This window comes from Lineus longissimus, chromosome 3 (assembly GCF_910592395.1).
Source record: "Lineus longissimus chromosome 3, tnLinLong1.2, whole genome shotgun sequence".
Taxonomy (NCBI): domain Eukaryota; kingdom Metazoa; phylum Nemertea; class Pilidiophora; order Heteronemertea; family Lineidae; genus Lineus; species Lineus longissimus.
Window position 1 is genome coordinate 7,686,214 of NC_088310.1, and position 1,022,467 is coordinate 8,708,680.

A 1,022,467-nucleotide genomic window follows, 5' to 3' on the forward strand; every position below is an offset into this window, starting at 1 on the left:
TATCGGGCTTGGCACCTCCTCAATGAGCGAGTTGAGACAGCTAGAGCCAGAGCACAACCACAACGAGTGAGTTGCGACACCCAGTATCAGACCGAATCGGGCTAGCACAACCACAATGATTGAATGGAGACAGCAAGAACTAGACCATATCAGGCTTGGCACCTCCTCAACGAGCGAGTTGAGAAAGCCAGAACCAGTCAAATCGGGCTAGCACAACCACAATGAGTGAGCTGAGACAGCCAGAATCGCCATCGTGTGTTGCCAACCAATAAGTTGAGACAGAAAGATTCGGGCTTGCCCCACCATAATGAGTGAGTCGAGACAGCCGGAAACAGAACGAATCAGGCTTGGCACCTCCACAATGAGTGAGTTGAGACAGCCATAATCAGACCGAATAAGGCCTGACATCTCCACCGTAAGTAAGTGAGACAGCAAGCACCAGGCCGAATCTAAGTGAGTGTGTTGAGACAGCCATAACAAGAGTGAAACGGGCTTTGCACCTCAACAATGAGTGAGTTGAGACAGCCAGACCGAATCGGTCAAGCACCGACACAACGAGTGAGTTGTGACAGCCAGAATCAGTTCAAATCGGGCTTGCACAACCACGACGAGTGAGTTGAGAGAGCCGGAATCAGACCGAATCGGGCTTGGCACCTCCTTCTGGCTCTCTCAGCTCATTCATTGTGGTTGTGCTAGCCCGATTTGACTGGTCTTGGCTGTCTCAGCTCGCTCATTGAGAAGGTGCCAAGCCCGATATGGTCTAGTTCTGGCTGTCTCCATTCAATCATTGTGGCGGTGCTAACCCGATTCGGTCTGATACTGGGTGTTGCAACTCACTCGTTGTGGTTGTGCTCTGGCTCTGGAGGTCTCAACTCGCTCATTGAGGAGGTGCCAAGCCCGATATGACCTAGTTCTGGCTGTCTCCATTCAATCATTGTGGCGGTGCTAACCCGATTCGGTCTGATACTGGGTGTCGCAACTCACTCGTTGTGGTTGTGCTCTGGCTCTGGCTGTCTCAACCTACTCATTGAGGAGCATGTCTTCGGCCGTTCCTCACACCTTCGTCTTCAGCGACTCCGGCCAAAAGTCCTGTCTTATTCTCACCTGGGGACATTCCTGCAGAGTGTTTCTAAGCGTTCGGTCGCCGAGTCCGCATTAGCAGGGAGCAGTTGAGTGGAGCCCGAGTCCCTTCAGGTGCTGGTGGGCTCGGCACTGACCTCGCCATCGGTTGGTTTGGAGTTACTGACAAAGACGGCCTATATCGTGCGGACAGGGAGTCGGTCAGCAGGACGAGGGACGTTGTCTCCTACATTTTGTCGGTGAGAAATATACCGGCTGTTCATGACCATGCATGAGACAGACGTTCTCAAAGTAGTTTTTTAGCGAAATAACGCTTGTCTTTAGTATGCCCGTTGTCTTTTAATCAGATGGTTGTCTTCTCCCCCCCCGTTGTTGTCAGATTTTCTATTGTCTTTTTTCGTTCTCGGTGCTTTACATTTAGATTCATACGATTCGAAATGTACCGGGGAGACGCGGTTTGGTCACCCGCAGATGTATGAAAAGAGGATGGCTCTATACAACTGCTTCCTGCGAATGTGGACTTGGCGACCAAATGCCTGGGCACATTCTGCAGGATTGTCCCCTGATGAAAAGAAGACAAGACTTTCGGCCGGAGCCAAAATCACTGAAGACTAAGCTGTAGGAAACCGCCGGCGAAGAGCTCCAGCGAACAGCCGTTTTGTCGCGGCACACTACCTAAGGATGTACAAAGGTTACGTAACGTCTGAACGCAGTAGAAGAAGGATGGCCAAGCTAATGGGCATATTTCGCAACCCCACAAATTTCAGCGTAGTAGCTATTAGACGTATATTATCAAACAGTAACGACAGCTATTAAGAAACTGGGAATTTCCTATATACTCTATTGGTTTTCCGTAGCTTCAGTCTGTCAGAGGGCACGCGGGGTGGTCGCCCCGACCCGAGGTGACAGACGAGGCGCAGCAGAGTCCAGGGACTCTGAGCCCACCGATCCTACACTTAGGATGACGCAATGCCCCGAGCGTCTAGCCGATCGAAAAAATGACAAAAGTTATATTTTCCATTTGTCTTTTATTGCTTCGTGGAAACGATGCCATTGCAATATCACCACTAGGTACATTGTATACAAACTTCAAAACATTGTCTTGTACAAATAGAAACAACGAATAAAAGCTTTCACCATTAGTACAAATATACAGTAAAGACATATTTCACAATGCATTGAAATTTATACATGATAATTCACTAAACACAATTGAAGTGTAATGTCCAGTGTCTACTGACCCATCTGGACCATCAAGGTTCTTGCCTCATCCCGGCTACGTTTAAAAGGAGAAGGCCCCTATAAAGACCATGAGGTGCAGGCTGGTGTCTACCCAAAAGGGTACGCTGGCTCACAGTGGGTGTTGGTACTCATAAAAAGAAAGGTTTTTGAGCTTTTGAAAAATCTTTAACGGTTTTTCGGCCAATACTGATATGCACCCAGTAGCTCAAAAACCTTTAGTTTTAAGAGTGTGGATGAATTTGGCCTTCGCGATGACTTATGCATCACATTATATAAAGTTCATCTTTATTCACTTGATCAAATGGTAACTGTTTTTCCAGTCTTTGTCAGGCCAAAGTTCAGCGGTGAAAGAAAACTCCTGACGTCAACGTTCTTCTCAAAGAGGTATGACCATCATATATCCAGATATGCACATCCGGGCTTCTCCTCAACCAGGGCCTCCTTTTGGAAAGACTAACATTTCAGTTGGCCTTCTATCGTTCACAGAAAGAAAATGGTACCGAGACTATGATATCCGGAAACGGCCCGATATCCGGCCCTGTCTTTATTTCAAAAGCAATTCAAACCCATCAGCGTGCAGCAGATTACGCTCGAAATGAGGCTCTGGTTGACAAAAAGCCCGACGTACATGTATGTTCGGAGGAGAGGAATTTGGTAATCAATTGTCTTGGCGTATACCTAATTGTCGAAACCAACAGTCTCAAGGAAAGATACCGTGCACTGATACGGGGAAAATCTAGCTCTATTATAATTATGTTTACAGATGGACAATTTGCCTATAAACTACAGATTATTTGATTGAGCACCTTAAACTTTTATGTAAAAGCTGATAACAGATACAGTGATAAATTAACAAAGAACACAGTGCACTGACGTGTTTCAGAATTTGCGCTTTTAACTTTTGTCATCTTCAAACACCTATATAGTCGTTGGATCTGTGTCCCCGATTTAATCGGGTGAATTCGCCTTTCGGTTTCAAGGCTCGATAAGTAGACACGTGCTGTTACCATCACCAATCATACCTCCTGTTGATATTTTGAAGGCGCAAACTTTTTTCATTGGCAAATCTCAAGGATGCTTTTCATCACGCCTTATGAGGGAATCAGGGGTATGATGTTCGCTTCTCCGGCCCTGTTTGTACATTAACCCCTGATTTCCTCATGATGCTCGCCCTTTAACAATCGCCGATTTCAAGTAACTTGTGTGTCTATTTGGTTTTTTCTTTCCGTTAGCAGTTGCGCAAGTCGGCATCAAATGAAGTTTATCATGAAATGTAATGGATTGTTTAAGCTCATTGTTTTCATAGCATGAAATAGAGATGACAATGAACGAATACGTGATGGAGATGCAATGTGAAGAAAACCACAATTTAATCAGAGCGATGAATATAGGTTATTTTCTCTTACTGAAGTGGTTTCCTCTAGTGAAGATGGGGTGATTCGCAAGGATGGATTGGTGATAAAAATGAATGAGATAACGGATAGTGACGTTTGATTGATAAGATTTAAATGGAATGGATAGGGAAGTCATGTGAACGAATTTCCAAAATGTGATGCTGATGACAAGTGTAATACCATACACATTCTTGAGAAAACGTCCAGAGAACACGTGCAGTATCTTTTAAATGTGATTCTGATTTGCAGAGCCATACACCTTCTTGAGAAAACGTCCACAGAACACAATTCTACAGTATGTTTACCATGTAACTGTGATGTGCAGAGTCTTGCACCTTCTTGAGGGAACACTATATGCAGTATCTTCAAAATGTGATTCTGATGTCTAAAGTTATTCAAGCGTGAATTGCTTTGATGTACTCTGAGATAGGAGAGACCCCTATCGGTGACTTCGTGTAACTTCATCTGACCAACATGCCTCCTGGCTATTGACTCCATCGCAAAATGATAAAATTCCGAATACCTCCTATACGGACGGTAAGTCTACTTCATCGGAATGACATCTTAATTCCAAATTGTAATGAAGGAAATGAAATGAAATATGAAAATGAAATGAAAATGGAAAATGACTGTGAAGGATGAAATGAATATGAATTGAATTATAGGACTTGGAAGAGTAATGGTAAGCATCAGGATGGTCAAGTGGCTACATGGACACTGGATGTGGATAGAAAATGGAGTAGTGTAATGAGCTGAATTTAATGAAATCGACTAATGAGGACGAGAATATGATTTTATACCCGAATGGTGTGAACTGTGACGAAGTGAATGACTTTCAAGAGGAAATATGAATGGACGAGATGGACAGATCGTTATGATTGCTAAATGAACGGTATAAGTGAGTGATGTAGGTCATTTGGATATTTCAAGAGATGATAGCTAGGCAAAGGATAATGATCATACTATGGGATGATGATGAGAATGTGTCTAGAAGATGATAGCAACATGGATGTGGCGATCAAAAATGTTTTCATCAAGATGGTGGTATAACAAAACTAGAAAGATATGATGCTTGAATAATGAGATGTAAAAATGTCACTTTCATTGGAAAGAAAAAAGCTTTTATTGATATTTGATGTTGAGAGACTGTACTTGTACGTAGATTGTACATGTACATGTACAGGTAAAATCTAAAAGAAAAGATGAATAGAAAGATATAAGATGAATAGCTAGCTATGAAGTAAAGGTGGACGATTGCCGTCGTGATTCATCGTGTTTCGCATGGGAGCCAGGGCATTCAGAGTTTTGCGGGTGACACATCGGTCAGCGTTTTCCATATTTCAGTGTTTCCCTTGCTGTTTCCCTATATACATGGAATAAGGAGACAAGTGACCCAACAGGAACCACTCGACGTTGATGTCTTGCAGGGGAGACACTCACACTTAGAGCACTCCACATATACTACACCAGGCCGGACTAGAGTTCGTTGGGTAAATCTTTCGGAAATCTTATAACAATAATCCCCGATGAAAAAAACAATGAATGACTACAGAATTTAGTAGAAGGTGCAGATGAAGGGCAGATTAAAATAAGGAGTGCATTCAAAGCAGAATGTGAATTAGATGATAATGCAGAATGAATCAAAATAAAGTATAGGGTAACGCTTAATCGTGATTAGGTAGTAAAGATGATTGAGATTTTGATGATACATTAGTGGAATGTAGGCTAGCTTAGATGATTGAAGAAAAAAATGAAGGTTACATGTAGCTTAGATGATTGAAGTAAAGAATGTGGGTTAGCTATAGGTGATCGAAGTGAAGAATGTAGGTTAGCTTAGATGATTGAAGTAAAGAATGTCACGTAAGCTCAGATGATTGAACTAAAGATATGAGAATGGATAAATGTAGATGATTTGGCAGAATTCTTATGAATACTTTATAATAGATTTAAAAATAAGAATAAATGTAGATGATATGGCCGAATTAGAATGAAGGTTGGGACGATGAATACGATTATTAAGCAAAATAGAATAATGATCTATGATTATAAAGGATAAGAAGATGATTTCAGTTAAGAAGATGAAGAAGATGAAAGAATATGATACGGTCAAGATATGGCAAATGATGAAAAGCTGAGAGCAGATAAGAGGATACGGAAGGAAGACGAATGTAACAATGAGTTGAATTAAATGGATGTTAAGAGTATATTGTTAAGGTCCATAAACTTAGCTTAATGACCTAATTCCCCAAACGAAATAAAACGGGAAGAGCGGAAACAAAATTGCTGCTATATTATGCGTATATCATGTAACTTGGATGAATGAATAAAGAAATAAAAGACAAAAAGATATGGTAAATTGATTTGGTGATGCTGGAAGAAATGTGACTAATGGGAAATACCAATTAGAAATTAAGTATGCTTAGTGTAACGAATCGTCAAGCTGGAATGAGTATGATGAAGAGTGCCCGTCTGACATCATGAAATGACGGTGAAGTTGTCAGAAAATGTGATACTGTCGCCAGGGGAGGACAATATGGGTGAACATAATTGGCGAGATGAAATATGTTTCGAGAATAGTACTTGTGCTCATACATTCGAGTTGGGTATTTCTCCCTCTAATTTCCTTTCTCCCAATTCTCCGATCCGCTTCTGATACAATTTGAACAAGCGCGTGTACCGTGCCCATCAGCATACATGTATGCGCCAATACGGATGGAAATTCTCCCATACATGGATTGTGCCCATATGGATGGTATGGTTTGTTACTGCTGATAATAATGAATGAAGTGATGGTTAAATCATGAATATGTGATGAATGAAATGCAAGGCCGCCATGCCATCTGTCCACAGTGAATGACAAAACGAACAACACCAACGTTATTTATGATTGAATGTATTTCAGAAATGAGATACATCACAGTTATAATGATAACTTGTGAAAATGATAGCTGAATGATAACTTGTGAAAATGATAGTTGAGTGATCTTATGAATGAGATGATTTGCTGATGATGTTCAGACTTCGAATTTTTGAACTATGGCGATTTAACTGTGAAGACTTGACCATAGGTACCACCATTTTGGTTAGAATTTGAAATCATAAAGCAATTAGAACGAAGTTAATGCCAATTTCAAGGCTCGTGGCCTGTTCTTTGATTTCCAGAGGACTATACTGAACGTCCAGCGGTATTGCCTCTTGACGCGCGTTGTCTGGAAGCAGAGGAATGTCAATACATTGGGGATCAAGATGCCAGAGATTTAATTGGGCATTCACTTTGTTTTAAAGGAGCTCTAATTGCAAGTTCTAGCCAAAATGGTGGTACCTATGGTAAACCCTTAACTAACCTCGCGAGATCAGGGCATTGAAAACACATGGAAAAAAGCTTTGACGAACGGACATCGCCAAAATGAGATCTTTCAGAGTGTTGACTTTGATGCACGCTTTCGTGCGAAAAGAAAAAGTGACCCTAAGCAATTCAAAGTATCCGATGACGGAGAGAACAAATGATTTTTCTATTGATGAGGCGATCCTGATGGATGATGCATGACACTGTGAATAACTTTAGATGATACCGGCTTAAGAATTATAGGTGAGGTGAACAGGTCTTGTAGCAAATTATGATAAAATTTCATTTGCTGACCGACCCTCATTGGAGTATTGTTTTCCAGATATCTAGCCAATAAAATGTTGCATTTTGATAACTGACTACGTAGGCGATGGGCAAATGATTCATGCACATGTATTGTTAATACTCTGTTCTATTCGAAATATACTAAAATGGTAAATAGATTCGATACAAATGGCGTGAAAATGTCACATTTTTTATTAAGTTTCCATACAGCAACATCAAGAGGCGTTCAGAAGTTTACTTCTCTTGTATGTGTCGCACAAAAAAATGTCATTCCCTACCGCAGAACTGCAGTAAGCACGCTTACCTTGTATGCACGCCGGCCTGAGGCTGCTTTTAAGGATGACCATTGTGGCTGGAACTTGAAATCCTAAAGAAATTAGAACTCCTTCAAAATGAAGTGAATGCTGATTTTGAGTTGGGGTGTCTGTTTTCTGATAAACAAAAAGAAACTGACTCCCACCCATGAAATTGGATTCGCTTCATTTTGAAAGTGTTCCAGTTGCTTTAGGATTTGAATTTCCGGCCAAAATGGTGGTGCCTAGGTGAAGGTCAACCCTTTAAATCTGGACGTAGTTTATGGCTTCACATTTGACGTACACATATACTAATGTTCGACCAAGGTTTAGCACGTGGTATAGACGTACATTCGACAGGTGTGGCATAATATTGACGTAACAGACAATTGTTGTATTCGATTTCTCTCGACAACTAGGAATTTCTAGGGTTATTTAACACAATTCGTTATAACTATGATGGAAAAACGGCAGCAAAACTCAAAAGGATACAATATATGGCCTTCAATTATATTAACAAGGGAAACTCAACATCACAGTGCAAGTATGAAATAGTTCTCAAATTGACTGACAAATTCCTGATATCTTCTGAAACAAACTTATTCCTTCCTATAAATCAGCTCTTCGTACTTCGTCGATTTTCGTATGCGGTGAGGGCTACGTAATCCTGCATTGCTTACTACAAGACAAAAAGGGGGAATTACTTAGCAGACAACGAGAGGGGTACAGTCAAGAGTAAAATGCTTTTTAGATACCTCCGAAAATCCTTTCAAATTCTTCACAAGAAAGTTTGGTTCCAAATCGAGCTAATGCATTTCCCACAATTTGACGGATTTTTGTTGTTGCAAGATACCAGTATTGCATGTCTCATTAGTTCAATATTTTGTTCAAGCTTCGTGGCCAAGAGAAATAAAACGAAATAAGAACTACACTGTAATGCCATATCTAGCGTATTTTGCACTATCTCAAAAACGTCAAAACGATATCTCGTTTTAGAATCAAATTCTTAATTCATATCACAAGTATCATATTCATAAACAAAGGCACCTGACCGTCTCAGGAATGGCATCACGACGAAATAAGACGATCATGATCGATCGTCCTATTTTCCCTCAGTACTGCCATCTATGAGACGACCGGGTCCCAATCTAATCACCAGTACCGAACACAATGGGCGGGAAATATCAAACGATGAACCAACACTAACAATATTCACACAAGATCAAATAACTTGCATAAAAATCTGGCTTTGCAAAAAAACTGCCTGCCCTCCCTCCCGCCCACCAAAACCAACTCCTCCACCACTGCTCATTGGGAGCAGCGGGCCAAAATGAGCGATTCCAAATCCCCGTGACGGTAAAAACTGCAAACTTTGGCAGAATTCTCAAATATAAAATCTTAACCCGGCTTGGTTAACTTTGCACCAGTTTCACCTGGTGGCGAAAGAACTTCCTGTTACCCGGTTGAACTGTCTGCTTCGCCGTTTCCTTTGACACGTGAGTAGCCTATAAAATGTTCGCCGGAAGTTGACATTGCATAACGCATAGCAAATGGGATTCACTGTACTGTTGATGTAACATAACCAATAACCTGAAAATGGAACGAAAATATTAGAAAAGGGGTGAAGAAAAAAACCACGCACCTCCCGGCGAGAGCTCGACGATATTTGGGTTGCCAATCGCTTCCGATGGTAGGTGACAATGACGAAGCAATTCTCATAGAATTGGTTTGGTGTCAATATTGTGTCAGGTTTGAAGATATTCTGAGTTTTACAAAAAACCGAAGATGACAAGATTTCTTGACTCCCCAACACGAGGAACAGAGAGAGATCTCACTGATCACGTGTTAGCCAATCAGAAGCCCCAATCCTGCTTTTCCGGGACATCCTTCAGAATTCAACCAGTCATAAATTAGTATTTTGGTAAGAGTCACGGTCAAATAAGCTTTCGGAAAAGCTTTTCGGACGAATGCCAAAGATCGTCAGCAAAATGCCATACATGGTAAAGTGTCATTGCCCAAAGCAACGAAGGAAGGATGGACGATCATTGAAACGGTGATGATTCCAATCTCTGTTCTGAAGCCACGTGAAATCTTTTGATCGTCTCTTTGTTAATGATAGCAATGACAGGCATGGCCTGAGGGCTGAAATAATCGACTTCATCAATTTGGAATTTGATAACACCACTCCGGATCGATTTCAGAACCATACTGAGATTACGAAATAGAATTGAAATAGAAGCGCATGTTAAAAATAATTCGTATTCTAATATCTTTCTAACAAAAGAATTTCAAAGAATTTTTCGCTAAGGCTACCGACATCATCTTAATTAAAAGGATCGTCTCACTATTCGTATCATTGATCAAATGGAGGATTTTGTATTATAATGAGAAAAGATCCTTTTCGGAAAATGATGACCCAGTTCATTCAGTGCTAAAACAGACATCTCATTAGATTTCGGGTCTTTTCCTTTTAAAAGAGTAATATTTTCTAACAACCAACACGACTGAATAATTGCTCGGTGAGTTGTTGGCTGGATGCAGAATTTAGAACTGTCAGAATCTTACCAGGATTATAACAGTCAGAATCTTAACAGAATCTTAACTGTAAGAATCTTAACAGGATTATAACAGTAAGAATCTTTTAATCATCTTAACAATAAGAATCTTAACAGAATCTTAGAATAATTTAAAACAAAAAATATCATGTGATGTTCTTTCCCAGTCACCGTACCACTCTCAACATTCCGTCTTGGAAAAAGCCCTTTTGTTAAGTTAGATTTATGATCAAGAGATTTGAATTCAGTGTAAGATGCTGAGCCGTGCCGCTGCATTGACTTATCAGGCGCAAGACCATGAAGCAATTTGATATATCTGATAACAGCTTACATTGACGTGATCGTATGGGAATAGACAAATACGCACATGTTTCGCTATAATTTTCGTGTTTTCTTTAATGACTATCTAAAACTTTCTCAATCGTTTTTGTGCGAGGCAAGGGTAATCTTGAATATAAGCTCTTAGAATATATAAAAAACGACTGCAAATTATGGAACTTAAATTGGAATGTGACTTCCATTTAAATCCTGCTGGATTGATATCTCTCATCAGGACGGCACTTTCTTGTTTGTTTGGTCCAGATATTAGTATAAAATAGGATGTTGATCCACCCACAGTCTTCACACTTTTAAGTGTAAATATTTCACTTACCTATAGCATAAAGTGTATCTCCTATGCAGTCGGGACAAAAGGCTTTTATCACAGTGAATATATTATATGGTGTCCAGGTGATGATGAATGCGAATAAGATGGCACTGAGAGTCTTGGCAGCTTTCTTCTCCTGTTTTTGCTCTTTCCGTCTCCGCCGGGCGCGCTGACTTTTCATTTTTTGTGCAAACTTGGTGGCCATTTTGGCCTGCATTGCCACGCGTATTGCATCACTGTTCTGATTAAGGCGCCGCGTGGCTGAGTTCGATGCGGAGATGGTACCACTAGAACAAGGTCTTGATATGGGATTACTGCTAGTACTAGAAGCACCCTCTTTGGCTCTCGCCCTAACCCCAGACTCTGACGACTCTTCTTTGATCTCCGTAATCTCGTCATCTTCCTCGCTCTCTGATAGCATACGAATCATGGGTTTATTGTCATCAGAATCGCCTGTTGAGCCGAGTACCGGAAGTTTGATGAGGATCGTGTACATAGCCGCCCGACCCTCCTCCAATTCGGAGAGATTGCTATGGCGACTTCCGGTCCCTGTGATTTCGGTGGATGGAGTGGTCGGGGTGACATTAGTCCGGTTACTATCGACTGATATTAAAGGAATTATGACACCACTTGAACTGTCTCTTCGGTAGCCATGGCGACCATTCTGAGTATGCCCGGGGAATGATTGGTCCCGTTTGAGCGCCAGGGAACTCCGGTTGTAAGGAGTGGCAGAGTCGCTGTGCGGTGTCGCAATCGGGGACGCAGGCGGGTCGCTGGACGTCGAGTCCTCGAGCGCGTCCGTCTCACGGTCGATCATCGACCGACAACAATTCATTTTTTGCATCAAAGTTTTCTTCTGGGGAAGCTGTTCTGGTAATTCTTCAAAGAGTTCTTCTCCATCGGGAGAATCTTCACTACGCCTCTGGCTCATGTTTGAGACTCCTTCGTCTTCGCTGGAGTAGTTCGACCGCCTGCTCTCTTTTGACGGCCCCGCCTGGAGGTGCCCGAATTCCCTCTGCCTCTTCTGCGTCTCCTGGTAAATGCGCATATAAACAATGGTCATTATTGTAACGGGGAGATAGAAAGCCGCCACTGCGGTGAGACAAGTAACAATAGGATTGCTTTCCAAAAACTGAATGTAGCACTCATGGCCCTTGACCGTTCTCTCCCCTTCGATATAGGGCCATGCAAATATCCAAGGGGTCCATAACAACACTGATATAATCCACGCTAAGGTTATCATGATACCGGCGCGCTTTGGTGTCCGTTTGGCCCGGTATGACAGCGGGCGCGTCACAGATAGGTATCGGTCCATGCTGATCACGATTAAGTTAGCCACCGATGCGTTGCTCATTGTATAATCCAAGGATAACCATATATCACAAATTATCGGCCCGAGCGGCCACTTTCCCATCATCAAGTAGACCGTATAGAGTGGCATCGACACGATCCCGATTGTCAAATCCGCCACAGCTAAACTCAAGAGAAAATAATTGCTGACAGTTTGAAGCTGTTTTTCAACTTTGAAAGCGATGAGCACGAGGAGGTTTCCACCTGTGGTCGCGATCGCCAAGATGGCCGCCACAACCGATATAACGATAATCTCGCCGATGCTTCGGTCAGAGTCGCTATTAAAAAACGTATTATTCCCGGTGGAGTTTGTAGAGTTATCCGGGTAATACCACGGGGTTGGATCACCGTTCGATTGATTAACAAGCCAATATGGCTGAACTGTCGACTGTGAATCGGAAAGGTTCGCAACAACCGGGCCGAGTAACGGAGCGATCGTTTCGGGCGGCATGATTAAAGAACCGATTGTCAAGATGTTTTCCGGTGGTTGTATCACATTGTATCTGCACTAAAACAAATATACCACTTTCTGACATACGTGTTGGATGTGAAGCCGATTTCAAAAGTATTTGATGCTATCTCCTGGCTTCATGTTTTGAACTTTCTTTATTGTATTTCGCATCTCTTTCGTTTTATCCATTCCATTACTAATCACGTGAGGTGATGACCTTGATATTTCGTTGCTAAGGGCTGGTCATTTCTGCAAATAGAGGAAAAGAACTTGGATTAGCAGCTGACACGTTGGCATCATTACAGAAATCCACAACTTTCAAAACCGAAAAGGGTTTTGTAATGGGTGAAACATTCAGCTAGCTGGTTGAGCTACTTCTTTAATGAAATGAATGGCATAACGAAGGAAGGGAGATGGGAGGGAAGGAAGGAAAGAAGATACATGTCAGGAAGGAAGGACATTTTATACGCATGGCGTCATCTCATCGTATGCCCGAGTTTACATGTCTCGCGTAGCCTTGCAGAGATATAGAGGCCGGTTTAGCAACAATTAAAAAACGCCAAATGTATTGCTTCCCTGTTTTGCCCAACGGTATAATATCACGTTGTTCTAAATCTGGCGTCAGTAAGAGTACATTAAGAATGAAAGACATTGGTCAAGGTGCAAGGTGGCCGTTCAACCTTTCAAGAGAAAGTCATCGTTGTATTTTTTTTCCAGGCAGCTTCAAAGGATGAAACATGAAAGTGTACCCTTTCTCAGTGATGACATGCACCTTAGAATACTATAGTAACCGGTTTCCCGTAAGGAAACTTCGTGTCTCTTAGGAGCGCTGTTTACCATGTGCTACTACAGACGATACTGCATGGTTTCCATTTGCCTGTTGAGAAATTGCTTCCCTTTTGAAAAGAATTGTGCAGAAAGAACAAATCATTGCATTGCTATAACCTTGAAAACTGGTACACACAGCCAAACAATTGCCCTCGGACCTGATGGTTCGTATTGATAAAAAAAATGGATGAGTGAAAAATGAAAATCGGTGAGTGAACCTATTCCGCCATTTGTTGCACTGCCGGAGGTATCAGGGATGGTTGTCTGTAACTAACACCATGAATGAGAACTCCAGTATTGTAAGGAATGTGCTTCCGTATAGATATTGAATGTTGAAGCCAAAAGAAAAACAATTTCCGTATACCATGCCCTTGGCAAATGGCATTATTGTCAAATGTCGTGAAAGTTGCCACGAAGACGCGCGTACATTTCCTAACAAATTTAAAAACGGCTTTTATTTTACCTCAACCACGACAACTGGCTAAGATGATCTGCGTACATTTTCTTACAAATTTCAAAGTCAGCTTTTGTTCTATCTCAACCATCACGATATTATTTTTTAATCACCAATCTGCATTTAGGATTGATATCAGATTGTAACAATAAAATGTTTTACTTTGAACGCAGACAATTCACCTGTAATGTAAGTTGTTAATTGTTTAACTATTTTCTATAACATGATAGATGTCGCATACAACTTTCAAGTAACGCTCCAATGTAATGTCTGAATCTCCCCCGGCACTATACGATGCGTGGGGAAAGATAAGCCAAATTCCTCTGCCTATTAAACGGTACGCAACAGACCAGATTTCAAGGAACTTCTAGAGATATTATGAAAAAAAATCCTCCATTACATGTCGACAATTATCTAATGGATTTTTTTATGGATTTCACAAAGGACGTTTTGCTGACTGTTGCGTGTTTGAACCGTCACGGGTAGGTAGAAATCCCCGCACCGGGATTAAGGCTGCGGCGGAACGATAAGCCGAATCGACAGGTCACGACGTGCAAATAGGATGTACTTGCATTTTTCGCCAACCTAACTGTTTCATTGCGTAGCTAATGTAGTAGAACTGAGAAGCTGTTTAGTTCAAGAAAAAGCAGACGATGATGGAAGCAAGATCAACCTCCTGGGAAGTCCATTTCGTCATCCTAATACTTTATTTTCAGGGGGAGGGACGATGCGGGGTCCACTGCGCCCGGAGTGTAGATGCACCAGGCATAATTGATGAAAATGAAGTTTATCAAGTGGTTGCGCATTAACATTCACCGCAGACTTAGACTGCATTTAAGCCGTCTTATGAGCTATTTGAAGTGGGTTTTCCAGTAAACTTGAAAAGATAAAGTACTTATCATAGATTCTACCATGGGGAAATCAAGAATTCGAGACGGAAAAATTCGCCTGTGTACCAGGAACTTTCCCACACCAAAAATAAGAGTCCAAGTCTGTCTCCGTTGCGTCAATACGGTACACTGGAAATATTCGTAACTCTGATCCCGTCGGGAGAGCCAGGTATGGGCATTATACTGTGCTCTGCAGGTCATCCCGTTGATAAGATGAGCACTGGCGGGCCAATTCCTCGGGGCCTCCTTACCCCCGCGCTCTAATACAATTGATTCCTCCTTTATAGACTGCAGAGAATAGAGGACATTACCGTGAGCCAGAAAGCAGTTAACCTAATCTAAATGGTCCACGTTACTGTATCTTAGCGTATACCTATTGATTTAATTTCTCCACTATATATCGTCAAAAACTCATTAGTACAGTACAATGCAGTGAAAGAACTTTATCGAAATATTCCGATTACAGTAAGCACTAAGGACTCTTGAGGATGTCTTCCCATGTTCTGTTTTCAGAAATCCTTCTACCATCCATCTCGATAATGCAAACATTTCTTCATTTTTGTTTCTTAAATTTTGCTAGTGGTCCTCGACCGTCGTACCGTTATTGTTGATATTTCTCGGTGATAACTAACGGCTGCTGTAATGGGCCGTAATAGCGACTGTAATGATAGAAATACGCCCAGGGGACATATGGATCATTAGGAGTGACCGTTCGGGACCTTTGCTTTCAATTAGGAAACAACTTGAGTATGATTGCTAAGATGTTGAAGGAATTGGCAATGAGTGTTGTGAGGATAATTTTGCGTAGAAAGGTAAGAGCCAAAAGGTAAACTGAACAACCTAGTAATTGCCATTCAACCCACCCACTCTGAAAAAGGAAACGGAATTTCTTCCAAAAAAATGATATATTTGTTTCAGCATTCGTTCTCTCTTCACCCCCATCCACTGCAACGATTTCAAGCAAATGAAATCACTCAGATAGGGAGTCGATAATCTAAGTATAACGTATGTGCTTAAACTCTACGTATTTTGACCTCGTAGTTAAAGGAATTCAGGCCTAGTCCAATACCAGTCTTTTGTGTTTAAACAAAGCCCGCTCGCACATCGGCCTAAATTTCCACTGTTCTGCTATCTTATCAAAGGGTCATCAGGGGAAATCTTGATAACATCGACCGCCACGAAACCACTTTGATGGGGCGATAGAACTAAACCGACAACGGCAAATAAACAAAATGGCGGGACTGGCTGTTTGTGCTTGCATCGCTAAAGAAAATACGGAATGCTGAAGAAGAAGAAGAACCAAAAAAGTGATTATCACAGCCATCATAATCGAATTGTTTCCTAAGACTCCGACTAAGGAATGCTGATAGTAAGGAAATGTTTTCATTGAAGATGCCATTCAGACCCATGCACCGAGGACTGAGTTCCATACTTTCGAACCTTATATCGAAAAAGCTTTGATTTCGTTTGAGCGCTATATATATATAGGATCACGAATAGGGCACGGGGAAAGATTCATTATAAAGACGATATGACCCTTGGTATATACCTTTAGAATTCCATCTGCCGGGCGAACATTTTCGTTCAAAAGCCTAATCTCCGAAGAAACGGGTTGATATCTAAAATGATCTGATGTCTAGCGATCAGAGAATAGGCATCAGATTACAAACGTTCATAAAAGGATTTTCTTGAAAGAAGATCGCTTTGCTTTCAGTATCTAACTTTTTTGGAAATACTTTATCGTCTTCATCGCTAAGGATAATGCTCTAAATTGATTATCCGATTAAGGCACCTTTAGTAGACAAATAACGGGATAAAAAGTAGGGTGACTTGCACAACAAGAAAGCACTTTCTCCAATCTTGATCAAATCCGTTTAGAAGATGAAGTTGGATTAACACTCCCGCCAATCCAATTTTCAATAGGTTGATTTTTAAATTGCTTCCAGCGTGTTGACACCCCCAAATCAAGATTTGATACGTTGAAAGGTCTGTGTCTTAATTACCTTTTTGTTCTTGGGATAACAACGGGAAGAGTCTTGAATTAATAGCTACACTGAGAAGCTGAGTGCTACGGTGACAATCAGGGTATCATCAATCGGCGACACTTAGGGAGTATAGCATAACGGTATTAGCATAAAGGTATCAGTCAGTATTATGTAATATGCGTGTTTCTATATTGGATAGTCAATTTGGTAAGAAGCTCACACGATTCTCACGAGAGGCTTACGACGAATGGACATGTTCTTCAAATAGGTCAAAGCTGCTAATCGGGGAACCTGCTTAGACTCGGACAGGTCACATCAAAAGAGTTTCAATAGATTTGCAATCTTCATACTGGAAGACCAATTTTTGATTCTAGCTCCGATCACGAGTATTCGTCATCTCTGAAACTCATCCTGGACCTCATGGTCTTATATATGCACGTATTTCCTTTAAATGTATATATAGGGTATATCTTGGTGGTCAAGATCGGTAACCTGGCTACTGCATTCAGGACCACACTTGGCATAATGCCATTCGTAACGGTAATGAAAGACCGATGAGCATGACTCATTTCTGCCAAATATCTCGTAGATTGAGAAAGGATCAAACAAATAAGTACCTTTCTGCCAAATGTCAACATCCAATAATATCATTCACGATACTCATTCTCAGCATCACCATTCCATAAACAATAAACTTTTGTAGTCCGCCAATCGCCCGTGTTCCGATTGTAAATCATTTCCATAATTACGGCGGTGTCTTGCGCAGTAGAGACAAAGGTAGACGCCATTACTCTAGCTTGATTGAGCCGCGAACAGCCCGCCAAGATAATTTATCAACCCAGGAACATACTGCAACTGAAGGTACACCACTAAATTCACATGATTATAGCCTCCTTGTATGGTGTTCGGTAGGAGTGTTGGTCATTTCCACCGCGGAAGAATGAGGGGATGATCTTATGGTGTGTAATGGTTCGGAATGGAGCGGCCACGACGCTGCCTGGGACATCAAGGCATCTCCATCCCCAATAAAAATGATTGAGAGTCATTGCCACTATCGGACAGCGGTGAACTGTTGGTTGCTTATACATGCCATTCCCTTGTGAACTTGCGGCGTTGTTTTCATTTTATCCATACCATGTGCCCTGGTATAGCCGATTGGCGATGGGAACGTCCTATCAGTTGACCAAAGGTTAATTTTTGTGTGGCGCGTCACAAGATCACAAGCAAACACGGAACAAGGATCAACTCCACAGGCGAAGAGTCAACGGCTACGCAACTTTGCAGACCACTAGCCTTCCAACAATACTGTATTTCAGCATTTTTATCGGTTCGACAAATCGGAAAACATTCCGGTATCAAGAGACAGTCCGAAACATCCTTGCAAAATGCAAAAATAAAACGTCAAAAACATCCAAGAGCAACGGATGGTGTTCGGAAAAATATTTTTCTCGATGCACGTGGAGACGCCTGTGGATCGGGGTGGTGAACGGGGGAATATGATCAGTAAAGTCGCACTTCACATTCATATTGTACAATTTGGTTCCACGTCCCAAAATCACCCAAAAATCACGGTCTTCCTTCCCTCAGTAAGTTTACAAGGGACCGTCATTAATACTATACGTTTGTCGACAACGATACCGATACCATTAGCAGTGTAAGTAAATTCAACTTCCCATAAATCAAACAGAACTTTACGCTTAGTGCTAACTCTGATATGATTCCCACATGATAGTTCACATGCATTAAAGCAAATCGCCGCGAGTGTTAGAATTCCCCGAGGCTCACTCGATTTGTCCTGTGCCGGTGTTTAGTTTGTTTGTCCCGAAAAAACACACAATGTTTTAGCACTGCGTAGCACCGTGGTCGCGCCTTGAACGAAATTAACGAGTCCCATATATATTACAAGAATTGTGATTATTTTCTCTTGCGTTCTCATTGTCATTAAACTAATATTTGCGTCCTCTCGCCTTCCCATCTTTCCTCGTCTCTCGGTATATATAATGACTTATGATTGTATTCTCACATATTTATTCAACTGTCTGAAGAGTGAGCTGTCTATGGCTATACGATATTCGACTATGTTTATTTGTAATAGTCGTATTACAATGGTAAATACAATAAATAAGGTAAATACAGTGCGGGGAAACGATATTCATCTTCATATGATGTGATCTTGGTGACTTGGAATTGGTTTTCAATGGAAAGCACTCCGGGGATAGGGCCCTCACTGAAAATCCCGTTGGACAACTTCTCCGAGTGCTGCAGACGCCACCTGCGGATTGAGCCGCGTCCGCAGACAGCGATTGCGAGTATACTCCGCCTCTCGATATTTCACTATGTAATGTCGAAGGAGTGAAAAAAACTTCAATCTCAGGATGCCTCAAGTGCCAATTGTTGCATTGTTAGTGGAATACATACTGAACTATCATAGATACTCAGTCCGTATAGCCTCCTTGTACATCAAAGGTTTGGTCAACTGGACATTTGCATGCCCACTCTAAAATATCGGGCTTCTCATTAGAGTATACGTTAGTCTAAGAGTATAAATCGGCAATGTCCGATAATACGATGTATTCTCTTGCCTTCCCTATTTGGGTTTTCAGGGAGTATCAAATCGCACACATTTCCAATATTTTCTCATTAGTCGCGTGGTCAGCTAGAAGAGAATCAGATTAATGTAAGTCGATATTTGTCACACTATGAGGGGACTTGTTGGCCCTCGTGCACTTTTTAGATCTTATTGCTGACGCTGTACTGACACTGAATGTTATCTTGATCACGGGCGAAGATGTAGTGTCAGCGGAAAGCACCATATACTGGTGCCATTCGAGGGGTTGTTTTAATTGTTTTAATTGTTTTTTGTCTTGGCTACTTTACATGTCACCCAATAACTCCTCGTATACTAGTTGCAAACATGTTTGGGTAAAAAGCTGTTTTTCTCCTCCTTTCTAGGTTTAACCGGTGATCATGACCAGAGCCTTCCCCGCCATCTCGAGCCATTTAATGCATCATATAGTTTAGCTAATTGTCCTCTGCCTCATTTAGCAGAGCATACACAATTTTCAGACAGGGATATGGAGTCTGTCCGATCGATCGATAGCAATTGGTCAAAGCGTGATTTATTTATTCTCCCGCTGTGTCTCCTTTGGACATTGAAGACGGCGCAACATTTCTCGGCGTACCAATTCTTTTAGTCAGAGCTTCCCCTGTCCTGAGATATACGCCAGAAAACCGAAAGACTCGAATCTCTGGGTCAACATTGGCATGCCAATGCCGCCCACTCGTTGTTAGGAAGCACTGAGATGGTGTTCAACTAAAACACGTTACACCGGTGGGATATTTTTGCTTGTTCCTCATATATCTCAGTGTTTTCATACAACAGAAAGCTCTACAGAGACAATGCATGACTTTTCAATGGGGAACAAAGATACCTCGGTAAACACCATTTTCTTATCAGCCTAATGAACACTACTAAATATACGCGTTACACTATTTGAGGCACGTATTTTGTGGCGAAAGTCAAGCAACAATCAGCCAATAGTTGCGATAGCCATTGAATAAAAGACGAAATCTTGCTGAAGCCCCCTAGTGTCAAAATCAGGTACCTCGTGCTAATTAAGATGCTGCCGTATCGGTCTTTTTTATTCTTGGAACAAGCTATCGTTTTGTTTTCGCATGACTTACTCAGCTCGCTTTAATCACAAACTGCTCATTGATGCAGAGACCGCATGCGGAGAATATGATTTGTACTTTGATATTTCTGTTGTTTCGGTAAACTTTGTGCAGGAAATCACATTTGTCGTAAAAAACGAACTATAACTTAGTCTGAGCGAAGACTATTGATTATCTTTTTTGGTCGGTGCCAGCAGTTGCGCAAACAGCGTCAGCGCTAACCTTGGCGTTAAGTCCTCGTAAAGCGTTTTAAGTTACCGTGCGTGTCTCGTGGGAGAAATACGTAATGGTTTGTTATAAGATGTCTTGAATAAAAGAAAGCAAAGTTGAGAAAGTGTTTGACCAGGGGAAATGAAATTAGTCCTCAGCAGAGTAATAAAAATAAGAGTCGTCTCGAAGATCAACATCATGCCACCGCTGGTTCACGTAGAGAAGCATAAATAAAGTATTAGGACAAAGAAGAAAGTGTAAATAGTGGAGGATTTTTTATATTTATGTTAAGGAGCTATTTGGACTTCCAGCTGTATCTAGGATTTACATTAGAAGATTGGTATACATTTGGGACACCCTGAATATATCCTTGATTGTAGTTCATCTGCGGGTAGGACACTTATGATTGGGAGCGACTTGGACTTCCAGCTGTATCTAGGATTAACATTAATTAGAAGATTGGTATACTTTTGGGACACCCTGAATATATCCATGAGTGTAGTTCACCACTGCGGGGCAGCCGTAAATCACACTTCCGCCGGGTACAATGTCTCTGATTGGAAACTGCGTCAATATTTGAATTAAATGAAAATCAATAGGAAGATTTTTTTTTTCGCATCTCGTTTTCTTTGAAATGTTCTTCTTCTGAATTACATCTAAATCGACTAAGTCATGAAGTGGAGACATGCTGACGGGCGAGAAACACTAACGCAGCAAGTAAGACCTGATTTAGTACTTCAGCAACATTTATTTTGATTCAGGAAAATTAATGTTGATATTTTGATTTGGCGGTTGTAAAATTGCCGATGAGTGCCAGTAAGAAATTGTACAAAGTGCTTAGCCTTCATCGCATTGATCTGAATAACAGAGAGGTTTAGATTTTGATCAAAGAACGAGGCGATTGTTTTTTCTCTGGCTGACACCATCAAGCCATGTTAATTGTTTGTATAATTGTTTCAAGGTATGTCAAACTTAAAAACACTCTATTTGATGGCATTTCTGAGTACAGGCAACTCGCGCTCCGCCTTAAAAATTCTACAACTTTCTCATTCTCGGATCCAAATCGGAACCTCTCTAATAGAGTCTAAGATCGTAGCGATGATTTTTGAAAAAAGAGTGCTTATTGCAACGCTTCCTTCATCAAACTGATGACAAATTGCCAATTAAAATCTAGGCGGTAATTTCTAAAAAAGGTTTTTTTCAGTGGCTTCATCATTATAATGCTTTACATTATTTGTCCCCCCCCTCCGATTGTTCGCGATAAAATGAATCGCAGGTATATGGCCAGGGTCGGCGGGATTCACATCTCAGCGTAGCTTTCGTCCGATCGCGACTGCAATGACTAAAGGGGTGCGCCGATACGACCTACATCAAATTAAAATCCGTTTTATTTTTCTTTCGTTTGGAGGACAAGAAAGCAGCTCAGATCTTTCTTACATCATCCCAATAAAAGCTACACTCGTCCATCGATTTCGCGAAGTCATTCAGTTTTCGGGTTGCTCGGCTAATGCACTACTAATTTATATGACAAAACATTGATGAAACCGTGTTGAAACATTCTCAAAAGGAGTGTTCTTTTTGAATGCCCATTTCCGAATGACGTGCATCGGGTTTGAGATCGAATTAATTAACAAGGCGGGTCAGGCTTTGAACATATTATGTGACTTCGAGGTTAACGTCTCGTCTAGTTAGGGTTTTCCTAATAACCGACAATGCTGTATTCCGCAGCTTCAATGAAACAGAGCTTGAAGTGAATTTGGCACGACCAGCGTTTAACCTACTTACATTTTCACCGCCCACGGAAATACCTTTTCATTTCCAGTTGAAAAGTCTAAGGCAGAAGAATGCTCAGTTGGCTAGATTCATTCTGCTAAACACCTGCTTTAAAAGCGATTCATCTAATACAGAAACTCGTAAAGGGAAGTTCCATAATAATGACACGTGCATCAGTTTGTTAGTTTCATTCATCCTCGCTTTAGTTTGACACCGACTGCACTGGAAACGAAGGAGCGCTATTTACTGGAGGGGCTATTCACTTTAAAATAGACACTTGACAAATGTGGAGAATGGTTCGATGAAAATCCATATTTAAAATCAATTTGTGAAAAAACATTTGACATACAGCTCTACCTGGACAGATTTTTCAACTTGGTGAAATCAAAAATGTACTTCGTTACTTATTTTAGGTGAAAATTTCGTGTAAAATGTACGACCGCGTTAATAAGGTAAATAAACATTAAGAAAGTAACAGACATTTGTAACATAGACTATCCAGTCTCGATCATGGAACGCCGGATACAAAGAGAGACAATGACTCATCTTTGACTTGTCGTCTGCTCCGATATACCACCATATCACAAAGAAGTGAAAGCCAGAGACGGACCAAGACACCTTTATCGCAACAAAGGGGGCAGACGAGAGATTAAACACAACTACTGGATACAGGAAACCATATCACCACCGCAAAGACCAGTTATTACCCTTTCTAAAAGTGTGTTTCTGTCTACAGTGTTATCTATTCGATGGCGAAGCGATCAGAAGATGTAGGACAGTTTTCATAATATGTCAGAAGATGTAGTTTCCAGCTATTTTGGGTGTATTGTATATATGACTAGTTGTTGAACCAAAAGCAGCGTATGGGTGTGGTCGGATTTCAAGGTATATATCTCCACAGCGCCATGCGAAGATGACGATAGCACGTAGGTGTTGCTAGAAAGGCATAAAAACAATCCTGACAGGAGACAAACAAACCTACGAACATTAACCCCTGATTTCCTCAGGATGCCTCATCACAGGTGCCTATAATCAGAGGCAAGTGGCGAAAGAGTAACCTTACTGCCTAGGAAATAACCAGTGAATCGTACGTTCACCTCAAAACCCAGGCAAAAAAGCAGGCCTGAGCTCATTGCATGAAGTGAAAACCTGTTTTCACCCACGAAAATGAACGGTGGACTGGTGTTTGATTTTCTCTGGTGAAAAACCTGCTAACAAGAAAGCAGTTATTTTAAAAGTAGGTGGTCAAATATCGTGCTATACATCCCATGTTTGTTATAAGCAAGGCAGCCAACAACTAGGCCTATTCAACCGACCCCAGAAGTCATATATAAGCGTAGATGGTATATAAATGTACCGTAAGTTTAAGATATCGGTGTGACTGTGCATTTGATTGAATTTTGTAGAAAGTCGTCGTGTTTGGATGAATAACTTCAAGTGCTGTCGTGCAGTTATTATGCATACGAATTTGATGAATCTCGGTACTTCAAGTATTTGTATATCTGTCAATACACAAAGAAATTGTTGACATTTATGTCCAGTATACGTATATACACGATTTCAAATTTTTTAAACTTTAATTACAAATTTCAAATATACAACGAACAGCGAAACACAATGAGGATCACAACACCGTCAATCGCTTCAGACACAGATGCAAATCCACATTCACATGCTTAATACATTTCATAGTAAAACGTGGTACTATTGCTGCATAATTCAAAATAAATTTACAGTTTGCCCTATTGCAAAGTGAAAGCAACTCACCGACATAACTTCTCTCCAAACAACTTGGAATGAAAGGTATATCCGTGACTGGAAGTTACAATGTTTTATAGACGATCCTTCCCTCTTTACAGAAAATGACGATATCTGTTAATTAATCCACCATCAACAACTTATTGTCTGCGCGTTTCAACATCATATTCAATGGAGGTATCATTATTGCATATGATCATAGTCGCGGTGATCAATGTCTGTCCTATTAAGGCATATTTCTAAGCACCTGTTTGCCAATGGAACAACAATGGGCATTGTGTACATCAGTCATCATACAAATATTAAAACGCAGGTCGATTTGTGGCTTCGACTTAGGTGTAAGCTTACAGGTGGACCAACTGGGACTGTTAAATGATATGGTATACCATACTTTAGAGGGGGAGGGGAAGTTGGTGGTTCAGTGCCCATACCAGGTAGCTATCAGGGTCCATCTGTTGGGATATTGGCCATTATGGATTTCATTACGCTTATCTGGCCTATCGATAAGACAGTAGAACGATGGGAATTTAGGCCTAGGTGCGAACGGGCTTTGCTTAAAGACGATAGATGTAATATTGGGCGAGGCCTGAATTCTTGTTACTGCGAGATAAAGGGCAAAATAGCGTGATATTGAATTGGAATTGTCAAGTCACGGACTAACACGAAGCATCTCACCCCAATTTGGTTAACCGCCAAGTTTTCGCGAGCATCTTATTTATTCGCGAATAACCTCGATTCGCGAAAATAAAAATCGCAAAAATACAAATGTGTGTTTGATTGAAAAAGCGAAAGAAATTTTCAATCCGCCAAAAGAAGAAATTCGCAAGCATTTTATTTTTTCAGAACTTATCACGAATTGCCAAATGATTTTGTTTCAAAGTTATGTCTGTTTTGGAGAATGGGCTTGAGTAATAATGACGTACACTGTATATACAGAAAGAAACAAAACACAAACAGAGATTGTCCTTTGCTTTTTGTCTAAGAACGAAGTCGTTCAATAGTCGGGTTGATATTGGTGTTTTTAGGAATACGCTTTGCTTGAGGGAAACCTAAAGAAATTGTAAGAAATATCAAGACTGTTTATTGAGTTTTTGAGAATACCCGATTACTGATCATTAAAGGATCTGGATTCATATGAAAGGATCTTATGAGCAGAGCCAAAGCGCTTTGTAATATATAACATCAACAAACGAATGAAGATAAACGGAAAGCAGACTTCTTGACATGTTACTACTGTGGCAAGGTTGATTCTACAAGTTTTTCTTTTGCCAGGATCTAACAACCTTATTATATGAACCTGTAAAACCTTGCGTCTTGTTTTGGCCGTAGCGGTTTTTACGTCGATTCTTTAACCGCTTGGCATTAAAGCCGTCGAAAAGCAGGCCAAATCTCATTTCAGTGTTCGTTTTAGTTGTAGAAATTGATAGAAATTGATACCACACTGTCCCTACTGGTTGTCTGACCAAATACCGCTGGGTGACTTGAGATATCATTTTGCCTGCCGTAACCTCGCCTTACCCTCACGGACAACTTCTCGGTGTCAATTCAACAGATAGTTCTACAGTTTTGTCGCGTTTTACTAGTAAGACCAGCAAATTAGAGCAAATCGTGCGCGACCTTCGAGTAACTGGCTTTTTGGTTCAGGTCTTGGTTACCTCTAGGGGGTAGGCATAGTTGTGCTAATCAACAAAAATATTTTCAAAAGCTCAAAAACCTTGATATATTTCTGAGGCAGTGTACTCTTGCATTTATTGTTGGCAGTGTCCTTGACCACTGTTCTCATGTTTTCACCCACAAGCCATGACCATACTAACCATCCAGTGGTCATTCGAAACAGCAACAACAAGGGTATAATAATTCAGTATGCAGTAATAGATGCAATATTACTCAACGGGATTCGGTAATGGTAATATGCCATGTCGTTTATGCATATTATGGATTAATCAAAACATTAGCAGTTGATCACGTTGATAAATGGTTGTGTGGAATATTGTGGAGGTCAGGATCAGAAGTAGTTGATGAGGTTCACATCGTTTTACACTCCTGACGCAGTTGACCAGCCTCATCCCACCCAGCTCACCAGACTGGCCTTGGAGCATTTTGAGTGTAGAACCTTTGGCGAAATGCAAGAAATTTTCTTATAGAAGCAAATATAGTGTATTCGTACTTGGGTAAAGTGACGTAGTCTGAGCGATGTCACACTGTTTTGTCGGATAATTCCATATCAATCAGGACAAGGATGGCGATAATTCATTTGCTCCTTGTGCAGGCACTGGGCTGGGGGATTGCTTGGCGAGGGTGGGAGTAATGGTCATAACGACATGGGATTACTGTCAACACGACCCATAGTCATACATCAAAACTATAGAAGACCTCTATAGTACACTGTATCGGGTGACCATAAATTTTTTTTCTACGGCCACCCGATATCTAAGCTATAATAAAAGGTTTTAAGCCATTTTCCATTAACATCAACTACCATAACTTGGTCTCACTCCAGAATACCATACTGAACTTCCGGCGGTATTGCCTCCGTAGCCTCTGCCCATACGCGCGTTGTCTGGAAGCTGAAAAATGTCTGATTGCAGCCCTACATGACAGTAAGACCACGCAATGATTGTGCGACCGACACTGTTCGGTCAATTAGTGGTCCAGCAGGGATGTCCTCTCAGCTAATAAACAGTTTTAAAAGCGATTGACAATGACACAACCACATTTTACGAAAGAAGAGCAAGAGAGAACAAGACGTTTCTCCCTTTGGGAAAAAATCACTGATGTCGTTCACTTTTTTCGATAGGAAATTTTTTTCGTCTTCGCGTTGTTTTTGTGGCAGCTGATCCAACCCATGTCTAACCTAAACAGATTAGAAACAAAATGGTTTCGTTTTTCGTAAAAGAGCCATTAGCCATTTTCTTTGTAGATCATGTGATCTTGATTACTATACGCGATATCAAAGGTTTGACCCCTTTGTAAGTTGCCTTTGGCCACGTCTGTCGTAGAAATCAAAGGAAGGGGACTGCAAGGCATCGCCTAAAATGAAGAGAAGACGCAAATCTATTAATCTCATATAAAAAAGACTCTTTAGAACACAGCGCAATGTAATGCATTTTCTTTGGTACTTCCACCATAATCAGAATTTGCTACTTTCCTTCCAAATGACTGCTTTCCCTTTGATATTTCGGATGCTGTAGAGCAGCTGTAGTTTTTACATTGTTTACAACAAAGATTATGAAATTATAAAGAATTCTCTTTGTCAATGGTAATCAGGTGATGAAACATACGATGTCACACGCTCATCATATGAAATTGGCACGCCGTTCGTAATTACTGATGGGCCAGGAAAACATAAATGCAGTTATAAACAACGCCATAGTGCAGTTATTATGCATACGAATTTGCTGAAATTTAGTATTCATGGGATTTGTATGTCTGTTGTGTACACAACGGCAATGCTGAAATTTATATTCAGAACGTACAATATTCTATCGTAAATTCCAATTTTTTAACGAACTGTGTCATGCCTTTAACATTATGTAAATGTATCTTGAGCATTGCGTATTTTCTCATGAAACATGGTGATGACGGAGATTACACATGTTTTCGAGAATAGGCCTATCTCATATTTGCCAACATCGAGGCCCGCCATCATGGATTTTTAAAACCCCGGGCATCTTTGGTTGACAATATTTGTTCAAAACTGGTAGCTAGGCAACGGAGGTGGATCCAGCATCCTGGCGTTTAATGTCAATACGACATACTTGACATTTTTGACCCCGTGATCCATGTTCGGAACAAATCGTTGATTGTGATTGGAGAGGCTAAGATTTCGTTCCGGGAACGAGAACGATGACGAGGCGGAATTTTTACGATGTATATCGCGTTGCATGTCGTCAGAAGAATGCACTATAGTGAGTCTTCGATGTCAGGTATACAAGAACAACAAAAGGTTACAAAACTATCGACCTGATGATGTAATACAGAGAAAACAATACCCTTGTCCTCTATCATTGGAAAGTACAGACAAATAAGCCATGGATGCATGAATTGCTTCACACCGCATTTGCCAAACTATACCAACACTGCTTTATCACTCAATAGCGAGCAATAAATGTACCGTGATTTAAGTCTAAAGTTGAACTAAAAGTACTCTTACAAGAAGATCTAGGACATATTGCCATGGAGATGTAACAATATAACTCTGTCTGGCATAAAACCAACTTTTCGCTCTCAATACGATTATTTCTCGAAATAATATTTTCACTGCCTTATTTTCGGAAAGTTTCTCTCGTGAACGTATTAACCAGAAAGACAGCAGTGAAGATTTTTGCCAGCACGGTTCTGAGAACATGTCGGAGCTTTTCCTGCAAAACACAACACCAATGTATTTTTGTTCATTTCCGTTTCCGGCATTGTCCGACGGATGGAATTCATACGTTATGTAAATATTGCAAATGTTCTGCCTCGGAACAGGTTGAAAAGAAACGACTTTCATGTAAGGAACTGGGTCGGTGTTGAAGAAGTTTGCTCAGTTTGGTAGAAATATTGGTGACAAAGCCTTTAGTAGGGTTATAGTTAAAAATCTATTTTGCAGACAGCCATAGTTCTTGACAAAGAGTTACACTGCAGAAAAATTTAGCTCAGAATTAGTGTCGGTCACACCATCGGCAACATTGTTCGTAAACGGGTGTTTAAATGTGAAACGTCAAGTTAAAGTAAAGGCTACAGCGCCAATAGCGTTTATGTAAACCATTTTAAGATCACAGCAAACTTTTCACAACTGTCTCAAAGAAGTTCAGAGACGCAACGTAGGCTTAGATCGGAAGTATTTTAGCGAATGTGCCATGGAATAATGTATCGTCCCGAATACAAAAATATATACAGTAGGCTATGTGTTACCGATATACAAGATAATACTGGCACGATATCATTATGTGCAAATATGATATTTTTTTTGATAAAAGCAGTTATCATCACGCATTGGGCGCAGTGGCTAACATGCAGTTGCATTACGCGTTGCGTTCTTATCTGAAATTTAAAATCAGGCTAACTACGGCAAACATCTAGAAATCACATCTCAAGGTTAAGATTCCAATTCCAAGGTCATCGCCAATCATTAAAGTGACAGCCACTGATGAAGAACTGGATTAGAGTAAGATCGGCTCGTCAAAAGGATGTCTGAAACTGATGTAGGTTAACCCAACCAAACGTTGATTGACGCGTTCTCTCGGTATTAAAATGGCAGTACAAAGCGAGGCATGATTGCTAGATTTGATACCTTACGTCAACGTTTTTTTGTATTTCTTTCAGGAGAATTCGATACATGAGTGTAAATACTCTATTTGCCTTTGGATGTTTAGGTGGTATTAGAAAGAGAGTTATGTTGCCAATAAGCCGAGCCTTTTTTACGAGCAGGTGCTCGGATTCTAGACAAGATATTTTACATGAGTTCTTTTAAGGGGAGCTGAATATGGAATGAAAATGAAACTTGTAAGCGCTTATTTCAGTCAAAACTTACACCAATATCTAAAATATATGTATGAACGTCAATTTAGTTGGTGAGACGTTCAATCTTTTCATCATTTAGCCATACCGCGGTTAAATTTACGCAACCCCACGCTGTGGCTGTGACCAGATTGAACATGTCAGCTTATTGAACTTAATCAATAATTGGGCATTTTAAATTCATGAGGGGAAAGCAACATGCACATTCTCATCAGCGGACTAGATGACTATATAACCAATTCCAGTTCTGATGAATGTGGGTATACGAACGAGTGGGACAACTACCTCGTCTAAAGTGCCTGTCGATTTCGACCTCATTGGCCAACAAAAGCCCGGTGTAGCTTTTTCTTATGTTCTCCACATCTCAATGTTTTCATGTAAGATTTGCCAACCTCAGTGGTTTCAGAGGGGAGACTGCGAGAAACGTATTGATTTCTCTTTTGCGTACCCCTATACAGTGAGGAGAAACAGTCCGACGAAAACGAAAAAATATTCTAATGCGGACTCTAAAAGTATTGTATAGTTTTTTTCACAAGCTCAAAAACCTTTATTTTGAAGCGATGAAGGAGGAAACTTTCTGGAACTGATCGAATAGAAAATCGCGATTTGTCATCAAAACCTAATGTCTTAAATCTACATGTACATGTATATACTAGATTTAATGAAAATACTGCTAAGGATTTTTCTGCAATGAGAGACACTTCAATTCGCACACATGATATTTTATTCTAATTTCGTACCGTAATTAATGAAACTCGTTCTGTTGCTTGACGTAGAAATGCTTAGATTTGACAGTTTAGAGCAGCATCCATGTGTGTTTTTTACTCGATGCGCTTCCATCAGGACTCCGGCGTAGCGATAGACAATGTTTGAATAATAATGTGGGGGTTGTCTACAGAAGCGTATGCCTGCTATGTGGCACCAATGTAGGGAGTGCTCGTTGACACAATTGCACTACAGCTGGGTCTCAGCGAATTGACGGAACGGAACGGAATATGATTGAAAATATAAAATCATGCCACGGACTAATTGTTACTGGTCTTTATCTACGCGTTGAAATAAATTCCACTAAACAAGACGAGGCGAATACCAAACCGACCGAACGAGAGAAAATTCGTTCGTCCTGTGAATCGGTAAAAGTGATATAAGGCTATACTATTTCATTACCAGTCCATTTTCATTGTTATCTTCCGCTCCGATGAAAGAGTCTGACTTTGTTCCGTTTAAACCTTACCGCTTACCGTACAAATTGTCATTTTCCACTTAGTCGGTATCATGCGGACAATTACGGATCACAACTGGGTCAATCAAAGCATAATATAATAGAATAATGTCGAGTTTCTACCATCAGCTCATAAGAGACGAGTGCCAATGGAATTGCCTGACACATGATGGCATTTTCCGTCTCAATAGATATTTCATCTTTCACGTCTGGCTCCATTAGGTACACCCAGTCGCACCAGTCGAAATCGGAGGCCGGGGAATTAGGGGCCGGGGTAACGAATTTCGCATTCTTCTTTCGATATGACAAGGGCGGCCGTAATCTTAAGCTTGTTTACACATCGTCCAAAGCTTTTTCAAATTGCGATTTCTTAAATTTCGATTACACAGTGGGCGGTCGTACCAGGTTACACTTTTGCATCATCTCATGCGCCATGTCTTTTTACATTGCAATCTTGCTATCTTGTGCCCACTTTTATTGCACTCAATATTGGTTGACCAAGATCTTCCTATCTGGGCAGACTTCAAAGGTTATTCACCTACCTGCATAATCTTTGTCATGCCACAAGCACTTTTATACCATTATTCTCGCGCGACTGATGCTCCGAAGATGCCCAGGTTCGAGTGTCGTGTAAACCTACAAAAAACAAGGAATGGACATGATAAATAGCGTAAAAACCACATGCACTCTGGTGTCGTGATCAGTGGAGATGCCGAGTCGCATATTTCTTCCACTGCATTACTCTTTCTACCTTCAGCTGATTCTCTCGGTTTGTTTCCCGATGCACGTAACAGCCATTTGTGGTTGATAACCAGCAGGAGAGCAGATTGATTTTTTTCTGTCTTATACAAAGAAGAATTGGTCAAATAAACTTGATGATAGAATTTCAGTTCCAGTGGAAATCTGGCTCCCCGGCATGCCAGGCATGGCGTAGTTTGTCCAAGAACTTCGTCTGGTTAGAAGTAGAGGGTATGCCGTTCGTAATTACTCAGGTGGTCCAGGACAGTTACACACAATTCTGTCCGTAGTGCAGTTATCATGCATACGAATTTGCTGAAACTCGTCACTTAAAGTATTTGTTTATCTGTTTACACAACGGCAATTTCGAAATTTATATCCAGAACGTAATTACACAATTTGAAATAACGGCGCCGACCTTTATTGGCTTTAAACGAATTTACAGTCAAATGAAGAGGCTTTGATGTCAGGATGGGGAAAATCTATTTCCCATCCTAAATGAAAAATGTTGGGTGAATATTCACTTTTGGAGCAACGCCAGTTGAAAATAAACTTGCCCCTCCATCATTACAAGTGATTGACAATGTAGTACACTGGAACGCCATGCAACAAGTATATACTGAAAATAAAACTATTGTCATTAACCTAAAGCTAAATTTGATAAATCGACAAATGAATTTGTAAATGTGTCGAACGCTTCCATGAAACGAAGCGCTAAATGCCCATTTCACGACTTCGTAAATTGATATTTTATTGCGTGTTGCTTCCCGGCGGCAGTGAGAGTGGGAATTTATCGTCACGGCGAGCGCGCGGTGTCTGCCTTTGCAAGTCGTCGCTCAGCCCTTTTAGGAATAGTAATACAAAATGATTTGCATTCTTCAAGTGTAAATTTATCATTGCATGACTGGAATTTGTAGGTTCTTTCGTGTGCACATTACAAGCATTCTTCCTGCTGGTGATCAGATATAAACACGGCCTTAGCATTGTAAATGTACACCACAGAGCGATGAAACTGTGCATGTACGTTTAAGGTATCAGTCAACGCAACAACATCGCTAAACTTTATGTTCCGTTTGCAATCGCATAATTGTAAAATTCCAAAGTCGATTTCAAATGCGAGGCAATAGCTTTACACCGAAATAAAATAACGCACAAAATACCTTGAACTTCTTATACTTGAGGTTAACAGCCAATTCGAAAAACGTTACAGAATTCACAGTTCGAAATTCTCGAGAGGTATAACAGGTGTTTTAAAATCCCATTGAGTTCTGAATTACGCTATGAATTTCAAAGTTCTCACTCTCCTCTCATCATCCGGAAATTTGTAGGCAACTGATACTGTTGGGATGTGTTCAGTTACAGAAAGGTGTGCAATGAGATTATATGGGCCTAATTGTATAGTGTCTAAAACCAATTTAAAAGTTTGTTTCCTTCTCAAATTTGACTAGATTTTAAGAAAAAGTCTGTCAAGGCATGCCCATGCAGATCGTTCTTTTATTCACGTGGATACTCAAGGTATAGATGATGACTGGCAGTAATGCGTATATAATCAAATTTATATCCAAACCAAAAACTGAGAAGGCATTGGAAGTACATGTAGTCATTACCAGCAACTTAACAGGCTCCAAACAATCAAGTTTCTCCGTTTTAGAGTAACTTTCCGTACGAATGTATTAGTTGTTGGCGTACACTGCCCCAGCAACAAAAAAGCGAAGTTGAATTCTGTACAGCACCCTTGCAATCATTTCTACATGTAATTGTCTAGAAGAATTTTGCTTGGGATTCCTCTGATCATACCCAACTATTAGCTGTACACAATTTTGACCTGATTTCTGGAAGCAACTGGTTCTGGCGAAGGAATTTCACCTTGGTGATGAGCAACGTAGATATTATTCTTAGACACGCGAACACAACAATGAAGAGCTTTCCGTTACATGTCTATTGCGCGGAACGCATCCTCTTCTTTGATAATGGTCAAGAAAAAAATTGATCCCTATGAAGGGCCTAGCCTGAAAGAAGATGAAGTACATCTATGAAAAAAGGCAAAAATGTTTGATTATGAGAAACTAATAGACTCGGAGACTTAGCATCACGAAAAATAAATTGATATTTATTGATTGTTCATTCAATTTTGTACAACTCCAGATAATCAGCAGCTCCAAAAAACTGAATATAATAAAGAGGCCTCGACGAGATTCGAACTCATGATCTCCTGTTTACTAGACAGGCGCTTTAACCAACTAAGCCACGAGGCCATTCCTGACCTAGCTTCCGCAGAAAAACGGACTGTATGTCACTTTTACCAAATATGTTGACATAATATGCCGGTGTGGAGGTTTGAAATGTCCTCGGATAGAAAGTCCGGGGAACAAACGATTCTATTATGCGCTTTAATCTCTGAGCCATGGCCTTCCATTTACCATTATCTGTCAGAAGACAATAGGACCGTGCATTTGCTCCAGGGGGACATTTTCTACTTCTACACCAGTGCCATTAATGATAGTTAGTACCAGTTTGAAACGTGTTTGAAATTCTATTCACTAAATTGCCCTCTTGACGTATTCTCTTGGTAATTCTTATGGATAAGGAAGTATCCACTTCCCACTGCATGGCCGCAGCAGACCTTGTATTTTTGCATTGTATTACGTTTCTCTACGCGTGCATTAAGTCCGTGCTTCGATTGCACTGAAGCCTGGCAAATGCTTGAATTGATGAGATGGCAAATACTCAGGCAACCCTCATCATCAGCGGGTAATTGCACAAATGAATGCCGTAGATTGTGCAAATATTTTCGCATAGCACAGCAGTCATAGGCAAGCAATTTGGCCTTTGTGTTAACGTGCTGAATCAGCAGATAATGGCTAAGCCGTACATTGTGTTCATATCTGGTAGAAGAACGACGCCAGAACAAAGGGTAGTTGATAAAGTATGGAATTAGTGAAACCTTGGAAACACTGATAAACCTTGGAATATTCAATGTAAACCATGGAATCACTGTGCAAATAGCGCGGGAAATCGGGTGCGTTCCTTCCACGATTTATACCCTCCCAACTGACAGTCTCGTCCCAGCTGACTTTATTGATAGCAATTTGCCAGTTAGTTCAGAAGCCAACATTTTTAATGTGGAGGATGACGTCATCAATTGGCAATGCGCTGTGGTCGTTAAAATATTTTATTTCTCTTCAATGGAAGCAAAAATTAGTTTTTATGATTGTTTTGTATTCCATAGACGATAAAGTATTATGCTCGGTACTAGATGCACGAGATCATAGGACAAACACACACGTGAATAAAAAAACCGCTTAGAACTGGTGACGTCACAAAGATCTCTGCATCCCTCGATGCGTACTGGAAGATGTAAGAAATCGCTCACGGCGAAGGAAATTTTCATCCGCAAACTTCGGTAATAAACATACATGACTAGGCTTCTTTTATTCATCGTTTGTTATAAAATATCAGTCAATCATAGACAATTAGGCCTAGACATAGTCGTCAACCTTATCCATGCATAATGCATGACAGGCCCCCAATTTTCTCTGTATCACCCTGTATGAACAGACCGATCCGTAGTTCAAATAGGCCCCGCGTGGTGGTGGCGTATTTATAAGCGGAGCGCTATTGGTCCATATTATGGGTGTGTGGTGGGCGTGTCTTCCCATATTTGGGAGATCAGTACTGTACACTGGAGGCGAGGTACAACTGGGTTGTTCTAAAATATAGACTATTGAATCGGATATGCGACAGATTTCTAAATTACCATAAAATTCCGATCTGATCATGTAAGAATAAGCTCCAAATGTTGATTCGTAACCACGTTAGGTTCGAATGGCATTATTTCATGTTTTTATGCATTTTTAGGACTGATTCCAAGGTTTATCACTGGTTCCAAGGTTTCACTGATTCCAAGCTTTATCAACTACCAGAACAAAGTCCATCGATCTTTACGTCATGCACACCACAGTAGTCTCATGGTATACGGCACTGCACACATATTGCACACAAGTACATGTAGTGTATATTTCTTGGAAATTCTTTGGAGATGCACTATTTCATGTAACGATTTGGTCTTAGGATGATAGCCTATCGCTTTTTTGAGCCAATTGTGTGGTAGTCAACCTTCCGAACAAAACTGTACATGTCAAACAAGATGATATTGTTTTCTCGACAAAATACTCTTAAACAATATCGTGATGGTCTCCCTCACGCGATGTGTCCCAGCTCCTTACTACAGAATTATAAAAGAGCACCAGCCAAGATGAAATTTAGAATATAAAAAAAACATCTTCTGCACTAAGATTTCTAACGTTCGTGTGCATGCAAATGTTACATTATACAATGTATATAACAATATTTGCAATATCTGTGAGCCGCTGTAATTGTGAATTGAACAGATTCGGATCTTACACAGATAAATCATTTGAAACATGCCAGTGACAGCACTTTCCAGTAGAATAAATTCCTCCTCGATAGCTTTCTGTAAAGGAAAACTACGACCATTTAAGCAAAAATCCGCAATAAGTTAACTGCGGCGAGGTTCTGATTTTCCGGTCAGGAAGTAACCGTGATTGGAGTCGTTGGTCGGGGAATGCACCTGTTTCATTTCGCAAGAATCTGGACTTTTTGAGACAGAAAGTAACATCCCCTAAGGACTGCCTTTTTATCTCACTGTCAGATACTCCCAATTTATAACTAGGCTAAGCTTAAAGAATGGTGACGAGAGCAAATGGCTGATGTAAAAAATATAAGCGAATCTTTTTATACCAGTAACCAAATGAATCTTCGTCACATTTTAGGCAATAACAGAGGTAAAGGCACTATAAACGGCAGACGCAGGTGAGTGTATTCCACGACTGTCTCCTATTGGGAATCAAATAGGCAACTACATTTCGCCCTAACGAGAGCACTGGGAGACTTGAAGATCGGTCCTCATCTCATGTCATATGACAGACGTCACTATAAAGGTATAGAAACAATGGAATATGTTTCGCGCGTAGGAGTATTATAGCACTTAGCGATATTTCTCTTCCAACATTGGTTTATTTTGTGAACTTATATTAATAGAGTGACACCATCTGAAAGTACAAGTCAGCCTAATATTACAATACTCTGGCTTGCCTGGAGTCAATACCAATATCTCTGGCTATGCGGTAACCCACTGTGAGAATTTTTTTACCTCAGGTTAGCCTGGCTTTCTCTCTCGGTTGCTCTTGGAGATTCTCTTTCTTCTTCTTAAGTTAGTGTTCGCTACTCTTAGATTTTCTGCGGTGGGTTCCTCAGCCTCAGTCAGATTAAGTTTGCAAGAACTTCTCTTTTGGTTGTTCTTGAAGTTTCTGCGGTGGGACCAATTAACCTAAGTCAGGTTATCTCGACTTGGAGTTTCTGGGACGAGATCCTTACCTCAATCAGATTAGCCAAATAAAAAATACTATTCTTTCTTGGTCGATGTTGGATTTCTGCAATGTTTTCCTTACTCATTGTGAGCAGCTATTAACCTCAGGCTGGTTAGCTTAACATTCTTTCTTGGTCGATCTAGCAGTTTCTGCGGTGGGGTCCTTACCCAATTTGAACAGTTACCAAGCTCTTGCAGTTTCTGCTGTCCCTGCTCATACAATGGGCAGTCATCATTACCTCAGGTTAGCTAAGCCTTCTTGCTTGGTTGCTATTTTTCTTTCTTGGCTTCTCGGTTACTTACTTTCTGTGTGTGGCAGAGCAAGGTAAATCGTAAGACTCTGGATGCCACCTGTTTGAGATGGAGAACGCCTAGGGGGTCGTAACGAGCTGAAAACCGCAAAGTGACAGACTGCATATTCTGTGCAACTTTTGTGAAAAGAACAGACGCATGTGTGTTTGCACGAGTGACTCGCTTGGTCGTGCATGTGTTTTGTGAGCAAATTGACGATAAGGTAGAAAAAGACGTCGCCTCGTCTAATGAAAGTTAGTGTCATCTGATATATTTTCTTATGATTGCCTTAAATGCTCAGTTGAACAACGAGAGGTTTGATAATCTAAAGCCAGTTTAAATCCAGTCCCGTGCGTATAGTTTGGACCATTTTAAAGTTTATACCGGGTACTTATAATGCACACTGGTACTTGTGGAATTTTATTTGATGTTACACCAAAAAACACCCAAAGAGCTTGCGAGAGCTCACTGATTACTGTTGGTGGTAAGACACTGGAAACGTACACCTTGGTTGAAGCAAGCATTCCTCTCGGCTTACCTCTTGATGGTAATGCGTTTCAGCGGGGGACTGCTATGCTGAGATTCACAACAGGTCATTTACATGTACTTTGCAGAAATGTCCATCTCATCTGGTACTTGCAATACGAAGCGTGGTAACATTATGATTTTATTGATATTCTCGAGATATTGATTATCTAATGAGAGTTTTCTACTGTAATGACACGCAGTCATATACATTTCCGTTTTAAGTACATGTAATACTGAAAAGTCCTATCAATTACCCTACAAAAAACCGTGACTTTACTGGTCGGGCGAACTGTGGGGGCATAGATGGCCAGAGTCCTCTATTAAAACATGTGTACATTACGTGTACATTGTTGTGCATAGGTTTTGGTGAAAAAAGTACTCATTGGACCAATCAATCTGCACAAAATTTTATACGTGTCAAGAAGAACCCTTTGCCAATAGCATAATAAAGTTTTAAAAAATTCCAATACCGATTGCCTGAGAAAAAAAGATTTCCGTACACCATATCCATCAAAACGTCACTGGCGCATTGATACGGCCCTGTCAAAGTACAAGTTCTAAACTGACCAGTGAGACCACATTTTCTTAAATATATTATCAAAAAGCATATTTCTGTGATGGCCTGACTCTGTAGATTAAGAATCAACCACAGATTGAGAATTAATTCCACTTTGGTCCATCCCAGCCATGTATTTACCACAACTTGACATTTTGATAAGCTCTATGTGCCACACTTCCGGTCGTGGATGAATACAGGTCTCTGCCCAGATATATGGCTATTTCCTCCACAAGCAACACGAGGTAAGTCCCCAATCACAAATGGTTAGTAACCTTCGAACTGAAACAACAAGGTCGTCAAAATTAACGATGGCTGCCATGAACTCCATACGCCGCTCCTCTGCGACGTCCAGCCTTGGCGGATCCACCTGTGTCATTTTGGCCTCTCCCATAACGTACTCATTACTAACTTGTCAGACGCTCAAGCATCCAGCGAATTAGAGGACGGAGAAACATACTAACAGCTGTCCACTTGCAGTTAGCAGGTTGCTAGATTTAAGGTGCATGATATATCAACTGGAAACTGATACATCTGTAGCGTTGTTGGTTAGAAAGACAGTGGCTGTTGGCTTCGATAACTGAGGCACAAGAACATCAAAATTCCATCCCAACCACTTGTCAGTTGTGAAGTCGGGTTAAGTTTTGATGTTCATGTGGATCTTAGTCAATAATCAATTACATTGATGGGATTTTAGTTGCTTATTATTGAATGAAGGGAACCAACTGTCAACTGAAGGACCTAGCCACTGAGAGTTGGCTAACCCACGTTTTGTAGTTTTGAAAAAAACTGATGTTAACATTTGTTGATAACCAAAAAATCTCAAAATCATTTCTAAAATAATTTTTTTACCAAATGCCTAAATTTGGGTGAGACCACCCTATCATGTAGAGTGGGTATCTACATCTGTTGCCCAAAGGTCACAACTCAACATCTGAAAATGTGGGTCAGCTCAATCCAGCTCTTAGCCCTTCGACTGTACTACGGCTTCCCTTGGCTAAACAATAAGAGGCTCACAAACATCACTAAGAGCCATATTAACGATGAATGCTCTTGAGGGGCTTGCGGTAAGATGATATGGAAATATACATGCTTGTCCTTACAAGGACGATTAAGTCAAAAATAAACTGTATTAGAGAATGACTCAATGAGCTGGCCTTGCTAACAGTCTTAGAAGTATGAAATAATTATTAACAAACATTTCATGGGTAAAAAGTGCAAATTCAGGAAAATAAACTGAGTTTTCAGATTGGTATATCCCGGCATCAAGCAGAGCAACTCTCAATATTTTTGGCAACCGACACGCGTACTGTCCCAGATTCTTGCCTTGCTATGCTAATGCTACGATCAGCCTCAGGCGGCTATCACTTGATCAATATGTCAGCAAACAGTTGGTAACACTCAATGGGCTCTTTACCCTACTTCAGGGAAATACATTGTATATGATCGAATTCACACAGGACCATCGCCAAGCTCAAGGTTTACCGTAGTGTAAATAGTCAAAGTGACGCGATGTGATAGCAGGAGACCAAGATTGTTAAACTTCTCAGCGATAACTCGGTGGGTAAAGGTATTGGCCCTTTGCAACACAATAGAAACAAGACCCTCCCATTACAGTGATGGAGGGGTGCAATCGGATGAAAATAATAAATGCGGGTCTTACGCCCCTCCAAATGAACTACATGTAATCTTGTGTATGTTTCTTTTGTGTCGTCATTTCCTCTCCCGGTAAGCACGCATTCTTCTTAGGCAAACCGATACCTTTTGCCACCGTGGGTATTAGGCGGGAAAGATGGCTGTCTCAAAGGACTCTTTAGCAGACGTTTTCAAGCAGAGGTGCGACATGAAACAATATTGTCTTGTATCTCCAATACGACCTTCCCCTCCCAAAACAGGGAAGAACACGACCAGGTCGCTTATTGTCAAGTATCAGCTTTATCCGTTAGTCTGCAGAGAGAAACTCTTCTGTTATCAAATTGATATCTTTTTAGAACGACATGAAGGGAAATTCAAGAACGTTACGGCAGCAGTTGCATCGGCAATAGTGAGGTTTCGTAAGCGAAGAGCTACGAACGATGACGTACGCAGTATGTATAAATGTCAGTAATGTCGACGATTTTTAAAGATTTCCTCAACTCCTCGTACAAGTCAGAACTGTTAGTTGATACACGGCGAATGTCAAGGAGATGAATCAGTGCAGGACTTAAAAACAGGCACCTAAACGAATAGGAGTAAGGTCGGACTGTCCCCTGCACCAAGATTTTCGACAGAAATTCTGGCCCGCGGACACCAATGTCGAGGAAGAACTGTGGGAAACACCGCATGACCTCGAAACGACAAGCCGCTTCATCCCCGCCACAGAACTGAAGTTTGAAATCAAGAGAAGAAGATGATGATGACATGACAGACTATAGCAGATCATTACTTCGTCATTCGCAGGGCTTGCAAACCTGCCTAATGTAAGTGTACGATCGTACCAACAGCTAGCTCTGCGGTTTGGATCCAACGAACGTAAGCTTCAATTATGCAAATTGCTTGGTAAAACTTTCTTGAGTGAATAAGCTAGGTTTTGCTTTGATGGAATAAACCATGATCGACATCTCACTGTCAATCGAGAGACGGGTACAAAAAAGGTATCCGGCGTAACATTACGGAGCAAATCGATGAAAGCTGAACAAAACCGGTCGGTTTCCTTGGGTATCAATCGAGGGATCAGTTCATGGCTTTGATATTCAAACCATTTGAAGATATATAATCAAAACATTCCGAAATGCGCTCAAGGGAAAATGAAGAGTGGAGAGATGAGATATTCGTGAGTAGAATTTCAAAGGAAGGGGTAGCGAAATTTGAGGAGTTTCATTAATGTTCAAGTTGTTTTTACTTTGGTTTTTTGCGCGATTTCTTTGCCTTTTATAGCTCGAGGCAAAAAAAAGGTTTTAAAAACATTTTTTTTTAAAGATCAGTTGCTGCTCTTATTTGGGTAAAAACCTTCGTTCTGAAGGATGTTTTATAATAAAAATTACTCAGTGGAAATAGTCCGATTTTGACTGGCCAGGTTTTAATGGGCAATTGATTAGAAATCTTTCTCTTTTTCAGCATTTTCGCTTTGGGCGATATTGGATGGTATATCTGATGCCTTGTCTGGAGCTGGCGTCCTTTGAAACAATAGTTCCTTTTTCTGCCAGGGTTGGTAAACTGCGACTGTTGGATTACCACCAAAAGTACTAACCAGTACATTTTTCCGTGTCCGAGAGTTAAGTAAATGTATCCCCTTTTTTGTTGGAATGGTGGTCTACTACATGTACATGTACATGCACATACATGTGCATGCACATGTAGTCCGGCAGGTGAGACTACTTTATTTTTAAATTTTGATGCGCAATTCTGGCAAGGTGTTTCAGTATGGAAGTCTGGATGATGTGTTGTAGAAGATTTGCAACACTTTAAGCATCAAATTTTTCGCCATCAACCGGATTTTGGGGCATGGGTAACAAAAACTAGCATTATACAGGAACCTTACATCACAGAACAATTATCCATCACTCGACTCGTTCTGACGAAATCAAGCTTATCCTAATTAAGCTCCTTGTTTCTTCCAAGTTGAGAAAATTCTCCTCGACTGAAAACTCGTGTTTATGACACATGAAGAAAATTAAACATGCAGCAGATTATTACACTCTACACAAACAGACTGTCGAATAATGAGAATCTTGGAATTTCATTAACCACGTCAGTAAAGCGCTTGGAATTGTTTTCTACAACGGAATTTCAGCCCATTCCCGAAATTCGACTGCATGGTTCGCTTGGATAGGGCTTTGTTTAAAGACAATAGACCGTGTATTGGGATTGAACTGAATTCTTTTATCCGTGGGGTTAGGGCAAAATACGTCACCAAAACAACCTCAGGTCGTAACCTGTGCGAACCAAGTCCCCGATTGTCCAGCCGCATCGCTACGGAAACGCTGCCCCTCAGTCTCCGGCTAATGACCCGATCCTCACCATCAACAACGACTAAGAAGAACCATCGACACCTGATTCAGAGCTAAGCAAGCTAAGTGCTCCGTGATGACACTGAGTCCAACTAATACGCGTCAATCAGCCTTTGATCCTAGTTAATTCCTGATTTTGATAGATCTGTCTCTCGGAGTAGACATTAAACATTCACTGGTTAAGAGAGACAAATCTAAGACGAATAAAACTTAAACGGCGTATTTCGAAGATATATATAGTGATGGTTTTCTAATTGAAGATGCTCTTGTAAAAAGATGGCCAAATGTAGGGGTTTTTTTCATTTCGAGAGTAGCCACAATGTGGCTGGTCAGGACAACTGCTCGGCTGTACGAACGTCGACGACATGTTGCTGGCGGATGGATATTTGCCAGAGTAATCGATTGGCCGAAACGTCTCACGTGATTTGAAGCGGTTCCCGCCTCGTGTGGGCAGAGCGTCTCTCTTTTTCGATGAGCAGCAGCACACATTTCTGCGGCTTCTGGTAACAAAGCCAGTCAGACCTGGTGAACTTTGAGAAATTGTTACAACCATGGTAATGAATAAATGACTATAATAATTGGCAGGCCCTTATGACATCCGTATACACTCCCGAAAAAGAAGTAGAATTTGGAGTGTTTGAACAATCTCTAACATTGTCTAAGGGTACTTCGGCTAACATAAATATGCACCTCTTAAATTTTTTATTTAAAAACTTTGTAAATTTTATTCAACAAAATTGAAAAACAGAGGCCTTTCAGAGTTTCTTTTAATACATTTTACCGGAAACCTCTTAGGGTGCACTTATGTAGGCCGAAGCGCAAATGCCTTAAGATCGAAGAGTTTAGATGACTAAGCCATATTGTACCGAGTCCGCCTCATGTACATTTTTGTACATGGAAATAATGACTGTGAGAACCAGGAGCATTACTTCAGCTAGTGATCTGTTGAGACTTGTACCATTTGGACCAAGAGACACAAACACAAACGTATCTGCACTCTTTGATAGTTTTTCGGCTTACGCATTATGCACCCCAAGGAGCTTTTTCAGCGTAATGAAAAACTCTTAGAGGTTTTTACAACACAAATATCAATATGCACCCTAAGGAGCTTTTTCATCGTAATGAAAAACTCTTAGAGGTTTTTACAACACAAATATCAATATGCACCCCAAGGAGCTTTTCATCGTAATGAAAAACTCTTAGAGGTTTTTACAACACAAATATCAATATGCACCCCAAGGAGCTTTTCATCGTAATGAAAAACTCTTAGAGGTTTTTAAAACACAAATATCAATATGCACCCCAAGGAGCTTTTTCATCGTAATGAAAAACTCTCAGAGGTTTTTACAGCACAAATATCAATATGCACCCCAAGGAGCTTTTTCATCGTAATGAAAGACTCTTAGAGGTTTTTACAGCACAAATATCAATATGCACCCCAAGGAGCTTTTTCATCGTAATGAAAAACTCTTAGAGGTTTTTAAAACACAAATATCAATATGCACCCTATGGAGCTTTTTCATCGTAATGAAAACACCTTAGAAGTTTTTTACGACACAAATATCAATTTGTGCCTGATATTGGACTATGATATAACCTAGTTTCGGTATAATATTGGTAAATATTTAAAGGTGGGCTAAACACGCGGAAATTACTATGGCTGGATGTGCGTGATTAGTGATCGCGATCAGAAAGTTATTGAACTGGTATTGATACTTGATGTTGTAGATATGTTTCTGATGAGGTGTAAATATTTCCATTATATCGCCACCAGCAATTATCTTCCAAGACAAGGTTTGATACTCAGGTTTATCAACAGGAGAGCTTAACGAGAGTGGTTATGTCATAACTGATTGAAATTGCTTGGTTTATGGTAGATTTACGTGAACTGGCGCCGCATTCGAACCATGATGAGTTTTGTAACGAGGACTACGATAGCACGGCGCTGTTTGTCGGCGTGTACACAATCTTCTTCTCCCCAACTATGCAGGCTTCGTCCACATCTTGTTAATGGCACTTGTTATTGGAAGGCACGTCACTTGTTGTACGATGTGGTGCGCGTAATATATATCACTCTTTGAGAGGAAAGGTCCATCGAACCACCAAAAAAACTCTTATGCATTATTCTATTAGTAGTGCCCACGTTCAAACGAGAGAATTCCCCCTACCGGGCTACAAGTAGCATTCTAACTTCCCCACACACTTGCAAGTATGTAAACTCGATACTGGTAATACTGTTTCTGTAGACTGGCCTTTAGGTTCAATTTGATAGAGATATATTTGCCAATAACGTGGAGTCCTCTTGAACATAATTTAAAAATATCTTATTTCTCATCCATGACCGTTCAGAGATCGATACACAAATGGATAACTCGTCTAGACGAAGTCCCTTTCCATAAAATACATACGACCAGGGCACTATCACATTCCACGTGACAAAGATGCTTCTGGGAAATACATTATTGAGAAGTCATTTGAATTCAGATGAAATTTGAACCATTTTTCTTTACGGCTAAGTGCCTTTCCTGTAGGCAATGGACCCTGTAATCGAAAGCAGTAAACCTCATCACAAGTTCCCAGCTATAGGAATGGTAATTTTTAATAACCGATTAGAATCTAGGTATGACCGAGAAATGGGGGCAAATATGTTTGTTATGGCACTGCACATGATACGAACAAATATTATCTCATGCTCATAGGTACCCTTCTGTGATTAATAGTGTCTGAAATGCGTGTTGTTTCTTTAAGAATTAGGTGGCGGATGTTTGGTATCGGAAGAACTGGAGCAACTATTGAGGAACTGAATATGACATTGCTCATAAAAATCAGTTCCTGTTCTTTTGCACTTTGCTCGACATTCACTATAATTTCAAAAGCACTACATGTGCCACTTGAACAACCGTGCCTCTAGATTTTAAACCTTTACCAATAACGTCAGGGATGGTCGTACATTTAAGCTAACCAGAAGTTGCAAACCTATCAATACTGGTGATATGAATAAAAACTAGCAAATGCTTTTATCTAAAACTCCATGTACGTTTACACTTGGCCTTTCTGTACAAAATTGAAGTAAAAGTATTTGCTAGTCTTTATTCATATCACTGACCCAATGTTTATTTCCAATTTGAACTCTAGCTTAAATCTTTATTCATATCACTGACCCAATGTTTATTTCCAATTTGAACTCTAGTTTAAATCTTTATTCATATCACTGACCCAATGTTTATTTCCAATTTGAACTCTAGTTTAAATCTTTATTCATATCACTGACCCAATGTTTATTTCCAATTTGAACTCTATAGTTTAAATCTTTATTCATATCGCTGACCCAGTGTTTATTTCCAATTTGAACTCTAGTTTAAATCTTTATACATATCACTGACCCAGTGTTTATTTCCAATTTGAACTCTAGTTTAAATCCACGTACTCGGCAAAAACAATCAAAATCAAATGATATTCATAACTCCAATAATCGACTTTTGAAGTACTTGTAATAGGTTTTTATGATAGTGGCGTTAAGTAACAACCTTCATTTTCAGGCATAACTTGTATCATATCATTTATGTATCCGGATCGAAATCTGGACATACTTCATAACGATGTCTGTAGCACTGGAAATGTTACGAACATTTCTGCATCCGATACCCAGGTACCTCAACGGGCCTCAATAGCTTTATCGGCCAGACGACCAGCTGCGCATAGATATGACTATACCCCGCCTGATGTTCCGCCCATGCCGTATCTCGACGGACGAAATGCGAGCTTGAATCACGAATTACGAAAAAAATAATTAAGGAAGGTATCTCAACGTGAAGTCGTTTCGCGTTGTACCTTTTCCAAGATATGTTGATGACTAAATAAATAAATTGAGGTAATGGAGTCGGTATGCTGGAGAAGATCTAGGCAAGTTTGTTATTTGAATCAAGAATAAACTGGGCTATTTAGCTTGAGCCTGAGCTGCATGGAACCTCTTCCAGAATTCCGTGCCGTAAATAAAAAAGCTATATTTCCTATACTCAAATCAAAGCTTAGTGAGTAGACTCACTTTTTGAGAAAAGCTCTAGTCTGGACATACAATGTGTGATATCAGTTGAAACACATCACCAATCTGCATGAATGAGACCTACAGAAACCTTGGACCAAGTGACTGTCGTCGTGAATTTTCGGTCGTTCTTTGACAACTATCAAACAGGCACAGTTCCCAACAATCACGCCAGCAGATTGGTGAAAATAAAGATGTCATTGGAATAAAAATAGTGTTACCGACCTGGGCTATCAAACAGATGTGCGTCAGATTGTGATATTGGCTCAGGATAGGCTCTTAGTGGACTCAATTGACACCACTAACAAATGAACAGACAACCTCAACGAGGAACACTTTTCCCGTATTCCGCAGATTCTTATGACAATCCTCACAGGACAAGCTTCGTACCATAACGTACACGTACTTTGGTTATGAGGGATAACAAAGAGACGTGAGCTATAGAAAGAGACTGACTGCGGTCTCTCACACCAGACAAGATTGCCAGGATCGCTTACAACATGTTCTGTCTGTGAGCATTTGTATCCTTGGCGGCAGAACATGGTTTACCTTTCTCTAAAGACGGATGAACAATGTTTCAGTTGTTAACTAAATCTGTGTTCTTCTTGAAGCCACAGGTAAAGATAATCAAATTGATTCCCTGACCTAACACCTGGCACCCATTCATACTGCTTTCACCGCTCCGAGGGAAATGTTTAGGAGAAAATAACTTGCATCTTGGTGGTAACCTTAAGACATGACATGCATGCTAATTGGTCGCAAGGTGCCGAGATGAATCCGAATAGACCTATCAAAGCTCTCCTTAAAGCCCTCAATGTCAGTAAGAATCGATCTTATGTCAGTACATAATGTATCAACATGATGGTTAGCTTTTTCCAAAGGAATTTAGAGAATACATGAAGAAGTTGGACCAAATAAAGATACCTCAAACACAGACCTGTCTTGACCACCAAGGTTTTTTTTACTTATCAAGATTTTTTCTAAACCCGGCTACATTTAAAGGAGGTATAGACTATGAGGTTCAGGATGGGACTCACGATGCTCTTAAGATATAAAACGTCCGATGTCAGCGTGCAACACGGAATGTCAACATTGGCGTCGAATGTTTCAGTTCACTTTTTTTCGGCAGATTTCATAGCTGCTGATCTACCTGATCTACATCACAACTTTTGCTGAACCCGCCGCCTGGCTCTAACAAGCCAGTTGCTAGCCTGATTAGGTAATCAAGTTGTCAAACACATAATTGGCTATATCTTCAAAATGGATGGAGCTAATTGCATTTGGTTTTCTGTATTGTATAAAGTGTTAGGTACACTTTTGAAATCGTCTTACAGCAGAAAATGGCAAAAAACCTTGATATATGGCCTTTAATTGTAGTTTTGAGCTTAGCATCAACTAACACATTACTGGCTCTGCCAACAATACGATAAGGGCGATTTTATTATATATGCGATGTATAGCCGAATGCAGGAGGGTGCCGGAAACTCAATGAAACGTTTTGAAGTATTTCCCCTCATTCTTTTGGAACGCTAAAAGATGTATTGACGCATGCTGCTGTGTTTCCCCCTGTTGAGAACTCATGGTCTCTCTAGTAGTCTAGTGTGCGATATATATGTGAGAAACAACCACGGACGTTGTAAAGACGTGCCCCGACCGGCAGTTGAAATACGACCATCTGTGACACGTACATGCTGATGTTGACTTCCGAGCATCGGTCTTACAACTGCATCACTCTGAGCATGTATCTCCTGGAATATTGGCACTAAAAGTGGCGATATTTGCAGCTTACCATACTAATGGCATTATGAAAATATATAGTTCTTACTGTCTTACCAATTGACCAAATCAACCACCGTTTCGCCTTAAATTAGGCTGGCTAATGTCCCTTTGGGAACTTCTCTTCCGTCTGTGCACTTACATCCCCTTTTTTACACTGTCTGCCTACTAATTCAATATTGGAACTGTTAGCGGCAATAACACATGCACCATGCTTGCCCGCTACAAATTAATGGGGAAAGTAGCTAAAGAGAAAGAATAAAGCAAGATCACAGACGCAATTCAAAGTTAACCTTTTTATCAATTGATTAATAATGTATCATCAGTTTTGTCTGGCGGCAGAAAACATCGTGCTGTATTCCGAATGGCTGAATTCTCGTTATTTATTTATTCGTGTAAAATACATGTACAATATTTGATATAACATGACAAGACATTGGATTATGAACAAAATAAAACGTACATGCATTACACTGGTAACCATGTAGGTCGAGACCTATTATATGGCACCAGATAATATGGGTTGTGTCGTCGGGGTGCCGGCGACATGCGCACTAAGTGGGCCGACAGTTTGCACAACGGCAGAAAGTGACGAAAGTGCACATGTCGTCGACATCCAAACGATCCAACCTGTCAAAATAATAAACATTAAGGGACGATTTAAAATGCATTTTTTTCAAATTTTGTAATTGGACCGGGAGGCTGTTCCACAGCTTCGGTGTCCTCACCCAGTATGAGGCACCGAACGTCTCCGAGTGGAATCTCGGCTGCGCCAGTCGTAAACCGTCGCCCCTTACAGCCGGGGTTATATAAAAACGTGCATTAAAATCCAGGACATTATAATAAGAATCGTGCATAAAAACTAGATCCTTGATTTCCCGACGGTACGACAAGGGCAGCAGAGACAACGCTCGCAGACGCTCCACATATGGCATATCAGGGCCTAAAATGTGACGAGTCACCCTCCGCTGGACACGCTCTAAAGTTTCAAGATCACGTCGCACATGTGTGTCGAATACCACCGTACCATATTCAAGGCGACTACGCACAAGTGATTTATACAACATGATATTCAAATTAACGTCTGCAGTACGCCCGCATACACGCCTGATCATACCCCACATTCTACTTGCACTGCTTGCAATACCATTGACATGAGATGACCATGACAGGTCCGAAGAAAAGACAATACCAAGATCCTTGAATTTATCAACCCGACACAATGCAAAACCATTGATATTGTAAAAGAAGTGTGTCGGATTTAACTTCCTAGTAACACTCATGACCATGCATTTGCTTGGGCTAAATGTCATGCCCCACCGTTTACTCCAAGCGTACAATTTATCAAGGTCGGTCTGAAGTAGCAGACAGTCGGTTACAGACTCTATCTCCCTACACATTTTGGAATCATCAGCAAAAAGATCCATGGCAGTACCGTCACTAACGACCTCAGCAATATCATTTACGTACAATAAGAATAAAAGAGGGCCTAAAATTGACCCTTGCGGCACACCAGACAGTACATCTAAAAGTGATGACTCCGAGCCATTAATCACAACTCTCTGCTTCCTATTTGTAAGATACGACGTTAACCAACTCAGAAGACGTCCACAGATTCCAAAGGAACGAATCTTATGTAATAAGAGGCAATGGGGAACGGAATCGAAAGCTTTAGCAAAATCCAAATATATAACATCAGTTTGACCCCCACTATCTAAGACCTGGCCCAGTCTATGCTGGAACTGAACAAGCTGAGTGGCCGTTGACCGCCTGTTACAGAAGCCATGCTGGCCTTTATAGACTGACGGACTTAAGACTGGATAGATACTGTTATAAATGCAACGTTCCATTACTTTAGAAACCACAGATAGGAGAGACACGGGTCTATAATTTGAAATCAAATGCTTGTCTCCCTTCTTGTACACTGGCACAACGTTAGCGATTTTCCAATCGTTTGGTAAAACACCTGTCTGCATTGAAACGTTGAATAAAAATGCGAGTGAAGAACACAGTGTAGAGGCACACTCCCTCAGAACACGATTAGAGACCCTGTCAGGCCCACAGGCCTTAGTCTTGTCCAGCCTGTTTAATACCGATTTCACCTCAACTGCTGTAAAGTTAACAGAATCAAGGTTATAATTATCATACATGGTAACATCAGGTTTTCTCAAGTCGTTGTGATGAGAAAAATTGGAATAAAAATAACCATTGAAGGCTTTTGCCTTGCGCAGAGGAGTCACAAAAGACTCATTGCCCAGCTTCGCTGTCTCTGGTATAGAGTTTGATTTGGTTTTTGCGTGATAGAAGTTCCAAAAACGTTTTGGGTTTCTACGCGCTTCTGATCCAAGATTGTTTACATTCGCTTTGTATTTGTCACGGGTCAAATTTCTGAGTTCATTGCGCAGGCGCCGGTATTTCCTCCAACAAGAGTCACTGTTCCTGTTTTTTGCGCAGCGGCGGGCAGCATTCACTTTTGTTGACATGCGTCTCACTTCGCGGTCAATCCATGGCGGATAGCTTTTGTCACGAATAGTTTTCCGCGGAATAAAGCGGTCTAATCCAGTGTTATACACACCTAGCCACTCTGACCACAAATTGTCAATGCCGTCCTGGCCATTTTGCAAACAGAAATCAGAGTTGGGACCAAGCTCGTCACAAAGGAATGACCTTAGACCTGTGTAGTCCGCACGCGTAAAGTCATAAACAACGCGCGAAATTCCAACACGACGGGGCATTCTAGTACGGAAATTCGACACTACGGGAAAATGATCAGAATCGTACATTCCTGGCCATGTTTCCGTGTCACTGAATCGCTCTGGTTGATTTGTCAGGATTAAGTCGAGTATGTTTCCATGCTTATGAGTAGGGTTGAGGACGAGCTGTGTTAACGAGAAATCGTTCACGATATTACAAAACTCCCCAGACACATGAGAGCCATTGACACTAGACACAGTGTCCCAATTGATGCTCGGAATGTTTAGGTCGCCTGAGAGACAAATATTGCTGAATTCTCCTTCACAACTTTTGAGAACGTCCCTGAGGTCCCCCAGGAACGCCATCTGCTCATCGACATTATCCGGTGGATTATAGCACACAATAAGAGCAAAAGGCTCGTCAGAATCTGGTTTGACCTCGCACACAAGAATCTCGGAGTTTTCTTTTTCCAGGTCAGTTCTACGGTACGACGGCATGTCCGATCTACATGCCATTAGAACGCCGCCACCACGTTCTTGTTCCTGCGAGTTGCGGTCCCTTCGATGGATGGTGTACGAAGGCGGCAGTATTTCACCGTCTGCTACCTCTGCGTTTAACCAAGTCTCCGAAACACACACGAAATCAAACTGATTACAAAGCACCAACTGCTGGAATTGCGCCAGCTTATTTTTCGACCGATTTACAGTTTTTAGACTACGAGCGTTCAGCAACATAAATGAGTGGCCATCCCTGACTGCATGTTCTCCAGCGGAGTTGTCTCGACACATTGCGTCATCCTAGCGGTTTGCATTCGCTCCACGGTTATATCCTTCCTGGCGGTTATTCGTGTTTCGTGTTACTGTTTGGTTACCCTGAGGTCGATTTCGGCTATTCATTTTATCGTTTCGATTATTCTCGTTGGGGACATATTTCTGTTGCTTGGCGACCACTCGCGAGCCTTTGACCTCAAGCACGTCGCCAGCGCCTGGGAGATTTTTCACAATTGTCCGTATATTATTCTCGGCGATTCTCTGTGACAGAGGCTTATCGTTCGAAATATACACATTACTGTACTGACGACACTCCTTAAGCGATTGTTTAGCGTCCATTATCAGAGATTTGTCCTCATACGACCGGCACGTGGCAATAATCAGGCCTGGGCGGTCATTGTATGAGCGTTTGCGTTCGACTTTTTGAAAAGACAAGTCCTTCAGCTTTAGCCCTTCCCGCAAAAGGGCTTGTGTCTTGTTTGCGACATTTTCATTCTTTCCCTCCTGTAGATTTCGAATCACAATATTCAAAAACTCCGCGGAGTCATCCGACTTTCTTCTAAGAGCAGCCACCTGAGCTTTCACTTCTGCCACTTCCACTTTTACTTTCTCACTAACGATGTCGTTCACCTTGCGTAACACAGATTCCTCAATTGTCCGCTCAAGCGTATTAATCTGGTCCGTAAGCTTTCTCTCTATATCATTGACGTTGCCCGTAAGGTTAAGTATAGCATTCATAATGTCCTTGTTACTGAACGTTTTCTGACCTGGGTTTTTCGGCGTCTTTGTCGCAGCCGTTGCACGAATCGGTGAAGACCCCCCGGCGGCGTTAATACAGGAGGGCACTGGTGATGAAACATCATCTGAAGAACCGGTAACGTCAGAACAGCCTACAGCTCCACAAACACTCACATCGGCAAGGACCGTCATATCACTTTCACCTGACACCTTTCGCCATTTTAGAAGCGACCCTATGTCTGTTTCACACAGGGTCTTAGACCGACCACGCTTATTTGCGCGTACGGGTGCATGCTTTGTCGTGCTTTGTGTTTGGTCTTTGATCGACGCCATCTTGTTATATTCCCAACTCACCAACGACAGTGATTAAGTCCGCCTTTTTCACAGAATAACAACACGCTAACCGACTGAAGCCAAGATATTCCAAACGTGCTGTTCCTTAGTTGATTTATGAGACCCCTGAAAGACTAGTTTGTGCACGTAAAATCGTTGTAAAGTTCGAAAATTCAGGAGCTCCAAAAACTTTCAACTGTTGTTGTTGTTGTTGTCCATGTTGTTCAACTGTTGTTGTTGTTGTTATGTGAAGAGTGAAAAAGCGTGTTCCGTGCCTCGCACGGCACTGCTTGTTGGTTTACTTTTCAACTCTACGCCGGGCCGCAGCTGCCCAGATCGCAAGATTTGGTATTCGCCTCACTCTAACAGGTGTCCCATTGGTCAAAGATTAGGAAAGCTATTGACTGTGTAAACGAAGAATGTTAATAGAGAGACAATATGATATGCATAATGTATTGCCAAGATTTCTTTTTGCGAAAAAATATATCTCCTCTGAGGTATCAATGGCAACTTCCATAGCCTTGTAAGTTGTATCACCACGAACTTTGATCTCCAATGCGCGTATACCGCGGGCGTTTAGCAGTGCCAAAGCCATACGGGAAAGGGCAGGGGTTCAACAGACACTATGCATTTGCATCTGGTGAACAAATTGCCCACGAGCGAACTGCACTCTCCGGACTGCAAGTCTCAATGTCTATACAATGCATGGATGCAATTGGAAAATTTTCAAATTTAATTCAAAATTTAAAATGTTTAACGAACGGCGTCGTTGGCCTTTGAACTAGAATCACTACAAGGAACTACCCCTCGCGATAGTCAGTCTGTACTAGCAAGCACCCCGCCCCCACCTCCCCCAAAAAATGAATAAAATGAAATGAAATGAAATAAAATAAAATGAAATAAAAGCATTTTGTTGACAATTCATGTTAAAGAAGCTAAGTCCAAACGGAAAACTTAAGACGAAAAAACAAGTCCATGAATGGAATACTTACCATCTATAGGACATCCAGGCATTTGAGACAAAGTGTTAGTACACAATCACTAATACGACGTAATCGAAAACCTATAGAATTTTTTGGATGGCGTCACGTCAAGCTAAAAGATCACCGTCGAAATGTCAAACATGTCAAAGAAGAAAATCCTACCTTTGTACGCGAACTTTAGTCTAATCCTCCCTTAGTCAGCAGTGACAAAGGAAGTCAAGATATTTGGATAATCCTCAGAGAATGACAATGTCTTTGATGATAATGTCAAAGATATCGCCTCTCACAGAGTAGGCCCTCCTGTATACTCTTGACTTGTTGATGTATCATTCGGTGAAGAGTTCTAATCTTATTACACGTACATGTATTGTAACAACGGTCCAGGCCTAGGTATATGGTGACCTCCAGGGGCCCGATTTTTTTATCTTTACGTTAAGGTACAATGTGTGTGTTATCTGCCTGGTTTTATAATGCAGAACAGCGAATATGAAATATTTTGACGGTATCACCATTGCTTGTTTAGGCTGGCATCCAACAAAGGCTGACAACATAGTATTCACCTTCTTACTGAGATCGGAGCCTTTAAAAGCAATGCTATAAAGGAAGTTACAACGCAACTGAAAACTCATTTTTGGTAGTAAGCAATAAAGCTATCATGCTGTGGTAACAATGCTACCAAAATCAATCTTTAAAACCTAACGTGATACAAAGGAGGTGTCTTGCTCAAATTTCAATCAAAATCGTCTTGGTTAATCTCAACAGACAACGAATAATCCATCAAAAGAAACAGAAAAAACCTCATCCAAATCTTTCATCGGCTTTCAAACTAATAACAGTTTTGTTTCTAAATTTGAAGGTATGATATTTCAAATTACAAAATTATTTTCAATTACATAGAATTCCAAAGAAAAATTAAAGGAAGGTGTATTTCATTACAAAGTTTTACTTACATGTACTGTCAATGAATGTCGTCATCTCATGACACAATCCAAAGTTGGTCCAATCCGTAAAAATTGGTATGTACGTACTCCAATGAATAATCCGTTGCAATGTATCAAAAAATGAATATCCACATAGAACAAGTGGACAGCAATCGCTCTGGGTCTTTGGCTAGTGACCAAAAACGAAGATAAAAACCAGCAAAGCAAATAAGAGGCTGATAATGTTGCCTAAACGAGAGTTTGGCAACAAGATTCGGTTAACAGTAAGAGTGTCCTTAGAAATACGTCACCAGATTGCGTAACAATCTCGGAAAGCCTGCTGCTGGTCCCCTTTAAGTTATCACCGAAGCGCCAAAATGTCAAGAATAACGTTATTTCGTCAGTTGCAAATTTTCATGAGTCAAATTGAGTCAATAAAAAATCGACATTTCATTCCTGCAGTGACGACAAATCAAAGAATCCATGAAATTGTAAGGGTGACTTCCCAACTTATGCCCATGGTAACGCCTCTTGTTGAACTTGGCGCTGTCCACCTATACTCGGGCATGGCATCTGACTGACCTATAGCCATGCAACTACGTACACATCACCTAATACCTACGCAATAGGTTCCTTCGCCTGGCAGCTGATGGTCTACTTTTACTGCGATGCTGCGCGCTAGTCAATGAAATAGTTGAGAAAGCTTCGCATTGCTTTGGAAAGTATAAACATTGATCCTTCCTGAGAATCATCACTGGCTTTCGCGCGTGGGGAAAAGAATAACAATCATGATGATAGTGGTATGATATGATGTTTTCTCATTTACACAGAAATGGATGCGGAAGAGGGATTGCTGTATGGTTTTCATTGCATCTTGAAATCACCAAGATAAAAGTTCTGGTTGGATGGGTTTTTAACGACGGAACGACACGTTTAGATACAAGTCGAGATCTTTCCTACAAAGCCAGTCAGCAGTTGTGTGTTTCAGAACACGGTCATTCGATGCCATTAAACGTAATCAATATTGAAAGACAATGTGTTCTGTTGACATTAAGTTGTCCGAGTCCATAATTTTAAGTCCCAGCTTTTCCTTTGTTTTTCTAGTCATTAATCAACCGGTTTCAGATCGGTGAAACTAGAGTACGTCTGTAAAGTACATGCACTCTAACTTTCTGTTGATGTAATTTTAAATATGCTGCAACAATTCCCCGGGCACTACCGCCTTGGTTCTGACAGCTTAGTTCAGTACGGCTGCCCGCAATCTGTCCCGGAATCCGCCCACCATTGCCCATGTTATCAAATTATTGGTCCCTGATCATGTTATATCAAACGATTGTTGGTAAATATCCGTGGAGCATTGATACGCTAGATGCAATTTCGTGCCCCATTTCCGTTGTCGATATCACATTTAGCACGTATCCGACATGTGTCATTGCTAAGCAGATTCAATACATTATAAAAATGGCTTTTCCTGTTAGCCGAATCACGCCAGGTCTTGCAGAAAAGTTGTTTTATGCCCTGAATTGTATTCATACTAACCCAGACATTCTCGTTTATTTTAGCTTTTGGCTCTAATTATTTTGCTGTTGCTATTAACATCCATCCTTAAATCGGATACTTCCAGCGACATGTACTCTAAGATGAAAAGGTAACACGAAAATATTGGCAATTCTAAATGAGGTAGTCAGAAGGTGAAAAACCTGACTGCATTTAATCTGCTTATACGCTCAGTTTTAAATTACAAAATGCGCGACCTAATTTCCTAAAATGAAATGAAGGAAACATCTCTTTTTTAATGATACACGTATACACTCATTGTATGACAGTATAAGACATGTAAGACGTGATGAGGAGGGATCATTGGCTGATAAGGAATCTAAAAAAAACGGGCGAAAATATAACGCCAGATCTCACCAACATGCACTGAAAATCATAATATTTGTTGAGATTGTATTTGATATGAAAATCATAATATTTGTTGAGATGGTTTTGATATGATTCACAGAAGAGAACATGAAATATGAAGGAAAGAAGATGCAACGCACTAGACTTGGTGTTTTCATAAACCGAGCGAAGCTTCAGTCACTTTTTTCAAGCTCACCTAATATTTGACTTATTTATTTGCAGTATTTCGAGGGAGATAGTTTCACGAAAAACCGAGAACATTGCAAACAAACAGTCATTTGAAAGGCGCGTAAAGTCAGCATTCTTTACTTGAATGTCCTTGCCAATTAGTTCGAGCTTTGATCTCTCATACCCAAAACTCGGCGGAATACAAACTGGTCCAGTGTTTATTCTCAGTGGCGCAGATTCCGTACCCAAAACTCAATTTATAGGAGGAAGTTTACTTCTCATATATTGAAAGACAGAATGTTCACATTGAACTGATACTTGCCATGAGATTTAAGAAAGAGGCCGGATTTGAGGATGCGAAACTGACCTCATAGGTCCGCAGATGGAGTATATACGTAGAGACAGTAATAGCATCTTTATCCATACAGCATTGATCAATCCACATACATGTTTCACTACTGCCTTCATTAATCCCACCACTGCTTCAGTCATGGGTATGATCGACTTTGTCTCGGGCACGCATGCTGGGCTGCATCTTCGACCGACCGCTACTGATGAGGAAAATACGAAGCGATTCAAGGCACTTCAAGTCGCTCCAAGATCTGGCTACCGCACGACGATGTTGAAAAATAAACAACGCAAAGCAACATTTGTTGAGTGGCAAGTTCTAAAGTTTCCTCAGAAGCGGGTTTGAGTAGAAATCCGGGGTTCAAATGATTCTATTATATCCACTTGATCTCTGAGCTACATGAATAGACGGTCAAGACATCTGTAGGGCCATATACCATAATCCGACAGAATACAATAGGGCCGGGCGGACACTTTTTAGGGGACATTTTAGGGGACATTTTCTATTTTTACACCGGCAATTTCACTGCTTAATCCTCATCCCAGGTCGAGCTGAAGTAAGTGTTGATAGCTGCAGCTCATCGATAACCAGAGTACTAATAAACAAGCACCCATGATACAACTGTCGCCATTAAAACGGCTGTCACCTCATGAGATCTGTAGTTCAAAGATTATCTCACTACACTCGACCATGATGGTTCGTACATGTACTCTCCTACGTACACGTATTCAATCAGAAATTCAATATTCTCCGTACGTCTTTTACATGACACGACCTGACAGCTTCCCCCTAGCTAACATTTCAATTAGAGCAAAGCCTGTCATAGTAACCGGGGCAGGTAAGATAGACTGTAAAGAAGCTCGGTTACAGTGTCGCAGCAGACGACAACCCTTTAGGGCTATCTTGGGGCCGTGCACCCTTCCTGAAAGTTGTCGAGGAACACGTCAACTTTTAATTTTCTTGCCTTTAATCCAAACCCCAAGTCATTTCTTTTTTACTTCGAAATGACATTTCGATTCTGCATGTAAAGAAACATTTTTTCGGCCAAATTACGTTATCTTGCCCCGGCCTTTAATACCAAGCAGTTAAAAGAATTCAGGGCAAGACTATTGGTCTATTGGCTTCAAACAAAGCCCGTTCGCACCTTGGTCGAAATTCCCTTTGTTCTTATTTCTATTTAAAAGCTTATGAGAGCAATCTTGATGTCATCGACCCCAGCGAAACAGCTTACATGGAGGTCGATTAGCTTGATCCGGCAAGCGCAAGTACATGTACAAGTAATGGTATGCTGTACAAAATGTTAGTGTTATTCAATTATCAAATATATACTGTCCTCGCGCAGTTACCTCGCTTGATTCATCATCATCAACTTTTTCATAAAGTGCAACTACGGCGCCATACATCGCACACAGGATGCAAGGTAGAAATGACAATGGTTAAGTCCAGAGATTGCACGAGACTAGACAGTTAAATTATGTTGGCCTATCATTCGATCGACTTCAATTCAATTCAAAATGGATTTATCAACGATTTCATAAAGTGCAATGTCAACTCCATTGGCCAGAACACAAATCAATCTACCGGAGACGGATCTTATCCCGCCAATACCGTGGTACCATAGACTTGCTAGATATACTCTATTATTTTCCTTGACAACGATTCAAATTGAATTTCGTAAAGTACAGAGTCATTAACATTGACCAAGAGACGATTCCTTTCGATGGTCGCAGTATAAACACATTACCATAAACCTGTCTGTTGTCAGTGATGCAACCTCGTGTCATAAAATCAACTAAATGCGTCGATGTTCGGGAATTTACATTGGTTTACCAAGAAAAATAGGTGTACATCAAATAAAATATGTCTTCATTTACTGCCGAGTACCACCATTAAGAAGTGATAAATATGGTTGCCAATGTTACCTGAATTAATGTGTCAGACTACAGTCAACAGATTAAAAATGAATCGTAGACTGTCGCCATTGTCAAGGTTTCTAAACGTCTCTCGTTTTTTTAATCAAGAATTATACAGCCAAGTTTTTTTGTACAAGTTCGTGTGACACGACTGTTTGATTAATTTGTCTAGATCCACGATTCGCTCACGGCGCAATGATGAAGCATAAAAAAAATCTACTTTTAATAATCCGGGTGAAATATACTGGATGTGCCAGAATGCATTGCATCTCAGGTACATGCATGTGTCTCGAGATGTGTGTACCAAGACGGGCATGGTGTCACTTGAAATACTTCAAAAAACAACAATTTCTATTCTGAAACACCTCAAACTTGATACATATATATCCAGGTAGGTCTACAATAGCAAGAATGCGTAACGGTACATTCCCTCTAGGTATAGAATTAGGACGATATCGGGGTGTGCCGCTTGAAAATAGAACCTGTAAAAACTGTGGTGATGAAAAAGTGGAAGATGAGTTCCATTTTCTTTTGGAGTGTACAAAATATAGCCGAGAGCGGGTGGACTTGCTGTTGGATATTGGTGAAAATGTTGGTTCCATGGACCGGAGCGGTGGACTGAATGCGCTTCTGTCGAGTCCGGCAGTGGCAGGACGTGTAGCTAGCTATATACGACTCATCTGCCAAATGCGTAAATAAACCGCCTCAAATCTTAAGTAGAATAAGTCGTATATGGTCGGACCACCCCTCCCTTTGCCGCGGTCGACATGTTGCGCTCCCGTTTACAAATTATGAATTATTGTGTCTCGTAAGCCTTTGCAGGCTGGCTTTTTGTAAAAGGTGACACGTTAATAAAATATATATATATCCACCGAAAATCTGCTTTTGATACATACACCAACGCAATATGTTCACGGTTGTCTTACCCAAACTAATGTTGTCAAAACGAGGCTGATACACAATCCATTATAAAAATTGAAATGTTATACTCGAGGTTTTAGAATCTATCTTTGATGTGTATAAGGAAGGATACATCAACTGAGATCACCGGGCCGACGTCTTACCCCAATAAGTTCAATTCCCCATCTTTATGACAGGCAGGCTTGGGAGTGTGCGATCTCGCAGCCTTGTTTGTCAGGATGATTACCGAGGGAGAGAAGGATAAGGCTTCTAATATCCCCATCCCAACTGATGTTATTACTCTCGAGACATCAATAATTCGCTTACCAGAATATGCATGCCGTGACCGATAATCTGGATGATTTAGGTTCGCTGGGGACCTGACTTTTTTCTGGTCACATGTATGCACATGAAAGATAGCATATTTGACTCTTTGTCGATATTTATGGTATAGCATGTACACAGTTGTTGAACGCTTGTTCTGTTGATGGTTTCGATCGGTTATCATTATCCCTTGCGGTGATATCTGACACCCGAATAGGCTGTCCAAGAAGCAGTGCTACATTGAGTTTGATATTATATTAAACTGAAATGTCCTGGTGACATTATGCTCACGTGAGGCAACAAAAGACACAAGTGAATGAGTGAACTGTAACCTTGGAAAGTATGTCATATCAAGCTAACTTTCGGTTAACAAGTAGAGATGCCTAATAGGTGTCACTATCGAATTTGATTTGAGTCTAGGACAAGTGATGACAAAACGTGTCACTGTCTGTGAAATTTTAAAGTCTGACCTCTATGCTTTAAAAGTCGGATCAAGGTCAAAATGTTTCAACCACAATATATATTTTGAGCTTGACCAGATTATTCAGAACGGTAGGCTAATTCAATAGGGTCATATTACCGTTCTAGCAAGTTACCTATAACGTTCTGATAGTTGTCGCAGGGGAGGCCGCCTTTAAGCAATCCATCTGTCTGACCATACTCCTGGTCCCCCAGCATCAGATATTACGCCTTGGGGCCACCAATATCCTGGACGATTGTATGTGACATGTCACGGCATTAACACATTTGTTATCCAATATAACATCAAGCAACATATTTGATAAAGGGCGAGTTTACCTCAGCGGAGTTCATACCCCGAGGGTGGATCAGTGATACCATTAGCGGGTCTCTATTCCCAACATTTGTAAATCTTATCCAGGACCCTGGGGCATCCTGCTTACGAATGATAGGATGTTCGCTCGTCTTACAATAGATTTTATCGACTTTGATCGAAGATTTGTGCCGGGTGAAAAGTGCAAGAAAGGCAGTACAAGGTGCTCTTTATGATCCTTTGTATAATGGATATCTGAAATGTGTACAATGTTTCACAATGCAAGACCCGAAACTTGGTATTTGGAGTTTAAAATGTTGACCAATCGGCTTTCACGACGGGTGCGGGGGGGGGGGGGTATATATAGTTATTGATACGTTTTTATATGTTTCGCCTTCTTGAAAAGTTCTGTTCTCTCTAGCTCTAACTGTCTATTGTAAGGAAACACTGGGATATGGGGAACAACCACAGCTGTTTCACCGAGACCGAGCTTTCCCACAAAATCTATACTTGCTAAGCAACAATTACCGGACTGCAAACCGTCATAAGAAAAAAACAAAGAAACAAATATACTGAGGACAACTTTTTTTGCGTTGACCTGGATGTAACGGGGAACAGCTTCAAGCGAGAAAAAAACGACTTCTGCTAGGAAAGACACACTGATCAATATAGCTCATCTACAAAAGGATATTTGGCCGCAATAATTTTCCACTCTGTCCGCCCGATTCTGCCAGTTATTCATCATTATTATCTATAAAATGTTCACCATCGTCTTAGCCAGATCGTCTGGTGATAGTGTCAAAAATAAATGACTTTCCCAAAATTCTATATCAGGTACAATCAATACAAGTCAATCTTTTCTGCCTGCTACTGTGAATACTTGTCTTTTCTCAAAGTTTAATATGTTAGGATAGGAAATCGTTTGGGATAAAAAGATATACCCGCCGCCAGTACATGTAACCCGTGATTACATTCCTCTTCTATTATACTTTTGGTCACGCAACGTCAACTCAAACCATATAGCCGAGATGAGTTATTTATTACCAGTGGAATTCTACTGACGGTCATTAGTTAGGCTACACACTCTCAAAACTACTTCCAACGGATGAATTTCAATTATAGCAATAGGCCTAGGCTGATTTTACCCGAGTAAACCTCATTGACATTCTCAATAATACAGTTTTACACCAACCAGAAAGCCGGCAAAACAAGGCTGCTTAACACTCCGCATTGTCCAAATATCCTCGATAACTCCTAGTGAAGCGGCGTCACTGACTCCCTGAGAGCACTTTTACACGATGGTAAATTTAACGTCAATGAAAGCTCGGGTGAGCATAAGCTTGTCGGACCTTTCCAGAATGCTTTTTATACTGTTTCTGTCCTCTGCTACCGCTATAAACTGTATTTTGTCTTGTCTTGTGGATGCATAAATATTGCTCTTCTTTCTTACATCGTGGAAATTACATTAAATGAATAATAAATAATTCGTCATCGAGGTTTATAAATCATATCACTTTATTTGTGATTTGCTGAATTTAGGTCAAGACCTTCGAAATATGATCCCGACGAGGATACTGAAGATGCAACAATGGAACTAACGCCCCACGAAAGGCTCTCCCCGTGCGTGATAATCAGAGCTTTTGATGGGTCTTCGCGATCTGTATACTAGTAGATGAATTATGATACTATGGATAGAGTGGACGACAGCGTCTCGGGGAAGGCAGAATAGGCAAAAATACTGGCACACGCATTTTGCTTTTATGAAACGTTCGCAAGGCTCTCGCCAAAACGTTCCGCCAAAGCAAGAAAGATCACACAAAGGTAGAACCCACTCTATCATGTCCCCTGTTATCAATTCTTTGTACATGTTTCACATCAAAAGGGGCATAGAGCAAGCAGAAAGCGGTATCACACCCTGGAACCACAATCAAGTTTTTCTTGAACCTTCATATGCTTTCACCACAGAGTTCAAACCAGGAAGAGAGAACACTAGCAAAAACAACTCTCCCGCCCAAGGTTTGGCACCGTTGTCAGTAGTAATGACGTTAAAAACATTTTTTTCCAATTTCCTCATTGCAATGCTATACCCTTATGCTAATAACCGATGATGACGGTGTGTTGAGAACGGCTAACAAAACCAATTAACATTGAGCTGACGATTCCTGCAATTTCGCTGAGGCAATGCTGGCTTGGGTTTCCTGTGCTGAGAATATAGAGAGGATGTGGGGCTGAATAGAAATGCAGCAAATTGGTAACAGAATGATCAAAAATCAAGTGGAAAGAGATGAGATCATGTGCACCTTGGAAAACACTCCAAATCAATACTTGTACCGTTAATTGCTGTTTTGAGTGTTTTTGTTTGGCGAAGGATGTTGCCATTTTTTAACAATCGCTTTCAGTTATCAGATATTTTGCTGAAAACTGAGGTCAGCTGAACATTATTGGCTCTATTAATTGAAATTGAATTGAACCCCAAATAACTTGAATCCGATGCTTATCGCACTCGATCAAGTCTTCTCAACTACAACCAAATCAAAGTAAGCCTTCAAAACAACCAACGAATCGAATCAGGGCCTAGCTTTACCCGTTTGGCTATACGATTCCTATCACATGGCTGAAAGTCACCCTCAACGCCAATCGCAGTGCCGTCATCACCCAAAGCCGCCTCCACGACAACCATGTAAACTTATGTCGCTTTGATGAAATCAACTCTAATTGCCGCATCTAAAGCAAGCGGATATTACTCCCATTACAGACAATTGTTGGAAACGATTTTTTCACCAATTGAACGAATTCCACTAATTTGCTGTCTTACAATCGATTGTGGTTGCTCCCGTTCTAATCTATTTGTTTGCAGCGATTTGCAGATTGTAGATTTCATTAAGAAAGGCTGCTTGATGCTTTCGGATGATTTGATTGAATCTAGTAACGAGATAATGAAGATCTTATTCAATTGATAGTCAAGATGAGATCGTCTGTCGGCCATACAAGTGAAGTTTTCTCTTTGATTGTCGGTGAACTGAGCGTGTATGGAGTTTTGATAACGCGAATTTAAATTCAAAATAAGGATGATATTATTCCTTAGCACGCGTGCGGGACATGCTTATCAATTCGTGGTGCGAATCGTATGCATGCAGGTATAAGTTCTTTACAAAGATAGTGTCAGTCACCCTTGCCGTTCCGGACACCATCAATTACTAAGTTTACAGATAAACAATATCACAGGACATCATCGACGTTAATTTTCAACTTAAAGGCCTAAGCTGTTCGTTAAATATGTAAAATTTGTAATTGAATTTGAAATTTCAAAGCAAGTTTCAGCAAATTCGTATGCATACTGCACTACGGCATCGTGTATTAAACTGCATTTCTATTTTCCTCAATGGACCACCAGTAATTATGGCCGATGCACCACTAAATCGCGATCATCCTCCGGCTTTCCTGTATATGCAGTCATGGCCCAACGAAGACTTCACTAACCTTGTGGTGCACTGCTTTATTTCTCGACTTTCATTGCACTGCAGCATCGCTCCACGTATCAGAATACAACACAAACAAGACTGGGATGAACGGCGCCTTCGATTATCCATAATGAAAATTCATAAATCAAGTCTTAATCGAAACGGCCGATCGGTCGTATCTATGCAGAGAAGTGTGGCAGCAGGCAAAAGAAAATGTCCTGCTTCATATGCCAATGACGTAAACTGGATCATCCCCTTTAACATGTAAATGTAGCACGACCGGACATTTACATGCCTATAGTTAGATCGGTAAAAAAATAACATTTTTTGGAGAAACCGTTGTCCGACCCTCAACTTCGTTTCTGTTTCACGATGATTATTAACCAGACAAAATTGAGAATTCTAACAATTTTGCATTTCCGTCAAGACTGTCTTATAGTTTGATATGAAAAAAACACGTCCATTCATCTATATATTACGATTTTCATACGTCATGTATTAAAAGTGGGCTCAAGTACTAAGGATCACACATGCTTTGACGTCTGTTACTTCGAGATTGATTCCTACAGCTGAGTTTAAAAGAAACTACACTTCAAGTTCCCGAATTGCGCAGGGGCAGCAGTTCTGCATTGAAAACAGTCATCCTCGGACGCAACTCAGATTATGACAAGATCGATTTTAAAAACAGATCCACTGTCATATAAAAACTGAGAAAGAGTCCCATCTCTCCAATACCACTGGGCTGGAAACTCAATCCGTCGTATTAAAGATCTACGTATGGATACAGACCGCGGAGCCGTCAGCACCGGGGCTCGATAAGCTACTTATTGGCTTTGCTTGGTCTCCGGAACACTGGGCGAGAGATCAGATTGCATGTCAATAGGGCAGCGCCCAACAACTCGGACAATTGACACTATACATATAAGAAGGCCACCAGGAAATTGGGACGCTGATATGACCATGCAATATTGATTATGTGCTATCGGTTTTCTTTTTTTCGCGTGGTTCGCGGCACTGCTTTTTCATCTGCCATTTTTATTTATACAGCGCGTCCATTTTGCGGATTATTTCCTGGCCGCTTTGCAAACCTTCAAATTCCGTCCAGAGGGATTTGAAAATGCTGCCATTTGCTTCATCAATAGGAGTCGGAAAATTCGTTTTCTCACATGGACTGTGATGGAAGCATCAATTAAACAAATTACCCGTATGATGATAAAGAATGCCTACCACGATCACCAAGAAAAGGAATGACTACCCAAGTTCGACTAACACGCTGAGCCCAAAAAAGATGACGCCCTTTCCGTTGACAGGGTTGCAAATCGAAAAATCATCTGTTGACAACGTATTTCTCTGTGCACATACATGTAGTTTTAAATTTACATAGTTTTAGATCTAAATGACGTAGTCTGAACGCATTCAGCGAGAAATCTATTGAACGATGGCACTCATTTCGTCAATTGATGACCTTTTTTGGGCCGTGATCGGGGACTGGGAGCTCGTTTCAACATAGTGCATATACCATGTCTGCTTCGGAAAATCTCTTTAAATCTCCATCGCTTCCCCCTTGCATCATATCCCGTCAATAGTAACAAAAACACTGAGTAAATGCACCGGTATTTTGTCAGAAAACATCGCTCGTCTTCATCCATTGTGTACTGTATTTATGACAACCCTGTCATGGCGATTAACTCTCGTCTGCTCCACTCAACCCAGTGAGCGTGAGATGAAATGTGCTTATGATGGAGAGGGAAAGCATTGACAATGAGATGGAGTGTATACAAGTGCAGACTACTTGATGTCTAGTTCATCGTTGTTTACTAATAGTCGATGGAGGGATTGGAAAACTACCATCACGAAACGTGCACTCGAGTCTTTCAGGGTATTGAGCCTGCAGTAGACCTTATGACTTGCCTAATGCTTGTTTTGAAGAAATACCATATTGAATTGACAGAGATCAGTTTTCAAGGAGATGCATCGATACGCGCCTTTATTTTCATGTAAGCTTAAATGTATGGGAGAAACCTTTCAACTTGAACAGTGATGTTTAGTCGACGAGGCGATTGGCAAACCACAGAAAGACAAGACAAGTTCTTAGTAATCTCCACATAAGCGTTAACGCAGCGTATTATGCAGATAACCTTTTTGGCAAAGAGTAATGATGTTATAAAGGTCATGGGCAATGTACGCCACGCGAAATGCTTGCAAAATGTGGAGATGTATACGTAGGCAAGTTCTTCATGCAATGGAATACGGCGAAGAGGAACGCTAATGCACGTTTTGAAAGAAGTGTCAGATGTGTAAAGCAAGTGTTTCGACTACATTAATACTTTTCGCATCTTTTTGAAATTAGAAGTCTGTGCACACTCAAGTCAATTCCTGCTGTTCAGCCTGGAGGATAGCGCTTGTAAAGAGGTATTACATATGATATGGTATCGAATCGATGTTTTCAACTCCTAACATTTAGTTAATATTGAGCTCAGTACCCTGCAGTTACGACACATTGGATGATATGAATAAAGACTAGCAAATGCTTTTACTTCAATTTTGTATAGAAAGGCCTAGTGTAAATGTACATGGAGTTTTAGATAAAAGCATTTGCTAGTCTTTATTCATATCAACCAATGTGTTCAGATACTTCAATGCAGGAGAACTAATGCGCATTAGAAACAAAAAACAATCAGATTGATATTTCCTCCTCTTGGTGGCCGGTCGTTTCGCTCCAAATCGTAGTCGTTTTGGTCACGGGTTCGACTCGCCGTGTAATCACAACATTATTTTTCTCTTCATTTACTTTTTATATTCATTCATGTACAATGTACATATGATATTATTAGTGTTATTATTATCATTATTATCAATAGGATTTTTATCTTGAAACCCTCTTAACCCGAACTTTATAGACTGAAGAACACACAAAGATTTCATTGATTGATAAACCACAATAAATGTCGTTTTATAGCTTGACAACGAAAAAGTCTTTAGAAATTGTATTCTCTTGTTAACTTTCATGCGTCTTCTTTATCAGACTTAATTTTTTCGCCCATTATTTTCTTTCCGTCTGCGTACGAACTTTCGAAATAACAGATGCAATAATTTTTAAAAAAACGCGATCACACTCGTAAACCTAAGACGATGCAGTAAAAAAATTGACAATTTGAACCTATTTAAGTTTTAAAAAATCAGACTCCGTGCGAACGTCAAAACACGACGAAATGATGCAAATGATAATCAGCCAATAAACAAGTCGATAAAAACTATAGAATGTGCGTTTCTAAAGAGATAATGATCAGTCCCCTCGGCTCCAAGGGGACGTCATCTCGCGTTCAGCCGAGGCGATGTAAAGCGACCACAGATTCTGCTACCTGAGCTGTATTCCGATGAGAACGCCTCGGAGCAGAGACAGGATAGGGTCGAACAGTAATTATCTAAGGTTGCTCTGCTAATGATACAAAAAGCATAAAGTAAGCTAAAGGTTTTTGGCGCCAGATTACAATACGACCTGACATTTTTACTGGGGGACATTTTCGACTGCTGCGGGGTACACAGGTCTGGAAATCGATCATGGTGTACGCCTTTCCTAATTTCCGCTACTGTTCGTGTAGTAGTTTTCCAACTGCGCGAATACGTTTACAAAAATACAGACTTCAACAATGCCTTTGTGCAGACAAATATACAAATACTATATTTACCAAGTTTCAGCAAATTCGTATGCAAGGTAACTGCATAAGGCACTGTGTAATGCATTTGTTTTTTCCTTGACCACCAGCAAGTACAAACGGCGCGCCCCTTTAAAGTGTTAAAGGTCAGAGAGAAGAAGGGCTAGACTAAACTCCTAATAAACTGATTTAACATGAATCGCCATGACAAATCAGATCCAAATGATGTTACAAATCAAAGGTTGTTGTTTTGCTAACACCAATGAAATATAGACTTTGGAGTACTGGCCTATTAAGCATCGCGGAATTCCTGACTCCCCTCTCCCGCCGAGCATGACTCGGGATAATCATATGAGAGGGTCGGTCTCGAGACGAATCAATCAGGGAAACCAATGCTTAATTGTCTGGATAACAATCAATAGATCTCGGTATGTCTTCCTCGTCAATTACATACCAACAATTCTCAGAAGTCAATTAGCTAAGTATCTAAGGTCAAGGTCATATCGAGATGCCTGCTGTCTGGAGACATTTTCGGCCAGGGCGTATTCATGTCTTCTCAAAGGGATTCACAGGATGCGGTTAATACAAGCAGCCCATCGATTGATAAAGAACCCAACTGTTAAAACCTTGATGAATAACTGGTAAAGCCTTGATGAATAATTTCCTATCATTGCCAGCGATGGCCAGCTTGAACATAATTTTTTGAAATAACGGGTTAATAATCATGACCAGCACCAGATGGAAATATGACGCCATTTCCCTTTCTTTCGTACATAAGATGAAAACCAATGATCTCTTCGCATAGAAAGATGATGAGATTCAGGCACTTTTATGCTGTTTTCTAATGAGTTGGATATCCTTCTCGCAAAGCGGGTTAAAGCAATCATCTTCAGAACGAATTGCAGTGAGTCTATACCAAAAAGAAACTCACGAAGGTCAGAAGTCCGGCGGAACAAACTCTAGATAATCGATGAAATGGGCCGCCGTTCTTTGGTGACGGACAGCACGCTACACTGGTCTGATAGCGAAATCAGAGTTCCATTTTGATCACCTATTGATCATATCAGATTCATGGCGGTGATGTATAATTAACTGGTAGGAATATGATTCTGCTGCACGGTCCCAAGGGCTTGGGGAGACTAGTCTTGATCTTGCGATATGATGGTGCATGTATCTTAAGCCGGATAGCCTGCTGAATGACATAGAATGTAGAAGTTTTAAGACATTAACTTGATTCAAGATTTGATGACGAATATACCTGGATCTCTTCGAATGTGACAAGTTTCATTTCAAGATATTGATTAGAAAAAAACCCCTAGACCCGCATAGTCACAAAGGGCTTTCATAAGGAAACATATCTTCTCTGCATATTTGTAAATCAGAAATAGATAGAAATGAGCACCGCAGTTGATAAAACCTAATTTTCACAAAGATGGCACTCAACCACCTTGCGCGACCATCTCCGCTGTTCATTGGTGTTGAGCGCATTCCAATCAAAGCTACGCAAATGTCCGTAATAGAAAGATAATGACCGGATGAAATATTGGTCAGCACCAAGATAAACCTTGAAGACTATCAACATATAACTAAACGGACCGATTGTAAGTCGCCGTTATCAACTTAACGGTAATATATCGTTGATAATTGTTTCTTTCTGTTGTATCGAACAACTAACATCTGAGTAAAACCCATTATCAGAGATTGCGTGAGTCTGAATCACAAGATCGTGATGTAGTCCCAATAGATCGATAGCCTATCGTCTATTCCGCTATTGGGATGGCTGTTCGACTCTACCAATATCCGGTTTTGTATGTAAAAAACCTAAACGAATCCAGTAAACGTATGCTGGAGTATTAATTACTAACATTTTATCATAGTTGGGTCGAATTCACCAATGCAAGATTAACAGTTCTGTAGGCGCCTTTCAAGTTAACCTGAGTCGAAGCCATGATGGGCATTTATCACAACACTGCGCAACGAAACGGAAATCTTTAGTAAATTTAATGTCTCTTGATATTCCATTAGTATTGTGTGGTGATTTATCGTGTATATAAACGAGGGAGCACAAAATAGATACGAAACGGGTAGGGTACTGGGCAGAGGGTTGATTTGGTAGTAAACTTCGATAGTTGTTTGTTGTGCATTTGCTTTACGAAGAGCTACGTGTGACGATGAAACGAAGTAAGGTGACATGGCGGCGGTAAATGTATATCATCTACGTAACAATGGTGTTTTCGCGCATGACCTGATGACACCACAGACCTTCGTTTTGTCGTTCGTAGCACAGTTGCAAAATCTGCCTGTCGATACGAGGACGAACTAAATGATGTGAGATATACGAACGCTTTGGTATGAGGAGATATACAACTGTCCATTCTGTCGAAGTGAAAACCTCTGAACGGTGGATGTTCAACTGCCTTTCGATTCCCGGACGAACGAAATGATGATGTCCGACAATACTAATCCTCAATTATTTTGCAGTATGAGAAGATATCCTAAAACCGTCCCATCTGTCATTAATAGTATAAACCTCTTTTTTGAAATATGTTATTGATAAAGTACTGTGGACGTTCACCCGAATCCGATATAATTTAGAAAGTGCTTTTTCACCCTATTCAGCACAATAACACCAAAAAAATTGAAAACCATAATTGACTTCTATATAGCTGTAAGACGCTTGTTAAAAATACCGAGAAAAGAAATGAAATTGAAATAAAAATGCCAGTGTATGAGGTGTTGTGTCATTGTGCTAAGGGCATTTTAATGGTGTGACTTCTTGTACTTTATCATCAAATTTGCGTCTACTTGTCTGATTACGCGAACGAAAGGTCTGGTGTTTCAGCCAAATGGTCACGCGCGCTTTAACTAAGTAAGGGGAGCCAACGACACCGAATGTCAAAAGATTATGGTTTGAGGGAACTTCTCGACACATATTTTTTACTTTTCTGTCTGATTAGTAATGCTATGTAAGAGCGCCAGATAGCGAGGTGGAGTTTTTTATGTTTGGTCGTGTCGATCCACCTTCTGAACTTTAAAAAAGTTGAAACGTTCTCGTTGAAAACGAGAACGTCTGGATCTTGTCTGGATCTCGTTCTTCGGCCACTATCACTATCAACGGCCTTGCCCCTACAGAGTGTAACTCGTTTCTTGCTTGTTGGATTTTGCATTTTTGCATTTTCCATGTTGTACTCGAGTATGTTTTGTCTTTCGAGTTGTGAGCTTTATGCCTAACTTTCGTATTCGACTGATTATAACCAAGTTTGACGACCGACATTTTCATGACCCAAAACCCGAACGCGAAACCACCATTGACGTTGACAGATGTTTATAATCGCCTCCCCGTTAGTGTCGTTGACAATATGCTTAAGCTGCTTAAGTTCCATCACAGCCGTCATCCAACTTATGATGTGGGGACGTGTTTACCTGTCAATGACTGCTCTGTGATAAATGCCATAGAACAAGAGCCTCCCCGAGTGTGAGTGTACAAAAACTCTTTACAAACCGCAGGTTCTAAAGCACTCGTCTATATATTATCCGCTTTGAGAAACGAGACATGCTAGTAATCAAGCAGTTGCGAGTCCTCCAGAGGTAATGGCTTAGTGTGATGCTCTTGTCAGATAGTTGTTCAGACAGTCCTTGAATTTTAGAGTAACCTGTCCATTATCAGGTATGCTTTTTCAAGCCTGACTCCAGTTGAGTCCTATAACTAGCTAGGAAGAAGTGGTACTTAAATCTTGTCTGCATCACGTGACTATGGTAAATCATGTGACCAAGTTCCACAACTGGTCAGACCGCGACAAAGAATAAATATGTTGTTTTAATCACTGTTTTACGACCTACTTTAATTCTAGTTTGCGGGATTCTGCTTGAAAGATCACAGAAAGGTTTATTTGAAAATCTGTATGAGATTCCGCCAAAGATAGGAAGTAATTAGAGTGCATCCCTGGCGCATCATGTTTGATATAAAAATGGGATCTAAATTGACAGAAGGCGAAACGAAAGGTAATTAGCACTATTCGTATCGACTTTCATGCTCTTTTAAATGGCGTATCATTGTGATACGATTGAAATACCACGTTAAGGATGCGATCAAAGCTGGCCTGATCAGAAACCATGTGAAGCCAATCAATGAATGAATAAATGAACATGAATGAACTTTTTTACACCCGGATTGTAAAGAAAAAAACTTTTTACTACTTTTCACACCCTTCTTATCGACAGGTGGTATTTCAGACAGAGGCTGCATGTGGGTCACACCAACATCCCAGCATTTATTTTTTTTTGGCTATTAAATTATTAGTTATTTATTTATTCACTTCCATATTTTTTGGATGTTATTTTTCTTCTCATCGGGATTGTGCATCTAATGTCCTCATACAAAATCAAGTTATTCTAAATCATCATTATTGAGGCCGATTCGCCAACAAACCATCATTGTGTATCAATCGATCGATTTATCGAACATTTAAGACGAGATTAATCAATTAATCTGGCAAGGGTCGATAAACACAGCGTTCATCAGTCGGGCATCAGCGTTCAATGGTAGTAACAAAACCACTTGAGAAAGACATCACTGATTTAATGAACGTATTGGTAAAGTTTCATACTACGAGTCAAGAAAAACATGTCCTACTTTTGATTTTCATAACAACAACTAAATTTGACCAAATTCACTTTCGAAACCAAATTTGACCATATTCGTTATGACTTATATTGGGCACATGGACCAGGAAATCTGCCAATTTCCATATAGAAATAAAGAGGTCATTCAAAAACAAAGTCAGGTAATTTTTTTTTTACACGTAGTACGTTTTCATTGAGCATTGACCGATGCGACCAGATAAATCAAATCAATATGAAGATTTTGCTGGTCCTGATCTGTATAATGAAATATAATAAAATTCGATGATGGTCAAGCGAAAATGTCGACATTCTTTACAAGACCGTTACCATGCTCACCCAGCATTCAAGTGGTCTCAATCTGAATGCGATTATTCAATGAATTCTTCTCAACAGCCTGCTTGGCTTCTAGAGTACATTACAGTACAACCCAATAAAGGCATTCCGAGAGAATGGGAAGTTCATGACGGCCTTTCATCAAATAGATGTTGATACACCGTTACACCTGGGCTTCGTATCAATACTTTGGCCCGAATACCATACTTTTCTCACCAACTATTCGAAAAACTTTCGTTGTAAATGCTTGCTTTATGATCTTTTGCTTCGTCATGCCGCCTTGGCAGAGATTATGGTTAGGTGCTTCAAAGCAGTTCATAGCCATAACAGCAGGTCAAGTATCTCTTAGATCCGAATGTACGCATCAGTTAAAAACTACCATATTTATACTGTACATGTATATGCCATGGGAGAACCACTTCTGCGAGGAAACTATCGAGGGACTCAGAATTCAGGCATACGAGACGACCCGGAACCTGGACTTGGCACGAAATGCCCGGAGTTCAGGATTTCGATTCTCCAGAGTGCTTTTGAGGGTACCACCGCCACCGATACACCAGGCCTGGCTGATTCTGCATCTCCTGCACAAAAAGCTCAATAAACCAAATGCTACAAAAAATGTTGAAACATTTGCACAAATGTCTAATCAGCTTTAAAAATCCCCGGTTTGCATGGCGTGCCTTAAAAAACGTTGCACGGATAAACCTCCTCTGACCTATCCAGCGGATCACACATAGTACTGTATCGCCCACAGGTACCCTCGAATTTCGAGATACTGCGACCCTTGGATCACCTGATATTGCGCTTTTAAGTTGGAAACTGCCGAGTAGATTCTCCGTAGTAAATGCCATTTGGATACTCTATGACAAAGCGTTTCTTGGCCATCTCGAAACCCAGCTAGCCTAATGCGATTTGGCTAGTATTTTCATTTCTAAGGGATGTTCAGGACTTAAGCAGGGCAATGTAAGCTCCAGTGAATCACAATGAATGCACCAGGTCTTGACGACAACTGCAACCAGGAGCTTAATCTATAGAAGATATATTTAAGGGGATTGGGCAATGATTCATACGACCAAACCTGCGGGTGTGCGCATGTAACACTAGCGATGTAAAGAAGATGAACTCTGCGATATGATTCTGGAAGATAATTCGAGAGCGGTTCGTTATATAGAACCTCGAGGCAAAATGCACCATCATGGCTGCATGATAAGCATTTTTGTCATTTTAAGCAAAATACGACCAAAATTTGGAATTATTTCAAAGAAGATTATTGTTCATAGTTATAATGTTTGGTTTGGTAGAAAAAAACCTGTTCTTGTAAGTAAAATGCAAAGTAATGGAAAAGTGCAAAAAATTTTGAATTTTGCAAAATTGCAAAGTTGCAAAATAAGATACCGGCGCTAGTAAGGTTTACAATGTACATGTACATATTGGATATCGTATGGAATATTTCAATTTGCATCTAAACTCATCTTATAGACTTGTACTTGTGTCTCTAATCCTATTTTCCAAAGGTATACAAACGCCCACTTACCTACAACGTTGTCGAGTGCATTAGTTTAAGTAATAGAATAACGTGGTACGTTTTAAATAATTCCGATACATATGATAAAATCCCTGGTATTACTAAATTTCTCAACATTTTTAATATGTTGACTCTGGATTCCATTCGATACGAGTATGGGAAGTGAAGTCTGGATCCCGAGTTTAATTTTTTGTTATCACCCGTTCGTCTGCCAAAAACTAGGAATTATCATCGTAGTGGCGTCATGAACTGATTCCAGAACCCTGAATTTATCGATTTCATAAGATAATATCATGCCAATGTCACCTACATGTATGATGTAGTTGCATTTAAAATGATATTTCGTGGGTGTATAACCTCTGTGAGTACACATTGCCAATGGCATGTTAGAGAGAATGACGAGAAAACATATATTGCCCAAGTCCCAATGCGGAGCACATCGATGGTGGGTGTGTAGATGGGTGGGGTTTGAATTGACATGAGAGGAGACAGACCCAGCTTGACGTAATTCCCCGTTGATATAAACTCTGTTTGAAATATATGCCCCTAATTATGTTTTAATCGACGATATCTGGGCAAGGTTGTTGGCAAGAGCCATTTTGAGAAAAATAAATTACATGTAATAACATGACGACAATTTAACTTTTTTCAGGTCTAAGAGTGAATACAGGGAATGTCATAAAAATATCGATTGCTTTATTCACGACATTTATTTTTTACAGTAAAGGCAACACAATATATTAATGTCATCCAGGCATCACAATGCCTAGATTTGGAGGCAATTTGGCTCAGCTTTGCCTTGGCCACGCATTACACAGGATCATCTACGCAAGATGCACATACCTCTAACGGCAAACTTGAGGATGACATCATCTCGTTGACAGTGGGAGGGGTGAGACACTTGAGTTTCTGAAGACGTCACCCTGTCTTCGCATCATCCTCTCACGCACATAAAAACATGGATGCCTTTGTAACCGGAGACGTTGGATATCTAAAAGCTCCAGGATACGTCAACCTTTGATTCAACTTGCAGTAATAGGTTATTTGAGAATCAGGTTTTTTTAGCCAGTTTTTCTTCATCTGACTTGTTTATCAGTAGTAGGTAGCTTTCGCAGTCTGTACGATCGAAGGACGAAGGACGAAGGTCTGTGGCGTCATCAAGTCCTTTCCTAATTCATATACGTGACACACGTAAGTCTTGACTTACTTGACTTAAACCCTATTACTCAAAGTAGAGCATAGGTCGCCCAACAAGATTTTCCACTTCCTTCTAGTTTGTTTTCTTGCCAGCGTTTCGGTAACCTATAGATTATTTTACGCGGCAGTGATGATAACCCTGCGCACAACTCCCAGCCTAATTTTGGTATGACGTCTCGCCTTCGTCGTAGGAGGAATCGGTGAAATTTTCAAAAGAAATGGTCTTTACATATTTACTTCGTAGGGGTTACGAAACTTGCCTATTATGACTTAAACGATAAAGGAATATTCCTTCCTGTAAACCTTTGTTGTCTTTTTTATATCTGTGCCTCTGTCTACCAAAATATTTAATCGTCGTACTTTTTAGAGTGAGATTATTAAACTGCGGGGCTGTTTTCGCTCTCGGGTTCTTTTCATTTTAACTATCCAAATGTCTTTGTTGTTGATGTTAAGGATCGACGAGAATACTCAAATCCGTCATCCTCGCAAAGCCTCGTGAAATAATTTTTTACCGGACAAATAATTTTGACAATACTATGGGTTGACGTGCTATATTTATATATTACTACATCATAGAGTTATTATTTTGACTAATAATTCAAATATATATATACAAGATGACCAAGCCATGGAAAACAATTATGATTTGCCCAATTTTGCAGGCATGATGGCGGCGAGTGAAATATACCTTGCCCCTCAGGATTATGGTACCACTGGCAAGGGAAGGACTATGAGCAATACCTTATTTCATAGCCTTTGATAGTTGGTTATATGATCTGCCGGGGTAATAGGTTAGCCATGGAATTTCGCCATTTTCGAATTCCAAATATCGTTTTTTGCGCCTATAGTATTATACCCGTCGTAAAATTGTGACCCATATAGCCTTCCCCACGAGCAATTATTAAATTTAAATGATCAAAATGATTTCTATATATAAACACGTGGCATAAAACATTTAACAAAATAAAAAAAAGCATTGTATTTGTTCAGATAAACCATGCCTCAAATTTACAACAGTTAAAATATCGTATAGGAAAGTTTACCAAATTTAATAGCAAATATTGAAAATTCGATCAGGGAATATCAGACAATGGTGTTGCGGGGAGCAATGTCGATATGTTGGCCGAATTTAGCTCCAGCTCTGCTCGTTCATGAATGCTCTTGATACAAAATCTATACGCACTTGAATAATATCCCAAGGCATCTAAACTAATACGAGCTCCGAAATGTGTTCTCCGACTACGGAGGAACCATACTGAGCTTCCTGCGTTATTACCTCCGTATAGCCTCCGCGCCATATTGACGCACATTGTCTGTATACACTGAGCAATGTCAATACATTGAGGGTCAAGATGCAGATGAACCTGCCTCAGTACATTTTGTGTCGTGAAAGTGAATTTAAGCATTTGACCAAATCTCGTATTTTTCGTCGCACTAAGGCTGCTATTGCAGAACACGCATTTTGGCTTGGGTCAATCGTTTAACTGTACATCAAGTAGATCTCAGCTCTATTTTTCATGTCCTTCGTTTTTTCACACTAAATGGTTCGAAATTATGTTCCAAGAAGCCCCAGTATAGGCTTAAGTTGCAAAGTGCAGGGGAAGCATCCACTGCTTTTCAAACTGGTATCGTATTAACCTCAGAATCCTCTTTTTCTTAGTTCACTCACACAAAGTGAGGACTTTCTCATTCATGCCTCTTCTTAGAAACAATATCAAAATAGTGCCACTACACCCTCTTTACTAAAAGCCCTCCCCTAAAACGAAGAAAAAAGCGATATCAGCACTATGGGCGCATTCCGCATGCAGTCTCTTTACAACCATAACTGGCATCGATTGTTAAATCTATTGTAAACATTTTCAACACTAAAAGGAAATTAAAACAGGTAATGCAAAAATCATAAAAAATCATAAAAAATCACCAGCACGCTAACGGTATTGTTAAATTCTGAGTAGTGTTAGAGCACTATTAATGAGAAATCGCTTATACATGGTTCCAACACAGATTCAATAAAACTACAGTACATGTGATTTAAAATTCGAAGAAATATTTCGAGCTCATGACAAAGAAAGAAAATTTCATGTCTTATATTTGTAACAGGCAGTAAAACGGAGTTTAAAAGTGGATTTCAGAAGTCAAATTTAATCTAGCACTTTGTCTTTCTCAACCGCAACACCAAAGTATTGAAAGAATCTGATATAAACTAGGTCAGTCACCTGATCATTCTTAACCAATGGGCACTCGCAAATGTTCGGAAATTCTCGGAATACTTCGGGAAAGGGCCCCAGTGTTGCTGTAGCCTTTTCATCTTTCACACCAACAGATATTGCACGCTGCTAGCGAATACAGACTCTTGGTGCATCAATGGTTTGTTATAGATAATAAACGCCACTTTTTTCTTCTGAACTGATTATTCGAAGTAGGTGTGCAGCAAATTCTAAACCTCCCTCAGCGTTGAAGGGTGTAATTTCAGCAGCGAGGTAATCACGAATTCGATTTGGATCAAGGAGACCAGATATAAAAGTCGCTGGATCCTCGCCGAGGTTTCAGTTGGGAAGCGAACTTATCCATGTTGTGCTCGAAATATGAATAAAAAACACCACGGGAATTTCTTTCCTTGAAACACAGCCGATGATGAGGATGATTTGTTACGTTTTTTCAACACAACAATGGGCATTGTGCTCAGCTAGGCATTTTTTTCGAAGGGTCATAGAATAGTTGGCACATTTTCCACATGCAGCCCACGAAAATGCACTTTATATGTTATTGAGATGGGGTGGGGCACGTACCTTCACCAGGTGAAACCTAGACATTCCTAATTGAATTGTTCGTCTATGCTGCAGCGGACTCAGCTGGCTATATCTCGCATGATACGTCAACTATTCTTAGCTGGTAAACTGCAAGAAGGCAGGAATTTCTAGCCAGGTCAAGCTTGGTATGAAAATAGGCCTTTATTTGAAACAATTTCGCCAATAGGAATCAACAAAACATTCCTTTTTTTCTCTTCGCACCAATATCACATACATTGTACATATGATTCAATGCCCTGCATAAGATCCAATTAATCGCAGCTACCTCGCATATATTAATTTCCTAGGCAAGCTCCTATGATAACACCAAAAAACAACAACGTCTCTTACCGAAAATAAACCAAGTCGTTAAATTCTCATTTGCTCTCAGAATACACCGGAAGTCGTTGTACAGGAAACCCACATCATTACCCATAGATTTATTGGTGCAATTGTAGGCAGTTAATGCTAAATGCTACGATATATCGGAAAAAATCACTGCCGGGTTCTTTTACTAGCATATTTTGTGTTAGCATCAATCAAGAACAAAATATTTAAAGGGGAACGCAATTCGTTTACATGTACATGTATCTGTCAGATACTGTTGGTCAAACTAAATCTATTTCATATTTCTAACGACGCCAGGCGACGCAAATAGTTAGTCATGATGCATGCCACATGCGTTATAAACCAATGCTGTAAGCTTTTAAGACCATTCTTCACCCTCAACAAGGTTGCGCAGTCTTCCGATGCAGTGGCATGGACGACTCCACGATACAACAGAATGCACTCGCGTCTATATTGTAACTGATGCGGGCCGTTGAATTCACAAGACGCGGCACCAGCTAATAAATGTTGCAGTTCAATTCAAGATGATAACAAGAGACCGCCCCCGTCTCGCGACATGTTTTTATTCAAGAACGGATGTGAAAGAAGTCACACCAGAGTGTGTTTACTTTCAGCTAAATCGTCATAAGACGACAGCAGCACGCTCCGGCGACTGCACTAGCGAAACCAGCCGCAATTTCCTTAGGTAACAGACGTTTTAGTGCATGATTCTGTGAATACCAAAAGCATAGAGCACGTATATTTTACATTTATAAATATGAATTCGCATTATTGATAGGGCGACGGGTTTTTATTAATAAGTCGTTATGGCACTCAGACGTACTGCTGACAGTCTACTCTGACAAACGGGGTTTCACGGCATGAAGACACTGTATATGGTGGGGTCAACTTATTTTAGAAAACGTTCTTCAAGACGTTTTGTGTAAATACTCCTTTTTCATTTATTTTGCCCCGTGTGCATTTCCACTGTGCTCGGCCGTATGAGAACCCAGTCATGGCTAAATTCTTTTGAATAAGTCGTTACCTGGGGAGCATACATTGAACAGATTTTAGTCTTTCCGTCACCTTTGCCTTCGAGCAGTCATGGCTAAATTCTTTTGAGTTAGTCGTTACCTGAGGAGCATATATACATTGAACAGATTTTCAGTCTTTCCGCCACCTTTCCTCTCCCTACATGAACATGCAGCCTACACCCTCGCTCCAGAATCTTTCCATACAAAGCCGGTACCCTAGCTCCTGAATCTTTCCATAAAACGTATTTTCTATTGAAAGATTCTGTTAGTTCCTGTCTCAAACCAGACGTTAAAACGAGTCATTCGCAGCTCACTAAACCTTATTAACGGACAGCGAAGGCCGTAGACAGTTTAGAGCTGTCTCGTAGTTGATCCATTAATGGGACAAGCTTAGTCCCCCGATTCTGCACACACAATTTGCTCCAGTTGATAAGCTTACGTGGAACATGCACCAGTGGGTTTGTCGTTTTGTGAAATATCATGGAAACGAAAAGGCAGGGGGATGTGGGTATTACAGTGCGAGTATTGAGAGACCAATAAAGACAATTGATTCAAGAAGTGGTGTGTTTCAAAAACAAGAGGTAACAACTTTTTACCGTTTCGATTAGTTGATAGCGTCAACGGCAGACCAACCGATGGAGAGAAACAGCATTTCCCAACGCAATGTCGGCGTCACCCTTTCCATAGGTATAGCTTTTTTGCCCCCGTTATTCTAACCATAAATTATGAAACTTTCTAATATGACAATATTTCGAACACCCTGCATTGTACAAAATATGCATATCACAGGAAACGACTGATTTTCCGCTTTACCGGCACTTAAAAATATTTCAATAAAACGAACGCTGCGTATGCGTAGCTTAAAACGGTGTATTGGCCTTCCTTTAAGGCGCGCCTTCGTTGTTACTGCGTAAAGAAAAGACTTATTTTACAAAGGCAAAGTTGTCTTTGTGTTCTTAAAACATTTTATCATCCTATGGATCAGATATTGGTGTGGGAGTAGAGATGGTGATGGGTTACCTTCAGCGTGGAAGCAAATATTTTGAAATGGAATAACTGGGTTCAAAATGGATGTTTTCTGATGAAGCTTGAGACAATACAATCATAATGCAGTTAAAAAAGCATTATAAAGTAAATCAACAGAAAGGGCACATGAATCACTATTTTCCGGAAACATTTTTCTCTTGATACGTATGTACATGTAAGGTAATGGTTTATCAGTGAAGACCAGTTTCACGGTGTATTATTGGTTTCAGCAAGAACAAATAAAGATTAGTCTTTATAAATTCTTGGTTTCAGGTTTACCGACTGCGGGAGTGACATCATGTAAACAAACAGACATAAGATAAGTCCTTCTTATTTTGAGCGGTGTAATGCCACGCTGGGCTTGGTTCGATATTCTAAAATACCTTGGTACCGTAAAGTCAACTTTTAAATGGAAAATGCATAAGCCTCGTTCTGAGAGCGGAGTGTTTTGGACACGCAACCAAGATGCTCTACCAAAGTTCCCTCGGGTTGCACTAAAATGTGGAAACCATGCACACGTCACGTCAATGGAATTTCAGCTCACTTCAGCAGTTTGAGGCTCTCAAAACACTGCTTCAAACAAAAATCAGCCAAGGAAGCATCAACCACCCTAAGTTTTTTAATGAGCACTACACATATTTGCCGAGAAAAACGCTCCAAATAGCCCATTTGCGCGGATTTTAGCATCACTTGAGCGAGCCGATGCGGACTTCCTATGCGCGCTGTACAAAATGTACATGTCTCATTTTCTGTAACGTTGCCGTAACATAATGTAAACAACGGCGCTACCGGCGCTCCGGCCGGGCCGGCGATGGATGGAATTTGCCAAATTCGCACATATTCAAGTTATTTTCGTGGCCTATCTTTTTAAGTTTGAGGTAATTTAGAATAGAAATTGAACCCTCGGCTTCGGACCTTGGTTGAGTTACCAAGACACCCTCGAGTGTCTTGGTAACTCAACCAAGGTCCTCCGCCTCGGGTTCAATTCCTTAAGCCTGCTACACCTTTTAGTAGACGATGCGCACGGATCCAATCTGCTAGGTTCGTATGCTGTAGTACGAGGTCTGTCGTCACTTCCACCTTTGATAAACTCGATATCGTTATCCATGATGAGTATATGATAGTCGATGCCATGCACCAAAATGTTCCAACATGTTTATGTCTCTGAAAACTTGCTTTAAAGTTCCATGGACCAGATAATCCATAATGACAACTAAAACAAGAATATTAGCCTAATAAGGATAACTGTCACGTGTCCACTGGCCTGGAAATTGAGTTATATAGCCCGTCCAATTACTAGTTAGGGAAGCCAGTCAAATAGTACCAATTAGACCCCTGATGGAAAGGTTATGATGGTAATAATTCCCATCTTTGACAAGGCAAACCAAGCAGAAATATGAGTTGTGTTTTATAGCTGATATGGTCACCACTTCGTTTAAAATCATTTGTGTGTGAATTTTACTCAAAGTGAAGAAACTGATATGGCTTTAGGCATTTCGTTTCTTTGGCTCTTGTTGGCTTCTCTTATCGGCTTTTAACCTCACGTAAACATGTATCCGCTCAAGCAAGAGGGTGGGTATTTTTCATCTTCTCTAATATGGTGACATTTCAAATGCTACTGTACAGTCGTATCAACTTGGTTCTGTGGGTTCGGTAACATGCAGGTTCGGTAACATGCAGGTTTCGTATTCCTTACGAAAGACGAAATTTTAAGCACAAATGCCTATCACGTCATCAACTCCTGTCTCGTAGTTCGTAGCTCTTCGTAAGGCTCGCAAGATGTGCCTTATTTCAAGGTGCTGGAAAGTTTTCAACAAGGACTGAGCTTCGCAATTCAAAAGTCTTATACTCTCATTGCTACAAGCGCTGGATGAAAGTGATTATGGTAATCTTGTACCAACTGAACAAAGCAAGTCGTACGACTGACTATTCAATGTCGTGTTATTTAATGGTTTTATCGTGTTATGGCCATGAGTTGTACCAACTTTGTTCATTGCCGCGATAGGATACAAACAAAAAGCTTTTCATTAAAATTTCCAAGAGAAAGATCATAACCGCACGTCGTGTGCGTCAATGTATGAATTACAACCTTGGCGGAGACAATTAAATATGGCCGCCATGGTGATTTAGACCTTGGTGTAATCTGGAGCTAAAAGCATCCGAACCGAAACACGTTCAACCAGAAAGAGAGTGATGGTCATTCGATTTTATCAGAATTTTTATGACTTAATGTAAGGTAGACCACCTGGAATTATGATAAGAGTTAGAAATGACATTTGCATCGATAACGACATACTACTTTGTGAGCAGTGGGGATGGTATTCGAGTCCTCTGATTCCAACTGGCCTTTTGACCTTTCAAGAAAGATAGGCGGTATCAACTTGATATTCGAATCCAGTGTCTGCTGAAGATGCTAGAGGACAAAAGTACGTTTATTAAAAAATTATACGAAATATATTTCATGGTTTATTCTCCACAAAGTCGCTCGACATTCCGTGGCCATAATTCCTCCCGAAGGAATGATTTGTCTTCAGTGATACTGGCACTGCATATTCAGGATTGTATTGAATTCGATGGAATTGATCATCCCCGCATTAAAAGAAAACTAAAACATGAAATAGCTTTCAGGAATAATATTCGATGAGCATTTAAGAAGTGTGAAAAATGCACATGATGACGCACTGTCTTAATCAAAAGCACAGCAACGGACCGTATATTCAAGAAAAAGGTCCGTGATTAACTTTGCGCTATTCTTCTATGTGTAAGAGGGTTAGATATATGTCCACACACACCACTTAGATTTCAAGTTTCGCGGTAGGCCTAAAGTATAAAAGTGAGTTTTCGCAAATACCCCGAAGCGCCAAGACGAACGCCTATCTCATTGTGTGACCTCCTGATCACAATGTCGAACAATAATGGAATAAGCGAAAACTCCCTATGATTGAAACGATATTTTTAAAGGGCAGTTTCATAGATGTTTACCTGCCTTTGCATGGCTCAGTTACTTATATAAAAAAGAAATGACCTCGGAGACATCGCAAGGATCTCACAACGAAATATTATCGATACGTACAGTACGACCAAGTAAGGGATATTACTGTTACCATGTTGAACATGAAAACCGATGATACATTACACATTTCCGATACACCTGTCGTCTCTGTATGAACCTCTCTGGGAAATCTTATCGGAGGCTTGTATTGTCTCATTAAAGGAAACTGCCCAGGAAAAAAGGGGAATTTTGCACGGCCCGGTCAAAACCTTAGGCGGGAATAAGGTTTCATTGATAAATATAAGGAGTTTCAAGGCCCCCAAATCACTTGTAAGGTTCAATAGATACTGGCCTTTCATTGGTTTACCGTTTGCGTATCATTTACATACTCTCATCTTGAAAAATATGACAATATTTACGATCACGTTATTGATTTTTGCAACATTTTCGGTAACGCGCCCCTTGCGGATCTGTAAGGTACCATTCGGATGCTTGAAAAATGCCTCGTCTCGTCGATTCGCTCGCGGATAAACACATCAGGTTGACTGCAGCAACTTTTAATTGTTGGAGGGAAAGAATATGATTATCAGTTTGATGAAAACTTTGCAAAGTTTCTTCTTGGGACTCGAAATCCATAGGGTACTACTATTCTCTCCATTTTCCATTTTCTCCTCTCTCCAACTCACTACTATCGCTATTGACTGCGTAACATACACTAACATTCTTTCGCTATCATTAATAACTTCATTTACAAGAACACTGGCCTCTTTGTAGCCGATTATGTAACCCATAGTGGAAACACCTGACAGCGCCGCCCGGCATGATCCACGTGCTACTGGCATATTTATAACTCGTAGTAAATAAGGTTGTAAAAATATGCAAATGAGATGCCGTATATGGAAACCATGACGTCACTAAGCAGTTCTTATTTCTGCTACGGGTGGCGCTGTTGCTTGCTTCTGGAGGCGCTATTCAACCTCTTTAACAGGGTAGATGAAGAGGAGTGTATACGACAGAGTAGAAAATATTATCTGAGACCGGAAAAGTCTGATGGCAAAAGATGGTCAGCTTAGGGTCGGTTTCCACCGAATGCGAATACGAGAACGTACGCGTAACAGATTGTTATGTTCCCGCGCCTCACTGCACTAGCACATAAAAAATGAGCAAATGCTTTTGCTTTGCGATATCGGATGCGCTGTGCTATTCGGACAGAATCCACAAAGAAAAACTGAACAACAGATTTCGGTCCTTGCACGCCATTGATGGGCACTTCGTGACACTCATCCAAATGTAATGCCTAATTCGACCCTTGAGAGGACTGCTACCAAAAGATCAGGCACAAAATTTGTGTGGCTAAGTATGATGGGAATAATTATGAAGATTCACAAGCCACACTAAGTGCAGACTCTGATATACTTCTGAGCTGGTATAGTCAAGCGGGAATATTTCCTCATTATCTAACATTGTGGTTAAATTGCGATACTCCACGGCAGGTTCATGTGCATCCCGGTCCTCTTACCAGCAAGTATACAGCTTACAATGCATCTGAAAATACGCAGCATTCCTGGTAGCTGGCCGCTTTCCTTGATATACGTTCAATATAAGAAGGTGACGCTGCTTTGATTAAATTCCTTCAGAGCCTCATTACTTCCTCAAAAGGAGCGTCAGACTTTGCGAGATAGTGATAAAAGTAATTTTCGCAATGGTGCTGGGCTAGAAAAGAGGTACCGAAGCCGTAGGCGCACATTGGCAACGTACAGAAGGGATAACGAGCTAGGGGAAGAATACGCCCCTGGCTTTGACATTTAGCCTTGATAAACTAGGCCACTCAGCTTCATCAAGAATTATTGCGAGGTTTTTATACCTCTGTAAAATAGTTGCTGTATGAGAAATTAAATTTGTTTCGCAACGCTCTACGATAGTGATTTCAACAGGTGTACCGCTATGCGTCTATTTTCCCGAAAACTTTTCATGATAAACATTGGCATCCCTTGATGATTTTCCATTTGATAATACAGGTACATACCCGTACAAGCCAGAAAGTGTTGTCTGGTTACCTATAATTATGTCGATGTCGTTAAATAATGCCCCAAACAGGAAAGAATTCCCTTCGTACGGTCTAAGAACCTATAGCAAAAAATTGAGAACGACACTTTCCGTGGTTTCCTGTAAAAACTACAGACCTGAGCGAAACAAATGCTCACGACAGCAACAACAAGTGACTCCGGCAGCCCCGCTACTGATGTCTGTTACAGCCTTGGTTACTTTGCATGTCAGAGGTAGGAGATATCAATACCAACACCGGATGGAAATGAGATTCCTGTGTTTGCAGATTTCTGTTTCTCAGAGGGCAATCTGGTTTATCCACAACACCTGCTATCGCATCAGAGCAAACATACCTTGTATGGCATTAGTGATGGTATGGGCTTATTAGTTGGGGTATGGGAATAAGGGGGTGTGGGGAAGAGCAGGTACGAACTATGAGGAGTCACAGTGTTATGGGAATCGAGGGGGTGGAGAGGAAGTTCAGGCGGGGAAAATGCAGTCGCAGAGGTAGGAATCACGGAGGTTGGAGGAAGGTTATAATCCCGCCTGACCTCCCTCCCAGACCCGTGATAGAGGAATTATATGATGTTAAATGAAATAGATACACGTATTCAACAAAATGTACGCCCATCGTACGACATTTACAGCCGATTTGATATGAATTTCCATCACATATTCATCAACAAGCCAGTGAAATATACATAACGCACATGTATTATACACTCCAGGCATGTCAGATACATTTTTGTAATTTCGTATTTGCTCGAAGACAAATTTTGACGGATAATAAGATTACAAACTCCCACGATTGAAATGAGATCATTCTTCTTATTTGGCATCACCTCAATTTATAACCCCTTCGGATAATATCTAAATGCGAATCGACGGCTAGATTATAACGGAAGATACAACACGGCCTTCTTTCGGTATTACGCGAGATTTTGCGAGATCGATGATCGCAATCGGCGTGTCTCTCTCTTACGACAAGCCACCAAGGTCAGGAAAGTGACGGGCTAGGTGATTGAAAGAGTGTTTCTACAACCAAACAAATTAATATCGAACGCCCGCACGAATATCAACTAAATCTGAGATTTTAATTAATGCCCTGCGCTGTCATAAGACGTGTCCCCAATCGATAAAGAATTTAACGCGGCGGAGTCTTGTGTGTTCTAGTGCTGGGACAAGAAGAAAGAAGTCTTAGATTCTCGCGTTTGAATTTTTCACGAGAAGAGCATTGTCGGTTTTAATTTGCTGCTAAAAGGAAACGGGTTTGCTGCCACACGTCGAATGCATGTCTTTCTCTTTGTAAGGAAACGGCAGATTATGTCATTATGCAGCAGGAAGATTGGTGGCATTGGTGAGAGCGTAGGGATCATAATCAGGTGGTCGTGACTTCGACTCTTGAGAGAATCTCATCCAGCCTTTGGAGGAGGAAGCACACTCCAGAGAATAACTCCTCCAAGTGCAGAGCGACCGCCGATTCAGAAGAAGGAGTCATTTCGCACTCTGCTGGAATCAGTCTTGTCGCGTCAAAAATGCATGCTGCTATCATCACTTCTACAGTTGTGTATATTTGCTACGGTTTCTTTATTGCCTTTACTTGAAACCCATTCAAGTGTTTAAGTGCATCTCTTATAAGCTGACTCCAACTATGAAAACGGTTTGAAATTGCGAAGAAACTGGTGGGTAGACGAAAGACAATTATATGATAGGATTGTCAAATTCGAGCGGTCGGAATGGCGCAGTGGAGGCATCCGCACGCCACGTCTGATGTCCCGGGTTGTATTCCCGGTCGGTCCCGGTATACTCATGTGAAAGAGAGGGGACACTCTTCGACACCGTAGGTTTCCTCCAGAATCCGGTTTCCTCCTGTTTATATTAAAAATCACCCCATACTAGATTAGAGAGCTTATAATTTCTTACAATCACCAGAGTCCCACTAGTTGGCTGGTCTTTACCGATGGTAAAAGGATAAATATTTTGTAATTCCTTATGCATTATAGTGAGCGACAAGTTTGAGTACGTTAAAGTTATCGTCTGCGCTACCAGCCTCCCAACCAGCTCAAAGCAAAAATTCTGTATCCAAATTATACGTAATTGTTACTGATTGGAACATCACCTTTATAACAACCTCATAATCGAAACCTTATTATGTTCTTCTAGAGTGTAACAGTATTAGGGACGAGATACTGCAAAATAAATTATTCTCCAGGATTTGTTTTTTGTTGTTAACCCTTTTGGGCCTTCCAGGTCTTCGAAACCTGACATTCATGAAACAGAAAACAAATATCATGAATGAAGCTAGCAACTTCGGAAATCGATAGCCGGGTTTTCTCATTATTTACCTTTTGTCATAACAACATTATTTGTGTTGCTATATACGACTCTATACAGCAAACATTCGACTATACTGAACTTCCAGCGGTATTGCCTCCGTTACCTCCGCCCATTGACCCGCGTTAGCAATGTCAATCAATATATTGAAAGTCAAGATGGGTGACCCAAAAAGTGAATGACCTCTCCTTTTCCCTTTCTTTTCTTAGCAACCTTTACACACCACAGAAACCTTGAGAATACTCGATAGTACCATTACGCCTTGCGGAGCCCGGCAGTATTTCGGTCACAACTTTCATCTGGGCGACGTTTGATTACATGTCAACCTGCTGTCATCACTGTGTGGTGTAGCTACAGAATCGTCTGATGAAGAAAAAACATCCGTACAACATGTAATTTTCAAAGTCATTATTTGAGGGTGACAAAATCGTCAACAATATTCTCGTTATGCAATTCTCTAACCTACACTTGTGTTGGGTCCCAAAAGTAGAATCAAGTAAAAAATAAACAAGGGAAAAGGCACGTCAAAGATTCTGGCGATAAATCTCGACCAACAAAAGCCTTCGACCCATGCAGCGGCGGCCTCCGGGCATGCCAGAACGCAATCTCTGCTGAAGCGATATCACGGCCTTCTATCACAATGTAAACGATCTGTTTGACAAACGTGTGAAAATCTCAATCAATCGGTAGCCATCTGCTGCATCCAGCACGCCTGACTACATCCTACATGGCTTGTATTGAAGCGCACTCACGAGATTTGCATAAATCTGCGCAGAAGTTAAACATACGGGAATCATATAACGTTACCACACTGAAAACTGACATTTTTCAAACCAAGAATATACTGATACATATGATAACTAGGATATTTAAAAAAAATCGAAAAAGTATCAACCTTACCTATTTTCACACCGTTTTCCAATTAACAATTTCCTAGACAACGAATTATTCCGCAATTGGCAACAAGTTTTCAAAGTTTATTCCAAAATGTTGTCAGTTTGCCAACGTCTCTGAATTCCGGATAATCTGAAAATATAGTGAATATAATATAGAAAATATAGAAAGAAATTGTTGTAGTTAATTATTCATTTCATTGATAAGAATATAATATGGCACTAAAAGCTAGGCACGTGTGTGTTGAATATTCATATTTGTCTCTGCACAGAGATGTATTGGCGTTTTAGTTTGCAATCAATATAAAACTACATGTCGATTAAAAATCGTTCTCATTGTGGGTTTCTTCATTTTACCTTTGAACACAAATTACAAAGCAGTAATTCCCCTGACCGAAGCAATGAACTCATACCATTGGCTGAGTTTGTGGTCTGCTCATAATTTAAGTACAACGTGTTCCCCGAAATTGTTTTGCCCCAATGCTTGCCAGACGGAGAGAAATGTATCTTATAATGCCATCATATATATCACAAAGAAATACATGTAATGATAAGAAACGATCAACTAAAGCAAAAACCGGTACAGACATATGATTTTCTGTACATGCCACCAGGCATTTCTTGTCTAGCATTTTCTTTTCTAAATTCATACGAGTACATTTGACACTTAGTTAAAGGTCATATCCTTCCTCGACCCTCAACCGTTCCTTAGCTACTAAGTAACTCTTCATTGCCAGTAGGCGATCCTTACATGATATCTAACTAACCGCACTAAAAGCTAAATGACCGTTCATAAAAATTTATAAGGGACAATTTCATTATGAATTCATATTCTATCGGTCATTTAATAAACTGATTACAAATATTTGTGATAACGTCCATTAAGCAGTCACAGTGCTCACCAGTTCGTTTGGATATGTTGGAATGACATTAATTGAGTTGAGCTCCCTGCGATTGTAATATAAAGGATGCCAGAGATGGCATCGGGTTTCACTGATTCCACTACTATCGGTTGCCTGCTTCAGTAGCCACCGCGGAACCTGGCAGCGGCTCGGCCCGCGGGAGACGAACCAAAGACCTCTCGATCATAAGGCCGACGCTCTTCCACAGCGCTACCGTACCGCTTCCCTGTAGTTACGAAGGAAATTGTGTTTTTTCTTCATTTTGGGACATCGTCAGTGAGAAAAAAAGCCATTATGAATCAATAAGCTTATGACCCGTATTATTTTGGGGCACCACCATTGCAATTTCTTTCTTACAGTGGAATTGCGATAGGGTGTGGTCAGGTGTGGTCAACCCAGAACAGCAGCTGCTACAGAAATATATTCCGTTAGACCAGTAGCTACAAAAAAATAACGAGACAACTTCATCGCACCCCTATCGTCTGCTGAGTACGTCGTCGGTCCACCGCAAGTAGAAATCGCTATGGTGGATCCTCGCCCACCTCATTCCAGCGTGGATGGGAGAATGTCGTGTTTCATCTCCTTTGTCAAGATTGAGGGGCCGAATCCTGAAATCCGAGAAGCTACGCTACTTGGAAAGTACCGGCTGGTGGCCATTGTGAGACGTTACGGAGAGATTGTATACTGCATATAGCACGAAATCGATTTCATTCCCTCCATTTTTAGTTTTTCGTCCTCTAAAAGCCATGAAATATTGATGACGATAATCGACGTGGGTGTAAATGCTAGAAAGAACCAGGAATGGTAGAATTACCAATCCGCGAACATTGCTGTGCGGCTTTTGTGTTGACACTTACAACCCCAATTACTGTTTATGACTTCACGGAGGGAGAGTTGCATTACATTTAATATACAGCACTAGCTTAAACGCCACTAGACACGTTTAAGACACGTTTAAGTGCCAATAGACACGTTTAAGGAAATCCGATCTGTCACATCGATTCGACATACCGAAACCGTCAACGGACAACCCAATCTTGAAGAACGTAGTATACACACTAGTCACTGGTATAACTGCCATGGAAAGCGGAAACGACGTGTAGCATACACAAACACTTCTTCCGGGGATTTGTTTCCGTCAAACCCCAAATAGCGACTAAAGTGTTGTGATACAAACGTATCATATTCCGCCTTTCTGCTGAATGCATGTTCAGCAAAACTGTATTTCCGGTCTGAATATACTCCACCCTACATTATCTCGAGGACATAAATTCCAACCTTCTACCGGTAGCATCTCTTGTCGTCATCAAGAAAACCGTCCCATCAATCTTTCTGATGAAGACAAACTGAGTCAATATAATTTGTAATATTTTTTCTTTAATGTTTGTAGTTAAACTTAAGTGGCAATAGAAAAGACAGGTAGATTGACGTGTTAATTGTTTGAAACATCATCAGGACATTGTCATTTGCAAAAATAAGCTAATTGGCTCGTTTACTTTCTGAAATCTTGCCAGTAAGCACGGCATTTCTAACATTTCTTCTCTTTATGACCTTAAATGTTATGAGCGATTGCGGGATACCCTGGCAATAACTGGCAACTATTTTTCCTCTCCATTAGCAGAACAACGAAAAACAACTTCTGGCCTCTGACATCATTTGGAGCTGATATATCATAAAGTTTCCTATTCAATTCAGTTAAGCTGGAGCCTTTTCGAAAGCGGACCTAGAACCTTTGATATTTATGATCAGGCCGGAATCGACCGTTATGATAATAGCGGCTCTCTATTATCATCTCTTTTCTGTGATGACAAATCTCTGACTAAGAATTAAAAGAAGGAAAGGATAATGTAGTCGAGACAGTGACAGAGTATCAAAACCTAAATCTATACAAACGATGCTTTTCAGCAAACAGAACATTTATGTTTTAGTTGGTAGTTTTTGTATGAGGCTGTATTTCCGTAGCCATGCAGCGGCTTCAATCGATGGACTTTCTTCAAGTACAAATACCGAAAAGGAACACCTTTATCAATATACAATCTCTAAATAAAAGGTCAGTGCTCACGGATGCAACCCTAGATTCTGTAGAGAGAAACCATGGAAACTATCCATGCACAAACCCACTGCTCTTCAAATGGAAACCTGAGCTTGACGGACATGACCCATTAGTTAATAGGCTATCATTACTTGTCCCCAGCTTAAATTGACATTTATCCCAGTCGTGTTTACTATAGTCTCAAATGATTACAAGGCTTGCTGGCTCTTGGGCCAATACGTCTGCCGTGAATTTCAGTAGATGTTATAGATAATTATATATGGATGGGTTGAAGTGAACCGAATGTCACAACGAATGAAGTTGGTATACTATCAATGACTCTTGATCGATCGTTTTTGGAACTAAGGTGTGCACGTATTGATAGTGGTCTTTCACGAATATCATTTCAGACTGCAATCTTGACTTTGTTTGTATTGGCTTGATGCACGAACTACCATATCATTATGCATTCTTAACTAAGTAAAACACAAAATACCATTATAATTCTGCATTCTTGACTTGGCAATACACAAATGCCATTCAGGTCTGCACTCTTGACTTGGCAATACGCAAATGCCATTCAGGTCTGCATTCTTGACTTGGCAATACACAAATGCCATTCAGGTCTGCATTCTTGACGTGGCAATACATAAATGCCATTCAGGTCTGCATTCTTGACGTGGCAATACATAAATGCCATTCAGGTCTGCACTCTTGACGTGGCAATACACAAATGCCATTCAGGTCTGCACTCTTGACCAAGCAATACACAAATGCCATTCAGGTCTGCACTCTTGACTAAGCAATACACAAATGCCATTCAGGTCTGCACTCTTGACTTAGCAATACACAAATGCCATTCAGGTCTGCACTCTTGACTAAGCAATACACAAATGCCATTCAGGTCTGCACTCTTGACTAGGCAATACACAAATGCCATTCAGGTCTGCACTCTTGACTAGGCAATACACAAATGCCATTCAGGTCTGCATTCTTGACTTAGTAATACACAAATGCCATTCAGGTCTGCATTCTTGACTAGGCAATACACAAATGCCATTCAGGTCTGCACTCTTGACTAGGCAATACACAAATGCCATTCAGGTCTGCACTCTTGACTAGGCAATACACAAATGCAATTCAGGTCTGCACTCTTGACTAGGCAATACACAAATGCCATTCAGGTCTGCACTCTTGACTAGGCAATACACAAATGCCATTCAGGTCTGCACTCTTGACTAGGCAATACACAAATGCAATTCAGGTCTGCACTCTTGACGTGGCAATACACAAATGCAATTCAGGTCTGCACTCTTGACGTGGCAATACACAAATGCCATTCAGGTCTGCACTCTTGACTTAGCAATACACAAATGCCATTCAGGTCTGCATTCTTGACTTGGCAATACACAAATGCCCTTCAGGTCTGCATTCTTGACTTGGCAATACACAAATGCCATTCAGGTCTGCACTCTTGACTAAGCAATACACAAATGCCATTCAGGTCTGCATTCTTGACTTAGTAATACACAAAAGCCATTGAATTCTGCATTCTTGACAAAGTCATGAACAATTGTACTTCGTTCTTGACTAATGACTAAGCAATACACAATATTCATTGTGGTAGAAAATACACTAATTTCGTTATGTTCGTGACAGAGTGTAATACAGTTACACAAAATTCATTTCGTTCTGAATTTTGATAAAGTTGCCTTTGCAAATCAGCCCATGTATCGTTAATAAAGGCTCAGTGCAGGGTTGTAACGATAGATTGCTGGCCTGTATACATAGTGCCTTCTGATGTTGGGATTGCTGAGGAATTACGATGGTAAACTCAAGCTGAGCAAATTTGCTTGCACCACACGTCCCGGTGGCTAGTTCGTTGATCAGGCACCGATCGTATTGGGGAGAAAGTCGTGCAGAAGCGAAAATCTCCATACATGTGGAATGGGACTTACGCTTTGGAACGCAGTTCTTATATCGTTCTTATCAGGTGTTGGTTAACATGCAAATGTTAAAGGGGGCTAAAGGCAAGAGGTGCTGGTGGTGGTGGGGGGGGGGGGGGGGTCAAATTTGTGGTCTTCAGGTGACTAATGTGCACAGCCAGAAGACTTTTGTCGTGTTTGATTCAGCGATAAATTCCCCTTTATATATTTGTACAACCTCATAGTGTCGATGTTCTGAGAAATGGGAGAGAAACCTACCGGTGACTCTGTGCAAATTATGCTGTGAAATGAAAATGTCGGGCGGAATTCACTTTTTGAAACTCGCCCTATCATTGCCTACTGCAAGTGTTCTTCGTTAAATCCCACAGATCTACTAACAAATCAAGGAGAAATGAAACGGTCATCAAAACCTCCATTACGTACAGGCTGAATCCCGTTGACTACTTATATTCCCGTATGAATCATCATTTATTTATTTACCATTTCATATTTGATACCTGTGCACTAAAATCGAACGGTTGAATTATTTGGATAACAAAACGTCAACAAAGGATAAAGTAAATCATGACGAAAATAATATAAGAGTTGTTTAGAATCGATAAATTTCAACATATTGATTGTTCGTATACGTTACTAACCCGGCATTCCATGAACTCTGGTAATGAGAGTGAGCTATTTGAGAAATGTGCGTTGAATAAAACTTTTTCTCCACTTTTTGAAAAAAATTGTCAAATAAAAATATCAACATGGCTGTGTATAAGTTCGTCGCTACAACTTTTCTGTTGTCGGCCTTCGGATTTTTTCTTCACCGATCGATCGAGTGATTGTTATAGATTTCGTTATTTTTCCCGCAGATACTAGCAAGGCAATCTCAAATCCCATGGATATTTGCACCACAAACCGGTTACGTGGAGAAAGTGTGTAATGTTGCGGACATATGTAGCTCATGCTCGCATCGCTCATTGATTGTTTTGCGGTCGAGTTGGAAAATGCGATTATTTGACGGCAGCAACAACGGATTCCGTTCTTTGCCACGCTTTCACATCAAATTTCGTTGGCCTCACAACGTTTCTATGCGGTTAACTTATGACGTACTTACATCCAGGCACTTATAGGCCTAGGAGTGTTTCCAAAGATACGGGGATTCGCTCGTCCTTTCCTTTCATTAAGTGAAATTTGTTACTTTAGACTGCCCTCACAATAGGCCTAGCTACGGCTGCTCGGCAACGGCTTAATGCAGCTGCTGAGTATTCACAATCGCATAAAAGCGCATTCTACATGTAGTTATAAGGGATCCCGCTATCATTCCGCCTAACGTTCTCCGGGTTAAAAATGTAAGAATATGCAAATTGTACACATGTATATTTTAGATAAAAATCTACCTGTAGTGGTATTTTGACACATGTTGTATACAATATGTCGATATGCCAGTTAATAATAACAATGAGTGGTTTAACAGGGCATAAATCTGAAATAACAAAACCCTGATTAAAATAGCAGTTATTCCAAAACGTGCAATTTTGATATCAGAATTGTTGGGCCCCATTGATTTTATCATAATTGGGATTGGTATGCCAGTTGCAAGCAATGTATATTTTGTTTGTATACGCGGCTATACTTTCTGATTTTCTACTTTCGACACACTAGCGATATTCCTTTTTTGAGTTTGGCGTGACCGTGCCGATCCAACGTCGTTGTGTGAAAGGAGGAGACTTTAGGATTGACATTCACTGCCGGTAAGTCGGCACGCAGCGTGAAATAGCCATCAGACATGGCGAGAAACATTCTATGAGACTAGCATTATCCAGCCAGATCGACAAACATTGAATTGTGTACGCTCAGCTATATAACAACAAAGAGGGTTTGATATTTGGTCTCGCATTATCATCCGGCTTTGTTATAAGCAAATGTCAATATCCATATGATATTCTTTGTAAACGATGAAAAGAGTGGTGGCATCTTGGCGACAGGAAGTCAGATGAACTTGCGTAACACCTTAATGGGTTACGCCGTTCGTATTTACGTGTAAATATGGGTCAGGAAAATAGAAATGCAGTTGTACACAATGCCGAAGTGCACTTATCGTGCAATCAACTTTGCTGAAACTTGGTATATGTAGTACATGTATTTGTAAATCTGTCTTCACAACGATAGTGTTGAAAAATTGGAAATTTTCGAATTCGACGACATATTTCACATTTTAAACGCACGGTGTAGGCCTTCAACAAACTGAGTTCTGTTTATGAAAACCTGGGCTTAGATGAAATATATAGATAACATTTATTCTTGGACGCGTGGTTGGGGAAGCGTGTTGCTAATTTAAAGAGAAACTGGTCAAGGGACTTGGTGATTCGATGGGTGAATATTGTACAACGAAGATGAAAAACAGATAAAACAAACAGGCGAAGACGGCGAGAGTAAATGATCATAGCTCCCTATTTACAGAAAATCAAAATAGCGAAAGTCGATGTAGGCAAACTGAGCGCTGTTTGTCATCATAATGATAACTCAACAATTAGCATCGCATTTGAATCAACGTTTGGAGTTAATGATTGTCAAGTGTTACTGCCTTGGCAAAACATTTAATAATGCGCTTTACTCCAGTGTGTCGTCAACAGACCTTTTAAAAATATAAATAGGTCGTGATGTTGTCTTTTTCAGCTGTCATTTCCTCTGTTCTGAATAACATACAATACTTCGTCTTTTCTTCTTGAAATGTGGCTGAAATACTAATCTGTGAACATGGTGAGTGTTCAAAAGATGCTTAAAATGTGCACTTTTCCTACCTTAATGTTCTTGAAAAAAAATTATATCCACCGAATCACCAAGTCCCTTGAGCAGTTTCTCTTCAAATTAGCAACACGCTTCCCCAGCCACGCGTCAAGAATCATGTCCCAAAATGTTTAGTCCCATGATGTCTTGTAGTTATTCCGAATCATCAACCGTGCCTTTCCACATTGAATTAATCCCGAAGATACCTGGCTGATGATAAAGAAAAGTGGCCAAGATGTTGAAATTCGTGGAGTGTTACTACCAAACAGACATGGGAAGTGATCCAGTTGTTTATCACCGTGCTCGGCGCTTGTTTTGACAACTCTCCGATAAGCCCCCGACCAATTGCGAGACATCCATCGATGTTTTGTTGATGACGGGTATTGGACTCCCTCGATAGTCGGTGCCTGCAGTCTCGCGCAAATGTGATGGAGCTTTACGCGGCTTATGATGTATGCTGCGTTGTGTCGAGACTTCTTTGACATGATATCAATTTAACCCTGGTAGTCGACACTTCGGGCAATTTTCAATTCAGTTTTTCAGGATCCACTTTGATTTGGCACTTGATTGACACAATTTCATAAAATTCAAAGGCCCTGAATTTGAGATTTTCCAATGATCGAAATAAAACACTAAATGTAAATTTCAAATTTGGTATTGTGTGCATCGATACACGCAATTGTACTTAACATTTCAATTTTCGTCTCGGTGGTGTGTATGGGTAAGAAAAATATTGCAGTAACGTCTATATTTCAATTTCCTTGGGGACAGACACAAACATTGCGCACGAACGAACTGCGCCTTTAACAACAGGTTCAAGCTGCTGATTACCACATCATTTCCATAAAGGAAGATCAAAATCTCATAACCGAAAGATGACAAATAGATAAAGATTAACCTGCACAAATTGCTTGTTTTATAATGAAAATACCGTCTGTATTCGTATTGTTTACTTCCCCGACATCGCCAGAACAATCTATCACAGATTATGACGTATGATCGTTATGGAGTTGCCTTAATTACATTCCAAAGATGTAGCTAGCATCAGAATCGTTTGCTGATAAAGATTATAGGTTAGACGATCATGGGAGAAAGAAAGACTTGAGGCTGGAGCTAAGGCTGCAGTCTCCAAAGCAGACATCATCTGGCCCTGCACCTGACTCCTACCTAGAGTCTCTTCGGTCTGACCCGAGGAATAGTGACCTTCCGAGGTGCATTTGAGGGGAAAAAAAAGTTGCCTGATGGAGCATTGTCAAATGTCTTATCAGTCCGATTCATATATTTAGTACAATCAAAAGTTCTATACCAATACAAATAATATAATATGTCCGCGGTAACCATAATATTTTCATGAGAAGCTTCTTCTGTAGGCCTATCAAGGGCCAAGATAGCGATAGAAAGACATGATTAAATATATACTGTTGATGCCCTTGAGGTATTTTCTAGCTTAACGTTTTACAACCTCCGTGAGTGTTGTGTTTTATTAGAAATCAAATCGTTACTATTTGCATACAGAAATTCGATATGTCATCGTTGGTGCCCCTGTATAGTCAAATAACAAGTGACACGCTTTCGAACGTGCACAGTTGCAATTTAGCATCTTTTCTTTATGAGTTTATGATTTTATCATCATTACGATTTTATGATGTGATGATATCCGATTCGAATACATACACATAGATTAGCATGTAAATGTACGTGTATATCATGCCAGCAGGTGCAAACATTTGCTACACGAAATCACTGTTTTCCTCTTCCACAACTTCTAAAATGTCTGTTTGTGGGCTGTGATAATGATGATAAATGTTTGCCTTAAAGGGGTACGCCGTTCGTATTTACAGTAAGGACAGGAAATAGAAATGCAGTTAGGGCCTACATGAGAGCCGTAGTGTAGTTATAATGCATGTGTAGCTTTGCGGGAGCTTGGTGTATATATAGTTCATGTATTTGTATATATTTTCTACTAAACGGCAATGTTATTCCGTACGTATTCACGCATTTGTAAAATTTCAATTTTAATAAAAAATCATTTTTAAAATTTCTAATTTAATTTCTAATTTCTAATCATTTTTATGAACGTCGCAGGCCTTGAAGGTTAATGAATACGCCGTGTACACGTTACCGCACAGCAGGCTAATCATAGCCGTCGATACTGATGACAGTAATTAATCAAGTTTATTAAAAAGCTAATTAGCTAAAAAGTGTCATCGCTACTAACCTTTCCGTGCCTGATGATGGAGGCTTCGAAAAACGTTTGCCATGCTCAAGCGATGAGCTAGCACTGTAGTAAAATCACGGCATCTTTGCAATCCGGTGATTGAATAACACCTAATTACTCCATTAAAATTCAATTAACTTTTAAGCTGTGTTTAGGGAGTACTTGTTTTCATAAAATGATAAATTACTCAAAGCATGCACGGGGGGGGGGGGAGTTTCATCGCAAAATGCGATACGCGCCTTATCGCACATGTTGGGGTCAACCCAACCATGGCATGATGACTGACCTGTCCTCCAAATTCGATAGCATTCAGGCTAATTGTGAACCTTCTATGATAAAAAATGTCCAAAATGTCCAATACATTTCAGTTAAATTCCAGTCCTTTGGCAAAAACTGATATTTCTCGTTTTGCGATTAATCTCCTCGAAGGTAAACGCCGAAGTAAAATTGGTCGATGCCTCAGCACCAACAGGACAATCATCGTAGGCGAAGCGCGTTAGCAGGGTTATAATGAATGTAAAAGGCAAAGAAGTGACGAAACAGCCTCATTTCCTGCCCGATCTTTCCAGCAATCATACAAGTAGCCAGAGAGAAAATAATCAATCATAATCATAGTTGAGACATTGTTTTGTTTTAAGTACTAAACCTAAGTCCCCACCCGTTCCGTACATTTTTCAAAAGCCTTACAAGATGCGACCCTAGTTATTGCAATAGGCTAGCATAATATAAAAGCATTGACCTTGAAATATGATACTGTCATTGTGCATCAGATACTGTAAGACTTTTTTATGCCTTTGCTATCCAGGGGATTTCGTCCTATAAGAGAAATTTTCCAATTATTGCTTATTTCGATAGCATTTACCTTTGGGAGAACCTGAATCGATAGAACGTAACACTCCGGGAGCATTTCCAGCCAAATGTAAGCTGGCGAAATATGGCCGAGTTGAACGGATATATAAAAACATTCTTTGAAATGGTGAAAGTACAGGAAGTTTTGAGAGCATCAGGAAATATTGTCCACCACAGATTATGAGCATTGGCACAACAAGGAAAATATTGCCTTCGTTAATGAAGCAAGGACCTATCCCTCATTTTGCAAATTAAAAAAAATGTATTACATAGCAACTCATTTTATGTTAAACCCGAATCTAATATTGTATTTGCTGTATTGTCAATGCTCAAAGGTATAGTCTAATTAGTTATCAACTTTCAAAGAAATCAGAATCTTATAGCTTAAGTTTAAAGATTCAGTTTAAAGGAAATAGCTCGCATCAAATTTGGCACCAAATGTCATCGACCTATTAGCATAAAGTTACGTTTTATAATCGTATTATAGGCCTATAACTCACTTTGCGAAAGTTTACCTTCTTTATTAATCCTCCGAATAGAAAAACATCTGATTTATCTGCAAATGTAGCCTGGAAAATCCTCTAAATACAAAAAAGCATCTGATATACAAGGCAGTATCAATAGATTAGATGAGATAATCTGTGAGAAGGCTTAATTATATCCAAGTAATTCACAGCGACTTACAAGTGACATTCTAACAAATAATGAGCCTCATCTCCTATATCAGCTTCAATTAGAAGATGACGGAAGCAAGGCATGATGACAATTAATGTAAGCTTGGCATTAAAGCCGGGGTCTTTGCGTATCATGTTTCTAATCCCATAGCCAATAGCACGGCGTAAGCTATCGGCTCTAGAAGAAAGGCCAAACGTCTCCGATGAACCATAAGCAAATACTCCACTATCGATCATACTAACATCGGAGACATCAAAAAGATGCTTCCCTGACGTCACGCCTTCTCATCAGCGTTTTCGTTTATATAAATAACCAACGGGATACATAACATTGATCGAAAGTTTCTACCCTACTTTTTTTCGGAGTCAGTTGACTTCCATCTTGTTGGTTTTAGATTCGAAGTCAGGGATTGAGGAGACTTAGTCGTATTAAGATGATCTTACCGAACGCCCGGCGTTCGCTTTAAGGGTTTACTCAAATTACGCATGGATTAATTAGGATGTTCTTGTATGACATTGTGTGTTGGCATTAGGGTGAAATAGACTTTTGACTTAGGACTGGTCAAACTTTGACAACCTACTATTAGTGTATTCAGTTTAAAAGGCAAATTATGAGATAACAAAACGACTTGGCTTATAATAGCACAATTTCGTACTGGTGAAAAGCTGATGCACACTGTTGTGCCAACTGAAAATAATAATTGGCACCGTAATTACACATGTAGGTTCCTCCACTAATTCAGTTGAAGGATGGGTAGACAATTTCTCCAGCATCCCATATCGGGTTACAGGGCAGCTAGCGTATTAAAAGGTACACCAGACTGACTACACATTGTACATTATAGCAAGTGGTTTATAATACACACATCTTCAACGGAAAACTCCTATATAAAACCACAAAATCTACATTACGTTATTTAGCCCCTTATCTTGCAGGTAAATGAATTCAGGCCAAGCCCAATACACGGTCTATTGTCTTCAAACAAAGCCCGCTCAAAACTAGACCAAAACTCCCATTGTTCTACTGTCTTATCAAAGGATTATCCTGGCAAATCTTGATGCCATCGACCCCCACGAAACAGCGTTCGTTGGGACGATAGGCCTAAACGGACAAAGGCAGATAAACGTAACGAAACACTTCAGCTTGTTCAGGCGTGTCTCCACCCTGAAAAAACTGGCTGTCACAACCCCAACCCCTTCCTACATGTTATCGGCTCTTGGCAGCGCGTGTCCAGTCTTTATTAAGCTTATCAAATAACGATCGGAATAACTTTTTTTGATATGATATAAAAAAAGTCAGCCCACTCTTGTAACCAAGCAACTGTTTTATAGTTAGAGAACGAATATGCTACACCTCCCTCTCCTATCTCCTTCCAACTATTCATTTCTTAGCGGGAAGCCAACCAAAAACTGATGCTAAGAAAATGACGCGACATGAAAAATTGTATTCAAGAAAATGGGCCGTTTTCTCAGTAGCAGATAAGAAATACCAGGCTTACCCACCCCCATAATATGGCTGCCAATTTCAATTTTTTCCATACAGCCTGTAAATTTCGGATGCAATGTAAATAATACGGCATGAAAAATGGTAAATTACTGGGCACGGTCATGCAGAGTCTTTATTGAAAGACTCTGATTTAATCAAAAGAGTGTAGTAAAAGAACACCACGAATTGTTTTCGAAGTAACACCTGACTATAGAGATACTACAACCTAATGAAATGAAACCCGACAAGAAAGCTCCCTTCTTCTCCATCATTTGGTTGATATTTTTTCTTTAGCGCGAAGTGCACTTAAATCTATGCTCGACATGGACAATAATGTGTACAAAAGCTAAGAGAAGAGCACTGACAACGTCCTGAAGCGCGGAGGCGCAGAGAGACCGTCAACTTATGTCGTGGGGGGGGGGGGGAGACCCAGTGAGTGCCACTCTTTTACAGACCTAAAATTGTCAAGTGTTTATACGTAGTGCAGAGTGCGTTTCTTGGTTTGAACAGAAATATATCTTGTTTAGGCTGGTTGATGAATGTAAAGGGCTTTGAGAAATTACAACAGAACAACACGATAGTCTGTTCATCGACAACAAATGAGAAATGAGAAGGAAAACTATCAGACTAAGCTAATAGCATTAATCTGCGTATCATATTGGTATTCCCAAACTAATGCCTTTCGATCGGATATAAACCACATCCGTCCAGCCGAATAGTTGGCCACGAAGACACAAATACCAGATGACCCCCAGGGAAAAAAGCTTCTGTCCGGAACAAAGGCTGCGTCCTTTTTGTTATATCCTCTTCTTATTGCCGAGGGAAAAAGCGTCTTTTTAGAAGAAGAAAAAACACTGGCACCGTGGGAGCGACGGGGATAGCTCAAGCAGCGCTTACAACACTGTTTTCGTATTCTGTTTCGGTATTGCTTTGTCCGCATGTCCTTGTTTCATCTTTGATGTCGAATACGTTCACTTTATCCTTTGCCTTTTGCGGATAACTATTTTGATTACGGATTCTTTTTTGGCTTTTCGGTGAACAGTTCTTGAAATCACAAATGTAAACGCTGTAGAGTATATTCAATTTAAAATCAATTTTGAACGCGTTAACGGTCCATTCTTCAAAGCTGCAAGTTAACCTCGTATAAGTCTGTAGCAAACGGGCTTTCTAATTAATATCAGATGATGTAAACTACTAGAATATATGATGTAAATTACTTGCATGGTTGGAAGTGCTTGTCATCATTATTACAGTTAGAATTTAAATTGGCCAAGAACCACAAGGAAACAACGGTTTTGCAAACCAGTGCAGATCGAGAGCTTTCTCACGTCAACCGATGTTTGGACAATTTTCAGAATTTTGGGAAAAGTTAAAATATTTCAGTCTATTTTTCTTGGCAACAACAGATATCCTTTTCATACCTTCACGAGTTAGAGAATATAGCTGTATAGTGGGCACGACAATCCGAAGTTGTGATAAGTATATCACCACGCACTTTTAAGAGTTGATGCACATATTCAGCAGGACACGGCCATCAGAAGTTGTGATGTACTGCCGCATGCACTTTCAAGAGTTATACTGAACATATTCAGCAGGACACGGCCAACAGGAGTTGTGATATACTGTTGCTTGCATTTTCGAGAGTTATTGCACATATTTTGTTGGACACGGCCAACTGAAGTTGTGATATACCGCAATATGCACCTTTTTTTCTCAAGAATTATTGCACTTATTTAGCAGGGCATGGCCCCCAGACTTTGTGATATACTACCAGACATGCCCAATGCACTTTCAAGATTTATTGCACACATATTCTGCTGAGCATGGCCATTAGAATTTGTGATATACTGCCAAGTGCACCTCATAAGGTTCCAATCAATACAGTTGTTATGGGTTGTAAGTGAAACAATTCCCATGGCTAATATCGATGTCGACCACGACAAATCACGGGCCGCTCGAGGCGACAATCTTCTTACTGGTATCGGCATATTCTCGGGAAATGACAACCAACTGTCTATACTGTCATTCCCATTAACATGCTTCTTGTACACTATAGTATGTGCCAGAAACTGCCCGGGGAAACGAAAGAGATAGTTTTTGAAAGGAGGCTAAAAAATTAGGCGTACCACCATTTTGGCTAGAACTTCCTAAAGCAATGAGAACTTCCTCAAAATGAAGTGAATGCCCGTTTAAATCTATGGCAAACAACGAGTAGACTTCCACCCTTAAAGTTGGCATTCACTTCGTTCTGAAAAAGTTCTAAATGCTTAAAGATTTCAAGTTGTAGCCAAAATGGTGATGCGTACGGTCAACACTTGAACACGACACATATCATCACGCTTGGAGCAAAACTCTGACATCGGCATATTCTCTGTCATTCTCAGAGACGTACTGCCTGGACGCGCCATATCTTTCATACGAGAGTTGAAAGATTTTTTTTCAATCACCAGAAACATCACCAACACCCGGAGCGATGATGTTGCGTTGTCTGGCGTTGGCTTGTGCGTATCGGCTGACTGTCATTCCCCATGGCTAGATCTTCCTTGGACTAATTTCTCTCTGGATCAAATGTAACTCTAGAGATCTTCATCTATATTAAGGTTTGGTCCCTGCAGATACCTGTCATCTGTATACTGTTACCTCTGTAGGCAAATGCTTTGTAAAGCCATTGTTGTTACCATTGTCACAATCGACATTGTCCCAAAATCAGATCAATAGCGCATACCTATTCGTTTTAGTTTAAACCCTGGTTTTAGTCTATTGTAATGTTGTTGGTGTGATTAAGTTGTTTCGCGTCGTTTCTATTCACTGCCGTTGTATTGTTTCTTTTCACTGCCGTTATGAAGAGATACGATTCAATAGAATTGAACCGGATCTACATCAAACGTAGTTTCCGAGCTATTGTTCAGATCTGGGAAAAGATGCAGTGTGATTGTTGGCCCCGGAACAATGAATTTTGGGACAAAGAGAAGGACCCGTTCTTCTAACATAAAAGCATTGTTGGCCCTGGACAAATTTGCAAACAAATGACATATTCCTCGAACCAAAAATGATGATGATTGTTAGATATTCGCCTACGTAAGCCTGTTTTCCAAGATATCACCATCTGCATCAGATTACTGTTGGTCGTGTAGCAAACGTATTTGAACAACGGAGAACTCGTTCCTCACGAAAATGATAGTGTCTCTTCGATTCTCACCTTCATATGACTGCTCTCGAAAGATATCACAGTCGCAATCAGATTGTTGGCGGAGGCAAATGTGATCAAACCGAAGGACAAGGTCCTCTCGGAAAATAGTGGTGACTCGATTCTCACCTACAAGACTCTGGTCCCTTTATCTGATAACTGGCGGCTCTCGATGTGAATGTCATGGAAAAGCAATTGCTGTTTCCCGTCAACAACCGGCGCCACAACACCATGATTACCACGCTAAACGTACCTAACATTACGATTCCCACGGATGATAAGATGACCCCACTGTCTCAGCCATTGAATGCCATCTTGAGCCGGCATTTATCGCCAAGGAACAGCTTCACGTCGCTATTTTATGACCGAGTGCGAAATCAATCGCGCTGGTCATAGAGTGGACCCTTAAAATCAATCAGTGTCGTATCTCGGTGAGGTGGAGTGAACCGTCCTTGGGAGCCGAGGACACTTCACTCATATGGCCCCGGGGCTACGGAAGATGAGCAGAAGGAGATAATATGAACTCCTATTGTTCCTATACATACTCAATATAGAATTTGCGCCGTGCCCTGGCTGTGGGGGTTGAACCGGAATTGGTTGAATCCAATATCAATTCAGAGACATGTAACTGGGAATCATGACCTTTTGCACGTAACTCGAAATTTGTTTGGAGTGTTTAGCATTTCGGCTGATACATACATGTATCCGAGAGAACTCGAATGCACGAGACCGGTGTAACATCTGTGGTTGTTCCCCATGTGTCAGTGTTTCCAAACAATAGGCAGCTAGAGAGACCACGACTTTTCAATAGGGGGGATACACAAAAAAACTTGTCAATCTATTTTTGAGCGTTCCCAAACAATGAGGGGAAACACTCAAAAACAGAAACACTCAAAAACATTACACCGGCGCCAAAATTACCCACGTCATTAGAACTCTTTCGTATACATATAGTATATCTCTTTCGAATCGAAGAGACTGGTCGATTTCTAATATCTCGGAACATTTCATTTGAGGTTTTCATGAAATTAGTGTTTGCAATATTTACATCTGACATGAAGACCAAAATTGATTCACTCCTTCGCATAACTGCTTTTCTTGCAATGTTTTGCGTGTTACCTAGACTACCTTTGTGACTGTCTACCCCTCATATTTCAAAGAAATGTCTTTATCACCAGTCTTACTACAGAGCTCGGACAAGGCACAGTAAATTGACAATTGTTCTCTCAGTTAACGACTCAGAGCTTCCGCGCTTGTTCAAATTTGTCTTTGCCATGATAGTGTTGGTTGTTCCTTAAATTGATTCAAGGGGACAGCGGAATAAAGACAAAGACCTTCCGTTCGTGAACATTCAACTAAATGTATATGTATACTGGGGAATTAATCCAAAATAGTTCAACCTTTTGCTCGCAGCACAAATAGTGAAACAGAGAAAACTGCTATTAGCCATGTCAGCAGACGAAGGATCGAGACTGATTTGAAAAGTTCTGGACTGTTTTCACTATTTATGCTGTGATCAAAAGTTTTAAAATTCCTTTGGCAAAGATATTTAGTCGACTTCTGTGTTTACACTCCTCTCGCTAGGGACCTTGAAATCTTGAACAGATGTTTACAAATCTAATGTCACGGACAAAGCAATACGTGACTTCCCCAGCGGTCGTTGCTCTTTGTCATCACCGTGGTGAAAATGACGAACTTAGTATTCTCCTTTAATTGCCTCTATTTCTTTATTTTCGTGTAAGTGTCATCTTCGCTGTCAATATAGCCTATGATTAACCTAGCAACCCCCTATAGCAAACGCACTCATAGATTAGCTTGGGTAGCAAATACTAGAGGATAGACAGAAATATAGCGGTCCATGCCCATCCTTCCATTGAACATTTCGGACGCCACTTGATCAAGAGTTGTTGATTGACGACCAGTCGAATTGTCTCAGACTATCCGCGGAAAAACGGATTCTATTATAAGTTCGCTATATTTTCTGTGATGGTCATGGCCTCTATAGAACCAAATACATGTACATGTACATGCACCATAATCTGTCGGAATACAATAGTGTCAGACACTTTTTCCAAGGGAATATTTTTACTTCTTCACTGGTTTATACATCTGTGCGATGTAAGGTTTTTCGCTTCATTTTTTGATGTATCATTAGCCGAGTACTCCTGACGATTTAGGAAACAAAACAGAAAGTCCATATGTCCCTTTAGGGGAGGTAAAGCTTTATCAGATACGCACAAAACTCTTGACGGTTTGGGAAATAAAACAAAAAATCTATAATTACGTCCCTCTGGGAAGCTCTTATCACAGGCTGCAGTAAGCATTAAATTCACCATGCCCAATTGCACATGTACTATTAAAGTTAAATTAACTTATAAATGATCAAATTACACGAGTGCAGACACATCCGAATTTCATTCCGTGGGGACATTTGCAGTCAGTATATTTTTGTTGGCATCGGTCATTCATTTTGATCTCGAACTCATCATCGCACACTCTTACAACTGATACTTTTGAGGCAAGCAACCCTATATGTTTTTCAGGGAAATAAAATGCCAAAAAGGATTTTTCAGCAGGGCAATAGCCTTTTGTACCTTGTATTTTACATCTCCCGAAAACCAATAGGGGTTGCACTGGCATATTTATGCCAGCCTAAACATCTTCAAAGTTTTTCAAAAACATTTCTCCAGGGGTTCAACTAAGAATGAGTGTTGAATAATGAGCCCGCAATAAGCAAGCACAATCACGCGAAGGTATGATCATATGATCTCATCTAATCTTCCTCCTCACCTAGATCGCATACCGAATGAAGCACCACAAAAAAAATGACCACCATCCAATGCCGCGCGGCCGCAAGTGATGTCGGTGGAAAAAAAACAGACGGCCGTTTATGATGGCCGAAGCCTGGAGTCTAGTAGTAGCGATGTCCGTAATATGTGCGAATCTTTCATTAATTTCGCTCGCATGATCAGTAGTGCAGATTTGTTCTAATTACGTCGCGATGGTTTCTATTTCAGGATCATTTCTCACAGCAAGACGCCTAGCGACGACATGCGATTTCGTGGGCCAGGCTATCATTGCCGTGATGTCGAGTTGGTGGTGTACAGCTGAGACATGGAATAGACGTTGTTATCCCGACATGGGTCCAAGACCGGGGACCATCGGGGAGAAGATTTGGCCTAAGGGAACGTGCGTGCAAGACCAGCTACAGGGAGGCGAAACAATTCTCTCCGAACGGCGGCATATGTCATCATCAAATCTGGAAACAGAATCTATCGTTAATGCAAAGGAGAAGAATATCACGAAGTGGCAAGTTCCTATTGTACTGCGAAACAATGTACAATAGGAAGGTTTCGCAACAAAGTTACGAACGATGAAGAACGAAGTGTGTATCAAGTGTATTTTATCGACGATTTTTTTTCCGAACATTTACCCGATTCCTGGTACAACTCATTATAGACGATAATTTATGAGTGTCGCGTCAAAAAATAGCACTGGACTTTAGGACACCGTCGTACTTCGCACTTCTTGGTCCGTAATGGCTGCGAAACTTGCCGAATGACCCCTCGAAGGCAAGTTTCATTCTCATCAGCGAAAGAATCCCGACATTTTACTAGTACCAAGTATAGGTTATACATGTATATCTTTAATCCATACTTGCTTGTACCAAAATGTAGTCAAGTCAAAGTACATGTAGAAGGTGGGCTTTGGAAGTGCATGCTTTTGATTTAAGACCATATGCTTTTAACAATCAGAAACAAGACATGTGAAGAAATGTGTTTATCGATAGCAATCTTGCAGCGAATTCTCATCGTAATACGAATGAACAATGAAGATTAATAACTGAGCGTACACTTCAGTGTCTTTCTGCCCGGTGATTCCGCAGTACATCACGAAGAGTAATCTATTTAAATTATTTTGCAATCTGAGACATATTTGGCATGCCACGTTATATAGGGGTCTCAGTGGAACTACCAAATTCTTCTTTAGCGCTTTATCAATAAATTTGCTCAATATGCAACATAGGTTTACCAAATCTTAGGATAAGTGTTTAAGTCCCAATGTTTCTACTTCTAACTGTTCCCCATCTTTGTTAAGGTTTGAGGAACGGGGAACCCTGTTAGCGATTCGTGAAGAAACATCGAAAAACAGCCATTTCAAGACGTGTGTGCATGCGCCTAGTGAAATATCATTTCGTGATATATCATTTCAAAAAATGTCTATCAGCTCATCAGTCGCCGCTTTTCCATGTTTTACGCACACGTATTAAATCTCCATAAAAGTACACGTAGTTCACCGCAGCGTTCTTCTAAAGGAATGAACATTGCTCGAGATATGGTGTCACGGTCGATTGAAAATGATGGCGATTTATGGATCTAGTTGATGAGGTTAGCTTTTTAAACTTGACATATTAGCCCGGTACTGAAGGCTCAATTGCGTGCTGGTGTGAATGGCTGGCGCCTCGGAGCGAAATTATTAAGGACATTAACGAGAGATCGGACAATGCCTGAAAGAATGGTGACCCTATGAAAGGATCATGACCGCGGTTGTTGATGAGACCATCAATCAAATATTTGCACATTTATCACACCTTTAGGTGCTCCTGCCATTGTGTCGTTATGTTGTTGCTGTATGTGTCAACGGATGTTGTACTTGGGTGTCCATGAACTACATTGTAGAGCAAGGTCAAGTTGTCGGATTTTTGGTGTTCAATGGAAAAGAATAAATTGTAGCCCTTTGAAGGGATTGTGACCGCAGTTGTTGATGGGTATTAATTATACATTTACATATTTATTGAATCTGGCTTATATTAGTTAAATGCCACTGTTGTTGTGTGTGGATGTTGTATTTCAAGGTGTCCGAGAATTAGTGTTCGATCAGATTGCCGATGTCAAAGAATGGTGGTCCTTTGAAGGGATTGTGATCGCGTCCGTTGATGAGCCATCAATAACACATTTACACATTCATCATAGTTTCAGTTGTTCATGCCACTGTTGTTGTGAACGGACGTGCTGCGCTGTAGGGTCTCCAAGAAATAGAGCTGAGTCCAGTTGCCGAATGTGCTGTACTGTAGGGTGTCCAAGAAGTAGAGCTGCGTCCAGTTGCCGAATGTGCTGTGCTGTAGAGTGTCCAAGAAATAGATCTGCGTTCAGTTGCCGAATGTGCAGTGCTGTAGGGTGTCCGTGAAATAGAGCTGTGTCCAGTTGCCGAATGTGCTGTACTGTAGGGTGTCCAAGAAATAGAGCTGAGTCCAGTTGCCGAATGTGCTGTACTGTAGGGTGTCCAAGAAATAGAGCTGAGTCCAGTTGCCGAATGTGCTGTACTGTAGGGTGTCCAAGAAGTAGCGCTGCGTCCAGTTGCCGAATGTGCTGTGCTGTAGAGTGTCCAAGAAATAGATCTGCGTTCAGTTGCCGAATGTGCAGTGCTGTAGGGTGTCCGTGAAATAGAGCTGGGCCAATTGCCGGATTCCGGTATTCAAGAATGGACGGTGTCTTAAATGTGTCGTGAACGCAGTTGTCGATCGGTGGTTGGTATTTCCATCAAACGAACAAGCTGGCCAACTTCCTAAATTGTCACTTTGAACAGCAACGTAAGAGCTAGAGAGGCACTGCGTTAGTGGGAGGAAATGGTAAAGGTCGTTGGCAGAAGGAAGTGATGAGAGCCTGGGCCACGATCAATTGGCATTTGTCAGGTGATCGCTTGAGTCCAAAGGAAAAGGCAAAGGAGACGAATTGAATAGGATATGCTACGACCTTAGGTCATTGTAATTTTCCTTCTGCGTGGATGAAAGTCCCCAATTAGGGAACAGAGAGAAGTCGTAAATGCGGTCAAAGAGCGGTGTCCTTGGAGGAGGCGATTTGTTATCGTTGGGTTTCAGCAATCGACGTTCTCATGGCTGTGACATCCAATAGTCTTCTTCTTATGGGCAAAGACATGTTGGCCTATGATGATGGAGACAGTGAATCGATGACACCCACTTAAAATGACCCAGTGATCTCTCGGCAAATTTAGAATGGTTGACATTATAATTATCAGAATTTATGTGCCGTCTGATAAAATAGCATTGTTATCTTAGAGAAGTGTTGGTTTAGTTGGAGGTCGCCCACATAGTCGCCCACAAAGAAGCCACTCAATAGTGCGAGGTTTCGACAGATCGGTTGCTTTGACCTTTTTTAGGCCCTTAGAATTGATGTCGGTAAAGAACCTGGCCTAGTCCGTGAAGACACTAAGTAGAGACATCCAAAATAATTCCATTGATAAAGAGTTTGATAGTTTTATCGTTTTGGAACTGTTGAATATTCGATTTCTTAGAATCCGCAGAACCATGATTGGTTTAGTTACAAATGTTTGGTTTTAGTATTTTCAAGTGAGCTAGACATTATTAAAACTGCCGAATATCACGAGAACTAGTTGTCTGCTAGATTTTTTTTTAATTTGGATGACGGCGTCGACAGTATTCAACTGAAACAATGAATGGGGAAAGGGTAATTGATCGTTAGCTATTAATGTAAGTTGCAGACGACATTACATTTTTCATTTTTGTTTGGTTCAACATCAACCATAGTATCATCAAACTAATTAGAGAAGCATTTAGAAGTGACTCAGCAATAGGCCATTAACATATATAACAGCAACAAGCCATATAACCGCGAGATTCATATAAATAGAGAATTGCCCTCGTCCAGTATCAATATGGGAGTAACTTCCGGTAACGTCATCAACCGGAAGTCAATACTCGTATATAGAGCGTACAGGAAGCGGAAATGATCACCTCCGGTGGTCATTTTGGCTACATGGTCGTGACGCAGATGGTGTGGATGGCTGCGATTGCATTCGACGATGAAGGTCAAAAATGATGATGCATAAATTGCTCGTTTCCAAGAATGAGCTCCTCAACGGCAATCCGATGTCATGGAGAATCACAAACCTACTTATACATGACGTCACAAATCTTCTAGGGCCTTTCCTAACCCCAGCTACAGCAATAATGGCCCAGCACAGTGGAGTACTAACAGTAAAGTCACTTGAAATTTAAAATTCACCAATTGCTCTCCTGGCCTCGCAGTAGAGGCAAAAGCCGGCTTTCGGTAAACTGAACGTTATCTCCTTTGATAAATTCAAGTTGTAATGACTTAACGCAACGTCACTGCTAACGCAGACTCGGCAAGTGGACCCAGGCTACAATTTACTTCTGCATACATGCAGGTTCCGTTGGAGTTTCATTATACATATACGCGACTCTTCTTCTGTCTAAACGCACCGGGGCAAATGAGTATCTGGATCAAAGTTGTCGATATTTTAATGCAGCGCAATTTCCGCCGTCTTAAGTTCAGCGTCAAGCGACATGTCTCGACTAAAATGGATCCTTCATCTTTCAGTATTACTTTTTAATGCTCGACTATTAGTAGATACGGTTTAAGCAATGAGTGAATGTCAACGTCCCAGCAACCCCGATGTGTTCAACATCGTAGCAAGTCTCGGTAAACAAAATTACAAAACTAAACTCAAAACATGATCGGTTTCTATTGAGTCTGTCCCCTTTGAAATGATGAAGAGGAAGCCAAGAGACACTGAGAAACGACGTGTTGTCGCGATATCAGTACGAACGGCGAAGTACGATGGTCTGTGGTGTGATCAGATATGCCGATATATTTGAAAGGACTTTCGTCAATACTTTTTTATGATCATAAGTAAAGGAGGAATCGATCGTGAATTTTTTTAACCTGAAGATCGTCCATTCGTACCCGGGCTTCGGGCGTCTTTGTTCGTAGCTCTTCGTAGGCTCGTGAAACCGAGGAAGAATTGATATGATTTCTTTCATTTATTGTAAGAACCGAATGCCTTTCTTTCCTTTTGAGGAAGAATTGACATGATTTCTTTCATTTATAGGAAGAAACGACTGCCTTTCTTTGCTTTTGAGGAAGAATTCATATGATTTCTTTCATTTATAGGAAGAAACGACTGCCTTTCTTTCCTTTTGAGGAAGAATTCATATGATTTCTTTCATTTATAGGAAGAAACGACTGCCTTTCTTTGCTTTTGAGGAAGAATTGATATGATTTTTTTCATTTATAGGAAGAAACGACTGCCTTTCTTTGTTTTTGAGGAAGAATTCATATGATTTCTTTCATTTATAGGAAGAAACGACTGCCTTTCTTTGCTTTTGAGGAAGAATTGATATGATTTCTTTCATTTATAGGAAGAAACGACTGCCTTTCTTTCCTTTTGAGGAAGAATTCATATGATTTCTTTCATTTATAGGAAGAAACGACTGCCTTTCTTTGCTTTTGAGGAAGAATTGATATGATTTTTTTCATTTATAGGAAGAAACGACTGCCTTTCTTTGTTTTTGAGGAAGAATTCATATGATTTCTTTCATTCATAGGAAGAAACGACTGCCTTTCTTTGCTTTTGAGGAAGAATTGACATGATTTCTTTCATTTATAGGAAGAAACGACTGCCTTTCTTTGCTTTTGAGGAAGAATTGATATGATTTCCTTCATTTATAGGAAGAAACGAATGCCTTTCTTTGCTTTTGAGGAAGAATTGATATGATTTCTTTCATTTATAGGAAGAAACGACTGCCTTTCTTTGGATTTTTAAGAAGAATTGGCATGATTTCTTTCATTTATAGGAAGAAACGACTGCCTTTCTTTGCTTTTGAGGAAGAATTGGCATGATTTCTTTCATTCATAGGAAGAAACGACTGCCTTTCTTTGCTTTTGAGGAAGAATTGATATGATTTCTTTCATTTATAGGAAGAAACGACTGCCTTTCTTTGCTTTTGAGGAAGAATTGACATGATTTCTTTCATTCATAGGAAGAAACGACTGCCTTTCTTTGCTTTTGAGGAAGAATTGGCATGATTTCTTTCATTTATAGGAAGAAACGACTGCCTTTCTTTGCTTTTGAGGAAGAATTGGCATGATTTCTTTATTTATAGGAAGAAACGACTGCCTTTCTTTGCTTTTGAGGAAGAATTGACATGATTTCTTTCATTCATAGGCAGAAACGACTGCCTTTCTTTGCTTTTGAGGAAGAATTGGCATGAATTCTTTGTTTATAGGAAGAACCGAATGCCTTTCTTCGCTTTTGAGGAAGAATTGACATGATTTCATTCATTCAAAGGAAGAAACGACTGCCTTTCTTTGCTTTTGAGGAAGAATTGGCATGATTTCTTTCATTTATAGGAAAAAACGACTGCCTTTATTTGCTTTTGAGGAAGAATTGGCATGATTTCTTTCATTTATAGGAGGAAACGACTGCCTTTCTTTGCTTTTTAGGAAGAATTGGCATGATTTCTTTCATTGATAGGAAGAAACTCTGCCTTCTCTACTTTTGAGGAAGAATTCATATGATTTCTTTCATTTTTTGGAAGAACCGAATGCCTTTCTTTGCTTTTGAGGAAGAATTGACATGATTTCTTTCATTGATATGAAGAAACGACTGTCTTTCTTTGCTTTTGAGGAAGAATTCATATGATTTCTTTCATTTATAGGAAGAAACGACTGCCTTTCTTTGCTTTTTAGGAAGAATTGGCATGATTTCGTTCATTGATAGGAAGAACCGAATGCCTTTCATTGCTTTTGAGGATTTCTTTCATTCATAGGAAGAAACAGCTGCCTTTCTTGGCTTTTGAGGAAGAATTGATATGATTTCTTTCATTTATAGGAAGAACCGAATGCCTTTCTTTGCTTTTGGGGAAGAATTGACATGATTTCTTTCATTCATAGGAAGAAACGACTGTCTTTCTTTGCATTTGAGGAAGAATTGATATGATTTCCTTCATTTATAGGAAGAAACGACTGCCTTTCTTTGCTTTTGAAGAAGAATTGATATGATTTCTTTCATTGATAAGAAATGATTGCCTTTCTTTGCTTTTAAGGAGGAATTGACATGTTTTCTTTCATTCATAGGAAGAAACGACTGTCTTTCTTTGCATTTGAGGAAGAATTGATATGATTTCCTTCATTTATAGGAAGAAACGACTGCCTTTCTTTGCTTTTGAAGAAGAATTGATATGATTTCTTTCATTGATAAGAAATGATTGCCTTTCTTTGCTTTTAAGGAGGAATTGACATGTTTTCTTTCATTCATAGGAAGAAACGACTGTCTTTCTTTGCTTTTGAGGAAGAATTGATATGATTTCTTTCATTTATAGGAAGAAACGACTGCCTTTCTTTGCTTTTGAGGAGGAATTTACATGATTTCTTTCATTCATAAGAAGAAACGACTGCCTTTCTTTGCTTTTGAGGAAGAATTGATATGATTTATTTCATTTATAGGAAGAAACGACTGCCTTTCTCTTCTTTTGAGGAAGAATTGATATGATTTCTTTCATTTATAGGAAGAAACGACTGCCTTTCGTTGCTTTTGTGGAAGAATTGACATGATTTCTTTCATTCATGGGAAGAAGCGACTGCCTTTCTTGGGTATCTATAAACCGAAGATCGAAGACCGAAGACCGAAGACCGAAGATGGAAGATCTATAAAACGAATATCCCACCAACTATAAATCGAAGACCCTACTATAAAACGAAGACACCACCAACTATAAAGCGAAGACCCTTCTATAAAACGAAGACCCCACCTACTATAAAGCGAAGACCCTACTATAAAACGAAGATCCCACCAACTATAAAGCGAAGACCTTACTATAAAACGAAGACTCCACCAACTATGCATAGGATATAAACGAAGCCATAAACTTTTGATACGAATACGAATACCACCGTTCTCTTTTCTCATTTCATTAGAAATCATCATGATCACCCAGTCTGCATATTAGGACACTTGGTACTGAATGAGCATATCCATCACCAACCACACCAAAGACCAAACTCCAATATCGTATATGAACATGGCCAAAAGGCACGCGCTGAAATGCAAACAAATCCCTCATTTATAGATATTAACTGAAGACATCTTATCAAGTTCCTGGACTCCAATGCGAACCCCAATATTTGATCTAACCCTGTCTTCAGGCAGTGCCAATCAGGTTTCTTAGATCTTTCTGAAAAATCTCCCTTCTCCTTACTATGATCAACAATGCCAAACGCGTACATTATTTGCTTCAAATTATGCTTTCTTTCTCTGTACGCTATTGTATTTTCTTGACCCGTACGCTCTTTGATCCTTGCTGTACAAAAGCACTTTTAAGTCCCCAGGGAGAATCAGTCCATAGATTTATGATAATCTTCTTCTTTACTCTATTTCTTATCAGATAATATGTAATTTAGAAGCAAATCATCTGAGATACGCGTTTGATGCAATGATCTATACAGCATCGTCCGAGTTACAAGATCGTTGATGTCAGGCAAAGATTCCTCGGTTTTGATAGATGAGCAAAATGAGATGGCCTTGAAAGTTGATGTGAGGTAACGTGGTACAATTATGGCCCCAGTACAATTATGGTCCCTACAGTGTTGAAAAGACCTGTTAGTACACATCAGTGCACACAGAGGCTAGAATTGTACAATACCTTACCTAATTACATGGGCTTCTATGAAATGAGGTTTTGGCCCTAAATGCCCCAACGCCGTTCGTTAAAAGTTTGAGATTTGAAACTTCCAATTGCGTCAATATACGTGATGATGACATATTTCAACATGGCCGTTATGTAGACAGATATACAAATACAATAAAGACCAAGTTCAAACAGATTCATATGCATGATAACTGCACTACGGCATTGTGTATAACTGCATTTCTATTTTCCTGACCCACCATTAAATACGAACGAATCTTCGTTACTTTTCTCATGAAGCTGTTTATGATAGCTTCATGCTTTACTCGTCGAAAAACCGATGTTGATAAAAACGTGAGATTCTATGAAAATAACGAATGACTATCAATGCCATTAACACCATTACTCGCCAATACATTTTACTCGCCCATCTACTGACTCAGCGCTACAACAGAGTGTCGATAATTCACTCAGGGTTCATTCATATAACTGAAATTATCCAAAGCGATAGCAAATGGGCAGTATCTCATAATTCAGCTTACACCCATACGTCGAATTGCACTAAGCGTCCTAATCCGGATGATATAGTCGAAAATGATGGTGTATTCATCAAAAACAGACGCGGCAAACGAAATCGATTCAGAAATAATCGCCCGCGCTATCTTTCTTCTTAAAACTTCTTATTATGCGTCTATCAAGTGTTCAATCATTGTAAGCAAATTCACAGCTGTGTCCAAAGCCCGGACGGCAACTTATTCAGATGCTTTGCCAACCAATTTTAGTCTTCGGTTGGTTTTTCTGATGCGACGCTTAGTAACCGGTCACAAGGGAATAGGTCGAGATTGTTTAAAACCAAACAGATTTCGCGCCGAGACTGACTTGAACTCTGTATTGGAAATATTCAGACAGCCAAGTGCTCTGCATTTTCTGAATAATGAAGTTAGGTCGATACGTCATCACCAACAGTATCGAAGCAGTTTGTAAACTGTCAAGTGCTGGTTTTTTCATCTTCGTTGATGGGTTTGTTCTTTATGTTCCGAGTTCTAAGCATACTCGGTTCTCTTTGTCCCAACTTCTAAAAGGCCTTGATCACAGTATATTTTTGGTTGTATGGAAAATACGCTAATCAACGTTTTGATATCAACGGTCCTTGGTCTCGCAACCAGCGGCTCGGTTCCTACCAAAGCGGTTCTAGCGTCCCGCTGATTTACCCTCTGACAGTCCATATAGCCCTAATCATGCAATCCTAACCATAGCCCTAACCGCAACATTCACCTAAATCTGGGGACACATAGAATCCTGGACATATGGATGACATTTTGATATGCGAAAATAATTGGAAGCTTCATCAATTAAAGCTCCGATAGAAATTGAAAATTTAAAGCTAAGAAGAATTTTTCTGAGCGCGCCGCCACGTAATGAACCGCTACGCTCTCCCAGTAAGCACCTCGCTAGCACCTCGCGAGAGGACGTGAAGATCACCCGTGGCGCCTATTCCTGTCCTGCTCTTTGATCTTGATAATGAGCCTGCGCTGCCGGAGAAAGCGACAACGCGCATTGTTACAGGGACATGTTCGCCATATCTTTAATTGGAATAAGATCATTGCTTGATTCACACAGATTCATCAGCAGGACGAATTTCCAGTCTAAATTGCACGATGTCACGTTATGGCTTCGATTTGTCCGAGGGATTGGAGCACGACCAATGTCCATTACATGTATTTATGTTAGCGCAAAAATTCTAGGCTTTCTGTTTAAAGGACTATGTGGGTGGTTAGAGACAGCCCAGCCTGAGGCAAAGTCCTTTGAAAGCCTCCTTATTGGACCCATTCGTGTAAGGATCGTGATATGTGCCAAGACACTTTTACTCAAAGCACCCTTCAACTGGTGCTCAAGTACGTTCCAGGCGCCACTGTCCGCAGGCGGAGATATGCTCAAGATAAGACTGTGAAATTGATCTACGTGCCGCAGTCGAGTCGTGACTTTGAGGTGACCTTAGACTCCAAGAAAACGGCTCTTTAAGGATCAAGAAACACAATATTGGTGCAATGCATTATTGAGTGAAAAACATTGCGTTATTTTGCCCCCTTGCCTCGCAGTTGACAAGAATTCAGCCTATACACGGCCTATTAAACAACGCTTGTTTGCACCATGGCCTAAATTCCCATTGTTCTACCCTCTTAGCAAAGGATTTTCAGGGGAAGTCTTGATAACTTCGACCCCCACGCCTTTCATGGGGGTGTAAATAAACCGGCGTAATGCAGATTGCTGCTAACGACTCAGTTATATAGAAAAGTCACCGTGCAAATGTGTTGTGAACTACATTCCATATTTTAGTTCACGAAAGGTTACGAGTCGTTTTGATGCTCACAAGACAAAAAAATTCTTGGCGGCACAGCCGCTTTGCCATTGCCGATGACGCAACTGATGCATCACTCCCTGCCCCAAGAATCAATTGCCGTCAAACTACTCATAGTCACAATCTCAACGTGACACTTTTAATTTTCGCAGGTTTTTGCCAATCACTAAGGTTGAAAGGATCGATACATTAAGACAAGATAGATGTAGCCCTTCATGGACTTTGTCTATTGATCGTGCTCATCTTAATCAAAGGCAATTACATGCGCAATTATGTTGCCTTGATTGAGGAGGCCTTTGATTGGCAATTAAGGAAGCAATTGACGCAGTCGTTGGCAGATATGACGATTCGTCACTGCACTTTGCCCTCAGCGGTAAACAGTATAATTAGCCGAGATTTCAGGGTCGGACTCCGGCGACGAGGTGCAGTGGATGTTCAGCTGAAAACCAGTTTTGCCATGCCGAGTTATTTTGATCTAAAGACTGACCAAATCATATCACTGATCGTGGAACCTGGTGACGTTGTGCTGAGGAGTGGCAAACTTCTGATTTAGATGTCGTGAGTTCGACTCCTTTTCTCGGGAACTTTAACACCAGATAACTCCATCCCGAACCAGGCAATTAATATTCACCATGACTTACAATCATGACCTGCTTATTTCTGTTTGGTTGATGCATGAAATAAGACATAAGAAGGCTGTCGTAATCAACACTGACCAGCCCAGGCCTAGACCTCAACTTCTGCTATTTGACCAGGTATGACTGGCCTTGCTCTACAATAGGCTTTTGCTAGGGTTATGAATATTCACCATTAAGGTGGGCCTAGTGACTTTTCTTTGTCTGGTGTTATAGTTCCGGAGAGTAGTTCCAAATTGAACGAATAGACGCAGCTTACGATATCGACAGTTGCATGTACATTTTACATTAGCGAATACAACTCTTACAAGATACGTCCCACTGGTGAAGTCACTTTCACAATTTGATTTAATTTGTGTCCAAAATCGTCGTCGGGGGAATTGCGATCTGTCAGGGATATCAGATAGCGCCGGTGTTTGCGTCCCAGTCGGCAAACAATGAAGCAAACGACATAAAATTGCCAGTTTGATTAGGATTTCTGGTTTCGTTTTGGCTTTGTTTGTGCATCAGCAAATTGAAAATGAAATTGACATTTTTCCATGCTGAAGCGGATAAATTCGCAATGCGCATAGCTATAGCGTAATCAACGAAAGGAATAAACGGCATGGCTTAGTTTATAGATCCATTCTGAGATTCAGTCAGGTTTTTGATACTCCTACCGCGTATACAAATCTTAAAATGTCGAGAGGCGGAGTATATTGAAAACCACGGACCATGGATGGATCATGTTTACATTTTATATTTTAAACTAGTGCAAGATTCTACAACTGTTTTATGAAATCTCTTAAATTGTTTACAGAGACGTTTTGCTACGCAGCTAATCGATACGACAAGACATCTAAGAATTCTGCCAAAGCTCAAAAAAGTCTGGTCATTTTTGGCAGGCGGACAGATTTTATGTCTATTGCAAATCTGCAAAGGCTTTTAGACTGGCCAATGTCTGCTGGCCTTAGAAACACGGGACCTGACGCGGTAGTGTCAAAGCTTATTGATGATACTTTATTTCATCTACAAAAAGGGTTATTACAAAGGTCCTTTCTGATATTGGCACCTTGATCAACACAGCAACTTCCCATTCTCCAAGCAGGCAGAAACAAACACTGTGCGAGAAAAACGATCTATCATAAAACAAAAATGATTATCAAAAGCGCATCCATGATGATCGTTAACTAAAGCAATTCTAAGGTTTTGCATCGCTAAAGAAGTTTTGGAGAAAAATACTAATATCGATATTGCCGGATCAAAAAAAGGATCGGAAGGACAGTGTGTTTAGCTGTTCTTATCATTATTCATATACTCAAACTGCATTGTTGGATATTTTCGTCGCTACGTACGGAAGATACAAATGTCGAACATTGGAAGCTAGTATGAGAACAAGGACTGCAGCATACATTTTACTTGAACACATTGTGAGTTGAAGAGTCAATGTAATGTCAATTTTGCAATAAAGTTAGTTATCAATGTTGAACTCCTTTTCTACGGTTCATTCTTCTTTTCCAGTACGCAAGTAAAACCCATCACCAAAAAAATATGCGATCACCCAATTCCACAACAAACGCACAAGCAAATTGTAAACCCAGCCTTTACTGCGACAAAATAGACAACTCAGCCGGGTCACCACAGAAATGATTCCGGGAGCACATCAATCGTGGTATCACTTAACAACCCACCACAGAAATCCATTCTACTAAGTCCGCTTGTTGATCGAAAATAATTACTGTAGATTTCTGTGCCGATAAACGGCGACTGGCTATCCAGATTCGATCCCTGATATCAATGTAATAGAGGAGAAGTGAGAGGAAAGATCAGCATTGTTTGATTAGCTGAGAGTGGCGTGGGCTCACCGCACCGCGGTTGAGCCAGGGAAGGAGAAAGACTATTTTAACCCGCCGTAGACGTTTCTCAGTACAGATTTTCAACTTGTGTTTGTGTGATGTTCTAAAACTAACTGTCATTGGAGAATTCCGACAGAAAGAAGGAGTACACTTATACGTGTACCAACTCTGTTTCCAAAAAGGTATAATTTATATAATCTGTGATCGTGCAGTTGACAAAATTCAGTTAAAGCAAGCTCAAAAGTAATGAAGAACAGGACCGTTACACTAATCAAAGTTAAAAGTAGGTATAGGCAGGATACATCATTGTAGATACCTTCTGCACAAATTTCCCAGTGAGTCATTTAGATTTTTTGATGGGAAGGACTGGCTGCAGCTGCAGCATCCTGGCATAACCAGTGATTATCTATACTTCGTTTATTCAGTTAAGATTTCAGCTTTGAGATAATCGCATTCTAATATCATATTGTATATTTCTTCTCAAAAATGGATCATGATACGCTCATACCAAAAGGTAACTTCAAGATTTTAATGCATGCCGTTCTCTTAAAAACACTCCAGTATCATTAAGTCTTTCTGATAATGTTTTTCTCAAGATCAAAATCGTTTGTTGCAAGATGACAGTATTAGAATCAAATTTCCTTCGACCCTTTGAGTTTGACATGATCTTGTATTTCGACAACCTACATCTTATCCAAGTGTGTGTTCTTATTATGATTTCCTATGAGCCTTTTACTACTAATACTAGCGTTAAAGATGTAACATTTCACTATCTTGTAATTGCTTCAAAGTGAAGAGAGCCCACAATGTAACTGCTGCGTATCTCTCAAATTATATCTATATATATATGATATATTTGTCTTCAAAAACATGCGCTTTCGGAATTTTTCGGCGGTTCGGATCTGATTGATGCATAAGTGTGCATGTTTCAAGGTACAAGGGTCAGCGTAGGGTTCCTTATTGAGCCGTAAAGGGGTGTTTTAAGGTGTTTTTTAAACTTCTTCATTCTCTTGAAGCTAAATATCGTAAACTACATTATTTTATACCGAACAGCGAAGGTTTGATCAGCTACAGAAAATATTTCGTTCAGCAGCTCGTAAAAAAGGATTTTCTCAGATTTGCAATTCCTCTTTCCTGATGAATTCAGTATCCTGCACATTCACACGTCATACTCGAACTAAAGTTCAGCGACGACATTGCTCGATATATACCAAAACGCGAATTACTACGCGTATACGGAGGAGATTTCAGCAAATTGGCCGGGCTTTCTCCGAATACTCGCTCTTTCCTCTCTGGAACGGGCACTTACATATCCTCCCTAAATGTACCCATTCCGAGTCTCATTCCTACGACGAATGAGGCCACATTTCTCTATACCCACACAGCGTAGAGCACGATCACTTCAGCAACTCGTTAAAAGATTTCCTCAAATTGGCTTGCTTTAGAAGACGCTCGCTTCCCCGTCTCGCAAATCGATAAGTCAGTGCCCAAGGGACAATCCAAGGCTCACAGTATGATAACGAACTCTATAGGAGATCAAGGGCTGTCTCGCTGTCTTAATGTCATCAGCTCAGTTGAATTAAGCTTTTCAGTAATTCTGCATATAACGTAATTGGAATTGACTTAAGAGCATTAAAAAAGCACAAATCAAAGAATGCTGAGATTCAGGCTTTTTTACTCCTAAACGTCATATACAAACCCTAGGAAATATCGACAGGCGGAGTAAATTGAAAACTATCGGTTATCTCAGAAGGAGAATGCGATGGTTATTCTGTGTATTTTCAAAATCATCCCTAAATTCAAATATTCCACAAAACTGCATTTTCGTGGGCTGTGAAAATGTACCAAACTACCTCCTGTCTCTTGAACAGTGGCGGGTCCAGCTGATCACAATGACCATTGTTGTATTGGAAGGACATAACAGATCATCATTATCATTGTTACAAAATGTATTCTATGTTACACAGAGATTCCATGGTGTCTCATTATGATTTCCATTCGTCCCAGTTTGGTCTTGAGAGGACAAAGTCACAACTAGAATGCGGGGCCAAGTTCACTTTAAGCGAATTGGAAAGTTTAATTGACCTTTTGTATCTGAACATTAAAAGAACACACCAAATTCAATGTGAGGCATAACAGCTAGAAAACATTGATTTGTTTTCTTACTTTTTTAATGTCACTGATTTGAAATGTTGTGTTCCTTTGTCATGATCGGCCGCACCGTCTTCGGATTTGGTCTCCATTCATTGGGGCTATAGTCCGGTGGAAAAAAATCATTGACAGACTCGCATGCACATGAGTATCAGTATAGGCAAGGATAAGCCCGGGATTTAAATATTGGAAAACAATCTGACAAGCTTTCAAAGTTCAAAATGTGTTTGTCACCAGTCTGATAGGTTGATAGCAGTGTGATTAGTTTTCGACGGCCATTAAAGGTTAATAGGGGATGAGACTGACGATGTCATTGACATGCTGTGTCTATGATAGCTAAAAACTAATCTAAGTGTTGTGTCTGCTACCAAACGCGAGATTCATGTTTGGTATGAACTATAGTAGTCACGACGAGGGGTCAGTACCTGTTTTGAGGACGGGCGAAGACAGACGAAACAAAATCTAGTGAAAACAAACTTTTTTTTTCTGGCGTCGTTACGGAATAGTCACTGGAAAAGAACAAATACGACGCTGACTGGCGAGGATACGATGCGCCAAATCAGTACACTCCAAGGGCAGTCCATTGCGTCATCCTTATTGAATCTCCTTTTGGCGACAGGACGAGGCCGTTCCAATGTGTCTTGAGTGTACAAAACAGATGATACCAAATCAGTGACGGGCAAAGAAAAAAATGGGCAGCGCATTCTTTTATGATAGATAGTACATGGACAGGGATGGCCTATTTTACTGTATCCCGGACTATGTACATGTAGGTCATGTCTTTGCAGGGGTCGAAATACGAGGCCAATATAATTTATTATATGAATGACTTACCAACGTGATTTACACTCCGGGCGCAGTGGATTCTGAAAATATCGTATAGAATTTCTTGATAATTTATCCTACATGTACCTCACGAAGTTCCTTGAAGAAGAAAACGGCAACAGAAGTTAGTTCCTCTGAATTTTATATTCATAATACTTTTAAAGTCTTTTCAGATCAGTCCTGTTCCGATATCATAATGGACATGCATAACTTTTTAACCTGCTAGATGTATACGCGCCAAAGTCAACAAACGCCCCACACAGCGAATTTCAGGCGATAGAAATCGGGCTCCTGCTACTGCTTAAACTAGATCAAGGGCCGTCTTTATGGCCAAGGCCTATTATCAAGTTCTAATATCAAACTATGCCATGCTTACAAATTCTTGAATATTAAACTTGTTGACTATTATACAATATATTGGGCAAACAATAATATTAAAAAAATGCCATTGATTTGAGTGCTTGAAATTGTTACATGTGCAGTCTAAAAGCATAAACTTTTATAAACTTCTATGAAAATAGTTTATTGCTCATATTGTTTAATTTTACCTCGGGCAGAATGAAGGATTTGGAATTCCTTATCCTGACTTATTCTCCTCAAAACAGTAATGCCTTTTACAAAAAAGCTGAGTCAAATTTAATACCTGTTTTCTTTTTTCGGGTATTTGTAATTGCCAGATGTCGGATGGAGCAATGCCGTAATTTGGCTTTGGTTTCTTACTTGGTTCTTTAACAAATTGTTTAAGAAGAAGAAGAAGATGATGATGATGATGATGATGATGATGATGATGATGACGATAACGACGACGATCGAAAGGCCCCAATTGCTGCAAAGTTGTGTCTGTGATTTCTAGAGCAGGTTCATGGTGTTATCGATGAAGGAACTAGAATGATCACCAACAAGTGTACGTCATATAATTTCTGATGACTTTTTTTCTGGCTGATAGCTTCGTTCGAATCATAACAACAAAATCACTGTATCGAAAAGAAAAAGAAACTTAACATAACATTTTAAAAAAGTATCCTTCTTCAGAAGAGGGATGGTTGCCAACGTGCAACTCCCTTTTTGCCATCAGATGTGCGAAATCGTTAATTAGCAATCAGGCAGCGTATTTAAGATGCTGTAGTATTGATAAGCGCTGTAATGGCCGGATTAAGATTCCGAGCTATTTTAATAGTCATCATAAACGCGCCATCGCTCACGCATTGAGTCCCTCCATCAAGGTTAATACTGACTTAATGACTCGCGGCTGCGTCGAAAAATTCCGTTGATTGAAGAATTCGCCTTCGATATTTTGTTGATTGGAACGCTTACAGGGCTCGAGTTGGTCGCAATCAATACACGATATTTTACTTGCTCGGCGTTTTTCTACACTAGTCTAGGTTTAGATGTGCGGTTGAAGTAATACCGCAGTGCATGGTATGCAGGCTTGTTGGGCAGCGATAGACGATTTGCGAATTATCCAACTTTGGCTTAGAAGATGACTGCTCTTCTTGAAAGAGTTTGCGTTTGCTTCTAGCAAAAACTGCGGCCAAAGGTCGATGTACACACAATAAATGGAAAGGATAAAGTAGAATTCACGTGGCGCCAAGATAACGTGTGTCAATGACTGCGAAAATGTCCATTTGATTGTGAATTCTTCAACAATGAAAACTAGTTTCCATACAATTTCGACGTCTGACCGCTAGGTGGCCAAACTCTTCAAGTCCGCTTGTAACGTGCATGATATTAGGGAGTTTTAAAGCCCCCGGAACGCCACGCGAACGCCTATTTCTTTCTTCGACCTCCTGATAACGATACATGCAGTAGATAAGGATAAGGCGTGCGCGTAACGTTGGTTTTTCGGGGGCCGCTTTACGAAAACTCCCTATTGAAGCTTTGGGACCAGTATACTGTCTTATGACAATGTGACCGAAGATGCGAAAGGTTCCGCAACATATGCATCAAAACATCAATAAAAGGGTGAAATGTAAAAAGTGATGACGAAAACTGGATGGGGATAAAAAATTACTTTAGTTAGTACTAAATTGATCTGGGTATAGAAATGCTTTGAATAGTACACATGCTTGACTGGGCAGTTGTCACGACACTATTGCCCAATCTCATGATTGCCATGCCTGTACGCCGGTTGATAAATGCTGAAATCATCGACCACGACTTGTCAGACAGAAATCTATCATGTTTCTATGACCCTCAGGTCGTGTTTCGGTATCGCAGTATGTATCTGAAATTGCACAAGCCTCGTCTCCAGGGAACTGTTCGCCAAGGTTATGCCATTGACACAGTGCCTGTATAAGGCCCTGGAGGCGAGATTGCAATTTTGTCTACTGCAGCTTCGCAATAATCATTCACTTGTCGCATGTTTTCAGACAGTACCGGAAGTAGTTGACTGGTGCTTTATCCCATTGCCAGTGATGCGACGGCCAAGCAGAAGTGACATCATGAAGTAATTTACTTGGCCCATAAAAGGATTCTAAAGCGTGTTTTTTTTTCGTTGATATCATGTCACGGGAAATTAGTCTACACTCGATTTTCAAACAAAAGAAATTAATGGAAGCGACATGTCAATCTATTTATCAATGGTTGACCGACCTAATATGTGTCGCGCGTTAAAAGTAGCGTCTGACCGTGCCCCAACGCCATGCACGCCATGACCTGAGCTAGAAGGAAATCGCGCCAAGATGATCTCTCCCAAGTCCAGACGTTAACACCAGTATTAGGAAGGATGATATCGATCGATTGATACAAAAGGAAACATTACACAGTCTCACTTTTTCTCAAGTTATGAATTTTTTTCCTTGGAAGACATAGCCTAGTCAGCCATGTCGGTCATCGTACCAAATGAAGAGATTTATTGGTACAGTGAAAGAAGTCGTCACATATTCAGTCCGGGCTTTCCGAAAGCAAAATAGATTAGTTCGTGAGACATCCGCCCGTATTGTCCAATCCGATGTGTTACATTCTGCATCATCGGTGCGCTGACCCAAAATGAGCCATCACAGGGCGTTATTCTAAGGAGACTTCCGGTCAATTTTGCTCTTGGAAATGGATGATTCAGGGGTGTTCAAAGTGATCCATATCACTCTCTTGTTATATAGATACACCCATTAGTGCATTTTACGCTAATATAAAGATATCCGCTTTCACCGGTGTCCTTGGGAACGTCAATTATACAATGTCATGTCTATGATTTTAAGCAAATTGCCTGTAAAAGATTATTAGACCGAGCGGTTATAACACCGTCTCCTCGGGAATATACCAAGAGGAAACAGAATTGGCGTTTTAAAAATAAATGTTACAGTCGGTTTTCTACGAAACTCTGGCCAAATTCATCACTGTGCACTTAGAGCTATAACGAAACCAATGACCCTAACGCCTGAACGGATCTAAGCAATAAAGTATTTTGTTTGTCAGATATTTTCTTCAAGAGACAGTGTTACCTTTCACCACGAAAGAACAACTGAAAACAATGCGTCCCCTACCCATAATGCAATGCGATGCGCCATCACTCCTTTCAAAACTTTCGCATCGTTTGTTCCTTCTTTTTGGTTTAAAAAAACAAAATTTTAAATGCAATCCTACAAATAATCTATTGGATAATCGAAAGAGTTTACTCAAATAGCATTAACTGAAATAATTTAACTTACCACCGACGGACGCTACGCTATAAGCATCCGCCTTCCGGCCTGACTTCGCTATCCGAATGCTACTGCTAAGTTCGTAATAAATTAATGTTACACCGCGCACTCGTAATAGAAAGTCTATTAACTGAATCAAATCCCTCCGAGGGTCCTGAGCGGCTATCCAGAGTCCTAATATATCAGAGTATGCAAGATTTTGCGGGTGTTCTGCCTCCGTGTGCAAGATTGCGGAGGGAGTTCCGAGACGGCCAGGTCGTGACGAGCTCAGCGGGAAGAGTAACGCAAGGACCTCGAAAAGAACCGGCAAAGGGCAACAACTGGGATCGGCAGGTTCATGCCACGTGCATTACTGCATTTGGAATCTGCATGAGTAAAGTTGATGCGTGGAGGGAAAGAGCATTTAGATCCTTTTACCAGTGTGCATGTTGAGTCAGTAAGTTAAGTAGCTGATCAAATTGCTGATGGATAAGTAATCAGTCGTCCCACGCTCTTGCATTGAGACGATTTCATGAGAAATGTTTAGTGAAGGCCATGATACCGTTGACGGATCTTCATGTTCTTCTTCTTCGCCCTTCCCACTCAACCTACCAGTTAAAATACATGATTGTGTGTGTTCGTTTTTCGGGTTGCTGTGGTCAACGCAAAGAGTTCATAGGCAATACATTGTACGCGGCCGTGAATCGACGAAAAAAAAACACGGTTAGAGGACAATTCGAAAACACCCAATCCATTGCACTATGGACAAGCGCGTCACGGGCATACCCTGCTATACAGACAGGAAGAACGTACCAATGGTTACGTCCTGTGTTATTTAGGGTGGACAGGTGTACATTTGATGCTGCCGGTGTATAGCCGCTTAAAAAAGCGTGCCCCCCCCCCATCACTGTTAAATACCAAATGGTCCTAGATCCCGGGGAGGTTAATCGGGTATGTGTCAAGCTTATTCATCTGCCGTTCCTCCACCATCAATCAGCCATTCACCACAAAGGGTGCATTCGCCAAGTGATTTTTGGAATTCATCAATATTCAAGTGTGCCACTTGGATAATGATGTATTGAGATTTAAGTGGGTTTTTTAACCCTCAGAACGGGTGGAATTATGAATACCGTAGGAAGTCGTCGGTCACGTATGTCCTCTTGTACTGACAAGCTTGATGCCTCTCGGACGGGCAAACTTCCGTAAAGGATGCTTCCGTCAAAAGAGCGAAACCGTACGAACGGAAATACTTAAAAAGCGCGTTTCTGGTACGTACCAATATTTGATGTGAGTAAAGGCAGTGTGTCCATCGCTAAGTGTTTCTTGCCTTGGAAAGGCTAGAGATAAACTCATTGACACGTTTCTCTCTGTGCCCGATTCCGTCCGCTAATGAAAGTGCATTGAGATACGGGAAAAATGGCAACTTTACGCACCAGGTGTATCACACTATCTTCAACTGATGTTGAAGGCAAATTATTCCAGTACAGGATTCTTGTTGTCCGGAAAACTAGGTGAGTTGGGGAGCAAAACGTTTGTATATTGAAGAAAACAAAAAAAAGTTAAAACGCGGATAAGAAAACCCGAACCCACAATCAACTCGGTAAAACTGGGTGGCTTTTTACAACGCTGTCGTGTCGGATTCGCTTATTTGCGGCCGCTGCTACACCGCCTACATGTATGATGATTTTCCTTTGTTCTGACACATGTAATTACGAAGGGTCATCAATGTTCCAAATCACGTCTCATACAACAGTCAAGGTCCCGTATTTCTTGATTGCGGAGTGGTCAGCAGAACTTTAGGAGAGGGCAAATCAAGTCGACCAATCGCCACATATTTACCGCTGCAACGTTTTTTTAGCCGCACAGTCCGGAGGGCGATAATTTCGTGCACTTTTCGTCAACAGGTCGCCAAATGTCCTTCAGGATAGAATGTCCGGGGAACAAGGGGAGGCGAAAGGTAGGACAGGAGAGGACGGGTCATATGCAAACTAGAAACCAGGCTATAAGAAAACCTGTGAGGAAGGGCCCCGGCGCAAACATTCTCCAGTTGGTCTGAATACGCTGGCGGCAAAAATCGCACTGGGGCCGGCAAAGCCGACGGTGATTTAAAAAATGTCGCTGTAGATTTTGCCGCACAATAAATATGCAAAATAATACATAGCCTTGGGCTGAAGTGCGCATCCATATCGTAATGTGAACCAGGGCGACGACCGTCAACTGACATGGGACATGATAAACACGAGAGTCAATTATCGGAAAAATTAATGAATTCTCCGTTCTTGCTTTGCCAAAAAGTGTAGTTTTTCCAATCATCCTGTTCGGTTACAGGAAGCGATGGCATTTCATCAATAATGCCATTGATAATCGAATCTTTAAGGGTTTGATGTCCGTAGTCAATAGACAATGCAGAAGTAATCACTCGTTCAGGCCTCAGAGCCGAGATTGGCGTTAGCTAAACGAGTTGATGGCCTCGGAAGGAAGGCCGTCCTGAGTCCTGCACATTTTGACCATCAAGTCCTGGACGCACTATATACGCCTACTCGGACTTCTTTAAACGTGCGGAGAAGGGATTATCTCAAGGCCTGGTTGTTCAAAGCTCCGTTATCTGGTTTGGCGACCGCTAAACCACCGTTATCTTAACGTGCCGCCAAGTTTGCTCCCCACCAGACCCAGTGGAGCGGTCTCGTTCTGTCGCCCGTCGAAGAAAGACGATCAGGATTACGATACATGGCCTGCAGAAGAGTCTATCCCTAGCTAACCGTGCACGCCAGGAAAATGACTAGAAACTAGGTATTATATCCGCCTTAGCCCTTCAGAATGCGCTTGTCTTTCACGTTGACGAGTAGGACACATCAATTAGGTGTTGCCGGTGTTTAGTCTTGTGGAAAGATAACCTGCTGCGGGTGTATAAACGGGAGATCGGATCAACTGGTCGCGAAGTCCCCGGGAGATGAGAAGGATTTGCGAGATTGTCGCTCCGGATCTCGGGATGTCTAAGGCCAGTAGCTAAGTTGTATGGTCAATTCGCAAAAATTGAGGTGCGATCTTTGGAAGTCCAGAATAGTTTGAAGGTTGAGTGCGGGAACCACCGAATAGGCCAATAAATCCAATTGGCGCCTAACTGCATGTATAGTGGTACGTAAAACGCTCATCCCGCTCATTCCGGAGGAATACTCCCTGGAGAATAACACCTCCAAATTGTTTTTAAGTTTTTAAAGTGGCCGAAAAACGAAACATTCGTTAACGCTCTACTCGTGTTGGAGGCTGAGTTTCCTTCTCGACTGGCATATCCCGGATGGGCGCGGCACAAGCGCCCTTTGTTTAAACAAACTGACCAGCTTCCGACCCTGACAAAATGAAGTACATGTATACTGTGGATTACGCTTATAAAAAGACACAGGGGTAGCTGATGCAAACAAAGCCTAAAGGTACATCAAAACTTGATGAAACAATGTCAACTATACGGAGAAATTTACCCTGAGTTACATGTATAGTTGAAGCCCCTCCGTAGTCATAGCGACTAAATTTTCAATAGAATTCTATTTAAGTTTGCGATATTATGCCGGCGGAAATTTGAACTGTGTCGTCAGCCCAGTGGTACTTTGATCTCACATTTAACAGCACATCAAAAGCCCAGGGGGAATCCGAAGTTAAAATTTTGGCAATTATAGACAATTTCTGAAAATACTTTTTTCCGATGAATAAAAACCGATAATTTCCAGCTTGCAGTAAAACTCGATCAGATGGTGATAACTGTATATTATACAGTGGAGATTATTGAATTTGTAATTTTCAAAGCATTTTTTGAGGCATCATTCTGAGAGTTTATAAATTTGATGAAAAAGGCTGGTGGATAACAGCTCGAATAATGATACAATTCTATATTGTAGAGTTTATCAATAGTATTGGTGAGATTTATCAATAGTTTTTGTGGAAGTAATGATTTGGTGGGGGAGTTGTGGAGGTTCGTCGATGGCCTTACTACATATTGTAAACAGTGGACACGTATGGATTATATCATTTCGGAGAATATAACTTTTGTCAATTTAGTACAAAGGAGAGACAACGTTATAAAAATCTGATGAACTTCAGGCAGCAACCACTCTTATATTGATATTTTCAGGAACACTTTCTTAGTTTCTGGATCTTCGCATAGCCCGCGAAATGCAAACGCGAACGCCCATCTTATTGTTCGACCTCCTGATAACGATATCAGTATACAAGTCATGCGATTTCATGCCAGGTTGATGCTCCTTCCAAACTGTCGTCTGCACCTGTTCGCTGTCATTCGGATCAAGTCAACTGAATCACGATCCACTATCTATAGACATCGATGAGGCGGAACAGTAGCGACATTCTCTCGCACTTCGTCGCTCTTCGGCTGCGGACATTCCGTTGTCTTGGCTGATTGCAGGGAGAGGATTGAACGCCAATTGTAATGTGTTACATGAAGCTGGGTAGGAGAGAAACAGAACTACTGTAACCTCGACTATGAACCGTCCTTTCTGACTTGAGACTCAATTTAATAAATTGCCAGACAAAACAAAGTTTTTCAAGAAAGGATATAGTTTCCGTCGCAACAGTATGTAAAACAGGGCCATTTCACTGACGATCTTTTTTGGCGGGAATAATTTTTGCGGCGCTTCCACGTGGCCGGGCTGGGTTTTTGGTTGAAATCAAGTAAATATCTGGCAGTATCATGAACCGAACGGCACATAATTGGTGTCTTTAGAAAGGGAACTTCATCAGCAATCCTGTTAAATAGATAATGAGTCAATTCTAATTCTATGGAACACAATAACACCAAAAGAAGGACATTTGTCAATGAAATCTATATCATCTCAACTCGGCATTCTGTAGGCCTGGCAAGTCGCTCGAGATATATCCCTTCTGAGTTTATATTGTAAACATGCTTGCAATACATTTTGGTAGTGGCGCTGGTGATTTTGAGTGGTAGCAGCGTTTTTTTATTAAAAATTTGAAAATAATAATAATAAAATCCGATGCGGGGACCAAAATCCGATGCGGGCGCGCTGATGCTTAACCGGTATTGTTTTTGTGTGGCCTAAGTGATGTCCTTTATTACCTCACCTTGCAAGCCTCATCTTGAGATGTCACTGCTGTTATTTTGACCAATTAGAGGGACTCCATCAGTGAGCAGCTGGCACGAAGGCATGGTCAGCGACAAGTTTCCGTCCCTGACGACACGACGGATGGTATGTTGCGAAGGATTTGGCCCTGGGGCGTTACGAAACACTTTCGGGTCGGGTATACTTATTGGTATAGAGACGGACGGATCCACAATAGGCGGTCAAGCAAGGCTCCCCAAACAGCGAGTTGAACCCCCCCCGGATGTTCAACTTAGTTCAGTTTCTAGCGCAGGGATTTGAGGCAGAGTGCCTGCTTATTGAGAAATTTGAAAAGTATTCCAGAGGTGCTTTCATACCCTCAAGATTGAGAATATGATAGTACATGTACCTCTTGAATGTTTGTTTGATTTCTTGTACTTTTCTTGCATATTTTGCCTCAAATTCCTATGGTTTCTATCACTGACTTTGCCACTACCTCACCTCACGGTAAAGGACACGCCCTGAGCTGTACATGTATTCAAGTTGCTAACGAGGCCATTCACACACCGAGCACCTCAACGGCAGTCAACTAACCCAATCAGTGGGCACAAATTGGTTCAAAAATCAACCAATAATTGTAAATTTTCCGAAGTATTTCATGATAATGTCGTTAACAGAATCACCACTACGAGTCTACTATTCATAATGTTCTAATGAAGGAAGGTATTTCTTGTTGGCGCGACTCCAGCTGCGTGTGATGATGCGGTCACCTCTGGGGACGGACTCTTCATACATGACTATATTAGACCTGAACGGTTTCTGTCAATAATAATTCAAATTCCATTGTTGCCTTAGGCTTCGTCTCGTCACAACCACCCTTCAAGCTCATTGGGTCTTATTTGATATCGGAATCACTCGGTCAGTAAATGACTGCTGATTGGACAAGTCGCCAGCCGAAGCTAAAAGCATTGAAAATACATTTTAAAGTCATGCAAAATTGGCTCTACCTCTTTTTAGAATGCACCACAAAGGTACAATATCACAAACAATTCAAGGTACTGCCTACTTCCATCAAACAAGGGTTGTTGTAAACCAAAAGGATTGGAGAGACTGCATGATCATGACGCATATAGATTATTTGAGAAGACACCCTGTGATCGGACAATGTCAAATAAATTGGGAAAACCAGGAGTTGTGACACTCACCATAAGGGGTTTTCTGGTTTGCCAAAATATCGTCATCTGACTTTAACCCCAATCTATCCTGAAACCATTCAGCAGAACTCAGAGGAGCTGCTCAAACAGCACGGCCACCTGGGCAATTTTCACCAGTAACCACTCGTGCACCTAGATGGAGTATGGCATATAGACCTGCCTCGTGTCTCATGCCGACAGTACGGATCGAACCAAAGACCTCATGACTGCTAGTCAGAGACCCCGGCCACTTCACCCCCATTGGTCTACATTTCTGAACAGTTGTGTGTGCTCTTTCTCTTATATCAAACAAATTAACCACAAGAACATCCGTCAAAGATTAAATCAACTGCAGAGGACAATCTCAGCCAAAGTGCGTATGAAATTTCAAAGATGGTAATTAAAATACATATACCTTGTTGGATTGTCTGCAGGAACAATGAGAATTTTATTGGAACAGATTGATGTGTGATGGTCTTCTTATCTGAATGTGATCAAGGTGAATGAAAGTTATCTACATGCTTCCAACCCAGGTAGCAGGCTAACCAAATGGCTAAAAACATGGGGATTTGCCGGTGATGAAATCCATCAGAAAATTGTAAATGAAAACTGTAATTGACCAAATACAAAAGGATTTGCGTTTCATTTGTTTTATTCTCCATCTTAGTCAGATAGCTATTCATGATGACAATAGTACAACTTGAATTTACAGGATTGGACACACCAATGAGACCAACAGCATATGGCCTAAAGGTGAATGTACACAGACAGTACATATAAATACAGTCGTACCTCTCTATTAAGGACATCCTTCAAATTAACAAATTCTGTCCTCATTAGAGGGATGTCCTGATTACAGAGGTCTTTTTGAATGTAAAAAACAGCTTTGGAATGAAAATCTGAGTCCTTTATAGAGTTTGTCCCCAATGGGAGCTTGTCCCTAATAGAGAGGTGTCCGCTAAGAGAGGTTCCACTGTACTGTGAAACTGAACAGGAGCATTACGTTTTTCTAGATGGCAGCAGGACTTCTGTTGTGATGAATTTCACAACAGGACTTCAACTTTTTAACTTGTGACAGCAACTGACCAAGTATACAGGACAGCACCTAACAGGACAGCACCTAACCATGTTTACAGCAGGACAGCACCTGACCAAGTTTACAGCAATTGAATTTCTGCATATAAATATTGTTAAGTGTCTATAACACGTAGAAGAACTGACACTGCTAACTTTAAAGAAAACCTTTATGTTTAAACAAATCATTCTCCTTACACATGTACATGTTTGATGAAAAGTTAAGTTATCTACCCCTCATAAACTTCCTTCATGTCCTTTCTTTCTGGACACATTCTCATCAGCTGTCATATTCATGGAAAAATGCTGTCTTTTTTCAAGTTTAACAAACCCTAAAGATGTTCCTTTGAGATCGGTAGAGTCATTGGCTGAGATTAATTGCGACAATGATCTAAGAATAAAATTCACCACTTTATTTTCCTTTGATGTGACTGACTTTCAAGATGCATGTCAATAAAGTAAGAAAAAACATCTTTTACATATTTTTCCAAGAGCTACAACATCAATCGGACAAATTAATCCATACTTCTTGAACACTGTCACAGAGAATCTCCAACCTTAATTCCAAAAAAAATCATCTGACATATCGATGGCAGCATTTTCTGCTGCAAAAATGTACCTTGAGTTAACGTTTGAAGCTCTGCGAAAAAAGTACTTTTCCTCCACTGACAGTCGTTGATAACATTACTCATCTTTTTATAAAACAAAATGCCTCGTTGACCGTGTAATAGGCAGACGCATGTAGAAAATATTTATTGATTTATATACAGATGAACACGATAAGCGAGTCGTTCTGTCTCCGCAATGTGATGCGCCAATCCCCATCAACTGACCAGACCTGTAACGAGAAATAACATGATTGCTTGCGATGAGATAATAACCTTTTTGATCCCGCTACGGGAATAGTTTACATGGATGGGTGAAACAATTAGATGGCTGCAAGAGACACGAGGTGCTGGAATTGATAGATACAGGGGTTTTTTCTTCCGTCTGGGACAGACCGATCAATTGTAGCAGAAACACAAACACAGCATGCGAGAAAAAAACAAGAGGAGTTGAAATCAGGACAATGCCCCGAGTGGACGAAGATTTGATAAGTGTTTCATGTTTATAGTTTTATGCTTATTGACTGAGAAAATTTTAACGGCTCACAGTAATTCAGCACGTAAGCTAAGGAGCCAAAACTTGGTATGTATCATGTTTTTTATTATAAGTGTCCAGTACATATTTACGCTATTGAAAATCTCCAATTCAAGTTATGATTCTGAATAAATGAACCCAGCCTTGTAAATAAGTGTGTTATCACAATGCCATGCAAGCAAATAGTGTACGAAAAGAAATCTTGTGCTCTGGAAGTGCACAGGGCTGTCACCCTTGACTGCACTCCTGATGTATTGAATACATTTTTGTTGATTTTTTCCACAAATGTTTAATCAGTGGACGGCGTGAACAAACACGAGAAACAAACAAAAGTAACATCGTCCATCACGATAAAAACAAACACAATCAATCAGAAAATGTGCAATGTTTTTTTGGTCTGCTGTAATGAAAACTCAAGTTCTCAAGCTCAGAGCCAGCCTTGTTGGTGCTGCCAGCTATAAAGAGTCCATTCACATCTCTGTGAGTCTCCTTTTCGATTAGTGACACATGTAAACCTGAATCAAAGAGTTCATGGTAGGTCACCTTGGGCCTCTTAAATCAGCCCTTGATTGGGGTCTACATTAATTTTAGAAATAACTTACCAAGGTAGTCGTCCATAAGCGATCCAATGGCAAACTGAAAGAAGAAAAGAACCAATGTGCTTGTTACAAAATTTAAGAAATTTCGGACATTTGAACAGGGAGAGCCCCTCCAGGAGAGGGAATTGGACCAAAAAGAATGAGACCTGGCCTGTGGGACGATTGAAGAAAAGAGGATGGAGGGAGGGGGATGGAAGCCAACTGAATGCAACGGACATTTGAACAGGGAGAGCTCCTCAAGGAGAGGGAATTGGACCAAACAGAATGAGACCTGGCCTGTGGGAAGATTGAAGAAAAGAGGATGGAGGGAGGGGGATGGAAGCCAACTAAATGCAAGAGGTTGGTGTCGGCTACTAGCCAATAAGCTAGTACTGGAAGCGGTCTCAGGATTTCAACTTGGATGTAGAGATGGAAAACAGAGCAACAGCCAGGGTCATTATCCCTCCACAGTGACCAAACTAAAGGATTTCACGCATATTCTAGAGACATTGTCCAGTCTTCATTCTAGAGACTTAATCTATACTACTTGAACTTACAATATCTGATGCATCCACTCTGGTTCCAACAATTTTAAGTCTGATTTCATCGTCTTGTTGAATGACAACATCCTGAAAAGTAAAACAGATATAGCATGGCAAATTTTTATCCTCAGAAAGAAAAAGAAGAAGAGGTTTTTCTTCCCACATTAATTCCACTGGCCCTGGCCTTGCAATACTAAACTCATAAATCAAATTTCCCAAAGATATTGCCGTTAGTCTCACCTCATCTTTTGTTTTATAACACGGTGGATTGGAATTAGGATCGAACTCCATATCTGGTGGAATGCTCTGAAACAGAAAATGGAACATGTTTTGTAAATAACAGTAACCATTTGAAAGCATTCAGGAAGAGGTTGAATGAATGAATACCTTTGTGATAGGGGCTTCGGAGTTTTGTTCTTAAACTTAGTCAAATATATTGGCAGTGAAAGGGTCAAAACCACTCATCATCAGTCAACTTGAACTTGAAGTTAGATACATGTACTTGTAATAGTATATCACAAGCTAATGATAGCTGTCAACAAAATATAACACATCACAATCAAAAACTTTGATATCAACTCACATGTTTTGAAATGAAACAAGAGAGCGGTCCAATCTCTGTGAAGAGTCCCACTTTATTGACCTGTGTGACAACAGCGTCAAGCACCTCACCCTTGAATGGTCTGAACACTATGGCTTTATATTTGACTGGATACACCACAAAGCCTCGACCTGGCTGTATATAGCCGGCACCGATGTTATCAATCGTAGTTACTGCTATGACGAAACCATATCTGAAATATGCAAGGAAATAAATATTATGTTGAAGATAGTCGGTCCAGGTATTATTTGTGGGGTGAATTTGTCGAAGGCCCCAGAATTATGAAGTATTTTTTTGGAACACATGCAATTGGTGCGAGTGGGTCAGTCTGTGACAGCACAAACCTGAGCAAGATGCTGATTTTTTTTGGGCGAAATAAACCCCATGAAATTTCCGATCTCTTCTTACTTTCAAGATATATGCTCTCCTTCTTCCAGGTAGTTACCTAACTGGGCAACATCTACATCAGAATAACAAGCCCTTGGCTAAAATGCTATTTTCAGAAGTAAATTTTAGTGCTATGTGTGCATGTTATTGCTAGTAAAGCATTACTTACTTCCCAGTGCACGTCCCTTCCACTTCTGTGAACAACTTTTGCTTTACTGTGTTCAGTAAATTTGGTCCAAAATATCTGGGATGGAGGAGAATTTCATGCTCCAGTGAAACCTGAAAATATCATAAACAACAACATAATTGATTTGAAGGTAGCACCAGAGAGAATACAATGAATGATATATTGTACACAAAATAATCTGTAGGTGTCAGTTCCAAGATTCATCAATAGAGGGCCAGTAAAAAAGTGATCATGGTGCATCATCAAAACTTCTCAATATCTCAGAAACCACGACATTAATTATACTGAACGTAACTTATAAGAAATCTAGATAACTTTATATAGCCTAACGTTTCTTATTTATCAAAATCCAACAGTTCCTTACGTGGTAAAACATTGTTTATTTGACAACGATATCTGTGAAAACCGGCATGAAACAAAGATGATAGCAACGAATTCTACAATCTCGATGCGTAAATCAGCATTAAAATAAATTTTAACCATAAACCGAGTTTAATAGAATAATATTATCAATTGATAGCCATTGTACACCTTTATTGATAAAATCTTGATTTTTAATGTATCGCATATCCTCTAGATAATTTTCTTTGCTCATCGTATTTTGTACGAATCGAAAAATATGCTAGCTCTGAATGTTCATGTTCCTTTCAGAATTTTTCCAAATTATGCATTGCTAAAAACCCTCACAGCATGAATCCCTTTCTTTTGATTCGACCCACGGAGCGTAGTCTAGCACGCTTGATCAGTTCCTACTGTTTAAAGGTAAATTTAATTTCACTGATTGCTGACAGATGAGTTATATCAGCTGAAACTTATTTTTTTATTTAAGGTACTCTTTTTTCGCCAGTACCCCCAACCAACTGATTTTCTCCATTTTCTTCATCATCATTTCCAGTCTAACATGATGGGCATTTTGATTCAAAATGTCTGAGACAAGATGTCAAAGCTGTATGAGATCATTTGTGATGGCCTTTCAACCAGAAATAAGGAAAGCGTCCTCTCATTTGATTCTTGACTAGGCCTACAGACAAGCTGTCAAGGACGAAGGTCAAGAACTAAACATCACTAGGCCTATGCTAGTTGACAATGATGTTGTACTGACACTGACAGCAATATGGTGTTTCATTATTATTTCATTCCCAGAAAATTGCCCAAGGATTAAACAACTCCAACTATGTACTTACCAAAATCACATCCTGGCTCCAGGTGTAAAATATTCCTCTCGAAATGTTTTTGTTGATATCTTGGCAAGAGAAGAGCATTCTATCTAATTCTCCTTTCCTTTTTACTTCAGTGCCGTTGTCAAATTTCGACGGGTGCTACACAGTTCCAAAACATTGATGGTGCTACTCCAGTGGATTCTACTCCTGATGGTGTGTATTAAAAAATCAACAAGTTATATGAAAACATAGACTAGAGATCAAAATTTATTTCTTGGACAGGAGGTGCCTCATACCACAGTAAAATATGGTTCCTTATGGTACATCATGGTTACCTGTCATGGCTAATTTCTACATAAAATTTACTTAAAATAAAATCCTGTGAGATTTTGAGAATCCTTTGGAACAGAAATAGCCTGCCCTTTATTGTGTAACTGTAAGAACTGTTCTGACTACTGAGCCACTCTGGGGACCAAATTGACTTTATAAATGCCACCAATATTGGAATTTAAATATTGCTTTGAAAATGGTATCGCCTTATATTCCAGTGTCAGAAATTGCAGCAAGACCGCCACTGCCGATTCTCACATCAAGGAAGCTGAACCACATGCCTGCGAACAGACCTGCCAAACAAGCTTGGTTAGAAACGCTCGGCACAATAGAGGACGAAAAACTAGGCATTGTTGATCTGCACCCTGATATATTTGCGACATTTCCAAGGTATGGCTTGGTATTTGAATTAAGGAAGAGTATTCGTGTCTTGAAATAAAAGACTGCATTCTGGTTTGAAAATATCAAGTCCGAGTCATATTTTCAAATCAAAAGATATTTGTAGGGCCTGTTGAAACAAATAAACGTTACGTGAGCTGTTGTAATTTTACAACCATAAACTACAGCAGAAATCAATCTATTAAAGTTAAAACGCAGATGTTACTTTGTAGCTGAGCCTCTTATCTAAGATTGGCCACTTTTCTTTCAGAACTGATCTGATCCAGCAAAATATAAAATGGCAACAGAGATACCGAAAAGTGGTAAGTAAGACACTATTTGATTCACTGGTGCATGAAAGTATCGATCTTCGCCAGTATGGTTATTTTGACTTTAACCCATTTACAAATTCTGGATGCAAGTATTTCTTAGAAGGTTATATTGTAATATGTAATAAAGCAGCAGAATAATATGTAGCTTGATTGTCTGATCATGGCAGTAACTTTTCTTATTTCAATGAGAATAAGGTGACTTGTCCAAGATCACAAACATACAAGCCTTCTCTACATTGGAAATCTTTAAAATCAATCAATTTATGTTCCAGGACTATCGCTTTACACGAAATCGCGCTGAGATGCCTGGGGGTGGCCGGAAGCCTTGGCCACAGAAGGGAACTGGTCGTGCAAGACACGGCAGTATCAGGTCCCCATTGTGGATTAGAGGTATGCCGCTAATGGTGCATTTCTTTAACGACACGTTATTCAGGTTTTTGGGAATAAATTGTGCCAGGGAACCTGTGAGCTGTGACCGACTTCGATGTGAAAGACATGTTTCAATCATGAAATGATGTCAGTGCATATCATGATACAATGAACTAAGGCATATTTGAGATTAGCCCCAACAGATGGCCAGTGTATATTCCATAAACAAACTTCTCCCCTGTGAGTTATCATTCAGGCCTGAAGACAAGCTTTACGTATACCATCATTGCCAGGTGCAAAATGGCTCCTTGATGGAGAGGAGCAAGAAAGGATAAGTTCCTTGCTCGAGGACATTGAACTTCCAAACCATTTTCATCTTCTGTGAACTAAGTGATGTATCTAGTAATTTTCATATTTCAGGTGGAGTATGTCATGGTCCCCGCGGTCCTATATCTGACTTTTACATGCCGCATAAGAGTGTCCGGGTGTATGGCTTACGAAGCTGCCTCTCTATAAAGCTGGCTCAGGCAAGTATTTCGTAAAGATTTATGATTTTTTTTGTGTTTTTGGAGTCATTAATTTTGGAAAAGTAATATCAAGTCATTCAGTGTTTCAGCTCGGGGATATGAGTAATTTCATTAAAAATTTGAAAGAAATTTCTCGTCTGCCTACGACGTTATAATTTTGCTTGTCAATTTCAGGATGATCTCCATATTGTGGACTCCTTAGACATACCAACTGAGAACCCCAAAGTAAGTTTCAATTTTTGTGTGAGCAGTACTCTATTGCCTTTTGATGATACAAATCACTTGTCCTGACTTGCAGTTCTAATAATCTATTTGTAATCAAAAAGTTACTCTTTAGTCATCTGAAAAACATGTCAAAGCTATGTGTATCTCAAGTAGTTTTGACCAAGTTTGTCTGTCTCTTCTGTTATGAAAATGGTTTAGGTTGCATATTTTGTAACAGTGCATATGCGACCGACTCTCACATTAGAATAGCCTGCAAGAAATAGTTTACCGTCACATCACGTCACGTAAGAAATGCCATAACGTTAATTCTTTCCGTGTCTTTTGCAGTATATTGAAGACCTAATAGAATCAAGGAACTGGGGGCTCTCCGTGTTATTCATAGATGAGTATGTTAACATTTTTACATCTTTCATCATAAATGCGACGTTTACATTAGTTCTTGACAAATTTATCAGATGGCGAGAAAATTGGCCTTGCCTATTGATCATGTGATGAAATGGGACGTTATAGATACAGTTTGACTCACATCTCTACGCTTTCTACTTTCAGTACCGACATCATGCCCCGGAGTATCACAGGTGCAACATTAGACATCAAACACTTCAACCTAATGCCAGTCTACGGTTTGAATTGCTACAGTATGCTCAAACATCAAACACTGGTCCTAACGCTAGCCGCCCTGGAGAAAATCGAAGAGAAACTTTTATATCATATGCATAAGACAGACCTGATGGATGACGTCTGGGTCAGGAAACACTAAAAACTTTGAACACTGCTCAGTTGACTTTTATGGAGTGTTCAGAAAAAACCTAGCAAGTTCAAATAAAGAGAATCTTATGCTGAAGTGAAAATATAAAGGAAGTGTTCTCGACTCATATGAAGTATGGTTTCTTAACATTTTGTAATATGTGATTGAATATCATTTCTGAAATCAATTTTGTTATTAAAGATAGGTTTTGTTTTCAAGGAAATGAAAAGTAATAGTTTTCACTTTTGTTCATTCCTGCAAATAAGTCTCTTGATGTGTTTCGTTTTGGAAACAGTCCATAAACATTTTGTTGTAGTGCAGCAGGGGGAAAAAATGTCGGACAGAACATGCCACCTGCCAAACCTACAATCCATGAAAAACTAAATTCCTGCATATTTGTTTATGTCGAGACACATTTATCTTGTCTGGCCACCCAGGCATCTAATTTTTTACCTCTTGCCAATCTCCACAGAGTGTCTTCCTCCCCGACAAAATATCAGAAATTAGTAAAGGTTGTAATGCCACCAGCCAGAATTATTTCCCCATCTTGAAAAGAACAAAGTACTACTTAAATGCAATATTCCCAAAGGTGTCATTGTAACAGGCCACTAAATGGGAGTACGAATTCTCCATTGGATTGTCCTTGGACCAATAAAGTCAAGGAAGACCAACCCGCCTTATCAGACCTATAACATAAACATAAAGCACCAGAACCCCTAATGCTGGCGTAAAAGCAACTTAGTCCTTGCATAGACCCTCATGGTGACAAGATATTCTCTCCAATGCAACCTTAATAGAAAGGCAGGAAGTTGCTTTACCCTTTTCTCATCAAATTCTCGTACTAAAATTATCTATTTTTGACGTTTTTTGCCCTCCTACGGGTTGAGTATTAGCGGACAGAATTGGGCTTAAATTTCCTACTTCAGATTTACACTTGAGCTGCAAGTCCACCCTGAGCAGAAATCTTGAGTCGAACACCATATGTTTGATCCCCTACTGGTGAAATTGAGACCTCGGGGGTCATATTTCTCATCTTGGCATGTTCTCCAGGCAACACGAGTACCGTAATGGAAATAAGTGTTAGATATGGATTGTACAGTGATGATTGCTGGTGAAAGGGTTAATGCATGTGACGATCTATTTGTTGATGTAGCCCGATATGACCCTTTGTCGACTCTAGGATTTCATAAGTAGGAGGCATTGAAACCGCACCATGCACTTTACATCTGATTGAACTTTCACCTAAAGGAGGTTGGGGATATGTAAACATTCTGAGCTCTATAATTGACAAGGGGAACCCATTGTTTGGGCGGGAACCAAAATCACCAACATGAAGCTTTAGGGAGCTATTAAAGACCTGCACCAAACGACATATTCTGTTGTGGCGCGTGACCCGAGGACATGATGGTTACAAAAAACTGACGCAAAAGAAGTATAAAGTAAATGTTACCCGTCGCAGCAATACAAGACCCATGTTTCACAGAAGATGAGCCTAAATATGACACCAGGAGACAATGTTGTCACCCAATGTATGACTTGAGATTACGTCACTGCCAGCAAGCTAATTAAGGATACTGACAACGCTTGTGGCAGATAGCCTGCATCACTGTAGCATAGCATTTTTGAGATCCAGTCAAAAAAGTAACAATCTCAAGAAAACCATGGATCAAGAGTAAAGAATTTTTTGATCAGAGATAATGGAAGAAATTTACGCACTCTGATATCACAAAAAGTAGACAAGTGAAATGAACAACCAGTCCATCTCATCCTGTAAAGATCAGAGCGACATTCGCCTGGTTTTGCTGCGACAGGTCACAAATGTACTTCACCAACCATGGATTGTGCATACTTTACTGTGCCCGGAAGGAGAATAAGACTTTACTAACCTCCACCATCCTGAACGTCTTGCCTGTAAGCCTTCACCACACGCAGGTAATATACTCGGCAGACAAAGCATTTTCTTCTCCGTTTTGAGTCAGACCTCGGAATGCAGAATTAACGCCATCTCGAAGAAGTCTGCAGCCGAGTAATGGCACTGATCGTTTCCACTTACTTGTCGATTTCAGAATGATCATTGGAATCACGAAAGAAATGTCACAATCATTATTTTTTTAACAAAATGCCACCAGATATTCGATCATACGGTCAGTCACTGGTGTAAAGTCTATATGTTCTTGCCTCTATGACTGTCCACACCAATGCCGTGCAGGCCTATGACAAGATAACACCAAGCCACATCACAGGCCTCTAGGGGTCAATCGTCTCTTTTACAAATGACACTTTCAGTTCTTTGGAAACTGATTCATTTGAAAGATGATCTGATAATGAGGTAATCGAGATTGTTACCAAGTTGTTATCAGAACATAACCAGAATGACATAACACTTCTAGGCCTATTTCAAATTTGCTAAATTTAACCTTCTTGATTCCAGATGACCCTAGACTGAGGTTATGCAACGGGGATGTAACATCTATAAATCATTGCAAAAATAACTAAGAAAAAGCGCTTTTATTTTTAATTGAAAATATTTTATTCTCCACATTACGCAATTTGAATTCCACTTTCTTTAAGTGCCCGCTACCGTAAGCCAACAAAATTTTACATGCGTTTTTATTTTTGCGGATTTTTGGGACGGACTTATGGAGGTTGAACACACAGACAGCGAGATTCAAGAAATATGAGATGCAATGGGCTAAAGTGAGGCAAAACCGGGGTGATGAAGGATATGGAATGGTTCTGGTATTACATTTAGACCTACAAGCAAACAAACTTCACTGAAATCAACCCCCATGAGTCAATTTTGCCCCTAATATGGCATTTAATGACATCAAAGACATACAATATATACATAGATGCTAACTTAAAGTGAAGATTCACACTAAGACACAGAAAAACAAAAGCGTGAAATGACATTTTCGTTTCACATTCTCAAACAAATTAATGAGTGCCAACTCTGGTTAACTCATGTCATATACTCATTTAAGAGCAACCAACCTAAAGCAGAAATTTTTATAATATTTTCTGATCTTCTTTAACATAACACATGTATCACACCGTTATATCAGTAGTTAAACTACTGGTTATATCAGGCGGGATATCATGATACAATTGCCAACGACATTTTTTCTCAGACGAGCAAGAAAATAACATAAAATTCAGAAATAGGATTTTTCCATCGCTGATCACTATCAAAGAATATACGATTCAATTGTCCAGACAACGTACGTGAGCTGCATATTCCTCACAGTATTATATGAAGTTGTAAACGGTCGAACAAAGTGCCCCATAGCGGCAAATGCAATTAGTCTGATCTTATATGGCACATCGGAAATGAAAACAAACAAAAACAATTGCTCTTGATAAGCGGCAGTATTCTTTATAAACTTTCGCAGGCATCTTATTTTGTCCTGCAGATTTCAAAGAGTCAACTCATCTCACCATCGCTAGGCTTAATCTAATTGGTAAACGGAAATATTTTCCACTCCAGCCAACTCGGCATCATGAAACAACAAAATTTATGATGTCAGGACGACATCCCCACACCGATCAAACTCCACATAAAAACAAACAAACAAAAGTATTAACTTGCATAAGAGTATGCTGTATTATTTATAAGATTAAAGCTCATTTGCTTTTCAAGAAAAGTCTCACTATAAACGAACAGAAGCAATAATTCAAACATGTATGAACGAAACGTATACACGTAGCATCATTTTACGAGACATTAGCTTGAAAATCTTAATATGAAATTCTTGCAGTCAACTGGTAAAATGAACTTTACACTGGGTTATTTCATCCCCTGTACAACTTTAGCCGTGTTTTGCCTTCAGAAAAATCTTTTTCGTCATATACATGATATACCAACTACTAACTAAGATTTCAATAATATTTACTTCAATGATATATATATACAGTTTAGCACAGTAACAGTTTAGCGCAGTAACATATAATTCACCAAAGTATATTTATACAGATCAGCTGTTTTGCCTTCTAGGCATGGCAATAGATACTCACAAAATATCGATTATTTTGAAATACAGGTCAACAAAGGTATACGTGTATGTACATTTCATGGCACAAATTTATTATTAATAGACCAAAGAAATGGCAATTTTCGCATGGTCCCTTCAGCTCCTCAAAACTTGATTAAAATACAAACTTTCACCAATTTTAAACAAAATCATTCCTGAAGCAAATATCTGCTTTCACTTAGCTACCATGTAACTTTTTATTCCCTTTCACCCATATGATTTCAGAAATATGAACCAAATAAACAACAAAAATCCTTCTATCATCACATACATAATAAGCAAAATCCTAGTCGTACCATCCCTTAGTCTCCATTTTGTCATTATATGACTGACTACCTCACTAAACATATCACCAAGCAAGAAAGTATACTTTCATTTGGATTCCTTACCCCAAGTACTATAACCTTACTAAAAGTGATACCACATTTTTTTCAGAAACTGTCAGCGCTGCTAAAATTGTCCAAAGGACAATCAAAATAAACGCTCTGATTATCTTAACACACAATAAGCCATCTCTTTTTGACTGAGATTTAAAGTAAGCATTAGTGATGTCCTCACCTGTCAATTAACATGATTAAGTAGTAAATTCTTCGATTAGATATCACGCGCATGTAATCAATAGTTTATTGTCAGGATGAATTCCCGTTCCATACATGTAACAAATTCGTCACATTGTATGTCTTGTACCTTTCGTAATACTGAACTCATCTTCCAGCTTTGAAGTATCATGATATCCGTCTTCGAATACCCTTCAAAATAATCCTGATTACAGCATTTGTGAGTTCTGGAACTGACGGTGGTCCATAAGGCCACTACAGCATCAGATCCACTGACATTGTTAAGCTCTAAATTGGTGGTTGTCAATAAAGCCAATATAACACCTTATCCTAACTTCAATCTCCCTCACATTGTCCTGATAACAGAATTTGTGAAATTCTAAATCGGTGGTGGTCCGTGAGGCCAATTCAGCATCGGGTCCAACGACTTCCTGAAGTTGTTCATCAAGACGCAACTGTAGTCATCCTCACACATCGGGACGAGGCAGGCGACACCCAGCAGCACCAACATCAGCATCTGGAGAGGCAGCGCGGCTCGGAAGACACGAGATAGGAAGCGTCGATGGTAGGGGAGAGACTCAAGGCCCACTATGCCGGCACTGCAAGAAAATATGGGCAATCAATGAAGGGAGGATTGGAACTTGGAACTGAAGCCAATTCTTCTATAAAGATTGAGCAAGTTTAGTCTCGCTTTAGATCAAACAAGGAAGCAGACGTTTTATAGATCCCTGTAGGTAGCAGTTAGTTGTGTACCTTTTCAAGGCCCATGTGAACATTAAAACGACAACGCCAACTGCTGATGATGTTGTGTCATCTGTTGTTTAATTTCAAATGACGCCACATGATGTCATGTGGGACAAGTTAACAGCGCCAGAAAATGACGCCAAATGATGGCAAGGATCTCGCAAGACGCGATTGGTTTATGCAAATTGAAATTTTTGAATTCAGTTACAAATTGACAGCTTTAAACAAACTGCATAGGCCTTTGACCAACATGCAAGGGATGCAAAGTTCAGAAGAAGTAACCTTAATGCCATGAAATATGTATCATAGTTAGCCATCTGTCCTAAGCTGAAGTTGATGGTGCAAAACAGTGTATCATGCAATCATCCGTCACCCCCTCCATTTGCCAGATTAACGGCGAAAGCAATAAGCAAAATCAGTTATGCATGAGCAATATCACGTATTTGAATAAAAGATGTCTTCTACTGGGCACAGTGTGCACAAGCTTTAGACAATAAGCATGATAAGTAGGTTAAATGGATGAAGCATAAGCATCAAGCATGATAAGTAGGTTAAATGGATGAAGCATAAGCATCAAGCATGATAAGTAGGTTAAATGGATGAAGCATAAGTATCATGCATGATAAGCAGGTTAAATGGATGAAGCATTAGTACCAAGCATGATAAGCAGGTTAAATGGATGAAGCATAAGTATCAAGCATGATAAGCATGTTAAATGGATGAAGCATAAGCATCAAGCATGATAAGCAGGTTAAATGGATGAAGCATAAGCTTCACGCATGATAAGCAGGTTAAATGGATGAAGCATAAGCATCACGCATGATAAGCAGGCTAAATGGATGAAGCATAAGCATCAAGCATGATAAGCAGGTTAAATGGATGAAGCATAAGGTTCACGCATGATAAGCAGGTTAAATGGATGAAGCATAAGCATCAAGCATGATAAGCAGGTTAAATGGATGAAGCATAAGCATCAAGCATGATAAGTAGGTTAAATGGATGAAGCATAAGCATCAAGCATGATAAGTAGGTTAAATGGATGAAGCATAAGCATCAAGCATGATAAGTAGGTTAAATGGATGAAGCATAAGCACCAAGCATGATAAGTAGGTTAAATGGATGAAGCATAAGTATCAAGCATTCTTAAGCAGGTTAAATGGATGAAGCATAAGCATCAAGCATGATAAGCAGGTTAAGCATAAGCATCAAGCATGATAAGCAGGCTAAATGGATGAAGCATAAGCATCAAGCATTGCTAAGCAGGTTAAATGGATGAAGCATGAGCATCAAGCATGATAAGCAGGCTAAATGGATGAAGCATAAGCATCAAGCATGATAAGCAGGTTAAATGGATGAAGCATAAGCATCAAGCATTACTAAGCAGGTTAAATGGATGAAGCATAAGCATCATGCATGATAAGCAGGTTAAGCATAAGCATCAAGGTGAACTACAAATAGACTATTTACTTCTCCGCTGCTGTAAATCTGTCTCTGGCGATGGCCACGAGGCCAGCTCTACCATCAACGGTGTCAAGGAGCTATGAGAAGGAAACATATAGATGAGAAAAGGTGAAGAGAATAGGAACTGACCATTACACAGTTATTTTACCACAAAGCCGGCCCCAGATGAGCAAATAGACAAATATAGCACTTCTTTTTAATATTCAGTTGAGAGTTGTGCATCAACTAGGACATTATATACAAGCTCTATAAACAATATTAGGCAATTGTAATGTTAGTAGGAGGAAACTGACAACCCCGGAGGAAATCTACCCTGTCCAGAGAGTCACCCTCTCTATCACATGAGTGAATTGGACTGACCGGGAATCAAACCTGGGTCCTCAGAGGTGACAGGCACCAATGTTCCCATTGCGCCACTCCGACAGCCCTGAACATAGCATTGAAATTCTGCAAACTGGAGATCATTGTCGCATGTCTCCCATCAACTTTTCAAAAGGTATGATGCAGCAAGGTTACAGGGGATTCTTTTAGGGATTTCTTTTTTTCCCGAAATTGATAAAAATTGCTCATCTGCGGCTGTTCTGGTCTTAAAACAGAAGGAAACTATTTATACATATGGATGAATACCGAAGGACATCTTCAGGAATTTCAGCTCCTAGAAACACGTGAAAGCCTAGGCCTGAGTTTGTCCAGAAAGACAATCCTGGATTCTCCCCGGGCCCTATTGCGTGGTAGCCAGCAGTGTGTATCTCTAGGCTATGAGGCTCCTCCACATGGTATACTTTGTTAATCATCTTCTTCAGGCTACCTACGCACACACTGAATTTATAAGCTCAAAGGGTCTAATCTAAAATTGGACTGTATTGTACACAGGGTGACAGAGGATACTATACTTTATACAATTGTTTCATTGACTTGACTGCAATCTAGAATCACAATTTACATTAGTAAAACATATTCAGTCAGCCTCAGGCATTAATGTTTTAGCGATAAGTATTGCCGCATAAGCCAAAACGTAAGATTTCGTCATCATATTAGGTATCATGGCCCAGACTTTGGCCTTTGGCAGGAGGTATTGAGAGGTTATGTCAGAATTAGAGTTGAAGCTTCCTACTAACCTGCTTAGTGTACTGCAAGGGCGGTCGTTTCTTCCCCGTTTTTCTTCTTACTCCCAAACCCACTCCCTCTGCCGCTGCCGCTCCAAGGCCTCCTCCAAGTCCATGGCCATCCCCAGCGAGAGCCTGGCCCTGAAATGTTAGGACAAAATGATTATCAGAGAAGAGAGAAAGATTATTAAACACGGCTCGACACCAATTAAAATGTCTCAAAATTAATGATCCCGTCAGAGATATGGATCTATTCTGGTGACTCTCACAGCCCCTGACAAATTGTTAATGTAGGGCAAATCCTGGTTGGCAACAGTTACAACCATGCAGGAGACACCAAAAAGCAATCTCCAAAGCAGAAATAACATTCAGTCCTGTGCAAGGAGCGAGCAACAGATTGGGTATCTGGTCATATTTGTATCTTAGCTTTAAGGATAGTCGCCTTTTATCAAACATGTCAAAAGATACAAACCAATAGTTTTTCATTTTTGCCCATGTACTTTCATACATCCTACAAGGGACAGAAGACGGTGGAGGAAAGTTGTTAGCGGCCTCAGCTCACATAGGAGCCAATGGCTTAAGTAGGGCAATGGCTTAAGTAGGGCAATGGCTTAAGTAGGGAAGTATAGAAGGAAATGCTAGGTGGATTCAGCACCAAACAGTTAGCTGGACTACATGTATCACTAATAGCACCAATGTGACAGAAAGTGCAGCAAACTACTTGTACAGTTGCCTTTGATTTAACATGTTTTAAAAAAAATGTATAAATTCTGTTTAAAAAAGGTTATTAAAATAGTGTGCACAAAAAACAACAATTCGAACTTAGCTTACATCCAACTGTCATCTCTAAACAAACAAATATCTAATTATTTGATGACTGATGAACAGTCCAACTAAATTACTGTTAACCAATTTTGACATTTATATCACGCATAAGATTGTCAGAGCAGCATCTGCAGTTGAGGCAGAGTGACTGTCATTTTGAACCGCAACCCCCAACCTAACTCAGATGATAGGAAGCAGTCCCACAACATGGGAGCCTGGCCATAACCAACAAGCATGAGCTGAACTGCCGACTGATATTTGACGACGAAAATGTTATTTTTGTATTCTACCTCCTGTAGTGTGGAGTGTGAAGATTTGCAGAATAGTTCCAAAACAGTTTACACCGGCTGTATCTATCCTTAATTACCTCTTTCATGCCCTATTCCTGCTGTAACTGAGCCAAGTAGAGCTAACGTGATATCTTTAGTGAGGTATTAATTACCTCTGTATTGCCTGATACCTGCTGTAACTGAGCCAAGTAGAGCTGACATATCTGAGCAAGTAGAGCTGACAAATCTTCAATGTGTTAATTACCTCTGTCATGCCTAATGCCTGCTGTAACTGAGCCAAGTAGAGCTGACATATCTTCAGTAAAGTGTTAATTACCTCTGTTTTGCCTGATGCCTGCTGTAACTGAGCCAAGTAGAGCTGACATATCTGAGCAAGTAGAGCTGACATATCTTCAATAAAGTGTTAATTACCTCTGTCATGCCTAATGCCTGCTGTAACTGAGCCAAGTAGAGCTGACATATCTTCAATAACGTGTTGAGTCTTCCTGCCACCATATGGAGCTTCTCCTTGGACTCGATAGCGCTTGCCGAGTCAGTATTGACAAGCAGTTGGTCGGCTGTCTCTTTCAAGGACATTACCCTTGGTTGGGATTTTTCTAGGTCATTCTTGAGTTCCTGGAAGCAGAGTGGTTTTTGATGATGTCTGATCAAGTTGGTAGCCTATGCATCATAATGTCTCTCAAATTTGTTAAACAAGTTTGGTCTTTGAGCCGCATTTAAGGTAAAGGATTAATATTCATCATTCCACACAAGAGTAGAACACACAGGCTTGACATGAATATAGAAATGGTAATCCTAGGACGACATCGTAACCATTCAATGCACAGGACAAGATGGCGATGCCAGTTCTAGGCCCAATATGGAGTGCCGGAGCACAGCAATGCAACTGCATAATCAAAGGTTGGACAGGACATATCTCGCTCAGTGAAGGATGTCAAGGGCTTTTCTCTACACTTGCATACCGCTAGGTTATGACAAGCACATTTCAGTCCGAGCAGACATAAATATACTGGTACTTACGACAAATTTGACATATTTTCTCCTGAGTGTCTCGTGATCGCTGTCCAAGTCCACCGGCTCCTGCATTCGTATCTGTGCCTCAATCGTCTCCAACCACGCCATGAGATCCCGTATCGTCAGGTCGAAGTCATCACACTGCATCAGCGCCACCTGTAAATCTTTCTGGCGTCCTGACGCCTTGGTGCAGATGCTCTCCCAACGGGTGTTCATCGAGGCGAGGTTGTTGCGTAGTTTTCTTCCTTCGTCAACATCTTGCTTCATGAAACGCTTACTACAGAGGTTGATGGAGAGCACAATGGCTTTCTTGTTGTCAAGCTGGACAAGGAATTCCTGAAAGAAATCGAACATTTTGCAACATTGACGTCTTCATATTCTTCAGCCTATACCCTTGAGAGAGTTGTCCTTTTCTGTCCATCTCATGTGAACTATAGACGACCTTGTGTTGATTTTAATAGCCACTACAGATCCAAGTAATGATTTTGAACAAAATCATTCATCCAATCTTGTCCAAATTCCAAACGCAAAATAGAAGAAGACGACCTTGTCCAAGAAGTCTCATACCTTATGTCTCTTGATATCCATCTCCAGGTCTTTGATGTCAGTGCCAATCCCACGCTGTCGTCTCTGGAATGCCTCAGCCTCATCTAGCCACGCCAACAGGTGCTGCAGATCCAGTTTAAACTGTCCCCATTCCTGCTGCGATTGATGTAGCTGCACGTCTTTCTCCAAAGCGTGCGCCTGCAGACGTTCCCATCTTTTAAACACCCCTGAAAACCGATTCAGATTACTATCAGTAAATTTCCGAAGGGCCCGAAAATCATAGATTTAAGAAAAACCAAATTTGGAAGAAATTGACCTAGTAGTTTTCACACAGCATCCCAAAAGGACGTGGACATTAACTTTTGAAAAGCCTTAGAATTTATTCCATAAGATTACAAACTTGATTTTATATCAATTTTATAAAAAAATTTATAAGGAAATAACTGCACAGAAGGCAGTTGAAAAGAAGACTGTTCAGAAGACTGTTTTAAAATGTCAAAAAATTCACAGCGAGTGTCAAGGTGAAAAGTGAAGAATATGGAGTGATAGATGGCATCAGAGGAACTGTGAGAAATCATGATAATTCATGGAATAAAAGTGCCTCATACCAATCCTCGAGTCTCTTTGGCCACATAGACCTACAAATATGCAAACCCATCGTATACATCACGATTCCGTAAAAAACAAGGCAACGATTTCAAGGGGGAAAGAATTTGCAAGTAGATGTTCAACAATTGCTCATCTAGAGTACATTTTACTTAATTTGGATTTTGCCGATTTGATTGGAAACTTAACACGCCCGGTTGCTGACTTACGTCTTATCCTCGAGTCAGTATCCTTGATGTCTCTGGATCCCGCCTCTCGCTTGAGCTTGCTCTCCATCTGGCGCAAATGGTCGATGTGGCCACGACACGAGGCCATGAGGTGAGTCTGAAAAATTACAAAGAGTCGGTCTATATCATGATAACTGGGTAAAACTAAGCACTGCAGTCCAGAATTGATCATAAAACTACTTTAAGTATTGAAACAGCAAATTCTAGGTCAGTGGAAAAGACACCAAACACATCTAAATTTGATTTGCAGTACAAAACTTGAACTCCGCTCTCTTTACTTTCCACCAATAAAATTGAAGAACGTCAGGCAACGACGCTGTGATGCTACGGTATTAATTGTCGGAGCGAAGATGGAACCATTTCCAAGCAAGGTTCAAACTGGGAGGAAGGGTCCTGGGCAACACCACTCAATCCAACACCACTCCCCTTCACCACAATAAGAAGGTGGCTTACTGTAACATAGGCCCTGGAAGGCTTTCTGGCTTTTTTCTTTCTTTTCTTCATCTTTAACAGACAAAGTATAAACCTTAGTTTTAGGTAGTATTTCCTTATGCAAAATTTCTCTCTCTGAAGTTTTAAGTGTCGTGTTGAGCTGTCGAGAAGCATTATCATCGGGGGACTACATGTTGTGACATGTAGAGCTAGACAGCTCATTGTATAGTAAAGTGCTCGCGATTAGCCCTCAGGACAGATTTTGACACCAAGGTCACTGCTATTCATCCAAGGAGAGAAGGTCAACACAAAAATTCTTCGAGTTTCTGGTGTACATGTGTATCTTCTCCAAAAGAGTGGGAAATAGGGCACCGAAGAGCCCATTGTACTGTCACTAATACCACAGAGAACTTGATGAGCAACAATGCAACAGAAATCACCATCAGTGAGGCAAAAAAGATGATATTTAACAAAAGCAACATGATGAAATAGCTTACCAGATCTTCATCTGTTTTTGCAATGCTTGGTCCAACTGGTGGCGTGTCTCGTAAGACCTTTTCAGCCTCTGCCAATTTCTGTTTCGTCTCTGACATGATTCTCTCCAACTCCTCAAGATCCAACTCGAGTTGAGTCAGCTTGTCTCGACGTCGATCTAAACCGTCGTAAAGCGATCGATCAGTGCCACCTAGTGATGAAATGAGAAAGGAACGGTCAGAATTTTCAACCCCCAGGTCAAGCAAGGGGCACTCAGTTACACCGAACACTGGATCCGATCGCAGATGCTTCTGGTCTGACTTGATACATACTGTAAAGTCCAACATTCCCTTACCCTCTGCTCCCACTAGTGGACTCCTCTCCCTGCTGGGTGGCGTGGAGTTCAACGGTCGCTCCATGCTGTAATTGACCTCCCAATCTGGTGACGTCCCACTGATTGGCGAGACGACTGCTTTGTGTTTTGGACTGTTCCCGTGGCTGTTGCTTGGACGATACAAGACTGGCTGCAAGATGAAAAATAAAACCGTTAACAGGAGGATCATGGAACGCTAATATGGAATGTTGACCTGAGTCAATTGAGCTATGTGTCACCAATTTAAGCTAAGGAGGCGGGTATCATTATATTTGTTTATTGTCACATATCGAACATAGCATGCACTATATACACCTTCTTCTTCTTCCTCATTCAGAATTGCGCGTGTCTGGATTCCCGGAAAATCCGCTGATAAACCGGTACTATCTATGACCGAGCTAGCCACACCACTTAAATAGACACCTAAACCATAACCTTCTCGTCACATAGTGTAGTCGAAAAAATACGACTACATACACCACCTGATTTTTCCCGATAGTTTCAAGGAGGATTGGGAACATGCAATACAGGAAAATCCCCCGATAAAACCGGTACATTTGACACCTCACCGGCCACACCACATGATTAAACTTACATGAACTGTCCTGCTCGGAGTAGCAGTAAGTTTGCGCTTTACACGCTGGACCTTTATATACACCTTCAAAAGATTTACAATATCGTAGAGCTGTCAGCTGATATAACAAAGAGATTGAACCTGTTATACCGCACAGTTCATGGACTCCATTTTCGACGGCACCAGTACTTCCATTTCACCTGCTCCATCATGATGAGGGGGGTAATCAGGGCCAATCGGAGTTTGAGATTGGGGTACATCACTGGTTTTACTAGCAACCTTGAAAGGAGTTGTCTCAACAATCTAAGCCCTTTTTTTCAAGGAATGTTTAAAAAAGTAGCTCTTACAACCGAAACACAATGAAATAAAAGCAAGTGATGATTGTACTCAGATAATTTCAAATTATATGGAATTTCAATGAGATGTGTTTACTTTTATACTTACAATGTCTGGGTCGTCGTCAACATCTAGGGCACCTGGCACAGCCATCCACGGTCCTTCCGAATCAGCAGTCTGCATAGTGAAAAGAACTTCTTAGCAAATCCTTAACTTTGAATAATTTCCGTTAACATTTTTAGTAAGGACTATCGTCCTGCAACAACCAGTCTAACCTGGCCATTTGAGATGAAATGTACACAACAAACATTGGACCACCTGGAGTTTAGGGAGTAACAATATTCAGCATAATAACGGGCCTTCTAATTGACATTGACACATTGACCTACTAAAGGGTTCTTTCAGCCATCTGCTGTCATGTAAACATAATTGCATATGCAGTAGGACCTCTCTATCAAGGACACCCTTGGGACTGATACAAACTGTCCTTGAATGAAACCTCTGTATTAAGGACACCCTTTCCATTAAGACACTGCATCTGGTCCTGAATTTAGTCATTTCCATTGAACTCAACCTCGGCAATCAGGACACCTCTCAACTAATGACAGCATTCCCTTTGTTATAAGGACACCTCTCAATTAAGGACAGCATTTCTGTCCCAAGAGTATCCCTTATAAAGAGGTTCCACTGTAGTATCATAACACTTCCAAGCATAATTTTTTACGGCCCTACCTGATGTCTAGTTTTGAGTTTGTTCATGTAGAAGTCGAGTCTTGCCATGAAGTCATCCAGGCACTGTTTGAACTCCTCATACCTGACCTCAACGTCGACAGCGTCTAGCGGCTCAGACTTCTGGAGCAGGTAGAGATACGAGTCCTCAACGAATTGGAACCTGGATCTGTTGACCTCGACTGCACCCTGCAGACACTGGAAATACAATGGGTTGGTTAGAGTAGAGGCAAGATGCGAGATATATATCTCTTGTGACCTTTTTATCTTCTATAACAATTTTCGTTTAAAGAACTATGCCATTCAAAGTTTGAAGTTTGTAATTAAATTTGAATTACCAGTTGCGTAAATACGCCCTGAATTGCCAAAATATACCCACCTGTATTTGTTTGATCTTGGTGGTAATATTCGAGTCGGAAATATGTTCAATATCGGTCAATTGAACGTCAATCTCGGAGAGCCACACCAACAGCCTCTCGCGAACTTCCTCGAAATAATCGCACATTTTGATTGAGTATTTCATCCTCCTGATAATGGCCGTTACATTCTTCGACAAAGCGTCCCATCTGCGGTTGATGCTATAAATAGTTCCCTTCAATTCGCCGCTGGTATCTGTTCGACTCTCGCGCGCCAATCTCCGATACTGTTTGTTGAGGAGTTCTAGCTGGGATAGGTTTTCGTGAATTTTTCGCTGGAAGGCCTGAAAATGAAAATTGTATTTTGATATTTTTGACAATTGTTTTATACATTTATTGCAACAAGGGGTTTGTAATAAATCTTCTACACCCCCAATATCAACCAGGACTCAGCTTTCTTTCAAAAGTTATTTACCAGAATGGATTCCCTGTACGCAAATTCGAGATGACGGTTTTTCCCATTGCAAAAGCTTGCAACTATTGAAATACCAAAGAAGACTGTTTGGTGCATTGCTCAATAACAACAAGAAATACTTGCAACTATAAAGATACTTACTTCAAACTTTTTGATTTCGTTTCGGATGAAGTCGTAGTCCTTATCAGACGATGTGCAATTACCGGCAACTCTCTCCATCTGATCGAGCCAAGCCTGGAAACGTTTTATGTCGTCCAAGAGCTTCTGCCACAGTCGCCATGACTCCTCGATCCTGAAATGATAAATTAAAGGTGAACCGACAGTTTCAGAAGTTTTTAAGCTGATGTCGATTATAATGATAAACATTAGCATCAAACAAGTCATTGTCGATGATATTGAAGATATAGATGCGTAATTAGCTTTATGATCTTGGGGGTACAAGGAATTTTGTTGAAATTTTTTTACCAAAATCTTGGTCAAAACACATTTTTGGTGATGTCTGAGGGGCAATTTGCCCTCCCCCCCAGCTACACCCCTGAGATAATTACTCACAAACCTAGGATATCTTGAAACAATCAACCACACCAACAGAATAGGTTACACCACTTACTTGGTCTTCCTCTCCGCTGACAGGCCACATATTTTCTTCCATCGTTTGTCCAGACTGTTTGTGGCGTGTTGAAGGGCCGTGCTCTCCGCCTCTGTGGGGCACGCATCAGAATCATGAAGAAGAAGCTCACACAGGTTTAGGACAGAGCCAACACCGGCGCTATGGTGCTCGATATCCTTTTGGATTTCCTGAAGGAAGGAAGACCAGTCAATCAATAAATCAATCAGTTAATTTGTATTGCATCCAAATCATAAGACTATAGAACTCTTCAATGCATCGAAAAGACTGATAAAAAGGTGTGCCTCAAGGAGTTTTCTAGGAAGACCAGTTTCCAAGTGCCTTGCATCTTGTGCATGGCACTACCAAGGTAGGGATGCTCTCAGATCTCAGGGAGTAGGACAACCCTGGATGTAGACGTGGCCAGCTCCATGGTGCCCAATCGTTTGACCATATTCCATGGGGAATAGATTTTCTCCAACAACAGACCCGCCCAATCTTTTCTCCAACAGATTTTAGAGGGGTGTAATGCATTCCTCCAACAACTTTGCTTGGAAGTCGAAGCTGGAATTCTTTGGACCAGGACCAGCTAATGATTTGATACTTACAAGCTGTTCTCCTAACTTCTTGTCAATCTCGGTTAGGTTGCAGTGCTCGTAATTGATCGGTGTGCTGAGGACATGCTCTATGTGAGCAAGCCAGGTGCGTAGGTTGGCCATGTTGAACTCCAGCTGATGAACGGTCACCAAGGTCTCCTGGAGCTTCTTTTGTCTACGTGGGATGGATGAAAACGACAAGTTACAAAAGTGCAAAAGATGTATGGCCATTTGTAAGCTTTTAGAGTGCCGTTCTGGAGTCTCCATTTTCACCAAATCCAAGGCTGATGCCTCTCTTTTCTGCCTCTGGTAGTCTTTGGCAGAGCAGTTGCGGATACCAGAGGAAAGCTACACTGCCGAAGAGAGTTGTCCTCTCTATCACCTCAGTGTACCAGGACCAACCGGGAATCGAACCTGGGACCTCAGATACCTTAGGACAAATATCGTTATCTAAATATCTTAAAACACCATTGCAAGGCAAACTCTTCCAAAGACCATTTACGATGTTATTCATTCCCTACCTGCTGACACAAAGGTCCTCCAAATGTTTCCACTTCTCACGCAGATGGATGATCTTCATCTTGATGTCATTGGCACGAATATCACTACTCGCATTCACCAACCTCGCCCCCTGGTCAATCAAGTCGTCCTTATTCACCCTCATATCATTGATCTCGTCCTGATAATCCTTCTGAAGTTTTACGATCAAATCCTCGATGTGGTACTCAGTGTTCGACATCACCTTGGTCTCCATCGATGTCAGCCATTCGATCATCTCCTTATACCGGGCGCAGAAGGCAACCCATTCGTTCAAGCGGTCTCCGATGCGCTGTTTCCGTAGGATGACTTGGTTATGATGTTCCTGCCACTGCTTCTCGAGAAGAAGGATACGCTGCCTCAAGATGGTCAGATCTTCCGATGTTATGATTAGCGATAATTCCTTTTGGGCATCTTTTACTTTACACAATTTGTCCAAGTTGTTTTCGAAGGCAACTTCATATTCCTGAAAGATGAAAATTATAAAATATTTACATCTGAAAATGACCGTTTGAATGATTTGTCTCTGCCATGCTTGATTAGAGGCTGTGTATACAACTTTTGCTTAAATCATCTGTAATAATTATCACTGCGATGAGGACAAAAGAATTGCTTGTCTGCATGTAAAACTGGGTTTGACATTAGCAATAACCGATTCGTTTCACAGGCACCTACCACAACCACTGCAAACAAGAGACCTTTGTCACATGCGATAACTATCACAGGTCGCAGTGACAAAAATCTCTTGTATGCAGATCGCTTTAGCTATCAAGTGGGGCAGACTTTACCTGGCACATCCTGAATTCTACCTGAAGATCATCATAGTTACAGGGCAGATCATTCGACAGATGGTTACGGATGTTCTTCAACCAGACGAGGCACTCATCGATGCCATGTTCGCATCCCTCCCACTGTTTCAGAATGCCACCAAGGTGGTCGCGGTGGCCATCCATTTTACCAATGACCTAAAAAGAAGAATTCATTCAGATAAATAGTATTGCAACAACTCAGCAGAGGGGGCCCAAAGCTTTGGTTTAACTTCCACCAGATCTTGAACAATAGAACTCCCCAACAAAATCCCCAATGATCAAGTTATTTCCGGATGAAGTCTTGTAGCGTACAGATGAAAATTCCAGTTGGGGTCAGAGGCCTATAAATTCAAAGTCTTGGGTCAGAAGTTTTCACTACTCCAGTTAAACTGGCATGATCTCTGACTTGGCTGAGCTCCTTCCTTTAATTCAAAATATCCCCAGTTTATAGTAAAACAGCACTACTCCACTTACCTGGAACCATCCCTGTTGAATCTTGCAGAGGCAATCCTTTATCTTCTGTCCTGCTGTTGGATCGGACATATGGACCAGGATGTCGCCAGCCTTGTGGACACGCTGATACATGGTCTGGTGATTGGCTATATCACGTTGAACATCCTTAAGGAAAGAAATTACAAATGAAGTTTTCTTGATTAAAGGGAAACCACTAGATATTTATTGTAAAGGGTTTTGCTATGTAGCAAATTCACCTCCGTACATCACTCAAATGGCAAACACACAATTTAACATGACTCAGGGGCCCTAAACTGACTTTGTTATAAAGTAGTGAGGATAGTGTGACAAATAACTCAAGTACATTTATGACTGGAATGTTGTCGTCAAAAACTTAAATGGCCATGGTCATCTGACGCCGAGTGTATGGTAGATTAACTGAGGCCAGCCAAAATCAGATTGAGCGAATGTCACAAACGTCTCCACCAGGGAGGCGAAAGTGCCTCGGTGAAAAAAAATTCATGTGAAAATGAACTGCCCAAACTTGCAATATGTGCCTCTAAAATGGCTATTTTTTGTCTACGGAGAGCAGAGGCATTGGTCTTTTTATTTCTCTTGTCAACTTAAGCCCTGTTATGAGAGAAAGAAATGAAAATCCTCTTAAAATCGGAAAGTCTCATCCCTGCAACACTTACTCCAGTATGCTCAACCAGACTCTTCAACTGCTGCATTGGCGCCACGCTGAACTCAAACACCTGCATCCCATCATTCAAAGTAATCATCCAATCGCAGAGCTTGTCCGCCAGCGCCTTGTACGTCAGCCATTGCATGATGTTCTGATCGATAAGAAGTTTGCGTTGGCTTGTGCGCTTGACAACACTCTGCCATTGGTCGTCCAATAGGATGAGTTTGCGCTGGAATTCGTGGCGGTCATCGATGTTTCCTTCTTTGAGCATCTGCATGCCGTCGCTGATGATGGAATGGAGGACTTGTTGTCGGGTGCAGATCTCAGATTGGAAGATCTGCAAAGGAAATAGAAATACAGTCTGATGTGAAATGAAAATCATTGAACTGTTTGTTTTTGTAACACCTCAGAAGTTCAATCAAAAATTTATCATGACTCCACAGATATCTAGTCTGATGGAAACGTTAAGCATGGAACACCTTACCGAGATACCCTTGTTGAGTTTGATGTAAGGCAAAACAAAGGCAAGGGGAAAGTCAAAACACCTTTGACACGAAATGCTTCAGCATCATTTTGATATTATCTCCTTCTACCCCAGATTGAGCAGACAAAATCCACAACACAGATTTACTCAAAAACTTAAATGTGGTACGGATAATATTTTTCAGGAAAAGCTGATAATATTAACAGTCTTTAGTTTACAAAATTTCTTCAATTGTTCCCAAATTGTTCGTTAGTTTGTCAGTTTAGCAACAACACTGAACACGATATTTTGCCAGATCAGAAGACACTACCCAAGATCCAAAATGGTGATGATAGGTTTGAACACAGCGTGGTGTCCCGTACTTACATCATAACTGATCTGTTGGTTGAGCAGCTCGTCATAATTGCCAGCAATATCAACCGCAAGGTCCTCTTCAGCCTGGGACAAGAATGCCATCCAGTCGTCACATTTCTCATTGAAGCTCTGATGCAACAAGACGAGACCTTGTATCTCCTTGTACCTCTCCGACGTCCCCGTCATCAACTTTTGCCACTTTTGGTTCAAACCTTTGAGATTTTGCGCGTGAACTTCATCCAACGACAAACGGAAACCCAACTCATTCAACGTATCCAGGCGCGACTGGTTGTTCGAGAATTGCGACAGTAGCAATTTCAGCTGCTCCAACTTCATCTTCAAAGTGTCCAAATCTGCTGATTTATTTGCGTCGTCATTTGAGATTGCTTGTGTCGCTTCTTCTAAGAAGACCTCAACAAATTGTAAGGAATCGTCGAACCTTGCCGCTTGCGCTAAATCGTACTGTAGCTTCTGCATGTGGCGGTGCAGGTTTTGTTTCGAGTTGGTGAGGCGCTGGTTTAGGACGGTTTCTCTTGACGATATGAAGATGATGGTCGTGTTGTCCATGTATTTCGTCAGATTGGAACTCAACTGTCCGAGGGCGAGCAGAGTGGCATGGTAGTTCTCCAATTCTTTGATTAGATCCTGAAAGAGGAAGCATGTGGTATTTTATCAAGGAAGGCATCGTAACTTGCTCTCAATATCATGAATCATCATCCCTGAATCATACCCTTTGCAGAGAAAACCTTCCAAGAGTTACCACAATTAACCAGAAAATCCTGCCAACTGAAAAATAGTTTAGTTCATTAACTGAATCCTAGGTAGCAACACTGAATGGAGCAGGCTTTGGCCACCTAGGAGCCAGTAGGTTCACTAAAATATCTTGAGTTTGTATGGGGTGCTCTCATGATTGAAGTCTGTATATTCTGTTAAAGTGCTACTTTTGTGGGAACCTTTTTGTTTTGTGATGTGATCACCTAATTCATCATGATAAAAACATTTTCACTCTGCTCCCCCAAAATGTGGTTGCGCAAGACAGCTTTTGAGATTTGGCCCTAAAATAATGAATCTTTACCCTGGCTTGGTTGAGCTGTGCCTTCCTCTCCCCCTGGTCCTTCTGCTGTATCAACTCATTACAGATCCTCTCCTTGTCGTCGACCCAAGCCTTCACTTCTACATACTCTTCGTCATATTTCTCCCAATGCTCCAACGTCATTTGGAAAGAACTCACTCTGGCATTGAGCTGGTGCAAGATTGTGTTCCATCTGAAATGGGTATAAAAATATATAGCGTCAACAGTGTTAACAATATTTGGCAACAGCGCAAGGTCCCTCCCCATTACCAGCAATCCCCAACTTTATTATGCCGCTGCTAAATGCAGGCGCTACGATCGAGTTTGACACGTGACCCAATTTAGCCAATCAGAGCGTTCATCAATAATAAAATATATTTTTAGTACAAGAAATCAATGCCTTGTGTCAGTTTTATGCCTTCATTGTGGGTTCACAATTTTGAATGTACAGTGTTCCAGCTCATCAAAAGAACAGGGTTTTGTCTAGAATCACGGTTTTCCGAGTTTCTCCTTGTCAACACTGTCAGGAACCCCCCCCCCCCCCCATCCTATCTACCTAGCCAACACCCAGACAGAGGTTACCAAATGACAGAGCTGAGAGAGCCCAAACATCTGAGGAATCCATGCAACAGCAAAAGCTTTGGCAAATATGCTGAAGAGAAGGATGCAATATAATATTTCGGGCTTGGTCACCCGCCTACCCCCCCCCCCCCCGACATGACCCTTCCCAGCCCTAGTGTCCTTAATTGAACCATCCAAAGATAGGGATCTTAGGCCATAAAGTGGACAAATAAAGCAAGAAGTTATCAAAGGGCAGTCATTCTCATATCTTCAAAGATCACTTGAGGTCCAGCTTTTCATGTATGTTGATGTTTGGACATATATTCTCTCCTCAAATCCACTTGGGACGCCAATTTGGACCCCCCTGTGGACATGGAAAAATTTTCAATTTTCCCAATGGCATGTGTTTCAGTATACTCAGTATGATGCTGCCTTCTGCAGGAGCTATCGGCAAACTAAATTTGCAAACTCTATGTGATTCAAAAAGGCCACAGAAGTCGGCCAATTTTCATGTTTTCTTAGAATTTACATTAGGAAAAATTGCAATTCACGTGGTATTTTCAACCCATAGGTGGACATGGAAAAATTTTCACCAATCAACTCAAAATTTGGCCTGCAAATGCCTTGATAGTCATAGAATCACATACGCTATCGGCAACTAGGCTTTAGTTACACAGAAAGCCGTGAGATGTCTCTCACCTCGATCTGCTATAGAAAACGTATGCTTGGCCCTGGAAGGGAGTTTGGCGCATGCGCAGTTAAAAGGTTGGGAATTGCTGGTAATGCCTGATGGTTGCGAACAGGATAATGTCAACAATGCAATATCACCCCAATGGCTGCAAATTACAGGATAATGCCAACAGTGCAATGTCACCCCAATGGTTGCAAACAGGATAATGTCACCCCAATGGCTGCAAATTACAGGATAATGCCAACAGTGCAAGGTCACCCCAATGGTTGCAAACAGGATAATGTCACCCCAATGGCTGCAAATTACAGGATAATGCCAACAATGCAAGGTCACCCCAATGGTTGCAAACAGGATAATGTCACCCCAATGGCTGCAAATTACAGGATAATGCCAACAGTGCAAGGTCACCCCAATGGTTGCAAACAGGATAATGTCACCCCAATGGCTGCAAATTACAGGATAATGCCAACAGTGCAAGGTCACCCCAATGGTTGCAAACAGGACAATGTCACCCCAATGGTTGCAAACAGGATAATGTCACCCCAATGGTTGCAAACAGGATAATGTCACCCCCAATGGTTGCAAACAGGATAATGCCACCCCCAATGGTTGCAAACAGGATAATGTCACCCCAATGGTTGCAAACAGGATAATGTCACCCCAATGGTTGCAAACAGGACAATGATGATAAATTAAGCCTACCTTGTTTTGACATCACTCTCTGTTTTCCTCAGCGACTGTCCGACCATGACATCAGACATCTCGAAGAGCCTGTCCGTAGCACTCACATAGGTTGCAAGTTGTTCATGACTGTTCTCAAAGTCAATGCTGATTTGCTGTAGTGGAAATTGATACACATATTGAACTGACAACAAGTTAAGTGTCTTCATGGGCAGTTACTTGATAAAGGCAAAGAATGTGCCAAAGTACCAGGTCAAAAAACCCAAGCTGTGAGAGGATGCCCACGAGAGGAAATTGTCAGGTATAACCGAGCACACAATCTTAGAGTTGATCAGGACTGTTGTTTCTCTGCACACAGATATTGTCAACTGCACTATTCTTGTATCCTGAAGTCAGGATGCTGAGTGGGAAGATTGATAACAGCTGTTTCAGTGCTTCTGCTGATCCTAATATTGAAGCTTTTGTGTTCAATTTCGCAAAACCAAAAACAGCCAATTAGTAAATAATCCCATCCCTTACCAATCAGACCGCCGATCTTTACTCAAAGACAATCTTCCAACTCACCTGTAGTTTATCCACAACCTGCCTAAACGACTCGACGTCACCCGTCACGACTGTGTACCTGCTCAAGAGGTATTCTGTCTCGGTAATAATCTGAGTCACATTACTCAGCGCCTTATGGTAGATCTCCCATTGCTTCAGAACATCCTCCAACTTATTCAAAAGGTTGCAGAGCTCCTGTTCTAATTTTGTCCACCGCTCGTTGATCTTGTTCATGGTCACCTCGATGCCCTGGACACTGCCCGGTGCAGCCGCATGTCCACCTAATAGACCTGCACTCAACTGCCTGATGTTGTTCAATTCACTCTCCTTCATCCTCAGCAGTTCTTCGATTGACTGGAATGAAAAGAGCCAACGTTTTCACTTGCATGTTCGAAGAAGAGGGAGAGGGAGGTTTGTTACTGATGATAGCTGAGTTTACCCTCATTCATAACTATAGGTTTACATGTAAATAGTAAATAATTGGGAGCTGAAAGTGCAGGTTTAAAGTATTTCAACCTATACAATCTGTTTCGATCTGTAATCGCTAAAAAATAGCATTGCAAAGTGAACATGACAACTAAGATCAGCTGGGCTGGGCTGAGGGACAAAAAGTGCCTTCTACGTAAAATGTCCAAAGCAGAAAAAAGGTTCCTTGCATTTGTTTTATATCTTTATTCCAACAATTTTACACGCCAAAGATATTCTGGGAATATGTCAACATCCTGCTGCCTCACCTTGCACTCCTTGATGGCATGTCGTATGCTGACCTCGTGTCCCATCCTGTGGAACCTCTGCACTCTCATCTCCTGATCCGCAAACCACTGCAGCAAATTACTCGTGGCGGTATCGTACTCCTCCCACTTGGAGAGATTCTGCTCAAATTTCTTCAGCATTTCCATGATGTCGGATGCCAGGAGCTGCCAGCGTGAGTTCATGAGGCCAAGGCGCTCTGCTAGGTTTGTGCGATCTTGGGGAGGCTCGCCCTCTCTGAAGCTGGACTGGATGGCCGTCTGGTTGACAAAGTCAACGATGATCTGTTTGCTTGAGATATCGATCTTGAAGCCCTGGATGTGGAAAAGTTTGAGCAATTTATGATTCAAACACTCATGGTGGAGACAACGAGTTGAAAGCGTAACAAGAGAATGCCAAGACTTTTATCATGTTTAGTTCGGACAGTGTAGGATATGAACATTTTCAATGGCAAACATCCCACGCAATAACGGGAAACAGCCAATGCAATAACGGGAAACAGCCCACGCAATAACGGGAAACATCCCACGCAATAACGGGAAACAGCCCGCGCAATAATGGGAAACATCCCACGCAATAACAGGAAACATCCCACGCAATAATAGGAAACATCCCACGCAATAATGGGAAACATCCCACGCAATAATGGGAAACATCCCACGCAATAGCAGGAAACAGCCCACGCAATAACGGGAAACATCCCCGCAATAATGGGAAACATCCCACGCAATAATGGGAAACATCCCACGCAATAACGGGAAACATCCCACGCAATAACCTACCTTATACTTCTGTACCATGCCCTGGACATCTTCAATATTCTGCAGAACCTTCTTATCATCTTCGGCCATGATGCGATTCAAAGTATCGATCCAGAGGAGGATTTCGTTCAGAGCTTGCACAGACGGCAACAATTCCATTTGTGCCAGCAGCAGTTGCTCCTCATGAACGGGGATCTCGTACATCAGACGTAGCCACTTTTCATCGAGCGTGTTCAGTTGGCGTTGCATGCTGGGACTTGACGATTTCTGGGAACGGAAGACTTGATTGCCGATTGTTGTGATTTGGGATTTTATCCCCTGGTGTTTGTCAGCTTCTTTGCGGAATTGCTGGAAAAAGGAAAATCCTTGAAAATCATCATCATCAGGCTATTTTTAGACAGACACTGATTGACAGATGCTAACACCTGGCAGCTGGCATTAACATGATGAAGGTCACAGTGCGCAGCTCTGATATTGCATTTGTTGACATGCTGTTTTGAATCTGACAATTATACTCACATAATACACAACCATGCAATCTCTTAGATATTTTGCAGACTTGTTAATTATACCCTGAGGTTACTCTGTGAAAATTACTTACCACAAATAGGTCAATTTTGTGTTTGATGGCAGAAATGTTTCCAATTTCATCCTCATCCAGAGCACTGATCTCCTGCAGACGTCGGGGAGCAGACGACAGCCAGTTGTTCAAAATCTCCAAATGTTCATCAAACTTTTTCAGTTGCTCCATGTGGGTCTCAAGCCTGGAAGAAACATTTCACACATAAGATTTGGTGATAGAACGCTGTTGGGAGAAATTTAGGTAAGGCTAGTTCAGGTCGTAAACATAGCACGTAGTGGCCACTTGAACTCTAGGTCTGGAACCCTTTAGACTTCTTTAGAAATCTTTAAAGATATTTAACCCGCAAAATTTCTTGATGATTGTTGTGATTGCAAAGTGACTGACCTCTTGAGCTCTTGGTTTGTCAGGTTTGTAATGTTAACCCACTGTTCAGCAAAGTCGGCCACCTGGTTCTCGAGGCGAGGGCTGCTAATGCTGTGAAGGATGCTACGCCCTCTATCCATAACCTGGAAAGATAAGATCATGTTCATGAGAGCGACGGCTGTTAAGGTGATAGGTTTAGGGATTTCAGTCAAATTAGGGATCCCATATACACACATAAGAAATTTGTGTGTCGCCATTGCAACTGGCTTGATGACTTACCTGATACATTGCAGCCTTTTCGTCATTGAGGGCATTCTGGACCTTCTTGTACATCTCTGTCTTACTCCTTATCTGATCCCTGGTATTCTCTGGTGCGGAGGCGGGAAGCTGTTTCTCCATGTTATGCAACCACAGTGTGATCACCTGGAAGGGGACATTTGACATTGTGGATGACAGGACCTATGGAAATGTTATCAATACCGACATGGACACATCTAATTGGGACCGTGACTGCCTGAAGTCTGACTTCCAAGTCTTCTGAATGAGACGTAAAACCCTATCAGACAGCAGCTTGTACACTCCTCCCTGGTCACCCTGTGGAATCAGCTGCAACCTCTCCGAATAACTCCCACCTTTCCGAGTCATGGCCTACCACTACTTAGAGCAAATCCGGAATCGGAGTGTCAACAGGGTCCTCATATGGACTGTTTCAGGCTGGATTTGCTTGGAAAGGTAGGTTGGCCATAACTCAGAGAGGTGGGAGATGCTCGAAAAGTTGCAGCCGATTCCACAGGTGCTTGTCGGAAGATTCCGTGCAAATATTTATATATCAAAACACTCCAATTAGTTTCCAACTGAAGACGCACACAACAAAATGGTTGCAATGAGCCAATACAACATAGAAGTAGCAGACCACAAGGCCTCCTCACCTGGAATCGTTCCTCAAACTCGACCCACTGCTGGACAAGTTGCTCCAACTGTTGCCCGCGCATACTGGCTTTATCCTGGATGATGTGCGTGGTGTTGATGAGGCGGGTGTGCGTGGTCAGGTAGTGCTGCCGCGTGCCGTGGTCCACCTGGTGCGAGAGGGCATCCAACATGCTGTGGTGACTCTCCAAGTCGTTGAAGAAGATCTGGGGAACGAAAACCACACTTTCAATGCGTGCTGAACCACATCAAACATTTTGGAACAAACTGATGAAGAAACGTGTTTCAATATTGATAAATCAACTTTTCTTTAAGAACATAGAAAGAATAAGAGAACAAGATAAACTTTTCTTCAAATACTTTGGAAGAAAGCCCTGAGTTTTTGAGAAAATGCCAAAAATAGAGGTCGTCTGCTCAAATATTTGAAGAAATGACAACAGAACTTACCTTGTGAGTGTGAAGCTGCTGTTTCAGATGATCGAGGTCACTTGCCGAGACATTGTCTGCCTTCAATTTATTCGTGGCAGTCTCAAGAAACTCGGCAAACTCTTTCAACATCCTTGCGTACTGACTCTGGAGGGTGATGGCAAGACTGAGCTGGGATCGCTGATCATTTGCCTGAAAATCAAGGTTTAGAATGTCTGTCAGTTCAAAATATATTTACTGACACCAGCTGATGGCTCAGTGCCTCCTATTTGCATGGAGAGATGAGCTGAGATGTATTTCATGATATTTCAGCCTCTGATAAACTAATACACTATGGCAATTCAAATTCAAACAAAATGATAGAACATTACAAGGCATAAACATCTTGAGCACAACAAACTTACAATCCTGTAGATCGATCTTGAAGCGAAGAATAGAGAGGAATACAGGCCAAAGGACACCACCCTGATCACAAAGCTCTGGGGCTCTGTGGCTTCAGACCTGCTCCCTCATGAAGAATAGAGAGGAATACTGGCCAAAGGACACCACCCTGACCACAAAGCTCTGGGGCTCTGTAGTGGAACTCTCCAGGACTGCCTGGCTAACATTCATCTCAAAAGTTCCGAACAGAGAAGCTACCTTGAGGTGCAGGTCTTGCAAGACAAGCCTGAGCATGTTGATGTCAATGGGCATGATAAGCTGGGGGTCCTGGACCATCAGGTCTTCACCTCGATCGCACAGGTCCATCAGCTTGTCCTCATAGTCTCGAAGCAAGTCATCAAGGTTCTGAAAAGGAGACAAACGCAATCAGGATATCATCTTCCCCGAGCCACATCTCAGAGGAAACTTTCTCTGCCTGTTTTTTCGCCAGTTATTCATCAGGTAGGAGTTTTTGTCAAATGATGTAATATGTATTCCATGATACTCATTCCAACCTTACAAAGAGACTTTGCCAACTTGAGCCTATAATCGGAGACAATTATTAGCCCAGGAGAGCCAGAGGCAGCTTCAAAGCATTCACTTCATCTTGTCACACTACATGTACCTTGAGACAACAGAAAGAACCAGTTGGTTGGAGACCTGGCAAACAAGAGCTGTAAAACTGGTAGTCTGGATGCCAAGCGCAAGGGAGTACTATGTGTCTTAAATGTTTTGCTCAGAAGACTAGTGCAATTCCTGGTGTGATATGAAGATACGTGGAAGAAATATTAAAACCGACCCTACCTTGCTGTCCTGCATCTGTTGCTCCAAGCTAGAAGTAAAGTGCACCGTGAGAGTGAGATAACGCTTCTTGGCCTCCTCCAGCTTGGTAAAGAACGCCAGGATTTCCTCCTGGTAGAGCTTCCAAAGACTCCTTCTCTCGATCAACTCGGACTCCCTGCACCGTGCCTGCTCCTCCAGAACGCGCATCCTCTCCGTCAGGTCGGCGATCGTCTGCTTGATCAGGGCGCGGCTGTCGCAGCTGGCCTCGTCTAGGAGTTTCGGAGATACCTTTGTCATCATTTGGATCTCGCTTTGGAGGCCTCGAATCTCTTTCTGCAGAGCCTGGAAGGAACGGGATTTGTATTAACGTCTGCCAAAGAAGCCAAACCAAACCATGGTTTTTCATGTCCTACACAGACTATGAGCAGTAGTGAAATTTGAGTAAACCTAAGCAGTTACAGTCCTTCCTTTATATTTTGATGCCCAGGGCCCCATACATGCAACTAAGTCACTGATGCATATATCAGGAAATTCGGAAATGCGGTTTTGTGATTTTAACATCAATGTGACTTATCCTGGTCATTTTATCTGTCACCATCTGTTAACCGGTAGGTTTTTCCAAATGACACTCAGTTTCAAGACTTCTATATATATATTTCCTAGTAACCAACCTCGTGATCTTTGAGCTGTTCATCTGTATCCTTATCAAATGACGTCCCGAACAACTTCAACTCGACCGTGTCCAACCAACTGGAGATCGTCAACAGAGAATCCTGGTACTGCTGCTGGAAGTCGATCGTCCGCTGTAACCGCGATTCCGCGTCCTCGTGCTGGCGCTCCATCTTGTCCCAGCAGAGTTTCAGCTCCATCAACGACTTCCTGACGTCGTCCATCTTCTCGGTTGTGTCGGGGTCGGTAGGTGCTAGGGAGGAGCGGCGACGTTCTAGTGGCTTACCAATGAATTCCTACAAAAGATTTATAGACATGAACGACTCTGAAACTGTTCAATTCAACAGCCAACACCATTGGGAACTTTAGAAAGTCATCAAAATACTTGGAACAATTGTCAATTCCACCTACCAAAGGTTTCGTGCTCTCTATAGTTTCCTGCAGTAGCTGTTTCTTGTCCGACAGTTGTTTGGACAGCTGCTTCCAGTTGGCGTGTAACTCGCTCATGCTGTACTCCAGATCGCCATCATCATCATCATCAAGGTCATCATCTTGTTCCTGAGATAGTTGGGTTTGCAGCAAAGATCCACGTCGATTCACTTGACCAACGAGAACTTGGTGTTCAGCGAGGTCAGATTCTAGTTTCTGCGACAAGAATTATAGGAAGTACAATAAGATTGAATTTCATATTCTTCCTCAGCATTCACTTGTGTGAGTGCCACTTCAGTTTTTGGCACCAATTTGAGATACCAGTCCAGCTACTCTGTTTTCATTCAGTGAGGAGGAGTTAATTTCATGGTACTCCTTTTCCGGCATGGATGGGATATTTCTTTTGCCATGGACCTGGCATAATAAAGGAATCTGCTTTGTTTCTCAATTAATGGAGGTGGCAAGGGAAGTAAACGGTCTTGGGGAGAGGTAACAAGCGATGTGTCTGTGCCAGGTATCTAACCCACAGCATTCGCGTAACGTGTCTGAATGGATTCGTCTTGAAACTTGACACACTTGGCTAGACCTCCACATCTTCACGCCCCACTAAAAGATTAAAGTGTTATGGTATAAAATCAGTGTCACCAACCTTTTTCGCATCCTCTTGATCCTGAGTCATCTTGGCCGTGGCTTCGATAGTTTCGGCCGGGAGGGATTCGAGGGCCTTGGCACCGTCCATCCAAGTCTGCAAGTCCTGAACCTTTTCCCGGTGCTGATTGAGAGCTCGGCTGTTACGCTCACTTTCGTCGATAGCATTTTTGATGGCTGATTCCTAGAAATAAAAGAGTAATGTGATTAGAAGTTGAAGGGGTATTTCTAGACACATTGATCAATGAGGTTCGGCCATGAAGGTTTGTGAGTGATTAGTTAATCCATTATTTCAAGCGGAATGGTGGGAGAGGACCATGTGTACACTGGGAGCTTAGGGTTTATTCAAACCTACCTGTTCAACTGTCTTAGACTTCAAATTCTCCAACTCCAACTGCAAGCCATCCAACTTTGACTTCATGAGAACAGCTCTGTCTGGAGGCTCCATCTCGCCGAGGCCCTCACACCACACGTACAGATCTGACAGCCGTCTCTGGCAGTCCCGGATCTCGGTCTGGAGGGACTGGTTCACGGACAAGTCCTGTCGAAGATGGGAGACCTCCATTGAGGATATCGGGTCACCCGCTTGTTGTAGTTTGGCCTCGGTTAACCAACTCTCGAAGGTTGCTACGTCATTGTTGTATCTCTCTAAGTCTTGTTGGTGTTGTGACTGCAGGGAGGCCAGGTTCTGGAATTGATCATTTGGGAAACTTGCGTCAGAAATGGATGATGATTAGTGTGAGATTTTCTCATGCACTTCTACAACAAGCTAAGCATTTGCCAGCCAAATGGTGTCCTCAACAGATAGGTTTTACTAAATATTCGTATGACCGCCATATCAGAGTGACTTCAATGCTCTATTTTGAAATATAGTGCAAGCTAGCTTCTTTGATGAGGCATTTCAGCTTTAAATCACTCACATCTAATTCTCTCCTCTTCTGATCAGCCTTGTTCTCGAGATCTTTCTGTTTTTCCTTCAGGACCATGATGGTGGTCTCCATGGCACGTCTGCCATCTGGGGTGGCATTCCTGCACAGCTGGCTGCACCAGTCGTCCAGCTGCTTGACGTCAACTTGAAGTGTCTGGATGGCCGTCACGATATCCTGGAGTAAAAACAAATTTCTGGATAGAGTGTGTCCAAGTGCAAGGATGAAGCAGTTGGGTAAACTAAATCTCTCACTCCTGAAAGGCAGGGCTGACTGATTAGGGTCTGGGTCAGGCTGAAGATATTTTTAAACGGATGAAATACTTTGAAATGCCTAAGAATGTTATTCTGAGTCTTCTTCTTATCAAAATGCAAAATTCCAACCAGACCATTTGCATTAAGCAAAAGAGTTTCAACCGAAAACTAGCACCCTTCAAACCAGGTTAAGGTAGGGCAGCACGTGCAGAAACATCTGAATCAACGTTAGAAGAGAAGGGAGTTTTTGTGACGATCACTAATGAATATCTACAGAGCAATAGTTTGATCCTTTTTATAGGTACATTTCCTGCACAAAATAAAGCGTAATTGTGATGAAATACTTGTTGACAACACATTTACAAACATCTTAGATATCTAAAAGCAGTTCGGTAGTTGGTCATTAGTCGGGATGAGGTTCACAACATGAGGTATGATATAATTCTACTGAAATAAATTTTTTACAAATTCTTTAATAACTTGACAACAAATATTGAGGATACCAGTATTTCTGAACGCATAATGGGCCGATACAATTTCATGAAAATCTGAAAGATAATGCAATCAATATTATTGAAAGGTATGAGGGTTTAAGAAGATTTTAGATGCATAAGCCACTAAATCCGCTCAAACTTTTTTCGAGTAAAAACACAAAATATTTCTGCTGATTTCTGCAAACAGCTGTCTGCTTGAGCTAAACTAGCTACAGCCATTCCCAGGGTGACCCTCTGAGCTCACAGTTGAGGAACGCAACAAACAATGAGTCATATACCTTGTGTTCTTTGAATGCTGGTTCCAGGTTCTCCATCTTGCTGGGTTTAATCGCATCCAACCGTTTGGATTCATTGCTAATCTGCTTCGTCGCTGTCTGCACGGCAAGCTGGAACGCCTCCTGCTGCTGTAACACAGCATCAGTCTCCTGAAAAGTTACAACGATCAAAAAACCTTATTGATTTTATCTGTGTTTCCATTCCCAGAAAATCAAACAAGGCCATGTAGAGTCCACAGAATGTCGACCAACATTTGACCAAGGAAATCTTCGACCCATCCACAACAGAAAAAGACAGATCAGAAATGCCCCAGGGAAGAATTCTGGAATATCATGGCCCACAAATTTTGGACTAGTCAAGTTTGAGCAGTAATTTCAATAAGAATTTAGATTTTCTCACAGAAATTTCATTTCACCTTTTAAGAAGATATTGACGGATAAACTACAGAAAGGCATTTCATCACTTTCTGACATGCAAGTCACTTGGACATCCGACAGAGTACAAATCAACAGTACAAATGGAGTTAAGAGTGAATACGATAATGGGATTGTGCTGAATCGAAAAATTTGATGTATTCGAGCAAAAAATGGTGCAGAGCATTCAAAACTATAAATGCAGGAATGAGTGGAAAAAAATTTGACCCATTTACAGGCTGGAATAGAAATTTGATCATTATCAATAATGTGATTATCGACTTTTCACATTGCGAACACTTCCACAGTTTCCACTTAGCTTGGAGTGCTTAAAAATTTTGAAGGCTTTCAGGACGACCACAGTATTACCAGAATTGATATGACACATGTACGGTATGAAGCCAGCAGGACAGGAACTTGATAATTTCAAAATTATTACCTGTTGTGTGGCTGCAAATTCTGGTCCAGATCCTGCAGCTGTTTCAATTTCAAATCCTCTTGGTTGACTGGAGACATCTTCGACTTCTTGTTTGTATATCTGGGTGCCGAACCGGGAAAGCTCGTCTGGAGAAAGCCCAGCAACCTGATCCGATGAAATATCTGAAGCAGCTAATGTCGACAGCTGCCCCGGTGTCAGTGACGAGGTCTGGTCTGCCGATAGGCCGAGTGATCCTAACCGATACAACTCAGATGGTGAGAGCCCATCAATTTGATATTTTGAGAATATCAAGATCATGAAAATTGATGCGTTATTTTCTCGTAAGTATCTGAGTTGTTCTGGAGTCAATCCGAGAGAAATTAACAAGATTAGCTGCTCTCGTGTCAGTCCTTTGACCTGTTCAGGAGTCAGCTGCATTCCTACCAAGTGTCCAACTTCTTGTGGATTCAGTTCACAGACTTGTTCAGGTGATAGGCGAAGTCCAACCAGTAACTTCAGTTGTTGGGCAGTCAGTCGACTGACTTGTTCTGGTTTAAGGTTCAGCCTCACCAACAATTTCAGTTCCTCTGCTGAGAGGCCTTTCAGTTGGTCTGGAGTAAGGTGTAGTCCAATCAAGAACTTCAGTTCATCTGCTGAGAGGCCTTTCAGTTGGTCTGGAATAAGGTGTAGTCCAATCAAGAACTTCAGTTCATCTGCTGAGAGGCCTTTCAGTTGGTCTGGAGTAAGGTGTAGTCCAATCAAGAACTTCACTTCATCTGCTGAGAGGCCTTTCAGTTGGTCTGGAATAAGGTGTAGTCCAATCAAGAACTTCAGTTCATCTGCTGAGAGGCCTTTCAGTTGGTCTGGAGTAAGATGTAGTCCAATCAAGAACTTCAGTTCATCTGCTGAGAGGCCTTTCAGTTGGTCTGGAGTAAGGTGTAGTCCAATCAAGAACTTCACTTCATCTGCTGAGAGGCCTTTCAGTTGGTCTGGAGTAAGGTGTAGTCCAATCAAGAACTTCACTTCATCTGCTGAGAGGCCTTTCAGTTGGTCTGGAGTAAGGTGTAGTCCAATCAACAATTTAAGTTGCTCTGCTGAGAGGTTTTCAAGTTGATCTGGAGTAAGGTGTAGGCCAATCAAGAACTTCACTTCATCTGCTGAGAGGCCTTTCAGTTGGTCTGGAGTAAGGTGTAGTCCAATCGAGAACTTCAGTTCATCTGCTGAGAGGCCTTCCAGTTGGTCTGGAGTAAGATGCAGTCCAATCAACAATTTAAGTTGCTCTGCTGAGAGGTTTTCAAGTTGATCTGGAGTAAGGTGTAGGCCAATCAACAGTTTCAGTTCCTCTACAGTCAGGTCTTTCAACTGCTCAGGTTTGAGATTCAGACCTATCAGTAATTTCAGCTGGTCCGATTTGAGATTATGCAACTGTTTTGGATTCAGCAGTAGTTGTGTCAACGAAATCAGTTCCTCAGGTGACAGTCCTTCAATCTGGTTTGGCTGCAGATACAAACTGGCAAGCAACATCAACTCATCTGATGACAGGCCATGGAACTGTTCAGGCGATAACTGCAGTGCAATAAGAAGAAGCAGTTGCTCATAAGAAAGATTCTTGAGCTGGTCTTCTGTCGGATTAAGCTGCAGCAACAGACCAATTTGTCCAGCGGACAACTCACGATGCTGATCAGGACTGAGGTTCAACTTCAGAAGATTGGAGATCTGATCTGACGTAAGCCCATCAACACTATCCAATTTCAGTCCAAGGCCAATGAGCCTCTGTAACTCTTCAGGTGTTAAAGATTCAATCTGGTAAGGTGTCAGACGTAGAGCGACCAGTTCCTTGATTTGCTCCGGGGACAGTCCCTCCAGTTGTTCAGGGCTCCAACCCAGTTTTATGAACACTATTCTCTCCTCTGGGGACAATAAACCAACATGTTTTGGAGTCAGTCTAAGCTTCATCAAGCCGCTCAACTCTTCCTTCTTGAGATCTTGTACATCATTATTATCAATTCCAAATGTCAGTGACTTCTTTATTTGATCTGCATTCAAGGCTGATAGCTGTTCTGGAGTGAATCCAATTCTGGTCAAGTAACTTAGCTGATCAGAGGAAAGACCAGCAATCTGATCTGAAGACAATTTGAGATTGGCCAATTTAGATAACTCCTCTGGAGTTAGAACCCTCAGCTGATCTGGTGACAGTCCAAGGCTGATCAGTTTAGATAGCTCATCTGGTGTTAGACCCTTCAGCTGATCTGGTGACAGTCCAAGGCTGATCAGTTTAGATAGCTCATCTGGTGTTAGACCCTTCAGCTGATCTGGTGACAGTCCAAGGCTGATCAGTTTCGATAGCTCATCTGGTGTTAGACCCTTCAGCTGATCTGGTGACAGTCCAAGGCTGATCAATTCAGATAACCCCTCTGGAGTTAGACCCTTCAGCTGATCTGGTGAAAGTCCAAGGCTGATCAGTTTAGATAGCTCCTCTGGAGTTAGACCCTTCAGCTGATCTGGTGACAGTCCAAGGCTGATCAGTTTAGATAGCTCCTCTGGAGTTAGACCCTTCAGTTGATCTGGTGACAGTCCAAGGCTGATCAGTTTAGATAACTCCTCTGGAGTTAGACCCTTCAGCTGATCTGGAGACAGTCCAAGGCCAACCAGCTCAGATAACTCCTCTGGTGTTAGACCATTAACCTGGTCTGGAGTAAGCAAAAGGAGCGTAAGTGATGCCAAGGTCTTTGCATCCAATCCTGTAATCTGGTCAGTGGAAAGACCAAAACCTGCCAGCAGTCTCAGCTGCTCTGAATCAAGGCCTTTCACTTGTTCTGGAGTCAGCCCAAGAGCAGACAGCTCTGTCAACTCTTCTGGTGTAAGGCCTTTGACCTGTCCAGCTGTCAATTCTAATCCGGCTAGGGCAGATAATTGTTCTGATGGCACTCCTTTCACTTGTGCTGTGCTGAAGCCCATCTGCAGCAATTGTTTTACTGGGTCCAACTGCAGATTCTGCTTCTGTTCCAGAGCGATTTCAACCCCGGCAAGCTTAGCCATCTCCTCTTGAGAGAGTCCAGCAACTTGTTCAGTACTTAAATGAAGACTTGCCAAGTTGCTTAGCTGAGCAGACGACAGACCAACGATCTGCTCAGGGTCCAATCCCAGCTGCACCAAGACAGTCAGATGCTCTGGTGAGAGCTCCTTCAGCTGGGATGGGTGTAGTCTCAGCTTTTCAACTTGTTCAAGTGAATCTGGGCTCAGCTCCATGAGGGACGAAACATTTTCCGGTGTAAGTGACATCACACAAACAAGATTGATGTTACTCGCAAGTAAGGTGGACATATCCTCTGGTGTCAAGCCAAGCTGTGTCAGGAGAATCAACTGGTCTGGTGACATGTCGGACACTTCCTCTGGGGTCAAAGGCATAGTGGCGAGAGAGGCAATCTGGGTGGGAGACAGGGCTTCCACTTGTCTGGATGTGAGATCCAAATTGAGCAACAATTTGAGTTGATCTGCATTCAGTTCTGAAACTTGTTCCGGTGTGAGCTGCAGGTAAGCAAGCTGTGCTAAGTCAGAAGGTGACATATCAATGACTTGTTCAGGGGTCAGATGCAACTCAACAAGAGCCATCAGTTGTAATGCTGGAAGACTACTTATTTGATGAGGATTCAGATTTAACCCAATCAGTACTTTAAGCTCTTCTGGTGAAAGATCTTTGACCTGTTCTGGAGTCATATGGAGTCTTACCAATGATTGCAGCTCATCTGGTGGAAGATCTTTGACCTGTTCTGGTGTCAGATGGAGTCCTACTAACAATTGCAGCTCATCTGGTGAAAGATCTTTTACCTGCTCTGGAGTCATATGGAGTCCTACCAATGATTGCAGCTCATCTGGTGGAAGATCTTTGACCTGTTCTGGTGTCAGATGGAGTCCTACTAACAATTGCAGCTCATCTGGTGAAAGATCTTTTACCTGCTCTGGTGTCAGATGGAGTCCTACCAACAACTGTAACTCATCTGGTGAAAGATCTTTGATCTGTTCTGGTGTTAGATGGAATCCTACTAACAATTGCAGCTCATCTGGTGCAAGATATTTTACCTGCTCTGGTGTCAGATTGACTAGCGCCTTCAATTGTTCACTGTCAAGTTCCCTGATCTGGTCACTGGTAAGTACCATGTTCAATAAGAACAATATCTGCTCTCGAGAAAGACCATCTACCTGATCAGAATGAAGCCCAAGGTCTGCTAACCTTGCCAATTCCTCTGGTGAAAGGCCCTTAGCCTGCTCTGGGCTCATTTTGAGCTCAACTAATTGCTCAAGTTGGAATGTTGTCAGTTTTTGGATATATTCTGGAGTGTAATCCTGGTCACAGGATAGCTTTGACACAGCTATTTTTTGTTCTGGTGTCATGTTCTTCGATTGTTCCTCTGTGAACCAGGTGAGTGTAGTCAGCTGTTCAGGTGGTAATGTTGAAATGTCAGGTGCCTGATCACCCAATTTGATGAGCTCTAATATCTCCTCTTTCCTTAGTTTGCTCAGCTCATTAGGAGAAAGATGAAAGTTAACCAAAATACACACCTGTTCTGGTGTAAGCCCCTCTGTCTGTTCTGGACTGAGATCCATGCTTGACAACTCTATCAGTTGCTCAGGTGTGAATAATTCCATATATTCCTTTGACAAGGCAAGTTTGTAACACGTGGCACTCACTTGTACTAATTCCTCAGGTGTAAATGCATCAACCTGATCACTGGTGAAGCATGCGACAGTCTCCAACTGGCTGGGAGGTAACAAAGACAAACATTTAGCCTGGTCTGGGTTTTTGGCTATCTGTGTCAGATGCATCAGTTCCTCGCTGTCCAAGTATCTAATCTGATCAGTTGAGAGTTCCAGACTTGACAGTAGCACTATCTGGTCAGGAGTCAGTGAACAATACTGTTCTTTGTCAAACCGCATGAGTTTTGAAACTTGCACTGCTGGAATTGTTGCAATGGCTGATGCCTGCTCTGGACTGAACTCTAACTTGGAGATCTGTACCACCTCTTCTGGTGACAGGGAGGCACACTGTTCCTGGGTCATCCATGTCAGAGTTGAGATCTGCTCTGGTGGAAGTGTTGCAACGGCTGATGCCTGTTCTGGGCTGAACTTCAACTTGGAGATCTGTACCACCTCTTCTGGTGACAGGGAGGCACACTGTTCCTGAGTCATCCATGTCAAAGTTGTGATCTGCTCTGGTGGAAGTGTTGCAATGGCTGATGCCTGCTCTGGACTGAACTCTAACTTGGAGATCTGTACCACCTCTTCTGGTGACAGGGAGGCACACTGTTCCTGAGTCATCCATGTCAAAGTTGTGATCTGCTCTGGTGGAAGTGTTGCAATGGCTGATGCCTGCTCTGGACTGAACTCTAACTTGGAGATCTGTACCACCTCTTCTGGTGATAGAGAGGCACACTGTTCCTGAGTCATCCAAGTCAGAGTTGCAATCTGCTCTGGTGGAAGTGTTGCAATGGCTGATGCCTGCTCTGGACTAAACTTTAACTGGGAGATCTGTACCACCTCTTCTGGTGACAGGGAGGCACACTGTTCCTTGGTCATCCATGTCAGAGTTGCGATCTGCTCTGGTGGAAGTGTTGCAACGGCTGATGCCTGTTCTGGACTGAACTCCAACTTGGAGATCTGTACCACATCTTCTGGCGACAGGGAAGCGCACTGTTCTTGGGTCATCCATGTCAGAGTTGTGATCTGCTCTGGTGGAAGTGTTGCAATGGCTGATGCCTGCTCTGGACTGAACACTAACTTGGAGATCTGTACCACCTCTTCTGGTGATAGAGAGGCACACTGTTCCTGTGTCATCCAAGTCAGAGTTGCAATCTGCTCTGGTGGAAGTGTTGCAATGGCTGAGGCCTGCTCCGGACTGAACTTTAACTGGGAGATCTGTACAACCTCTTCTGGTGACAGGGAGGCACACTGTTCCTGGGTCATCCATGTCAGAGTTGAGATCTGCTCTGGTGGAAGTGTTGCAACCACTAATGCCTGTTCTGGGCTGAACTCCAACTTGGAGATCTGTACCACCTCTTCTGGTGACAGGGAGGTACACTGTTCCTGGGTCATCCATGTCAGAGTTGCGATCTGCTCTGGTGGAAGTGTTGCAATGGCTGATGCCTGTTCTGGGCTGAACTCTAACTTGGAGATATGTACCACCTCTTCTGGAGACAGGGAAGCACACTGTTCATGGGTCATCCAAGTCAGAGTTGAGATCCGCTCTGGTGGAAGTGTTGCAACTGCTAATGCCTGTTCTGGGCTGAACTCCAACTTGGAGATCTGTACCACCTCTTCTGGTGACAGGGAGGCACACTGTTCCTGGGTCATCCATGTCAGAGTTGCGATCTGCTCTGGTGGAAGTGTTGCAACGGCTGATGCCTGTTCTGGACTGAACTCTAACTTGGAGATTTGTACCACCTCTTCTGGTGACAGGGAGGCACACTGTTCCTGGGTCATCCATGTCAGAGTTGAGATCTGCTCTGGTGGAAGTGTTGCAACGGCTGATGCCTGTTCTGGGCTGAACTCCAACTTGGAGATCTGTACCACCTCTTCTGGTGACAGGGAGGCACACTGTTCCTGGGTCATCCATGTCAGAGTTGCGATCTGCTCTGGTGGAAGTGTTGCAATGGCTGATGCCTGCTCTGGACTGAACTCTAACTTGGAGATCTGTACCACCTCTTCTGGTGATAGAGAGGCACACTGTTCCTGGGTCATCCAAGTCAGAGTTGCAATCTGCTCTGGTGGAAGTGTTGTAATGGCTGAGGCCTGCTCTGGACTGAACTTTAACTGGGAGATCTGTACCACCTCTTCTGGTGACAGGGAGGCACACTGTTCCTGGGTCATCCATGTCAGAGTTGCGATCTGCTCTGGTGGAAGTGTTGCAATCGCTAATGCCTGTTCCGGGCTGAACTCTAACTTGGAGATCTGTACCACCTCTTCTGGTGACAGGGAGGCACACTGTTCCTGGGTCATCCATGTCAGAGTTGAGATCTGCTCTGGTGGAAGTGTTGCAACGGCTGATGCCTGTTCTGGGCTGAACTCCAACTTGGAGATCTGTACCACCTCTTCTGGTGACAGGGAGGCACACTGTTCCTGGGTCATCCATGTCAGAGTTGCGATCTGCTTTGGTGGAAGTGTTGCAACGGCTGATGCCTGTTCTGGGCTGAACTCTAACTTGGAGATCTGTACTACCTCTTCTGGTGATAGAGAGGCACACTGTTCCTGGGTCATCCAAGTCAGAGTTGAAATCTGCTCTGGTGGAAGTGTTGCAACGGCTGTTGCCTGTTCTGGACTGAACTCTAACTTGGAGATCTGTACCACCTCTTCTGGTGATAGAGAGGCACACTGTTCCTGAGTCATCCAAGTCAGAGTTGCAATCTGGTCTGGTGGAAGTGTTGCAATGGCTGAGGCCTGCTCTGGACTGAACTTTAACTGGGAGATCTGTACCACCTCTTCTGGTGACAGGGAGGCACACTGTTCCTGGGTCATCCATGTCAGAGTTGAGATCTGCTCTGGTGGAAGTGTTGCAACGGCTGATGCCTGTTCAGGGCTGAACTCCAACTTGGAGATCTGTACCACCTCTTCTGGTGACAGGGAGGCACAATGTTCCTGGGTCATCCATGTCAGAGTTGCGATCTGCTCTGGTGGAAGTGTTGCAATGGCTGATGCCTGCTCTGGACTGAACTCTAACTTGGAGATCTGTACCACCTCTTCTGGTGATAGAGAGGCACACTGTTCCTGGGTCATCCAAGTCAGAGTTGCAATCTGCTCTGGTGGAAGTGTTGCAATCGCTAATGCCTGTTCCGGGCTGAACTCTAACTTGGAGATCTGTACCACCTCTTCTGGTGACAGGGAGGCACACTGTTCCTTGGTTATCCATGTCAGAGTTGAGATCTGATCTGGTGGAAGTTTTGCAACAGCTGATGCCTGTTGTGGGCTGAACTCTAACCTGGAGATCTGTACTACCTCTTCTGGTGATAGGGAGGCACATTGTTCTTGAGTCATCCAAGTCAGAGTTGCAATCTGCTCTGGTGGAAGTGTTGCAACGGCTGATGCCTGTTCTGGACTGAACTCTAACTTGGAGATCTGTACCACCACTTCTGGTGATAGAGAGGAGCAGTGTTCCTGGGTCATCCAAGTCAGAGTTGCGATCTGCTCTGGTGGAAGTGTTGCAACGGCTGATGCCTGCTCTGGACTGAACTCTAACTTGGAGATCTGTACCACTTCATCTGGTGAGAGGGAGGCACACTGTTCCTGAGTCATCCAAGTAAGAGTTGCGATCTGCTCTGGTGGAAGTGTTGCAACAGCTGATGCCTGTTCTGGGCTGAACTCTAACTTGGAGATCTGTACCACCTCTTCTGGTGATAGGGAGGCACACTGTTCCTGAGTCATCCAAGTCAGAGTTGCAATCTGCTCTGGTGGAAGTGTAGCAACAGCTGATGCCTGTTCTGAGCTGAACTCTATCTTGGAGATCTGTACCACCTCTTCTGGCGTCAGGGAAGCACACTGTTCCTGGGTCATCCAAGTCAGAGTTGAGATCTGCTCTGGTGGAAGTGTTGCAATGGCTAATGCCTGTTCTGGGCTGAACTCTAGCTTGGAGATCTGTACCACCTTTTCTGGCGACAGGGAAGCACACTGTTCCTGGGTCATCCAAGTCAGAGTTGCGATCTGCTCTGGTGGAAGTGTTGCAACAGCTGTTGCCTGTTCTGGGCTGAACTCTATCTTGGAGATCTGTACCACCTCTTCTGGTGACAGGGAGGCACACTGTTCCTGGGTCATCCAAGTCAGAGTTGCGATCTGCTCTGGTGGAAGTGTTGCAACGGCTGATGCCTGTTCTGGGCTGAAATCTATCTTGGAGATCTGTACCACTTCCTCTGGTGACAGAGAGGAGCACTGTTCCTGGGTCATCCATGTCAAAGTAGCGATCTGATCTGGTGGAATAGTTGCAACGGCTGATGCCTGCTCTGGACTGAACTCTAACTTGGAGATCTGTACCACTTCATCTGGTGAGAGGGAGGCACACTGTTCCTGAGTCATCCAAGTAAGAGTTGCGATCTGCTCTGGTGGAAGTGTTGCAACAGCTGATGCCTGTTCTGGGCTGAACTCTAACTTGGAGATCTGTACCACCTTTTCTGGTGACAGGGAAGCACACTGTTCCTGGGTCATCCAAGTAAGAGTTGCGATCTGCTCTGGTGGAAGTGTTGCAACGGCTGATGCCTGTTCTGGGCTGAACTCGAGCTTAGAGATCTGTACCACCTCTTCTGGTGACAAGGAGGCACACTGTTCTTGAGTCATCCAAGTTAGAGTTGAGATCTGATCTGGTGGAAGCGTTGCAACAGCTGATGCCTGTTCTGGTGTAAATTTGAGTTCAGAAATACTTATGACTTGCTCAGGTGTGAGGCCAGCCTGTTGATCTTCTGACAACCAAGAAACAGTTGGTACAGTGTCTGGTCCATCTGTTATGCCAGTTTGTTCCCTTGGTTCCCTTTCCAAAATGTCTGGTGCATTGATAACCATTTGCTGTGTCTCCACTTCTGCAGCTACAGATGCCGTAACTTGTTCCTGGATGTAAAAAGTTCCCTTCACAACAGAGGAATTCACTTCAACAGATTCTGAAGCTTGCTCAGTGATAGAAGAAACAGGTTTCTCCACATAGGGTAAATCTTCAACTGGTTTCTCTGGTTCTTGGGAAACATCACCATCCACTTGATCATTGGAACCCTCAGTTTCAGTTTCTGTGTCTGATTCTTCAGTTTCTTCACCACTTTCTTCTTGGTCTGGTTCAGCTTTTATCTCTGCCACAGGTTTTCTAACCCACTCATCCCTTACCAGAACTTCAGGTTCAGAAACAGAAATCTGCTCAGAAGCCACTTCAATGGCGACAGATTCCCGAGCTTGCTCAGTGATGGAAGAAACAGGTTTTTCCCCGGTAGGTAAATCTTTAGGTGGTTCCTCTGGTTCTTGGGAGGTACCCTCAGCTTCAGTTTCAGATTCTGTCTCTGATTCCTCAGTTTCTTCATCACTTTCTTTCTGCTCTGGCTCAGGGTTTTTCTCTGGCTCTGGTTCTCTAACCTGTTCATCTCCCTCCAAAACATCAGGTTCCGAAACAGAAATCTGTTCAGAAACCACTTCAACTGCAACAGATTCAGTAGTTTGCTCGATGAGAGTAACAGAAGGAACAGTTTTCCCTGACGAAGACACATCTTCAAGTGGCTCCTTTAGCGGATTGAAAATTTCATTGTCGACTTGTCCAGGGGACTCCTCAGCTTCACTTTCAGACTCGGTTATGGACTCGTCAGTTTCTTCATCTGATCCCTCAGTTTTGGTGGTATCTGGCTGTGAGACTTCTTCAGTGACTTCTCTATCTATCCCTGAATCCTTTTCTAGAACTGCTGGCTCAGTATCAAGCTTCTGAGCAGCAACTTCTTTTGGAACAGGTGGTTCCTGAGCCTCTTCAACAATAACATTGCCTGAATACTTCTCGACAACATCAGGAATACCTTCTTCGTCTGTTGAGCTATCAAAATCAACCGGCTGTTGATCTTTTCCATCCCCTACTTCAATTTCTTCAGGGAACTCTTCAATCTCTGAGGACTCTTCATCTCCAATCTCTGAAGACTCTCCCTCGGTTGACTGATCACTGAACGTTTCTGAGCTTTCTGTGTACACAGTCTCTGTATTATAGGTATCCGTCGTCTCTGTTGACACCGATTTATCTTCATCATCTCCAACACTAACCTTTCGACTTTCATCTATGACTGCAGGTAGTTTCACATCCGTTTTTACAACAGATTTGTCACTTGTATCTATGATAACAGGAATTTCGTCTTTATCAGGTGTTATTTCTTGTTTTTGTTCTGGCTCCCTATCCATTTTCCTTGATTCCTGAGGCATTCCACGCAATACCTCAGCTTCTTCAGCCTTTACAAATGGTATCCCACCATTAGCGACCATATCCACAACAGAAACCTCTTCAAAGTCCACAGTTTTGGTATCATGAACTGAAGGCACTAAATCAGGTTCTGTCAGTTTCTCACCAGCACTCAGCATGACTGCGATATCATCCACAGATATGGCTGCTAACTGTTCTTCAGGTATCAGCAAAGTAGTTGCCAGTTGTTGGGAGGGAAGAGTAGCTATCATTGAAGCCTGTTCCGCAGGAAGCTGTCTTAGCATTTCTGCCTGCTCTGGTTTCAGCTCAGACACATTTGCTCTTTGCTCAGGAGTCCATGTTAGAAGCTGTTCCTTTGGCATCCCCATGGTTGCACTCAGCTCATCAATCGAATAGGTTTTTGGCGTGGCTGTTTCTCTAAATTGCATAGAGGCAGACTGTTCAACCTTTGGCTGTCGCATCTGTTGGACTTGGTCTTGTGACAAACTAGTCAACTGCTCTGGTGACAACCACATGATGGTAGCCAACTGATCAGGCGGGAGGGTTGCAATCAACAAGGCCTGTTCTGATGGTAACTCCTTGAATTTCTCGATCTGATCTTCTGGTAGTTCTGACATGCAGGCAATTTGTTCTGGTTTCATCTGTATCAACTCCTCCTGTGGTAATCCACATCTTAGCGATACATGTTCCAAAGTGTAACTCAATGCAGTCAGAGGTTTCAGCTCATCAACAGCAGCAGCCTGCTCAATACCCTGCGGTCTTTTCATCTGAATGGTTTTTCTACTGGCTTTACACATCATTGAGACCTGATCAACAGATAGCTGTGTTAACTGTTCTTCAGGCAACCACATGACTGTCGCCAGTTGCTCAGCTGGTAGAGTTGCAATCAAAGATACTTGATCTGGTGGCAGAACCTTTAACTTTTCAACCTGTTCTGGTCTGAGTTCTGCAATAGAGGTTATTTGCTCTGGTGTGAGCTCAATTATATGCTCCTCTGGCAACCCTAATTGAACTGTAATTTCTTCAATCTCCATTTCTGTTGGTGTATGCGGCTTGACTTCTTTAATAACTGGAGACTGACCGACAGGAACTGTATTCTTCGGCCTACTTGGTTCAACTTCTTCCACATTCTCCATCTCTTCTTTTGGCTCGCACACCTCTTCAGCATCTTCAACAGTAAGGATGGATAGTTTCTCTGGCAGTTCAAGTAAGATGGTGGCAATATGATCTGCAGGCATCGATGCGACAAGAGAAACCTGCTCTGGTTGTAATTCCTTGAGAGTGGCAAGCTGCACTGGTTCTAACTGTGATATCACAGTCATTTGCTCTTCTGAAAGTTCTGTTACCAGCTCTTTAGGCAGGCCAGTTTTCAATGTCAGCTCCTCAACTGAGATCTGTGGCTGTTTCACTGTCACTTTATCCTCTCTTGGCTCCTGACAAATGGGTGACTGGATCAGGTCAGGTCTTTTGAGCATCCTTGGTTCACTTGCTTCGACTTGTATCATCTCATGGACTTGCTCAGGGGTGATATTTGCAATCTGGTCATCAGATAACCACAAGATAGTAGCCAGCTGCTGTGGCGGAAGGGTCGTTATCAACGAGAGCTGTTCAGAAGGCAGCTCCTTTAGTTTAGCTATTTGCTCTGGCTGTAGCTCAGCTACATTGGCAACCTGATCTGGAGACAAATCACTGACTTGCTCCTGGCCTAATCCTGTCAAGGCAAGTTTCTCATCTGTCACTTTCGTACCTGGCGGTTGAATCAACGTCTGACTGTCGGGCTTGCAAATCATGCCAATCTGCTCTGTAGTGACAGTTGTGAGCTGTTCTTGAGACATCCACATAACAGTTGCCAACTTGTCTGCTGGGAGTGTAGCTATCAATGACACCTGCTCAAATGGCAGGTATTTCAGCTTTGCAAGTTGAGATGGTTTGAGTGCAGTGATATGGTCCACCTGCTCCGGAGAGAGAATGGAAACATGTTCCTTAGGCAGACCAGTCTTCAGAGACAACTGCTCAACATCAAGTGCCAATGGTCTCTCTAATCTCATCTCCTCAACCTCCACAGATTCCTGACTGACTGCTTCTGGTACTAAATGGACTTCTCCCATTTCTGAGGTTTCTGAAGAAATTTCCCTTATCTGTTCGATTGTTATTGACAGTAAGTACTCCTTTGGCTTTTGCAGAACCCAAGAAAGTTGATCATGAGGTAGTGACACTATGAGAGACAGTTGTTCAGATGGTATACCATGTAACTTGGCCTGTTGCTCTGGTTTCAACACTTCGATATTTGCAACCTGGTCCGGTGTTAGCATTTCAACACATTCCTTTGGTAACCCTAGTTCTTCAGTAAGAATCGCCTGCAGATTGTCAAGGACTTCTTCATTTGCAACATCATCCATTTCCTCTGTGTCTTGAAATACTTCCGATTGTATTTCAACCATTGCTTCACTATCAACAAGTCCAATCCCACCACTCTCTACAGCTTCCTGAGCTAGCATTTCGGTTGCGTATTCCACTTCGTACTCCTTTGCCTTTTCAGTGCAAAGTTCTGTGATTTGCTCCACAGTGACAGTCAATAAAAACCTCTGTGGCATCTGCATGACCTTTACCCTTTGATCGACAGGTAATGAAGCAATGAGACATAGTTGTTCTGCTGGCACATCATGGAGTTTGGATCTTTCTTCTGGTGCCAACTCTGCAACACTTGCCTGCTGTTCTGGAGACAATGACTCTACAATATCCTGTGGAAATCCGAAGTCTGCAACAAGTTGAGTAGTAAACTGCGGAACGTTGGTTGATGTTGCTTCTGGCACTGTTTCAGTTCCAACAAATGTTGAACGGTGAACCTCCGATATTCGTGTGACATATTCTGTAGTAATAGACATCAACTGTTCCTGGGTTAACCATGTTACTGTGTACAGTTGTTGAGGAGGTAGAGCGGCTATTGACAAGAACTGTTCACGTGGGAGACTGATCAACTTTGCCACTTGCTCTGGTTCTAATGATGCAATACCAGCCAGTTGCTCGGATGAAAGCTGTGACACTAATTCTTCAGACAGTCCCAAAGACTTTACTTCATCAGGAGAAGCTCTCGGCAGTTCCTCAACTGTTTTAGGTGCAAGGCGCATATGCATGATCTGCGAGTCCGACATGTTAGTAACAACCTCCCAAGGTAATATCGTCAGCGTTGCAATTTGTTCCGGCTGAAGAGTTGCAACCATAGAGAACTGTGATGTTGAGAGATCTTTCAACTTTTCCAACTGTTCTGAATTAAGTTCCAAAACTCCAGCGACCTGTTCTGGTTTCAACTGTATTACTTGCTCCAGTGAGAGCCCTGTTGCATACGCAATATGTTCCGTTGTCACAGTTTCACAGGATATAACTGATCGACAGAGGGTTTGTTGTGGAACGGCTTTAAAGATCATCGCCATGCCAGGTGGCACTGGTTTCCTACTGTCGGCAACTCTCACTTCATCACCAGTTTCTAAGCTGATGAGGTCACTCTCGGTCACTATCACAGATTCTCCTACAACTCTTACCACTTCCCCGGGTTCAGCAGACACAAATGATACTCCGCCACTTCCCGAGGGAGGCTGGACGAGCACCAGACTCTCACCGAACTCGAGTTTCCTCTCTTCATCATTGACTTTGATGGGACAACCCACAGGGACTGTAGTAATTATGGCAGGCAACAGTTCCCTGGGCTCCCCGTGAAGCACTATTAGACCATCTCTTGGAATCACCCTGTTTTCTCCCCCAATGTCAATACTGTCGCCTGGGTACAAAATCAAAGACTCCTCCTCCTTCACGTTGATAGGATTCTGTTTCACATCATCAAGTATCTTCATGAGCACAGTCTTACCAGAATAACATGTCTTGTCCAGCACATCTTCTTCTGCAGCCTGCTTCGTATCAATATCACGTGTCAGATCCTGAGCATCCTCCTCAGTCAAATTCTGACTTTGAGCCATGCTTTCCTCAACAGACACAACACCTGAGGACAAGTGTGGTTCATATTGCAGAGACTTTTCACAGACATCGACAACTACAGTTTCATCATCCAAGTCCTGTGAGGTAATGGTCTGTTCAGGAGTGTCCACTCCCACAGCTTGGTCCATTTGAACCCCAGTGTCCAATCTGACCGGTGTCATATCTCCAGACTCTGTTACATCCATAAAGCACTCCATATCAGGAATATCCTCTTCATCACTGCTAGCACCTTGACTACTGCCATGGGGAGATTCCACACAAATTCTAGAAGTGATTGTCTTTTTTGTAGTAATTGTTGTGATATGCTTTTTCATGATACTACCGTCCGCCATGGTTTCATCAAATGTTTCAGAGGTTGTTTCTTCCTCTGGGCTTCCTTCAGTTATGCCAACTTCTACTGCAATGTCAGATTCACTACTTTTTACGTTTGTTTGTATCACAGATCTTTCAAGTTCAGTTTGTTTTTCTAACATCTTAACCGTATGTCTTCTACTGTAATCTTCTAAGTTTTCTACACGCGAATCTACCAAGTCAGAATCAGTATCCCCAGCAATAGTTGCCCTGTTTTCGTACACATCACTCGCCTCTTCTACTACTTCCTCAAAAGCGATGGCCTTGGAATACTGAATTGTAGGCCGGCCGCCAACGCATATAAGAGAGTCAGTGTGTTCAGTCTGCATCTCCTCATGAATAGTATGCCTAGATCTCATTTGCAGTGTTGGTCTTCTGCTTTGCTGAAGCGACGATTCAGAGCGTTCTGTTTCTGGAACATCGGTGTCTAACAAATGAGTACTCTCAGAAACAGGCAACACAAAGGCACCAGAATACAAATTCACATTCATTGATTGACGGAATGTTTCGCCATTGGGATCAGTTGCGGTCTCATCCATCATGTCCACATCTTGGTCACCATGGGGTATTTTCCATGCGACCATGAATTCCTCAGACTTGTTACTCTGTTCCCCCGTGCTCCCGACAGATGAACTTCTAAAACTTGACCTTGAACTCCGCATACTCTCATGGCTAATTTTCCTGTCCACGGAGGACTGAGAAGTAAACATCGGCCTTTCACCATTCAGATCTACATTGAAACTCACTTCGTCCATACTGCTGTTTTCATCACTTATTTCCATCTCAAACTCTGCTCGAGATATTTCAACTAGCTTATCATCAATTCTAACTAACTTCAATCTTCTTGGTTTAAAGATCAACTCCTCTGCGTGTTCGCAAGACGGCATAATACTGGTAGTATCACTCACACAAGTTGCCTCTACTGATTCAATAGGCATGATCGCTCTCCCCTGGGGCATGGTCAGAGACAGACCAGCATCTCCTAAACGTAAGGAACTCTCACTCTCATGAAGAACCTGTGTATTGACATAGGTGACGTTATTGCATATAGAATTGATCATAGTTGTTGGCATAATGTCTATCACACCGCATTTTGTTTTGACAAGTCGTCGACGTGATGTTGTTACCATTGATTCCCAATGTTCAGAGTGAGGTACTTGAACATCTGTCTCGATCAAATGCTTGACTTTCTTGTATGGCACTTCATCAGGACTCTCCCTATCATCAGAAATAACCCTAGTTGGCGAGATTCTTGTTTTTCTGTTCAATCTGTCCGATGCAGACGGTATTGGTGACACACCTTCACCAATACTCTCCATACCTTCGATAGGCGAACCAGGCGTATCCGAAGATTTTACCCCATGCAACAGCACCATATGACCACGCTGGACCGCCAACACATCTTGACCCATTTTGACGGTTTCTCCCGGCATTATGACACGTGTCTCCCCCGGGCGAATTCTTTGAGGCCAACCGCTCACAATGACAATTAAGCGTTCATCGACTAACTTTGTTGATGCTTCAGTGATGAATGATGGCTTGCCGTGTATGACTAACACATGACCATGTCTCGATGTCCTGGTCTTGCCATCAATACAGATACTCTGGTTATTACGCAAAACAACAGATTCGCCCGGACGGATACTTATCGGCTGGCCCATCAGGCTGACTGCCTGATCTGGCCCAACTAACACAGTATCGACGCTGGTTGGACTATCCATCATATTATAGTTATAATCCATCGCAAGGCTATCCAAGGCAAGACAATCACAATACAATATCACAGAATGATTTGGCTCCACAGCATATAGCTTTTCGTCTAATACAAACTTCTCTTGAGACTTTACAACAAGTCGTTGCCCGTCGCTCAAAATATGTGTCCTTTCCTGAATAATCACTTCAGTTGGCGGAACAAGCCAAATTTCCTGGACTCCAACTGGTTGAGATTCATTCCCTGTCAATTTAACCACCACTACATGCCTTTCAGGTACGACCCAGCACCTTTCTGAGACAGTGACAGATTCGCCCCACTTCGCAAGATACAGCCTGTCATTTTCGACAATATACGACTCGTTTTGAATTGAAATCTCCTCTCCTCTCTCAACGTAATTCGTCTCTAGCGTGAAAAACAAATACGGGGAAATATCCTTTGTTTTTGATAAAGAACTTCCAAAATCCTGTGAAAATTCTGAAGGCTGAAATCTTTCTTGCTCAAACTGTAATGGCTGCTGTTTCAACTGTTGGATAGCGTTATCAACTGAAATGGGCCTAAATTTCAACTCTCGTTGCTCAAGATTATCCCTTGTTTCACTGCGCTGTTCAAATAACTGTAAATTACTCGTCTCCGTGGTAGCAAGACTTGGTGGAAACCCGGCATCCAGCGACTGATAAGATTGCGTATCAGGGCTAGTCAACAAACTACCAACACTTTCCGGTGACAGAATGATTCCGCTATCGTGTTTCCAGGCAGGGAGAGATTCCGTACTAAGCGACTGCGGACTTTGAAATGTGCTCCCGTCAGAACTGTCGTCACTTTGAACCCGTCTACGTTTTAAGGCAGGACTTTCTTTGCTCCGTTCCAATAATTGCTCCTTCTTTTCTTGGAGAGTGACGATCTTCTGCTCGTATCCTTTAATCTCTGATGCCAAAGCCTGGAAAAGTAAAGAGAGAATTAGAATTTATGAAAACAGTTTTTGTATTTCTGAAAATTGATAAAATCAACTAATGTGGCATTGCAGCACTGACTTGCTGGATACAGATACTGTGTGACGGTCACAAAAACCTCGAGGATTCTAAAAGCTTCAGTTATCAATTGAAGTATTCGGTTTGTAGAAAAGTCATTTTCTTATTCCCTACTCGAAAATTTTTTATCATGATTTGGCAAGTAGGCCCTAAAAGTTAAGATGAGCAAACTGCGGGCAGACGATGATGGAATAGGGAGTCAGCATCCCAACAGGCGGCGCTGACTTACACTCCCACATGTGTCAAAATGACGTCAAAACCTGGACATAATTGACATCATGTCACAACATGAAATATCCAAGTTACAGTCCGCACCATGTAGCGGTGGCTGCAGTGCTGGTACCCTATTGTTTTTAATATGATAAGCGACAGACTTTTGGACAGAGCTCAAATATTCACTCACGCTACACTGGAGTTACTGAGACTTGCCAGATCAATTTTTTCCTGAGAGCTGCTGCATATTCCAGCCACTTTTCCTTCAGGCTATGTTATGTTCAGCGAGAAGCAGAAAAACTCCCAACAGACTCCGCCATAAACAGAAAACGTCCCAACAGACCACAAAGTCTAGACAGGACTTATAAGCATGCAGAGAACAAAGCTGACGAACATGCGATTTGTACAGACGTGGCAGGCCAACTTGGCAAACACATGTTGTCAAGTGCCTGCATTTATAGAGAGATAGAAAAAAACATGCGTAGGAGAGTACATTGAACAGTGTAGACAAAGCTTAGTAATTTTCATAATCGCCATAATTTTTATAATGAGTGACATATCACTTTTAGGTACAATTTGTTAACAATTGACTGTGTTAATTATACTGTTGTGTAAGTCGAGAAACTGGTTTGAATACAGCGGCCAGATATAATAGTACTGGTAGACTTGGCCAAACATAAAACGGAACTTTTTTAACTCATGACAAAACTTTCTTCAAATACTACTATCAAAATACACAGAAATCTGATAATATTGAGATGGTCAGCTGTCAGATCATTGAGAAAAGACTTGACCCACAAAACATGAAAGGAAAGTATCACTTCAGGATTGATTTTTCCCAAAATAGATCCGCAAATGTTTTCTTTTAGTAAAATTGAAGATAGTTCTCAGAATTATAATACGGTTTTAAGTCAATACTAAAAGACGCCTTGCCATGAGGACAGAGAAGTAGATCGGGCCCCACCATTCAAAGGAGAAAATAGCTCTGGCCATGCACATCAACTGGCTGTCACTTCATTGAATCCCTTAATCTAGTTTTTTCATTAGCAGCCAAGGCAAGCCGTGGAACAGTCTTCCAAAATAACTGCAGCAAATCAAGTCCGAGGAATCTCCCAAGGAACATTTGAAAACCTGTTTTTTTAAGAAGTCATCAGGTTTAGAGCACTTTAACCAGAATTGCTTTTCACTGGTCACATCCAGGAGCTTCTGGATTTTCGGGCCACAATCCTCTGATAGATGAAATGTTTGCTGATGAGCCCCTCTCGTACCAGCCAGTTATAAAAGCTTCCACGACTTCCATCAATATTCAATATTTACAATACCATCGCATCACTACACCAGAGTCTAGCCGACACATACATAAAACATTTCAAATAGGCTACATTTATTCTCTCTGATAACCCACAATGTCAAAAATACCTAAACACAAGGAAAAAAATTCATACCTACATGTAAGATAAATATCATGAAAGAGTTGCAAACAAACTTTTTATAACTTCCTTAACAATCAAGAGAATGAAAAAGAAAATTTATGAAAATAACTGGAGCTGACACAAGAACAATCATAGAATGCTTTTGACCCAGTTTTGGATGCAAAAACCTGAATGGCAAGAATGCCCTGAGGGGATGTCAATGGTATGACTTCCTGTGGTCAAGTGCATTTAATTTCTCATAATGTTTGTATAAAGTAGTGAGACATGAGCATCATCACCTGATGTCAACCACTTCTAAATGTTAGATGCAAGGTGGTGGAGCATGTGAATGACTACAGTATGTCAATCACTGAATACTGGATTCCATATCTTAGCTGCAAAATGCTAAATTGCTTGAAAAGGAATGCTTTGTAAGTCAATATGTAGGTGGTATGCCTATTCATTTTTAGATTTCCACTACTGATATTTCATCTATGTTTTCATCTGTTTTTTCATCTCCTTTTTCCTCAGGTGCATATCATAATTTGTCAGTATAACTGGTTTACTGAAAGCTACATGATATGTATGATTTAGAAATGAAAACTTCAAACTACCCACTGGATAATCATCCCGAGATTCACCCCATATTTCAGGGGTGCGCAGCCTCCAGAACCTGCAGAGTGACTGACCTCTTATTCGTCAAGCCTTTCAGGTCAATGAATGAAGCAGTTATTTGGGTCAGTATGGGACGACATACCCATCACATTGTGTCAATGGACAAACTGAGTGACCCCATAAGAAAGTAACTACAACTAAATGATGACAATAATGATCAAACTTGAATCAATAGCGCTTTTCCTTGGGTTTGACACCTTGCTCAAAGCAGTCATTGCATTTCCACATCATTTCACCAGAAAGAAAGGAAACTAGATCTGTTGCCAGGCAAGTTTTACAGCAGCTGACACACAAGGCTACTGGCGCTGGAAAGGGTGGATGTCGTCCTGGGTGCCGACAAATGGTACCCAGGTTCGAGATCAACTGGACAATAAGCACCCTGGGTGCCATTACACTAGACAAATAGCACCCAGCTTCTTTTTGCCTGCCTTACGGATCTTAGGGACGACGTTTCTGTACTGCCACTGGGTGCTGTTTGTCTAGTGTAATGGCACCCAGGGTGCTTATTGTCCAGTCGATCTCGAACCTGGGTATCATTTGTCGGCACCCAGGATGACATCCACCCTTTCAGCTGTACTGCTCAGGACACGCCAGTCAACAATTGTTAATCTAAGAATGAATAATCACAGAGACAAACTGGGTCTATGACCCAACTCAACGCTTCATCATGTGCATGATGGTCTCCTCTTACCGGAAAAGCTGGAAAACCGCCTAGACTCCTCAAGAAGCTGAGACACTTTTTAACTTTTCTGGACTTCATGTTATAAGTTGTAAGTTATCCATTTATCGAGAAGTCCAATAATTCCGAGGAGATGTATAAATCTATAAGCCATCTTGTTAGCAAAATGTAGTGAAATGTGGTTTATAGTAAGACCAAAGTGAGACTAGCATGTCACAGAACGAACAAAATTAGCCTACGTATTTGCACACCCATTCCATATAATACACATGCAGTATCATTCTGTCATCCATAAAAATATTTGTCCACGGCATTTCAAAGCAAATTCTTTTTGAATATTCAATCAGTCAGCAGCAAAAATATTTATTTTGCGCAAAAATCAATCGCTGTTAATTTATGCAAGTTGGACCTAATAAAACATGATAGAAACCTAATTAGAATAGAAACAATGAGTTGTTAAAACTATAAAGGACTTGTCAGTAGGTGTTACTTGGCTAATTAATTATCAAGATGGGCGCCTCTGGTGGTGCCTGCCCAAATTGTTGAAACCTGCACTGCAGAAAAGATAAACCCAATCGGAAATACTTGATGGTTTGCAAAGATGCTTCACCGCAACACGAAAAACAATCCAACATTTGTTTCAAAATACTTCTAACTTGCAACAGATGCGAAAAAAGGTATCTGAGGCCAGATTTAAAGTGCAGTAACTTTCTAATCAGTGGGAACTTTTACCTTTGGGATAATTAGCCATATGGTGCATCAGTTAAAGAGGTTGAATAGCGCCTCCAGAAGCAAGCAACAGCGCCACCCGTAGCAGAAATAAGAACTGCTTAGTGACGCCATGGTTTCCATATACGGCATCTCATTTGCATATTTTTACAACCTTATTTACTACGAGTTATAAATATGCCAATAGCACGTGGATCATGCCGGGCGGCGCTGTCAGGTGTTTCCACTATGGGTTACATAATCGGCTACAAAGAGGCCAGTGTTCTGGTAAATGAAGTTAGCAATGATAGCGAAAGAATGTTAGTGTATGTTACGCAGTCAATAGCGATAGTAGTGAGTTGGAGAGAGGAGAAAATGGAAAATGGAGAGAATAGTAGTATGGATTTCGAGTCCCAAGAAGAAACTTTGCAAAGTTTTCATCAAACTGATAATCATATTCCTTCCTTCTCTGTCGTCTCCAACAATTAAAAGTTGCTGCTATCCGCGAGCGAATCGACGAGACGAAGCATTTTTCAAGCATCCGACTCGAATGGTACCTTACAGATCCGCAAGGGGCGCGTTACCGAAAATGTTGCAAAAATCAATAACGTGATCGTAAATATTGTCATATTTTTCAAAATGAGAGTATGTAAATGATACGCAGACGGTAAACTAATGAAAGGCCAGTATCTATTGAACCTTACAAGTGATTTGGGGGCCTTGAAACTCCTTATATTTATCAATGAAACCTTATTCCCGCCTAAGGTTTTGACCGGGCCGTCCAAAACTCCCCATTTTTTGGCGGGCCATTCCCTTTAAATTGAAATTGAAGGTTACTCAAAATGAAGGCATATAATAGCCGCACGGACACCACCTGAAAATGGACCGTAGAATCTGAGATGGTCTCATTCTGCTAGGATTTTGAGTATGCAGGACATTCAGGGTGAGGAGCGGTGGGGATATGTTGGACAGACGAAACTCATATTTGAACTGCAGCAATCTAAATGCAGAACGTTTCGATGAACTCATCTCTATTTTAGACTATGGCACAAACCGAGATAAGCCATATGAGGCCAACTATGTAAAACCACAAGTCAATAGCAATGCCCTATTCACTATTGATGAGACAACACAACAATAGACTGAATAATTGAACATATTGGATGATATTTCGAAAGCTATTAACATGCGAATGTTGGCAGAACATGTCAAACGTAGACGACCTTATACTATAGTTTTCCATCTGGATTCGGTGAATCAGTTATAGGCGCTGACCATTTCCAGGCATAAGTTTTGGGTCACATATTTTGAAGAAAGTGGCCTGGGAGTGGCCAGATGACATGGCATATCTCGACTAGCAATTGGATTTAACTAAATATAGAACGGCAGATTTGAAATTTATATATTGAGTACACAGTTACGCAACTGGAAATTTTCCAATTCAATTACAAATTTCAAACAAATGGCATAAGGCTTTTAGTACTTGTGGCATGTATTCTCTCGCTAGTAAAAAATTGAAAAACCAATTGAATATTTTTAAATATATAATTGGTTTTCAACTTTGTATAACAGGTGTTGACTGTCAATGACAGCTTAAAAGTTTTCACCTATCAAACATTCATAACACGCCCACATCCACAAGATGTACAAGGCAACCCAGGACCCATTATAGATAGACTGTACCATGTTATACCGTATCTACAGCACTGGTCACAGGTAATAACCTCCCCTGGCCTATTGGCACATGTAGGATCTCCGCCAAATACTGAGCCTTTAAACACTCTGAAACATTGTGCAATTTGAAGCCTATACAGCTACTGAGGGTACACCAATGGGTGTTGCCTCCACTCCAGCGAGCGTAGTTACATTTACTTTTGAGCAGTACTGTGAGCATGCAAGTAGACTATATCATATGACATGCTGGCAGCTGCGCCGATGGTAACTCAGGCAACTGAAGTGTTTGTAACATTGGATCAATATCATTGTGCAGACGGTTGTCTCTACAGGACAGACTTTACCAAGTCACAATGGTCGACATAACAATAAGCCTATAATACCAATAGCAGCCGCAGTAGACGGCCAGCTCAGACTCTCGGCCAGCAGCCAAGAGGTCCCTGGTTCAATCCCAGGCACCCTGAGACTTTAGACTGAGTGAGGTCTTTTTCAAACTTGCCTTAATCCACCAAAGAGTATAAATTGGCACCAGTCAGAAATAGTGAGATTGTCAGTACTGACTGAGCAGCATCTCCGAGTTCTACTGAAATGTTTCAGGTTAGACTGGGGTTAAAGTGTGAAGTCTGATGAACATTTATTTCTTAGTTGATAACCCAACCTTTAACTTTAACCATATTCGTTATCATGTTCAACCCATCTTTTGTTCGTGAATCTTTCATGTGCCTTTAGGACTAAACAGATAGCTTGACAAGATCATCCACTCCCCCTCCCCCTCCTCCCTCCCCCCTCCCCATAAGTTCCTGATGCACCAAAGCAAAGTACATTGTATGTATTGCATTTGAGATGAGGATGGCTGTACCAATTGTATGTTGCCAGCTGCAAGTATTTGTGCTCTGAAGTGCTTTTTTCTTCATCAGATCAATAAACCTGTTGATTCATATGAAAATTCTGGGTTGAAAATCATTGCATTAGATATACTGAGGCTTAATCCAGACTGCTTCATAGACCTTATGCCCCACCCTACTCACAGCTGATTAGATACTATCAGCTTCTGACATGATGAGATAACTTACCAGCTCAAAACTAGCAATCTGAGGGAGACCTCCACACACCCTGAAAAGCACTGTTTTTTGTCAAGATTACATGATAAACTTGATGACAAAAACTTCCTGAGATACCTAGGCAGATGCTGACGTCATCTCAGGTGACATGTAATGGACAGAGGATTACATCATTCAACTTGATGACAAGAGCTTCCTGAAATGACTACACCGGGACTAGGCATATGCTGACCTCATCTCAGGTCACATGCAATGGACAGAGGATTACATCATTCAACTTGATGACAAGAGCTTTCCTGAGCTTGGCAGATGTTGACCTCATCTCAGGTCAGACTCAGTGGACAGAAGATCACATAATTCAACTTGATCACAAAAGCTTCCTGAGATGACTTCACCTGAGCTAGGCAGATGCTGACCTCATCTCAGGTCACACTCAGTGGACAGAGGATAGCATCATTCGACTTGATGACAAGAGCTTTCCTGAGATGACTACACCTGAGCTTGGCAGATGTTGACCTCATCTCAGGTCACACTCAGTGGATAGAAGATCACATAATTCCATTTGATCACAAAAGCTTCCTGAGATGACTTCACCTGAGCTAGGCAGATGCTGACCTCATCTCAGGTCACACTCAGTGGACAGAGGATAGCATCATTCGACTTGATGACAAGAGCTTTCCTGAGATGACTACACCTGAGCTTGGCAGATGCTGACCTCATCTCAGGTCACACTCAGTGGATAGAAGATCACATAATTCCACTTGATCACAAAAGCTTCCTGAGATGACTTCACCTGAGCCTGGCAGATGCTGACCTCATCTCAGGTCACACTCAGTGGACAGAGGATAACATAATTCGACTGGATGACCACAGCTCTCTGTCGAGATAACTGTACCTGAGCTGAGCTTGGCAGATGTTGAGCTCAATGAACAAATTGAGACGTGTAGGCACCTAAACCACACAGAACTCCTGATATTTTTACATTCAGCCTACAAGAAAATCAACACTTGCAAGCTGTCTACTATGTCTACTATGTCAGTATATCAACAACCAAGATACCGTAGAACCGAGATATTCACCGATACCACATGCATCATGCATAGTAACAGATGTACAGAGATACACATATCAGAGAATATCAACGTGCTCAGCATCAAAAACACTACAGAATCGACCGTGATTTTACCGAGTGGCAATAAAAAGTGAAAAAATCAATTATATAGCCTAATCTGATGAGAAATTTCATTTTACCTAGTTTGATATTTCCTAATCCCTTTGAATGATAGACTTGTTCCATCAATGACAGCTGAATCTTTCAACACACACACACCCGAGACCATGATGTACAGTGAGCAGAAGTAGTGACCTCAATCTCTCTCATTGATAGAAAACTGGGCCGGCACTTCAGCGCCAAATACAACCAAACACAAAACCAGATTGAACAAAACCTGCTATAAACGATAGAAGCTGTGTGTTCGGGCGATATGAAGGTGTATATGAATAAGTCACGGGTGGCTAGTCATGATAAGCCTCTCCCCTGGACAAGGTTTATGGTTTTATAATTACGATTGTATCCATTGTTTGGTTCTGTGCTATTGATATTTTGAGGTCATTTAAGGTGCATCAACAATTCGAATGATAGTGCCCAAATGGGATAAGGATATTTGTCCCATTCTATAGTACATATGAACAGGTCATTTTATGACAGATGCAGGTGTTATTATGATGTAAGGATGTTACCAAATTTGGAACCAATACCGGTGCTATATATAGAATGTCATTTAACACGTACATCACACTCAAGATTAATCATCCTGAAACTATATTTAAGGTCTACTATTTAATGGTCTCATATTCCTGTTAAATAAGTCAACAATTTGGCACTAAAGAGAAAAAAACATTTCTCAGATTATGAGATTATAGTACCCAGCAGGCATGTTTTTTCAGCTTTTTTAATCGTGAGCAGTTCAACCTAAACTAATCATGGTATTTCATCAAACTTGTTACTTGGCAGGGCTGTCTCTTTAGTGGTGGGCCAACAAATGTGTTTTTCACGCCGACTTGGGATGAAAAGTGATGTTTTGCTCCCCCCCCCCAACCGATGTTTAATACATATCTGATTGGAGTAGGGTTAATGTGATAGGATAGGATTCAATGTGGTGGTAGTTTATCTTGTCCTCATATTGCGTTCTGGGTCAACTGACCTAGCCTTAAATAAATATACATTAAGTCAATCAGTGATGCCTATTCATAACTCAAACATGTCAAAGAGAATCTTCAATTTTAAAGTAAATATCAACACAGGGTTAGTAAGAAGTTAAAGGTACAGTACATCGATTATCGTTTTCGTCTATTTTGGAACGAATGTATAGAATTCATGTACAAAACTGTGTTTTTGTTAGTAAAGGTAGACAACACCGACAGAGTTTCACCACACAAACACAACACCAGGAACACTGATGATCAACACTGCACCACAACACTGATACAGAAATTACACCACTTTATGCACAATAAGTGTACAAACAAAGTTTGGCACAATGGAATAAGAGAGAGAAATATTTCATAACACAGCCGTAAAGGAAAAGGATTGGAGATTTGAAAATTATCTAAATCACTCTAAATTTCTACTAATTACGAAAATCATTTCATACGTTCTGCCGAGCAGTTTGCTCCCGGACGTGCTCAAGAGTAGAAATTCTAACCGGGGTCTCTGTGAGCTGTCCGCGCGTCATCGTGATCATCTGCGACAACTCTCGTATCTCCGTTTGGTATGCGTTGTGCTGCACTAGCGCCATCTGTAGTTCGTTCAGCTGTTCTAACGCATCGTGGTGTAAGTGGTTGAGCTCGTTGATGACCTTGGTGCTGTTGACAGGGGCGCCCTCTCCAGTCAATCCGAGGAGATCTTGATACTTCATCAGAGTGTGATTAAGGACGCCCTTCTTGCGCTCGACTTCTTTCGCGATGGCCTGAAAGGTACATTTCATAACGGTGCGGGTGTGCTAAAAACGTATGTACAGAGATGCAAGTCATACAAGAATTGACATGAAGTTAAAGGGGTTAACTGGACAAGGGACGATCTTGTGAAAAACCTGGGTTAATCAACATTTTAACGCCCATTTTAGCAAATGCAAAACACATTATACTTTGATATTGTCATGCAGTTTCTCAGGTTGCTGTCACAACTCCCAAAACCACGGCAGGTGATCTTGGGCCGTGTAAAGTCATGTGAGGAACAACTGAGGGATGTGAAATAAGGCAACGGTAGTCAAGGCATTTAATTTTCCCTGATTTGAGCTCCAAAATATGTCTAAGATTTCTTTCCACTTGTATTGCCACCTTACAATCACTGTCCAAGGTTTCTTTCCACTTGTAATGCCACCTTACAATCACTGTTCAAGATTTCTTTCCACTTGTAATGCCACCTTACAATCACTGTCTAAGATTTCTTTCCACTTATAATGCCACCTTACAATCACTGTCTAAGATTTCTTTCCACTTGTAATGCCACCTTACAATCACTGTCTAATATTTCTTTCCACTTGTAATGCCACCTTACAATCACTGTCTAATATTTCTTTCCACTTGTAATGCAACCTTACAATCACTGTTCAAGATTTCTTTCCACTTAAAATGCCACCTTACAATCACTGTTCAAGATTTCTTTCCACTTATTGTGCCACCTTCTCTAATGATGTTTATAGTACGGCCTACTCCCATTCATCCAAAATATTGAATCAGAACTGATGAAATCTTGGTGCTTTATAAATAAGTGCCAATTAAAAGGAGGTGTATAAATGGGTTTATAAACATGATGTGTTAAAATGAGTTTGAAAACTTGGGTGAATTTGAAGATTAAAAAAAAGAAAAATTATTTTAATGATATTCACATCCATGTTTAATGATGGAAACAGTTTTATCTTTAAGGCATCTCTGACCATCAAATCTTATGCAATATCAGAATTCTAAATCTCATTTGAAAGTTATTTGAAAACTCTTTCTACAATTTTTTACATTGTACCTCCGGCAAACATAAGATGAACACACTGAGTTACACGTAGGACCCGGACAAGTATTTTCAAACAGGCTAAAACCTAACGGTATTCATTCAAAATAAAAACTTATGCAAAGTGACATAACAGTCCTACCTCCGTCTTATCGAGTTTCTCCCTGATTTCGAGATTCACATCCACCGCCGCAATCAGGTGCTTCTTTCCCTGCTCGACCCACAATCGTATCTCCTCCATATCCTCGCGATATTCCTCCATCTCCTCCGCCATTCCCTCCAGTCGATCTTGCCGCTCGCTCAACTCTGTCTGCACGTGGCACATTTGCACGCTGACCTCTGCGACCTTGGACGTAGCGTCCGAGGCGTCGCAGACATCTGATAGTCGTAGAGCCGTTCGGTTGAGTTCGTCAATTTTGGCATTTATAAGCGGCACCTCCCTTTCTAGGGCCTGTAAGATAAACAACCGCATTTCAGCTGCCATCATGGTTTTGGTCAACATTTTAGCTCCACCCTTGCAGCGTTTTATTTAGTGAGACAACCAATACCTCCAGGTCGGTATCAATTCCTGAGCCAAAACTGGCCCAGACTTGTTCAATTGTAATACTGAACATACCTTATGTTTCTCTAGCTGACTGTAGACCTTCTCCAGACCGGACCACTTCAATTCAATGCCGATAACCGTCATGGTAGAATCCAACCAATCAATCACGGATAACAAATCCTCGTCAAATTTCATACAAAGGCCTGCCGCCTCCTCTAAAAAGATGGTCTTCTCCTCGGCTTGATTTTCAATGGCACTCCATCGGTGCGAGGCCCTCGTGAGGGACTCAGTGACCGGCTTCGACTGCTCGGGTGGGATGTCCCTTACGATACTGTCTGCCTTGTCTTTAAGGTCATCTAATTTGTCCTTGTACATTGGAAGCTGACTAAGTAAGACCTGAAGCAAACGATTTTGGTGTTTCAGATATTTTGACAAAATTGATGAAATTGGCAAAGAAATATGATATAAAGAAAAAAAAATTTTGGTGCAGACACACCCCCCTCACCTTGTGCTTCTCCTTCCTCTCTGTCAAAGTCCCGTCCTCATCCTGAAGCTGGTTCTCAACATCGTCCATCCACCAGTTCAGCTGCTGCAGCTGACCTCTGAACTCCTGTCGCATGACCTTTGCCCTTTCTAACTGCGCCGTCCTGTCCTGTAGCATGTGAAACACGGCCGTTTTCTGCAACTTGAGCGAGTTGATCTGCACGGACAGTTCCTCTGGCAGTTCTTGTTTCTCTTGCAGTGCCATTTGAAGGGCGTCGCCTTTGATGACCATCTCAGTTTGAAGGTCCTAAAACAGAGAAATAATGCAAGTTTAAAGTAATACTATGATGTGATTTACAACTTTGCGGAAATACGTCCGTTTTTAATTGTTGATCACAAATGTAAAGCTCAAATTTTCCAATTTTGATTAGATTTATCATAAAATCGCTGAATGTAAACCACCGCGACCGCGAAAATGTTCATGTTGTGACGTCATCAACGAAAACGTCGTCGGCGTAGCGCAATTTCAACGGCATCGAAGCGAGCCGTCCGGGCGGGATTAAACCATCAATTTCTAGAAAATGTGCATTTCGATTCGAAAACCTTACCGATTTATGAGAAAGTGACGTGGTCATTTGTCAAAAACAGCTAAAACATTATATGGTGAAATTTGACACGAGTTACCCTTTAACATAATGTTAAAGGGTTGACCACAGACACCACTATTTTGGCTAGAGGCAATAAGAACCTTTTCAAAACAATTTCAAGGGTGGGAGTCAGTTCTTGTTTTCCAGCCTCTGAGTTTTTGAATAGGCATTCGCTTCATTTTAAGGGAGTTCTATTTTCTTTAGGATTTCAAGGTCTAGCCAAAAGGGTGGTACCTATGGTCAATGCTAAATACAGGAGCAAAATCACATATGAAAAAAAAAATTGGGTTCGAATGGGAACCATGGTAACTGCATCTTCTTGAGCTACATATATATATATACTAACCTTGACCTTATTTAGTGCGTCCTCAACCTCCCTCTCCTCCAGGGGGATCTGAGCATACGTGGCCAAGTCGCTTTCCGTCACCTTCATCCACTTGATATGGTCCTCGATCTCGACCTGAAGCGCCCCCTGTTGGCTCAGGATAGTCTGAATGTACTCTTCTTGTTTTGTTGATTTGGATTGAAGACTGGAATAAAAAGCACCATTGGGGTATTGAATGAGTTTCCTTTTGTCAAAGTCTTCATTTAACTGTAATTTTTCTACCCTCCCCTTCACAAACCAGGGATAAAAGAGTTTGAGGGAACGACTTACAGGGTTGACCATCATTGGCACCACCATTTTAACCAGAACTTGAAATCCTAGAGCAATTAGAACTGAATTAAGTGAATTCCAATTTCAAGGGTGGGAGTCTGTTCTTTGTTTTCCAGACAACAGCCTCCCTAGCCTTGAAATTGGATTCACTTTGTTTCGAAAGAGTTCCAATTGCTTATTAATTTCAACATCAGCCAAAAATTGTGATGCCTATGGTCAAACCTTAAAGCATGTGCTTAAACAATGTGGCTCCGAAGTGGTTCAAACCCACACCATCTTGTCGAAGAGTCGGGCACTCTCACAACAAACCACAGCGCTAAAAACTACGAACTTACTCGGCGAACCTCGACTCCAATCCTTCCGTGTCTTTTTCAATGTTCTCCATGGTCGGTGGTGATGAGAGTAGGGCAACTATCCTCTGCGATGATGACCTCAAGTCGTGGAGTTGGCCGGACCGCTCTTCACATTCGGCGCAAACAGTCTGAAAAGAAGGAAACAATATGCTTTAGCTCATATCACCATTTCCACAGGCAACTGGAGTTTCCAACAATTCCTGGAACCCCTCCTGGTTGACAAGATTGATACTGGAAACTCATCTGGTCAACAAAAATTAACCTCTATGCCAAATGAGCCATTGTCAGTTTCGGTTGGGGCCTGATGAAATTGTCTGTTTCAGAGTAACTGCCATGACACTAGTCTAGACAGGGTGCTGTTTATTGGTTTCTGTAAGGGTCAGATATATCTGGGTTGGGTATTCAGTCACCTATCTAAATCTTGTCCTCAAGGAAAAGGCCTTGTAACTTCTGCACACTGGACCGTGATCAGGGATTGTAAACTCATTCCAATCCTACAAATAGTTATTCAAATCTCACCTCAGCAGCTGCTAGATAAGTTATGAGCTCCTGTTTTGGTCCCCTGTAGACAGGTGCCGCCCCATGAAGCTTCTCCTCCGCAGTGGTGATAAACTGGTCAAGATCACGAGCCAGATTCGTGTACTCCTGCCAGCGAGACGTCACCTTCTGAAATGGCACAGAGACAACCAAACGTGACCCGTCACAGCAAAACCAGGTGCATGTCACACAGAGGATGAGCCTCAATGACACCAGGAGATAATGGAAATTGATGTACTCAGATTTCACAAAAGTTGGGCAACAGTGAAATTAACAACAAGTCCGTCTCAAACTGCCAAGCTCAGAATGACATGCGCTTGGTTTTGTTGTGTTAAATCACTCATTTACCTCCTAACTGATTTCATAATCCGACATCTTTCCAGCTTTAACTGCCCAATATCTTTCCATATTTAGGTCTACTGAGACCACAAAAGATACAGGTGCTGTGTTGGTCACCTGAGCAATGTCCCCACTGGTCTTGCCCCCAATTATCATTCACCAGAAGAGTGTCAAATGTCTCAAAGAAATTTCACTCAAATAGCGTTACCATCAAACCTACTTTTCACAATACAGAGGCCAACATATCACTTAATACTAATATTGTGTTCAAGCCATATTAGCTACATGTTTCAAATCTATCAACATGATCAATGGTGTTATTTAGTGCAAGCATGAATGTTGGTACTTTGGGATAAAGAAACCAGATGACAGGTTATAAGATTTGAACCAGGACGGTCACACAAGGTCACTATATCATTGAAAAGATTTAAATCTACCACATGTTTTATAGACCTATTTGAAAAAGGATTAGTTCCATTATAGTTCCAAAAGATGGTTTGCGAAAATACTTTACCTGAGAAAAAAATGAAATTGATTTCAAATGGTACATATATGTATCTCTCTCTGAGGTATTTTTTTTTATCGTCAGGTAAATAATTCATGATAAGATTTATGGAAATCCAGTTTTACATCAGATGATTTCAAACAAAGATAAACCTACAGGGTATACCACAATTTCAAAATAGTGCCTTGGGTAGCGATTAGCTTGGTCTTTTGGAAAATACAGTGGAACCTCTCTTAGCGGACACCTCTGTAAGCAGGACATCCTCTCTATTAAGGACAATGATTTTGGTCCCACATTAGTCATTTTATTTCAACTGAATTTGACCTCCGTAATCAGAATACCTCTCTATAAAGGACAGCAATTCTAAAGGTTCTTGACAGGTTCTACTGAACCATCCTGAGATTCAGGGCCTTTCATTCAGCACTTATCATGCCTCTGCCCCAAGTAGACCGATTAGCTTCCAGCGAGATTGCTGTTTTCTAGAGTCACCCCCACTGTTTGGGGATAAATACTCCAGGCTCAGTGATGTGTGCGAGGAGAGGAACTTACAACTGACCCTGGTATTGGAGGATGGAAAATTACAGGACGTCCTAGAAAGTTATGATCAAGTTATCGAGCAGACGACATCAACTCACCCTAAGCATTTCTTGCTGCTGTTCCGCTTCAAAACATATATTGCGCCACCTTTCAGTGACAGTCCTTGTTAATCTTTCCAACTGATCGTGGCACAGCGAGGACGCAATCCGCTGGAGTTCTTGTGACTTCGAATTGACATCGTCGATAAGGTCTTGTTTTGGATTGAAATCGTAGATGCAATCCTGGAAGTAAGGTAAAATGGTACAATTATATCCCCTACAAGTTTGAGATGCTTGAGATGGCCTGCCTTACCTGTGCCAAATTTGGAGTTTAGGTCCATAACCAAAATTCACATTCTAAAATCTGGCCAAAGACAAGTCACAAGGCCAATAAACCCAATTGGCACCTAACCCTAGTGCCACTTAAACAACGCTTATCCAACCTTGGAGGAGGAATACTCCCTGGAGAATAATATCTCCACATTCAGAGCAAACGCTGAAGAAGTCACCCCCTGGTAGCCTGCAAAAATTTCAAAAGATCATATTGAGAAGAGAGGACTTCAGATGATTCCTTACCATAACTTCTGTCAACTGCTGATGAGCATGACTCAGACTCGTCACCGGGGTGACATCAACCCTGCCCCAACGTATCTCAGCCATCTCGACAAGATCACTCGCCTCATGTAGCGCCACCTTGTATTCAGAATACAAAACGATATAGTGCTGTAATGAGTCGGTCCTTCTGTTGGCCGTTGCTAGAACACGTGTCATCCGTGTGTTTAGATGCGTAACAATTTCCCTGAGTGTTGCCTTGTCGTTCGTGTCCAAGGACGGGCTGATTTTCTCCGAGAGGAACAAAAGCTGGTCCAGACGTGTTGAGTCCTCAGAGAAGAAAGCCTGGGGGAAAGAAAATCATTTGTACAAAATACTTGGATCTTACAACAGAACCTCTTTACTAAAGGGTGGGTGACTGATGTTGAGTTTACACTACAAATTGCAAGACTCTTCCAAGAGCAAAATTGTCATATTCAGCTTCTTGACATCCAGCCAGTTACTTTAATATGGTACTGATCTCTTTCTAAGAACATGGAATATCTATCATCTCCACATCCTAATCAATCAAGTCACTTTGGTTAACATACTCTACATGCATAGTAGCAGGAGTCTTGAGGCCATAAAGGTCAGGAAAGAGGAACGTGACAGCATTTTTTTGGTCTACATTTTAGCATACAGCAGTTGATCGAATGTGCTAGGAAAACAATGGAAAGTGCACATTACTAAGGTCTATGAGCTAACGAGAGATTTTTAAAAATTAGAAATTGGACTGTGTTATCTAAATGATGTTTCTAGCAGTGAAAATCAAACAGTGGGTGATAGGTTGATAGGACAGAAATCTACAAGTACAGTAGAATTAAGTTGAGTAGCAGAGGCAATAGTGGACAGGAGACTATGCTACAATTTACCCCGAACATCTATTCAAATCGTTGAATGGGAGAAATAGCAAAATAATCTGGCAAATAAAATGAAGCAGAGGTGATAAATTACATGCAAAAGGTGCTGCAGGGAACATTCTCCATATCAAAGAAATTCAGATTCTGATCTGGGAACGAGATTTTTCTCTGTATGACGTCGTCAAGTCAAGTGGATTGTCTTGTATTACTGTTGCTAGGCATAACAGACATTAGAGACACCCAGTTTCATGGATGATTTCGACAAATGACTATGCGCCCCTTTACGTTCCTCAAATTGATACAAACATGCTCAATCATCAGTTGCAAAGATTTCAAAAGAACAACATAATAAACACATTTGATTATACCTTGTGGTTGTCCAATTCCTGCTGAGCGCTTTCAAAGTCGACCCCACCATCGGCAGCCTTCAAGTTGGCATCTGCCTCCTTCAACCAATCATTCAAAAGGTGGAACAGATCATCAAACCCGACTCGGTCAATCTTCTCACAATCGAGATCTACTGTCCTCTTCTCCACCATCCTCTACAGAATAAAGAAATCGAGCAATTGTCAACTTTCAACTATCAAGATACAATCGATGTCTGTTCAGACACCCAGGTTCTTGGGACATCGTCACTTACATCAATATCCATTCTTGATGGCAAAAGAATCTGCCATGAAAGTTCTTTCTATTGGTATACTTCTAATTATGTCACAGGCTACATGTATCGCCTTTTGTAGGTTATTCATCATATGAGCTATGTTGCAAGTCCCCATGGCAAGTTCGTGCCATAGTCTTTGCAGGCAAGAAATTTTCGTCACCGTGATATTAGATCCCACATTAAGACCATTACTTCAATACACCAGATGAAGGGCTGTAAGGTGAAACAACCTAGGTCACATGGACAATGCATAGGATTAGTGGACCCTACCTTGACAACCTGAGCCTTGTGGGCAACAAGATCTATCTTATCTCTCATCTCAGTTGGCATGCTCTCTTCCATCTCCTCAAACTGGACCTGTTGCTGTACAATCCTACTCTGGACTTCTTCGATGTGGTCGTGAATCTCTTGACTAAATGCCTAGAAGAGAAAGAATGGTATACTTAAATCCTGCTTACAAGTGTGTCACAACTGAGGTGGAGTATTTCCAAGCTTTTTTTTCTTCTTAATGTCTGATTTTTTTCATGGCTAATACAACAGAACCAGGCCTACATGTATATCTCTAATAAACCTGGCCATCATCTCTTGTTCCTCCATCAATTTTGAAGTCTGTATCACTTACAGAATGTTTCCTAATCTCTCTCTCCATCATCCCAGCATCCAACGGCAGTGTCTTCTCCATCTGTACCTCCGCCTTCTTGCCACACAACCAATTCAAAGTCTCCTCAATTTGCAGAAGGAAAGCCTCGCGACAATCCAACGCCGCTTCGTATTCACGCAACCGTTTTTGTACATCTCGTTTCAAGTGTTGGATTCGCATCTTCAGGCTGTGTACCTCGTCGCTAATCGTTCTTTTGTCCACCGGTGAACCTTCGACAGCAACTTGTCGACCTCGATCATTAAGAGCACGTAATTCTTGATCAAAGGCTTGAGATCTTTCTAAAGTTATCTGAAACATGAAAGTGACAGTCAATGTGATGTTAAGTCCATCGCCAACCGAAAAAAGAGCAAATATGCCAAGTTTTAGGGTCGCAAAAATTTCGTTTGACCTACTTTGTATTTTTGTATTTTCATCACCAGTGATGTCCCGCTCTGTTCCACTTCCTTTATCTGGTTCTCGCACTCGGTAACCATGGTAACCAATTCCGTACACTGACTACAATACTGCTGCCTTAATTTCAATCCTGAGTTTGCCTTCTGACACAGTAGCTCCACCTGTTGGTTAAGATCGACATACTGTTGGTGCAGTTTGTCGATTTCTTCACGTTTCGATTCCTGAGACTGGATGAGCAGTTCGTGTTGTGGATTCACAACTTTGTCAATTTCTACTTGGTAGTCATGGATTTTGGATCTAATTCTCTGTAATGAGAAGAATTTAAGATTTTTGTATAACTGCTGCAGAATTTGTAAATGACTATGTATCATCTGTCATTATGATAAGCGGGTTAAAGAATTCCACAAATTGTCATTTTAGATGTCTTCGCTAAACCTAGACAATAGACTAATGCACATTATTGCCAGGTTGGGTATCTAGTGGACCTGAAATTATAAAATCATAAACTGATGTCCTACCTCGTAACAATTGAGCTTATCCTGAGCATCCTCCACTCCGCACCCGCATGGAATGTTCAATTTCTTAATCTCATCTCTGACAGATCGCAGCCACTTGCGACAGTTATCCACGTCCTGATCATACTGCCCCCTCGTAGCAAGTCCATACTCTAACTGTTGTAGGCGAGCAGCCAGCTGCGTTGATATGCTGCAGAAGGTAAACGGTGAAATTGATGAGTCGGACACTCACAGGCTGAAGATATCTTGAAAATCTGTCTTTTTCACCATTCATTGTTGAAATTAGCAATCAGATATGACATAACTTGTAACTGACCACGTCCCATGTCAAAACCAAGCCGGAAGGAGTTGGGAGCAACTCTGCACAGTGCAGTAGCAAACTGTGAGCCAACTTCAGTCTTTATGGCCTAACTGCCAGCTCCAGCAGTCACCTACGAGTCTGTACCAGACCAATCCCATATTTTTTCAACCAAAGAAGTCGAAGTACCTATTGAATTCTGTCTGTAACTCTGTGACCTCCTCCTCTAGGACCAGCCTGTCTTCCTTCTGCAGCTCCTCCCTAAACATGCACGCCTTACTCTTGATTTCCATCACCACTGATTCCATTACCTTTGCAGCATTGAAAAGAACCTGCAAAGACAGCAGAGATTGTAGTGAAAAGTTTGAATCAGAAATTTGGCTTGATGTCCCAATTTGACTAGAAGTAAGGTTTCAAGTTAATAAGAGACTACTAACCTTGTGCCTATTCAGCTGGTCCTCGAGCACACTGATTGGATCCCCAAGGTTTATTTCGTCGACAAAGACAGCAGATGTTTCCTTTAACGACTGTCTGACCTTGCGAATGTCAGCTTCAAACTGTTTCCTGTTCTGTAACACCTCCTTTAGATGTCCGACTACCGTTTGTGGTTCACCTTTTAACTTGATGTATCGACCTTCCACATCTGCAGAGGGGGATGAAGATCTTATTACAGGGATGTGACAGAGCCCAGAGTATCTTTTCATGTGACAATGCTGTCTTTTAGATTATTTGCAAAATATGTCCCTAAAATGATTATTACTTGTCTAATTTCAAAAATTCAAAGTTCTTCAGAGAGCTGAGGCACATTTCCATTTCTGTTGTCAAATGAATCCTCCTTTAGGAGGGGGAATGGAAATCCCCAAAATATCGCATATTGCAGGTTGCAGTAATATAAATCGTTCGCCTGAGGAGCACTTAATAATGGGAGGGAACACTTACCAGAGATGAGTTTCCTTACTTCAACTTGCCCATCCTTGCTCATCTTATCCATTAGATTCTGGGCCTGGGACTTCAGCATGTCCAGGTTAATCTCATAGGAACTAATCTCAAGGGAGAGTGACTGAAAATGGAAAGTTTTATCGTCCAAAACATAGGAGCCCCAGGAAGGAGTTTGGCCATCCAGAACCTGCATCAAGGACCAGCTTTACGCTACCAGGACAAATTGAAACAACCTCTAAATCAACCTCTTTGGTTGGTATTGAATGCTTCAAAAGGAGATTCTCAGTGGACAACCAATATCTAAAATCAAAAAGTCTTAATAGAACAGTACACCAACCTGATATTTCTCAATCTGTTTCTCAACGCCCACAGATTTCAATTGGGACGGTTCGGTCTTGAACGCATCCTCTTTCTCCGAACACCAATCCTGTATCTGTTTCAAAAAGCCATGGAACTTCTGACATAGTTCTAAAGACACCTCCAGATGGTGCTGAACGTCTCTCGTCCGCTGATATAACTTCTGGTGCTCATCTTGGACGTGCTTGACCTTCTTCCTGATCTGCTTCCCCTTGTTCTTACTGATATTCTTCATCAGGCCTTCGCACTTCTCCACCATCATTCTCAACAGTTCCTGTCGGTCGTCAACTTGCTGGCAAAGCATCTGAAATAGATTCATGAGGGATGCATTGGAAAACATCAGAAAATGAAACATCTTATTCTTGCAAGACTAAAGCAAATACACTCAAGCAGCAAGATTTTTAAAATGCAGTCAATTACATGAGACCAACAGAAACCTTGCAATCTTCTCTGCTCCCTCACTTAGACAAATCTTCTTTAAAGATCTGTAAGTAGTTGCCTCTAAGTCATAGACATCCCATTTTCTCTTACCTCAAATATTTCATAAGTTTGAATCAGATACATATACCACTATGCCATACCTGATGATCATCAAAAGCAGCTTTCCTGTCCGATAGTCGATGTCCGAGGGGCGTGTAGGCGTCCATCTGATCATGTCTCTCCTTCACCCAGATAAGGTATTTCTCGAGCTCCCCAACGATACTAGTGTAATCGCTGGCAAGGAGCTCCAATTCCATGATCTTACGCTGAACAGTCGCATGAAGATCTTGGTACTTCTGGTCCACCTCACTGAACAATGCAGGAAAGGAAACGAAATTTAAGATACATGACATAGACATTCGTCATAACTTGAGCCACAATGCTACAGAGAATACTGACCCACTGGCTGCTAGTGACAGTATGGTCACAACATCTCTTATCTCTCAATTGGTCCCAGGATGGTAGCATGTCAACTAGCCAGGTCAACTTTCAAACTACACAACATATACATTCTCCCGAAACTGGGGTGATGAGCACATCAGGATTGTGTGGATTATAACTCTTGAAGACTCATTTGAGAAGCTCACCTGAGATGGTCCTGGACCAGTTCTTGAAACTGGGGTAATGAGCACATCAGAATTGTGTGGATTATAACTCTTGAAGACTCATTTGAGAAGCTCACCTGAGATGGTCCTTGACCAGTTCTTGAAACTGGAGTAATGAGCACATCAGAATTGTGTGCGGATTATAACTCTTGAAGACTCATTTGAGAAGGTCACCTGAGATGGTTCTTGGCCAGTTCTTGAAACTGGGGTAATGAGCACATCAGAATTGTGGATTATAACTCTTGAAGACTCATTTGAGAAGCTCACCTGAGATGGCTCTTGACCAGTTCTTGAAACTGGGGTAATGAGCACATCAGAATTGTGGATTATAACTCTTGAAGACTCATTTGAGAAGGTCAACCGAGATGGTCCTTTACCAGTTCTTGAAACTGGGGTAATGAGCACATCAGAATTGTGTGGATTATAACTCTTGAAGACTCATTTGAGAAGCTCACCTGAGATGGTTCTTGACCAATTCTTGAAACTGGGGTAATGAGCACATCAGAATTGTGCGGATTATAACTCTTGAAGACTCATTTGAGAAGGTCACCCGAGATGGTCCTTTACCAGTTCTTGAAACTGGGGTAATGAGCACATCAGAATTGTGCGGATTATAACTCTTGAAGACTCATTTGAGAAGGTCACCTGAGATGGTCCTTGACCAGTTCTTGAAACTGGGGTAATGAGCACATCAGGATCGTGTGGATTATAACTCTTGAAGACTCATTTGAGAAGCTCACCTGAGATGGTTCTTGACCAGTTCTTGAAACTGGGGTAATGAGCACATCAGAATTGTGTGGATCGTAAGTCTTGAAGACTCAAGATGCATTTGAGAAGCTCACCTGAGATGGTCCTGGACCAGTTCTTGATCATGTTGTCCCACGACCTCCAGCACCGGAGATGCCGTTCGTTTTAGCACCAGGATCTTCTTGGAGACCTCCTCAAGTTTGACGGAGAGTTCCTTTTAGAAAGACAATTATAGGTATAACAGACTTTCCAGTTCGTTTTTTCAGTTTTTTAAATGATAACACTTTTAAAATCTACAATTCACTCGATAATTCTACAAAAGCAATAGAAAACAACATGCAAGGCAAATTGAATAGAAGATAGAACATGCAGTGAGAGTGCAAAGACGAGCTTGTGAACTACTAAAATGGATTTCAGTTTAAAGGGTAACTCGTGTCAAATTTCACCATATAATGTTTTAGCTGTTTTTGACAAATGACTACGTCACTTTCTCATAAATCGGTAAGGTTTTCGAATCGAAATGCACATTTTCTAGAAATTGATGGTTTAATCCCGCCCGGACGGCTCGCTTCGATGCTGTTTTCGTTAATGACGTCACAACATGAACATTTTCGCGGTCACGGTGGTTTACATTCAGCGATTTTATAATAAATCTAATCAAAAATGGAAAATTTGAGCTTTATATTTGTGATCAACAATTAAAAACGGATGTATTTCTGCAAAGTTGTAAATCACATCATAGTATCACTTTAACAGCTGATGTTTTACGGGCTTTCATTACACCAGGGGTTATGCAGGGCTCACCATGCCTTCTATTGAATGAGCAGAAGGGGTACATTCTCAGACCCCACAAAAGTTGCTTCTGTCAAATATCGTATGGCAAGATAAGAATCCTTGATACATGGTATGTTCATTTATCTCAAAAGCATCATCGAGTCCATCAGCTAATGCCACTTTTGGAGTTGTATTGAAAACAAACCACACAACGATTTTAGTGTGTTCATTCAAATTATAACAGTACGGAGTTGTCCTTCACAAGGTTGTCCCTTGTCATAATGTCCCAATCATGAACCCTCTAGCATGAACCTTCCCCGCATCGCCTGAAGTTGGGATATTAAAGTCCTGTGATTGGCGGTATGCAGTTGGCTGTTCATCACTGAAAGGAAACTACGCTGGAATCACAATTCCTACATTTATCAATGAAAAGGAATTCACATTTTAAGACATCTGGTCCAATATACCCTCTTCGAAGGTCAGATTACATCACCATTACAACAAGACACAGCCCGAGAAACACGGACAACCAGAGCAACATTGCGACAGTCATACAACCTGATGTCACATCAGAGACAGAGTCACAACCAGGAGGTCAGGGATGGGAGCATCAAGGCTAAAACAGTGACACCACTAGGAGGTCACATCAGAGACAGAGTCACAACTAGGAGGTCAGGGATGTGAGCATCAAGGCTAAAACAGTGACACCACTAGAAGTCACATCCAAGACAATCACACTACCTGGAGGTCACATCAGAGACAGAGTCACACCCAGGAGGTCAGGGATGAGAGCATCAAGTCTAAAACAGTGACACCACTAGAAGTCACATCCAAGACAATGACACTACCTGGAGGTCACATCAGAGACAGAGTCACACCCAGGAGGTCAGGGATGAGAGCATCAAGTCTCAAACAGTGACACCTCTAGGAGGTCACATCAGAGACACAACCAGGAGGTCAGGGATGGGAGCATCAAGGCTAAAACAGTGACACCACTAGGAAGTCACATCAGAGACAATGACACTACCTGGAGGTCACATCAGAGACAGAGTCACAACCAGGAGGTCAGGGATGAGAGCACCAAGTCTCAAACAGTGACACCTCTAGGAGGTCACATCAGAGACACAACCAGGAGGTCAGGGATGGGAGCATCAAGGCTAAAACAGTGACACCACTAGGAAGTCACATCAGAGACAAGGACACTACCTGGAGGTCACATCAGAGACAGAGTCACACCCAGGATGTCAGGGATGGGAGCACCAAGTCTCAAACAGTAACACTACCAGGAGGTCACATCAGAGACAATGACACCACCAAAACGTCACATCAGAGACAGTGACACAGCCAGGATGTCAGGGATGGGAGCACCAAGTCTCAAACAGTAACACTACCAGGAGGTCACATCTGAGAGAGTGATACTAACAGGATGTCAGCACCAACTCACATACAGCCAGGATGACAGGGATGGGGAATCAAGTCTCAAACAGTGACACTACCAGGAGGTCACATCTGAGACAGTGACACTACCAGGAGGTCACATCAGAGACAGAGTCACACCCAGGATGTCAGGGATGGGAGCACCAAGTCTCAAACAGTAACACTACCAGGAGGTCACATCTGAGAGAGTGATACTAACAGGATGTCAGCACCAACTCACATACAGCGTCACTACCAGGAGGTCACATCAGAGACAATGATACAACCAGGATGTCACATCAGAGACAGAGCCTAAAATTCTATCAGTTACAGGCTTTCTTATTCTGAAAATCTGATACATGGTCAGTCTTGGAAAACGTCACCCCACTTTTACCTGTCCATGTCAATAGCACAAATCTTGCATTACCTTCCGCACCCGCTCCATTGATTTCTGTCCATTATTGGCTGAATACCACAGTCGCCATTCTCTCTCAAGCAAGCAGGCCACGCCAACATCCATCATCAATCTCCAACACACAACTCACACTCCAACACACAGTAAAATAACGAAACACATTGAAAACACAACCATAGTGTATCTGTCTAGTGTAATTTTATTCTGATAGAAAAGGCACTCTGACATGAAAATGATTCATAGACTATCTACAGACTAACTTCATTTTTGTACATACATCATAAAGTACCAGGGAAAGTTCAGGGAAAGAGCACAAAATATCATATACAACAATTAACCCCTTGATGATGGTGATCGTAAGAGCTGAAATTATCTGGAAATATAGAAATTTGACGAAAAGTGTCAGCAAATTGTTTCCATTTTTCCCAACCTTCCTTTCAGTCTTCAAAGGGTTAAAGTCTGAATTGTAAAACTCCCTAATAGTGGTTTACTAAACAGATGTATTTTGACCAAGAAAACTGTACATGAATGATATGATTGGACAGTAAAAATAAACAATCTGATAAAATCTCTTTACAATAATGGACGCGGAGCACTGGTCAGAATAAAAATTCGTCATCGCTGTCATTTTGGATGGAATCAATGGACGTCATGGAAATGTAAAAGAAATTTGTAAATTATGGTTCGGATTTGGAATCTGGGATGCCTGCTTGTACAGATCAGCACCGTTAACTAAAAATATAGGGCCAAAGTTCAAGTGTTGAGAACACTTGAGGTGACCATTGCATTGATGAAGTCATATGTGAACGGTACTGTAGTCTGCGGAGATCGTGGATTAGCTCTCTTAACGAAACGAAACTCGGCCAAAAACATAACATATTTGAATCTTGCATCCTTAACGGAATGTCAGGGGATTTCGTCTCCAATCTGTACACATGTAAAGCATTAATTGGCCCGAGATCAGATTGGGAACTCAAGGGGGTCAAGATCAACAAATCACTAAAGTCTTCTTCTTACGATTATCCAGACTAAATTATTCAAATTCTATTCTCTAAACTACACGAAATGTACATGTAGCGCTACAGAATCTTCAACTAAAGCTAACAAAACCACTCGAAATAAATTCTCAAAGCAAAATATGTTACAATCATAAACAAAATTGGACGGAATCAGAAAGGGACATAAAGATAAATCATCTGAAAATATCTAGAAATAAATAATGCTACTAATTATCTTAAGCCTATGTTGTAATCAGCACGGGCTGACCAGTGCCCCTCTTCTTTACATATAATCTGTATGAAGTTTACATATAATTTGTACAAAATACATTATATTCACAGCACTCATGATGATATATATTTGCAATGAAAAAGTATGACTCTTTGCATCTGGAATTGGCATCCCCGTTCCAAATAGTCATCAATCATTGTCAATTTCAATGCAAAAAGTGACGAAATGTACAACATGCAAAAAAACATACCCCTCAGCAGTGTATACACATATCAACTAATTTATAAATAATTAATCTTTTTGGCATCTGGATTATTTGACAATAAATAATATTTTTAACTCTACACGCCTTTGATTTGTCGGTATATGGAATTCGATATTTGAAAATGGAATGTACACGTCTGTCAACAATTAATTTTTCTGTGCATTATCAGAAAATCTGATCTTTAAAACCAGTGAAATATGAGTCATAGGACGGTTTTGATTAATCTACTTTTGTTCCTCTGATGGTTGTCATGGCAACTACAAAACTGAACTGAATCGGAACTATATAAGTAACTTAAGATTTAAATTCTCATATAATCTGGCACCAGTTTAAGCACAGTATTAACAGCCGTAATTTCACTGTACTGCAAAATATACAAATATGCAAAAGTACGGAAAAATTCTTCAATCTCGTCAGACTCTAGAAAACACTTAATTGTAGCATGTAGGTTAAGAGTCCACGACTGCATCTCCGTGAAATGATCCATCTAAATTGGTGTTTCAATGCCAGCATTATACTGGTGAGCATATTATAATTCAAGGTGGTCGACATTATAATAATACTTATCTCATAATTATCAACTCAGAATACAAAACCATCTTTTTTATTCACAATTTTCTACTTGCTATATTTTTAAATCCACAGACAACATGCAACTTTGGAAGACTTGATTAATAATCTTAATTCAACAAGTAACCCATAGAGTGGCATATCCGATAAAACTCATAATAATTAAATGTTTAATTACCAAACAGTCCTCTTTTACATGTTTTCCACTTTTTCACTTTCCTTTCTTTCAAACACAAAAGCCTAACCTTTCGTTTTTTTCAAGTCAAAGAAAGACTAAGGCAATATATACTATACATATACATCCACTGACTTCTGCTTTCCATGGAAGCGTTACAGTCTCACAATCCTAATTAAACACTAATTAAAACCAGTTTCATCAGATGCTTTGTCTTCTTCATCAACAACAATGCTACTAAACTACACCTACATACACAACAACGTCTCATCACATTACGACAACTATCACATTTTGCTTGCTTTGAATTTGGAACCCATATCTTCAAAGTCTGTAACATCCTAAAATACATAAATACAAAAAAGGGACATTTCCAAAGGACGGGAGCAAATGTCCTGCCTAACTGTTTAGTCCAAGGCAATTTTTCCTTCCTAATTCCGAGGCAGGATCAGGGACTATGGTAGGTCCTAAAGTAACCTTTACTCCATCAAACCTTGTAGGATAAATTCCTTCCCTTAAACATGAACTGCACATAGCAATCTTGAAACTGGAAAACCAATTCCAGTAGGAAGTGGATTCGCATCGTCCTTTTGTCCACCTAGGTCCTCAATGCCAGTTTCAAAGACTTCACCTGGCCCACTTAATTCCCTACACGACAAAAGGACATTCTGCCCCATGATTTGATCACACAGAACTTTGTAGCCCTTTATGAATCTGCATGCTCATATCGTGACAGAAGGTACCCTTTACCATTGCACTGGAACTAAATTGGAACCAATGAATCCTCTACTCAAGTTTTTTTTCTCATAGCCATAAGGCGTTACAGAAAACTGCAGCCCTTGGAGAAGTTTGCAAGGCCAGAGCAGGAAAATGAAGATCAAATTAACACTGCAAGTCCAAATGTTTCAAATCTGCGTGCCAGGGGAGACAACCTCAGATCCAAATTTTCAGGCTTGCAGATGCAACTTCTGAACATAACAATCAGATTGAATAACGAAGTCTCTCTCCAACTGACAAATGGAGACACTGATGTCAATCTTAGAATCCCGAGAAAACAGCCCATATCTCAGGGTGGAATTTCAAAGTATGCCCAGTAATCCATCTAGAACAAGAAGAGGAGATCACATCTTTCTGTGTGTACAATCTCAATGAAAATCCTTGGATATTGTCTAAATCACACAAACAAACTTGAAAATCTCACAAGAGTGTGTGAAACAAGACCTAACTACACAAACCATGAATTAATCTTTACCGGCATTGTCAGTTATCACCTAAAGATAAGCTAGCATCATGATTTTGATTTTCTAGTATCCGACCTCCCCATCCAAGGTCGTTTTAAGTTTTTTGGTAGTTTTCCGAAGGTCGTTTGCGGCTCTTGAGACATCGTCGATGGCATTCCCAAGGTCAGACATACTGCCCTTCATTGAACCAGGTCTCTCGGGCGAGAACTGTTTCTTATCGTAATCTCTTACAAAATCCCTTGATGACAGCCGCACATTTGGTACACTCGGAGATTTCTTACTTAGAGACTCTGAGGGTAACGACGGGACGTAAGCGGGCTGCTGAAAGGCGGCCGGCGGTGGGTACGGTTGAACTGGTGTGACATGGTACGCCGGAATAAATGGTGGTTGATATGAAGCCTCCGAACTCACATCAGACGGGATGTCGCGGTACGACGGCCGATCCCTCGGGCCTCGCACTGGCACCATATCCCGCGACGACGATCGGTGTGGTGGCCGCGAATACTTTGGCGCACCTTTCCCAGGAGCTGGAGAAGAATCACGCGATCGTGGTGGAGGGAAACTCGACCTTGACCTAGGCTTGTCAGCAGACGACGACCTCTTCTTACTATCCGGCTTATTAACATATTTCAACCACGGCCTATCCTCCTTTGGTCTTAAACTCTCAACATCGCTATCCCTGTCCGACTTGGCCAGATTTTTATCGGATGAAAACCCCGAGTCATAGGCTCTGGCTTTGTTGTTTTCCTCCAGTTCGTGGCTCATGTTTTTGATGGTATCAAGAAGTGACTTCAAGGCCGTGCCTCTTGGTGTGCCCTTGTTCCGATGAAGGTCATGGGGATGTAGCTTCCCCTTTGAAGTCTGTGTATGGCTGTGAGACGGCGTCTGGGTCAATGCGTTTTCTTGGTTCATGGTCTGCGTCGGCGAATCCATGTAGCTGTAAGGATCTGTCTGCGACTCCATTCCATATGGCGTCTGCGTCCTTGCACCCTTTGGCGTCTGCGTACTCATATGATCCCGCAACCTAGGATCCTTGTTCAAAGCAGGATTGCTATCCCAGTTGCCATACGATTCCGTGTCTGAATTCCTGATGTAATTTCTCGGTGTAGGTCCCCTTGAACTGGGTCTGAGGTAATCATTAAAGTCTTTGATTTTGTTAGGCGTTTGCACCGAAGCATAACTTGGGGTTTGTGTTTTGGCATGGCCTGGCGTCTGCGAGCCAAAATGGCGTGGATCTCTCTCAGACTCAGAATCAGATACGCCGCGTTTCCACGGTTTCTGCCACGGCTTGTTCTTGGTTTGTGTGCCAAGGTTACGCTGTGGTATGCGTTCCTTATCGGAATCCAGATCGCCCCAGCTTGACCATGTCTCATCTGCTTGAGGGTAAGGGTCGAAATTACGCTTGTCTGGACTCGTGAGCGACTTTGGATCAGAAGTTTGTAAATCTTCCACGGAATGCTTTAACTTTTCAACCTGCTGCGCCATATCATCCAACTTCTTGCTCAGAACTGACCGGGCGCTTCCTGGGCGGCTGGTTTGTTTACTCCCAGGGCCAGTCTGGGCGCCACGATTTGCCATATGGCGCCTACCAGGTGTCTGCGTGGACATGTTATCAATCGGAACCGTTTGCGTGAAGTCGTCAAACGTCGGAATGTCCTCTGGGTGCAGATAGCCAGTATGGAAATCATGTGGTGAATATTCACCTCGCTTCATTCCAAAATCTAACGTATCCATGCTATCATCATCGTCATAATCTTTGGTGACCCGTAAATCGGGCGTGCTGAAGCGGAGCGGACTGGATGACATCATCCTATCTGGACTTAAAGAGCTATGCCCGGGTTTCCTCATGCTGCCGTAGACATCGCCAATACCGGTATCCTGGCTGGAATACGCATCAACACGCCTCAGGGATCCGCTCAAACTAGAACCCTTGGGTGGCTTGCCCTTTCCTTTCTGAGCAGTATCCGTTGTGCTGCGGTATGGCCAGAACTGCTGCGACAGCCCAACTTTATCGCCACTGTTCCTTAGGCCACCAGGCAAGCGACCGTACTCGTCGTCAATGGTTCCGAGATCATCAGCGGCATTACCATTCATAAACGGCGTCCCAGTAGCATATGGTGATGGTCCGATCCTAGCCAAGGAAGAGGCAGGTCTTGCGACAGGTGACACGTCCCTGGAGTTGATCTTTGCTCGTTGACTCAATGGGATGTTCGTATCGTCAACGCTGCCTCGGTTCAGTAAGGAAAGCCGTGTCTGCGTGGCACTGTTGCGGGGTGTCTGTGTACCAGTATCAGTCAGCTGGGTGTGTAGGCTCAGTAGACTGGAAGAGCGGCCATCCTGCATGAAGGATCAAGGAGGGATACAATTACTAACGTGTTCAACACTTTCTACAAACTACGAAATGAAATTTTAAACATTTCAGAAATACAAATTGATAGCTAGTATGAAATTTGAAATAACTTATCTCAGATGCATCAATTAGTGACCAATTGTGTTTGATTTCAGCTATGGATCAAATGCTTTTTAGTGGTTGCCCAGCAAGGGTGTCACCATTCACCTTATTGATATGAGGGAGCCGATAAGTTTTTCTGTTCAAAAAGACCCAAAATTTGATCAGACTTTGATTGTTTTCGTTTGTAACCTGTATTTCTGAAACATTACAAGCCATACCTACGAACCTTAAAACGACATTTCTGAACCACGGAGCCAAATTGACAACATGTCTTACCGCACTCAACGACAGTACCAACTGCGACACAACATTGATGCAAGCCACAACCAGCAAATGCAGATATTGTTTTTGCCTCGTCCTGTTGAGAAGTGTCATGGACAGACCACAAGCAAGCATACAGGTCGGGTTTATTACTTTCGACCAGTACAGTAAAAGGTTAAGCTTCTGCATAACACAGCTTTAACCTTGGTCCTAGCAATGTCGACAAGAACTTTCATACTGAGCACATTTGTTTGAACATTTTATCCTTAAATGGAAGAACTATGTAAAATTGGCAACAGTGGTTCAGAAAATACCAAAATTATTCCTTTTTTTAATACCGGTAATCATAGCAGCAAGATTTATGCTTGATTCAAAATGTCTCCAAACCATTTGTTTCACACCAAGATTCAAGCCAATTACTCAGAGCTAATGATCCAATATTAGCAAACCTCTTTAATATTATAATTAGCCTTATTGATACCCTGAAGTTGGTAAGCAGACGTCAATTAAATATCGAGCAATATCAGAGTTTTTTTGTAAGATCATTTTTATTATAAACATTAAATAAGATAAGTTTGTTAATTATAGTGTCACCCCTAATGAAAGGGCCAGCCAGATTTGGCTCATGAGACACTCTTTACTTCTATATGTAACTACTTGTGAATTGCAAGACAGTTCTGTCCATATTGCTTTTCGTACAATAAAGTTTTGTAAGTATGGATCCGGCGTGCCACGTCATTTATGGACAGAGAACAGTAAGAGTAAGTATTAATCTGATCAGTAAAAACTTACCGATCACTACGGATAAGTTGTGACATTGGCCTCAACCCTGCAGCAAGGATCATTGAAATTACGCGTGTAAACCTTGCACCATTAAATAGTGAAATGTAGGTTTGATATGGGCCTACGGCATTGACCAAATCCTCTATAGTAGCATGAAAAATGGAATCATTAGAGGAATGTTTGATCTCAAAACTAACTCGTTCGGCACGAGAGGGAAAAGTGGCCAGAAACAACAGATCTGTGTTTCAGTAGACCCGAGGTGGGCTAAAGTTGTCAGTGCATGTTTAATTGTACATAATGCATACACAGTGCACTGCTGGACTTGGCCAAGATACCATGGAACAACCTTCGAAGACGGTCCCATGTCAACCTGACTAGATTTCATGTATATTCCAACACTGAAGTGCACACTTTCTTTCTATGAGACCAAATCTTTTGACACGAACCTACATTTAATATCATATTTGAACTACACTTCTCCGATATATTGATTTAGTTTCTCTTTTTAATGGATTTTATGAATAACATGTCGAACAAGCTTTAATGTTTGATCAGTCCTGAAGCAATAGTCTAACCTAAGCTGAGTAATTTACTCGCATCAAAGCGATTTTTGGGCGATTTTTTTCACAAATTACACATTGTTGTGGCTTTCTATCATAACAACCGAAGCACTTGGTGGCACTTTCAGTCATTCGAAATTTTGAAAGACAAATTATTTACAAACATCAGTAGGCCTCGAGTCATGGTGTTATCTTTGACATGTTTGAAAGACGGGAAGGGATGTGTCTTTACCTAAATAATTCAACACCTAAGATATAGCAGTTTTCCTAAGGGGGACGGTTTTGGTGTGAAACAAATGGTTCAGTCAAACGCCTGAAATCAAGCATCATACAGATAAATTTGAGACATTACTATCATTATCAATATCATCATATCAATTACACGTTATATTACCACACAAAGTTATACTTTTGAAAATTTGGAGTTACTTTGTTAATTTCACTCCTCAGTTAGGTTAGAGTCAAACTTCTCACCAACAAAACATGAGATTATTTAGATTAGATTAGATTAATTAGTAAGGTAAAGTGGTACACTTATAGCCCAGATACAAATATAGCCCATACAGTGTAGAAACTAACTGTACACGATACACAGAGGCTATAATTGTAATAGAGCTATAATTGTACCACCCTACCTTAGTTCTTTTTACCTCATCTTTCATGAACAAAAAAAGTTCCTTTCCTTTGCAACTCAGGAACAAAAATTGCACATTTAAGGAATACGAAACTTCAAAATAATTTTTTACATTATTCATTAAAATCACTTTCTTGCTGCTTTGATAACCACAAATATTTCATTTACCCAGTACAAACATAGTCTTTAATTCTATTATTTTCTACATAATAAAGTCTATATTTTCTATCTATAACTATAGCAAATCTACATATTTACATCAGAAGAAGAGAGGAGGTGTCGAGAGGAAATGTACAATGGGGTTGATCTTTTTTACATCTAAATTCCAAATCACTCAGAATTTTCAACAGGCTGTCTGTACAAGGTATAATCTTATGAAATCTACAAAATATATATAAATTCACAGCCTTCTAGATGGAAATTGCATTGTGCATTTTGAAATTGGGTAAAAATTAAACTCGGCTGAACTTGAAAACCAAAGTCAGCAGAAACCAATGATAAAGTGCACATTTTAGCATCAACCAATGAGTGTTAAATGTTACCAAGGTTACAGGAGAAGAGGATAGATGGGTTGGTATAAATTATGGAATGAAATCGAATCGAGTTGGGAGATGGAAGAGAGTTCTGGATGACAACACCTGAAGCAATGGTGACACTTTTTATACCATATTTTTTTTCTTTTGATAAGTGTGAGGTGTATGCAATAAGGTGATTGTAATTATAGTCCATGTGTTAAAAATTAAACGTTTCTTGATCCTGACTAATAATTCAGCTCCATCTTGAAAAATCAGAATCATGAAAAATTGGTTCTTTTTTTCAAGGCTAAGTCCTAAATTCCTTTTATGAGCATGCTCCCTTTATATATCTAAGACTTTTTAAACACCTTGAACATTTAACACACAAATTTCGACCTCTTTTTTTCCAGATGACAGACGTGGCAGAAGGGATTTCAGACACTAACAAATAAGAAAGAACTGCATCCCACAGCAAAATGAATACATATGTAAGAAGGCAGGACACATCTTCTGCAACGAAAAAAAACTGGTTTGGCGCCATGCCCTTACAATATGGCTCCAGTCACCTAACAGAAAATATTTGAAACACGACAATACAAAAAGCATGGCATTGAGCAGCCCATCACCAAAACGTTGAACAGAAAATATATTTTCATCATCATACAAGTTATATCCCAATCAATTATTCATGGAGCATGTCATCCATTGACATATTCCGCTTTAAAAGGTTTTAGCTTTAGCGGCATATGCAGCTATTTTCATTGAGCATGTTAAGCGAATTCATGCATCTCCAAGTTTTAAGGCAGGATGGAATTTACAGCTCATGGTAGCTTTCCCTTTGACCAAAGCACCCAAAATCAAACATCCCTCAGTAGGTAATGGGAAATTCTAGAATCCTGTGTCCGAATCCTGTATTTCAGATGCAGTTTCACTCCGCAAATAACAAGAAACTGAATGCAGCAGGGAGGATTCCAGATTGCAAGCCACAACTATTGTGCCACACAATGGATATAATATCAAACGAAAAAATCTATCATTTATCCTGGAAATTGTGTAAATATCCTTTCAGAGATTCCAGAAACTCAATCGGAAAATACTCACACGATTTATTTAGCAATACGGACTGCAAAATACCGGTAAACTACTATCATGACTATTCCCATTGACTGCAGCAGATAACCTCACGTTCTTCCTTTATCGACTGGGAACTTCGACCTGGTCAATTTGTTGATTTAGAGCAAGGTGAACTGGAGCGATAACCTATTGTTTATCTTTCCCATTCAACCAACAGAACGTCTGCCAATATGCAAATTTCAATCATTTTTCTCATCTCATGCAAATGAGGCGGGTGAATCGATCCGGTGTCGATTTTATTGACAGGAGTAAGTGGGTCTGCGACTAATGTCAATAGCTACTAGGACAATTTACTAACCTGCAATTGTTGGTTGAAATTAATACTATTTCATGTATAGATATAGATGTGTGGACTTTTTGTCTTTGGCTTATCATCAAATACTTCTATGCCAAGGTCCCCTTATGATGTCGAGGTCGAAATATATCTTCAGGAGATAAAACTATGAGGGATACAATCAATAGTAAAGTTTGAACAGACGCAGGACTTCATCAAATGTTAAATATTCCTTTGTATGACTACTCTTGGTCTCCACAGAGGCACCCTGGGGTATCAAGTGGCTGTCATCATTTCAGGCCTCGATGACCTTGACCTGTGAAGCACAATGAGACGACAAGACCAGGTTTGAAACCACGACCCTTGGATTGAGATGCGGACATCGTAGTGTGCCACCACGCTCATCAAAGGTGGGAGACAGGACTGAGCCGCTTGTGACTTTTTTCTCATGTCATTTTTTTCATCTTTAGGCCGACGCCACTGCCTCAGTAGTGTTGGGATATTGCAGCAAGGCATTCCATTACATTTGCACACCAACATGATGACAATTATTCCAATGAAGTAATCTACACAACCTTTATCGATATCCAATTTTGCAACAGGTCCATTGTCCGAGACGGCACTTAATTGATTTCCATCCAATCTGTTCCTGTAGCTATGGTAGCTACAGGATCCCGGCGATTTGTTTGAGTAAATATCAATCATGTAGCAGAGTGAAAATGACAGCGGTTTCTGTAACGGTCTGATACAGATTTACGCTAGCATAGCCCCGGACTACGGGTAGAGCAGAATTAGTCACGTTTCAGAAGGTTTTTTCATGTGTTGTGTGTACTAAACAAACCTCCTAGCAGAATCACTCTGAAAGAATGAAAATGACAGCAGTTTCCGCAATGGTCTGATGCAGATTTATGCTAGTACAGCCCCGGACTACGGGTAGAGCAGAATTAGTCACGTTTCAGAAGGTTTTTTCATGTGTTGTGTGTATTAAACAAACCTCCTTGCAGAATCACTCTGAAAGAATGAAAATAACAGCAGTTTCCGTAATGGTCTGATGCAGATTTATGCCAGTATAGCCCAGGACAATGGGTAGAGCAGAATTAGTCACGTTTCAGAAGGTTTTTTCATGTGTTGTGTGTATTAAACAAACCTCCTTGCAGAATCACTCGGAAAGAATGAAAATAACAGCGGTTTCTGTAATGGTCTGATACAGATTTACGCCAGTGTAGCCCCGGACTAGGGGTAGAGCAGAATTAGTCACGTTTCAGAAGGTTTTTTCATGTGTTGTGTTTACTAAACAAACCTCCTTGCAGAATCACTCTGAAAGAATGAAAATGACAGCGGTTTCCTTAATGGTCTGATACAGATTTACGCCAGTGTAGCCCAGGACAATGGGTAGAGCAGAATTAGTCACGTTTCAGAAGGTTTTTTCATGTGTTGTGTGTATAAAACAAACCTCCTTGCAGAATCACTCTGAAAGAATGAGAAGCAGGGCTGGCACAATGCAGGACTGGAGTACTTTCCCTGTGATGTTTTATTGCATTTGAATAACCTGATACCGGTGGAGGCAAAGACAATTGTGCCTGGCGCATGACGTCATAAAATAACCATGTCATGGCGCAATTAACAATGTTTTTTGGGGTTTTTTTTACGTTATTCGTTCTGACTGAATATGCACAATGTCAAATGTGTGTGAAGTTGCTCAACCGCACAGACTGTTGCACACTTACAGAGGAATATCATCTGTTTTCAAAGGCTGAGTTTTTTTTAAAAATTGTCTCGGTGTAACTAGTACTGCAATCAGCGACAAGTGTTTGGTATGGGAAACATAGCCGCAACACCATCAATCAAAAGTAGAACAAGCAAAACCTTTTTGCAATATTGCCACGCTGAAGTGACAAGAAAAATATATCAACTATACCTTGGACGAATTTGGATATCTCGTAAGGTATGCACAATGCCACTTAAGTTCGAAAACATGTTGCTTGGCCTGTCAAGACACCAATACCTCATTTCAGACTAACTGAGAATATTCAATTCAACATTAATGTCGAGTATAAATCACAGGTTTTACGAGCCGTAACAAGTTTGAGATGAAATAGTCTCAAGAAATAGATTATGCAATTTACAATTGTTATCCTCAGACATCCCTAGCCAATAAAACATCTTAATATGACAGTCATCGAACATTATTTCTGGTTTTGATGTCTTTATCAGAGTTGAGCCTCATTGTAGAAAGATTTGCTCAAACTTTCAATGGAAACACAAAAATTGAAATCAAGCACGTGAATTCATATCGAGGATAAGTGACCACAACAAAGTAGATTGCTACCTTATGACTTCTTGACAGACAATTAAGGCATATTGTGTGCCGTAGAAAGCCTTTGACATGCCGACTTGCTCATCTCGACCACGAACTTGTCACGGCAAAACCACATCAACCAGTTAGACTTGGAACTAAAGACTGAAGACAAGAGTGAACAAGCTATGTAACATAATCGGAGACAATTTAGTTTATAAATTGTCAAAGACCAGAAACTGAGCGAGCACCGAGCATTCGAAATGATACTGACAACCTGTCAAGTAGAAGTACATGTAATCCATAAAAGACAACAAACCGAAGAATTCAGTGCCATCAATGCCGATAATCTCTCCTGCCACGCCATCCCACAATATCCAGCGTCGAAAACCAGCCACGGAATATTATCACCACATACAAGTTGTCAACTGAGAACAAGAATTCGACACTCGTACATAGCCTACAGAGAAATAAACTTACACATAAGTAGTTTGAGTAGATCCCGAAACAAAAAGATAGTCCCTGGAATTTTGTGTCCCGCAGATATCCTCACATGGGTTAACGGACACCTCCAGCTACGATGCTCCGGCAGATGATTTTTAATTTATCCTATTTGTCGGTACAATAGCTAACGTCTGCTCGATCAATGGAGAACACATCAGGTGTCCTACTACGAGGTCTTATTTATAGGATACTCAATGGCATGAGATATGCTCCACTCCTAAGTGCCCGGCGGATCATATTCACAGTCAAATCTTGGATCCAACAGGACGATCTTGTGTACTTCTTCAAAACTCGGTGCACAAAAAATCATCCTCCAACACCTTTTTGTTGACACTGTCTTTCTTCCTGAATACCAAAAGTTTATTTCAATATTTTTCAAGACAACACTAGCAGACTATCACTTTACAGTATCCTCAATCCCGGCCTAAAACTTGGCCGTTCTCTTCAATGTGTTTAGTACATCTATTGTATCTCAGACTATTCTAATCCTTTTCTTCTGCTTGCTTATAAAATCCTTACAATCGCCAAGAACAGGCCACTTTCTGTTATGTTTATGACCATGTTTCGTTTTAATCCGAGAATATTTAATTCGTTTATACGCACACCACAAAGTGTTTTACAAATGTTTACATTTTCATGCCCGGTGGCAAAAAATATTCAAATATTCGTCAAAATATTAAAATATACAAAACACAAAGCTTTTAATGTGTAATACGGAGTAGCAGCCCATGAAGTGCCCTAGGCCCCACGCTTGATCGCCATTTACAGTGAGATCACTATCTATCAACAAAGGATGCCTCTCATTTCACGCAATACACACCCATTCATACTCATTCCATTCGACACGTATTAACATTCATTCATTATGTTCATGCACAAATATCAACCCCAATATATACATTTGTTTTGTATCCTCAGGCAGGTGAATCACATCTTTTATTTCCTAGATATCACACAGGACCATTCCACCAATCGCTCGGGAAAACATGACAAGATATGAACAGCATCATCGATATAATGGGCAAGACATCAACTCGGGTGCAACAGGCCTTAACGATTGACTCCATCTGCCTTCACAGGCAGTCACAAGATGGTACTGATCACTCTGGCTCCCGTAAACTCCCGCAATTTTTTGGGAGGGAGTGATGGACAACTTCCATGGCCATCTTTGCTTCAACTTGAATAGCTATTAGAAAATGCCACAATACTCCTGTAAAATGCCATCACGGAACTGAACTGATCCTTCCTGTGAAAATATCTCCAGTCTGCCACTTGCAAGCATGGTGACATTCCCTTGACCCTATCGGTCTCCTTGGCATCTGCAAATCCTTACTACAATATACGTTTTAATGTGAAGTTGTAAATGGATTTGTGAAAGAAAATTGGACAGTTTTTGTTTGCATTTAAGTGTAATAGTGAATGTATGCCGTTGAAGTAGAATCAACTGAGTCCTGCCCGTTAAAAGAAACCAGGGTTTACCCCTTTATTTATTCTTTTATTCTTATAACGGGAAGGCCACAGTAAGCTGAATTCACGAAAATGTATGAATATGCTGATCAGGGCCTACCCACAGTATCTTTAGGTTGCACCCGATGGTCAGGTTGAACAATTTTGTGATTTCAGCTTGGCCTCTGTTGAAGTGAAATGTACATTTATATGTGTATTTTAGAAAATGTGATGTTTGCGAATCCGATCTTTGCACAGTTTATCCATATTTGTACCTAATTACAAACAAAGATACAACAGAAATGACAACTTAGCAAGAAAGGCATAATCTCAAAATTTTGAACAGTCAAATTTTAATTTAAACAGCAGGGCTGAACGAACATGCAAAATAAAATTAAAAGGAGCATGCAAAAATTGTTTCTGATTGGATCCATTGACTAAAGTGTGGCATGCAATCATGATTGATAGTTGGCCTGGCTTTCAATGAGGAAGTGGACTTTTGATGCCAATAGATGGCGCAGTGTCATCAAATTTTGTATAAATCTGTAACCGAAGCTTCAGGGTGTTCAGGAAGGGCGACATTATCAAGTTTGTAAACTGTTGATAAAACAATTAAGCAGCTGAGCGGTGAATTTGTAAGCTGTTGATAAAAGAAGCAGCTGAACGGTGAATTCCAATTAGTTTCAGCTCAAGTTGTTGAAAATTCATTCTCTCTTTTCCAACAATATGCTGAATCAAGAGTGTTATCTCTGTTTGTATTGGCTGCGAAAGAGATTGACTGACTTCTGTCAGACGAAATATAGCATGGAACAGTTATGTACGATTTCATATTCTTTTGGTAGAAGATTTCATTCCAAGTCGGACAGCAAGAAGCGTTCATCAGTCTGATTTTCGTCATTAGATGTAACGTTTTCGGGGTAAGGAAGGGCGTGAACGGAGATAGCAGGGAAAGGTCAACAGAAAACAACGAAGCAAACTAAATATAAAGCAGAGACAGAGTCTGCCTGAGCCCAACTTGAAGCCGCAACTCAAGGCTAAAGAAATATGTTTTATGCAGCACTTCACCTTAGTTGTGAGGCAAAACTGTGACAGAGACAACAAATTAAGCTCAGGCAGACGTGTGTGAATGTTGATATTACAAAACCCATCACCAGTAACTTCTCAGAGTGAAAATTTACCCATCATCACCAATTTCAATTACATTACATTACCGCATGGATGTCAGAGTGTCCCATGACTTGACAACAAATTCAGCCATTTTGGTACTTGGTCATTTATACCATATATCACTCTGAGAAATTAGTGTTAGCATTGGTTGTTACATTTATACATCAACTGGATTCCATGATTGACTGACTTTTCAACAGACCTGAGAAAATAACAGAGTTCAGGTGTCTTGCTCAAAGTCGTAAAAATTACACAACGATTTTCTATTGAAGTGTTCAAAACAAAGCCTAGAAACTAATTTTAGCCAATCGAATTACAGCTGAAAAATATTTCAAGGCCATGCTGCAGCACAACTAAAGAATCAGTCTTCAAGAAATCCAGTCAACTCAGCATTATATATCCATCACCAGTATCTAACTACATTAATGTACAAGAAAGCAATGGCTGCCACTGTTTGCCAACCGGTGTGTCCAGCGAAAACTAGGATACCAACCAAAAATAAGCTGAGGGTGAGGGGAAGTTGGCGACAATGGCAACCAAGATGACAAACTCTATTCCAAGTTGTGTTTGAGATTAAAGTTCCCCCAATGCACACTTACAAACCGTGATGTTCATCAGAACAATCAGTTTCAAAATCACTGATAAGTTCTCTGTTCAGGTCTTTCGAATAAACTAGACAGTGTTTCCATTTCTTTCCAAGTCATTTTCCCACCCTTAACAAGAACCAATAGAGTTTGTCCTCTTCGAGCAGGTGCAGCCCATTGATACATTTAACACTACTTTGCCACTGGTGAGTGAACACCAAATCTTACTGTATCAATGAAATGCACCCACTACGCATCTACAATTAGGACAGGCATCAAAGATTTTAGCGGCTCCTACCTTGAATCTGCCAAGAGCTGAACCAAGCTGCGATGCGTTCTGCCTTGTGATGGCTTCAAGTTCTGCGGCCAGGGCGTCCATATCACCATCAACGGAGTCCTTGCTCTTCTGATAGTCGCGGCTACTCTGAGCGGCTTGTTCCCTGTCCTGTAGCAAGTTGTTGACACGCCCGAGCGTCTCGTCGTAGTCATCTTGTAGCGCTTTGATGACGGGGTCGCGGAGGGATGGATCGTGTTGAGTCAGCGCACGATGTTTGGCTAACATGTCTTCCAGCATTGGCTCCTTCCTCTCTATCGCCTCCTTCAAAGCCTGAAATGAAGATGAACCCTTTAATAGCCATTCCTTGTACCTAAAATTTTATCACCCTTGTGTACATGTTCACTCTTGTAGACATGTTCACCCTTGCGCTGCTCCTGAATTCATAAAGTAAGACCTCACCTTGAGTCTATCCTTCTCAAGGTCAGCAGCGTCGGAGTGTAACTTGGCGGGGCGGTCAGCGATGTCCTTGACCTCGGCCTGCTCATGGCGTAACCAATCACGGAAGTCTGCCTTCATCTTGCCAACGTTCTCCCACTCCTTTACAAGATTCTGGAGTTGCTCCAACCGATCGTTGACCTGAAATGAGATGCAAACCAATGTCACTTTGTGACACAAATGGATGGATGATCTATGGATGAGGTTCAATACCATGCCAACTTCTTCAGAAGACCCAGAGGTGATGATGCCGTTTATGTAGCCAGTTTCGTTAGCAGTTCATTGATGTACTGTCGATGCCATGACATCCTGATGCAAAGATGAAGAGACTGAGGTGGTTTTGTCCATCACAGAAACTCAAGCTTGCACCAACCTCCAGGGTACTGTCGAAGGTACCAGGGTCTGGATGGTTGGATGTCATGTCTTGATATGACCAGAAGACGGGGGACCTGCTCCTTCACGCCAAGAGAGAAACAGCTGTACCTGATATCATCAAGAAAGCAGGGAGACCCAATGGCCTCAGGGCTATGGGACATGATGATGATGACAACCAGAAAGTTTCCTTCCTCTACCACCACCATAGTAATGCTGGCAGTGTAAGCCTACCCCTGACAAGACCAACTCGCCAGACCTGGAACTTTGCCCACTGTCCCTTCTGCGACCGAAACTTACCCTGTCGATATTATCCTGTACAGTCGCGTTGACGCCATCAGCTCTCCTTGCCAGAGGCGAATCATTCTTGTCCAACTGATCCAAGCTCTCCATGCTGCCGACGTTCTCGCACTGATGGGCAGCATTGGCAAGGTCCTGCTTGTAGCCCTGTAACTTCTGAAGCATCTCCTGGAAGTGGACCGATTCAAGGAAGCATTTTAAGGTTTGTCTCAAAGGGAAATAATCTATTCCATCCAAGGAAACGCTCTAAAGTTTGCCTCAAAGGGAAATATTCTACAATCCACCGATACGAGCTGTAATGGCTCTAAAACTTAAAGTCTGCTAGGCTTTTGCCTTATCAAACAGCTCAACAGACCAGAGCGAATCCCAGATACCGGAGTGTTAAGTTCTTAGGAGCATTCACTGTTCGGGATGGGATGCTGACCAATCGAGGTCAATTTCCCCAAGGCTTCCGCTAGACTCTCACAAAATAGGATTTTCAAATAGGAGTCCAAAATAAGTTTTGATGGGTCCCTACAACCATCTACTTTTTGTTCGAGTCAAACATGGTGTCTTCCGAAAGGACACAGATTCAACACAGATGGTCCTTCCGAGAGTCAAACCACGACGTCCAGTTACGAGACAGGGGCTCCGACTATGATGAAACAATACTCTTGAATCTCAAGAAGGGCGTAGATTTACCTTTGTCTCGTGCATCTGTATGTGAGCATGTTCGATGGAGTCGGCCTGCGGTTTGCGCTTGCCGACCCACCAGATGGTCATATCTTGGTCCATGACTCGCTCGACCTTGTCCACGAGCTGCTGGTACTCCATCCATTTCTCAAGGATGTCTTGGAGGCGATCCTAGAAATGAAAATGTATTGTCGATCAAACAATGGAAAAGAGGTCTTCCTTATAGAAATCCAGTGGAGACACATTATTTATTGACAAGCAGTACTTTGATCAATGCCTACCCTATTACTCTTCCAATAAGTCTTGAACGTTTTGAAATCCAGATAATAGTACGTTCGCAATGAGATGTAGAGTGGCGCTACCACGTGTCTCAACCGAGAAGGAACACAATTAAACGCTTCCATGCCGTCTTTCAAAGAGCATCAAAATTGCTGGGAAATGTTTTTTTGTTATCGTAGAGGGATCCCACGATCATTTGAAGAAAATGGCACTTATCATCTCAACATAGCTCTTAGGCAGTACATCTCAACATAGCTCTTAGGCAATGCATTTCAACATAGGTTCAAGAAATACATCTCAACATAGGGCGTAATACATCTCAATATAGCCCTTGGGCAATACATCTCAACACAGATCCAAGGCATTAATCTTCAACCCAGACTGTATCCCTTGTCATCGCGGTCAAAACAAAACACACAAAATTATATTGTTCTGACATCAGTGTCCATAACTAGCCGCATCAAAACTCTCAAGTGACATGCATTATCCTAATCATAACAGTAGTCACCGAGCCAACACTAAGAATGCACTCATCGCGAATCCATGAATAAACTAGAAACAGTGTCCTAAAATGAATGCAACAGTATCCAAAGACAGATTAATAACAGCACATGTCATTGAGCAAAACCAACTGAAAGCAATATTGCAAATCCCAGCATCGAACTATTGACGATTGCCGGATCGAACACAGGTAAATGCAGTCCACAACATTGCCGCAAAAATCAATAAGCCAAAACAACAAATGAACAAAAAGTGCCTATATCCGCCGAAAATCGCCACTCCGCTGGACACAGGAAGTTCAAGTTGGTACACTCTTTACTTTTCTTGGCACGCGTCGAGGTCACTCTCACGGATCATTAGCCGGGGAGAATGGCGTCTCCATATGTGGTCGGATGTTCTATGGATGTATTGGCGATACCCATTCCTACTTTCTAAGTCAATAGGAAACCCGACAGGCAATATTGCAATCGGGGTACTTTATCGATATATTGACATTGACTCGATGGTTCGTTTATTTCTAAGCTTTTGTAAACAAATGTGACGAGTGGCAAGACTGACATGGTTCACGAGTTTATACTTTTGTTGTAAAACAGGTAAAACACTAATGGGTAGCCTATCACCAGATATACCACTTCAGTAGTCACCCAAGCAAAGCGTTCAAGATACATGCCTCATTGACCAATTATCGACGAATGGAACAAAATGACTGGCTAATGGACCATTAAACTGACTACCCCACTCCTTAACTCTTTCAAGGATGAATTCCGCTTAATATCTTTCATTCAGCACTTCAAATTTGAGTAGCAAACATTCAATCAGTGACAAAGAACAAAGAAACCAGGAGGTGTTATAACATAGTAAAACGCCAATGGATGATTCAAAGGTCGGCCGGCATGTTTCATCACCACAGAATATTTGGCCGAAGTTGCTAATTCTGACGCAAGTTCTCATCTGCCTGATGCCAGTGTCTATGAATTAGCCCCAACCTGGCACCCACCTCTGTGTTGGACGCAACGATTTTCCTAACATCCTTCCACTCCCCGGAGTTATCTATTAGACTATACCCCAGCCAGATGATAGAACAACTCCATCATGATAGGTACATAAGTACAATGTGGAGTGATACGCACTACAGCCTTGGACAAAATCCTAACAAAAAGGTACAAAATTCGACTCACTCTGATCTGCTCGGATGTTGCCTGCAGCGCCTGGTAGCTGTCATCGAGGTTGTCCAGTTCCGTCTTGACCTCGGTCTCTAATTGCGGATGGTTATCGTTGTGTACGATCAAGTCATCACCTTTCCTGTTCTGCTTATCAATGGTGCTCTTGTAGGCCTTCACTTCCCTCATCAATGCCTTAAAGACAAAACAGTTCATCAGAAAAATCATCTACCTAGTCATTATTGGCTGTTGTTGCCTGCACACCCGGTTGGATGCCTGTATGGCTGTTGCGCACCATCTTTGGTCCAGTTATATTTTAGAGTTTCTGTCTCCTTGACAGGCAATTTCCCAGCTGAAGAGCCCAGACTACCTAGTTTGATTTCAGAGTTTCCGTCTCATAGACTGACTGCCATTGCCCAGCTGAAGAGCCCAGACTTCCTAGTTTGATATCAGTTTCCGTCTCCTAGACTGACTGCCATTTCCCAGCTGACGAGCCCAGACTACCAAGTTTGATTTCAGAGTTTCCGTCTCCTAGACTGACTGCCATTTCCCAGCTGACGAGCCCAGACTACCTAGTTTGATTTCAGAGTTTTCTCTCCTAGATTGGTTGCCTACCAGGGCTAAGGAGGCCAGTTTCCCTCATATCTACCCAGTAATTATTCCAGTATTTTCCCATGCAAGGCCCGTCAACACAGGATAGGGAACCGACAACTCATGTGTGACTCAACAGCAAGAGGTGCCAGATCACAGGGATTATACCGGTTATAAACAAGATACACCAGAGTCTTTTTTAAGCTAACCCCCCTCCCCACGGCCCCTCTATGTCCTAAATCAAAGGCACGAAATCAAAATATCTATACTTACGGAATGTTTCTCGATCTGCTTCTTGCACAACTCCATGGAGCTGACGTTGAGTGCATTGTGAGACATGATCCGGAATGACATCTGTAGGATCCACTTCTCGCAGTCCTGCAGGCCCTCTTGGTAATCGCGGTGCTCGTCGTACTCTCCCTGAAGTTTCTTCACAATCTCCTGTAGTGACAAAATCAAGATGAATACACCAGGTTAACATGCAGCAATCGGGAAAGATGATACACACACCGACTGCATACAGATAACGCTTGAGCGAAAGAACTGCATACCCCTTTACGACCAGAAATGGTTTTACTGACAAAAGCTATTGCTCTGTTGCTCTCATTTGCACTGAGAGCTTAGCCAAGTAGTATCGATTCTCCTCCAATGCCAACCAGCAAGACCTGGTGGCCAGAGTACAAACTAAGAACGTTCTGACTTATGACTTACATTAGATCTCTTCTTTAGCTTATCGTAATTGTCCTTCATCTCGAAGACCGACTGATTGAGCTCCTTGTCAGGGTGGCTGGCCTGGATCTGCTTGGCTACGTCCACCAGGTCGTCGATTTGCTTATTGTGGTAGTTGATGTCAGTTTGTGCAGCCTGGAAAAAATAAGACGTGAAAATTTAGTTACAATTCATTCTGATTAGAAATAGAGCAGTATCATTGTCTTAATCCGAATGGGACATTCTCTCCTACACAGCAACCTCCACTGCATTGGAATAGTGGATTCCCCAGGGTGCCCCTGTGGACACCAGGAACCGAATCCCATCCACATCCTGCTAGACTGCAACCTCAATGCTGCCAAGAGGACCAGTTTGGTTAGATCAAGTCAACAACACAGCAACACTCTGGGTAACCAAGAGGGAACTTCTCAAGTCGAATGCTCAGTAGGAGAAGAAGATTTCACAGGAAGTTTACTCTGAGAGAAACACCTTGAGGGGAGAACATCCTTTCTGAAGATGAAGGTCAAAATGGATTCTTCTCTCGTCCTTGTTGTGAGAGAATAGAGTACTCTAAATAAACCAATGGAGGCCAGTCAGTCGCCCTATTTTCTTGACTAAGACTTACCTTGTACTTATCCAGCTGCTGCTTTTTCTCCATCAGGTCCACCTTGTGCTCGGGCTCGGGAAGCAGAAGATTCTCAATGTCCAGCATCCACTTCAAGATGAGGTCGTAACTCTCCTCATACTCGTTATACTTGATTAACGACTTCTCGAGATTCGTGCTGCAGATGTTGATGTTGCCCTGCAGGTTGTCCCAAGCTTCTTTGAGCTTGTCGATTTGCTCTTGTATTTTCTTGCGTCCCTCTGGTGTGGCATTGCGCAGGACCTTTTGGCTGAATTCGCACACTTGATTCAGCTTGCCGTGACCGTTGTCGAGATTGGCATTGATCTCCTGAAAAGTAAAGAAAGATTTTCAAATCCTCCACCCAAAAGCACTTCCATGTTACTTAAAGAATGGGCTCCAAACAGTTTTCCTTAAGTTTCCTTCCCCCAAAGCACTTCCAAATTATTAGAAGAGTGGGCTAACATTTTCCTTGCTTTTCAACTTCTTCAACTTTGTGTGAATCAAAACAGATTCATTTTGGCATTACCAATGTATGGCCCAGAAATTCATATAATGAAGCAGCCCACACACAAGCAATTCTTGTTGCCACGACCTGCAATCATGTGACAAAACTTGCCCATTTGCGGTGTTTATCACCAGAGCCTGTGATGAGAATCATTGATCACAGAATCCAGCAGTCAAAGTCAAACCCAGCGTTTCCTGGCTTTACCTGCACACGAGAGGTCTTGTCACACACAGCAGGGTTCAATCGCATGTCACAGCAATTAAAATCTCTGGTCTGTGCAGCGCTTTAGCTGCCAGGCATCTACATCAACCAAGAACTCACCCTGACAGAGTCTATCCTGCCTTCGATCTCCTGCCAATCGCCGGACGTATCGTGGCACTTCAGGAGCTGATCGGCGGTGCCCTCTAGCCACTGGGCGCAGTCGGCGTATGCGATCTCGTACGCTCGCTGGTCCTTGACCGCCTGTTCCATTTGACTGGTCAGGTCCTGAAATCATGAAAGACAAGGATGAAGATTTCCAGTTTAAAATCTTTTACAAGTTATACTGACGCAGCTGAAATCGATGATTTTAAAATTCCTGATTCTGTGTGATAGTGCACTTAGAATGAAAAGGCAGGTACTGATAGATTATCATAATAATTATAACAGTTGTTTTTTGTACAATCTCATCTGCTTTTCATGCCATATGCGACCTGTCACAGTAAAACCAGGCGCATGTTGCTCTGAGCTTGGCAGGTTGAGACAGACTGGTTGTTCATTTCCCTGATGTCTCCCTCTTGTGAAATCAGAGTACATCAATTTCTTCCAATTATCTCCTGGTGTCATTTTGCCTCATCTTTAGTGCAACATGGGCCACGTCTTGCTGTGACGGGTCACATATGCTAAATACTTCACGATTTGACATTCGACCAAGTGCAAATGAGGTGCAAAAAACTCCTACACAAGACGTCTTCCTTTCAACAATCCGTGCCAACTCTGCCATGCAGTTCTTCCCAAAGCTTCATCTAATCCAAAGGCACAATACCTGTTGTGCACTAATTAAACTCTGAGTGATCTAAGTCAAACACCAGACTGCCCCAGCTATAATTTCTCAATGTACAAGATTCAATTTTTCAATGTCTTACTACTATCTCTCAGGCAGGCTTTATGAGATCAATAGCAATATTTACAGTAATCTAATATTTTGATATCTTGGAAGCAATGCTGTTATAAAAGCATGCATGATAAACGATTTCAATGGGATTCGTTTCAGACATAAAGGCTGTCTCAAAACAGACGCAAGAACCAAAAAACTCCTGATATATGATACAGTGACGTCATTCTAATAGGCGACACTGATTTTCATTAGGGTACACCTCAATGACTTCAAAACTCAGACAAAATTTACTGTCTTCTCTCGGTCACACAAAGCAATACCCCAATGACTGTCAGCATGAGCCTGGTACCCTATTAACCTAACAACATGGTCAAAGGACAGAAAATCAAAAATTAGGGGTCGGGTGGGGCTTTTTGTTATAGGCCAAAAAACTGCCATGGATCAAACAACATCGGATTTGGACTTGTTAACTAAAACAGGGTAGGGTTCAACCAAACAATAATGGTCTCCGTCAAAACAAGGAAAGACACAAACAAAATATATCAGTTACTTTTCAAGTTCCCACTGGGAGCCGCATAGCCTGTAGTTACCACTGCTGGCTACCACGCAATAGGGCCAAGGTTCGATCCTGGTGAACACCCAGGATTGTATGAACCGGCATGGCTTTCCAGAAACCAGAATTCCTGACTCTTCACAACAAGTTTCAGACTAAACATGAGATGATTAATGGGGGTCTGTCAGATGATCGAGATTAAAAGTAGTGGTCCCTTGTACATGCTGTAACGGAGTGCCTATGCCAGGGCAAGTAAAAGATCCCACCCAGGTGGACAGTAGCCTATAGAGGACCCCATAGCTCCGAAAAACGTCCAATTGGGTTAAAGGATGGATCCTTGATAACACTAGTTTCGTACTAAAGTTCAATGCCTACCCCCCTTTCTGTGACACATTTTAACCGTATCATTTGAAAACAATTAGGCATCTGCTGTGAAGTTTTGTTCATTTTCCCAAGCAAAAATGGTTCATACTATTACAGCTATCTAAAAATCAGTACATGCATGCAAGAAAAAATATGACTTGAAAAAAAACATTTTGAAAACATGCGGCTGAAAAATAACATCAATGGATGGTGTAGCAGGCTGTGAAACAAGCTATTATTATTGTGAACAGAAACTTCAGCACATTAGTTATACCACACCAAAAGTCACTGAGCCAGCTTTTCTTTTACATCTTCCAACAGTTTTGGCATTCCAACAGGTGGCACTGATATTCATTAGGGTATGCATCAAAATGACGTCAAAACTGCGACAAAATTGACGTCACGTCTCTGCCAAAACACAGCAATACCCTTTCTATTCGGATTTTTTGCAAGTGAATTTAAAATTGACGTCACGTCTCTGCCAAAACACAGCAATACCCTTTCTATTCGGATTTTTTGCAAGTGAATTTAAAATTGACGTCACGTCTCTGCCAAAACACAGCAATACCCTTTCTATTCGGATTTTTTGCAAGTGAATTTAAAGTTCGAAGTTAAAATAGTTAAATTGATTGATCTCTGTGTGTTTTATGAAGAACTTTGCCTTATTTTGTGTTTTACATACACTATTCAGGGTCAAAGTGAAGACAATTCAAACTGGTGATAAAAATTATTCAAAGACGCTCACTTAGGTCAATTATTTAGAAAAACGTACTAGGATCAACAAACTGAACTATTTTTTAACGAACATCAGGGCTGATTATAAAAATCATTCAAAGACGCTCACTTAGGTCAATTATTTAGAAAGACGTACTAGGATCAACCAACTCAACTATTTTTTAACGAACGTCAGGGCTGATTAGGTTTGAGAAAAACTGCAAATAGACCCTGGGGGGGCCATTTTGACCAGGGGCCGATTTGACTGGTATTGCTCTGGTGACTTTTGGCTGGAGTCGGGTGAGGTAAGCTGGCCGTCAGGCGATCCATAACTGGGCCACAACGCAAACAACTTACTGCTTCTGCATCCTGTGAAAACAAAAACATTATGTGATTTATTTGCGGTGTGAACGAACGTCAGATGGTGATCCTTATATGTACAGGACATATAAATCTACACTATCTACGGCCAGAGTTACATAAGATTCATGATGTCACTTGCCAAGTTTTTCTCGCACGTTCTCCTCGTCACGAGCTAACTGATAAAGGTTTGATGATACAGGCTTGAAAAACCATGCGGGGGTGAAAAGTGACATAGTGAATCATATGTAGCCAGCATTTTCGAGTGAATTGTTAATTCTTCGTGTCATGCTTGCAGAGACGGTGACACATTACATGTGAAAATGTCAAGTCCCAAAATTACATTTAATGAGAATGAAATGGTCCAGGGACCATGTGCTCTACCCGGGTAATGTAATGCATGTCATTTGTAGTGGATATGGGGAGAACAGTTTCTGGCTAGTTTCACCAGTTTTGATTCCATTGAATAATATTATTCTCTCGACTCAATGGCACAAAAGAAATTTACCAGTACTATCTAAGTATAGCATTTTGGTTATAAAGTTGACTGAATTTCAGGGTTATTGAAGAGTGTACATGTCACATGGAAATTGGTTACCAATTTCCAAGATGGCCGCCTGGAGGCCAGAAAGTAGGACATATCGCGAAAAAAGAAAAACAGTCGGGGCATATTGCCCAAAGCTACCATCACACCAAGTTTTAGCCATCTAGCCCTAGCAGTGACGAAACGTGCTCCGCTAACGGACGACGGACGCCACGGTATCGTATAAGCTCCCCAGTGGTGAGCTAAAAACCTAACTTTAGAGAAATCAGCCCAGTAGTTTTTGCACAGCCACCAAAAAGGACAGTGACATTTACTTGAGGAGCAGACAATAGTCCACAGACTCACCTTGGCAGTAGAGAGAAGAGACTGGTACTTGGTCGACATCTGCATCATCTCGTTGGAGACCTGAGGATCGAGACTGTTCTGGCGGATCGCCTGGGCGAGTTCGGTCAGCTTGTCCAAGTCGGGCTTGTGGTTGGAGATGTCGTCATGAATCGTCTAAAGTACAGAAAACGTTTTGGTTTATAGTCTGATCTCAACAACTATATAGGCAAACATCCCACTTTACACTTAAACCCCAGTCTTTCCTCAAACCTTTCAGTAGAACTCAGATGAGCAGCTCAATCGGCACTACAATCTGAGCATTTCTGACCGGTATCCATTTACACCAGGATGGAGTAAGGTGAGTTTAGTGCTAGGGAAAGAGACCTGCATTGAGTCTCACAACGACAGTGGGGATCAAACCAGGGACCTCTCGACCGCTAGTTGAGAGTCCGAGCCACAACACTACAGCAATGCTCACCTCGCACTGCCTAAAAGCCTTTTGTTTATCCTCAAGTGACGTCTGCCCGTCCTTTACCCCCTTCAAGTCTGCCTCAGCATTCCGCAACCAGCGCGCGAACTTATCCTTCTCATCTTGGTACTCCTTCCACTTCAGTACGCAATTCTCCATATTGTCCTTGGCGTCGTGGATCCCATCGCCAACCCCACCAAACTCCTTCTTCAACTCTTCGATTTCCTTCCGTAACTTCTCCCGCTCAGCCGGTGGAAGCGAATCCATCATTTTCTCACTCAACTCCAACAATGGCTGCAGAAGTTTTGACTGTTCGCTGTCAAATTCATTACCAAAGCCGCCGAGTTTTGATATTCTTGCCTGGATATCGTGTTTGTCTCCGGTCGTGTCACTCAAGCGGCCTAATTTCTGCCGCGCCTGCTGGACATATTCCATGGCAGTGGCGTACTCTTTCTTGAATTGGTCATTGTTGGCGACTTCTGCCGAGAGCGAATCAACATTTTCCTGGAAGATATAGATAAAGCATTAATCTGAAGGTTAAATTTCGCACTATAAAGAAACTACTCAAACGAGAAAGATTTCACAACAACTAAAGTTCTGTTTTGTTTTTCAGTTCATGATGAGGCAACAACAAATCAAATTCGATGCCAACCTGACCCTTTTTTTATTTTTTCAAAGGACAAGGGTTACTTGGAGAATCTAACCAGGTTACGTGGTTTTTTACTAGATGGTCCCTTACCTGGCATTCGGCCATTATCTCATCGTATCTCCTCAGCATCTCCTCTATCTTATCACCGAGCGGCGTCCCCTTCAAGTCCTTCAGCATCTCCCGGAGCTTCTCGATTGGTACGTCATGGCCGAACAGATCTTGCATCATAGCCTGAAATAAAGTATGGACATCATGACAAGATACAAGCAGCATGCGGTTAGAGTCTGGGGCTCTGGATTGACAGGTGGTGGATTCAAACATCAAATCTTATCATCCTTATTACCGCAGTCTTAAGGTTTTCCCGAAGGTATGGGGCCCACTGTAGGCTACTGTCCACCTATGATGGAGCTTTTTCTTGCCCTGGCATAGACACCAGACATACAATCCTTGGTTCTCCCCAGGATCGAACCCGGTCCGATTGTACGGCAGCCAGCAGTCTCAACCACAAGGCCATAGGCTCCTTGTGTGAAAATTTTCCTAAATTGTTATTGAAAGAAAATCATTGCTCTACCTTGTATTTTTCCAGTTTAGACCTCTTGTCTCCCTTCCCGTCATCGTCTTCAAACTGCTTCATCTTGGCCTCCAGATCCTTCAGCCAGGTATCCACCTGATTCTGCGTGCGGTCCAGCTCGGCCATCTTGCTTGAAGCCTTCTCCAACTCGGCCTTATCTTCGGTGATGTTGACCTTGAGTTTGTCATACTCGACCTTGGCCTCGTCGAGATCCTTTCGGATCTGTCGAACGCCTTCGCGGCTGGTGTTTGGAATGGTCTTCTCGCCATAAGTGTTCGCATTGCGCAGCTTGCAGTGGCCTTGATCAAGAGAGGCTTGAAGATCCTGAAAGGTATGACCACACAGCAGAAAGATTAAACCAAAGTTGTATCAAGACATTCAAAGGTGATAAAAAAAGCCGACACAGCAAGAACAGTACCGGGTACTCTGAATGCTTATAAAACTTGACTGTAGGGCAGAGACCTGTATTCATCCACGACCGGAAGTGTGGCACAGTCACATAGAGCTTATCAAAATGTCAAGTTGTGGTAAATACATGGCTGGGATGGACCAAAGTGGAATTAATTCTCAATCTGTGGTTGATTCTTAATCTACAGAGTCAGGCCATCACAGAAATATGCTTTTTGATAATATATTTAAGAAAATGTGGTCTCACTGGTCAGTTTAGAACTTGTACTTTGACAGGGCCATATCAATGCGCCAGTGACGTTTTGATGGATATTGTGTACGGAAATCTTTTTTTCTCAGGCAATCGGTATTGGAATTTTTTAAAACTTTATTATGCTATTGGCAAAGGGTTCTTCTTGACACATATAAAATTTTGTGCAGATTGATTGGTCCAATGAGTACTTTTTTTACCAAAACCTATGCACAACAATGTACACGTAATGTACACATGTTTTAATAGAGGACTCTGGCCTAGTAGTCAAAATGGTTGACCAAGTATGAAAAATTTGACACTTGCACACACATTTTATCTTATTTTCTCTATTCTGCACGTCCTTTTCATCCCTTTTTCTTGTAGTTGAACCAATACTTATGGCATTATTGTACATATTAACCCTTTTCAGCCGCAATCATGGATTCAGACCTTAAAACTCAAAATAAACCAGAACAGCGAACTTGATCTGAAGTCGAGTAGTGTAAACTGTATATTATGGACTGGGTATAGTCAACAATGTTAGTATCCTCAGTTAGTATAACATCCGTATTGTCCTTTGTAGCATCCTGTCCCCTCCGGCGAAGTATCCTCAGTGGGCTGACTGTGTTCTTGACCGTCGGTGCAAAGATGATGCCATCCGATCGCTCACGCACAACATTAATTGTTGTAATCCTCATTACTGAAGTGAAACGAGACCAGCTACCATCGGTTTTCTCTGGAGGCATTGTCCTGCTGTAGGGCGAGTGGTAAGAGTGACCAACTTGAAATCCACGGCTTGGCTTTTTGCTTAGTTATAGGCATCTTGAGTTGAAGTTTACTCTGTGGAGTCCACATGTAAAGTGACCCCCAGGGCATACTTAGTTGAAGCTTGAGGATATTGGGATGGTTCATCATTGTGCTTCTCTGTACTGATGAGCTGCTTAGATAAACAAATACCTTAGCCATAACAAAAGTCATATCCTAATGAAAAACAAACATTTGGTAGGCCTACACATGTGTCCTCCGATCTTTCAAGTTGAGAATGTGAGAAAATGAGGTTTCTCAGGGTCAAAGGGGTTCACTTTGAATTGGCCACACATGCTCTTTACTGGCCATATGAAGTTTAAACTTGATAGGTAGGCAAGTGTGAATCTGAAGTAATCTGGAATTGTGACTTTTTGAAAATTCAGACTCAGTGTTGTAGAGATTCTACAATTTCTATAATCCGTTGTCATGGTAACTGCCCAAACTTAGAAACCTGGCCCTGGGACATCCAGCAATGACCATATGAACTCAAAAACTCTTATTTCTAATAATGTATATATCCTTTATTTCAAACTAACAGTGCTTAGTAGGATTTAATAATTTTTAACAGAAATATTACATGTTGGGTATTTGCCACGCCCACATCACTTCAACATAGAATTTGAGGCCGGACATAGCAAGAAGATGAACTCGAATAAAAATTTTACAATTCAATATAATTCAAAAATTCCTTTTGCACAGTAATGTGGACATCTAGGGGAATCTGAAAACAGCAGAACATTTGACCTGGGGCCAACACTGGCTCTCTACTAGGGCAGAGACCTGTATTCATCCACGACCGGAAGTGTGGCACAGTCACATAGAGCTTATCAAAATGTCAAGTTGTGGTAAATACATGGCTGGGATGGACCAAAGTGGAATTAATTCTCAATCTGTGGTTGATTCTTAATCTACAGAGTCAGGCCATCACAGAAATATGCTTTTTGATAATATATTTAAGAAAATGTGGTCTCACTGGTCAGTTTAGAACTTGTACTTTGACAGGGCCATATCAATGCGCCAGTGACGTTTTGATGGATATTGTGTACGGAAATCTTTTTTTCTCAGGCAATCGGTATTGGAATTTTTTTAAACTTTATTATGCTATTGGCAAAGGGTTCTTCTTGACACATATAAAATTTTGTGCAGATTGATTGGTCCAATGAGTACTTTTTTTACCAAAACCTATGCACAACAATGTACACGTAATGTACACATGTTTTAATAGAGGACTCTGGCCTGTAACAATTTTTTTTTTTTTTTTTTTTTTTTTTTTTTTATTCGTACACTTAGAGTACACTTTAACACTGGTGGAAGAAGTTTCGTGCAGCGTGCTTATTTACATGTTGTTGTTATGTGAAACACAATAGGATAGGATGGGTGCAAAGATTATTACTATCATGACCATTATCTATGAGCAGGCCAGCCAGGTTATCACATCTGACATTTCGTTTAAGACTCACCATGATATTTGAGAGACCGGCGTCAACTGCCCCTCTATCCTTGGACGATGGGTCGATCTTTCTCAACTTCTCCTGGGTGTCGAGCAGCCAGTCGTTGTAGTCGTCCATGGCCTCTTGGTAGTTGCTGTGGTCGCCATGGTTCGACTCGAGCTTCTTGCATTGCTCCTGAAAATGTTAAAGAAGAGGTTACCAAAGGTTCCTAGCAAAGATAGATGCAGTAGCAGAACAACAAGCTTCGATGGACACGACTGGTTAGATAGTTCATATGCCAAAGCCTTCAGTATCATGGCTATTCCTTTAGGGCAATTACAGAAGGACTTTCTGACCCTTTTACCATTTAGAAACATGATTCGTCACCAATATAACAGTGTACAAACATTATTTTGCTGACTTCTCAATGTATAATCGGATGTAATACATTGCGAAACAAACCTTTCTCTGTCATTTCAGTCAAAGATTTTTAGAAGAGGGATGTTTTTCTGAGAAATACATGTATCCTATAACTTACCATAGATTGTGAAACAAGTCCCTGATATTTGGTTGTAAGTTGTGTAATATTGTGCGAGATGCGGGCATCAGCATTTGTCTCAAGGAGAGTCTGGGCACGTTGGTTCACCTCATCGAGTTCGTTTTGGCGGTCCAAGATTTCTTGGTGCTTGTCCTGAAAATGCAACGATTGTCAGATGAGGTGATTTTCGCCTTTCACTTACTTACTGATGACTAACAAACCCCCCCGCAATAACAGATCAAAACACAAGGAGTTACAGTGGAACCTCACTTAGCAGACACCTCTCTTTTAAGGACACCCACACTATCAATGACACTGCATCTGGTCCCAAGTTGGCCCTTTCCTTTGAAATTGACCTCTGTAATCAGGACACCTCTCATTGACTGCAATCCACACCGGATTCCATTAGTTCATTTGCCTAGCCGTTTTCAATTTCGGTAACAATTTGAAGTTGAATCTTCCTGCAGATGAAAAACTTCTCCCTACCTGGTATTTCTCGAGCAGTTCCTTCTTCTCCTTAAGCGTGGGCTGGAGCGGGATGTTGCCCTTGAGGAAGGCTCCTGTGTCATTCATCCAGTCTGAGAATTCATCCTTGCCAGTCTCGAAGTCGCCCCATTTATCGAGGCAGTCGTCGAGGTTCTTCTCGGCACCATCAAGATCGTTCCTGGAAATGACCAAACTCGCTTTTACAGTACTTTTAATTTCAAATGGTCAGGAGGGCAGTACCCTTTGACTCAGTCCCTGGGAATGGATGCAAGGAAAAACTGACAAGTATCGATATGACTTAGAAATAGATGAGGACCAGACTTACTTGAACCCATTGAATTCTCTCTGCATTTCGTCAATCTCTGCACGAATTCTGTTCTGTCCAGGTAGTGACGTATCGGGCAGGAGCTTCTCGCCCATGGCCACAGCTTTTTCTAGTTTCTCCTCACCGTCCAGGATAGCTTCCTCGAGGGCCTAGAATGAAATGCAAAGAGGAACATATAGTCCTTTACAGCCTTAGATGGGAAACACACTGGTCTCATTTTTTCATTGTAAATAAGATCTTAAAATATTATACTACCTAAATCTGAGGAAGTTTTACTATAACTCAATAACAGCAGTGTATCACCGCTGTCAATTGATATGGGCCCACTATGCCTCATAGTATTCAAAAGAGCGTTGTGCTAAAGCTTGTTTTTGCCAAACAACATGATATTTTTATGATACATGTACATTTACATATATATAATCCAATTTTCTTAATCTTATGTGAATTAGGCATATTGTATGATCGTGAAAAATTAAGAAATAAGGCCATAAAGTGCTACTTTTCTTTTCCTTTTCAAAGTGACCCACTCACAATCACTACATCAAAATCCCATGCCTGTTATGCAAGTATAAAATGCTAAATATCTGAAGTTGTTTCCTCACCTTAGTCCTGTCGATCTTATTCTTCACCGCGTCCTTGTCGCCATAGACGTCAGAGCAGGCGGCCAGCTTCTCCCTCGCGCCGCGAAGCCAAGAGTTGTAGTTGGCGCACGACTCCTGGTATGCCTGGTGGTCCTCGACCATCTGCTCATTCTTCTTGACAGCGTCCTAGAAGCAGACGACATAAATAACGTCAAAAGATTGCTAGCAGACGACACAAATAACGTCAAAAGATTGCTAGCAGATGACACAAATAACGTCAAAAGATTGCTGGCAGATAACGTCAAATGATCGCTGGCAGACGACACAAATAAAATCAAACGTCTGCTGAGTCTGATAAAATGTTCTGGCTAATAATACTATAATCAGTTACACATTTTGAATATAAGACATGATTTTTTTTAATTTGGGAGTAAAAACAACAGATCATAATTTGAATCATCATAAAACAATATGACTGTTACCATGGCAACAATAAACAACATCACTTACCTCCAGTTCATGAAATAAAGAAGAGCATTAGAGGACAAGCTAACATACACGAAAACTAAACACTACGTTGGGAATAAGGACAACTAAACAAACAAAACGACAAGTAAAATCTTTATTTTATGCCAAGTACAGAGAAATAATGATATCGCTGAAAAAGATTGGATGAGTATACATAAACACAAAACAAATATCTGTCAATTTGGGAATTTAACAATCTAGCCATCCTAGCTCATCCTAGCCACCCTAGCCATATCTAAACATCAAGTTACACAGACTGCTTTGATTACTACATCCCAGCCCAATAGAGCTCCAAACATCTACGAAATACTTCGAAGATAAACCCTCCTCCCCATCCCCAAGTTATAGAAATGAACTTGTCACCATAGCACGGGCAACGCCTACAACATTTTGCATATAAAATAACATCAACCCCACCAAAATATACAATTAAATCTTTCAAGATTTCGAAACAATTTGACGTTACCTCTGCCATGTCTTTCAATGCGTCATACTTGTCCTTGACTTCCGCCATCTGACTGGCCAGCTGGCTGCCAGGGCTCTTCTGCTCGAGCTCCTGGGCCTTGGCGAGGACGGAGTCGATCATGTGCTGGTGGGAGACGATGTCCTGGTCCTGACCCTGCAATGGAGGATGGAGACAATAGAAAGTGGGACCTGATGTCTAATGAGGTTTGGCCAAGTAGTTTGGGCATTGGACTGGTTTGATATCGAATATTGACTCATCAGTTGCGACATTGAGCAAATCACTTCACTCCGATTACCACATGCGTCGAAAACCTCGAGACGCCTTGTATCTGGTCCGAAGCAGACCCACTTCCAAGGGAGAAACAAGAGACACCTCACTGTGAAGATCAACTCATAATTCTTGACCGTAGATGGAGCCAAGGGGTCATTGACACCAATTGGCACCCAACTGCAATTGCACCCGCCAAATGCTCACAGGAGATAAGGAAGGTCTCATGAAGTTCCTTCAAAATTTGGAAAGGAACAATCCAGATTTCATGTCAAACTAGATTGAGAAATCTGCTTAACAGCAAATTAAATGGGCCCCCGAGTATTGGATGGAGGGAGCATTGGGTTATCCTAGTGATAGTAAACTGTTGTATGGATTACATTATCCTAGCCAGAGAATGAGGGTGGAGACAGTTCTTGGTAAGTATAGTTCAGAGTGCATCACTCACTGGGTGAGGTAAAGTCTTGGGTTTGAAAGTGTTGGGGAAAGTGTTTGAGGCTTGTTTCTGTTAAAAACATTGTTGACACCATTCTCAGTTGCTGCTTTGCTGATCTTGGACAGTGTTTTATCAGTTCAGCTACTGAGGTAGGCCTAAAACACTTTCTCCAACACTTTGAAAACAGAAGACTTGATGTTACCCATTGTCTGTGTAAGGGGTGGGTCTGTAAAAAGACATGTTTGAGATGAAATTGAAATAGCATTGAGAATTAAAGATGCTTTCCCAATGCTTGACTGGTCCGGCAAGAGGCATTGCCAGGAAAACGTGACGTCATTTTGGCCATTCTTCTTACCGCACGCCCTCCCTCTCCGTAAAACTTGCAGACATGGTGTGAAGTGGGAGGGCGCACAATGGGAACCACACTGCCGCGATGTTAATAGTTTCTATTTATAGAATTCAGCGGCAGAGATTTTAATCACGGAAAAAGTTGATTAACTCGGCTAATCTCAATGGATTTTACCCAGGAATGTTTTCAAGGCGAGAGAAACATCTGATTTAAGTACTGCGCTTATTAGATTTCATGTTCATGCCGAAGATTGGCCTAAAACGTGGACGAAAAGAGTGCATTATCGAGTGTTGGAGAGGTCACGTGATTGGACGAGAAACCTGAGCGAAAACAATACTAACTCCAGCTCCCAGAGAGGGAGGAGCTGGAGTCATAAAAACGCATCTAAAGCATCGAAATATTCTGAGTTTTGAAAAATCGTTTTGCGATAGTCCATGAATCGAATTGGGTTTCTTTATAATACCTCCATCGTCCCATCGCTCGACCAACTCCTGAGAATAATGACGTCATTATGACGGGGCGGAGCTTATGCTAATGTATCAGCGTCTCGCCTCTGCGCATGTCACAGCGCATGTCAGATTGAATCGCGACTTCGGCATGTTGGGAGAAGACGATCAGACGAATCTCAGCATAAAAGCGTCAATAACATCAAAATGAGCCGAAATTTTGAAAAGTCTTTAGTGACGTCCCTTGGATGGGGGTATGCTTGGTGGGTTTGGGGTGAAAGATTTTTGGTTTGTTCAGCTGTTTCAGAGAACACTCACACTAAAGTTTGGCAACAGATAGAATGCAGAATTCCAGCAATATCAATATGGTCCCCAGACTGTGTGGTCTGGGGCCCATAATTATTATGATAAAAATTCTTACCTTTGCTTTCTGCAGCTGTACCTTCTTCTCACTCAAATCAACCTTTGGTTCAGTCTCTCTGACCTTTTTCTCCATATCCTTTAACCATTTTAAAACCTGATCGTTATTGTCGTCAAAGTCCGTCCATTGCAGCAGACACGTCTCCAATGTGATCTTCGTGTCGCTGATATTGGCGACGAATTCGTCCCAGTCCCGCTGCAATGCGTGGAGTTCTTGGCGGATGTAGTCGCGGCCTTCGAGGTTTGTGTTGGTCATCGTCTTCTCTCCGAGGGAGTTGGTCGTATGAATCATGCCCTGGCCTTCTTCTTTCAGGACAACAAATTCCTGGAAAAGAATTGAAGATTCAAGCAATTGCCTCTGATGCCCTCCCCAGTTGCCCTGGACATTTCTTCCATCACTAAGGCAACTTTGTTTTCATTGAATTCCATTTAAGGTAGCCTTTTTTCATCAAATAGCAAAAGCCCCTTGGGCAAAACTTGATGTGCCTGTTAAAAGTGAATTCCGAGGCCTGAAAATTTTACCTGTAGTTTTTCTAATTGTGACTGTATGCTGTACTTGTCCCCCGACGTATCAGCACAGACTGAGAGTGTCTCCTCGGTGTCGTTCAGCCAGGCGAGGCACTGGGCGTACGACTCTTTATACTGGTGATGGTCCTCCATATTGGTCTCAAACTTCTTCAACATGTCCTGAAATCATAAGGAAGTCGTAAGCTGAAGTAATCAATCTGATGTAAGAGAGTTCAAGATGGATTTCTGACTCCGACCCCGACTCATCTTTGAGACGGAATTACAGTCATTTGAAATCAAAGAAATGACTCCCACCCTTGGAATTGGCATGCACTTCTTTTTGAAAGGTTCTAATTGCTTTAGGATTTCAAGTACTAGCCAAAATTGTGGTGCCTACGGTCAACCCTTGAGAGTACCCACCTTGGACACGGACGACAAAGCGGCAAATCTTGCATTGAGTTGAGAAAGTTGCGTGGAGACTTTAGGATCGCCGCTATTCTGGAGCAGACTCTGGGCCCTCTCGCTCAACACGTCGAACATCGCCTGCTGGGCAACAATCTCTTCATGCTTGGCCTGGAAGTTAACAAAAGAATCTTGAATCTATGATGACCAAATCTCTGCCTTCTGTTGATGAAGGTTCATTAAATCTTCCAACAATACTCCAAATTGGCTGATAAAGAATCATTCGATCACCTAACAATACTTCAAGATGGCTGTGCGAGAAAAGACAACAGCTGGCCAACAGTCTGACCACCGATGCATGAGGTTTTTCTTTCTTTTCAAATACTAGCTCCAATTCTGCTCACCTTGTGCTGTTTGAGCTGGTCGTTCTTCTCCTTGAGTGTGGCCTTGAGGTCTGAGTCGGTCTTGATGTTGAGCTGGGTCTCCTTCAGCCAGTCGTTTAGTTCGTTATACTTGTCTTCATACTCGATCCATTGGTGGAGAAGCTTGTCTGAAGTAAAGGACCGCAATTATTACAATGGTTTCAGACCAGCTGATGATGTGGTAATTGTATTTGTTTAAACTTCGCCAGATGATACTTCACTTTTTAGGGCCATTTTGAGAGAATTTTCAAACATGAATAATAATGACACCGAAACAGTCATAAGTTTTGATCGAAAGCCTTTCAATGAAGGGTCATGTCAATAGGTTTCGAATAGACATTCAAAGGGACCAGATTAAAATTAAGGAACTGATAACACACTTGATGTACTGGTCATCTCAAATCACCTCAAATTTAATAATGGAAAGTGGTTTTGAATGCCTTTTGACTTCTTATTTTGCACCAACATCAAGGAGATATCATTGTCAATGTTACTCAAATCAACAACATAAGACAAGGACAGTAGCTTACCCAAGTTGGACAGCACATCATCCACAGAGTTGGTATACGTGTCGTAATCTTGCTTGAGAGCTCTCAGCTCCTCCCTGATCATCTCCTTGCCATTGTCGTTGGTGTTAATCATGGTCGCATCGCCCTTCTGAGCGGCGTCTTGGAGCTTGTTCTTGCCGGTGTCGCTGGCAGACATCAGGCTCTGTAGAGAACAGATTCATGATTATCAACTGCTGGTATCTTTGTTTCATCTCAATGTCAGTACAAAATTTGAAAGGCTGTGATAATGCTGGTGTATACTGCAAAATTGTAAAGTCACGGCACCAAGTGTAACGGACATATGCATAACTATTAACGGCTAGCATCTTTAGAATCGACACGTGTATAGAACTTATGGTAAAGCCTTTTCATCTCAACATCAAAACAAATTTTGAATAGTTGAGATATTGCCACTGCATGCTGCCAAATCGTAAATTCAAAGCACCAAGTGTAAAGGACAGATGCATATGTACCATGACTGCACAGCTATAGACTTCTAGACTTGTGTTTCAAGAGCATGTGATGTTCTTGGTCATGAAAATCATCCCCATATCCAACACAGAATTCATATTCACATTAATGTTATGATTCTCACCTCGACCTTTTGGAGTTTGGCCTCGATGTTACACCTGTCACCACGCGTGTCGCTGCACGAGGCCAACTTCTCCTTAGCGGTGTTGACCCACTCGTAGGCCTCGGCGTAGATGTCCTTGTACTCCTGGTGCTCGGTCACACCGTTGTCACACCTCCTCACCAAGTCCTGAAAGGCAAGAACGCAATCATCAGTTTCTAGTTTTACTTCAACACTGCACCTGGATGGTTTATTCTCTAGGGAGTATTCCCCCTCCAAGGCTGGATGAGCGTTATAACGTGCCACTAGGGTTAGGCCCCAATTGGGTTTATTGGCCTTGTGACTCCGTCTCTGGCTGAATCATTAGTTGATTCGACCCAGGACTTGAGCAGACAACATCTACGATAAACCTCCCCTCCAAAAGAAACGTATTGGTGAGAAATTTTTTGAAGGAAAGTTGATCATATCAACTGTCTGAACAAAGTTTCTGCATCATCTTTGTCAATTTCAGCACCAGCAGGACAGCTTCACTTACCCCGACCTTTTCCATGAGGACTTCGTAGCGTGCCACCTGCTGGTTGACCTGAGAAGCGATACTGGTATCGCTGGTCGCTGCCTGCAGGCCGGCCGCCTTCTCATTCAAGTTGTTGACGGAGGCCAGGTGGCTGTTGATGTTCAGTTGCAGAATCTGGAAAGAGGGACACGAAGATGGAATTCTGATGGCTTGCAAGACAATATCATACATGAAGGCGTCACATTTCTCTCTTGGTTTGTTGTGCCTGTTTGGGATCAATCAGTTGGTACTCACTTGTCCACTAAGATAAGCTATCTATCTTTTCTGCCTGGCTCCAGGGTAATGGCCATGTTTGGTCCCTACAGATACTTGGCCTGGGTGGCTACTTTTGACCTGGGTTCTCTGCTGTCTGCCCCGCAGCTGTTATCATGACATGATGTCTTAACTGACTTGGTTCTGGCATTACGTCAGAGAATCTTACAGGGGAAAACTGGAATAATCTGGTACTCCACTGGGTCACAGAATCTTACCTTGACTCGTTCGAGCTGAGATTTCTTCTCCGACAGTGTCGCCTGGAGTTCCGTCTCGAGCTTCACGGAGTTCTCCATCTCGTTCAGCCACTTGGCAAGCTGCTCCGACCCCTCGTCATACATGGACAACTGCGACAGACAATTCTCCAACTTGCCCTTATTCTCGTTCATCTGACTCATGGTGTTGTCCCAGCTCTGCTGCAGCGACTGCATGTCGCGCCGCATCTGGTCACGGCCGGTCGACGACGTGTTCGGCAGAACCATCTGAAGATTATCCGCAGCAGTTTGTAGCTTCCGGAACCCGTCATCACGCATGTTTGCCAAGTCTTGCAAGTGCACAAGTTTGCTTCCGATTTCATCACGGTCCCCGTCAGTGCCGAGACATTGGTCCAGTTGACTGTTGAAGTTGTTTTGCCAGGCTTTGCACGCGTCGAAAGCCTCGCAAAAGTTCTGGTTGTCGATGACGTATTGGTCCCATCGGCGGAGTAGCTCCTTGATGTTTTGACAAAGAGTCTCGTATCTTGTGTTGAGCTGCGAGGCCTGACTCGAGACGTACTTATCTCCACCTGTCCGCACCACAGCCTGAGCGCGGTCGGTCAGGGTGTCAAAATCATCCTGGTGGTCCACGATATTGGCATGCAGGGCCTTTAGTTTCTCCAACTGGGCTTGTTTTTCGGGAAGAGTCGGTTTTAATTCGACATCTCTGAGTTTGTGTTCCGTTTCCTTCAGCCAGGCAGAGCAGGTGTCGCAACTTTCATCATAAGCTTTCCATTGGGCAACACTGTTCTCAAGGTCTGCTTTGGTCTGAAAAGAAAGAAATATACCGGTTCATTCAACTATTCAAAGTGATTTATTTTTCTGTTGACTTTATCACACTATCAACAAGATTACAAGAGGCAAAAAACAGTCAAGTCAGCATTTGATAGGTACTATAAGATGGGGTGACACTGCCCCAAAGTGGGGCAAAAGGGCCCCCCCCAGGGCCAGCTTCACCCCACTTTACGGCAAGCAAAGTGCCTGATTAAAAGGTACAGTATGCAAACATTGAAGGGTTGAAGTATCGGAGGAAATCAGAATCCGAATTTGAAAACTGACGTACCTCAGACAAGGCACTGATGAAGGTCGCCCAGTCTGCCTTCAGAGAATCTACTTCGTGGATGATGGTGTCTCGTCCTGTCGTTGCAGTGTTTGGAATCACTCGCTCCGACATTGAAACAATGTTGTTGACCCTCGGATCACCTTCAAGCTTGGTCGACATCATGTCCTGAAGAAAAAACAAAATGAACTTACAAATCTTTTCAGGACGAGATCTTTTGCAAACGATCATGGCCACTAACACAACCAGTTCAACCGACAAATTTCATAGTAGAGTAGAACCTCTCTATAAAGGACACCATTGGAACTGACAAGTGCTGTCCTTTACAGAGAAGAGGTGTCCTGATTATAGAGTTCAAACTGAATGGAAACAACCACTTTGGGACCAAAACTAGAGTCCTGAATGGAGAGGTGGTCCTTAAAAGAAAGTTGTCCGCTAAGGGAGGTTCCACTATATTCTCACCTGTATTCTCTCTAGACGACTCTGCACGGCGTGCCGGTCACCGCTGACGTCAGCGCACATCGACAGCCTCTCTTTCATCGTGCACAGCCAATCGCGACACTCGACAAACCCGTCATAATACTGTTGATGTTCGCGTACGAAGTCCTCGTACTGTTTTACGTAATCTTTAGCGGTGCTGCACAGGTTGTTGTACTTCTTCCTGTAGTCGGATAACTGCGCGGCGATTCTCTGGTCGCCGCTACTGCTGGCCAAGGCCTGCGCCTTATCGCTGACGCCATCGATGACACGCTGATAGGACTGGACATCTTGGTGAAGGGTCTGAAATATCGATGAAAATCTCACATTTAAGTCCTCTCTCTGGAAAAGTATGACTTATATACAGTCCTTTGCCAGGAATTCATGCTCAAAATGCTTTTGAAATCCAAATCACACATTTGAGTCCTCATTTCAAGTTCACCCATTGCCCAACCGAAATATTACAAGAAATCCGATATAATATCGGTTACTCATCTGTTCTGGGGGAGGAAAAAAACTTTTGAGATGGTCCCTTACCTTGTAGCTCTGGAGCTGGACCTTCTTCTCCTCCAGAGTGGACTTCAGCAACAACTCCAGACTCAACTGCCCCTCCACATTCTTCATCCAATCCTCAAGCTGACCGAAGCTATCGTCAATTGACGTCCACTGCATGAGATTCGTCTCGAGCTTGCGCTGAGCGGTCGTGAGTTCATCGTACAAGTTCTCCCATTCGAGTTTGAGACCTCGTAATTCTTGGCGGACAGTCTCACGTCCTTCTGACGCAGTGTTGGGGTAGAGTTTTTCGCCGGACTCAACAGTTGCGTTCAGTTTAGCGAAACCAACCTCTTTACTCCTGAGGAGCTCCTGAAATGCAAATAAAGTGACCGGGTGAAACTTAGATATGTGGACCTCTTTTTAGCTAGAGACTTATCTTCTTTAGGAAAATACCATGCATATTCCACAAAGTCTCAGACACTTAAAGATCCAGAAGTGAGGTTGGCTTGGCTCAGGACCTAAACGCAACATTATATTTACCTTCACAACTTTAGATTGGGGACAAATTAAATATATTGACTCATATACTGACTCACACAAACTTGATCACTTCAAGGATAAGCTGTTTGCCAATAACTAATCAGACAAGCCAGACATTAAAGGAAACAAAACTGGTTCGGTAGACCCCCAAACTGCCCCCGGCCAGAAAATCTCCAAGCAAACAAACTGCCCCATCTACTTACGTTGACTTGATCCTGCTTCCCGTCCAATTCGGCCCTGCTCCCAGAGAGGTCAGTGCAGTCTTTCGACTTCTCCTTGGCATTCCTAAGCCAGGACGAGCAGTCAGAGTAGCTCTCCTTGTAAAGCTCATGCTCCGATACATTCTGCTCACACTTCTTTACAATCTCCTGCAAAACAAAATGTTACGATGAATATAACAAATTTATATCAATAATCCCTGAACACCTCATTGACTATCTGCTATTACCAAGAGAGACAAATCACATCTCCAATGTCTGCAACATGTGAGGCCTACCTAACATTTCGAAGACCCCCCCCCCCAACAAAATGGAGATATATTGGCAATATCAAAGCAGTTTTACTGATAACAGCGTATTGCTAGGTTCTCTTATTTGCACAAAGTGATCAGCTGACCTGTATTTCTTTACTTATTTCAAAGGGGAAAATTCCTACAAAAATAGTGACTTCTCTTTTGCATATCAATTTCTTACCTTAACGGCCACCTGAAGTGACTGGTAACGGTTTGACAGTTGGGACACTTGAGAGGTGACGCGTGTTTCCGACGTTGATTGCGTGAGGCTGTGGACCTGTTCAGAGAACTCGTCAAAGTCCGGCTGCTTGGCTCGAATAGCCTGCATATAAGACTGGAAGAGAGAAAAATACGATTAGTTCATAGGTAAGACAGAAGATATGAAGGTTGTCTGTATAGTTTGGGATATAGGATATCTAGACAAGGCTCAAGATTGCAAAGTTGCCTGTTAAAGTTGGGGATTGCATATATTTGAGTAAGATGGGAATAAAAACTTTTCTTTAAAACCTGAGAAGCTGTTCCACCCTTGAAATTTTCATTCACTTCTTTTCAAAAGAGTTCTAAATTGCTTTAGGATTTCAAGTTCTAGCCAAAATGAAGGAGCCTATTGTTAACCATTGACATCAGAAGGCAACCTGATGCTGGGGAGAAGCCATAGATAATCTGTATCCATACTGAGTTCTTCGAACACTTCCAATTCATGCACATTTAACACCTTCAACATGTTCAACACCGATGTTTCACTTCCCAACACCCCCTCTTCAGACCCCCAGAAAAAAAAGTATAAGGGATGGCTGCATAAAGTCTTTTGCAGTAACTTCTCCAAGCCAAGGTCTTCTTGAATCAATAGAGTAATGTTAGCTATACTTCTTTACTATACTGAAAAATGACCAAAAATGACCGAAATGACCCCGCTTTCCAACAGCCCGACCCCTGAATGTGGTTCAGCATTGAAGGGGTAACTAACATCAAGATTTTCTCAAGCAAACATCAAAAAAATTCCCAGAGTCAGAACAGCTTTTTTTGGTCTTTTCAGTTCCTACTTCACCCTGAAGATTGCAACAGCGTAGTTCTTTCCATGAGACTCCGTTAACCAGCTCAATGAGGGGGGATTTGGGCCACATAGATCTATGTGGTTCGGCGTTGAAGGTGTTAAGTGGTAACTAGCATCAAGATTTTTTCTCATGCAAACATCCAAATAAGATTACCTTACCTCATCAGGAATTGAAATACACGGGCCTGCAGTCTCCAATAGATACAGCTGACCGTCTGAGGTATTGGTCATTTAGAGTCATAAGCACATAACTTTTATCCTCATGAAAATTTATATTGATTATTGCCTTCATAAATCAACTTAAACCTACTCTTATTTTCAGTCTCCCCCACCCCACCCATCAGTCTTTATGATCGTTAACCAATATTTGAATTTTTCCAGTGGACACTTTGAAGAAAATTTATCCTAAATCAACGATATATTCCAACAGAATTTTAAACTACTTGATTTTCAGGCATTCGACATGCATTTAACTCAATTTTCAGGCCAGAAATGCAATAAAAATTTCAACATCTGTGCTTTAGAGTCAAATAAACAGACCCTAGACAGTCACGTGGAAGATTATGTGTAGCATAACAAATCGTATTTAGATTTAGAAAGTTATAACCTGGTGAAAAATTCATACGTGAGTTGAATGTTTTATTGCATGATGTTGAAACCTATTAAATGATTTACTTAAAAGTAAGAGCAAACCTTCTGAACTTTTAAAGTACAGACTTCATAATAATGTATTGAAGGTTTGGGCATGTTTTTTTAGAATTAAGAGTATGATAATCTCATTTGGAATGACATACAATCCTTAAAGGCGCCCTGCAAGCATGCAATTTTTATTGCAGTAAAAAGATCTCTTGGCTGCAACAGTCTAAAACAGGTAATCACTGTGTTTGATATTGATAGCGATTATGATCGCATATTGCAGCGACAAAAAATTGCTTGTGTGGGCCACTTATAATACTCTGGTCTAACACTGTACATGAATATTTTCTGAGGCACTGACGTTCACAAATAGCAAGAATTTATAAAGACTAATCTTTAGCAATTTTTGCTAATATCGGGTGGAGGACACAGAGACAGTCATCACAGCTATCCATTTAAAGCAAACGATTATTGGTGATGGCTAACATGCAGGCTCTAAGCTAAGAAAGTTGACAATACTCTGAAAACCTTCTGCTGTTGTTCCTCTTCACCAATTAAAATGAACAATGCGAGGGTTTTCAAAGATGGATATATAGCAACTACCAAGTGTAGTTCCTTGCAACTACCAAGTGTAGGTTCTTGCAACTACCAAGTGTAGTTCCTTGCAACTAACAAGTGTAGTTCCTTGCAACTAACAAGTGTAGTTCCTTGCAACTACCAAGTGTAGTTCCTTGCAACTACCAAGAGTAGTTCTTTGCAACTACCAAGTGTAGTTCCTTGCAACTACCAAGTGTAGTTCCTTGCAGAACTGATATCGTCAAGAGTGATCTAAATGAGCATTTTCCTTTCTTAAAATCCTCACTCAATTCAAACTTCATCTCAGCCCAATTCAACAAGACACTACACCGCAACAAATGCAACAGATATCAGATGGACTTTGTGGCTAACTCAGGATCCAAACCGAAGTGTCAGTGATCACTTTTTTGTAGATGTTGGTGACAAAAGCTTTGTTTCCCTTTGAAATAACATCAGCTTATAACTCGGACACCCCATAATCTTATTCTTGGCGCACAAAATCCATCCGGCGCATGCGATTTCAGACAACGTGCACCATCACCATGACAACATAAACCATGCAAACGACGAGCAGCAGACATTGACAACAGATTAACGGTCTTACATTTCCAGCTACCTTGGCTAACGTATTGTCTATTTCACTTTCAAAGTCTAGAATCTCAGTCTTTAAATCCTAAGTGACAAAATATTAGATTAGTGACGACAAATCACAAAAAGCTTTTTTGTCAATTTTGAATTCATTGAGCCTCCACCCGCCCAAAGTTGTATTGCCACAAGCAAATCTAATTTTAAAGATTCCCAAGTTTTTTTCTCTCACTTTCTTTTTCCACAACAAGAAAATATTCAAAGATCCTCCTTTTCTTGTGAACGATTGAATTCCATCATCACAACATAAATGGCTACCATAGCAGACGACAATATGTAAACATTATTACAATACCGTACCCAAAGCATAGTCTGCTGCCACAATATCAAGCTATCACCACAACAAACTGATCCCAGTGCCCATGATCAAAACAACACACCGTATCACGTGAAATCACCAATGTGCCTAAGTGTGATAAAGTGACCATCACATGAACTTTGTGATGCTTGGTGTCAAATGAATGAAAACACTGTGAAGTGTGAATCTCAGCTTCATCAGAGACCAAACAATCGCACAAACACTCAAAGAAAACCAAAACGTGAACCTACCGAGAATTTCTCCGCCTGCGATTGCTTTTCCTCCAATGTCGACTGGAGGTTGAAATCTTTCACTTTTCGTTCCATGTCCTTAATCCACGCCGCTAACTTCTCGTAACTGTCTTCGTAATGTCCCCACTGCTCCAAACACTTATTCAAGGCGTCTTCAGACCCGTTCAACATGTTGGTGTAGTCCTCCCAGTCCTGTTTCAGGCTCTCCACCTCGCGGTTGATCGTCTGCTTGCCTCCTGGGGCTGTTTCATCAGACGTCTGCTCAGCCAGTGAGACACACGCCTGGATCTTCTCCTCACCTTCTGGGTTACTTTTGAGCAGGTCCTGGAAGCAAAACGGATAAACATGAGAAGGTATAGATGATTCAAAGGCCTTGAACTGCCATGTTGATTGGACCTGGGTGGCTAATTTTGAAGCGTGTTCTCCACTTTCTGTTGCCATGGAACGGGCCATCTGCCTGGAACCCACTTCGCTACATCATTCCCATATTATGTGGCGGGAAACGTCCATATTGATATTTGGCCAAACTGTCAACATAATCAATAGGAGAAATGATGAGACACAAGGCACACACGTTCCATTTTCCACCAACTATAGATCAACCTGGTACCCATCTCTTCCCCTCAAAACCCAAAATTCCAAAACAACAACACCAACCTTGAGACGATCCAATCGATTCTGTACAGCATGCTTGTCGCCCGCCACATCATTACACATGGCGGCTCGATCCTTCATCAGATTCAGCCAATCGCTAGCAGTCTGGAACGAGTCGTGATACTGCTGGTGGTGCAGGACCTGATGCTCGGATTCCTGGATCGCTTCCTTCGCCAGAGATTTAAGGTTCTCGTACTTTGAGCTGACGTCGTGGATGAATTGGGAGAGTTTCTCGCTTGGTGCCCCCTGTTGGAGGTTTTGGGCTTTCTCGATGGCCGCATCGACGACTCGGTGGTGCGAGTTGATATCTTGGAGGGAGGCCTGGAGAAAAGTTTAAACGACATGGAAAACTTTGCTCAGTTCAACAGTGAGAAGAAGCTCAACTCAATCCATGTGTATGCTCCCTGGCCATCAACTCACAAGCCATTTTTTGACCAACGGATCAGAAGGCAACAAATCAGAAGGCAAAGATTTCCTTGTTCAGATGTACCAGTACAATACGCCTTCTGATCGAGGTGCAAACTTTGGTACTGCAATGATACACACTGGCACCTGAAAGGAACCAAGAGTAATATTGCCTAAGCCCACACAAACAATAGAGTCAAAAGTATTAGACAAAACGTACCCTTCTCTGATGAAGTTGCTCACGTTTCTCCACAAGGGTATTCTTGAGCTCCTTATCATTCACCATCATCTGCTCCGTATCGTTAATCCACTTCACCAGCTGGTCTTGCGTCTCGGAATACGACTCCAACTGATTCAGATACGACTCGAACTTGCGCGAAGCGTCGTTGAGTCCATTCAGCAAGTGATCCCAATCCTCTTTGGCGGTGCGGAGCTCCTGTCTGATCTTCTCCCTGCCAGCGGCAGCGGTATCCGGGTACAGCTTCTCACCAGTTTCGATGGCGGAGTTCAGCTTCATCAACCCGTGTTCCTTCTCGAGCATGAGACTCTGCACGACTTGTTTCTTTTCTTCGATTGCTTCCTTATCGCCAGACGTGTCGGCGCAGTCGTCGAGTTTTTCTTCAGCGGCGCTGAGCCAATCGACAAAGACGTGGTAGTTGTCTTCGTAGACAATATGGTCGTCGACGTAGCGGTCCCACTTGGTGATCAGCTCCTGTAAGTCAACAAGGACATCGGATAACTTTTAAACGAGTTGTCAACTTACAATTTACTTCTAGATTTAACATCAATGCCCGACATCACCAAATCCCATGTTTCAATTTCAGAATTCTGCATTGGTCGCATTTCTCACCTGAGGTTTCCTCCTACCAACTCTCCAATCTTAACAGTTACAATTATGTTGATAATATGCCTTAAATCTTTGTGCCTAATATGAGCTTACCTTGACAGTATTCAACAATGCATGATATCTGTTGGTGAGCTGCATGACGTATGTGTTCAGACGCGCATCAGACGTCTCATCCATCAACGCCTGCGCCTTATCCTGGAACTCATCGACGTCTGCTTCCTTTGCGATGATCTCCTCCTTCAAAGCCTTGAATTTCTCGACCTGCTCCTGTTTCTCCTTCAATGTCGATTTCAACTCATAATCTCGGGTCTTGTGCTCCATGTTCTTTATCCATCCAGACAATGCGTCGTAACTGTCGTCGTAATCTTGCCAAAGGCTCAGTGTTTTCTCCAAACTTGTCTTCGCCTCATCCATCATTTCGGAGCAGACGCCATTCTCAGATTCGACAGTCAGGAGGTCTTGTTTCAGGATCTCTTGGCCAGGTTTGGACGCATTTGGTTCAACTTTGTTGATGCAGTCTTTGAGATGCTGAAGTTTGGTTTCACTTTCTTTCTTCAGAGTGGCGACATCCTGAAATATCAAGCAAAACAGGTTAATTTTGCAATACAAGGTAGTCACTCTCTTTAATACAAGCTCAGCCAGGGGAACATGCCTTTTTGTTGAGTGGTAGAGCATTGGACAATAAAACGAGGTCCTAGTTTAAGTCAAGTTATGGCACTTTTGTAAATCATCATCATCGTCATTCAGGCTTCATGGGGAGACTGGCTTCCTCAGTCATGGCAGGCAACCAGAAAACTCTGATATAAAACCTTGGAGTAGATTGGAACCTGAAAGGTGCCGGCCAACCTATGTGTGGGAAATCCTGGGCTCTCACCAATCCACCAACCCAGCTATGGGCAAACAGCATGCCACAGACAGAAGCATCTGGTCAACAACGTTCTTTCAACTCCAATTTGTTTGGTAGCTTTATTCGACAAAGGCCACAGGCAGAAAAAACTGTTCTTGCCAATTTTTTAAAAGCTTCTCACCTTGAGTCTGTCCAGTCGGATCTGGACAGTGTGTTTGTCGCCTGATGTATCAGCACAGGCACTCGTCCTCTCCTTGAGAATATTCAAGCATTCCAAACAATCTTGGTTGACATCCTGATACGTCTGATGCTCGGCAACGTTCTGCTCATACTTATGCTGGAGACCTTTTGACTTGTCACACAACTGGGCATACTGCTTGGTCATGTTCGCGACCAAATCTTTCACGCGCGGGTCAGAGGTGGCTTGGATTAGCGCATGTGCTTTATCGGTCAGGGCGTCTGCTGTGTGGCGATGCGACAAGATGTCCTGATGCAGGACTTTGTGGTTCTGTAGCTGCGCCTTTTTCTCTGGGAGCGTGGCGTGGAGTTCGTCTGCCAGGGTCATCTTCCCTTCGGCCTCGTTCATCCACCTTGTGAACTGATCATAGCTGTCGTCATAGGAGGACCACTGGTGGATACAGGTGTCGAGTTTGTGTTGGGTGTCAGAGATCTGGTCGCAGAAACCATCCCACTGCTCCCTCAGTGTCCTGAAGAAGATAAGGTTTTGAATATTATGAGTCAGGAATGATATCATTGACCTGAATGTAATTATCACGATATCCACACTTGCAGAATAGAAGCAAACCAAGAGTTGAAAAGCAGTCTGTGGCCTAACGTGTTCCAACCTTGGTCAAAAGGTGCCGGTACTTGTTGAATTCTTTCATTACCTGAGTTCATGTCTGATCTGATCGCGGCCTACAGCAGCAGTGTTGGGGTAGAGTCGTTCGCCCGATTCTACCGTCTGATGAATACGCGAGATGCCGCCATCTTTTTCCATGGCGATGTCGTGGAGTTTCGTCTGACGCTCCTCGATCACATGTTTGTCACCTGTCGTATCCATGCAGTCGCTCTGGCGATGCTGGAGATTGTTCAGCCAATCAGATGTCGTCTCGTAGTTCTCGACGTACGTCTGATGTTCACCGACAAAGTCTTCCCATTTTGTGATCACATCCTGAAAGAACGAATCCCACATAATTCGCTAGACAATTTGTGGTATGGAGCATGCCGCTGGCCATGGAAGTATAAGGGTTGGTTCCTTAAAACTACATAAGTCTAGCCAGGATGGCATATTGTCTTCATAGATCAATCTTGAACGTGAAAGTCACATTTCAATTCTGATAACTATTGGGAACAATGAGTGGTGAAAATCATCATTTATTCGTTGAATGACTGTTATCATCAGTCAACAATCTTACCTTGACGTTGTTCTTGAGCGTCTGATATCGACTGTTGAGTTGACTGGCATATGTGGCCAAGCGAGATTCACTGCCCTTCAGATGGTTGGCCTTTTCGTTGAGGTCATCGAAGTCAGGCTGCTTGTCAAGGATTTCCTGCTGCAACGCCTATGAGAAAAATATTACTGTTAATAAATTAGTCAGAGTTTGACCTTGGCTTGCCCTACTTGAAGCTGACACCACCGCTCTAAGAATAGCACCCATATGTTTAAGGCATTTCCCCGTACTTCAGAGTCGGTCAAGAGATTACTTTTTACTGTCATGATGTCACATGATGACATCACGCCATACCTTGAATTTCTCGACCTGGTCCATCTTCTCGGGCAACGTTGACATGAGCTCATGATCGCGAATCTGCGCCTCAAGATCACGGATCCAGTGATTCAAATTGTCGTAAGTATCGTCATAATCTTGTAGAGAGTTCAAAGTCCTTTCCAAAGTGTCTTGGGCGTCGGACGACTTCTCTTTAAACTGACTGCAGTCAGCTTCCAACATCTCCAACTCTTTGCGGATGACCACCTGGCCGTCTGAAGCAGTTTGCGGAATAGTCTTGCCTCCTTCCTCCTTGGCGACCTTAATCTTGGCCTCGCCTTCTTGGAGGGAAGTCACAAGATCCTGTACTCTGTCGAGCCTGGTCTGTAAGGTATGCTTGTCGGTTGCGCTATCCGTGCAAGTGTCCAGCCTGTCGGATATCGCATGAAGCCAATCACGGGCCTGGTGGTAGCTGTCCTGGTAACCCTGGTGCTGGGCGACATACTTCTCACAAAGTTTAACGTTATCCTATAAAACAGAGAAAACCATCAGCAACGATCATGAGGATTCCAGCTGGTAGTGGCAGGAAGTTTGAGCCTGGGAACACCCCAACAGGTAGTAGACAAGTTGAAAGCTCCTTTCAAAGTCGGTTTTGGTCTGCTCTAAAGATATGGATTGTATCCTCCCAGTTTCTTTAACGCAACTGCAGACTTCTTTCAACTCCTTGTAGCGTCATGAACCTCTATGTTGTGACCAACTAAGCCGCATGTTCAGACATATTGATGTCAACAACACCTTAAAAGTCAGCCCACTTCCTGAGGCCATTGTCTTAGGATGAACTTTCTGATGCTAATCATACATGTATTTCTTTGGTGCGACAAAATTACCAGTGACATGATCGAAAACCATGAAGATAAACCACTTCGGACCCAAGACTGGACCTACCTTGCCCGTGTCACAGAGCTTGTTATATCTAGCTTTGACCTGTTCCATCCTGTGGGCGACATTAGGCATGGCGAGTGTCTCTGCCTTGTCCGAGACGCTGTCTATGATTGTCTCATGGGACAGAATGTCTTGGTATTGATTCTGAAATGTACTAGGGGGTTAATGCAAGGATACAGACAATTCGGCTTTTGACAGTATAAAGACTGCTGGAGCCAACGGTATTCAGTGATAACTTGATGGAAATTGTGTCGTGTTTCTTAACATGCTACTGCGATGGATACAGACCAGGTTTATCTCTGGCCGGCATGAAATAAGTTTTTAGACGCATACTGTAGTGAAAGTGGCGCCACCTATTATGATGCCAATACTGCATGTAGACTGTTATAACAACTGTTCCGACAGGCTTTAGGAGCACAACAAGAAGATGATGATAACAATATCTAATTAACTAAATTTAATGATCAATAAATCAGCACTGCAGGATGAGGTGGCTCCTTCTACTGCTCTCAAATGAACCTCCTTTCACCTGACGTCAACTTTGTTCCAAGTCTTTGCGTAACTTAGATTTGCTAATTTGTCACATTTCAAATGCTGTGTATTTTGATGTACATGTATGAGGCAGTGTGATACTGGAATGTTTCTTGGATATGAATAAGGACAGTGACCGATATATACATGTAACTGATGGGAGAAAATTTACACGGAAATTAAAATTAAGACTTCTATAGGGATTTGGATCAGGAAAACAGTAGTGTTTCAATGTGAAAAATCACGAAAAAATTATTGAAATTGCTGTGAAGGTTTTTGAAGTGTATGCAGAGACATCACATGTGTTAATAACATAAAGGGGTTAAGTTTTCATGCAAAAAAAAGTTTTTGGTTACATGCAACTGAAAAAAAAAGAAAAATTTGAGTCTAAATTCAGTGTGTCTGAATTCAGTGACTCGGCGTCACAAGCAGACGACTTCAGTAAAATTGAAACAACACCCGAACGTGTGAGGTAAAACCAAAATCAAAAGTTAGGATGTGTTGGTGCAAGGAATGTGACGTGCTTAGGACATGGATTATAAGACACAGGAACAAGGTCAAAGGTCAAGGGTCAAGGTCAGGAGAACAACAGAAAGGTCAAATACCCTGTAATGTTGAAGCATTGACTTCTTTTCCGGTAGCGTGTCCTTGGCCTCTACCAAGGTCAACTGATCGCGCTCCATGTCGTCGAGCCATTTAGCGAGCATGTCAAAGCTGTCGTCGTATGACGTCCATTGCATCAACTGCGTCTCGATATCGCGTTGGGTCTCGTTCAGGTCGTCAGCAAATGTTTCCCAGGTGTCGCGTAGGTTACGGAGCTCCTGACGGATGATTTCGCGACCGTCTGCTGCGGTGGTTGGGTAGAGCTTTTCGCCACCTTCGATCGTACTGTTGAACTTGGCCATGCCGACTTCCTTATTATGGACCATGTCCTGAAAAGGGAAAGTTGGATTAGAGTTCACATCGACCTTTTCAAAGAAGTTTGAACCTCCAGTACAGCTTCCTGGGTCACCAAAGCCCACCAAAGCTAGTGCACTGGAGCACCTCGAGATGACTTCACATGACATCATTTTCCCCAAATGCACATTATACCGAAGGAAGTTTTAACTATGAGATAAGTGGATATTCTCTTTGATAATGAGTAGACAATGTACATCTACCAAGACCAAATGGAAACATTTCATTACCTTGACGGCATCAAGTTTTGCCTGTATGGCCTCGCGGTCGCCCGTCGGGTCCTTGCAAGTGTTCAGACGATCCTTAGCCGTCTTCAACCAATCGGAACAGGCTCGATAATTCTCGGCATAATTCTCATGATCCTCGCAATTCTGCTCGAACTTCTCGACGAAATCTGTGACATTTCCTGCGAGGTTGCCATATCTTGTGTTCAGTTGGTTAGCGTAGGTCGACACCCTTTGATCGTGAGTGGTATCGGTGATTTCCTTAGCCTGTTGCATGATGTCAGCTACCTCTGATTTATGGATTTGAACATCTTGGCCGAGTTTCTGTAAAGAGACAAAGATTGTGATTACAAATCTTTTATTTGCTTTTAAAGCAATCTATGAACTGGTTCCATCTTATATTTCCGAGCTCATTGTCACGCAGTCTCACTCCTTTGACCTGCTATCGCGGGGGTGTGTCAGGCTGCAGGTGAGTCCAAAGCCGGTTGTACCATCATACGGTGACCAGGCTTTCTCTCTCGCGGCTCCACAGCTCTGGAATGCTCTACCCGAACGACTGAGATTGTGCGACAACCTTAGCTCATTCAGTCCTTCTGAAAACCCACCTCCTTCGGGAGGCCTTTGGATGAGTTGGGGTTTCCATTGTAAAGCGCATTGAGCGGACAATTATCTGGATACTGCGCTATATAAGCATCATTTATATATATATATAAATCTTACCTGTGGTTTGATGACCAATTTCAAACCGCTTTACGGAAGTCCTTTCGGTACAAAACATTCCTGATAAACAGGAGACAGACAATAGCTGGGGTGGACTTACCTTGAACTTCTCCAGTTGTTCTTGCTTGCTCTTAAGATCCGGTTTGAGGTTCGAATCAGAGCGGACCGTCATCTCGGTGTCCTTCAGCCACTGGGACAAGTCCTCATTCAACGCATCGTACTCCTTGAATTGGTCCATAGCACCTTCAAGCTCAGTCCTGGAAAGGCAAAAAATTGTGTTAACATTTATTTCTGAAGATAAGGCTGAGAGGCTCAGTCATTTTAACTTCTTCAGCATTTGATGGAATTTCTCACTTACTGAACCACACAAACATGATCAAGTATGCCTGTAGGACCTAGGACCTTACCTTTGCAACCAAGTTATTAGACCAAAGCATGATCAGACCGGCCATAATTGTCATTAACTCGATCGTGCAGTGACACACACAAGAAACACACAAACTTACTTTGTAGCTTTAAGACTGTCAACAAACTCCTTCCAGTTGTCTTGACAGGAGAGTGTTTGTTCGTTAATCAGAGCGGCCTTCTCTGGAGGAAGGACAGATTTGAGCAGACGCGCCTTCTCAGCAAGCAGCTCTGTCTTGCCTTCGCCATCTCTGAGGTTGGCCAGCAGCTCCTGAGGATGAAGGAGAAAACAACATGATTTGAAGATCAATTTATAGTTTATGATACTATCTGCTTGCACAGGAAAACAATTTCTATTCTGAAGTTTTAATTTCAAGGGAACTGGTGAACAAGGAATTGGTTTATGACAGCTTCTATCACAAAGAAACTTAAAATTCTACACAATATGATGAGGGGTGTGTCTTCCCCTCAATAACTGACAGTTCAGTCACTGTCGCCCCCCCCCCCCCCCCCCCCACACACACAATGACAAAGATCTATTGAGAAGTCATGTCAACTAAATCCCAAGGTACAACACTATTGAGAAGTCATGTCAACTAAATCCCAAGGTACAACACTATTGAGAAGTCATGTAAACTAAATCCCAAGGTACAACACTATTGAGAAGTCATGTCAACTAAATCCCAAGGTACAACACTATTGAGAAGTCATGTCAACTAAATCCCAAGGTACAACACTATTGAGAAGTCATGTCAACTAAATCCCAAGGTACAACACTATTGAGAAGTCATGTCAACTAAATCCCAAGGTACAACACTTACATTAATGGTCGCCAGCTTCGCCTCAATACTGTATTTATCACCGGAGATGTCGCCGCACCACGCGACCTTCTCCGTCGCCGCGTTCAACCAGCGCTGTTGATCATGCTGCGCCTCCTGGTGCTGCTGCTCCAAAGCAGTCTCGAGCCCCTCGCCGACTTTCTCGGCGCGCTGCATGGTGTTGTCATATTTCTTGGCGAGCACGGTGCCATCCTTAGCGAGCGTTTGAGCCTCGGTGGCCATGTCGAATTCCGAGTTCAGGGAGGTCAGGTCGCCCTTGAGCTCGGCCAATCTGTCTTCGTCTTTTTTCAGTTTCTTGTGAATCTCCTACAAATGAATGGAAAATAGTTAGGCTCGGTGATATCTTTTAGATTCCCAGTTTCACATTTTGAAAAAGTCCCCGCATGAATTGGCTACCATAGTCCCCGAATGGCCTAGAAAGAGGCCGTTTTGATTACAATACGAAATCGCAATGCATAATGTACAGTGACGTCACAACATGGAAGTTAATACTGGCAGAGAGATAAAGCTTGGATATCATATCTGCTTTGGAGAATGAGCAATCGTGTCATATCCTCTTGCCTAACTTACTCGAGCTTTCGCAAGACGTGCCGCAATCTCCTCGGGTGTCCCAGAGAGGTCGTCACACTTAGCCAGCTCCTCTCTTGCCTTGGCAATCTGAACATTCAACTCGTCCATCTCGTCGGTAACGCTGTTACGCCGCTGCGTATAATCCTCCACCTTGTCTTCAAGGGTCTCGGCAACGTCCTGGGCCCTGGCGAATTTCCCCTCGATTTCAACCAGTAGGGCTTTCAGAGGTTCTAATTCCTTGCCTCCACCGAGGGCTTCCAGTTCTGTGATCTTTGCTCGGAGTTCCTTAGCCTTTTCGGCATAGTAAGGCAATTCACCCTAAAATGAAAGGAGTTTCAACTGAAGTTTGATGACCGGCATAGTAAGGCAATTCACCCTAAAATGAAAGGAGTTTCAACTGAAGTTTGATGACTGGCATAGTAAGGCAATTCACCCTAAAATGAAAGGAGTTTCAACTGAAGTTTGATGACCGGCATAGTAAGGCAATTCACCCTAAAATGAAAGGAGTTTCAACTGAAGTTTGATGACCGGCATAGTAAGGCAATTCACCCTAAAATGAAAGGAGTTTCAACTGAAGTTTGATGACCGGCATAGTAAGGCAATTCACCCTAAAATGAAAGGAGTTTCAACAGAAGTATGATGACCGGCATAGTAAGGCAATTCACCCTAAAATGAAAGGAGTTTCAACTGAAGTTTGATGACCGAGTGTTAAAGAGCTTTTATCCTCACGTTCAATCATTCCGTAAAAGTGCCTTTTCTCGGACTCTTAAAATGTATCAAACTACTTCATCTTACGTTAAGTGTCAAAGACGACCTGACATAGAACAGATGGATTAAGATGTAAACCGCATCAGATCAAAACTGCAGCGATACACATAACCTACCTTGTACTTGTCGACTTTCCCCTCCACATTTGCGACATCGTCAAACTTTGCCGCGCTGTCCTCGAGCCGGCCCATGGTGCCGTCGAGCCAGTTGGTCAACTCGTCCTCGGTGGCTTTGATCTGGTCCCAGTACGACATCTGGGAGTCGAGGTTGTTCTTGTTCTCTGCAATTTTCTGTACGGAGACAAGTATCGAGTCAAGGCGTGTATTGTTTATAGAGTTTGGCTTAGGATTGAATGAATTAGTAAACACAGAAGGATCAGGAGTGAATATTTATTTTTCTCGTTCTCATGTTTTGAACGAACCTGCACATGTACCCTGTCTGAAATGCTGAAGCCCCTTCCTCGATTGGGGCGACAGACGAGGCTCCCAGGACCACTTGTCTATCTTCCTTGTTCTTATGTTTTGAACTAACCCATCCTGCACGCTGATATGCTGAAGCCTCTTCCTCAAATGTGTGACACACGAGGCCTACAGGGGTGAATGTCTATTTCCTCATTCTCATGTTTTGAACCAACCGGCACTCTACCCTGCTGTTTGAAATGCTGAAGCTGTCAAAAAACGATCTTAAGTTCCATCACTTCTTATGAAACAGGCTGAAAAAAGGTATCATTCACCCCTGATCCCAAAAACAAACAATTTCATGATGCATGTCTGATGATACCCTAACATGTGGTTAAAATTGACTAACAACTGGTATTAAGGAATCTTTATCTTCTGGAATGATGGGAGGGGAGCTTGCACGAGACTATACTTTAGAGAATAATGTCAAATACGGTCAAATGATTCTAAATATTATCCCTGTTAGTACAGTTTCAATCAATTGTTGCAACAAATTGTGAAGTCCCATCACCGAGTTCAGGAAGGAATCGTCAAATTTCTAACTACGAGACCATTACCAATATTTTAGGGCATATGAGTTTACAGATTTCGAGGAATTGTACATAAGGACAGAAAAAAGGTGTTATTGATATATCTGACTCAAAAAATATAGTTATTGTCTTAAAGTCAACATGATCCCTCTCATCCACTAAGAAAACTTAAAAGTCCCACTTTTTTGGTCAGTACGAATTTCCCACCAACACACCATCTCATGGAAAGATGGAATAACATAAGTTAGATCCGATTTCAGAACAATATGTTTTCCACCTAGATACTTATCAAGATTACCCTTTCTAAGCTTTTCTGTCAGGATGTTATATTTGTTTCAGTCAGAATCATTTTGTGTCGGAATTCGAGCATGCAGAAGTACTTAAGGTACTGACCTTAAAATGATGAGTAGAACACCTGAAAGGGTTAAAATCAATTAGTATACGCTACCTCCTGTGATGTCTGCCACTTGTCGTTGATCACGGCCAACCTCTCCTTCAGGGCTGTGCCGTCAAAGCCAGGGATATTCTTGCCTTCCTCAAGGAGTTGAGCAACCTTGGCATTCAACGCGTCCATCTCCTCTTGGCTGTTCACCATATCTAGTTCGGCGAGCTGAAAGGCAATTTTACGATAAATTTTACGAAAGTGGTATTTTGACAAAAAGTAGATTCTGCACCCAATCATAACAGCAATCCTGAAATCGTTACTAATATTCGAAGAGACTTATTAAGGGCTTTTCAAAGAATGGTCACGTCAATTGGTTTGGAAAATTTGAAGGTTTAACATAAATATGTTAGAGTGACTTATCAAACTCATTAAAAGCTTCCAAAAGAATGCTCAATATGTTTCAATGACCCAAACCTCGGATCTCCTTTTCACTTTTGATGGCTGAGTCTATCATGTTGCAGTGAAATAAGTAAGGAGGTAACCACACCTGGCAATGTGATGTCATCATCCGTCCATACACCTGATATTGAAACGAACACAGCAAGTTTTCATTCTAATTTCTACAATTTTTTTGTCGTCTCACCTTATGTTTCTCCAAGTTGTCCTTAGTGTGTCCCTCGGTGGGATGAGCGAGGTCACCAGACATGACCGGTTCAATACCGTACAGGAGCTTGCTAAGCGATGCCTCTGCATCCATAACTTTTACCATCATCTGTTCAGCAGATTCTGCCTGCGCCTCTTTTTCAGTGACCTCCGTATCCAGACCTTCCCAGGCCTTCTCGACCTCAGCTAACATCGCCATGATCTCTGCTGCCTTCGCGGGGTCTGATTTTGCCAGCTGTTCCGCCAGCTCTTTCAGCTGTTGGTACTCGGGGGAGTGGGCCGAAATGTCCTTGCCAAGGTGCCGCAATTCCTTCTTGAGTGCCTGCACTCCTTCAGGACTTGTCTCAGCCAATCGAATCATTTCAGCTCTCTGGTCGGCATCCCCTAACCAACCCAGTAGTGCCTCCTTCTTTTCAAGGAACTCGGACATCAGTCCGTCGACCTGGTCCAAATGGGCCTCCTTCTGACTGAGGGAAGACATGACGTCATCGACCTAGAGAAAGAGAAATTAAGCCTCAGGATTTTGCGTCATCCACTAAGAGTAAGAGATGTTAAGTCATAAGATTCTTCTTCATCAATGTTGTCAAAACGTTCATGATTCTTTGCTTTGTGTCAACATCAGACTTCACTGTTTCCACTCTGACGGGATCTTTCCCTCAGTCGAAACCAACCACAGCCATCCAAAAGCGATCATATTCAAGCTCTTCTCAGATGTGAACCTCAACCCTATGACGAGATAGCCCAGTGGTGTGACTTGTTCAGCAACAAATCCTCTGAGAAACCAAACAATAAGACATTCAATTCAAAAACGAAAAGGTACGCAAGGACAGACAGAGTTCCAGAGGATCTTCGCCTTACCTTTGTGAACATGATCTGCACCTCATCACCAAACTTGACCCCCTTCTGCGACCCGCCTCGCTCCTTAATCTTCAAGTGCGATTTCTCCATCATGTCGTCCAGCTCGGAACTCTTACCGTCCCATTGGCTGAGCTTGGCTTTGATCGCCTCGATCTCGGCGACAACCTTTGGCGCATCCGCTTTGTTGAAATCCGGCGACTTGATCTTTTCTTCAAGTTCCTTCATTCGGTCTTCCGCCTCTTTCCGCGTCGTGTAGTATTCGTCCCATTTCTCGCACAGCTCCGACCGGCCAGCTAACGTGTCATCGATGTCGCCGTAGAATGACATCATGTGCGTTAGTTTCTCTTGGAGGACCTTGGCATCTTCAGGGGAAGCATGTTTTATCAATTCTTTGATCTCGTCGGTTAACTGGTTGAAGTCAGGCTCATGATCATTGCATTCATCGATCATATCCTGCAACAGATAAACGTAAACTTGAGCTTCTCCTCGCAGCATTTTTTGTTCCAAACCAGTAAAATCAAGCTATGTCTATTCACATTCATGCGGCAATCATTCAACACTTTCTTCACAATTGATTGCAAATACTGCAAATGTTCCTCTGAGCTGTCCACCTCAGACCAGACGGAACTGTGCTGCAATTCTTTAGCCTAAGTGAGGGTATCAGGACACCTCTCTATTAAGGACAGCACTTGTCAGTCATGAGCGTGTCCTTAATTGAGAGGTACTGTATCAGAAACTTACATGTAACCTGGCCTGGTTTTCCACAACCTCATCAGCGTAGATCTCCTTATTCGCAATGATCTTCTTGTGCATTTTGTTGGACCATTTGTCAAAGTCATCCATTTTGTCGTACATGGTTTTACGCTCGTCGATCAACCCGTTCAACTTGTCGATCCTGTCGGCGACCTCTTTATTCAGGTCTTCCCAGAGATTTTTGCGAGTCTTTTGAGCATCCTCGATTTTTGGTAGACTTGCTGGATTGATCATTGGCTTGACCGTCTGGAAGCTCTGCACCATCGCGTTGTAGCGTGGAGTCTGACTGCGTAGCTCCTCCTGGAGGGCCTGTAGGGTATTATAAATGCCGACGTAAGAAATTTGATAACTGTGCACAGGATGTATAGATTGGGAGCATTGATTGATGTGACATCGCGTCTGCTTGAGATGTTCATTGAAATTTTGCATGTCGTCTGCTCAAGAAATGCATCTGCTCAAGCTTTTGAGTGCCACTCGATATGATTTCCAGCTTGGGAGTATCATAAGGTATGCTAGTGCTGGAAGGCATCCATTCAAGATTAGGAGCCAGGTTACGTATGACATTAGCCAACATTGTGAGCATGAGTTGTGCTAAAGATATGGAAGCCCATTTGCATGATGTCTGCCTAATACAAGTGCCACTTGGCATGACGTCTGCTCAAATGAGAATATGCATTCAAAACCTACCTTGCAGCTGGACAACTCTTGTTCAAGTGTAGGAATATAAATACTGTCGTAGTTTGGCTCTTTCACAAGCGTCGCCTTCATTTTCTCGGCCATTTCGTCGAACGTCTTACAGTCTTTATCGTAGCCTTCCCATTGGCTGTAAGCCTTGTCGATCTTGAGCGTCCTGTCGTCTGATTGGACCATCAAGTTATTCCACTTGCGATTGAGTTTCTGTAGTTCCGCCTGGACGGTTGGTTGGTCGGTGATGTAGCTTGCCTCTTCGTTCAGCTTTTCGAAGATGTCATTGTTCTCATCTCGTTCGGAGAGGAAGGCCTGGAAAAAGAATTTGCGTTCTCATACTAATACAGAAATATTCATTGGTAGGTCCACCATCAAAGTAGCGGCAATGTTCAAATGCCAATCTTTCTTCACGTCTGCCACTGCTAACAGAAGTAGCAAATAGTAAAATGTTCCTAAATCTACATGGCATCCCCATAAAGACAATTTCCTTACCTGGTGTTTATCGTACAGATCCTGTGCATCTTCCAACGACCCACACTTCGCTACCTCGGAATTCAAATACTTCTGCGCTCCTTCTATCCACGGCATTAGCAGCTGCAGTTTATTCTGGTACACCTGCCAGTGTGTAACGTTCGTGGAAAGAGACTGATTCTTCTCCTTCGCCCGACCGCACAGCGTCTCCCATTGTTTCCGCATCGTCGCCAACTTCGATTTGATCGGCGCGTTCTCACGAGATCGGTAATTCTGCGTCAGTTCGCGTGCGAGTTTTTCAATGTCTTCTAAAGCTTCGTGGTTGTCGTAAATTTCCGAGCAGATGACCTTCGCCTTGTTGTACTGCTCCTCGGGGGAGATTCTCGGGTCCATCGCCTTCTGCAGACGTTCGTCACTATCGCTCAACCAGGAGCCAAAATCGTCCATTTTCTGGTAGAAGTCGAACCATTTGTTGTTCAGGTTGTCGAGTTCGTCTGCTTTGTCGTTGAGGTTGTCTGAGACGTTCTGGAGACGGTGGCTCAGACCGTCGAGCTCATCTTGAAGCTTTGACTTGCCTTTGTCCGACGCGTCGGTTTGGAGCTCGTTATTTAGTGCCTCCATCTCCTCGATAATTGGACCAAGTTCTCGTAGATTTTCGAGGAATTGCTGAAATCAGGGCGTAGGTTTGTAACTTGAGTGAAGGAGGAGTTTAAGCATAGTAGGTAAAAGGCTGGACTTAAAATGCTAGCTACCAGCTGAGGGAAGTTCAAAGCCCTCTCTTCTCTCAACATAAGATTCCATAATTCAAGAGATGATTCTTCTCTAGACATAAAACACTGAAATTTAAGTGATGCTTTTTTCTCTCAACATAAGATTTCAAAATTTCAGAGATGTCTTTGTAAGTGACTCTTTACATCCATTTAGTCTGAAATGCCAAAGCACTTAAATTGCTAAGGAATCCTGCAAATAGGGCTATGACATAAACAAACAAGTTAGAAACAGGACCAGACCCAATAGCATTCCAAATGATGCCAACTGCAGCCTAGAAATTCAAAATATTTTCACTCACCTCTTTTGCCTTGAGCTGTTTCTGCAGGTTATCCTGGCCACTGCCAGGTGACGGACTCCTCATGCACTCATTCTCAGCATTCTTCAGGAAGTCCAGAATCTTATTTCTAGCACCTTTGTAGTCTTCAAACCGATGAAGATGATCCTGAAGCAATGGAAACAAACTTATCAGTTCATGACAACTGAGGAAACGTTTAGAAAATACTGGTTCCACATGTTTTCAAATGAGAGGGCTTAAGATACACCTAATTTTACCTCTCTATTCCAGAGACTTCCATAATGTCATAGATGCAAACTTACCTTTAATTTCTGATGTTTCTTGTCCGCTAATGTAGCCGTGTCATTCCAGTCAGCCTCTAGTTCTTGGACAGTTTCAGGCATAAAGCCTGTAGCACCCTGTTGCTTGCTGAGAGATTTGCCCGCTTCTATTTCAGAGTATACACCGGGCTTCTCAGAGTCGAGTCGGGCCATTAGTTTCTGAAGGAAAAATGTCATAAGTCAGTGGTTTTATCTCATACAGTAGAACCTCTCTATTAATGACACCATTGGGACTGACCAGTGCTGTCCATAACAGGGAGGTATCCTGATCACAGACGTCAGTTTGAAATGAATTGACAGGTAATTGGATTAAAACTAGTGTCCTTATTAGAGAGGGTGTCCCTGTGGAGGTGTCCGCATAACATGGAGATTCCTTTGCTTCAACCTTCCAGCAGCTTATCAGCATTTAAGGCTGGAACACCTGCAAGCCCACTTGCAGAAGGAATCACAGGGGCCATAATTGGCTACAACTTCAAACAGCATGACATCAATCATCTTACCTCTTGTTCATCGAGTGCCTTTCGCACCTTCTCGATATCGTCATACGGATCGTCCGACTCCTGAGATTTCTTCGTCTCCCCCAACCAATCCTTCTTCTTCTCCACATCCTCTTTATAATCGTAACACTGCACCTTCGTTTGGACGATGTCGTCTGTTGAATCGACCTCGGGCATCAATTTCTTGTACCTTAAATGGTTCATTGATAAGATGAGACTCATCCCTAACAGATAGATATCCTTGTTCACCAAATGAAGACATGTACATTTTTCCTCCCAGCCTTCGGGAAACTAACACCAACCAACAGAGGGCGACAGGATGTAACAATTTCAACGTCTTGTGATCGTTGCCAGATTCACTTGGGTACAAGGAGTTTTTCCCACCTACTTCAGGACTTGTGGAATATTTTAGGATACCAGTCTGTCGCAGCTTTTCTCAACGAAAAACCAAGTTGAAGACGATCACAAAACTAGGTTTTCCACAGAATCCGCAAAAATAACATGCCTGCCAATTTCTTTAGTTTACCATTGTTTACAGTAACTTGATGCTACCACGACCTAACAAAGACTAGTCTTTATCAAGTCTTGATGCTACCCACCTGTTTATCACAGCTTCCAGCTTCGCATGGTGTGGGGATGCCTCGTCATCCGAATACTCCTTCAACAGCGTGTCTAATTGGTTAATTAGCGTTTTGACGTCATCGCGTTTGCCGTCGATGTCGTTAACGAGATTCTGAAAGGGTTAATAAAGATGATATTATGGAACGTGGTGAGGTTTTGCTCAAAAGGTACGAAGCTACTGATACCAGAATGACTAAAGGAGCGATTCCACTACAGAATGAAACCGCTGCTGAAATCTTATCAACTGAACTTAAAGGGAACTGGAACCGCCGAACAATTTATTCAACTTTTCGACTTTCACCGCCCGAGAAAGTCAAACTTCCAACTTCCTATTCGAGTTCAGATTTGTAGCTCCCCCAGTGCCCGAGCATGCGCAGTTCAATTTGTTATTATTGAGAATCATGTGAGAATCACGTGAGTCATACGATCTTTCATTCATGAGTTTTCGTAGTAAATTCCATAGTAGTGACGTCACTCAATGATTGACAGCTAGGCGCCATGTTTCATTCATGCCTCGTTCTGATCACCCGATACGCGGGAAATGAAAATGAGGTCATACGAACTGGCTTGGCGGTTTCAGTTCCCTTTAACTGAAAGAAAGTTTTAGTTGATGATTGTATCCTGGGTGGCAGCACTGAATGGATCAGGTTTTGGCCACCTAGAAGGCAGTTGGAGAACTAGTATAACTGGTGTTTGTATGGGCTACTCTCGTGATTGAAATCAGTATATTATCTGCTTAACGTGACACTATTTTCGTGGGAACTTTTTTATTAAGTGATGTGATAACCTAATTCGTTTTCAATCTGTCCCAAAAATGTTACAGGGCTATTCTAATTGGTCAATACCTAAGTTGAGGTTCTATATTCTTGACAAGATTTAAGTCACAAATGTGCAATAAAAACAGGCATTGAAAGTTGCAGAGAGATAGAATTTGAGTGGACAGAGAAAATCAGTTAGACGCACAATTTTCCCTTTCCATTTTGTATATTCTTGTTTTGGTTTTTACATGTAGTAGTCAACCACTAACAGCTGATTTTCAGTCCCTTTTCAGAGAGAAGTATAGATGTATCTTAAGGAGAATGCATAAAAAATAAATTGTTTCAAATTTTGTATTTAAACTAACACGCAGATGTTGTGTCAAAGAAAGGGAAGGGATAGACTAGTGTGGTGAGAGTGTGGCTATCACATGCATGATGTGATTGTGTGTATGCATTCGAGGATGTCGAATATTCAAGTTCCTGAAAACAAAGTGTGGTGAAAGTACTCAGGTCATAGCAGTGCAAAAAGTAAGAACTGCAGATTTATATGTTCACACCAGGGTTGAATTGACTCGGGTCATTCGAATGTGTGTGTGCGCTTAACAGTCTATAGTGGGACGAAATCTACCACCTACATTTGTAAAGCTAACAATTATAATATCTACTAAGTTCACAGAACAGAACCACAAAATTTCGCTGCAGTTCTCTGATACTGTTGTCTATTTACTGTGTAAAGTTTGAGGATGAAGTGAAGAATTCCAACGGTTTTCTTTCAAAAGTATGAACATTTTTTGGTAAACCTTAAACCAGTGAACAAATATTAAAATTTAAGAATGAAATTCACCCCTAAACTGGATCAAATATTTAGGATAATAACTCAAAAGAATACCCAGATAAAAACTTCAACAACTCAAATTCTAAATCAACATTGCACATCAACCTAAGGGCACACCGGACAAAAGCTAACTGAAATGGTCGTAAGGGAATTAGGACATGCCAAAGCCAAACACATGCCAGTGGATGACATTTCCATGGCGACCGGTAAACAAAGACATTACCAACAGTTTCTTTATCATTATGACTGCTTTGGACTGGAGGGAGGGAAAACAAGAGGTCAACAGGTCATTCAAGGTCGCGGGCAATTTAAGGTTGAGGGCCATTCATCCAAATAATTTACAAAAGTTGGAAAATCCCAGCTTTACCACATTTCCCACTTTTTTCTGGGAGCGATTTTCACCCCTTTATCCCAATCAGCAGTAATGAAGTCTTAAAGGGAAACTATAGGCAAGAGCCAGGTAGGTCAGATTAAGTTACATAAAGTCACCGATAGGGGTCTCTCTTACCTTACAGTACACCAAATCTTTTCACATTTGTACAAGGGATGGCTGAAGCTAACACCACCCAGTCCCTTGTACATTTTAGTCACCTGAGATGACCAATTTGACTCTTGCCTATAGTCACTCTCTTAACCAATGGAAAAAGATCTTGAGGTTCTGAAAAGTTGACCAATTTTGCAGAATTTGGGAGAATTTTCCAACTTTTGGCTCATTTCTACACAAAAATATACAATTAGCATGCTTACAGTTGTCATATTTGTTATGGTTATAGTCGGGTGCACTAGTTTCTTTAAAAAGAAATTAAACGGGTACAGGTTGAGTACATGTATCATTTGTCCATCTTGGACATGACAATGAGGTGGGAGTGTTATCATGGATTATGTACCAAGGAATTGCTTTGCATGGAAAATGAAGGATGCATGATTGTGGACCATGATTGTATATGCTGCAACAGTACACATGATCATATATCATTACCGGCGTCATAACCATATTGGGTTTTTGCCGGAGGTATGGAGCCCACTTTTGGCTACTGTCCACCTATCAGGGATCTTCTACTAGCCCTGGCTTAGACACTCAGGTACAAGGGACCACAACTTTTCATATCATCCGACAGACTCTCGCAGAAACACAGAGTCTATAATTATACCAGGGCTTTATTGTACTACCTTTCCTTATACTCTTCTCAAATAACAGACATTTACCTCATCAATATGAAGGATCTGATAAATGACAGAAGGTAAACAGGGAAAATTGGCGAAGAGATCTCACTGAAATCACTGACCACATGCACAACCCCAAGATGAGGATAGTCGAAAAAGATCTTCCTTATCTGTCACCACCTAGGTCAACATCTAATTTACTGTTTGGAAACATTCAGAAATGACCTTGAGAACTGACCTTGAACACTTTGACCTTTGACTTGTATTCGTCACCAGATTCTGTCTCCTGTTGAAGGTCAAGGATGGAACTTTCTGTGTCTGCCATCCAGTTCTCAAACTGTTCAATTCTGCAAAGAAACGATTAAAAACATGTTGTAGAATTAAAAGACATAGTTTTGTCAATGAATTATTTGTCCTAAATTGCAAAAAGATTTTTAATCTGACTAGAGCTGTGGTAGCAAACAAGCAGTGAGATTCCGTCAGAGGACACAAAAGCTTTTGACATAAGGCTTGCTGATAAGATAGAGATGAAGCAGTTTGGTCTGACCTGGGGAAACATCCGCCGACAGGCTGCTGGCCAAACAGGGTGGAGACTGAAGATTGAAGCCTTATGTGCCCTATAGGCATAAAGAGAACTAAGTAAGTACTAAGTACGTAAGTGTTGTTTAAATGCCTCCATCCTATACCAGAGAGATACAAAGTTACAAAATCACTCACTTGGCATTATACTCGTCCCATTTCTGCGGCATTGACTTGAGGTAGGTATACATTTTATCGATGTCACTGCCGACCGTCTGCCATCTTTGTTGATGGGCGTCGCACGACTCCTTCAGCGTCTCATCCTCGGGATGATATTTGTACAAACTATCACAGATAATGTTCATGTCGCTAAGACACTTCTCGCACGTCGGGACGAAGCTGCTCTGTTGAAACACCTCCTGTGGATGGGAAGGACAAGAAGTTTAGAAATTAGATGTAAGCACTTATATAGCACTTTATATTTCACATCACCTAAAAGTGCTGTCTATTCATTCCTTAGCCTAACAACAGCCTCAAAGTGCTATTCATTCCTCAGCCTAATCAAGAACCTTTCTACAGAAACCAAGCAGCCGAATACCGCCATTTCAAGCCAATTGAATGCACCAAGTCGCACTGTCTGAGTCTCAAACCCATGACCTTCTGATCACGAGTTGGGTACACTTCCACTGCACCACCGTGCTTCCACTTCAACATAGCTCAACCATAACTACCAGAGCAGAAAGATGTGAACACATCTAAAGATTGTCTCTACCTTAGATGCACTGGCAAGAGTTTGGGGGAAAGGCTCCTGCTAATATAATATCCTCCCACATGTGGTGATAAAGTGCCATGCCAAAGGTAACAAACAAATACACTTGAAATCTACCTTGTGTCTCTCCAAGATGGGCAAGAGATCGTCATGGCGATCTATTTGTCCTTGTTCCTCCGACAATATCTTCTCAGCTGCCTCAACGTTGTGTAGGAATGTTTCTTCTGGCTCCGCAAACTCGAGTTTCATCTGACGAATGGGTGCATTGAACACAACATTCTGTAATCGCAAGTTGAACTTCTAGGTTAGATCGTGAAGAAGGATGGGATCATTGTGTGTTTGTTTGACAAGAGCATTGATGATTTAAGAGGGGTAAAAGAGAACCTGGGGGCGATTTGAAGAACCTGCAACGAAATGCCTCCCAAAAAGGAGGAGGTTCATCTGACGAACCTGCAACAAAACGCTGCACGAACCATTGATGCTAAATCTCTTTCAACTGAATTACTGTAAAAAAAGATGTTATGACTATAGGCTAGAAGTATAGTTTGACCCAAAACTGATTTTGGGAATTGGGACAATGTCACCCCCCCTAGGCCAATTTCACCCCCACTTTATGTATGGTACCCAATCAACTCGGTCAAATAAGGTGATGTCAAGGGCCTGATGATCTATAGGCCTACCACTCCAGAATGAATGAATGGACATGTTTGAGTAGGAATTCCATCCAAATATCAATCAGTTTGGCATGCGGTGATCCAAATCACACATAATGGAGAAATATTTCTTTATATCTTAAATGTCCTCAGATTGAAACCATATACAGGTCACACGCATATCTTAGCCAGGGTTCGACAATGGGGCAGCATAGCTCTCAGGCAATGGCACCTTATTTTAAAGGAGATGATTCGAAATTTTGTCATTGGCAGTGGAAATAACCCTACTTATATGTGCAAATACCATTAGCACTTCTGGTAAATATTTAAAACTTAAGAATGGTTGGCTGTTTTTGAAACCGATACAACCATGGTAGGCGAAACTTGAGTTAAAAATTGTTGACATTTGAGAAAAAGGTGGTAATCCTCCTTCAAATAACTGTGTATGACATGGTTATTAGGGTCAAGGGACCAATATGTATATGTCATTACAGTCAAGTAAACATTGAAACTTGAACCTTTGACCTAGGACAGGCTAACATTGGTTTGACAAAACGGAGGTGTAACATGCAGATTTAGTAGCTGAGTGGTCGTCCTCAGATATGTGTCCAGGGTTCTACATGTCTTCAAGTAAAAAGGGTTCTAAATTTCCCGTGTTCTCGTTGTCCTGGGTTATACCTGTCACAGTTGTCCTGGGTTCTATCTGTCACAGTTGTCCTGGGTTCTATCTGTCACAGTTGTCAGGGAAGGCTGGGGTTAGGGTTTGGGTCAGGCTGCTCAAATCACATGTAGAACTTAATGCCAAACTTACTTCAAACAGGATGAAAAGAACTCATGCGGCATTGAAAAGGTCATCATATCACATGACAATATCATACTTCAATCATCGGAAAGATATATATACCTTATGATACGAATAGTTCTAGAATTTCTCTGTATATCAAATTGTCAAATTTTTGTTACATCTCACAAAAGATATGCTCGTACAAATATATTGAACAAAAGGCACTCACTTAATGATGTACTTCATCATGTCTTGATCAGTTAGAATTTAAATTCAATCAGGTCTCATGATTTCGATTAAAGCCCGAAATGCCAAACGAGGACACTTCATACAGGAGTTACCCTTTTCATGAAGAGTGATCAATCTTGTCATACTTCATTTGAATCAAAGGTGCATGTAATCTTCCCTATAGATAGTGACCCGTCCATGATAACAATGTAGCAGGCGACATGCCTTTTGTACAGAATGGAATAGCCAACAAACTTGGCTTATATCTTACATCCTGGGCCATATTTCTATCTCTGCTTTTTTATAGAGAAATTGATGATTTATTGTAGAAAACCCAGTAAAGAAACAGGGACTTTAAAAGAGCTTTTCAAGCATCACACATGAGCTCCGTTAAAGAAAAGGGTAAATACAAGATGATATTAATGAAATATTCCTATTCTCCTTTGCACATACATGTACATAGCTCAGTAAGCTGAGAATCTAGGTTTTCTAGGTCTATAAGGATTTTTTTGGTCACAGGACTATCAAAATACCACACTGGTAACACAAACACGAGAGAATATGTGTTCCAAGGGAATATTTAAAACCACACAGTCTCGTTATACCTGTGCTGCTTTTCTTTAATCTTCTTTTCTTTCCTAACAACAGGAAAAGTAAACTTGGCTTCAAGCAGGGCGATGTTCATTTATTTTCAGTTTGAGAATGTTTTGTTCTCGATTGAGGAAATCTTTTCATTATCGGCACAATGGGACATGACAATAAAGAGTTATTACATGTCTGTATGGACAATCACGCTATATTAAACTGGCAAGAAAAATTGTCTCGGCCATTAAATTAAACTTAATGATAGGATGAGTGATTTCAATAGGAACTCGAAATCTAAATTGCCCATGAAATTTGTGACATATTTGCAAAATGACACTCACAATAGAACTGACCAATCGAAATTGCTTAAATTATCCTAGATACCAGAAACCAATGGGCACATGCCTGAGACTCCCAAATCGTCAAGGGCAGGTCTCGTATGCAAATTAACTATAAAAGCCTATATCTCTAGCCATTCGACCCCATTAGCACAGTCCGATAGAGACTTTAGCCCGCGGAACATCAAGTCTTTATGTAAAGACATTATAACAAACACGCACTCGATTGTACATTACTTTATTTCCTGAACATTCTACAGGACAATTTCAAAAATTCCTTCGTTGGTTTTTGTGAATGGTTGTGACCCAGATAGCGACCATTGGGACATTTATTGTACTCATCGCCCTTTTGGTTTTTTGTGAGTGCTTCACGTACCAAGGGGTAGGGTTAATGACATTTGCAGAGGCCAAGCATTTCAAGTCTCTTGAGTGGCAGTGCTTTTTATGAAAGTTTTCTAAGGCATTTGGAAGTCCTTTCAGGAACTTGTGGACAGTAAAGTAAAGTTTGTCAGTTTGTAAAGGTCAAATGTTTGACGATAGAATTCTCAAAGAAACCCCACAGAGATAATTAACAGACTGACATAGATTTCTAGAAAGGACCAAATCCAACACATTCTCTGCATTTTTGGCTTTGTAAATTTTTTTCCAAGCTCTCAGAAACTTCATAAAAAGGTGAAAATACTGATTAGGTCGAATGAAGCTAGAGAATATTTTGTGAGCGTCGCCCCCTATCACCCAGCATGCAATTATGATAAGCGAAAGGTGCGTCAAAGATGGCGCACCAATGAGAAACGTTCAACTAGAAATAAACTGGTTTAAACGAACAAAGTATTTTAGGAAGTACACTTTCTGATGGGACACTGTCTGTTCTAGGTATTGTCCCTTGACAAATAATGAAGAGAGTACAGACAAAATTGTCCTAAAACAGGGGTATTGAAGCTGACGAGACCAGATCTTTATGTAACCCGCAAATAGCACAAGTCACTGCTAGAACTAAGGATGAAAATGCCTAAGGGGTTCAATCATAACCCTGTAAAGCTTATATTTAAATATGTTTAAACAAAAAAGTAATATTCTATGTTGTGGATTACAAAACTGATTTCATTGGTTTTAAGAAAGGTTTTGCAACTACTAAACCATGGAGAAGCTAGTGCAATTAAAAAAAGATATAAAATTTCTTTTCTTTGTTTTTTTCATTTATTTCTAGTTGAACTTCTTGATTCCCAAAGCGCGCTGCTAGATTTAGGCTCTACATATGACTCTAAGGATTGTCGAACATGCAAACAGGAAATTTTAGTGGAAAGCAGATGATATTATCATGTGAAATGATATTAGGCCGTGAAAACATCAAACGGTATGAAAATCAATAAATGAGTAAATGTATGGAGCAATCAGCAGTTTGTAAGAGAGGAGCAATTATGTTGGTTTAGTTAAGATTTAGTTAAGATTTGCATTGGAAAGCCGCAATTCTTTTATAATATTGCAAATTAGGTGATGAGAAATGTTAATTAATTAAGCCTACAATACCAATACCACCAAAGCAACCTGGAAGCTAACAAGTTAAAGGGAAAACAACAGGAACATGTCACACCACAAGGCCAAACCAGGGCAAGACAGGACAAGGTCACATAAAGGTCAAGGTCGAATATGAGGTGAAGGTCACACCAATCACTTGCCTTCCAACGAGCCTGTAAATTGGCTAACTGACGCTGCAGATCTAAGCGTTTGTCGTCATGGATCAAATCCATTAACGCTTTCCCGGTGACTGTGAGGTTCTGCAGCATCTCGGGGTCAAAATTATGCTTGAAATAATCCTGAAATAGAAAGATAAGAATTAGATGCTGTTTCACTGAAGGATGAAATCGAAGTAAATCGAGACGTTTTAAACCCAGTAGCAGGCACTTTTGGGTACAAACCATGGGTGTTTTTTTGTGGCCTGGAGTGTTTTGATAGATAGAATACAGCTGATGATCGCAACAGGATTCTGATGATGAAAATCAAGGGAAAGAAAGAGAGAACTTAATGATATCGAAGAAGTTTCATGATTCCAATTTAACTGATAATTGACAAAAGAATATCTGACACACTATCCAAAGTTTTGTTTAAGGGGACTTCCATACAAGATTACTTGAAAACTCGAGGAATCAAATGAATGCATCTATACCCAGCTTGAATATCATTTGAAATGGAAACTGACACAGATTGGACTGACGGACAGCTAACATTCAACAGCATCGAAAACAAGAGACATAAGTGTTCATGAGATAGTGTGCTAGAGTTTTCATGATGCAGTTCGATGTGATTGAGATGGAGACATTTGCGTCCCAGTGTGATCAAGACATTTGTGATTGAGATATATGTGACACAATGAGATTGAGATAATTGTGACATAGTGTGCTCGTATGTATATACATTCGAGACACAGTGTGATCGAGATATTCATGACACACTGTGATTGACATATTTGTGACTCAGTGTGATTGAGATATTCATGACACACTGTGATTGATATATTTGTGACTCAGTGTGACCAAGATATTTATGACACAGTGTGATCAAGAAATTGCATTGCTGACACAGATATTTGTGTAATATTTGTGACTCAGTGTGATCAAGATATTTGTGACACAGTGTGATCAAGATATTTGTGACATAGCTTGTTGAATATACTTATGACACAGTGTGATCAAGATATTTGTGATACAGTGATCGAGATATTTGTGCCAGTGCAATCGACATGTTTTTTTATATTGATGATATACAATCACTTTACACAATTCCTTAGCTAAAGCTAACACAATAACACATGCTAACGGCTAAATCTCAAACCACTTTTGCCAAGTTTGCAGCACGTTCCATGCTCATGCAGTTCACCACGCGATGATAAAGGCTAAGGACAAACGTTGACAGTGGAAGACCCATGCAGCTGAGGAGCCATGACAATTTGCCAACGTTTCCATTTGCGGCAAGTTCCAGAGGACTTAAAATCACCGGCCCCACCAAAGTCTAAAGCGCCATGCAGAGAAGAGAAATGATCATGCAAGGATTGGGGAGCAAGGATTTGGATTCTTCTTAGCCCTGTTTCAAGGGGGGCAAGCTTTTGAATAGCTCATTTCTCTGGGACAGGGATGTTTGGGGTAACATGCTGCATAAACCAAGCCTAGAAACCGACGTCACAAAAACTAGAAACATGCTTCACATGCAACATCTTTAGACATTTAGTTATGTACACAATTTTGATCGAATACGTTTCATATTAAAGTTCTTATGGCATGAAGTTGGTTTTTCAGTTCAAATCTGTTCAATTGATACCAAGAAGCCCACCACATTAGGATCCTAATGTTTCAACTGAGTGTTCCTTTAGAAACATAGACTGGTAAATAAAATGCCAAAACACACTCATAAGGTATTTTCAAGTTTTGATAGATATTCAGCAAAGTCAGGCATTATCATTTTCAAATTTTGTACCTCCGAAAGCTCTACAATTAACATCAAACATTTACCAAACATAACATTAAACACGCTATAAACAAACATGGTCAAAACTCCATCAATCTTTTCAAAACAACACCAAAAAACACTGGGGGCCTATTTTTCGTCCAGAATTTTCCTGCACACACATCATGTATTGCACACTTTGTTAATAATAGAGTAATTGAAAGTTTTTATAGATTTAGATAAACTGGTGCAATCAGAGGGATAGTTTACTTTGTTAAAAGGACGGAGTCTGCGCCAATATCGTAAGACATATCATACACCAGTTATTTACGTCAGAACTGTAATTTCATCCCAAGGGTCAGATGGTTACGTTAGCCTGCCACAGTTTGGTCCTGTGAAGCCAGGTTCAGTCAGCGCTGTTGGCACAAAAAGGAATACAAAATCAGGTTTTGCTGGAATTGGATGTTCCTTGGTGTTGGCGTTGAAAATTTGGGTTCAAATCCCAGTTTAGTGACATCTGGAGTTAATTCATACAATTCAAATGGCTTTTCAAAGATCCTCCCTTTTGAATTTTACAAGTGAAAGCATGTGAAAATGCAGCTCGCAGAAGTGACAGCTTTAAAAAAATCAACAAGAATTTCAAAAACCAGACCAGAGAGTGCTTGACGAAGTCCATTCCATGATAGGCCTGCCGGAAATAGTGCACATCGATGCACACACCTCTGTACTAGACATACAGGAAATAGCAGCAAACTTGACATGCAATGGACTTGACGAAAAGCAGAAGACAGCCAAAACATTACAAAAGATGAAAATAGAAACGACACCCTGAAAAAAATAACATTCCAAAAAAGATCGAGAAACGTGATTGAAAACTTGAAAAGCCAATCTTGCAAAACCATAAGAAATATGTCTCGTAGACGAGAGTGAAACCAACAGCTGCCGTAAGGTGGCGCAATGAGTTAAGAGAAGGAACCATGCAGGAAGTCAGTAGAAGATGTGTGTGTATGGAAATTTCCGGGATCGGGGAATGGCCGTTCAGAAGAGGACAGGAACGAAGGCTGCAGTTCTCAATATCTGCTGCAGCATCAATTCACTATTGGTATAATTTCTTTTTAAATTCTGCCGACATAAACATCAAAATTTTAAATGGTTTTTCGAATAGTGACTTTTTTTTTCTTCAAATAAGTGAAGACACTATGCCATGACAGCAGTTGTTCACTTTTGTTAGAATGTTGCCATGCTTGTCAAACTGTTGCCACGGTAGCCAAATGGTTGCCATGGTAGACCAACTGTTGCCATGGTAGCCAAAACTGTTGCCATGGTGGGCACTGAAACTGCTTCAATGTCAAGGTCAGAAGTGCATCTCAAAGATATACAGAGAGAAGCTACTGCATCCAAATTTGGAGATCACTTCATTGCAAATAGAAAGGCAGACCTATATGTCTAATTCAAATGCAACAAATAAGATTTAAGTTTTCATCTTTCAAAATCTCATTTTTCACTTTCCTGTCCTCTTTTCTGCTACTGGGTTCATAGCAATTGATCGAAGGTAGTACTTACCACGTGTTCTTGAATCAAATCACCGAGAGGCTCATTTTTATTGGCAAGAATTCGATCAGCTTCCAGAAGCCATTCCTCGCATGGCCCGGACTGCTGATAGAATTTCCGCCAAAGTTTCATGGCCTTGTCTAAAGTTTCCTCCCAATGTTTGGCGTCACTGGAACATTGCTGAAAGTTGGCCCAGAATTTATGGTTATGGACGTACATGTCGAATATCAAAATGGCGGCGGACACGCGGGATTTGCGGTAAAATGCCATGGTCACTGGTTACTAGACGTTTTAAATCAGGCGATTGCAAAATGTATTTATAGCTGGACACTTAGGACGCTTTGAGCAGCTCAATGTGTACAACTTCTTGGAAATATCCAAGAAAGTCTGTATTTTGATGCACTATTGTCCTATTGGCCCTTATAAACCATCCATTCACTTGCTCTAATTATCAATATAGATTGGCAAAGTTGTTAGATTCTCAATCTGCCTCAAACAAAATGAAATAATAATAAGATAATTCCATTAAACTTCCAACTTTCCTCTTGGCTTCAAGAAGTGACCATGGCAAAGCCCGCAATATCGAAAAATTCCATCAAATACCTACGCGACACGCAACAAAATGAAAATCGTAATTATTGAAGTTATTTACATAGTTAGCTTGAAATCTAATCTAAACTGTTAGCGATTCTACACTAGTAAAGAAATGCGCTATTGATTACAACAGGAAGAAAGACCATTAACCAGGGTTTAATGTACTTCGAATTTGATGACCCAGCTCTGAGAGTACTCCCAAATCTCAAATCTGTGGGCCTGATCTGCCTTACGCAGCACTTTCAGCATTTGCCGCCTTAGGGCAATAGTGTGTATCAATGCAGTTTGTATTGGGTGCCAATAATGGCTCACTGATTTCATCATTGCTATCCATATTGAAAAATTGAGATTTGGGAATGCTGTCAGCTGGCTGATCGAGGAAAAGTGTCCCTAAATGCTAGATGGGATGGTTGGGATCTAGAATTTCTAGAATGGCAAAACAACACTACGAGTAACTTATCAACTTCATCAAATCGCAATGCATGAAATTTTCAAACCTTAAAAAGAATCTAAAAGTTGTTTATAATTACTGTGAAATGCTTAGTTTATCCAACGAAACAAAATTCAGCAAGATTATTGTTCTACTTTGCACATAACGAAAAAAAATTACATATATTTTTTGAACGATTTCTAAGATAGCTGAAGTTAAATTTGGAAATTCGTAAACTGCATCGAACAGTTTTAAGTTATAACAAAAATTTAATCCAAAAGACTGTGAAATCTTTTTAAGATTACTGTACTTTAACGATTGTTGCATAACATTACAACATTTTTAGAGGATGTGATCGACAATATTGATATTTTAAAAGGTATAGGAGTTGGTAAAGGGGGACAAGTACAAAGGGATAAAATCGATGAAATATATAAACTGTTGCCATGGTAACATGTTGAAACAAAATAGTACGAACATAACTTAACCTCCCATCATTCACTATTATGCAAATTTCTTAAAAATCAAAAGCCTACTAGCAGACGTAAATGTCAAGGTTACAAAGGTCACGACCTTGACCTTTGACTTACCTTGAACCTTTCATTGAGATCTTGCATGGTCTGCTCAAGTTGACTGTGATCAACGTTCTTGACCTTGGCCTTGGGGATTTTCTGGAAGACTTTGTTCTTGTTGTCCAGCATGGACTTGTAGTAGGTGGTCTCGGCAAAGAGGGCCTGGAAGAGGAGATAAAACGCTCAAATTTCCACACCAGACATGTCAAATGAGGCGGTAGAATGCTGTTTCCACCTATTTTATAGAATCAAGCAGGGCTGTCTTTGATAGAGAGGCGTCCTCAATAGAGAGGGCATCCTTAATATTGAGGTATCCGCAAAGGGAGTTTCCACTGTACCTTATGTTTCTCCAGTTCCTCGGCAGTCTTCTGCATGTTGCCGTCGACAAGATGGCCGTTCAAGATTGCCTCGGCACTTTCGAGCCACTGAGAGACGTCTGAGATTCCGGCCTCAAGAGATTCGACATTCGGCAGCAGGCCCTTCAGACCCCGAATGGCGTCGGGCAGCTCCTTCTGCACCTTGATGATCCTCTCCTTCAACACTTTGAGAGTCCCTAACATTTTGTTGATGACTTCTTGCGAGCTGTCTTTGACCAGAGATTGGCCGAGTTTCGACATCATTTTGAACTCGGTCTGGACCTGCTCAACCTGGGCGTTGGCATCCTGAGATATCAAACAAGGAGAAAATTCAGATTCCCGAATCAAAATGTTATTCTTTCAGTTCTTCCTAACGTGCGAGCTCATAATTCTGCCAGGCTTGTTGCGACGTCATATCTTATTATTATCAGATTCTGACATGAAGATCATGAAGTTAGTGGAGAAAAAATTTGGCACATAGCAGAATTCTGATACTCCCTTTGCCAAAACCCTGATTACAATAAATGTCACTACTCCATTTACCGGCCCTAATGCTACCACTCCATTTACCGGCCATAACGTTACCACTCCATTTACCGGCCATAACGTTACCACTCAATTTACCGGCCATAACGTTACCACTCCATTTACCGGCCATAACGTTACCACTCCATTTACCAGCCATAACGTTACCACTCCATTCACCCGCCCAGCCTGTTATCATCCCCTACTCCTTGATGTACCTACATGTATTTTTGGCAATAGTTTAACCCTCTGTTTTTTAATCTGTAATTGTAAGCTTGGTTTGTATGCTTTTTCTTTAAAAGGCACTTCTTTAAAGAAAGTGTCAACTCCAGTCTACTCTAACTGACCGAGTAGCAGCTGATTTTTCTGCATGGAAAAATATACAACTTTTCCCATATTTTCGTATATACTCAAGCAGAACTTTCTTGTGGCTATGGTAGGAGAGAAAGCAATTCATGCAGAAATTGATCAAAAACTCAACGCACCTCAAGTCCCTGGAGTAGGTCCTTGATCGACTGATAATCACACGGTATCTCCTTCTCCAGTAGTCCCTCCACGTTATCCAACCAGTCGGCGATCTTGCCCACGCCAAGTTTGTATTCGGACCGCGTCTTCTCCACGGTCTCTTGCCTCTCAACTTCTTGTTTCTGGAGAAAAGTTAGTCATTCAGTTTTCAAGCTACTTAAGATAAAATCATATCGTAGTACTTTCAATACCTTATAGATTACAGTACTTTGAATTCTTTTTGTGTCGGGTCTTGATGTTCCGATTATCAGTTGAATACCTGAACCACCACAAGAGAAGGGAAACTTTATGTGAATGACGTAAGATTGTGAAATCCACTTACTGTATCGCCGCATTCCTTGAACCGCCTGTTGATATTAGCGAGCATCTGTTTGATTTCAGCAGCGACAGGATCAGTGGATACGTCCGTCAGGAAGTCACCAGCCTCATTCAGGAGTCGATTCTTCTCCTGCCACTTGCCGATGTCGGCAAAGAAAGCCTGCAAGTTAAGAAAAGTTGGTCAGTACAGTGGCCACAAGTCTTTACAGATTCTGCATGACTGACTGAAGAACAAAGTTATTTGTTGTTGACGAAACATTGTTAAAGCAGTTTTTCTGGTGAGGTGAGTGCCTGATCGGTTGGGAACTCTTCTAAGAGCATTGTGTCACTGAGTGCCTGCTAAGGTGGATCTGGAACTCAACAGGCCCTCCCCATGTCCTTTGCCAAGCGTAACTACTGTCAATCCTTCACCTGTTCAGCCAGGGATTCTCGATGAAACTGGACTCATCTGGTCATACCCAACCCAGTCATTTTAAAAGCATAAGCTCCAGTTCAACCTACTGGTAACTTAGCTCCAACTGTATCTCCCCCTGTCCCTCCAGTCCCCCTCACAGCCTTAAACCAACAAAAGCCCTTCTTCTGCTTGGAAGTCTCCCCAGCCTTGGACTCATTTATCATGCTCCTCACACCCAATGCCAGTTTTCCCCCAACAAGTCATCTTAAAGGCAGAGGCTCCAGTTTAACCTGCTGGAAACTGGAGCTTCTGGAGTACCTCCTGCTATCACTCCAGTTCCCCAAAAGCCTAACCACCAAAAGCCCTTCTTCTGCTTGGAAGCCAGTTTAGCCTTGGACTCTTCAATCCCGCTCCCTACACCCAATGCTAAACGTATCACTTACAGCTCTCTCCTCTGGTGTACCATTGAGTGCCTTCTCCGCTTGGGGCAGGTAGGCCTGGAACTCATCCACCAGGCCCGAATACTTCTTCCAGTTCTTCTGGGCCTTGTCCAGCGTGCCTTGGCAGCTTTTCAGGTCGGACGCCATTGGCTTCCAGCGGCTATTCGCTTCGTTCAAGAGCGCCTCAGCTTTTTGGATTTCCTCCGAGTCTTTAGGGTCGACCACTTGTTTCTTGTAGGCGTCTGTCGCCCGTTTTAATTCCTGAAGCGTGCGGTCGATGGTGCTGTTGAGTCTTTTCCCTTCGACAAAGTTCTAGGAGGAAAAATTTGGAATAAATTATGCTCCCATGCGTGGGTCGACAAATGACTTTACAAAATCCAGCTAGCCGGTATACCCTGTTTATTGAGTACGGCATCACATAACGCCATCTGAACATGATTATAAATACTTTGAGTACCGACCAAGAACTAAAAAAAGTCAAGGGGGACATTTCAATGCCTATTCTCCAAAATGCCACAGTAAACTCAAAGTACCCAGGTTATCAACTAATTTGGGCTTCAAAAAAACCCTTGACACACGTACGGCATACGCCATGTTGTAAAACTCATTGTAAGTTTCCCATTGAATGGTTTGTCACCAGTATGAATACATATCCCTCAGATGATCTGCACATTCACTTGAGTTCCCATTGAATGTTTTATCACTAGTTGAATCCACATCCCTGACCACAGTCACTTGAGTTTACATTGAATAGTTTATCATTAGTATGTTGTAAAACTCTCATTCGTGAGCACAGTATCCTGACGTCTGCTTCTGGTATCAACTCACCTTGTAATCATCGACCATATCATTGACCTCGTCCTCATTACCGTATCGGTCACTCCAACCATTCAACTTATCCTCAGCACCGTCAAGAAGACCAAGAGCGCGATGTTTCACCTCTTCGTACTCGATCTTCTTCAAGACGTGCGGGGCGACCAAGACGACCTTGCTCAGTCTCTTTCCAAGGTCATCGAGCTGATCTTTTGGAATCTCCACGCCGTTTATTTTGCCCTCCTGTTTTATCTTGTTGAAGGCTTTTCGCATTGCGTCGGCATCTTTGAACGTGAGCTGAAATAACAACGGAATTTAGAATTAGGAGAGGTCAACAAGGAGGATGATGACGAGAATGCTGTTGGACTTGAATCTGCTCAATGCGGATGTGGAGCTGGAGACCAGACTCGAGTTCATTTGCTTCAGATCAGCTCCCTAATGAAGAATAGAGAGGAATACTTGACAACAGATATCACCCTGACCTCAACAATCTGGGACTCTGTCCGTGGAACTGACCAAACATGCAAAACATGCCTCTAAAATGGTTATTTTTGTCTCATTTTGAAAATTCTAAGGTGTACGAAGGGCTGAGGCAGATATCTTTCCATTTCTGGTGTCAGGCCCTTAGGCCCTTTTCAACAGGGGGAAAACAGAAAATCTCCAATAATCAGAAATGTCTCATTCCTACACTAGACCACGCTCCTCAACAAAACTGCCCACAAACTTACCTTATGTTTATCCATCTTGTCCTTCAGTGCCGCGGCCGCCTCCTCGTTACTCATTCCCTCAGGTACAACATCGCCGTAAACCAGGTCTTCGGCATCGATTAACCACCTGGCGATATCCCCCAAGTCGCCGGGCAACCCCTTGTCTAATCTCTTCTGCATCGCCTTGATATTATCCATGGTCTTCTCCCAGTGGTTCTTCAGGGCGATCATGTCGTCGTCGGAGATGTTCAGGGCCTTCCCCGTCTGCTGGAGCTGCTTCAGTTTCGTGTAACCTTCTTCATACTGTTTGGCCTCCTTTTTCAACGCTTGAAGGGCCTGAAATATACACAACACCCTTGTTAGTTTTTGTAATCTTTTCTTTTGTCTTTTGCAGATGATTTATTGGGGTTGCAACATCAGGAATTGAACCAGACAATTTGATCGCCCAGGTGTCATTATTACACAAGGGAACATATGTATCAATATTCAAGTCAAGAGCTGCAGTAGTTACAATGCAACATTGATTCGCCGGGGTGATCATAGCGATGACTGTTCCAAAAGTTACAACTCAACTTACTTCGTATTCAGCATTCCTGTCCTTGATAGGTGCGTCTAGTTTACTGCGGAGGCCATCATCAGTTTGGTCCAGCCAATGTCCGATTTCATCGTATAGTTTCCTCTCTGCCTCAGCGGCTTTTCTGGGGTCGACCTTGACATTCGCGAGCAGCTGAAAACGTAGCGAGACAAAAAGATATAATCGGTGAGAGAGCTGGGAGCAAAACGTTTGAGGGCTCAATACACCTTGATAAGATTTTGTCAATTATCAATACTCAATTATCAGGCCTTGAACTTAAAGGCCCAACAGACCAGTATGGCTAAATTCCTCATATAACCAAAATTATTATCTTTTTAATCAATTTTATCACTTCCTCATGGTACTTTTCTTATAGTAATGACCACGTTCCAAATGATTTTGTTTCGCTAAGAATGGGGATTATTTTGGTGCGAGACAATTATAGAGACATATTAGACCCTATTCAATGAAAGACAAGCAATGTCAGCTCATCTTTTCCACTTCCCAAACCAAGCACCAAGCATTTTTTGTAACTCTCCCCTTGAGCAATGCACTTTACACCCAAAGGGGAAGAAAACCACAGGCACATGGGGTGTATTCAAGAAAAGACAAGCCAGATCCCTTCATCTTTTCCTCTTACAAAACCAAGCGCCAAGCTTTTCTGTAACTGATCCCTTGAGCAATGCACTTAACACCCAAAGGAAAAGGAAGGTAGCAATACATGCAGCCATAACCATGAATCCTGCCTAAAAAGTACAGTTTGGAGGTTCCGCATCACTTACGACTTCCAGTCTAACTTTTGAGAGTGAATAACGGTCGTGTAAGGACAAGTTCGATTCAACTGAACTGATTAACGTTTCGACAATGCTAAATGACATAAACATTGTGCACTTTATCAGGAATTCAGAGAGACTTGTTCTCGTAACTTCTTAGAGAATACAGTGGAAATATTGAATGAAATGTAGAGGGTTCCATGCAGGTTCGTCAACCTGGTTACAAGTTATAACGCAAAACAGTCCACATAACGTTTTAAGAATCGTAAATCCTACGTGGTTGTTATCTACATCTATCCACTCAGGTCTTACCTCCAGGTTCGGAAACGCTCCCGCCAGGCCCGGGTAGCACTCGAGGAAGGGTACGAGCGATTTGAGTGGATGTTGTGGTCGCTACAGAAAGGTACAGCAACATGCAAGGTTAAAGTGTAAGAAAAGCAAACTCACTGCATGAGTTGTTCAATTAAAGCTAGGAGACTACAGATATTAAATCAGCCACGGACACAGTCGGTAGAAGAAATTCAACTCGCTACATTCATACATTCCCAACGCTTTTTGTCGGGAATGAGAGGATCTTGAATATGGCTTTGTTCTGGCATGTTCTTTCCCACACGTCACTGACTCTTCCTCGATAGCTACTGGGAATGAGTCAGGAAGGTGTCGTCAAGTCGAGGGATCACCCCATTCGCCCTCAGTGTAAAGGTCCATTTCGGATAAAGTTGAGATTCCTCAATTTGAAACAAACACAAAAATTTCAATACAAACTTTCTCGAAATATGTCTGTGGCTGATTATTCAAACATGCTACGTGTATACACATATACAAATATACGATGAATAAAAAGTACTGTCAACCTGAATGAGAAATAAACTGACTGCAAATCTGTGCAGTTTTTTCCAAAATATAACAAAATGTAGCAGATGAGTGATATAATCACATCTTTAGTGATCCGGATGCTGATGTGAGTTACCCCATGCGACATATTTTAACTGAGCCTAAAGTTCCGTGCAAAGTGGCAATTTAAATCGCTGCGATGTGTGACAAAAAGATCTCTCATCTGCAGGTTAAACCATTCATCACTGGTAATTGGGTTTGTCATTTATAACAGGACACTGTAATCACCGATTTTTGGCGCGGGCATCTGAGATGACCACTACAAACAAGCGATTTTGTCGCATGAGATTATGATTGTAGGTTGCAGAAATTAAAATTGCTTTTTGGTGGGGCACATTAATCTCATGACCTGGGTTTTCACATTTTTGCAGACAGTTCTCCTAATGTTTCTCTTCAAGACCGACTCCTTCATCTGCTAACATTTTGTGATATTTTCCCAAACATAACATAATTCCCATCCATGCATTCCACTGACACCGACCATGCCACAACCAAAGGACGATGTGTAAGAGACCGGTTATGATTACCAAGGAAAGGTGGCGCTCAAGTAAGGCCTCCTTGCTGAAATTCTAAACACACTAGTTCATAAGTTGCAATCAACATTTTTTTTTTATCGACCTTCAAAACGGCCCGGGATGAAATCATCTGACTGCTTTGTTAACTGTGACGTGACTTTCACAAACTACATGTACTGAAAACGCATGCGCCTAAAAATGCAACACAGTAGAACCTCTCTAAGAAGAAAACCCTTTGGACTGACCAGTGCTTTCCATAATAGAGGGGTGTCCTGATTACAGAGGTCACTTTAAATGGAAATGACAGGTAAAACTAAAACTTCGGACTTAAACCAGTGTCCTCATTAGAGAGGGTGTCCTTTATAGCCAGGTGTCCACTAAGAGAGGTTTCACCGTATTTTAAAGCATAAATATAATTTCAGGTAATCATATAAACCCAAGGACTGCTGATGGTCCGATCTATAACCCATATTCATCTGATGAAGACAGTTCTGCAATATCCGAAATCTACTGGGTTTTCATTCTTCAATTTTTTCAATTCCAAGATTTTATTGGTTTTTTAAAATCCTTTGTCAAAGTGTCAGTCAGACTGTCAGCAATCCTTAAAGATCAAGAAAATGCAGCTTCTCAATAAGGCCTTTATCGACTAAATTGAAGCTCATGAGTTAAGAATCGTTGATAAAGTATATATACTTGATCGATTATATAATTTGGATCATTCTCGCGATTGCCATCAATATCGTCCTGAAACAAAATTTTAGACAACGGACATGAGACATGAGTGATTGGACTTAAAAGACCTAGTTAAGGAATGATCGAATTGAGGATTCTTGGGCCGAATTTGACAGTGTCATATGCCTCATAATTCTTCTATTCACTGGTTTTCACAGACAGACAGACAGACAGACTGTGTTGTTGAAACATTATCAGCAAAGATTCACCTCATTTTCATATTACGCTAGGCAGATTCAAATTTCAATCCTCCAGAACTAGATCTTAAATACATCTTATGACAAGACAGGCAACAGAGAACTGAGTACACAAAGCAACATTTAGGCTTTTCTCAGAAGCTTAATTAAAAGCTAATTAAGCAAAGAGTTGAATAGCAAGTTTTGTTTAAAATAAATTTGAAGTTTGGAGCTTTCCATAACCGGACAGATTTTTCCCATCCCACGGAAGACGATCATAGGCCTGAACATACCTAATGAAGTGACAACTGTGATGTGTAGCAGTATAGTTTTCATAGGCCTTGGACTTTGAGATTATTTCACGCATCTAGCATTCCCATCAAGAATCTCAAGACCTATGAAAACCATGTAGTCATGATTGGTGTGTTCAGTTCTTAGGATCAATTTCCCAAGTAAAGACACGATAAAAGAGGAAGAGAGAAACCCATAAGACAGATGATAAATAAAGCAGAGAGAGCACCCATAAGCCATTTTTGAGATGACAGTTTAGAAACAGCGCTCAGGGCTCCTATTTATTAAGCATGGATATGAAGCACACACCTCTGATACCGAGTAATTTTCATAAACAAATATTTTATGGAAAATTCAGCAAATTTGCGATTTGAAAATTGCAAGCACTGTAAAAGTTAAGCCACACATTCTAGAGCAGCAAGGCAAAGGTCAAATTGTACTTTTCAGCACATTTTACCAAATCAGTTCAGCCACATGTGGCCAAGTCTCTAGGACAATGTGTCAACCAAGTAGCTTTAGCTGGCTTCACAGTGAGGATCTGACAAGGGACGCTGCAGTTCATTGCATCAGATCTTCTGATATTGAAATGCTGAGGTTTACTGTCGCTTTTAATAATATGTAATTCATATATTTTGCAGCCAAATGTGTAAAACTTTTAAAAATCCTTTGGTGTTTGTTTGAAGAACTGAGAACAACCATTAGTCTTTACCTTCAACAGACCAGTGTTAAATAGATTGTGAATTTCGGTGAGAACAGTGAAACTTTCCAATGAAAATAACAGTACATTGAGAAGTGATGATGATTTGTTGAAATTGTGAAATTTTGACTGAATATTGAGTGTGGTTAAACAGCTTCCTTACATTTCCACGTGTTCGTCGTGACTGCGAAAACAAAATTTGATACGATTCGTTGTTAATGCTCATAGAATCTGGATTGCAGGACGTTGAAAAGCAGAAAGATGACCTCTAAATAGGCCACATAACACAAAGAAGTTATCTTTTGCAGCCAAGCTAAAAAGGAATCATAGTATGAGACTAAAACAAACATAAAGCTACATGTATCATTCCAATCAAGAGGACGTTGCTTTATTCAATAAGAAAGCATGTTCCTACTTTCAAAATACTCTAGTTTCACCAACCTAAGACCATTTCTGATACTCAAGTTTGACCCTAAAATAATCACATGGTCACTCAATGCCATTCAAAATGTTTACTTTGGATAAACAATGGGTTGCTGACACCGAATTGTCCGAATTGTCCAACAGTCATAACGTCATGATCCGGCTTGGCCTTTTGGTCGACTTCGTAGTAATTGATGACGTGGTCTTACATCTGTGATCTAGAGTATATGGGAAGTCTACCAATGAGGACCATTCCTTTTGTCAACAACAGATGGCGTAATGTGACCTAAGTGATGCGAGAGTATGACATCATTGTCCTACATGTCTTAGCAGCCGAAAAACGTCACCCAACCTATTCTTATCAAACAAATGACAGAGGGAACGAAACCATTTGCGGCATACCTTTTGAGAATGGTCCTCATTCGCAAACAGCACAAGACAATCGAAGATCATCTCTTCAATTGCCACAAAACTTTGAATAAATCTCTTCTCAAAATGAAACTAAATCTAAATGAAGCAAGAAGCATCTTCAAGCATAGTGAAGGATTGCACCTAAATGCAACTAAAAGCAACTCTACAGTACTACACAATATATTGAAGAACTTCTCAACAGTACAGACTCGACAACAAATGTATCAAACTGATTAATTTTCTCTTTTTGTTGACAAATGCGACTTTATAGCAATCAACGACTACACAAGATTTAGCTAAAACAAAGACAGGATAGTCAAACCAAACAGAACTCCATGCAAGGGGAATAACCGACTTCAACCCAATTTGGCAAATTTACAAATGTTTGTTCAATCTTTTTCAACCTGAACCCCATCCGTCCAAGTGTGCATACCCTAAGGCATTATGCACCCTTTTCAGCAATGGTAACAGGGTTATAGGTACGTAGTATGCACCATTACAGCAAGTATGCTCCTTTTTGAAAGTGTACATCCTTGCTTCAGCTTAGAGTTGGAAAAAAGATACGAAAAGATGAAGCCTAATGTGTCGGTGCAAATATTTTCATTCGATTTGCAAAATTGGGTCAGAGTGACCTTGAGATAGTTGACCTTTCAAGGTCAAATATACCAACCTTCGCATCGATGTTATCTGGATCTGGATAAGCCTTCATGAACTGGGCTACATAGGTCATGATGGACTTTTCATCCGGCTTCTCCACATCAACATCTGAAACAGACAAGGTCAGGGTCATACAGGCAAGGTCAAGGTCATACAGGCAAGGTCAAGGTCAAGTTCCATGACAATGTTTACTGGATTTTGGAACGCCTGCTGAGGCAATGAAGAACACTCTTTTCATGATATTGAGAAATCAGCGTGCTCTGGGACTTTGAGAGCAAAATAAGGAGGCCAAGGCTGGCCTTTGTATCTTACTACAGTGTTTGTCACACACCCTGTCCAATATATAATGACATAAGGAATTTAAACAAACCTGAAGTTGACAAATGTGTACTTTCAAAATGGCATTGGCCTTGTGATGCTTGACAGAGTGCTTTGATGATGCGAAGTTAGAAATAATCCACAATTCTTGGTCAAACTTCCCAAACAAATCGAAATCCAATTTGGAAAATCACCATAGACAGCTATCTTTAGCCGAGTCCGACTCCTAAATATGAATTTTTGTCAAAGTTCCGTTCAATGCCACACTTTTAAGGCAATTAAAGTTAATTGGCATATTTCAGAGATGACATAAACAAGACAGTTACTATTTTGACTCATGTTGACATTGGTGGAATGGTTAAGTGACTACCCCAGGCAGTTTTTTTTTAAATAATCAGCGTAATGAGATAACCAAGTTCTGTATTACACATTAGGACACACTAACAGCATTTTAACGGAGCTAATTTGTTCCTTTGAATAAGACCCCATTGTGCTGAGATGACCATTAACTGTTCAAAATGACACTTTCGTAGGGACTGCTATTGGGGCGGATAGCTGTAATTATTTTAACAAATTGTCTCCTCTGGCTGACTTTTAGCATTTAAGGTCACCAGGTCAATTGTCAACCTCTAACCTTAATCCCAACTCAAAGTCGAGGTTTGAATTCGTCAATCAACAATCCTTCGTTGGATTCAGTCTCAGATCTGAAACGCCACCAGTCCTTTAGGAAATTAACCAAAGGAGGACAAACCCAGTCATACCTTCTGCATCAAGCAATCTTGGAATGCCCAAATGGGCCTCAGCTTTCGAGAAGGCGTTCTCGAGCTTCTCCCGGTTGGTCTTTCCCTCAAGATCATCTAAATCGATAATATCTGGACGGACACCATGCACCAGCGCGTTGAATGCGATACCATCTCGCCAACTTTTGCCAAAATCTTTGACAGGAATGCCACTTTTGCTGTAAAAAGAACAGAAAATTAAGGCATCTGATAGTATTTTAAGTATCACATTTGGACTTTTTCTTCTTCTTCATCCTAAGCTCTTAGACACAATAGCATATCACTTTGATTTGTAGCATGCTGTCATTCTGGCCCAGTGACTGGGTGTCATATCTTATGGAGCATAAACTATCAAGAAATCAAATCAGCTTACTCTGTGATTGACTTTTCCGCCCACACCAGCAGGGCTTTCTTGGCAGACATTTTGAACTTTTGAAGAGCTGAGCCACTCCCTTCTTGGCCATCTTCCATCTGGCTTGTGATGTAGGCCGTCTCCTCAATCTGAAGATCAGGTAAGTAACAGAAATTGAAAACTTGGAGGGGAAATTGGGAAAGGGATGAAACCATTCTGGAAAGAGGATCATTAAGGATTGAAAGATTTGAGAATTTTTACAAGGATTCGGTCGCCGGTGGCAGAACCTTTACACTTTCTTTGTCCACTACGCCATCACTGTGGCTTCCTGACTCGATTTTGAAATGTGATCATCAGTTACCATTGGCATTGCTGAGCCAATAAATGACATTAATTTTCATTAAATTTATAGTCATGTTGATGAAATTTATAAAATGATATTCAAGGAAACTTTACACTTTCAGAACCTTTACACTTTCTTTGTCCACTGCGCCATCACTGTGGCTTCCTGACTCGATTTTGAAATGTGATCATCAGTTACCATTGGCATTGCTGAGCCAATAAATGACATTAATTTTCATTAAATTTATAGTCATGTTGATGAAATTAATAAAATGATATTCAAGGAAACTTCAACAAGGAAGAGCAAACCACAAGAAGTCAATTTGTAATCAAGGAGTTACGACCATGCAGGCGTTCCTTGGTTGTCTAATCAAGGCCGCTCGAGTAGACTGGAAATGTAGACCAAAACCTAAGCTGTTCCCATTGCTCATGACTCATGAATTCCAAACCTCCAACCGCAGAACCTTTCGCCCTCATAAAAAGCTCAAACGCAGCTAGGGTAACAAGTCAAGTCCACATGCAATGGCTGTGTTGATGTTTTGAAATGAACACTTGAGCAGAAACAAATCCGACATAAGTGTTAGACTGTACATGTATGTATCGTGGAGTTGGGAGAAAAGATGACCACCACATTTGATGCAATTTGAAGCAAATGTGTTATGAATTTGAATCTGGAATGAATACTTCATGAAGTGTCCCACTGCACATGCATGTTTCCTGAAGTTTGGAGAAAAAATGACCACCGTCATGATTTTTTATGATTTTTGAAGCTGTCTTATGCATCTTAAGCTGTTGGTTGAATGAAAATAAGTGTATTACCCAATACATCTGAAAAACATTGAGAAACAACATTAACTTGAGGTGACATTGTTGCATTATCTCAGATTATAACCTTGTCAAACAAAGTAAATAGAATAGTCCATTTTCAAAGGGTATAGTACAACGACCAAATCAATGAAGAACTATTTTCAGATGAATTTCACCACCCAAACCTCATCCCCCCACAAGCTTCGAGGATACAGAAACCGATAAGACGCGATGACCTGATTTAAGATAAATCTGCCAAGAACTTTCTCCTAGTACCCGAGCCGAGGCGCAATGACCGCAAGTTGACAATCGTGGAGCAAAATAAAACCCAAACATCATGAAGTAACCCAATTGAACAAGAACCGCTTATGGAGCCCACCACAATGATGAATTTCATCTTTCTCAGATAGAATTTATGAAAGGAACGCATCCAGGCCCATGAGACCGTAACCAGTCTAACGCTGGACATGACTGACCTCACGGAGGTAACGTTGTACCGTGAAAACGACAACCATACGAAAACCTTGATAGATTTGTTGAAGTGCGTCGAAATACTGGAATCAAATGATGCATGGTCATCAAGTCAAATAGTACTGAAAGCGTTGAAGTCTTTCAATCTGCCTTCATTGTATTAAGGGATTATAAACAGACCTGGAGGTCCTTGGTTGTCAAATAAAGACTGGTTAAATGCAGAGGTAAAACAACAACAGATGCCAACCCTCCCCCCTCCCAACATCTTAGACATTTAGTGCCCTTACAGACTTTCAACAACAAAGTTAGTTTGGACACATGAAAATTTCTCCATCAGTCCTAATCCAGCTGCCGTGATGACTGCTATGCTTCAACTCTTCAAAAGACAATGGGTGATATGAATAAAGTAAAGCAATTGCTTTTACTTCAGTTTTGTACAGAAAGGCCCAGTGTAAATGTACATGGAGTTTTAGATAAAAGCATTTGCTGGTCTTTATTCATATCACCCAATATCATAGGCACCTTCCTTTATTACATATGATAGAAAGTTGCTACTTACTTGAAAGTATAAAATGATGGTCCAAATGAGACCAAGGACAATGGAAGGTTTGCCATCGACGATGTCGGATGGGTTGATATTTACAAGTTTGATCTGAAACAAAGAGCAGAAAAATGTAAGAAGATTGTTAACCAATGTAACTTATGCTTCAAAAATCGTAAAAACGGATCTTGGCCAGCAAAGAACCTTGGACGTACCTTTTTACTCTCGAGGAATTCCAGGGCTCGTCGGACATTGTTGATGAAATGTACCCTCTTGAGGTTCTTACCCTTCTCTTGTGGCTGAAAACGAGATGACAAATCGGTCAGATATTTTCAGAGAGAAATCGCATTGCACCCTCACCTCAGGCAGCACCAACTGAACAAGCTACGTCCCCTGAAAGAAGACTGGTCCACCAAGCAGGACTTGATATCACTCTTAAAAACCAACTCTATAGCAAGCTAAGTCCCTTGAGATCACTCATAAAGTTACAACTAATTAGCATTAAAGGACTTTAGCAAATGGTTTAGTTCAGGTTTCTGCCATGGTTCCAGCTAAGGGCATAGGATCCCTGCTGGAGAAGCGGGAACTTACCAAGGGCTCCCCTGAGAGAACCTCAAGGAGCTGTAGCAACATCACCCCATTTTTGATGTCGACGAAGAGGTCCACGACTTTCTGTGGAGGTTCATACTGAAAAGAAGGACATAAATGCATCAAAGTAACATTTTTTGAAAAGTTTCTTGATGACATGGAAGACAATGTCAGTCTGAGTACTGAACCAAGATTTGGGATGAAAACATCAAAGTCTAGTTGATTGAGGGGAATATCGTTTTCATGATATTTTGAGGAATTACTGCCAAATCAGCATAGATATAAAAATTTCGCTTTAACATCTATCAGATTATGTATCTGTCATCAATATCCCACATTTTCAGCGTTATATCACGCACAGTTTGCGGATGCAGACCACTTTAAAAATACCTTGTACCCAGGTATTACAGGCTTTTCAGTCCTATACATTCATGCACATGGATGGTCATATGGGCCCTGGATCCAAGGCCCCTTTTTGAGTTTGATGGCAGAATTTTGCAAAAATTTACTAAATGTTTGAAAAACCATGAAGCGGTTGTAATTTTGAGCTGATTTTTGCATGCAGCATCTGTACGACCTCAACAACTACATTGGCAGTGTTTTATTAGTTCTGACATGTCTAGATATCAATTATAACAATATATCATTTTGGGTCATTTTTGGATTTTCTCACACCACGAGCCAAGCAAAAGAACATTAACCATTAAGGGAGGGAAACTGGAGATACACGATCAATTTGACACTTTCCCAAACTTGCAAATGGTGAGGGCAACTTCCAATTTCCTAACACTTATGCGCTTTCGATTGCTGCGACCTGCAATATAAATCGCATCGACAATAATCGCTTGTTTGCAGTGGTCATCGCAGGTTGCAGCGACCTGCGAGTCAATGTCAAACCTCTGATTACCAGTTTTCCTGCAGACAAGAGATCCTTTTGTTGCACATAGCAGCAACTATAATCGCAGGTCGCAGCAATTCAAATCGCTCATTTCTGTGGCAGTTTGCGCAAGTAAGAGGGACAGTCCTGAAAAGACTTTTGATTCATCCCCATGGACAAGACAAACATTTAAAGGGAAGAGGAGCAACTGAAACAAGGACATACAGTTCTACCTAAAAACATAAACGTGTTTGAAGGGTGACTGAAACAAGGACTTTCTAGCTAAACGATGAGGCCTAAAACAAATTTAATTTGTCATGTTGGAGGATGGGGTGTAACAAAGATGAAAATGTAGACCCTAAACTTAAAGGTTTCAATAACTCAAAAGCAAAACAACTTAATTCCCAAAGAAATGTCACAGTAACTTAATATGAATACCATTTAGAAATTGTCTTACCATTGATTTTAATTCATCGCGGTTTGAAAAGGTAGTAAAAGAAGGAAAATGCCATAAGTGATGATTTTATAGATGTGCCATCATCATAACCAGAAATGTTTGTGGGCTATCACTGTGCCAACTTATTAGGAAATTCTTGGTGCTACCGCGACCATTGAAAGTGCTATGAAGAAATCTTTTATCATGTTTATTTGGAAACCTCATATTTTGTTGTGTTGACAGACCCAAACGCCCTCTTGGATGGCTAAGAAGGCTGGTTGCCAAGATATATCTCGAAATTTGGCACACATGAATGGGAGTCCTGAATCACACGCAAACCTTTACCAAAGGAACTGGATTTGAAATATGGTGTAAGTGGATTTCGATACATTTTCATGGGGTTACGGTGCAGAATTCAATGTTAGGGAGGGGGTTATGACATTCAGTTTATTCAAAATACATACGAAACCCTGAGGTAGATAAGCACTATACTGGGTACGAGGTTCAAACTGAAATTGGTGGGAGATATTTGAAGAGGGTCAACATTACAAAACAATCGTGCCGAATGTAGTTCACACGTGTCAAATTTGTGGGGTTAGACAAAAGGTTCCAACTCCACGTCTCTGAAAAGAAGAACTGATTATTGCAGGAAGAACAGGGAGCCAGTGTTATCTAGGAGATCGGAGTCACTGCACGTGTGTGGATGGAAAGTCTGTGTTGAAAATCTTTGTGTCACCCATGGCACTCTAACGCAGAATGTTGTGTTTCTAGTTGAAAACCTTCAATGATGGATGTGAAAACACTGCTTGTAAAATCTCTGTGAACATTGTTGGGGTATTTGCAAGCTACTGTGTTGCTTTCTTGCCATAGTTTGTCTTTTCTAGCCCTCAGTTCTGCCAAACAATATTGCCAATAACGTGTCTTACCATTTTAGGATACCTGAAGTATGTATTTAACATAGCTTTGCTAGACATGAAGGGAAAGCAATGTTGATGCTATCTTGAGACATACTGGGTAAGATACAGATAGATTTCTAACTACATCACGTCACACATGAAAGTTACAATTTCTAAGGTCAAATCGACTTGGCCGAATTAGCAATACTTTGCACAACTGGCAAGCCAAAGTCAAGTTCACACCACCAGAAAAATGGCATTTCAAAATCTGATCAAAACACAGCAAGTGTCTGAATTCTACGAAGCAGCACTCATTTATCCATCACTGAACACTGGACACGTCTTACCCATGGGCCCATCCATATTTGTAAATCAGGCTGAAATATCGAATATTATTTGACAAACGAAACAAGATCTATGCTAAAGCAGAAAATGTCACAACCAGTAAAAAATTGTCTCGCTCGGCGAGATGCTGAATATTAGTGTTATCTTATGGGACTACTAACTTTTGTTCAAGCATCTTCGACCTAACCCACAATGTGCAACACTCGATTCGTCACAAGAAGTCATTTGGTCTGAAACATGAGTTTTTGGCACTGTGCCCTCTGGGTTGGGTCCTGAACAAAAGGGGCATGTCATTTATTCAGCCTATGTGACGACAGCAAGGCTAACACCTTCGTGTTGCAGGAGCACATATTTTTCTAATTTCCACACAAGTTGCAAGCATAAGAGCGTGGCTCACTTTTAAGAATCGACCACTCTACTACTCCATATCATATTTTCCTTCCATTCAAAAAGAACCACAGACTTTCCCATGTTAATCACGAACCACACAGCTTGCACTTTGTAGCCTCTCCCTGGGACGTTTCCTAACAAACTTAAACACAGCCGCCATTGACTGGCTGGTGATTCACCTGATAAACCACGTCAATACTTACGTTTGAGAGGTAGGAGTTGATCCAATTTGTGAACGTCTTCTTCTGGACTCGTTCCTGTTCATCTGTAAGATACGAGTCGACAGAGAAATTATTATATGAACTAGAGATAACACGCACTCAGCTGAAAAAACAAGTTACATGTTAATGAAGGGATCGATCTACGGCTGGTGCTAACCTGAAAATTTGAGATGAAATTCATAGTTAGTTTTCGATTCATAGTCTGATATAAACAATGGGAGAGGTTGTCATCTGATTTTACGAATTGAGATGTCTATGAATGTGACCCGTCACAGCAAACTGAGGCGTATGTTGCACAGACGATGAGCCTAAATGCGACTTGGAGATAGTGCAGGGGAATTGATCTATTCTGATTACACAAAAGGCAGACAACAGAGAATTGAACAACCAGTCCGTCTCAACCCGCCAAGCTCAGAGCGACATGTGACTGGTTTTGACGGGTCACATATGTGAGATGAACAAGAGGTCCCACGGCCTGGGATCAGATGATGGTCGAAACACCTCAGAAATTTCCGGGTTTTGTCTAACATCGAACAAGCACTACCTGACGTGCTTGCTGCAATAATGCACTCCTTATTATAGCGGAAGTAAAAGTTGTCATCATGCTGAGAGCCTTCCCTGTCAAATATGCTCGAATGCCGCCGAGAGTTCCTTTTGACAGAGAGTTTTGGACTGCTCCTAGGGCTACTGACTGGACTGCCACGCTCCAATCCTCTTGGACCACCCCAGGAGCTACCCCGCTCAATTCCCTTTGGAGGCTGGGGCGAGATTCTCCCGTCTGGGCAGGAATATCCCCGTTCAATAGACCTTGGAGTAGGTTTTTGGATTTGCCAAGGGCTAGCACCATTGTCTGAAGACTTTATGCCACTGCTTGCACCCCCAAATGGGCTAGACTGTCGCTCGATAAACCGTAGTCTGTTCCTTGGGCTGCCGCATGGACTAGGTGTCAAACTACCACTGGTACTTCCAAATGGACTGTTATTTCTTTCAATACACTGTGGACTGTCTCGAGGGCTACCCCACGGGCTTCCCACTCTTTCCACAAAAATAAGCCCAAAGGTGCTGTCATCTACCTGAGTTGATGGACCACCCACTCCTTCCAACGACCGTGGATTGTCCCTTGGACTGACACCAGGTTCCATCAATATAGCCCTTGGACTAGGACTCACTCCGAGACTGGGACTTGCCCTCGGACTAGAACTCGGGCTTGCCCTGGGGCTGGTGTTTGGGCTTCTTTCCAAAATCCATGTATCACTCCTTATATGTCTCAACCTAGGACTATCCATCGGACTTGTCAAAGGATTCCTTTCCTCTATCTGAAAATTTTCCGTCACCTCAAAAGTCTGAGGACTATCACGGTCCATATTTTCACAACCACTATCCTCGGATATGAACAATGATACACAAATTCCTTGAAATCCGTCTGAGAGAAATTCAGACCAAAGACCTCCCCGAATCAATCTGTCAATGACATTTGGATCCAGTATCTAAACTCCTAATCGACCAACTGGAAGATCACAGATAACTTGAACAACACAAACTAAATCAAGAACCACAACATTTAGAACTCAGATGAGAAATGAAAGATGACTAAAAAATTCTATCCACAAAAGCAACAGTATGATTTCATTTAATGCTGTAATCAATTTGTAGACAGAAAGCATTAGGATAATACAAAATCAATCAAGTTAATTACTGACGATAATTAGTAACTTAAACATCTTCAATCAAAGCCTGTCACTTAAGCTGAAGGTATACAGGAAGGAATACGCCTTCAACTTGAGTTAAGTTGGTCAAAGTTTGACCAAAGTGCAGGACCAACCATGAGAATCTGGGAATTTAAGTCAAGCCCCTGAACAGTTTTAGAACTTGAAGGGAGATTTTGTAGCCTTTTGGCTTGGCTTTGACGTTGCTTGGTACGCTCACCCTTTCAATCCCTTTCAATCAGGAGGCTTCAGTGAGATCTGTGTCAAACAATTTCAGAAATAACACGTTACATCTACCTTTTAAATCGCTAAACAAAACAGTATACATTTCACACTAAGCCTTCTAATACATAATCTCGATTTAAGAAAGTGACAAACCTCGAATGAAGAAGCATAATTCCTCATAGCTATCGAATGAATCATATTCTTCAGGCAACATGCATGCACATGGTGTGGACCTGTAGCTGTCTCCCCTGACAGTGGCGAGGTCAGCGCTAATCCTCACACCTAGATCCTTGGGACATTCTCGGAGATGGCATCACCCCATCTAATGCTACACTCAAATGTTTTTGAATTTTTGGAAAACATTTTATGGTTTTTCAGCCAACACAAATATGCACCCTTCAGAGGTGCAATGAAAAACCCTTTGATGTTTTTCATCTGAAAAACCTCTAGGGATGTATATCTGTGTTGGCTGAAAAAACCTGAAAAGGCTTATCAAAAGCTCAAAAACCTTCACTTTTAAGACTATATCACCAGTCCCAAATGCAGAACATCCAAGTCTGGCCTATCATAAATTTCATGTCAGGACCGAAACTTGGCAAAGTCTGCGATACTGTATGGACACCAATATTCAAACTGACAGCACTACTTTGATGAATTTTTTCGTCAGAAACATTCCAAATCAGTGAAAATTCGGACGGGGATGTGCCAAAAGCAGAACACCAAGATCTGGATGGATTTAAGCTTATCAGCTGCAAACAGAAATTCACAATCAATGCAGCTGAAAGCGACATTAACATAAAACTAAGAATTTCCTTTCGATCACCAATAAAATCATTGAGTCGGGACATAATATGAAATCAATTTCGATTTCTGCAAATGTCACAGCAGTAGATTCGCAATTGTAGTTCACCTATACCATCCAAATTGGTGTAACGCTTGACAATTTCCTTCACTAACTTCACTCCTTTTACAGACTTTTCAAAAGTCTTCATCACATTGGACGAAAATTTCTGAAGTACGTCTGCTGAGTCTAATCAAGCAAGCAATGGGGTGGCCATTAGTCATTTGGAAATTAACACCCAAGAGAGTTGCATCTGAAAACATTGCTAAGTGCTGAAACGTGCAAGGCTGATAATATCATGGTTTGGACGATCTTAAAAGCCCTCTGCAGTGAAGAATTTGAAATTTGTAATTGTGAATTTGAAATTTAATAGGGAGTGTCCTTAATAGAGGGGTGTACGCTATTAGAGGTTCCACTGTCAAAACAACATTTCTATTGGCAGCAGAATCTTTCGAAAAAAGTGCCTTTTGATAAATGATCTTCTACTAAAAATCTTGAAATTATCAGTAAATCTACATACTTAGGATATATGGCAAGAGGAATCGTACATGCCTATTGGATACCGGCCACTCGTAACAATAAACATGGTCTCCGACAGTAATCCTGCAACGCACTCGATTCTGACGTCCGTGATTTTTATGGATCCGTAAACGTCCTTTTGCGACCAGTGTCAACATTGTTCTGGGCAATCAAAACAGCCCTTTAAATCACTTTTTATCCATTTATCATCTTAAAACCCTTAAAACAGGCTGTTTTGCCATCTTTTCACATCGAGATGTTTATTCCTATATTGCAAGGCTCACACAAATGACAATTTAGATCAAATCCTTGCGAGTTCAGTTTTGGCAAGTGACCTCCAGAAGTCATGTTGTGATTGCCAAAAGGAAAGTATCTGAGAAACACAACTTGAAAAGTCTCGCTTCAAAATTAGGGAAAGGACATGAAATTGACCAGTAGGAATTCCATCAGATTAGTTTGAGATCCTTAGATTTTGTACATCCGTTTGGTTCCTTGTGTAATGTTAAGTAACCATTTGATATGCCTTCATCGCATTCGATGGGCCAATACGTATTTTGATATATCTACTGATGTTTGTGGATGTCTTCCTGACATTGCAAACTAAATACGGGCACTAGTGCATGTAGTGCAGTGGTGGTCATGCTGAGCGCTTCAACTTCTAAACCCAAATCCAAATGTTTACCCATAGCCCTCACGGACAATGCCATCTTATTTGCGCCAATTCGACCAGAATGAGTTTGATATGCCCAAGTTGAAATTAAACCACATCTAATGGGCCAAACCGGCCAACTATGGACAAATAACTGGTAAGAAGTCTTGAATAACGCGTCAAATTCTCCATCGACAAAAGGAGATTTGTTCGGAATGAAAAGACAAGATAGATTGGTAAATAGATTAGAAAAATCTCAAGACAGGAAAGGATCTTCGTATTACGAATTCATGATGTTTTGCCTAGGCCAACATAATTTGAAAGTACTAGTACTACCTTCGTCCCGTAAAAAATCTTTCAATGCCTCAGCGGTTAAACATGTTAAAGGATGAATCGATACAGTACATACAAAAGTAAAATGGGTCTGGTTCTAACACATAGTTGTGATCAAAGGTAACACCTTTGAGATTGAAATTCCTCCTTAAGGCAATCAAATTCGGACAACATCAAAAGAACTTCAACCTATCGCTCATAACAAACTCATATCAAGCCGAACAAAAGTGCTTTCAGCGACCAAAAATTCCGTTTTAACACGAGTGGAACTTTTTGAGCAAATATTTTAACTTTTTGGCAGTGTGAGCGCCGTCGTCCCGCCTTGAACGAAAGCAGCATGTCCAGTATCACTTTAGCAGGCATGTTCATTTGACTTGTTGTTCCTCTTGAAGACATGCTTAGAAACAGAAAAGCCATACTTACTCAAAAGCAAACTGTGGAAGAAACTGCGGAAGTTGCAGAGACAAGGCATAGATACCAACCCAAGTCACCATGAGAAGATACCGATGCAGTTCCACAGGCGAGCCAAACTATTGAAACCCACTTGGAGAAGCCATTAAGGATGCCATCATTCCATTTTTTTGCAATGAAATTTTGATGAAGTTTTTTACAAATCCTTACAAATATCATTGAGGCCAATATCCTGAATGAACATACATGTACACCAATTAGCAAAGATTTCTCATGACCAATATGTAGTACCAGTCTCTCTTTAACATGTTCAATTGAACCTGTAGACGTGAAGCTCCTTGGGGAATCGGGGAAGGTAGAATTGGGAAAACAGTGATTCATGACTAAGTGCCAATCATTAGAGCACTAAATAGCTTGACCACCAACCGCTTTGAGGAGTACTGGCAGTTGCTTTGGTCTGCTGAGAGCATGAGCTTTCAAGCCTCTAAAATACATCTTTTGGGACACACACATCTTACTTTACGATGATTTCATCACCTTCGTGCCAAAGTTTGTCTTATGCACCAAAAACCTTTTTTGCCATAAATATGAGACTACATGTAGCTGATGTCATTTGAAGATGTTTGGGAGCATATTTTGCTATATAAACCTCCGCAAAGGGCATTGTATCACTAGTACAACATTTGCCTAAACTGCTATTTTTCAAGGACGCAAAAGCATCTAACCATCATCCCACCATATCCCCCCCAGGCATTATCAGAAAACAAACCATGAGAAATCAATTCATTCAATATATACCTGTCTATTATTAGAACAATTGTCATAAAATTTACGTCCCATTGAACGTATATTTACCTTATCACAGAAATGGAAGCTATTATCGATTATTTGATAAAGTAAACTTTAGAGTGCATTTTTCAAATTTCCTGGTAATGTAAATAAAGTCTTGTATACGTGTTGTTGTACATTTCATGAACAGTAAAACAAAGTATTTGTTTCAAGGACGTGAAATAGATGACTGAATCACTTTTGTATCAATTAACAAAGAAGTAGGTTCAAGTTCAATTTGATGACAGTCACCTCAATAGGACTGATTTGTAGGCCAAAAATGATATGAATATGACTTGCCAGGCCTGTTGAAGTAAAACTTATTTCATTATCTAAATATTACTTCAGCTGTTTTTCTAGTTGATAAAAGAAAGAAAATAAATGGGTTTTTTGCCACACAATCAGTCACAAGACATTTGTCTACTGAATTTTTAAAAGTGCGACAGCGCCTAAATCCTACTCACTTACTCCCTTTTGGCGATGCATTAACTTAATCAGGCTCCATTATATACAGTCTGTTCATTCCGTCAATGAAATAAAGCCTCATCTGTGATGCTATCGCCAAGAGATGGATTTATCCGACCAACCTTTACACTGATATGCAATGTACATTACTATAACACCACAGAAATGGACATTTCTTGATTACAACCACCTGTACAACAATACTTTAGAAAGCCATATGTGACATAACACAAAGCGTCTTAATTAACAGATCTAAAACTTGGTCAAATTATCACAATCTCACCTTGGAGAAACAGTATTATCTCCTCAAAAAGTTCAGGATCCATTGGAAATCTTCATCTTATAGAAATTCGATGATAATGGTCCAATATATGATATTCTAGGCCATGCTCATCAATTCGATTTTGTATCCAGAAATAAAGTCGATGAAAACCAGGTGTAAGGCCTAGAGAGAGCACATCACGCAGGTGAAATCTACAGTGCTGCCATCTTGACTTTGAGAACTGAACTAGTGTTATAATGTATGTGATTTACATGCAGGGGATGTGCATATTGTCACGATTATTGATCGATAAGCCTACTCATTGACAATGGAAAGTGAAAGAATCAATGTCTGATAGCCTAGGCAACCCAGACAACCATACAACATACAGGTTGTCCCATAAAAGGTGAACAAATATTTAATTGGTGAACCATGCTTGGGATTGATAGGTGAAACTTGTAGCAAGATGTTGGGTACAAAAACATTGATAATGCACATCAGATGACAAAAGGAATTTACTGCTTGCACAAGACACTTTATGAAATATTCATTGAGTTAGTTGAGTTTCATATAGAGAAGATGCAGGAATGGTCAGCGCCATGGGGTGAAATATACAGTTCAGCTTTAAGGCAATTCCACCATCTGATTTGCTGTCCTTATAAACAGGGTTAAATTAGCATACTACAATTACAGTTGAACCTCTATTAGGGACCCTCTCTATGAAGGACACTAGTTTTGGTCCCAAATTGGTTCTTTCCATTCAATTTGACCTCTCTAATCATGACACTTCTCTATTAAGGATTTGTCAGTCCCGAGGGTGTCCTTGATAGAGAGGATCTTCTGTAAGCTTGATGTTGATGGATCAAGATGAACTGCGACCAAACCGCAAATCAAAATACAGTAGAACCTCTCTATTAAGGACACCCTCGGGACTGAAAAGTGCTGTCCTTAATAGAGAGGAGTCCTGATTAGAGAGGTCAAATTGAATGGCAACAACCAATTTGGGACCAAAACTAGTGTCCTTAATAGAGAGGGTGTCCTTATTAGAGAGGTGTCCGCTAAGGGAGGTTCTACTGTACAGCATCTGCCAACCTGTGCCCAAAGCATACCATATTATAGTTTTCAATCTATAAATGCAAATCCCTACTACATAATGATATTATATTGCCGCAATCAAACAGAATATAAGTAGCACACAATCACATGTATGACAACTTATTCCATCTAAAGTCTGGTGGTGGGATAAAGTTCACTAAGCTAAGCCGTTAATCTATCCCTAAAAGGCTTCTTACTTTCTGACACTACATGGAAAAGTGCCAATACTACCAAGCACTATTTCTGAAACGGCGTTATTTCATAACATAACTTGTTGGCCCTGACATATTGCCCAGACTATCCAAACTTCATCCTGAACCTCATGGTCTATACTTCCTTTAAACACAGCCGGTGCATATCTTGATAAGATGCAAAAACATTGGCGGTCAAGATGTCCAAACTTAAGCCTTGGGAATGTTACCTTCAAGACCCAGATACTGTTTGTCATCATGTCAGGGCTCTCTTTCACAGGTCGTGGTGACTAAATCACTGCTATGCCAGCACTTAACTTTTTGGTCGGAACCCCAAACCCTTTACTATTGTGATCGATTATGCATGGAATGCTTTACGAATTTAGAATGTAGCAAGTGTTGGTTGCACACATCTAGGGATGTTACTTCTGAGCAGTACAATACTTTAAAATAGTTCACTGCCGAAGGAAAGGAAATGTCTCGTTTATTATTGTCTCCTTTAATCTAAAAGTAAACACTTGCCATAAAATATACCATAAATTGCTTTTAGATTCTATCATAAAGCCCTGTGATAAGATATATTGGGCCAATATTGGTGAAATCAAAACAAGTGCAAGTAACAACATGATATTTTGATTTTAACGACCTGACATGCCACCAGTCATAAAGCAATATTTATTTGCCAGTTGTGTACTTTTTGAAAATACACAAAAGCACATTGGAGGGGCGGTTTGGACTGTTTAAAAAAAATGTCTATGGTAGTTGTGCTAGTGCTGTTGTACTAGGAATTGTATCATTCTGCTGCCCCGAATCACTAAAATGCATCAGAAAATTGTGACTGGGGTGGGTTTCCAAACTTGAATGGTCATTTCTGAAAGGGCACACATTTTTGCAGTTGACTCATAGTTAGAAATGGTCGAGCAGTTCTTACACATAAAAATTATCTCTAAGAAGTTCCAGTTAGAGCTAATAGAGTCATGGTAAAACTAATGAGGTCTGCATAATGACTTTGAAGAATGCAACAAATTGTTGGAGAACAACTGAAAAGGCTTAATTAGCCCTTCAAACTATAGATCTGTTTATGGAGAACCTTACGCCCCATTTCCACCCTACCTGTTGGCATTATTCTGCCCAAGATAATTGTCTTCCTGGTTTAAGTATTTATCATAATTTTCCAATGACACTATCGAGTTTGATTGGCATTATCATTAGGCTACTGATATTACAACGTAACTTCATGGGAAGGGCAAACTAAGGAATTATAGCCTGGATTCCAATCCACAGTGACCATTCAGATACATTGTTAAAGAAAACTGGTACTGAAGTGTTTAAAAGAGATAAGGAATTGTATTTTCAGGCCTCTCAATACACACTGTTCAACAGTGTATGTGCCCAAATTAGAAGGGCCAAAATTAACAAAGATTTGGTTTTTGACTCTCCTGGGGCATATTGAGGAAGTAGAAATGGCCAAATCAGCCGATAGAAATGCTATCTTACATCAAGTTAGTCTCATGGTTATGCCAAAACGAGACAGATGTCTACCGCGAAAGACCGATGTCTGGCACAAAAGCGATGAAATCTCTCTTTAAAATCAACCCAAATTAAGGAATATAGGGCCTAGGGTGTGTCCCAATTGATGTAAAAGCGAGGCCTGTTTCTCAGAGTATGAGGAAACCTGACCGCCAAGCAGGTGATATATTTACAACAGCGACTGCTGCCAACAGCAATCTGAATCAAAATGTGACATATTAAATATTAGCCACGCAATTAGTCCATCAATAATTCAAAGCAACCATTAATTACAAGCAAGGTGATTTCAACGAAAGACATTTAGGCATGAGAAAAGAAATATCTCGATAGATATTTATCAAATTGGCTAATAACTTCTTTTTGAAAAAATAACTTTTCAACATTTATTTAGTGTTAATAGAGCCATATCTTACCAACCTTTGAGTGAGTTCAATATATCCACAAATTTCAAACTATCCTGAAGTGGTTTCCATTTATTTCCAGAGGAATAAGGGGATTTTTGTCCCTCTGAATCTTCATCAATGGTAGAATGGCGCCTGCTTGGCATTCCCCCAAGGTCACCTAAATCCAATGCCAAACTCACACGGCGATGCATATTCTTAGCAGCCTCTGGTGATAACGGGGAGCCAGTCACGGCCATGCTCCCACGACGTGGGCCGCCGGGAGTAGGCCCAAGCCGATTCATTTTGAAATCCAAACTCGAAAAGATCAGAAGAAAGATAGATGGAGAAAAAGTCTGTCAACCAAAATCAACGTCCAAACGTTTTTGAGAGATACAAAATAAACTCCGAAATCGAAAAATGTGCCAAGATTGAATATTGTCCTATTAACATTAGAAATCAAACATGTCCAATGGCATTGTATGAAATTCCAATTCCAAATTCTTGAGCGGATGAGACATTTTGATTTTTCATCATCAGACCTAGCAGCCCAGTTCTCTCAAAGATATTCCTCTTCAAAGTTTATGAAATGCGGGACTTTGCCCTGCCTCTTCTCCCCTCCTCTCTGCTGTACCTGCACTCACTCAATGTCAAGTTGACCCTGGCTACCAAAACGTTCCTTCTAGGCCCCTAGCCTCACTCTGATTAAGCACACACCCCCAACGGATAATGTGTAAGCACAAAATATTAAAGCAAACACGCACAGAAAGTAGCCTTACAATTCGGTCACTGGCTATAGTATGGGACAAAGGTTTATGACAATAACTCCGATAATATAACCATTACATTCTTGTTCTAGGCACTTTACATGATTAAGGAGATAATGTGACGTTGTAAAAGTCTCCCGTCAACCGGACACCACAGATCAAGTAACTAGTCCGGAAGATTTACACAAAAGATTGAACCGAAACGGAGACATCGAAAGCAAAGGAGATCACAACAAACGTCTTACTGACTGTAATGTCTGGACATCCTTCAGACAGGATGAGCCATCTCAGGGCATCCTTCTAGAGAGGTTTTTCCATACATAAGAATATGTTTTAAGACTTGTCACGAATGTCCCCATTTTTATCAACTTGCAACTAAGGTGACAAAGGATTTGAAAGAATTTTGCTTTTGAAAGTCGTAAACGTCTTGATATCGCTAGCAGGGTCAGGGAAGTGTTGACAAAAATATATACCAGGACTTCTTAGTATTGCACAAGTGGGAGATTGTAGTTTGAGGCTAAACAAATTTCATAAGTTATGCAGATCAATGATATTTTTTAGTAAATCTTCACTGCTGTCCAAGAAAACTGATCCCAAGCAAAATTGGTCACTCTTTTTACCCCAAGCACATCGGTTTAGGAAATGAGCGCAAGTCTCAAAACTGGACTTGGATCTGCCATAAGTTTATATAGCATCAAGTTCAACTGGCCCCCAATCCGGCATCAGCTCAACCAGTCCCAGATCCAGCACCAAGCTCAACCAGGCCCCTGATCTAGCACCAAGCTCAACTGGCCACTGATCTAGCACCAAGCTCAACTGGCCCCTGATCTAGCACCAAGCTCAACTGGCCACTGATCTAGCACCAAGCTCAACTGGCCACTGATGCAGCACCAAGCTCAACTGGCCCCTGATCTAGCACCAAGCTCAACCAGGCCCCTGATCTAGCACCAAGCTCAACTGGCCACTGATCTAGCACCAAGCTCAACTGGCCACTGATGCAGCACCAAGCTCAACTGGCCACTGATCCAGCACAAAGCTCAACAGGCCCCTGATCTAGCACAAAGCTCAAATGGCCCCTGATCTAGCAACAAGCTCGACTGGCTACTGATGCAGCTCCAAGTGACCCAGGTTGACATTTCTCAGACTCAAATGCCCCCTGATCCAGCACCAAGCTCAAGATCTGGCCCAAAGCTGACACCAAGTTCAACTGGCCCTTGATTTCAACCGAGGCAAAGCTCATTGGTAACAGAGTCAACAAAACACATTTTTTCATTTCCCATGCCTCGAAGTTCATGCATGACATCAATATGTACACAAAGATTAATTTTTAAGAATTCCGTAAGTCTATGCGGCCTTATTGGAGTTCAATAGGCCTGGCAATGCAGAAATGATTTCGATATTTATGATCCTTGTCACAGTTAAAAGTATACTTATATCAGCAGGGAATGGAATATTTAGGAGAAAATCAATGAGACTATATGGCCAATTTGAGCACACTTGATTGAACAGTATGTGCAATTGTCCATAAAAGGTCAATGGTATACATCTAAAACTATTTGTCATCTTCTGGTGGGAAAAAACGGTTCGGTTTAGATTCATCGAATGCACTCTATACAGTATGTAATATTGACCGAGAAAAAGCTAGGCCTTTTCAAGTCCAAGGAGCGAACACATGGCTTAACTTTGATGGATTATATGCAAGATCAAAGTCAGCTCTGTGTAATAGAAATACATATTTAGTTTGGCAGGTCGGCAAACTTATACTTTTCACTGGCGTTTGTCCCTTACAATCCAATGAACCAAACATAATATCCCTATATACCTTTAAGTTTTAACTTTTCCTGTCACCGTTATATGATCAAGCTAAATACAATCAAGTTATGCTTTTCCTCTAATGAGAAATGACATTTTAGTAGGGGGACATTCCTGTGCGATAATAAGAATTGTTTACTTCAAAAAGAACAGGAAGGAAAGTTTTTACACCTTTTAGCACTGGAGTGAAACAAAATCAACAAAAATTCAGAAATGAAATAAGGCAATATGCCATAACTTTTGCCATAAATAACCTACAGACTTATGATTATGACCTGCTGGAGTTTGGCAAAGTTGTGCCAAATTTTCACAGGGGATTTCGAAATAGAGGTCACCTTTAAAAGTTTGGGGATGTAATCGCTTGAAGGTGAAGTCATTCGGAAGTAAGGACCGACTTTCACAGCACGAGTTACTTCAACATATGCTGCGTATTAAGTCAAGAATGACGATTATGCAAAATGAGTGAAAAAGGAAGACTTTTGTAGAAAGGAGGCAATTACTGTGTTGAAAGGGTTAATATTTTTTAACCAATGGCTCAGGAAAATAGAAATTCTGTAGTGCAGTTGTCATGAAGGCAAATTTGCAGAAACTTTGTATTTATAGAATATGTATATCTGCCTCCGCAAAGGCAATGTTGAAATTTATATTTAGCATGTATTGACGCAATTGGAAATTTTTTAATCCAATTCAAATTTCAAATTTTTAACAAATGGCACGATATCAATACAAACCTTTTAAAGAATTCAAAATGTCCACAAAGTTCATTGTTTCTTTGACTACCTTCCATTTACTTGGATTCGGCGATCCGTCCGCCGCGTCTTCATCTTCCGTGCTCGTCTGGCTTGGCAGACGACGGCTAGGTCCCGCGCCCAAATCACCAAGATCCAACGCCAAACTCACTTGGCGAGCGATACTTGGCTTATTAGGAGACAAAGGCACGGCCAAACCACTCTGGCGGACTTGCTGTCCCCAACGATTCATGATGAGTTAAAACGAAATCGAAAATACGAGTTATATTCCTTTATGTTTAAATGAAGCCCATCAGATTCGAAACGTCTGCTAATTTACTCCATTTCAAAAGCGGTATCTAAATTCATACCCTGCAAGCCGGACCTCACGCCTACCAATGTCTTTCTCATGGACTTGGCTACCGGAATTCTCACTTATATGTGTTCAACCACCATATCAGTTTAATGCTGATTAAGCATATGCCTCCAGGAAAGAACAAACACAGATTAAAACCATATTCAAAATCTAGATTATTAATTCTGCATATTGTATATAAGACTTAAGCTCTATAATCTCACTTTTTGATTTTAGGGAATAGGCCTGTTTTAGGCATGGGTCAGAATTCTGAGCTAACTCTTCCACTTTGTCTACAGAAGCTTATGTCAAGAAACACTCCACCAACTGGGAACATATCCCTCATTAGCTACCCCCCTCCCCTTCCCGACTTCAAATTTAACAATCTACATGGAGGGAAACACACTGAAGGTAGTTGATCCAGGGGCTTTTCTATTGAGCCACCCTGTATGTTATGTAGACTACTATTTATTGATCGGTGTCATACCGATATTGCCAAGGTTGATTGAAAACTGATATGTACAATTAGACCAAACTTGACCTGACCAATCAATCAAAGAGATCATGACAATATTGGTCAGAATGACCAATTGTAAGATTGCGCAGAAACAGCTCTGTGAAATCCAGGACTTTCAAGACGATTAAACTTTTGCAATGGGTATGTAACTGTGACCTGGTAATGTGATTTAACACAACCATCTTTAACTCTAGATTTTTCTCAAGTGCTTACTTCAGGCAAAGTCCAGGCATCTCACCATGTTGCCCCAGAGGACACCACCGGGCCCTTTTCACCAAAAGTATGCCCAGCCCCCTTAAAAGTATTTGATGTCCTGATCCATCAAGGGTTAAAAAGTATTTTAAGACACAATTTGCTTCTTTATGTCCATGTTTGTTCCTCAAAACTTTCAAATTTTGTTGTATTGTGACTGACTTTCCTGCACAAGTAATGCCTATTTGGCCAAAACTGCTCCCAGCTCTTTTTCCTCAAAAAGAAAAACAAGAGGCCCAAGGGCCTGGCGCTCAGCTGAAATATATGAACATGGAAAGCACCCGATAGATCTCTTTCAACCTCAGTTTTGTCAATATATCAGGCAAACATACCAAAGTAAAAAGACTTTTAAATGGTGACAAATATGCCACTTATTAGTCAAATCTAAGTGCCTGAGCCAGGCTGACCTTGAAAAGTAGGTCAAATAGAAAGCCCATGTGATATCATGTAAAGGAGACTTATTGTACACCAACCATAAAATTCATGTCACTCTGGATACAGCAAAGGCTTTAAAATAGAAAAAAAAACCAAGATGGCCGCCCACCAAATTATTCAAAAAAGTAAAGAAAATGTATTTACAAGTGAAAAAAGTAAAAATTAAAAAAAAAAAAAATTGACCCGAAGTGGGATTGGAACCCACAACCTTCAGAGTCATACAAGAGCGGGAAATTCAAATCAAGCTTAAACTAGGTCAACACAGATTTTGGCTCAGTAACGCCAACTGGTAGTATCAATCAAAACTACTCTTAGTAGTTTCAAGACCTACATGCATGCGGTCCTTTTCAACTTTATTTCAAGCTTCTATCTGCTTGAATAAAGCGCCAAAAAATTGTTTTGTGATTTAGGCTTTTTGCCCCCTGGTGGCCAAACTGTTAATCCTGCCGGACCCACACTTGGTCTATTCAGGAGTCCTGAAGGGTCTAAATGGCTTATAGGGAAAATCTATCGCCTATCCGCCATAGTTTTGAAACGTGCCTGTTTAACGGACAGACAGACAGACAGACAGACAGACAGACGGACATTCATTCTACCATTTACTCATATGAATAGCTCAGCTTGTCAGCTGAGCTAAAAACCCTGCCCTTTTCAAATTCTAGTAGAAGAACGATTCCTAGGTCTTGATTGAGCGGGATGTTCAATCATCCCAAAACAGCTTTATAGAACTAAGAACACATTCAAAGACAAACCTTATACTAACCTGGGGGTGGCTCTCCATCGCTGGCTAAGTAATAGATGCCATATTTACACCTGATATCCATTGCCCTGCATCCGAAACTGCTACATCCTTAGTCGATTAGCCATTATCGTTTATAATTGCAATCGCCATAACTAAGTTTTGAAAATCGTCAAAAAGTTCTGACTTTTCATTGTACATTTCTCTTATGATGTCAAATCCTATCCATTGTCTTTTAATATGAAAGGAATAGTTTCGAAAAGTAGCATGTTTTCACAATTGGTTATGCCAGCTGCAAAAAAACTGACATGACGGCTTTAAGAAAGCTTTAGGTTGATAGTCTTGGATCTATCTCAAATCATCATATTAGTAAGAATGATTATTTCCATCAGATAAAGAAAGTGATTTCCACACAATCTATTCAAATATAGTCCAAGACTAAGAAATAGACAATGTTGGTCAAATGTCAGATAATATGAACAGAAGCTCCAATATCCTACAAAATTCAAGATATATTAGTTTGGATGAAATGCCTGTTTATTTCTCTTTCTCTCCCTTGACTTTTTAATTCATAAACCAGACCAAAAGTAGCTCATCTTAAGTATAAACACTATCATATATTCCAGAATCCATGCATCCTTATAAGTACTCCCATGTCCGCAAAAAAGATATATTCCATCATTTGACAAAAAAGACCCAGGGCTATGTTAACTTTGACAGAAAGCCAAAATGTCCTTTGAGGAAATCGCTTTCTAATGAGTTTATTCTGTATTTAGCCTCAAGCAGATTCAAATACTGCCAAGGCAAACTGTCAATTCGTGTGTAACTGGGTCAAAGTTAGGTGATTTCCTCATGTAAGTCTATCTGAAGAAATCGCTTCATCCATAAAAGCATTTGTTAATATGCAAGATACACATTTGGATCTACCTTCAGGGTATTTGCAGTTCCAGGTTCCAAGATCAGGACATGATCAATCTGCATTTACCTCCGGGCGTACAACTCCTCCCAAATCCAAAGCAAGCAAAATGTGATATGATTACACTAACTTATAAATCCATTTAACACCAATTCATAACATCCGAAACACAACGATTATTATAAGTCACATTAATTCAATAAGGCACAACATCTTGATCGGTGGGCTGTTAACATCAGCATCAGCATCATTTTCAAATTCACGTTTCTCCCTCTGGATGCTGTTAAGTCATTCTAAGCAACACAGATTAATAGCCACAGTGGTATATAGTCAATTAAGCTAATTCACGATGGTAATATCACTAAAAGGTTGGTTCGTCTGGGATTCCTCATGCCACAGCCACAACAAATAAGTACGAACAATGACAGCGGATAAAATATTCACGCAATTTGATGAGATATGTATTGTGACTTGCTCGATTTAGCCATACGTGTTCCTGAGATCATCTCATGAATAACTTAGGTATCCTTTGTTGGACAGCATCAATAATTACACCACTTATCCACATAAGTATTTTGCTCAGAACTATCAAGAGCTGTTGCATCTCTAATAACATACAGAACTTTCACAGTTTTCAGCTTATGAGCTTTAAGACAAAAATTTGCTGCAGGGTCCACTTTCATGAAAGAAATATGTTCACTCATTCGTCAAATGACAATTGAAAAGTTAACAAACTTAACTGAGTTTAGCATTTACTGCAAGATTTCTATTGAAAGAAACCATGTGGATTTTAAATTTTAAGTAGTACCCTGTTGACTTTGAGCCCCGGGTATTGCGCAATCAATAGGCCAACTTCCATACTGGTACTCGATATTCCTCAGTTTCCAATCGTGAGAATGAAAATGACTTCCAACAACAGAGTATTGTTCCGAGCCTGTCTAGTATTGACTCTGTTACCTCTGCTTTTATCTGACCAGACACAATTATCTTGAGGCATCATTAATGGTCATTTTTCACTTTTTCACAACATTTCACTTTTTCACAATTAAACATCAGTCAATCTCCTTTGAATGGATATGCACAATGAAGAAATCACCATAGATCAAAACCACATCCACTCACAATCAAAATCTAACATCCAACATATGGGGAATTTTACTTTCCACGATATCCGACAATCATTCACACAATTCCCCGAAACACTGCTCTAATTGATATTACAGACAATAGACATATGCATGAGGAAATGCGTTATCAACGCACAAAAATTAGGTTGACGCCATAAAATTCGATCGATCTGAATTCTAATCAAACTTCTGTTCATTTTAAAAATATTTCAAGTGGAATTCCTTACACCAAAGTAATTTATCGTTTTGTTTACTGAAAGTGATATCCCTCCTTCACTATACTATTTTGTTCATTGACATTGTATGGACACTTTTTGGGTTCAAATCCACCCAAGTTTTTACAAATTCGTCAATTCTTGCCAAGAAAGGTAGCATCCACTAAAACTCCTGCTGTCGCCGAAATTTCATGCAACAATTTTACTCAGGAACCTTAAGACAGTTGAAAGCTTGATATATATAAAGTTACCGATTCAGCCTTCAGTCAAATGTTTATGGTTATTCCAAAGGAAAAACATTCAAAACTAAAATGACCTTTATTTCCTTGAAGTGTGAAAATCATCAGTAGCTGCAGCACTCAGATGAGTCTTAAGAGATGTAATCCAATCTTAATCGGCTTAAATCCATTAGGCAGTGTTAGGGGCTAAACTAAATGACCAATATCAGTTCTTCGTGATATTGTCCTCACGTCACCTCCACAATTCAAGCGTCAATCAATGCCTCTGTTGATGGATCTATGTATTTGTGTCAATCGGTTCCCTCGGGCCTCCCGCCAATATTTCCATTCGGTAAGACCTGTATTCCCAAATCAGATGGACAGCCAACGGTCGGCACTCAATAGTTTTTACTAGATTCCTATTAGCAAGGAGTTGGTAAAAGTAGTCGGCCCCAAACTTGAACTTCACACCAGTTCGAAACAAGTCTGAAAATGTTTACCTTTTATCGATCTCTTACGACTTTCACCAGTTCAATAAACATGATACATAAATATCGAAATGTCGCTCTCCGATATATCAGCACATCAATTATAAATCCTTAGTGTGTTTTTAAACGGCTGTTGGATTGCCCTCATCATTATAACTGCTTGCAAAATTCCAAAAGCACCAAACACTATTTCGCCAGATTGACTAAAGTTCCAATCACAAATTTATATGTGAATTTATACCAAACATGTCAAATACCATCCATAATGAAGAACTTCATTACAAAAAAATATATTGTTGTGATATTTTCTAAGACGAATAGCAATGGGCTATTTGAGCAGTCTTTTTGATCAAAGATATGCTTTTGGCACGCTCCTTCATTGGAACTATTGTGGCTTTCACGCTAACGTTTTATCCGTTTACCATTTGCAACAGTAATAGTTTCATACAACTTGTCGGTGATATCCAACAAAAGCTTATTGAAATGTCTCCAAATTGAAAGCTATCTCGTTGAATCCAATTACCAGCAACCACATAATACATCCTCGTGGTCAAATCGGTGTCCTGCCTTAAACTTTTACACCAACCTCGGATCGATATCCTTTGAAATATCAAACGTCTCCAATACATCAGAGCAGTTCACACATTGGATAATGAGTACTTGCGTTGAAGATATTGCCAAACTTAATCTAGCATGTTGAGATTTAATTCAGAAATTGTTTTTCAACAACATATTAAGCAAACAACTCTCATTTAGCAAACCGCTGCAGAAAAAACTTGGGTCAGACGAAGTTCATACCAAATGCAAGGAAGTTCATATCAAATGCAAGGAATTGCATGCGGTTATAAAGTCGATGTCTTTTGTGTTTTAGCTGACAAGAATACAGAAATCCACCGAAACAAATGTGTTAAGATCACTTCTATCACTAGTGACTGGTTAGAAGCCATATGTCGGTCAGCAAATCCGAACTTATCCAGCAACAAAATGGACAACCATAGAAATTAGTCCAGATTATATCCCCTACCATTCCCTCCTTAAGCATCACAGGTGAAGTTTCTCATTGTGCTTCATCCAGGGCATAATGGTATTATGCATTAGGTTACCTGGATGAACACTGCTACTCCGCAGCGAATCCCTGCCTCTAATCCAAGAATTATATTAAATATAGAATGCTACTTGCTGTGCTTTTTAGCACAATCAGCAAGCTAAAATTGGTTGTGTCTTATGTCTCATGGCAATGGAAATCTTGCCAGTCGATGTTGAATTATAGAGCCTGACAGTGTCCTCTCAAATTGTTGGCAAATTTTGAATTCGGAATAAGTCCATCAACAGTCCACATAATAATGAGAAGATTTCACTAAACTTGAGATGCTGACCTATTGTGGTGTCAATGTCTGTCTAACTACTTCCTCCGACAGCATCACAATACCACTACATGTTCAGCAGACATCGGACACTCTGTCATCAGCAAGTGCATCACAAAGTCAATATGATGATCAATATCTTCATCAGTACTGAACATGCTGATAGGTAGTAAGCTAGTCATCTGAGACCAACTCATTAATCTAGTGTAACAACAGGTATCCAAGCTAGGGATATGAATGTCAATTGGGCTGGTCAGTCTAGACTACGCCTACATGCAACCGCTAGCTAGTCAAGACTATATGCCTACAGGCAACCGCTAGCCAGTCAAGACTATATGCCTACAGGCAACCGCTAGCCAGTCAAGACTATATGCCTACAGGCAACCGCTAGCCCGTCAAGACTATACGCCTACAGGCAACCGCTAGCCAGTCAAGACTATACGCCTACAGGCAACCGCTAGCCAGTCAAGACTATATGCCTACAGGCAACCGCTAGCCAGTCAAGACTATATGCCTACAGGCAACCGCTAGCCAGTCAAGACTATATGCCTACAGGCAACCGCTAGCCAGTCAAGACTATATGCCTACAGGCAACCACTAGCCAGTCAAGACTATACGCCTACAGGCAACCACTAGCCAGTCAAGACTATACGCCTACAGGCAACGGCAAATCTGAACTGGTACGAGTAGCGCAAATGCAGCCAAGTTTTATTTTGTCATCTTTAACATCAGATCCTTCTCAATGTGAGGAGAAGTCTGTGAAGGCCAGCTTCAGTATCATAAAGAAGTGGAACTGTCATCAATATGATCATCATCCTCAACCAAGAAAACAGTAAAGGATGTCCGTGGTATTGGCAAGTGTAAAGCAAATCTTGGTCAATCCTCAAAATGTCCCACATTTTCCATATCAGGGAGAGTGGTAAAAGAAAAGAGTAACGGATGTCCGTGATATTGGCAGATGTAAAGCAAGTCTTGGTAAATCCTCGAAATCTCCCACACTTATGTCAGGAAGGGAAGTCAACAGAAAGAGCAATGGACAATCCTGATACTGGCACATCAAGTCTTGGTCAATCCTCGAAATCTCCCACACTTACAACGGGAGGGAAGTAAAAAGAAGAGCAACGGACGACCCTGGTATTGGCACATGTAAAGCAAGACATGGTCAATCCTTATAATTTCCCACACTATCCATATCAGGAAGTTAAAATATCACCTAAGACTGGTTCACATAAAATCTCTCACAATCCTGTTGAAAACCTGCAGCCATCTGACAAAATGGTTAAAAAACGACCGTCACAGACTCGGATAACAATCAGAGGTTGTAATCTCCTTAGAACAGCTTTCCCATTAATTAATAAAGTCGCTCAGAGATAATAACAACTTCATCAATCAAAAATTCTGTATTTGCATATCCATTACAACTTCTCGATATTTGTTTTTAGCTCCACGTCATTTATCAAGCACGCATTGTCAAGCAAGCAATGAGAAGTACGTAGGGACGATTTGAGAAGTCAAGGTATCCTAGGAATCATAAGCTACCTGATAATTTCTGAAACAAAACTGTGTTGTTAGTCTTCACTAAGCGCAGCACCGAACATCCTCTAGCTCTGTCAGAATACCTGAATCATAGTGTGTAAATACTGCACAGCACGTTTCACCAGTGCTAAATCATAGATCAGCATCATTACAAATTGATAGCTAGATTATCACAACACTGCCAATAGAGCCATGTTAGTCAGTGAGAATTGATGGAGCAAGCTATTCAAGAAAGTGACAATGACCATAAAAGCTATTTATGGCCAACACAACTTATTTTACAACATTTACATCAATTTTACATTGCCATGTTTGCGGGAACACAAACTGGCTAGCAATTAAGGTTTGAGTACCTTCCAGGTCGCATCAGAGATTTAGTCATGTTATGATGCCCATAACTTTTCTCCGAGCCAAAAATTTAATCATTCAGTGGTTCAGCTTAGCACGAGAATGGCAAGTCTGTCTTACGCCTCGTACATTCTTTGTCAAGTCAACCACTGGTAACATTGGAGATTGATGATCGAGTCTTTTGCAATATACTCGCTGGTCACCTTGTCAACGTTGCCCAACTTCCAGCTCTGGAGACACTCCGCCAACCACTAGGCCATAAGGCACTTCCTGTCAACCCAATTACAATTCAAAGACGGTGGGAAGAAAAAGTCTACCCAGAAAAGTTGATAACTATTATTATAAGATATCTTTGCAAAGTCAAATACTCTACATTGATATTGTATTTACTATTTGCAATCGATTGAAAACAGCTTAGTTCATTGAAAAAAACCTTTTACCAACACTTAAACGAGGTCTCATATCAAACTTGACTCAAATTTACGTTTAGGTCAGGTATTTCTGTCGCCAAGGCTTCTCCCCCACAAGGCACCATTCACCTCAAGATAAAGTATTACACCGCCACAAAATACACGTATATTTGACTTTGGGTTGACATATTGTAGGCCCACAAGTATGGCCCCTGCCAAGAATAACCTGCACGGGCCTAGTAAAAGACATGACATGTATTGATGTATTTTCTACACCGTATTACTACACAAATATCTTTAAACTTGGTCACATAGGCCAAGGTATATACTGATAAGCTTACGCACAGACTAAGAGTTTGCACTTAGGTTTATTTGTTTATCCTTCCTTATGTTTTTCTACATTTCAAGGGTTAATACCGCAAATTTACATAAAACTGTATGACACTAATACACCTGTGCTTTTTATCAGATGAAATCTTTCGTTTCCAAATGCAAGTATTAAAATGATAGCGCCAGATAGCGCCTAAATTACGTACAACATTCTCAAATGCTATACATTTATTCCTTTGTGCATCTATTCCGAGTCAGCAGCGCCATTTTAAAACCAATTCTGATAAAAATGGCAAGAAGACTCTGCTGATTTGGGTGAAAATCTTCCGTTGTTGTAAAATGTTAACAAACTTCCCTTCATTGCACTATATAGCAACATTCCAAACGAGATCAGACTTCATTTTCATAGTTTTTGCCTCCCCGTCCTAAACAATCATAGCAGAATGAACTTTCCCACACTATACTAATGAGGAACAAAAACCAAAAATGGGTTAAAGCACCCACTCGCTTGTATGCAAACCCCACACAAATGAAACGCCCCATTTGTTCATGGTTTCAGCCTATTCAAAGTCCCTGCCTTTATTATTCTTATTATTTGATTAGAAGCCATCAAGCAACATGAATTATTGCACCAGCCCGGCTAAGTATCGCCGTTGTCAAGTATACCATAGTCGTTGCCATGACAATACTTCCTGGTGTAAGTGCTTCCACCTGGGGTAAGATAACTAAACTAATACATGTTTTGCTATTGATCACTGAATGCTGCAATGCTTTGCAGTCAAATTCAAGTTCATTAACTAACTGTACACTAAAACCATTCAATTTACTTTGCATGTTTCTTAAAAATGGTTTATATGGAGAAAAGAACCAGATTCACCCTTTAGAGGGCTTTGATTGGTCAATCAAAGGAAACTGGCAGTAAGTAAGTAAGTAAGTAAGCACCATCTTTTGACGATATGTCCAAATTGGCCCCAAAATGCAAGGGGTTACAGGAAGATAGTGGTATTTGGAAATAAACGCTGGGTAAGAAGTGGCGAAAGCAGAAATCTGCAACACCTCTTAAACTGCCCAAACAAATTTAGTTCCAATGACTGCAGGCCTTGGCAGCACCTTACTCGACCTGGATAAACTTTTCGTCAGTGATTGATTTGTCGAGATATTGAGCCCAACAACCACCATGAATTCTTTGATAGAGGTCAACACATCAACCCATTAGTAAACAGAGACGCGATCTACATACAGGACAAGTTTTAAGCTTACTCTACACAGAAAGTCTCAAACTATCACTTGGGACAACTCTCAGCAATTCACACGACTCAACCTTCAAATGACAGACCAAATTTCCACCGTTTCTAACTTTTTCATTACAACTTTTATCACAAATACTAGGCCAGGGAACCAGGCCTACCAGAACACGATTTGATAGATTCTATTTCCAAGCCGAGCACCTGAGCTTACAGTGCATTGGCACACTTATTCCACGCATGAAATAATATATCGTACAAATATGTGCCATCTCATCCGAATATAAAAGATCTGAGATAATCCTGTAAAATCTAACGACCAGGTTTTCAATAGAGTGAACACACAAAATGCAAAATAGCATAGTATACGGAAATCTGAGAGGATTCGATAGCAGGGTCAGCTCAAGAAGACCAATTTTTCAATGTTTTTTTTTATTCAGATGTACAAGTATGGTAAATGGTATGGAGGAATTTTGCATAGTTTCTAAAGTTAGAGCTGGCAACGTCCTCAAAGTGGACTATGTATACAGTGGAACGTTACCTGGTGGACACCTTTTTTTGGCAGGACACCTCTCTATTACAGATGAATGGTATTGAGGAATTTTGCTTGGTTTCTAAAGTTAGAGCCGCAAAGTCCTCAAGTGGGCTATGTATTAGGTGGAACCTCTCCTAGCGGACACCTTTTTCGCAGGAAACCCTCTCTATTACAGACACTCATGTCTGGTGTTGCTCCCAAACTATTTACTTGCATTCAAACTGACCTCTATAATCAGGACACCTTTCTAGCAAGGACAACAACTGTCAGTCCCAAGGGTGTCCTCAATAGAGAGGTTCTACTGTACTTTCAGGTTTGGTGAATCCAATCTCCTTTTCATAAGTCCATGAGCAAATTGCTTGCATCTCAGAACTGCCCTCTAGACAGAAGCTCCTTAAGTAGTGTGGTCCTGAATTATATCTTACAACCTGCAGGACATTTTCTGAAAACTTTTCCCCTCTTAGATACGTGTATGATAAATGACCCCTCCTAAGAAGTTTCTAGCATCTGAAACTCATTTAATTGGCTCCCAAACACCCTAATTTTACATCACATATCATGAAAATATCTATGATCGCAAAACAAACTTTTGTCCTCAAAATTTCAGGGGGACATCACTTGAATTTTTTGAGGCGGACATGTGCCCGGTCCCCCAAAGCACGGTTTTCTACGTTTTTGCCCCTTCCTACTCTAGCCTACCTCTGACCCGTGTAATGGACTGCTCCACCTTTTGCCTCCCGTCATACCGGTCACCATCGCCAGGCTCATTGCTGGTACCACTAATCTTACGCCTCTGCTCCAAGCTTGCACCGTCATCCTCAGGTTCAAAACGAGGGGCTTCGCGTGCACTCAGTTTCCGCACTGTCGCATTCCGAATCCCACGAAACTCCCGCTTTAACGCCGGTTCCTTTTTACCACTGGAGTTTTCTTTAGAGTCGATTTGAACTGTTGGGCGGGTCATACATGCCCCCGACTTCCTATGTTTTTCAGCCATCTTGTAAACTTTCTCCAGCTAATCTCAAAGTCAAAGTATGTCAGATGTGACTGACTTTGAATCAATGTTGTCAAATGACGTCATTATTGTAAGAAAGTCACCAATAAAAATCAAAATATCTACAGAAAGAACTGACTTCCTCCGGTATAAGAACGCCAGCCAGTGAAACCATCTGAGATACCCCTGACGTGATCTGTGTCGATAGCCGACGTTCGACAGTAAGTGACGGACTTGGCCCAGAAGATAGCAACAATAGCATAGCTATGCTCAACTTTCATTTTTCATATGAAAGGACAAGAACCATTCACCCATGAAAAAACAAACACTGATAGATTCCTCGCTTGTTGTACGTGACAACATTGCTAGGCCCTATCTCGAAAATCGAAATAAGGCAAAATTAACTTATACTCTTCCACTAATTGTTTACCGACAATGTTATGATGAAGTAAGTATCAGTGCACATGTTTGCGTAATCTTTACAGATCTCAAAACTGAGGTTCGAAAATTCAAAGATGCATTGTGTGGTTTAGTCACCATTCATGTTACAAACAAGTTTTATCACCAAGTCAAGCCAAACTCAGTTTCCTACTATCATGCATATCTAGCGCTAAGGACTGATTGCGGCTGTGGGATGTCATTTCACTACCGTGGCTGCAGCACACAGTCTATTATTACTATATGCATATTAATCACCTGAAGACCACTAATGGGACTTCCTATCTCCTGCCTATAGTTCCCTTCTAACCTCATCTCCAGCAATCATAATTGAAACCAGGAAACAAGTTGGCGTGCAAGAAAACTACACCACATACCATTTTGCAGAGTATAGTAAGGTAAAGTGTTACAATTATAGCCCCGTACAACTATAGAGCTCATACTGTGTAGAAAAGAGCCAGTACACATAAATCCACAGAGAGGCTATAATTGGTACCATGGCTATAATGTACCCCATTATCTTATGCCCTGCTCCATGAGGGTGTTACTTCTGACCAGCGCTGTAAGAAATCACTATCCTCTTCTAAGACGAAGAAAACAATGATATCAACTGATAAAGGTGTCTAATTAATTTGCCTCCTCTTTCTAACCAAGTTAGCAGCGTGGCATGGCAAATAACCATTCATTATTCATAATGTCAATATCTAAGTCAACGTCCGCCACATTGCAACACATAAAGTAAACAGGTGAGAATTAATGTACAGGGAATGTACAGGAATGAATGATGCGAAATCACATAGCAACATATCAAAAGTTGGTAACTATGAAATAAAGTCGAAATAACCTGTTGAACAGTTTCTTATTGTCTTTCTATTCAGATGTTTTAAACAGCAAGAACTTTTGAACCAGCACCATATCGGCTGCAGTTGGAAACAAAAGTTCTAGATTTTGTATCCGGTTACGCAAGTGCATACCAGACTCTGCTATGGTACAGTACTCATTCATGCCCATGCGTAACCAGATACAAAATCTGCAAATTTTGTTCGAATTCTTGCCGATTGCAGCTGATTCCAGAGGCGTATCCAGATGGGGTGCACTGCATTTCTCATCAAAATTCCTGATGTGTTCCAAAATGTTATGGTCAATTTCAATAATTTTTCATTCAGAGGGGCGTGCAACCTTTTTCAGAGGGGCGTACGTCAACTGCCCCCCCGCCCCTTGGATCTGCACGTTTCACCTTAATCTTGTAAAAGATTTGGTTCCAATATACAAAGGTTAGAAAGAACAGATACCAAGGATGTGTAGGTATCATGTGATATTGAAATTTAGCTGTCCTAAAAGTGCCCATGCTCATGCCGGCCCACAAAATGATAAGATAATTTGACACTATTTTAAATCTTAACTGGAATAGCCTACCTTTATAATAGGCCCTCTGTGATTCCAGAAAATCAACTCGACTTTGCCCATTTCCTTGCTGAGGCGGCTCCTCCGCGTTGTCAGACATCTTTAATTAAATCGATACCCATGGGCGAGTAACGAGGATAATTGCTACAGACCATGAACGGGTCCGTGTTGTCGTAACGTATCAATTCGCCAACCAGAATTAGTCCTAATCACGAAGCTCACTCTCTCGATCCATAGTATATAATATACTATCAGATAATCAATACTTTGCTCCCAGGTCATAAATATTTCAAAACAATCGGTTTCAAAATAACATATCGCACGGTAAAGTTAATAAGTCTGTGATGGAATTTATCACGTGCCACAACAGGCTAACGGTATATCCAGTGGAGTTAAAGTGCAAAGGACTGAGTTGGTGATGGTGATCTTTGAAACTGACTCTGTGTAACCTAAAAGTTTGCGAAATTGGTCCAGAAGTCACAAATTTTCCCTTTTGGTACGGTATATGCTTTCCTTTTTAGAGGCTTTTCTTGCTGAGCAGTTCCTTTTCCAAATGCACAAACACGTAAATGTCTCAAAAGAAGTCCCCACTAAATATGCGAATAACGGATTTGTTGTAAAGAAGGGTAGGATTTGTTGAAGTTGAGGATTGCTTTTTAATCCCTTTTTCAATCCTGGTCGCCCCTGTCTTCGAAAGCAAACACAAGATTTCCACAAAAAGCAGCTACGATTTCAAGCTCAGTGTAGAACATACCACAAAGTCAACATCGGAGGGTCCCTGAACAAAAGCAAGAGGGGTTTGCAAGGGCCTAAGTTGGCGTTTCACCGAGGGACAGAAGCCCACCAAGGGAACCAACACTCGAAACACCTCGAAGAGGGACAACCGACCCCCAAAGACCTTGATCGAAAATGAGGGAACCTTCCACCCTACAATTTAACTGGTCATTTCATTACAACATTTTTGAGCAGAAGGTGGCATATTTTGAAGAAGTGTGTGAAATGATGCCACCAAGCATAACATGCCAATCAAAAGGACAGCACAGCAACCATGGGTGATTTTCTGCCGAGGAATACAGCTAATAATTTTACGTTGTGTTGCTTGATCTAAATTGGTCAATTTGTTCCACCAAGTCATGGCGCTGTTTTTTCTCCATTGGCCCTTTGAAGATTACGACCAATGCCATGGACCTTCAGCTGTTCCCCCTCAGAGTTGAAATGGAGATGTTTGCGTCATGGAGGGGCCATTGGGGACAAGCGGGTTATAAACAGGCCAACGTAGTTTCCAAATCAGCATGTTTCTTCAGGTTAATGTCTTGCTTGGTATTAAGTGTCTGGAAGACAACACATCACCAGGGCAACATGGTATCTTAAGGGCTGTGCAAACTGGTAAGTCACTGCGACCAGCAACGGAGCCATACCAACATGACAAGTTGGTTGCAATTTAACGAATCGTGGTCGCATTTCAATAACAATCGATGCGTTATCATGGCTACAACGCAGGTCACAGCAACAAAAATCGCTCATCGCTCATTCTCCCTGGTGTACGACTTTGACTTTGCTAACATAGTGACAGGCAGTGGGAAGCAGTTGAAAGAAACACAGTACCGGCTTCTAGAAGCAACTCACTCTGGCTCCAAGTAATGTGAAAAGACATCAATATATATATTGCTACCAGGAAAGCTGGGTTTAGACAAAGCATCTGATCAAACATGGCCATCAGCACCTTGGTTGGTTTCAGGGCAGTATACCTCATTATGGGTTGACCAAAGGCAACGTCATCTTGGCTAGGTCTTGAAATTCTAAAGCCATAGAACTCCTTCAAACTGAAGTGAATGCCACTTTTGAGGGTGGGAATCTTTGGAAAACAAAGAACTGACTCCCACCCTTGAAGTTGGCATTCACATCATTTTAAAGGAGTTCTAATTGCTTTGGGATTTCAAGTTCTGGCCAAAATGGTGGTGCGTATGGTCAACCCTTAGGTTCTAAAACTTTGATTCCCAAACCTCCCTTCACTATAACATTTCAAGCTACCGTTTCTGTGAAACCTATGTCATCACGCTATTTACTTCTATAAAGTTATAAGGCGCGATGTTCACTATGTGATTTGTACCGTATCATTAAGTCTAACTTCTTGGTGTACGAGAAATAGACCGTGAAGGGAGGCCTAGGCAAGTCGTTTAAAATAAGACACCAATCCTTTGATAAAAACGAGCCACTTTGTTGGAAAGTATGCAACTGGACTAGTGCCAGTTCCTTCTCTAAAGAATAATGCCATCAAATATTTCAGGACCCACCAACTGTATGTTAGGTGTCAGATATAAATTCCTTCGAGTCTCGAAGAAATATTATAACAGTCCAGCTATCAATTTTTGGGAATATACATTAACAAAGTACAGTTGTTACCAATCTTGGCATTCGTAGTATTTTTATATTAGTCCAACACAATGACATCATCAAAATCTATATTCAGCGCGTATCTAATCAAATTCAAGTCTGATGATTTCTTGTTGCACTGCCTACAGTGAGAGTTGGTCGACACCAATTAAACTAACTGGTGAATTGTGACAAGGATCATGGCAAAAGCCCAGTCTGGAGCCAAGCCACATTTCAAAATTCCCATTTGATTATAATCACATTAGGACATTATTAAGATTGACAAACTGCTTTTCCATAGAAAATGGTCAAATCGTGTGACAACACCCCGTCGAGATGTCTCCACATAAATTATCTAATCACTTTTATGACAAGATATCGCCTGAGCCTAGCACCTCGCAATCAGGACCGAGGAATCGAACAAAGCCATGGAGACATTTATAGCTTTATGGCTCAAACATATAGCTGACAAGAAGAACTTCCCTCTGTTCATCTGACAACTGGACAAAGGCAAAGGCCTGATCTGCCCCTCCTGAGGTCACAGATTGTCCTCCTGATGGCTCCTCCTGCATTCATCTAACAGTTTTAAATTTCCTATTAAAAGTACCATGTAGGCTTATATTGTTAACCTCAGGTCGCCATTATAATGCCTGATAGGGCATTCGTGAGGAGACGAAAAGGACAGGGTAGGTCATCGTTATCTCTCTCATGTCTCTCACAACACAAAAGAGTGAAAATCATTTCAGGTTGCACCACATGATAATGCTTTAAGAGTTGACCGTTTTGGCTAGAACTTGAATTCCTAAAGCAGTCAGAACTTCATCAAAATGAATTGAATGCCCATTTTACTAGGAGGCTGTTCTATGGAAAACAAAGAACAGATTCCCACCCTTGAAATTGCCATTCACTTCGTTTTGAAAGAGTTGCTTTAGGATTTCAAGTTGTAGCCAAAATGGTGGTGTTTAGAGAGACAGGACTTGAAGTGTGTCAAAGAGGCTTTCACTTTTTGGTTGAGGTGGATCGCTGCCCAACTGAATCGACACCATAGGAAGGATAGAGAAGAAGGAGGAAGGGTAAATTACCCTTAGAAGGCACTGGTTATTGCTCCTTTTAACTCCACCACTCAAGAATGTCACCTGTTTATTGGTGACTGTGACATGAGTACTCGGGTTCTCATTTTAGCTTCTTGGAGTAACCAAGGACCGGGGTTGGTCCACAACAGGGTTACTGACACCGAGATAGTTTTGAGAATAGAATCCCATCCCCTGATGTCCATCGTCACTGTGACGATTGTTCAGTCATATTACAATAGGACAACCGTTGAACCTTTCACTTTTACAACAGAAAACAGTACCGGTGATTCCCTCTGGTGATTTGTAAAGGAACACCCAGGAATTTAAGTCACTCCTACTATTGTCGATAAGCAAAACTAAAAGTTTTCTCCTAAAAGTTTGAAAGGTTCCAATGAAATTATTAGCTTCATCTATATCGAAAAATAATGCAACATCTGATATGTATCATTCCACAGTGACCTTCTCTCAATGGTCAACAATAACGAATTCATTGTATTTGGTCCGTTTGTGACTTTTACCAATGAGGAATTAAATCATGGAGAGCACATTTGCTTACAGGCCAGCAGGATGAACACCTTAGGGCGTATTCGCATCAAATAAAGCCTTTTCCCAAGAAATCTATGATTGAATCTGTATGAAATCTCCACAGGCTTTCTAAACAAACATGTGATGCTTTATAGTACTCGGACGGTTTCATTCAAAAACTTTAGTTGGTGCACTGTGTTTCCTGGTGTCCCATGGACATTCTTTCTCAGAATATTGATATGCCTTATTATGAAAACTGTCCTTCTTATAACTGGATTATGATATCCCGGGCAGAGCCTACTTATTTTCCCACCTATTCTTCCAAGGATGAGTTTGTAAATATATGTAATGGGCTCAGAGTGGTTCAACAAAGAACAGATAAAGAAATAAGTACTCCTACACCTATATGTATGCCCCTTTGTAAGTATCGTACATTACAAAGCAAGCTCCAGTATATGTCCCGGTGTCCGCTACTAACTTTTTTCAAGTCATGGAATAAATCTGGCCCAGTATGTCTAGCCAATCATTTATACCTTTTTCAACCCATTTGTGGTAGACTATCCGTAGGTAGGAGGAAACCAGCGGGACCTGAACATTGTGGGTTCTATCCCCAATTATAGTGGAATGTGTCAAATGCTCACAGTCACAGGAGCAAAGGCATACAGAAGCAGAAACACTGGATGAAAACCATGTCACTAAAGCAAAGTGCAGACAAGCAATTTTTATTGCAGTAATGTGCAACATTAATCACATTATCCCACTATCTCTCTCACAAGTTAACTTCCTGACCTTGCTTGAGAAAATCACCATTTCCCATTAGTTTTATGAGAATTTTTTCCAAAACTGTTCCAAAGTAAACGAATTCCCCTATCACTTTGAAAAGAATGCATATACCGTCTAAAACGTATGGTGTAAGTGCATAAGTCTTTGTTTTTCTGAGTCGCCAAATAAACATGACCCCAATCCAGTGGGAGTTGTAAGCCTTCCTCAACATGGCCAACACCCCCTTGGCTATTTATCAGAAACTATTCAAATGAGTCCAGAAAAATATTGATACTGAATAACACAGAGATATAGGAAGATATCAAGAAGACTAACAGTGAAGAATATGGCAATAGTTGAAAGTTTTCTTTAATTGTCAGCTCTAACAAAAAATAATTTTATTGCAACTAATACAACTAGCGGCGTGTTCAAGGTCAGTCCATCACCTTGAACAACTGGAGACAAGTTCAACAACAACTTCCAACAACTAAAGCCAAAGTCAAGGTCATTTCAGTCTGTCACCCTCAACAACTCTATGTAGAGCCAAGGTCAAGGTCATTTTAATTCATTAGCTTCACCAAATATAGCCAAAGTCAAGGTCATTTTAATACATCAGTTTGAACAACTAAAGCCAAGTCGAGACTCAAGTTCACTTCAGTCCACAATGTCAACAACTAGAGCTAAGGTCAAGGATATTTCTGTCCACCAGCTCCAACAACTGAAGCCAAAGACAAGGTCATCTGAAGGCCATAATTTCATTTTAATGTCACTTTATGGTAATGTTGTTTACTTTTGACTTTGTGTCAGTATAGTATTACAACCATGCTTATATCCTCCCAATTTGTAACAAATCATATCAATATTGCATGAAAATCTCCAAAAACCATCTTATCAACATTCATTGTTTCCGGGCATCAGGGATCAGCTTATTTCAGGCCCACTAATGGGATATATGCGTTGTACAAACACAGAGGTGGCCAAACGAACTATTTGGGGCAAATTTATGTGACCTCAGTACATTTAATAGCCTGGATTATCCTGTCCTGAGGCACAGAAGGAGGAACAAGGAGAAATCTCCTGGAGGTCATTTAGATAAGATCTCAAGGTCACTGCCTGAGGTCGTTCTGGGGAACTGTCAAGGTCATATAAGGTGCACTGACTTAGCAAAATGCAGAGGTGGCCAAAACGAATTATTTGGGGCAAATTTATCTGACCTTAGTAGGAGAGGTTTTCTGAACAAGTACTGGTATGAAAAGTACCATAGATACATTAGCCGAGCATTCCAACCGCCACATTTAAAAGCTCACTAATTAAGCGCTTTGTAGCAGTGTACAAACTGCGCACAGGTCATACATCAAAAGTGCTCAAAGGTAGGTATTTTCTTCTGACACAGACTGTACAAGCACCTTACCTCGAATTTCGTGCCTAACTTCGCTAAACTGGTGCGCCAACTTGTACTTCTTTCTGATGGGTCTTGGAATGGATTGAGACATCGCGTTTTGTTCTTCAGCAATCAGTCAAACTGATGACAACCATATTCATCGCCCAATGACAAGAATCTAAATCCAATTAACGTCTCTGTGTAATACATGGCCCACGACAATGTCAATTTAACACTTGAGAAGTTACTGTAGATTTAGGTGACTATTTAGGGTTTACTTTTTGATAGCCTGAGACATATCTGGGCTGAAGCAAAATGTGGCCATTTTCCATAATTGATTTACTTGTCAAATATACATCCAAGAATCTAATCTGAAGCCCATTTCATGCTTTCCCTTATCAGGATTGACTTTGATGTGTTCTTGAGGAAGGAATCTAATCTGTAGCCCATTTCATGCTTTCCCTTATCAGGATTGATTTTGATGAGTGCTCGAGCAAGGTTACTTATGAACACAACTGTAATCACTAAAGGAAGAGTGGCTCAAGATGATAAATGGCCGACACTTATGAAGTTTACTGCGTTTCTGTATGGAGGTCAGTCATGGGATGTTCGTGTATCAGAAAACTGTCAAACGTTCTTTGAAATGATTGTGCACATTGCTGGATGTATATTTGCAGCACTCCCTTCACAGCAAGTTTCAGCAAATTAGCATGCATGGTAACATGCCCTATAGCATTCTTTGTAGCTGCATTTCTATTTTCCAGACCCACCGGTAAATACGGATGACGTACCCCTTTAATGCAATTTCTTGATATGTCAGACAGAGTCACAATGCCCATCAACGGTACCTATAGAAAACATTGATCAAAACTGAATTGCCTATTAAACTCGCTGGTTTGAGTAGTCTTATAACAATTGACAAATATCATATCGTGTGGTAGACGCAAAAAAAATTGAATGTCCAACACAGTAATACCTTATTGACGGTTGTGCACGATATTATATCCATAAAGAAATAATTTTCAATTATGATATACGCGCAGTAGAGTTACAGTGGTATAGTTAAAGTTACTTATTTTCATAGTTATTCTGCAGTATCTTTATACTTTTCAATCGGGCTAATTCTTTCACCTCTTTTCCAAAAATTCAAAACACTGCAAAATTATTTTCAATGACTCTAGTTTCATCCATCTAAGACCGCTTCAATAATTACGATGAAACCAACACATAAGCCAGACCAAAATATGATATCCTGATCTTCAGGCCAATAGGTGGTGCACCAACCCATTTCCTCTCCTAGTTAAACATGTTGAATGGTATCGAAACTTCATGCGCTCATCTGGGAGCCTTACTTGAGTATTTGGGAAAGGTCGTAGATCATTGAAACTTAAGTCTTACAATCATAGACCAATCAACCATACATATATACTAGAAAAGAAATACTGGGCTTTTTATCATTTTCACTGATCCCGTAATAATAGTTACTAGCATTATACCAGATGCGCAGGCTGGATGAAATGGGCTATACCTTGATATGCATGGGCCGAAAGATTGAATTGCAATGAAAATCTAATGCAATATCAAAGGGGCCATATCAATAGTTATATGAGTCCATCCCGCTAGCTAGGCCTTGATATCATAACTTATAGTGGACTGAAATGGCTGAAAGTCAACAGAAGTAATAGAGGCCTTCGGTAAACAGTATCACTGGCATGTCAAAAGGCTTGAATATGTCCATCGAAATGGGAAAGCCTTCCAACGCAAATCAATCAATATTGAAAGCAAATACAACACAAAAATCAATAGAAATAGCTATATTTACATACGTTGATCTAAAGAGAGAGCCCTTAATCTACCAAGTGAGACCTTAATCTATCAAGTGAGACCTTAATCTACAACTAGAGTGAAACCTTAATGCATGATTATCAGTACCTACCTCTTTTTCCTAAAATTCTCTGATTAATACTGGTACGTGTTTCTACCGATTCCTCAGAAGCCGACCGCCACATTTTTACTCGGGAGTTAATCTACCGCTTAATTATCCTTCGAATTTAATCTAAACTCTGAATAATTAGAATCTTGACGTGAACCAGGCACTGCTGCGGTGTTGAATTGAAATTACGCCATTTTCCTGCGTTGTCGAGATATATCACAGATTTTGCAGAGTCGCTGAGTTGATAGAGCTGCCACACAACACACATCAAGCCGGGTTACAATACTCCCAACGGGCCTTTGGAACCACCAAGGCCCGTACCCAGTCACCTCGCATTAAGCCATAGGGGTGTCAGGCATAGCGATTCGACAATATTTACACCGAATTTTATTCAAACAGACGAATATGACCTACTACAGGCTGGCTTCAGACATATCATGATTTCTTTCATGATTTTGAAGCCATACTTTTTCAACTGGTAGTTGTTTTCAACGAAATGTAAAAACTCGTAGCACCCATCACCCCTATTATCATTTTATTCAACGAAATATCGGATCGGGATCGAAGCAAAAGAAATCCCGAGGTGAATTATTTCCCATATAGAAACGTCTCTTCGGCTCAAACGAACATATAAATAAAATTATTCATTATGCACTGACAATAAAGGTGCAATAATAATAGACCGTTGCTTTTAAACATTCATTGAATGTTTAGAAAGTTGCATTTTGGAGTCAGGTCAAAGAACTGTTGTTCATCATATTCATAAAGAGATAATAGCCAGGGGTGGGGATCTCAAGCATGTAGGTGTTTATGTAAGATATGACAATTATGATTTAGAACTCATGACAGTTAACCCTTCACTTGATATAATAGGAGAACTACCGGTTAAGGTGACAAGTTTTACACATTTTTTGTCACTGGATTTTACGCTCTCATTTGTTTGGAATGTTGAGAAACCATATCTTCTGAGACCAGCAACTTAAAATCACAGGTAAATGACTCTCAGGGAAGAGTCACTCTATGTGACAATTTGTACCACTAACTGGTTCAGGACTAGCAGGATTTTCAGGAACTTCAAATCAATAAGTTTTTGGTAGCGCCCAATGGACTCATCAACCCCCGCCGAGGCCGAGGACGGGGTCACATGCTGTTAAACCAAATTTATCCACGCAAAAGACGTGCCATATGAAGACCGGCAAGAGCCAATTTGAGAATTTCATCAATCATGACAAACTGCCGGTCAAACGCCACACTTGAAGCAGCTCGCAAACAATATCATAGTTTCCAAACATTTACGATATGTTCAAAGTGACCTGATATCTCTAAAGATCAACAGAATATGTCTAAAGGCTCAATACATCAAATATCAGTCTCTTGGACAAACTGGTTCGTTCACATTACACAAAAGATGTGACAGATAAGATTTACTTTTCAATATGACTTTGTCTCGTTTCTTTCACCTAAAAGTACATAAGCTACTACTATTTTCGTCCATATATCAGGTCCTAAACAAATGTGGCTTTCTACAGGTTGTACCAAATCTTTGTCCTCTGTAGAGGCGCTCGAGACATTCACAATCTAAGAATGGAATATAGCTGCAATAGTCACTTCTCTTGCAAATTTTGAGGCAAGGAGCCGACTAAATTTATTTTGGATATCGAGGCAAAAATTTTAATGTCATCTAATACTGAAAATTTAAATGAGAGGATGCAAAACGAGCCAAAGCAATATCAAAGAAATCAAACCAGGAAAATCTTTAAAGTTAACAGAATTTTGTATCATTGATTTTACCATCAAACATATTTCTTAATGTGTGGGCAGAGCGCTCTCTCTTTGTTGAAGTCCTTGATCCACTCAGGAATCTTTGAACATAAACAGTGAAACCTCAAATAGCAGACACCTGTCTATTAAGGACAACCTGTCTTAAGGACAATCTCTTTATCAAGTACACCACATTTGATCCCTAATTGGTCAATTCCATTGAATTCAACCTCTGTAATAAAGTCACCTCTCGACTATGGACAATTTCCATTGAATCTAACCTCTGCAACCAGGGCAGCTCTCAACTAAGGACAGCTGCATTTGTAAGTCCCAAAGTTGGCCTTAATAGATATTTTCTTAAATCATACTAGCTAAAATCATCCGCTTTTATCAGTAGCATGTAGTGAAGGGGTTTCAAGGACTTTTGAATGACGACTAACATCAATCCGACTATTTTGCAAACCTTTTCAAAGGTTACACGCTAATCCAAAATGGTCAGGCTGGAACAGATAACCAGGTCAAATGGTTTGTTTAATTTCAACACAGGCTATGAAATCAAAATGACATCGTTTGAAAGGTCTATGTAGGTGACATATTCTATGACTGATGTAAATGGTTTACTGAAATTGTGGTATATCATCAACGCTTTTTGTTAGATTTCGTTTAATGGGGATAGCTGTGGAGTTTTAAATATAAATTTAAATCACCAAGTACAGTAAGTGCACCAGATAATTTATTTGGTACAGTACATGTCTCAAATTAAGAGTGACAAATTCTTTTTTCAAATATTTTAGCACGCAATGACATTGAAAGAAGGTAGCAAAGTGCACTGTGACAAAGCTATGTCACATGTAATTGTTGTTTTAATGCCAATTACTGAGAGACACCCCACCCAAGTTTGGGGCTGGTAACTTTTCTGAGAAGTGAGCTTGCCCTACTGGCAGCCAAATATTTATTAATCTGCTTCTTCACTGCCATATGATAGCTGATAATATGGACTTGGCTTTTACCAACAGAAGCCCATGCGGTCTTGTAAGGTAACACCAATCTCAATATGGAGTACGAATTTATTGACCTCCACATGCATAGCCGATATCTTTGATTAGCCCATTACCTGCATGCCACCATCGTGTCAAAACCTCCACGGCGTAAATCAAATATCAGCGTTCAATGTCACATCACAATCGGTGTGTTCAATGGAGTATGAACCTGTTCTTGGCAAAATTAGGACAAGGAAAAATCGCTTAGGATAAGCCTTTACTGGTGGGTTGCGACGAGCTATGGCTATGGGTGGGACGCCAAACTCAATGGGCCAGGCAGGTGGTGACGGTCAGTTACGTCACAACAGTTTTCGACGTTATCGAACTCTGTCATAGCGCAAAGATTCCCCTGAAACCTAGGGTTTTGTATCAGTGGAAGTTAGAGAAAACATCTTCTTTTGACTTGGCTGACACATCGAGCCAATTACTTACAAAATGTTACAAGTTCTTCTCATGCATGGTCTAGATCATCTGTGAAAGGAAAAGTTTTAGCATCAAGCCTTCACAGAGAGTAGAAGCTATCCATTGTGAAATTGTGCCTCCAAAAAACGTAGGGTTTATTTTTTCCTTTACATTTATATAAAAATTTTCTTATCACAGAAGACCTGTCAAAAAGCCACGTTTTGTTAGTATTCACGGTGTTATCATAATTGCCTTTTTTAATTTAGTCATAACGTCGAATTCCTGTGTGATTATCCGCAGTGTTTCCAACAATGTGGCGATGAACATGTTGTCTGGCGTTTCTGTTATGCCCAGTGGCAGTAGTGCACAGTAGTCAGGGATGCATGCTTTCTTGGTTGGAGCTGCTCAAGCAGTTTTGAATGAAAGGAAAGGGAGGCAGAGTGAAGTATCGTATTGTGTATTTGCTACATATTCTGAAAACAAATTGCAATAATGTAACCCAGCCGGCATGGAAACAATCACACTGGACGTGATCTTTCTTTTAATGGCAGGCCTGAAGATCTTCTTCTGTGAAAAGATGAATGCAAGGAAAAGACCATTTGTAAAAAGAGAAGGTTACTTGACACCAGAATCAGTATGATGTTAAGATTTAGGTCCAGGTCATCTCATTATTCTCAAGAATATCAATATAAATGCTGTGATCACCAAAGTAACTGGTGGACTGAATAATACTGTACATAATCTATTTTGAACAAATCTAAGATAATTAATTAGCTGTAATGATTATCATAACTAATCAAGGAGACTAAGATGCTCACTAAAGCTTCTTGGTCCTACTTCCAAGATCTTCATGGAAAGAGCTGGTCGTTCAATCTTCCAACTCGAAGTTGTTTGTCAGGTAGGACCCTTCAGCTAACAAGTGTAAATCTACTAGTGGAACATTGTTCGTAATCTGTTAACCCGGACTAGCGAAGACCATGCACTACTACAACTAAGGAAGTCTGGCATTCGAATCTGGTATAACTATTAATGTACATGTTATGTACATGTACAAGCATTTATATTACAACTCATCCCTGCTTGCGGTCTTCACTAGTTTCGTCCATAATTTTGTTATATGGGCCCATGCAGTCTGCCCTGGATCTCATCAGCAGGTTGGCACACCACTAGAACTTGAGCCAACAAGAACAGAAGTTAACAAGAACAAAACTAATGAAACAAAACTGGTTGGTAGAAAAGTTAAACTGGAAATGACCCTGATTATTAATTCCTCTTGTCAATATGGTGGTCGTGACAAGGACATCCATACATGTATGTTTTCTTAAACATTGGGCAAAACAATAAGAACACCATTGCACCTTGACTACGCAGTGACCCTGTTTGGAGACATAGTGTAAATTGTTATGCATCCAAGACCATGATGAGAGATTGTGACTTGGTCTCTTCAAATGTGTTGGTTGTGACAAATTCAATGTCTCCCTGGATGATAAATTGGACAAGAAATGTAAGTGCAGGTCAACTGCCTTGGCAGAGAGTTTCTGGACGATATGTTTTGGTACAGCTTCTGAAGTGTTCTGGAACTCATTTTCTTGACGGGCTCGAGGGATGTCCAATGCCATTACATTTATATCATGGCCTTCGTATCAGCAAGTGCCAGAGAGAAGGCCTTTCAAAAAGCTAAAAAGGTTTGAATTTCGCGCCCAAACGCGGTGAGGAAGAGTGGCTTGTGAGCTCTATTAAGACTCAGCATTATCTTTTCATTCGTGGTGTATGAAACCCAAGAACAAAAATGTTTTCGTAACGAGAACTCACAATTATAAGGCCTGGTCAACCTCTTGACCAAGTATTTAGAACCATATTGATATAGATTATTTGTTAATACATTTAAATTTGGCTGTTATTTGATATTTGATTAACCCTTCCGCAACATGTACTTTACTGCTATATTTTCTCATATAACCCCATTACAACACATGTGCTGCCATCTATAAAAAATGTAAAATACAAACTGCTTTTGACTGCTTGATTTCATGACAGTAGCCTTTTGGGGGGGGCAGGAGGTCTGGTGTATTTCTCCATAGTTGGAAAAAAGCTTATTAAAGGGGGCCTGCCCTTAACGTCTCACAAATACATGTTATTCCTGCAGATTTGGGACAAAAAGTAGTGACCCACCCCTCGCCCAGGCAGCCTGTTGCCCCGGCCCACCCCCTCAGAACCAGGCCCTGGTATTTGCACTCGAGTCCAATACAAGCAACTCAAGTTCCTCACTCTCTCACATTGGCTTGATGGCAGCACTGCACACAGATGAACGTTTATAACGGAATATCAATAACATGCCCCCAGACAAAACGTACACAGTATGTGTGTGAGTAAGATTCAGATAGATGGCAGCACCACACTGTGTATAGTCATGGAGAATTGAACTGAATTGGAATCTATACTATAATGCGCGTTGTGGCCGCTAAATAGGAGGCGATTTTTGTTTCAAAATTGGGCCTCGAAAATGCGTCGAATTCTTGCAACTTTTGGTTTCGTAGGTGTGGATCATAAGTAAGAGTGTCACTGAGGGTGTCATACGTCGAATATCTTGGTGGTTTTGGAATAAATAACAATTTTGTGGAGATGCCGTCAACTGGAGAGCTCCAAGTAATCTCTTCGCCGAGAAGTCCATCAGTTATCTCTCTGCATTATTACCGTCACGAAAATTGCCGAGCCACCTCCCACCTCCGCTATCAACCAATCAGATGTCCAGTTCAAATGGTCCCTTCCATGCGCGCATCATCCACCAATCACAATCGACGTCACTGACGCCAGCATGCAAGATGGCGGCGCCCATATCTGAAGGAAAAATGCTGCTTTTCCACCTCGAGACGGCCATTTATTCACAAATAGCTCATCTTAGGACACAATGTACCCAACGGGAGACAAGATTTACGCACACACCGGTAACTTAAACCATTCAGGCGCTAATCGCTGGCTGATATCGAGTACATCACCAGTCTGCACCATCTTGGTTTTCCGAGAATTGGTTTAGCATTGTGGACGCCTGTACATCATGTACATGGTTACATAGTTCCGTTTTCAAGAAGTATTACACTCATGAAAAAAAGTGTTACTCACAAACCAGCACCCCATTTACACCAAACCCACAACATACCAGCACCCACACAATCCGATTTTTATACCTCGAACAGCCCGCGCCTCGGGTATATGCTAGTAGAAGGAAAGGAAGGACTGGACTGGTTTGGAAAAGCACTCCCTTGATCTATCAGGAAGTGCCCTATTAGGGACTAACCTTGGAACAGGGGTGGATGTGCCAGTATTTTCTTTACTCCACTGGTAAAAGGAACCGCAGCTTCATTCCAATACAAAGCACGGAGAAATCTAGGATTAAGTGTCTTGCTCAAGGACTCAAAGACAGAACAGCAGTGATCCTTCTGGGCATCGAACCAACAACCTCCCGATTATGAGTCCGGTGCTCTATCAACCACTATTCCACTGTAATCTCCTTTTTTTCTGTTGATAAGCCATAACTGGAATCAACAAGACTCCGCAACGAAACACACAATTGCCTTCAGCATAAACAGACCATTCACAAGAATGTGAACAGTCTAAATCCATTCAGTGAATCCATTTTTGTAAAATCGAACCCAATGGGCATGATGGACGTAAGCCTAAATTCAATTCAACACAAGATTGCAAGAAGCCCTGTGCATTCAATATACTAAATGTACAAGATATTCCGTCAAAAACTAGGCAAAAATTTCAAATTCGTAAATCAACGGGTTATCTTTGTACAAAAATATGCATTACAATGGGACTTTCATTTTTACGTGTGTGAGCATGATCACGTCTTATCCTAATAATACATATTTCATCAGGCCTCCAAGTAATTTGATCCATCAGATCAAACCAGCCATAGTACTTCCTCCCCATTGCTCAGAACTCTAGTACGAAACACAAATTTACTTAGGCGTTTCTTCAAAGTGAATATCATTTTGGACCTCCGGCGTTAAAGAGTGTATTTCTATGAAATGCACTGTATGTTAGTTGCACTACTGCAATTATGCAGGTATGGTCCAAAAATTAAAAAAATCTAAATGGAATTGACATAAACTTACTTTAATAAAGCTTTTCAGGATTACTCTCAATTGGGTCGAATTCCATCATAAAAGAGTTTTACCTTAAACATGTTAAAATTCTGAATAAACCATTAAAGTCATTTAATCCTCTATATGGATGATGGGCATGTACGGCAAAAGACAACTTTCTAGACCCTAGTGAAAAAGGCCAAACATCCCCCCCCCGACCCCCCTGCCTTAAGTGAAATGTGCTCACAAAGTCCAGACAGTCAAGCTCAGGTCATCAACTTTCGAGACCAACACATAAGCTCAAATTACCAATAAATTAACCACCAGTGACCATATTAAAGCTTCTCTTTTCACGCAATTACAACATATTCCTATCAAAAAAATATTTTCATAGAACTGCTCCCTTGTATAAACCGCAGTCGCATCCTGGATGCTAACGCTGTATGATTTAAAGTCAACATATTAATGCCAACGCTCACACAGCGCTACATGCGAAATCCATTTTAAACTCTGTGGCTACCCAACAGAAGTTATTACATCCAAGCGTCAAATGGTGTAGCGGCAAATTAAATCCGCAAGGAGGTGCATTGAGTTGCTTGTCTGTGAGAGGGGTTAACTGCAACAAGAATCGATCATCAGTGACTGCTCAATGAATATCAAATCTGTGCGACATTATTGCAATATAAATTATTGCACATTGTGATAAAAATTGCCAGTCTGTAGGGGGAGGGGGCATTTTACTGCGTTGCTATTATGATTGCTGTTGGATCAAGGAAATATCGGGCAAGTTTAGTGGATAAGTCAACATCATTTCCAGGCAAAGGGCTTGATGCCCTAGGATAACGACTGGTCATGGGAAAAGCAGCAAAAAATAATTACGGTGGACTCCTGGCGTAAAACAATCACGTATATGCAGGTATAATGGGCTTGAAAGTGTTAAAACAATTTTCATCATGAAATGATTACTGTCGTAGATTTTGTTGAAACTAAAAACAATCACATGCGATAGTAACCTGAATAATGGTAGAAAAACAACCAGCTTTAACTAGCTTTTTAGGTCTGGCCGATGAGACATCTAGCAGTCACACGTCTAACTTCTGATGATTGAAACGTCACGGTGATGATTAACATTGACTGTGTAAAAATTAACTTTTTTTCGATATGGTGATAGGGCCAAAGATATATTTTTGTCATAGAGTGTCCGAGTATGTTGAACAAATGCGGCAAAAAGAATGCAGACAAGCATGATGATGAAAAATTCAATGAATAAACAAACTGTCAGCATTGATTTTGCTATGGTCTGACTGTCTTCTATTGTGTCTGTGGTCCAGACATCCATTGAATGCGATCAACGCGAAGGCATATGTATCAACATGTACATGAACATAAAGTACATGTATATTATTTCAAGATGACATCAACATGTTAGAACATTAAGACAGGATTTTTTACTACACGTTTGGATAAAATTTTTAAGTAAATAGTATAATTTTTAGGTAAATATCATTATCGATAATTTGTGGGCATGTGGCGTGCACCAACAACAACATCACTCATCTAGAAGCCTCTTCATGGATTAGAAGTCCCAATTGACCTTTAAATGTATTCTTATTACTCTTTGCAACTGCCAATAACTAGTTGTCCAGATTCTCGGTTTTCACAGTAAATGCCAATGAAGCCCCTCTCCATCCTCCGCCCACGACAGGCCTTTGGATGGTTTCTAAAGTACACTCACACAAAGATTTGAAGAGGAACGACACCAGGGCCTGCTGTTGTAGTGTGCTTTCTATAGCTGGAAGCATTTGACTGTGCCGCTGCGTGTGCAAGGGCGGTACTGAAACACGCCACCCACAGCGAAAGGTTTAACAAGGGGGTAAAGGGAACTAAGTGTCCTTCATACAGATTTGGGACAAAAAGTGGTGTTTGTCCCCCCGCCCTGCCTCCCCTGAATCTGTCACTGGGAGCAACTGTCATTGATATCGGCATTGATCAGCGTAATCTAGTCAACTACTAGAGTCCGATTCATGTACACAGCACATCCACCTCCAATGTGTACATGTACCAGATGGCCTCTTCCTACACACTCAGAACCGTAAATTGAAAGCTGCTAGAAACCAATATTGACAAGCATGCACTTTACAGAGGGCGATGCACAATCAGTTGAAATGAGTGTTTATTCATAATCACCGTGATTTTGAGATGACGATGAAGGTGAAATTGAGGAGTTTGTAATGACTGGTGCTCCAGGAAAATAGAAATGCAGTTATACACAATGCCGTAGTGCAATGCAGTTGTATGCATACAAATTTTCCGAAATTTTGGTGTCTAAAGTATTTGTATAGCTGTCTACACAATGGGGAAGTTGAAATCTAATTATTACACAATTAGAAAGTTTTTAATTCAATTACATATTTCAAATAACGAAGGGCGTAGGCCTGTAGAGGGTCACTCTGCTGTATGTCAATGTGATGTTAGAATGTACTATGGTTTAAGGCCCTGTCGTGTTCACACTTTTTTTCTGCGCACAAGCATGTCGTCAATCCATCACTAATCGAGTTCACCGTGGGCCCATGCATAAAAACAACTGTAACTTGATAGTGAACAAAGAACTGACTTCTATACACTTCACTTGTAACATTTAATGGAGTGAATGAATAAGTAATGCCTTTCCTTCATGATTGGTACTACAAGCAAGGTAACGAACATACACAGAATGGAAGATGAGAACCTTCAATCAAAAGATTTTGTGATATCCAACAACAGCAATTAGCAATGTTAAAAGTGCAATGTACTAGTCCCATGTATCATGTCAACTGCTTCAGGGGTTCTACAGGGTGGCCCAGAATTATTTTTCTTTGGACAATAGAATTCTATTGTGTATCCATTGTGTGAGGGAAAATAATTCTGGGCCACTGTGTAGATGATTTATATAAACTTTCTGCCTACAAATCATGATCTGGTTTCTGCGTGAATGTTACATGCAATAAGGGGCCGCCCATACAGTATGTACGCACCGAGGGGGAGGGGGCCGGGCCGCCAGAGCGTACGAGATGTGGACAGGGGGAGAAGAGAGGGTCTACCCCAATCGAAGCACTATTTCCATTCATAGTGTCCGCGCACTGCAGTACTGCTTGGTACACTTTTGGGTTCCTGTTTATGGCAAGTCAAGCTAATGCAAGTATCAATTCGTTTCTTGTACCCCCCCTCCTCAAGGGTAGTTGAGCTATCACCACTAATCTTTGCCGATGCTTGAGTAGTGTTTATATTTCCTTCAGTGAAAATTTGGCGAAGCTGGAAAGAATAAGGATGCTAATGTGTCGATGTCTTGTCGCACATACAGCCTTACCCAGTAAAATTAGTCCGGTTACTTTATATGATGCCTGGTGACAACTGATTTATTTGTTGATGGTGATGTCTTGACGAAAGAAAAAGTAGCCTTGGTGAAAAAAGGGTGATGCTTGAGCCTTAAGATGTCGTTATAGGGTGATAAGGTGTCGTACCCTTGAGGAGGGGGGGGGGGGGTACAAGACACGAATTGATACTTGCATAAGCGCATGTGCCCAAGGACTATTTTGTGATAGTTGGCAGCATATCATTTTCTTTTTGTCACATATGCAGAAACTGATACCTCAATATATTCATCCTGGTCTTTACATCAGTTTTTAAATAATTTTTATGACATGTACATTTCACTCCAAGTCGATGCACACTTTTAGTGTCAACAGAATGACACAGTTTTTTTTAATGGCCCCGGGTTTTTAATTGCATATTCATTTCCTGATAGGTCAAGTGTACATCCTATAGTAAGATGTACATTCAAGAGTGAAAATTCAACAGAAAATAATACCTTTTTCTGCTTTAAATAACAATATCAACCTGTTTTAAAATGAAATTAGAAGGACAATTGAAAGATTAATTTTGAAGAAGGAAGAAAAGACAGTGCCACCTGTAACATACACGACGTATTTGAAAAGTCAAGTAAAAAGTAATGAGTTTTTGCAAATTCTGAATTGGAAGGTTTTTTTAACAGGATGAAAAATGTCGAAAGCCTTTGGTAAAGATTACACAAACACAACCAACATTGATCCGATTTCGGCTAATTTTAAAAGTGTCCAACAGGATGAAATTTTAATGAAGTACCCTCAAGAGTTCCAATAATACACACACTTTGTATGGCAGAGAAAATATAAACACCTTGTGGCTTCGTCAAGGATGCAAATCAGAAAACATGTAGCATCTAAAATCAAAATATTCGAAAAAATTATATAATATCAAACGATATTCACCCGCTCTCAATGGCCTTCTCGCTCTCCCACAAGAAGTGAACCTCCAGCACATTACAGGGGAGGCTTCAGAGGAAAAACGGACCACGGCAACGTTTGGTACATATCCTCCATATTTACTCTGTTGCCGTTGTTGTTGTTGCATTGATTCGCGCAGCGTTAGCTAGGTAATGGCGATACGACCTCTCGCTACCGATTTTGGTGGCGAGTCGGACGATATTTCACCTCTTCAAGTGATAGAGAGCCAATTCACTGTCACAGTGTACGGAGGATAAATTGATAAGGGTAACGCTAGCTTCAGATTATGTCGCCCCTCTCCATAGCCTGGTGGATCGGGACAGCTGGAACTACACAGCTCAACACAACTGGAACACCACTGGTTACCACTGAACGCATAGGCGCTCGTCGCAATTCGGCGACGGTGGCACTTAAAGGGTTAAATCACTTGTTTGCAAGGCACTAAGCATTTAAATCATTGAATCACATCAGCAACTGTTCAACTATTTAAAATCCATCAATTATGTATTACATTAATAACCTCATGGTCCCACGGGAGGCGGGAGTGACATGGATGATAAAAGTGTGATTTGTACCAAATATAAATGATACATGTTTTCGATTGATCGCTAAATGGGGCATCATTGATTGGTGACAAATCGATGGGTCATTGACTTCGATATTTTTTACGTCCTGCACAGGCAAATTGCACTAGGAGATTGAAATTAACAGTGATCTCCTGACTATTAGAATTAACTGTACGGCAGGAGGTAATGTACAAAGGTGTCCGGCTCCACAAGGTGCCAAAGCAGTTAAGGGATAACTCTCAAACATGGTCTGGGAACCAGTTTGTTCTCAAGGTCAAGGTCAAATCAGAGCTAAGGTCAAGGTCAAATCAGACCTGCATTCGCTGCAGCTCATTGCTAATGCTACGCAAGATAGCTGATTTTTAAAGCACGGTACATTCATGTACATCATTAATAGTATTAGTTTGGCATTAGCATGCATATAAAGCCATCCTGGGATAACCAAGGGTCGTTCGTATCTCTGACCCTGCACACAAACTCCCGAGAGAGTTACTTTTATTGGCTAAAACACAAAAATTTCCTGGTATACATTTGATCTTCTGCACTGTGCAGTCTGAAAATGAAAGATTTTTATGCAGAATATCCCACAACATTCAGCTAATTACATGTATTGAGCATGAGCCAGTATTTGCTAATGTTATGTCTCTTTCTGTCTGGCAATATTGACTGTAAACAACGATATACAGAAATTACATGCATTTACATATAATTTATTGCTCAGTACAGGAACATATGCACGATATTCAGTGTAGGAGAGAAAACAGATAGGAAGTGATCTCCCAATGACGTCAAATTGACAGATGTCACTTAAACCCAGCTGGCTGACCCATGGCCATGGATAACCAAGAGCAAGTATGGATTAGGGGTTGACCATAGGTACCGCCATTTTGGCTGGACCTCCAAATCCTAAAGCAATTAGAACTCAGTCTCTTTCCAAATGAACTAAATGCTAGTTTCAAGGGCGGGAGTCTGTTCTCTAGAAAACAAAGAACAGACTCCCACCCTTGAAACTAGCATTCACTACGATTTGAAGGAGTTCTAATTGCTTTATGATTTCAAGTTCTAGCCAAAATTTTGGTACCAATGGTCAACCCTTAATTCATCCTTGCCAAGAGACAATAAAGACTAGTCTTTCTTAATTCTTGATACTCAATGCAGCAGCTTGAAATCCAGACTACAATCATGCTTCAACACAAAAAAGGTTTTTCTCACTCATAGTCAATTCAATTAGGAAAACATCCCATATAATTCGACTTGGCTTCATTCTCTCTTGAAAATATTCATTGATTGGTGAGGAGTAGGAGTTTCCTGATGTGTGATTTGCATCAGCTTTCCATATAACTGATGGGAAGAGTACAAACTGCTGACATATACATGCGTTTTTTCGATTTGTCTCATCAGAATCACCAGACATGCCAGACCCATGCAATTCATATGAGTTTTTTAAAAAGAATACAGACAAACTGTATCATAAAACATGCAAATGTGTGGAATGACAATAATTTTATGAAATATTATGGAAAGTAAAATTGGTTGAGAACCTGTAACGCACTGATGGTTGACTAGCTGTGAAGATACAGGGAAGTTTTGCTCCATTAAGAGGCTTGTACTGTTAAGTGCCCCGCAAACGAGTGATTTTTGTTGCTGCAACCTGGATCATGATCACATGCAACAAAGTGTTTGTTTGCGGTGGTCATCATCGCAGGTGCTCAACAAAAAGCGGTGATCACCGGATGGAGGAAAAGGAAGATTGAATATAACTTACGCTGTAATTCCTTGATCGTTAGATTGATAGAAGGTCCCCCTGACTGTTGTCCGGGTATCGGTGGAAAATGAAACTGAGGCTCCCCAACCGACGATACAGGACTACTAGCGCCACTGTGGAGCTGTCCAATACTTCCTCTGAGCGATATGTATGCCGGCGACGGACTGAGATGGCCAGACCCAGATCTTGATCCATCAAAGTGTACGGGACTGCCGCGTCCAGATGCTGGCGTACTGTAACCAGACCCCGGACTATCCACCGGCTCACTCAGCAGCGATCGATACTGTGGCGCTGGGCTGAGATGGCCGGTATTACGTTGTGGTCCAGGGCTAGGGAATCCAGTGCCCCGGTACGGACTCATGCGTCCTGCTGCTGTATTCCGTTGCGGACCTGGACTCAACCATCCTGAATTCCGATACGGCGCCCCAGCAGGGCTCAGTCCGGTATTAGCAGGCTGTCGTGCTGTTGCACCTTCCGTTTCCTCAAGTTGAAGCTGGAGCTTTTCCCGGTTAGCCGGTCGTTGTCGCGGACTTGTCAAAGGGCTTGCAGGCCTCGGACTGATTGGACGGAAAGCGCTACGTAAATCTCGCTCGCGTTGGTGAGACATGGCGTCGGTTGACTTGTATCTCGGGAATACATGAAATTATCACAGATACGTCCTCGTCAAGAATTTCATAAAACGTCAGATCATTACTTTGACATCACGTTTTTTAGTTTAAACCATAATGTCGTTGCTGTTAATTTTTCATGGCAATCCTAGAGAGAGAAAGAAAATACACGTTAAAAAGAGCAAAATTTCAAGCCATAAAATAAACGCTCCAGGCTCTCTAAAATTTGACAAACCAGAACAGATTGTAAAGCAGCTTGTCACCATCAGTCCCCCTGCAGCTACAGAAATACTATGACTGACCCCAAATTGCCCCTAGTTCAGAAAAGTTCAAGATCAAAAGTAAACAACCATTTTTATCAGAAATAACAGGAACAAACATTGTAATACACAAAACAACCAATAATCCTACGTATGACGCCACCAAAACAAATTTACCAAACGAATTATGAGACATAAGAATCGATCAGTTTTTCACAGAGAAGAACTGAAAATGACTTCAAATGTTTTACAACCGATTTATGTTTTATACCATCTTCTGTAATATCACAAGTCCATGACCCTTTATGAGTAAAATTCAAGAAATATCGCAAAGACTGCCAAGTTTCGGCATGCAAGTTTTGTTTGGTTTGGCTTAATCCCAGAATATTATGCCTACCGGTCTCTAAAACCAAACACACATGTTGTTCCAGTGCTAGCCCTTGTTGACAAATCTGTCAAAACGCTTGTGCAAACGTGTATTTTACAGAGAACAACCAGAAGTCGTTTGATATCGTCATGGAACGATTCCAACAAAACAAGATTGCTGACAGTCCGCTCAGTCCTCTCAACATGCTCTGTCCAACAAGCTGAAAATGCGATCCCCAAGCACCAGTGGTCCGGAATGTGGGCACACGGTCATTGAAATACCTTGATACAATTATGGTGATCAAGACAATAGGTACAGCAACCATACAGATACATGTAGTACTTTTACCTTATGAGGAGGCCCATGATTATTAGGCCAACCTCCATTTTCTCATTTGAAAGTGCCAAGGATGTCGAGAAGAATTCAGAACACAACACCTATGAGAAACACCGAGAACAACAGTTTGAATATTCTACACTCCCCAACAATCCAGATCTTCCAGTTTGAGAGGCCAATGACCTTGAAAAACCACAGCTTGACCTCAGAACCAAAACATTTCCGAACAGAAGCATGCGGAGCCAGACGCAATTCATCAGTTGGGAATGAGTTGCCATGGTAACTGGTGTATACATGTAACCTAGCAAAAGATGCAAGTGATGTTGGTAGATCAGTCTCAGACTCGATCATATGGGTGTAGTTTTGGTTGATGAGGGCAACTACCACAAATGCCTGAATGCTTTTTAAGGCAATTCCCAGTGTTGTCAGATCACTGATTGCAAATGATCAAAGACCGCTTTTGATGGATCAGGATGATGTTGATGTAGCAAATTGGCGTCTCCATTGTGCCAGCATGCCCACAATGAATAAAACGAAAAAAATATTCAGCATTGACTGTCAGACAGTTGTAATCTTTGGACCTGACATCACGTCTTGACGTCATGGTGTTCTGGTGAAGTCTTCATTTGGTAGACCAAAGAATCAACCACATTACCAGCTACTGAAATCAATAAAATCCACTGAATTATCATCAAAATCATACGAAGAGATAACATTTTTAAAGTTCGTATTACCATCCATGGCTTCGAGATGAATCGGAAATAACAGAGACTGCAGAATCCTGGAAAGTGTAATTGTTGAATTTGTTGAGAAATGGGGATGCCACAAATGTAGCTTTCACTTTGTCTTTCCACTTGCAGAAGCAAAATGCCAAGATGGGAAAACCGTATCGATATGAGTCACATATCTGCTGTTTTATTGGTCATTACCTTTTATTCTGATGTAGGATTTCGCTTAACTGATTATCATAACATTCTAACTTGAAGCCCTTTTAGCATGAAATATTTGGTAAGTGCCCCGCAATCCTACCGACCATATGAAATTTGACTGTATAATTAGTCGGGCAAAAAGGTTGGCCAATAACCAGAAGCCAAAGAACTGCTCAACTCGCTTACTCGGTTCGACAGTAATGGAAAACATGGTAATTGGCTGAATACGATAATTGCAATATCAAACTTATTCCAATCACTCTGTTGACCATACTGTCACCTTGAGTAAGTTGAGTGATCGTCATAAAACCCTTGCCAGAATTGCTTGGAGCAGTTATTGCCGATACATCACAACATTAACTATTGGCATCTGATTGATGTGAAATCGATAGAAGGCCAACTAAACGTATGTCCAGCTAAAATATGCCCTTTTGATCAGAACATTCTGTCATTTTCACTACGGCACTAGCACTGGCTTGGCTTTGCAACTACTGAATAAACTATGCAATCCCCACACAATTTGGCTTTAAGTTTTTTATGTCAACTCTCAAAGTTAGTAGTCCAGTGAGCCAAAAGTACCCAAATACCTGCAATGCAACTTACCACAGGTTATTCCGAAGGTAAACTAACACCATCAGTTTTTACTTTGAAATTACTTTTTTTGTGCTTTTTTACTCATTTTCCAACTTTAAAGTCTGGAATAGGTCCCTGCTCTCTGGGTGTCTTGACACGTGATCCTCCAGATATTCTGCAAGTCGGTAGCCTTCGACTGAGAGTCACATTTTCAATTTGAATATTGGTGCACTTTTTTTTAAAATCACATCATATTCGGTTTACAAATTTGTCATTGCCACTGAAAGAAGCCAGGTCAGAAAGAAGGCATTTGACAAAACTGCAAGGGAACATAATAATAAAATGTGAAAAGTTATATATAATTCGACGTGAAAACGACATCATCACTGTAACATTAGATAGCATCGCATGGCCATGGACGTCAAAATGATGACGTCAGCATAATTTCACATGCCTGTCAAACTCTAACGTAACGTTAAAGTTTGGCCAAGTCAGGAGTCTAATGTACTGTCATCGTTTTGCCATGACGGTTACAGGCTTGCAATCAGCAATAAGACAGCAACTGCACGTCATTGATAGTAAAATTGACATGGAATAGGCTCCACATAAACATTACCATTCAGTAAAAAGCCACCTGCACCAATAATGGCTTATGAATATTCAAGGACCCCACACATCCTTCAGTCATATATAATATTTATGACATTTTCATATTTACTATGCCACGTAAATAACTGCTAGCCAACTCACTTTTGGTTATCCTGATCGATAAGGACGAAAGCAAATCAATGATAAAGGATCAATACTAATTGTCCCACAATACATGCAATACTATAGTAAGAACATGTTACAGATGACCAAGGTTTCTTCCAGCGGGGTGGATAGGGGAAAACGTCCCCTAGCTCCTTGGCTGGACGAAAGGGGATGTCTACTAAAGTTTGTTGTTTCTTAACCAGGACTGTTCATTGGTTTTTAAAATAGGGGAAGGTTTCTCCTAGTTTTTCAGGTGGAACATGCCTTTGTCTTGAAAAAACAAGGAGTAACATCATGGACTACAAATTAACTCCGAGTTTAATCCAAGAAATCAAAATTATTAACCTTATTTTATGAATATACTGTATTAGGACAACCGCTTGTTGTCAAGAAAGCGTAAAAGCCCATCATACAACCAAAAGTCACCAGGTAATTTCCTCCTCTCTCCTTGACATGCTTGATGCTATAGCGCCAATATTGCAATGTATGAAGAGGATTTATTTACCACATTTTAAACAGATCTTCCTGTCTTCCGCCTCTACAAACATCAATGCTCATGACCTTAGACGAACTACATATCAGCTAAAGTATGTCAAGGTCATTATGAGCTGCAGCAGCTGAAGGATGAGCTGTACAGACGAGTTGACCTGGTGAGGATGAGTTATTGATGAATGCTCAGCAAGACAGAGGGAGATTCATAGCAAATTGACACGTTCAGCAGTTCTTAAAACAGTATCTGAATTTATCAATATCATTCCAGCTAAGTATAGTTGGTTTAAAGGTGTTGCTAGTTTTTTTCTGCATCATTCAACTTCATCTATCACTATTCACTATCGGATTGTGATAGAAGTTTTCTGGGTCAGGACATGAAACCATAACAATACAGCCAGCTACAGTGACAGCTGCCATCCTTAGTGCCGAGGTCAAGAGAATCCCATTTGATATCAAATGTCTTTTTTTCATTATTCATCAAACAAAAGAAAGTCATAGTTGACCACCAAGGTTTTTGCATATACAGTGGAACCTCCCTTAGTGGACACCTCTCTATTAAGGACAACCTCTCTATCAAGGACAACCTCTCTATCAAGGACAACCTCTCTATCAAGGACAACCTCTCTATCAAGGACAACCTCTCTATCAAGGACAACCTCTCTATCAAGGACAACCTCACTATTAAGGACACTAGTTTTGGTCCCAAATTGGTTGTTTTCATTCAATTTGACCTCTCTAATCCGGACACCTCTCTATTAAGGACACCACTCGTCAGTCCCGAGGGTGTCCTTAATAGAGAGGTTCTACTGTATCTGATAATATCATCATATTCCCTGCGATGTTTAATAAGGGAGTATAGACCATGAGGTTCAGGATGCAGAAAGTCAATGGTCACCAAATCATTTCTTTGAGCAAGTGCCTGGGAATGAAATTATGCCATTTGATACCAGGGCATCCAACTTGTCCAAGTGGCTGAATCTGGTCAGTGGCTGAATCCGGTCAGTTGTAGAACACTACAGTTATACAGTCATGACAGTATTGAAAATGACTTTGATGATTACTTCTTATGATGACTACTTATATGATATGAATGAATGGCCTTACACTGACCTAGTTACATTGTCCAATTGTTTTCGAAAGACGCACACAAGCAAACTGGCAGCTTTAAAATTCAAAGTGACAGCTGCTGAGGTGAATGCATCCATGATGTTCTGAATGCCTGGCAGGCAGAACATATTATACGTTAGGATTTACATAGGCAATACATGTTGTGACTTGGCAGTATTTGACAAATGCTATACCAAATTAAATCATCTGGTACAGAATTGTTCATTTCCATCCATATTGACCTCTGTAATCTGGACACCTCTGTATTGAGGACAGCATCTGTCATGTCATTATTGGAGAGGTTCTGCTGTGATTCAAAATGATTCAATACATAATTGCCCCCCCCCCCAACTTAAAATCATAATTTAGCATTAAATAATGAATTGCTCCATAAATATCATAGAGAGAGTAGTTCAGTTTTTGTTGAAAATACCCCTAACACACTTCCATAACTTCAAAGGAATTAGGAAGGGCTTAGGGATAAGGTGGTATGGACATTAACAGGAAATTTTGTAACCAAAGTATTTCTATCCCAACAAATGTGTAGGCCTATTTCTATTTAATGAAAGGAATCAAACAACATAATCTCATAATCAGGTAAGGTTAATCCATTAATCCAATAACTAATTTATACAATTACAATAAATCCCAAATATGAGAGTAAGGGCCTACTTACAACTGTACCCGAGATTTCCCCATTCTATAAATCATTATTTCTTCTAGAATATACAATTTAATTCCAGGCAAAACCCATTTTCTAAGATAATCCTCTGAAGTTGTAGGCCTAGTTTGGAGTTAGAAGTCATAAACATTGTTCTTGCAAATTGCATACTTGCAAGTCCAGACCCATAATTGTTGATAAAATATCAGTGACACCCAGGCCTGAAAATGATCACCAAAATGTCCAAGGCATCACATTATAAAAATACCTACAAATTACCAATTTAGGCCTGAACTGTGCTATCAAATGAAAAAAAACATGCCATTGCCATCAGAGGTTGGTATGGCGATGATTACACAACAACTGTCATGACAACCAGAATACAAATGTTTCAGCAACATGAAATGAAATTGAAGAGCTGTTTCTTCCATCCAGGCCATTGTTGATGTCATATTCCTCACAAATAGTTATCAATAAATTATTTATGTCAAATAATACTATACCATGTCAGACATCGTTAAAAACAATATGCTTTACAACACAAGCATTATACAATTATAAATTTAAATACCGCATAGACCCATAGTGATAGTCAGAGATACAATACAGTACACTACATGCATGCATGTATCCATCTTTCCAGCATCACTTTCAGTCTCTGTATCTTCCGCACAACCACAAAATACAAACCTATTTCTGGTCTCTGCAACATGAATGAATATCCACTATGTATAATTAACGACACTTTGATTTATCACTTACCAAACAATTGAAAAATGGGCCTAAAATATTGCTTCTATCTTTACATCCACGCGCCATGACCTGAATGGGGTTATCCATTAGTCGCGTATGTGCTATAAATAGCAACCGAGGAAGGTGGCGACATGGCAGTGATATATTGAACCAAAATCTTCAGTGAAATTTATCTCCTTTGGTAACTCACTTCACTTTACCGCGATTCGACAGTGACTTTGTCCGTGATGATTATCACAAAACCAAGAAAAAGATAACAAAAAGTGCAACTTCAGAAAGGTAGGCATTTTAAACCTCATAATCCCTCTCCCAAGCACTCGCAAAAAGAATTCAGACTTCTTATGTTGAAATCATTCACAAATTATCCATTCATGATATGCAAAAATCAAGTAGATTCCTATGTATTAGGCTGTGTAAGGCACCTGTCTGCTTTAGTTCACTTCTGGTTATACCTTAGAAGGTTATACCAAGCATTGGTATAATTCCAATAAAGATTTCAACTTGAGTGTCTCAATGGATATCATCCCGCGGACTTTTCTATTATTTTTTATTTTCAACTCAGTGACATGTGAGTTATTGGGTAAGTTATAATAATTCTATACGTTTTTTTCTTCTGTAGATTAATGTAATTTTGAAATATCATCGCCAAGTATCGAAATAACGAAGCACATCACTTCATGAACTATCGAGAAATGGCATACATGTACATCCACTAGGAAGGGATCCGAACCCACGACATTCCGATCTGAAATACGGCACTATACCCTCGAGCTACAGCGTTTTCTGTTCCTGCAAGCTATGGAATAACTGTAACAGGCTGATTCGCGTTGCAATGAGTTCATAGCGACTAGCGACTATGGAACGAAAAAATAACGTCCGCGAAAAAAGTGTCGTTTTTCCGCCCAGTGGAATCTCACCAACGCCTGCGAATCTTCATTCGGTTTTGACATCGCCTTCCTTCTTCAGTTTGGCAATACATGCCCAAATTCTGGCCGGCGAAGGACGCGGTGTACGGAAGGTGGACAGGTTACAATTACGCCCTCAGTTCTGAGGGCAAGGACTTCTTGAGCGCAAGAAGCCACTGTCGCAACCACAGCAGCCCGGAAATTAAGGTCGACATGCTCGGTGATGCGTCTGAGCCGCTGGTCAATCGTGTTCTCAGCGAAATAAGGTTAGTGACGAATAACACAGTTCTGATGAATCGGGCAATACGTTCCAGTATCCCCTGTCAAAGAACTCCGAGGCGCAAGAGACAATGTCACAACCACATTCAAGACGGCTTGGAAGCACCTGGAAATTGATGATTATTGTTGGTTAGCGAGAAAATGACCCAACAGATTTGGTTTACAGTATTGTCAGTAATGATTTTCATATTCATGCAAGATGGGGTTTCTGTCGTCCTGGGTGTGCAGTGGAAAAAAAGAAAACGTCGAAATTGCGTCATTCTCATGTTTTGTTCGTCGATGCTCGACTGATATTCTTAGCAACCCAGAACAAACATTGTCCAAATTCTGGGGAACAAGTGTTGTTTACGGTAATTTTTCGTCAAATCCTCTGCCATGTTTTCCAGGGGAAATAGGGTGGAGCACAACAGGGTATGGAGACAACTAGGCGGTCTTTCCACTGGAAGCAATATGACCAAGTGCGCGGTCTATGATTTCACGATTGGACAGACGGCATTTGCATCCTGCAAGGAGCGCTTTCATTACGTCTGCTTCAAGAAAAAAGAGCTCGGTAGGTTTTCAATAAACAGTCAGCACATGTTACAAAACAACATTCGTTCTCCCACATCCTCGAACATGGGTTATTCACGCGCATCTCAACATGTCGTAAAGTACGAGTAGCGCAGGATGATTGACTGGAACTGCGCTTTGCAACATCATATTTTTTAAGCTCGCCGCTGGGGCAACCTCATACAGGCGGTGTAGTTTGGGCACTAGCCTAGCCAGTTGCAATAGCATACGGTTATATCGTCATTCCGATAGTTTCTTAAAGTGAAACCCCTTGCCTTTCAGATCAGAAGACCAACCCGAAATCGTATTGGTATTTGCTGTTACAGGATAGTTCAGCAGTTGGCGCCACAGTGAGTGTCCGTCTGCTTGGCATGTCCGCTCTCCTCTCGGCATCATTTCGATGGATTGGATTCTAATTAAATGATATCCCCAGGGGAAAAATGGTCCAATTTGAGTACGCTTCCTGGTATTGCAAGATGGCCAGACGGACACTACCACCGAGTCAGATTGGCATCGTATGCTACTTTCGGTCTGATAGAATTGCTGAACAAAATTTATTTTGCCTCTTCATATTCATACAAAAGCACTGTGCGTCACTCGAAATATTATTGATATACAGAAGAGAAAAGATTCGCAATTAATTATTCTTAATCCCTCTTGTTTTACACCCAATAGTTGGAAAATGCTGACATATAAAAGTCCATTACACAGGGTTTCGACAGCGAAACCCACGACGGAAATTGGGAGAAAAAACTGACACCCAATCGGACTTGCATAGGTTACGTCATTGTGTTCCTATGACGTCACGCCGTCATGCAACTGGCAAAGCAACGCCACCCTGGTTACAGCGTCATTCACGGCCTTGCCATTGACTGGGCAAAATCTTATTTTTCGATTTCGTCCACTATACCGCAACAATCAATAACGTTTAGCAGCATTCCTTGGCGAAAGTAAAAGGTAAGATTATAGGGTACAGCTGATGAAGAAAATGGTAAGTTTTTAATCGGCAGTAACAATGACTGAGTCGGTGCAGTGATGTCTGCGAGAGAAGACAGTGGAGTCCGACAGTGACAAGGACAATGACTGCGAGAGAGGACAGTGGACAACATTCGGACAGTGACAAGGACAAGGACTATGAGAGAGGACAGTGGACAGTCGGACAGTGACAAGGACGAGGACTATGAGAGAGGACAGTGGACAGTAGGACAGTGAGAAGGACAATGACTGTGAGAGAGGACAGTGAACAGTCCGACAAGGACAAGGACTATGAGACAGGATAGTGGACACTCGGACAAGGACAAGGATTGTTAGAGAGGACAGTCGACAGTCGGACAAGGACAAGGACAAGGACTATGAGAGAGGACAGTGGACAGTAGGACAGTGACAAGGACAAGTACTATGAGAGAGGACAGTGGAGAGTAGGACAGTGAGAAGGACAATGACTGTGAGAGAGGACAGTGAAGAGTCCGACAAGGACAAGGACTATGAGACAGGATAGTGGACACTCGGACAAGGACAAGGGTTGTTAGAGAGGACAGTCGACAGTCGGACAAGGACAAGGACTATGAGAGAGGACCTGATAGTCGGACAGTGACAAGGACAAGGACTATGAGAGAGGACAGTGAACAGTCGGACAGTGACAAGGACAAGGACTGTGAGAGAGGACAGTGGACAGTAGGACAGTGACAAGGACAAGGACTTTGAGAGAGGACAGTGGACAGTAGGACAGTGACAAGGACAAGGACTATGAGAGAGGACAGTGGAGAGTCGGACAGTGACAAGGACAAGGACTATGAGAGAGGACAGTGGACAGCCGGACAGTGACAAAGACAAGGACTATGAGAGAGGACAGTGGACAGTAGGACAGTGACAAGGACAAGGACTATGAGAGAGTACAGTGAACAGTCGGACAAGGACAAGGACTATGAGAGAGGATAGTGGACACTCGGACAAGGACAAGGATTGTTAGAGAGGACAGTGGATAGTCGGACAGTGACAAGGACAATGACTGCGAGAGAGGACAGTGGACAGTAGGACAGTGACAAGGACAAGGACTATGAGAGAGGACAGTGGACAGTCGGACAAGGACAAGGACTATGACAGAGGATGGTGGACACTCGGACAAGGACAATGATTGTTAGAGAGGACAGTGAACAGTTGGACAGTGACAAGGACAAGGATTGTTAGAGAGAGGACAGTGGACAGTCGGACAAGGACAAGGACTATGACAGAGGATGGTGGACACTCGGACAAGGACAATGATTGTTAGAGAGGACAGTAAACAGTTGGAGAGTGACAAGGACAAGGATTGTTAGAGAGAAGACAGTGGACAGTCGGACAGTGACAAGGACAAGGACTATGAGAGAGGACAGTGGACAGTCGGACAAGGACAAGGACTATGAAAGAGGACACTGGACACTCGGACAAGAACAAGGATTGTTAGAGAGGACAGTGAACAGTTGGACTGTGACAAGGACAAGGACTATGAGAGAGGACAGTGGACAGTCGAACAGTGAAAAGGACAAGGACTATGAGAGAGGACAGTGGACAGTCGGACAGTGACAAGGACAAGGACTATGAGAGAGGACAGTGGACAGTCGGATAGTGACAAGGACAAGGACTATGAGAGAGGACAGTGGACAGTAGGACAGTGACAAGGACAAGGACTATGAGAGAGAACAGTGGACAGTAGGACAGTGAAAAGGACAATGACTATGAGAGAGGACAGTGGAGAGTCGGACAGTGACAAGGACAAGGACTATGAGAGAGGACAGTGGACAACATTCGGACAGTGAGAAGGACAATGACTGTGAGAGAGGACAGTGGACAGTCGGACAAGGACTATGAGAGAGGATAGTGGACACTCGGACAAGGTCAAGGATTGTTAAAGAGGACAGTGGACAGTCGGACAGTGACAAGGACAATGACTGCGAGAGAGGACAGTGGACAGTCTGACAGTGACAAGGACAAGGACTATGAGAGAGGACAGTGGACAACATTCGGACAATGAGAAGGACAAGAAATACGTGAGAGGACAGTGGACAGTCGGACTGTGACAAGGACAAGGACTATGAGAGAGGACAGTGGAAAACATTGAGACAGTGAGAAGGACAATGACTGTGAGAGAGGACAGTGAACAGTCGGACAAGGACAAGGACTATGAGAGAGGATAGTGGACACTCGGATAAGGACAAGGATTGTTAAAGAGGACAGTGGACTGTAGGACAGTGACAAGGACAATGACTGCGAGAGAGGACAGTGGACAGTAGGACAGTGACAAGGATAAGGACTATGAGAGAGGACAGTGGAGAGTCGGACAGTGACAAGGACAAGGACTATGAGGGAGGACAGTGGACAGTCGGACAGTGAGAAGGACAATGACTGTGAAAGAGGACAGTGGACAGTCGGACAAGGACAAGGACAAAGAGGAGAGTGGACAAGGACAAGGACTATGAGAGAGGACAGTCGGACAGTGACAAGGACAATGACTGTGAGGGAGGACAGTGGACAGTTGGACAAGGACAAGGACATAGAGGACAGTGGACAAGGACAAGGACTATGAGAGAGGACAGTGGACACTCGGACATGGACAAGGATTGTTAGAGAGGAAGATCGGGGATTACTTGTATTGTGATAGAATGGGATTTCTGAGAATGAGAGTTGCCCTGACAGTGACAGTATAGTAGACTGTGATAGTAACAAGTTGACAGCGCATGGTGAGCAGTCACAGTGGACAGTGGAGCGGAAGATTGAAGATTACTTGGGGACGATGGACAGTGATGGATGGCAGATGGCCAGAACCTATAGACAGTGACATGAGAAGACAAGAGAAAAATGATCAGGAGAGGCAGTGAACAGTGAGAGTGGACAGTGAACAGTGACAAGGGCAGTGACAGTGAGAGTGGACAGTGAGGGTGTGAATGACAGTGACAGTGAATAGTGGACAGTGGACAGTGAACAGCGACAGTCACAAGGACAAGGGCAGTGAAAGTGGACAGCGACAGTGAGAGTGAGAGTGACAATGACAAAGACCAGGACAGTGACAATGAGAAGGAGAAGGACAGTTGACTGTGACAAGGATAGAGACAGTGACAGTGGACACTGACAGTAACAAGGACAGTAAACAGGTGTGGAAGAATGAGGAGAAATGGAGATACGGGGAAATGGAGACACTGATTGGGTAGACAGGTGACAGTGGATAGAGAAAAGTTGTGTCCGTGGACAAGGACAAATACGAGGACAAGTTCAGTGACGGCGACAGTGGAAAGGGATTAGGAGTGGAAGATTGAGGAGTACCTACGGTGAAATGTGGTAAGAGGGTTGGGAAATGGAGGAGAGGAGAGGTCTAGTAAGGATTACTTGGGTAAAATGGGGTTGGGGTGGGTAAATAGGGAACAGGAGAAGAAGATTGAGAAGATGAGAGGAGATGGGATGTAAGAGGCCGGTGTAACGGTGTAATGGGGATTGGGGGAGGAGGTGGGGGCAATACACAAATTCGGGTAAAAAGGAAGACAGATACTGGCGACATTTGGGATGTGGTAGATTGGGGAGGGGGAGTTTAGAAGCCCTCGGGTGGTGGAGGGAGAAGAGGGCAGCACGGGCAGGCAGTTGGCGCGGCATTCTAGATTTGTCGCAGAACTCTCAAAGAAAGAGAGGAATTCAATCAGTGCTTACATGACTTGGGGATTGGCAGAGGCAAAACTTAGGAATGTTTGAGGAAAAGAAGAAGGCGAATGGCGGTGGATAAAACAGATGATGGAGGGAGAGCATCACTATTGGTTGATGGTGGTAATGCTATTAGTAAGAGGCTAGTGAGGAAAAGATGGCCCGATCGATCGAAACTTGAGAAAATTGAGACAGGAGCCAAATGGAGCAGGCCTAAGGGAAGAAAGGAGTCGTGAAATATCCTGTAAACTTCCTATAGAAAATGATATGAGGCCACTTGGGTCCATTTGTTGAGCTAGGCTTCTGATACCGAAAGTCAATAAAGCAATCAAATGCCCGGCTGAAGAATGAGACCTCATAATTCTCAAAGGCAACAGGTTTCATTCATTTAGCAAGGTTTTGATGTTGGAGGTAAATAAAGAAAATCAGAACCTTGCTGATAACAGGATGAAACTTTTGTTCAGGTTATCCCCATGACCATCATATCATCGCATAATTTACGAAGCTCTGCAAAGTGATGATTTCATGACTCCCTTCTTCCTTCCGTCCATCCCGGAGTAGGCTATATCCTGCACTCCGGACGTACTGGGTCGGTATTGTAACTCCCCAGGAAAAAGAAAAAGGATGACAAAATCGAGCTGTCTCGAGAGACTGTACCGGAGAGGTTTCAGCCAGTTTGCTGGAGATGTCAATGCAGATACAGAGAAAAGTTCCCAGCTGATAGTTCCTGGCATTTTGCAGGAGAAAAATCATAATGAAGTTTATTATTAGGCTTGCTTTTGACATTGACGGCTAATAAATAAATCAAAAGACAAGCTGATGATCAATTTCGTTATAGACATGCTTGCGGTTGGTTAAAGAAGTTTGCTTATTCTGCTAAGGTCTTGGTGTGGGAGGTTAATAAAAATTGCCATAGGCCTAAAGTAGAACAAAGCAACCTTCTGTCGCCTCGCACAGAAATTCCTAACATTAGGTTTTGAAAAGAGTCTTTCTCCTTGGATGAGATAAACAGCAATGTGTTGTCGAAGACTTGCATCGGATTTGATTCATTCTGGAGATGAGCAGATGAGCAGACGATCAGACATCGGTGATTACCTCTGCATGGAGCTCTTTCCGCGATTCTAGATGGGATGGCATCGAAGGTCTGGCCAGGTGAAATGAAAATACTCACTGGCAGACATTCAAAAAGTGTTTTTTTCATGCTGAATAAATATTTTGAACCCAAGAGCCGGTCTTTCATAGCAGTTGCTGTTTGCAACCTGCTCAAGCTGGTGGAGTTTTCTGTGTACATAGGTTGAGTGACAAGAAAACAGATGCATGGACATGCTGACATGATGTTCAAGGTATAAGGAAATTATGTCCCAAGATTAAAATGCCCTTGGAACAAAATATCAACGACCCGCACAACTTTCCAATGGATTATCAAGCTATCAACAGCAATGGACAAAAACCATAGATAGAGAAACATCCGAAGGACAGCAATTCCTGTTACACTGGGGCATGTCAGTATTTCCACGCGCCTGTGATGGATGGGAACTAACTCCTCGCCCAGTCCTACGGGATGAAAAGAGGGCAGCCGCAGGGCCTCAGGGGGCAGTTCCCTGGGTGCGCTCAAGGTTGATGGGAGAGGGTGGGGCATGTGGGGCGATATAGGTAAACGGGAAATTAAGCAAATTTTTGGCCCAGCGCAGTAGACTTTAAGATTCTGATCAACCAGGCTAGCATGGTATGACTAGACGGTAGCGAAATTGTCCCTGGCGTGGTTGTGACGGTACATGTATTTCCTCCGAGATCTGTCTGAGTAAGTGTGTCTCGTTGTGGGCAAGTTGCTCCTCCAGTGGTGGTAATCTATTAAAGTTATGAAAACGCAGCGACGCTGCCGGTGCTGGCGTTCACCTGACGAAGCAAACTCGAGACTACACTCTCATTGCAGTTCGCACAACGAGATGCAGTATATGTTTAGTAGGTAGTTTTGAAGTATGGTAGGTAGGCATAGCTATTCCAGAGGCTGTAGGCCCTATAGTGAAGATGGCGCATATACTTCGACTTCATTTCAGCAGGCAATGGTTCTTCTGCATGGAGACTTGGCTACTCGAGGGGTAACTCAGGGTTTGGCGTGAAAGTAAGCGCACATCTCTAAAAAATTATTAGCTCAAATTGATCTAATAGCAATCTGATTGATTGCCTGTTGTTTAAGCAAGGGTAGAATCCAGTGGAAATATCACAAATTTCCACACAAAGCTTTTTATCAAATAAAAAAAATAATCTTTGTAAAAACGTCAATGCCACGTGCGCGTGGTGGATGCGTCAGCGCAGCGCGGGAAAGTGCCTAATAGGGCGCAGTGAAACAAAAGCGTTGATTGGCTTCAATTAGAGAGTCTGGCCTATCACTATTCGCGTTGCATCCAGCCTCTTTCTTCATAGTCTTCCGGTTGATGAAACTTTTTCCACTTTCGCAGACCGATTTGGCCTGAATTTCTCAAGAAATAAGTATCTTACAAGCAATTTGAGATGGTAAGTGATGAAAAAGTCAGTAACTCAACCCATCTGGTGTATATGTGCTAGTTTTAGCTGGCTTACGGGCAACCGAGCCTTGATTTTGACTGTGAGTTTGAGGCAGGGTCATCAAATCCAACTTTCTCTGGCTAGGCCTACTGTAAAACGGTCAGGGGCCGTTGCGGCTGCCAATGAAATCTACTGCGTCAGGACAAGGGACCTTCCAGGCACTGTCGATGGGGTGGGGAGTGTTTACAGTATATATATGTGTATTATGTACACTGTGTGTAACAAGGTAAATATCATCATGATCATCACCTGTACATTTATTACATTCCTATCAAGAGTGAAGAGTATCATCATCATCATCATCAATATCAATCATTGTAAAATATGGGTACTCTCCTTTCACTTTCAGACATCTGGGGTGGCTGTGAATGATGAATGTGTCAAAGTTCTAGAAGAGGTCCGAATGCACCGGAAATATAGATACGTCATCTTCAGTTTAGCAGACAATTTCAAGGAAATCAAAATTAAGAAAACGGGCAGACGAGGTAAGGAAGAGTTGATCAAAAATTGAGACATGCCTGACCTGGTTCATGCTACTGCCGAGTTTATAGCTCGGAACAGAACGTGGTGATTTATTCATTCACAGGATGTTTTCAACTTTTTTAGATGCAGATTATCAAGAATTTCTCGAAGATATGAATGATGCCATGAAAGAGAGACAATGTCGTTATGCCATTTATGACGTTGACTTCCTAATAAGCGATTGTGACTGCCAACAAAACAGATCAAAAATCATTTTTATTTTATGGTAAGAGGAAAAGATAATTGGTGACCATCGCAGCAAAGCCATGCGCACGAAAATTGCCCTGAGCTTGGCAAGTTGAGAAGGACACTGTTGTCTGCCTTTTGTAAAATCTGAGAACATCAATTTCTTCTGTCACCTCCTGGTCATTTAGGCTCGTCTTCTGTGCGACATGCACCTACCTGGCTTTGCTGTGATGGGTCACATTTATTGACCACTGAGTGTTAATGTTTTGATGTCAGTATCGATATCAATTCAGTCCAGATGACAGTTCATTCAGCGGAGAGTTATTTATAATTTTGGAGGAGTTGTGTTTCACAATTCGTTTTTTCTTTTGGGTATGGTTTCATCATGGTTTTGTCATTGACCCCCCAATACGCTCCCCCGACCTATGGCTTTGTTTATCATTGTCTTAACCACAACTTGACACTTGACATAGTATAGGGGTCTGGTCGGATCTTTTTCTCTTCATGTAACCAGTGCCACCTGGGACCAGGGAGCATGTGAAAACTCAACATTTTATCTTGTTCTGAGGTAATTGAAGGATAAATTTCACTTCTGAATGAAAATTGCCATTCTTTAAAATCTTTTTTCAGGAGTCCAGATAATGCCACCGTCAAACAGAAAATGCTCTACTCCAGTAGTAAAGGTGCACTCCGTTTGAAATTAGCAGGTGTCGGCAAGGAACTCCAGGCGACGGACGAGGAGGAACTCTGTTGGACAGCCCTCATGGACAAATGCCTAGAGAGGGAGACCTATTAAAAAAGACAATTGCACATCCTGAGACAATTGCACATCCGGAGACAATAGCACAACCTTGGATATCTGAACCCCTCTCATCTTTGCTACTTGTGCTTTTAGCGCAGAACATGTCCTCTTACTATTCTGTTGTAAATTGAGATCTGGAGGATCGTTTTTTTCACTTATGGTAATTTTGTCAATTAGGCCCATAATATTGTACTCGGGAGTATTTTTTTATGGATGTTTCATACCATGGAGAGTGGGTTTTAATCTGAGGACACTGATTGTGATATGAGTATTAGCGCAGACCATGACCTTCATTGAAAGCACCAGACCCCAAATTGATAACGATGAGGGTTCCAGTCCTTTAATTGTTATCGAATTACATTTCCATCCGTTCTGTATATTTAACTGGCTTATTACCCTAAAGCGTTCTGCATAAAACCTAGCTTGCCGATGAATGCACTGATTTAAATGTGTTATATACTGTCTGCGAATAGGAATTTTGCGGTGCACTTTCTGATATTCATTGATTCCATCTTGTTGCCCTGTAGAAACTGATGATGGAATAGCTGTAAATGTCAAAACTACCAATTAAGGCCCTGGTGTGTTAAAATGAGTGTAAATATTTGTTATTTATTTTAAAGTTTTATCTTTTAATTTTTGTTATCAAAGAAGAGTGAAATATGAATATACCGGTTATGGGACACTGAAGGCGTCCCAGCATTTTTTAAAATGCTGCATACATACATGAGTCGATTGCAAGTCCGTTCTGGTCCATAACCTGTATAATCATTTGAATCGCCCGAGTAGAAACCACCCAAGATTTAGCTTTACTTTTAGTTAATTTTCTCTCTGCTTCCAATGTTTTGTTGATAAGAATATGTCTGTGATGACCCTTAAGTAGGTTAGTAAACCCCGCTCATACCGTCCACTCGTTGTTTGTATATCTGTTTATATTTACCCACCAGTTGTTGACATTTTATACATCGCGTGTATTTGATAAGAGGCAAACAAGATGAATTAAATTATAGAGAACCGAAAAGTACATTTGAGAGATTTTTTTATAATTTTAAAATGTTTCTCTGGATGAGAAAAGACTTAATTGCTGCAGTTCTCTCTCCTTTGAAATGGTTTCCTTCTGTTTATTATACAGCATTTCAAAAGGTTGTTTTGGAGAACATATATAGAAAACAGCTTTTTTCAGTGGTATTCTGGAGTAGTTTTCTTGAGAATGCCAAAAGCATGTGACCACGTGCAGTGTAGGGTTTGTGGTGTCCAATTCAATTTCAAACAATTTTTCAACGATTTGTAAATGGAGAATGATATGCCAGAAGACAATTTTGAAAGCACTCCTAATATGCTGCCGACTCAGCGTTCTGATGCATTTGAATGACTGCATTCAGCATTGCATGCGCTTCCCTTTCCCGAGCCAATATTAAAGCTGCCTCTCCTTTCACTACCGCTGTTACATAAATCATACACAAGTCCAACCATGGTGAAATCAACACTGGAAGAATCTTTTCTGGATTGTAAACCCTCTTTTGTGGTTATTGCTGTTTTTCCAATGATTTTAACAGCAAGTTCAAAGGGATTTGCACTTCAGTTCATATATGTAATATTCTCTCTCATATTCATTGACACTACATGTATAATTCATTTGTTCATGAGGCTGAAAATCATGTTACTCAATCAGCACGATTTTACACTGGCTCGAGTAGAAATTACTCAATTTTGCTACAGAAGCTTGGCAACCACAAGAAAATATGTCACAAATTGTTTCTGGCTCACAGTGTACATGTGTCTGTTAAATTTCATAACCTTGAAAATGTTACTTCAAACTATGCAGTATTCTGTCAATCGAACTTTTGATGACCTCATCCAATTAAATTGTTCTTTACAAAAGTCATCTTCGTTGTTATTTCTTTGATACCTTCGATATTTGCAATGCATGACAAAACATGGATGATCTTGGCTGATCTACCTACCAACTATACAGAATGGCTCTGGCAAGAATCAAGACAGATTGTGAAGAGGACTCCACATTTTGCAGTCAATTGGGCTGAAAATATAAATCTGACAGCCATTTGCACAGATATCCATATTGTGAAACAGACTGCGTTGCCTTTAGGTCATTCCATGGCATAAAGGCAAGATGCATGCCTACCTACAGAACTTGGTCATCTGGGTGCTCCAGACTCCGATGAATGAACTTGCCTCATTAGCAACAGCAAAATGGTCAACTGGGAATCATTGATCAATCGGTCAGATTGGCATCTTTTTAACAAGAGGAGTTTACATGTGTATCGTGCAATATTAGTGAAGATTTCACTGGTACATTTTGGAAGTGGGAGGAGGGTGTTGTAAGTGCTAGATTAATGTGCCAGTCTGTAAGAGCCCTCATCCGTGTTCGTGGAGTTCTGATGGATATTGTGACGATATCCTCGAAACATTTCAAGCAAAGTTGATCAGACAGCCTGGGAAGTCGCCTGGGAAGTCTATGCCCTTAGGCCTTGCAAAGGAACGAGCCCAACAAACAGCTTAGTTTCCAGGGATACGCCTTTTGTACCGCCACTGTGTTGGTGGCAATCGGGGAACGGAGGCTTGGCTTTGAGCATGACTTCCATAGACGTTATTTTTACTCTCCATTTGAGGCAGAGAGCAGTTGGTTTCCCCAGACTACATGTAGAGGTCAGTGCATAGGAGGTTTAAGGTACAGAACAGACATGCAATGGTACATTTTATTAACCTAACGAAGAAAACATCAATGTTTCAATCTTAAAAATAGTTTATTGTATCATTCATACAGTACACACACACACTAAAGACCATATCATACCTGTTTTTCAAACATAAAGGCAAAACATGTCGAAGTAAGTTATTGATTTAACCTTTTTTAATACCAACACATAACTTTTGGCTGAGGGACACAAATTCATTAATTTCTCTTCTTGCATAAAAATAATTGTATAGTGAGACAATCCAGTATAGTCAAAAGACCAAAAGTTGATCCTGATGAACCAGGAATTTGCATGTGAATGTTGGAGTTCACAGGGGAGTCAAATACCACTGATGCAACTTCTAACAGTACAGGAAATCAAGAGGAATTTGCATGATTATCTTAGCCCCGCCCCGCCTTTTGCATACTCGGTTAATAATTTATATTTTTTGCATTGCACATTGCATATTAAAGAGGAAGCCTTTACTAAACATCACTTGTGATGAAAATTTCTACATCAACTGAATCAATCTTTACCCACAGGAATAATACGTAAAGAGCAAGCTCTAGTGAACTCACACAACTGTATGTCCTAGCAGACGATTTTTAAATACATGATGTCCCACACCCGCACTTCAGTGGCGCCGGTGCGAATAAATCTACTTGTGTGAATGGTCAATGGCTCATGACGTCATAAAATAATTGCGTCACGAGGAAGGAAACAATGGGAATCACCTCCGACGTCGTGACTGTGGGTGCGGCGCGTCATGAATGCAGGATCGGCCAACGCGCGGCCCATATGGAATGTGACAAACTGTACCGGAACCAGAATTGTCATGGGTCTGCACAAATATTTTCAGATTCGACGGACATGGTGGATATATGCATTTTGTTTACACTTTACATACAGTGTATACGTAACGATTACACTCACTACATTGTATGAGTTATCAGCTGCAGAAACATCAACCTGAAACCAAAGCAATTTTAAAATCTTGCAATTGTCATTTCGACATCTGCAATCATACTTCTTGATGAACAATACTGAAATATACAGTCAGCATCTTTATTTTTGCATATTTTCTGAGTTCATTCGATAATTTTTAATATCAATATGTTCATGGACTACCAAAATCGGGAGAAAATGGGATTTTGATATAAACTTTCACAACCATCAAATATATCATTTTGTAAAATGACTTCCAGTCTTAAGTGTTCATATTGAATTTTGACACATCATTTTTGACACATGATACACGCAGGACAGCATTTTTGCTGGAGTAAAAGGTACGAAACTATTGTCACACTTTAATATCCTAAAGTACACTTCAAGTTCAAGTACCACCGCACATTTAAAGCAACACAGTTTGATTTAACTAAAGGTACTTTTCACTCCAATGGCGTAACTTCACTTCTGCTAGTTAACACGATTAAAACAGAACTTGAAACTCCACTCTAAATTTTCAAATGCCATCACATCATCGTTTCGAGAATGATAAACATTTTGTGACCGTTATAATTTTCACCTATTTAACTTTTTAGCAGAGATTTACAGCCAAACATCACACATCACAGTCAGAAACTATTTCAATGAAGATGCAAGAGATGTTGTTGTCATAAGCATTAGAGTACAGGACAAAACAGGTAAAATCCATTCCCAGGGACTGAGTGAATGGGCACTGCCCAATAGGGGATCACCTGTACCCGTAGTACCAATGCATTGCACTACACCCATCTGGAAAATGGTTTTGCCCATCTGGTGGAACCTAATGCATTGCACTACATGCACTACTAGGACTCCCGTCTGGAAAATGGTTTTGCCCGTCTGTGGTGTAACGCCTTAAAACCACATCTCGTCTAGAAAACTATCAACACAACAATGAACAGTATTACTATTATGATACCTGAGAAACCTGAAAGACAATTCATGAACAATTTCATTTCAAATTCATCAACAAATTTTAGAAAATGTGTCAGATACATGTACTCCCATTTAAAGGTATGCTCTGTTTGGCCGAAATAACATAGAGCTACACGATATGGGACTCGCCAGTAAACTAGATTCATGGTTTTGAACCCTTAGCTGTAGTTCGCTGACATTTCCGTGTAGCTCAGAGATAACATGAACCCATTACAGTTAGTTGCCCTTGGACTGTTATAACACTTTTGTAAATTGGCAAATTTCGGAGACCAGTGATTTTTTAAATTAGAATAATTCTACATGATACTAGAGTATTACTATCTACAACACTATAATTTTTAAACAAGATATAAGTTACCCACTTTTATTCACCATGCATAAATGATCACACCAAAATGAACACAAATGGCTAAATAACTAGAATATTTAACACAAACTGCTATAATTAACTGTAAAACAGTGTCATTGATACAAATGTATCCAGCATTTCATTTATCGTACTCCCTTTCACTGAAACATTTTCCAGACCAGAATTGTTTGCAAACTGCTTCAGACCTGTGACGAAATGTTGGGTCAATGACCTGCATATTCGTAATTCTAACCAGAATATATTGTGTCTAAACATTAGCGGTTTTCTTCAGCATACACTAAAAAAACACACCAAAAACTTTAGGATCCAAAGAGAACATCGAACTTCTTTGACACAGCAGAGTTGTTTGAATGGCTTTTTAAGATGGTTTTCTAAATATTGAATGAGTTGGCCTACCCAGTATTGGTCATTGCTGGTGTATTCTTCCATAATCCTAAATAGGCATCACAAAGGTTATGACTATGACAAGGATGGATGTAAAAAGTCTTTTTACTTAATTGGTGACGATGCATCGACCATCCCCTTGACAATGACCAACCTTGGCAGTTTAACAGAAATCACCAGCGTAGAATTCGACATGAAACCAGCACATCAAAAAGTTGCTGAATCTGTGATGACGGATGGTTTCGGGAGGCTGAAACTGGTTGAATGTGAGGATTTTGTTGGTGTCCTTGGCTCTGATGTGGTGGCGAATGACGGCCGACGGGGCTTGACATTGACATAGCTTGCCATGAGAAGCGTGGCCTCGAGAATCTGCAAATGCAATCAGAAATAGTAGGAAGTGATAAGAGTACAAGAGAGGTCTTGTTTGGGATTTAACGAGTTTAGACAAGGGTGACAGAAACCGTTTCCAAGGCAATCGGTGTCTGTTTAAACCATCAACCATCAAATATCAATCGATTTTACTGTGACATGTGTGAGATACAATGTAGAAGAGAAACACATTGGTGACTTTGTGTAACTTCATCTGATCCACATGGCTCATGCACATATCATTCCTTTAAACTTTTTTTCATCAACATACCTTAGGTTTGGACATGGTGAACAGGAATTTCTCCGTCTTTCTCCTATTTGGCGGAGGCCGGTGGATGACTATCATCAGATCATCCTTAAAACCTCCAAACGTCACAATGGATTTCTTATCGTACGATGTAACCAGATTCTGTAAATTTTACAAAAAATTCTTTTATGAAAGTTATCTCAAATTTTACAAAAAATTCTTTTATGAAAGTTATCTCAAATAGAGAAGCTCGAACACAACTACTGCGATTTAGGCTATTTATCTTTTGCTAAAAGGTTTCAACAGTTGAGAATGTACAACGAATTCAAACAGCCAAGTCGCAAGGAGGTCTTTTGCGGGGGGGGGTCTTTTGCTTGCCCTGACATAGACACTAGACACAGGGAACCAGCACAAAATCGATATCACTATCAAGGGAGGCTTCACAGAAGTATAACATACCATGGTTGAATATTCCAAGAGACTCACTCCATCGTCATAAATGGCCAACCATACCTGGTTGGTTTCTCCACTTGTCTTCATCTGAAAAAAATTCAAATCGTTATAAAGATACACTGCAACTCTTTTAAAATTTGATGAATTTGAAAAATATTTGGCAAGTGTTTTCATAATAATCTTGATTTCATACATTTCTAGACAGCACTAGGTTTTGAGGAGAGTACTGTACCCAATTCAGTAACATACTCTTTGAGGTCATAAGTCACAAAGTGACAAATACCTAACACAAAGCTAAGTGTAAATAAGCTAAATTTCGCACCACACTTCAGCAAAGGATTCAAGATATCCCCATGATGCCGTAGGCCATCTGAGACACTACATGTGCCATGTCCCTTGACAAGCCATTCCAGCAACCACCAACTATAACTTTGTGGTAGAACTCATAATTCTGTACCTAGTAGAACTCATAACTTTGTACCTAGTAGAACTCATCTTTGTACCTAGTAGAACTCATCTTTGTACCTAGTAGAACTCATAACTTTGTACCTAGTAGAACTCATAACTTTGTACCTAGTAGAACTCATCTTTGTACCTAGTAGAACTCATCTTTGTACCTAGTAGAACTCATAACTTTGTACCTGGTAGAACTAATAAATTTGTACCTAGTAGAACTCATAACTTTGTACCTAGTAGAACTCATAACTTTGTACCTAGTAGAACTCATAACTTTGTACCTAGTAGAACTCATAACTTTGTACCTAGTAGACTCATAACTTTGTTACTAGCAAATTTCGTTGTAAACTATCATGCTTACCCGTGAAGAGAAAAGCCTGGCACCGAAGAACGGCCATTTCCTGGCGGCAGTCAGATAAGCACGGACACAATCAGCGGTCGAGCATCCTCGCAGGGTCATCCACTTTGTAATGATCCTCTCCAACACCTCTCTGGAAGAACAGAACATTAGAATGAGTCTACAATTTGAGAATGCAGGGTCACTTTGGTCTGTAAACGGAGTACGAACAGTAACAAAGAAAAGACAGAATCATAAGGGTCTTTATTTATGCAATTGCTTAAGGATTGTATGCTGTAAACCCTGATTTTGGGAGCCTATAGTTGCTTCAAGATGTTGAGAAATGTCACATATCGATCTCATTTTCACAGCTGCTCTTGGATTTTCATTAAACCTACCTGAAATTGATGGTTACATCCAGTCCCACCGTTTTAATCCACTCAAAAATTCATTCCGGCCACAAAAGCTCCGAAAAAAGGCCTGAGGTTAAAGCACAGGAGAGAAGTGTACCCCACAACATACAAGCGGACTACATAACACCAGGGCAGTGACTCAATACAGTTGCTTTGTGCATTTGCAGTGGCATGTTACTCAAAAGTGGCTATTACTAGGAAACGGTGGGGAACTGGTACACAGGGTGGTGAAAAAGTGATATGCTGTGTCTGAAAAATAACTTTTTCGTCTACGTTTGGCAAATATGAGGTCTATCTCATATTACCTCATTTCGTGGTCCGTGGCACCTTTGCTGTACCGCCTCGGGTAAAACCTCTCCATGACTAAATGCAAATGTTGAGCTGCCTGGGGTCCAGTCATGCCATCGCCCACCTTAGAGTCACCGTACTCGATCTGAAGGGAAAGAAATTAAAGCGAAACCTTTCAATATTATTACTGGCTTCCCAATGTCATTCTCTTGGTACCTATTTTTGACCTTCTTCTGGTTTGCTCTTAGTCTTAGGTGGTGGTACACCTAGCAAAATACCAAATGGGCCCTGTGACTCCAACTTTGGCTGATTTTTTTGTTGCCAGCCCCTATGGTGGGCCCTGAATGGACTTATTGGCCTAGCCGCCCCCTTGGATTAGCTTAGAATACAAAATACTCGATGTACCTGAGCCATGAGTGATGTGAGTTCTATCGCGAGATCCTTGTTGAGTGGGAACTTTCCATTCACGATATCCTCATTCACCTGGTAACACAACAGCAGACGTTCTTTATCCGTCTCCCATTTGATCATGTTACGGAAATATAACCTGAAAGGATGTAAATGATTAAAGAACTTAAACTCCATGAAGGCCGCAAAGATGGTCAAAATTAGCAAAGGTTTATGTATGGACATTGAGACAACCGCTCACAGGGCCCCAGTCCCTGCCCTACCTGGCTCCCCAGTTGACACACACACCTGGGCCTTTACAAAAAACAAAACATAACAGCCCCGCCACCATGAAAATATGCCCACGTCAAGGCTGAACAACCCAGGCCCCTAACTATGCGTACAAGTCACCAAAAAATTGTGAACGCTACTCCTTAGACCCTTCCTATAGCCCCCCTTTAACATGTACCAATGGTTCCACCCCACCTTCAGCTATCAATCACCACCAACTATAACCCCACAGACCGTTCCTAGTTCTGCAATGAAATGACGTTGATACGATACAGACAGCAAGAGGAATTTCACGTAAGTTTTTCTTACCTGTTCTTAAAAATGAGTTTAATTGTTTTACTTATTTCAGCACCTTCTTTTTGACGCTCTTGGTACAGCTGCTCCCACTGAGAGATAACATCACAGATCTGAAAGTATAGAGATGTTGATCAGAAAAACTTCAAGTTATTTGAGCAGGGCAACAAACCCAGCTTCTTTCTTCGAATGTGATGAGAACTGAGGCCCTCATATCTGGTAAGAAAGCAATATTTTGTTGGGCAACCTCCCCAATCTGGTACTTAAAATGTGTCTGAGCCACCAAAGTGGTGATTGCTGGCAACACCATGTACCTCAGCCTTTTTCCTTCCCCAGGTCTGCTACTGTTTTCTAGTATTTTTAGACAGTGCCCTGATATTTTCCTAGGCCCGCTTGCCTGTACTTTGTATGCTTCAGAAGAAGATGTAATCCTACCTTTCTGGTATTTTGTAGACAATGTTCGAGATCTTTCCCCGACGGGTCATCAGAGAAGAGAGCGAATCCTGACTGGTTGAACTCGCGAACGTTCACTATTTTAATGAGATTCAGTATAAACTCGTGGACTGTGGTCGAACCATCAAAACTCACAACCTGAAGAAAAGTTATCATATCGATTGTAAGCTTGTTGGGGAAATGAACGATGGAGTACGTATCAACCTAGAGGAAAGGAAGCGGGTGCTCTATCAAAGAACTGATTCAAACTCTTCAAAGGAGTACGTCTATTTGTAGTCACACGAATACCAAGCTTATTCATGTCACACTGACTCTAATTCTTACGGCCAAAGAAGTATCGCAGCAGATTGCTTCGTATTTTTCTCAACATCTGTACCTGGTATGTTCCATTCATGAAATGTACTGGAATGCTGATTGGTAAGGAATGATGATAGGGATTCCTCAACAATATCGACATCACTTCCATCTTGGACGGCCTCGTTTCTCGACCACAGTTCTGTAAAATGCGCTCCAGGGCTCTTTGGCAGAATACCGCATACTTTCCCGGTTCATTTCTGAAATATGAGTGTAAGATACATTGTTATACAGCTCCTACTCTCATGACTATACATGATTTAATACCAGTGGTCCTTCAAAAAAGTCCCTGAAGAAAGCTTTCCACACAACTGTGCCTTCAGATATTACAGTTTAAGAATTAACTCGGGCTCATGCACATCTGGCATTGGCGAAGGCCTGAGAGTATCAACTAAACATACCTTGGGTCCGCATTTCTCTGCAGATGAGCCTTAAGGTACCACAGAATACTTTGTTTCGGAAGAAAGAGGGCGACGCACATGGCCAGTAGCTGCCAGCCCTGCAGGAACACCTGAGTGGAGGGATTGGTTTTGGCGTCACTTAGATCTATGAAGGAATTGGTCGGAGACGTCGGGGAGGCGTCGCACAGGAACCACGACTGGGAACCACACAGGAGGATACTCTGAAATAGGAGTAATTGGAAGTGACTAAGCAAATATATACAGTGGAACCTCTCTATTACGGACAATACGAGACTGACACGTGCTGTCCTTAATAGAGAGGTGTCCATAATAGAGAGGTCAAATTGAGTGGAAAGGGCAAAATATATACAGTAGAACCTCTTTATTAAGGACATCCCGAGACTGACACCTGCTGTTCTTAATAGAGAGGTGTCAGAGGGAAAATTGAGTAGAAAGGAGCAATTTTGGACCAAAAATAGTGTGTCCTAGAGCTGTCCGCTATGGCAGTTTGAAGGGTCATATAACTCCGGGAATTTGTTGATTCCACTTACTGGCATAATATGTTTATGTTGAACGGGATGTCTGGCAGTCTGTTTGATAAGCTGTGCATAGAGTTCATTCTGTAGCTCGGGATATTGAAGGCACGTCTGTAGAATGTTCTGGGCAAGGCTAACATGGTAGTCGATGGCTGGCGATTCGATGCTCATGTTCATGAAGAGGCTACAAGACTGAAATGAAAAAACGGATGGAATTGGAAAGATCTATAACATGAAGAGATAGAAATTATTATGCACTTGATTGGGGGCATTCACAAAAAACATTTCCCACATTATATCGTCATGTTTTGGTAAAATCTGTGAGGTCGAGTCCAACACTAGTCAATTTCTTTAGAGCAAATGTGACACCAGTACTCAAGTCCCTATTCTATGGATGTATAACCTTACAAGGTCAATTTTACCCGAGTCTTTGCTATCCTATACGTAAATGCTGCATTACCAATAATCAAAGACGGTCGACTCTTCAAAACATTCGTACCTTGAACATATCAACAGCCTTTGCCTGGAGATCTTCAGAGGGTAACGTGGTCAGAGGTGATTTGATCGGTTCTTTCGAATGCAGCAAACAGGGGTGCTTCCAGTATATACAACCTGGGTCACCGTCGGCGTTCATGAGTTTTGATACGAGCTGTTCATACTCTGTGCCGATGTTGCCCATCCCTCCGCCTGATGCTACTGTTAAATGATATAGCCAGCTGTCCTGCAAAGAAACAGCAAAGTTGGTCAAATTTTTGTGGAACAGAGGAAGACCTAAAGGCCACAGCCAAATTCAAGACATCCACCAACCGACTGTCAATGAAATACCAGCACAGACATCCTAATTCATTAGAAAGATCCGACTCTGACTTCCAGCTGGTATTGGTGATCGAGTCTTAACAGAATGACTCATTAAAATTCACAACAGGGTACTCTATAACTCTGGACAATTTATATGCACTTTTTGGCACCTACTTTTTCTTGTTTGCTAGGTATAATAATGTACGTGGGTCCTTCCTGAGCCGGCCAGATGACCAGGGTGTGTTTGGGAGGTGAATCTGCTGAATCAGAATCGTCAGAGTCCCACGACCTCTCCAGCTCTTCGACACGGGCATCAATCATGTTGATCTGACCGGATGGCACCTGGAAGAAAAGATGTCTGATCAGATGGGGTGAAATGAGAGAAGCGGGTTTGATTTTTTTAACACCATTGTTCCTTTTGATTATTCTAGTAGAGGTTCTCAAAGGGTGAAACACACAGACAATGCTTTTACTCACTGATAACACACAAATGACAACTGTTAGATGGAAAAAATTGACAGCAGAAAACAGCCGCGAACATATTCAAAACAGCACAGACAAAATGACTGATTGACAGCATATTACAAAACTCTGCATCATCACATTGTTAAGAACATCACATTTAATAATCTTGTTACCTCTGATGATTTTGATGACGTCTACAAACATAAATAAAGAAGCTATATGCATCTCTTTGTCAAAAATATTTGCCAGAAACTTTTTGGAAAATAACAGGATTCATTAGGTATTCTAAGCAGGGAGGAAGTGCAATGTCTAAATAAGTGATGCACTCCTATGTCATTTGAAGCTAAAGGGCCTAATGACAAAGCTGTGATCCGTAATGTTTGGAAATCAATGCCCAAGTCTTGAACTCTCAAAAAAGCAACCCATGGAATTCCAATGCCTTCTACTCACTCTATCAGTCTGGTGTCTGTAGTAAACGAGATATTTCGACATGAGGGCACACCAGCACTTCTTGTTGATGCCGTTCTTAGACTTGGTCACCCACCCTCGCATGATGATCTTGGCGTTCGTCTGCTCTAGCACCATGTGAGCAGCCATACGCTTCAACACGTTTTGCAACACTTAAAAATAATCACAATATGTTAGTATTCCGCAGCTCCAAATTATCATCCTGACGAAGACTTCAGGTTACTTTTTATTAACATTACAATGCTTCATGGGAATGGAACTGCAAAGCCCAAAGGAACAAAAAGTGGGAAAAGCTAAGTTGCAGTCTGGTTATAATTCCATTGTTCATTGCCAATCTTTTGTAGCCTGCGATGCAGAGAGCGCTGGGGTTATAAGAGAGGTGTTGACACAGATGGCTCAGGACCATAATGCTAGAGGGATGTGGTGAACTGCCTGGTTGCAGAAGTGAGTAAGTGAGTGACTGCCATCTCCTAGACTTCTATCAAAATACAATGGCAACAGCTAAGGACTTCAGCTGAACTCTTTAAAGAGATCAGGAAAAGTCAAACATTTTCCAGGCCTTTCCATTCAACTTTGTGGAAAGCGACCCAAGAATTGACACTCACCCCTAATCCACTGCTCCATGTCCGATGTTGAATCTGATATCAAGTAGTAGGTTCTCTTAGTTGTCGCAATCTGAAGTTGAAAGTGACATCATTACACTAACCTATCCAGCCCTTATAGAATAAAGGTTTATCTTTACACGAAACATTTACCTTTTAAGACTAATCAAGTCAGACCAGAGTATCTTGGTTCTTCTGCTGACAACTAGGAGGGGTGGCGGTAACAAATCATGGCAAATGCTTCAAAAGATAAACCTTTATTCTATACTATTATTGCACAGAAAAATATCATCAAGGGGCTATTTTAAGTCTTGTGACCAAGTACAAACAACTCTTTGATACCTCTGCTGACTCCAATAATTTGGAAAATGTGATATATATAATCTGAATAGGATTCCATGCCATTAAATCAAGTCAGAGTTGTTGGTGAACAATCAAAGCTGACCAACTGCAGGGTGAGCAAAACGCCTGGTTTGTCCAAGAGGGAAATCAGTAAAGCAAAAGCCAAACCACTTACTTCAAATGTGTTGACACCCTCTGTTGACCTTGTGATGCGCGTCTGTCCGTCCATGACTATGTGACCCTGAGGCTTACGAGACATGTCATTCTGAAACGTGACAGAAAGATATGGTATTCTGGACCCTGTGAATACTGTAGATGGGAAGTGTTTCTTAAGAGTACAAACAGCTTCATCCCTGGACTATAGAGTAGACCTGAAGGAACTCCCCAGCAACAAAAACCTCCACAGATGCCCTGGGAGCCTGGTAACTTTCAACATGCCAGCCTAAGATTTTATCCATCGCTGGTTCTTTTACGATCTACTTTTATGACCCAGCTTTTATCCTGCATCGGCACCAGTGGAGATGTAGCAAACAGTACAAGGAAAGGGTTCCTCAAATCCGAGTAGTTGGCACTTTCTATGTCTTACCTGTGACTTGTAGTAAAACAGTTCCCCTTGTTGCACGACGAACCACCGTCTCTTCCAATGTTTCACCTTGCCTCCTAACTTGGTCAGATAACCAGACTTTTGAAGGTTTTCCTGCAAAAAAACCCAGAGAGATCTTGCTCTTACTTCTTTATACTACCGTAAAGTGGGTGAAATCGGCCCTGGGGGATGAAATTGCCCCAACTCCCAAAACTTATTTAGGTCAAACTATGATAATTTTAGCCCATTGTTATCTTTTAACATCTTTTTGTACCGTGATTCAGTTGAAATTGCGATTTGCCATGTATAGTTCAAGCTGCAAGGTTGAAAATATATATTGGACAATTTACCTTTTTCAGATTCTGAGCAGCAAACTTAAGAAGTTTGTGCTCAGGTTCTGAATGGTCGCTATCGCCTCCTAATGATACCTCATCTGGGGGCAGGCAGTAGTCACTGGATTCTGAACTGATGGACTGGGAAGATGCCACTGGAAAAGATAGCCGTGTGTCAAATTTAAAATGTGAATATTTGTTTATTTAGACATGTTAGAAGTAGCTTTCAAGAAGCTGATAGAACCACATGACATATTTTCGAATCTTTTATGGTTAAACCTTACAATCTGTTTCAAAGACAGATAGGATTGTACCTTAAAATGAAGCCAAGACTTCTGGGCTGTTCCTCAGGACAGTTGAGAGTTGCTAACCACAATCAAACTTTCCCCTCCTTACCCCTTTCTGCTGTTCCTTTGGAGCGAGTTGCTATCCAATTTCTGCCTCTCCACAATCACTCTTTTCCCCCTTACCCCCTTTTGTGATTCATTTGGAGTGAGTTGCTATCCAATTTCTGCCTCTCCACAATCAAACGTTCCTCTTCCTTACCCCTTTTTGTTGCGCCCGAGTTGTTGACCTGCCTCATCACAGTCACGCTTGTGGTCATCTTGGACCCGCTCGGCCCAGCTACGGTCATCGCTGGTTCACTCTCACCACACGTGATCATGGCTACACCCGGCTCATCATTGTCTGAGGAGTCGGACGAACTATCACCAGAGAACGGAGAATTTCTGATTTGGGCTGCACGCTGAAACATGTGAAAGGAAGATTTCAAAGAGAGTTAAAAGTAATTCCACACCCGGAGGCTTGCCACATGTAACGGACTGCTAACCACATCCTCAAAGACAGTACCAGTATCCTGTTTGATGCCCAGCGCAGAAGACCTTGCCAGGGGTATCTAGATGTCAAGGTTGAAGTGTGGGGAAAGGAGGTTACAGTCCCACCAAATTCAGCCCAGACACAAAACTAGAACTAGATGCGCTTGCCAAACCCTAAGAGGAAGAGGCCCAAAGACATGCTAAGGCCCCTAACCATGAGCAAGTCCGTCATGGATTGTGGCACTTGCATGTGCTTCAATTCACCCAGGAGTCAATACCAATGCAAGAATACCTGTAGCATTATTAAACCTGCAACGTGCTCAGTCGATATGGGTATAATCAACTACCAGTTATTCATCATCATCATCATCATCATCATAGGTGGTAGCTTGGTCCGCACATGGACCTTTGCCATTTTGTCTTGAGCTGATGACACGTGAGGTAAATTATCAGAATACGCACCCCTTTTACATTCGTGAACACAGGAACTTTGATATCGTGGTACATATCTTCAGGACTTTGCGGACTCGAGAGACCATTTTTACCGCTCTCATTCCATTTCATTCCCTTGTTGGCCGCGGCATACAACCGCGTCTCCTGAAATTGGATGGTCAAACCACAATATTAAAAGCGAGGCTGGGTACACTTAAACATCTAAGCTAAAGTCACAAAGCCATTGGAGCATTCCAGCAATACTTTCACTGCCCATCAAATGCAACAGCGAGTAATTTGAATTCCCAAACTGCTTGGGCTGATCACAGTTTTGCCACCTTGGCTATCGCAGTGGAAAACCCCTCTAGGGGAATTAGGATTTCAAGTACTGCTGTACTTACCCACGAAGGCATTCTATGTAATGGCGGCGTTGGCGGTCGCGACCCCGACCTTGATCTCGACATACCGTCTGAATCAACTCTGCGACTAGAATCACGACTCCGCCTCGGCATTTTGTATTCGAAATACTGCGGGCGATTCCCGGGCAGTTGAGGTTTTCGGTCCTTTTTAACACGAGGTAACGTGGCGATGGCAGAGACACTCCGACTGTTAGCGTAAGCTGCGTAGGAACTGGAAACAACTTGTGGACTGGCCGGAGAAATTTGAGAAGTCTGTGGCACTGCTGATGCGGCTGGGGGAATAAATGGCGATGACTTGGGCGTGTATGCTGCAGGGGGCGACAGGGGCGGAGAATGTGCCATACGTTGGTCATAATGATGGCGGCTAAGTCGATGAATCATTTCGTCGCTACCGTTTCCGGTACTTGAACTTATGACCGATTCATGCGTGGGTGGCCCGTGAAATATTTTTCGTTCGATTTTAATCCTTGGCGGCAGAATTTTACACGGTTCGTATTTGCTTTCGTGATTTTCGTCGATTTCCTGATAATCGGGTTCAAGGTCAATATCCTCCTCGATATTCCCGTTCGTATCAAGCGGGGAATGTAAATCCTCGACCGCATCAAGTTCCTCCTCCTCAAGGTCACTAGGGGGCGTCGCAACATTGACTTCCTGCTCCTTTCTGAAGAGTTCCAAGATGGCCGATGAGGGTCTCTTGGGGACTTCTGGAGCATTTTCTTCGAGTGGAGTCCTCGGAATACTGACTAGGCAGCTGGAAGCTGGACACTGTCAAATCAAAGAGGGTCATTGATCAGGTTTAGAGAAATAGTTTGAAACAGAAGTAAAAATCTTCTTTGCGGATAGAAACTAGCTGCAGCAGATGGGAGGGTGGGCTTGAACAAGACTCTTTTGCCTGGAAAGTTGTGCCATAGACAATTTGATTGATTGATGGATTGCTTGATTGATTGCTTGATTGATTGATTGATTGATTGATTGATTGAAACCATTTGTTTTGTCGTGCAGGAGAAGAACCGATCACAATAGACAAACAAAACTAAAAGCCAATTATTTACAAAATAAAATAGTGCAAAAAAACTGCGACTCAGAAGTAATTAGGAGAATACTTCTTCAGCAGGAACCGGTATCATTGTGAAACAAAACAATTTCTGCAACCAAACGCGTACAACTGGGTTATGAGGTGCATTATACATGTAGGAAAATAATTGGACCCCTACCATTTTGACCTTTTGTTTTACTCTAAGTTTCAAGGCCCAGACACTCGTTAACGGTACATCAATTACCTGTACTGCACTTAAAACTGAGATTTGTGCCCAAGTGACTTCAAAGCAGTTTAACCCCAATTAGTCAATATTCTGCCTCAAGAAAGTCAAAGAAAGAGTGTTAACCATATTTCTAACTCCCAAGCAGGCCTACCATCAAAATTTCCCTGTAGACTGGTTTTCACGCAGTAGGGCCTGGGGTTCTGTCACAGAGGGATCCCATACTATTGATAAGATAGATACCAGATTATCTGATTATAGTATCAGGTGTCTTACGATCATGAAACTATCTCTTCCATAATGAGGCCAATCAAAACGAAAAATGTATTTATTTTTCATATTTCTACCCAATTAGAAACCAACTGTATGCATTCTTACCTGTAAACTAGCGCGGTGAATCTTCCTTGCTAGGCTAGGCGGGAGCGATTGTATCCTCGACTGCAGGATCTCAATCTTTTCAAACAGCGTCCTCCTCTCCAATTTCAACTGTTGGTTTTGTAACTCGAGCTGAAACAAGTACAAAACGTTTTCTGTAGACCGCAAAACTTTTGCACCAATTTATTTTGAGGAAAAAGACCATTGTATCCCTGACAGTGTAGAAAACAGCTGGCACTACACGTTAATGATTACAGAGGCTATAATTGTACAGGGACTATAATTGTATCACTTTACCATATACAGTACCTCCCTCAGCGGACAACTCTCTATTAAGGACACTCTATTAGAGGGGGACTTTAGGCAGGAGGAGAGGGGCTAATTTGGCCATCTTCAAGTGACTTGTATACACAGTAAGGGCCCTTGGTCATGTCAGACTTAGCACTAGATATATCCCTCGTACAAGCGTGAATCATTTCGACGTACTGTGAGATGTGAGAGACACTTATTGGCGGCTTTGTGTAACTTTATCTTGCCTGCCTAGCTGCTGCCTATATTGTCCCTTTAAGGACACCCTTTCATAAAGGTCACTAGTTATGGTCTCAAATTGGTAGTTTCCATTCAATTTGAACTATCTCATCAGGACACCTCTCTATTAAGGGCAGCACTAGTCAGACCCGAGGGTGTCCTTCAGGCATGGACGAGCAGTAGTAGGTCATGACCATTTTCACCCCCGAAAGCTAAATTTAGCCCTTGCAATTAAGTTAAGTATGTATCATTGATAAATAGCCACTAAACTGTGGTGGCTAATTCAGTCTAAATGGGAAATTCCCTCGATAAGTGAATAACAATGTATAGCATTAATTAATGAGGCACAGGGCTCTCACTATTTTATACATTTGCCATCATTTACACGCATTCGGGGTTAATAATTTAGGACTTAATGGCAATGGCCATTCTAATAAACGACTTTGTTGCATGGCATGAAACCAAAATCACACTTAACCGTCTTATAGTGCCAAAAGGGGCCTCTCAATTGCCTAAAAAACTGGAATTTGGGTTTGAAATGGATACATGTGGCTTTAAAAACAAGATGAGTATTGTGCACAAGGCAACTGGAAGCTCCGTGAATCGTCGAGTATCATTTCTATCAAGTGGGTACCCACTGTTTACTCGGCTAAACCCGGTGACGTTGTTGGTATGCTCGGAGCCCCCTGTAGCACCATGTTCTTCTTAAATGGTAAACCCCCTTTGCCACGTGTTATTTTGAGAACGGAAAACCTCTAAACTAGAAGGGTGATGTCAATACAAAATGCTCTGGATTTCCACATGGATTTCTATGCCCTCTCTCAAGACTCCTTCAAAAGAAAGTCTAACATTCTCTGGATTTTCATCTAAAGGCTAATTTACAGCCAACAAAGGGTTCACATTGATCACACGCATGTCTGACTTTAAGGCAAGGTTGGCTGCTGATGCTTCCCGTGATCGAAAAATCAATTAATTATCTCAGAATTGGAAGCGTTAAATATCGTACCTCTCTTAACCTCGATATGACCCATTCCCTTATCTGCGATGCCTTATCTTCGATGACTTTCGCTTCCCGGGATCGGAGCTGTTTCTGTAAGGAAAAACGACACATACTATCAAACCAGTTGCCGATAAATTGTGCAGAGGTATTCACGGAATTTATCATTTGTTGGAAATGTTACACTTTCTCATGCACTCTTGGTAAGATGATGAACCACGGTCACCAAGCTATATCTGGAAGAGAATTTGAGAGAAGTTTCCAGTGAATTTGTTGAATATGAAAGTTATGATACTAGAAACGCCTTCATTTTTGAGAGGCTTTTACTTTTGCGATTTTCGTACGGTAATCATCGTAAGAACCTCACTATCAAGCTCTTACCAGCAGATAAGACACCTTTTGTTGCACATCGTAGTGATCATTTATCACAGGTCCTAGCAACAATAATCAGCACCTTAGCTTAGCAATGTGGTAGCTTCAGAATATTTGTGGGTTAATGTTATAAATGCAATCAAGTTGATTCCAGTCAATGATTTGTTATCGTTTGCCATTAGCCATCGTCTGAAGATTAGACAAAGTTAAATTGCCTTTAGCTTTGATCATTAACCTCAGGCATAGGTGGCACCATCCTTTTATCAACAAGCAGGTATTCGAGGAAGCGTAGATCGGCGCTACACAAATTGTTTAATATTTCCGAAGAGGTTTGTCATCTTGCCGATGATAGATTTAGCGAAAGAATTCATCTTTCCACATACTAGAACGAAAGTCATAGTTTGCACCTTTACACGTTTTCCGCAGGAAGTCATGATCGAGTGCTGGCAGTCAATTACATTTCCTGATGGATGCACGAAAGCAAAAATATCAGAAATTGCAAGTTTAAACAACTTTCCACATCAAACGAGGCAGGCAGACAGAGCAACTGCAACTATAAACATAAAAGTATCTCACGCAGTATCAAACAGGATTACTCATTTACCTTGATAACTTCATCATTTTCCTTCCCACTATTCTCATCCACAATAATTGGCCTGGGCCTATCCTTTTTGCTCTTCCCCGATCTAAGCCCAGCTGGAAATTCCCTAGCAATCACCTCATCAATTCCCAGTGGCCTCTCTGCAATGCTGTCACATTCTTTCTTCTCACACTGGAGACCATGACCCTTTTCGTCATTTTTCGTTGACGAACCTGTAGCCTCATTAGTTGATATCACAGAATACTCCCTTGGCTTCCGATTAATGTCACAATTTTTTTCTGCACTTTCGCATACTGGTTGCTCCAAGATGGCTCAGCATCACATGGATCATGTTTTTTCCTTGAATATTACTGCAGTCCATTCGACCTCCTGCGGTTTTGGTCTAAGGGAATCTTCCCCAGTCTTAGTGGAATTTAAGGACAAAGTTGTTGAAAACGTTACTCACCTGCTCTTGCAGTTGTTGTTCTAAGTCTTCAATCAGGTTGTCCTTGTCACGACAGAGGAACTCCAGCTCTTCGACGCGGCTGTCCGTGTCCTCTGGCTTCCATCCGACAGACATTAGGCGCTGCTCAAGTACTTTCACCTGCAAATATATGAAACTGGAAACTGAGCACGACCATAAAGTTCAAGGTGAAACAACATTTCGCTTTAACTAAAAGCTGCCACAGGCAAGATCATCCTGAAAATTCAGAGGAAAACTTGAAAAATAAAACGCTCGTGAAAAATTTCACAGTTTACAGAACATGCAGAACATGCAATGTTTCATGACCATTTCACAGAATACGTAACAGAGGGTTAAATAATTCAATCAGAAATAGCAATCCCATGGCAAATGAATCTCCTCACCGCGGTTTCTATTAATAGGCCACTTGACCTCCCCGCTATTGATTTCCTAAATACCGCTACACCAGTATCGTTTAAGAATGGCGACAATGGCAATGCATCATTAACATTCCTTGATTAAAGCTAACCAATTAGCGTGATTTGGCAATATACTCCAGTTTCAAAGATCCATTTTGAGACCGGTTGATATATTACTACAGAATCGAAATCAAGGCCATTCAAGTGCATGATGTCATTGGCATTGGATAACTCGGTGTCGCACACCGACAGCAAATCGAAATTGGGAACATGGCATCAAACAACCCGACCGTATGCATGATATTTAGCTCACAGCGAATATTCAGAACCAGTCCAGCCCCTAGATCGGTGAAACAATAACCGGGTATAGGTGGTAAGGAGTCGAATCAATTTTGGCCACACACATGGGTTCTGTGTTTCCCTAATTGCCAAATCATCGAATCAGACCATTGAAAAGATGTTCCTGAATAATTTTTCAGAACTAAATTGGTGCACGAGTCACATATTGTTCAGGTGGCAAAGATCCAAAAGGACCACGATGCTTTGATGATGATGATGATGATGATAGTACTTGCGCCAGTCAGGCAAGAAGTAACATTTCCCCATCTGGCAATATTCCTTTTCCCTGCCTAAAATTTTCCGGTCCGTCGCCCTAACCATCTTTAACAAGAATTAATATAGCCTAGCCTTTACTAATTCTTGCCATACATAGCCAAGTCAATCTGAATAGATCGTCATTTGCCATGTTTTCAAAATGGCTGGATGAATAATTCAACCCGTGTGATCACTCTATGGTTTTCATTGCTCCCTAGGTGTACCTGATTGTTTTGCCGTTACATTATTCAAGGCAGACGCCCTGCCTCACTGCAGACGCTACGCCTCGCTGCAGTGCTCGATGATATAGGGAAATAGAAAACATTAGAAACTCAATAACTTGCCAATAAACTGAAGATGTCCGTGCTCCACAAAATTTTTTTATGTCCAATACACATTGCTGGGATGTCTGTTCAATGTTTTTACTAACGAGTTTCTACCCAGAAGATGCAGTCAATTTCTTGGATTGTCAGCACGAAAACTGCAGTGTTTTTAGACATTTTCAGCTTTATTGTACATAATTTCTTTAAAACTAACGATACTGACATCTGTGGTGGCAAGTTAATGGGCTGCAAGTTACGTGTTGCGAGTCGCTTGTTTACTCATTTTGCACCAAAGTCACCCTGGTTAGTGTTTACATAAAAGCCACAGCATATATAACCTTCAGGACCTTCAACCGCTATCGAAACTACCATCGTATATCATCATCAGCTGCTGGTACTTCAGTTTTTCCCACTGCATTATAATCGAGGCCAAATCAAATTTTGGACCATCACATTATGAATTTTATAACAAGTTATCACTGAAAGCCAGTCGACATCGACATCGACATATTGCCTTCAGATGAGGAACTGTTGTTTGCGTTCCTCATGCAGCTGTAATCTCAGAGGGTCACCCTAGATATGGCTGAAGATAATTTATATCACAGCATTGCAGCTTTATTTCTTTGGGGCCACATCTCTTATTAAATTCCAGGCCTGACTGGCTCTGTCCATGGCCTGCACCCCATGCCATGTGCTAGAGCTGCATAACTACCAAAGGGTGGAGGGTTGCGTGTGTGATCATTTTCTAATACCCCAACTAATGGGCAGCCACAGTAACACTTTTGGGGGATAAGAGGAAATGAATGCAACTGACCTCCTGTTCTGCTTTCTCTGCTCTTTCATTGGCCACTGCTTCTGATCTTTCCAACTCTTCAACCTGAAAAATACAGAACAACAATCACTGGCGATATTGTAACAAAGAATAAGAAGGTTTTGGCCAATTTACACACCGAGGAAAACGAGTCGTAATTACCATGTCATGACTCTGGTTCATGCACCTATCTAATTAACTGGACCCTGCATAACCTGCATCAATAATATAATCAACAACAGCTTCAGTAAATGTGAAATTTCCTCCGAGAGAAACGAAATACATAAGGAATGTAAGTTCCTTTATAGCCGATTGAGCTTATAAGACATGTATCAGATCCTTCACGAATCATTTGAGCCAAATGATGATGACGTACTGTACAACTCAACGGTCCATTAAAGCGCTTTTAAATTCATTTCCAGGCTTATTCCAGAATTCTTTCTCTCAAAACCACGAAGAGCAAATTTCTTCCTCTTCGCCCTTTTCGGACCAACTAAATCCCACATGGCCAACTACACAACGACCAAATGACATTATCTAATCAGCCAAATACTTATCTAACTATGGTAACTATCATTGCCATGGCCAACAATCCAATAAAATATCGCTCCCTCCCATGAGAAACGATTTCCGATAAGAAATGCCAAATGCATGGTTTCAGGACAATTTCTTCAGTGTCTTAGGGAAGTCATTGATTGTGACAAAATAATTCGTCTTCTTCAATCAATGATCAGTGCAATTATCACAATCGATTGAGCAAATTTATTAACGCAGTCGTTATCGGTATGCTGAGAGCTGCAGCGGGACGTGGCTAGGGTAGCTACATGTAATTGTGGAGGCGAGCGCTGAATGCAATTATTTTGCTCAGGGGATCGACGCAGGCAACAGGCTTGTAATATTGCTTGTCACTTTGTGCACATAACGAAGACACAGGACCGCGGTTTAAAACATAGGAACACGATCGTAAAAACACCAGATGACTGGGACCAGGAGGCCAAAACTGACCCATGTAAAAGACTCCATTCTGATGGCGATGCCCAACCATCCAGGCTCCCTGTGGCTTGGATAGCTAAGATCCCAGTATCGAGGACTTTAGGAGGGGGTTGCGTAACCAAAAGACATGGAACTAGGGGCCTCAATTAGTATTGTTGTAAGAACAAATGTCAGGGTCAACACATTCTCGACTCTTGACATCTGATACGTGTACAAGTCCTGCTACCCAAAACACTCAGTCACACGATTGAAATTTCCCCACAAAATCCTCTCCAACTTCTCACCTCATGTTCTGAAATGTCCGACAGAAACTGTATCATTTCGTCCACAGACACCATGGAGCACAAATGATACCACCGTCCATCCAAATTGATTTTGAATAGCTCACCATTGGAAGACATCAAATCGAGTAGAATATGAATGCCTTAATCCCAAAATTTGGTTATTCATTAGGTTCTAAAATCAAATGGATGTTTTCATGAAAGGCATTATGTATCCAGTTGATACCCCTTTGAAACACTTGGATGCTTTTGAGTATTACTGCAACATCCAACATCGGTATCCAATGAATTAAAAGTGCTATAGACTCTGTCTTGGAGATTCTGGGAACTCGTATGCTTTCTTCATGCCAGATTCCAATATGTGACCCGCTCTACCAAAACTAGGCGCTTTTCGCATCTGAACTTGACAGGTTGATACGGACTCGTTGTTCATTTCCCTATTGTAGACCTTTTGTGAAATCTATTACAAACTGATTTGGTCACATTTCACAAAAGGTCTACAATAGGGAAATGAACAACGAGTCCGTATCAACCTGTCAAGTTCAGATGCGACAAGCGCCTAGTTTTGGTAGAGCGGGTCACATATTGTCATCCTTCTAGACTCTTATCATGCCTGGTAAGGACTGTTTGGCCAGCATTTGAAAATTCCACACATCAAACTAAAACGAATTGCATTGCACACTTCGAGAACACACTGACTTACCAAGTTTATTCAAAAATAGTGACTTTGACAAGAGGGCGGATTACAAATGCCAACAAGATAGAAGGTGGGGTTACTTTTTTAAGATCATCTAAGGCCATGTGATCAATATAAGACTGATATCAGACTCAATGTCTCGATCAATCGTGGACCAGTGCACTCACTGCCCCAGGATACGGAGATCAATGTACAATATGGCATTTGAACATCATCACACACAGAGGAGGTGAAGACTTCAAAGGAGAACATGAATGATGAAGGCACGCTGCAGTTCTGGTCATGCAGTAACATCTCTTGTTACATTCAACATACTGAGTGGCAATATCTGTCACAAATAACATCCCTGTTACAACGATGTACAACAGAGCTCTATAGTCCACGATGACAACATGATCCACATGATTTTGTTGTGTTAGGACAACACCAAACACACATGGAGCTCATCCATATTCGCAATCAACATTCCCCACGCCAAGAAATCATATATACACCTATGAAAATTTAATTTTCACGGGTCACCCTGGTACAAATACTGATCATCCATGTTATCAACATAGTCGAGATATAAGCCACATGGAGCCAGGATGAGTCGAAGATCAACAACATGATAGCAAATGATGAACGGCTTGATTATAGTACCCATTTTTATTTCAAGACGTTCGTTTCGATAATAGTCCCATTTAAAAGACGTATCAGACATGCTCAAGCTTTGATAAATGAGAGGTGTCTGTGTTAATAATCGCAATAGATTAAGACATTGATCAGAAGCAATCCATGACAGTTTTATCAATGAACAAATCGATAAATTTCTCCTTCGATTTTGTGGAAAAATCTTGGCCGAAAACAAAGTCTGTTCAGCAATGGGTTCAGTTTGGCATTGGACACACATTGGAACATCTTGACCACCAAGGATCTGGCATCTCCCGGCTATATCTGAAGGGAGTTCAGGATGCTGTTTGACTGAGTGACTTTCTTCGACATATCATAATTTTAGGGTTTTGTGGATCCTGACTTTGCCTTGGTGCACCTGTTTATGTGTCCTCGTGACGCTAAGTACGCTGGTGGGGCCCCAGCTCCTGGTAGGTCCAACCATGCCAGTCAGGTCAAGGTGAGGTCCAGGAGCATTTAGTAATGAGGCTTAGACATGTTTGAGGAGGCAGCCCCGGGCGGCTAAGTGCCAACAAATCATTCCCGTGTTATTCACCGATCTCATTGGCCTAGTGGTTAAGGCGTCCGCCTCGTGAACGGAAGGTCGAAGGTTTTCGAGGCCCACTAGTAACCTCTTTCTGATGCGGCCAGTTGGTTAGCCGCCAGCTAGTTAAATATAGGGTACAAACTGCCTTCTCACCAGGCGCCTGGCATTCATTACGACATTAGACTCAGAGAAAGGAGTTTGGAAGTAAAGAGTGTCTCATAAGCCAAAGCTGGCTGGCCCTTTCATTAGGAGTGACACTATAATAAACAAACTTTACTTTACTGTACAAAAGTTACAGAAACGTTACAACTTTGAATTTAATGACTGGTGTCTGGTGAGTAAAGTAAAGTAGGCTATTTAAAAAAAATCCATGACAAGTAGTTTGATGAAATGTTACCAAACAGAAAAACTTCTCGTTACAAAAGAGGCTGGAGCAACAGAGGGGAATGATTGGAAACGATTCATTAATTAAAGCAATTAACCTCAATTACCGAGTGAGTTGGAGGACAAAGTATTATTATTATGCTTTTTATGACTAGTTGATAACAATCGACCACAAGATAATTGTCTCACTGTATTTATGTAGTTCTGAAAGATATCGAATGACCACAAATTAGATTTCAAGACCATGGGGAAAATATGCATGGTACAGGCAAACAATGGCAAAGAAAGAAATTCGTCACCATGTTTAACAACTAATTTTTATCACTGTCGGCTGTGAATTATAATAATTATCACACACATGCATAGGTGTCGGTGCAGGTGCCGGTGATGAGAATCGGTGGTTGCTGCAAACTACGATAAATATGATCCTTTTGTCACTCAGCGCACAGCGATAATTTTTGCAGGTTGTAGCTATAAATATCTGCAGTTTCAAAACGTCATTATGACTCACCTTTGAACCCAACACCTCCCTGATTCTCAACGCCTGGTCCTTGAACTTATGCAGCGACGCATCCAAACTAAGGTACCGCTGTTTCCAGTCGGTCGCCTCCGAATCATCACCGGTCGCCATCGCGGCAGTCTGTTATATCGTCCTATGCTGGTAATTCGAAATAATCCTCGTTGGAATTGTCACGTCATTGTTGGACCGGTTCACTATTCCATATGGACACATTTATCATTCTGTAACGAGAGAATGAAATTGTTTGATATTCATTGGTCATTCATAAAATCCATCTGGAGTTGATGACAAGAACATGGCTTATGAATACAGGTCTCTCAGGACTACAAATTATCAAGCCAGTTGCAGACACTCTCCATACCTCCATAAGGTTCATGCCATGATGCTTTTTTATCATCATTTACTTTCAAACATTTGTCCTTTTTCAATAACTTAGAGAAGGACAGAGCCTTTTGTGGCTCCTCAATGAAGTTTAAGTACAGTGGAACCTCCCTTAGCAGACACCTCTCTATTAAGGACACTAGTTTTGGTCCCAAATTGGTTGTTTCCATTTATTTGACCTCTCTAATCTTTTTCCTCCACATTTTATTAGTGCCTGGGGGCCAAAATTTGCTCTTGAGTAGTTGATTATGGCAGAGTAGTTCAGGTGAGTGCGCCGTTCTCATGACCAGGAGGTCGTAGGTTTGACACTCGTACAGATCAGCACAGCTTCATCTATGCGCGTTTGGGCAAAGCACGGGACCCTACTTGCTTCTCTTTACCAAGGAGGAAATGCGTACCAGGCTTGCCTGGGTAGTCAACCTGCGATAGAACGTATCCTATCTGATATCTAGGGGGAGTAATACTCCTATCATGCTGTCGTCGTTGCTTATTTTATGCTGATAAGTGATAGCTCTGCCATGGACCCCCATGGTCTGTGGAAGCCGGATTAGCTCTGGCCGGATCAATATTTTCGTAGAAGTTTGCAATGTTTGGGCCCTGACCAGTCATGCGTTTCACCTGGTTTCTCTACGTCGACAAGACCCATTAACTTTTTACTTTTAACATATAATACCATATAGGAGCGCCTACATTGAGCCATGGAGCAAGCAAGGTCGTCTTTTTGGAACTTTGGTCCCGGAGAAGACAGTGGGTACATCAGCTCACACGAAACTGACTCGACCTCTAACACACACTCCAAGAGAACAGTGCGTTGCGCTAAACTGAAAATCATGCATAATCAGGTGGACGCAAGGTTGGCAGCCAGTAGACCAGTTCATTTGTTGAGCGCAATACAGCGTTTTTCCTTGATGAAAGAGACTTGCATTTTAGAGCCTCAAGAGTAATAATAATAGACAGTAGAGGTCATGTCACGCAAACTGAACCATGTCATGTACGGGGCCAAATTTGCATCCTGAGATGTAGTATGCATTCTATGATATCTTATATCTTATATAAGATGATACATATCATCATGACCATGATACCATGGGCATGGGATCATGACATGAGATGCTTGCTAAAGAAAGCATAAAATGCCATGGGCCAGTGAAGACAAAAATTTGACGTCCACAGTATTGACAACAACATGATATTTACCGGGTAGACTGAAACTACTTACTCTAACGTTTTTAAGCAAAATCCGTGTAGCTCACTAACTTTGTTGAACAAAAACCAACAAAAAGTAACAAAGTGAAAAAACTTCTATCCCAACCAAGCGATTTGTTACATCCTCGATGTACACATTGAGGGATGTCGAAGTTCTTCGAGTAATAACAGGTGACGCCACCATTAGATCACGTGTTTTTATACGCGGGAAATACGAATGCGCACGTGTGGACTTTGTTACTGGTAGTTTACAGAGTTGCATAGGAGATTTTAGAATAGGAAGGCCCCCCTATAGGATTTGTGAAGGGGTTCCTGCTGGGGGAGGGGGGTCCCAACAGTCCCAGTGATCCAAGTATTATTTAGAAGCAATTCATCAACCAGCTCTTGTGCATTTTGAAACCATGGACGGTTTAGACCTACTGTGAAGCCAGCCAGGTGCTGTACATTTTGCTTTAACCTTCTTGTTAGCTGCTTGAGACGTGAACAAATTTGTTATGAATTGAATATGATTTTTATTACATACAAGATCACCTGGGCTAATAATCAGTTCGTATTTAGGGTACGTACAGAACCTGAACAGTTCTGGGGGACCACCATGTGGTTGTGGTGTATTAGGCCTACACGACATTATCACATGAACATTCCATGTCTTTGGCCTGGGCTTTAGGTGAATGATAGCCAGAAAAGAAATCAGGAGATTATTGCCAGTTGTTCACATTGTTAGGAATAATGGTCATTACGAAGATTTAAAGAAATATCTGAGACAGTCATTTTGGTCAATTTTGATTTATGAACCTTATTGTTTTTGCAGGTTGTTAGGCCAAAGGATAATAAGATGTTTCTCAGTACTTTTATATCTACCAAGAAGAGGATTTTCATAACTTCATCACTTTATTGTCCAATGGAAACACAGGAATCTGGTGTGCCAACCAGTACGACCACATGATGTCACTCTTCTTTACCAGTCTGGCTACCATGAACCCCGCTTTGCGAGCACTCACCAATTCGGGGTGTATTGCGCTTCACACCCGCAGAATTATCCAAGGCGTGTCTGCCATTGCTCCATTTATGAGTAATCACACATCTAGGAGTGTCTTTTCTGAAATAAAGGTTTGCTCAAAAAGCACACATCTGCACATGTCTTTTTTGTTTTTATTGATGAACTCAAAAAATTTACTCTGTCAATTGGGTTAACATTGCTTGACAGTCGATAAGAGTTAGTGAGATATCTTTGAGATTTACTTCCCCTTGTCGGTACAGCGAGTGCCGTGTCTGTAAAATACTACACAGTCTGGTGTCGTCGTCATCCCTTTACAATTCACAAAACAGTGACATCCCCCCCGGAGGCTTTGCTTTTGTAGAGGGCCTATCCCATCCGAGAGGGCAAGATCATGGCTTTTGTCGATTGTTGTGGCCAAACATGCCAAATCAATGTATCGTGTTCAATTGGCTCAGAGACCCTGTTTTTGGCCAGCCAGAGTCCCATCACTTAGTTGCGTACTTGGCTAGCCCTTGCCCTGGGGCCAAGACACCAGGAAGACCATCAAGGGACCAGAGTTTTACGTTTTATTTCAAAGAGATAGAACTAGGCAGTTTTGGGTCGAGTGTCTTGCTCTATGAAATGAAACGATATCACATTCATGACTATCTGGTCATTACTGCGGACAAGTGCGTCACTAGCAGACCCTGCTTCACACACAGCAAGAACAGTCAAATGGTAACGTCATTTGTTATTTAGGGTGCATGAGGGCATATTTTGATGCCACTGGAATGCCCAGTATGAAAACAGCTCGAGTGTCATGTGGTATTGAAATACCCAGCATTACAAAGATCATGATCAATGAACTCTTCTCCTTGGGGTGCAAAGGTCAGTATGCTTGTAGTCCAACACAATGGTTATAGTCGTTGCAAATTTATGCATAATCCACCAGGTAAGATGACCTCAGGGGCGACTGAAACTGACAACACTAAAAGTGTGTCATTCCAACTTCCATTGGGATGCAAGACATAGGAAGCAGTTTATTTGACCTATTTTTCAGCGTCAAAATTTGGTGAGCATGACGGCTACGGTGAAAGGTTTCGAATACAGGCGAGTCAATAAGCAAAAACTGTTTCTCTTTCAAAAAACCTTTATTGTTGTACATTCCAAGGAAAACACATGACGAATTGGAATGTTGTGTAGGAGGAAACCCGCATACCGGGAGAAAACCTACGCAATCGGAGGGAGTCGTCATCTCCATCACACAGGTGACAGGTGCTTATGTTTGAAATGACTTAATACATAGTACACTATAATTTATACAATGATCGTCATCCATTATTTTCTTGCTGCACCACTCCGAAAGCCCAATACAAGAAGAGGACCAGGAGATATATAGGGGAAGACATGGTCAACTTCTTCACAAGATGTCACAAAGAAACACTGATAAGTGTCCTTGCAATACAATGCTAAATTGAGATCAACAATAGACTCAACTACTCCACCACAATGGTTTGAGTTAGCACTAAACCTCTGCATGCATTCATCATGTTTAACATGAATAGCTTTTGTATTAAAACCTATTGTTCAGGCCTTCAGGTGAGCCATGTGAGCTTAACAATAGGTTTGGTCACTGCTGTTGACTTGGAGGGCCCAATTTGAATAACAAAGGAACCACATTTGTCATGGCCACTGGACAGATCTGGCTGCCACTTAGCATGACAAAAGGAGCAGTTCTGACATGTCATTTGCATGACAAAAGAGGTGACCTTGACAGGGCAAAGATTAAAAGTTGGCTCTGCCATACTTTTTGCCAAGTCATGGAGTCTAGATCTCATTTACACATTTTACAAAATATTTACACACAGGATTTACAAATACATACATACGAGACAAAAATTTTAAAACGTCTAAAAGTTGACGTTTTTAAATTACACTTTTCTCAATCAATTCAGTATCAAGTTCAAAATTGTCATAACAGCAGGCACCAAGTGCTCACCTATTGTCCAAGGAGATGTACCCATGGACAACATCATCATCAACAATTTGGGGTCCCTGGTAAGCCGTAACAAAACATGCATGCATGCCACCATTGTCGAATGACACGCTTTGACAACGGCTCACTGTGTGACCACTGGGGAAGGATCAGTCTTTAAAATTTCAATAAAACAGTGAGAGTTTATCTAACTGTTTTAGTTCAACTGGATTAGATGTTTTGGTATTTCAAGAAGGAGGAAATTCAAATTCAGCATATCACTGTTGGTCATTTGTCTCGAGCATGAAGGTACATGTATTGAGCAACTGAGCCAGCCAGTGTGATGTAAGGTCCAGGGCATCGGAGCCCAGACCATGTCAGTTGATTCTGTGGTACTGATGAGATTGAGAAACAGTATGAAAGGCCTACAGTTCCATCAGACACATGTGTTCTTGTTTCGTGGGGTCAGCGAAACAACAACACATGGACCCCATGTCTAAAGTGATGGATATACCAGTAATTAAATATCTGATGAATTCGGTGATTTTTAAGCAGAAAAATAACTTATGCCTGAAAAGAATTTCAGGGTCCTTATATGCCAAAGGCGGCTGTTGGCTCCTCTGGTTGCCATAAACAACCCGTCCCCCCAAATTGTTGTTTCTTCTTATCTTAAGCACAAAATTTAGCTTAAAAATCCTTTTGTTTGGGTTCTGGCGTGCCTTATCATTGGCTCCCTTGTTAGCAAGAAACAACCCAACCCCCCATAATTTCAATTTCTTCTTTGAAAAGTGTAAGATTTTGAACCATTGCACAAGTCATGGTCATTACCAAACATAGATTAAAATAATCTATGCTGTCATAAGCAAGGTAAATATTTGCCTTCTCACCATCAGAAAAATTTAAATTTTCATTAAATCACCTTTCAATCAGATATTTTGATAAAACGATAAAGCCTACGGTGACAATACAATCTAACCGTCGTACTGTTACTTGACGGCGATGGGAGCATGGTTGGGATGTGCTGGGTCAACAACATCCTTCTCCCTTCTGTGGGATGGCTCATCATGCTGAAAAGAAAAAGACAACATGAAATTAAGGTTGTTCATGTAGGTGCACATGCTCAAGTTGTTAATTCAATGTCAAGGGGCCATTGTGCTGACCGTTTAGATATCTTGTAGCAGTAGACAATTCATGCTGGTTAAGAAATGTGCCCTAAGTTTTTAGACAAAGGACTTTTCGAAAACATCTCTATTAAACCTTCATTCAGGACTCTCACTCTGAGTGCCGATTTGGATTAGCAAGAGACACAAATCTGTGTTCCTCCTTGACATGCCTGATGTCATGACTAATTCTATCCTTAGAAAATCAGCAGTTTCAGATGGAGCATAAGCATCAGTTTTGTCAAAAGGGCGGTTCAGTTAATGAACACTTTCCAAGTCATTTATCGGATTTCGGAATTGATACCGAACTGGAGGTTTTAGGTTGTCTCGCCAAAACCGCAAGGGTGGACCTAAATTGTAGACCAAAGTCAAGGCAGAGCCAACCAGGTATATGTCCACCCTCGTGGTTTTGGTTAGTCTGAATCAATCATGACGTTTCACCAACCCAAGTGGCCCAACCATAACCGCTGAACTCAAAATGAGGCTTTCTTGGCACATGGTGCATTTACACTGTAAAGTGCGGTTCATTCTAAATCCAGGTGTTTTAGAATACTAGTTACAACACGATTTTCATCAGAATTGCACAGATGATAATTCTAACCATTTTTCATATTTAGTGGAAAAAAGGGTGTCGTCATAATACTGCTTATATTAAAATGTAGCAAAACAACAAAGGGATACTCCTCAACACAATCAAATTTTTTGATTTTGGCCTATACCCGTATTGACATTTGGTTGGTGCACAAGCACATGTAGAACAGTCTTCAATTCACGATTTATAATCTAATGAGTAGCACTGTTGACTGGTGCTGAAACTATTCACGCTGTATGAAGGATATATTTAGTGCTGAATCTAACCTGACCCAGTGTATTAGTCACCAGAAGATGGCCAATTTAACCCCCCCTCCTCCCACCTATAGTCCCCCTTTAATGTGATTCAAGCTCTCGATGTCATTCCTTTGACTTAGTACATAACCTGTCCGGTTTAGAACCAAGGTATTTAATCTGCTTAAAGATCAGAGATGCCCTGCTCTTCAGTACTGTAATCATGCACTTTGAGCATTTTAAAACAATCCAGAAACTCCTCAGCGGATATCAGGTAACAAAAGGCTACTTAATGACTCCATGCATGTTTTGCTGGCTATTCCCACGAAAAGAGAACTGCACTCGTTCATGTAGGCCAGCATAGTGTGCGACGTCACAAGATTGAATGTCACGTCATAACGACCTCTGTTGTTGTGAGGTGCATCATTTTCGTAAGTGCCTAACGCTATCGTCTCTGGTAATTCGTAAGCTTAGTCAAGGAGTTTTTTTAATGCCCAAGCAAACTAATATTTTGAAAGATCTTCAGAGGAGCTGCTGGTCTGACTGGATGTTTTGTCAGCAGAAGGCTCTGTTGTCCCATCACTTGGTTGTGTACTTTGCTAGCCCTTGCCCTGGGGCCAAGACACCAGGAAGGCCAACAAGGGGCCACAGTTTTACGTTTCATTTCAAAGAGTGTCTTGCTCAATAACATTAAACGAAACAGAATCACATTCATGACTATCTGGTAATTACTGCAGACAAGCGCGTCACAAGCATACCCTGCTGTTGTTGTGAGGTGTGTCATTTTCGTAAGTGCCCAATGCTATCGTCTCTGGTAATTCGTAAGCTAATAGTCAGGTGAGATTTTTTAATGCCCTAGCGCACTAATATTCTGAAAGATCTTCAGAGGAGCTGCTGGTTTAACTGGATGTTTTGTCAGCAGAAGGCTCTGTCGATGACCATTGGATATTTGTCCCAGGTGCAGCCCCCAGTCAATAGACGGTGACCAGAAATAGACTACACCCCATTGCCCATCTTATGAAAATGTACAAGATAGGACGCCATGAAGGATTCTGGTGTAGCAGGAATATCTGTCCCAGGATAGAATGTCACAGGAGCAAATTATTCCATCATGCAATTTAATCTGGAGAGTTTAATAGCAAACGTCTTTGGTCTCAATAGGACTATACCTTAATTCATTACTATGTAGGACATTTTTCCACGTGGACACTTAAAAATGCTACAGCGGCTTCAAGCTTCAGCATTACTCTAGTTTTGTTGATCTAAGACCAGTTCTGAATAATCAGAATTTTTATGCACATGGTTGTTTGACACCATGATACATGTTCAACTTGGATGGTAGATGGTTAGCTAAACTGAGTTGGCCATTGGCCATTATGTCACTGTTCCAGCTTGGCCTTTGTTTTGATAAGTAACAGTATATTGACCAGATCTTCGAATTGAGACCCTTTGCCTGGTTGCTATAAAAAAACTGAAGTTGGAGATCACGCCTCCTTATTGCTGTCCCGCTGCCACAATGGTGTTCTTACGAGAAAAGGCGGACCTCATGCAGTACCACATAATGGGCAATGAGCTGAGAAAAAGAAACAATTGATTCTGTTAAATGTACCGTGAACACAATGAGGCTGTTCCTTTGCCCTCCCAGTCCCATTAGTGTAGAATCTAGAAAGTACGACAGTTTTCATGTTTTCAAAGCTGTTTTTCTTGTAAAAACCATATTTCTGAATGATGCACTCCTATGGAAGAACAAGCTTACATGTGTGGAATGTGTAACAGATATTAATTACGAACATTCCTTATTGTCTAGTTCTCTTTGCAACATTTTATTGTTTTACTGATTAAGATTGGTCGAAACTATCATCACCGTGAGTCTGATGAAAATCGCACTGTAATAGGTGTCGCAAAAACAACGTTGGAAAATTGTTCCTCAATAGAGAGCTCACGATCTCTAAATCAGGCCAATGGCTGCACCTAATCAAGGACATTCGAAAAACTGAAATTGATTTGTTTATATTACCGTGTGATGGCATCCTTCCAAAGGTATGAGATGGCTGTCCTCGTGGTGGCTGCAGGATATCATGTCAGGGCTCCATGTCCGTTGCTTTCCCTAAGTCCGGAGAGTCCCTTCGGAGTTAGATTGTCATTACAGTCCATTAGAAGATTGTCATTATAGTCTATTAGAATGACGGACAATTTTAAGTGCCCCTTTCTTCCACACAGCAAACACGTTTCCTTCCTGATCTTAGCAAAGGTTCTCCTTGAATTGGTATGTCAAGGCAATGTTTGCTGAACAGCGGTTCGTCACTCCTGCACATGGATATCCCTCAGCACAACCATTTGATCCACTGAATCCACTCGAATCTCAGTCATCTGCCCATATCTGTGAGCGAAATACAAAATTCAAGGTTATTCCATTGTTCTACCATAATTATTGCACTTGTGCCATAGGGCCTTTCATTCAGTTTCATCAAATTCACTTAAGTAGTTTATGATAGAATCACTACCCTTAAATCTTACACCGTTCGTTAAGGACGAGATGTTTGTAAGTTAATTTGAAATTTCCAATTGCACAAATATGTGCTAAATATAGATTTCAGCACTGGCACTGCCGTTATATAGAACTACAAATACCAGAAGAACCCAGTTTCAGCGAACTCGTATGCATAATAACTGTTCTACAGCATTGTGAATAACTGCAATTCTATTTTCCTGGACCACCAGTAATTATGAACGGTGTGCCCCTTAAGTTAAAGCCCTCACTCAGTCCCTTCAATCTCATCGCGCCTTGACATCTTGTCCGTCCCAACAGTATAATTTGCAAGTTTCGGGTTTCTAGTCTTGATATCAACAACGGTTGAGATTGTCACCGTATTTTAACTCTTACCCCAGTCCATGCTGAGAGCTTTCAGTGGAACTGGAACTCAGATTAGCTGCTCAATCAGCACTACAACCTGAGCATTTTCAACCGGTGAGCCTGGGACCTCATGACCGCTTGTCAGAAACCCAAACCACTGCACAACTGTGTCTCGTTTACTTTTATCTTTGACACAGTTTGTGTTTAGTAAGGGGCAATGCAGTGATAAAACCATGGATAGAAAATCTAATAGCCTGTCTATTTTCAGTGCAGCCACAGAACATACGGAATATTCATTGGCACACCCTGTAAATACACTTTAGGGCTGAGTTCATTCGGTTTCACAAGTACGGTATATGCAGGTCCAAGGTTTCCCAATCGACGTGCGAAATCTCCCTGAAGTTGCTGAAGTCTTCAAGCAATATGGGGGTATCGTTAGCATAGCGCACCTCTGCCCGAATAATCGAGTCCATCAAAATAAGGCGGCTGAAGTGGGTTTTTCAAAATCATTGCTAGTTTCTTGAAGGGGACATGGATTTTTTTTAAGAAATGTGTTCTTGTCTTGATTTTCTAACAGCCTTAATACCGACAATCACAACGCTATACTACTTGACACTTGATTTGCAATTCAATTCAAAACTGAGGTTGCTTGTGAAGTTTGAAGATAAAATCGACCATTTTGCGACTCTACTATACTCCGGTATAAATGAAACAAACTCAACACATGGCATGTTCACCCATATACTGTTTTGTCTTCTGTTTATATTTACCATATATGCGTTGGATTCCTTCGTCATCCAAAATATTTGAGAGTCACATCTACCATAGCACGAATTGTAGATCTTGGTTGAGTGGTTGGGTCTTCTCGACAGCCATCATCTCAATCTGCAGAGGGCTAGATAACAGGAAAAATACATTCAAGGACCTATCTCAAAATGAATAGATTGAAACCAAAAGATTTTTTTTCTTTTCATTTGGGTGAGATGGTTGTCACCTTGTATATCCATGCTCATGTCTGATATTACTAATAACCATACATAAAATGTAACTCAAGATTTGTCCAACTAATCAAGATCATCGAGGTCATGTTGCTCATTTGGCTGTTACATTCAGGTGACCTCACTCGGGGATAAAAGTTCATGACTTGGCCACCAGGGTGCGGGTTCGGAGACATGAAAAATGATTTTTCTCTCTCCTTAACGGCTGGTTGGACAGTTATGAAGTTTGTTTCATTAATGTAGATATAATATCAACCAGGACTAAGTGATGCTCAACCTGTAGACTGCAACATTGCCTTTTGTGTCCCTTGTCCTTAATTGTGTCCCTTGTCCTTATGTCCCTTGTCCTTGTGGCCGTTGTACAATGTTGGCTCAGGCCGCCTAAAAAGAATCATATTTTTTGTTGAGGGGTTTATCTAATTTCTGAGTGTTTCTACTGCACATTGCGTTCACACTGAATCCGATATTTAAAATGGTTTTCCAGAGAGCACTCTTCGGAATACGTATTGGCTACACCAGTTTCGAAACGGCTGCACCATGCCTAATGCGCATGCAATTCGATTTGAAAAGTGAACCTCTTGGCACGTATTGTAGTAACGTGCCTTTCGCGGATGAATGTCCCTGCCCTTTGTTGTAGTTAGAAGATAATCATGACAGGAACAAGCTAGTGAACATGCTCTCTGCCAATAGACCTGTTTTGATACGCATTAACGCCCAGACTACACGTTTCAATTGGTTGAAGCAGTTTCAACACTGTATGAACAGAATTGAGTGTGGCAGTCCCCAATGCGTATAAAAGTTGAAATTGTACGTCAGATTGATACTTTTTTCGGAGATATTTTAACATCTTTGTAATGTTTCTTTTAATTCAGATGTAACTGAGGACTAAGTGATGCTTACCCTGTATGGCTCCAACATTAGCAGCAACATCTTCTTGGGGTCCATCCAGTGTCTTCTCGGCTGACGAGTTGGAGGCCGGCTCTCCTTCTTCATCGCCGTCTTGTCGATTTCAGGGGGCATATATTATTAGCTTTGTGTGGCACAAGGAGGTCAAGGACACTGTTGTTATTCAAAGAGCCCAATGTCTTCGTCATTAGTACTAAACTGGTTTAGCACAATACCCACACGGACACGCCTGACATTTCGTCCGACGAAATTCCGCAGGTTAACAACAGGCCTATCACCCAGTCATTCCATCCCCCTCGAGATCAGGTAGGGGATCGCTGGCCAGCTATTGCATACTATTGTTAACATTCGTACGACTTATCCCGCCAACACTCTAAAACAAGGGGACCAATTGAATGACTAGCGACACGCAACTGTTTATTGCCCCCATCAATCAACCACAATGACTCAAGGGGAACACGTTCCTTGAACCTAAGTCCATGTCATCACCGTCGAAACTTAGATGAGGACCGTGGAACAAAGAGGCAAGCATGCCTGGGACCCAGCCACCGCGCTTTGGAAATGAGATGAGTTAGACTCAAGTCGCCAGTCACGATAACCAAATACACCAAGCGTATAGCTTGAATCGAACCCGATCTATCATCGTCATTGGTCACCTGGCCTGGCCTGGACAACTGAAAGCTGAAGAGGTTAAAATAGATGATAAGCAGGAACCAAAAGAATAACAACTGAGCTAGATAACTATGATAGCTAGATAACTACGATAACTACTCTAACAACTAGAATAACAACAATATAGCTACAAAAGGAGCAAGTCAGTGATCAGACACACTTCCAACTCTCACAACAGGCACTGTAGTCTCACACCCCCCCCCCCCCCCCCACATGACCTCCCACACCCTTTTCCTATCCCGTCTCAAACACACACACACACACCTCCACACATCATATACTGCGGTTACGACTTTTGAACATCCACTCACATGAATTGCTGATGGAGGCGTCACTGTCAATCTATAAAACATGTTCAAAACTTCATGTACATTGTAGCAGTGGCTTTATTTGCACATTTTATAAAAAAATATTCTTGTGATAAAAAACGGCAAAATATAGACAAGATAGTTTTGAATTCTTGATCTCTCAGGAAAGTGCACATGAAAAGGTCCTTGCAATTGGGATAAAAGTTGTATGTGATTTGTGATATTTTTTAAATTTCAGTATTAGTTCATATACCTCATTGATAAGGCTTGGTCTATGACAAGTGTTTGACTTGCTTATTGGTATGTTTTATCTTTCACTTGTCATACTTACAATATTCACCTCTCAGTGTGTGGCTTCTATCAGTTTTCACCACGTGATATTGCTTTGAAACTGAAGCGCTGAATGCAGGCATATCTGCCATTAGCGTTGTCAGTTAATTCTTTAGCTTGCTGGCAGATTGCTGTAACTAAGAGTGACACATCTGAGGACTGACTTTTCACTTGTGGCCTTCAATAGCGTTGTTTTACTACTTTATTCTAATAACGGTAAAATAAAATTGACAGTGGCAACTCAATCAACAATTTGGGCAAGTTGTTACTTGATGCATACCCTTCATCTAATCATCTTGCGGTTCATCCAAAAAATCTTCGGTTGCAATCGCGGACAAGGTTGGTGACATCTGTAATGATAAATTGGAACAAATGCATAATGCATTATTACAGCAATTCTAGTGTTTTTAGTCATGAAATTACTGCCTAAATATGATGATGAAATACATCATTTTTAGTCATGAATCTCGTTTCCTTCATGGAATTGATGGACTTTCTTCTTTCATTTTATACAAAGTTGCCATTCTTACGACTAGTTATAACAAGGATTTATGCAATTTGGGGAATTAGGGAGTTGAGATTGGTGTTGGGGAAGGGGGTTAGGGTTTGGGTTAGTGCTAGGAGGAAGGGTTTGGGTCTGGGTTAGGTTCAGGATCAAGACACAAAAGTGAACACAACTGTCATAAGAATGGCCAGTAGTTTGTATGTAAAAATCCAATGGGACCATCAGAACAACAGCTGCGGCCATGTACTTATGTAATCAATGTGAGCTTAAGTTCATTTTAAAAAACTCGTGATCAACCCAAAACTAGCAACCAATGAGATGGCATCACTGCTTCAAATTTAGCCTCCTGATTCAGTGACCCGATTGTACCCTCCAGTTCTTTTGCACAAAAGCATGCAATTCTCATATCTTTTGCCATTTAATAGGGCACCTCACAACCAATGACAGTGAGAATCTAAAACTATTATACATACCTACATGTAACCCTTCACCTTGCAAACCATACCAGCGAGAATCTTTCATTGCAATTGCGGACAAGGTATGCGTCATCTGTAATGATAAATTGGCAGAGATGCATATTTCCAAATTCCTAAAGTTTAGAGCATTTTTTCATTTTTAACTCTGGTGACCTACAGTAGAATAGCTATTAGAGGGGTGTCTGTCTGTTAGTCCCTCGATCCATCTGTCCTAAGGGGCACAATTTGACTAAAATTTTGTGTACTTGATTTAATTTTCATTTCAAGAATTTTTACATACTTCTTGGGTTCCAGGCAGCCATCTTGAAGCCAATGGTTGTATAGCTATATATAGTGATGAATATTTTATGGTCGGCGTGTCTGATATTAAGGGGTGATCACATATTATGATCGGGGTTGTTGACTTGACCATACTTCAAGGTCACAGGGTTCAAATTTCATTATTTCACCATAGTCATAGTGCCATTGTGCCTTTTGGCAGTTTTAATGATTGTCGAAGGGCGCTGGGCCCCAGCAAGCACGTCACATGAAAAACTACTCTTGGCTACATAATGTGCAACTTTTTTATTTGATCAACTTTTGAGGATCCCATAGATCATATCACATAAATGCCTCCATAACTATTTCCGTGCAAATTTTCATCATTGAGTTTTACGATGGTCTTAAAGTACCATTGTGTTCTTCCGACACTTTCGCTCATCAGCCAAATAGGTCTCGTTTTCACACAAACTTCTTCTTCTTCTTCTTCAGCGTTCGCTCTGCACTTGGAGGGGTCATTCTCCTAGGAGTAATCCTCCTCCAAGGCAGGATGAGCGTATCCTGCGTGCCACTACGGTTAGGCGCCAATTGGGTTTATTGGCCTAGTGGTCCGACTTTGGCGAGAGAGATAGAGTCCACGCAAGCTACTCATGTTTCTCACTTGGTGGGATCTTAGCTTGCCCTGGCATTGACACCAGGTACAAGGAACCTCGGTTTTGAGTCTCATTCGAAGGACTGTGAAGAGCCAGGAGTTTTAGTTCCTTGAAAGCCACGCTGGTTCATCCAGACATACGATCATGGGTTCTCCCACAAACTACCTTCAGCGATATCTCATTAATGCTGCGCAAAGTCCATTATAAGCCCATTTCACTATCATCCTTCAACGTTTGTGGGATGAGGGGTTAATGCTTTGCGATGCTATTTTTGATTGGAGAATCAAGGTGCATTTGAAATATATTACAACCAGAATCTGGCATTTCAATTGTTACAAACCTGATTTGCAGGACGATTCATAACAATTTACTGAAATCTAAAAGTATCGATCCCTAAGCGTATTAAGCCAAATTAACTTTTCCAGCAAAAAGTCTTATTGATAAATAGAATAAGTAAAAGTGAACAAATGTGACTCGTCACACCAAAACCAGGCGCATGTCGCACAGAAGATGAGCCTAAATGACACCAGAAGATAATGGGAGAAACTGATGTGCTCATATTTCACAAAAGGCAGACAATAGAGAAATGAACAAACAGTCCGTCTCAACCTGCCAAGCTCAGAGCGACATGCGCCTGGTTTTGCTGTGACGGATCACTACATGGATGGGGGGGGGGGGGGGGGGGGGCTTTCAACCAAATAGGAAACTGGTCATCAGATTAGAAATGATGCTTGTAATAAATCATTTCTACAACAATTAAGGCCAATGCATAGATGGACCCCATCCTGATGTAATCAGTGGTTTTAAATATACTCCGCCTCTTGATATTTCATGTAGGAGTATAAAAAACCTGTATCTCAGGATGAGATGGAACCATGTTCCTTCGTGTTCATGAAAGTACATGTTGGTCGTGAGGTCAAGACCTACATACAAACCAACAGTTGCGCATGACTCCACTTTGCCAATCTAAGAAGCACCATAACTCAAGCAGCAAACAAAAGACTGCATGGTTGCACACCACATGTTCTTTTGTTCATTTTGCCAATAGGCTCGCAGTGACTTCCTCCAGATGGTGTAAGGGCCTCTATGGTAAAAGTATTACCCAGAGGACATTGTCACCTCTGGTCTGCATGCAGGCCTCCGAAATAGAATCTTTCCAAATTTTTGGTGTTTGATAGGGCTCTGGTCTTTCTTTGTATTAATTGTGACCCGTCACAGCAGAAGCAGGCGCATGTCGCTCTGAGCTTGGCAGGTTGAGACGGACTGTTTGTTCATTTCTCTATTGTCTGCCTATTGTGAAATATGAGCACACTTCCATTATCTCCTGGTGTCATTTAGGCTCATCTTCTGTGCGACATGCGCCTGGTTTTGCTGTGATGGGTCACAATTGAAAAATACAAGGGTAAAATACATATTAAGTTGCCCTCTTCAAAAATCCATTAGGCCTACAAAAATAAAACATGAATAACATAAAAATTCAGTTAGACAGAAGGTGATACCCACCTTGTAGAAGATTTGTGCTAAACACTAATAATTTTGCAATTTCAAATGTTGAAATGAGGTAAAATTCGAGCAAAACCATGTGCACCTTGCTGCAATGAATGTTCAGCCTGCACTACACAGTCAAAGCTAAAGCAAGCATTGGAAGGCATAAGATGTGACAGGTAGTGGTTTTATGTAACACTCCCACACATTCTTTCAAGGTTGGCATAGTCTTTTGTCACTCCAAACAGTCAAACAAAGGCTAATCCAAGTTGGTAATGTGATTGGCCATAAGGAATACATAAGTGACCAGTTTGATTTGGGTGGGACTGATTTGGAAATAGTATAGGGTGTTAATCAATAGTGTTGCTAGTTGTAATATTGAATATTTTTTTCATATATCATTGTTTTTTTCCTAAAACAGTTTCTTGTAATAAAAACCAAAAGGAAGAAATGGTGCAAACCTGAATGATACTAGCCATTCATTCACACTTTTTATTGCCAAACTTCTCTTTGAGAGAATTCAGTCAAAAACTAGCAGTACTACTCAATCAAAACCCTGTTGTAAGTCATGATGTGGTTTGTTTTATTTGTTTGTTTTCAACAAGATACAACTTTTATTCCATTAAAGATTCTTTTGGGGATTAATATCTTGGATTAAAAAAATTCATAAACAGTTTAGAATAATAAATCCGAACAAAAATAGAATACATCTTAGCAGACTTTTCACTTGATTTTCTTTATTGGGGTAAAATTATGACTATGAGAAACTTATGAACATTTCATTGGGGGAGGAGGGGGGGGGGCTCAAAAGCAAAATGATATCCGTCAGGGATAAAATCCATGGTCTCTTAAAAAGGAGACAGAAATGAGCGACAACATGTGAGTTATTTCAGTCAAATCTCAAATTAAGGTGGTCATCTCAGGGATGAATTAATATTGGAGATAAACCAGAGTTCAAATTGAATAGTTTAACTCTAGCATGAATCCATCATTCCTCTGATTACTGAAATAATTTGCAATAACATTGAATGGTTTATCTCCAGCTTGAATCCATCCCTCAGATAACCACATTAACTTGAATTCCCATTGAATGGTTTATCACCAGTATGAATCCTTAACTTGAGTTCCCATTGAATGGTTTATCACCAGTATGAATCCATCCCACAGATGACCACATTAACTTGAATGATTTATCAGCAGTATGAATCCTTATCCCTCTGATGACCGCACTCACTAGAGTTAGCATTGAATGGTTTATTACCGGTATGAATCCACATCCCTCAGATGACCACATTAACTTGAGTTCCCATTGAATGGTTTATCACCTGTAGGATTCCATGTCCCTCAGATGACCACATTAACTTGAGTTCACATTGGATGTATGAATCCATATCTCTCACTCTTAGATGACCGCACTCACTAGAGTTAGCATTGCATGGTTTATCACCCGTATGAATCCATATCACTGAGATGATGGTGATATTAACTTTGGGCCCCAGGTCCCCCTTCTTTCTAAGGAGGTGAGTGGCATCCTTTTATTTAAATAAAGGTAATCTAAAATCCTCCTAAGACTCATCCCGACAATATCAGGCCGTTTCACTCGATACATACTTACTGTGTTGTAGTCCGGGGTTGTAGGCGATGCATAGGCATCCGGAGAGCCTCGCCCGAAGTGAATGAGACTGATAAGATGGATGTGACAATCACCAAGTGACGACAGAACAACCAAATGCCGGTGTAGTAGAAAATGCCCTCCCCCCCTTGATGAAAGTGTCAGGCCCACCACATTCAGACGGATTATGGCATCTTTGTTCCCTTTTTTCCCTTTGTTCACATTTTCACTTCTAAACACCGGACAACGTGTTTCCGCTATAGTTTGTCGTTCAGTGACCAGATGGCATTACTGAAGGCCGAGACTGGTCCATGTCGTTGGCACACACTATGAATTAATTTACTTTTTCCAAAGAGAGTATAATATGTGCGCCGGAAAGTGTGTGTTTTATGCAGCTCAGTATTGCATATCTAAATAATTTTTGACATGCAATTATAGTTTCATTATATTCTCCATAAACCACTCATAATGCTTTGAACACTTCGTTTTCACAAGAGTAACAACATTTGTCAACTATAATTCCATTCATGATGCTAAGAACCGTAAGCCGCCCCAGGGACAGTGAAAGGAATCAACTCGGGGCTATTTTGGGAAGAAACAACCTGCTTCGACCCGTCTGAACTGAATTTCACGTTGGTCTCTCTGTACGGTGGAAGTTTAATAAACACTAGAAAGCAATCTAAATATGGGGAGTGTGAAACTCCACACCAAATATTGACAAAATGCATGTTATAGGTTATACCATATTACAATGCTTCCCCATGCATGCTTCTCTAAAATTACGAAGAACATATCACATGACCGCGGATAAATTCAATATTTGACATAGATTTATACAACTAACCGAAGGACCGTCGCCGAATACTAAACCATTTTTTGCGTGGCCTTTGGTTCCGATGTCATGCAGGAGAGAATTGTCTTTTCAAGCACAACTACAAATAATACCAGTTGGCGTCCCACATCTTTCATCAATCGAGCTGAACATAAAAAATATAAGTAAAGAAAGAATTTGCATTTTGTCTTTGTGGCTTTTTTCGGCAGACGAGAGATAACAGGGAGTTTTCGTAAAGCCCCCGAAACGTCAACGTGAACGCCTATCCCATTGTTCGACATCATTATCAGGAGGCCGTCGACTACGGGATCGGCGTTCACGTTGGCGTTGCTAGGGATTTGCGAAAACTCTCTATACCTTGTGTCAAGCGCAATTTGTCTCTTTCCTCGATTGTCTGATGTATTGGTTTGATGTACATATCGTATCACGGCATCTTGACTCATGATAAATTGATTGATTGGATGGCAAGAAAACCGTCAATTTAGTGGCATCACTCACCCGACTGGATTCTCTACAACAGGGACCTGCACTGTAGTCTTTAGCACAGTGACTATCGGACCATGGATGCCGTCAGGGGTAAAAAATTAAATTCTAATCAAATCTGTCCGCCGAAAAAAAATGAAACAAGCCCAGGCACCAAGCAGTGTCCACTCCTGGCGAGTGACAATGCCCGAATACAAAGACAAACATTGGCACAACCCATAAAATCAAATTGATTTAACCTACTTTTTGTTTTGCTACAACTCGGAGGAATACCTTAGACGTCAAGAAATCATGGCTTAATAATATTTCTAAAGTTTTCTTTGACAGTTTGTTTACGCAAACAATTAAGGTATAAGTGTGTTTGATTCTATCATCATTGCTCTTCATCTTATATGTTCGATCTTTTAACTAAATGTTCTTTTGGTATTATTGGTATGTCAAATACTCTTGAGATGTATTTCCGACTTGGCGAAAGATACCGACAACGATGCATCATCTTGACCCCACATGAACTTCGGGCCCTTTCACTCCGCACTTATCAGTGACCGAGCTTACGACCACAGTAGCGTGTGCTAGATGAGGAGCATACGACTGATCCTTGTATTCGAGGATGCTTGACACCTGAGGCTTAGACAACATGCTACAGGACTGATAAAGATGAATTTAATACGCAATGCCTAGCAACATCACCTTGAGTATATATACATGTACATACATTTCATAGCAGTTCCCATCAGCAAATAAAATGGAAAAAAATATCAAAAATAACCACGGCCACGGCTTCATTGCTATATCAAGGACAATACGATCAATAACTGATCAATAAGCCATGATTCGTCACTGGAACAGGTAACCCAATCGCGCTAATAGTATAGCCCATGCATGTCTCTTCTGAGATGACACGAAACTAGCATCTGCACTTTGCTTCTGAAAACGTCCTCTCTTCTCCCAATGGCATCCTCCGGCAAATAACACCAGAGCACTTCCCTCGCCTCACCAATATCATTTCCCTGGCTTGTTATTCCTTCACTTGACTCGCCTGATGATGTTCGTAATTCGATTGATTTGACCATTAAACCGCTACAAACCTGCTGGTGATTGATCGTGGCTTTTGATTACCAAACCATCAGCGCACAATCCAATCATGGTATCTCAGCAACTGCATGGTCTCGTGATAAACAAACCTCTCGAAAGTCAACAAGAAGCCAAAATGGATTTTTATCGTTTGAAGGCTCGACTGCCAAATCTTTAAACCTTGCCGACTATGCTTACTCTATTATGTAATAGACTGGTGAAGGAAGCTGAGACGACGTTTTTCCTCGCCTGCGAGACTTCTACGAAGCCCATCTCAGTCACCCTGCCTAGAGCAACATCTGACAGAGTTCCGGAGCTGCCCATGGATAGGTTTAATGGTAAAGTCTCTAGTTAATATGGCTACGGATTCAAACAAAAACCTTTTAATTCAAACTTAGAAGTAATTTCTGTTGGTTCAAATGAGATTAACGTCATAAAAGCTTCAGAGACAACAATGCTCTTTCCTTCATGAGACCGCCATTAATCCTTCAACAGTCAGCCGTCATACATTGCACCAAAGGGGTAGGTATAAAAACGCTCATAAAAGCTTTAGAGAGTTAAGATTGACAATGAATAATATATTTCCCAGCAACCCAGTTTCATTAATCAAGCTGCAAATTAATCACACTATAAATAAAACAAGTAACATTGATTTCATGAAGTAATAGTCATGAATCACTCTTCGGGCCATTTGAATTCTGGATGCATGGCTTCAACATATTTACATACAAGTGGCAGGCGATTGGACCATTGTAACCAGAATCATTACCCAACCTCATGTGAGAGGAAAAATACTGAAACAACCTGTAATATTTGTGTTGCATGTTGTCCCATTGCAAATGGATTTCTTCTCTTTTCACTCTTCTGTTTTGTAGTAGAACTCCGCTTAGTGGAGACTTCTCTATTAAGGACACCCTATTTGCCTACCTGGGAATGAGCATGTTTCGTTCCGTTAGCACTAATTGACCGTCACGAAGAATGAATCGATATTTCAAAACACAGGAGGTGCCATCAATAACATCTTTTGATGAGACATTGAGCAACACAACGGGTGTTGGACAACACTGACTCGGTTGGAAGACTGTGATTGTTGGTAATTACCAGACCTTTGTCAGTCTCGCTTTGCTTATAAACCATGCATAGCTGGGTGGGCGACATCTTTATTCAGTGACGACGGCTCCACGATCCACATCATGATTTCTAGTCGTTCTTCGCCTGAATCGGCATATGTTCCGTTCTGACTTGAAATGTTGTCGATAGATACAATAATAAAGCTCAGCCTTGTAAAAACATGCTTTTTAGCACAAAAAGGCTAATTTCATTTATCAAGTCTTTTCCATGAACGAATGAGACGAAAGCGATAAGCGTGGGATCTTTCTATCGCAACAACCACAAACCATATCGACTCATCAAGGATTAACATTCCGAAATTGGTCTCAAGGTACTATCAACAGACATGACGTTTTTCTATTGGTTGATTGATCGATTTCATTTGATTGATACTGAAGATGAGTCTCTTGAACCACAGTCAAGTTCAGGGGTTGTAGGTTCCTCCGAATCGGTCACATCAGAATATCAGAGAAAAAGGAATGTTGTCATTTTCAAGTGAAAAGCCAACACTCAGTGCTCTTGGTGAACTTTCCGGGTTCAATGCATGCCGCGGATTGGGTCAATCCTAAAGTCTCACCAACACACAACGCCGATAGATCGGCATCGTTCTTGATGGGAAGTCTGCTGATATTCGACAGTATCAGGTTGAGATATTGGCGGGTTGAGATATTGACGGGTAAGATCAAGGTTCGGTAACATCAAAAAGTCTCACGAGAATGTTAGTATCAAAGATCGATGTGTGACTTGTAATCTGTGTCCATATCGGAAGCTATTCTCAGGCTTTATGGTCTACAAATTATCGATTAAACAGCGGATTTAGTGCTTATTCTGCGTGACCAATGATTCCTGGCGTACACAAAGAGACGACCCATTTCATTGTGTTCTGGAACACTTTCTTAATAATCTATCATACAAGCGATCATTCACACATTGTTGATAACGCTCTAAAGTATATGTTCTTTGACAGTAATAGCCTTAGCCGTCAGTCAACTGTGATATACTGTTGAAACAGATATGTAATGTGTACCAACAAAAAGAAAATGCTCTCCATCAATATGTCTGTCACTTTAGTGGGTTTGGTGCAGTTTGACCTAAGACATCTTGACCCTCAATGTATTGACATTGCTCAGCTTCCAGATAACGTGCGCCGCGGAGGCTACCGAGGCAATACCGCTGGAGTTCAGTATGAACCCAAGTCGACGTAAGGTGCACCCTGCCGCTGCATACAGTTGCTTTCAAGCTGTCACAAATATCTTTAAGTATGGAAATAGAATGGGCCCCTGTGGCACCTGTGACTGGGGGATGGCTCTTATATAGTGAAAATAGTGCCTAGTGCTGATGCATGGAAAACACCAAGGCTTTCGATCATTGAGTGATCTCCGCCAAGCACTGCGAGTTCCCAGGGCAAACCGATGGGCGGAACGTTAGTTTTCAGTTGAATTTCTCAATATCTTTGCCGTCTTTCTTTGCGGTTTTTACACTGAAAGGACATACTTTAACCTTTAAAAGATGCAATTAAGTAACAAAGATATCTTAACGTGCAAGTCAGAAAATTACAGTAATCATATTCGTATTTCCTCTTTGAAAAGATAAATATCAGAGCAATGTTTTCGCAACACCTAATCCGATCGAGGGCACGTTTATCGGAAATCATTTATGTTTGTGAAGTTGTGGAAATGAAAAAGCATTTGCACTATTTGGTAAAGGAAATAGCCTTTTATCTCATCAATCATTGCAAAGGATTTTACAGGACAAAGTCAATGTATTGGAATGGTACCTCCAGGCAAGCAGTTTTTCCCACCGAAAACACCATCCTGTCAATGCGGTCTCCAAGTCAGTATAAGCTGCAGGCAATTTGAGATTTGGAAGGCGCCAAGCTTTTTTGTTAAGTAACAGTTTATTAAGTATCATAATGATCAGCATGGTGCGATGATAAAGCCCGGTGGCGGTGCTTATCAGGAGCTATCAGAACTCGATGCAACTTCTTCTTCTTAGCGTTCTTAACTGTTCTTGGCTTATGACACTTAACAAAAACAACTGGAGAAAATGCCTATTTATATGTTTATTGCAAAACCAGATCAGTGAACATATACTTATATCCATGCATACAATACGGTATCACATATACAATACGGTATAATACAGGTGATATTTCAATTTCTTTTTTTCGTACGGTAGATATTGTATGACTGGACTGCTTTGCCCGTGAGAGTGTGCCCTGCAAGGGCCAGCAAGGCAAATCGGTTTTCAGCTGAACCTCAAAATGAAACTCATGCCGATTTGTCGGTGGTGTACAATTATACGTCAATGGAGGAGGGATACCGACGCCACAGTGCCGATAAGAAGAAACTAACTCAAAACAGAATATCGAATTCTTTCTAACAATGAAAACTATACTTCACTAACCCAAACCCAGATACAACTTGGCACCAGCAGATTATTTAAAGCACCCAAATACAACTTGACTAAACTGAATAATATCACAACAGTAACTTACTTAAAGGGACCCAGATATTGTGAACGATGTCATTTGGTAAACTTTACTTTGGTTGTCTGGGTCCCTAGTAGATGGTGTCCTTCAGAGAGCTACATACAGAAAGTTACGTACGTGTGCACGATGGTCGAGATCTCTCTAATGTATCACCACACGTACAATAAGGCTCGTCATAATCAAAGACATTGTCCTTGATAGCACGAGTACTTTGAAAACACTAAGGCATCTAAATAATTCATGATTTGTCCATGATAGCACGAGTACTTTGAAAACACTAAGGCATCTAAATAATTCATGATTTGTGCGTCAACCCTATCTAAGTGTGAACGATGATGACACTATCATTCGCCAAATATATTACGTCATATTACGAACGAAAATCCAAGAGTTTCCTGGTTACGTTGATTTGTGACTGATCTAAGATGTCACTGGCATGGAGGTAGTTTGTCCTCTATAAGAAGATGCCCTGACAACAGGTCTAAGTTCTCGTCGTCCTTGTGTAGGACGGACCTCGTGGTGTCATATGGACAGTAGCGTCCCTTGGTTGGCGTTACTGACATGAGCCGATTGGCCGCACGAGTTCGCCGTAATCCTAGCAATGTTCCGCATCCAGAGTTGAAAGTGGACCTTCTGGTTGTCCGTAAACCAGTTACTGGCATTCGCTGTCGCAATCAGCATATGCGCGTCGTCAGGAAACTGACCAGGCCTGGAGTAATGTTCATAGCATCTCTTGATTGCGCTGAAGATACGGTTCCGGTCAACATACGACGGTTTACGGAGTAAGAATCTTGAGATGAAGTTTGAGAGTTTGTTGATGGTGTGCGGGGCGTAACCGTACTCGTAATCGGGGTCAAAGTCAACGAATTGTTGCTCTAAAAGCTGATTACGTTTCTCCTGCAGTTCATCTTTCGTCTTCTTTAGGTCTCTTTCCATTGTCTTATTCTTTGCCTCGGCGCTCTCTAAGTCTCGTTTCATTCGTTTCATTTGGAGTTCCAAACTAACCACCCTACACGCCAATTCCGATTGCATTGCAGAGCTGCGATACGAGGACCGCGCGTACGGTCCTTCAGGGATGTCGTTGTTGACGACCTCAGCGATACCGGCGCAGCCTATCTGATGTCCCGCTAGCTCTATCTTATTCACGGTCACCCCACACCCCGCGCACTCAACAGGGGTATACCCACAGCTCTCAAGATGAGTCTTCAATTTCTCTAGTCTCATCACAGTAGAACATCCTCTTTCAGAATTCTTACAAGTCACATTCAAACAGTTTATGAGGTTCCTCACTGAGTGTATCGGTCTGGCCTCTTTAGGTGCCACCCTGGACCGACATTCCGGGCACGTGTTGGTACCAGGGCGAGCCAACCAAGTCTCCAAGCAAGAAAAACAGAAAGAGTGCCCGCAAGGTGTCAGCACCGCATCCTCCAAGACGGCACTACAAATCGGGCAGACGAGATTCTGGTCAATGTTACACACGAAATGATGAATTCCGAATCCCATCTTTGTAGCGTATGCCGTCACAAGCTAAATATCAAGTGTTTGCACACACAATATAGATTACGTACTGCTGATATCACGTATTCGCACCCGACACTTTCAATAATTCGTCGTTTCCAATAGCAACATATCTCCTTGATTTCCCTGAGGGAAATGTCCCCAGATCTACCATATCAAAGTATCCTTGGATCACTAGAATGCCTGACATTCGTAGTGGAACTTCCACACACTTGTATATAGCAGAACAGTTTTAATGATCCCACAGCATGAATTATAGTCCTCTATCCTCTAGGAAAACAGCAAAAGCCAATTGCTGCTGGAGAATTATATTACAATCATTTATGTAGTATCGTGATCTGGGGTAATAACGGTTAATTGCCCTCGATCTGATGACATCGATGTTCTTGCTGTGACCTTTAACCAACAGCTACGAGATGAGATGCCATGGCGATCAAAACAAAGCAGCAGAGTCTCCAAATGTGGACAGAGTTCATGTAAAGTTCTTAAATCCTCTTACCTGTTCCCATTGATCCGATTGCGGAGTCCACTAGTGATAAAGACTGTCAGTTCTGACAACTAACACAAAAGATGTCGGTTATACAGTCAACAGAATTTATCCAATTCCTCGAAAGCAAGCTCCGCTACTGCTGCATAAGTTCATCTGTCTCACCAACAACGAAAGAAATGCACTGCAATATTGATAATTGAGCATCAACGAGCCCCAGATTTAGCAACAAACGTCAGTCAGTTTGAGTCATCCACTTCATCCCTGCTCCAAAGAAGATTGGCATACGAACTATGCATCAGCTTCTTTCATCAGCATCTCAAGGTGACGAGAGTTGTTTCTACCAGGTGTAAGCCAAAGCTTTTCCCACGGCGAGTCTCGGAGCTTACCAGGTTCCTACTTGCCTCGATTGCAGGCGATCTATTGATTCTCCACCCAGATGAATGCAGATACCGAGATATGAATGCAGAGACTTCGTTCACCAGTTGCTTTTCTGATATTCCTATGCTGATAATCGTAATCAAATATTCTCGAATCGATTGTGCATCATAGTGTAGGAACGAAGATACTGTATACCTTTACCATCTGGTTCGATCCTCGATATGAGAAGCAGGTAGCCAGTTTAATTGTTGTTGTTGATGATGATGATGATGATTTGCAATATGTTTGCTCTAGTCAGTTATCGATTGTTCATCATCATCAGCAGAACAATGTTGTACATTAGTTTCGTCTGCAGAACACTTTGTATTATCACAGTCTGATATAAGGCAAATACCCAATGTATTGTCACTTCATGTTAGTAAGGTTTCATGTCATGTATAGTCAATTGACCCACTTACATGTACTCCATGATATAAACTCGTAAAAAATTGGCAATGGCAGTTGTTCAAATAGCAGCAATAATCAAGTGTTTTTGTTAATACAACTTACTGTGCATCTGTCACTCGTTCCTCTTTGGCACTGGAAGGCATGTTACAAATCGACAAATCAAGTTGGATCAGTGGTGATAACATCCTCGGAGAAACCGGACCAGCGCTATCCTTTATAGGACCGATGAGATTTCTGTGGTTACCGGTAGTCTTTTCCCCGAACTGTCACCGCTAATACTCATTGTTACCGATAACGTTACTAATATCCCTAGTTGTTGCTGTCACTGTTATTCCCTGTTACCGACAACATAACTGGGCTCGCCTTTGCAAATGATAATACTAGATATGCCACGGTGATGACAGCTCTCCTGAGAATCGAATTTCGTACCGACCAATAGCAGACATTATGATTATGTCCTCTTAATGTTCGAGAATACAATTCGTTTATAATCGCTCTCTAACTAGTATTTGCTTTATCTACGTGTTGCATTCTAGAATCAATGCCTGGCAGCGAATAATGTGCAAACCTGTTATCATTACTTGCCGATCGATATGTTCAATAATGTATCAATAGCTGATTAGATCCGGTGATGTACCAACATGATCCAGAGAATAGATTGTTTCTAGCATTACTGACGAATCCCTATTTTTAGCAGACGGACAGTTTGACTGCAGCAGACGTGGAGATGGTTGTCAACAAACCAGTATTATTCCAGAATATGCGATAAGTCCAGAGAAATCAGAGTACTCCGTTGCATTTTGTGATTCATTTTCAGCAATAAACAAAAATAATGCGCTCTATCAATGATCACATCTAATGCTGGATGCGCCCGAGTCAACCTCTTCCATTATTTGTCATTATCAGCAATCACTTAACCAAGTATGAAAAGTCCTCATGATTCAAACGTTTTCTCAATGGTTCATGACTTCTGAAGATTAATTGTCCGACTTTTACGTTTAAACACTCTTTGCAGCGCAACAAATGGTCGAATTGAAAGAAAATTTGTTCTGAATGCGTTTTTGGTATGATCCTGCTCACCTTTACGACGCGCAATGCAAGTATAATTCAAAGTTCAAAATAAACTTTCAAAGCAGCATGTGTGAACTACACAGCCAGACGACAGCTTTGACGATAGTTGTGATAATCCAACAAGATTGAGAACAGCATGAATGCTATCGAAAAACCGCACAATGGCAACGTTTTTTTCTGTACTACTCCACGTGTCCTTCAATGAGGCTCGGCTTACACCCGCTTTGTCGTGATCAGACAAATAAAATATCTCCGCGATTCCCCCGATACTCTCAAACTGCACCTCCGTTCTAAAAAAACTTTTCCGATTACATGTCTTCAAACAACGATATGTGGCACGAATGATCCATTCGCGGTCTCAACTGTTCACTCTTCACTTTTGACCAGGGGATGTCGTGCAGATAAGTCGTCTGCTGTTAAAATGTCACATCGTCATGACCAAACAAGTCCAAATGTCAAAAAACCTCAGGCGATTCCATTAAAACATCCATGTTAGGATGGCGATTTATCCACAGTGTGAAGAAGGATCATATCCCAAGGTCCACGCAGACGATATCACGACATTGACGTCTGCTTTTCTTCGATTCTCTGCCTGGGCACCGCACCTTGCTTACGGCCAAACAAATCAGACATCGAGATCGCGAGCGGTTTTTACCTTCCAATATCAACAAAGCGCATGCGTTGAGATTTCCCCGATGGGAATGATCACTCTATACATTGTGAAACACCTCCGGGATATTTATCAACGTATTTATAGTCGAACAAACATACATCGACCAGATATCATTCATAATGCCTATATAGTCATCTATTGCAGGTTTTAATAACTAACCCAGAAATCATTTGAAAGATTTCAATCAAAATTTCTCAAACCTATCAAAGGCACCAACAATATTTAGCCATGATAATCCCTCGCCAGTGTTTTCATTACAAATTTACCTATTGTTGTCTTATGTTGTTCCATTTTATTTGGATCGAACGTTTCATAAAACATTTCGGCAGCATGATAAGTGTTCCGTGTTTTCAGCAGTTGTATGGTAAAATTAACGGGTATGAATATCATATGTCTCATGAGGTCATGCTCTCCCCAAGGGTCGTTTTTCGGGCAAAGACATAACATCTGCGGGAGGTGAAGCTTTTCTAAAATTCTAAGACTTTTTTTCTTCCCAATTAGCGGTAATTGGGCATTTTATTCATCGCATCGTATCTTGCCATGGTGTAAGCTGGCAAATTTAAGTCACGCATTAATTCCGGTAACATTTTACGATTAAGTCATATAAGTAGTAAGGCATGTTGTTTATGGGGATTCGTTAAAAATAGATTCTAGGCGGGAAATTCAACAAAAATTCTCAAATAGATAACAGAGGGCGCTTTAATCAGCGGGGAATTTGTTGAGAAATAGTTTTCAAATGGATAAAAGATGACGCTTCAATCGGCGCAGCGGGAAATTCAAATATTGAAGTGACAACAGCCCATACTACCACAAGATGGCGTCGGTACGATTGATCTCTTTTTAAATATTTAGGGTGGCCTTTAGAAAGGCCTTTTTTGGTCCTATTGTTTTTGTTTGGAAGGGTAGCCCTTCACACGAACTTTGGAAGATGGTCTTTGTGAAGCAGATACCAGGTTGTTGGCCGCTTCGAAGAATCGACTTCTGCATGTCTGTAGCAGGAACCAAGCATCGGGAGTAACCTCTAACATAGTGATGTTGAAGCTGTCTCTTCGCACCTGACATACTCGATCATGCTTCCATCCATTGTGTCGAAGATTTGCTGATAGAATTATTACTCCCATGCAGGTGTTCATTTCTGGTTGGCAGTTCTTGTGTACAAACTTGGCCGACTCAATGACGCTCTTGGGTAGAGTAAAGATTGGTTTTTGGTAGAGGTCTTCATCCTGGAGCTTCCAATACTTGGTCGGGTCCAATTCTTCTAGATGTGTGTAACCACTGTCGATGATGTAGCGCTTAGAGTGTTAGACCGTGGTTCGGCTGGTCACGGTATACTACAGAATGAGGAGGTGCACAGAAGGGAATTCGAAAACTAGTCATCTTGGTTACCTAGATCCGAAAACTTAATTTGTCCCTTCAAATCACAGCCGGCACAGTGAGCAACGGCAGAATGGATTCCAAGAGAATCGACCCGAACTTAAGAACAAATCCGCCATGTAGCTGACATCATTGGCGCCGAAAAACTATTTCTTTTGACCCTGTTGACCTCGATTCTCAAAACTTTTTCAAAAAGTCCATTCAAACGTAAAATCAACTGCAAGCATTATCTTTTATATCACTGAGGTATATAAATACGATATATTGAGAAAAATATGTACAACTATCGAAATATAAGATTACTTGGAACTATTTCGGCGAATCACTCTGCCACCTGCGCGAACTAGTCACAATTGCGGCGCATTTTCAATATGGCGACGATTTGAATGGTATTAGAGGGATGTCATCTAGTCATGGATCACCTGGCTCGTTGATAACAGGCAAATAAAATCTCCACGTGAACATGAAAGCCTTGACGGTATAGCGCTTAGAGCGTTCGACCGTGGTTCGGCTGGTCACGGGTTCGACTCCCGTTGAATCTGCCACATTTTTTTCTCTTTTTTTCTTCATTATCTTGTTATCTATTCATTCGTGTTCATGTTATTATTTTCATTATTATCATTGTCATTATTATATCTTGAAGAAAACCACCGAAACAAACCTTTTCAAACTGCAGCACGCACTGGTTCCGTGCGTTCGAGTACTTCCGAGGATGATTCGTATCGGCAGCAAGATTTCTCGAGGCTACATTGGGGTGGAAAAGTATTTCTGCCAGACCGTGACTTCTCCAATCAGAATTAGTTAAAGGGCATTCTGAGATTCAGGCTTTTTATACTCCTTCGTCATATCGAGAGGGGGAGTAGATTAAAAACCATTGCTGCCAGGATGTTTAAAGGGGATCGCCGTTCATTCACATATATTTACTGGAGTACCGGTCCGGAAGTGGAGTGTATCATTTTCATTCAAGCGACGACCAATGTATACGGGTAGACGGCGTGAGCCTTTAAAAAATCACCAACTGCAATAAAGATCTCACCAAAACAGAATGTAACTGTTGGCCTTAGATTTGCAAGACATATCCAAACCACCTCACAACACTTGCAAAATCATTATTAGAGAAAATAAGTATGCTACAGAATGAGGAGGTGCACGGAAGGGAATTCGGAAACTAGTCATCTTGGTTACCTAGATCCGAAAACCTAATTTGTCCCTTCAAATGACAGCCGGCACAGTGAGCAACGGCAGAATGGATTCCAAGAGAATCGACCCGAACTTAAGAACAAATCCGCCATGTCACTGACATCATTGGCGCCGAAAAACTATTTCTTTTGACCCTGTTGACCTCGATTCTCAAAACTTTTTCAAAAAGTCCATTCAAACGTAAAATCAACTGCAAGCATTATCTTTTATATCACTGAGGTATATAAATACGATATATTGAGAAAAATATGTACAACTATCGAAATATAAGATTACTTGGAACTATTTCGGCGAATCACTCTGCCACCTGCGCGAACTAGTCACAATTGCGGCGCGTTTTCAATATGGCGACGATTTGAATGGTATTAGAGGGATGTCATCTTGTCATGGATCACCTGGCTCGTTGATAACAGGCAAATAAAATCTCCACGTGAATATGAAAGCCTTGACGGTTTAGCGCTTAGAGTGTTCGACCGTGGTTTGGCTGGTCACGGGTTCGACTCCCGTTGAATCTGCCACATTTTTTTCTCTTTTTTTCTTCATTATCTTGTTATCTAATTCATTCGTGTTCATGTTATTATTTTCATTATTATCATTGTCATTATTATATCTGGAAGAAAACCACCGAAACAAACCTTTTCAAACTGCAGCACGCACTGGTTCCGTGCGTTCGAGTACTTCCGAGAATGATTCGTATCGGCAGCAAGATTTCTCGAGGCTACATTGGGGTGGAAAAGTATTTCTGTCAGACCGTGACTTCTCCAATCAGAATTAGTTAAAGGGCATTCTGAGATTCAGGCTTTTTATACTCCTTCGTCATATCGAGAGGGGGAGTAGATTAAAAACCATTGCTAAGGGGATCGCCGTTCATTCACATATATTTACTGGAGTACCGGTCCGGAAGTGGAGTGTATCATTTTCATTCAAGCGACGACCAATGTATACGGGCAGACGGCGTGAGCCTTTAGAAAATCACCAACTGCAATAAAGATCTCACCAAAACAGAATGTAACTGTTGGCCTTATATTTGCAAGACATATCCAAACCACCTCACAACACTTGCAAAATCATTATTAGAGAAAATAAGTATGCTACAGAATGAGGAGGTGCACGGAAGGGAATTCGAAAACTAGTCATCTTGGTTACCTAGATCCGAAAACCTAATTTGTCCCTTCAAATGACAGCCGGCACAGTGAGCAACGGCAGAATGGATTCCAAGAGAATCGACCCGAACTTAAGAACAAATCCGCCATGTAGCTGACATCATTGGCGCCGAAAAACTATTTCTTTTGACCCTGTTGACCTCGATTCTCAAAACTTTTTCAAAAAGTCCATTCAAACGTAAAATCAACTGCAAGCATTATCTTTTATATCACTGAGGTATATAAATACGATATATTGAGAAAAATATGTACAACTATCGAAATATAAGATTACTTGGAACTATTTCGGCGAATCACTCTGCCACCTGCGCGAACTAGTCACAATTGCGGCGCATTTTCAATATGGCGACGATTTGAATGGTATTAGAGGGATGTCATCTAGTCATGGATCACCTGGCTCGTTGATAACAGGCAAATAAAATCTCCACGTGAACATGAAAGCCTTGACGGTATAGCGCTTAGAGCGTTCGACCGTGGTTCGGCTGGTCACGGGTTCGACTCCCGTTGAATCTGCCACATTTTTTTCTCTTTTTTTCTTCATTATCTTGTTATCTATTCATTCGTGTTCATGTTATTATTTTCATTATTATCATTGTCATTATTATATCTTGAAGAAAACCACCGAAACAAACCTTTTCAAACTGCAGCACGCACTGGTTCCGTGCGTTCGAGTACTTCCGAGGATGATTCGTATCGGCAGCAAGATTTCTCGAGGCTACATTGGGGTGGAAAAGTATTTCTGCCAGACCGTGACTTCTCCAATCAGAATTAGTTAAAGGGCATTCTGAGATTCAGGCTTTTTATACTCCTTCGTCATATCGAGAGGGGGAGTAGATTAAAAACCATTGCTGCCAGGATGTTTAAAGGGGATCGCCGTTCATTCACATATATTTACTGGAGTACCGGTCCGGAAGTGGAGTGTATCATTTTCATTCAAGCGACGACCAATGTATACGGGTAGACGGCGTGAGCCTTTAAAAAATCACCAACTGCAATAAAGATCTCACCAAAACAGAATGTAACTGTTGGCCTTAGATTTGCAAGACATATCCAAACCACCTCACAACACTTGCAAAATCATTATTAGAGAAAATAAGTATGCTACAGAATGAGGAGGTGCACGGAAGGGAATTCGGAAACTAGTCATCTTGGTTACCTAGATCCGAAAACCTAATTTGTCCCTTCAAATGACAGCCGGCACAGTGAGCAACGGCAGAATGGATTCCAAGAGAATCGACCCGAACTTAAGAACAAATCCGCCATGTCACTGACATCATTGGCGCCGAAAAACTATTTCTTTTGACCCTGTTGACCTCGATTCTCAAAACTTTTTCAAAAAGTCCATTCAAACGTAAAATCAACTGCAAGCATTATCTTTTATATCACTGAGGTATATAAATACGATATATTGAGAAAAATATGTACAACTATCGAAATATAAGATTACTTGGAACTATTTCGGCGAATCACTCTGCCACCTACGCGAACTAGTCACAATTGCGGCGCGTTTTCAATATGGCGACGATTTGAATGGTATTAGAGGGATGTCATCTTGTCATGGATCACCTGGCTCGTTGATAACAGGCAAATAAAATCTCCACGTGAATATGAAAGCCTTGACGGTTTAGCGCTTAGAGTGTTCGACCGTGGTTTGGCTGGTCACGGGTTCGACTCCCGTTGAATCTGCCACATTTTTTTCTCTTTTTTTCTTCATTATCTTGTTATCTAATTCATTCGTGTTCATGTTATTATTTTCATTATTATCATTGTCATTATTATATCTGGAAGAAAACCACCGAAACAAACCTTTTCAAACTGCAGCACGCACTGGTTCCGTGCGTTCGAGTACTTCCGAGAATGATTCGTATCGGCAGCAAGATTTCTCGAGGCTACATTGGGGTGGAAAAGTATTTCTGTCAGACCGTGACTTCTCCAATCAGAATTAGTTAAAGGGCATTCTGAGATTCAGGCTTTTTATACTCCTTCGTCATATCGAGAGGGGGAGTAGATTAAAAACCATTGCTAAGGGGATCGCCGTTCATTCACATATATTTACTGGAGTACCGGTCCGGAAGTGGAGTGTATCATTTTCATTCAAGCGACGACCAATGTATACGGGCAGACGGCGTGAGCCTTTAGAAAATCACCAACTGCAATAAAGATCTCACCAAAACAGAATGTAACTGTTGGCCTTATATTTGCAAGACATATCCAAACCACCTCACAACACTTGCAAAATCATTATTAGAGAAAATAAGTATGCTACAGAATGAGGAGGTGCACGGAAGGGAATTCGAAAACTAGTCATCTTGGTTACCTAGATCCGAAAACCTAATTTGTCCCTTCAAATGACAGCCGGCACAGTGAGCAACGGCAGAATGGATTCCAAGAGAATCGACCCGAACTTAAGAACAAATCCGCCATGTAGCTGACATCATTGGCGCCGAAAAACTATTTCTTTTGACCCTGTTGACCTCGATTCTCAAAACTTTTTCAAAAAGTCCATTCAAACGTAAAATCAACTGCAAGCATTATCTTTTATATCACTGAGGTATATAAATACGATATATTGAGAAAAATATGTACAACTATCGAAATATAAGATTACTTGGAACTATTTCGGCGAATCACTCTGCCACCTGCGCGAACTAGTCACAATTGCGGCGCATTTTCAATATGGCGACGATTTGAATGGTATTAGAGGGATGTCATCTAGTCATGGATCACCTGGCTCGTTGATAACAGGCAAATAAAATCTCCACGTGAACATGAAAGCCTTGACGGTATAGCGCTTAGAGCGTTCGACCGTGGTTCGGCTGGTCACGGGTTCGACTCCCGTTGAATCTGCCACATTTTTTTCTCTTTTTTTCTTCATTATCTTGTTATCTATTCATTCGTGTTCATGTTATTATTTTCATTATTATCATTGTCATTATTATATCTTGAAGAAAACCACCGAAACAAACCTTTTCAAACTGCAGCACGCACTGGTTCCGTGCGTTCGAGTACTTCCGAGGATGATTCGTATCGGCAGCAAGATTTCTCGAGGCTACATTGGGGTGGAAAAGTATTTCTGCCAGACCGTGACTTCTCCAATCAGAATTAGTTAAAGGGCATTCTGAGATTCAGGCTTTTTATACTCCTTCGTCATATCGAGAGGGGGAGTAGATTAAAAACCATTGCTGCCAGGATGTTTAAAGGGGATCGCCGTTCATTCACATATATTTACTGGAGTACCGGTCCGGAAGTGGAGTGTATCATTTTCATTCAAGCGACGACCAATGTATACGGGTAGACGGCGTGAGCCTTTAAAAAATCACCAACTGCAATAAAGATCTCACCAAAACAGAATGTAACTGTTGGCCTTAGATTTGCAAGACATATCCAAACCACCTCACAACACTTGCAAAATCATTATTAGAGAAAATAAGTATGCTACAGAATGAGGAGGTGCACGGAAGGGAATTCGAAAACTAGTCATCTTGGTTACCTAGATCCGAAAACCTAATTTGTCCCTTCAAATGACAGCCGGCACAGTGAGCAACGGCAGAATGGATTCCAAGAGAATCGACCCGAACTTAAGAACAAATCCGCCATGTCGCTGACATCATTGGCGCCGAAAAACTATTTCTTTTGACCCTGTTGACCTCGATTCTCAAAACGTTTTCAAAAAGTCCATTCAAACGTAAAATCAACTGCAAGCATTATCTTTTATATCACTGAGGTATATAAATACGATATATTGAGAAAAATATGTACAACTATCGAAATATAAGATTACTTGGAACTATTTCGGCGAATCACTCTGCCACCTGCGCGAACTAGTCACAATTGCGGCGCGTTTTCAATATGGCGACGATTTGAATGGTATTAGAGGGATGTCATCTAGTCATGGATCACCTGGCTCGTTGATAACAGGCAAATAAAATCCCCATGTGAACATGAAAGCCTTGACGGTTGCATTGCATAATAATTCTACCAGCAAATCTTCTACACACTGGATGGAAGCATGATCGAGTAGGGGCCTACGTCTGATGAGAAGAGACAGCTTCAACATCACCATGTTAGAGGTTACTCCCGATGCTTGGTTCCTGCTACAGACATGCAGAAGTTGATTTCTTCGAAGTGTCCGATGAGACAACCTGATATCTGCTTCACAGAGATCTTCCAAAGTTCCTGTGAAGAGCTTCCCTTCCAATAAAGGGTTCTGTTGGGAACCAAAAAATGCCTTTCTAAAGGCCACCCCAAATAATTAAAAAGAGATCAATCGTACCGATGCAAGCTTGTAGTAGTATGGCCTGTTGTCACTTTAAAATTTGAATTCCCCGCGGCGCTGATTGAAGCGACATCTTTTATCCATTTGAAAACTATTTCTCAACCGGCAAATTTCCCGCTGATTAAAGGAGGGATGAGGGAAACGAGGTACACTCCGGACGCCCCCCCCCCCCCCCAAGATAAATAAAATGAAATCAGGCTGCCTCGGGAGCCTATAGAGAGGAGGCCGATTCAACTGCGTCCGGAGTGTAGCTTCTTAAATCAGGAGTGTGCCATAAAAGTGAGGGGGGAACTGTTTGTTGGATGAATGTAAGAGTTGATGCCCTCCGCTCTGCCTAGAAATATCCCTAATGCTAATCGCTGGAAACACAACATTAGCAGTGTCCAGTGTCCTTGAGCAGTGTCAGGCCCGCGAGCGCGCCCGAAGGCGAACCCTCTGACCGCTGGTAATCCAATAAACGCCACCAGCTGGTTATCATGCGAGAAAGGGTTAATCAACTGTCGCGACATCTACCAGGAGAAAGTGTAACTACTGCTTTCTCAATTTCTGCTATCTCAACAAAATCGTCTTGTTCTTCGTAATCACGGTAAATATGTTAACCATTTTCAGGCAGTCATGTCTCTTTAGCAATGTTTCATAAGCCACATGGCTGTCAATGTCTATAACGGTGTAGATCTTCTGCCTGCAGTGATTTTGTAAAGTTGTATCTGTGTGTACATTTGTAGTGTATCAACAATGTATCTGCTTATACAGGGTGTCCTAAAAAAAGCTGGCCAAGAGCTAAGGTATTCAAAATATAGTCAGTTAGTAATGTGCCTTTGTTTGAGCTCTTTTCAGAGAAATTTTGGAGATTTGAAGGATACCACAGTGTTCTATTAAAATGCTTTTAAAAAAATCGGTTGGACCAATTTTTTTAAATGTCCAATATAGTATCAAAGTCCCTATTTCTAATTTTAGGTGTTTTAACTTGGAAGAACAGCACATCAGAGAGCAGACGGAAGTCGCATCATGTCGGATGACTCGGATGTGACCCTTGACCCTGACCAGGATTCTGATAGGACCGTTGGACCAAGTGATGAGGAAGAAGACGGTGCATCCAATGCCGTGACGTCTGCCTCCAAGCCTGACGTCTGCTCATTAAAGCAACCACTTCAAAAGAGAAAGTCCTTACCGTATCAGTTCAAGAAAACGAGCAGTAGTGTTCATACGATATCAGACAGTGGAAGTGATGAGGAACCTCCGCGTAAAGCGACATCAGCATCAAGACCCTCTCAAAACCTAAAGCCCTCTCCAAAGCCAAAACTCTCTCCTAAGTCAAGTAGCAGTTCCAGACAAAGTTACAGCTCAAATAGGTCGTTGCTTCTGATATCGGACAGTGTCGATGAATCTCCAAGAAAATCTGACGGGAAGAAACCTATATCAACAAACAAGTCAACGCTCTCTCCAAAACAAAGTGTTGCTAAGAAGTCTATTCAATTGGTTTCTGACAGTGATAGTGATGACACCAAACGAAATGCCCCAGAGAAATCTTCAAAGAGGAGTCTATCTCTTGCTAAGAAACCGCCCAGTGGAGATGACGTCAGGAATTCGCTGCGAGGAGCTAGACCAAGTCCCGCTAAAAAACAGGACAGTGGTGGTACGTCTAAGAACACACTGAGTAAGACAAACTCGACCCCAAAACAAGACAGTAGAAATCGATCCAATATCTCGATTCCAATTCCCGGATCTTCCAAGAGAGCAAGAGAGGTTGATGTGCCATTGTCCTCAAGTCAGGTCGACCCCAGGCCAGTGTGTCCTTATGGTGACAAATGTTATCGGAAGAATCCAGAGCATAGGAAAGAGTTCAGACATATTGGTGAGTATTTTAAGTTTTCTCTTTACAACATTTTATTGGCCCAATCTGAAACCCTTTGCATCTATGTAAATTAAAATACAAAAGTGCTAAGAGCAGTTTCTTGTATTCATGTCATAAAAGACTTATTTTGCTATGCAGGTGATAAGGGCTTAAGATAAAGATACTCTAAGTCTAAGAAAGCTCCTTGTCCTTTGGTAACTGGTATGAACCTTATGCTTTTCATTGTCTGGTTCGCCCCTTAGAATACTAGCCAGTGTCTTTTTCTAAGAGGAACAATAGAGTACATGTACATGTATAGTATGTTTACAAATGGACAGGTTCACTTTGCACAAACTACCTTTCTCTTAACTTTCTTCCCACAGATAGTGTAAGGGCATCCCCTCCTCCAAAGAAGAAACCAAAAATCGATGTCCCAAATATGGATGTGACTGAAAAGTACAAGAACGGCCGACCATTTAACTTTTTCCTGACCACAGTCCATGGAATAGAAAAAGAATACAATGCTAAACTCGCTTTTGGAATTAAAGGTACTTTACTTGTCCATTCAGTACTGTTGACGCATCACCTTGAACTCCTTGACTTGAGCTGGAAGACTGAGCTAGTATAAGACTCAGGTTCATCCCCGAGGTGAACCAGTTCTGTCTCACGATGATCATGGCAAGAGAAGTCTAAGTTCCACCTTCCCCTATCAGAAACCTATTACTTCACATAACTAATGGTTCGTATGAATTTCAGACATCCTCTCACCTAAGATGGGATCATTAGAAGCTTCAGTTCAGGTATGTAATGTAGAATCTCAATATTGAGGAGACCCTCGGGACGGACAAATGGTGTCCTTAATAAAGATGTGTCCTGATTAGAGAGGTCGGATTGAAAGGAAACAACCAATTTGGGACCAAAAGAAGTGTCCTTAAAAGAGAGCATGTCCTTAATAGAGAGATGTCGGCTAAGGGAGATTCCATTGTAATTTTGTCTGTTCTCTACTCATTATAAACCTTAGTATTTGTTGAAGGGACTGGCAAGACTGATGAATGATAAAAGATGTTGCACTATTCAGCTTTTCAGGTTATAAGACAGTTTGTAACAAATGCAACTAAAATGCTGCTGCATAACTGATGGGTGAGGAATAATAAGTGAAAGAGAGGGAAGGAATATTGACAATTCCAACAATTTTCGTTCCAGTTCAACTACATGACGGACATTCCGTGGCTGGTGCAACAATATCCTGCAGAGTTCCGCACTAAACCTCTCCTCATAGTCCATGGTGAACAGAGGCAGAGTAAGGCTGCCATCGACCTCGAAGCGTCCAGGTTCTCACATATCAAGCTCTGTCAGGCAAAGCTGGAGATTATGTATGGAACACATCACACGTAAGTTGAGGCATGATGTCGGGCTACTCTTACGGTCATGGACTTGTTCAGGAGCATAGCTAGCGAGGGGGGGGCAAGGGAAAATAAGAACAGAACTCATATTCGACATAAATACCACACAGAATACATGCAGATGTAGTTGCATTCGTGTTTGAGTTTGTCCTCGTATCCTTTCAGGAAGATGATGCTCCTACTCTATAAGGAAGGCCTACGAGTTGTCATTCACACGTCTAATCTGATACAGCAAGATTGGCATCAGAAGACTCAAGGGTAAGATGAAGTATTTTGTGACTTTACAAATAGTCTTTACTGCAATAGTGTTAATGATGATTGATACACATGGAAACATCGCTTTTAGCTTTCCCTTGCAGTCAATGTTCCCCAACAGATGTTTCCTGATGTAAGAAGTCTAGGTAGATGATTTTTTTTTGCTTGGGGCATAACTCTACAGTTAACTTCAGGCAAGTCTAGAGTGGGCCATTAAATAGGGCCAATGCTTGAACCATCAGCGTCTATGATGTCTCTACTGAGGTACCAGATTGGTTCGGACTGAGATTTTTTCTCATACAACAGACAGGGCATAGATTTATTCTGTAAAAATCATGCTTCCCATTATTCAAGCTCTTCCCCTTTTTTACAGTATTTGGATCTCCCCGCTCTTCCCCAAGCTGTCTAACCCATCTGACAAAGGAGACTCCATTACCATGTTCAAACATGATTTGCTGCAGTACCTAGGAGCTTACGGCTCCAACAGACTAACTGAGTGGGAGAAGCACATTCGGGAACATGACATGTCGAAAGCAAAGTAAGGTCATTTGCAGTTCCTTGTATAGTGCAGGGGCAGGGGGACAAATGAAGAACAGCATTTGTCAGTTCCTCTCTATTGGGGACAGGGAATTTGGACTCAGATAGGTTTTTTTATAATAATTGATCACTGTTATCAGAACACCTCTCTATTAAGTGCCCTTGATGAAGAAGTTCTGCTGTATAATTCAGTGTTTCTTTTCTTCAAGGGTATACATCATTGGTTCTATCCCCGGCAGACATCGAGGAGATGCTAAATCAAGATACGGTCATTTGAAGCTAAGACAGGTGGGTGCTGAACATGTCATCGAAATATTGAACCAACAACCATAAACCCAGCTTTCGTACAGTTAAAAGTACAAAATATTCCATGGATTGAGACTGTCTTTCGTAACAGATGAACAATTTTGAACACGCAACTCCATGTTAGTTACATTATAACGACTTGATGGCTTGGGTTACTTTCTTATTTTAAGGCCAGAGATCTCGGACCGAGACAAGTAGAGAGTTCATTTCATTGTGTTCTGTTGCACTTGCAGGTGCTACAACGGAAGGGCCCACAGTCTAGAGATGTTCATGGGTGGCCAGTGGTTGGTCAGTTCTCTAGTATAGGCTCTATGGGTGCCAACAAAGAGAATTGGTTGTGTGGCGAGTGGTTACAGAGCCTTGGAGCTGGGCAGGGCGATTCAACAGGTCTAGGCCACCCAAAGCTGCAACTGGTAATATCATCGACTGTCTTATCTTATCATATTCTTTTAATCTGTGTGCACTATCACAGCTAGTATGTTGGTCTTTCACCAAAGTAAGGTTCAACACCATAACCTGGTGTCTATAGTCTGTTTAAAGTTAAAGGTTTGGGTTTGGGTTTATAGTCTGATATCGACTACGATATAGGTACGACTTTGCCCATTTATCCTGGTCTGTCCCAAAACCTTTCAGTAGACCTCAGGTGAACAGCTTAGCCAGCGCTATATGAATATTTCCTTATGTGAACTTTCTTGAACCGTGTCTTGCAGATCTACCCAAGCAAGGACAATGTGAGGCTAAGCCTTGAAGGCTACCCTGCTGGTGGTTCCCTCCCTTACAGTATCAAGACTGCCCAAAAACAAACATTCCTCCATGCTTTCTTCCAGTAAGTTCTACATAAGTCCTCCCAATTGCGAAAAATTTCAAAATCTCATAACCTGTTTATGGGAGAGAGTTAATTCAATTGAGCAGGTTTGGCATGCTAAAAAGTGCCAATTCCTGTTTTGAGGACCAAGCAAATGTACTCCAGCTCACGACTGTTAGAACGCTATGGAACTATTGAAACGCTAGCCTGTGTCAAGTGACGAATCTACACAATACACATGCCATATTTGGAAACAAAAATGGACAACTGAAAATGTTCACACGCCAGACTGAAATATAGGTCTGCCATAGTGATGTGGTCAAGATCAATGAAGGGACTGCAATCTATTTTACTTACATCTAAAGGATGACCTGAAATGAATATGAAACACAACATTGACAAACATTCAACCAGTAAAGGCAAGCTTCTCGATTGTTTTATGAACCATTTGATTCTTTAATCAGTGCTAACGAAAAGTATGTTTTTCTAGTGTCTGGAAATCTGCTGTGCGAGGTCGAAGCCAGGCATCCCCTCACATCAAGACGTACAGTCGGATGTCACCCAATGGGGATGACCTGGCGTGGTTCCTGGTGACCAGTGCCAATCTTTCCAAGGCAGCGTGGGGTGCACTGGAGAAGAGTGGCTCGCAGCTGATGATCAGATCATATGAACTGGGGGTACTGTTTCTTCCAGATCACTTTGTAAGTAGAGGAACATTAGTTCATGCAGGGGGAGGAAGGGGTGTGTGTGCAGGGCTCATGTTCGCATTAACATTTTTGGGCCTGTGGAAGAGGCTCCACTTCCCTATGTATAAAAATGATGTGCATTCGATATACTCGAATATGCAATTTTTTTGACAATCTCCCTCTGCTAATGGGTGATTTATTGGTGGGAATTTCAATGAATGGCTGGGCAAATGTAAAGAAAACAATTATTTATTCATTCAACAAGGCTAACAAATAACAGTTTATATTTACACAAACGTTTCAGGCAGTGATTGTACTAACAAATAACATGCAACTAATTTACAAGGACAGTGAAGAGTGATTGTTTTTAAACCTTGAGATCAATGAAAACCAAAACTTTTTCTGAATATCTGTCAACATGAACTTATCATCAAAGGTGAACTGACTATTTCGATGTTTTGCAATTTGATATCATAATATGATAAACAGGACAATAAAAAATGTCACTGTAGAAATTGCAGCGTTCGTAATTCATACAAACAAGGTCATCATCCAGGAAAAAAATTATGTCATTCCCAGTGACGATCTCATGCCGGGCAACTTGCATGAATAATGACTTCCGCGGTGACATTTGTTATCATGTTCTTTAGTATCATTATGATATCAAATTACAAAACGTTGAAAATGTCAGTTCATCTTTAAGTGATACATAGCTATTTACAATAATTTTAATGTAAATGCAATCAAATGCAGTTTCAATTAAATTTTTTAATTTCTGTGCCAATCATTTCAGAATTGATTTCGAGTATATCTCATCAATATTTAACAACTTCTGTACTTTCCAGGGTGACAAAACGTTCAAGACTTTGAAAAATGTTGACGACTACTTTCCCGGGAGTAGCACGTTCCCCGTTCCCTATGACCTGCCTCCTCAGCCTTACACAAGACAAGGTAAGTTTTGCCGGAGTTCTCTCAGAATCCGTGTTGGTAACTGACCAATTGGTAGCTGCGCCTCACTCTGGGCAGAATTAAGGGGCAGACAAGAGGTCTATTTGGGTTTGTGCATCTGGTCAAGAATCAGAGGAAACTCTCACCTTCAATAGGAATGAGATGATTGAGTAGTCTGCTTATGCCAATGAACTAAGGCAAAAAGTCTGAGATTCTTTTCCAGTGAAAATCATTGATTTGCACTCACTTGTAAAAAAATGCCTCTAAAATATCTATTTTTGGTCCAATTTTGATCAATACTAAGATCCAGAGAGAGTTGAGACAGAAATCTGTCCATAACAGCTATCAAGTTTAGTGTTTAGTGAGAGGAAATTTGACAACCTTGCTTCTTACTTTGCAGACAAACCGTGGATCTGGGACATTCCGTACACTGACCTGCCAGACACCAACGGAAATGCCTGGTGTCCCCCCTCGTGACACCTTAAGAGACTTGCTCCAACACGGAGCACGCATAATCAGTTTAATAACGATTGGACTTTTGGGATAATACTAATACACTGCCAGGTGAAGCAGATTTTTGGTGCTGTTCGATTCGTTGTGTGATGTGATTTCGTGGTTTGACTGTAATGTGAGGGTGTTTGATACTCAAAGACTCTTTGCAAGACATCAATCAATAGTGTGTAGTCATTTCAATGAAGTGCAGTGACTTTAATTCAACAAGCCAATATGGATGCATCCTTTGATAAAGTGTGCCTTGACATGAATTGGGCCCAGGTGCTCAATCAGCCTAAGAGATCAACGCCAGCATTAAGCTAAAGTAGACGTTATCTCCTTCAATGAATTTCATTTACAATAGTAGCATTAGGACTTAATGCTAATGTTACTGCTGATAACGATCGAGCAACTGGACCCTGCAATTTATATTGACCAAATCAACATGCTGTTATGAATGTGCAAATGTATCATGCAGGATTCTGTACGTGAATTTGTTTTGAAAATCATATACATCTGTTATTAAATGTTGGTCAGAAAACACACTTCCTACCTATTGTCTGTTACTTTAGCTGCCTGTAAGTGTTTGAAAGTATGATTGAAAACAATGCCAACTATTAACCCCACCCCCTCATCGATAGTTCATCGCACCTTTTGACACAGCCTGTCATGTGTGAACATTTTAAGCCTGTCTGGTTTAGCCATCCTAAGTACGATGCAGTACACGTCAAAAGAAACCAGTCAAGTGCACAATGCGTCAACAATATTTACATCTAATCAATGATTCATGATGTGAGGAAAAACAGGACAAAATGTCAGACAGACATTCGGTCAAATCGGCTGTTTCCTTCATCAAGGGAAACATCTAATTCTGACATACTGAGGTAACTAGCTTTGCTATTTCTCTATAGCCCAGCCCAGAGTGCTGATAAGCAGCCACAAAAGAATGTCCTTTTGGATAGTAGTCCGTATCAATTTGTATGGCTTAAACAGTGACAAGAAACTGTCCTGAGAGACACACCTGAGTTCGATAGATCCACTTTCATTTGTTCTGGTTTCGATGCTACATTTCCATATTACCAATGAGACACATCTGCGAGAACCACTCTGGTAGTGGCAACGTGAACTGCACATTCATATTTGTCTCCGTTTCTTCATCTGCACCTTTCAGCATCTCATTGAGAGACGGGTCGCGTCCCCATCGACGCTTCCAAAACGGTACTTGGACAATATTTTCCGACTCCCACATCTTCTGATTGTGTTGTGCCCAGGCTTTGTCAAAGGTTACGCTCAGCTGCTCGGACTTGGCTATGCACGCCGCCAGGCTTGACCTCATTGCTTTGTCATTGCCACTGATACCGTGAGCGAAAGCTTCCAGGAGGAGTCTCCTCGGCTGGATGACCTCAATATGCTTGCAGATCTTGATGAAGGTCTTCATCACCTGCCGAACAAAAATGAGGATAATGAGTAAATACATGTAGATCTGGGAAACACAGCAAGTTGTCGAGTCGGTCTGGAAACCACAGAAGTTATCTCGCAATATGGGTTCGTAGGGACATTTGAGTTACAAATCAGAGCCAGAGCAAGAGGGGAGCAGGCCACCTTCATTCACAGAAAGTTGCTAGGTTATTCAGAAAATCCAAACATGAAAGAGATGAATCAAGACACACACAATCAGAGGTGCAAGTCTTGCAGCCTCAAGCATAAGAACTGAGAAAACCCCATTACTGAAAAACTATGTGGAACTCTAACAGAGGTCATCGGCTTGAACACTCACGTCCTTGAGCTGAACCTTCCATTCAATCAAGTCGGGTCGACTGCTGCTCGTTGAGAACTGACTCAGCCGCAGTAACTGACACTCGACGACCTTCGAGTAGGCCAGACTCCCCATGAATGTGCGGAATGTCTCCAATGTTGGCATAACCTCCTCGGCTCTGGAATACCAGCTCTCTGCCTTAAAGATACTCCCAGTTCTTGTGTACCTATTGTAGAATAGTGGCATAAACTGCAGAATTATGTTCATTTATTTCAACCAGAATATACCAACTCTGCCGTGTGATCAATTTTATACTGGTGTCATTGCCTGACCGAGATGAATTCAAGAATGTGACCAGATCAAAGTTACCAAAAGATTGTGGTGTTGCACAACACTACCGGCAGGTTATCCTTGGGGTAGGCCCAACATGCTCTTTCACAGTGGCAACTAAAGTCGGTCAACTATGACACCGGCTTACCAGGGCTGTGTAACATTACAATTTGTGCTCCACTATTACTGTTTAGTGACAAGAGGTCAGCCAAGAACCTTAGGCCAAATCTATCTGAAAAACACTTTCGAAAAATGTCCGACAATTCTTTACCATAGGCACATTGCAATGGCAACATGAAACTTGAGGATCTTCTCAGGTGTGAGTGATGGATGGCTCCACGTTTCAGTGAAGTATTCATTACAAACTTCAGGATCCTCTAAAATATGACCTGAACAAGAAAGAAAAAACTTGTAAAATCATACATCTTGATAAACAGAGTTGAAAAATACCCATATATCAATTCTTTTTCTCATTTTTATATCCTTTTCTGACCTCATGATCTTTACTCTCTAAAAGCTATAGGTTGTCTTTGGACAGTTGTGATCCCTTCTAGTATGTTGCTGGTGATATGCTTTCAGAGAGGAACATTGGTTATATCACACCAGTTTTCAACGTCTTTTGGAATGGAAATACTTATTCTCCCTCACAAGGCCATCTTGACATTGAAAACTTTGCCCCAAATAACTGTTTAACCTCGGAAACAGAGCTGTAAGGCAAATGGATTGAAACTTACCAGTGTGGAGTACAAGGCTCATGGAGCCCACATAGTACCATGTCAAACCAATCTTATCCCTCAGTTCCTCGGCTATCAACTGGATGTTCTTTAGCACTCGAACACATCCAACATTCCTGACAAGGAGAAGATACTGACTGAGTATTTGTTTAAAAGAATTAAAGATGAGGCAAAAGCTACACTTCCATCAACAACTCCAAAACTGGGGAAAAATTCTATGGGCATTTTAGGATTCCTGTCATGTACTTACTCCATCCTGAGCAACAATGCTTCTGCCAGGCTGGGGAGGACATGCAGCACCACTTCTGGTGCGTGGATACGCTGGGTAATCCGAATCACATTCTGACCTGAAAACATCATATCAAGCATTTTATGATTCTGTTTCAACACTATGCATCATAGTATCACATTGTTACAAGACGGTTATTTCGGGTTGCTGTTGCATACGAAATTCCCTACTGGACTGATATATATAAGGCTGTCCTCGTAAAGTGGCTGAAGAAAGAGCAACATCTTGTCTCACCAGCATCACAGGCTTCTACAAGTCTTCCCTTGTTGAGGTACGCCTGCATCATTGTCGAGTGGAGGCAGGAGATGGAGAGAACATCATCTGGAGTTAGGTCATCAATGGAATCATTGATCCTGGAAGGAAATTATTCGACATTGTGAACCGCTAAATTGTCATGCCTTTTAATTTTTGCAACCTTCAAAAATGCCTGAAAGTAATTTTCCAAATTTTTATTTTGGCGGAGCACAAAAATTCTTTCCATTATTCAATTAAAAAGATATCTTTTTGTGATTTTTAAATTGCGAATTGTGGTTAAAAGATGAACTGACACTTTTAACGTTTCGTAATTTGATAGCACGATAATAACATTTTTAATAAACACAATAATAGTAGCTGCAAAAATCATGGGAATTTGTAATTCATGCAAGCTGTGTCAAAACATGAGACAGCACCAAACCAGAAAAATTTGGTGTGGAGAAGACTAAAAGACAGCCAAAAAAGTCACAGAGCTAATATTTGACTGCTGATCGAATTCATGATAACAAAATTTGAAAAGAAACACAAACCTGTCAAGAGCAATGTTCTGGTACGTTGCGGCGAATTCTTTCTTGCCGAGTGCCGTGCTCACTTCGATTATACATGTGTATGCAGACACGACCTGGAAGAGAATTATCAAAGCTGTGGAGATCAGTCAAGCGAGGATTCCTGAATGACGAGTTGTTGTCCATTCTGGCGACTCTTCCTCAAAGCTTCCCGATTCGACTATGCCATGGAGATACCACAGCATAGCTAGATCAGGGAGTTTCACGTAAACAGCTAGATCGAGCTGTAACAAAACATAGCCAAGATGTACAGCATTTTTACTCATAGTCATAAAGAAAAGTGGAATATCTTGTAAAATCTGACCTGTCAACTAATGTTGTACCAATTGGCAGAGAAAATTGGGATTCATTGTTGCAATCAATGAGGACATGTGCAGTTGTGCACTTCTTTGCGCAATCTATTTTTAGAAATGACACAGGTTATAGCGAGAGTGTGGTCAGTATTCCATACCTGCTATATTCTGATAACCTCACATTTTTCGAATGATCACACTTACTGATGATAAGGAATGGACTGACTTTTCTACTATGTTCAGCTGCTGCAGCGCTACAGCGAATGCACTCTTGAAGTTCTGATGGATCATGTGGATCTGGTAGAGGTCGTGCAAGCATCTCACAACATCACTTTGTTCCATTTGATCACTTGCAAGACTGAAAAATAATTTGATACAACCAGGCTGGTCTAAAGCGGAAGTGAAGGGGGAAGGCTGGGTATTAAAGGGTCGTAGAAAAACTTGTTTTTCATGCAGATTTTGACAAAAAGTGGTGCTCTGCAGAGACCCAGAGAGCCTATTGACCCCCTCTTCAGGACCAAAAAGTATTTAGCTCTCACATCTATCAGCCAGTAACCGTATATCAAAAAAGAGTGTTCTTTGATGACTTATCAGCAAGTTATCTGATGTTGAACTGAACTATATTATATATAATATAATATAGGCTCCAGATAGCTTTAACCTAACCCAAACCGAACTTAGGTTAGGAAGTTCAAATGACTTAGGAGCTAAGCCTACATTTATAATGTAGTAAAAGAAAGGATTTCTCACCTGTCAGCAGGCTGAACCTTGGAGTCACTGGGGGTTTTCCTGTGCTTGCTTAGCCTGAACTTCTCGATGGCTATGGTGATGGAACAGGACAATGAATTGGATGGCTGAGACTTCTTCCACAGCTTCAAGGCCTTTCTAAGGCACTGTTCAGCTTGGAGACCTTTTCCTAGTTGAGCATGTGCCTGAAATTTGAACACATCTGTTTCAGTGGTACTGTGAACTTAGATACCTCACAGTTGGTATTGGTATTGACATTTAATAATTAACCAGCAGACAAGTAATCTATTGCCCCCATCAAAGCGATAATTGTTGCAGGTCGCAGCAATGAAAATATTTCATTTGCAGGGCATTCGTTATCTAGCATATCATGAACCTGGTACCCACCTGTCCTTTAAACATGTAGAATACAGCATAGGCATTCTTGGAGACGTTTTGATTGAAAGCCTGCGACACATATCGTTCAAATGGATTCTGTCCCTCTTTCAGCATGTCAATGATATTCTCCACCTCCTCCAGGTATGCAAGTGCCTGAGGGAAAAACATTCAAAGTTAAAATTGATCATACAGTGATCCAATGAAGGCATAAAGTGATAACCAATGCCCCCAGTAACAAGTCTGAGAGGTATTTGGTTCTATTTCATTCCCGATTGTGCACTTTGGCAAATTCTCGCTTGATCGTGTTGGTCAGCAATCCCTTGCCTGATTTGGGAGGTAAAAGTAAAAACCATTCCAGAGTTTAAACCCATGACCCTTTGCTTGTGTCCGAGGGTCGATCATCTTAACGTTAACCAGTATGAAGTCACCCTACTCAACACCACGGTAGGTCACTTTACCTGAGTGAGTTCATTGACGCCGATCTCGGCAGCAGCAGCATGGCACAGGGCATAGATTGTATTCCTGGCATCTCCCGCACACTTCCAATGCCGCGTCAGCTCGGGATAGACATATCTTAGCACAGAACTACAGTTGCATTCGCGTTGGTCGAAGTCACTCAGCAGGTTGTTCTCTTCCTCGGCACTGACGACTATTTTCTCTGCACTCTTGGAATGTGGCAGACTATGAAAAAAAAGGAGGGTATTATCATTTATCATACCCCAGTCAATATGGTATGATCATTGGGCCTATTAAAGAGATGATTACCATAGGAAGAACAATCTACAGTTAAAGTGTCAGTGACATCTATAGCTAGGGTGTCGAGTGACATAGTCATCAAAGGATATTATCTGTTGTTACCACAAATGGAACATTTGCATCTGGGTCCTCTTTATTTGAGTTAACTATAGTCACGCTATGCCATGTTTGCCTTCTCTGGTATAAACACAACCTAAGACTCTTCAAAGGTATTGATTGATCTGCACAACATGAGGAGGTTGCACAATATCTTTCAAATGTAGAAAGAACTCCAAGCTACGAATAATGCCTATGAAGTAAAGACTGAGAGATTACCCTAAGAAATCTTGAATGCACGACTTCCTTCTTGATTGCTGCTTGTCTCCTTTCAAGTCCCCTCCAAGCGTATTTCCTGTTTTCTCTTGCTTCAATGGTGCTACAGCATCGTCTTCTTCAGACTCCTCGATAGGTGCTACACGACTGCTGCTGAACACTGAAAGAAGAAAACACTACAGTATAATCACCAAGGATAGCCTCTGGAACCCAAACACAGGTTTTTGTTTAAATATCCTCCGGAAAGGCCAACCTGTAATGCCTGGGTGCTGAAGTTTGTGAGGTCTGGATGTGTATTGCTCAGCTCAAAATCAGTGGGGGGGGGGGGGGTATCTACCTCGTGATTTGTCAGGGGATTCCAAAGATACATATTTTAGGCAAGGGAGAATCCCACATCAGCCCATTTGCCACCTAGTGCCAATAATATGAACTTACTAAACATTCAGGAGACATCTGAAGTGCCAATAATATGAACTTACTAAACATTCAGGAGACATCTGAGAACGAAAAATGTTTCAGGTAATGGTTTTAGGTAATGTGGTGTTAAACACATGTGCGGCTTACATTTCTGGGAGGACGTGGGAGTTGGTTTTGAAAATGAGCCCTCGCCATGCAAACTGGACATCAGTCGACCCCGACTCTTCATCTTCTGGCCATGTTGCGTTCTAGACACACCGACATCCGCCGAGAACAATTCCTCCTTTTCTTCATCTGTCATTTCACTTTCCATTGGCACGCTCAGGGCCCTCGATCGGTATGGCATGATATCGCCACCGCCACAGTACTTGCACTTGAACGCCTTGGTCTCAAGGAACACGGCTGCCAGTCGATGCAGGAGAATTCTCTGGTCCTCCAGGAGGATCTCGTAGGCCGTCTCTTGCATTGTCGCCGAGGCAAACACCAGCGTTTTACACTGTGAGAAATCTTCATGCGCTTTCTTATCGAGCGTACAAAAGCACTGATTCTTCATGGGTAGACCTGAGCCTCTTTCCTCATTCAAGCTCTTGTCGACGTTGGCACCGCAGGCAAACACGCCATTTCTGATGAGACGTATCACCGACAACTGAGTTTCCTTCTTCTCCTTTGACGGAATCACAGCCTCGAGTAAATCTGGCTGGAACGATTCGCCGAGAATTGACGCACATTTGACGGTCAGCTGATCTGTTGGGTTCATCTGGTCTATTCTTGCCAGAATCAATGCTGAAAATTGAAATGATATCTTCATAAGCAAGTAATAAAGTAATATAGCTTTCTATTCAAATTTAAGGAGCAACTCAAGCCAAGGTTTTATCGCCCGCATGTGGACATTTCACATGGAGTCAAATATGCTCAAACCTGAGCCTGACTCTTAACGGGAGGGCACAGTTGGTTAATGAGAGTAATCAGAAGATGTACTAGATGTACTAAAGTTGTAGTCGTTTTGGCATTTGTATATTCAAGTGCACTGAGCTTTTAAGTAGGCCTACAGGACAAATCAACTTAAGAAGAATCCAAGGAGCTATCAAACAGTTTGATATTTGAATTGGTTTCAGCTGTAAAACCTGTCTTCTGAACTAGTCTGAAGTCTCTAAGGTAAACTCTAGCTGCCACCGATGACCATTTAAAATAAAATGGCACTCTCGTAGAACATTGCTCCAAAGGAATAAAGGTTTCTTCTTGGATCGAACATGAATAGATTTTGGGAGTTATACCTTTGACTGATTCTGGTATCTGTATCGCCTTGATTCTCTCATTGTTCAGCGGATCGATAATACACACTTTTGGTGTGTTCATGGCAATACTGTCCTTGCTGCCAACTGCACTTGAGGTGATCAAATCAGCATTGGCATTCAGCAAGAGATCCTCATTGTTTGGTATCACCATATTCTTGTTGTTCAAATTCTGCTCCGTTGCAGGAACGATTTCAATCAGGCTGTCGGAGATCATCTCGCGTAGGAGTTCTTCACACCACTGTGGTACGCCGTTGCTTTTGGTCACCAGGATTCTGTAACAAAGATACAGATAATCAAGTTGGCGGGTCTGGGTTTCGGCAAGTGATAAGCAGACCTTTTGCTTACAGTAACACTTACTCAGCTAGCAGTCTGGGAATGCCTTTAACTCCCAGCATCTGGCAGGCCAGTGATGAGAGGCAACCAGGTTCCAGTCCTCCAATGCTAATTACGCTGACTTTCCTCGCCTCCTTGGGCATGATCTGCAGACACTCTGCCAAGAAGGGATCGCTGGCTCCCTTGGATGGCCGCTTGGTCATTATGACCATGGAGACCGCAGACATACAGAGGGGGACGAGGAACATTGAGGATTCCTTATCCATGTAGAACGCATCGTCGACAGTGAAGAGCATGAAGCCGTACTTGCTGCTGGCCTGAAGATGGTAGAAGGATGAAATTTTTGTAGTGTCACATGTATTGAAAGCAGGAAATCAAATTATTCTTCCAATAAACAGCTAACCAGGCTAAACAATATGAAAACATACTGAGTGGAATCCTTCATAACAATTAAGAAAGGACCAACAAACAATCCTGGTAAACAACTTATACAGCCAAGATTTCTTTCAATTTAACACAAATCTAAAGATAATTCTACACCTATTATTGGAACTAATTAAGAGTTGCTAATACCTCATATACTATTCTCTCAATCAGGTCTAATATGCCATTTTCCCTCTCATTGTAGACGGTATCTTGTACAACTGGGAACTTGACATGAAAAATCTCATTGAGCAAGAAGAGAGCATCCGTGATTTCCTGATGCGAGAACATCTCCAGCAGCACAAGTTCTCGCTCCTGGTAGTGCGCCGTCATGTCGAGTTTCAACATCTCGGCCAGCAAGGATCGCGCCGTGAAGTATGGGATCCTCTTGCTGTTGATTGTACACTGACAGAAGAAAACTCTGAAATAAATCGCAATTTTGAAAATCAGGAAGTGTTTCAACAAAATTGTAAGAGCAAACAAAAATCAAGAGGATATTTCAAGTTTTGAAAGTGCTCGTTGACAATTGCTCAACGTCAGATATCAAAGATACGGTTCTGAAAGCCTGGCAAACAGGATCAGGTACCCAACCACTGCAGCTGCTGAGAGAACAAATCAAGAGGGGTGTCCAAACTAGTAAAAGGTTGGCGTGAATTGACCAGAGTGGCACTTTTTACAGTGTTTTCTAATATACGTTTACTGGGCTTTTCTTATTACCCGATCTTCTCCTCCTGGTCAGCGTATGACAATATATCACAAAGCAATCGTGTCTTTCCCACACCAGCTTCTCCCTCGATGATGATGATGTCACTCATGCCTGGTGGCACCTCATCACCGCCATCTCGCTTCCACAAGATCTGCCGTCTGATAGTCTGCACCTCTTTCTTACGGCTCAACAGCGGGTAGAAGAACTTCCGGTATTTCCTTTGACTCCCTGTTGCCACACTAAAATAGAATACATGTACATGTAGATATCAAGTTCAAGTTTGTTTTGACGTCATAAAATCTCTTCAATGACTTCGTATAACATTGCAACCCGTATTTATTAACATCATTTTCATCATATCTTGTAGTTATTCTACCAAGCAGCTTCTTTAATTCATAATAACTGACAGCATTTTGAAATTATGAAACTGTCAAAATTATTGAAAATATTTCAGGACTAAGGAGTAATATTGTCAGCACTATTCTGACCTGTGTCATTACAAAAACTTTTACTGACACCATTAAAGCAGGTCTTCACAGAATATTAAGGAGCTTCTTATATTGCACAAAACTTGATCCCTGATCCCTGCGAGAGCAAAATGGCAAGGGCATGAACCCACGATACCAGGATTGTGGGTCAGACAACCGAAACCACTCTCCTCCTATAATAGTTTGACGTAACTTACTCTCCACTTCCAATGTATTCGCGTACTGTGCCCACGTTCTGTAAACCTTTCAGAGTTTTTGCGTCCATCTCATTGAACTGAGACTTGCTGAGTTTGGCGTTGTAGAACGTTTCCTTGTCACACACCACCCGCTTGGGGTAGTGCATCATGAACCTGGCTGCCATGTTCACTTTACGACCAATCACTGCAAGGAAATCATTACATAAACTATTTGAAATCACAAGAAAATCCAATATCCCTCTCAGGTATTTTCCTGACCTTATGATCATCCCCCAGTTTAACTACAGTGAGTAATATGATATATTTAAACACTGACAACCATTTTAATGCCTGGTAGTCAACTTAAATTGGGAAGGTCGGAGAGGTTTGTAGACATCTCTTTTGTGGAAAGTTGAGCAAAAGTCTCCCTTAGGTCTGCCATGGGCTCTGGCCCAATCCGAGGAATGGTTCATCAAAGCCTGGGCCTTTCCCAGTTTCTGTATATAATTGACTAGGACTAGGACTATCACTCCGACTGAACAGGACTTTGATACCAAGGCTTTAAATGATGACCAGTATGGTTCTGAGACCAGCACCTCTGCTTGATGTCTAAGTCTTTTAAAAATGTCAGTTACCTGTGTATTCTTGCCGATGTTTGTGACCAATGACACCGCAAAATGTGGCACCTGTTGTTACACCTATAGACACAGCCCTGGAAAGTGCAAGGAGTTGGGATAGGATGAAGATAGGAGTGCGGAGAGGAAAGATGTGATGGTGAGAAAGCATACAAGTAGCTATGCTGACGTCGTTTGTCTCTAATGCTAATTGAGCAAGTGAGCCAAGGAAGTGAGTTTTCAGCCTCACAGGCGTGACTCTGAAAAATAGGATAACATAAAAGTGCACATACTGGAAGGGCGGTGCAAGTGCTGGTGTTGGTTGATTGAGAGGACAAGTCCTCTTGTGATTTGATCGACTTACTCTACATGGTTCATTAGAAGACAGGCTGCATGGACTTGAGAGGCAGCTTGCAGGGCGTGTTGGCTGTCGTTCTCGTGCTTGAAGCCAGGAAGACCAAATATGGTCAGAAAATTGAGTGCCTGAAATGGTATTTTTCATCGTGAGACATCATATGGCCAAACAATCGTTTAATACCAAACTGTCATCTGTCTATTTTACGTTTTGTTCATTTGGGTTGGTTATGAACATGAACAACAAAATCAGGAGGTCATGGGTTCGACTCTCGGAAGGATAACTGCGGTTTTCTCTCTGTGTCCTTATGTAAGACACACAACCCTACTTGTACAACACTAACAATTACTCCGGTAGTGCCTATCCAAAGGGTGATATCACCAGTTACTTGAAGCACTCATGGTCCAATGGCACTATTCTCGAAAATACCTTATCAACTCAGATTCAAACCACAGAACAGAATCTCAAACTAACCTTTGCATCTTTGTCAAAGGCAAATATTTTGTTGAGACATCCATTGAGTGGCGCACAGAGACCATAGACAATCTCAAAGGACTCTTGTAGGACGACTGACATCTCCTCATGGGTCATGCGGTCATTCAGAGAGAGGTTGGTGAACATGATAGTCACCTCTCTCACCTCTGACAAGTACTCAAGAGGCTGGTCATCATCAAGCTAAAATAACAAATAAACACGAGGACGAGTTGAGGTACTTTTAATATAGTGTTGAACTGAGGACACTTGGCATCCAAGGACACGCCTCTGTTAAGGACAAAATTTACCAGTTTAAGGGTGTTCCTATAGTATAGACCTTTTTCTGAACCTAAGCCATCATTGACCTACCTTCTTGATGACAGGTTTAACAATGTACAACTTGAGTTTACTCTTCAACACGTCATCATCAGCCACTAGCAGAGACTGGCGCACTGGAAGAAAGATCTATGCTTTACAATATCTATGAGAAAGACTTTTCGTAGTAAGACGGACATTTAGCCTACAATCAAATTGTCAGAAAGCCAAAGCAATCAGACTCTAGGTATGCAGCGGTTGTACTACCGTATCCCTTGCATAGATGTTTCAATTTTCAATTCGACCAAGTTGTTTAAAAGGGCATTCCAGCCAGCTAATCCCAAATTGTTCTGTACAGACTGCAGTGACTCAATATTTGAATTGAAAATGAGGTAGGAAGGGATATGCTATCAAAATTGTTCAACTTACACTTGTTGCCATATTCACACCTAGGAGCATTCAACAGTCCTGAAAGAAAACATGATAAGGAGATGCATTTCTTAGCATTCTTGGTGAACTATTGGCCTATAATGCCTGGCAAATACCAACCGCAAAAACTTATGTCGGGTACAGTAATGATGTAACTTGAAAATGCAGAGCTAAGGGAAGAGACAAAGTAGATAGATCGGTCTTAATTATTTCCGCGGATATAGTAGTTACCGACTCTCTCCTTCTGCAAAGATAGACTTGAGAAGGACTAGTGCGTACAATGGAACCTCCCTTAGCAAACATCTATCAATGAAGGACAACCTCTCTATTAAGTACAGTAGTTTTGGTCCCAAAATTGGCTGTTCCATACAGTTTGACCTTTCTATCAAGGACAGCACTTGTCAGTCCTGAGGGTGTTCTTAATAGAGAGGTTCTGCTGTACTTGCAAAGTACTTTATATGTTTTGTCACTGTCATGACAGTGACAAAACATATAAAGTAAGTACTTTATATGTTTTGTCACTGTCATGACAGTGACAAAACATATAAAGTACTTGCAAAGTACTTTATATGTTTTGTCACTGTCATGACAGTGACAAAACATATAAAGTACTTTGCAGACTGACTTTATTGTGGCTGTTTCTTATCAATGAATTAATTCAGTGAGATAATAACTACCTGCGCCAGAATATTGATCTGCATCTTGAAGAAGCTTTTTCAGTTTTTCACCGAGATTCTTATTCTTGACCTCTTTCTGAGCATCGTTTGGCTTGATGGTTCTTTTTATGTTGTACCCTGACGAATGTCCACCAAAACCTTCCCAAACCTACAAGTGAGAGAAAAGTGGTTCACTGCTACTGAACAGGTCTAAATCCAGAGTGACTGAGATCAGAAGAAACTAACAAAGGCACTATTTGCTGATCTACTGTGACTATCAATCTATCCTGAAAGAAGGAGACTTTAGGATTGATGAACATCGCCAGTAAGTTGGCATGCAAGAAGAGGGTTAATACAATGTCAGTTTCTTACCCTGACATGCCTGCCATCCTGAACAGTTTCATGTATCACATCTTTCGTAATCTTCTCCGTACACAAACTCCACGCATGCGGTGAGACAACAATATAGCCGGACTGACAGTACGTCTCAGCTGTGTTGACATCCTCGACGGCTTTCCCCGTTGCTGTGTAGTGACGGAATTCATCATGACCCTGATATTGGATACATATCTCACCAGCCGCGATACCTGCAAACATATATTTCAATTATCAAGCCTTGAGAGGTTCCAGTACTTGGACAATTTTTCTCTCAAAAAGCTTGGCTTGTAGGAAACTTTTCATTTGCAGATGGGATGATTGCCCAACAGCAAGCAAATTGTTGGCTCCCATATCAAATTATCAGTAATTTTCAACAACTGGAATCATTAACTCTCTCAGTGCCAGATTTGCGTTTGGCCTACATGTATATGACTTGAGACTGCTTCACCACCACTTTGTCTGCAAAGATGCTTGAACGAGGCCTTGACATTTTCGCTTACCTATTTTGACCCGAAGTGTGACACCAACATCAGTTTCCCATGCGTTGAAATTCCTCTGTATGCTGAGTGCACATTTGATGGCCCTGAAAATAGCCCCAGGCAGATGATCCAAATCTTTCACAGTCCAAATGGCAAGAATAGCATCACCTGTAAAGAATCAAATAAAACTCCTAAATCGGCCACAGTTTATCTGCCAAAGGTTTCAATGAAAGAAGGTCAACTGAACAATGAAATAAACCCTCACCGCTTTTATCTTACACGGTAATGTGTATACTGTGGTTCTATGGGCTCCTTGGAGACTTCAGCTGAAAATATTCGACTGTCCTTGAAAACTATTTTGCGTTGCATTTTTGCCCATTGTCAAGTAATGATTTTTGTGAATTTTCATATCAAACTAAAACAGACAGCACTTTTAATCCAAACGCATCCTAAATTCAAACTTCCCACTCCCAGTATTTACCTGCATATTCCAGGACATCTCCATCAGCTGAGAGGATTCGATCAACAAGAGCACCGATATAACCATTCAGAGTCTTTGTGAGCTGGTCAATGCCACTTTTGGCACCACTCATTGTATACTTCTCACAAAGTGAGGTGAAACCTTCAAGAGAGAAAACTTAGTGTGATATTAATCATGATAAACACACTATATAACATGTATCAGCGCTCTCAGTACTATAGTGATACTGCTTGCTTACACTTATGTATGAAAACAAAGTGTCAGTAGATACATACCAGTATGACTTGTATCTTGAGGAATTTCCAACCTTCTTTTTCAGTATTGATGGTCTAAATTCTTCAACTGACTGGGGTTTTCCACAGAATAGGTTGACTAAATCATAGATTTTAATCATAACATCTTGAATTTTGAATTTTTTGTATGGTTTTTCTTTCACTTACACTACAGCTTTCTCACTAAACCTCAGACAAAAACAAACAATGTACCATGAACTGACGAACTGACTTGTTGAATAACCTTTCTTTACCTGATACATCAGCAAAGAAAACCACACCATCAAAACGGTCAAAATGTGGCAGTTTCTTGGAATGATCGAGGTGAACCACACAATCAGGGATGTGCGTAACAAGCTGTGCGACTATTGGACCCTTCTTCCAGGTGACCTGTGTAGTAAATCTTCTATGCCCTTCCATGGCTTCTGGAATAATGAAATTACCAATCAATGATTTAGGAATTAATGAAATACAAAAAACACTGGCAATGTAGATGCTGCTCGTGATGATGCTACTGCATGTCAGTGACGCCTATGCTACTCGTGATGCTGCTGTGTTGCTGAGTGATGCGGCCTGTTTGCTGCCGGTGATGCCATTGCCTGGCATTGATGCAGGATGGTGACCATTGTTGATTGTGATTGATGATTATCTACATTATCAAGCATTAGCAAGAAAGCTATGATATGAAAATATAAAACATGTTTATTTTGTGTTGTGTCATGCACATTAATGCATATATGATGTACATACAATGCACAATGCATGCAAAGCATGCACGTCGACTGCATACTGACAGCAGACGCTCCAAAAACAAAGTTCGCTTAAACATTATCTAAGGCATGTATTCACCTTTTTTTCTATCACTGTTTGATTCTATGATTACTTTTGATTATTCTTGACGCATGTCTTGGCTTTGATAACGCATGACTTGGTCATATTTTCAAGTGAAATCAAGAATTTTTTTGTTTTTCGTTTTCGACGAAGATTTCAAACATGGCGGTCGTTTCGTGCGTCTAAAAATATCCACCAATTAAATCGCTACCATTCACCCTTCTGCGCAAGCGCGATAAAAATAACAATCATGGCGGAAGACGACAGAGGCCTGCACTATGACCAAGGTAATTTCATTAAATACATCCCTCATTATTATCTCATTCGCTTGCTAATGCAGCCAGTGTAAACACTTATATCTCCTGTAGCAAATCAGTCAAAAATCGGAGCCGAAAACGCACTCCAGATGACAAATAACAAGGAAATGCATGATCTTTTTTTCATTTCTTTGGAAATAAACTGGAAATACAATAACAACCCAAACCATGTCCACAATCCATCAGACCAACATTCAAATAACGCCCCACTCTCATGCTGAAAATAGGTGTGAAGTGTGTCATGACGGCTGAAAACGACGTCAAGACTCAGCCGTCATGACTCGAGACAAATTTGACATTGCATGAAGCAGGAGAGCAGAATACGACACTAAATACCTCAACCTCATCTTCGGCCCCAAATAGTGAAATATGCCGATATGGCATGCAGATAGTATGGTTCGCGCATAACTGACATGATCTATAATGCATATCTCCTTGAAAGAAAAGGCTGTGTTGGACTAGAGGTCAGTTGCCGTCGTCAGTATCTAGGACCATAGTGTCGTATATTTTCAACATTTCCTCGTAAACTTCAACCACAATACTATAACTTACTATGGTCCTGTGCCAGAGGAAAAACCATCATTTTGTTTTTTTGCATTTCAGAGGCAAATATTGATGATGCCATCAGAGCACAAGAAAGAGCCATTGAAAAAGAGGTAGAAATATAGAGTTGAGGAGTTCTCACATTACCATTTTAATACTAGAGACCGTCAAATTTTGGCAGGCATTTTATGGCAAACTGCAAAAATGTGGCAGGCCCCTGGCGATTTCAAGTCTTTGGTAAATTAGTGCCCAATGCTGGCCTGTGAAAAAATGCTGAGTGTGGACTGAAAGTCGATTGCCCGATCAGGGGAAGGGGGCAAGATGGTTTACATTGACAACTACATAATGACTCTAACCAGGGATGATTTCAAATTTGATGTTTTTATTTTTCCAGGTTGCCACGACGCAGGCTCTGATTAGTGACAGGTTGGACTTCAGTGTCCTTGAGGAGCAATACAGTTCGGATGAGGCGTATTTGCTGAAAGTTCGCGTAAGATCAGGTTTTGTGCAGTCTCCAAAAGTATCTGCTCAAATTTGGGGAGCTCTTCTTCTTTCAAATACTGCTTGCTCGACAGATTAAGTCATCCCCTCTTGGATGTTTTCCCCCCTCTTAAAATTCTGATTTTGTAGTGGTTTGCCACTTGGAGCACCCCTCCTAAATCTCACTGCCATCTCTCTTCCACCAATTTTTTCAATTAAAATTAGCCTAAGTTTCCACCCTTCTATCAAACAGAAAAATTCCATGGAAAATACTGTTGAGGTGGTATGGCAGCAGGTTGTCTGGCTTGAGAGTGTGAAATATTTAAAAGAAAAGCTAATTGAGGTTTATAAGGAAGTACAGTACAGTGAATAAAAGTGAGAAAACACTGCCAAGTAAGATATTGAGAAGCAAATCATTCCATAATCATATGGTTCTGGGCTTCCACGAATCAATGCTTCAACTTTCTAAGTTATATTTCAGGAGCTTCGAACAAAATACACTGATTTCAGAAAAACTCGAGGAGATGGAAACTGTTTTTTCCGTGCATTTGGATTTCGCTACCTGGAGCAGTTACTGGAAGACAGTGCAGAGTGTAAAAAGTTCAAACAACGGGCAACACAATGTAAAGATGATCTCATATCTCTGGGGTATTCCCAGTTTACTGTGGGAGATTTCCACGATTATGTAAGTAGTCTAATTGAATGGCAACAACCAACTACCGATCAAAACTAGTGTCCACATTAGAGAGGGTGTCCTTTTTAGAGAGTTGTCCACTGAGGGAGATTCTACTGTAATAAGTCTTTGACAATACTTTAAGCTTAGAATATAAAACAAGTATGAGATTTGTAATGCTGGCTCTATTGTTTTGTCATTCTTGATCAGTGTTGTTATCTTTTCAGTTCATGGAAGTGTTAGAAAAGGTTGAAAATCATTGCACAGTAGAGGAGCTCCTTGAAATATTCAGAGACCAGGCAAATTCAGACTATCTAGTCGTCTATCTCAGGTAAGACTTGCAACTCTGAAAAAACAAACTTTTTCTTGAATATCTACTCCCAGTGGTCAGGACTGACAAAAACTAGGGCTTGACAATGAAGGCATGGCGGCCATTTGCCACTGAGTGCTCCCTATTGGCCTGGTGTCCTTAAAGTTTTTTTTAATGTTTTCCAATATGTGACCTGTCACAATAAAAATGGATAGCAAGTCACATTGGAAATATTTATATGTTCTCTGGTTATAAACTACGTATTGATAGCACTCCTGTCTTTTGTATCTTTATTTTATTGTTTTTTCTTTCTTTCAGGCTTTTTGTATCCGCCTATTTACAGAAAGAGCATGAGTTTTTCAGCTGTTTTATGGAAGATGGTAAAATGGTCAGTGACTTCTGTAGTCAGGTAAGGAGAGCAAAATCTTGTCTTTGAAATACAGTTTACTCAACAGTTTATCCTTTAAAATGATCTGGCTTGTGTAGCTCGAGCCGGAGCCTCTCCTGGGTTCCGTAACATTGATTGACGAGGAGCTTCACTCCCCCTAGGATGCTGGTACCAACTTATACTCCTGGGTCGAGGGAAGCAATGCAAGTGTTAAGTGTCTTGCACAAGTACACAGAGGTCAAACAGATGAGCCCTTCAAGAGTTGAACCCACCACTTCATGATTATAGGCCCAGCACTAACTGCAATGCCTACGTCAGTATCTCCCTTGATTTCTGTGTCGGAGCCTAAGAATTGCATTTGTTTTCTTTTCATTGCAGGAAGTTGAGCCAATGAATCGTGAAAGTGATCACATCCATATCGCAGCCTTAACAAAAATGGTAGAAGTGCCAATCCGTGTTGTTTATATGGACAGAATGGGCACGACGTTGACCACACATGACTTTCTGGATGACGCACCGCCCAAGATAGTGTTGCTGTATCGGCCAGGACATTATGACATCCTATATTTCTAAAATAAATATACATGTATATGGCATATGTACGTAATGGTGCCTATCATTTGCTAAGTAGCTATGTGTTATTTTGGAGTTTAGGGACAGATGTTATGTTACTGTTTCGTTTTTGATGCAATAGGACTGGTAGCTGCATAAGTAGCATTTCATGATGAGTTTCAGAATCTCCTTATAGGATAATTTGTTTTTTTAAGGCGAACCTTACGAATATATGTACAATGTGTGTGTGTTCTTGAGAAACCTTCTGCATGGGACCTAAGATGATATGTTTAAATGCTGACAGTGGATTTTGAGCTCAAGCTACAATAAAACTTGCATATATTCAACTGGACTGGTGTGAGTTTATGAGCAAGCAACCTTAAATGTTTATCAGGTTGTCTATACCTCTCAGTCTGTATTAACTCTTCTCTTTTAAATGGCCCTTACATGTAATTTCTCATTTTTATCATCATCAGCTGTGATGCTTGCAAGGGTTAGGGTTTTTCCAGCAAGCGAAATACATATAAGATTGCATTTGATATCAGGGTCTTTAAACCTCTAAACGATCTAGAATAGATGACATTGTAGATGTCCTGGACATACATCTATCTGGTTCTGTTCTCACTTAATTAATTTGCTGAAGATGCTGTGACATAATTTGTTCTTTTGTATATTGAATGATCACATCCTTTCATGTAGCATGTTTGTATAATAAATGTTCATGTAAAGACACAATTCGTTGGACTCTGATTTCGTTGTTTGGCCCATTTTGTTTGCGTCTGCTAACGTTCAGGGGATAGGGATATGCAGCCCAGAAAAAGTTTGAAACTGGTTGCTGCGTCACTTCATATGGTCCGTCGTCAAGTAATCGTCACCAATTGTTTAAACACACGGGATATTCCCCATATCAGCAAGAAAATATTATCTGTGCACAGAAGGACGACATTTGAGCTGTGCATTGCTGATGGATGTACAGCACTTTGCGCGTGTCCATGAACAGTGCCATGCACAAACACTTTGAATTTTCTGTGTGTAGGTACACTGAGGGGGTGCCTGCATACAAGGGGTGTCCCAAAAATGGAAATTGATGCGGACGTACTTGAAGTATGGCTCCATACCTAGAACATGAAGGACCCCGAGAAAACTCCACTAGACTAGAAGATTTTATGAAGAATATTTGCACATGGATTGTGGATCTTCCCTAGACAGGTGCACCTGCTTTGTGCTAAAAGATTCTTCAAATCTCCCTGGAGCCGTTTTGAGTGTGTTTTGATAGACCCCACAATGATGTTCTCCTGGCATTCTTTGTACTGACCTGGTTGTGACTTGTCCTCATAGAGACCAAAGTGGGATTAATGGAAATGGAGTAATGGAAACATCAGCACCTATCACCTCTAAGGTCAAGGGTTCAATTTCCAGTCAGTCCTGGTGTATTTGTGTGATAGAGAGACTGACTCTCTTCAACACTGAGATTACACAGTTCCCTCCTACAGAACAACTCGCCAGATATTGTCTGAAGACCCAATAATGAGCAAACTTTGCTCATGTGCCCTCACGGTGGCTAAAAGGTATCGGTTTGCCTAAGAAAAATATGTGCTTTATAACTGGAGAGGAAATGAGGACACAAGAGACATACCAAAGATTTTTATCCGATTGTACCCCTCCAACACTGTAATGGGAGGGCTTTATTTCTATTTTGTTGCAGAGGTAAACCAATAGCCTTCAACCCACCACGGCCCTCAACTCTTCCTAAAGTCATCAAATGTTTTCTTTTGAAATTTTCATTTAGTCTGGTTGTGAAGCCCATCGGTTGGTGTTCATTTACGATAAATCTGTCCTCTTTACTATCTTTATTTGACACATCGTTCTCGCATTAGAAAGTCCACAGACATCGATCAATGTATTCTCACACTTACCCTGACCAACAGTCAACATTTGTCCTATGTCGAGTCAACATTTGTCAAAGATTGTATTACCTTCTCTTCACAGTCTGGGGAGCGCCATGTCGAGTATTGCTATATACTCGTTCATTGGACATAGTGTACAGGTGTACAATTTTATATCACATGGGTTTTCTAATCCTGTATCCTCCCAGAGGCTTTGCAAACAGTGCTGTACATGTAGTTGCTGGAGTCCCATGGTTATATTCTGTTTTGCAAGGTATATCAGTACCACTCTGGTACATTTTTGTATTGGCTATACACAAGCGGCATTATAAAAGTGCACCTTACCACCCCAAATTACATAGAATTTGGCCATTGGACTGTCCTTTCCACCTGTATAGCACTGTACACTTCCCCTATGTGAACATCTTACGTCCCTCCAAATAATATTTTTCAATAACATTGAAAGAGTCAACACCAGATATTTATACTGTATCACATTTAATATATTTCATAATCAAATTAATTTTACACAGCTTAGCTTTTTACAAATCATACCAGTGAACTCTTGTCCCAATACCACCGGTGCCAACATTTTCGAGTGCTTAATACAGTAATCATTGGAGCAAGTCAATTGAATGCCCCACATCCCCTTAGAAAATCTTTTGATCCCAACTCACTTTACAATGGACTCATTCAGGAAATGCCTTCAGTAACGGTAATACGTTACCCTCTCTCTGAATTCATCAAGTGAAAGAAACACTATTCATATGCATGGCAAGATATCTTAGTCATTTCGATAACTGAACAACTGCTAAATCCATCTTCCCATCAATTAATCCAATTTAAATGCGACATTGAACACTCGTTTAAGCACATTTTACTAACCCTCCACCATCATCCCTCCCTGCTCACTGGGAGTAAAACTCGCTGTGGGATGAAACCTCAACAAGTAGTCCATGAACAGATGTGAGGGGTATTTCAACCAGTTTTTCTGTTAGTATGCCACTATCTCTATGCTATTATCATATAAATATTCCTACGGAAGCGAAAATAAATAACAGATGAAATTTTACATGATGCATCTGTATCACAAACATGTACCCATCATATGGTTTGCACAACAGACACTAGGCAATACACCAATAATCAGGGTTCTCCACAGGGTGTTCTCAAGGTAGGGTGATACCCTTGTTATTCAAGCAGTTTTGCCAGCATGCAACACAAGGTGGCCAGCAAATTAAGGTAGGGAGGCCCTGGGAGAACCCTTTACAAAATTCTAGAGTAAGGTAGGTCGGCTCTTTCAAGGTAGGATGGGCCGCCCTGACAAATGGCCTTGCGGAGAACGCCGATTCAATATACAAATGTACTTAGTAACCTAATTTCAGAGTTCAAGATCACAAAGACATTCCCACCGTCTGCAACCAAGCTCATGTCACTATATATGTAAAACACGACTTCTTGCCTAAACATCGCAAAACCAAGTCTATGCGCACCATCAGCTTAAATGACATATAAGTTAACTGGATCAATTCCAGTGTCGAATAAACTTCAATTGATGAACAGCTTCAGAATTGAATGATTGTCCTTTTAAAATGGAGACTTGGGTATACGAGAATACACAAATATATAGCAGACGTGAAAACTGGACAGTACACTAATCATAGTGGTCCACTTGACCGATAACGTGAAGCAAAAATGACCAAATGCAGTGTCATGAAGGACAATAAAGAAAAATATGTTCTATCGATAAACATGTAGACTATGGAATTATCAGCCTAAGCACTCAGCAATTTTCAAATCTAGTTGAATAATAAGGGATGGTTCAAAATTTTCAGCAATATCACAAGAGCACTTCATCTTCTGCGTTCGGGATTTTTGAGAGGTACACTGGACAGTCGGACTCTTGTTGGCAACAAAGTCGGCTGTCCTCGAGTGCCACAACAGCACTCTGGAATGGCCTCCCTAGTAACATTTAAACTCCATCACAGCATTCAAGACACTCCTCAAGGCCCACTTCTTCCATGAACATTACGAACATTAGAACTATTGTGAAGCGCTTTTGAAAGGCAAAATATATAGGACAGATAAGGGTGCTATACAAACGCCGTTTACAGATAGATACGAGTAGATAGAGTTATCCTCATGCCAGTATTCCTCTTTATTCTTCATTAGGGAGCAGATTTGAAGCACATGAGCTCGAGTCTGGTCTCCAGCTCCACACTCACATCGAGTCACAAAAGTACAAAGGGTATGCTTCACTTCAGGGAAGGGGGTGGCAGTCTCAGACCACTCTGGTACATACACTTAACTGAAACCTTTGTTGCAGTAATCAACAGTTTATGCAGTACTCTTTTGGGGGAGGGGAGTCTGAGAAAAGAGCACTGTCTGAAATCTTGTGGAAATGTTGAATGTCAACGCAAGCCCAAACACGACTCATGATACAATTTGAAAAGACAATTCAAAATTCATAGTGAGGTGATTAATATGCTCCCTTTTACCAAGAGTGCAACCAAATATGCCCAACTTAGATACAGTTTGAAAGAACAACATGTGTAGTAAGAGAAAATAATATGTAACAATTCGGTGAGGTGATATCCAAATAAAACATTACAATGTCGAAATAAAAATCACACCATGGCACTTGTGCTTAAAAGTTTGTTCACAATATGACACCATCAGAAAAACTCATCAATCAGTGCAACTCAGTTTTGGCAGAAATTCCTAAAATTCGAGGAGATTTTTTACCTTGATGGTCATTTCTTACGAGATTCTGGAGAAATAAATCAACAAGTAGACAACAAGTAACGTGCAAGTCCTCGACACGATGTGATATATAAAAACACAATGAAAATTTTAAAATTAACAGCACTTCTACCTTTGTTCATTACACCAAGAATCAATATAGACGTTATCTATTCTTGATCACACGTGTACAATAATAACACGTGTACATCACATTTTAGGTCCTCACAAACGAAGTCAAATAATCTGGTGGTGTAAACCAATGTGAAGGACAGAAAAGTGATGGCAATTATAGAGTAAATAGGTCATTCAGAGTTCTCCACAGGCCTTTCTCAAGGTAGGGTGGTACCCTCGATATTCAAAATGTTTCGCCAGTGTGCCACACAAGGTACAGTGGCCTGGTATTTAATGTAGAGTGTCCATATAGAAAACCTTTAAAAAATTCTAGAGCAAGGTAGGGTGGCTCTTCCAAGAGAGGGCGGTAATCTGCCAAGGTAGGGTGGGCTACCTGGACAAATGGCCTTGTGGAGAACATTGTTGATCCGTCGTAATTCCAGTATGACATTTTTTAGCTTTAAATCAAATGCAATTTCCCCACAATTTCAAATTCGTTGAGGAAACTTATGAAAACAACGTGCTCTAAAAGACTTTGCACAATCTCATAGAAACATCAACATTCGGAATTGCCTCACAAGTCTATGGCAAGAGAAATGAGAACGACATTTGCATTTCCTGCACCCCATTTCACGTAAAAATGGCACTCTCATTTTTGGTGAATTCGTAGAGAAATTGAAATATTTGAACATAAAGTTACATCTGAAACTATCAAAAAGTACTAACTCTGCCAGTATCGGGCAAACAAACCAAGAATGGGCCATTTGTAGCAAAATACAGAAAATGTTTACTTTGTTTTGCATGCAGTGCCATTTTGGGGGGGAAACAGGGTAAAGTCTTCCATTTCAACAAACGACATTCAATAAATACTTTAAATACATATAAGTTTGTTTCGACTTAACGTGAGCAGTGTTGACCTTCACATTAAGTAAGCCAAATTCTACAGGAAAGCTCACTCACATCAGACTAAAAGCAATGACAATGAAGACAGGGATATACAAATCGGGAACTTGAACAAGCCAAGGCAGCCTACGGTCAAATATAGCTAAGATTTTTGCTCGGAGATCCTTTCGCCGAACAGACAAGTCGGCAACAGTTCCCTATCAGCAACTCCCTGCCGGACACCTATCATTAATCATTCTTCTTCTCCCCGGCCGGCTTGGCCTCTGTGACTTCACCCTCGGTGGCCTCACCCTCTCCTATGGCGGCAGGATCCCCGCCCCCCTCCTCGGGCGGTGTGATGATTTTCCCATTCTCATCCATCATCTCCAGGGACGTGCCGTACTCATTCACACGTTTGGGATCGATGGGATAAATCCACTTTTGATAGAGATAGATGAAAAATATCACATCTGAAAGAGAAAGGGCTCACTATAAGCAACATCAATGGCTTCAGGATATAAATATTACACCCAACCGCCCCCAAAACATACAAAGTATAATGGATTCTTTTCTATACGAGCTGGTGCTAATTCCAATGGATAAAATGAGTGACCAAAAAAATGCAAGTTCTGTTAATATCAGGGTCCAGGGGTCTTGTCGGAAGGAAGGCAAGTTTCATTCCCTTCTGATCCACTTTTTCCATGATCAAGTTTGAAGCTTTGAGTGAGGTGCTTGGAACTGCTCCTTGACATTCCAACGAGGACTGACAAGCTGAGGTGCTATGAGTAAGGTATCTATCCAAGGCAATGGCTATATCAAAAGCCCACCTCTACCTCATAACTTTGACTTGATTTCAATTCTATACTCACCATCACGTAGACACCCAATCCTATATAGTGTTGGCATCTTGATGACAAAGGCAAATATATCATCAATGAATGTATTGAGGGCTTTATAGGTTAACATCCTCCATGGCAGATGGGCGACAGACTTCATCTTGTAGTTGATGAATAACTGGGGAGTCATCATTATGAAGCCTGAAGTTAAACATTTACATGTATCAACATTGATAATGATAGACAGTTTGAAGAGGTTCAGAATGAAAAAGTCCAAAATTGTGTTGTTCAGAAGTCATTATATTCAAATCATGTTAAAGTTCATAAAGAAGGCTAAAACTGCATTGTCAAGAAGTTTAAAATCAGAATGAAGTCACTCTTCCAAGCAACCTTTCTTGCACGACACTATGAAGTGGCCCCATTTGCAGTTATTATTGTAATGACTTACAAAATAGAAACAAGAGGACAATCTGTAACTACTCATGTTTCCACCAATTGCTATCCCAGGCAATGGCACCGTACCTGGGCATAATATTCTCACTTTCCGTCTCAAATGACAGGCTATCGGAGAAAAGTGCATTAACTTCCATTCGACTTACCAAAGGTTAATAGAAATCCATACAGTAAACTAAGCACCCAGGAATAATAGCCCTTGTGTTCTACATAGAACAACGAATATATCGAATAACACACTAGCAGGGGAAACAGGAGCCAGGACAGATATTTGAAAGCATTCTGAAATAGAAGACAAAGCAAGATAAAATAACACATCTTTTTCCCTGTGCGAGTATTGTTGGGCCCGAATTGGTGATTTTGGCTGAGTCAGCGACCCCTTTTTGGCAAGAGGTCACCACATGTCACTCATGTTTTTCACTGGTACGGTATCTTATCAAGCTTTCCGCAGCATAGGCGGAAGGCAGAAGGAATCTTTGTTTTATAACCTATTCAAATGGCATGGCAAGTAAAGTGACTGCCAACGGTCCACAAGCAGAGTCAAAGTCGGGTAACAGACCCACTATATCAGAGACACTTCCAGAAATTTCTTTCGGGAAGGAAGTGAGGATGTTAGCTTACCTGGTCATATACTTTAGTATTTGATTGTAAATATGTAGATTTATCAGCAAAGTATAACCTAGGAATGATGCCAAACCACCGCTGCTCGAAGTCAAGCTGAAAAAGAAAGGTTACAGAAATATTGGACCAAGCTACATGAAAACAGTATATCCATAAGGATGGCCTAGTGTGGCCAAGGCAAAGCAAGTTTAATGCTGGTTGTCATAAAAGTGCACTGCTTTCTGGATCCAGACTTCAGTCCCAAGGCCTCATCAGTTGGGTTGAATCTTGCCTCTATGGTGCTCATTCAGGAAGGAACATACAAGGACCTGGTATGGCAGAGTGGCCAAGGCATCTAATCTGCTATCAAAGGTCAAAGGATGGAGAATCTTACCTTGACATCAACTACTTTCTTGATCTTCCAACACTCAATGGCGAGTCCAATGATCACGCTAATCCTGACCACGGTATTCGTCTCATTGTCCAGGACATAAAGGACGACAATCAGCGATTGGAACACGTTGAAGAATACGGAACGCACGGATAAACCTTCCAGGGACTTACGACTCTTCCAAAATTGGATATCTGGAAATACAATTCATATTTTAAATCAGACTGCCTTGATCAGACAAGATACTGCACTTTCTAAATTATCACGTTGCGTATAAGCCTACAAAATTGGACAAATGTTCTTTATCTTTTAAACTTGTTCATTCATGGTCACGTAAAACCCCTTGCCGATGTTACATGGCCTCAAAGTCTGGAACTCAATAAGTGTTTCTATGAGGGCATTTTTCTATATCCAAAGCCATCACAGCCTATTCTTATCAACGACGGAGTACACTAGCCAAGTAAATTAGGAAACTGGCAAGATCTCGGAGATATGCTCTGAACAGGCCTTACCGTTTTTGAAAGCAAGGAACTCAAACACACTGTGAACTATGGACACGACGATGGTCAGACCAAGAAGGTAGGGGTTCGTCTCCACCAAGGTTCTCTGCAACGGAAAAAGTCAGTAATGAGTTGATACAATGAGGTGCTAAGATCAACAGTAAAATTATGAAAACTACAAAAAAAATTTCAAATTGATCATGATAACAGATATGAGATGAAAGTGGTACCTTCAGTGAGTCTTGGTCTTCATCAGATTCCTCTGGCATGAAATCGTCTCCTAGGACCGAGTACCACTTGCTCCGCATGCCCTGGGCAGCGTACATCTGCCACTTGAAGAGCGAGATCGGTGTGAAGGTCAGGGTGAAGTTCAGCTCGCTGAAAACAAGATGAGGACATTGTAGGAGCCGCAGTGAGTGATTAAATAAAGTTCAATGAATCAAGCCAAAAGTTCTTCAGATCTATTTGAAGCCTACGACTACATGCACTCAGTCTATGAAATCATACTCACTGGACAGTCTCATTGATGGGCATGTAATCACTGTTCATGTTCCAATAGTCATTGAAGTAGATTACAGGTTTGTACTGCTGAGTGCCGGGCTCGAAGTCAATGTCTGAAACAAAATTAGACAATTTAATAATTAATGACACAGAAACAGATGAATATGATGAAGCAGCAGGGAGTCAAGTCCGAACTGGGGAGCACCTACGTGAAAATTAGCCATGGGGCCAAATCTCTGTGGCAGACGGCGTGGAGCCAGGCTGAAAATTATGTCAATATGGTAAAGGCAGAAAAGTATATCAACATTTTTGTGGTAGTATTTCCCCTAAAATGAATGACTTACGTTCATCAAGTGGCTGAGGGACCGATCCTTTGACCCACGGAGTATGGTCATCAAGGAGACAGACAGTCAAGTTGGGATGCCAGTGGGACAAGACCTTGATCTCATTCGTGTCGTTATCCTTCTTGATCATGTCAGGATGGGCTTCAGTCTTTCCGGTCAACAGGTTCACCATCGTGTGGTACTTCTTCTTTTTGTATTTGTTCAGCTCTGTAAAAGAGGGCTGCATTGTTGAATCTTGATTGTGATCTTGCATGTGAAAACAATATGGTTACAGCAAAACAACAGCCCCCAATAAGCGGTGTGGACTGTCACTTGACTTAAAGAGTGTCAGGGATCGTTTTCACTCCAGGGTAGGAGCGATGTGAGCTCTGGTTTTTTGTCTTGGATTCTGGAGTAGGAGCTTTAGATAATCAGGGCCGGAGGCCAGCAAGACATCGATTTTGAAAAAGAACTTTAAAATTTGTAACTTGATGGATTGTTGGACTGGGAGCCAATGAAAATGACATATATAACAGGTTTGAAAGCAATTCCTGTTGTTTGTTCTGTGCCGACGTGCACTTACGTCTCTTTTTATAGACCATCATTCTTTTCAAGTAGGTCTTGTCCTTCGGATCAGGGGAGCGCCCCATCTTTGTTAGGTACAAGTGGAGATAGATGGAGCCATTGTTCTGGACCGCCTGAAATAAGACAACACATAGAAATTACATCATTATTTATTGGCTTTGGTAAACTTCTGGTCATTTCGGAGGCAGCTATGGCTTAGTGTTAATGAATACGTACCAAAGGTGTTGCCATACTCTTAAATTTCTTATGAGATCCATCACCATCAGGGCCTGAAGTCCAGTCACCATAGACCAATCCTTGCTTGAACCAGAATTTAGCCTCAGGGTTATTGAAGTCGGTGAATTCCTCTTGCTCAGAGAGGAACACATGCAAATCCTGGAAGACAAGACAGAGAGAAATATACTGGTTATTCTAGGGCATCTTACAGGAAACCTATACTCTTTTGAAATCTGAATCAGCACAGTTCAGACAAAATTCCGGATTTTTGCATCCAGTTGGTGAGTTACACATCTGTATGAACAAGTATCCTTAAAGGTTTGATTACCTTGGAAACTCATCAAAGTGTATGTTTTCACACCCTAAAAATATGGTAAAGGTGTGGGTTTTTTGGACAGGTTTGACAAAGTTTGTTAAGGCTCTGACCAGCCATGCATTTCACATGAACAAGGGGTCAAAGTGACTCATGATATTGTCCAGAGTGAAGCTTGGCTTCAAGTCTTCTGACACGCTTTGAGTGGGTTGTATGTGTCCATATGCAGTGTATTGAGCTTACTTACCATAAGCATTTCCTTTGGGAACATATTGGTTGAAGGAATTGAATTTTTCGCCACAGCTGACGGGTCTCCAGGAGTAGCAGCAGGAGGCGTTGACTTTCCTCTGAACAAACTGCTTATGAAATAGATAATCACTGCCCTCACCAGGAACCCCTTGACCATTCCCCATGTACCGCCTCCTTGCTGCTGAGCTTGCTCACCCTGGGCAGGCTGTAGGGGCAAAAAAAGATAGTCATTGTTATTTCATTGGACATTAATATCATCATTATGATATTCAAGCTTGCTTACTTTTTTTTTGATTTGAGGAGTTCTGTGCATTCCATCATGAGTAACAGTGGAACAAGGCATAGTGGTGAAAAACCACCATCCATGACTCATAGTTCGTGATGCATCATCACTGCTTTTGGCATTTTCCGAAGTTTCCTCAGGCCTTCTTTCTGATGAGTTGAGTTTCACATCTGTTTTTTGTTTTGGCCTTGGTTCGTCGTTGTCGAAAATGCAAATTTAAGTAGCCCAGCCCCAGCCATCATTCAGACGATCGAGTCTGCATCTTGGATGATCCAGGGTCCACGTGTCTATGTGGTCGACCCAGCGACCAGCATCACTCCAGTAAGTCCATCAGACAGCAGGGCAGAGCTCAAGAATATCATGATAGGCCTACCGGTAAGTTAGAGACCTATCAGAAGAAGACTGTGAAAAAAATGCTAAATTCTGAATGGTCTGATGGACCTGGAAATGCCGAAAATATGCCTCATATCTTGAAGTCGAAATAGCTGTGTATTCACGTACATCTATGTACACAATACATTGATGTACATTAATGTATACAGTACATTGATGTACATGAATGTACAGAAAGGATAAGATTGGGAGTGATGATTCATTGGTTGGATTTCGAGTGACTCAAAACTCGCTCGTAGCCATGGTTATTCGACAGAGATGACTAATGTAAGGTTTTGACTCAAATATATACAACGCAGATCACAGGTACCTGGCCATTTTGAACTTGATTTCCGTCCTGAGTCGCGTTAGAAGCGTCTGTATTTTCCGTTCTTGCGACGGCGTGATCGTCCTCGCCGGCCATGTTGAGGGTAAATGTAACCTAGAAGTGCCGCTTAGAATGATTTCATCTTTTCTGAAAAACAAACGATTAAAAATACATTTTCATCATTTGCTGCTACTATTTAGTAAAAAACTTTGCTTTTTCATCCTCAAATAGTGGAACAAATAAGTTTATGTGTACTTTACGTTGGTTTTGTGTACAAAAATTCAGGACTATCAATGACGTCACACCAGAAAAGTTCAATTTCAAGATGGCGGGTTTTCGAGATCGCGAGCAACAGTATTTTCCTCTTCAAGACAGCGAAGCTGTCATCCGTTTATTCAAATACCAGCTCGAAAATACCGATGACCCTAACTTGGCACTGCTGTCAATAATCGTAGGATGTATCGAAAATACGTTGACAGTCAATCGCGCCTTCCCACAAGACGTTGACAGCTCGAAAAGTTTGGAACCGATTTTCCCGGTCATAGAAATTGTGACAGTGGAGGCTCTTTACTCAAAATTCGTGAGTCAAATCAAAGGGGCGGTGGATCTTACGCGTTACAAGAGTGGTTACGCAACAAGAGAGCTAGTGAAAAGGGTGTCTGATGTTATCTGGAGCAACTTAACGCGGAGTTATTACAAGGACAAGGCCCATTTACAGTCGCTTTACAGTTATTTGACTGGTGAGTACTGAAAGGCTGAAACCGAACCCAATCACCAGTCATCTTTTTCACACGTGGTACCTTCAATTTCTGAAGCAATATTTGCACATTTATCACAATCTCATTTCTGGAATTGTTGTATTTTATTGTTGTATTATGATTGTAGGTCACTTTTGACCCAATCCCACCAGATGACAATGGCTAGATTTTGCGTGGGCAGCGTTTTCTTGCTGTGTCAATGGTGTAAACATTGACTTGATACTTGGAATAAATGGGTTCGCAGTGCAATTATCATATTCTAATGAGATATTGCGCAGTACGAAATTCTTGTTACCATGGACATGAGATGATGTGCTGGTATAACTTATGTGTATCAGAACTGTTTTAACCACTTTTTAGCTATTGTCATTCAATTATTGGTATCTGGTGTTTGTTTTTATGGTCAGTGTTGATGTATTATCTCATTGTTGAATGGTGTTCATTGATTGAATGGAGTAGAGGGTTCTTCGAAAGTATGATTGCTCTTGACGAGTTGTGTGCCCCACCCCCTTCAACCTGTTCCACCTGGATTCCTGGAATTGTGGAAAGAGCACCTGCATGTGGGGTCTATTTTACTTGGCGGTTTGAGCGTTAGTGGGCTAAATACTAACCTGGTAACCAACAGAGGGGGACGTTAAAACTGGGGGAATCTCTTGGCTCGCAAGTCTAAGCATTTTTTGGGGCATTCGTCAAAGCCGATGGCGTTGGTTAATGATTTTCGAACATCTTTTCAACCTCCTGAGTATCACTTCCTTGTTGAAAATGTTGAATGCGGAGATCAATAAATCGCAGTCTCTACAGCAGGCTCAACAGAACCTGGTCCGATTCATCAATTAATGAATTATGACTGAATTATACTGAACAAATTGATTTGATTTATTCTTTACTGTGACATCTATCAATTTTTCACCATGCTCTATTAAATACTTATGAGTGGAAGACCCATGAGACCATTGAGGGTTACACCTTCAGCAACTCTCATTGATGATGATGATGATGACATGTGGTTTATGCCTTGAAAATGTATTCGAGATGATCATATTGGTCTACAGAAATGTTTATTGGGAGACACTGGCTGTGGATGGGTGATCAGAATTGTTTACTGAGGATTAGATACAGACAGTGGGTAAGAGGTGATCTATTGAAATGTCCAGTGTTGATTGAGATAATCAGACTGGCCCATTGTATTGGAGCTGTGGCATAAGCTGTTTAGTTAGATGCTGAAATGGTTAAAATGAGGATGAAGATAATCAGACTGGCTAATTGCCCAGGTTTTGGTTTGTTGGCCTATTGAAATGGTTTTAAATAGGTGATCTATTGAAATGTTGAGTGTACAATCAGACTGGCCAATTATTACTGGTTATAAAATTGTGGATTACGATAATTAGGCTGGCTAATTGCAGTGGCGTTGGTTTGATGGTCTCTTGAAGTGGCTATTGTGGATTGAGATACACACATTGGCTGAAAGTAGCTGTGATAGGTGAGGTATTGATATTCACTGAGTGTTTGCTCAAAGGTATCTCCGAAGCCTAAAGGGATGTTCCATTGTATATTCATAGCTCCAAATCCAAGGTGTTCTGAAGCAACAATGCACAGTTCAATTTCATTTGGTATATCACAGCCAGAGATTGTTATGTGGGCTTACATGTCCAGGTGGTTAGATTATTGGTTCGGAGTGTGATTAAATTGATTACTCAGCTGTTTGGCCTTGAGCCAATTCATGGAGAATGATGTTGTGTGTCACTGGAAGTCACAGGATTGAGTCATTATTACTGTTTTGGTTACCGATTTTGATAATTGTCCAACTCCAAGCATTCCGGGTACAAAAAGTTCTTTTTCTATACTTGTAAATTGATGGTACTAGATTTTATCTTGTCAAATGTTGTCCCATTGGCATTGTCTTCATCTGGTATTGTTGAGTGGGTGTGCCGTCCCATTGGCGTTGTCTTCATCTGGTATTTTTGAGTGGATGTGCTGTTCCATTGGCGTTGTCTCCATCTAGTGTTGTTGAGTGGATGTGCCGTCCCATTGTCTCCATCTGGTATTGTTGAGTGGATGTGCTGTCCCATTGACATTGTCTCCATCTTGTATTTCTGAGTGGATGTGCCATCCCATTGGCATTGTCTCCATCTGGTATTGTTGAGTGAATGTGCCATCCCATTGGCATTGTCTCCATCTGGTATTGTTGAGTGGGTGTGCTGTCCCATTGGCATTGTCTCCATCTGGTATTGTTGAGTGGGTGTGCTGTCCCATTGGCATTGTCTCCATCTGGTATTGTTGAGTGGATGTGCTGTCCCATTGGCATTGTCACCATCTGGTGTTGTTGAGTGGATGTGCCGTTCCATTGGCATTGTCTCCATCTGGTATTGTTGAGTGGATGTGCTGTCCCATTGGCATTGTCTCCATCTGGTATTTTTGAGTGGATGTGCTGTCCCATTGGCATTGTCTCCATCTGGTATTGTTGAGTGAATGTGCCATCCCATTGGCATTGTCTCCATCTGGTATTGTTGAGTGGATGTGCCGTCCCATTAGCATTGTCTCCATCTGGTATTGTTGAGTGAATGTGCCATCCCATTGGCATTGTCTCCATCTGGTATTGTTGAGTGGATGTGCCATCCCATTGGCATTGTCTCCATCTGGTATTGTTGAGTGGGTGTGCCATCCCATTGGCATTGTCTCCATCTGGTATTGTTGAGTGGATGTGCCGTCCCATTAGCATTGTCTCCATCTGGTATTGTTGAGTGGATGTGCCATCCCATTGGCATTGTCTCCATCTGGTATTTTTGAGTGGATGTGCCATCCCATTAGCATTGTCTCCATCTGGTATTGTTGAGTGAATGTGCCATCCCATTAGCATTGTCTCCATCTGGTATTGTTGAGTGGGTGTGCCATCCCATTAGCATTGTCTCCATCTGGTATTGTTGAGTGGATGTGCCATCCCATTGGCATTGTCTCCATCTGGTATTGTTGAGTGGATGTGCCATCCCATTGGCATTGTCTCCATCTGGTATTTTTGAGTGGATGTGCCATCCCATTAGCATTGTCTCCATCTGGTATTGTTGAGTGGATGTGCCATCCCATTAGCATTGTCTCCATCTGGTATTGTTGAGTGAATGTGCCGTCCCATTGGCATTGTCTCCATCTGGTAGCTTTTAGTGGATGTGCTGTCCCATTGGCATTGTCTCCATCTGGTATTTTTGATTGGATGTGCTGTCCCATTGGCCTTGTCTTCATCTGGTTCATTTTCATTACAGGTAACAAACTTGATTGTTTTGGCGTAGCGTTCGGTGTAGTAGCAGCTTGCCAGGTGCTGGGGTTCAATGACGTTCATTTGGCGTTGTCAGAGGACCATGCGTGGGTTATCTTCGGCAAGAATGGAGAGGATACAGCTGAGGTCACATGGCATGGTGAGTTAGGGAAGACAATTCAGATATAAATTTTATTTCCCATTCCTCAACACTATATCTTATATATTTTAAATTGGACGTCCTGTCCAACATATCAGGGACCGCTTGTGTGTCCACCACAGGTTTCTCAGTATCTGATCCAAACACAGACTGAAGTAGGTTGCACGCACCAAAAATTAATAAAGACTAGTGTTTATCAATTCTTGACGCACTGAATGTTGCCAATTCAGTTCCATGACCAATTATATCCAGAGCATGGCTGCCTGTCCTTATGGACAATTTCCAGACAACAGAAAATTGTTTGGTTGTGACCAAGCAAAAATCTGTTGGGTTTGAAAGTTTCCTAAATAATTTGTAATTTTTTTCAGGGAAAGGTAATGAAGACAAGCGAGGACAGCCTGTCAGCTGTGGAGTTGACGAAAGACGATGGTTATACCTGAATAGCTACCCCGTCAAATGTACCCGCTACATGGAGGTAGCATCAATGGTATCTGGGATCAACCCTTCAATCAATGCCAGTATGGATAGCGTCGAGATGGCGAGTCTTCAGCAGGTAAGTTTCTGACTGTTAAAGCCACAATGGACGTCTTGCCAAATGGATCTATCAACAATCACAATAGGGATAGAGATACAAAACTGACCGGGAATCATACCTGGGACCTCAGAGCCGACAGGTGCTGATGATATTCCATGCTGTCTGAGAGAGTCGCCCAGTCTATCATATGAATGTACCAGGACCGACCTGGAATCAAACCCAGGACCTCACATTTTGGTGATGATGGATTCAGCTCATTACTAACTTACGACTTGCGACTTCTTTTGTTTTCAGGAACTACTGTGGCTACTCTATGACAAGAATCATCTAAAACTGTGAGTAAACTTGAATTGTTTGATTCAAGTTATCTTGGATGAGTCATCTAAGTACATCTCAACCTTCTCTTAACAGTCTTTCAAGATGATGGCTCTACCATTTTGCAAAGTCAGATCATTTGTGGGCAGAATCTAAGGGACATTCAGCATCCCGCACAACTATTATGACATGTGTGAAAAGTCTTGGCAGGGAAACTAATATGGGATACAAAAAAAACTAATAGACTTATAAATTTTGAATTGGGCTGGCAAGAGTTGAAGGAGAGTCCAAAACAGAGATAGTAGAGGCTTTCAGCAAATTAACAATTCACGCAAGTATTATGAATACCTTTGGAGTTTATGTGTGACATTCACATCCTGCACAATAAGTCTTCCATGTTACTTTTGAATCAAGTATCATTTACACATAAAATTCAGTGTCCCTATCGCATATCACGCATTAGGATTGTGCAAGATGTGAAAACGCCATAAATAACAATGATATGGGTACGTAATTTAGATCTTGCCGAAAGTCTCTATTATTTTTTATTCTACCTTTCAGGTATCCAATGGCCCTCGGCAACCTGGGCGACCTCGAAGAGATTATCGCTACACCCGGACGTCCTCCACCGGCCACGTTGTTCAAGGAGGCAGTGGATACAGCCAAGGCAGTCTATAGCAACCGGCACGTGTACCCGTACACGTACTTTGGGAGTTATTTATACAGGAAAGGCCTGTATAGGGATGCATTGAAGTTTTGGGCGGAGGCATCGTCAGTTATTAGTGGGTAGGTAGCACTGGAAAGTTTTGTTATTCTGGTGCTTTCAGGGTTGACTACCCAGGTTTGCTCTGTAGGCACCACCATTTTGGCTCGAAAGTCTATATTCAAAGGCAATCAAATTTTACCACAGATTAAGAAATTTCTTTGCCAAGTCATCTTTTGACGACCAGTTCCTAGTAAGATTTACCCTTTTACAATGTAGCTCAGCTCTAGCCTACTAAAGTTGTATTTTTGTCATTTCTAGTTATAACTACAATCGTGAGGATGAAGAAATCTACAAAGAATTCCTCGAGATTGCAAACGAACTCATACCACATGTTGTCAAACTCATGTCAAACGATGGGGTGCAGTTTAAGCCGTGCTTGGAGCGTGTGCCGTTTCTGCAAGATCCCGAGTGCTACGCCCTTCTCTTGCGGTTCTATGATGGTATATGCGAGTGGGAGGAAGGCAGCTCGACGCCGGTGTTACATATTGGATGGGCGAAGCAGTTTGCGTATTCTCTATCGAAGTTTGATCCGAAGGTGCGGTCGCGTATTGTGATTGAGTGTGAAGGCGGGGTAGAGGAAGACAGTGATAGCGAGACAGAGGAGGACGAACCGGTGCAAAAACTGACCAACGGTAAGAACGGTAAAAAGCACGGTCTCGACCATACTGACGGTAACGGTCTGAATGGCGGCGGGGACGACGATCATATCAATCCTACTATACAGGAGTTAGAATCCAAAGTGGGTACAGAATCTCAGAACGAGGCAAGGAACCCAAACATTGTCGCCCTGGCACAGGCGTGCGGGGAGTCGATTCTCAATCCAGAATACTTGTTAGGTAGTGGCGAGCCTTTCACATCGGTGCCAAAAACAGTGGCAGTCGATATATCTGAGCTTCTGAGTTCAAAAGCCAATGGGAGCCCGTTCCCTGGCATGACAATGGACTCTATGCTGAAAGCTGACAGCCCGGCTGATATGGCACTATGCCGCCATTCCCTTGGACAATCGGATTTCGTCGAAATTGACATCAGCAAGTTGGAAATTCAAAAAGTCGTGTTCAAGAGTCAGAAAATGAAGGGTTTGCGGAAGCTGTTGACGTCGTCGGCCAAGTTCAACTCAAGTGCAATCAAGCTGCAACTTACCGCGCAAAGCCAGGTCAGCGTCAAGCATTCAATCCACAGCAAGCGAAGCTCAGAATCTTACGACTATGCCGGTATACGCAAACGCATGCGCCGCGAGTCCAAAGACTGATGAGAGGGGGCGCACCATTTAGCAGACGGTGTCGTCTGGTGTCGTTTATAAGGCAGCAGGTGTGTTGAGATTTGTGATACCCACGCATGTTATGGAGAGGGAATTTAACCTTGGGGAGGCGGGGAATGGATGCCTTGAGAATTGTTTCCTAGGTATTCGGCGTGATGGGGTTATTCTTGTTGACGTTGGCACTACATGGAGAGGGGCAATGGGGATGCAGGGTCTGTCGCTGTTCCTAATATTGTCAAGTTATTCATACTCTTTTAGTGATATTTAATTCCGATATTTTCAAAATTCAGAAGTTTTTTGTGTAGGGATATTAGTTTTGAATTGAATTAGACAGCACATGAGTTAGCCTTGACACCCCCTTTACCTTGATTGAATTTTTTCCTCTTCTGTGGAAAGTTTTAGTCATTCCAAAGATAGTTTAGTACCCGAAATACTCACCAGATGAAAGGACGAAATGAGTGAATCACTCATGCCTGCCAATTTGGAACAATGTGTTATCCACTTTGTCTGTAGTTCAGATGAAAAAGGAAGAAAGGTGATGGTTCAAGAAAAGTTCAAAAATGGTGGGCATGACTCATTATGTGCTGTCATCTAGTGATTTGATCAGGTACCAGGCTATTCCAAACATTACATAGCTGTCTACTTGTACTCGCTCATCTTTTGTTGACGGCGTTGGCCATGCATTTGTTTTCTACAGGTACATACTTATTGACAATTCTGATCTCAGACTTGGTGAAAAAAGCGGGAAGGTGTTTAAACTGAATGACGTTGCTTTCAGTGTCGTGCTTGCAAAATCATATCGCCTTTAGTTTGCTTCGTGGGCCCTTGTACCTGAGTGTCTATACCAGGGTGAGTAAAAGATCCCACATCGGCGGACACTAGCCAAGAGTGAAGTCCATACCTATAGGGTTACGTCGCCGGTAATGAGATTACCCCATAAAACAAAGGGTATTTTCATTTGTGTAATCATGTTTGTTAGATATTATTAGGGCTAGTTTAGTTGGTCCCAACTTTTTATATCCAGATACATGTATAGTATCATAGCTTTTTGAAGAACTTTTCAAATGGCTACTTTTCAAAGCTGGGGGCTGCTACAACAGACGTGACCAGTGTAATGACATTTAGTTCTGATCAGTAGGATTACATGTAGTTTTGACCAGTGTGGTTACATGTAGTCCCGACCAGTAGGATTACACGTAGTCTGCCCAGTAGGATTACATGTAGTCCTGACCAGTCTGATTACATATAGTCCGGACCAGTAGGATTACACGTAGTCTGACCAGTGAGATTACATGTAGTCCGGCCCAGTAGGATTACATGTAGTCTGTCCAGTAGGATTACACATAGTCTGCCCAGTAGGATTACATGTAGTCCTGTCCAGTCTGATTACATATAGTCCGGACTAGGAGGATTACATGTAGTCTGCCCAGTGGGATTACATGTAGTTCTATTTCAAGGACGGTAGCCAGCTTTTTTGTGTTCAGTCTTTATCGGAATGAAAATTCATCATTACCATTGTGTATTTGTTTGCTGTCGAATTGTTTGATGTATGTTTCATAAGGACAATCTTTTAAAGTGTCCTCGTGCTTGGTCCAGATATTCTAAAAAGTGAAGGGAAATTTCTCTTTGTGTTTACTTAATTCACTTTTAGGCGGTTTATGATTATAATTTTTCATTTTGATTTCTGAATTTTTGCCATATTGCATTTTACCTTGAAATTCTAACATGTCTAATGCTGACCATTATTTGAGCTAATTTATCGAAATTGTGTTTTAATTTCTATCACTGATGATCCTTTTAAAAGGGAAGTTCTTAAAGAACAATTTGTACATTTCTTAACACATGAATTTCGCTCTTTCTCAGTACCAGTGTTCAGTTACGTTATTACGCATAGTTTTAGCCCGCTTAAGATATCTTTGGCAACGTTTGAGAGGATGCCAGTGTGGTGTTCAGTCGGTAAATCATCCTACCAGCAATACTCCTTTGAGGCTTTTGAATCAAAAAACTGTCGGCAGAGGTCAGAACAAAATGTCCAGATTTTGCATCCATTTACGCTTGAGCATTGATAAGTAAACTTATAAGTAACCAGGGCATACTTTCATACGCTTACGTAACCAGGTAAAAAAATTGGAAATTTTTCTTTCAAACTTCTGCCAACCGGTGCTGTTTCAAAGTCCTCATAGGAGTAATGTGTTAGATAATCGTTACGTTTCTTATTTGATGTGCTTTTACGTTTTATCAGATTTCTGCAGTGAAAATTGTGCTTTTGTACGGATGATGCAACATGTCCTAATCAAAATCACCGAATGTAACCGTTAGAAAAATGTCATATGTCGAAAACAATAGACAAATCATGTTCAAATTATAAAACGTTTAACAATTAATTGTAGTATATAGCCTTTAATGGGGTACGCCATTTGTAATTACTGGTCACAGCTGTCTGGGAAAATAGAAATGCAGTTATACACAATGTCGTAGTGCAGTTATTATGCAAATGAATTTGCTGAAACTTGGTATTTATAGAATTTATATATCTCTGTCCACACCAAAGCAATGCTGAAATTTATGTCCATTAAGTATATATAGCAATTGGAAAATTTCAAATTCAATAACAAATTTTAAATCTTTAATGAATGGCATAGACCTTTAACAGAACATAAGTTACCCGGTATTATACATGATGGAGAAGTATTCTGTTGACGTGTTCATTTGGGTTCTGCTTTTAAGAAAATAGCAAAGGTTAACCCACTGGTAACGTGTTTCGATCAATAACGGCACGCTTGGTAACGGTAAAAAAACAGTTACTTTTAGAACACAATCAATGCATATTGTGTATTGTTGACAGCATACATGCTTTTGTCGACATAACAACAAGCTCCATCGATGCTCTGTTACCATGTTAATCAAAACTCTGACATATTGCAGCCGTCTGGGAGGGAATGGGTGACATAATATTGGCTATGTTGATTGAAAGCGGTGTTTTCTTCGTCAGATATTGGAGATTGGATGAAATAATCAAGGTGTAATTCCACTTTCCGTTTCTTTATGTTTATCCTGCCTGATTCTTAGTCTTTTATACCACCTCGTACTTAACCAACATCAGACTGATGCAGTAGCAGATGCAGAAATTTGTCAAACAGGGGCCCTAACCAGAGTACCAAATATGAGATTTGGAAATGAGGGATAATAAAACTTAAAAGAGGTTCAACCCTAGGAGCTCCCGACCATGACAACAGCTCACACACTACCCCAACATCAGTAAATCTCATGATTTGTTAAATTTCCACTTCGTTAGCGTCCGCTATCACTTAGCGGCTATTTGACACCCAGGTCTGCTAGCGTTGACTTGCATCACAAGATCTCTTTATACCCGGCAACAAGTGTACGTTCCTTGTTTATTGATTTCTTCACCATGACGCGTTGCGCTATCAGACCGCTCGGTATTCGTTATTTTCTGGATGACTAATCCTTAGAAGCCTCGTTATTGTCTGGTCACGATAGCTTGGGGTTGAAAAAAAGCTCCCATTTTCAGTAAAATGACTTTTTTCGAAAAAAGGTGTATGGTATAGCTTTTCTTTAACCATGATGTGTCATAGCAGCATGAAATCAGTTTCTATCGTGTGGGAGGCTGTCGATACAATAGCACGGTTAAATTAAATTAAAAATTAAGGACGGCACTTGTTAGTCCCAAGGGTGTCCTTAATAGAGAGGTTCTACTGTAGTTTGTTTCAAGAGCCCCCAAATGATGTGGCTATTAAACATTTACCGTGGACTTAAGTTCCACTGCAGCAGGTAGAACCCCAGATCATTACAGAGTTGTTGGCACTCGTGAGCCTGGTGCGTCTAGATCACAGATACATTATTTCTCTCCGACTGATTCTTCGCTGACTTCCTGCATCTGTCTGTGAATTAGAAATCTAATTGTGAGTACTCTATATTGATTTTTACGCATCTCCTACGTAAATATAGATGGAAATTGGTGTGTTTTGATTGCTCACAATCTGTGTGCAAATGAATCGCTGTGTCAGCAGGTTGATTGTTTTTAACCCTTTGCACTTCGGGGACATTTTCAAGTGTGTTTCAGATGTGATGGTATCCAAGTCACTCTAGCTGAAGGGATTTCAGACAGATGCGCGGGTGCACCATTTTGAACCAATGTTAATATATCAAATGATGAACAATCAAAATCTTGTGAAAAAAAATTTAAAAAGTAGTATTTTTTTAGAAAGAATTGAGAAACTTAGACATGCTCGAATTGTTCCAGACATCATTATCTATGATTCAGTGGTTTAGTACATTTGGCTGGTTTCTATCTATTTGTCATGACCGACAGTGATTCAGGAAGCTTCCACGTGAATCATCAGATTTTCCACGAAAAACCCAAACAGTGTCAGACTTTCCTGGTTGTGTTAAAGGAAAATGCCTTTGGTTGAAAATTTGAATTTGTAATTGAATTGGAAAATTCCGATTGCGTAATACTTACTGAATAAAAAGTTTTAATTTGCCATTGTGTAGACAGATACATACCAAGTTTGAGCAAATTAGCATGCAAGATAACTGCCCTACAGCATTGTGTACAACTGCATTTCTATTTTCCTGGATCAAAATTGAATATAAATGGTGTGTCCCTTTGATGATTTCTATGAATGGTACATGTACTTCAACATCCTGGTGAAACCAGCATTGTTCTAAAATTACATGTCATTATTAGATATATAGAATTCAAATGTGGCTCTTCCTTTCCGGCTAGATATGGATTATTAAGTGCGATGATAAAGGTTATCTCATTTAGACTCGCGGTACATTTTCAAAACAGCTTAACACTTACGCTGCTGCAGCCATTTTTCGGCCAGCGCCTTTGGGTGTCCCGTGGATCGCATCCCCCCCCAATGGACATGCACTGTCATACCCCCTCTGTAATCACCCTACAAGTGACATTGCCACCCGGATCTCAGACCATGTCACATCTATTTATTCCACCAGTTGCCATGGAAACCGTCTAAACTGACAAACACCTCAATAAAAAATATCTTGTGGGCCCCTTGCACCAAAGCACTTCTCATCTAGTCTGTATTACTTCTATTTTATCAAATTTGTTATGTATGGTTTCATCTTTTTTTCTGACTTGTCAAGACATGTTGCTTCTCTGTGTTAAAACATCACATTGACTACTCAGTTGTTTCAAGAAAAATACAAAATGCTATAAGTCTAAACTTCGCAATCTTTGAAATGGTTTTGGTTTAAAGTCTCCTAAAATATTTTGAAATGTGCATTTTTAGATAAAATCTTATTTATAATGCGTCGAACATCAAAACATCAAACTGGGACGAGAGAAAGGATGAATTTTTGCCACCTTTGTTGTTCCAGTTGTACCTAATGGATTATTGCACCTTGTTTGGAGCATTTGGCGCCTATTCCTGACCTTTAAAGGTCAAACGAGTCAAATCGTTTTTGAACAAGTGCGTTTGTAAGTTCTCCCCAGTTGTAATACATAGATGACAAAGGTCTAACCACAGATCGATTCCGAGTGCTTTTGATAATGTGCTTTTGCAAATGTGTTCAGCTGCAAATAGATTGTTTTGAAAATTGCTTCATGCGCAAAGGTACAAGATTGCTTTCCGTTCAAAATATGTGATCGAAAATTAACCTACTTACACATTTGGGGGAAATTTTACACATTGCAAAGCCTGTTTACACTTTGTTTGGGCTATTTTACACTTTAACAGTGCTGCAGCAAATTATTTGCATCTTGGCCACAGTAGACCGATCTACCTTTAATTACGTCAAATTATTTGTATCTAAGCTACAGTAGGCCATTCTAGCTTTAACTGTCTCCAAGATATGCGGTGCTCCCGCCCATGTGCTTTAGTACATTCCTGATTCGATGTATAAAATGTAAATAACGTTAATTATTCACTTTCTTGGCTGCGTTGGGATAAATTTCGACTGTATCTGTGTTATGTTTGTCATGTTTAGACTTGTTTCATTCAAAATGGATCAAATAGTCTTCAAATTACATTCTGACTAGGGTTATGAGAAAAAGGCAATTTTTGGTCAGTTTTTTTGCAACACCCTATAATCGTCAATTTTTGAAGAGTGTATGATCAGGTTTGCCTGAAACAGACCGACTTATGTGCTGTTATGTATAGCGTAATATTGGTGCAAAAGTTGTTACATCATTATTTATAACTGAGATACGCCTCGCCTTGCTTCAACAGGGTCCGGGCGAATAGCCTACATAAGTCTTCTTAGCCCTAATCCCAGACTCATGATATAAAATGTCCTCAAGGCTATTTTTACTGGACTATCAATAGGTGTTTTGCTCACTGCATCAAAAGATAGACTCGTCTAGGGCATTTCTGACTCGACAGAAAAATATGAGTGTGGGCTTCGATGCGTACTGGCCTGGATATCTGATTTGAGGTCTCATCTCATAGGACTGGACTTTCTAGTTTGTAATGTTTGTCAGTTCTTAGATAACAGGATAACTCCCCTGTGTTTTCTCTGTTCCCCACTGTCTTGAAAATATGAAAAGTAAGGTAAAGTGATACAATTATAGCTCGGGTACAAGTTTAGCCTCTGCAGTGTAGAAAACAGCTGGTCAGATAGGCTTTGTGATTGTACTGGGGCTATTATTCATGAAAAGCCTAGGGGGAAGGGGAGTTCTTAGGCGTGTAACTGATTTCTTCAGTTATGAAAAGTGTCCGATCCTAAACATCAGGGAAGAAGGGTGGGGAGGGGGGGGGGGGCAAGGATGAAACAGTACCTGTTGAATAAATGCCAAGTGTATCTCATTATTGTAGAAATGTATAACCGTAAATCATGTGGTCAGTTCCTGTGTGTTGTCCTCTGCTGTGTACTAGACATTTTCTCGAATCCGGCCATCTTGTTTCAAATGTTACATATCATGTGGAAATCAATGTCAAAATACTGTAGTCTTCATATTGTATCATAAATTACATGAAGTGTATTTCTTCTATTGTGACGGGTGTTTAAACAATGTTACACAAGTTATCACGGTGCCCTGTGTATGCATGTATCCGTAAACATTAACAACTTACTTTCAAACTTATAAAATTGAAACTGCGTACAATTTGTTTGTGTACCTGCCACCAGGTGGCAGCTGGTACAGGTTGAGGCCGTCATTTCATGGAACTACCATTGTTATAATTGATCACTGCCATATATGCAAGAACTGGAGGGGCGTTGTCTTCTCGCAAATTATCATTATCATATTTATCGAAAACGTATTACTTCAAGTATGTCGTTTTTTGAATTTATCCATATGGTGTGCTTATTATCAAACTATGCTCTGTCCCAAGTCATCTTTGGAGGAGGGCAGTCATACTGGTGTTGTTGATCCTTGCATGTATGAAGATGCCCTAGGCCGTGCACCAATTCCTAGAAGCGATCAAGTCCATTTCGATTCCCTAAATCCAGGTACATGTATTACTTCAAAGGGAAAGTCAATTGGCCTTGTTCAGAGTGCAGAGGTTCTTGGGATTAATCACAATCGGTGTAATTTCAGTGTTGGGGAAAAAATTTCGATCATCTTTTCCCGACACCACTGCCATAATACAGTTGTGGCTGGATTATGTGAATTATGGTCTTCGTCTGTTAGTGTTAATGTTTTATCAAATGTTGTCTCTTATGAAATTGTCTGTACAGAATTCATGACCATTTTTCGTTTTGAAGGTGGTTTCTTATGGGATCAAAACAGCTGTTTTAAATCTGATGTTTTAAAATTTAAGTAATGAATTAATGATACACTTTTCATTTTGGATGCAATTCAGATGTCGAGATGACATAATATTTTGAGTATATGTATATGCCTCTAGCTGACGTTTTAGTTGGCAAGTCTGATGAAATCCATAGCCAAAATTTGGAATTTGCACTAATGAAACAGTTTCTCACATTTTATTCCTAATGACAAATTTTTCAACCTGACAAAAGTTTTATGAGCAGTGTAATTTCCCACACTGGTAAATGAGGTGGTTGCACAAGCACATTGAATGGAATGATTTCGTTGTAAATGATAAGGAATGATTGCTCTTCCCCGAATAGTGTTTCTATGAAATTTACTGTGTTGGCTGTTTCATTTTTGTTCATGTTGAGATGGTTTGTGCTTTGATGCATGCTGCTAATCCAAATTCTTAGAAAATCACAGATGACCATGTTAGAGGATGGTCATGTATGGTTTCTTTCTTCTCTTGAACTGTAAAAGCTTTGACAGGAAGTGCTGCACTTTGATATTAATCTCGCTTTTCACTGTATATATTCGTATAATATAATGCCCTCATCTAAACTGTTACACTATGCGCAGTAGCATTTGAGCATTTGAGTCTTGACACAGCACCACTGGTCTGCCTAGTAAAAACACAGCTTGACTCGTCGTGTGTTAGTATTGAAGTAGAATGCAATGGGCTACAGTTTAGTGCTAATTGTGTTAGTGACAACTTCTGTGGGCCATCGTCCTTTGAAACATGTCAAATATAACACATTGTAATCACAAAGAGTTGTAAAAATATTCTTCTGCTTCCTGCTTCTAGCACTGTATTTTCTGTTTCCTGCTTCTAGCACCATTATTTTCTGCTTCCTGCTTCTAGCACCATATATTCCTCTATATAGCTCTTAACTTAATACAGAATTAGCCCGGTGAAACAACTGTAACCTCGTCTGATGAATGTCTTAACTGTGTTTGCATATACCAGGAAGTGTTGTTGGGGATTTGTTCAGGTTTTTGTGTCGTCTGCCCACCGAGTGTTGGACTGTTAATGGCAGTTAACCAATCCGTCGCACAATATTGAAAAAAGAGTGAAATCAAATGAAAACGACAATTGGGCAATGGGGTTGAAATGTCGGTACCGTTTGGTCTTTGAGCTTTGTATCCAGCATAGACAAGGACAGATATTTGTGAAAGTATTGTCAGGATGTCTTCGTAGACAAAAAGGGAATCGCCTTCTCGTATCTGGGTCCCTTATGACAGGAATTTGTAAACTGGGTTATACGCATCGGTGACGGTCCCCGCTCCGACGATCTGCTTGATAGATGTATGCATTTGACCATGTCTTTACTCGGGGTGGGACAGGTTCCACTACAAATGCTGTGATGCCCTAATCATAAGGAGTTTTGGGGGGGAAACATGGTGCGGGGCTTAAGAATTGTGTTTTGTGTGCTTACTTGACCGAGGAAGTTGAAATGTACAAGGGTTGTGGGTTTGTTAAAAAAAAGCTGCTGGGTCGTATATGAGTTTTGCTCAAAGGAGTAATCTCTATTTTGAATTTCCGGTCTTTGGTGGGGAACATTTTTGTTGTCAAAAGTGATAAAACGTAAAACTGATGTGCTAAAAAACTTCTAAAAAGCTCAAACATTTCATGTAGGTGCTGGCATGGAGAGGGAGGGTCTAGTTCTATGAAGTGATGGCACTCGTGTGATGTAGAATTTTAAATTCTCAAACATTTAAAAAGCTGGTGTATGCATTGCAGTCTTTTAACTTATTGTTCAAACCGTGCGTAAGGTTCCTAAACATACATGACAAATCTTTGTGTGCATTTTATAAAATGTCGAGTTTTTATTCCTTTCTGGCCAGTGTATGTATATAAACCTGTAGACTGTACAGCTAGAATTCTCTGTGTTGTATATTTGGTCCTTATTTCATGTTGAGTACATACATGTATCGAATTTTGCATCTGTATCCATCAAATTTGCACTACAAGGGGCCAAGTTGATGTATTTTCAAGAGTGGTGTAGTTACAAGAAAAGAACCGTTTATTTCAGTACGGTTGTACACTGTAGCGGGCAGCGGTGCTTTTGCGTGGCATTCAAACGTTTACAAAAGCAATCCCGCTCTATATTGGAAATGGCAAACTGCCAGCTTGCAACACAAGATTTGCCAAACCATTTGGTAGAAAGAGGAGTTGCATCAACCTGAAATTTTCAATGTCGTATAGTGCCGTGTGAAAAGGTTGAAGCTAAAATGATATAAAAGGTGGTTTACCTGTTGTACAATTTGTAATGTTGAAAAAATCTCACTATTCAATCTGAGTGGTTGGCAAAACTCATTGTATCATTCCTTACAGTCCAAATTACAACTGTCATCCCGTAAATCGCGTCATTGATGCACTCCCCAGCGCGTAGGTCGCATGTAGGTCGCATGTAGATCACGCATAATTTTCGCAAAACATAGAGAAATAAGCATGTCACTGGTGCGTCATTGGCGCACAACTCGGGGCGTCACTGACGCAAGGACAGATGTCAATTGTGATTTGGACTGTAGGTACATATCATTTGTCTGTGTATCGCTAGGCTATTCGATGGAAAACAAAAATGTAGAATATATAGGTTGAATTATGCCATTCTTCTAACGGTTTGATCTGTGGTCCATGTACAGACCCTGTACAAATAAAAATACTATTTTGAGGAGCGTACATCTGTGGTTATCTTATTTTCTCCCTTTTACTCTGTTGAGAAACAGAATTATCTTTGTCCCCTACAGAATATTTAGAATTATCTCACTTCAGAGCTATAGCTGCAGCCACTTCAAGCACATTTTGTACTTCCAGAGGTATTTCCTCTGTATCTTATTCGACACGTACATGTAACGAAGTCCCAGAGTGGAGTCCAAGAACTCCGCGAATTGAAGTTGAAATCCAGAGTCGACATGCATGAAACAGTGTTTTATGATCTAGTCAAAGGCCAGGTTGTACCTTGATTTAGATTATGCCTTGAAGACTACATTATGCTTTGATTGGTCCCCTCCCATGGTGACAGACCTTTGATAGCTTTTGAGACCAGAATGTGACTTCAAGCTTAAAGACCAGTATGCACCTTGATTCAAATTTGGAACTGCTAGGATGATTGTAACTTGCCTCCACCCAGGATAGCATACAGGTCCCAGGTCAAGCTAAGATTGTTCCTTCATCTCTACGCCAGTTTGTACCTTAGATTGCAAATTGATTCTCAAGGAGACTGGATTGTGCCTCCTCCAAGCCTGAATACCTGATTGTACCTTTGCCTCCAGCATGCCTAAAGACCTAATTGAACCTTAGTCTCCAGCATGCATAAAAACCTGATTGTCCGTTGTTTTCCGTCAAGCCTAAAGACCTGATTGTACCTTGGCCTCCAGGCCTAGAGACCTTATTGTACCTGAGATTGCAACGTTGCCAGTCTGAGAGACCAGATTGTGCCTCCTGCAGGCCCGAAGACCCAAATATACATTGGATTGCAAATTAGACAGTGTGAGAGACCAGATTGCACCTCCACTAAGCCCAACTTTACCTCAGAGTGCAACTTGGTTAGTCCATGAGACTGGACTGTGCCTCCCCAAAGCGCACCCAAGTGCACATTGGATTACAACATTGGGTGATATGAATAAAGACTAGCAAATGCTTTTATCTAAAACTTTATGTACATTTACACTAGGCCTTTCTGTACAGAATTGAAGTAAATGCATTTGCTAGTCTTTATTCATATCGCGTAATATCATGCCTCCATCAAGCCAAAAGACTCAATTCTACAATACACTGCAACTTAATCTGAGACCAGGTTGCACCTCTACAACACCCAAGACCAGACTGTAACTTAGACCACAACATGGTCAGTTCATGAGACTGAGTTGTCCCTCCAGCAAGCCTAAAGACATGATTGTACCTTAGATTGCAATTTGGTCAGTCTGAGAGACGAGATTGCACCTCCAACAGGCCTGATAACATGATTGTACCTTTGATTGCTACTTGGGCCGAGTGAGAGACTGGATTGTGTCTCAAGCAAGCCTACACTAAGCCTAAAGACTTGATTATACCTTAAATTGCTTTGGTCATTCTGAAAGACTGGATGGGACCTCCGTCAAACCTACACCTGACTGTACTTTGGTCAGTCTGAGTGACTGGAATGTGTCTCTGTCAACCCTCAAGACCTAATTGACTTGATTATACCTTGATTGCAACTGTTCTGGTCAATCTGAAAGATTGGATGGGACCTCTATCAAACCTACACCTGACTGTACCTTGGTCAGTCTGAGTGACCGGAATGTGTCTCTGCCAATCCTAAAGACCTGATTGACTTGATTCAACTTGGTCCGTCAGCGAGACTGCATCATGCCTCCATCAAGCCTAAGACATGAATGTACCTTAGATTTCAACTTTCTTTGGTCAGTCTGCAAGACTGGATGAGGCCTCCACCAAGTTGAGACCCGAGTGCATCTTGGTCAGTCCGCAAGGCCAGATTGTGCCTCCACCAAGCCTTAAATGTGATTGTACCTAAGATTTCAACTGAAAGACCAGGTCGTGTTTCAACCAAGCCTCAAACGACCAGGTTTTGTATTCATCAAACCTAAAGACCTGATTGTACGTTCGACTGCTACTTGGGCAGTGTGAGAGACCAGATTGTGTCCCAACCAAGCATAAAACGTGATTGTACCTTAGACTGGAACATATTAGATTGCAACTTGGACAGTCTGAGAGACCAGGTGGTTGTGTGTCCACCAAGTCTTAAGACCTGATCGTACCTTAAACTGCAACATGGTCAATTGGAGAGACCAGGTTGTGTCTCAACCAGGCCTAAAGGCACTAATGAACCTTAAACTGCAACATGGTCCGTCTGAGAGACCAGGTTGTGCCTCCGCAAAGCCTAAATACCTGACTGTACCTTAGAATGCAACTTCGTCAGTCTGGGAGACCAGATTGTGCCTCCACCCAGCCTGAAGGCCTGCATGTACCGTGGATTGCAAAGATTTTGATCAGTCTCCGAGACAAGATGGGGCATCCATCCCATCAAGTCTAAAGACATTACTGCACCTTGTACTTTCGTCAGTCTTAGATAACCGATTGTGCCTCCTCCATATACACTGCATTGCAACTTGGACAGTCTGTGAGATTGCATTGTACCTCCACCAAGCCTAAGACCTGAATGTATCTTGGATTGAGCTTGATGGGGCTTTCACCTAGTCTAGACCTGATTGCACCTTGTACGTATTGGTCAGTCTGCAAGATCTGACTGTGCAAGACCAGACTCCACCGAGTCTACAGACCTGATTGTTCCTTAGTCTGCAACTTGGTCAGCCTGAGAGACCAGGTTGTGTATTCATCAAGCCTAAATGGTACCTTTCATTGTGACTTGGTCAGTCTGAGAGACCAGAGTGCGTCTCCATCAAGCCTAAAAACCTGATTGTACCTTTGACTGCGACTTGGTCAGTCTGAAAGACGAGATTGTGTCCTTTAAAAGCCAAAAGGCCTGATTGTTCATTAGTCTGCAACCTGGTTAGTCCGAGAGACCAGATTGCGACTCCACGAAGCCTAAAACGTGATTGTACCGTAGACTACATATTGGTCAGTTTGAAAGACCTGGTTGTGTCCCCAACAAGCCTAAATACCTGATTGTTGCTTAGACGAGGTTGTGTCTCAACCAGGTCTCAAACGTTATTGTTCCTTAGATTGCAACTTGGTCAGTTTGAGAGACCAGGCTGTGATCCACCAAGAGTAAAGACCTGATTGATTGTCCCTAAGATGGGGACTCCACCAAGTTTAGATCTGATTGCACCTTGTATTGCAACTTGGCTGTTTGAGAGGAGATTGTGCCTCCACCAAGACTCAATTGTACATTGCAGTGTGGCTTGGTCAGTGTGCGAGACTTATTATACCTTGATTGCAACTGTTCTGGTCAATCTGAAAGATTGGATGGGACCTCCGTCAAACCTACTCCTGACTGTACCTTGGTCAGTCTGAGTGACCGGAATGTGTCTCTGCCAACCCTCAAGACCTGATTGAATTGATTCAACTTGGTCCGTCAGCGAGACTGCATTATGCCTCCACCAAGCCTAAGACATGAATATACCTTAGATTTCAACTTTCTTTGGTCAGTCTGCAAGACTGGATGAGGCCTCCACCAAGTTGACACCGGAGTGCATCTTGGTCAGTCCGCGAGGCCAGATTGTGCCACCACCAAGCCTTAAATGTGATAGTACCTAAGATTCCAACTGAAAGACCAGGTCGTGTTTCAACCAAGCCTAAAACTTGGTCAGCCTAAACGACCAGGTTTTTTAATCATCAAGCCTAAATACCTAAATTGTACCTTCGATTGCTACTTGGGCAGTGTGAGAGACCAGATTGTGTCCCAACCAAGCATAAAACGTGATTGTACCTCAGACTGGAACATATTAGATTGCAACTTGGACAGTCTGAGACCAGGTGGTTGTGTCTCCACCAAGTCTAAAGACCTGATTGCAACTTGGCTGTTTGAGAGGAGATTGTGCCTCCACCAAGACTCAATTGTACATTGCAGTGTGGCTTGGTCAGTGTGCGAGACTGCAACAAGCCTCTACCAATCCTAAGACTTGAATCTGCAAGACTGGATGGGGCCTCCATCAAGTATCGACCTGATTGCGCCTTGGATTGGTCAGTCCGAGAGACTAGATTGTGCCCAGTCAAGCCTAACGACCTGATTGTCCCTTGGGTGGCAAACCTGAATCCCCAGTGAGATATGCATGTTAAAAACACGAGGCAGCATTAAAACATCTGTACAGCATAACTTTATTCCTATTTAAAACAAGCGGCCGAGGGCCTGGCGCTCAGCTGAAACACTTAATGCAAACCCGTTGATCTTTGTCAGCTTCATATCTCTGTGTGCCGTTGGTGAACTAAAATAAGTGATGATTTTATGGGATATGTTAATAATTTTATTTAGGGTCTCAGTAACACCCAGGATTTTTTTAAATTGCCGCCGCAAAATTGCTCCGCAAGTTCGCCCGATCCACCTGATGATAATGACCAATCTCCCGGTCTTCCGTCGAATTTTACATGCACCCGCTGAAATTCTCACATAGTCCGTAGGTCGAGTGAGACTGTGCAACGATGATCACTCATGACGACGCTTGGAGAATGGATGACGTAATCACTCGATCGTCTGACCCACGTGCATTCAATTGATTCATGTTTCGAAAAATTCTCCGTTTAGTTCTCTAATTTCACCTCTATTTCGTGCATAAAGACATTTTTTGAGTGGTAAGTTCATAGCTTAGGTATCTTAGCTCATCCATATTCCGATGTTTTTGCGTTTCTTGCGTTATCGGGGCAACGATAAAGGAATTTTGTGCGGTTGGCAAAAATTTTGATGGCGGCGTTCCGGCCGCACGTGCGCGGCGATTTTTTTTCATAGAAAAACATTCGATTCTGTGTTCTATGATACTCGCCAAAGTGCCTGAGCCAGTTATTCTTGTTCTGTGTGTAATTTTGTATCTGGTAAACTGAATTATGTGGAGATTTTTACCATTTTTGATGGTGAAAATCATGTTGAAACTGACCAATCCAGTGCGATAACTGAATACAATGTTTCGGCGTCCACTTGAAATGCACTGCGAAGCACGTGTTTGCTGTGTGCATTAACAACATGCATTGACTGTTAGGATGTGTGACATTGATTTTCGCTGGAACAGGGCCTAGCAGGGGAGAATGGGGAAAAAGAACATATTCTAGCCGTTGGGGAATGCAGAAGCTACAGAAAACGTTTTTTTTTGTCTTCAGGTTTGAGATAAAAAGCTAAGTTTCCAGCATGACCTACGGGGTAGGCCTGGGAAATAAGGTATGCTTACCTTGGCATAAAAGTGAAAAATATACAAGCTTATTCAAGCAATTTACTTGTGGTCCATGTCTTTCAATTTTCATGATATTTTGAAAGCTTTTGGTGATGGTTTGATTCAAAGCATTACTTTTATGTCGTGGTAAACTTGCGCTACCTGTGAAAAGGGTCTTTTCAAAATGGCCGAAATTTATTTTTGAATACGATCTATTCTGCTGGTAACTGAACTGTTGGTGTTCTACTCTCCCCCCGACTCCCTCACCCTAAAAGCCTGTGCCTGCTCTCTGACCTTTTATTGTAAAGCATTGTGACCAAAAGTTGGTCATTGTAAAGGATTTTCTCTAAAATTATGAAATTAATGACTCCGGGTCAGAGACAGAACAATAGATAACCTGCGTAAATAAAGTTCGGCCATTTTGATAAGACTCTTTTCACAGGCAACGTATGTTTACCATGGAATACAAGTACAAATATACAAGCTTATTCAAGCTGTCCATGTCTTCCAATGTTCATGATATTTTGAATGCTTTTTGTGATGATTTGATTTAAAACCTGACTTTTATGTCATGGTAAATTTGCGCTGCCTGTGAAAACCCCTTTTCAAAGTGTCCAAATTTATTTGCGCAAGCTGTCTATTATTCATGTCGTTTGGTCTTTTGCTGACTGCCAAAAACACCAATTATTCTCCTTTCCCATGTGGTTTCTTGGGACCCTGTAGTAACTGCTTCAGGGGCAGTCCTGGGGATGCTGCTCCCTCGATTCAAAAGCCTTTCTTCAATCCAGGTTCTCTGAGCATAACCATGGTAGGAAAGATTCTAGTTGACCATAAACCATGCAAGAAGGTCACAAATTATTTGGAACTCATGTTGTCACATTCTGGGTCTGCTTGCTGTCAAAAATGATAGTGTCTGACCAAGAGACAGTAGCTGACACTTAATCTCATTGTGTTCTCATAATGTCACGAAATACTGCCATGTTTTATATAATTAGAACTGTACTCCTTTTCCAGGCTGTGCTGTAGACCATGATCCCGTCCATGTATAGTTGACCAGAGGGATGCGTAATGAAGTTACGAGCGGGAGCCACAAGATTGGGGCAAGAGATAGCGCGGTAACCAAGGACAGCACCAAAGGGAGATGTGAGAATGACAGAGTGAGGACAGTAGATACATCTACCACCATTCTGACAGCAGACTTACGAAAGGGTACGGCTATCTTTGGAGCACCATTTGCAGACTTGATGCGAATGACCTGAGTGGAAGAACGAAGCTGGCAATGCTGGCTTGGGAGGTGTGCCGAAGAATCTCCCTGGGATCAAGCTCAGGCCTTATTGCGTGGTAGCCAGCAGTGTTAATCACATGATGACAATGTTACAATGTGTTTACAACTGGTCAACTTAAACTTTACCTCAGTATTTAAATAAGCCAAGGAATGACAAGGACAAGGGGGAAGAAACTAGAGACTGAAGTCTTTAAAAAAATGCCTAGGTAGCTGGGCTACCTTGATTAGATATTAAGAAAATGTACCCTTCAGCATGATATCAATGAATCTTGCGTTCAGTTATGGCCTACAAATTACTTTGCATGACAATTCTAAATGCTTCAAGATCTTTTTCAGCCTGTTTCAAGATCAGGGGCGTGACTGTCACTGAGGTTGTCCAAGAGAGACCCGATGCCATATTACTGTTGAAAAAAACAAAGCGGTTTGGTTTGGCATGGCTAAGTATTGACTGAAAAACTCTCAAAATGAAACGGCCAGGGGCCATTGTGCTCACCGTATACATCTTTTAGTAGGCAGGATCATGCTTAGTTTACAGGTGAATATGGTGAACACAATCAGGCATGAAGACTTTTTTTAGATGTGTATTGATGTCAAGTAATAAGACAGGGCAGTATATATAAGTTTATGATCCAACCAATAATTGTCTATGACATCAACAAGATCAATATCGTGTGATTGCTAAGAGTCCCTGCAATAAAAATATCATCGAAAATAAAAAAAATATTTTTGGCCGTCCTTGACCGGGGTTTGAACTCACGACCTTTGGATTGCCACAACACGAAAAACACGAAACATGCAATTTCGGCCATATCTGTGTCTGCGTTGTGACCTCTGTGACCTTGACAAGTAGGTCAAATTAAAAACCCATATGATATATGATGTATCCTTGCTATGAGTACCTACCACAAAAGTTTTATCGAAAACAAGTCATCAAGCGAGATATCACACTTTTTAGATATCCACATTCGACCCCCTGGTGGCCAAATTGAGAATCAGATCGGACCGATATTCAGCACAAGACGTTATCTGATATAGGGGGTTATATGTACCAAGTTTCAAGTTCATAGCTGTGGCGGTTGAGAAACGTGCCATAGTTACACTGAAACAGCCAATTTATGCCATTTGACCTCTGCAACCTTGAAAAGTAGGTCAAATTAAAAACCCGTACGATATATGATGTATCCTTGCTATTAGTACCCACCACGAAAGTTTTATTGAAAACAAGTTATTGATAAGCGAATTATCACACTTTTTAGGTATCCACATTCGGCCCCCTGGTGGCCAAGTTGAGAATCAGATCAGACCGAAATTCAGCACCAGAGGTTATCTGGTATAGGGGGTTATATGTACTAAGTTTCAAGTTCATAGCTGTGGAGGTTGAAAAACGTGCCATAGTTACACTGAAACAGCCAATTTACGCCATTTGACCTCTGTGACCTTGAAAAGTAGGTCAAATTAAAAACCCGTATGATATATGATGTACCCTTGCTATGAGTACCTACCACAAAAATTTCATTCCAAACAAGTTATTAATAAGCGAGATATCACACTTTTTAGATATCTACATTCGGCCCCCTGGTGGCCAAATTAAGAATCAGATCGGACCGAAATTTAGTGTCACAGGTCATCTGACCAAGGGAGTCCTGTGTACAAAGTTACAAGTTCATAGGCTTAGCGGTTAAGAAACGTGCCACTGTTTTTGAAACAGGATACGACGACGACGGACGACGACGGACGACGACGGACGACGGACACTGCGGTGTTGTATAGACTCCCCTACGGTGAGCCAAAAAGTGTGACTTATTTCTTGCCTGTTGTCTGAGAAACAGTAATGTCAGTCATTGGACATGTGACAGTGACACCTTAATTGCCAACACAGGAACAAAAATTTGATGTCGGGCCAAGGACAACGCAAAATTGGCACTGTATTGGATTTACAGACCGACTGTACAAATTTGGCAACAGCAAAATAAGCCAGTGACAGTGAGGACGAGTCTCTGACTGGATGCCTAGCCACATATCTTCAAGATCGCTGCTTCTGCTATGATGATAATGAAAGGATGAATGCCAGCAGGATGACTAAGTGACAGAAACTTTCATGTGTAATAGCCTTAAAAATTTATGATGGTCCTAATGGATTTAGCCTTCTGTTACAGCATGGTTTTAAGATTGGAGGACAGGGATGTCGCAGAGGTCTGGAAAAACTATTGCTAACTAGGATGCACTTGCATCTGGAACACCCGCTGTGAAGGAGGGCTGGGAACGCACCAAGAAAGATATTTTTTCTTTCCAGCAATGTCACCAGTGCCACTAAAAACAGAACTGAAGTTGTTTCCAGTTCAAATATGAACTTGAATTATCAGAGGCTGTCCAAGAGAGCCTCTGTACCATACAGTAAAAGGACGAAGCAGCTTGGTTTGACCTGGGGAAATATCCACTGACTAGGTGCCAACAAAAACATGATAGAGGTCACTGATATGCCCAATTTGCCTCCTTGGCAAATCGTAGCATGTTGGTTTTTTCGTGAGAAATACACTGTGCTGTAAAGCATGCATTTTGAAATGATTCCTTTTGCCTGTGATCTGAGCCTGTGCAAGACAATGGTGCAAATCATAGAACTCGGTGAGACAGTGACAGCTGGTTAGAAAGATGACAGTCAATGCATGTTTTAAAAAATTCAGAAGAAATTTGACTGCAGTCAAACATCCTTGCAGTGAAAAGCTTGAGGTGTTACAAATTCAGGCATTCTAATAGTTTGAGTTATATTCAGCCTGCATGGTTTCAAGGAAGATGAGATGGAGAGATAAAACACACATGGAGAAACATGTGTCTGTTACATAGAGGTCTGTGTGTGTATCCTGAAGAGGGATTCAGTTGACTTTTGAAGGAGCAAATATTTCGGGTAAGAAAATTGTTCTTCATATTCTGTCAACTAGTCGAAAAGCTGTCAAAAGCATTGAAGTTTCTTGCACTTCATTCAGGCAAGAAATGCAGTCCCACACAGCTTGAAGTAAAATGCATAACTCTGAACCTGTCTGAGATAAATTAAATCTTGATTCCTGCCCAAATAAACAAAAATCTGCTCAACATCAAATCACCTCGGACAGCTGACTCGGCTGATTATCTGGAGATGGTGCAAGGAGGATACCGCGGTGACGTCATATCACGTGATCCCGACCCATATTAGTGATCGCTATGGCCAATCAGATTCAGTCTACTGACAGCACCAGCACTGAACACATCTCCACGTCTCACTGTCTGGTGCGCTCCTGTACACAAAAACACCAATAGACATGAAATATTGCAATACCTAGTATGGATTCTTCCTGTGTAGAATAAAATTTACAGAGCAGATTAACTTCCACGAATAAAAAAGACGTTTGGCGTGGCCAAAGTGCGGAAATAATGGGAAATAATGTCTCCGCTAAAATACACTACGAAATACACTAGGCAATGCACTACGCGATACACGGTAGAGATGCAGTTGAGTTTGTTATTGTTTTGACTTAGAAGCCCGCCCATATCATAATATATTCATGTATTCATGAAGTATGAACTCATTTCTGTCCCATACATCTCTAAGAACAGTCAATTTCTCCTTAAATCATCACCGAAACCGCGATATCCGCAGGAAGATTTCGTTCTAGTGTCCGAAAATGCATGATCTTACAGGGGCGCTAACTCGACAAATAGAGGGGATCTATGGGGATCTATGCGAGTTTTAGGTATTACAGGTCTCGAACTTGTAAAATCTGTAAACATGCCTCCAAATCCCATTATGATAATGAAGAGATTGCCCCATATCTGGGAGACTGTTTTGAAACCATCGCTAATTTTGGAAGATCGGTGCCGGCTATTTGGTTTAAAAAACCCTATTTTTCCCCATCAAAACAGCACTTTTCATTATTCAAATGATAGCTTATTGTCTGAAGATTTATTTCATAGCAGCAAAGTACTAATAACTCTGATTTGATGCGAAAAATCTAACTTTTTTGATGACTTGATTTTCCCTTGGCCGTGGATCGAGTTTGTTTACAATATGCAGCGCCATCTTGGAAAAGCCGTGACGTCACCGCGGTATCCTCCTTGGAGATGGTGTTTAGCATTTCATCACATTGATACACCATCCAAGGCATTTTGTGATGAAAAACAGCAGGAGTTCCCTGTGTGGACTGAAGGTAGGTTGGCCTAAATAAGGCATAAGAAACTTGACAACAACGCAGACAGTTCTCAACATTTTATCTTGCTGAATGTGTGTAACAAGTTACTGACAACTATTCACAGAGTCTGAGCAAACGTGATGGTTGTCTGTATTGCACTTCAGACCAGTGGTCTGTTTATGGCAGGTTAGGGAGTGTCCATTAAGTACGTACGCACGAAAATGCCAATTTTGAGACCCGACGGCTACACGCATTACCGGGAAATTGCTAAAACATTGTAGTCGGGTAACATCCGAACCCAGAAGCGTATGAGTTCACACATCTTGTGAAAAACAAGTATGATTATCCAAATAAGAATAAGAAAGAGGAGAAGATTATTATGATAATATTTATTTTTTATTTGTTCAAAAAATGGTTCTTGGGTTGCGTACGTACGCAAGACCATTAACCCCCCCTCCCCCTGTACACATAGTGTACAGATTTCATAGACCCCCCTCCCCCCTCAGTGCGTACGTACTTAATGGATGCTCCCTTATGGCACTTGTTTCTAAAACAGCTTCGTATTTGCCTGAGTGTCTTCAAGTTTGGCAGATGATTATCTAGGTGTGGAAAAGCCAGATTTATTAATGAAAACTGTGTCCCTTTCCAGCTTGTCCATCTGATGGTACTGACTGGAAAGGAGAAAGGCTACCGCACCATCGTCCTCCAGGTAATCAAGCCAAGATCAGTCCACATGCTGAGGGTTGCAACTCCTACACCACTAACAAGATTTCACTGTGATTAGCTGACTGCAGCAAAATCTGACTAGAGAAAATGATGAATGAATCTACAATGTCGTTGCATGGACAAGCAATCTTAGAATACAAGGTTGGTGTGCATTGTGAATCTGTGCAGGATAGATGTACAGTAGCCTGCCTGCCAGATAACTTATCAGAAAGCAAGTATGTCCAGAATGACGAGAACATCATCAGTCAATAAGTTTATAAAAGATTATAGTCCTTACACTGGTCTAGTACGGTCCTGTTGTGTTCCTTAAATAGAAATGTTAACATTCTAAATAGTTGTTAGTCAGTAGTGCTGGCAAGTTCCTGGCGGATAAGGTTTCAGAGTGAACTGCAATCACTGTATGATGTCCTAGTGCATTTGACAACCTCCTCTTAGTAAGCCAGAGGCCTTTCATGGAGCTGTTTCTAAAAACTCTATCTTTGTAGAAAATGTCTATTGTCTTATTTTCAGCACCTCAACTTATAAACCACTGGTAATTGAAGCTGGTAGAGCCCTGTGACATCTCTCGTAAACAAGCTAGGTTATGGACAAGGATCACGTCAACCAAGTTCAAATGTCAAGAACACGATAGGGCCCCTTCCATTCTGACTGGAAAAGACATCTATCATCTATAGTTATGTGCATTATCAAGGGTATCCACAGTTTCTTTGCTGGGATAAATGGAAAGCAGTGGAATTCAACTATGGTGTGACAGCATTTTCTGTCCTTGTATAACTGTGTAGTTTGTGCTCTGTAGTATGTGAATTGAAAATTTGTAAAAATCTGGTTATTGGAGTAAAGATTGTACAATGGAATATCCACACCTGGTATTCTAGTTACTGTAGCTTAGCTAATGTGTAGTGACCTTTTTGTTTTCACTTTAAAAAACCTATGCGATTTGCCGCACGAAAGGTCCTTCCAGAGATTGTAGGACTGGGTCCATTGAATGTAACAAAAATAATCGATGCCTATTTACAAGTGAAATGAAGAGTCTGCATTTTGGTGCAACTCCATATAACTGTCAGGTGATTTCGCTCTGAACTTGTGACACTCAGATAGGTCTTAAATAATCATTATCTCACCCCTCTGGGAAAAATTTGCAGCCAGATTGCACCATTGCCTGTTACCGCCTGAGAGATGGCGATGTCAGGGGCGCATGACGGTGGTTAAACCTATTGCGAATGGGCAGCACAATTGGGTGTAGGATATTCCGAAACCATTGCACACTCCTGAATCTGCGGTGGGTTGGTACCCCACGCTACGTAAGGAGTAGGTTTCTGGGTAAGACTTGGTCCACGTGAATAGGTCGTGCCTTAAAAATGATGAGAAGTTGCGAATTGACGCCCTGTGAAGTGTCCTTCGACCAGCTAGTGCTAATCCGGTCACTGTCTCCAGGTCACCATGCCTCGGTCAATGAGCGGGCGAAGCACCCAATGGCTCCGTCAGGAGTACATCGTCAACTTCAGCCCGTAGTCAAACCGGTATGCGCACAAATATCTTAGTTGAGAGTGGGGGACATCAGTAAAGTGCTTCTCATCGGGGTAATACAGTACCACTGTATACAATGACCCCATTTTTTGTTGGATTCATTTCCACTGAGGAGTGGTCGATAATGAGAATTTCAGGCCAGTCTGATTATCACCAGTACAGAGGGCAATTACCTGATAGTTACGTGGCATTACGCCAACTCTTTCTCATCCTTTGTAAATTAGTGTTGTTTGTTGCATGTCACATTCAATGGCTCATTTGAGGATAGTTTCTGTGATTCTACTTTATCATGAGCAGACCCATTTAGGCCTGTTACTTTGTACTTTGCGCTCTGTAGTACTAGTATGTGATTTGAAAAGATTGGAGTAAAGATTGTACAATGGAACAAGGGTCATCTTGTTTGCCACTGTAGTTTAAGGAAGTGTTAGTGACCTATTTGTTTTCAGTTTAAAAAAGACATCATGATCAACTGCATTGCTATTAATCCCTCAAAAGATTTTTGGACCGGCTCAATTAAATGTAACAAAAATATCCAACACCTGGTATTCTAGCTACTGTTGCTTAGCTCAGCATTGTGACCTTTTTTTTTCACTTTTAAAAACCTATGTGATTTGCCACACTGAACCCTCCAGACATTGTTGGACTGGGTCCATTAAATGTGACAAAAATATCCAACACCTATTCACAAATGAAGTGAGGGGTCGGCCTTTTGGTGTAACTCCATATTACTATCTGGTGATTTCGCTCTGAACTTGTGACACTCTGATCGGTCTGAAAATATCATTACCGTCCATCCCTCAGTTTGCAGCCCGATTGACCCGATGACGGAGAAATGGCGATGTTAAAGGGGCATGACGGCGGTCATGCCCCTTTGAGGCCTACAACCTGTCCTTGTTGTAAATTTCAATGAAGAATAAAATTGTAAACTATGCTCGTTTGCTTTAGTGTTTATTGCGTTACATTGTTAGATGAGAGCTGCAGAAGAAACTACGCAAATATAAAGCAGAAGAAATGCTTTCCTCGGAATAAACTAGTAATGCTCTGAAGAAAATAGCATTTCAAGAATCTACAGAGTAGTCACCTTAGAGTTGTTTCTCTTATGCCTGGAAAATGTGGTCCTGTATTAATCAGGCATAGGTGTCTTTGAATTTCACCACTTCAATGTTTGGTTTGATCTTATTGCATGACTGGGACAATGTCACAACCTGTAATGGACACTAATGAATTTGATTCGGATTCGTTTTGGGGTGTGACGTAAAGATTTGTACGGAGTATAGAATAGTGTGGTATATGCCATGGGGACAATGTCACAACCAGTGATTATGGCCTAGCTGTCCAACAATGTCCAAGGTGAAATTTAATCTTGGCCCCCCCCCCGGAATGCACATAGTAAATAAGTAGCCCTCTCTCACTATGCTGCAAACGTTGATAGGGACCAGGTCACAACCTGTGGTTAGCCAATGCTTGAGCTGGTGTTGAGTAGGTTCCGACATCATCCCTTGGAGAGAAGTGAAGCCCTCCGTCCCCTCTAATACAGTAGAAAACCTAGTAAGTCCATTTGCTTAATTCTAATTATTAGCTTCAGATTTGTTTAGCTCTGGAGTGACAAGTACAGCAATGGATTGCGGAACAAAGGAGTACAGAAGAACCACTCTATCAAGGACACTTGAGACTGACAAGTGCTGTCCTAGAGGTGTCCTGATTAGAGAGGACAAATTTAATGGAAACTAAATATTTGGGACTAAAACTAGGGTTCTTAATAGAGAGGCGTTTGCTGGGCTAGGTTCTTTGTCAAAAAGTCTTACCGCAATTGCATGGAGGTAGGCCTAGGTTCCAGTCCATCATCACCACAGTCATCAAAAGTTTAAAAATCTTTATCCAAGACAAGAAAAAAATGGTAGATCTGTCTAGGTTATTTACAAGACCACCCTGTGTCCCATCTCATTGGCAATACCAAAAATATTTTCATGCAAAAGGCCTAAAAACATGCTCAATTTCATAGGAAAGTGACTTAGGCGACTGTAATGCTACCTAGCGATAGAAAGTGGAACTGAGAGGTTTAGACGAATATTTCAGTTCTCTTTTCTGCCACGAGACAGCGCCACTGTCGCCTAAGCAATTCCATACTAGGTCCTGTCCTTGATTGGTTTTCATGACTTTGGAAGGTAATCAGTATTAAACTAAGGGAATTTGATAGAGATAATGGATGGAAGGACGGACACAGAGATAATGGACGGAAGGACGGACACCATTCGAATAGCTATTGGACTAGCTCTGCTGACTTTGTCAGCTGAGCTAAAAACAACAGGAGGCAGCATTAAAATATCTGTACAGCATAACTTTATTCCTACTCATAAAAAATATACAAATAACCTGACAAGTCTACAGACAGCGCACAATCTATACATTGTGGCTCATCTTTTCTACATGATCGGAAGAAAAAATAATTCAATACAGCAGTCAGCATTATTGGAATGTCTGAACCAGCCAATTTTACTTCATTGATATGACATATTAACTTCAGGTTAATTAACTCTCAAATTTTCCTTGCTCTGAAATCTATGAATATTGCACATTTATACCATAAAATGTTCTTTTAAAAACATGCCGACACCCTACTAAAACATTATTGCCAAAACAACATTATGCCTTAGGCGACAGTGGTGCTGTCTAGCGGTAGAACGTGGAACTGAGAGCTTTGGACGAATATTTCAGTTCTATTTTCTGCCGCGAGACAGCGCCACTGTCGCCTAAGCCAATTTCCAATGCCCAAAAGGATTCATTGTAAGTCAATTATTAAGACTGTTTAATTATGACTCTCAGCCTTAGAGCCAAAATAACAGAACCAAATGATTTCATAAGAATGCCAAGAACGGTTCATTATAAGTCAATTATTAAGACTGTTCCACTGAATGGTAAAGCAAAAATATTCTGCACAAAACCTTCTCCGAAATAATTTTTCAATGAAAGGATATATCCTTCTTTTGAAATTTCGAAAATAAAGACCCGAAACAACCCCATTCGATATAGCACCACCAGTTGGATGGAATGTCAGCAGAAATTGGTAGGAGAAGATTTGAGCAGACTTTCATCTTACAGATTTAAAACATGATTCTGACAACAGGTTTGGCAATGCAGCTCCTTTCATATCAAAGGCCCGAACGTTCAACTTGATTTTCTGGGGATCACCCCATAATCCTCTCAGCCCACCCCCAACCATGCCCGCTCAACTTTTTAACTTTGACATTGAAATATTCCTGCTTAAAAAGATCAAACTGGCCTATGATCAAACACCTCGAGGCCTACTGGAGGAGAGCAGTAAAATCTCAAAAGAAAAAATCACATCTTATTTCAAACAAAGAGATGAAATTACCAAGAATCAAAAAAGATTAATCTTTACCAGTTCTTGATATTACTAAAAGTACACAGCATTAATTGTTATCTTATTTTGTACATAACTTCATAACCTGTCCCACTTCATACACTTCAAAGTTGAGGCAGAAAACTTGAAAAAGCACTGATAAGTTCTCATGATCATTAACAAACAGAACTGATTAGACAAGGAAAAGAGTTCTACCTATCACAGTTAGAATAAATGAATAGAATGTACAGCTATTATACATATTATTACACTGCTACGACCCCTAAAACAAGAAATTCAAAGGTTGACTATAAGCAAGAGCCAGGTGGGCCAGGTTAAGGTACATGATTTCATTGATAGATGGCTCTCCTATCGCAATGACACAAGCACTATTCCTGCTGTACGAGGAAACTCTTTATAATGAAGTCAAACCAGGCCCAACGGTGCATTTTAGTGACCTAGAGAACACCAATTGGATACCAGTGCTCTGGCACATCGTCACCCTTTAATAGACAATTGAAGTTTAGCATCAACAGGCGACTAAACTGAGAGGGACAAAAAATGGAGGAGCACGATCATGGACGAACAAATAATTTAACCCACTTAGGACATTTTTAGTATTGTCACTCCATCGCCATTGGTACAATTTTATTCAAAAGTTTCTGTAATGCGGCACATTTTTCCTCCAACTTGTACACCTTCCTCTCCGCTTGTTTTTGCCTCTCCTCCGTGACTTGTAACGCCTTCATCAGCTGGGCGTTCTCCTTGTACAGATCTTGGACTAGCAGGTCCGACTTGGTATTGTGCTCAAGCTGAAACAGAAAACAGTATCAAGCTTTTTGTAGCGAATCATAGGAGTAAACGCTATGGCGCTAGGGTCATAAACGGAATGGGAAACGAAACAAGATCTCTACAGCATGGTTATACCTGAATCTTTAACTTTTCTACGTGCTCATGAAGTAAACCTCTCGTCATCTCAAGCTTTCGGTTGGCGTCCTGTTTGCCCTCCTTGGCGTCCATCAGAGCTCGGTCAAAGTCACCTTGTGCATCTGAAACATTGAGTGGAGGGATAAGAGGAAATGTTGAACAATATCCAATACTTCTTTAAGGACTCCGACGTAAAGCCGGGTGGGGGGGGGGGGGGTTGAAATTGCCCAAAACCTTTAGCCATTTGGGTTATGTTTTAACATCTTTATGTAGAGTGATTCAATTGAACAATTTTGAAATAGAAAATTTATCATGAACATGTATGTAGGGTGGAAAACTATGGGACACTTTCACTCCACTTGGTGCCAATGTCACCCCATCTTACAGAACTGCAGGGTTCAAAGAGCCAATATTTACCTTTCAAATTTAACTGAGACAGACGTGAGACAACGTAATGACAATCAACACGTGGATTATTTCCTATACTTTTGATATACATCCTAAATATATCCGAGTGAGAGGGCTAACACCGTCTAAACATGTTTAAAATCAAATGACAACAAGGTAGCCCGAATCCCAATCCACCATTTCCAAATCCCAAATCACTAGACCAAAACGACAGAATATGAATTGTAACAAAGAATATACCCTCTCGAGCTTTCCCAGATCTATTCATGATACTAGAATGCTAGAAATGATTCCAATATTGCTTACTGATATGATATGGTATGTGAGTTATGCATCTGATTGACCCAGATTTCAATTGTATCATGACATATTTTTAGCATTACCATACTGCCATAAAGGGCACTGATTTTGGTTAACAATTGCTTCAATTTTAATCAACAAAACCATTTTCATCTGCACACCTATAATCTGTCAGTCTAAAGCCACTTTTCAGATGTTCTAATGGTGCACAGGACGTATCAAAAAGAATGCGAAACGGACTTTAGAACCACACAATTTCAATCCAGGTCGATATAAGATTTGAACCTCGACTCCTGAGTCTCAATCTCAATCTCATCCAACTTACTTATCAACATCTTGTTGGTCTCGTTGGAGCGTAAGTGCAGTGCCGCCTCCAAATCCTTCACCTTCCTCTCCAGCTCGGCCCCCCTGACCGCCGTCTCGTTGTATCGGTTCATATCCACCATATTGGCGACCTTCCCGCGAGCGTCCTGCATGTCGCGAACGTGTTCAGATTCTGCGAGCGATAAGCTGGTGGCGAGTTCTGCAAGCTGCGATAGAATTGATGGGTTTAACTAACGGCGACCCCTACAATTGCTGCTGTAACTAAGGCCAAGGGGGTTGAAAGCGACTTAGGAAGGTTACCCACAAAGGCCTGGCTTGATTACACTATCTCAACAATGCGCTGAGAAGCAATTTCTGTCCGATTGGCCACAGTCAAACTGTTTTGTTATTGACTGAAGTCCAAAGAGCAAACTGCGTGTCGAGCTGTCAGCATTATCAGTGAACGACAATGCAGGGTATCGGAAGGAGGCAAAAACTAACTTGATAATTTTTGCAATCACACAGGACCACCCGGAGAAACCTTTCTAAACCGTGCACGGTTAATACTTTTCTAGTCAGAATCAGCCTTCCATCAGAAAAGAATTGACTAGACTTTGTGTTATGAAGTATTATGGAGTTAATAATTAGTAACAGATTAAAACATGTAGTTTAGAGGCTAAAAGAAAAAGCGTCAACTTGTAACTGTTAAATGGTCATAAAAGCGTTGCTTATCCATGATTCTAGTGGTAGTAGTCACTTTAGTTTTCATTTTATGAGTTGAACGATTAGTAATGGTTAAAATGTTATCAACAAAACAAGTCTCGGATCGAGACGAGAGGCTGTGAGTTGTTAAGACGCGCGTCACAACCGATGTGACTTTGTTAGCATTTTCGTAAATGTACGAGCGATCGCTATTTTCTGTTGAGCTAGCGGTGTAAGCGTCATCGGACGTATTGGCGGTGAATTCTTTATAGAGTTCCTCGAGGTCGTAGAGTGATAGTGAGGCTATGACCTCAGACAGCTGTCAGAGAGAAAGGGACAGAAAAGTTAAGCTGCACCGATCACTCCCTGCAATTACGCCAGTTTAGAACAACGAAATTATGATTATGATATTATGATACATCTTGAGTTCATATGTTAAATTTGATATAGACATGATGATTTATTGGGCATCAGCATGTACATTGTAGCTTAAATAGTCTGGATGAATGGTGGACCCCTTTAAGAACTGCATCCAAATCGCCAAAACCCTTCAAAAGTACTAACCTTGTCATTGGCGTGTTGTAGCTGGTGTTTCAAATGGTCGTTTTCATGACTTGAGGAGTCTAATTTGTTCTGGAAAATAGATAAGACAAAATATAGACTGATGAATAATATAACTAATGGTAACTTGGCAAGGTTGCTTTATACTGTGTTGTCGCTATTTAGCCGCTTGAGAGCGTCTGTACAAAAGCCCTTAAAAGTATAGGACTATGTGTAACAGATGCCCAACAGCCAGCTTAATAGCATTGACACAGAATATATAACACAGAATGCTCTTGTTTACTGTTGCTTTTCAAGACCATTCTTCACATAAGTACACAATATGGTCCTCTTTATGTCAGAGGCTGACAGCTGCTGCAAAATTATTCCTTAAAATACAAGAAAAAAGAACTCGAAAGAAAAAATAAGAAAGGTGTCCAGGGTGACTTGACTGTACGCAATAGGGTGAAAAGCAAATTCAGAGACAAGAGTCCGGCACATGTGCCACAGGATATGAGACAAAAACATCACTTTTTAATAGTCATAACCTGAAAGAAAAGCAACTGAACTTATAGGAGAAACTATTGGTGACAAAATCTCTAACAAGGCATACTGGCTGTTGCTGGTTGCATCGTTGCTCTTCTCTGACAGGTAAAGCAGGGGACACATAAGATAAGATGGTGTGGCAATTATCTATGTCATTGTTTAGATTTCCTCAAGAAACAAAACGCAAGCATTGGTGAAACTAATGGTGACAAAATCTCTATCAAGGCATACTGGCTCTTGCTGGCTGTATCATTGCTCTTCTCTGACAGGTAAAGCAGGGGATACATGAGATAAGATGGTGTGGCAGTTATCTATGTCATTGTTTAGATTTCCTCAACAAACAAAACGCAAGCATTGGTGAAACTATTGGTGACAAAATCTCTAACAAGGCATACTGGCTGTTGCTGGTTGCATCGTTGCTCTTCTCTGACAGGTAAAGCAGGGGATACACAAGATAAGATGGTGTGGCAGTTATCTACGTCATTGTTTAGATTTCCTCAAGAAACAAAACGCAAGCATTAATGAAAGAAATGCAGCAACAGAACAGACCAGAAGATCAGTCATCATTTAACATGTTTGAGAAAAAGATTGCCACAGCATTGCCTGGCATTCATCAAATAAGGAGCCTCATAGCCTAGTTCTTAACACTGCTGGCTACCACGCAATAGGGCCCGGATTCGATTCCGGGGAGAACCCGGGATCGTATGTCTGGATGAACAGGCGTGGCTTTCAAGGAACTAAAATTCCTGGCTCTTCACAACACGTACATTAACGTATGAAATAGTCGAGGGTCTGTCGGATGAGACTAAAAGCCGTGGTCCCTTGTACCTGAGTGTCTATGCCAGGGCAAGTAAAAGATCCTACATAGGTGGACAGTAGCCTATAGTGGACTCCATACCTCCGGCAAAAATCCAATAGGGTTACAACGCCGGTAATGATGATAATGATGATAATGATGATAATAAATGAACTGTCTAAACTTGTAACCATTCAAGTGTCAATTTTCAGTCATCATTACAAACACAACAAATCTATTCACTGCACTGCAAGTTATACATGTACCTGTACCTCAAATCTTCCCTAATAGCATCCCTGCTCTCAAAATAATAGTGTGCCCATGATATTAACCTATAATCCACTAATTCAACTCAACTATAAACCCAAAACCAAATACCATGCATTATATCCCAAGTTCACTACAAACTTGATAACAGTACCATCTAGATCTTGTAAGCACTACTTGACCAACCCACCACCCCTTTTTACGATACAGCAAGCCACCAATTTTGAGCTGGCGTTTTATTTTTCGAGCATTTTAAGAATACCCTCGATTGACAAAAAATTGTTTTTGATTGGAATGCCTGAGAGACGTTTTGTGATCCACCAAGTTAAAAATCATGAAATCTTAAATTTTTTCAGAGATTTTTGAGAATCACAAACTTAAGATAAAGAAGTATAAAAATTTGATGGTTTTATAGCCAAAAGATGGATTAAAATCCATGCCCCAACCCCAAAAGCAAAGTATATGCCACATTCCTCTGACAGATAGTAGTTCCGTTAGTCTACCTTGAGCTCATCAGCTTCATGACATTTATAGTTAGCCTTCTCCATCAAGTCGTGCATCGCTGCCAGAAGGTCCTTCTTGTCACGATAGAGAGATTCCTTGGAACCCTTAAACCAGGTGAGAAATATGACCTTCAGCACATTTTATCGACAACATCAACAAGACTTTTGCAGCTTGAAGGCCTACGCCATTCATTAAAAATTTGAAATTTGTAATTGAATTTGAAATTGTGTAAATAGGGACTGAATATAACTTTCAACAATGCCGTTTTGTAGACAGATATACAAATACTATGAATACTAAGTTTTAGCAAATTTGCATGCATAGTAACTTTACTACGGCATTGTGCAACACTGCATTTCTATTCTCCTGGAACACCAGTAATCAAAACGGCGTCCTTAAACGCTCATCCTGCTTTATTTTGATAAAACTTCACCTGAAAATAACCCCAGCTTTATATTATCACCAAATGATATATGTAAGGTAACCAAACTCCACAAAATGTCATGTAAGATAATAAAACTCCATGAAATATCAAAATATCAAGTAAGGTGATAAAATTCCACAAAATATCATGAATTATAAATGCAACCAATCCAATTTCTGAAAATAATAGAGAACATTCTTATTAGACTTATGAAAACAGATGCCAGATTGATGTTTGAATCAAACCTTCAACCAAATCAGAACACCCATGAAGTAAAGTTACATATCAATCCTAATTTCAAATGAGACAAATGATAATCAATTTCCTGCATTTACCTCGACCTTCCCGTAGAACATTGTTCTGAAATCTACAATCCTCTCCTCAATCTTAGTGCAATAAAAGTTTAATTCAGATTTTTCACGTTTCAGTTCTCGGATGTCGACCTGGATGGGGAGAAAGATGAAAAGGTCAAGTTGGAGTAAACGAAATCTTGGCAAAAGACCTCACGGCTGCTGAAAGCTAGAATTGATCAAATTAGTCGGTGCAGTGAGTTTCTGCACACTTAACCACACCCAGGCATGGATCCAAGGGGGGCCTACCAAATTTATGAAAAATATTTGAAATTGAATATAAGATTTCGGAGCACACCAAGAATTCTGATGAGAAATTCAGTGAACTCCCGCTCTTTTTCCAGCTCCTGTTCCTGCCCACGAGATTTGCAGATAGATGAAATATTTCCACAACCAAAATCACTGAAAATTGGGAAAAGAAAATGTCCATTGGAAACTGACCTTTCAGTCAGCTATTGGCACATCACCATACACCATACCGAGCAGAAGGGAAAAAAAACACAAAGTGTCAGTAAAACGAAGCAAAAGAAAAATCCAAAGTGCTTTTTTTATGACCACATGCTGAACAGAAGCCACCATTTCCACATAACGTCTTGTACCTTGAGGACATCTGACTCCTTCCGCGCCTCATGTATCATTGTATTTAGCTCCCTGACTTTATTCTCCAGATTTCCAACGTGTTGGACGATTTCGGCGCGTTCCTTTCTTAGGTCGTTTCCTTGAGTCTAAACGCAGAGGAGACAAAGTAAGTTATCACTAAAGAAGGTTAAGAGTTGACCAAAGGTACCAGCATTTTTCCTGGAGCTTGAAATCCTAAAGCAATTGGAACTCTTTCAAAACGAAGTGAATCACAATTGGAGTCAGTTTTTTGTTTTCAAAATAATTGACTATCTTATGCGGCCGCTAAAAGACATGTTGCACAAACCAGCTCCAGGGCTTGTAAAAATATGGGAAATATCAGAAATTGTTGAAAGAATAGTGATAAGTCAGCAATCATACAGTGGAGATGAGCTCAAGGCCCTTTTTCCGAGAAGATATGGATTTCTAAAAGGAAAGGAAAAATCCCAACCTGCAACATAATAAGGGGAACTCTACCTCTAATTTATCACATTGTTTCTGAAGACGGTCCGTCTCCCTGTGCATCTGCATGTGCATGTCCTGTGAGACGTGCGTGAGACGCTCACATTCAGTCAGCAGTTTCGTATTCTCATCCTGTTGAGGGATAAAGGAGAAGGAGCTATGGGGCTATTAGAAATGGACCTATCTCCTACAATGATATGTTGAGGATTGTGATGGAATTGTTAGTCAAAATTCCCTAATCATTGGTAATAATGGTCTAAAGAAAGATGATTTTTAAAAGAATTATCTCGTCTTACAATTCAGCAAGTATGCCAAATATGATCTTTTCAATAGAGTAAACTATTTGCAGCAGAATGATAGGGTATCTTCAAATGTTTTGTGTAAATTTCCATTGCCAAAACCATATGGAAACTGAGGTGTAAAATGAAATGTCTGGTCTGGTAACCCCGAACCAAATTAAAGAAAGCTGAGTAGAGATGCAAGAATACCGAAACCAGAAATCCAAAGTACAAGGAAAATCTGCAAAAGAAATCAACAGTGTTTTTTTTCTCCCCAAATCTTCATTGTGAAATCCATATGGAAACCTAAGGTGTAAGTGGAATCAGAGAAAGATGAGTAGAGAAGAATACCGAAACTGGCAACGAGGGGTGGAATCAGAGGAAGATGAGTAGAGAAGAATACCCAAACCGGAACCAAAGTAAAAGAGACATCTTCAAAAGAAAGCAAGGGTGTTGCTTATAGTTTCAAGAGGTGTAGATCATGATCTGCAGGTATATTTTCCAAGCCAAGCAACTGACTGATAAAGTAATTCATTCAGTGTTTCTTTAACAGTAAGGGAAACAAGCCAAAGGTGACCACTTCCAACCAAAGCGAGTGAAACAACCGATGAAAGGCCAATGTACCCTTAATCTATCCACTTCTCTCCCTTTATCCTTCGACATGTGCATCTCCTTTTCGATGTTCTTGACGGAGGAGTCCACGGCGATGGTCAAACGATCGTTAGCATGTTGTAACGTGTCAATCTGTTTTGCTGTGTCAGCAATCGTCTTCCTCAAGTCATCTGCCTCCTTCTCCTGTTTATCTTTTGCAAGCTGTAGGAAAATTCGAGTTCTTTTCAGTTTTTCAAATATTACAATGTCATGATTTGAAGAAGACATATTTGGGTGTTTGCCAGGTTTGAATCTTTTGGGTATTTCATAACCCTTGCGACAAGAAGAATGCCGTTTTTGACATGGATGTCTTCGATCTAATATCAAGCAATATTTAGTGAAAGCTAAACACATTCACCAAAATAAGACAACAGAACGGAGCAACACCTACCAATACCCCTTCGAGGAATTAGAATCGGTGCCATGATCGGCAGAGAAATTCGAACAAAATTTCCAGATTTCGTAACCAACTGATAAGCACACCAAACTCTGCTCTAGTTTATTCATTCATGCACTTCTCAACTGGATACCAAATCTCGAAATTTGTTTCCAACTTCTGCCACTTCGGGCGCTGATTTAAAGTCTGCAAAGGAGTTTACAATATTCAAGGATCTGGTGCTAATCTCTGGGGACCAATAAAAGGCAATGTGGTTCTACCAAAGATTTTGTCTATAATAATAAAATGTTGTGATAATAAATGCTCTACAACATAAACGAACACACGGATTTCTAGGGTTTCCTGAACAGTTTTGAACAGAAAGTAACTAAACTTGTTTGATTAAAAACTTTGATTACCAAATTTGAAGAGGCTGGACTCCTCCTCAGAGACTACTGGGGTGTCACCTACCCCTATGACGGTTCGATCCTAGGGTGTTTAGAGGAACTAGGAATGTGCCATGCTCGAATTGGAACACGTTTTACCTTGATCCATAGAGGAAGTCAAATTAAGGCACATTTGTTTATCATTTTAATAGAGTGAGGAAACATAAGATGCCAATATAAACCTATGAATGCTTATTTTTGGTCCAAATTCCAAATTTCGAAGTTCTTCAGAAAGCTGAAATATATGTTGCTTCAGTCAAATCAAATACTTTGCAGGAGGATTCTCCAACTACCAATGTGTCACATCCCTGATTGTGTACTACAGTTATGAGATGCTTTTGCCTCTTCCCCTATAACAAATTCTAAACCTTTTTCTTGGCTATGGCTACATCATGAACAGCCAAATAGAAGACTCAATGATGTGGCATAATCGATGCTGGTTGTGAGGCAACACTGTGATATGAATAACACTGAAGAACTAAAAACACCAAAACGTGAGAGGGCCCAAGGTAACACCAAAAACGTGGAAAATAGAATTCCATTGCTACCTTTAAGCTCTCAATATCCCGGTTTTTGTGCCTGATTTCGTGCTGTAGGTCATTGGTGGCATCTTCGAGCTGTTTGTTGCACGCCTTCAGCTTGTCATTGTCATACTTGAGGAAAGAAAGCATGGAATTAGAGATTCTTCAAAACAATTAGTCTGGAGAGAAAATAAGCATTAATACACTTGTATCTTTGCTATCCTACCATTTACATGAATCTTGGTTGCAGTGCTAAAGGAGCTGATTTAAGTTATCATCTGAGTATATAAAGGACTGGGCTGATAAAGGTTTTCATCACAGTTTGTACAGACTGAACTGAATAGGTATGGACTCGGTGGCTTAATTGGCCTTAGTAGTTACATCGGCGTTAAGTCCTAATGCTGCTGTTATCAATAACTGAATGAGATGATGGAGAGGTTGACTCGGCTTTGAGACTTAGCTATAGTCATCTCGAGACACCTTCAGTAGAGCTAATTTGAAGTATGGTTTTATACTGATGCCACCTTAACTAGTATAAAGAGAATATCCAATCACTTTAATTTGATGTGTGCATAAGCTGCAAATAATGACATCGTATCTGAAGTCGGAAGCAGCGGCCCTGGCTTCGAATATTACTTCACTATTTCGACGAAATGGACAAAACGCAAAAAGGAGGTGAAGCATAACAGTGTTGGAAAGAGCAAGTAAAACCAACACCTCGTCTCATGCAACCTTGAATACCTGTAAATCTAACAGGAGTGTGAAAAGTACATCAAGTCCTGATGACATCCAGAGACACAAACAAATTGTACATATATGAACAAGAGTCCTTAAATGTTTTTTGGGGAAAGTGTCTGTTGAGATGGGTAAGGACGGAATATGTGTAGTCTAAGTTAAGATCAAAAGATGGGTAGTGAAGTATCCATCAAGTATTTCTAAGTTTGTTTCCTAACACCGAGATGCTGACACCTGACCACATCCTACCATGCAAACCTTCGAGAATGTATTATACCTGCAGTGCATCCAAACGCTTCTCTGCCTCGTGCATTTTATTTTCTAAATCCTCTAAATGATGATTGACATCATCATTTGTGTGCTTGAAATAAGAGTTTAAAGAAGTTAGTTAGAGAGAGGGGAGGACAGTAAATTTGAAAGAGTTGAAGGAAGGAAAAGGTGAAAAGTATATCATAACTTGCCTCCATCCTGATCAGCGCCTCTAGTCGTGAGCTCTGTTGTGAGACAACAAAATGGTTGACTTATGGCATCAGCCTTTGATAACATCAGGTCAGTCGCTATGTCAAAATTAACAGAGCCTGACACCATAACTTGTCAAAATTGTCCACTGCACTGCAAGAGGCACTCATCCAGAAAGAGGCGAAATGTCATTTTCTTTTTACAAAACGAGAAAAAAGAATTGTAACTGTCAAAGATAGGTTTATATAATGGTCGATGATGACCAGGAAATGAAATGTTCTATAATCATTAAGTTGACTGAAAGCAAGAAACTGTAGGGGCCATCTCAAAATTGCTAAGATATGAAGTTCATCTCAGGGGAAGGGGGTCAGCTTGGAATAATTTTCATCTTTTTAAAAAACTTCATCATCCAGATATAATGTCCATGCGAGATATCAGTCATTTTTAATAAGGGGCAGTTAGGGGAAGGGGAGGTGGTTCAGAGAGAGATGAAAAAAATGTATATTTCATGGAATCAAGCAATTTTGAGATGATCCCTTAAGAAAGCAGAGGGAAATTGAGAAGAAAGAAGCTGTGTTACGATGGAATGTTCCACAAACAACATCCTTCTGGTTCAGTTGAAGACGACTGTTAGTTCTCGTTGGTGGAAATGCCCCATGTTGCAAATGGTATAACCGTGTATCAGAGGTGAAAACACACCAAAAACTTCAGCACAACGTGAGCAAAAGTAAACAATAACATGGTCTGATCGGAAATCAGACCACACCAAACCTTTATGCAGTGACAATGCCAAACAGATATTTCAATCACAAAACCTTCGAAAGCCAACACCTCGTGAAAACGTGAGCTCTACCTGAAGTCTCTCTAACTCCCTTTTCTTGTCCTGACAGTCTTTTTCAAGATCCTCGATAGTACACTCCAAACCTTTTTTCTCCACTTTCATGTTTTGGATAGATGTCTGTATGGAGAAGGACAGAGTCAGAACCATAGGGCTTAGACATATGACTGCTGAATATTCTCTTGTTTATTTCACATGTCAGCACTTTCAGCCTTGTCGGAAGAGTTTTGTTGAAGGATATTTCCATTCTACTACCGTAATACATAATAAATCATCCTTGTCCACGTCATTATCGATAGGAAGTACTGTTGTGTTTTTACTTTAATTTTCAATTTGACCCAAGCTGGTCGTTTGAGGACAATGTAACAACCAGGATGCAGGGATAAGTTCACTTCAACTGGTTTACAACTGTTAAATGAAATGGCCAGGGCCATTGTGCTCACCTCATGTGGAGGAAAGATGGATAAAGAGCATGGTCTTGTGTCATGTAGTGTTAGGTTTGATGTAGGTCCAAGCAATTACAATTTCCCCAAAATGGCCAATTTACAGTACATTCGACCTCTGTGACCTTGAAAAGTAGGTCAAATCAAAGAAGACCCGGGTGACACATTGAATGGTTGTTAGAATTAGATGTACCTATGATATAAAATTGGTGCCAATCGGGCAAGTCATTACTAGGAATAATGGCATTTTGAAGAATTTAGGATTTGGCCCCCTCCCTGGAGGCCAAACGGCAAATCAGATCGCACCAAACTTCGGTACCTGAGATCACCTGACCAAGGGGTACATGTGTACTTAATTTGTGATCAATAGTCATTGCAGTTAAGAAACGTGCCATAGTTACGGCCTGACGGCCAATTTACGCCATTTGACCTCTGTGACCTTGACAAGAAGGTCAAATTAAAAACCTGTGTGACATATACTGTATGGTGGTTAGATGTACCCATGATATCAAATTGGTGGCAATCGGGCAAGAAGTTAAGGAATAATCACATTTTTAAGGTTTTTGGATTTTGCCCCCTGGTGGTCAAGTGGTGAATCATATTGGACCAAACTTCGTTCCCTGAGATCACCTGACTAAGGGGTAAATGTGTACCAAATTTGGTATCAATAGTCATTGCAGTTTAGAAACGTGCCATCATTACATCCTAACGGCTAATTTACACCATTTGACCTCTGTGACCTTGGAAAGGAGGTCAAATCAAAAACCCGGAGGATATATGATGCACCTTTGCTAGAAGTACCTACCATATTTTTTTCAAAATTTCCCGACTACTATTAAGGGAGATATTGCATATTTTCACTTTTAACGTTTGGCCCCCTGGTGGCCAAACCATGAAACGAATCGGACCGAAACTTGGTCTCCCAGGTGTCATTACATAAGGGTACATGTGTACCAAGTTTCAACTCAATAGCTCTAACAGTTACGAAACGTGCCCTGCTAACGGACGACGGACGACGACGACGACGACGACGACGACGACGACGACGACGACGACGACGACGACGACGACGACGACGACGACGACGACGACGGACGCCACGGTATGGGATAAGCTCACCTCTGCTAAGAGGTGAGCTAAAAACCAGAGACCAATATCTTGTTATCAGTTTCTGATACGAGCTAACTAGTGAAATGAAATGGCCAGGGCCATTGTGCTCACCTCATGTGGAGGAAAGATGTATAAAGAGCATGGTATTGTGTCATGTAGTGTTAGGTTTGATGTAGGTCCAAGCAATTACAGTTTCCCCAAAATGGCAAATTTACAGTACATTCGACCTCTGTGACCTTGAAAAGTAGGTCAAATCAAAGAAGACCCGGGTGACACATCGAATGGTTGTTAGAATTAGATGTACCTATGATATAAAATTGGTGCCAATCGGGCAAGTCATTACTAGGAATAATGGCATTTTGAAGAATTTAGGATTTGGCCCCCTCCCTGGAGGCCAAACGGCAAATCAGATCGCACCAAACTTCGGTACCTAAGATCACCTGACCAAGGGGTACATGTGTACTTAATTTGTGATCAATAGTCATTGCAGTTAAGAAACGTGCCATAGTTACGGCCTGACGGCGAATTTACGCCATTTGACCTCTGTGACCTTGACAAGAAGGTCAAATTAAAAACCTGTGTGACATATACTGTATGGTGGTTAGATGTACCCATGATATCAAATTGGTGGCAATCGGGCAAGAAGTTAAGGAATAATCACATTTTTAAGGTTTTTGGATTTTGCCCCCTGGTGGTCAAGTGGTGAATCATATTGGACCAAACTTCGGTCCCTGAGATCACCTGACTAAGGGGTAAATGTGTACCAAATTTGGTATCAATAGTCATTGCAGTTTAGAAACGTGCCATCGTTACATCCTAACGGCCAATTTACACCATTTGACCTCTGTGACCTTGAAAAGGAGGTCAAATCAAAAACCCGGAGGATATATGATGCACCTTTGCTAGAAGTACCTACCATATTTTTTTCAAAATTTCCCGACTACTATTAAGGGAGATATTGCATATTTTCACTTTTAACGTTTGGCCCCCTGGTGGCCAAACCATGAAACGAATCGGACCGAAACTTGGTCTCCAAGGTGTCATTACATAAGGGTACATGTGTACCAAGTTTCAACTCAATAGCTCTAACAGTTACGAAACGTGCCCTGCTAACGGACGACGGACGACGACGACGACGACGACGACGACGACGACGACGACGACGGACGACGGACGCCACGGTATGGGATAAGCTCACCTCTGCTAAGAGGTGAGCTAATAAAGCGATTATCAAATAACATCATAATAACTGAAATTCCATGCAGAGTATGATAATGAGTGAGCTACCTCCAGGTCATTCTTGGCATGAGTCAACATGGTCAACTCCTTCTCTTGCTTGTCTAACTCGGCTTTCAAGGCAGCCTTCTCAGCCTAACGGAAGATGGAAGAGGCAGCGAAATATGTTAGTTGGCTATATTCATGGGAAAGATTGTTTGAACAGTACAGCAGTACGTGTCAGCTTTCCACACAACAGTCCGCCTTTCAAAATGATAAAGTCAACAAAGACATTTTTTATAACAACCGATTACGTTAAGCCAAGCTTTTTTTAAACTGATAAAATTGAGCCAAATAAAAATATTCAGGAAGTTTTACTTTGTAAAGAGAGCTGAAAGTAATAAAATTGATACAACAACTTGATAATCAAATTCAAAACAAAGAAAATTGGACTTTTCATGGGAATAGAAAGAAATGAGGCAGGATCTTTCCACACAGTAGTAGAGAATGGAAAGTTTTTCTACTGGAACCAATAAATTTCATGCAGTGTTGGTAAATCAAGTGAATTAAACCAGATGACCATGCTATGACCATTCAAGGAGAAAGAGTTTAGCTGAAGAGCTGAAACAGTTTCATGTAAAAGCACTCGGAAATACACATCATCCTCAGAAGAAATGAACCTTCTGAGAAATGGGAAACGTATAGAAACGTGTAAATAGGAATTCGGAATGTGGATGGTGGAATAGAAGATGTGTGGATTGATGGAATGGAAGAACAGAAACAGCCCTTCATGTCCCATAGGTTTACCAGTCAGAGCCAGGACCACAGGAGTGTAAGGTGCAAGGTGTAGACTAGCAAAGAGAGCTCTTGTCATGCTGTAAAACCAGGAAAACGTTCTGTTGGGAGTATCTAAGTAATCTGTACCCTAATTTTATCTCCCTCCTCCGACCTATCTCTCAAGTCAGACTGACGACGCTCCAGCATCTTTTGTGCTGTATCCAACTCTCCTGCGAGCTTATCTTTGGATTCCTGACGCCAAAATAAATGTCAAGTGTAAGAATTATCAAATACCATTGAATACTGACAGGAAAATCTGGCAGTTTATGATAATCAATCAGTGAACTGTTTTCGTGTTGGTGACTAACAATAAATTTTAAGTAACATTGTTTATTCGTTTGTGTTTGTGAGTCAGAATCCTTTAGTGACGTGATATTTCACTTGAAAACAACAAAATGACAAAATGTGAACAGAATCCACCAAAGCCATGTGATTTTTGCTCAATACCTGAAGGCTCTGGTTGCTGTGTTCCAACTCGTCGATTCTACGCCGTGAATTCTTGTCAAGATCCTTCCTGCCTCTCATCTCGTTATTGAATTTATCCTAGGAGGTACCGTAAATAACACCCAATTAGAAAAACATACCCGTATAGTTGACCTTAATCAACTTTAACTTTTCACCCGCCTTTTAAAAAGAATTCGATACTCTCAAAGTAATTTTTCAGACACTAGAGTATTAAACCAAGATCATGCTCGTCTCCCATTTGAGTAATTAAATTGCTAATTTCCTCATATCGAGCATTGAAAGCGACATCCCAAATTTATCTTATTTCATCCAATCTTGGTACCTTGGCATCATTGAGGTCCTCCTCCATCATCTCGAGCTTATGTCTCAACACCTCGTTCTTTCGCTCAAGATCTCTCTTCTCCTTATCAATGATTTCAAACTGGGTCTTCAACAAAGAAAGGTGTGGAAAATCTATTAGATATTTTTGAAATACAGCGGAACCTCCCTTAGTGGACAGCTCTCTATTAAGGACACCTTTCAATTGAGGACAGTGAGTGAAAAGATGCGAAGATTCAGTGGACTATGCAATCTTCTTTAAGTTTAAAATAAAACCACAAACATAAGATGAGACCACATGCAGAACTAAACCCAGAAATCGAATCAGTACCTTCATGTTGTCCAACTCTACGACCTTGTGTTGATACTCAGACATCTTAATCTCGAGATTCTTTGAGGAGTTATCCACAGCCTCGGTCAGGCGGTCGTTGTTACACTTGAGAAGGAACAGCAACACATTATGAAAGAAGATCCTGTTTAATGCACTAAAACAAGTCAAACTTTCCTTTGATAATACTTAAAATGGAAAAAACTGGCTTCTTATTTGCCATACTCTACAACTGGTTTGATGAAACTGGCTTCTACTTTGCCATGCTCTACAACTGGTTTTATGAAACTGGCTTCTACTTTGCCATGCTCTACAACTGGTTTTATGAAACTGGCTTCTACTTTGCCATGCTCTAAAACTGGTTTTATGAAACTGGCTTCTACTTTGCCATGCTCTACAACTGGTTTTATGAAACTGGCTTCTACTTTGCCATGCTCTAAAACTGGTTTGATGAAACTGGCTCAGTTGTTTCAGAGCAACTTATGCCACCAACTCGGCATTACTTCACTCTGGACAACCCAACTCCACCAACTTTGCCTTACTTCATTCTAGACAACCTTACCCCAGTTATTTGGTCCAAACCAAATACCCACTCCACTAATATTGTCTACAGAATGATATCTTCATTGAAAACTGCTTTCCAATCAATACGTCTTGTGTTATTGTAAATGCAAATTTCCTTAGCGGGATGACAGGTATGCTCGCATGATCCGCACTAACCGAGAAATTGGCATGAATAATTCATTGGGATTCATCTGAACCTTGGCCACCTAATAGAAAAGATGTTCTTTTAGCCAAAGTTGAAGTTTATAACTCACAGCCACAACTAAATTTCAGTATTTTCTACAGATGTCAGAGACCGTAGAAGGTTCAGGGGCAAAGGCTCTCTGGGGGGCAAAATGACACTTTATTCTACTAAATTTCCCCACCAAAATCATGGTCAAAAACACAATTTTGGGGGGCTAGCTACACCTCTGAGGTTTCGAGCTAGCTGAAAATCAAGTTTGTGAAGTGCATAGTGATAACACAGCAATCATGAGAGAAATCAAAACATGCAGGAGAAAAACGCTACGAATCTCTACCATTTCAGAAGTCAGAAATATAATCATGCAGAGAAGGACAGACGACTTCATCACCAGTGGAATGGAATTATTCGTCATCAAGGGTGAGATGCAGAGTACCTGTATGACGAACACCAAGGTATATGACCTAAAAAACTTAAATGATTTGAACGTATGATCAACAAAAACCTCATGGGAATGGTATGAAAGTCTTTTAACCAAAAACAGGACGTCAGTAAACTGACAGCTGAGAATTTCAAATGAAGAACTGGTGATACAGGGGAGGACAAAACGAAATGGATGAAAGCAACTGCATTGGATTCTGCACCCTTCACCAGCATTGGCACTTCTTCAGATTGTCTCAACCCAAGATTTCCAAGATAGTCCCAACCCGCAGCAGCACAAAGGACTAGAAATTGCAACCTTCACAATGACAGGGTGGAGGTATCAAAGACAAAGAAACAAATGGTGAACCATCACTACAGAATGTGTCTATATTGAGATGGCAATAACATGCGACCTTTTAACCCCTTCACCAAGAAACCGACCAGTACCCAACCAAGAGCAAAATGGGCTGATGCTAAAGTTTCCAAGGAGCTGAGAGTGTACACTGACCCACTCTGTGTTAACTGACCTACTTTCAGCTCCCCAGAAAAATGTGGGGGTTTTTAACCATCACCACAGTATGAATCACTGTGTACCTTGAGGACAGCGATATCTTTGTCCCTGGTGTTGATAACATCCTCGGTCTCCATCAACATTTTCTCCAGATCCTCTTTCTCCTGGTGAAGTCTCTCATTCATGTTCTACACAGAGAGAAGATCACATTAAAGGAGACCTGTCACAAAACGGTTATAGAAGTAGGGAGTTTCGAGCAGCCCGAAAAAAACCTTCACCCTTTGACAGGAATTCTAATTTATGACATCAGCAACATCGAAGAATACTTCTTTTTTTTTCAAGCGAGAACAAGAACAATCAATCTAAAGCTTTGATCCCTTTACCAACGAGGGAATGACCTTGAAAGCTAAACCACCACAACCAATAAGAAAACACTTCTAGAAATCAAACAACCAGTATTTAAAGAGAGTAAAATCACCAACAAATACAACTTAGATCTCATTCTAACGCTTGAGCAAACAACCGATCACCAGCTTTGATTCCATCACCACTGTGACCTTGACAAATGACCTTGAAAATGAAAATGACCTTGAGTTCATCCACTTCGTTGACCTTGGCTTGAATATCCTCCATCCTGAGCTTGTGTTGCCACAGGAGGTCGTCATATGTCTTCTGACGATCATCAACTTTCTCCTTTGAAGGAAGGTAAATATTTGATTATTTTGAGCAAAGGAAGATACCACCCATCTACCCGATCCAAATAGAGAAAGTATCAATAGATGTCAAAATAAGAGAAATCATTGAAGAAATGTCTTATAGAATTGGTTTAAAAACCAGAAGCCCACGGGCCTTGCGCTCAGCTGAAATATTGTCAAAACTTTTGTCAGCTAAGCCAATAAAAATACAAGGAGAGTGCTTTGTGAAGCCATATCAACATGCAGTGAACACACCAAACTATTTGACAAGTACCTTGAGCCTGGCAAGCTCGCTAGTCTTTTCTCCAAGCTCCTGGACTTTGCTGTCCAGATTTTTCGTGACTTTCTCGATTGCCTCTGAGAGCATTTCATTCTTGCCCTTAAATTGAGAAATGTAGGGGTTAGCATAGATGGTCAGGGGCAAAGAGAAGGGGGTATTTGTCAGTTTATTCCATGAATCTACTCTCCAAATAGCTACTTCCAAAAGGAATGTAGATTAGTTGTGCTCCTCGCTTAACAGTTGGAACAACTTTGGGAAACGGCATTCATAGACTTCATGTCTGAACAGCCTGTTTTTTTGATGATATGATGCTACAAGTATGATGATGTCCTCGTTGTAATAGCAATAGAACATTTGGTGTCATGATACAAGTGTTTGTAAGATTTTCAGCGGTACTGAAATGAAATTTCCTGAAATACAACATAAGAGCTACATCCTCCTCCACTGTAAAACTTCAGACTAAAGTTTGGACCCATAACCTCAAAACAAAATGAGGAATCTGACCTAGTCATGGAAAATTGTTTTTTACTTGTGAAATAGCAAACACATATTGACATTTTGAATTCCTGCAGACAACAGAACTAAAGTAGATGCAACTGTTCAAACATAACTCTCAACCTACTCCACTATGGAGACCCCAACTTAAACCTACAACCATTTCCATCAAAACTAAAAGGTAGCAAATTCTATAAACAATGCACTTTGGCGAATATTCAAACAAAAGTATCAAATCTGAACTGAAACTTCAATGGGGAACCATTATCACTTAACATGCAAAGGGGTTCAAAGTAAGATATGGTCAAGAACTGTTAATATCTTAACTGATACTTCCATGGATAACCATCATCATTTAACATGCAAAAGGATTTGAAGTAAGACATGGTTAAGAACCTTTAATTCGGTGCATTCGGCACCCCCAGTTTCTAAGTGTTTCTGTGTAGCTATCAGAGTAGCTTCGAGTTGGTACTTGTCTCGTTGGAGTGCCCTGACCTGGTCCTGTGAGGAGAATGTTTGTAAAGAGAAATAGTTAGAGGAGATAAGTTAGTGAGAGGAGAAGGAAAGAAGAGGATATTCACAGCCTCTAGCGCAGAAGGTACTGAAGAAATTCATATCTTCTTGGACATCTTGGGAAGTACCCTAACTTGCAAGTCTCTAGAATGGTTGTTTCGAACGATTTTCGAAAAAATTCAAAATTCTCTTGATTACCCAATCTAGAAACGTCTAGATTTTCGAAACCTACGAATCTCGTAAAATCTCTTGATCTTGCAAGAAGAGTTGATTGCTGTACCTTTAGTTGAGACATTTCAGTACTAGTCACATTCAATTTCCTCATGAACTCATCCCTGGCTGTGATCAGAGCTTGCTGCTCACGTTCGTGACATTTCACCGTCTCCTTGAGCGAGTTACACTCCTCATCCCGAACTTTCAACGAATTGTTTACAATGTGAGTCTTGCGATGGAGTTCGTCGGCCGCCTCCTTGTGGACGTGTAACTCCTTCTCGATGCGCTCCTTCAGGGCGATCATCCGCGTAAGTTTGGCCTTTAGAGAGGGGATAGGTTAATAGGCATCAGGAGTAGTAGAAAGTAAGGTAAATTGGTACAGCTATAGCCCCAGTACAAGTATAGCCCCTATACAGTGTAGAAAACAGCTGATTGTACGCGTTGATGCACACACAGGCCATAATTGTCCCACCTTACCTTATACATGTATCGTTGATTTGAAAGACACAGGCAAAGAATTCAAGAAAGGAAAAGTTGATAAAAGAGAAAAATATGTTGTGTCTGTATTTGTGCATGTTGTGAATTCGCCAATGCTTTGAAACTGAGTAATGTAAACATGTCAGTGATGTTAGAACTGCTCAGCAAGGCCAAAACTGAGCTAGCTTACAGAAAACGTACACATAGAAGACTTTTACTGCACATCACACCCAGACTATAGTTTACACACATTATGTTTGAGGGTATCATACTGAAGAGGATTGCTGAGAACAACTTTCAGTACATGTAAGACAACATGGACATTGAGCCTGTATTCCTACTAAGACCGCCAATGTCTCAACTGTACAACAGAACTAAGATAACGAACTGGTACGAAGATCGACCCCACTAGAGCTGCTCACTAACTCAGACATATTCTATCACTAGTATTGGGGCCATCTCCACTAAGATACGCATCTAGAACACTATCCATCTCTTCTACATACTAAGGCCACCTCCACTAAGACTACTACGACAAGTTCCTCCTCCACTATGACAAGTTCCACCTCCAGAATGACCACTATCTATCTCCACTAAGACCACTGCCTATCTATGCCAATACCACTGACCATCGATACTTTGACTATCCCTATGTAAAATCTTTATGATAAGTTTGCTCTCCACTAAACCACCATCTACTATTCCAAGCCCAGACATCGAGAATGTCGTAGGGATCTACCTTGAGATCGGTTGATTCCTCCTCAGTGCTAAAAGAGCTGCGTTCCATTTCGTGGTGGTTCCGTTCCAGGCGGTCTGCATCCTTCTGTAATATCCCTTTCTCAAACTCAACCACGCTCAATTTTCCCTTTGTAAACGGAGACATAGATTTAGATGACAAAATAGATGATCCCCTGCTTCACTCAGCAAATAACAAACACAAAACATAATGTTGACACCAAACGTGACAAACAAGGTTTTTCATTTGTCAAAACCTAAACAGACATAATATTCATATGTTGGGAAGAAGATATTGAAATAGACCAATCTGGGCAGTATATTGGTCTGACATTAAAGGAAAATCTAAGCTCTAAGGGGTTGACTCAACCTCCAGCTGTTTCCAGAGCAGGAAGGAGACAGTGACTTTGATCTTGACTCAGCCTTCTGCGGTCTCCGGAGCCAAGAAGATGACTACGACTTCGGGTAACGGCTCCAATAGATACCTTCGTCTGTTCTGCTTCCTTCAAAGTGAAGCTGAGCTTCCTCTCGAGCTCCTTGCAGGTCTTCTCCAGGTTGATTTTGTTGTTGTTCAACACGGCCCTCTCCCGCTTCAACTCGAGAATATCGTCCTTTGGAAAGACAGACAAAATTTTGGATAGCAATGGTGACATTGTGTGGAAGGAAGGACGGTTAATGGTACCACATCGACTGATGTCGTATTCAGGTTATTTTCACTCTGTTCACATTGATATGACATGGCACTGACATGCAGCACAGCACCAACCCGCAGGGGATCATATGTGCTGACCTCAGCCAGGCTTGACTTGGTCACTATGTAAGGTGTGACAGCTCCAAAACCTTAGGCAGTGTGCTCACGACAAGGCCAAGTGGCCAAACATGACCTTGGAGGACTGATTGCCTCTGTGGGTTTGTCTCAGACTACCGCAACTGCATAACACAGTTACCAGTCTGTCCTCAAACCTCTCAGTCGACCTCATATGAGCTGCTAAACATGCGCCACAATCTGAGGATTTCTAATTTGCTACCCATTTACACCTGGGTGGAGTAAGGCGTGTAAGACAAAAAGACATGCCTAGAGGCCGACACCAGCAGTGGAGATCCAACCAGGGACCTCTCGACCGCTATTCGAGTCTGAGCCACAACACCCCAACAGCCCCTAAAGAACTGAGCAAGGGTAATCAACTAAATCTAATATCTGTGTACCTTGGTGAGGTTTTCTCTCCTGTCAAATGATTGCACTTTCTCACTGAGTTCATTGCGTTCCTTCTCCAGTTTGAGCTTGGTGTACTGAAGAGCTTTTATGTCTTGTTCGGCTTTTGTTTGGCTCGGCTGTTGTGGGAAATGTGGAAGCAAAGTTGTGTAAAGAGGAGAAGGGCCATGGTGATATATATGAATTTGATGTGTTAGACATGTCAGTACTCTAGTTTCACCGATATGAGACCAGTGGATTCATTATTACGAAATTGAAACAAGGCCAAGCTACAACATGATGTCATGACCACCACACCACAGCTGACTTATCCCACAAATTTATGACAAAGCCTTCACAAACTCCTACCCTGATGTGTTGCAACTCTGCCTGGAGTTTGCCATACTTCGTCTCTATATCCTCCTTCTCCTTAGCGAGACGCTCCCGTGTACGGAGGTTGACATCCCGGTCTTTTCTGGCGCGGTCCAGATCCGCCTTGAGGTAAGAACACGAGATACCAAGATCAGTACGATAACCAACGCTGTAGCCCGACATTCTTGAATTTGGACACTAATTGATTACTAAATTTTTCATAGCCCAATCGAACTGATTCAAATCTTTGGCAACAATTGGTCATTTCCTATCCTAATCCTCATTCAAATCACACCAAATTGCACAAACAGTTTTCATCAAAGTTCACACGAGCAAACCTGCGTCCTGCTTCAGCGAAGCAAAATTTAGTTCACAGTCATGGCTATACTGTATATGCAGCGAGTATACTTCATCAGATCAAATGAAATGAGGATTTGAAAGACTTTGAATCATATTCAACAGCTGTTTTTGAAATGTTTCCCTATTAGAGCTGTACACTGTATAGGGGAACTTAGAATGTAAAATGGTAAAATGACCTTGTGCACCTGGCATTAAACTCCAGAGGCTGTTGATTCATCATCCCATTCATCACTCTAGCATGATGATGGGGGCAAGGTTGATCCACTGGGTCTGGAGTGCAGGCCTACTGATGTTATAAATTGAGCTAACTATCCCAAAGCAAACCCCAGAAGACTGAGAACTCCAGATCACCATCCGTGACTACCCACTACAGGAGCTCTCGAAGCACCATCTGCGTCTATAACCACTAAAGCAGCTCTCCAAATCACCATCCCTGTCTATACCAATTACCCAAGCACTCCAAGCACTATCCGTGGCTATATCCAACTCCAGGAGCTCTCCAAGTGCCATCTGTGTCTATACCCAATGCAGTACCTCTCCAAGCACCACCCCTACTACACCCAACACAGGAGCTCTCCAAGCGCCATCCATGTCTGTACCCACTTAAGTAGTAGCTCTCCAAGCACCATGTGTGTCAGTACCCACTACTGTAGCTCTCCAAATCACCATTCGTGCCTATACCCACTACAGTAGTAGCTCTCCCAGCACCATGCATCATCCGTGCCTCTACCCACTACAGCCGCTCTCCAAGTGCCATATGTGTCTGTAACACTACAGTAGCTCTCCGAATCACCATCTGTGCCTATACCCACTACAGTAGTAGCTCTCCAAGTACCATGCACCATCCGTGCCTCTACCCATAGCAGTGACTCTCCAAGTGCCATCCGTGTCTAAACCCAATCCAATAACATTATTTCTCCAAGTACCTTGGTCTGATCCAACTCTATCGCCGTCTCTTTGTATATTTTGCCGTAATCCCGTCCGCCCTTCTCTCTGTGTTGTTTGAGGTAATCGTTCTCGGCCATGACCGTCTCAAGGTCACCCTGGAGCTCCTGGATGACGAGGCTAGCGACCTGCAGCCTGTCACTCAACTCCTTGTTATCCTTCTCAATCAATTCCCGCTCAGTCTCGACTGATTTATTCTTTGTTTTCAACTCGTCGACCTGGTCTTCCAACCGTCGCATCATTTTGTCCGTCCCTTCCACCATCTTGGAAATATCCTGGTGACTTGTTTCAATACGATCCTTGGATCTTTTCAGCAAGGAATTTTCCTCTCTCAAGTCTGTTACCTCATACTTTAAAACCAGGGTACAGAATGAGATAAAGGAAGAGATGTTTGATTGTCAATGTGAGATGGGGGGGACAGGAAATATGAGGCACAAAAGATGAACAAAGGCTGCGCGTCTTGCACAAGAGAGATACAATCTAGCTCCCGGTATCGTAATATTTTAGAAAAGATGATGATTATCATGTGCAGGAGTAATTCATCAGCAGTTGTGTTATCTGCAATTGAAAGTATGTACTGGATTTGCATTCACAGGATGCAACCCCAAATTTGACGTATAAAATCACCTTAACCAAAATATCAACAGTGAAACTGGCCTGATCTACTAGAAATGAGATGTCTAGGTAATGGATTCAGAAACAAAACACCACAAAAGAAAATTCAAAGAACCACAAAAAAAACTCCTCCAACCAAAGGTTAATGCAGTAATCCATTTTACTAAATTACAATAAGTATCGCAAATAGCTAATAGCTTATTGCTAATTACAACTCTCTAAGGATAGAGGGCCTCAATAAACCAAGACATCGTGGATACTGGATACTTGAAGTTTATCTAAAGTGCTATAATGATCAATACAAAAAGATATCTTTCTTAACACTTTCAGCGCCATCCGACGTAATTTTACGTCTTGCAATTTCACACGGTTGAGCCATCCGACGTAATATTACGTCGCGTTTTTAAATTTCCCGCTTTGTCTTCGAGGCGACTAGCAGCGCAGTATAGGGGAAAACAATTTAACTATACAGCACTTGAGGTGATAGTATGATGTTCAGCCAATGTGCTATTTATAGCCAAGATCGTCTGCATTCGAATAGGCGCAATGGCGGGTCGAAGATTGATGACGGGGGCAGATGTAGCCGAGAGTATGCCAAAAAGCGGGTATTCGGAAAGACACCAGATATTACTGTTCTATGTGTGGGGTACCATTGTGCAAAATCAAGTGCTTTGCTGACTATAATTCCAAATTAGCATTGTAAAGAGATCTAATAAAGAAGAACCAACACAGAAAATTTCATGTAATTATCTTTATTCCTTCTATTGTTTTCATAATTTTGAAAAAGGGTAAAAAGGGGCGTAACCTTGGCCCCTGGGGGAAGTACGCTAAATATGGCTGGGCGCTGAAAGTGTTAAATGTCGAAAATTTCAGGTCCAGTTTCTACTCTACGAAGTGTGCTGAAAATCTACTCTAAACAGGAGAAAATAAAGAGTTTCTGTCATGCAGAGATGTGAGCGTGTACCTTGATGTGCTCGACCTCATCGCTATTGAGATGAAGTTTCTTCTGGGCGTCCAGGTACTGGTGCTCTAGAGCGTGCTTCTCGTTCTCCAGCTTGTCGAGGGAGCCCTTTATGAAATAAGGTTAGTAAGGTTAGAAAAGATAGGTCTGTAACATCAATTTACAAAGGTTTGGATCAATGTCCTCGTTAAAGATGATGACACGAATCGGGGCCCTAGTGAATGGGCAGTTTTGAGGAATTGGTGGTAAAAACCCATGCCTCATGTTTGGAGCTTAGTGGTCCTTTGGAAGTTAGGTTAGTAAGGTTTATAGGTGAAGTTATAAAGTTTTGGTGGCTGGTACCAGTGAGGCTGTACATCCTGGTATTTGAGAAAGATATTGTCTCATCTGAACAGTGTTCGATTTGTACCAAAGGCAAGGTGCTCATGACAAGGTCAGGTGGGAATCGTTGGAAAAAACGACTAAATGACTGAAATAGATGTGTTGATGAGTGCAGAATGGAATGAATGCACATCAAGCAAGCTCAAAACCAGAAGCATCATATCAACGTTGACAAAAGCTGTGGAAACACAAGAGATGTCAGCTGACAGATAAAAATCATGCAGCAACAGTGAGGGAATTTGGCTTTCGAACACATCCTGAGAATTGAGAACTGTGTGGTAACATTTGGTATCTGGAGAAAAAGAAAGTTATGGAATTGGAAGGAAGTTCAGATAGATATACAGTTACAGTATAGAGACAATTTTAGACTGGTCATCTTCCATGCAGCTGATGATTAGGCTCCACACAAGCAGACAATTGTAGACCAATCACCATCCACGTAACAAAGGATTCTCAAGTTGCAACCAATCACCGACAAAGACACATATTTTCATGTGTAGCTACCTTAATCGTTGTGACTTCTGTTAGGAGGTCATCCAGCTCCCGCTGTAACTGATTGCTTTGACTTTCTAACAAGGTATTTTGATCTTGAACGGCCGTTATCTCATCCTTGATAATTGGCAAGATGAAAACGAAACGTAAATTGAACAGAACAGAATCAAGCAAAGTAATATGGATCAGTAACTGAAGGTTACTTTCGGCAATTTTGTGGAAAAAGCAAAATCTTCGAACTCTTGGATTTGTGGTGCTCATTCTGTTGGAAAGTCCATTGGAGTTCACCGAGATCAAAGTTACTTCTTTTATGGCAGCTACAGTCCAGATCACAATTGACATCCCTTATATTGCGTCAGTGGCGCGTCATCTGTGTGCCACTGATGCGCTACCAAGCGTCAAGGTCTCACATGATATACGCACAGTTAAACATGTAATAGAGCAAGAGACTAAATATTGGAATTTGAACAAAAGAATGTCAATAATAGGATTTGGAAACAAAGCATAATGGGCATAAAGAAAAGGCATAAAGCAACTGATGCAAAATTAATTTCATGAGAATATCTGGATGCATTATGTTGATAGCAAGTTATGTTGATAAGTTAACAATTTCACCAATTAAGTAGCAGCAAATCAGACAGTTTGGTGTCCGGGAATGGTATGATTTGATTGAACAGTCGGTTTTGGGCAGACTAGGGAGAGAATCACCTGAAATTGTCTTGCAGCAGAAAGTGGTCGGCCCTAAAGGATGACCAGGCAGATCTTTGAAGTAAGGGAATTTTCACCTTGGATTAGGAAAGTTTGTTGAAAGGCTGATATGTCAAATAATCGGAATTGTATAGTGTAGTGTAGGTGTTGAAACACTCCCATAGTGTGAAAACATGAGCCGAGTGTCGAAACTTGAAGAGAAAGTTTTTGGTGATTGTGAAACTCTGCATGCTGAAGGAAAATGAGCCAATATCTGTATGATTGGAAGATGCCAAGAATTTTATAAGGATGTCAGGGTGGCCCTAAGCAAAAAAGGGTAAAGGTAGGCTGTTTGGCATCAACCTGAAACTTGTACAACTTTGGCTCATTTTCCGATGACTAAAAGCTACCTTCTGCTGTTTATTCTCTTCCTTCTGTTGCTCAGCTAATTTCATCATCGAGTCGGCATTTTTTGTCGTCCTTTCTAAGGATTCGATTAACTTATCATTGGTTCTCTTTAAAATGGGAATAAAAGCAAATGTATGTTGTTGTATAGAGTCAAGTGATATGTGGACTAGCAATGAAACTTTGCCTTGTTTGATGTAGCTAAAAAGCATATTTGTGGAATTCTTGGAAATATTCTGACATCATAACACCCTGATGTCTCATCTGGCTGGAATTTAATGTGAAAAGGGATAAGAAGAAACAATCTGACTGGATCGTCATCTGAAAAGGGATAAAAGACACAAAGCACCGAAAATCCCAGTCATTAACCTGAAAGTGTGCACAAGTAACAAATTAGCTGGAATATAAACTGCATGTTGATCAAACAATGTCCAAGGAAATAATCTAAAGCTACAGACAAACCCCAAACTGATAAGTTCCTAAACAAACGAGGCAAGTTATGACCTAGCTCTTTAGTCCAATATCAGCATCAGGAAACTTCCAGTTGGATGGCCCCATCTTCAAGTGACCTAAGATGGCCATGTCGTGTCACTGAAGAACTGAGAACACAAGTGGTTTTAAAGAAGGACACTTTACACAGTTTTAGTTCAAACGAGGTAAAAACAAATGCGTCTCTATGTTAATCGATAACATATGCAATTTCGATTTGGAGCCACAGTTAACTATATCCAGCAAAAGAACTATATCAAAATGGCATTTGTCCAGAGCCAAAAAGCAAGTACAAATCCCTACCTTCATGTTCTCTGCCTCAATGTTCTTCACTTCTAATGCTGTGTTATACTCATCGAGTTTCCTCTTCAAATCGGCGACAGACTCTTCAAGGTTTTCCTTCTCCTTGGACAGGCGGTGATTTGATTCCTGCAAGAATGGACAAATGTTATTGCTGCTTTCTTGCAGGTTGAGACGTGAGAAAGTGGTAGACAAGTCATGAAGCTCAAAAGCATGACTTCCATTATCTCCTGGTGTCATTTTATAGGCTCTTCTTCTGTGCGAAAATCGGCAATTGTGACCGGTCACAATTGCTGAGGCTCCGATCTTACTCATGCTTAATTGGTACTGAAAGATGGTGTCTTAATCTGTGGTCTTCTCTCACCTACATCATGATGGAAACAGTCATGTTCGTAAAGCAATGCAGTTTTGATAATTATGTTTGAAAACTTCAAATCTGACACAAGAAGAAAAGTATAGATCCTAAGAGGTAGGAAGCAGGTTTAAAACTGTCTTGTGTGCCAATCCAGCTTCTTAGATGGGGACAGAAATGGACTAAACTGAAACGCTTTCACCATGGTAACTAGATATACTTAATAAACCTTGAAATCAAATGAAATCCATTGAATTAGGTGAATGGGAGATCTTTTTTACCACTGAAAGAAATGAGGCCAGAAAGTACTCCCAATAAAAACCTAACGAAAAATGGACTTTAGTTTTTAAGATATAACCTGACACCAAACTTAAATGGAGGGAATTTAGATCATTTGATTGATATAAGGTTGTGTTTATACCTCCAATCTATTGCACATATGCCTTTGGTCATGTAATAGGTTCTGGGCAGCCTGGTGGAAAATCGTAATCAAACATTACTAATAGCATAGATTCATCAGATTGGTAACATGCTAAATGCTAGTGGATGTCTATAAAGCTGGCCTGCGACATAAAGCCATCAAAAAGTTCACCTTACTGGTATTATCTTGAAATTAGTTAACTTCCTGAGCTTAATCTGACTTATTGTCTTTGTGCTGTTGTGAAGCACGGATGGGGTGACTCTTATCCCAAATAGCTCCCATAGAGACACTTCAAATTTATAGCAAACCTATCCCAGCATTGTGGGAGAAGACGACTCTCTTTGACAGCGTAAGTTTTCTCTGGGGTCTCTGGTTTCCTCCTACTTTAACATTACAAACACCAAATATTGTTTATAGAGATACTGATGTGCTAGTTGACGCTCCGGTCTTTACTCAATGTTTTTAAACGGCATGGACACATCGTAATATTTACCTTTTCCTTCGACGAAAGTTCATTGACGGCGTATGATTTCTCCGCTCTCACGGCAGTGATAGCTTCCTCTTTCTCGACCATCATTTCCATTAAATTATTGTCAACCTGAAAAAATCACGAGAAAAGTCCTTTCAAATGACACCTTTGAAATTGCAACCAAAAAAAGCCACATTAGAACTAAAGTTTTTAGGAAGGCATAGGCCTATACCAGGTAGTAAAGTTTTTTCGAAAAGGGAAAACTTTACAATATTCCTACATAGAACACATTTGGAAGTCGGCCAGCAGGTAATTCAAAATTTTGTATACATCTTGACTGTGCATCATGCCGTGCATGTACATCATTGTACATGTGTGTTGTGCATTTGAAATTACTCGCTGACTGACTTTTGAAAGTGGTCTGTGTACTGTCTTCTGCTTGTCAGAAATTCTCAATGTACTGAATTAACTTACAGACAATGCAGACAGCAAGAGGACTAAAATCGAAATGTATAATACAGAGAATTTTATTTCATTATTCAGTTAATACTTCATGTTAGAATATGTTGGTCTGAGTCAATATAATATAAGACAGGTAGAAACAAGCATTAAACTGACTAAGCTGGTAAGCTGATATAAAAATTGGGAGGGGGGGGGGCACTACCTGGGGGGCAAAGTATTGTTTTATTCCTATTTCTTAATTACAACAGCATATTTACATTAATTGGTACTAATATAATGACCAAAACTAATCACTAGGTCATTTGTCATGGTTTGTATGTAATAAAAGGCAAAGATGTAAATGGGGGGAATATGTAGAGGTAGAGTGCACAGCTCAATGTACAGCCTACATAGCCTCTATCAATACTTGATACCAAGAATTTAAAAACTTGTCTTTAATAACTCTTGTTGATACCTAGCATTTGAGCACATTTAGCTCTGTGACCCCACCTTTCTATAATCCTCCTGTAACTTGCTATGCCTATTCTTGATCTCATCGAGTTCCTTCTTATACTGTTCTCCGAGATGACTCGTGTGACGTAACTCGTCGATCTCATTCTCCAACATGCGCTTGTGTTCTTCGATCTCCATCATCTCATCCTTGAAGGCATTCTTCAAGTCAGACACACGGTGCTCATACTCATCCTGAGGGGAGAGAAACAGCGTTGGTAAAAACACAAAATCTTAGGCCACTTTGTGATGAATGGAACACAAGATTGTCCATGACTAATTCAAGTCTACGTTTTCTAGACATTTCTTCCAACCAGCAGAAGAAAAACATGATGGAAGTAACAAATTTACCAATTTGAATTAGAAATTTGTCAGGTGTGTGGCTTTTTCTAAAACTCTCTCTCAAAGATGGTCTTTTTTTTCTCCCGAGGTGGTGGTCGGGAACATTTCCCCCTCTCCCCACCACTTTATAGACTCATGCGCAAAAATCTTAAGCCACATAAGCTTTCTGTGTATGGTAGACATAATGAAATAATTCTCCACCTCGAGTTGCCGCCGCAGCCCCTCCTCATGCTGGCGTAACTTCTCCTCAAGTTTGAATATCCTCTCTCGATACTTCTCCTCCATCTCTCGTTTTTCTTCAGTATACGCTTCACCTGAACAGAAGAAGAATAAAGAAAGAAGTTCAGGATATGATCGTTTGAACTCAACAGCACAAAATGAAGATTATGTACTCAATAAATACCAAAACAACTGTGACTAAAGTCATGAAAAGAAGTGCAGTTCCAATCTATTTACACTTTAAACAATTTCTGACAAAACACCACCAAAAACCACATTGAACAAACCTTTATCAGCCTTATAAGACTTGTTTATTGAAAGAGGAACACTTGTTTGACCTAGACTGCCCGTACCAAGTTCACTGTCAATAGAACCGGCCGTTTCTCCAGGCTCAGATGCATCCTTGTCGAAACTGAGCATTGAAAATAAAGCACGTTTCTGACCGCCAAGATTGGTGTCAGTAGAATTCGCCCGTTCACGCTGCTTCAGCAAAGACGTCATTATTTTTCAAATGTTCCAATTAAAATCCTGACAATGATAAAATTCCCAAGCGTCGAATGCAGAAGGATGATGTAGTTTCAGTACTTGTTTACATTACTCCATTTTCGGCACAAAATGGCATCAAAAACAAAATTATCACCACAACTGCAGAGTGTAGCACCGACTGTTATGAGGAACCGAACTGGCTGAACCGATTCATCACTGTTTTCTATTGAAAAGGAATGATTTATCATCCATCTGCTGTAATTTTTCAACTTGAATGTACAATGTTAACAGATCCACAACAGCTGCCAAGGCTGTTGAACATTAACTCGAGATATTAAATTCAGACATCACTTTGATATTGGCAATATTTATGCAATTTTCAATCATAGGTTAAAGGGACAGCTGCTGGCATGGACATTGGTAACTAGTGCATCTAACATTGTACAATGCAGTCTAAAGTGACAGCATACAGTTTGAAATCATAGATCAGCCTACATGTAACTGCTCAGTGATACTTTACTATAACTATCAATCCCTATATTGAGTGCCAACTAAAAACATTTCTACGGTTGATCAGAACCCTCCAATTCGCCTCTTCCCAGATAGGCACCTCCTCAGTAGGATGGCCGAACTTCGCCTAGTTGTGGGGGGTCAGCCTCGGTTGATTTCGACGTCCAACTAACTTGATGTCAGAAACATCAAAGGCCGACCCCAGAAGTTGGACATTTTGTTATCCTACAACAGGGCTCCACCACTAAAGGCCCTGAACAGGACAGAGGCAAATTATTGTTTTCTCATTTCTCTTCCCAAAAACAAACTGGAGGGAACAGGGCCTCACATGCCTTTATAGTGATGTCATCACTATTGGATAAGCAAGTAGAATATTGAGATAAATATCATAACATTGCTCGATAGAAACAAAAGAATGAAGCAAGCAACCAATATGAATTAAACTTTCCCCGGGACGGATCAAGGTATACTGTAAATAAGGGCCTACCAACCTTATATTAAAACTTAATCAACAGATTGTTAATTTTGGAACGGATTCAATTCCACAACACTCGAGTTCTAGCCATGATGAAAATAATACTCATGCATGCACATGATGGTGATATTGACAAATATCAACTACTCCATTAGGCGTAGCATACATTATGAGTGTACAAGTGGCTGACTAACCATTGGCTTTTCTCCACCCTGGCCTATAGTAGGCCTAACAGATGTCGCTGCATGAATCAACAGAACGGAAAGCAACAAGAAATTGTGTTCATTACACGAGATGACGGATGTTACAGATCGATAATCGTGTATTGATAACGGGACAGATGCTAGTCCTAGAATGTCATTAACGGTTGACACCCATTCAAGTAAATGGCTTATTCTTTTTTGACATCAACAGACGACACCCATTCAATTAATTAAAGGTATATTGTGAGGGAATGATAAATAGGGATCATTGCTAATTTGAAATTTGTAATTGAATTTGAAAATTTCCAATTTCGTAAATACGTACTGGATAGAAATGTCAACATTGCCGTTGTGTAGACACATATACAAATACTATACATACCAATTTTCAGCAAAGTTGCATGCACGATAACTGCACTAAGGCATTGTGTATAATTGGATTTCTATTAACGATACCAAACACAGTGTTTGGTGAGACAAAAAATACCTCCAGTTCAGTATCAATTTCTATTCTAAGACACCTAAAACTAAACACTGACAGGTAATTCTCACTGCTTTTTGACTGCTGCCATATTTTGCACCAATCCAAGCGGTCATGGTTGCCTAACCGTAACCACTGCAGTCAAAACGAGGCACAGTGGACACATAGCGCACAATACTCTGTAAACTGTGGTTCATTGTAACCAAGGTGTTTCGGTATAAAATACACTATAAAATTTGAATGGTTGCAAGATTTGAATATCGTGACTACCCTCCTGATCAAGTGATATACTAACGAGGTGCGTCATGCCAATCTACCAGGTTAATGCGTACATCCATCCTATAAGGAGAAGACTTTAGGACTGGCGTACACCGCTGGTAAGTCGGCACGAGGTGCATTGAACAGTGCAAACTTTCATATGAACATAGTGAGTAACGTGTAACGTAACGAGTAACGTGTAACGTAACGAGTAACGTGATATAACATGGTCTTCTTGTTTACCTCGGGTTAAGCCGGTGAGCGAGTGATCTGTTTGTGCTTTAGAAGCACAAGAAAAAGAAGGAACATGTATTGAGAGTTTGACAGAACACATGGTTAGGGCCTGGGGAGACCGACGGGTACACATGAGAGACCATTTTCCCATCCAAGTTTGCCCTATCAGTAATAAACTGATAGAAAGATGCTTTTCTCCTTTTGATTATTTAGTTTTAAGGGTTTGAAAGACAAGATACGGTATCCTCTTGTTGAGCAAGATCGGAGAAATAGACAATAGCAGGGCCGTATTTAGCAAGGGGGGCAAAAGGCAAATACCCCCAGCCATCGGGCAAAAGGTGGTGTTCTAACCTTCCCCAGAGAGCCTACTGCCCCTCCAGGACCCAAAAGTGAAATACTGCCCTGAATAGAAACATGGTTATGACGGGAATAGGTCAAATAGAATTCCAGAAGGAACATCATAGTTTTAAAGCTCTGGAATCTTTCACCAATGATAAAGTATCGTCCAATTTAGCTGAAAAAGATGGTGCCAAAACTTCAAACCTCAGCCTTATCATTTTGACCTGGTGATGAAGTTTGAAGTTGGCAGGTTAGTCAGAAATACAGTGTATAGGAACAACGGGCACAAACCATTCTCTTCCTGATGGTGACCTATGGGGAAAAGAAATTCCTGAATGACACAGATTTCATAACGACATACAACTAACAAAATACAGGAGACAAACACACACTGAAGACACACAAACATAATCTTTCTTGATGAAAGGCCAAGTGCGCATACATAACACATGCAGTGCACTCTCAAAAGTAAAATTTTCCAACAAAATTTTTCAAAGACTGAACATGAGAAACAGAAAACTTGTCCAGAATCCGGAACACTACAGCCAGAGATAATCAGCTTCTAACTTTTTTTCTTTACCTTATGTGTTGATGTAGTGTGCACTTACTCTAGTTTCACTGATATAAGACCACTTTATTAACTATGAAGAAGTCGACACAAAGGCAAAGCTAGAACAGAATGTCCTGACTATCGGACAACTTGGTGTCGACAATCCGTTTTCTATCCTAATTGACCCTTCTTAATCTGATCAAAAGCACAATTTCACCCAACACTTGAATATTCAGAAAAGGTCTTGTATCGGTGAAACTAGGGTATATTAGTAATTTAGCACAAAACATAATTCTGAATAGCATTTTGTTGTTGTTAGTTTTCATTTTGATTACTTGGCCAGATTATTGAAGCTCAGCAAAGGCCGAGAAAATCCTTGATGTTGTTGTCAGCAACGCAGAAATTGATAGCCAAGGTCTCAGAGCACAGCCTGTGACAGTTGTTTAAAGCATCCTGGAAACTTGCGATATTTGTTGCTATGACCTGCAATCATGATTGCGTGCAAGAAAATTTCTCATCTCTGGGATCAATGCAGGTACTGGACAAGAATTGCAAACAGCAATTGGTTTCAGACCCAGTGATAACCCGTTTTACCAGTAATATTGCAATTCTTTTCTTGCTCATTGCAGCAATACTTGTCATAGGTCATAGCAACAAAAATCGCTCGTTTGCTGTTAAGCTGTTTAGCTGTAGAGTGTGAAACTGGCAGAGTGCCCTCATGCATTTTCAGGTTGTGGAGAAATGTTTCTAACAAATTCTACAAACTTTTCATCGAATATTTTCGATTATTTTGTGCAAAGGTTAAGATGTTTTGTCGATTAAAATGTGACCCGACAATATTAGAAGACAGAACAGAATGTGCACCTTTACCAAGAATGTCAACAAGTTGAAGACAGAAGGTGGTTCAGATATGAAAGATCTTGAACCCACATAGTGGCAAAATAATGCCACAAACACCACCGACAAGGAATTACAATTTTTATTCCTTCAAACACCACATAGCAGTAGTGAAAATTTCACCAACTACTGAAGACATGTTAATGATTGAAAAAATGAAGACACTTTGATGAGACAATAGGCCATCATTGAGGGGGACGACATCCCAAATATTAAAATGGAACCCTTCTTGGATGAAGCAGACGTCAAATGAAAATCTGAAATACATCACAAACTGAGTCCTTGATCAGCAGTAAAGCTGATATTGTTTTCGACAACATTTTTAAATTTCCACCAAAAGGGTCTTTCAATTACAGGGTCTTAATGCCTGATATCACTGGAGCATTTCCTGGCATGGTCATCGTTGAGGGAAAATTATGTTACAGTCGACATTTGGTAAGTCAAATTACCAACTTGCATGGTTGGCATCTATTGACCTACATGCAGGTTTTCTGAGGCATTTTCTTCAGCAATCGCTTTGCACTTGGAGGTTATATTCTCCAGAGAGGCTATGAGTGAGGTTCTTCGAGGCAGTGACCGCAGTAGGAAAATGCTCCAGTGGAATCAGGCCTTTTGCTTGTGTTACGAAAGCAAATTAAGCCATTCAGATCATCATTTGGACACAGCGTAATCCCGGAAGAGTTCAGAGTGCAAACATGAGACCATGTAATTGAGCAGAAGCCATGCAACATGTTGAGAGACTGGAGCAACTTACTTGTGTGTTCAGCTGAAATGTTACGACGAGTCAATGATTAAAATTGAAAATGTTTGTACCAAGGTCCTAACTTGATTGAGTACATTAGTAATTGATTCCCCAAGATATAGACAGGTGGCAGCACTTAGATGTAACCGTCACAGCAAACCAGGCATATGTCACTCTGAGCTCAGCAGGTTGCGACGGACTGGTTGTTCATTTCACTCTCGTCTGCCTTTCGTGAAATGGGAGAACATCAATTTCTTCCATTATCTCTCAGTGCCATTTAGGCTCATTTTCTGTGCTTTGCATTTTACTTTTTCAAAAATTTTTGCGAATTGCAGAAATATAGAGGCACATAAACTGATCCCTCTCTTTATTTTCCCAAGGCAAACTCTTGCAAGTATTCTGTGAATTTAGAAAACACAGAAGGAGGAATGAAAAAAACTGTCTAGGGATGATAAAATGAAGATGTTAGAACACAACGATTAGAACCTTACAAAGTCTGGCCTGCTCCATTTCATGTGTCTCAATCAGACGATCTTTTTCCCGCCGATGTTCATCCATCAGTTTGATCTTCTCTTCCCGCCTGATATCTTCCTTGACCGTGTCGATGATTACGTTGAAGTCTTCGCGGAGTTTCCCTTTGAGGGCCTCTTCACCCTGGAGAAAAAGTATTCGCAACATAATGGTGTATTTGGACTAAGAACAGTAATCTGTGTTCAAATCTTTAAAAATTTGGAACTGAAGAACAGCATCCAGGAAAGACCTTCAACAGGGAAAAAGGTTTTCTGAAGTTCAAGTCGATTCATCATCTAAGCCATTTCTTTAAAAGCTGGTTCAAACTACTTATGTTGTGACATCTCAAGTCTACATGAGATTACACAGTAACTCATTGGGTTCCCCTTGGTAGAGATCTTGTAGCTCATCTGGGAAGAGACGTCCAGTGGGAAGAATGCTCAGTTCAAAGGATGAAAGTGAAATCCTTTGAGAATTATCTATGACAAACCAATCCTAGTGTATCTGAAGAAATGAGGGACCCCCACCCCTCCCAGAGCTACTAAAAGATAATGAGGCATAAGAACCACGACAAACTCAACACTGGAACAGAAAATAACTTGAATGACTGACCAACCTTTTCAAACATGTCCTCATATTCCTGTATCTCCATCCTGTGCAGTTCCGCCTGCCTTGCCTTCTCCTCGTTAAACCGATCCCTCAGCGCTGCCATCTCTCGGCTGAACTGCAAACTCATCTCCTCCTGCTGCAGGCGGCCTTGCAACTCGATGTCCGACAGCTGACGGCCCATTTCATTGCTGTCCGTCTCGCGTTGGCGATTCACGGCAGATTTTAAACCGTCCAATCGGATTTGAAGCTCGTCTTCGTATTCTTTCTTATACCTGGAAAACATTTGTTGTGTATCATAACAATCAACATCTGTCACAATACTATCAATCTTAAAATGAAAGAATTTATCGATTGTTACTGAAAGAAGTCACTGATTGTAACACAGCTGCTATATATAGTAAGACCCCTCTATTACGGAGAACCTTTAAGACTGACAAATGCTGTCCTTACTTGAGAGGTGTCCTGATGACAGAGGTGGAATTCAAAGGAAATGACAAATTCGGAACCAAATGCAGTGTCCTAACAGGGAGGTTGTCCTTAATAGAGAGGTGTCCGCTGAGGGAGATTCCACTGTATATGTGATATTAGCTGTCGTCCCCAAATTCCCTTTGATCTCACTCTGGGCTATTCTTGGAAGTTCTTCAAGTTGCGAGGCCTCCTATGGTTTGTGAGACGAAGCATACATACATGTCCATATTTTTTGGCCAAACTGACCTGGGGAAACCCAAGCGGCACTACACTCTGTCACCCTGTGGACACCAACTATTCATAAAGCCAAACTCAAGTCATACAGACGCGTATGAAAGTAATGATCTTACTTCATTGCGGTCTTATTCTTCTCCTCCACATGCCTGAGTTCAAGCTGGTGTTTTTCCGACTGAAAGATCTTCTGGTGTTTCTCCAGCTCCCTAGTGTGGGAGTCAAGCATATCCCGCCGCAGCTTTGACTCAATGTCTGCCTTCTGTAGCTCAAAGTCGTCCAGCATCTGGTCCTGAAATATGCAAGGGACACTATTTTATCATCAGACATACATTCTGAGCTTTTTTTTGCCCGGGTGTGGAGCGCTATAACCAGAAACACATCTCCATTTTGAAGGATTTTAAAGTACCCAGGAGTTATCTTTCTTCCAGGGCCCAGTTTGTCACTAACACTGACTTAACCTGGCGTCACCTTCTCCTGTTAAGCCCTTAGACCTAGCGCCTTGTTAAATTAATGCAAGTGTTAGTTGAAACCTCTTTTGAACACCCGGGCCCACGTAACAAATTCATTATAGCTTCCCACATTTGTTTTCTGCTTCTTGCCAGACAGGTCGGGATCTAGTGGTGAAGGTGTCAGCTTAATAATCATTACGCACTGCGCTATGAGGTTCTCGTTACCACTACCCTACGAGTCAGGGGAGCACACGCCTCGAGCGCACCACCCTGTATCTGCACCTGTACCTACCTTTTCTAACCGAAAGTCCTGAAGCAACCGATTTTTCTCATGCTTATGCGCCTTCTCGATGTCGTAAATCTCCTTCTTGTACTTCTCCTCGACGGACTTGTGATCGTGGGCGTTCCGATGATGTAACTGGGCCATCTCGTACTCGTGTTCGCTCTTGATGACGGCGATGTCATCCCGTAGCCTCGAACTGAGCATTTCTACAAACATAAGGGATTCATTGTTATGACTTGTGACAGAAAGGCCATTAGCCTACTTTAATTCATTGCCACCAGCAAATGCCTCACAAATGTTTGTGCAGATCGATTTGAAAGGTATTGTTCCCAGCAACGATAATCACGCTGTCATTATTTGTATTCAGCGGATAAGGAAATTGCTTTCAGTTTACCAATCAAGACTATTTTTAACCGATTTGTATTTTTACATGCGAGATTGTTTGGAAAATCCACAAAAGCAAAACTCCCCAAGTATATTTGGTAGTTATACAGCCTGCTCATAATTGGAAATCGGAAGACCAGGAGATGCTATGTGCAGACTAGGAACGAAATCCAGCAAGAAATGATTCAGTGGCCACTTCTGTTTAGGAAGGATGATAGAAAGACTTCATTCACCCTGAAGTGGTGAAACTGAACCAGCTTTTAGAGAATGTGCATAGTGTCAAAAAGCTCGGAGCATGCAGAGGTGAAGTGTTTTTCAGATAAATCTCGCCAACGGTAATTGACTGACTTCTTGTCACTGAACTGTACAGTTCCGGGCCGCATAACGAACCTATGTTTTCTTGCAGACATTTTACTCCAAGTGCTCCTAGCTTAAAAAGCAGTAACAGACAACAGGCATGTGCACTGAGGAATATAACTCATAAATATATACAATATGTACAAATCATCTTCTGATGAAATATTAGATAATTTTCCCCTATTTGAATATTGTAAACGACTTACTGTTAATACTCCACTCAATAAACTTCAATGACAAGTGTGATTATCTGTATTGACCCCAACTTTTAAGCTTTACCTTTTTTTTAATGCAAATAACTCAACTTGGTCATGATAAATAAAGTAATAAATAAAGCTTTCTTGATCTATATGGAGCAAATTCCAAACTTATCAACAACTTTGAACATATTGACATTGGAAGCCAAATGACATTAAACCAATATAAATGACCACGATAATTTCAGTGGATATAATGGCGACCTGCCCATAATGTCAAGTCATGAAACATCTTCAAACAAAAATTACAGAGAGTCCCAGAGAAATTAAATATGGATAGTGCTTAGTGCTGCAAGCGATACTCAAAAGCTACATGTAACACATAGGTATGGAATGATCAGAAACAATTTCTGTGAACTTATATAGATCGTCCCAGAAAAAAAGATGCATAGTGCTTAGTGCTGAAATACACAAGAACTGCAAAGGGTGCATAAAGTTAAGGAACCAGTTTACAATCCCCGATCATGGCCCGAAAAAAAGGTGATCAACTGACGAAATAATTGTCATTGTTCAATGGATTTATAGTTAAATGCGATCAAACTGTGTAATTTCCAATCGGGGATTGTAAATTTTAACCAAAGCTGTTAACACATGAAGTATGAAATGATAATGTTTACCCTCTTCCCGAAAGCTTAAACCGTCTACACTCGCTATAGAGGGAGGGATCTCCTCATCGGAGTTTTCTGTAATATTTATGGATAAGGCTTTAAAATGTTGGAAGGAAAAGTTATGGCAGCATGCAATGAAATGAAATTTCAGACTAAGTTAAAAGTGACATAGGCCTATTTCACTTTCGAAAATGAATTTATGAATTTTACAGAAATGACCCTGTACAGGATGATGATGATGATGATGATGATGATGACGATGACGATAATGATGATGATGATGATGAAAAGTGACGTTTTCAAGACTGGTTATAGTAGGTGTTCATACCACGAGGATCAGATGGATAGGTATTTCTGGCTTACTGGACTTTGCGCAATATTTCGCCAAAAAAGTATTCTACGCAACGGTCCCTAGGTGACTTTTCCTATTCATAATACACAGCCTGTCCATCCTAGATCGTGGTTACATGGGGAGTAATCGTTGTAAAATTAGGCCAAACGCAAAGACAGTTTACCCGAATACCACTATGTTTACGATGCGAACAAGCCGTGTAAGTCATTATCCAGCATTTTTTGCATTGAACATTTGCGGGTACACAGCGTCACAGGGAGCAGCATTGAACGGTAAACAGGTTCACGCCATATTCAGACAACGGCTTGTAACGGCCATACAGGAAACGATTCGTATCAAAAACCGACGATCACAACTATTCGCTTGCTGAGAGTATACATTACGCGCATACATTACATTCAGACATTTGAGCTTCCAAGCTTTGAGAAATAACAGGTCATGTGCGAATTCGGCGTGTAATTTTGGTAATTTACGTGAGTACATTTTCAACCCCGAAAAGTGTGATGAAGTTATGCTTTTATTTAGTAAAATTCGGTAGGCATGTCCAACAAGACATGTGTTTCAGCTGCCTAGGTGGGTGTGGGTCATCACTCAAAAGTCGTTCTCTGCAATGCATGCAAGCACTGCGTGTGTGTTTGATTTGTGTATACAATGTACGTTACCCTCTCTACTTCAAATGAATGAACCTCATAAGGGTTTGATTAATTAATTGTTTGTCGTACCTTCTTCGATCGAGGTCCGAACAAATTTTTAGGCTAGAGTACCGGGGTAAAACATAATGGGCGCTCCCCCATTTCGCTCGTTTCGTTTCGTTGCGCAAAGTCCAGTAAGCCGGTATTTCTTATACAGCTCATGGAGGGCGACTGCCCTCCTAAGGTTCCAAATTCAGTTATTTAACAGTGAGTATCAACTTGACACTCCAGGTTAGGAAAAGTGGGGCGTAGGGGGTTAATAGCGCTCCAACTCGTAATGTAACATTCACAGGTTACCCGAATGTTAGACAAAATTGTGCACTGAGCGACAGACACATGATGTCAACTTTGTCTGAGTTTGACGTCATTTTAACGTCAAGACGTAAATGTACACGCTGAGCTATTTTTAGCACGAGTGCGGAGCGCTATTTAATAGCAAAAACGCATCACCGGACATTTTGAATGGTTTTAAAATACCCAGAAGTATCACTTAGCATATCGCTGGGAAGGAGTTCAAAGCCAAATGAAAATTTTTTCAGGAACACCCTGACTAACCTGTTTCCCTGTGACTCATGGCACTTGGATCGTCTGCTTTCTGAGTTTTCGCTTGTCGTCGTTTCTGCGATTGAAGATGTTGGTGGAGATTCTCGATTTCGATTGTCAGTTCGTCGTTCTTGTCTCGTAATTCCTGAAATAATTACAACGAATTTATGCATCTTCCAATAATCAGGATGTGATACTGCCATATCTATTAATTTTGTTCTTTTTCATGACAACTTATAGACAGGAACAGTATAAGAGAAGCAAAATCTATTGTCATATTATTCACATTCTTATTGGATCTTTTCCCAATTTCCCTTTGAAAAAACGGTCTTAACTACTAGTGTACCTATCATTATCTAATACAGATACAAATGTACTTTTCATTCAAGCACAGAAAGTCGGTGGCCAAAAGGCCGCAAAAGGGCCAAAGTTCTAAATGCCTGTCTGTAATACATGATGTACATGTATGTACATGCATTATTTCAAAAGTCATGTCAGTTCACAATGCATTTGTAGTGTAAATGCACTACCAAGATCAGACAGTGACTTTCTTTCATGTTGGATGCCATGTGTACATTCATGTACATATTATGTACACAGGCGTTTCCATCTTCAGGACCGTCGTCCCTTTACTACTTTGGACACCTTTTCGGAACCATAAAACAACTTCGTTGATTCAAACCATGAAACGTATGCAATGCCGTGTACAAATCAAAACCAATATAGCGCAAAATGATTAAGTCAAAAGAGCAGAAGTAGCTATCATGAAGCATATCATCCTGCAGATCCATCACCTAACTTTTAATAAAGAAAAAACTTCCTGACACGTTAATTAAATTCTTCAAAGCGTATCACCAAATCATGTTCAGATAAACCAAAATCTGAGAAAATATAACAACGATATACCTGAATTTGTCATCCGGCTACGGAACAATATGGGCGACTACTGCACACACCTAATATTTGGGACCGTACGCCACACAGGGCCTATGCATGTAATGTACAATAGGCGTATCAATGAATTCACCCACTTCATTAGGTATGTGCATTTGAAACAATTATGCGGATGATACTGTGTAGTACAGGAGTGAAGAGGTTTGATTGATTTCTTCTGGGGTCTATACAAATATAGGGACACGAGAAACCGACTGCAGGTGATTTTCGAATTTCTATGATAGGTGAGGGGGTGTGTTATGAACTTGAATTGAGACTCTCACCCTCAGTAAACTCTTTGAATGCTGACTAATTCTGAGGCGAGCGCATATTCTAGGACAGCTGCCTTTATTTCTGTCAAGGTTTTCTAAAGGATGATGCCTTCTGTCCAAAATGGCCAGAGTCAAACTGACCATCTAACTTACTATTTTAGTGTGGTGTGTAGTTTGACCCATTTACCAACACCTAATACATGAAAAGTATTGTTTCCTTGGTTACCCGAAAGTCCCCTAGAATGATCACCAACTGCTCAAACATTGAAGCAATTCCCTGAACAAGCATAATCAATTCCTGCACCTGGCTCTTCCAGAGGACTTCATACTGTAACAAGCATTGGTTTAACATGCACACTGATCATGTAGTACCAAATGTGGTTTACCCTTAAACTTGTCCCGAAAAAAGCGATTTGCTTGGCCCCACTGCCCTCTTAAAATACGGACGAATATCCGCTATTCATGCTTCCCATATTGAAGCCATTAAACCGATCAAAAGTTAAACCCAGGCAATGACGCGGAACCCTTTGTATCTAAACTCACCAAGTCCTCCCAAGTTTTCTTGATCTATACAATATTGAGGACAAAATATTAAAACGGGTGTAAAAAAGATAACAACGTTTTTTGGGAGGGGTTTGAAGTTGTTCCCCGCGCACCTACCTTGTTTTCATGCTGATAAGTCTCTATCTTCTCTGCATAGAACTCTTGCTGTTCTTGAGTAAGCAAATCTTTGTTTGATTCTAAATCTTCAATCTGAGGAAGCAGAAGATATGCAGTCAAATTCAAATTCTCAGAAAACAGCGCTAAAATAAGCTGCAGAATGATTAGAGATAATACTACGTAAGGCCTGAACAGCCAGACTGATCAATTTGAAACTAGACTCCATTCGTTAAATGGAGTACAGGGGCACAGTTGAGAAAGTTATTCCCATCTCCAAACGTCATGCACAGACTCTTGTTGCCCACCACACTGAAATCCTTCAACACCTAACATCATAAAGCAAAGGACTGGAAATATCACCGCTTACTCCAGAACTGATTTTGCCAAAAACTTTAGGCCAGAAACACATATACATTCTTAGAGAATAGGCTTAAGTTCTTAGTTTTTTAACACACAAATAGGAATTAAAGGAGTTAACACTGTACTGATTTGTTTATACACTTTGAACCATGACTCTGAAAGTAATTTGGATATTAAATCCTTTGAAATATTGCTCCTTGATACATATTTTTCCAGCAAATATTGTAAAAGTTATTTGTAGGATCTGGCAAAAACACTGTTTATCTAGACTGATTATACATATGAATATGACTTCACCTAACATGCCTAAAGTTATATATATGTCAAAGTCAACAAAAAAATCATTTGCCAAGAAAGTTCCCCTCCGTATGAAAGGAGAAATCTTCCATACATGTAGCATAAGAATAGAAAGTTCCCGTCCATATGAAAGGAGAAATCTTCCATACATGTAGCATAAGAATAGAAAGTTCCCCTTCGTATGAAAGGAGTAAATCTTCCATACATGAAGTATAAGAACAGAAAGTTCCCCTCCATATGAAAGGAGAAAATCCTCCATACATGTAGCATAAGAATAGAAAGTTCCCCTCCATATGAAAGGAGAAAATCTTCCATACAAGTAGCATAAGAATAGAAAGTTCCCCTCCGTATGAAAGGAGAAAATCTTCCATACATGTAGTAGAAGAACAGAACCCTGATTCTCCAGAAAGGACAAAACCCTTGTCAAAAGAGCAATCCAGAAAAAGTCACAGTGATGAGTTTTTTTCAGCAGAATGCGACAGATAGATCAAGCTGGGTATAAAACACGGGCTATTGTGGCATTCAAAGAACCTAAAAAAGTTGGAGGATTCCTTCATTTCTCGTACAAGTTGGTATTTGTAGCAATATAAAAAACTGCACAGATATGCCAAGCGTCATAAACACAAAAGCTAATAAAATCACACTTAAAATGTAAAAATTGGGTTTCGAGGGGGGTGTCAATTTTATTTACATGCACTGCCAGAAAAGGAAATTCTTATGCCCAGGATTCAGCAGTTTCACCCAAGCGCCACCTTTAGGGAATGATAAGAATCATCACCTTTCTCATCTCCTCTTTGGCCTTATTTTCTGACGCGAGCTAAAATGCCGGGCAGGTAATCGATTATTATTTGAAACTAACAGGCTAAACTCAGTGCACCCTACGAAACTATGCTTATCTATGAATGAAACGAAAATTCTTCTTTCTCGTAAAGAGATGGTACATACATACATCTGAAGAAATAAAGGATTTCAAACTATGCTGCTTAAAATTTGAACACTATCTGATGTAATGCTATCAGGAATGAATAAAGAAATCAGAACTAATCTAAGATTTTGGATTTTCAGGGATATATTTCAAGTCACAATGATTGCTTTGGTTGCGTAAAGGACTACTAGAGGAAGTAACCGGCAATGAAACCCCAGTTCTAAAGGTCACTGCTACTATAATCACACAGAGTCTTTTAAATCTGTCCTTTAGGATCATCCTGCTTACCTTTCTATGAAGGGCAGCCACCCCATCCAACTCCCGCTGCTGTTTCGAACATAACCGTTCAGTGTCGGCCAGCCGCTCTGTGGAATCAAGCAACTCTGCTTCTAACCTGTCCAAGTCCTACGAAGAAGAAGAGGGATGAAGAAAACTTTAGATTCTAAACAAAATTGTACATGTCCCCAGCAGACAGAGCTCTTTTATGCCCCGATTCCCCTATTCAGATGTTGACAGAAATGGCAAGGTAAACCCTGACATCTGTTTTTTTGGGTACGATTTAATCTGGACACAATCCAGCTTTCTTAACTTCCTTGGAACAGCTAGTCTGATGTTTTGATTCATACTCAAATCACCTATCTTTCTCAGTCAAATCTTCAACCAAACTCATTGCCTCACATATAGACAGTGCATAATGTTTTTGCCCTAGGAAAAGCTCTGTCTTCACCTTCAGCTTGATCAAATGGCTGCCATTTATACTACAGTCCAAGTCACAATTGACATCCCTTAGTTTGCCTCATTGACGCGCCACTGACGCGCTACCCAGCACGTAATATACGCGAAACATAGAGAGGAAAGCCCGTCACTGGTGCGTCATTGGTGCACAGGTTGAGCATAACAGACACGGAGCAGGAAGGATGTCAATTGTGACTTGGACTGTACGCTACAGGTAATTTAAGCTGTCTTACCCCGTTGAGTTCAATGACCTTATCCTTGAGGCGTGTCTCCTCTTCTTTGAGACCAATTATCACGTTCTCCATACTCTTGCGTTGCTGGGCCATCTCTGCCAAGTGCCTCTCGTTTTCACGTTCTGCCTCGACTTGCAGGCTCTTGAGTTGATCTTGATATCTCCGCTCAACAGATCTGAAAGATGAAAGGCAAATGTTTAGCAGTGCTTGCCACATATTTGGAAAGAATTCAGACAAGTTTTGACTCGTCATTACTTAAACATTAAGATGTTCCTGCAATTTTCTGAATTGGCAGTCTTCTTGCTGCGTCTCTTCTGCAGAAGAAGTGGGGTCAAAGGTCTGCCATAAGTTCAAATAGCCAAATTGCGCAGGTCGATTCTGCTTTTGGTACACAATACAAGTAGAAGCACGATAGCCTTCTTTAAAAGTCACCTGTAACACCGTCATTGATTTATCTAACATACTTGGCCCGGTTGTTAAAAGCTCTGCTATCTGCTAGTGGTGTTTTCTTGGCCGCTAAACCACCGCCGTTGCATTCGCAGTTAAGAAATTGACAGGGGTGACAGGTGATTACACAATAAAGTTGTCAACACAATTAGCTATGATCAGGAAAACATGGTAAAGCACTATATAAGAAGTCAATATTATCATCATTTTAACAATTAGCTATGCACGAGAACAATTGTGGTAAAAAAAAAGGGTTAGGTTTGAATAGAAACCGGGGTAATATTGGGAATTAGGAAGTATCATGCAATCGGTAACAATACATTCAAAAAGTAAAAATATCTAAACTGATCATTAGTACAAATATTTTCTGAAAAATAAAGAAAATGTTATTGAAATAGATGTGTCAGTTGGTCGTAAGTTTGGTTAATGCAAACCCCTTTATTTTTGCCGAAACTGTCCTTTTCAGATATTGTTCAAATCTGTAATTTGATGGGTATTCCAATGACTGTATCATTAGATTAGTAACTTTTGTAACATTCTTGTTCACGTTCTGACCTGCTTATTCAAAAACTCGTGAAAATATCAGTCAGGCGAAAAAAAAGGGGTTAACAGTATACTGTGTACTGTGCATATTTGTTGTTTACTGACAGCAAAGGTCTCGTTGTTGGTTTAAGAATTCGATTAAAAATAGTATGTATTCGTAAAGCAGAAGACTTGCAAATTAAGATGGTAATTAAGTTTACCCTAAATTTCTCTGTCAAAGATCTGTTGAGGGACAGGTACAAAGTATTGTCTAGACAAAAGAAGTGAGTTGCCACATCAGTTGGGAGTCTGAGTAGTGAGATTCAACATCAGCTGGCGGTCTGAGTATCAAATCAGCAGAGATAACTATAGCTGATACTTACTCCCTGGAAGCTTAAAAAACATATCGTCATACTCAAAGGTACCTTGCACAAGACACAGATTGAAGAATTCTCTGGATTTACCATCCCTTGATACAAAATATCCTTAATTTGGTGAACTACGGTCTCCTAATTTGGTGAACTAAGCTCCCACACGATCTAAGGTCTAAATTCTCTATAGGGTAGATACCTCTTACACCCTAACCCCAATTATAGCTTCCCTCCAACCAGGTGTTAGTATTTCTACTCACTCATACGCATCACTTATTTCCACTAAGGTACTGGCAAACCTTTACATGATTAAAAAGGTGAAAAACCCAGAAGGTTAAAAATAAACGACAAAAGTGTAATTTTGCACCAGTCAAAATCTGTCTCATATTCATTGGTTGAATGACCCAAGTAAATTTTTGGCAGTTACAGCAAGGCAAAAGCAGGTTGCAGTGATATAAATTGCTCCTCTGCAAAGTGCTTTACAGTGCAAAGTCACATGCATTAGATTTTGAAGGTTTGCATTTCCGTAGTAAAAGTCGGGTTAGCTTCTCCGTAAAGTGTCAGCATTTTGTGTGCAACAGAGAGTGCAAGTGGCCATTGTGAATTCCCCCAGTTTACTCACTCTATCTCCTTCTCTTTTGTTTTCTCAATGTTCTGATGGCGCTCATCTCCCTCTCGCACAAGGAAACCTATCCTCGTGTTCGCCTCGTGGAGATCCTGTTTGAGCTTGTCACGTTCACCCGTCACGTGATCTAAGTTTGATCTGAAACGAACGGGAGGGATGGTAGGATAGTTGAGGCAGAAAACGTAGGAAGAAAAAGCTGGTGAATAAAACTCTGTTCCCTTTAGATAGAATATTGGATAACATTCGAAGCGGCACAGTTGATAAGGTTGTTGGAATGGCACATGGGAAAAGACCAATGTTGGGAAATTATCAACATTGTGTGAATTTCATTGAATCTGAGAATTTCTCCTCAAGCCGCTTAACTTCTGGTCATCAAAATACTACACAGCACTTGCCCCAACAATTTTCATACCATAGGAAACTTCTTAAGAGTCAAATGATCGCAATATTATGTCAAATGCACAACTACCGAATCTAAGAGAATGCCCAATGCATAATTCACAAAGTTGAACAGCAAGATTCCAAAGTGGCCTACTTCATGTAAGACATTGCAACCACAAGGCTGTTCTTATCGCCTCTCCTCTCTCCAGAATCAGGACTCCGATGATTCCCCACTGCCTTGGGAGGATCATCAACTGTCTCCTCAAAACGTGTAGGACTTGGTGATCTTTCTTCATGACCCTGCGAAGGTGACGGTGTTTCTTCATTATTTCGAGGACTTGGTGATGTTTCCACCTCATCTGGAGGGGCAGTGGATGTTTCTTTTGGAATTTTAGGACTAGCTGACATTTCTTCTTTATTTCCTGGACTCTTTAATATTATCTCCCGATTTGCAGGACTGGGTGACCTTTCCTCCTTCTTTGTAATGCTATCTCCAGGGTCTCTAGTTGGGGCTGGATCAGTTCTTACGATATTGTGATGCTCAAAATAACTAATTCTATACTCCACGAAGCAACAAAGTCAGCCTTCTGATACGAAAGTAAGACCAAAGCAAGAAGTTGGAGCTCAAACCTGTCCACAATGAAGATGATCAAACAGAAAATGCCTTGAATGCCATATGAATCAAGAGCCACTGTCAGTGACACAACAAGAAGTGAATATTTATCCAGTAATCCAGCGGCCTACGTCACTGAATGCTCCACTTGGCATTGAAACTACATGAACACATACTCCTATATTTCATCAGAATTGAAAATCGTACATGGCGTGCATGAAACCAATACCATAAGCTTCAAAACCACTGGATCAGAAAAACTTTTTGCGCAACATAAGGAGCGTAATATGAATATTTACATCTGTTCAAGACCAATTGACCAGAATATTGCTGGTATTTCAAAACAAGCTAAGCCATCCACTTGGCGGTACTTCCAATTTGGCATTATCTAATTTTAACCCGCTCACTGGTGGTACAAATTTACGCATGGTCATGTTGTGTAGGAGCAATTTTTACTTTTTGCTTTTCTAGCATGCCCCGTAAAAATCTTGTTCATGAAAAATCCATCTAAGATTGCTGTCGACAATGTAAAATGGAATCAGTTCAGTGTCACTACTTGTACTCACTTTTATTCAAAACACGATTGAAATAGGACACGAACTGGAAGACCATCATAAAGTCCAGAGTAGAGAGTATCACCAGAAGAACTGAAAATTGCACTTGACAAGAAAGACACAGCAATTCCAAGGAAGGATCAAATGGTCAACAAACTGGAAACCTGCAGCCCGACCAACAGGAGCAGATTGAAACATCCAATGCAGATAGGTGTGGACTTCACGCACGAGCAGCTGACACTTTTTCAAACATAGGCCTTGGTCATAATCCTGAATGCTCTCATATTAGTTCTGGTTCCATGTGTGATTTTTGCGAGAGGATAATTGTTTAATCAATAAGGTATTGCATATTGAATAGGTATGAATATGGGGAGCTTAATGGAGCCAATGATGATATTGCCAAACAGTGTGTTCAAGCATCTGATTGAAGGACAAAATCACCAATAGAGACCTGCGGGAGAGAGGACATCAGGAGCAGATGGTACTGCAGGTGCTTTAGAAGAAATAAACCAACTCCATTTCAAATTGCAAGAAAAAGCCTCACCCAAAAACCTTACCAACCAATCCAGAGTACCTCAATCAGTCCAAAATTTTGTTAAGCGCAACATGAAGAAGTGCGAAATTCTCCTGTTTACAGAAGATTTAAACCAAACCCATTTCAAATTGCAAGAACAAAAACTGACCCAAAAACATCACCAAACCAGAGTACCTATAAAATCAGTTCAAAATGATATGATTCTTAATGATAGACATTTTTACTTACTTGACATATTTCATTTCATGTTGGTAGGATAATACTGCAGCCTGGTAGGAAGCATTGCCAGGGTCGGCATGTGACAGCTCCTGGTCCAAGGCAAAGGACAACTCGGAGAGATTCAGCTTGGAGTGGAGGTCGAAATCTAAGTGCTGGAATTGAGAAGGATAACAATTTGTTTATCAGAGATGCTTCTGAAATTCTTGTACAAGTATAGATCACTTCTTTTCGAAAAGGGCAAAATCACATTTTTGGTTAAATGTAGCCAATCTTCAAGAAAAAAATCTTCCCAAAGAATCACACACTTCTCATACAAGACTTGGTAGCGCTGATACTTTTCTGTGCAAAAGTGAACTAAAGAGTTTGAATCAAATATGCCCAGTACTGATAACACACCAGGTAAACCTTGCAATGAGTGGAACTGCCACCTGTCAGAAAGTGCAGAAACTAAGGCATGCAAGTGACAAGAACACATTTGAGGAAACGTGTAATGTTGACAAACAAATTTGCCTGAATATGCAGGCTTATAGCCTTTTAAACAGTGATTCGGATGCAGCTTAAAACTTACCCTAAAATTTTATTTTTTGGAAAAAACTAACACACGTGGGTGCACTACACTCATTTACCTTTCGTCTGACTTTTTTGAGAAATTTCCGAAATTGCTGTTCATGTTAGTAAGAAAGCGGGAATGTAACTCCATAATACAATTTTGAAATATTGCGAATTTGATACAGTTTGCCTTTTGAAAATACTTGAAAGTGATGGTTATGTTTCTTTTTATGCTCAAAACAGCATTTTACTCAGTCACTGAAACAATGAATAAACCAATATTTGGTTCTTTTTGTGGTATTTTCTTCGGATTATCCAAAAGTTCTCTTTAGGGTTGTATATTTTGTCATCTGTAGCATATTTAGATCCAAATGAATATGCTATTCGTTAGCCAGTAAAATCTTATTAGAATTAGTCATGTTAGAAGCATAAGACCAGTACCGGTACATACCCGTAAAATGGCACTTCCTTCGTGTAAGCCTAAACGGTCCCAATAATCCACTACTCTATCTGGTCGAGCATACCTGTAGGAGAGAAGACATTGATAAGTTCAACTTCAAATTTAAGCAGTCCAGTCTTATTTCGGATTGGGCTGTTCTAATGAATCATTAGAACTACGATGGAGACCAAACTGTATATTTACTTCAGAGAAGTATCAAGTTTTTACCACTTCTTCAACAAGACCAACCAGAATCAGCAACAGAACTACAAATACTCATACTAAGAAAGTCTTCATTGTTATTTTTTGATTGGTACACCGAAAGAAGTTTTCGAAATCCGTCAAAATGAAAATGGTAAAAGTTTTAGGTTTTTAAGAAAATTTCGTGAATCAGGAAAATAAAAGGGCACGGAATTTGGCAGTTGACAGTACAGTGGAACCCCGGTCGGCGACCACCTCAGTAACGCGACCACCCCGCGAACACGACCAAAATTCTCCGGTCCCGAATGGTTTTCTCTCTAATTCTCATTAACTGGCCCTCGCTAACACGACCACCCCGGTACCCAGACCGCGACCACCAGCTTGGTCGGTCCCAAACTGCAAATTAACCCCGCTAACGCGACCATGAGGCCTAATTGCCGTAATCAACCATGACCGCATCGTATCAATTGGCACCTTCTCGCAAATCCGTGTTGATAGTTAGCACCTCGAACACAATGACCATGGGAATCCATATGAAAATAAATGATGTGTATGTGAGTTTGATCAAATGTAAGCGCAAATAAAATGAAGAATAAACTTTCTTTTCGACTCACAGTTTGTTTTTCATCATTTAGTATTAAATGATGTCAAGAGGCATGCACACGTAGTTTTTAGGACAAATAAATTATGTTGATTAGAAAGAGTACCGATACTCAAAGTAAAGAATGCTTACTACGTCGTAATATTGATAAAATACGTTTTTAAAAAGATGATTTAATCAGTACCAGTTCAAATTGGCTGAAGTTAAAGCAGGAAGACATCAGGAATAATTCTCAACATCTTCTCACATCACCTCTCTCAATGTTAGCGGGAATATTAGCTTGACATCAAGAAGGGCAGCTGCCGATGGTGTGAATGACATGCTTGCTCTAATTAGCATGCTCAAGTTTTAATGTAATGTTTGGTCTAATTAGCTCTCGTCAGTTTATTTACTCATTTACATAAGTTGTAAATTAAACGCAAAACACTCAAGAAAATGATTTTTTATTCGTGATATACACACAAATTATCGAATCACCCGGTGGCGTAGTCATTAATGCATGTCAATGTACACACAGCATATCTGCTAGGACGATGTTTTGGCGGGAAAACCTACTTATGATTCTTAAATTCACTAACGCGACCACCCCGGTAACACGACCACTTCGGCTTAGTCCCTTGGGAGGTCGTGTTACCGGGGTTCCACTGTATATCTTACCCAGAACCCTCGGGATCTATTTGTGAGAAAAGTCCAGAACCAGCTGTGACTGCCGCGGGTGTTGATGCTCCATCGAAGCTTGTGTGAAGGCGGGGTTTCTTTTGAGACGATATGGGACGGGGCGGGGTCGAAGCAGCGCGGGTAGGAGTCGTACTGTGCGCGGGGCCGTGTTGGAAGAGACCGTTCATGAATTCGTCAAAACTGACGTGTCCGTCACCATCGCTATCGAGGTTATCGAAAAGTTGATTGAGTTCCTGAAACCAGAAGGAAAATACATACAGATCAGTATGACATTTTTACTCTCTTTTCAAATCTCACTGAAGTTTTTCACCTGTGACCAAACCATGGCCTACACAATGCTATATTTTTCCTACCACGGGTAACACATGCGTGGCAAAAGTAGCAATCAAAGCGTCCTACTGCACCATCATCATGGCCATTTTAGGTTGTCTTAGGTTATCGTTGCGTCATTGTGCATGGACAGCACAAGGAGATGGTCAAATTCAGAGTCAGAACTATTTGCATGCATCTTCGGGTCAGTCTTGGCTGAAAACGACATTAGGTCACAGTTTTTGGGGAATGATGTCATTTTCAACAGAGGCTGACCCAATAAGTGGGACCAGGCCCTTCGAGACACCTAACCAACCAATCCAAAGGAGTATCTCCTTTGCGGAACTGCATACCTACATCACTCTTTCTCCTTACCTCACGGTTCATGTCTTCCATGCCTATGTGTTCACAGACGGCAGCCAGCTCCTCCATGGTGAGGTAACCCCCCTTCCCCACCCCCAACTCCTTCCATATGGCACGGAGGTGATCCTCCTCAGACATCGGGTCCATTGTAGTATCCATCGCCGAGATAGACTTGTTCATTTGACCTGCAAACAAACAGTGAATACAAATTTCAAACATTCTGTTCATTTGAATATGAATATTTACTCTGATTCACCCCATTCTATTTGCAAAGCCATCGCGATAGAACCTCTCTATTAAGGACACCCTTGGGTGTGACAAGTGTTGTCCCTATAAAGAGGTGTCTCCATTAGAGAAGATGAATTGAATGGGAACGCCCATTTTGGAACCACAACTAATGTCCTCAATGGAGAGGGTGTCTGTAATAGAGAGGGCATCCTTAGTAGAGAGGTGTCCGCTAAGGTCGGTTTTATTGTATTGACAAAACACTTTTTCAGATTTTTTTGGGTGATAGCAATGGAATGTTGATTTCGGTTGAGTTTCAATTTTACAATATTTCAATGATACATATTATCAATAGAGATGCTATATGTTAAGCTATGTAATACAAATTTCAATTTCCCAGTATAAGATAATAAAACAGGCAAATGCAAATCACTGAAATGAGTCTGCAAATGTTGCATGAAATAATGCACGCCAACATATAGAATGACATGCAACATGTGCAACGAAAACTATCACAAAATGAAAAAACAAACAAATTCATGCTGTCATGATACAAATTCAATGATGTTTTTAACAAAGACTGCAACGAGAAAATTATTGCGTGAACCTTCTAAAAGTTATGAGTCTAACGAAACACAGCATAAAATACTTGTCTTCAAGAACTTTGCAATAAGTACCAATGTTCAGTGGACTGGTAACAATTTTACTGAAAGAAGGTTTTTCCCAAAATCAAAGTATGTATTATTTAATGGTAACAGACGCGCAGGAACTTTTTCTGCAGTTCAAAGAAGACAAGTTGAAAATCATTTAATTTTATATAAATAAGACAAAAACATCTTTCATGCAATCTTACATGCAAAAATACCAATCATGAAGTCAGGACAGAGGTTGGTTTTGTAGAACTAATTGAAAAGAAATCACCGATTCCTAAAGTCACAGACAGGTTTGTTCGTTCTTGCTAACATTGATGTTATTGCAAAGTTCTGGAGAGAAATACCAGCAGGACACACAACCAGTGTGATCAGACACTAACCACTCAGATGGTTTGGGCATGTCTCCTGAAAGGTACTTGACAACATCTCGAAGACTCTCCTGTAGTGGACTCGACGGCGTAAAATAACTCTAAGTTCACAAGGCAAGAACTGCACACGAGTGGGATGATGGGTGCTAAACATGGGATGATGGGGGCTAATCGTGGGATGAAGCAGCTAAGAACAGGCAGAAGTTGAGAGCTTGCGTTGTTTTCTGCTGTCCAACATGATTAAGTAAAACCAACCTCAGCCCTAATCATCATACAACAAAAGGAAGAAATTCGTCAATCTTTATCCTGAAAACATCCTTCCCTTTAGAAACTGGAATTCTCTGAAATAGGGCTTACAGTCCACACTCGACTCTTCACATAGTTGTTCCAATTCTCTGACTGCACCATTCCACTCTCCACGAACGTGTTGGAAACTCTGCAAAACCTCCGCACGTCTTTTCATCAGAGGCATGGAGCTTGTGCGGGAAACGAATCGATGACGGGCCTCGATTTCTTCCCTCTGAATCGGACAATATGGACTCAGCTCTTTATATATACAGATATGTTCACCCTTTTCTGTGAAAGAGTTGATGCAAGCTCTCAAACGCCGGTATCCTCTTCGGTCAAAATCCAAATCAACAGCTTCTAACTTTCGAGGATGTTCATCAAGGTCATCAGTGCAAGTTTCCTGGTCAACGGTTTTCGGCGCAGGTTCATCATGTTCAATGAACACTACTGGTTCTTGTAAGTGATAAAATTCTGTAGCCGTTTCTGATTCATTCGATTCATAAAAGACAATGGACTTCTCCAACTCTTGGATACTGGTATGAAGACAGCTGACTTCGACTCCTTCACCTTCCATCAGCGGGCAGAACATGTATAGCTCCTCCTCCCCGATGAGGTTACAGCAAGTAGAGGTCTCAGCATCCTGCATATTCTGTAATCGTAACTGGGCATCTGTGTATGTGTTTGCATCTTGTACATGTCGGTATAGCGTGTTTGTAGCAGCATCTTGAACATGCAAGTAGTGTGTGTTGGTGTCAGCATTGCGCATAAATGGACGTTTCGTGTTTGACTCTGCATCATGTACAATTTGAATGTCCGTATTCGTCCAAGCATTTCTCACATACTGTTGGAACGTGTTCGTATAAGAATCGCGCACACGGCAATGGTATGTCATAGTGTGTGCATCACACATATAGCGGTGGTATGTATTTGTATGACCATCTCGCATATGAAGATGGGTGCTAGTGTGGGCATCCCGCATACCATAGCTGTGCCAATAAACTGTATTAGTGTTAGCATCTTGGACATGTGGGTGGTGCGTGTTCGAGTCTGCATCTCGCAAGTAAAGGAACTGTAAGTCAGATGTTTCAGTTACTTCATCTTGTACATGGCACTCTGTAGAGGTTCCTGCTTCCTTTGTATCTGGGAAGGAATCCTGGTTGAGATGGCAGTGCATTGGCAATTCCTCATCTCCCAACATACAGCAGAAGGTAGATGTTGTGACATGGTGGCAGTCAGTAGAAGTATCCATATCACAAGTGTCAACAAGAGAGTGCATCGAGGTTGCTGCATCCAACACTGGGCGGCCCTCAGGAGATACGGATGCATCACATACACATGAACAGTCAGTAGTAGTCACAGCGTCGCACATCGAACAGCCTTCCGTCAGTGTTGCTTCATCTGATAGTGCGTTACGATCAGTAGAAGTTGCAGCCTTATGCAACTGATGAGGGTCAGTACTAGTCACTACATCCAGCTTCAAATGAGCCTCTTCAACAAAACAAGCTGGGCCTTCTGTCAAGGTGGAACTTTGAATATCTTGCGTCTGATGTAAGCTTGGTGATGTCTCATTTTCTGGTACATGATGGACTGCAATGGGATCAGGTGGATCCTCTGCCTGGTGGTGAAGAAATGAAGGTCCTCCATCATGATATTGACAGTATACTGGCAATGTCCCTTTATCTTTCACACAAAGGCATCTAATCGTTGCAGACTCATCCAAACGCACAGCTGATGAACAAGTAGTTTGATCCTCTATCGAAGGGGAACTTGGTATACCTTCCTTTTGATGGAACCTTGGTTGCATTTCCTGGACATGATGAAACTCACTAGGATCAGGTAATTCCGCTGTCTTATAATGAACAACTGAAGTTCCTCTATCATGATATGGACAGTATACTGGAGATGTCCCTTTATCTTGCATACAAATGCATCTAATGGTTGCAGAATCAACCTCCACTAGCCCAGATGCAGTTAAGAGCTCAATGTCTTCTTTTCTTTTCTCATCCAAGTCTTCCTCAACTGGGATGCATGGTTCCTCCTGCAGGACTGGGAGGCTTCTAACTTCATTTATGCTTTCTTTAACTTCATCTTCAGGAATTGTATGAAATGTCGTGGAGAAGTCAGCAGGGTCGGTTTCCGCATGGTGGATTGGATGATAATCTAAAGTCTCACAGAACACTTCACCATACAAGTTGCCAGATTGCTTTGATTCAAAAGTGTCATAACCAGTTTCTGTGGGTTTAACTATAATAGGTACCTCTGGAATGTGAGTTAGAGTTGGAGAGCATCTGTGGTGTGCCCCAGGATATGTCGAATCCTCATGAAATTGGTGCTGAGTAGGTATAGGTTCATTGTGACTTTGAACTGCTTCAACTGCTTGGTCTGCACCTTGAAACAGTTCAGGAGTGTGAGCCCCAGAGCGTGTCTGACGATAAGCTTCATTCGGTCCAAACAGATGGCTGTCCGGCCCTAATTCGTAAGAGATTTGATCAATTTCAGCTCCATTCTGTAAAAGATTTTTATGGAATTCAACAGGAAGGTCAGGTGAAAATTCTTCTTCCTGTAGAAGTGGACAGTATTCACCATCTTCTTCATCAGACAGAGTCTCAGGAGAAGAGGCCTTCGCACCAATTGGATGAAAAGTTGGCCCAATTTGAAGTCCGGTTGTAGAAGTCCTCTGGTCTCTCCTTCTCTTTAGGTAGTCCTGTGAGCGCTCCTTGAATGCAGATGAGCCAGTACTAGGGACACTGAAGTGGCCAACTTCTACATCAAATGGAAAACCTATCCAGTGATATTCATGATGAGCTCGACTGTGGGGGTCCTCTTCTGCATCCGACATACAAGGACTAGAAATAACAACGTAATTCTCCACTTCCAAATGCGGTATATAGCCATGGGAAGAACTGTCTTGAGACACGCTATACTCGTTCTGAATCCAATCCTCCACGACTTCATCACCCGAAACATGACAATCGTCACTGTGTTCATCTGCCTCAGAGCCTATCGCACAATCCGTGAATTCAATGCGTTTGATCTGGCGATGCCGTTTCCGGGAAGGTTTTTTCCCCATGCCAACAAAGTCCATAAACTGTGAAGCAATGTCGCTGATATCGTCCATCAAAGTATGTGTTCCGGATTTGCCTCTCCATGAGTGACTTACTAACGATAGAAAGTGACAGAGAGAAAGTTGAAAGAGTTAGGAAAGATAATGATTCTGCAAATTGATTATTCCCTGTCAAAGAATAGAATTGTATGGATCAAGCTTTTATATCCTAGGACTCTAACAGTTACCGGAACTTGAAAAACTAATTTTCCATCGCCAACAGCCAACATCGACAGAAGATATCTACAATTCTTTTCACCAAACATTTTGCGATACATGTCAATAGATACAACTTATTGTTGTTTATAAAGGAAAGGAGAGAAGATTATAGAGAGAGCCATATAATTATAGGCTATACCTTAGGGATATTAAAAGCTAGGGGGTCTACTTGGCTTTTGACAGCTGCTACAAGTAATCAGGATCGCTCTCCAACTTACATTAAAACATTTAATTTGCAATATACCAAACGCTCCGCTGATTTTAGCTAGTATCCACATGCATGCAAGATTTGATAGCATCCGAAGCGCAATAACACCCTTGTATCACAGAAAGACTGTAGTTGAAACCTCTGCCAACACACATTCTACACAGGAAACTTAATCAAAAAAGAAAACGCCACAAAGGCCTATTCAGTAATTCTACACCTACTGTCAATAAGGTGGCCATTACCTCTGACACAGGCCTAATAGATTTGGCATGGGTTCAAATGATGGGCCTATGTAGTAAGTCATAATTGTTTTAGACAAGAATGGACGGGTCCCCTAAGGATAGCCTTTGATAAAAAGGACACCTGAGGACTAGGTCAAACAGGCTACTTGTTGCTTTTTCATTGGTATCAATCACTATTTCATTATCTGGTCATCAGTACATGTATATAATACAAAATTAATGTCAGTAACATATCAGCATGCAAGAATAAATATAACAAGATAAATGGTAATTGCTAGCCAATTGTAGGATTTCAAAAAGCCAAGCCTTGACGCCAGGTAGCCAATACTACACTTGCCAGCATTGGACTTGTACATTGGCTTAGACAAGATAGGCATGGACATTCTCTGAACATGGAAACAAAAACATTTTTCCTGCCGGTCAGGCCATCAGCAATACATGTGGAGGGTGGAGTTTGACTAAGAAATTGGGACTTCTTATTCTCAATTATCTTTGAGATACTCTATGCACGGGTCAAAACAACTTCTAACACATAAGTTGGTGACTAATTCAAACCTGGGCCCGCCCAAAGCGTACAGTACAGTACGCATAGTCATCAGTCACTTTAACAGTATGAAACAGGTGACCATGGCAACGAAAGCAGCTGTTAAGATCAATATGCATGGAATGCCCAAGTATCATTCTAGGCCTATAGGGAGGAAGATCAATACACTCATAGGCTAGTATGTTTATATTGTAGGCCTGCCATCTGGTGAAAAAATAACTAACAAGAATTCAATGTAAGCCTACCAACCACTGCGTACAATGATTATCTGTAATCGAATTTTCACTGTTAGAGTTTTAGCCACCTCATAAAAACTAGGGAATTAAAAAAACAAATGGGTTTTATACAGTTACAAGTTTACAAGTTAATTTGTCGGCGTGCCGAGATTTACTTCAGAAACCAATACCAATAACACAAAATCACAATAACGAATATGCAAGGAGATGCAACACAACACTACATTTTTGAAAATACAGTCATCATGTGCACACTTAGAAATCTGGAATGGAAAGCACCCGCAAGTTACGATCATGCAACAACAACATCAACTTTTTACGCGTCACCCATGCAGACGCACAAAAACCTCCTACCTTCTGCCTCAAAGGTTTCGGCCTCTTTAGGTGGGTGCAGTTCTTCCTTCGCCTTCTTTTTCTCTGGCGGCTTTGGAGTACCTTTGGACGGACTTGGTGGGGGAGGGGGAGCCGACCTCTTCTCGCCTGACTTCCCTTTACCATCTTGTATCTTAGGGTCAACCTTCGGCGATGGTTTTGGAGATGGTTTCGGAGATGATTTTGGCGATAGTCTTGGTGAAGCAGCCGGTTTAGGCAAAGCACCAGGCTTTGGCGAAGCAGCAGGTTTTGGCGAAGCTGAAGCATTCTTCTTATCTTCCTCTAATGTCTTCTCCTTCTCTTTGTCCTTATCACTCGGACCTATACTCTGGAAAAAAAGAAGCAAGGATAAAATGAAATATACTCTTACCTAAATCAAGGTGCCTCTGTCTGATAGCCATCATCGTAAGAGCTGTGAAACTGAGGTGATGTGTACATAAACGCCACTGGAAGAATTCTGTTTTCAAACTGCTCAAGCGTCGGATCTTTCCAGAACTTGAACGCCTGCCGCCCCTGTCAGACCTCCCAGCATTTTTTTTCAAATGTAAGTTCATTGTATGCACAGTGTCATCATTAGCCACAAATACTTCATCATCAAAATCTTCAGTTTCTTTACTGCTTTGACTGACAACAGTTTCTACAGGAACAATCTTTTCAAAATCATTAACATCGGAACAAGATTTGTGTTCAACTGTTGCCTGTGGCCCAACAGAAACCCTAGGATCTTTTTTAGCTTCGTTTGGAGGCACAAATTCTAATGTTCCCACATACTTCTCTTGATCAGAACCTCCGATGATATCCTTCCTTGAACCAGCCCCTCCCAATGGTAAAATTTCCAACTTTCCCTCATAAGGGCCTATGACTGAATCGTCATCCTGCTTATGCCTCTTCTTGGTTAAAGTTTTTGGTGCTGGAGCAACAAACTCAAGCTTCCCCTCATAAGTTTTACTTTTAGAAGGATCATCATTAATGTCAACATAGAAGGATTTCGGGGAATGTGTCACGTCCTCCATTACATTCACCTCTTCCAATCCACTGGTATCTGTGTTGTCTACCTTTTCTGCACCCAATTCTCTCCTGCTCAAGTCAACTCCGACTGGCACAATTACTAAAGTTCCAAAATAACCCTGATTGAATATATCTTGTACTTCATAAGTCTGCTTACTTGGTAAGCTTTGACACTTCAGCCACTTCCTACTATCTGAACTAAGCCTTTTTGCACCATCATCCTTTCCTTCATCCAAAGAAGCCAAACTTTTCGATTTGCCCCCCTTTTTACCAAACAGGGACCAGGGCTTCTTGTCTTTCTTGTGTTCCTGGTGAAGATCACGTGGCAGACTTTTAGTCTTCCCGACTAACTTCACTCCCTTCATGCTAGCACTGGCACCTGCTCCCTTTTTCATGTTGGTGAATAGATCACTCCTCTTTAACTTTGGACTGCCATCATAGCTCATGAAAGAACTATTGCTTAATCCCGACATCAGACTTTCTGTGCTTGCACTAGTTATTGCATCAGAGAGTTTCCGTTTCGGAACATTATGCCCAGACCTGAGGATTTCCACTCTCAAAGGCTTGGGACTTTCTATAGGGGTCAGAGTGGATTGCCTGGCAACACGATTCGAGCTGGAACTTCTCCTGAACTCCATCTCATCAATATCATCAGTGACATCCTCACTACATATTTCACTGATGGTCCCCAGACTTCGGCTTTTAGTTGCACCAAAGCCAAGCTGGACCCCTTCCAGTCCTGCTCTTGACCTTTCATGCCCCTTTTTGAAATCACTAGTCTCAGCTTGTTCCTTCTGTGACCCCAACCGTACATTTGGACTGACTGCCAATACAGCTTTACCATTTGATGACTGGGAGTGATAAGAAGGAATTTTGGTTAGTTTAACTGGTGTTTCTAGCACAGGTACTATAAGATCTGGTTGGCCACCAGGCCCAACAAGATCCTTCTTTGTAGAGGCCTTCCCATTTGGTGCAATTCCTGATGCAGCATGCTCATTATTTTCCAAAAGTTGTTCCAAAGAAGCTATGTTTGAAATTCTTTCTGTTTCCTCATCAAGCATATCCTTTTTCTTCTTCTGCTCATCAAGCATGTTCCTTTCCTTTTTCTGCTCATCGATCCTTCTTTTAGCTTGGGAAAATGGACTTTGCTTTGCCATCAACTGAGCAAAAATATCTGCATCTGAAGCTCCAACGGGCCCACGAATATCAATGTTTAGACCATGCCTTTCAACAACACCTTTTTCTGCTCGACTAACTTCAAATCTAGCGCCTTCACCTGTGACAGCATCTTTGCCTCTTCCCTTGTCAAAATGGCGAGTGTCCTCCTTCAATGTCAACCTGTCCCCATTTTCTCCTACACATTCCCCTTCTTTCTCAACAGATTCATGTCTTCTTCTTTCCACAACTTCGTTTGCCTGCCCCAGGACATCATTTACTTCATCCTCCATCAAAATATTTTCACCGCTTTCTGGTGAACTTGACCCTGACTGGTTCCCACTTGCGATCCAATCATCAAACAGATCAGACACCTCTTTCCTGTCTGTCTGCTCCTCTGAATTCAACCAAGCCACAAACTCCTCATCGTCAAGTTCGTCTCTTTCGGAGATTAAAGCATTTTTCTTGTTTTTCTGTTCATCAATAGCCCTCTGAAGCTTTGGCGAATGCCACAGGTCGAATACTCCCATTTTCTGATCAAATATATTTGTTATTTGACTGTGCATGATCTCAGCAGACAACTCGTCGAGGTTTATCTCTTCTAAATCATCACTTTCGACATCAGCAACAGCATCTTCTACAGGACGCTGGTGACTGAATAATCCTGGGTTGTCACTTGCCAGTTCCTCCAAATGATCCGGCAGACCCTTCTCAGCTTGCAACTCTTTAACCCCATCGAAAGACAGCCGCTTAACAAAATTTACATTATTCTCTGTAGTAGACCCTCCGGTGACAGATCCACCGTCTGCCCTTCTGTCTTGACCTTGCTTTGGCATCAGCTTACCAAAAAGGGAACCAATTCCTGCAGGTTTATCTTCCGGAACAGACTTTCTCACCACCTTCATTTCAAAAGAATGCTCGCCACTTGTAAAATGATCAAAGAAAGTTGGTCCTTTTGGCTTACCCTCTGATGCTGTGGCCTGTTCACTGGAAACTGGGTGGTCCTGATTTGCTATAAGACGACCAAAGAAACCAGGAGCCTCGTCACCTTTCTTATCCAACTCTTCAACTGATTCATTTTCAGTCGTTCTTTCAGAAGGATGGTCCTGATTTCCCATCAAGCGGTCAAAGAATCCAAGTTTTTTAACCTTTTTCTCTTCATTTAAGTCAGCTTCCTCTTTCGTCGTAAGGAAAACATGCTCAGCACTTGTCACCAGGCTACTAAAGAAGCTCAGCTGTGCCACCTGCTTGTCATCACTTTCATCTCTACTTGCTCGAAAGGAATGCTCAGCACTTGCAACAAGACTTCTTAAGAAGCAGGGTTGCTCTGTACTGGCGATGAAACTATCAAAGAGGCCCCTCTTCTCCTGTTTGCCATCCTTATCATGAGTCAAATCAACAGAAGAGGAGTTTCTCTCTTCTTCTGTTTTCTCAAATGACTTTTCGCCACTGGCCAACAACTTTAAACTATCAAAGAATCCAAGCTTATCGGGCATATCATTCTTTTGATTTTTGTTCAAATTGTTCTCTTTAGAATGGTCAGCACTGGCTTCCAGCTGTTTCACAGAAGAGGTACAGCCCTTTTCATCTTTCTTACTGTGGTCTGCACTTCCGAATATTCGATCCAGGAAGCCTGGGTTTTCTAGCAAATCACCTGTTTTATCAGTTGCTGTTTCTTCTGCAGTGTCTGAATCTTGTGTGCATCCAGAATTTCGGTCACTTCTCGCCATCAAGCCAGGGTTCTTATTCTTTACAATTGGGGCCTCATCAGTAACCACAATATTTACATCTTGGTCATGGTCCCCAATTGCAGTCGACTTTTGGAAGAAACCTGACTTCCCCTCCTTCAATTCAGGTGCACATTCAGCGTTGGCCGTGTCCGCATCTTTCTTCATATTCTTAGCATCTTCACAATCTTTCCCATCTTGAATAGAATCACAATCTTTCTGACTTGCTTTTTCAATCCTCCTGCTGGACAACAAACGATTCTGAAACCCAAACTTTTCACCAGTTTTTCTTTTTCCATTATTGGTCGCATTGAAACATACTCCAGACTTTTGCTCCTTGTGCGGCTTTTCTTCTATCCCCTTACAATCACTTCCACTTAACTCGTTCGCATCAGTAGGACTTTCTAACTGTGGATCAGACTTGTCTGAACTAGTCCATCTCTGTAATCTAGGACTAGAGATCAATCGATCCAAAAATCCTGGTGGATCCAAAACCTTATCTTTCTCTTTAGGAGGAGTGCGGCTTTTGTGCGGCTTTTCTTCTATCCCCTTACAATCACTTCCACTTAACTCATTCGCATCAGTAGGACTTTCTAACTGTGGATCAGACTTGTCTGAACAAGTCCCCCTCTGTAATCTAGGACTAGAGATCAATCGATCCAAAAATCCTGGTGGATCCAAAAGCTTATCTTTCTCTTTAGGAGGAGTGCGGCTTTTGTACGGCTTTTCTTCTATCCCCTTACAATCACTTCCACTTAACTCCTTCGAATCAGTAGGACTTTCTAACTGTGGATCAGACTTGTCTGAACTAGTCCATCTCCGTAATCTAGGACTAGAGATCAATCGATCCAAAAATCCTGGTGGATCCAAAACCTTATCTTTCTCTTTAGGAGGAGAGGTCGCCCGAAACTGAGAATAGTCAGAAGTATTTTTCATCCTGTAAGAACCTCGAGGTCCTTCCTCACCATCTGATTCGGACTCAATCCCACTTATTTTCTGGAACAACTGTCGCACCTTTTCATAACTGGTGCCCCGATCCTCCCTGTGCAGCCGAGGACTCCGGAATAGGCCACCAACTTCTCCCAACGATATACCAGGACGCGGTGATTTATGTTCATTACCTGTTCTACAGCTTACATAGTTAGAATAAGCACTTTTGGCATGACTATCTGTTCTTGGACTTGGGGAACCTGGCCTGGAGTAAGCCGCTCCTAGCCTTGGGCTAGCAGAACCTGGCCTTGGACTAGCAGAACCAGACTTGGAATAAGTGGCTCCTGGCCTTTGACTAGCAGAACCTGGCCTTGGACTGGTAGAACCGGACTTGGAATATGCCGATTCAGGCCTTGGACTAGCAGGACTACGTTTTGGACTGGAACTTTTTGATCTGGAAGGAGCAGCACCCGGTTTACGCTGTCCTACATTTGAAGGATTTGAATTTGACACATACTCAATTCTCTGGCCTCCAGTCCTCAAACTATTATTGGACACATTTCTTGGTGCTTCCGATTCCCTTTTTGTGTTCTTCAACTTTTGTGTACTTGTCGGGGCTGGTCGTGATGGTTCTGATGGTTTAGCCTTGGTTTCAGTTCGACCTGAATTAAGACTACTAATACGTTTCGGTGGGACTGGCTTCAACTTTGTCCTGGCATTAGCGATTTCGCTATTTGTATTGGCTGGTTTTTTAGATTCTTTTTCAGTTTTCGGCTTATCGGGCTCTTTCTTTGCCATTTTGGATTTGTCCTTTTTGAATTTTCCTTCTACTAGGCTCTTTTTCTTTTTGCCTTCGCTATCCTTTGTGACAGATCCAGCTGCACCAGATTTCTTTCCCTTGGAGTCCATTGGTAATGTGTAAGTGGGGTAGATATTTCACTTATTAATCCAAGTAGTGACAAAATTTCTCACGAGAAGTTAGTAAATGCTATGTCATAACCTGGTACAGATTCTGCATTTTTTGCATTCCAAGCTGAATTCAAATTCCATCTTTTAGATAGTTGGTATCAGCAAATTGTAAAAGCCTATTTTATAATATCAAACAACACAGATTGGTAAAACTTCCTCAAGAATTAAATTATTTGAAGCCCGACAGAACTCATAACACTTTGTGACAGGCATAATCCTTTAAATTGAAATTAGTTTGTGTTATCAAAAAGTTTGGGCTCAAAAAGCTGGAGATCTGACAGGTTTGAAAACAGGACGAATATAACAAAACTGGAATTTCAATATGCACTTGGCTGTTCTCATAGAAGATGGAGACAGCACCCGAACTAAAATCAAACTGATGTATATTACATATTAATCACACAACAAAGTAGGCAAAGAATCTAATTGGATGTACATGTGATGGGATGATTGACTCTCCAGGTGTGCTTCAAGTTTTCAAGAGATCACTTTCAATCTGCCGGCATGACTGGAGAAGTATGCACAACCTTGTGTATAGAATGTACAGAGGAGACAGTCAGAGGTAGGGTGCACTGGACCGTATATGAAATTCATGAAATTCTCATGCAAAAAGCTTTTGAAACCAATTGCACCTCTGGATCACGAGTGTTAAATACCTATAAGGCTTGACTCACTCTCTAGGTGACATCAAATAAGCATGAACTAAATCACAATGCATTTATAAAGTCATGAGTACATTTTTAAATGCATTGTTGGGGTGAAAATCTTAGATGGTATAAGTGCTTCACGGCAATAAATTGTTCTAGAAAGCTAATTAATTTCCTGAAAGTAGGGTAAGTTAGAACTTCACTTGGGAAATGCACATCAGAATTTGAAGTTGAAGATCTCTCGAAATTTATTGACAGAAAAAGTTCAAAAACAAAAATTGAATCAAAATACTGAATAACTTTTACAAACCTCATTTGAGCCACGGGTATCTACCGCAGCCCCAGGTAACATGCTCATGTAACTTTTGAGATCCATATCCAGTGAAATAAAGTTTGTCCCACAACCGCCCGAGATAACAAATCACATGTACCGGGGTACTAGAATTTCATGTGGATTTTAAATCGTACAAAGCATTTGTATTCGAGTCTTGTTCTGCATGGTTCGTTCACTGAATAATACAAACTTTGCAAAACTAACTAATCTATTGGAATATGTGGAGAGCGCATTAAATTCTTATTTATTCTGGAATTCTATCATTCAGGCTAGGCTTGACCCAAAGGGCCTATAGCCAGTGGGGATTGGTGCTAGCATAAGGTTGTATGTTTATGCTTCCAGTGTAGCCAGTGTGTTATGAGGGAGTGCTGGATTTAGGTTCACAGTGACAAATGCCAGTGACCAGTGGCATGGTAGTAAGAGCACTGGGCTCATCATCAGGAGGTCGTGGGCTTGACTCTTAAAAGGATCACTGATTTTTGTCTTTGTGTCCTTCAGCAAGACACTCAACACGAAAATTGCTTTTTTCCTTCAAATGAGACATAAAAACAAGGCTCCTTTTATCTGAGTGAGAAACATGAGCAGCTTGTATTGGACTCTTTCTCTGGCCAAAGGTGGAGTTGCTACATGTAGGCCAATGAACCCTATTGGTACGTAATCGTAGTGGCACCTAAAAATTTTCATCCTGCATTGGAGGAGGAATACTCCCTGGAGAAAAACACCTCATGTGCTGCAAATGCTGACAATGTTGATGGTTCACAGACTAGCCATTGTAGATCTTTCATAGAGCAGTGGCAGAAGGAATGATTGATATGTATTCCTAAGGCAAGACTGAGGTCTTCAAAGACTGACAGGGACTACCCCGTATTTGAAAAAAAGGAGTGCTCATATTATCAACTTGTCTTATTTGTCAAGATTTTTACACAGATGGCCCAGATAGTCAACTGCAGCAAACAACATTGGCCTGATAACAGTACAGTATGCATCTTGTCTTTCTATTAAGTGCACTCGGTATAAAAATCAATCCACCCAAGCAATACAATTTTGGCAGGTGACTACTGCTATGGGAGTTCCACAAATAAAGTGCATGGGGGTTCACAATTGTTTTAATTCTTGAAAAAATTCTGTGTTTTGAAAAGGCAAATTCCAGGCAAGTTATCCAATAAGCCGATTTTCGGGGGCTGGGGGGGGGCTATTATTGTGACAAGGCCAATGGGGTGGTTTCATTGTTTATTTTCCAAGTCAAAGAGCACATGTGCCTTGCTCAAGAGGAAAGGTGCACATGATACAGCCAATCAGAACGCCCAATAAGCCTAACAAAGGTTCATTGTCTAGGTGTGGTACGTCACAAGGTCAGAAGCGAGGACGAAAATAGTGACCAAGCAAACAGTCTTTGGATAGCAGCATTACTGTCAAAGTAGCGAAAGAGGATCATTTGAAAGGTGCCTAAACCAGGAGGGACCTGCCACCAATAGGACCAGACACAATTGAGGCTGAATGGGAGAATTAACTTAATAATTGTTGTAATCAATGATCAATTCCTACCTGAAACAGATTCGAGAACAAGCTTTGCTTAAATGAAGCCATGTTCTAGAGACCACCATCATCCCACCCGACATTCACATAGAAGCATTCCAATGGATATTAGTTCTGTGCCAGACTCAGTGTAGGCTCTATGAGTCAATAAGCCTATGACAGTCTCTGTAGCAGGCGTAGGCCATTTGCTGGGATATTGTCATAAGAACTGATGCCCATATGTTACACGGCCTGTCCGTGTTTAACAGACCACCTGAATCTATATGAAAAAGACTGCTTTGTTATAGAATAATCTGACTCCATAATTAATTGCGTGGTCCAGTATCTCATGATGACAATTGTAGCATCTTTTTACGACTTCAATTATATGCCACGCATGTGACCACTGTATGGTCAGCAGGGTCACTGCAAGAGACTGGGTACGTTTTCTGTACCCCAAAGAAGTTTAAGGCACGGACCACGGATACCTTCCCCCTATTCAAGTGAGTAAGAGAGTAGGTATGATAACGACTAATCAGAACTGGTGCCCCACTCCACTCACACCAGACTGACCACAACCTCATAGAGAGGACACTTTCCCCTGGAACATAAATAGTCACATGCAGAAATATAGAGAATATGTACCTCTTTCTTCTTATTATCCTATCAAGATAAAGGAGATACAACAGTTACAGTACATATATTAGTAAGTGTCAAAAACATCAAAATTTGATGAAAATCTAATTCAAAGGCAAGAAGAGTCAAAGAGAATCTGAATTTCTTGGTTTTCCATCAAAACCGAGACCTTAGAAGGCCTTACTAGAATGTACCACGTTTTAAAGTGTTGCAAAAACTGGCAATTTTAGTTGCTGCAACCTGCAACCAAGCCATGACAACACGATTATGTTGATTGGAATGCGTCTTACGATTGGTTAAACTGCAATCACTTCAAATCACTTTGAAATACCGGTACTGCAATCACTTGTCATGATGTCATAGGTCTGTCGCAGGTCGCAGCAACAAAAAATCACTTGTCTGCACAGGGCTTCAGGTCATTGGAACTTCAATGTAAGCAACACAGCAGACCATTTCCGTAATGAGCCGTTTATCAATAAGACTGTGGGAAAATTCGTTATCGACCACATGCAACAAATCACGGCATAATGATTGCGGCGGCCATAACAATAAAAGGCAAAGTTAAAACGGAATCAATAGGTTTATTTTACATGAGGGTATAATGGTACCGACCTTGAACAAGTTACCGAAGAGCCCTTCCTTAAACAAAGACATCCTTCAGCTTTGAGAAGATGTAATCCGAAATATATCCAAAACACCAGGAAAGCAACACGATTATAAAAACAAGAAGCACTTAAAATCAACAACCTGTTATAATTTCAGGCAAAATACGTCATATGACATTACAAATCTGACCCGCCCCATCAAAATCAAAAAACGCTCCGAATCTACTAATTCTTTTTAAAATAAGGTTCATGAGTCAGACACCCTCCACCCAATCCATAGTCGCTGCGTTACTAGCTATCAGACAGGCCTATTGCATAGGCTTCATTGGCAACCTATTTGCATAAATACAGATCACCTCATGTGGCAGAAAATCTCTATTCCACCAGTCATAGAATATCGAGAGGTTCCCTCGGAGCAGCTGGCACTCCGTTAAACAATGAAATCAATAACAACAGGAAAAACAGACAGCGATATGTGGATTTAATCAGATATGGCTGGGCGGATAGGCATGGGATATGACAACATTGTGCGGGAACTGTGACCTTGGTCAAGCCACTGATCGACCTACATGTTGTGTTACTTTGGGCAAGCAACTTTTTGCACAAAGGACACCAATAGTAGTCGCTGGAATTACATATGGATGAAGAGACACGGATGGGAATATGTCAATATTGTGCAGGCACCTTTGACACGTGTGACCTTTGTCAACCCACTGACCTAATGTGACCTTAGGCAAGCCACTTTCTGCACTAGTTATTCAGTAATGTAAGCAGAATCAATCAGATATATGTATGGACAGAGACAGACAATCCTACATAGTAATATTTCAAAGGTGCCAGGTGCCTCTTTAACAGCTCTGGTCAATTTGATCAATGCAACTTTTTTATGAACTTTAAAAAAAAAATTAAACATCACCACTGCTTTGGGAGTGTATGATAAATTTTAAATCATAATCTTATTTATCAGGATTGCGATCCAGATGCTGAATTCATGAATATTCATTTCATAACTGACGCACTACTAATAACAGATGAAATCGTCACCTCAAATGTCCTTTTGCACAGTTGTATGATTTAGAATTCTGAGGTTTATAAAAGAAACCGACAATGAAATCGATAAGGATTAGCCAGAGAATCAATACAGCTTAGCAGAGAGATTCTTTCTTATATTGATTGATAATTCTTATATATGAGCTAAAGATATTGATTAGTGGCAACAAAAGTCAGATAGTTTATGAGAGGCGGTTGATAACTGACCTTCATAGAAGAACCGACAATTCAATCAATAAGGATTAGCAGGGAGATTCTTTCTTATGTTGATTGATAATTCTTATATACGAGCTAAAGATATTGATTAGTGGCAACAAAAGTCAGACAGTTTATGAGAGGTGGTTGATAACTGACCTTTATAGAAGAAACCGACAATTCAATCAATAAGGATTAGCAGAGAGATTCTTTCTTATATTGATTGATAATTCTTATATATGAGCTAAAGATATTGATTAGTGGCAACAAAAGTCAGATAGTTTATGAGAGGTGGTTGATAACTGACCTTTATAGAAGAAATTGACAATTCAATCAATAAGGATTAGCAGAGACATTCTTTCTTATGTTGATTGATAATTCTTAGATATGAGCTAAAGATATTGAAAGACGGACAGTTCATGAGAGGTAATTAGTGTCAGAAACTGGTGCAGATGGCAGCACTGAATAGCCTAGGAATGTTCCCACAAGGACTTGTTGAGGGAAGACATAGCGCTTCCCTCTAGTTTTGCAATCTCAAACTATCCCCGTTTGTAAATGACAGAAATGAGGAAAAAAATGCAAATACCCCAACTTGTCCTGGGGTTGAAAACAAACTCCTAGTCCTATCCTAATACTTACTGGTCCATTTTGGTTGCCAATGAGCAAAATTACTCCTGGTATCACAACACCTACGAAGATGGTCAAGAAGAGAATGACCGAATGTTTGGAATCAGTTTCTGCTTTGCAATCATAGTGTTACACAGGCCAAAATCTTCGAGGTTGTCCGCCCTTTAGTGAGAAGGGAGTTTAGGCAGTTATTGGCACATACACCTACAACTTACCATTTCACTGTCAATAGATGGCAGTGTTTCCCTGAACTGTTTCTTTAACCTTGGCGTCTGGCGTGGCGAGTGGTAGCTATCGTTATCGGAGAAGTCAGTGGCAATGTCGTTGTCTGTATCAGCACCAGTGAAGTCGGGTTTTGACCGCCGTCCGTAGCGTTTCTCACCTTTGACTAATTTAGGTGAGACCGGAGGATCATCTACAAATAAAAGAAGATTTTAATGGTTTTTATGGCAGTATGTTGAAATCTCAGAATACCTCGTTCAGATAATACACACTGCAAACACAGGCCACGGTATCAGGGGTTAGTCCATTGTAAAAAGTTTTGGTAGAAGGGAGGACAAGAAATCTACAGAGATTGGACACTTCCAATTCACAAGTTCGCCCCTAGTATATTGTGTAGTGCATTTATGTACAGGGGGCGAAATTGTGAACTGATCTGACATTTCATCCCTTCTGGGACCTCTGTGGATTCCTTCTCCTTCATCTACCTAAACCCTTCATGGACATTTTAGAATGTTTTAACCCCTTTATTCAGTGGCCCCTGCTGCAACCAATATCATTCTACTACCACCTATCCCATGTCTGACAGCATTTGTCGCGATGAGACAGACCAATACTCGCAACTCTGAATGCTTACAGAAAAACAAAGCTATACTTTACTCTCATCTTCAATTGTTTCCTTTTTCTTATGTTTCTTCTTCCAAAGGTTAAGGAATTTCAAAGATGACGAACTTTGCTTCATTTCAAAGTAAATTCATGCCAACGAAGCGTATCCATTCAGTCTTGAAATTGGCATTACACACAAGGACGCAGTGCACCATATCCTGTTTCATATGCATGTAAATTAGGTCACTGGGTTTATAAACAGGTGAAATTATTAAGTGGTCATGAAAAATTCATCACAAATTTGTCATAATGTTGCATCCACAGTGTTGGTGTAAAGGAGTCATCAGCTGTTTTCACTGATGTTGCAAACACACGCATGAAATGCACTTGCATTGTAAAGCCTGGTCTACACCAGCAAACTTCTCTAAACATTTGTTTGCAAACATCAACAAACGCAAAGGTTGGACGTCCACAAAATGAAAGGCTAGACTTCATCAATTCTTGCTTTCACCTACCTTGGTCGACACACATCTCATTCTCTGAACTTGGCAAGCTGTCGACCGCCTGAGACAGGACGGCAACAAACCCTTCTTTAAACTCCTCAAAACTGATCTGAAATTAATAAAGAAAAATCTTGTCACACCAATGTTGAGAGATGGAGTACCGTCACATGGGGTTACTTTAAACACCTGGCTACAGACATTTCTCATCACAACCATTCTTCTTGGGTTCAAAGTTACCCCACTGTTCAAAGTCCCCATATGTGATTGTAGTGTTAGCTACTGGTTGTAAGTAAATTTTGAAATCTGGGTCCAAAATACCAACGGTATCCTGTTTATGAACCATTTCTGAGGTACAAACGGCTATGGAAAGCGCTGTTAAACAACCTTGCTGTCTTCCATTGAGCCAACACCACAAGTATCTCTACTTGGCCCCACTTCCATCCTTATAACCCAACACCGTAAGAGATGCTAAACTTCCCTCTCTGAGCGTCTCTAAATAATGAAATGTGAGAAACCTGCACCCATGCACTGAATAATTAAATAAATGTACCTCACTTCTCAGATAAGGATAGCTATAAATGAATACAAGAATCAGTTTTTCTGTTATATCAAAGACACTTAGTATCTAGTTCTGTAACAATGCTCCTAACCTAATTGTATAAGAATTGTCTTTTACTGATTTACTGAGAAAACAATTGCAGACAATCAGTTCAACTACTTGCAGAGAAGTCTTGTGAGACTTATACAAACAGTCAGCTCTTGTCCATGTCACAGAATGAATAGAAAGAGGGGGCACCGTGGTGCTATGACCTCAAAGTCCTGGTCAATTTCAAAGATTTTTTTGAGTTTCAAATATCATGTTCAAGTTCAAAAATCTTTCTGAATGAAGTCAGGGGATGGACATGCCAGCTGCACCTGCATGGATCTGCCTATGTTACTTGACCAAAAATGTCACTCACCCGAGCAGCGGAATCAGATTCGGGGAACAACTGCTCCACCAGGATCTCACTCTGCTCCTCGACCTGCAGCCTACAGCACAGCTCCTTGAGCTCACCCCGGTTCAGCACCCCGGTCTTGGTGCGGTCACAGTCGTTGAACACCTCCCTGAGTTGGGAGACGTAGAAGTCTCCCTCATCACTCATGGCGCCGTTCTACATGGGACGGATCAGAAGGCTGAAAATAAAAGATCAATTTAGAATTCAAATGTAGATGATCATGAGCTTGAAACAGAAGCCAATAATGAAGGAAAAAGTATTTTTTAAATGTCAATAACCCACAATTACAGTAGAATATGTGCATATTTGCCTGTATCGAGCATTTTCACATTGATCCTTCATACTGGTATGACCATGAAGCCAACATAAGATTTTTGTTGTTGACACATTTGTCATAATAACTCCATCTCATTCGATTTCTATACCTGTTGAGGGGCAGCATACAGACTGATCAAAAGTAAATATGAGTAAATGAGAAAATAGGTCACCAAATGAAAAGATAATCTTTACATTAATTGGCGATCACGTTGTTGACTTTCTTGTTATTACATGTATTATTATTTTTTAAATACTTGCTTTCACACCTGACCCGAATCTCGATTCTTCTTCTAATGGTAAGGCAAATATTAATCCCTACTATATAAATACCCAATTCAGTCTTCTATTGCACAGTTGTATGATGCAAGTCAACAGTAATAAGGTATTCTGACATTTGGAAATATTATAAAATTCGCAAAGATTTAGACATTAGTCAAGTGTGTGACACAACTGTCCTTTGTGCAATACATGATGATTTTCCTTAGGATTAATAAGAAACATACCAAACTTTGTGCATGGGACGTGCCCTCTTTGAGATAGATCTCAAGAGTTAATGGGAACTTCATAACAAGACATGATTGAATATAGTTCAAGAGGGGTATGGTCGTGGCCACATCACAATAGCCGGTGGGAGGAATAGACCTCGTCACTGCCAGACGACTATGGCTGGGTTTTCTTAGTGGGACACATATTACTAAAAAGTTATTCATAACATCAATTGCAAATGGACTCCGAAATTGTGCATGGGACGTGCCCTCTTTGAGATAGATCTCAAGAGTTAATGGGAACTTCACAACAAGACATGATTGAATATAGTTCAAGAAGGGTATGGTCGTGGCCACATCACAATAGCCGGTGGGAGGAATAGACCTCGTCACTGCCAGACGACTATGGCTGGGTTTTCTTAGTGGGACACATATTACTAAAAAGTTATTCATAACATCAATTGCAAATGGACTCCGAAATTGACATTTTCCAACCTTCAAAGCACAGACTTGTACTACTGCCAAGTCTGTATGTCAACACGTTACACAAAAGGCCAAAGTAATACTATCATCACAACTATCTGTCTGCTAACCTGCCAACTGCTTTACAAACATCAGACACCCTTTCACAAAGGACTATCAAAAGAAATATAAACATGTGGTGAATGAATAGATTCACTGGTCTGCTGAAGACAATCTATCAATCATTGCATCCTTTCAAAACATACTATAAAAAAAAGATACTTAAACATGAGATTGAATAAAACCACCTGCACTATCAATCAATATTGCTGATCATAATTTGGCAGATTAGTGGTGAGATTTATAAACCACATCAATGTACAGATATAGTAAACATTATTGATTGCAGACCTAAGTGTCCATTAATTCCAAATTGGTTATTGATTTCTCTCATATTTAACTTACTTTGACCATCAGCTGCATTTATATTTGGCGTGAAAGAGCACTCAATCGGAAAGTATTTATGAAGTATCAACCTTGCAGAGAGATCAATTTGAAAGACATGGAAGGCCCTCATTCATTTGTATCTACGGTTCATTTTATATAAGTTAAACAGGGTGTAACTTCATCAAATGCCTTCTTTTAAAAGATTACCTGGGGCCTTATAAATTTGAATAAGCTAATGATATTTTTGACAGAAATTACCAATTGCAAAACTGTTTACCGGAGAGTGTAGGTCTGCTGTGCGTAAAAATCATAAAAGGCATACAAGGCATAAAAAGTTATCAAATCTACAGTCATAAATATAATACTGCCAATTTCGACTTCACAAGAATGTCCATCCAAAATGCGATTCTGATTACTGATAACTTTTTAGGTAACAAAATTTTGTGACTGGTCACTGGTGTTTTATGAGTTACAGACCACAGGATCTGTAAAACCATGGCATTACTCGGAAATTTTACAAAGAGAAACTTAATTGAGCCCTTCAATCAATATTATCAAGAGTATGTATAAACACAGAGTCTTCATTAATTCTTGATATTTTTATAGTACCAAATACATACATTTGAGGTCACCTGTGTTATTACCACCTCTAAGTAATAAATTATGGGTGTTTGTCACAGGTCTCAGATTAATACTCCAAATGATCCATTAGATATGCATTGAGTAGGGACCATTGTGAAGTAATGATTCATAGTAGAAGCAGCATTACATACTAGGTGTAAATATAAAGGGGTTAATTACTTCTGTTTTTCATCTCAACACAAAAAGCATGGCAATGGCCGGAGCTGTTTACTCCACCACTGCCATGCCCAGATAGGGAGATATAAATATTTTTCCGAGAACAGAAGTCTCACACAAAAAGGACTATAGATTGGCTGATTTTAGGTGGCAAGATGGCCTATTGCTACTGAATCCAGTATAATTTACATTCCCCGATCGGAAATGACGTAGTTTGATCGCATTCAACTATAAATCCATCGAACAGTGCCGTTTCTTTAGTCAACCGATGACCTTTTTTTGGGATGTAAACGGGGATTGTAAACTCGTTCCCTGAATCCAGTCTCCCAGACTACTCCTGCCACACGGCTGATCCACACCCATCCACATTGGCAAAGACTCGACTCACAACTGACAGTCATGTCGTCATTGATGACGATGTCGACGATGCGAAACTGAAAACTTGACGGAGCGTTGACATGTTCAAAGTTTTTACAAATTTCGAATTTTTACAAACCACCAAACAAGTCGGAACATATAAACCCTCCACACAGAGTAGAGGGACTGAGGAATGAGCAAATTTATCTCCATGTCAAAAATCACACCGGACATCCATCCGGCAATAGAATGTACATGAAACCCTGTGTAAATCAGTGGTGAAATGTCCTGTCAAAACTCACCAGCTGTTTTCTTCTTTTCGGAAGCGTTTTTATCAACAAATTGGTCAATGACAAAATCCAATATGTTAACCTATCATGTTGTTGAATAAAAAAAGATAAAAAATTGGACGAATTTCACAATAAACACGGTTTTGGACGGTGTTCTGATACCACTTTCAGGCATGCACGCTTAATTTAATTGGCCTAGCCTAAATGAGATGTTAGGCGCAACCTGATTGGTGCAAAGTTATTTCCTGATAAAACGGATAGTGCGATTGGTTTATCTACAGTGATTGACATTATACAAATGTAAACAATGACATGTGCTTAATAGAAAAGCTGTCTGCTAGAATCTCATCATCTACTATAAAATCCTAACTATGGGTTCCAGATGAAGTTACATTTCTCTCTCTCTCGTTGATCTTGTGGAACAGGTCAGACTGTGATTCTTTTTTCTGGTTACACAAGTCCGGGGGGGGGGGGGTTACAGTGTCTCAATTATGCCCTCCTTGCAGCCTGTCGAATCCCCGGTCCTTCCGGTTGATATCAGATATGCCAAAAGGAGATCCTGGATGGACAAGATTAAGTTGAAAACTGCCATACGGCAATTACAAATCCTCTTGGCAGCACACGAAAACAAGACTATGTGTTGAGTGGCAGTAGGCTGTCCCGAGATACTGACAAATTGACTTTCAATTCTTGTATTTCCTAAGCAACTGACAGTCGTAAACCCCCGAAATGGTGTTCCCAGCCGGAAATTCCAAAACAGAAACTGTTCTATCAAGAGCAGTAATGTTCCATCAAATGGTTTAATGTCAACTTTACATCAAAATTTCAATATTCTCAGGAATGCTCTCACAAACCTCAAAGAAGTTAACAATGACAGCTAATATGGAAACAGTTTCAGTTTATTATAAACTTTTCATGAGACAAAACATTCATTTTCCAACAATCATCGAGTACAAAATGTAGATACACATGTACAGATACAATAACATCACACTGAAAACAAACGTGTGACGACACAGTTGAGCAGATTTTACTATCTCCACAATTTTAATACAGTTACTGTGAAAGCAAGCCACAGGGAACTAAGGCAATGGCTGATATTTATAAAAGACTAGTAAATGCTTTTACTTTAAACTTCATGTACATTTACACTAGCCATCTCTGTAGAAAACTGTAGTAAAAGCATTTACTAGTCTTTATAAATATTAGCCATTGCCCTGGTTGATTTCACTCAGAAAATCCAATAAAATGTCTTGTTTCATCTGAAATTTCAAAGTCCAAAGTATCTGAAACACTTACTTTGCCAGAATTGGACAAAGCATGATCTAGAGCGTGCCATTTGAAGCAAAATACTGACAACTTTTCAAAGCTATTCAGGCTTTTTTTCATGAAATAGAGTGTCGGATCAACATTGAAAACACTGAAACTAAAATGTCACATGTTTTGACAAAATCAACAACAGGAAACTGAAACTTTATGAAAATTCCGAAAAACAGATCAAATTGTCTACATACATGAAAGCAGTCGAACTGAAGTAAAGCCATACAAGGTCTGTTTATTGCACGGACCTTACCAGAGATATATCAAAGTGCAAGTGAATAGTTAAAATCTCATTTAGTGTGGCACATATTAATCTTCTGGTGACTTAACAACAAAGACTAGTTGCTGAATTCAGCCAGAGTCTCTTAATAACGCAGTGGGTTCAGAAAAGTAGACGGAATGTCAGTACCAATTCATCAGAAAAAGTTTTTGATGTCAAGGAACAAAACTCAAATGTCCGGTAGCATGAATATGCAGCACAGGTTAACTGCCTTGAATGCCTCCACAAGAAATCCATGTCTGACCGGATCCTGAATTTAAGACAATCTCTTCATCAGCATCATTGATACGAAGTAAATCCGACACAATGTCGTCTTTCACAAAGTATTGTCCTCATACATATACGCCTTCAGTTCCTCAGGTCATCGGGTGTCAGGATGAATTTTTCACTGAAATAAATCAAAAGAATAATATCATTAGGTCTGAATTATAATGCTTTGTCTCACCAGGTAAAATATAACAGACACTCACATTTAGATACTATTTTAAAGGGAAGTTTGACATATTGTGGCACCAGCAGAGATGTAACACAGACGACCAACATATCAAGTCAAACATCATGCTATGTGTGAAACAAAAGCCTGCTCCTTCCTCAAAATGGCCAATGTTATGGAGACACTTGCAGTGCATTAGCCCAGTTTGAGGAAAGCATTCTAAATGCACTATACTGTGAGCATTGTCAAGCCATTCTAAATACAAGGTCACACGATTGTTCAATGTAAATTCCCAGGCTTACCAACTTGTCCGAGGAGCTGAGAGTGTTATGAACACAAGTGTAAAAAGAATGAAATAAACTTAAGAAGAAAGAAAGTGGGTTGGTTTATTAATAGCTTGAGCAGGATTTTGACTATATTACAAATTTTGCACTGTTAAGAAACAAGGGTTGGTGCTCCTCCTCGAGTGGATGTTCGGCAATTGAGCTTCAGCTTGTTAAGTGGAAGAAATGGTAGGCGCCCTGCCCAAGGACACACAGAGATTTGAAGTGGTGGTCTTTCCAACAGTTGAACCTACAACCTGCTTCATTACCAAGTTCATTGCTCTCGACACTATATCAATTGAAACTACAGTCAGAACAAAACAACCTGTCAGAAGTCGACCATTTGGACTACTATATTACAACTGACAACTTTCAACAACACGCCGTATTGAGGAGATCTCTTCCACAGCGCAAGAAAGATTATTATTTGAAAAGTTGCGGTCATTCCACCCCATTTTATTTGCCTTTGGACCTAAAGAGAGCTAAAAGGTTAGGGGGCAAAACAACCAGTCACCTAAGTTACCTCATTGATACCTACCGAAGAGTCTGTGAAGAACCAGATAACGGAGGAGATGGCAAAGCTGATACTGAGGTCCATTTCAGTTTGGCCCGGCTAGGTAATTCTGGATGATGAAACCGACATGCTCCTTTATTTGTACACGAGATTCCATAACGACAAGGCTGGAAGACAAAAGAATATCTTCAAATACTCATAAATACTCCTGGGTTGGAGAAGCAACAAAGGTTTAGGTGTCTTTCTCAAGATTAAACAGAGGTGGTCCTTCCAGGACAAACCCACAAAATCCTGCTTCAAGCCTAGCTGTCTTACTACTGCATGAAAGCCACTGAACTCCTTGGACTTTTAGACTGGAGATGTCTGCTGGGATGTAGCCTTAGCCATGAACAGCTCATCAGGCCAGGGCTTATCTTAAATTCTGTAGTATGAAAGCAACTCCCCTTGGACAGGATGCTGACCATCCTAGCTTTACTTCCCGCGCAACCTTGGTAAAATTTGAATTCCAGGGTCAACGGAAGCCACGTAGGGGTTAGGTTTATAGGTGTAGGCAGTGATCAATACTATTTGGCTTACCTTCGGATGACTGAAGGGACAATTCATATTCTTGCACAGGGGAAAGAATCGGCAGGTGACTTTATCAGGGCTGCCAGGTGTCATCCCAGCAGGTGGCGGTGGAGGTAACAGCGGTGGAGCAGCTTGATGCATCATTATGGCAGGAGAGGCTAACGACAGAGCTGAAACAATATAAGAATTCTGAAAAATGTTGCGGACATAGGCTTAGCAAGGATCTCCAGAGGGGTGCCTTAAGTTCTTTTAGGACCATTTAGCAGCAGTTCTCTGACCAATAAGGGTAAAATAACTCGACAACAGAAAAACAGTAGGAAACAAGAACAACAGTACATGAAACACAGACATGCTTTACCATCATCTGTCCAGTCTGATGTGCATAGAGATAATAGGAGCAAAGAAGGAAATAAATGTATCAAATAAAGTTGTATGAATGGATTAACATCGCCAACACTAGGGAAGGAATTTCAAAACAAATTTTAAAAGGAACGACAACATGGCAGAGAATCAAAATCCTAAATTGTGAGTGTTAAAACGCAGTTCCAAGGTCCTTGTGTTCCCGAGTTCCTAGTCCCTGCAATACCATGTGTTAGCAAGGGTGTTTTAAATACCCAATTCTGTTCTTATTTTACTTGGGCATTCAGATCTGGTGCTCTTTGGGAACACACAAGTGGTGGAAGTTTCACATAAAAAGACCACTTAGTAGGCTGAATTAAGAAAACAATTTTGATTGGGTTGCTTATTTTGCAGTCACCCACTTTTATTCGCCATCTTGGCAGAGCTATGGGGCTTGAACAATGTCCACAGCAGGCAGCAGGCTGTGTATTTCTAGAACCATATGCAAACATCGACTCAGAACATGCCGGAAGAGAGCGTTTTTACAGAGGAACGATTGAGGGACTCGGAACTCATGTATAGGACATGCTCAGAACAACGTAAGGCATGGACTTACATGTAAGAAATTTTGATTCTGTGGGGGAATAAATGTACCAGTAATAGGTAACGCAGAACTGTCAACAGAACCAGCGCTCAACCGCGCTTTAGGCCTTTTTGTCAGTCGTATTACCTGACGAAATTGCAACATTCTGTACATCAGCAGCCTCAAGAACTGGTGACAAATGCCAAAACAGACATCATATTTGAGGTGAACAAACATTAAACACTGTGAGACCTTGTGAAGAAAACAAAACCACCAGCCATGCTAAGAAAGAAAAGTCACATCCTTCCAGAGAATACTAGAATCTAAATCATGCTAAAATGTTACAGCGAAAAATTTGAGAAGGGAAGTTGTAAGAAGAGTAGGATGCACTACTACAGTAGAACCTCTCTATTAAGGACACCCTCCGGACTGACAAGTGCTGTCCTTACAAGAGAGTTGTCCTGATTAGAGAGGTCAAATTGAATGGAAACAACCAATTCGGGACAAAGTATAGTGTCCTAAATAGAGCGGTTGTCCTTAACAAATGGGTGTACTGTAAGGGAGGTTCACTGTACTATTATTAGCTCGAAATGATAAGAATTTACCTTGATGGGCAGCCATGGATGCGGCCATTGCTAGAGGATTCCTGTGACTAGCATGAGTGTATGGACAGGATGGATTTGAGCAACTGGCATCAAATTTACAGTTGGGGTGGATAAAGCGACACTTGTCTCCAAACCTACACTTGGGAAATGCTCTGAAATGAAAAGGTGGTCATATTGGGTGATATGAATAAAGACTAGCAAATGCTTTTATCTAAATCTCCATGTACATTTACACTAGGCCTTCCTGTACAAAACTCGAGTAAAAGCATTTGCTAGTCTTTATTCATGTCACCCATTTGCTTTGTCATGCTTGACAATCGTCTCTTAAATCTATATCAACTCACAGTTCCCCTCTCTGTTCTTGATAGAGTTGCCAGTGCAATCACCCAATTTCAAATATCACACCCAAGGGCTCAAGAAAATGAAAGATAATGTTAGGGTTCTACACCAGGTTTCCTTAAGGTAGGGAAACCCTTGATGTTCAAGAAGTTTTGCCAGTGTGCCACACATAATAGGGTGGCCAGCAATTAAAAGTAGAGTGGCCCTTTAAAAGCCTTTACAAAATTTGAGAAAAAGGTAGGGTGGGACATCGTAACAAATGGCCTTGTGGAGAACACAGAGTCCTCGAAAAAATGTCACTATCACTGTTTCATCCTAAATGCCAGTAGCAAATTTCACAATTACACATATTATCCAGTCATACTAAAAAAGCTTGATGCCACATGCTTAAATTTTTTAATCTCTCTCTGAAACCCCCCCTAAATGACAAGTCTTCCACTTACTTGCATTGAGTTGTGGGATGATGAAATGTACACGAAGCACCATTTTTACAGCTCGGCCAGAAACGACACCGCTCCGTAGGAAACAACATCTTCGGTCTCTTCACTGGGGACGAATTATTTTCCATCTCCATTTCACCTTCACTATCAGAATCATAGTTCCCCACACTCATATCTCGGTACCTCATTCCAGGATTCGGATCCCTGTATGTATTTGAATTCGGATCCCTATACGGATTTCTATTCAGATCCCTATATGCATTCGGATACAAATGAGAATTTCTGTAATTAGAGTTTTCTTTGGATTGTAACATGGCAATGCTGGGGAAGTCATCCTCCACTTCCATCGCTGCTTCCTGAGATAGTTTATCTGGGTCGACTCCGTCTAGCGTCACGAAGAATCTCGGACTGATCGGTCGTTCCGGCATCACGTATCTGGAAGGCAAATTAAGCGCATAGTTGGGTGAAAGAATCGACAGAAAGGTTGTTTTGATACAATGGCCTTGAAAATAGACAAGGAACACACTACCAATTTGACAACAACAAAATATCCAGTATCAAGAAATCAAGCCAGCAACTAACCTTGTCAAAAAAGGTTTTTGGTTTCATTGTGTACTTCATAATCTACTTGAGAAATAAATCCAGTGTGTCATAACAGACACAATAAAAGTTCAAACCACCGAAGTTAAGAACACAGTTCCTTGTAACACATACCAACATTTGACTATCTAAGCATTCTTGTCTTACCAGAAAGGCTATTTAAACTGAATGATAAGGATTGAGCGTTGAGGGCACACTTGGATTGTTAATCTTTACTCACTCTCTATTCTGAAGAATTTGGTTGAACTCTTCAAAACCAGCTTCTATGTCTTCATCCTCGAATTCTTCGTCATCTGCCTCTACAATGTCTACCTCCGGCCGGACCGGTTCAGGGAGGCTGGGGTATTGACCTTGGATCATACGCTGATTCAGGTCAGCCTGGCTCATAACAGCAGTCTGGGAAAAGAACAGAGAGAGGAGGTTAAAGGGTAACTCGTGTCAAATTTCACCATATAATGTTTAAGCGGTTTTTGACAAATGACTACGTCACTTTCTCATAGATCGGTAAGGTTTTCGAATCGAAACGCACATTTCTAGAAATTGATGGTTTAATCCCGCCCGGACAGCTCGCTTCGATGCCGTTTTCGTTGATGACGTCACAACATGAACATTTTCGCGGTCGCGGTGGTTTACATTCAGCGATTTTATAATAAATCTAATCAAAAATGGAAAATTTGAGCTTTACATTTGTGATCAACAATTAAAAACGGACGTATATCCGCAAAGTTGTAAATCACATCATAGTATCACTTTAAGTGTGGTTTCTGGCTTGACTGGTTCAGGGAGATGAAATGTTGACCTATTCAGGGCAGGATTGAGATAGAACAGAAAGAGAAGCCATCTTAAGATTATTGTGTGCGAAAAACCTTGTGGCTGAAATTTTTTTTGGTCACAGGATAGGATTACAGTAACCTTTGGTCACTCTGAAAGCGTTTAATGATGGTTTGACTTTCGGGCAAAATGAAGAAGAGTTAAATTTACTGCAACAGACTTCTCTTGCAGGCTATAAATTCAAAGGAACAAGAACAAGCGCGAGTGAAGAGTTCAATGGACCCAAATTTAAAATACGGCGATACCATGCCAAGAATGCAGTTTTCTCATCTAAGTGTTACCTGTGTTTGTTCTGGTAGTGGTACATATTCCTCTGTCTCCTGCACAACAAACTCCTCTTCCCCTCCTTTTGAGAAGTCTTCGTTAGGATTCAATTCTAAGTATTGGAAATCTGATGTGTTCCTCTGCTTGAAGACGCGTATGTCCTGCACATCTTCAGGGGTGTATTCTGTAAAGTGGACATACGATAAGCCCAACTGCTAATTACAATTCAATTGCTCAAGCAATCAGCAATTACATTGGGCCTCCTCTGAGTATCCAGACAGATTGAACCCATTGCTCCTCGTCTGTCACTGTGTGTACTTCATGTACCAACACAAATGCCTGGAGGAAGGCCTTGACGAGTCCTTTTTCAAATATCAGGTCAACCGTAATGTGTACGTTGGACCAGAGTGGTTATATAGGCACTAGAACAACGACTTTGAATAACATCAGAAACATCTCCTTTCAGGGGCGTTGTTTCAATAGGGTACAGCAATTTTCATCAATAAAAGAAGACTTTTGTCAGTTTCAAGGAAAAGGCACACTTTAATGGAAATTAATGAAGAAAAAGCTGCCTTTGTGAAGGAAGACAAAAGGGGGGCCATGAAGGCAATTGCCTCTGTCAATTTCTAGCGCAGGCCTCACCTTCATATCTCTGTTGTTCCTCCTCCTCTCCCTTGATCCTCTCCTTGAACTCTCGGAGGATTTCCTCCCGTCTTGATCGAGATGTCAGAGGTTGGCTAGGCGGTGCTGGTTTGGATTGGATTTGAACCGGGATCTTGATCTGTAGTGATGCGTTTGGCCGTTTCCTCAACATCCTCTGAGATTGCAAGCTTTGTTGATCTGGTGGCGGCTCCTTTTCTTCTAGCTTTCTCAATGGGGCACCTGAATGGAATACATGAATATGTTACAGGGGGACTATAGGCAGGAGCCAGTGTGGTCCAGCTAAAGTTATACAAAGTCGCTGTGGGTTCTCTACCAGATCATCATACATCCGCCCTTCTTTCAATGAGGAATACTTTCATTACTAAGTCAAACACTAACCTGATCGAGTTGCCTCACTATGCGTATACATGTATAGTCGCCTGGACACTGCCAACTAGACCCCACCCCATAGCTCCAACGCGTCTATACCAGCTCACCATACATCAGCCCTTCTTACGAGGAATACTTTGATTACTAAGTCAAACCCTAACCAAACTAAGTTGCCTTACTGTGCATATCAGTTGCCAGGGTATTCCGAACTAGACCCCCTAGCTCCTGCTAATATTCCCCTAAAAAATGGCAAAATTAGCTGTTGGGCATTGAAGTTCTTCTTGGAGCTTTTTCAAAGAAAAAATGATCGATAGTTTGGTCAGTTGCTAAACCAGGAGAACCGTGTGTTGAACTTGAATCCAGAGACTTTGAAATCTTGACTCAGCTGAATACATACCAACGTCCTTCTTTGCCGCTTGTTCCGCTGACTTTGTGGAATCTCTCACCGCTTTCATCAGCAGTGATTTGTTCGCTTGACGAGATGGAGGCACAGCTGACCTGGAGAAGATATAAAACAACCTTGTATATTCTGGTATACTACAGTATTGATGGACCTTAGACTTTATATGAATTTTCATCAGAAATGCTGTAACATTTACTGCAAACAAAACCGTAATAGCCGAACGAACTAAACATCCATAGATCGTCAGTGAGACAGGTTGATACAAGCGACTTTGTATACCATTCCAAACGGGCCGGTCAGGGTTTAAAGGGTTAACCAAACCTTTGAAGTTGGTGACATAACTTGTTTGAGCAACCAGGCCCAAGTGGTCAACTCACTTCTTAGAGACTTTGACAGTGCTGGCAACCTTTCCGACCGATGGATGATACGGATCATACTCTTCTTCCTCCTCATTGAGCTGCAGATCCACTTTGCCAATCACTGATGATAAAGATGAAGCTGGCTTCCTGGTGCTCGATGCTACGGGTCGGGAATTCGCCTGGAGGAAAGATTTTTATTTTTAGGTAAAACGCAGCAAACATTTCAACATAAACAGTTTGATACACAGCCAATACAACCATGCACCAATGATCACGGAACAGTTGATCCAGAAAATGTTTGCACCATGCTTTATTTGCAGTTGCCAAAATTTTACCACAAAACTTTACATTTCATGTGTATATATTTTGCACATTTTACGATGTTAGACATTAAATGGCTGAAGTTAGACACTAGACACTCGGTCTGTTATTTGGGAACAAAGACGGCTATCCAAGAGAGAGTTCCACCTCAGAGCCCTGAAGCTTTGTATTGTGGTCAGGGTGGTGTCCTTAGCCAGTATTCCTCTCTATTCTTCATCAGGGAGCAAGTCTAAAGCACATGAGCTGGAGTCTATTCTCCATTCACACTGAGTGCAGACTCTCGTAAGCCTATTGTGTGAAGGTGTTTTCTTCCCAACAAAGCACTCACCCTTACATCAGCTTGCCCCCTTGTAATTCTAGCCCCTGCTCGCAAGCTCTCCTCTCTATCTGCAGCCATCGTTCCGGTCACCAATTCTCGCCCATGCCGGGAAGAATGTGACCTAGTTATGCTTGATCGTTCTGGCACTGTTACTAGTGAGGCAGTCTTCGATGGTCTCTCAGGTAACTGGTCTAGTGATTTTGATGACCTGGTTTCCCTAGGTCGTCTTGATGAACCTGATTTGTCATCTAAGTCTTCTGAAAGACATGTCAGAAATAAAAATTGAAAATTGTTTCTCTACTGACAGGATTATGTTTATTTGTACACCCAATATGACAAACACTAACCAAATAGTGTTTTTGTTAGTTTAAGTTTCTGTTCCTTTGATAAGGTACAAAAGGGTAAACAGGAAGGGGTTAGGGGGTCCAATAGGCAGTTCCCAGGTGACCCTTGGTCGGTCAAGAAACTGGGTCTGGTAAAATGTATGGATAAAATTATTTCCACAACAATTTTGAGTAGCGATGATGTACTACGAGACACCTGGTGGTCACGTAATGAAACTTCAACTGGCCCACCTGGCTCTGACCTAAGTCTCCCTAACAGAGACTGACCTAACAGGGAACCATTGCCTTTGAAACATTTCAAAAACACATCTCAGGCAGATGAGATTATTTGTGTCCTGGTCAAATTAGCTTGGCTTTCCAGGTCAACTTTGTCCTTTAGTTTTTAATGCATTTATTGTCACACAAAGACAGAAATATCTTCCCCTTTACTCACCATTTTCAGCAGTTATCTTAATCTCATCATTAGGTTTTGACTTGCCCCTCGTTGACGGCCCCTTCCTACTGTCGGAGCCCTTGTGACCAGGTGCCTCTTTCTTGGCTTGTGCATCTTTCTGGTCCTTTTTACTGGGAGGAGTCTTTCTTGGCGTGGTCTGTGTAGTCGACTCCTTTGATTTAGGCTTTTCTTCGGGGGCTGGTGGGTCAAAGTGTTTCAAGTCGGACTCCAAGACCTCATTATCTACAGAATACGCAAATATAAAAGCATACAAAACATAATAGTGTGTAAACAATTGGTGAAAAGTGATTTTGCTAAACAAGTCCAGGCAATGAGGCATACGAAACACAAGTCATTTAACCATTAAGCAGTTATTTCTCACAATCTGATGATACAGAACAGTACTACACTTTCCTACGCACACTTGGTGGACGACGGGATATTTGGCATGCAATTGTCAAGGCCTTTGTCTAGCTCATTTGCATATCTGAGGGACGTATACAATGACAGATTACACCCTTCATGGCCCTAGACCACAACCTGTAGAGGCCTGAAGGGTAGTATCTGTTATTGCCTGCGTCCCTCTCTCCCTCTCCGGTCGTCCACCAAGTGCAAGTAGGATCTTGGGGGTACATGCACCAAACGACTAAAATAGCACAGAGTATTTCACACATCACTTACCAGCAGATATTGACTGTAGCTTTTTGAGTAGATTGTCTAGCCTGGAAATATAATCAATGGTAAGCTAACCCCAACATGCCCTATAAAATAGGTCTTACCAAACCAGATACTTTAACCGGCAACAAGATTTTTCCAGTTTGAACAGAGACAGAGTCCTTCATCTACCACAAAGAAGAGATTTGACTTATTCAATCAAACAGTGTGGTATTAACTCATGGCTCAAATTTAAACAAGGCCACCGCTGCCATGGCACTTGACAGGATTCGGTGACCTGTGAAATGGCCTTTGTGCCTCTCAAATCTCTTACAAATTTTTCAATACTCAAAGCCAAAATGCCGCTAAAATAGGTGCCCTGATAATTTACAAATTCAAGGTCAGCTGGTAACTTGCAGTTTCGGCACTGGACACACCTGTTGAACCTATCCAACTTCTTCCACTGCAACAACATTTGATTTCAAGGCCGGATTTTTCTTTCTACGGTGGAGCAGACGTCAACCAATACATACCAAGATGTAAAGCGGTCAGTATTCTTCCCCAAGAACAAAGACAGATCATCACTCATCTGCTCCTTGGTCTTCTTGTTTGCCACCATCACCATGATATAGTCTGGTAACTCATTGTCTGAAGGAGAAGCATCAAGGAAAGTTTAGTTGAAATTATCTAGAACAACAGAGACTGTTTTACTGAAAGTGGGTGCGCTCTCCATTGACTCACAGCTATTCTGCAGAACTACTTGAACATTTTGGTATGACAATGCTAGATTTTATGACCTGAATATTTCTTGACTTACCAACATAAGAACCAAGGTCCATCAGCTTCGCTCTGATGGCGGACTGAAAAATAAATGACCAAAGTTCATTGCATGCAGGCATATGTAGTGACAGTCAGACACACACTGAGACAGTGAACCACAAAATACCTCATAAATTTTTTTTATCAAAGATGTCTAGCCTCTTCCTTCTCGAGCATCATGCTAGATGTCATGAGCAACTAACCATGTATGTATGTGCTCTATATTATGCAATCAAATCAAGCATGTGGTGGAAGTACATACAATGACACAATACATGCATCTTATCATACAACATTACATACATAGGACTACCATAGGCCTATATGGATAATTGACGGGCAAAAAAGCAACTTTCAGAGGGGATTCTCGGAATAATTGGGGCCCTTATTGACAGAATACAGAACGATGACATGGTTTTACACACACACTACACTCACCCTGATTTTGTTACTTATTTCGGAGCCAATTTCCATTTTAAATCGGAGCGGCAGCGTCTTTTTTTTCGAAGACAGCGGTGATCGTTCAGTTAGTCCACGATGTAATAACTTATGTGGCGATGATATTATTTTGGGATAAAAATGAACCTTATGAATAGAACTATCATGTAACGTCAAATGTATTATAGTTTGCTGAATATATTACTACTTGATAATTGCAACCTAAAAGGGTTTCTTGACGATTTTTTCATTCAATTTACTATTACATTCACTATCTTTGTGGAAAACAATTTAAAAACAAAATGGTTGACCCAGCGCAACCACCACCGCTTTCTCGCAAAGAAAAGCTCCAACTGAGACGAATGCAAAATGTTGCCAGGGGACTGATGATGTTTAAACGAGGCATGATAGTGACTTTTATCGGACTGTTTAGTTACAAACTATACCATCACACCAAAACTCCTGATTACCAGTCTTTCAAGGTCTGAACATCACTTTAAGTGTTAGTTCAGTTTTCAGTTCACAGGTGGCGCCTCGGTTACTTATCAGAACAATACAACTCATTCCCTTGGCTGAAGATAACTGCCGTTGTTGCTACAGTTAAGCCTATAGATGATTCAGGCCATAATTCTAGAACGACATCAAGACAGACTTGAAACCTTTAGCCACACTGTTAGGCCAGTTTTCTTGTCACATTCTGAACTAGAAAAATTCAGAGGGATCTGTTCTTGGTGTCAAGACCTCCTCTCAAATCTGTTTCTCATTTATTTATTTGCAGGCGAGGAGAAAATTTAGAATTCAGTCAGAAACCAAAGATCCTGATGTGGAGCGGTTATACGAACTAGAAAAGAAAGAAAAAGAGATGAAGGAGCGGAACACTGGCAAAATTGAAGCAGAAATTGTTTGAATTGCGCACAGGAGCTTGATGTAAAATACATGTAGTCTTTAACTGTCTTTGGATGAAGTCGATGTAATAACCTGGGTGCTAGCTTCTTGTCACTGCATGGACGGTGTCAGCTTGTGCAGTAGTGGCTAGTGAAATAGATCAACATGCTGCATAAAGGGGTTTATGGTCTAGGGAACTATAATTTCCCTGGCAGAACATGCAAATATTCAGAGACAGTTTCTTTGTATTCTATTCGATGATAGACACAACACATTTTTTAATTGGTCTACAAAAATGTGAAGATTCGTCTCCATGTATTCATGTCTGTTGACTTCTATTCAAAGGAAATCAAGAAGATTCAAAACAAAGGTTACTGAATACCAGCTCGTCTACTGAAGTTCCTTGGATGACAGGATTGTGAAACATAAATAAAACGGAACTAGGCCTCGCAAACACATGTACATGTATTTCTTTAATTCATGGCCTTGCCAATACCACATCAGCTTGAAATTGGAATGTTCAGATTTTTGTACATATTGTTAATATAACATTTGGTGTGTTTTACTGTAAATAAAGGATGATTTATTAATGAATTCATACTTTTTTCTTGCTATGTTAAAATTATGAAACCCTTTCTACACACACACTCACGTTCCTCTGCTAAATCTGTTTGAAGACTTGGCTGAGCCCAGTTCCAACGGAGAACTTTTCAAACCGAGAATGTCCTCGGTTTAGCGGTGTGATGAGTCTGACTTCTGTCGTCAGTTCCCGCCATTTTACACGCATGTATTTGCACTGGTGTGAAAAGGTGCCTGTAGCTTCGAATGATCGTAGGCAGGTCATCATCAGTTCTTTTGCAATGTAAATACAGTAGAACCTCCACATAAAGGATGCCCTCAGAACTGACAAATGCTGTCCTTAAAGGGAGACTATAGGCAGGGGCAGAGGGGCTAATTTAGCCACCTTCAGGCGACTAATATACACGGTAAGGGCCCTGGGTCATATAAGATTCAGCAATAAATATGATCCTCGTACAAGCGTTAATCATTTCAATGTTCTGTGTGATGTGAGAGACCCCTATCGGCGACTTTGTGTAGCTTTATCTTGCCTGCCTGGCTGCTGCCTACATTGTCCCTTTAATAGAAAGGTTCCACTGTACTTGTATGTGCCAAATTGGCCGCCTGATGTCTGTTAATACATACTCTTCGAAGACAGACAACAATTTTTTCAGCGTGGTAAAATCAGAATTGTGACAGCTACTGTCATTAGCTTGGTTGTGACAGAGTCCAGGGACGAGTGAGGCCAGCTGATAACTACTATTCAGATCTGGGACATTGTTGCAGCTGTTGCCATCAGATTGGTTGTGACATGGTCTCTATAGGGCGACATAGTCACATACAAGTCATGTGTCTTCCCATATCAAATAAATAATGGCTCGATATGAATTTAAACAGTTTTTGTAAAGCGCTCGCTGATAGATGATATTAATTGCCAGCTCATGTCGATAACAGCAGAAATGAAAATGTGGAAAAGAGTATCCTTCATTAGAAGATTGATTGCATCCAGGGAGAATGGGGCACAAGCAACCCTCCCTCCCCAGATCCCCTGCAGTCAGTCGCTTGGGGGTCTATTGAGCTCTTATTTCCACGTGCCTGTGAAAAACTGCAGCAATATTTCAGTTCTAATCTTAGATAATAGCCTCAGGTCTCATAAGGGAGTTTTTTTTGTATTCAGGCAAACCGTAGTTCCTAAAAAAATCATTGATTTCTTTGTTCTCACAGTATGCCAGTGTTGATTTAGCAGTTGTTTTGGCCAAAACATGTTATTTGGAGTTTCTGAAACCTAGAGCTCTACTGAATAGGCGGTCAAGAAACTACGCACTTTACTGTTGTTGCCGACGTATGTGTACACTGAACTTGGGATGTGCGTCGGGCCCGTGTTGACGTGCCGTCCAGTCCAAGTTGGTGCACTTTTCGCTGATTAGTGCAAAATTCAACATATCTCAAAAGTTCAATGGTTGACCCTCAATTTTTTTTGATTTTTGTGTAGCGTAAGCAACTGTCTTTTACGGGAGAATGGTCACTGTAAGAATTATCCAGGAGGAAATGTATAATATTTGGAGTTTTCCGTGATTGTCCGGCCCAACTGGCAAAATTGCCATTTGGGATGGTGAACAGAGCTTGGAGCAAATGCGACACTTATGATTTATTTAAAGAAATAAAATGCCCGATTTTACATCCTGCAGAATAAGGGGAATCGGGCGTTTCCAGTGATATACGACACAAATGGGCTGTCCCTCATGCAATCACATTGGAAACGCATTAAAAAAAATATTACCTCCGTCATCATCGCGTACTCGGGAAAAACTCCCTAACGAGACCTTATTCCTCGTGCCTGTGAAAAACTGCCGGAATATTTCAGTTCTTATTTTAGATAATAGATTGCAGCACCACCTAACTAAGTGTCACGTGACCTAATAGCCTGTGCACTTTTGAGCATTGTAGGAAATTATGCAAGTAAATTTGCTGTGTTTTACGGATAATTTCAAGTGAAATAGTGAGTATAAAGTGATGATTGTGATCTGCCTTTATATTTCAGTTGTTTACAAGTATTGTTTCTGTTGTGTATGGTGATCAGAGGTGTTAAAACCACTCTCGGGACAGTGTCAACAAATCGGCCATGGTCAAACTTGTGCAGTTTTGTACACACTCACTGTGAGTGTGACTGTCACTGCATACAGATACACTACTGTTCATACCACACAGTACCTTGTGATGCAACAATGTAAATGTAATGCAACAATGTTGACACAAACATGTACAGTATACTCAACGTGCTCAACACTCAAGATACTGAACTGTGTGGGAAGTGTTCATGACATTGCATTCAACATGTTCGAAGGTATAGAACTAGAACTTAGAAGTAGAACGAGTCAGAATAACTGGCTACATTAAGAAAGTTAGTTAAAAATTTGAGCCCTTCCGAGCTTTCTTGGTCCTGGATATGACGATGGTGCGGTTTGCTCATGACTGACCAATCAGCTAACAGAGCCAACAAATGAGGTAATTCATGCATAATCGGATGATTTACGTCATTTGCCAGCTCTATTATTAAAAGGGACAATATAAGCAGCAGCTAGGCAGGCAAGATAAGTTACACAACGTCACCAATAGGGGTCTCTCACAGTACGTCGAAATGATTCACGCTTGTACGAGGAATATATTTAGTGCTGAGTCTGACATGACCAAGGGCCCCTGCTGTGTATACTATTACTAGTCACTTGAAGATGGCCAAATAATCCCCTCTGCTCCTGTCTATAGTCCACCTTTAATAGCTGATTAGTCAGTTAGTTAGTCATGCGCAAAGGTGTACCATCTTCATATCCTGGACCAAAGGTGTACCATCGTCATATCCTGGACCAAAGGTGTACCATCATCATATCCTGGACCAAAGGTGTACCATCGTCATATCCTGGACCAAAGGTGTACCATCGTCATATCCTGGACCAAAGGTGTACCATCATCATATCCTGGACCAAAGGTGTACCATCGTCATATCCTGGACCAAAGGTGTACCATCATCATATCCTGGACCAAAGGTGTACTATCGTTATATCCTAAACCAAACTTCTGAAGTGTCGCATTGTAGTTGGGACTGGGAGTTGGTGTTCAAAGTTAGGGTGGAGTTCAATTATCAGTAACGTCAGATGATCATCACCTCATCCTGCATTTTAATTATCGCCAGTTATGTCATGACATTAAATCCCAATTAATGACGTTTATTGTCTGATGTTAGGCTACGTATGTCGGAAGTCTGAGTTCAGTATTGCAAGTCGGAGCTCAAAAATCGAAATTGCATTTCAATTGAAACTGAAGAATTCAACGGGATGGGGTTTCGGTAGGGGTGAGCATCTATTTTGATTTGAAATGATCATTTAGGCAACTACCACTACGACTGCATCTCATCTGTTCACCAATCACCTCTATCCTGTGACATGTAAGAATAAGCAACCTGACTCAATATGATATTGCCATTAGAACTGCTCTAAGTAAATGTGAAGGTGTGACCTATGAAAACAACCTGTGTGTTCCCGGTGTTGATGCCAAAATGCCTGTGGCATAGACGCTCCTACTCATTTGCAAGGAGTTCCCCGACTTGGGCACAGCATCTCATGGGAAAACCCCAATGCAATTATCGTGATTATCGTGAGTGGCATCTGCACAGTAAATGTAGTTTGTGTTGTCCACCTGAAAAGCATTCTCTGACATAGTCGTGTTGGGGTTGGATCACGTTACACCTACTCAATTGAATTATGTCGGTTTTCTGTGCAGTTGATAGGCCTAGGCTACTGTAACTGGTCATTCTTATCAGAAAGACAATCATTTCTAAAAATTCTACCGTACCAATGACTTTCTCTACTGGCCTTGTACCTGAGAATACATGTATGCAATATAAGGGCCATGTTTCATGAGTCAAAATGGGCTGAGCCCTTTCTAGGCCCTTTCCGATCACTCTACGCTCAATTTAAAGTTGGTATGAAGGATTAAATGTCTGTTGTCCATTGATCAGCGAACCAGCTATGTTTTGCTACATTATACGTATTCCTGAGGTTTCGCTAGGCCCTCCCAAGCCAGGTGGATAGTTTTGTGTTATATTGATCCCCCTTTTATGTAGCGTTGTTTGAATGTGTGACATGTTGAAATTAGCCTTTCTATGCTAATGGTAGTGTTTGGTCCCCGACTGTGAATGTCTGTGGTTTCAAGTAGACAGGTCAAATAGATCAACCCAACTAATCTGATGGCTTTCTGGTGTGTTTGGTGATTTTCCTACTTATATGTCTTTGCCTGTTCTACACCTAATAGAAAGAAAGTTAAAACAGCCCTGGTCAGTCAAGTTACTGAGCTCCTCCATCAGATCCAATCAGATAGTATGTGAATGGTAGAAAATCTGTTCTTTATCGTGCATCCATTTTCTGTTCATGTTGCAGACTCTTTGGGTCTTTATCCCCAAGATTCAAATATTCAACAAAATATATCACAATATTTGTAAAATTGGTCCTTTGAGGACAAAGTCACAACCAGAATTCAGGGACAAGTTCACTTTTAGTAACTTGTTTCATGTAGAATGCGCCACAGACAACCACCAATGTATTTTGGTTTTGCTGATTAAAAGTGAGAAATTTCCAGATTAATTCGACTTCATGTCATGTTCTGTTTACAATGTTGGGTGGTTGCCCCATTGTTCAGGGAGAGCGTTCAATCAATACTTGTACATGGTCGCAAGGACCAATATGTACACAGTAGCGATTGAGCGCTGACAGGGTTGATAACTTTCCATAATATGAGAAAAGCCTCTGCCCTGACAAATCGTGCACTGCCTGACATTACATACGCTGCCAATCATTACGTAGTCCATTGACTGCAAATATCGGGCATAAAACTTTCATGCAAGCTTATGGCTTGTATTGAAAAACACTTAAATTGCATTGTTGCCCCTTATTTATCGGTTACAGGAAAATTCGTCCCCGGATAATTCGTCCCCGGAAAATTCGTCCCCGCAAATTCGTCCCCGGAAAATTCGTCCCCGAGGATAATTCGTCCCCAAGGATAATTCGTCCCCGGAAAATTTGTCCCCGAGGATAATTCGTCCCTGGAAAGTTCGTCCCCGAGGATAATTCGTCCCCAGAATATTTTACAAAGTTGAAAGTTTCTGACTTTACTTTCTAAGACTCTTAAGTCTTGTCGAATGGACTGTAGTAATAACTAATACTTTCGATTTTTCTCATTCAGTGTAACATCCCTCTTTACTACCATACTAGCCAGTTACCTACCCCACTATTTTTATAGTAGGTGGAAGTAGGCAGGCGAAATATTTTATTGAAGAATTTAGAGCTTTTCTTTCATTCTGACCAGTAAAAATACTTATTCGAAAAAAAAAATTATTTCGCCTGCCTACCTCTACCTACTATGAAAAGAGTGGAGTAGGTAACTAGCTAGTAGGGTAGTAAAGAGAGATATAATAAATGAGAAAAGTCGAAAGTAGTAAGTAGTAGTTATTACTAGAAACTAATGTCAGAAACTTTCAACTTTTGTTTAATTTTCCGGGGACGAATTATCTTCGAGGACGAATTTCCCAGGGATGAATTATCCTAGTGGACATATTTTCCGGGGGTGAAATTTTCCTCGGGGACGAATTTTCCAGGGACGAATTATCCTCAGGGACGAATTCTCCAGGGACGAATTATCCTCGGGGACGAATTATCCGGGGACGAATTTTCCGGGGACGAATTTTCCTATGGGACGAATTTTCCGGGGACGAGTTTTCCGGGGACGAATTTTCCGGGGACGAATTTTCCTAGAGCCTTATTTATCATAACATTCCAGCAATTCCGTGGAATGCAATGCGCTCCCAGAATAGAAAGCTATATTTTCAGCTTCTTTATCCGACGGTTTTATAGTTAGCCCTTTTGCGCGAATCACTTTGTGCTGATAGGAGGTGTAAAACATGTTGCTATAAGTAGCGCGTTATCGTTATCGCATCAAACCAGCTGATGGGATCGGCTTATCCGCAATAATTATCAAAACATCGGCTCCTGTACGGATTCCAGAACACCGTGCATGCCAAGCAACCCCGAGGGCCGAATACCGCTCGCCGTGTGACTGTGTTAGCGTTGCTGGGTCATCTGACAGGTTGACAATTCCCGATCAGCCTGTTGTCTCCACGTTTGGAGATTTTGAATAAAGATTTGCATTCTTGATAACTATTTGGCCATTAACCAAGAGGAATGTCAGGTGAATGGGATGCATTTCATGGTGTCTTCTTCCAATCAGTGACAGTCTGTTGCCCAGCCCCTTGTCAAAAGCTGGTTGTCCATGCTCTTCAAGAGTGTCAGCCACTTCAGGAGGATCAAAGAAATACACAGTAAAATATGTCCATATGTATGGATAGGCAGCCAAGATATCAGGGTACGACTGGATGCTTAGACTGAGCACGCCACTTTGTCTTCATATATGATGGTCTTTTAATATTGTATAGCCATAGGTGCGAATCAATACTATGTCAATTTTATGACTCATCAAAGTTTCGCTTGGACCAAAAGTTGACGCCCCTTGTTATTGTCCGTCTCCATAATGGAGGCCACCCCAGTCAACTGGTCAACCTGCATCAGGGTTGATGTACAGCTTCACAGTGTGCGCCCCTATAATATGCCCACTTCCTTTCCATGTGCTAGGTGTAGTCCACTGTCCATCTGGAGAGCTTGCTTTACAATGATTCTGGTGATGCGTTAACTGGTGAATATGGTTGGATTCATGGTCTGGTTGCAATGGTCAATGAAACTGTGCTGGTTCAGTGGTTTTAGTAGTCGCACGCCCCTGCCGCATTACACATACTCGCTTGAGTCGTCTATCATGTTCCCTGCTGTTGCTTTATCATAATCATTCGAGGCTTGATGCCCCTCCTGGGGCCTTTGCCTGTGCACAGGGCCTACATACAGTAGTATGGGGGATGCTCACTATGTTGCAGATAGGCCTCCCCTGCCTCTGTGGACATGGTGGGGGTGGGTGTGGGTGGGTCAGGGACGCCTTGAGCGCATTGTTGCATGCACAATTTTCGTTTGGGTCTTTTCAGTTTGGTTTGTACCAGTAGATTCTTTGATGTTTCTAGTGTTGTGTGGGTGATCCTGTTGGAACACTGTAAACAATGTCATAATCATGCATGATGACAAATTGACATTGTCACCCATAAATTATGACAGGAAGGCTCAACTCTCATGGTTAGCCTGTCATTATACATTGGCACACTCCAATTGACATTACTATTGAAAGCAATATCCTGCTCCTATTTATATAGATCTTCACCATTTGTGATTAAGAATGGTGTAAAGAGCCATGTCGAGCCATTATCATATGATCAGTCGCCTATCAATAGTACATGACTGTGTGTTTGCGGTTGACAAGCATGCTGGTCTATGGGATGTTTTGAGCTGTCCTGTAGGTCAGCTTTTGTGTCTGTTTTTCTTGTATTTTGCCCCTGCCCTTGTTACCTCAAGAGATGCCTTGGAATATACTTGTAAATTGTCAAAGTGTCCTCCAATTGGTCTTTATATGGTTAGTTGCAGGTAGTAATCTCAGATATGTCAGATTGGATGAAGTCTTCACCCTACTATAATGTAAAAATGTTGGTCCCACCAAACCAAAATAGGCAGCGGAGGACACAGTTGTCACACACCGCATTTTGTAATAAAGCATCTTGACACACAAGACTTCGAAATTATTCAATCTTATTGGAAGTAACTTTTTGGTGATATAGATTTAGAGACAAGATTCTGTTATCAACAGTTTATTTGTAAAGATTTTAGGAAGAATACAGAACTTTCTGAACAATATAGTCATTTGGTTAAAATGGTACACAAGTTACAGTTTCAATTTCATGGGAGTATATTCACGTGTCCTTTGTCGACATAATAGTTCTTTAGTAATCATGCAGGTATTTCCAATATTGATGCAGCTGGACATGAAGGCTACACCTTCATGTACCTTTGTTCAATTTACATGTAATTCAACAGGCAAATTGAATGCGGAGTGTATGGGATGTTGCATTTAACATTGTGCATGCAAATCATGACATGATTATTAACTAACCCTTAAAAGGGAATTTCTAGGAGCGATACAATGCCCTTTCTGTGCCTCTTCCATGGAACCCTCTTGTTCACATGTTCATCAGGTGGAATCTACATAGCTAACTGAACTGCACCAGACTTTTAAACAGGAAATGAGAATGTACATTTTCTCAGTTTTGGTGTGAGTGTAAGACGAGTATTAGTTCAGCTTTATCAGTAACCCATCCTGAGATACAGGGTTTTGATATTCCTACCTATATATAGCGAGCAGATGCATATTCCTTGGGTAAAACTGTTATGTCGAACATTGTGTCCCTTTAATTTGCAGTCATCGCAAAAATAAAAGGGTTTACATCAAAGTCAGTACACCAGGAATCAATTCCTGTGACGCTGACTACTGTCACAGGACGCTGACTACTGTCATCCTTATTTCGATATCATTCCACCATCCAGGTGGACCAATCATTGACTCAATAGATCGCATGAAGTAATCGTGGACGCTACACCTCCAGGCATGATTTGGTATTGATTTATCGCCGATTGCTAGGCAACCGAAGATGACTGCCTCCCGGACTGGTTTGAGACGATAACCGCAAATTATTGCTTCATTACACATGCTGCACACCTTTGATGTAATGCAATCAGACATCGTTTTTTTGCCGCAGCGAAAATCATCTGTACCTTCTTGGGTGGGTTCATTGTGATGTTATCCTGCCTGCAGGCAAGCGAGTTGGCTTGACGATTATCATGGCAATAGTCTCAAGTCTTATATCCATGTATCTATCCTGTAGTCTTATATTCTTCCAAATGAGAGAAAGCATTGTAGGCTGATCAGAGCATTTTTACTTTGCCCCCAAAATCTTGTTTCACCTTTTTGGATTTTGCCCAGAGCCTATCCCCCGTAGGTTAATGACCTCAAATCAATACCGGCACGGTATGCAGCACTTTATACACGAAAGCACAGCCTCAGATCTAATGATTATTATGCAGTTTGTCGTCATTAGTAGAGTCATACGACTTGGAAATGATCAGAGATGAGAAAATTATTCATCTTCATCATCCAGACCAAGATCTGCCCGAATTTCAACCAATGACTTAAGAGTTTTTGCCGTCATGCGACAAACCTTCAAATCGCGATGTCTGAACATAAAAAATGGACTCTCCTCGCTGATATCCTCGTCTTCGCTGATCTGTAATTTGTGGTAGATACTCCTGGTGCCGAGCATCGCGTCTGCTCCGATGGAGAAATGTTTGGCGTACGTGTCTCGCACAATTATCGGATTTGGTCCGAGTTCCAATCTGATATCGTACTTGGAGATCGTGTCCATGAATATATCACATATGCCTTTTGAACTGAAGACCGGGACTGGAACGATGCCAGTTTGTGATTTGCGAGGATCCTGGTTGTGTTTCACCCATTGCTGAAGCAGCAGCAAGACGTTGTCGATGTCGATTTTAGTAGCCTGAGACGGTTCAGCACCGACGAAGAGCGCACACGATTCGTTGTTCGTATGGATGTGATGCTGCGGGTCAACGTTCTTTAAGAAAGCAGCTTCTGGCTCGAGCGTGGTATTGTTGAGTTTCAGGGCGGCTAATCTGAGGATTTCTTGAGGTGATACCTCGTTACACGTAGGCAATACGTCAAAAACAATGTAGCTCGAAGCCATCATCGTGAATTATTGCGAGTTTATGGCGGAGGTTTGAAGAAAATCTGCGATGCTTTTAATTAAAATGAAACACGTGTCGGGTTTCACAGCTCGAGCAGATAAGTGGGGGTGAGTTTTTCACTCCTGAAGATTATCGGGTGACAATCTCGGGAAATTGAGTGCAAAACCGAAGCAGGGCTCGTGTTAATTGATTCAGTGTTTTTTCCCGCCAGCTGCCTTGATGCCACTGGAATGTCAGTGATGGGAGTTTTTAGACCCGACAGAATTGCAGCACTTCTTTCGGAACGGTAAGGTCACAGGTGGTCCTTTAGTGGTGTTCCCAAACATCGATGAAAAAAGGACGACTTATGATTCTGCTAAGAATATCCTGGTCTTGTTTTTGCACACTGCAGTCAACTATTAATTGCACTCATGAATATCCTTTAAAAAATGTCTCTGCGTTAATTAGTCACTATAGTAAGCTCATCCTGCCTTGTTGAACGAATTCTGTCTGGAGAAAAAGTCTTCCAATTGCAGCTGAAGAAGAAGAAGGATCAGTCACTACAACTGTTTGCACTGACAATCTGGGCAATGTTGCAAACACCATTCACACTGTTATGCCTATTTAGCAAAGAAACTGATTCGATAATGTGATCTTTTCACCTTTCACTACAGGGTGAGACTCTGTTCTTTACAAAAGCCCTACCTTTTAAGACTGCAATTCCCTACAGAAAATGCGAGTCGTTTTTCACAGCACTTTTCAAAAGTCCTGTTCACTTGTCGAATTGAATGGTACCTCCTGTAGCATCCTTTGAATCTAATTGTCTCGCTCTGTCAGCTTTTGTCTGTGAATAGAGACGCCAAACTTGAGAATAATGCAGAGAAAACTGTTTCGGACTGCTGCGTTTATGAAAAGTGTCTGGCCTATAGTTGTCTCTTGGCAGGAAAGAAACACCTTAGTGGTCTATTCCAATTCGAAAGAAGTTGATTGTCTTTTGATTTCGTTATTGGTACATATCCACACTGGTACATATGTCAAATGTATGTAGATCCAAGAAATTGATAGCCGTTGCTGAATCAGCAAGAAGAAGTCAAAGTTCAATCTTATGTCCTCTGTCATGTGGCCATTGTGTTAAATTCACCACAGTTCACAGTTCACTATTCTATTTTCAAGAACATTCTATCCATGCAGTTTCTCTGAATCGAAGAAAAGTTCTGTACACCAACCGATAAGCTGAAGTTCAGAAGCTTTAATGACAAATCTTCAGATGGTTCTTGCACTTCAGTACTTCCCTTTCCTTTTGGTTTTTCCCAAGTCTGAGGGCTTGACCAGGCAGGTCTGAAGTGTTTTGTTGTGTTTAATCATTGTTAAGTATGAAAAACATGTACAATGAGAAAGTTGTCCTATATTTCCAAAAATAGGTTATTCTGTTAAAAAAATTGTAACTTCAATTGCATGAAGGGCACATTGATCACCAGCTCTCGAATTATCAGACTGGAGCAGTGATTTTATTGTCGTTTCCCCCATAGGTGAAAGAAGATCTGGGCTGGCATGAAGGCCACTTTTGAGGGTCCACTGACTCTCATGGCAGCAGTGGCCTTAGGTTAAAATTCGAGCCCTGCATCACTCATGAGGCTGGTCTTCATTGCATTGCGCCTTTTGTTGTGAAAGTCTCAAGTTGTTTTTATAGTCCGATGTAATATCCTCTTCATTTGTTGTTCTGGACAGGACACTGTACCTTTAAAATTCGTCTCTTACATATGTAATGTTGTTGTCACGACTTGTGGTCACATGGGGTCCAAAACATAAATGTTACAATGCCTTCTCTTGACGAATCAAAACCACTTTCTCATTCCCGAGGCTATTAGAAGTGTCCGATTAATTTGCATAATTCTTAGAGAAATTTTTAAAAATTTCAGCTCAAATACCATAGGCATCCTACACTCTTAAAATTGGGTGAACAACTACAGTAGAACCTCTCTATTAAGGACACCCTCAGGACTGACAAATGCTGTCCTTAATAGAGAGGTGTCCTGATTAGGGAGGTCAAATTGAAGTGAAACAACCAATTTGGGACCAGAACTCATGTCCTTAATAGAGTGGGTGTCCTTAATAGAGGGGTGTCCGCTAAGGGAGGTGCCACTGTACTTGTACATGTAGTGTGCTAGCCTTTAGTATCTACATGATATGCTTAAGACAACATGTTATACATGTATTGTAAGGGAGACGCCAGTAATATCGCTATGTGATAAACATGTACATGTATTATGTTGGCAATGAAATGATAATTCTCATCGAATGGTTTCTATGTTCGTGAGGATCTTGTGATGAAAAGTCAGTCTTGTCAAAGAAAGGTTTACCGTATTTTGCTGCGTATAAAACGCACCGGGTATAAAGCGCACCCATTGAGTCCGTAGACAAAATCCAGACATAAGGCGCACCTACGTATAACACGCAGTACATTTTACATACTACAGGTATGCACAATGTAACTTCTGAGATGCCCCCTGCCTATCTTTCCTTCGTAGAAGCCTCGCTTTGATGTTAAATCATGGCGGCACACGATCAGCTGATTTATCGATTTGGATTTATCTCGCATCTACGCTCTGAATATTGCCGCTAAGGACCCTCAAAAACATTTATAGAAGTAACTGAAATGATAATGAGGATACTAATATGTATTGCGTACAGAACAGGCGAGTTAGCATCGGTGAATTATGCAAAGTGCATCGATATTCCCGATTTTTCTTTCGTGCAAAAATATAAAATGCGCCGACTTGGTTGCGAGCCAAAAAAGCCGTCAAAAGAAATGAGTTGATGGAAAAAATCTTGTGATCATTCGGTGGCTTCCTAGGGCTAGGCCATAGATAACACGCACCTTCGTATAACGCGCACCCCCCGATTTTAGGGCTTTCTTGGGTCAAAAAGCTGCGCCTTATACGCAGCATAATACGGTATTAGTATGAGCTGATACGCGAGCTGGAAAATAGGGGACAGCACTGCATTTCTCATCAGAATTCGTATGTTGCTATCAATTTCAAAGATTTTTCATGAATTCAGGAGGGGGGTGCGTGCGTCTAATGCCCCCTCCTAGGATCCCCGTCTGGTAGGGAAGAGACTGCACTATTTATTGAATGGTTAATGTAATATTGTACAACAATGACTGTCGTAATATTGTACAACAATGACTGAGTCAGGATGGCACATTGTGATGTAATAATGGGAAGAACTTCAAGAAGCTGCAGTCAGTTGTGTCAGAGAAATCGGTCCTTTTGACATGTTTTCACTGCCCTAAAGTCTGTAAGATAATCTTATTGTCCTCAGTAAAACACAGACTGGAAGAGTCATCTGCATGTGGTACTGAACATTACCCAGTGATAAAAATATTGGGTTGAGCGTCAACAAGGACATCATTACCCTCAATAAACTACACTGGGCGATTTTAATGAAAGTAGGAGGAAACCAGAGACCGCAGGGGAAACCTACGGTGTCAAAGTCGCCGCCTCTATCGCATGAGCTACTGAGACCGACAAGGAGTCGGCCCCGGGACCTTCAGAGGTGACAGGTGCTGGCGTTTCCACTACAACAGCCATTGATACGGCCATGTTTTATGATTGAAATGGGGGAATAATTGATGTTGTCAGATCAGTCTATACTTACTTGTGCCATCTGGGACGGAAACAAACTGGGTGAGTGTCCTGGTTCACCTTCCTTATTGATCGGCAATTTGTATGTCGGACAATTCAGATTTAGTGCTGCACTGAATTAACTTTGGTTGTGCTGGGACTCAGTCAGTTGGTGTTTACGACTAACTAGTGCAGGCCAGCATGGCAATGTCTGTCGCGAGCAAAGACATAACACAAGTTTGCACAGGTGTGATTTCACATCTTAAAAAACGATTATTTGTGATATTGATATGGCATACCTTATGTTTTACATTCTTGAAGTTACTGGGGCGACTACCAAAAATAGCTGAGTATCAATATATTTCAAGCACTGTTTCACAGCGACCCATACGTCAGTCGTGTCATGCTGTGGTTGCCTAATTTCTATGACACGGGCCAATAAATTGTTCATGTTCTTTGTAGTAGGCAGCAAACATGTTGAATGGGTCAAAATGTCCAAGTGGTGAATTCTCTTCATTCCAAATACAACTTGCACCCTTCAAAAAAGGATCGACTCATCGATACATTTCATCATCGGCACCAGATGTCATGATGTTGTGGCCTAATTTTCAATCGAGAAAAGCGTATGCTTGTGTTAACCGTACTCTTAAGTTTCGAAATTCTTTTCATTGCAGCTGCTGGCGCCGAAGTGAGAAAGAATCAAGTACTGCCAAGTCAACGATACAAATAAAGATGACTTCAACCGAGTCATCGAAACAGTAGCCTCATCCGACCTGCCACTACCAAGATTGCCTCTCAGAACTTCTTTCCTGCATACCAACACCACGGCAGGATTAATCTGACACGAATATTGGCCAGCTTGCCATGGGTGAACTGACGTTCTAGCCGGGGCATTTGACGCTCGCTATAAGGACGACACTGACATATTTATCTCTTGGTCATTTCCGTGGAGAGTTTGGTCAATGGAAGTAAGACAGATGGGCTCATTTGGTAGACCTGGGGATGTAATCAGAGAGGATAACTTTTAAAGGGCACAACCATTGAGAATATCATACAGTGTGATGTTTCTTGTGGATGGTGTTGTTCAGGGGCTTGTTTGTTGTAAATGATTATCACAACAAAACGGAATAGCATGGGATAAAATTACGATAATGTTATATTTCTGATGGATCTATCGAATCTGGGTTCTAAATCAGGCCCAATGTGTTTCGTGGTCTGAGCGTTAATTGGTTATGTTAGGCATGTGCCGTAGGAAGGTCTTTCATAAGTGTGATATTTGGCAAGTGTGTGCAGTGTGGTTAAGTGTGTTCGTGAAGGATAGGACAGGACAAGATGGAGGGACATTTTCTGCGGAATTCCCCGCAGCGTGCGAGTCATAATCTGGTGATTGGCCACTCGTCACCGGGTCAAAATGGCCAGTGCGGGGACAAAATGAGACAGCGTGCTATGCAGGCTGTCGAGTACTATCAAAAGATGCAGCGGAATCCGGATAATTTTAAACGCTACTCAGACGCCACGACTGCGTCTGCAGAGGGGTATCTCTCTGACGGGAGTAGTGCGCCGAGCAGAGAGGGCGCTGTCGATAACTATTACCGTGTCAAGTTAAAAGGTCACGGACAAAGTGGTGAGGCGAGGAACTCTTATGCTGAGCGGAAACAGGTCCCGTTGGCTAACACGCACTGGAAGACAGTCATGTCTCCTCCGAGTGCGGTTGGTGGAGTACCTTATAGTCGAAGCAATACACAACAACAACCGGAGCCAAAGATTTTAGCCAGTTCTGTTCCTGTGCATAGTTCTGTGCCGCCTCCTAGTCGCCATAAGTACCCAAAATGGCATAAAAAGTCACCGGAGAAGGGTAATCTGTATCGGAGTAACAGTAGTCTTGATATTGATCAGGTGGATGAGGCACCACCTGTTGTCACTCCTAGTAACAAACAGAAAAACAAACCGGGTAAACCAGTCCTCCGGCGAGATTACGGCAGCACGTCATCTCTAGATCTTCTCGGGCAGAGTAATCCCGAGAAAGATAGCTTTTTCTCAATGTTGAAGAATTATCGAAACGATAACTTGGACCAGCGTAGTCCTGCCCCTGCGAAAATTCAACAGTTGTTGGGCGGTAAAATTGACCTTACAAAATCGACTGAAAATAATAGTGTGAATTTCGCAAATGTGAAACAAAATAACGTTGCTGCTGTGGTCGAACAGGATTCGACGGACGGGATGACGAGCCCGAAAACAAAGGCTAAGTTCACCAAAGGGAAGGAGAAGTCGAGAAAGGATAGTGGTCCTGCGCTATTTCGTAAGCTACGTGGTGCAAAAAGTGATGGGACTGAAACGACGGGTAAAGTTCCGGATAATTCCGATGAATTGGACGAACGGCTGCGTCGGAAAGCGTTCGTACATTATGACTGTCAGAGTATCGGTTTGAACCTTCTCGATCAGATAAAAAATCGTAATCTCTTGAACAAGCGTCGGAATACGGCGACAGGTGCTTCGGCTGCGTCGGTGAGTTACTCGTTTGGTGGACAGGACGCCGACGCAGACTCCATCGATGACGACAATGGCGACGGCAAGAGTAACGATCTTGTTCTCTCCTGTCCGTTCTTTCGCAACGAACTCGGCGGGGAGGAAGAACGAACGATAAGTCTGACGCGCATGTCAGCGGCGCGGCGCATGCAACAACTTTTAGGGAATACAACCGTCTGTGATCCGGCCGCGCGGTCATCTTTGTGTAATGGTGTATCGACTTTAGACACTTCGACGAGTGCGGATGGATTTAGTGAGGTGCCGCTCATCATACATAAGGGATATGTAATAGAGTACGTCGACCAGGGAGCGTATTATTACAGGAACTACTTTTTACCTTATGGTGAGTATGGTGAACAGGGAAGTATCTTTCAGCACAGGCAGCTGCTGTCTAACCCCTACGCCCCTACTAATGCCAATCGAGCTACCAGGCCCAGAACTCAGGGAAAAAAATTACGATGGCGTTTTCAATACTGAGAAGTTAGAGCTAATTTGTTCAAGTTCTGATTGAATTTACAGAAGAAGTCAATTCTAAAGTGCGGAATGACTGAGTTTGCAGAAGAAATCAATTCCAAAAATAATGTATTTTTCATTCTGTTCGCCTTTGTTATGAAATATTGACATTCTCTGATCACATCGCGTATGCGGTAGCGACACTATCGCTGGCGGACAGCTGCATGAATCCCTAACATGGAAACGATTACAGTTGATCGACTTGCCGCGGCACTCATTAAAATCCAATATCTAAATCGATAAAAAATTGAATGTATTTAATGGAGAATTTGCCTCCCAGCATCAGATGGCAATGACTTTTAACAACTTGCAGTAGATTTAGTTTTACATTAGTCTGGCTAAAAATATTTTACCCATACAAATTAAGGTGGAATCCAAATTATGTCTTAGGATATACTAATGTAGACAATTTCAAGTTGCTGATAATATGGTGAACTGAAGATTGCCGCCAAATTACTGCTGTTGCCCTTCACCTGTTTTTTCTAGATGAGGGCTGATACAGGCCTAGCACAGTCTCACGGGCATGACAGGTAGCCTGAAACATGGGAAGTATAGTAGGAAGAGATGTTCAAAACATGTGAATCACAAATATGAGCACATTAGAATTGCCTTTGAGAAGGCATGTTTATGAGAATTTCAGTTGACATTATGCTCCCTTCTATTGTGTACACCTTTCCTTATAGTAAACTACTACACTCTCTACTTAAAATGTATGTCAATATCAGCTTGTGTTATTGAAAATATCACGAATAATGCATCGTGTGCCAGATATCAGTCTCAGGAATTTAGATTTCGGTTCATTCCAGGCACTTGATTTAATTTCATTGATCTATTCAATCAGTGCACAGAAGTCCACACGGACATATACCTTGTGCACACTTTTTACATGCATAGGCTGGGCCTACCTTTCACATGTAAGCGCTATGACAAATATTTTTGATGGGACTTCAAAGTGTACGTGAAGTACATTATCCTACATTTCTACTTTTCGTCAAAACAATTGACACGCTCTGGGCCATCATAGTCTCCCAGAGTAGACGATAGCCTGGTTTTATAGTTTAGTTGTAAAAAGTAGGCCTTTATCAAATATGCTAGTGAAGAAATTCTATGTGTCAATAGGACAACCAATTTGTCGGGTCTGATAATTTCATTTTCCAGGGCAAAATTGAACCCTACACTGTTCACTTACACTATTGGTACATTTTGGCTGACAACTGGGGCCAGTTGTCATCATGTGGAGGTTGAGACAGAGTTATGACTTTGGTTCAACAGGGATGGCCCCCTAAATCTCCTATTTCATAACCCCCAAAATACATTTAGGAGTAGAGCTCCACCAATGCATTTTAGGCCTGTGTCCCAGTACCAAGGATAAAGAGGACTAAGTAAGAAAGCAAGCACAAAGTAGAGGTGCTGATTTGGAAGGAGGGACAGCCTTGAGAGATTTTCATCAATTCTCTTATAGTTCTGACTTAAAGGGGTCTTTTTTCCACAGAGCATCAGAACTACTTTGGTAACGATGAGAACCTGGGGCCCGTTGCAATCAGCATTTACCGTGGCAAGGTGGAGGATGGGGACAAGGCTGCGAACAAACCAGGAGAAAACCTGACGTTTCAATACCGGATTATCATCCGAACTAGTGAGGTAAGGGAAGGGTCAAGGTCATTATTCAAGGTCAACCTTAAGAAAAGAATCGGATGATTGGGATCTCACTCCCTGCAGAGGTTATCAGTCCGCTCTCTTCATAACATAAACTTGATTACCATGTGCAAGTTCTGACAATAGGCAGGCAAACGAATTTGCTGATTAGTTGTAAGTTTATACATTTCATGATATCACGTTTTGCCTTCTGTATCCCGTTGCAAGGAATGTAGCTAATTTTGTGAAAAAAGGTAATTGTTAATCGTGGAATGGCATGGTGCATTAACCCCTTGGCCTTAGCTCTAAATGTGAAACTGCTTCAGAGATTTCTTTAAATCAGACACCTTCTCTGCCAGAAGTGCAAGAAAAGAACAAAACTGACATAATTTGTTGACGATAAAACTGTTTTTTACAATGAATCTGTTTTTATAAACAGATAAAGAACTTAACCCTTGATTTCGTACATTTCAGCTTTCAACGATCCGAGGTAGTGTTCTAGAGGAGGTTATACCATATTCCTCGCGTTTCAGCAGCAATCGTGGATTACCTTTCAAAGACATTTTGGATTATGTTGCTCCAGAGATTAACTTAGCAAGTTTGCGGCTGGCTATAAGTGGGCCAAAGACCTGTGAGGAGTTGATGAAGCTCGACGAACAGGGGGTGAGTAAAAGAATTCTCGTTCCAGAAAAATATTTGGGTACAGGAGAGTCTCTGAATGATCTTTAGTGGAAATGTCACCTGGGGATTCGTTCTCCTTCACCCCAAACTTGTCACAACATGTCATGTCTGTCTGAGCCCTCGACAGAGCCGCATGCTACAAGAGACCAACTTAGCATGACTAGCCTGATGTTTACTAATTGGACGACGCATTAGGAGAGAGTGATATTTACAGGAATCTTCCAGTGGGAATCATCCAGTGGGGTTATCTCGAAGTCTGGCTCGTGCTCGGTTGTTTTTTTTTGCGATTGTTTAGGTGCTCGCTATTCTCTGCCTGTTTCACCTCACGTCCGAGTCGGATTGGATCTGTGATTTGCTCATGTGGAATCCGTATTCTCATTGCGTAAGGCAATGTGTACCTGATGCGGAATGTCAACTACTTACAGCAGATTTTTTTCTGGTATAATTGAGAAGTATCGTTGCGCCTCTCAATGACACAGTATTATACTCTCAACACTCTTCCCGAAGGTTAGGTTGAACGAGTGCTAGTATGATAATGCCCACGATACACTGATCAACCTCTCTTGGGGGGGCCTCGCCGATACAATGTGGGGGAAATCAATCAGCCTATATATTATAGTACACAGTCTATCACATTCGTGCTTCGATTTCACAGATCGTCGCCAGGAAACTACAGTACATTGTTGTACAGTCTCGTGTGAGGTTTAGTTGAAATTAACTTGGGTAGAATCCTTATGTGTACAATTTGGGACTGGGCTGCTCATATTAGGTTTTAATCACATTGATTTTGTCTAGACATGAATTTAGAAAGTCTGAACAGATGGAAATACTTTGGCAATTGTCCATTGATGGCAGGTTCTCACAGATTATCGGTAATGGAATCCCAATTCTAAAAGCTCTCTCCTCCGTGTCTTATCTGGAGTGTTTTGGGTGTCCGGCTGACATGTTTAAAACACTGTCAAGTAGGGGTGTCTGCGCAAAAAATGATGATAAAACAGAAGATGGTCCGACACATTCAATCAAAAGCCATGGAAAACACTGCTCCTTTCTCAGCCAGCTACAACCAGAATAGCATTCCGCGAAGTTACTATTTATAGCTCACAAGGTCATTTGCATAAGATATTGATGACGTTTTAGTGACGTGACAGTCGGACATCGACACTTATTTCTACGCATTTGAGCTTATTTCAAAGTCAATTATCTTTGACCCTGCATTGTTTTTAGCATGAATGATACCATAGCGTCAGAGAGAGAAATATTCAGAACAATTATGTAGTATTTCCAACACTCGGACATGTGCCAGATTGAATCTAACTGCCCTAGTTAGAAAGCCTGAATCCATTGCGAAACCGCATGTTCGTCCGACATTGCCTGTAATTCAGCGATGGGGAAATAGAGGGCAGCAGCTGCAGTGACCTCATCTTCGTGGAATGCTATTCCAGAATATTGCCAATGCATTACACAATGCAGTGCATTGCAGCTCATGGTGTGGCAACATCGCTGTAATGCACTGCACTGCATTGTGTAATGCATTGGTGTGGCAACATTGCTGTAATGCACTACACTGCATTGTGTACTGCATTGGTGTGGCGAAATCGCTGTAACGCACTGCGCTGCACTGCACTGCATTGCATAATGCATTGGTTCTTATCCTGGCAATCTGGTTGTGAATTTGTACACGGAGACTGATCTGAGATGAGTGGACTCACCGAAGTGCACAAAGTTTGGAAATTTTATAACATTCTTGTCCAATTTGACACTCGGGCTCATCTGTCTTCATACATTTGGTAGGTTTGGTCAACATATCATGTCTGATATCATCGTTATACATCTCTCTACCTTATAGATTGTATTACGTACATTCATCTTGTCTTTAATCTTGCAATATTCCAACATATTCATGAGGCACCAGGCGTACACTTTGGCCGCGTCAGCCATTGAATATTGATTGTGAAATGAAGGCTGGGATTCCCACGATAAGCGAAATGAAGCAGCATAATATTCATGGGATGGAAATCTCCAACCTTGGTTTATCATGTTTGTGAATCTTTCTTGCTGGTAGTGCTGTCTTAGTGTTACTGGTTGAATTTCAAAAAGGTGACACATTTTCAAATGCTGGAAAAGTTGGTTGTATTGTCATTTTTCCTTCTCTGAAAAGGTAGACTACGTCCCAGTCGCATTGTTTCTTCCACCTTCTACCCTTCAAAGAGTATGCCGCTCGTATAAGCTGAGTAAATTCTCCTTCAAAGAAAAATCTGTCATCTTCCCTGAAGTCTTGTCAGCCTTGAAATTCTATCTCCTCTTAGTTGGGTCTTATGAGCAGTTTATCCTTGCCTTTCCATGGCTATAAACTTGTAGAAGATGGCAACAATCTAGGATTGGGGTGTAACAAGGGCGCACAGCCTCAATCTTGAGGTAGGGTCATCCGTCAACCCAGTAATTTGACAACGAAAAATCTCAGCGGCTTCTGTACTGGCTTGATGTAATTCTTGAATATCATCAGTGATTTGCTGATGGTACCTGTTACTATTCCTGCCACGCCTCAGGTATCGCTATCAGTTGACTTCCAACTTAATTAGTGTTGGGCTCATCTATACACCGTTAAAGTGTCCATCAGCCCCTGGATATGGCAGTCTTGCAGTGTCCTTCACCATCCTCGTACTTCCGTGTCTTTAAGTAATGTTGCTAATGATTGGGGTGGAAGCTGTTACATACCGTACATGGAATTGCGAAGAAAAAAGCTGTGAAAACCGTGAAAAACCTTTCGGCTTTCACCACCGCAAGAATAGGCTTCATGAAACCAAAATCAGTTTGGGTAGTTGTGGGGCTCTAGGAAAATTCGTCCCCGGAAAACTCGTCCCCGGAAAATTCGTCCCCTAGGAAAATTCGTCCCCGGAAAATTTGTCCCCGAGGAAAATTCGTCCCCGGATAATTCGTCCCCGAGGATAATTCGTCCCTGGAAAATTCATCCCCGAGGATAATTCGTCCCTGGAAAATTCGCCCCTAGGGAAAATTTCGTCCCCAGAATATTTGTCCCCGGAAAATATGTCCCCTAGGATAATTCGTCCCTGGGAAATTCGTGCCCGAGGATAATTCGTCCCCGGAAAATTAAACAAAAGTTGAAAGTTTCTGACATTACTTTCTAGTAATAACTACTACTTACTACTTTCGACTTTTCACATTCAGTGTTATATCTCTAGTTACTACCCTACTAGCTAGTTACCTACACCCCTCTTTTCATAGTAGGTAGAGGTAGGCAGACGAAATAATTTATTTTTTTACAAATAAGTATTTCTACTGGTCAGAATAAAAGAAAAACTCTAAATTCTTCGATAAAATATTTCGCCTGCCTACCTCTACCTACTATGAAAATAGTGGGGTAGGTAACTACCTAGTAGGGTAGTAAAGAGAGATGTTACACTGAATGAGAAAAATCGAAAGTACATGTAGTAGTTATAACTACAGTCCATTCGACAAGACTTAAGAGTCTTGAAAAGTAAAGTCAGAAACTTTCAACTTTGTAAAATTTTCTGGGGACGAATTATCCTCGGGGACAAATTTTCCGGGGACGAATTATCCTCGGGGACGAATTTTCCGGGGACGAATTATCCGGGGACGAATTTTCCTGTAACCAGTTGTGGCCGTAGAAGAATTGGTTCAGGAAAGTTTACATGTAACAGCAATAACGAAAGAAAAACATGGCAGAAATAAAAAATTTACTGATTTCCATTGGGAATTTGTCTCCTATGTGGCTTTTGCTTTGTAATTGGAATATTTCTGACACAATGAGCACCACCCAATCTCAACCTCTAATACGATTAGCAACTATGGCTTGTCAAGGTCAGATATGAACCCGGATAGCTTGGGCCCCTCCATCAATTAGTTGTCAGGCACGGATAAAAGACGACCACGTTCTTGGGCACTAATGTCATTACCACGGTGCTGAGGAATGACAGTTTCGATTAAATGTTGTTGTCGTCGATGAGCTCGCTGGTTAGGTAGCCGCGAAAGGAAGCTATGGTGACACTGTTGGTCGCAGTTTTATTGCTGAAGGACGGGAAGACGTATTGGCAGATTCGATGAAAGTGCACACCTCTCTGAAAGGCACAACCCACTGACACGGTGACAACTGACAATGCAATTCGGTTGTGAATGAGATGGAATTAGTCGTTTTGACAAAAAAGGAAGACATTTTTCTGCACCTGAGCCAACATCCCGCAGCCAAACAGAATATGCGACTGCCCCCAGATGGCGCTATTTCAAAACTACTGCGTCATTCAAAACGGTCATGGAACTTGGAAGAGACTGGAGCATAAGGCATTGATGAGTCTGCGCAAGTCAGCCCTGTCTTGTGCATCCCTTGTCAACTCATGCAACATCTTGTTCAGTGCCTGCCTTCCACGGTCAGCAGTCCATTTCCAGGATCCCTTCGTTCTACCCTGTGTGACCAAAGTCACCAATTGACTTGCTGAAATCAATAGCTCTGTGGTCCATCTTTCATGTATTCTTCAGCTTTTGTTTTCTCTCAAGTGTTGGCCGCTTTAAGGCTAGCCAGATTGTTTTTTATTGCTCCATACATCATTGGATTTTTCTTCGGTTTTGCTAATCTTCTTATCCGGTTTTCTTTTCTGGGAATGACCTTTCCACCACCACCGACTCTCATCTCAGATATAAGCAGAAGGGTTTCCATCAACTTGCTATGTAGCAGAAACGGATAGCTTGCCCTCTAAGCTTCTGCATGTCATACCATTTGATGACATTGCCTTTTATGACATTAGATGTTCTCTGGCGACCATCAGTTTTCCTCTTGCTAGCGAATCATGCTCAATAACAGTTAACGGGTAAGACCCTTTACCATCAAGTGAAGTGCTACTTGGAATGTATATTTACTCATGTTGGTAAGTGATATTGGAGCAGACGCAGGATTTCCACTCAGTCTCCCCTCATGGTATCGGATTTTCTTTGATTGCATGTATCAAGTATAAGTAAGGACGCTTAAAGGCCTACATTGTTCATAAAAAATTGGAAATTTGAAATTTGTGAATTTCCAATTCATAAATACGTACTGAATATAAATTTCGGCGTTGCTGTTGTTTCGACAGATATACAAATACCTAGTTTCAGCTAATTCGTATGCATGATAACTGCACTATGGCATTGTGTATAACTGCATTCCTATTTTCCTGGACCACCAGTAATTACGAATGGCGTACCCCTTTAAAGTGAACAACTATCGTAAAAGAAAATCTGAATGTGGTAAAATCATGCAATCGTTTCCGTGGTAGTCATAGCAGACGTTAGCTTCCCATTCATTTTTCCCGTCAGTTATTGGCTTTCTCTCTAGTTTCCTCCCACCGCTAACACGCAAAGTGCCATCATCATTGTACATTTCTTATGGATTCCAGATTAGCTAAGAAGAGACGCTTTCCTCCATATTTTTTTTAATCGAATAGACAGTGACTTATAAATTCTCTCCTAAGCAGTAGACATCCAGCTTTCCTTTGTTGAAAAAGAGAAAAACAGCAGTCAAATATGTTTCATTATCTACCCAGTTTGTCGTATGACTTCCTTAATCACCACTCGCATTTCGACTAAAGTCGCACATTATATTCTTTGGCTCGCATCTTTATCATTAGACTATTCAGGTTCTTGCTAGGAGAGATCTAATTATTCTTAAGGCAGATTGCATGATTGCCTGTCAATGATGCATGAGTCATTAGCTATCGAATCTTTTTTCTCGTGTTATTACAGGATTTTTACATAAAGTCTAATAACTTGCCCGACTTTTTGGAGGTCCTTAAACTATCTGAACATCCCTTCAGGCAAGTAGGTAATGGAGATTTACCTTTCACTTGACAATAAAAATGGTAGATCGTCACGTGGTGATTAAGTTTCGTGCTCATGAACTTCATGTATTCATTTTCCTCTTAAATTCATCACTAATATTTGGGGATAGTTTGGAATTTACTCTGAATTTCCTTAAACCGCCTTACATGATCAGCTCTGCCTCAACACACCAGATGGTTTTCGTCTGAGTTGTACGTACTCACTCGAGAAAAATTGTTAGAGCAGTATTGCCATTTTTGCCAATGGAATTTTGAGAAAACAAACTATTCTTGGACTGCTGATCATGCAGAGTACCCTTAGTCTGTGTAATTTGATAATCCACATTCATTCTGGAAAGCTAGGCCTCACTCATTGCACTTCAGCCTGCCATTCATAAAAATCCAGTAGACGACTTTCCCATGGTATTCCATCCCATACATCCTAGCCTCCCAGTCCCACAGCGGTGTGAAGAAATGTCACGTCTCCCTACTTATCTCGTGAGCGTTTACAGACAGGCTAACAATCTCTGACGACCCTTGCTTGATCAATCTTCGCAAGACTTGTGTAATGTAATTTAGGTAGCGTTGTAACCATTAGGGCGAGTTAGGGTGCTCGCGATATCTTGCAAGAGTTGCTTGTGTCATGTTGTTTTCTCTGTAACTAGGTTTGTTGCATGATTTACCATAGTTGGATTTACTCAGAGCTGCATTTGTCAGATTGTAGTGGGAAAAATAGGCACAAACTCATGTCTTTCAGACAACTGTCTGTTAGAGTTGACATTGAAGGCCATGTGTTTCATGTCGCAGGCCACATGTAATCTGATGAATGAATGATACCTTCTACACAGTATTTTCAAAGTTAAGGCTATCTACATAGATGTCCAGGTGTTGCTCTGGAAATGCCTTGACACAAACCTGAAACCTGAATGAATTTTGACAACTTAACTTATCTATAAACTCGGTGTTAAAAGTGCTTTATCCAGAATGAAATAATATGCAAATCCAGAATGAAATGATATGTTTACTTTGACCGGTGTTTACTTTGACCAGGGCAACTGCTCCCTTACGAGACAGCATCTTCCTCCGGCAAAGATTCAGTCAAAGCCTTCACAGTCTTTCATCGCTAATTGCTAAGAAATATTTAACATCGCCTTCTATGTGTCGGAATACAAAACGACTGCTCCTGGCAACACTGCGATAGGATTTCAGAGTCGGCAACTTAATTGGATTACGTTTAAAGAGAAGACAATGACATTATCTTATTTGATTGCACGAAGGAAACATTTGCGTCGTTAGTGCACAGGAATTTATGGGTGAGAATGATAACATACAAATTGCAAGCTGATCAGATCAGTACTAAAGAGAGAAAAAAAGATCTGAAAACATTCTATTTGACAAGACAGATCAAAAGAGTTAGAAATTAAAAAAAATTGTTGTCAAGACAGAATTTGTCTTCTTGTAACCAGAGTTGCCTGAAATGAGCTGTGGTCCAATTTATTTCAATTTTCAAGGCGCATTACAAACATAAACATTGGCAAACTCCCTGCTGTTTCATTGACGTCTGCTTAGACATTACTGGCGTCTTCTCCCTATTGACTGCGAGCACAGCATCAAGTGTCAGCGTGAGATCGAATGTTAAGGACAGTCTCATCCATATTTGATTGAATGCTGATGATGGTGAAGTTGCCAGAATCAGGTTGCTTGCATCAAGTTGAAAATAGTTGGAGTGCTCTTTATTTGGATTGAAAAAAGAAATGTAATTGAAATTGGAGACACTGGACCAGTTGCTCAGTTGGCACCAGCAGTAACATTTATTGTACTAATGCTACTATTTCAAATGAACTTTACTCAGGGAGGTAATGCTCAGTTGAGCTAATGCTGGTGTTTTTCTCTAACACTGATTGAGTTGCCATGTCCTGGTCGTTGCCTGGTTCAGAGGTCACCAGGGTATTGCCCTGTCGCAGTCTTTTGTTTGGCTCTTTTGAGATCTTACCAGAATCGCATCATTCCTGGGGTAGTAAAAGTGAGGAAATCAAATCTAAACGTTAGAGGATTGGGGACGAGATTGATGGTAGCAGTCCGGCGAACAACACAAACTGAATGCGCTGATCTGATCTGAGTTTACATTGAAAAAGATGAAGTAATCCCACTTCTGATAATAAATTGCATCAGTGTTGTCGAATTCCCTGCTTTGCATCTGACGTCTGCCTTAACATTTACTCCTCACTTGGCGATACAGCGTCAAGTGTCAGCATGAGATCGAAAGCAAATGACAGTTTTATCCTGGTTTGATTGGATGGGGATGGATGGTAAAGAAGTGGCCGGCAGTGATTTGCTAGACGTCGCTGTTGGAAATAGCGGGGAGTGTTCTTGTTACCTTCTTGCCGGCGGTTCTAAATGCATGATGGAGCAATCAAGAGGCAGCTCTGGTTTTTTGGCTGTCATTCACATTTGGAAATCTTCAGTTTGCCCAAGGTGGCATTTCAAGAATTGGCATGTTCTCTGTGTACCAAAGGATGCGTTGACAAAAAGGTGTAACGGATTTTCTTTGCATCTCTAACTATAACGTTGCATTGAAAAAGAAGTGCCATGTTCTGTGGCAAAGTTTGCATTGTAAAAGAATAGACTTATACAGCATTCTTCCTCTCTCGACTTAGATAGTCAAAATACAGCACGAACCCTCTGCAAAATCATCGAAGAATAAAGTATCAGTCCACTCATTAGTAAAATGACTAATCCCCAATTGCAAGCGAAGCTCAGGAACAACATTATTCTATCTTGCCTCTGATCCCCGCAGTGTCACAATCAGATTTGGACAATACGAAAATGAGATTGGATTTTTTGCTGACATGACTGTATCATGGCTGAGGCTAGCTGGCTGTTAATCCGAGATGATGTCAATCGGTGGCCATTTAGTGGCCACAGTTGTTAGAAAATAATGCCAGTAAGCATCCTTTTCGCTGTTTAGAGGAGTGCACCAAACAGTCACCTATAAATCAAGCAAAAAAGAAGTGTCAAACCTCATGCCCGCAGAATGAGACAATTGTATTTGGACATGACGCAAATGAGATTGACTTTTTTGTCCCTGTGGTAGCATCATTGCAGAGGCTAATGGAACACAATTTGGTTTCGTTGCTATAGAGGCTACACAGTAATGTCCATTTATTGACAATGCTTAGGAAAAAAACAAGCCAACTCCAAGTTCTAAGCAGAGATTCCCATTGTCGCATAACTGGTACTGAGTGCAATTGGAACAATTAGCTGTTATTGTCAGATAGAATGTGATGCGGTGTCCATTAAGTGGCTTTGCTTATCACGAAATGCTATCTAGTTTATGTAACGAGGGCTATTGGAATTGCGGTCGCTGTGGAACAGTGGGAGAAAGTACGACCGTCGCTTGGATGAAAGCCATTGCAATGTCCAGCAGTGTGTTTAGCAGTAGTAGTTACTGCGATATAGCAGTGTGCAAGAAGTGTTTCTGACTGCAGTGTGGCATAGTGCGAGAAGTGTTGGTATATGCAATCGGAGTGTAAGCAGTGTCAGGGACTGCAGCGTAGCTGAGTGGAACCGTTCCTACTCCAATTTCCTTAACACTCTGTTTATGTCAAACCACGAATCCCATCAACTTCTGCACAATCTCTTTAGACTGCCATCTATTCAGCCTCCTGTCAGACAGTCTCGATTAATCATCACCGTTATCATCATCACAGGGTCTTGTCATTGTCAAACCTCCACAACATTTTAGGTATGCCACCGTTCTCTCTGCACTGGTTGTTCATACAGAGAGCTCTCAAACAAACTTATTCAAGCCCTGACCCTGAACCTCTGACTTCCCCACGTCAACTCCTCAGACATCCATGAGGCGTTCTTGATTGGCATGTCAACCTCATCACACCTTTGAGATGAGACACATTCACTCCAACTCCAATTCCACATACAGACACCTCTGACACAAACTTATTCAAAACTCCATTCATGTCCAGACCGCGAAACCTTTGACCTTCCGCATCATCCCCTCAGACGGCCATCAGACGGTCTTGATTAACGTTGTCTACCCGATCAGCCACCTTTGAGGTACGACACATTCTCTCAAACTCGAGTTTCACATAAATACAGCTCTGACACAAAGTTATTCAAAGTGTAGACCCTAATATCCTTGACCTGTCCGCATCATCTCCTCAGACTGCAAGTAGACATTCTTGATAAGCGTTGTCAACCTCAGCTACACTTGAGGTGTGACATCATTTTCCTACATCCCCAACGCAGCCGATTACCATCTGATGAGTCAAAGAAGCGTTCGTTGGCGGCCATGTTGCTGACCAACATTCCCCGGGGACATCGAATGACGGAAGTAGCTCACCGGTAACAGTTGATATTATTCTGATCAGGATGTAATTAAATCTTTTAATAATCCTCTTTGGTTGGGAAAGAAAAGAGATGTGTATTTATTGAATATTACTTGCGTCATACGTTACAAAACTTCAGAGGGTTGGCAAGTAGACCATCTTTTGTATGCAGCCTTACATCACATGATGTAATCAGCAATAAATCTGAGCCATTCAACTTTTTGAGCGTCACAAAATTTTTGCAATATTTATTTTTGCGCTGTTTCCGTAGGAAATCTTTCACAGAATAGGCTCACGAGAATCTATTCAATGTGAATAAGGAGCTGGAGACCAGACTCCAGCTCATGTCATGCTCACTAATAAGGAAGAGAGAGGAATACTGGTCAAAGTTCACCACCCTAACCACAAAGCTCAGGGGGTCTGTGGAAGGCAGTAGAAGAATCCTCTATCACTTGAGGGACTATAGTTACTTGCCACTTTTGAGATTAGCTAGCTCCTTAAAAAGCAGTAGGAGTATGATAACTGACGTTGTCAATTTCCTATTGGTTGTGTATTGATCTCCTGATTCTATGTACACAAGTGGCCTGATTGGGCGGATAAAGTCAAGGAAATCGTTGGCAGAGGATCCATGGGAACGGCACAGACTGATATCGATTGGTCACCTGTGGAATCAGGTACCTCGGTGGAGGTGGGTGATGCCTCGCAGCATCAGATGGCCTCCTGAGATTTTACATTAATGGTGTAATAACACCCATTTGGTATTAAAAGGCAACACAAACTTCTTTAACTTGGTAGAGAGATGGTCAGGGGAGACTGCGGCAGAGGTGGGTGATGTTGCACATCATCAAATTGTCACTGGTCTTGACAGCAATGGTGACCCGCCATGGCATGCGTCATTGACACCCGAGTCTCCAACCTGCTGACCTGTTGTTTTATCCGTAAACTCTAAACACTTATCCATCTGCTCTGTGACTGTGGTATTACTGGGAGATTAGAAAGGATTCCGACTTAGGTGAAGGATTAGAGCTCAGAGGAAGAGTGAAGCAAGGGACTCACTCATGATTAGCCAAGATGCGAATGACATGGCAGTAACATTTGAAACCGCTTGCAGTAGTTAGTGCTGATCATAAACTGCACTGACAAAGTGTGTTACCCATCCTGGCTAGGAACCCACATGTGGACTTGCCAGGACTACAAAAGTCCTATATGTCGAGAAATGTTACCTTGTGACTGTGACATTTGAAACCCATTGCAGTATGAAGTGCTGATCACGAAATCCATGTTACTGACACAGCTTTACCCATCCTGGCTAGGAACCCATGTGTGCACTGGCCAAACTTCTAAATCTTGTAGTCAAGACATGTTACCGAGTGCATTTGTCTTCTTGAGTCATCTCAACTTCCTTTTGATCCGCCAGGCTTTTGTATTAAGTGCCTTGTTCAATTTGAGATGGATCGTTTATGAATCTGGGAGATCATTTTACAAAGGAGGATGGAGCATTGTGTGGCTTCAGGTTTTAGTTACAATCATAATCACCACATCCTTAAATGAACATAATTGCTTCTCCCTTAAAGGGGTGATGTTGATGAGATTATTGCAGCAGCTTGAAGAGAAAATAGACGACAAGACCACCTTTTCACTGCAAGCTTTAGATATGAGATTCATTCTGTGGCTTCTTCTCAAAGTTTGACTCACTACTAGAAATTTCTGACGTTATTTGGTTGACCACTGGGCTCCACAGCATCATTCCCGGCAATGATGTAATGATGTGCAATGCACCATGCATCGTAGTACATTGCATCAGACATCAGTCATCGGACCAAAATTCCGGTCTACAGGAGCGTGAGTCTTCGCACAACAGTCTGAAATTTTTGGCTACAGTAGTGAAGTGGTTAAGTATTCACTCCTTTCCAAGGTTTGAAACTCCTTCAAGGATAGGCAACAAGTTTGAATTCAGTGACTCCTTTTCAAGGGTAGGCAAGAAGTTAAAATTCGGCAACTCCTTCTCAAGGGTAGGCAAAAAGTTTGCGTGGTGTCGTTTATAAAAACAGGGTTTCATTTACCACTCTCACGTCTTCGCCTTGATTCGTTCCCCAGACAAATCAAGACAAAGGCGTTTATCATTGTCCATGATTAAAACATTGCATGCACCAACGAGTTTGTCTCAAATCGCTAATCAGCTCATTCAGATGAACGGAGATTGGTCGCGTTTGAAACAACCGATCGCTTTAGTTGTTAGCTACGTTACTGATTGCTACAGCGATGGCGCGAGAACATGAAGAAGTTAGCATTCCTCGGAGGGCTATATCGTGATGACAATTAGCCATAGCCACCGCCAGCATCATGTGCTAGCAATTTGTCTTCTCATCTCGGTAGCTTTTAGCACTAAATACTCATTTCGTTCAAATTTACGATTATGTTTCGGAATTCCACGATCGATTGAATGATTTATGTTTTGCATGTGGTTAATCATGTCGTCCAAAACATTCACCGAGACAATTGAGTCGTTAAACTTGCATCCGTTTAACAGGATTTCCGTTCTGTTGGGAATTGGTTGTGGAAGGAAGCTGTCCTTCATGGCAATTCAGAGGGAAGCTGTAAAGTAAAGTGGAATTTGCAATCTGCTGGTTTTCAGATCAGGCTGAAGAAATGATTTGACTATCAATAAGTTAAGAAACTGATAGCTTTAATTGTTTTTGATAGGTTTAATAAGTTTCGAAGGTAACATTCGTCCAAACCAGTAAAGCAGCTGAGATCAACATTAAGACCACTAACGACTTTGCCCTTAAGCCATTCCTCGCCCTCCACTGTGTGACTGTGCCTTGAAGCCATACAAAGCCCTCCACGGTGGTCCAGATAGGTCATTAAAGGATAGCTCCTGGAATAAATCGTTGGCAGCCTTTTTGAACGAAAACAATGGAAATATATTAAATGAGTATTCCTCTTTACCACAAACCTTATGAAAGTGGAAGAAATATTATAGTTCAGGGAGAAAAATTGATATTAATAGTCCCTATTTTACTGACATGGACAGCGCCATTTTGAGTCAAATTTCCCTCGGTGATGACGCGGTGTGTGCAATGGCAGTGATTGGCTGAAATTCCGAAGCACCGATCGTGCATATTGTGGGCTTGTCACCGCTTTTCGCGCGTGCGCAGTGTGTGAATCCATGTCAATATCCGTTTCTTCGCGATCTCTCTCGCATGTCTCAAGATTTCACGCAATTAAATCATTCTAATTTCGTTTTATTTGGACATTCGCGTAATATATGGATTGCTTGAATGCAAAATGCCTCGGTGCATAGTCCAGTTTGGCCATCAACATCGGGTCCAGCTGCATCTTCAATAGCTTGAGCCATAGCGTCATTGCCGTCAATGACTCAATCTCCCCCTCTCTTCATATTCCGGCTCAAACTGGTAGCCCTGTACACCAACATTTCCCCCTACATCCAAATCTTCATAACTCCCGCTGCTCATCGAAGTGTCACTGCTGTCAACGTAGCTTTCATCATCTGAAGCCCCCTTGATAACAATACAATAACACGATCTCAAAATATCAATCGGCTGACTGCTATTGTGACAATACTGACAATGTGAATTGCACACGTGACGTCACGATTCTCCGGTTTTGGAGGAGAGATCGCGAAAAAAGTGAGAAAATGGCGCCCTCCATGAACTCTGTGTTTAGTGGATTTAAAACACCTTTATTGGTACAAACGCAAATTTTTGAGCGATATACAGTCCTATATTGGAATAATAATGATATACGAAATATGCAGGTGCGTTAGTTTTCCCGATTATCGCTATAGCGATTTATTCCAGGAGCTATCCTTTAACACCAGCTAGATGATGATTCCGTTCCATGACGTCTGCCGGTCTGTTGGTGTGTTTGAAATGAGCTTCTATTTCTATTAGAACACTTTGAAGGTTTTGGTATCTCCTCCGACTCTCATCCGTTTGAGTCACCACTATCGGGATGCCCTAGCTATTGGGTGAGTGACTTAGCGATCTCGAAACCTTGGGGGTCAAGTTGCAGTTTTGTGACGTAATCCACAAATTTGTACTTGACAAACCTGAAACCAATGTTCACCTCTTTGATATTCTGTGGTAAACGACCCAATCTACTGGTATTCCGTAACCCATTCATCTTCACTCATTACTCCCGGCATCGGCCTGTGTTTTCAGGAAGCAGGGGGTCATTTCCTCCATGTCCTCCATCAGGTTTCCTGTAATTTGATCAAGTCGACATCATGACCAATGGAGACAGATGAATCGGTAGAAATCACCGATCGTTCTTCTCATCTAGCCGCATTCTTGCAAAAGGTTTTGGCATAAGAAATCTTTTGATCGCCTTAAATTGTCATCTCATAATGGCCATAGCTTGAGGAAAAACCATCCGCATTTCAATGCGTAACAGAGCAATGTGATACAAAAGTAGAAACAACGCTTTTTCACCATCCACTCAACCTGATAACAAGTCATAGCTACTTTCTCTACCATGGAAATGCATTAACGAAATGTAAAAAACGGTGAAGAGAATGGAGAAGTGGTGTGAACACAACCTCTTCAAATCTGTTGTGTAGGTCTTGGTTTTTCAGACAACATGCAAATGATTTCAAACCTTATGAATTGAAATCCCCAAAATGTTGATGAATCTTTGGAATGTGGTATTTCAGTGGGCGCAAAGATATTGATGAATTGTTGAAATATTGCAATCCAATTAAATTTATTTTGCCCCCCTCCCTCTCCCAAAAAGTTAGCTACGCCCCTGGTATAACAATGCTCTGTGTGACATCAATCGATCAGAGCAGAATGAGCTGCAGAATTCTCTCTCTGTGTTTGTCACATCCATTCGATTCCCTCAAGGATGTCTTCATGTCTATAGTAATTACCGTCTATCTATCAGGTTCAAACCAGTATCGATTTTCACAAATCCAACTGGTACTGTGCAATGAAACTGTGCTAAATTGTTTGTAGAACAGTTGAAAGGGCTCAAAGGGCGGCCGATTGTCAATCGCTTTATCAATCCTGCCAATGATCTTTTCCCTTTGGGAGAAACTCGATTGATTGAAAGTCCAAAACAAATGAGGAAATGTCACAGAACATAACAGCCTGCCAAGTCACGTATCCGCAAGGCTAGCAACTGCCGTCGAGGGGGCCAAACCAGACGCTTCTCATCCACCTCATGAATATCTTGATCGCAATGTATGATGTTTTGGAAACCTATTCGAAACCCATCCATCTCATGAATTCATTGTGACTGAGGCTTGATTTGTCCCGGTAGATTTATGGTACCGCTGCAGGCTGGTAATTTGATTTTAAACTTTTATTACACTTTCCATGATTGTTAGATCTTTTTAAGACTCCACCACCATGTCTAAGGGCATATAGATATAAATTTCCCAGGTTCTTAGGAGCTGGCACAAAAGGTGGCTCTAGATCATATCAGTGCATTAAACATTAACCTGGTATTTTAACTTTGTTATAGGTGACATTGACTTTGATGTTTGCAATAATATTGTGCTTCCTCGATGATGTCTGCTGACAAATCAGTCAGTTTTCAACTATGCCAGTAGCTCACAGTCCTTATAGCTCTTTCTTATCTCTTTTGACAATTTGGATTGAAGCCATCTCAGTGTGGTCTCGCGGGTGGATGAGGGAGGGGGCAGAGACTTAAGATTGACTGACATATCGTCTCAAATTTCCCCCCAGTCTTCCATAAGTGATATCAATTTGCCCTCAGTAACACCTTAAGTCTTTCCAATATCTGGCCATCCCTTTGGACATCGGTTGGCCACCGCAATATATTGGTGCGTTGCCTCCTCGGAGCAGAGACTTATTGCTATTTCATTCGGAACGAGACCTAGAAATTGAATCAAAGGTTGGCGGGAGACATGTGTCTCTTTCGTGTCCGTCGGGGCTGAACCGGTTGGCATTCACTCTGTATTCCATTACGATCGCTTCCGCTGGGCAATTTAAGGCAATCGCCCTTGGTAATGAAATTGTCGTAGTCAGACACGGCAAGGTGATGCTATTTGTGTCCAGCATATGATACTCCTGGGATTAAGATCTTGAGAGGGTTTCCGTGGTTTAGCGATGATGAGACCTCGGAATCCTCATACAGCCACCCAACAACTTAGTAGTTGGTACGAAAAGCATAATCATTTCAATTTCAACTTATCTCAAACAAACGCGTTGTATCTTGCAGATTTCCAAGACGTACAAAGTGGGCATCATGTACTGCAAGGCAGGCCAATGCACAGAGGAGGAGATGTACAACAACGAACAGTGCGGTCCCGCCTTCGATGAATTCCTCCGATGCATCGCCGAGGAAGTGCGGCTGAAACACTTTGACGGTTATCGAGCAGGTTTAGATAATAAAAGTAAGTAGTGCTCGATGGAGTTGATGGGTTGGTGACCTGGACCTATTTCCTGGTGGCCATGGGTCTGTATCCTATAACTCATATCGCGGTAGTCCACAAGAATCAGTGGTCCCTCTGACGACATCAAACCCGGCCCGTGATTACAATTTTGAACGTAGAGGAGCAGTCTTTTGATCATTCATGGCAGTGATAGTTGTCCCTTGTGTCAGTGACAAATATCACTTGTCTGTAAGGCATTTTATTGAACATTTTCTCTCACAACACAGCATCAGATGTGCACTATCCCCAAATCCCTTAATGCATTTTCGTATAGCTCTAATGCATTCTTATTATGAAATATTGATTGCGAATAACAACTTTGCCAAATCGAGGAAAATGGGACACGTTCGTAATAAGATGTGGATTAAGTAATCATTCAAAAATTGATCTCAATTCAAATCCTCTAACCCTTTAGATTGGAGGATGTCAACTTTTAACCCTTTACCAAATTACACCATAAGCACTGCTGTACATAGTATCGCATTATACAAAATGCCACAAGTCAACAATGATGGGGAAAATCGAAAAATTAATTTGACACTAAAATCTGTTGCAGGGGAAGAATTTATGATAAAAGAAATCCCTTACGCCAGCCGAGTATTCTGCTCGGCTCCGGTTCTTTAGCCCATACACAACAATTCAATTTCCTGTTGTCCAGTTGTATCACTTTAAATACTCAGTCATGGCGGTTGATAGAAAAGACGAGTGATGTGGCGGCTCTCCCAATCTATCTGTTGCCTCTGGCCATAAATCTTTCATAAATGGATGACAAGGCAAAGTCTTATCGGCGGCTAGATAAATCATCATTGGGGGTAGAATTTCATCAGATGATTCCAGTGACTCTCCTAAAGTGCTTCTAGCGGTTACACTGGTCACATCGAAATGACATATCACACACCAAGAAATGACCGACTATGGTGCAATAGACAAGTGTTTGGCGTAAAAGGAAAGAGGGATGTGTCCCAAATAACGTGATTAAGAGGCTTGCATCTAAAGATCGCTTACAAGTCCATGATGTTATAATACCATTCCTGATGATAGATAGGGCTTTACAATTGGTCGTGACAGCCCTACACCATTCGTTAAAAATTGGAAATTTGTAATGGAGTTTGAAAATTTCCAATGGCTTAAGTACATACTAAATACATTTCAGCATGGCCGTGTGCAGACAGATAGACAAATACTATAAATACAAATAAGTTTCAGCGAATTCATATGCGTCATAACAGCTCTACGCCATTGTGTATAACTGCATTTCTATTTTCCTGGACTACCAGTAAATTCGAACAGCGTACGCCTTGAAGATCGCTATATTCTCTGCTTCTTGTTTCAGCTGACTCGACTGGTACCCATTCGATGTACGCCGAGTTCAAAGATTACGAGATTATGTTCCACGTGTCAACGATGTTGCCATACACTCCGAATAACAAACAGCAGGTATGTCATAGGCAGTGGCCATTTCCTCAGAGTACTTCCTCACTCCGGTAGTACCTCTCTATTTCAGGCACCCTGAGGTCTGTCTAATGCTGTGCTTACATTTGTACTACAGAGGTGTCATGATGCAGAGGTCAATTTGAATAGAAATGGCCAGCTTGGGATTAAAGTCAGTTTTCTTTAATCGAGAGCTGTCCTGTTATCAGAGGAGTCTTCTACAGGAGGTTCCTGTGTACTTGATCTATGTCTATGAGTTAATCAGAATACTCTTTCTTAATTTCACTGATTTTTGTCCAGAATTGGCCATTTGTGCTCTGCTTGACCTTTATAAGGAACACCTCTATATATCAATGACAGCATATATGTGAGTTCCAAGGGGGTCCTTGATAGAGAGCTTATACTTTATAACCTCATTAGCAGGATATCTGGCCGAACTTCATGAAAATAGCGAGGGAAAACGGCAATTACTCTTCCAACTTCCCATCATAATCTGTCAATTATTGACTATAAACAATAAAGTTCCCTTAATATTCTTCTACATGTGACGTTTGACTGTAATCCTTTAACAGCCAATCATTACTGATAGGATTATACCCCGCCGAGGGACACTAAATCATTGACGGCTCCTCCGTCTGGCTCTAAACCTCGTCAAGCGAGATGGCTCCCTGATGGACAGTCCTGTCTGTGGTGATAAAACCAAGGGAATCCCCAAGTGCTGCCACTTAATAAGATAGACGCATTTAAGAGATATTTTATGGTTTAGCCCACCATGTCCATGATCACAACAGGCTTGTGTTGTCCTGCACTCAGGGTGTGGATCTCAATTTCCATGATAAGCGCACTGAGCTATAGTGCTTTGAATCGTCCCACTGAAATGATGTCACACAATGTCTGCTAACTGCACTGATACGCCGTGCCGCAGATTTTTGGGTTTAAAGTCTGATATAAACAACAAAAAGGAGATCATCCCACTTCACACTTCAACCACTATCAAACTGAAACCTTTCAGTAGAACTCAGATGAGTTGCTCATCCAGCGCTACAACCTCTGTATTTTTAGCCGATTCTAATTCAAAACACCGCAGTGGAGTATGGCACTTAAGGTAAAGAGGCCTACTTAGAGTCTCACGCCAACAGTGACAATTGAACCAGGGACATCATCAGAGACCCGAGCAACTACACTCCCTCCCTACTAGCAGTGTCACTTGGCAGCATAGTTCAAAATTAAGTCGCCTCAATCTCTGCCAGGCGTGATCCTCATCACGAGATGGCAAGTTACTCACAACTTTCTCGTTTCTTTTGCAGCTGTTGAGGAAATGCCATATTGGCAACGACATCGTTACGATCGTTTTCCAAGAACCGGGTGCCTTGCCGTTCACGCCAAAAACAGTCCGTTCACACTTCCAACATGTCTTCATTATCATTCAAGCTCACAATCCAAACACTGACAATGTCCGTTACAGGTAGGTTATCATATTGCCGTGTGTTATTTATTCAATAGCTCCAGGACATGATATTGGACGAGGAATCGACAACAGTTGTAATGACAGTGTAAGTTTATTTGCATATTCGTTCAAAAGTGCTGCAGGGTGTCTTTGAAGTTAATACAGTTATCAGATTTGTCCAAAATTGGTCATGAATTTGACCTCTGTAATTGGGACACGTCTGAATTTAGGACAGCACTTGTAAGTCCCAACAGTGTCCCTAATAGAGTGGTTCTACTGTGTTAGGACATGATATTGGACGAGGAATCGACAACAGTTGTAATGATAGTGTAAGTTTATTTGCATATTCGTTCAAAAGTGCTGCAGGGTGTCTTTGAAGTTACAGTTATCAGATTTGTCCAAAATTGGTCATGAATTTGACCTCTGTAATTGGGACGCGTCTGAATTTAGGACAGCACTTGTAAGTCCCAACAGTGTCCCTAATAGAGTGGTTCTACTGTGTTATACTTGTGTATACAGTGCTCCCAATCACTGTGATTGTCTGTAGCTCTTGAGTTGCGTTAGAAGAGTCTGCTTTCGGGTGTAAGTGCCATTCGGCTTGTATTCTATTTGACAATACGATCTCGAGACATCACTTGTCTAGATTGTCCTCTCCAGGTTCAAGGGGTAATCCTCTTGGCGTTGTTTACTCTCCTCTCGACGTCTTTGGTTCATTACTCGGTGTTGTTTTGTTCTTCGGAGGGTTTCGTTCAACACAAGGCAATCAGTACAATAGAACCTCTCTATTGAGGACACTCTTGGGACTGAGAAATGTTGTCCTTGAAAGTACAATAGAACCTCACTATTAAGGACACTCTTGGGAAGGAGAAATGTTGTCCTTGAAAGTACAATAGGACCTCTCTATTATGGACACCCTTGGGAAGGAGAAATGTTGTCCTTGAAAGTACAATAGAACCTCTCTATTATGGACACTCTTGGGAAGGAGAAATGTTGTCCTTGAAAGTACAATAGAACCTCTCTATTAAGGACACCCTTGGGAAGGAGAAATGTTGTCCTTGAAAGTACAATAGAACCTCTCTATTATGGACACTCTTGGGACTGAGAAATGTTGTCCTTGAAAGTACAATAGAACCTCTCTATTAAGGACACCATTTGGACTGACAAATGCTGTCCTTAATAGAGAGAGTTGTCCTAATTACAGAGGTAAAATTGTATGGAAACAACATATTTGGGACCAAAATCACCATCCCTAATAGAGAAGATGTCCTGTTGACAGAGGTGTCCGCTATTAAGAGAGGTTCCACTGTAAAAAATGAAAAACATTTCTGGAAAATGCAGCGTAAACTAGCAGTGACGACTTGGCTCACACAGAAAAGTGGAATTTACCATTTTCTCCCTTATCAATTTCAGTGCCAGGAAAACAGTTTATATCCATCATTGCCAACAGTGCAGCAATTCTCAGAGCCCCCAGGGGTTAAACTATCCATGTTTAGGGCAGAATGCCAAGTTCTCTCAATTTAGGTTCTAAGTTTGAAGTTTTCCTCTCTCAAAGTAAAATTTAAAATTTGGGTTTATTGAGTGTTATTAGCTGTGGTCGAACTGTCATCCCACTTTACACATTAACCCGGTCTATCCAAAATCCTTTCAGTAGAACTGAGATGAGCTGCTCATTCATTTTTGACCGGTACCTATCTATAGACCTGGGTGGAGTAAGGCAGGATATCTTGTCTGTAAGCTGAGAGGCGAGCCACTGATTGTCCACTGAAATTCCTCAATCTTGTATGTTTCTTCCATCAAATCACTTCCTGGGTGTCCTTCTCCAAAATTCACTGTTCTTTTACATTTCCTAGTGCTATTCTTCAATGGTTTTGTGTTATCAGAAACATGATGTAATTCAATTCAGTTTCATGATGTGTCACAGAGTGAGTGTGACGACCTTCGTGAAATGATGTTGTTGTCAGCAGCATCAGATATTGGTGGAATAGCATCAGGTTGCAACATAGCATGTACCATGTCATCTAATAGCTAGCGGCTGCTATGTTACATTAGTCATCTTGACTTGTATTGGAAGTCTTGACGTTTTTTAAATTGAATTTCAGTGAAAGCATTTGGCATTGTGGGGAAGATTGGCCTTCTTGGCCTTGCTCAGCAACCAGTTTCAGGGAATGAAAACTCTGATAAAAACCTGTCTAAGTGGGCAGAGTCCAGCACTTGAGGCTTGGCTATAAATTCAGAACTTACTCGTCATTAACCTTTGTGGTAATTTTGCTGAATACAGGAGAACGGGTTTTGGTATCAGTCAATGTTTTTTGGGGGACTAGGCAAAACACAGGGTCTCACCAGGATAACCACAATTTCTTCCCCAAAAAGGGGCTAGGCCTATGATTCCACCCACATTCACTCACCCACTTGTTTTAACTACTAAAGCCCTTCTCATAACTGTCACGGAACACACAAGTCAATTTCATATTGGTCTATTAAATTTGTCAAATTTGTTCAATTTGAAACATATTGATATCCATTGGTCTTTGAAATGAAAGTTCTGCGGTTCTCCGTGGTCCGCTGAGGATAAGAGATTATCACTGTTGGTGTTACATGTGACATTACACCGATTCTACAGGGAAATCGTAGTTTATCGTTTCGAACGAACGCTTCCTGATTACTGTACGGCGAGTGATGAATGGGGCGATTTGATTGGGTATCATGACTTGTTTGGTCTCGAGGGTGCCGTACGTCAATCGACAACACAAAGGAACCCAATATCAAGGGGGCTGCATCGTGATTGAATTGAATAGAACTATCACGGACATGCCAACAATATGAATACGATCACGCCCTGTCGGATCGCTCTTGATTAAATCCCGCATTGTATTAGGTCAAAGGGGGAAATCTTGCCAATTTCACCACAAAAGATGTCAGGTTCCAGGAGATATACAGAATTCTTAAGCTACTGTAATGCATTTGGTCTTCATAACCTTTATACCAAAGTTGAAATGTACTCTAGCCACTCTTGACTGTGGGATTGGGTGATATGAATAAAGACTAGCAAATGCTTTTATCTAAAACTTCATGTACATATACACTAGGCCTTTCTGTACAAAATTGAAGTAAAAGCATTTGCTCGTCTTTATTCATATCACCCATTGTCATGGTAAAATATTGTTTCACTAATCTTCACATAGGTGTATTGCTCTGCATATTCTCCATTGCCTTTTTTGGTCCTGCCTCTTCAACTCTGTATGCTCTTATACCTTTCCGGATTTCATGAAAGAAATGAAAATGAATTCCAACTATTTGTGCAGCAACATCTGAAAATTCACTTTCCATCAGACAGCAATGGGTGCATGAACTCTATTTAAAAAGATGATGTTCGGTTCTGGGTCTCCAGGTTACACAGAAGCCACCTACTGCTGTTCAGGATATTGAGAACCAGCAACGGCTGTGGCCAGAGCCGAAATGGTTAACCTTTCATCTTTTTCAAACCCAAATTGAAGTCATCAGCATGAAATCAGTGCTCCTGTGAAGAACTACATCAGAGTTGTTACTTTTGCCTCTCTGGGAGAAAAACTGGTAAAGATAAGATGAGCTTCGCAGCGTGTATCCCAATCTTAGCTTGTTACGTTGCTATTTTTGTCTGAATCACCTCAGATGAACTCAAATGCAACATGAAGGCTGACAAAATCGGGTTAGATTTCTTTCGTTTGGTGGCATTTGGTATGGTTTTGAGACATGCCCCTGCAGTGGCGGTGATGGAATTGGACCAGACGAGTGATGATTTGAATAAGAGAAGAAAATAGTTACGGCTTCTGCAAATTTACTCTTTAGTTCAACGGCATCCAATTGCAATTATGCAGTTCATGATCAAATGTTGTTTTTTTTCAGTCTCTTCATATTGCTATCTCTCAATTTATTATATCTCTGTGTCAGTATTTTCAAAATGGAAGTATTGTAGTGTTATGTTTTGTATTGATGTTAAAGTGGTACTCCTCACTTCTCCAAGTCTTCTGACATTACATCATCGATGTAGTGTGACCAGCTTGTCCATTTCAGACATACAGAAAGTCCTCAATGTTGTTTATTTCAGTATCACTGCATGATGCTCTGGGCTTACACTTTGGAACTGATTACATGTATATCTAACTGCCTGAGGGAGTAGAAATGCGATTTAAAGCACGAACAGCATGGCCCCAACCCAATAATCCCCATTTCTTCTTTTGACCAACTGTTCCCCCGATCCTCCCTGATGTGACCTTCTTGTCTGTTTCAGTGTTGCCGTGTCCCGCTCTAAAGATGTGCCTCCATTTGGTCCCGCTATTCCCGATGGTGCTATGCTTCCTAAGTCACTTGAGTTTGCGGATTTCCTGCTTGCCAAAGGTAAGACCGCTTTTATGATTGTAATCCGATAATCCACAACTCCTTTGTAGCCCGAGTACAGTGGAACCCCTTTTAGCTGACACCTCTCTAAGAAGGACGCTCTCTCTTTTAATCAAGGATAATAGGTTTTGTCCCAAATTTGTTGTTTCCATCCAAATTGACCTCTGTTATCAGGATACAGTACTTGTCAATCCCGAGTGTGTCCTTAATAGAGAGGTTCTACTGTACCTCACCTTTAACGATCAAAGCCCATCAATGCAAACTTTAATAAAAGGTTTGGAACTTTCAAATGTAATACCAACAATAAAATTTTGGCAGCAAACGCAAAATTCAGTCTATTCGACAATAAACAAGTCGATGAACTTTTGCATTGCAAAGTGTCATGGTCTAAAGTACCCCTCTGCTCCTCAATTTCTCCAACACCTTGTATGCTGAAAACTGGCATGTGAACAATTTAAGTGCTGCCGTAGGCAAGACTTTGTCAGCGGATCTTTTGAAAAATTTAATATCCGTTTTTCCCTACTCCAAGTGTTTACAGCGAAACCGCCACTCTAAGTGTCTCATTGAGCTGCTAATCCTTATTCATGACCTGATATAAAATAGATCAACTCTGAAATTGCCATCAGGGGAGATATATACGGTTTAGAAACTGTTCGCATAAGGTCATAAATAATGAAGTTTGTGACAGGCCATGCCGTATTGGAACGTCGCAGGGTCGATTGATTTCGATTAAAATGAGCATATTGCCACTTGGTGGATGAGTGTCCTTGGATGTGTGCATGGCATGTAGTGTGAAAGCATTGTCGAAACTGATGCATCGCCATCTGCATGAGGACATGATTTGCTGAGTCGGCATTTTCTTTGGGCAGATTTGTCTTATGAGGGAAACGAATTTCTTAAGTTGCTTTAAGCTGAATTCATTCTCCGTCGCGGGACCATTGGTGTCTGCGTTGAACAATGTTATTCTGCACAACCACGGTATCAGGCACTGAATGGGAAATCAACAATATCAGAACGAGGCTGTAACGTAAATCTATGATACAAAATGGAACATTGTCACCCAGGTGTTTTTGGAATGTTAGTTATTGCACTCCATCCAGTGTACTCGGTCGAAGTTTATATTCTCTCACGTGCTGCCATCTGTCCATTACCCTTGTCATTAACCTGTTTCCTCACCAGAACTGATACTGACTATCCGATACCGATATTTAAATGTAATCTCGTTATCAAATATTTTCATCAAATTGCACAATAAACAGGATATTGGGAAGAGTTGTTGGTTTTTACAAATATTTTAGTCCTTGATTACCAACCAAAAACAGCTAATGCAATGTAGCTTAAACCAATATAGAATATTGGATTTATTAAATCCGATAAAATTTTGCAATTGCGTAATAAAAAAATCCAATTAGCAATGACACCATTTCGATTTTATTTCCATCTATTATTTTGTGGTTTACTCTAATAACACACTTCAATTTTTTTACGTGATTTCTTAATTAACAATGTGTGCCTATGCCTCGTTATTCAACTCAATTAGTCAGAAGGCGATTACGGGAGATGCTTTAATTAATATATTCCTATTTCCATCAGTGATTGCTATTCTGTCGTGTGAAATGACGCTGATTAGCAGCGTGTTAGAAAATTGACTTAATCATCGTTAAAGATGAAACAGCTTTGTTAAAAGGGAATGCTCTTGGGGAATGATGGCCAATTATCGCCTTTATTCTTTATAGTCTAAATTGGAGTGAAACGTTTGCATGGGAGGCGAGTCTCTTCAGGAATGAATCCTTGTGCTGTGACATCAGCTTCTTTTCCTTCTGAGCCTAATTTGAGAGAAAAAAATGCTAGGGAAGGGAGTCTCTTCAGGAATGAATCCTTGTGCTGTGACATCAGCTTCTTTTCCTTCTGAGCCTAGTTTGAGAGAAAAAAATGCTAGGGAAGGGAGTCTCTTCAGGAATGAATCCTTGTGCTGTGACATCAGCTTCTTTTCCTTCTGAGCCTAATTTGAGAGAAAAAAATGCTAGGGAAGGGAGTCTCTTCAGGAATGAATCCTTGTGCTGTGACGTCAGCTTCTTTTCCTTCTGAGCCTAATTTGAGAGAAAAAAATGCTAGGGAAGGGAGTCTCTTCAGGAATGAATCCTTGTGCTGTGACATCAGCTTCTTTTCCTTCTGAGCCTAGTTTGAGAGAAAAAAATGCTAGGGAAGGGAGTCTCTTCAGGAATGAATCCTTGTGCTGTGACATCATCTTCTTTTCCTTCTGAGCCTAATTTGAGAGCAAAAAATGCTCGGGAAGGGAGTCTCTTCAGGAATGAATCCTTGTGCTGTGACATCAGCTTCTTTTCCTTCTGAGCCTAATTTGAGAGCAAAAAATGTTCGGGAAGGGAGTCTCTTCAGGAATGAATCCTTGTGCTGTGACATCAGCTTCTTTTCCTTCTGAGTCTAATTTGAGAGAAAAAAATGCTCGGGAAGGGAGTCTCTTCAGGAATGAATCCTTGTGCTGTGACATCAGCTTCTTTTCCTTCTGAGTCTAATTTGAGAGAAAAAAATGCTCGGGAAGGGAGTCTCTTTAGGAATGAATCCTTGTGCTGTGACATCAGCTTCTTTTCCTTCTGAGTCTAATTTGAGAGAAAAAAATGCTAGGGAAGGGAGTCTCTTCAGGAATGAATCCTTGTGCTGTGACGTCATCTTCTTTTCCTGCATGTTTGACACTGATGAACAGGAATAAAAAGTGTAAAAATGGAGCTTATGTATTGTATTCACCTGTTCTATATTCTATATTTTTGCCCCCCCCCATCCAAGGTTCTTTTAGAGGAAAACAGAATGCAGAAAAGTCCCCCCCCTCGTTCCTCAGATGGGCCGGTGACTATTGACCTGAGTATACCACGAAAGAAGTGGGCAAAATGTGTTACCAACCCCTGTCAAGATTTCTTGTAAAAATATATTTACCGCTGAGTTCAAACGGCCAAAATGAGAGATGCATCGAGGAGATATTTATAATCCCTTGAAAAGTGTTACACAGCCAAGCTTTTCAATTTAAAAACCAAAGGATATTAAACATCATCGCTAGCACGTGTCACAGTACGATAAATAAATAACGACGCAGCGTGATATTTGACCTTGAGTATCTATTTGTTATTCAGATGGCAATAACAAACTTTTTCCTTCTAAAATTCTCCAATATAGTGTGATGATAATTCCCAATAAAACTGTCTGTGTTTGTACGAACACTTCCATGTATGCTATCCGTTATTATCGCACTTCAAAGGTAATCGATTCTGGTGCTATAACGAGAGGAGGACGTAATGAGTTTTTTGATTGAAATTCTTTTAGTACTTTAACTGGTCTGACGATAATATGCTAGCAAGATATTAACCCTTTCAAATGAATAATGAGAGTTTGAGAAAATTGCTTGTTGGAAGTATGCATGCCGTGCAGGTGACATCAATACTATGCCGTGCAGATGACATCATCACTGTCACGTCAGCCACTGCCTTACTGGATGGGAAAGATGTGGTCTTGGAATGGCAAAATAATGACGTTATGTCACTTCAACAGGTCTGCACTCGGTACCAAATGTGGTGGTATTATAGATTCTGAATGTAAATATCTACAGAGTACTTTTGCGCATAGGCCCTTAATCATCGTCAACAGTCATCGTCAACAATCACCACCTGGCCATGTTGTACTGAATAATTTGGTCAATTGCATTTGCTACAAAAGATGAGATCGTTCACGACCGGAGTGTATGGTGTATCGATTCAGAACAGCATATATAAACCAAAATCATAAAACGTGGTATTTCATTGCGTGAGCCTCTCAGACAGGTGATTTAGACAGATGTCAGGCGGATATCGTCTGCTCGAATCCATGATTTGAAAATGCCAACATCTGCTCAATCTCTCAAATCTTGTGATTTGGACTGTATCCATAAACCATATTGTTGAAAGTTCATTAAGTCCATAGGATACGAATTTGACAAAAGTATGGGACATCGTTAGGAAGTCATCCCAAAGCTTTGATGCTGCAGTTGGCCTGTGAAATGACAGTGTAGGCCGACTGCCCACATATTTCACGCAGCCATCAATTCATGTTTAGCATTCAAAATGTGCTCACTGTTTATGGCAGTCGAGTGTCCCTTTAAAGTCCATTTGTTTGTCCTCAGATTTCAGGTGAACAATCAGAGCACACACGACACTAAATCGTACAGTGCTTTGGTTTTAATTGTGCGGAGCAAAACAGAATGCCATCCGTCTGCTTCAGAATTGCGTCTGCTTTAATTGTATTGATTTTGTGTTAATTTCAGTCATCAATGCAGAGAATGCTGTGCACAGGTCGCAGAAGTTTGTTGCGATGGCTGTGCGAACTCGCCAAGAATACCTCAAAGGTCTTGCTGCTAATTACACCACAAATATTACTCCTGAGGCGGGGTCAAAATTAGGTGAGTTGAATTTGCCATGCCAGCAGTCTTTGCTGTGCACAGGTCGCAGAAGTTTGTTGCGATGGCTGTGCGAACTCGCCAAGAATACCTCAAAGGTCTTGCTGCTAATTACACCACAAATATTACTCCTGAGGCGGGGTCAAAATTAGGTGAGTTGAATTTGCCATGCCAGCAGTCTTTGCTCTAACTATCGGGCTTGACTTCAAGCCCTTGCCACCACCGCTCATCACCTGTCACAGGCCAATGAAGAGGAATGACAGGTCGTATTTCTAAATTGGGCGAGTTGAAAAAAATCGAATTATCATGCTTGATGAAATGGAAATAATTTTCGAGCAAATTATTTGATTATTAATTTCACAAATTAATGTGTTTATATTAAGCTATGTAAAAGCATGCTTTTGAATGCTTTTGAAACGGAAGAATGTCTTGAGCAAATACTACATCTTTTTCAGTCAAAGTTGCTACAAACTATGCTTTTCTTGTGCTAATTGTGATATCATTTTCCATCCTAGGTAAATTTGGCCTCGGCAGTGGACGAAAACGTGACAAAACAAAGCAACGTGTGATTCCGGACCTGGCCGTGGCAGGAGCCATTGTCTGGGCAGTGCAGGTTGAAGACTTTGGCCAGTCGGTGCAGGTGGATTGTCTCCTGGGTATCTCCACCGAGATGGTGGTCGTCATCGAGGAGGAGACGCGTGACGTAGTCTTTGCTGTCCATTGTAGATCTGTGATAGGCTGGACGTCGCAAACTAACAGGTGTGTTGATGACTGTCGGCACACAATTAGTTTGCTGTGTGGCAGTGAGGGGGCCATCTTGACCACCAAGGTTTTGCACTGTAAAGGGGTATAGACCATGAGGTCCAGCATCATCTGGCCATCAGGAAAATGAGCAAAAATAAAATGCCAAGAAAAGCTAAATTGAATTAAACTTACAGTTACAACATTATCAAAACGCTGAATTAAAACTACACCGAAGATGCATTTTCACAAAACCGTATGTAATATCCAAAAATATTTCCCGGTTTACAGTATATTCTCCGAGTGTCAGAAGCAGTGAAAATGATTGGTCTGGTCCATGGCAGGTGAGGTGAAAGGGCACCAGTGTTCATGCTGCCATTTCTCCTTAACATCATCCCAGAATGGATGCTAACTCGACTTGTGGTATGGCTCCGGCTATGAAGTTGATTAAGATTTTCAATCGTCCCTCATATCTTCCAGCCTGCGCCTCTACTACAACCATGGTGAATGTATCGTGCTGAAAACTACCAGGTCTGAGGGTGATGAGGTTCAGGAGATAGTCAGTCGTCTGCTCGCGGTCTCGCAAGGTTGTGAGGTGAGTACTGTCATAAAAGGCTTACACCTTTTGTTTTCTTTAGTGGTCGATTAGAAAAAAGGCATATGCCACTGCTGTGCTTGCACCAGAGAAAACTTTCCGTTTTCGGCAGATAGCTCCAATAGCAATGACGATTCCATAAGCAGACTGTCAGTATAGCTCTTCTTTACCCTACAGACCATGGACATGACATTACGACGGAATGGTCTGGGACAGCTGGGCTTCCATGTGCAGACAGACGGAGTCATCTCGGATGTTGAACCCTACGACATCGCCTGGGAGAAGGGGCTCCGAATTGGCAGCCGATTGGTTGAGATTTGTAAAGTTGCCACGGCGACCTTGACACATGATCAGATGATTGACCTTTTGAGGACGTCTGTTACGGTCAAGGTCGTTGTGGTTCCACCAATGGAAGATGGAACTGTACGCAAGTAAGTGAAAACTTACTATCATCAAAAATGTTATGTCAGTTGTATAGTTCAGTTCAATTAACGTGTACTGCCAGCTGTTTTCTACACCGTTGAGTCTAGAACTATGGTGGAACTATAATTGTACCATTCTACCTTATATTTTTAGCTCACCTCTTAGCAGAGGTGAGCTTATCCCATACCGTGGCGTCCGTCGTCCGTCGTCGTCGTCGTCGTCGTCGTCGTCGTCGTCGTCGTCGTCGTCGTCCTCGTCCTCGTCGTCGTCGTCGTCGTCCGTCGTCCGTTAGCAGGGCACGTTTCGTAACTGTTAGAGCTATTTAGTTGAAACTTGGTACATATGTACCCTTATGTAATGACACCTTGGAGACCAAGTTTCGGTCCGATTCGTTTCATGGTTTGGCCACCAGGGGGCCAAACGTTAAAAGTGAAAATATGCAATATCTCCCTTAATAGTAGTCGGGAAATTTTGAAAAAAATATGGTAGGTACTTCTAGCAAAGGTGCATCATATATCCTCCGGGTTTTTGATTTGACCTCCTTTTCAAGGTCACAGAGGTCAAATGGTGTAAATTGGCCGTTAGGATGTAACGATGGCACGTTTCTAAACTGCAATGACTATTGATACCAAATTTGGCACACATTTACCCCTTAGTCAGGTGATCTCAGGGACCGAAGTTTGGTCCAATATGATTCACCACTTGACCACCAGGGGGCAAAATCCAAAAACCTTAAAAATGTGATTATTCCTTAACTTCTTGCCCGATTGCCACCAATTTGATATCATGGGTACATCTTACCACCATACAGTATATGTCACACAGGTTTTTAATTTGACCTTCTTGTCAAGGTCACAGAGGTCAAATGGCGTAAATTCGCCGTCAGGCCGTAACTATGGCACGTTTCTTAACTGCAATGACTATTGATCACAAATTAAGTACACATGTACCCCTTGGTCAGGTGATCTTAGGTACCGAAGTTTGGTGCAATCTGATTTGCCGTTTGGCCTCCAGGGAGGGGGCCAAATCCTAAATTCTTCAAAATGCCATTATTCCTAGTAATGACTTGCCCGATTGGCACCAATTTTATATCATAGGTACATCTAATTCTAACAACCATTCAATGTGTCACCCGGGTCTTCTTTGATTTGACCTCCTTTTCAAGGTCACAGAGGTCGAATGTACTGTAAATTGGCCATTTTGGGGAAATTGTAATTGCTTGGACCTACATCAAACCTAACACTACATGACACAATACCATGCTCTTAATCCATCTTTCCTCCACATGAGGTGAGCACAATGGCCCTGGCCATTTCATTTTGTTTGACAATCTTATTTTTCGATCCTGTGTTTGACTCATATTGTCTGTGCCTATTTGAGCATTAATGTGTACTACTGCATGTAGCTGTTTTGTTTACCTGGGGCTATAAGTGTACTGCGGCTATAATTGTACCAAACTACCTTATACTTTCCTTTGACAAACAAATGTTCTTTGATTTTACATGTGTGTTTTGATCCTGTATGTTTGACTAATAATGCCTATGTCTTGTTTTACAGGGGATATGACATTACCACAAGACATTCAATAGCTACCTCAGGAGATTTCCTCGGTCTTCATAACCTCCTGTCACAAAAGTACGTCTGCTTGAATTATAGAACTGTCAAACATTGCTTGTTTATATGAACAATAATATGGTTGATTTGGCTGTTTTGGATCAATAATATTACAATGTAATATGGCTTATCAAAACTTTATATTGTGGCATGGAATTTTGTTTGAAACTTTTCCTATGTCAAAGCATTAACTGTTCTGTGATAGTAGGGGAAGGAATTGGGCTGCCCCACAAACAATTTCATCACATATCCCACAGTTTGTGCACTTTCGAGAATGAAACTTTGCCACAGTCTTGAATGAATTCGATTTTTCTCTGTTGGATAAAATGTCACAGTGTGCAATGTGCAGGGATGAGCATTTCTGATTTTTCTAACCATTTTTCGAGACATATTTTAGTTTGGGCAGTTCCAAGGTTTTGCTCCGGGTGCTGTCACATTCTCGAGTACATCAATAACATAATGGCACATGGGTATGTGAATTCTACATTTTAGTTACGGGTGTGGGTCATTTAGTAAAGACTGCAAGTAAGAAGTGCTCTAGTTTCAATATTCATCACCCGGTTCATTACTCGAATATTTACTTTTCAGACTGGCACCCCGTATGGCCTCCTCTTATGCGGACATCAACGCCGTGCCGTCAGCGCTAGACAGCAAGGTCAGCCAATCAGGCAGCAGCAACCCATCCTCCCGCCAATCGCAGCACAAGGATTACGTCGACATAAACAACCTGTACGATCAGTCAAACAATTCGTCGTCGAGACAGTCGCAGTATAAGGATTACATTGACATTAACGCCTTGAGCGAGACTCCGAAGTCTCGATCAAAGACGGAGGAGAATTTAGGTCACACTCACTCGGGAGAAAACTCGCAGTCCAATTCTCGGGAGAGCTTAGAGACGACCAGTAAGTTGGATGTTTAGTTTGGATTACACAGTAGAACCTCTCTATTAAGGACACCCTCAGGACTGACAAATGCTGTCCTTTATAGAGAGGTGTCCTGATCAAAGAGGTCAGTGTTAATGGAAACAACCAATTTGGGACCCAACTCGGTTCCCTAAGAGGGAGAGTGTCCTTAATAGAGAGGTCCGCTTAGGATGGTTCCACTGAACTTTTCAGAGTGTTAGGAACCTTCCTCTGCCTTATGCAGTTTGGTGTTCTTTCGAAAGGTCTCGACAATATCGGTGCTTTCTCTGCTGTATTTTCAGCGTTCAATTGCTTGGAAGTCAGTCAGCCAAACCACATTGAGAAAACTAGGCCTGATCAAGCAAAAAAAACCAGGGCTGTGCAAACGTCTGCCTAATCACTTGAATATGACCTTTATGGTTCAACGAACGCAGTTCAACCAATCTTAGGCAATTCACTGATCGTCAAATGAATTTAAAGAGTTAATTTACTGTAACATATATTTATATGGTTAGTTTATGCCTTATCTGTGGCTTGAATGGATTCATCTAAAATTTAGTGAATGGCTCCGGTTTTGCTTGAGCAGTGGCCTGTTGAAAATGAAAACTAATATGAACGCCTCAGTGAAAGTTACAAAATACATATTTTCACATCGTTTAATTCAAGCAAAGTCTGTATGATAAACAACACATTCAGTGCAGAGTAGTGTGCATTAATGTACACATCCTTTGGCATAGTTTGGTGAAATCAGAGTAAATCTTTGCAAAACAACAAACTGAATACATGTATAATTCGTTCTGTGGGCTCTTACTCTGATAATAATGTAGAATTTTACTTGCAGAGTTTTAGTTGGCCTGTTCTGTGAATATTGGCAAGTGTTCAGAGGTCTATTGTAATGTTTCTTTAGGTGATATATTCTCATACCATGACTTGACATCGTCCCCAGTGGTCCTCAATCGATTCTAATTAGACTTGGTGACCTGAATTTGGCCTGTCAGTCGCCCCTTAGTGTGTGGGAAAACTTCATATTTTTGACTGCATTTATTGACAAAGCTCTGCGACCTCATCTCAGCTTGAAGACAGACCCTTGCCACTTAGTCTTGTGAACTGTTCAGATAAGTTTGCTGTACCAAAGTGTTGTGATGCACCCTCGTGGACTTATATCTGAGGATATGTTCTACACGGGTTCAGGTAAGGTCTTTAGTGACAGTCCTGGACGTATGGGTTTCGTGGTTAAGGGGTCAAGAGCGTGGTGCTCCTGGTATTAAAGTTTTTGCGGGGTCATTATGATTGACACCTTTGCCTGCAAGGAGAGTGGAAGGCAAGGCAACAGGTTGTCACATGAAATATGGCACGGGTAAGGAAATGTAGGAAATTGTGTCTGATCCAAACCAATCACTGTCAGATTCTGTTTTGTTTTAGATCATCCAATCGAGGCCACTACTTTGTATTATTGGATCAGATATTTGAACAACTTTTTTGTATGAGCTTGTTGTCATTTTATTTGAACTAAGAGTAGGATTCATGCCAACAATATGGTCCATTTTATGCCTCTTTTTACCAAAAGACCTCAGCTTTTCCAGTTAGAATCTACAGGTATTATGGATTTGGTATTCTTCAGCTTAGAATAAAGAACACCATGGGACATCAGTGTGGCGGGTTATATTATGTATTTGTGAATAAATCTGATACATTCAGCTTTGCATTAAGGCCTACTGAGCCATATCATTTTAACGCTTAAATTCTTGCCCAAGTAGCAATTCTTCAACTTTTGCTATAGTGACCTTTTGTTGCATGCCACTATGTTTGGATCCCGATTGGGGTATTTGCTTGCAATTCAGCCTCGGGGAAGTCTGTCACAAGTTATATGAGAAGCGGTTTAAGAAAGCCAGTCACAAGTTGGAAATGAAGGGCTGTAAAATCCCTTTTGATCCCCATTTTTCTCACTGGGATGGGTTGTTTTGCTTGCCCTTGGACAGGCTTTAGCCATAAAGGCATCTTAGTTTTAGGTCCCATTCAAAGGAAGTGCATGGCAATCAAAGAAAAGTGATTCGTCCAAGGTCACAAGTGATTGATTTTATCTTGTGAAAGAGTGGATCGATAGATTTCTCTCTGATTGATTTTCGATAGTTTCACCTTGAACTATTCTTTTGCCTATTGATCACATTATTCCACCAGTCAACTTAAACTTTATAGATTTTCCGACCCTATAAGATCTTTCAATTGAAGCGGATTTCTATATAATGATTGATTTTAGAATTTGTGGGTTATCGATGGCTTGTAGGTCGCTGTCAATACAGGAGACCACGGGTGTGCGGTCAGGACCATTCTGAAGAGCCCAATGTATCTCCAGAAGTTGCCAACAAACGTGTTTTTAACCGTAAGATTCTGAGAAGTGTTATTTTACCCCCTCCCCAAGATCGAAAAGCATGCTACATCCCTGAAAAGATACTGAAAAATTGAAATTGGTCGGCTTTGTTTCTTGAAGGGGGAAGGGTTGCTCAATGGATAAACAATCATGAAATCTTTTCCCTTCCCCTCCAAATTATAAAGAAAACTTCTCCGTCTTCTGTCAATTTTGAATCTGTATGCTGATTGATGAAACATTTCCTTTTAACTTGTGCTATGATGTTTTTTGCACCATATCTTCTTATTTCAAGATCTGCCGTTAATTATTAATATTGGTGATTGATGGCGTCTGCCTGGAGGGGCTTACGAGCAGACGGCGTCTGCTTGGAAGAGCTCACAAGCAGACGATTATTAAAAACCTGTTTGCTATATATTTGCAGGTGCCAAGCAGGTCTGGTTTCCTCGGCCGTACCAAAATACTAGAGAGCAAAGAGATGCCAAGGTAGGCTTTGTTGGCATTGAGGCATTTGAGAAATTATCAACTGAAAGGAACCAAAATGGACTTTCTGTCAATTCTTACTGGAAACCCCATACCGTTGAAATTGATACAAGAACTCAACTTAACGGTTGAGCATTCTGGCTATAACCTGACATCCTAAAGCAATTAGAACTCCTTCAAAATGAAGTGAATCCCCATTTTATGGGAGGCTGGAAGAGAAATAACTCCAACCCTTGAAATTGACATTCACTTCGTTTTAAAAAGGTTCTAATTGAATTAGGATTTTAAGTTCTTGCCAAAATGGTTCTTCTGTGGTGAACTCTTAATCTCTATCAGAAAAAACAATGAGAAGAAGTTCTCAAGATCTTCGTTGGATTTCCTCCAGCTAGAGACCTCATGGCTGTCTGTTATGCTGTTTGCCCTGCTGTTATTTTACCTGCCTATCACAATATATTGTGTAAGTCTTGGCATGGCTTTGCTGTGTGGATTTTTGATTTGTCTGCTGTTCTGCATCAGACTATTTGATATGCGGTACCAACTCTAGGAGACTGATCAAATACCTTACGGTGTGTTGTCTGCTTTCCTGAATAAATCATGCGACTTCTTAACGCAAATTATTCACCCTAAGTTGGACAGTGATTGCTAATTGGGGGTATCGTCTGAAAAATCAGCCTCTGTGTAAACAACTAATGGAGCCAATTCTAACTTTTGAACGTCTATTTTTCAGTCCTACCAAGATGGCGGAGGGGGTCATTCAGAACGATGGTACGAGGGGTCAGACCGGTCCGATCACTCGGGCACAGACACCTCGAGATATTCCGATCCGAATCAAGCCGGCTCTGGCGTCTACCTCACCCGATCTGTCGGAGCTTCGCAACAACAAAGTGCTTTCTCCCCAGTCACGAAAAAACCAAATCATACACCTCAGGATAGCTTGGACTCGGACATGTCGGGGCCGGGGACCTATCATAAACATTCCACTAAACACGCCAAGCCCCAAGATCAGTCCACGAGTAGTTCAAATCTAAGTCAGATTAGCGATATGTCGTCACATTCGCATTCAAGCGGTTCATCACACGGGAAGCTGGATGGATCCTCTCATCATCATCTTCATCATCATCAACACGGCTTTATCGGGAATAAACTTCACACGGGTCATGACAGACAACGAGAGATTCAGAAAGGTTGGTAGATTATGGTGGTACAATGAAACCTCTCTTAGCGAGAACTGCCCTATTAAAGACACCCTCTCCATTAAGGATACTGCATTTGGTCTCAAGTTGATCATTTCCATTCAAATTGACCTCCGTAATTAGGACACCTCTCTATTAAGGACATCATAGGTTTCTTTAACAGAGAGGTTCTACTCTACCTGTGTTAAACTTTTGCTGGCAACTTACCACTTGTCACAGCCCCCACAATTATCACCTGCACAGCTGCAACAAATATTCTGGGAGGTCTCCTAGCTCTGTTGGCATGGTGTGCTGAGATTTATCTCGTCAGAGGGATTTGGACCTGTCACACATTGGCCAGTTGTTGATGGCAAGTTTTTTGCAGCTTGGGACGTCTGCTAGCCAGTCTTTACCTTTGTGGAGTCCACAACTGTTGTAAATTCTGTCTCGTGGAAAATATATTATTGTATAAATGTAGCTGGGGCCATTTTATAGTCATAAGCTTATACTGTAAGAAGGTTATCCAAGCCTCAATCTGGTGTAAGCTTATACAGCCATACAGGGTATCCCGAGAAAAATTAAATCCATGAAACTCAAGATATGTTTTATCTTTGTAATTCTTTTCCAGAGGAACGAAAGCCGCAGTTTCTAAGTCCCAATGCCAAAGCTGGTCGGAGATTACGTGATATCAGTCCATCAAGTAGTGCCAATAGTAGCCCAAGGGCGTCCAATAAGTAAGTACAGAAAGATGGGGTTTGTTTTTTATTGGCATGACCAGAATCATAAGAATATTAGGGGATCCATTTTAGAGCCATTCTGCCTCATGGGTATTGGAAAATAAGAAGATTTGGGAGGGCACGAAGGCCATTTTAGAAGGCACTGACTGCCATTGTAGCGGTGGCCAGGTTCAAGGCATGGAGTTCATCACACATGAAAGCTTTCTAGATATCGCAAAATGACATGGAAATTAAAAAAATTTGTTGGTGATGTTGTTGGAGAAAACATGTTTTCAGTTGAATTTTATAATTTGATGTTGCAGTCTGAAGAGGATTTTACTAAGCTCATACTTTTATCCTCAGACTTGGTAAATCTGTAAATTAGCTCTTTCCTTATGGTCATATGGGGGTCGTGTGATCAAGCTGTACCAAAGGTGTTGTATGCTTGTGACTGTCTTCTAGGTCTGTGCTTTTGTAACAAATTTATCCATTTTGTGTCATTCAAACTTACCTATGGAACACTTTTGCATGTTACTCCATTTGGGCTCAAACACAAGAGTATCCCTTTAATTTTCTAAAGGGAGAACTGAGTTAACAGCTCGGCCGCCAGGCGGCGCCCTGACCGATCCCGCGAGATCGCGCCGATCTCATGCCGCCATATTCAGTCTTTACTCTTGTGCTTCTACGAAGCACATCGTTTTTTCAAAGCTGCCGTGAATTCGATTTAAAACCAAATTCAACCAGCCAAGTCTAGACGATTTTTGGGTTCATTCACCTACGGAGTAGACCGCCAAACTAATCTTGGCATTAGTATTGTCCAGTCTATTTAATTATAGACATTTTCTTAGCTAGCTTAGTCGACCCGGCTCCATTATTTTGATCTTGGTAGGGTAGAGTTAAGTAGGCTATTCTCCGCTCTATTGTAATAAACAAGACTCAGATCTATTGCAATAGTGTTTAATTCAAGTAGGCATGTTTTCCTTTCCATTAATTATTGCGTCCTTTCTGGCCTACTTGGGGTTCCCAGTGTTTTTATTGTCATTGGTACCATTTTTTATATGGCGTACCCCTCCGACGGCATCCTTTGTCTCACCACAAAGGAATGCGTCTGGTGGCGGGAAACGGGCCGCGAAGACGCCTAAACCCTCTTCCGGTTCCGTTTCCGGGCATATAACCCGGAGGTCTAGCAAACCTCCCGCCACCACCCCTTCCGTCAGCCGAGTTCCGGTTCCGGCCGCGGCTGCGAAGGATGCGGGATCTGACATTATTAATGTATGTGGTCCCAAGGGAGACTTACATCCAATAAGTCTCCAAGGGTTTAATATACCCCGGACCTCAGGGAACCTTCCGGTTCCCCTGTCGTCCGCTCCCCCGAGTACAAGCCCTTTGTACCCGCGGGAGCACCCTGCTTCCGGTCCGCCGATTGCAGTTCCGGTTACTGACGCGGGTTCCCGTTTTTCAGTAACCGAAGACTCTACTGGGGGTTTTTCTCAGTCTTTACTGCGAAATAACCCCAGTCCTCACGGACACAGTAGAGTAGGGCCGGACCTTATAACGCCACCTCCGAAACGCCATGCGTCTTCGGTAACAGCGTTTCTGCCCTCCGTACCTCCTTCTAAAAGGGCTTCCGGTAGCTCCATACCGGCGAAGGAGTTACGGGCATTTCCGGTTTCGGACTTCGTCCTACCGGAAATGCAGGCACCTTCCTACGTTGGCCAACCTCTTGGGTGGAACCAACCGGAAGTGCCACCCCCTCCTCGTAGCAGAGGCGTCGTTCCCATGGAACGAGCTACGCAGAGAGAACATCTGAACTCTGGTTCAGAATATGGGCAACTTCCGCTTCCGGAAGACCCATTCGCCCGCACATACGGCTTCCAGGGTTCGCTTATGCGCTCACCCTCGCCTCAACCGCCCGTCGTTGAGAGAAGCCGCACGTCGGGTCCGGAACCCGAGTCGGGACAGCAACTGTCCCAGCTCATCCAGATGGTAGCAGGTCTTTCTGATAGACTCAGCCATCTGGAGCAGGGTTCCGGTTCCTCTGGTGCGCCTGGTCCCATCGGATACCCACCATCCGACTCCTCTATTTTAGAGGAATTTTCTGAGAACGAGAGTTCTCAGCCAGGCTACCGCTCCCCCAATCAGGAGGAGCTGTCACCAGAGGAGGCCAGTATCCTGTCGGATATGAGGACACTCAGATCCTTGATCAGAGCGTACCTCCCGCAGGATCTGTGCCCTACCCCGCCGGAACTGCCAGCCTTGTCAACACCAACCTTTTCACTCTGGGGACAGGAAGTGGATCCCAATCCACAGGTTTCTCAAGGCTCCACTCGGGCACTTGAATTCCTTCCTCCCTCCCCGTCGGTGTTAGCAGTCTCTGAACTTTTGGAGCGTACAATCAGAGACTCACAAGGCGCCCACCAACGTACTTCCATCCCTGTCCTTCCGGCAGTCGGACCGGAAGCTTGGTGTAAACCGGGGAAGTTGTTCACGGCACAACTTCCTCCCGTTAGGCAGTACCGCGCTGACTATTATCGAGTCAGCTCGGCCGGCTGTCCAGCTGCAGCATCGACTTCCATATTAAAGGACGATGTACAGCTGGACCAACTCGTGCCTAGGGTGACCTCCTCCTCGGCTTACCGAGACCTTAGAGCACAAGAGGGTCTGGCCAAAAACACGTTAGCGGTGCTCTCCTACGCAGAGCACACTAACCTGGCCCTAGCCAGATCCCTAAAAGATAATGAGTCACTATCTGATGACACAAAATCGCTTGTGACATCCTTGTCACATTCGATTAGGCACGCTATTGCGCTGTCCGCCAAGACCGCAGCAAATAGCGTCCTACTCCGTAGAGACGCCGCACTGGGCTCTCTCAATGTCATCAGATCCCTCCAGCTGGAAGGGGCCTTAAGAACCGCTCCTATGGACGGTTCTTTCCTGTTCGCAGATTCTGTACAAGAGGCGGCTCAAGCACAGAAAGATTGGGACAAATTATATGCCCCCACTGCGACACAGAGGGCCAAGACCTCTCTACCTAACGCTAGAAAGATAGAGAGGCCCCAGCAGGCATCGGGTTCAATCCCGTACGCCAGGCAGGTCCTGCCTAGGCCTACCCCGCCTAGTCAGCCTGCTCCTGCTGGATCCTTCCGACGGGAAGCGGAGGGTCGCCGGACTGGAAAGAGGAAAAATACTTCCTCTAACCAGGGTGGATCCGGTCCGACTAAGCACTCCTTTCGCCCAAGGGGTGCTGGCCGGAAGAGGTGACTCCCCCCTCCTTTCTCCTCCCGGACGCAAAAAGGAGCCGACTCCGGTAGTCGGGGGCCGTCTGCAAAAATTTGCAGACATTTGGGACGATTGGTGCCCAAAGGGGTCCCCAGTCCCAAACATGTTGAGGTACGGAGTGAAACTAGATTTCAACCGTACCCCCCCGACTACCATATATCCAACCCCAGTTCAGCCACCGAAGGACCCAGTCAAGGCCTCTGCCCTCCAAGCAGAGGTCGCGACATTACTGGAGAAGCAAGCTATCCAGGTCCTTCAAGATCCATGCTCCCCCGGCTTTTACAGCCACGTTTTCTTGGTTCCCAAGAAAGCAGGGACATGGAGGCTGATCATAGACCTTTCCAGGTTAAACACCTTCTTGAATGTTCCTCATTTCAAGATGGAAACCACCAGGTCTATAGCAACGGCGATACAGCCCAACGATTGGGCGGTATCGATGGATTTAATGGATGCGTACTTACATGTACCGATCCATCCAGACTATCAACACTTCCTTCGATTCCATTACGAAGGAAAGACGTATCAATTCAGGGCCCTGCCGTTCGGTCTGGCATCGGCACCCCTAATTTTTACGATGATAGTCACAGCCTTCGTCGCTCCCTTTCACGTGATGGGGTTCAAGCTCCATCACTACCTAGACGATTGGCTACTCCGTTGCAAATCGCGGGAACTACTACTGCAACAACTTCAGGTTCTAAAGCAAAAAGTAGTTTCCGCAGGTTGGATTATCAACGAAACAAAGTCAGAATTCATACCATCCCAAGACTTCGTTTACGTTGGAGTTCGGTTCCTTACGGCCATAGGGAAAATGCTGCCCCCCCTAGACAGGATAAAGAAAATTCTTCATCTCGTCGCAGAATTCAGAGGAAGGACTCAAGCTCCCGCAAGGCGATGCTTGAGCCTTTTGGGACTTCTGAATTCGGCAGCAGACCAAATCCCCCTTGGCCGTCTATATATGCGTCCCATCCAGATGTTTCTAATGTCTCTATGGAAACCCCACAGGGACCCATTAGACAAGTTGGTATTGATACCTCAATACCTACTCAAGAACGTCTGGAACTTCTGGGAGTCGGAGACTCGTCTCCAAAGCGGTGTAGATCTTGCTCCACCGCCCCCAGAAGTGTCCCTGTTCACAGATGCTTCCCTACTAGGGTGGGGAGCACATCTGAACAACGGGGACATGTCCATAAGAGGTCTATGGACAAGGGAGGAGACCATTCTTCCAATAAATATATTGGAAATGAAGGCTGTCCTTCTTGCCGTGAGGGCTCTTTCCCTTCGCCTGAAGAATCGGAGAGTAACCCTGTTCTCCGACAATTCTACAGTAGTAGCATATGTCAGGAGACAGGGAGGCACAAAGTCCGGCATTCTTTGCCAGCTAACTTGGGAGCTTTACCATCTTTGTGCCGACCTTGGAGTATCGATATGTGCCAGACACATACCGGGCAATCGCAACATCCTTGCCGACGCCCTGTCCCGTCAGAACAAGCTAGTTCAGACAGAGTGGACACTCCATCAGGAGATTGTAGACGACCTTTGTCGCCTTTGGCAATCTCCGAAGGTAGATCTGTTCGCCACCAGGCTGAACAATCGCCTTCCCATCTATTACTCTCCACTTCCGGACGAAGAGGCCCTGGAAGTCGACAGCCTTACAGCCTCTTGGGTCGGGCTGAACGCATATGCGTTTCCACCCCTCCCTCTCATCCAACCAGTCCTGAACAAGATCTTGACCAGCCATCCGGTGAGAATAACTCTCATCGCACCTTGCTGGCCAAATCAGGCCTGGTTCCCAGCCTTGCTGGAGCTCCTGATAGATCACCCCAGGAGTCTTCCTACTTGGAAGCACCTCCTGTGGCACCCCCTGGGGAGATGCTACCACCAGAACCCTGGATTTTTCAAGTTTCACGCCTGGAACTTATCCAGTTGCATCTCCACCAGAGAGGCTTTTCGGACATCGCTGTCAAGCGCATGTCCGCACCTCAAAGGGGGTCTACCCTTGATGTGTATCAAGGAAAGTGGTCTACCTTCACTTCCTGGTGCAGGGAGAACGGAGTTAATCCGATCTCTCCCTCTATATACAGATTAGTTGATTTCCTTATTGAATTATTCACGGAAAGACAACTATCTGTCACGGCTATAAAAGGGTACAAGTCCGCCATCGCTTCTACCCTCCGTGTTTTAAGCACCTGGGATCTTCGTTGGGAGGACCAAATAACCCCTCTTTTCAGAGGAATGTTATTAGAGCGTCCTAGACCGGTTCACAACACCCCTAAATGGGACCTCTCTGTTGTCCTTAAGGTGCTCATGAGGCATCCTTTTGAACCCATGTCTATTTCATCCATGAAATATCTGACACTCAAAACGGTCTTTCTAGTAGCCTTGGCTACCGCCCAACGGAGATCAGAGCTCCATGCACTTTCTTTTAAGAAGCTGGCTTTTAGAGAGGGAGGGGAGGTTATCCTGGCTTTTATACCAGGATTTCTGGCGAAGAACCAGGGACCGGCCGCCTCTCGGCCCCCGGTTACTATTCCCTCTCTGTCAGGAACGATCTCTTATGATCTTCCTGACAGAACTTTATGTCCCGTCAGGGCCCTAAAGTTCTACATAAATAGGACAAAACCTCCCGGTATCCGCCAGGGGAGAGAGCGTTTGTTTTTGTCCTATAAGGAGGGAAATAAACGAGAGATAGCGGCCGCCACTATTTTCAAGGTGGATTGTGGAGACTATTCGTCTTTCCTACAACACCTTGAAGACTTCCTCTGATCTTCGTGCGCTAGCTAACATCTCAGCGCACGAAGTTAGAGCACTAGCCACCTCCTGGGCTAACTACCGAGGAGTTGCTCTTCAAGAAGTCGTTTCCGCTGCATGTTGGAGTAATCACTCCACATTCTCTCGTTTCTACCTACGAGACGTTTCTTCCCTCGTAGATGGCATGCACACAATCGGCCCGATTGTGTCTGCGGGGCATGTTGTTTGATCCTGGCTAGATCAAAAAAAGGGGGGGGAAGCCCGATTGAAGAGTCAAACGCGCATCTTGCGCCATTTTTGATATGCCCTATCTTCAACATCCAGGCAACCCCTAGTAGACTAGAAAGGACGCAATTTCTTATTGTTGTTTAGCAATAACTCATTCTACACCCTTCAACATGCCTTACTTGCTCTAAGCTCTGTTGCCGGAAAGAAGATGGTTTTATTACGCAATTCTAGCGCTTTCCGGAGAATGGGTCTATTACTCTCTATTATATGATTGTAATACCGAGATCAAAATACCGGTCCTCCGGTTCTCCCCATTTCTTTCCCCTGGCGGTCCTCCTTAGCTAATATGCCGGTGGTGCCTCCTGGATGGAACAACAGCTCAGCCTTAGGTAAGTCCTCGTTTCCCACCTCCAATAGGTTGCTGGGATTCGATGCAAAAGTGTTCCATAGGTAAGTTTGAATGACACAAAATGCCCATTTCCTTACAAGAAATGGCCATTTTGTTAGTTCATACTTACCTATGGAACACGGCCCTCCCGCCGTCCCCACAAACGGGACATACTCTTTATTAACGCTCAAGAGTAAAGACTAAATATGGCGGCATGAGATCGGCGCGATCTCGCGGGATCGGTCAGGGCGCCGCCTGGCGGCCGAGCTGTTAACTCAGTTCTCCCTTTAGAAAATTAAAGGGATACTCTTGTGTTTGAGCCCAAATGGAGTAACATGCAAAAGTGTTCCATAGGTAAGTATGAACTAACAAAATGGCCATTTCTTGTAAGGAAATGGGCATTTTATACCTCACCGACTCTTAAAAACATTTGCCTTTCATTATCCATGTATCCAAATGGCCTCTATTCTATGACCATCACAGAATTCTATATCAGACCTCATTGACTCTTACACATATGAGCTTTTCATCGTCCATGCATCCAAATGGCCACTATTCTATGGCCTTCGCAGAATTCGTTTTGAAGAGTTGGGAGTTCATTCCTCTCTACAAGTGAACAAATGACAAAATACGTCTGTCTTCTCGAACATCTGATAACAAAAGTAACGATGCTTCTAACACAGTTACAACCGCAACACCCTTGTTTCTGCATATTACACTTATGAAATTTTACTCACCTCTTTGACCATTCTTTGCCATTTTGGAGTAGAACCCTTAGACTTATATCAAGGAGTGGTGGGTGGGCTTAGTAACGGGCAGCTGGTTTTGACTTGCGTTTAGTATGCGTTTCAACGTTGACATCAAGAATCTTAGTCACATAGTTCTTGCACGACTGAACCTGCCAATACTTGTCAGCTTGATTTATTTATTTGATACTGTTTATTATCATAGAAGGAGGTGTTTTGGGGGTTTCTCTTTCTTCCCAAACCAATTGGCTGTAGATTTGATAAATACGTATATGGTATTGATGGGTTTTATATCATTGCTTTACATGTTTGACTGAAAATTTCAAGTCCAAGAAAGTAGATCCTCAGTACAGTCTTTTACCAGACCGGTTGGGGGACAAGTTCATAGCAACACTCAATCGTTTCGAAAGTTCTCTGGTTAGAAATGTCCTGTGTTTGACCCTGGGTATGGAGATGATTTAGAGATATTTCAAAAACTATTGGGTGTGGCTGGAATGAATCATCCTAATTTCTTGAACAGCAGTAACTTAGGCCATTTGACGCCAATTCTTTCACTGAACAGCATTGTCACTCTAACAAAGGTCTTTGAGGTTTCTTACCGATCTTATTTCATTGCCATCTTTCAGGAATCTTTCTGCTGCCCCGTTAGACGATGCCGCCATTCGATTACGTCCAGGAGTGTCCGCCCACTCAAGCATCAAGCCGACGGAGGCGCTGAAAGAACGGAGCTTTCAGGAGGAGTTGATGAGGTTGATCGACCCTGATGTCTCTGAGGCCGACATCAGGGGGCACAGGGAACATAAGGAATATAAGGTGGGGCGTTTGGCTCAGTGAGGAAGGGTCCACACTTGGTAAAAAAGTCTGGGCACGGTTGTAAGAAGGCCTGTTAGATCATTCTTGTCACCCTGATGTTATGAGCTAACATGCTTTCTAACAACTGGGAACAGGTTTTTGAAGAAATTTTTTTGTCAAAAATTTCATGAAAAAAATCAAGTTCTCAAACAGTGAAATAGTCACAAAAGACGAGCAGTTTTTAAGAAAAATAGGTCCTGCATAGAATCTATGCTTATAAGACATACGTTTGACGCACAGGAGCCTGGACATCCCTTGGGCATCCATCCTCCACCTTCAGGCACTTGTGTTTGTGACCTCCCAAAAGCTGTCAGTGACGAGGATTAATTAAAGCAGTCAGTTGATAAAGACTTCTCTCCTCTTTCAGCATTCTAGTCGTCCAACCAGTATGGTATCGCCTACTGATTTCAAACAGTTTCCGCGTCTCCAGAGGACGCTGTCCGATGAGAGTATATGTGGTGCTAACACGCCGAGATCCAGCCAGAGATCGTACATGTCTGCTGCCGTGAGTGATGTCATCTTTACCCCAAATAGACCAGTACCACCCGTGCCTCAACGATCTGTGGGACTTAGCAAAGAACAAAGGTAAAATTGCCTCCTTGGAATCATTTTCTTCTTGACGATGGCTTATTTGAAGGTCAATACCGTGATTTAAAACAATATTACCATTTTATCCTGTCTCCAAACATTTTGGAATCAATTGCGTAAATTAGCCTTGTAGGTGGCATACTAGTTGAGTGACTTGAAGAAAACGTGAGGAAATAAGGTTAAGTGACTTGCCTAATGACAGTTTAGCACATTGGTCATCGTGTGAGCAGATTGCTAGTATACGGGTCATCTGATACAGATTGCAAGTATACGGGTCATCTGATACAGATTGCAAGTATACGGGTCATCTGATACAGATTGCAAGTATACGGGTCATCTGATACAGATTGCACAAATAGCTGACGTCAATACTTGCACCCCCATCACTACAAATTCATGAATTTATTTGTGATCTATCGTCATCTTTTCTAGGTTATCGCCGCGGGCTATCACTGGTGGTACCCCAATGAAGAACTTACGGAGCGCCCCACCCGCTCGTCAAGAGCCTAGTCCTATCATGCCCTTACCAGACAATCCGTCAGACATCACATGGTCACACTTGGTTGATGCTGCAACTAGAGGGCCTCATGTAGAACGTAAGTTCTATATTTCCAATTTCCAGTTGCCCTCGCTCCCTTCGCTCTGGATCTATGGACCTTCTAAAGGAAAACAAATACAGACTAAAAACTTTCGGAGGACGATCCTTTTCCATTCTTTCGCCTCAGGTGTGGAACTCACTACCGTCCACCCTGAGAGCTGCACAGGACGTCAATACTTTCCGCAGAGACTTAAAAACATATTTGTTTGTGCAAGCTTATGAGCGCCTGTGAACATTGTTCCAGTGATACGGGCGCTATATAAATGACAATTTCATTCATTCATTCACTCTGTGATACTGTCTAGGAGTGCGTTTTATTTTGCGGTTTTTACGAATGCACTGTCTCAATGCAAACATATAAAGTTAGAAAATGTCAACCCTTATGTCCTGAACATTAAATTTTGGCGGCAAATGCAATATTTTTGTCCCCAGGTGAAAATGTGCAATTTTAGCGTCACAACAAATTTCACAGTAGATCTCAGGAGTTGTTTCATTCTTTTGTGAAAATAGCAATGCTTAACTGATTGAAAAAGTTTTTGCTCGTGACAACACTTTGCTCAATTCTTTTGACACCCGTTCATCTTTGTGAAGAACTCAAGTCTGGACAAACCCATGTTCTGGCATCCTGTCAGTCTTTGAGAGCAGAGCTAGTTGCTATAGATTCAAGCACAACATGATGTGTCACCATTTCCTCTATAAGTACTGAATACAATATTTTGAGCAATGGTCTGGCAATTCTGTTAAAACCTATATTCCCCTCTTTCACTTCAGCTGGTCAGATTGATGAATCAACGTCTGCTCGACCGTTGGATGGTCAGGGTGCTATGGAATCTGACCGCTCACCGTCTAAACCTAAACCCAGCCAGGAACAATCAATGCAAGATAAACTATCTGTCTCAGTCAGAAACCATCCATTAAGGTAGGTAACTCAAGCCAATGTAAAAGGGGGAGTGAAACCTCCTGATTATTAGCCAAGGCGCTCTAATCCCTACTCTACCAGCGGTCTCCCTACATTGTGGTGCTAGAATAAGCAGTGTTGCTCTGGAGATTTGTAAGGTCCTGTTGTTCATTGTGATCTTGAAGGTTTTATTTTGTTAATATTTGAGGCCATTAACCATGGATCAGTGCTAAAGTACTATATCTCAAGGACCAAATCTCTAAAATACTATTGATGTTGTTGAAAAAGTAAACTACCGTATGTGACCCGTCTCGGCAAAACTAGGCCAGTGTTGCTCTAAGCTTGGCAGGTTGAGACGGACTGGTTGTTCATTTCACTTTGTCTGCCTTTTGTGAAATCTGTGTATATTAATTTCTTCCATTATCACTTGGTGTCATTTAGGCTCATCTTCTATGTGACATGCGTCTGGTTTTTCGGTGACAGGTCACATACATTTTGAAATGAAATGGGCTATTTGGTGGTACAATGTACCCTCTTTCACTTGACTGAAATGAAAACTAATTTGGTTTTGTTTGTTTGCAGTGCTCCCACTCCTTGGCGTCCGCAGGTTGTCCCCAGCAGCCAAAAACAAGATCTAGAGTCAAAATATCATGACCTCCAGGAAGAGCTAGGAAGAGTAAGTTAGTGAGGGAACTTGCCTAAAATGGCTGTGAAAAGTTGTTTCAATCATTATGTATGCATGAAAAGCAGGAAAAGTGCCTTATTTTGCTCTTTGTGGTAAAGAGAGCTTAAAAAGGCACTTTAAAAGTTTCCTTTCTATTACATACATGTGCGTTGATGAGTATAATCTGATATCTTTATTAATGTCTGCCTTTGTTTTTTAGGAAAGGAAAGAAAAACAAGAATTAATAGCAGAAGTGGAACAGCTCAAGAAAGACAATCTCCGCCTCCAAGAGGAATCGCAAACTGCTGCTGCCCAGCTTAGGAAATTCACCGAATGGTTCTTCAACACGATCGACCGCCAGTGACAGTTGTGTTGGTCAACATTTGTGACCCGTCAAGGCAAAAGGAGGTGCATGCCGCTCAGAAGATGAGCCTAAATAACACCAGGTGATGATGGAAGAAATTGATGTCCTCAGATTTCACAAAAGGCAGACAACAATCATATAACAGCAGCCCGTCTCTACCTGCCAAGCTGAGAGTGACATGTGCCTGGTTCTGCTTTGACGGGTCACATATTGACTTTAAACATCAGGGTTGATTCATTCCCTTCTGCAGGGTGCGATTGTTGTGATATACATGTATGCACCAGGGCTGTTGAGTTTTTGATTCATGAATTCAAATGTTAAACTCACGACTGCTAACCGGCCTTCTTTATTAGCAGACGGGCTGTGATGGATTCCTATCCATTTAGGCTTAAGAGAGGGATAAGAGGGAAACTTCAATAACTGCTACATTATGTTCATGAGAATTCCTTCTTGTTTGTACATTCCTTTCATTATGTAGGTCTTAGAGAAATATGTTGAGTCTCTGGAGGTTTATTCAATTATCAGACACGAGAGATAGTTATGCAAATTTCATTTTGTTGTAACTTTGTTTAATAGCGCTGTAGTGTTTTGGAGTGTTGGTAAATTGGCCTGACTTGGCTGCAGGTATTGTGGGAAGGCAAATTGAAATCAGTGAGGGTTCTTAAACGTTGCTTGTCAAAGGGTACTTTACTGCAAGTACCAATGTGAACCACTTTGCCTCAATGGAGCGCTTTGGCAGTTCAGTGCATCATGAGGTGGAGTGTCGTGACTTCATTAACTGCAAATGTGCTCCATCAAAGCCCAAATTGCTGCCAAAATGATGTTGAAGTCATTAAGTAAGACAAATCAATATTGGTCTGTTTCTTTTTTTTCTTATCCATGAGTAATTTTTGGAGGTACGCCTCCCTGCCAACCATTTTGTTTTGTAATCAGATGATCCAAAATTGTTGTTCATTTGTTGTAATTTGAAACAGTTTATGTAATTACGGTGTCATTCAGGATTTGTGAATACAAAACTTTGTCCTAATACCAAAAGTCTCAGTATTGAAAAATGTGCTTGATGTACCAGGAACTTGTCTTGTGATTTGACTCCCGTTCATTGCCAATCATTTTACTGGTATCCCATATAGACGTTTACTGGGCATCCTATAAAGGTAGCTGTCTTAAACTAGACAGAAAGGGCCCAGAAGTTGGATTAGGCCTACATTGAAATGGATGATTTGAAACCTAGACCAATTCTTCTCTTCAAGACACAGTGCACAGTGCAGAGCGTTTACACAGTCCACAGTGCATAGTGCTTGCAAAGTGCCCTGGGCAGAGCGCTTACTGGGTGCATAGTGCTTAAATACTGTACAGTGCATAGGGCTTACACAGTGCACAGTGCATAGGGCTTACACAGTGCACAGTGCATAGGGCTTACACAGTGCACAGTGCATAGCGCGTACATAGTCCACAGGGCAGAGCACTTTGACAGTGCACTGTGCATCGTGCACACAGTGCACTGTGCTTATTTAGTACTCATTGAACCTACATATCAATTTGATAGTTTCTCCGTCCAATTCTTCACGACTGTTACAACAGGTCCATTGTTTTCGACTCATCATGCGCTTTTAAATATGTCGTCTGCTATAGCTGGTGTTGCCAATATAGAAACTCAACGGGCCTGATTATCAGAGATTTGACGACCATCATGTTATCTTAGATTTATACATTGAACATCCTTTGTTTGACGTTTTAGATGGCGACATTCCTTATTGTGACATTTTTGTTCCAATCATATCTTTAATTGGACATAGTCGGTGTTATATCGAAATTACCAGCACCAGGAGTGGTTTCCCAAATTTAAATGAATATTTTTGTATTGTTCAATTGTTAAAGGGATTATTTGGTTCAAGACATATCGCAAATCTACAATCCATTCCATTGAAAAACATATCATAGAAATGTGTCAACTCCAGCTGTTTTGTACCAAATTTCATCCAAAATGTCTGTCTGCTCTGGTGAATGTGAAAGGACAAGAAACAATAAAAACATGTCCCAAGATTGAACCCTCTTAGTATTCAACATCGTTTATCCCTGTCCTACAAGCATACGTTTTGTACAGAACTATTTTTGGAGAATTCCAGGTTTTTTCACCGATATTTCTTGTAAGAATTATGTTAGAGATATTTTGTAGAAGCTGTACAGGACATAGAGTGACGGGGATCCGTCGCACGTAATTTATTCATCAGTATTTCTCTACGTTTTAGAGCATAGGGTTGTCATTGGCAACTGGGTACTTATAAAATGCAAACTCTGGATACACTGACTGCCATTTGGATTACTTTTTAGGCTGTAATTATGTATAAAGTTTCATTTCATGGTGTATATAGAATTCTAGCCTGTATATCTGTTTGTTTTTGTACAGGACATCATCAACATATCCTATTGGGGAGTGGGGGTCGCAAGAACAAGAATGTTTTTGCTCTTTAAGTACAAAGTATGATTTCATGTAAAAGAATTGGGTCTCTAACAAAAACGTTTCTGCATGAAAATCTTTTATTTGAGTTAGCGAAGGAAAACGTCCTAGCTTGGGTATTACGAAAATTCACTTGGTTGATGATAATTAAGTCAAATTTCGTATTTATGTTCAAATATATGTTGGCACTGTTCTGTACAGTTAATGATACACAGTTAATTAATTATGCATATCATTTACATAATGTTAATAAATATTGAGTATTGTCACAAATTCTTTATGAGGGGGGTTGACTTTTATCATAATTTCTCTTTTGTAGGGGCGGTTCGAAATTTAGTTCTTACAAAAATTTATCAGGCTGTAACAAATCAACATGATCAAGCTATTTGCATGTTAAACAAGTAATTTTTGAAATCTTATTTTTGCTCTGGTCACAGTTCCATACATTCTTAATGGTTACCCTCTGTTGCCAAGTCACTGAACACAGCTAAGTTGTAATTACATGTAGCATGCGAGTCAACTTGCATTGTGTTTGCCAGTTTGATTATCTTGTGTCCAGCTTACAGAATTCTTATAGGGTTGCGTTTACTTGTCAGAAGTTTAGAAGCAGTATTATAGTACTGGAGTGTATCTGCTGTAAACCTAAGTGGAATTTCACTGAAGTTTGGAAATGTTACTTGCTGATTCTGATGGGTATTAGGAAATGGAGAAGTTGACCTGCTCTGTCAAAAGTGGACCATGATTGGTATCAGAGATAGACATTGAGTTATTCTTTGTATCAGAGATAGACATTGAGCTATTCTTGGTATCTGAGATAGACATTGAGCTATTCTTGGTATCAGAGATAGACATTGAGCTATTCTTGGTATCAAAGATAGACATCGAGCTATTCTTGGCACCAAAGATAGACACTGACCTATTCTTGGTATCAGAGATAGACATTGAGCTATTCTTGGTATCAAAGATAGACATAGAGCTATTCTTGCACCAAAGATAGACATTGACCTATTCTTGGTTTCAGAGATAGACATTGAGCTATTCACATGACTTTTGACAGAGCAGGTAATACACTTCCTTTGATTCGAATAGTGATACCAGTATGGACTGCTGGGAAATCGGGTCTACCTCATCTTAACCTGGTCATACACTTCTGGGAACGATTGGTGATTGACGATGGGCACTGAACAATATGTACAGTCTTTTGAATTGTACAACATACTGTGTATCTTGTTCAGCTCTGAAAGCAAACTTCAGTTTTCACAATCACCCTGGCTAACAGATCTCCATAATGACAAACATTTCCCAATCCAACGTGCCACTGGAGCCGGATACAATCATTTAAATTACGTCATACAATGGTTGCTTGTAGTTGGAAACACTTTTATAAGACGTCAAGGAAAATTATTCTTTGGGAGTATATAAATTCTGGCTCCAGCACACTTGGCATATGGCACTATAAATCTGATTAGTCAGGGTTTAGACAACGCTGTATCAGACCTTAGTACAGTTTCTTCAGTTATCAGCAGTATTGGGTCACAAATTTCTCAAAATGGGTCACAAACACGGTCCCCTTTCAAACACAGCTTATTTTTTTTGTACGGGTTATCATACATTACTTACCACGCTTGTCGCATTCACAGTTAATCAGGTAAATGGACAAGATTACATAACAAGCTGTTGACCCTTTCCCTGAACAACTGCAAAAGTGGTGTATGTGATGAGTTATATATATTAGTTAAGTCGTGTACAAAAAAGGTTTGAATGGGAAAAAAAGTTTGAATGGGAACCGTTACATATATCTCAATTATTATGAGAATCATGAAAGTTTTACATTATGTCCCCTGGTAAATGCTGATTTATCTTGGCCTGATGAGAATTGTCTTTTTATATAGGATTAAAGGTATATAAAGTTATTATTATTCATAAAAATAGTAATTGATGAACGAAAGGAACTGAATAAAAGAAAGTGCCTGTTCTAAATAATTATCTTTGAGTGTTTATTTTGTGTTTGGAGTCAGAGTCAGTTGAAGCCAAGACATGCAGACTACTCAGTGATGTGTATCTGTCATATAGTCATTTCATAGTCGGCAACCAACAACAATGGAAAAGTTGCATTGAGCAGCAGTGATTGGCCGTCTTACATTTTGCAGTGATAAGCAATCTTATAGCCTTATAGCCCAATAAGCAGTCTTATAGCCTTATAGCCCAATAAGCAGTCTTATAGCCTTATAGCCCAATGAGCAGTCTTATAGCCTGGTGGTTAACACTACTAGCTACCTCGCAACATGGCCTGGGTTCGATCCCTGGGAGAACCTTTCAAGGAAGTAAATATTCCTAGCTCTTCACAGCCCTTCAAGTGAGAGGTAGAGCTGAGGTTCCTTGTATCTGGTGTCCATACCAGGGCAAGCAAACCTCACCAAGTGAGAAACATGAGTAGCTTGCATGGCCTCTACCGCTGGCCTGAGAAGGAGCCAGTAGGCCTATAAATCCATTGGTGCCTGCCATAGTGGTGGGGTGGAGGGGAAAAACCCCCTGGAGATTAAGATCTCAAAGTGCAGAGTGAGCTCTGAAGAAGACGAAGATCATCCTGCAGTAACATTGATGGAACATTGATGGCTACAATAACGCATAACTGACGGCTATTCATTATCATTATCACTGGGGTCATAATCCTAATGGATTTTAGACTAGGGAATGGAGAACACTAGGCCACTGTCCTCCTGTATTGGATCCGTTACTTGCCCTTACTAAGTTACTCCGGTACTTGGGACAGCTGCTTTAAGTCTCATCGACAGACCCCCAGGAATATTCGTTACTTGAAAGCCACACTGGTTCCCTAGATATACAATCCTCGGTTCTGCTGGGATCGAACCCTGGCCCTGATAGCCAGCAGTATTGACCATGAGGCTGTGAGCCTTTTCCATGAATACAGTGGGCATGGCTGACAGAATTGTCAAGGCACTGCTTGGTTGCCTAATGAAATGGTAATGGGTGTTGTCTGCAAATGATCAGTCCTATCATTTATAGCACTAATGTGTGGACTTTTATGACATTTGTGACCCGTCACAGCGAAACCAGGCGCATTTCACTCTGAGCTTGGCAGGTTGAGATGGATGGTTGTTCATTTCACTACTGTCTGCCTTTTGTAAAATCTGAGTACATCAATTTCTTCCATCATCTCCTGGTGTCATTTAGGCTTTTTTTTTTCAAACATGTTTTGTTTATTCTATTTTAAAGGAGAAAATACATATTTGATACATTGGGATTCGGCAGAAGGCTCATAGCCTATGTAAAGCCGTCTCCCTTATACATTAAACTTCTTTGACTGTTACAGACAGGGATTAGACATTGTTTGAAAAGGAGAATATAAGAAGAAGGCTCATCTTCTGTGCGACATGCACCTGTTTTTGCTGCGACAGGTCACATTTGATATCTTAACGAAATGGGTGGCATTTTTTAACACCCTCAAGAATGTGTTGCAAGCTGAAGTAGTCACTCGGCAACAAATCGGAGGTGACAAACCACCTGTCTTGCCATGACAGATATAGACACCTTTTCCTACATTCAAAGAATGGCCAATATCAAGGTAGTCATCGCAAACGGTGAAGAGAATGTGCGATGTGATCACAATGACAACACTCATTGGACTTTATTGGAAATGGAAAGCTTCTGGTCCATCATAAGAGACCACATTGAACTATTATTGGTCAATCCCCCATACGGCACACCCTGGATAAACTTGCTACCAATCCCTTCAATTCATTTTACATGGACGAGTGTCTTTTAGGAATTCAACACCTTCTTTGGGAGGGGAGATACACCCAGGCTGTGGCAAACTTGAAGGGCGTCGCAATGATATTCGGTGAAGAATATGCCAGGTTAAAACATGACAAGGCCTATGGCTCAGCTGTTAGTCTTGTAAAGGCCATTTTCTTGAAGCAGTTGCCTGAAGCGAGGTGAGTGATATGTCGAGTCAACGACTTTTGGACAAAGTCTGGTCGTAAAGTGGCCAAGCCAGTATTGAGCAATGACTGACAATATAAAATTACCTTGAATGTCAGTTATGATCAATTTTTGGATGATATGATAAGCCTCACAAACACCATATCTACAAATATTGGGTGATATTAGGTGAGTGATATGTTGAAGTCAATGACTTTTGGAAAAAATCTGGTCGTAAAGTGCCCAGGCCTAGTATTGAGCAATGACTGACAATATGAAATTACCTTGAATGTCAGTTATGATCAATTTTTGGATGATATGATAAGCCTCACAAACACCATATCTACAAATATTGGGTGATATTAGGTGAGTGATATGTTGAAGTCAATTACTTTTGGACAAAATTTGGTTGTAAAGTGGCCAGGCCAGTATTGAGCAATCACTGACAATACAAAATTACCTGGAATGTCAGTTATGATCAATTTTCGGATGATATGATAAGCCTCACAAACACCATATCTACAAATATTCTGCCAAAAGGGACAAAGATGGGAGTGGTATCAAAACGAAGCTTATAACCTAAGCTATATAGTGTATGATGATAAACTGCAGCATCCCACAGCCACAATCAGCCCTTTGTGTTTTTCCTCAGCCACATTACCTTATCATACGCACATTGCCACAGGCAAAGGGAGTTGTTTCTCCAGGAGGGGTCAGAGTCAGCCTGTTTTTATTTCAACATGTATTATGCTCAGTTGCTTTGCGCAGTGCTGCCCCTGTCTGGGTTTGTAGGCTTGCAAACCACTGAGCATTGGCAAGCTTTGCAACAAACCAATTTGCTTTTGAAGTTGGAAACCAATCTGCAATGTGGTAATGAAGTTGTGTCCTCCCATAGAAGAGGACAATAAGGCTGGGGACAAGGGTCTAGTTTCCATTTTGGTGGAGCACAACCCGTGTCTATCCTCAAATTGTTGGCCAGTCACAACAATCATATTCATGTCTCAGCGGTAGGCCTTGGAAGTCTAACCTCTAGGTTAATTTAGCTGATGTTATTTTTCAGGAGATGTGGAAGTGTGGGAAACTTGCCTGTCGATCTATGCCCCAAGAAATCCAGCCGAGCCAACTCGGACTCGATGCTTCATCAGAGGTCATTGGAGAACATCACCAACTTCCCCATTTAGATGTGGACAGGTCCTGGATCATTGAACTTATCAATTCTTTCTGAATGTGACTTTGTCCTTGACCATTTTGGGATGAAGTTATGACACAACACTACAGAACTGCTCTTCGGGCAACACAGTAATGAGGATTTGTAGAGTCTTTCCATTACAACAGGGTCACTATGGCCCCCAGAAAACCAGCTGTGCCAACCGATTCCAGTTCACCCTATAATGTCTGTAGATAATGCCCCACTTTCGATTCGTGCACCAGGGGTAATGGGTGGTATATTCAGTAGAAGATCCAAATGCTCATCACAAACATTCCCGGAGACTTCGGCTTCGGTCTTACTCGGGAATGTATATTTGACCGGTCAGCTTTAATGGTCATGAAACCGTGGGGATCAATCAGACTTCAGTTAGAAACGTATGGATATTTCCATTGTGATAGACAAGTGCTCATTTCAGTGGACTTTTATCACCTGTGGTGGTTACAGTGCTTCCTACTCACAGCATGGTGCCATCAATCCAGTGTGTCACTTCCTATTTGAATTCCCAAGACTGGAAATAATCCATGTCAACATCATGTCTGCAGTGTGGACAACTGTCCCACATTACTGACAGAACATACTGTGTTGAGCCATGGCTGTCACACATAGGACTAATACATGCAAGACAGGCCTTTTGTACTGGCGTCTTTCAACCAGCTTAATTGTGTTGACGCGGTATCAAAATAAACGATTCAAAAAGTCCAGTCAATTTAACATTTTATTCTCCATAGATACTTAAGATCTAAACAAAATGTCACATGTGTAAATAAATCACCAAAATAAACCGTGACGTTTTGTCTCTTTCAATGCAAAAACAAACTCGAGGCCTGGCGGAAACGTTCAAGAATAATCAAAACCTCAGGACTTTTTCGAATCCTTCTTTTGTTGAAATTTCTGCGTTTTCATTTTCACCGATTTCACAAGCGACAACAATGATTTGTCCTCAGTCTGTGTGTCCGGTGTCGAGTCTAATTTTATCTTTTTCGAAACAGTCACAGCACCACTATCCTGTACGCGTCCTTTTTCCGACCCCATTTTCTTCCGCTTCAATTTTTCTTGTATAATCGATTCCATAGCTTTGGTTTTCTTGAATTCATGCGAGGACGGGTCGACGTTGTAATGATGCGACTTGTACATGGCGTCAAAACGTGGATCCGTGACATCAATCTGCAAACAGAATAAAACTGATTACCAATCAGAAGTCAGGAATAAAAACTGGGCTTTTCGAATCATGGCAAAAAAAATTTCAGGCCAAGGTTCTTCTTGATAGAAATTCCACTATCTTGGCATTAAATCTATCCGATTTTAGGCTGTTCAGGGTCTAGTTTAGACTCAGGGTTGTGCATGAAAAACGTAAACACTGAGGGGAGAGTTGGGTTGGTGCCAGAGTATAGGAGGTGCATACAATGTATGTCTGGAACCAAAGCACTCTTTTCCTCCCATTACATCAAGGAGTTGTGTATTGGACACCAACCAAAGCCCCAGCAGCATGTGCTAACAGGAACAAGACTTCCCACAGTGGAGAAGCCATCAATGAGGACCGCTGGACTCGGGAATGGTCGTTTTTCCTATGGCAGTGAGTATGCCAACAAAAGCAGACGACAGCACAGTACATCCGATGTACAGGCGATGTATAGAAGTGACTGTAAACGATTGACACCAAATAAACCATCAACCCACCTCGAACGTGTCCTCCACTTGCATACCCTCCTTGGGCTTCTTCTTCTTTCTCTTCTTCTTCTTCTCTAACTTCTCCTTCTTCATGATATCTTTAAGATTGAAGTGTTGTTGGTTGTCATCCTCGTCCATCATCAACAGCTGCAACTCGGCCTGAATGTAGCGAAAAACAAAAAACAAATTTCAATATTTACAATTTAAACTTGCAGAGCTGAAGATTTCATCCCAATTGCAGAATCCCTGACTAATTCCCCCAAATAGGTCATCATTTCCAAAAGGTTCTATGGCTAACCCTAACCAAAACTTCTCCTTGAAACATTTATTCAAAACAATGTTTGTTTTTCTCTGATGGTTGCTTTTCAAGTTGAGATCAGGACGGACACGTTAAAAATAAGTTCAATCTTAAATTTTGTTGTCTGTGGACACTGGATTTGTTGAAATTGCATTTCATTTACATTGCCTCTCAATCCATCAGCCCATGAAATTCGAGGGGACACTCATTCGAACCTCTTCCATGACAGGCTATTTGCTGGCACAGTGGAACCTTACTTAGCGGACACATCTCCTTTAAGGACACCAGCTCCCAAATAGGTTGTTTCTGTTCTGTTTGACCACTCCAATCAGGATACCTCTCCAGAGGTTGTCCTTTATAGTGATGTTCTATTTCAACACTCATTGAAATGGATCATGAAATCACCGAAGTTTGGGTTTCAAATTCAAAATGGTCGTCTGCTTCCGTACCGCTTTTTGTTTCCCTTCCTCAGTCTCTTCCTCACGTTGTTTCTTCTTCTTCCTCTTCCCCTCCTTCTTGGACAGTTGAACTCCTTCAATCTCCTCCTTGAAGTAGGGATCATCAAGGTCAATACCGGCTGGAAGCTCATCATCACTGTAGCCTTCAGCATCATCGCCCTCATCACTTTTCCCCGGCTCCACCTGAAATTAAAACAAAGTCGTTATGTGACCCTTTTACCAAAAAATAGTACTTTCAAAATACTCGTAGGGTGACATATTCTTCAAAATTGTCGAGATAAATTTTGAATTTGTTTTGATTTTTCATGACACTTGAAGACCAAATAGTCAAATTTGTTTTGTCTCTAAAAACTCTCATTGTTGATAATTTCAATTTTGGACAAAGTTTAGGAGGAAATTGTACAAACATAAAAGCTATAGACGGTAGGGGCTCAATAAGTGCTACTAACAAGGTACTCAAGCCACAAATTTTGCCTGTGTATTTACCTTGTTGGTGGTCTTCACGGCTTTCTCCTCCCTTTTCTTCTTCTTCTTTTCCTTCTTCTTCATCAGATATTGCTCCCACGGAGTCGCATCTTTCTCTTCTGCCTTCTTCTTAATGAGGTCGGCTGTCGTGTCTCTTAAACCTGAAGATATCAGATATGCGTCATCATCATCATCAGTGGATTGCACAGCCACAAGTATCCTATCCTGGGCCAGGTCCTCGATGTGGTGACAAGCAAGTTGCTCAATCAATTCAACCAGTAGGCCTACCAGCCCTGGGAGGCGACAGAAAGATGCTGAATACAACATTCCTACCTGGTTCCCATGTGATTTCCATCTCCATGTCCTTTTCTCCCTTGTTCTTCTCCTTACTCTCAATCCCCTGGAGCAGAGCACGGTACCTGTTCAATCGATCTCCATCATTGACGTTATCTGCAATTTCGTCCTCTGAAAGTGTAAAGGAAATGGTCAAAACATGAAACCTTGTCACCCGGAACAGCTGCTGCCAAAATTATGCACAGTGCATTAAACACTAAAAAATGTGTTACATTGTAATCTGGGTGTTTTAGAATTACCTGTCACTATCCACTGTGGTATACCAAGAGAAATCTTAGTATAGCCAATGCATAGAACAGATGATCTCTCTATTTGGGACACCAGTTGGAATGAGAAATGCTGTCCTTTTTACAGAGGTGTACTCATTACAGAGGTCAAATGGTATGAAAGTGACCAATTTGGGACCAAAATCAGTGTCCTCATAGAGAGGGTGTCCTGCTCAGAGGGGTGTCTGCTAAGAGAGGTTCCACTGTACACCCATTTGAAGTCAAGAGGACAGTACTAGATACGTATCTGCACTTACCTTCTTCCTCCCCGGAGCTGGATGCGAGGTAAGCCTGTACATCCATCATATCGATTTCCCCAGACTTGGGCTTCCTCATAGTCACCTTCAACCGGTCCTGGTCTGTCTCATCCCAGGTCAACGATACCTGCAATTTAACGCCACCACAAAAACGCATTATTTCAAGAAAACCTCTGACCAACCTTGAGATCAAGAACATAACTGGAATACCTAGAGTTTGCTCAAACTGAACAACCTTGAGATCAAGAACATAACTGGAATACCTAGAGTTTGCTCAAACTGAACAGCTAAGAGTAAATGCTTTCCAATGATACCAAGTTTGAAAGAATCTGTCCGTTGCCCTACTTGTACATGTAGTTCATACCTTGGACTGATTCAGGGCAGTGTTGAAGAACAGCGATGGTTTATATGTCGAGATGTCCGCTACGTCTTTCACAACACTCTTGGGTTCGTGCTCAAAGGTCATGTCCTCTGGAATAAACCTGAAATTGAAGTAAAGATAGATTTAAGAAAAGATAGACCTGGACAATCTCGCACAAGGGCCTACAACGAGTTGCAAAGAGTATGTATCAGTGCAGGTCAGGTCAGAACAGTTGATACTAGACCACATGCAGGTGTGACTGCTTACCACTGACATCTTGTAAACCTGTTTTCATTGGTAGGAAACCAGCCTGTGAGAAGGAAAACTCGGATATAAAAGACAGGTCGTCCCACGAAAAGTCCACCGAAGTCGGCAGGGTCCAGCCCTTGTGACGTGGCAAAACAATTGGGACCCTACGCACGTATCATACCTTAGATCCAACCGAGCACAACTACTCTCATACTCTATGCCGTCACACTCCGTATAGATGGCGTTGGCCGTTTCTCTGGAGTCGCACTCTATCACTGCGTAATAATACTTCAGCCTGTTGAGTTGATACTGCCGCAGTTTCTCACGGTGGTAATGCAAACCTGGAACAAGAGCAGAATGACACGTGATTTGCAAAAACACCATCCATTTGACAGGCATGACTAGCTACAACAGCTAGGACAATGAATAAAGGCGGCCCTGAACAGCATACGTCAACAATTATTTGCTGAAAATGGCCCAGTTGCTCATTAGCCCTGACGTTGGTGTCAGGCCCCAAAGCTACTTTTCTTAAAGAATTTTACTGAAGGAGATAACTGCTTATTTGAGCTAACTAACACAGGCGTTTGTACCTTACAATCACGATGCTTGAGCAACTTGGCCCATGTACACTGATTGTTGAACTGTGACATCTGGCAAGAGCTACCAGGAGCCAAATTTTGCTCTTACCTGACGTTTTCTCATCTGATCCTTCCAGTGGGTCCTCTTCATCAGACGCGAGTTTATCTTCCACTAACTCTTTTGGTCCATGGATCTCTTCTTCTTTCATTCTCTCCACGCCAAATTCAGATGGGTAAATCTTTAAATGGAAAAAAGAAGATATATTTAGTTATGAATGTATCCATGATGGAAAAATAACTTGCAGGGGACGGTAGACATTCCATTAATACATCTACAAAAAAACTCTGTGAAACCAAACTTCGAATTTAAATTGATAGAACATATGTAAATGCCCCGTCAACCTAATTTAACGATATGGCATACAAATGTTTTCCACCCATAATTTCTTTTTTTCATATTGCATATCACTGTCCAAATGTAGTAAGAAATCACAATTTGTCAGTTAAGCACAGATGGTTTTTTGCATCTACTCTGAATCATATCACAAATCAAAAGGGTGACTAGGAGCTTTGCTCAAGTAACTAAAAGTGTCTCCATCGACACTATTTGCGCTCTTACCGAAACCGATTTCACGACCCCTCTCTGTGGCTTGAATGAGTTGACTAAGATCATGATGTCCTGTGCCTTAATCCGGTCCCAATCCATGTTACACACGGCCAGCCGGCTAGTCGCGTCCTCGACCATCGCAGCCCCCTGGTCCAACTCACCCCAGTTATGATCAAATTTATCAGCTGCAAATAAAACAATAATGATATCCAATGCTGTGTCATCCTTCAAAGCGCATCACTTTTCCAAAAAATATCGAGTTGAAAGCATGCAAGCTATACTAAGCTCATCATTGGCTCATGTCGAGTTGAAAGCATGCAAGCTATACTAAGCTCATCATTGGCTCATGTCGAGTTGAAAGCATGCAAGCTATACTAAGCTCATCATTGGCTCATGTCGAGTTGAAAGCATGCAAGCTATACTAAGCTCATCATTGGCTCATGTCGAGTTGAAAGCATGCAAGCTATACTAAGCTCATCATTGGCTCATGTCGAGTTGAAAGCATGCAAGCTATACTAAGTTCATCATTGGCTCATTGGTCGACCAGGAATCGAATCCAAGACTTAAAGAGTTGACAGGTGCCGTTCTTTCCATTGCTCAAGGACACAAAGATGAAACAGCAGTGATCGTTCCAATCCAAGAGTCAAACCTGCAACCTCCTGATTATGAGCCTGACACTTTAACCACAATGCCACTCATCTCGCTTTTCAAATCAGATTGAATGTACCTCATATGTAGCTTGGTACATCTCTCCTCCTCAGCCATCATTTTTAGAAAGAACTTAAAATAATCTCGAACTATCACAACCAGAAGGTTTTGGGATGCCCTCGTTTTGTATCAGTACAGTGGAACCCCGGTCGGCGACCACCTCAGTAACGCGACCACCCCGCGAACACGACCAAAATTCTCCGGTCCCGAATGGTTTTCTCTCTAATTCCCATTAACTGGCCCTCGCTAACACGACCACCCCGGTACCCAGACCGCGACCACCAGCTTGGTCGGTCCCAAACTGCAAATTAACCCCGCTAACGCGACCATGAGGCCTAATTGCCGTAATCAACCATGACTGCATGGTATCAATTGGCACCTTCTCGCAAATCCGTGTTGATAATTAGCACCTCGAACACAATGACCATGGGAATCCATATGAAAATAAATGATGTGTAAGTGAGTTTGATCTTGGAGGAACTATACTTCAAGTATAATTCCTCCAAGGTTTGATCAAATGTAAGCGCAAATAAAATGAAGAATAAACTTTCTTTTCGACTCACGGTTTGTTTTTTCATCATTTAGTATTAAATGATGTCAAGAGGCATGCACACGTAGTTTTTAGGACAAATAAATTATGTTGATTAGTAAGAGTACCGATACTCAAAGTAAAGAATGCTTACTACGTCGTAATGTTGATAAAATACGTTATTAAAAAGATGATTTAATCAGTACCAGTTCAAATTGGCTAATGTTAAAGCAGGAAGACATCAGGAAGAATTCTCAACATCTTCTCACATCACCTCTCTCAATGTTAGCGGGAATATTAGCTTGACATCAAGAAGGGCAGCTGCCGATGGTGTGAATTACATGCTTGTTCTAATTAGCATACTCAAGTTTTAATGTAATGTTTGGTCTAATTAGCTCTCGTCAGTTTATTTACTCATTTACATAAGTTGCAAATTAAACGCAAAACACTCAAGAAAATGATTTTTATTCGTAATATACACACAAAATTATCGAATCACCCGGTGGCGTAGTCATTAATGCATGTCAATGTACACACAGCAGGACGATGTTTTGGCGGGAAAACCTACTTATGATTCTTAAATTCACTAACGCGACCACCCCGGTAACACGACCACTTCGGCTTAGTCCCTTGGGTGGTCGTGTTACCGGGGTTCCACTGTACTACTAAAAAATTGGCATATACTTACCATCTGCTAATTCTGTCTCTGATTCATCATCTGAACTTGACACAAGTCCTTCACCTCGAGCCAAGTCTGGTCCACCAGGAGCAGAGCCACTTGGGACAGAGACATCTGGAAGAGAAGATTTTCAAGGTACACATATGGAATATAGACCAGAAAGTTTTAAAGGTACAAGTATGGAATTACACTGGACAATTTCAAAGATATAAGTTTGGAATATAGACGAGACAATGATTGGTGGTAGAGCTTATCCTTTCCTGCACAATTCCTCATTGGTAATCAACAGGTGGTAATTCATGACAATGAGTCTTACACTGATATCTCTAAAAGAAAGGATATTTTCTACTCTAATACAATACATGTAAGTATAATTCAAGACATCAATTGCCTGTCAACACTTACCCAACTCAGATGCATCCGATTCAGATTCTCCATCATCTCCGCTGGCTGATGAGCTGGCTTCATCATCCTCTGATGCAGACTCTGAAAACATGGAAGATGCACAATGATACAAGTTTGAATCAAGAGTCGACAATCACATCGTGACAAGTGAAGTCATCTCTGCTGGTTTTATATTGACAGTCAGACTGTACTTTCCAGTAGGCCTTGCAAACACACACTTTTATTCTCTCACCAAAGACACAAACTTCAAATCTCAATTACTTTTCCACATCCTAACCTTGCGCTGTACATTAATGTGACAAAAAATTAAAACCTCACCAAAATAACTACCTTCATCAGAAACATCTTCTTCATCCTCGGAATCCCTCGGTTCCAACTCCTGCATTTTTTTATTCTGGACCTTCTTTGATTTTGGAGACTGGCCAACGCTCACTTTACTAAATTGGCTGTCAACACCCTTGTGTGATTTGGCCAGACTTTTATCATCATTGCCACCTTTATTTTTATCAGTCTTCTTGCCTGAATTTTCTCCATCTACATTCTTCTTTGACTTTTTACTCAAAGGAGAGTCGACCTTCTTCTTTCCAAGCACCTTTCCTTTCTCTTTGTCCTTTAACTTTCTCTTGTCACCATCCAATGATTTCTTTTTCCCTTTCACAATTCTGGCAATTTCCTCTTCCTCACTCTCTTCAGAATCCTCAGAATTGGAATCGGATAGTTCATAAAACTTTCTCAAGTTCTCATTGGTTGAAGTATTGATTGGTCGACCTCGTTTATCTACACTGTACTTCAATTTAAACTTCTTATCTTCGAACATAGATTTGAACCGTTTGTCAATCTTCACTTTGCGTTCCCGCGAAGGCAAATTATGAAATCTCGGATCCTTGCCAATGTGGGCAAACCGGGCATCCTTCTTTACCTGATCCATTTCTGTAAACCAAAACAGAGGAATTATCATTAAATCTATTGAACAGATTCAAATCAGGTAATTGTTGGTAATTATTCAACAAAGACCAGAACCTGAAAGAAACAAATGCGCACACACAGAATCTGTCAAAATGCCTGATCCAAGGACCCTATCGAAATTTTTTTGGACAAATCAAATGCCAGTGTTAAGACACTGTTTGTGACCATTTGTTTGAGTAAAACCCACGACTGATCAGAACTTATCAATGTATGCCGTATAGACAAAAGACCAAGTCACAATCAGGACTGGCTGTGAAGACATAATCATAATCTTTTCTTCTGGAACACCCTGATGGGGGAAAAGTTGATCACACTCCACTCAGAGGGCGTTTTCTCACATAACCGAAGGAACTACAGCATGTATAACATATCATGATATTCTTAGATATATGACTTACTCTCTCAGAGCGATCGGAGGCTTTCTATCACCAAATAAAGTCGATATTTGAATATTTTTAGTGCATAATTTTCAGCACGTGGACTTCAGAATCCATGTTTTCAGAATGGCTTGAGTGAAAATGTGGAATTGGAATGAAATTAGACATTGGGTTATCAAAGTGCAAATTGTCTTTAAACGCATTTAATTGCATTGTTAACTACATTGAGTTATAGTGTGTGTATTACCTAACAATCTATTTTCAAGTGTGATTGTCAGTGATGTGTTTATTTGCGTTACAAAGCTTTTATGCGTGTCGATAGTCCGTCTTTACCAAAAATAATCAAAATTCCGCAACTTAGTTTGGCTCAATGTCAGCGCCCATGGAATGGAAAAATTTGTGGCAAAATTCAAATTTTACTTAAGATTTTCACGCCTGTGGGGTGTCAGATGAATGCAGATCAAACCAATGAAATTTAATGTTATACATCGTAGCTTTGTTAACCTACTGAAAGAGATTTATATGTAAGATTTAGCTAAAATGTGTTTTTTCTTCTGACATGATGTCTGAAAATCTCTCATTCTCTGGACCTGTGCTGGGTAGGGATGTGGGCGTGGCACGCCAGAGCCAGCCCGAGCTGTGTGTGGAGGGTGTGTGGCTCTGAACTTGTCTACAACGTGCTCTGTGTACATACGCTAGGCCTTTTGGAAGAAGACAAATCAGAGCCACAGCAAATCAAATGCGCACACTCTGAACACGCCCGACTCAGTCAGAAGGCCTAAACCTACTGAATTGGGATAAGAGTGTACTGTACTGTAGTTGCCTGGTTTAGACCCTTGTCTTAATCAGTTCTGGACGAGTCTTCATTCGGAATAATTTCCATCTTTTCGGAGTGTCAAACACAAGACCCCCGAATGTGTCATCCTTCTTACACATGCAGAAATGGATTAGACATCTTGATAAATGATAATCAGAAAATACTCTATGCATGTTTCAATCATTTTTTCACTGATCTTTTCAAAGGAAAAATATATAAAACATCAACGAATTGTATATATTTCAGCTCACCTTCTCTCCTGTGTGCCACTCACTGGCAGTTAAATTGCAAGGCTGGATCAGGACGATATGATCATCACCTGTGACACCCAGGATTTTGTTCCCTTTGGCCGGGAGCACCATGTCCACCATCCTGGGCTCGTTGAACTCCAGGTTCAGAATCGATCAGCTGTTAGTCATGGATTACCGCTGGTTAGAGCTCTTAGGGATGTATCAATTAATGATATTGATAACAAGGTAAAGCTCCAACAATCAATAAAACGTTCTGTTTTTACACCAAGCCCAAGTTAGCTTACTTGTGTATTTCAAACTAGATGATTGACTGTATGAACATAATACTAATGGTGTTATTTTTACCTTGCCCCTTTTACAGGCAGAATGCTGGAAGCTTCAGAGCTGCACTGGTGAGAAGTGTGAACCGTGTGATGAGGAGTTGTACATTAAAGATGATACTGTGATATGGAGCCGAGGGAGTGTGGGCTCCAGCAGGACCATCATCAAATCATTCAGCATGGATTCCAAGATCAGAGAGGTGGGTGATGCGATTCCTCACAGTAGAAAATCAAGCTGCGTTAAGTAATCTAACCTACACATAGTCAAGTTCTTATGCTTAAGTATGACTTACACATCAGACAATGAGCAGTTGTAAACTAGAGCAAGTAAGACTAGAATTGCCCTTGCTTAATGAAAATTGATGCAGATCATTATAGGTATCCAAAAGTTCAGTTTGTAGTGGGTCCCCTACCTGAAGGTAGCTTAAAGTTCAGTTTGTTGTGTGTGTCCTACCTGAAGGTAGTTCAAAGTTCAGTTTGTGGTGGTTCTCCTACCAAAAGGTAGTTTAAAGTTCAGTTGGTGGTGGATCTCCTACCTGAGGTTCGCCCAAAGTCCAGTTTGTTGTGTGTGTCCTACCTGAAGGTAGTTCAAAGTTCAGTTGGTGGTGGTTCTCCTACCAAAAGGTAGTTTAAAGTTCAGTTGGTGGTGGATCTCCTACCTGAGGTTCGCCCAAAGTCCAGTTTGTTGTGTGTGTCCTACCTGAAGGTAGTTCAAAGTTCAGTTGGTGGTGGTTCTCCTACCAAAAGGTAGTTTAAAGTTCAGTTGGTGGTGATTCTCCTACCTGAAGGTAGACCAAGTTCAGTTTGTGGTGGGTCTCCAATCTGAAGGTAGCCTAAGGTTCAGTTTGTGGTGGTTCTCCTACCTGAAGGTAGACCAAGTTCAGTTTGTGGAGGTTCTACCTGAAGGTAGCCTAAAGTTCAGTTTTACAACTTTCAAAAGATTTGTAACTCTTTCTGATTTGAATTCAGGTGATGTGGTGTAGTTTTGTGCTGCCCAAGGGCCAAGAGGATGGTGAAGAGGGGATTGTTGATGATGATATTGATGGTGAGGTCCAGCACGGTATCTGCATACAGCTAGATAACTGCCTTCACGTCTTCGTCAACTCAGGGAAGGAGTATATTGCAGCATTGCCTTTTCAAGTGAGTAGGACTGGGGTTATTCGAGAACATTTGCAGGATGGGTAAAAAATCACAGTATCAGTTATTTACAATTTATTTTGAAAATGTGCCACTGATATAATTTGTATTTAAGCCTTGGTACCACAAACCAAACCAAAAAAAGCATCTTTAATCTGTACTTGGTATAATATAAGTATGTTTGGTAACTTATTAATGATGAAAATTTGAATGTGGCAACTGAACTGAACTTTGTGTTGTAGGTAGCACGAGTGTGGGAAATGAAAAATGGTCTTCTCTTAGAGAGGGCTCCAACTCAAGCTGAGGTTGTGGCAAGCAAAAGGTAAGTCAGATTTAAAATAGGAAAAAAATCTTAGGCCTGCTGCCAATCCCGATGGCCTAGTGGTGGGTGTCTGCCTCATGAACAGAAGGTCAAGGTTTCAGACCAGATGATAACCTCTTTCTGATGCGGCCGGTTGGTAAGACACCAACTAGTTAAACATAAGGTTCAAACTGCCTTCTTGCCAGGCAACTGGCGGTAGAATTGGAGTTTGGAAGTAAAGATTGTCTCATAGTCAAAGCTGGCTGGTCCTTTCATTAGGGGTGACACAACAATAAACAAACTTTGTTTATAGAATGCATTATAACTTTTCAATCAGAAGGCAGCACTTTATATTTTTTTAAAGCAATGTGTTCGATTTATGTCACAGAAATGATGCAGTTTCAACAGTTGAAAATGATGTGCTTGTCTAAAGAGGAACCACTTTTATGTAACAAGATTTCTCTTTGAGATCTCACCCAACTTTCTACCGTTACCTTTCATTATATTTCAGGGATCCTCAGACGCTGCCCATTCTCTTCAGCCTAATGCATCCCTTGGACGAGGTGGCACCTGTCGTTACCAAAGGTGGTCACGGCATCAGCATGGCAGGGAAAATACAATTCATGGCCGACCAGAGCCAACAGATCGTATTTACGAGCGAGTCGCCGTCACTTGTCATGATGTTTGATGGCAACCTGGGTGTTCATTCTGTGTGGAGTCTAAGGAAAGCAAAACCTGAGGCGAGTCTAAGTCTTTTGTCTCCTGACCCAAAGTACCCAGTGAAAGATCAAATGAAACTCAAATCCCTGATGACTATTGCGATAATTCTCCCTTTTGAACTTTTGAATTTGCCATTTCATTTCAGGAGGCATTCTTCACTTCTGTAGCGATCAGTGACACGATGACCATGAGTGCCCTGCCCTCACACTCACAGACCCCAGGCCAGGGAAGAAGCAGTTATTTCTCTGCCAACGCCAGCAGCCACTCTAAGCTGACCCTCTCCAGTCAGTCCCCCAGTATGTCGCCACTCAGGAGCTACAACAGTAGACTCAACTCCCCCATGCAGTCAAGACTTTCTCTAAGTCCCGGAATCTCGCATCTGGCCATCAGGTCAGTATATACCAGGAGCCACTCCAAGCTGACTCTGTCCAGTCAGTCCCCTAGCATGTCCCCACTAGAGCTTCCCACTCAAGTCCAAGTGGGAAGAAATACTTTAAAGTTAGTGAATACGCATGTCCGTACTGCCAACTCATTGGACTGGATATAACATAAAAAAAATAAAGGGTGGCAAATATACAAAATTGTTGCTTGAAGACTCAGATACTATATTTATTTGTATCTAAGCTCACCTGTCGCAGTTCTACATGTATGTAAACTCACTCATTTGTATGTAAGCCCACTTGTCTCATGAAACCAAATAATCAAGGCCCTTATCAAATATTTCGTTGTATGATATTTCTATATTGACTATTTCTTCAAATTGTTCCTATTCCAGTCGGACGCAGTCCCCCAGTTTAAGTATGAGCACATCTGGTGTGTTACGGTACCAGACCCCACCTCATCTCCCGCAGTCCCCAATGGACATGCCGAACATCATCCCGGGGACCCCAGTCTCCACGAATGTCTCCATGATGAACGATAGTGTGTCCGAGTGCGGGGAACCCCTCACACCTGACATCTGTATGGAGCATATCTGGACGGAGCAGGCAACTGGACGGTGAGTCAAGGAGAGTTGGGCTCAAAATGTCAGCGATCTTTTTAAAATAGGGGCGAGTGTTCGAGTGTCATGTCAATGATGTCATTCTCAAAGCTGTATCCTTCCTTGTATGGGCAGAAAAGTGAACTGGCCAGAATCCTTCCCTGTATTGTTCCCAGGTATTGTGCCCGCTGGAGTAAAAAACAATTTCTGGCACTGTATTGGCCTGCTTCTTAGGGTATATGGTGGCAAGTTATTCAAATTGGTGCGATGACTAGTATAGATATAAGATACAAAACAGAATCTTACTGAGTAAAATTCGGCAGTTTTATAACATTGGAAGGACATGGATTGTCTAATTTTTGGTTAAAAAAAATCTACTGTTTTTCTTCAGGGATAGGTCACTGGGTAAAGCCAAGAAAGCCTTCATCACCACAGATTTCTGTGGCCAGATGTTTCTGTGTTACTTGGTGCCATATGGACAGCAACTCAGGTAGGGGAATTTTCCCACAAATACCAAACACTTAGCGTATGCCTTTGGACAAGTTACTTAACCAGGGATGTCAAGTTTCCGATTTTAGGCAGATTTCCAACTTTTTCCTGTACTAAATGCTATATTTTATAGCTTGAATGCAGAATGGAAAGATCTCTCTTAACTTTCCGTTAATCTTTGAATTTTCAAAATTGGACCAGAAAAAAGCATTTTAGAGGCATTTTCGTCCGAGGTAGTGCAGATCAACTCTTCTGATTATAATAGTGTTACATTATGTTGGTCCTTTTTCTGTTCAGATGTATTAAAATAGAAGAGAGCAACGACAAAAGTCAGTTGATATTTGGTAGTGTGACCACCATACCTGCTGTGGATGCACTGCCTTTAGAGGTAAGCACTTTAGTTTATTTACAATATTAGTTTAATTTAGTTTATTTACAATATTAGTTTAATTTAGTTTATTTACAATATTAGTTTAATTTAGTTTATTTACAATATTAGTTTAATTTAGTTTATTTACAATATTAGTTTAATTTAGTTTATTTACAATATTAGTTTAATTTAGTTTATTTACAATTTAGTTTAGTTTTTAGGTTGATGTTCTATAGCTACCGTATACTAGGACTGTGGTCCTCGCTCAAAACGCTCTGTTGTCCCTGAGACTTGAGTCCTCTACGGATGTTAAGAGCTGCCACTGAGTGCTCTTTTAACCTTCGGACTCAAACAGGAAAGAACTTAGTGCCGGGGAGGGATTCAGACCCCCCCCCACCTCTAGATCATGAACTAGGACGTAATTCTTTTGTGGTTTGTGTTATATGTTCATATGAAGTGACATCCTGAGGAAATGGGGGGTTTATATATTCGCTTCTCCGGCCCTGCAGACAGTGTAGGGTAATATCACAGGGGTTTGTGTGCAGGGCCGGGTAGCAAACTTCAACCTGATTTCCTTTAGGATGATGAATTGGGTGAAGAGATTACTTTAACTTGCGTTTTCTATATTTCAGAGCCTCGACGCCATTCTTATCCTGGACACCTCAAACACTCTGTTTCTCTACAGTGGTACCAAAAAGGTAGGTGGAGATAAATCTGTAAAGATTGCAAATGAAACTGTTTTCCATTTCACGAAGGTTACAAATACGATCATTCAGACTTTGAACTTATTCATGAATAGACCTTCTCTATATTTCTTACAGGTTAATACGATCCATGTGCAGGGCGTACCACCACCATCTTTACCAGTTACGCCACGCATGACCGGCAAGCCCAGCTTATCGTTTGGGTTGAGCCCACATCCTCAGGGGTACATGACCTCCAGCCGACCGCCCAGTGCGATGGAAGTGCGCTTTGAAGATGAGGTACGTGTTTTAATGAGACTGATAAAAGAACCATACTGTAACAAGGTCATTTTGGTTTTGGGTGTTATGGCCAAACAGTTGCCTCTCGGCATTTGTTTTCACTATTTGAAACGTCCTTGCAGGCTGTAGTGGGTTATAAGCTCGTCGCTCGAACCACTCTGCCACTGATCCCCAAAACTAGGTCTGGAATAAAATGGTTAGATTGACTTGATTCTGCCTCAAATCCTCTCCACACTGACAAGATGATGATGTGTTTTCAGGTTACGATGTTATCGCCAGTCCCCACAGAGATGAGCGATGCATCCCATCTGTGTGTCAGCTCACTCTCGGAAGACTTCCCATTCCCGCGATATCCTGTACAGGGGATCAGAGATGCTGTAGACAACAGATTTTCCGTGGTGTGTATAAAAACTTATTTCAAAACCAACATTGAGAAAAAGCAACAGCAACACTGTGTTGTTGGGAAATCAGATATCTGACTTGTGGTGTCTGCCTCTGATCATGTTGGAGGTCACTTCAAGGTAAACAAAGCTCAACTCCATAATTTGGTACCCTGTACATCACTGAGTTTTCCTCAATGGACTTTTACTGAATCTGTTCGTTGTTTGCAGGAGTTATCCAATGGATCGCTGTGGAGGACGTCCTTACCTGTCATGACCTCGTCCCCACACATCAAACTCTGCCTCGAAGCCGTCAAGCACGTCCTCCCCAAAGACACCGCCCTACAGGTCTTCATCAAGTGGTACTCCACCCAGAATTCTCCCGGCGGCGTCACCAACCAATCAGAATGGAACAAGTTCGTCAAATGTTTGCTCGGCATGATGGGATACGATACAGAGAAATTGGCGATCATGCAACAGTTGCAGGATTTGGATTTGTCGCGATCCGCCGGTGTGGTCGCGAAGAAAGCGCGACCATCTGATGAAGGGTCGAGCGAGGTGAGATGGATATTTTCATTCTTCCGAAATTTGGAACAAATGGGCTGTACTTAGTGTCAAATTGGGCTGTACTTAGTGTCAAATTGGGCTGAACTTAGTGTCAAATTGGGCTGTACTTAGTGTCAAAAATTTGGCTGTACTTAGTGTCAAATTGGGCTGTACTTAGTGTCAAATTGGGCTGTACTTAGTGTCAAATTGGGCTGAACTTGGTGTCAAATTGGGCTGTACTTAGTGTCAATATGAGACTATACAGTGACACACATTATCTAAGAGTAAATTCTGTCATCGTATAAAGTGCTGGCTCTACCTAAAATTGGTCCGACTGCGACTGAGTCCAAAATGTCAAAAGTTACAAGCATTGTTGTTAATAGCTTCTTGTAATTTGTCCTATGTTAACTTGTGCATCTCACAACAAAATATTTTATAAATAATTATATCAAAGCCTCGTTTATTCAATTTTGGACTACATGTACATGTAGATGCGAAAATATTTTAATATTTTTCAGGACTGGAGTTACCTGATCAACTCTGACCACCATCGTTACATGACAGCCTCCCATGGCACAGTTCTTGGCCTCGACCCAGTTGGGGCGTCGTCCTCTGGCAAGAAAGAGGAGACGCGATCCTTTGTCGATTCCACGGCCATACTCTTCCCTCACGCCCCCGTTGTCTTCTTTGCTGTCCACTTGGTCTATGAGGTGAGGAGTTAACTATCGATTGTGCTTCCACCTATTCGAAAAATCTTTATTGGCCCCATCAAGCTCGCTAGGCATATCTTGACACACCCAAGCAATAGAAAGAGTTCCCAAGCCCGAAGAGACATGGAACAGATATGGCAATCTTGAGGTGGAAGTGCAAAAAATTGGAGAATCTATGATGGGCCTATTGTAGATATGAGCATTATGATGAAGTTTCTCCATCATAAAATCTATGATGGGTCATCATAAAATCTATGACGATTATCCTCCGTCATAGATTCTGTGACAGTAACTTTCACCTGTGCACTAAAGTTGACACCGGTTGCTAACGCTAACTGCTAACTTGCTAACTGATCTTTTCAGGATTAAAGCTAACCCAGACTGATATTTTCAGGAATTGAAGCTAAACTCTTTATACCACGAAGAGCTGAAGTCATTATCTTTGCTGCTGTTCCAATTGGCACGGGATCTCAAGTTACAAGAGTACGTCAAGATGTACTGCAGAGAATATGCAGAACTGTCGCAGTTGATGGACGAAGCTAGTCAGATTAGAGAAGGTATGCTTTACTGCTTCAGGAAGAACCATAATTTTATGCGGTGGAACTTTTCTAAGGATAACCTCTCAATCAAGAATACTGCATTCGGTCATAAACCTTCGGTTGACTGGAGGGCCTAAAATGAAATGACCTAGCCTAGGCCAATTGGGGCAATGGCCAATTCAAGCAGGGGCGAAACACGTCATCAAATATAGACTTCCAGTTCTGCGTGAGGAGACTGGCCTTTAATTAGTGATTTTTGTTTCAGATCAGCTAAAATTGCTCTCTTTCCCGTCGTTCATTAACAAGGACCCTCCCAACATCTGCAAGTGGCTGTATAACTACATGAAGGGCTTCAATGTGGAACCCTTTCCTTACCTACCTGCTGTCAGCACGAGGACCAAGAGCACAATATCAGTAAGTTCTGAAAGTGTGGTACCAAGGAGAAAGGGGACTGATGAATTGATTAATCAAGGATATTGGAAAAATGGGGTGAAGAGACTCTCAAAAACTGCTTGTCAATCTGAGATTTTCCCCAAAAGAGGGAGGGGCAAGGTTTCAATATGAAAATGGATGACAAACAGGCCAGTGGAATTCAAAATAGTATTTTCGTACGCATTCTTTTTCCAGATATATGTGGCGTTCTTCTACAATGAAAGGAGCCCTGATGTCTCATGGGGTCGATTTCTGAAGAAAGTGACGCGTATGGGACGTCGGTCAGAGCATGAGGAGTCCTTCCTGTCCAAGAGCTACGCACCAAACAGCGCTTTATCTTGTCATGAGAGAATGGTCCTCTTCATGACTGAATCAGGTCTGTCATTTCCCTTGACTCTAGTGCACCCTTGAGAATCAAAATCCTGAACACCGGGCATTCCGTGCCAAATTCAGGTTCCGAGTCTTCTTGTATTCTTGAATTCCGAGTCCCTCAGTCATGTGCCCCTTACTTCAAAGACAAGATGAAGTTATAATTCAACATGTGCATTCGGATCTGTGATCTTGGCGAACGCAATAGACGAAGTTTCACATCAAAGATTCCGTTTTCCCCCCTTTGCTGGCATCTTTTTCATCCCCATCCCCATATGACTGGTTAACATGCGCGTACACAACCCAGTACTGATGTACCTACTGCAACTCGAGCTTGTCGAATTGTTGAGTTTACTATTTTAGGAATGGAAAGTTTTAAAAAGGTGTTTACGATAGGTGACAGGTATATTCTAAAGTATGCTCCGGGGCTTATTGTGGGGCTTGACTACAGACCGGAACAGGCCAGCTTATGGCAGTAACATGCAAATCTAAACACCCAAAATCCCAATGATCAGTTGCACCAAGCAGCTTATATAAGGTTGGTGGGTTGGCGACTGAAGTTCCTGATTTGACCCTAGCGTTGCCTTATTGTTTTTCAGCTTGGTTTAACCCTTCGGTAATTTACCATACAGTGAAGGCCTCCTCATGGAAACTCAATGGCACATTTGATTTCATTCCAGGCTTTACGCTGAAGGATCTTGAGTACCTACCATTTGGGGTAGCCTTACCGCTGCGGGAGGCAAAGTTCCAGTGTCGAGTAAACCCGCCTGCCGATTGGCCGGAGCAAGCCTATGTACTAGTTGGTGAGAATGGTTGTTTTATTAGGGCAGTATCAAGGTGTCCAGGGCCAAAATAAAAAAAAGGTTTCCATAAGGGATCCAAGGTATATGTATCTGGTTGTCTGTTACAAATTAACAGTTGCCTTGCGATAGGTTAGACATCTATTCTAAAACAAAAAAACGAGAAATTCTGCTTGTCAGCAGGGTAACACGGGGCAATGTTTTCTATGGGCTTTTGGAGTGGTGTCATGGTAACATCAGCACCTGTCATCTCTGCAGTCCAGGGTTTGACTTCTGGTCGATCATGGCACACTAATGTGATGGAGAGCCCAATCTTGTCAACTAATAATGGTAACATCAGCGCCTGTCATCTCTGCAGTCCAGGGTTTGACTTCTGGTCAATCATGGCACACTAATGTGATGGAGAGCCCAATCTTGTCAACTAATAATGGTAACATCAGCACCTGTCATCTCTGCAGTCCTGGGTTTGACTTCTGGTCAATCATGGCACACTAATGTGATGGAGAGCCCAATCTTGTCAACTAATAATGGTAACATCAGCACCTGTCATCTCTGCAGTCCAGGGTTTGACTTCTGGTCAATCATGGCACACTAATGTGATGGAGAGCCCAATCTTGTCAACTAATAATGGTAACATCAGCACCTGTCATCTCTGCAGTCCTGGGTTTGACTTCTGGTCAATCATGGCACACTAATGTGATGGAGAGCCCAATCTTGTCAACTAATAATGGTAACATCAGCACCTGTCATCTCTGCAGTCCTGGGTTTGACTTCTGGTCAATCATGGCACACTAATGTGATGGAGAGCCCAATCTTTTCAACTGATAATGGTAACATCAGCACCTGTCATCTCTGCAGTCCAGGGTTTGACTTCTGGTCGATCTTGGCACACTAATGTGATGGAGAGCCCAATCTTGTCAACTGACCACAGAACGTCTTCCAAAATCTGTTTTGTCTCCAGGTCGCCAAGATCTGTCCAAACAAGTTGGCAACAAGGTGAAGATGATGAAGCAGTCGACAGTGGCAAGTCGTGACACGTCTTGGCAGTTCAAAGCAACCAAGGAGGAGGATGATGGGATGGATTGTCTCGACGAGAGGGTGAGCATCAATCTTCTCTAAAATACTGCAAAATGCAATTTTCCGTGGGCATTGTTTTTTTGCGGATTTTGCAAATGACCTAGATTGACGAAAGTAAAAGTAGTAATAATCTTTTTGCTTGGAAAATCGAAATGTATAATGAAATTATAACTGAATGGATTGCCGCCCAATGACTTCACTGCATGGCCTCTATAGAAGGCGCATAGCTCATGCATCGATATTGGATAGCAAATAGGTAACCCTGGACGGCAAATGGAGCGCACAAAAATGTCTACCATACGTCATTTGGTGTGTGAGGTCACAAAATGCAGTACTGTTGACTTGAAATACGATGTAATTTCATTGTTTTGTGGTATGCCATACATGGCCTTGTATTTTCCATCCAATATGGCAGTGATATTGCCACCTTCACTTTGACTTGAGAAGAGGAACTGACCAGGGATCGAACCCTAGACGGCCTTAGCGGTGACAGGCACAGATGTTTATCTTGAACGTCAGTCTCACCACTGGGTCTATTTCAATGGGGGATGGGGACCAACGTTAGATAGAATTTGTGTTGGTACAGTTAGTTGTCATAAGAAGTTGACAATAACAGAATAGTTGGATGAACATTTATAAGAGTTTATTTGAAGCAATTAGGACACAGACATATTTAGCTAAAAGAAACACACAACAAACATTTTCTTACAGAAACATGTACAGTACAGGGTGGCCCAGAATTATCTTCCCTTGCACAATCGCATTCTATTGTGTATCTATTGTGTGAGGGAAAATATTTCTGGGCCACCCTGTAGAACAAATTTCAATTAGAAATAAATAGATTTTAATGATACAGTCCAAATTGAAATAGACCCCCGTAAATCGAGAGAGTGGCTACCCAAGCGCATTGGTCGCACGTAAATTACATGAAATGTAGAGAGATAAGTGTGTCACTGGTGCGTAACTTAACGCGCTTCACTGACGCGAAGCAGGATGGTTGTCAATTGTGATTTGGACTGTACTTGAATCAATACCAATATTTTCCTTGGGCGGACTGACGAGGTTTCATGAAAAAAATGTATTAAAAGCGCTGTTGGAGTCTTTTCTGTTCTATTTGGTAAACATCTGGTCTGCATAGCAATCAGCTAATGGTCTCAATACAATTATTGGAAGTGGTGATTGAGGGTATTTTGGTTTGCAGTCAATTAGCTGTCCATTATATGATTAATATGAGACGGGCGTAGCCAGGAATGTAAGGGGGGGGGCGTTACGAGGGCTTTTCGTTAATTTTGAAAATGTGTTCCAGCTTGAAGGGGTATGCTGTTCGTACAACTTCTCGTCCACAAAATAAGAAATGCAGTTATACACAATGCCATAGTGCAGTTATCATGGATATCAATTTGCTGAAACTCGTTACTTGTACCGGTAGTATTTATATATCTGTTTACACAACAGCAAGGCTGAAATTCATATCAAGTACGTATTCAAACAAAATTACAAATTTCAAATATTTAGTGAATAGCATAGGCCTTTAAAGGGGGCCTATACATGCTTCCCGAAATTGGTGGCTTGCATTGGAACTAACTTTTTCCCCCTTGTCCATCATTAAAGGCATTCAAGTGTGTTGGTCAACCATGACTATCTCCTTTGTCTCTCCACCATAAGGCCGAGTTTCCCCTTATGACATCACTATTTTGGACACTCAGTGCCCCATTTCTGGAAAGGTGTATAGCATAGGCCTTTTAAGGGGCCTATAAGCTGCAGCTGTCAGATTAGTAGTTGTCAGGTCTTGAGTAGGCCTATGCACAGTTAGGGATCCGTGTTGTGTTTGATTCAGTGATAATCATATTCATTATTCGAGCGTGAATAGTTTTGATGAACTTTGAGATAGGAGAGCACCCTATCTGTGACTTTGATTAACTTGATCTGACCTCCCTGGCTCCTGCCTTAGACTCCCTTTAAGAGATTTTCGAGGTCGTTTTTTACGATTTGTTCCCAAATTGGGTCGTTAGTTTGACGACTCCCCTGGCTAAACCTTGGTTTTGTGCAAATCAATTTAGTCTACTACAAATTATCAAACATTTGCAGAAGTAATGGATTTTTTTGTACCGGGAATCACAGAAGTGATTAAGTGCCACTGTGATGTGCCAGTGTTAATGATGTGGAGGTTTTATTTTAAAAGTGCCAGTTAATATCATTTAAAATCATGCGGAATACAGTTTACCGATGAGACACCTGTGAGATGAAAAAAAACTGACCTAATTTCTTATGGACGGGATGTCTCCACAACATATCATATGGTGATTGGTTAACTTGTGTTAAAGACAATAATAATAATAATGATAATAATCGTGAGTTTCTAAATAGTGCTTTGCACTGTATTATCTACAGTCTCAAAGCGCTTTACGATACAAGATTACTCCGCCTATTTGGAAACCTTTCTTGAGAACCAAAGGCAGCCAAAGTCTAGTGCACACAAGGACCTTGAGAGTTATGAAGTGGCATCGGCCGGGTAACGAACCCGGGAATCCATTATCAAGTCAAGTATTCAGACATTTCAATCAACATCAAAAAGCTTGCCTGTGTTGTCGTGATTACAATGTGGAAGCAATAACGAATATCCCTTCCTTGTGATCAGCAGACGTTGTGGTCTCATTTGAATCCGCCTCACTCAGCCCGTTAGGGTTGTAGTTGACGCCATCCCTTGCCACCTTGGCAAGCTCAACATTTGATACTGCCACATTGATTGCTTCCGCAGTGTATGCCTTCCTTTTTTTCTTGGCGATTTTTGCGACCTGTCTAGTTCGAAAGGCGGCTATCGTGTAGAGAAACGGATTAATTGACGAATTCAGAGGTAAAACGAAGACGGCCGTCCAGGCTGCGAGTTGTTGTGGAAAAGTAACAACATTTCCAACAGATAAGTACTTCATTAAGATGATCGGTACCCAACATAGGAAGTCGGAGACAATGACCAGAACCATTTTCCTGACGAAAACCATTTCTCTCGCAGTGTTTTTATTGATACCAAACTGCTGACAGCGTTTCCTTGACTGTATAATGACGCGGTAAATCGCAGAGTAGCCGATTGCGATTAAGATAAAAGCGACGAGATTGAATGTGAGAAAGACAAGTCCGTATGTATTACTCCCCTTCCCAAGAGTGAATGGCAGACAGACGCCATTGTTGCCATAGAATTTGGAGAATATGCCCTCGTTCCATAAAGGTATTAGAGCTGTAGTGACAACAATGGCCCATGCTACAGGGAGAATGATAGCAACTTGCCGCAGACTGATTTTCTCGAATTGAAAGGGAAAAACCACAGCGATGACTCGATCGGCCGTGATCAACACCAAAAGAAAAACGGAGATCTCGCTCGATATGAAACTGAGAATGCCGGCGAAATAGCAAAGAGGGCTTTCGCTCCATTGATCGGTATAAAAGCCAAATGTCCCTCTGTGATGGACGTCGACTGAGGCAATGATCAGAAGGTAAACACCCATGAGGAAGTCGGCGATATGTAGATTGGAGATGAGGACATTCTCGACGCCGCCATCTCTGTGGTGGATCAGCCTCAAGATGAGAACTGCCAGGTTGCCGAGGAGGGCCATGAAGCCTAAAATCCAGATGCATACTTGTAAAGTTGTGTCGCTCAACAAGTCCTTGCACGAGGAGAAGGCATCGGGCGGTGGTGTGCAATTTGTCTGTTTCCCTCTTACTGCACAGCACAAAGAAAATTTATCAACCTTTAGTGTTTTGACATCAAGTTGTAGGAATACATTCTCTGGGATGGTTGAAAGGTTGTTATGTTCCAGGTCCACCACCTCTACTGTGATAAAATTATATACATCGTATTGGTTTACTCTAAAACTGTTTCCATCAAGGACTTTGATTTGGTTGTGGGATAGTAATAATGTCTTCAATGTCTTTAATTCTAGGAATACAAAGGAACCAACGTTCTCCAATCTATTGAAGCTGAGGTCTATGTGTTGAAGGTTTGGACTCATCTGTGATGCCCGTCCCGAGAGATGCCTGATAAAATTGTGCGATAAATTCAGTACTTCAAGGTATTGAAACTTAAGGTCAAATGACATTGAAGTTAAGTTATTGCCAGAGAAATTTAAGAAATGAACTGCTCTATCTACCCAATGTAGTGTGTATATATGAGTGTTGACACAGATTGTCACATGGCCACGATATGAGCAAGCCGACATGGCATACATGTTTGGTCGCTCAATATTACACAACCTTTCATCATCGCCAAAGGCTTTACAATGAACACGGCCATCGCAGACTTCAGCCTGGTCTAGGCAAAATGATTCGCCCCGACATTGAAAGAAACCTGAACAGTTGAGGTTACCACAGTCTATTTCGTCCTCTCCATGTGGGCAGTCGCGCGTGCCATCGCATCGCTTCCTCACAGGAATGCAATAGGACTTTGGACACTTGTACAAGCCTGGACACTCAAAGTCTTGGCAGTTTAAGAGGTGGCCACCGTCCCTGCAGGTTTTCATTAAACCGTACTCGTCATGGTCATAGATGCAGGCCTCCCTCCGCTTGAAACACTTGGTTGATGTAAATGAGCATCGCACCTGATCAGGAGCCGGACAGAACCAGTCATTATTTGTAGACCCCCGGTAAAACATCCCGCGATAAATATCGCGGTTTGTGTCATCCTCATCGCGTAATCTAGCAGAGATGTTGATCGGACAGTCGTCAATGATGTCGTTTTTCAATTTTGTTGGAATACACTTACCACTCCAGCAGCGAAATCTGTTACATGTATTGGAGCAGGAATCCTCGTCACTCTTATCGTAACAGTTGTCAACGCTGTCGCATTGTTTAGGTATACATTGAGAGTTTGGGCATGTGTACATGTACTTTGCACATGACGGGTGGATGCACGCAGTTTCATCGTTTCCATTTAAACAATTCTTGATGAAGTCACATTTCGATGAATAGGATATTTGTGTGTTGTTCTCGTCTCCGCAAGTAAACATTCCATAAACCTTGTTCGCACAGTCCGATTCATCTGAATTATCTCGACAATCCTTGCGTTTGTCGCAGACGTAATCTTCTGCAATACATGTCCGATCGTCGCACCGCCAATGACCCGGTCTGCATGGTAAGTTTATACGGTCTATTGGATCTTTCTGACAGATTACATTCCTTAGCTGATCGAGCGTGTCATTGAAGTGGTTTGGAGCTGTTATAGCCATATACCCCGGTGTATTCACTGTAGCCCAGGTATTGAACGTTCCATTGAGTATCAATATGCGTCCATACACTGGCATATGTCGCCACAACTTCGTCAGGTATTTTAGGACGTCATCACCACCACGAACAGACATTATATTGCCTCGCATATTCAAACATTTCCTCCATAAATCCACTTCTTTTGTAGATTTATCATCAAGCGGCAACACCGATGTGTACATCGTATAGCATTGACCCTTGTAGTAATTCCATCCGTCCTCACAACCTTTAACGCCGGTCCCTTGTATGTTTGGGGACGATTTCCTTCCTTGTAGTTCGACAGGCCTCATTTCTGAGTTGTTTATAGATGCTTGTTTCTCACAGATATAGAGCGAATTTAGGATTGCGGTATCACAAGGTATTTGAAACCAGGCGCTCCTTCCCAAGATATCATTAGCATAGTTGATGTACATAACAACACATGTGGTGATATTTTCGTAAGAAACGTTTCTCGTGGATGGTTGGTTGTCTTTAAGCGGTATATAAGTACCGCTGAAGTTGAGGGGAAGTTTGATTTTTGAAGCCAAGCCGGCGTAGATGTTTAAACGGTACCATTCGAAGTATGTGGCTGGAGTGGAGTCGGTCCATTCATAGTTTGCAAAGTATTTGTTGGTTTTCTGAAAAAAACAATTTGAGAAATGTGTGAGGAATACTTTGGACGTTGCATTAGCCCTTTTTACACGGTGATTGTTCAAGCCGATTGAGACAAGTTTAGTAACCAGACAGTTTAATTAACCTCGTGTGAAAGTGATCGAACAGGCCTGAACCCTCCTGGTCCGACAAGGGCAGGTGGTCTCAGGTTGGTGTAGGCTGGTTCATCAAAATTGCATGTTTAAGGACATGCTCTTGATTCCAGTGTTTCATGCTTATCTGATTGATGACGCTGTGACGATGACAAACCATTTTGAGTTTTCGACAACAGAGGCATTCATGCTATGAATTATGAAACAACATGATGGGAAGACACTTTTTTCGCACGCAAAGGGATAGAACGTTTCATTTGGGAACGACAAAATATATATGACCCACCTTTCTTTTTTGAAGTCCGATAAATATCCATTCACCTTCAACATAGCGACGTGATTGCCCCGTTTCCCACCACACAGACCGGAGAAAATGTTTCAGATCAGTCATCTCATTTTCATCGGCGACGCTGACGAGATCTGCCCCTTTTTCGACACATGCTGTATGAGCCGTATCCCAAGAGCTGAACTCTTTTACCAGCGTGTAACACACACATTTGTGTTGGATGTAACCTTGTTGACAGGTACATTGCGGTTTTGGTTGTGGACGTCGGTAGCGGTATTCAATTATGCTCATTATCTCAGGTTCCTTCAAGAGGTTTTCCTCAATATTCTTTTTTGATATATTGAATGATATTTTAATATCAGGAAATGGGACAACAATTTGTTGAACTGGTCCTTTATAGAAATTAAACGCGTTGTATGTAAACTCATCCGCATGTCCGCCATTTGTTTGACATATTCTCTCTGAATTGAAATTCGCGATAATATATTCTTGTGAGTATATTCCTGCGATATTCCTTGCATTTAGTTTCAGATATGTCGGTTTAGTCGCGCAATCCTGATCTTCCGATTTGAAAAAATTCACCGTCACCCTACAGTCGTCGTTTTCATGGCAGTTTTTGGTCCGTGTTATTGTGTGACAGCTCACACAGTCGCCGCATGATTCATTACAGCTGGGTAAAACGTTTATGCAGTCCGCCTCTTCAGCTGTAAAGGTATAGTTTAGAGATGGTCCTCGTTTGGATGCAGTTTTTGTCAGCGGAGCATTAGATAGACACCCACATTGGAGTCTTTGTGACCACAGCAGAATGAGGAGGAGACTCAACATCGAATGGCAACCCATGTTGGTCTCGTAATTCCGTAACTAAATGTAACAATGTCACTAGACCTTGTGTCTGGTGTGTACCTTTTTCTCGGACTTCTGCTCAAAAATCGTCATTTTATTTTTATCTCCAGAGGTGGTTATTGTGTTATACATTGTCCCTTTATAGAATGATGCGCAAAAATCATCATCCGTTAAAAAATGTCGGTGTACCGTAAATGTTTTAATCGCTCACAAATTTAAAAGCTGTTACGGGACAGGAGTGATTGCTGTTTAGTGTTATTACATTGAAGCTGAATAGTTCAATGATCATGAATATTTCACATTGTTGGCAACCTGGATGATTGTTTGGGGCCCTCTCAAAAGTGCCCCGCAAACAAGTAGGTAGGTGATCATCCTGTCAAGCAGCATTGGTGAAAGAATGTGTCCAGGCAGGTATCAGCCCAGTGCAACGTGTGTTGCGTATTGGAAGTGTGCGGGACTTGAGAGCAACTGATCATACTGTTTTTGTCATCAATGTAGTTTTGAGATAGTCCCCTATCATTTTGCTTTCTTTGTACACCGACCAGTTGCTAATTGATTGTGTTTACTCATCCTGATGCGAAGGTTTTTTGCATGAAAAGTTGACCTTTTCCATTGTTTAGATAATCAACCTGGATCTTGTTCTCATGTCCTGTTTTGTTTAACTGAAGTCTGATTCATCAAGTAATCCAAAGTATGCTCCTGAGAGTAAAGCACCATGAATACACACCATTTTACCAATTTGTCTAATATTTTCAAAATATTTTGGATTTCTAACGATATTCTATAATTTCAGTTGTTGAGGTTGAGATTCAGCGAAGATCTGCGAGTCCAGGAGGTCCGTCATCTGCTGCAGTCGTCCAAACCTGTCCGAATATCCATTACTCAAAGACCAGAAGTCAGGTAGGATAATACAATAAAACCTCTCTATTAGGGGCACCCTTGGGACTCACAAATGCTGTCCATAGTAGTGAGGTGTCCTGATTAGGGAGGTGAAAATGTAAAAAGTGGCACATTTTTGAACCGCAGTCAGTGTTCCTAATACACAGGGTGTCCTGATTACAGAGGTGCCTGCTGAGAGAGGTTCCGCTGTATCTAATGATTTCATGTTGGTCTCTGTTGACATTGACTTCTGTGCAATATTGGTTCTATTTTGGCCTCACGGTGATTCCATGTTGGGCCAATGCCTCCATGTTAATTCCTGCATTGACCCAATGGCCTCCTGTGAGGATTCCACGCTTGTGTGATATTTGTTGCACGGAAAACCTTTCGCGCCAGGAGTTGTGCTTGCTAAAAATAATGAATAAGACATTTTCTCCTATCTAAGAGCTGAAATAGATTTGGAAAAAAGTCAAACTATTTCAGTAAAATAGTTTCTATTTTCAATTACCCGTTTCAGTGACCATGACTTCATTGAAGAACAAGAAACGCAGCTTTATGCATTTTGTATCAGGACGATGGCTCTTCCTCTTGGACGGTAAGATTCCTTGTGAACTGCTCCTCGTGACAAAATTCTTTAAATACCATTGTCAAAATACACAAAGAAGTGCGGAGTATTCCTACTACTTAGCTGAAGCCCAAATAAAGAGTTTTGCCCAAATTATGAAATCTTAAAGGTTGACCATTGCATGGTAAATTAAGTTTCACAAAGTTTCACGAAGTTGCCAACATCTCTCACATCTCACAGTGCATCGAAATCTTACCACGCTTGTATTAGGAATAAATCTATCACTGAATCAAATATGACTTAGTTCCCTAACTGTGCATATCAGTCACCTGAAGACCACCAATTCGATTCCCGTCTGCCTGTGGTTCCCCTTTAAGTTGATTCTCTCCTACTTTCAGGGGTATGTTCACGTTGTGTACTTACCATCCAGTAGCGACGGAGACCTTGCCAATACCCAAGCTCTGTCTTGTTGGGAGAGCTCCACCAAGGTAAATACCTCACTTTCTTTGCCTTTTGAAACAGTGGGACATGAAAAAAGATTCTTATGACTATGAGGTAGGTTTTGGGTGAAAATTTGAAACAGCGTGACATGAAAAAAGAATCTTATGACTATGAGATAGGTTTAGTGAAAATTTGAAAGAGCGCGACATGAAAAAAGAATCTTATGACTATGAGGTAGGTTTAGTGAAAATTTGAAAGAGCGCGACATGAAAAAAGAATCTTATGACTACAGGTAGGTTTAGTGAAAATTTGAAACAGCGCCACATTAAAAAAGAATCTTATGACTATGAGGTAGGTTTAGTGAAAATCCAAGAGGAAGTGTGAAAATGAGAGAGATAAGCAACATTTCTCACTGTTTAGGAGTAAACTCTAGTAGCAAGCGCTTGGGACTCTAATCTATCACTCATCTTGGTCTTCTGTATTATGTTTATGTTATTTTATATTCCAGAAACAATACCATAGACCTCAGCCACATCGGTACACCTCCGAACATGGGCGCCTGGCCGCAGTTTCATAACGGTGTAGCAGCGGGCCTAAGGATCGCCAACTCGTCACAAATCGACTCCACGTGGATCATGTACAACAAGCCAAAGAGTAACGAACTGACCAATGAACACGCTGGATTCTTGATGGCGCTGGGTCTCAATGGCCACCTCTGTAAACTGGACACACTCAATGTCCATGATTATCTCAGTAAGGTGAGTGAACAACTTCAGATTTTACTCATGACAATGACCAGTGTTCTGAATGATGGACTAAGCCAAGATCACCTCATTGTGTTCTAATGGCTTCAACCTGTTTGGTAAGCTACTGGAATTCATCTGATTCTGCAGCGATCGAGCTGCATCAAACTGCAATTGGAATGATGTTAAAATTATATTGTTTCATTTTACATGGACATCAGATAACCAGTTTTTAAAAATGAATTAACTCCAATACCAGTACAAAGTATTGTGATCAGAGGTGATCTGTCCGTATCCTCCCCTCAGCATTGGTGTAGCATAGTCTGGGTCGGCGTAGTGGAATCCCAGATATCTTATGGTCTGCCGAAATATTTTAACGTGGCCTTTTTCATCATCAGGTTCGCTCCTGGGTGGATGAGTCTATCAACATAATGTTTCATTTTACAGGGACATGAGATGACCAGTGTCGGACTACTCTTAGGCATAGCGGCAGCCAAGCGAGGCAGCATGGATGTCTCAACCACGCGTCTGCTGAGCATTCATCTGGACGCCCTTCTGCCTCCGACGTCCACCGAATTGGACATCAATCATGTTGTCCAGGTGGCTGCCATACTGGGAGTGGGCATCGTCTACCAGGGGACCGCTCATCGACACATGGCTGAGGTCCTCTTGTCGGAGATAGGTGGGTCTCTTTCTAGTCTGATCACCAGTATGAATGCTAATTTGAAGGGTGGGAGTCTGTTCTCTGAGACACCCAGCCTTGAAATTGGCATTCACTTTGTTTTTAAAGAGTTCTAATTCCTGTAGGATTTCAAGTTCTAGCCAAAATGGTTGTGCCTATGGTCAACCCTTAGGTTCTAATGTAGGCCTACAGTGTGGTTGATAAACACTGAAATTGCAAGTATATTCCCTGTTTTCTTTTCCAAAACGTATGACTGAAGCCCGGTTGTTCTGTTTTCCACTTTTTCAAGGTCGCCCTCCTGGACCGGAGATGGAAAACTGCACTGATAGAGAATCGTACTCCCTCGCTGCTGGTCTGGCTCTTGGCTTGGTTATGTTAGGGGTGAGTCAGCATTGGAATGTTCTTCCTGTTGGTAGAGCAGGGTCTTCTCATGGCAGGCTTATACTCAATCATCTAGAGGACTTGAACTTCTGCCTTTAAACTCGTCTAAAAGAACCAAACTGGTACACTGTTAGAAACACTGTCAAACAAATGGTTGTAACTTGCTATTTAGATTGAAATTAGAAATTTTTCTGGTTACCAGTTATGTATTGGTGGCCGAGTTCTATCAGTCCTAACTTATTTTCTTGCTTTGTGACGCAGAGGGGCAGTCAGGCGATGGGCCTATCCGACCTGAACATGGCCGACCAGCTCTACAACTACATGGTCGGCGGTCACAAGCGACCGCTGAATGGTACGAACAAGGAGCGCTTCAAGTCGCCCAGCTATCAGATTAAAGAGGGCGACACCGTCAATGTGGATGTGACAGCACCTGGGGCCACGCTCGCTCTTGGGATGATGTTCTTCAAGACGAATAATAAGTAAGTGCGTGGTGGTACTCTATTCTGTAAGCGTCCAATTTTCGCTGGTTTTTTATTTCATGGAGTTTACGATTAACCAGAATTTGTGAAAACAAAAATTGCGAAAAAGATATTTTTTGATTGGAAAACAAGAAATTTCGTAAAAATGTCGTTTTCCAAGTCCAAGAGATTACATTAGGTCACTTTTTTGTGAAATTTCATAAGATATTGATTTATTTTCCAGAGCTGTAGCTGATTGGCTGACTGCCTGTGATACTCAGTTTCTATTGGACTTTGTGCGGCCAGATTTCTTAATGTTGCGGATAATTGCACGTGGCCTGGTGCTATGGGACTGTATATCGCCAACTGTCGAATGGGTCGAGGCAAATGTACCACCAGTAAGTCTATTTAAAGTACCATGCAAACAAGTGAAATCTAAATCGCCTGTGATCTTAATCGCTACGATGGGTGACAAGACTTGAAAATCTCTCATCTGCAGGTAAAACAATAATCATCGTTTGGTTTTGATCGCAGGTTGCTGCAATCGCTGATTTTTGTCGCAGACACCTATGTCGCGTGTGATCAGATTTTCTTCAGCGGTCAGCTCTCAGGAAGATTTCAGAATTGTCGCAGTGTTGCTTGCCCCTTGTGCAGGGAATCTTCGATTCAATACCTCTCCTGCTGATGCGTAACCTCCGTTATAGCTAATTGAGTCTCCTGCTTTCAGATTGTTGCCCAGTATGGTTTGAATAAGGGTGCCGAGCGAGATGACGAGAGTGACATCGACTACGAGACGATGAGTCAGGCGTATCTCAACATCGTCGCAGGTGGCTGCATGGCTATTGGACTGAGGTTTGCTGGCTCGGCCAACAGGATGGCTTACTCGTGTCTGGTGAGTGGGGTTTCTTCACTACCTAGAGGGGGCCAGAGAAACGAGGCTTTTACTTGTTGTGTCATGGACATCCAAACTCTGGTGGAGCTAGAATAGCTTGAGTTGACTGACAACTTTATAAACCAGACTGGTCTGCATTGCGTCATGAATCATTTGATGAGAATCAGAACAGTGGTATTTTGAGTAAGAGTAAGTGATATCAAGGCACTGAGTTTCAAATTTAATACTTTTTTGTCCCTAGATTGACCGTATTAGATCAAATCCATTTTCGTTCCAACTGGGAAGCACTTGGTGGATCCCATGCTTAGCTTGACTGAAAGGACATAATTATGTAAACGATTCACGGTGCCTAAAATACATGTATGTACTTAACTAAAATATATTCTCTGTGTACTTATGGTCCTGATACTCGTGACCGTTTCCATCTTCTTTTCTCTTTCCCTCACATCAACAGTTGGAATATTCAAAGAAGTTCATCAAGCATTTGACGTTGCCAGCCATGGTGGAACAAGCTGGGAAGAGTGCTATCGAGAACTGTATGGTCGTGGTGGTGCTAGCATTAGCCATGGTGGGTACACCTTTTCTTACGTTGTTAGTCATATCAGCCACGACCAACAGCAATTCCGACTGGTTTTAAAGACCTGGGTGGAGTTAGGCATGTAAGGTAAAGAGACCTGCCAAGAATCTCACGCCGACACAGTGGGATCGAACCAGTGACCACTTGACCGCTAGTCAGAGACCTGAGCCACTGCACCACCATGGTTCCTTATAAGTTGAGGTCTCTCTGCACACAATCGTGAGTTAACATCCTCTCTCTCCTCTAGGTGATGGCAGGAACAGGTGACCTTGAAGTCCTGCGTATCTGCCGGTACCTGAGATCCCGCGTGGGGCCTTCCTACAACTATGTGCTATACGGCTCATACATGGCCATCAGCCAGGCTATTGGTTTACTCTATCTTGGTGGAGGAAGGTAGGAAACGTTTAAAACTTTCTGAAGAATAGTATCATTCACATAAAATCATTATATGGCGAGTTGTGGCCAATTATGTATAGGCGGCCATCTTGAATTTGACCCCTGATTCTGCCCATGATCGGAAATGTCCACGTAAGTTACTTTCATTCTTCAAGGATTCCCCTTCTAGGATTAAGTGGGGACATATATTTGGACGCAGGACCCCCCTTCAGCCCCAGGACTAACAGCAAAAGTAGTTGAATATCTCCCGATTTCTTGTTGTCCCCTTGTGGCATGTGAAAATGCTCACCCAGCCTTGGAAGAAGAATACTCCCTGGATAACACCTCTAAGTGCAGAGCGAATGCTGTGGAAGAAGAAGAAAATGAAGGTTTTACACCTCATTCATGTCCAACCTAAGCCAAGTGACTTTCCTAGGTCACGAGCAATTGACGACAGTTTGAAGACTCCTTATTCATTTCATTCCTCATGATGTTCTGTCTATATTCCAGGTACACCCTGAGTACGAAACCCGAGGCTGTGGCAGCCATGTTGTGCGCGTTCTTCCCCAAGTTCCCCACGCACAGCAACGACAACCGCTACCACCTGCAGGCATTCCGCCATCTCTACGTCTTGGCAGCCGAGCCGAGGATTCTGCTACCTAAAGATGTGGACGCGGGGACATTCTGTTACGTGCCACTGGAGGTGAAATTCAGGGTAAGTTAGGAATAGTTCAGTGAGAAGATCTCTTCATTCACTTGAGATAACTTGCTGATGGTGAAAGAAATACTGGCATTATTCTCTGAATGAAATTTCTGTTTCTATCACCCATCATGCATGTCCTACTAGGTCAAGTCTTTGAAATGAATCAGTGGTGTGAGGTGCAAGTGCTTTTACCTACATGTATGGTCCTGATTATGATACTTTATTTTTCAGGATACCGATTCGTTTGCGGGCAAGAAGTTCTCATGTGTGGCTCCTTGCGTTCTGCCCGAGTTGGACCTTCTCGAAGAGGTGAGTACTTATACCTTCGGTGCCAGAAGTGTTTTGGGGGGGGTACTTTTTTCACCTAAATCACAAAGTCGATTGCGTCATCAGGAATGCATTCAAAACATGGCCAGCTTGTCCACTTCTTGCGTGCATGTAGTCACAATTAATCTCAATTAAGGACAGTATTTGTCAGTTCCAAAGGTGTCTTTAATAGAGAGGCTGTACTTTACGGATTATTCTATTCATGTCTTGCAGGTACGGGTGCTTGGAGATCGATATCTTCCCATAACGTTCAATATTGGAAAGAACTGGAATAACTTAAGGTATGGAAGCCAGTGTTCAATTAACCATTTTCGTTGAGTTCATTTATTTTAGATACTGGAACTGCCAGATTTGCACTAAATTCTTTGCATTGATTTTGCCAATGAGCATGATTTGCAAAAATGAAACGAAAATCTCGAGAAGAAAAAAAAAATCTTGATAAGAAAAAACAAAAGAAAACAGGTAATCCTCACCCTAAAAAATCAGGAAACTTTTTGTTTGAAATTTTTGTGAATCACGAAAATAAAGCGGCATGCAAATTTTGCAGTTTTACAGTAGTATTCATAGGGCTTAGAAATGGTGCACTCTTTCGTTTAGTGTTACTGTTCTTATATAAAATTTCAGGGAGATTTTTAGAAGTGTTGCAGTGTTGCCCCTTACGCAGGGAGTCTGCACTTGAGTAAGTTTCCTGCTGATGCGAACTTGAGAAATACAGCAATATTTTATGATGGTGATTTCAGGAACATTCTGCAGACGTCTGGAATGCTACACGTGAAGCAGCGAGCAGGTCACCTTTCTTATGTGGAGGACCCCAAGGGCTACAGGAGTCTATTGGCCAAGTCATTGACCAACGACCAGTCCGGCCGTCGCAATGTCAAGCAGGAGGTCATCAAGTCGTTCTCGTCTGATCCGAGGGTGTTGGCTTTTGCTGAAGCGTTCTGCGATCAGGAGAATGATAAGGTTTGTATCATTCACAATGGCTTCACTTCGGTTCATGATCATGACACCATTGTTCCCCATTATGTCTGTACACTGTTTAGCTCTATGTAAACCCAGCCTTATTAATCTGTTTATATATTTACCATTGTTCCTTGCGGTTCCATTACCAGGAAACCATTGTTTGCTGGCATGACTGTACACTGTTTAGCTCTATGTAAACCCAGCCTTATTAATCTGTTTATATATTTACCATTGTTCCTTGCGGTTCCATTACCAGGAAACCATTGTTTGCTGGCATGTCTCTACACTGTTTAGCTCTATGTAAACCCAGCCTTATTAATCTGTTATAGATATTGACCAAATTTCTTTGCAGTTCCATTACCATAAAACTATTGTTTGCCAGCATGTCCATATACTGTGTAGCTCTACGTAAACCCGGCTTTGTGTGAATATGTTACTGCAGGTTCTTGCGGTTCCTTGACCATAAAACCTTTGTTTGCCAGCATGTCCGTATACTACGTAGCTCTATGTAAACCAGGCCTTGTGTGAATATGTTACTGCAGGTTCTTGCAGTTCCTTGACCATAAAACCTTTGTTTGCCAGCATGTCCTTATACTGTGTAGCTCTATGTAAACCAGGCCTTGTGTGAATATTTTACTGCAGGTTCTTGCGGTTCCTTGACCATAAAACCATTGTTTGCCAGCATGTCCATATACTGTGTAGCTCTAGGTAAACCAGGCCTTATGTGAATATGTTACTGCAGTTTTTTTTGGTTCCTTGACCATAAAACCTTTGTTTGCCAGCATGTCCGTGTACTGTGTAGCTCTATGTAAACCAGGCCTTGTGTGAATATGTTACTGCAGTTTCTTGCGGTTCCTTGACCATAAAACCATTGTTTGCCGGCATGTCCATATACTGTGTAGCTCTATGTAAACCAGGCCTTATGTGAATATGTTACTGCAGTTTCTTGCGATTCCTTGACCATAAAACCTTTGTTTGCCGGCATGTTCGTATACCTGTGTGCCTCTATCTAAACCCGGCCTTACTTTCTCTTTCAGGAGTATGATGTAATGCAGCTGTTGTCTCTGATACTCCATGAGTGCGTCACTCAAGAGAAGCCGGAGATCTTGTGTCCTCATATCGCAATGGATCAAGTATCTCGAACGTTCCAGAAGAAAGCTCGGATGATCGACATCTGGCAGGTGAAGTTGATCATGGCTTACTACAACAGCCCAATGGTCAAGCCGACGCTGGGCAACTCTGCCCTCATACATCCCGAGTTCTTGTCACACATCAAGAATAGAGTTGAGTTTCAGTTGGATAAGTGGCTGAAAGGTAGGATACGTTTGTTGTGTTAAAGTTGACATATCCATGCATTCTGGTTGTGACTTTGTCCTCAAAGTACCGAATTAGGACAAATGGAAATTATGACTAGACAATAGTGGTTGTTCCCAATTGAAGGTGTTGATCTATTTTAAAGATCATGGATTCCCTCATCTTCTTTAGCTTTGACCAACAAGCTAAACTCTTTAAAGGATTCTGTCCTCACATATTCCCCAATGTTCGTTAAGTTGACTTAGTTAACCTCATCTGCTTTCAGACTCTGAAGAGACAATCTGTGCATACCTCCTCAGTAACAGTGTCGCTAGTGACCCCCTCCTGGCCACTTTCCTAACGTGGCATGATATCCCACCAGTGACGAAGCTAACACCACTACTAAATACTGGTAAGTTTCTGACAGAAAAAAGCTTTTAGATTACTTGAAGTTTTTTCTTCTTAAACCATAAGGGAGTCAATTTCAGTACTCACTTTCCTCTTCTACTTGTAGAGGCTGGTGTACCTCCCTTCCCTCTGCTGTACACACAACTTCAACCATATGGGTTGTCAGTCGGTGCTGTGATGAAACTACACAAGATCATGTCTCAGAGACGCTGAATTGGGCCAAGTGTCTATCTTCATTGAGGACAAGTTTCAGCGTTATGGGTTGTCAGTCGGTGCTGTAATGAAACTACACAAGATCATGTCTCAGAGACACTGAATTGGGCCAAGTGTCTATCTTCATTGAGGACGAGTTTCACCCTTATGGGTTGTCAGTCGGTGCTGTGATGAAACTACACAAGATCATGTCTCAGAGACACTGAATTGGGCCAAGTGTCTATCTTCATTGAGGACGAGTTTCAGCCTTATGGGTTGTCAGTCGGTGCTGTTATGAAACTACACAAGATCATGTCTCGGAGACACTGAATTGGGCCAAGTGTCTATCTTCATTGAGGACGAGTTTCACCCTTATGGGTTGTCAGTCGGTGCTGTGATGAAACTACACAAGATCATGTCTCGGAGACACTGAATTGGGCCAAGTGTCTATCTTCATTGAGGACGAGTTTCACCCTTATGGGTTGTCAGTCGGTGCTGTGATGAAACTACACAAGATCATGTCTCAGAGACGCTGAATTGGGCCAAGTGTCTATCTTTATTGAGGACGAGTTTCAGACTTATGGGTTGTCAGTCGGTGCTGTAATGAAACTACACAAGATCATGTCTCAGAGACGCTGAATTGGGCCAAGTGTCTATCTTCATTGAGGACGAGTTTCAGCCTTATGTGTTGTCAGTCGGTGCTGTAATGAAACTACACAAGATCATGTCTCAGAGATGCTGAATTGGGCCAAGTGTCTATCTTCATTGAGGACGAGTCTCAGCCTTATGGGTTGTCAGTCGGTGCTGTAATGAAACTACACAAGATCATGTCTCAGAGACGCTGAATTGGGCCAAGTGTCTATCTTCATTGAGGACGAGTTTCACCCTTATGGGTTGTCAGCCGGTGCTGTTATGAAACTACACAAGATCATGTCTCAGAGATGCTGAATTGGGCCAAGTGTCTATCTTCATTGAGGACGAGTTTCAGCCTTATGAGTTGTCAGTCGGTGCTGTGATGAACATACACAAGATCATGTCTCAGAAACGCTGAATTGGGCCAAGTGTCTATCTTCATTGAGGACGAGTTTCAGCCTTATGGGTTGTCAGTCAGTGCTGTGATGAACATACACAAGATCATGTCTCAGAGACACTGAATTGGGCCAAGTGTCTATCTTCATTGAGGACGAGTATCAGACTTATGGGTTGTCAGTCGGTGCTGTGATGAACATACACAAGATCATGTCTCAGAGACACTGATTTGGGCCAAGTGTCTATCTTCATTGAGGACGAGTTTCAGCCTTATGGGTTGTCAGTCGGTGCTGTGATGAAACTACACAAGATCATGTCTCAGAAACGCTGAATTGGGCCAAGTGTCTATCTTCATTGAGGACGAGTATCAGACTTATGGGTTGTCAGTCGGTGCTGTGATGAACATACACAAGATCATGTCTCAGAGACACTGATTTGGGCCAAGTGTCTATCTTCATTGAGGACGAGTTTCAGCCTTATGGGTTGTCAGTCGGTGCTGTGATGAAACTACACAAGATCATGTCTCGGAGACACTGAATTGGGCCAAGTGTCTATCTTCATTGAGGACGAGTTTCACCCTTATGGGTTGTCAGTCGGTGCTGTGATGAAACTACACAAGATCATGTCTCAGAGACGCTGAATTGGGCCAAGTGTCTATCTTCATTGAGGACGAGTTTCAGCCTTATGGGTTGTCAGTCGGTGCTGTGATGAAACTACACAAGATCATGTCTCAGAGACGCTGAATTGGGCCAAGTGTCTATCTTCATTGAGGACAAGTTTCAGCCTGATGGATTGTCAGTCGGTGCTGTAATGAAACTACACAAGATCATGTCTCAGAGATGCTGAATTGGGCCAAGTGTTTATCTTCATTGAGGACAAGTTTCAGCCTTATGGGTTGTCAGTCGGTGCTGTAATGAAACTACACAAGATCATGTCTCAGAGATGCTGAATTGGGCCAAGTGTCTATCTTCATTGAGGACGAGTTTCAGCCTTATGAGTTGTCAGTCGGTGCTGTAATGAAACTACACAAGATCATGTCTCAGAGATGCTGAATTGGGCCAAGTGTCTATCTTCATTGAGGACGAGTTTCAGCCTTATGAGTTGTCAGTCGGTGCTGTGATGAAACTACACAAGATGATGTCTCAGAGACGCTGAATTGGGCCAAGTGTCTATCTTCATTGAGGAAGAGTTTCAGCCTTATGGGTTGTCAGTCGGTGCTGTAATGAAACTACACAAGATCATGTCTCAGAGACGCTGAATTGGGCCAAGTGTCTATCTTCATTGAGGACAAGTTTCAGACTTATGGGTTGTCAGTCGGTGCTGTGATGAAACTACACAAGATCATGTTTCAGAGACGCTGAATTGGGTCAAGTGTTTATCTTCATTGAGGACGAGTTTCAGCCTTATGGGTTGTCAGTCGGTGCTGTAATGAAACTACACAAGATCATGTCTCAGAGACGCTGAATTGGGCCAAGTGTCTATCTCCATTGAGGACAAGTTTCAGACTTATGGGTTGTCAGTCGGTGCTGTAATGAAACTACACAAGATCATGTCTCAGAGATGCTGAATTGGGCCAAGTGTCTATCTTCATTGAGGACGAGTTTCAGCCTAATGAGTTGTCAGTCGGTGCTGTAATGAAACTACACAAGATCATGTCTCAGAGACGCTGAATTGGGCCAAGTGTCTATCTTCATTGAGGACGAGTTTCAGCCTTATGAGTTGTCAGTCGGTGCTGTGATGAAACTACACAAGATCATGTCTCAGAGATGCTGAATTGGGCCAAGTGTCTATCTTCATTGAGGACGAGTTTCAGCCTTATGAGTTGTCAGTCGGTGCTGTGATGAAACTACACAAGATCATGTCTCAGAGACGCTGAATTGGGCCAAGTGTCTATCTTCATTGAGGACAAGTTTCAGACTTATGGGTTGTCAGTCGGTGCTGTGATGAAACTACACAAGATGATGTCTCAGAGACGCTGAATTGGGCCAAGTGTCTATCTTCATTGAGGACGAGTTTCAGACTTATGGGTTGTCAGTTGGTGCTGTAATGAAACTACACAAGATGATGTCTCAGAGACGCTGAATTGGGCCAAGTGTCTATCTTCATTGAGGACGAGTTTCAGACTTATGGGTTGTCAGTCGGTGCTGTGATGAAACTACACAAGATCATGTTTCAGAGACGCTGAATTGGGTCAAGTGTTTATCTTCATTGAGGACGAGTTTCAGCCGTATGGTTTGTCAGTCAGTGCTGTACACCTGGTTTATCAAGTATGTATGCAATGCAAGACGGGACAACGTACCCAAGACCTAATTTTGTCATCCCAACAGTCTTTTTGATGATTTGAATTCCAACATACTGCCATAATATCGAACTTGTACTGACAAATTTCTACTCGTAACTGCCTCATTGAGTTACTTCATCAGTGTACAATATTGCAAGTTGATCAAGGATTTGTTAAGCAAAAGGCATCAGCAATGTATAACCGCAGAAGAGTTTGCAAATTTCTGTATTATGATAATAGGTGTGTGATGAAATCCCCAGACAAAACATTGTATTTCGCATTTATAAGTTCATCTTTGTATATTTTTCAGTGGATTGTGTTACAATCCAGTGTAATAAAGTGATATTTTATATAAAACTATAGACTGAATCCATTTATTTTCTTGATCTCAAATGGTAGATACTGACTATTGAAGACTGTAAAAACTTTGAAGCAGACTTGTTGTGACCATGATATAATAATGGTACAACGTGGAGTTTCAAGGTTGAAGGACAATATCACAACCTATTATAGAGTCTTACGGTTGATCATACTAAAAGACATAAGGACAACATTACATCTTATTATGTCTGGGAAATCCAGTTTAAAACCTGCAGCCAACAGCATGGTCCCAGCAAGAGTTCCAAGTAGACATCCAGCCTTCAGTACCAGACCCAAGATCGAAAAGCTCTCACGATGGAACATTGACAGGCAGTACCCACATGACAAATGGACACTTGCCTACACCGATGATCAACTGTATGCCTACAGCCATCTACTGTCTAAGAACAGGCCACTGTGATCTACCTGGGCACCTAAAACGTATAGGAGGAAGGGACACAGCAGAATGCCAATGCAAGACACCTGTGCACATTATACAAGACTGTCACCTGCACCAGGATTTGCGACAGAAGTTCTGGTCTGCAGACATCAATACAAGGTCAGACCATCGAAACAACAAGCCGCTTCATCTCTGGCACAGGACTGGAGTTCCTGAGACTGAAGACGTCAGTCACATTACACACTCGCCGTGCTCACCATCATGCGAGACTACATTCATTCCCGACAGTCCAGTGGCGAAATATAACCCCATCTGGTCGCATCCGACTTATTTCTTCTATTCTTTGGTCTCCACTGAAGTGGCGACAAGGGCGACAAAGTGTATCCTACTGGTCCCATCCGGATGCATCTTAGAAGTAATCGACCAACTGCTTCTGACATCCAACTGAAGTGTGTATCTAGTTGCCACCGGAGTCAAAAGACACGAAATCACTATTCTTTGGCGTGTTCTGTAAGGTGGACCGTTGTGAGCATTTAAAGAAAATGCGGTGGAGACGATTCGCAATCTGTAAATCTTTAAATCCGAAATTCATTGTTAATGTTAGAAATTACAAATACAAATCAATATCGATGGTAGACTGCACCATGCTCGACTCTGTCTTGCGATGGTAGATTGTGCCATGCTCGACTCTATCTACAGCTTGCAATGGCGAGTTGTGCTGTGGCCAACTCTAGCTTGTGATGGTAGATTGTGCTGTGGTCAACTCCAGCATGCGAATTGCGATGGTAGATTGTGCCATGGCCTACTCTAGCTTACGATGATGGTAGACTGTGGCATGGCCGACTCTTATCTGGTTGCAGTAGATTGTGTCATGGCCATTCCTCGATTGTCTCTCAAGACATCTTCAAAATACTTCGTAAAGACTTCCTTGGCGTCCCGCCGGAATTTGGCCCCACCACCAAGAAAGTAAACATAAAAATTAATGGCGAAATTAAGATGCCAAATCTCTGTGAAGATCCACCACTGCAACCAGTAGCGCGTGCCCCAGTAGGGGTCGTCCAGGTCGTATTGAATAAACGCTGGAACAATCGTCTCGTAGATTCTCTTTGGAATAGAGCAGACGAAGTAAGCAAATGATGTCACTAGGAGTAGCGCGGTCAGGTTAGGTTCTTTGGACTTCCGGTGAGATTTTGATAAATCCATTTTTTTCCGTTTCTTAGAAGCGCGTCGCACGTTAATGATAATAATTGTATTACAGATGATTAAAATGGAGAAAGGTAAAATAGTACCGAATAAAACTTGGTAAAAATTCAAAAATTGTTCCACCCATGGCATGTTTGGCACGTGACGAAGTATAACGCCATTGGGTGGGTCCGGTAATTTGTAGCTAAAAAACGCTTGGATGTTGAATGTCAGTTGTATTACGCATGTCACGACAGTGACCTTGAGTGCCCTTGAAGCCGTGCAGATGGAAGCTGCTTTCATCGGAAATGTCACTGCGATTGCGCGGTCTATGCTCATTTCCGCCAGAAAGAGCCCGGACGTGATGGCAAATGCATCGGCGCCGTACCAAATGAAGCTATGAATGAAACAAAGGAAAAATGTAGATCACCAAGGTCACGGTATGTCAACAAGGAGCAAGCTGAGGTGCCGGTTCTCGGGATGAATCACCACAAGTGGCATTTCATGGCCGCCGGCTGAGCCGTGTTGGCCAATCAGAAGCACTTCCTGTTTTTTTGCTGCGCCGGAGAGTGCTTATGATTGGCCAATGCTACCGGGACCCCCGTCATATGACGGGGGTCTCCTTAATACTTCCGGTAAAAAGAGTGGATTGGTCAGAATACCCTAAAACAAAAAAGCTTCTCAAAAGAGTTTCCCCCGAAAGTTGAGCGGTTATGATCAGCCATACCAGAAGTCATGAGGTGTCTCTTTGAAGAAAGTAAAGATTGGTCAGAATATCCGAAAAGATTCTCAAAGGTGTTTTTCCCCCGAATGTTGAGCACTTATGATTGGCCAATAGCCTACTACCAGAAGTCTCGAGCAGACTTCCTTTAGGAAAGTGGTGATTGGTCAACATACCCAATACAAAAATGTTCGAAATTGTTTTGTTTCTGTCCTAATCTATATGAAATCAAAGCAAAAAAAGACAAATCTTTACATACCTTAAAAACATCAAATTCTCTTTCATATTCTTGCCAACACCATGGAACACAACAATCTTGCCAGCGGAGACGACGAATTCGAAGCAAGTGTCCACTATCGCCAAGCCGGCCATGTAGACGCAGGTGCTATATTTGCGGTTGTCTTTCTTGGTTGTGATGAGGAGGGACATAGTGTTACCAATGATGCCAATAGTTGCGGTGAAGAAGGGCCAATATAAGTAGATAACCGCCGTCATCTGCGCCATGAAGGAATATGAAGGCCCTATCGAGGTCTCAGGGCGCGGCAGCTCTGTACCGTTGGGCGCAGTCACTTCTGCCACCATTCTCCAAGGTTGTGAAATATGAACTGAGACGGATCGCATAGAATCGAAAGTATTTACTGTAAGATTTTTTTGATTGCATGATACACGTTTTGATACATGACTATTCCTTTTCTTGTAAGTAGTGATTGAAAGTAAAAGCATTGGGATGGGACCTGGTAATTCACGACGCTGTGCCGACGAAAAAGTCACAAGTTTGAGAATACTTAGCGATGACGTTCCGCACCTCAGATCAGTCCTGCACATGAAGGCGATACTTCTGGGTTTGTTATACCATGTTTCCGCAATAGGTTGTAATACCATGTCTTCGCAGAATATCCAGTGAATGACATTGCCGCCAAAATGCAGATCGCGCGTCGAGAGGTTCGTCTGCAACATCGACATGAAATGCGGTGGTGTACCAACCAAGGTGTCCGACTCTCAATCCAAGGGTCATGTGTTCGAACTCAAGTTTGTTCGCCACTTGGTCCTCAACAACCACATTACAGGTCAAGCTCAACTGAGCGCTGTTTCAGCAGCTCCGAATGACTCTGTCGTGACCAAGTAACAGTTGGTGCAAAAGGCTTTTAAATAGACCCTGCTCGGTGCAAAAGCCTATGACGGATTTGGAAGTTCAAAAGGATTGACCTTTACGCTGCATGTATACATACATTTATAGACTTGTTAAAAGTACAGCATCTATGGAGTTGCGTCGGCCGATGGGTCAGTTAGGCCATGGATGTATAGCACAGGCAATGACGTCATCATCAGCGGACAACGTTAATACCACAAGCCATTCCTATATCGATGGTGTCAGTGGCGGGATAAACCAGAGTGACGTCGCGGGCGTTCGCCCCCTGCGTCGGTGGGCCTCGGTCAAGTTCTGCGATTAGCGAGGCCTTACCATTTGTAGCTTGTAGCTTTCCCCGCAGAATAATTAGTCGGCATCGGGTCGTTATATAGCTTACCCATCGTTCGATGATTCTCGTATGGCGCAGCAACAGAAGTTATTTACCGTACATCACACGAGAGAAGTTTGATTGCCAGAAGGGCCCATGCCGCAGAGTTGTCTAAAACGTCGGAAAGGACCTCGCGAAGCAAGTAGGTCTGATTAGGTTGCGTCGCAGTAGCCGACGCCGCTAAGTAAATGTTAAAAATGTTGGCATCATGAAAAACTCTTGTTGCGATTGGGAGTGAAAAAAGAGGGGACTTCTCCAATAACAGGTACGATAACGCACTCCTTCTGTTAAAGGTGATTATGTTGTCTGTTTGTTTAAGGAAACGAATAACAACTTAGAGTTTGAAAGTCATTAAAAAGTTATGGTCCTCAAGAAATTTGTATAATTCTTTGTAGCGAAAGTCCGGGCCTTTTGTTGACTCTACAATGGCGGGTTCGACGGAATAAACCACTGGAAAGAACGCTTTTTACGGGTACAGCTCAACGTGTCCGCTAGACATTGGATTTTATCGCATCCACTTTTTGTCTCGCCTCAAAAGTTATCAAACACCATTACACCATTAGCTATAATACCTGACACTTTTCAAGTTTACAATGCGCCCAACCGCCAACAAAAATCTCGAATATGTAAACAGTGAGTATATGATATTATACAAATGAGGTATCCGATTTCATACGCACAAATTTCATCAATTTCACAACATCATCAAAAGATGCCGCCTCAACCCTGGCGTCCGTATGAAATGGAATGAGGTATCGAAGAATTTCGTTATACATAGTGAGGTTTTGAGAGCTGGGTAGAGGGCTTTAAGGACTAATTCCAATATTCTTGGATGTTAACTGTCCTCCAGCTGGTCTCGGTGTTCACTCTTCCAGCTGGTTATCTGGTATTGTTGGTCAGTCTTCCAGGTGCTTATCTGCTCGCGACTTCTGATATTGCAACGCCGTCAGTAGTACGGAGGTACATAATAAAGAGATTGTCGATAGTTTACAGCAACTCTGTCCGCTGGGTTCAGGGTCGCTATACATTAAACCGAGACACAGTTCGTGGCGATGAGTGACAAAATACCCCCAGAACGGCTCTTTCCCACGGGGCCGTTCTCGATGTCTTCTGTTTTGGCGACGGGAAATACGCGTATCATCTTGCCAAATAATCGTGCAGATGAATGGACTAATTCGCTAGCTCCATTGAAAATGCTCGAAGATCGTGCATATGCTATAAACTCTATCAGAAGTCGTCGCGGCTTTTTAGACGACAACACCACTTCTTTTAAGCGATTTGGCGGCAGGTGCGGCATGCCACCTTCAAAGCGGTGTGGGCTCCTGGTCGAATTTGCTGTCAACTATACTCCGAGGAAGATGACCTCAGCCATGCGGCCAGCACTATTTCCTCATCATTTTCGGATTGTGACTGCAGACGACATCCGGAGTAATGCGCACCATCTCTGCATAGCACCGGCTAGCCCATTTAAATAGGCTACGATCCGCTATGTTGCAGTGGGACGGGTCAGGTCCGGTCTGACCACAAAGTGGACGTGTGGTCTCATGCATCTTCGGTAATGACGACAACGGTTTTCCGATTCTCACACTATATCAACAGGTTGTTGTCGTCTCAATCCCATGTTGACAAAATGAGAAAATATAGAAAATCATTGAGGAGAAAATATAAATATCTCGCAGGAGGACATCCTAAGACTGACGACGTCAGTCACATTACACACTCGCCGTGCTCACCATCATGCGATACTACATTCATTCCCGACAGTCCAGTGGCGAAATATAACCCCATCTGGTCGCATCCGACTTATTTCTTCTATTCTTTGGTCTCCACTGAAGTGGCGACAAAGTGTATCCTAATCTGGTCGCATCCGGATGCATCTTAGAAGCAATCGACCAACTGCTTCTGACATCCAACTGAAGTGTGTATCTAGTTGCCATCGCAGTCAAAAGACACGAAATCACTATTCTTGGGCGTGTTCTGTAAGGTGGACCGTTGTGAACCACTTAAAGAAAATGCGGTGGAGACGATTCGCAATCTGTAAATCTTTAAATCTTTAAAGCCGAAATTCATAGTTAATGTTAGAAATTACAAATACAAAATCAATATCGATGGTAGACTGCACCATGCTCGACTCTGTCTTGCGATGGTAGATTGTGCCATTCTCTTCCGTCTAATACGTCTCGCGATGGTAGATTGTGCCATGCTCGACTCTATCTACAGCTTGCAATGGTGGGTTGTGGTGTGGCCAACTCTAGCTTGTGATGGTAGATTGTGCTGTGGTCAACTCCAGCATGCGATGGTAGATTGTGCTAGGGCCGACTCTAGCTTACGATGATGGTAGATTGTGCCAGGGCCGACTCTAGCTTACGATGATGGTAGATTGTGCCATGCTCGACTCTATCTACAGCTTGCAATGGTGGGTTGTGCTGTGGCCAACTCTAGCTTGTGATGGTAGATTGTGCTGTGGTCAACTCCAGCATGCGATGGTAGATTGTGCCATGGCTGACTCTAGCTTGCTGTGATGGTAGATTGTGGCATACTGTGTGGCATGGCCGACTCCAGTTTGCGATGATGATGGTAGATTGCGGCATGGCCGACTCTAGCTTACGATGATGGTAGACTGTGGCATGGCCGACTCTGTCTGGTTGCAGTAGATTGTGTCATGGCCATTCCTCGATTGTCTCTCAAGACATCTTTAAAATACTTCGTAAAGATTTCCTTGGCGTCCCGCCGGAATTTGGCCCCTCCACCAAGAAAGTAAACATAAAAATTAATGGCGAAATTAAGATGCCAAATCTCTGTGAAGATCCACCACTGCAACCAGTAGCGCGTGCCCCAGTAGGGGTCGTCCAGGTCGTATTGAATAAACGCTGGAACAATCGCCTCGTAGATTCTCTTTGGAATAGAGCAGACGAAGTAAGCAAATGATGTCACTAGGAGTAGCGCGGTCAGGTTAGGTTCTTTGGACTTCCGGTGAGATTTTGATAAATCCATTTTTTTCCGTTTCTTAGAAGCGCGTCGCACGTTAATGATAATAATTGTATTACAGATGATTAAAATGGAGAAAGGTAAAATAGTACCGAATAAAACTTGGTAAAAATTCAAAAATTGTTCCACCCATGGCATGTTTGGCACGTGACGAAGTACAACGCCATTGGGTGGGTCCGGTAATTTGTAGCTAAAAAACGCTTGGATGTTGAATGTCAGTTGTATTACGCATGTCACGACTGTGACCTTGAGTGCCCTTGAAGCCGTGCAGATGGAAGCTGCTTTCATCGGAAATGTCACTGCGATTGCGCGGTCTATGCTCATTTCCGCCAGAAAGAGCCCGGATGTGATGGCAAATGCATCTGCGCCGTACCAAATGAAGCTATGAATGAAACAAAGGAAAAGTGTAGATCACTAAGGTCACGGTATGTCAACAAGGAGCAAGCTGAGGTGCCGGTTCTCGGGATGAATCACCACAAGTGGCATTTCAAGGCCGGCTGAGCCGTGTTGGCCAATCAGAAGCACTTCCTGTTTTTTTTGCTGCGCCGGAAAGTGCTTATGATTGGCCAATGCTACCGGAAGGAGACTCCCGTCATAAAAAGAGCTGATTGGTCAGAATACCCTAATACAAAAAAGCTTCTCAGAAGAGTTTCCCCCCAAAGTGGAGCGGTTATGATCAGCCATACCGGAAGTCATGAGGTGTCTCTTTGAAGAAAGTAATCATTGGTCAGAATATCCGAAAAGACTCTCAAAGGTGTTTTTTCCCCCGGAAGTTGAGCACTTATGATTGGCCACTACTACCAGAAGTCTCGAGCAGACTTCCTTTAGGAAAGTGGTGATTGGTCAACATACCCAATACAAAAAGGTTCCAAATTGTTTTGTTTCTGTCCTAATCTATATGAAATCAAAGCAAAAAAAGACAAGAACTTTACATACCTTAAAAACATCAAATTCTCTTCCATATTCTTGCCAACACCATGGAACACAACAATCTTGTAAGCGGAGACGACGAATTCGAAGCAAGTGTCCACGATCGCCAAGCCGGCCATGTAGACGCAGGTGCTGTGTTTGCGGTTGTCTTTCTTGGTTGTGATGAGGAGGGACATGTTGTTACCAATGATGCCTATAGTTGCGGTGAAGAAGGGCCAATATAAGTAGATAACCGCCGTCATCTGCGCCATGAAGGAATATGTTGGCCCTACCGAGGTCTCAGGGCGCGGCAGCTCCGTACCGTTGGGCGCGGTCACTCCTGCCACCATTCTCCAAGGTTGTGAAATATGAACTGAGACGGACCGAATAGAATCGAAAGTATTTACTGTAAGATTTTCTTGATTGCAGGATACATGTTTTGAGACGAGACTATTTCTTTTTTTGTAAGAAGTGCTTGAAAGTAAAAGCATTGGGATGGGACCTGGTAATCCACGACGCTGTGCCGACGAAAAAGTCACACGTTTGAGAATACTTAGCGATGACGTTCCGCACCTCAGATCAGTCCTGCACATGAAGGCGATACTTCTGGGTTTGTTATACCTTGTTTCCGCAATAGGTTGTAATACCATGTCTTCGCAGAATATCCAGTGAACGACATTGCCGCCAAAGTGCAGATCGCGCGTCGAGACGTTCGTCTGCAACATGAACGTGAAATGCGTTGGTGTACCAACCAAGGTGTCCGACTCTCAATCCAAGGGTCATGTGTTCGAACTCAAGTTTGTTCGTCACTTGGTACTTAACAACCACATAACAGGTCAAGCTCAATTGAGCGCTGTTTCAGCAGCTCCGATTGACTCTGTCGTGACCAAGTGACAGTTGGTGCAGAAGGCTTTTAAATAGACCTTGGTCGGTGCAAAAGCCTATGACGGATTTGGAAGTTCAAAAGGATTGACCTTTACGCTGCATGTATACATACATTTATAGACTTGTTAAAAGTACAGCATCTATGGAGTTGCGTCGGCGATGGGTCAGTTAGGCCACGGATGTATAGCACTGGATTAGCGACCTCAGGCAATGACGTCATCATCAGCGGACAACGTTAATATCACAAGCCATTCCTATATCGATGGTGTCAGTGGCGGGATAAACCAGAGTGACGGCGCGGGCGTTCGCTCCCTGCGTCGGTGGGCCTGGGTCAAGTCCTGCGATTATCGAGGAATTACCATTTGTAGCTTGTAGCTTCCCCCGCAGAATAATTAGTCGGCATCGGGTCGTAATATAGCTTACCCATCGTTCGACGCAGCAACAACAGAAATTATTTACTGTACATCACACGAGAGAAGTTTGATTGCCAGAAGGGCCCATGCCGCAGAGTTGTCTAAAACGTCGGAAAGGACCTCGCGAAGCAAGCAGGTCTGATTAGGTTGCGTCGCAGTAGCCGACGCCGCTAAGTAAATGTTAAAAAGGTTGGCATCATGAAAAACTCTTGTCGCGATTGGGAGTGAAAAAAGAGGGGACTTCTCCAATATCAGGTACGATAACGCACTCCTTCTGTTAAAGGTGATTATGTAGTCTGTTTTTTAAGGAAACGAATAACAACTTAGAGTTTGAAAGTCATTAAAAGTTATGGTCCTCAAGAAATTTGTATCGAAAGCCCGGGCCTTTTGTTGACTCTACAATGGCGGGTTCGACGGAATAAACCACTGGAAAGAACGCTTTTTACGGGTACAGCTCAACGTGTCCGCTAGACATTGGATTTTATCGCATCCACTTTTTGTCTCGCCTCAAAAGTTATCAAACACCATTACACCATTAGCTATAATACCTGACACTTTTCAAGTTTACAATGCGCCCAACCGCCCATAAAAATCTCGAATATATAAACAGCGAGTATATGATATTATACAAATGAGATATCCGATTTCATACGCACAAATTTCATTTGCGTAAATTTCTGGCATATCTGATTCGTTTGTAAACATTTTTAATTCAATTTTTCTACAAAGGATGGTTTGTTGAGCATCATTTTTCTCGAGTTTGTGCGCGGGAACATGAAACCGTCAGGCCCCAGGGTCGCTAATCTGGAAGCGGTTGAAAAATAATAACTACATGTGTTATTAAAAACAAAATGACGCCCGTTTAGGTTTTCGTCTTGTTAAAAGTGCGGTAGTTGCTCTTTTCAAAAAACATTTTTGATGCCTCGGTAACTATTAACGCTGATGCTATAAATAGTTGTACCATTCCCAAATTCATTTAAAATCTTTGCCCCTCGGAGAAGAAATTATTTCCACGTCCTGTATTCCATGAGCTTGACTAGATTATAGGACCGTTTACACGAGAACAAACCGATCGAGATCGATCCGGATCGGTCTATATAGACTGGTCTGCATGCCGTGTTAGCGCGTGCATGGTCTGATTTTGTAATACTTACGTCATTACGAGACCTACGTGTGATCTGGTGTGGTCTGGTCTGGTTTGGTTTGGTCTCCTATCGGTACCACCCGCGGGGTAAAAAGGCCACTACGATTGTCGGAAAGTAATAGGTAAATGCCTGTACTCCCCCCACGCATGCAGCAGGTACCAACCATTGAGTTATGGACTGCTGACGGAAAAGTTAATGACCATGAAAAATATCTCACTGTCCATACGTTTTGTGATCGTGCGAATGTGTCAGAAAGCGTAGAATCAGCCCTTAACAGGTTGGAAGGGGATTGATTTCCATATCAGCAATTTGGTACTCATTCAAAGAAGTCAACCGAGTTTTTACAACTTAAATCATGATTAAAATCGTCTCCGCCTTGGGGATTCCCAGGTGAAACTTATTTGATAAGATCATGATCCAGCCACCATTAGAGCCCTTTAACCAACGAAGTGAATGCCAATTTCAAGGGTGGGAGTCAGCCGACTTTGTTTTCCGAGTACAGACTGAAATGGGAATTCACTTCATTTTGAAGGCGTTCTAATTGCTTTTGGATTTCAAGTTATAGCCAAAATGGTGGTGCCTATATGGTCTACCCTGAATTGGATGGAATTCGTTGAAGTATTAAAAATCACATCTCCCTCAACACAAACCGCCATGGATATCCAGAGAATCTCTGTATCCTGACCATGGAAATATTGGTCATCTAATGGCCTTGCGGATCTCAACATCCGATGCTTTGATGTTTGCTTTGTCCGATCCGGTTTTATACCATGGCCACTTGGAAATGTCAGCGAGATTAGCAACCTCTTACTTAGTTTTGACCTTAGTTTTTATCTCTTCCAATAAAGATAGGCTACAGCAGATGTTCGAAGGTCGATCAAGCCGGAATGTTTCCGAGTGTCGAATGAAGCTACTAGCCCATGGGCCGAAATCCAAAGATGTCATTCGTTACAACTTTTCGGGGGCATAGTTTCCCACAAAATTAGTTGCACGTTACTGACTTTAACCACGAGAACACCCATTGCTAAATACAGTTATTTTAGTGCATTAATTCACTCCTAGGTGGCCAAACTTCAGTCCTGCCACCTAGGAGGCAACCTCAAAAACTATGCCCCTTTTTCATTTTGGCCCTCGGCCAAGAAATGCATGGCATGTGGTTTGATGAGGAACAGCGTGTAGGGCAGGGTTCCTTTGGAGAGAGAACACCCTTACGTTTCTCAAAGTACCCTCAGATTCCTGAACCAACTGATAATTACCGTGCAGGTCGTCAAAGTAATCAGTCACAAACATTGAAGACATCCAACTCATTATCTGATCTCTGTTATTTAGGCATTCTAACAGGAAAACACCCTCGGAAGTCCATGCACCCACTTGCCTCTTGTGTGCTTGTCTTTAATTTGCACTTGGCTTCGAAATATGAATCGACAGCCTCTCGATAAACTGCCTCTAAAACTAATTGCTCTCTATCTAAGAACCTCATAAGCAGAGCCACTCAAGTGTCTGCAAGACACGTTCGTTTCGAAGTGTTACTTTTGATACTTGGACTTCTCAGCGGATATTGGGTAATGTCAGGTGAAAATGTTATCCTAAGTCATCCTCCGGGCAGACTATTGCTCATGTCAGCAGACCACTTACTAGCCAAATTTCCCCCATTAAACATGTGTAGAATGCATTTCGTAGGTATTTCATCTGATGAGAGGATAGTTTATTCATGAGAGAGACCGACATCAACAGTGTTTGTTCGTCATAGATACATGTACGTCACATTTCTCAGAATCGCAAAAAGTTAGTCGCCCCGCAGTTGTTGCGTTTTGTGTTAGACTTTATCAGCGGTTGAATAAAGTTACTCTGCTCTCTACATCTAAGATGCAATTGTTTTTACATAGATTAAATCCAGCGACATCCAAGCAGGAGCATCTTGACCAAAAATGTTTTAATGCATCTTTTTTTCACGATTAAGAATACCCCGGCTACGTTTAAAGGGACTATAAGACCATGAGGTTCAGGATAAAGCCGGAGCGTCAGTACCTTAATTACACGTTGACGCCTGCGGGCAACCCATGTTGGGCCCTGATGCTATGTTGGTCTCATGTAAAATGTACATAGCTACCGCCAATCCAACCATTGGAGGCGCCTGGTGACTGGTTTTGAAACCATGCACTTTAAATGGGTTTCAACGTTGGGAGCAACCCGCAGACGCCAATTTCACTTTACGCCCTCTGTTGTCAGAAATTGGTCCTCATTCCCCGATTGTTTGAAGTACGCCCCGGAAGTACGCATTGCTGTGTACATGTATTCTCAGTTTATATGTTATTGATATCTAAAATTTGTATGCATGGCATAACGAAACAAAGGATCCAGATGCAGATGCCATTGAATATAACAGAGCAAAAAAACCCCCCAGAATTACTGCTATCACGTCCTTCGGGAGACCAATTAGTCGATCAGCGAACAAGGCCCCGTATAGGCTTAAAAAGTCACGTGTGACCTTTGATATTCATGTCTTCGGGATATTCACAGTTATTTCACGTCGACTTCTTTTGATATTTAGTTATTCGACCTTTGATAGAAGACTAAACCTCTGTCACCGAGATATTTGGCTTTTGGTGGTGATTCCGTTTTTTTCTCCCTCAAGCAGCATCATGGATCTCCCGGCGGCTTGTTCAATCAGGTACTACTGGTAGGCTGCACTACAAAACAGTATGCAGTGCCAGCAACAGCAGCCATTTTCCAAACAATCCCCATACCTGGCGGTGGTGATCCATGAGTCGCAGTCCAGTGATCAGGCAGCTTTTTCGAATAACCGTCGAGTGAGGCCAGTCGCTGGGTATCGAGTGCAGTGAGGTCGTTTTCTGGTCGGGCATTTGTGTTTGCTAACTTGGCCGTTGGGGTTTTATGCATCTGGCGAAGGCCAGGTTCCCTCGAATCAGACGATGTTTCTGCTGGGATTGTCCGAAGTCGGTCAACTCTTTCCCTGGCCTATTGGACTAAAAACCAATCAAGTTTGTGAAGTGTGAATATGACTACCGAAAACCGAGACAAGTTGATGAAGTGTGATTATGATCTAAAACCAAGACAAGTTGGTGAAATGTGATAATGACCTATTGCCCGACGCCCAATCAGGCTCTCTTGTTGGAATTCGAGTGTCGTTTCCACGAAATCAGAAATGTCAGGCATCTCGAATGACTGTTTCCAGCAACTCGAACGGTTGGAGTGGGTATGTTTTTTCAGTTGAGAGGACTGTAACCAGATCTTCCCAGGCTCCTGACCTGTCCATTGAGGCAAGGACCCATTATTTACATGTACTATATTTTGAGAACTCCCAGAGCGTAATGTGAAAATACCCTCTCCAGTCCGTGCAACCAGTGGGAACTATTTCCATTCAATGTCGGCGGTGGAAATGTCTTTCACAAATATGCACAACACTTGAACTTGAAAGTCTCAATACAGCGCCCCGCAAACGGCCGATTTTCGTCTCTCCAACATGTCATCGTGATTGCATGCGACAGATTCTCGCGTTTGCCGTCGTCATCTCGGGACCTGCGACAAGATTCGGACCGGAGCGACCTGGGATCAATATCAAACCCAGTCATTACAAATTTTACCCGCAGGCGAGCGATCTTTTGCAGGTGGCATCGACAAATATCGCTCGTTTGCGGGGAGCTACAGTGTAAGTGCAATAGATATTGAAGACAACTTCAGAAGAAATTTATGATATTTAACTTCAAGTAAATAAGTTGTCGCAACATGGCAAGTTTGACGCATATAATGTCACCCCTTTCACAGGCCGGGGGGACAGCATAAGAGTTCCTTTTGTCTTAATGGCCAGATTCATACTGCCAAGTCAGTGTTGTAATCACAGGCCGGTGATCCATACACTCCCCACGCAATGGTATTGGTCTCGTCCCTCCGTAGTGATGAAGTAATCGAGCCTAGTAATAAAAGAGCCGTTTACCTTGGACCAAACCGATCAAGATCATTTCGGATCGGTCTAGATTGATCTGCCGTGTAAGTCTGGTCTGGTCCGGTTCGATATGGTCTATAAAGTGGACCCTCTCTAGTTTTGGTCCATATTTATTCTCCACATAGTCTGAGACTTTGTCATTCATGACATCGTGAGCTATGTGACTGATCAGATCTGGTCTGGTTGGGTTGATCCCTTAAAAACAGTCCTATATACATGTAGTCTGCGTTTTCCCCATCAGTGGGCAGGGCGTCACACTCGAGTGACAGCCTGTTTTCTTAAAAGATAAACTAGACAACGATAATATTTCAAAGCATAAATATCATTATTCATAAATAAATAAAAACAAATTACATATATTACAATGACAATGACGATGACGACAAAGAAACGCGATTTTGTTTTAGCCGAGGGGGCTTTGGTCGGGAATCGGAGGGAGAGTAAAAGCGCCCACTCCACATCAACACCAACACATACTGGAAATCCCATCTTGAGGCGATTCCTCAACAGTGGTACACATACACAATACACATACACGTTCTACGCCTTATAGAGAGTTTTCGCAAGTCCGCCCGAAACGCCAACGTGAATGCCTATCTCATTGTTCGACCACCTGATACCGATGTCGAACAAGGGGATCTACCGTCGTTGTGCGTGTATCAATCCTTCATGCCGATCTATACCGTCGTTGTGCGTGTATCAATCCTTCATGCCGATCTATACCGTCGTTGTGCGTGTATCAATCCTTCATGCCGATCTATACCGTCGCTGTGCGTATATCAATCCTTCATGCCGATCGACCGTCGTGAAAGGAGGAGACTTTAGAATTGATATTCACTGCCGGTAAGTCGGCATGGGGATTTGCGAAAACTCCCTATTTTCTAAATATTCAATATTGCCCTGGCACCGAAACTTAACCAAAAACATTTTATGGTCAGCCGTTATGGGTTTATTTCAGCGTTGGGGAGGTACTGACACTAATTTTGGACACATCATTGACCATGTGGCAAAGACGCGAGCATTAAATAAATCAAATTGGTTAAATTGTATTAAATTGATTAAAAGCAAATAAAAAATTGGAAGAACAAGAAATGTTGACTTATAACATCACATCATATCAAGAGAGAAAAGCATTACTCGCTTGTGGTTTTTTAAACACCCACATGTAGCATCGACGATATGGCAGTTTCAAGAAAATCTAATCTCATTTGAATTTTCTTTCTCGTGGCTAAAAAAAGAAGGATTGTAGGCTATACCGTACGTAAGACATTATAATTGGCACAATACCTTTCTTATATCTTCTTAATATTCAAATCCATTTCCATTCAAATACATTTTAATGAAAATGGAATTCAGCGGGTAATGTTTAATATCAAATGTTTCGAGCTCTGCCGTCACTAGCATTCGCTGATTGAGGAATTGTCGAGCCCCCCCCCCCCCCCCACTGCTAATGACAGAATAATAGCCTTAAAGGGGTATACACCATTCGTATTTATTCGTGGGTCAGGAAAAAAGAAATGCAGTTGTACACATTGCCGTAGTCCAGCTATCATACACTCGAATTATATATTTGTACACATGTATCACTCTACGAAACGGCAACATTGAAATTTATATAGTACAATGTATATTTAGTGCTAATTTGGACTTCTGCAGATTGAGTCGCACTTTTGATCGGATTCTGGTAACATTGAAATTTATATAGTACAATGTATATTTAGTGCTAATTTGGACTTCTGCAGATTGAGTCGCACTTTTGATCGGATTCTGGTGACAACAATAGTCGATTTTGGGTCGCCAAAATTATTGGTTGGGTGTTGCCAAATATATGGAATCTTCAAAATAGTTATAGCAAGCCCCAACTATCGACAAATTTAAATAATGGATTATGTAATACATGTACAAGAGCACCCGCGTAAATAGTGAGTTGACTACAGTAATGTGTTAATGAAGGTTGTGGATGGTTGTCAGTCTATATATATATATAGTCAGTCACAAAGAACTTCTTGTGACAGTCAGATCTTGTTCAAATATGCATGCAAATGTAGCTTACGATTTTTGACTCAAATATACGAACGAAGGAGGGAAGAAAAGACTGATGATGGACTACACTCTTAAGAATAAAGGTTCTGATCTTTTGAAAATCATTTTTAGGGTCTTTCAGCCACCACAAATATGCCCCCCCTCCTCCTGCCTTTGCGATCATGCATTGGTATTAAATGATCACTCTCTTTATCTAAACATCTTTTAACATTCTTTCTCTCGGGTCCCATTGTCCAAAAGCACAAAATTTACGTTTTAATATCCTTAAAGGGCTACACCGTATTTACTGGTGGGCCAGTAAAAAGAAATTCAATTACATGTATTTACAATGCCGTAATGCACTTATTATTATAACTTTGTATTTATAGTGTTTGTAATTTCATATTTAGTACGTACGTGTTTTAAAGTAATTGGAAGTTTTCAAATTCAATTACAAATTACAAATTTCAAATTTTCAACGATCATGGTGGGCCTTTAAAGACGGCATCTCTTTCAGCTGACCCCATCATTTTTTCTCTCGTTAGGACTGACGATTCCGTTACAGCTAGCATGGCTTTGAACAAGTGATGTTTGTGGATAATGGCATTTACATAACTCCAGAAGTGGATAACTATATTGACATATCGACGCAACGCGGGGTAATTTTCATTCTTGGTGATGAGGTCGTTGTTAGGAGCTAACGATGTTACTAGCAAATACGACATAATTATATTTAGGATAACAATGAGGCAGAGAAAACGACATCCCATATTCTAACACAGCTGGTCTATTAAGCCTTTGATTATTACAACCTATGGCACACATTTGGTATTTCATATAGAAAAATATACTATATGCTCATGAGATCAATAATTTCATCAAGGATAAACAAAATGAATAGAATGAAATCAAATTTACATCTATAAATATATAGGTTTACACTGAATGCAATCCCGATTACGCATGCTGCTGGCTGTGCTTTGTCATTTCACGCCGCACCGCACCCAAACAATGCGAAAATCGCAGGCGTTGTGATCGCATTCAATGGAAACCTAAACCAATTTTAACCAAATTTAACCAGTTTTTACGATATGCGTCACAGCGCGCATCGCACATGCATGACTGGCCAAGGATGTTTCCTCTGACAACTACCGATCATGTCATTCATTTTATTTACCATGATTTGTATAAAATGAATCAGATAATAGAAGATGCGAGTTCTAAACTAGACTGCACATTGGTCCTGTTGAAATATATGCATGGATGCCTATAGACCAAAATACTATAAGCACACACTCGTGTGCAAGAACGCATGCGTTAGGTTTTTTTCTTATGCAGTCTGCATACATATACACCCACACTAAGATACAACATTAACAACATCGGTATTTTTTTTGAAAACCGTACTGAGTCGTTCGTGCACACGTGTGCCAAATGGCAATGTCGGTCAGTCTTCACTGAATGCGATCGCGACAACGCACGACTTTATACGGCTTGGTAAATCGCATTCAGTGGAATGCAACCGTTCATCCATTTACTCCGATATTTCACCCTCTGGACTACTACCAAGGCCTATACCGGTACACATCGATCGTTTATTCCGTGCACAATCAATGAGATCAACGCGACAATGCGCATCGATTTTCATCGACATACTTTACATCATAGCAAAAAAGTAATGAAAATTAAATTAGACGCCTAAATATTTTTTAAGACCCGGCATATTTTACCCTTTTATACCATTTAATCACAAATTTCATCCCTTCAAAAGTCAACGATATAAGGTATCACAAAGCACCCCGCATACGAGCGATTTTAATCGTGTGTGACGATAATCGCTCTTTTGCGGTGGTAATCGCAGGTACCTGCGACAAGAATCGGTGATCGCAGCGATGCAGCCTGCGATTACCACCGCAAACGAGCGATTACCGATTTAAACCGCAGACGAGAGATTTTCTTGTCGCACATAGCAGCGAATATAATCGCAGGTAGCAGCGATTTAAATTGCTCGAGTGCGCGGAGCTTTAGTGTACATGTACATTTTACACTGCATGTGATTTGACGTGAGTTCGCATGAGATCACAGCGCATGCGATTTTTGCATTGTTTGTGTGCAGTGCGGCGTAAAAAACATACAATGCCGCATGCGATGTCGGAATCGCGTTTTAATGGTGTAGACATACCCTTTAAACTGAGCGGTGCCTTTCATCGATTTACTTTATTTGCCCAGATTCGTTACCTAGAAAAAGTCAGTGTTGCAGATCTTAAAGAAGCTATAGGCAGTGGGAGATTGTACCCCTGATAGCAGCACTTGGTAAATGCATTCAGTCACCCTCTTCGACCATCAGTCCACACTTACTACATTGAGTAAGAACATATAAACATTAGAGATGAGTTTCTCAAGTTCTAGATCACTTTCAATAACATGTCTCGTATTCGTTATTTTGACTCTTGCTTCCACCATCTTGTACTTGAATCCACAGCCATCTAGCGTGTGATCTATCACGAACCTCAGCAGTAGTTTATAAAAACACATCGTAAGCTCACAACTTATCTGTTTATCCCACTTTGCACGTGGGACGCACCGTGAGGTAAAATGAAAACCTCGTAAACGCACTTTGGAGAAATGTTAACCCAATGACCCCCCTTGGAGGTTTCAATGTAACCCCCGTAGATGCGCCATGGCATTGTATATGTAACCCCGTAGAGGTACTCATTCAGCCGCAAGCAGTCCAAGCATGTCATTAGTGTGGACAGCTAGACGTGATTGAACATCGCGATAACTTTGAAGCATGACAGTGTTATCGACCCTCCATGCTGCTCTATGTCGAAGTTGTCTGGAGCGACAACTGGCATCGGGCCAACACTCTGCTGGTACAGAATTGAAAGAAAGCATTACCCTAAAAATCCTCCTTTTATTTTTTTGTATTGGGTGGATTAAGCCAATTTTGACAGAATTCCACCATTTCACTATCCATTCGGCAGCAGTCACTAAAAACTGAATAAATTCCCGTATCACGTCCGCAGAAATAACAGAAATATAGTAAGTCGTCCCTGCTCGCACATTGATAGGGTGCGCTCGTTACCCCCTCCGGCAGAGTAGCGCTCCCTATTTCCCGTTCCTCAGTTGGTGTAGTAGATCTGTGACTTCGCGGAAACCACCTTCGCGACCGTGGTGCGGAATGGACCATAGATATAACTGTCAACACTAGGAGTAGCACCATGCATAATCGAACGGTCATCATCTGCAATAGAAGACGGAAAAGTCATTATGTCAAAACTGACGAACGTGGCTGGATGATTGGTGTAAGAAAGCTGGAAACTGGATATACCAAAGAAATAACTGGCAACACTAAAAGCAGCACAATGATGCGTAATCGAACAGTCATCACCTGCAATAAGGACGGAAACTGACGAAAATGTTCACACATATTCGAGGCGAGCCACCGGAAGGGTGGTTCAAATCGGCACGTGGACCTTTGAGGATTGATGGACCTAGTGGGCTTGAGGTGAGTGCTTTAGTCAGAAAGACGTTAACGAAGCCGCTATATATTGGAAGCCTGTTGGCGTGATACGAATTTAAACCGTGATGATATTGAGCGCCCATCCCCCCATAATATTATCACTCGATCACGATGTTGTGGGTGATGATGAGTCATGAATCGGTCTCATCTCTCGATTTGCTCCTCAATATATAATTTGCGAAAAACCATGTGTAATTCACCAAATAGTTAGTTTGATAGTTTCTCGTGGTATCATTGGTTATTGCTGTATATAACGATTAAAATGCCGCTAAAAAGCCGCCGGCAGACGATGCAATTTGTCAGACGGACGGAGGTCAAGTGGTCGCGACTGGATGAGCCAGTCGGGCGTTAGTGACGTCACTGCGGGGGTGACTGGATGATAAATGGCTTGAAGGTAATCAGCTCATGGCGGTTTCTTGAACTCGGGGTTATTCGCTTTGGAGAAAATAGAAGAAAGATCCGCCGCGTCAGAAGTAACGTCCCTAAAATAAAGCGGACCTGAAACATCGTCGCTCATTAAAACAAGAAAATCAAGTATATTCGACGCATTTAATATTGGCACGTACTTAAGTAATTTGCGATGTGGGGTTACACCCTTGGCCGGGGAATCACCATAAAATATCTTAAATCGCCACAAATCACCAAGAATCGACTGAATTCCTTGTTGACGTTTAGCACAGCAACCTTCCCGATTAGTGAATAATTCCCGAGTATAAAAGTGATATATTGGTTTGTTTACGACAAGTCCATTCGACAAAGGTCATATCATGAAGACAGGAATGTTCTGCTTACTTGTATATAACGTGTTCGAACTTGTACAAGAAAAGTTGCTGGAGTGAAAGCCAAGGTGATCTTCTTTGTTGATAGGTTATTGTTACGAACAATCTGATCAGATACAGCGAATATTTTGTCCCAATTCTAAGAAATCGACTCTCCAATCAGTAAACATTCAGCTGTGCTGACAAACCAATGCATGTTACATGTGATTAGATATGCCAGTATGCTGTGTTTGCACAATTAGATGAGCCAACACGGACCGTTCAACGACATTATCAAAATACCAACATTTTTAGGCCTTTAAAAAGTATCTCTCTCTATTAATTGTGCGTGGGCCATGTTTATACTTAATCAAAATCTAAATGTATCAGATTAATGCTTTTTTATTTTTTATTTTTGTTGGCAGCAACTGAGCATTTTGTTAGCAACTGAGCATTTTGTTAGTGTACGAAACTCAAGTTTAAAAAGGAGCCGAATTCCATTTAAGAATGGTGCGCACAATCCACGGTTTTTTGTAATGATTTAAGCTACATTTTTGCGAGTGTACATGATACAACTGTCGACCGAAAATAGGAGAGTCCATGCAGTACAGAGGTGTTAGGCTATTTGCCAATATTAGAATGCAATCCCTCCATCTACTCCTTCGTCATAACCCGGTTGAAATTAACAGATTAATCATATTAAACAAATTTGTTCATGTATTAAAACGTATTGATATCTTAAATTCGAATTTTGTATAATCAGATTTTGCGGAAGACGAAATGCCAATGTATGCTTCGAGTTCGGTGGTAGGCTATCACCAATATGGCCGACTATTGCGGGCTACCAAGCAACATCAAAGTAATCATCATTCGGACTTTTTTAGATTATTTTCATATCTCAGGTCTTTGCCAACAGGAACAGTTGTCCTCTTCTCTTTGATTAAAGATTATTGAGTAATGAATGGGTTTGAACACAGAAACAATCTAAAGTGTTTGCGGGAAATTTTAATCATATAGACATCGCTGATGGGTAACGGCGATCACTAGACAAAAATATTTCCCTACCGTTGGTAGTCCACTGCTAAACACTGCAACTACTGGAATCCGTTTCAGGACGTTCATCTTAACTCTTTTTCGATAGTTAACGATTTTTAGTCGAATTCCAGGTGTGTTTTTGATGTTTAATGTGTTTTTGATGGTGACTTTCAGATAACTTTGAAACCCGAGTTGTCCCCAGGTCTTTTGTCATTTAAAGTAGGACAGGACACTTCGACCTCTATTGGTTTATGATTTTGAAAAACGGCAGTATCTTTCAATGAAATTATGAATTCTTGTCTGATTTACATTCCTAATTTCCATAAAGAATTCTTGATATGTCTGGGTCGTTCGGTCCGGCACGAACCCCCGCGCAGCTGTACTTTGTGAACTGGTCAGGCATTAGATTAAACCAAGGTCGCTACCCACGTAAACATGCATGATAGATCGCCGTCTGTCTGATCAACTTATTCAAGGAAATAGATTGTCTGCCAGAAAGATGGACAATGGTTGTTATTCTCTCGTCTGACTGCATGATAAAAATGCAGCCGTCTGTGAATCTAACACCCGTTACTACAAAACGGTCGGAATTCCGTTCATTGTCACAGCCAGGCTCCATTTGCTATTATCTGTGATTATATGACAAGATTGATATAATTCAAGTATATTTTTCTCAGCGCTTGATATATACATGTAGACTGAGATGAAAAATTTCCGGTCGGAATGTTTATTTTGTGGCGAAAATTTTCATAATTTTCATAATTTCCTTGTTCATTGGGTGTAATCAAACCAATAATAACAAGTACAATGTAATTGAAATGGGCATCCGGGCAACACATAATTACATGACTTCTAATCATACATACGTACATAACTTGTGCCTTGGAGAGGTTAAAAAGCGCCGGGCTCATCAGGAGTTCGTAGCGTTCTTTTTCGCCTATGAGGCCTTGAGCAAGGTACTTCGCCCTTGCTTCAGCAGATTTTGGCGACTCCGGATGCAGCCATTGAAAAGTTGCGACCCAATGGGATTTTCAGTGTCATACCGACACTATACGACACCTATAACTGGTGAGCAATCAGGTGTCAACTGAGGCCAACACCCCTAAAAGAATTTCATTCACTTGCTTTGTTTCTAGACGTACAAACTGTATGCGTAATCGAACCCAAACGACCCGGAGGCAACGATGAGACAGCCGTTTAGTCCAATAATGGATGATTCAAAAGTATTGATTATCAACTGTAGGTGGTTATTCCTTTGTGTCTATGCTGGTCACCTTAGCCAGACACATGAATCACTCAATTTATCATGGGGCTGTGTCATATCCTTTGGGAGATGAAGTCAAAACTGAATGAATAAACTGCATAATATCACTACACTTCTTTTACCAAGAGGCTAGCAGACTGTATTATGGAGTGTTTTGGCTGGGATACTCGCCATCACTGTCTAAGAAAGAAATTGGGATGTCCTCCAAAAAGTTGTGGAACGTGAGGAATTTCTTTCTTTGTATATACGAACTGTAGTATCTCAGAACAGTGCCAAGTCGTAATAACTGTCAAATAATTTCGCATTCGAAATCGACACTGCGATTAGAAAATTTGCAGAACGTTTGTATTGGTGAAGGCAAGAGTTACCACGCAAACGGTACGCGAATGTAGAGCAGTGTCGAATGCGCTGCTCAGATTTTGGATCCGATTACTGGCTCTTTAGAATATATGTTGGCAATTTGTATTGTAGGAAGAAACCGGAGAACCCGGGAGGAAACCATCACTGTCGAAGAAAACCCTCTATCACATATTAAGGTTGACATAAGTTAAGGGACCATCGGAGAATCGAACCCGGTGTAGAAGTTTAAAATGTTCCAGGATAGAATGTCTGGGGAACAATGGATTCTATTATGCGCTTTGAACTCTGAGTAATTGACGGTCATGGCCTCTATAGAACCATATAACATAATCCGTCAGAATACAATAGGGCCGGACACTTTTTTCAGGGGGACAATTTCTACTTATACACCGGGACATTACGGTTGTAGGCGTTGATGTTGCTACATGCGCCATTCCGATAGTCCCTATGTTATTGAGAAAGTTTATGAAATTTAGAATCAAATAAACAAGAACAGAAAATAAAGATAATGCTGACAAAAGGTTATATTGTTAAGATGAGCTAGTGATTTTCTTGGGCATCCCACCAATCATCTCGAAGTTAGTTATTAGAGGTTATAACTTGATAAGAAATCTTGAAATAAGTGAAATAGCGAATTGATGGAAATCCTGGTAGTCTCTGATAAATTACTTCATGTGGCAGTTAAGTGCATTAGGTCAGAAACGATACTTTGTAAAATGCAAGCCCACCCACATTTTGGCACACGACAGAGTTAATTAATGATTCGTAGGAAACATTGAACTTTTTGATAGAACATTAGTTATTGTTAAACATCTAAAACAATGTGTGGTTCTTGGTATACAATATCAAGAATTCATATAGATTATAGTTTTTATTAATTCTTGATACCATTGACTGACCAAGTTACTGGACTGATATAAGAATTAATGCCCTGTAGAACTTTCTTTCTAACACGTTGATAAAAAGATAAAAATCACACACCGTTCAGGCAGGCAAAATTTTATCATCACTTAAAGCCATTGATTTAACAACGACAACCTTTTATATGTAGATTATCGATGAGACCAAGCATATATATCTAAACGAGTCGGCATAAAAGTGTCCATGGGATTATGTTCAGCACAGCGCCGCGAATATTTACGACTTTAGGTGGAAATTTTTAATAATTGACTGAATCCTACTTCGATACCTAAACACGGATTGCTGACCTCCCCTTCTATTTCCTCTTCTGATGGGACCGATAATGAAGGGGCCTTAATTACACATCGATTTTGTCGGGGGAAGGTTAAGATCAGTCTTCGGTCCTTAGAAATGCGTCTGTCCTGTTGGCGGAAGTTTGATCCGTAAGTGTCTCCAAGACGAAGCAGTACTCGAAGCAGTTACTCGAATTACTCGAAGCAGTTTGTAGCAGTTAGTATGATCAAAATAATTAAATGCTGTTAAATCAAATTCATCCGACACAGAATTGATTAATTACCACGTGAAACAGGATCCAGTTTGCATATCATTAAGCCAAGCATTCTCTAGATTGCTTTGTGTCGCAATTAAATCATGAAATAATCACATTGTGGTGTTTTTTATACTATCAAATTCAACACTATAAAAACTAATAAATTATCTGAGTGGACAGTCGTCCTTAAAGGTATAAGACTACATATAAGTATCACTACAAAAGGATACCATATTGTGTAATCAAGCTTTTTTAAGTAGTTAATCACTTTAGTTCGTTACTTTATGAGACTCGATACATTAAGTCATTGCTCTGAGGTTGTATTTAATCCTCAATGGGTAATTTCAGTTCTGCCTCGGAGGAAATTGACCCGGAGTGTAAGCAACAGTTAGATAGTATTTCGCCTATCCAAATACTGGCATTCTCAACCGCTTCTATCGGCAAGGATGTCTGGTTTCTCTTCAAGCTAACCAACATTTAAAGGGAAAATATGGGTAGGGACCGATTGGACCAGTTTAAGTTACACGAAATCGCCGACAGGTGTCTCTGCAATCATCGTATATCGGCACTATTCACACTTTTACGTGGGATATATCTATCACTCTCAGTCAAACCAGTCCTAGTTCTCTGGGTATATTTGTCTCCTGAAGACCCCCCAACTGCCTGTAGGTCATATGCCCTACGAAAGAATCCCTTTTTAAGGCGAGCAAAATTTGAAAAGCTCTCAGATATCTTGGGCAACTCGCGGGCACACTCTAAAAATTAGGGGTGCCAAAGGGTGCTAGGAAATCTTTAGGGTGCTCTGGCACATTAGGGGTGCTGTGCGTAACTGCGCGCCCGAGGAAGGGTGCTATGGACGAAATTGGGTGCTATGGTCAAAGGTTGGTTGCTCTTGCCAAAGGTTGGGTGCTGTATGGTGATATACCCCGTGCAGTGGCAAAATCCTGAACAACTTAGAGAATCTCAGACATCACAGAGAAATCTTGGACAACATGGAGATTCTTAGAGAAATCTCAGACATCACAGAGAAATCTTGGACAACATGGAGATTCTTGGACAACTCGGGGTAATGTACGAAAATAGGAGAGAAATCTTTGACAACGTCGGAGAAATCTTCTGCAACTCTATAGCGAAATCTCGGATAGGTCGGCGAAGTGTTGGACAAATATGCAATTTTTTTACTTAGTTTGTTGTTTGCATTCATTAAATATTAGCTGTCTAATTGCCGGTGAACGAACAAGACTGACAATGTTGTGGTATCATGCTGAGAGCAGAGTCTTTCAAAGAATTGTTTGAAAGACTCTGCTGAGAGCTGATGGGCGGCTGAACACAATTCAGGAGCATAAATACAAGTTTAAGAATAAACTTACAAGCCGCAAGGGAACCTTTTTGCTATCTGCTCTAGATCTCTATCTATACCACATATAGCAAGCCTATCCCAACAAAAGGTGTGTTATAGCAGGGATGGTAAGTTTACGGAGAATGACACCACGACGGTGAAACACAATGTACCCAGTATATTTCCTAGAGCTTTTTCTATATAGTCACAGATTAAGGCAGACTCATAACTCTATTGTAGGCATGCAAGCGCTGCAAGCATCTTCCTGCTGTGAACAGAATGGAGGGGAGTTTTAGCTTCAACGCATAGGACAGTGTTCTGAAGCCACAGTTGCAAGACAACCCACAGTCGCAGTCAGTCATTCACTATTGTGTTGTCGTAAGCTCGAGGCTTCAAAAAGGTTGTTGAGCTGTCGCGCTGCCAATGGCAGGATGGTAACTTAGGTGAACCGGAACATAACCTATATCATAAGTATTCTTGGCAAAAAAGGTATATCATCCAACATACCTGACGGACGTCAAGTCAATAAATCTTACTTGTTGCAGGCTTCCACCGACAGCGAATATGAATGGAATTCTTCATTATTCATTCGTTTATCACAATACCTGTACAACATTCAAGTGACCTCACGGGAATGTGTAGAGATATCCTCTCTCAATTTTCATTCATGCTGAACAAGCCTATCTTTGGCGAGGTGTGAAGACATGAATCACCCAACCTGCATGGATAACTGTCTTGGTCGTCAACACATTCCTTGGCTTGGCAGACAGCATTCCCATCATAAAGCATGCACGTTTAGTACTTGGAAAGGCGTAAAAACACACAGGTCAGGTGTTTGATTGATTAAACTGAGGCAAAGTAGTCGTCCTAATTATCACGGGGACAGTACGATGGCCGAAATCTACCCAACTTATTGCGCTGTGATTATCTCAGTTCTGGTTAAAACGGCTTCTGGTTGTTTGCAGAAGCCAACGGAATTCTAACCAGCCAGGTCTGCTTCAAAGTTGTGAATGAAAGTGCTACGTCAGAGGCAAGCGGCTCGTGCTGACTATCATTTAAAGGCCTACGCCGTTCTTCTTTAGAAATTTAAAACTTCCTAAATGCGAAAATGCATCTTGAATACTAGGCGTAAAGTTCTGCATTGCCGTTGTGTAGGGCGGATATACAAATACTGTACTATAAATATCGAGTTTCAGCAAATTCGTATGCATCATTACTGCACTGCGGCATTTTGTATAACTGCATTTCTATTTTCCTGGCCCACCAGTAATTACGAACGGCGTATGCCCCTTTAAAAGGAATACCAGCTATACTAAGGTGTGTCTGTCATCGGGGCAGGTCACTTTTAGTCAATGGTATAAGGCGGTCAAACGGTCAACACTAACAATGCTAACATTCTTGCTAAGGTTAGTGATAAGTTCACGTAAGACTTCAATCTGTTATCAAGGACATACATCCTGTCACAGCTATCAACCCCAGGTCAATGAGGGTTGGATCTGGTGGTTGTCACGCGGAAATAAGGTGCGCCCATTTCAAGTGGAGTGAAGAGCTATCGCCAATGGACATTGGTCCCAGTCGTTGTTTGCGCTAGTTACAATCGCACTCACGCATTCTTTTTTCGCAAATATGCCAGGGTGGAGAGAAGCAAGTGTACGTGACAAAAAGACGAAACAGAATCGAACCCACGATCTTCCTGATTGAATATATGGCCGAGTATAGAAGTTTTAATTGCCTTTGGATAGAATGTCCGGGGAACAAAGAATTCTGTTATGCACTTGAATCTCTAAGCGTTCGACCGTCATGGGCTCAAAACAACCATAAAATGTCATACTCCTCCAGAATGCAAGAGGGCCGAGCACTTTTTTCAGGGGAACATTTTTCATATCTACACCGTCATTCCGACCATGCAGCCACAAATTTTCGCTGCCCTTAGATCCGGGCCTTAGATGACATTCTGGGGATGTAAATCTTTGATGAGAATATGGCGACTACATCTTCCACGACATGGTGATATATCATATTGCCGATATGTGACGATTTTAACCTAAGACTATTTGCATGTTCGCACAACAAAGCGATTACGTTCAGCATTGTTTACTGTCAGAGACGCGCGCCTTCTCGGCTGCCAAGGCAAAGAGGATCCCGCCGATATAATGGCTAACTATGCATATTTACAAAAAGAATTGAAAAAAAGAAATGATATGTGTCATTTTTGCTAGCCCAATGCTACATAGCTTTAACGATAGATTGTTGGAGAAGGCATCTTGTCATCTAGGTCGGCCAGTCGAGACGATATGAATAAAGCCTCGGCAATTACTCAGTTGCTAACAAGCAAAAGATATGAGCACGCGCGCAAGGAAAGCCTTAAAAACCTTAGACACGATGGATCGCCTTCTATACAGTATTTCATCTCCAGTATGGAACCTTGACAAAAGGTTTGCATTTGATTTACTTGCCGGCACTGTGTTATTAGTAAGACGATTAAGACGCCTCTAAGGCTAGTTTATTTTACCAGCGCCATCCAGACGACAGCCGTAGATTCATCAATAGTAACAACTAGTAAGAGGCTTTTTCCGACTTCTTAACGGTTTCTTTTACATTTTCCTGATTTATCCGACAAAAGTCCGACATGGTCTGACTTTCCCCCGAAAGGTCGGATTTCTAGAAAACCCTTGAAAAATACTAGGGCTTCCCAAAAGGGCATTAAAGATGACAGGCCTACGTTGAATGGGATTAATGAGCTGATTAGTATCCACACTGAGTGTTTGGCTCACACCTCATTAACCCCATTCATCATAGGCCTTTGATCTTTATTGCCCTATTTTGTGAAGTACTTTTTATCACAGTTAAAAAAAGAAATCCGACCTTTCAGGGAAAAGTCGGACAATGTCGGACTCTTGTCGGATTAATCAGGAAAAGTTAAAGAAACCGTTAAGAAGTCGGAATAAGTCTCCTCCTAGTGATAGATGGTATTCAGAAGCAGAATAGCCCTGCTAAAAAAGAGCAATTTGCGACACTTTCCACCAACGCTTTGGCCAATCAAAAACCCTCAATCCACCTCCTTCGGGATAGTCTTCAGAATGGGACCAATCAAAATAGAGTAATTTGGTAAGACTTCCGTGTCTATTTCGCTCTCTATTTAACTGAGAACTATATCACTTTGCCGGCAAGTTGTTATTGCAAATTGGTGGAGGAGAAATCAATAAGTCACTCTGTAAAATGTTATCTCCAAAAGAAAGGATCTGACGCTCAACATTCCAATCGACTGACATTTGTTAAGTAGGCCTAGATTTTTCTAGATCATTGCATTTTGCTCCAAGGGCCCAGAATCAGCGACCTGGTCACTTACCTATCAAATCCATCTATGCAAACCAACGAATCAGCCCGTAATTGTATAGGCCTTTTAACACGTTTTTGAGTGGACATTTCTGGGTTAAGAACCGAATCAATGAGCAAGGTCGCCTTTTCAAAAAGCTATTGTCTGCGGTTGACGTGTCTTACCGACTTTTAAGTACATTCTTGCATGTTTAACAGTTGAATATTCTCATGCTTCCCAGTCATGAGTATAGTTACAGGTCTAATTCGGTAATATGAGTTATCTTATAGAGAAATCTCAACACCTTGATGAAATGCACTTAAAAGTACATAGTATAGGAATAATAATGCCAAAATATAATAATTCCCAGATCCACCATCCTGGCATAACCAGTGGTCTTCAATATAGTCTTCCTGTCGCTATTTCAAATTTTGTATTTGACGTCGGAATAAAAAAAGCCTGATCTTAGGATGCGGACTCACAAATATACATGTAAAATACCAATTACGCCCAATAACTTGAGAAATACGCCAACTCTTACGATGGGAAAGTTTTATATGAAATAACCGCTTTGGCAGCTAAGATAATGGGACCTGTTAGATGTAAGTCATGGACGCTCACATGATGAACAACACCTCGTCCTATAAAGTTGTCTAGCCTCGCTGACTTGAAAGAGCAATTACATGTACGTTAAATAACTTTACTATAAAAAATAAATCAGTGGAACTTCCTAATTCAAAGTTATTTTTATTTTTTTTCGAGTTCCTAATGCAACGACTGTGAAATTAGTTGTTTTAACTATAGGAATAATAACCATTTAAATGGTTATTTTTTACGCATTTTTGACCTAATCAATGGTAGTGTCACTACTATTTTTACTAATTTCAGAGTCGGTGCAATAGGAATCTACGAGATCAGTGGTTTTACTAATAGGTTTTAAGAGTGTAACACTAAAAACGTTTACATACACAATTTCGTAATTGACTTAGAAGCGAAGACATTAGAAATTTTAAGTTTTCCGCTGAACTCAGCGGCCTTCAAACGCCGGGGCGTCGGTCTGAGAAGGGTATTTGCCTTGAAATTACACTCATGGTGCAGTGGTATTGGCCTCGTCCCATCCATAATACATGAAAAATGAATATGATGACGAAATCGGGCTGCATCGACAGACTACTTAAAATCAGTTCACTTACTTTCGTCTGTTCCATTTCCGGCCAAATCTAGTGCAATCTCCTCAAGATCAAGAGTGACAAATAAGGAAAAAGTCAACAATCAAAGTTATGAAGGTAAATATAACTCTGAGCAGTAAATCCTAGAAGCGTTTCTCCAAACTTGCTTTTGAAGATATCAAAATGTGTGACGTCCTAAATAGGGTAGCGACAATGAGATAACATCGACTGGACACGTCATATGATGATTAGTAATCACCATTATAGAGCTTCACTTCGGAATGTTCATTGATAAAATACGAAGCTGTGCTCTTGACGATGCCCTCATGGTGCCGTCTTGATATAGCTGTTGACCGGTAACCTGACAGACAACGAGTGACCTGGGCCTGTTAAATATCGTTTGGCCCCCTTTTATGGGGGGGGGGGGGGGTAGAGGGGGTCAATACACTATTCGGGGAGGGTGGGTACTAGAACACCACTTTTTGTCCCAAAATCTGCAGGAAAACACATTCTCCGGCGACATCTGGGGGCAAAAGCACCCCTGCCCGCCCCTCACCCGCTAAAGCAACATGGCAGACAAGTGGGTCAGTATCCCAGACCAGGTAGTTGATTTGTCACACCATAAATATATAGTCCAAACATCTTCGTCGTTTTCCAGTTTTCCAGTGTTTGCCAGTATTTTGTGATTTGTTTCGAGGAAATTAGAATCATATGCTGGTCAGATGGCATCACCTTGTCCAATAAGATGCAAGGGATTTTATCTTTTTTATTGCTTTCTTCAATTTTATTTCGAGCACTGAAATCCACCGGCAAATCATATTCGTGGGATTATATCTGACACTTGACACCAAAAGGTGTAGGCTATCATTATAACTTCCTTATTACCCGCCGAGCACACTGATTATAGGTGGCGACTAGCTAGCGTTTTTGCGGGGGGGGGGGGGCAAAAGGAAAACTTTCGGCCAAAATCATGGTCGAAAACACTTTTTGATGACTCTGGATGAGCATTTGCCCCCTGCCCCCCCCCCCCCGCAAGCTACGTCCCTGCTGAATGATGATGTACACTTTGGCTCTCGACTCGAAGCAAGGAATGGTATATTGTAGTCCTATATGTGAAATTCGAACAGGTATCGATAACGGGACATACAAGAACCTTTGCCCTTTCCCGAAAGAAAATATCTTTGAAAATTTTCCAAAGGAAGAAATCTCATTTGAGCATTTTATCAATGAGTTATAGCATGTATGTAGAACATTATTGTAAACATCTATTGTTCGACATGCGAAATAGTCTGACTCAAATAATGATGTTTACAATGGTAAGTGAATAAATAAGGACACCGGGTGCATGCTTCGTGGTTGCATGTCTGGCGTGTCCTCGATTACAATATAGCCGAATTAAAAATATGAAAGGATTGATAGGATGACTATATTTGTCTAACCCCGGCATCGTCTGCTCCATTGATAGAAGCAGGAGGGACGTCATGATTCATGTGTTTGATGACGCATCACCGAAGGTGCGCCCCATTCAACCAATCAATGGTACCGTCTACCGGCATCTGATGTTGCTATAGAGATGTAAACACACGTGCTCGGGTCTCATCGTCTGTTGTGTGTGTTATCATGTTTATTTTGTTATCCGATTCAGAAGCCTATAACGTCAACCAAGATGAAGTGTCACGGCCGGCCACGCGGGAGCGGCGACTACCAGTTTCCTCGGACCGACAATTAAATTGAAGGCCGATGACCAGATCTTGGCTGACCCTTGACTCTTTTATCGAAGGATGACGAACAAAAAAAACTGTTTTAAATATTTGACGCAAGTACCATCGGCAATGAAACTTGAAGAGAATTATCGCTTTTACGCTACCCGTATGATAAACCCGGTTTAGTTTTTTTCTGAGAGAAAAATCTCTCTTTCAAAGGAATTTATTTAGAACACCACGTTGGCTGCCGGCATCCTCGAGCACAAAGAAAGGAGTGGGCGTGAACAGGCCACATTTTCTTATTTCTATTTCTCCGACGGCTATTCTCAACAGCTGGCCGACAACCAAGATATGGTACATACGGTAGTATTTCATTTTATTATTTGAAATAAAGTATGCTGTAGTATTTCATTTGTCATTTAACATCTAACATCTTCTCAATGACCAGTTTTAGGTGGGTATGACTTGTGGGTGGATCGTCACAAATTAACAAGAAGGCACCCTGCCTGTATGTATGAACAAAATTCATACTTTTTCAGCGATTTTGATGTCACCATGCACGAGACAATCTGCTCGAAAATCGGTCGGTTACACTCTTAGAAATAAAGGCTTTACAGCTTTGAAGAAAAAAAAGTTTTTCGGCAAACACAGATATGCGTCCCGTAGAGGTTTTTCTGCAAAGCCACCCGCCTACCCATTTCTAAACTTATATTCGTCAAAGATTAGTATACATGTAATTACAACTATGGAACAAAACCAGTTTCAGCTAGTATAGTCCAAAATAAGAACGGGGGATTTAAAACGATCGCACCCATTTCTCTAGGGTATCATAGTTTAAAAGATAACCTTAACGGACTAATGCATTCAACGAAAAAAAGATTCTTCGAAAGGAGCTGGCTTCATCGATAATCCAAGTGATTGCCTTGGCATCTGCTCTGGTGTCTACACCATCTCAGAGATGCCCACTTATTGCCAGTTCGTTCAAAAGAAATTTATCATTGTAGTCACCTCTGCAGTAAATGGATCAAGTTCCCTACATCTGTATTGTATAGGCCTAAAGGCGCATGTTTTACTGAATCAGCCTGCAGGCAAAAAGTGGTAATCGCCGACCATGCATCAGGTGAATCTTAACGTTCATGTCTTACCTCCCCCGCATAGATAAGGTTTCTAGACCCTACCTTCAACCAACACGAGATCAATTTCATTAACAGACATGTGGTAGTGTACCCCCCCCCCCCCCCCCCCGAGGACAAGTGAGCCTCCGCACTGAGTATAAAGTGGGTCTGTTGCTACAGGAAGCGTTAACCAATCCATGCATCGTCATTGCAACGCAAATTAATCTTAGTGAGGTCGGTTGCTGCCGTAGCATTCAGCTATACATCGTCACTGCGAATCAATAATAAGCGAACAATTCTACTTTTTAATGTTTTCAATTTCGGCCCCCTGGTGGCCATGTCAAGAATCAAACCGGACAGAAATTTACTGTTGGAGGTGTCTTGACCAAAGGGGTTATTTGTACCAAGTTTCAAATTAAGCGGATAAGGAATGGGCCTCTGCTTTGTGCACTCTTCACTGACAAACGACACTGCGCTCTGGCTCACCGGCACGTGGAGTAAAGAGCGCCGAAAGATGCCAACTACATATTGCGACACCAAGCATGAACAGGAGATAATGAAAAGCATTCCCTTGATCCAAATCGCTTATTATTCATAAAAGTCAATTGAAAAGGACCTAAGTGAATGACGTGTCGTCGTCGCTTCTCTGACTTCACTGACTCATCTACGCATCAATTGGCCTCTAATTAGATGTAAAACCTTCTATCTTTTTGAAAAGACAGGCCATACCATAACAAAATTTAAAAAAGGGCGCTTATGACAAAATCCGTAGACAATTACGAAACATCAGATATAAATACCATCAGTATTATAAGGTCTCATTTTTTAGTTATGATGTAAGCTTATAAAGGGGTTTCAGGTTCATTGACTAACAATAGTGACAGCTTTTAGATAATACGAACGATGAAAGATGATTGGATACTTTTACAATGAGACCTAACGCAGATTTCTCTTCAGTGGTAATATTTCATTGACGAGCGGCTCACGCACCTTTGACATTTTCGATGAAAAAAAAATCGGGGCGCCGAAAGGTCACTGATGAAAATGAGATCGCTTGCGTTCTAAATAAGGCCATGCTACAACCTCAGAGTGATAGCTTGGATAAATAATCCCACGGTAGGATCATGAAAGTCCGTGACATACAAATTCCGGACGTATCATTGCAATCTCATTTCGTAGGAGGTTTTGACAACTGCTATGAAAACAATTGTATGATACTAGGATTGGATCAGAATCACACGCCAACGCAAGGGATTGCTACTCCCCATCGACCAATGTTCGAGCTGATACGACGTATGAAATCACTTTACATGTTGATTTGCTACGATAAAAGCTGGACGTCAATTGGGGACGTTTCCTTCTATATCACATTACGAGTCGCCAAGAACTAGATAGTCAATGACCCACTTTTTAGTTAACTAACTAACGTCACTTTGTCTGACATTCATCTTGAAATGCTTATGCCTAACATTAGTTGCACCATGAGCGTAATAGTGTGTGCTGCCACTGAACCTCGAGTTGCCGATTACGATTCAAACAACATTGCTCTTTTGAACATTGAAAAAATTACCCAAAATGATAAGCATTTCATGGAATCATTTGTAATTTGCTGAACGAAGAAGCGATGTTTGAGTAACAGACCGTACCTGTCTATGATCTGTGTCCACGCGGATATGATGAAAAAACAGGCCTCAAGGGATATGAGCAATAGTTCAATGTCACGGATATGCTACACGGCGTCCCTGGGTTTCTTTATCAGTATCTATTATTTGCATATCAGTCTAAATGGGATTGTTTCATTGCAAAGACTTCGGGGTCAACAACCTTGTTTTCAAGTTAAGAACAATAGTTGATAATCAATAACAAATCATTACAAGCCTTGAAAGATGAGTGACTTATAACACATTTTTACAATATCAGCACATCGTCTTACGTTTAGCTCATCATAAGAAAAACCAGTTGCCTTAACCTGTAGTTTGGCATTTGAATTCCGCGCCTGACCTTTCAACTTGCTGCATAGAAGGCCACTAAAGCCCTACATCTTAACGATCAGCCTCAATTATGTTAGGTTGCTCTGAACAACTTGTTTAGCCACACTTGATGGGTGCGTGTAAACGGGTTAATTCAACGGCAACTGAGCTATAACTTCATTTAAAAACAAGCGTTGAGGCAAAAACTGATGGTTGGGCCAGAACTGGTTAAAGGCAACAACTCGGTTTCTTTCAAAAGATAAGCGTTTAGCAGCAATTGATGGTTGGACTGGTTAACGGCAACAACTCGGCTTCATTAAAAAAACATAAGTTCAAAGAGAATCAATGGTTTACGCCAAAACGGGCTAACGGTAACTTGCACTTTTCAAAAACAAGCGTGGGTTGACAGCAACGACCCACCCAAATATATTTTTCAGTTTCATATGATGCTACGCATGAAAGGTGTTAACGAAATACCGGTATAGCCTATAGATGACTTTAATTATCATTTTACGATTTGCACCTTCTGATTGGGATTCATATTCAAGAACACGTATCAAATTCCTCCAAACTAAAACTTTGCCCACCCCGCCAACAACGATCGACAATCCACATTAGTTCAACTAGGAATTGGGTCAAAATGAGATATATACAAATAATGATATTTCTGGGCCATTTGCAAACAAAACTTTAAAACACAACTAAAGCCCAAACTGATAAAGAAGGCTTAAACGATGCCAGTGTGTAAGTATATTTGTCTTCTCTGAGAACTAGTCCAGTAATAGTTGAGTAATAACTAGTTGAGTAATAACTAGTTGAGTAATAACTAGTTGAGTAATAACAAAGACCTCATATTCTTATCGTAAAATAATGCTGTTGGTCCCAATTGTACAATTTGGTCTCATATCCAAGTTTCAAAATCATTTATGAATAAAAGTCCAGGCAGAATAAATTCGGTCACTTACCTTAAGATTTTTGAGATTCATACCCTCAGCTTAGCGGGGTTCAAGGAATTAGAGATAAAATACACCTATCACTTTGTCCAAGTAAAGTTATCACACCAATCGAAAGACTTTGGTAATAGCACAACCGGGGAAATTGCCGATCTGTCGGCTTGCTATCCTGCGCATGCACTCATTGCGATGCGACCGGGCACCCATTTATATACTCCGCCACGCGCGTATCCAATCACGGCTGGCAAGGCCCCCTCCAACTACTCAGTATTCTACGTTAATCATCAATCATTAAACAGGTTTTACATAAGGATTTCTAGGATTTTCGACATCAAATTACCTTTTCTGTGTCATACAGGGATATTTTCGGCAACTGGATGTTTACATGACATACATTTTCTTTGTAGGCAACTGTTTACTATCAAAAGAAAGAAAACATTCCGGTGAATTTGTGTCGCACGCGATGGTGTTAGTGGAAAAGTGGTTTTTGCGATTCCAATAGGGCTTCATACGTTCTAACTAATATTACCTTTCTTTAAATGTTATCAAAATAATCTTTTATTTTGTATTGTGCAAATGAATATACCATGATGAAATACTTGGTAGTAGAATTACATACAGTCAGAAGGCTTTAAAACAAAGGTTTTTTTAGCTTTTGCAGCGAAACTGAAAAACCATCTCTGGTAGTTTTTCAGTTTACGGAACGATTAAGACATCTTTCTAAATCCGAACTCTTCTTGAATGGTACTTCCATTTAATACTCTCAGGGTGTAAATTAGCGCTGCCTTATAAATCTCACTTGGGTTAAATATGGTAATCCGGTACGAGAGTCAGGTAACCCTACCCCGTAAGCGCCGGGTGCATGTTTCAGATGATGACTGTTGGTCTTATCGAGCGTCTGAAGTTAATTAAATTAATAAAAAGTCACACGTTTAGGGCAACAGGTTTGCTAGATTTAGCGCCGCGTCTTGAAAATGCACTAGACTTGAATGCCAATGATAAGGCGTATTGACGTGACAAATGTCATGATCTCTTAGTGTAGTTGAAGCGTTATTTTGCCCCTAACATCTCGCAGTTGAAAAATGTAAAGCCTAGCGCCCAATACACGGTCTATTGTCTTCAAACAAAGCCCGCTCGCACCCAGGCCTCAAGTCCCATTGTACCACTTTGATAACATCGACCACCACGAATCAACAGTAAAATACACTCCGCAGGCAGTGGACAGCCCTAGATCGACATGAAGGAGAGACGATCAGGATCACAAATGGACTGCGTGGGAGTCTACGGTGAAAGGACTTCTAAACTTACTTTTTTAGTGTCGATGACTGAACAAACAACATCCGACTACCACCGGGCCAAGAACAACAATCTCTTAAGGCTAAATTACCAATATATATGGTGTGAACAGTGTCATATTATTCTTGCCCCCAATTTTGCCAATTTATCAATGAATTTGAGGTCAATTCTGCCGCGAGTGGTTGGATCACTCTAGGCTATTATCAGCCGGTTTTGGCCCAATTCTCTATATTTGGTCATTCTACAATCAACTATATCGGAATTTTACGATGACAATGTAAATTAGGCTGCGGCGCTATAAAACAGGTGCTGAAGCTCACACGCCTAGAAATCGGTCACAGCCACTCAAATTGTATTGTACCACATAGATTACCTACCTCTCCAAATATGGTATGTTGCATTCAGGTAGTCAGACTCATCAGTGACGTACGATTAACGCGAATCTATTGATGCAATTCCAAGTACCAGAGCACATGAAATTTTTCGCTATTTTTAAGCCCCATCATCGAGAAAATATGTTCTATATGTTTCACTCGTTTTTAAATGGCGGTCATTATTCTGTCGACCGATATTCCAACAATAAAGGCTCTCTGTCATAGTGATGTATACAACATACGAATATATTGATGCCATTCCAAGTACCCATGAGCACACCTGAAATGTTTGTCCATCATCAAGAGAATACGTTAGCGACGGACATTGTTCCGTCGACCGAGACGGGTGATAGTGACGAGCTATGGCAGTTCTTAGAAAATCAAGGTGCTCATTGCACTCTCCGAAGAGGAAAAGTGCTCGTGGGAACCCTTAGGTGCATGTATGCGATTGCTGGTCAGCTATGACATGAATTTGATACAGCTACATGTATGCGACTGCTGGTCAGCTATGACAAGAATTTGATACAGCTACGTGTATATATGCGACTGCTGTTCAGCTATGACATGAATCTGATACAGCTACGTGTATATATGCAACTGTAGGTCAGCTATGACATGAATCTGATACAGCTACATGTATATATGCGATTGCTGTTACATGAATTTGAACCAGCTACATGTAAGCGATTGCTGGTCACCTATGACATGAATTTGATTCAGCTACATGTATGCGATGATTTTGGTCATATTCGACAAACATTTTAGGGTTATTGGCTACGTGAGGCCAATAATGACAATTCATGGAAAAAAATGTCCTTCATATAAAAAACAATCCTAGTCCTGTACACCTAATATAGGTTGGACTAGTGTTTACGGAATAAGATTTCTCACAATTTCCCGCAGACTGGCTTTTTGATGAAGAGTGATACATGTACATTGTAAACAAGGGTCAAAGGACTGCTAAAATCTTATCTTTTTCTATTGCCATTATAGTAAGTATTCTTATAGAGAATAACCCAGCAATGGTATCTCCGTTAACATTCAGTCGGTTACTGACACACACCGTTTTCAAAAAAGCTTGTTGGTTAAAAGAAGGTTCGGAGTTTGATATGGTCAAAAGTGCATAACTGTGACTCATCAACATCCGCAATTTTTTGAGGAGAGACACTTTCACTCATTAATACTCTTCAAAAACAGGAGATTTGTTTACTCGTCTCGTGGTTTTAGTTGGTACTTTGCGTGAATCAGAAGGCAAAAAACGCAGCATCTCACTAATTATCTGATGGACCGGACACACAGACTTGGAGACAGTACGCTGATACTTTTTTTCCGGCGGGCCATGGCGATTTAGCGGAATCTGCGGAACCCGGTCGGAAACCGCCTAAAAACAGCATGAGAATTTCCTCGATATCAAATACATAATAAATATTTGTAATATATTAAGACGGATAGTCAATATTCTCATTCTGTTTTAAGGCCGTTTCTCCCTACATACATGTATATACTGCAGATTCCGGCTGTTCCCGCAGATTCCGCTAAATCGCCATGGCCACGCTGTTTTTTCCCGTGTACTCGATGACATTCGGCGTAGGATTGGTACATAAAAGGCATGTAACGATAAGGATTAGGCTTACTGTGAGTGCGACGAATGACTGAGTTGCGAAGTCGCCCCTGACGCGTCTAAAGTTAGATTTTCGTCTATCTTGGCGTCTTCGCTTTTTCCACAGCCGACTATCGTTGCAGGGGTGGGCCGGGTGCGTTGGTAGCGCTTTTTCTCAGTGAATGGTGGCCCGATTCAGGATCACCTGTTTTAGCTTGTGTACATGACAGAGAAAATGCCGCCATCGCGGTTCCTGGCAACAATAAATAATTTTTGCGATGAATGAGCAATATATACCAATTATGACAGATATCATATTCGATGTCAAAATATGATTGATGACAGTGGTCACTTATTGACAGTGACAACCTTGCACCTCTTTGACCGTGGGACTTTCAAAAGAATATTTGAAAGTAAATTCTAAGATAATCGCCAGTTATTTGGTTTGGTCAAGCCTGTTTGCATGTGTGCCCAGCGCTTCCGGTGAGCCCGTTTAATGCCATACAAATGCAAACAGCCTTCTTGGTCACGCCCTGTTGGTGCAGCGGGCGGTGTTATCGTGTACGCCCAATCTCGGTCAGGAGACCAAGTTGAAGTTGGAGACCTAATTTCGCGGTTGGAACTCTGGCCAACTTCACACATACTCCACTCACGGTTTGACAGAGGTACTTAGATATTGCAAGTAATAAAAATGGCCATTCAAAGCCTTACACGTTTGTTGTTTCATAAATTACAATTTACAGTACGTCCCGAGATCAAGCCGAATAGTTTAATGGCATTTAAAAAACCCAAACATCCATGTGGCAGTTTATGCGTTTTCGCCTTTTACTCCTAGCAGATATTTTCTAAAATCCTGGATTTTCAGATTTTTTAGACTCATTTTACTCGAAATCTAGATGACCTGCTGTATTTTGCTTCCCGTTCCAAAATAGCCAAAACCATGCAGACATATCGAAGGTTCAGACCTCAATTTAGACCCAGTTCGAGAAGCGCGACTGCGTAGAAAAGGCGAATGGTGTTACATCAGATCATCGTTCGGACTACACGTACATGAATTCAGCAGGGCAGACAGTGTTCGTCAACATGACCTTTAAAATCTCTCGAAAAATGCGCAAGATCGTCCCGCCCGAAATTCCTGTCCCACCTCCACCCGAGGTATGTGCCAGGCTTTCTTAAGAAGGCGATATGAAAATGAAAAATATGTCTTTATTTCCAAGAAAATGTTTGTCTTACTCAAACAGTGAAAGGAAAAAAATTCCAGAAAAATAGAAAAATTATTGGCATGATTTGGGCAATCAGAATACAGCAGACGACGCCCCGCCTTTGAAGAACATTGACATGTCACAATAGAAGGTCGCTCTCTTTCTCCCACGACCCATCCGTGGCTGTTATACATGTATATGGGCCAAAGTGATGAATGTTGCATTGAACGTGAGGCATCGTTGATGACGACATGCCTACCACGTCATCAAGAGTTCAACGCATCGAAATCATTGTCGTCTTCAAACGCACACGCTGAAAGGCAGGTACTCTGAATGGACTTACCGCAGAGGAGATATTTTTTTGGTCGCACCAGCAGCGATTATAATTTCACATACATGTAGCAGCGAATCGCGTTTACGCGGCGGCATAGCGAACTAACGCGTGGTTCCGACACTCCTAAACCAGCGTTTGAGTGATTCCCAGCTATGATTCCCAGTCGCGTCTAAACACTGGGTGCATGTGCCCCCGCCCCATGCACCGAAACAACAGAGGAGGTCGGTTTCTTCAGGGGATTCTAATGGCAGCAGCTAGGTAGGCAAGATAAAGTTTGAAGAAGTCGCCAATAGGGCAACTATTATTGTCCGCCCACAATGCGCCGAGTAAATGACCACTGCTCCATGAACAAGTGAAATTCCCTCCCGAAGCCTGCGTCTCAAGAAGAAAAAAAACTTGTTTATCACCAGCTCAGTCGCAGCCGGCTGGGGAGAAGCAGAGGAACGAACACCTCGCCATATATAATAGCGCTTAATTAAACCCCAGGCTGTTGTTAACGTCAACAAGTAGTTATAGACCGCCTTGAAATACCCCAAGCAAATTGTCCTTTCCCCATCTATCTACTAGTATTTATTCCTTGACAAATTTCGCACTCAGCTTTTTGTTTATCCCATGAAAAGACCATGAGTGTTAATCAAGATACACTGCATCAAACACGGTCTTCTCCCCATCTTTATATTAGTATTTATTCCTTGACAAATTTCGCACCCAACCTTTTGTTTATCCCACGAAAGACCATGAGCGTTAATCAAGATGTACTGCATCGAACAATCTGATTCAGACAGTCAACCACTATCATGTCTGGCGTAATAAATTCTGTATTTGCAGCGCTGGTTGGATTACTTGGGCTGCTAAAGGATGGACCATAAGACTATTTTCGCGAAGTCTGTAGGCTAATGTTCCAAGTAAAAAGGCTGTAGACACGTCACCATCCCTTGATATATTCAGATGCGGGCGATCATAAATAATGTAATAAATGTTTAAAAAACTGGCTTTATTTTAAAAAGTTTCTGAAGAATATCCTCGGTTGACATGCCAATAGGCAAACGGGGCAAAAAGGGGCTAGGTGTTTTCGAACAGGCCATAGTCTAGTAGCATGCAATTAGCAATCATAGTGCCAGCTCTTGAGGATAAGGCTTAAAAATAGCGATTTCTAGCTGGGAGCCAGAACGCAGTCGTCCTTGGTGGATTTAACCCCATTTTTTGTGGATGGAAATGTCATTCACGGTTGCTGAGAAACTGATAAAAAAAGCCAAACAAAACACTCTTTCAGTCGTCCCTAATAGCTAAATGGAAGACCCCCTTCAGAGAGTACCACGCATACAAAGAAAGTGACTATTGATTGAGTGCACGTGCATGTGCACGCCACCGTATCAATAGGTTTTTTCTTCATCGGTGCACCAAATTTTAATACACCTCCGACCTTTTGAAAAAGCAATTCCTGGAATCTTCGAAATGTTTAATCCATGCCGGCGGCCCAATTGACCCATTATGGGAGTTTGCACTGGGACAGACGGTTGTACGTACTTTACGAACCTCCCACAGCAAAGAGCTTTCCGAGCACACTGCAACAATCCATGTCGTACAAATGTTAAATGTTAAAGGCCTACGCCGTTAGTTAAAAGTTTGAAATTTGTCATTGAATTGGAAAATTTTTAATGCGTAAAGACGTACGTATTCCAAGTATAAATTTCACAGTACTATAGGTAATAAGTTTCAGCAAATTCGTATGCATAATTACTGCACTACGGCATTGTTTACAACTACATTTCTATTTTCCTGGATCACGGGCAGTAATTCGAACGGTGTGCCCCTTTAAAAGTCTAGACAGTGTCTTTGACTAGGCAGATGGGGTTTAGGGGTATCTTTGAAGCCAGTTCACTTACAGATGAACTTCTGCAAACCCGCCTTCGCCCGAAACAGATGTCGCACAGATGCTGTTGAATGTATTAGGTTGCGCACTGCTTGGGACATTCGCGTACTAGTCCGACAAGCCCAAGAGACGCACAGCGGTTTGGAGCCTATTTCAATGGGCTAAGTCACGTATACATGTACACGTAGAAGCAATGCATCGACCAATGGAATGGCAGCCACCTCCAGTGAAACTTTTCATAAAAAGTTTTTGGCGTTGGAGCTTCCATTTCACATAAACGGAATCTGCAGTGGTGTTCACATCTCCCACCATCTAACCCGTGACTCCAAGGATTGCTAGTTAATGACGGGTAAAGACGAGACTTGGCACGTATCCCTACCATTTCCTTCCTCGCATTCCGTTTTGGTTGTGCAGAGGAAGGGATAATCACGCTGTTTACGCCACTGTCTTGACATAGATTGATGCTGTCTAAATCGGCTGCAAATAGCCAATACATGTAGCTGCATGCTCGATTACATTGTCAACTCTAGTTGGTCATGCCAAGCCAGACACCAAATAAGATCAGCTCGCAGACGCTGCAAAAAATTTAATGTTAAAGTGATGCCTTACATTGAACTCCCCAAGGAAACGTGGCCGCCCAAAGACCATCTGGAGGAGAACAATGTCCGACGAGCTAATGTTGATGGGACTGACGTGGGACAAGCCGCAAAGGGCAGCCAAGGACAAAAAAACTATGGATGGAACGTGTTGTGGCCTCGTCCAACTGGGGATGAAGGGCCTAAGTAAGTAACATTTCAAGCAAAAAACACAGACGATGCCTGATCAAGGAAACCAGGTTTGGCTACTAATACAATGTACAATCAAAGAAATTGAACTGGAAACCAGTCTCAATCCACTTTAATATAAAAAGAATTGCAGTTCTCATGGTCAGTTATAGTTTTGAAAAAGCACCAAAGGACATTTCCCCCTGTCTCATTAACCTGAGTGTTTCGCCCAGCACGACGAGGGTTCGTTGCTCAGAAGTGGGACACTTTCTTGTAACGATTAATTGACACGTTTTTACGTGGCCCAGTGACATTGTTAAATGTTTTTAGTTAAAGAGAAACAAACGAGGAGAATGGGAAGCTCGAATAAGGAACTCAAACAGTGAGTTGTGGCTTATTTACCCGGCAAACTCAAATAGCGAGTAGGGGCCTATTCACACAGCAAAATCGTCCGATAATTGACTGGTGCGTGGCTCCTCAAAGAGAACAACTTACTCTCAGTGAAAGCGACAAATCAGAGGATATTGATCACACAGTAGACACTAATTTCAACAAATGGCCGAATTATGACCATATACTAGTTTTAGTATGTAAGCACATGTACACTGGGAGTTTATATTGTCAGACAGAGTGATGACGGCTTTACTCAATTTTTTTATCCAGCCAGAGGAGCGAACAATACGCTTAATATTGCAGTGGTAGTTGATGATATCACAAATTTAAAGCAGTCATCTAATGCCACTATTATTAAGGGTGATCGTCGGAGCTATCCCATTTGAATGAAATATCTGATTGGCCAAACTGCCTCGACCACGCGACTAATTCAGACTCCCTTGATTTGAGCCTTGATCAAATCTTTCGAAGTATCTTAAATCTATCGTTGCGACCGATACAAAAACGACTTTCCGTTGTCAGACTCTATCGGATTAAACATTGATCTGTCTATCACACGATGTATAACTCATCAATAACTATACCAGACACAACTTTAAAAAATGCAGATTTTTCATGGAACATTTTGGTTCGGACTGTATTTAAATATCATTTTTTGAAACCCGCCCAATATCACCGTTGCACCAACAACGAAGCTGCCAGTATACTCTTGATATGACGATATCATCACCTTTCCATGGCCTCATCGAATTGACGGAATGAACGGAATAAACGCGGAATGTGACGGAAAGTGATAAAATATCGCGTGAAGCTTTCCAATTTGAGGGAGTAACGGGAGATAATGCCGCTACTGACAATATGGAGTTACCGCGTGGAGGGCAGCTCTGGCATGTATTTATCATGTGAGCAAGATTTGTATATACCAACGCTTATTTCGGATGTATATTTCTGGCGACCCCACAGAAGAACCTTTTTGTCATAAGCTCCAGCTATAGTCCTCCCTTAAAATGGAAAACATATCTCTACGGCTGTTTTCGGCATGATTTTATCATGTCCCATCATATTCCGTCCGTTCTGTCAATTCGAAGAAGCCCTTATCCAGGGCCCAGACGATTTTTCTCCATCCCGCGTAAAGCTTCCATCACTGACTAGACTGACAAGACTTCTTACATGTTTATGTTTTCTTGCATGTATATGTGAATAGGTAAGTAGTGCAGACACTTAACACGTAATAAAAACAACGTTAACCTTAAAGAATACGGTTATCAAAATATGAATGTTTTCTCTCTGCGACTGCAGCGGAGTGAAGCATGCAGCGCACGTGAGAAAAGAAGCCTCCGGATTGGAGTTCGGTTACTGACTCTTTCGAATATTTCGTATTTTGCATAGAGAGGAAGTACCGCCATACATCGTTACACTATAGCATGTCAATGACCAGCTTCATCGGGACAGCAACCACAAGTTAACCATTAACCGTACGATTTGTTGTGGGGACATCTCGTCGATGATTCATTTAGATGGTCCCATATAGGCCTACCTCGGCACGTGAGTTTCCCTCTCAAAAAACTCATTTGAAGCAAGCACATTGCTAGACGTAGGCCTATGGCGGAGTACTGGCAGTGCTCCAAGGTACACAACGAGCACTGTAACTTTCATGGTAACTGACCTTTACATGATGATCAAATGATTTTTTGTATCCGGCATACGTCTAGAAACTGTCAAATTGCTTTGAATTGTTTCTCCAGAGGAGAAAAGTCAGAGTGAAAACCAGACGGTGATAGTCTTCAACTCCCCCGTGATGGTAATCCTGTCAGCGATAAACATATGGAATTCTTGGAATATGCTCCAAGCATGCAGTGCTGACACTACATGTCAGATTACTTAGCCTACGCATAAAATAAACTTAGGCTGGACATTTAAAACAATTATTTTCAGAATATATTAACAGCCGCACGTTCACTACGATTAGCGCGGAAGAAAAAAATCCCTGTGAATATCGGTCTGCATGTGCCCGGGCGAGTGTGAGAGGTTGGACCCCAGGTGCCTCATGAGTCCGTTATAAATTTGAAATTTGATATTGAATTTCCGATTTTTTAATTATGTTTATATCCACTGAATATAAATTTCAACATTTACACTATGTACACTGTTAAAAATATATAGATATGGGTCAATTTTCATCACATCGACAGGTCTAGTTACTGTTTTTCTGTGCCACCAGTGTAAACAATCTACACCGACGACGTACCCTTTAATATGATCTAGTAATGAACCTACATATACGCTACTTGTGCCCGGTAGCCTTAGCCCGTGGGTTGAGACCAATGCATAACATATTCAAAGAGTCACAGTCCAGGATTTATTTTTTTTAAAACTGAACATTCTTGGCAAGTAATACTTATGTTCCGAAGAACTATGAGTTGGTCAGTTCGCGAAAACTAAATATCTTTTCTTTTCCAAAGAAAGAATTCAGTCCATGTGGCATAAGTTGGTTAGTTTTTCTTTAAAAGTTTTTCGGCAACGTTCCAGTAGATTCCAAGGATGAAAAATAATAAGTATTATCTCATACGCACAACACTGTGGAATCGTGGTCTTCTAACCGTCTATTGGTGGACTTGATGTCCTTTACTTTAAAGGCTACACCGTTCGATTTCATTACATTTACTTGTGGCACAGGTAAACAGAATTAAGACTGAAACATTACCTTAGTGCAGTTGATAACGCTGAAACTGAGAGTTTATAGTATTTGTATATCAGTCTACGCAACAGTACTGTTGAATTAATGCTGAGTACATATTTACACAATTGGAAAATTTCAAATTCTAATTCAATTTTTGGAATTTTGTAAGACCTTTAATGAAATCAACCGGGGGCGGTCAGCGGCAATCAATAATGAATGACAGTTGTATTGTTTGAACAATAGTTTATAACGATAATGGTAGGAAATAGTAAAAATCGCTTCTGAGATATTGCACTATTAAGTGATGCATTGTAATGCAAGTGAATTACCCTTTTGACAGAATAAAGATGTTTTGAAATAGTTCCGCATGCTTCCAATGAAAATCGACCAAGTCAAATATGTAAGTTCAGCGATTAGGACGGCATACATAAATCATGTTTTTTTAAAAACTGAGCATCGTGCAGTTTAGATATTTTGATAGTGATGAGGTTACAACTGTAACGAAATCTATTTATTTTATTCTCACCTACGGGAAAAAAAACAGATGGTTGGTAGAAAATCAGTCCGTTTATTGATATTCGGATTGATACGGATGATACGTAGAAGTGTCAATATTTACCTGAAAACTATACGAACGGCATGAATTTCGCCGAGGGAGGTACGGGGGCGGCCAGGTATGGATTGGATCAGCAGTCCGCTTTTTGTAGTCACGGCCTGCTTGTTGCTCAAAGCCAAATGCACCAACGTGACGTTAACTTCAAACTTTAACATGTTACTGAACGAGATAACTTTTAGTTGGTTGGTCTCATTACCTGCATAAGTTATTGCGCAATAAATATTTACATTTTTCGATACTTCTGCAGCCGAGCAGAATTATCTGGTCACTAATTAAACTCAAGACACCGTATTGAACTACCCATCGTAGTTTTGATGTCCTGAGGATGGAGTTACATGGAGGTTTGCTCCTTTTTTGTCAGATCAACAACGTGGTCGAAACAAAATTGAATATCACTATGGTTTGAGTGTTCCATTGGTGACTAAATATACCAAAGAACTTGATCGGGAGCAGAAGTGCTGAAGAATGTAAATGATTATTGCGCAAAAACAAATGCATGTAATGAAATCAAACACACTGGAAATCAAAAGCATTGACCTAGCATCATGTGGCAGAAATCTGGTGAAAATTAAGTTCATATTTTAAACGTTGTTCAAGATTTTATAATCTGTACATGTAACAGCTCGTACAAAAGCAACGAAAGAGGCTTCCATAGACATATCACCAGAGCCGAGGCACGTGAGAATGAGCGCTCAACAGCCCGCGCACCCCCTCCCCACCCCATGATAACTTCCGATGAAAGGAAATTATTTTCTAAGCAAAAATGCCCACATAGCATAGTATAATCTCCACCTTGAAACTTTCATCATTGGTAGCCTACGCAATTGCATAAACATAGGATTTGCACGGAATGAACGTGTAAGAATCAATTGAAAAGAATGACAGGTTTTTAGTCTTTCCTGGGCGTAAAAAACAATCCACTCTAGTTAATGTGTCATGAAAATGTTTTCAAGGTTTTGCAAAGGGGAAAAAGGAAATGGACGCCCTAACCTACATTTGAACTTGTCGGTGCTAAGTTAAGTATTTACCAAAGTCGAATCCAGAATCAGAGAAAGACCCCTGGCGCTTGTCAATATCAAAGTCGTGTCAATTTCTTTGTCAATTTGAAAGATTATTCCAAATGATATCAATGGTCAATTTACTAAAACATTTTTTGAAATAAAACGCGCGCCCCCTATACTCCATTTTATGAAAATATGGCACTTTTTTTGTTCATTTCTCGAAGGAAATGAAAGATTTGACGTAAAATGTTATATTTCATCTGAAACTTCAAAGTTTGACCTTGTGACCTTGGAAAGTAGGTCAAGGTCAAAAGCTTCTGGCACAATATTAAGCATGTTCAAATGAATCAATGACATTCATTTGAAGATCACACATTGGTGGTTACTTGCTGTGTGACCAACATAGGATTTTATGACCTTGACTAACTTACACCTGAAAAGTAGGTCACACTGACCTTAAAGTTTGTCAATTTGTAGAGATAAGTGTCTACATATCAAATTTGAAGAGTCCATGTCAAATAGTGACACCTGAAGGGAAATCTTGAACTTCGACCTCAGTGACCTTGAAAAGTAGGTCATATACAAAATCTGGGTGGAATGTGATATATGGCTTTGTTGGATACATGGACCATAAAATTTCTTCACTCCGGCTACTACCATTGGCTTCAAAATGGCAAAAAATGGATGTTCAAAAACGCCTCCTGCAGAAAATAAGACAAACACGCCTGAACAAATGAAAGAATGAAGACTTAAAGTTCCCGTTATCGCCGAATGCGCTCAACGCCACGGTGTCAGGTATTGGAACTAGACAATTTACTTGTTTGTCCCCAATGGTTCATTACCCCATCGTTACCATTAATATACCCTTAGTAATCTCTGGCCAGGAATGATGAGATACCCAGCATCTAGAGGAGACAGGTAAACAGGAACTCTTCTTCTTGACGTGGTTCCTGTGGCTGGTCATTTCGGAAATGAACTCGATGTCAAAGCCTCTCCCACCACGAACCAATGACCATTCAGACCGCTGTTACTGATCAATGAATGTGCGGTTTCATAGAAGTTAGGCAGATACGTGACACTCGTTGATCTGGCGTCCACGAATTAAGTTAAGATACGCGACAATATTCAAATGAATGTAATGGTATCCTTGAATGGAGGCAAGACAAAGGGATGATATGATGTATTATGCAATCTTTGTGGTGGGATCAGTTTCCTCTCGTCAAAATACGTGTTGGCGTAAGTAACAGATAAACTATTGTATTTCCATTTAGACTACTGGAAACCAAAATTACTCCAGATAGACACATTACATTGTATGTGTCATAGCGTATGCAAGCCTCGTTCATGACGCTGATGACGCCAAAGAAGACTACCTCAAAATCTGGAACAGAGCAAGGTAGCCCGGACATAAAAAAATAATACTGAATACATAATTTCTCAAAAGATTGCGGAAAAGAATCACTACCCAAGTGTCCATTACTACTCACAAATTCCATCTCCAGTATCCCCATTCAGTTCGAGCGAACACTTTTTCTTTCATTGAGCAATTAAAGACCAGAAATAATCTGCATTAAATTATCTACATGTTTTGGTACATGTATAGAGCCAAAATTTTCTTATATAAAATTCATGTAAATTTTCCTCGCAAAACTTTGCCCGTGTATGACTAACGTTACGACTTCTACAGAAACTTCTGGACATCAAAACCACAAAAACAGACGCAGATCTTTCTTCCCATTCCGAAGCAACAAATATGGGTTCTTGTGACCCCTTCACGGCAGGGATGCCCACCTCATTGATCAGTCTGAGCGATTACGTGGGCGTCTCTTTCCGGGTGCATGCAGTTTAACAGTCCGGTGAAGTACTAACCCTAGGACCCGCCCCATAATTACTTTTCTCACTTACCGGTTCTAAAAGGGGTACGCCGTTCGTAATTATTGGTGGTCCAGGAAAATAGAAATGCAGTAATGCTCAATGCCGCAGTGCAGTTATTATACATGCGAATTTTCTGAAACTTGGTATTCACAGTTTTTGTATATCTGTCCATACAACGGCAGTGCTAAATTTTATTTTTAGTCCGTATTAACGCATTTGGAAATTCTCAATTTCAATTACAAATTTCAAATTTGCAACGAACGGCGTTGGCCTTTAAACAGTTGTAATGTGTCTCCGATGAGGTTTTACCAAAAATAAACAGCCCAAACAGCCATAACCGTTTCAATAGAAACCCCTGACAAAAATGCTTGATGATTTCGTTAGGTTGGAAAGAGATGTCACGAAATGATGCGGGGATCGTTTGACCTGTCACACTTCATCAGGCGCCTCACGCAGCGCGGCGATTCAAAGTACTGTTTACTGTCTCGCCGGACGTAGAAAATAGACTCGCCGGAATCCTTTGCCTGTCGGACTATTAGAGGGCTGTAGGCCACTACTCTCTGTTCCTTTCGCCCCTCGATTTCTTCATCCTCAAAGGATTCTTGCGAGTCTATTGCGCCTATTACCGCGGTAAAAATTTAAATCCCTGCACTGTAACAGGGTGTGGCGCGCTTCGTGCTCTTGCGCGCGAGCGAAATGATCCATCATCGTTCTCTATAGGTTGCGATATTGAAGTCCACAGATGCAGAACTCACGAAAAGTGCGGCTGTTGATTCTTTTTTGGTGGTGGTGGTGGTGGTGGGGGGGGGGGGGGAATTTTAATTATTATTTGAAGTTGGTGGCCGCTTATGCATCTGAGACATAGACGTGATGTTCCTAATACCTTTGGCGATAACAAAAGGCGGAATGCCAAAACAAAACCATCGAAAAACGGATGTTTCCGACCAACGGGTAAGCAGAAAATGGTACTGTACATCCCCGGTGTCGGCGGAAGCCATGGCAATATGATAGTTGCGGTTGCTTCGCGAGAGGGCTCGGTCAACACAGCGTGGTCGATTACATGCGTGAGTTACTTAACCGGCTCCAGAGCACTTACCCCAAGATGTGTTCAGCGTACTCTAGCGAACTTGGCCGGGGTTTGACCAACCCATTAGGCCGGCGAGAGTGAAATAAACACGAACTGGGCAAGAACCATCATAAGATTGAAAGACGGATGATTGGTTTGCTCATTCTCTGCTATTTGAGTGAGAAGTAAATGACATTAGCTGCATTTGCTTGCTTTGAGGGTATATCATGATTCATAGACGTATTAAATCTCAACACGAAGGTTGAAAAGTTGCAAATTTTGCCACGATGCTGTTTACTCTTGATTGATAATGATGTGGCAAGGCCGTCGTCACACCTTGCAAACAGAAAGATGGTGTGACCACTTAATTTGCATTTTCACGGCAGTGATCCTACCTGCGTACTTCATATTCTAACCGATCCACGGAATGCGATAATCCCGTATAAAAAGCCATGAGACCGGCTCACAGATGTCACTGTATTCTACGCGCCGACCACCAATCCAAAGCCACGACCGGCGCTCAACGCTGGTGCAAACGCGCCAACCTCTAGGCCGTAACGAAGATCCTCTATCAATGGCCAACGGGTTGAGCCGTGCCATACTAACTGGGGGTGCAGTACAGTCAGGTGACAGGGAGACAATTCGTCATTTCTCGATCAAAGTTCGGCATGTCTCCCCCTATAGCCATTCTCAATGCCTCGTCAATTGCAACAGTTGCGGTGAATATTCTCGTACCGTTTATTAAACATGAGGAGCTTTAAAGCCATAGATATCACGACAGTATACCTGCTGGTCTAAGGATTTTATTCAGGGGACATTGGGTCTTAACTTGTCATGCAGTTCCGTCAAAAATCTTGGAGGTTAGTCGAAATTGCACAATGGAAACATCAGTGCCTGTCACCTCTGAAGTCTCGGGTTTGCCTCCCGGTCTGTCTTGGATCGAATACTCAATGTAAAAAGAGGGGCGAGTCATCCGCTTCGCGATAGATTTTCCTTCGGCTACCCCGCCTTCCGCCTGCAATACATCGCCCAGAAAGTAGCTTTTACAGAAATTGGTTATAAAGCGAAAAAGATAAAAAGAAAGGATTATTTTCGTGTTTGTGCACAATTTCCTTTTGAAAACAGGCCTTTTCTGCAAGCTGAAACATTTTTTTTTCATTCGCTGACGTCGATTACCATTTGACCAAAACTTGTCGCCTTGGTCACATTGGTGGCTTTGAGAATGTCTCCAAAGCCGGCCCTATTTCTTAATATCCCCGTCCATCGTGAGCACCATTTTTATAATGCCCTCTATTGTTACTGCTGCCTCACTTTTTGTATTGCAATTATGCGTCCAAATAAACACTTTTGTAGCCTGGGATTTGTGACTTCTTTGACGAGACAGGATCTTGTATTTATATCAAATGTCGCCGGCGATTAATTTCTGTCTCCCACAAGCTATATTTCACAGTACAAGAGCTTAAACGGCGCTTCTCAACAGAGAAACTATAAAAAACCCAAAAAATGGAGAAAGCGCTTTTGAGGAAACGTTTTCGTATCAGACCAGCATGATTCTAAAGCCCTTCGTTTCATTGCGGCGAATAAACAAAACTTAAGTCACAGCAACTGAAGATGGAACTTGATTTGATGTGATGTTAGTCATGGTATTCGACGATCTTAATGATAGGTAAATAATCTTCATCAGTTATGCAGGGCACTGATGAAGCCATTAGTTACTGACCGTGACTTGACCCTCGCCATGGTAGTGACTCCTCATCCCCGGACAATCAGTTGGCGATAAGACGGCCCGGTCAACATAAAGTCACTTGCGATGATTTACCGATACCACGGACTATACCAATTACATCCTGGAGAATCAGTTCCCCAGATTGCCGAGCATTTAAGGGTTTATGTACTATCTGAAAAATTATTCTAAATGCATCAGTCCTTTCACTTTTCATTCATTATTCTATTAAGACCTTCTTTGTCATACACATATTGAATTGAAATGCATTTCCAATTTCTGATCTATCGATCTATAGATTTCTGATCTATAGATCAGAAGGTCAGAAATTGTAAATGCATTTCAACACTTCTGTCTTGGTCAACCACCATGTACTGCATGCAGTGAGGTTGAAAACAGCAACTTATCTTTGATCCTTATACGTATACGGATAAAACTCGGCAGAAAGAAGATGAATTGTGTGTACATTTCAATCCGTATACGTGTAAGGATCCGTGATAAGTCAGTGATCATAAGCAGAACGCAACGTTTGAAAGGTAAAGCAGCTTGGCCTTTACTATAAAAGTGTTTCTCTCGCTTTTCTACTTTTCAAAGGATCGGTCACCCGGAGGAAGTCTTAGATCTGTTAGCTTAATCTGGATCTGGATCTGTAATATTTTTGTACTTTCATTGTTCTTTTAACTGACACTCGTGTACGAAAATACTCAAAAATATGTTTGTAGATATAGTGTTTTTAAAGATAACAAGTCGTGTTAATCAGCCGATCATAACGCAAAACAACAAAACGGAACTGTGTTTTTTTAGAACATAGGATCGTGAAACTCGGATGGTTCATTGCCATCACGAGACCTAATTCGTGGTGGGTCATTTCCGGTAGCCATGTTCCAACTATATTTTTGGCCCGGAATTACAATTTCCGTCGCTTCAATGTTGCCGAGAGAGTTTGTGGTGGGCAGGTATACTATCAAACGTGTCAATTACTTCCGCGCTTTAAAGAGAAAGATATTTGATTTCAAGCCTTAGGAGCGGTAAAATCATAGTATAGTGTACGACAATAAACGTAGATGTACGATCTATCTACATTGTATTCACCATCATTGGTGTTTTGTAAAAAAACTTACCAGACATACCCGGGAACAAATGGCGTGTTAAATAGAAATATCAACTTCAGCCGACATTTTTTTGAATAATTGCCGCCCTCCATAATAGAACTCGCTTTATCGTCTATAAGCAGCAGTGGTGGCTTGTAACCTTGAAATCAGGACTGACTGTAAATTCCAAAAGAGTTCTATTCTTTACCCGGGACTCTGAATTGTCGGAACACTCTTCTCGAAAAAAGTTTTTTAAGCTTTTGAAAAACATTAAAAAGTTATACGGCCAAGGTTTTTTTTGGTTTTTCATCAAATTGAAAAAGCTTTTTAAGATTCTGGGAAAAATGTAAGAAACGGTTTTGAAACCCTCAAAGCTTTTCATGTTCGTGTTGGCTGAAAAAACCTCTAAAGCCCTTTTAAAGGCTTAGAAACCTTTATTTCTAAGAGTTCACATGACAAAAAGTGCCTCCTGTTTTTGGAAGTGAAGGAAATGGTCAGTGGCGACAATATTGACGTCGTTTCCGTGCAGGTGTAGCTGCTTCTCGGTACTTGGTGACATCAGCATCAGAAATTGTCATTCACCTACTTTATTTATGATGTCAACAATATATATTGGGACCTTAGAAGCATCATACCGACACCAGCGCTGTAAATAAAGCTACGGCAGGTGGATCTTGCCGGCAATCAAACTTCTGTTCGATTGCTGTCATCACTATCGCGCCCACCCCCGCTCAGACATGACAGAAGCAATTTCTGAGGCGGCATCGGAAAACTATTAATAACCTAGTCAGGCAGATTCCATGCCGGTGTAACATCTGTAGATGTACCTTATATGTCAGTGTTTCCATACAAATGACAGGTCAAGTACGTATTTCCGCGATACGCAATAGCAAATTTTCCAATTCACTTACAAATTTCTAATTTTCAACGAGCGGCGTATATGTCTTTAAGGGTCAACAATAACAAACCTTTTATCAAAATGCAAAGTTAAAGAGACGCGGCTACAAAAAGAATAAAATAAAGTAAAGGAACTTCCATGAATGTGTGTACATTCAGTGAAAAGGGTCTTTAAAAGAGGATCCGATAACTTAAATTATGCTTTTAGTACGAGAAGAGTCAATGATACCGAACACTAATCATTAGAAACTAGAAAAATTTGCACCAGTGCACACCGAACCTGTAAAATTAGTCAGGCACCAGACATGGCCACCGCGTGATCTTGTGACCGTGGCACTTGGGAGTAATCGTGACAAACTCCTACCTTTGAATCCACACAGATGATTCTGTCAAAAAATCCAATTTCGAGAGAGTTTATCAATGTCCTAACGGATATGCTTTTGTAAAATTCCTCTCAAAGAACAATTAAAGCAACGTATTTTTATTTCTCAACTTTTCAGTCGGTAGAACTAAAGTGTTTATCACTGGTCCCCAGGAAGAAGTAGTCTTGATGACGTCATCAGAGTGAAGGCCTGTTTTGAAACAATTTAGGTCAAATTTGGTCAAGTCGGATCTGTTTTTGCTGGTCGATTCAGTGCCACACTGTATCTGTCCGACCTGAACAATAGTGCGTACATTATTTTCAAATAGTGTGTACATTATTTTGAAGGGATACGATTCAATAGATCGGAACCGGATCTAATAGGACACAGTATCATGCTAAAACAGTGAAAGCTCTATTAGGAGAAATTAGTGTGGCCAATACAATATAACAATAATATCGAATCAAGGATATTTGATAACGAAGTCGATATCAGTCATTTCAAGTTGTTACAGGTCCCTTCCTCAAATTCCTAACATTGACCATGATACGAAAACGACCTCCTAGTAGAGCCCGTTACGATTCATTGAATCATTTCTATTCAGGATTGTGAGTATCCCTGGAGGAAGTCCAGTAGAGTCATTACTTTAAACAATAACAAAATATCTAATCAAGGATATGATCACAATGAATTTGATATCAGTCCTTTCAAGATATAATTAAGAGGTTTTTAATATGTTTAAAGTTCTCTTCATTAAATTCTTAACGTTGAATCTATTCCAACTATTCCAATTTAGCCTATTATATCGGTACAAAACCGACAAAATATTATTTCCTTTATGTTCGCTGTCTCCAGTGAAATGTTTAGTTTAATTCGCTGCTCTTAGACACATGTATACATTGGGCAGGGACACGAAATTCGACAGAGTTGTGTGGTAAACTAAGAGGGATTGCCTTTATTGTTTGGAGTACTCGCAGTACATAGATTTATGCACACCAGGAAGTCGTAATTCTGCGAAACAATGTATATCATCAAGAATAGATAACAACTGGTAATTTAGATGGTCAGAAACGCCAGGAAACCGTCTTTTAAAAAGGTCAACTTGCGTTTTCCTGAACTCAGATAATCATTTCTTTATTGAATAACTACAAAAATAGTACACAACAACACAAAAGAAGACTCCTCATTGGCTCTGAACTCTCAAAGATAAAGAACATATTGAGGGCACTTTAATGTGCGAAATACTCCATTTTTATGCCGTACTTCTTTTGGGCGATTACATGTATCTTAGCCCATTCCATGAGGACCAGGCTTATAGGTGCATGGTGGCCGAAACGCCGCTTTTGAGGCTTATTCCGTGGTCATCCACCCTGGCTCCCAGTGTTGTAACAGAAATGCATTTAATGTCAAAGTATTGGGGGTCAAGATGGGGCGGGTCATCGTAAGGTTACTCTTTTGCGCAGGCTTTGTCCTTTCAACGCGGCCACTAGAAAGCGAACGAGTTTCAGATAGTCTGGCGAAGAGGCAAACAAGATTGGGCTTGAAATAAGTTGTTATTATTAGGGTAGCTGTATTTACTTTCGAAAGCGTACCACTACACATAGTCCGGTTTAAAGACCGAAAGTATATTTTTAGGTTGTAGCCGCACGGCCCGCCGCCAACACTTGACGAAAGTTCGCCAACACTTGACATGCTGGATTCAAACATCTTCAAACTTCCTAGTGCCATTTAAGGTATTCACGCGTCCGTGGGCGACGATCGGTTCAAGGTAGAGCCTTGAGGAGGGTGATATCAACACCAGCATTGTCAGTCAAAAAAAATGATGATCAATTCATAAACATAACGAAATGGTAGAATATATGTATACTTAAATCAACGATGATGCGGGGTGTACGAAACCAGTGAAAGTCACAACAACAACCTCCAGCGTCCCATCTCCCCGGTCAACTATGCTGATGCTGCTAAAAGGTTGACCTGTCACAAGCTTGTCACGGTTTGGTGAAATTGTCTTAAATGAATACCATTCCCACTTCGGATTGCTGCCAATTATCATATTGATGCCGACGCGTCGTCTGTGGCAATACGCCAAGACGAGGTTGACTCATGTTTGGCATGTGGCTAGCGAAAAGCCAGTCATGATCAGCAGTAAGTATGGATTACCATACAGGCAACTCTACTACGACACAAATAGTAACAATGTTTTGAACTAGGTTGCTTGGTCTTTCATATACCAACAACTCCTGGTAAAATCGAGACAAGACATGCCTAAAGCCCGGTCTACACTAGCCAACATGAACCAACAAATGTTGGCCAACATCGTGTTGGGCCTTGTTGCAGAGGCATGTTTGCTATTGTTTGCCAGTGTGGACGGGTCCAAAAACAAGTGAAAACATCAGCCAACTTGTTGGCCAATGTTGGCCTATGTTAGGCCATGCTACTTCTGAACAACATGTTGGTTGGTGTTGGGCAATCAGCAGCCAATCAGGGAACATATTTGGATCATGTGATGGAGCTACTGGGACAAAATGGCAGCCTCAATGAAAGATAGAGAATGGCAATTTCAAGAAATTGAACACTTAATTTCGGAATACGAAAAGCTTCATCCATCCGCAGGAAATTCTTGAGGCTTTTGAAGTCTGAGGCCATTAACTCTTGAAGGAGGCAGTGATAGGCCCCATGCATGCTTTTTCCACAAGTATGGCTTTTGTCAGTTGCGGCGGCGACGGGGGTTAATCACAACTGAAAGAATTGCTGCTGAAGCACCTAGGCATGCTTTCTTCCTGTGGTTCTCCATTGTTTTAAAGAAAAAATGAAGAGAAATGACTGATTTTCCCTCCATATTGCCCTCAAATTCATGCCAAACACGGCCAAACTTAGTCAAACTTGTTTGGCAATGTTTGCCTGTGTTTGATAGTGTGGACGGGTCCCCAAACATTCGCCAACATGATGTTGGCTCATGTTGGCCAACAATTGTTGGCGAATGTTTGCTAGTGTAGACCTTCATTTATCGATCGTCCTCGTGATGTCACCAAGAAATTTTCAAGGGCGGTACGATCGATGTCCAAATCACGTTTCGAGCCGGCAAATTCAAATGACAGTCTATGGCACAGGGAACACTAGAAGTCGGTTTTTGGTGTCTCTGTGTCATGCCGTGAAATCATGAACAATACTACTCTCGATGATATTTGCATTTTATGATTGATACCTCAAGTAGCAGACGATAAGGAGATCCTAGTCAAATCAAAGGGCACGTTTGGGTATCATCAAGTGCATAATGATGATACGAACAGTTTACAGTTAAAAAAAACATGTACACAAAGCTTTGAAGTCGTGTCAAGTACTCTGTTGACCACTCGCAATTTAGGTTGCCATTGTCAAGTCCTCTTGAAAGGCCAAAGTCTCTGTCCTGCCACGTCGCTTTTGCGTCAGCAGTTGTCCGTGATACACATAAATTCTCGAGGTGGTCTTAACCGGAAAATGTTTGCATTCGATTTTTCATTTCGCTTCAAGAGATGCAAACCTATAGTTGCCACGTCTTGCCGCAACCATGCATCTGCATTCTATCACAATTGGCCCACGCTAATACACCGTGGGAGATATAGGTAAAATTGTTTCGATCCTTTTGGCCAAAACCTACAGCAGACGGAGAAAAATGGTACACGTATGCAGCAAAAATAGCTCGTTTGCTGCGGTCATCGCAAGTACTTGTGACAAGAATCGGCGGATCGCTGCATCCTGCAATGAGTATCAAACCCAGCGATTACCGGTTTTGCCCGCTGACGAGACATCTTTTTGTCCGCGGAGACACCGTGCCCTCTATAGTAGCGTAAAAATTGGATTTTAAGCAGATCCTCCATACTTGGTAGAAATCTAACCTGACAAAATATTAACCTCTGCTATGGAGAGTGGTATATAACCTTGCATTTCCGCCAAGAACAGGCAAGTTTCCCTTCCCGATAAAACATATCAACTCAGGTTTTGCTGTGCAACATTTATTTATTTACTAATATAAGCTGTGCTTGGAATGTCCCGTGAGCAAATTATTGACACTTCTCTACGTTACCCTATGTTCTAGTAATACCGTTAATTATAAAACGAAACAGTCAAAATCGACAGTATTGCCATCTTTCCAAAGCTGCGTCGGCGACTACAAGACGCTTTCGACATCGAAGGTTTTGCAAAGATGGCGCAGTCACTCTACCTTGCATTGCTATCAAATTGGCCATAAATGCATTTGATATGAGCATGAACAAGCACGAAATGTATAATGCAGTAGTGCTTATTAATATATTGTATAGGACATCACATATTATGGAATGCAAAGAACAGTTTGCCAAATTTAATGGTAATCAGTGCTGAACTATAAACTGAGCATTCACTGTTAGCTGAGCAACATCGTGCTAGATTAATATTGGTATCATGTCTTCATATTAATTCTATCTGCAAGGGCGTAGCTAGTTTTTTGGTCGGGGGGGGCAAAATGATACTTTTTGAAATTTAGAAACATATTTTTTTGATGACCCCCACTAGATACCCCCCTGTTCTGTAGACAGACGAAAGACACAGTTCTCTGGTCGGCGTGGATGAACAACATTTGAACACTATATAGTTACACTACCAGTGAGTTTAATATGTCGCCCATATCAGGCTGCTGTGTGCAGTGATCTAGTTGTTAAGCTCTATACTATGATTTTAAAGCAAAAGAGATATTTGGACCATTTCAGTTCAGTTGACAACGTACCATCACACATACAGAGATACATGCTACCATAAACACATACTATAAATGTACAACTCTGCATGCTTGGTTGGACAAACTGGTTCTTGCAGAATAAGTTACATAACTTACCACTATGTTGCCTATTGACATTTACAGGTGACAAAAAACCAGGATATCTGTCCTTTTGACGTTTCTTTACCAGAACTTCCAGATAGAATGTACATGTAACAACATTTGCACTATCACTGGTACAGGCTTTTACTTTATACAAAACAATATCTCGCTTTCACTTATCGTACAAAACAAGATCTCGCATTTACTTATCATCCAAAACAAGATCTCGCATTTACTTATCGTACAAAACAAGATCTCGCGTTTACTTATCGTACAAAACAAGATCTCGCTTTTACTTATCGTACAAAACAAGATCTCGCTTTTACTTATCGTACAAAACAAGATCTCACTTTTACTTATCATACAAAACAAGATCTCGCATTTACTTATCGTGCAAAACAAGATCTCACTTTTACTTATCGTACAAAACAAGATCTCGCTTTTACTTATAGTACAAAACAAGATCTCACTTTTACTTATCGTACAAAACAAGATCTCGCTTTTACTTATCGTACAAAACAAGATCTCACTTTTACTTATCATACAAAACAAGATCTCGCATTTACTTATCGTACAAAACAAGATCTCACTTTTACTTATCGTACAAAACAAGATCTCGCTTTTACTTATCGTACAAAACAAGATCTCACTTTTACTTATCGTACAAAACAAGATCTCGCTTTTACTTATCGTACAAAACAAGATCTCACTTTTACTTATCGTACAAAACAAGATCACGCTTTTACTTATCATACAAAACAAGATCTGGAAGAAAAGATATTGCAGACTCCTTTAGCAAGTTCCGCATTGCGGAGTGATCCTTTTGTTGTGCTTTGTATTTATGATACAATCCAATACATCGAATACATTAGGTTTATGACTAATAGGGGACGTAGCTTTTGAGTAACATCATGTAAAAATATTGCATGCTTTGATATAAATTGATACATTTCATTGAGATTGCATATCGTTTTATTGTGCGTGGTTGCGTTGAATTACACTCGGCTAATCCATAAATGATAGATTTTTGGAACAAGATTAGAATTTAGAAGGTGAAAATGTTTATTAATCAATTGAATTCTCCTGCGTGGTTCTTGATGCATACATCTCCTGAAGAACAATTTAGGTAATTGGGATCCAGCTTACAACAATGTGGCTGTTCGAAAAAACCTACGTTTGTTCTTGCTATCAAAAGTACAACTGGCTACATGTATCAGCGTTTCGCAGACTTACTTCTGTAGGTTAAGAAACAATAAGAAAATGCCCTGAATCTATGTCGAGAAAAGATGAATTTGTAGTGAGAGAGAGCGCTTACGAATAGATTTTTTACGAGGGAGTACGAATAAACTTGTGGAAAACCCCCGCGCAGTTGATGACGTAAAACGCAAAAAGGAATCAGCTTTGGTAAGACGGACTCCTCATTCTGCGAGATGTACCATCTATCTGCTATTTCTAGATCAGAATACAGACATTATCACAATATCAACACTCTTAAACCTCTAAAAATAAAGTCAGTATGTATATACGATTGTATAAAAGTCACCCACGACAACATTTGCAAAATAATTGAGTATATAGCACCAAAATAGATCCAATGATACGAAAGTGACAAGCTAAATCACGAAAGAGATTCTACAGTCCAGCAATGCTGCGGCGTATTTGCATGCACAGGCGGCACGATGGCGATATAATTAACAGCTTGCTGATGTCAAGGCACAGCTCTCCAGCATACCACACGTCCAACTCGTTGTTGGGGACTTCCAAATTGGTTATGACGCAGGTTTCACCGCCAGAATACTAGGGAGTTTTCGCATATCCCCGGAAACACCTAAGCGAACGCCTATCCCATTGTTCGACATCAGGAGGTCGAACAACGGTATAGGCGTTCACGTTGGCGTTTCGGGGGATTTGCGAAAACTCCCTTATGTTTTCATTACTCGTCACTTCCCCTCCAGCAATTTTTTTAAAAACCTTTGGCCAATTAGAACCTGCATTCCAGCTCTGAGGCCCAAAACAAGCTTAAAAAGGGCTTCTAATTCGCCAATACATCAGTAAGTCTTAAAACTCCGGCTGGAAGGAAAGAGATGAATTTCGACCGCGTTGATGAAAATGCTATTACTGGCAGTATGATCGATGTGCTCCTTCCGACTGGCTGCTACCGAAATGTTGTCTTCCGCGTATCAACGAATGTCCTCGATTCCGACAACTTGCATTCGTAGTCTACACAGTTGAGTGGTGAGCCCCACACCACGTGGTCCTTGTCTGTTTCCTTGTAGAACTTGCATTGCATCACATCTTTGAACGTACCCGCATTATCCACCTGAAGATAAACGAAAACGCAGTGCTGATAACACATTTAGCAACTTGACTATAAAGGTTTCGCCACGTCGCGGAACGAAGATGAGCGGAAAAGTGTATTCGGTAAGGGCGCGGCTCACGTGGAATTGATTTTGTTAAGTTTACTTCCTAACGAAAATTTCAAATAAAATAAGGATTAGGCCGTTATTTTATTGATCCTGTCACCACAACGAACGACGAAGTAAGAATACGAAGCCCGTCGTGTTATCAAGTCATGCGCTAATTCTTTTCGAGACATTCGACAATAATTTTAGCATTGCAAGATATCAGTTATCGGGGAAAGTTTTTAAAAAATCTGCGATAATAGGCTATACATTTTCATGGTCGGAATACGTCGTTCGTAGCGTTTCGTAAGAGTTGGTAAACCTGCCTAATGTGACATATTAAGGACTGAGACCTTAGATACACGTGTACTCACATTCATTTCAATTGGCACCTCATGCCTCTGGCCCCTCTTCTTGAGAGCCACACCTACGGTCGACCAGATTCCGGTGTAAACACATTGCATATTATCTTTCTTGACTTCATCGAAAGGGATGTTGGCTCCGAGGATAACCAGGGACCTGAAAACAGTTCGTGGAATGAATGAGGAGGAGACAAAAAATCTGTTTCATCCCAAGTCATCATAATTTTGCGCGTCTCCGCCAATTCCTGACGCAAGGTTGGTTGCAGCTACGTTGACCACCCAAAACGTAGCTACAATCCAACCTTGCGGCAGGAATTAGCGGAGGCGCAATGACTTGGGACGAGGCTGACAAAAAATAACGGCCATATTTTGCAAACCGGAGGTGGCTTTGCTTTAATGAACAGTTTAGAATGCGGTTGGAGCTCGCTCCATGTCGTAAAATAACACAGCGTTCGTTGTGTTACTTCAACGTGCTTCAAATGAGGTCCATTATTGAACAGCGCTGAATCGATATGATTAGAGCTTCATCAACACAAAGATTTTAATGTTTAGCTAAAACTATATCGACTTCCATTCACAAACATGGTCAAAATGAGTGAGTAGGGGACATAAAATCGTGTTACATGTACCGTGGAACGCATATGAGCAGTTACTCTACGCTATTATATATTGTTATAAAAATGACGACCTTAATTTGTAAACCGGAAGTGGCTACACGATTTGCCGGTCTAAATGAGACAACCAATACCTCCGGTTTGGTATCAATTCCTTAAAACATTATACACATGTCAACTAAAACAGTGGTAATGAACGCGTGAGACTTGCCCGCAGCATGAAACATGGAGATGATACGTCACCATAACTGACGCTTTGTCAGCCACTGGTTCATAAAAATTGGCGTCGGGTTAATTGAACGGCAACCCACATTGAATTTCAGATGCTGTCAATATTCAAATTGCTTCTAGCCTATTCCAGTTATCAAACGATTTGAGTAACCCATCACCACGGATAGCTCTCGTCAGCTTCATTACAGTTTGTTTAGTTCTGCGACAAAATCATATCGCTAATTGCAAGACAGCTCTCTGCTACGGCATGCCCGTCTTGGGAATGCAGCCGCAATAATACCACATAACCAACATATATATAACTTAGTTTGGTTCCCATTATGGAGCAAATTAGGATCACTATAATTGAGTAAGCGTCCTCAGACCCAGCGTCCGCTAGGATTTGATTCTCACACTCCGGTGGGTCTCGGCAATCATTCAATATTTACCGACCACTGGATTGAGCAAATATCTATCAGGGAACTCCTACATGTCATGTGTACCAATCCCCTCTTCAGGTTCAGGATAATGAGCTCACACTGATCAAAGAGGAAGGCACGCCAATGGAACGCTCCTAGTGGATAGGATCCAGTTTTGCTGAGACAAGAAATACCTCAAGTTAGGTATCAATTCCTAAAGCCTTGATTTGCATGCATTTTATACAGCGCCTTATTCTCGAGCCAGCGGTCTCAATTTTACAATCGAGAAAATATTATCAGTGCAGTGCCCTAGTAAGCGCGCCGCACCCGGGGGGGGGGGTCCATAAACCCCCTGGTTGGGAACCTGCTATAGTTCCTTCCGCCAATTTTTGTTTTGATAGACGATTTTCTCCGTGTATCTCTTTAGCAGTAACTCAACTGTCATCACAATAGCCAGCAAAGAAATGGAAAAGGTCCCCCCTCCCCCCTGGTAGTCTGGCACTCTGGCAAAGTGCAAGCTCTAGTGAACTCACGCAAGTGTCGACATAGGGAGCCCCCCCCCCAACCCCGTCCTTCTGACATGATTTAGCCAGTGCATTGGGGGGAAGGCACCCCCAAACCCCCCATTGGCTTCTCAATAAGTCCTTCCGAGCTGCTTACCCGAGGGCGCTCGAGTGGAACCCCCAAACCTTCATGATAGTAGAGTCCTGTGACACGTTTAACCCAGGGCGAGGAAGGGGTACCCCTTTAATGGTACCCTAACCCCAACCCTCAACTATCATTACCCTTCCTTTTCACTGGCATGATATTGGCAAGACTGCCAAGACGTGGTAGACACTGGTGACTTCCTTGAGACAATTGGGTCAGGTTTTTCCCCCACCAACATGTTGCCGAATGGTAAATGCATAAAAAATTGGTTGGAAAGAGTTTTTGCAGGCCAAGAGACTGGAAGACACTTGACTCCTGATGAACACCAGACTGCTGACCAAAGAACCTGAGGAACATAGAACCCTCTTCATATCTGGGAGCATAAAAAGCCTGCTAGCGAATATTGATTATTCTTTAGGAAAAACCAGAAGATCTGCAAAACCAATGGTCCCCCATAAAAACATACATTCCTCCATAATGTGTCTTCGGATCCCACCACGGCCCATGTGGAATTCGTTCAAAAGGTTTATTGAAATCTCAAAAACTAAATTTTTCTCGAAACGGCCAGAGTCCTCTATTAAAACCTCTGTACATTACATGTACATTGTTGTGCATACGTTTTGGTAAAAAAAGTAAACCTTGGACCAATCAATCTGCACAAAATTTTATATATGTCAAGAAGAACCCTTTGCCAATAGCATAATAAAGTTTTAAAAAATTCCAATACCGATTGCCTGAGAAAAAAAGATTTTCGTACACCATATCCATCAAAACGTCACTGGCGCATTGATATGGCCCTGTCAAAGTACAAGTTCTAAACTGACCAGTGAGACCACATTTTCTTAAATATATTATCAAAAAGCATATTTCTGTGATGGCCTGACTCTGTAGATTAAGAATCAACCACAGATTGAGAATTAATTCCACTTTGGTCCATTCCAGCCATGTATTTACCACAACTTGACATTTTGATAAGCTCTATGGTTTTTGCTTGATTATTCGGGATTATATCCATTTTAAGCGTCTTTTGGATATTATTACTAAAGTCTCAAAAATCAGGGGGGGGGGGAACCCCCCCCGAACCCTCCAGAAATTGAAGTTTGATTAAAAAACAGTGAGAATAATCGTGTGGTTCTCTCTCGGAGCTCAGAATAGTCAAGTTGCTTCATTCGCGCGTTTATCTCTTTTGGGTGACCGTTGGTGACATTATTTTTAAGCCATCTGAACCGAATCCATGGACATGAAAAACATTGTTTACATTCGATACGTGTAGGCCTACACGTTAACTATAGAAGCGCTTCGCAGAAAGGCCTTCGGCCTCGGCTTTTCTGCTGCGCGCTTACAATATGTATCATTGTATGGATGACACGGACACACCAATAAGCATTACAAAAACACATGACATTGGGCTATATGAATAAAGACTAGCAAATACTTTTACTTCAATTTTGTACAGAAAGGCCAAGTGTAACTGTACATAGGGTTTTAGATTTAAAGGATTTGCTAGTCTTTATTCATATCACTCATGATTTCCAAAATATTCTCCTCCTCTAAACGTATCCGCTGTCTCTCTCTTCTTTTTGCAGGCCATTGACATTGAAGATTCCATGTTGCCCAAACAAAGCCTGGCTAATGCTAGTCCGCCAAGGCTGACGAAATGAGCTGACTTTTGCAGTGGGAAGAGCCTGGCCGAGGCCTATATGTTGAAATAATCAACCAGTGGGCTCAAATTATGACTTCGCTCTATCGTGCTGGTTTGATTGGCCAGACACGACCGGGGTAAGGGAGTCATACCCAGCAATGACCAAATAAGAACTTGATCATGCAAATATCTTGCCAAACGGATGTCATTCTCAATGTAATCTGCCAGATTTTGTTCGTGGTAGTTCTATTGGTCCCAGTGGCTCGATAAGTGGAGAATGGCCGGTTTGGAATGGAGGGAAAGCGTCTCGTGGAAGACCAAGAGAGAAGGCACTTGTTTGAGAAAGCTATAGTTGGCACTTTTGACTCATTTTAGGACCAAGGAGGTGAATCATAGCACAAAGTAAGGTCAATATTTGAAAACATGTCTTCCCATTTAAAGGTCATATATCAAGGTTTTTTGCCATTTTCTGCTGTAAGACGATTTCAAAAGTGTACCTAACACTTTATACAATACAGAAAACCAAATGCAATTAGCTCCATCCATTTTGAAGATACAGCCAATTATGTGTTTGACAACTTGATTACCTGATCAGGCCAGCAACTGGCTTGTTAGAGCCAGGCGGCGGGTTCAGCAAAAGTTGTGATGTAGATCAGGTCATCCGTACATGTCATGCAATCATAAAAGCAGGAGGGCCTTAATTAATTATGCACACCTGGAAGTAATGTGTTTCATTCACTATGGTGTATTGTGTGGCTCCGAATTGTGTCAAGGCTAGCACAAAGAACAATCGAATGACGGATGGGACCCATTTTCATGAATTTCCAAAGCCAGTTGAACGAGAGAGGAGGAAGCTGTGGATTCGGAAGTGCAAACGTTTGGAGTATTGGAAGCCTGGGCCTTCGGCCAAACTTTGCAGTGATCACTTTATCGATACGGATTATCACATGAAGCCGGATATCTGCATCCAACTGAATATTAAATGCCACTTGTTAAAAACAGCTGTTCCAACCATGTCAATTGCATTTAATGCCCGAGGCTGCTGAGGTCGGTTGTTATACATAATGTGTAGGCCCCATTGGGGCCTGTGATACCGCATAGTGTCTTCTTGTGTTCCAGCCATAGCAAGGTGACAGCGACACAGGTCAGTGTCAGTGACAGCCACTGTCAATGACAGATTATTGTCATCTGACATCTAGGCCTATCTAACGTTGCACGGCATTATATCGTCACGTCAAGATGATTGTGCATAATACCGTCACTTTTCAATAGTAGTTCAGCGTCATGACATAACTGGCGATACAACACTGACGAGGCGAAACAATATTGTGCAACATTAGTCTGTTCAAAAATCATACATGTTATGCATCTGCAACCGTCTATCAATGTCTTTTTTGCTATATCGGCAGGTCTGCCATGCAAATTGATTAACCACAAATTCTAATCACTTTCGTCCGAATGATCACTCTCATTATGATCTAGTGATATTAATGGCTCGAACATGTACAGCTCAACGTTTAAATATCCTTCTGTATCGACCAAAACATCCTCAAATTCACTGCTCTCACTCTCTGAACTGTATGCGGAAGCCATCTTGCTTTGTTCTGACTGACCTGATCTACGTCATCAAAAAATCCCTAGCGGCCACATGTGGAACTAATCTAAAGTTGTGTGTGGTGGAAAATTCAAATAGTTTAAAATTGAAAATTGAAATAACTAAATAATGACTTTATTATTAGAATTTTTTTAATGTCTGGGATCTTGTTTTTTTAACCCTCAACATATTTCATGAGTATCAAGCATGTTTTCAAACCTTGATATATGGCCTTTAAGTGATGTGACCCAAGGTTTACTCATCTCCTTGGTCTGGCGAGTGCCGCTATCCGATTATGCTCATCGATTACTTGTTACGCGGCCTACCACGGTGGCATATACCTCCAACATGGTTTATGCGAAATCAATTACATGTATAACCATAGCAAATCTACAAGTTGCCACCACGAATTAACCGCGGCTTCAGTGCAGCATTGAAGCCAACAAGTTACAGGCAGGGGCAGGTTCATTTGAAAAGATGTAACATTTGATTCCACACTCAGAAGCCGCATTCAGCTTTTACGTGCCTCATCAAATCATAGTTGTCAAATGAAAATACATGTAGTTCTACTGAGCAACCTCTTCAAATCAAGATCAGGATTTCGTCTCGGGAGAAGCAAAAAAGAAAGAATCGCTGACACTTTGAATTGAGCCCTTTCCTCAGAGGATAGGCATGACATTTTCACTGATGAATACAAAATGATGCACGAGTTACACGATTGGCGCAAAACATCCCCATGCAGACTTCATAAACGACTGGTCTTGTTTTTAACGTGTCGTAGTTGGTAAGTTTGATTCCATCCGAATCTCTGTTAATTATTTCCGTGATGTATCTCTGCAGTTAGAATTTCTAATTCTTTGTTGAACTGACTTCAGTTTATCCAGTTCCACCCGCTCGTTCATTGTGCATAACAGCTAGTTTCTCATCAATCATTTTCTGAACATCATTACGCTGCGCACGGATTAGTAGTCATCCTGATTTATGGGACAAAGATACTAAATCTGCTGCTACTTTTTTGCTGGTTGAACAGGCTGCACGAGATACTCTTAGATTAGATTTGTGGCGCTGAATTCAGCCTCGACGAGACTTGGTTTGATTGAAACTGACGAATATATTGCCGCCAATTGAATCTTGGTTAAAAACGGGACGATGGTCTTTCTTTATTCCATTTATTGTGATTCATTCGTGACAGAGCTGTCCGCCTTTGCAAAGAGAGAACTTTTTTTCCAATCACTCCTTTTTATTCAATTGATTAACTGGTAAGCTGAAGCATATAAACAACTATTTGATAAAATTCCCCCATAAACGTGCAGTGGTCGGCCGCATACGAATTGAATTTCTCTTTCCTCGCACCGCTATCCGCTAAGTGCAAACTTGTGTCGCCGGTGGAGCTTCTTTTTATTTTTTAAAGGTAGCAATTGCCAATATAATGCGCTTGGCAGTAAAAACATGGTGCATGGTTACAGAAAAGGTCATGGTCATACCATTAAAAACACAAGACAAAAGCAGAGTTAAACATGGTAAACATGTATGGAATCACCCCCGGATTCACCGCTTCTCGAAAACTCAATCAGCGTCTTTGTTGCTCCGCGTCCTCTGAACCAAATTCCTGGGGGGCCATTCCAATTTATCACATCCTGAAGGCAACACAACGCTCTTATTTTCTTACAAAATCGTTTCATATGTGCTGCTATTTCATCGTTATTTCGTTTTCCCTCATAAGTATAAATCTAATTGGTAGTATGACCCTTAGTTATCGGCAGTAGTTTTGTCAAGAAACTTGGCCATTTTGCACATGAGCGTAATATGATTCGATATTGTCAAAATGTGACCTTATTTTATATACTGCATTCCAACATGTCTGTCCAAACAATCTTTCAGTCTGAGTCTAAAAGATCTAGTCATTCACCTCTGCTAGAAAAAATCCTCACCTTTTGCTTGGCTCATTTCTTATGCTTTCAAAGCTGCAGATGCAGAATTTCACGCTTCTCATTGGACAATACGTCTAACGGGATGTCACTCTAGTCTCGCGAGATCCATACCAAACGAAACAAGGGTAGGAAATGTTACGTCATTTGCTGGTTCTGATAGCTGATTGACGTGATGTATCACCAAATTCTGCATTCGAAAATTTCTGAAAAATAAATTCTTTGTCTCCTTCCTATAATATACTTACTCAAGAACCTTGGGAGGTTTAAACGTGATCTCTACTTTGTAATCAGTATTGACAGCCATTTTGATGGTCCTGTCCGAAGCAAACCGCTGGCCATCGTTCTTGAAGTAGACTTCTTTGTTGTTCTCGACCCGCCGCCATGAGACCAGGATCCGCAGGCTGTCAGACATGATTCAACTCCAAGTTATCTGCAAAGAGAAGCCCGATGGATTCCTTTAACATTTTCACTTTAAACAACGATGTCTGACGGACTGAATATTATCTGTTGGTTGTCGCCCAACCATCCCTCAGAAGGTCTTCAGCTTTCAACGACAAAAAAATTATCTGCCCTCGTGCGAGTCGTTAATTGCTATCTATCACAACCATGCTTCGTTTTCAGCACTCATGAATCCCGTCGAAATGTGGCAGGTGGTTTTCTGGTAATTTCTATCCATCACAACCACGTTTCGTTCTCGGCAATCATGAATGCTATCGACAAAGAATTTGATTTTAGAAAATCTTGGCCAAACTGCTATGTGGTAAGAGACCACCACTCCAAAAACCAAACAGAAATTCCATTTCCCCGATCTGTCAAGATGTTGACATCAGTGGTTCCATCATGGTGATAAGCATTATTCAATATCGGCGCGGAAAGATTGGATCACCAGTTTTTGTATGACACGATCGATATTGAAGGTCGCCCTCAGACCAATTCGTATCCACAGATAGGAGATCACATTCGTCAGCCATCTTTCAACAGGCAGGTTGTTATGTGTATATGGAATAATCGCAGGAGAAACATGTCTTTCGACATAACATATCACTGAACGGAAGTTGGTGCGGATACTACTCCAAACAGCCATATATGTGAAGGGGAAAGTAATCAACTGAAGAGGGATAAGCACATGAACGCAGGCGACTTCGACTGTACTCTGAAACGCAACGGAATCTCCATTGGCATTTGTTTTCGACATTACATATCACAGTATTGGTGCAGTTGCTATTCCAAACCGCAACACACGTCAAGAGCCGGTGTAACATCTGTGGTTGTTCCCCATGTTTCAGTGTTTCCAAACAATAGGCAGCTAGAGAGACCATGACTTTTCAATAGGGGGGATACACAGAAAAACTCGTCAATCTATTTTTGAGCGTTCCCAAACAATGAGGGGAAACACTCAAAAACCGAAACACTCAAAAACATTACACCGGCAATAGGGAGTTTTGGCAAAGCCCTTGAAACGTCCACGTGAACGCCTGTCCCATTGTTTGCCTTCGTTATTAGGAGGTCGAACAATGGGATAAGCGTTCGCGTTAGCGTTTCGGGTGCTTTGCGAAAACTCCCAACAACTCGAGGGAGATTCCACGTGTGAAGGTTGTTTTTTAAGAAAAGACGGTATAACCCGATGCCAGGACCCCTACCCCTCGGCGGCGGTCAGCATTGTTAATGCTACTGGGGGTATGCTTGGTGGAAGGCTGCTACAAGCAATCCAGGGATGAACAACAGAAATCCCATTTTAAAATTGAGTGCATAGTACGTCCCCGGGAGCGGGGGCAGAGAATGGTCAAATGTACATGCCTTCAATAAGATCCACAGAAACCTACCTCGCAATGTAGAGTGTTCTCAGTGATATGTAGGCCTATCTGATACACCCGTGGATAAACTGAACAGCTTGCTTGTACAATGAATGACTTAAAAATAATTAAAGCACAGCTTGTATAGGCCTATGTTGAATAACAATAACCTAGTTAATGCACTGCTGTAAACTATTGTAATGGCATTGACAAACTTAGCCCGGTTACTCCTAGGACAAAGTTATGAGATATGACGAAATAGATCATGCAGATACCGGGTTGGCTATCTGTCTGAAATTAATAGAAATGACTTGGGCGGTCAGAATATTATCGAATATTTTAAGTTACCAACATTTTCCTATGCATTTTCAAATAATTTTCGAAACGCCAACGTGAACGCGTGTCCCATTGTTCGGCATCATGATCAGGAGCTCGAACACGAGAACTCACTATAGATACCCGCTTCAGTCTTTTTCCGGGGCATTTTTCGTTGCAATTCAGCATCGCGACACACCACAATCCAGCCAGTCTCTCCGCTAATTTGTCGTTTCCCGACACCCACTGAAGTAATTACATCAGAATCGATCCTTTTAGGTGCGCAAACGAAATAGGTCTGAGGCGACATCGTGATGAAGGTGATGTTTTGCTTTGAGGTGGAAATATGTTACCCTATAAACACGGTAATGACGCTTTGAAGCGGAAATTATCTGCGGATGGATCTGACGCTCTGGGGACTGAGTTTATATTCGCCAGATCTGGTATTCGAGGATGCATAGTAGCATTTGGATTTAGGCTGAAAAGGAACCAGCATGAAATGTTTCACACATGCTGATATCCTCTCTCTTTAACTAGGCGAAAGGTCGAAAAAAACATATCGAAAAAAATATATCTCTAGCTACCGTTCACATCTTTAAGGCAAGACCCATTCATCCATTATTCGCCAACGCGTGAAAAACCTTTGAAAAAAACATGTAGTACGGACATGATTGCTTGTTTATTCTCTGTACTATTCTCGGGTTTGAACTGCCTTTGCCGTGACAGTTTGTGCAGGACCTGGCCCACTTCCATTTAATTATTATGGTATAAACACCTGTTTTGTGACGGGCATCCTAACTTTCACATTATAAGACATACCACCTTTTAGCTCTGGCTCAGTTAATCAGTTAAAAGACATTAAGAAGGTTGAATCTAAATCTAGCCGATGCCCTTCTCAGATGAAAGCGTGACATTTTGTGAGGCAACCGCGTAAAAAACCTAAAAGATTTTCAACTACATGTACCTATATAGAATGTTGTATTGCATACTCTCAGCATCTTAGCCGCTTTGATGAGCTATCAAAACCTCGCCATTTGCAGCCGACCGCCTTTAATTTATTTTTGAACCTGCCAGAAAAGTCAATCCCATTGTAGGGACATATATGGCAACCTTCAGACTGGTTCGCCAAATTGATAATGTATTCATACGCCATTGAATATAAATCTGCATGCCATCATCAACTTCGTCATCATCACCATCGTCGTCAGCGTAGTCAATATCATCATCATCGTCGTCATCATTATCAGCATCATTGTCATCATTTCCATCGTCATCATCCTTATCATCGTCGTGATCATCATCGTCATTATCATCATCATCGTCTTCGGCCTTGTGATCCTATTCGGATCCTCCTTGACGTTTAACTCAGTAAGCGCAGCTTCGTCGATAATGAAATGCATGTCAATCTAATATAGCCTATAGATTATCGATCGGTTACATCTATGATGTACATGTACATGTAGCGATTCAAAGCTAGAGCAAAACACTATTGAGATGTTGCCAGCAGCATCATCACCGTGGGAATAGATAACCGAGAGGAGACGAACATCAAAGCAATATGTTGCTTGAGATGTTCTTTTTCCGCTGCATTGATAGAGAGAGCAAAATAGTGTATGATTTCGCCTTACTTGGTACCTGTTATGGGAGTCGCAGTTTGAGACAAGGACTATGGTCGTGTGCCTCCATTGAAAGCTCGGCAATATAATGCATGTACACCTCCGTCTTCGGGATTCGGAATTTTTGAGATTTACGCTATAGACTGTCACTCCGAAGTTGGCCGTCCTAGATAGTTCCACCCCAGAGCCTCAGAGCTTTGTGGTCAGGGGACTGTCGTTTGGCCAGTATTCTGGAATGTATTTTGGAAAGTATGCCGAAAGCTGTACATCGTTACCGAACCAACATCCGTGGTAATAACTTTCTTTCTAAGCGAATGTCCCAATGAGCGGGCAATGCAATATTCGTTGTCGACCATCAGGTATGAACGAACCAACGTTCGAGACGTATATCTCTGAGCGCACGGATCCTTGGGATTCCTCTTTTGAGCCTATCTTTTGCTACCGAAATACTACTCAACATGCACAATATGATATTAGATATGGTCAGGAATAAGCACTGATCCTACTGAGCTAACAGTTTCGTCTCTACCCAAACCGTCTAGAAATGCAATCGAAGGAATATCTGAATACATGTAGCAAGGGAAGGATTGTGTCCCAGGCATTCAAGAGGAATTGCTGACGTCATCGATCTGCGTCAGACATTTTGAAAAAAATCTAAAGCGTATTTTGTTGCTTCGTAATTGAATAGGGAAGGGAACACCCAGTCCCGCTTCTGATGGCACTGTAGCATGTACTAATCAATTACACATTAGCATGAGGATTGATTTATGCTTGACACACTCTTAGAGATGAATACCTCGAGAAAGCGAGAGCTATATTATCGAACAGGTTCGAGTATAATTTGCTTCGAGTGTGTGTCTGCGACAATGAGAAGGCAGTCAGAAAAATCTAATATATCTGGTACCAAAATTATTTTCGGCTCACTTATATATTTTGGCTGGTACTTGTATACTGGTTGTTCCAACCGTGCTCGCGAAATGATCAGCCCATTATCTTAGCATAAGCTCCGAGTTACGCATTACCGATGCCTGCGGACGAGCGACTTGACAAGTTGAGAGGGAGCTGTGAGAATTTTTTTAAAGCATATTGGCAAGAGGATGGAAAATCGAGAATGGCTTGTTGGAGAAAGTTTCTAGATAGTACAATGTAATAAGAAAAACGCCGTCCCAAATACGTTGATAGGCACTGTTCTTTCGCCTATCTTACTATCAAGCGCATCTATATGGGCGGTGAATGATGGGACAACAAAATAAAAACAAAACGCAATTTGTAAGAAACCAATTCTATAACAAAAAGAGCTCAACGTGATCGCATGACGGCTTCGTCTCCAGGCAACCGACGGGAACTGAACACTGAGAATCTTCTTTAAAAGGATCTTCAAGGAATTCGATTCGGCAATGAATCCTCAGTGATTCTGTGACCAAATATCATATATTGTATATCACTATCTTCTTTCAGGAATACAGAGGCTTGCATATCATGAATCACACATTCATTAGTTGAATATGATCAATAAATAAGTGCGGTCGAACACACTTTTTCCTTTTATTGGCAGTGTATAGGCTATAACACTCACAACATCAGAAGGCAAGAGTGCGAGTGTGGCTATCAGATGACTGAAATCGTTATTACCATCATCAGTTAGTTGATAAGTTGATGAGACCGCAGGGTGAAATACATGGATACATGCGTTCGAAGCGATGAGACCAAGCTGAAAGATACAAACAAAAAGCTAGTGCAGGTGAAAACGTACCAGCATACTTCGCCAAGTGTACATAAAGCCTTATCTTACCTTTATCAGTGATACGGTGCCTTGACGTATTAAACGCGGTGTTAGCTATTTTATTCCGAACATATCAGAAATTGGTGCACACAGTCCTCAATGCGCGACTTGTTTTGCTGATGCCTTGGCTACCGTCTGCCAACCATGCTATGAGAGGAACTCCCTCCCCTGGTTTATTGATTTCTCAGGTTTATTCTCTGTTCTCAGAAGCACCAACACCTCGAGCTAACGCTAAGGCATGACGAAACCAATCAAACACAGCCATCGGTGTGATGTGTTATTCAAAGAGAAAATATTGGTAAGATACGGAAGCTTTTTACACTCCGGACGCAGTGGATCTGCCTCTGCCCTCATCATAGGGAGACTACGTCTTTATTTGAAAGACTCTGACTCAATGTCGTCGCGGGCCTGACCGTGCGAGAGATCACTTTGTCAGATGGGACAATCATCTTTCCTGATGATACAATGACTGGTCGAATATATTGGGTGAGTTGAATGGGTCAGAATTAACAACGGGGTCATGCTACCGGTACAAAGATTGGCATTAGCATGCCCCATTCATACTATAGGACGGTAGGACGGGGAACAAGTCCACGAAAACAAGGGGGATCAATTGACTTCTCCATTACTATAGCGATTTATAACATTCTAATAGCCTGGGAATGTTGTATTTATTGTATGTTAGTGATAACATTCTTTAATTGTCAAGCGATTTTATGCAGTTTTAGCATTGTTTCCGTAGAGTTTCCGTTGATTCCGTTAAATCGACATACACCAGCTGTGACGACCGGGACAATGTATTTAGAGCGCAAATGCTGGCCTTATGTATTTTTATCTAGGTTAATGACCGGTTTGCATACAGAATGGTAAACGACTACCAGACCAACTTTAGGAACGATAGCCCAACGTTACCAAGATGGGACTGGAAGCTCCTATTTTCACTGCTCTCCCGATGATCCTAGGAAGTCTAGGGATCTTCCTCACCTTCTATTTCCTTCACAAGAAGCGGCCGCGTCACCTGGAATATGTTGGGACAGTTAAAGAACTGTATCTCCATCCCTTGAAGTCATGTCGCGGCGTGACTCTCCAGGAAGCGGAGTGTACTTGGTTGGGACTGAGGGCAGATGGCGTCTACGATAGGTAAGTGTATCATTCTTACCTTTTGCCTCGCATGGTAGCATTCAGGAATTTCTGAGGCAGAGTTTTGAGAGATACCAGTAGAGAAGAACTAAATATGACCCCCATTAGAAATGGTTGAGCCAATCATATCAGATATGGCTCCGGTCAAATCTTCTTTTGGTGGGTGGGGATTTAGAGGAGTGTGGTCCATTGCTCTTTTTGTGTACAGTTATTTAACCATGGAGTGATAGAAGGTGATTAACAGACACATTTTACATCAGCCAAGTAAACTGGCTGACAAATGCAATATCTTATAAAATATCAGGAAGGTTGAGCTAAGCGTGCGCACACGGCAAGTTTTATTTTAGTGTGCAGATTAGTTTTTCCAGGTACTTCGGATCTACATGTATTTCTACCTTTACATTTGAAGGCATTACCTGTTATGCGACCCCAGTAATGATAACAGCTTTGTGGGCCTGTGCCATAAACACCAGGCTGCCAATATCACCAGCACCATCAACGACTCGGACGAGATCCTTGTATCGGCACCAAACATGGAACCCTTGACCCTACACAAGACGTGCAAGATTGACCCATCCAAAACCATCATGTGCAAGTAAGAGCAAGGCCAGCTAAGGCTTTTTTGATGGTTTCCTCTTCTGAGGGTCCTAGCCATTTCACAACATCTTAATATTTCTGCTCACTTTGGGGAAAACAAGTTTGTGGATTCATGCACCAAATATGATCAAATAACATTACCAATATGAATTTGTCATTGCTCCGTTTAGAAATTGCGGACTAGCGTGAACCAGATGTGGTTAATACGGTGGTTATAATGCACTACCGTTATGTTATGATATGCGAAAAACAGACACAATGTTCAGATTCAGATTGTGGTTCAATTTCACCATTGATATCGTCATCGTCATCATCATCATCATCAATGCCATCATCTGTAATGTTGACGAACAACAATTACCTGTCATGGAATCATATTTCGTTACATGTAGCTCAGCGTGTGTACAGCTTCGTCCATTTGCTTATTTTCTTAACACATTTTTGCGTCGAAGGCTATACGGCGAGATCAGCGAAACCATGGACTGCGGCGATGCTGCCGCAGATTGGATCAACCAGGCCCTCGGGACCAGTGGACTGCGGCTCGTGTATGCTGCTGGCGGGATGAGGGAGCGGGTGTCGACCATGTTCTTCAGTGAAGATGGCGGGATAAGCACTGATCATGACCAGAAGGTAATATGGTGACCAGGCCTGAATTATTTTGATAAAAGCCATATTGTGCCGATCGTATCATTCTAGTCTTCTCAAATATCCTATAATTTCCCCACGAATGTAATTTATGCTGATTACGTGTAGAAGACCTTGGCGATGCAACTGTCGTCCTCGAAACCGATGTGAAACAGAGAAGCCGTGTACCCGAAATTCGGCAGATCAAAATTCCCCTGAAGAATAGCCAATGAACTACTGGATATACCACGACAGCACGTGAACGCAAAAAGCACCAACTAAATGCGAGCGCCGCAGGTAATACTTCTCTTGCTGTTGGCTGATTCTTGAGGAGGTGAATAAACTTCCTATTTCTCTTTACCTTTGTTCTCTATTTCAGTACACCAATCAATTCCTCCTGCCAGAGCAGAGCACTTACAATTTACTCTCCCAGGCTTCGCTAAATGACTTGAATAACAGGCTGAAGCAGAAAGTATCGGTTAGGAACTTCAGGCCAAACATTGTTGTTGACGGGTGTGCTCCATTTGCTGAGGTTAGTTACGGGTTGACTATAGGCATCACCATTTAGGTTAATACTAGAAATCCTAAAACTGAGGTGAGATAAGTGTTGACCAAAGACACCACCATTCTAGCTAGAAATCTTGAAATCCTAAAACTGAGGTAAGATAAGGGTTGATCATAGACACCACGATTCTGGCTAGAAATCTTGAAATCCTAAAACTGAGGTAAGATAAGGGTTGACCATAGACACCACGATTCTGGCTAGAAATCTTGAAATCCTAAAACTGAGGTAAGATAAGGGTTGACCATAGACACCACCATCTGGCTAGAAATCTTGAAATCCTAAAACTGAGGTAAGATAAGGGTTGACCATAGACACCACCATCTGGCTACAACTTGAAATCCTTAAGAAAATTTAGAACCCTTTCAAAACGAAGTGAATGCCAATTTCAAGGGTGGGGACCTCCTCTTTCGTTTAAGGAGGACAGCTAGGTTTTAAATGGACATTCACTTCCTTTTGAAGGAGTTCTTAATACTGGAAGATTTCAAGCTCCAGCCAGAATAGCTGTACCTATGATCCACCCTACGAGCGATTGTTGATCTATTTGACGTAATAATCTGAAGGTCAAGCAAATGCTCAATGACTTTCGACCGTTTTAATGTCAGTTGACAGTTCCTCAAAGATTGAAAATATCTAAAAGCTTGGATAATCTATTGTCTTGCAGGATGACTGGGAGGAGATCTTCATAAATGAGTCTAGGTTCTTTCAATTTGCTCTTGCAGAAAGGTAAGACAATGTCCAGCCAAACGACAACACTGCCCAGAATCATGGTAAATGTGGCTTCCAAGTAGTAGCATAATTTGCCCGTTGATAAAGCGATGTTCTTGGACCTTTACAGTGAATAAAAATGACCCGCAACCAACCAGAATTTACCTTTACAGTGTACGTTTACAGTGTAAAGAAACACGCCATCCATTTGACAAACAACTGGCATTTGCGTTAACAGTGTAAAGAAACAAGCCATCCATTTGACAAACAACTGGCATTTGCGTTAACAGTGTAAAGAAACAGGCCATCCATTTGACAAACAACTGGCATTTGCGTTAACAGTGTAAAGAAACAGGCCATCCATTTGACAAACAACTGGCATTTGCGTTAACAGTGTAAAGAAACACGCCATCCATTTGACAAACAACTGGCATTTGCGTTAACAGTGTAAAGAAACAAGCCGTCCATTTGGCAAACAACTGGCATTTGCGTTAACAGTGTAAAGAAACAGGCCGTCCATTTGGCAAACAACTGGCATTTGTGTTAACAGTCTGAATAAATAACTCATCATTTGGCAAATAACAGGAATTTGCGATTACACGAAATAAGCCATCAATATGGGAAACAGCGACATTGCATTTAGAAGGAAGCAACCACATTAAGAAGCCCAACCATGTCCTTAATCTTCGGTGATTTCCTGTTTAGCATGCTAACAGCGTTTACAGTTAACGATACAAACAGAGGAAGTTATATACTCGTATATGTACCTCGATTGAAATTTGGGGGAACTTAGGCTGAAAGGTTGGGGGAAACATGGTGACACGTTTAGCGCCCTATCTTCCATTGATTAAGTTGTTCTTTCAGGTGCACCATGACAACTGTGGACCCGGACTGCCCCGAAAGTGCCCACGCAGCCAAAGACCCACTTGCGACGTTACGAAGGTATAAAGAGAGTCCGACAAAATATAGAACCTCTCGAGGGCCATTTTTATTTCGTGTTGGAAGCAGACACAGAAACATGTTTTCTCACGTAGAAACTCCCTGAGCCTTACAATTCAAGAAGTCATGAAGATGAACCGAAAGGGCTTACGGAACGTTTGCTAGCTTCGCTGTAGACCGGTGCTGGCCCGCCCCACAAAAGCCTACTTTTATGGGCTAGGTTTGCTGGAAGTGATGGGGCATTCCTGATATTTTGATGCACTATTACATTTCAGGTATCGTTCAAAGCCCGAGTGGCCAGCGGGACCGGTGTTTGGCGTACGTCTTGGTATCAGTCATCTTGGGAACATCAAGGTCGGAGACCAAGTATATGTCAAGAGGAAGTCATAAATATAGCGTGCTCTCTCTCTCGTCATTCCGTATGTTCGACTGAGAGTGCCATTCCTGCAAATATGACCCTTGTGGAGAGCGTATACTTAGATAGGAGGTATCATTTGCCTCATTATAATGAACTAACTGTACTTTCTATTACATTTATTGTATTATTCTTGCATTGCAATTTATTGTATTGCATCTTTGTATAAAGTGTGGAATATATATATATAACTCCAGTTGTGGATCCAGAAATTTGAAAAGTGGGGGAGCGGCCCCAGCCAGAGCACAGAAAGTCCGATCTTGTTCCATGAACCCATAGTCCGCATTTCACCCGAAATATCAACCCCGCTTGTGATCCAGTTGACGGTTAAATTAGTAATCTGTATCGTAGACATCAATATTATTTTTGTACATGCATGTAATAAAAACACAAATATGTATGAATATTCCATTTTTCATATTTCTTTGATTCAAGTTAAATTCGTCACTGAACTCCATTTCAGGTGATGTGATGCTTTCGAACAGCTCACAGTGCAGCATATCAAGACTTTCCATTTCTTCAGATATTGAAAGGTCTGCTAGGAAAAAGTCCATGGTTGTTGCAAGTCGTCTCGAAGTATCATATGGCTTCTGAACACCAAATCTAAAGTGGCCAACTGTTTTAATTTCTCTACAATAATATTCGATTCAGACAGCAACAAATTGACTCTTGCTCCAGTCATGTTAGACTTTCTTCCTGGCGTAGACTTTATCTCCAACTCGGATACTTCCTTCATGACGGAGTCCCAACCTCACTCCGAATACAGGGCCACGACTATAACCCGGCCTCTTGCGGTAACTGAAAAATTCAAGTAAACAAGCAATAAATAAGGCATTGAAGTGTCAATTCTCACATCAATTTATCATAAAATAGTCAGATACCTGCCACAGAGGGTCCATATTTAGGTTACTGCTGTCCGTTATCATGAGTTATACGTATGCTTCCGTCTTCGGCGAGCTATTACCTTTCACTGGGGATTGGACTGGTGATAGTCAGACCGGTGGGCTGCATGGCCTGCATACTGCACAAACAATGTTCTATCTCTATCATTCTGCCTCCCCTATCTACCAGCCTACTGCCACAAGTCGTTCGGAAATAATCGAGGACTCTGCTGCCATGACTTACGTCCTGAGAGTAGCAAGGGGCTCCTTCTTGTAATGGCCCATCTCGGGGTTGTCTGGGTCAATTGTAGTAATAAAGCACCTAAAACGGAAAGGGAAAGGTAACACTGGTCAATCTTGTCTAACAGAAGGCCATTTACCAAGAAGTCAAAACAGAACAGCAACTCAAAGTTGACACTTTGTCACAAAGCCCAGGCGACGGCGGGTGACAATTTTCAGGTCATGAAGAGGAGCAAACTTACCTCTCTGCGAGTGCAAATTGGAAGAGAGAGGCCTTATTGATGAAGATTTCTTCCCAGGAATCCTGAAAGAGGCATTCGATGGATAATAAGGCATGGTTCCCCCGAATGACTTTCCGCATCAGTCACAAAGTACGACTTACATGTACGAAGACGACTTCTTTCTATTCGTGCATGTTATCTGTACGATAACTAAGAATTTGTTATTCGACATCGTAGTTCTTCATCCTGGCACCAGTTGTTTTCAGTATACTCCGCCTCTCGAAATTTCATTTTGTATACGACATAGGAGTAAAAACTCCTGATATCAGGATGCAGTCCTTGGGCGATGGGAAAACATATTTAATGAATGACGATTACGACTGATGACCTCAAGCGATAATGAGTTTCCACATCGCTTACGAATTACGCATTCTTGGTTATCGAACAGATTACATGCACGAATACATCGCATTCGTCTTTGTATGTCGTAATTCGTGAGTGGTGCGGAAACTCACTAATTACAATTAACGAAGACGAACTCTTTGTATGCGGGCATATAATCGGTTCTCTTACGATCAATTCGCAATGGTCGTAGTTCGTGAGTTATGCGGAAAATTCGAACCATGTATGCCGTGTGGTAATGTTTTCCTTTTTTAGTTGTGAAATAAATATTGTTCAAACTCTATCAACTGAATGACTTACTTCATCGTTCGGCGGACATCCTTCCACCACAACATTCGGCCGAAAATGGCGAATGGTGACATTCTTATCCAGACGTTTGTTCAATTCGTCCAATGATGCTTGCGACAGCAGATTGAACGTGCTTTGGTCTGGGATGGTGAACTGGGGAGCAAACTGAAATGGGTCGTTGATTAGTTTGGGAGAGTTTCAGATTTTAATCAGAGAAGAACGAGATCGACGAGACATTCTGACGATATCGCGTTGCCTGCCGTAAAGATGTCAACTAAAGAAAAAAAATTGCCTCGTTCACGGACCAAATTCTGAACCTACGCTTGTCCATGGCATTATGTCTCAGTGGTCGATAACGTGAATTACCCGGGGTGTTCCTGAACGCCTAGCAACCCCTTGGGTGCCACCAGGCCACAACGACATATAAGTACGGGGGTGTATATCCGTTTATGCACATGTTCAATTTGAAATCTAAAAATGTCGTCGTAAAGATACAGCTTGCATATCAATATGAAAGCATCAGTGAATTGAATTAAATCGCATATTTCACCATCTTGACTCTCAATGTACTGACATAGGCTACGGAGGCAATACCGCTGGAAGTTCAGTATGAAATTTCACGAGAAAACTAATTCAACCTCGGAGATGAAGTGAAATTGGGGGACGGAAGGGTGCCCAACCTCTCTCATGTGCATGGGTCTCCAACTCTCGAGCCGCTTTCGGCTCTTAAAGTCCATTTGTAAACATTTGGAAAGTATATTTCTGTAACCACACCACCACATTGCCAGTACCACACCTTTTGGTTACTGCCAGCAATGACTTCCCCATGCTCGCTTGAAGATCCGGGGAAGCGTTCTTTTAAGGTATGACCGACATTAACCAGTCGCAGTGGTCTCTTGGTCTCCAGTGCTTTGTTTATCCACTCGGCCGCCGCGTCGCCGCAATCCACCGCGTCGAAATATTCCTCCCAGTTCCTGTGCAAGAAGAAAAGGAGGGGACAGATTACCATTTTCAGAAAATAATAAAACTAACAGTACAATGTTATGTACATAATGTACAGGTAATGCTTCCATGAAGGAAGGCGAAGGTTAACAAATGGCCATGCTTTGCAACGTATTCCAAAGCCATGCGGTTGAGTAACGCTAAATAGCAAAACGAGTTATTTCCATTGCTTTTCTACAGAGTGTTCATCACTATACGAGATTTATCCGTTTTTGCCATTTTGAGAAAAAATGGCTAAGATCAATGTTTGGAATTCAACTGAAAATGCATTGAATCTTTGGACATTGTTGATCATAAACGTTTTACTATATCGGCCCGAATGCTTTGAAATTTGCAGCACATTTCAGTTTTCATATAGTCATTATACGGTCATAGTCTGGTTAAGTCCAAAATGTTTAATGGTCCACTGCTTACCTGCAAATGATATTTTTGGTCGAGTCAGCGTCTAATTCCTTCGGTAATATAAGGTTCTCCATTCCTGGGAATGATAGTTGGATTTCGTCACCATGGATGTCGTTCTTGACCAGCCCCATCTTGAATTGTGTTTTAAGGTTAACTTTCTGGTAACGATCTGAAGGATCGCAGAGCAAAAAGTGTCTGAAAAAAAGCAAACAATCTTGGTAAACATGACTTTGGCAAGTGGTTAAACAATCTAATCCTATGCTGATAGCACTCCAAGCTGTAGGCCTACCTGTTGTACTTGTCGTTCAAGTTGTACCTTTCTTACCTATCGTACATTAAATTTGGCCTCACAGCCATTCAAGTACATTTGTATATACATGTACACTTTTTTTCTTGGATAGTCACACTAAAACATCACTTCATTGACCTTAAGTGGAATAACACACCAGTCCTTCCTCGCTTTGCACTTATCTTCGGGCCAGCTGTTGCCTGTGGGTGAATTTGCCTACTCTAGTGGCAGAGTGATGTCGCCTCGAGTATTCGCAGGATTTGGTGATGTCAGGGTGAAGTTGCCCCCTCTAACACCCGAGTGAGAAGTGAATGAATATAAACCCCAGGCGAACTGCCCTCGTGAGACACTGTGAAGAGATGAGTGACTATGACTAACCTGTCATAGACTCCATTTGCCCGGAGTCCCATCCACGTACACTCGGCTTCCTGGAGAGCCGAGCCTCGACATGACTTCACCGGGTGGAGATACAACTCTTTGACAGTCCCGACAAATTCCAGGGGTCTAGGACGCCTCTTGTGTAACAAACAAAAAGTAAGGTAGAGACCAAGACCTCCAAGTACTATGGGAAGGACCGATGCAATCGTTAGATCACCACCCATGCTTGTGGCCAACGGCGAGTATACCAAGGATGTTGAGTGAACTCCCTTGCCTTCACTGGTATATAAGATTTGCCAGGTCATTGTCCTGCTCTGCTTATAAATCAAAACTGATGACCGAATTTGATTAATAATGTCGAAAGTTTGCTTGTATTGGGTCAGATCAAACCGCCAAGTTGATTAGCTCGCCGTGAATTTTCCACGTTGTTTTTTAAGTGAGGGTTGGGTTCAGAAAACTTCACAAACTAAGCTCCGCGATCATAACGGACAGAATTTATTCGACATTGATTTACAGAAATTCGAAGAATGGACCAGTGTATAATTCTGTTCTTATTCAAATATCAATAAATGCAGGATTTTAAAGGGTAGATTTTTAATTTGGTAAAACAGTGTAGATTTTATTCAAAGGTTTCAAGTGTCAAAAAACCTTCGGGCACGACAGTACCTCCACGCGCTCCTATAGGTTAAGACGATCTGCAGGAATAGCTTTCCTTGTCAGAAATTTTGAAGAGTTATCATTCATAGTAATGCATGTGCCAGCCAGATCAGATTGTTCAATCTCTCCAGTTCGCCATGTTCTTAAAAATTGTTTTAAAAGTTCGTCTCGGGATCAGTCATCTTGGGAACATCAAGGTCGGTTACGAGAAAGTCTGGTGGTAGTACAAAGGAGGAAGATGAACATTTTAACAAGTGTTGTTTCGTCACAGAAAATAATCATGATTAATTTCTCAGTAAATTTCTGTAGGATGTCTTAAAACCGTGGCATGCAGTCGTTATAAGGATTTTTCTCGAAAGAAACACAAAAACATTTCGTTGTCAGTGACAGACGGAGTCGATAGAGAATAGATTAACAACTCCCAAACTGTTATGAAATTTAGCTGCGCGGCAAACAATTTTCATATTTGTTCATTACATAGTGGAGTGTCATCATTGTTAGTTTTAAAAATCTTGTACATTTGATGAGGTACATGTACTATATACTATACACATGTACATCATAAACGAGTCGTGACAAATGGTAGAAACACTTTTCTGGATTCGAGCCATCACACATACATGTATATATTTGCTCTTCTTTTCGATTGAACATACAGTTTTGCCGGAGGCAAGTATATGAATTATCATATAATTGCTACATCTGGGCTTGCATGTTTGTATCTAATAATAGTTCAAACACTAATTCACCAATGAATAGTGAAATTTGGGGGAAATGACGCGTTTGACTGTGTAACCCTCCACATTTTCGAGCACTCGCTGTCGTCAAATATTCAGTGTTTTAGTGTATTCCCCGCATATGCATACTGCAGAAGAATGTACGATGCTTTACGCCGCAATAACAAATACAGTCCAGGCATCACCAAGTTTAGCTCATAGACACTGACGTGGTACTCGTAGAACTGACTCTATATGCAGATGACCCCTGGGTCTTTCCTGATCCGTCTCCGGAAAGTCTCGCCTTCAACAGCTTCCAGACATAGGGACGGCAAGCGAAGGCAATAAATATGAACAGCCCCTGGAGACTATTCAAGATGATGTAGATATACTCCAGGACAACGTTAGCGGAGCCTGTCATAATCCAAACATAGGCCGTCACCCACGTCCCGCCCATGACTAAGGCAAGCTTCAAACTGATCCAGATATTAGCCCTGTCGCCTTTGCGAACTTTCTTCGCGGCTTTGGTCGCCCGGTGTAGGCTGCAGACGGTCACAACAAACATGATTAGGTTAGCTAGAAGGTGGGCTCCTACGGGGACGATGAAGAGAACGAGGAGGCCAGAAGTGTTGCTGATCCAGCAGTACCGATCTCCGTAGCCCGGATTATAGGGATGTACCTCTTTCTTCCATATGAAATCAAGCAGCAGGGAGACACCTATCAGTACGGCAGGATACGACCAGCTGAAGACACTGTAAAAGATGAACTTGAAGTTTTTGCGTGACGTCAGCTGGAAGGCGTTCAGAGCGGAGAATGTCAAGGTCACGTCGAGAGCCATGCAGCTCATCCAAGCAAAGGAGGCCGTGTAGAAGTAGTGGATTGCAGCAGCGATGACCTTGCAGAGTGTCTTGTGTTCGATCTGGGCGACTCCGGTTAGGAATAGCAGCTGCGCCAGAAACAGACTCATAGCTAACATCATCATGGTCTTACCAGGGACATTCCGTAACTTTGGCAATAGAACGTAGATGGAGAAAAGCATGAACAGGGAAACGAGGGATATGGACATTCCGGAGATTGTTAGGATCGAGGACGCTGTGAACCCTGGCGATGGGGACTCGGCTGGTGAGGTCTCCCCTTGTTCGTTCTTGGTCAAGTTCTGCAAGACGTCTACACAAATGATGATAAAGTTGTCCATTATTGTGTAATCACCTTCTTCAATACGAATCCCTGAATGCTCATGGATGGCTGTGCCGTTCTCAAACATGCTGAATTCCGATTGGTTTATCCGGAGAGCTGGACAGTCGTTTGGCGTGGTACTCATTTTCGGAGTTGACGTCAGTTCGACATCCCCGTTCCCAAGCTCCAACGTTTGTAAAGCAAACAATTCATTTCCTGTTTTGTTGCCAGCATTTCTATTTGGGATCAAGGTTACCCCATTGCCATCATTCAAAATATCATTTTCACTTTCAGGCATCGTTTCTATATTTGCTGGTGCAGCGGGGCGGAAAGACACCAAAACTGCAAAGTTACTCTCAGGTCCACTTGGCGTTATTGGTATTTTGGGAATCGGAGCTCCAGGTGTTTGGGTCTCTTCGCTTTTTTCCGGCACCTGGCATTCTCCATCCTTGGGTACCGTTCCTTCGGGGCAAAGAAGAGGGCGACACTTGTTGGAAAACGGGTCCAGGACTTCACCCGCGCTGCATGGTGACAACTGCGTATTGACGTCCCCTCCCTTATCCAACACCGAGTTCTCGTTAAGGTTGAAGAGAAATGAGAGGGAGATGGAACCGGGGCGGTTGTAAGTGGGAATTGATGGTAGAGGGATGCCAAACAAGAAACAAAACGATATATCGGATGGTGTCTCATGGTTACAAATGGCACATGCAGGGTGCTTGTACATTCCAAACGAACCCATGGACATCACCAGCGTTGTTTTGTTAGAGCACTCTTCAATGATAGTTTCATCAGCAAAATCTGACGCGCAACTCGAGTGATAATCTGTATAAAAACAATTGCGTAAGTTGTTCGAGTTTAAAAACGGTGAAAGATAATAGTAGGTGTCGCGACAGGGTTCCTCCGTGGTGGTCGTCGTTGTCGTTGGGATCGCCGTTGATGAATTCAAGCCGTCGGGATCGAAATGGTAGAAGGGAAGTTGAGGCAGCACTCGTAAGCACGAGAAGCGTAGCTTCCAGAAGAGGGTATCGTAGTCGCCCCAGCATTCACTGCAATACTTATTCCGATAGAGGACACCTGTAAGCCGACCGGAGACGGGGTAGTCAAGGAAGGGGTCATCATCAAGGCCTTCGCATAGGCCTCGTATTGTATTAGACGGGTAGTCGTGAGGGCATTGCATCATTATCATAACCTCTCCCGTGCGTGATGTGATGGAATCCGATTCTGAGAATTTGCGGCATTGCATGGCATCCCTCAGTTCCCCAGGGTCTCTAAACCTGCCTTCCAATGGTGGGCGTGTTGTGTTCACATCACTGCAGCAGTCCTCCATCACGGAGCACATCTCGTCACAGAAACATGTGGGAGTCGACCCAGGACCCAGACTACCTCTTGTACATGAATACGTATCGGGACATGGACGATAAACCATGGGAACGAGTTCCAATTCCGGTAGCGATTCAGTCGTGTGGCTACTTGCCGTGTTGCCGTTATTCCGAATGTCATTCTCGCCAGACAATATAGCTGCATTTGTCGGAGTAACGGGATGAAACGGGACAAGAACTGCGTGTTCACCGTTAGACAAACTTGGTGTATTTATGGGTGGAACTAAGGAATCATTTTTTAAAGTTATGCTTTCTATTATGCTATCATCTGCATCAAATGGTACTTTGTTCACCAATGGTTCCAAAAGCATAACTCCAGGTGTGCTGGTGTCTCTGTCAGTGTCAAGTGTCAAACTTGGCAACGTCATTTGGACCTTTTCCGGCACGTGGCATTCTCCGTCCTTGGGTACCGTTCCTTCGGGGCAAAGAAGAGGGCGACACTTGTTGGAGAACGGGTCCAGGATTTCACCCGCGCTGCATGGTGACAACTGCGTATTGACGTCTTCCCCCTGATCCAACACCGAGTTCTCGTTAAGGTTGAAGAGAAATGAGAGGGAGATGGAACCGGGGCGGTTGTAAGTGGGAATTGATGGTAGAGGGATGCCAAACAAGAAACAAAACGATATATCGGATGGTGCCTCATGGTTACAAATGGCACATGCAGGGTGCTTGTACATTCCAAACGAATCCATGGACATCACCAGCGTTGTTTTATTAGAGCATTCTTCAATGATTGTTTCATTAGCAAAATCTGACGCGCAACTCGAGTGATAATCTGTGTAAAAACAATTGCGTAAGTTGTTCGTGTTGGAAAATGGTGAAAGATAATAGTACGTGTCGCGACAGGGTTCCTCCGTGGTGGTCGTCGTTGTCGTTGGGATCGCCGTTGATGAATTCAAGGCGTCGGGATCGAAATAGAAGGTACGTGGAGGCAGCACTCGTAAGCACGAGAAGCGTAGCTTCCAGAAGAGGGTATCGTAGTCGCCCCAGCATTCACTGCAATACTTATTCCGATAGAGGACACCTGTAAGCCGACCGGAGACGGGGTAGTCAAGGAAGGGGTCATCATCAAGGCCTTCGCATAGGCCTCGTATTGTATTAGACGGGTAGTCGTGGGGGCATTGCATCATTATCATAACCTCTCCCGAGCGTGATGTGATGGAATCCAATTGTGAGAATTTGCGGCATTGCATGGCATCCCTTACTTCTTCGGGGCCTCTGATCCTGCCATCCAATGGTGGGCGTGTTGTGTTCACATCACTGCAGCAGTCCTCCATCACGGAGCACATCTCGTCACAGAAACATGTGGGAGTCGACCCAGGACCCAGAATACCTCTTGTACATGAATACGTATCGGGACATGAACGATAAGCCATGGGAACGAGTTCCAATTCCGGTAGCGATTCAGTCGTGTGGCTACTTGCCGTGTTGCCGTTATTCCGAATGTCGTTCTTCTCGCCGGGCAAAATAGCTGCATTTGTCGGAGTAACGGGATGAAACGGGACAAGAACTGCGTGTTCACCGTTAGACAAACTTGGTGTATTAATTGGTGGGACCAATGAAGCATTTATTAACGGTAAGTCTTCCTTATTGATAACATCTGCATGAAAGTAATCTTCATCCAAAAGCATAACTCCAGGTGTGCTGGTGTCTCTGTCAGTGTCAAGTGTCAAACTTGGCAACGTCATTTGAACCTTTTCCTGCACGTGGCATTCTCCATCCTTAGGTACCGTTCCTTCGGGGCAAAGCAAGGGGTGACACTTGTTGGAAATCGGGTCCAGAATTTCATCCTTATTGCATGATGGTAATTTTGTTTGGACGTTGTCTCCGATTTCCAATACCGAGTTCTCGTTAAGGTTTGAGACAAATTCAGGGAGTGGTTCAGCTGTTTGGGTCAGCACAAATGCTGGCAACTGGCTTATGAGAAAACCTGCAAATAGCACAGCCGACGTGCAATGATTCTTTGAAGCCATTTTTCGTATTTGAATCTTGATTGTCAAAGCTAGTCTTAGAAAAATATCATCAGAGTTAGTCAAAGTAATCACAGAACACTTATTATCTGCACCGGACCAAGATCGAAAAAGAAAAGCTGGTGACTTGAAAACTCCTCCAACTGAAAATTTTGCTGCTCTATCTTGAATCTGAAAGTAAATGATGTCATTCAGCAGCAAATCATATCGATAGCCATATCCATTAGAATGCCTGTAAGTTCGTACTTCGATCTTTGGCTTACTGCCTTTTTTTCAGCATACCTCCATTCCTTCTGAATGTCTCACCACCCAGGGTCTCACCACCCAGGACGCTCTACACTTGATAATCCAGTGAGTTTCGTAACTGTTATTGTATAGCCTTAGTGTAGCTCATTCACAGGACAAGAACACGAACCTTTTACCACTGACAAAAACATAATATCAAGGTTCGTGACGAATGAAACTGAGTTTTTGGTCATTCCAAACGAAAGTTTTCGACAAATAGAACTAGTTGCTGTTATCCCTTCAGAACCACCTTGAAGAAAAAGTTAAGATAAGAAGCTCTCCGGAAAAAACATTGGCGTTTCTATCTCCAAACTAAAAGAAATTGCTTTCTCAAAACCGTCAGACCGTTCTTCCTCACTGCTGCAAATATTGTGTCTCGTTGCTTTCGTCAATAACTTCCGTTTCGGCCAATACTATGGAATCCAGGTGTTACTGTTCTCAAACGTCCTACCTCCAAGTCAGGTTTCCTCAAGCGCGCGTTGCTTGTTCGGCTCCTCATAACTTATAAATGAATCAGCAAGCACCGACCCTATATATACAGTGAGTACTTAGTTAACTGGTGCTGGTCTAAAATTTTCTAAGTCCATAATAGGTCATTATAATATGCATTTTAGGCCCAGATGGGTTGTGCAGGGCCTACATTCCTTTTGAGAAGCATGAATGGGCTAATAATGACAACTTGAGCCTACTGCACATGTCGGCATTGATACCTATTGACTATGATCACTTTCATCAAGTACTCAGAAAGTTTTAATAGCTTGAAATCCGACATGCAGAAAGTCCATCCAAGACCACGATCACTGGCCAGTGCTTTTCATGGAAAATGAATGTCGTTACAAGCTTTTTACAGGGTAAACCCTAAAAAAAGTGGCATTTGAATCAGGGAGGGGATGTGAGATTTTTGCCCAAAAGTTTAACTTGGGGGGTAAAGTAACTAACACTTACATAACCGATGCCATTAACAACATTTACTTATTCACTACTTTGCACTACAACTGTTTTACAATTCCAAGTTGTCGTCAAAATTTAAGTTATCATCATCGTTATCGGAGTCTGACAATTCGTTTTCACCAAGCAACAAATCATCTGCAACATCATCACGATAATGACCATCTGGTTGAGGTGTTAAGCCAGCCACTTGAAATGACTTAGCCGCAGACTCAGGAGCTACATCATTCCATGCTCTACTTATAATGCCGAGTACATCCTGTAATGTAATTTTGCGGCAATTTCCGTCAGCCTCAGTTGCATCACATTTCCATAACTTCCAATACTTTCGCATTATAGCTTTAAATCCCCTCATAAAAGTGAGATCTAACGGCTGAGCCAGCGATGTACATCTAGCAGGAATATTGTCTAACAGTATGCCTGCTTCAACCATTGGGTAACAGAAATCCTCTGCTTGATGCGGTCGGAATCTGTCCAAAAGCAGAAGGATGTCATTAAAGTCAAAATCGCCAATGTAAGGGAAAAGAACATTGTCCAACCAATGTTGCAGTGTCTCTCCATTCTCCCAACCAGACCTCGAGGATGTGACCCGTACGTTATCTGGAATGTTGTTCAAATCTCTAATCTGACGCACGAAGCCCGGCTGCCTGAAAACAACATGAGCAGGCGGTTTTTCTCCGTTGGAGCCAACTGTCAATCCAACGGTGCACCCGAGTTTGGCATTTCCTCGCGATGTTTTCACATTTACATCTACTGTACCTCTGGTCTCGGCTGAATACATCGGAGGGAAGTCCAACTGAGCAAACGTTTCGTTAAAGTTCAAGAGCGTGTGGACATGGTTGTCAGCTACAGTTTGCCTAACGCCAGTCTGAAATTCTCTCACTCTCTGTGGTGCATCAGCCGGTACAGTGGTGGAATCTTTCGTTTTACGGCGGAAAACAATCTTTTTCCGTTTCATAAAATTTGTAACCCAACCCACTGATGCAGAAAACTGGGACCTTTCGGGGCGACGTGCTGCAATGTCCTCAAGTTCATTGTGTGGGAGTTGGCCCCACCAGTTCTGAAATTCAATCGTTGCATCATTAACAATGTCCGACCGAGAAACGGGCAGGGCAATATTCCTCCGTTCTTGAAAATGTTGATGCACGATATTCTCAACTTCCGGCCAACAACCATCATGGTCGGTTCTGACTCGCCGGCGTTCTGCATTTTCCTCCACTTGATCCGTCATTTCATCGATGTTCTGTATCCATCTCCTGAGCGTTGTTGGGGATAGTCGATAGCGCCTAGCATACTCATTGACATTTAGAATGCGGCCATGTTCAATTGCTGTTTGGCAATCCAAGGCATGTCGCAGCCTGGCTTCAACAGTGTAACTGTTACATCGTCGAGGGAGACCAACTGCTGCAGCACCATTCTGCTGATCGGCATCATCATCATCATCATCGTCATCATTGCCAGCATCCATCATTGACTGACACATGACAAAGAGCGAAAGCATCAGCAGTAACAACAACGTTGTGTTCCTCATGATTTGAACTTTCAACAGGAATGACCAATATGATTGTTAGGGTAAAGGGCCTAGGAAATTACACAACTGCAATTGCCTTTCATACCAACCATTGATTGATAAAATTGGCCACAGAAGACCAGATCAAGAAATGAACATGTAATCAAAACTCTGTCATTTTCTTCATTGAAATGTGATTAGTATAGGCCCTACATGGTCGTAAATCGACATTATCCCATTCTGGGCCTCTATTAGTGACTTAGAAAATTTTAGACCAAGCACCAGTTAACTAAGTAGTCACTGTATATACACAGTATGTACACATTTTCTTCAATTTATCAAAGGAAGCCAAGAGACTGACATGTCTCCGTTATGTCTTTCATTGGTTCTTCAAATAAAAAACAAGTGTACACAGCCTGACTGTCACTTTCTTGCTTTTGCAACGAAAGACGAAATCAATTATCCCATAGGTGCGATATGCAATATAGTTTCTGTTAAGAGCATGAGAATAAGTAGGTTTACATTCTGTCGTAATACGTTTTGCATCATCACTAACCATAAATTCACAATGAGTTTGATGATGTTACATCATCGGTCTAAAATTCATTCATTTTGTATGATGTTTGCCTCACACACACTTCAGTCCAAAAACAAACCAATGATTCATTATGGAGTGAATCGAACCCGGATCGATAATGGGTGTGAAGTCGAAGATCAATGTGACTTTTTGTGAAATCGATGTTTATGTCCGACAAATCTAGAGTCTCATGGTGACCAGAGGTCGTTTCTTGCGCAACGAACAACAGTAAGGGATAATGCAGCACCATCGACGATTGTCCTTTTGATTAATATCAAAACTGTACATGTACATGTATATAGAGTGAAGTCGCAACTGCAGCATCAGATCCTGAACTATTGACAGATTGATTGTCATTGGTTATCACAAAGTTATGAAAGGATAAAAGTTATTTCTGATATCTACATATACTACCAGTAAATGATATCAACAAAACATTGCAAATTTTAATCTTCTGATCTCTCACCAATGCAGATGTATATCTTCTCTTTACATGATAAAAACACACTATATCAAATGTCAAGCTTGTTCATATACCCTTCGTACGTATACGTTTGTACCGTTCACATTCAATTCCGTAATAGACCGCAATCTGTTGTCACATAATCTTGAATAATCAGAATGAACCACCATTACTGTACAAGGCATGTACAAGTAAGGATAGTTACGACAAAGTGGCATTGTCTGGGGCGATAATAGTTAGGCCAAGTTTTGTACCACAACAACATCAAGGATATGGTCGACCCTCCTGCTGCAGTTGTCCTCCCCATGGTCCTGGGGAGTCTGGGTCTCTACCTTACTTTCTATCTCTTGCACAAGAAACGGCGGCCTCGCCCCCTGGAATATGTTGGAACCGTGAAAGAGTTGTATTTCCATCCAATCAAGTCATGTCGTGGCGTGACTCTCCAGGAAGCAGAGTGTACGTGGATGGGGCTACGGGCACATGGAATGTACGACAGGTAAGAAGCCAACTGGAGTACTGCTGATCTTGTGGGGTGAGCTACAACCTCCCCTCCGAGTTAATCCAGCCTATATAGAGGCAATACCAGTCCTCTAAACTGGGCCCTTGCATTAATGTATAGTATGTATAGTCCTTTTTAAAAAGGCCCTTTGCCAGATACGCCTGTACCACCTAGGGTCGAGAAAACGAACCACCAATGGATCCACGTTTCGACGCCAGTGTTGGAACGAAAACAAGTTTAGTTGGATATTTTTGACCTATCTCATCCTTTTTCCAGACAATTTTTACTCTGCGATCCATCGGATGGGAATCGGGTAGTCAACCTCAAACGCAAATGCAGGTTGGCGCTTGTGACAAGTAAAATGGGTGAGAACTGCGACGAAATCGAGATATCCTTCCCAGGAATGGAAAAGTTAACCTTACCTAAGGCACCAAGCACGGACTGTACGAACAAAATCGTTTGCAAGTAGGTAAAAGTAACCCCACGCAAACAAACCCTGCACACCACAATGTTTCCAACGTCTTAGATGGGCCTGACACCTAAAGCTGAAACTGATCAACAGCTTTGCAACAAAAGTCTATGTCAGTATTTTTGTTTTTAGACATATCTATCTTAAAATCTCTGACATTTCTTGCATAATATATCCATTTTTTGCACTCCGGAAGCAGTATGGATACTTGGACTTGTTCTTCCCTATGATCGAAAGAATGAATAGAATGACGAATCGGCTGCCTCAGGAATTTAATCCATTTCAAGCTCTCACATAAAGTGAAATGATTACGGTAATAATAATACATACACACATGTTTTTCCTTTTTGATTCTAGTAACTGGACGATAGATTTCGACGCGGTGGATTGCGGCGATGCAGCGGCCGAGTGGATAAACAAAGCACTGGAGACGAATAGGCCGCTGCGGTTAGTTTATGCCGTTAGCGGCATGGCCGAAAGGGCCGCTGGTTTCGTGAATGAAGATGGAGACATCATTGCTGGTGATGACAAAAAGGTAATGTTACAAGATGTGATAGTATTCCAATAAAAGTTCCAGCTTCATTGCCTTTCATCCACTCATTTCTCACGGATTTACACTCCGGACGCAATGGATCGGCCTCGTCCCTCACCCCATGAGACAGTGTAAATAGGATGACGAAATATACTGCCCCGGGAGTCTATGTGAATCCTGCAGATTGCTAGGTGTGAGGGCGCTCGCCGCAGTGTGGCGTCTCCAGGATAGAAGCAATCACGTGTATCACATATCTTACATCTGAGCCCTTTCGTAATATTTTCAGTTAGCTCCCCAATTCGTCCTGCCAGAACAATGTACGGTCAACTTACTATCACAAGCATCATTGGACGAATTGAATAAACGACTGGAAAGTGATGTCTCTATCAGGCATTTTCGGCCGAATGTTGTGGTGGAAGGATGTTCGCCCAACGATGAGGTAAGCGTTTCAGCCTCAAGTATGGAGCAGGGAATTGCGCCGGCTTCGATCAATCTTCCCAACATGTGCAGCCCCCCCCCCCGCGGCTATGAACAGCCAGATTTTCATGTGTCGACAGATTTGGAATACCTGTATATTCAAATGGATCGCCAATTACTTTTTCTTTTGTTCTCATACAACAAAATTCGTTCTTTTCAGGATTCTTGGGAGGAAATCGTCATCAACGAGGCTTCGTTCTTTCAGTTTGATCTGGCGGAGAGGTGATATGTTTAAAACCGACAAAATCATAGTTACTACCTTTTGCCTAAGCAGGGCTCTTGGTCTGGTCAATTAGAATGTCTCAGGTGCGACATTCCCATAGAGAAGAGGCCCTAAAGCGCAGACTCTCGGAGCAGTGCATTTTGTTATCCTATCGCAGGCGACATGACGAGCCCGGTTAACTGCGTCCGGAGTGTATAAAACGAAGTTGTTTGATAGTATTAAACGTCTGACAGGTTGGCTACTATATACATTGCCAGGAAGAAATAACCCTTCTTCCTCTTGACATTGCTAAACTGAGCAGACACAGAGGCCTGTAGTAACCCCTCGGTCTATCTATCCTCCGTAAGTCTGTTCATGACCGCCATTGTTACGCAATATTATCATTTTTGCTTTTATAGGTGCTTTATTACAACGATTGACCCTGACAACCCAGAGGTTGGACATTACAAGAAGGAGCCCCTTGTTACTCTCAGAACGTAAGTATTCAAGCGATGGACAAGCGCGCCAACTACGAGCATCCTCGCATAACCAGTGATTTTCAATACTCCGCCTGTCGGAGTAAAAAAAGCCTGATCTCATGCAGGATGACTGCGCGTGGATAGTCACGTATAAAGTGGTCATCGTATCGTGTCGGGTATGATATAGGTCGAGCCGACCGGAGTCATCTCACATTCCGTGAACGGAATATTTGCCACCGGGAGTATCACTCCTCTTCGGGTAGCCGATCTATCGCAGGTTACCTTCTCTCCCCAACGAACGCAGACCCCATCGACAACCTAGTTATGAACCACCGTCTTTACCCGCAAATCGGATGTTGCGTCTTCGTCACATACAAATATTGTTTTTGGATGCTGCTGGAAGGCTGAGACAGTCGACTATGATTGGTCCCTTCCTCGATGCTTTGTGTAAGGCGTGGGCCTTGTGAGCACTGATTAGGATCATCACCTGATGGAGACCCAGCGCTCGAACCCGGTCACTGCTCTACCCTTCTCCCATCATCAATGCGTTTCCGATGAATAACCAGGTCATAATCGCGATTCTCTTGCAGTTACCGAAGAAAGCCGGGTTGGGACGGGCCTGTGTTTGGTGTTCGCTTAGGACTCCGCCATCGAGGGAGCATAAAAGTTGGTGACAAGGTGTACGCAAGGAGGAAACTCTCTTATAGTTACGGCATATAACATTAATCTATACCTTAATTAGAAAAAGTCAACCTTAAGTTTAGTCTCTCTGAATAGTTTCGTGCTAAAAAAGAAAATTCTGCAGCACTCGGCACTATAATTGCTGAGCTCATCAGCAACGCGTGCGAGGGTAGGAGCATTACGTCTGACTGCAAAAAAATGGGAACATGTCACAGGATCGGGCCTTCACATGGAGATTGCCGATGGACTCAGCGTCCCGCGAACGAGACATGTTTGTTGCTTCGACCTACTACTCAATATCGATGCAAGAAAAATCTCCAGGATGTGTGCAAGCGGACTTTGGAAGGAGCGATCTAATCGAATCGCCGCAACGGCTCCCATATATAAAGGATTTCGTTTGAGATACGCATTACGCATTGGGGTACGAAAAGGTTGCTTTCTCTCCCCTATTCTGTTCATGCTGGCCATAGATTGGGTGATGAACAATACGACAAATGGTTGACCCTGACTTGTCATAACTGACCAATCAGGGAACGCCAAACCATTCAGAGATAGTCACGACCAGACCGAAAAATAACATTTCGGCTGTTATTTAAACTAGCATCTGTGACCAGGGCCTATTGTTCCGGCGATCCCCAAATTGCGACAACAATCCTGAAGCGAGCGTAACAACTGTATGTTATGAAAAAACGAGTTGACCCATCGTGCACCAACTAAACTTAAATATATGATATTTCCAATGCTTCCTATAGTTTTGTAAACGGTCCTTACATAAAAGCTACATGACAGGTATACTGCCGCAACCGAGTAAGCGTGTGACGGCTAGAGGATATTATATCCATCCATCCAGAAGGGAAATGATTAACTATATTTGAATTTTATAGTAAAATATTCCCCATGTCTTATAATTTTACCATAAAATTTGGGCAGGGGAGCGCGGGGCATCACCCGGCTTACATGTGCACGCTCTTTATCGAATGTTTGTAGGTGTAGGGCTCATATCAATTCATGCTTTTTGTATATGTATATATTTTTTGACGGTTGGAATGGTTTCCCTGAAGTAAACTCGCATACATATGCTGTTGTCGTCCAATAAGCATTAAAAAAATTGTAGCTCAAACTCTGTCGTTGTTTGGTAATTACAAGCAGTTGTAATTTCATCCCGGGGCAATTTGCATACAATCTACTGTCCGCCTCATCTGGTCGCGTGGCGGACGGAGTCGCCGGAGTCGGAATAAACCTTATTTCTTAATTTCTCGTCTGTAGTGTCGTGAGAATTACATTGGCCGGTTGCTGGACTGACGCCAAGGAAAAAAGGACGTGTCCCAGGTCGTGCATGGCATCAATACACTGACTCCGGATTGGACCGGCCTCGTCCTGTCGCTCAGCACAAGGAGATCCAATGACGCAATGGACTGCAGAGAGTCTTTGTTCATGCCGATCCACCGTCGTTGTGCGCCTATCCATGATCCATTGGGAAAGGAGGAGACTTTAGGACTGATATTCACCACCAATAAGTCGGCATGGACTCCCTTATTAAACATGCGCTAGGATGGAGTCATCTTGTTGACCCACTGAGATGGTGGGGGTGTGGTGGGGATGGTGGGGGTATTTTAGGACGTCGTGTGTTTGGTTGTGCTGGTTCAAACTCGCCCCAGTGCCGAAATAAAAAAAATTCAGACACTGGGCTTGAATAATTGCCGCCATCTTGGATGTCAGCATCCTGAGATTCAGGGATTTGATAATCCTACGTCATAAACTGTGTCGCCAGTTCAGACTGGTAATCTTATTCAGGTCAAATTAGTGCCACTTTCTCTCAGAAAACGTTGTATTTTATTTAAAAAAAACAAAATATGATCTTTATAGATAACATTTGACTCTTACTAGTGGATTTTGAAATGATTGTACGGAGAACTACAAACGCAGCGTTGGGCATTGCGGGCTTTGTGGTGACGCGATAGCCTCACAGCAATAAGAAATATTCTTTCCTAATCTACATCCGCGGTACTGCTTTTCAAGATGGTGGCAACAAACCAGTTCTAGAGGCATTGTAAGGAACAAAATCAGCGCCTCTAGTGTCAAGATTACGACCTACCAACCGCGTCATGGGATTTCCATACGTGGAAAAACGAGCAGCGTGTGTGGAGGCTGCCGATGATTCTCTGGAAATTTTTCTCTTCCATTCAGACTATTGGTCAATGTTACCATATTGTGTGAGATGGCTGATATGAAGCTTGCAGCGGGCGATATCGCCGCGATAGTCGTCTATTTCGCTGCTGTCTTAGGCGTCGGATTATATGTAAGTTCTGAAGAAATCGTGTTCCGAATCTTACTATGAAACGTGTGTAAACATGTACATTGAAACATTGTATCTGGGTATACTGTAACTTGAACGATGATAGTGCATTATGCATGCAAAGCAACAGTTACAGTGTGTGTGGGGGGAGGGGGTGGTTGGTAAAAGCTGGAATTTAGATGGTTAAAATTTACAATCCCCGATCGGAAATGACGTAGTTTGATCGCATTCAACTATAAATCCATTGAACAGTGGTGCTTCGTTAGTCAACCGATGACCTTTTTTTGGGGTTCGATCGGGGATTGTAAACTCGTTCCATTTAGATTCGGACTCTGTGTGGCAAACGCTAGACGTTGGGTTTTCATCCCCCCCCCACTGGATTTTAATTGATCGGGGATTGTAAATAACCCCCCCCACTGACAATGCATATACGAGACAATTCAAGGCACCATTTTTACAGTCCAAATCACATTTGACATCCTACCTGTTCGTGTCAGTGATGCGCGAGTTGCGTGCCAGTGACCCGCTTATCTCTGTTTCGCGTATATTACGCGCGACCTACTTACGACTTACGCGCAACCTACGCACCGGGTAGTACGTCATTGACGTGATTTACGGGATGTCATTTGTGATTTGGACTGCAGCTCACATGGTAAAGCTTGTCTTGTCATGTCTTGTCGGTTGTTCCTCATCCCTCGTCTCATCACGTCTTGTCTGTTGTTCCTGTCGGGCGTGCAGTAACCAAACAAGACAATTGATTGCTGGTCGCATGCAATGATTGCAGGTCGCAGCAACAAAAATTGCTTGTTTATTGGGCACAACTCGCAGCTTGGTTTTATTGTATGGTAATTATTGATACCGATTGTATGGTAATTAATTCTCATTACGAATGATTTCTCCCCAGAGTTCAACTAAGGGTTGACCATAGGTATCACCATTTTGGCTAACTTGAAATCTAAAACAAAGCAATTAAATCTCGTTCAAAACAAAGTGAATGGCTATTTCAAGGGTGGGAAGTTGTTCTTTGTTTTCTAGAGAACAGCCTCCCAGGTTTTAAATCAGCATTCACGTCATTATGAAGGAGTTCTAATTGATCTTGGATTTCAGGTTCCAGCCAGAATGATGGTACCTATTTTCATCCCTTAACAAACCATACAAAATGTAGGCCTACTCTTCTTACGGCGACTTGCAAACGTGCTTGATGGGTCTCAGGAATTGATGAATATTACCTATTGTCCTTTCCTTTTGATTAAATACTCACAGTTTTGAGACCAGTTCTGAATACACAACCGAAGCCTCCATATATACTGTGTAGACGCTTTAGCCGGTTGAAGGGTGCCTGCCCAATAGGCCTGTGTGAAACAGATGCACCACCCCACTGGCTAAATAGTGTCTATGCAGTATATTATGAGCACTGTTGTTTGACGCCATTGAACACTTTTCAAAAATGTATGAATGTAAACATTACATTTTTCTTAAGTTTTTTGCTTATGAGCATCCAGCTGTTTACAGCTAATTAACATTTGTACCTTTCAGTCTTTATGTCGTCCAAACCGTGGAACCGTCAGCGGTTATTTCCTAGCTGGCCGCTATATGATATGGCTACCTGTAAGTATGAAATATTAGCAAGATAAAGTTGAGGGATTACTTGACGAGAACCTAAACAAATTGTCGCTCACTATTTGTTTCTGCTATGATTACTATCAATACCTTAACAATGATTAGTTCCCCCTAAATGATTTGATTGGTCCCACTTTCTATAGTATAGTATCCACAGTCTCAGTGTGATGAAAAGTTTTCAAGATACCACCTCTATGGTGTCAAGCTTAATTGAAAGGGAGAGTTACGTTCCAATTGGGATGCATGAATGAACCTTGGTTACAGGGTCTGGTTTCAATAATAACAGTTATGATACAATCTTGACTTTGCTTTTCATTTTTGGCTCACCGTAGGGGAGTCTATACAATACCGCAGTGTCCGTCGTCCGTCGTCGTCGTCGTCGTCGTCGTCGTCGTCGTCGTCGTCCGTCGTATCCTAGTTCAAAAACAGTGGCACGTTTCTTGACCGCTAGGCCTATGAACTTAAAACTTTGTACACATGACCCCCTAGGTCAGATGACCTGTGACACTAAATTTCTGTCCGATCTGATTCTCTACTTGGCCACCAGGGGGCCAAATGTGGATATCTAAAAAGTGTGATATCTCGTTTATTAGTGACTTGTTTTCGATGAAACTTTTGTTGTAGGTACTCATAGCAGATATACATCTTATATCATACGGGTTTTTAATTTGACCTACTTTTCAAGGTCACAGAGGTCATATGGCGTAAATTGGCCGTTAGAGTGTAAACTATGGCACGTTTCTTAACCACTAAAGTTATGAACTTGAAACTTGGTACATATAACCCCCTATATCACATAGCCTCTGGTGCTGAATTTCAGTTTGATCTGATTCTCAACTTTGCCACCAGGGGGCCAAAAGTGGAAATCTAAAAAGTGTGATATCTCGCTTATAAGTGACTTGTTTTCGATAACATTTTTATGGTACGTACCCTTAGGAAGAATACATCACATATCTTAGGGGTTGTCAATTTGACCTACTTTTCAAGGTCACAGAGGTCATATGGCGTAAATTGGCCGTTAGAGTGTAAACTATGGCACGTTTCTTAACCACTAAAGCTATGAACTTGAAACTTGGTACATATAACCCCCTGTATCACATAGCCTCTGGTGCTGAATTTCAGTTTGATCTGATTCTCAACTTTGCCACCAGGGGGCCTAAAGTGGAAATCTAAAAAGTGTGATATCTCGCTTATAAGTGACTTGTTTTCGATAAAATTTTTATGGTAGGTACCCTTAGGAAGAATACATCACATATCTTACGGGTTTTCAATTTGACCTACTTTTCAAGGTCACAGAGGTCATATGGCGTAAATTGGCCGTTAGAGTGTAAACTATGGCACGTTTCTTAACCAGTAAAGCTATGAACTTGAAACTTGGTGCATATAACCCCCTACATCAGATAACCTCTGATGCCAAATTTTGGCTCGATCTGATTCTTAATTCGGCCACCAGGGGGCCATAATGGAAAAAGTAAGAAGTGCAATATCTTGCTTATTTTTAGTGATTCGTTTTCTATAACATTTTTATGGTAGGTTCTCCTAGCAAGGATACATCACATATCATATGAGTTTTTGATCTGACCTGCTTTTCAAGGTCACAGAGGTCAAATGGCGTAAATTTGTCGTTTGATTGTAACTATAGCACGTTTCTTAACCACTAAAGCTTTGAACTTGAAATTTGATACACATGACTCCCTACGTCATGTAACCTCGGACACCGAATTTCGATCTGATCTGGTACTCAACTCGGCCACCAGGAGGCCAAAACTAAAATAGGTAAAAAGTGCAATATCTCGTTTATTATTGACTTGTTTTTGATGATATTCTTATGGTACTTACTCCAAGCAACGATACATCACATGTCATACCGACTTTGGTTTGACCTATATACTATACATGTATAATGTGTCTTAATCTGGATGAATTACAAAGCACCAAATATCTATACGGTGAGCACAATGGCCCCTGGCCGTTTCATTATCTTGTACTTTAGGTTGGCGCTTCACTGTTTGCCAGTAACATTGGAAGTGAACATTTCGTTGGCCTCGCTGGGTCAGGGGCTGCCTCAGGAATCGCTGTTGGAGCATTTGAGTTCAATGTAAGTAGATGAAATTGTATAGAAAATTGGCGCTGTCGGGTGTCATGGAGATCAGAGGGTAGAATTGCCAACTGTCTACCAAGCCTTTCCCGCTCTGGACGAAATTAAATTGACAATTTTAGGCTCGATCTTTGCACATGGGGGGGGGGGGGTTGTTTAATAGTCCTAGACAACAATGGACCGACATATATCATCAGCTAGCTTTTATTTTATGCCCATGGAAGGACTGGCTTCATTTTTCATTGAATGGTGCAGAACTTCTACATGTTTTCATACTAATTATAGTACAATAGAACCTCTCAATTAAGGACACCTTTGGGTCTGACAAGTGCTGTCCTAAGAGAGGTGTCCTAATTAGAGTGGTCAAATTGAATTGAAACGACCAATTTGGGACCAAAACCAGTGTCTTTAATAGAGAGGTTGTCCTTAATAAAGAGGTGTCCGCTAAGGGAGGTTCCAATGTAGTTTGTACATCAGCTCATCATTTCTTTTCAGGCATGTCTTCTCTGCCAGCTTCTGGGATGGGTGTTCCTTCCAACTTACATTGCCAGTGGGGTAAGTGCATGCTCTCTTATTGTGCATTTTGCAGAGATGTGACGTTTCCATTTTTGGAAGAAGAAAGGGAAATTCTGAAGACAGCACTTCCACATGAAAAAAAAAATTCTTTCTCAAAAGCACCGTCCATGATTTATCCAATCTCTTAGAACTGATAAAAGTAATTTTTCTGCAGGCTATTGATCCTATACACTTGATTGAGAATGCTGTTTGCGAGAAAGGGGTCAGGCCTTTAAATACAGTTTGAAAAGGTTCATTTTCTGGAGATTTTATGATAGCAATTTTTACAAATACGAAGAATACATTAATTTTTTTTCTCTCAGCGGTCTGTTTCTCATAAAAGACCAGCACAAAATGAGTTAATTTGGGTCGTTGACTTCGATTCCATGTGGTCCCCAGACAGACGGCACTTTCCATGCTGATCATGCATGTCCTGTAGTACATTGTGACGGCAATGAGGTTAAAAGTATCAATAACAAGATTTTTTTAACATGTAGTTGTTCTGATATTCTGCGAGATGAGATGCATCGTCGTCTCTGGGCGTTGTTGTAACCCTCACAGGCCTTTAACTCATCTATAACAATAAGCGTGTGTAATTCGGGTGGTTGTGCTCACAGAATAGAAGTCAAGTACTTGTCAATGACCTGTTGAACTGATAATGAATACAACGTCCACTGCACTTGTGTCACACCCAAGTAACATTTAATATAATGCAAGAATGTAACCAGGTATATTATTATTGGGGAGAAATGAGTGATGATGGAAGAACTAAAGATCAAGATATTCTGAAATAATTTACAAATTACATATTTGCCAAATCGTCAAAGATTTACACCATTATTAGATCAATACTTGATGTAACGTTAGAATTGCAATCCGAATATAGAATAAATGGTTGGAATATGACACAATCATGTTCTCCCACAGTTTGTGATTGATACAGCTTGGTATATCAGACCAGCCTCTGTAAAGCCTATTTTTTAAACCTTCTTGGGTCATCGGTGCATTTTAATAATTATCTGAATGGAAAGCATTCCAATTGCTACAGGGACTTTGTGACAATTATTTTTTTTCTGATATTGAGAGGACCCTCTGCAATACTAAACTGTGACTTTGTTTTTCTTCAGGTCTGCACCCTTCCAGAATATATGAAAAAGAGATTTGGGGGAGGCAGAATTCAGATATATCTAGCCTGTCTCTCCCTCATGTTGTATATATTCACCAAAATTTCTGTAAGTATGTCATTAATCTGGCCTTTCATGTTTTTGTGAATACTTTCCTTTTGTCAGTTGCAACGTCAATGTAATGTTTGTTGCAAACTTTGACGGCACATTTTCACGCACTTACAGGCCAGTAACATCACTTTCACCTCGCATTGGATGTCGCAAACCATGGTAGATTCAACGCAGCATGATGCATTGTTGTATCAATTATGATGTCAAACTTCAAACATGTGCCATCTCTGGTTGAATGAAAGTGTTCTTGCAGAAGGCATTGAAAGACTTAACATCCCAAGCAACAAGTTGGTACCAAACTATTTTCAGTGGCACTTTTACTTGTAAAGGAAAAAAATGGAAATGTTTTTTGCGATCTTTGCAAATCCAACATTTGGGGATACCATCCTGTGACATATGACCTATTCCACTAGTTTCATTAAATTCGAGTAGTACCTTGAACTCCACCGAAAACCCATGCTCTTCCAACCAGCCTAATTGCATGCCAAGAGTAGCTTGACAGTATTCTTCGAGATTGCATCTTGAATCTCAGTCATGTACATATGTGACCCGTCACAGCAAAACCAGGCGCATGTCGCACAGAAGATGAGCCAAAGTGACACCAGGAGATAATGGAAGAAATTGATGTGCTCATATTTCACAAAAGGCAGACAATAGAGAATTGATCAAACAGTCTCAACCTGCCAAGCTCAGAGCGACATGCGCCTGGTTTTGCTGTGACGGGTCACATATGATACATCATTATTATATGTAAATCACATAAGTATGTCAATGCTGTAATGACAAAGACATCAAAGTGTAGTGGAACCTCCCTTAGCGGACACCTCTCTATTAAGGACAACCTCTCTATTAAAGACTCTAGTTTTGGTACCGAATTGGTTGTTTCCATTCAGTTTGACCTCTCTAATCTGGACACCACTCTATTAAGGACAGCACTTCTCAGTCCCAAGGGTGTCCTTAATAGAGATGTTCTACTGTATATATATATATTTTATTAACGTGTCACCTTTTACAAAAAGCCAGCCTGCAAAGGCTTACGAGACACAATAATTCATAATTTGTAAACGGGAGCGCAACATGTCGACCACGGCAAAGGGAGGGGTGGTCCGACCATACACGACTTATTCTACTTAAGATTTAAGGCGGTTTATTTACGCATTTGGTAGATGAGTCGTATAATTATTGCTGCTTTTTAATGACAAATCTGACTTTTATATTTCCAGGTGAACATGTTTGCCGGTGCTCTGTTTATTCAGCAAGCCCTGGGATGGGATATCTATTTCTCTATTCTTCTTCTCCTCGCAATGACAGCTATATGCACCGTCACAGGCAAGTAATCTACAGTAGAACCTCCCCTTGTGGACACCTCTGCCAGGCGGACACCTCCGCATTACGGACATGTTCGCTCAGTCCCGAGTTTTTCTAAGTCACTTCCTTTAACCAAAACCTCTCTATTATACATGTAACAACCCAAGCATTTTTTTACTGCCAGTTCAGCAAGGTGGACAAGAAGGCCTGTCCAACGCCTCCTGCCAACTGTGGGGTTCGAACCGGGGTCTTCTAGACTGCTGGCTTAGAGAACCGAGCATCAGGACCACAGCAATGCCTTAATGGCTTTCAATGGCGTGTCAAGCTCCCTTTCAATCATTGTTGCTTGAACTACCTGAACCAATTATTGTGTTATGATACTCATACTGTGTCATTTGGATTGAGGGTTATCTGCACCTCGTTGACTGTGTTTACAATCCAAAATCCAATTTGATCTACTTGAATATTGAACTCAAAATTACATCAATAATACTTTGATTATCTACTTAAGTATTCACCTATGCCCCAGTTTGTCTTGAATAGTAGAGCGAGATTCTAACATGTCGTTGATAACCTTTAACCCTCAAGTAATGATTTAATAAAAATAAGGAATAAAGAAATACAAACCCGTTGGCTTCGAGGGTCGCAGCTAGTGAGGCTGATGATGGCTGAGGAGAGATAAAAGAGGAAAAAAACTCACCAAGGCAAAAATCCCATTACGAAAATGAAACTGGGGAATCCCCAACAAATCAATGCACAGAGTGTTAGTACTTATCACCGTATGAAAACAAATTTATGGTCTAGATTTCTGCCCTAGCTTACTATAGACTAAGGCTCATACACAGTCACTGTGTATACTGTGATAAAAAGGAAAATGTCAAAAAGCCTCTAAGATTTCCAATAGAAATACTTCATTCTCTCTCAAACTGAGTTATTCGCATCAACACTGGACATTGACATTGTGAGATTTTAGAATCAATGTTAGACCAGTCTGTTTATAATTCATTAGCTCATTTAAAACATAGGCCTCCTCTACAAAGGCTTACTGGAAAAAACGGTATGGTTCCGCCTTGATTTCAGCGGAATGTACCGTTGATTAGTGGGCGCCATTCATTATTCTTTTATCCAGTATCCGGTGTGCACGGTTTTTAAGTGGGAGTTTTGAACGGCCTGGTTGAAACCTAAGGCTGAAATAAGCTTACCAACAACACAGCAAACACCTATGTGCGTAAACCTGTTTCAGGTCAAGGTGTTCAAAAATGTACGAGCATGCATCGCCTCAATAGACATACCTCAATCTGACTTATTATGCAGACAGTTGACATCTGTTTTATGAAGGAAAACAAATTTAAATGTTGAAAATACTCCCTTCTAAGTCTTGTTATAGTCGTCCGATGAACATTCCAGATTATGATTATCTCATCTATTGATTTCTTTGACATATTTGACATCATACCAAGCATTGACGGGTATATGTCGACATTAAATCATCTTCATTGTAACAATTTATAAAGATAGTCACCTCGTTCATAATCACAAATCATAAACTTTAATACAAGTCGTGTATTTCAAAGAGTTTGATAACAGAACGTATACATCGTTAATGGCTCCACATAAAAACTTTCGATCTCCAGCCACAAAGGCTGTCAACGGGAAATAATAGTTTTTTCTTGGAAATAATAGTTTTTTTCAGGAATGACCTCTTGTCTGATCCCGACAACAGACCATTTTACTGGATGTCTCAACTGAACGAAATGATTAAGATTTAAGAACGATCTAAAGGAATGAGTTTATAAAAACTGGAGTAAATCTCCAGGGATGGAAAAATACCAAGCAGCCGGGCATAATAGTAGACCTTTTGCAGTCATAAAAGGGGTGGGATATCTTGTCTTCCTTTCTTCGTTTCCATGCCAGACACCATTTCATGCCCAGTTCAGTCATCAATGAATGCTCCCTATTTCGCTAAAAGCGGAACCATGTCGTTTTTTCCAGTAAGCCCTCCACAAAAGTGCAAAATGAAACGGCTAGGCTATGCGTCAATTATAAAGGGAGCTAAAAGTTTAAGGCTAGCTGCTCCCAAAAGTGTACCATCTAAAAGACGAATTTTTTGTCACTCGTGGTCTAATCCATCTTGCATAATTTTTTCGTGTGTGATTATTAATCTGCATTGTAATTCAGGTGGTCTTGCTGCTGTGATATACACCGATACCCTCCAAGCGTTTGTGATGGTGATTGGGGCCTCGGTCCTCGCAATCATGAGTAAGTATTACGAGGTTGAATTAAAAAGAAAGACAAACAATTAATGAATAAATGACACGGTTTTCAATTACATGACTTTACTTGTCACAACCTGTGTATCATAATTATGGTTTATTAGTGTCTGCCTTGTTTTGTTCACCTGGCTTTAAGAATGAAATGGACATTATGAGGGAAAAGTTTATGGTGAGAATGAGAAGCTCGCTCTTCGCTTAGTGACACCAATCAACACCAGGTGTCAGGACTTTTGGAGACTGACGAAACTGTTAAGAAATGGAAGTTTCTGGGGTCCATCTCACAGTAAACTTTTCCCTCAATATCATCAGAGACTCAACATGCTCAATGAAGTTTTTTGCGTATTTAAGAGGGGTAAAGTTCACCCCATTTAAGTTTTCTCATTCTTAATTCTGGTGTTGTGATGCCGGGGATATTCAATTCTGGAAGGAGATCGTAATTTATATTTAGCTCAATTGAACTTGCACTTAAAATTCTCCTCTTATCAGACGATTGAGTCCAGTATTCAAATTTTGGCACCCACCTAACAGTGTGGCTGGCACGTGCATGTAATCAAATAACCTCTCCACTAATCATTGGAAGAATTGACAAGTAGCTGTCCTTAAAGTAAAGTTCACCCCATTTAAGTTTTCTCATTCTTAATTCTGGTGTTGTGATCCCGGGGATATTCAATTCTGGAAGGAGATCGTAATTTATATTTAGCTCAATTGAACCTGCACTTAAAATTCTCCTCTTATCAGACGATTGAGTCCAGTATTCAAATTTTGGCACCCACCTAACAGTGTGGCTGGCACGTGCATGTAATCAAATAACCTCTCCACTAATCATTGGAAGAATTGACAAGTAGCTGTCCTTAAATTGTTTAGTTTCTGATCGATTTAAAATCTAGAGATAAGGAGGTTATTGTAAACTGTAAAGTTTTTGCGATCCCAATTTACATGAATGCACCAAAAGTGTGGAAATCGCACCTATAATGCATTAACGATTACACTTTGGCAGTGAATGTGAAATTCATCGCCAAGTGAAAATGAGCAAATCGTCAAATTTTAACGTTACGAATGTATAAGAAATCTTGGATCAATACAACAGATCTGGTAGTCTACTTTTCTGTTAGGGTGTATATTGTAAATGGATCCAACTGGCCTTATTTTGTCATCATATGGTTTTGGACCACTTGCTTGAGTTGATGAGTGGTGGATTCATCATTGCTTTGACTCAGTACCGAGTTAGTGGCTGTGCATTACCAGTGCAAGATGTCCTAGCAACAAGTCTTAAAACATGTCTTTTTGAATGAAGTATTTTCCAAGTGCATTTCATAATCAAAGATCACAAACACCTCTCCGTCACCTGCAGTATGCTTGTTACATCTCGCATTATTTCAGGTTTTATAAGAGTTGGTGGATATCAAGGATTAAAAGAACAATACCCCAATGCCATTGCAAACTCGACTCAATACAGCAACTCCACTTGTGGTTATCCAAATCCCAAAGCCTTTCAGATGTTACGAGACCCTTGGGATAAAGATATGCCGTGGCCAGGGTTTCTGCTCGGGCAGACGCCAGCTTCTATCTGGTATTGGTGCGCTGACCAGGTAGGTTTTGTTCCTCTGCCGTGAAGGAGACCCAGGGAATTTCAATTTTGACTTGTTAATGCCATTGTGAAATAATTGAGAAAAAAATGGTAGTGGATATTAATATAGGTACAGGTACTTAAATCTTTGCATTTTTTCGTGATTACAAATAATCACAAAAATATATTGCAGCAAAAGGAAAATCTAATTGAAAATTACTGTTACAAGTTTTTCAAAACACTTGAGTTAAAAGTACCGGTACACCATAGTTGCAGTTTCATAAAACCACAAGATGTAATGGGTGCATATGTCTTGGTTTAAAGTATGTTCTGAGGCTGCTGTTTACATTGTAGTGCCATTAACTTGTTAATGAGCTGGGATACAGTCATCAAAAGCAGATGTAGGCCAATTGCATTGGCAGCTGCTCATAATTAAGACAACAGTGTGCTCTTTGATTGTTCTTACTTTGGACCTTAAGTATCTCGAGACGTCACAAGATCATAAAGAGGGACGTCGTTCGAAATTACTAGTGGTTGAGGAAAGAGAAATGCAGCTGATACATAATGCCGTAGTGCAGTTATGATGCATACAAATTTGTTGAAACTTGGCATTCATGGTATTTTGTATCTGTCAACACACTTGAAATGGTGCAACTTATTACGTATTTACAGAATTGGAAATTTTCAAATTCAATTCACGAATTGTAACGAACGACGTAGGTCTTTAATCAATTCTGTTTGTTTGCAGTTGATGGTGCAGAGGGCGTTGGCAGCAAAGAGTCTCTCCCATGCTCAAGGCGGAACAATCCTGACGGGCTTCCTGAAACTTCTCCCGCTATTTGTGATTGTCATGCCGGGGATGATCAGTCGTGTTTTGTTCCCAGGTGAGAGCAGTCGATTGGAATACGCTAGTTTTTGTCCTAAATTAGTAGTTTCCATTTAATTTTACCTCTCTAATCAGGACAGCTCTCAATTAAGGACATCACTTGTCAGTCCTGAGGGTGACTGATGGAGAGGTTCTACTGTATACATGTACACTTATATAAAATATTTAATCACGTTTAAATCCTTGATCTTTACAGATGAGGTTGGGTGTACAGACCCAGATGAGTGTTTTCGTATCTGTCAGAGCAGGTCCGGTTGTTCCAATATTGCCTATCCAAAACTAGTCCTCGGTGTCATGCCAATTGGTAAGTACGTTGCCGCCATGCCATGCCATGCCATGCCATATTAACGCCAAGCCATGTTGTTCTTATTTTGAAGTTTTTTTTCTGAAGTCGCATTCAACATGTGAAGGCCTTCTTCTTCATTGCGTTTAATGAACTACGATTTACTTTCATTTACAACAGAACAAGGCCTCTGTCTCTTATAAACCTAGCTGTCGTCTCTTGTACCTCCCTTGAAACCCAAAGGTACTTCCGTTGCCAAGATCGTCAGACTGGGCAGTAGTTAGGCTTTTGGCACAGCAATGCTCTGTGAGTAAACTGTAGCCAATCTGCTGCCTGCTGTAATATTCTTCAAGGGTTGGTGTGACGATGTCCGAGTCAGCATCCAAAGCTTGAGGGTCAAAATGACATTTATACACTCGGTTGGAGTGAGGCATCTGCTTAGACAAAGAGACCTGCCCAGAGTCCAATATCAAGTCAGATCAAATCAGAGACCTCTCGCTAGTCAGAGATCCAAGCCACTACTCTACCAAGGCACTGGCTGATGTCACTGTAATGTTCCATTACTGTAATGTTCATTACTGTAATGTCAGAAATCTATTTTTAGGTCTTCGCGGTGTGATGCTGGCTGTCATGCTCGCTGCCCTAATGAGTGATCTGACCTCCATTTTCAACAGTGCTAGTACTCTCTTTACCATGGACATCTACAGGAAGATTCGGCAGAAAGCCAAGACAAAAGAGTTGATGATAGTTGGAAGGTAATACAGTCAAATCTCTCTATTAGGGATACCTTTCGGGAACTTGGCAAGTGCTCTCCAGAGAGTGAGGTGTCCTGGTTAGAAGTCCATGTATGGAAACAGCCAATTTGGGACCAAAACTAGGAGGTGTCCGCTGAGGGGGGTTCCACTGTATTTAAAGTAACAATAGTGGTGAAATGAAAAGCAGCCTCTACACTGTCTGCATAGCAATCATTGCAGAATCAAAACACCTCTAATCAACTTAATATAAATCAACATCAATATTTCTTTCATGTTTTCAGGGCATTTGTCGTTGTAATGGTCATCATTGGTATTGTGTGGATTCCTGTCATCCAAAAGTTCCAAGGGGGCCAGCTCTTCATTTACATCCAGGTGCTTAGTGCTCACTGGGCACCACCAATCGCTGCTGTTTACCTCGTTGCCATTCTGTGGAAGCGGGGAAATGAAAAGGTAACTTTGGGGTTCGTGTTGTTTGCATCCAGCCAAAGGGATGATGGTCAGGACATTTTGTATTTCAATGGGGGCCCCTGTTTGATGACGTGGATCTATGGCTTGGGCACCTAATGGTTTGGTGTAAAGACGTAGCTCTACGTCATTGGGCACCTAATGCTTTGGTGTAAAGATGTAGTTCTACGTCATTGGGCACCCAAGTTGTTAAAAGCTTACTCATTGTCTATTATGTTATGGTGAGGAACATGAGAGACAGCTTACTTTTAAAATTTGGAACTTATCAAAAAAGATATCCACTCTTCTTCCTAAGAAGTGCCCGCTGTGATTCATTATAACAATAATGATAATCGGTTCTTCTAATTTCAGGGTGCGTTTTCTGGGTTGATGGTTGGTGCCATTACAGGCCTTATACGAATGATCCTCGATTTTGTGTATGTTGATCCAGAGTGTGGCATGCCAGACGATCGGCCGTCGATAATCAAAAACTTCCATTATATGTATTTTGCTACATTCTTATTTTGGCTCTCTGGAGCTGTTATGGTTGTGGTGAGCTATTTAACCCAGCCACCTACTAAAGAAATGGTAAGTTTTATCAGTAGCCCTCATGTTAGCCCTAGACATTACATCGCCAATACAAGGCCATTGATCTTTTTATTCAAGGTAATAGGCTGGAGAGTCTGGAAAGGACAATCTGGCTGAAGCTTTTACCTTATAACGTTGATACGCTGAGCATTGAATTTAGTAGTGCCAGCAAAAAACTTCCTTTGAAAATGTTTTGAAGCAGATATAAACGCTCTTGCCCAGAGCAGAGTACAGCTTGGAAAGGTCTCGCCAGATCTCAAGAGTCCAAAAATGATTGTACCGGTACATGTAAATACCTCATTGAGAACCTAAATTCTCTGGGAGCTTGCTGAAGCCTTATTTTTAAAGATTTTTAATACATTTTCAGCTTTGTCGAACAACATTCTGGACGCGATTTGAAAAAACGCCGGAGGAAGAAAAGGAAACTGGGGATCAGGAAGTGAAAACTATATGTGAAGATAGCGACTTGATGGATCCCCCCAAACACGATGAGGAGAATGGTGGGCCAAGATGTGACAAAAACGGTCGGGTTAAATCGGATGCTGATCTATCCGCATCAAAAGATAATAAGCATGAGTCTCTTGAATTAATTGGTAAGTAAGCTTTGAGAAAAAATTGTGCTGTCATGTGTCATTAGCTGGGGGGAATGGAGGAAGACCTCATTTGTGACATCCACAGATCTGTGTTCTGTCATTTAGATGATAGGACTGCTGGGGAAAAGTTGGCCTTTTTATCCAATTAGTCATGCTACTGATAGAAAATAGATTTTTAACCACAATTTCTTTTTAACCACTTAATGCCGTAAGACATGTATATACGCGAACTCTATCTAAACCGCTCTGCCGTAAGACGTATATATACATCAGCTGTCAACAGGTTTGTTCCATGTAAAATCCTGTACTCAAACCCCTATCTAAACAATCGTGGGGAATCCCCAGTGTAAACTGAAACTTAGGAGGCTTCGTTCTTCACAAAAACACCAGCTGGCAGCACTTGATCGATGGCCGCTGCAAAGTCAAACAAATGGCGTTTTCCTGAAATTAATTCTGGCAGAGCGGTAAGGTAAGACAAATTTTATTGCGGCAGCAAGTGGTTAAGGTGGTACACAGGAGGTTGCATGAAATATTGAAACATTGATTCAGAAAGAGTTTTCTGTCCACTTTTATACATCGATGGGTGTTTATGTTGTAATCTCATTCTGTGCATGTTGTTTCAGTTGTTAAAACGCCAGAGAAAAAACTGACAGTTCTTCGACGAGCATTCAACTGGTTTTGCGGCTTTGACGACACGGATGAAGGCCAGAAGAGAAAAATGGAGCAGGAAGCTCATTTGAAAGGCATTCAAGGCCTAAAGCAGGATAAACGTGCCAAATGTGGACTTCAATTGATGCTGGCCACGATAGTGACCATAGCTGTGTTCCTATACGGGTTCTTCTCAGCTCCTTCAATGCCAGCAAGCTCTTATTATACACCTCCAACAAACTTTGATAATGCTAGTACATATGGACGCTGAAAATAAACACCTCAACAATAGTAACTTATCACCGGAGGCGTTGGGGTTTTTTTCTTAAAGGGGTACGCTGTTCGTAATTACTCGTGGCCCAGTTAAATAGAAATCCACTAATACACAATGCCGTAGTGCAGTTATTATGTGTACAAATTTGTTTAAACTTGGTATTCATAATATTTGTTTATCTGTCTACACAATGACAATGTTGAAATTTATATTTAGTATGTATTTCCGCAATTGGACGTTTTTAAATTCAATTACAAATTCAAAATCTTTAACGAACGGTGTAGGCCTTTAAGTTTCCCGAGCAATGCAATCATTCATTATTTATATTTAGTATATATTTCCGCAATTGGGAGGTTTTTAAATTCAATTACAAATTCAAAATCTTTTACGAACGACATAGGCCTTTAAGTTTCCCGAGCAATGCAATCATTCAGGATCTTGTTGGACTGCTTTTATAGGCTTAATCTGTGAAAAGGGCTTCGTCATATCGAATGTTGTGCCAGAATGAAATTGAAAATTAAAAAAGGACAATTGGTGTTTTTCGGCAATTTTTATATGCCGTCATAGTTCTGTGTATGGTAATTTAGGGGCATGTGCTATTCATTATGAAAATGGCTATTTAGGATTGGCTTTGAAATTGTAGGGAAGAGCGAGAGAACGTGAACATTTGGTTCAGGATGTTGTGGAGTCTTCAGAGTGGAGTTTTTGTGGAGTTTTCAGACTCCACGCAACATCCTTAACCACTGAATTACAACAATATGTAGTACTGGCTATTTATGTTTGCTCAATGCCAACGTTATATCAAACTATTTGTGTAATGTGTGGTCAATGCCAACATTATATCAAATTGTATGTGTAGTGTGTGGTCAGCCCCACATTATATCAAACTGGTTGCAAATGCTATCATTGTATTTGTGTAATGTTGGTCAACCCTAACATTATATCAAACTGGTTACAAATGCTATCATTGTATTTGTGTAATGTTGGTCAACCCCATCATTATATCAAACTGGTTACAAATGCTATCATTGTATTTGTGTAATGTTGGTCAACCCTAACATTATATCAAACTGGTTACAAATGCTATCATTGTATTTGTGTAATGTTGGTCAACCCTAACATTATATCAAACTGGTTACAAATGCTATCATTGTATTTGTGTAATGTTGGTCAACCCCAACATTATATCAAACTGGTTACAAATGCTATCATTGTATTTGTGTAATGTTGGTCAACCCTAACATTATATCAAACTGGTTACAAATGCTATCATTGTATTTGTGTAATGTTGGTCAACCCCAACATTATATCAAACTGGTTACAAATGCTATCATGTGTGATGTATTGTGTTGTGCGATACTGACAGTATAACTGCCAATCCCAAGAATCAGTCTGTTGTCTTTTTCTTTTTAAGAAGAGTATGGTTTTTGCTATTTTATTGGTAATCAAACTTGAGAAGTTGTTAAATTTGTATTTGCTTTTTGTAAGCACTTTGTTTTCATTCCAATATTATGTTCCTATATCATTATCATTCCTATATACATTTATTTTATTTCAGTACATAATGTTACTTGTGCAAAGTTTGGGTCTTGGAGAATCTACTTCAAGCTCAGGAGGGAGGGATGGTGAAGGAACCAGATTTTGTATGGTGAACGTGGCTTTCATAGTCATTTTGTAGTATTTAATATGATGATGATATAATGAAGAATATCAATTTGAATATATCTTTAATTTTGCATTTAGAAGTATACACCAAACAGAACACACCACTCATAACCAAGAGATTCTGGGTCCAACTGTCGACTGGGCAGCTAAACTTCGAACAGGAATCACCAGGGTCTTTCACTCGACACGCGATTCTTAGCTTGTGCGATCTCAATTGCCAGTTGCAGCTCTATGCAATTGAATCATTTTCTAGGATCTATTGAGATGCAGTGCACGACCAAATCATTTTTAAATTGGGTAATGTCATAAATGAAATGGTTTACTCGCTTCAGTTGCAGTTTTGTAATAATGTTTACAAAGAGTTTGAAGAAATTGAGCCAGAAATCAGATTTAGAGTCGGGGCTTGGTTGGTCAAAACAAGTTTTGTGTCTAACCACTGGTGTTAACTTACCTTGGCCTTACCTCTTTCAGTTAAGCCTTCAGATTTAATGCCAAGTTAAGTAAATGCCAGCGTTAGTAACAACACTAAGTAAATGCCAGCATTAGTAACAACACTTGTATTGAACAACCAGGCCCTGGATGTTAGTTGCTTGTGTAGATACTGCGAACCGGGAATGTTTACAAAGCCAAACGTTTGTGAATTTACTCTTTTCCATTTGCAAGGGAATTAATTCCATGTTTGCTGCCAATATTCGATAATAAGTGCAAGTGTACAATGCAATGCTGCCAAAATTCAATAGTTCGTGCGAGTGTACAATGTAATGCTGCCAAAATTCAATAGTTAGTGCGAGTTTAAAGGGGGACTCTAGGCAGGAGCAGCGGGGTTGAATTGGCCATCTTCGGGTGACTAATGTCCACAGTAACGGCACTGGGTCATGTTAGATTCAGCGCTAATATATTCATTCTACAAGTGTGAATAGTTTTGACATACTGTGAGATGGGAGAGACCCCTATTGGCGACATTGGGTAACTTTATCTTGCCTACCTAGCAGCTGCCTGTAGTGGCCCTTTAAAAGTGAATTTCGCATGACCAACACATTAGGCGACTTTCAGAATTTCATCACCCACAAAAACGTATCATCTCATTACCTGTTCAAAAACTCCCGTGCGGATGAAAGATCAGTTAGCTAGATTTTATCTGCTGAAAACAATATTCTGGAACATTACCCAGGTTACTGTGCTCTTTTTGTTAATACCTGTGTATACAATCATAGTTATATGAAGATCATGATCTTTTATATGTGTGTAGATACATTTTTGATTATCTATTTTTGTAGCAAAGTATAGATAATTAAGTTATTGAATGGTAATGTTCAGTTAGGTCTTGTTGGCATAATGAAATGTGCTGTAAGTCCAACTAATGTGCGCGTTATCTGTTTTGTGAGATTGAACATATCAGTTAGATTGACTCTTCTTTGAATCCAAGGTTGGTCTAACCTCGATTTGCTAAAAAAAAAGTTTCTAAAGTACTTTTACAAAAACTAACCGTGTTTTTGGCTGCGACGTGGTCTTTCCATTCAAGAAAAGTCTGATTTGTTAGGCGTGGCACAATTTTGTAAAGTTATTTATGAGGAGGTGATAACACTTGTACTACCACTACTGTGTAGTCTATCAGTATATCATAATCTGGTGCTTGTTAGTTTTTGTGTTGCGGTGTGGCCTATCATAGTTTATCAGTACACTGTGTCACTTATACTTGTCAGCTGGTGCTCTGCTGTATGGAGTATCAGTACATCATGTCACTTGTACTTGACAGCTGGTGTGCTGCTGTATGGAGTATCAGTACATCATGTCACTGGTACTTGATAGCTGGTGTGCTGCTGTATGGAGTATCAGTACATCATGTCACTTGTACTTGACAGCTGGTGTGCTGCTGTATGGAGTATCAGTACATCATGTCACTTGTACTTGTCAGCTGGTGAGCTGCTGTATGGAGTATCAGTACATCATGTCACTGGTACTTGATAGCTGGTGTGCTGCTGTATGGAGTATCAGTACATCATGTCACTTGTACTTGTCAGCTGGTGCGCTGCTGTATGGAGTATCAGTACATCATGTCACTGGTACTTGACAGCTGGTGTGCTGCTGTATAGAGTATCAGTACATCATGTCACTTGTACTTGTCAGCTGGTGTGCTGCTGTATGGAGTATCAGTACATCATGTCACTTGTACGTGACAGCTGGTGTGCTGCTGTATGGAGTATCAGTACATCATGTCACTTGTACTTGTCAGCTGGTGAGCTGCTGTATGGAGTATCAGTACATCATGTCACTTGTACTTGTCAGCTGGTGTGCTGCTGTATGGAGTATCAGTACATCATGTCACTTGTACTTGTCAGCTGGTGTGCTGCTGTATGGAGTATCAGTACATCATGTCACTTGTACTTGTCAGCTGGTGTGCTGCTGTATGGAGTATCAGTACATCATGTCACTTGTACTTGTCAGCTGGTGCGCTGCTGTGAGGAGTATCAGTACATCATGCCACTGGTACTTGACAGCTGGTGTGCTGCTGTATGGAGTATCAGTACATCATGTCACTGGTACTTGACAGCTGGTGTGCTGCTGTATGGAGTATCAGTACATCATGTCACTGGTACTTGACAGCTGGTGTGCTGCTGTATGGAGTATCAGTACATCATGTCACTTGTACTTGTCAGCTGGTGTGCTGCTGTATGGAGTATCAGTACATCATGTCACTGGTACTTGACAGCTGGTGTGCTGCTGTATGGAGTATCAGTACATCATGTCACTGGTACTTGACAGCTGGTGTGCTGCTGTGTGGAGTATCCGTACATCATGTCACTTGTACTTGACAGCTGGTGTGCTGCTGTGTGGAGTATCAGTACATCATGTCACTTGTACTTGTTAGCTGGTGTGCTGCTGTGTCGAATATTGGTATACTGTGTCACTTGTACTTGTTAGCTGGTGCACTGGCTGTTTTTAAGAACTCACAATTTCTACCTCTGCCACAGGATCTTGGTGGGTTGAGAGATTAAGAATTCCCTAGGATGCCACACGACAAAATAGCCAGTTGAGATGCATTGAGCAACAATGGGTTTTGTTGTATGACGTTACTGGTAGGTGTGGAGAGACACAAGAAGAGTTTGATTTCTTCCAAGGAGAAGTATGTAAATGTTTGTCACCAAATAATGTAGATGATCTCAGTAATAAAACATTACCTTGGTGAAATCAATGGTCGTCTGTCATTTTCCAGCTGTAAAGTATTGCACCCTAGATTTAGTGTTGAAACCATTTTCCTCGCTGTGGACTCCTTTTGAAATGACATTCCCTTTGGTGAATTTTTTGCTTACCGCAGGCCTGTTCCTTACTCCTGCAATGACACCCAATGCAGGCCAATTGCAGACTGCTGGAAGGCCCCCCCCCCCCAATCACCTAAATGTATCCACTTTGGTGTAACCTCTGGTGACTTATAATGGACAATCATCCTTATCATTGCTGTGTCCGGGGAAGAGATTCCCAGGTGTTTATGAAAATTTCCATTCATCCCAGATTAGTCTTGGTTAGATAACCTCACAACGAGAATACAGGCATGAGTTCACAATAAGCATCAGCAACATTTTTCTGATTATTATTTACAGATTAAAAGTCAAGATACATATTACTTGTTCACATTATGAAATACGCCCTACAATGAAATCGTGGTCTCTCTGCATTCTGTTAATCCTTCCCCTGAGTGTTGCTTTCTAGTTCAGCTGAAATCCTTTCACTTTATTGCCGGTGTAACATGTTTGGTTGTCTTCCGTATTTCAGTGTTTACTCACAATAGACAGCTAGAGAGACCATGATTTTTCAATGGGGAAACACAGTAAAACATGTCAATCTATCATTTAGCGTTCCCAAACAATGAGAGGAAACACTCGGAAACGGTAATTCTCAAAAACGTTACACAGACTCTGGTCCTTCCGCAGAGGATTTTGGCATTTCCCAAATGACCCTTGGAACCCAGACTGGAGAAAATGTTACTTATACAGTGCAGTATAGTAGAGTTACTTTTGCATGGAATACACATCTTGCAGGAGACCACTCGAACTCAAGTAGAGATGTTCCCATATGTCATCAGGGCCGAGTGTACAAAATTCTGAGGAGCCGAATAATACCCGTACAGAAAGATGGTTATAGCAATAGTGATATCCCGCATTATCTTGAGTGCCATTTTCACCATCTTGTCTTGTTTTAAGGCAGCTAAGCCTCTGAGGTGGGCCTCTTGTTCGCGGAGCTTGATCTGTGCTTCAGTGCTGTCATCGAAGCCACAGAAGTTGTCATAGACCCGGCGGAGCACGGACTTCCTTGCTGGAGGATTGTCATCTGAAATCATAGGGTTCATTGTTATCGTGAGCCATTTGAATGATCACCTTCTCTGCCACTTCAAATATTAAGAGTGCGAGGCCTGGATAAGAAGATGTAAGGGCTGCTTGGCTCCTTCTCTGGGGAAATCCTCAAATTGCCTTGGCGATGATAAGGACGCCTGCACAGATAATATTTTTAATCAACCTGATTGAATGACAAATGAGCAATCAGAAGGGAACCTGGCTGGAAAAAGAAACTTTGCAATGCATTTTCCTTTCGAGGTTCTGTCCTACCTTTTTCATCCTGAAAGCCAACATATTGCAAAGATTCCCCGTCCTCCAGATTTCCTTCATTCATGAACTTGTCGTCTGCATCAGCTGTGCTTTCGTCCACGTGATTGGTAAACCTGTCGTCCACGTGATTAGCTGGCCTGTCGTCCAAGTGATCGGACGACCTTTCATCCACCTCCTCGGCAATCTCTTTCATTTCCTCGGAATTTTCGATCAGGTCTTTGTGTTCGTTTCTAGTCCAGTAAGTGGTACGATGGAGCTGAAACCAAAGGAGATCGCATAGAAAATGGAACGAAAATGGAAACTAGCCAAACAGCACCTGCGGCACTGAGGTGTCAAGACAACTCGGCTTAGTTCACTGAGCGATAAGACCAAGGAGGTTCACCCCCAGTTGTGACTCTAGAATCCCCCATCCTCCTCCAATGATGCCCGTGAGAATAATCAAGCAATAATCCTCGTAGGAATGATCTGTACAAGTAGTAGAGGTTGGAGAAATCTGCCGAAAAAAACCCTTTTTTTAGAAAGAAGTGTGTGAAGTCTGCAGAAAATATTGTAACATACTCATAAAAGCAGACATCGATAAACCTTACCATCTCTGGTTCTGGTGGCCTAGTCATCAGGCTAACAACCACATTGACGATTACAACCACCCAGAACAGCACGAGAGCAAAGTACATGTAATGAAAGTCCTTGGCGATGGAAGGTCTGTTGTCGGGTTCGCCGCATTTCGGGGCGATGTAGATGAAATCCATGATCATTCTGACCACGCCGATGATGAAGCCGATCAATAAGCCGTAGAATGCGCCCTGAAGTGACAAGGGCAAGGACTGCAATAGGCAGTACTGGACGTAGAATACTACAGAAAGATTGTTCGATGTAACCGTGCAACTAAGCCAAATTTGCAGCCGGTTAAGACATGTATAGGCCTTGGCTACCTGGTTACTTCCATTGCGTTTTATGCCTTGCAATAAAAGTACAGAAAGGACCAAGTTCGCTGGTCTGACTGATATTCTGTCTCCTCGACTTACTACTATAAAGCGATTGGCATCGAAAGTGATACAAAACGAATTCACATCGTTCTGTGAGTACTCTACGACTCACTCCGGACGCTGTGAATCGGCCCCGTCCCTCCCCTAGGAAAACCTATGTAAAAGATAGCGAATGGCGGACCGTGACTGCCTCGGGAGTCTGCGACGGTAGACTCCTTTGCAGTCCATTTCGTCTTCCTCGATGACAGGACGAGGCCGATCACCACTGCGTTGGGACGAAGAAGACTATTTGGTTAAGGTCTTGCCTGCAGAGCACCTCGGATCACCGACCGCCAAGCTCTATTATTTTGGAAGGTTTAGTCCCATTCTGCGGGAGACGGGTCCTACCTGTTCGTTTCCCCGCTTCCAGAACATGGCGATGAGATAGACTGCGGCGATGGGCGGTGAAAGATGGGCGCTCAACACCTGGACGTAGATGAAGAGCTGTCCGCCTTGGAACTCTTTGATCATGGGAATCCAGAGTATGCTGATGCCTATCATCACAAGCACGAACACTCTGCAAAGAAATTGAGAGCAGTTGGTGGGTTTTGCTCGAATTCCTAACGTCCTTGAGCTCACAGAGTTGCATCCCTCTCACAGTTCAAGAGTGGGTCGACCTTAGGCACCACTATTTTGGCTAGAACTTGAAAAGTCCTAAAGCAATTAGATCTTTTTCCAAAATGAAGTGAATCGCCTTTTCTCAAGCTGGCCTTTTCTTCATCTGTCTCACCTTCCGACCACCATGAGTTCCCTGGTCGTTGCCTTCTTCCTTATCTTGGTGTAGATGTCCATGGTGAACAGAGTACTAGCGCTGTTGAAGATGGAAGTCAGACTGGTCATGAGAGCCGCTAGCATCACCGCCATCATCAGCCCGCGGAGTCCGATAGGCATGAGACCGAGCACCAATCGGGGGTAGGCGATATTCGTGCAGGCCATCCGACTCCGACAGATCTCGTAGCATAAATCGGGATCTGAACAGGCGACCTCATCTAAAAAGTAACAAATGTGTCACATTTTTCAGTCGGGGAAAACAATCCACAATTTTATCCTAACAACAGCTTCAACCTAACATACCATCTCAACGGCTCAATTTTTTTTAAAATATACAGAATATGTAAGAACCATAAAATTCCGCCTAGTTTATCTTCAGTTTGCCTGATCTCAGAATTAAAAGAGAGTCTTCAAAATGTTTGCACCAGATTTGATCTCCAGGCATAGTCACAGAACACAAATAGCATATGGCCGCCAAATATTGCAAATTGTGTTCAAATTATGTTGAGTGTCTTACCTGGGTATAAGATACGACTTATCATTCCTGGGAATATGATGATGTAAAGTGGTAAGAACTTTAGGAACGAGGTTAGGATTGCCCCTCCCTGGGCATGGGAGAGGCTCTTGGCAGCAAGGGCCCTTTGGACTATCATCTGAATAACATAATATCACACGGTTTCAAAATGATGACAAAATATACCTGGCTTGATAAGCTTTGCTTGTGATGCTATTTCGCAGAGCGACTCCCTGCTTTTCTCATAATCGCAAGCTTTCTCATAATCCTGATGACGAAATCGTTTGTTAGGATACATCAATCTCTACCTCCTGCACCCGGATCTAATGTTTAGAAGGATTTAGGTGCGGTTGTTTTAGACTTTGCCGACCGAAGGCACATTTTTATCTTTTTTCCATACAGGTTCCCTTCCAAATGCTCATTTGACACTAGTCAACCGTAGGTTGATTTAGGAAGACATTGCCGGCCAAAGGCAAATGACCAAGCAAGGGTTAAACCTCTAAACCGTATCATGTCATCCAATGTCACATATTTTTTATACCTTTTCCCATACAAGTTCCCTTCCGACTGCTAGTCCAGTCAATTTACAAAAATCTCCTTGGCCTCAAAACATTGCAGCAGAAAGTCATGTTTATTCGACTTACCTGATCTGTACACAAGTACCATATTGCCATCGGGATTTCCCCGAAGAAGAAACCTGGCCATGGAATTTCGTCGTCCAGAGGCCCTCTCAGCACCTTGAAGGCTTGCGGCGATGGATACCCACACGTCGAGTTACTTTCAAGGGTTGTATTTGCTATTGCTGTTGGGTACTTCTCGTAGATTCCGGTGAATCCACCAACTTTGATATAGCTGAGGACAGCTAAGACTGTGGCACCTATCACCATGACGAACGTCTGTAGGGTGTCAGTGTAAATGACCGCAGCCAAACCACCTGAAATCATTTGGAAGAAGCAACAGCTATTCAATCTTGACACTTTATTGAACTTCCAGCGGTATTGCCTCCGTAGCCTCCGCGCGTTGTCTGGAAGCTAAGAAATGTCAATACAATGAGGGTCAGGAGAGATGTCCTGACAGTGCATTATTGAGCACTTCACAATCACACCCGATGAGCCAGAATGCGCCGCCTACCAATTCGACCTTCTTGGCAATTGGTTTTTACTTTAGTTGCGATTAAAGCTCAATGAGTTAACTTCATGAAAAAAATTTACATTGTTGTAATCTTCCTTTCGCGAAGAATTTAAGGCAAAATGTGGTTTAGCCTACCTGTGACAGTGAAAACCGCTGTGAAGGCAAGGAGCAGTAGAATGGAGGTGTAGATGTCCCAGCCAAGAGCTTGCTGAATGAACAACGACCCGGCAAACATGTTCACCTACAAAATAACTAAGTAGGTCGCGACCAGCAGCAAGTTTAGCACCTGTCCGCGACCTCGTAAAGCCGTCTGTCGTAAGAATGAGCCACTGAACTGATCAGTATATACATGTACTATGTAGTAGGTCGCCCTAGAACTAGTGCTGGAAGAATGGACATCGAGAAAATAATTATGTTAACTTAAAAATCGAAATATAGTTGCTTACAGATTATTAAATCGAAGAGAGGAAATGCGAAAAATATCATTTCAAGAAGAAAATTTAAGAAGAAGACGTGACTCACCGAGATTTTTGTGAAAATGTAGAGAAGAAGAGATAGAAATGCCAGGTAGACCTGTATCCGGCCACCTCCGAACCGCTTGGTCATGTACTCGGGGATTGTGCACACCTAAAAGGGGAATGAGTGAATTAGGGTACTCATATACGTTTTGGACAAAAAAATGTTCTCCTTTAAAAGCCTTATCGTTTCTTCTCGTTAGCACATCACTCCGGACGCAGTGGGACCGGCTTCGTCCCTCACCCTAGTGAATAGGATGACGAAATGGACTGCACGGACGTCAATATGCGCAGGGACGTCCGTGGCACTCGCTTCAGAATTTGGGATTGCTATTTTGCTGAACACCGGTAAAAGCGCTTGGTCCATTTGGACCACCTTTTATGGTTGTGCCACTATCGGTGATAGGCATACAGTCTTATGTCGCTGTTTGGGCTGATTCTTTGACGCAAGAGTTGCATGATGGTGGCAAATGTCCATAAAGGGGCAAACAGATCATTGCACTTACCCCACTTGCAATATAAACAGGAAGGAAAACCCATACCATTAAATGAAATAAAGGGCATGCCTGAAAGTGGAAAGGAAACTGGCTTAAAGGGACAACTTGGGCAGAGATATGTTGGTTTTTCATACAAAAAAGTCTTCAAGCAGGACCGTGACTTTTCCAAATGCTGTGAATAACTATTTCAAAATTCGTGTTGATTTTGGATGGAGGTTGCGCTAAGTAGTTCAGTATCCAATATAATGTGTGGATCATTTTGCATTGTATTTGGCAAGGTCTTCGAGGCTAATGCCGATAATGCAGAGATCGAGACTCCGTAAATTGCAATAAAGTGAGCGATGGTAGCTCTAGTTTGAGAAAAATAATGGTCGGCTACAAATCTGACCATGTCTTATCATACCTGAAATTCAAACGCTGCAACGCCCAGTCCCTTGGCTGCGGCCGATCCCGCCAGTCCAATGAAATGCTCACTCCCGATGTTACTGGCGAATAAGGAGGCGCCGACGGGGAGCCAGGTCATGTGCCGACCCGCCAGGAAGTAGCCGGTCACCGTACCACGATTCGGACGGCATAGAGACTGAAAGAAGTTGGCACTGCACAAAAATGATCGCTGCATGGAGGGTCTAGTGGTCGGTATTGAAATAAGAGTTGCGTGATAATTCAGTCAGATTTTGATTTTTTTTACATTGTCTGGTGCTATTTGATGATGGTAACTACTGTACTGTGTAAAATGGAAGGTGACTGGGGAGCCAACAGGTTGGTAATAAACGCCATTTTAAACGCCATTTTAACTTGGTTTCTATTCGACCGGTGGACTGGGACGGCACCTTCTTTCCTCGTGATACCACAATCCTGAGTATTGTCAAAACCTGTTTATACGAGAATAAGACGAGAGGCAACATAGTTAATGATTCTCTATCAGTTGAAGTGCATGGCCTTCAAACTGATCAGTGGAAACTTGGCCTTTATTGCTATCAACGCCTTATATATTTTTGACACTACTGTTGCGGAGGATTTCAGAATGTATGAGTAGTTGCAACCAGTCATCCTAGTCATATCTTAGGTCTATGATCATTTTCTACACCATCCTAAGGAAATCATGGGCTACTGTTCACTTTTTCGGTCCTGCACAAAACCTGATTTATGGCCAAGATGGTGTATTCTACACCAGGTTAAATTAAACTTCGTCATGCTACTCACGTATATTCCGACAGCAAGGCAAGCTACGAAGTAGCTGACAATGACAACAAAATCCCAGACTCCCAATCTCTGCTCAAAAGCTTCCGATGTTGTGTTATTCATACTGCCGCGAGTCCATGAAATTCGTTTGAGATCCGCAACTTAATGAATTCTCCTCATACACATTGTCTTTCGATGCCATTCAATGTATTTAAGCTCAATCTGGATGGGCAATGAGTTGGCGCCACCAAGTTGTCCGATGGTATCGACGTTACCGGCTGTGCTGTCTTCGCCTTTGTGCCGATTTCGATTAATCAAAGAATAAACGGGTCCATGTATAACCCGCTGTGACGTCTCTCAGGTAGACACCTCTTATCCCAACAACCGCATTGACATGATTTGTCTCTCATATTGCAACATCCTAACAACCGCTGGCCGGCAATAGAATAAAGGGCCTTCGACTCCCCACGATTTCTTTTATGTAATTAGCCTATTCACTCAATGAAAACTTGGGTCATCGCCAGCTACAGACAGTACTAAACTACATAATCGATCGCCAAACATGTACATTTTATCAAAAGCAAGTGCGGCATCTGGCAACTCAGACAAAGATCTAATATGCATCCCTAAGCATAGCATGCATCAAACAATGATCGCACTTTAGATTGTGACTTCTCTATCCAAAAAAACCGCTGACATTTGTCTCTCAGGTTGTGACTTCTCTCTCTCAACAACCGCTGACATTTGTCTCTCAGGTTGTGACTTCTCTATCCCAACAACCGCTGACATTGGGTGATATGAATAAAGACTAGCAATTGCTTTTACTGAAAACCCCATGTAAATTTACACTAGGCCTTTCTGTACAAAACTGAAGTAAAATCATTTACTAGTCTTTATTCATATCACCCATGGTCTCTCAGGTTGTGACTTCTCTATCTAAACAACCGCTGGCATTGTCTCTCAGGTTGTAACTTCCCTATTTCAACAACCGCTGACACTCTCAGGTTGTGACTTTTCTCTACCAACAACCGCTGACATTGTCTCTCGGGTTGTGACTTCTCTCTCCCAACAACCGCTGACATTGTCTCTCAGGTTGTGACTTCTCTCTCCCAACAACCGCTGACATTGTCTCTCAGGTTGTGACTTTTCTCTATCAACAACCGCTGACATTGTCTCTCAGGTTGTGACTTCTCTCTCCCAACAACCGCTGACATTGTCTCTCAGGTTGTGACTTCTCTCTCCCAACAACCGCTGACATTGTCTCTCAGGTTGTGACTTCTCTCTCCCAACAACCGCTGACATTGTCTCTCAGGTTGTGACTTCTCTCTCCCAACAACCGCTGACATTGTCTCTCAGGTTGTAACTTCCCTATTTCAACAACCGCTGACATTGTCTCTCAGGTTGTGACTTCTCATCCCAACAACCGCTGACATTGTCTCTCAATTGTGACTTCTCTATCCCAACAACCGCTGACATTGTCTCTCAGGTTGTGACTTCTCTATCTCAACAACCGCTGACATTGTCTCTCAGGTTGTGACTTCTCTCTCCCAACAACTTCTGACATTGTCTCTCAGGTTGTGACTTCTCTATCTAAACAACCGCTTACATTGTCTATCAGGTTGTGACATCTCTATCGCAACAACCGCTGACATTGAGTGATATGAATAAAGACTAGCAAATGCTTTTATCTAAATCTCCATGTACATTTACACTAGGTCTTCCTGTACAAAACCGGATTAAAAGCATTTGCTAGTCTTTATTCATATCACCATTGTCTCTCAGGTTGTAACTTCTCTCTCCCAACAACCGCTGACATTGTCTCTCAGGTTGTAACTTCTCTATCTCAACAACCGCTGACATTGTCTCTCAGGTTGTAACTTCTCTATCTCAACAACCGCTGAAATGTTGTCTATCAGGTTTTGACGGTAATGTTTATTCTATGTTGCGACGTCTCTATCCCAATTAGTTAGGTTGCTTGCTTTTCATTTATTATGACGCACCAATGGCGACATCCTGAATCTCAGGAGAGACAGAGTTCACAAAGAAACGCCGATACAAACAATCATTACTTTCAGGCTGCAGCTTTTTACTGACAGTATAATATAAGGCGATAGTGTACATGTAAAGAATTAATTCGTGGCTAATACAATAAAGTTTGCAAGGAATTCGTCATGGATAGCGCCATGTGACTTCCTTTTATGCTCACATCAAGAATTAGTAAAGATAATCTAGTGAAGACTTGTTTTTATAATTTCTTGACAAACTGCAAACGATTAAGGGCTTGTGACCATAGGTACCACCATTTTGGCTAGACCTTGAAATCCTAAAGCATTAGAACTCTTTTCAAACGTAGTTTGTTTTCCAGAGAACAGCCACCCGGGTTTTAAATGAGCAATATATTCATCTGGAACGAGTTCTAATTGCTTTAGTATTTGGAGGTCTAGCCAAAATGGTGGTTCCTGTGGTCAACCCTTAATGTAATTATTCCTGGCAATCTAAACGCAGTACGAAAGCTGGTCCTCTTTGTCTTCCACAGGACACATATCATTCTCCTCGACATAGGTGACCATTTCGGTGAAAGTGAGCCCCTTCATGCCCTTGCCTCCTTTGCAGGTTAGGTATGGCTCATAGATCAGTCCCTCCTTCATCACCCAGTAGGCACCGCAGTCGCACTGAATAGGGTTCTCAAACAGGACGACGTACTCAACGTTTGAATACAGCAAGCAGATGTCAATTTTCTCAATCTTATTGTGGATGACATTGACGGAAATCTCGCGGTCGAGGTTGAAGAATACATGACCCTTCAAACCCTGGAGGTCGTTTTCAGCCAAGTGGACCTCCTTCAAGTAAGCCATGTCATCGAAAGCACCGCGTCTAATCTTCGTGATCTTGTTTTCAACCAAGCTCAAAATTGTCAGGTCAGTCAGGAGGTGGATTCCTTGTGGTATAGCAGTGAACTCGTTTTGGTCCATGTTCAGATGGTGGAGGTGGGCCAAGTTGCCCAGGTTGTATTGCTTCAGCTCGGAGATGCTGTTGTTGGCCAAGTGAAGCTCCCGGAGTTTCTGCAGTGGTGCCAACAGGGCGGGTGCGTTGGGATAATTGCAGTCCACCATGGACAAATACTCAAGTGATTTCCTGAACGGAGTGAAAGCCTTACGGTCAACGTTTTTCAAAGGGTTGCAATCTAAAGCCAGTTCTTTCAACTTTGACAAGCCTTGGAATGTGTCTTTCTCAATCGTCGCTATCTTGTTGAACTCCACGCTCAGGTGGTCTAAACCTTCCAACACAAGTGGCGGGATCTCTTCAAGACCGACTCCCCTCAAGTGCAGAGTCTTCAAAGTCTTCAGCTTATTCAACGCCCTGGTTACCATACCTGACCAAGGGAAATCCTGATAGGAGAAATCTAAGTATTCAAGCTTGGAAAAGTACTGGACGGTCATAGGGAATCCGTTCATGAAGGTAGCTGAGAGGTCCAACTTGATTAGATCATTGCCGAACTTCCAGTTGTTCCAGAATTGCTTCAGGGGGTTTCCCTTGAGTGTGAGTTTCTCCAACTTGCGGACAGGTTCGGAGGTGAGGCGGAGGTCGTCTGTTGCATTGTAGGAGATGTTGTTGAAGCTCAGACCGAGGTCCTTTAAGGATTTTAGGTGAAAGATACCGAAAGGGAAGCTGTCGAATCTGTTGTGGTCCATGGCAAGCCTTTCTGTGACGTCTGCGAAACCTTCGAAGGCCTTATCATCGATCTTGTTGATGAAGTTGTGTTCGAGATTGATGAACTTGGCCTTAGGGAGGCCACTGAAAACATTGGCTCCAAGGAATTCTATGTTATTGTACGACACGTCAATCTCATCAAGGACATCATCTTTGTACTTTGCGGGCAAGTCAATGGTTGGCATCTGCAAATACACAACATTGAAGGGTTTAAAGACAAATAGCCACGATGGGGATGGCCTCCGAAATCCTCGAACTACCGGTAATGTCATCATCATGGTTATCATTTCCAGGATGTCCTCAGAAAAACTATTTGGCAACGATCAAATCTTATGACTACACCTATCAGTCCAGCGTTTTGCTGCTTCACACAGCAAAACTATTGTCACATGGTGATTCACGTGACAAACTACGCATTGTAAGTTGTTTCGCTTTTTTCTGTTTCAGCGGATAACCATGAAATCGGGCCATGCTTATTACCAAATGGGGATGCGTTTCCGGCATGAAGCCCCTATTACCAAAGTAGACATGGCTCAACTCCCTTTTTTTTAACTGAAGTGGAACAATAGCAGAACCTCTTTACTCTCCAGACGCAGTGGATCGGTTCGTCCTGTCGCGCGACGGTCAGGATGACCCGAATGGACAGCCTCTGGAGTCTAAGCTTCTTACAATGCGTAGTTTGTAAACTGAACCACCCCACTTAGAACCAAAGGGGAACATAAAAGATGTGGGTTGCAACCATCTCCTAGCCAAGCAGGGTTACTATTATACCACCACTGATAACCTAATTGTGACCTCTCCATGACTCGGACAACCATTAAAATATTTCACCACTTTGACATAATTTGAAAAATGTATTACTTTTGACAGACGATTGGCCTTTTTGCGAAGGACGGAGCAGTATCAAATGCGGGCAAGCAGACGGGACAACATCATGGCCACCAACAATGCGTCGAATTCCCTCGATATTTCCTGATTACCTAATTCCAAACTGCTTATTCGTATCCCAATGGTGTCAAATGTCGCAAGCCTTTCTTTAAAAAAGTATGAAAGAACCCACACAGAAATTGGCGCAATGATATATAATGGATCACTAAGCTTTCTCATCAGTGTGTACCATTTTTTAGCCCGATATGACCAAAATACTTTTTTTCGTGGGCCTTGAATTCCGAAAGCCCCCCCCCCGTCCTTGGCTCCTTCAGGGAGGAGAGCTTGTACTTTCAGTGATGTAGGTACATGAGCATCTCAATCATGCACACCCATAGTGATACTTCGCATGCTGTTTTGATCAAAATCAACTTTGTGAAAAAGCGTTTAAAAGTTCATCTTGAAATGAACTGTGCTTGAAACGACTGTCAATATCACAATTACCATACCAGCCTAGCCGCAGCAGATATGATGTGTTACATCATCAGGCCCGGACCAGTTGGGACGAAGCCGGTCCACTGCGTCCAGATTGTGTGCGACACTTGACGCGACCTCTTTATGCAGCGCTGTGTGGCAGGAAACTTCTCTATACTTGGGGGTCAATTATTCCTACTACACCAGCCGCATAAACTTCAAAATGGTGTTACCTTTTCGAGATACAATCCATGACAATCGATGAACTTCTTCCAGCCATAATCATTGTAGGAACATCCACTCTTCTTGTCCTTCCATGTGGTGATCTTCGAGGACACGCACACGGCAAGAACCGCCAACAAAATAAGACGAAAACCCATCCTGAAAAGACGAAAAGACAGTCAGTTGTTTGTGGGAAAGTATTTGTCTTGCGATCTCTCTTACCGGGTCGCTCATTTGCGATGCTGTTCCGCAAATTTCACAACGAATTACAAAGTACTAATGCACGAAAGCACATGGGCTTTTATTTCTAAGGTGTTAAACTTCTTGAAGCTTTCAAGGTTAAAATTCACATTGCTCTGACGTGCTCATTAATGATCAATTCATGAATGTCCTTTTGGGTGAAAAATTTGCCAGAGTATATTATTAGAAATGGAGATGCTTACCTAAAACTCCGCGTGCACCTCTCTCTCTGGTGCGACATAAAATGTGTTGATCGCACGCTTAGCCTCTCAGGTTTTTGAAAACTGAATTATGTAATAATTTGATGCCGGTATAAACTATAAAACGGTCTCCCACACACTTCTCACAGCGAGACAAAATTGGTAGAAAATTGCCCATATTTCCGTCTACAACCCGCATCACTAACATTGATATGATTCTCAGGCCCATGTGGTGACGTCACGAATTGCATTTTCGTGGCCATGCATGAGCTCGAGTACTGTATAGCAAGACAAATATTTTCATTATGCTCTTGATGATAAGCATAACCAACAAAAACGAATAAAGACTAGCGCATTTCTCCGAGTCATCAATTTTGGGCCAGTTTGGTCCGAAGTCAACGACTCCGGACGCGGTGGTCTTGTCGTCCGTGGCTTAAGACTGTCCGTGACTGATTGACTGCTAAAGTGGGGAGCAAAACTTCATGAAGTCCTAGGATAAATTAATACAGCGATGTTCTGCCGGACCACATTCTATTCCGAGATAGTGTATTATACTTTATAAAAACAGAAACACAACTATAAGATGCGTGGTGATGATGAGGATTGCATGAAGTTGCTGCTCATTAAGGTCGTGCAGTCCCATTCCGAACGGACTGATGGCACTTCGCGTTGGCTAACGGTATAATCCGCTTGCAGTATAAGATGACCGGAATGACTGGGACCTTCGTAATACAGGTCATATCATCTAAATAAAGTCCGTGTTTCCAATACTGAACTGCCAGCGGTATTGTCTCCGTAGCCTCCGCCCATTATGAACTTCTAGCCGTATTGCCTCCGTAGCCTCCGCGCGTGTTGTCTGGAAGATTTGCAATGTCATTACACTGAGCTCGAGCGTCAATATGGTGTTTCCCAGGTGTTACCGATACATCAGGGCATTAAGCCTATACACTATTCTCAACCCCTATACCCTACGGATGCGGGTGGACACCATCCACATGCCGAACAACTGGTTAATTTAGTTTGGTGTTTTTTACATTATATAACGCCAATCTGAATTTCTAACTGCTAGGGGTCTACAGTTGTCCGGATTGCTAAAACGCTATTATGATATGTCGCCAGCATCTTTACAATACATGTAATTGGACCTTTGCATAAGGCGGATATATACGAAGTCACCGTTATCCAAATCGTATAGCCCACCCCGCCAAGTTGGATTTGGTGTGGGGATCAACTAATGCGCAACCTCTATCCTCTATCCTCGATCGTACAAAAGGTTACGAGCTAAAACTATACAACCTGAGGAAATCAGGGGTTAATTATCCGAATCTCCGGCCCTGCACAGCCCGAGCGGCCGGATGAGACAAGACCACAATTGATTTTTTAAGCCTTTTAGCAGTTAAATTGTCAATGTTTGACCGCGACGCATCAAAGAATGCGTCAACTAGTGAAACTGAAATTCGGATATGATATACGGGTTAGTCTTGCGAGTAACTGGTGCGATTTAAATTGGTGATTGACCACGGAAATTTTTTTTTAATCGACAAATTAGACAGACTTTGATATTTCCACTCTTTTCAGCCAACTGGCAGAAAAAACTCAAAACACGCCCCCTATTACCCAATTAGCAAAATTCGAAATTAATTTTTTCATCAAATAATTTCTTTATATCTGTAGACTTGCCACAGCAAATATTTTTTCAATACCTCTCCAAATATGTACTTGAGAGTAAAAAACATGCACTCGTCTAATAGATAGGCCTCGACCCTCCAACCGGCTATGAATATTCATTGGTGGTCTTGTCTCGGATGAAACTCAGGCGCAAATAATTACTCATGAAAAGAGAGTAAACGAATGTTTTTCTTGACATTTTCTGTTAAAAAGGTCTTTAAAGCTGTTATCTAACTTGTTTAGGCGCTCAGAAGCTCTGAATATCTGTTCTGGCACACTACACCAATTTTGAATTTGGCGCGCTGTTTCGTTTAGCGATTAAGCGCATGCGTCGTAGATTATTCCAAAATGGCGCTTTGAGTAGCGGTGTATTTGAAAAACAAAGGAAAGAAACTGATATAAAAGTGTGAATGGAGATTGCGAATTGAATGTAAATAGACAGTTTCGTTTCATTATTTTGCACTCGTTTACATCACACTAAAATGTAACAAATCGAAGGTTTGGTTCAAAATGAAATCGATTGAGAAATGTTGCGGTTCCAAAATGGCTCGAATATGTGTGCTTTCAGTGCATTTTCTGTGCATTAATCTACGTGCATCCGAGTGGGAAAAAATAAAAAGTTTGTTGATTGAGTCGAAATACCCAGTCAACAATCTACAGAACTGACTCGCTCGCAGTCATGTTGAAAAACTAATGGCCCACTTTGCCACATGTCCTGGACATTGCTAGATGTCGGACGACATCATTTAAAACGATTCAAATCGTCGTAAAAATGGATGGACCTAACTTTTTAATAGAAGTTTCTAATTGTTGGGTCGCTTAGATTAGTTACTCTTTACTGTATTAACTGTTAGTAAGTTACAAATGTAGTCAGGAGTCCGTGCACCAGTCGTTTAGTTGTCCACTACTAATGTACTATTGACAACGAATCCAACTCTGTGTACATAGGCCTACATCAGGATGGGGTTAAAAAAGCAAGGAAGTTCAGCCCTATGCAATTTAGCCTATTGCTCAGAGGTCAGACGGAGGCACCGCCCCCGGCTGTATTTTCTATGTCGTGCATGGAGCTCTTGTTGAGAGATTTTTCATATCGCTCTCCTTTTTGCAATTTCTCTTGGAATTTCACTAGACTAAACCTATCATATGTCCCGTCGCCTTAAGATTCCATTCAGAACTTTACTCTGTAAATGACCACTTCAGAAAATGTTGACTATTCTTTGCAGTATAAGTAACGTAAGTGTAAAGCCAAAAGAAAGCAAGATGGACGAAGACAGTGCTGTGACCTCCCACTACTTGTTTCGGGGTATTGAGTACATTGTCACAATGCAGATAAGCGGTGACACGGTTACGCTGGAGGTGGAGGATAAACTTACTGCTGATCAGTGGAGGGGTACATTTGATGCCAACTGTGAGTATACATGATAGGTGCCTGGTTCCATGATTATCGGGCAGAGGAGAACCAACATCACAGTTAGCCACCCAGGCCAAAGCTCTGTGGCTACGTAATGTGGGAGTCATTCTGGAGTGGCCTAAAACACATTTTCAGATAATAGGTCACAGTAATATCCCGTTCACGTTTTTGGGAGTCCTACCCTGGAGGAAATCTTTAAGGTATACCGGTCACCTGCCCCTGACAAATATGATATGGCATGCAAAATCTACAAAGGCTCACAACTTCTTGTCAATCTGGCAATTGCAAGTAACAATTACTCAGCTTATTACTAATACTACCACTTCCATGTTCCATTTTGTCATTTGATCAACTTTTGGGTCTTTCAGATGTAGAAGATTTGACACATAAAACAGGAAACTTCAAACAGTTTGCAATATTTGTGAACATGATTGAAACAGCACTTTCAAAGGTGAGTCCCTCAGTCGTGGTGGTGTTAGGTTGTTACGTTTATCAGAAAGTAATTTCTGTTTTTTATTCAAGTTTGGATCTCCTGGGCTGAAATGCTAGAAGTTGGACTTGACATTTCTCTGTTGTCATAAGGCTACTGTCATTACCAAGGGCAAGGCCATCTTCTCCATTTTCACGTTCAAATCTTTGTCCTCTTTCACTTCCAGTCCAGTGATGCTGTATCATTAGACCTCCTGACATACTCGGACCTGGAATCACTTCGAAGTCGAAAAGCGGGTGTTGGCACCAAGGCCATCCCTGGTGCCAAGGCTCATATGATGAACACAAGTAAACGCTACCTTATTTTGACGTACACTGTGGAGTTTGATAAGTAAGCAGTTTGAAATTGAAATTAGTTTGTAAATCAGATCTTTGTTCATTCTTGGGTTGTATAACTTGCATTGTAATCAGGTGACCAATGATTCTTGATTTTTCCTAAGAAGTTTCTGTTCATGGTACCTTATTGCTCAAAGAAAATCAACACATTTCTGAAAATTCAAGTGGTGCCTGCATTCTTTGACTTCAGATTACATCTTTCTAAAACATTATACTCGAAGATATGGGCTTCGATCAAAGGGTTTTTTCCATTCTACTAGAATTCTTGCCAAGCCTGTCATCTGAGCATTTCTCAGTTTCATATTTTCCTATTTCATTTTAGGATCCATTACCCTCTGCCACTTCCATATCAGGGAAAACCTGATCCCAGAGCCTTACAAGAAACGATTAGACAGCTTAGAACGGAGTTGAAGTTTTGCAAACAAAAGGTAAGTGGACACATGATACCCAGTATGCCAGCCACTCCAGTTCTTTGACTCAATAGACATACTGATTCAAATGCTAACATGTCAGTTGATCATATCGTGAAGTACATTTTTCTCCAGCGGTTTTTCGATGATTTGTCCAACACGGAGAGTAAATGAAAATGGCATCTCTTTCTTTCATCATATTTCAGGGTTCATCTGATTACAGATTGCGGGAGTTGGAGAAACTGAAGAGAGAGTAAGTCTACAATTTTTGTGCCACTGCGTCAGTTGTAAAGAAATTTAGCTCAGCTCTCACTATTGATTCTGACATGCCTGTGGTAGAGATGATCATCAATATGAAATAATTCTACTTCCATTTGTCTTGGCCATTCCCCCAGCTTGGGTCCAGTTCACCCTATCGTCCTGGCATCTTTTTCTTTTGATAGTCGCCATGTGGCCCTGGCCTGGCTGGACGCCGTCTGCCTTGCAGGTTCTACCGGAGTGCATGTCTTGTGAAGTTGTTCCTTGGCTCTCAGAGGGTGTGGCCGGGCCAGTTCCACTTCCTCCACATGACCTGCAGTTCTATCTGCTCCTGGTTTCCTTTCTCCCACAAGTCCCTGCAAGTAATTTTGTCCTCCCATCTGGTGTTTAAGATGTATCTTAAGCACCGGTTGACAAACAACATAAAGTGCTACTCACATTTTCAGTCATGATCTCCTGTTGAAAGAAAAAGACGCTCTGGAGGAGGAATACCTCCGCTTTCGTCGTGAAATGAAACTGACAACCAAAGGTACTGCGGCCAAAGAGGTGAAGATCTTGAAGACAATGGTGAAAAACCTTGAAGAGGAGCTTTTGAAGGAAAGAACGAAAAATCAAAAGATGTCTTCGAAGAGGAATGCAGAATATAGGCAGCTGAGTGAAGAGGTAGAGCAAAAAACTTTTTTCATGGGAAATGTTGTCCTTGAACTGCCCTAATTTGCAATATATGCCTCTAAATGTTTATTTTTTGTCAGATTTCATAAATCTAAAGTTGTACAGAGAGAGCTGAGGCATTTCTGCTGTCAAATTAAGCCATGTTTAGGAGCAGGAAAATGGAAATCCTAAAAAAATAGGGAATGTCTCATCCCTGTAAGGGTAAATTTGGGTAAATGCCTAACAAGTGGATGAAATTATCCCCTGTTCACCTTTCGCAACTTGGTTCCCTTTTCTTAAATGATCATTTCTCAAATATTTTTGTATTCTGTTCTTGTCTGCTTGTTAAACTATTACTACACTTGACTTTACCAAGTCTGAGTGGATAGATTTTCCAAACATTACATGTGTACATGTATAGTGACAGACAGCGTATTGATAGAGATCTGTATTTTGTTGTAGTATGAAGAAATTCGAGCCGCTGAGAGAAATCTACGCATCCGGGTGAAAAGCTTGACCAATGAACTGGCAGTTTACAAAAGGTTAGTGAATAATGATTGACGGTGGGCATAAAAGCTTTTTGTACACAGTCAGGTAGGTAGGAGTTTTTTTTAATGAAAATACTTTTTTAGAAGATTTCAAAAATCTCCAAAATCAGTTGCAGGATAGGGTGTCTGTGGTGTGGGGTGGGCCAGGGACTCTTCCATGAACGGAGCTTTTGTTGGTATACCTCTTGTTGGCAGGGGCTTCTTGGCAAAATGTTCAAATGTAGTTTTCTTGTTACAGACGACCTGTGAAGTCTCCTGCGTCCAGCCAAGCCTCTACAAGGAAAGAAGTGGAGAGACGCCGAGCTGCATCCAGAGAGCGGTCATTTTCACGCGAGCGGTCTTACGCCCGTGACAGAGAGAGGTCGTCCAGTGCTGAGAGGTCGTTCGTCCGTCGACAAGCTTACAGTGCCCAATTGGACCGGCGGCGCCCACGCAGTGCCTCAGCTGACAGGCGTCAAGAGCGGAGTGCGTCCATTGAGCGAAGTCGAAGGGAGCGCAGTTTGTCGCAAGACAGGAATGTGAATCGAAGGAGATCGCCGTCTGCGTCACCTTCAGGTGTGTAAACTTGTTAAAGCAGGACAACATGGACAGCAAATGAGTCCAGCCTTACTCGTTACTATTCATACATGTATTGCACCGTTGTGATAAACTGATATTTTAATAACACTAGTCATATGAATTCACAAATGTTCGGCCCGGAAATGGCCTTCCTGAGGCACTGACATTTAAAATGTTATCTCAATGTTACAGTATACACATATTATAAACAAAGCAAGTGATACCAAACTTGTTACAAGCTGCAGGATCTAAGGGCATAGGCATGGAAAACTCCAGTTTTCTGGTTTATAGTACTGGGATGCTGTCATATTCATCTTTCTCCTGCGTTTCAGGTGCTAGGTTACCACGCTTTGATCCGACCGCTTATGTGAAGGAGAAGGCAAGACGAAAGAGGGAAACGGACATGAGTAGGTGAGGTTGTGGCACATCTGATGACGTAAACCTTGATGTCTTTTCCCCAGACTCAAGAAATTAGAAATCCAAATAAAAAAACTTACAACCTTTTCAAATGTTGACTTTTCCAGCCAAAGACAAGCAAGGTCCAGAAGATCGGGAAGCTCTGAAAGGCAACCCATGTCATCGCCAGGCTACGTCAACAGCATTTCTAGGACATTCGATGGCGGGTACAAAAAGTTCAGATTCAGGACTAATTCAGGTGAGGTGTGTGGGGAGACCCATTTCCTGAGATATTGAACATTTTTGTGTCAGGATCTTTAGATCTGATAGGCCTACAGCTTCAGAATCAAAAACTGTACTGAATATCTCAATTAGATCTCCACCAGTTTCTCAACCATTGGGGTAGAAGGTTTAGTGTGACTGATTATGGGTTGCATTTGTGTTGTATGATACACGTATACTTGTAAGCTCTTCATGTGATTAATGAGATTATGTGTTTTCTTCTTATACAGTTGGTAGCCAAGGTTCACAGAGTGATGCAGATGTTGCCTCAGACTCTTCAACAAGCAGGGTCAGGTAAGAATAAATATGATAGGCCTGTTATTTGATTGATGATTGTATGCCTAGGCGACTTGGTCAGGCACAGATTGGTCTTCCTCAAGATTTATGTGCACTCGGTCTTAATCCAGATAACTTTCCTTCATCATGTCCATACACCCCCAATTTATTTGCAAGTAAGTGTATTCAATCCAGGATGTGCTCGCTGGCTCTAACTTAGTAATAATTGGCTGAATTCGTTTTGATTGGAGTCTGTGTGATCTTAGGTAACTTTCATTTGGTTATTCTTATGCTTTCAGGAAACTTAAGAAGGTACTAAGGCCTGGGAGGGCGTCGTCGTCATCATTCTGGGACAGCCCCAATGTGGTAAGTCGGCCATAGAGAACGTATCCATCATGATATCACTATCGGCATCATAAGCCTATTGCATTTTTGCAGGAGGTCTGGAGTCCACCACTGGCTACTGTCCACGTATATTGAAATAAAAGCTCAAGTTGGATATTACGGGCCCTGGAAGAACCTACATGTACAATACTGCACAATTGCGGGCGAGTTCAATTTGTAATAGATTGAGGACAAATTTGTTCTATAATTTTTCCAAAAAAGACGTTTACAGTGAATCCTGCTGTCTTGTGACCTTGATGGGTTTCAAGTCCAAACTGCAAATTTTTTGTAAAATTTCTCCTTTCATTTCCAGCCATACCATAAAAACGTAAAGAAATCTGGAGGGAAACACAAGATATATCCTTTATAGAAACATACTTTCTTATTAAATGATATTGAGAGTACAATTAATGTAGGTGTAATATTATTTTGAGGAGATGAAGTTGTGATTGCACACTCTTAAGTCATAATGTTTTATTGCGAACAAGTCAGTGGAGACAGACCTGGAAACATACAGTAAAAGAAGCAATTCTGAATAGTCACAACACCACTGCGACTGTTGACAACAGATGTTGTTGTTGTTGTTGTTGCTACCAGCCCTAAAAAAATCTAGTCAATTTTTCCAATTAACTAATGCGGTGATCTTTGATATTTGCCTTAACCACCTCACTGTTTCGAGCACTCCCACTAATGGTATCTTATCAAATAAAAAGAAAGGATCGACCTCAAAAGAAAATCGACCTCCAATGGGTAAGTCATCGTAGAAACTGTTCATGTAAGATCGCTGATGTATTTCTGAGGACCTGCTCTCACAGGTGAACAATATTCAGCCTCTCTTTAGCCACATTTTGACAGTGCTTGGGATTAGGGAAAGTCAAACAGTGCATGATGAGAGTCCTGATCATAAAAGGCCTAGATAATGGGGTTCACGGCTAGCTTTGATGTGAGGTTGCTCTGGGTGCATGGTGTAAATTGCTTTGGTATCCAGAGAGTTTCATGTAGTCAACAAGAAAAATACAAGCCAAGATAATCTCCAGTAACAGCTTGCCAGAGTCTTATATCTAATAGTTGCACGCTAGACAATCAGTCTGTTTTTGGTAACAAAGTCGGCTGTCTTGGAGATTTCCACTGTTGAACCCCAGAGTTCTGTGGTTGGAGTGGTGTCCTTTGGCCAGTATTCCTCTGTATTCTTCATGAGGGAGCAGGTCTGAAGCACACGAGCTGAAGAAACTACTCCAATTTCTAGGCCTTTGATTAAGAATTGTCATTTACACTATCTCTTGCAGGTCAAGACAAAGACGCATTCAACCGCTCAGCAGAGATCACAGAAATCGATGCAAGGTTGAATCGGCTTCAGCAGTACATGCAGAGTAACATGCCTCTCAACTGAAGCGTAAAGCCACTTGAAAACAAGCAATTTTAATTGCTGCTACCTCGCATGGGACGATAATTGCTAGTTTGCCACGGTCATCGCAGGTCTATAGCCAGTCTCACAGTTTGAAAAATGCAAAGTTTGGGAGGTGAAACTGATGACCCCGCCCCAGATGAAATTTTTTTTAGGTTTCTACCTATTTTTAAGATGCTGCCTAATAAATGTTACTTCAATGATAATGTAATTGTCAGTGATACTGTAATAGTTTTAATGACCTGTTTTGTAAATTCGAAGTGTGCAACTATGAATATTTTGACAAATTTTTAACGAGTATACATTTTTTCGACAGGACACCTTCATTCAGCTTCTAAAACATTCCATTATTATGCAGAGTAAAAATGTTATGCATGAGTCCTCATTAATGTAAAAGGATTTTGTTTACTTTCAACCACTGGTGAACAGAGGTCAAGGTGAGGAAATGTCCCCTGATTTGGTACTTGTGAAGCCAAATCGGGAAAAAATAAAAATTTGATGTACTGGTAGGCCTACTGGTATGTGATCTGGGCTTTTCTCACTTCAGAAAATATATACTCTGTTCATCAATGGTTAAATGTTGAATGTGATCAAAATGTACATGACACATAGTAGTAGTGTAGTTACTGCCCTGGTGGCATAGATGATTTTAAGCTTTCTTATTGGTTGAGAGATTGTAAATATGATACAGCTGGACTGATGTATGCTTTCTGGTGTGCCTTGTTGTCGAGATAATAATGTATAGTTAGGTTTACTTTGTCTTTGGTGTTCTTTTATTTTCTTATAAGGAAGGAATGCTGACCCCCCCTTCATTTTTCATCAAGAATGAAAAGGATTGAAGTATGTATATCACAACTTATGTATGTCAACTGCAGTAACCACTGAATAACTGAATTTGACATGACAAAATTGTGCATCACAACTCGTCCATATCAAGGACGCCATCCCAACCTATCCAGATGTAGGACCACACCAAAAACAGTTGGACTCGGCCGATCGAGAATATAGACCATCACAACCTCCCCAAACCATGAGGAGTACATGTATCACAATCTGGCCCATCCAGTTGTATGATCTCAAAAAATATGTTCCCACCTGGTACGGTTTTCCAACCTGTCGGCAAATCCATTTCCTAGGTACTTGGCAACCTACCTGACCTTTGGAGACGAGAACAGAATTACTGATTCTTCCATCAGAACTCCATAATACTGGTATCATGTCTTCAGATGTGTTGAGACATCGCAAGTTGCTAAGTTGTCCCAATATTCTCCACATTGAGCCTCCAGTTGTTCCAATGATCTCAAGATGCTCCACATTGTACCTTAAGTTGCTCCAGGTGTCTCGAGACGCTCCATGACATGTCTCCAGTCCTATCCATTGTCCTGATTTGCTCTGCATCGTCTTTAAAGTTGCTCCAAGCATCTCGAGACCTTCCACATCATGTCTTTAGTCCTCCCAGCTGTCTTGAGACATCCACAGCATCTTGTCTCCTGTTGTCTCGAGATGCTCTTCACCGTGTCTCCACTCTATGCCTTTATCAAGGATGCCACAGCCAGGTTCCAAGGGTAGTGTTTGCACCCGATCCTCAGTAAGGACAGGTGTACTAAGTGTACCTTGACCTACCCATTCAAGGACTCAAACCATTCATCAAGGAAAGAGAACTTATGACAGATATACATTTTATTAAGAAATAGCTATTTTATTTACAAGGTTCTGTGATGATATAGTTGGACAGGGACAATAGAGTGGTTTAGATGAATTTCCAATTCTAAACTCACTTATGGCACACAGAAAGGGAGCATATCAAAGTGGGTTGAAGCCTAGAAAGACAAATGTTTTTCATCTGGGGTGGGGGTCATCCATATTTCGCACAAAAATGCCTCTCAAATGCTTACTTTTGGCCCAATTTTGAAAATGCAAATATCCACAGAGAGTTGAGACAGAGACCTTTCCATTCCAGCTGTCAAATTCAGCATTTACCAAGAGGGAAACGCCTGAAATCTGCCTAAAATCGGAAATTAGACATCGATGTTCAACTAAGGAGAGACTAAAATATTTTGTTTTATGAGGCTTCAATCTACTTTTGAGATGCCCAAACAAAGACAAACATCAAGCAAACTAAAATCTAAAGAAGTATCCTGAACAATTCCCAGGGAACTACAAACACAAGTTCGGACATTGTCCAGGAGATCCACTGATTAATTCCAACCCAATTATCACTTTGTCAAGAACGTTGCAATCCATATTTGTGGTCACATTACTGCTTCTTAAAAATAGTTACACTGGTCATGCAGCTTTACTAGTATTGGATGGAGCACTTTTAGAACCTATAACGGCACCAACTAGTTTTTCAGCTAGACTTTTATTACTGCTACTGTTATCAAGAGTCGCTCTGGTCAATTCACGTATTTTTGCATCTTGCTCTTCAAGCATCAATCCCATGTCTGAAACTTTCTGCTCCAAATCATCTAACTTTGAATTCTGCTCGTCCTCATGCGCCTGAGAATTTTTTGATTGTCTCCAGTATTCAAAATACAGAGTCGCTACCGCTGCAGAAAATATGATTATTTCTCCGAGCATTTCGGCACCTAGCTCTGTAGCCATTTCTTCACTAAGGGGCTTCACATCCTTGGCTGATCCTAGTCCAAGGATCCGCATCCTAAGTGTTGTGTCCAACCAATGATAGGCTGAAAAAGAGAGATGGCATTTATGATTTAAAGAAGAGAATTCAACACGTTACATCAGCAATGGGGCTGAAGTCTGGGCAATGACGCATAACTTGTGTATGTTATGGTAGCTTTTTATGATGACAGTGGGCTGACTGGTGATGAACTCCTCCAGCCAAGTCATCCGACAAAAGCCTCCATACAAAAATTGCATTGAACAAAGCACTACAGGTATCTATTGATGGACAAAAATAAAGCCTTACTTTGGGCAGGTTTCATACAGAAGTACTCGCGAAAGAACTTATTGTCTTTAGCTCGCCGCTGTAGCCACTTAGCGAACGGCTTACTAATCTGTCGAAAGACTAAAGATCCTAACTTAATAAGAGGAAACACCGATTCAAGGTGTTGAACCCTTGAAAACTGACGAAACTGAGCCATCGTTAATTCTAAAGCGCCACCTGTACGCAACTCACTGAACCAAGAGATAATCAATTTTGTGGAATTTGTCAATTTTCTCTATCTTCGAAATCGATAACTTTCTCACTGATTTATTACTAGTTTGCGATCGGAATCACTAGGATTTGGTCCGTGTTGCCGTCAGATATAAGATATACCCATTATCTGCCGTGCGTTTAAGATATTCTATCGGTCACAAAAGCGCGCCATCACACATGGAAAGATGACGGCTAGTAGTAAGTAATGAGATACACTGTTGCTCTGTGTATGTGCATGCTGTGTATGTAGTTAGTGTATTTCTCCGGTGGGGATACTTTCAGCATGGTGGGGGAGAGGAGACATATTTTGGGAATGGTGGGTGGGGCTGTTTCTTTTTCATTGCAGAGTTATTTGACATTGCCACGCCCATGACATTTTTGGTCAGTGGCGGGAATTCCCAGTCGTTGGCCATTTGACCTGGCCTGCTGCAGAGGCCCCTGCTGCAGAGGCCCCAGGCCTTTGCTGTGACTATGAGTGCATTGTCTGAGGCTGATCTTGGGGATGGGGGTGGGGTGGGGTGGGGGGGGGGGGGGGGTGGTGCTGATCGCTGAACAACATCTTGCCATGGACCTTCCTGCACTTAATATTTTGACACATTTCTCATCAGGTCAAAGGGGGGGGGGGGGGGGGTTGGGGGCAGGGGGCAGGGGCAAATACCCCATCTTGCCATGGACCTTCCTGCACTTAATATTTTGACACATTTCTCATCAGGTCAAAGGGGGGGGGTTGGGGGCAGGGGGCAGGGGCAAATACCCCCAAAGTCACCAAAAATATGTTTTTGATCGTAATTTTGGCTGAAAAATTTAAACAGGAAGTGTCATTTTGCCGATTTTGTCAAAAGTCTTCAAGGGATTCAGTGGTCAGGAAGGCCTCCTATTTCAATTCTAAAGGAACAGGCATGACGTTTTTATAGTGAGTCAATGCATTGCAATTTTTTGGAATTAATTTATAATTATAAGTCGCTGGGGGTAATGGATACGTGCAGTAGGTGATAAAAATAAAAAAGATAATTACATCATAGAGGTAATGAGAATTTTAAATTATATGGGCTTCAATCGTATATACTGTTACCAAAAATGTTCAAGAAACTCAATCTGGCCCATATGATCACTGCTGATAGTCCCCCTTAAAATATGTTTCAGCAGCATTTATCTCTCAAAGCCCACATGATATTGGAAGCCAGGAAATTGAACCATTTGTCAAATGGGACAGCAGAGAGCACATACCAAATACATTACTTCATATCCAATTTTCTAAATGGACTAAATGGCAAAATCCCAATTGGTGATGAGCATGTTGGAATTGCCTGGCCACGCTCGCCAGGCTTTTGAACATCTTCAATAAAATAGATAAACAGAATCCATCCCGCACAACTGTTTGATGATAACGTAGTTGCCATGGTAACACCAGCTAATCTATAATGCAAAAGTTTTATATCAGTGATATTCGCAAATTCTCTTGCGCCAATATTTAGAATTGATAATGATGAGCCATGTGCTACATACAAACTACCAATATTTCCCGCCTATTTGGTTTTGCAATCTGCGAAAATTTTTGAAAAAAATTAAGCTATAATTCATGATTATTATTTTGACGAAATTTCTTTTGAGTGTTTTGAAACTTATGAAGTTATGAAGTTTGCACAGGCTGTGATAGGTACATGACTAACTGCTCCATCTACAGAGATTATCACTTCCTCATACCTCTCTATAATCTTTTGGGGGAATGGAAGGAGGTGGGTGGGTGGGCGGGTGGAGGGGAGGGGGTTCTGTATCTGTATTACAGAGGTTATGCACCGTCCTGACTCCCACACCCACTCTGAGGTGATGCCCTTTTATCATGTCATCAGTTAAAGTGGTGTTTTCCAATCCTCCTAGGTATACTTGGTCATGAAAATGACTTGACAACCTTGAACACAGAGGGGATTCATCATGTTTTGAAGTCTATGTCAATCTGTGGTAGACGTTGTTGCATGCCGAGTCAAATGACGTTACATTGACATAAATAGGACCTTAGTTAAGTCGGTTCTGGTGGGATGAGCCCAACATGCTTTTCAACACCCCTACACCTAGTCCCGCTCCCAGTACGTTTAATTCGAATGCAACTCAGGACGGTGCACAACCTCTCTATTATCAAGAAGTGATAAAGATCAGTCTTTATCAATTCTTGCTATTATCCCATAATTCACTGGTTGTGGTATATTTCTTTCTAAAATTCTTCTCTTATTCTTTTCACAACAGGTGGTATAATTCAATTCTCAAGTAAGATGCATTTGTCATCATTGATGTTGTTTAGTCATTGATTTTGTGTTATATTTTGAGTTGAGATATTTTCATCGTGATGTAAGTATATATTTCATTTGATGTAAGTATATGTGTATTACGTTCATTGATGCATTATGAATTATGATGTTATTTTATGTTCATCCATAATTTGCCCATGTCCTTTCCTAATTTAATTGTGACCTGTCACAGCAAAGAGTGGCGTGTGTCACACAAAAGATGATCCTAAATGATTCTAGGAGATGATGATAGAACAAATTGATGTGCCCAGATAAGACGGACAACAGTGAAATGAACAACCAGTCGTCTCAACCTGCCAAGCTCAGAGCGACATGTTCCTGGTTTTGCTGTGACGGGTCACAGAACATTGCATAATTATAGAACATATTTTGTAGAAATTCTTTTCACTGAACCTATATCTTATGTTTTTGATTTTTGGCTCACCGTAGGGGAGTCTATACAACACCGCTGTGTCCGTCGTCCAGCGTCGTCGTCGTTGTCCGTCGTCGTCATTGTCTGTATCCTGTTTCAAAAACAGTGGCACGTTTCTTAACCGCTCGAGCTATGAACTTGAAACTTTGTACACAGGACCCCCTAGGTCAGGTGACCTCTAACAATGAATTTCGGTCTGATATGATTCTTGACTTTGCCACAGGGGGCCAGAAGTGGAAACCTAAAAAGTGTGATATCTCTCTTATGAATGATGTGTTTTCGATAACATTTTTATGGTAGGTTCTCCTAGCAAGGATCAACACAGGTTTTTGATTTGACCTAATTTTCAAGGTCACAGAGGTCAAATGAGCACAATGGCCCCTGGCCGTTTCATCTACATTGAGATACCTGGCATTTACCCAGTCAGGGTGTGCATATCCTTTTCATTTTCAGAATAGTTTTAAAACTGTTGTAAAATCTTTGTGATGCATACGTAAATGTAGTATCTTAGAACCTCTCTATGAAGGACACATGCTGTCCTCAATACAGAGTTGTCCTTTTAAAGCTCCTGGCACAAATTGTACAGAAAGGACCAAAATCACTGTCTTTGATAGAGAGGGAGTTTTGCTAGTAGTGGTGCCTGTTAAGGGAGGTTCCTGTGTACAATTCTAGCCTATCCATCAGCACAGATTCCAACTCTTATATATATGTTGTTGTAAATTTATTTGTATCATGCCTGAATCACATGTAGTTTGTTAGTTTCATTGAAATGAAAGTATTTGAACAGTAAATGCGCACTTATCATGCTTATGAAAGATCAATATCTTTACTGCTGTGGTTACGCTGGCTTCTTTATTAACGGAATTAGAAGCCTCATCACAGTTTGACCCTTGGGCCCTTTACAGACCTGCCTACCCTGTACAATTTCACGTATTTTGTATGATGAAAGTCCATTATCTTATGTTGTACGGTATAACCATGTCATTGGCCTAAAATACGATTTAAGTTTCAAAACGATACAATTTCCAAAACTTAGTTTTTAGCTTACCTGGGGGGCTTATATCATCACGTCTTGTCCATCGTCCGTTGTCCGTGGGTCCGTCGGTCGGTCCGTCCGCCATCCGTGTTGGTCCGTCCGTTCGGCCGTCAACAATGATGACAAGTTTGCTCACCATTGAGTCTATAAAGTTGAAACTTGGTGTGAGGATGTCTTATGACAAAATGACTTGACACACAAAAAGTCATCACCATTTGGCCTACTTTCTAGGCTCCAGGCGGCCATCTTTGAAAATCTTATTTTGTCAATATCTCATGAATGCCGATATCTAGTTAACCATGACATTTTTACTGTCAATAATTTTGATGAGACTACATGACATAATGTACAGGTTTTTGATTTGACCTGCTTTTGAAGGTCATAGAGGTCACACTCTAAAATTTCAGCGAAGGTGGCCTGTTCATCAGTAATTGTCCTAGAGTCTTCAAATTTGATATGTAGACACCTATTGGGCATCTGTACATATCAACAAAAACTCAGGTCAATGTGACGTACTTTTCAGGTGTAAGTAGGTAGGTCATAAAACTCAATGTCGGTCACTGTGTGATCCTCAAATATGCAGCATTGATTGATGTAATCACGCTTAACATTGTGCTTATAACATTTTGACTTTGACCTAGTTTCCAAGGTCAGAAAGGTCAAACTCTAAAAATTTCATTGAAGGTGATACATTTCACCAATATTTGTCACAGATTCTTCAAATTTTATATGTAGAAACCTATTGGGCATCTGTACAAGTTAACCTAATTTAGGTCAATTGTGACCTAATTTAGACCTAGTTATCAAGTTCACAGCAGTCAAACTCTAAAAGTGTCATTGATAGTGCCATATTTTGTCATATTAAAAAGTCAATTTAACCTCCATGCGTCATTTCATCTAAAACTAAATCATTCCCATGTGAGCACGATGTCCCAAGGACATTTCATTGTGTATAGTTATTGTTACTTCCTGACTTCTCAGCCCAATTAATAATTTGCAATAAAACCCTTTCAACCAACCATACCAACACAGCTGTGTTCTGATTAAAAATGATAGTTCACAGGCACTTACCAGCTTAGTTGTTTACTACAGCGCCATCTTTAGAATATTTTTGGCGGAAACGAAGGAAAGTGTTGTGTGCTCAAAGTCCATGCACTGCGAAGTCATTGCTGGTGTCTATCATGTTGTTTTACAATGTCTTTTGCTTACTAACGATTAATAAATGTGTATAATATACATTATCAAGCTGCTATCCTTCCGCTTTCTAACAATCCTTACAATAAATATGCAATCCCAGCTTTGTTGTTGACGCCGTTCGTCTGTAATTTCATTTGAATACTCACCCCCGGATTAAATCCAGCCGGAAAGGAGCCAAGAATATTGTCGCTGGGCCAGGTGAGTATTAAGCCGCAAATGTCGGCTGGCCCAAGATGGAATCCATGGAGCATCATCCTCATCAATTTTTTGCCCAAAATTAGAAAAGTCATGTTTGTACACTCAAAAGCCAAGATTATACACTTTTTCTCTTATTGAAAATTTGGTGCTCGCGTCGTTGTACACCAAAAAGCTAAATTGTTCACTTCAATTAAAAAGAACCTACACGACATTTTAAGACGGGGTAGGCAGGTCTGCCTTTGGTAATGATTTGATGCTCTTTGTGTTAATCATATTTTTCTAGGCCGAGATAATCAAAAATTGAAATAAACATTAAGGGTGCTCAATTTGCATGCAATGGTCCCATCCACACTGCTTCATCTAATTGAGTTTGCTTCAAATGTCAAAATAAAAAGCATTCCAGTAGGAGTGGTACACTATACGCCACACTCGCAACTTCAAAGCGATTCTTGAAGAGAATCGACTTGCATTTGAAGCCATATAGCATGTTACTTCTGACCTCCACTGTTTATGACATTTAAATATAAGTCTCAGTCATGAAAGTTGACACTCCATGAATGGCGCGAGTGGTATTTTGATTTCCCATTCAGCCCATATGGCCTGTCATTGATTGCGTTGCACTCACAGGCAGAGATCCAATGATGATCAATTTTAGGTGCTGTGGGACCTCACATTTAGGACGTCATTCATTTATTTGAAAGTCAGAGTATTGAATGGTCTATGTTTTGTCTTTTTAGCACACCTAGGTGAGCTTATGTCATCACGTCTTGTCTGTCGTCTGTCTTGCCGTCAACAATGGTGGCACGTTTGCTCACTATTGAGTCTAGAAAGTTGAAACTTGGTGTGAGGATGTCTTATGACAACATGACTTGACACACAAAAAATCATTGCCATTTGACCTACTTTGGGGCTCCAGCCGGCCCTCTTTGAAAACCTTGTTTTGTTGATATCTCATGAACGCTGATAGCTGGAACCATGAAATTTTTACTGTCAATATATCTGATGAGACCACATGACATAATTTACGGGTTTTTGATTTGACCTACTTTTGAAGGTCACAGAGGTCAAACTCTAAAATTTCAGCGATGGTGGCACGTTTTGTCATTAATTATCCTAGGCCTTTAAGACAACCTTAAGAAAGAAACTGACTCTTACACTTCGCGAAAAAACTTCTAAAAATCTCTAAAATTCCAGCGAAGGTGGCATGTTTCATCATTAATTGTCCTTGACCCTTTGAACGACCTTAGGAAAGAAACTGACTCTAATACTTTCCGAAAAAACTTGAAAACTCTTCTCTTCCGAGAGCATTTTGGAGTGTGAGCGCTTTTGAACATTGCATTCAGTGGGAAAGGTGTTATATAAAAGAAAGTTTAATTCATTCATTCATTCATTCATTCATTCATTCATTCATTCATTCATTCATTCAAATTTGATATGTTGACACCTATTGGGCATCTGTACATGTCAACAAAAACTCAGGTCAGTGTGACCTACTTTTCAGGTGTAAGTAGGTCAGGTCATAAAACTCAATGTCGGTTGTATCAAGAAACCTTTAATGTGTGAGCCTCAAAGGTGCATCATTGATTGATATGATCAAGATTGACATGGTGCTTATAACATTTTGACCTTGACCTAGTTTCCAAGGTCAAAAAGGTCAAACAATAAAATGTCACTGTTCTTTAAATGTTATATGGAGACACCTATTGGGCATCTGTACAAGTTGACAAAATTTAGGTCAATTTAGGTCAATTGTGCCACATTTTGTCATATTAAAAAAGCACAATGTCCCCAGGACATTTCATTTTGTCCCAAACCTAGTTCTTGGTATCTGATCCATTTTCATTTGTCACTGGTCACAGGCAAGCACAGCATACATTGACCATTTCAGTTGAGTGGAAAACCTTGTGTTAGCAGTATCAAAGTATGTCAGAATGATTTATCATATGTTATTATTGTGGTTCAGATACTTTTATCATGTTTATTGTCAAAATTGGTTATACTACAGGATTCATCAGCAAAAATCATAGAGTAATAATCAAATACTGATGCATTAACCCAGTTTGGCAGTGATTGCAAGAAAATTGCCTGTTTATTTTTGTTTGAGCACGTTGTTGAGGCCAGTTGTATGCTTTCTAATCTGATGGTGGGTTGTACATGCCTAGTTGACAACAACCTCATCCAAATACTGGGAATATCAGGATATTTGTTTGGTAATCGCTAAGGATGAAGAGTCGCTGATGGTGAACCATGCATGTGAAATCAGGTAAAGTAGACTAGTATTGTTTAGTTTTAATGTATATGTACATAAACCGATAAATAATGATTACGTGACACTTTGTAACGCCATCAGAAACAGGTTTTATCATTGATGCATTAACAATAACATATGTCTTGTCATACCATCCATTTACTTGCATTACACCAAAGTTCCAGTTATGAAAAGAAATCCCATCTCAATTCTAATTAATATTTCCGCTAAATTCTAATGCAGTTCATTGACCATCTTACTATATCCCTCCTACAACAATTTTCAACTCATTCTGGCATACTCATAAAGACCATTTTCCCTCTCGATTTGATGGATGGAACCAGTGAAGACAGTAGGTATGCAAATTAAAACAAATAAGAAGCCCGCATTGTTTGCTACATGTATCTCAATATGTTTACTTAATATTCTCCCAATTCCAGCCATCCCAGGCTGAGATGTGCCAAGAATATGGTGGTGTTTGATAAATCTTACAAAATGCTGTTGTCAAAGCAACAGCATTGGTGGAACTCCATCTATGACGTATCTTGTCACTGGAGTAACGTACGCCATAGAGAAGAGCTCTGTACTGGCTTCTAGATTGCTTGTATGGTATCCACAATATGCTAGAGATCTGTGGGCTCGGGCAGGTCAGTCCTATCAACATGATCAAGGAAAAAGTACCGACTTTATATTAACCTCTGTGATTCCCCTTTCCTCCTGCATTGACACAAGAAATGACCACGGAAATGCCTGAAGAGATCACTACATTTTTAACTGCCCACTCCCTGTGTGGCGTGTTATGGTATGGCGCTTGTTGTCCATCTGTCTCTCTGTTCATCCGTCTGTCCGTTCATCCATCCATCCATCCATCCATCCATCCATCCATCCATCCATCCGTCCCAGCCGTCTTGCCGTCTTGCCGTCTGTCCATTCACTTTTCATTGTCCGCGCGATTAGATTACTCTTATTCTACATCATGTATATTGACCAAACCTGGTTTGTAGGCCACAAGTATAGGCCTGAAGAAGCCTATTGATTTGGAGGTCAAAAGGTCAAAGGTCAAGTTCACAAAGACCTATTTCTATTTTCCGCTAACCACCAAAGCTATTCCTCTTGATGGTTGCTACTTCAATATTACAACCATTATTGCCTGCATCTGGTCAATGATATTGTATACGGCCATGGTGCGCTGGTCATTGCAGAGGAAATGGCAAAAGCCATATCGTAATAACTCATGTAAATAGTGAGTAATTGATTGGTCTCTTGTTCGTAACAACAGAAGTTTTGTACATCAATGGTATTGGAGCATAAGCAAGAGACGGTGGCGTATGGTTTATCATCATACCCAAATATGAAATGAAATGAAATGGAATATGAACTATGAAATGAAAAACATGAAATGTGAAATAAATGTCAAGATGACATTATCCATGCACCCACCAAATGTTCTTCTGCATGAACATGTTCTGTTGTAAGACAAACAGACTTCCAGTAATGACTATATTACATGTTTACCATCGCCTTTAACAGGATGTTTTCTTTTCTCATCACTGAAGCAAGGCACATTGTTTTGAAATGTATGGAAAAGTACTGTCCTTTTGGTAAATTCATGCATCTTATCTCATCTGATAGGGTGTCGCGAATAATTCATATCTCCCCTTCATTAATCAGTCTTCTCTACCGTTGTACCCACAGCGTGTGACATATCCTGGTTACAGGTGATTCCCGGTAATCCATCACATGGTACGGATAACAATATCAATGATATAACCCCAGGGAGTCATTGAGCTGATCAATGGATATGGATGTCAGAGAATGTTGCTGTTAGGTGACCTCAATGGCTGTTTGTTGCCAGAATCATTTCGGGGTAGGGGCCCGGATATACCTGTATTATCATGATGTTCCATTATAAAAAAGGCTCCTTCTCATGGATGTCAGAGAATGTTGCTGTTAGGTGACCTCAATGGCTGCTTGTTGCCAGAATCATTTCGGGGTAGGGGCCCGGATATACGTGTAATATCATGATGTACCATTATAAAAAAGGCCCCTTCTCCTTTCCTGAGGGAAGGATTTGGCCAGATTTCAAAAGAGCTAGGCGCAGTCACAATTTACTTGTGTTTTTCACTTTCTTGGGGTCTTTTTCTTCCCAATAACAAGGACCCCACATTCAAGGGTCGGGCCGTGATCATTTGAACTGAATAAACTTGTAAATGCGGTCACAAGTGATGTGTCACTGCTATATATGGACCCTAATCTTTGAATTATGTGTCCGACCTACTGCCATGTCGGTGATCTACTTGTATCCTTTAACCACTTGCTACTCTGGTACAAACACCATCCAGTGTTAGCCTGTATCGCCAAGCACACCAGTTAAAACCAGTGTGTTTACGGTGTACCCGGGTGAAATACTGTTGTCATGGAAATGTCGTCTTCCAGTTGGGGCAGTAATACTGGAATGGTAATGGAAGGTTATGGTGACGTTATCGAAAAACAGTCGTCTGGTCAACATTTCCATTTGATGTGATAGCTGAAATCATATCAGTGCTATTAGCCCCTGTAAACAGTAACTGTGTTGGACTCATGTGAATGCATTGAATAAAACATGATTTACCAGTGGATGTAATCTTCATAGTTGATGGCAATATGGCTTTTTTCCCTATGCTCCATCTCACGGTTTAAAGGCATACGCTGCTCTTTAATTTTTTTAAATTTGTGATTGAATTTGAAAATAACCGATTGCGTAAATATGTACTAGGAAATTTCAGCAACATGCCTCTGGTGAGGTACATACCAGTTCAGTACACCAATCTGTTCTCCCCTTAAGTAGAACCTTTATGTACACAGTGCCATTGATTTTCAGTAAACCTTGAAAGCACATTAGGTGGGTTACTGTCACTTAAACTAACAATTAAGTCATACTTTAAGGTTATTGAGGCACATGATACTAGGGGACATTTAAAACCTCTATGTCTGGTGCATCTTTTATGCATCTTATTGGTTGAAATTTACTAAGGTATACTGAGTGAATACCTTAATTGCTGAGTAGGAGCCCGGTGTGCTGTATCCTTTGCTTGCATGTCTTTCTGCATGCTATTGACGTTAACCAATCTCATCAAACCAGAGCTTTAGTGCTATTTACGTTTAACAGGTGGCAGGAGTGCATTGAATCGTTCCCATGGCATTCGAGTCTGCGATATTGAATTCTGTATGAGAGAATATATTAACCATGCATATTTTGCCGAGACATAAATTAGTTTTCAAAGAGTATGCGAGTTTGGATGTTTCAGTTGCAAGTGACTAACACATTTCCATGTTTTGGGACAGATTTATACATTTTATACATTTTATACGTTTTCTACATTGATATAGTTGAACCAGCATACTCGGTAGGCCTATACATGCTTCCCGAAATTGGTGGCTTGCATTGGAACTAACTTTTTCCCCCTTGTCCGTCATTAAAGGCATTCAAGTGTGTTGGTCAACCATGACTATCTCCTTTGTCCCTCCACCATAAGGCCTAGTTTCCCCTTATGACATCACTATTTCGGACACTCAGCGCCCCATTTCTGGAAAGGTGTATACTTAGTTCTGTGTAGGACTGTGTTGGCCTTTAAAAGAATTCAAATATATTTCAGTGTTCCAGAAATCTCTCAACTGTACATCACCATGACAAAATGATGTTTCAGCTGAGCTAACTCTCCCACGGCAAAATTAGCAGCTTCGGTATCATCACAATAGATGTCGCCATCTATCCCCAAAAGCTGGAACCAACATATCAATAATTCCCAAGACACCCTTGGCTTCATTCATGCCGAACTGAATTGATTGAATCAGCAGGTCTGCTTCATAATTTGCTCATTCATATTCTGCATACGTTATGCGCCGTAGCTAAGAGATAGACCGTCAATATTCCCTACATCAATACCGATCAAATGGCACTGCAGAAGCTCCCCAGGTTTTCGCAGCCGTTTCATTAGAGTCTGACACATGCTCCTTATATCTCCTCCTAGACTGCGGGACCACGTATCGCCAGTAGGGATTGAGTATTGCTACATACAGAATGGGATAAGCCACGTACATCTATTGAATACCGTGTACATTTCGCCGTGTCCATTTTATACCACGTGTGTTGTCTCGGGGGTCTGGTAACCAGGCTCTGTAGCACTCGCAGCTTATGGAAATTAAAATGATGTGAGGTAACGACCAGCATCGATGTAGCATGTTAGTAGAGGCTTATGGGAAGATGGATAATGGAGGGTCCACGTGTGATCAGCGGGATAAACGATCGCAGGATATTTGCACTAATGACAAAACGAATGGTCGCCATGAGGCACCTGGCGCCGCCCAATATACGCTTAAATTGGAGGAAGTCGGCTTACACACAGGTTGTATTAGTTGAATGTCGTACCAATATCTATCGTCGTGCATTACACAGCTGTTGTTTGTATGCATTGACATTGTGATCCGCCTCCCCGTATCTATGACGATTGCTGCCGAGGCTATTGCCATTGCTGCATCTTCTATGGACGTCACTCGACGCTCTCTTATTATAGGCGCAGTGTTGGTTTCAATGTAGCCGAGCGGAGCAGATAGCATGGGTCAATATCTACCTCAGATTCCAATAGAGTTCTTAATTGACAGGTGAATCTGTCAATTTTAGCCATCCACCTATCTGATAACTTTTAATGTTTTATTAGTATCTATTGTCGGGCATTACAATCCCAGTTCCTTTGTCTGTAGCTAATGCTTAGCTGGTGCTGATCTGGGATGGAGGGGGGCTGCTTAGCCCAAGGCCTTCCTTGGTTTTCAGGTTGAAAAAGTTACCATGAAGTTTTAAAATGGGGGGAAAGGCCAAACATCTCTATCACAGTTTTCATCAGTCTGCAAATTGCTCAGCAAAAATCTGCATAGAATGTATGTGTTTTTCATGTGACTTATGGGGATTTGCCCCTTGCTATGGCTCTCAGTCAAAAACTTATATAATTGGTTACAATCATTTGTAGTTTGTGCTATTGGTTGATATCTTAGATTCTGAAGCTTCCAGTTCATGACAGGAGTGACAATTACCATTGTCAGCCTCAGCATGGTTGTGACTCTTGGGGAGTTTGCCCCTGCTCCCCCGAGCTATGATTCTCGATCAAAAAAGGTACATGATCAGTTTTGTTTGTGTGCTACTGGTTGATATCGTTATAGATTCTAAAACTTTCAGTTTATGACAGGTGTGACAATCGCCATTGTCAGGCTCAATGCCTCAAAGACTTTCATGACGCTGTGTATGACAATGCATTACGCTATGCATGGAATTAGGTCATTTTAGGTCATTGCCTTAAATGATGCTGTTGAGGAAGTTGTAGCCGACAACATCACTTCGAGGAATGTCTCAACTCTTATTGTAAAGTGGTTAACAAGTTTTGTTACAGGTCAGTTGTCAGTGTATCAGTTGGATACCAGCATCAATATGGATTATTTTCATTAAAAAGGCTTTCGTTGAATCTTTGGTTTATTTTTATCAAGGATCAATATCCCCTTTATAAATAGTATTGAAAAATGACAGATTCCAATAAAATTCTTGGCAGGCGCATCAAATAATTTCAACCATTGTGAAAAAGGCTGGGCAGATTAAGTGTTAACCTCAGAGAAGGGTCACTTGACATAGCTACCGCTGTAAAGTACTCGGCATTTATATTTGCAATGCAGATTCGCTAATGGCTGTCTATCATGAAAATTGGTGATTAACAGTCAGTTAATCTAGGGTTATCGTCCAGATCATTAACGACATTGACGTATTGGTGATCAACACGACACCAATTTCTTCCAGCTTACTGTAAATTATGTTTATTGTCAGCTTAATATTTTTTGCGAGGCGGGGCAGTTGCAAACTTCTGGGGTCGGGGTGCGATGTATGATATACATGTAATATGTTGTGTAAGATCATCAGATGTCACAAACCAAAATTGCAACCAAACAAACTTCTTGAGTTGGGTACATTGGGTTTTATGGAAAATCTAGAAATATATATACAAAATGAAACTAAACCTATGCTTATCAGAGAATATAAGAAATTAATAAAAGCCTGAATACAGTGGAACCCCGGTTGGCGACCACCCCGATAACGCGACCACCCCGCTAACGCGACCACGATTCTCCGGTCCCGAATGGTTTCCTCTCTAATTACCATTAAGAGACCCCCGCTAAAACGACCACCCCGGTACCCCGACCGCGACCACTGGCTTGGCCGGTCCCAAACTGAAAATCAACCCCGCTAACCCGACCACCAGGCCTAATTGCCGTAATCGGTCGCGACCGCGGCATAGTAATTAGCACCTCGCTGCCAAGCTTTGTTGAGACGGGGACAATGGCCATGGGAATACATATGAAAACAAAAAATACAATGTGATTTTGCAGGTATGATCAATTGTATAAGTGTAAATGAATAAATAAACTTTCTTTTTCTAACGTTTTCATGGTTTGTTTTCATCACTGAGCCAGTTCAGTACCAGACATGCGCACTCAGCAGCAGCAAAATCATGTGATTTGCGTGATTTACATATGAACTTATAATAAACGGCGGGTAGTTTGAAGACCACACTTATGACAATAACAAGCTTGCGAGACGTTTGAATGTTTTATGATATGGAGAACTTGGTTGATTTACTACAGTATCATTTTATATTTCTTTAAATATTTTGACTGAAAATAGATTTGATTAAAACTATAGCATTACTCAACTCATCATTCACGTGGAATCATAGGCCTACGACAAGTTTACTTCAATCGTCACAAACAGTCGGGTACATGGAGGATGATTCACCAAATTGCCCGCAAATGCGTCACGTCGGGCAGATAATGAAACTTTGTGGATAAAATGAGTTACAAAATTACCTTTTCTAACTCATTCTGAGAATGTAACATGTAATTTTATCGACGAACTGTTCTTGCGAGGCATGATAACAAAACTTTGGAGCGTGCATCATCTCAATCAGGCAGCGTTGCTATGGTAGTACAGCGTACACACGCCATGCAGTCGGCAATTTTGGCGGGAAAAATAATCATGTATTTCGTCTGGGGATTCCCAACACCGGTAACGCGACCACCCCGGTAACACGACCACTCCGACCACGGTCCCATGAGTGGACGTGTTACCGGGGTTCCACTGTATATGGTAAACATGGTAAATGGGATGAAAAGCTAGTTACAGCTGTCCATGAAAACAAAAACCACGTATGAATGGTCAACAGCACGGTCGATGATGGGTGTGGCCAAGGCCCGACCAAGGCCTAGACGCCATGGCCTAATCCATTGCACAAGGGAATTAAATGGGTGACAGCCAGGGAAACCTAATTAACTTCCGTCTTGCCAATCCTCTTATTGGTCATAAAGTTGCTTCTTTTTTTCTAGACAGCTTATTTCTGGCCTGGTTGTTTATGAGGTCTGGAAATCTAATTCGTTTCCCCACTTGGCAAGCATTGTTATCTGATTCCTATTATGGTCTGTTCATTAATGTTAATATGTCCGCATAGTTTTGAGCTCTGGAACTGGTTGGATTTAAAAAAAGTTTATTCTTTATTGATCCGGGGTTAGAAACCAAATAGGATTTCCTAATTATAGCAACCATGGCAACAAAATAAAAATGTTTTTTCGACTTGGATTCATTGATGTAGTGCATTGGTACTGGTGTTCTCTGTATAGCTCATTTCTTGACCAACCTGAGTGAAATCTTCTGGATAGCATTTTTTCATGTCCACCTACTCATGTATTAATTATGAAGAAGAAATACCCAAAAACGAAATATTCTCTATCAAGCTGACCCCCAAAATGACAATTGGGCTTCACTTAAGAATCTTTTTATCACTGCACTGACAATTCAGTACCCTAAAAATCCTGTTTGGTTTGAAGCTGATATCAATAAAAGAAATCCACCTGTAGTTCGCACTCCAGAGACCGAGACCATGCGATGCGGTCATAACATGACAGTTTTTTCTTCCAGTAACTCATTCACAATGACATGGAAAATCCCCCTAAAAGGTTGACCATAGGCACCACCATTTTGGCTAAAACTCAAATCCTAAATCAATTAGAATTCTTTCAAAAGGAAGTGAAAGCCAATTTCAAGGGTGGGAGTCCTAGTTCTTTGGTTTCCAGAGAAGAGACTCCCACCATTGTAATTGGCATACACTTCATTTTGAAATAAAACGGTGGTGCCTATGGTCAACTTCAAAAAGTGCAGAACACCGCAGCTCGAATAATAACAGGGACAAAACGGCGAGACCATATAACTCCGGTTCTCTTTCAGCTTCGCTGGCTTCCGGTGCATTGTAGGGTACAGTATAAGATTCTGCTGTATGCCTACAAGGCACTGAATGGAACAGCACCAATATACATTGAGGATTTAGTAAAGAGACACGCGCCAACTCGAGCGTTGCGTTCCACAGACCAGTGCCTTCTGTCGTTACCGAGAACCATGACGGTACGACATGGAAATCGATCTTTCAAACAGGTGGCACCTGGCCTGTGGAATGCACTGCCCTTGGCCGTAAGACAATCTTCCAGTCTCGATGTATATAAGAAGTCAGTGACGACCTTACTTTTTAAAAACTATTACAATGTTTAAATTTTTACATGTATTATCAATATCTTATCTTTTTCAATATTTGTGTGCAATGAATGTTTTATCTCTGTAAAGCGCCCCAGAGCGGATTTTCTGATTAGGGCGCTATATAAATTCTGTATAATAATAATAATAATAATAATCCTTAAACAGGTAGGCCTACAATGAGGTCTTTATGAATGCAGATTTTATCAATTATGCTAGACAAAGTTATACACCTTTCCAGAAATGGGGCGCTGAGTGTCCGAAATAGTGATGTCATAAGGGGAAACTAGGCCTTATGGTGGAGGGACAAAGGAGATAGTCATGGTTGACCAACATACTTGAATGCCTTTGATGACGGACAAGGGGGAAAAAGTTAGTTCCAATGCAAGCCACCAATTTCGGGAAGCATGTATATAAAAAGCTGACAATATTTGTTGCTTACCAAATTTGCCCTTCTCTATTATTATGTTATATAATAGGGCTAGATTTTGTTACTTGGAACTTCTTTTCATTTTTGTGCCTTTTCAAGTTAGATTGGTGCACCTACTGCATCTGGATAAGTCTGCTAAGAGTTGTCTTATGTGACATGTTGTTTCTTATTGAGACCAGAGATTGAAGGTGTATCAGAGACTTATATTACCATGGACAAGAAAGGTATGGTGCCATATAGTCATGTTTAAGTTGTCATGTTTAAAAAATGAATAAAATGAAACAAATGAGAGAAAAAGTCAAAAAATGCTTCCCAAAAACATATAATTCCATTTGTTTTCTTCAACTTTCGAGAAAGTTGAAATAAAAAAGATTCTGTTCCTTTGTCAATTAATTCAAAATTCGATAGAAAATGTATAGCAGATTTGATAGTACAGTCCATATCATTGGCGCGTCAGTGGCGTGCCATTGACTTGCAACCCATTGCGTAGGTCGTGCGTAAGTCGTGCGTAATACACGCGACACATAGAGAGATAAGATAAGCGCCTCACTGGTGCATCATTGGCACGCAACTTGCGCATACGTTGCAGGACGGATGTCAATTGTGACCTGGAACTGAGTACTGAACCCTCGGCTATCAGCACCATTCCTCCCATGTAGTTCATCAAGTCTAACCCCTCTTCCATCTACTGAATCTTTGGTATCACAATTGCTTGCTTAATCAGATCTAGTGAAATCCACTGTCTGCTGCGCTAGAATTGATAGCCTCCAGACCAGGAGAATAGAATAAAAGAATAGAGTCTGCGGTCCCTAGCATAGCAAGTGGTGATATTGGTAAAATATGGTTTGGTGTCTGCTGGCTTGGAGAATAAAATAAGCTATGGTTTGCTCCAAGATGTTGAGAAGTGTTGTAGATCGCTCTCATTTTCACAATTGCTCTTGGACTCTCTTCAAACCTCCCTCAAGATAATCTGTACATCATGTCCTACTGTTTTTAATAATCCAATGAAAAATTCATTATCGCGTTATATATCAAGTTTCTTGAATATTCAGAATCGGTCTAAGATCAGCGAAGCTAGAGAATATTTGCTTTGCGTGGTTAAATTTTGAAAACTAGCTCAGTTAATTTTGTTGTCAACAAATTTTGCTCCTGGGTGTGAAATGTCTGATGCGCAATTGTTTCTTAAATGGAGTCGTCTGCATTTCCAGGTGCCTGGTTCTGGGGCTCTTTCTATAAAGGGCTTCACTGGACTTTCAGCAACGAAACAAAATAGGGAGCATTCAATATTCCTTACCCCATCAATTTGTACTACCAACACATTCCATGTTATAGAGTCTGTCTATTGTCCAGCATCTACCATTCTATTATGGAAAGGAGGAGTGTTTTATCAGCTCATTGTGATTTATGATCATTATCAAAAGACGGGAGGGGTCTCAAATTAAAACAGATTCCATCAAGAAGCCCATGGGCCCATGGTAGATCCTACCATGTTGTTTCATAAGCATAATAGATTCTATGATTGAAATACTTCATCATAGAATCTATGACGGGCATTGTATGATATAATGATGATCCTCCTCCGTCATAGAGTATATGATGAAAACCTTTGCCCGTGTATATTTTGGTTCGTTGATGGATTATACTAGATTTAGCAGGCTCTAAAATGCATTACCTGATAGCTTGCTAATTAGATTGCAAAGTTGGTCTTGGCTTCTGTGTTGCATGGCATGAGCCTTAGGGGATGCAATTATACACCATTTTCTGTTGCTTATAGTGACCACTAATTGGATTTCTCATGGCTTCACTAATTCGTTTGATGAATGATTTAAAGCAGAAGGTTGGCAATTTATCATACCGTCAGCTGTGGAAGCTATATTTGATATTTCTACATCCCCCTAAAATCCCGATTTAGCTGGGCTTTCTCAACAGTCCACTATTTCAGCTAAGGGCCAGCCCTGTGGGCCTCTTTTTACTTTACTCAGTGTTAAAAGACTTGCAATAACAAACCAAACAACAAGGGCTCTGCAACATTTGGTGTGCTGTCTTTTTCGCCAGTGTCCCAGCATCTTAGTTTACTGTCAATAAACTCTGACTCGTGACTTGTGACTTAATTATGGTGCAGAAGAGAGTCAACATCACTAATGCGTATTTTCGTTATTGATGAGAACGGTTGTTAACAACAAAGAGTAGTTGCTCTCGACCATCTTACAATGCCATTGGATGGTTACAACAGTTATATTGACATGACATAACTGCCTGGTCCGGTTTGCCGATATCAGTAGGATTGAAATTGAGTTAACCCTTTTGCTACGACAGCCATTTTTCAACCAGTACCATCTACTGACAGTGGATGCCAGTACCAAACAGTAGAGCTAATCTAAACTGGCAAACTATTCAAAAATTTCGCCATCTAAGGTAGAATGGGATAATTGTAGCCCTGGTTTAATTGTAGCCCCTGCCTATGATACTGATTGATATCCCCATGCATCAAACAATGCAGGAGCTACAAATAAACCGGGGCTACAATTATCCCATTCTACCTTATATGGCTGTTAGGATAAAAACTAATGTTCCTGAGTGTATTTTGCATGCATAGATACATTGGGAGGGTGCACAGCTCAGGTGCTGGTGAATTGAAATTATAATGGGGCATGATCAACCTCATATTGAGCCACCAGCTCTAAATTGGCCAATTTCCACATAACTTGCAAATACATGTAACGATCTACTTTTTCAAATGATATGCAGACAATGTTTGTCTAGAACGAGCTTTAACTTGTCTCGAGACCTAATCGATGCTGACAAATGTTTGCGATTTAAATCGCAGCTTTATCCAGAAATATCTCTCGATATTGATTCTCGCGATAGTTGTTTGTCATGGGAATCTGATGCTTGAAAAACAGGTGGTTCTTTTATCGGAATTCCGTACGTAACCGGATACAAAATCTGGCAATTTTGGAAATTTCAAAGTTGTGAAGATGTATTCAGATTAGGCAGATAGTTAAAGATTATCAGATAAGTGTGAAAAAATACTCCCACAATGTAAAGTCGTTGATATTGATCCCATCAGGGATACAAAATTGGGACAAAATCATTGACAAAGTTGATATTTGATTGGAATTTCGGTGATGTGTCTGAGATGGACAATGGGGGTCACACACCCTTGAAAAACCGTGTCAACTGCATAATTTATGTGGGATACCAATTTGAAACTGTGTATATGTGTGACAGTACATTAATATTCCTACAAGATAATGGTGCACGGATTGTTCATTACTATGATATCCTGGTACACAGGGCTGATAGTCAATGCTCTTTCTTTGAAATAATTGTTAAACAGCTGGGAAATGCTGGTATCAGGTCATGCGTGTGAATGCATAGTTATGCAGTGTATTTGATGAAGTTTGCACTCATGACACTGCCAGTTGTAACATCCGGATTACGTTATGACGATGCTCAACTAAGGATACTCCTGAAATTTCGCGGACATTTTGGGACATACTGCCTAAGATTCTGATTCTGTGTGTGTGCCTGTGACTTAAATACTCAGGATGGGTTTGGGAGAAATAGTAAAACACAGTAAGTGTAAAAAGAGTTAAAGGTTTTGGGTCTATAGTCGGATGTTAACAATGGTAGAGGTTTATATCATCCAACTTTCCACTTTAACCCCATTTTATCCTGAAACCTTCCCGTATAACTCTGATGAGCTGCTCAGAAAGTGCCATTCTGAGCAAAGAGAAGAGTCTGATGCTGTCAGTGGGATCAGCGAAACGAGGACCTCTTGACCGCTAGTTAGAGAGCTTAGCCACTGCCGACTAGTTGTGTTGAGCATGTTGAGTAATAAATATGTTTGTCATGTATCTCAAGTCTCTACTGTTTTCCCCAATTAAAGGGACATCCCGTTGATATTTCATAATAAGTCAGGATAATAGAAATGCAGTTATACACAATGTAGTGCAGTTATTTCGCATGCAACTTCGCTGCAAAGCTTGGTGTATATAGTATTTGTATATCCGTCAACACAAAATTTTTATTCAGTACGTATTTGTGCAATTGAAAATCTTCAAATTCAATTACAAATTTTAACGAATGGCGTAGGCTTTAAGTCTGTGTTTCAATGCTGATGTTGCTTTCAGGTCACACATGCATGCGCAGATGATAACGCCAGGTGGTAGATTGGATGAAAAATATGTACGAGGAATACATAAAATCACCATAAACTGCTGATTTGTTTTCAGAGTTGACATGTAGTTACTCCCTGAACTAAACGTTTCATTATGTTATTCAGTACCGATTTGGCCTAATTGTTTTTCTACAGCATGTGAAGGGCACAATAGTCAGGCTGGAAAACTTCTGTTGAGGTAGAAAATCTGATGCTTACTACCTTAGAAAAAGTGCATGCAACTTATATGACAGTTGAAGGGTTTCAAGGCAAAGCGAGATATATCTTGTTTTGCAATGAAACCTTACATACCAACCAGGAGGGTTATGGTTGTCTCACCAAAAGGTCTGCAGTTAGAATGAGGCTAGTACATAATCTGTTAAACATGTTAAAGATATGTAACCTAATCATGCTAACTGATACGGTTAAATTTGACCGTAGAGTAGTTGATTTCAACCATTTATATGTAGTTTTTAGTGTGAATGAATATCAAATGAATTCCTGACTTTGAAGTAATTTTCTCAAAATGGCAAACATGGATATCTTATTTGATTATGAAACTATTCAGATTCTCTTCTCACTCGGTTGTCAATGGCTGGATATTTGGGCTGTTTTAGAATAGTGAGACCCTGTGTCATTGTAGAAGGTTTTCTGTCAGAAGCCCAGTTGAGATACAAAACTGTACAGAAAGATATCCTGTTGTGTGGCTGAAAAAACCCTGTGTACTGTCTGTTGGTACTTCGAAAGAACTGTCTCTAGCAAAATGCTATCTACAGTGTACAATATATGACCAAGAAGTAATAAAGACTAGTCTTTATGAATTTTTTATATGACAAGTGCCGTGCCGCAACACAAAATCCCCAAGGGAGGGATAAATAGCAGAATTTGTTATAATGATTCTCCACCTTCCTTAAGGCAACCTCCATTACTGTGCCAATGATTATATGCTATTTGAGAGCTTGATATTCAAGCCTTCCGGATGTTTTCAGAGAATGATATTACATGTCGTTTGGGGATGATGATTCCAATAGAGATGTGATGAATTGTTCATGCTCCTGGGTGGTATGATATTTAATAGATTGTGATGCATAAGATGGCTTCTGACAATGGACCAGTAAAATGTATGATAAACTTCTTTGTGATGTATGGTGTTTAAGAATATTTAAATGCCTCGCAAACAGGCAATTTTTGTGGCTACGGCCAGCAATCATTATCATATGTAACAAAATCTCAAAAGAATTGGTAATCGCAATAATGTGCAATCAATGTTAAACCCAGCAAAAATTATAAGTTTTGCAATTGCCTGCTGACGAGTAATTGTTTTATTAAGAGATGATTGTTGTCAGCAAAGCTAATCTAGATCAAAATTTCTGACCATCTAAGTAAGATGAATAGGACATCATGAATTCGGAATGTTATTGGGACGGTTCCCACAGGACCAACCACGTATGATACAGTGGAACCTCCCTTAGTGGACACCTCTCTATTAAAGACACCCTCTTTATTAAGGACACTAGTTTTGGTCCCAAATTGATTGTTGCCATTCAATTTGACCTCTCTAATTAGGACACCTCTCTATCAAGAACCGCACTTGACAGTCCCGAGGGTGTCCTTAATAGAGAGGTTCTGTAAACATGTATTTCACTCCATCATTTGTCCATAATATAAGGATCTTCATTAATCAGCTTTCAAGGATTGTTAGTGGTGCCAACCTCCACAATAACTTCATCAAAACATTTATGACCTGGATTTAAAACATATTTTTTTATTTCCCATGACATCATCAAGTGTCATGCATGGTTTAGTTGATCTCTCGCTGAAATGTTAGCGTAAAGTATCAATAGGCAATTGCCAATGGGTTATAGATTTTAATATACATCCCATGTTCAACAGCTTCCCTTGACACTTGAAATCAATAAGCCAAATGCACAGGCTAGCATGCTACATAATAGCTACATGTGCTAAGGCTGGCTAGCTCAGTTGTGCTGTGGTGAGCTAACTTTATGGAATGATCTTTGTTGTGACAAGTGGTTTAGCTATTCATTGAGAGCCGCCAAAAATTCCTTCCTGGGTCTTTGAAGATCTGGTAAACTTTCAAAAATTATTTTAGTAAAGATCTCGTGTCTGTGGGTGTTCATTTAGAGCCGCCAAAAATTCCTTCCTGGGTCTTTGAAGATCTGGTAAACTTTCAAAAATTATTGTAGTAAAGATCTCGTGTCTGTGGGTATTCATTGAGAGCCGCCAAAAATTCCGTCCTGGGTCTTTGAAGATCTTGTAAACTTTCAAAAATTATTGTAGTAAAGATCTCGTGTCTGTGGGTAATCATTGAGAGCCGCCAAAAATTCCTTCCTGGGTCTTTGAAGATCTGGTAAACTTTCAAAAATTATTGCAGTAAAGATCTCGTGTCTGTGGGTATTCATTGAGAGCCGCCAAAAATTCCGTCCTGGGTCTTTGAAGATCTTGTAAACTTCCAAAAATTATTGTAGTAAAGATCTCGTGTCTGTGGGTCATCATTGAGAGCCGCCAAAAATTCCTTCCTGGGTCTTTGAAGATCTTGTAAACTTTCAAAAATTATTTTAGTAAAGATCTCGTGTCTGTGGGTAAAACCAGTAATGGCTGGGTTTGATATTGACTGCAGGTTGCTGCAATCACCGATTGTCATGATTGTTGTCCCAGGATCCTGCAATAAAGATGTTCTTAGCTTATGCAGCGAAAAATTGTGAGCAAGCGTGATTTTTCCGTTAAATTTCAATAAAAGCAAAGTTCTTGCCCATCATGCCTATTGTACTGTAAACCAGTTAATGTTCATGGCTATTTCTCGTGATTTGGGAGGAAAACGCTTCGTTGAATCCACTAAACTTTCCTTTTGGTGTAAATAGTCTGTTTTACTGTCGCGTAGCATATTTGATGCTAAGAACGAGGTGGCCTACCGCGCCATTTTCATCAGCCCGGTTTCAATCAATATCCTTCATTTGGTGTGCAGTTCCTATTGGGAAAACCACAGTGGTGCATTCATTATGGAACAGCCCATGGTCTATATTCGACTAGCATAGCTAGCCTAGCATGATGCTAACTCAAGGGTTCTAAGCTTTTGTGCAAAATACGCGGTGGTATATCTGTCATTGGGGAGCCATCACACGTGCCTGTGAACTTGTCGATTCAAGATTCCTCCACTGAGGACACAGTAATTTCATAACACGGCACGTCTGCTACCACGACTGTAGGTTCACTCAATCATGGGAAACTTCACTGATGGATTTCTTGAGGAGTTGCTTGGTATTTTTCGAAATGATACAGTGCCTATTTTCAATGATACGGCAAATGCTAATAACAATACAGTTCCAGCTAGCGATGTTAACAATGTGCCCTTCAAACGGATCAAGTTCAAGGGTGAGTTCTTGATAGCATCTTCAGAATTTGTTTTGACTCGTCCCCTTTGAATATTTTTTTGACGAAATGCTCAAACTTCCTCAGATATTCCCCGATGTAAAAGTAGTCGCATGATATATTCACATACACCATACACATTGACTTGTTGGTGTTATCCACACTGGCACAAATGTCAATAATTTGCTGTGTAACTTCAAGATTTTGTATTTTTGTCATGTTTCCAATGTAACTCGGGGTTTTCTTTTCAGTGTTTGAGCCAGAATAGTGCTAAAGGTCAGACAGCATCTGAGGTAGACCTATAGGTCCAGCCTGAACTGATTGGTGAATGATGCCAACTTGGTTTATATTCAGTCGGGTTGTAAGTGGCTAAATTTAAGCATAGGACAATTTATTTTGGAACCGAATTCACTGCATCTATTTCACTGGGGAAACCCTGGTTTGGGGTAGAATAGAATGTGTCACAAAATGTACAAAATTGTCAAACAAACTGTCAATGTACAATTTTTGTTGTACATATGTATCTGTGGTACCTTCATCCCGAGAACTCGGCAAATGATAGGCCTATCTCAAAAGTGAGACTTTAATACACTGTGATGGCGACATTTTTAATCAATTTATAACTTTTGAATTATTTATTTCATATTCTATTACGCTGAGGTTACAAAGCTACCACATGAGCCAATTGGTACCACAGTGTGAATGGGTGGTAATATTCCACAGGAGCCAATGTAGCATGTGGCATCCTTTAAAGACATCCCTTTGGCATCCTTGAAAGACATCCCCTTGGCAACCCTGAAAGACGTCCCCATGGCACCCCTTAAAGACATCCCATGGCACCCCTGAAAGACATCCCCTTGGCATCCTTGAAAGACATCCCCTTGGCAACCCTGAAAGATGTCCCCATGGCACCCCTGAAAGATGTCCCCATGGCACCCCTGAAAGACATCCCCATGGCACCCCTTAAAGACATCCCATGGCACCCCTGAAAGACGTCCCCATGGCACCCCTTAAAGACGTCCCATGGCACCCCTGAAAGATGTCCCCATGGCACCCCTGAAAGACGTCCCCATGGCACCCCTGAAAGACGTCCCCATGGCACCCCTTAAAGACATCCCATGGCACCCCTGAAAGACGTCCCCATGGCACCCCTTAAAGACGTCCCATGGCACCCCTGAAAGACGTCCCCATGGCACCCCTGAAAGACATCCCCTTGGCATCCTTGAAAGACATCCCCATGGCACCCCTAAAAGACATCCCCTTGGCATCCTTGAAAGACATCCCCTTGGCAACCCTGAAAGATATCCCCATGGCACCCCTTAAAGACATCCCATGGCACCCCTGAAAGACGTCCCCATGGCACCCCTTAAAGACATCCCATGGCACCCCTGAAAGACGTCCCCATGGCACCCCTGAAAGACGTCCCCATGGCACCCCTGAAAGACATTCCCTTGGCATCCTTGAAAGACATCCCCTTGGCAACCCTGAAAGATGTCCCCATGGCACCCCTTAAAGACATCCCATGGCACCCCTGAAAGACATCCCCTTGGCATCCTTGAAAGACATCCCCTTGGCAACCCTGAAAGATGTCCCCATGGCACCCCTTAAAGACATCCCATGGCACCCCTGAAAGACATCCCTTTGGCAACCCTGAAAGATGTCTCCATGGCACCCCTTAAAGACATCCCATGGCACCCCTGAAAGACATCCCCTTGGCATCCTTGAAAGACATCACCTTGACATCCCTGAAAGACGTCCCCATGGCATCCCTTAAGACATCCCTTGGCACCCTTTAAAGACATCCCCTTGGCATCCTTGAAAGACATCCCATGGCATCCTTGAAAGACATCCTATGGCATCCTCTAAAGACATCACATGGCATCCTTGAAAGACATCCTCATTACATCCTTGATTAACTTAGTTTAATTAGGTCCCTCTTAAATGAGCTAATTCATTTCAACTACTGGTGGCAATTTCTCACATGTGTAGAATTAAAATTCAAATTAGACTTCTCTTTCTGTGCTATGTTCGAAGTCCATTCCCCTTGAACATGAATTGGGTACACTCCAGTTTGGAATAGAGACTTTAAAAAATTGCCACTGAAAGGTAGAATTGAATACAGCCTAAAGTTCTTGAAAACTAGTTAGTGGTGATTTGTCAGAAAGGTTCTCTCAAATACTTACTCTAGTGTTCCAAGCCAACTCTTTTGCATCTTGTATTTAGTTCAGTGTCAGATGAACCGCTTGAAGCCATGTCACCTTAGTATCAGGATTATCATTTTTGAAAATGGTTTTATAAATAGCCTATCCCGTTGTGATATTTCTACCTTCCCATCTTGAAATCCCTTCATGATAAAATGATCTGGTTAATTTTATCCTGAGTGTCTCAGAAATAAATGGGTATATTGTGGAGGAGTAGATAACTTCCTTAGCAAATGCCCAATCTCTGTCATTTTGACTTACTTCTTAAAATGAGGAAATTTCTTCATCAAAGGTGATGTCAGATTCCATATAGCCTAAAGCGAGAATATGTGTGTTGAAGTGAGTATATCCAATGTATGATGAATAGACATGGAGGAATCAATAGAACTACAGCCTCCTCCTCTGCTCCATGCTACACCCATGCTAGTCACACGAGATACAAATTAGCCGGCTCACTTCATTCTTTCGCTAAGGATGGGCGAGGAATGGCACATGAAAGGGCATGTAACAAGATTTCAAATACGGTCTTTTACTCGCTCTACCGAATTAAGATTCGCATTTTGTGTTTCATGTCTGTATCTTTGAGAATTTGGCCGCTTGAAGTACAAATTTTCCACCACAAGGGACAATTTTTAATGCCATATAATATTATAGTATAACCGCCAACTTTTTATTGGCACTTTTTTTTTTCAGATTTGCAAATTGATTTGTGAGAGAAAAAAATCAATGTATTTACTACATACTAGTGGTTCTGGTATATAGAAATATGCCATGCCTGGTGCAGTTATGGATGTGAATTTGTATTGACATAATTATAATTTTTTTGGGCCAATTTCATTTTAAAATTTGAGAGTGATTGGAGTAGGCCATTAATGCAGTCTGGTTACAGCGAAAAAATAAACAAGTCTAAGCATTAAAATTCCTGATTTGCTTGCATACTCTCATGATGCTGAATATGGCAAAAAGATTATTTTACTTTCAATAATTTCCTGTCGCATGAATGGGAGGCTGGAATTAGCATTATGTCGGTGAGGGGAGTGGTCTTTTCGGGACTTTCATGCCGATGTATTGGCATTGTGCCTCGGTATACCTCCTCCACTGCCAATCAGATCCCCAAAAGTGGGTGCCTGGGTAACTGTCTTACATTTTTGGTTTCCCCCAAGTCTAGCAAAACGTTTACACCAGTAATATCCTTCCTTGGTGAGGGGAATGGCCTTTTCGGGACATTCATGCGATGTTTTGGCGTTGTGCGTCAGAATACTTCTTCCACTGCGGATGAAGTGACATGGCACAAATTGGGACTCACATTACCTCTTGATCATGAGGCTGACGATCTTTCACTGCACTCCCACTGCCCCGCAATAGAAAATCTTTCGGGGGTTCACCGTTCTCCACTAGAATCAGCTTCTGCAAGGAGCTGGCTCCCAACAGTGTTCTAGGTCAACTCAATGTCATGAAAATTGCATTAGCCAGGGAAATCAGTGGCTCTCCTGCTAATATGACAGTTCACCTTCCTCCACTAGACTCCAGCTTGTGCAAGAGGCTGGCTCTCAGCAATGCTCCAGGTCAGCTCAATGTCATGACGATTGCGTTAGCCAGGGAAATTAGCGGTTCTCTGGTTAATATGTCTGGATGACACTAAGGGGATGTTTGCCACCGTCAGTGGATAACCACATGGAAAACTGCTCTCCCCTGAGAACGTCCTGGAATCGGGGCAGTATGAGCCGTGGTCACCAGCTCCAGCCACAACATAAACAGTCAGTCACCCAAACAAAATAAATCACTTACCAGTCTGGCTGGACAGATAACAATTCATCTGGCCATTATCACCCTATAACACCACCAAGTGGATCATCACGTATTTGACAAGCAACGATTTAGGACAGATCGGTGGACACAATAACACTCAGCAAACACAAGGAGAATGTGATAAAAGTGTTATAGCTCAGTTAGTGGTGAAAGCTATTTCCATGGAAATCATGGAATCTCATCTGCCTTAATTCGTGAAAACTTTTTTCTTTTGTTATTTTATGCACCGATTTGAGCTTTAAATGGTTGTTTTAATTAATTGCAATTTCCAAGTACCTCTGTCACACAGTGCACTGAGTGGAGATTGTGTAAAATTGTCCAAAGTTCTAACACTGAAATTGGGCAGTCTAGTGCCCTGCTTTGAGCGCTGACTGGTGAGGCAATGGGTGACTTCGTAGTTGGTGTTAGTGTTAATTTTGTAAAAGTGTTAGGGCTTTTATGCAGCAACAAAGACTATATTTCTTAATGACGCTGCGATCAACACAAACTTAAGGTGTAAAGCTAAGGGTACACAGCCTTGTTTGTGGAAATGATGCATCCAGGGCTGCTGAAAAACTGTAACACTTTCCCAAAGTTAACACTAACACCAACTTTGAAGTCACCCATTGTGTAGGTTAAGGTTGGACGGCGATCCATGGTACAATAACGCGGACCACTCATCTCTCTTACTAACCTATACCCAAACTCACCCTTTCCTTGCAAGTCCAGTAGCCTCCCTCTTGTGTGTTGGGTTCAGTATTTGGATGGAATTGTAACTCTTGTAATTTAACAGTAGCTAACTTTTATTTGTAAAACATATAAACATATAAAAGAATTACAATAATACCAAAAGAAGCAAAGCTATTGGTCAATATGATTCAAAGGGTGTTGTTAGATGGACAGAGCTATATCTCTACACGCGGTAGAAATCAGCTGCCTGTGACACCTCTGCACAGTTGCGGTTGTTGTGGTCTTTGATTATTGCCACTCCTTTTTGCAGTAATCATTTTGGCATTGTTGTCCTGCAAGTTATAAACATTTTGGCATTGTTGTCCTGCAAGTTATTAACATTGTGAATATTCTTATCTTGCAGTACCGATTGAGGCGGTGGCCTTCCTCTGCGCAGTCGGATTGTTTGTCGCCCTACTGGTGATCTTCTTCCTCTACCTGAACAAGAAACTATGCTTCTCTGAGATTGGGGGTTTCCCGTGTGTTGACCGACCACCGAAGAAGGATTCGAAAGCGAACAAATTAGGTGAGACAGGTTTGTTTAATTGCATTCCATCTATCGTCATTATTGATATTATGTTATTCGTCGTATTGAGGATGTAATCTTGTTGTAGTACTTCTTTCTTGGCAGTTGTCAGGATGTCGTTTGTTGGTGAGTGGGCAAGTGATCAGACCTTGGTTCAAAAAAAAATCAAAAAATGTTTCAATAATATACATGACTGCCACCTCATCAAAACAACCCAACATCAGCAAACCATTCGTGTCCCACAAATCTTTGAATTGGAATCATAAGACATTGTTGAAAGACAGGGCTAGAAGTAGAACTGACAGCGAAATTCTGTTAATTTGTGGAGAATGTCACTCTTTCGGGGAAAACGACCCCCTCTCGAGTCAAACTGGATTTAGTTTTAAAATGTTTTCTCTGTAGTGTGTATCAGTTTTAGGAACATGATGTGCTGTTACTGTGTCTGACCTACTGATATTTGCTGAGGTGTTTCATTCTGTGACTTACATGTTTATTTGCCTTGCCGTCAGATCAATAGATAGCTTCAGTTCCTATCATGTATACTCGGCATCTTCTCTATGATATTGATTCGATAATGGTAAGGTAATGCCAGTGCTGCTTTTGACATCATAGACCTGGCCAAAAATAGAACAAGTCGAAGAAGATGACTAGAGTGTCAGGCAATATCAGACTCATCCCATGGGGTTCGAGAAGGTGATTGTGTCAATTAATCCATGTCTCTTGGGTTTGTGCAGCGGCGGGGTTCTGAGCCTGTTGGTCTGATCACAATGGCCAACCCAAAACACCTGAGGATAGCTTCATATCGTCGGAGTTATCAATAGTGTACCAATGTGTCCAAACCAACCTTACGACGCTGTTTCCAGTGCTGTGTTTAACTTTTCGTCAAGGGGCTATACGCCCCTCCACCCCTTGGCTTCTAGAATTGAGCAAGTGAAAAATATTTCCCTTGTAGTGCGATAAATCTCCATAACCGTCAATAACCATAAAAGACAATTTAGGCCACACTCGTTAAGGAGCATGTTCAGCATATTGCGACATCACTTTCTATTCCGTGAGTTAACCTGTTGGTCGATTGGCCAGTGGCTGTAGTGTTACCTAGTAATTTTTTGGCTGGCCGAAGCTTGAGACTGTGGCATGAATTAATAATACCAATTCCTGCTTGCCAACTTCCCATATTTTCCGTATCCAGACTGTTGAAGGGTAGTGTTTCCTAGAAGGTAAGAATGATATATCCAGTCGGTCAGAAGGTTCCAGACTCCGCCATTATGAAGCTACTTCACAGTGGCCTCCGCAAAAATGTTCAAATTCAATTATAAATTTCAAATATGCAACGGCCTTTGAGAGTAGTAGGATTTTACAAGATTTTGCTTTGTTGCAGCTGTACTGGTATTCATGTTTGTCTGCCAGAATGCACATCACAATATTAACCTTTTTCCTTCTACATATTGAAATAGCATTATCAAATTCCTGTAATCCTCTCGATGTTCCATTCAGGAGATGGTCCTACTTCTCTCTGAAGCTAAAAATAGTGGCGCCTTCTGGGATTTGTGATCATTGACTCAAATTGAGGCGATTTTTCCCCGACGTATGTGACATGATTAGAAGAGACGCCTTTAGGGAATATTTCATCATATGATATCTTGTTATAACAGCATTGTTGTCAAAACAACCTTGCTGATGATTTCATAACAGAGGGTCGAATCGGATGACATCGTAGTTTGCGTATTGGTAGAGCTCACATTCTTAATCCTAAATATATGAAAGACAGGGATTTATGTGCGCTTCCCCAGCACTACACACAAACCCCCGAGACATTTCCCCTCACTGGCTGAAATAAGCAAAATGAGATGCACCCTTTCACAGCAACGCTAGCATCTTGATGTCATCAATGTCAGACTACTGGATCAGCCCCTGCAAATAAGGGTGCATGAAAGCTTCTAACGCCCCACTTAACAAAAAGCGGACGGTGGGCAAGTGTCTGCCTAGAATGTTTTTATTCGCCAAGTCTAACACTGAATTGGTCCTAATTGTCATCGATCGTTGCCCAGTATTAACTGTGGCTCTATTGACTGACGGCAGCGGCTGCGATATGACCCCCTTGTGGTCAATGAGCATGCTGATATTACCCGTTTCAGTGAACACGATCGCATTACCGCGATTGGGCAAAAGAACAAATTGTACCAATGTGTATGAGCGAAACTGAAATTTACGACTTGCGAACATCGAAGGCAAGCCCCATCATGAATCTGTTTGATCATGTATGAAATGGGGTACCGTAGTGGACCGAGATATCTGCTGGGGGGGGGGGCCTCTTGTGTACCTTTTCATGGCTCTTTGGGAGGTTGTTTTTTTCCAGAATAGTAACAAACGGGGTGAACCGACGACAGCAAAATTGATCACGTCTCTCACGATCCGTACCAGTGTCGTGACGCCTTTCCTGGCTCTGTTAGCTGATTGCTGTGAAATGTCCTGCATTTGAAATTAACAACAGACGTCAATATGTTGTTTACTACGAGTTTTAGTGGTATCTTTTGTAACCATCTGGTTATCGTTCTCTGCTAAGACCATCATTTGGGTTGACTAGCTTGGTAGGCTCCTGGATCTTTATTCAGTTCAAATCGGTGAGAATCCAGATTTGTTCACCTGGATGTATTCACGCTGCAATGCATAAAAAAACAGTACTGTTCACACCCCTGGGAAAAGTGTATAACTACATTTTAATGCCGATAGCAATAAATTTCAAATTAATTCATAACTTGACTAAATTACAATGATATTGCTTTATTACCATACAGGCCTTCATAACGTTTTTTAAAAAACCTTATGAGTCAATAACCATTTACAATTGTTTACGAATGCTATTTAAAGGTCAGGTCATAAAATCTAATGTCGGTCAGATATCAAGAAACCTGACTGTGATCTTCAGAAGTACATCATTGATTGATATGAACAAGCTTAACATATTGCTTATAACATCTTGACCTAGTTTCCATGGTCAGAAAGGTCAATTTCTCTAATTTCACCGAAGGTGGCACGCCTATTGGGTATCTGTACACCTTGACCACATTTTGTTATAACTAACTGTCAATTTAACCTTCATGTCTCAATTCATCTCAGGTTCTCATTTCAATCATTCTCAGGTGAGCACAATGTCCCCAGGACATTTCATTCCTTTCACCAAAAAACCTCGATGGGTGCATACTTGTGTCAGGTGAAAAAAGGGGAGAACCATGTTGGCAACGTTGTATATCTTAATCTGACCTGGCTCCTGTCTATAGTCTCCCTTTAAAAGATGGTGGTATCAGTCTATCTCTGAGACCACCTGAGAAAATACTGGGAATGGCTGGCATCTTTGATTGAGCACCGGTATCTTAGATGGATGATGACAGCCAATCATGTTCAATACGCATTTTCTCAAGATTGATTGCACCGCTACTGAGAGCCTTTCTTCAACGGTAGCCATGTTACTGTGTCTTGGAACAGATTAATGTCGCAAAGGAGGTATCAGGTTGTGATAGCGATAACTATTACGTTTTGGCCGTCCAATAGCTGTAGCAAACTTGGTTACAAGTGCAAACCATTAAGAAATGAAAACCCCGTTCATGACAAAACAGATTGAATAAATTAATAGTGACAGCAAATTACTAATGATAGCAAACTTGGCTACAAGAGCAAAAAAGTGTCATCGATAACCATTAAGAAAAGAAGACCCTGTTCAAGACTTCTTCATCTTCTTCTTCATCATTCAATCTGTCTAAAACTGTGGCGGAGATAAAGTAGCTTGTCGTTTCGAGGTCATGCTGGGTTCCCCTCAGTTTTACCTCGACATTGGTGTGTGCGAGCCAGAGGTTTTGTCGCAATTCCTGGTGCAGCGGACAGTCTTGTAGGATGTGCACTGGTGTCTCTACTGCTGTCTGGCCCTGTTCATGACAAAACGGATTGAATAAAGCCTACAGATTTTACAGAGTTAAATTGTCAAATTTTCTAAAATTTTCTTACAACTAACTCCACATTGTAATTTCTTCGTCAATAGACCGTCCAAAGCATCCGCTGGCAAACTTAGAAGGTAAAGTATGGATAACTTTGATGTGATGGGCCATAATTGCTTCTAAAATCGGTTGCAGGAATGTATTCTAATTCATATTGTTGAGGATGTTTCATACAATTTTATGGGTGCCTCACACCATCAGCTATAAAAGCAGTATTCCCTCTTGGTTTCATGACTTTCTTTATGCTTTTTGAAGGGCCTATGCCATTTATCACATTAAGAAACCTTGCCTTTAGGTGTTAATTTCAGGTGTATAAATCGGTTCACTCCTTTTGATTGATACTCCGATCATTTCATACCGCTCTCTCCAATTGTACCGGATTTCACAAGACAACAACCCTGTACTTCATCAAACAGATCATATTTTCAAAAGTATCCAGTGATGAAAATTTCCTACGCTATAAATGTCAGCTTTAAGTGATGAGAGTATTTTTCATAGATTTAGTTTGAAAAAAACCAAGCTTCTAACGCCACATCAATAAATTGGAAAATCATGAAAAAATATAAATAGATATCCAGGGTTTGTTTGTTCGTATAAACAAGTATCACGCACCAACATCATGGTTTGTGATATGTGGCCTTGGGGATCTTATTCTCGGCTAATATCATATCATATCATTAACGGTGTCGTAACCCTATTGGATTTTCGCCGGAGGTATGGGGCCCACTCTAGGCTACTGTCAACCTATGTGGGATCTTTTACTTGTCCTGGCATAGACACTCAGGTACAAGGTACCACAGCTTTTATAGTCTCAGCCGACAGACCCTCAAGTATTTCATACGTTCGTGTTGTGAAGAGCCAGGAATTTTAGTTCCTTGAAAGCCGCGCCAGTTCATCCAGAAATACAATCCTGGGTTCTCCCCGGGATCGAACCCGGGGCCTTTTGCGTGGTAGCCAGCAGTGTTAACCAAGGCTATGAGGCTCTTGATCACAATATGAGGGACCTGAGATACTTGATGAAAACACCTTCTTGTGTCTGTATTAAACATAACAATGAGGAAAGTTTGCCAGGAGGAAGGTTATCCTACTGAAGGTCAGTTATACATCTACTGTAACCCCTTTATTATTGCGAGAGGAACAATTGTGAACTTTATGTTCAACTTTATGTTTTTGTCAATGAAAATGCCATTTGTGGCACAAAAAAAGGGTATGATAGTGGCTTTTTTCGCACCATGTATCAATGATAAATCCACTCGCAGAAATAAAGTTAGCAAAATCAAACAAGAATGTAGGGTCGCAAATAAATATAAAGGGTTGTAAATTGCATGAAGAGCCCTGATTGTCTTGAAAGAGAGTTCACCCGAAATTCATTCCATTTGTCGCCAATTAACTAAGTATCTCTTCACTCCGAACTTGCTATGAAACCTGTGCTGCCACCTCTTAGATATCCAAGCAACCACAGAACTGACTTCTAGTACGTCCGTCTGTGTCGATCAATATTCTGGTTATTTCAGCTCTATACAGATGGCAGTCGTGTACATTTCATGACATGATTTGCTTGCTGTATTTGGCCGTTAGGAAGATTATTACATATTTTTAAACCAGATAGGAATTGTCTTCATGTAACTTCATTTTGTGCTCATTAAAAGTTTTGTTCAATAAACCTTTCGGCGAAGACGGGTTTTAAAGCATCAATGGTATAGACTTTGTTTGTTAAACATGTTAAAGACCTTGTTTTGGGTTGTTGTCATGAAATTGGTTCATCAAACAGCCATCATAAACCATGCAATATAGTACTTGACTCTTGGTGGACTTGTGGGTTATTCATGGCATTTCAAGCGTGTTTAAACACGCACATCATAAATAAATAATTGATAACCTCTTGAGACTTTAATTGACTTATTTTAGTTTTCACAGGTAAAGTTCTATCATCAATGTTGATCCAATTTTCATCTGTACACTACAAGACTTTATCGGGAAATAATTTGATCATTGCTGATCATAAATGTCATCCAAAAGTGTTCAAATTTATTCAATTTTTTCCTCATGACATATAATCGGTTGGGTTAAATATGTATTATGTCTGGTTGGCATCATGCAGCTATGGCTCTCTGAAAACTTGCACAGGTCAAAGAGACAATCAATAAAAACTTCCACACCCAGTTCAACCCAAAAACATCTGTCTTCATAGAACAATGTATTGATCACAGGCCATTTCAATTGTATTACCATTGAAATCAAAATCAATTTGAAACGCTGGTAATGACGTCAGAAGGTGTGTTTAAGGAAATGATACTTATCATTTTCAAATAAAGTTAACATTTGTGGTTACAAGTGGTGTATTTTCACTTATTGATGTGATTGAAGGTTAGAATGTTTTATATAGTGATCTCTGGACGCTCTTACATGAAGTGACCCTACGGCGTCTGGAGAGAATGCTTCGCTTTCGATCAGTGCACTTGGGGTGATGGGTATGAAAAATGATGCATTTCATTATAGGGATATTAGTAGCTGTTTCCCTCTGAACCGGGTATGTAAATACCAAACGAAAGTCCCAAAGGTGTTTGCCAGCATTGCATGTCACGCTACATCCATCCACAAAACATATTTGTTATGCTGTTGGAAGCTATATTAGTGATGAATAGTATCAATGGTAGGGTTCCATTGCATGAACACTGCAATTTTCCTTCCCATTTCATGCGTAGTTATCGCTAAATGTTTCGGATGACACATACTGTGAGAGTTGGAATATGTTGTTATAGCAATATAATGCATTTCTGTTTATGGGAATGACCTTTTTGCAATAAGTGGAAGTGGTGAACTTTCGACGTATTTTATCAATACGCACACGCTGTATAGATGCTATTAAGCCGCTCTTGGTCCGTCTGTCTCACATGACACGTATTACACGTTAAATAGGTCCTTTGTAAAGGGGCCCTTCATCTGGCTTAATAGGGCCTACACAGTATTTTGTGAATCAGTGAGGCGTACAAATTAGATAGTTTTACTTGTTATACAGTAGAACCTCTCTAATAAGGACTCCCTGGGGACTGAGAAGTTCTGTCCTTAATAGAGAGGTGTCCTGATTAGAGAGGTCAAATTGTATGGAAACAACAAATTTGGGACCAAAACTAGTGTCCTCAGTAGAGAGGTTTTGCTTAATAGAGAGGTGTCTGCTAAGGGATGTTCTATTGTATGTACAAGTCATCCTGAAAAAATAATAGACTTGGATCAGTGTATTCCTCCGGCAGTGTTACGTCACCTGACCAGAAGCTCATTGGGCAAAACACCATGGAAGGTTTTTCAAAAGCTCAACAGAGGTAATTTTTATGAGTGTAGTTTAATTGGTGCAACGTGATTTGGAGGCTACAAAAGCCACGGCAACAGGATCACCCTGATGTTTCGATGACCATGCTATTTGCGGTTAGATATTCATTCACTAGATGTCTCTTGTAACAAATAAGTATTGCGCTGTACGGACCACTCAGATGCCCATTTGGATGACGATTCCTTAGCAGTCAGACCTGGTAAAATAAATTGGCTGAAAAATTGATCAACTGTACCCAATTAATCAGATTGATTTTTTCCACCAAAAGGGCATTGTGTCCTGTGGCGTTGTGCAGCACGTTCTCTCTCATGACTTTGTGAAAATAATGAGCAAGAATGTCTCGTGATTTTTTTTGTTAAGCCAATAAAGGTTTTTTGTTTGCTATCGTAAGGCAAATGAAAAGGCATGTCGACGTAAAGAGACTTTGACATGCAATGTTCATTTATATAGTTTCATTCAAGAGCTTTTCAGGGTATTCAGAGAAAATAGTGTTCGCATCAAATGGGTGCAATGTTCATATCTAATTGCGGTTCAGGAAGATAGAAATGCAATCATACACAATGGCGTAATGTAGTTATCATCCATCCAACTTTGCTGAAACTTTGTACGTATAGTTATTTGTATAGCCACGGCAATGTACAGAGTTACGCAATTGGAAAATTTCAAATTCAATTACAAGCTTCAAATTTTAAACCAACAGCGTAGACCTTTAATCATTCTGATCAAAAGGATGAAGGGCCTAGCGTTTTCATTATGCTGTAGTTTGCTAACTGTGTCATGATAATGTGAGTGAGGTACTCTGTAAACAAAGCCTGAAATGGAAGTTCTGCCCCTTCAACACTCGGGGCCCTGTCACTCAATCAGCAACAATTGAAGACAAATGCTAGCATTAGCTCAACTAAGCGTTATCTCCTTCAAAAAAATCATTGACGATAGTAGCGTTAGTTAGGACTTAATACAAACATTAGTGCCACATGTAGTTGGAGCAACTAGGCCCTGGACTGTATAATTATCTTTCAAAATTAAATCAACAGCAGGCAGTTCAAGGGATGGTGTTTCCAGCCCAATGTTTGAAATTAGAATGCTATAGACACTATCAAAACGCTCAGTGTCATAGAGAATACCCAAAAAAACTTGACAAATTTCAAATTTTGGAATGATTAGGCTCAGCAGAGCCCTTTATGATTTGAGACTATTTTTCCAACCTTTGTCCATTGACGAGAACTGCCTTTAATCGAGACTTACATGTATGTAGAGAACCTGCATACATTTCCACTACATCATCGGAGATTTCCACCTGCCCACTTCACAACTTATCAAATATTCCACGGCTGGTGTCAATGCCGCATCCCTGCGTACACTGTCTAACATACTGACGGGGCGATTAAAAACTCAATCAACATTGCAATCATAAAGCGACATGATTCACCGACTGGTGCGGTCGCAGGAATATATTTGTCTATATGATTGCAGGCATAATGATAGTCGTTGGTGTTTCGATTCATACATGAACCTGAGCACTGCTAATAGCTAAATTGATCCTAATTATCGTCGGATATCCCCTATTGCCGGGCTGCGTAAACAGTGTGTGGAAGTAGCGGGCGGGGAACAGACGCTCGCTAGCTCGTAGCTCTTGTAACCGTCGGTAACGTCAAAGGCATTTCGATAACTGTCCGCTAGTGGTGCTCCTTTATCTAACGTTAACCGTTCATTAATTAGGATTTGCCAATTCACAATTTGAAACCTGTTTTCTACCGCAGACTTTTAAAAATACAATTTTCCCTACTTTCTGTTCTGTTACAGTGGAAGAATTAGAGTTAGAGTGGAAATCATTTAATTAATTCGAGGATTTGCTGTTCAAGTTTCATGGGATCTGCCATTACTTTTATATTACTTATAGGATCTCGCTTGTCCTATTTACCTTCAATTTTCCTATTCGGTCATTGATTCAGTAAAATTGGTTTTGGCCTTTCAATCGAGCGCATTTAGGTTAACTATTATACGGTGATCAATTCGTGTATTCATATGTGATGACCCTGGCTAGGACAGGATAGTAAATGTTTTGGAATTCGAAGTAAGCTGTGCAGTGTGTATCAGATCTATTGAATATTTTCATGCCTTTGAAATTTCGTAACGGTTTCGTTTAAAGTTGTTTGAGGAGTTGAAAATCGACTGTTAAAAGTTCGTGGGAGTGTATCGGCTAATTTAAGGTTGAGTCAATTGCTGTATATCTATATGTGAGCCATAGTGGCCCTCATGAAATGCCTCATTTTCAACACATGTTCGAGGATATGAGTTTAATCAATTGGAAATAAATTTGTGTTGTGTTAAGGAGGTGGATGTTTGATCAATAAGTTGGATACTGTTGTTTTCGGTCGCAGGCTAAATTAATGGCGGTTTACGGACGGCATCAGACGGTAGAGCCAGCACTGGGATGGAAAAGTGTCTTGTTCTGTTGTTTAGGAAGTCAGAATCAGAAAAAGTCGAATGGCTCTGTGGATAATAAAGGAAATGGGAAGAGCAATGTGAATGGAAAGGATGAAAAAGGTAAAGGCCCTGTACATTGCATGTCACCATGAGCTTAGAATGGTTGCTTGAGGAAATTATTAACCAATTCATTAATGCTTGGTGAAGTTGTTTTTAAACATTTAAGGCAGCTTAAAGTGAAACGGCTCCCAATGCTTATTTCAGAAAAGTCATTAAAACTTTCATGTAATACATAGGCCTAAGCTGGTACTAGATTTCAGTTTCTTTTGTAAATGAATGTCATTTGTCAAAATGACCAATCCCCAATATCATTTTCTATTTTCTCAGTTTGAGGAGGATATTGACTCAATTTGTCTTTTTACTCAGTTGAGAGTTTACTTTAAAGCTTTACTCATTTTTTACTGTGATAACGGTACATGCTGGGTCTGCATATACTCTAGCTTCACTGATCTAAGACCGATTCATTAATTACTGTGAAATTGAGACTGAGGCCAAGGCAAAACACTTCACCATGTCGCAACCCATTGCCCATCTAAATTGAACAGGTTGCACGGCATCGAACGAATATGTGCTTGTCCGGTTTTGGGGCCTAACTTGACTTCAGAAATGATCAAAGAATTTAAATGTTCCCAACACAACATGAAACAGGTAGTAGTCATTTGTTTCAAGTACAGTGGAACCTCCCTTAGCGGACACCTCTCTATTAAGGACACTAGTTTTGGTCCCAAATTTGTTGTTTCCATTCAATTTGACCTTTCTAATCAGGACACCTCTCTGTTAAGGACAGCACTTCTCAGTCCCGAGGATGTCCTTAATAGATAGGTTCTACTGTATTCTCAACAATGAAAACATACACACTTCACCGCACAATCCACATATGACATACAGTACATCTTGTGTTCTATCCTGCCTGTGCCTAAAGTCAAGCCCAAAATCAATAAGTCTGTGGGGCACCTGAGTTCCCATTCATCCAATTAAATTTGGAAGAAATTGTTACAAGTTGTGCTTAACCTTTAGATGTGCACTCATTAACAGACAGAGGAAGCAACCATGTTTAATGCCCCAAAGTGACAGAATGATCATCATCGTTATTCTGTGTGATCATTAGTGTTGCTATTGTAGTGGAACTTCACTTACCGGCCACCTCTCTATTAGGGACAACCTCTCTATCAGTGACACTTGCTTTGGTCCCAAATAGGTTGTTTCCATTCAATTTGACCTCTCTAATTGGGGCACCTCTCTATTAAGGACAGCACATGTCAGTCCCAAGGGTGTCCTTAATAGAGAGGTTCTACTGTATATGGACCGCTCAGGACCAACTCTAGTTTCACTAATCTAATATCACATTATAAATTTCTCCCAAAGACCAAGCAGGTATGACCATCAGACAACTTGGCATACTTGGTCACCTTGGTGTTGCCAATCCATTGTCTATCGCTGCAAAATATGCACCCATAATCATTATCTTTTCATTAAAGTGAGAAAAAAAAACTGTAATGGTTTTTGGAGATTCTGAGAAACCTTAAAGGATATTTTACTTCACTTTCACTTCGAAAAACCGCATATTTGTGTTGGGAAAAACCACTAAAAACCTCATGGACAATTTCTAGAAGTTTAGTCCTATGAAGCTCCGGTTTTGTGTCCTAGACTTTCTCAGACAGTTTTGAACTCAGACATGCTGACAATGCTCTCAGCATGCTATAAGCTTATTGACCACTTCTATGGTTTTCAAACTGTCTGTACTTCATATTATCGGTTTAACCTCATTGAGCTAAATTGGGAAGGCAGCCAACTGAACCAGAAAGAGCAAGCCAGTAAGTCTTCCGTAGAACAACTGAAAATTAACCAGATAAAGAAAGATATACAGGTCTTCTAATATTCCTTTAAATTTGAATGTTTCATGTTGAGTGATACATGACTTTGAAAACCATGACCTTAAAACTTTCTGTATGTCGAAATGGGTCCAAACTCGAGCACCTGGCCATGATATGAAATATTTCTCAAACGTGGCAGAAGTTGTCTGACACACACCCACACAAATTATTAAAAATTCACTAAAAGACCACTTCTGGGACACTAGCCACGATTATACTGCCAGGTTGATTTATTCAATAGGTGATAATATTTCATATTTTAGTTACTATTTGAGAAATATCATTAATTCATGTCTCATCCATGTTTATGGTTACCCACTACTGCTTGTTTCAGAACTGAGGCTCCTCAGAACAAAATGAAAGCCTGTCTCTGATAATTAGGGTACAGTTTTCTTCATTCATTCTTAGACAACTGAATTTGTTATGATTTCTTCTTCCTCTTCTTTCTCGTACACTCTATATACAGTCAATCCCGTTTGTCGGATGTACCCTGTTGTCCTCTGCAATTCCACCCCGCCTCTGTACAGTTGGTCCTGCAGGGCGACACCATTAATTTGGCCATATATCTTGTCTAAGACTTAATGCAGAAGACAGTCCTGTGGTACATGGTTTGTGTTGCAAGAGCATCAATTGATGTTACCTATTAGGTACTTGTGGAATATGAGGTTCATCCTCTTGTGCCCGCTTCAGATGGTAATTACTTACGCTGCCCTTGTCAGCTGGTGATATATTTTATCTTTCAGCGCAACATTACCCAGTTGAAAGAGAAATGAATGTACCCACTTGGACTAAATTATCTTGTCCTGGTCACTGTGGCCAATGCTAATAAGTTGTGATTAATGAGAGCAGAGCGATGAATGAACTAGCACTTGATCAACTCGTCATCTGGGGACAAAATCAGCAATATTCTGGAATTTGGGATAAGCCAGCACCATCTGTTTCAAATGACTGCATAATGTAGAGCCTCTCTATTAAGGACATCCTTTGGACTGACAAATGTTTTCTCCTAACAGGGAAGTGTCCAGATTACAGAGATTGAATTGTGCAAAAGTGACCCATCCTCTGTCCCTGATTGAGAGGCTGTTCTGGCATCAGTGGTGTCCGCTAAGGGAGGTTTGACTGTAGTTTAAGTGTAAAACTTTCAGCTTTGAGGCTGCATATTGTTTGGGTGTGGCTATGACTTGATACAATGTACTCTCTTTCAAAGGCAAAAAAAGGCAAAATAAAGCATCAGCATAACTTGTGCATCATTGTCCCACGGTTATTTCCTTTCCTTATGTTCCAAAGTCTAAAAAAGGCAAAAAGAGCTTCAGTGTCGGCCCAGACATTGGTGATTGACACCTGACCATAACATCCTTCCCTCTGTCAGTGATGTCTTAAGATTACGTGGATCTCGACATCGTGGCTGAATCCACCACACTCTGAATTCCATTGTCAGTCTCTCATCGGATATCAGTAGTCAAGATCCATCCAGTCAAGATGGTGCAGATATCTGATCACACCATCCCTATATTCTTCAAATATTTGTATTGAATTCAAATGGTATTTCAGCCACTTCGATTATTACTCAGTCTAAATAGTTGAAATTCACTCAATGATTTGAAGCATTGCATTGCGGTGAAATAAACTGTACTCATTCAACAGAACATATGAATTGCCATATGGTCACCGTCCATATTACTGCACATATATCATTATGTTCGATTAATTCTACTGTGCCATTTTTATAGTTTATCCAGAGGGTGCTATTTCAGATAGGACGAATTAATTCAGTGTACAGAGTTAAAAATGTGTGGTACGGGGTGTTATCAACATAAAATAAATACTGATGAAGAATTTTGCATGAATATGCTTTGCCTGTTCTCATTGACCATGTTGACCCTGTAACAGGATTGTACGTGTTCAGCGATATGCAGTAGAGGCCTTTCTGCACAATTTGCTCATTTGCTCAATAGTAGGTTAATGGCCCACACTGTTGTTTAAAAATTTGAAAATTGTCATTGAATTTGAAATTTCAAATGGCATATATACATACTGAATATAAATTTTGACACACTTGCTGTTTGGACAGATAAATGAATACTGAATCAACTTTCAGAAAGTTACATGCATGGTATTTGCAGTATGGGATTGTGTATGACTGCATTCCATTTTCCTGACCCACGATTAAATATAAACAGTCCCGTTTAAAGGTCACCAAATAATATCAATCCTCCAGTGCATTTCAAGTATAAATGTGTAATCTCTCCAACATTTCCCCTCCAACTAAAAATTGTGAGAATATCATTAGGCCAGGTTGATTACTGCACCATTGAGGATACCCTCACCTGACTTGATTGAATTTTCTCTGAAACCAACGTGAAATTTAGCGGCAACAAAGTTGAGTGCTTGATTAATGTTCTTTGAAGATGATGCCAGACTTTGGATAGGAACAAGTCTCGTTATCGTCATAAACCAAAGAGAAACAGTGAATAATGTTGAGATCATTTGAGGTTTCTCAGATGAGTGCCAGAACCTCACAGGTGACTGGGGCTGATGTTTCTTCTGCACCACTCTGACAGCTCAGTTAAGAAAGAGATCAATTATTTTGCTGTGCAAGTGTCATTCTTTGCAGGATGATACAGTATTCCACCATGCAACCACAGTTTTAACCACATTATAACTGCTAGTACCAAGCAATTACAGTATTCCACCACGCAACCACAGTTTTAAACATTATAATGCTAGTACCACGCAATTCCGCCAGGCGTGTATTCCAAGAACATTACCAGATTGGAATAAGATACCACAGACTGCAATAGAAGCTGGAACTGTGTTAAGTTTCAAGGATTCGCTCAACAAATAAACCCGCATTAGCGAGAGCACTCACTCATCGACGCCATACTCCAGCTGGAGGTTTGTCGATTAAGAACCAGAACCTTGGTGTTCTGGCCTTCTAAACTTTCCTTATGAAATAAATTTGATTTGAGAATTAGGGCATGCCCTGCACACGGGAATGAGAATGGCCAATATTGTATGATTAAAGGGGTATGCCATTCGTAAATTACTGGTGGTCCAGGAAAATAGAAATGCAGTTATACACAATGCCGTAGTGCAGTTATCATGCATACGAATTAGCTGAAACTTAGTATTCATAGTAATTATGTGTCTAAACCAGGGCATTATTGAAATTTATATTTAGTACGTATTTACGCAATTTGAAACTTTCTAATTCAATGATAAATTTCAAATATTTAACAAACGGCATAGGCCTTTAAGAGAAGAGTTCTGCACGAGTGCTACCAAACTGTTTCAAGTCCCCGGAGGAACGTACGTCTTCATTAATTCTCTCATCGTTCTGATGAGATTTGAAAGGAAGTCTGAGAGGATTATTGTGGTGTGACAGAGCGATAAACCGACATTCTCCACCAAATCCCACAGAAACCAAACACCGTGAATAAATCCTGTTGATCTGAATGGTTAAGGTCAAGGTCGTTCCTTCTGACTCTGTTGAGATAATAGTGATATAAATTGATCACTGGAATAATTCTGCTGTTAGCAAACCCTGAATCGTCAAGGTCAAGGTCAAATCATCTGAGCTCTTAAGGTCATGGTCATTAAAGTTGAAAGTAACATTTTGGGGATTAATCTGTGTCCAACTTGAAGTGATAAAGCAATGAACCAGAGAAATTACTGTAAACTGACAAATTTTCGCGGTCATTTCGTTGTCCCGGAATTTGTGAATAACCATGATTTGCTGAAGAAATTTCACAATCTACCAAAATAAAGAACTTTAAAATCCTATTTACGCCAGAATCGCTAACCGCTAAATTATAGAGGCGCAAACATTTTGTGGTTCACATTGTGTCTGTTGTGATGGTAAACTCAACTCAGCTTGACGCTATACCATTAGCAGAGTTATTGTTGTGTTCGATATTATGAATTGGTTGTAGGATGTTATAGGGAAATATGTTGACTAATTACATTATTTAATACTCCCATAACAAAGTGAAGTACAAGCAATTATTGCTGTTGAAAGCTCTTGAGTGTATGTCAGCTCGTGTACAATGTTGATGCATACTTTTGGCTTTTTACATTTCAATATTGAACACCCAGTTCTTTCGGCTGTTAATTTTGCGGAAGTACGTACTCAACACCTAGTGAGTTAACTGTATTCAGGTTCTCACGGTACCCCATCAAGACTGTCTGAAAGCTAGTCAGAACAAAAAACGGTCAGAAATCGTCAGTTTGCTTACATAAACTGAATTTGGTAGAAAACTATACCAGACAATATGTAATTGAAATGCCAGTGATAAGGGCAATGTAGAATTAGCGGAATGAGCGGATTCTGTACAAAATTTGATATAATTTCATATAAAATGGAACTTAATGAATCCTTTAAGTTTTATTTTGTTCGACACGCCTCAAAGATTATTTGAAAATTGCTTTTTACAGTCGTTAAGCCATGACTCGCAATGAGGGCATGAAAACTGGTCTGTAGGGACAGTTTAATTCAGTCGGTAGCCGTGTACAGCGCTGTATTACCGTACCTCCTTTCGTCTTCAGAGTTCAGGCCAGGCATGGTGACGATCACCGCGACAAATACAGGCTTTTCCAGGTGATTGAAGCCCAGAATCAGGTCATTCTGCTTATTCCGCTCATTCCGCTAATTCTACATGGCCAGTGATAAGCAGGTAATCTATTTCTCTGCGATATTGCACTTCGAGGGCGCCTCTTAATTTTCTCCTTCGTCACATTTTACACGTTTTCTCCAATAATAATTTCAGTCATCTGCTGCCTGGAAAATCCTCCCTCCGCTTTCCGACAGTCTTGATCGGGCTCTGTGGTTCTACTCCCATCTCTGGAAACATGCATTCACAGCCAAATATCGGTGCTCTTCGTAATCAATACTTATACCTGCTGGTGGAGGGAATCATTCAGGCCAATTAGCTTGGTTACAGCCCAGGCATTGTGTAAAGAGAGACAGGGCATCAGGTGGTACTCCGGTTCTCTGCCTCCCCCTTGGAACCGACCCAAGGGGATACACTATAGCTAACAAGTGAAATGTACTATTGGACTTCAGAGATATACAGATATACTAATGCTAATTGGCAATATCATTTATATCAGATTACCAGGTCACATCACTAGGTATTGTACTTCAACTTTCATCTGAAACTGGATAAGAACTGACTCTTCATAGTACGATACCGCTTATGATGCTTATGCTTACTGATTATGTGGTCAACAAATTGCTAAATTGGCTGGCCATCTTTTAGCCAACCGATTAGAAAACATTTTTAAAAATCATTTACATTATGTGGAATAACCAATCCTCATTGAAAAATTAAAAAAATGGTATGAATATTTACCTCAATACGATATTGACATAATTACTTTTTTTAACAAAATAGCTATTTCTCATTATTCAGAGTTAGTTCTCCCTCTACGAAATGCTAGGATCAAAAATTCCTAAAGGCATTTCATAAAACTTAATCATGATTTAGGTATGTTGATATTTTCTATTTTCAATTGCTACTATTTCATGGTGTTGCTTTCTCGAGTTACTGTAACCTTATCCCATGCATTGCCCATTCACCAGTCGTTATTACGATTGTCGATTTCTCTAAATTATGCCATTTACAAAACTGCCGTAGGCATTGTAGGTAGAATTTCACCAGGCGCCATCCTTGATGAATATCAGCTAAGCGAACACTCCTTCCTCATTACTGATGGTACAGAATATCAAATGTATTGTTTGCTTGTAGCTTTTATATCAAATACACTTTAATTTCAAGGTTATCACATTATTATATCGTTTGACCCCATTTGCTGCGAATGAACTCAGAAATTGTGTGTTTTCAATAAAAAGTGCCTGTAAGTTCATCATCAATAACCTTTGCGGTTTCCCTCATCTTCGGTACATAGCAACCTTAAAACAAACCTTCCCTGTATAAAGGTCTTGGTCTTTTGTTGAGAAGCCAAAATAGGAAACGGATACTGAGGACATGTAAGCTTATAATATATCTTGTTGCCTTCATCAAAAGAGAAAAGGTTTGTTATAGGACTTTCAGTTGTCAATCCTTCTTTCTCGTATAACTTGAAAAAATATATGATACATCATACAATACACCATCTTACCTCAATTAAGCCAATAACTCTTTTTAAGTGGGAAAAAGCACCATTCATCTTACCCCAGTACTCCGGTCGTACCCGCCTTCATAACAAGCAGTCTTGGTGCTCGTTAAAGGGACTCCGATCTCTGAGCCTTGTGCGACAAGACAATGAGTACATGTATCAGTCTTATCATAAGTTTGTGAATCTCCATTGAATCTGATGGGCCCTTGCCGATAGCAAAGAACAATTTATGCCTGGTGCGGGTAAAAATCACAATTCATTTCTTAAACAACCAAATCTGTATACCCCTTTTATCAATTATGTTGTAAAAAATCTTCCAGAGCTGCCTTTGAGCCATTTCAACGTTCAGTGGGCGTAGATCCATTTCTCATCTGTTGTTGAGTAAATGATGAACATGTTTCTTTCTCCGACTGTTCCTCAATTATCCCCATCCTCAGTCTAACCCAAGTGGGGAAACTTTTCTCATCAATTTTCTGCCCTGAATTATTTATTGCTGATACAGAGATTGTAATTTCTTATTCTCCTCGTCCTTAGATTGAATTCACCCTCTCGGATTATTTTAGGGGAGGCATTATCATACAGAGCTGCTCTGGTCTAGTAGATTGGATCCTCTTATGGCGGTCAAGAGTTGGTGTAACACTCAAGGGAGGTTTCTTCATCGTTTTCTTCTTCTACCAAGTAATGACTCAGACTGTAGCAGCTTCTGTGGTCTAGTGGCTTGGCCTCTCAACTGGGGACAAGAGGTCCCCAGTTCGAACCTTACAGTTGGTGTGAGACTCGAGACAGATCTCTTTATCTTCCTTGCCTTACTCCACCCAGATGTATGGATGGGTAGGCCTGCTAGTCAGAAGTGTTATGGCTGCTGTGTTGTGGTTTTGGCAGCCTTCTTCCCTTGGAGATGAGTTTTCCTTTCATGCACAACCTGTAAACCTAATGATTGGAAATCTTGATGAAGGCCAGTACTCTGATGTCTGCTGCATTCAGATTGATACATGTAGTCACAGGTATTGCGCAACCACTTAATTGGGAATTGTGTTGAACCCTAATGACCCCATTTTCCCTCCATCACCACGATACCAAGTTGCGTAAAGCTAATTAGACTGTCTTTGTGACATCTGCTGCCTGTGGGAAACTTTCTTTTTTGGAAACGGGTAATATCACTGCCAGAGAACTACATGTGTGTGTCTAGATAAAGTACTGCAAATATCTCTGATGACCGTATAGAATAGGACCAGATAGAAATGTCCACATAATTCGTCCATCTCTACAGAGTTTTATTCATATGCATATAAGGATCCTTGACAAGTCACTGTTCTCAACCGCCCTTACATCGCAGCCTGCAGACGAGGTTTGTTGTCGAGGTTGATTGGTCCACAGGACTGTGATATTTGGTCCAATGACTCCTATACACCTACGCATATTGTTGAACCTTATCCATGTTATTATAATAGTGGAGTGATATAACAAAAGATATCCTTCAAAAAGCACAATAAAATGGCTATATTGGAATCTCAACCATCTGTTTTCATGAAAACAACATGTTCGAGAGTTTTATGCTCCAAAATGTAATGAAATATGGCAACATTCAAGCACCTCTGCCACAGAATGAGTGCGAGTTGAGTTTGCCATGTTTGTGTGAAATTGACCCGAGTTCAAAACACAGAACCAGGCAGACTAGTGTGCTGCTTTCTGGGAGCGCCCTGTCGTGGCAGAGATAGAAAACCCATCTGCTTCAAGTATATTGGGCTGGGTACTAGCAAGTATAGATTCCATACTTGGCGCTAGGCATACTGTTAGCAGCTACTGTCCACTTGATGATCGCAATAGCTACTCTAGCATGATGAATTAAAAGTGGAAGTGATACTTTTGGGATGAGTTGCAAACATCTGGGGAATAGTCATATTTTAGTGAATATAACTTGCCACAATGACTTCTAATTTCCCACTCTAATTTTGTATGCAACTTGTGTTGTCAAATGTAGCTGGCAATTATTCAAGGGTAGTCAAGGTCATGAATACTGGGTGGTCCACAAAAAAGTATGCAATTTCAATTGCTATGATTTCTACAAAAATATTGTAATTCTGCCGGGGTGGGATAGTGTTATACATTTTGTCCATGAACTACTGTAGAAATTTGGTCAAATTATAATTGAACACTTTTTTGTGGTCCACCCTGTACATGCATAATCATTAATCATTCTTATCAAACAGACTCTTTGGCGTCAATAACAACACTCGTCTTGTTATTGCCAATGTTTATAATTTAGATAGGCGACACCTTTCAGACAATTTGCCGATGAGAAGTGGGTTTGTATTACTAGAGTCGGTTGCTTTGCCTTTTGGGTAACTTCTAAGACGAAGCTGAAATGCTGTTCTAGTTGCCAAGTGATAAGATTATTTCACCCACATCTGGTTGTAATGGCAGCAAACACAGACCACACATTTTCCATGTTTCCTGACTATTGTGCCATGAGACATCAATCTAACAATGTCTTTTCCACATTAAAGTAAATTTCGCAGGAGCAATACAATGCCCTTGCATTTCTCGCGGCTTGTATCAAAGCAATTGATGCATCAAGTCATTACTATGGCATTCCCATACCATAGGCAAGTTTCTGAATGAAACGCTATTGTCAACACGTTCAGCAGGTCGAGTCTAGCTAACTGATCTGCGCCGGAGTTTTAAACAGGAAATGAGAAGGTAGATTTTCCTAGCTGGGGCCCAGACCACCACCAAAATCAATAAATTTGTTTTCATACTTAGTGACATTTTACCGTGCATACTTAATGTATGTCTGCAATAGCTAATATATTATGGTATTGGTGGTATTTGTGGTATTGCCTTCATGACACTGCACATGTAGAGTCATAAGATTGTGATAGAGGTCCTGATGATGTTCCCAAAAGCAATTACCATGATAAAATGTGAAACCTATCGTCTTCTCCTGTATATAATTTGTGATGAAAAATGTCCTGTATTTATATTATTAATTGCGCAGTATGGGAATACCTTATTACAAATTGATGGTAATTGCATAGTGACAAGATGTATTCTATATGTAAATTCAGCACAGAATCGATTTGAGGATGCCATTTAGTGTATAGATTCAGGCCATCTAATGTAATGCTGCATTGAAAAATATCATCATGTTCAGTTCCTAAATAGTGGCACATAGACGGTAAAATATCTGCCTTAAAGGGATACGCCATTCCTAATTACTGCAGTGGTCCAGGAAAATAGCAATGCAGTTTACACAGTGCTGTAGTGGAGTTCTATGCATACAAATTTGTTGAGTATTTGTGGTACATGTATTTGTATATCTATCTACACAACAGCAGTGCTGAAATTTATACTCCCCTACGTATTTATGCAATAAGGAGTTTTCAAATTCAATTACAAATTTCGATCCATGTAGGCCTTTAACATATTGCAGTGACTCATAGATACCTTACGCTCTGTATGGAACTATGAGATAGTGATAAACCCAACACACAGTACCACAAATGGATTCCTGATATTCTCTCATCATTGTATCCCTCATGTCATATCAAACCAATCTGTCTCCTTTATTAAATATTTAGATAGTGTCTGATGGCTGAAGGCTAAAGGTAAGAGGTCTTTGGTCAACCATGCCTTGTATCCTTTTGTGTGTGACATTGACACCCTTTGACTACTAAATACCAACTCTTCACACTATTTAAAAAAAATTGAGTTGAGAGCACTTAAGCTAACTTAGCTCATTATTGGCTCTTGAGACAATAGTTGTAATGTAGGAGGAAACCGGGCTACTTGGAGGAAACTTATGCTATGGAAGAGAGCCGCCGTCTCTATATCACATGAGTATACCAGGACAGACGAGGAATCAAGACCTCAGATGTGACAACGAGGTTTCCACTGCGCCAGTCTATCCCAGGAGACCTCTTTCATGGTGTGGTCAACTTGATGATGCTGGTTAAGCAGAATCTCCTATCCAGTATATGGGAACAGCTCGAAGTGACCTTTGCAATGAAAACATCGCCAATAGAAGCGTTAATTAAGTGTACATAACCTTGCTAGTAGATTAAATGATTTGATCAAGGCTTACAGAGTTCTGATTTTCAATCACGAGTGTTGTGTCGTTTGTATTGGTCATGTTGGTGTCTGGAGGCTTCCTTCATTATGCCTTAGTAAGTGTATCTAGAGTCAATATTTCTCCTTCCCCAACATAGCCTTGTATCTAACTGAGTTTGTCATAATTGCCATCATTCTGTTCCAATACATTTTCTCCCTGTCAATCCATGCATTCACTGCATGGCAAGTCAACCATCATTATAGTTTTATTCAAATAATCCACTTTCCAAGTAAATTCCGCTTCTAAATGTTGTGATAGTCATCTATACACTCTTAAAAATAAAGGGTTTTGACCTTTTGAAAAAACCTGTTAGGGTTTTGATAGGTGGTGTGAATGCTGATGAACCAGGGATCGGGTGGTGATTGACCTCAATTCAACCGTTTAAAATCACCACAGTGGATCCCAACCACGACTAGAAAGATGAAATCTTGCTTTTTGTGTTCATAAGTGCAACCTTCAATGAAGGAACCAGTTCATGGTCATGTCCTGCTGATACGCTACAAGCTCGAAAGTTAATTGTAATCAATCAAAAGTCCTTGACTGCCCTTGTTTCCAATTCTGGGTAGCTGGTTTCTGGCAATAGCGTGCATCCCAAGTGTCATCTTTAATGATATGGTCTGGTTAATACCCGCTGACAGGGTAGTCTCATATCGATGGCAATCGCCAGCATCCAGTTGGAGCTGTATTAGCTGACCTGTGGCAATGGGATGGTGTTATTGGTATCACATGCGATCTGGATGATTTTATTAGGTCGGATCAGGATGCACTGAGATAGATTCGACTGAAGATGGTCTCACTGGGCCGTAATTGCATGAGATAAAATTATTTTGAAGGCACTGGGACATCAAATTGACATAGGCAGAAAGTGTATGCTTCATGGCTTGGTATAATTTGATTTCCATTCCTGTTCGACCTCAAAATCAGAATGTCTGCAATGAACAGGAGCAAAGTAAGAAGCTCTAAAGGAAAGGCACAATACAATGCAGTCTGGCCTGACAAACTCTCATCACGTTTGTGGTGTACAGGAATTAAAATGTACATTTGCAAATTACAAAGTGACTGATTGAGAGTATTTGACTAAATATTTATACATTTGAAAATAATATGGAAACATCTCCAACTTCCAACACCTCACAGTGTATTATTCTATCGTCATGAATTTTATATGAGTTTCTTCCATCAGACTCAATCAACGCTAAATCATCCACAGATTGTATTCTGAAGAAAAAAACCTGGTTTGGCCATTAACGTCATTTTCTCCTCTTTGGCGTGTTTACCAAGATAACATTGTGTTATTTGTTAGGATAATGAAGGAGAGAGTTCATGTTTGGCATCAAAAGGATTTGACGTTATCCGCTGTAACAGTTATGGATTTTTCCATCGTGTTTTTGTGCTCTGATCTATATCGTGTAGCGGGGCAAAAGATGCTGAAGGCGTAGTAAGGGAAACAAGATTATAGTGGTCCTGTGGTCCGTCGTTTTGAATGTGGGTGAAAGGTTTACCCCATTCTTGTAACGGTTTCTCTACATGTTAGATGGGCATCGGCTCTAGGCAGCAAGGGAACTTCTATCACTGATGATGTGTTGTCTGCCATCTGGAGGGTTTCCTTTAATATCCTTCTGAAGGTTACACAGTAATGAAGATTATCACTCATCCACAATCAATTGCTCTGCAGTGACCATTCTAGTATTTCTAGAAATCCGCAAAGAAAGGGTAGAAAAGAGCACTGACTAAAAATGGCTGTGTGCAGAGCCCTCCCTTGAATGGAAATGCATGAGCCAATTGTGAAAAGGGCAGGGCAAAAAGAGGAAGGAAAAAAGGCAGGGTGCTGCGCCCTGCTGAACATCTTTAGCAGAAATATTTCCAAATAATCTGGACACAGCCAGTGTAACTACAGTCGATTCACTTATCAGGACAGCAAACTGTAGAAACAATTATTTCAGGTGGAACAGTTTTCTCAAAAACCTCCACTAGCTCAAATCCAAATCCATCACTGCTCATGCTGCTCAGCCAAACATCCTTTCATTATTGATGACCAGAGAAAAGGTCAGCGGCCGCTGCAGATGACTAATGTCCCCTGCAGTCATTCACCAATACTCATGACAGTAGAGGAAGAACAGATACAGATGATGGCAATTAGTGAGGGAGTTAATTGCCAATCCTTTGATCTCCAATTGAGATGTTCCTCAGCAATCATTAACATATTGATCGTAATGTCCCATCGATCCTATTGATTTCCTATGGAAGTCTGCGGAATTATGCAAAAGATAAGCTGTTATTACGCAGGCATCCATGTATGCCTTGACTTGTGTATTTGTAGATTCTGCGGATATTTGATTATTTGGATCATCCTGTGACTGGATTAAGCCAGCTTACTCAACTGTATTATCTAAATTGGATTTGGTTGGATCAATATAGAGTGGAGAGTAGCCAACCTTGTCCAGTTGGATCTTGAGAAAGTAACGGCCAGCTGTGTCCAGTGGTATCTGGGGAAAGTAACGGCCAACTGTGTCCAGTGGGATCTGGGGAAAGTAACGACTTCGTGCTATTTGACTGTTTTCTTCTTGTAATTCCGTAGGAAAACACAGACATCAAACTCACTCAAATTTCAAATCTAATGCGTTAACCATTGAATTTCATCAGCAAACACAGAATTTAGTATATGCAAAATAAAAACTGAGCAAATTTGCAGACGTTTTGCTTCATGAACATTACCCGGTTTGTAGTAGTATTTCTGTACCAGTGGCAGTTACTCTCTCTCATTGTCTCTCTGTACCAGTCATCTTGTGCTCATCCAGAAAGCAATACTTTCATGTACTTGTACACAAAAATGCTCTCTCTCGCCTTAAGTATTGCCTGATGCATTCCTTCTAGTGAGATGTTCCAACTCACTGACACAGGATAGCACTTTGTGTATTCTTTATTGGAACTCAGTAACAGTGTCTTCCTCGAGACATCTTGGAGTAGGAGATAATACTGCCTTGATATTTGACTTCGGTTTGTTAGTGTACATGTACTTTAAGTTACGAAATTTTTGCAGGCAAATTATTTTTGTGATTTTTGAAGATATTTGAGATTTACAAAATCAAAATTAAAAAATACCTGTGACAGGAAGGGCTATGTAGAACTACATGAACGCTATTTCGGCTGATTTCCGACCCACATTTTAGACTAACTAGCAAAACAAACCAGTCAGCGTGTAGCCTTCCAGGGTAGCGTATCCTGTGACATATTTAATTCATTAGTGCAGAGAAGTCTAAAGTAGTGGCAATTAGTGTGATTTTTACAGAAGCAGGCAACTTATTCCAAATTTGAATTTCCGGTTTGTGAGAAAGACATTTTACTGGAACAGACAGGTAATTTTAATTTTCGCCGAATCGATTTTGTTACATTACGAAGACTATCTCCCTAGGCTGAAATATAATTCAAGGTGTTCAAGGACGAAGTCAGTTAGGTGTGCTGTCAGATTTTGCGTGAAAATTGGCAGTTCAGCACTACTTACATAGAGATATGTCCGACAGCAATCTGATCATTCTAATTTCCTATTTGGTGGGAATAGTTTGTTTGCGCACCGGACTTCTCCTTCCGTTGTCATTGCCGATATGATGGTTCATATCACGATTAGCAGTGATGCTTATAAAACACTTATCATGAATCACACATCAACACTAAAGTGAGGAACTGCCAACACCAAGAATGCACCACTTTCACAGAAGCAAAGACTGCCCTGAAAGGACAAGCACAGGATGAGCAAATTCCAAGTTGAGACATAACCATGGAGACTACTCACAAACCAAGATATACTCTGTGGTCACTTGAAAAAGGGCTCAGATGAAGCCTTTACATGACAACATTTCCTGCCATCAATGTTGATGCTAATGCACAAAAAATATTCTTTCCAATTTATTCATCATATTGGTGTTTTAATAACAAATGTCTTTTTATCCTGTATTTTAGGTAAGTCTCGTGTCGTCACCGAGAATGTTGAGCGGCATGTAAGGTAGGACATCTCAGGAAAACTAAGACTTCGGTTGTTGCAAACAGGTTTGTCGTCCAATTACTGTAGGTCCAGAAATATTTTTGGCCACTTCATTTCACGATTTTGCCAAACTGCAATGTTTGCATACTTTTAATTTAGTGTTTTGACAACCCCGTTGATTTACCTTTTCATGGCGATATTTTTTGCAATTAGCATTAAATATGAAAAACACTAAAATTACAGGCATGTGAAGATATGGTCTTTACACATGTAGCAGTAGTGTTGAGTGCTTCAAAAGTGACAGATATTGTGTGCGCAGTCTCTTGCCCCATATAAAGTTCCGATGCTAATGCCACTAAATCAACTTATGGTGATTTCAAGTGAACACTTTTGTTGCTGTAACTCTAATGGTTTTTGCAGTAAATATGAATCCAACATGATTTATACTATGGGATCTTCCAGGAAAGAAATTAAAGGTTTGGTATTGAGGTCCGGGGTACCGTCAGCAGCGTTTTACCATAATTATCTCATTTTTTCTGGAATTAGTTTTTGCGTTTTTTTCATCCGTACTCTTCATAGTAGACCAGTAGAGATCATCATTCTATTAGTACTTGCCAAAATTATCTGAAGGTCCACATTTTGCCGAGAAGGGGCTCAAATAGATTTTGTTGACATTTTGAATTAATGGTACGAGCACTGTGTCCATGGAAAGCACTTTCTCAGGGGATGTGATGTTTACTAATTGACAGTCAAAGGCTGTGAAACATATGAAGTCTGATCTGCCACTCTCGGTGGTAATTGCTTGTGTAGGCGTTGGTAAAATGACCAAAGGACACTTTTCTGTAACAAACTTAATGACAAGCAAGGTAAAAGTAAAGTTAAGTTTGTTTATTTTAGTGTCACCCCTAATGAAATGCCAGCCAGATTTTGGCTTATGAGACACTCTTGACTTTCAAACTTTCCAGGGGCCTGGGCAAGGAGGCAGTGTGTGCTCTATTTTTAACCAGCTGCTCGCGACTTACCAACCCGCTCGGCATTGGAAAGAGCCAGCAAAGGAGCTCCAAACCTCCGACCTTCTCGTTCATGAGTGGGATTCTTTCGATTTTTAATCTAATTCCATTCCAAAACCAGTTAATCTATGTAAATCTTTGTGAGATTTCTTATGGCTTTGTGGCAAATAGAGATATCGCTGTGGCAGTTTCAAATAACTGACAATCAGAAGCCATACTATTGCCATGAAATTTCTTTCCAGTGGTAGTTTCATCATCACAATCAATTGTCGATGACAAGGTTTAGCTGCGTAGCTTTGGGCGCAGACTACATTTCAGCGAGTCGTGAGCATTGATCGGAGACAGTTTGAGTGTCATCTGGGCTGTTATCAATTCATAGAGAAAGAAATACTGTCACTTGGAATGGACTATCGAGACAGGGAATTGAGTGTTGGTTCCAATAGTTATTCGTTGATAGAGAATCTTTTACAAGAAAAAGAAGACCTAGAAATCACCATCAGGGCCAGTAGTGTTAGCTTCGGAGCCAATTTTGAGAAGTGCCTTCGCTTCACAAAAATCGGCTGTTTGCTTTTTGCAGTTTTCCCCTGTTCTGTGTTCACTTATGACCTTGTGATGCGCCACACAGACAGTGAACCTTTGTTTCGGTTATTTGACATTCTAATTGCCTGTACCGTGTCAACTTTTCCTCTCGTGCACATGTACCGTTTTAAGTGGAAATTTGGCAGAATGAACATGCTCATTCTTTTGCCATGTCATAAGGTAACGACATCACAAGTCCAGAAGAGAACAGTCTGTGGATAGCCATGCAGTCTTAGGGTCCATAGTGTCATAATAAGTCTTATGTCAATTATAGATGATCATTGGATAGTTATTGCTGTCATAAACAAGCCTCAATCAACACCATGCAGAATGTTCACACACAATTCTGGAGTATGCTCAACCAATGGAGTGTCATAGACTGGCTGCCTACAACCCAAGCAGACTCGTAACCAAGCACCACTAATACGCAGTAACATGCCAGCTCATTGTCGACATAAAAGAGTTGATTTGTGGTATATGCAATAAACACTGCAATAATTGTCCATCAGATTCAATAAGGGATTTCGGGTGCAGAATTATCTGACTCATTTGGCAGGAAGTCATCATGGTCATCCAGTATCAAGCCATGTTTTTTGGTCTGATTATCTAATTGAAGGGCCTGGGGAATTGATATCAAACTGAACGTATGGGTTTTCTTAACAACCACCGCAAAATGTTGACCAAACCGAGGTGTCAGTCGTGAATATCAACACCAAGCTCATTCCAAAGCCTTACCACTGTAGGCAATACCTGGGGTCCACATTTTGCCCTAAGACCTCGGGGATTGCCTGGAGTCGTAGGATGGGAGAAGATCGGATATGTACCTAGGGCAACTCTGTTTATTGCTTAAAGTAGAGCAGTAGCATGGTCTTGTATTCGATCAGTGGAGACTCCTCAGCACTGGGGTTATGCGTCAGAGAAGACCTTGATTTCTATTCTGCAAGAATCATCAACGTGTGATCTGGGAAGCTTTTGCCCTTGATACTACACATGCGTGGCAACAAATCAACTCTACTTTCTCCTCCCTGCACCGTGAAAATTAATTTTGGTTAACCCACGTCTATCAAATTTAATCATTCATGTTCACTAACTCAGATTGGATACCAAGGCTGACATTAATAAAACCTGGTAATGTGATTTCAAAGTTATGGTCTTTTCGCATACAGTCTCCTGCGTCTGATAACTCCATTTGACACAGAAACTGCTAAACTTATTTGACTCCCGTCCAAAAATAAATCTCATGGGCATGAGATACCCATCAGGGTATTAAATAGAGACATAGATGGTTATGATCCCAGACGCATCCAATGGTGAGTTTATATTTATATGATGGTGAGTTTATACGATTCCATGAAATTGTCGGGTCCCTTGCGAAATCTGACCTAACCGTCTATTGATTTTTTTACCCAGGTTGAGGACTTCTTACGTGCTTAGGAAAGAGATAGATATCAGTCCTGTCAGTGTGGAATAACACTACAGTAGAGCCTCAAAGGACACCCCTAGGATGATCAAAGGTGTCCTTAAAAGAATGTGATAATAGCAATACATCCATCCAGTCCCAAGTACACATTAGCATTAAGCAGGTCACCTCTATTGATTGAGTCCATCCAGTCCAAGTACACATTAGCATGAAGCAGGCCATCTCTATTGATGGAGATGGCCTAACAAACTAACTAAGATGTGTACATGACATAATGTCAATAAAATATATGAAAAAGTGAAGGAGGCACTCGTGATATTTGTTTTAAGGTGGTTTGGAGATGTAGTTGCTTCTTTGAACATACGCTTCCTCTGGCAGGTAGCACTCTCTTGCTCGGGTAGTGGCTGAAAAAAAGCGATTCCAATTTCCAAAAATATCTGTTTGAAGTATCAGCTCTTCTTCTTTGGCAACCTCTTCACAACAAGTTTGCATCTTATATGAGATAAATTTATAGTGAGGGTCAGTCAGATGACTTATAAAAAGGCATGGTCCCTTTTGAACTTGAGGTGTCCATGTCAGGACAAGTAAAAGATCTCAGGTCGGTGGACAGTAGCGTAATTATAGTGAATATATATTGTTGTTATCATGCAAGCATGACCTTGACTAGCTAATCGGGATGCTAGTACCATAACCTCCCATTTGACAACTAATTCACTAGTGTATTATAGTTGACAATACGTACACAGATCCTGGCTGATGATGTGATAGAATTGGCATAATTTGAAATGGCTATATTGAGGCTATAATATTAAGGTGAAACTATCCTTTTGAAAACGACAATTAGCTGATATTACCATGTCATAGAATTACCATACGGAAATTGTATGTCCAATTTCATTTGATAGTTCATCACTCTGGGCTAAGTTCGACTTGTATATCAATATTCATATCATGAAAACTGCTCCAGCCCCGGCTTAGACATCACAAGGACAAATGTTGTACTGTGGCCGTTTGGTCTTGGTTTCGTCAGACTCCGAGTAGCAGCTCTTGTAATCCCGCAGGCCCTCGTCCCTTAAGCATCAGTGGGGGTCGAATCTTGGTTTGTGTAATAACTCCAGTGTTCAATTAGGTTGATATCCAGAACGTCTCTCCCCACAGTGGTGTTCTTGTTCCATCTCCTTGACTTACTTCCTTCTCTTTCAACCTCTGAATGGACCACTTTCGTGCCTCACTCCTGCTCTTGTCTCAGGAGTTCTCTGCGACGGGTTCACAGCATTATTTGGCGCGGCAGGATCCAGGTCTACGAACACACTTGCTACCCCTGCTAACTTGTCGGCCCATTATCTAATATGTATACTCCATCCATGAACGGGCGTTGGAACCAGAAGAAAAGTCATTGACCAAGGGAGTTTACTTGCCAATTGTGTCCATGTCACCATAGGAACATTGATACAGACATGCTGTTGCCTGGGACACCCCTCTTCTTACATTTATTTGATTAGCCCTGGGGCAATTAAGACAGTCACAGCTTGTATGGGATTGTTGTTAATTACTTGTTGGAGCATTATATCTGTCTGGCCCTACGATGGATATAGCTTTCGAGAAAAATTGACATCATGGCATGAATAACGGATTTTATAATTCTGCCATAGATAAGCAGGACTTCAACCAAAGTGGCTGTCATCTTGCAGGCCAGTCGTGAGATCGAATTGTGAATGTGGTCAGTTAGTTCTCTGGCTTCTTAGGATGTAGTAGCCTTTGAAGACTTCTCAAGAATCAGAATATAGGAAGGAACAAAGCAAAGTTAATTTTGATCCCGTTAAACATCCACCTGAGTTCTTAGCAGTTTGGTTACAAAGATTAAGCAGTGGTTAAAAAAAGAATTTCGGGATAACAAGACATTGGGGCTGGGTCTTTCTCTGTCAAATTCTATTCCATCACAGCATGTTCAAGTTGACTTTCGTAATGTCTCTATTGTGTCTCTGTGGTAGCCTAGGATGGAAAGAGGAAGTAGATTGTTCCTTCTATCTTTAGTAAAGAGCAAAAGTCAGAGGTTTGAAGACGATTAGATATTGTCCAAGTTCTGACCATAAATGATGCCAACTAGTTATCTGCCAGAGTCCATTTGATGACTTGGTAGCCCACTGGGCACTCGCGTTTGTTGCCTGACTCCAACGAGGAGAGACGGACCTCTAACCAAGTTAACATGTTTGAAAACATATTCAATAAGCGTTGAGAATAAAGGATTTATTTCTGTTATGATGTTTGGGGTTATCCTTCTTGCCAAGATGACTTCCATCACAGCTTGTCCCAGCTGACTTCCATTTCTCTCCATTGTAGACGAGTGGTCGGCCTGGACTGATGGAGGAAATTGATTGCGAATTGGTGAAGAACTGGAACTGACAGACTCTCTGGGCATGAGATATTGGCATTTTCTGCAGCTTTGTTGTGCTGTCTTGAATTTGTTATGGCCACTGGCTGCGTGATGGGGATGATATCAGTCATTTCATCATACAAGATTACTAGTTTATTCTTTGTACTTTTATACATTCTATGGAAAATAATGGTGTCATTTATTAGAGCCCTTTTCACTGAGCTGGGTCTGTATTAAAGTGCTTAACTCCACAGCATTTTGTCAGTATCATGTTGGTGTCCACTGAGACACTCTGCAAGGTATCCCTGAGCACTTCATTTGAGCTAGGCCTGTATAGGACAAAAGGGACCAGTTTGGGGTTCAAACCCACAATTGTTGTGTTCTCAGCTGGACACAAACCAGTACCCCAGTAAAGGACATTCTAACATGTCTAAAGGGTATATTTCATTGGTGATCTGCTACTTATCAACAAAAATTGCTTAACAACAGATACGCCTGTCTGAGCAACATGGCGTCAGTTCAACTAAAATCTAAATTTCCAATCTAAATGCAGTGAGAATTGCTGCATCTCCAAGGAAACGCAAAGGCTAATCGCTAAAAAATGTGCCATCACCTCCAGTCACCTTCTTAACTTTTGCGGCCCGTCAATCATTTTCTACTGAAAATTGCCATATTTGTGCGCTTTTGTGTTGGAATCAATCATTGACACTTTCAATCAGCTGTGATGGGAGTCGCAGTTTAACTTGATAATTGGCACAGTGAGGAATCTGACTTTGACAATCCCGTAGTAACTCACAGTTAGGTAGTTCAGCTTAACCATTAGAAACACATCAGAAACTCTTATGGCATATGCTGGGTTCGATCTTTATCTTCAATCAGTAATTTTGAGTCGAGCGTTTAGCTCAGTCACCCTTCCAATATAGCTATTGGCTCAAACCAGTGTATGACCAGTCATACACTGCTGGCTCCAACACATATGGGCTCACGGCACTGCTACCTAAGTGGGAATTCATTTGGTGTTCACCTTTTAATTAGGGTTGAGAGAGTTGTAAAAAAGTGTTGCATTTGGAATAAAAATTTTAAAAGTGGTTCCCAGGGCTTCTGGTGCCTTTAATTTGGTCATGTATGCCCGGAGTCGTTTGCAGAGATTGATTGAAAGTAAAGGGAGGTTGCTGTGGCTGTCTTGAACACAGCTTCAAGTACAAGATCGTATAGAGGTGATTTGGGCACCTAGGATATGTTGAGTTCAGCTAAGGCCAGAAAGTTCCACGATTGATGATCTCCAGACTCAAAGCAATCAGTGACAGCAACAGCTGGGACAGGACAAATCACATTTCCAATATTCCAATATTCCATCCTTGGGTGAAAAAAATATTACACTTCCGCTTTTCCAAACCATTGAACGATGTAGCAATTTCTCTATAGTACTCTGTAGAGGACTGGTTCCGACCATGTTTTTCGCAAAAAGTTGGATTATTGAGCCAGAAAGAATTGATGCGCTCGGACAAACACGGTATTCCACTCCTCCTCTCCAGTGAGGCAGAACAATGTATCAATTTGTCCATTATACTCGGGAGAGGAGTGGTTTCGACCGAGAGATGAACGGATGAAAAGTAGGATGACCGCCCAAAGTAGTGTATAAGTTCAAATCTATGGTGTGATTTTATAATCATTTTCTGCATAATGCAGGAGAGATTGTAGATCAGGAGAGATTGTAGATCAGGAGAGAGGAACTGTTCGGCCTGTGCAGCACCACAAGAACTTCATTTTCTCACTAAATTATTTCAATGCTAACTGCTCTGTGAGCAACCCAGAAGCTCCAGAGCAATTAAAATGTGACAGAATGTAGGCAGAACACTCAGATTCAAGTCAAGCTGGTCAGAGTTTGAGCTGCCAGTCTGACAAGACTCAGTCCATAAACCTGGTTGTCAGAAATGAACATTTATAGGAGTTTGCAGTTAAGGGTTGATCATAGGCATCATCGTCTGTTCTTTGTTTTCCAGTGAAAAGCCTCCGAAGTTTTAAATGGGCGTTCACTTTATTTTGGGGGAGTTCTAATTGCTTTAGGATTTTAAGTTCCAGCCAAACTGGGGTTGCCTATGGTCAACCCTTTATAAATCAAAGAGGTTGGACTCATTTTCTGTGTATGAATGTCCTTCAGACTCACCTTGATAGTTGGTCATCAGTTCCATTCATTTAACAAGCCAGCATCTGCACCCACGACCTCATCAAAATAATCCGATAAATCACTCAGATCAAGGGGAGGACACTATTTACCTATTGCTCATGAAAGCATAGATATGGTTTTTAATAGGGACAAGCAAATATCGTATGACCGGTCAACACTTCTGATGGAAGCGAGAAATTAAGGTGGCTCAGCTGGTCAAGTGGAAACTTGGAGTGCAATGTTTACCAAACTCTTTTAATTCCCAAGTCATTGAAGGTCAGTTTGGTTGTGGTCTAGAGAATTGACAAAACAAGATTTGTGCCTTCTTCATAGCTTTTGGCATACTTTTAATGGCAGAACTACAGAACCAGGCCCATGTCTCTAATAAACCTGGCTGACTTTGGACAATGTTGGAGGAACCAAACCTCGATCGCCACCAAAATACAGCTGTTTAACACATCCTGGCTCACTATTCTGCTGATAACCCAACTCATGGAGAACAGCGTGGATGCTTTTGCAACATCATGTTGGATTAAAACCTGCAATTGGCCATGAGTTCAGTTACTTATACTCTTTTCATCTCTTTCAAAGTAAATTATACATCCTTCTTGGTATGTACCAAAAAAACTGTGATCCCAAGTCACAATTAGCATCAACAGGAATAATACACTAATACGCTTCTTTTCACAAAAATAATTAGAACTGATGGCTAAATGTTAGAGAAATTAGCAGCTTGAAGCTTGAAGGAAATCTCTTCACAAAAATGCCAGGACTTGCAGCAAGGTTTCGAGCATGACTAAGAAATCAATGGAAGCAGTGCATAAAAACGTTGATTTAGACTGAAAGTGACTTGTATGCTGACGTGTATGCTATTATAAAGGGTTGACTGCAGATATTGACTGGTTCGGAACCCTTCCTTTGTAGCATGCTTGTGACCCCTCTCCACCAAAACCAGTCGCATGTCACTCTGAGCTTGGCAGGTTGAGACTGACTGTTTGTTCATTTCACTATTGTCTGCCTTTTGTAAAATCTGACGACATCACTTCTTCTTTTGTCTCCTGGTGTCATCTAGGCTCATCTTATGTGGGACATGCGACAGGTCTTGCTAGAACGGGTCACGCTTGTAGAGAGCAGCCAAGGACTATTGGCTAGCTATCGTTCCTGCAATGATAGTCTGGAATGGACTGGACCAGTATTGGGACATGGATTGGTATTGGTGATTGTTTGAGGGAAAGCCCTGAATTATCTTAAATTGTTGTTCAGATTCTATGGCATGGGCAAGGGACACAGCTGCTGGTTATGTCTTGAAGCCAAACGAGAGCTTTTAGAACACTGTTTAAAGTCATCTTCTGGAGGAGCATTAGTGACTGATGAAACTGAAACATGGAAATCAGCTATCAGTGTGATCAGTTGGCATTTATAGCTAAACAAATTGACTCCACCCATAGTATGGCAGTGGTAATATTTCTCTGGACTCCTGTATTGATAATTGGTAATGTGAGACATTGTCTCATTTCGAATTCCATCGCTAATGACAATTGAGCTGTAAAGAAGCAGAGCCGCGTGTGTCTATACAGACATACTTCTTTGAGTCTACACGAATGTTGAGGAAAAAAGCCTGGCATTTTAGTCTTACGTCTGCAGTAGCAAGATAGGCCTTTCTGGTGTTGGTATCTCATGGTGTTTCTAGGCATTTTATCTCTTCCTTCCTCTCCATGGAGACACCGACTTGTTGCTGATACGTACCACCTTTTTACTGCCATATGAACAATTTGGACGACATTGGAGAACTCCATCCTATACCAAGTACAGATTAATCCATACTTGCCTATACTGATGATACCTATCCAAATCTCGCAATTCTGTTTAATTTGACGTCTGCAGTGAAGAATTACAATTTCAGAGAAGCTCAAAGCCCCAGGGATGACAATGATACAGAGGTACAGTTGGGGTATAGTCTCTCGCTATGACTTAGTTAAATGCATGTTGAATGGAGATGGAGAGTACTCTTTTAGAGTCAACAGTTAGTACAGATTGGAAAAATCTGTTCTTCTCCTAAAAGCTTTGAAGTGTTCAATGACAACTCCATCTGTCATTGAACACTTTCCCATATAATAGTTCTCCAAAGAGATATTACCTGTTGACGACCATTCCCAATTTCAAGGGCCTCTCTCCTTCCCAGCTGTTCATTCCCATATGTTGTCCTTGCCATCTTACCCTGAGGCTGTCCTCAACCACCGTAGCCATGGGGAAGATACGGTGATGATGAAAACTATTGCTCAAGGCTAGGATTGGTTCCACGGCATTTTCAGTTTCTGTATTTACTCGACCAATTGGATGAGTCTGTTGTGGACTTCCATGATTGATTCCTCTTCTAGGAATGTTGAGGTATCTCATGAAATGAGTGTAGCCACTTCTCAAGTGATGGATTGCAGAACTTACATAAAATGGGATTACATCAGTGATTGCTCCCAAATAACCGCAGTCCAAGGATAAAGGAACTTGTGTGTTATGATTAGGAAAAGAAACCTTAGGAACCATTTCATTGGTTTCGTTTTTTGTTGCTCTAAGTCCAGTAAGCCAACCCAAAGAATGAAGTTGATCCGATTCTGCCATCCTGAAAAACCACATTTCTTGATTAATCCTTACATCACGTTCACTATTTCTGACATACAAGTCATTGCCGACACTTTTATTAGGATGATTTCTAGTGGGAATCCTCAGCACTGTCATAGACAACTTTTGTATACAAGTGAGCCAAAAGTAGCTCTCCTGGTTCAATAGGTTATGAACTAAAGACATGCAACATTTCATCTGATATCACACATCTTTGGAAACCAGTTCATGTAGGATATCATTTGATTAATCCTTGTTCCATGCTTGATATTCACGACCCATGAGTAATTTGCGATGGCAGTATTTGGACACCTTCGAGATAATTTCTGGTGGGAGGTGTTCTGTGAGATTGTCACCCTTGGCATATGAATGCCTTCTTTAATAAGCCAGGATTGTTAGCTGATTCAGACAGGATATCTGATGGATTCGTCTAGGCATTGGTGATGATGACCAGTCTCTGTAATAATTAACCATTTGGCTGCAGCTTTTGTTCTGTTCAATTTATGAATGGGTTATCAATTCTTGCTAGCACGAACTCTGGCACAGGGTTCATGTCTGATAGAGAAGATTTCAAATATCCCTCCAAGGAATTAAGAGGGTAAAACTATAGTTACAACCCCGAGACTGGCAACATCATCCAGCTACATGTTGGAAGGAAGCAACATGTTATAATCTGCCGACTATGGCGATTAAGGCACTGTTGCCTAGAAAACCTCCCCAGAATAGGCTTACAAGAATCTGCTCGATGTGAATATGAAGCTGGAGACTAGACTTCAGCTCATGTGCTTCAGACCTGCTCCCTAACAAAGAATAGACAGGAATGCTGGCCAAAGGACACCACCCTGACAACCAAATTTAGGCTCTATGGCTTAACTTTCTAGGACTGTCTAGCGTGCATCTGGAACAATCCCAACGCAGAAAAAAAAAAGTGTATCTGGCATTCCCCACACATTCATGACTCAGCTTTGGCAAAGCAGTCAGATTTTTTTATCGGAGAGTTGGTTCTTGGTAGATTGCCAACCTGATCTCAAGGATGTTATGGTATTATGCAAGTCTAATTTGGTGACCCAGCTGAGCCAATCGGTCAGTGATGGAATCAAATCACAAACATCTTATCGAGGCTAAGACACAAATCTTTAGACTTGGAGAGCTCATTAATGTTTTAATTTTTCGATCCATTATAGGTCAAGATGTTGTTGACGATGATCTTACTGTTTGACTTTGGTCAAAACAATACCCTCAACCAATTAATCTTTGTGTTGGACACAACTGAGTGTAATCATGGTCGTGAAGCATTCTATAAACACTAAACAATCAGTTTCCCTCTTTCCTAATGATGCTATCTATCATCTTTTTGTCCGGGACCCTGGCAGTTGGACAAGCTGAATTATGGTAAAGATGTTGATTCACCAGGCTAATGAGCCAGTCAATTTCCTTTCCTTTTTAAAAATGGTTCACAAAAATGGTTTATTTGCCTTAACTTTCAAACTGATTCTGTATAAACTGCAGTAGAGCACAATTTTTCAGTTGATTTACCTATAGTTTAATCAGCCTATACGTGTTTATCACGAGCACCAAATCATGATTGCCTGCTTAGAGATTCAGCTCACTAAGTTGCATTCGTTTTCTCATATATATTATAAAAACACGACTGATAAAGCTTTATCTTAACCTGGTCTCTAATCAGTATTCTCTCTCTCTTCTCCTTGTCTCATCATGTACATGTACTCATTGAGAGAAAAGAATTATAGAAGAATGATAACGGAAGCTGTATGGACCTAATGAATTTCTTGTCTTTTCTTGGTAGTCTGGATGTCTATGTTTTTAAGATCAGCTTGTGAGCTTGTGAGCCTACTCCAATTGGGTATACTGGGATGAGGGGCAAGCTTCTTCTTCTTCTGTGTTTGGAATTTTTGAGGTGTCGTGTCAGTCTGCTTTGGTAACGAAGCTGTCCTAAAGAGTTCCACCACAGAGCCCCAGAGCATCGTGGTCGGGGTGGTCACCATTGGCCAGTATTCCTCTCTATTCTTCATTAGAGATAGCAGGTCTGAAGCACATCAGCTGGAGTCTGTTCTCCATATATCCAGATTCACATTGAGCATATTCTCACAAGCCTATTCCATGAAGATGTTTCCAAGTATGCAGTGCCATATTCGTAGATAGTAGATTGTCACCTGTTGCTTCCTTCAGCCCATTCGTTAGAACAAACACTGCCGGCAGGAACTGAAATCTTGCTGGTATTGACATCAGGCCCTCAAATGAAAATATCACAGGGGGAGGGGGACAAGTCCTAAGAGCAGTCTCAGTCTGGTTAAATTTCCATCTGCTTTGCTCGATGTCTTTGTCAAATCGTGCCTCCTCGGTCATGCCAAACATCCTCCTGATGACCTCAATATCATTGGAGCATTGGTGAATGAAAACTAGCAGTCAAATTCAACTTGTTTGGAACTACAGCTTGACTTAAAACCACTTGTAATCCTAGAGGTGCTGATGAAAGTTTATGCCATTGGGCACAAATACAGATTTCCCTACCCCTACTCTGTCATTGGTTTTGCAGTGCTGGTCACTTCAAGTGTGCCTTCATTACCCTGGAGAATCATGATGGATGGGGAAACGCCTCAAGTAATTGATCATCAGTCTTTTGTTCTTCTTCCATTGCTCCAAGGACAAGAGATGAACTTCAGAGATTGAGATCAGACAGTGACCAGGGTGCTTTTTCCTGAGACTATCTCTCACTCTCTGCAGATGTCGGATTGAGAATGGTCTAGAAGCGGGGTGTCTTTTTTCAGTAACTTCTGTGTCATTCTTCCAACTGAACAGATTTTGATATGCAGGTCTAGCAATGCTCTGGTAGAAGGTTCTGAAATCTGAAATTTTGTCTCTTGGCAATTCAAGAATCCAAAACATGAAGGCCGACCTTAGACTGGCCGCATGAACTGGCCGTGGTTGTCAATTTCTGCACATCAACAGAGATACAAATCATGAGACGTGACATATGATCTTGCTTCACTGGAGAAATTCATAGATTGAAATTGATGTCTTCGTGCTCTTGTGTCCTTGGTCAAGGTCATTCCACTCCGGTGAAGGTTATCTGAGGCTTCTCCAATTTTAAAACCCCCAGTTTTTTTGTGTTTTAGGCCTATTTGCCTTTTACTAGTCTTTTAGACTATGGACCCTCAAGTAAGCCAGGCAAACTGCAGTGTTTTGAACATTAAGCATGGTGTGTTTCTGATAGTGCTACATGTCTGATAGAAGCCACTAAAAAGTCACACTGAAATCACTTGAAAGACTGAATTCGAATTCACGAGTACATAACGAGGCAATTTGTTAATTAGCATCCTACTCGAGTCTTTGGCAAGTATTGACAGAATCATGTTATAGTGTGACAGCATTAAAGTACTTCGTTCGATAAAGTGTACTTTTTGGAGATAGGATGATAAAGGCGTGAGACTACAGGCTTGATGAAAATAGAAACTTTTTATGGCTTTAGTGAATTGAAGTTGTTTAAAATACAGTATCACCATCTTGGTCCTTGTATGTGTGTCATCCTGTTGCATAATGGCAGATTTGTGCATTTGTTGGCATATCAGCATCATGCATTTTCATCATTGTGCATAGAGCGTCTGTGTTTTACTACAGAGAATTTCTTTGCAAATTTCTGCTTACTTCGAATGATGCAGTTTGATCATCTAAGCATGTGCTTGAATTCTTTAGCATCATGGCGATTTCTATGTGTGTTAAAAATGTTCTTTTCCTACAGCTACTCGAGCACACGACAAGGAACAGTATTCTCTTAATTCAGACCTCAAGGTTGGTCCCTCTGGAGCCAGGATCCATGCTGAAGGGGACAACCATTACCCAACTCACAACCAATCATGATGATGATGAAGATGATGGAGTATGGAAAGGCCACTGTAACCACAACTGATGAATTGCAAGTAGGGGACAATTCATCAAAACATTGAGGCTGGGTCATCACACGGCCAATTGGACACACCATTAGTGTGCTGAAATCAACTGTAACTGTGCTCCGCTTACACCCTGTATCTAAGTTCAAATGATCCTTGCCAATTATATTAATTTACTGATATAGCTCATCATAATCCAGGATACAGTTCTGACTGAAGGGATGTCTTCAAATCCTGTATAAATAACGCTTTCTCACCATGACAATGCGTGGTCCATGTTCTCTGGTATACCATTGGGATAACTGACTAACATATTCTATGAATATTGGTAATGTATATGTACCATGTCTGAGTCAACAGATTGTCTGGATATCTTGTAAGACATTGTAAGAGTAACATGTTGCTTTCCTCTCCATGAAATAGTAATACCAGTTTCATCTGGTTTTATGAGGAAGACTAACTTTGTTAATTGTATCAAAGGCTGCAAACAGTCCGAGATGTCGTGGGTGGTGTCAGTCCTATTGGTAGTCTGTAAGGCACGTATTCCATAGAGCTATACCCTATACTATACTATACGCGAACAATAGTTTCATGGTCATGCACCCTTTGTGAAGCCATTGTTCGCGTATAGTGTAGTATACTGTATACCTCTATGGAATAGGTGCCTAAGGCACCTATTCCATAGAGCTATACCCTATACTATACTATACGCGAACAATAGTTTCATGGTCATGCACCCTTTGTGAAGCCATTGTTCGCGTACAATAGTTTCATGGTCATGCACCCTTTGTGAAGCCATTGTTCGCGTATAGTGTAGTATACCGTATACCTCTATGGAATAGGTGCCTTAGGAAGGCTTTCGTGGCACCATAAAATAGTAATGCCAGGTTCCGGTTGTTGCTCTTTGAAGAACCAGTCCTTTGGATGGCGGTCAACTCCTCCTGGGATGTCCTCATTAGAATTTTAACTGAGTTTTTCTTTGTGAAAGCGGGCTCTTACATTGATGTTGATATAGTCATGACACTCTCTTTGAAGAAAGCATTTTAGGAAGATGATTAGCTTGTATAAGAAAGTTAATAACTTGGTGTTAACTTTAATTTGCTGATATATTTTATGGTTTTATAGCTGAAGGAGATAACCCTAGGTTGGTGACTTGTATCAAACAACACGATCATGCTCTCAAACCTTTGGATTAGTTAAGCCTGTCTGATAAAGCGAGTGTAGTGTTCGTGTGTTTTTGATGAGTGCAAGTGAGTTCAAGTGTCGTTGAGACAGTTACATTTGATTTAGTAACTCGGAACACTACACCCCAATGACAATACAACACGATTAGAGGTTGCTACACTATAAATCCCAAATAATGATTCCCAAATTATCATCCTATATATGTGATGTTTGACATGGCCAACTAATTGCAAATAATCTCCTGCTTATTGCGAGTCATAATGATTGATCGCCAAAAGATCTCCTCGCCAAAATTGGATTGCGAGGTAATATGGGGGTGATCTTTATGGGTGCCGTGTTTGGTACGTCTACAGAATTTGTCGGTGTTAACTCCTGCTTGCTTGGGGACTGAGAGAGGCGCTCCTTACCACACTTTGTAGAGAGGGCGCAAGGGGTACCAGTCAGATGTCTCGTTTTATAGAAAGGCCCTGTCTTAATTCCCAGTGTGAGCTGATCTATGTATCGTGTACATGCAAGTGGCATACTCTAAAACATAAAGACAGTTGAACTGGCACAGCAGAAGCATTCGGTGAACTAGTTTAGACACCATAGGACGTTATTGCTGAGATTGTCAGGAGAGGCCAACAACACGCAGTTTGAGTTTTGGTCCTCAGAAAGATTAAACAACGCGGATGGTGCCAAGGAGATGTCAAAAAATATTCCGTTGAGGCCTCAGAATGGTCAGCAGAAGTCAAAACAAAAAAATTCAGATAGTGCAGGCGCATTGATCAGTATTTACAAAGGCGTAACCGAGGTAGACTAACTCATTAGCAAGCATAACGGGATGCAAAATCTGTTAATTTTGTTCAAAACCTGCTGACCGCAGTGCTGATCAAAGTCTTCAAAGGAGGAGTTGGGAGTGAGAATCCAGATGGGGATGGGAAAAAAGCACTTTGCCAAAGCTTGTCAAGGGATGTGACCGGAGCAGTTCGATAAATTGTTTTTAATGGAAAGTGGCAGCTGTAGTTTCTGTTGCACAGCTGTCTGATGAGAAATACAGACTAGATTCTTGCATTATTTAAAGAAAAGAAGCTTGATAGATGATATTTATAAAAACGCTTACAAAGTGAAGTTTTAATTGAATACTTGGTAACAAAGTTAAGTTAAGGTCTTGCCATCTTATTTAGAAAACTGATAGATGACGTGGAATGCTTAGAAGAAGACTAAATGAAGCAATAAAAAGTGTGATTTCTGTGAACTCTTTTTGTGATCTACTTGGAAAGTTTGATTATATCGCTTTATTGGTTTATTGGTAAAGTTGGTGTCATGTTATTCTAGCAAGACAAAGTGCGAGTAATTTAGATACAGTGCTGATGGTGTGCCAAGAAATTCTTGAGAAATGATAAATTACGTAGAGTGCTTAGAGAAAGTTTAAACGGAACAATCAAAAGTGTGATTTCTGTGAACTCTTATTGGGATCTAGTTGGGAAGTTCTAATGATCTGTTTGTTGGTTTATTGGTGAAGTTGGTGTCGTATCATTCTAAAAAGAGAAAGTGCGAATAATTTAGATACAGTGCTGATGGTGTGCCAAGAAATTCTTGAGAAATGATAAATTACGTAGAGTGCTTAGAGGAAGTTTAAACGGAACAATCAAAAGTGTGATTTCTGTGAACTCTTATTGGGATCTAGTTGGGAAGTTCTAATGATCTGTTTGTTGGTTTATTGGTGAAGTTGGTGTCGTATCATTCTAAAAAGAGAAAGTGCGAATAATTTAGATACAGTGCTGATGGTGTGCCAAGAAATTCTTGAGAAATGATAAATTACGTAGAGTGCTTAGAGGAAGTTTAAACGAAACAATCAAAAGTGTGATTTCTGTGAACTCTTATTGTGATCTACTTGGGAAATTCTGCTGATCAGTTTTTTTATTTATTGGTGAAGTTGGTGTCATATAATTCTAAAAAGACAAAGTGCGAGTAATTTAGATACAGTGCTGATGGTGTGCCAAGAAGTCACCTTGTTTGATGATCCGCACCCAGCTTTGATGTTCCGCAGCCAGCTTTCATGTTCCGCAACCAGCTTTCATGAGCCAGTTTGTCATTATGGTCTTGATTAACTGTGATGGACTATGTGAATAATTAAAGAGTTGGTCACCCCAGATCATCATAAAGCCGCCATACCTGCCAAACAGGCTGTGTAAATGCTGTGGGTGAAGATGATCGTGGGAGTTCAAGAGTGAAATTGAGTCCGTATTCAGCTGTTTCCAATATCTTGCCACTTTCTACCATAAGGAACTTTTCATTCCCTTGGTACAAAAGTCCTATCCATGCCCCTTTTTCTCAGGCAATGAACGTGAAAGTAAGGCACCTAAACTATCATGTCAGCTGGAAGGTCACTGTTCGGCAGTCACATCATATCGTCCAAAAAAGCTTACGCTTTGCTTTTGGTGAGGAAATGTACTCAATGTGTACGTAGCAATGATGAAGCCTTGAGCACTATAAAAGCAAGGGAAAAAGCTTGGAAGAATCACCAATGAGGGCACCCCCTAATGATGTCTCGCTTGACCTCTCTTTCCAGGTTCAGCTTACGCCTATGACGAGGGCGACACGTCGTCAGATAGCGATGATGAAGATCTCAAACGGTACGAGCAGCTTCAGGACCGGCGGGAGCGCTCGGCGAGTGTGCGCAGCTTGGCGACTCGTAGCGGTAAAGGGAGCAGTAATTACTGTAAGTATTGACAAGTTTAAAGCTGAACTATACCTTATTCTGTAGATGTGTCCTTGGTTATCAAAGGAATATCTGAGGCAAACTGTACAGTTCAGCTTTAAATTTGTATACAGTGTTAGATGCTTGTTAGACCTTTGTCAGAATGCTTTCATTTTCCATAATTTTGTTGTTTGAGATGTTTTTAATCTGTATTTATATTGTGTGATTTGGAAGTCAAGAGTTTGGGATGTGTCATGGCTTGTTCAAATCACCTTTTTGACGGATTTATGGATAGGATTTTGTTGGCTGTTTAAAATACTTTATCCTTTTAGTTTTTGCTTTCTATTGTGGACCATGTGATGTTAATTCATATATTTTTAATTTTGAAAATGAATAGCTTTTTGATACAAGTTGACACAAACGGTAGATTCCAAATCAGAAGTGACTTCATTTCCTTGCTGGTGATATAATGTAATAATCTCTCCTGATCTGATCAGCGCAGATCTCTTAACCGACTTGTTGGACCTGACATCCGGTGATAAGTTGTCAGCCCTACTTTTTGCTGTGTTTGCTCTAGGATATGCTAGTGCCCATAAACGCCTCCAATGTTAGTCATTTGTGACAGGTCTAGTGCTGTGCTGTGTGAAGTGTGAGATCGTATGTTGCATTAAGTGGTACCAGTAGTCCGATAACTTACAGGGTTGCGAGATCATAATTTGCCTTAAGTGGTACTAGTAGTCCTGTTACTCAAACGGTTTTCAGGTTGAAAGGAGTTGCTTTTTGTGCGAAAACATTACTCAGTGGAAGAAAATTGAAGTGGACTTATGGTGAGCTGGCATTACCAGAATTCAACCAGTCATCATCTTGTTTAAAAAGAAATAGCTGAAAACAGTAATTTACAAAAAATTAAGGTGCAGAATACTAAGTAGCTGATTGTGCAGGAAAATTTTTTTTTAAGTGTTGAGTTAAATTCTAAAATATGTGGGATACACCAAAACACCGGCACTGAAGTTGAAGCCATACTCAAGCAATTTCACCCTTTCTGCAATACTCTTCAAATCATTTGTTATAACACTAACAGAACCATTACAAGATTATTTCACAAAGGTATTTTGAACACTTTGGTAAAAAAGCTGCGCTTTGATCTACTTATTGCTAACCAAGGTAACTGGCATGATATCCCGATGAAGAATAACGTAGTTTGGCGAGAGTGTCCAAGGCGAGAGTGGAAATCCTTTGGGACCACTACATATTAGTGTTGATAGCTTGAAAGGAATATGATTCATTACAAGTAAAGTTGTGAGATAACTTGGGTCATTTCCATGTTCCTGTGATCTTGTCTTATTCATAAGTGGGCAGATTGAGTTGGATACTTGGCTAATAGCCTAAGGGTGTGTGGTAAGATTGGCCGAGATCTCTGTATAATTGGGTCCTGGTTTAATTTGGGGGAGTGGGCCTTAGGGTCCAAGAATATGCACTGATAGCATGGCACTTTCGGATTTTTTTCTTGACAGTGTGGCTTCGCAGTTGACCCTTGCACGAGAGCGGCAAGTTTCATATTGTCAAAACGTATTCTGAAGCCTTAAATGGGAACTTCTGCAGAGCTCATCTCAAGAAAAAAACACTTCTATAAATCTGCCTTTTTCTGCTAGATATCTTGATCTGCCTGAATCTTTGTCGGTCCTCCGAAGCCCACTTCTCATGTGAAACATACTTCATCCACTTTATGTGTCAAGAAGTTCTTATTAGCATGCAGAACCAGGCATGTCTTGTCACAATCGGCAAGAAATGTTCACCCATTTAGAGATATGGACGTGGACAGGAATACATGGTCTTTTTACTGCAGTATGAGAAGTGTCATCACTTCTCTGAGGGCATATTATATTGATCAGGGAAGCTTCATGACCAATATGGGACCATATGTAGTGTCCTTAATAGAGAGTTGTCCGCTATGGGAGATTTTACTGTAAGTTCAGGGAAGTTTTTGTCCCATTGCACTAGCAAGTGTATGCCTGGTTTCATTTGTGTCTTTGTAGTAATCATGACATAGAACCTGGTTAACTTCTGAGAAGATGGATTGCTTAGTGTTTCAGTGTTGGTCAGTGACTAGTGGTGTATCTTCAAAGCAAGTTACCAAGTGCCCTATATTTGATCGATATTTTTTCAATCTTTGCACCCAAAGGTGGGAATGCGCCCTTCTACCTTATCGCATCATGTTACCACACTGGGGTGAATCGTGGACCCAAATTTTACCCTTAACAATCGTCTTCATACAACAACCATGGAAGGCTTTGTCCCTTCCACAAAGTTCCTGCACTGCCCTATACTTGATCAATTTTGCATATACTCTGCCTTACGACTGTTTCAGTCTTTTCGTAAATGCTTAGAAATTTCCACAGAGGATGGAAAATGATGCCAATCTATTTGGGGTCAAACACAGCGCATGGACCATGTGAAGCAAATAGTCCATTTAATGGTTGCGAGAGGATTTTTCGCAAAGCTTATGGCAAAAAAAACAGGCCCACTGTTTACACTGTTTTTTTTGTAAGATGAGGGTGTATTTCATTGAATTTGGTCGCTGACATTACAAATTCTTGGTCAGGAAATCCGACTGGTTGCTACTATCTGACATTACATACTCTTGGTCAAAGAATCTGACTGCCCCAGTCTTGCAGATTTCTTCGCAGGTTAATGCCAATATTGGCTTCTAATTCACTCCCGTTTTAGACTGACTCAAGAGACCAGCCTACCAACTAATCATTCACATCAAACAATTCTCACCCTTCCAGCAGCAAAAATCAAGCAGATTTCAAGCAATTATTGCTTATCCGCAAGATATGTTTTTGATTGGCAAGCTAAAAACTCGGGATATAAAAATTGACGGAATCATTGGAAAAAGCTGATTCCATTTGCATCTGTCACGTCATTTGTGACTTTTTGTTTCGTTTTGGTGGCATTCCGATGGCATCTGCTGTTGAAGGCGTTGGTTGCCACATCAAACCTAATTTCCTGAATTGTCAGGATTCTGAAAAGAAGCCTTATCATACGAAGATGGAACAGGTTTTCTTCATTTTGTGTTTGTAACTAGATGATTTTTAAATTTTTAGCCCTGATCAGCCATCACCATCATATTAAAGGGTAATGTCGTTCATGGTCATTTTATTTACTGGTGGGACAGTAAGGAAAATAGAAATACACAATGCTGTAGTACAGTTATTTTATATGAAAATTTGCTGAAATTTGGTATTAAGTATATATCTAGAAAATGGCACTGTTGAACATGTTCAAAGTTATATTCACGGCATATTTATACAAATAGACCTTTTTTTATTCGAGGTCTGGTTTCCAATTTTCAAGTTCACGAACAGGGTCTGCCTTTGACCCTTCAAATGTCCAACTCCTTTTATGATTATGAAATATTTCTAGAAGTGTATATTTTCTCCCCAGATTGCCCAACGCCACAAATGTTGGAAGAATTAGAAACCTTGGAAAGAGGTATTCCTAAAATTGCACTTTGCTGTTAAAAAACGTCTTAGGTGGCTCTGAAATTTATTCTGCTGTCTTGAACTACAATCTCTACTGTATAACAGAATTTCATTCTTCTGTCCTAAAATTTACCTCTGCTTGTGTTATTTGTCTTAAAATACTCAATTGTTCAGTTCATTACATTTACCATTCCTGATTTAACTCTACTCCTCCGAGGTTTTGGTAGATTTCAACATTTCTTTTTATCATTACTTGCTTCACTTTACATTTCATTTAGTCTGAATCTATTTTTGGTTTACCCCCTATTCCCGTGTGCGTCTGGTCTGGTGTTCATCCGCTAAATTTCAGATGGAGATGAGACCCAACAGAGATTGCACACCCATTAGCTGATTTTGTTGATCCATTCATAATCAAATTCTTATCCGAGTGCCGCACCAGCTCTATAATCAGGACAACTTTTAATCAAGAACAGCATTTGTCAGTTCCAAGGGTGTCCTTAATGGAGAGAGGTTCTACTGTTCACGCTAGGGACTGACACTGTCCTCAATACAATAGAGAGGTGTCCTGAGTACGGAGGGATGGAAATGGAATGAAACTTATCAATTTTAGACCAAAGTCGCCGTTCCAATGAATTGAACCGACAGCACTCCTGATTCATCTGTAAACTAACCCAATTACACCAATATTAGTCTGGTTTGAGCTCATTTCCTGTAATTTGATGTCTCAATTGGATTGAGTACAACTAAGGAGAGAGGCAATTTCAATTTCATTTTGACGCACACAGAGTTTAAGGGCCAAAGTACCCAATCAGTCCATGCATCACCAGAAACAAATAGTACATTCATAAAAGTAGGGGGGTTTGAGCCAGCACAACAATGGACCGCCTAGATTACCCCTAAAAGGTTTAGAGCTTCTGAAAAACCTCAAATGGTTTTTCGTTTCCCTGAAGAAAACTTGCGGTGCATATTTGTGTTGGCTTTATGTGATTTGATCACCTAATTCATCATGATAAAAGCATTTTCACTCTTCCCTAAGATATTGTCACGAAAGACAATGCGCAATGACAATGGTTATTGCCCATCTCCAAAAATGGCTGCTGATAAAAGATGTTGAAATTATTTGAAGAGGTCCCTAGTATGACAAGTTAGCCAAAGAAAGTCGAGTTCTGCTATGCTGAAGATGTATTACCGTCCAACTTGAATCACATCTACATGTAGCACCAAGTCTAGTAAATCTTATTGAAAACTCAGATCTGATGTCGTCCTGAAGATTTGTCATAGTCCCAGTCTTTCCCTTGGTCTGTGCTGATCTTGTTATCTACAAACGAAGGCTTATTGACTTAGATCTGACGTCATCCTATAGAGTCGTAGTCCCAGTCTTTCCCTCGGTGTATGCTAATCTCATTATCTACAAATCTTTTTATATAAGTTTAGGACAAAAATACAGAGTCGCTGTTGATAATCATATTTCCTTTAATCAACTTTGCAACTGAATGTGAATGTTATTTTTTTTCAACTCGGGTGGTTTTTCATACGGTCCAAATCACAATTGTCATCCCGTAAATCGCATCATTGGCACGAGAGTGGCGCGTAGGTTGTGCGCCAGTCGAGCGTAGGTTGTGCATAATTTACACAAAACGTAGTGAGATAAGCGCTTCACTGGTGCAACATTGGCGTACAACTCACTGACGCAAAGTAGGACGGATGTCAATGAAGAATTCCTACTGAAAACCAAAAGCATTATACCAAGGAGTTTCCTTTCTGCGTGATACTCATGCAGGCAAAGTTTATACGGGTGCAAATCATAGCAGAATGACTTTTCGCATTCTCTCATTCAAAGCACCATCAAATAGAAAAAACCAATAACAGTTACTGTAAACTTTATTTGCCCGGCCCTTTTGTTCACAAAAGCGCCCTTTTCAGATTTTGCTTTTATCTATTTCCACGAATGGATGTGTTTTCGAGTGATAAAACAGCATCCGTGAAGATTGCAGTTGTACCACCTCTCGCAAAATCATCGGGGGTTACAGTAATAGAATGAATAATTTCCAACATCCCATCTTGCATCAGGGGAACATTAATTAAATAATTCCAATTCCAGCATGCATACTTCTTTCTAATACAGTATTATGATATGTTTTAGTCCTGTACGAGCCACGTAGACCTAGTTTTGGCGAGGGTCCACGGAGAATCAGTTTCAGTACTCCCCGCACGCCCATTAACGTATTTGAGCATGGCCCGCATAGACCTAGTTTTGGTATGTAGATTAGTCAATGGCTTTAAGTTTCCTAAATTTTATAGATTACTCTTCAAATGTCAACAATTCTTTCTCTTCATATTTTCTCCTTTTAAGATTAATATACATTTTCTATTTCACTTGAGAAATCATTTGTAGTTTTCAGATTTCTTCTCAATTATATAGTCGATTCATTTTCAATATTGATGTTGTATTTGACTAAATTTTTCCATTTTGTCTTCAAAAGCACATTCCTCAACACATGTAGGAGTTTTTGAACACCTAAAAGTATGTCTAACTGATAATAGGTATCGGAGTCTTGTCTGTCAGCCCGATATTTTGAACACACCTTCTGAAACTGGGGTCTTGTACATTGGAGTTTCTTGTTTAACTTTGATACCGTCAATTACCAATTTCTGCTAGTGTGACTGCATTAGCTCACTTGATTGAAAGATCCATATCCCTTAAATATAAACTTTCATCAAAGCTGTAGACCCAGAACATTTTGAAACTCAGTTGATTCAACTCCTCGTCATTCATTGTCATTCAATTGCAAAAACCTTCCCTATTTAGTGATGACCTTAGGCTCGATCAATTTGTATTGTAATTGATGGTGTGGCTAAACGGCTTTGTCGGTTAGTGACCATGCCATTGCAATATCTCTCGTTGTACATAAAGGTCACCTCGAAAATATTTTTCCGTCATCAACATAGGTTTGCCTGTAACGTGTGTAAAGAATGACACCGACCATGCACACTGGGTACGACCAAACGTGGTCTGCTGGGATTTCCGTTAATGGACTTCTGCCGTGTGGAGTTACACGAGAGTCATTAAAACATCATACACCCAGCCTGATCTAGTCCTCAGCTCTGTTCTGAAAATATTGTCAGTCATGATTTTGTTGTTCATTCACAGATGTCTCTTCAATATCAAACATATTGGTTGCCTGTCTATAGCTGTGTCGGTTCAGAGGGGGAGGATGGAGAGGCCAGCAGTAGGGCCCTTGTGGCTCTTAGAAAAAAAGTCCCTCAGTGAGGTCGCAAGCAAAAGTTTATTACGAAAGAGTGCTAGTGCTTCTTTCAAGATATTTGTTTTTGAACAGCTAATAGACAACATCAGGATGCAGATTTGATGTTCATTCGTAATGCTATCCCAGTTCACATCAAAGAACTAATCAAGGGGGAAAGACCTTGTATTGTGGAGTCACTTCTCTTTGCCGTAATTTGCACCTAATAGGTGTAACCTCATTTACTGATGTGCTCATCAATATTTGAGGTGATTGCAGCATTACTACGGAATGGGTTTATACGTTGCACCGAGCCAGGATGGGATAGGCAGTAAATGCATTAATCGCAAGGAGACTCTTGTGTGTGGCATATGCAAACCCTGGTCAAACTAGTTCATTGACGTTTTTGACCAAGTGACAGAGTGGAAACAGTTTAAACTTTCCATCAGAAAACCATTGGTCAAAAAGTTAAATTTTGACGAGCCATTTCGACAAAACATCAGCAAATTAACATAGTTCAAACGTCAATGCAAATGGCAAGATTACAAAGTCTCCAAATCCATATTGATATCAGGCTTATATTTTTTTGGTATCAGTCGTTTCTACTAAAAACTGCAGCGGTACACGTTTTTCTACTGCCACAACATCATGACCAGCTTTACACACAAGGCTCTGGATCACAAAGTCGCGTTAACAAAGTAACTGCCTGTTATTAAGGTGGGGATTGGACTTCACAATGCAATCTGAAGACTTGAAACCAGATCCTAGTGAAGGGTATTGATTAGAAAAAGAAGGGAACATGCATCTCCATCTGTTGGAGGTTGTACAAACTCTTATTGCTCTGTTCCAACAGATCCAATACTTTCACCTTCCAACACGTCCAAGCAAAACAAATGAATAGTACTTTTTGCTCTGGTCAAAAAATATTTGGTGCGAGTAGAGTCATCCTGGTGAAATGTATTTTACAGTGTTATAGTGTGCGGCTTTCCCTGAACAATCAAATGTTGTCGACATATGTTCGAAGTTGGGTAGGATAAGAGAATTTGCATGGCTGCAAATTTAATTGGCAAGGTATTGTGTAGGAGTTTCTAGCTGTTTGTACCGGCCATTTCATGTCAGTGTGTTGGTTTTAAATGCTATTGATAATGTGCGTTTGAAAATTGATCGTGATCTGACAGGTGGCCAATATGTCTTTGAGTGGCTTTCAAGTTGGGCGTCACTAATGATATCTAATTTGCACATTCTGTCACAACTGTGTCTTGGGGAGAGGATTGGAATAAACTATCGTCCTTTTCCCCCAATTTTGTTAAAACTTCGAAAAATGTGTCACTTTCTGATTTGTTAGAAATTGACCTGAAAGTGTTTTGGGATAATTATTAAAGATTGTAATGGATTGATAACTGGTAACTTATCTCAAACTATGGATTTCTAGACTGGATACCTGAATTGTGAGTGGCACTTTTGCCCCGTGATACGAAATGGGGAATTTAGAGGGAAAGTTTTTTGAGGATAATCCAGAGAATAATCCCGATGGAACTGAAAAACGGAGATCCTCGGTGCGGAAAGGGAGCTTCAGCCTCTTTAGTTTTAATAGACGCACGAGTAAGGTTAGTCTCCGAGAAACGCAGAGTGATCCCGCGTTAAATACAGGGGACAAACTTGAGGAATTACCGGAACAAAAGACCTCAGAAAGTGATCAGACACTGATAAAAGAACCTTTATGTAACGGCGGTGCTGTTACGCCAGCACCTGGGCAGGAGGATGGTAGGTCTGATTTTCGATTCTAAAACACATTGTCGGCAAGCAGCATCATTTTGCAGTGTAAATCCCTTGCTACGACTGCAGTAGTTGAGGTGTTGCAAGCCCAGGATGGCACAAAATTAGGAGGCATTTCAAAGTTTAGTTCCCGAGGGAGCTCAGCTGTCATCTGTCGAAAACTTGGAAAAGTGTCTCAGTTTCAACCAATCATTTGACTTGACCTTTGTGGTGTTGAGTGAGGCAATTAGTACCTCCAGTGATGTATCAATTCCTTAAATCTGACCTTCAGCATTTCCTCTATTAGATGTGGTTATTACAGTTATCAAACATTTCTTCTTATCCGATTTGTGTATCTTTTGGTTTAATCTTTTTTGATAGGCAGATCGGATAAATGGTTTTAAAGATTTTCTTTTAAGCGAAAAACTGGTTTAAGAATTTACGATAACAGTCATCCATCTCTACAACTCCTACCGAGTTGACTTTATCGATGGCAAAATATAGAACTTCGTAGTTTGTCAAATTGTGATAAGTTGAGCGAAGATCCCAGCTTCTTAGTTTTCATGAGTGATTTCTTTTTGTCTTTCTTTGACAAGTTTACCCCTTCCAGGAAATCTATCTGTGAAATGGATCCTCACTTAGCGGACACCTCCGTCATAGTAGGACACCCTCTGAATTAGGGAAACTGCTTTTCGTTCCAAGTGGGTCGTATCCTTTCAATTTGACCTCTTTTATCAGGGGGCCTCTCTATTTGTCAGTCCCGAGGTCGTCCTTATTAGATGGGTTGTTCTGTATTTTGATTACAAACTCGGTCAGTATAACATTTATAAACAGGAGGGTAAAGGTGGGTACTCTACAGTACTCAAGCCAGCCCCCACAAGGTTCCAGAAAATTTGTTTGAAAGAACGATTGAGTTTGGAAGATAATGCACTGGAAACCACATCTCAATGTTCAACATCTACTACATTGAAGTTATGGAGGAATTGGCCATAGACATTCTTCTATCCAAGAGTATCCTCAACAGCACCTGCTGTCTCCTCATCAGAGCATAGCTTCCATTTAATGACATTGTTTCATATCTAACATGCCGAATAGTTTGGTGGAGGAGCTTAATTGGTACTCAAAGAGTGGGGACTTCAAGTTTCGATTGTACAAATTTATGTAGATATACATTCGTATATGACTGTCAATGCAGCAAAATGTGGGTGTAAAATAAACAGAATTATACCAGGTATGTGGAGCTACTCATCTCTTCTCCCTCCCAGTCTTAGACACGTTTGCATTCCATTCAGAATTAAAACCTGAACTTTCTTAGGAGGAAGATACCTGTCCTCCTGTCGTGCTACATGTATATAAATGCCCTGTCCCTAGTCCTCATAGTGATCCAGACGCAGTCCACAGGAATGAGTGGCTATCCAAAATGCTGACAGCATTTTACGGCCTATCCTGATATCCTGAGAAAGTGCAATCCTCAATCCTTGTCAGTGCAGTCAAATAAAACGATCATGATGCGTACCAGTTACATTGTCCAGTTTACACTTCAAGGGTCTGGGTCCAGACCTCTGCTTTGTCACCACCATGTCTATCTGGGTAACATCCGTTCCCAGGGAACAGGTGAATGGATACTGCCCAATAGGGTGTCACCTGTACATGTAGTGCTAATGCAATGCACTGCATGCACTACTAGGACTCCCCCATCTGGCCAGTGGTTTTGCCCATCTGGTGTTACGCCCTCCTCTGTACATCAACTTAACAACTTTTCTTTCACTAAATTTTCATTTCTTTCTCTCTTTCAGTGTCTTTGCTTCTTCCTCATCCAGCTTTGAACCATTTCTTCAAACTTAATCTTTTCAGCGGGATCATACAAAAAACTGCCAAACGGCCAAATTCCATTGAGGCAGATTCCACCCGGCGGGGAGGTGTCTGTTAACATTCCCACAATAGAGGTCACTGCTGAAGAAGAATTGCCTAAGCCTCGGCGGAGCAGTTCTCGATCTTGTAAATTGTGGTTTAAAGTCTTCTAGCATATGCATCGTGAATTCAGCGGAATTGAGTGCCACTGTTGGCAGACTCAGAAACTAACCCAATTTTATACTGGTCTTTTGGTCATCAGAAGAATCAGGAGGCAATGCGTAATGATACCAGCTGCCTATGAGGTCTGAGTTTGATACAAAGACCTTGCACCCAATCCAGATTAGAGCTCTCTTTAAAAATCATTTTCATCCTACATGAACCCTTTCCCTACCCCTGACCCCCAGAGCAGAATATAAAATGACATCCCTGCAGCACCGGTGACCCAACTTGCAGTACATGCATTTTGATGCTTTTGACGTGACATACACTGAGTCACAGTTATTGTAGTGCCATCTTCAAATTTTGTTTGTAACAAATGGTAAAAGCCTTGCCTATCATTTGGTATAAGTTTTTAAGCTGTGGCTTAATTGCGTGGAGTGTGGATGAGAAGCTAAAATATGACAGTTCTGCAAGACCCTTCCCGTGTCTTTTTATACCAGTGACCTGTAATGAAAGGGTTAAGAAATGTGGTTCAGACTTCAAACGATGCTGTTATAAGTAATAATTGAATGTTGGATTAGTTTCTGATTTTACCAAAGGTGATGATGACATATCTGTAGTATTTAGAATTACTATGTAAGAGATTGTTCAAGACTTCTCCTTTGGGGGCTTTGAGTAAAAACTATGGTTGGTAGAAGTAAAAAAAGTCCAGATTTTGCGTCTGGTCATGCATGCTCATTGATAAGTAGCCAAGCAATATCACGCATGTTGAACTGAATTCTTGGACAATCAAAAGTTGTAGCTCCCTTTGCCATTGCAAATCAGTATGTACGTGTTAAAGTTTGGCAACCATCGCTTTGGTTGCATCGAGTTAGGAAGGTGTAAGGGAGTCTGTCTATAATATGACTGCATGGAATGAAACAGACTGGAATATAGAAGCTGAGGCATGATACAGATAGGGTGGTTCATGGAAAATAATGCTGAGTTAGTTTTGCATTTGTAGGCAGTTTTTCTATGTTATTTGGTTGTAATTATACACGCTGTAGGCTCTTGCAGTGAGAGATGATGGCCTTGTTAAAAATGCTGAGAATAAAATATTGCATGATGTTTTATGGTCAATTTTCATTACGGTGACTGCGTAGAATGGCAAAAGTGGTCCATCATCATCATGTTTGGGTTTTTGGCCCAGATTTTGACCTTTTTCAGTCTAGGTCAACCCAATTTTATATTGTTATAGTGGGCGGTGTGCCCTATGTTGATTATGCATGAGGTTTTTAATTATTTTTTATCTGGGTGGAGATAGTTTTCATATCTTTGAAGAGGAGTGGAGGAATTTGGTCTTATGGTCTCTGGCTCTTGGAGGAGTTGGTAACCAGTGTGATTCCTTCCCAGAAAACAAACTGAAAGAATCGGGGAAGTTGAGTAAAATTATCGATGAACTTGTATGATTAAAATTGTGTGATGTTTTATTGTTATGATTCGGGAGGCAAACTCAAACAATAAACACACTACAATTTCAACTCTATTGCATGATCATTGAATTTCAGCAGCAAATGCGGTCTTGAGTCTATGTTAAATGAAAGCAAATAGGCAAACTTTTGGCTTGCGAACATAATCCAGTTTACTGTATTGGACATGATGAAGCTTTATCTGAATGGATTGTTTTCTTGTTTCAAAGTTTTGAAATCTTACTGTCATTTTTTGAATCTGATTGAGATTTTGAATGTTGTCATGCTGTAAAATGTTGTTAATGATAATATCTTTCCGAGAAATGATTTCTAAGTGCGGCAATCTAATGTTCTTGGTGAAAACAGGAATATTACTGGTAAGACCTCAGAGGCTGTGATTTCTACTTTTGCACCCTGCTGACATCTGCTCTCATTTCTACTTTCAGCCAAGAAAAAAGAAGAGGATCGAGACTTGATATCCTTAGCTGAGAAAGGCAGTCATGCGGAGGAGTCCCATCCTCAGGATGAAGGTCCCCCACCTGATGAGTATGGTCAACAACCGACTCCTGCAGACTATTCGCCACAGGAATCTCAGAATAACTTTGACAATCAAGGCTACGCGACAGAGTCCCCCGCCCACACCAGCAGTGATATACATTATGGAGGAGAGGTGAGACATTTGATATGTTAACATATCAACCTGATTTCAGTGCAGCTGCATCCACTCTGAGATCATCATCCTTGCGCAGAGCCGGAACTCGATCAATTATTGAAGTCCTCCCAACCCTGCTTGAAAATGAATTGGCGCCAGCCTCCAGATGGCATCATCTTGGATATTTCATTGCCATTAAACTTTAAGGGCATGTAGTCATGCAAAAGTTTATGACATGGTTGAAGTGATACATTGAGACAGTTTTATTTTAGATGACAAAAGTTTTAGTAGTTTTATCCCCAAAGTGAATACAGCACAATATTTTTTAATGACTTCTCTTTCTTGCTATTTCCTGCAAAATCAGGATCATCATGAGGATGAGGTAGGTTAATTAGATAATGACTTTATTTGTAGTTATTTGATTGATTGATTATTTGATTAAAAGTCAATATGGTGTTGTTAAACTTTATGTTGTTATAATCAGTGGGTTCATAGCGTAGTTTTGTTGTTTCGGTGTGTTTGGTTTTGTTATTGAATTCAAAAATAGCTAATTTTGTGAATAAAGTTCGGAATATAAATTACAACAATGCGGTAGTGTGAATTACAGATACACAAATACTAGGAACACCAATTTTCAGCAAATTTGCGGGCATGATACCTGCACTATTAAAGGCATTGTAAATGACTGCATTTCTATTTTCCTGAATCACCAGTAAATATGAATGGCATACCCCTTTATTATATGCTTTACCTTATTGAAGATGACGATGATTGTTGATAGGATCAAGTAGAGATGGATGTCATATTCGAATTTAGTCAGAATTAAAACTTATTGTCACAATCTCTGACAGTGACAATTGACTGTGATGCTTTGAACCTCAAGTTCATCTCGAAAAATATTTGGTGCAAAATTTAGAATTCTTTTGCATTGCCTCTTGTGACTTGAAGTCATTCTATTTTAGTCTTTAGTTGCACCATCCTCCCCTGAACCTAGCGTAGTAGAACCGAGCATTGCGCCATCCGAATCTTTTCAAAATAGGGAAAATATGAGCTTAGTGGACGGTATAGAACCGAAGGTAGAGTACAGGGGACTGGGGTGGTTTTGATACTGCATCCCTGGCAAGGGTTTAGATTGAATAAGATCACCAAATGGTGGTGGAACGTTTGGATTCCAGACGCCACGCGAGCGTATGTTCCTTAGGTTGGCTATGGTTGGCGGCGTAAACTGGCTTGTGCTCCAAACTGGCGAGTTCGGAGTTCATCTGCGGCATGTGGGAAAAGCTTGGTAAAGAACGGATGGGTTAGGGAGCTGCTCCACAGAAGACAGGCATGGAGTTGTTTGGGGAGCCATCTTTCAGGAAGTAGACAAGTTACAGTTGTGGTGAAAAGTTCTGGTTTGGTGACTATGAAAAAGTGCACAGTCATACTTTTGTCGAAACTGTTGCTATCATCACAATTTGTGGTGAAATATCAAGGTCTGGTGGTATTTTGTTGAGGTGGAATTTTTTTTGCCAGTTTTTTTTCATTGTGCATGACTAGTTTTATCACAGTCGCTAGGTGAAGGATGGAAGCGGTATGTTTTTTTAGCTCATTTTGATTTGATGATTGCCTAATATAAAATGTTAAGAAGCGTATACACGAGATTTCAAAACCTACTTTTCCTGTCTATACCATCAGGTCACGGACTCAGAATTTGGCCAATACACCAGTGAGGTATGTAACGATTGACCCAGGATAATTTCTTATTTCACAATGATATCACAGCAAATATTTTAAGAGTTTTCACAGGACAGCCATTTTGCACTGGATTTAGCTTTCACAATCTGTGTTTTCATATTCATATTTTTCTTTGAATTTTTTCTGAGTCTGTTTGTGATATCGATGGAACTTTATCAATGTCTTCATCTATTTATTTGAGGGATCATTTTAATATTTCATGTATTTTTACTAACGTTTTGCAATTTTTGATGTTCTATCTTGTTTTTCTTCGAAATCAGTTTTAAAAGGATCCAGTATAAAAATAAAAAAATTCTTTCTCTGTTGAATTTGTGATCACAAAGAAAAAAGGTTATAAATCCAATTCTGCAGAATGGTTCTGGAAGGAGATAACTGTAGTTTGCCTACACTCTAAAAAAATCACAGAAGGTATCATCTCATCTCAGATTGTGAGTACCCTACATATGGGTTATGTTTGAAGCACTTTAGTGCTACCCCTTCTTCTGCCGAGAAAAGGCATACATTATGGTCCAACATTATTAATCTTCCTTCCATTCGAGTTTTGTTTGAAGTATTTAGTGTGACCCAATCTTTTCAGATGGCGTTCAGTGAGTTACTGTCTGTGTTGAATTGGTTTGATTGATTTGATGTAGCTCTTCATCTCATGTGATTCCAGAATACTTGGAGAATTTTGAGTTGGCTTGAAAGTGCATGCTTTGCTGTCGCTGTATTTTATCTAAAGGTTTTGTTAATAGACTAAAATTAAAGTGCCTTGCAATGAGCTGTCATTGCAATGTTCTTTTCATGCTCATGATTGGTTCTTCTTGGGTTATCCCGTCTCAACGACGATTTAAGGGAGATGTACAGGATCGATGGATTGAATGCTCATCTCTGAAGATTTTGTACCGAGACAAAATTTCCGAGCTTGAAGACAATCAATATGACCGTCGAAGACTCAAGCCACCTGTCACAGACGATTTAAGGGAAATGTACAGGATCAATGGATTGAATGCTCATCTCTAAAGATTTTTTACCAAGACAAAATTTCCAAGCTTGAAGACAATCAATATGACCTAAGACTCGAGCCATCAGGATTGTCTTTAACACAAACTGTATTCGATCTTTCAACCAATTTGTCCCTTCGGAGTCCTCCTTCATTGTCTATACGATTCCATCAATCAAGAGGCAAGAAACACTTATATCTGCCATGCGTCCATCACTACGGGGCCATGACAACATCCCCTCGCAGCCCTCCCTGTTGCATTGCTGAGGATAAGAATCGAGGATCTGCGGGAACCATGACGACATAGCGGTGAATGAGGTTTATACGCTTGGCGGGAAATGGCCATTCAATACAGTAATATGATAAGCTTTCGTTCACTTGGCGGGAATGTCGTTCTAGTGATCTGATGGAGTTGTGACGATGGAGGCATAACGTTACAGTTGGTGTACTCCAGGTTTACAATGGGATCTAAAAAAACGAACAAAGCTGAGGTAGGGATATTTTTTGAGGGGTTTGTATGTTTTGTTTTATGCAACATATGGTATCGCATCTTTCATTCCAATTGTGTCGATTTTGTTTATTCATATTGTACGCTGTGGTTATTGGTCAGATATTTCAGTCTGGGTACCGATATTGATAATTCGTTCTTGCGGTTGATTTCATGTGGCCAACAGATTTTGTCAAGTATTGTCTGCTGGTGTTCTTCATTTGGCTTGGTGTTTCTACCTGGTTCTTCCATCCAGGCTAACACAGCCTATCGTGGCTCTCATATTCTATCTATCCGCATTTTATTGTCACAGTTACATGTTGGTGTTCCTTTCTCCTGGATTTTTCCTTGCCAAGGTGAATGATTGACAACATCCCTGGTCAGCTGATTGACATCATAGCAGGCCTACGTATTTTAAAATCCATTCTTAGAAGTCGATGATCAGGCCTATGAATAGGCCTGACCATTGACGTCTTACAGAGGTATTTACAGTATTTCCAAAAGAGGTAGCGAGACTGTCTTCTCTGCTGGATATTGTCATGTTATCATTTTATCGCAAGAGCATAATTTCATGTTCATCTAAACTCAGTCACCATGACTGGTATTGAAATGATCACATCCATCATCCCTCTTAGCATGCGTACACAACCATAACAACCAAAGATTTGAGAGTAAAATAATTACATTTGATTACTTTAAATGAGAGGCTCATCCTAGCAACCGGTGCTGTTGCCAGCGAAGGGGAATAGCAGTGTAGTGTGATTGGCATTCTGACTCCGTCGTTGGCCTCAGCTGCTCATGTTTCTCTGGTTTCCACTTTGTTGGACACTTTGACTTGCATCTTCCATGTCTCGTGATTATCTAAGTAAAGTGGCTTGCCTAAGGTCACAAGTGATATGTCAGTGTCAGGTATCTAAGCAACAATGTTCAGATGATGTGTCTCACTCCTTAGCCACTTTGTAGTCATCAAAATGATGTGACTTGCCTGAGGTCGCAAGTGATATGTCAGTGTCAGGTATCTAAGCAACAATGTTCAGATGATGTGTCTCACTCATTAGCCTCTATGCCGCCAAATCTACCTTCCGGGAAGTGAATGCAAAGAAACAGACAGCTTCTTCAGAAGATATCTACTTGTGATATTGGGACCTCTCTCTGTGAAAGTGTCTCCAGGGTGTTTTACGAGTGGAAAAGATTCGATGGCATTACTATCAGAGGACACGTCTGAGTGCTTCCCATTGGCACAGTCTCAGGTCTCTGTGCTTCCCACAGTCTCAGGTCTCTGTGCTTCCCACAGTCTCAGTCTTCATGGTATAACATCAGAGGACACGTCCAAGTCTTAGATCTTCCCCCAACATCGTTTGATTTTCAACTTCAGCAAATACACATTTTTGATCTCAACGAGTCAGTTAATATTTTATGCTTTGAGTGTCATCACGCTGAAACTCAAACAGACAATTTGGATGGCAACATATTTTTGTTGGCTTCAAGGTTTAAAGACTTCAGAAAAGAAGCTGACTCAACTGCTGGTGGCTGTTTTCTCTGTCTTAAATATATATAGAGCATTTGTCACTTTTTTTCTAGATCTTAGTAAAGCAGATACTTGTAATCTTCTCATCCTAACAACATGGTGAATCGTTTCCATCCGAGTCTCTTTCTGGCTAAAATCGATCGACTGCAATGATAGGGCAGTTTAATCGATAGGAACTTATAGTGGTTTCTAGGAACATCTGCTCGAGAAAGAACATGGATACCAATATCTTCAAATAATCTCTCTCAACCCAAGACCTTCGCGTTATGTCTGAATGTAATTCACACCTTTAATAAACACTTTGTACCAGTCGCCTGGGGCATAATTATAGCCATCAATTTCATTTTCAAATCAAGTGTTCTCGTGTTTACTAATTATTATTTCCTATTTCTATTTAAATGCTATTCAGATGCACCTTTTGATGATTATAATGTCGTTTCAAATTCTTGCACCAGAGCTTGTTGAGTGCGTTGTAGTATTTAAGTGTTTTGTATGAAAAAAGTCGTCATCCTTGAAGTACCACTGATGCTCCAGAACCTCCAAAGGGTTAAAGGGATAGGGGCAACTACCCACCTGCCTCAATGACTATTCTATTTTAGTTCAAACTGCAAACACTTCAAAAGGTAGCATTTTCCCTGGCGGCATATTACATTGTTTTCGGAACAACACATATAGCTTGAGAATGGCTTCATATCAAGCTGTTCAGTTGTTATTTTAACACATATTAAATTGAGTGTAGTGTTTGCACTGTACATGGGAACAAAATCTCTTTTTGATACACGCATTAGAACAAGAGAGAAAAATCACATTTTGATTGAAACTCTGAGAGGCCCTGGGTCTTTGTGATATATCCAGGTTCCAATTAATGGGGAGGATAAACAATTATTTTAACCCTATTTTTTCGTAAAAGCTTATACAGCATCAAAGGTTACAGTATTGTAATCTAAATTCCAAATGGCTCAGGTGCATTTTGAAAAGATTATTGCCAGTCACACCCTTTTAGTCGGTAATGCTGTCTAGCAACATCAAATTTCTATTGTGGATGCATCTCATTGCTCCATCAGATATGGTGCGTGTTTTTGATTTGACCTACATTTCAAGGTCATTGGAGGTTTACAGAATTGAATCCATTTTACATGGAAAGTTCTAGCTGGTTAATAATTGTTGCAGATAATTTTGTCGTCATCTTTATAGTTACAAGCTTTGATACTATTGTGTTATTGTCTGTTTTTCAGGAGCACCTTTTCGATGTGAGTGACCTTCAGCATGACCCCGACGCTCACCTCATCTCCAAGTGTGGCCAGCTCGAGGTCAGCTTCCAGTACATGCAAGACAAGAACAAGATGTCAATCAACGTGATCCAGGCAAAAGATATTCCGACGAAGGATCGTGGCGGTGCAAACAGCACGCAAGTCCGTCTCTTACTGCTTCCAACTAAGAAACATAGACATAAGACCAAAATCAAACAAGGAGAGAACCCGGAGTTTGTGGAACAGTTCAGCTTTAAAGTGCCACACGGTAAGTAAAACAATAGTTTATGCTGTGTGTACCAGGGAGTTTGGATTTTTGTCATATTTTTGGTAAAGGGAATATATAGGTAAATTGCAAAAAACCATTAGGCAGGGTTTACATAGAGCTACACAATTTACGCCAGTGAATGTTAGTGATGTCATCGTTCGCCAGTGTGTCCCTATACCTCGTAGCTCTATGTAAACATTACATGGCCTTAGAGACACAGCAGACTGTGTTTATTGAAAAAACCTAGAGGGAATTTTATAGTACCTTTTGCATCTGAACTCTTGTGAATTCCCTTTTGGGCCGCTTTACTTAATGGAAAAGTGACAAGTTGAGTGCTGTCAGCTCATGGAGGCATTACTGGTATGTTTATATGTCTTCACTATTACTTAGTCTGCGGAAAATCGAGACTGAAGCTTAGGTTCTGGAAGCTTCCTCTTTAGTTTTGCTTTGCTGTGCACAATAAGAAACTTTAGGAAGCGATCTTACTTTGTCACTACTGTGACTCTAACAGAAATGGCTATCCTAGTAATGAAGTGCCAGACCTGCAGAGTTCAGACCATTAGTGGAATTGCCCATTTTAGGGTTAACACTAGCTCTGATGAGGTCCACCCCTGGAGTGATTCGATTCTGTGACGAAATGACATAAATCAGGATCGACGTCGGAAATGTGATAAGACGGCCACCTTCCTGATTAATCCCAATGGCTTCACGCACATCGCTGGTTATCATCGCAATGATGGTGTTTCTTAGCAACAGGGAGAACCCCGTGGGCATTTTTATTTTGTATTTGGAGCATTTACAGGGTGAGTCAATAAAAAGGTAATCCAGAGATAAAGGGTTAAAGGAAAGGCTGATTATTTTTTGGCAAACTTTATAGTTGTACCAAGAAGTAGTAGCTATGACTGATCCATGTTTTATTGGATAAGTTGTAGCTCTTACTTCATGGTACAACTTTAATTTCCTACCCCCCAAAAAATTTGTTTGTAATTCGTGGACAAATTAACCTTTTACTCTAATTTACCTTTTCATTGCCTTCCCTTTATGGGGCTCAACAGAAAATTGCAGCTAGATTCTCATTCTTCAAAAAAGTTCTCTCGTTCTTCTTTCCCAGATGAAATCACGAACATGGGCGTACGTTTCCGCCTGTACGGATGTGAGAGGATGCGTCGAGAGCGCATGATCGGGGAGTCGGTGGTCGGATTCGCATCGTTGAATCTGGAGATGGAGACCACCCATTTGCTTACGCTGGAACCAAGGAGCAACATTAGTGTAAGTCTCAGCAGTTTAATATGCATGCAGCGCTTCAAGATAATACAAAAATTACTGTAAATTGTAAAATTTTCGAGGGTTTTTTTTCCACCGATTTCGCAGATATCTGAGACAGGGGCGGATCCAGGATATTGCGAAAGGGGGGGCGCACTTTAAGGGCGAAGCCCGAATTGCGAGCGCCGCAGGCGCGAAGCCCGAATTGCGAGCGCCGCAGGCGCGAAGCGACGGCGGGGGGGGGGTCTGGGGGGGGCCTCCCCCAGAAAAACTTTTAAGATAAGACTCCATATATGCGATTTCCTGGCATCTGATCTTCGAATATTAAGCACCACTTTAATTTGGGCTACAATTTTTTTACACCGTGCCGGAATTAGTAGGGGGGGCGTGCGCCGGGTGCGCCCCCCCTTGGATCCGCGCCTGTGAGATTAATGAAAATAAAAATTGAAATTTTATAGTTCACAGTATCTAGAGTATTTAGTTCTGTTTTGTAAAATGGCAAACATGCTTCCACTGGTTTTATCATTTCAATGAAAATTGCTGTCACATAAGATTATATTCTGAGGATACGATAAGATTAGATTATAATCAGAAGTAGTGGCACTTAGAGCCTTCAGTTGAAATTCTGTGCCATGAGCTTTTGCAGTTGGAGCATGCGTTAGTGAGTTATAAGCCCGGCCATGGGGTGCTCATTTGGAGCTGGCAATTGACTGAGTGGTACTTTGGGGAGTGCTTCTTGGGAATGTCAAGGGTTGTACTGAGAGACAGTTGCTTCCAGGATCTTGATGAAAAAGATATTTTTTCAAGCAGATTTGTCATCCTGGTTATGAAATACAGGAGACTATCCCCTGTCAACTCACAACATACTGATGGTGATGACCATGGAATTGAATTCAGTTAAGCCTTACAATTGTCACCAACTAACTTCAAGGAATAACATAGTTTCAAAACTTGTATGTTATCAGAACTTGTTGGCCTATGTCATCAAAACTTGTTTGTTCTTAAAAGTTGTATGTTACTGCACTGTTTGTGGTCAGAAATAGTAACGGTCAAACTGAAAATCTGAAATTATCTTTACCTCTCCTAAATCTAGGATAAAGCAAAAAGTAAAGTAAGTCAGAGTTATGACACAGTGGGGCATACTCTGTGCAGGTGTCAGAAATTTTCTGATTTTTTTCATTGAATGAAGATGAAAACTTCTTATTCAGTGCCATTTGAGGTGTTTTTTCTTGTCGGCTTTTACATTGACTATGCATTGGGAAATGGGCTTTAATTGGCTGTGCATTGGGCGAGGAGCTTTTTAATAATTTTCAATGCATGGCTGCAGTTGGAAGACAACAGGTTCAGTTAGAAGAGATCGGTTTAAATCATTTTGTCATTGTGGTGTTGGTATTTTTTTGCCAAGATTATTGGGCTGCCCGAGCAAGTTCTTGATTATATTAAGACCTCATCACTGTCTCCACCACTGTCTGTCCTGTCCTTTCTCTAAACCTCCGTCATATAAACCTTTGGTCACATTTTGTGATGGTTTGTTATGTCTACGCAAAATGCACACACACAGAAAAGATGAAAGCATCCAGGTTGCACAAAGGTGTCACATACATGTAGCTCGACATCACATTGGTGCAGGACTTGGAGTACTCCTGCGGCCAGGAGGTGTCACATGTAGCTCAACATCTCATTGATACAGGTATTGGAGTACTCCTGCGGCCAGGAGGTGTCACATGTAGCTCAACATCTCATTGATACAGGTATTGGAGTACTCCTGCGATCAGGAGATGTCACATGTAGCTTGACATCACATTGATACAGGTATTGGAGTACTCCTGCGGTCAGGAGATGTCACATTTAGCTTGACATCACATTGATACAGGTATTGGAGTACTCCTGCGGTCGGGAGATGTCACATGTAGCTTGACATCAAATTGATACAGGTATTGGAGTACTCCTGCGGTCAGGAGATGTCACATGTAGCTTGACATCACATTGATACAGGTATTGGAGAACTCCTGCGGTCAGGAGATGTCACATGTAGCTTGACATCAAATTGATACAGGTATTGGAGTACTCCTGCGGTCAGGAGATGTCACATGTAGCTTGACATCACATTGATACAGGTATTGGAGAACTCCTGTGGCCAGGAGATGTCACATGTAGCTTGACATCAAATTGATACAGGTATTGGATTACTCCTGCGGCCAGGAGGTGTCACATGTAGCTTGACATTCCATTGATACAGGTATTGTAGTACTCCTGCGGCCAGGAGATGTCACATGTAGCTTGACATCCCATTGATACAGGTATTGGAGTACTCCTGCGGCCAGGAGATGTCACATGTAGCTTGACATCCTATTGATACAGGTATTGGAGTATGTTATGTTGTTAGCCTGCGGGATGTCAGTCCTTGGATGAAATGTCAGGGGCGGCCGTGGTGGACTTGTGCTAAACCCCTGGAGTACCCCTGCGCCTAGGAAGGGGCGATGTCAGTCATATCATGTAAACTAACAGAGTATTCATTTCAGGTTAGAAAACAAATGCAATCAAGACGTTCATTGAGTTTGGTGTGAAATGACAATTATTGCCATTTGCATCAAAGAGAATCAAATGTAATGATTGAACACTTGGGAATAATTGGCTATAACTAGACGCTACACTGTGCAAGGCAGTATGCACCATCAAACCAATGGATTATTTTTCGCGTATCAAGCCATAAACAAAATATTCATAAGTCATTATCCTTTTCAGCACGGTGATTCGAAATTGGATGTGAGTAGCTTATCGCGTAGCGATAGTGCCTCATCGACGCAGTCCATGCAGCATGGTGGCATGCCTGAACTGCTCCTCGGGCTGTCATACAACGGCACGACGGGGCGGTTGTCGGTCGAAGCAATTAAAGGAAGTAACTTTAGGAATATGGCAATGAATAGGGCACCAGGTGAGTACATTGTTGTGTATATTGCAGTGCATTGAAATAGGGTTGAACGCCATTCTGCCAAAACCAATTGGGAACATCTCAAAAGGAGCTGTACCACATCTGAGCACAAAAAAATGTTTTACTAAGAGTGGTGTTAAGTCTTAATGCTGGGATTTTTACCATGCATATATTTAGCCCTTAGCCTGTCACAACATACGGCATATAACCTCTGTCCTGGTTTGGCCAAATCTAGCAATATAATTCGGCAAGAGGCAACACAGACACAGTTGGAGAAAAGATGGCGTTAGCTTTACACCAGCATTGCTGAAAACCTTTTTGTTCAACTGGCCATGGGTGAAAAATCATCAAAATTAGCGATTCCTATCAGCGCATGCATGACTGAATGTTTTATGATTTCAGATACCTATTCGAAACTTACACTGATGTCTGCCAACGGACAGGAGTTAGCTCGAAGCAAGACATCCATACGCCGGGGACAGCCGAACCCTCTCTATAAGGAGACGTTCATGTTCCAGGTGGCGCTTTTCCAGCTGCCCGATGTGACGCTGATGGTGTCGGTGTACAACAAGAGGAGTATGAAGAGAAAGGAAATGATTGGGTGGTTTTCTACAGGTGCGTATGGGGCCAGGGTGGTTGACGACCCCTGCTTCTTTCTTCAGGAATTGCACTGGCAGATTTTGACAAAGAAGCGGTGTCTCTTTGTTAGGATTTAGGATATGATGTTCATTTTGCCACATCCTACCCCAGAGAGGGTGAGGGGGTACTTGCCTCCCAAAATGTATCTTCAAATTGATGACAATACTACTAATAAGTTGTGTTGAATCCCGTATAAAACCAGGGATTCTTCTAAATTGTATCTAACAATTTCCCATTTCCATTTTGTATTTTGTGTTTCATGTGTGTTTGCATGTGCTCCAGCAGGGTCTACTTCACTTCAAGAATTAACGATGCCAGACCTCTGAAAAACTAGCTCGGTGAAATTTGTCATGTAGAGGAGTCTATATGACACAACAGTCTGTTTTCTGCCTATCGGGCTGAAATAGTTTGATACGTTTTTGGACCACCTTGTCTGCTATATCTTGAATCCCCTCCCAAGGTTCATCTACATCTATCAGACTACCGGTTATTTCTTATGTTATCTAACCTCTTCTCCTGTTCCTATAAGCCTTTCAAAGACTACATTCCATGGCTGTCCCACTCCAGTGCTTGACCCGGCCTAACCAGTCTTGATGATATATGCTCACTAAATTGAAATAGAAAGTGAAAATTCGATATCAACCATTTTAGAAAAGTAGTTCTCACCGCTAATGATTGGCTCATATTTTGGACATGTATCAACTTTAAAGAGTGTCTATAGGCAGCAGCTGGCTGGGTAGGTCAGATAAAGTTACACAAAGTCACCAATAGGGTTTCTCCTATCCACAGCATATCAAAACTATTTACGCTCACACAAGCAATATATTCATCGCTGCACAAAACATGGTCCAGTCCCCCTACTGTGCATTGGTCACCAGAAGACCACCAGTAGCCCCTAGCTCCTGCCTATAGCCTACTTGAGTTGGGGGTCGAAGGGTCAACACTTTATTATTTTCTGAACAGTCTCCTACCTATCACCTACTCAAATAAAACATACATAAATGTTTCGTTTTCATTTCATTTCATTTTCCTTTGCATTTTGCCTAAGTTTTCATTTTTCTCTTTGCATAGTTTGCATAAGATTTGCATATTATGTTCTTCATTCAGATTGACAAAACTCTTAATTGCTAAGTATTAACTAACTTAAGAACAGTTTTCATCATAAGTCAGAAACTCGATTTTGACATGTGGCCCATCACACCAAAATAGGTAGTAAGTCGCACTTTGGCCATATGGAGATATTTACGTGTTCCTATAGCTAAGGTTATAAATCACATTTTGTTACCACTCCCATCTTTGTATTCTTTGGGTGGCCTGAGATACTCATACATGTGACCCCCTCACAGCAAAAGGAGGCGCATGTCACAGAGGCGCAAGTCACAGAAAATGAGCCTAAATGACATTAGGAGATAATAGTTGAAATTGATGAACTCAGATTTCACCCAAGGCAAACAACAGTGAAATCAACAACCAGCCTGCCAAGTTCAGAGTGACATACGCCTGGTTGGTTTTGTTATGACAGGTCACAAATATGTTCTGAGCAAACTTGCCACCAAATACTGCATAAAAACAACTCGTAACAACATTTCACAAGGTCTGCTGTGTTATGTGATCTCACTAACTTTTAGATTTCCTCCCTTTCCAGGACTAAACAGTAGCGGCGAAGAGGAACTGTCACATTGGAAGGACATGGTGGACAGCAAAGGTGAACAAGTGTGCAGGTGGCACGTCCTTCTCGAGGCTTAACTTAATTAAACCATGGACTAAATACTGTTTTCTAGTCAAACTTAATTCTTACTCATTCTGTGGTCGGTCAGTGATGGGCGATTTTGTCGCATGGATTATGTAATCAATGATGCTGGGACATGCATATGTCTGGATTTTAAAACTGTCAACACACTGCTAACTCGGTACAGCTGTTCTTCATCAGTAGTGATTGAGATATACAGTGATTGAAATCTGTAATCAAATAATGGAGTGGAACAATCTGACCAGCTATGATTGACATTCTGCAAAAGAAGGCAAATGGACTTTCGAACAGGTTATTTGCAGGTGTATATCTCAGCAGAGGCACAGAAGAAAACCGCATTCCTTGCAGGATCAGGAAGTTGAGAACATTTTGAATCTCAATGTTTTCAATTGTAAATCAAATGTGATACTGAACATTTTCTTTTCTTTTGGGCCTCCCTACTTAGCCATTGTATGGTTGAGGCTGGTCTTACCATTCTTAATAGCAGATTAATTGTGACAGTTTTTATTAACAAATCTGTTTCTGTTCTTTTTAGCTCACCTCTTAGCAGAGGTGAGCTTATCCCATACCGTGGCGTCCGTCGTCCGTCGTCGTCGTCGTCGTCGTCGTCGTCGTCGTCGTCGTCGTCGTCGTCGTCGTCGTCGTCGTCGTCGTCGTCGTCGTCGTCGTCGTCGTCGTCGTCGTCGTCGTCGTCGTCCGTCGTCCGTTAGCAGGGCACGTTTCGTAACTGTTAGAGCTATTGAGTTGAAACTTGGTACACATGTACCCTTATGTAATGACACCTTGGAGACCAAGTTTCGGTCCGATTCGTTTCATGGTTTGGCCACCAGGGGGCCAAACGTTAAAAGTGAAAATATGCAATATCTCCCTTAATAGTAGTCGGGAAATTTTGAAAAAAATATGGTAGGTACTTCTAGCAAAGGTGCATCATATATCCTCCGGGTTTTTGATTTGACCTCCTTTTCAAGGTCACAAAGGTCAAATGGTGTAAATTGGCCGTTAGGATGTAACGATGGCACGTTTCTAAACTGCAATGACTATTGATACCGAATTTGGTACACATTTACCCCTTAGTCAGGTGATCTCAGGGACCGAAGTTTGGTCCAATATGATTCACCACTTGACCACCAGGGGGCAAAATCTAAAAACCTTAAAAATGTGATTATTCCTTAACTTCTTGCCCGATTGCCACCAATTTGATATCATGGGTACATCTTACCACCATACAGTATATGTCACACAGGTTTTTAATTTGACCTTCTTGTCAAGGTCACAGAGGTCAAATGGCGTAAATTCGCCGTCAGGCCGTAACTATGGCACGTTTCTTAACTGCAATGACTATTGATCACAAATTAAGTACACATGTACCCCTTGGTCAGGTTATCTCAGGTACTGAAGTTTGGTGCGATCTGATTTGCCGTTTGGCCTCCAGGGAGGGGGTCAAATCCTAAATTCTTCAAAATGCCATTATTCCTAGTAATTACTTGCCCGATTGGCACCAATTTTATATCATAAGTACATCTAATTCTAACAACCATTCAATGTGTCACCCGGATCTTTTTTGATTTGACCTACTTTTCAAGGTCACAGAGGTCGAATGTACTGTAAATTGGCCATTTTGGGGAAATTGTAATTGCTTGGACCTACATCAAACCTAACACTACATGACACAATACCATGCTCTTAATCCATCTTTCCTCCACGTGAGGTGAGCACAATGGCCCTGGCCATTTCATTTCACTACAGTGTTCTGTATGTCACAGATTGGTTTCTACTTTCTTGTTCAATATCTAAAAGGACAATAAACTTAAGCTATGATCTGGGCATGAAGAAATGTGGATTGTGTTCTACGATAATCTACCAACCTGAACTGTAATGGTTCACTAATTGAAGTACTTAAACACTTTTTATTCAAATAATAAAATATTCGGTGTCTTATATTCTGTCCATCCTCATACAAAGTCATCCAGGCCTGATGCCAATAAAAGATAAACAATTCACAGACAATTATGATCTGTGTATTCTATCTTCAAAGCTGATTTGGTTCCAATTTGATTGGCAGAACCTAAAGTAAAAACTCTTTATTTCCACATTAAATCTGAAACAGGTAAGAAAATCATGTTCAGTCTTTCTTTTCTTTGGTTGCACAAATTGGGTAATGATTCTTTTGTGCTAATATAATTATACCATATTTTTCTACGATTCAGGCTGTATATTTCATTTCTGTACATATGAACCGTGACTGTCATACGTTTGTTTGGTTGTGACTGATAACTATTAAGTGTTTTACATGGCACTCTGACTAGAAAGACATTTTACCTTCTCAGTGTTGTGTTGTTATCCATGGACACTTTAAACTGAAAATATTTTGATTGGATTACTTTCCTAGATGGACTCCAAAATAACTATCAGTAAATTACAAGTGAAAAACTTCCCCTGTAGCTAAAATTCGAAATCCAAGTCATATTTAGAAATCAGTTTTGGGCCTTTTGATTAATATTCACTAAAATTTTCTTTAAACACTGGTCAAGGGGTCAGTTCTTTACAGCCTACTTGGCTTGCCATTCGAACAAAGACAAGTTGTTGAAGTTACCCTTGGTTTACCTGTATCCTGAGTGTAATAATGTACGAGAATCTGGTTGAAATGTACTTGTACGGGTAGTTTGGGTAAACTTAGGTCGATTTCAACAAACTCTCATTCTGACGATCTGACTCAAAACATTGAAATTCTGCAGACAATCAGAAGCATGAGAACTAAATTAAATTACTGATAAGAAAGTTACTAATTATCATTTGCATAATAATTGTGTATTTAAATCAAAAGGTATGCAAGGCTTGACCATTGAGATAGTACTGAGGCAGTACTGACCTTTTCTGTCCTGGCTGCTTTCAAGAGCAGACTAGTCCAAGCAGTACTGATCTTTTCTGACCTGGCTGCTTTCAAGAGCAGAATAGCCCAAGCAGTACTGATATTTTCTGACCTGGCTGCTTTCAAGAGCAGATTAGCCCAAGCAGTACTAACCTTTGCTGACCTGGCTGCTTTCAAGAGCAGAATAGCCCAAGCAGTACTGATCTTTTCTGTCCTGGCTGCTTTCAAGAGCAGACTAGTCCAAGCAGTACTGATCTTTTCTGACCTGGTTGCTTTCAAGAGCAGATTAGCCCAAGCAGTACTGATCTTTTCTGACCTGGCTGCTTTCAAGAGCAGATTAGCCCAAGCAGTACTAAACTTTGCTGACCTGGCTGCTTTCAAGAGCAGAATAGCCCAAGCAGTACTGATCTTTTCTGACCTGGTTGCTTTCAAGAGCAGATTAGCCCAAGCAGTACTGATCTTTTCTGACCTGGCTGCTTTCAAGAGCAGATTAGCCCAAGCAGTACTAAACTTTTTTGACGCTGCTGCTTTCAAGAGTGGGTTCAGAAATGTTTAAAAATGCTGGAGATGCCATCTTGTCTTCATTACAATAACTGATTCGTTTGTATCTCGATAAATGCTACTTTTATTGAAATGGGATGAAAACTTCTGCTGTCTAACATGAAAATTTATGCTGTTTTAAATTGTTGATAGCTATCAACGGAATACTGTAAATCATGAAATTTTCACAAGTGTGTATTTTGCGACAAATGCACTGTCAAACACAAACTTAAAAAATAAAAAAAACTTAAAGGTGGAATATCAACCATAGGGTAGCAAATACAGTATTTAGTCAACCTCCAATACAAAATTAGTTAATTTGCCAACTTTTAACTTTGCAAAGATTTCGGGGTTTCAGTAATAATAACTTAATGAGTATGTAACTGAGAAAAGCATTTATTTTTGTTGACGAAATATACGGGAAGAAAAAGGTCAATATATAACGCAATGTAAATAAATTATATTGGTTTAAACAAATTCAGTTCATTTGAATAAATTATGTTAAGTAGGCATTAATGTGATTTGTAAATTTTGTTTTGGTGTAAAAACCAGTTGTAGAGCATTCTACCCAGAGCTTTCTATGATGTACAGTCAAGTTGTTGCAGGGGCATCTCATGGCCCAAAAATGTTGGCCAATTTTTACGATCGACATGCGAATTAATTTACTGTCAGGAACATGCTTATTTAGGGCACCCAAAAATCCGTAAATTAAAAATTTAGCAAGAAATTTACATTTTTCAAAACAGAGGAATTTATCTAAAATAAAAGAGGAATGTGGGTGGAATGTGGAATTAAGAAACAGGAAAAAAGGATTTTCAAGGCCATTTGCAACTGCATGCAAATTTATTGCTGTGACTAAATTTGGCTTAAATTGATGATTAATTGTTAATTGAGCCGTTATTGCTTTTGTTTACTACTGATGAATTATTGAATTACCTTTCAAAAAATTTCAAATTTGGCAAAATCGGCAGACATTCGTTTATTCCGTTTTTTAAAAGATGAGCAAAAGATGATGAATTTTGTTAGTTCTCTTCTCTGGTGCTATAGTTATGTTTTTTCACATGCCCCTGCTGCAACTGATATAAACGCTAGTTACATGTATACTCGGACACAAATCTGGCTTTTAAAAGGTTTGGGATATTTAAAGGAGATTTTCTTGCTGTCTTATTTTGATGTAGTAACGGTGATATGGGTCAGTCGTAGTGTATATTGTATATAAAACATTACTTGTATTGGTCCAAATTGATTCAGATCTGCTTTAGGTTTGCTTTTCGTTAAATTTTCTTCCCCTTGTGTTTGCTTGTTCTACCTATACCAGGACTGTGGCTACTCAATTTTGTGAGCCAAGGCCATCATCCCATTCCTTATCTATGTATGCTGGGGGGGGGGGAGAGGAATCTATCGTAGCGATGAAGTCCAAGTTTGAATCTTGACCTCGCACAGCTTTGATGCGCAAGCACCTGCTATATAGTAAAGTATCGTAAGCCATAAGTTTTGCAAGCGCTTAATGTTTGCAATTTTCAGTTATGTGCTTGCAAAATCAACTTAAATTGGATAACATGTAACTCCAATGTATTGGCACTTAAATTTCAAGTGTAATGCATTAACCAATAAATTTCAGGAAACAAGGAATTTAGTCTACAGCAAGTTAAAAAATTCCAAATTATCCAAGTTATATACAGTTACATAACAAATATAAATATAGGTTAGTGACTTGATTGCGAAAGCAAACTGGTGTAGTTGTCCAAGCAAACCCAGAGTGAAATTGATTGATTTAGTGCAGTCTTGTCAAATTGGGCTGATATCAAGCAGAAACTGTTCCAACTGAAGATATCGATGAAGTGTGGAAGTATTGTTCACCCCTGTGGTACCTTTGTGTGAGTAAGACAAGTGCATTTAGGGTAACATGCATACAAATTTAGGTTTTGTTGTTTTCTGTTTGAGCTGGCATTCCTAGCTTACACATGCACATTCCTACATGTATGCTTCATATGTCTATTTCATATTAAAAAAACAAGTATTTTAACTTTTTTGCAACTGTTCTTTAGGCGTATTCCAGTCCAAAAGTAGATGAACAGCTGTTTTATTTCTCAATAACTTTGCAGTTCATTTCACCTACTACACAGGCAAAAATGTCCGTTAAAAATCTATGTAGAAATTTTCTATATAGATGCTGTATAGATTCTACATGTATATAGAATCTATATAATTTGGGATGAATGAATAGCGTAATAAGAAGTAAGAAAATTTGTTGGCTTCACCAGAACTCAATGGGTACTAGCCCATTCAGGTCGTAATGTTGATCTAGAACCTCAGTCGGAGGTTTACAGAAAGGTTTTAGGATAGACTAGGATTGAAGTGTCAAGTCAAGATGATAAGCTCTACTGTGTAGTTGATATCTGACTAAACCCATGACTGTATGTGGTATGGCTCTTTTCTCCTGGCACCGAACATCAAAAGATATGATCTTGTTTGTGCTGTGTTTTGCTGCCACCTTGTCAAATGTATGCACGTGGCTCAGGTTGTTGATATTGATGAATCTTGAAAAAGGTACAGTTTTCCTAATGTATATGATCAATAAACAGTTCAATTATCTAGTTCAGATTTCCTTCCTTTCATACTTAAGTTGTTTAGTATGGCCCAAGTACTTGAGGTAGCTCAGGCGCCAGAAGTACCTTACATAGCCACCTGAGGAACCTTATGTAGCTGAGGTTTGCCATCTTCCTTGAACAACATTGGGACCCTTCTGCCCTTGTGTTACATCTTCTTGCTCACTGAGGTTACTGAAGTGACAGAGGTATCTGTTGTGCCTGGGAGATTATCAAGACCCTTCTGTCCTTGGCAAAACGTCTCAATGTGCTCTTGAAGACAGGCCCAAGCACCCTATTTGGCAACTCTAGCCTCCCTGAGGTTGCTCCTGTACATGAGGTACCACAACCCAAGGACGCTTCTTCCTCTAGAAGAGTCTCACTTTGCTCTTGAAGACGGCAATCCTTGCCATATGCGTAGAGCCTACCTGAAGTAGCTCCTAAACTACAATGGGTTGTCTCATAAGGCCAGGCTGGTTGTCTCTCAAGACTGACTGTAGATCACACTGGTTGTCTCAAGACCAGGCTGATTGTCTCTCAATAGTGATTGAAGACGAAACTTGGTTGTCTCAAGCCCAGGCTGTGTGTCTCAAAAGTGATCGAAGAACACACTGGGTTGTCTCAAAGCCAGGCTGCTTGTCTCTCAGTGGTGATTGAAGACCACACTGGATTGTCTCAAGGCCGCGCTGCTTGTCTCTCAGCAGTGATTGGAGACCACACTGGGTTGCCTCAGTCTGCGTGTCTCTCAATAGTGATCGAAGACCACACTGGATTGTCTCAAAGCCAGGCTGGTTGTCTCTCAGCAGTGATTGAAGAACACACTGGGTTGTCTCAAAGCCAGGCTGAGGCCTATGTCTTACAGGAGCAGGAGAGATAGGTTGTGACAATGTCTCCATATTGGGCCCATGTCTCACAGATGCAGGAGAGATATAGGTTGTGACAATGTCTCCATCTCTGGTACATGTTTCACAGGTGCAGCAAATTGTTTTCTGGGACATCCTATAGAGCAACGAAAAGTTAGTATGTCTAATTGCTGTGTGAGGGACATAGATTGTGATGATGTCTTTGTGGCAGGACCTTGACATTTCATATTCTTTCCCAAGACATCTCATGAGGAAAACCGTCAAAACCTATATCTCTCCCGTAGCATCCATACAATGGGCGTGCCTTGCTATATACATTTTGTCTCCGGAAATGATAAAAAGCCTTGTAGACCATGAACCCGAAAGGGAGACATCATCACATCCTATCTCTCTCGAACGGTTAAGCATTAATTCTGCCGTACTATATACAAGATGTTTCAGAACAAATATGTTCAGCGTCAAGGTCTTGGCACAGATATTGGTCACAGCCGAGCTCTCTCACACTAGAATCCTGTGCATTTCGTCATCTGATCATCCTCGGGCGACAGGACGAGGCTAGTGCTCTGCGCCCGGAGTGTATCTCGCACCAGTTTGACACACTGTTGCAATCTTCAGTGCTCATCGTCCTTCGCCATGTGGCCCAGAAAAGGATCTATCAAGACATGTAAACCAAGGGCTCCACATGAAGACAACGTCACAACCTATCTTTCTCGCGGAAAGATAGACATGCAACCTGCCTTGCTTCCAGGATTAGGGGTGATATGAATAAAGACTAGCAAATGCTTTTATCTAAATCTCCATGTACATTTACACTAGGCCTTTCTGTACAAAACCGGAGTAAAAGCATTTGCTAGTCTTTATTCATATCATTGTCTTGCCAAAAAGACATCGTCACAACATATCTCTCTCGCACCAAATAGACCCGCTTCTGGAGTCTGCAATATGCTATGTAAAGGATGATTTAGAAAATTATCTTAAACGCCTTTTCAACGTGTCTCTCAGAAAAGAGTATGTAGAGCGCCAAAGGCCACACACACGTGAAGGAATTGTCACAATCCAACTCGATTACTGTCGCAATCTTCCTCCTTATACAGGATGTCTCAGAAAAGAACCTGTTAAGCCTTGATGGCCTGACATGGAGACATTTCACAACCTAGCTCTTTCTGGTTGTTGGACGGTTTGAAACTGCGCATTGCCTTACTATTGCCTTGCTATACAGGATGTCTCTGAAAGGGATCTGTTGAGCCTCAGGGGCCAGGCATAAATACATCGTCACAACGTATCTCTTTCCAACCAGTTTGAGAGACTGTGTAACCTGTCGTGATTTCTAAGGAAATCAGGCTCATAAATCAAGGACACGACATGAAGACATTGTCACAACCTATCTCTCCCGCACCACATACTGTTGCAATCTTCTTTGCTATACAGGACGTCTCAGGAAAGGATTGTTGGCGTCGATGTTTTTGCCACAAAGGCATTGACACAACAAATCTCTCTCGCACCAGTCAGACACACTGTTGCAAGATTCTTTGCTCTACAGGATGCAGCGATAAAAGAAGAATAGGACGCTAATGGTTTGCTCCAAAGGCATACGTCGCAACCTATCTCTCTCTCACCAGTAAGACATAGTGTGGTATAGCCTTCAAACAGGTGATAAAAGTCCTCAAGGACCAGGCATGAAGACATTGTCACAACCTATCTCTGTACGTCTAGTCAGTTGGAAAAACTGTTGCAATCTTCTCATGTGGTTTTCGGTTGCAGTTGGAAGGCACTTAGAATCATTATTCAAGTCAGTGTCCATTGTGTCCTTCTGTCGTCCAGCTGTGGGGAAACACCCAGAGTAGACTCAGTGTCAATGGCCGTCCTTCAATGCTGTGAGGAAGCACAGCAGCGTTGCCTGGCCTTGGGACAACAAAATGTCCTCATCAATCATTGTTTGGAGCTGAGCCAACTATCCAGTGTGGTCTTCAAACACTGTTGAAAGACGCACAGCCTGGCCTCGAGACAACCAGTGTGGTCTTCAAACACTGTTGAAAGACGCACAGCCTGGCCTCGAGACAACCAGTGTGGTCTTCAAACACTGTTGAAAGACAAGCAGCCTGGTCTTGAGACAACCAGTGTGGTCTTCAATCATGGCTGAGAGACAAGCAGTCTGGCCTTGAGACAACCCAATCTGGTATTCAATCACTTTTGCGAGACAACCAGCCTGGCTTTGAGACAATCCAGTCTGTTCTTCCATCACTCCTGAGAGACAAGCAGCCTGGCCTTGAGACAACCCAGTGTCGTCTTCAATCGCTATTGAGAGACTCGCAGCCTGGCCTTGAGACAACCAAGTTTTGTCTCCAATCGCTATTGAGAGACAAGCAGCCTGGCCTAGAGACAGCCCATTGTGTTCGCCAATCACTGCTGAGAGACAACCAGCCTGGCCTTAAGACAACTCAGTGTGGTCTTTAAGCACTGTTGAAACTCAAGCAGCCTGGCTCCTCGACAACTCAGTGTGTTTTTCGATCATTATTGAGACACACACAGCCTGGCCTTGAGACAACCGAGTTTCGTCTTCAATCGCTATTGAGAGAAAACCAGCCTGGCGATGAGACAACCAAGTGTGTTCTTCAATCACTGTTGTGAGACAACCAGCCTGGCTTTGAGACAATCCAGTCTGATCTTCAGTCACTGCTGAGAGACAACCAGCCTTGCCTTGAGACAAACCAGTTTGGTCTTCAATCACTGCTGAGAGACAAGCAGCCTGGCCTTGGGACAACTAGTGTGGTCTTCAATCACTGCTGAGAGACAAGCAGCCTGGCCTTGAGACAACCAGTGTGTTCTTCAATCACTGTTGAGAGACAAGCAGCCTGGCTTTGAGACAACCAGTGTGGTCTTCAATCACTGCTGAGAGACAAGCAGCCTGGCTTTGAGACAACCAGTGTGGTCTTCAATCACTGCTGTGAGACAAGCGAACTGGCCTTGAGACAACCAGTGCGGTCTTCAATCACTGCTGAGAGACAACCAGCCTGGCCTTGAGACAACCAGCGTGGTCTTCACACACTGCAGAGAGACAACCAGCCTGGCCTTGAGACAACCAGTGTGGTCTTCACACACTGCAGAGTCAACCAGTCTGGCCTTGAGTCAACCAGCGTGGTCTTCAATCACTGCTGAGAGACAAGCAGCCTGGCCTTAAGGCAACCAGTGTGGTCTTCAATCACTGCTGAGACAAGCAGCCTGGCCTTGAGACAACCAGTGTGGTCTTCAATCACTGCTGTGAGACAAGCGGCCTGGCTGAGCTTACTCAGAATCAAGATCGGGACCGTTCCTTTCTCCAGCTGCTGCTGCTGCTGCAGTAGACTTGGAACGAAAACCATAATCACACTGTGACACATCTGTGGACAATCAGCCCAAAGTGGAGGACCTGATTGAACGTTTGGTCCTCCACGACTGTCCAATTATGTGGAGCTTTTCACAGACCTGGTTTTCGAAACCCCAGATCGATGTACTGTCTTAAGAAACCACTCACTCTCAGATAATAGTATAATCTTTTTATTTCTCTAGATAGCACATGATTCGATACAGTAAATCTAGTCTTATTAAGTCCAAACCGGTCTGATTAAAACACAAATGCTTTCGAATTAGATTCAGAATCATTCAATTTTTTTAATGTTTTTTTATATCTGTTACATGATAGTTTTTAAATATCTGACATGTCTGACATGAGCAGGAGACTTAAAATTCTAAGCTTTACTCTAAGCATTACGTAGTACCAAGCATCTTGTGTTCCCATGTTCTATGTCCCCTAAACCCTGTCTTGCCCAAAACTTGCTCCCTTGTTTTTAATACGAAATTCAGTTCTTATTTTACTTAGGCATTCGAAATCTGGGTCTCTTTGGGAACACAGTAGTGTAAATTTCACATTAAAACCTCCACCCAGTGGGCTGAATGAGGTAAAAAACTTTTGATTGGGTTGCTTTTTAACAGACTTGCGCTTATATTTGCTGTCCTAGCAGATCTACATGTATGCTGCTCGACACAAATGATAACATCAGCTTACATGTAGTAAAAGAATACACAGATACATGTATGTCTGGAGAGAATTGTTCTTTGTACAGGAACAGTAGAAGGGCCTCGGAACTCAGGAACACAAGATGTCAACAACTGCACAATGCTTCGAGTTTAGGTTGAGACTAGTTAGACTTCGAACACTCTTAAAGCAAGATCAGGAAACGTGATTATTGCAACAAATAAGTAAACTGTCTTAAGATAACAGATCAGTAGTTCCCTTCTTAAAGGGGTACTCTGTTTGTAATTACTGGTGGTGCAGGAAAATAGAAATGCAGTTATACACAATGCCGTAGAACAGTTATTATTCATACGAATTTGCTGAAACTATGTATTTATAGTATTTGTATATCTGTCTACATTACGGTAATGTTGAAATTTATATTCTGTACGTATTTACGCAATTAGAAATTTTCAAATTCAATTACAAATTTCAAATTTTTAATGAACGGCGTTCACATTACACAATAGCCTGCTTATGTCTACCACAAAGAAACTCTAGCTATTACAACTATAACCTAACAATATCAGTTTATAAAAGTTTGCATAGGCCAGAATGTAATACAAGGAATGTTTCTCCGATTTTGTAAAGATTATAAACTGCAAAGCAAGTGACAAGAACATCACGTATGCATAAAGCACAGCTAAATATAAGAACAATTTCTGTTTAGAATAGACTTCTACAATGTTCTACAGCTCAAACACCACACTACACACATCAGAAGCAAAAACCCTAAAAAAACCACGAATATTGACTCACGATGCAGTTTCTACAATCGTGGTCAGGCAATCTGGGCATATGCACTTGCTGGTTGGATTAGTGTATTTTTAATGCATTTCAAGGTAATTAAGGAGTCGAATTTCACCCTTTGTACATCTGTCGGACTTTGATGAAACGGCTCCAGGTGTATAAAAGAGTCATATTTTGTATAACTGGCAACTTTTTCTCTAATATCATGGCTCCTTGTCAAGTATCGAAAGAATGAAACATTGCCGAAGACTTACATTTCACCAATCTGGTTCGTCTGCACTTGACATCAACAAGTATTTAAGCTGGTTTGGCTATATTTATATTTTAACCACCTTTCAGCAAATTTATGTCTTTCTTTATGTCTTATCAAACCCAGTGATTGCAGGTTTTACCCGCAGACAAGTGATCCTTCATCGCACAGAGTGATAATAATTGCATGTAGCAGCGATTTAAATCACTCGTTTGCATGGTGCTTAAGAATTTCACATATGGTTGAATTTATTTGAGGTCTTCCGGACAGTCCGGCTGTCTTGACGGATGTGCTGCTTTGAAGGCCTCCAGCTGTTCCAACTCGGCATGGACACGCAAGATAACGGGGAATTTAGACATGTCGACTTTGAATCTGTAAGCAAAATTGGTTGACGTCATCAATTCCAAAAGACTCATGAACTTCGAGGCACCAGCTCCACATTCACATTGAGCAAATTCTTTTGTATCTAGTTAAGAATTATATGGATATTGGATGGCTATTCAGGGTAGTTCTGATGAAATAGGAGTACCCAACTAGCGGCACAGATATGGTCAAAATCAAAATCTAATTGTCAGCTCCCAGCCTTAGGTAATTGATTCAACCCCCGTTGGTCACCTTCCTTAAGCAGTAAAGGCCCACCCGGCTGTTGGACATGCGCGTGGCTGCATGACATTACCTGTCTCCAGCCCTACACCAAAATAAGGAAGATACGCACCTATTGGCATTATAGACTTGGGGGACGAGACATAAGTCAGCAACGGTAAGGTCATCACCCGAGCAATATTTCCCAGCTGTTTTTGCAAGCATTTTCTCCAGAGCTGAAAATATGGCATAAAGGGTTTATAAATTTAGAAGCAGAGGTGGAACTTTCCCTTCATGTCAAATCTGACCAGCCCTTCCAGCTGGGAACAAAGACACAAGTCTACTGATGAAAAGACACAGGTGGTGGTCATTGGAAGAACAATGGCTAGGGTGCAAGCTAGTCGGTGGCCACCTTGCATTCGAATTGGAGGCAATAATAGGGTTTCCCAAGACTACAGGAGGCTGGTGATTTTTAACAGTATTCTTGCTGTTGTTGACAATATCATAGGAGATCCACTTAAGGTATTGGACCTCATAGAAAGATCGCAACTCACCTTGGAATCCCCTATCAATCCAATGCTTTGCCCATTCCATCTTCTTCTCATCTCCAACATACTGTAGCACTGACAGGTTCTGAATGGGCTGAATGCCTGATCCTATCAGCTCAGCAATAGCACGGGCCTGAATAGTGGAAAGTATAGTTATTGTTGTTTTGTTAACAAACACCAGCAGCTGGCATTTAACAAACTGTCAAATCAAACAGGACATCATAAGGTCTCACTAACAAGGAAACTGGAGTGTTCAAAAGGAAATTTGAAACTAAAAGCCTATATCACACTCAGAAATGTAAAAAGCTGTCGATGATGACAATATTTTTGGGGCAAAGTAAAGATTAATAAGGTGATAATTACATTTAGTATTAGGTTCCAACAAAAACAATTCTTTTGTTTCATCACCTCACTCCCAGGTGGCCAAACATGCTTCATTCAGCCCTGCCACCTAGTAGGCAACTAATGAACTAAAATCTTTGTATCAGTTAAGAGCAGTTGAAATTATATGACTTTTTAAAGGTTTTTGTTTCCATATTTTTTTAATTTGTTGGTGCCAGTTGGTGAAAATAAAGAAATATTATCATATGATGCCAGCTAATGTGATTAGTAATAGCATAGATTGTTTTTGCAATATACCTCAGCTCGTTTGGCAGGATCTTTTGGAAGAATTGGCACATCTGGTCTAGTCTCCTCCAGGTATTCTAAAATGGCAAGCTGAAATAAAAATGAAAGATAGCTCAAATTAGAAAATGGAAGAGTGAATAAGTGTTGTTTCAAAATTTGGTTTCAGACTTTATTCTTCTTTGCGTTGGACTGGTCAGACTTTTACATTGTTGGTCCTCAAGAACATGACAGTGTGACGCAAATCTGCCTCTGTGATGTAAATCTGCCCATAGCTTCTCTTGGACATTTTTGGAGAGATGTGGACTCTGGCCAGGCCTTCCCTCGGTTGGTAATCAGAGGACAATCTTCCAGGATGTGTTCTGGCCTATCTGCAGAGAAACCGGTTTCAGTCTTTCGGTTCAAAAATCACCAGTTCAAAACTAATGTACAGTCCAGAAAGTAAATGTCCACCATACTCTGCTGAAAACCGCATTCAATTACCTCATTTTATCTGTGATATTAAAAAAAACCGGTTGACATTTACTTTCTGGTAGGACTGTACATGTATGACGGTTTTTCAAATAAAAACTTACCGATTGTGTGAGAGTATGACCATCAATGACAAGGGAAGGAACTTGGCCAATTGGGTTTACTTCCTTGTAATCATCACTTCGCTGAAAATTAAAGTACTTACATGACTAAGTATCACATGGTCATGATATCATATTTTTTATTCATGTTTTTTGAAACGAATTAAAAGGTTTTTCTCGATTTCTGTTGAATAATTTTTCTTTTCATAGCAAATTTTAAACTATCCTACAAAAGCCTTGACTAAATATTAGCAAATCCAGAGCAAACAATTTAGACAATAGCAGATATCTTTATAAATGAGTGATTACACCAAACGTAAATGTGACCCACCACGGCAAAGTGAGTCGCATGTTGCACAGAAGATGAGCCTAAAATGACACCAGGACATAATAGAAGAAATTGATATACTCAGATTTCACAAAAGGCTGGCAATAGTGAAATGAAAACCCAGTCCGTCTCAACCTGTCAAGCTTGGAGCAACATGCGACTCATTTTGCCATGGCAGGTCACAATGTCCCCAAAAATAATATAAATGCATGATTACACCAAACTTAAAAGTCTTCAAAAATGATATATTCTCACCTGGTCTCCTTTCACTAGGTGCAGAGCCTTGGTTTCATATTCTATCCCTTTTAGGGCAAGGGCTAGAAAGATGGGAAAAAAGAACATACATGAAATTTTATATCTTCACCTGAATTCTCTGATGTCAATGTCTTGCTGGATTGAACCACAATTAATATATTCATCAAGGACATTTTTTCACATGTTGAAATAAGCATTAGATTTTAATATAATATATAATATAAGTCTGTCATTTATATAGCGCTTCCCAGAACGTTTCAGCTGTTAAAGCGCTTACAGCTGATTTTTACCGATAATGTCCATTGAACAGCCAAGTCTTCAAATGCATTCGAAAAGTGTCTTGATCCTCAATCGCCTTTATGTCATTGGGAAGTTTATTCCATAATCGCGCAGAGGACACTGAAAAACTTCGATCACCAAAGATTGTTCTTGTTCTTTTTACGGCCAGGTTTCTTGAACTTACATCCATAGAACGTGTGTGACGAGTAATATCCTGATGTTTCACAAGCTGTTCTAGGTAAACGGGTGCCCTTCCATGCAAGATCTTATGTATCAGATTGATAATTTTATACTCGATGCGCAAGGCCACTGGCAACCAATGAAGGTCTTTAATCACCATTTATCATGGAACAAAATCCAATCTTCAGCTACAGTTTAGATAATGTTTAGGACATTGAAAGTAAGTTTACTTATGACGTCTTTGACACGAACAGACAGATAAGATCTTTGATCAAACATTTATGATTTTTGTGATGAACTTTGTTCTTCTGTTTTTTTTCACTTACCGATTCTGACCCTCCAAGAACATGAGCTGCGAAAGTAAGAGTAGAGTAATGGCTGAAAGAGAGGAATAGAGTATGAATAAGAGACTATCAGGCATTGAATGATGTCAATTAAGAGACTTGACATCAAACAACCACCACCTACTCCAACATCACTGTCTAAACACTCCCAAATGTAGTCATAATATGGAACATCTTATCTACAACACAAGCATAACAAGAGCCACCACATCATATAATTCACCAATTTTCATCTTTCGAATAATGCAGTCTTTGTTTGCTGCTGGTTTGCCGTGGCTCTCAACGGCTTCCTTTAACTGGTGCACAGTTGACTATGCTATCCAATATGCATGATGGTGATAAATAATTTGAGAGATACCCCACTACCAGCAGGGGCCCAGGTAGGTCATGAGGTAGGTGGCAGCACCAGTCGTACAACATATTTTTTTAGTTTTTTGGAATAACATAGCAATCTATCACAAAAGCGCACCGTGTCCACCAGTCCCAAATTGCTCTACCTATGCTTTGTACTTAGAAATATCGATTGGCGATGTCACATTCTAAAAATTTGATGCGCTGTCTCCATTTTGATCGATTATTTATAAATAAACCAAAAAATTCTTACTTTAGCTGCCATCTTGAGTTCTTTACCCGAGTAACTCTCGTTCGATCAACCTAGGTGCGTGGATCTTGAGTGCGTGTATTTAAACCTTTTCACCATACAAATGACATACGCTTAATTAGCGCCATCAAGGTTGACTCCGATTCACGCACTGATGAGCTCGTTCGATTGAACACGTCGCCATTACTGTTTTGTAAATAAAACTAAAATTGGTGAGGATAGGACCTAAATAACTCTATTTTTTAACCACTATCTTTTGTTTTGATTCCTGTGACATTCATAACATAATTGTGGTTTGCATTATTCATCTTCGTAACTAAAGTAAAATGCAGTTTGATGGGTTGGAGGATCTGTAGAAGGAGAAAAAACTGGAGTGAAAATGTTCAGGTTTTGAGACTTGTACAAGATAATTAGATATATACACACAATGAATGACACATGACAGAGCCTACACATACTCAATTCTGCACCGCAATATGTGTCATGGCCCCAGTCATGTACATAGTAAATTGTATCCAGTTGGTCGTGTATGTCACTTTTAGAAGTCATGTTGGTGATATTCTTGCTCATTACGCTTTGTGTCATCATTTTACATGTAACATCTTTTCCTATTTCATAGGCAAGTGGTGACTACCACTGTTAGTTCTGGCACAAGATGTCATGGCTTTTGAAAAATGCTGAAGACTTCCTCAACAAGGTGGACCAGTCTGCAGCGGATGCTCTTCAAAAAGATGAGGATGCAAAACGGGCGAAACGAAGTTACAAAGCTCCCGAACGAAAGACTGAACCGTCAATTGATAAAAATGTCACCTCTAAACCCCTGGTGTCGTACACAAAGTCCGATTCCCAGAACTCTCTGCCATATTCTGTGAGCGTCCCAGCTAATCTTAGTAAACTTAACCCAGGTCATAGTTCAGGGAACGCTGCTTCTGTAAATAAACCAAGGCCTTCATTTTCTAATCCTTCTAACGGATCAGCAATAAGGAAGAAGGACAAGGATGCAGAATTATTTGAGTTCTTGAACAGTGAGGAACCCGTTGATAACAATGCTCAGAAAATTGAACGGATAAATCCTGTGTTCAGTCATTCGAGGCAGTCAAGTACATCGTCTGTGGTTTCTAATAAAAGTGGTAAGATGATGGAAGTGCAAGGGGCCACGTCTGTCGCACCGTCTGCAGCTGACCATGGGAAAACTATTGCCAGTAAGTTTACTGTGTTTGCCGTTATAACAGATATACCTCAGTGCTAGGCATTCCAAATGTTGTCACTGGGCTTAAAAATGTAAAAACACTTTTGCTATTCACATTTTCAGTTGGACTAAATTTTCTGTTTGTCATAGAACAACCACATCCAAATTAGTTTTACCATCACTTGGGTAGTGTCTACATGTAATGTAAGCAGCGGGAACTACCCACAGATGTGGATAACTGCATGGTTTTCCCCGGCGTTGGATTAATTTCCATGTGAGTTATCGGCTTAGCGATTGCATCTCACCACAAAGTCTGTGGAACCCGGAAACTGCTGGGTTTCCTGCTGTACTTGATGGAAATTGACCTTAATGCGACTTTCTTCTCTCTCAGTACCTATCACAGATGAAAACGATTCCGGAGGTAGTCAGCCAGAAGTGTTTGACGACACACATTCCAATGGTCCGTCTAGTCATGCCAGTGGGCACCAGAGTCGTGGCGATGATGATCACCTACAGCAGCAACAGCTTTCGTCGCTCGAGTTGGAGAACAAATTGTTACGGAGCGAGGTGGCATCGTTGAATCAGGAGATGGCTTCCGTCATACAGAGGGCAAGGGATTCGCAAGATGGTATGTATTCAACAAATATACATGTTATCTAAAATGTCTGAATAGTTTTGAAATCGTTTGAAATACAGTTTACCTGTGAGACTCTAGTGAGTTATAACGGTCGGGCACCTGCAAGAATGACAAACCTCGTAGAAAAGCTCCAGAAAATGTATTTTTGTTATTTCAAGCATGTTCATCAACTTTCCTTTGATACTCTAGAATTACAGAAGACAAAAGCAAAGCTTGTATCCTATCAACAACAGATGTCAGCGAGTGACCAAATGTCACGAGAACTACAGTCAAGAGAAGCAGATCTGACTGAAGCGTTGAAAGCCAAGGATTCACAGCTCGGAGTGCTGAGGGTACGCTTTGAAGAAACTGATAAAGAACTGCAGGAGAAGAAGACCACTATTGAATCGCTGAAAAGTCACAATAGCAGGTAATTTGACATTTTTGTCTTCCTGTACCTTTATAAAGATAGCCACAATGTGCTTTGTCCATACAGAAAGATTCTTTTCAACAAGAAAGTGGTACAGTAGTGCTTAATATATCGGAATTGGACTTGAAAGTAAGACTCAAAGTCATGGACTCAGCAAGCAATAACTTGAATGAGGGGTGAGTTGTTCAAAGAATCAAAGCCTGGTTAGGTTAGTTAATAGTAGTATAGTATTTAACAGTCATAAGTTTTTTGTGGCCGCCTCTGAAGTTCATGGAACCCTCGAGGTTGCACTAAAACATGGCGGGACCCTTGTCTTGAGATTCCGCTACATGGCGGTGGCATACTGTCAGCTAAACCTAATGGAGCTAACTTGGTGACAGGCTAAGGCAACTGGCTAAAGCAACTGTTAGGAAATAGTGGACCTTTGATCAACTGGGCCCAAAGTGACACCTGGCACTGACAATGTGCTATAGACTAATACTCACATCACCATTGTCATTCACTTGATGCCTAAGAACGAAAACTCCCCATTTATGAGAAATCAACTTTAGTAAGACTTATGGAGTAATAATCAATCTCTGGCTGCGTGACTTTCAGAATCTTACAAGATCACACCCAGTCGACCGGTGTCCAGAGTCAGGCATTTGACAGTATGAAAGAGAAGTTGAATGAGGCTGATATGGCCTTGCAGAGAGAGAAGGAAACGTATAGAAAGGTACAGGAAGAGTCAATGCAGAGGCAGAGCCAACTCGAGATGGAGCAGAAGAGTCTTGCTGAGGCTTTGACCAGTGCTCAGAGGAAGTTGAATGAAGAGAAAGGTGAGTGCTATAATCATTTTCCTTGGCAAATGTGAGAGCAAAATCCGTCTAAGACTGAAATTGGGACACCAATTTGATGAATGTTTTCCCAATGGGAGATGGAAGCTTTCTCGACTCCTCTTGCTTCTGTTACTGAGTACTTTTAATGCCCTTTCTAGCTGCCTTTTGCATTTTCTCCTCACAACCTGTCAAAACTATCAATATCATTCCAGTGATGTTCCTGCAGACACAGGGCCCATAAATCATGTCAGTATGTGTGTTAGGGCCTCCTATGCCTCTTATTGTAATCTGTACCAGTTAATGTTATTATTGTTAAGTTAGAAATATCACCTATTTCAGGACGGAGTGGTGAACTGACCTCTCAGATCAAGGTACTGAAGAGTGGCAATGAAGCTGCTAAACGTGAATTATCCGACTACAAGGAGAAGGCGGCTAGGATCCTACAGGTAATGAGCTAACAGTGTCCATCATACAGCTCGACTTTAAGTGTGCATGGACTTGGTCAATATTTGAAGAAGTTATAGTGGTAGCCCTATACTATGTAAATCTGGTGGACTACCTTAGTGTTGTTCACTTTTTAGGTGCCTGGACAGGCCTACTTATGGCCTAAATGGGAGGTAGACGGTGTCACTTTGAAATCTCTTTGAGGTGTCTTTTGGGTTTTGAGCCTTATTCATGGAATTTGTAAAATAAAAAAAAGAAAGTTGATTTTCAAAAAACGGATTTTTGTGGGTTAGGAAGCTGGTAATAATGATAAATAATGATGATGAGACAATAGTGGTTTTCTCCTTTGAATACCAAACCGTGTCTCCTTTTCTCTCTGTAGGGCAAGGATAAGCTGATTGCTACTCTAAAGGATGGTGCCAATGCTGCGGCAGTAGGTGCGTCATCAGGATCGGAAGCAAGCAGCATCACTGCTACTATCGAGCTTGAAGAAGTCAGGCAAGAGAAGGAGATGTATCGAGAGGAGCTACAGCAATGTCGCATGAATATTGAGAATCTCCGTCTGGAAATTCAGGTTTGTTGATGGACTCTTTCTCTCTTTGCTGCTGCTTTCTGATAGACAGCTGTCTCAAATCTGTAAATTAACAAATACAAAAGGGTACGTGATGGTACTATTGGTTGTTAGATTTTAAGATCCTCTCCTCTTGTTTGCCGAGGGTCAATGAGGCTAGCCTAAGCACTTTGGATTGCATTTCAGCCTAAATAAACATCAGCCTCAAAAGTTTAAAGCTATGCCCATTAATTGTCTGTGGTACCTTTTGAGTTAGGTCCCAAAATGTTTATCTTTGACGAAGTTTTCATTATTTGGATCTTATTGTTGTGGTTTGAAAAACCAGACAGAAAGCGGGGATGGTAACAGATCTCATTTGGTATCTAACTCAATATCGACCACAGACTATGGTTTACGAGAGATCCAATAAACTGTTTGGGTTTGTATATAGGTACTCTCCCACGGTTTGAATCATATCAATTTGCAAATACTCTCAACTCAGCTCTATAGTATAAGACCAGGTTTATAATACTGCCCAATACCACATTTATGATGTTTATTCATAAGGATATTCATCCAGGTTAGGGGTCTTAGGCCTATAAAAATTCTCGTCAGACCTCAATGCTGGGAATCATGATTTTGGGTAATCCTACATGTATGATTAACATAAACATATATTTAATGGGCGGGCAAGAAATATATGATCTGGTCTTATAAAGCCGAGTGTGAGTATATATATATATATAGATGTAGGAGCTTTTTCTTACTGAATATTGTTTTGACGAGTGTAGGATTTGGAGACTCAGAATCAGACTGATCACGACAATGCTCAAGATACTATCGGCAGTCTTGAGGAGCAACTGACTTCAGAGAAGAGGAAAAAAGAGGATGCTGAGCAGGAGATTCTCAAACAAAAACAGGTGAGTAGCTATCGAGGAATAACTATAGATCTACAAAGTTAACCTCCTGCACCATCTGACTGTCGAGCAACTTGAGTCAATACTCTTGTACGGTTTGAAAAGCGCTATGAGAACTTTTCATTTCATGGAACAAAACTATTGTTTTGGACTCTACAGGTTTTCTAAGGTTGCACAGTGAGAAACTCCTCGTCCCACTGATTTCTATAGCCAATATTTTAAATACAGTAGAACCTCTCTATTAAGGAACCCTCGGGACTGACAATTACTGTCCTTTGTAGAGGGTGTCCTAACTAGAGAGATCAAATTGAATGGAAACAGCCATTGAATGGACCAAAACTAGTGTCCTTTAGAGAGGTTGTCCTTAATAGAGAGGTCTGTTAAGTGAGGTTCTTATGTATTGTTGCCTTTGCAGGAATTGAGATATGCACACGAGGAGCTTCTAAAGCAGAAGACGAATTTCTCATCACGGCTACAAGAGAAGGATGTGGAGATAGATAAACTACGACAGCAAATGCAGGTCAAACAGAATGGCAGTACCTCCCAGGCAGAATTGGAGAATCGCTTGCATGCCCTAACAGAGAGTCTCATACAGAAACAGACCATGCTTGAAGCGCTGGGGACCGAGAAGAATTCCCTGGGATTGCAGTTAGAACGACTAGAGGTTGGTGCATATTATTCTTGGTTCGTGTACTTTGTAAAGCTTTTTTAACACTGCACTCTGTTTGTGATTTTTTGACCTTTTGATTATTAAGAAAAAGCTAAAAGCAGTATTGCTCGATAAATAGTTGGTCGTATGGAAGTGGGATCAGTTTGTGTCCGGGTAATGTTATTGACACTTCGTTAACGTCCTCTCTTATCTTTCAGAGGCAATACAAAGATATTCAGTCGTCTGCTATGAGGGCGTCTGCCACACATGTACACATATCAGAAGAGGATGAAGGGGGTATGTATCATTATGTAATCAATGCTATCTGTTATGACTCTAGATCAGCCCAAATCCACTAATAAATCACCTTCGGTGATGGGGCCGAGTGTGTCAACGACAAAGAAATAAAGGAAATCCCTCCACATATTGGATGGGTTGACGTATCTTATACATGTACTGTGGAAGCATGATGATACATCAGCCCTCCCTCAAAATGTTAGCCCTGGTTCATCCTGGGTAAACTTCTGATGTCTACCAGTGTTGAACCTTGATAATTCCTGATATTTTCCAATGGTAAATGTTCGTCCATTTTGATCCCGGGTAACTCCCAGGGTATTAGTTTTCCTGATTCTTCAGGCTGCAAGTCATTCATGAGGATGGGGTATCTTTCTTGCCGGGGCATATGCACCAGCAACTAGGATATCAATTGCTATATTGTAAAAGGTTAGCTCATTATATACTTGGAGCTGCATACTGTTGTTTTCATGAATTCTTGCATCTGTTTTCAGCCCGACAACGACTACCAGTGTTCATGCGTGAATCCCCGATCGACACGAAAGTAGCAAGAGGAGTAAAGAGGGCAGTTAACACTTTGGATCGTTTTGGGTAACTATCTTTTTAGCTTTTGGCCTTTTAGGCTGTAAATTTTTCAATCAGATTAATATATGTATATGTTTATTCGTATAAGATTACAAAATCAGATACACTTGATAACTGTGCAGTGCTTAGATTACATGGTGCAAAAATTTACAATTTCTTAAACATAAAGGATTTGCTTGAAAGCCTGGTGCTTGTCAAAGGCCACTTTCTTTGCTTATAAGTGTACATGTAGCTGGTCCTGCTATCACAGTTCACGTGCTGCTCTTGGAAGCAGTAAGTTTTGCTTTGAGAAGAATACATGTAAGCAACACATTGCATACATGATTAACGATGAGCATGCTGGTTAAAAGATCATCGCAACAATTGTCTGAAGCAAGCCCTCGCATACACTTACTCCAGCTAATTCTTTCTCTTTGTTTTAGAATTAAAATTGGCGTGTTCCTTAAGAGATACCCGTTTGCAAGAATATTTGTCCTTCTCTACATGGTGAGTATGCTCTTCAAGCATTCTGCATAAAGATTGAATGATACTGTGAAAACCTAAGCGGGCAAAGAAGGTCCCCCTTTCCATCACATGAGTGTACCAGGCCGGCAATCAAATCTGGGACCACAGAGGTGATTTGCACGGATGTAGAGCGAAATCCTTTTAAGTTGTGAATAGGTCTGGCTGGAATTAAATCCACAGTGACAATAACTGTCAATGTCACAAACTTTTTTCATTTGGTTTTCAGCTGGTGCTCCATTTCTGGGTGACGATAGTTATGATGACGTACCAGCCAGAGATCCATGGTGTGGACTACGTACATCCACAGGCACCGAACATGCAGGGGCTGCATTAGGAGCAACAGTCAGAACACATTAATGAACAGCTAAGATATAAGCAGACGACTCCAATATAAATAACATTTGGGAATGAGTTTCAGCATTTGGGGAGAGGACATTGTGAAATAATGGAAGCAGTGATAAAAGATGGGCAAACAAACTAGTCATTTGTAAGATGCAAGGCATCTGAGAAACGCAATTGTGACCCGTCACAGCAAAACTAGGCGCATGTCGCACAGAAGATGAGCCTTAATGACACCAGGAGATAATGGAAGAAATTGATGTGCTCATATTTCACAAAAGGCAGACAATAGAGAAATGAACAGTCTGTCTCAACCTGCCAAGCTCAGAGCGACATGCGTCTGGTTTTGCTGTGACGGGTCACAATTATGACATTTTCTCAGATGCCTTGTTTATACATCTTGCTCATTGTGTAAGTATATAAAAGTAGAAAGTGTTTGCTCCATGTATTTTAATACATGTAGCTGTGGTTTTGCTAAAGTGATCGTTAAAGCAAAATGTGGAAGCAGTGGTCTTTGGTTTCAGAGTAAACACTCTGTATTATGAGTTGAAGATAAAGAAACTGTGAAACTTTGCACCCATTTAATACATCGGCAATACCAAGTGTACTTAATTATTACAGGTTACAGACAAAGTTGTCTTTCATGATATACATGTACATGTACATGTACGCATATGGTGCATGTGTATTTGATCTGTATCCATGTTCACATGTACGTATACGCATACGTTTCTTGCTTTTACTTGTATATCTTCTGCAAACCAAATTTAAAGGCCAACACTGTGTACATTGTTTTTGTGTGTGACACAAGTAAATGGATATAAACTAAACATTGCCACTGTACAGTTACGAGACACGTCAACATATGTAATGAAAATTGACCTTTAGAGTAAGTATGTATTGGTATTCACAACAGCGGTGTTGGATGTTTATATTCATTGTGTATTTACAAGTTTCAAATTCTATTTCAAATTTTGAACCAGCGACATTTGCCTTTAAAGCTTGACAGATCTAAAGGAAGGAAAGGAAAGGATCTAAGAGTTTCATGAGTAGGCAGATTACTGTTTGTGCATCAGATGGGATGCAGTCACACGCCCACTGGGTTTGAATTGAAGTCTCAGATCAGCTTTGTAAAGATGAGGCTATCATGTACAGCAGCTGAGACAAGGCCATATATCAAGTACATGTAGAACAGTGTACATAGATCATAGACTTATTTTTGTAAAAATTATCCAATATTCTATCCCTGCTGTATAACATAAGACTAGTCCCTTGGGGGGTATTACTGGTAGTTGGTGGTGTATGAAAAAAAGTTAAGGATGGAGTTTGTGGTCAAAATCTACTCGGAGGTTGTCGTCCAATTTCACACTTCAACCCTGGTCTATCCAAAAACGTTTCAGTAGAAATCAGATGAGCTGGTCAACAAGCCCTACCAGCAGTATTTCTGACTGGTACCCCAAAATACCGACATGGGTAGGGTGAAGCCATTTCGAGAATGACCTGCCTAAACTTGACTGGGGTTTGAGCCGGGAACCTCTTGACCATTGGCTGAGAGTCTAAGCCACTAGTTGTAGACATTGTAATCTTCGATGGTAGATTTCAGGTGCGATTTGTCAATTTCTCCCTGGCTATACAAAAACATTTGGATGCTTTCTGCCACTTGCGAGCATCCGTTGTCCTCCATTTTATGTCTGTAAATTGTACATTTAACCTCTTATACATGTCACTTTTGTGGTTGATGACACGGTCATAAAATGTAGTGTAAATAAGCTGTACGTGTATTTAAATAAACTCTAACTGGTATCTAAAATACTTTATTAGAGGTGTGTTTTTTAATGCCAGTCAGCATGTGAAGTCATTTGTGTGAATAACTGGTATCTGCCTCACTTACTAAGTAATGCATACAGATACTGACCAATACCCTGGAGAGAGCGATGGAACATCAAGCAGAGGCATGACACAAGAAGCCCAGTATAGAAATGGCACGTCATGTATAAACTTGGTGCACTCTGTAGAGACATGACACATCCAAGGGAAAAATGGCCCATCCAGTAGAGACTGCATGTTACACCATGATGAGACATGTTAAACTCTGTGGAGAGATGATACATCCAGGAGAGACATGGAACACCCTGTAGAAATATGACACATCCAATAGAAAAATGGCCCATCCAGTAGAGACTGCATGGTACACCATAATGAGACATGTTAAACTCTGTAGAGAGATGATACATCCAGCAGAGACGTGACACACCCTGTAGAGACATGACACATCCAAGAGAAACATGGCTCATCCATTAGAGACTGCATGGTACACCATAATGAGACATGTTAAACTCCGTAGAGAGATGATACATCCAGCAGAGACATGACACACCCTGTAGAGACAAAGCACAGCCAGTAGAGCCATAACACATTTAGCAGAAACCTGGCTATTCCAATAGAGACAGGGCACATCCAGTATAGACATGGCACATCCTCAGAATCACGGTACACCCTGTAGAAATCTTATACACCCTGTAAAGACATTAGCACACCCAGTAGAGCCATAACACATTCAATAGAAACCTGGAACATCCAATAGAGAAATGGCAGATCCTTAGAAACATGGTACACCCTGTAGAAATGTTATACACACTGTAAAGACATGGCAGACCCTGTCTAGACGTGGCACATACAGTAGAAACATTGCACATCCAGTAGAGACATGGAACATCCTGTAGAGACACAGCAGGCCCTGTAGAGAAGACATGGCGCAGCTTTGTATTGAGAGAGACGGCACATCCAGTGAAGAGATGGCCCATCCAATTGAGACATGGGGTCATATGAATAATGACTTGTAAATGATTTTACTTCAGTTTTGTACAGAAAGGCCTAGTGTAAATGTACATGGGGTTTTCAGTAGTCTTTATTCATATCACCCATGGGCTGATATGATTAAGGCCACCCCACGTGACTTCATCGACGAGTGTGCGAAATCCTTTTGTTCGGCCTCATTCAGCCTTTTGTCGCCTCCTTGGTCGGTCGACTGGCTTCCCCTCCTGTCCATTTTACTTTTCTCCGATTTTCGACCACAGTATTTTGTGTCTTTCCTCTCAGGCTTGCCTGAATCTCACACGGCTCTTTATCTATCTTTCTTCGGGTCACCCTAGGGAGCTTCTTCGCTCGGCTAGGGGGGACGGCATCGTAGCAGACCATTGGGGGGCGTGCTCGAGCCAGAGATATGAGATATATGTATAACTGTCGCCTTGGGAGTCTTGCGTAGGCTCGCCAGTGAGCACAGTAGAGATGAATCGGGCGTTGCAGTTCCTCTCTGAACGCGCCGATAGGCGACTATATAGGGGAAGTCACGCTCGACTATTTTTTAGTCTGATTCGAACTCTAAAATTTTCTACAATTTTACATCGCCAAAGCCAGACAGTGCACACATATATATTGGGCAAGCTTACGTCAAAGTCACCCTACGAGCTGTCAGTTCGCCCTTGCGTAATTTTAGAATTTTCGGGCGATTCCCAGCCATGCGGGCAAGAGCAAAATTTCTAAGCCGGCATTTGTGTCCCTTGTTTCGTAAGTACAAAGCCTAGAGTTCCTAAACCCATGTCAGATAACAAGGAATAGCGCCCTTGTTTAGCTCTTTACTTCCACCCGGGGTAACTTCCCTAGTGATCTTTTTCACGTGGGTGGGGGGGTTGAGAGCTTTCTGTCCTTCCTAAATGTAATCTCTATTTGTTTTGCAGAATCAACGCTTTAGAGCGTATAACGTGCCAACGTGATCCGGTGTCAGCTTCGCGCTCTGCAAGGTTCTCGCCAAGCTGGGTAAACCTCAAGGGACAGAAAGCCCAACTCCCCGCCCAATTTTGCCCAAAATTTGAGGACGTTTTTTCCCGGCGGCTAAGCTTTGATGTAAATAGTATTGCGCTAAGAGACCCAGATAATTTCGTTGCCGGCCAGTTGCACGAGCATGCCAGTTCTTTGGATGAAATTCTTCCCCCTGACGACCCTATGTCGCAACAGTACAGCCAACTGGCTACATAATGGAGTGGACATATAGAGCCATTTTTTAAGCATTTCAAGGGAAATTTTAAAGGGCAAGCATTTGACTCTCAGCGCCCGCCTTCTGAGTCGTTCCAAAATTCGCCCTCCTGTGCTAAATTTGCAAGCTTTATTGCATCAGAGTTGGAACAAAGAATAAAGCCATCTTTAGAGAATGCGGTAGAGGTACTTCCTATTGTGACATCCTAGGCGCGGGAAACCCGGCGGCATCTCCGCTCGTTAAATCGTACATAAAACATATAGCAGGGGAGCAAGCAAGAGCTCAGGTTGTTCCCACTCAGGCCAAGCCCATGTTTCTCTCAAAAATTATCAAAATTGCCGCCTATATTGATGATCAAATAACTCGTAGTAACCTGTCGCCAAGGCAACGTTTCGCTCTACATAGAGATCAAGCTTATTTCAAACTTCAATTCTTTGCGGGAGATCGTGCCAGTGATTTAGGCAGAGTCGCAAGCCAACTTAGACAACTCGGGTGTGGCGATATCGCACTCCTTCACAAAAGCGATTAGGGGGGCTACCGGCGTTTGCAACACTTTCACGGTTACACGCTGTTCCAATGTTGTTACCTGCCCGATTGCGGGTCTTGACCGTTATGTAAGCTGGGCTCGTTCATGGGCGGTGGATCTCTCGTTAGGTTATCTCTTTAGAGTGGTATCGGAAAATGGTACCGTCTTAAATAAACCCGTATCATACACTACTATGTATCATCGCCTGGTCCATTACCTACGTACCCTCGGCATATACCAGGGTGAGACCCCTCACAGCATAAGAGTGGGTTGCTCTATCACCCTAGCACTTTTATGATGCGCAGCAACCTCTACACCCTCGTGAAAGTAACGCCACCGACACGATCGCCACCGACACGATGAGGCACGTGGGTTGGTCGACAAGAAAATCTTATGCTTATTACACTAGGGAAGGCTCGTTGAAGCGAGCTATTGTCGTTGTCCGTAGTTTGGCTAGCTCCTCAAGTGCACCACTCAGGCTGGAAAGAGAGTTCGAGCAGTATGCATCCTTTAATGCCTTTCCGCCAGCGCTATATAATTTTCACGCAAATCTGATTCAACACAAAATACGATTGTAAGCGCTCATTCAATTACATTAGTTCATTAATTCAATGATATGCATGCATACATGTTCACAACAAGGACTTCTATATCACGGTAATCGCAGGCCCCTAAACCAAAACTCTTCATCAAGTTCTAGCTTCTATCATCATTCTCACTAAAGTGATTTCGGTAATAATACGTTTTGCGTTTGCATCATGTTAACTCCCGTTTCTGTAGCCGTATGTCACGTATATACATGTACTCTTGGTTCAAAGGAATAAAAGTATCTCTGTATAAGATATATCCGCCTTGTATAATTTTCTTTCACGCGTTGGAGAAGTTATAGGAGTTTTGGGAGTGGTGGGAGTGTTGGAATAGGAATGAGCGAGATTTTGCCTGGCGCATTCGAAATTGAAGGAATGTCGTGCTCAGTTCCTCCCAATACTCTTCCTCATGAGCACACGATTGGATGGAGTCACGTGGGGTGCTATCACACCCCACGTGACTTCATCGACGAGTGTGCGAAATCCTTTTGTTCGGCCTCATTCAGCCTTTTGCCCCGAGAGGGGAGGAGAATGGCTGCTCCCCAGCTGTCCCGTTCGAGGAGGCAAGACCACAATTGATTTTTAAGCCTTTAAGCAGTTAAATTGTCAATGTTTGACCGCGACGCATCAAATACTGCGTGGGGTTGTGAATCTGAAATTTAGATTATGTTATTCCGGAGAGTCGGGCAAGTAAATGGTGAAAAATAAAAATGGTAGTTGACCACGGAAATTTTTTGATAATCGACAAATTAGACAGACTTTGATATTTCCACTCTTTTCAGCCAACTGGCAGAAAAACTCAAAACACGCCCCCTATTACCCAATTAGCAAAATTCGAAATTAATTTTTTCATCAAATAATTTCTTTATATCGGTAGACTTGCCACAGCAAATATTTTTCAAAACCTCTCCAAATATGTACTTGAGAGTTAAAAAAAAACATGCACTCGTCTAATTGATAGGCCTAGTTCATACATTAGAAATAGCGTCGTTAGCTTTCTTGAGACGTTTGCTTTGCCCACCCACCCACCCCAGTTCTCCGTCCTTTCGCTTTTCTGCTTTTGCAGATGTCGTGCTCAGTTCCTCCCAATACTCTTCCTCATGAGCACACGATTGGATGGAGTCACGTGGGGTGCTATCATAGCAAATGCTTTTACTTCAATTTTGTACAGAAAGGCCTAGTGTAATTGTACATGGAGTTTTAGATAAAAGCATTTGCTAGTCTTTATTCATATCACCAAGTGTGCTGGAGAGACATGGCATACCTTGTATAGCAAAGGCTGTTGAATCATGGCACACCCTTTAGAGAGAAGGCACATCCAGTAGAGTCATGGTGTATACCCTTAAGGAGCATGGCACACCCTGTATGTCTCATTGCACCAGATGTCGAGATAATCTACGTTCCTGGCCATGCAGGCATCACCTTCAATGAAAAGGCTGAGAAACTAGCAGGCAGCGTCGATATCTTCGAGGACCTGGACCCAGCGCCAAGGGACGTCACTAACTGCTTACAGCGCCGGCTACACCAGGTGGATCTAGACTCAAGGTCTACATGGTCTCTAGACAGGATGCTGGAGAGGGGAACAGAGAGAGGAGACGGTGCCAAGTGTCACTTGCGAGGGACACGTACACATTTGGCTACACAACTGAAGACAGGTGCCATGACAAGGATGGGACTGGTGGTGCTGATGGACTTGTTTGAGGGAGAAGGGCCAGTGAGCTATCCAGAGCCTCCACTTCTCTGATGTCCACACAACAACACTCTGAGAGAAGGCAGACTGTAGAAACATGGCACACCCTGAAGATAGGAGGCATATCCCCAAGAAATATAATGCCCCCCTAAGGAGTGTGGTGTAGTTGTTCATCGGGTCCATGGCTATTTCTCCACCGTCGGTGTGAGACCCCAGGAATAGTGTCCGTTTGCCTTACTCAACCCGGGTGAATAAATGGGTACTGATAAGGTGTTGCTTTGAGGATGTTGTACATTGTGAAGCAACTTACATTACTCTATTTTTAAAGAGAGATGGCCAAGCTGGTAGAGACAAGGCATGGTGTACTTGCAAGAGAATTGCACTTCCAGTAGCAAGATGACATAGCCTGTAGATAATTATAAGACAGACCCTCTGGAGAGTTGGAAATCCTGCAGAGACATGGCACATCCAGCAGAAACATATCACATCCAGCAGAAACATGATGCACCCATGTAGAGAGCCTCTTTGGAAAATCAAGTGAAGACATGGTACACCCAGACTCCTGGGGCAGTCAGTACAGTGACAGGACTAGGCCGGTCCTCTGCGTCCGGAGCGTAAGTACACCCAATAGAAATTAAAGATGTTTCCCCCAGTAGATGAATGACACATCCTGTAGAGACATGGCGCACTATGTCTTTACTGGATGTGCCATCTCTATCTGTCTATGCAGGGTGTGCAGCAAAGTGTCCCACTGTACCCTTGAAGACAGTCCTAACAATACCTACTTGACAACGTAAGTAGCCTACTTGAAGCAGGTACCTGAGAGGTACCTTGTGAACCTTGTGAACCTGAAGTACTTCATGTAACTGCGTCATATCATCTAGCTGGGACAACATCAGAACCCTTCTGCCTTTGGAGGAACAACCTACTATGCTCTTGAAGAATGGCTCAACCTGACCATTGAGACAAATATGCCTACCCGAAGAAACTCATGAACCAGAAGTAACTAGTGGAAAAGTAGGGCCTACCTCTAACAGCATCAGGACAATGTTGTTTCAGTATTAAGCTCACCGTGCTACTGAATAAAGGTCCAAGTACATACCCTGCTCGGCAACAACTAGCTCATGTTCCTGAGGCAGGCCTACCTCATACACCTGGGGTATGATATCTACCTGGGACAATGTTCGGTCTCACTGTGCAATTGAAGACAGGCCAAATATTGCAATAGGCAACTTGAAGAAGCTCCTGGGAGATAGTTCATTACAGCATCAGGACAATTCATTCATATTTGGGTCGAGTTTCTTTGAGCTCGTGAAGAACGGCGCAACCAGACCATAGAGACAACTCCAGCAGCTCTTATCAAGAAGGGTACTTCGGACAATGAAGTTTGCAGGACACTTGGGACAAATTCACGGCTTCTATCTGCAGAAGCTTCTGACTGCTACCGAAGACAGGCTCAGGCACCACACTAGCCTACTTGAGGAAGCTCATGTATGTGGGATCATGTACTTGATCGAGGTTACTCATTGACCTGGGACAACATCATGACCTTTCTGCAATGAGTAGAGGTTCTGTACGTGCCATCTGTCTGCAGGATGTTCCTATACGGTGTGCCATGTCTCTACTGAATGTGACATCCCTCTATTACGGTGTACCAAGTTGTTACAGGGTGTGCCATATATCTACAGGGTGTGTGCCACATCTCTACTGGATGTGCCTTGTCTCAACCGGATGTGCAATCTCTCTACCGGGTGTACCATGTTTCGACAGGGTGTGATCTGTCTCTACCGGGTGTGCTGTCTCACAGGATGTGCAATCTCTCTACAGGGTGTACCATGTTTCAACGGGGTGTGATCTGTCTCTACTGGGTGTGCTGTCTCACAGGATGTGCAATCTCTCTACAGGGTGTACCATGTTTCGACGGGGTGTGATCTGTCTCTACTGGGTGTGCTGTCTCAAAGGATGTGCAATCTCTCTACGCTATGTACCATGTTTCTACAGGGTCTGCCATGTCCGCGCAGGATGTGACACTTCTCTACAGGGTGCACCATTTTTTGTATTTGATGTGACATGTCCCCCACTGCTGGTTGTGCAGTCTCACTACAGGGTGTGCAATGTTTTTACTGAATGTGTGATCTTTCTACAGGGTGTACCATGTCTCTTTAGAATGTGACATATCGTTACAGGGTGTACCAGGTTCACTATAAGGCGTACCAAGTCTCTATTGGATGCGACATGTCTCTTCTGGATGTCCTATCTCCTTACATGGACAGGTGAGCTATGTCTTTCCTCGAAGAGAGATCCTTCTGCAGGGTGTACCATGTCTTTACTGGGTACAACATGTTTCTACTGGATGTGCCACCTCTGTATAGGGAAGGCTGTGTTTTTATAAGATGTTCCATCGTCCATGATTACATGTAGCTCTCACAGTTGATTCGAACAAGAAGTTAGCAAGACAAAATATCATTTGTGACAGGTATATTTACAGCAATAATACATTAGTTATGATTATTCCACATTAACATGTTGAAGGTGAACTGAGACTCACAACAGTTCTTGAATTCATATAATTGTAATCAGTGTGGTGATTCAACAGACCAATAGTCATTGTCTGTCTAGTTGGTTCCGCAACAGTGGAACACAAAGAAATTGGATTACATGCTTATTGCTGTGTTTAAACGCTCCATGTACCAAAGTTAACATAATTATCCCGATTTCATTGTGATCCCCTGATACGGTATTTGTCATTCATGCAAGCCGTCCCGGTGTGACATTGTCACATCTTGAATGATGTCGTCTTCAACAAGAGTGTTCCAACAGCTTATAACATAATCATGGCTAATCATGACAACCCCTGCCTGGGCAAACTACGTTCCCGTGTGACGTCAGGCGTAGAATGACGTCAGTTAATAATTTTTTACCTGGAAATATTTTAACTTGGTGAGCACTCATCGGAACATTCAGATACATATATCTCTCAAATAATGTAACTGCCAGTCCAACTTTAACCCTCCCGAAACAAAATGCAGGCTTAATGTCGGAGAGAAGGCTGGTGAAGCAAATAGGCCAAAATTTACATAATATATACATATTGATGACAGATTGTTCAAATAATGAGCATTCTGATTTATTTTCATGAATTAACTGCATGCAGTCTTGATTTTAGAATGAGTTTATAAGGTCACAAGCTTGTTTATAGTGAGTGCTGCAAATTTAGCCTTGCAAACTGATTGTTAAAAACTTGTATTAAATTTATCTGTGCATTAATCGGTTTAAGTTTGATATTATAATTTAAAAAAAAATTAAATTGATACCGTACATGTAACTGAAATAAGTAAGAAAACTAATTTACTGAGAGCCACTGGAATTGTGGGTGCTTGAGGGTTGACCATAGGCACCATAAATTTTTCTAGAACCTGAAATCCTTAAGCAATCAGCACTCTTTAAAAATGAATGCCAATTTCAAGGGTGGGAGACAGCTCTTCATTTTCCAGAGAACAGACTCCTATCATTGAAAGTGGCATTCACTTCATTTTAAAGGAGTTCTTCCAATTGCTTTAGGATTTCAGGTTCCAACTAAAATGGTGATGCCTGTGGTCAACCCTTAACTGACAGGTCTAGAGAACACACGACTACACGTAGTCCTGCTAACAGTTCACAATATATGCAACCATTAAGATTCTAGATGTTGGCCTCTTGAAACCGAATTGCAAATTGTGCAAACATTATTTTCAACATAGAATAAAAAGAGGCACATCGAGTGCAATAAAAACAAGTGCACACTTGATAGAATATTCACATTGCTTGAGAGTGCTGGTAATTACAAAATAAACTGAACTTGATGTAAAATCATCAGCTCCTAAAGAACAGATAGACTTTTCTCGGAGAAGTGGAGTAATTAAACTGGTAAGGTGAACCATGACCCATCACACCATGTACATTGCATTTGGGGCATATGGAGTTATCCACATTTTCACATAGCTTAGGTTACAAGCTACGTTTTGATACCACTCCTATCATTGTATCTATGTGGTGCTTGAGATATTCATAAATATGTTTGGAGAAAACAACATGCTTTGCCCAGTAGATTTTGGAGAAAACTGAGGTTTTCCTAATGATCCAATAGCCATTTTTCTTTCACAAAAATTGCTTTGAAGTGTATTTGAAATATACCATCTGGTCTTGAGAGGCAAATGAGATATAGAAATAATGTACGCCAGAAATATTGAACATGTCTAGACAATATTGTATGTACATATTTGTACAAAGGGAATACACATTTACCACAGATATGCACTTTTTAACTGATAAAACTGGTACAATGACATCAATTCTACACATCTATAGTTTCTTGTGAAAAATCTACCTACTTTTCTCAATATTCACTGACAACAGGTTTTATTATTTTTTACAACTATTCAGATTAAAAACACCAATTATAATGTAGTTGTAATAGCGATAGTACTGTTATTAGTAGTGTGAATGTTTTAACTACATCAATACTTACCACACACTTTCTACTCTATTCAACTCTCAAACATTCACTCATCATATATGTAGTGCTAATGCAAATACACAGCGACCTGAATTAAGTAATTCGAATTTTTAAGAAAAGTGTAAGGAAAGGCTCACTACTATACATACTACGAATCAAACTAAATGAAAAACAGAAATACCATGTCATGAAGGTGCACGGTACAAGAATATGACCAAATTTTCTCTTGGTCTTAGGATGTGATTGGTGGAATGCAAATCAGTAAAGGTCTCCAACGGATAGCCAATCAACAGGTTTATCAATGTGAACTATTGCTGTCAAAGCTCCTGCCAGGTATCCTGCGTGGTAATTAAGAGAGACTCCCTATGACCAAACTTGAGTAACCATAGGAAAGAATACCTACAGTTAATACACTACTAACATGTATAGTGGCCTTTGTTTATCTGCTTGCGTGCATCTTACATTTGTATGCAATATGCTGGTTAAACAGTGCAATTTAATGTTTGTAAAAGTAAGACCCTAGCTTTCACAGTTCTACACCTGGGAACATTTTGTCTTAAATCATTGATACTATTTTTACTACATAGAATTCATATAACAACTTCATAACTCTCACATGTACTCCAAACATAACTTACAAAATCTCCTCAAATTGGCAAACAAATTTGAAAAAACTATATCTCTAATACTCCTAAGATGAAAGTAAACACCAGTTATATGCCAAGGGCATACATATACCATCAAGTCATCAGGGCTAGCTACTGATATGAAACTTACAACACCTTACACTCCATTGAAGCAGGGCTTTCCGACCACCAAAAGCAGCCTAGTGGGGCGCCAAGCTGAATAAGGGGGAACCAGAAAACTACCAGGGAACCCCAGGGGGAGCAAGGCTGAAGCCCAGAGCAGCTTGGTGCAAAAAATGTAGGTTTTTTACAGCCCAATTACATTTTAACCACCGAACACAACAAATCCCCCTTATTAGTTCTATCCCAAACAGTCAGTTAAGGGTCATTGAATGTCTTCACTACATCAGAGACTTCAGCCAAGAGGAGGAAAAATTGAAAAGCCCTGACAGGATCGACTCTCGCAGCCACAGTAGTGCGAATCCCTAATCACTAATCAGTAAATGTGATGAAATTTAAACAGTGAAAGTATGCACGTCATTGGTTAATTTTCAATTCAGGACCAAACCAGTAAGTATGCATAGCAAGGATTTCGGAGAGGACTGAGGTAGTTTTCCAGAAAAGCAAGGGCAGTTCATGATAAATTTTGAAAATGATTTTCATTTTAAGGGCATTTTCCATTGAATTTCAAAGACTTTTTTGCCAAAGGTGTCCTTTGGATGCCCCCCCCCCCTCCCTCCCTTCGTCTACACCTATGGTTATGGCATAGCAGGTAAATTTTGCGACAGAACAAATCCAGACTTTAGCCTACATGAAACAGCATTGCTAGCGAGATCCCCATCATCCAAATCACCAGAAGCCCCAAAGCCTTTCAAAGACTAGTCATCCTAGGATTTCAATGGAAATCCCCCTCACTGATTGTCTTTGGTACCCTAACAAGGGTGATGTTTCAAACGGAAAGTTCTGCTTTTTCTCCGTGCGCATCACGAAAACTTTATGTTGACAGCAAAGACGACAGTAGTCCTCACTTGTGTCGTGCAATGGAAATGATCATTGGGTGAAATTGAATATTAGCCTTGGTCATGCCCGAGGTACTGGTAATATCTCTAAACCACGTCTGACCACTTCTGCATGAGATGGAACCTTTTCAAATTTCCCTTCAAGATAGAAAATACAGGAACTTCATGCTGTGTTCAATGACCAATGCGACTTCAGAAATAGGGATGTCACCACCTTTGATTTGGAGACATCTCAGATTGCGTCAGTCTGTCGTCTGCATGAGACCTCCGTGAACAAGACACCCTCTAACAAGCTCATTCCTAAGGGAGAGATTCAATGGAATTCCATTTTATCCACAAATGCCATAAAATCAAACGAAATTTACACCACATTTCTGCTATATATTAAGATTGCATATTCAGTCCTTTTGACGAGTTTATCTCGCACTGTCGTCCTCTCCCATCGTCTTCTTGACACGTAGAAGCATCGTCGTGGTCCACTGGTCTAAGCGTGATATACTATCGTAGTCCTTCACTGCATCGGTGAAAGTGTCCACATCCTCTTCCTTCAGAGCCTCCATCAATGTCTGAAAAAACGAAAATTTACATTTTTGGCAACAGAACCTTTTCATGACCTCTTGCCCTTCAAAGAGGTACAGAAGGGAAAATCATTTTCCAGCCAGGGGAGGTCCAAGCAATGCAATGCACGAGTACAACCTACACGTGACCCACTATTGGGTCATACCCATTCACTCGTGCCCAGGCCAGAAGCGCTACGAGTGCAACAGGATGTGGTTGTGGTATGGTACTGGTTGGCTCATAAGCCTGTACCCTGGGTTCAAACTCAAGACCAATCGCTACAGAAATGGTGTGATATCAGTAGTCACCTTCAGAAGTAAATATCACTGTCCTTTTGGACTGCTGTGTAAAAAAAATTTTGTTAATTTTTTCAAGATCAAATTTTGGTACCCAAGAAAAATTTACATTTCACTAACCATGATTATAAAAGAAACTTTTTTGTATGTATTCAAGTACATTGATTTTGACATTTTTGCCTCTGTACTGCTTATTTCTGGATGAATTTCGATGATATTTCATGTTATCATCACACATAAAAGCATTAATTGATTTACCTTCAGCAGTTTGCATTCTCGTGCTTCGGCAAATTGTGGGAACATATCTTCATATTTCTCCATGGCTTCCGTCCCAGCGAGAAGGTCTATACAAAGACTGCACAAAGTCGCCTTGAAGAAGTAATCCTTAGCGCCGTATTTTAATAACGTGTGATTCATGGCCGTTGTACCAATCTGAAAGAAAGAATGGCCCTGGATTATAACCAGCTATTTAGTTAGAAGTTTTAGTCCTGTTTGGTCAGGTTTAACTCCAGACAGTGACCTTTCTCCAAGCCATTAACTCACTTGTGAGTTGGTCAACAAATTAGGCATCACCAGTGTTGATGAGGAACATGTGCTCAGTCAGACCGCACTGAAGGTGATGTTGCGACTTCTAAAAGTGTCACTGCAGCTAACATGAACAGTCCCTAGCACAAGTGGTTTGACACACTTTCAACTGGACACCATAATTAGGGGAAGCTTGCAGCAATTTGAATGTGTCACTTTGTCCATCCATCCTGTCTCACCAAAAGGAGTAATGTCACTGCATGTTAGGTGAGACTAACAACCGCATGAAAGGTCAATGTCACAACAAACAAGCAACTGAATACTCTTTAACAAACTTCAGGGCAAGTTGCTTTTGCGAGTTTTTTTAATCATTTCTGTAACCATACCAGAATTTCCCATTGGGTTTTCTCAAGGTAGGATGGTATCCCTGATAGTTTTGCCGGTGTGCAACATAAGGTAGAGTGGCCAGCAATTTAAGGTGGGGTGGCCCGACAGAATCCCTTTGATACAAAATTCCAGACCAAAGTAGGGTGGCTGCTTTCAAGGTTGGGTGGGACACCCTAACAAATGGTCTTGTGGAAAACCCGGGTATATGGAAACTCTTAACTGACATTGTGCACCAAATACTTAACGCTTACCTGGTCATAAATTTCAATTGCCTTTTCATACTGTTCCGACAGAGCACAATAATGGGCTACCTTCATTAGACATTTGTTGGTTGAACTGGAATAGCAGAACAGGATCAATTAGTAATAAGTTTAACAATCAGTTCGTCCTCAGCACAGCTGTATTACATTCCATCGTACTAACCCGCCCCCCCCTCCCCCCTTACCATCTTAATCTGATCACATTTTATGATTTCTTCATGTACAAGTACACCAAATTTAAGAAGCAGCAGTATCATCTCATACCTGCGTGTCAACCAGGTTTATCCTCAACCAGGCTGGAAGGTTCCTCCTCCAATAGTTTCCATAATCACACTCAAAGCAAGGATTGCCAAAGAGAATGAATATTTATCCAAACATGTCCGTCACTGAGATTGTAAACATAATCAACAGACTCGTATCTTTTACAACATACCTTGTGGATTCCTCACTCTTGTAATAATCGGCAGCTTGTTCATAGTGAGACACAGCCTTGTCAGTGTCAATAAGTTCAGTTTCATATATCTCTGCTATGGTGATATGATGTTTGGCAGCCATGGAAAACCGACCCTGAAAATTGAACACATATATAGTAGAACCTCTCTATTAAGGACACCTGTGGGACTGACAAGTGCTGTCTTTAATAGAGAGGTGTCCCGATTAGAGAGGTCAAATCGAATGAAAACAACCGATTTGCGACCAGAACTAGTGTCCTCAATAGAGAGGTTGTCCTTAAGAGAGAGGTGACCACTAAGGGAGCTGCTCCACTGTAATTCAGAAGTCATTCCAGCTAAATCATGATTAAAATTCAAATCCGCAGACCAAAAAGGTATCAAATCCTGCTGGAGCAGGGATCTTCTTAGTTTTGTCGTTAATTCAACCTGGATTCCACCAGTTTTCTGGTGGTGCCATTTACATTAACAGTACACCAGGGTTGAGGCGTCAAGGCACCAGCTTTAGAGATGAGCTGGAGGAATGATTACATTGGACCCTACAATGTATCTTGCTTTGAAAAGTCTTTGTAAGGGTGTACTGCAGCCAGAGCTTTTCTGTCGCTGAAATATATCCTTGTATCCACTTACCATATCAGTGAATATTTCTATAGCCTTGAGCATAGTGATTACAGCCTCTGCAAATAGAATAATTTTAGGAACTTGATTCAACAATAGAAACTTAAAATGTGACAAGTACCGGTATATATTCACTGGGTGATCTTCAGTTCAAATGTATTTCATCAATTATTTTGATCAAGTTTAACATAATGGTTCAAACATATTTACTGAAATATTTTGTCCCTGGCCTAATTCCCAAGGTGACAGAGCCAGAGGTCAAACTGTGTAGTAATCATGCAGGGTGTGTGCGCTGGGTCAAATTTCTAATTAGCCACAGTTACTGGAAATGTGAAAGAAATGTGTCAAATTCTTTTCTTTTAAATTTTTTTTCCTTTAGCCACAGAGACAAATAACACTATTCTGGATGCGAGAGGAGAATTTCATGATGGGGATTCTCACCATTTGGATCACTCTTCTTGTAACAAGTTGCTGCACTGACATAATTTGACCCCCCTTCATGTTTGGTGCCCGTCTTAATATGTAATTCGGCAGCGCGGCAGAATGCATCGCCAGCACTCTTCCATTTCTTAGCCATCTTAAATGCATTGGCTGCTCGTACATAAAGCTCGGCAGCTTCCTCTAACCTTGAACTTGACGATCCACCACTGAAAATAAAGACATGAATGATAGTTCTACTGGATAACTGGTATTCATGGTATTCTTTACTAGAGAACAAATCGTATGTGCAAGTGCGATCAAATAAATACAAAGGTGTGCTGATTCATAACGGCATGTCCGGGACTGAAGTCCTTTCAAAGTGTTGTATTAGGTTTAAAATTAATCCCCGATCGGAAATGACGTAGTTTGATCGCATTCAACTATAAATCCATTGAACAGTGGTGCTTCGTTAGTCAACCGATGACCTTTTTCTGGGGTGTGATCGGGGACTGTAAACTCGTTCCCGTATCAGTATTGTGAATGACGAGAGTAGAGCGTGAGGTGGTTATGACGTTACGTATGTCGTCTTTATCTTGATCTTCTTGACACTCATAGCGTGCTCCAGTACAGTTTGCAGTGACAGGCAGTGTTTGTCAGTCTAGAACTGGCATAGGTTACTTTATCTTACATAATTACTTTCTTATATCAACAAACCAACACAAGAAAATACAAAAAAATATTGTCACGAACCCGAACACCCCAGACAGAAAACCACCAAATCCTGAGGATGTCTTCTGTTTTTTCTCAGCTTGTTCAATAAAACCCTTGGCTTTCTGCTCATTCGGGTCACACTCTGCCATTCTTGGTATATAGTTTAATGACAGTTCTTGTAAATAAGCTAAGATATGTAGCAATTTGGCTTAGGTAAAACCTATTTTGGAACAAATTGGGAAATGAGCTCAGCTAGAAAATATTGAGAAATGACTGTCGACCATTGATGTTCAATGCGCATGCGTACTCCGTACCAGATTCATTTCCGGCCCTTCATTTCCGGATAAGTTTTCGAGTTTTCGAAGCGCGTTTTTTGAAATCGTCCAAACAACTCAATTTTTCTTCATTTGATTGATAGTTTATAAAACCGCTGATAGAAATAGAGGAACTGTCAATATCATGAGGTATAAATTATATATTTTGAGGAATTCAGTACCACTGTTTTGATCGCAGTGAGAGGGTTTGTTTTATGTTTATTCAAATTATTGGTTGTTCCATTTTTTCAACTCTGCACTCAGTGACATGAGTGACATGGTGAGCTCCATTCGACAACCAATGCACTGACTGCACCATTTGTGCACTGTCACTGATACAAACATCATCAGAAGCCAAGTGCATGCATCAAGCTTAACAAGCATACATGCACACATTGCAAAACTACTAACACCGTGAACCATCAATAAAGTGACAAATTCAACATCATCCGCATCGTCACCATATTTCGGAACGACGGAAGTATCCTGCCCGGCCAGCCCCTGGCCCCTGGCCCCTGCCCTGGTGATGGACATGATGGAGCATGGTGACCACTCACTGATGTCGTGATAATAGCACAAAGCCTATGGTACCCAATGTGTGGCCTAGCTGTGTCAATCTAGGCCTATAGTGACAAAGTTAAATAAGAAAAAACTTTTTGGTTGGTAGGCCTATGGTAACTAACAAATATAACAAATTTGTTTCTTCAGATTCAGAGGCAAAAACCTGTGGTGATTTTATTGTCTGGTGTGGCAGGTGCAGTAAGAGGAGAGGTACTGACCATGCTGGGAGAAGATGAATCTGCTAGGGACGGATCGCAAGATCAGGAGGAAGGAGTGCAGGGCACCATTCTTGATGATATAAAACAACGACAGAAAACAATTCCTGACGACCATGTCCAAAAATTTCCAGAGTCCCGGAAAGTCAGCCTTGGCACACGTGGCCGGAGAGTCAGTCAAGGGTACCAAGAAATTGGTCAACAAATTCAGATGCAAATGGCACTCAAAGAGTTGTCAAAAAGACATGAAATCCGTGAGTTTAACTTAGGCTGCATAGGCCTAGTGGCAACTGGCTAGGATTACTTGAAGCTTCTGGATAGGTAGTCTGCACTGAAAGGAGTATGTGCTTTAGAAGTATACTCGTCGAAAGGGTTTTACATTTTCAGTTTAGGTAAACAATCAGTTGGGGATAAAATTTGTTTCAGGTATTACTGCAAATAATTAAAAATCTTTTTCAGATGAGGAAAAAGAGATTGAAGAAGATGAACATTCTGTGCATCATCATGCCTCAACGGTAAAAAGTGAAGAATTAGACATCAAACCCAAACGCAAAACAACTCGAAAAGGTGCAGCTGAAGCAGTCTGTGCTTCACGGACGAACATCACAACTGAACAGTATCATGTATGACTTTGTGGAAAGCAAGACATTCACAGGTTTCATCTTGTTGATCATATTGATGAATACTGGTATTCTCATGGCTCAGACTTATGCAGTTGTGACTGTCAGGGTCGGTAAGTATTATCCAAAATCTTGCGTTAACAGTAGCTTATTGCTATAGTGGTGGGCAGAAGCCACAGAAAAGTTTTTGTGAGTTTCTTCAATTGAAAAACTAAGCGAAATGGTTTTGTCAGATAAACTTAAAAATGTTGACACACAAATAATGCATTTATCCTTCCGCTAAAATCTGGCCTATATTTCTTGACGCCTTGTTGCTCTAGAATGGTAGTCACTTCGTCAATGAGCCACAAATAATTTTGACTGAAAAACTTCTAATTCTGTCATTCTTTCACTTCAGCTTGGTACTTCAGTTTCATTGACAGTATGTTCCTGAGTGTTTATTTAATAGAGTGTGCCCTGAAAGTGTACGTCTATCGCCGACTATACTTCAAAGAAGGCTGGAACTTACTTGGTAAGTTATCGACCTAGTACACTCTGTCTCTTGCAGGGCTTGGAATTCGTTCCAATACTGCATGACAGTTTTTACTAAAAAGGGCCCTGTGCCCCAGTTTTGAGAAAGAGGGCACACTTCGAATGAAACTAAATAAATAAGTTACCTTCGTGAAAAATTAATGACCAAGGCAAAGAGAGGACATTAAAGCAGTTACCTCCGCTGCCTCAATGAATTTCGAGCCCGCCCTCGATGGTGGCAAAGATATAGATCCATTTTAATCAATATCAATCATCAGTGATATTTATGCCAAAAAGAAAGGCATCATTTAAGGGCTTTGCAAATGCAAGTCGTCCAAGTGGTATAAAAAGCAGTGAATTTGAACATTAAAATCTTTACATTATTCATGAATTGTGTAACATAGAGCCTATTGTACTGGTCAATCAAATGATTCTTTCCGTCATTAATTTACAGCTGACCAGTTAGTCGGCGTCATGAATTATCTTAAAAATGTCTTGACCCTTTTCAGATTTCACAATTGTGGTCTTCAATATCATTGACTTTCTCGTTCCCATGGTTGTCCAAAACATCGAGGGCTTCAATATAATGACGGTTTTTCGTATTCTGAGGATGTTTCGAGCTTTCCGTGCCATCAGAGCTCTGAGAGTGCTGAGAACAATCAGGTACATGGTGGATGACGTCTCATTCTTGAGTTAAAAAATATCTGATTGCCATTGTCATGAGATAATGTTTTTAAACCTTTGCAGTATGTTTAAAATTTGTCAAGAAGTGAGCAGTACAGAGCTGAAAATGTCAAAAAATCAATGCGCTCTATTGGTAGGTCTAATAGACAGGGAACTACATGTACCCCACGCACAATCAAAAACAGGCTTAGGTTTCTGGTGCATTAGTGGTCTGCCCTTAATGGGATGTTAGGTGACCCCACTGTGTGGTGACTATTCCCGAAATGAGAATATGAATCAGATCTTTCCATCTTTTTCAGATTCATGAGTAACCTCCAGGTGATCATGACGACGTGTCTTCAGTCAATCCAGTCCATGGGTGCTATCGTCATGCTCATACTGTTGGTGTTATGTATCCTTTAAGAAATGAGTTTTAGAGCCTCTATAGCCTAGTTGTTAGCACTGCAGGCTACCACGCAATAGGGCCTGGTCCGACCCCGGGGAGAACCGAGGAATGTATTTCTGGATGAACCGACATGGCTTTCAATGAACTAAAATTCCTCTCATTTCAGAGGACACTACACTGTACTTTTGGTCCAAAATTGGTAGCTTCCGTTCATTTTGACCTCTGTAATCAAGACACCCTTGGGACTGAAAACTGCTGTCCTCAATAGAGAGGTTCTACTGTATCATAAATTGCAGTCCTAAAGCAATCCTTAACTCAGGCCTTTAGACATGTTTGCTGTGATAGGAAGAGGGCTGTATTTCAAGCAAGATCCCGTCCGATTCGGTATGCTGCCTTCAGCTGCGTTTACGCTCTTCCAGCTCCTGACTCTTGATGACTGGTTTGAGATATACACAGACATAACAAACAATGATCCCAGTAAGTAAAAATTAACGCTATATCACCGAAGAATTCTTATCATAAAGACTAGTCTTTGTTGCCGGGCCTGACGACACAACACTTGATTCCACATGAAAACTTCTTTATTTAATATTTGTCCGGTCTGTCTCTGTTTATAGCAATTCTAAACAGGTCGTCGGCTGCCCTCCCTGCGTGCCCGACATTTGGTTTTTGGACCCGTTCTAAATTACAGGGAAAAGAACAGACACACTGCTAACTTTAACCTGTCTGTTCTCTTTTTCAGATTCCTGGCACATCTTCATTTTCCTGTTTATCTACATTGTAATGGAATACTTTGTTTTTCTCAAGTAAGTCACATAAGTCGCCGTTGATGATGATGAACATGATGATGATGATGAGTTATGAGTCATAGTGTGAATATTACCAGGAGTAAAACCCAACCAAATTCAGAGGAAAATCTCTTATTCTATACTGCCAAGATTTAAAGAACAAAATTCGTAAAAGTAAAATCACTCGTGACAAAAACAAATGCGGCATTTCAGTACAAGCATATTTTAAGGCCTTCACAACAAATTCTACCTCATTTCTGTTTCATTTATTTAATGCTTGTCCGCCTACTTTCAGCTTGTTTGTGGCTGTGCTGGTAGACAACTTCCAGCTCACCCTGGAAGCTTCCAATGAAGAGAAGAGAAGGTTTCTGAAAGCCCAGGATCAGGAGGAGGACGAAGATGATGAAGAGGATCTCTACCACATGAATAATAACGATGATGGTCAGTGTTGAGCTTTATCACATACCCTTAGTGAATTGGTCCGGCAGTCTTGGCTATAGAAAACCCAAAATTTGCACAAAAAATCCATTCAAACTCATTCAAAATTCAGCCACGTTGCGAAGACATGACTATTTCATCAGGTTGCGACACGTTACATTGTACGTCCCAAGTGTTTCTTTAGACCAGAGAGGTGCTACACCATCTTTCATTTTGATAAATGAGCCCGAAGCTTTTCCACATTCAGACTGCTGACTCTATCTTCACTCTATTGCAGCTGCCAGTGACATTACAAGGAGCAGTGAACAATCGGCCAGACTCGCAAGAAAATCAGTGTCCGAATTATATATTAGTCAGGATTCCAGGTTGGTCACTTTGTGCCATGCTCATGGCAAGATCTCACCTATCTCTAGGTCCATTAATAAAGGAAAAGTGAGCACTCGAACATGTCCTGTTCAAAGTGCAAGGAACACAACAGTTTTCCCCTCGTCCCGATTGATGACCTGTCAAGTGACGGCTCGAGCGTCACGAAAAATCGCACCCATTTCGCTCTGGTTTTGGCGTCTTCCGGGAAACTGTGGAGCGATATGTCCTTCTCCAGGCTGCGACCTCTTCTACATTTCGTCAATAGGCATTTTTTGACCATTTTCACGCCGAAAAATGGAGAAAATGATGCGTGAACGCGTTGTTTACAAACTGGTTTCTTCACGGTCGGCACTCCAAGATCGCGGAAGTAAGGGAGGAGGTCGCAATGACGTCACGATTGTTACAATATGGGGACGATTCCAAATATGGTAGTGACCCGGGAATAGTTTCGTTTTCAGAGAGGCTGGGCTTTTTTCGGGATAAACTAATCGAAATACATAACTCGGAGATGTTTCGTTTTCGCAGTTTTATTTCACTTGACATTCTTAAACAGGATTTTGACACTAAAAAAAAATAATTTTTTGACATTAAATCTACCGCTTTAAGCTCTATTTGTTGTTTTATCCAGTGAGAAGGATCATCTGCGGCATTACTTCCAATGTTTAGCAGCGCTGGAGTATGTCTCACAACAACTAGACAGTCAGAAGAAGACCATTGATAATATTGTGGATCTTTGCATTGAGGTAGGAAAATATGGCATTAACTCTCAGTCATGGTCTGTTGATTTCCCAAGTCTTGGGGTCAATGTATTTTAATCGTATGGTTCAGGGTTTAGAATAGATTTAACTTACAAATTTATGTTGACTTTTGATACTATAGTAAAAGAATTAAAATTCATAGCCTAAAAATGTTCCACTGTTTGTTTGGATGAGATTGATCAAGAATGAGTTCCCAAGCATTCTGAAATTATGGTGTACTACATTTGAGTATCTTATATCCATAGTAATAACTGTACCATTTTGCTCCACGAGTGAGCACATACCGGGAACGACACAGGGAAGGATACTCAGGCCTGCACACTTCCCTCAGTGCACACTTGAAAGGACACAGCTTTTAACTTTTGGATTGACTCCATGCCCTGACGCTCGTCTCGCCTGTCTTGTGATGGTGATGATACTCACGCCTGGGGATGGACACCGACTCTCGGGGAAGGATGAAGGGAAGGGTACAAGAAAAGCGGTGTTATAACCTCTAAGGATGTTTAGGATGAAATTTCATACTTCGTTTCCTAATGGCTGGAAGTTAAGGGACAACATCTAATATATTGTATGCTTTCCTTACAGACTAGTGATGATGTTGTGACATAGCCTAAGGACGGGTTCCAGACGTCATCAAGAAGAGCCCAGCCTTCCAGGATCCTCTGTTGGGTCCGTGACATGGCCTATGACACTGTTCAAGGTGCCACATATAAGAGAGGACAATCAGTGGTTGTATAACAGAATACTGTATTCATGCAGAGTGTACATTCGTCTCAGAGTGGGAGTGGTTCAGTAAAGTCTGAAGTCAACAGCACTATTTTGCTGGGTATTGCATTACATACGCAGGTGTACACAAATTATGGTAGAATCTTTGTGTACATTTCCTGATACGTTCAAGGACTATCTCCGGAACCATATTTCGGATTCATTGATGGCTGTCATGAATTTACAATGCTTCCCTTTGTTTTTGTTATGGACACTATTCGTTTATGTATGCTAGTCATCTGACGTTCTGAAGTTAAGCCATCCTTTGGTAGTGATTCTAGTAATCCTCAGAGAAAATTCTTATTTTCTGATGGCTGTCGGAAATTCTTTGTTGAAGAATGATAAACAACATAACAAGTTGTTACTGCATGTTGAGATGTATATAAGTTTTACATATGTACAGAAATAATAAATTGGCATTGTTATGAAAGTTTTACAATAAAATTGTTGAATATTGAATATGTTATTTATAATGTATCATAATTATGACCCCCTTCATCTAAAAGGGATACAAAAAACAGGCACAACAGAGTTGACCTATATGTACTGTTTAATTGAGGTAAAAATTTACTGCTACATGAGGATGAGATAGTTCATAAACAACAGTCTAGAAGGGGAAGAATTTCCATACAAAACATTATGGATATCCATACACATAGCATTGGCTATTATGAATTACCATGGTCATGTGGTTATTCAAGCATGGATGTCCATACCATCACAAAGAGTAATTGGAGTAGAAATCCATCCCCTTCCAGACTGATACTGCAATTTCAAAATGCCCTTCCAAAAGGCAGCCTGTATTCGCATAACGCCACCACATGTAGACTCCCTGGATTGGTCATCCAGAGACAAAATAAAACTTGACGTGGCCTGTTCTGATGCAGTTGGGAAAAAATCATATAATACGGTAGATTCGAATTTGCAATGCAACATTTGTTCATGTTTTTAGGCCCCTTGTCATTAAGTCATAATATTCGAAAGACAAGCAACTAAGCCACTGTATCTGCAAGGGTGTCCCCCAAACACACGCACCCCCAATCCCTCAACCCTACCCCTATCCTAGCCAATCTCGTGTCCGCCGAATAAACCCGTCGCTATTCACGGTCTTTTGCCCTGTGCAGAAATAAGGCATCACGACCCCAGTTTTAGAGCAATAGAAGAGTTCAGTTCCCCGGGCTCAATGTCACAGTCTGGACCGTCCTTGCCAAAGGATGAGAGTGCTATTTCTTACATGACATAGCACATCCAACCGCCGTTTTTCCCTAATGCCGCATCCTCACTTCTGGGTGGTGACTTTGATTGGCGGGAAATACGGGGCGATTTCCTTACCGCATGAACAGGGCAGCTTTTCTTGGGACATCCTCGAGGGGACTTGTTACCACTTTTCGGACTCCGTATTCTCGGCGATGTCCTCGTCTTCGGCGACTTATAACTATGTCGCGGACCCTGCTCCGTCTTAGGCGAAGTGAACTTTTCCGAGGATTTCTTTGGCACCGTACCCCTTAGCGGTCTCTTCCCTTTAGGTTGTCCACTACGGGTAGCAGGTGGGCTATACCTGCTCGTAAGCACAAGGTTGGCCTGATCACTCCTATGCCTTACTCTTTTCGGTGATAAAAATTCACTGTCCACATCCCGGTGACGTTTTCTCCCATCATCAACGCGTTCTCCTATTCGGTGTGGTGTTCCTTTATATTTATGATTCGACCTGAAATTAGTTTCGGATATTTTTCATGTTGAGGGGTTGAAAAAGAAACATACATTGAAGGAACTGCTTGGTAAGCCACTTCCCTGACCAGGGGAATAATATCCGTCGGCAAAAACCAGGTGGTACAACCATGGAGTCAGGTTTCCAGACCGCCACCTACTTCTTTGATGTGGATGCTATAGTTAGATGGACACAAAAATATTATAATAACCTGAAGATTTCAAGAAAAAAATCCGTGCAGAGCGGAAAAGGCCAATGGACTACGTCATTGAACACAAATACATACAAAAAGTTATTTCATTATAATGGTTATCAAAAGTTTTAAAATCCTGTTTGGTCGTTCTGGTAAAATCCCAGATCAATTAAAACCAAACTTCAAAATAATCCGGCAAGTAAATCGCCCTTCAGAGCCCAAAGCGATGCGGACGATAATACTCACCGATCACGATGTCGTCTGGTATCTCCAAGGGTTATCCTCACGGCACCTTCCTCTCTACCGCCTGTAGCTGCTTGATCACCTTCTGATGATGCGGGGACGGACTCCTCGACATCGTTATTCTGATCATATTCTGCACATTTTTGAATCGTCTGCTCCCTTCTAATCCGTAGGTGATATCCATATCTGGTTCCGGTGACTTCAGTGGGCTCGGGGACCTCCCCCAGTTGGTTTTCCACGCTGAACGTGGGAGGTGCGGGCGGTCCTCCGTTTTTAACCGGAGATTCTGGATGCCCCGGCGCATTATGCCCAACGCATTTGGCGCCTCGCTTTGGTTGATCTTCTTTTTCACTTGGGCCAGAAGATCTTGGCCCGGCGGTCCGAAAGGGCCGCTCTGAAATCTTTTCCGATTGACGTTGGACCCATCTTTCTATGGTCCGATGCCGTAATCTTGGTGTCTCTTCTTTTTCGGACAATGATGCTTCGTGCAATGCTAAGTTGTGACAACTGAGCTCAACGGGAACTCCACTACTATTGGCTGGTTGTGCGTAAGAAGCCTCCGAGTTTGTCGTTTCTTTTTCTTGCTGGATACAAGATTGTGTTGCTTGGCCCCAAGCATCTTTTGGTGATTTTGGTTGTTCCGCTTGCTTACTTTTTTGGTTCGATGACTTAGCCCGCAAAACCACTGTATTGGGGATATTTACTCGGTCGTTTTCATCAAAGCGATACGTTAACGTCAATCGATTGCCAGACTTAGAAATGTCCAATTTTTCGGCTTGATTGTCATTTCCTTTACCTCTTTGCACTATTTCTTTTTCTTTCGCATTTCTTTGGATGTGCGCCTGTGGAAGGACAGAGGGCTTTTCCTCCACCGAAGAAACAGACGTTTTGGTTTCCTCAGACTTGGCATTTTTCTTTGTTGATGGTGTCCGAGCGCTTTTCGACGCTGTACCGGTTGTGGTCTTCGGTCTTTCTTGGACAGAACTCGCTACGTATCCCACCGGTGATCCAGGGACACTTCTACCAAGGCCTGCAGTTGTGGGATGCTTAAATGAGGAACCATCACCCAAAACGCCAGTGAAGTTTTTGGGTAAAGGCTTGATACGTGGTGTTTTCCACACTAATCCCGGGCGTGACGAAGGAGCAGAAACAAATTGCTGTGATGGGACGTAGTAAGGAAGTGTTCCAACTGGTGGGGCGGATTGACCAACTACTTCAGCATGACTCAGAAGAATTCGAAATTTAAATCGAGTCATTCCGCTCACCTTCCAAAGCTGATCCATGTGTTGATATTTCTTTCGAACGCGCCGCGTGGCAATGATAGAATCGGCCAAAGAATTCTCTATCCCTGGAATGGATGCGAGTTGCCTCGCAGTGCAAAGATTAAGATCGAATTTCGTCGACATTTTTTTTAAACATGAAATAAAGAAATTGGATGCATTGGATGGGTTTCCTGGTTTTCCTGAAACATCGAAATTCGCCATCCGGGATCGAAATTTTCGACAACGGTTTGACGTCAGTTGATGTAACAGAGCGCGCACCTGCTCTCTCGGGTTTTACGTCATGACATCATCACTGACGACAGGCCAATGAGAGGCTGCCGAGGTCCCGAGACGTCATCAATGAAGTACGTCATACTTTTTATTGTTTCACTGATCAATTTGATGAGCTCAAAGTTGTTTGAAAATAACCAACTAGAAAAAATCGGGTGCTAATACCTTTTAAGTGGGTTTTATTGATGTAACTTGATTGTGGCACAGGGGCATGTTTCATTGTGAAAGCTTCCCAGAGGACACCATTTTTTTAATAGGAGAGCACTGTGCCCACAGCGAGACACACTTACTCAGACAGATCGCGGAGGATTTACCGTCACAACCACACCAGGGACAATTTCGCTTCCAGTCTTGTCACACCATGATGGTTGTTTCGGAATCTTTTCAACTAAAAGTCCACTGCGCTAGGCCAAAAATAGTTCCCCGTTTACTCTCCCCCCCCCCATCAACCTTGAGCGCACCCAGGGAACTGCCCCCTGAGGCCCTGCGGCTGCCCTCTTTTCATCCCGTAGGACTGGGCGAGGAGTTAGTTCCCATCCATCACAGGCGCGCGGAAATACTGACATGCCCCAGTGTAACAGGAATTGCTGTCCTTACGATGTTTCTCTATCGTCAAATGTTTTCGTCTACTGCCGTTGAAAGCTTGATAATCATTGCAAAGTTGTGCGCGACGTCAATAATTTGTTCCAAAGGTATTTTTATCGTGGGACATAGTTTCCTTTTACCCTGAACCCTGTCAGAATGTCCATGCGTCTGCATTCTGTTCACTCAACCAACACTAAAAATAGCTTATGAGCAGGTTGCAGGTATATGAAATGCCAGCTTTTGGGCTCAAAAGCTTCTTTCAGCATAAAACACACTTTTATCCTTTTCTATTGAGAGGACGGAGGACCTAATTGTGAGTTCAGAGCCTTGTTTCCCAAGGCGACAAGAAAGTTTTTAAGCCTCATATCCTGACGACATGTTCATGCCCGTACTCTCACCAGGGTGGCTGCAACTTCGATCTCATCGTGACCCACAAGGTTTGGGGATTTCGAAGTAACTCGGAGCCCAGTAGTGATGACGCAAACGCATGAGAGTCTGGATGCCTTGATTCAGACGTCTCCAGCAAACTGGCTGAAACTTCTTTGGCACAGACCTTCGAGGCAGTTTGATTTCGTCATCCTTTCATAGTTTTTCCTGGGGAGGGACAAGACCGACCAGTACGTCCGAAGTGCAGGCCACTCCGGCATGGATGGAATGAGTAACCCCGACAAGACTGAGGTCATGCTCTTTGGCACTCAGTACGCACTGCAATCATTTGAGTTACCTTCAGTCAACATTGCCGGCACAGTCGCTCAAGTGTCGAAAGTTCCGGTTCGGAACCTCGGTGTTCTGTTTGATTCTAACTTGTCTATGGATGCACATGTGTCAAGCGTTGTGCGTTCTGCCTCTTACCACCTGCGGAATATAGGTCTTGTCAGGAGGCAGCTGACAGTTGATGCCACCAAGAATCTTGCTCAAGCCCTCGTGCTGTCCAGACTTGATTATTGCAACAGCAGCCTGGCTGGAATTTCGGAACAATCGCTACGCAAGCTCCAGCTAGTGCAAAACCGTGCAGCACGCCTTGTTACTAGAACCAATCGTCGGGCACACATCACTCCAGTTCTTCCCGAGCTGCACTGGCTGCCTGTGCGCGAGCGCATACAGTTCAAGTTAATTCTTCTCACTTATAAAGTATACCATCATTTGGCACCCAATTACCTCAACGATCTCCTCGAACATTACACACCCCCTCGCTCCCTTCGCTCTGGATCTATGGACCTTCTAAAGGAAAACAAATACAGACTAAAAACTTTCGGAGGACGATCCTTTTCCATTCTTGCGCCTCAGGTGTGGAACTCACTACCGTCCACCCTGAGAGCTGCACAGGACGTCAATACTTTCCGCAGAGACTTAAAAACATATTTGTTTGTGCAAGCTTATGAGCGCCTGTGAACATTGTTCCAGTGATACGGGCGCTATATAAATGACAATTTCATTCATTCATTCAATGAAGGAAGGAGTAATGAAACTATCACTTTGCAGACGTACCATGGTAAATTTGGCAATGATATGATTTGAGTCATGGGCAAAACCTTAACAAAAGTTTCATTTTGTCCTTAGCAAGGTTTTGATTTTCTTTATTAACTTCAACATCAAAAACTTTGCTAAATTAATGAAACCTGTGACCTTGAGTATTGAGGTCCATTTCTTCAGCCGGACATTTGATTTCTTTATTAACTTTCAATATCAAACGCCTAGCTAAACAAATGAACTCAAGTGGCCTTATATTGTTTCCTATGTGATGTGTAGGGATATTTCATGACCCATTCTTTCATTCGGCCTTCTCCATTTATCCTGAGATTGACGGTTTTTTCACTCCTACGTCAATCGAGAGGCGGAGTTGGTTTTTGAAAACCACTTGCTATGCCAGGAAGTTCCCATTTGGCTTCTATCTTAAATTCCAAAGGTCTCCGATGCAGCCATCTTTTTCCTCACTAGCCTCCATACTGTAGTATTTCTTCAGAGCATTACCACAATCAACCACATCGCCACATCCGTTCGGCATCTTTGCTTCTCTACTAGAACTTAATGCATAAAGCGCCTATACATTCCAAGTCGGGTTACCGTTTCATTCCTCTCTTTATCTTGTCTCCATCTCCATGTGTCTTTGTTACATCCTAAATGATACTCTCGGGCTGCTTTTGTTCCCCTCTCTTCAACCTCTTTTCTCCCAAATTTCTTTCATGACCCAAACTGTCCGTGCCTCCATTCTACCTACATTCAGATGACATCTCTAACAGACCACTTTTCTAATTACCCTCTCCTCAATTTTTACAACCGAAATGTCGTCCGTATCTCCCTATATTTCCAATTACTAAGGTGTTAGCCAAACATAACCTACCCGCATGATGGGTAAGTTGCTAGTGTTTAATCGTGATTTAAGTAATGCCCTCCTTCTATATCTGTTTTATCCTCCGCCATCCTGTATCTTCTTCTTCCAACTTTTCCCTGGGAATTTCATTGAGTTTTGCCTCTGTCCAACCTCAAGTCATGAGAGCACAAATTAGATTCCTCCCTTTCTCCTTGAGTTCTGTTCAATCCAACTGCCGCGGCAACTGCCCTCTTCTCCCTCCACCACCCGAGGACTTCTCAACTCCCCCTCCTCATCAGATTCCAAATAACCCCCGTAGCTGTCGACTGCCTCCACCTCTTCCTCAATCCCCATCACATATTTACACTGGCCCTTGACGATCCCATGTCTTCTCATCAAGACCATCGTCAGCCCCCCCCCCCCCCCATCAACACGCTTCATCCGATATATTCTATCCATCTCCCACTCCTCAGCTAACGTACGTCAAGTAATCACAAATCACTTTCCCTCTCCGTTTCCTTGATTCCCTAATCAAACCTGTGATGTCGTCAAGCTCTATCCCTCTCACTCTCACCTGTTTCCGCCTCCTCCAAACAACTACATTCCATACATTCCCCTCCCCCAACCCCACTTCACTGCAAGTAATCTCCAATCTTCCTCTCCTGTTCTCTATTTCCCCTCCCCCAACCCCACTTCACTGCAAGTAATCTCCAATCTTCCTCTCCTGCTCTCTATTTACCCTCCCCCAACCCCACTTCACTGCAAGTGCAAGTAATCTCCAATCTTCCTCTCCTGCCCTCTATTTCCCCTCCCCCAACCCCACTTCACTGCAAGTAATCTCCAATCTTCCTCTCCTGCTCTCTATTTACCCTCCCCCAACCCCACTTCACTGCAAGTAATCTCCAATCTTCCTCTCCTGCTCTCTATTTACCCTCCCCCAACCCCACTTCACTGCAAGTAATCTCCAATCTTCCTCTCCTGCTCTCTATTTACCCTCCCCCAACCCCACTTCACTGCAAGTAATCTCCAATCTTCCTCTCCTGCACTCTATTTACCCTCCCCCAACCCCACTTCACTGCAAGTAATCTCCAACCTTCCTCTCCTGCTCTCTATTTACCCTCCCCCAACCCCACTTCACTGCAAGATCTCCAATCTTCCTCTCCTGCTCTCTATTTACCCTCCCCCAACCCCACTTCACTGCAAGTAATCTCCAATCTTCCTCTCCTGCTCTCTATTTACCCTCCCCCAACCCCACTTCACTGCAAGTAATCTCCAACCTTCCTCTCCTGCTCTCTATTTACCCTCCCCCAACCCCACTTCACTGCAAGTAATCTCCAATCTTCTTCTCCTGCTCTCTATTTACCCTCCCCCAACCCAACTTCACTGCAAGTAATCTCCAATCTTCCTCTCCTGCTCTCTATTTACCCTCCCCCAACCCCACTTCACTGCAAGTAATCTCCAATCTTCCTCTCCTGCTCTCTATTTACCCTCCCCCAACCCCACTTCACTGCAAGTAATCTCCAATCTTCCTCTCCTGCTCTCTATTTACCCTCCCCCAACCCCACTTCACTGCAAGTGATCTCCAATCTTCCTCTCCTGTTCTCTATTTACCCTCCCTCTAACCTCATTTCACCGCAAGTACTTCGTCTTCTTCTCTTTATCTTGCTCCACTCTCAACGTCACTGAAGTTGTCCTACCATAGTCCTCGTCACCGTTTATGCTGTCCGAAGTTACTGTCTACTGTTCGCAATCTACTGTCACTGTCACTGTCACTGTCTCTGTACACTGTCTGCCCGATCCCGATCCCATTTCAGCGCAAGTACTCCTCAGTATTTCTCTCCTATTCTACAGTTACCCACCCTCAAACCCCATTTCACCAGGAGCAGTCCTCAATCGTCCTTGTTCTCTAGCTACTGTCACAATCACTACCGTTGTCCTTGTCACTTTCTGTAGTGACAGTCCACTGACCGTTGTCTACTGCCAACGTAACTGTCCGCTGTCCACCGTCCACTGTCCACTCCTACTTTCTTGTTTAAATCACTGCCATTGTCGCTGTCTATTAGTGTTTATTGCCTACTACCCTCTGTCACTATCCTCGCGATCGTCACTGTCATCAACACTGTCCACTGTCTACTGTTCTTGTCAATGTCCACAGTCCACGACTGTCTACTGTCCACTGTCTCTGTCTCTGTCCACTGTCACTGTCACTGTCCGCTGTCACTGTCCGCTGTCACTGTCCGCTGTCCGCTGTCACTGTCCGCTGTCACTGTCCTGGTCTTTGTATTGTCCTTGTCACTGTCCTCTGTCACTGTCACTGTCACTATCCGCTGTCACTGTCCTGGTCCTAGTATTGTCCTTGTCACTGTCTTCTGCTTACTGTAGATGTCCATTGTCCACTGCCTACTGTCGACTGTCACTGTCACAGTCCATTGTAAATGATCTAGAACTAATCTGGAACTAATCCGATCAATGGCGCAGTCCTTGTCGTTGCCAATGTCGCTTCTCTCTTCCCATTGTCCGTTGTTGATTGTCACTGATCACTTTAATTGTCACTGTCCACTGCCATTGCCACTGCCACTGTTATTGCCATTGTCATTGTCACTGCCAATTTGCCTACTAATATCTAACCCATAATTTTACCTCAAGTGATTCTGAATCGTCCTCTCGTGTTCTCTATTTACTCACCCTGTATCACAATTTCTCAGCAAGTGATCCCCAACCATCAACTCCTGTTCTCTATTCACCTACCTCACCTAACCCACTTCACCGCCTCGCCTGTCTTCTATATCCCCCACCCAACCCCATTTCTGCGCAAGTAATCTCCGATCGTCCTCTTCTGCCTTTACTGCTATTGTCACTTTATGTCTTTGTCCACAGACTGACCACTCACAACTGTCCACCGCCCATTGTAACTGTCACTGTCCTTGTCACTGTCCATCCCGTCACCGTCTCTGTCCATGTCTTTGTCACTGTCCATGTCCTTGTCACTGTCTACGTCCTTGTCACTGTCCACTGTAAACTGTCCATTGTTACGGTCGCAGTTCACCGTCGCGCTGTCCACTGTCCACTGTACTGTGTACACTGTCCAGTGTCAACAGACACTGTGCATGGTACTGTCAAGAGTCCACTATCACCTTAGCAGTTCCATCCCCTAAACCTATTTCAATGAAAGTAATCTTCCTTTCCTGATCTTTTTTCGGTCACTTTCGTTGTCCTTGGCACAGACAACTGTCTACCATCCACTCTCCCATCACTGTTCGCCGTCTGTCCATGCTTTACTGCCAACTTCCCACTGGCTTTAAGTTATTCGCAATCTTCCTCTCCTGTTTTTTTTCTAATCGCGACTGTCTACTGTAACTGGCTCTGTCTATGTCGTTGTTGTTATAACACCCCTACCCCCCCCCCCCCCACACACCCCTATTTCACTGCAAATAATCTCCAATCTTCCTCTCCTGTTCTCTGTTTACCCTCCCCCAACCCCACTTCACTGCAAGTAATCTCCAATCTTCCTCTCCTGCTCTCTATTTACCCTCCCCCAACCCCACTTCACTGCAAGTAATCTCCAGCCGTCCTCTCCTGTTCTCTATTTACCCTCCCTCAACCCCATTTCACTGCAAATAATCTCCAATCTTCCTCTCGTGTTCTCTATTTACCCTTCAGTCTTTCTGTCCTGTTTTCTTTTTACCCACCCCAAGCCAATTTCACGGCAAATAATCCACAATCTTCCTTTCCTGATCTCTGTTCCCAATCCACTGTCACCGCCATTGTCATTGTCCACTGTCCTAAGTGTCCACTGTACACCAACTTCCTTATCTCATTTAAGCGCTATTGCACGATCCTCAATAATCCTTTCCTGATATTTGTTCTCTATCCACTGTCACAATCACTCTCATTGTCCTTCCACTATCCACTGCTCGCGGTCCTCTGTACTGTCCACGACTGACCACTGTCCACGGTCACTATCCTGTCTACCCACCCCTTACACATCGACGCGCAAGTAATCCTTTCCTGATCCTTGTTCTCTAGCCATTGTCACAGCCAGAGTCGTTCTTGTCATTTTTACTGTCTCTGTCCTGCCTGTCCGCAGCCCAGTGTCCACTGTCCACGGTCACTCTCTTGCTTTCACTGTTTTGTGTCCCAACCTCTAACTCCATCTCAGCGCAGTTGTCCTCTCTCCCCGGTCACAGTCGTTGTCCTTGTTCTTGTGACTGTCTGGAGTAGCTGTTACCGCCATTGCCGAAGCATGTGCGATTGTCGCTCCGCGCACTGTCTGACTGTCCACTGTCCATCGTCACTCTCACAGTCATTGTCCTCCTAGCTATAACATTTCCAACGCCACTGTCGTTGGCATTGTTCTTAGCTGTCTTTGACCTTAATATTACCGTAGGCCTATATAGTAATTGGTCACTGCCAATATCACTGCACCGACACTTTTATCGTCTCTCTTACTGTTCCTGTCACCGTCGATTAAAAACTTACCTTTATACTTTTCAGCTGTAAGCTCCACTCTTACCTCTTTCTTTCGTAAGCGAATGCTGCCAAACGTCATGAACGATGGTTGCGCTGCGGTATTTGACGAAAATCAGGCATGAAATTCGGATGAAATCGAAAAAAGATGTTGGCGAGTAAAATACAAAGCCGCGAATGACGCGGTAACCAAGGTGGCGTTGCTTTGCCCGCTGCATGACGTCGTGACGTCATAGGAACTTTGATGACGTAACCGATGTAAGTCCGATCTGGACGTATCACTTGTTTTTACTGTCACGGTCGCTCTCATTCTCAGAAATCCAGATAATTGGTAATTGGTGGATAAGTTTTATTATCAGCATCGAAGTTAGAGCGATACCGAGTTGCCTTCTTCTGGCAACACAGAGTGGAAAACGGCAACTGATATGTCGAATGTCATCGTCATGGACAAATCGT

General features: G+C 41.3%; 39 protein-coding genes, 3 long non-coding RNA genes and 1 other non-coding gene across 102 annotated transcripts; 19 read left to right on the plus strand and 24 right to left on the minus strand.

Annotated features, from left to right (window-relative positions):
* Positions 1-6,814: 6,814 nt before the first annotated feature.
* Positions 6,815-97,216, minus strand: LOC135485643 (muscarinic acetylcholine receptor M1-like). 5 transcript variants are annotated; one of them, XM_064767926.1, is made up of 6 exons: positions 96,917-97,216; positions 89,258-89,383; positions 31,479-31,572; positions 10,848-12,891; positions 9,100-9,230; positions 6,815-8,319 (listed from the first exon to the last, which is right to left on the minus strand). In XM_064767926.1, exons 4-6 carry the CDS (start codon positions 12,640-12,642, stop codon positions 8,317-8,319), a joined length of 1,929 nt encoding a protein of 642 aa, XP_064623996.1. In that variant the 5' UTR covers positions 12,643-12,891; positions 31,479-31,572; positions 89,258-89,383; positions 96,917-97,216; the 3' UTR covers positions 6,815-8,316. The 5 variants fall into 5 exon arrangements, with proteins under 5 accessions (XP_064623996.1, XP_064623991.1, XP_064623993.1 ...); XM_064767921.1 differs by lacking the exon at positions 6,815-8,319 and having other exon boundaries at positions 8,930-9,230; XM_064767923.1 differs by lacking the exons at positions 6,815-8,319; positions 89,258-89,383; positions 96,917-97,216 and adding an exon at positions 54,714-54,791 and having other exon boundaries at positions 8,930-9,230.
* Positions 33,856-33,929, minus strand: Trnat-agu (transfer RNA threonine (anticodon AGU)). The gene has a single exon. It is a non-coding gene; the product is annotated as a tRNA-Thr (tRNA).
* Positions 97,217-135,660: 38,444 nt separating the features above from the next.
* On the minus strand, positions 135,661-139,404 carry LOC135484708 (DNA-directed RNA polymerase II subunit RPB7). The gene is made up of 7 exons (XM_064766352.1): positions 139,341-139,404; positions 138,959-139,068; positions 138,385-138,595; positions 138,042-138,107; positions 137,817-137,888; positions 137,284-137,317; positions 135,661-136,379 (listed from the first exon to the last, which is right to left on the minus strand). Exons 1-7 carry the CDS (start codon positions 139,350-139,352, stop codon positions 136,366-136,368), a joined length of 519 nt encoding a protein of 172 aa, XP_064622422.1. The 5' UTR covers positions 139,353-139,404; the 3' UTR covers positions 135,661-136,365.
* Positions 139,405-139,615: 211 nt separating this feature from the next.
* Positions 139,616-143,268, plus strand: LOC135484939 (large ribosomal subunit protein uL4m-like). Its single transcript, XM_064766648.1, has 9 exons — positions 139,616-139,738; positions 140,271-140,349; positions 140,685-140,856; positions 141,116-141,167; positions 141,449-141,566; positions 141,966-142,072; positions 142,247-142,297; positions 142,625-142,683; positions 142,847-143,268. The coding sequence occupies exons 1-9, from the start codon at positions 139,667-139,669 to the stop codon at positions 143,055-143,057; spliced, it is 921 nt and encodes a 306-aa protein (XP_064622718.1). The 5' UTR covers positions 139,616-139,666; the 3' UTR covers positions 143,058-143,268.
* Positions 143,269-145,557: 2,289 nt separating this feature from the next.
* LOC135485644 (uncharacterized) lies at positions 145,558-205,559 on the minus strand. Its single transcript, XM_064767927.1, has 45 exons — positions 205,287-205,559; positions 204,854-205,177; positions 204,380-204,688; positions 202,937-203,200; positions 175,836-193,718; positions 174,986-175,132; positions 173,954-174,136; positions 173,389-173,721; positions 173,035-173,217; positions 172,368-172,601; positions 171,959-172,252; positions 171,309-171,629; positions 170,724-170,870; positions 170,106-170,276; positions 169,661-169,864; positions 169,011-169,154; positions 168,753-168,874; positions 168,387-168,549; positions 167,807-168,133; positions 167,009-167,338; positions 166,296-166,628; positions 165,753-165,886; positions 163,802-163,991; positions 162,739-163,371; positions 161,899-162,225; positions 161,225-161,368; positions 160,730-160,906; positions 159,926-160,407; positions 159,417-159,579; positions 158,812-158,999; positions 158,343-158,493; positions 157,750-158,070; positions 157,374-157,568; positions 156,750-156,818; positions 156,327-156,389; positions 155,714-155,882; positions 155,382-155,569; positions 154,906-154,956; positions 154,435-154,549; positions 153,641-153,846; positions 153,080-153,409; positions 152,471-152,674; positions 150,957-151,085; positions 149,845-149,915; positions 145,558-148,232 (listed from the first exon to the last, which is right to left on the minus strand). The coding sequence occupies exons 1-45, from the start codon at positions 205,554-205,556 to the stop codon at positions 148,013-148,015; spliced, it is 27,606 nt and encodes a 9,201-aa protein (XP_064623997.1). The 5' UTR covers positions 205,557-205,559; the 3' UTR covers positions 145,558-148,012.
* A 427-nt stretch (positions 205,560-205,986) lies between these two features.
* LOC135484630 (muscle-specific protein 300 kDa-like) lies at positions 205,987-218,692 on the minus strand. The gene is made up of 18 exons (XM_064766264.1): positions 218,600-218,692; positions 216,078-216,196; positions 214,732-214,939; positions 214,131-214,454; positions 213,794-213,914; positions 213,292-213,497; positions 213,044-213,186; positions 212,560-212,746; positions 212,041-212,346; positions 211,610-211,936; positions 211,258-211,407; positions 210,695-210,868; positions 209,452-209,772; positions 208,936-209,118; positions 207,439-207,585; positions 206,902-207,047; positions 206,258-206,441; positions 205,987-205,995 (listed from the first exon to the last, which is right to left on the minus strand). Exons 1-18 carry the CDS (start codon positions 218,690-218,692, stop codon positions 205,987-205,989), a joined length of 3,348 nt encoding a protein of 1,115 aa, XP_064622334.1.
* Positions 218,693-218,766: 74 nt separating this feature from the next.
* On the minus strand, positions 218,767-362,374 carry LOC135485645 (muscle-specific protein 300 kDa-like). 9 transcript variants are annotated; one of them, XM_064767928.1, is made up of 81 exons: positions 361,705-362,374; positions 313,110-313,171; positions 309,966-310,061; positions 309,590-309,673; positions 309,393-309,485; positions 307,235-307,362; positions 306,844-307,040; positions 305,778-305,872; positions 301,281-301,361; positions 300,199-300,348; positions 299,643-299,957; positions 298,930-299,211; positions 298,105-298,413; positions 297,272-297,427; positions 296,910-297,071; positions 295,882-296,205; positions 295,562-295,705; positions 293,960-294,127; positions 290,635-290,772; positions 286,488-286,649; positions 285,800-286,020; positions 285,321-285,429; positions 282,304-282,437; positions 281,708-281,894; positions 281,190-281,366; positions 280,891-281,034; positions 279,843-280,487; positions 279,351-279,662; positions 278,652-278,972; positions 277,911-278,363; positions 277,033-277,545; positions 276,453-276,614; positions 275,133-275,306; positions 274,249-274,566; positions 273,661-273,984; positions 272,941-273,110; positions 272,535-272,691; positions 271,721-272,038; positions 271,139-271,465; positions 270,006-270,146; positions 269,100-269,588; positions 268,770-268,916; positions 268,242-268,525; positions 267,536-268,061; positions 266,601-267,077; positions 265,881-266,372; positions 265,259-265,576; positions 264,602-264,925; positions 261,323-261,475; positions 260,834-260,998; positions 260,133-260,459; positions 259,581-259,898; positions 259,122-259,286; positions 258,023-258,826; positions 257,514-257,666; positions 257,003-257,167; positions 256,390-256,570; positions 255,842-255,987; positions 255,456-255,608; positions 255,051-255,215; positions 254,530-254,853; positions 252,611-252,763; positions 251,638-251,802; positions 251,033-251,181; positions 250,708-250,885; positions 250,222-250,374; positions 249,714-249,878; positions 246,807-247,130; positions 246,326-246,466; positions 245,596-246,090; positions 245,139-245,291; positions 241,485-241,649; positions 240,659-240,985; positions 240,037-240,189; positions 239,599-239,766; positions 238,753-238,929; positions 236,804-236,965; positions 236,123-236,290; positions 235,415-235,591; positions 234,977-235,285; positions 218,767-224,405 (listed from the first exon to the last, which is right to left on the minus strand). In XM_064767928.1, the coding sequence occupies exons 1-81, from the start codon at positions 362,309-362,311 to the stop codon at positions 222,132-222,134; spliced, it is 21,492 nt and encodes a 7,163-aa protein (XP_064623998.1). In that variant the 5' UTR covers positions 362,312-362,374; the 3' UTR covers positions 218,767-222,131. The 9 variants fall into 9 exon arrangements, with proteins under 9 accessions (XP_064623998.1, XP_064624004.1, XP_064624003.1 ...); XM_064767934.1 differs by lacking the exon at positions 361,705-362,374 and adding an exon at positions 347,782-348,044; XM_064767933.1 differs by lacking the exon at positions 361,705-362,374 and adding an exon at positions 339,744-339,846.
* A 7,146-nt stretch (positions 362,375-369,520) lies between these two features.
* Positions 369,521-370,692, plus strand: LOC135484631 (uncharacterized). The gene is made up of 3 exons (XM_064766265.1): positions 369,521-369,714; positions 370,114-370,277; positions 370,559-370,692. The coding sequence occupies exons 1-3, from the start codon at positions 369,521-369,523 to the stop codon at positions 370,690-370,692; spliced, it is 492 nt and encodes a 163-aa protein (XP_064622335.1).
* Positions 370,693-377,369: 6,677 nt separating this feature from the next.
* Positions 377,370-379,978, plus strand: LOC135484746 (uncharacterized). Its single transcript, XM_064766415.1, has 4 exons — positions 377,370-377,455; positions 377,856-377,991; positions 378,113-378,254; positions 378,845-379,978. Exons 1-4 carry the CDS (start codon positions 377,453-377,455, stop codon positions 379,008-379,010), a joined length of 447 nt encoding a protein of 148 aa, XP_064622485.1. The 5' UTR covers positions 377,370-377,452; the 3' UTR covers positions 379,011-379,978.
* A 1,781-nt stretch (positions 379,979-381,759) lies between these two features.
* LOC135485647 (pleckstrin homology domain-containing family H member 1-like) lies at positions 381,760-407,405 on the minus strand. The gene is made up of 27 exons (XM_064767937.1): positions 407,313-407,405; positions 405,704-405,933; positions 401,643-401,705; positions 399,496-399,633; positions 398,087-398,170; positions 396,556-396,684; positions 394,901-395,683; positions 394,530-394,664; positions 393,799-393,997; positions 393,271-393,407; positions 392,924-393,034; positions 392,513-392,602; positions 391,999-392,068; positions 391,376-391,545; positions 390,635-390,802; positions 390,162-390,383; positions 389,678-389,854; positions 389,127-389,347; positions 388,748-388,925; positions 388,354-388,509; positions 387,934-388,031; positions 387,352-387,493; positions 386,964-387,091; positions 386,270-386,399; positions 385,459-385,539; positions 385,024-385,161; positions 381,760-384,752 (listed from the first exon to the last, which is right to left on the minus strand). The coding sequence occupies exons 2-27, from the start codon at positions 405,821-405,823 to the stop codon at positions 384,591-384,593; spliced, it is 4,230 nt and encodes a 1,409-aa protein (XP_064624007.1). The 5' UTR covers positions 405,824-405,933; positions 407,313-407,405; the 3' UTR covers positions 381,760-384,590.
* Positions 407,406-409,431: 2,026 nt separating this feature from the next.
* Positions 409,432-421,786, minus strand: LOC135484733 (uncharacterized). Its single transcript, XR_010446487.1, has 8 exons — positions 421,702-421,786; positions 419,285-419,360; positions 418,587-418,656; positions 416,991-417,677; positions 416,368-416,471; positions 415,863-415,987; positions 414,256-414,618; positions 409,432-411,320 (listed from the first exon to the last, which is right to left on the minus strand). It is a non-coding gene; the product is annotated as an uncharacterized LOC135484733 (long non-coding RNA).
* Positions 421,787-428,836: 7,050 nt separating this feature from the next.
* LOC135485648 (E3 ubiquitin-protein ligase NRDP1-like) lies at positions 428,837-433,824 on the minus strand. The gene has a single exon (XM_064767938.1). The coding sequence runs from the start codon at positions 430,786-430,788 to the stop codon at positions 429,808-429,810; it is 981 nt and encodes a 326-aa protein (XP_064624008.1). The 5' UTR covers positions 430,789-433,824; the 3' UTR covers positions 428,837-429,807.
* Positions 433,825-442,393: 8,569 nt separating this feature from the next.
* Positions 442,394-449,672, plus strand: LOC135484758 (tyrosyl-DNA phosphodiesterase 1-like). Its single transcript, XM_064766434.1, has 13 exons — positions 442,394-442,461; positions 442,833-443,730; positions 444,093-444,257; positions 444,466-444,509; positions 444,913-445,100; positions 445,278-445,370; positions 445,741-445,905; positions 446,114-446,192; positions 446,444-446,623; positions 446,921-447,036; positions 447,506-447,716; positions 448,547-448,652; positions 449,050-449,672. The coding sequence occupies exons 2-13, from the start codon at positions 442,884-442,886 to the stop codon at positions 449,124-449,126; spliced, it is 2,271 nt and encodes a 756-aa protein (XP_064622504.1). The 5' UTR covers positions 442,394-442,461; positions 442,833-442,883; the 3' UTR covers positions 449,127-449,672.
* Positions 449,673-450,204: 532 nt separating this feature from the next.
* On the minus strand, positions 450,205-473,816 carry LOC135484632 (adenylate cyclase type 10-like). Its single transcript, XM_064766266.1, has 31 exons — positions 473,768-473,816; positions 473,539-473,639; positions 472,574-472,598; positions 464,103-464,273; positions 463,577-463,717; positions 463,117-463,263; positions 462,611-462,825; positions 462,260-462,407; positions 461,583-461,621; positions 461,208-461,290; positions 460,839-461,039; positions 460,374-460,492; positions 460,031-460,107; positions 459,417-459,600; positions 458,743-458,970; positions 458,176-458,446; positions 457,627-457,919; positions 457,249-457,541; positions 456,122-456,757; positions 455,561-455,717; positions 454,948-455,170; positions 454,499-454,642; positions 454,115-454,296; positions 453,569-453,722; positions 453,036-453,127; positions 452,485-452,603; positions 452,212-452,308; positions 451,962-452,077; positions 451,499-451,616; positions 450,919-451,123; positions 450,205-450,582 (listed from the first exon to the last, which is right to left on the minus strand). Exons 1-31 carry the CDS (start codon positions 473,814-473,816, stop codon positions 450,205-450,207), a joined length of 5,406 nt encoding a protein of 1,801 aa, XP_064622336.1.
* On the plus strand, positions 464,920-468,677 carry LOC135485650 (ubiquitin thioesterase OTUB1-like). The gene is made up of 7 exons (XM_064767941.1): positions 464,920-464,966; positions 465,600-465,652; positions 465,934-466,029; positions 466,501-466,704; positions 466,920-467,023; positions 467,321-467,411; positions 467,769-468,677. The coding sequence occupies exons 1-7, from the start codon at positions 464,930-464,932 to the stop codon at positions 467,961-467,963; spliced, it is 780 nt and encodes a 259-aa protein (XP_064624011.1). The 5' UTR covers positions 464,920-464,929; the 3' UTR covers positions 467,964-468,677.
* On the minus strand, positions 472,104-479,609 carry LOC135485649 (putative lipid scramblase CLPTM1). Its single transcript, XM_064767940.1, has 13 exons — positions 479,520-479,609; positions 478,532-478,738; positions 477,972-478,130; positions 477,754-477,868; positions 477,192-477,398; positions 476,858-476,960; positions 476,577-476,724; positions 476,359-476,452; positions 475,850-476,040; positions 475,477-475,572; positions 475,002-475,137; positions 474,436-474,603; positions 472,104-474,036 (listed from the first exon to the last, which is right to left on the minus strand). Exons 2-13 carry the CDS (start codon positions 478,688-478,690, stop codon positions 473,816-473,818), a joined length of 1,797 nt encoding a protein of 598 aa, XP_064624010.1. The 5' UTR covers positions 478,691-478,738; positions 479,520-479,609; the 3' UTR covers positions 472,104-473,815.
* Positions 479,610-479,841: 232 nt separating this feature from the next.
* LOC135485651 (menin-like) lies at positions 479,842-496,982 on the plus strand. The gene is made up of 6 exons (XM_064767942.1): positions 479,842-480,256; positions 483,529-483,681; positions 484,050-484,234; positions 484,511-484,551; positions 485,093-485,317; positions 485,556-496,982. Exons 1-6 carry the CDS (start codon positions 479,842-479,844, stop codon positions 486,544-486,546), a joined length of 2,010 nt encoding a protein of 669 aa, XP_064624012.1. The 3' UTR covers positions 486,547-496,982.
* A 10,504-nt stretch (positions 496,983-507,486) lies between these two features.
* LOC135484909 (uncharacterized) lies at positions 507,487-510,701 on the plus strand. Its single transcript, XR_010446492.1, has 3 exons — positions 507,487-507,583; positions 508,215-508,432; positions 508,802-510,701. It is a non-coding gene; the product is annotated as an uncharacterized LOC135484909 (long non-coding RNA).
* A 1,434-nt stretch (positions 510,702-512,135) lies between these two features.
* On the minus strand, positions 512,136-590,650 carry LOC135485652 (ninein-like protein). 29 transcript variants are annotated; one of them, XM_064767951.1, is made up of 57 exons: positions 590,478-590,650; positions 587,273-587,486; positions 586,326-586,422; positions 585,201-585,400; positions 582,518-582,535; positions 573,570-573,915; positions 567,142-567,314; positions 566,437-566,690; positions 564,990-565,062; positions 563,999-564,141; positions 561,685-561,825; positions 561,323-561,361; positions 559,723-559,897; positions 559,043-559,159; positions 558,608-558,646; positions 557,056-557,079; positions 555,320-555,452; positions 553,730-553,795; positions 552,124-552,320; positions 551,499-551,671; positions 550,688-550,952; positions 550,053-550,215; positions 549,574-549,585; positions 544,369-544,481; positions 543,826-544,020; positions 542,899-543,003; positions 542,406-542,456; positions 541,636-541,761; positions 540,849-540,953; positions 539,764-539,868; positions 538,882-538,986; positions 537,284-537,652; positions 535,995-536,120; positions 535,640-535,765; positions 534,919-535,044; positions 534,438-534,563; positions 533,289-533,540; positions 532,892-532,996; positions 531,995-532,099; positions 531,614-531,718; positions 531,109-531,213; positions 529,350-529,454; positions 529,023-529,127; positions 528,683-528,778; positions 528,323-528,427; positions 527,471-527,554; positions 524,646-524,750; positions 523,611-523,694; positions 522,626-522,730; positions 521,229-521,417; positions 520,342-520,458; positions 519,846-519,971; positions 518,472-518,576; positions 516,384-516,452; positions 515,140-515,344; positions 514,107-514,228; positions 512,136-513,991 (listed from the first exon to the last, which is right to left on the minus strand). In XM_064767951.1, exons 2-57 carry the CDS (start codon positions 587,453-587,455, stop codon positions 513,803-513,805), a joined length of 7,392 nt encoding a protein of 2,463 aa, XP_064624021.1. In that variant the 5' UTR covers positions 587,456-587,486; positions 590,478-590,650; the 3' UTR covers positions 512,136-513,802. The 29 variants fall into 29 exon arrangements, 28 of the variants coding, with proteins under 28 accessions (XP_064624021.1, XP_064624013.1, XP_064624031.1 ...); XM_064767943.1 differs by lacking the exon at positions 557,056-557,079 and adding an exon at positions 557,173-557,265; XM_064767961.1 differs by lacking the exons at positions 557,056-557,079; positions 590,478-590,650 and adding exons at positions 557,173-557,265; positions 586,869-586,885 and having other exon boundaries at positions 587,273-587,401.
* Positions 590,651-591,354: 704 nt separating this feature from the next.
* Positions 591,355-603,107, minus strand: LOC135485654 (zinc finger CCCH domain-containing protein 14-like). 3 transcript variants are annotated; one of them, XM_064767976.1, is made up of 17 exons: positions 603,026-603,107; positions 602,586-602,628; positions 602,302-602,416; positions 601,796-601,836; positions 601,115-601,357; positions 600,347-600,594; positions 599,716-599,876; positions 599,333-599,433; positions 598,546-598,785; positions 597,921-598,087; positions 597,029-597,204; positions 596,212-596,643; positions 595,430-595,581; positions 593,912-594,072; positions 593,360-593,502; positions 592,801-592,816; positions 591,355-592,453 (listed from the first exon to the last, which is right to left on the minus strand). In XM_064767976.1, exons 1-17 carry the CDS (start codon positions 603,059-603,061, stop codon positions 592,451-592,453), a joined length of 2,478 nt encoding a protein of 825 aa, XP_064624046.1. In that variant the 5' UTR covers positions 603,062-603,107; the 3' UTR covers positions 591,355-592,450. The 3 variants fall into 3 exon arrangements, with proteins under 3 accessions (XP_064624046.1, XP_064624045.1, XP_064624044.1); XM_064767975.1 differs by lacking the exon at positions 592,801-592,816; XM_064767974.1 differs by having other exon boundaries at positions 591,355-592,816.
* Positions 603,108-603,335: 228 nt separating this feature from the next.
* Positions 603,336-604,504, plus strand: LOC135484999 (uncharacterized). The gene is made up of 2 exons (XR_010446506.1): positions 603,336-603,507; positions 603,804-604,504. It is a non-coding gene; the product is annotated as an uncharacterized LOC135484999 (long non-coding RNA).
* A 1,883-nt stretch (positions 604,505-606,387) lies between these two features.
* Positions 606,388-676,246, plus strand: LOC135485655 (signal-induced proliferation-associated 1-like protein 1). The gene is made up of 23 exons (XM_064767977.1): positions 606,388-606,467; positions 618,479-620,673; positions 622,336-622,484; positions 622,953-623,141; positions 639,538-639,712; positions 641,085-641,188; positions 642,490-642,647; positions 646,897-647,003; positions 651,310-651,444; positions 651,957-652,200; positions 652,663-652,777; positions 652,955-653,208; positions 654,758-654,835; positions 655,403-655,716; positions 658,506-658,567; positions 659,292-659,748; positions 660,365-660,470; positions 668,468-668,654; positions 669,061-669,278; positions 669,714-669,877; positions 670,651-670,798; positions 671,360-671,453; positions 671,662-676,246. Exons 2-23 carry the CDS (start codon positions 619,137-619,139, stop codon positions 671,803-671,805), a joined length of 5,139 nt encoding a protein of 1,712 aa, XP_064624047.1. The 5' UTR covers positions 606,388-606,467; positions 618,479-619,136; the 3' UTR covers positions 671,806-676,246.
* On the minus strand, positions 612,271-615,421 carry LOC135484703 (uncharacterized). The gene is made up of 2 exons (XM_064766345.1): positions 614,884-615,421; positions 612,271-614,714 (listed from the first exon to the last, which is right to left on the minus strand). The coding sequence occupies exon 2, from the start codon at positions 614,199-614,201 to the stop codon at positions 613,575-613,577; it is 627 nt and encodes a 208-aa protein (XP_064622415.1). The 5' UTR covers positions 614,202-614,714; positions 614,884-615,421; the 3' UTR covers positions 612,271-613,574.
* Positions 676,247-680,135: 3,889 nt separating the features above from the next.
* On the minus strand, positions 680,136-688,752 carry LOC135485656 (ESF1 homolog). 2 transcript variants are annotated; one of them, XM_064767979.1, is made up of 14 exons: positions 688,662-688,752; positions 687,628-688,227; positions 687,298-687,378; positions 686,902-687,006; positions 684,989-685,161; positions 684,479-684,608; positions 683,973-684,132; positions 683,546-683,663; positions 683,182-683,308; positions 682,638-682,769; positions 682,326-682,465; positions 681,831-682,022; positions 681,093-681,242; positions 680,136-680,579 (listed from the first exon to the last, which is right to left on the minus strand). In XM_064767979.1, exons 2-14 carry the CDS (start codon positions 688,223-688,225, stop codon positions 680,271-680,273), a joined length of 2,415 nt encoding a protein of 804 aa, XP_064624049.1. In that variant the 5' UTR covers positions 688,226-688,227; positions 688,662-688,752; the 3' UTR covers positions 680,136-680,270. The 2 variants fall into 2 exon arrangements, with proteins under 2 accessions (XP_064624049.1, XP_064624048.1); XM_064767978.1 differs by having other exon boundaries at positions 687,616-688,227.
* Positions 688,753-689,765: 1,013 nt separating this feature from the next.
* Positions 689,766-691,745, plus strand: LOC135484633 (anaphase-promoting complex subunit 1-like). Its single transcript, XM_064766267.1, has 5 exons — positions 689,766-689,867; positions 690,070-690,228; positions 690,998-691,168; positions 691,408-691,487; positions 691,673-691,745. Exons 1-5 carry the CDS (start codon positions 689,766-689,768, stop codon positions 691,743-691,745), a joined length of 585 nt encoding a protein of 194 aa, XP_064622337.1.
* Positions 691,746-691,998: 253 nt separating this feature from the next.
* On the plus strand, positions 691,999-717,053 carry LOC135484704 (anaphase-promoting complex subunit 1-like). 2 transcript variants are annotated; one of them, XM_064766346.1, is made up of 33 exons: positions 691,999-692,206; positions 692,332-692,576; positions 692,962-693,183; positions 693,557-693,655; positions 693,952-694,042; positions 694,657-694,722; positions 694,846-695,007; positions 695,268-695,405; positions 695,619-695,945; positions 696,452-696,643; positions 697,038-697,200; positions 697,448-697,596; positions 697,810-697,990; positions 698,664-698,786; positions 699,745-699,881; positions 707,779-707,885; positions 708,382-708,459; positions 708,828-708,917; positions 709,379-709,628; positions 710,061-710,295; positions 710,585-710,676; positions 710,938-711,155; positions 711,379-711,532; positions 711,862-712,026; positions 712,481-712,594; positions 712,851-712,996; positions 713,489-713,693; positions 713,913-713,990; positions 714,222-714,289; positions 714,749-714,968; positions 716,006-716,282; positions 716,548-716,673; positions 716,776-717,053. In XM_064766346.1, the coding sequence occupies exons 1-33, from the start codon at positions 692,012-692,014 to the stop codon at positions 716,880-716,882; spliced, it is 5,220 nt and encodes a 1,739-aa protein (XP_064622416.1). In that variant the 5' UTR covers positions 691,999-692,011; the 3' UTR covers positions 716,883-717,053. The 2 variants fall into 2 exon arrangements, 1 of the variants encoding a protein (XP_064622416.1); XR_010446486.1 differs by lacking the exon at positions 716,006-716,282 and having other exon boundaries at positions 716,776-716,889.
* LOC135484273 (G-protein coupled receptor GRL101-like) lies at positions 702,455-703,864 on the minus strand. Its single transcript, XM_064765588.1, has one exon. The coding sequence runs from the start codon at positions 703,862-703,864 to the stop codon at positions 702,455-702,457; it is 1,410 nt and encodes a 469-aa protein (XP_064621658.1).
* Positions 717,054-725,076: 8,023 nt separating the features above from the next.
* On the minus strand, positions 725,077-728,682 carry LOC135484990 (C-C chemokine receptor type 3-like). The gene is made up of 2 exons (XM_064766716.1): positions 728,276-728,682; positions 725,077-727,721 (listed from the first exon to the last, which is right to left on the minus strand). The coding sequence occupies exons 1-2, from the start codon at positions 728,596-728,598 to the stop codon at positions 726,956-726,958; spliced, it is 1,089 nt and encodes a 362-aa protein (XP_064622786.1). The 5' UTR covers positions 728,599-728,682; the 3' UTR covers positions 725,077-726,955.
* A 51,083-nt stretch (positions 728,683-779,765) lies between these two features.
* Positions 779,766-796,066, minus strand: LOC135485658 (CB1 cannabinoid receptor-interacting protein 1-like). Of its 2 annotated transcripts, none has more exons than XM_064767980.1 (4): positions 795,952-796,066; positions 790,681-790,865; positions 783,390-783,534; positions 779,766-782,933 (listed from the first exon to the last, which is right to left on the minus strand). In XM_064767980.1, exons 2-4 carry the CDS (start codon positions 790,845-790,847, stop codon positions 782,769-782,771), a joined length of 477 nt encoding a protein of 158 aa, XP_064624050.1. In that variant the 5' UTR covers positions 790,848-790,865; positions 795,952-796,066; the 3' UTR covers positions 779,766-782,768. The 2 variants fall into 2 exon arrangements, with proteins under 2 accessions (XP_064624050.1, XP_064624051.1); XM_064767981.1 differs by lacking the exon at positions 795,952-796,066 and adding an exon at positions 792,259-792,337.
* Positions 796,067-796,510: 444 nt separating this feature from the next.
* Positions 796,511-801,333, plus strand: LOC135485660 (mitochondrial amidoxime reducing component 2-like). Its single transcript, XM_064767984.1, has 7 exons — positions 796,511-797,082; positions 797,492-797,677; positions 798,132-798,309; positions 798,683-798,835; positions 799,530-799,591; positions 800,438-800,515; positions 800,788-801,333. The coding sequence occupies exons 1-7, from the start codon at positions 796,859-796,861 to the stop codon at positions 800,900-800,902; spliced, it is 996 nt and encodes a 331-aa protein (XP_064624054.1). The 5' UTR covers positions 796,511-796,858; the 3' UTR covers positions 800,903-801,333.
* On the minus strand, positions 801,314-827,832 carry LOC135485661 (mitochondrial amidoxime reducing component 2-like). 2 transcript variants are annotated; one of them, XM_064767986.1, is made up of 8 exons: positions 827,790-827,832; positions 821,876-821,952; positions 804,376-804,558; positions 803,756-803,933; positions 802,972-803,124; positions 802,291-802,352; positions 802,053-802,130; positions 801,314-801,725 (listed from the first exon to the last, which is right to left on the minus strand). In XM_064767986.1, exons 3-8 carry the CDS (start codon positions 804,492-804,494, stop codon positions 801,611-801,613), a joined length of 705 nt encoding a protein of 234 aa, XP_064624056.1. In that variant the 5' UTR covers positions 804,495-804,558; positions 821,876-821,952; positions 827,790-827,832; the 3' UTR covers positions 801,314-801,610. The 2 variants fall into 2 exon arrangements, with proteins under 2 accessions (XP_064624056.1, XP_064624055.1); XM_064767985.1 differs by lacking the exon at positions 827,790-827,832 and adding an exon at positions 805,031-805,167 and having other exon boundaries at positions 821,876-821,938.
* Positions 814,984-819,055, plus strand: LOC135484634 (mitochondrial amidoxime reducing component 2-like). Its single transcript, XM_064766269.1, has 7 exons — positions 814,984-815,207; positions 815,487-815,675; positions 816,037-816,214; positions 816,498-816,650; positions 816,849-816,910; positions 817,310-817,387; positions 817,960-819,055. Exons 1-7 carry the CDS (start codon positions 814,984-814,986, stop codon positions 818,087-818,089), a joined length of 1,014 nt encoding a protein of 337 aa, XP_064622339.1. The 3' UTR covers positions 818,090-819,055.
* Positions 820,178-840,350, plus strand: LOC135485659 (sodium/mannose cotransporter SLC5A10-like). Its single transcript, XM_064767982.1, has 15 exons — positions 820,178-820,349; positions 821,883-821,954; positions 823,960-824,064; positions 824,560-824,619; positions 825,747-825,851; positions 827,078-827,183; positions 829,341-829,421; positions 830,816-831,024; positions 831,751-831,886; positions 832,085-832,192; positions 832,776-832,926; positions 833,208-833,376; positions 833,743-833,958; positions 834,326-834,551; positions 835,175-840,350. The coding sequence occupies exons 1-15, from the start codon at positions 820,269-820,271 to the stop codon at positions 835,468-835,470; spliced, it is 2,121 nt and encodes a 706-aa protein (XP_064624052.1). The 5' UTR covers positions 820,178-820,268; the 3' UTR covers positions 835,471-840,350.
* A 363-nt stretch (positions 840,351-840,713) lies between these two features.
* LOC135484705 (sodium/mannose cotransporter SLC5A10-like) lies at positions 840,714-847,802 on the minus strand. The gene is made up of 12 exons (XM_064766347.1): positions 847,396-847,802; positions 846,596-846,772; positions 846,202-846,261; positions 845,703-845,807; positions 845,316-845,421; positions 844,694-844,983; positions 844,053-844,188; positions 843,495-843,753; positions 843,113-843,281; positions 842,327-842,542; positions 841,740-841,995; positions 840,714-841,464 (listed from the first exon to the last, which is right to left on the minus strand). Exons 1-12 carry the CDS (start codon positions 847,495-847,497, stop codon positions 841,190-841,192), a joined length of 2,151 nt encoding a protein of 716 aa, XP_064622417.1. The 5' UTR covers positions 847,498-847,802; the 3' UTR covers positions 840,714-841,189.
* Positions 847,803-849,488: 1,686 nt separating this feature from the next.
* On the minus strand, positions 849,489-853,129 carry LOC135484635 (chaoptin-like). Its single transcript, XM_064766270.1, has 3 exons — positions 853,092-853,129; positions 852,660-852,807; positions 849,489-851,270 (listed from the first exon to the last, which is right to left on the minus strand). The coding sequence occupies exons 1-3, from the start codon at positions 853,127-853,129 to the stop codon at positions 849,870-849,872; spliced, it is 1,587 nt and encodes a 528-aa protein (XP_064622340.1). The 3' UTR covers positions 849,489-849,869.
* Positions 853,130-855,099: 1,970 nt separating this feature from the next.
* Positions 855,100-862,914, plus strand: LOC135484905 (centrosomal protein CCDC61-like). The gene is made up of 16 exons (XM_064766605.1): positions 855,100-855,186; positions 855,980-856,164; positions 856,536-856,618; positions 856,824-856,987; positions 857,315-857,420; positions 857,609-857,655; positions 858,107-858,323; positions 858,774-858,853; positions 859,098-859,414; positions 859,750-859,828; positions 859,942-860,072; positions 860,326-860,389; positions 860,671-860,737; positions 861,069-861,112; positions 861,426-861,505; positions 862,042-862,914. The coding sequence occupies exons 2-16, from the start codon at positions 856,017-856,019 to the stop codon at positions 862,143-862,145; spliced, it is 1,731 nt and encodes a 576-aa protein (XP_064622675.1). The 5' UTR covers positions 855,100-855,186; positions 855,980-856,016; the 3' UTR covers positions 862,146-862,914.
* Positions 862,915-863,834: 920 nt separating this feature from the next.
* On the minus strand, positions 863,835-865,264 carry LOC135484963 (optic atrophy 3 protein homolog). The gene is made up of 2 exons (XM_064766681.1): positions 865,090-865,264; positions 863,835-864,847 (listed from the first exon to the last, which is right to left on the minus strand). Exons 1-2 carry the CDS (start codon positions 865,262-865,264, stop codon positions 864,447-864,449), a joined length of 576 nt encoding a protein of 191 aa, XP_064622751.1. The 3' UTR covers positions 863,835-864,446.
* A 63-nt stretch (positions 865,265-865,327) lies between these two features.
* On the plus strand, positions 865,328-969,794 carry LOC135485662 (synaptotagmin-16-like). 14 transcript variants are annotated; one of them, XM_064767992.1, is made up of 15 exons: positions 865,328-865,518; positions 867,562-867,582; positions 894,369-894,530; positions 898,564-898,596; positions 938,229-938,378; positions 948,694-948,837; positions 950,747-950,970; positions 951,317-951,334; positions 951,915-952,028; positions 956,922-957,204; positions 958,316-958,473; positions 959,561-959,578; positions 961,213-961,402; positions 961,802-962,014; positions 963,684-969,794. In XM_064767992.1, exons 1-15 carry the CDS (start codon positions 865,506-865,508, stop codon positions 963,782-963,784), a joined length of 1,842 nt encoding a protein of 613 aa, XP_064624062.1. In that variant the 5' UTR covers positions 865,328-865,505; the 3' UTR covers positions 963,785-969,794. The 14 variants fall into 14 exon arrangements, with proteins under 14 accessions (XP_064624062.1, XP_064624067.1, XP_064624057.1 ...); XM_064767997.1 differs by lacking the exons at positions 865,328-865,518; positions 867,562-867,582 and adding an exon at positions 872,626-872,729; XM_064767987.1 differs by lacking the exons at positions 865,328-865,518; positions 867,562-867,582 and adding an exon at positions 876,622-877,099.
* Positions 969,795-974,558: 4,764 nt separating this feature from the next.
* LOC135485665 (probable maleylacetoacetate isomerase 2) lies at positions 974,559-980,046 on the minus strand. The gene is made up of 8 exons (XM_064768003.1): positions 980,016-980,046; positions 979,394-979,445; positions 978,609-978,670; positions 978,029-978,109; positions 977,469-977,546; positions 976,836-976,962; positions 976,415-976,517; positions 974,559-976,071 (listed from the first exon to the last, which is right to left on the minus strand). The coding sequence occupies exons 1-8, from the start codon at positions 980,025-980,027 to the stop codon at positions 975,948-975,950; spliced, it is 639 nt and encodes a 212-aa protein (XP_064624073.1). The 5' UTR covers positions 980,028-980,046; the 3' UTR covers positions 974,559-975,947.
* Positions 980,047-980,190: 144 nt separating this feature from the next.
* LOC135485663 (golgin subfamily A member 5-like) lies at positions 980,191-989,150 on the plus strand. Its single transcript, XM_064768002.1, has 13 exons — positions 980,191-980,224; positions 980,632-981,214; positions 981,593-981,829; positions 982,028-982,247; positions 982,845-983,065; positions 983,405-983,511; positions 983,892-984,083; positions 984,851-984,979; positions 985,392-985,640; positions 985,844-985,922; positions 986,414-986,510; positions 986,927-986,990; positions 987,235-989,150. The coding sequence occupies exons 2-13, from the start codon at positions 980,668-980,670 to the stop codon at positions 987,340-987,342; spliced, it is 2,250 nt and encodes a 749-aa protein (XP_064624072.1). The 5' UTR covers positions 980,191-980,224; positions 980,632-980,667; the 3' UTR covers positions 987,343-989,150.
* Positions 989,151-1,000,049: 10,899 nt separating this feature from the next.
* On the minus strand, positions 1,000,050-1,004,829 carry LOC135485667 (alpha-soluble NSF attachment protein-like). The gene is made up of 7 exons (XM_064768004.1): positions 1,004,587-1,004,829; positions 1,003,858-1,004,063; positions 1,003,429-1,003,475; positions 1,002,783-1,002,916; positions 1,002,341-1,002,425; positions 1,001,436-1,001,609; positions 1,000,050-1,000,889 (listed from the first exon to the last, which is right to left on the minus strand). Exons 1-7 carry the CDS (start codon positions 1,004,694-1,004,696, stop codon positions 1,000,740-1,000,742), a joined length of 906 nt encoding a protein of 301 aa, XP_064624074.1. The 5' UTR covers positions 1,004,697-1,004,829; the 3' UTR covers positions 1,000,050-1,000,739.
* Positions 1,004,830-1,004,908: 79 nt separating this feature from the next.
* LOC135485412 (cation channel sperm-associated protein 1-like) lies at positions 1,004,909-1,011,363 on the plus strand. The gene is made up of 12 exons (XM_064767408.1): positions 1,004,909-1,005,011; positions 1,005,570-1,005,891; positions 1,006,097-1,006,370; positions 1,006,655-1,006,768; positions 1,007,277-1,007,430; positions 1,007,751-1,007,842; positions 1,008,164-1,008,313; positions 1,008,579-1,008,642; positions 1,008,920-1,009,065; positions 1,009,340-1,009,427; positions 1,010,057-1,010,171; positions 1,010,772-1,011,363. Exons 3-12 carry the CDS (start codon positions 1,006,259-1,006,261, stop codon positions 1,010,793-1,010,795), a joined length of 1,059 nt encoding a protein of 352 aa, XP_064623478.1. The 5' UTR covers positions 1,004,909-1,005,011; positions 1,005,570-1,005,891; positions 1,006,097-1,006,258; the 3' UTR covers positions 1,010,796-1,011,363.
* A 4,515-nt stretch (positions 1,011,364-1,015,878) lies between these two features.
* On the plus strand, positions 1,015,879-1,016,625 carry LOC135484636 (uncharacterized). The gene has a single exon (XM_064766271.1). The coding sequence runs from the start codon at positions 1,015,879-1,015,881 to the stop codon at positions 1,016,623-1,016,625; it is 747 nt and encodes a 248-aa protein (XP_064622341.1).
* Positions 1,016,626-1,022,467: the final 5,842 nt, after the last annotated feature.

Coding starts and splice junctions, on each gene's coding strand:
- LOC135485662 (XM_064767987.1), top strand. CDS start 876,934: ATGTTAGTAGAGGCTTATGGGAAGATGGATAATGGAGGGTCCACGTGT. Junction 898,597..938,228: donor TCCGCTGGCAAACTTAGAAG/GTAAAGTATGGA, acceptor CTCTCTTTCCAG/GTTCAGCTTACGCCTATGAC. Junction 961,403..961,801: donor GGCAATGAATAGGGCACCAG/GTGAGTACATTG, acceptor TTATGATTTCAG/ATACCTATTCGAAACTTACA.
- LOC135484704 (XM_064766346.1), top strand. CDS start 692,012: ATGCATCCCTTGGACGAGGTGGCACCTGTCGTTACCAAAGGTGGTCAC. Junction 694,043..694,656: donor TGGATGCACTGCCTTTAGAG/GTAAGCACTTTA, acceptor TCTATATTTCAG/AGCCTCGACGCCATTCTTAT. Junction 709,629..710,060: donor TCCATGATTATCTCAGTAAG/GTGAGTGAACAA, acceptor TTCATTTTACAG/GGACATGAGATGACCAGTGT.
- LOC135484631 (XM_064766265.1), top strand. CDS start 369,521: ATGCCCAAATTCTGGCCGGCGAAGGACGCGGTGTACGGAAGGTGGACA. Junction 369,715..370,113: donor CGTGTTCTCAGCGAAATAAG/GTTAGTGACGAA, acceptor CATGTTTTCCAG/GGGAAATAGGGTGGAGCACA. Junction 370,278..370,558: donor CTTCAAGAAAAAAGAGCTCG/GTAGGTTTTCAA, acceptor CTTGCCTTTCAG/ATCAGAAGACCAACCCGAAA.
- LOC135485644 (XM_064767927.1), bottom strand. CDS start 205,556: ATGGTCATCAAAGGCGACGCCCTTCAAATGGCACTGCAAGAGAAACAA. Junction 168,875..169,010: donor AAAAGGCTGCAATGTATCAG/GTAAGTCATCAA, acceptor TTATCTTTCCAG/GTTATGGATAGAGGGCGTAG. Junction 152,675..153,079: donor GAAAATATGTCAAATTTGTC/GTAAGTACCAGT, acceptor CTCTGCTTCCAG/GAACTCAAGAATGACCTAGA.
- LOC135484634 (XM_064766269.1), top strand. CDS start 814,984: ATGGTCGACCCTCCTGCTGCAGTTGTCCTCCCCATGGTCCTGGGGAGT. Junction 815,208..815,486: donor GCACATGGAATGTACGACAG/GTAAGAAGCCAA, acceptor TCCTTTTTCCAG/ACAATTTTTACTCTGCGATC. Junction 817,388..817,959: donor CCCCTTGTTACTCTCAGAAC/GTAAGTATTCAA, acceptor ATTCTCTTGCAG/TTACCGAAGAAAGCCGGGTT.
- LOC135485655 (XM_064767977.1), top strand. CDS start 619,137: ATGGAGGGACATTTTCTGCGGAATTCCCCGCAGCGTGCGAGTCATAAT. Junction 642,648..646,896: donor ACTGACAATGTCCGTTACAG/GTAGGTTATCAT, acceptor TGTCTGTTTCAG/TGTTGCCGTGTCCCGCTCTA. Junction 669,878..670,650: donor TAGAGGGCCTCATGTAGAAC/GTAAGTTCTATA, acceptor CTTTCACTTCAG/CTGGTCAGATTGATGAATCA.
- LOC135484703 (XM_064766345.1), bottom strand. CDS start 614,201: ATGATGGCTTCGAGCTACATTGTTTTTGACGTATTGCCTACGTGTAAC.
- LOC135485665 (XM_064768003.1), bottom strand. Junction 978,671..979,393: donor TTCTTGGAGGGTCAGAATCG/GTAAGTGAAAAA, acceptor CCATCTTTCTAG/CCCTTGCCCTAAAAGGGATA. Junction 976,072..976,414: donor CAAGTCTATAATGCCAATAG/GTGCGTATCTTC, acceptor TTTTGCTTACAG/ATTCAAAGTCGACATGTCTA.
- LOC135484939 (XM_064766648.1), top strand. CDS start 139,667: ATGAATCCCTTTCTTTTGATTCGACCCACGGAGCGTAGTCTAGCACGC. Junction 142,298..142,624: donor TACCAACTGAGAACCCCAAA/GTAAGTTTCAAT, acceptor TGTCTTTTGCAG/TATATTGAAGACCTAATAGA. Junction 142,684..142,846: donor TCCGTGTTATTCATAGATGA/GTATGTTAACAT, acceptor TTCTACTTTCAG/TACCGACATCATGCCCCGGA.
- LOC135484630 (XM_064766264.1), bottom strand. CDS start 218,692: ATGGATGTTGGCGTGGCCTGCTTGCTTGAGAGAGAATGGCGACTGTGG. Junction 214,455..214,731: donor CTGCTTTTGATGATCATCAG/GTATGGCATAGT, acceptor AATCTATTTCAG/ATGCTTTGCCAGCAAGTTGA. Junction 207,048..207,438: donor CTTATCTAGCAGCTGCTGAG/GTGAGATTTGAA, acceptor CCTTCTTTTCAG/ACTGTTTGCGCCGAATGTGA.
- LOC135484905 (XM_064766605.1), top strand. CDS start 856,017: ATGGACGAAGACAGTGCTGTGACCTCCCACTACTTGTTTCGGGGTATT. Junction 857,421..857,608: donor TGAAGTTTTGCAAACAAAAG/GTAAGTGGACAC, acceptor ATCATATTTCAG/GGTTCATCTGATTACAGATT. Junction 861,506..862,041: donor AGAAAATCGACCTCCAATGG/GTAAGTCATCGT, acceptor TATCTCTTGCAG/GTCAAGACAAAGACGCATTC.
- LOC135485647 (XM_064767937.1), bottom strand. CDS start 405,823: ATGGCGACCGGTGATGATTCGGAGGCGACCGACTGGAAACAGCGGTAC. Junction 395,684..396,555: donor TTCACCGCGCTAGTTTACAG/GTAAGAATGCAT, acceptor TTGATTTGACAG/TGTCCAGCTTCCAGCTGCCT. Junction 393,408..393,798: donor CTCGGGCGCAACAAAAAGGG/GTAAGGAAGAGG, acceptor TATCTTTTCCAG/TGGCATCTTCCCAGTCCATC.
- LOC135485643 (XM_064767921.1), bottom strand. CDS start 12,642: ATGCCGCCCGAAACGATCGCTCCGTTACTCGGCCCGGTTGTTGCGAAC. Junction 9,231..10,847: donor AGATACACTTTATGCTATAG/GTAAGTGAAATA, acceptor TTCCATTTTCAG/GTTATTGGTTATGTTACATC.
- LOC135485656 (XM_064767978.1), bottom strand. CDS start 688,225: ATGGATCAGGTAAAGAAGGATGCCCGGTTTGCCCACATTGGCAAGGAT. Junction 685,162..686,901: donor AGAGACAGAATTAGCAGATG/GTAAGTATATGC, acceptor TTTTATTTGCAG/CTGATAAATTTGATCATAAC. Junction 681,243..681,830: donor AGGAAGGGAAACAAAAAGCG/GTACGGAAGCAG, acceptor CGCTACATTCAG/GCCGAGTTGCAGCTGTTGAT.
- LOC135484746 (XM_064766415.1), top strand. Junction 377,992..378,112: donor TAAGAAAACGGGCAGACGAG/GTAAGGAAGAGT, acceptor CAACTTTTTTAG/ATGCAGATTATCAAGAATTT. Junction 378,255..378,844: donor AAAATCATTTTTATTTTATG/GTAAGAGGAAAA, acceptor ATCTTTTTTCAG/GAGTCCAGATAATGCCACCG.
- LOC135485650 (XM_064767941.1), top strand. CDS start 464,930: ATGGCGGAAGACGACAGAGGCCTGCACTATGACCAAG. Junction 465,653..465,933: donor AAAGAGCCATTGAAAAAGAG/GTAGAAATATAG, acceptor TTATTTTTCCAG/GTTGCCACGACGCAGGCTCT. Junction 467,412..467,768: donor TCAGTGACTTCTGTAGTCAG/GTAAGGAGAGCA, acceptor TTTTCATTGCAG/GAAGTTGAGCCAATGAATCG.
- LOC135484635 (XM_064766270.1), bottom strand. CDS start 853,129: ATGTCGCACCAGAGAGAGAGGTGCACGCGGAGTTTTAG. Junction 852,808..853,091: donor AGGTGCACGCGGAGTTTTAG/GTAAGCATCTCC, acceptor TCGTCTTTTCAG/GATGGGTTTTCGTCTTATTT. Junction 851,271..852,659: donor ATGGATTGTATCTCGAAAAG/GTAACACCATTT, acceptor GTGTATTTGCAG/ATGCCAACCATTGACTTGCC.
- LOC135484990 (XM_064766716.1), bottom strand. CDS start 728,598: ATGGTGGCAGGAGTGACCGCGCCCAACGGTACGGAGCTGCCGCGCCCT. Junction 727,722..728,275: donor GAGAATTTGATGTTTTTAAG/GTATGTAAAGTT, acceptor TTTCATTCATAG/CTTCATTTGGTACGGCGCAG.
- LOC135485648 (XM_064767938.1), bottom strand. CDS start 430,788: ATGGGATTCGGAATTCATCATTTCGTGTGTAACATTGACCAGAATCTC.
- LOC135484632 (XM_064766266.1), bottom strand. CDS start 473,816: ATGATAGGTGTCCGGCAGGGAGTTGCTGATAGGGAACTGTTGCCGACT. Junction 457,542..457,626: donor ATTCCCAGACTGCTAGCTGA/GTAAGTGTTACT, acceptor TCTTTGTTACAG/AATCCTGGTGACCAAAAGCA. Junction 455,171..455,560: donor TGCATTCAAGATTTCTTAGG/GTAATCTCTCAG, acceptor TTTTTTTCATAG/TCTGCCACATTCCAAGAGTG.
- LOC135485649 (XM_064767940.1), bottom strand. CDS start 478,690: ATGGTCAAGGGGTTCCTGGTGAGGGCAGTGATTATCTATTTCATAAGC. Junction 476,453..476,576: donor AAGACCAAGACTCACTGAAG/GTACCACTTTCA, acceptor TTTCCGTTGCAG/AGAACCTTGGTGGAGACGAA. Junction 475,573..475,849: donor AGAAAGTAGTTGATGTCAAG/GTAAGATTCTCC, acceptor TTTCTTTTTCAG/CTTGACTTCGAGCAGCGGTG.
- LOC135484708 (XM_064766352.1), bottom strand. Junction 137,889..138,041: donor GTTATAAAACAAAAGATGAG/GTGAGACTAACG, acceptor TTTACTTTTCAG/GATGTTGTCATTCAACAAGA. Junction 137,318..137,816: donor GAGTGGATGCATCAGATATT/GTAAGTTCAAGT, acceptor TTCTTCTTTCAG/TTTGCCATTGGATCGCTTAT.
- LOC135485658 (XM_064767980.1), bottom strand. CDS start 790,847: ATGTCTGACAGCCTGCGGATCCTGGTCTCATGGCGGCGGGTCGAGAAC. Junction 783,535..790,680: donor AAACCTCCCAAGGTTCTTGA/GTAAGTATATTA, acceptor AACTGTTTTCAG/GTCCCTGGTTATCCTCGGAG. Junction 782,934..783,389: donor AGGTGCCAATTGAAATGAAT/GTGAGTACACGT, acceptor GTTTATCTTCAG/GTGGATAATGCGGGTACGTT.
- LOC135485660 (XM_064767984.1), top strand. CDS start 796,859: ATGGGACTGGAAGCTCCTATTTTCACTGCTCTCCCGATGATCCTAGGA. Junction 797,083..797,491: donor GCAGATGGCGTCTACGATAG/GTAAGTGTATCA, acceptor TTACATTTGAAG/GCATTACCTGTTATGCGACC. Junction 798,310..798,682: donor GCACTGATCATGACCAGAAG/GTAATATGGTGA, acceptor TCTCTATTTCAG/TACACCAATCAATTCCTCCT.
- LOC135485412 (XM_064767408.1), top strand. CDS start 1,006,259: ATGTATGACTTTGTGGAAAGCAAGACATTCACAGGTTTCATCTTGTTG. Junction 1,007,431..1,007,750: donor AGAGTGCTGAGAACAATCAG/GTACATGGTGGA, acceptor CATCTTTTTCAG/ATTCATGAGTAACCTCCAGG. Junction 1,008,314..1,008,578: donor CATAACAAACAATGATCCCA/GTAAGTAAAAAT, acceptor TCTCTTTTTCAG/ATTCCTGGCACATCTTCATT.
- LOC135485661 (XM_064767985.1), bottom strand. CDS start 805,062: ATGGGACTCCGGGCAAATGGAGTCTATGACAG. Junction 803,125..803,755: donor TTGCTGGCAGTAACCAAAAG/GTGTGGTACTGG, acceptor GACCCATTTCAG/TTTGCTCCCCAGTTCACCAT. Junction 802,131..802,290: donor CAATTTGCACTCGCAGAGAG/GTAAGTTTGCTC, acceptor TTTCCGTTTTAG/GTGCTTTATTACTACAATTG.
- LOC135484633 (XM_064766267.1), top strand. CDS start 689,766: ATGATCATCACCTGTGACACCCAGGATTTTGTTCCCTTTGGCCGGGAG. Junction 690,229..690,997: donor TGGATTCCAAGATCAGAGAG/GTGGGTGATGCG, acceptor ATTTGAATTCAG/GTGATGTGGTGTAGTTTTGT. Junction 691,488..691,672: donor GAGGTTGTGGCAAGCAAAAG/GTAAGTCAGATT, acceptor CCTTCTTGCCAG/GCAACTGGCGGTAGAATTGG.
- LOC135484636 (XM_064766271.1), top strand. CDS start 1,015,879: ATGGATGGAATGAGTAACCCCGACAAGACTGAGGTCATGCTCTTTGGC.
- LOC135485652 (XM_064767943.1), bottom strand. CDS start 587,455: ATGAGTGATGAGGGAGACTTCTACGTCTCCCAACTCAGGGAGGTGTTC. Junction 557,266..558,607: donor CCAAAGAGGAGATGAGAAAG/GTGATGATTCTT, acceptor CTGCTTCCTCAG/ATTGAAGATTTAGAATCAAA. Junction 540,954..541,635: donor TTGAGGCAGAGAACATGAAG/GTAGGGATTTGT, acceptor CCCATTTTAAAG/AGAACCAATGATAAGTTAAT.
- LOC135485659 (XM_064767982.1), top strand. CDS start 820,269: ATGGCTGATATGAAGCTTGCAGCGGGCGATATCGCCGCGATAGTCGTC. Junction 821,955..823,959: donor GCTATATGATATGGCTACCT/GTAAGTATGAAA, acceptor CTTGTACTTTAG/GTTGGCGCTTCACTGTTTGC. Junction 825,852..827,077: donor ATATATTCACCAAAATTTCT/GTAAGTATGTCA, acceptor TTATATTTCCAG/GTGAACATGTTTGCCGGTGC.
- LOC135485651 (XM_064767942.1), top strand. CDS start 479,842: ATGGCGGGTTTTCGAGATCGCGAGCAACAGTATTTTCCTCTTCAAGAC. Junction 483,682..484,049: donor AGCTGAGGTCACATGGCATG/GTGAGTTAGGGA, acceptor AATTTTTTTCAG/GGAAAGGTAATGAAGACAAG. Junction 484,552..485,092: donor GACAAGAATCATCTAAAACT/GTGAGTAAACTT, acceptor TCTACCTTTCAG/GTATCCAATGGCCCTCGGCA.
- LOC135484705 (XM_064766347.1), bottom strand. CDS start 847,497: ATGAATAACACAACATCGGAAGCTTTTGAGCAGAGATTGGGAGTCTGG. Junction 846,262..846,595: donor TTGCAGCGTTTGAATTTCAG/GTATGATAAGAC, acceptor TTCCACTTTCAG/GCATGCCCTTTATTTCATTT. Junction 845,422..845,702: donor ACATTTTCACAAAAATCTCG/GTGAGTCACGTC, acceptor GTTATTTTGTAG/GTGAACATGTTTGCCGGGTC.
- LOC135485654 (XM_064767974.1), bottom strand. CDS start 603,061: ATGGAAATTGGCTCCGAAATAAGTAACAAAATCAGG. Junction 593,503..593,911: donor GTCCCTTCAGTCATCCGAAG/GTAAGCCAAATA, acceptor TTTGTCTTCCAG/CCTTGTCGTTATGGAATCTC. Junction 592,817..593,359: donor GGTTCTTCACAGACTCTTCG/GTAGGTATCAAT, acceptor TAACACTCTCAG/CTCCTCGGACAAGTTGGTAA.
- LOC135485645 (XM_064767928.1), bottom strand. CDS start 362,311: ATGTCTCACCAACGCGAGCGAGATTTACGTAGCGCTTTCCGTCCAATC. Junction 268,062..268,241: donor CAGATCAGACATGAACTCAG/GTAATGAAAGAA, acceptor TATCTTCTTCAG/GACACTGAGGGAGCAGTGGG. Junction 246,467..246,806: donor CTAAACTGGAAAAATACAAG/GTAGAGCAATGA, acceptor ACTTTATTTCAG/GCTATGATGCAAGATCTGTT.
- LOC135485667 (XM_064768004.1), bottom strand. CDS start 1,004,696: ATGGCAGAGTGTGACCCGAATGAGCAGAAAGCCAAGGGTTTTATTGAA. Junction 1,003,476..1,003,857: donor CAAGAAGAGTGATCCAAATG/GTGAGAATCCCC, acceptor TTCTATTTGCAG/AGGCTGTAATCACTATGCTC. Junction 1,002,426..1,002,782: donor AAGAGTGAGGAATCCACAAG/GTATGTTGTAAA, acceptor CTGCTATTCCAG/TTCAACCAACAAATGTCTAA.
- LOC135485663 (XM_064768002.1), top strand. CDS start 980,668: ATGTCATGGCTTTTGAAAAATGCTGAAGACTTCCTCAACAAGGTGGAC. Junction 981,830..982,027: donor GGCAAGGGATTCGCAAGATG/GTATGTATTCAA, acceptor TTGATACTCTAG/AATTACAGAAGACAAAAGCA. Junction 983,066..983,404: donor GAAGTTGAATGAAGAGAAAG/GTGAGTGCTATA, acceptor CACCTATTTCAG/GACGGAGTGGTGAACTGACC.
- LOC135484273 (XM_064765588.1), bottom strand. CDS start 703,864: ATGAGTCCAAACCTTCAACACATAGACCTCAGCTTCAATAGATTGGAG.
- LOC135484963 (XM_064766681.1), bottom strand. CDS start 865,264: ATGGCTCAGTTTCGTCAGTTTTCAAGGGTTCAACACCTTGAATCGGTG. Junction 864,848..865,089: donor CTGTATGAAACCTGCCCAAA/GTAAGGCTTTAT, acceptor TCTCTTTTTCAG/CCTATCATTGGTTGGACACA.
- LOC135484758 (XM_064766434.1), top strand. CDS start 442,884: ATGTCGGATGACTCGGATGTGACCCTTGACCCTGACCAGGATTCTGAT. Junction 444,510..444,912: donor CATTAGAAGCTTCAGTTCAG/GTATGTAATGTA, acceptor TTTTCGTTCCAG/TTCAACTACATGACGGACAT. Junction 445,906..446,113: donor CATGACATGTCGAAAGCAAA/GTAAGGTCATTT, acceptor CTTTTCTTCAAG/GGTATACATCATTGGTTCTA.